We start from the raw sequence: 1,153,433 nt of genomic DNA on the forward strand, positions 1-1,153,433 counted from the left end.
GCCTGGTAGGCTTTAGTCTATGGGGTCGCAAAGAGTCGGACACGACTGAGTGACTTCACTCACTCACTCACTCACATCATTCTCAAATACGGCATTCTAGTAAAAACTTTGGTTACATGATCAATTTTTCCAACTATATACTATTAAAAGGAAGCCAGGTTCTTATTTAACGTATGCAAGTAACTATATTGCTGTGAATACAATAACACTCAAAAAGAAGTATCTGAATTCTGGAAGGATCAAGAAGGGAGAAAAAGAGAAGTGCTTCAGTTTTTGTTTACAAACATTTAATATACAAAAGTGTTGTAAGTTATAGATATCTTAAGAGAAATGAGAAAGGGGTTCCTTATATCCAGAAGCTGTAATATTAAAGAACCAGCAATGCTCCCCTAAAAAAGTCATAAAAATTATAATAAATTTTCATGAGTTCAATCAGTCTCATGTAATTAATTCTTGTTCTATTTGCTCTTGGGTTAGCAGTTTCAACTAGAGTTCTCTACCCAGTCCGGTGTAATCATCTCATAGCTATTAATACCATCAGAAATCTGTGCCCCAGATTACATGTCATAGCCCTTTCTATGAGCCTGACTTGGTCCCTATTTTTGAAGATGAAGCATTCTGGATTTTATCTGATCATAAAGCACTATTTGTAAATAATAAGAGACTTAACATGACCATGGTTTAAAATTTGATGAAATTTTATTATAAAAGTAACACAATTTGGTTGTTTCTGTGATATACAACATTCTAAATAATAATTGGAATTATGACTGCTAATATTATGCCAGGATATTTCATGGAAGGTACTGATAAATTTTTAGAAATTTCATACAGTCTCTGAATACATACATTAATAATATTTATCCATACAAATAAAGCCTAGGGAAGGTTAAGCATCACTTTTTATTTGACAATGTTATTCATGCAGTTTAACACATCAAACAAACCTAATTCATTTAACATCTCTCTTTTTACAAAGAGAGGGAAAAAAAACTCTTTGAGATGTTCTAGGAGCCTTTTATGAAATCTCAAAGTCAGTTGAAGGTCAAAAAGATTTCATTTAGAAATTGATTTGGGGAAGTTGTCAAAAATGTCAAAGTGTTTTAACACTTCATTAACCAGAAGCACAGACCACTATGCAACAATACTTAACTGTCAATTTAACCAAAATAACAATAAAAATTTTCAAAAGTAAATATAGGGAGCAACATGGTTGGTAAAAAAAAACAAAACAGGTCTTATAAAAAGTGAAAAGAATTGTTTCTCTTAAATAATTGAGGACATGATAAAGATAACACAGGAAGTTATTGTGGTAAGATTCAGAGTTGTTTCCTCGGTGGATTAATCAAAAGGTAGAGAAAATCTTTTACAATCTCTTACTGAAAACAGGCCTACAATTCAACACATTTTGTCTTTTTAAGAGAGAGAAAAATCACACTCTAGTTTTGCATTAGTGCACTATCGATATTAAAGTTCACTTTAAAATCTTATAACAAATTCACTTATCCAGTTTGACCCCATGAGATTAAATATTCTTTTTCTCTCTTCCCCTGTCTCTCTTTCTCTCCCACAAACTTTTCACAAGTTTCTAGACCCATTCAGTTCTTGTCCTACATTTTCCTCTTTCTTATTCTGGAACAACTTTGACACAACTATTTTAGGATGAAATTACTCTCTTTTGTCCTTAACAGAAACATAGCCTTAACACCTTGTATACTTTTTCTTATCAAAAACATATCCTACTTTCCTGGCACGTTTTGCATAGATTTTTTTTCCCTTCATCCTTATTATTTCTAGTAGTGTCTCTTACATATACTGATTATAATTCTCGATCCTTAGATTTTTTTTTTTTTTAAAGAAAACTAGGAGGTAGTTTTTGATCCTGTAGTGGAATAGATGCTGCTGTTGCTGCTCGTGTTGAGTCCAGAACCACAGCCGGACAGGAGGCTAGAGGATGTGAGAAGGATGCTGACCTGCTGACTGGGTCTGGAGACCCCAAGGAGGAGGAAGAAGTGGAGGAGGAATGAGTGGACCCCCTTACAGCAGTGAGAGGGCAAGGCGAGCAGCTGGAGAAATGTGTAAAGGCTCATGAACAGCTAGAGCTCTGAGATGAGCGTGTAGCCTCCAGGTTACAGAGGAGCTCTTCAACTTCTTGCACGGAGGGACCACTGTATGACCCACAAATTGGTTAACAGCTTGAAATAAGTGTGCAGGTTCGTTCACCCCAGCCTTCGTCACCTGGGCATCGGGTATTTCCTTATGGTTTTGAACATATCGTTCATTGTATAATCAAGTTCATGTGAATCTCAAAGATTTGGGCTTAGGCAAGTAGCTTCTATGTAATTATCAGTGATTTCATTTTAATGAAATCCAGTGATCAGCCTAGGCAAGTAGCTTCTACGTAATTATCAGTGATTTCATCTTAATAAAATCCAGTGATCAGCCTAGGCAAGTAGCTCCTACGTAATTATCAGGAATTTCATCCTAATGAAATCCAGTGATCAGCCAAAAAAAAAACACCTAGGAAATAAACAATGGTGATATACCAGCATTCAGTAGTTGATAAGCAAAAGTATGAATACACCATCTCACAATTTCTAGAGCCATATGCTTCCTTATAGTACAGTTTCCCAACGTGGCAAAAGAACATGTTCATTAACAGGTCCGAGTATGTTTATTCTCTATGTAAAAAGAAGAAGTCAGGTCAACTCCATTGCTGCCCTGCAAATAGTTTCATCAATACCATCTTTCTAGATTCCATATACATGCTCTAATGTACAATATTTGTCTTTCTCTTTCTGACTTACTTCACTCTTTACAATAGGCTTTAGATCCTATGACTGATTCATGTTGATGTATAGCAGAAATCAGCACAATATTGTAATTATCTTTTTTATTTATCTTTTAATTAATAATCACTTTACAGAATTGTGTTGTTTTCTGGCACACATCAACATGAATCAGCCATAGGTATACATATGTCCCCTCCCTCTGAACCTCCCTCCCATCTCCCTTCCCATCCCATCCCTCAGGTTGATACAGAGCTCCTGTTTAAGTTACCTGAGTCATACACCAAATTCCCACTGGCTATCTATTTTGCATATGGTAATATAAGTTTCCACGTTACTCTCTCCTCCAATAAAAAACTTAAAAAGAAAACTTTTTTTTAATTAAAAAAAAAAAATAAGGCAAAGGGACTTCCCTGATGATCCAGTGGCTAAGTATCCCCCTTCCAATGGAGGGGATATGGGTTTCAATCCTGGTTAGAGAACTAAGATCCCACATAGTGTGGGGCAAGTTAGCCTGTGCATTGTGACTAAGACCCAATGTAGCCAAATAAATACATAAAATAATTAAAAAAAAAAAAAAGAAGAAGCAGGAGAAAGTTCTCTCTTATGCCTCTGACTCGTTTTCTTTTTTAACCAGTGCCACCTGGCTTGTGGGATTCTAGTTCTCCAACCAGGGACTGAACCCAGGCCCTCAGCAGAGAAAACTTGGAGTCCTAACCATTGGACCACCAGGGAATTCCCACTCTTTCTCTCTTTTTTTCTTTCACTCTTTCTCTCTCTATTTCCTTCCTCTTTCTTTCTCATGTGAAAATACAGGGAGACTCCTACAAGCCAGAAAATGACCTTTCACCACAATCCCAGAACACTTGTATCCTGATCTTAGACTTCCAGCCTCTGAAACTGTACAAAATAAATATTTGCTGTGTAACCCTCCCAATTTATGATATCTTGTTCACTTCAGTTCAGTCGCTCAGTCATGTCTGACTCTCTGCGACCCCATGAATTGCAGCACGCCAGGCCTCCCTGTCCATCACCATCTCCCGGAGTTCACTCAGACTCATGTCCATCAAGTCGGTGATGCCATCCAGCCATCTCATCCTCTGCTGTCCCCTTCTCCTCCTGCCCCCAATCCCTCCCAGCATCAGAGTCTTTTCCAAAGAGTCAACTCTTCGAATGAGGTGGCCAAAGTACTGGAGTTTCAGCTTTAGCATCATTCCTTCCAAAGAACACCCAGGGCTGATCTCCTTCAGAATGGACTGGTTGGATCTCCTTGCAGTCCAAGGGACTCTCAAGTCTTCTCCAACACCACAGTTCAAAAGCATCACTTCTTCGGCACTCAGCTTTCTTCACAGTCCAACTCTCACATCCATACATGACCACTGGAAAAACCATAGCCTTGACTAGATGGACCTTTGTTGGCAAAGTAATGTCTCTGCTTTTCAATATGCTATCTAGGTTGGTCATAATCTTGTTAAAGCAGCCCAAACTGACTACAACATACAATAACACAAATGTCACACGTTTGCATACAAACGCTGGTCCTCGTCTTTGCTCCACTTTATATTTTTATCTGAATTGTGCTTCTGGCAGATGGAACAAGCTGTCACCTCCTCAATATGGGGGTTAAAGCTTTGTCCAATATTTGTAGAGAAGATTTTTAAGATTTCTTCCTTTTTTCTTGATATATTAATATAACCTTAAGGAGGTTATGGACTAAATTTTGTTTGCCGTTAGTCTGTTTGTTTTTTCTCAGCCTCATGTGCTTGCTTTTAAGAGTCCCTTGAGAGCCCCTGAGGAGGACCAAGGGTTACCTGAAGTTCCAGTGACTATAGGGAGTTGAAGGGCTAAAATGGAAAGATAGAAAATCCAGCTTGGCGGATTTATGTTTTCCCAAAGGTGCTATTATCCTTAAAAAAGTCACACCGAGAAGAAAGGAGGCAGGCAGAGTTAGTGCCATGGTGGCAGAACATAGAGTCAGTGGGGTTTGAGAGAAAAGGAGTTTAGTCTACTGAAAAGTTCCCATGAGAGGAACAGGATCAAGTAGGGAGAATAGAGAGGCCTTGAAACCAAAGCCAGAAAGGAGAACTTCGAGCCCAAGAGGTATCTTCCAAACAAAGATGTTAAGATTGTAACTCAGCTTCAGTAAGTATACTCATTTCAACTATGACTCAAACATAAGTATCTTCCCTGGTGGGTCAGATGGTAAAGAACCCGCCTGCAGTGCACGAGACCTGGGTTCAGTCCCTGGGGTGAGAAGATCCCCTGGAGGAGGGCATGGCAACCCACTCCAGCATTCTTGCCTGGAGAATCTCCATGGACAGAGGAGCCTGGTGGGCTACAGTCCGTGGGGTCGCAAAGAGTTGGACACAACTTAGCGACTTTTCGCTTTCTTCACGTTTTTTACTTCACAGGGTCAAAAATCAAAGAGGGCACAGCAGGTGCAACCCTCATACCCAAAGATAGCCAAGGAGGAAGGAAGGAAGCATCTCATTGCCATAGCGATGAACAGAGGCAGTAGGGAGAGAGACAAGAGTCCTTACAGGATGAGACCTTTCAAGATTTAAATTTCGATGAATTCCCTGAGAGTTGCTAATGGTCAGTAGAACCCCACTTCAGATGTGGTACCCAGACTACCCATATTTCAGTCATGTCCGACTCCTTTCGGCCCCATGGACTGTAGCCCACCAGGTTCCTCTGTCCATGGTATTTCCCAAGCAAGAATACCGGGGTGGGTTGCCATTGCTTTCTCCAGGGGATCTTCCCAACCCAGAGATCAAATCTGCTACTCTTAAGTCTCCTGCATTGGCAGGTGGGCTTTTTATCTCTAGCGCCACCTGGGAAGCCCCATTTCTACCCTTCAGATCAGTTCAGTTCAGTTCAGTCGCTCAGTCGTGTCTGACTCTTTGTGACCCCATGAATCGCAGCACACCAGGCCTCCCTGTCCATCACCATCTCCTGGAATTCACTCAGACTCACATCCATCGAGTCAGTGATGCCATCCAGCCATCTCATCCTCTGTCGTCCCCTTCTCCTGCTCCCAATCCCTCCCAGCATCAGAGTCTTTTCCAATGAGTCAACTCTTTGCATGAGGTGGCCAAAGTACTGGAGTTTCAGCTTCAGCATCATTCCTTCTAAAGAAATCCCAGGGCTGATCTCCTTCAGAATGGACTGGTTGGATCTCCTTGCAGTCCAAGGGACTCTCAAGTGGCTTCTCCAACACCTTAAGCAAGTAGAAAACCAGAGTAAACTTTTCAGTTACCAAAACCAGGTTCTCAGGAAACAACACTTTTAGCTACCACAAGACAAAACAGTAGCACAAAAGACAGACAGAACAGCTGCCTGTCACAAAAGTCCCAATATCCAAAGAACTCAGGGATGGGAGGAGCGGACTGGGAGGGAATGATGTAGAAAAGAATGGCTTTATTGCTTTCCCAGGTAAAGGGGGACATGGTGGGTGCCTGCCCCCCAGAAAGCATAAGTCCCAACCCAGGAGGATTTGATAAGGAGTTTTATAGCAAGGGGCTTCCCTGGTGGCTCAGACAGTAAAAAATCTGCCTGCAATGTAGGAGACCCAGCTTCAGTCCCTGAGTCAAGAAGATCCGCTGGAGAAGGGAATGGCAACGCAGTCCACTGCTCTTGCCTGGAGAATTCCATGGACAGAGGAAACTGGGGGGCTACGGTCTGGGGGGGTTTGCAGAGTCAGACTCGACTAAGGGACTAACACTCTTTATAGGAACAATTTAAGGGTGGGGTTCCTCTCAAGATCAGGGTGTGTGCAGGGCCTGCACTCCCTTAATCCTGTCTCAGGTGGTCTCCACCCTAGAGAATTTGATGAAGGGTTTGAGAACAGTGGTTCAAAGCTGGGGTCTCGGACAAAATCAGGCTGTGAGCAGGGTTGGCAGTCCCTTCATCTCATCTCCCAGGTGGCCAGTCTCCTAATCTTGATAAGTTTCCCTGGTCCCTTTAATCTTGCCTTGGGTGATTTTTTTTTGGCTGTTCCTCCCTTGTTTAAAAACAGCAAAGGGGGAAGGCGCCAAGATGGTGGAGGAGTAGGACGGGGAAAACACTTTCTCCCCCACAAATTCATCAAAAGAGCATTTAAACGCCGAGTAAATTCCACAAAACAACTTCTGAATGCCGGCAGAGGACATCAGGCACCCAGAAAAGCAACCCAACTCCTCGAAAGGAGGTAGGAAAAAATATTAAAGACAATAAAAGAGACAAAAGAGGGAGGGACGGAGTTCCGTCCCGGGAAGGGAGTCTTAAAAAGAGAGAGGTTTCCAAACACCAGGAAACCTTCTCACTGCCGAATCCGTGCCGAGCTTTGGAAGCACAGAGGACAACATAACAGGGAGAAAAAATAAATAAACAATTAAAACTCGCAGATTGCAAGCCCTACGGTAACTCCTCCAGCGGAGAAGCAGCGCAGACGCCTGCATCCACCATTAGCAAGCGGGGGCTGGGCAGGGAGGCGCGGCGCGGGCTGCATCGCTGAGAGTAAGAATCTGGCCTGAATACCCTGAGCACTATCTGAGCGAAATAATTTGGGCTAGCAAACCAGACTGTGGGATATCTACCATGCGAAAAGCCAGCCCTAACCTAAGACACCGCCAGCCCGCGCACGGAACAAAGGACCAAACAGAGGTAGCCGGCTGCAAACCTTCCCCCTCCGGTGACAGGCAGCCAGAGCCGGAAGGGGGCAATCGCAGCCCCAGAGAGACATTATCTATAAAACTGGCTTCTTTGCTAACTAAAACTTATTGGGGGTCTGGACGGTCAACATCTGCCTGAGAAGGTGCGCCGGTTTTACACCCAGATAACCAAGTGGCGGGGAGGCGATAAGTCGCAGCATTGGCGCTCGCCAAACACCTCATCACCTGAGCTGCTCGGACCTGGGAAGAGCACAAAACACAGCCCCAACTGAGTCTGCGCCTCTGAGGACTACCCGAGTGCCTGAACCTGAGCGGCTTGGACCTGGGAGGTGCATGCAACCCAGGGCCAGCCTCGGATTGTTCCCGGCGGAACAACCTAGAGCCTGAGCAGTGTGGGCAGGGAGGCTACACGCGCCGTGAGCGGGGGCAGACCCAGTGTGGCTGAGGCACTGCGAGCACACGCCAGTGTCATTTGTTTGCAGCATCCCTCCCTCCCTCCCCATAGCGCAACTGAACAAAGAGAAGAAATACAGCTCCACCCACCAGAACACCGACACAAGCTTCCCTAACCAGGAAACCTTGACAAGCCACCTCTACATACCTACACACAGCGAGGAAACGCCACAATAAAGAGAACTCCACAAACTGCCAGAATACAGAAAGGACTCCCAAACTCAGCAATTTAAACAAGATGAAGAGACAGAGGAATACCCAGCAGATAAAGGAACAGGATAAATGCCCACCAAACCAAACAAAAGAGGAAGAGATAGGGAATCTACCTGATAAAGAATTCCAAATAATGATAGTGAAATTGATCCAAAATCTTGAAATTAAAATGGAATCACAGATAAATAGCCTGGAGACAAGGATTGAGAAGATGCAAGAAAGGTTTAACAAGGACCTAGAAGAAATAAAAAAGAGTCAATATATAATGAATAATGCAATAAATGAAATTAAAAACACTCTGGAGGCAACAAATAGTAGAATAACAGAGGCAGAAGATAGGATTAGTGAATTAGTAAAAACACTCTGGAGGCAACAAATAGTAGAATAACAGAGGCAGAAGATAGGATTAGTGAATTAGAAGATAGAATGGTAGAAATAAATGAATCAGAGAGGATAAAAGAAAAACGAATTAAAAGAAATGAGGACAATCTCAGAGACCTCCAGGACAATATTAAACGCTACAACATTCGAATCATAGGGGTTCCAGAAGAAGAAGACAAAAAGAAAGACCATGAGAAAATACTAGAAAAAAATAAATAAATAAAATAAAAACAGCAAAGAACTGGCTTTAACCAAAAATTTCCTTCTATAAATCAAAAATTTGGAAAATCTTTTTCAGAAAGGCAGGGAGAGGCTCTTACTGTCCTTGCTTGGCCAGAGTCTGGCGGAGACCCAGGATCCTAACTGGTAAAATAAAGTTTACCTTCGCTGGCATGGTCAAAGGTCCGGGGATCTCAGCAGCAGTCCCCTGAGAGTGGAGAGTCCCAACCATCCCATCTTTACTGCCAAAAGTCATGGGAAGAAAACTTTTCCAGCCTCTGTCCAATAGTTGGGGCCTGATAATTTAAATGAGAAAAAGAAAAAAAACAGATTAACAAGAGAAAACAGAACGTTAATTTTCACACAAGCTTGTGGGAGCTCCCAATCACGGAAAACTCTTGAAATAACCCAAAGGAAAGGTATAGACATGTGTGCATGCCTGCTCAGTTGTGTCTGACTCTTTTATGACCCTGTGGACTAGCCCACCAGACTCCTCTGTCCATAGGGTTTCCCAGGCAAGAATACTGGAGTGGGTTGCCATTTCCTTCTCCAGGAATGTGTATATAAACCAATTTAACAAAGAGCGGTGGGTTAAGGCTTCAGTGGGAGAATATGAAAGGTTCTGTTGGGCTTTTTGATGCTAATGAGAATGGACAGACCCTCTTCTTGGCAGTTAAATTCACAGGAAACTGCCGAGGAGGAGGTTTAATGGCAGCTGTATTTTGTAATGGCTCTGATTCAGGCAGCTAAAGGAAATTTACACAGCATTCATTTCTGCACCTCTGTGCTCAACTGTTTTCACTTTAAAATAATCTTTATACCAATTCTGAGGGTCCAAGAGGATCACCACAATTCTCAAAGGAGTTCTCCAAGTCTCACCCTCTGGAACCAAACTGCCTAGTACATGTCCCAGCCCTGTCTGGGAAAGCTGAGAGACCTGGGGTAAATTACTTACTCCTCTGTGTTTCAATATGCAGAAAGAGGATGGAGTGATTGAAAGGATTAAGCAAGTCCTATGTGTGAAGCATTTGGAACAACGCCTGGACGCAGTAAGAGTGATACAAGTGTTTCCTATTGTTATTTTTTTATTGCAGTATAACTGACATGTAAGATTATATTCATTTCAAATGTACAAAGTAATGATTCAACATTTAGGTATATTACAAAATGATCACCAGAGTATGTGTAGATAGCATCCATCACCAAGCTACAGAATTATTTTTTTTTTGGTCCTATAAGCTTCTCAAACTCAACCATTCCAAAACTCATCTTCTGTCTAAACCTGTCCATCAGGGAATTCCTGTGGTTAGGGATCTGCGCTTTCACTGCTAAAGCTCCGAGTTTAGTACCTGGTCGAGAAACAGATCCCACCAAGCCTCTTGGTGCAGTTTTTTTTTTTTTTTAAGTCATTAAAAAAAAAATAGATAAACTTTTCCTTCCTCCCATTTTCCCTCCTCCCAGAGTCCCTTTTTCATGAGGTGGCACCACCACCAGCCCCATTACCCAAGCAGAAACCCTGATTTCTCTCTCCCCTTTGACCCCATGTAAAATCAACCACTAAAATTGGTTCACTTTAACCCCTAAATACTGCTTGAGTTTGTTCTCTTCATTCTTGCTTTTCTGTCAGAGTTGATGATTGCTTAGCACTTCCCCATCTTGTTGATGGTTTTGGCCGCATGACTCGATGTGGGTGGTGGAATAGTATTAGACATGACTATAGCTGTGCAACCGGACTCAGCCTCTGATGCTCCTGCTGTCGTCATGTGAACACCCTCAGGTAACCTTGATTGCCTGAACCACAGTGACTCATAGGCACACGAGTTTGAAGAAAAAGCTTATGTCTGTGTGCCACTGAGATTTTGTGGTTGCAAAATAGTTTGGGGTTTGTTTGTTTTCTTTTTTGCTGCACTGGGTCTTATTTGCAGCACCCAGGATCTTCTATCTTCATCACAGCATACAGGATCTTTAGTGGTGGCATGTGAACTCTTAGTTGCGGCATGAGATCTAGTTCCCTGACTAGAGATCAAACCTAGGATCCCTGCACTGGACGCACAGAGTCTCAGCCACTGGACTACCAGGGAAGTCCCAGCTATTAATAGGAATACCTACCTGAAGCATTTTTCCGAGGGCAGGCAATTGTCTCCTAGTTGGTGTTTCCATTTCTAGCTTTATTCCTCTAACTGCATCCTTCAAATGGCTACCAGGTTACTCTACCTAAAGTGCAAATCTGATTTGAGCTGACTTACTCATAATTCTTTGACAATGACAGAAACCAAATTCAAATCACTCTTGGTAGGGGTTGGGGGGACTGAGAATCTATTGGTTTGTGTAAATCTTTAGGGGTGGTCATAACTTCTCACATGGCTGGATCCAGTTGCCCAAACAAGCTCACTGGGAATACGTCTCTCCTTCTCAGAACTCCATTCTCTTCTGTAGCTTCATTCTCAAGCAGACCCTCTCCAGCCCGGTGGGGAAAATGACATTAAGAGGTGCCAAGCTAAAATCCTACTATTTTATTAACTCCAAAAGAAAGTGAATACGTCTTTCATAATTGTGCCAACAAAAAGTCTCCCAGAAGACTCACTGTACTGGTTTGGGTTGGATGCTGTTCCTTGAATTAGTCACGTTGACCAGGGAGGAGCAGTGCTCAGCCTTGTACCCAAGAGTGGGATCAGCCCCACCAAGTCATGTAAACCAAGAGTGGATAAGAAAAGGGTTCCCCAAGGGGAAAAGATGGGATTCGTTACCAGAAGGCAGGATACAAAGCAATCAAAAGCGAGTGATGTCTTGGCATCATTCCTCTGCCTAAAGTCCTCCAATGAACTCCTCATCACCATCAGGATGAGTATGAACCACAAGGCCCTCCATGATCTGTGGTCCTTTTCACTTATTAAGCCTCACCTCCCACAACACTGCATATCGCAACCTTGCAGCTCATACGTTCCCCTTCTGAAACACTTGCCCTGTTTTCTCTAGCCCATTCCTACTTACTCGTACAGGCTCCATATAGGTCTCATCAAAGCTGGAAAGATCTCTCTGACTTTGCTGCTCCAGGCTGTGCTCCCACAAGGACTACCTCAACATTTTATTAACAATGACATGTTTGGCACAGAGGAGTCTCCGAGTAGGTCTTTCCTGGTAGCTCAGCTGGTAAAGATTCTGTCTGCAGTGCAGGAGACCTCGGTTTGATTCCTGGGTTGGGAAGATCCCCTGGAGAAGGGATAGACTACCCACTTCAGTACTCCTGGGCTTCCCTGGTGGCTCAGCTGGTAAACAATCCATCTGTAATGCAGGAGACCTGGGTTCGATCCCCGGGTTGGAAAGATCCCCTGGAGGAGGGCATGGCCACCCACTCCAGTATTCCTGCATAGAGAATCCCCATGGACAAAAGAGCCTGGCAGGCTATAGTTCATGGGGTTGCAAAGAGCTGGACACGACTGAGCAACTAAGTACAGCACAGCAGCACACTCTCCCAGTAACTGCGGGATTAATAGACGGATAGAGCAAGGAATAAGTGATTGAGTGGTAAAAACAATAAATATTTGCTTAATGAATGAATTTGGTTTGAAATGGGAAGTTGATTGACTCATAGAACTGAAAAATCCAAGGGAAGAGCTGAAGTATTGGTTGTTGTTGCTCAGTTCCCAAGTCGTGTCCAACTCATTGTGACCCCACGGACCACAGCATGCCCAGCTTCCCTGTCCCTCACCATCTCCCGGAGTTTGCCCAAGTTCACGTCCATGGCATCAGTGATGCCATCCAACCGTCTCATCCTCTGTCCCCTTCTTCTCCTTCTGCCTTCAATCTTTTCCAGCATCAGGGTAAAGGTAAACAGTATATGTGGGTAGGTAAATAGATAGATAGACTGACAAATGGATTGAATGGACTGGATGAATGGGAGGATGGATGAATAGATGGAGACATAAGTGGATAGCAAGGTGACTAGTAAGCAAAATCCTCCTCCTTGGGTAGTTGTGGAAGTGGGCCAGAGAAATGGCTTTCAAGTTACGGGCTGAGTCTATGCAGACCTGCCTTTAAAGGGTTTAAAGCTCATTTGCGTAGACATAATTCTTGCCACTTACACCAGGCACTTGATCCTCAGAGGGAGCTAGATGGGTGATACCGGTCCCCCATGGCACAATTGGAATATCGTTAAAAAGAAACTGGGTCCTTTTTCCTGTTACAGATTAACTTCCTGGCAAATTGCAACATGCCTGCCACAGCTGGAGGTGGATGGAGAATCCTGTTTTTAAAACCCTCAGAGATCTTGCATTAAATTAAAAGAGCATTTTGCACCATCCCAGGAGGAAGCCAAACAAACCACCCTGTTTCTGAACTTCTAAGGACCCGGAGTCCCCTTCATTTGGAGTTGGTAAGAAGTTGAGTGAGTTTTACCCCTCAGGAGCTGATGGAAATAAGTACCACCCTGCCTTCAAACCTCACCACCAGCTGAACTTTTTCCAAGAGTCCTGAGGGTGGACACTGTGAGCAGCTTCTGACCAGACACCATCCTGTTTTGCAGGGTGAATTTCCATTAGGAGGGAGGAGAGAGAAAAACAGAACTGTATTTAAAAAAAAAAAAAATTGAAAGCAGTTACCAGAGCTTGGCCTCTGCCCAGAAAGCTGTAGAAAGAGGCCCCAAACTTCCTGATCCCCAGCTGCAAGCCCAGGCCTGTTTCCTGGCCCACTGCAAGTTTCCTACCCCCGGGAAAGAGCAGGGCTTCGGGCCAGCTGGGGAGGCCCCATCTCTCCTGCTCCCTCCTTGAAAGACGTCAGGCTCTGCTGAAGCAAAAGGAACGTTTCCAAATTGCTTTACTTCTGGTCCTTCTTCTCTTTACCCCCACTGCCAGCTTCTCAAAACAATCCTATTCTGTTTCTGAGGTTCTGATGGCCAAAACAAGGGTCGTTTCCAGTAGCATGCTGCCTCTTTTTCTCCATCCTTCCACCTCCCTGCTTCTCATCACCCAGCACACCCCACACTCCCAGAGTAATAAATAAAAGGCCCTCAAAGCATCACCCGTGGCACAATGGTAAAGAATCCACCTGCCAGTGCAGGAGACACGGGTTCAATCCCTCGGTCAGGAAGATCCCCTGGAGGAGGGCATGGCAACCCGCTCCAGTATTCTTGCCTGGAAAAATCCCATGGTCAGAGGAGACTGGCGGGCTACAGTCCATGGGGTCACAAAAAGTCAGACACGACTGAGCAAGCACACAAAGCATCACCCAGCCTAAAAGTGGGGGGGGGGGGGGGGGCGGCGGTGATCCTAGTTGACCAGTTGCCTCCCCCATAAGCAAGTAGATTCAACTGAGTAAAGGGAAATGGCCCTCACTACACACAGGCTGGAACAGGACATGGATTTCCATTTACTTGTGGGAAAGACCTCCCACACTTAATGCAGGACTCTGCAGGGGTGAATTCAGCTGCTGGGGGGAAGTCAAATCTGGGGCTCAAATCTGGGTTCTGCCCCATCCTGGTTGGCCATGCTCAGGCAAGTTATTTAATCTCTTACTACCTCAACCTTCTCATCTATTAAATGGGGATGGTTGTGGTGGTTACATTAAACCACTCGTGTAAATCCTCACCGTGATGCCTGAAACCAAGCAAAGGCTCATAGCCCCGTTTCTCACTCACGTTCTACTGAATTACACCCACCCTTCCCCACTGATCCTCTAATCTCAGCTCCCCAGTCCTGTCTTTCAAACGTGTTGTGTCATCATTTATTTGCAAACATGTCTGTTTGATTTCAAATTAAAATGCTTCTGAGTCGCATTAAAAACAAAACACATGCAAGGAGGGGAAAAAGAGAGGCTGACAGACATATGAGTAAACAGCGAAATATTTCCGAAGGCTGGATACAGAGAGCTCAAACGCTTGAGGGCTCAGGCTGACAGACTCTTGATGGGAAGAGACACAGGAACATCAGCAGAGGGGCATTTTTCTGGGGATTAAAACACCAGGATGGGGAAACCCTCCTCCTTCCTTCCCACCAGTACTCAGGGTTCCACTTACTGGATGATCAAGGCCTTGTTGTCTTCCATTGCCATGATCACAGTCTGATTCTGATTGTTACCATAACTCATTAACAGTTCTCCAAGTTAAATATTGAAGTGCTCAAACAAACAGTGTGGACTGAGCCAAACCCCAAAACTTCCTGTGAGGGGCACTGGCTATTCAGCCAGCTGTTAGAAAAAGGAGAGGGAGGGATAAAACAAGACAAAACAAGAAACTGAGAGCCACACATCCCCATCAGCACTGTGGCCAGAGAGCTTTCGGAGTTCAGAAAAGTGAAGCATGTGGAAGGATGGGGGGGTCACAGGACCATCACATCTCAGCCGCAGAGATTGATCAGAGTCAGAGCAGTCAGCCAGGGGGCTCAGGGAAGAGTCCCATCATGTGAGAAGACTTCTTTCATCCTCTCTGTCTATCAGGGAGCTGGGGAAATAGGGCTACCGGGGCTGTGACCCCTCACAGCTCCAGAGCAAAGCCTGGTGAAGGTGACTTCTGAAGGCTGGATCCTGAAGGTGGGGATTTCCCTCTCCTCCTTCTCCTTGGAGCTTCTCAGGACGGGGCTCCTCTCAAGTTTCGCTGGCCAAAGGCAGTTCCAGGGATGAGGTGAGGGTCCGCGAATCCAGAGAGAAGCATCTCAGTTCTTCTGCTCCGGGGCGCCATCCTTCAAGGAGGTGTCTCTGCTGTCCCCGGCCTCTGGGCCAGCCCCCAGATTTGGCTCCTCTCCCTCGGGCTGCTCTGCGGGTTTCTGGGACTCCCCCGCCACCTCGGTGCTCTTGCTGGAGTGGCACCCCATCTCAGTCGGACGCAGAGGGCGAGCGCCCTGGGAGGTCCTGCGGTGAGTAGGGTCTGTACGGCTGATCCGAGGGGGCCAGAGTTAAATAACCCTTCCTCAGAGCACAGCTGAAAGAGAACGGATTTGGTTTCCATGGTCACCGGGAGACACCAGTCCAATCTGCATAATGACAACGCCGCCCCCTAACCCCCTCCTCCCTCTGCATCTCTGGGGTGGGCTGAGCCTGGAAGGGGGCCCTTCCGGCTAAGCCAACTAGTTCTCAGAACCAAGCCCTATTCATTCCATCAGAAGAATTCCCTTTTGTTTAACCTGTAACTTCTTTACAAATTACAACCCCCCACCTAGTTACCTGTAAACACCAGGCCTCTCTTCTCATGCAAAGAAAGCCCTGTTACTAAGCAACTGGCTGTGCCCTTCCTCCTTGTCCCAGGGTCATATCAGTTCCTGGGGCTCACAGACCCCCCACTTGGAGGCCATCCCCACCCTAGAATGCCACCTCCACCCAGGGTTGAAGAAGAATGGGAAGGGAAGTCCTAAGACCATGGATTCCAGGGGTTACCCAAACAAGTAAGTAAAGAAAAGAACTAGCATTAACGGTGCTATGTTAAATATGAAAGTTGGTAACAGTAAATCCTAAGAGTTCTCATCACACACACACACACACACACAATTTTTTATTCCTTTAATGTTGTATCTTTAAGAGAGGATGGATGTTCATTCATCTTATTGTGCTAATTATTTCATGATATAGGAAAGTCAAAACATTAGGCTGTATACCTTAATTCATACAGTGCTATCAGTCATGCTCAGTTACTCAGTTGTTGGGCTCTTTGTGATCCCGTGGACTGTAGCCCACCAGACTCCATGGTCCATGGAATTTTCCATGGCAAGAATACTGGAGTGGGTTGCCATTTCCTACTCCAGGGAATCTTCCCACCCAAGGGATCAAACCTGAGTCTCTTGCACCTCCTTCACAGCAGGCGGATTCCTTACCACTGAGCCACCAGGGAAGCCCTATGTCAATTACATCTCAATAAAACTGGAAGAAAAATAAACAAATAAATAAATAAGCAGATTAGCAGGTACCAAGTGCTACTCTGTGCCAAGCACAATTTACATTCATCATCTTGTTTTATCCTCACAACCATCCCAAGAGGTAGGTTGTGTTATTTAACTTTCATTTAACAGATGGAGACACTGAGATTCAGAAAGACTGAAAAACTTATTTAAGGTCTAACAGCCAGGAAATAGCAGGGGTGGGATTTGAACTCGGGTCCCTCAGATTCCCCTCTAATACCATTCTCATTTATTTTAAAGTCCCCATCAGACCATCTTCATGCACCATCATATGTGTAATCAGTTTGGGAGGCCTGTCATTGCTCTTTTAATCTGGACATATGAGTAAAGGTTTTCAAAGCTGTGAACGAATTTCTATATATTTTTTAAGTTTTTTTTTTTTTTTTTTTGGTGGTGCTGGGTCTGTGTTGCTGCAAGCAGGCTTTCTCTAGTTGCATGCCTGGGTTTCTCATTGCAGTTATTGTGAAGACCAGGTTCTAGGGATTTCAGGCTTCAGTAGCTGTGGCACATGGGCTTAGTTGCTCTGAGGCATGTGGGATCTTCCCGAATCAAGGATCCAACTCACGTCCCCTGCACTGGCAGGTGGATTCTTAACCACTGAACCACCAGGGAAGCCAAACACTCTATATTTGACTTCTATTTTATTTCTGATCACCTTGCTTTTCTTTTCCTAACTCCGAAAGGAGCCCGATAATTCTGGCCCAGCTCCCAGGAAGCTGGAAAGAGGATCAGGCAGGTCTACGAAGTAGCTTTTCAGAGAAGCACAGAGTGTACTCTTTTCCAAGTATGCACGAAGCCATCGAAAGTGACTAGCTCCCATTCACTGATGGAGGGGAGGGTACATGCCAGCCTCGGATATCTCACACAAGTCCCCTCGTTTACTCATCACAATCAGACAGCCCCACGTGGGAGTAGTATTAAGCCACTCTAGAGGTGAAATAATTGAGTCCAGAGTGGTTAGGTCAATGGCCTGAGGTCAACTCTGTGTCTGGCAGTCAGTTCAGGATGCTGCCTGCAAGCTCTGGAATCTTCCCAGTCCTTGTCCCCCGCCCGCCCCCCCACCCGCCGCCCTGCCCCCACTGCCTTAGGTTCATGCCATTTATCTTCCAGGATTTAGGCATTCAGTGATCCACAAGAATGTGGTAAGCCTTCCCTATAAATCACCTGCCTTTGAATGAGCTTCTTGCCAACCAGGCTGGCAGAATGACAATTAGGAAGACATTTAATGTTGTCAATTCACCTCTCCCATATAAACCCCAAAGTACAGTCTGGAGGTGTCAGGGTGGGAGAAGGAGGTTGCATTTGCCTTCCGATTAATTAGAGGCCCTAATTAAGGCAAATGCTCATTCGATACTGAGATGCTAAGCCAATGATTCTCTCGTGAAACCTCCAGATTAATCATGCTTATACCAACTCAGCACAAAAGATAGGCAGCAGGAGCAGCGAGGAGACAGGTAAAACCCTCAGGTTGGGCTTGGCTTAGTTTAGAGGTGTGGCTGGTGAGAACAGATGAGGGCCCTTTTCAGAGTGAATCTGGTGAGAAGCTTTGCCTTGCCCGTGACGCCCACACCCAGGACAGGTTACACAATCGTGGGGCCCACGTGAAATTAAAATGTGGGCCCTTGTTCAAAAATTACTAAGAATTTCAAGACGGTGACAGTAGAACTTTAAATAAAGCATAAAGGCCCATGAAGCCAGACTTGCCCACACCTAACCTCTTCCCTAATTTTTTCAGAAATGGATTCACCTCTGATGAAGACTGTAATTGGCCAGATCACTAGCTGGCTCTGCCTAGGGGACATTGCCCTAGGAACAGAATGAGGCCAGTGAAAAGACAAGGAAAGAGAAATGGGGTATGGACCACCCAATAATGGATAGGACTTCAGTAGGATAATTTCAATACATTTTCAGCTTTAAAATGCCTTCTTAACTTTTACTACCTATACAACATAGCATGCAGAAGATATCAACATACAGAACAAATAGGGAGACTCCCCTTGTGGTCCAGTGGTTGAGAGTCCACCTTACTGTGCCAGGGACCCAGGTTCGATCCCTGGTCGGGGAACTGGGATCCCGTGTGCCTTGGAGCCTCTAGGCCTGTGTGTTGCAACTACTGAACCCAAGCGTCATGATGAAGAATCCCATGTTACACAGTGAAGATACACGTGCCCCAACTAAGACCTGATGCAGCCAAAAAAAAATAATTAATAAATATTAAAAAAAAAAAAAAAAAGAACAGATAGGGACTTGCTGGTGGTCAAGCAAGTGGTTAAGACTCCCTGCTCCTAATGCAAGTTTCCCAGTTCAATCCAGGGTTGGCAAACTAAACTAAATCCCTGGTTAAAAAAACTACAAATAAAAACTACTGATATCACATGTTGGCAAAGCTTCAGAGCGACCAGAACTCTCATATGTTCCTGGTGGGAATGCAAAATGGTAACATCACTGTGGAAAACAGTCCGGCAGCTTCTCATACGGTTAAACATACACTTACCATAGACCATTTACCCATATCAGTCTGCTCAGGCGGCCATAAAAAAATGCCACCAAATTGGTAACCTAAACAATAGACATTTTCTCCCAGTTCTGTAGGCTAAGACATCCATAAGCAAGGTGTGGGCAAGTTTCGTTTCTGGAGGGATATTTTTTTCCTGGTTTGTAGACAGCCACCTTCCTGATATATGTTTACATGGCCTTTCCCCTGCGCTCACAAAGATAGAGAACTCTGCAGGCCCTTTCTCTTATAAGGACACTAATTCAATGGGATTAGGACCCCATCAAACCTAATGACCTCGGTGCATGCTCACAAGCTCAGTCGTATCTGACTCTTTGTGTCGCTATGGACTGCAGCTCACCAGGCTCCTCTCTCCATGGGATTTCCCAGGCAAGAATACTGGAGTGGGTTGCCATTTCCCTCTCCAGAAGATCTTCCCAGCCCAGGGATCGAACCCACATCTCCTGCATCTCCTGCACTGCAGGCAAATTCTTTCCCACTAAGCCACCAAGGAAGCCCTAAAGGCCCAATCTCCAAATGCAGTCACATTGGGGATTAAATTCAACATATGAATTTGGGGAGGGACACATTCAATCCATAACAGTGTCTAAGGGAAATGAAAACCTATCAGTTCAGTTCAGTCACTCAGTTGTGTCCGACTCTTTGTGACCCCATGAACTGCATCACACCAGGCTTTCCTGTCCCTCACCAACTCCCAGAGTTTGCTCAAACTCATGTCCATTGAGTTGGTGAGGACATCCAACCATCCCACCCTCTGTTGTCCCCTTCTCCTCCCACCTTCAATCTTTCCCAGCATCAGGGTCTTTTCCATTGAGTTGGTTCTTCGCATCAGGTGGCTAAAGTATTGGAGCTTCAGCTTCAGCATCAGTCCTTCCAATGAATATTCAGGGTTGATTTCCTTTAGGATTGACCGGTTGGATCTCCTTGCTGTCCAAGGGACTCTCAAGAGTCTTCTCCAACACCACAGTTCAAAAGCATCAATTCTTTGGCACTCAGTTTTCTTTATGGTCCAACTCTCATATCCATATATGACTACTGGAAAAACCATAGCTTTGATTATTCAGACCTTTGTTGGCAAAGTAATGTCTCTGCTTTTTAATATGCTGTCTAGGTTGGTCATAGCTTTTCTTCTAAAGAACAAGTGTCTTTTAATTTCATGGTTGCAGTCACCATCTGCAGTGATTTTAGAACCCCCCAAAATAAAGTCTGTCACTGTTTCCATTGTTTCCCCATCTATTTGCTATGAAGTGATGGGACCAGATGCCATGATCTTTGTTTTCTGAATGCTGAGTTTTAAGCCAGCTTTTTCACTCTCTTTCACTTTCACCAAGAGGCTCTTTAGTTCTTCTTTGCTTTCTGCCATAAGGGTGGTGTCATTTGCATATCTGAGGTTATTGATATTTCTCCTGGCAATCTTGATTCCAGCTTGGGCTCCTCCAGTCCAGCATTTTCCATGATGTACTCCACATATAAGTTAAATAAGCAGGGTGACAATATACGGCCTTGACGTACTCCTTTCCCAATTTGGAACAACAGTCCGTTGTTCCATGTCTGGTTCTAACTATTGCTTCTTGACTGCATACAGATTTCTCAGGAGGCAAGTAAGGTGGTCTGGTATTCCCATCTCTTGAAGAATTTTCCACACTTTGTTGTGATCCACACAGTCAAAGGCTTTGGCATAGTTAATAATGTAGGTGTAGATGCTTTTCTGGAACTCTCTTGCTCTTTCTATGACCCAACAGATGTTGGCAATTGATCTTTGGTTCCCCTGCCTTTTTGAAATCCAGAAAACCTGTGCTCACATGAAAACCTGTACATGAACATTTAGAGCAGCTCTATTAATAATCAATAATTAGAAACAATCCTGGAGAAGGCAATGGCACCCCACTCCAGTACTCTTGCCTGGAAAATCCCATGGACGGAGGAGCCTGGTGGGTTGCGGTCCATGGGGTCGCAAGAGTCGGACACAACTGAGCGACTTCACTTTCACTTTTCACTTTCATGCATTGGAGAAGGAAATGGCAACCCACTCCAGTGTTCTTGCCTGGAGAATCCCAGGGACGGGGGAGCCTGGTGGGCTGCTGTCCATGGGGTGCACAGAGTCAGACACAACTGAAGTGACTTAGCAGCAGAAACAATCCAAATGTGAATGGATAAAGAGTGGTACGACAGATAAACCTTCATACAACAGATTATTACTCAGCAATAAAAAGGGAAACTTGCAGTTACATGTAACAGATTTGATGAATTTCAAAGATATTCATAAGTCAAAGAAGCCAGTCTCAAAGGATTATCTACTGCTTGATTTCACTCACATGACAGTCTCAGAAAGACAAAAATATAAGGATAGAGAGAACTTCCCTGGCGATCCAGCAGTTAAGACTCTGTGCTTCCACAGCAAGGGGGTACAGATTCAATCTCTGGTCAGGGAACTAAGATCCCACATGCCAATCAGGCAAAAAACTATATATACACACACACACACACACACACACACACACACATATATATATATACATACATATATATGTATGTACAAGGATATATAGGGCTTCCCAGATAGCACTAGTGGTAAAGAACCTACCTACCAATGCAAGAAACATAAGAGATGTGGGTTCCCTCCCTGGGTCGGGAAGATCCCTTGGAAGAGGGCACGGCAACCCAGCCCAGTATTCTTGCTTGGAAAATCCCCATGTACAGAGGAGCCTGGCGGGCTACACTCCATACGGTCACATAGAGTAGAACACGACTGAAGTGACTTAGCACGCACCATATATAAAGATGGAGAACAGATCAGCGGTGTCACTACAAAGTTATAGCTTGAAAGAGTTTTTTTTGGTTTTCTGTGTCCTGTTTGTGGTGCTAGTTACACAAATCTATACACATGCTCAAATCATAGAACTGTACACCAAAATGTTTTTAAAATCAAATTTGCTGTATATTAATTTAACAAAAAAAAATGTTAAGAGCATCCAAACAAGCAAACAAAAATAAATAAAAACTGTTTTGCCAGGAGCCTAGGGGCTTATTTGCCATCTGGTCCTAGTACTCCAGATCATTTAAAATCCTTTCTCTCCTGCTTTTCATTTGAACAAACAAACAAACACACCTGCCCCTAATTTACCTTGACAGCTGTTTGTTGAGCCACATGGTACAAGGTTCCATTTGGGGTGCCATGTGCTTTCCAGAACCATAGTGAATTTCCATTAAGGAGGCCTGGATGTGCAGGCAGAGGGGGTTCTATGAAGGTAACTTGAAAGCTCTGGCTATAGGCAGGGGCGTGGCCAGCCCAAGCACCCTGCAGGAAGGGAGCTGGGCCATAAGCATCCCAACCTCACTGTCCTCTCTCCCTCTAGTCCCTCCCAGGTCTCCTGTCGGCCAAACCCAACTTGAAGTCAGTGGACACAGAAGCCTTTGGCTCTTGCTCGTTTAGGTCAGTCCCCCAGGATGCAGAGCAAGGTAGAAAAGGAGAGCGGATGTGGAGAGTAAAGAAATCATTTAGCACAATCCACGTGGATCATGTTCTCAAGGGCACAGAATCTGCAGGGGGAGGCAACATCTCTGCAGGGAATTAAACTGTGAGGCAGAATGCAGTGCTGTAATACAGGGAAAATGGCACGTTGGAAAAGAGGGAGAGGGAGCGGTTTCCCAGAGATGGACCCAGAAGGATGAACAGAAAACTAGCTGGTAGAGGAGGAACTGATATCCTGGCCCAAACCAAGAAGGCAAATCTGTCCTGAGGAGTTCAGTTCATTTCATCATTCGTTTGTGGAAAGACAGCTAATAACTCATGTGGCTCAGTGGTGAAGAACTGCCTACCAATGCAAGAGGTGCAAGAGATGTGAGTTCGATCCCTGGGTCAAGAAGATCCCCTAGAGGAAGAAATGGCAACCCACTCCAGTATTCTTGCCTGGGCAATCCCAAGGACAAAGCAGCCTGGCACACTACAATCCATGGGGTTGCAAAGAGTTGGACATGACTGAGCGACTAATAGGGTTAGAAGCATCAGATTCAGGAGCTTCCCTTGTGGTCCAGTGGCCAAGACTCCTCAGCCACCCCAGGTTCATTCCTGGTCAAAGAACTAGATCTCACATGTCGAAACTGAGAGTTCACATGTCACAGCTAAAGATCCTCAGGCCGCTACGAAGACTGATCTTTCATGCCACAACTCTGATTTGACGCGGCCAAATAAACAACTAAAAAGAAGCATCCCTATTCAGCATGAGAGGGACTGGAGACTGAAAACCAACTCTATAGTGCACATGCTGTACATGTACAGCACGTTGTTTAACCTCTCTGACTCTCAGTTTCCTGGGCTTTTGGAAAGAATCAGTGACACAGCATATATGTCATCCTGCTAATACATCTCATATCTGGCTGGGTTTGTATGTGCAGTTCGTGACCAAAAAGTGACCGACCTTACTTCTGCCATGAACATACTAGGGCCCCCAAAATCAAGTTGCCATTCAGTGCAAGGGCCAGCCTCACAAGATCAAGTGCCCTTCCTAGGATGGGTACCAGCCCCTTTCCTGTTGGTCTCTGGCATCCTCGCCTCCTTCCTTCTCTACCCCTCCTTCTGCCAGGGTCCTGACTTCCTGCCCATGCCCCCAGTGCCCCCATTTCTAGCTCCACCCACCTTGAAGGGTAGAGGATTCTCACCCTCTTTTGGGGGGTGGGGCTCTCCACCCAGCTTGAGGGATCTTAATTCCCTGCCCAAGGATTGAACCCTCAGTGAAAGCCCTGAATTTGAACCACTAGACTGCCAGGGGCTTCCCCTCACCTTCTATAATGGAGCATCATTCTGGAAGACAAACAAGCTCTTACCTACTAAAAAAAATAGGTTACATCTCACAGCATGAATTTATTAAAAAACAAAACGCAGCAAAAAGAATTCTCCCTTTGAAGGAAAGAATGGACAGAACAGGAGCACAGAGGGATGCAGATGAGATGCCCTTGTCCTCCTGCCCCATGTCTAAGACACGGTGTCCAGCGAGGCTGTCCAGGTGCTCAGTCAACAGTAGTGAAGTGCTCAAAGGCAAAGGCTGTGCGGGCGGGCAATCCAAATTCAGGTCTTGGCCACACGGCTTGCTAACTCTCCTACCCAACAGCAATTACTTAAGAGTTACAGGCCTCAGTTTCTTCCTCAATAAAATGGGTGAAATGATTGCTTCATAGGATTATTATTATTATTAAACCAGTTGATCTAAAATTCTGAGTGCCAGGACTTTCCTGGAGGTCCAGTGGTTAAGAATCTGCCTTGCAGTGCAGGGGACACAGGTTCGCTCCCTGGTCGGGGAACTAAGATCCCACATGCCATGGAGCAACTAAGCCTGTGTGCTGCAACCACTGAGCAACTAAGCCCAAACACCACAACTGGAGCCCAATCACCACAGCTAGAGGGAAAAGATCCTGCATGATGTGACAAAGGTCCCGTGTGCTGCAACTAGACCAATGCAGCCAAAATAAATGTTTAAAAATAATTTTTAAAAAATTCTTAGTGCTGGGAATTCCTTGGTGGTCCACTGGTTAGGACTCCATGCTTTCACCACGAAGGGCCTGGGTTCAATCCCTGATTGGGGAACTAAGATCCCCCAAGCTGCACAGCCAAATAAAATTCTTAGCGCCTAATACGTTACAAGACTTCCCAGGTGGCTCAGACAGTAAAGCGTCTGCCTACAGTGCCGGAGACCCGGCTTCTATCCCTGGGTCAGGAAGATCCCCTGAAGAAGGAAATGGCAACCCACTCCAGTACTCTTACCTGGAAAACCCCATGGACGGAGGAGACTGGGAACCAACAGTCCATGGGGTCGGAAAGAGTCGGACATGACTGACTTCACTTTAATATGTTACAAATTATTTTTTTTATTATTGACACTACTTCTACCTATCAAACATGGCTCAGGCCCTCAAGGAGATCATTTATGGAGAAGCTGTGGATAAAAACAGACCTGTTGACAACCACAGTCCCCCAAACTCTGTAATTAGTGGAATGAACAGAATACTAGAAGAACTCAGAGGAGAAATTCTTTAGGAAACCTTTAACCTCATCAGGCGATGCCTGGCATCAGAATCGCAGAGGTTATGCTCTAAAGCTAGGTCCTTGCCTGGGCAAGCGTTGGGGCACAGGAGGGTGGTGTGTAGGGCGGAGAAGGGAGCTCCTGCAAGGCATGAAAGTGACTCAGAGACACTTTAAAGTGGCAGAATGGGAAGTGTACCTGTCAGCACTTCTCTGATAGATTCACCTTGACCAGGGCACGAACGGGCCCTGGGTAGGCTGGGGGTGGCCCCTACGACACACACACCCTCGTCACTCCAGGTACTGCCCATAGATAATCCTCCCTCCCCCTCCTTCTGTCCTCGATGGTCACTTTGACCAGATGACACCAGTACAGAGAGACCAAAGTTTAAATAGGCACAGGCAGGTGGGGGTGGGGGTGGGAGAATGAACCCAGGTCTCACTGTCACTAATTGTCTCTAATATTTCCACTTGGGTCAACTTCTCCCCAACTACCACCCCAGAGATAAACTGCCTTAAAAGAAGACTTGCCAAACTTGCCTCCATCACCAGGGCACTCTCCACTTTTGGTGCCCTATCGATTGCTACATTAAAAAAAACAACAAAAACCCTGTACTTATCCTGCCAAGAGCTCAATTACATTGCATTGCATCTGTGTGTGTGCTAAAAGTTAATGTGTTACATAAAGGTGAATTCAACAAGGGCAGAGACTTCAAGGTGTTTTGTCCTTTCTAGTATCTTCTATTCATAGGAAAGTATCCGGTGCATAGTAAGTGCTCAGTTAACATGGGTTGGAGGAATAAAAATAAATGAAATGTACACACTTTCAATAATTCACCATTTTCCTGACCTTAATAAGCAGCTAACGGGTTCTCAGCCTAGGGCGGTGCTCCCCCAACCCAGGAGACAATTGGAAATATGAAGGGGTGGTTTTGGTTGTCACAATGACTTCAGGGTGGCTACTGGCATTTAGCGCCAAGGAATCAGAGATGTAAATGTCCAGCAGTGCCAGGACGGCTCCAACCAAAGAAATGTCAATGTCAAAGGCGCCCGGGTCAGAAATATAACCTGCATTGCCAACTCCTTAGGAGCCTGTGTCTCTGGGCTCTACAAACAGGGTGTGATACAGACTGGATGTTTAATAACAGGGAAAGAAAGGTAACTGCTAGGGGGTGGGAGGATAGGAAATGGAGGGTGGCATGGGGTGGGGGTGGGGTGGGGTGGGGGCGGCGTGGGGTGGGGGTGGGGGCGGGGCTAAAAGAAAGAATCGCTAGTAGGGCAAAGGCCTCCCTGGGTTTGAGAGAGGCCCAGTCCCTTGCATCTTCTGATGCTCGCAATATATTTAAAAGATTCGGCTCTGCCAAATCGGGGTGTACTGAAAGCTTCTGGATGAAAGGCAAGATCCTTGAGTCCGGCCAGGAAAATCCCAGAATGGATCTCAGGCCAGCAGCCAAGGCCTGGCTGCCTCTCCGTGCCCCCAAGAGAAAGTTCAGCAAGTTCAGGTTCCAGTGCCCTCTAGGGAGTGAAGGTGATCCCACCCAGCCGGGATTTGCGCCCAGGGTGCGCAGCGTGCTGGAAAACCGCCCACGTGGGCAGCCGGGGCAGCATTTCCGCCCGGGACCTACCGCTCTCCCACCTCCCCGCCCGGTCCCCGCGCCTCCGCCCCGCGCCCACTAGGTGGCGCCTGCGCTCTAGTGGGCGCCTCTAGGGCGCAGACGAAAGCGACAGCGGAGCCCCGGCGACAGATCGAACCGGAGTCGCAGGATTCCGGGGACCGGAGGGCAGCGCCGGCAGCCAAGGTAGGAATTCCCGAGCCCCGGGCGTTTCCTGCGAACCTCTGTGGTCCGGGTGGGCCCCGCGGCGGCCGCCGAGGTCGGCTGGCGGTCTCGGTAGATAACCAGACAGGTCGGAGCGGCGGCACGTGTCGTTGCCTGCGGGGACCCGGAGACCCGCCGTCTGCAAGCTGGGCCTCGGGGCACAGCTGGACGCCAGAACGCTCGCACGCAAACATCCTCCGCTGGCTGGTTCCTCTGGAGAGCCTGCCCGAATCCCCCAGCAGCCAGTCCTAGGCGGAGAAAAGAGTTACTGCTCCCCAAATCGACTTCAGCGTTGGAGCCAAGGGCTGATCCAAAAGCACCATTTCTCCAACTTGCCTGCACGCTGGAATCGCTTGGGGGAGCATGAAAAAAATGCCGATGCCCCGTAGCCCTCCACCCCACCCCGCTCCGAGGCTCAGATGGAAGCGGTCTGGGTTGGGGCCTTGGACCTCTGGATATTGCAGAGCTTCCCAGGCGATTCCAACTAGCAGCTAAGGGTGAGGACCCTTGACCCAAAGGGTTGGAGGAAAAGGAAGACGGTTGTTGCAGCCCACAATGCTGATTCTCCTCCTCCTCCTTCTTCTTCAGGGAGTCTTTTAAGCAGGAAATATCTCCGCCTTTGAGCTGTCAAAGCCAAGATAACAAACCAACATCCTCCCTCCCAACAGGGCTGGTACTGAAAGGGTTGAACTCCAAAGTGGGCAGGGAACACAAAGACACAGATGTAGAATATGAGAGAAGACTCTTGGGGAAAAGGGGGCTTGTCCTTACCCTGATCCCACAGAAGTTCAGGGGGCCACCTGGAGCAGCCCTCATCATTTTAGTAAATGCTATGTTTACAGTGAGCCTAGACTTAGAGTTCCCAGAGCCAGCCCTCCCTGGGCTGTGTGGCCCTCAAAAACTCATAGAATCACTCTTAGCCTCAGTTACTTCATCTGCAAAATGGGTATGATCGTATAAAACTCTTAGATTTGCCATGGAAATTATTGACCACAAGAGGTAATGTTTCCCAAGTGCTCACCTGTGCCTGGCACGATGCTAAATGCTTCCTGTGTGTGGGCACATCTACTCCTCACCCTGACCCACAAGGCATTAACTATACTAACTACCCCGTTTGATGGCCGAGGAAGCTGGGGCTCAGAGAGGCCAAGGAACGTGCTCAGAGTTAAATAATTAATTAGAAGCAGATCCTGTGTTTGAACCCAGGCAGTTTGATTCTAGAGCCCATGGCAAAAGTACAATGAGTTGCTGTTTCCCTTTTTGATGGAGGGAACATAGAAAAAGCACATCACACAGAGCAGCTCATGGTGCCTCCTCCGCAAACACTAGCTGGCATTGCTTCCAGTGGAGCACTTTCACAGAACTGACTCATGGGCTCATTTAAACTGGATGTCTTGTGGAAAGCCTACTGTGTGCCAGGTTGTAATCCAGATGCTACAGATCCAACAGTGGGTAAGAGGCAAACGAGCCCTCAGTGAACTCACACTCTAGTGAATGAGAGAAATGAGAAGGAAGTACAGTGGATCCTCCTTGTTTGCAGACTCTGTATTTGCGAATTCTCCCACTCGCTAAAATTGATTTGTAACCCCCAAATCGGTATCTTCAGCACTTCTCATGGTCATTCATGGACGTGAACAGGATGGCAGAAAATTCGAGTCACTCAACACACTTGTTCCCACCCGAGGTCGAAATGAGATGACCCTGCCTTCTTGTTCCAACTCTCAGAACTGAGCAAGCATCCCTTTTATGGTCTGTTTAGTGCCGTGGCTTGTTTTTTGTTGTTTTCGCATTTTTTGTGTGTTTTGTTGGTTATTTTGCTGTTTAAAAATCACCCCCAAGACCAATTTGCCGCATGACTCAGGGAACTCAACCCGGGGCTCTCTAACAACCTAGAGGGATAGGATGGGGTGGGAGGTGGGAAGGAGGTCAAAGAGGGAGGGGACACATGAATACCTCTGGCCGACTCATGTTGATGTAAGGCAGAGGCCAAGGAAATGGCAATGCACTCCAGTCCTCTTGCTGGAGAATTCCACGGACAGAGGAGCCTGGCAGGCCACAGTGCATAGGGTTGCAAAGAGTTGGACACAAATAAATGACTTAACTTTCTTTCTAACACAATATTGTGAAGCAATTTTCCTTCAATTAAAAATAAGTTTGGGAAAAAAAATCAGCCCCAAACATACTGCTGAAGTGCTGCTATCTAGCGTTCCCAAGCCCAGGAAGGCTGTGTTGTGCCTTATGGGGAAAATGTATATTTGATAAGCTTTGTTCAGGCCTGAGTTGTAGTGGTACTGGCCGTGAGTTCAATGTCAGTGAATCAACAATATATATTAAATAAGGGGTAATGAAACAGAAACACACATAAAACAAGGTTAGGTATTGATCTGTTGAGGAAAATGTGACCAGAGGCTTGCAGAAACCTACCCTTAGGTTGTTCCCTTTAGGAGCAGTGGTTCAGTATTTGCTAATTTCATGTTCATGGCAGCTTCAGAGAACATAACCACTGTGAATAATGAGAATTGACTCTAATTAGAAATTACTGCACATGCAGTGAGAGAATCCAGCACAAAGATGGAGAGGCATACAGAAGGGACCTGCCTTGGATTGAGGGTTAAAAAGGCTGAGAAACAGCCAGACAGAGGGTGGGATAGGGAAAACATGTTCCAGGGAGGAAAAACAGCATATGCAAAGGCCAACAGGTAGCAAAGTCAAGGAGCTCAAGAAAAGCCAGTGTGCAGGGCGTGTGGAGGAAGCAGAAGTCTAATACTGTAATAATATGCTGGAGAAGGAGTCTGGGGCCGGGTGGCAGTGTTTCGTGGGCAGCTCTCCTTGCGTCCAGTTAGCACAGAAATCCTGGCAGGCGAGGCAGGATAGTTTTTACCTTTGACAGGTGATGAAATTGATGCCCTGGACAACTATATGCCTTGCTCAAGGTTATACCACTGGTAAGCGGTAAAACCCACCTCCCCAACCTGATCTGGATCTAATGTTGAACAGACGTTTGAGTGTTGGTCTGAGATCTCAGCACATGATCTTGGTCCAGGGATTTGGTTTGGTTTGGGGAGAAATCAGTTACTGAATGAAGCCATCCAGAGCGGATGAAACCACCTGGAACAGCAGAGTGTGGGAGAAGACAAGATCTCATGTCCTTTTAAAAATGAAATTATTCTTGGTGTTAAAACGTTAATGTCTCAGGAGAAGAGTCCTAAGTACCTGCAGAGAGCAGAGGGAGGCCACAGAGATGTAAGAAAAGGAAATGTGAGTGGCTGATCCAAAAAACCCCTCAATACTAGGTCTGGTGATAGGCTGTCCACCCAGGGGCAACAAGGTCTCAATCTGCCTCTTGTCCCCACAGGATAATGATCTGGAATAGGGGTCAGCAAACCCTTCTGTAAATGTTTTGAGTGTTGCGGACCATAGAGTTTCAGCTGTTGCTGTTGTTCAGTTGCTAAGTTGTGTCTGACTCTTTGTGACCCCATGGACTGCAGTACACCAGGCTTCCCTGTCCTTCGCTGTCTCCCAGAGCTTGTTCAAACTTATGTCCATTGAGTTGGTGATGCCATCCAACCATCTCATCCTCTGTTGCCCCCTTCTCCTCCTGCCCTCAATCTTTCCCAGCATTAGAGTCTTTCCAGTGAGTTGACTCTTTGCATCAGGTGGCCAAAGTATTGGAGCTTCAGCTTCAGCATCAGTCCTTCCATTGAATATTCAGGGTTGATTTCCTTTAGGATTGACTTGTTTGAAACTCATTAGGGTTTAAGTTGCAGCTACTCAACCCTGCAGTTATGGAGTAAAAGCAGCCATAGATGGTATGGGACTGAATGAGTGTAGCTGTGTTTCCAATAAAACTTCATTGATGGATGTTGAAATCTGGGTTTTATATCATTTTTATGGGCCACAAAACGTTATTCTTGTTTTGATTTTCCCCCCAACCATTTAAAATTGTAAAAGCCATTCTTAGCTTACAGGCTGTGAAAAAACAGGTGGGGGACGGGGGTGCCTGTGAGCCATGGGCTGTAGTTTGCTGACTCTCGATCTAGAATCATGGACCTAAGTGTCAGAAGGATACTAAATGTCCTCTTACTTGAATTCTTTCCCAATTCATGAAGCTCCAGGGAGTACTCCCAGCCATTTCTTCAGCGCCATAGTTAAACTGTGCCATAGTTGGGGTTTCCCTAAAGCACATCATGAGACCAGGATTTGGGTGCCTAAAATTTATTTGGAAGGTGATCCCAGAAAGCCCAGTGAGACTGAAATGGACTGGGGAAGAAAGGAAATCCAGTAAAGGTTGTGTTGATGAATGAGTTACTGTGGGACAAAAGGCTCAGCCTCTCTGGGGATTCTTAGAGAGACTGTGTGTCCCAGTATTCCCCCCAATTTCTGCATGCAGTCTGGAGAACACACCCTGTAGCCAAAAAATGCCTTCAGGTAGAAGGACGTGAGAGGCAGCAGGTGTGACTGGAAACTGCTGCAGGTGTCCTCTGGGGGCGCTGGTGAGTATGGTGGTCTACAACGTGTTTCTAATTTTGCTTTTTGAAGCATACTGATCATACCCTTTGGAGAAGGCAATGGCATCCCACTCCAGTACTCTTGCCTGGAAAATCCCATGGACGGAGGAGCCTGGTGGGCTGCAGTCCATGGGGTCACTAAGAGTCAGAAACGACTGAGTGACTTCACTTTCACTTTTCACTTTTACGCATTGGAAAAGGAAATGGTAACCCACTCCAGTGTTCTTGCCTGGAGAATCCCAGGGACAGGAGAGCCTGGTGGGCTGTGGTCTATGGGGTCGCACAGAGTCGGACACTACTGAAGCAACTTAGCAGCAGCAGCATCAGATCATACCCTTATGGCAGAAAATGAAGAGGAACTAAAAAAACCTCTTGATGAAAGTGAAAGAGGAGAGTGAAAAAAGTTGGCTTAGAGCTCAACATTCAGAAAACTAAGATCATAGCATCTGGTCCCATCACTTCATGGGAAATAGATGGGGAAACAGTGGAAACAATGTCAGATTTTATTTTGGGGGGCTCCAAAATCACTACAGATGGTGATTGCAGCCATGAAATTAAAAGACACTTACTCCTTGAAAGGAAAGTTATGACCAAGTTAGATAGCATATTCAAAAGCAGAGACATTACTTTGCCAACAAAGGTCCGTCTAGTCAAGGCTATGGTTTTTCCAGTGGTCATGTATGGATGTGAGAGTTGGACTGTGAAGAAAGCTGAGCACCAAAGAATTGATGCTTTTGAACTGTGGTGTTGGAGAAGACTCTTGAGAGTCCCTTGGACTGGAAGGACATCCAAGCAGTCCATCCTAAAGGAGATCAGTCCTGGTTGTTCATTGGAAGAACTGATACTGAAGCTGAAACTCCAATACTTTGGCTGCCTCATGTGAAGAGTTGATTCATTGGAAAAGACCCTGATGCTGGGAGGGATTGGGGGCAGGAGGAGAAGGGGACTACAGAGGATGAGATGGCTGGATGGCATCACTGACTCGATGGACATGAGTTTGAGTGAACTCTGGGAGTTGGTGATGGACAGGGAGGCCTGGCGTGCAGCGATTCGTGGGGTCACAAAGAATCAGACGCGACTGAGCAACTGAACTGAACTGAACTGATCATACCACTGGGCTTCCCTGGTGACTCAGCAGTAAAGAATCTGGCTGCCAATGCAGGAGATATGGGTTTAATCCCTGGGTTGGGATGATCCCCTGGAGAAGGAAATGGCAACCCATTCCAGTATTCATGCCTGAGAAAGCCCATGGACAGAGAAGCATGGCGGGCTATAGCCCATGGGGTCTCAAAGAGTTGGACACAACTTAGCAACTAAAAAATAACCATCATACCACTGGGTGACGGTTGAGATGATTTTGTGTGACAGACCGTCATGGCACTGAAGATCACGAAACCTCATTCGAGAAAAAGAAGTTATTTCCTTTTTAAACCATCTCTTTGATCCTGCACTGCCTCCCTCCCCAGCACTTTGCTGCTGTCTCTCCCCAGAGGAGGAGCTGCAGCTTTTCACTACCTTGAACTTGCCAGACTTTCCCTTCTGACCACAGTCTATCCCTGGCTCAGAGGGTAAAGAATATGCCTGCAAGGCAGGAGACCTGTGTTTGATCCCTGGGTTGGGAAGATCCCTTGGAAAGGGCATGGCAACCCAATCTAGTATTCTTACCTGGAGAATTCCACGGACAGAGGAGCCTGGTGGGCTGCAGTCTGGGAGGTCACAAAGAGTCGAATGTAGCTGAGTGACTAACACTTCATTTCCTTTTGACCACAGTCAACAAAAGAAGTCTCAGTGAAGTACCAGACTGTTTTTTGTAACACTTACTTGTCTCCCTTCTTAGGGAAAAAGCAGTAGTCCTCAAATTGAGGGGATGGAACAGGCAACAGTAGCTAGCTAAGATTTAATAACATTGTTTTATGTTTATTTGTACACTTGCCATCTGTACATGGCAAGTGCTTCTGGCTTTGCCTTTACAGTAATAATATGAAGTTTCCTTTCAAAAAAATTTATAGAAATAATGTGTCTCCTTAAAGAAAAATAGTACATAATAGTATAAGTGATATTAGATTGTAATAAAAATAGTAATAATTGCTACCACTTACTAAGAACATACTGCTTACTGGGTGCTATTCTAAGCACTTTGCATGTATAATTTGACCAGTCCTCAGCACAATCACATGGGTTAGGTACTATTTGAGGTAGGTACAATTATTAGTGGAGAAAACAGGCATAGGAAAGTAAGGTAACTTGCCCAAAGTTATGTAGCTAGTAAGTGACAGAACTGGACAGAGGAGCCTGGTGGGCTACAGCCCATGGGGTCTCAAAGAGTCAGACATGACTTAGCTGCTAACCACCAACAACAGAAAGAGACAGAACTGGAAAATGAACCCAGGCGTTCCTGTTCCAATCTGTGTTCCCGATTAGTTACACTGCATCTCACAAACCTGACAAAGAAAGAAGAAAGAAAAAAAAGTGATAATATTTGGGACTTCCGTGGTGGTCCGGTGGTTAAGTTTTCATCTTCAAATGCAGGGGGTTCGGACTTGAACCCTGGTCGGGAAGCTAAGACCCTACATGCCTCACAGCCTAAAAACCAAAATATAAAACAGAGGCAATACTGTAGCAAATTCAATAAAGATCTTAAAAATGGTCCACATTAAAAAAAAAAAAAAAAAAAACTTTAAAGAACTTATTTGATGATATTTGAAGGATTGATATTAAAGGGGTATTACCTTCAAAAATTCCCCTTTAGGTGGACTTCCCCAGTCGTTAAGACTCCATGCTCCCAAGGCAGGAGGCCCAGGTTCCATCCCTGGTTGGGGAACCAAGATCCTGCATGCTGTAAGATGTGGCCACCTCTCAAATTTTTTTAAGTTTCTCTACTTTATCTTGTTGAAACCTGTCTCCCTGTATCTGCCACCCCCATGGTTGCTGTACTTTCTTCCAGAACCCCAGGGAACAGATGTATCCCCCCTGCATCACTGCAGTCCTTCAGATATTTGATGGCTAGGAACCCATTGGCCCTCTGGGATCTTCCCTGCTCTAGATTAAGCACTGCCAGTTCCTTCCGCTTTCTTTCTATCAAGTGTTCTTGGCATCTCCCCCACCCCACCGCCCAAGCCCAGAATTTCTTTCTTCCTTATTCTTTTCTACTCAACAGAACTTATTTTGGTGGCTCTAGCACTTTTTTTTTGCAGGCCTCCCACAGCTCATTCGGGGCTCAGGGGAGATGGCTGTGGTCGGAGTGATTGACGTGGCAAAGAGCAGCTGGCTAGTGATGTCGGGAGAAGAACCCCTCAGGGCCAGCGTGACTGGGGCGGGGTGGAGGGGTGGGTGGGGGAAGCTGGAGGCTGGTGATGCCACTCATTCTTTGCAGGTTACAGAGGGAGAGCCTTTATCGCATGTGAAGCTGATCAGGCTGAAAGAGACAGACTCACTAAATTCACAGCAGCCTGGTGAGGAAGCCAGATGACAAATATGTGAGATGGGACAAGCACCATGAAGCAGGCTGAAATCTTCATGTCAGCCTGTCAGCACATTCTTTCCCCTGTAGAAAAGTCACGGGGATGCCAGATTCTAGCTAGTAGGTTGGTATTCATGGAATTCAAACAAGGTGAACAAGATGAATGATTTTCATAGCCAGGATGGCCCGAGGTATTTATATCCTCTGAGGGACACAGGAGTCCAGAATGACTCTCGGCCTAATTCTCCTGCTCATGACTAATCAATAAACCAATCTTTGCCTTCCTATTGCTCCCTGGACCAATCTTAAGATTCTGATTAAGAAAGACTTCCAGGAAGCTCTGAGCTGCCTGTAAGGCTCAAGGGATTTCCACTACTGTGGACAATATGAAAGAAAAGATAAACTCTCAAAGGCTTGCTCTTTCTTACCCTTTTTTCTCAGCTCCTCACAAGTTTACCGTGTCTCTCTACCCAACATTCCTTCATTTTATGTTCATACAATTGGCCTCTCCCATCCCTCCCATTGTCAAGTTTTGATTTGATTTCCAGGCGTTGCTCTTCCTGCTTTGACCAGAGGAACATCCTGTCCTATCCTTAAGAACTTTTGCAGATCAGTAATCACAGACGTTTCGTGTGCATACTACTGATATACTGCCCCCACATTTCAGGGTGACTTGCTGTGTCCCTCTATGTCATAGCTTCTTGCAATCAAGAAGCAGCTTTCCAGGATATTGAATTTTGTTCCATTATAGAATTGGCAGGATCACAATTTTAAGCTGTTACTACTGTTATCACTCGTCTATGCCTGAAGACTGGGGTACAAGGTGTGTTGAAGAAAAAGGGGCCAGGAGAGGATGTTTAAGGCACTAAACCCAATAAATTGTGGAGTATGCTGCTCGTGACCAACACTTACGCTTATCTGTAGAGTTAGGAGTGGGGCTTCCCTGGTGGCTCAGTGGTTAAGAATCCACCTGCCAACACACCTGCCAACCTGGGGACAAGGGTGCCATCCCTGGTCCAGGAAGATCCCACTTGCTGTGGAGCAACCAAGCCCATGTGCCCCAACTACTGAGCCTGTATTCCAGAGCCCAGGAACCGAACTACTGAAGCCCATGCACCCTAGAGCCACGCTCCGTAACAAGAGAAGCCACCCCAAAAAAAAAGCACGAGAACCACAACAGAAAGTAGCGCCAGCTCCCCGCAACTGAGCACAGTGACGAAGACCCAGCACAGCCAAAAAGAAATAAAGGAATCTTTAAAACAAAAAACAAGGAATTAGGAATCCTGTTGTTTTGGAGCAAAGAGACCTTTTGCCAGCCATTAAAAATGTACATTTTGGGGACTTCCCTGGTGGTCCGAGCTCCCAATCCAGGGAGTCTGGGTTCAATCCCTGGTCAGGGAACTAGATTTCACATGCCACAACTACGAGCTCGCATGCCTCGAACTAGGAACCAATGCAGCCAAATAAATAAATATATATTTTTTAAAGTGTACATTTTGTTGGGACATCCCTGGTGATCATGGTGAAAACTCCTTCCCTCGTGGTGAAGACTCCATGCTTCCAACGCAGGGGGTGCAGGTTCAGCCCCTAATAGGCGAATTAAGTCACACGGTGTGGCCCAATAAGAGATATTTATATATGTATAACTGAATCACTTTGCTGTGCACTTGAGACTTAACCCAACACTGTAAATTAACTGTCCTTCAAATTTTTTTAATGTGCACTTTGCACGTAACCTCTTTTCCCACCCATATAAAGAACCTTGACTTACATAAAGGAAGATAAAATGCATTTAGAGAAGGGTCTCCTGGAGCACCTCAAGAGGAAACGTGGGCTGACCAGGGAGCTCCACTTCTCACTTGAAGAAGCCTGCCAGTCTAATGAGAAAGGCACAGCCCCTCAGTTAGGGGAGTCGGATGGAGGAGGTTCCTGCAGCGTCCTTGGAGTGAAAGGCCCCCTCTCCCTGCGGGCTCTGGCTGTATCCGCTGCTTCTCCTCAGTCTGTCAGCGGGCAGCTGGTGGGCCTGGCTTCCTTCACAGCCCCGCTACAGCTGTGCAAATGTGCACCACAAAGCCAAGGGTTCTGAGGGTCAACCCAGGAATTTGTTTTTAGTAGACTTTGGGGTTTTTTTTTTACCAGTTTAGATTTACAGAGAACTTGTGATGACAGTAGAGAGTTCCCATACACCCCATACCCAGGTTCCCCTACTAACCGTTTGGTAACCCACAGTCCATTGGTTCTAATTAATGAACCACACTGATACATGATGGATAACCCAAACCCACAGTTTATTCAGATTTTCTCAGTGTTTACCTAATGCCCTTTTTAAAATTCCAGGATCTCGTCCACTGTCCTACATTATTTCATTTTATTATTTCTGGCTGCATTGGGTCTTCATGGTGATGCTCGGAGTGGGGGGCTCTCTAGTTGTGGCACGGCTTGTGTGACCTTAGTTCTCCAAGCAGGGATTGAACCCACGTCCCCTGCATTGGAAGGCAGATTCTTAACCACCAGATCTCTAGGGTCATCCCCTAGTGGTCACGTCTCCTTAGGCTCCTGTTGGCTGTGACCGTGTTTCAGAACTCCCTTGTCTGACTCACCTTGCCAGTTTTCAGGGGTACCAGACAAATGTACTGTCAGAATACCACCCTGTTGAAATTTGTGTGATATTTTTCTCACAGTTGGACTCAGGTTATAGGTCTTGGCGAGGAAATAAAGTGAAAATAAATTCCGCAGATATAAAGTGCCTCTTTTTATCACATCACATGTCCGTGATACCAACATGACTTTCCACTGTTGCTACTGCCCTGGGTCACCCAGCTGAGGTTGCATTTGTCATACTGTTCTCTTGAAAGGAAGATTCTTATGTACAGTTCTACCCCTCCTCCTTTAGGGTCATGTGTCTACATTATTTATTTATTTGGCTGTCCAGTCTTAGTTACAATGTGTGGGATCTTTCTTATGGCAATAGAGCTTCTCTCTACTTGTGGTGTGCAAGCTTAGTTGACCCGTGGCATGTGGGATCCTAGTTCCCCAACCGGGGATCCCCTATATTGGGAGGTGGATTCTTAACCACTGGGGAAGCCAGAGTTTAGAACTGTGCAGGGGAGGTTGAACTCCTCTCTCCCACTGATTAATTTTTCTTGTTATTAGTAATAGTATGGACTTGTGGATTTTATCTTATACCCCAGGCTATAATCCAATGCTACTTTGTTTTGTTGCTCAAGTTATTCTAGCTTTGGCCACTATGAATGGAGTTTGTGTTTTTAAACTGGCTCGCACGCATTGTCCAAGTTGCGTGTGCATGCTCAGTTGTGTATGGCTTTTTGTGACCCACCAGGCTCCTCTGTCCATGGAATTCTGCAGACAAAAGTACTGGAGTGGGTTGCCATTTCCTTCTCCAGGGGGTCTTCCCATCCAGGGATCAAACCAGTGTCTCCTGCTTTGGTAGGCGGGTTCTTTACCACTGAGCCACCTGCAAAGTTCTCTTTAAAGTAGCTCCCGAGGCCTTTTTTATACATGTTGGAGTTTGGGACCCATGTAGGCCTGGGTTCACACACCGGCTCCACCACTTCCTGGCCGTGTGTGTGTTCTTGGCAGGTTGCTCTACTGCTGGGGCGTCGGTTTTCCCAGCTGAAAATGGAGCTGAGATTGCTGCCCGCCACTTAGGGTTATTAAGATGCTCTTAGTTTCAATTTACATTCCCACCAACAGTGCAAGAGAGCTCCCTTTTCTCCACACCCTCTCCAGCATTTACTGTTTGTAGATTTTTTCATGGTGACCCTTCTGATCAGTGTGAGGTGATAACCTCATTGTAGTTTTGATCTGCATTTCTCTAATAATTAGTGCTGTTGAGCATCTTTTTCATGTGCCTTGTGGCCATCTGTATGTTTTCTATGAAGAAATGTCTGTTTAGGTTTTCCACCCTTTTTTTTTTTTTAATTTTTTGATTGGGTTGTTTATAAATTGATATAGCCACTATAAGGAACAGTATGGAGGTTCCTTAAAAAACTGAAAGTGGACCTACCATATGACCCAGCAATCTCACTACTGGGCATACACTCTGAGAAAACCATAATTCAAAAGGACACATGCACCCCAATATTTGTTGCAGTAGACAGGACATGGAAGCAACCTAAATGTCCATTGATAGATGAATGGATAAAGATGTGATACATATACACAATGGAATATTGTTGCTGTTGTTACTGTTCAGTCACTAAGTCGTCTCTGACTCTTTGCGACCCCATGGACTGAAGGACACCAGGCTTCCCTGTCTGTCATTGTCTCCCAGAGTTTGCTCAAATTCATGTTCTTTGAGTTGGTGATTCTATCTAACCGTCTCGTCCTCTGCAACCTCCTTCTCATTTTGCCTTCAATCTTTTCAGTGAGTAGGCTCTTCCCATCAGATGGCCAAAGGAGTGGAGCTTCAGCTTCAGCATCAGTCCTTCCAGTGAATATTCAGGGTTGATTTCTGTTAAGTTGACTGGTTTGATCTCTTTGCAGTGCAAGGGACTCTCAAGAGTCTTCTCCAGCACCACCATTTGAAACCATAAATTCTTTGGCACTCATTTGTAAAGCCTCATCAGACAACCACTTTGCTTTCTTGAATTTCTTTTTCTTTGGGATGGTTTTGGAATATTACTCAGCCATAAAAAGGAATGAAATAGATCATTTGTAGAGGTGTAGAAGGCAATGGCGACCCACTCCAGTACTCTTGCCTGCAAAACCCCATGGACAGAGGAGCCTGGTAGGCTGCAGTCCATGGGGTCGCAAAGAGTCGGACACGACTGAGCGACTTCACTTTCACTTTTCACTTTCATGCATTGGAGAAGGAAATGGCAACCCACTCCAGTGTTCTTGCCTGGAGAATCCCAGGGATGAGGGAGCCTGGTGGGCTGCCATGTGTGAAACAGATAGCTAGTTGGAGGCTGCTGTATAGCACAAGGAGCTCAACTCGATGCTCTGTGGTGACCTAGAGGGGTAGGATTTGGGGGGATGGGAAGGAAGTCCAAGAATGAGGGGATATATGTATGCATATAGCTGATTCACTTCATTGTACAGCAGAAACTAACACACTATTATAAAGCAACTATACTCCAATTTTTTTTTTAAAGACATACTTAGCATGTCCTCTGTCAATATAAGTTGTTATTATTGTTAGTTTGGCATTCACATTCCATCTGATTCTGGTTCCAGATGGTTAGAAATGAAGGCCAACATCCTTCACAAGGAATGAAGGCATCCTTATGGCTTCAAGCACTTCCTTTCCCAGATGACTGTGCCAGAGTTCCTGCGAGGGGTCCCCTTCTCCCAGGTCACCTCCTCTCCCCGCCCACCAGCCTTCTCTCCAGCTCCAGGTGGCTGCACAACATTTTCATCTTCCTTTTCAACTTCTGCCTCTCAGTCACACCACACGCCCACCAGACAATCTACCTCGAGTGCCCTCCAGCAGTTCACACAGCTGCACATCCTCAGCCCCTCAACCCCGCTTCAGCACCACTTCCTGGGGCACCGCCCAGCAGCCCAGCGGGAAGTGCCCCCTCCCTCTGCCTCCCAACTGCCAGAGCCCTGCTGCGCCTACTCTTGCCCAACAGCCCTTATCGCTTGAGACCCCCGAGTCCTCCCCTCAACAGTCCTCGTCTTTGTTCATCTTTATATCCCGCTTGCACCCTCTGAGACCCCGACACCAGTCTGTGGTCTCGTCTGCACCTGTGCTGAGTTTCAACAAGACAAAGGAAGCAGGGGAAAGGCCATTTCCTCAGCCTACCAGGCTCCTCTGTCCATGGGGTTTTGCAGGCAAGAGTACTGGAGTGGGTCACCATTGCCTTCTACACCTCTACAAATGATCTATTTCATTCCTTTTTATGGCTGAGTAATATTCCAAAACCATCCCAAAGAAAAAGAAATTCAAGAAAGCAAAGTGGTTGTCTGATGAGGCTTTACAAATGCCTTTACAAAGGCCTAACTGGACTTCCCAGAGGTCGAAGTGACCCTAGGTCACTTCCAACTTTTATATACGTGTGTATGTGTGTGTGTGTGTATATATATTTAAATTATGGTAAAATATACAGGGCTTAACATTTACCATTTTAACCATTTGAAAGTATACAGTTTGGTGGCATTAAGTACAATTGCAGCCATCACCAAAATCCCTCTCCAGGTGGTTCCAGAACTTTTTCTTCCTAATGAAAACTTCATACTCATTGAACAATGGATTTAACTGTTTAATCAGTTTTGATTTCCTCCCCCATTTTCTCCTTCCTCCAGCCTCTGACAACCACCATTCCACTTTCTGTCTCTGTGATTTTGACGACCCTAGATACCTTACATGTAAGGATGGATCACTTAATAGTTGTCCTTATGTGACTGGAGTATTTTACTTAATATAGTCTTTAAGGCTCATTCACGTTGCAGCATATGTCAGGATTTCCTTCCTTTTTAAGGCTGAATTCTATTCTATTGTATGCACCTACAGCATTTGGTTTGTCCATTTTTCTGCTGATGGACATTTGGGCTGCTTCCACTTTTTGGCTGTTGTGAATAATACTGCTATGAACATGGGTATACAGATATTTTTGCTTTTAACTCTTTTGGATATATATCCATAATGGATCATAAGGTAACTCTACATTTTATTTTTTGAGAAACAGCCTACCATTTTCTACGGAGGCTGTACCATTTTACATTCCCACCAGCAATGCTCAGAGGTTCCTATTTCCCCACATCCTTGCCAACACTTGTTATTTTCTGCTTTGATTATTTGTTTTTTCATTAACAGTCATTCTAATAGGATCTCATAGGTTTGATTTGCGTTTTCCTAATGATTAAAGATGTTGATCATCTGTTTATGTGCTTATTGGTCACTTGAATATCTTCTTTGGAGAAATGTCTATTCAAATCTTTTGTCCAAGTTTTAATCAGATTGAGTTTTTTGTTGTTGAGTTGTAGGCGTTCTGTGTGTATTCTGGATATTAATCCCTTATCACATACGTGATTTGCAAATATTTTCCCCCATTCTCCCTTTTCACTCCCTTCTCCCTTTTCACCAGTGTCCTTGTGAAGTTCTATTTACCTAGTATGTCCTTGTGAAGTTCTGTTTACCTAGTTTTTCTTTTGTTGCTTCTGCTTTTGCTGTCATATCCAAGCAATCATTACCCTAACCCTGAACCTAACCCTAACATTGCCAATTCCAATGCCATAAAGCATTTCCTTTATGTTTTCTTGTAAGAGTTTACAGTTTTAGAGCCTATGTTTTAGTCTTTGGTTCATTTTAGGTAAGTTTTGTATATGGTATAAAGTGAAAGTCCAGCTTCATTCTTTTGTATATGGATATCCAGTTTTTGCAGCACTGTTTGTTAAAAAGATTGTCTTTTCCCTGATGAATGGTTTTGGCACCCTGTTGAAATAAGGGCATAATGGTTATTTGACCATATATATTCCAGGGTACATTTCTAGGCTCTCTTTTCTATTCTACTGGTTTACATATCTGTCTGTATAGCAGTCACATGTTCTTTTGTTTACTATACCTTTGAAAGATTTGAAATCCTAAGTCTGAGTTCTCCAGCTTTGTTCTTTTTCAGGATTGTTCTGGCTTTTGGGGTTCCTTGTGATTCCTTATGAATTTCAGTATGGATTTTTCTGTTTTTGCAAAAAAAAATTGTTATTGGGATTCTGGTAGAGATTGCAGGTGAATCTGTAGATCACTTTGAGGAGTATTATCTTAATATTAAGTCTTCCAATCCATGAACATGGGATGTCTTTCCGTTTATTTTTATCTTTCATTTCTTTCAGCAGTGTTTTGCAGTTTTCAGTGTACAAATCTTTCACCTCCTTAGTTCAATTTAGTCCTAAGTGTTTTATTCTTTTTTGTGCTCACTTGTACTTTTTGAAGCTCCTGATATATTGCAAAATGAAGAAATATAAAACAAGATACCAGAATGATGGTCAGTTTAAACCATATGTTCTTCTCAGTGTTTCTCAGGGACAGCACATATAGTAATGGGACTATATAGTGACAAAAGCCTAACTTGGAGTCCCTTCATGAATGTGAGGTCTCCCTGTCCACTATCCCCCACTGTGATGGGAGGAAAGAGCGTGAGTGGTTCCTGTTACTGGGGTGGGTGTGGGAATGACAAAATATTCCCTCAGGTGGGCCCGGCTGAGGGATCCAGGAGAGGCTTGAAGTCCCCGAGGCCTTATCAAAGCATCTTCCCAGAATGTGATGTTGAGAACTTCCAGACCTCTTTAAAGCCTCAGGCTGGAAGACCCCACAGTCCTGGATACTTTCTCCCTGGAACAAAAGCAGTCAGCCAGAGGTACAGCTGAAACAGAACAGCCAGCTTACCCACACCATGGTCTTGCTAACGCTGTGGGGATTTTATGGGTTGTGTTACTGGCCCACGCCAGTTTCAGTTTGAGGAGTTGAGTGAGGACAAAAGGTGAGGGAGTTCAGCGTGTGAGGGCCAGTCCCTGTTCAGGCATTTCCCCAGCCTCCTGGAAGGGCTTCTAAATGGCAGGCCTCTCCTCTCCAGCCCTTCAGCTGTCTTAGCTTTTTCTCAGCCGCTCTTTTTCAGGCATTGGATTTATTTTCCTTCTCCTTTTTGTGGCCTGTGAGGACACGCACACAGCATAGCCGCACACGCATGCACACACACCCCCACCCCCCGTTCTGTAGCCCTCCAAATGTCTGCAGAATTTATAGGCTGTGGTGTCTGGAGACACAATCTCTGTCTCCTCTCCTGTCTTCTTTCCTCCTTCTCCTTCCTGCTAAAGCCTGTTGTTGTCTTATCCCCAGCCGGAAGCCCCCCTCTGTCATGGGGCCAGGTTCCCGGCCACTAGCTCTGCTCCAGCTGCTGCTCCTGCAGGCCTCAGCCAACTCCTATTTCCATGGCAACCAAAACTCATTTTTCTATCCCTGCATTTCCACTTTGGAAAGGAAACCCATAATAGTTTTTTTTAAAGAAAAAAAAAAATTGAGCTACATCTGGCATCGTCAACTTGGACTGTACCGAATTCCTATCTCCCCCGACTCCCTTGGTCTCACGGAGACCCTCCCCCACTTTCCTTCACCTGCCTCTACCCCTCCCACACCCTGTGGCTCCTGACTCAAAAGCAGGTTTGAGGAGGAGCCTGGGTGAGTTCTTTGTCTCTTTAAATTAATGCAAGAGGACTCTGTGCTTTGCCAGTTCAAGAAGAGGATGCGATTAGAGGCTGTTTACCGTGGCATCATGTAATGCTAACCTGTGCCATCTGTGGTATTTATTTACCCTCCCCTTGGCTGGTGAGGTCAGAGGTTGTCTGAATATGTCATTATGTCATCTCTGAAGATGAAGCTCCCACTCTTGGGCAGCATGACTCTGAGGTTCTGAGCAAGATTTGATGACTACACTCTCAGTGTGGTGGGTTGGCTGGTTGGGCTGGCGTTACACATACAGGAACCTAGGAGAATGATGTGAAGGGGTTTGACAAAGCTCTCCCCTCCCCACCCCCACCCCTAAGACTTTCCTTACTGACTTGGCCTATCCCTGGTGCCTGGAAATTCCACGTTTGGCTGTGAATGCCATTGGGCTCACAAGCCATTTGCTATTAAAAAGGTAAAGTGCGTGTTAAGTTGTGGTCAGCATGGACATTTCACCCCTGGCACCGTACCGTGCACATGAAATGTGCTCGGTTACTGTTTGTTGAGTTGCATTAACGTGTTAGCATATGGCAGTTCGACAGATAACTTTGGTTTGTTTTGTTGTACTGCTCTGCATGGCTTGTGGGATCTTAGTTCCCCTACCAGGGATTGCACCTGGGCCCCCAGGAGTGAAAGCACAGAGTCCTAACCACTGGACCACCAGGGAAGTCCCAAGAAAGGATTTTCTGTATTATTATTCACGACTTCATTGCACTCCCCTGAACTACCCACCGCCATCAGTATTGATAACAGAGAGTCACGTGCGAAGTGCAGGCATCAGTTTCTACTACAGCAGTTGGCTCTTCCGGCTGCTCAAAACACAACGTGGGCTGAGAAAACAAGGAGCATCATTCAGCCCCTCCAAGGGGAAGACACTGTTTGTCTAAACATGATTCTTTATCTCTACAACATGCTACCCCCGCCCGCTCCTGCTACCCATGCGGGCCTGGCTTTTTGAGTCACTCGTGCTGTGTTTTTGAACATAACGTGGGGGAAGAAGAGCCTCCACGGTCTGTTCAGCTCTGGCTCTGAAAAATACAAGCTGCATTCAACTGAATGACAGAAAGAAATCTGTCGAGCCAGGAAGCGTAGTAAATACCGTGACTCTCTGCAAATGTGCACAGCCCAAACAGCTTTTTCCAGTCTGGAAAAATGAAGAGATGTGTCTGTGCAAAACCAGCCAAGCCTCCACCCCTCCTCCCTTTCCACCGCGCCACCCCCCACCTCCTGGCAGGGCCTCCCACCCAGCCCCAGACATTCAGTCATCAGCTTTCATCCTTTGTGACTTGCTTTGCCCCAGGAAATAACATTGCCCAGGCTCTGGGGAGATGTACCAGCCTCTCCCAGGCATCTGAGGGCCGTCTGTCTGGTTGGGTGTCTGTCTGGTCGGGTTTTGCTAGTCGTCTCCGACCTTGGCCAGCTTTGGCTCACAGCACTGTGGTGCGGGAAGCCGGGTGGGTCTGGTGTCTCCTCTTCCCTTGCTTGCTCCCTGCTGCTCTTCCCCTCAATCTTCCCCATTTTGCTCTGAAAGAACCTTTATCCCATCCCGACTTCCATGAGACAGTGTTTAGAGGGAAGGCTTGGACAAGGTAAGGGTTTAAAAGCATTCGCTTTGGACTGGTACAGGGGGTGGAGGTGGAACAGGAAATTTCTCAGTGACTCAGAGACCACCAGGGCCAGGACAACCTTTGGTGGGTACAGTTTCTAAAGGGGAGGGGCTTACAGGGAAAGTCTGGGTCTGCACCTTGCCTTGAAGATACATTTGTGTAGTAGCTCTGGTGTTTTTGCTTCGATGGTATGTTTAGGAATGGGATAGTGCCGACAAAAACATTTGTCTCCTGCAATGTTGACCCCAGAGACCACATATCCAACTGCAGTTCAGTGTATTGGGAGGGGCGCTGGGATGGGGACTGGAAGCAGTGGGTTTGAACCATGACTCCTGAGTGAGGGGTGGGTGTATCATTCACCGCTGTTTCCGTAGCAGTGAGGGCCAGCCTGCCAGCAGCACGTGCTCGACTAATGGTTGCTGAGTCAGTGAAGGAATGAATGAGCCCATGACCTTGGATACTTTGCCTCCTTGAACCTCAGTTTCTTTCTCTGTAAAAAAAAATAGCATAGGGATGTCCCTGGTGGTCCAATGGCTGACTCCATGCTTCCCAACCAGGGGGCCCGGGTTCAATCCCTGGTCAGAGAACTAGATCCTGGTGCAGCCAAACAGATAAATAAATAACATTAAAAAAAAACCTAACCTGCCTAGTTCACCAGGTGAGTGCTCCTGCACACGTGTGTGCATGTGTGTGTGAGTGTGTGAAAGGGAGAGAGACAAAGCAGCAGTATGAATGTCCTCTGTTGTAAATTGGAATTTAAAAGTCAGTTTGACTCAGGTTCTGGGCTTTACCCTTAGTGTTTGTGTCTTTCCTCAGAATAAGGGTCTATATTTGTGTCCCCTGAACACTTCGTTCTCCATGCTGTATTCTAGGAACCCTAACGACTGGAGTGCATTTCATTTATTTTTTTTTAATTTTTATTTATTTTTTAAATTTTTTGACTATGTGGCATGTGGGATCTTAGTTCCCTAACCAGGGGTCAAACCCACACCCCCTGTATTGAAAGTGTGGAGTCTCAACCACTGGACCACCAAGGAAGTCCCTGGGGAGCATTTTAAATGCTCTTAACTGAGCAGTTTAAATCAGAGAACAAAAAAATAAATAAATAAATAAATCAGAGAACAATGATTTTCAAGGTTGGCTTCTGACCAGTGCCATGTTGGTCCCATACTTGGCTCCAGAACGCCACGAACCACCTCCCCCACCCCACTCCCACCCCCACCCCCACCACACACACACACACACACACACACACACACACACACACACACACACGATGGAACTCACCCTAGCTCAAACAGCAGGTTTTCATCCAATGCTGGGGGACTGTGATCCTCAGATCTTTGCTCATCCTGTTTCCTCTGCCTGAAATGCTCCCCTTCCCTATTGCTTGGCTCATTCTAACTCATCCTTCAGATCTCAGCTTAGACCTCAGTTTTCTCAGAATACCATTTCCCACACTCCGCCCCCAAGCCTATCAGGTCACGCCTTCTCCTCCATGGCCTTTCCTTATCTACGTCCCCTGTCTGAGAATGGCATCTTCCCATTCACTTGTCTGCCTCCTTCATGAACTGTGGACCCCCTGCAGATGAAGACTGAGTCTTTCTTGTTCATCGATGGAATCTCAGTGCATATCACAGTGCCATATGCCAAGAAGGTGCTCAATAAATATATATTGATTAGATGAATAGCAAAAGTGTGTTGGTGAGATGAGAGACAGGAGTTAAGAAGGTTCTCTTAGGAAAGTATTGTATTTACTGAAGTATAGAAACAACACTTCTCCTTTCTCCTCCTACCAGAATGGCTTGCATACAAATGAAGCATGCAAATCCACACACACACACACACACACACACATACACACACACACCCTGAGATTCACGCACACACCCTGCTGCAGGCAATCGCTTGTGCAATGTACTTTCCCTTGGTCTGAAACTCTGCTCTTGTCAACTCCTCCCATGTAGCTTTCTCATCCCATGTATACAGGGAATTGCAAACCTAACTGGCAGAGTAAAGGTAATGCCAGGGAAAGAGATTCCATGATCACACCTTTGTGACTTGCTGGATCCAGGTTCCCCCACCAGGGATCGAACCGAAGCCTCCTGCAGTGAAAGCGAGGAGTACGAACCACTGGACCTCTGAGAATTCCCATGCCTAAAATCTTTTCTCATCTCTCTCTCTGCCCTCTAGATTACTGCACCATCCCATTGTGAGGACATTCTACTTAACCTTTATTATGTACAAATCAGGAAGACACCTGAACTTAAAAAAAAATAAAGAAAAAGCTTAGTGCATGGTTCTGCCAGCTGCTCAGAGTCCTCGCAAATGTGTCTTTGGGCAAATAGCTCCCAACTCTGTGCCTCTTTTCTATCTCACAGAGAGGAACAGAAGTTGTCCTCAAAGCACCATGTGACTTTTAAAAAACCTTTTTATTTTATATTGGTGTACAGCTGATTAGCGATGTTGTGATAGTTTCCAGTAGACAGCAAAGGGACTCAGTCATACTCATACATGTATTCGTTCTCCCCCACAAACTCCTTCCCGCCATCCAGGCTGCCACAGTGTGACTTTTCTGGGGGGAGGAAAAGAGCTCCTTAAATATGCGTGTACTGGTCATGGTTTTGTTGAGCCTGAGAGACAGGAAGGTATCACTTGCTCTTCCACAGGCAGGTGAATTTTAAGTTGTCTTGAAGGTTATCTTAAATGTGGCTAGAGGCTGAAGTGTCGACTTGCCTCTCCCAAAGAAAGAGTTCTGAGCTGGCCACGTGAACTTCCTTGGGGAGCAGAATTTCCAAAGAGGATGGGAGGGTGATTGGTAAGGACCCAACTGGCAGCTGATCCAGTGTGATAACATGACAGAAGCCTCCAAGTGTTTTATGAACCAGGGATCAGCAGGCAGGGCCACCTCCTTCCTGGCCTGGGTGGGGCCCTTGGCCCCGTGGCTGCATCTGACCTCCTGGCTCCTTCTCCCAATGGCGTGCTGACCACGTATAGAGCCTCTAGGTTGGGGCCGCAAACCCGGGCTAACCACCAGACAGATCTTACTGAGCTCATAAGGTCAGCCTTTGCAATATTTTTCTTCTGAAATCAGTTCCCAAATTGGAAGACTTCATATAAAATCCAGATCTCCACGTCTATGGAAAAATGCAAGATCTGGCAACACCAGGCTCACGTTCTCCCACAGGAATAACCAGCCAGAGGTGAGCAGCTGCTGTGCCTTCCTGAGAAGATGTGCTGTTTCCAGACCCCACTGTTACTGCCCCGGCTCCAACAGGCTGAAGGTGGTTTCCCTGATGGCTCAGTTGGTAAAGAATCCACCTGCAATATAGGAGCTTGCCTGCAATACAGGAGACCAGGGTTTGATCCCTGTGTTGGGAAGAGCTCCTGGAGAAGGAAATGGCAACCCACTCCAGTACTTTTGCTTGGGAAATCCCATGGACACAGGAGCCTGACGGGCTGCAGTCAATGGGGTCACAGAAGAGTCAGACGTGACTGAGCAAGTAAACCACCACCTCCTCCAGGCTGAACCCAGCATCCACTACCTTTCATCACTAATGGTATCTGCTGGGCCCCTGAAGGCACCTGCAGGTCTCTCCCTGGATGGGGATCTTCTGTCCCCCAGATGCTTCAAGAGCCCCTTTTCCTCATCCCTCACCCTGTTGATGTTGATGTGTCCAATATTTCAGTGCCCAAAACTGGGTTCTTTCTGCCTGTAAGTCATACATTGCCATCATCATGAAGAAATACCAGGCCACAGGCTAAGGAGCAGGCAAGGACCTGTTCTTCCCTTCCCAGATAATACACTCCCACTTCAGCAATAACCTGGGAATCATGCCCGTGACTTTCCTTCTTTCTATTCCATTAGTGACTTTCAAAGTGCATGTTTCAGCCAGATAAAGGAAGCAGACTGCACTGTATCAGACCTCCTGCAGGATGAGCATTGCGGGGTGGGGTTGAGGGGGTGGGGTGGGCAGTCAGGGCTTTCCTGTGATTTGCTCTCATACCTGGGAAGTCAGAATCTGCCGGGTCATAGAGGTGCGTTCTCCTAAGGAAGGAATCAGGCCTTGCTTAACTTTGATCACTGAAATCACTGTTCTCCTTGCCCTTCTTTCATAAACAAGGAAATTGGAACAGAGCTAAGAGAGGCTTTTTCATGCACTTTAGGAAAGAATGAGCAATGGAAAAAGGAAATTGAGAGCTTTGGGGGAGTTTATAGCAGAGGAGTTGTTGAGTTTGAAATCGGAGCTGGGAATCCATATGTTTGGGAGGAAAGAAAAGAAAAGACCAGCCACACTCACAGAGCTTCAGTGGTATGTGCGGAAACGGTTATGGCAGAGGTGGTGGAGAACCCCACGTGGGCTTTATCAGACCCAGATGTTCAGGCAACAGTCCTCAGGATGCCCATGAAAGGGGCTGGAGCCAGAGCCTGCTGTGCCAGACCCAGTGTTTTCTTAACTACCGAGGAACACATGAAATCGGAACACGTGAAATCAGTGGCTGGGAGCTTCCCTGAAGCCCTGCCACTGTCTGTGCCACACCCGTTACACACAGGCTGGGCCGCCTCCGGGCAAGACAGATGTGGACGGGAGTGGCTCATCTTGTCCCCATCCTTGCCTGTCAGTCCCTGTCAAGCAGGGGCTGCCAACCTGCCTCTGCTGCCCTCCACCCCAGACTAACCTTGGAATACAAGAGTTGGAAAGCCTGGGTTCGATTCTACCTTGTGTAAGTGACTTAGCCTCTCTGAGTCTCAGTTTTACCATCTTTAAAATGGAGGAAAAAAATCATTTGTGAGGGGCACACAAGACATGCGTCAAGGGCTCTGCAAAGAATAAAAGCATAAAACATATTTTTAAAAAATTATTCATTATACTTTAAATATCACTATGGAAAATTTCAAACATATGCTCATGTAGACAGAATAAACCCTCACACACGGGAAACCTCGCTTCCACAATGACCAACTAATGCTCAATCTTATCTCATCTATAGCTCCACCTCCTTTCCCCAACCCCTGTTATTTTGTAGCATATCTCAGATAGCTTATTTGATCTGGTTATCAAAATGACATGGCTGACTTGCTCCCTCAACCAACTGAAATGTACCCAGTTCTCAGATGTCCCTTGTTGCACCCTTTTCCTCTTCCAGCCCCACCATATACCTAGTACCCTAAACCCTTCTCGAAGCCATTATTCCTATGAAACTGTCAGCTCAGGTTGTAAGCCCTGGATTTTACCAGACTCAGGGATCTGCAGAGAAAGGAGTAGAACTCTAGGGGATTCCCTGGCGGTCCAGTGTTTAGGACTCCATGCTTCCACAGTTGGGGGTAGGGGAGAGGGCTGGAGAAAGAGTTCAATCCACTATGGGCAATGACTTAATCCATCAGGCCTATGTGGTGAGGCCTCCTTAAAACCCCAAAAGGACTCTCTTCAGAGAGCGTCCTGGTTGAACATGTGAACTGGGGAAAGGGTGAGCTGGAGAGGGCATGGAAACTCTCCACCCTTTCCCCTCCATCACTGGCTGGGGATCTAAGATCCCATATGTCGTGTGGTCTGGCCAAAAAAAAAAAAAAAAGAGAGAATAGAAGCCAAAAACATAGACACTGAAGCATCAGTCCTTGGAAGGAGATGATATTGGGCCATTTCAAGCCCTCCAGGCCTTTGACATCCAAGCTTAAACCCTGCAGAAGTTGACTAAGCTCCTCCTCTATCTGTGCTTTTCTTCCAGGAGGAGGGCACATGGGGGCAGGGATCACCAAGTGAATTAGGTCCTCCCTCAACCACTGGCTGCAGGAGAATCAGGGCTCTCCTCTGCCAGCAGATGCTCTGGAAGTGACAGTGTTAGTTGCACAGTCATGTCTGACTCTTTGGGACCCCATGGACTGTAGGCCACCAGGCTCTTCTGTCCATGAGATTCTCCACGAAAGAATACTGGAGTGGATTGCCATTTCCTCCTCCAGGGGATCTTCCCGACTCAGGGATCGAACCTAGGTCTTCTGCATTGTCTGGCTAGAGTCTGTGATGGAGCTGATTGTGAGTCTTGGATGTATTCTCAACCCCTGGAGAGTGGATAGAATGCAGGCTCCGGAGACCGGAGTTCAAATCTGCCTCTACTACTTACATCACTTCTTTGTGCCTGTTTCGCTCTCTCATCTGTAGAGGTTCCAGTACTTAGCTCACAGTTGGTGAATAGATTAAATGAGATAATGCCATATCCATTAGGATTACCTTGGTAACCAGGAACAGAAAATCCAACCCAAGACACCTTTGGGCAAAAAAGGAACTTAGGGGCTTATCTTAAGCTAAGAAGTCCAGGAGTGGTGAAAAGGTTTCGGACCCAATTTCCATTGTGTGATTTTGGGGTCGGTCCCCACAACAACAAGGAATTCTCTGAGATGCCAGCTGAGTATCCCACAATTCAATTCAGTTCTGACACCATCTACTTGGAGATAGTACAAGATCCCACAGGTTACATGACTGCCCTTCACTCGAAGCCCACCCCATGTCAGACACCAATGACAAGTCCAGCCTCTGCTTCTGACCAATTAGCTATATATCAGAGATTCCCTGGACCTCTTCCTCCGGTGTTTTTAATTTGCTAGAGCAGCTCACAGGACTCAGAGAAACTTAGTAGATTACCAGTTTATTATAAAAGGATGTAACTCAGGAACAGCTAAATGGTGGAAGAGGTGCGTGAGGAAGGTGAAGAGAAAGGGTGGAGAGCTTCCATACCCTCTCCAGTGCACCACTCTCCCCAGTTCACGTGTTCAACCGGAAAGCTCTATGAATGGAGTGCTTTTGGGGTTTTTTGTAGGCCTCACCACTTAGGCTTGATGGATTAATTCATTGCCCACAGGGAAATGAATTCTGTCTCCAACCCTCTCCCCTCCGGGGAAGTCCACAAGGGTGAGACTGAAAGTTCCAATCTTCTAATCACTTGTTTGGTTCTCTTGGTAACCAGCCCCCATCCTTAGGCACTTTCCAAAAGCCACATTATTAACATAACAAAGGACACCTTTATAGCTCTGTTCACTTAGGAAATTCCAAGAGTTTTAGGACCTCCAAGCAAGCAACTATGGAAAAAGACCAAATATTTCTTATTATAAATCACATTATCACTGGTGGCCTTGGCTGGGTTTGGGGTTCTAATCTCAAAATCAGGACTTGATTTCTGTCTGCTTCTTGGCTCCATCTTTTATGTTTCAACTTGAGTTTTGGGTTAAAGTCGTAAAGTAGATGACAGCGTCTGTTTTAGCCCCTGTATCCTTTCCAGATCTTCAGAGAGAATCTCTTTCTCAAAACTCCTAGGAAAAGTCTCACTGATCCTGATTGGGTCGCATGACTATCTGTGACACAGTCATGTGATTCAGGGAAATAAGATGCACTCATTTGCGTAGGCAGAGTCCTTGGATCTGTTTGACGGGGGCCGGGGAGGAGGGGTGTGTGTGTAGGTGATTATTAGAAGGAAATTGCAGAGGGAGTTGGGCAAGGTTACCAGAATGAATGTGGCTAAGCACTGGTGACAGTATTGAAGATATTCACTTTAGATGCTGTGTAAATCTCTGGGCACATTATCAAAGCTCATGAATATGATTTTTAAAAATTCCCTTCTATCTCATGGATTATTTTTATTCTTTTTCAAATATCTGAGCCACCAGGGAAGTGGGGGTTTTTCAAATATGTGCTGCATCTTTGATCTTCTCGCAGTCCTAGGAGACAGGAGGACAGGTACTATCCGCTTTTACGGATGAGGATATCAGGACACAGAGCAGTCACACAGCAAAATCATAAGGGTGTGATGGCCGTCAGTCCCACTTAACATGAGAGTGTGTGCTCAGTCCTGTCTGATTCTTTGTGACCCCATAGACTGAAGCCTGCCAGACTCCTCTACCCATGGAATTTTCCAGGCCAGAATACTGGAATGGGTTGCCATGCCCTCCTCCAGGGGATCTTCCGACCCAGGGATTGAACCCTGGTCTCCTGCATTGCAGGCAGATTCTTTACCACCTTGCCACCATAACTGGCTCTGAATTCCCTGGCAGACCCGCTGGAACTGGAAATTGGGATGTACCGTGTATGGGTTAATCAGGACCTGACAGGGAGTTTGGATCAGCTGCCCAGGTTCATTCCAAAGTAAGCAGTGTAGACTGGCAGCAGTCTGGGTGGGTCAAGTACCCATCACTGATGCCCTGGCAGATGGCAGTGGAGAAAGCTACTACATGGGCCAAGCCTCTGCCACCCCAGGAACACCCTCTCATGACCCACTCCCTTTACCACAATAAACTGAGTACAGGACTTAGTTTTCCTCATTTCAGAAAAAAAAAAAAGTGGGGAAAAAAAAAAAAAAAACGAGGGGTAGGGGAGGGTTAAGGCTGTGCTTGTTGCTGGGCTGACTTTTCCCAAGGGAAATTGGTCCCAGAGCCAAGAGTATCCTTTGCCAAGAAGTGGAGAGAGAGAAGAATCCCCGGTCAAATGGGGGTGGTTTGGCCAGAAGTCTTCGGGATCCTCTTAAGTGTCGTTGGGCTCTCCAAGTGTTAGTCACTCAGTCGTGTCCGACTCTTTGTGACCCCATGGAGTGTAGCCCGCCAGCCTCCTCTGCCCATGGAATCCTCCAGGCAAGAATACTAGAGCGGATTGCCATTCCCTTCTCCAGCGGATCTTCCCGACCCAGGGATTGAACTTGGGTCTCCTGCACTGCAGGCAGATTCTTTATCATCAGAGCCACAGGGGAAGTCCTGGGCTCTCCAAAGAGCCTCCCAAAACAGAGCACCCCTCTTCTGCATCCAAGTTCTTAACACACTGAATAAAAAGACAAAGGAATGGCAGAGAGCCAAGGTACCACCTTAATTATCACGAAAGCTAGCATGGGCGATGTCACTTAGTGGAAGGACAAAAACTGGCTTCCTAACAACCTGGAAGGCAGAGGGAATGGAGCGGAACGTGGCGGAATGGCCTTCCTGGGCTTTCTAATCAGATGTCATTCCATGGGCAAGGGCAGTGAGAGTCAAGATCCAAAGTGTATTTAGGGAAAACGCTCCTCAAGGAAACCAGAAGTGGAGAAAACATGTGACCGTGGCAAGTTATTCATCTCTCTGGGCATCCGTCTCTTCTGGGCACAGTGGGTGATGACAGTACCTCCCTCGCGAAGGAGGCGGGAAGGACTGGCCGGCATGGTTACTGTGTGTGACAGCCCCGGCATGTAGTAATCACTCAGTAAAAGCTGCCTGTCTCTGTGCAGAGTCCAGGCTCATGGCAGGTGGCCTTGCTTTTCTCTCCAGCACTGAAGCCCAGGGCCCCCTGAGTCCCGCTGTGTTTGTGTACGGGCTCTTTCTCTCCAGCTGTAAAAATTCATGAGACTGTGGGTGTGCAGCGGCTTCTCAGTTCTTGGCTTCTTCCCAGGCTGTGTTCTCCCCACTTGGGGGGTAGGGGGAGTGGGGTGGGGTGGCAGACATCCTCTCTGCAGTGGTGGGAGCCCTCCTCCTCCCCCCCACAACCACCCCCAGGCCCTGTTCCAGCAGAGCCTGGCTCAAAGTTCAAAGCCGAGGTGGCTTTGTTGAGTAATTCGGTGACACTGCCTGCCCGCCCGCCATCTGAGGGGATGGCTCCCTCCCACACACCCATTTGCCGAGCATCTGCTGCCCTGTGTTTTGCGGTGTGGAGGCTGGGAACGAGCACGCCGCCCCTACTGACCGCCGCGAGGCTGTGCTTCCTTCCTCTCCCCGCTGCCCTTGGGCTCCAGGTCTCAGAGCCTCGCGCGGGGAGGTTTCAGATCCGCTCCCAGGCTGCCTGGCGCGGACTGCATCTGGACTCACCCCAGCCTCTTCCTCCTGGGGGTTCAGAGTGTTCTTGGAAGGAAGCCTGGGAAGGGAAAGGCCTTCCCCAGCCTTCCCCATGCAGCAGTTGGCCGACAGCAGAGATCCGAGCTGCCAAGGGCTCCGAGTCAGACAGACCCGAGTTCAAATCCCTGGGTGACCTTGGGCAGGCTGCTGTCTCTACACTTAGGTTTCTTATTCATGAAAAACTGTGACAGCAACAGGATCTGCCTCGTGGGCTCATTGCCAGGATTCAGCGAGATGTTCCCTATGGGAACGCTCACCCCACATCTGGCAAGTGAGGCATGCTGGAGAGATGGTAGCCCTTGACCATCAGGAGGGGATCTTCCTCCCCAGGAAGGGAGGGAACATCACCTATTTGGCCCATCCCACCGCCCAACCAAGACCCCTGGGTAGTTGCTCTGACTTGACTAAACTGGGTTGTTTTTTTTATTGCAGAGACCTTTTGGGCAAGGACTCGATCTCATTTATCTTGTAACTCCCCCACCTAACATGGTAGCTGGCACTTAAAAAGCACACTAAGTGTTCTGAGTAAATAAGTGGAAGGTAAAGGAGCTAGGGAGTGTCCGGCGGCTGCTTCTGCTCCTGGGCTGTTTTCTGAACTCTGGGCCATTCCAGTCTTTCTGCTTTTTTCTCTTCTCCCTCGCTTCCTCCCCTCCTTCCTTGCTCCCTTCCCCCTTCCCCTCCTTCCTTCCTCTCTCCTTCCCACCCTCCCTCCTTCCTTCTTTCCTTCCTTCTGACCTTCGTTTTGCTAAATAAAAATAGCTTCCGTCTTTCCTTTTCTTGTCCTCCAAAGCTGTGAGAGCACCCCTTGAGAGCCCTTCACCCAGCCGAGAGAGCTGCGATTCCTCTTTCAAATTGAGTCTGTCCCCTGACTCATTCATTAAAATGCATAGGGCATGTGACCAAACTGCATAATGAGTCTCTCATGAGGAAGGCTCAGAGGCACGGAGATGCTGCCAACTGCAAAGGCAAATACTTCCCCCCCAGCTGCGGATCAGGCTCATTGGCCGCCGTGCCCTGAGAAGGCCGGGGGCTGCCGTTCATCTCCAGTAAATCAGCCAAGCCCTGGAGAACTGCAGCCTGGCTCAGGCTGTGCAGGCTTGGAAGCTGCGTTCCTTTGGAGAATCCAACCCACGACCTTTTCTCAACCTTCCCCCACCCCTGCTTCACTTCGTTTTTCATTTCTCTCAATAGATTTTTAACCACACAAGTAGTATGTGAATATATTCTTTTGATAAAAATTTAAGCAGAAAAGTGAGGCTCCTATGACCATTGCCCAACAGTTCTACTTCTCTCTGAGACAGCCTTCTTCCAGTGTCTTTCAGCTGCTCTGTAAAGGTGCCCCATAAAAGCAATTTAGGGACCCAAATCCCCTTTTGCCCTCCTGAAGTCCCAAGGCCAGTTCTCAACAGAACAGTCAATATGCATCTTGGACCCTTTCTCAGCCCTCTTCCTAGCAGCCCTCCATTCTGCCACGTGTAATCCCCACTCATTGAGGCATCTCCCTTGAATCCCATCCCTACAAGAGAACTCTACCATCCACACTTAGGAGGCAAACAGATAAACCAGATTACTCCCTGATTAGACATTATGTTGAACTGTTTTCCAGAGGCATCTGCACTTTTATTTGGAATCTTGAAGCATGAAAAAGGTGTTGAAATCCAGTGATCATCACGGTGACCTCTCAGATACCAAGGCCATCTGCGTTCCACTTTCAGGGCTTGAGCCTCTCCAAACCCCCTAAATTATATTTCTTGGGTAACACCCTATTTCACCAGGGTGTGGCCTTGGAAAAATCACTAACTTCCCTGTGTCACATTAACTCACCTGCAAGATGGGAACAATACTAGCACCTCCTTCAATGGGTTGTTGTGAAGCTTAAGTGGAAAAGCTTTTGGCATTTTGCCTGGCACGTAGTCAAGACATGATTAATTATCATGTCATAGTAAAGAATTATCCTCATCATCGTTAGTTTTGCTCTAATCCATAATACTCCAGTTCATTCATTCCGGAAGTATTTTTGTTGAGCACCTACTATGTGCTAGGCACTGTCCTTGATCTTAGGAATCCAGCAAAGAAAGGGTCAAATATGGTTCCCACCCTCGACATTCTGACACAAATGTATCAGATCTTTCTGTTTGTTAAGTACTTTGTTCTCAGGTATGTCATGTCCTCACTGATGCCTTTTAGTCAAGCAGAGGCTGTATGATTATCTCTGTTTGGGTTTAGAGAATTAAGCTAATGTGACAAGTAGAAACTGCCCCCCCTACAACATGGTCTGGAGTCTTTCTGGTTCCAGTCTCTTGAGGTATCAGTGATTGATCCCGGGCATGGGGGTGGGTGAGCGGCTTGTAAGCAGCTCCCAGAGCCAAGGTGTGTTTTTTCCAGTAGTCATGTACAGATGTGAGAGTTGGACCATAAGGAAGGCTGAGCACCTAAAAATTGATGCTTTTGAACTGTGGTGCTGGAGAAGACTTTTGAGAGTCCCTTGGACAGAAAGGAGATCAAACCAGTCAATCCTAAAGGAAATCAATCTTGAGTAGTCATTGGAAGGACTGATGCTGAAGCTGAAGCTCCAATACTTCAGCCACCTGATGTGAAGAGCCGACTCATGGAAAAGACCCTGATGTTGGAAAAGATTGAGGACAGGAGGAGAAGGGGGCAACAGAGGATAAGATGTTGGATGGCATCATCAACTCAATGGAGATGAATTTGAGCAAACTCTAGGAGATGGGGAAGGACAGGGAAGCCTGGTGTACTGCAGTTCATGGGGTCACAACAAGTCGGATACAACTTAGCAACTGAACAACAAGAGCCTGAAAGCCCTGACCCCTCCAACAGTAGAACAAAAGAGAGAGAGAGGACAGCCTTCCATGTGCCTCTCAAAGAGTCCCAGTTAGTTCTGTCCATGAAGTCAGTCAACTGTGCCTAACATGCAAACGTATTCTCTGTCTGGGTGCCAGTTTCCAGGGCTTTGAGACGATTTCATTAATGAAAAATCACTTGCTCCAGCCTGTGGCCCGTGGGCCTGGCTATGACAACAGGCAGCTCAGCTGTCTAAGAGCATCTTCCCCTGGACTCCCCCCAGCGCAGGAGAGAGAAGGGCTGGGACTGTGGGCTCAAACTGACCAAACTGCATCTCCTTGGGGAGGTGTCGGAACCCCCAGCTAGAATGGGGTTCTCCGCACACAGCCAGGATCATCCCCCGAGTCAAGGCCAGGCCACAGGACTGGTCCTGTCTGAGAAGACACACAGAAACTGAAAGTCTGTGCAGGGCAGGCCTGGCAAAAACCCCATGGAAAGGGCACTGCAGGCCCACCACCTCTCAGAGATGCCCAGGACCCGAACAGGGCTCTGCCCACGGCATTTCCCTGACCCCATCACAGTGACCACTCACCCTGGCCCTCTGACCATGGGTGAAAAATCTGAATCTACACAATAGCATGACTGGTCAAGGGTCCCCCACCCTCAAGGTCAGCACTGCCTAATCCTCATGGAAATTCACACAGCCCTGTCCTTCTTTAGGGTCCTTTATTCACTCTGTCTGGACAAGCTCACACCTTTCCAAGGTGTGCTTCATACCCATCCGAAGAGTAGAGTTGCATTTTCTTTTATTGACTGCAAGTATACAGGATCATTCATAGTCTTTGATTCATGATATGCTTTCATCTTCATTTGGACCTTGCACAGCATTCATCTAATTATTATTTATCTACGATTACTTATTTATTTATAATACGGTAAACATCTATGAGGGGGCTCGCCTGCCAATGCAGCAGAAATAAGAGTTGCAAGTTCGATCCCTGGGTTGGGAAGATCCCCTGGAGGAGGACATGGCAACTCACTCCAGTAGTCTTGCCTGGAGAATCCCACGGACAGAGGAGCCTGGCAGGCTACAGTCCGTGGGGTTGCAAAGAGTCGGACAGAACTGAAGCGACACGGCACACATGCACGCAGACACCTGTGATCCCCACCCCCTACTTCTTCCTTTTGATGCGGAAAGCTCAGCATTTCTGCACTGGTACCAAATCGAATCTCGGAGACAGGGTTTGGGGTGAAGTAGGAAAGGGTAGCTTTATTGGTTTGCCAGGCAAAGGGGGACACAGCAGGCTAACGTCCTCAAAACCATATATCCTCACTTGGGGAAGACAGTGAGAAGTTTTATATTAATTGTTCTAAGCAGGTGTGGTCAGCTCGTGGACATTCTTCTGATGCGTTGGTGTTGAGGTAAGTAGGAGTCGGCGTATCAGCCTTCAGGTCCAACTGGTCTGGAGTCTACGTGCTTGTGGGCAGCATATCATCATTAATCTTTAACTTCTCCCACCTGGAGGGGGTTTCAGTACCTGTGAATTAGCTCAGAGATATTGTTGTGTGTATCCCTTGATGGGGAAATAGGACCTTGCTCCAAGGCTTCTCATGACTGTTTCTCCCTGGTCTCCCATCTTCTCCCTTCTCTAACAACTGCTTGCCCACTGAAACTCAGGGAACGTCATGGAGGCTGAGTGAAGGCTGTTTCCTATATTCAAAGAAAAGGGGGACACAGGAAGGCTTTGTGCCCAGGAGCCCCACAGGGCCCTGCAGGGTATCGCTATGTGTTTCTGCCCTTCCCATCACTTGACCTCCCTCATCCATCCTGAATCCTTTTTTTTGGCTGCATTGGATCTTCGCTGTGGCATACAGGCTCTCTGTAGTTGTGACGCTTGGGCTTCTCATGCTGTGGAGCACAGGCTCTAGAATGCATGAGCTCAGTGGCTGCGGCATGCTGGCTTAGTTGCCCCGAGGTGTATGAAATCCCAGTTCCCCAGGCAGGGATTGAACCCGAGTCCTCTGCTTTGCAAAGCAGATTCTTTTTTTTTTTTTGTAAATTAATTCATTTTAATTGGAGGCTAATTACGTTACAATATTGTAGTGGTTTTTGCCATACATTGACATGACTCAGCCATGGGTGTACATGTGTCCCCCATCCTGAACCCCCCTCCCACCTCCCTCCCCAGCCCATCCCTCAGGGTCATCCCAGTGAACCGGCCCTGAGTGCCCTGTCTCATGCATCAAACCTGGACTGGCGATCTAGTTCACATGTGGTAATATACATGTTTCAATGCTGTCTCTTGAATCATCCCACCCTCACCTTCTCCCACTGAGCCCAAAAGTCTATTCTTTACATCTGTGTCTCTTTTGCTGTCTCACATATAGGATCGTTGTTACCATCTTTCTAAATGTTAATATACTATATTGGTGTTTTTCTTTCTAACTTACTTCACTCTATATGGCTCCAGTTTCATCCACCTCATTAGAACTGGTTCAAATGCATTCCTTTTAATGGCTGAGTAATATTCCATTGTGTCTATGTACCACAGCTTTTTTATCCATTCATCTGCCGATGGACATCTAGGTTGCTTCCATGTCCTAGCTACTGTAAACAGTGCTGTGATGAACATTGGGGTACACATGTCTCTTTCAATTCTGGCAACACAGATTCTTAAGACCACCAGGGAAGTCCCCCATCCTGAATCTTGACTTTCCAATTCCTTTGTATTTCTAAAAATTAATTTTAGTATATTTTTCTGAAAGTTGCATCCTTTAGATCTTGTTTTCATATTGCTTAAGAGAATATTCTGCTGTGTGTAGCCTTCTGGAATATACTTTTTTCTCAAAATGTTATATTGCTAAAATTCATCCACATTGTAGTATAAAGCTATGGTCTCTTTGTTTTCACTATTACAGTCCTTTTACTGTTATGTCCCACAAGCATTTATTTATCCTCCTGACAATCAACATTTGCGTTGTTACCAGCTTTCCACTGTGAATGGCTGAGTTAGACATTCTTGTTGTGGCTCAGCTGGCAAAGAATCCGCCTGCAATGCGGGAGACCAGGGTTCGATCCCTGGGTTGGAAAGATCCCCTGAAGAAGGGAAAGGCTACCCACTCCAGTATTCTGGCCTGGAGGATTCCATCATACCAACAACGGTGATAATAGATTACAGGGGACTTCCTTGGTGGCTCAGACAGTAAAGAATCTGCTTGCAATGCAGGAGACCTGAGTTTGATCTGTGGATTGGGAAGATCCCCTGGAGAAGGGAATTGCAACCACTCTAGTATTCTTGCCTGGAGAATCCCATGGACAGAGGAGCATGGTGGGCTAGAGTCCAGGGGGTCCCAAAAGTTGAACACGACTGAGTGACTAAGGATGTACATCCCTTGGTGGGCCAGTAGCAAAGACTGTGCTCTCAATGGAGGTGATCCGGGTTTGATTCCTGGTCAGGGAACTAGGTCCCACATGGCATAGCTAAAAGATCCCACATGCAGCAACTGAGACCCAGCACAATTTAAAAATAATATAATAGATTAAGCACTAAGTGCCAAGTGCTATGCTGACTAACACCTTTACTTTTATTATCTTGTTGCATCATTTCAGAAACTCTATAAAATAGGTTCTATATTACCCATTTATAAAAGAGGGGGAACTGACATTAAATGTCTTTCCCAGAATCACACAAGCAGTAAATGATGGAGGCATTTATTGTACCTGAACCCTGGCATCTGACATCCAAGCCCTTAACCATGGTATTATAGGTGTCCAATAATATTTGAATGAAGTGTCTTTACTTACAGGTAACCAGAGGCAGGATCAGATGCCTTGTCACTTTTACTTTTTATCTCCTATCAGATTATTTAACATGCACCTATATTTTGGTTATAAACAAAGCTTAGAGGATTTTTATAGTTTTACTCCAGTCAAATGCAACTCACAATCTATGATTGGTTATAATTTCTCAGAAATCATTATGCAGACTGGAGAAGTCCCACTGTGAGAGAGCTCTAACCTACAAATTGTTCTTAAATGTCATAAGATGTTTATGAATTTCTCCTTTACCAATAATTCCCCAACCCTGCTCTATTTTTTTCTCTTATCAACGCTTATTATCTCTAACCTACCATGTAATGTACTTATTGTTGTATCTGTTATTCTCCCACAAAGACAGGAATATTTGTCTGCTTAGCTCTGTCTACCTCTTTAATTGGTTTAGCGCTGATGTGGCCATAGCGCCTGAAACTGTACATGGCCAAAGAAACAGCTCAACAGATATTTGGTGAATGAATGGCAGAAACATATGCTTCCAGGAATGAATGAATGGGTGAATGAGTGAATAAGCCAATGAAGACTAAATTGAACAGCTAATGCAAATCGGCTATGTTATTTTGATTTGCTGGTTTCATTTTTTCTTTTGAAGCCAAGGATTTTTTTTTTCAGGGTTCAGATTTCAAGCATTTCTATAGGTCTGGGAGGCCAGAGATTTTGTGTCTCTGTGCCTAATGGCTAAAACAGTCCTGAGGATCCAAAACCATGTTCTGTTGCCTTTTCCTTTATCTCTTAAAAACCAAAAACATCAGCAGTGTGAGCAGCCTGCCTCAAATGAGACTAGCAGGAGGCATTTTAAAAAATAATAAATAAAAAAGCTCCTGGCAACTTCAATATAGGAATTGTTCTAGCAGTCTCCGTCAGTGTCCAGGTCCAATGCACCCTGTTATGTGTGCAAAACACCTGACGTGTGTAACAGGCCTGACCCCCTGGCTATTAGTCCAGACGAGGGTGCACTGGATAAAGGCAGGCATCAGGAACCACCCACCCCTCCCAGTTAAGCATCTGTGGCTCAGTTCTCAGAGCCGGGCCAAACGGGTAATTATAGCTTCCCTCTGTGGTGTACAGGGCAGGAGGCTGATTTAATAAAGGAAGCCTGCTGTCTGTCTCCAGCCCGGCTCTGACTCATGGAACCAGGGAGTCCCAAACTCGCTATCCTCGGAGGGTGGCGAGCCACCAGGGGCGGGTGGGAGGTGAGGGTGGCTGCCTTCTCAGAGCCAAAAGCCCCAAGAATGAGGAAACTCCCCACTTGGCCTGGAGGAACCTGCAGCTGGAGCCAGAGGAAGTGAGGCTCAGACAGAGCAGCTGCTGTTCCAGCAACTGCAGCCCCTGCCGAGCACCCTTGAAGGGAGGCCACCCACCCACCCCCCCTTCCCCCCCCCCCCTTCCCCCCCCCCCCCCCCCCCCCCCCCCCCCCCCGCTGCATGGAGATGTAAAGTAAAAGGAGTTAGTAATTTTCATATTCAGGATTAATTGGGGGAAAAACCAGATCCCCTCTAGAGAGATGTCCGCCTTTGCCTGCCAGGCCGGGGGCCTTGGGTTTCTTTTAGGAGCCCAGGTGGACGGAGGCTGGAGTCCTGAGCGCTCTGTTCTCCTGATTTCTCACTTGGGGAAGGGGAGGCAGCTAATTGGTTCTTTGCAGCCACAGTGGCAGTTTGACCTGGGAGTGGCTTCAGCTCCGGGAGAGGGTGACAGTCAGCTCCGGGGAGGATGTGAATGCCGCCCTCCGTGGGTCACCGGAGGTCATTTTATCCTTCCATCTGCCTCCAGCAGCTTCTTTCCCCTCCTCCTGACCGGCAGCCCGACGGAGACAACTTGACCTCTTCCCCCAGCCCCCACCCTGTCATCCCTTCCCGCTGAGTCACCCCTATCCTGGTCAGGTGATCCTGCCCTGAGCCCTTCCGAGAGCACCTTGACCTATATTCCGAACTCTCCAGGACAGCGGATCTGAATGGTTCCCAGAGAGGGCCCGCCAGGGCCAGTGGGCAGGATGCCCGGGTGCCCGCTGCTGGCAGCCCCAGGCTGCTGAGCAGGCGCCCTGGGGGCAGTGGGAGGGGATGGTTCTCCCCCACCCTCCCCTGGCCCCAGAAGGAGAACCACCAGACGGGCTGGAAAAATGGAAAGTTAGGAGGCTGTGTGCCCGGCTGGGGAGGGAGGTGTTGAGTTGAGTCAGCTGGGAAAGCTGACAGCTACTAGGAGACGGGCCTCCTCCCCTCCTGCTCGGAGCCAGAGTCCCTGGCTCCGTGCCAAGCCCTGACTGCAGCAGGCTGCCGGGGACAAGCGGGGCAGGGAAGGACACATGCCATCCCGGCTCCAGGGTCGGGCTACAGGGCTCCCCGAGGGGAGGGGAAAGCTGAGGAACTATGCAAACCCTGGGATCAACTTCGTCCCAGATGACTCATCTGGTTAATCCCAGCCCAGAACACAACCCCCACCCCACCCCAGCCACCAGGAACAAGTTCCCATCCCCAAATTCCCCACAGAATGAACCCGACTTATTTTGTCTATGGGTTCTTTGTCTGTTCAGGCTTTGTGTCCCTGGGACGTGAGGATAACTGGGGGGTTGGCGGAGGCCGTGGGGTGGTGGAGTCGGGAGGCCACAAGGGTTGGGGGAAGGAAGCAGCGCTGTGGAAAAAGATTAACAGGGAAGAGTTCAGAATCAAACTTCAGTCACTGTGGGCCTCACTCTCCAGTCTGTCGCTGAGGGTGCGGGTTTAATAGAGCCACACCACATCCATCAGATGGCGTGAGCATTAGATCAGATGATATGTGTGAAAATGTTCTGTCAATCATGTATCATTATGTATAACTGTATACTTTGGCCACCTGATTCAAAGAGCTGACTCACTGGAAGAGACCCTGATGCTGGGAAAGATTGAGGGCAAGAGGAGAAGAGGGTGACAGAGAGTGAGATGGTTGGATGGCATCACCAAATCAATGGATGTGAATTTGAGCAAACTCTGGGAAGTAGTGAAGGATAGGGAGGCCTGGCATGCTGCAGTCCATGGGGTCGCAGAGAGTCAGACACGACTGAGTGACTGAACAACAACGATATGCTCTCCTCTCTAACCTGTTATATCACTCCCCCGTCCCTTCAAGAGGATCATTTTATTTATTGAATGTCCCAGACACACAAGAGCCTGCCTCTGGGTGTGTTCACAAATGTAAACAGAAAACCGTAGCTTCTAGCTCCATTGTGGTCCGTCAAGTCTAACGCCCAGGCCCACGTAGCTTGATTACACAGTACCCACAGGTTAACTGTACAGCGTTTTTTTTCTTTCATACCAAGAAAAGATGTGTCTGTATCGTAATTTGGACAATAATCTGTAGACTGGAGCAAAGTCCATTTTTTTTCATCAGAATGTAAACTTAGGAAGCCTGGTGCCCATGGGTGCTTGAGGAAAGGGCAGGTGCAGGTGACTCGGCTGGAGGCAAAGACGAAGGGAAGAGAGAAGGAAGGAAAGGAATTAGTAACTTTAAGAGCAGAGCTGATTTCCCAGGAAGCTAATTATGCTTAAATTTTAGGGCCTTTCATTTGCATGCATTCCAAGGCCTGGTACCTAATTTTTAATTCATAATTATGTATTCTTTCCTTAAAGAGAGCCCACAGTATTTACACTTCGAACCCCACCAAACCTGGATCTGCCCCTTTGCAAGAGGTCTCTGAGAGACCCAACCATTATTCTGCTAAAGATTCACAAGCACGAAAGAAACCCACATGGTGTGGGAGGTGTGGCCTTTCCACGTAGTCCCCACCGTGGACGCCAAATCTGAAATTTGCAGGAAGGTCCACATGTAGGCCAGGCAAGGACAACACCCCACGGAATGGGATGTAGAAAGAGGGTGGAGGTCAGGAATGTGCAGAATTTTTGGGCCAGTTCCAACTGACTTCCTGAATCCACTCTGGTGCTTCCAGGACTGGGTAGTGTCCAGGTTCAAATCTGGTTGCATAGCCCAGAGCAGTGGAGAGACAGTGGCTTGCAGTCTAGAATTCTCTCACTGGCCCTGGCTGGTCTTCTGTGTGTGTATGCGCTCAGTCGCTCAGTCGTGTCCAACTCTTTGCAACCTGTAGCCCACCAGGCTCCTCTGTCCATGGGATTCTCCAGGTAAGAATACTGGAATGGGTTGCCATGCCCTCTTCCAGGGAATCTTCCCAACTCAGGGATTGAACTTGTGTCTCTCGTGTCTCCTGCACTGGCAGGCAGGTTCTTTAGCAGTAGCGTCACCTGAGAAACCCATGAGTCCCGTCTTAATAACTAGCTACTGGCCTTGGTGGAGTAACTTAACCTCTTTGGGCCTACATTTAAGATAACAGTGGGTGATTTCAAAGTGCTTTGCTTAAATCGCCTTGTCCATCACTGTATTCCCATTGTTGAGTACAATGTAATAATATTAAAAGTAATTGTTAGTATTGTTTTATATTAATGGCAAACATTAACGTAGTGCTTATAGATGAGCAAACTGAAGTACGAAGCTGTTACTAAATTTCCCCAGATCATTCATCGAGTAAATGGTGAGGCTGTGATTCAAATCCATGCAGTCTGGCTCCAGAGTCCCCCTTTTCAATATGCTACATTTTCAATAAACATCTTTTTTTTTTTTAACTAGTAGAGTTTATTTTTTAGAAAACTTCTAGATTTACAGAAAAATTGAGCCCACAGTACAGAGAGTCTGAGGAATGTAGCAAATCAGCAAATGAAGTATCCTTTGATTGAGACCATGATTCATTACCAAAGGTACAAGGAAAAGGAATTGGTGAGCTCTCTACTTGGGTAGGTTCCTCCACTTAATTCTCACAGCTAGCTGCTTTGTTAAATAATAGCATTAACAGCATTTTGCATTGAGGAAACTAAGGCTCAGAGAGGGTAGGGGTCTTGTCCTAGGTCACATAGCAGATGAAGGTTGAGGACTAGAAAGCTACAATATGTCCGATTCTAAAGGTAATGTTTGCCTCTCTATAAACTTCACCATTATCACTAAAAGGTATTTCGTGTTGTATTTAGTAACCTATCGTTTGCCTCTAGTGCCTTAGAGAATTCTAAAAATGCTTTGTAGGGACCTCCCTGGTGGTCCAGTGGTTGAGACTCAGGGCTTCCGGTGCAGAGGGCGTGGGTTCGATCCCTAGTCAGGGAACTAAGATCCCCTATGCCTCGTGTGCACCCAAAAACAAGCAAACAAAAGCTTTGTATTCTTTTTTATCTTTTGGTCCAGGAAGGTGGATGAAGCAATGACTGTGATTTCATTTTACAGAGGAGGCTGTGTGTGTGTGTGTGTGTGTGTGTTAGTCACTCAGTCGTGTCCGATTCTTTGCAACCCCATGGACTGTAGCTCTCCAGGCTCCTCTGTCCCTGGAATTCTCCAGGGAAGAATACTGTAGTGGGTTGCCATTTCCTTCTCCAAGGGATCTTCCCGACACAGGGATGAAACCCAGGTCTCCCACATTGCAGGCAGATTCTTTACCATCTGAACTACCAGGGAAGTACTCGGGCTTTAAAAATTAAGATCCTGTGGTAAGTGTTGAGGTAGATTCAGGACTGAAACACTAGTTTGTTAACTCTCCTCCCTTTTTCATCCAAGCATCCCTCCATCAAAACTACCTAACTGCACGTTGACTCTTGCTGAGCCCGTACAGAGGAAATCCCTTGTTTACTATGAGTCCCCAAGGGGCTGCCCCTTTTACCAGGGGTTTGCCAAGAAAAACTTTTCCAGAACTGAAGCTTTGACTCCATTTAGGTCCTGTGCTACATATTTAGCATTTTATCTGCTGGGTGGCCAAAGCATGGAGAGAAAAGGTTAACTGTGACATTTTGTTTTTTCACCTGTGTATAACCAGCCCAAGGTGAGGAGTTGGGCATTTTCAGTTAAAGAAGGTTGTGCCTGATTAGGATGGCAAGGTCAGAAACCGCATCGCCAGTGTTGGAAACCCATTTTCCGATGGCGGCAAAGAAAAGATTTCCACTCTGCCCTCAGCTTGCAGGCCAACATAAGGATACGTCTGAAGCAAGCAAATTATCTTTGGCACTTCCCCTTTCCTGACAGCCTCGAGCTGGAGGCACCCAACTTACTGCCCCAGAGCAGAGCATATTCTTGTTTGTTTGCTTTTGGTACATCATCTTCATCTTGAAAAAATTTCAAACCTACAGAAATGGTACCTCCTAGATTAAGAAGGGCTTCATTCACTTTTAAAATATTTGAACTTTTAATACAATTTTGAAAGATTACACTTCATTTGCAGTTGTTACAAAATGTTGGCTATATTCCCCATGTTGTACAATACATCCTGTCTTACACCCAATAGTTTATACTTGTTCTAGAAGAAGCCAGTGATTCGGTTTATTATGCACCCTTCCAGAGATATTTCATATATATACAAGAAAATATAACTGTATGTGTGTATTCTTGGGTTTTCTATTTTTATTTTTCAAGTTTTTAAAATGTTCCTAGATCAGTCTTTTTTTTTTTAATACTTATTTATTTGGCTGTGCAGCATGTGAACTCTTAGCTGAGGCATGTGGACTCTAGTTCCCTGCCCAGGGCTCACACCCAGGCCCCCTGCATTACGAGCATGGGGCTTAACCACTGGGCCATCAGGGAAGTCCTTGGACGTATGCGTCCTTGTTTTACCTTTTGTCCCCACGATCGCATACTCTATTATTCCACATCTTGGTTCTGTCATTTGAAATCATTCTAATTCCGTTCATAAAGAATATTCTCATTAAAAAAAAATTTAATTGTATTCCATTGTATGGATATTCCATAATTCGGTTAACCAGGCCCCCAAGATGATCACTTGTTTCCAAACTTTTGTTTCCAAACTTTTACTGATGTACTGTAATGAATAACCTTGAACATGTGTTATTCCTTAGAATGGATTGTAATATAGACCAGAAATGAGGTTCTACTGTAAGATTATGTCTGGGAGGTTTCATAAGTTCAGGTACTTAAAAAGCAGGTCATTTCTTGTCTCTCTTCTACACTCCTTTGATCTGGGGTTGGTAACCTAATCTTATGTGCTCTATGTCTTAAAAGTTTCACTGATGATGTCTCCGGTGACAATGTTGATAAAATAACTTTTCTGAAGAGGTTACTTTCTTGTGCTGAAACTATCTGTTTCTCACGGATACCCTGTGCTCACCCCTGCTCAGGACATTAGCCAGTTAGTTCCATACAAATAATGCATATGTTACTTTAGCACCACGAATCTAATCTAGTCTGGGGTCCATCAGTGAATTTGTGTTCTGACCTTGGTGCCAGGTTAGAACACGTGAACCAGAAGTTCAGGCTTCATGTTGTTTGTATTTGGGGAATTAATCCAAGTTTCCCATGCATGCTGTTCGAAGATTTCAAAGAAGCATAGTAAAAAGGTATAAATACCAATAACAACAAAAAATAATAAAGTTATTTCCCAAAGGACAGCTGGAAGGCAGGGCTGCAAAGTTAAATAGCCAGAAACATCCTCTGTGGCTTTTTCAAATTAGGTCTTATTATATGTATTTACTAGGACATATTTCAGATAAAGAACTAAACTCCATCTTTGTTAGCTCAGAGGAAATGAAGACAGGTTCATAATCTAGTTAAAGGTGCAGCTGCTACACTAAACACACACACACACACACACACACGCACACAAACACCTCACCACTGCCACCACATCATGTCCCACATCCCACATCTTACACATGTTTGGTTACATTGTAGCATTTTGACAAAAAAGTCATCTTATTCAGTTTCCTCCTTCCCAGATGGGCTACCCGTCTGATATATATATATATATTTCAAACATATATGTATATATATGTATGAAAGTGGAGGTGTTAATCACACAGTTGTGTCCAACTCTTTGCAACCCCACGGACAGTAGCCCAACAGGTTCCTCTATCCCTGGAATTCTGCAGGCAAGAATACTGGAGTGGGTTGCCATTCCCATCTTCAGGGGATCTTCCCCACCCAGCATCGAACCTGGGTCTTCTGCATTGCAGGCAGATTCTTTACTGTCTGAGCCACCAGGGAAGCCCAATATATAAATGTATACATATATGTAAAGGACGGAGAAGGCAATGGCACCCCACTCCAGTACTCTTGCCTGGAAAGTCCCATGGACGGAGGAGCCTGGTGGGCTGCAGTCCATGAGGTCGCTGAGTCAAACATGACAGCGACTTCACTTTCACTTTTCACTTTCATGCATTGGAGAAGGAAATGGCAACCCACTCCAGTGTTCTTGCCTGGAGAATCCCAGGGATGGCGGAGCCTTGTGGGTGCCGTCTATGGGATCGCACAGAGTTGGACACGACTGACGTGACTTAGCAGCAGCAGCAGCATATGTAAAGGAAAGATCCTGGAGAAAGGAATGGCAACCCACTTCAGTACTCTTGCCTGGAGAATTCCATGGACAGAGGAGCAGGACCAGGCTGCAGTCCATGGAATCGCAAAGAGTTGGACACGACTGTGTGACTAACTTCAGTTTTTCAAAGGAAAGACATCACAGCTTCTGAGAACCCTTCCAGCTTTAAAATATGTAGCCACTCTCATCATCAAGAAGTTCTATGTATCCAACTGTTAACTATGGAAATAATTGTCACCTGAGGCCTGGGCATGATACATGACAAGTTCATTTGTTTAATAAACCTTGGTTGAGCATCTTCTGTGGGCCAGGCACTGCCACAGCACAGAGGATGTGGTGGACAGACAGAGATCCTGGTCCCATGGGGCTTACGTTCTATTGGAGGCAGGGAGACAGTAAACAACAATAACAACAAGATACAGTGTATCATATGGTGCTAAGTGATATGGAGATACAAGGGATACAGTAGGGAGTGTGTTGGGGGAATGGTCATAATTTTAATTTATGTGTTTAGGGAAGGCCTCACTGAGAGAGTAGCATTTGAATAACATCCTTGAAGAGGGGAGGTGGTATAATTGGTAACCCTTCAGGCACAAAGTAAATAAACTTCCTCCTTTGTGGTATAATTTGAAGGTAAGCCTTTTTTTGTTTCCAGCTGTTCTTTTCATCAACTAATCATGATCCCTAAAATTCTGTTATTAGTGATACACACTTAGGTTAAAAAGCTAAAATAAAAAGTATCCAGTTTTGCAAACATAACATTGTAAAGCAACTATACTCCAATAAAAAAAATAATTTAAAAATACACAGTTCTGAACTATTAAAACCTTAGGGTGAATTTGTTTATCTGCTACTTTTGTAAATTTTATCGAGGGCATAGAGTAAGGTGATTGAACTGGTAGAGGTGTGTGAGGCAATCACAGATGTGGGGACGTGCAGGGAGCAAGAGTGTGACACAAGGACCCAGGTTGCTGCAGCTGGGAGCCAAGGACCGAATGCTCCTTAAGAATTGTCTCATTTTTGCCTGCTGTCCCCCAGCCCACGTTGCCCAGTCCTGGGCATGATTCCTCCTAACTATACTGCTGAGAGAGGCGCCCTGGGACGCAGGATGCGGCCTGATGTGTGGTTTAATAACGCATCTCCCGAGGGGCTCAGAGTGTTTGGAGTCATGCTACAGAAGTCATATGGAAGGGGACACACAGGGAAGCAAGTCTGAGTGTTAGTCTGTGGGTATTTTAACAGCTCTCAGAAAAATAAACGAGTCAGGACACCCAAAAGTTTAGTCCTTAATCAATGAAAGAGAGCAGCATTATATATGGTGACATTCACCTCATTTTTTCCTTTAACTGTAAGGCTGTGCTGGGTCTTCGTTGCTGTACCTGGGTTTTTCTCTAGTTGTGGGGAGCAGGGCCTCGTCTCATTGCAGTGACTTCTTTTGTCGCAGAGCATGGGCTCTAGAGTGTTCGGGCTTCAATAGTTGCAGCACCCAGGGTCAATCGCTTCGGCGCTGGGACTTAATTGGCCCAAGGCACATGGGATCTTCCTGGACCAGGGATCAAACCTGTGTCCCCTCCATTGACAGGTGGATTTTTATCCACTGGACCACCAGGGAGGCCTCACCTCATCTTTTAAAATGAGATTATCCCCTGTGTCTGATTCTTAGGTTTTACCTTTGTTTTTATAAGTTCCATTCTCAAAAAAAAAAAAAAAAAGAAAGAAAGAAAGAAAAAAAGCTTCTATAGAGAAAAGCTTTAGACCGTGGGTCACAAATTCAAATGTCTACAGGGGGCAGACGGTAATGGACACAAACAGGTAGGGATGGGTGGGGACGGAGACACACCAAAGAGTGCCTGCCTCTTCTCAGCTCCTGGGAGTGTTAACTAGGAATGAGAATTCAGAATTAACATTTGAACAACTGTTTCTATTACAAAGGTAGTTCATGTATGCTTATGTTAATAAGCATTAGAAATTGTAGAGGGTTTTCTATAAAGTTTAAGAAACTACTAAGTTTCTTAACAAGTTTCTTTCTTCAAAGAAAATTTGAACTTGTTTATATAGATTTAAAATAATGCTGTAAAAACTGATGTCTAACGTTAATTTGGGCTGAGTGACTTCTATTGATGATCTTTCTCAGATGTTCTCTATTTTCATGGATCTACTGAAATTAGCACTTTGTGTATTACAAAATAAGTCTACATTTGCTTACCTCTTAAAACCTTTTGCTGGCCTTTCTTGGTTGATGTGCTTATTAAATAGGGTCACTGAAATCAGAGACCTGGGATATGGCTCAAAAGAGGAGTTCCCTGAGTATATCCAAACATTTTTGCTTAAGGCTTGTCTTGTTCCAGAGCTTTGGTTTTTGCTTTAATTGGTTGAATGAATTTTCTGTACTGGTATCTTTAATATTTTTATTTACTGATCTGTATCTTAAGCATATCACAGTATTGGTATAAATAAAACTCTAATAGGACAACATAGAATAAAGGACATGTTAGTTAAAAAAAAAGAGAGAGAGAATTCAGTATTGCTAGGATTTCTCCATTTTCAGCAGAAGTTGGAAATCCACATTTCTAGGCCAAAATCTTCTGATTTTTAAATGAGAGCAACCAGCCCAAGAGACTTGGATACACTGGGCAGACCATTTATGATGTCTGGTATAAAACAGAGGATTTTAGTACATTATAGAACATGATGGCAGAAGTAGACAGAGGAGGGACATCTGATCAACCTTCCATTAAGAAGATAAATTTTTTAGAGAGTTGACTGGCTTTGCCAAGGTTCTGCCTCACCTATTTAACCAGTTATCTTGGGAAATAAATCAAAGTTTCCCAGCTATGCTGTTTGAAAAATTCAAAACTAGTAACCTCTGAGTCAAGAAAATGCTGAACAGAGAAGTCAGAGGCCTGGGTCCCAGGGTTGGTTCTTTCATAGACTCACAGGACCACCTTGGGTGGATTTCTTAGTCCCTTGGGGTTTAATCTCCTTATCTGCAGAATGAAGGCCTGAACTGAAGGGATTTTTCAAAATGTTCCCCTCCAAGCCCAGGAAGTCTTCAGAGATGCCTTTCTAAGGGTGGGGAAGGGCAGGGGGTGCCTAAGCTTACAGAAAGGCTCCTCAGCCTTGGTTCTGTTTTTTCATTCAGGACTTCTGCTTTTCTGTGTTTTAGATCTTGAGCTCCTGAAAAAAAAAAAAAAATTATAATAATCTTTTTAAAGAAAGAAGTTCCTCGTCTTCAGAAAGATTTCAAAATCATTGAATTAGTTTATCAATATCAGTAAGATGTTATTAGGTAAGGTTTGAAAACTCTGTGAGGCCTGCGGCTAATCAGAACGATAGGACTTTTCTCCATTGGTCTACCACAGCTTGTCTGTTTTACCTGCTATTACACCTATAAACCAAATCAACATGCAGCCAACAAATAATGTGGGAAGACTAGACACATGACCCAGTTTGTTTTGAGGGGATTTAAGAAAGTCTTTGTTCTGATGAACAGAGGTTTTTTTTTTTTTTTTTTAAATTAATTTATTTATTTGTCTGCATCAGGTCTTAAGTTGTGACATACGGAATCTTTACTTGCATCACATGGACTCTCCAGTTGTGGTGTGTGGGCTTAATTGCCCCATGGCATGTAGGATCCTAGCTCCCTGACCAAGGATGGAACCCCTGTCCCCTGGAAGGTGGATTCTTAGCCATTGGACCACCAGGGAAGTCCCCAGATGTGATCTTTTGTGATACCATGTATACACATACAGTAGAGTCATATGTGCTACTAAATAAGCTTTTCTTGGGGTTGGGGAGCAGCACGTGGGGGGCTTCCCTTGTGGCTCAGATGGTAATGAATCTGCCTGCAATGTGAGAGACCTGGATTTGATCCATGGGTCAGGACGATCCCCTGGAGAAGGGAATGGCTACTCACTCCAGTATTGTTGCCTGGAGAATCCTATGGACAGAGGAGCCTGGTGGCTACAGTCCACAGGGTTGCAGAAGCGTCGAACACGACTTAGTGACCAAACACAGCAACAACAAAGCTTTTCTCGGTTCATATGACTTGGTAAATTGTATCAGCAGTTTACAGTGATCTGTCAGTGGGAGAAATCTGAAAATCACTCAACTGGCTCTTAAAAATTAGCTATGATTTATTGATAACCTAATTTGTGCTGGTTTTATGTATATCATCTCTAAGCTTCGGATTATTTACACTGTAAAAGAGATGTTTTTAATCTCTATTTTACAAATAAATAAAGTCTAGGTGAGGTTAAAGACTTACCAGGACCACATAGGATTCTAATCCATACCTGTCCCAGCATATTCTCAGCCAGACAACCTCTAAGGTTGGCTTTTAACCTTGAAAAGTTAGGAGGCAGGAGTTCTGTTGTAAGCTGTCCTGGGATCAACTGCAAAACTGCCATCAACTTGCAACTTTCTATATCCTCTTACCTACTGAAACCCTGGAATAGAATTTTAAACTCATAGCTATTCAAATTCAGTGCCCTGATCTTGACTAAATAGAGGCTCTCTGGATTAATTGATTTTTAAATAATTTTATTCATTTATTTTTAGCTGTGCTGGGTCTTTGTTGCTGCTTGGGCTTTTCTCTAGTTGTGGCGAGAGGGGGCTACTCTCTGGTGGCAGGAGGGCTTCTCATTACGGTGGCTTCTCATTGGGGAACACAGGCTCTAGGGCTCTTGGGCTTCTGTAGTTGTGGTTCCTGGGCTCTAGAGCACAGGCTCAGTAGCTGTGGTGTACGGGTTTAGCTGCCCTGCAGCATGTGGGATCCTCCTGGGTCAGAGATTGAACCCCTGTCTCCTGCATTGGCAGGTGGATTCTGTATTCCTGAGCCACCAGGGGAGCCCCAAGGCTTTCTGAATTTAAATAGTCCCTTTTATAGCCTGGACATCTTTTGCAGGAGATGAAAGAACTTTAAAGGGTGGAAACAGACTTTTGGGGATGAATAAGTGGATTTATTGTGTTATTTCTGGATTTGGCCGAGCTGAGTTTCTCCTGTTGCAGAGGAAATGGCTTTCCCTGTTGGGTGATCTGGTTTAATGGATTCAGGGACAACTTCTTCAGCACTTTGCTGGACACTTCGTATATCCTGGGTCAACATTTCTAATTACTGTAACCACTGTGGTTTTTTTTAATAGTTGTTTGTTTTTTGCTTAAAAGTTCATTGTAAGACGGAAGACCGGTAATTTTCATTTTTTAAAATTAATTTTTATATTGGAGGATAATTGCTTTACAATGTTGTATTGGTTTCAGCCATACAACAACTTGAATCCCCTGTCTCTTGAGCCTCCCTCCCACCCAGGAATTTTCATTTGCACACTGCAACATTTTCAGAGGAAGTCTATGAATATTACTAGCAAGAAACAACGACATGGGGCAGGGAGCATAGGTGTTCTGATTCTCATTTAACAGGCAAGAAAAATTGCGGATCATTCATTCAGTTGGCAAGTGATAGGGCCTGGATGGTAACTCAAATGTTTCTACTTCTAATCCTGTGTGCACACTCATTTTACTATAGTTATTTAGGTTTTCTAACTGGAGGGGAAACAACATTGACTTTTAGCATGAATCTAGCTTTTGTGAACAGTTCTGATGGTGGTTTTGAAAAATAAAGAAGAGAACAGCTTATTAAGTTGCACAGTTTGAGGAAAATACCAATAACCATTGCTTTACCTTAAAAAAAAAAAGAGGTCCCAATTTTATGTAAGGTCTTAAAGTTTAGAGTTTGCCATAACAAAAAGTATGGACAAGTGTTTCTTTTCCGTTTTTTTTGTTTTTTGTTTTTTTTAATATTTATGTATCTTTTTGGCTGTCCAGGGTCTTAGTTGTAATCCAGGGGATCTTGGTCTTCACTGAACCACAAGAGATCTTTAGTGGCAGCATGTGGGATCTAGTTCCCTGACCCAGAATGGAACCCGGGCCCCCTGCATTGGGAGCTCAGAGTCTTAGCCGCTGGACTACCAGCGAAGTCCCTGGACAAGTGTTTCTGAGCCAACCACTACTTGATCACTGTTTCTTACAAAGAAGGGGATGGAATTTGGACACATCCCTCTTCTGGGAGCATTGTTTTTTTGCTTGCTTTGCACTTGAGTGATTGCTTCTGATTTCTACAGCTAAATGAAGAAGTTTGTTGATGACTTTCTTTTATGAAGGAAGAAAAATGCTGGAACTTTCCCCTTTGAGTTTGAGGTTTTCAGAGCAAGTATTAACAGATGAGGGGTTCCCAGGTAGCTCAGTGGTAAAGAATCCTCCTGTCCCATTGCAGGAGATGCAGGTTCAATCCCTGGTCAGAAAGAATCCCCTGGAGTAGGAAATGACAACCCACTCCAGTATTCTTACCTGAGAAATCCCATGGACAGAGGAGCCTAGCTGGGTTGCAAAGAGTTGGACATGACTTCGAGACTAAATAAGAACTAACAGATGAACCTAGGTTACTTGAACACCTTGTCTTTTTCCTGAGAGGTAAATTTTTCATTTGGTTTATGCCGAATTCTGCCCCTTTGTGATAACAAGGCAGGTATTCAGAAGCCACAAAGGTAAAGTCTAAAGAATACTTTGAGTTTCCCTAAACAGAGGTGACACAGGAATGACTCACCTAGAGGAGAAGAGCATGGTAGTTGGGTAGTTATTCAGTTCCATGTCACTTAGACCAGTACTTTCTACCTTGGTCACACAAGCAAAGACACAAAGAGCTTTTAAAACATATTGGTGCCCGAGACCCATCACCCCTAGGTTGGGGCGGGGTCTAAGCAAAGGTAGTTTTGAAGTTTCCCCAGTGATGCTAGTATGAAGGTTTGAGAATTTCCAGTTGAGGCTTCCAGTATCTTGTTCAAAACCAGGTGGGATAACCCCAAATGACAGCAGTTCTTCCAGCCAGGACATTACAGATATGTTGGGTAAGGAGTTCATCAGGATAAAATAGACATTTATCTTTTTGTAATGAGAGTTTTTGTGTTGGAGCATAGTTGATGAACATGTTGTGTTGGTTTCAGGTGTATAGGAAAGTCATTCGGTCATACATATAGGTGTACCTGTTCTTTTTCAAATTCTTTTCTCATTCAGGTTATCACAGATAGTGAGGAGAGTTCCCTGTGCCATACAGTAGATCCTTGTTGGTCATCCATTATAAATACAGTAGTGAAAATACGCATTTCTTGAGCACAAGCGTTCTAGGTGCTGGAAATACTTCCAGGAGCAAAAGTGGCCCTGCCTCGGCCTCCAGAATCTTGCTTTCTAGTGGGCAGAGACAAACACACAAACAGGACTGTGGTGTTAAGAAGGAAACACACTGAGTAATTAGGCGTCAAGGAAGGCCTCTAAGAGGAATCATTTTTGCAAAACCTGAAGGAGCAGCTGAACCCAGAGCCTATGGTAAGGCAGAGGGAATAGAGGGTGAAAAAATCCCAAGACAAGGAGAGTGGTGTGTTTGAAGAACAGAAAAGCCTGCAGTCCCTTTCGTTTATCTAGAAAGGGGAGTGGCAGAGAGTGAGCAAGCTCTAGCCTGACATTACTTATAGTTTGCACACATCGCTCAGCATGTCCCTGCCAAACAGCACACACTCTGCAAAGGGAACCCAAAGAGAAGTGTCCCCCAGGAGCCAGGGTACTGTGTGCTGGACACAGGGTTCCACAGGATTAGCCAAAAATTGCTAACTATGAGAAAAAGCTAGGCAGACCTCCATGACACTGAGATAAACTGTGAAAAGGGGTAAATTCAATTATATATTTGCTATCAAGAAGATTTGGCCTAACATTTTAGTCTTTTATCTTGTTACTAGCCATCACTCAAATACAGTCTATCAGTGTGGCAGAACTGGCCTCATTTTGGAAGAAATTCAGTTTTCTGAAGTACTGTTTTTGAGGTTTCTACCCAACCAAATTTTTTGGAAGGTGAGCTGTTTGTCAAATATCTGTAATGTTGGAGAAATCAAATTTGTGCCTATGGTGGTTTAGTCACAAAGTTGTGTCTGAGTCTTGCGACCCTGTGGATTGTAGCCCACCAGGCTCCTCTGTCCATGGGATTTCCCAGGCAAGAATATTGGAGTGGGTTGCCATTTCCTTCTCCAGGGGATTTTCCCGACCTAGGAATCAAACCCCAGTCTCCTGCATTGCAGGCAGATTCTTTAAGGACTGAGAGGCTTAATTTCTATCAATATCTTGTTTAAAGAAACATTGACTCAATTCCTTTGCTTGTTTTCATAAAGATTTCTACTTCAGTTGTGCAGGATATGGGAATTCCCTGGTGGTCCAGTGGTTAGTACTCTGTGATTTCACTGCTGAGGGCCCAAGTTCAATCCCTGATTGGGGAACTAAGATGAGATCCCCCAAGCCATGAAGCGAAGCCAAAAAAAAAAAAAAATGTTCAGGGTTACTAACTGCTTACTGTGTAATGGTAACCAGAGGGAAAAAAAAGCTACACTGATTTATTTTCAGCAAAGCTTTCTAAGGCCTCTCTGCTCTTGAATTTAAAACAATTTTTTTTCAATCATGTAACCTGGAATTAATTTTCCTCGTTGGCATGTTGTTACTCATTTTCTATAAAACAAACCATGGGGTTCAGTGCAGGGAAAACAACTATAATTAATATGTATCCTCAACCAGAATGTCCAAGAATTCCAATAATCCCCTCATGCTTTTACATAAGAGATGGTATGTTACCCTGATAAAATAAAAGTGCTGTAAAAGATGATCTTAATAAGAAAGACAGCCCTTCTGAAGAAATCCATATGAGGCAAGAAAAAAAATTTCAATTTTTTTTTTAAATACAAGACTAAAGTAATTGTTAAAGATTTTATTCCTAGCAATAATACATGAGTTCTGTAAGCTCTTTCCCAGACACAACAGGAAGTGTGAAACCTGGCCGATTATGGAAAGATGGTGACCAAATTATAGTCGTGGCTATAATGAATAAGGAAAAACAAGTCAAGAAATATTCACAGGAAACCTGGTGCAATTTTCTCTTTTTTGAAGCTGAAACAAGACAAGATGGATTTCAATTGCACCAGGATGGATTTCTCCTTGAAATAAGATGCCTGTAATACCTCTAAAACAAACTAGTTGATTAGAAAAATACAAGTCTACAGTTTCCATTAGTCCTTAGGCTCTGTGATATAGAGCATACTTCTTTTTTTAAGTACACCAATCACAGTATCTGTAAGTTAAGTATTAGAAAATTAGTAAAAATAATTAATTAGTGGGTGTTTATTTACTTTACAAAACTTGTCACAAGGCAAAGGACCATGCCTATTTTTTCACTGTTGTATTTCCAGCACCTAGCACTGCGCCTGGCACCTCACAGGTATTCTTTTCTTTTCTTTTTTGGCCGCACCATGAGGCTTGCAGGATCTTAGTTCTCTCACTAGGGATTGGACCCACATACTCTCTGACACGCTGTTTTTGAGTTCTCTACCCAACCAGATGTTCTGGAAGGTGGGATGTTTGTCAGAAATCTGCGTGTGTGTGTGTATGCTCAGCTGTGTCCGACTCTTTGTGACCCCATGGCCTGTAACCCTCCAGGCTCTTCTGTCCGTGGGATTTCCCAGGCAAGAATACTGAAGTGGGTTGCCACTTCCTACCCCAAGGGGTCTCCCTGACCCAGGGATCGAACCCTTGTCTCTTGCATCTCCTGAATTGGCAGGCTGTTTCTTTACCACTGCACCACCCAGGAAGCCCAAATATCTGTAGTGGAGAAATCAAATATAAGCCTGCAGAAGGCTTAATCTCTATGACTTTCACTGCCCTAGGCAGTGAAAGCGTCGAGGCCTAACCACAGGACTACCAGGGAATTCCCATTCACAGATATTCTTTAAATATTTGTTGAATGAATTAATTTCTTAAATAGCAGCTGCACATTATACACTTCATCCCCTCTAACTTGATTTAGAAACTTCTCCAGGACTGCTTATGTTACCCAAAGAAAAGCAGATGGACAAAGAGAGGGAATAAGATGCTCAGGATGTCTTATCAAAGAAAACAGCAAAACCTCTTTGAAGATTAGGACAAGCAACTGTTGTGTTGTTGTTTTTTTTTTCGCCGTGCCATGAAGCATGTGGGATCTTAGTTCCCTGACCAGGGATCAAACCCAGACCCTTGGCAGTGAGAGCATGCAGTCCTAGTCCTTGAACCGCCAGGAAATTCCCAGGACAAGCAACTGTAGAAAATCAAAACAGTGAAAGATTTGAACTGTCAAGTAGGATCATGCTTAGAGGTATATTCCTAACTAAAAGCAGGGGATAAAATAGATACAATTTAGAGACTCTAAGATCTTTCCCTGATTAAGTAGGCCTAAAATAAGAGTCTGAAGAACAGCCGCCTGGCTGAATACATCCTTTGGATGTTTTTATCAGCAGCCTCTAGATTTGAAAACAGTGCTGAACATGCTTTTAATTGATCTTTGAGGTGCTCTAAGCTACAACTGAAAGCCGACCCTCTTTTCTATTTGCTTGAACAAGAGCCTGAAAAGGAAAGCTAAAGAGCTTTCTAGTGATGTCCTTTACCCCTGTTCTAAAAAGTACCTGTATTCTCCATGGAATTCAGGAAATTTCACAACACCTAGGGGCTAATGTGAAGTTAGTTTTTACTCACTACTGAAGGAAATGGCAACCCACTCCAGTATTCTTGCCTGAAAAATCCTCTGGACAGAGGAGCCTGGCAAGTTATAGTCCATGGGGCTGCAGAATCAGACACAACTGAGTAAAGTGGACAAGTATCTAAACTCCTCAAGCTACTACTTATAATTGCGGAAAGATGGAAAACATGTTAGATTCCATAATACAATGGGGCATAAAACATTTTAAGTTATGAATGTACTAAAATGTGTAAAAGATTACAAAAGTATACTCTGTGAAAGAACATTTACTTTAGTGCCTCAACCTGTGAATGAATGTCAAAGAAGATGAATGAAAATATTTTATCTACACACATTTGTTCAGTATTTATTACTAATAATTCATGATTATTTATATGGGAATAACAATCCCTTCTTCTGTAGCCAACACAGTTCCCAGCCTGGTAGACATACATGATGAGGGTATTTCAGTTCAGTTCAGTCACTCAGACGTGTCCAACTCTTTGCGACCCCATGAATCGCAGCACACCAGGCCTCCCTGTCCATCACCAACTCCTGGAGTAAATGCATATAAATTACCCCAAAGTCACCAAACTGGTGAGCTCATTGTGAGAAGTAACAGTGCCACTACAATAATCTTCAAATTAAAAAAATTATTTGCTGCTTAATTGATAAATATAATTAAAATGTATCTATTCCTTTTGCTCAACATGTGTGTATGTATGTATATATGTGTATGTATATATATGTGTGTGTGTGTATATGTATATATATATATATATACATATATGTATATATAAATATTGGAGAAGGCAATGGCATCCCACTCCAGTACTCTTGCCTGGAAAATCCCATGGATGGAGGAGCCTGGTGGGCTGCAGTCCATGGGGTCTCTAAGAGTCGGACACAACTGAGCAACTTCACTTTCACTTTTCACTTTCATGCATTGGAGAAGGAAATGGCACCCCACTCCAGTACTCTTGCCTGGAAAATCCCATGGATGGAGGAGCCTGGTGGGCTGCTGTCTCTGGGGTTGCACAGAGTCAGACATGACTGAAGTGACTGCTAAGTCATACATAAATATATGAATTTAATGATCGTAATACTGTAACAAAGTTGAAAGTTGCTGGTAGGGATTACTTTTTAAAAAACAGCTTTAATGAAATAGTGTTTACCTACCATAAAAATTCATATTTCAGTGGTATTTAGTTGTACAAACATCACCACAATCTAATTTTAGAACATTTTCATTATCCCCCACCCCCCCATAAATATCTATTATCAGTCACTCTTCATTCTTCATCCCTTTCTCCCCAACCCAGCCATAGGTAACCACTAATCCACTTCGTTTCTCCCTTGATTCCTTAATCTGGACATTTCACGTAAATGGAGCTATATATGTGGTCTTTTGTATCTGGCTCTTATCATTCTGCAGAATGTTTTCAAGCTTCTTCCATGGTGTACCAGGTAGCAGTAGTCAATCAATTCTTTTTATGGTTGAATAATTTTCCATTGTATGGATGTAACACTTTGGTTCAGTTCGTCATTTGATGGATATTTGGGTTGTTTCCACTTTGGGGCTATTATGAATAACGTTGCTATGAACATCTGTGTGTAAGTTACACACATGTGTTCATCTCACTGGGGCTTCTGGGTCATATACTAACTATGTTTAACCTTTGGAAGGACTGTTGACCAAAGTGGCTGCACCATTTTTTGAATACTTTCCTACCAGCAATGTATGAGGGTTCTAACTTCTTCTTCACATCCTCACAGACACTGGTTATTGCCAGTCTTTTTTATGATAGCCATCCTAATGGATGTGAAGTCATATTTCATTGTGGTTTTGATTTGCATTTTGTTAATAACTACCAATTATTAGAGTGCATTTTTCATGTGCATATTGGCTGTGGTATATCTTCATCAAAGAAATGTCTATTCAAAAATACTTTGCCTATTTTAAAATTGGATTTTTAAAAAATAGCTGAGTTGTAAGAGATCTTTATATATTCTGGATACTATACCCTTATCAGATGTATGATTTGCAGATATTTTCTGTCATTCTGTAGGTGTCTTTCTTTGCATTTTCTTAATAGTGTCCTTTGAAGCACAGAAGTTTTCTATTTTGACATTCAGTTTATCTATTTTTTTCCTTTGGTTGCTTGTGCAAAAGTTTTTTTATTTTAATGAAGTCCAATTTATATTTTCTTTTATTCTTTATGCTTTTGGTACCATATACATGAAACCATTGCCTAACCCAAGTCCCTGACGATTTACTCCTGTGTTTTCTTCTTAGAGTGCTATAGTGTTACCTCTTACATTGGGGTCTATGATCCTTTTTCATTTATTCTTTTTTGTATTTGGTGTGAGGTAGGGATCCAACTTCATTCTCTAGCATATAGAGTTGCCATTCTCAATTTAAATGTCTTGGCAGTCTTGTTGATAATCAATTAACTATAAATGTAAGATTTTTTTTCTGGACTCTCAATTTTAGTCCATTGATCTATATGTCTATCCTTATGCCAGTACCACACTGTCCAATTTCTGCAATGCTGTAGTAAGTTTTGAAGTCAGAAAGTGAGCATCCTCTAACTTTCTTCTTTCTTTAAGGTTTTTTGACTGTTCTGTGGGAATCACTTCTGTAGGTCTCACTGAAGTAGGGTCTAATCCTTAGTTTTGCCATCTTAGAATCTTGATTTTACCAGTTATTCCCCAAAGTGCACAGTACCAGAGCATTGGTTCATACCCCTCAAACTTGCAAGAAAATGCCAAGTTTGATACACTATATGCATTTTGAGATATTCCTTTCTTGGTAATCTTAACTAAAATGGCTATGCAGGGAATTCTTCCTTACAAGGTGCCAAATTAGTTAATATAAGTTTCCTTAGTAAACTTGGAATTGGAAACTAAAGCTCAGGGAGGGATATAGTATAATAGCAAAGAGTTACAGGCTTTTTAAAGTTTGAATCCTATCTCTGTTACTCAGTGATTGTGTAACCAGGGCAAGATTTTTAACCCTTCCCATCTATAAAATAGGGGAAAATAATCCCTTTCTCATAGAATCACTGTGAATGTAAAATAAAATACAATTATGTAAATAATACTATAACAAAGCTGGAAGTTGCTAGCTTCCTGAGCAACCTTTATAAACCCTTACACAGTGCTTGGGACTAGTTAGATTTCAGTAAATGGTACAGACTGGATACACTTGTAGAATGCTTCATTCAGGGTGTGAAGAACAGCTGTCTGACATAGCACAGCTTCCTAGAGACCTGAAACATTGTGTTTGCAGATATGGGATCTTTGGGGTTTGAAAGACTTTGGGTAGGAATGGAGCCATTTTTAGAGTGGGATACAGGGACCTGGAGAGCGCATTGCTACCACCTGGTTGTGGATATTCCATTGCCTGAGGAACTAGTAAGCGATTATTACTAGATTTAGATGTTGATGATTATTGATTCTTATTCATTTAAATTGCAAAAAGTAGTATTTACTGATGTAGCCTCTAAATCCTCAAATGTAGAGCCATCCTTTGCAATGGTTTTTCTAGAGTGCACATATTCAGACACTTCAGTTATCAAGAATACTACTAAGATTTAAGAAATAAGTAAAAACTAGTTATTGAGCAGTTAAAATAGATGTCACAGAACCTCATGTGCTTAATACACAGGACAGCCCCACAGAAAATCGTTACTCAAAACTTGAAAGTCTAAACTAATAATAGAAGTTTATCTGTGTCTAAGTTCATAGTGCAATAGAATCATTAAAAACAAACAAACAAAAACAGGAAACAAGGTTGTTAGGTAGAAGAATGGAGAAGTGTCAGCCCAGTAGTGAGAAAGGAGACATAAAACAAACAGATGTAAATCTAAAGTAATCATAAAACAGCATTCTAGAGGTAATTTATTATAGAGACATCAGTTCAGTTCAGTTCAGTCGCTCAGTCGTACCCGACCGTTTGCGACCCCATGAATCACAGCACGCCAGGCCTCCCTGTCCATCACCAACTCCCGGAGTTTACCCAAACTCATGTCCATCGAGTCGGTGATGCCATCCAGCCATCTCATCCTCTGTTGTCCCCTTCTCCCCCTGCCCCCAATCCCTCCCAGCATCAGGGTCTTTTCCAATGAGTCAACTCTTCGCATGAGGTGGCCAAAGTATTGGAGTTTCAGCTTCAGCATCTGTCCTTCCAATGAACACCCAGGACTGATCTCCTTCAGAATGGACTGGTTGGATCTCCTTGCAGTCCAAGGGACTCTCAAGAGTCTTCTCCAACACCACAGTTCCAAAGCATCAATTCTTCGGCGCTCAGCTTTCTTCACAGTCCAACTCTCACATCCATACATGACCACTGGAAAAACCATAACTTTGACTAGACGGACCTTTGTTGGCAAAGTAATGTCTCTGCTTTTTAATGTGCTATCTAGGTTGGTCACAACTTTCCTTCCAAGGAGTAGGAAGAATTTCAAATCCTGAAAGATGATGCTTTTGAAGTGCTGCACTCAGTAAGCCAGCAAATTTGGAAAACTCAGCAGTAGCCACAGGACTGGAAAAGGTCAGTTTTCATTCCAATCCCAAAGAAAGGCAATGCAAAAGAATGGTCAAGCTACCGCACAATTGCACTCATCTCACACACTAGTAAAGTAATGCTCAAAATTCTCCAAGCCAGGCTTCAGCAATACGTGAACCGTGAACTTCCAGATGTTCAAGCTGGTTTTAGAAAAGGCAGAGGAACCAGAGATCAAATTGCCAACATCTGCTGGATCATGGAAAAAGCAAGAGAGTTGCAGAAAAACCTCTATTTCTGCTTTATTGACTATGCCAAAGCCTTTGACTGTGTAGATCACAACAAACTATGGAAAATTCTGAAAGAGATGGGAATACCAGACCACCTGACCTGCCTCTTGAGAAACCTGTATGCAGGTCAGGAAGCAACAGTTAGAACTGGACATGGAACAACAGACTGGTTCCAAATAGGAAAAGGAGTACGTCAAAGCTGTATATTGTCACCCTGCTTATTTAACTTATATGCAGAGTACATCATGAGAAACGCTGGGCTGGAAGAAGCACAAGCTGGAATCAAGATTGCTGGCAGAAATATCAATAACCTCAGATATGCAGATGACACGACCCTTATGGCAGAAAGTGAAGAGGAACTAAAAAGCCTCTTGATGAAAGTGAAAGAGGAGAGTGAAAAAGTTGGCTTAAAGCTCAACATTCAGAAAACTAAGATCATGGCATCTGGTCCCATCACTTTGTGGGAAATAGATGGGGAAACAGTGGAAACAGTGTCAGACTTAATTTTTTGGGGTTCCAAAATCACTGCAGATGGTGATTGCAGCCATGAAATTATAGAGACATGCTGCTGCTGCTGCTGCTAAGTCACTTCAGTCGTGTCCGACTCTGTGCGACCCCATAGACGGCAGCCCACCAGGCCCCGCCGTCCCTGGAATTCTCCAGGCAATAGAGACATAGATCTACATAATTTTAAGGGCATTCATTGGTCTTAATAGAATGCAGTAATGGTAATAATGATAAGGATGCTCCTTAATCACCAAGCGTGTATTTTTCAAAGGGCTGTATTCAAGAAAATGTGGGTTTTCTTGGGGAGAGGAGTTCTGTAAAGTAGGTAGAGGTTTCATTTAAAGGGAGTATCTTGCCAGATAAATGAGATGTTACTGGCCTTAGATTTGACTCAGCAGGTAGAATTTGCAAGCTAAAGTGGCATTCAAATAAGTAGTGTAGGGAGCTCAAAGGTGAACTGGTTTTTGTGTATTCTTATCCTAGAGTGTAGTTGTTATTAAGTATCCAGGGGAATCAAAACTGTAATTGTACCTTTTCCCTCAGGAGGGTTTTCTCCCAACCCTTTCAGTATCTCAGCTAAACAACGCTGTGTTGATCTACTCTGGACAGCCTTAATAAAGAGTGAAATTACTTGGCAACTAGCTGTCTGTATACTGCAGCCATTCCATTCTGGTCAGGCATAAACATGCACAGTGACATTGCTCTATCCTTCTTTGTGAAGACACAAATTCAAGATATTTCTGTCAACTTCAAGTGCGGTGCAAGTCACTCAGTCGTGTCCGACTCTTTGCGACGCCATACAGTCCATGGAAGTCTCCAGGTCAGAATACTGAAGTGGGTAGCCTTTCCCTTCTCCAGGGGATCTTCCCAACCCAGGGATCGAACCCTGATGTCCAGCACTGCAGGCGGATTCTTTACCAGCTGAGCCACAAGGGAAGCCCAAGAATACTGGACTGGGTCGTCTATCCCTTCTCAAAGTGAATGTTAAATATCACCCTTCTAGGATGGGAAACGGAACAAACAAGGTGGTGCTGCATATTGCAGGCAGATGATTTACCGACTGAGCTATGAGGGAAGCCCGACTGAACTTGTAACCTTCCGTTATTTTGTCTTCTCTCGTTCAAATATGGATGTTAAAGTTTTAATCCGGTATTAAAGCCAGCTCAGGACCTAAGAGACCCGTAGAATTTTTAGAATCGGAAGGCTTTTAGAAAATGTGTCCACCCTCTTCATTTCACAGAAGGGAAAACCGAGGCCTTGGGACACGTTATGATTTAATGTAGGTCACCCAGTTAATTAGTGACAGAGTAGGAACCCAGGTGTCCCCAGGCCTTCGTAAGCCAGTGGTTTTCTAGTACGCTCCCTAGTCTTGGACCAGTTCCTTCCCCTCTTTGGGGTGGGGGGTGGGGGTGGCGGGCGGGAGAGTCGGAGGAAGTTGTTCTTTCTTTCCCTTCAGAGCTGTGCAATTTAGAACGCGGGCCTGATCATGGGGATGACGAGGTGTCAGCCCGGCTCTCCACCACTTGAGGTGCGCGCGCTCTCTCTAGATGGGGACATGGGGCTGGGTCTCTCCTTAGCCTGGCGCCCCTTTCGCGGTTGGTGCTTAGCACCTGGACTGAATCGCTGTATCATCGCGGCGACACTCTCCTGGCTCCCGATTTTACGGCACAAGCGTGTGCCACCGCCGTCTCAGACCGAAGGGAGAACCTGGGGTTCGAAATCACGACAGTGTCAAGAGGGAGGCTCCGGAAACCCTCCCGGTTCCTCGGAGGACCCCAGCCTGGCGGGGAAATGCCCAGCAAGTGAGTGACCTCGGCGCCGACCCCGCCGCCGGTCAGCTCGCGGCCGGGGTGTGCCTGCCGGGCCTGACGTGGCGGTGAGGCCGCGGGGAGGGGAGAGAACGCCGCGAGGGCGCGGCCTGACGTGGCGGCCGCGGCGGGGCGGCGAGGGGAGCCCGGGCCACTGCACTGCCCCGCGCTCCGGCCAGAGGGCGCCCGGCCCCAACACTTCCCCGCCCCGAGGCCGCCCAGGGCTCCCGGAGTAATCGCACCGGCGATTGGGTCGGCGGCGTGGCGGGGCCATGTTGGAGCCGGGCAGCGACCCCGCCTCCCGCCGCCCTCCACCCCAGGTCAGACCGGGTCGTGTGGGAAGGGGAGCGACAGAGGGGAAGCCTCCCTCCCCGGTCGCCCGGCGCGGCGGGAGCGGCGGCGGGAGCTGCCGCGGCTTCGGCCACCCCTCCGAACCCGGGCCAATCAGCGGCGCGGGCACAAATATGCAAATAGCGCGCCGGTGCTGCCGGAGTGCCGCTCGCAGGGGCTGGTGGGGTCGCGCTGGGGGAGTGAACTGGGCCAATCAGGCGGATGCGTGGCGGCGCGGGGGAGGCGGTGCCCCTTCACTCCTCCCTCCGCTCCCTCCCGGCCCCGCGCTGACAGGGGGGCCTGGCCGCGCCGCCGGTAAGTGCCGCCGCCACCCGTCGCTGCCACCCGCCGCCCCGGGCGTGGGGAGGAAGCCCCGGGGCGCCCCGGGGCAGCGGCCGCTGCTCAACTGGTGGGGAGAGGCGGGGGCGGGTTCTGTCATCCGGGTGGTCGCCTGAGGCCGCCCCCGCCCGGCCAGCCGCGCGTGTCAGTCTCGGTCGAAGCGCGGGGCGGCGGGGGCGCCTCAGTCATGGCGATGCCCGAGAGCCTGCGAGCGGCGGTGAGTACGTGCCGCCACCGCCGCTCGGCCGGGGTGGGGGTTGGGGGGGGTCGGGGCAGGCCGGGCCGCGTCGCGGCCGCCGAGGTGAGGGGCCGGCGCCCGGGGGCGGGCGGACGCCCAGGGAGGCCTGGGAGGGGGCGCTGCCCGCACGTGCGGCCCAGCCCGCCCGCGGCCCGCCCCGCGCCTGTCATGGCTGCGGGCAGCTGCCCCCGCCTCCCAGCCCGCAGACCCCGGGGTCGGGACCGGGTCGCAGAGCCTGTTGCGTCGGATGGAGGTGAGGGCAGGGCGGGCAGGGCGTGGGTTGGCAGGACCCCCCCCCCCCCCCCGCCTTCCCCTCCCCGCTTGAGGTCCGGGCCTCCCCGTCCGCTCCCTTCCCTCCCGAGGGTCGGGCTTCCCTCCATCCTGCAGCTTCTTCCCCCGCCCGCCTGCTTTCTCGCCTCCGTGACTCATGACAAGGCGTCCCGCGCGAGTGCTGGGTGCCCTCGAGCCCGGGACGCCCCCGGAGCTTTCCCAGGCCTGGGCGTCCGGGTTACGACCGCAGTGCTTCTCTATGATACCCCGCCCCGAGGGCCTCTCCACGTCTGCAGCGGGGCCCCGACCCCACCAGCCCCTGTGTGTGTTGGGCCTCCGCCGTGACTGCTGCTTTCTTGGCATCTGGGTGTGGGACGTGATGGGTGGTTCCAGGGCTCTCTCGCGGAGATCCATCCCAAAGCCACGCACGACCCGGAAAGCCTGGGTGTCTGACTGGCCTGTAGCAGTCGCCAGCTCAGAGTGGTTTCTGTTTGTTCCTTTTTTGGTTTTGTTTTGCCCCCTCCCCCGCCCCTTTTCTTAAGGAAAATAAAACTTTTCAGAACAAAGTAGACGAGGTTTTTTTTCTTTTTCCCAATTGTGATTATTTACCAGTGTTACACAGTTACTTTCTTGGAAGACTAAGATTTGACTCTATAGTGACTTTTAGTCAATTTATGTGAAATACTCATAAGTACTTCAGAGCCCCTCCCCATTAAATAAAGTTTATCTTCATGAATGCAATCATTATCACAATTTAATTTCTTAGTTTTGCACTTCTCAGCTTATCCTTTTCTCTGATTTCAGACTCTAGTTTTACTTAAGCATCTATGATCTTGAACAGAATTTTTGTTATTATTTAGCCTAAACTCTGCATAATCGTACAGGTACTTAGAACCATTAGGTTTACAAATACTTGAATGTACCTAAGGGGAACTTGGAGAAGGAAATGGCAACCCACTCCAGTATCCTTGCCTGGAAAATCTCATGGACTGAGAACGGAGGAGCCTGGTGGGCTGCAGTCCATGGGGTCACAAAGAGTTGGGCACGACTGAGTGACTAACAAGGGAAACTTAAGGGAGGATTCCTCTTTTCGGGACGGGGGTTGTTGGGTTTGGTTTTTGGTTTTTGCAATGCAAAAGGATGAATTTAGTGTTTCTTTTATGTTAGATATACAGAACTTGAATTTAAATGTGACTTTTTGCTAACAGGTAGCACAGAGCCTTCCATATGACCAATGTTTGATAAATACTATTTTTGGGTTTCCTGGGTGGCTCAGTTGTAAAGAATCTGCCTTCAATGCAGGAGACTCCAATTCCATCTCTGGGTCAAGAAGATCCCCTGGAGGAGGAAATGGCAACCCATTTCTGTATTCTTGCCTGGGAAATCCCATGGGAAGAGCCTGGCGGGCTACAGTCCATGGGGTCCCAAAAGAGTTGGACATGACCGAGCAACAAAACATTTTTTGTTAAATAATAAAATATTTTTTTATTAAACAACAAAATATTTACTAAATGAAAAATATCTATTGCTACCATGTAGCTTTCAAGATTTTTCTGTTTATATTGCCTTGTTTAGTCACTAAGTGGTGCCTGACTTTTTTGTGACCCACATTGACTGTAGTTCGCCAGGTCCCTCTGTCCATGGGATTTCCCAGGCAAGAATACTGGAGTGGTTTGCCATTTGCTTCTACAGGGGATCTTCCTGACCCAGGGCTCAAACCTGCATCTCCTGCATTATCAGGCAGATTCTTTGCTGCTGTTGTTCTGTTGCTCAATTGTGTCTTATTCATTGTGACCCCATGGACTGCAGCACACCAAGCTTCCTTGTCATTCACTATCTCCTGGAGTTTGCTTAAACTCATGTCCACTGAGGCGGTGATGCCATCCAACCATCTCATCCTCTATTGCCCTCTTCTCCTCCTGCCCTCAATCTTTGCCAGCATCAGGATGTTTTCCAGTGAGTTGGCTCTTCACATCACGTGACCAGAGTATTGGACTTCAGCTTCAGCATCAGTCCTTCCAGTGAATATTCAGGGTTGATTTCCTTCAACCTGGTTTGATCTTGCTGTCTAAGGTGGATTCTTTACCATTGAGCTACCTGGGAAGTCCTTCACGTTAAATAGTTATGGTATACTCCAAAGTCTTGGCAGGTCTCAGTCCTTGGGGAGTTTCCTATAAAATCCACTTCATGTAATATAGACATAAAATGATCTCAGAAAGATCAAAGTAGTTGCCTCCCAGGCTTGCCTCTGGTATCTCTGTCATCCTTGAACAGTTTTAGGATAGTGGGTACTGTAGAGTTTAAAAACAAAAACCGTTGTGATTGATTAACTAGGAGAAAATGGTGTCCTAAGGATATTGGAAATAATATTAGGAAGAAAATATTGTGCTGGTGTAACCAGTAAAGCCTTCTTGTCTTGGATGGCGTGCTGATTGGAGAGACTCAGGACTTTGTCAGTTTACTAGCTGTATAGTTGTAGTCCAGTTAATTAAATGCTGTGAATCTTCATTTTCTCCCATTTAACAAATCTGTAATTCTAAATATCCCAAGATTTTTCTCTGAAATGCAAATTATTCTTGGATTTAAGTTTTCAAAAGGCAGAGGTTTTGAAAGAGATAGTGGTATATTGGTATTTCAGGTAAATTGGCCTTTCTGGGAAACATTTTTAGAATAACCTCAAGTGAGCAAGTATGAATAAAGGTAGGAAAGCAGTGTTCTCAATGGGAAAAGCCCACGACAAGAAAAGATTAATGAAATCATAGCCTTTTCAACTTGGAAATATCTTTAGATACTTCTAACTCCAGACCCTGTATCTAATATGACTGCATGCCTTCCATAAGGCACTGAACTAACTACACCTTGGTAGTTTACCTGTGGAAATAAGATAGACTCGAAGGAGAGGCTTGTGTAAATTTAGGATGGGGAACTGAAGTAGCATTACAGATTTAGAAGTAAAACCTATTGAAGCTTCTACCAATAGTAAAATGAAAATGTTGGATCAGTGATAGAAATGTAATACAAGAAAAAGTCAACTATTACACTTTGACAGCAAAGGGAAAAAAGTCTCAGGTCAAAGTCTAAAAAAGAAAAATGAATATGATTGAAATAATCTACTGGGGAAATTTCATCAGGTGTTAGTATAATGAATAAAAAACATAGCAATGAGAATATAGAAACTTGAGGTGGTTGGTCAGAGTGAAAATGAATTATGAAAACTAATTATGAGAGTGTGTTGTCATAAATGTTTGAAAAACTCTAAAAGCCAAAGACTAATTAGAAGGGATTCATGGAGACTGAGATAGAGTGATTTTATTGTAACCTTTCATATGTTTTGTAGATGTGGTCTTAACATGATTAAGGTGTTTTAGCAAAATATACAGATTTAGCTTTTTTACACTTATCTACTTTGTAAATATAAGTTGCCACATTGCAGTTTTGTAACTGTCGTCTAATACTTTGTGTCTCTTTACTCCTTATTTGGGCTTCACTCCCATACATTCCACCTCTCTGAGTTTTACCAGTCTGTGAATACTCAAGTCAAATTCCACATTGTGTAAAATCATCTCTTATCATCGTAGCCCTTAAGGATTTCTCCTTCCCATGAAATCATAGGATTATTATTTGTCTTACTTTTTTGACATTGTGTAGTTTCCTGGCATTCCTTCTATTGTATTGCCTTTGAATTTGCAAGAATACTTTTTGCTCCTTTCTTTTAGAAGCAGTTGGAAAGTTGAAAGAGTGATGGTGAGAAACCCAAAGGAGGGGAAAGCCACTTTGAGCTGTAATTTGTTTCCTGGACTCCAGGTCATAAACATCCATCTGTCCATTAAGCAGATTTATTAAGTGGTCCTTTTATTTAGTAATTTATTACATGTACTATAATGTGACCTCTGCCTTTCTAGAATATACAGTCTAATAGTGGAAACACATAACGAATAAACAATAAACAAATGTCAAATTTCAACTTAGGATGAATACAGTAAGGAAAGAGAACAGAATGCTATGAGAGGGAAAAATGGAAAAGGTTTTAGTGTCTATGGTCAGAGAAGGCCTCTTAGGTGGTGCTGTGTAAGTCACGACGACAAGACTAAGAAGCCAGGCAGGAGAAGAGATTCCTGGAATGGAGAAAAATACATATGAAGGCGAGAAAACAATTCATATCTTGAAGAAATGAAAGAAGTTCAGGGTAGCAAGAACATAATGGAGGGAGACCATGCAGGATGAAAAGAGAGAGAGGCAGAAAGCAGATCATGCGGGGCCTTGCAGGGCACGTTAAAGACTTTTGGGTTTTACTAAGGACATTTCAGTCATTGAAGATTTTGAAGCAGAGGAGTAATATAATTTTTAAAATATAACTTTCGTTTAGATTGGAGCTAAAGGCAAGAGTGAAAGCAAAGACATTATGCTACTGTCATCATTGAGGGAAAACAATGCTAACTGGAACTGGGGTAGCAGCTATAGAGATGAGGGAATGGAAAAGGTGATATGTGTATATGTATATATAAAATTGGATCTGCTAGAGACAAGGAGATGGGAATGATAGCGAAATTGACAACTTCATGGTGAACTGAATGTAAATGAAAGGTGTCAAAAATGACCTCCAGGTTCCTGGCTTGAGGAATTAGGTGGTGGTAAGATGTACTGAGAAGAAGATGAGGGAGAAAAAAGGTTTGGTGAGAAAGCTTTGAATACTGTCCATACACAGGTGTCTTCAATGGTTTTATCTGAGTGGTAGATGCCTCAGTCAGGATAGCTTTAACTATGTGTATGACACCACACTATGACATGTTCATAGCTTGTGTTTTGAGAGAAAGGTGTAGACTTCCTATTTATGTTAGAAAAATTGGTAACTGAAATGACCTTTATAATAGTGTCCTTCAGTTTTTGAATGTTTGTGAATATCTTAATGTAGATTGGGCTTCCCTTGTGGCTCAGCAGGTAAAGAATCACCTGCAGTGTGGGAGACCTGGGTTCGATCCCTGGGTTGGGAAGATCCCCTGGAGACAGAAAAGGCTACCCGCTCCAGTATTCTGGCCTGGAGAATTCCATGGACTGTATAGTCCATGGGGTCGCAAAGAATCAGACAAGACTGAGCAACTTTGACTTAATGTAGATTACATTGATACAGAGGTTTAAGGAAAAAAAAAAACTTGAGTGTAGTATTAGATGGGTTTATGTATTACTTGGGTGATGGTGTAGAATACAAGTCTTATAGTCTTGGTATCTTCAGGAAATCAGCAGTCTTTAAAGTTATTAGCTTGTAAGTAGCCTGATAGTAAACGTATCATTTTTAATGAGGCTTCTGGTGCTTATGAGTAAAAATTATACCTTAGGTTATTAGTAGCTATTGTTTATCAAATAGCTATAGATGTTGATATTTTTGTTATAATTTGGCATAATTAAGTGAAGTTAGCTAAATGAATTTAAGGTTTTTGTTTTTGTTTTTGTTTTTTTGAGGGGAGTGGTTTGTGCTTTAAAACTTTTTTTAACCAGTAATTTTGAACGTTGTTATGGCCACCTCATGCAAAGAGTTGACTCATTGGAAAAGACCCTGATGCTGGGAAGGATTGGGGGCAGGAGGAGAAGGGACGACAGAGGATGAGATGGCTGGATGGCATCACCGACTCAATGGACATGAGTTTAAGTGAACTCCGGGAGTTGGTGGTGGACAGGGAGGCCTGGCGTGCTGCGATTCATGGGGTCGCAGAGTCGAACATGACTGAGAGACTGAACTGAGCTGAACTGATTGCTCCAAACAGACGGGATTTGAAATTTGAGGAGAGGGGTATTTATCTTTCTTGGCCATTGATTATGTCAGGTTAAGTTCCTGACTAAGCAGCAGCCCTCTATTGAAAATCGGGAATTTCCTGGTAGTCTGGTGGTTAGGATTTCTTACTTTCACTGCTGAAGGCTCTGGTTCAGTCCCTGGTTGGGGGCCTAAGATCCTGTAAGTCGTGTGGCACACCCCCCAAAAAAAGGAGTATTGGAAATCAGTGGTTATTCACCTGAAAGATAAATGCTAATGTATCTTACTAGGTTTTTTTGTTTTTATGAGAAGGAAAAGATGGTGAAGATAATGTTTAGGTTTCATATATTTTGCATAAAATGTTTTGTCTTAAAATTTTGTGCTTTACTACAGTTTGGGTAAATTAAAAAATTTTTTCATCGAATTAGCTGACTCGAATTCAGTATGTTTCTGCATTTTCTCAGTTATTTTGAAAGAGTTGCAGTAATTTTATGGGGGCAGAAACTGAAGTACAAGAGGTTAACAAGCATATAGGTATTTGGAAAATGGAGTTAGTGTAGAATTTATTTTCAATATTTGTTTTTGAGTAGAAGGATAGAAAACAAGATGATTTTATTTGTACATTTACATTTTTGCTAAAGTAGGAGATATTTGCTCTTGCCTAAAGTTAGAAGGGAAGCAGGTAATTGCAGAGGGTGATTAAAGATCCTCCAGAGGTGGAACATTTAAGTCCCTTTGAAAGGCTGGATGGAATGGTGACTATTAAGAGTTGAAAGATTAATCTTTGGGAAGGAGTCATACTTCCTCTTTTGAAAAGAGTGTAATAGAAGAAAAAAGGAATAGATTCAAAAACAGATACATGCTTTGGAAAAGATGATTGGTGAATTTCAACTGAAAAACCTCAGAAAACTAAGAGGCAGAATTGTTTGGGGTGAAAATGGGGAAGTTAGGATTGCAGAATTGGGAGAAAAACAAAAAAAACTGCAAAGAGATAGCCTCAAAGCCTGGAAAAGTGAATTTAAACATTAAGCAAAAGCAGGGACTGCATTGAAGGCAAATGTTAGGTTCCAGGCATGTAATAATTGTTAGGAATATTATAAATATTGAAATTGTTAGTTGAAATGGACTGAGGCAAGGAGGTAAAATTACAGTGGTGATGTTAATAAAGTATGGTGGGTTGAGTGAGTGTAAAAGGACCCAGGGGTATTGAAAATGATGAGAGGACAGCATTGGAGATAATTAGTGAAAGAGTTTGAGGAGGTCTAGAGAAGCCTAACAGTCTTCAGAAGGTTTGGAGGACTATAGGTTCTTGGGAAGTCAGAAAAGAGATAAGAGGTATGAGAGGGAAGTCAAAGTTGCTCAGTTGTGTCCAGCTCTTTGCCATCCCACAGACTGTAGCCCGCCAGGCTCCTCTGTCCAGGGAATTCTCCAGGCCAGAATACTGGAGTGGGTAGCGGTTCCCTTCTCCAGGGGATATTCCCAACCCAGGGATCGAACCCAGGTCTTCCACATTGCAGGCAAATTGTTTACGGTCAGAGCAAGCTACATTTGTTAAACACTTACTGTATTTTAAGAACTTTGAATGTGTTTCTAAACTGTGCATCAACTTTGCAAGTTAAATGGTGATAATCAGCCTGAGTCTCAGTTTTTAGTGTATTTCGAATTTTGGAAAATTCTGCATTTAAATCAGTTTCCTGTTTTTAATGTTAATAGTATAGACACACACACTTAATTTGGTTATGAGTAAGACTAATATTCAGGACCACTTAATTAAACAGCTTAACCTGACTCAGTAGCAAATAGGAAACTTTTAATCTTTCTTCAATATCAGCCTCAAATTAATTTTCCCAGTTAGCTTTTACTAAGAGTAGAGATGAGATTATATTTTTAAAGATTTTCTTTCTGTGATACGTAAACCAACACTAAATTAAGTATGAATACCTACAGAGTAAGTAATTGAATTTAGTAAGTGGTGATCTACAGACCAGAGATGTTAATATAAGCGTTACCTGAGCGCTGTTGAGTAGTTGGAGTTCTTTTAAACCAAGGAATGCTTTGTTTTTAAAAGATCCTACTTGAAAGCTTAATCTGTAAAATAAAAGAATATGCAGGGCGAAATTTTACAGGGGAAGAAATGGGGGAAGGGGTAGTCTAAAGCCTTTCCTTCCTTTGGCTAAGTGTTATCCAGTAATCTAGAGAGAGCACAGTTTGAAAACAGCATTTACAGAGTGCTTTTTGTGGGTTATTTATTACAGTTCTAGGAGATTGGTATGAGTATATTACGCTCCCCATTTGCAGATGAAGAAACTGAGCTTGAAAATGATTAAGTGACTCGTTTAAGATTACATAGCCCTACTCCAGTATTCTGCACTGGGAAACCCCATGGACAGAGGAGCCTGGTGGGCTATAGTCCGTGTGGTCGCAGAGTCTGACACGACTGAGCAACTGAATACACACACACACAACAGGTGATAAAGCTGACCAGTCTCTTTTCAAAGCCCTTACTTTTACTTGCTGTGTTATAGGGTCCTTGTAGAATAACTTATCAATGAAAGCAGAATGCTTTGTGGGATACTTGGGCATTAAGCTTCAGTTGGATCACTGAAGGCATTCTCATGTACGCAACTGTGTGTGTGTGTGTGTGTGTGTGTGTGTGTGTGTGTAGGGTAAATGTATATAACCTAAAATTTACTATTTTAACCATTTTTAAGTGCAGTCCAGTGGAGGCATACTTCAGGTCATAAAAATGATATATTTTTGCTTAAAAGAATGCTTTTGAATCTCAATTTTTGGTGCAGCTATTAGAATTGAGAGGTTTTGTTTTGTTCAACATTATGACATTGAATTCTTGAAAACATTTGAGGATTTACTATGTGGCAGGAATTACACTAGATGTTCAGGATAAAGATGAGTAAGGACCATTCTCTGCACACCTCTTATTTTGTAGGGAAGACAGACAAGTAGACCAAGAATGATAATGCAGTGTGTGAAGTGTGGAACCCAAAAATTGAATGCTTGGGACTTGCCTGGCAGTCCAGTGGTTAAGACTCTGGGGACACAGGTTCGATCCCTGGTTGGGGATCGAACTAAGATCCCACATGCCACATGGCATGCCTCCCCAACTCAAACTCAAAACAAACCAGCCCTAAAATGAATGCTTAACCTTTCTAGAGGGCTGTGTGTGTGTGTGTGTGTATGTACACCATGTATTAGCTTCCTAGAGATTGTAGAACTTGAATTTAATATCAGAGCATTATCAGCTGAAGGAACAGGGGTGGTGGGAAGTGATATAGGTGAAGAGAACTTCCTGTGTGTATTAATGGAGATGTGAGAAAATTTGATGAATTCAAGCAGCATTTCAATGTGGTTAAGTCATGGGCTGTTGTTTAGTTGCTAAGTCAGGTGCGACTCTCTTGCAATGCCATGGACTGTAGCCCGTCAGGCTCCTCTGTCCATGGGATTTCCCAGGCAAGAATACTGAAGTGGGTTGCCATTTCCTTCTCTAGGGGATCTTCCCAACCTAGGGATTGAACCCACATCTCCTGTTATTGTAGGTGGATTCTTTACCACTGAGCCCCTGGGAAGCCCCAGGCATGGATTACCTATGGGGAAATAGAAGCAAAAACGGGTGGAGAGGCAGTGATATCTTCAGCAAAGGAATGTAAAGTGAGGTTGCTCAGTTGTGTCCGACTCTTTGCAATCCCATGGACTGTAGCCTACCACGCTTCTCCGTCCATGGGATTTTCCAGGCAAGAGCACTGGAGTGGGTTGCCATTTCCTTCTCCAGAGGATCTTCCCAACCCAGGAATCGAACCCCAGTCTCCCGCATTGTAAGCAGACGCTTTACCATCTGAGCCACCAGGGAAGTGCAAAGGAATGTAATGAACAAGCAAATATATTGGGAGATGAGTTTAGGCATATAATGATACTATTGGCTGGTATAAATACTTTTTTTAAATGAGTTGGAAACTAGGTACAATCAGATGCAACAGGCGCTTACTAATTTTTCCTCTAGTTAACATAGAATCTTGATATATGTTCCTAGTTCTGCAGATCAGTGAGAAGAAAATACATATTTATTGAGCAGTTACTATATTTTAGACTTCATTCTTCTGAACACTGCGACAACCCTGCAGTGTGGAAGGTTAGGTGAGGAAAATGAATTCCAAAGAACCATTGAAGGTTATAAAACTTAGAAATGGCAGTTAGAATTTGAACTCATGACTGATCTTCTTCAACTATGCTATGGCCGATCAGTATTTGCCAGAGACTTTTCTTATTGAGTAGTAATCTAATTTATTTTATAACTAATTAGCTGGATGGATACCTAATGCAGTTAATATGAAACATACCAAGTATACAGGGAACAGAGGTAAGGATGGTCTTTAAAAGAGTTGTATAAACAAATGTAGTAGAGATTGGAATACATGACTTGTACAACTTCTTATGTGGGCTTCTGTGATGATTTAGTGTGTTGTACGTTAATCAGATCAGATCAGATCAGTCACTCAGTTGTGTCCGACTCTTTGCGACCCCATGAATTGCAGCACACCAGGCCTCCCTGTCCATCACCAACTCCCAGAGTTCACTGAGACTCACGTCCATCGAGTCAGTGATGCCATCCAGCCATCTCATCCTCTGTCGTCCCCTTCTCCTCCTGCCCCCGATCCCTCCCAGCATCAGAGTCTTTTCCAATGAGTCAACTCTTCGCATGAGGTGGCCAAAGTACTGGAGTTTCAGCTTTAGCATCATTCTTTCCAAAGAAATCCCAGGGCTGATCTCCTTGTACATTAATAAAACAACCTAAATTATCTTGTCTACTGGGGAAAATTTTGAAGGATATTCTTCTGTATAACTATTAACAAGTTAGTTTATCTTTCTGTTGTAGTTTTTGCTAGTATTGATATTGTTATGTAATAGGGTCAAATTAGCCTGAAAATCTTTTTCAGTGAGGACAGTGTTGTTCATGCAAATAGTGGAAGGTTAGAACAATCTTCTGTAGCATAATTTCTTTTTTAGAATTTGAGTATAGAACATTATGGGTGATATCTTCACAGGAAAAAAAGTAAGTTTTTTAAAAGTTAAGAGGTATTTTGGGGGCTTCCCAATACTGGTGGCTCAATAGTAAAGAATCCACCTGCAATGCGGGTTTGACCCCTAACCTGGGACGATCCCACGTGCGGTAGAGCAACCTAGCCCATGCGCCATAACTACTGACCCTGTGCTCTGAAGCCTGGGAGCTGCAGCTTATGAAGCCCACATGCCAGGTCTGCTGAAGCCCGTGCTCCTCAACAAGAGAAGCCACCACAGTGAGAAGCCCACATACTGCAACTGGAGCGTGGCCCTACTTACCGCAACTAGAGAAAAGCCCAAGCAGGAGCAAAGATCCAGCACAGCGAACAAGCAAATAAATAAAATTATATTAAAAAAATGTTTTTAAGTAAGCTGAGTTTCATAAATGTTTATTGGGTTGGCCTAAAAGTTTGTTTTTTCCACAAGGTAGTATGGAATAACTTGAACAAACTTGGCCAACCTAAATATTTTAGAATATAGAGCACTACTTTTTATCTTCCTAGTGTTTATTCCGTAAAGAAGATTTTAAGCTTTTTTCCCTGATATCTCTAGTTTGGTTAGGGTAGGTGTTTGTGTGAGTAGAAATTTAACCAAGTGTACAGTGTTGATTAAGGACACCTTCATAAGCATTTAGTCCAAGCCTGTTATTGACAAGGAAACTGGGGGGGCCAGATGGTTGTTAAATATGCTGTCACACATTTAAGTAGTTCCAGGAATTAGAATTTTGGTCTCTACACTATATAGGAGAAAACAAATAATACTAATAGGTTTTAGTTTATAGTGTTATGTAAGGACATTTTTCTTTTGAATCCTTTTAGTTTACTTGGAAAGTTTCTGTTCAGGCTTATAAGGCACTACCAGTAAATTAAGCAGAGACAAAGTTGATGTTCATCAGTTTCACAGTATAATATTTTGGTTAGCCCTGAGCAGGTTAGGTCTGATAATTGGGTCATAGTTTGGGGTTTGGTATCCTGACGTCTTTTAGTCTACTAACCATAAAATAGTTAAGTGTACTACACAGGTTAGATTCTATAGCATATCATGCTTCTTATTCACAAAGACTTAGAAAAATTTTTAATGAACCATCAGTTCAGTTTAGTCGCTCCGTTGTGTCCATCTCTTCACTACCCCATGGACTCTGGCATGAACCGTAATATATATAAAATTTATATATACCATAATATACATAAAATGGAATATTGTTCAGCCTTAAAAAGGAAAGACATTCTGACATGTGCTACAACATGGATGAACCTTGAATACATTATGCTAAGTGAAATAAGCCTTTTACACACATATACACAAATACTGTATGATTCTACTTATATGAGATATCTAATGTAGTCAAATTCATTACAAACAGACATTAAAATGATGTTGCCAGGGGACTGGGATTGGAGGAAGGGGAATAGTGAGTTGTTTAAATAGAAAAGATTTCAAATTTGCCAGGGGAAAAAATTCTGAAGATTGGTTGCACAAAAATCAATATGTTTAAAACTACTGAACTCTACACTTAAAAATGGTCAAGATGGTAAATTTTATGTTTTACAACAATTAAAACTTTAAAATATTTTGTGTTTTGCAGATTAAAAACATTAATTTTTTGAAAAGATACGTGCACCCTTGTGTAAATTGCAGCATTATTTATAATAGCCAAGATATGGAAACAACCCACATGCCCATCAAATAGATGAATAGATTAAAAAGATGTGGTATATATATAGAAAAAAGAAGACAGTCTTGCCATTTGTAACAACATGTATAGGCCTGGATGATATTATGCTATGTGAAAGAAGAGACAAATACTATATGCTTTTACTTGCATGTGGAATCTAACAAAACAAGTCATAACAAAAGAGAAACTGGAGTTATAGATACAGAGAACAAACAGGTGGTTGCCAAAGGAAAGATGGTGGCGGGGGGGAGGAAAGAAAGAGGTGAGGGAGATTGAAAGGTACAAACTTTCAGTTGCAAAATAAACGTCACTGGTATGAAGTGTACAGTTTGGGGAATACCGTTAACCAAGTAATCTCTTCGGTGATGTCATAACTAGTCTTAACATGGTGGTTTTTTGAAATATATAGAAAGAGACTATATTGTGTAACAGGAACTAACATAGTGAAGGTGAATTATACTTTAAGAACACACAAACAAACTGGGAAACAGATCAGATTTATGATTACCAGAGGCAGGAGTAGGGGCTGGAGGGAGGGGAATTGGATGAAGGCCATCAAAAGGTACATGATAAGGTAATTAACACTTCTGTTTGTTGTCATATATGAAAGTTGTTAAATGCTAAGAGTTCTCATCACAAATTTTTTTCTGTTTCTTCAATTGTGTATATATGTGAGATGATGAGTTGGAGAAGGCAATGGCACCCCACTCCAGTACTCTTGCCTGGAAAATCCCATGGACAGAGGAGCCTGGTAGGCTGCAGTCCATGAGGTTGCTAAGAGTCGGACACGACTGAGTGACTTCACTTTCACTTTTCACTTTCATGCACTGGAGAAGGAAATGGCAACCCACTCCAGTGCTCTTGCCTGGAGAATCCCAGGGACGGGGGAGCCTGGTGGGCTGCCGTCTATGGGGTCACACAGAGTCGGACACGACTGAAGTGACTTAGCAGCAGCAGCAGCAGAGATGATGAGTGATCTCTAAACTTAATGTAATAACCATTCATGATGTGTGTCAGAGCATTTTGCTGTACACCTTCAACTTACACAGTGCTGTATGTTAAGTACATCTCAATAAAACTGGAAGAAAAAAATTAAAAATAGTTTTAAATAGGCCATAAGCTCATTGTCCAGATAACCACTAATCCCATTTTTTAGAAAGTTTCATGTAAGATTTTTAAAAAGGACAAAAACAGTTTCTGCTTTACATTGCATTCGTTTTCCCCTCACCCAGATAGTTTTATGTGCATATTCCATGGATAAGTATTTTTTGATTGCTTATTGTAAGATAAAGATAGATTTCTGACCTCTTAGTTAACGTACGTTTTCTGGAGAAATGTAAGCTTTAAACAAGATAAATATGAAAAACGTATAGCTAATACTAAGGTGAATAAAGGGAGGGGCAGAGATATGAAGGGTTGGAGGAGAGTGACATTTTAGATAGATTGGTCAGGAATGACCTTACCAAGAAAGTTATTTTGAAAAAAGCATTTACAAAAAATGAGGGGAGAATGTACTCAGCAAGTGCAAAGGCCCTGAGGAAGGAGCATGCTTGGCTTTTGTGTGTGTGTGTGTGATGGGGGATTATCGTATATGTTACATAAAAACATAAAATAGACCCTTTTAGACATTGTATATTCAATTCGGTGGCATTTCCATTCACAGTGTTCTGCAACCATCAGCACTATTTCCAGTCTTTCATTTTTCATCACTGCAAAGAGAGACTCTATTCATTAAGAAATAGTTCCCTACTTTCAACCCCTCTTACCAGCCCCTGGTAACCTCTGATATTTCTGTTTCTTTGAATTTGCCTATTCTAGATATTTCATATAAGGAATCATACTGCGTTTTTCCTTCTCTGTCTGCCTTTTATACTGGGCACAGTGTTTATAGGTTCAGCCTTGTTTGCAGGTATCAGAATTTCATCCCTTTTTTGTGGTTGAATAGTACTCCATTTTACCAGATTTTGTTTATCAGTTGATGGCATTTGGAGTTTTTTTCGACTTCTGGCTATTATGAAGAATGCTGCTATTAACATTGCTTTATAAATGTCTGTTTGAGTCCTTGTTCTTAATTCTTTTGAATGTATATTGTATACCTAGGCATAGAAATTCTGGGTTATATGGTAATTCTGTGTTTACCTGAGGAACTGCCATACTCTTTGCCTCAGTGGCTGTACCATTTTACATTCCTACGAGCAATGTAGGAGGGCCTCAGTTTCTCCATTCTCCTCAACACTTGTTCTCTTATTTTATTTTATAGCATCTCTAGTAGGTATGAAATGATACCTCTTTGTGATTTTGATTTGCATTTCCTTAATGACTGATGTTTAATATCTTTTCATATGTTTATTGGCCATTCCTTTAAGTTGAGTTGTCTTTATAGTATTGATATTTAGTTGTAGGAATTCTTTGTAGAGTATTGAAACTTTATTAGATATGATTTGCAAATGTTTTCCATTTTGTGAGTTGTCTTCACTTTCTTCATACTGTCCTTTGATGCACAAATTTTCAGTTGTTATGAAATTCAGTTTACCTGTTTGTTTGTTTATTTTAGTCACTTATGCCTTTATTTAAGAAATCACTGCCAAAACCAAAGTCATGAAGATTTGCCTCCATATTTTCTTCTCCGAGCGTTATAGTTTTAGCTTTTAAGTTAGCATCTTTGATCTATTTGAATGAATTTTTGTATATATGGTATGAAGTAAGGGTTTAGCTTCATTCTTTTGCAGTTGGCTCTTAAGTTTTTGCAGCATTAGTTGTGGAAGAGACCGTCATTCCCCACTGAATGGTCTTGGTATCCTTGTCAAAAAATCAGTTGATCATAGATGTGAGGGTTTATTCCTGGGCTTTCAGGTCCATCCCATTGGTCTGTTTGTCTGGCCTTATGTCAGTAACACACTGTTTTGATAGTTGTGATTTTGTAGTAAGTTTTGAAATTGAGAAGTGTGAGTCTTCAGCTTGTTCTTTCTCAAGTTTGTTTTGGCTCTTCTGGTTCCCTTGAAATTCAATATGAATTTGTGCAAAAAATGTCATCAGGATTTTGATAAGAGTTGCACTGAATTTATAGGTCACTTTGAGTAGTATTGTCATCTTAACAACATGAAGTCTTCCATTCTTGTCTTTGATTTATTTATATTTCATTATGCACAGATGTCTTTGAATTTATTTAGATGTACTTTAATTCCTTTCCTGGTGGCTTCAGACAGTAAAGTGTCCACTGACAATGCGGGAGACCAGGTTCGATCCCTGGGTTGGGAAGATCCCCTGGAGAAGGAAATGGCACCCCACTCCAGTACTCTTGCCTGGAAAAACCCATGGATGGAGAATCCTGGTAGGCTACAGTCCATGGGGTCGCAAAGAGTCAGACACGACTGAGCAACTTCACTTTAATTCCTTTCAGCTATGTTTTGTAGTCTTCAGCGTCCACATCTTACACAATATTAAAAAATATTTAAATATTTAAATGCTTCATCCCTCAGTTCAGTTCAGTTCAGTCCCTCAGTCGTGTCTGACTCTTTGCGACCCCATGAATCACAGCACACCAGGCCTCCTTGTCCATCACCAACTCCTGGAGTTCACTCAAACTCATGTCCATTGAGTCAGTGATGCCATCCAGCCATCTCATCCTTTGTCGTCCCCTTCTCCTCCTACCCCCAATCCCTCCCAGCATCAGGGTCTTTTCCAATAAGTCAACTCTTTGCATGAGGTTGCCAGAGTACTGGAGTTTCAGCTTCAGCATCAGTCCTTCCAGTGAACACCCAGGGTTGATCTCCTTCAAAATGCACTGGTTGGATCTCCTTGCAGTCCAAGGGACTCTCAACAGTCTTCTCCAACACCACAGTTCAAAAGCATCAATTCTTTGGTGCTCAGCTTTCTTCACAGTCCAATTCTCACATCCATACATGACCACTGGAAAAACCATAGCCTTAACTAGACGGACCTTTGTTGGCAAAGTAATGTCTCTGCTTTTGAATATGCTATCTAGGTTGGTCATAACTTTCCTTCCAAGGAGTAAGCGTCTTTTAGTTTCATGGCTACAATCACCATCTGCAGTGATTTGGGAGCCCCCAAAAATAAAATCTCACACTGTTTCCACTGTTTCTCCATCTATTTGCCATGAAGTGATGGGACCAGATGCTATGATCTTTGTTTTCTGAATGTTGAGCTTTAAGCCAACTTTTTCACTCTCCTCTTTTACTTTCATCTAGAGGCTTTTAGTTCCTCTTCACTTTCTGCCATAAGGGTGGTGATATCTGCATATCTGAGGTTATTGATATTTCTCCCAGAAATCTTAATTCCAGCTTGTGCTTCTTCCAGCCCAGCGTGTCTCATGATGTACTCTGCATATAAGTTAAATAAGCAGGGTGACAATATACAACCTTGACGTCCTCCTTTTCCTATTTGGAACCAGTCTGTTGTTCCATGTCCAGTTCTAACTGTTGCTTCCTGACCTGCATATAGGTTTCTCAAGAGGCAGGTCAGGTGCTGCCTGGTATTCTCATCTCTTTCAGAATTTTCCACAGTTTATTGTGATCCACACAGTCAAAGGCTTTGGCATAGTCAATAAAGCAGAAATAGATGTTTTTCTGGAACTTTCTTGCTTTTTCGATGATCCAGCGGATGTTGGCAATTTGATCTCTGGTTCCTCTGCCTTTTCTAAAACCAGCTTGAACATCTGCAAGTTCACAGTTCACGTACTGCTGAAGCCTGGCTTGGAGAATTTTGAGCATTACTTTACTAGCATATTGATGAGTGCAATTGTGCGATAGCTTGACCATTCTTTGGCATTGCCTTTCTTTGGGATTGGAATGAAAACTGACCTTTTCCAGTCCTGTGGCCACTGCTGAGTTTTCCAAATTTGCTGGCATATTGAGTGCAGCACTTTCACAGCATCATCTTCCAGGATTTGAAATAGCTCAACTGGAATTCCATCACCTCCATTAGCTTTGTTCATAGTGATGCTTCCTAAGGGCCACTTGACTTCACATTCCAGGATGTCTGGCTCTAGGTGAGTGATCACACTATCATGATTATCTGGGTTGTGAAGCTCTTTTTTGTAAAGTTCTTCTGTATATTCTTGCCACCTCTTCTTAATATCTTCTGCTTCTGTTAGGTTCATACCATTTCTGTATCCCTACGTATTTTTAAAAATGCTATTGTAAATGAAATTGTTCTCTTAATTTCTTTTTTGGAATGGTGATTGCTACTTCATAGAAATGCAACTGATTTTTCTGCATATATTTGTATCCTGAAATTTTATTAAATCCATTTATGAACTCTATATGTTTGTTATTTGTATTTTTCTATAAAGTCACGTTATCTGTGAATAGAGATAGTTGTATTTCTTTTTTTCCACTTTGGTTGCCTTTCATTTTCCTTTTCTTTTTTTTCTTCTATTTTGTCTGACTGAATTTTCTAGTACTATGTTGAAAAGAAGTGGTGAAAGTGGGCATCCTTGTCTAGTCTTGATATTGGGGAAAATGCATTTCCTAATTTTTTGTAATTTCATATCATCATAAGATTTGAGGTACTTACTATGAAATTCTTAGATCAATTAAAGATGTAGTATAGATTGGTCTATATGCCTATAAACCTTGTTGAAACTCACTAATAAGTAACTTTGAAGCACTACATTAAGACCAAGAGTTCTCAAATGCCAGGATTCTTAAAGTATCAGTGATCAGAAGGAACTTTAAGACTTGTCCAGTCAGTTACAATATGCTACTGGGCTCCTTTTCAATATCTCTATTGAGGTCTCGGTTCGTCTGTTAAAAATTGGAATATGTAACTTTAGTAATAAGGAACTCATTATCTTTGCCTTTGGATAGCTCTATTTCAAATTCCTTTCTTACACTGAGCCAGAATACTTTTCCCTATAGTTTCCTGGTATCTTATCATTCTAGATCAGCTGCTTGGGGTCTTACGGATGGCATGAGTAATAGCGTGGAAAATGAACAATGGAACATGTTAGACAACAAGCAGATTGGTGTGATGAGATTGTGGAGGATGTGGAGAGATGGTGGGGTGGTAACTGGAGATGAGAAAAACTTGAAGGGCATATATTTAGCATTAGGGAACAATAAGTTTTCATTGGCAACTAACATAAAATCTCTGTTTTACAAAACTTACTCTGGTCACAATGTGCAGGATAGATTTACAGTGGGAGAATATTTGGGGCAGAACTGTTGGTTTTACAGTGCCATTAGCCAAATAAAGCATGTAGGAGAAAGATTTTAGAAGAATGATTGGTTTTGGATCTCTTTCGTTTATACTTGTGGGCAAGTCCAGGGGGCAGCTGAAAAAATGTACTGGACATAAAGTTTGAAGTTGTCAGCATATAGATAATAGAGAATGCCTTTACCTGGGGAGGATGTCTAGAATGAGGCGAGTACTGAGAAGAGGAATTCTGAGAAGCATGGTTTCAGGTAACTTCACCAGTCTCCTTGTTGTCCTCTGAGTATATCCCATTTTGTCTGTGTTCTTCTTTAGTCAAGCTTGAATGTTATACCCAGGTTTGGTGTTACTAGCGTAAGTGAATACTACGTTTTGTTTAACCAGCATCCTGTTGTTGGACATCTAGGCTGTATTCAGTCTTTTGCTGGAGCAAGTAATAAATACCTGTATCTGCCATTTCACTCATACATGAACATATTTATAGAATAAATCATTAGAAGAGAATTTGTTCAGTCAAAGGGTATGTGCACTTGAAATATTTTAATACTGTTTTAAAAAAAAAATTATTTTGGCTGTGCTGCGTCTTTGTTGCTTTGTGTAGGCTTTCTCTAGTTGTGTGGGTAGAGGCGGCTACTCTTCACTGTGGTGCATGGGCTCATTGTGGTGGTCTCTCTTGTTGCAGAGCACAGGCTCTAGGCACACGGGCTTAGTTAGTTGCAGCTCGTGGGCTCTAGAGTGCGAGCTCAGTAGTTGCGGCACATGGGCTTAGGTGCCCCGCAGCATGTGGGATCTTCCTGGAACAGGGATTGAACCTCTGCCCCCTCCATTGGCAGGTGGATTCCCATCCACGGCACCACTGGGGAAGGGAAGTCCTGCCCTTGAAATATTTATGGATATTAGTAAATTTCTCTCCTTAGAGGTTTTACCATTTTAGCTTTCACAGCATATGAGAATTTTTAAGTTCATTAATGTGTTATTAAACTTTGGAATTGTTGTGAGTCTGATAGGTGAAAGATGGTATATAAGTGTAGTTCTAATTGACATTCTCTTATTTCAAATAAGAATATGAATTGACTGTTGGTATCCTTTGTCCATTTTTCAAATAGGCTATTAGTATTTTATAGTGAATCTTGATATATTTAAAAATAAGCACCTCAGAGAATTCCCTGGTTTTTCAGTGGTTAAGACTCTGCTTCCCCTGCAGTGGGTCCAGATTCCATCCTTGGTCGGCTTGTGAGATCAGCTCAGCCTTAGAAAGATGAGCACTTCATCAGTAAATGAGTTGCAGATCAGTTTGCTAATTTTCTTTTATAATCTGATTTGTGATCTTTTTTTTTTTTTTTGCCACACATCTTGCAGGATGTTAGTTTCCCAAGCAGGGATTGAACCTGCACACTTGGCAATGAAAGCCACTGGACAACCAGGAAATTCCCTAATTTATGAATCTTTTCATAAAACTTTATGAAAAATTTATGTAATCTAATTGGTGATTCTTTAATGACATCTATATTTTGTTCCATAAATAGAAAATAAGGTATCCTGTCCATGTTTTCTTCTGGTATTTTCATGGCATTTCATTTCTGAAATTTTTTATCTTTGATCCATTTGTAATTTATCTTGGTTTGAGAACAAGCTATGGATCTAACTTTTTTTCAGGTAGCCATCCAATTGTCTTATTTATTTATAGTTCATTTCCCCTCAATTTGAGATACTAAATCACTTTCTATTGTATCTGTATGGCTTCTCATGTGTTAATACCACAGTGTTTGAAAAATGAAATTTTATAATACTTTACTATTTAGTAGGATTAGTTCTTCTTGGTTGTCCTTCTTTTTCAGATCTTTTCCTGGTTTTGGTTTTTGTCTATTTAAAAACACCTTGTCTGCCTCTTGAAAAAACTATTGAAATTTTTATTGAGACCACAGTAATATCAGACATTAGTATAAAGAGAGTTCACATATATATACGCACACACACACACACACACATATATGTATAATAGTATACAGAGAATTTGTGTATTTATAGTGTTGTTTTCTTTTTTTAATTTTATTTTATTTTTAAACTTTACAATATTGTATTGGTTTTGCCAAATGTCGAAATGAATCTGCCACAGGTATACATGTGTTCCCCATCCTGAACCCTCCTCCCTCTCCATACCATCCCTCTGGGTCGTCCCAGTGCACCAGCCCCAAGCATCCAGTATCGTGCATCGAACCTGGACTGGCGACTCGTTCCGTATATAATATTATACGTATTTCAATGCCATTCTCCCAAATCATCCCACCCTCTCCCTCTCCCACAGAGTCCAAAAGACTGTTCTATAGCATTTTATATAAAGAGTGTAAATTAATTATCAGCATTTAAAAATCAGGAAATTACCCAAATAAGTCTGGATGAATTTCCAGCTCCTCTTTACAGCTTAGAAACAACAATTAACTGAAACTGACTGGTGGCTTCCCCTTTGTTCTTTTTAGCTAGCCATAGTTCTCTTCTGGCCAGCTTCTCTCATTATGTCAGCCGCCTGGCCTCTGTAGAATTTGCAGCCTGAATATTCTTGTAGAGTTGGTCATCTGCACTGAAAACAGAACTCCAGGATTAAAAAGTATTAGATTTGACCCATTGCTCCATTCTCTTGAGATTGTTTTGTATCTTGGTTCTGTTAACTATTGTGATGAAGGCTGCCTTGCAACGTAAAATCACCTTGTTAAGCAAAGTTTCTATATCTTGGTTTAAGCTGACTCACTTAGACAAGCTGATGATAGGCCTTCTATGATACACTATTGGAAAATTAATTAGTACTACTTAAGTGTGGTTTCACCTAGTTACTAGTATATTATCACATAAATTTACTAGTATTAGGCTAGTAAACATTGTCACATTCTGTACTATCTGTCATATCCTTAATAGCACTATAGAAACTCTAAGGAAATTAGTAATATGTGGCCAGTAGTTGAAGGTTTAATCCCTTTAACACTAAACCTTTTATTTTAACCATTTGAGATAAAAAATTTCACATTTCAGTAAGCTGGAACATTTTGCAGATAGCTTTGAAAAGTTTTAAAGGGAGACATAAATCTTCAAGAATTTGAAGGTTTGTCACAATTGGATTTATTTTATAACAATCTCAAAGTAAATCCCTAGGAAGGCAGGAGGAAATTTGACTTGATGAAGTTTTGAACAGGTATTCAAGCATAGTCTGAATGCCTTAACAAGAGTTTGTTTCTAGACATCAACAGACCTTTTTTTCTTTAAACAAAGAAATGGCAAACTCCAGTTTGCCAGCTTTTTATTTTGCCAAATAAGAATATTCTCTCTTTTTTAATTTTAAAAGATCTAGTTGGCTTTATTAAATGATTCATGAATTGGGCATCATCCCATCTAGCAAATAGGAATTCCCAGGAAAAATCTTTAAAATGACTAATATCATTATCATCTTATTCTTTGAAATATTGGTCACTGTCATTAGTAGAGGTGCTATTTGCTATCTAACAATAACTTCAAATAGTAGTAGCTACCATAAAAATGTTCATCAAGTGTTAAGCCAGAGAAGAAATTTTAATCGGTGAAATAGTTCCCTATTGCCTCCAGGATAAAGTCCAGATTTCTTAACAGGGCTAATAAAAGGCCTGGATATCTGACCTCTGCTTGCTTCTCACCATCTCTCTATTTGGCTAGTAGCATGTTCTGGCCACATTATGCTATCAAGTAGTTCCCAAAATGTCCTGTCCTGCCTCACCTCTGGACACTTCTTTAGTGTTTCCTCTGTGCTGTTGCCAATTTTAGGTAACATGCAAGAGAGTCAGGGAATTGTAAAAGACTTATTCTCTACATGAACAGGGATTACTGCTTGCTGGTAGAGTCAGTATTTTATCTTACACATTTGAAGCAGATAGGACTATAGTTAATTGTTTGTATAGTTATTTTTGTTCTTTTGTTTTTTACAGATGAAAGCAGAAAGTATGTGATCTTCTCAAGGTCATACAACTAGATGGTGGTAGAGCCAGGACTCAGGTCTATGTTTGTTTGTTTGAAGTATCATGTTCTTTCTAATTTCTTTGTAGTCATTCACTGATTTAGTTAAAATATATCACATGCCTACCATGCTAGACAACATATTAATAATGATACAAAGGTTATAAAGGTGTTCCTTTTTCCCAAGGGTAGAGAGTCTATTGGAGAAAAAAGGTAATATATTATTATAATGAAAAATTATTTATTGTGTGCACAGGTTACTAAACCAGGGTTGAGTAGGCAGAGGCCTTCTATAGGAGGAGAATCCTAAATGGAATTTTCTGCAGGTACAAGTATGAAATACCTGTAAGTAGCTCATAAGCAAAGTAAAAATTGTGTTGTTTAGTCATTAAGTTGTGTTCGACTCTTTTACAGCCCCATAGACAGAGCCTGCCAGGCTCCTCTGTCCATGGGATTTCCCAGCCAAGAATACTAGAATGGGTTGCCATTTCCTTCTCCAGGGGATTTTCTCAACCCAGAGGTCTAACCCACATCTCTTGCACTCAGCTCTCTACTGCTGAGCCACCAGAGAAGCCCAAAGTAAAAATTAATGCAGCACAAATTTAATACTGTATAAAAATGCTATGGACATGACTATAATAGAGGACTGAATAATTTGGTAGGGATCAATGATTATACTAAGTTGGAAAAACTATTAATATGTAGAACTTACTGGGAAGACATTCATTTAGTAGAAAAATATTGAGAGACTTATTTAGAGAATATAGAAATGTTTTAGAGAAAAAGCAACTATTAGACACTGAGGAAAGTAAATTTACCACTGAAGGAAGTTTATATATATGTGTGCATGTGTATATATTGTGTTATAGAACACATATTTAGAGGCTTTATTTTTTATTCTTATGGCCCAGCTCTTTATGCCTTTCCTGATCTTTTCTGTACATAATTAATTACCATCTAATATATGCTACTGTAATATAGTGCTTTGTATCTCTGCTAAGATGTATATCATATTTTTTATGTGTTTTCTTCCCCTCTAGAATTTTTGAAGGCAGGGACTCTATCCTATTGGTTTTTGAATCCATTTTATATGATCATCATGTTTGGCATCAGATAATTGTAGAAACAAAGATAGATAAGTAATTTAATTTTGATTCTGAATACTTGCTTTAACTTTAAAATTCTGTGCCCCAAATGTCTTAATGTACTTAATGATAAGGTCCCCTATAGTGTCGCTCCAACTTGTATTTCTATGTCTATTTTCCAGTTTTCTCCTTTTGTATACTCTAAAATGGTCATACTACGCCTAAATATATACTTCCTTCCTTCCATTTCTTTATTCCTGAATCCTTTGCCTGGCCTGTCCTTTCAATCCCTTTATAAGATCCCTTCAAATGCTAATTGTTCTAAGAAGCTTTTCCTAAATACCTTGCCAACTGTGCTCTCTCTTCTCTTAATAATCACCTTATACATAAACTTGTGCTTGCTTCTCGTAGGCCATGTTTACCATATTTTATTCGGTATATGATGTGCTCTTCTTGTGCCATTACTCCTTATCTCCCCCATTTAGATTCTGAACTTCCTGAGGGTAGAGGCTTTTGTAGTTTCTGCAGAGTTGCTTTGGATGTAATGGACAGTCCATAATATTTGCTTAATTAAATAGAAAGTTAAAATTGGACTGATGTGGTCTTTTTATGAATTTGTACGATAGTACATTTATTAGAATGAAATAAGATGATAGATCTTAAAGAGGAACTTAATTGAGCATTGTGTCAGTTGTAGAATGAAGTGTTTAAATCAGAAAAGGTGACTTTTTTTTAGATTTTATGGGCACTTTTTTCTAGTTTATCTTTAGTTTCTATTTGTATAACTAACATTGACTACTTACGTGTGTCTTGTCACATACGAAATATGTATCTTCTTAGATATAAGGTGTCCATTTTCCTCATAGGATGTTCCTCCTCTGAATGTACTTTAATAAAAGCACAAGTATTGTATTATCTTGGTAATGTATTATATTGGCATTTACTTGTCTGTATCTCCTCTCAGAGGCCAGTTATTCATCATCCTAGTGCCTGGAAGTTGCTTCTCAATAAGTATTTGTTAGAAGAGTAAGCAGCAAAATTGTTTTATTATTTAAAGCCTCTCATATTTTTGATAAACTTTGGGTTACATAAATGTAGAAAATACTTTGCTATAGTATAATCAATCATAATGTACAAAATTCAAAGACTATCATTTCCTTCCTAATTGGAATATTACATCATAAGCAAATTTCCAGAACAGTGTTCTAAAAAACCTTGAATTATTTCTTAAGAATAAAACAGATGTACAAGCCTATAGTACATAGTGTAAATTTGGAAATGTTTACTGTTATCACAATAATTGGGAATGTATGAACTAATGTCGTATGCTTCAGGTAATTTACTTTCAATCAATTGGGCAGCAGTTTTTGTAGTTCTGAACTCTTGAAGTAATAGATTCTGTATATTCAAGAACTTATTTTAATCAATTCTAAGATGCATATTTTTTCTCCTTTTAATATCTCTGAAATTAGGATGTGTCTCAGTCACTGTCTGCCTGTTGGCTGTAAACTTAGTCATAGCTATTTATGTAGCCATCACTTCAGTTGGGCTGTGTACATTGGTACTATACATGTTTAATTATTTTAAAGGTCTCAAAAGATATACAGTTATTCGGCTTTTAAACAAAAAGTTATTGATTTTGCAGAGAGGCACAGAGTAGCACAGCATAAATTTAATATTCAGTTCAGTTGCTCAGTCGTGTCTGACTCTTTGGAACCCCATGGACTGCAGTATGCCAGGCCTCCCTGTCCATCACCAACTCCCAGAGTTTACTCAAACTCATGTCCATTGAGTCAGTGATGTCATCCAACCATCGCATCCTCTGTCGTCCCCTTCTCCTCCTGCCTTCAATCTTTCCCAGCATCAGGGTCTTTTCAAATAAGTCAGTTCTTCGCATCAAGTGGCCAAAGTATTGGAGTTTCAGCTTCAGCATCAGTCCTTCCAATGAATATTCATTTATTGAAATTCATTATTCATATATTCATTAGTGAAACAGATATTTGTTGTTGAAGAAATGACAGCAATTCTACATTTTTTTACAGAGCAACAATCAGGTGTTTTATGGACCAAAAAGTACTTCTTGGAAGAAGAAATTGTCAGATCCTTCAGAATAAGTCTACTTCTAAAAATGTTTTTTAAAAGTTACAGATAGATTATAAAATAAAGATTCAAAGTGATATAATGTCATAATTTATTTCTTCATGTTATATCAACTAATAATGTTCCTTATATTTGACAACATACTGGATTTCGTAACTTCTGTTGTATTTCTTCTTTTTCGCCTCTCGGTAAATGATCATACATCCATTACAAAAATATAGGACATTGCTTTCTCTGATTAACGGGTTAGGTATACATAGATGTTCCCTTGTCTAGTGTCTAATAGCGGAACATAAGATATGTTCCAGAGAATTGATTTAACCTACTTTTTTCTTTCTTTTTCTTTTTTTTGGCTAATGCTGTGTTCAGATTAGAGCACATAGCCCTCTGTCCATTTAGTCTCATAGTTATAAAATCTGGAAAAATAATTTCTCTTTTTCTGTATTTTACTTTTTCTAAAATTATGTATTTGTTAAAGTACTTGTATATCATTGTGATTGATAAGTCCATTTCCAGGTAAAATTAATGTAAATTTACATAGTTTTTCCTTCTCAGAAAATTTTCAAAAGTATTTTTTCATTTAAATTGTGAGCAGACATTCTCTTTAGGAAATTTATATTTTCTAATACGGACCTCCCAAAATAGAAGCTCTGGAAAAGTTTTTTAGACATTTACTAGTTTTTGAATAAACTAATATGTAGAGGAGCAAGAATCTTCATTTGGGTTCTGTATACAAGACAGTGAGGGCAGAACTCTAAATTCCCTTTTTGAAAAGGTTTGGGATAAATAATACAAGCCTGAAACAAAATTGGCAAGTAACCTATTAGATCCTTTCCACACATAAATTCTACATATGTTATGTGATGTGTCTGTGTATAAATGCTGCCATTTTTTTTCTCTTGCAATTATCATAAGACTAATTTATTGCTTAGCTTAAGCTACTGTTTGTTTTTGCCTCAGCTTGATTATCAGTACATTTTATTTTGCACAGTTTAGTAAATATAATAAGCGATAGGTATATTCCAAATGATTTAATGGTGGGAGACTTAGGGGTAGAGTGATGAATATAGCTGTTAACAAAAACGTGCTTGGTTTTGCTACATGGATGTCTGTATCACTTGGCTCTCAGGAGGCTGATCTTCCATGGTAGCTGAACAAGAGAACCATGGTAGCAATATGATACAGCATCTCCAACATACCACATGTCTGTGTTGTCTATCAGCTGACCAGATGGCGAACTTTTATCTCATTTAGGGCCAGCTATCATGACTTCATACAATTGCTCTTCTTGCTGTAATTTCATGTGTACCCTATAAAATAGTAGCTTTATCTGCTCAAGAGGTATAGAGCAAAAGATCACAACATACTTGCTAGTCTGAGAGGATCTGTTGTCAATTACCTTCAGTTCAGTCGCTCAGTCGTGTCCGACTCTTTGCAACCCCATGAATCGCGGCACGCCAGGCCTCCCTGTCCATCACCAACTCCCAGAGTTCACCCAGACTCATGTCCATCGAGTCAGTGATGCCATCCAGCCATCTCATCCTCTGTCGTCCCCTTCTCCTCCTGCCCCCAATCCCTCCCAGCATCAGAGTCTTTTCCAGTGAGTCAACTCTTCGCATGAGGTGGCCAAAGTACTGGAGTTTCAGCTTTAGCATCATTCCTTCCAAAGAAATCCCAGGGCTGACCTCCTTCAGAATGGACTGGTTGGATCTCCTTGCAATCCAAGGGACTCTCAAGAGTCTTCTCCAATACCGCAGTTCAAAAGCATCAATCCTTTGGCGCTCAGCCTTCTTCACAGTCCAACTCTCACATCCATACATGACCACAGGAAAAACCATAGCCTTGACTAGACGAACCTTTGTTGGCAAAGTAATGTCTCTGCTTTTCAATATACTATCTAGGTTGGTCATAACTTTCCTTCCAAGGAGTAAGCGTCTTTTAATTTCATGGCTGCAGTCACCATCTGCGGTGATTTTGGAGCCCCAAAAAATAAAGTCTGACACTGTTTCCACTGTTTCCCTATGTATTTCCCATGAAGTGATGGGATCAGATGCCATGATTTTCGTTTTCTGAATGCTGAGCTTTAAGCCAACTTTTTCACTCTCCACTTTCACTTTCATCAAGAGGCTCTTTAGTTCCTCTTCACTTTCTGCCATAAGGGTGGTGTCATCTGCATATCTAAGGTTATTGATATTTCTCCCAGAAATCTTGATTCCAGCTTGTGTTTCTTCCAGTCCAGCGTTTCTCATGATGTACTCTGCATATAAGTTAAATAAGCAGGGTGACAATATACAGCCTTGACGTCCTCCTTTTCCTATTTGGAACCAGTCTGTTGTTCCATGTCCAGTTCTAACTGTTGCTTCCTGACCTGCATATAGATTTCTCAAGAGGCAGATCAGGTGGTCTGGTATTCCCATCTCTTTCAGAATTTTCCACAGTTTATTGTGATCCACACAGTCAAAGGCTTTGGCATAGTCAATAAAGCAGAAATAGATGTTTTTCTGGAACTTTCTTGCCTTTTCGATGATCCAGTGGATGTTGGCAATTTGCTCTCGGGTTCCTCTGCCTTTTCTAAAACCAGCTTGAACATCTGGAAGTTCACGGTTCAGGTATTGCTGAAGCCTGGCTTGGAGAATTTTGAGCATTACTTTACTAGCGTGTGAGATGAGTGCAATTGTGCAGTAGTTTCAGCCTTCTTTGGCATTGCCTTTCTTTGGGATTGGAATGAAAACTGACCTTTTCCAGTCCTGTCGCCACTGCTGAGTTTTCCAAATTTGCTGGCATATTGAGTGCAGCACTTTGACAGTGTCATCTTTCAGGATTTGAAATAGCTCAACTGGAATTCCATCACCTCCACTAGCTCTGTTCTTAGTGATGCGTTCTAAGGCCCACTTGACTTCACATTCCAGGATATCTGGCTCTAGGTGAGTGATCACACCATCGTGATTATCTGGGTCGTGAAGATCTTTTTTGTACAGTTCTTCTGTGTATTCTTGCCATCTCTTAATATTTTCTGCTTCTGTTAGGTCCATACCATTTCTGTCCTTTATCGAGCCCGTCTTTGCATGAAATATCCCCTTGGTATCTCCAATTTTCTTGAAGAGAGCTCTAGTCTTTCCCATTCTGTTGTTTTCCTCTATTTATTTGCATTGATCGCTGAAGAAGGCTTTCTTATCTCTTCTTGCTATTCTTTGGAACTCTGCATTCAGATGCTTATATCTTTCCTTTGCTCCTTTGCTTTTTGCTTCTCTTCTTTTCACAGCTATTTGTAAGGCCTCCCCAGACAGCCATTTTGCTTTTTTGCATTTCTTTTCCATGGGGATGGTCTTGATCCCTGTCTCCTGTACAATGTCACGAACCTCATTCCATAGTTCATCAGGCACTCTATCAGATCTAGGCCCTTAAATCTATTTCTCACTTCCACTGTATAATCATAAGGGATTTGATTTAGATCATACCTGTATGGTCTAGTGGTTTTCTCTACTTTCTTCAATTTAAGTCTGAATTTTACAATAAGGAGTTCATGATCTGAGCCACAGTCAGCTCCTGGTCTTGTTTTTGCTGACTGTATAGAGCTTCTCCATCTTTGGCTGCAGAGAATATAATCAATCTGATTTTGGTGTTGACCATCTGGTGATGTCCATGTAGAGTCTTCTCTTGTGTTGTTGGAAGAGGGTGTTTGTTATGATCAGTGCATTTTCTTGGCAAAACGCTATTAGTCTTTGCCCTGCTTCATTCCGTATTCCAAGGCCAAATTTGCCTGTTACTCCAGGTGTTTCTTGACTTCCTACTTTTGCATTCCAGTCCCCTATATTGAAAAGAACATCTTTTTTGGGTGTTAGTTCTACCTTAGCACAACATAACTTTCAAGTGTAATACATAAATATTTTGTACATGCTAGAGCTGTTGGGGAGTGATGGCCATTTCATGGTATGGGAGAGTCTGACATTCCATTCTCAAGTTTGCTTTACATTCTGTCATTATAATAATGACAGAATGCATATATATGCATAGTCATGTCCCCTGTAGCAGCAACTTTTTCCCTGTAAGGAATATCACTGAGCTATTTGCCATGAATTACTATACCAAAACATAGTATACACTGAGATTGTATGTTTTTTAAATCATATATAAACTTTGTTTGTAAAACTTTAATGAATATTCATTATTAAACTTTGCTTTTGTTCTTATTTCCTAGGATTCTGACACTTCATGACATGTCATTATCCAGAGCAATAATGAACATTGACCTGTTACGGATTAGTTGTTGACCTTTGGAAATGATCCAATAATATCTACTACAGAGAAACTGAATGTACTCCATTTGGAGTGAACAGCCCAGATTATTATTGAAGTTTTCAAGATGACAGATCCCATGATGGACTTTTTTGATGATGCCAATCTGTTTGGTGAGACCTTAGAAGGTTTGCCAGATGATGCATTTGTACAACCAGGACCTGTTTCACTAGTTGATGAATTGAACTTGGGTGCAGAATTTGAACCTTTGCACATAGACTCACTGAATCATGTTCAAGGTACTCCAACACATCAGAAGATGACTGATTATGAACAGTTAAATCAGTTTGATTCAATGAAATTTCACCAAGTTAATCAGTCTTTTGGTAGCCCAGCTGAACATGTGTTATCGCCACACTCTCAGTTTAATTGTTCTCCAATCCACCCCCAGAACCAGCCCAACGGTTTGTTTCCAGATGTAGCAGATGGCAGTCCTATGTGGGGCCATCAGACAGCTACTAGCATTTCAAATCAAAATGGGTCTCCTTTTCACCAACCAGGACATTCTCACTCTATGCATCAAACTAAAAGCTTTGTGGCACACCATGACTTTGCCTTATTTCAGGCCAATGAACAACAAACACAGTGCACTTCGCTACGCTCACAACAAAACAGAAATAATCTTAACCCAGGGCAAAATTCTCTTAGTCAGTCTAAAACTTTTATGGATGTTAATGTTTCTGGTCCACACAGAGTCAGTGTTAACCATCCACCACAAATGAATAATGCATCTACTTCACAACAGTCCCTTTCGATGCAGCAATTTTCCCAAACATCAAACCCTTCAGTACACTTCCTCAAGTGTAGCAGTCACCAAGAAGGTAATTTTAATGGACCTTCTCCAAATATGACTTCTTGTTCTGTCAGTAATTCACAGCAGTTTTCTTCACATTATTCCTTTTCCAGTAATCATGTGTCACCAAATAGTCTTCTTCAACCCTCTGCAGTTCTTGCACCTAATCATACAAATCAGACTTTATCTGATTTTACTGGGAGTAATTCCTTTTCACCTCATAGGGGAATCAAGCAAGAATCGACTCAGCATATGCTAAATCCTAATACATCACTGAATTCAAATAACTTCCAAATGTTGCATTCATCACATCCTCAGGGTAATTACAATTCAAAATTATCTCCTGTGCACATGAACTTCCCGGATCCTGTTGACTCAGGAACTCAAATGGGCCATTTCAGTGATCATGTAGAAACTAATGGCTTTTCATCTTTGGAAGAGAATTTACTTCATCAAGTGGAATCTCAAACTGAGCCATTCACAGGACTTGACCCAGAAGACCTCCTTCAAGAAGGTCTCCTTCCCCAGTTTGATGAGTCAGCATTTGGGCAAGATAATTCAAGTCATGTTTTAGATCATGACCTTGATCGGCAATTTACTTCACATCTTGTAACACGGCCTTCTGATATGGTTCAAACTCAGTTGCACAATCAGGCTCGGAGTTGGCATTCATCACTTTCTAATCATCAGCATTTACATGATAGAAATCGCCTGTGTTTACAGCGACAGGTATGTAACTCTTATTTTGGTTTGGGGTAGCGTGGGGGTTTTACTCACTGAGTTTATTTCACATGAGACATACTCAGAATTTCTCAAACTCAATAATTTTGTCAGGTGAATGTGCATATTTTGACGTAGATTTATAGTGTTTCAATAGTCTTATATGTGAAAGACCTTCATTGATTTGCTCAAAGCCATAAACTTCTATTATTTAGATTTTTAAAAAATATATATCTTTTATAAGATACTAAGATATCTTTTGTAACTTTCAGTTATGATTGCCTTTGACAGAAAGATTTATTATCAAAACCAAAAAATAACCATAATTAAAAGAAAATAGATTGGGAATGTTTTATTGCCAATATAATGGACATAGAGTTAATATTCCTATAAAAATAATTTGATAATTTGATGAGATCTCATTAGTTGATAATTAAATAAAATGTAAAAGCTGAAATTCACAAAAGAAGTCAGTAAACGACATTCAGAATGATATGCAACTTTAATAATAATTCAGTTGCAGTGTGGTTCATTTTTATCTATTAGAAAAATTTTTTAAATTTGATGCTTAATTTATGCAAATTTATGGTGAAATTGGAATTCACATAGTTTTGTAATTGATACAGATATTTTGGAAAGCAATTTGGTGGCACGTGGCATATTTGGGTATAAAAACTTTATTACAATAACCCAAATATGGCAAAAGTAATATACCCAAAGATATTTCTCTTGCTGTATCTAAGAGGGAAAATTGGAAACAGCACAATTTATTATCATATCTATATTGGATGAACTGTTGTAGGCATTAAAAAGACTTTGAAGACTGATAATATGTTAATAATGGTGGAAAAGCATAATTCAAAATTAAGATCCCAGTAAAGTGGTTAAGAGAACAGGCTCTGGTACCACACTACTTGGGTTAGAATCTTGTTCATGTTACTTATTAAGTGTTAATAATTTCGGTGCATCTCATTTGCTTCATCTTTAAATATGGGATAATAATAGGGCTTTGATAAGAATGAATCGAGTTATAATATGTAAAGTGCTTAAAACTGTGCCTGGCATATAATACATGTTTAGCATATAATAAGCACTTAACAAATGTTTTTATAACTATACTTTTTTCATAGCAGTTTGGAAATATACTTAAGAAAAATACTAAAAGGAAATAGGTTGTTTTAGGGTAGCACAATTGCTTTTCTTGCCTTTGTTTTTTTTATAGTTTTTGTCATATGAATGTATTACTTTAAAATTCTTTTGGTATATTTAATGTAGTATTTTATCAGCTTTCTGAAAGTTTGTTGTTAAAGATTTATAAAATTGCTTTAATACTTTGCTTACTGTGAGATTTGGTAGACAATGAAATACAGCATGGTTCTTGAAATTAAGTATTTACAGACCATTTTTTTATTTCAAAACTTTGAAGTATCTGAAAAGGATAAAATCTTTTGCTTCGTGGGTCATGATGTTTTTAGTACAGCATTTGAATTATCTAAATAGATTTAAAATACTTAAAAGCAACTTGTAAATTCTCTTTCTATCTTTTTGTTGCCTGAATATATTATGATTTTGCTCCCTCTACTGGAAGAGGGTCAAGCATCTTGGACCTTGGGGAAAAACTACTGATCAAACCCAGGATCATCTATTCACTTTTAATGTATATTTCTGACTAGTTTGACTAATTAATTTGTCCAGCATATAATTGAAGTTATTAAATCTGAAATTTATTAACTTATTTCCTTATTTTTTCTAAGGATTTTTTTTAAATTCATGTTTTCCTAAACATGTTCTACTGACTTTAAAAAGAAGACTCTTCTTCTATAGATTTGAAATGAATGGAGAATAATTATAAATATCTAAAATAGTCCCCAATACTAATATTTAGATATTAGTACTAAATCTAATACTAATACTCAACCTTAATGCTATCTGAGAGAAATTCTTTTCACACCAGTTCATCAGCCTTTAATAAATCATCTCATCTACACTGATACATTCATAAGGCTTTATTTAAATCTACTCATCTTCTTGTTTCAGCGTTTGTTTCATTTTGCTAACTTCTTATTCTTTTTGTTACATGTTTAAAAACTGATAAAGGGCAAATGTTTTTGAATACTTACTGATTTACTGCAAGTCTGTTCTCAAGTTTCCTATTACTTCTTTGTGTTAAGACTTAGAGTTGTGAGTTTCTGATTGTGGGGGTGGAGAGAAGAGATGGATTGGTAGAGAAGATAGGAGATTATAATATGGTTAATAAGGATTGGATATAGATTTTTTTTTTTTTTGGATATAGATTTTATATGTATAGAATTATGTCAGATATCCCAATATGTGAAATCAAACTATTCAGTATGTTTAATTTATGATAAATTTTGGCAGAGCATATGTAAGTCTTTTATCAGAATTTTTTGGCATTTTCTGAACGATAATGGTTACTACATAGCCAAAATGTTGTATTATTACAGTTTTCCCCAAGTTCTATGAAAAGAAATTTTTTCTTAGGTTTTTTTTTTTTTTCTAAGTCTCTTGCTTAAATGCAATAATTTCATTTCAGACTAAATTAGCATTATTAATTATGTGTATAGAAGTTAACAGATTAAAAACTAAGAAAGTGGCATAATTTTTGTTTTATTAGAATTTTTAAAAGGACACATATTGTTATAGCCAAAACAAGATATGAATTAATCTGTCGTTGGAAAACTCATGGATGGCACTCTATAATTTTAGAAAGCTTCACTGAGAATATTAAGTATGTAAAGAATATCTGTAAGCCTTGTGTTTTCTTATTCCCCAATTGAGGTGGAGTATTTGTGGATACAATTTCAAAATCCTAGAATCTGTGTCAGTCATTAAAAACTGAATATTGCTGAGAAAATTTCTTTTATAATTGACTCTAGAATTTTACCATTTAAAAAAGAGAAAAGAAAAAAAGTGAGGTGCTACAGGAAGCATTTCTAAATGTAAATACAAAACATAATAGAGAAAATACTAACTTATTTTCATCTCTGGTTGTTAGAGCAGAGGAATATTGAGAGAATAATACCATAAAAATTTCCTAGCTCTTTTATGATAAATACTGCTCTTTAGTGACATAGAATCTTTCATTTTTGTCTGATTATTTGTTAAGTGGGAACACTGTATGGAGCACTGTGTGATCTTTCAATGTTTGTAAATTAAATTTACTGTAAAAGTTCTATAGCAGTGAAAGATATGTGGGATAGCTAAAATAGCTATCAGCATAGGAAATAGAATTTTAGGATGTATGTAATTGTACATAATTCCTTTTTGGCTTTTGTATTCTGATGAATTTATAACTTTATTTACTACCTTGAATTTTTTTTTAAAATTTTCCCTGAAGGTAGGGAAACCTGCCTTTTTTATAAGCTTTAAAAAAACTTAGAGAAAGATTTGAACAGCTTCTGTAAGGCACATTTTAAAATACTGGATTTGGGGGAATTCCCCAGTGGTCCATACTCTGCACTTTTCACTGCCAAGGGCCTGGGTTCATCTCTGATTGAGAAACTAAGATCCCACAGGCCACACAGTGTAGCCAAATAAATAAATAAGAAAATATTGGGCTTCTTTTCTGACAAAAAACTTAATACATAATTATTATTTAAAAATTGAACAACATAGAAAACAGATGAAAAATAAGTTACTTGTAATATCACTATGAGAAGATACCATTGTTGACATTCTGTAAGTTTCCAATGAGATCAGCTGTCTGTCTCTTCCCTATGTATTTTTGCATTTTTAAGAACAAAGTTGGGATCATATAGTTTATGCTGTTTGGCAAATTGCTTTTTTGTAGTTATTATTATTGTAACAAATTATTGTTACATTTTGCAACAAATTAATATGTTGCAGGCATTTTTTCATGTCCTAAAATATTTTTCTGAAAATGATTTTAAATGGCTAAAAGTTTGCCATCTTAAGTTTGCTAAGGGTGCTGAGTGCTAAGTCACTTCAGTTGTGTCCACCTCTTTGTGACCCTGGGGACTGTAGCCCGCCAGGCTCCCTTATCCATGGGTTTCTCCAGGCAAAAATACTGAAGTGAGTTGCCATTCCCTTCTCCAGGGGGGTCTTCCTGACCCAGGGATTGCACCTGTGTCTCTTATGTCTCCTGCCTTCACTGGCCAGCCGGTTCTTTACCACTAGCACCTGGGAAGCCCAAGGTTGCTAAAATGCGATATAAAAGTAAAGCTGTTATTGAGATCTGGGAAAAATCTGAGTCAAGGTAATTAAAATATTTTATATTTTTGTTGTATTTATTACTATAATAGTTCAATTTGAAGTAGGTATGTGATAATAAGCAAAAATTAGAATATGCCCTATGATAGAGCCTTATGTTTGTGCCAACACCGTTCTAAATACTTAATATATGTTATTAACACATTGATCCTCCACAGCAGTCCTTTTATTTGGAGTTAGTTAACTCCTCCAGTTTCCATTTGAGGAAACTGAGGTACAGAAAAGTTAAGTAATATACCCAAAGTCACACCTGACTAGATTCAAATCAGATTTAGCTCCATTATATATGGTCTTAACTACTTTCACTTTCCTTCAGAGTATATTAATGCAGTGTGATGTTTACCAATAATACACTAAGTGATTCCTCCCTTCTCACCCTGCCCCTCCCCCAACCCCTTCAGAAATATACCTTACTGATGAAATAAAAACTTGCTTTAGAGTCTTTAAGTGAAGGCCATTCATCTCATGTATTCTGGCAATATTGACAGATAGTTTATCTGTTACCAGAGGGAAAGACAACCCCAAAACAAAGAACAAAAGTAAAGTGAAATAGCTATTGCTTCCAAAAGTGTTTTGACTTTTTAAAGAATAAGACTGTGTTTTAGATGATAATAACAAATGCCCTAAAGGTAAACCTCATAATTACCTTCAAATATTTGAAGAACCTTAGAGGCTAGAATTGCATCTACCAAGTGGAAGTCACAGAAAAGTAGATTAGTATAAGGAAGTTTGAAGTAAAACACTTGCACTGAAAGCCAGGAGGTGGAAAATGGACTAAATTGGTAGGTTCTTTTCAGCTATTCTGTGGTTGTAATTTTGAGTTTCTTAGTGAGATGTATTATTCATATTGCCTGTTTAGCTCCTGAGTGGCAATTACAAATAATGAAGAAAGGTAAAGATATGTGACAAGTTACCTGCTATCCAGGAATACCTGGGAATTATTTATCACAGATGGGTAAATTTTCCAGATAGTGGAAGTATGTTCTATTAAGCTTTAAAACCTTTAATTATATGGCTTTCTCCCAACCCCCACCCCAAGAGTGATGGTAATGGTGGTAGAATGATCAGTTAAGAAAAGATGAAAAAACTCTTAAAGTTTTATAGGGAGGTCCTATATGTTCAAATTTGTAATGATTATTGTTACACCTCCAGGAATCACCCTCACTTAAGTAAGGATTTTAGATATTTGAAAGTTATCTTAGAAGCACAACTAATTTTTCCTGTAAATGAAATTACTATTAAAAAACAAAGCGGAAAACTTCCTAAAACTGAATGTAAATCTAAAGCAAGAAATTTGCTATACTTTGCTCAAAGCCATTGAGTTCCGAGGATCCTGAGGTCTTTGCTAGTTATTTTTGGTTTGGGGTTTTGTTAATAGTGGTAACTTTTCCTACATCAAAAAGCCAACATATAATGAGTAATTTCAAAATTTGTCATTCCATTTATGTCCCAGACAAAAGAAGAGAAAAAAATGACCTAACTAGTATTTAGATTGTTTTATTGAATAATTTAAATTCTTATAAAGTAACATCCCTCTATTTATCAAAATTTATTTGCATCTTTATACATTTGGTATGCTATTGCTTATAAGAAGTTGCAAAATTCTTAGTTGTCTAAGCTAATACACAAAATAGAATTCTGTGAAGGAATTTCCTGTTCAGTTGGTTTTTGTTTTTTCAGATAAAGTGGACTAAGTTTTTTCGTTTTGACATTTCTGTTGAATCTTCTAGATTAAAATGTTCTGTTTGGACTGGAAATTTGTGTAATATTAGCTACTTCTGAAATATCTTAATTATTAAACTGTGTATTATATTGTATTAGAGGGATTGAGTTCTGCACTGAGTAATGACATTCTAGTTGTTAACAGTAGCTTTAAGGCTGTTGACTTCTAACTTGCATACTTAAGGGTGAGAGGTGAACAGGAAGTGAATTCCAGGGGTGGGGAAGAGGCGGCAGTTGGTGAGAAATTTGTGGATTTGTGCAGTGTGTGAAGAGTATGAGATTCAAGCCAAACTTCAAAGTAGGTCTAACAGAGTTTATTGTATTCAGTTTTTTTGCTTTTGTGTTTTACTCTTTCTTGCTATTTTTTTAAATGAAAGTGCAGTTGATCATATAAGTTACAGCTATAGCATTGTAGTTAATTTTATTGAGGTGCATTCCCAAATGCCTTAGAACTACTCAGTCATTTATCCTTATTAATGTCTGAAATTGAAAAAATTGTGTTTGGGGCTACTGAACCATCAAACTTTATTCCTGTTATGATAATATGAATACTTTGGAATATTTAAATATGAGAGATCAGGTTTCTTTATTTGGATAGTTGGACTGAAATGATTTTAAACTACTGAAATATTTTAATGCAATATGCTATCAATAATACATGGAAGGAGATGGTAAGCACACAGGAAGCTTAGACTGCAGTTTTCAGTTAAATAAAATCTGGTAATTTACTATAGGCAACTATGCAAATAATAACTTGCACATTTATTATGCAAATAATACCTTACAAATTATGAAAGGAGGGTAGTCTTTTTTGTATTGACGTTTTATATTATTTGCAATATTATATTCATTTCAGGTATACAACATAGTGATTCAATATTTTTATGGATTATATTGCATTTAAAGTTATTATGAGGTAATAAGGGCTAAGAGCCAATCTTTAAGCAAAGTTTTTTGCTAGATTAATGTACACTTGTGTACCTGAAGAGTTTATGTTGAACATTTCCTAGAATTATAGAATTTTAGAGCTGGATAATATTTCACCCTATCCTAATACAAAAAGCAAAAACAGGTCATTTTGCTTGCTGTCATACAACTGGCTAACATTCCTTCTTATAGTTTAAACGCTATAGTATTTAAGCGTGATCAGAAATGAGAATGGCCAGGCATTTAAAATTAATGTGTTATAAGTATTGATATTTTTTGAGTTGCTCAGTTTTGTTTTTGTGTGGGATTTTTTTTGTATATCTTTCAATGTATTTTAAGTTTTTAACCATACTTCTAGTGTTAAAAAATGCACACTTATTGTATCTGTCAAATATAGATATAAACTGTGTATGTGTGAATGACTGAATTTTGTGTAACATCCGTGTTTTAGAAATGTTGCATTTTTGCTGCTTCTGTTTGTTCAGCATTTATTAGGTATCTACCAGGTGTAAGATGGAGAAGGTGATGGCACCCCACTCCAGTACTCTTGCCTGAAAAATCCCATGGACAGAGGAGCCTGGTAGGCTGCAGTCCATGGGGTCGCTAAGAGTCAGACACAACTGAACGACTTCACTTTCACTTTTCACTTTCATGCATTGGAGAAGGAAATGGCAACCCACTCCAGTGTTGTTGCTTGGAGAATCCCAGGGACGAGGGAGCTTGGTGGGCTGCCGTCTATGGGGTTGCACAGAGTCGGATACTACTGAAGCGACTTGGCAGCAGCAGCAGCAGCAGCAGCAGCAGCAGGTGTAAGAGATTGTGCTGGGCACTGAGGTTGCAAAAATGAACCAGATATGGTCCTTTGCCTTTGAACAACTCAAACTGAAAATTAAGTCATACTTTCCCATTGATCTGTATTGTAATTTCAGAGGTGTTCTCTTTTCAGTTGTGATTCAGTTGACAGGTTTCTATCACTCCTTAGCTCTCCAACTAAGTGATTTTGAATGAGTGATAATTATAAACAATTCATTTCCTTGATCCATCCTATTTAAAGAAGGTATTCCTCTGAGTTTCTAAGATTAACTCTTTGTTACAGGACATTTTGTCATTCTGTATCTACTTGATCCTTTGTATGCGTTTATATCCGTATTATAATGCATGTACATATAATATCCAACTGCTCTTGTAAATGGCAGAGTCAAGAAAGCAGGCCCTTTTCTTTTGAGCTTCTAATCTGTTTAATTTTATTACAAACTATTATGTTACAGAACTGTTTTAAAAAAAACTATGTGATTCAACTTTTAGCACTACTTTTTTTTTTTTTATGTCAAAAGAGACATAAGTAATTACTGAGAGATACATTATACTTAAAAGATTACATTGCTAGATAAATTTCCTAGGATTTTTTCCCTCTAAATACCTCAAATGAAAGTAAGACTTTCAGAAGTAATTTTTAAAAATTAATGTGGTAAATAAACATTGAATTTAATTAGAAATAGAAATAATAAAACATTTGCATAATATTTTAAGTGGTTTACTTACATTGTTTGAATTTTTTAGTAATAACCTGAGGTATATATAAGTTGGTATTATTTCTCAGAGTTTATAGATTAAGTACTTGAGGTATCAAGAGGGAAAGTAACCTATCTAAAAATCTTTAAATTCATTGTGTTTTTTACCACATCAACTCATAAGAGCATAAACAACAAATATATTCATTGAGCACCTGGTGTTTATATATCAGGTACTGTGCTGGGTACTGACATTACAAATACAAAGAGACCTCTAAGGCTACGCTTGCAAATCTGTATTTTTGTTATATTGCAAGAATAAAGATGACTTTCAGTAAACTTAAGCAATATTAGAAATATGAATATTATGAATTTTTAAACTGTTTATATTTATAGTAATATTTACTTTTCCTGACTTTTTATTTAGGAAAAAAATAAAGTCAACTTAGGAGTTGAAAGGATAATATAGTGGACATCCATGTACCATCACATAGACTCACTAGTTTTTTGCTTGTCTCATTTGTCTTCTTACTCTGTTTTCATTTTAAATAAAAGTTACTTTTCCTATGTAATAAAACTTATCGTCAATAACAATATCATATGACCAAAATTCAGATACCTTTTAATTATCCTAGTAATTTTTATAGATGTTTATTTTAAAATACAGGATCCAGTCAAAGATCAGGCATTGCATTTAGTTATGTCTTGTTAATATTCTGTATCCTAATACAGGGGTTTTCATGCCTTTTTGTTTTCTTTTCCAATGTCATCATTTTTTAAAAAAGTCTAGACCCTGTCTGTTTTTATCTAATTGTTTCTTCATACTTCAAATTAAACATTTCTTGGTGAGGGTGCCACATAGATGTACTTCTCTTGGGTCACATTAGGTCATATTAGGAGTTTGTCTCATTAATGGTGATGCTAAGTTTTATCACCTATTAAAATTACCTTCAGACTTCCCTGGTGGCTCAGACGGTAAAGCGTCTGTCTGTAATGCGAGAGACTTGGGTTCAATGCCTGGGTCAGGAAGATTCCCTGGAGAAGGAAATGGCAACCCATTCCAGTACTCTTGCCCAGAAAATCCCATGGAGGAGGGGCCTGATGTCCATGGGATTGCAAAGAGTCAGACACAACCGAGTGACTACACTTTGTTTCTTTCTAAAATTACCTTCACTCCTTTTTAATTAGTAAGTGGGATTTGGCTATAAAGAGTTGGATCCATAGGTTAAAAAACACTGAATATGTTATAGTCATTTGCCCTTATTCTTTTTGAATATTTGCCAGTGGGAATCTTTGCAAGCCAACCCTGTGCCCTTCTAATGTGTCCTCTTTCTTCTCTAAATACTTCTACTTTCTGGTGTAAGAAGATGTATTTAATTGCTTTGCCTCAGACCTGGAATCAGCCATTTCTTTAAGGAGCTCATTTGCTTTGCTTATACTATGCAATGTAATGGATCTGAGTACTATTTGTAATTTCTTAGTTGGGTTTTTGTGTTAGAACCTTGAGATCCAGAAATTTTTGATTCACTTTCATAAGTACTTTGTCACCATCTAGTATTTCATGTGGTGCTATGTTATGTACGAAATAAAATGTAGTCCTTGCTTGGTATTTGATTTAGGTTAAACTCATGTTGAACAGAGGGGTTTGAGTTTTCTTTTTATAAGGTAGATAGAAATTTTTGAGAGCATACTATATGCTAAGCACTAATATAGTTGTAGTTCTGACAGCTTTGTTTATAAGACATTCATTTGTTTATGAATTCAGTAAATATATTCTGAACACCTGTCATATGAACAAAGTTAGTGGAGGTGATGGAATTCCAGCTGAGCTATTTAAAATCCTAAAAGATTATGCTGTTTAAGTGTGGCACTCAATATGCCAGCAAATTTGGAAAACTTAGCAGTGGCCACAGGACTGAAAAAGTTTTCATTCCAATCCCAAAGAAGGACAATGCCAAAGAATGTTCAAACTACTGCACAACTACACTCATTTCACATGTTAGCAACGTAATGCCCAAATCTTTCAAGCTAGGCTTCAACACTACTTGAATTGAGAACTTCCAGATGGACCTGCTGCATTTAGAAAAGGTAGAGGAAACAGAGATCAAACTACCAATATCTGTTGGAACATACAGAAAGCAAGGGAATTCCAGAAAAACATCTACTTTTGCTTCATTGACTATGCTAAAGCCTTTGACTGTGTCGATCACAACAAACTGTGGAAAATTCCTAAAGAGATGGGAATACCAGACCACCTTACTTGCCTCCTGAGAAACCCATATGCAGGTCAAGAAGCAACATTTAGAACCGGACGTGGAACAATGAACTGGTTCCAAATTGGGAAAGAAGAACTTCAAGGCTGTATACAGTCACCCTGCTTGTTTAAATTCTATGCAGAGTACATCATGTGAAATCCCAGGCTGAATGAAGTTCAAACTGGAATCAAGATTGCCAGGAGAAATATCAGTAACCTCAATATGCAGATGACAACACCCTAATGGCAGAAAGTGACAAGAAACTAAAGAGCCTCTTGATAAAGGTGATGGGGGAGAGTGAAAAATCTGGCTTAAAACTCAACGTTCAAAAAATGAAGATCATAGCATCTGGTCCTGTCACTTCATGACAAATAGTCGGGGAAGTGGAAACAGTGACAGACTTTATTTTCTTGGGCTCCAGAATCACTGAAGGTGGTGACTGCAAGCATGAAATTAAAAGATACTTTCTCCTTGGAAGAAAAACTATGACAAACCTCTTAGATAGCTTATTAAAAAGCAGAGACGTTACTTTGCCAGCAAAGGTCCTACGTATAGTCAAAGCTATGGTTTTTCCAGTAATCATGTACAGATGTGAGAGTTGGACCATAAAGAAAGCTGAGCGCTGAAGAATTGATGCTTTTGAATTGTGTTGGAGAAGACTCTTGAGAGTCTCTTGGACTGCAGAAAGATCAAACCAGTCAATCCTAAAGGAAATCAGTCGTGAATATTCATTGGAAGGACCGATGCTGAAGCTCCAATACTTTGGCTACCTGATGTTAAGAACTGACTCAGTGGAAAAGACCCTAGTGGTGGGAAAGATTGAAGGCAGGAGGAGAAGGGGTCAGCAGAGGATGAGATGGTTGTATGGCATCACCGACTTGATGGACACGAGTTTGAGCAAGCTCCGGGACTTGGTGAAGGACAGGGAAGCCTGGTGTGCTGCAGTCCATAGGCTGCAAAGAGTCCGACATGACTGAGCGACTGAACAACAACGATTGGGAATCTACTGTTTGAGGTACTGAGGGAGATGCAGAGACAATGCCCATATACTGTTTTTATGACTCAAAACTTCTGTGAAACTGCCTGAAAAGGTGTCATGGGAAGTTAAACATGGGGTGGTTTTTTGTCCCTCTGGCTCCTGCATTCTTCTGTAGCCCTGTTGAAGACAATCCACTGGAACTAGGATTTGAGACTCCATCATCTTCCAGTTGCATTCCAATGCCCACTGCTAGCAAAGCTTAACATTGTGCCACTGGCAGAGAAAAATGTGTACAAGTTCCTTTATTGTAGTGCAGACAATGAAGTATAGATTTAGACCTGAGAGGTGATAAAGTGACATCTGGCATGTAAAGTAAGCCTTTGGTGAGGTACTGTTTAGTACTTTTTTTATTATTTTAGTGGTTGCTTTAAGATTAATGGTATACATCTTTGACTTATCACAGTTTACCTTCAGTTATAATATACATCTTCAGTATGAATACATATGACTGATATCACAGTGTACTTCCATTTCCCACCATCCTGGCCTTTGTACTTTTGTTGTTGTCTATGTAAGTTATAAACTCCACACTAAATTTCTACTAATGTTCCTTTAGGCAGTCAGCTATCTTTGAATACAATTTTATGAATAAGAAAAAAAAAATATTTTATATTTAATTAAATGTCCAGTACTTTGGCCACCTCATGCGAAGAGTTGACTCATTGGAAAAGACTCTGATGCTGGGGGGGATTAGGGGCAGGAGGAGAAGGGGACGATAGAGGATGAGATGGCTGGATGGCATCACTGACTCGATGGACATGAGTCTGAGTGGACAGGGAGGACAGGGAGGCCTGGTGTGCTGCGATTCATGGGGTCGCAAAGAGTCGGACACAACTGAGCGACTGAACTGAACTGAACTGATACCATTTCCAGTATTCTTCATTTCTTCATGTAGATGCTAGGTTTCTATCTGATACCATTTTTTCTGCTTGAAAGACTTCATTTAACATTTCTTGTAGTGCAGGTCTGATAGTCATGAATTCTTTTAATTTTTTGATGTCTAAAAAGTTTTACGACCTCTGTTTTTTAAAGACACTTTTGCTGGATATAGACTTCTAGGTTGACAGTGGTTTTTCTTTTTATCCTTTAAATATGTTGCTCTGCTGTCTTCGTTTTTGCCTTGTTTCTGGTGTGAAGACTTCTGTAATTCTTACTTTGTTCCTCTGTGTGTAACATATGTTTGTTCTCTGCTAACTTTTATAAATCTTCTTCTCTTTTATTATTTTTAAGCAGTTTGATTCTGATACGTGGTGTGATTTTCTTCATGTTTCTTGTGCATGAGTTTTGTTGAGCTTTTTAGATCTGTTCTTATAGTTTTTTGTCAAGCATGAACATTTTTCTTTGAAATTTTTTTGTTTTTGTTCTCAAATATAGGTATATTAGGCTGCTTGAAGTTGTACCACAGCTCACTCATGTGTGTATATGTGTATGTGTATTTTTTTTAGCTTTTTCCTTGTCTTTAGTTCTGAGTTTTATTTTTGTTGTTTTGTGTTTGGATAGTTTTTATTAATTTGTATTCACTATTTTCTTTTGTTGTATAATCTGTTAATTCCAGCCAATGTATTTTTTAAATCTCATTTTCATTCATTTTATGTCTTCCATGTCTATACTTAGCAGGCTTAATCTTTCCTCTAATTTACTGAACATTTGAAATATAATTATACTATGTTACTTTTGCTTGTCTACTATATCTATTATCTGTCATTTCTGAGCCTGCTTCTATTGATTGATTTCTCTCCTTAATGTAGGTTGTATTTTCCTGCCACTTTGCCTGCCTGATAATTTTTGAATGGATGCCAGACATTGTGAATTTTACCATTTAGTGCTAGGAAAGTTCTGCATTTTCTATAAATATTCTTGAGTTTATTCTGGGATAGAGTTAAGCTACTTGAAAATTGGTTTATAAGATCTGTTTTCAAGCTTTGGATGGACAGTCTTTAGGACTAATTTTCCCCCACAACTGACACAATAATAGCATTGTGAATTCTCTTTCCAATGCCTTGTGAAATAGAAAATTTTCCACTCTGGCTGAGGTGGACCATCCCTGGCCTTAGTGTGAAAGCGCGGTTCCTTTCAGGTGGCTTGTTTTGGGCCTTAGGGAACTTCACAAACTGGTAGTATTATTGATCAGTACTTATCTAAAGCCTTGGGAGGAGACCTTCTGAAGATCTCCAGAGGTCTTTCCCTGTGAAGCTCTCTCTGCTGCAGAATGTTCCCCTGCAAACTAGTAGCTTTGATTCCCCTGAACTCTCAGCTCTGTCTCCTCAACTCAGGCTGTGAGATTCCACCTGACTTTCTGATCTCCCTGTTCTGCAGCTTAAAGTAGGCTAATAGTCAGCCTTGGCTTGTTTCTCTTCTCTCAGGGGTTACTACCATGGGTTGCCTGATGTCCACCATCTAGAAATGATAGTTTTACATATTGTGTTTGGTTTTTTGGTTGTTTTAAGTGTGAGGATAAATCCAGTTCCTATTACTCCATCTTGGCTTTAATTGGAGGACTTAAAACACCATTTAATGACTATATGATAATTTATAATATAGAAGTAGTATGATTTATGTAGCCAGTTTGCCTTGTATAGTATAGCGAGTATCTTTGTAGATAAATTATTGTGTGTGCCTATAATTAGATTCCTAGAATATCAAGGTTAATGTACAGACTTTCCTTTAATGATTTATACAGTTATGAATAATAATAAGAATACAAGTAGCCAATAAACATTGAGCAGTTATACTTAAAAGATCATGTCTTTACATATTTTTTTCATTTAATTGTCAGAACACCTCTGAGGTAGATCTTATCTACTCTTTTTACAGATACTGACTTGAAGTACAGAATAATTATATAGCTTGTTCAGGGTCATACAGATAGTGTTGGATACATTTTTATATGTCATCACATTTTATCCTACTCTTCATTATGGCACCTTAATTTGTAATTTAAAAAAAAACCCAAAACTCAGGGTATCACAGTTTATAAGTCACAGAGCAAAGACAACATGGATTTGAGAAAACTAGATAGTGAGAAAAGATAAAGAGGGAATCCCTTGAAAGTCCAGTGGTTAGGGTTCTGTGCTGTCCCTGCCAAGGGCCTGAGTTCCATCCCTGGTTGGGGAACAAGTCTCACTTACCACCCCCCAAAAAAAGAGAAAGAAAAGGTAAATAATTGATGATTTTGTAATACATAATTCAGTAGTTTGCTTAGTTGTTTTAATAACTATTTACATAATATTTATTATAAAATAATCTTATATAATTCCAGGTTAAATTCATAAGCATCTTAGATATTGTAGTACTGCAGGGAATGGTACTTTTTTTTTTAATCAGATAATCTGATTTCCAAAGTGTTGTATTTTATCTTGTAAAACTGCTGTTTTTGACTTTCTTTTTTTTCTTTTTTTGGCTTGACTCTGTTTCTTTGTAACTTACTCTTTCAGCACTTTCTTAATATTACTCATGTGGTTATATCTCTTACTGAATTGAGCCATAATTACTAGAAAGTTTAATTCATGAATTTTTGTCACCAGACAAATGAGCTATTTATGAAGAAGATAAATTAGTTTTTCTGTTCTTGGTATCTGTCATTCATTTCTCAGTTCCATTGTTGGATAATAAATATTTTGCAGGTTGATTTTTGAATGTCAGTTTCTTTTATAGAGTAGGAATAGCACTGACTTTGTAGTGAGGAGAACAAAGCTTGAATCCTAGCCCTGTTGTCTACTATCACAGTAGTCTTAGGCAAGCTTTCTCATCTGTAGTATGTGGCTGTATATTTTTTCTAACATTTTTGATTAATGTGACAGTAAATTTGAAAGTGCCCTGTAAATTGTAAACTCAGCTTATTATTTGATAATGATTCCTTGCTTCAAGGATTTTCAAAAAATATTATAACTAGAAAGACCTTTAATTATTAATCAACTTTTAAAAATCTTATCATTATAGAAACTGAAGCCCAAATATAAAGTCTGTATAACTTTTTAGTGGCATAATCTAAAATCTGATTCTATTTCCTTTTATTGTTCTTTTTCTTACATAACATTTTTTTACACTCCCCCTACTTTCTTATGTAACTATTTCTTAACTCATTTTTAAGCTGGCTTGTCCCTAGAATTTTTGAGTCCCAGGGAAAGAGTACAAATGTAAGCTCTTAAATTGTATGTCAAAATATTTAAAGTTGTGAAGTCAATAAATTGTCAAATATGTTCTGTTCTTCTTTGAGAAACAGAAGCATTTGTTTGAAAATAGAATCCTTGGGCCCTATGGAGTCCCACACCCAGAATATGGCAGAAATGGGTCATTCTACTTTTCTTCCCACTCCTGTTGCTATCTTGTATTTCTGGTGGCCTCATGAACACAATATGGACTTCTCAGCCTGCATATCCAGGCTCCCCTTCGCTCTTGCCATCTCTTTACCCTTGCCATACAAAGTGTTCCTTGCCAAACAAGGACTTCCTTGAGAGAACAAACCTAGGGAATAGACCCAGGTGAGCTCTGCAAGTGAGTGTGAAACTGTTTTAGGTAGGGAATTCCTACATACCTGGAGCATGTTCTAGAAGAGGGAAGAAGTAGTACATTCTTTTGGCCTTGAGGAGGGGTGTGACACAGGAATCAAACCCTCTAAACTGTGCAGCTCAAGGAAGAGGGACTCCTCTTACCTGATGTAAAGAAAGATGTTTTCTTTACAAGCAATGACACAGACATGTGAAGTTTGTTGGTGAGAGCTGGTAAGTTAGTGCAGGATGTAGGTAGCTAGCTTGTCTAAGACCAAGAGAAAAATTTTCTCTTTATGGAAATCTTTATCATTATCCATACCTTGGGCTTTATATCTGTCAATTCAAGTATAGCTGATTTGAGAATTAAGAGTTTGTAGACTGTATAGTTTTAAAATTTTCTTAAAAACAAAGCTGTCTTGGGATTAAAGTGAAATTGTCCTATTAATACATATGTGTGTTCCAGTCAATGAATTGTTAGTATGGTAGTGGATTAGGACAAGTTATTTTCTAATGAAAAATATTCGGTATCCAAAAACAAATAAAAAGAAGTAAATAAATAAAAGTAGTAAATAAATGTTCTTTCATTTCAGTAGGTGTTAACATTTTGCCTTTTTTGCTCTAGTTATAGTTAAGTACGTAGATTTTATTGTTTTGGGTGGTATGATTTGAAAGTAAATTCCAGTCCTCACAAGACTTTACCTCTCAATACTTCATGTTAAAATCTCCTAAAGAATGAGAGATAGGTTTTTAAATACAACCATTATCACACCGAAGATCAGTTAGTTCAGTCGTTCAGTCGTGTCCAACTCTTCGCAACCCTATGGACTGCAGCACGCCAGGCTTCCCTATCCATCACTAACTCCTGGAGCATACTCAAACTCATTTGCATCGAGTTGGTGATGCCATCCCACCATCTCATCCCCTTTCGTCCCCTTCTTCTGCCTTTAATCTTTCCCAGCATCAGGGTCTTTTCCAGTGAGTCAGATCTTTGCATCAGGTGGCCAAAGTATTGGAGTTTCAGCTTCAGCATCAGTCCGTCCAATGAATATTCACGGCTGATTTCCTTTAGGATGGACTGGTTGGATCTCCTTGCAGTCCAACAGACTCTCAAGAGTCTTCTCCAACACCACAGTTCAAAAGCATCACTTCTTCGGCACTCAGCTTTCTTCACAGTCCAACTCTCACATCCATACATGACCACTGGAAAAACCATAGCCTTGACTAGACGGACCTTTGTTGGTAAAGTGATGTGTCTACTTTTTAATATGCTGTCTAGGTTGGTCACCGAAGATAGTCAATAGTAATTTCACATTTCATTTAAAATCTTATTCATATTCAAGTTTCTCCAACTGTTAGGATATACTACTGAATTGTTTAAATCATTTTTACTTAAAATATACCACTGAAATGTTTGAACTCTTTAGTTTTGGTCATGACTTTAGAATTAAAAATATATCCAAGTCTTCATTGCTTTGTCATTAAAAAATTTTTTTAATAATCCTGGCATACCAATTTAAATTATCATGACATACAAGTTTTATATATTTTCTTGTTGCCAGGATGTTCTTTGAAGGAACAGTGGTCTGTAAGTAGCTATGAGTTCTCTCTGACATTTTAAAAATTAATTACTTGTCCCCTTTATTTTAACGTGCCTTCTAAATTTACTTTTTCCTTCAGGGAAAACGTTGGCTAAAATTGGGATAAATGAAAGGGATTTACATAATTTGAGGAGAACAAGTGAGTTACTGAAATCTCTTAGATTTCTTTTGAGGGAAGAGAAGAATGAGAGATTATAAATATTTGAAAACTGTTTTAGTGATATATTAAGGCAAAAATATAGATGACAGTACTTCTGGTGAGAATAAACCATCTAGACTTCTTGAAATGTAGAGTAAGGGTTATACCAATTACTTCTCATAGGTACTCAGTTTTTGACACTGTTCAGTTCAATTCAGTTGCTCAGTCGTGTCCAACTCTTTGCGACCCCATGAATCACAGCACGCCAGGCCTCCTTGTCCATCACCAACTCCCGGAGTTTACCCAGACTCACGTCCATCAAGTCAGTGATGCCATCCAACCATCTCATCCTCTGTCGTCCCCTTCTCCTGCCCCCAGTCCCTCCCAGCATCAGGGTCTTTTCCAATGAGTCAGTTCTTCGCATGAGGTGGCCAAAGTATTGGAGTTTCAGCATCAGTCCTTCCAATGAACACCCAGGACTGATCTCCTTTAGGATGGACTGGTTGGATCTCCTTGCAGTCCAAGGGACTCTCAAGAGTTCAAAAGCATCACTTCTTCGGCGCTCAGCTTTCTTCACAGTCCAACTCTCGCATCCATACATGACCACTGGAAAAACCATAGCCTTGACTAGATGGACCTTTGTTGACAAAGAAATGTCTCTGCTTTTGAATATGCTATCTAGGTTGGTTATAACTTTCCTTCCAAGGAGTAAGTGTCTTTTAATTTCATGGCTGCAGTCACCATCTGCAGTGATTTTGGAGCCCAAAAATTAAAGTCTGACACTGTTTCCACTGTTTCCCATCTATTTCCCATGAAGTGATGGGACCAGATGCCATGATTTTAGTTTTCTGAATGTTGAGCTTTAAGCCAACTTTTTCACTCTCCTCTTTCACTTTCATCAAGAGGCTTTTAGTTCCTCTTCACTTTCTGCCGTAAGGGTAGTGTCGTCTGCATATCTGAAGCTCATCACTTTTTCTGGGATCTGTTTCTATGGATTCAGGGATCTGAATTCAGGAATCCATATGGATTCTATGGATCTGTTTCACTACAAAGTCTTAGGCTGATTATTCTTTCTCCAATTTCTTGGTTCTTCTTTTTTCTCCTCCTCACTATTCCAGATTCTCCAAGATACTTGCTAAAGCTCTCCTAGCTTCTCGCTCTATATTTTCTACTTCTTTTATTTTATGGTATCCCAAGCTTTATTATATCACTTTGTACAAGATACTCCCTAAATACATACCTTCTTTTTTTTTTTTTTCTTTAGCCATGGACTTTATCGTTTGAATATTTGCAATTATTATTCTATACACAAATGTTAATTTCTTACAAAACTCTGTATTCCATATTGCTAGGTCACTTCACTCTTCATTTTATGTCACATTTCCATCAAGAACTATTTCCCCAAATCACAATCTGCCTGATTGTGTGTTGTTGTTGTTCAGTTGCTAAATTGTGTATGACTCTGCGATGCCAGACACTAGCCCACCAGGCTCATCTGTCCATGAGATTTTCCAGGAAAGAATACTGGAGTGGGTTGCCATTTACTTCTCCACCAAATACATACCTTCTTAAATCTCGTTTAACATTTTTCATTTGAATGTAGACCTCTTTACGGATGGGCAGTGAGGGCTGATAACTTAGATGTACCTCCTCTAAATTACTGCCTCTGCTTTGTTCCACTTTAGTGCCAGGTTAATCTGGTATAGCTTTTATCGTAATTTTTCCTGCCCAACGTCTTCACTTAGCCTGGCACTCAAAGCCTCGTACATGACACCATAACTTCCCAAATCTCTCACTACTGTAAGTATCACTTATTCATTAAAATACAATGTTTCCTTTTCCTTAAAAAAGCAAAACAATTGAACCACAAATCACTATATACAAACACTTTTTTTTTTCTGTAGCTATCTCTTTTAGTGACTGATACATGTAAGATTAAATAGGATAATATTTGTAAAGAGCTTAAGAAATAGGCACTCAAAAAATATTATAGCCAATTATCACACTATGTGCTGCATGAATTAGCTTGTTTTAATACTGAACACAATCTTTTAGCTGGTAGGAGAAGGCAGTGGCACCCCACTCCAGTACTCTTGCCTGGAAAATCCCATGGACGGAGGAGCCTGGTAGGCTGCAGTCCATGGAATCGCTAAGAGTCAGACACAACTGAGCGACTTCACTTTCACTTTTCACTTTCACGCGTTGGAGAAGGAAATGGCAACCCACTCCAGTGTTCTTGCCTGGAGAATCCCAGGGACGGTGGAGCCTGATGGGCTGCTGTCTGTGGGGTCGCACAGAGTCAGACATGACTGAAGCAACTTAGCAGCAGTATTATACGCATTTTATGGATGAGGGCACTATAGTTTGGAAAGATTAACAAACTTGCCCAAAGTTACATGGCTGATATGTAACAGAAAGAAGTTTTAAACCCAAGATTGCCTAACTCCAGAGTCACTATTTTCTTTTTATTGTTAATGGTTATTTACATACTATTTTTAACATGGAGAAAATAAGCTAATCTTCATGAAATGAGATTAAAAATATATTCATATTTGCCTTATTTATTTGAAATCTCTCTTAAGGTTGAGAAGATGAAAAAATAGAAATGAATGGGTTTTTTCTTATTTTTTAAAAAATTGCAGTATAATTGCTTTACTGTCAGGTAAAGCAGGTATATGTATGCGTATATCCACTCTCTCTTGAACCAACTTCCCCCCACCCCATCCCATCCATCTAGGTCACCACAGAGCACCCAGCTGAGCTCCCTGTGCTATGCAGCAGGTTCCCACTGGCCATCTGTGTTACACACAGTAGTGTTTATGTGTCAGTCCTGCTGTCCCAATATTTGTCTCACCCACCCTTTCCCCCCATTTCCACATTGTCTGTTCTCTGCATCTGTGTCTCTATTCCTGCCCTACAAACAGGCTCATCTGTAAAATCTTTCTGGATTCCATACATGGGCATTGTGTTGTTCAGTCACTCAGTTGTGTCTGACTCTTTGTGACCTCATGGTTGCAGCACACCAGGCTTCCCTGTCCTTCACCATCTCCTGAAGTTTGCTCAAGCTCACATCCACTGAATCGGTGATGCCGTCCAACCATCTCATTCTCTGTCATCCCCTTCTCCTCCTGCTGTCAGTTTTTTCCACCAACAGGGTCTTTTCCAATGAGTCGACTCTTTGCATCAGGTGGCCACAGTATTGGAGCTTCAGCTTCGGCATCAGTCCTTCCAATGAACATTCGGATTGATTTCCTTTAGGATTGACTGGTTGGATCTCCTTGTAGTTCACAGGGCTCTCAAGAGTCTTCTCTAACACCACAGTTTGAAAGCGTTGATTCTTTGGCTCTCAGCCTTCTTTATGGTCCACCTCTTACATTGGTACCTGACTGCTGGAAAAACCATAGCTTTGACTATATGGACCTTTGTTGGCAAAGTGATGTTTTTGCTTTTTAATATACTCTATAGGTTTGTCATAGCCATAGATATTGTGATTATCCTCATTGCGTAGATGATGCAACTGTACCAAACACTGGCTAGGTTTTAGAGATACAAATCGAATATGACCTTGACTTCTAAATAACTACAATATGCTTTGGCAAACATAGCAGTAAAATTACATATTATAAAAAGGAAGTGATATCTACACCGAATTTTGAATAAGATGTTTGCTTGGCTGCCTTTGAGAGAAAGGGCACTGCAAACAACCAGAACAGTAAATTCAAAGTTATTGATATAACTTAAAAAAGAAAGTATTTCAGTATTTGGGAATTGGAGATAATAACTGGCAAAAGAGAAGATGATCATGTTATGTAGAAATGCTAACAGTCTAAAATGATTGTAGACTTAAAATATTCTATTTCTGTTTAAAATCTTCACATTTTGATTGTAGGTTTTAAAAAATTTCCTTTCCTTCCCCCATCACTAATTACATTGGTTGAAGTAAACTCTCAGATGTCTTTCAGTATCTTATAGGTTTCTCCTGGTATTGGAGGAGATATATAATATTTCCTTTTTATTTTTTACTATTTATTTTCATAAAAAACACTAAATAGCAGTAAAGAAAAATAATTTGTTTTTTGTGTCAAGACATCAATGCATTAGAACAGATGGTTTTTTTCTTAAATAGCTGGTATAACAAATCACTATTTACTTAGATTAATGATAGTAAGATTAAATAGTAGGCACTTTTAGAGTTGTAGCCTTTTAATTTGTTGTGTAACATACAGAAAAGTACACAAATTAGAAGTAAATAGTTTGATAAATTTTCAGACTCATCATCATCTACTTCACCAATCCAAATCAATAAATTGAACATTATCAGAATCCTAAAAATCTCCTCAGGCCTCCTACTAGTCTTGCTTGCCCTCATCCTAAAGGTAATCACTATTTTGACTTACACGTTCATAGATTAGTTTTGCCTGTTATCGAACTTTCTGTGTATTTATGTGGAGTGTGTACCCAGGAGTAAAATTGTTCAGTTGTAGGGTATGTGAATGTAGTGCCAGATCAACCACATATTTAGTAATTTAAAACAGCATCCATTTATTATCTCATAGTTTCCTTGGGTCAGATGTCCAGGCCCAGCTTAGCTGGTTTCTCTGCTTAGGGTCTCATAAGACTGCGTCCAGCGAGTCCACTTGGGGCTGTGATCTTATAGAAGACTCACACCCTCATCTAGGCTCACGGGATTGTTGGCAGAATTCATTTCCTTGAAGCTGTAGGACTCATAGCAGCTTGCTTCTTCAAGGCCAGAAGGAGACTGTCTCTGAGTTCTTAGGAAAGACTAAGCTGTCTTCTTTAATTACACATTTTTATCTTGAGATAATTGCAGATTTATATGTAATTATAAAAACAGCTAAATCTACTGTATTCTTTACTGAGTTTCTTGGCATATTGATATTTTCTTATGTACAAATTTTTTTATTTTAAGATTTGCATAGGAATATTTAAGGAAACAGTTTTCTCAGTCCAGGTTTCATATAGATAGGCCTTTAATAGAATGGAATCATTGTTAGTTTTATACATTTTACAAAAACTTGAAAATCTTTGCAATAGGCTAACATTTGAAGATAGTTGTCAGATCAAGATCTCTTTGTTTTCTCACCAAACTTTTGTTTTCATTTAAGAGTATTAGTCATGAGTTAAATAAACTGCAGAGCTAACATAGTCCCAAAACTGCCTTCATTTTTTCTTCTAATTAAAAAAAAAATAGTTTTATTTCTTTTTAATTTTTGGTTCTGCCGGGTTGTTACTGCTGTGCCATTATTACTGCTTTTCTCTGGTTGTGGAGAGCAGGGCCTACTCTGTAGCTGTAGTGCATGGGCTTCCTCACTGTGGTGGCCTGATGAAGCGCATGGGCTCTAGGATGCTCGCACTTCAGTCTTTGGGGCATGTGAGCTCAGTACTTACGGCTCCCGGGCTCTAGAGCACAGGCTCAGTAGTTGTGGTGCATGGGCTTAGTTGCTCTGCAGCATGTGGGATATTCCCAGATCAGGGATCAAACCCGAGTCTCCTGCATTGGCAGGCGGATTCTTTACCACTGAGCCACCAAGGAAGCCCCTGCCTTGACTTGTGACACCATCTACACATGCTGGAGGTTCCCAGAACCACCCTTAGTTTAAATAATAGGCTAGCAGAACTCGCTGAAGAACTATTATACTTATGGTTACAGTTTATTACAGGGGAGATTATAGGTTGTGTGTGTGTATGTGTGTGTCAGTCTTGTCTGACTCCTTGTGACCACATGGACTCGTGGGTTAAAACTTGTCAAAAGAAGGGATGCATAGGCAGCTTCAGAGGGTTTCAAACACCAAGTGCTCTCTTTGGTGGTCCCACCTTTGAGTGTGGCAGTATGCATTGGACATTGTTGGTCAGCGATGCTCATCTGAGCTACAGGGTCAGAGTTTTTATTTTTATTATATCCATTAAATAGCTATAACTGTTTATCTCTTTGATTGATTAACTAATTGCCCAATATGGTCGATCCCATCTTCCAGGTAGACTAATACCAGGTGACTCAAAGCCCTCCAACCCTAAGCGAAGAGTCTGCGTTGAACCCCTAAGAAATAAAATTGAAGCGTTCATTAACCTCTCAGAACTGTGTATTTCAAAATTTTTTACTGTGACCCAGCATAGGTGTGTTTTTTAATGTTTATGAATGTGTATATGTAGGGGCGTGTGTGTATTAAGCTGTAACCAGTGTTTCTGAAAACACTAGTCCACTACATTTATAAAGAGTGTTAATGGCTATCCCCTGAACTGATGGCTTGTAATGAGATTTTAGTTCATAGTTAAAAATCCTGACTCTGAAAATCAGACCATTGAGAATAGTGATGGCTAATTATTAGAAGGAACCAGCTTAAAACTGTAGGACCTGAACAGATAAGATCTGAAGAGGAATTGAGGTTCTCTTGCATGGAGTGGTCTCCAGAAGTACAGACTGGAAAGGATAGTATAGTTGGTGCAAAATGTTATCCAATAGGGAAACTTGGATTTTTAAAATATAAAAATCAGAATGTTCATTTTTGTGCTTTGTTGCTAATTTCTCAAAGCTGCTTAGAATAATTTGATTCATCTTTCCTCAGATCTTTGCATGCTAATTCTTTCTTTTCATTCCGATTTCAGTATAAGTGGTCTCCTCAGTTAGACTTTCCTTGTGTCCATTTTAAAATAGTCACCCCATCACTTTTAATCTTGTCATCCTGTTTTCATTCTTGGCATAGCCATTATCCTTACCTGATTTTTTCCCCCCTATTTGCCTATCTCCTTCTCTAAAATGTTAGCTCCATTAGATCAGGGGCTTTATCTTGCTCACTGTTTTATTCCCGGTATTTATACAGCATATCTGGTAGGTAGTATGTACTCAAATAATGTGTCTTAAATGAGTGATCTAGTCAGTGTTCCTCTTAAACCTCAAACAGAATACATTTCTTTTGGTGAGACTAGAGTATACTATAATTATCACCTCCCTTGTTCATTATACTTCTTTCCTGTTTGTGCAGTCTAAGATTGCATTTACTTTTTTGGCAAGCTCATTGTACCATATATTCATTTAGTTTACAGTGAGCTAAAATTTCCTGGTATTTTTCACATGAACTGTTGCACATACTTTTTCTCTCCCTGCCTTTTTTTTTTTTTTTTTTAAGTAGGTAGTAGGGTTTGTGTGTGCGTGTGTGCATGTACACATGTGCTCACACGAATACCCATTTATAGATTTGGCCTTTTACATTTTTTTCATCAGCATTTTTGAGTATGATCTAAGAGGGAGGCTAATTAAGAACTAATGGTAGGTTTGCTGAAGAGATCTTAAGATGAATTGAAAGGCTAGAGGAACCCAGAAGATTGACCGGATCCCAGATTTAAGCTGAAAATACTCATTCATTTGGAGGGGCTATGTGCAAGCTGAGGAGGTAGATTCTCTTAGACAGATTTTGGAAGATCTCAGTTGACATGCATAGGTTTGCTTCTTCCTGTTCTTAAAAGAAATGTAGCATGATTTCTGCCAGGTTCAGACCTAGCATTGGAGTTAAACCCTTCATGAATCTAAATATTACTCTCTTTGAAACTTAGTATGGACATGAGTATAGTAATACTTGAAGAATTATGTTCTCTTGCATCTGTCCCCTCTTCCTTCCCTGATTTTCCTTTCCTAGCCATCCCACCCTCCCACACTGTGTCCTCAAGATCCTAACCTTCTTGTTTAAAGCAGTCAGTGGAGCATTTTTAATTGCCCTTTATCATTTATAAAACCTTAAGTCATTGTGAACTTCCCAGCACTATTCCTACAGGTCAGTGCCTCTTATATTCTTCTTAATTCTGTCTTTTGTACTCTGCGTTTTGAAATCTGGCAAGTTTGCAACCAGTATTTTTAGATATACTACATCTGTCCTTGTTAGAATCATTTCTTATTGAATTGTTGGAATTTGATTTTTGAGTCCTGACTTGCTGAACTGTATTTCCTGACTTTGTTGATCTGTCTTGTGCTTTTGTAAGTTTCAGGCCACATGATGATACTTTTTTTCCTTTAACATCAAAAGGCCTACATTTATGACACACAGCTAGTATGCCTAAGCATGTTGTGGATGCCAAAAGGTCATGTTTAGTTTTTTCATATAATTCCCATCACTTCTACTTCCACAAATAACTTCTCTTGTGGTTAGAGTTACATCCAGAGATGCAGTTTCTCTCACGACTTCCTTTGCATTCTGCAAGATGAAATTATAATATGAAATTAAGTATATTTTGTGATTTCTAAAATGCTTTTGACTTTTTATGTATAGCTACTCTTCAGTATTTGATTTTCTCTTGCCTAAAGCTGTAAATCAAATTCAAATACCTTATTTAAAAATTTTTCCTTATTGCAAATGTATTTAAATTAGCCTCCCCTTACCATCATTTTTATTTATGTTAGTAATTACTTGAGTGTTCAAGTAGTTTTTTAAATATCTCAGAATTCTGAAAGTAAAATTGATTTTTCATAAATTGTATACAAAAAACCAGTGTCTTTGAACATAACCAATTCTCAATCTTCTCTTTAAGGATTTGAGGGTTGTTTTTTTTTCCTTTATATTTATTTTATTCAGTTCAGTTCAGTTCAGTCGCTCAGTCGTGTCTGACTCTTTGTGACCCCATGATTCGCAGCACGCCAGGTCTCCCTGTCCATCACCAACTCCTCGAGTTCACTGAGACTCACGTCCATCGAGTCAGTGATGCCATCCAGCCATCTCATCCTCTGTCGTCCCCTTCTCCTCCTGCCCCCAATCCCTCCCAGCATCAGAGTCTTTTCCAATGAGTCAACTCTTCACATGAGGTGGCCAAAGTACTGGAGTTTCAACTTTAGCATCATTCCTTCCAAAGAACTCCCAGGGCTGACCTCCTTTAGAATGGACTGGTTGGATCCCCTTGCAGTCCAAGGGACTCTCAAGAGTCTTCTCCAACACCACGGTTCAAAAGCATCAATTCTTCGGCACTCAGCTTTCTTCACAGTCCAACTCTCGCATCTATACACAACTACTGGAAAAACCATAGCCTTGACTAGACGGACCTTTGTTGGCAAAGTAATGTCTCTGCTTTTGAATATGCTATCTAGGTTGGTTATAACTTTTCTTCCAAGGAGTAAGCATCTTTTAATTTCATGGCTGCAGTCATCATCTGCAGTGATTTTGGGGCCCAAAAAATAAAGTCGGACACTGTTTCCACTGTTTCCCCATCTGTTTCCCATGAAGTGATGGGACCAGATGCCATGATCTTCGTTTTCTGAATGTTGAGCTTTAAGCCAACTTTTTCACTCTCCTCTTTCACTTTCATCAAGAGGCTTTTTAGTTCCTCTTCACTTTCTGCCATAAGGGTAGTGTCATCTGCACATCTGAGGTTATTGATATTTCTCCCGTCAATCTTGATTCCAGCTTGTGTTTCTTCCAGTCCAGCGTTTCTCATAATATACTCTGCATATAAGTTAAATAAGCAGGGTGACAATATACAGCCTTGATGTACTCCTTTTCCTATTTGGAATCAGTCTGCTGTTCCATGTCCAGTTCAACTGTTGCTTCCTGACCTGCATATAGGTTTCCCTAGAGGCAGGTCAGGTGGTCTGGTATTCCCATCTCTTTCAGAATTTTCCACAGTTTATTGTGATTCACACAGTCAAAGGCTTTGTTTGGCATAGTCAATAAAGCAGAAATAGAGGTTTTTCTGGAACTCTCTTGCTTTTTCGATGATCCAGCTTTGAAAATATTGTCCAAAGAATTTAGAATGTGATGATTAGTGTTGTCCACCAAATTATGCAACTGTGTGGTGGTTAATTTGCTTACACTATTTCCCTTATACTGTATCAGGTTTTCTCAAGACTGTAAAAATGTATTTCACCCATGGGTTTTGTCAGACTGCCTTTACCACACTTTAGTCTCTCTTTTTATCTGGAAGAAATAGAAAATAGCAAATGGATTTACTGCTTTGGAAAGCCTACTGATGCCTTATTCATTGTCTTAAATGTAATGCTTTATGGACTTTGGACCAGTAGTCATCTATGACAATAACTTAGCAGAAGAGTTGAGCTTTGCTGTTATTTCAGTGTGATAGATATTTGTCCTGTCTGTGCCTGAACTCTTTCATCTGCAGTTAGGAATAATTAATATTTGATTAATTTTAATAATTTGATTAATAGGAATATTGTGAAGTCAAATAAGAAATAGTGAAAACTTTTGGGAAGGAAAATTATTTTTGAATTAACATATTCAAGAAATCTTACAGTAAATAGATGGGGAAACAATGGAAACAGACAGACTTTATTTTCTTGGGCTCCAAAATAATTGCAGATGATGACTGCAGCCATGAAATTAAAAGACTCCTGCTTCTTGGAAGAAAAGCTACGACCAACCTAGACAGCATATTAAAAAGCAGAGACATTACTTTGCCAACAAAGGTCTGTCTAGTCAAAGCTATAGTTTTTCCAGTAGTCATGTATGGATGTGAGAGTTGGACCATAAAGAAAGCAGAGTGCTGAAGAATTGATGCTTTTGAACTGTGGTGTTGGAGAAGACTCTTGAGAGTCCCTAGAACTGCAAGGAGATCAAACCAGTCAGTCCCAAAGGAAGTCAGTCCTGAACCTTCATTGTAAAGACTGATGCAGAAGCTGAAGCTGCAATACTTTGGCTACCTAATGTGAAGAGCTGACTCATTAGAAAAGACTCTGATGCTGGGAAGGATTGAAGGCAGGAGGAGAAAGGGACAACAGAGGACGAGATGGTTGGATGGCATCTCAGACTCAATGGACATGAGTTTGAGCAAGCTCCGGGAGGTGGTAAAGGATAGGGAAGCCTGGTGTGCTGCAGTCAGTGGGGTTGCAAAGAGTCAGACATGACTGAACAACTGAACAAGAAGCATTTTAGAAAAGATGCTGTGGGAAGTTTGTATTATTTACCTAAGTGATATTTATATATAATATTTTAATTTTTTTGATAGAGTTTCTTTTTCATTTTCTTCTTTTTTATCCTTTTCTTTATTTTTGGTTTTGGCTGTGCTGTGTCTGTGTTGCTGCATGGGCTTTCTCTAGGTGCGGCAAGCAGGGGTTACTGTCTAGTAGCAGTGCATGGCTTCTCACTGAGGTGCTTCTCTGGTTGTGGAGGCTGGCTTCAGTAGCTGCGGCACGTGGGCTTAGTAGGCTTAGTTCCTTCAAGGCGTGTGGGATCTTTCTGGAACAGGGATCAAAACCGTAACTCCTGCACTGGCAGGCAGATTCTTAACCACTGAGCCACCAGGGAAGCCCTAATATTTTAATTTTTTATTAGTGGTGTGATAATTTTGAATTGTTTTATGGAAAGGGCTTTAAATTTTGTACTTGTGATAAAACTCATTCTCTAATTTCGTTTTCTCTCTCTCATACAGTGAAGTGAAGTGAACTCTCTCAGTTGTGTCCAACTCTTTGCAACCCCATAGACTGTAGCCTACCAAGGCTCCTCTGTCCATGGGATTTTCCAGGCAATAGTACTGGAGTGGATTGCCATTTCCTTCCCAAGTTTGCAATTCAACTGTAGCCTGCCATTTTCCCTTCATTTATTTAAGAAAAGTATTTAACACTGTCACTTTCTTCCCATTTACTTCTTAATCTACTGTAATATGGCTTACACCTCAACCACTGTGTTAAACTATTCTTACCAGTAACCTGGAATATCTTACAGTGCCAGAAAGTAAAGAAGTGTTCAAAATATGGTGCTGGTAAACAGAGCTTAGGAACCAACTTGAAGGAGCTCTAAAAGGTCAAAGATGGAAAAATTTGAATGACAAATAATCTTGTTATCAGATTATAACCCATAGAATAAAATAAGTTTATACCAGTCCATGAGTCTATACAAGTATAAATAATTGAATAAGTGAATGACTGAATGAATAGATAAAGAGAAGAGGCAACGTTTGTTTGTAGTAGAATTCCAGTTGAAAATGTGGAAGGAATGATGGAAATAAATATTTTCCATTAGGGAAATAACCACAGTAATAATAATTGTTAAAGGCAGCAGTCATCAGTTTTAGCTAAAATAACTAGGCAAATATTTATGAGAGGCAAGATATTTGCATAGTCTGATAAGATACTTAATAATTATAAAAGGAGAAATTTATGATAGTCATGGCAGACATTACTTTAACCAAGGGATCAAAGTTAACAGTACCAGTTATAAGACATACTGTCATCACAGTAAAGCCTGATACGGTGATGCAGTGAGGTGGGCACAGTATCACATTATAGCAGTAACAATAGTATCTGACATTTCTGAGTATTTGTGTGCCAGACGCCACACTAAGCACTTTACTAGCATTATCTGTTAGGCCTCACATAGCCCTAGAAGATAGACACTATTATTATCTCCATTTTACAGATGATGAAACTGGGACCCAGGGCTGGCTGAGTCCAAAGCGCTTTGCTTTAATCACAACATTATGCTGAGAACAGCTTTTATTGTCATTAGTAATTTGTGGACTGCTGAATTCAGTATATTTAATGTTGTCAGTAAGGAACTTCATGAAATTTTGTGGTTTAATGTGTTTAAGATATAATTTTGTTTAGAAACAAAAGACAAAGTTTTGAACAATATGGCATTGAAAAAGCAACACAAACTAATGTAAAATAGGTTAAATATTATTTGTTTTTATATCACGTATAACCATTTTGTAAACAAAAAAGTTTTCATGAAATATTTGATATTTTTATTGAAACCACTTAGCAACTCTAACGGAGAAGGCAGTGGCACCCCACTCAGTACTCTTGCCTGGAAAATCCATGGACGGAGTAGCCTGGTGGGCTGCAGTCCATGGGGTCGCTAAGAGTTGGACACGACTGAGCGACTTCACTTTCACTTTTTACTTTCATGCATGGAGAAGGAAATGGCAACCCACTCCAGTGTTCTTGCCTGGGAGAACCAGCCCACCAGGGGGAGCCTGGTGGGCTGCCGTCTTTGGGGTCGCACAGGGTCGGACACGACTGAAGCGACTTAGCAGCAGCAGCAGCAGCAACCCTAAATGTAAAAATCTGGTCCTATTACTTCCCTGTATGTAGTGAATTACTGATTCCCTATTTCAGTTTAGCATAAAGTCCAGATATTTTAGCATAACTTACAACACTTGATAATCTAACCCATTACCTTTCTGTCTTAATTGCTTATCATTTTTCCACATGCATTGTTTTCTTGTCATGCCAAATTACTTGTTATTCCCAGAATACAACTGTTTAAATTTCTTTATTATATATAACATTTCATGTGTACACAAAATCAGAGTATCTGTCACTCAGCTACAACAGCCATCAGTTTATAGGCAATTTTTTGTCTAGATGACCCTATGGCTATCATTACCACCCCCTCCAGCAACTATCTTGAAACACACCTCAGTGATATCGTGTCATCTGTAAATATTTCAGTTTATATACCTAGAAGACAAAGGTTTTTGCTTTAAAACACAACTTTAAAATTAGTTTCACACTTAATAACTATTATTCCTTCATAATCAAATATCCAATCAAAGTTAAAGTGCCCTAGTATTAACAAATATGGTCTTACACACTTTCTCGGGTCTGTATCAAGACAAGGGCCACATATTGCATTCAATTGATATGAATTTTGAGTGTCTTCTTTTTTCTTTTTAATTTTGGCATTACATTTAGTCTTAAGTCTCTTGATCTGTGGTTACACTTTGTTTCTTATAGTTTCTTTGTGAAGAAACTGAGCCATTTGTCTTTAAAGTTTCCCACGTTCTGGATTTTGCTGAATACATTCCCATGGTATGCTCTAACATGTTTTCTCTCTCTGTATTTCCTGTCACATAATAATAAATTTTTATTTAAAAAAAATAACTTTTCATGAATATCTACTATTTGTCTGAACTACTATGTGGATGATTAAATGAAATACAATAATATTATCTTACAATGTACAATTCAGGACTTATGACAATAAAAGAGAATGTCATCACTAGGTAAAAGTGGAAACCTGGATACTAGCACAAGTCATAAGAATAAGCCTTTTAATTTGTGAATGTGGGAGTTCACAGATGTAAAGAAAACAAAATAAAATAATTGCCTCACGTCTATCAAAAACTCTGAAAACAAATCTGTGGGTAAAACTCAGAAGACTTTGACATAATAATTTGGATCAATTTTTCCTGCTTTTTTTTTCTCTTTAACAGCAAGTCTTTATTGGTACCCTTGGAAATAATGTTATGTAATGAATGCATAAGAAGTTACCACTAATGTTTGATAAATATTATTAAAATCAACTATAAATTTATTGTTTTTAGAGTTTAGTTTAATATGAGTACTTAAGGAAATAATTATATAATTCACCCTAAAATAAAAATATTAAAAACTAGCATCCTGGCTTACTATAAACAGTTTAACAGAACTAAAATGCCTTCTAAGTTAGGTTTATAATATCAAATTGTCTTCAGATATTTACTTTACATTTATTTATTGAAAATTTTTTTTTATTTGACTGTGCTAAGACATATAAAGGATCTTAGTTCCCCAACCAGAGCTCGAACCTACACCCCCTGTAGTAGAAGCTCAGAGTCTTAACCACTGGATCACCAGGGAAGTCCCTTTGCTTTCCTTTTGATGGCAGAGTTTTTAACTCTTCCCTTTTGACTTCCATTTCAACACTCGTGATACTCACCTTACCATTTTTGTAGTTTTCTTTTTGTTTTTCTTTTTTTGACTCCTTTTCATCTCCAGCTATTCAAAACTTGATGTTTTGGGTTGCACTACTGGTTCTCTTCTTTTATTCTGTTGTCTCTTGGCAGTAAAACTCAGTCTTGCTCAAGTTTCATTATCTCTGTTCTGTTGTATATTCTCTTCCATTGGAAGCTCCATTCACCTCATCCCCAAAGTCTGAATCCTGAGAGTCCTCTCTTCTGAGAAAAGTTGGAAGGTTTTTAGCTGTAATACAGTTTAAATATGTTGTTGAAAATTCCTCATTTTGTGTTTTATTATTACCAAAGACGTATATCAGTTTTGTTACTTGAGATACTGTATTCCTTTGTATTGTTGTAAAAATGTGTGAAATAGAACTTTAATTTTTTTATATTTTTCCCTAAGAAAGGAACCTGTGCTCAGTAGTAGATGTATAGTAGTCATGTGACCATTCTCCCCTTCTTTTTGAAGATTTTTGATTTCCATTCATATCTACACACTGGTGATTCAAGTTTTTAACTGTTTGTATGTGGTGTTAGAGAAGACTCTTGAGAGTCCCTTGGACTGCAAGGAGATCCAACCAGTCCATTCTGAAGGAGATCAGCCCTGGGATTTCTTTGGAAGGAATGATGCTGAAGCTGAAACTCCAGTACTTTGGCCACCTCATGTGAAGAGTTGACTCATTGGAAAAGACTCTGATGCTGGGAGGGATTGGGGGCAGGAGGAGAAGGGGACGACAGAGGATGAGATGGCTGAATGGCATCACTGACTCGATGGACGTGAGTCTCAGTGAACTCTGTGAGTTGGTGATGGACAGGGAGGCCGGGCATGCTGCGATTCATGGGGTCACAAATGGTCGGACACGACTGAGTGACTGATCTGATCTGATCTGATGCAACTAAAATATTTGAAATGGATGAATTGAGAATGGGCCAGTATGTGGGAAAATTATTCCACCAAGAGGAGAAAGAATTGAGTTCCCACTTAGATTTTAACGTCTCTAACTCCTTACCCAAATCTCTTTGCTTCTTTTATGAAAGAAAAGAGGAGTAACTGTGGTATTAAAACCTTCTAATTTTTAAAAGGTAGCATTCATAAAGGCTGGGTACCACTCTTTTTCATTCTATTCTACTTCATTTTTTTAGTACTAGTCTGGACCTACTAAATTTATATTGTGACTTGTTATTAGGTCATGGTTTATGGTTTGAAAAACACATATCATAAATCCTTGAGTTTCTCCAACATTGAAATATGACATCCAGGGTCTTCTGTATATTCTTCCAATTGCTATCAAAATAATTGATATGTCACATATATCAAATCTTTATGATTTGCTATGACTTGTTTTTATAAATATTTGTATTTTATGTATTTTTTTTTTCATTTAGCATACCCAATCCTTGGGGAGGAAGACCTTTGCCTTTATTTTTTTTAAGTTGTGTTTTGAAACTGTGACAAACCTAGAGAGAAATCAAAAATAAAATACAAAAAAATTCTATTATTTTGTAAAGAATTGGAGAGTGCACTGCAAATCTGATGTTCCCTCACCCCGAAAGACTTGATCTATTTCCTATTTAATAATAAATATTTGGGCTTCCTGGTGGCTCAGATGGTAAAGAGTATGCCTGCAATGCAGGAGACCTGAGTTCTGACCCCTGGGTTGGGAAAATCACCTGGAGAAGAGAATGGCTATCCACTCCAGTATTCTTGCTTGGAGAATCCCATGGACAGAAGAGCCTGGCGGGCTGTAGTCCATGGGGTCGCAAAGAGTTGGACACAACAGAGCAACTAACACACAATAAGTATTAATAAATATTACTAATAATAAATATAATAAATATTCTACAGATAATATTTTCCTTTATAACTATAAGCATAATGAGTGGGAAATTAATACAGCAGGAGCTGTTGGGACTGAGAGAAAGATTGGACAGAATATGTTGAATGCTTATGTGGGCGAAAAAGAAAAATTGTAACATTGAGAAAAGTTACTATTAACTACCCTTTTGTATATTTGTGTAAATTGGGAAATTGCCTACATTAAAAATGATTAGTTACTTAACATTTCAGTGTTCATGTTCCATGAGAATATAGTTTTAAAGTATAGTTTTAAATATATTTTTATAAAAATGTAATATAGTTTTAAAATCACTAGTAAAGTAATGCTCAAAATTCTCCAAGCCAGGATTCAGCAATACATGAACCGTGAACTTTCAGATGTTCAAGCTGGTTTTAGAAAAGGCAGAGGAACCAGAGATCAAATTGCCAACATCCACTGGATCATCGAAAAAGCAAGAGAGTTCCAGAAAAACATCTATTTCTGCTTTATTGACTATGCCAAAGCCTTTGACTGTGTGGATCACAATAAACTGTGGACGATTCTGAAAGAGATGGGAGTACCAGACCACCTGACCTGCCTCTTGAGAAACCTGTATGCAGGTCAGGAAGCAACAGTTAGAACTGGACATGGAACAGCAGACTGGTTCCAAATAGGAAAAGGAGGACGTCAAGGCTGTATATTGTCACCCTGCTTATTTAACTTATATGCAGAGTACCTCATGAGAAACGCTGGGGTGGAGGAAGCACAAAATGGAATCAAGATTGCCAGGAGAAATATCAATAACCTCAGATATGCAGATGATACCACCCTTATGGCAGAAAGTGAAGAACTAAAGAGCCTCTTGATGAAAGTGAAAGAGGAGAGTGAAAAAGTTGGCTTAAAGCTCAACATTAAGAAAACGAAGATCATGGCATCTGGTCCCATCACTTCATGGCAAATAGATGGGGAAACAGTGGAAACAGTGTCAGACTTTATTTTCTTGGGCTCCCAAATCACTGCAGATGATGATTGCAGCCATGAAATTAAAAGATGCTGACTCCTTGGAAACTTATGACCAACCTAGACAGCATAGTAAACAGCAGAGACATTACTCTGTCAACAAAGGTCCATCTAGTCAAGGCTATGGTTTTTCCAGTAGTCATGTATGGATGTGAGAATTGGACTGTGAAGAAAGCTGAGCACCAAAGAATTGATGCTTTTGAACCGTGGTGTTGGAGAAGACTCTTGAGAGTCCCTTGGACTGCAAAGAGATGCAACCATTCCATCCCAAAGGAGATCAGTCCCGGGTGTTCATTGGAAGGACTGATGTTGAAGCTGAAACTCCAATACTTTGGCCACCTAATACGAAGAGCTGCCTCATTTGAAAAGACCCTGATACTGGGAAAGATTGAGGGCAGGAGGAGAAGGGGACGACAGAGGATGAGATGGTTGGATGGCATCACTGACTCAATGGACATGAGCTTGGGTAAACTCCAGGAGCTGGTGATGGACAGGGAGGCCTGGCGTCCTGCGGTTAATGGGGTTGCAAAGAGTTGGACATGACTGAGCCACTGACTGAACTGAACTGAATAGTAGAAGGAATGTTTGATTATAAATATTTGATTGTCTACTGTTAAGATTCATCGTTAAATGGATTTTGAATCGAGTAATAGAATCTATTGAGAAGCTTTGTACGAGAAGTGAGATATTTTGGAAATCACCCTCGGTTCTGTGAATAGTGTCAGTGAGTTAAGATATTGAAAGAAAATGGCAAGAACATCTAAATTTTATATTCCAACCCTTACTTCTTTCTGAGGATCTAGTCCCAAATTTCCAATTACTCAAACTTTCCATTTCAAGCTCAGTGTGAAAAGAATTAAATCATGTACTCATACACACCCTTTCTCAACTAGATTTCCTGTTTCTTTTGTCTTGTCCTGTACTAGTACTTGGTCTAGAAAACAAGTATTGACTCTTCCTGCTTGTCAGCCATACCCACCCATGTATAGTTTATTTCTACATCTTGGAAAGAGGACTGGAAAAAACTGAACTTGTTTCTTGCATCGTTACTAGTATCTCTGCAATTTTGAGAAAGTCATTTACTTTCTTTTGTATTCAAATTAATCTCTATATCTTAGGGTATTTGAACCAGTCTCTGTAATATATTGGTATTTGAACCAATCCATGTAACTTACAATACAAATACAAAACTTACTTGTATTATACAGTGGTTAAGAGCATGTTTTCCATTATAAGGCTTTCTGCCTCCTCATCCCTGGTCCATCTTGGAGTAGCCGTGTGGTTTCAGGCAAGTTATTTCTCTATGCCTTAGTGCGTGCTTGCTTGGTCACTTTAGTCATGTCCGACTCTCTGCGACCTTATGGACGGTAGCCCGCCAGGCTCCTCTGTCCATGAGATTCTCCAGGCAAGAATACTGGAGTGGGTTGCCATGCCCTCCTCCTGGGGATCTTCCCAATCCAGGGATCCAACTGGTGTCTCTTATGTCTTCTGAATTGGCAGGCAAGTTCTTTACCCCTAGCGCCACCTAGGAAGCCTCTCTGCCTTAGTATCCTTAGCTATGAGGATATAGTAGTACATATCTAACAGAGTTGTTTTTGTTTTTTCATTTTTATTGGAGTATAGTTGGTTTACAATGTTGCATTAGTTTCAGGTGTACAGCAAAGATTACACATATATTTATATATATACATCCACTTTTTTTAAAGATTCTTTTCCCATATAGGCCATTACAGAGAATTGAGTCGAGTTCCCTGTACTAAACAGCAGGCTCTTATTAGTTTACGTCTTTCATATGTAGTAGTGTGTATATGAGGCTTCCCAGGTGGCTCAGTAGTAAAGAATCCGCCTACCAAGCAGGAGATGTGGGATTGATCCCTGGGCCAGGAAGCTCCCCTGGAAATGAAAATGGCGACCCACTGCAGTATTCTTGCCTGGGCCTGGTGGGCTACAGTCCATGGGGTTACAAAAAGTCAGACACGTCTTAGTGACTAAGCAGCCACAGTGGTAATGTGTATATGTCAATTTCAGTCTCCCATTTATTCCCCCCTCCCATCCCCTGGGAACCATACATTTGTTTGCCACCTGTACTCTACTTCTGTTTTGTAAATAAGTTTATTGGTATCCTTTTTTAAGATCACAATAAGCAATATCATATGATACTTATCTTTCTGTGTCTGACTTTCTTCACTGAGTATCACAGTCTCTTGGTGCATCCATGTTGCTGCAGATGGCATTATTTTGTTCTTTTTTATGGCTAATATTCCATTGTATATTTGTAGCACATCTTCTTTATCCATTTCTTTGTTGATGTACATTTAGGTTTCTTCTGTGTCCTGGCTATTGTAAATTGTGTTGCAGTGAACATTGGAATGCATGTATCTCTTTGAATTTTGGTTTTCTTCGTAGGGTTGTTTTTAAGATTAACTGAGTTACTGTACTGTAGATCCTTGAACAATGTGGGGTTAGCGACTCACTGAAAGATCCAATTATAATTTATAGTCAGTTTTCCCTTTATGTGATTCCTCCATATTTGTAGTTCATGATTCCTCCATATCTGTGGTTCCACATCCTTGGATGAAACCAGTGGTGGATTACGTAGCACTGTAGTATTTATTGGAAAAAATCTGTATATAAGTGGACCCAGGCAGTTTAAATCCACATTGTTCATGTGTATATCATATTAGGCATAGTGCCTAGAACATAGTAAGGATAATATGTGTTAGCTCTTCTTATTATTATTTCTAAAAATCATTTGTGCCCCTAAGTCTCTCATTTTGAAATACTACTATAAGAATCTCTCCCATGTGCTATACCTCTCCATTATCACTATTACCCTACTACTCAGGATTGAATTAATTATTACATGTAAAATGCTTAGAATAGTGCCTGTCACCTAATAAGCATTTGGTGTTAGCCATTATTATTGGTTATTATGATTTTTACATAGATGACCTCTCAGGTTACTAAGATCCTTTTCTTGCCATTAATGATCCTATGCCTTTAATATCCTTTCCTGCTCTTTACTTTAGTCTTTCTAGGATACTATTCATATAATGTAGCTCCATTTCGGGAGCTTTGATGCCTAAAAGGAAAAAAAAAAACTAAAAACAGGTTCTTTGATGCAGATGTTAGGTGATCTGCCAAGACCAGTTGAAAAAATGGCATTAATGAAAGAGGTCAATGTGAATTTTGAAACAGTGAAAATTTTGTTTTAGGTATTTCATTCTACTAAAACAGTCTCAATATTTTATAGGAGAAAAATGGTATTAATTATCAAATTCAGGAGGACTTGCTACTTATTTTTAGTAACTGACCAAAACTCAAATTGTTATATGAAAAACTCAACAGTTTAGTTGAAACAGAATGTGGAGAGTAAAGGTCAGGAATGTTTTAGGAGTTTTTTGAGGTTAGGAAAATAAATTAATGTATGAATTCAGGTTTAAGTAAGAGAAAATTTTAAGTAGGATTAGTTATTCTTTATAGACAGATCTTATGTGTTCATTTCAAAATCTTAAGCTTCTTTTTAGAATTTAAATGAAAATAGCTTCAGTTCTCTGTTTTAAAAATAACATTGTTAGCTTTTTGTTAGGAGAATAATGAGAGACCTTATCTAATTTCTTAAAGAGAAGTCACTTGTTATGTGTTCATTTCCATGACCTCCTCTTTAACCCTTCACTCCTCTTCAGCTGTGTTTATGCTTTAAATATTTTAGAATTGTCACGGAGAAAAGTATTTTTCTCTGTAATAATTGCATTGGACTTTGTTTTTTTAATGATGATAGCTACATAAAGCCACTTCACTACTGTTTTTGTTTTCAAATAATTTTTTGAAATCAAGTTTTTACGTATATTTTTTAAAAACTTTACTACAGGAAATGGTAGAGTGAGAGTTAAATATGTTACATGGAGGGAAGAACAGTCCATTGGGGGTTAAATTGCAGAGTCTAATGGAATAATAACTGGTAGCACCATCTGCTGGCCTACTTCCGCAGAAGGAGTCAGTATTTTTAACGACATCTCTAATATTCATGCTGATGCATTTTGATGCTTTGTGCATTCATTTCTTTCTGTGCTTTGTTGGAATCTGGCTATCTGCTTACAGCTATTGAGGAAACTCAGCTTTTTAGGAGGGGTTTACGCCTTTTTCATATCTAATTAGGATGAACAGTGGATATAAACTTGCCAAGGCAGAAATGTGTTGATAAATCACAATGTGTATTTGTGGAGGGTTGTGCATCTCTTGGTTGCAGCTTGCTAAATAGGCCATTTAGGAATCTTCTTTCAATGCTTTTTTCTTGAGCACTGCCTGGGGTGGTGAAAAAGCAGAGGGCAAGCCTTTGTCTGACGCCAAAAATGTCTTCAGTGAAGAGGCCAAGAGGAAGGGTAAGTGAAAGCCTGAATGAGTGGGAGGAGGAGGGGTTCTTTGGGCTAAAAGGCTAATGGGATTGAATAACCTTCCTTATTACTGGCTGCTGCTGCGGGAGTCGTACTGCATCGCCATCTTGAGCTTGTTGCTGTTTTCTCGCGTCTTGGTTATTTGTTATAGCCTGTAGGCCTTAAGGTGGCATTTTAGTGAGCGATTCTAAACCCTCCTTCCTTTCTCAGTGCTGTAGCACTGCTATGAAACCTTTGATGAGGCAGGTATAGAAAAGATATCCAGTGAAGCACACTGGAATCAGCATGAAAATGTGTTTGGAAATTCCTGGTGGTTTTTTCCCTTGCTGTAGTCAGAGGCATGTTTACGGGTAAGAATGTAACAAAACTGTGATCTAAGAATATGTGGATGAATGCGTGTTTGAAGAGGATATTCTTTTTAAAATGCTGTTGATTTGCTTCCTGTGATATTGCTAAAATATTAATAATTTTAACGTAAAACTATAAATTTGTTTTTTTCCAGAATTGCTTGAGCAAAATATTATGATATAGAAAGAGAAAAAAATCCTCATTTAACTCTTTCACAGAAGAACTAAAACTTTCTCTAATTTTTAGTATGGTTTTGTCTGTTTACTAACTAGCTATATTGCCGCATAGACTGCACATTAAAATGATTTAAATGGTTTCAGGTTCTAGTTCCAGTTTCTTGTAAAGCAGAGAGGCTTTGTTTTTCTAAAAATCATAATAAACTATGGGGAGTAGTCATTCTGAATGAAAATTGATATTTTAAATTTGTTAATAATTTTCAGAGTTCTGGAATGAAGAGGAAAGAAGATACTTATTCCAAATGCCCAGAATATTTATATGACTTAATTTGGATTAGCTGTATTTATAGGACAAAATTTGAATCAGCTAATTAAGAATGCTGTGAAAATATCAGTGAATCTATATTACCCTTCTTTAATCTTCATTTTTAAAAGCAATAGTTTGGCTTTTTATTTTATACCTAGACTAATATCTAAATCAGCAAAGTGTTTTAATTTTAAACTGTAACACATATATTTGCTTATGTATTTTACTTCTTTAAGCTTAATTCTAAAGTTTTGGTTGTGTGTATTAATTGTTTAAATGTACTTTTATATATTGTGTAAAAATTATTTTGATTTCTCTAGCCTCCATCTTCCAAGAAGAGTGATGGTTCTGGGACATACACTAAGTTGCAGAATACCCAGGTGAGGATCATGTCCGAGAAGAAGCAGAGAAAAAAGGTGGAATCAGAAAGCAAGCAAGAAAAGGCTAATCGTATAATATCAGAGGCCATAGCAAAAGCAAAGGAGCGAGGGGAACGCAATATTCCACGAGTAATGAGCCCTGAAAACTTTCCTAGTGCTTCAGTTGAAGGAAAAGAGGAGAAGAAAGGAAGAAGGATGAAATCCAAGCCAAAGGACAAAGAGAGCAAAAAAACAAAAACTTGTTCTAAATTAAAAGAGAAGACAAAAATTGGGTGAGTTGGTTAAGAATTAAATCTTCCTTAGAAGTTTTTGTAAAGGCAGTCTGTCTAATCTTCTACTTTTGATTTGCGTGTGATGTGTTTACTCTCACTTTGGAGTTTTAAGTTGTGTACCTCATTGCCTTTTTGAATGAATTAGGTATTGATTATATTCCAGAATTTTACTAAATTTACTGATATGTGAACATACCTTTTTGTTAGTAAAAAGAATTTAAAATAGGAAGATATTTTATATATAAAATGGAAAAAGGAAAAAGAAAATCCACATTGCTGTGCCAGTTCCAAATTTACTTTATTTAAAATTTAAAAGCGCCTTGAAATTCTTGATAATTGTAGATTTATTTCTCTCTTAGTTGTACTTCACTGGGTACTTTATAGTTTGGAAACATGAAATAGAGTATTTTCTCATAAACCCACAACTTTGAAATAAATGGAATGGCAAGGAAACTAAGACCATTTAAATCAACAATAAGCAGCTCTCAGTTCTTACAGACTTACTTCCTTATAGTCGTTCTGATTTACTTTATGTAATAAAGAGGCCAGGTGAGGATTAATCCTCCAAGAGAATTATAAGGATAAAGAATTGCTTTTGGAGGGTACATTAATCCTAGGTGTTTTTATTTGACTACTTATTTTCAAAAAATAAAATGTAATAACTATTATTTGTTTTATGTGTTTGTTTATTTTATGTATGCAAGGGTAAAACTAATGTAAGGCTAACAGAGTTTAGACTTGTTTTTATGGGAATATTTGGTTATTTTTGAAGGCTTTATATGAAATTTTAATTAAGTATTTAATTTTTGTCCACATAAAAGAGTACACAATAAAGGAGAAATTTCATTATTATTAAAATCTTCATTTGCTTAAGAAATTGTTTATATATTATATAGATATTTAGAACTAAATTTATAACAGTTTATTCACAGCATTTTCAATGCAACCATCAAACTAAGTTATATCATTAGGTCATGAAGTCTTTCAGTCCAAATCTTTAAATAATATGGGCTCTCTTGTTATAATAGAGACATAATTAATATTATTGATTTTATATTTTATTTGCAGATAGCTAACATTAAATTTGAAGTTTAGATTTTTGTTCCTTTTATGTTTAAAGGTTTTGGTATGAAAGTATCTTATTAGTTCAATATTTTGTCTAGTTTTAATTTAGGAAACCCCATATATAATCCTTTAATGTATTAAAAGTTACCGTAATTAAAATTTTCCAGTTTTAACTTGTACAGGGATATGGACAAAGTAGTAGTACTATTGGAAAGGATATTTAAAATAATCATAAGAGGAAACCTTAGAGAACCTTCAAGAGTTACAGTAAGTTTAAATGGGGGAATGGGAGGATAACTAGAAGAAAGGAAAAGATAACAGAGGTGAACCTGGTTCAAGAAAAAAAATAATATATAAAGGGAAATTAGAAATAATAAATTATAATAAAGAAACATGGATTTTTTAAAAAGTGTAGATTAATATGGTAGGGGATAGTAATATATTAGAGTATCTGTAGTCTGTGATATTTGTATTTTTGTTAGATTAGTGACGATAAATTATTTTAATATTGTACAGCATGATCAATTTAGTGTACTTGTTTTTTAGAGATAGCATTCGTGAGAAGAGGTCAGAATTGTATTGGAAAGATATTTCTATGGTTAGGTATTGAGTAAGTGATAGAAAAATCACTTGCTGAAAGTGGATGAGTTTTTGATAGAGGAATTTATAAGTTGCAGGCAAGTAGAACTGAAGCTTGCCCATATATTATTAAGCTATTGGGAGTGCAGCAGTTTTTTGATCATCTTTATTAGACAACCAAAGATTACTTTCATGTTGGAAGAAAAAGCGTGGATGGAAATGAAATGCATATACAACCTGGAGTTCTGTATTGGTCACTTCTAATATTTCATTACTGTGCTTTCTAGTTAGCCCACTACGTTGTATTATTTTGAATTTGCAGTTTTAAATTTTTTGTGAAGAACGATCCTTTAAATAGTTAAGTTTATTTGCATCATTTTAATAGTATTTCATGATGTATTAAATATTTTCTTGTAAAGGTTTTGTTTTTCTTAGTTTTAGAAGAATCGAACTTTTGTTAGTATCAGATGATTTATATCAGATAAAATTAAAGTGAGTGTGTGCTGGAACTTAACCAGGAGCATCGATGAATGCTTATTAATGAAACTTAAATTTCAAAAATAGCTCAATTTGTAAACAGTAAGTTATGATTGTATAGTCAGAGTTGTTCACTTAATGCACATACGTGATATCATATAATCTAGGAATTATTATATACTAAGACTAATCTGAAGAAAACCAGTACTGCCTCTGCTTGCTAATATGCGTGAAACCTTTGTATTTTTTCTGCCACTTTCATAGATTAATTTTTTTAAATACGAGGAATAGAGTTTCCTTTTCAGAGACTTTGATATAGTGTCATTTAATCTTTGCAGCAATTCTGACTTAGACGGGGCATGCAGTATGATAATGAGGTTCAGTGCTTTGACTTTGGAACTAGTTGCACTTATGCACATTCCCCCTTTATCGCTTACAAGCAGTGTGACCCTGGACAAATACTTAACCTCTCCAAATTTAGTTTCCTCATACATAAAATGAGGATAATGGTAGTGCTTGCCTTATAGTGTTATATTGAGGGTGAAATGATTTAATAACATTTAAAGCATATAGAACGATACCTGTAAATAATGTTAGCCGTTATTTTCTGAAAACATAAATAGCATTTAGCTATTTAAGGAAAAACCCAAGGCTAGGAGCTATGCCCCTTGTTTGAAACAAGTTCTCACCTATCTGTTTAGGTTCTCTTTCTATTAAGGCTCTCTTCCTGAATAAGATGAGTTTAAAAATGAAGCAGACAAAATAAAAACAGAAGCAGTTGGTGAAACTGATAAGAAGGAGAGTAGTTTCACTTCCCAATACTTTTTTTCTTATTGGTATGCCTCTGTTTATCAGATTAGCTAGAGTGGCATTTAGGACAGGTGGGTGAATTTTGTTTTGAAACATGCTTGGAGTTTGAAAGGAATTACATGGTTATATGGAAGGGGTTGTGTGAGTTAAAATGGAAATGCTAGGTATAAAATGAAGAGTGAGGTATAGGACTTTTTCTGCTTTGACATTTTTCATGATCTTGGCAGTCAGGTTACAACAAGCCACCTTTCAAATACAAGAGTGGGTATTTCTTTAATGATCTTTGCTACATAATAGAAGCTCCATGAATGGAAAGGAGTGAATTTTATGAAAAGAGTGAATGAATTGAAGATTAAATTTTAAATGATGCCAAATGGTTGCATTTGGTTTCTTAAAATCAGAAATGGCAAGCTAATCCTTCACTAAGTCACAGGAGCAAAATTAATGGTTTAGTAGTGATAAAGTAAATTCTAAAATAAATTCATTCTAAGACTTCTAGTAGAATTTTTCTTATAGCTCGGTTTTAGATTTAATTGAAGCATTTTTAGGTTTATGTTTTATAGCTTTGACATTTAAACTATGTTTCCATGTTGTCAATTATGATTTATACTTCTTTGCATTAGACTATCAGACTGACAAGTAGAATGCTTTTTACACTTAAAAATGTTCTTGTAGCCCTGTAAATTTAATCAGTAAAGGTAACACCTTCACGATTAAAAGTTAAAAAAAACTTTTTTGTATTACTCATAATTATTCTTTCTGTTGTTACAAGAGTGGCAGTTAACAAGTGCTAGAAGTAGCTTTTCTCTTTAGTTAAAGCAGAAAACATCTAAATTAGGAGATATTTATCAAAGCAAGTTGGAATTAAGGGTGTCATGTTATAAAGAAAAACAGTAAAACATTTAATAAGATTTGGAAATTACAATGTGCCCTTCTTTGCGATTGTCATTCTGAGTGCCCAAGGGATAAGCAAAATAACATTTATTAATTACCTACTATGCATATACATATATATGTATGTTTGTATTTTTAAACAAACATGTAAGTATATCCATATGTGTGTCTAGAGAGAAACACACATTTAAATAATAATGGGAAAATCATATGAACAAAATCTGAGGGGAGAATAAGAGGAATCAGCAGAAATTGGGAATTATCACTTTATATTGCATAATAGTGAAATAACAAATGAGAGCCTTCCCTGGTGGTCCAGTGGTTAAGACTCCACAAAGGGGTGGGTGTTCATCCCTGGTCAGTCAGCTACTCCACGTGTCACAGGAAGTAACAACTGAGACCCTGATTGCAGACATTCAGAGTAGTAGGAATTTAGTGTGTGTTTGGATAAAATATAAATGTATTAATATAAATGTATTAATTAAATGTTTCTCAGCATATGATAAGAAAGCACTTTCAAAAATGTGTGGTATAAATTTATTATGTATTTTTAATTGTTAATCATGCCATTAGTAGACTGTGTAAGTTCTATAATTTTTAAATGCTAAGAAGATAAAATGTTTTATTGATTTGACTATTTCTAAACTTAAGTTCAATGAAAATCTGAAATATTCATCTGCAGAAAGAATTAATGTATAATTTATATATTATTTATGAATTTAAGATTTACAGGTCCATTTATAATACATATATTTTTATGTAAGATGTATTATAAGGTTTATCACTAGCAAATAATGTGTGATTATTTTGTTTAATCTAAAATGTCATTGATTATGACACTTATTTTATGTGTCAGAAAAAATATATTAACAGTTAAAACTTTGGCATACCTTTGATTATTAGGTGAATCTTGATTTCATAGATGTTAATTTGTGGGGGAAAGGTGTACTTTAGAGACACTATAGTATTTGATTTTAATTTTCCTATATTGTCAGTATTTCTAAGCATAAATTTTTTTTTAAAGAAAGGAAATAAGTTTTTTAAAGAATAAGGATTAAACTATGCTGATACATATACTGACTATGATTAGCTAATACTTGGACCTTAGTGACTATATGAAACAACTTGGTGAAATAAACATTTTGAAAAAAATGATGCCCAATCTTAAACTGGAAGTCATTATTTATTTGTTTTATTTAGTATTATTTTTTGTCCATGCCACATGATGTACTGGATCTTAGTTCCCAGCCAGGGATCAAACTCATGCCCCCGACAGGAGAAGTGCAGAGTCCTAACTACTGAACCTCCAGGGAATTCCCTAAACAGGAAGTAATTTATAATCCACCTTATTAAAAACCTCGAATACAGTCCTCCTTTCATAAATTTAAAGATTAACTAAAAACCGTTTTAAAAGTTGATTGTTTTTTTCCAAGTAAGTTTAAGCTAGAGTCTTGAGTTGAACTTTAAACTGGAATAATTTCATCAAGTTAAATATGTTTCTTCTTAAAAAAAAACAATACACATGTATATATCTGATGATTTTAAAAATAGCCCCAGTGCCTGCAACTGGGCTTACAAAGAAAAGAAAATCATAATGTAAAATAGTAGGTTTGTTTGTTTGCTCTATGTTTGATGAATTGGATGCATTAATTACAACAAATGGACTAAATTGGATAAGATTCATTGTTTGTCCAATTATTGCAATGAGAGAATCTACAAGGGGCAATTACAGATTGACACCGCATAGAATGTAGCTTGTTACACAGCTTCTACTAATAACACGTGGGCAGGATTTAGATGAGTGCATAAATTACATCTGAAAATCAAATATAACCGTCAAGTATATAAACACTGAGGTTTTCTAGTATGTGTACTTATCAAATGAATTAACATTTCAAATTTATACTTAGTTTGAAATTGCCCTTTGCTGTCTGAAAACAAGCTATGTTTTGATATTTAGTTCTTTTACATGCCTGGACACTTGTTGCTGCAGTTTGCTAACATTGATAACAGATCCTTTTACTGTTTTAAAAAACAAAACTTGCTTAGAGTCTTTATTATCATTATAGTCTGTATTACTTTGTTGCTTTACTTTGTGACATTTCTAAAAAGCAGACTATCGATTTATTTGAAGAATGTACCTATAAGGACATTTTATTTTAGAATTAACATAGTAAACTTTCTGTAATTCATCATAGAGGAATGAAATGCTCTTTGGTAATTGGATATTTTGCTTAACTGATTTTATCATATTTCTTCTACTTGTGGATCATCTGATTTCCTTCAGATAACATTTATGGCTATCAGTTGTCAATGTACAGGCAATAGATATCCCTGGTTGTTCAGAAATCAACAAACTTTAACCGTGGTATTTTCTAAAATATAATGTAGTTTCATAATCCTCTTTATTCATTAAAGTGTATTTATTGATATTAAATTATCTAGTTACTGGTTGAAGTATAGGATTTTATTTTAAAATCAGTAAGCTATGTTGAAAATAGCAGAGTAGGAGTAAGGAGACTTTTGTCTTTTACTAGACGTGTGGTTTTGGCAATTTGTTTTATCTTTTAGGGCTAAAGTTTCTCTGTTTAGTGAGACTGATGACCTCCTCACCTATATATGAACTTTTCTCAGGGTCAGCTGAGATACTATAGACAAAAGCACTTTGAAATTTTAAGTATTCTGTAAGTATAGAATAGTTTTATTATCCTGAATATTTGTTCCTGGAGTTTTCTTCACTAATTATTTTGAGCCAGTGGTTCTAAAACCTGGTGGGAATTCTTATAAAGTCTGATAAGGGATCCCACTTACTAGATCAGAATTCTGGAGTTGGAACCTACAAATCTGGAGTTTTGTTTTGTTAGTTTTTATTTTGAACTAATCTCACACTTGTGAAAATAGGTTAGGGTTCCCTTAGGCTCTTCACCCAGCTTCCTCAGATGTTAATAATATTTTACCCAAGCACAGTGATCAAAATCAGGAAGTAAACACTTAACACAATCCTGTTAACTGAGTTACAGCTCAGTGCAAATTGTGTCAGCTCCATTTTTTTGGCCAGGATCCAGTTAAGGATTTTATATTTTATTTGTTGTCTTATCTCCTCATACTCCTCCATTTTAGAATGATTCTTCAGTCTTTGACATTTTCCTCTTTGGAGTATACTGGGCATTTATTTTGTAGTGCTCAGTTGCTAAGTCGTGTCCATCTCTTTGCAACCCCATGGACTGTAGCCCGCCAGGCTCCTCTGTCCATGGCATTTTCCAGGCAAGAATACTGGAGTGGATTGACATTTCTTCCTCCAGGGGATCCTCCTGACCCAGGAATTGAACCTGTGTCTCCTGCGTCTCTGCATTGGCAGGCAGATTCTTTACCACTGAGCCACCTGGGAAGTCCCTTATTTTGCAGAATGTCTCTCAATTTAGAATTTTTATTTTTAACAAACAAACTTCTAATGAAACCTGACTCACATGTTTAGGAATTACTGATCAAAACTAACCAAATGTTTGTTCTTTGTAATATCCCTTATATACCATTTTAGAATGTTTAATAAACTGATATGACTTCATTATTTCTAAGAACCAATGTTCTATGTAAGTACCCATAGGATATGTGTGTGTATGCACATATATATAAACTATATATTTTATATAAAATATATATTTTTTAAACTCAGAATTATGTCAGTGAAGAATGACTTCAAATTTTAGAATAAACCTTATTTCTACAGACGAAATGTAGCTTTTTTGAACAGAATGGTCATATGTGTAAGTATTTGGACCTCAGAAGTTTAGTAGGAAACTATTGTATTTGAAATATTTCTTGCAAAGTTAGAATTTGAAAAATACTTTTGCATGGGTTAATGATAGCTAATTAGTTTATGAATTAAGATTTATTCCAGGCCTATACAATAATATTGGAAGAAAATGCAGAATATAAGAAAAATAAATTTTGAAGGTATTTTTGTTTGTAAGTACATTTTTCAAATAAAGTAATGAAGGTTTACCTTAGGTATTATCTGTTTAGTTTAGTCGCTTAGTCGTGTTCGACTCTTTGCGACACCATGGACTGCCGCACACCAGGCCTCCCTGTCCATCACTAGCTCCTGGAGTTTACTCAGACTCATGTCCATTGAGTCGGTGATGCCATCCAACCATCTCATCATCTGTCGTCCCCTTCTCCTCCCGCCTTCAATCTTTCCCAGCATCAGAGTCTTTTCAAATGAGTCAGTTCGCATCAGGTGGCCAAAGTATTGGAGTTTCAGCTTCAGCATCTGTCCTTCCAATGAATATTCACAACTGATTTCCTTTGGGATGGACTGGTTGGATCTCCTTGCAGTCCAAGGGACTCTCAAGAGTCTTCTCCAACACCACAGTTCAAAAGCATCAATTCTTTGTCTCTCAACTTTCTTTATAGTCTAACTCTCACATCCATACATGACTACTGGAAAAACCATAGCCTTGACTAGATGGACCTTTGTTGGCAAAGGAGTGTCTCTGCTTTTTAATATAAGATATTAAAACACTTATATCTAACTTATCCACCTCCACGAAAAAGAGTGAGTGTTCAAGACTAATTTGGTAGCACTTAGTATTTTTTTTTAGCACTTAGTATTTAGTCAATGTTTATTTATAAAAATATTATTTAAGCAGCTTAGTTCAGTGTCCTTAGAGTGAAAACTTACTTTACCTACTAGAAAGGCAAAGTACAATCTCTTCATAGTCATAAATATAAAATTTTAAATCTCTCTGCTCCTGATTTCATTGAAGTTTTTATTGAGTGGGATTTGAGTCTTTAAGCAGCAATATAGATACCATATTAGATTATATATTTCACATACAGAATTTATTTAGCATACCAAACACTAATAAAATGCCTTTTTAAGCAATGTACTGAAGGGTATTATTGGGCCTTGATCTGCATGTCATAGGAAGTCATTATTAACAGCTTTGCTGCCGCTAGTGTTGTCCTCATCTACAAACCAGTCTAAATTATGTTTGGGTTTGGCAATGGATAGCAGATGAGGGAGTGCCATGAAAACTGTATTTCTATCAATCATTTTTAGTTTGAGTTATCCCTTACCTTGCCATTGAAGATCACCTGCCCAAGTGCCTTAGGTTATATTAAATAACCAGAAGTAACACAAAGGTTACTCTTAGAAGGAGGTTGTTACTTGAAGAAAAAGCATGACAGGAGACTTCTGGGAAACCAGTGTCTTGTTTCTTGATCTAGGAGCTGGTTATACATTATGTTCAGTTTGAGAAAACTCACTGTGCTATATATACTCTTTTGATATGTGCACTTCTCTGAATTTACATTATATTGTAGTATTAGTACACTTTTTAAAGGAAACTGAGGAATTGCATTTGGGACCATTTTGAGATTTTAATATCTGTGGTATATCCATGTGGATATGTCTTATAAACAGTTGGTTATATGAATCTGAAGTTGAGGAAAGGTCTGAATTAGAGATAAGAGATTTGAGAATCTTCAACTTCTAAGTGGTTGTTACAAATGGATTAAATTGCCTAGGAATAGTATATAGAGAGGAAAGAAGTCTAAAGACACAACTTTGAGAAATACCAAAGTTTAAGGGACTGGCAAAAAAACAAAAACAAAACTGAATCCTGCTGAAAAATGACAAAGTAAAGAAGAGCCAAAGAAGTTTAGTCAGAACCAGAAGAATGTTGTGTCATGAATCTGAGAGTGGAGACAAGGAAAAATTAGTTATGTGTTGGTAGATAAAATTTTTTTTAATTTCCATCGGATTTAGCATTACAAGGGTCATTGGTGGCCTTAAACATTAGGAGGTCAGTCTTTGGAGTGAGGCATATTTAATTTCTGTCTCAGTTCTTACTATTGGTATGACTTTAAACAAGTAATTTAATTCTCTAAGCCTCAGTTTCCTCCTCTTGTATAATTTGCCTCTCAGAACTATATGAACACAAAGTTAGAGAATGCATATAAAGTCAGCAGAGGTTGACTCAGTAAACTTTGAGTAAATGGAAGCTATGAATATGGAAAGTTGTTTTAAGAGTTTTGATTATAGTGGATTGAGGAGTGAAAGGAACAGTATAAGTGACTCGAGAGCTGTGGATAAGGAGGGAAGAACAAGATGATGTGGTATCTAATAGTAGGTATTACCTCAAGGGAGATTTTTATTTTAGGGGAGAAACCAGAGTAAAGGAAGAGGGACTGGAAGTTAGAGAGGAGATGACCTGTGTAAACAGAGGGGATAGAGTATGACTGTGGGTAGTTCCTTAATGTTGTGTCAGAGTATCCTTTTAAACTTTCTCTGATTTCCTGGTTTCAATGTAAACTGTATGTTTACTGTATGTCATTTATTTCACATACTCAGAAAAGTACAAGTGAGATAACCAAGTAAAAATTACCATTATCATGTTGAAAGTGGTGATCAAACCAATATGAGAATATCCTGGGAATTAATCATTCTAGAATTTTTTCTCACTTCATATCTCATTATCCAGTCAATAACCAAGTCTATTGTTTCTGCTTCCAAAATGAAAAATTATGTATCTTTTTTGACTTCTTCATCCACCCTACCATGGTCCTGTATTTCATTCTTCATTTCTCACCTGAATTGGCAGCTGGTTTCCCTCATTTACATTTCATTTCCTTCTAGTTGCATTGCTTCCTTATTTAAAATTATTTTCCCCCCAATTTTATTGAGAGGTAATTGACATATCACAGTATATTCATTTATGGTGTACAACATAATGATTTGATGTGTGTATATATTGTGAAACTGTTACCACAATAAGTTTGTTAACATCTGTCACCTCACAGTTAATATATATTTTTCTTATAAGAACTTTTAAGGTTTACTCTCTCAGTAACTGTCAAATATTTAACTCAATATTATTATCTATAGCCACCAGGCTGTACATTACATCCCTAGAATTTGTTTAAAATTCTTACATCTTTCAGTTGCTTTACTGTTCTTATCCATTCAAAATATCTCCATGCCATTTGTTGTCAGTGGTGAGCAAGTCAGATTTCTTTTCAATTTCTGCCCTATGGAGCTTAAAGATGGCCTTAAACTAAAACATTAACCCCTTGCATGTAAGACGGGGTCTTCTATGACCTTGACCCAGCTCTTCCTGTAGTATACTTTGTGTGGTCCTGGCGGTTCATGGGGTCGCAAAGAGTCGGACACGACTGAGCGACTGAACTGAACTGAACATGCTCTTATTGTTGGATATTCTCATATATCCTGTGGTATCCCCCTGTCTGGAATGTATTCAGTCTTTTCTTTCACTACTTGTTGGGCTCCCTTTCATCTTTCAGTTCCCTGTCTCAAACATTGTCTTTTCTGTAAAGCCTTCTTTACTCTTTAGTAAATATAAGCATTTCTTCCTTTGTCTTCACATTACATCTTGTTCTAACTTCCTCTTTATTTTAGCTGTGATCGTATTCTAACAATGATATGTAAAGTTAGGAACCTTATCAACTTTACCTTCAAATCCTAGAACCCAGGAAAGTGGCTGGCATGTCACAGTGAGATGTAGTTACTATTAGTTGAGAAACAACTATGTGTTAAAGGCTGTGCTCAGACGTACATTATCCCGCTTAATTCTCAACCAAAATATGGCTCTAGCTATTGCAATATCCCTGTTTTACAGGCAAGGACGCTATCAAGTAATTTCCCCAGTGCCACACAAGACAGGTAAATGGTGACATCAGGCTTTTATATTTTTGAAACTATGATTTCAAAGTAGATGCTTTTAACCTTCAAGTTTTCCCACATTAGTAAATAACTGTTGAAAAAATTTTTGATATATTTCTAATATATCATGCCTGAATATAATCGGGAAGCTTTCTATGTTTAGAATATAGGTATCTAAAATAGAACTTTCCTAATAGTGATCATGTCATCTCATCTCTTGAACTAGATAAGAAAATGTGGGCTGTACTATGTATTTCCATCTTTCATCAGGAAACAAACATAGAAAACACATTTTCATTTTAGACATTTACATTCAGTGTGTGTTAATGTACATATATACGTGTATATGTTAGAGACAGGTAAATGTATGCATACTGTAGAAATATAAAAACTCTTACTCTTTAGAAAGATAGAGTGTAGCTAAGAAAAAAGCCTTAAGTGAAATAACCAAAGAACAATTAATTGTTTAAGTAAGGGAAAAACTGCTATAGGGTAGAAACAGTGGAGACTTGGAGACTAGGTGGGATTCAAAGAAATTAAGTGGAATTTGAAATAAAAAGAAGTAGAAGGAAAAAGAATCCCTCATTGCAAATCTATCCAAGATAATAAAATAAATGAATTTATGTTAATTATTAATTAAATCACCTGACATTTTTCTCATGAAAAATAATCATGAGCCTAAAGAAACAAGGGATAGAATTTAACCATATTTCTAAGCTTGAAATATGTTAGTTGTATTATTGGTTTCTATTTGTCCCATTGGAATAGAGTTTATCATTTGAAAATACCATTTTTTATTTCATGATAAATAGCATCTTTGAAAGTTGAACATTCAAGGGATAAAAAACAGAAGAAAGTTTATCATTGAGATCTTACTTTGACCAAAAATGGAGAAATACAAAGAGATCTTACTGTTTACTCTTTTTCTCTTAAAACAGCAAACTCATTATTACATTGGGTAAGAAACAAAAGAGAAAGAATGAGTCTTCAGATGAAATATCTGATGCAGAGCAGATGACACAGCATGCATTCAAAGAGGAAGACTCTCAAGTGAGTATGAAATTTTTTTCTGAGAAATGAACACTGGCAGATTTAGATAGCATAATATTGTTTTATGGATGTTTATACTGTAGTTTAGTGGTAAAAGTACATTTTATTTTCATACAAGTTATATGACAAAACATTATTACAGTATGGTCCTACAGTGTTAGACCTGGGAGGAAACTTACACATCGTCTTCAAACCCTCTCAGTTTTCAGATAATGAGACTGAAGCCCAGGAGAGTTTAAGTAACAATCCAAAGACCCTGGTGGCTTTTAGCATGGAGAGTATCTAGTGATATTATTACCCTGTACTTATAGAGCATTATTAAATGAATTTAATGATGGAGATACTAATTTTAAAAGTCACATACAAATGATAAAGCAAATGGGTTGAATCATTCTTGAAGATAATTTCTTTGGTCTGCTTCTACTGAGGAAAAGATGAACAGGTATATTAAAAATCCCCTAAAGCAGACAAAAATACTGTGCATTTTTACTTTTTATTTTTTTAATAGCTGTATATTCAAAATAACCTTGTGAAGTTAAAAAATTATATAGTAAAGGTCATAATAATTCAGGCCACCCTCTGCTCTCTAATAATTAAAGTACGACCCTAGGCCGTAGGGGTGGTGGCAGTTGTTGCATTATGGGGCCAGAAAGCCCCTGAATGGCCTTTCTTCTTCCTTATGCAGCTTCTTATCCAATGGGAGAGTAGTGGCTCAAGGCTCCTGGGCTGCTGCAAGAGTTGAGGTAAGGGCAGTGACTGAAGCTCCTAATATTATATGGCCTGGCTTTTTCTTCATATGTTATCCTTAACTTAGGCAAACTTATCATTATTCAATATGAGAAAATGTAGTTAAATTTTTACTAAAATAATGCTGGCCATTTTTCCATTATGTAATTACCAAACAATGCAATGGTAGAATAGGTTAACATGCATATTTCTTCCATGCCTTTCACAGTACTTAACTAGGTTGCTTTGACAAGTGTTTTGCTTTAACACAAAAATTTTAATGGAGAAGGAAAGAAATATTTTCTGGTAAACAATCATAAATCTGTATTATTGATATATTTAAATATATTAATATATAAATTATGTATAAATATCTAAAAATAGTTTTCAACCACAATGGATTGTTAAGATTTGAAGGCTTGAAAAGTAATTGAAGGTTTAGAGTCAAGTGAAAAATCTAAAAATATGGTTATGGTATTTAATTTTTTACCTGATAGAGAAAATTCAATAATCTAACTACATTTAGAGACTTAAATTATTTTTTAAAGCCCCATAGCACATTTTAGCACATTTTATTAGGTCTATGATAGGAAACAAATGGTACATTATCATAATGAAGTATTTAGTCATTTAAGAACATAATGTTTCTGACCTCTTATATAAAGTGCTGTTGATTGAAGCCTTTAAAACATTAAGGAAAAGTTAGAAAAAAGAAATTTGAAGAAATAGTTTGTCACTTTTAAGTTGTCCTTTGAAAAATACTATGGAGAAAAAGAAAGCCAAAGCAACCCACATTGGCCTAAAATATGGACATTCAAATTAGTTCTGTATTTTTAAGGTAGTGAAACTGTTATGTAACAGAGAAAGCTAATTGGTAAGAGTGGCACCTTACTTCTCTTTGCTGAATGTGTATCTATATGCTCTAGTGGAATGTAAGTTTTGGTGAAATCAGTTGGAAAACTGCAAAAAAACTCACAGTTTTTTAAATTACTCATAGACTGATAAATCTTCATAGAATGAGGGAGCAGTTTATAGTATGTGGCTCTCATTCCTTCTTGTAAAGAATTACCTGAATGTGCATTTTTGTGAGTTAAAACGATTGTTTCAGGCCACTTGTTTACTACTTACTAAGGATTGTGTATGGCATTTCAAAGTACCTGACCTAAGTGATCAGAAAGGAAACTTTAATGTTGAAATCATCTATAGAATCTTCTAAAAGTATACCAAATTATTACCAGACTTCATTATATAAACTATTTATACCTAGTGAGACATAACATTCATAATATATGTTATTGTTAGAATAATAAGTGTCCTGAATGGTTATTAAATTAAGGTATTTTTGAGCATTAAGAACTGATGCCTGTAATAGAACTCCAAACATTTCTTTAGCCTGGTATTAGAGATCCATCAGAGAAGGCAATGGCACCCACTCCAGTACTCTTGCCTGGAAAATCCCATGGATGGAGGAGCCTGGTAGGCTGCAGTCCATGGGGTCACTAAGAGTCGGACAAGACTCAGTGACTTCACTTTCACTTTTCACTTTCGTGCATTGAAGAAGGAAATGGCAGCCCATTCCAGTGCTCTTGCCTGGAGAATCCCAGGGACGGGGGAGCCTCATGGGCTGCCGTCTGTGGGGTCGCACAGAGTCGGACACGACTGAGGCGACTTAGCAGTAACAACAGAGATCCATAGACTCTTCTCTCCCAGGGAATAATAAATGTTTCATATCTTTTCCAAAAGAGAATGTGGGAGAATTGGCTTTCTATAAGTCCCTTGGGCTTCCTCAGTGGTTCAGTAAAGAATCCTCTTGTAGTGCAGGAGCCCCCAGGAGATACAGGTTCGATCCCTGGGTCAGAAGGAAATGGCAACCCACTCCAGTATTCTTGCCTGGGAAATTCCATGGACGGAGGAGCCTGGCAAGGCTACAGTCCATGGGTTCACAAGAGTAAGACACGACTTAACAAGTAAACCAAAAGCTAGTATATTTCTTAGTGAACTCCCCAGCCTTTATGGGCTTCCCTGGTGGCTAAGATAGTAAAGAATCTTTCTGCAGTGCAGGAGACCCATGTTCAGTCTCTTTTATATAATTTTTGTTTGCCACCTTCCTGCCTCCCATAGTGACAAAATTGTCACCTTGAGCTTTGAAAATATGAATATCTTCGTGGCTAAGAGATGGTGACCCATCCTAATTGAAGCATGGAGTTTTCTACTACATTTGGCTGAGCTGCCTCACCACAGTAGTGCCTTTCTTTCTCTCAATATTCCACTACTTTCAAGAGAAGAGGCACTACAGCCTTTCTGAATACAAATAAGTTTGTCCCCACACTGCTGCGCTGATTCAGTTTTGTTATGGCAATGGTAGCATGAAAGACCTACCACATTGAAGACATTGGCAGAAACCAAAAGGAGAACACATGGGTATTCTGTTAGTTGCATTTTGGGGAAATGTTATGGGAGTTACTAAATACACAGAAGGATAGTAAAAGGAAGATGAAATATTGAGTAGAAGAACAGTTGACTGAGGTACCTCCATCCATGAGATTTTAGGGAGGTACACAAAGTTAAACCTAAGTCCTTAGGGATTTTCAGGCAATTGTGTAATTTGTTTTTTAGTGGGAACATCAAATATTAGATTTTTAGGGAGGTAAGTAAAGCCATGTGCATTTGATACTTGCTTTTAAATTATTTAGATTATTTTAAAATCATGTTACTGCACAGAAGACTTTCTGAAGAGCTTTCTTCCGTTTTTATGATAGTGCTGATCTTTATTTTTAAGGGAAGCTAGTAAAGGCAGTACAACAGTGGTTCCTCCTTCATTCACATTTAAGTTTTTAGTAGCTTTCATACTTTGTTATTTTGTGTATCTCTTTTAAAACATTTTATGTTATTTGTTTTTTTTCTGTTTTAAACACAGGTTCATGGGTTTTGTGTCAAAGTTTTTATTTCTTTTAGTTTTACACCCCTGATATTAAACTAATATTCATCTGATGACTTTCTAGGTTTGAAGCAAAAACTGTGCTAGTATTAATATTTTAAAATACATGTTTCCCAATCTGTGAAATAGTTAAATAAAAAGACCTTTTTATTCTTAACAAATTCAAAAGAAAAGTAATAAAGGTATTATTGTTAATCATTCCTACTTGACATTTTAGGAAGTAAACTAAAGATAACTAAAGATTGCAAATCTTTGGCAAAGGTAAAATTATAATCTTCCTTTAATTAAAAGTAAAAATGAGGAAAGATGAATACAGAATACAGTTTTGAAAATTTAATGTACAAAATTGTCACATGACCCTTTAAAATAAATCATGTGAATATGATCCTTATCATTCATTACAGAAAAGAAGATCAAATCGACAAATTAAAAGGAAAAAATATGCAGAAGATGCAGAAGGGAAACAATCTGAAGAAGAGGTTAAAGGCTCTATGAAAATAAAAAAGAATTCAGCTCCTTTACCTGGTGAACAGCCTTTACAGTTATTTGTGGTAAGACAGATTTTGGGTTGTATGACAAAAAACATTTTAAACCAATGTAAATTAAAAATCTTTAAAAAAAATAAATAAATAAAAATCTTCATTATCTTTCCTCCTAAAACCTACATTAACTTTTCCTCCTAGGTTCCATATTATAGTTAATAGAACCATTAGTTATTTGGATCAGAAACCTAGGTATTTGTTCTCTCTTTTTTTATCTTTACTTCTTGACATTCAATTTTTTGCCTCCTAAATATATTTTCATGCAACTCCTCTAAACTCTATGTTTTTTGTGGAGTGTTTCTAAATTACAAGTTTAATTAAAGTACTTTTCTTGAAAACTCCTCTAATGGTGTCCTAAATCAGAAACAAATGAAACTGCACTTTTTACAGCTTATAAAGCCTTTTGTATGGGTTTTTTGGCCTTATGTCCTTCCACTTCCCTCTAAGCTCTCAGTCCTCTGGTTTGATGAACATAGTTGTCTCAGTGCCATATTTTGATACCTTTATGTCTTTACATATGCATTTTCCTCTTTGTAGAGTTCTTCTACTCTCCCTTATCTGGACTGTAACCCAGCTACTCATTTCCTTGCTGAATCATCTGACACCTTGAACAAGTACTAATCTTCTCTATACCTGAGCTTTCTAATCTGCAAAATGTAAACTATTGAGAATAATGCATAAGAAATTAAAAAGCCCAATATGTTTACTATGAGGGTGATGCCAGTGATGATGAGGACAGTAACAACATTTTCATTTTGTATTTCTGACATTTAACATGATCCCTGACATGTTAAATAAGTGTTTGTTGGATTTTAGTATATTTATAGACATACAGAGTAGCAACTGAAATGTTTTCAGAATGTATCATCATACTTTTTCTCCTCCTTCACATAGGAGAATCCAAGTGAAGAAGATGCTGCAATTGTGGACAAGATACTATCTTCTAGAACTATAAAAAAGGAAGTAGGTAGTGATACATTACATTCTGTACTTTATATTCCATGGCCTGATTGTAAAACTCATAATTATTGAATCTTTTTCTTAGATATCATCTGGAGTGATGATTGATACAGAAGAATTTTTTGTAAAATACAAGAATTAGTAAGTATTTGAGTTGGAAAAAAAATAGAAAGATATTATTTCAATATGAATTAATATTTTGAATATATTAAGTTAAATTCTTATTTTTCTTTTATTGGTATTTTAAAATATTTTATTTGTTATTGCATGAACTTAAAAATCATTAAAAAGTGAATAGACTATGAAAACTTTTCATGTTAAAATTGAGTAGTTTTTTTCCCAAAAAAAACTACTGACTAACATCAAAATGCAGGAATATTTATAAATCATGCTTTTGGAAATAATAGACATTTTCCATCATATTATACTGTTAAACTTTTCAGATTTTGTTCAACTTTTTCTTATGCTTTAGTGAAAGAAAGTATTTTAAATAAAATTACATTGCTTTCAAAACAAGTTTGCTTTCTGGTCATGACAAAACTGTTATAATGAAGAAATGAATGAAAAGTCACATCTTTGTTATCCTTATGATTCAGTTTACCATTCTGTGTAGTGATCACAGTGGCTTTATTTTAGAAATTATGTGAGAGTCTGTTGACATTAAATGAAATGATGAACAGCCTATTTGGAAAGTTGAAGATAATATTTTTAGAGGCCATGATTAAAAATAAATCTAAAAACAAAACATGATTTTCTATATCATTCTAATATACTACTTTTATAAAATTTTAGCTCTTATCTTCACTGTGAATGGGCCACAGAACAGCAGCTTCTGAAAGATAAAAGGATCCAGCAGAAAATCAAACGATTCAAATTGAGACAAGCACAAAGAGCACATTTTTTTGCAGATGTAAGAAGAAAAAGACTATTATGTGTTGAACTCTGAATGCATGTCATATTATGTATCAAAAACTTAAGTATTATTCATCTTAATTCTTAGGCTTCTACTTTTGATGTTTGACTATAAATGATATCTACATATTTTCCCCCCTAAATTTAGCTTGTGAGTGAAGTAGCTCAGTTGTGTCCAACTCTTTGCGACTCCATAGACTGTAGCCTACCACGCTTCTCCATCCATGGGATTTTCCAGGCAAGAGTACTGGAGTGGGTTGCCATTTCCTTCTCCAGAGGATCTTCCCAACCCAGGGATTGAACCTGGGTCGCCGCATTGTAGACAGAGACTTTACTGACTTGACTTTACTTCCCTGGTGAGGGAAGCCCTAAATTTAGCTTGGAAAGTAGCTAAAACAGGAACACTAATAAATCAGAATGGTAGCTATCTCCTGTATTTTAAAGTTAACATTTATTTCAATACCTTTTAGAGTTGAATGTGAGTATATTAATATCTTAAAGTATTTTATCAGCAAACTTATTCAAGTAATGGTGACATAACAAATAAATGAAAAAGAAGATTTTTCAGTATATGAGATACTGCATATTTTCTGTATCAGCTTTGTGTATGCATGAACAGAACATTATTGGAAAAATTCATTAACTTTTCCAGGCCTTTTTAAAAAGTCAGATATCCTTTCCTGCTCTAAACTTGTTAATTTTTCTTTTAATAGACTTTTTTAGAGAAGTTTTAGATTCATCTAATTATTTTAACTTTTTATTTGAAAATGTTAATACTGGATTTTCCCACATATATTTTAACTGGATTCCCTAAATGTTAACATTTTACCATATTTGCTTTATCATTCACATTAATTCTTCTGTCTCTGTGCACCTCTCTCCCTCTTTCTGCCTCTCTCTCCCATGTACATAATTTTTTTTCTAAACCATTTGATAATTCTCAATTTCAGTATTCTCTAGAAGCATTTTCCCATAATAATAGTACAATTAACACAGACATGGTAATATTATCTCATCTATTAGACCTGAATTCATATTTCACTAATTGTTCCACTAGTATTTTTATAGAAAAATTTTTTTTAAAGTATGTTTATGCTAATTCTGATCCAAAGTCTAGTTCTGCAGTGCATAATACATTTAGTTGGCATGTCTCCTTTAATCGGTATTTTTTTGTTTTCCATCCCTTGGACTTCTTTCTTTTTAAAGAATTTAGGTGGTTTATTCTATAGTGTGTCCCTCAGTTTGGGGTTGTCTTGATTTTCCTCAGCTTCAGGTCATGCATTTTTTCAAATGAACATTACAGAAATGATGCAGCAGCATTCTCAGTGAATCATGTCAGGAGGTATATGATACCTATTTACCCAATTACTGGTAGTGTTAACTTTAATCACTAGATTATGTTAATATCTTATGGCAGATTTTTCTACCAGGAAGCTATTTTTATTTCTTTGTAATTGTAAAGTCTACTTCAAAAATTTGTTGATTGAAATGACCTATCAACTTATGGATGCTGGGAGGTCCTCAAAAATTTCTCTCTTCCTCACTCTGGTAAATCTCTTATTGAGCTGATGGGGCTTACCAGGTGGCTCAGTGGTAAAGAATCTGCCTGCCAGTACAGGGGATGCAGAAGATGCGGGGTCGAAATGATCCCCTGGAGAAGGAAATGGCAACCCATTCTAGTATTCTTGCCTGGAGAATCCTTGGACAGAGGAGCCTAGTGGGCTGTAGTCCACAGACACGACTTAGTGACTGAGCACACACAATGAGCCAAAGATTTTAGAAGTACTTAACTAATAATCTTTTAATTTTTCGTGAAGGTTAATTTTTTTAATGTGCCTCAGGCACAGATAAACTGGAGCTATGCAGATTTTCTTATAGAGTACTTTTTTACCATTCTGGTGTTGGGTAGTGCTCTTTTATTACCAAGTGTGTCTTGTACATGGAGATGATAGTATTGATCAGGAATGGATTAAGATAGTGAGAACTAAAGGCAGAGCCATGGAGTACTGTAACATTTAGAGGTTAAACAGAGGAAGAGATGCAACAAAGATAACTGAGCTGGGCTTTGGAAGTAAGGCTTTCAGGCATGATTAAGAATTAGCTAAGCAGATGAGAGAAGGAACAGCGATCTATTCAGAAGAGAGAAAAATAAGTATAAAAACATGAAGGTGTGACAGAACATGGAATTTGAAAAGCATGTGGTTTTGTACTTTTGAAGCATAATATCTTGGGTATGGCTGTGTCAAGCAGTAGGAGATGAGGCTGGAGGAAAACGTTTGAGCCTGTTTATTCCCCAGAAACTAATGTGGGCTTGTTTCCCAAATAGGGAAGTCAGTAAAGAATTTGAAGCAAGGGAACAATATGTAAGATTTATAAAGATCCAAGTAAGAAGACATGAGGCAGTGAGAATGAGGAAGGAGGAACCAATTTGAGTTATAAACAAAATTAGAATCTGTGTGAATCAATGAGATAAGGGAGGTGGGAGATGAAAGAAGAGAAAGAATCTAAGACGACTTCTCCGTTGCTGGCTTGTGTAACTGGGAGTAGCTGCTGCTGCTGCTAAGTCACTTCAGTCGTGTCCAACTCTGTGTGACCCCATAGACAGCAGCCCACCAGGCTCCCCTGTCCCTGGGATTCTCCAGGCAAGAACACTGGAGTGGGTTGCCATTTCCTTCTCCAATGCATGAAAGTGAAAAGTCAAAGTGAAGTCGCTCAGTTGTGTCCGACTCTTCGCGACCCCATGGACTGCAGCCTACCAGGCTCCTCCGCCCATGGGATTTTCCAGGCAAAAGTACTGGAGTGGGGTGCTATTGCCTTCTCCCACTGGGAGTAGAGTGTGGCCTAAAGTTGGTGCTGTGTTGGCCATTAGCCCAGTTAGAAACTACAGGCAGAAGTACAGGTTGAAGTGTAAATGAATGCAGTTGAGTGTGAAGTCGCTCAGACAGTTTGCGTTTAGTTAGGTAAGGGGGTCTTGAGCACAAGAACCAGCACCAGATAGTGTTTGATACAAATGAGAGAGGACCTTTCAGGTCAGGTGATTGGTCTTCAACTCTTGGACCTGGTTACTACTGAGGAAAGTAGCGCAAGAAGGTAAAGGAAAGCCTCTTTTCCAACTAGGAAATTTTAAAGGATATACCTTCTAGAGTAACTTACTTGTCTGAGGTGCCTCATTTTTTTAGTGCTTTTTAGTTGAGTTTTTTTTTATACATAACTTGGTGATTCATAGTACAGACAAATCATAGAAATCTTTTAGAAATTAAAATGGAAGTATTCCATTTTTTGAAATTCAGTTACAGTCAAACTGAAGTGTTTGTTCTATAGTGAATAGCTAGTAATAAGTTTGTCTTTATTTCACTTTTATTTTTCTACTTCTTTGTCAAATATCAATTAAGTTACTTTTAATTTTAGATGGAAGAAGAACCATTTAACCCAGACTACGTTGAAGTAGACAGAGTGTTAGAAGTCTCTTTTTGTGAAGATAAAGATACTGGCGAGGTAAATATTTGGTAGAAATTATTTTTGAGTAAGTAAGAAAAATCTAAAACCTTCCAGGTATTAAAACATTACTTTTTTAGAGGTAATGATCTAAAAACGTTAAACAAAGTTTCATAAGTCTTTACCAGTAAAGATTAATATATTTAAATTTTTTCTGGGGATTCTCAGTTTAAACTGTTTCTTACTATTCTTTTTCAAATTAATAAAGTGAAAAAAACTTTCTTTTACAGCCTGTTATTTACTATTTAGTAAAGTGGTGCTCATTACCGTATGAAGATAGTACTTGGGAACTAAAAGAAGATGTAGATCTTGCAAAAATAGAAGAGTTTGAGCAATTGCAAGCTTCAAGGCCTGACACAAGACATTTGGTAAGAATATGCCTTATCATCATGAAATCTTAGCATTTCCTTAATCAAGAGGTGTAGTGTGATTTTTGAATTTCGAATTTAGTCTGGTGTGCAATTAATACTGTATTTTTAAAATGACTACATAGAAAGTAAAATTACTACTTAGTATTGTATATATGTTAATTTAACTATTCCTCTATTAGTGGATATCCAGGTTTTTTCTATTCCAAACAGTGCTACATTGAAACATGGAACCCTTTATAAGTGAAATCAAAAGTATTAATATAATTGTTTGGTCAGAACATATGTGCATTTAAAATTTTTGATAAGAAGGGACTTCCCTGGTGGTCCAATGGCTAAGACTCCATGCTTCCAATGAAGGGGGCATTCAGGGGCCTGGGTTCAATCCCTTGTTGGGAAACTAGGATCCCTCATGCTGCAATGACTACAACAACAAAAATGATCCCATGTGCTGCTGCGGCTAAGACCTGGTGCAGCCAGATAAATTTTAAAAATGTTTAAAAATTTTTTGATAAATATTTCCTTTTAAATTTCCCTCCAGAAAAGTTTCAAATACTTCTACTTAATCTTGAATTTACTCAGGTCATTTATAAAAATATCAAAGGTATCAGTTTCAGCTCTAAGCAGTGTTATTAATTCTCTGTCAAAGAAAAATCTTTAATATACCCACCTTTCCCTTGCTTTCTGTAAACCAGTTATTTCTTTATAACTGAATAGCTCTTCTACTTCCATAGTAGCTTTACTTTTAGAAAAACCGTTTGAATAGAATATTACTAAAGATCCACGTAAATTAAGTACACTGGTTTCCTATTGATTCATCCTTGTCTCTCCTTGCTTTAAAAAAAAAAACTGAATCAGTTATTGATTTTTCTAGTACAAAGACTACAGAATTCTAGAAGGTTATATGGCAAGTTGTGTTATTTTAATAATTACATTTTTTTTTTTACTTAAAGCATAGGATTGTTACCATGTAAATCCAGTTTGCAGAACCAAGCAAAAGAAATTCACAAAGAGATATACTATGATTTTAATTAAATATTTTGGCCAGTCCTCTTTCAAATGTAATTTGGTCATAGAAATTTCTTCACTAAAGAGGAATTTGGTATATGAAAAGACTAGAAGAGATTACTTTTCAATTAGAATCAGAATTAAGGAAGGCTCTTATGAAAAATGTGGAGATGTAATATAAAAGAAGAAAGTTAATTGTTCCATGGAAGAGACCATATTGTTTTTATAACAGTTTTTTTTCTGGTTGTCATTTTATTTACTGGTCTTCTTAATCTGTCTCCCAATAATACCCATAGCTTATTACCAAGAGGACAGCAGCTCCCCTCTATTCCTTTTGTCTTCCAAGTGCCTTTTCTTGAGCCAGGAAAGGAAAGTGTTAATTCAGGGAGGAACAGTCTAAAGGATATTATGAAGAGGAAAAATTTTCTTTTTGGAGTGGGGTCCATATTTCAGTGGTAACCTGATCTTTAGCCTTATTAAGTAAGCTGTTTCTTAGATTAGTGGTTGTCCGTCAGAGGTGCTTATCAGTACCACTTTGGAACTTTTCGAAAATAAGAGGTGCCTAGTTTCTGTATCCTGGCTCCAGAATCAGAATATCTCTGAGTGGACCCCAGGTGTTAAAAGTCTTTCCCACATGGTGGGAAGAGCCACTGCCTTAGATACATTTGTAGTCTTTGGTAATGTAGCCAATAGAATTAATCCCTTCAGTTAAAGTAAAATCAATTTGACAAAAGTGCTAGTTTATCAAAGTCAAGTAATATAGAAGGTAAGTGATTTTTTTCTTTTTGCCAGTCTATTATTATTAAATAAAACAACATATAAACGTGTTTTTGAACAAATGAAATTTGTTCCTAAACTAAGGAAATAGTGATTGGATTACTGAAAGGAAAATTATTAGAGAACATTATTTAATGTGGAAATTGTTTTAAAGTTCATTAGCTACTATTTAAGAAATTTTTTTTTTTTTTTTAGTAAACCCTGGATATTTCATATTTGGGTGCTATTGTAAGATAGTACTTTTAAAATTTATTTATAGTTGTTTCTACAATGTAGAATACAATTTTCTGTATACTGATCTTATGCAGTGATGGTAAAATCACTTCTTAGTTTGTGTTTTTTCTAGATTCCACAGGATTTTCTGTATAGTCAAATCATGTCTTCTGGAAATTAATAAAGTTTCACTTCTTCCTTTTTCATCTTAATGACTTTTATTTCTTTTTCTTGCTTGATTACTCCTATTACAACCTATAGTACAGTGTTGAATAGAAGTGATGAGAGTGGACATCCTTGCCTTTTCTGATTTTAGGGAGAATGTATTCATTTTTTAACCAGGACATATGATAGGTGGTTTTTTCATAGATGCATCTTACTAAGTTGAGGAAATTTCCCTCTATTCAAAATTTAATTAGAGTTTATTTATTAGGAATAAATCCCTTTTTTTACATCGATCTGAGATTATCATAGGTTTTTTTAGCCTGATCAACACTGATTAATTTTCAAATTTAATCCACCTTCCATACCCAGAAAAAACCCCACTTGGTCTTGCTGTATTACCCCTTTTATATGTTTTTAGATTCCATTTGCTAAAATTTTGTTACTAATTTTTTATCTAGATATTGGTCTCTAGATTTCTTGTAATTCATTTGTCTAATTTCAATATCAGAGTTTCACAGAAAGAGTTGAGACTATGCCTTCCTCTTCAGTTTTCTAGAAGAGTTTATGTAAAACTTATTTGGTCCTTAGATGTTTGTAAAATTTCATCATAATGCCATATATGTTACCCTTCTGTGATTATTTTAAAAACAGTGCTTTTACCATGTATGAGATGTATGGAAAATTTAAAAGTCTGAAATACATCATTCATTTGTTTTTCTACAAAGGATCGTCCTCCTCCTAGTATTTGGAAAAAAATAGATCAATCCAGGGATTATAAAAATGGCAATCAACTCAGGGAATACCAACTGGAAGGACTCAACTGGCTCTTATTCAATTGGTACAATAGGTATGTAGTATGTATTAATAAAAAAATATTTTATGTGTGTTTTAAAAATGTGTTCCAAAATACATTAAATAAAATTGATACTAATGTTCCTACATTATTACTATCATGGAGTCTTCATTATTGAAAGAAAAATTGTGGTTACCTCTGGAAGATAATGTACATTATAATTTAGAATTTTGACTACAGTTGCTTCCCTTAAATATGTAGCAATCAGAATAGAAGAAAGTTGATATATTGATTCTTAATCAAATTTGAGATAGCTTTCTTAACATCATCAAACATCAACTATGTTATCGAATGTTTTTCAACTTACACTGCTGTCTGCCAGTAATTGAACCTAGTTACTAAGGTGTGAGCAGTTTCATCTAAAAAGTTAAATAAGTCTGTAATGTACATCTTCAAGGAAGCAGATTTTCAGTAATTGCTAAGGAATAGAATACAAAATATAAGAACCTAGTAATGAATTACCCCCACTTATTATTAATTTTCCAAACTGTTTAAAAAACTTTTTGGAATATTATGTCACCTTTTTTTAGTGAGATGGAAAATTAATTGCAAAAGAAGTAAAAAATGGTATCTCGATTGATAAAAAAGTCTGATTATGTATATAAAAGAGCAAATGAAGGTACTATTACTAGTAATGGTAGCAAAATTTTATGACACTTATTCAGAATCATTTTTCTGTGTTTTTACTTGTCACATGATTCTTCTGTTTAACTAAGTAACAGTTAGTCATGAGTCCATGGCAATGGTGCATCCATCAACTCCATCAGATGGAGTTAGGGGGATCTGTTATCCCACACAGTGCTCTTCCCCTTGTTTATATTTTCTAAGTGTTATCATTTTTCCCAAGAGAATCTTCCTGGTAAAATAGTCAACAAAATTTTAATTGTCTTCTCTTATCAGTACCCTTTCTCAGTTGCTTGTTTTAAACTTAATACCATTTTCCTAAAGCACTTTATCAGAACCCTACCCCCTTCACTCACTATATATGACTGCTTCTTAGAGAAGTCTAGGACCAGTATTTGAATTCATTGAGATTGTTGCCTGCCCTCTCACACCCAGGCCTAAAAATGTATCTTCATCCTTAGCCATTCATGCCTCTGTCCTCCTTTCAGAAGTTAAATGGTGCCTCCCCAGAACCAAGATTGATGCTACAACCTCAACTCTTGACAGGCATCTCATCTAGTCTTCAGAACCTCACTTCAATCACTTATCAGCCTTCTCTGTTGTATCTTCAAACTATCCCATTAAGACTAATGCCATCCCTTCAGTCTGTGAACAAATTTGGGTTTAACCTATATATAAAAATTTTTAAGGAAAGGATTAATCTTCTCTCAGCTCTGTTTTTCCTTCTAGCTACCTTGATCCCTCTTTGTAACTTCCAAGGTAGAGGTCTAGGAAGTATAGTCATCATGAACTCTTCCTGTTTTCTTATCTCCAATTCTCCTTAAACCTGTCGTTTGGATTTTAATTCTGCATCATCTCTGAAACTCTTAATTTTCTAATCCACAGTGTTTTTTTCAGCCTTAAATTGCTGTCTCTGCTGCATTGGATAGTAGTTCTAGACGTTCTTTAAACTTTTCTCCCATTCTCACTTCCAACAGCTTCCATAGCGTTAACCCTCCCAGCTCTCCAATACCTCTGTTACTATTCCTTTCAATAGTCTTTCCTGGTTCTTCTTCCTCTGCCTACCCTTTCAGTGTTGGTTCTTTTTCTTTCCCAATGTGCTGTCTTCTCATATTACATGTTTGTTCTGCCTAAGCCAAACTTTATACCGCCCCCTGTGTCTTCACTTATCAGTAACATCTCTAAGGCGTTAATTCAAGCCCATATTTGTTTGCTTCTTGCTTCCTTAATGTCTATCTCAGTGATATTTTAACACAACAAATTCACAATTAACCTTATTATTTCCTGTTTCATCCATATCAGACTTATTCTTCCACATTTTACATCTTGGTTGAGAATAATACAACTTACTTAGTCACCCAAATTTAAATCTGACTGTCATCCCACACTCCATATATCTGATTGATCATTAAGTCCAGATCATTCTAACATGTATTTAACTTCAGAATCAGTTTTCTCTTGATCCCTCCTACCTTAGTCCACAGGTCCACTATTCTTTGCTCTATTATTTTGGTACTTTCCTAATTACTGTCCCAACTTCAAGTCACCTCACCTTCTAGTATTCCCGTGGCACCAGAGTCAGCTTCAAGTACAAACCTAATCTCATCAGGTTTCTTTAACAATGTTCACTGACTCTCATTCTCAATAAAATGATGTCCATAACCTTTATGACCCCTGCTTATCTTAGTAATATCCCTTCCTTTACCATTCCCTCAAAACCATATTAAACTACTTCTTGCCTCCCAGTTAATCGTATTCTTGACACTTGTACCCCTTTGTTCTGCCCTCTGGCAAAACCCTGCTCATTACTGACCTCCTCTCTGAAGGCAGTCTTAACTTCTCTCAGCCTTTCTAGATGCAGTTAGATACTTACTCACCTGAGCTTCCATAATGAACTTAACACTGATGATTCTTAATTGGCCATATATCACAATCATCTGTGCAGCTTATTTTAGAAATTTCAGTTGCTTTTATCCTACTTTGCATATTGAATCAGAATGTAAAGGAGAAGGCCATGGGTAATTGTTTCTTAGGCTGTTCCAGTACACAGCCAGAATTGAAAACCAGTTCTTAATTTGTGCTTCTGTGATAGCACGTTGCATGATTATTTATTTATGTCTGCTTTCTAATAGATGCAAGCCCCTGGAAGGCAGAGAACATGTTCTTTATATACATATATATATATATATATATATATATATATATATATCCCTGAGATAAGAAGGCATTTAATAAATGTTTCCTGAATAAATAACATTTAGTTTGCTTTGTTCTTGCCATTTTGTTCTTTTAAAACCTCAAGTATCTAACAGGTGGTATCTTTATTTTGGAGCTACAAAAAAATCTATAGTTTTCCCTTTGCAATACTATAATAAAATTATAATCTTTAACCAAATCTGCACTTCAGAAACTTTCACGTTTTTATAAATGCAAGTATTTTAACCTGATCTCTCTGCTTTTTTTATATTTATCTTTTAAAACATTGTAGTATACAGAAAACCCAAAATATACATGGGTAATATATTTGTTTATTTCAGACGAAACTGCATTTTAGCAGATGAAATGGGTCTTGGCAAAACCATTCAATCAATTACATTCCTCTACGAAATCCTTCTGACTGGTATAAGAGGACCTTTCCTGATTATTGCTCCACTTTCTACTATTGCAAACTGGGAGAGAGAATTTCGTACGTGGACTGATATTAATGTTGTGGTTTATCATGGGAGCCTGATTAGCAGACAAATGATACAGCAATATGAGATGTACTTCAGGGACTCACAGGTGTGTTATTGGTGATTTTGTTTGTTGTTTGAAAGGTCAGATTTTAAAAAGATAAGCATTACATATTAATTACTTTCAAATTTGTGATAGATTTTAATTGCCTACTTAGATCTTAGTTTGATTTCTTTATTCATCATATTTATTTTACAATAAATTTTAGTAGCTGAAGAAAAATGACCAAAGTAGGCAAGTTCACACTGTAGTTTACTGGAAGGAAGTATGCTGATTTATACAAATGTACAAATTTGATTTTCTACTTAATTTTTTAGCTAGAATAATTGTTTTATTAATTGTTTTAAATACACATTAAATTTATTTTAAAAATAATGACTGTCTCTTTGATCATCTTCCGGTTTTTTCCCTCCATTTAAAAAATTTACTTCTTCACTGACCACCATGGGTCTGAATGCCCATTGGGTGAAACCGTAGGTTGTCTTGTGTGTTCATTGAGTTTTGATGTTAGACATTTTGGGTTGTTTTGTATACTGGTACACACATACCTCTGTGTCTTTCTTCCTTTGCTTTGATGGTTTTCTTCTCCATATTCTAGAGGAATATTTTCCATTTTACTTTGACCACTTTTCTTTAGGAAGGGATACCTCTTTTTCTGCTAAATATACAGATCATAAAATTGAGATGACATTATATGAAAGAATTTCCTAGCAGAAGGTTAAGTTTAGAAAACATGAAATGCCAAGTTGCAGTTTTTAGTAGTAGTTTGACTCTTCCTAGGTGAAACTTTTACTAAGAAATAAGAAACAAAGTTAACTAAAACACATTTCACACAAAATTGTGTTGTTTCATTAGAAAAGATTATGGCACTCTGCCTCAATAAGTACCTTAATATTTTATTTTCTTTTACTGATTCTTAACATTTTATAAGGATCATTATAACATACGGCCAGGTCATGAGATATGGTATAGGTTAAGGTAAGATAAAGTGCATAGCCTTTTACTTTTGCCTACCAATTATAACTGATTTTCTATTTAGTTAAGGCTGAATATCAGTAAAATTAACTTTCTTCTACTTTAATGTTTGAAACAATTAGATTTCTGTGAAATTAGGCATGTCTGTAATTAGTTCTACTGAAAATTATCAACTTTGCATTTTTGGAGCCTATGACAGCTTAAGTTGTTCGATTTCCTTCCGTAGTGTTTTATTATTCTTAATTGGACATTTGTAGAATTTTAGAGCTGTATAATATCATTAAAACCATTTACTCTAGCTTTTTTAAGGTATTTTAAAAATATTAGAAGTTTAAGATTTAATATGTATTTCATGAGTTTGGTATAAATGTGATAGCCAGAAAGCTGAAAGATTCCTGATGTGTTATAAACTGAATAGTATGTAATAAATTATATTTTATGGTAAATGTTATACATTCTAGAATATTGTGTGAAGGGTTTAAAATTTCAAGAGTTAAGGATGTCTCATGTAACGAGATAAATAGATCTATACTTTAAATATAGAAATAACTTTCAGATTAAACTCTTTCAAATATATATATTTTTTAATTAAATGAACATTTAACTTCTGCTTTTTTCCAAATTATTAAATAATTTGAAATCACAGAAATGGCAAAATTATGCTGTAATTTTCTGAATTGCACTGGAAAAAGTAATAGATAATAACACTAATATCTACAGACATTTATTGAGTATTTCCCATGTGCCATGTATTATGCTAAACAGTTTGCATGTAGTATTTCATGTAATCTTTGTAATAGCTACCCTGTAAATAGGTGATATCTTCCTCATTTACAAATGAGGAAGCTGAAGTAAAAAGAAGTGGTACTGTTTCTCCTAAAATCACAGAGCAAAACTGGTATTAATAAACCCAAGTCAGACTCAAGAACCTTTGTTTTTAAACAGTACAATACCCCTGAAACTGAATGCATCATATCCCGGGTTTTTAGAGCTGTGTAGACTTATATTTTGTACCTATTCTAATATTCTACTAGAGTTATTGTTCAGCTTAATGGCCAGTGTATGCAATCAATATGAATTGTTCTAAAATTACTGTAATTTAAGTTGATAGGAATTTAAAAATCTAAATCAGATCACATGATTTTCTTAGCCCTTCATTTCTCCTAATAGTTTATAGTTTTCAATGCCATTTAAACATTGTCTTCACTTGGAATCTAGAACTTTATTCTGTTCCTATATCACTTTCCTTTTGAAACCCCCTTTAAGTGATTCCTTCTTGTCTTATCTAAACTTGGGGGTGACCCAGGGCTCAGTCTTCTACTTTTTATATCCGTACTCATTCCATCAGAGATTTTATTCGGTCACACAACTTAATTACCATCTGTACTGCTGGAAACTCCCAAATCTATATCAACAATTCTAACCTCTTTCCTAAATTCAAGTCATATGCAAATGCCTACTCAGTTACTCCACTTGAATATCTAATAGACATCTCAAACATAACATGTCCAAAACTGAAATCCTACATTTCCTCGTGGTAGTAAATGGCAACCCCAGCTTCTAGTTGTTTGATCCCAAAAGTTTAGTCAAAACTTGAATCCTCTCTTAAACTCACTCCATTCCTATCCGTTAGTAAATCCTGTTGGTTCCACCTTCAAATTAAATCCAGAACTGGCCTCCATTGATGATGGAGGCCTCCAAATCTCATGGCCTCCATTGATGATCTCTTGTTTGAATTACTACAACAGCCTCTTAACTGGTTTCTATGATCCTGTCCTTGGCCTTTTTCAGACTATTTTTTACCAGAACAGCCAAGGAATTCTTTTAAAATATGTCAAATCATGATACTTCTTGTCTCAAAACCCTCTAATAGCTTCTTGCTCAAAGTAAAAGCCAAGAGTCCTCACCACAGCTTTCAAGACCCTATACAGCCTCATGCCCTCCATTCATTGGATTTTAGTCTCACTGGATTTCTTGCTAATATTTGAATACTGCCAAAGATATCCCCATGTTATGGCATTCACATTCTCTATTTCTACCAAGAATGCTTCCTGGTCCAGATCTCTAGATATCAACATGCCTTCCTCCCTGATCTTCAGGACTTGGCTCAAATGTCACTTCTTAGTGATGGCCTCCCAGCCATTGTAAATAGAGTTGGAATGGTCACCTCCAAGCCCATACTTCCCATACACATCCCTGTGTTATTTGAGTCTGTGACCTTTATTACTTTCTAACATAATTTCTTTGATTTTGTTTTTTAATCTTGGGGTTTCTTTTTTCCTTAATGGCTATGTTCTATATTTGAGTAATTGGAATGTAAGTTCCAATTGGATAGTTTTGTCTGTCTTGTTTACTGCTCTATCTCGTGCAGCTAGAACAGAGTCTGGCACATAAACACCCAATAAATACTTGCTAACTAAATGACATGAGTGGCCAGTTTTTATATTTACTACTTATTTGCCATTATATGTGTGGAGTCATAGATATAAATAATAAACATAAACACTGAAATTTATTTGGCTAGATTTTATAATAAGCATTTCTTTTTTGACTTAACATTGTTAATAAGATTCTTAAAAATTATCAAATGTCTTATCAAGGAATACTTTTTTGGATATAATTAATTGTATCATTGTTTTGGCAAAATTTTTGACAACATTCTTGAAAACTACAATCTAATAGTTTTAATGCTAAGGTTCCTCATTTTAAGGGAGTATCTCTGCATATATAAAAATTTCTATGGAAAATAGTTTTATAGCAAATGTCATTAAGTGATTTGTATGCTGCTTGATAGGAATTAAAAATTATGATCAAGACATTCTAGCAAATTATTACATTTGGTAATAAATTTCTAGGGGCGTATTATTCGAGGAGCTTACAGATTCCAAGCCATCATCACCACTTTTGAAATGATTCTTGGAGGCTGTGGAGAGCTTAATGCAATTGAATGGCGATGTGTAATTATTGATGAAGCACATAGGTTAAAAAATAAAAACTGTAAACTTCTAGAAGGTCTGAAACTCATGAATCTGGTAAGTGACTTAATGTCATTTTAATGACTTCCATTTCTTAGCTACATAGTAAAAAGAGCTAGTGCCAAAAACTTATTTCTTTATTTTTTTAATTTTAAAATACAGATTTCTAATTTCTATCTGATAATTAAGATTATTTTGCTTTAATTAGTAAGGGGAAAAAATCTTATCTGTTTTCTAAGACTTAAATTTTTTAGCACTTTTCTCTTAAAAGCTTTAGTAATTTTGTAATTTAAAAAGAGAGGAAAACCTTTGAAGAGTGTCCTATTGAAAAGAAAAATATAAGTTTTAAGGCTAAATTCCTCAATAAAAAGCCCTTTCACCAAAGTTAAAATATTATTCAGATCATTTTATCATAGAGGAATAAAGTATCTGCATGTATTTATTATAGTTAATGGGATTTTTGAAAGTCATCTTATTAATGTGTTTGCTTTCAAATCAAAGTATTTTGTGTTTTTTAACATTTCGATTTAATTAGCATCACATAATTAGTACGTGAGCACTTGAACAAATGACTCAAGTACATTTGCACAGAACTACATAAAGTAAAAGAACTACATAAAGTGCAGAACTACATCAAGTAAAACAGTAAAGTGCTCCTTCATAGTCTTCATCCATGCCCACTCGTACTCTCCACTCCTTACTCCAGTATTTACAGATTGGTATATATCAGTCTAGACTATTTACTAACATCAAATACTTACGTAGACATGCAGATACATATAGAAATATTTTGCTTAAGAATTGAGGTATTTTCAAATCAGATTTTAAATACTTTATACTAGTATCACTAAAATATTTTTATTTCCTTTTGTTACTATTACGTTTAATTTGTAATGCATTTCTAGCTCAGAAATATTCCAGTCAGCCTTTCACATTGTTGGATTGTTACTTTAATGATGTAAGAACTTGTTCTTTTGTAAGAAGTCAAGTGATGATCTGCTAAATTGTAAAGAATGAGCACTGTTTTGTATACTAATTACCATACCAAGAATGGCTAAGTACCCCTCAAGAATTTGTCTGTTTCCTTGAATAAAAACCTAAAAATAAACTTTTAATTATTTACTATTTTTCTTTTAAAACCAATAGGTAAAAATTAATAGCAGACAAAGTAAGCTATTATGAGAATAATGCAGGGTCAATTAATGAAGATGAGTGGGTAGAGATATATTTTGAGTTGATTCTTGAATTATGGTCAGAAAAATGTTTGCTTTTCAAAAACATGGAAACATTTGATAATCTATATCAACTTTCATGTCATCTTAGCACAATGCTGATTGAGATGGACTTGATAGTATATGATATTGGCATGATGTTCTTTCTTTATATAGGAACACAAGGTGCTTTTGACTGGCACACCTCTCCAAAATACAGTTGAAGAACTATTCAGTCTTCTTCACTTTCTGGAGCCCCTAAGGTTTCCTTCTGAATCAACGTTTATGCAAGAATTTGGGGATCTGAAAACAGAGGAACAGGTATCCTATTAGTCTTTGTAAATAGGTACATCAAATCTCTTCTCATTGTAATTATGCATGTGTATGCTACCTATATTGTCCATCATTTTTTATGCAGGTGCAGAAACTTCAGGCTATCTTGAAACCAATGATGTTGAGACGATTGAAAGAAGATGTGGAAAAGAAGTTGGCACCTAAGGAAGAAACCATCATTGAAGTAGAACTTACTAACATTCAGAAAAAATACTACCGGGCTATTCTGGAGAAGAACTTTTCATTTTTATCCAAAGGAGCAGGGCAGACTAATGTACCCAACTTAGTCAATACCATGATGGAGCTCAGGAAGTGCTGTAATCACCCGTATCTTATCAAAGGTAGTCGAAAAGGATTGCAAAGAAATCCTTTGCTTTCAACAGATACTCATGAAAAAATAACAAATGCTCAATAAAAGTAACACAGATGTAGTAGCTGCTACAAGGAAAGGCACTGACCCTGTGACTGTCCACCCTGGTGTTCTGTGGGATTACAGTTGTTCCAGAGTCGGGGGCAGTGTGAGCTACTTCGTAACAGTGTCCCATGTTAGCATTACCAGATTACAAAAGCAGGAGACGTGATCAGTCTAACGTGGAGTGCAGTTCCTCCACCAGCTTAATCCTCCTTATGGACAAAGACAGTAAAGCCCATGTTTGAATCTCTGAATTTACATTTTTCTTCCTGGTTTCTTTTCAGTCTGGATACACTAGTTATTGTCTCTAAATTTGTGTGCTCTGATAACAAGGTCTTGTTAGCTCCTCTATTAATGATCTGTCTGTACAGTTGAGTATTTTTACTTCCTGGGAGTATATATAAAGAGTATATAGATAGATAGATAGATAGATAGATATTATATATATATAAAGATAGATATATATAGATAGATAGATAGATATATAAATATATATATATAAAGAGTATACTTCCTGGGAGTATACTCTTTATGCAAGACAAGCTATTTCTTAGGCCAGTATCTAACTTGCTTGCAGTTCTGGTACTCTTATAGCTAGACAGGCTGTAGGGAAGGAGAGCACCCTTAATGCTAATCTAGACTATAGGAGAAGTGTGGTCAAACTTGACTTCCCTTTTAATTTTTCCTGTTTGCTTGTTTTGATGGCAAGCAGGATGCCTATAGACACATCTAGGTTATTATCACCTTGCAGTGGTAATGACTGTTGTATTGGTTTTTAAATACTAGAAATTTATTTAAAAGTTTGTGTTTACTCACTTAGGATAGAACTGTGTTTTCACTAATTCTTATCCTAAGAACATCCATTCAACATTTAACAAACATAAATTTATGTAAGACATTATGCCAGTTATCTTGGGAGATTAAAAAAATGCTTAAGACACTGTCTTTATCCTCAGTGGAATTATAGGCTGGTGTTCTAGTACCTACATTAGAAAAATTTAATGTGTTAAAGAAGCACAGAAGATCACTAATTTAAAAAGAAAGTAGTTGAGAGTATCTGCATTTGTGTGTTGATGCTATTTTCTTATATTTTTTTTACAGGTGCTGAGGAGAAAATACTTGGAGAATTTAGAGATACATATAATCCAGCTGCTTCTGATTTTCATCTTCAAGCAATGATCCAGTCTGCTGGTAAATTGGTCCTTATTGATAAATTGCTTCCCAAAATGAAAGCAGGAGGTCATAAAGTGCTCATCTTCTCTCAAATGGTACGCTGCCTTGATATCCTGGAGGACTATCTTATACATAAAAGGTAAGGCATGTAATTCACCATGAATTATACTATAAAGTATGCTAAGTGTATGGTATTAAAGTTTCTGCAGAATGGTTTACTGTAACCCAACTTTACTCAAGTCTTCCTTTTTACGTGGATTAGAATCTATTTAAATCTGTACATAAAGATTGTTTAAGATTATATATCAGGTTTTCCTAACCTACATATTTTGCAATAGTAGACAGGGCTAATGAGACTAAGAAAATTTTGCACATTGACAGATATTTGCTGACCTATTGATGGGTGTATTAGGTTACATTTTATTTGATGTGTTTGTTAACCTTGTAGTAGCGACATTTTAAATGGATTTAATAACCGTCTTCAAAATTAAAGAAAATGATTCAAGATCCTTTTTCAGATCTTTTTCAGTGTTAAAATTAGAACCTGAACTTGCTGGACTTTGACTTATTGTACACTGTATAATATTTGCTCTTGCTTTCACCTTTTCTCATGTGTTTAATGTGGTTTTTTTGTTTTGGTTTGGTTTTTTGATGTATAGTAAGATAATCTCTGCAATAATATCTAATCAGTATTTAGATAAGTAAGATATTTATCAGAGTATTTGTGGGCCAACTAGAAATCAACACATTAATATCAAAGAGAATCTGAAGATTCAGCTGTAATTTTAGTTTATGATATTTTGACCCTTATTAATAAGTAAAGATCAGTCTATGCTAGTTTATATTTTCAGATATTTTATAGTACATTTTTATTTTTCATTTTGTTTTCAGTTCCGCTTTTAGTGTCAATGTTCTCTCATTTAGTCTTATTCCAAAATTTGTATGCTCCGTTTTATACCAAGTAGAAGGAGGATTAAATTGCAATAGTCTTAAAATAGCCATTCTTGTATTTTCTTGATGTCTTTACACAAAGAACTTTATAAGATAAAGATAAATTTGACTTAAGATGAATTTCATGGAAAACCTCAGATTTCTTTGATCCAGAAGTAACAGTATTAGGAGTCACACTCCCCCATTCACAGGCCCCAGAGATAACAGTGCAACTGCTGATAAGACTTAATTATAGGTGGAAAGAAGTGTCTTAAACCAGAAAAGGTGTGGCAAGAGTCATGTGTATTCCTCTTCTAGTTCCAAAGTCTTTATGTATTTTATATTTATTGATGTCTAGCAATTTCTCAGTTTTATGTTAAATGAGGAAGGATAAAAGAAGTTAAAATTTAATTATTTGGCAGTGATGACTTTGAAGAATTAGCATTGTAGTTTGCTGTTAATAAATTACAGTTTACAAGCAAGTATATCAATTGAGAGAGTAACATGATTAAGGTACAGAAAAATCTTGTATCAAGTTTTATTTAAACCTTTGCTTCTTGACCCCCACCAAAACAAAATCACTTGTTATAGTGAGATTGGTGCATGCATGCTGAGTCACTTCAGTCCTGCCAACTCTACGACCCTATGGACTGTAGCCTACCAGGGTCCTCTGTCCATGGGATCCTCCAGGCAAGAATACTGAAGTGGGTTGCCATGCCCTCCTCCAGGGGATCTTCCTGACCCAGGGATCAAATCCACGTCTCGTTGGCAGGCAGGTTCTTTACCTCTAGCACCACCTGGGAAGCCCAGTTAGATCAGTAAAGTATATTAATTGTAAAGCTTTTTACCTGTACATCCAGTAATGCAGAGATTTTGTAACTTTATATTATTTTGTGTTTCCTGTTTAGCACAAACACTGAGAATTATAAAACCATAGAAACTAGTTGGGGTAATATCACTTCTTAATTTTGTAGTAAACATTAATGTTGCAGCAAAACTGATAGCTATGTGTCTGTCAATTTGATAGAATGCCTTTATTTTCATTATATCCATCTATCTAAATTTATTGCATTTCACTTGATAGATATTTATATGAGCGAATTGATGGAAGAGTCAGAGGGAATCTTCGACAAGCTGCTATAGATCGATTTAGTAAACCTGATTCGGATCGATTTGTCTTTCTTCTGTGTACCCGAGCTGGTGGATTGGGCATCAATTTAACTGCAGCTGATACATGTATAATTTTTGATTCTGATTGGAATCCTCAAAATGACCTTCAGGTAAACCAATTCCCTGGCTAAGAGAATTTTTTAAAATTTCCATAGTTATCTTTGATAACCTGTTTTATTTTTATTTGAACAATTAACATGTATGTTTCCCTAAGAAATATCAGTGCCAAATAAAATAGGTGAAATTATTTTATTTTAATTTAATGACAATAAAATATAATAAAATATACTTATTTAGATTACATATCTTCTAAAAATGGCTTACCTACTTGAGTATAATATTTAATTGTTTAAAATATATCATATATTTGTGAAATGCATAGAATAAGTTTAAGAATAGCTTATTTTACTTCTTTAAAAATAAGTGCTTCTGATTTCATCTTTTTAATCATTGCATAATGTAGTATGCATAGAATTGAGACATAATTGAATTTGCTTTTTATGAAATACTAGAGAAAATTAATGTATACATTTAAATTAAGACTACTTGAACTTCATAGAAGTATGGGAATATTAATTAGTGGTTACAATGAGTCAGAGTTTACAGAAAATGTGTTTCTAGGAAGGATACTACATGAGAACAAAGTATTGGAGAAATGCTTCTTTTATTGTTCATAGTAGTCTCAGTAGTACTGTAATTGATATTATTCTTGAGAATATACCTGAATATACCTGACTTAATAAGCAATAATGTTTTAACCTTTCATTTGTATAATCTAGTTCAAAATTTATCAGACAGATTTTAAGTTCAGTAGGAATTTGAGATAATATATGAAGCTCTTACGTAATCTCTGCTGTCTTTACTTTCAAAATGTCTACATATTAGATAATTTGTTCTTTGCATGTTTAAGTAAAATTTAGGCCTCCAAAGTTATTCACCTTAAGGTTTTAGCCCTCTCAGAATTACCCAGCTTAACTAAAATATATTGAAAGAATTGTTGATAATGTAGCAGGGAGAAAAAAAAACTAGAAATTTAGAGTTAAAATTTATGTTTAAAGCCAGCGGCTAAAAAAGTTTGTTCATAGAATTTATGTTCCTGTCTAGAATTATATTGATGACACGCTCTTTAAGAAATAGTATTACTTCATGGATTTATGTTCTCCAGCATAGTTTAAATTTTAACTCATTGCTGATTGTGATATTTCTTCATGGATTCATATTCTCTGAAATATACATTTAAATTTTAATTTATTGCTGATTTTGGAATCATTTCTCATTTTAGTAAGCTCTGCCTTCATTTCCAGAGACAGGTTATATGCAGTTCAGTAGCAGGAGTTTCTAAAATATTCTTATACATATTTTTATATTCCTTCAAGATAGCTTAATGTGTAATGCCTTTTGTGCTATTTTATAAAATAAATTGAATCTATAACGTTTCATTTTTTACAGGCCCAAGCTCGTTGCCATAGAATTGGTCAGAATAAAGCAGTTAAAGTCTACCGACTGGTGACTCGTAACTCATATGAAAGAGAGATGTTTGACCGAGCCAGTCTGAAGCTGGGTCTAGATAAGGCTGTGTTACAGAGCATGAGTGGAAGAGAAAGTAATGTTGGTGGTGTATGTATATTTTCTTCTTTACTTGGAGTTTTCCTGTTTTTGTTTACATTTAATTTAAACCCCAGATAGCATATTATTTAATTTTGACCCATATTGAACACTAAGTAGATATTTTTATGTAAGGAGGAATTTCAGAATAGAGCTGTATTTATTAGATAACACTTTTGGAACCTGTTCTGTCTATATAGCTCCAATATTTGTGAATCCTAAGAGTAGGATTCACTACTCTGAAAAGAAGAAATTCTTCTTTTTCAAGATGTTTGTATTATGACACGTCAAAATAGAATTCCTTGTTTTTCCACATTTTTTCTATGAAAAAGTTTTCAAACTGGTCTCTTTAGGGCTAAACTACTACCATTGGCTTTGTCTTGTTATAAATGATGTTTTTGGCATTTTTCCCCTCAAAATCTTTTTTGTACCTTGTGATTATAACAACTACTGGATTCTAGTACTAAAAAGAACCTTGAAAGATTACCTGCCCCAGAGGCTTTGTTTTAACTGAAGTTATCATGGGCAAATGGCAGATCTTAGTTTAAAGACAGTGGAGTCAACAACTTCAATATGTTCTTCAGAGAATTCTCTTGGTACTCCCCAAGCCCAAAATGCAACTTAAACATGACTTCTGTGGTTTTTAATGTTCTTTAGGGATACTTTCTCATTTTATGAACTTTACAGAATTATTACCAAAATTTTTACTCTTTAGATTCAACAGCTTTCCAAAAAGGAAATAGAAGATCTGCTTCGAAGAGGTGCTTATGGTGCCATTATGGAAGAAGAAGATGAAGGTTCTAAATTCTGTGAAGAAGATATTGATCAGATTTTACTACGTCGTACAAAAACCATTACAATTGAATCAGAAGGACGTGGGTCGACATTTGCCAAGGTAACAGTGAGTGATATTTTATAACTATACTTATAGTGTTCTCTCCTAAAAAAATTTTAACGGTCTTTTACTTTACTATTATTTGAGGAGCACCTACTTAATATTTAAATAAACAGAATTACTCAAAAGAAGTAGGTAATATATTCTTTTCCTTCATTTTTATCTGCTCTCTCATATCAAATTTCACATGTATTCTTATGCTAGTGAAATGGATGGAGTAGGGGTTCATAACTAGAAATGGTTCTAAGTATTAATTAGAGTAGAAGTTAAATTAAGAAATGAAAGAACATACATGTGAAAATTAGAGAAAAATATAAGTAACAGTGTAGGAGGTTAAATCATTTTACATTAACTTATAATAATTTAGAGTACTTAAAGGAGAGAAAGGATTTCTAATTTGATTTTAAGTGTTTAAATGAAGTTTAGGGAGAATAAGATGAAGTTTGTGTATTGAAAATAAATATTATTTTAACATTCCTATTTGGGGAAAACATTTTTAAAATGTACTAGCTGCCTTTACACCCACCCTCTTCCCTTCTTCCCTCCCCCGCCTCCCTGCTGGTAAACGTATATCTTGTGTTCTTCTAAAGAGTTTTTTATTGCAGTATTCTGTCCCACCTATAGTGATTCATACAGATTTCCCCTTCACACTTTATTTCCTTTCTGCATTTTCTTCTTTTGTCCCCTCTCCACTTCCAACCCAGAAGTCTTTGTACATCTTTATGGAGATTAGTGTAGTATGGCAGGTAGTCCAGGTGCTACATCAAAAATAATGGTATCAGTCTTCATATGAAAATTTTCCTCTTGCATTCAGGAAGCAAACTAATGTAATCGTGTTGTCAGGTACTTTACTAAGTGGTAGGAATACTAAAATGAAAGGATTCTAGTCACTGAAAAGAGTAAAAGAGAAAGTATTAATTCTGCATAAAAAGGGAGAACAACAAATCAAGAAAGTCTTTGCAGAGGAAATACATTTAAGCTGACTCTGGAAGGAAGTTTGAATTTAGTTGTGTTACAAAAAGAGAAAGCCACAGAAATGAACTATATGTTGCTAAACTACAAGGAAGATTTCAAGAACTGTGGTGCAGGTGTGTATGGATGTGCAGAGTAAATTAAAATGGAGATGAAATGAAGGTTAGGGAGATTGGACCTAAATTGTGAAAAGCTCAAAAAAATTCCATTTTGAGGAATTTGAACTTGATCGTGAGGCAGTTGAAAAGCTTTTAAATCCCTTCAAGCAGAAAATGGACATAATGGTGTCTGGTTTAGAAATTTAACTCTAGCAGCAGTGTAGAGAATGAGATTGAATTGTGAAAGACTGAAAGTATAGAGACCAGATAAGAGACTTCTGTAAGCTGTGTCGATGGGCTGACCAGAGCAGTGGAGACCCATTTGGATCAACAGGAATTGATGAGCAGTTAGAAATTTGTGGAAGGAGGTGTCAAAAATAACTTTAATGTAAATTTCTAGCCCTATTTCTGGTGTCATTAAAGTAAAATAGAGAATGCAGAAGAGGAAGTTTATATGGAGAAGATAAAATATTGGAGCTGCTATATTTGTGACATTTATAGGGCATCCAAGCAGAGATATCCAGGAGAGTTGCCTAAGTTACAGATACAGATTTGGGAGTCAATAGAGAACAAAGCAGAAGAAAGTAGTGTTGTGGAAACAAGAAATACTGTAGAAGTATAAGGTTAAGAAGTAAAACTAGTCATGATTGGTTAGATATACCCTGGGTCTAGCTTCTTTCCTGGGAATCTTGTTTCCTTTGGATTCCTTACTCAAGTTGTCAACGTACTATGTACACACTTTGTATTTTCCCCCTCTTGCCTGAAATTATCTGAAGTTTAGTTAATTTAACCAAAAGGTATTAGTCATAGAAATGACCTTTGTTAGTTAAACTAAGCATAGGGATATTCTCCTTAATTATTTTTTAATTAATGAAGGCATATCTTCATTTAGAGTGTTAATTCTAATAATCATGAAAAGTCAGAACAGCAAAGACTTGAATTCTGGCTCAGAAGCTTAGTGACCCTGGGCAGTTAACATGGATGAGTTTTTCTTGTCCTGAAAGGAGAACATAATAATCATGCTTGACCTTTTCCTTCCATACTATAAAGTGCTCTGTGAGTTTTATTTTCCTCAGGTGTCTAATCATAACCAGCTGTACTCTAAGAATGTGAAATACTTAAGCACTTAAGTGTCTATTTTAAACCTTCAGACCAGATAGTAATTGTTGCATTTGAAAAAAGAGCTTACTGAAGAGGTAACACACTACAGTAGCTGAAGAGGTACCTCATACGCCTGCACTTATAATTTTTCATTTCTGTAATTGTGTGGAAATGCCACTGTCTGATGGCATTGGGCATAGTAGGATGTGGCACTACTATGTAGTGGCACCCAAGGCATTAAGTTGGTACTATTTTTGGCTTTTCCCTAGAACTTCCAGAACTTCAGTTCCTCAGTTGTTTTCAGTGGTTTTGGTAACTAATTCCAGTACATGTTTCTTTGCATTTCCAAATAGTTTTTGATAAGAAGCTCCATATATGGAACAGGTTTCCTTGGTGGCTCAGACAGTAAAGAATCTGCTTGCAATGCAGGAGACGTGAGTTCGATCCCTGGTTTGGGAAGATCCCCTGGAGAAGGGAATGGCTACCCACTCTAGTATTCTTGCCTGGATAATCCCATGAAGAGAGGAGACGGGGGGGCTATAGTCCATGGTGTCACAAAGAGTTGGACACAACTGAGTGACTGACACTTTGATTTTCTTCACTACATATATGGAGCAGGGTGCATAATAAGACTAACTAGATTTAGTTAAATATAGTAAACACTTTTGGGGGATATGGGGGGCTGGGATCTTAGTTCCTCAACCAGGGATTGAACCCACATCTTCAGCAATGAAAGTGCAGTGTCCTAACCAGAGGACTGCCTGGGAATTTCCAACACTAATTCCTTGATACCATCCATCAGTTTTTCAGTGTTAAAACTTTCAGTTATCTATTACCTATGTGTAATTTTCTGCATTTTAAAGTTCCATTGAAATGCAAATGAAGATTTTTATCATTTGATTATACCTCAGATAATTAGCCATTATCCTACAGTCATTCACTAATTATATTCTCCTTTGAAAATCGTTTTATGTGACTATATTCCATTTATTTTCATAGAAGTTTTGTTGTTCAGTTGCTAAGTTATGTCCCATTCTTTGCAACCCCATGGACTGCAGGCTGCCAGGATTTCCTGTCCTTTACTATCTCCCAGAGTTTGCTCAAACTCAAGTGCGTTGATTTTGTGATGCGTCCAAACATCTCATTCTCTGACGCCCCTTTCTCCTCTGGCACTCAGTCTTTCCCAGCATCAGGGTCTTTTCCAGTGAGTCAGCTCTTTCCTTCAGGTGGCCAAAGTATTGGAGCTTCATCTTCAGCATCAGTCCTTCCAAGTGAATATTCAGGGTTGATTTCTTTTAAGATTAACTGGTTTGCTCTCCTTGCTTTCCAAGGGATTCTCAAGAATCTTCTCCAGCACCACAGTGCATCAAAAGCATCAGTTCTTCGGCGTTCAGCCTTCTTTATGATCCAACTCTCACATCTGTACATGACTACTGGAAAAACCGTAGCTTTGACTATCTAGACCTTTTTCGGCAAAATGATGTCTCTGCTTTTTAATACACTGTCTAGGTTTGTCATAGCTTTTCTTTCAAGGAGCAAGTGTCTTTTAATTTTGCGGCCACAGTCATCATCCACAGTGATTTTGGAGGATGAAAATAAAATCTGCCACTGTTTAGGCTCTTTTCTTAAAGTATTATATATCTTAACCACATATTTCATTTTTATAAAGCACTGTGATGACTTTTCTCTGAAGCAGCATATCTATTTTTAGGAACTTAAGTTGCAGATAATCACAGTTAGTGAATCACAGTGTCAAACTATAATGTCTAAAGTTTGATTTATTTAAAAGATTTTATATAATTTCTATAATATTTAAGAAAATAAATCATTTTTATTTTCTTTTATTCCTCTGTAGTTTCTTAATTTTTGCAGTGCTTATGCAGTATTTTTGTTGTTAGGAAAAGAGTTTTTAAAATAAAAACAGGCAGTGACTCATTTTTCTTTATTTCTCATCTTCTGTATTGCATTTTTAAGGAGACATATCTACTTTAAAATGGGATGGAAATAAAGGAGAAGAAATACCAGAAAATTAACTGTATAGGGCAAATACATTTAAAATTCTTGTAACCTAATTTCTTTATATTCATGTATTTTTAAAAATCAATTCTATATCATGTGGTTTTTTTGACCAAAAAGATTTGATACCAGCTTACCCAAAGTTAAATAATTCTTTTGACTTTGCTCGTAAAACTCCAGCCTCTGTTGGTATTAAGCTTTTTGCCATAAGCAAATGCTGTGCTGTGTTTCAGATCATTGCAGTTTGGAACATCCTTTGAGTGTACATGGTATGTATATGCTGAATTCAAATTCTGTCCACAGTAAATATGAGGAGATAAGATTTTAGATATACTTTAATAGATTTTTCCTCTAAGCTTCAAAGGATTTTGAAAAATTACCATTATGTATTTCAGGCAAGTTTTGTGGCATCTGGAAACCGAACAGATATTTCATTAGATGATCCCAACTTCTGGCAAAAATGGGCGAAAAAGGCAGAAATAGATATAGACGCCATCAGTGGTAGAGTAAGTATTTCCGTCCCTTAAAAAAAAAGTTACCTTTTGGAATACTTTATTATTATAATATTTTAAGGTGTTCAACTATGTACTTACTGAAATTTATCTGCATAAATAAATTGATACAAGGCAGTTAAATGATAACATATTTTACTAGGCACTGCTTCAATTTAATTCTTCAGGTACCTGACATGTTAGGTTGTAATACAGGGAGAGTTAAATTTTGGAGGTCATTTATGTCTTAAAATTATAATGCGTTTTTAAGTTTTCTAATTGTCTTCAAATAATGGATTACTTTTATTTCACTCTTTAGCCTTCATTTTGCTTTTTTGGTGTTAGATCTCATTAATCATGATCTAGTCAACTATAAAAGGAGAAAAAAGAAATCAAGAAAGTGGCATTTTCAAATTCTGACAACTAAAAAAATTTAAAATCCGGTTCTCCTTATGTACATGAATCTATTATGCTTAATAAGTATTATGAAATTTAAAGAAAAAAGAAAGTGGCTTTTTAAACTTAAAACCCTTTGGAGTTAAGAAAGGGCCAAAAGCTAACACAGAATTCATGGAACTGATAATATAACTTCACTTCGAAAGACATCTGTCTAATAATTTATAGGAATCAATGTTTGTAAGTCTTACCTACTGTCAAAATAACTGCTAATGGTTTAAAGAAATTTATATTAAGCATTGATACATGGGATCCATTTTAATAGATAGCCTTTTAAAATGTAAAACTTTATGATGAAGAATAATGTGACTGCCAAATAATCATTACTGTTTATATGTTTTGGAAATATGTATAATTCTGTGTGAAACATTATAAATAAGTAAATTAGAAAAGAGATGTTTATTAAAATATTACTGTTTGCATATTGGCATGTTTATATGCCTAAAAAGTCAATGGCATCTGCAAACCACTATAAAATTAATGAATTAGTGAATTAACAGGATAGAGGATAAATATGACATTTAGCCTTCTTAATTATCAGTACTACCAGAAGTAGAAAAATTATGGAAGAGAAAATCTACTTCATAGTAGAAAAACTATTTAGAACACTTAGGGGTATACCTACTGGTCATGTATGATTTTAATAAAGTGAATTACCAAACTTAATTGTAAGATTTGTCAATTAGAAAAACTATACATTTTAAACTTGAGTTTAAACATAGAAATGCAATCCCAATCAAAAATGTTAACAATTTGTTCATATAACCAAACAAAATCTAAAAATTCCTCTGAAATAATAAATATTCAAGAATATTAAATCAGCTCTTAGGAATCTGACTCGGCAATAATCACATGTTTAATGATAATGTGGTACAGTGATGTACATCACTGCATTGTTCATTTTAGAAAAAAATTAGAAACTAATCAGTACTTTTATATTATCTAATGCACTAAGTAAAAATCATCATGTAAATCCCTAAATACTCACTTAGAGCTCTGAAACAGGATGTGTTAGTCACTAAGTCATGTCCGACTCTTTCCACCAGGCCCCTCTGTCCGTGGGATTTCCCCGGCAAGAGTACTGGAGTGGGTGGCCATTTCAGCCTCCATGGGATCTTCCCCACCCAGGGATCAGGCCCACATCTCCTGCATTGCAGGTAGATTCTTTACCACTGAGCCACCTGGGAAGCCCCCTAAGATAAGATAGTTAATTTCAGAGAGTCAGAGAGAGAGACCAGTACTTACAGTGTGATCTTGGTTTATAATTTTTTTAAAGTATATAACGGTAATACACAGACACTTGTGTATTTGGCCTGGCTCCAGCTAGAGCACACTGTGAAGTAGATACCATTCTTGTGCTGTGACTAAAATGAATGAGACAGATGAACTGCTGCTTTAATAGGGCTTATAAATTCCGGTGGGTATGTAAACAAATATATAAGATAATTTCTGAGACCAAAGAAAATGAAATCGTAAGATGGTAGAGAATACCTGAAGGAATGGAGATAGCATTAGGTAAAGTGGTCAAGGGAGATCACTCTGAGGGGACATCTGTCCTGAGACTTGAATGATGAGAACAAGGCAGCAATGTAAAGACATGAGAAATAAAATTGCAAGGTAGAGGGAATAGTAGCGAGCCACTGGTTGAAATAAGCTTAGTGTGTTCCAGAAATAGAAATGGCTTTGTGTCAGAACATAGGGAGTTGTTGAGAGTGGTGACAGCTTAGGTCAGAGATGATAGATATGGCTCAAATCAATAGTACCTTATAGATAATCTTATAGAGTAAGGATTTTTTGAATAAATGTATATAAGCATATAGATGGCTCCATAGTAAAGAACTTGCCCTCCAGTGCAGGAGGCACAGATCAATCCATGGGTTGGAAAGATCCTCTGGAGGAGATGGCAACCCACTCCAGTACTCTTGCCTGGGAGATCCCATGGACTGAGGAGTCTGGTGGGCTACAGTTCACAGCGTTGCAAAGAGTTGGACATGACGTAGTGACTAAACAACAACATAGTCATTTAACACTTGTACAGTTATGTTTTCTGATTTATACATTGTTTAAAATTTTTTATATTTTCCAGCAAGAAGTATCATGAAGACAGATGGGTATATATGTTTAAAATGTAAAAGTATATTAATGTATAATAAAGGAATTAAGATATTGAAAGAAATATATAGAGAGCAAAGAATAGAATAAGAATAGGAGAAAATCAATTTATAGGATGTAAATAAGTAGCATTAGAGGAAAAGGAAGTATGTAATAATCATGATTAGAATATTCAGTTAGCATTGGTGAAGCATTTTAATAATATGCTCTATACCAAGTAAACTCCAATTTGTGGTAAATGTATTTTTGAAACAAAACATGAAAAATAGGAAATCTGATTTCTATTTTATCAAATATTTGATGGGAAAACATTCTGAATTAGAAATCACAAAGGAAGTAATTGGCATATTTAAATATATGACAAAAAATTATGTAGTGGCAAAAGGTGCTGACTGGTGACTATTTGTAACAGAAGTATATATGAAAGTATTTTTATTATATAAAAGCTGATGTATTATAGCTGATTCATGTTATACAGCAGATACTAACACAACATTGTAAAACAGTTTTTTAAAAAAGCGCTAATGTAAATTGATCACAGGTAGAAATAAAATCTTTACAGATTATAGGCAAAAAAAACTTGAAATTTACTTGAGAAAGTAAATTTACTTGAGAAAATAAAACTAAGGGTTTTTTTGGGAGGGGGACAGGGGAAGGAATAACTCTTTGTTTTGTTTTTAATTAAATTTTATTGAAGTATAGTTGATTTACAGTGTTGTTTTAGTTTCACATGCACAACAAGGTGTTTCCATTATAAATACATTTTTTTTTCAGGTTCTTTTCCCTTACAGGTTATTACAAAATATTGAGTATAATTCTCTGTGTTATAGACTAGGTCCTTGTCAGCTTTTTCTTACATAGAAGATGCCAGTTAATAAGTGTAGAAGGAATAAGAGAGGTGAAAAATCTCAATTAATCCACCCTATTGATGAATTCTAAAATTAGTTTAAAATATAAGGAGAAGCTAAACTTCTATATATCTTTCAAAATATTTATTAATTACAAAAGGAAAACTAGTAAGTTTGCAGTCAAAGAACTTAATAGAGAAGGTTAGTGTCATGAGTCGGAGAAGGCAATGGCACCCCACTCCAGTACTCTTGCCTGGAAAATCCCATGGACGGAGGAACCTGGTGGGCTGCAGTCCATGGGGTCGCTAAGAGTCGGAAATGACTGAGCAACTTCACTTTCACTTTTCACTTTCCTGCATTGGAGAAGGAAATGGCAATCCACTCCAGTGTTCATGCCTGGAGAATCCCAGGGATGGGGCAGCCTGGTGGGCTGCCGTCCATGGGGTCTCACAGAAGTCGGACACCACTGAAGCGACTTAGCAGCAGTGTCATGAGTAATGACATACTAACATTCTATAACCCGTTAAATTCAATGCCCTGTGTACATAACTTACTGTGGGATAGCAGAACCTGCCTGGTCTGCTTCCCCCACTACCCTTTACCCTTTTCTGCTCTAGGACTTGAACAGAGAATACCTTTTCAAGGTCCATTGCTCTTTTCGTCACTTATAATGCCATCTCTTTCTTGGATGCCTAGCAAACTACTTCTCATTCTTGAAAATCTCTTTCAAGAATCACTACTTTGTAAATCATTCTGCCTTTTTTGTACCCATCTTGTATCATAATGTATTGTATCCTGAAAAGCATTTGTTTACACATTAGTCTGATCCTCAAGACTATCAGTTTCTCCTGAGCAGAAAGCTGTCTTAGTCACAGCTACGCCTGCAGCCCATAACATAGTGCCTAATTTAGAGAAATTGCTCAATAAAGGTAAGTTTGTCAACTTAAGTTGTTTTGAATGAATTAAAGTGCATTGAACGTAGTGAGGTTCATATACTTACTACCTTGCTTGTTGTATATTCAGTTCACTTCAGTCACTCAGTCATGTCCGACTCTTTGCGACCCCATGGACTGCAGCACGCGTATTAGTATGAATCTTTTGGAACACACTGAAACATGATTCCAGATCCATTAAAAAAAAGTATACCCTTTGACCGATATTTGTATTTCTGGATATTTCACTTCTTTGGACTTATCTATAGGATAAAGTATGAAGATTTACTTTAGCATTGTATATTTTAAAAATTGAAGACAATCTAAATTAAATTATGAATTAGGTAAAGAAAATGATTACGATGCATAAATTCAGTTTAAAATATAGTTTATGGTTGTAGAAGCACAATATAATAATTTTCAGATTAATAATAAAGTAATATACCAAATTCTTTTTATCCTATGATTGTAATATGAATTTATGACAAATGGTAATAAGGATTTTAAAGAAATACTAAAAATTTTAAGTTGATTTGGTAGGTCAATGGAATCGTTAGTATTTTCTTTCTTCTGGCTTTATGTAATTATTTTGTCGTTTGTACAGCTTGAAAGGTAAAAATGTAAAATATTGTTAGAAGCACAATAGTAAAAGGACCTTCAAGTAATAGCTGTTAAATTTTACAGAACAGCTTGGTTATTGACACTCCAAGAATTAGGAAGCAAACAAGACCCTTCAGTGCCACAAAAGACGAGTTAGCTGAATTATCTGAACCCGAAAGTGAAGGAGATGAAAAGCCCAAACTTCGGAGACCCTGTGAGCGTTCGAATGGCTATGGAAGAACTGAATGCTTTAGAGTAGAGAAAAATCTGCTAGTTTATGGGTAAAATATTATTTTTAATGTTTACTGTTAGTAGTCTGGTATATAAATTATAGGAAAATATACTATATTCTAGTATACTTTTTGTCTTGTTAGAATCAATAAAATTATTTTTAAAGTATCATGCATTTATATATTTAACATATTTAATAGAATGATGAGTACCTTAAATTTTAAAATTATAAATGTATTGCTAATGTCAAACTCCTTATTGTTCTCACATTTGCATATTCAGTAACAAAATGGATAATTTTGTTATCCATTATTGAATAAAATAATACTAGAAATTACCATGATTCTGCATGTTATTCATTGGAGACAAAAAAACTATTAGGTAAATCCTGTTAATGACAAGATGTGTTTTTTGTAGTTTTCAGGCCTTTTATCCATGAGTTACGTTTTTCTCTAGGATTTCATCCAATATTAATGTAAATATACCTTTTTTTAAACAGATGGGGCCGATGGAGAGAGATTCTGTCTCATGGCCGTTTTAAAAGGCAGCTAAACGAGCACGATGTAGAAATAATTTGCCGAGCCCTCTTAGCATATTGCCTTGTTCACTACCGAGGAGATGAGAAAATTAAAGGCTTCATATGGGATCTCATTACTCCAACTGAAGACGGGCAGACACGAGAGTTACAGAATCATCTAGGTAGGAGCATACTTTATTTCCTTTTTAAATTCAGCTCTGGTTGTATAACTAGCACTTAACATAGTACCCTATAAAATACTGAAGTATTTCAGATAATGGTAAAGAACTCTTAATCTTCCCTCTCAGTACAAGTTCCAAGTTGGAAAAGACTAGTCTGAGTTTTATATATTGTTATCAAACATGTATTGGTTTACAAGTTGTTGACCCAACAGTATTTCTTAGAGGTTGTCCATCTGTATTCATGTAGATCTATTTTATCTTTTAAACTCCTGCTTAGTAGTCCATAGTATGGGTATTTATTAATTCATTTAGCATCTCCTTTAATGATGGACATTTAAGACACTTCCAGTTTTAGACAATTGAAAAACAGGTATCATTGAAGATCCCTGTACATTGCTCGTTGTGCACAGGAACGAATCTTTCACGAAAGTAAATATCAAGAAATGGAATTGTTGAATTACAGCATACATACATCCTTAGCATCTAAAATGTGGTCTGTGAGCCTTTTCCGGGAGCTTTTTAGAAATGCAGAATCTTAGACCACAGACTTACTGCATCAGAATCTACATTTTAACAAGGTCCTCAGCAGTTAGTATGTATATTAAAATTGGGAAACAGTGATATCCATTTAAATTTTTTTTAATATTTTAATTTGACATCAAATGTGGCTATGCCAACTTACAGTCTTATCGAAGGGCTGGAAATTTTTCTTTGTAATCTTTGTAACCTTGCTAACAGAACATTCTTTTTTGCATAAGATAACTGAATTTTCTATAAAGATAAAAAAGATGACTATGCCCTTAAATTTGTGTTACAGTTTTGTTCGCTTTAATCAACAAATACTTGTCAAAGCACCTGTCATGTGCTTCTTTGCAAAGTACTGGGAAAATGAGAAGGAACAACACAGACAAGATCCCTGAGCTCATGAACCTTACATTCTGGTCAGGCAGAGTTAAGACTATATGGACCTTTGTGAGCAAAGTGATATCTCTGCTTTCTAATGTGCTATCTCAGTTTGCCATAGCTTTTCTTCCAAGGAGCAAGTGTCTTTTGATTTTTGTGGCTGCAATTACCATTCTCAGTGATTTTGGAGCCCAATAAAATGAAATTACTAAATACTTTTAGATTATGATGAATACTGTGAAGGAAATAAACCAGAAACTGAGATCGAGAACAGAAAGCACGTGGTTTAGATTTGGGGTGGTCATTGGGGTTCTATCCCAATAGGAGGGAATGAAATTATTAATGTGAAGAGCTGATTTCTGGTAAAGATGGAAGATTGTGTATTACACAAATATAATTTCATTCTTCCTTAAAACCCAACTTAAATGTCAATAAAGAGGAAAAAATTCAAGGCATTAAGCTTGATGAAGTATACAGGTAAAAATTTTAGTTTCTTAAATAGTAGAAGGGAAGGAAATGGAGAGGGTATCTATAAATCAGTAGTTCACAACCAGACATGATTTTGTGCCCTAGTCTTGCTCTTACTCGGGGTTGTTACAACTTTGAGGATGTTAATGGCATCTAATGGGTAGAGGCCATGAGTGCACAGGCAGCACCCACAGTAAGAAACTGTGCAGCTCAAAATAACAGTAGTGCCAAGATTGAAAAGCCTGCTATAATCTGAAAGAGATTTAAATGTCCTCAGCCAGTTATAATGTATGAGCCTTATTTGGATCCTGATTGAAAGCAGCAGCCCAGGGGAAATTTTTCTTTTATTTTTATTAGATAATTATAAATTTGAATACTAAATATTAAGTAAGTATTACTGCATTTCTTGGGGCTGACATGTTGTAGGGTATTGTAATTATTTTTTTTAAGGAAGTCTTTTACATATGTTAAAAGATACGCAGACATTTATTAGAGGTGATTATTGTCTTCAGTTAATTTCAAAATAGTATTGGAGGTTCAGGAGCAAACATAATATAGATGAAATAAAATTGGCCGTGAATTGATAATGAAGTTGGAAGATAGGACCCAATGCTCTATCGTATTATTCCATCTATTTTTGTGTATGCCTAATTCCATAATTTAAAAATAAATAAGAATAAACCTTTAAAAGTAGACAGGGTAGGAAACAAATTTTGGAATCTTGGAGTGTTAGATAAGTGGTAACTAACTTAACCAACCAGAGAGAACTAAATCTTAGGTCAACATTAGGAAAAGGCAACAACCAGCTGATTTTGCTTAATAGATTAGCCAAAAGTTTCAGGAGTTTGTGACATCCATGACCTCTGAAAGTGGGTATAAAAGACAGGGGCTTTGATTAAATGTTGTCTAAAAGGGAGATCAGACCCATAAATACCCTCTTCAGCTCCATGTAGCCACGATATGAAGACTGACTGTTTATTCTCTAGAGAAAATAACATAAGGTGTGCATTTCATTGGGATTTGCAACATGGACTTACCAAATAGCTGTTAAATTAATATGTATAATGGACAGTGTCATACTCAAGGAAGAAAACTAAGAAATTTTCCTTGGTTAATCTGACCAGAGCAAAACCTAAAGATAATGACAGGACAAAGCCAGCCAGATTACCCTTCAAAGAGTCCACAGTAATCTTCATTAATTCAGACGGCCCGTCAGTTTTCCTTTCATTCTTAAATGTGAGCAAGTAACCAAGAGTATCAGACATCTGAGGAAAGTCTCCAACATGAATGAGAGACTAAAAACAAATTGTTAAAATGTAATTGTAGGAAACAGGCTGTAAAAAGAAAAGTTTTTAAATATTAATATTTGAAAAGATACTTCAAGTATACCATGATTTTGAAAGAAGAGTAAACACACTTTTGGAAAACAGATCTTTTAGCCACAACTTAAACTTTTGTAACTAAGGCAGCAAAAAGTAAAGCACAGGGAAAGGTTTGATCTTTTGGTTTTTACATTTAGAAAAAAAATGTTTTGGAACATAGAGGTAATCAGAATGATTAATTAGAGATATTAAATTGGGTGTTTGGCAGAAATTGTGTTAATATGTGTGGAGTCATTGTATTGACTTATCTTGTAATTGAGTTAATATTGATACCATTAACGTTTCAAAGATCTCTGTATAGCCTCCACAGACCTCTGAAAGCCTCCAGAAGTTACTTGCATTGTAAAAATGTTTCAAACTGAATATCTTTATACAAATTATCCCTGATTTCATCTGTCCTCATTTCAACAGGCCTGTCAGCCCCGGTACCGAGAGGTAGAAAAGGGAAGAAAGTAAAGACTCAAACAAGCTCATTTGATATACAAAAAGCAGAATGGCTTCGAAAATACAATCCTGAGCAACTACTTCAAGATGAAGGCTACAAAAAACATATAAAACACCACTGTAATAAGTAGGTAGTAGGGTATTTTTAACACAACTCATTAAGAGTTTACTTTTCTGAATTTTAACAATCTTAAAGCATGCTGATTTGGAATACAGAGACAGTGTGGTCTAGGACCAGTCCTAATCCTAATCTTACAGGGTGTCCTTCAGCAAATCATGGTACCTCTTGTGTCACTTTTCATCAACAGAGAGAGAAATAAAACTGACCTCCAAGTGATCTCGTTGTATCTTACTTGGCTCTAAAATAATGATGATTGTGAAGATTTTGGAGAAACCTATTATATATATATATGTATGGTAGTAATGGGGTTAATTTAATCAGAAGTAATTATTATTATTTCATTATAAAAATTCTGTATACAAATTCTTTTTTAATTTTAACCCCATGAATGAAATTTCTTTAATGATGATTAATGTCTTTTGATTTTTTCCCCTCATTTTTAGAGTTTTGCTTCGTGTAAGGATGCTGTATTATCTAAAGCAAGAAGTCATTGGAAATGAGTGTCAGAAAGTTTTTGATGGAGTTGATGCAAGGTAAATAACATGTTTATATTTAGTTTTTAGCAACATGATGAGGCAAAAGTTAAATGACTAGGAAATTGTATATTAAGTGGCTCTTTATTCAGTGAAATTCACGGAAAGGAAAATCTACCAAATTTAGAGTAATCCTTGTCAATTTGTTGCCTTTCATCAGTAATCTCATTGTTGGCTCTGTCACTGAAAATTACAAGAAGAGTGAAAATAGCAGTAGTAGCAGCTTGCTACTACCATCTGAAGTGAAAGTCACTCAGTTGTGTCCAACTCTCTGCAACCTCATGAACTATACAGTCCTTGGAAGTCTCCAGGCCAGAATACTGGAGTGCGTAACCTTTCCCTTCTCCAGGGGATCTTCCCAACCCCAGGATCAAACCCAGGTCTCCCACATTGCAAGTGGATTCTTTACTGGCTGAGACACCAAGGAAGCCCTCCTTTCTGGTTGTGGTGGTTAAACAGCTTATTTATGTTTAATCCCATTTGAGATTAATGATCATAAGTTTGAAGTGAGTCATTTGACAGGGCTCATGCGATTTTCTCTAGCAGTGTTCAACTGCTTAGTTATAGGCAAAAAGGTAAGTGGATTTTTAGGTTTAACATGAATTGGGGTTGTGTCATGTGTGTAGAACAGAGGGAAAAGCCGGCAAAGAATTTTAGTGAGTACAGTGGTGGACTCAGTTCAGTTCAGTCACTCGGTTGTGTCCAACTCTTTGCTACCCCATGAATCCCAGCACGCCAGGCCTCCCTGTCCATCACCAACTCCCGGAGTTCACCCAGACTCACGTCCATCGAGTCAGTGATGCCATCCAGCCATCTCATCCTCTGTCATCCCCTTCTCCTCCTGCCCCCAATCCCTCCCAGCATCAGAGTCTTTTCCAGTGAGTCAACTCTTTGCATGAGGTGGCCAAAGTACTGGAGAGAATGCTTATTTATAATGAGGAAAGTGGGGGATGAAACTGGGGAAGAGAGTGATGATGGATACTGAGTGGTAAGATGGGGGACACCATGATGAAGCTGGAGAATTGTAGTGAAAAGTACCCAAGTTAATTGAGTTGGAAGGAACTGACAGTTGGAATTCAGATTGAAGAGATAATGCTGCTATTGGTGATGGTAAGATTAAGTATATGACCGTGTGCATGTGTGGCTGTGGTAGAGAGAAAAAAAAAATGATGTAAAGGTCAAGGAACTGAGAGACCAAGTATTGGATGGATCACATGAGGATGCACAAGTCTCTCATTGTAGTAAGAGGGAGGAAACTTAAGTTTTAGGGCTCCTACTACCATATCTAAGCCCTAAAACTGTAATTCTCTAGCTTCATCATGGTGTTGGTGTCCCCATGTTAACCACTTACTATTCATCATCACTTTCATCCCCCACTTTCCTCATTATAAATAAGCATTCTGTAGTCCAGCACTGTACTCACTAAAATTCTTTGCCTGCTTTTCCCTCTGTTCTACATACGTGACACAACCCCAATTCATGTTAAACCTAAAAATCCATTTACCTTTTTGCCTATATCTGAGCAGTTGAACATTGCTGGAGAAAATCACACAAACTCTGCCAAATGACTCACTTCAAATTTATGATCATTAATCTCAAATGTGATTAAACACAAATAAGCTTTTTAACCAACATGACCAGAAAGTTCATTTACCAGTTCTTCAAGAGGACCATTCCATACCTCTCTCCTCAAACCATCTTCCTATCCTACTAGCATCCCCTCCAGTAATGACTTCGGTATATATTTCATGAAGAAAATAGAAACAGACAAGAGCCACCTTCAGTTCTACTTGTCATATGTGTCCCCCTATTTATTCCTTCTCTCGGGATGCCCTAGAAATCTTCCTCCTCATCCTCTTAAGAGCAGCCCTTATGCTTGGAACTCATCTCTTACCTTTTAAAGATTTTACACCTTTGTTTCCTGAATCATCATTTCCCCCACTCTTTACTGACTCATTCTCTTGGCATATAAGCATTCCTTAATATCATTCACTTTAAAAAGAACAAAAAACCTACTATAATATACCTACATCCTTCTAATCCATTTCTCTGCTGTCCTTCACAAAAATAGAGAGCTGTGTGGGTTGATAATCTTATACCTCTTTACTTTGCATTTTCTCTTCTGCCTATTCCAGTTAATCCTATATCTCCACTCTGATTTTTAGTAAGGCCACTAATAACCTAGAGTGTGAAGTTTAGATGTCTCTGAACTTACTCTCTTTCTCCCTTCTTGAAATGATGTCTTCAGGAGACATCCATGCTACTACACCCACCTGGTTGTGCCTTTTTCCTTGTTGGTTTTCTTATTTTCCTTTGCTAGCTCTTCTTCTTCTAAAAGAGGCTTCCCAGGTGGTTCAGCTTTTAAGCATCCATCGGCTATTGCAGGAGATGCCGGTGCAATCCCTGGGTCAGGACGATCCCGTGGAGTATTCTTGCCTGGAAAATCCCATGGACAGAGGAGCCTGGCAGGCTACAGTTCACAGGGTCACCAAGAGTAGGATATGGCTGAGAGACTAAACAACAGCAGTCCCTCTGATAGAGCTCTAGATGTTGGATTGGTCAAGAGCTGTGTCCTCAGCTTGCTTTCTTGTCTGTTCTTTCTCCTTAGGTGAACCTATGCAGCCTCATCATATCAAATATAATCTATACATAGATGACTGTCATATTTACATATTCATCCCAGACCTTTCCCCTCAGCTCCAAAGTCTAAAGCAGCTGCCTCAAACATCTCCACTTGAAATATCTGATTAACATCTCAGTCTTCCCCTGCATCTTCCAAATCTTCTATCTCCTTTTCTTCCTTCCCCACCTTCCCACATTCGGGCCTTCTGCATCCTAGTAAATCTACCACCCAGTTGCTCTGGTATTATTCTTGATTATTCTCTTCTCCTCAAATCCTACAGGAAGACTTGTTAGTTTGACAAAGTATATGCGAAGTCTGAGCACTTTTTCACTCTTGCCTCTGCTGACTCCCCAGTGCAAGCCTCCATTATCTCATGTTTAGACTTTTACAATGGCCTCCTTATTGCGTCTCTTTGCCTCTTCTTTTTCAAGAGTCGTTGGATTTTTTTGTTGTTGTTTTGGCACAGCCCCACGATTTGCAGGATCTTAGTTCCCCGACCAGGGAGTGAACCCAGGCCCCCTGCAGTGGAAGCACAGGGTTCTAACCGCTACTGAACTGCCAGGGAATTCCCATTTTTGCATCTTTTGCCTCTCTACAGTTGGACCTTGATACAGAAGCCAGAGTGGTCTTTGTAAAGCAAAAATCAGGCCAAGGCACTCCTCTTCTTAGAACCTTCTCATTTCTCTTAGAATAAAGACCTATCCTATAGTGCCCTACATAAGTATGGGCCTTCCTCCTCCACTCTGTCCTTCATCCACAATGTTCCTCCAGCATGTTAGGCTCATTCTGTGCTGTTTCCCCAGTGCAATACTCTTTCCCCTCATTTTCCACAGAAGTGCCTGCTCCCATCATGCAGGTCTCAGCTTAGGTTTCACTTCTGCAGATAGGCCTTCCCTGCCCACTCTAGCTAGAGCAGCCCACCGGTCACTGACTATGACTTAACCTTATTTTATCTCATTCATGATGCCTACTAGTATTAAAAATTGTATTTATTTTTAAATTATATTTCTCCTGTCAGTACAATTTAAGCTGACTGAAGGTGACATCTGCTTTCTGTCTTATTGATGATCATATTCCTAGCCCCAGAACCTGGGAAATAGTAACAATCAGTAAATATAATTTGTTGTTGACTTATCGGCTCCTCTTTTTCTTTGCTCTGATTGAATTCAACCCCTCTGTGATTTCCTAGGAACTGTGATCTTTGAATTATCCTCTTTCATTATTCTCTCCTTCACTGGTTTCTCATTTGGGTTTTATTTGGATTTTAACGTATTCATTTCTCTCACAACATACTCCCTCATTGCCTCCAGGCCTTTGTGTTCTTGAGGCAACATTCTCTTTCCCATTTTCCTCCCTTCTCCCTCTCTTACTACTCAGGTGACCTCAAATCAGCCTCCCTGTCTTCTCAACTGGGTGCCTTGTCACAGCACTCATCACAGGTGTTGAAGAGGTTTTGCAGATACTTCTTCAAAAGGGAAGGGATCTGTCTATCTTATTATTGCCATTGTTAGCATGTAGTGAATACTGTTTAAATCTATTTTGAATGGATAATCTGGCCAGGGGAAGTCAGAGGCTTTATGCAAGAGATTGCAGAAATTAACAACAGGAGTATATGCACCTTATTGTATTCCTTTCCCCAGCAGTTAACGAACACTTAACATGCATATGGCGCATTTAAACGATGAGGTATATACTGAGTGCCCTTTACTAGTCGCTCCGTCGTGTCCAACTCTGTGACCCCCACGGACTGTAGCCCACCAGGCTTCTCTGCCCATGGAATTCTCCAGGCGAGAATACTGGAGTGGATTGCCATTCCCTTCTCCAGAGGAACTTCCCACCCTAGAACCCTGGTCTCCTGCATCGCAGGCAGATTCTTTACCAACTGAGCTATCAGGGAAGCCTCCTTTACTCTTTAAAAGAAGGAAAAAAACCTTCCACCTCAGATGTCACAGTGTTTTGAGCTTAGAGTGCCACCTGCTGGTTTGTATAGGGAAATACAGTATCTGACCCACTTGATAATTCCCCTTTGGGTATCCTGTCTCCAGTGTTCTTTTCCTCTTTTTCCTTTATCATTCTGTGCTTCTGCTTTGATTAATCCTGACCAAGAATGCAATCAAAACTAAATATCTTCTTTAACTGTGTTTTTCCTCATCTGTTTTTCAGCTTTTGCCATATCACAGGAAAACCTCTCTTCCTCTTTCTGCACTAAATTAAAAAATATTGTGATTGTGACACTTCTGTTTTTAAGCAAAATAAGATATAATGAGATGTGCATTTTAGAATGCTGAAAAATGTCTTTCAGTCTCCTGGCAAAACACGAAAAATAAAAAGTGATTTCCTTATGTTTTATTTACTTATAAAACTTGTAACTCTTTTTCATTGTCATTGTCTTTTATTTCAACTATATTAGTGCTTAAATATTGGGTTCTTGTGAACCAGACCAGAAACGTTGATCACTTATTTTATATCTGTAAAAGTTTGAGTTCCCAAAGATAACCAACTTGTAGATGAACTTTTGTCACACAACTTAGGAAACTCTTCATATCTTACATCCATAGTCCTTTGTTAATTTATAAAATTTATGATGCTAAGATGAAGAGATGAAATGTAACTAAATTTGTGGGGGTTTTTTGTGTGTGTTGTGTCTTTAAATCATATCTGTGATTCTTTGAAAACTGATAATTCATTAATTTCATAGAGAAATTCTCAAGTAGAATTTTGATTCCCTGGGGTATTATGCTGTGCTTAATCACTCAGTCGTGTCCAACTCTTTGCAACCCACTGGAGAATAGCCTACTATGCTCTTCTGTTCGTGGGGATTCTCCAGGCAAAAATACTGGAGTGGGTTGCCATGCCCTCCTCCAGGGAATCTTCCTGGCCCATGGATCGAACTCAGGTCTCCTGCATTGGAGGTGGATTCTTCACCCTTTGAGCTACCAGGGAACCCCAAGAATACTGGAGTGGGTAGCCTATCCCTTCTCCAGGAGACCTTCCCAACCCAGGAATCAAACTGGGGTCTCCTGCATTGCAGGAGGATTCTTGCCAGCTGAGCTACTAGGCAAGCCTTATTCAATCTCTGCCCCTTTGGCTGTTGAATACAATATAAGAATGACATATATTTGTATAAAAATTAGTGATATTTGCTAATCCTTGTCAGACATTATTAACTCTATGTTAGGCTGAAGGAGACAGTGGCTTGAATCTCTGGTAAAGAAGTGAACATTTCAGTCCTTTTATGTGTGGCATCTTTCCCTTTTTAGAGGTATATATTACTTTAGAAGTGTGTTACTTGCAGAATGTTTCTGGGAAAATAATAATTTCAAGTGATAAAGGAAAAGAAAGTTATATTTATAAAATTATAAGTGCTGTAGTTGTTTTATATTAATGTAAACCACCAAATTACCAGAGCATCATGGATTTATCATTGTGTTTTTAGTAACTTATCATATTATCGTTTTGTGGCATGGTATTATAAACAGCATAAAAACAGCACTTTGAGTGTTTTCATCAAATTATTAATCAAAAACTTGCATTTTCCTCTGCTTATAAGCAGTGCTTCATTTTTCAGTGTGACTTCGTAGCAATTGTTGCTGTTGCTGTTCAGTCACTCAGTCATGTCCAACTCTTTGCAGCCCCATGGACTGCAGCATGCCAGGCTTCCCTGTCCTTCACCATCTCCCAGAGCTTGCTCAAACTCATGTCCCTTGAGTTGGTGATGCCATCCAACCCTCTCGTCCTCTGTCATCCCCTTCTCCTCCTACCTTCAATCTTTCCCAACATCAGGGTCTTTTCTAATGAGTGGGCTCTTCGCATCAGGGGGCCAAAATATTGGAGCTTCAGCATCAGTCCTTCCAATGAATGTTCAGGATTGATTTCCTATTCCTAGCAATAGCAGTCTAAAAGAGACATAACTTGTTTTACAATGTAGAGCAATTGATTTGCTTTTTTAGGGCCTCAGTCTCTTCATATACAAAATAAAATATTTGAACCAGATGATTCTGGTCACATTGTTTGCTGACATAATCAGGTAGAACCTTTTGTCTGTATCTGAAGGAAATCAGTGAAAAGAATATTATTCCTTAAGGATAAAGTAAACCTATTGGAACTTACTTCTTCTGTTGTGCTTAAAAGTATTAATTCATTTTATGATATCTTTGTAGTTATTGTGCAATTTTATAATTTTAATTGGTGATAATTGTGGGAAATAATAAAATAAAGTTATATCCGCTTTTTGTTAAAAACCACAATGCTTTTTAGAAGCTGTGTAAACTTTTGCCTCCTCTTAGACTTGTTTATAGTAACTCATAAAGTCATATCATGCTTTTTTTTAAGTGACATTGATGTTTGGGTCCCAGAACCAGACCACTCAGAAGTTCCAGCTGAGTGGTGGGATTTTGATGCTGATAAGTCACTCCTTATTGGAGTTTTTAAACATGGTAAGTGAGAAGTAAGATAGGTAGAGTCTTCATCTCTGTATACTGTTAAATCAGCTATGTCTTAATTTATTGATTTCCACTTACAGCCTTATTTCAGTAACACCCATTGAATACACTGTATAAAGTATATACTCTCAAATTGTCCATCAGTCACTACATTTTCTTATGAGTGAGTGGCATATATAAACTACTTCTCCCGGACATGTCTCATGTAACATTCCCTCTCAGGAAGAGTTTTTACGTGAGATTTGTTGCATGTGATCAGCTTTTCCTCTTTTTCAGTGTAACTGATAAATTTAATCTAGATTCCTAAATATACTTATTGTCAGACCATGTAATGTTTGTGATAATTTCTAGAAAATGTTTAACCTGTATCATTTTAATATATGGTCCCTTTAGTCCAGGAACATCACCCATCATAAATATGAGAAATACTTACATGTTTTTCTTTTTTTTACCCTTTTTACCTCCAAAATTGGTGGTCCCTCTAGGTTATGAAAAATATAACACTATCCGAGCAGACCCGGCATTGTGCTTCTTGGAAAGAGTGGGAAAACCTGATGAGAAAGCAGTTGCTGCGGAACAGAGGGCAAATGATTATATGGATGGGTACGTGCATTTCAGAAGCATGAGTTCTCTGTATATCTCTGTCAACATCAGCATGTTCTATGTCAGTGATGTTTCTCTTTAAATAAAGTAGTAGTAAGAGATTTTGGAGTTTACAATCCAAACGAGCTAATGATAGTCTAATAAATCAGCACTTGTCAAACAGAGTGTGAATGAAGAAAGAGACTGGACCTTCCCCACACCCATTCATTTGATGAGTTCTTCACTTGTCCATTCTTAGTAGTCACAGCAATTAAGACCATAAAATTCTGAAGGTGTAAGAGGGAAGAAAAAGGCTAAGCATACACAATTGAAGAGAAACATGGTGTTCATTATACCTGTTTCTTTTCTCACCGAAAGCGAAAAGTAAGAAACTGTGTTAAGATTAATATCACATTTATAAGTGAACTTGGGGGTAAATTAGAACTAGCTTTCTTCTGACTTGCCATGTAATTGCCTTCATGCTAATAGACTTGAGCTCCTCTGGCTAAAGAACAGAGACTTCAGTCTGACCTTTAAAACATTAAAAAGTCTTTCCAACAGTACCCCATTTGTTTGTCCAGCCAAGGGAAATTTGAAGTTCGGGAACAGTAATGATGGCATTTGTTCGTATTTAACAGGGATGTGGAAGATCCAGAATACAAACCTGCCCCAGCTATCTTTAAAGATGATATAGAGGTATGCTTTGGATCATGTTTTTAAGTCATCAATTCTAGTTATCCATGTTTTCTTTTGCTTGCTTTTTTTATGTGTGTTTTTCCTTCATATGTTTTTATTATGCATCATTTCTCAGAAGTTAGTGACCAGCTTAGGTTGCCAGACATCACAAATAAGCATTTAGAATTTGCTTGATCTCCCCTTCTAGACAAGCTGGAGAGTGGTTTGGACATATGGATGAAATGGAACTTGCCAACATGCTACAATGCTAGGAACCAAAGAAACACAGTGTTCAGGGGCAAAATCCCAAAGCAGAGTGAAAACTAGATACTAAGGTACACAGCAACAGGTAGAAACTGTGCCTCCGTAAAACAGTTTGAAATAGAGGGTAGAGCCTAGAGGAATTTTGAGCTGCTAAAGCACAGTTCTAAGTGTTCTATTTATGGAAAGTCAAAAAGAAGAAAAAGAGTTGTTGAAAGTACAGAAAATAATCTGTTGGATTGGAGAAATGATATTAAAAGAGGAGAGGAATTTCTCCAGTATTTCTAAGAACATAGTAAAGACTAAACAATGCTATGGCTGTCAGGTAGGATTTGCTGGCCTTGGTTGCCAAGGGAATGGGACATTGGTGTGGTGCCTACATGAGGTTTAGGCCAGTGTGTACCAGTGAGAATGATATCCAGTAAAATCAGAACCGTTAAATAGTACTTTCTGCCAAATTGTGCATAAAAACGTAGAAATTTATCTCAGCATGGGCTTCAGGTAAGGAGAAAATTATCTCCTCTGAGAATTCATAACCATAGGCCTACCTTTTCTTGAGTTTATGGTTTGATTTTTTTTTTTTTTAATTTAATCTGCATGGTCCAGGAATTCTCAAGGCAAAAAATGTAATATAAAAAGAGATCCCAAGCTGGTAATACACTTGAGGTACCTGGTGAAAGAAAACAAACAAAGATAAAGAAATAATAGAAGAAACAACTTCAGTTGAGATTATATTTGCGTCCTGAAGATAAAAGCCTTCCATGAAATAAGGTCAAAATCCAAAACTTAATCTATGAGGAACAATTTACCATGAGTTAATGTTAGCAAATACAACAAAGAACAAGATTAGATCTCTAAGAATTTCTAATAATAGATCTCCTGAAATAGAAAATAAATAAATTTTTTACTGATTAAAGACATTAAAGAAAACTAAGAACAGAACAAAAGAAAGCATATGATTTTAAAAGGGACATGTGAAGGAGAATTATATATAACTTTAGAAGTGGAAAATATTGACCTTGAAATTTAAAACTTAACAAATAAGTTAAACCTTGTGCTGGAGAAGCAAATTAGACACAGTTCATGAGAGAAGAAATTATTTACAATATAGAAGAAATTATCCATAATGTAGCATGATGAATCAGTTTGAGCCAAAAAGAGAGAAACCACATAGTGATTTCAATAGGGAAAGTGTGATGTAAAGACTTACTGATTGTGATAGAGGAATTGAAATAATGAGAGAGAGACTAGAAAGCAGTGTCAGGAACTCTAAAGAATGTAAGAATAGCCACTGCTCCTAAGGCTGAGATACAGCACCCGGGGAAGGATCCTGTCCCCACGAGGGCTAAGGGTATATGGCCTTAGTAAACAGAGGACTGTTATCGAAAAGATTAGAAATAACAAGTATTGGATAGGATGCAGAGAAAAGTGAAACCTTATACATGGTTGGCGGGAATGTAAATTGGTGTGGCCACTATGGAAAACAGTATGGAGGTTCCTTAAAAATTAAAAATCGTCATGTGATCCAGCAGCCAAACTACAGGTACTTAGCCTTTAAAGAAAAACACAAATTTGAAAAGATATATGCACCCCTGTTACATGTTGTTTCAAGTATTTATAATAACCAAGATGTGGTAACAGCCTAAGTGTCTCTTGATGGAAAAATGGGTAAAGAGATTTTGAGAGATATATACATAACACACATTTTCATATATATGTTTATGTATGTATGTATACAATGGAATATTATTCAGTCTTTAAAAAGAGTGACGTCTTCTCATTTGCAACAACATGGATGGACCTTGAGAACGTTATGCTAAGTGAAATAAGTCAGAGAAAGACAAATACTGTGTGATCTCTTAATATGTGGAATCTAAAAAAGAACATATTTTTAAACTAAATTGATAGATAAAGAGAACAGATTGTGCTTGCCAGAGGCTAGGAGTTAGAGATGAGGTGGAAATGGGTGAACTGTTTTTGGTTTGGGTTTTTTTAGTTTAAATAAATTTTTAAAATTGTATTGCAAACAAAATATTAAAAAGAAAATCGATTCTCTTATTGTATCTTGACCCAGTTTCCCTGTGACAGATTTCTGTTTTCTTTTGAAAGGATGATGTTTCCTCACCAGGAGATCTTGTTATAGCAGATGGAGGTAAATAACGTTTCTTTCTTTAGTAGTATTGTAAATTAACATTGCCATGATACCATGAGATAAGTAAACTAGTACACTGTTATATGTTTCAAATGTACATGAAATTTATTTACAGTTGCAATCATTATAAAACATAGTTGATTGAAAGTTTAACAATATTTTTAGTTCTTAGAGCTCTAATTAAAGCTTTTTTAAAAGATTTGTTTTTGCGTTTCACTTAATTGGATTAAAAGAAAAAATTAAGTAGGGAAATTTTGCTGCTTTTGTGAGCTTCATGACAGTATTTAGTTTTTGTGTGTGTTTGTTTTTTAGTTGTGTGTTTTTTTTTTTAATTGACATGAGTTTGTTTAAATGTAGATGGTCAGCTGATGGAGGGTGATAAAGTTTATTGGCCTACTCAGTCAGCTTTAACTACCCGTTTGAGGCGTCTCATTACTGCATATCAGCGTACTAATAAAAACAGACAAATCCAGCAGATACAACCTACTTTCCCTGTGCCTGCCAGTGTTATGCAGCCTCTTTATGAAGAAGCCACTCTTAACCCTAAAATGGCAGCCAAGATAGAAAGACAGCAGAGGTAAGACTAAGTTTTTAATATATAGTATCTAAATATATTATTCATTCTGAAGTCTGTTAGGCTGTGATTATCTCACTTTGCTAAAAACATATCTAGGTAGAGAAGTTGGTCACAGCAAAATGCTTTATGCACACATACATGTGTACATAAGTATATGCACACACAAAGATGGTTAGACTAATACAGATTGCATTTTATAGTTACTAGGTCTTATTTTATGTGTAATTCATGTTTATGAACAGTGAGGTGTAAGGAAAATGAAGGTGAAAACTCAACAATTAAATTATAAATGAAATGTATTTTTAAATTATATGAAATAAATTCCACTGTGTCTTATTTCACATGATGGCATTAATGAAGTACAGAATTCATGAAAGAGAAGTTCGTCTCTGCTTTTTATAGAGGATGAACCCTTAAAGCTACTGATGTCAAAGGGAAATAAATGGTAGTAGAACTTCTTGCAAGAGATCTTATTAGGAAGACAGGCACACTTCTCTCATCCCCAAAACTTTAACTTCTTAAAAAGGATAGAATCCCTGGAAAAGAGTAAAGAAAGTTTAGCAATAACCTGGCCTCCTTGTTAAACCTGGATCTTTGGATTTTTTCTGAATGATAAATCACTGTTCCTTTGTTTCACTCGAGGCACATTCATTGTAACCAGAATTTACTCCAACATTTAAGATTTTAGCTATCCTAGATGTAATATTCAAATGCCGCTACCTATGTAAATACACTGTTTCAGTTACCTGTCCTTGCATAACCTCCCATCCCATTACACAGTGATGTAAAGCAACATCGGTTTTTTATTTCTCACGATTCTGTGGGTTGACCAGGTGGTTCTTCTGCTTCCCATGGTGTTGGCCAGAGTGTGGGAAGGGTTTGAAAATTGAGTTAGTTGCACAGTCACATCTGACTCTGTGATCCCATGAACTGTAGCCCACCAGGCTCCTCTGTCTGTGGAATTCTCCAGGCAAGAATACTGGAGTGGGTTGCCATTTCCTTCTCCAGGGATCTTCCCAACCCAGGGATCAAACCTGGGTCTCCTTCATTGCAGGCAGTTTCCAAGAGGGAGCGTTCCAAATGCCAAAGGCTGAAGTTGCAGGTTTTTTATGGCCCAGCCTTGGCAGTTACAGAGTGTCACAGCTGCCACCCTACTGTTGGTCAAAAAAATCACAGGGCCAACCATGATTTAAGGGAAATGAGTTGCATCTCTCAAATGGAAGAGTGGCAAAGAATTTGTGGCCATCTTCAATCTGCCACATACATTTTGCCTCAGTCTATATCTTTAGGAAGATTTAGATAATCTTCCTAAAGTTTTAGTTTTATCATAATATTCAGTACCCTGTATTTCGTACAAGGATAAAGTCTAACTTCTTAAGCCTTAATTCAAGAGTCTCTTCAGTTTAGGCCTTAGCATGCATTTATAATTTTATTCACTACTATTTCCTCAGCCTGAATGCCCCACTTAGTCTTGATTCAATATCCTGCTTAAGTTGTTCTTGTCACCGAGAATATTCTTATTAACTCTTTAGTCTATACATGGCCCTACTATTCCTTCAGTGTTCAACATGGGTTCTTTATCCTGTGTTGGTTTTTTCCTGCACTAGACTAGCTCACAGTATTCTTTGTTTTCTGCACTCGTATAGCACTTAGCTAAAAAAAGCTAGTCATTTTCAAAATGATAAAAGATCCTGTAATAACATTTATCTTTTCCTTTCCATGTCTTATCTAACCTGTAAACAAATGCCATTTAATTCTGTGATGTCTTTCTTGATTAGTCAGGTTTGAACAAATCCTTCCATCTTCTGTGCTGTCCTAAACTTGTGGTTTCTATAATACATACAACTATAAAATACTACCTTATACTGTAAATATGTTTGAAATGTTTTATCCAAAGGGAGGGTCATCATGTCTTACACATTCTTGTATCCCATGCATATTTTTTCACACAGTTAAGTATGCAAAAAAACCATTATTGTCTGAAGGAAAAGAAACATGGGTAGAGATACTAGCATTTTTAAATGTGTTTATAAGGCAGTAACCCTGGATTTAATCTTTTAAAGTGTTAGGTACTTGAAGTGTTTTTGAATTTTACAATAGTTATTTATATTCAGCATTAATATTATTTCCATGAACAATGTGACTTTTTCTTTAATTCAAAATAGATGGACAAGAAGAGAAGAAGCTGATTTTTACAGAGTTGTATCTACATTTGGAGTGGTATTTGATCCTGACAGAGGCCAGTTTGATTGGACAAAATTTAGGGCTATGGCTCGGCTACATAAGAAAACTGACGATAGCTTAGAGAAATATCTGTACGCATTCATGTCAATGTGTCGGAGGGTTTGTCGTCTTCCTTCCAAAGAAGGTATGTATAAAATTTTTTTTTCCTTTGTTTCAATCAAAGAAACAATTAAAATCCAGAAGTTCCCAGCTTTTTAATACAGTTTCATGTAATTCAACATTTCACCAGTTTTTCTGAATTGTAAGTAAACTCTGCTTAACAGTCCTTTATTCCTTAATTCTACTATTGAAATGAGAGCTAAAGAGAATACAGGTACACATTTAATTTTGAGAAAATAGTGTTTTTATTTAGAACTAGATTTATGATTGTCGAGGGTGGGAAAATAAAGGATAGCTTTTGGTAAATAGAACTAACCTATATTTTTAGTCTGTCTAATAGGAACTGTGCTGGAGGGCTTATTTAGCACAAATGATTTTGCAAGAAATGAGGCCTCCATTCAAAAGACATTTTAGTAGGAAAATCCACCCAGTGCCTTCAGAAAACAAAACCAAAACAAGAGCAATTAATCAGAGCTGCTAATTCTCAGCCAATTTAATTGATTTTGAATCCCAGGTGGGGAGTTTTCATATATCCCTCACGTTTCCTCCCATAATATTAAAATCTTAAATCACTAATCATCTTGCTGCTGCTGCTGCTAAGTCACTTCAGTCATGTCCAACTCTCTGCAACCCCATAGACGGCAGCCCACCAGGCTCTCCCTTCCCTGGGATTCTCCAGGCAAGAATGCTGGAGTGGGTTGCCATTTCCTTCTTCAATACATGAAAGTGAAAAGTGAAACTGAAGTTTTAGTCGAGTCCAACTCTTGGTGACCCCATGGACTGCAGCCCACCAGGCTCCTCTGTCCATGGGATTTTCCAGGCAAGAGTACCAGAGTGGGTTGTCATTGCCTTCTCTGAAATTATTAGTCCAGGAAACTAACATTAGTACAATACCATTAACTAAACACCTTTTCAAGTCTTATCTGTTTTTCTACTAATGTCCTTTTTTGTTCCAAGAGCCCATGTTGAATTCCATTGTTGTTTTCCCTTCACCTCCTGCAGTCTGTCACAGTTCCTCAGTTTGGGTTGGTTTGTTTGTTTCGTCTTTAATGACGCTGATACCGTTGATCAATTTTGCCAAAAACCCTTCAATTTGGATTTGTCTTGTGTTTTCACATGACTGTGTTGAGGTTATGCCTTTTTTTTTTTTGCAAGAATAGCTTAGAATTGATGTTGTGTCTTTCTCAGAACGTAACATCAAGGGGCTCATGATGTCAGTGCGTCTTTTTACTGATGATGTAGCCCTTGATTCTTTGTTAAGCTTAGGTAGTTTCTGCTGCGTTTCTCCAGTGTAAAATTATGTTCTCCCCTGTAGTTAACAGATTATCTTAAGAAGATACTTTGAGACCACACAAATCCTATTCTCCTCAAACTTTCACCCACTGATTTTAGTAACCATCAGTAGATCTTGTCTGCAGCAGTTTTTAACTGTGCAGTTCTACTGCAAGGAAAAACTGTTCCTTCTCCCCAGTCTACTCAATTATTTATTCATATTCGTATTTATTCAAATGTGTGTTTATTTTTTATTCTGTAGGTTATAATCCAGTACTGTCAGTGTTAATTCTGGTGTTCATATTGTTCTAAATCTGGCCATTAGTAGCTCTTCAGGTAGTCTCTACATTATTCCAACAAACCTCTCTTTTTTTGAGTACTTTCCAACTGCCAGTGTCTCTGCTGATAAAGATATGACCCCACCAAAAAGAAGAGTGTGGTCTGATGTTGAAATGGAACTGTCTCAGACTAGTAGTCATACACCATTTGACAATTGTTCCTATGTTTATATCAAATTTTAAGAAAGACTTTGGTGTCCCTGTGAGTCCACTGTAATACTCTGAGTTACCTCAGTGCACTTAAAGATATACGGACTTAAGTTTGCCTATGGGATGTTATTTTAACGTTTAATTTGTATTTATAAGTGAGTTTGAGTGCTTTTCTCTTTGATTAAAACGGAGTAGTGTGACATTAGCTCATAGAGAATTTCTTAAAAGTTCATCCTAGTTCTATTAACATACTTACAAAGTAATCTTAATGTTTTATTTAACTTTCTATAGATCCAGTGTTATGTGTTACATGGTTATTAATACTTCTTTCTAAAACTTACATTTCTCCTCATTTAAAACTGTTAAAATGAAATTCTGAAACTATACAAGATATTGAGTAGATGTATATTTTAGAAGTTGCATTATTTGTTTTAAACCTATAATGAAATATTTTTTAGGGTAATATGTTTGTTCTTGTCTCAATATAGAATTGGTGGATCCAAGTATTTTTATCCAGCCAATCACAGAAGAACGTGCTTCTCGGACTTTATATCGCATTGAACTTCTAAGGAAAGTAAGGGAACAGGCCCTCCGACATCCACAATTGTTTGAGCGCTTGAAGCTTTGCCATCCAAATCCAGACTTACCAGTCTGGTGGGAATGTGGCTCTCATGATAGGGACTTGCTCATTGGAGCTGCTAAACACGGGGTGAGCCGAACAGACTATCATATTCTTCGGGACCCTGAACTCTCATTTATGGCCGCTCAGAGGAACTACAGTCAAAGTAAGATGGCTCATTCAAGGACTTCTACCCCACTTTTACAGCAATATCAAGTAGCACTTTCTGCTTCTCCTCTTACCTCTCTACCTAGGCTCCTAGATCCTAAAGCTGTTATTCTAGAGGATGTGAAAGTTAAAAGTGAAAACCTTAAAGAGGAGCCTCAGTCTTCTGAAGAAGAGTCTATGTCTTCTGAGGAAACCAGGACACTAATAAAGTCTGAGCCTGTAAGTCCAAAGAATGGTGTTTTACCACAGGCTACTGGAGACCAGAAATCTGGTGGAAAAGGTGAAACAGACAGACGCATGGTTGCAGCCAGAACAGAGCCTCTAACTCCAAACCCGGCTTCTAAGAAACAGCGAGTCCACAAGAGAGGATCAGAGTCTAGTTCTGATTCTGACTCTGATTCTGAGAGATCATCCTGTTCTTCCAGATCATCTTCTTCCTCGTCTTCCTCCTCTTCGTGTTCCCACTCTCGATCAGGCTCTAGCTCTTCTTCTTCCTCCTCTTGTTCTTCAGCATCATCTTCATCCTCATCCTCATCTTCCTCTTCCTCATCCTCCTCCTCATCTTCGTCAGAAGAAAGTGACAGTGAAGAAGAGGAAGTCCAAAAGCGAGGTATATGCCTAAAGTGCTTTTGCTATTTTAAGACATTTCATATGCAAATGAGAAGTGATTCAGATTGCTTAAGCATGCTTAAAATTGTTAGTTTAAATTTTACGTGTACAGATTTTCTTAAAGAAGGACTGCTGAAAATGCAACTAGATTACTGGTTCATACTCTGTATTCAGTATTCACATTGCAAAATGGGTTAGTCAAACAGAGGATTAGAGACTTGGCACAGTAATTTTATTTCTTTGTGATTGCCTTAAATTTAGTATTGTATTTTTCCTAAAACAAGTTCATCAGTGAGCAAATAAAGATAATAATTTTATAATAGACACCAGTCCGACTAACAAGACCCTACTTGGGCCTACTCAGAAAGGTCTAGCGGAGGAACTCCAGCCTGTCCATAGAGTAGTGGTAGGTGGTCCTCTTCTGTGGGCGTCCTTGTTGCAGTCTAACAGTTCAGGTGTAAGGAAATGTGAGTATGAGTGCATTAGTCGCTCAGCCGTGTCCAACTGTTTGCTACCCCATAGATTGGGGCCCACCAGGCTCCTCCATGCACGAGATTTTCCAGGCAAGGATACTGGAGTGGGTAGCCATTCCCTTTCCCAGGGGATCTTCCCAACCCAGGGATCAAACCCAGGTCTTGCAGGTAGACTCTACCGTCTGAGCCACTAGGGAAGACTAAAGAATGAGTCAACATCAAATGGGCACAGGAGCCATAATAGCAAGCATCTCCTGGAACAACTCCACAAGCATGACTTTCTGGGTTTTCACACAGGACATGCCCAATTACAAGAGTTCCCTCCTGAAAGAATGATACCCTCCCCAGCAAATATTTGTGCCCTCCCAGTCCAAATTGATAAACTCCTGAGTTTACCAATCACGAATGTATGTGTTTTCAGGGAAACAGACCTAGAGAGTTACCACAGGTCAAATCTTCTTGCAGAAAGGGATGTTTGGTTAACCCTATTCCTTCAAACTCCGTAATGCCACTTATTTGGCTTTTGCTATAATTTAAAAAATAATGAGTACTTTATTGTATTCTAGGTGATTTTTTTTTAACTTCTCAACTTTTCATTTTCAAATCCTAATTATATAAGATTTGAGAAGTATATGCAAAATTGTGTTACACAGTCTTTAAAACAATTATAATTGGTCATAATTATTCTTAGCAGAAGGTACCCCTCACATGAAAGCCTACGATGAAGAAAGTGTCGCATCACTGAGCACTACCCAGGATGAGACCCAGGATAGTTTCCAGATGAACAACGGGACCGCAGAGTCTGCTTACATCCTACAGGGTGGATACATGCTGGCAGCGTCATATTGGCCAAAGGTAAGTAAATCATTTCTTGGTGATATAGTTCATTTTTTAAAATATTTTTCTGTCTATCTTTAATGGTAGATAATCTTATTATGTAGGAAAATAGAGTCACTATCATGTGTGGGATGACCATTTGGTGTTAGCATTAAAAGTAACAACTATTACTGTCCACTATTACTTCATTAGATCTATGTCCTTAAATGTATATGATTATCAACCTTAGAATATTCAGAAGAAAAGATAATGAATGCTTATGTTCACATACAATTCAGATGCTTCTTTATGAAATAAGTGCTTTTAAGTGGGTCTTCTTTAAGAAAATTTACGAACCAGTTGTGACCTAGAAAAATGTTCGTTTAAGTACATGTACATACAGTGGTGGAAGCTCAGACTGGATTAAGACAGTTCTTCCTTCCTCCAGTATGTGACTGGATTAGTAGAAGAGTACTTAACTTTAGAAATGAGAGAGAAGAGAACTCTCTACTCTTCTGTATACTCCTGAGTTTGACTTTTTTATGAAGACCCTGTATTACTCTTTAAAAACAAAAGAACAGCAAAATATCTTTATACTTTTTAACTTCACCAATGGAAATTTATACAGAATTGTAATATGTATGTGAGAAAATGTATGCATACCAAGTACACACAAGTTGTACCAGGGATAAATCCATCAAAGCTGTGATCCCCAAAGGTCTGGCTCAATTACTGAAATTACCCTTTGATGTTCATGCTGTTGTAGGATCGTGTGATGATCAACCGGCTGGACAGTATTTGTCAAACAGTCCTGAAAGGGAAGTGGCCTTCAGCTAGAAGAAGTTACGATGCCAACGCAGTGGCTTCTTTCTATACCACAAAGCTGCTGGACAGCTCTGGTGCAGCCACAGAATATAGCGAGCCCAGCGCGCCCCCTCCTGCAGGTGCCGCAGTCAAAGAAGAGCATGACCAGTCAACACAGATGTCAAAGGTGAAGAAGCATGTACGAGAAAAGGAGTTTACAGTGAAAATCAAAGACGTATGTTTATTTTTATTGCCCTAGGACCTGATTGCGATTGCGGTGTGCAGCATGCTTTTCCTGCAAATGGCTGCCTGCTCTTACTCTTACTTCCTTCACATACTTGTTTTCTGGTATTTGGATTGTTTTTTTCTTTTTGATATCCAGGTTATTAAACTTGAATATTCTACTAGAGGGATCATCATTAAATATGTTTCTCTACCTATACTTCTGAAAATAGTCCTTCTGCTGATCAAGATGCTTTCTTAAACAGTCTGACAATTTCTTATTGTTTAGTTCTTTTATATAATATTCGAATGGTATGTCAGTGCACTTTCTGTTTTAAATATTTAGCATGCCTTGTTATCAGTAACATTTCATTGTTCAGTATGATTTTTGAAGCTGAATTGATGCCTAAAACATGGGTAATATCTCTTAAAATGTCATGTGAATAATGTACACAGAAGATATATGTCAATCGCTGAACGGGTTACAATGTACTAGTCACATGAAACATTTGGTTTTGCTCAGAAAAGTGTATGTAATACCTAGGTCTTTTTTTTCACTTAAAGATAGAAATTTTAATATTCATTATAGAAATTGATTAAATGTTTTTCTCTAGTTGATGTATGAACAAGAAGAGAACATGACTGATTTTTCAGGGTTTTTACCTCACTTTTTCTAAGTAAAAAATTTCTTATATACTGCAATGATTTTAATCATTTCTTTCTTGATAATGGCATCCGTTTAACAGGAAGGTGGTTTGAAGTTGACATTTCAGAAGCAAGGGCTCACTCAGAGAAGGCCACTGGACAGTGAAGACTGTGCTCCTGGGCAGCAGCAGTACCTCACTCGACTTCGGGACCTTCAAGGTGCGTCAGAGAGCAGCCTCGCCAGTTTCCCAAAATCCCTACCACTATCAGGTGAATATGCTAGTAATCATTGCCTCAGCATGAAATACTCCATTCTTCCTAAATCCTTCCTAAGTCCTCACTTACTCACAGAATACTTGCAAGGACGAGATCGTTTCTACTTTAAAAAGCCCCTTTATCATAAGAAAGCTCTTATCACAAAATTTCTTCTTTGGAAGCAAATTCTGCCCACAATTGGGTCTTCTCAATGATTGTATTTTTGTCTTTAAAGGCATCACAGAAATAACCTAGTCAAATATCTGCATGATAATCTTAACATTTTGAAAACAATGATAATATCTCCCCTTGAGACTATGATTTGTTCTAATTTTTTGGCAATGTGACTCAGTAATTATTAAATACTGAATTAGTGCCATGTTTTCTGTACTCCAAAGGCACTGAGGAATCCATCCGTGAGATTTTGTTTTATTTCTGTTGATCTGGTTGTATTTTGGTTTGTCTGTGTCCCTCTTAAAATGTGCTATCAACAATTGAGAATTTTAGTTAAGAGTAGTTGAGTCTTAAAATGTATGGACCACAACATACTGATCATAAAAAAATGTATCTTTTCAGTTAAAAGCAGATGAATGACTGGAATTTCCTTTGTACCTCTGTATACATAAAGTTAAGGACTCTAATTCGGTTGCCATCCACTACTTGAAAACATTTCAAAACTCCTGTGCTTGTGCACAGTGTGTGACTTTCCTAAAATTTGGGAAAATAATCCTATATTATAGATGTTAAATGATTGCTGTTTCCAGTAGCTACTATTCAGTTCAGTTCAGTCGCTCAGTCGTGTCCGACTCTTTGCGACCCCATGAATCTCAGCAAGCCAGGCCTCCCTGTCCATCACCACCTCCCGGAATTCACTCAGACTCAGGTCCATCGAGTCGGTGATGCCATCCAGCCATCTCATCCTCTGTCGTACCCTTCTCCTCCTGCCCCCAATCCCTCCCAGCATCAGAGTCTTTTCCAATGAGTCAACTCTTCGCGTGAGGTGGCCAAAGTACTGGAGTTTCAGCTTTAGCATCATTCCTTCCAAAGAAATCCCAGGGCTGACCTCCTTTAGAATGGACTGGTTGGATCTCCTTGTAGTCCAAGGGACTCTCAAGAGTCTTCTCCAACACCACAGTTCAAAAGCTCAGCTTTCTTCACAGTCCAACTCTCACATCCATACATGACCACAGGAAAAACCATAGCCTTGACTAGACGGACCTTTGTTGGCAAAGTAATGGCTCTGCTTTTCAATATGCTATCTAGGTTGGTCACAACTTTTCTTCCAAGGAGTAAGCATCTTTTAAAAATATCATGGCTGCAGTTACCATCTGCAGTGATTTGCGAGCCCAAAAAATAAAGTCTGAGACTGTTTCTACTGTTTCCCCATCTATTTCCCATGAAGTGATGGGACCAGATGCCATGATCTTCGTTTTCTGAATGTTGAGCTTTAAGCCAACTTTTTCACTTTCCTCTTTCACTTTCATCAAGAGGCTTTTTAGTTCTTCTTCGCTTTCTACCATAAGCGTGGTGTCATCTGCATATCTGAGGTTATTGATATTTCTCCTGGCAATCTTGATTCCAGCTTGTGCTTCTTCTAGCCCAGCATTTCTCATGATATACTCTGCATGTAAGTTAAACAAGCAGGGTGACAATACACAGCCTTGACATTCTCCTTTTCCTATTTGGAAACAGTCTGTTCCATGTCCAGTTCTAACTGTTGCTTCCTGACCTGCATATAGGTTTCTCAAGAGGCAGGTCAGGTGGTCTTTCAGAATTTTCCACAGTTTATTGTGATCCACACAGTCAAAGGCTTTGGCATAGTCAATAAAGCAGAAATAGATGTTTTTCTGGAACTCTCTTGCTTTTTCGATGATCCAGCGGATATTACCACTATGATGATCCAGCTACTATTACCACTTTCTAATTGTAAATTATAACTAAATAATGAATTAGAGTCATCAGAATTTTGTCGCATAGTTTCATTAACCATTCACTGTAATTCTCTAATTACTAGACTTTCAGACAAGTATGAATGAGCCATAGTTCTCTTGCTGAAGTATAAATCCCCCAAGTGTGCTTTACAATGGTAGTGTTGCTATTATTTCTTTTTTCCATGAGAAAATGGGAAGCGGTGGGAAAGATAAGTTCTGGGATTTTTTTGCCCAACATAAGTGTGTTTAATAATTCTCCTGCTTGTACCTTGATAATTCCAGAACTATAGAGTGGGATTGATACTTCTGTCTTCTGAACATTTTATTACTATTGCAGCTGAAGACTTTCAAAGACTACAGCCTTTGCCTATAAGTAATTCTTTGGTAAATAATACTGTTTTAATAGTGTTAATAGTAATTATAATGCTAACTTGCACCTATACAAAATATTAAAAAGCCAAAACATTAAAACTAGATAAAATTATTTAAGAATTATATCTCATTCATCTTGATAATTCCAAATGTGAAATCTTTCTTTTGGCCATGCAACACGGTATGAAGGATCTTAGTTCCCCAACCAGGGATTGAACCTGTGCCCCTCCATTGGGAGCACAAAGTTTTAATCTAAACTAGACTACCCAGGAAATCCCCTTGAATGTGAAATCTAGCTCTGTCTTCTTACAGGACTCTTAGGAAATCTGTTAACATTTTTGAGCCTTTTCTTGTTTGTGAGGTGAGGGGTTGGGGTCAGAGGAAAGGTAGCATTGTTTGGTAGATTAAATAATATATGTGACGTGACTGGAATGGAACTTGGCACATAATTAGATGCTAAACAGATGTTAAAATTAGATTTTAGATTGGATATTGAACAAGTACTATTATAATTCTTCATATTAAGCCCTTTTATGTTTATATGAGTATGCCTCTGAATTTTATCTAAAAGCTTTGAATGAAGAGAGATTGTATAACGTAAATTATGTAACGTAAATTAATGAAAGAAAGTAAAATAGCATAAATTATAAGTCTTTAGTTTATTCCAGAAACCACCTGGAATAGTAATCAAAAGATGGTAGAACTAAACAGCCTGGAGTTGAATTCTGTCATTTACCAACTGTTGTGACATTGGGCTTGCAACATAACATTTCTGATCACATTTATAAAATTGGCTTAATACCTCTCTGTTTTGTTTGTTCTGTTTTTGGTAATTTAAGAAGACATTTGTAACACTTAGTCTAGTTTATGATGACACCTAGTAAGCACTCAATAGAAAGTGATATTTATTTTAAATTTTAATATTATTATAATTACATCTTAGAAAAGACAACACAGGCTTTATGAAATAGAGTAAGTTAAATTTTCCATTTTGGATTCTAGCCCAGAATAAATCAGTAATGTTTGTAAAAAGCACTCTCAAGAAGAAATTAAGGGAGCTGGGTTTTTTGTTGTTTTTAAAAAAGAAAGAAAGGGAAGTGTCTTTCATGAGTACACAGGACTTGCTCAAGAAATTCTCCTCAGATGATTGAAAATGTATTTCTCGCTACAAGCTGAACCATTATAAGCAAACATCTCATTCTTAATAATATTTTCTCTCATAAGAGTATTCTAGATGATGTAGTCTTTAAGGACGGGAACTGTGTCTTACCTTTGAACCATCCTAGTGCTTTGTACGTAGCTGTTTAAAAATATGTATCCATTGGGAAAAAATGAATGCATGGAACTGTTGGATTCATACCTCTTAAAAACTTTTTTTTATTGAGTGCCTACTGAAATAAGGAGTGTTTAACTGGCAAGAAACACTGGTGATCTTAGGGAAAATACCTTAAATAGTCTGGTCAGGGGCAAATTTTGGGAATTTGAGGAGTGAAGTTTGTTTTGAAAAAGAGGAGCATAACAGATACCAATGTTTCAGAAGTTTTGAAGGCTATGAAAAAGCCAAAATAAGTTTATTTTTTGTTTGTTTTGAGCCATGATTTTAAGTTGATACAAATCTAATGTAGATTAAGATATTTCGACACCAAAAAAGCAAAGATAAATGGTAAAGCAAACTTATACTTAAAAGATAAAGTAGGAATTAATGGATTCAAAAAAGGTGGAAAGGTTTGCCTTGTACATTTGAAAGGCATGCTTCTTCTCTGAAAGGGTGTGAAAGAAAAGATATGTGGATATCCAAGGGAAAATTTTGAGGAGACATGTTAAAACTTGAAAGAGGCCTGGATTGCAGTTCTCCTGGTTTTTAAATGAGAAGTATTTTTAGTTTAAAAAAAAAAAGTATTGTTTTTTTTAATTAAACATTTTGTTTTATTTTGATCATAAGTCTCATTACAAGCATTCATTATTTTATTCTATTTTATTGAAGTATAGTTTACTTATAATGTATTAATTTCTGCTATACAACAAAGTGAGTCATTTAAACATCTATATCTATACACACACACACACACACACACACACACTCTTTTCCATTATGGTTTATCATAGGATATTTAACATAGTCCCCTGTGCTATACAGTAGGACTTACTGTTTATCCATCCTGTATATGATAGTTGGCATCTGTTTATCCCAAACTCCCAGCCCATCCCCCTAAAAGTGATTACTTTTAATTTAAGAACTAGATTTTTATCACTCTTTTGCATTTTTAATTTGTTAGGTACTCCCATTCAATCAACCCTTGGTGCCAATGGAGTTTTATTAGACAACCAGCCTGTAGTCAAAAAAAGGCGGGGAAGGAGGAAGAATGTAGAAGGTGTTGACATCCTCTTTTTTAACAGAAATAAACCACCTAATCATGTAAGTAAAGTAATGCTTAAAAGCTACTGATTCTTGAGTCCAAAATTCATCCCAGTAAAGATACATATTGCTGCTTTGTGAATTTTTTGTGACTAATAAAAATAACTGAAAAATTAGGAGTATACTGTATAGTTTTAGATTGTATCTCAGTAGAGTCCAGCACTGGCCAAGATTCATGAGAATTTTAAATTTGAAAGACTTAGAAGAAATTTTAAACAATTTTTGTTTCTCTTCAAAAAGAACTGCTTCATTGAACCAAAATCAGAATGCTAAAGCGTGGAAATAAAATTTTCATTTGGTGTTTTTCTACAGGTTACGTTAGGCTTAACCACCTCACAGATTTCTACAGGGATAAATCCAGCACTGTCCTATACTCAACCTCAAGGAATTCCTGATACAGAAACTCCTGTTCCAGTTATTAACCTTAAAGATGGGACAAGACTTGCAGGCGATGATGCACCGAAGAGAAAGGATTTGGAAAAGTGGCTTAAGGAGCACCCAGGTTATGTGGAAGATTTAGGAGCTTTTATTCCTGTAGGTGATACCTTATAAATCTTAGTATATTTTATGTCTATGATTCATTACATCTATAATGATGAAGCATAAATTGTCACCAACTTATGTTAAATATGTGTTCTGCCCAAGATTTAGGAAAGATGAACAGCAAAAACTAATGACCATCTTTCCTATGATATAATATCATTTTCCATTTTTCATTCTGTATTCAATGTGTTTAATAAAAGTCACCTGTCATATACAGAGTACTATCATAGACCCAATGACAGTTATAAAGGTATAAAACCTCCAGTCCTTTCCCTCAAGGAGTTTATTTTAAAATAATAAAAATGATCATAGTAAACACTTATTGAGACTTAACTCTGTACCTGGCTTTATACTTAGCACTTACATGCATTATCTCATTTAACACTCCCAGACTTTATCAGAATGGCCTTGTTATAACTTTATAGATAAAGAAATGGAAACTGAAATTTTAAATTAATAGTGCAAAGCCACACAGCTAATGTCTTAAATCCACTGTCCAAACCTCTGCTCTTAAGATCTTATAAGAATACAAGTACATAGACAATATTAGTCAAGATGAGAATAGGTCTATTCATTTGCATTTTCCTTATCCTCTAAAATACTTCCTACTCACTATCTTATGGGCATACGGCTTTCTTATAGAAATGTATTATTTCGGTTTGCAGTGCTTTACTATCAGATGCTTATGTACCAGATTTTGTGTCAGTCTCCCTTGTTGTTTCTATATATTTTATAAGGTAAAAGAATAGTCGCATATCCCCTGTATGCCAGTTAGTAGCCTTATTCTATCTGCCTCCATTATGAAGATTAATTGGATAACCCAGTAATGTTGTTTCCTACCCTGTGAGCTGCTTAAGGATTGTGTCCTATTCACCTTGTAGCCCCAGGATTTAGCACCTAATTTCTGATACAGAGAATGGTATCTAGTTCCCTGTAAATATTTACTGAGTCAGTGATTTGTAAATGAAAATCTTTTGAAAATGAAAGAATACCGTATAAAGGTAAAATGATTATTAACAGAAAAAAATTTAATTGCCTTATTTTTTCATGCAAAAGAACCACAAAAGCTCCAGTCCCTAGAATGTGACTGTACTTGTAATGTGTGTGTGTGTGTGTGTGTGTGTGTGTAGTGTCTTACATTGCTGTTATTATCACCAAAAGGTAACATGGTAGTCTAATACCGAGAACCTCAGTCTTGGCTTTCATATCCTAGTTTTTTTCAGAAAATGCCACTAATTCTCAAACTTCCACTTAATTCTTTTTATTAAAAAAAAAAAAAGGCCAAATAAAGCTCTTATAAGGAACAGGTTTTCAGTAAGATGAGCAATAATAAAACGAGTATGGCAATTCTGAAGATAATGAGAATCATTAGTTTAACCCTGTAACTTCTTAACATGTTAGAAAATAACATTCATTTATTTAGTCAATTTTTATTGAGCAACTGCTATATGCTAGTTACTGTTGTAAGGTATTTAGGATAAAAAACAGTGAACAATATAAAGTCCTTGCCCTTTTGGCAGTTATGCTCTCGTCTCTGAAGATTCTCAGACCTTTCTCTTACTACTGCAAAGGAATCTTTATTACTCTTTTTAACTTAGAGCCATTCATCATTTTCACTGCAAATAACCCTTTTATCACAATGTTTTATATTATAAAACAATTTTAAGACATTGTTATAAGCCACATTTGTTTAAGTAGCAAATACAACATAATGTTGGCATGATTTCCCAAGGGCACTTGATGTTAATGGTTTCTTGGCTCTCACATGCTACTGTGGTATGTCTACAGCAAAAGGATTGTACCATGGTGTATGTACTATACCTTCAATATATAACATAAATAGCTGGCCTTTGAACAACACAGGAGTTAAGAGATACTGATGCATGCCACCCTCCACAGCCAAAAATTCAAATATAATGTTACAATTAGCCTTCCATGTCCTCAGTTACACATCCTTGGATTCAATCAACAATGGATTGTGTAGTCACTGGAAAAAAAAATCCACGTATAAGTGCACCTATACAGTTGAAACCCATGCTGTTCAAGGGTCAACTGTATTAATATATCTTATATATACCATATATCTTCAGTTTTACATGGTTAAATTACTTGGATCAGCTTATTTGTGCCATTTGCATAGTTAAAGATTTTACAGCTATTTCTTTGTCTATATATTTTAGCGAATGCAACTCCATGAGGGGAGACCCAAACAAAAAAGGCATCGCTGCAGAAACCCCAATAAATTAGATGTTAATAGTCTCACTGGAGAAGAACGTGTTCAGCTGATTAACAGAAGAAATGCCAGAAAGGTACTTGCATATTTGTTGTTAATTTTTCATACTGATGCACTATGTAAGAGATCTCTAGAACACTGTTTCATTATGCAGTATTTTCTAACAGACCTAGTTGGGTTAAATCTAGAAGATTTGAGGGGAAAGACACGGACTACAATTTTATGCAGTCTAATTTCAAATCCCACACCTTTGGCTAAGCTGTTGAAGGAAATAAGTTACTTTCTATATCTGTACCTTTGCAGTGGCACCGAACCAGGGCACTGCATCTAAAGCAGTAGTTCTCAAAAGGGGGTAACTTTGTCCTCCAAGCGACATTTAGCAATCAGGGGACGTTTTTGATAGTCTTAGCTCTAGATGAAGGAGGTGGGTGTTGGGGAGGTGGTGAGCTGCTAGCCGGATGCTGTTGGCCTTGGCGGGTGAAGGCCCAGAACGCTGCTACACCTCCTGCAGTGCACAGGACAGCCCCCACGACACCAGTCCAAAATGGTCTGTGGTGCAGAGGTTGAGAAACTGCTGAAAGGGAACATTATTCTCATCACAGCCATTACAGATTTATATATATTTATCATGTATTGATAATTCCATCATTAGGCCTTAAAGTGTCTTCTTCTGTCAAAATTGGCATATTACATAATTTTCTGATAGATGGAAATTAAATGTTTTAAATCAAATGTCTTAAGGCAAAGATAAAACGTCTTATCTTAGAGACAAATGATACCCCTGTGCTTATCTTCTTGCTTTACTGATTGATGAATGGTAAGAGCTAGGTTTTTCCAGGTTTTTCTTATTTCTGAATAAAATGTGGCTCAACATTTGTTTCCCCCAGTTGTTTCTGTTTTATGTATGTATTGGTATATGTCTCTCTTACCTCACAAAGTAAATGATAGAACAGTTGAGGCACCTTTTGTAAGTTATGGCTTTGACACTTTTATTGTTTTTTACTCTGATGGGCAAGCAGCACAATAAGTAAAAAAAAAAAAGAAAGAAAGAAATGGCCTTCAAAGTAAGAACATCAAGTTTTCCATTGAATTCCTTCACTCACAAATTAAATTACCCTACATAGATCCCTAGTTAATTCCCTACTTCTGTTTGCTCTCTGTTGAATGACCTCACTGCTAGTATAAAAATACATGAAGTCATTTTAATTTCTCAGAAGTATTGAAATTGGAAGAATACCATTTTTAAAATAACAATATATTAATATTATTCTATGTACTAACTCATTAAAATTAATACTAATTTTCCCCCAAGTTTATTCAGCTTTTGTTAGTAGATTAAGATGATGTCAGATGTATTAGGGGAAGAACAAGATGACATTTTAGTTGCATTTTACTTAAATTTTGTGCTTACACAGATTGTGTTGTAAATCTTTGCACTTCATCTTATAACAAAAATTAACCTTTCTAGATATGAATGAATTTGTCTTAGCCAGTTTTAAGGAAATGGAACTATTTTGAAATTTTTACTTGGTTTAATATTAAACATCCTAAATTTTATTTTTAATTGTAGTAGCCTGGTAAAGGACCTGTTAATTTCCCTTGGTTTGTAGATTTCTTTATTGTTCTGAGTTTCTAGAGTACAGGCTTTAACATACAGAGGGCCTCTAGTTTAAACTGGAGTTTAATGAAGGAGATAATAAAAAGGAGATAGCAACAAAATTGAGAGGCTAAGTAAAAACTATAGAAAATAATTAGATAAGAATATAGATATTATAACTGGCCACATTAAACCCTGTCTGTATCCTAACAAGATATAGTACATATTCATTCAGAAAGCTGTGGGAAAAGGAATTATTTAAGAAGTGTCCTTAGACTCCAAAGGAACATTAAATTGGTAGGTTGAAATCATTTAAATATTTAAAGGGATATGTTTATTTTTATACTTTCAGGGTTCAGTTCAGTTCAGTCGCTCAGTCATGTCCGACTCTTTGTGACCCCATGGACTACAGCACATCAGACTTCCCTGTCCATCACCAACTCCTGGAGCTTACTCAAACTCATGTCCATTGAGTCGGTGATGCCATCCAACCATCTCATCCTCTGTCATCCCCTTCTCCTTCTGCCTTAAATCTTTCCCAGCATCAGGGTCTTTTCAAATGAGTCAGCTCTTCACATCAGGTAGCCAAAATATTGCAGCTTCAGCTTCAGCATCAGTCCTTCAATGAACATTCTGGACTGATTTCCTTTAGGATGAACTGGTTGGACATCCTTGCAGTCTAAGGGACTCTCAAGAGTCTTCTCCAACACCACAGTTCAAAAGCATCAATTCTTTGGTGCTCAGCTTTCTTTATAGTTCAACTCTCACATCCATACATAACTACTGGAAAAACCATAGCTTTGACTAGGCAGACTTTTGTTGGCAAAGCAATGTCTCTGCTTTTTAATATGCTGTCTTATGTTGGTCATAGCTTTTCTTCCAAGGAGCAAGCATCTTAATTTCATGGCTGCAGTGACCATCTGCAGTGATTTTGGACCTCCAAAAAATAGTCTGTCACTGTTTCCACTGTTTCCCCATCTTTTTGCCATGAAGTGATGGGACCTGATGCCATGATCTTAGTTTTCTGAATGTTGAGTTTTAAGCCAACTTTTTCACTCTCCTCTTTCACTTTCATCAAGAGGCTCTTTAGTTCTTTTTCACTTTCTGCCTTAAGAGTGGTGTCATCTGCCTATCTGGGGTTATTGATATTTCTCCTGGTAATCTTGATTCCAGCTTGTGCTTCATCCAGCCTGGCATTTCAGCCTGGCATCCAGCCTGACCAAAAAAAAAAAGCTCCAGTGATGCCTACAAATACAACTTTTATGGTATCAGTTTGCATAAAAGATACATGCATTGGTTTTTGAGACCTGAGTTTAAAGCTGATCCTGACACTTACTAGTTAGCTTTAGGCAGCTTGTATAACTTCTCTGAGGCTTAATTCCTTCATTTGAAAAATAGAAATAATCCATTCTCAAATGGATATAGTGAGAACTAAAATAAATTATGTACTTAAAGTCCTTAGCATAATACTTGGCAATATAATAATAACAACTTATATTTATTATGTGCCAGACCCTGAAGCTACTTAGCAGCAGCAGCAGACCCTTTCCGGAGGTGCTTGAATTATCTCATTTTCATAAAACCGTTTGAGGGAGGTATTATTGTTATCTCCATTCTGCAATTCAGAAAGCTGAGGCTCAAAGAGATTTACTGATTTGCCTGAGTTCATGTAGGTCGTAAGTCTGATGACTCCAAAGGATATACTCTTAACTAGGCTACACTGCCTACCCAGCATAGTACTTCACAGTACATGGTAGTTATTTTACTGTCCAAAGAATATACATGAAACATCTAAAATTTATGTTAGCATGTTCATGCAGTATATTGATAGTTCTTATGGGTTGTGGTAGTCCTTTTTACTATAAAAAAGATTGTCAGGGTGGTTCCAAGAATACATGTGTTTTAAAGAAATAAACTCTGTATAGCACAGATTAAAAGAAAGAAATGTCTTCACATTTAATATGCTTTTAAGTGTCTAAAAATCTGTTTTTTATTTATAGGTTGGAGGTGCATTTGCTCCCCCTTTGAAAGATTTGTGTCGGTTCCTGAAAGAAAATGCAGAATATGGAGTAGCTCCTGAATGGGGAGATGTTGTTAAGCAGTCTGTGAGTATTTCATGAACACTAATTTAGACATCATTTAATTATATCTTAGATTTTAAGTTAAGAATTAACAATATTTCATAAATATGTGATGATATTTTTTAGTTCACAGTTTTTATCTTGCAGAGTATGTGGCAAACTTCTCAGATACTTGTTGAATTAGAGTGCAGAATCAGTGTATACTAACTGGTGTCATATTTCTGCTTTACCTTTTTATTGTGGCTACTAGAAAACTTTAAGTTACATATGTTGTTTACATTGTTTCTATTGGACAGTGCCGATCTAGAGGTTGTAAACTCTTAAAATTTAGGAATTTTGGGTTGTTTGTTGAGGGGGAGGGTTGTTTTGTTTTATGGTTACTTCTAGGAGTTTTGAACCCCAGAAAATCTTGGGGGAATTTCAAGAAAGTACCATAGGTTGTTCTCCACTCAGGACTTGGTGCTTCCCAGTCTGCAGGTGCTACTACTGTTCTGAGCCAAGTGATTTTTTTCCCTATTGAGTATCTTTTCCATCTTGGCTCTATCTCTATTATTCCCAAAGTGATAGAAGAGTCAGAAGCATCTCGTTTCAGTCATTACTTAACTTCTCTCCTTTCCATACTGTTCTTGCAGATCAGAAGAATGGCATTTCTTTAGTCTTCTGGTGATGTGAACAGTGTAAGGGCATGGCAGTAATAAAATTTTTTGGATCTTCCGGTTTCCAGAACTATTTTACAAACCTATGCCTCATAGTTATAAAAGAGAACCAGAGGCTCTCTTAAAATAAAATGAGAAGTGGAAGAACTGTTTCAAGCCCTACTTAAAAATAAGATAAAATTGGGTTACTTCTTTCATTATTGGTTATTTTGTATCAATAAATAACAGAATAAGTTTATGAATAATTTCATGTTTTTAATGGCTTATTTGTATCACTTGTTAATAGCTATTGATTTTATTTTTAAATGTTTATTGTTGATTTTTTTTTTTTTTTTTTTTAGGGATTTCTTCCAGAAAGTATGTATGAACGTATTCTCACTGGTCCCGTGGTAAGAGAGGAAGTAAGCAGGCGAGGGAGACGACCTAAAAGTGGAATTGCGAAGGCCACAGCGGCGGCGGCAGCTGCAACTGCCAGCAGTATTTCAGGCAATCCTTTGTTAGCCAATGGGTTACTGCCAGGTGTGGACCTCACAACTCTTCAGGCCTTACAACAAAACCTACAAAACTTGCAATCACTGCAAGTGACTGCAGGGCTGATGGGAATGCCTGCTGGCCTTTCTTCTGGAGGAGAAGCTAAAAATGTGGCCGCCATGTTCCCCATGCTGCTGTCGGGAATGACTGGGTTGCCAAATCTGTTGGGCATGGGAGGGCTCCTGACAAAGCCGACAGAATCTGGAACAGAAGAAAAAAAGGGAAATGACTCTAAGGAGGTGGAAGGGAAAAAAGAAAGGACAGAGAGCCAAAACCCCGAGAACGGCGGTGAAAACTCTGTGTCAAGTTCTCCTGCATCCTCTACTGCTGCGTTAAGTACAGCTGCAGCTGCCAGCCCATTAGCTCTGAACCCACTGTTACTATCTAATATTCTTTATCCAGGGATGCTTCTCACTCCAGGCCTTAATCTTCATATTCCAACTTTGTCTCAGTCCAACACTTTTGATGTACAGAAAAACAAAAACAGTGACTTAGGCTCATCTAAGTCTGTGGAAGTAAAGGAAGAAGATTCCAGAGTTAGAGATCAGGAAGACAAAGGGGGAACTGAACCGAGTCCTCTCCATGAAAACAGCACAGATGAGGGTTCAGAGAAAGCCGATGCTTCATCTGGATCTGATAGTACATCATCGTCATCCGAGGATTCAGATTCTAGTAATGAAGACTGATTCCCAGACTGCACTTAAATTATGAACTGATTTTGGATTTTTTTTTCCCCTTTAATTATTAATTGTAAATATGCCAGTGTTGAGTGCATCAATAACTTACTGACCGAACATTTCAGTTATTTGTTTAGAAGTGCAAACTGCTTTCAGAGACGTTTTGCATGTAATATTTCTTAAGATTCATAAGTTTCTGAACTCGTATGTACTATCAAATACATAAAGGTGTAAAATTACAACAAAAGGCATTATAATTTTGTTGGGGGTTAATTTTATGAAAATTATGCTCAATAAGAGTTGTATATTTAATATATTTGCAGTGAACACAGAATACTTTATGCATATTACTGATTTAATTTGAATATAGTTTTACAGCCTCCTTGACACCTATAATTTACAGATCAAAACTCAGCAATAATTTGGGCAGCTAATGAATGTCATGAAAGCTGTAGAATCTACATCACCATCCATTGCTTTAATTACATGAAAATGCTCTAGTGTTGTGATGCACTGCTGATATTTCCAATTCAGGTACAAGTGTGTTTTAAAGAAGAAATAAGTTTCCCAATCGGCCAATTTAACTGGCTACCTGTTACCTCAGCTGAGTTAGTTTAGGAAGTTTACATTCGTTTCTAATTCTATACTTGTTTTCAGGGGTTTTTTAAACACATCCTATATATCATGTTAATCGGGCAAGAAATATGACTTGCTTTTTGCTGAGCTTAACTCTAAAATCAGTAAAATTAAGTCATAAAATAATCCTGTGTCATGTGACTTTGACACCCTCTAGACACATTTAGTTTTAACTTTTCAAAGTTTGGCCTCCTATTAGAAATAATTATGTCTCAGATGAGTAATGTCTGTTTCCAGGGTTCAGAAAAGGTAAATCATGAAATACCACTGAAAAGAACTTTTCAACACAGCATACTTCATGTAAAAGAAATTGTTTGTTTGCTTTATTTGTGTAGATTTCTATTTGTGTTTTATGTCACGGAAATATTCCAAAATTAACAGATAATAGGGTAAAGTAATATGCAGATAGTCTAAATTCATTTTGCGTTTCTAGGTATAAGCAGACTAAATGTTGGCCCAGAATCAGTGTTGGGTTATCAGTTTATATTAAATATACTGAGTTGCCCATTTTGAAAATGCACTTTTAATAATCTCAAAAAATATATACATAATTCCTGTAAACCACAAAAAAAGGAAGCCGAAGGTTTCTGATCAATTTCTTAGAACCCTTTACCATGTAAAATTTGTCTGATATTTGATTTGTGATACAGTTTCTCCTGCTAAAGCTGCTATTATTCTGACAAGGTAGAGGTCCAGGTTCACCTTCATATACATTGAAAACAGAGCTGAATTGGTTATATAATGTCATTTACATCCTAAGGAGAGATAAGCATTGTTCTGGTACTTAAATAAATAAGTCAGTGACAAACTTTGCTAGGGGGGAAACTACCCCACTTCTCTCCCACGGAAAAATTAACTTTCAGTTCATTTTGATACAACTCTATTGCTTTGTCAGGAATTAAGCAATTATATTGGATTTTCCAAGACCTTTACCAGTAAATTATGTTTCTGTATGTAAAATAATCCCTTATTAGAGAGACAGTGTTACATGTATTTACAAAATTATATCGGTTCCATTGGGATTGTATTGATTTTTGTATTTTCCCGAAATAGTACTTTGAATTGATAGTCCTTTATGCAATGTCTTAGCAATAGTCACTATAATGCCCTTCCAGGAGAAGTGGGTAGTAATTCTTCATCATGAAAATGATATATTACATATTTAGTATCTTCCCTTTGCAGTATTGCACTTTTGTTTGACTAGAATACACCTATGAGATAGCCAAAGTTTTCAAACACAATTAACTTAGGTTGCCAGTGGAGTATTTCAGCACCATCCATGTTTCCCTTCTCTCCCTCTAGTCCTACCCACATGATCTTCATTCCTTTCTGTCTCCAGTTTAAAAGGGAAATAAAAAACCCTAGATCTTGTCAGTAAAATCTAATTTATATCAAATTTATGAGATAAAGTATTTTCCTAATTAGATCAAATGAATTTGGTTAACATCTTAGTGATTCTCTTTCTATGTAATAAAGGCAGTTGCAGTTTTCAAAGCATTAAGGCTAATATTAACTTTAAACATTTCTCTTGGGATTCAAGATACTTCTATCTAGTACTGATTGGGGAAAAGTTGTCCAGCTATCAGCTTAAAAAAAAACATGCAAACATGGTTGTGTAAAGTTAAGGGTTATAAGAAAAAAAGAAATCAGTAGAATTACGTAATACTAAAGTTGCAGTTGAAAGGATATCCAAGTATGTGTTGGTAGTTACTAAAAGAATTATAGCTGTTATTGCCTTGTATTTATAGCCCTGTTTCAGGTTTCATGATTCAAGTCTTAGTCCAATTTTTCTTTTGGACATTTGCAATATTTACCAGTTGTGTTTTGTGTAGTCTGAATTTGCTTTCTGTAGTTAAGCAAACGTCTTAAAAAGTCATTTGTAATTTATTAAATTACTTTCTATGATGTTCTATAGAGCAAATGGAAGTTTAATTATTTTTTATTAAACATATTCTTTGACTACCCATGATGTCAGCCTCTGTACATGACAATACTTTTATTATTTTATATGTAGTTTTTATTCCAGTTATGAAAGAACTACCCATGATGTCAGCCTCTGTACATGACAATACTTTTATTATTTTATATGTATTTTTATTCCAGTTATGAAAGAAACATTAGTCATAAGTCTTTAAAAGGAAAGTGAACATTGGAAGAATTTTTAAGAGACAGAAGCAGGCTATAATTATACCCACAATGTTATTATTTCCTTAAGTTCTCTTCTCCCAGACCTTTAAAAATCCAGAAAGCTCAGAGATACACCTAACCTCTTAAAGAAATCCATTTTGGAAATCAGTAATTATTTTTCCTTTGGTCTTAGAGGCTTTTCTAATTTATCACTGTTGTTTGTAGTGTTTGGCTGTTTTTTTTCTTTTTGTAAATACAAAAGAAATTTGTTTTCCCTCAAACTGTCAGAGTGGAACAGTGGAGTCTCATCACTCACTCATTTAACTTGACCACACTGAATTATACTGTCATGCTTAGAAAATCTTTTTTTTTTTTTTTTTTTTCATTTTTGTAAAATAAGGTAAACAAAAGTCAACTGCTTCATCTGATGCTTACCCAGAGGATCAGTAATATGTTCAGTGCTGGAGGAAGAATTGGCTATGTTGGATGTTTTTGCAAGAAGATACATATAAAATGATGTATTCTATATATTTTGAGCTGTAGGAAGAAAAAGAGTGAGTTGCAGGGAGAGTAATTTTTGGCTACAAGTGATGTTCAACTCACACAATAAATTTAGAACTTACATAAATGCAACTCCAGAACATAAGCTATTTATTTTTAAATGCAGAAAAATGAAAAAATTATTTAAATAATCCATCAACCTACCCTGAAATACTGTTCATGGAGCTATCAAATCTTATTTATATGTATGTTATATACATATAGTGGGTTGAATAGTTACGGGTTGACTTAAAAAAATTCACATCAACCCATAACTTCAGAATGTGACCTTAATTGGAAATAGGATCTTGGCAGATAAAATCAGTTAAGATGCAGTCATACTAAATTAAGGAGGGCCCTAAATCCAATGACTAGTGTCCTTAAGAGAAGAGGACATAAACACAGGGAGAGGGCCATGAGACAATATGCAGAGATCAGTGCAACGCAGCTTCGAGCCAAGGAACACCAAGGATTGCCAGCAACCACGAGGAGCTAGGAGAGAAGCATGAAGCAGATTCTCCTCCAGAGCCTCCGGGAGGAGCCAGCCTTGCCAACACCTTGATTTTGCACTTCTGGCCTAAACTGCGGTAGGAGTAAATTTCTATTGTTTGAAGCCATCTAGTTTGTGGTAGTCTGTTGGTAGCTTTAGGAAACATACATTTTCATATTAAATCAGTATTATATAGGACATAATGTTTGCTGTTTTGCCTTTTAATATACAGGCCTGTGTGTCAATAAGTACTCTGCAATGTGATTTTTAATACATATATTGCTCATAAAGATGGAATTTATCTAACCAGAAACCTAAAAATGGACAGTTGAGTTTATATATTCATTTTTTTGCATCCATCTTTAATGATTTGCTTAAGCCCTAGAATTGAAATACTTCTGTTTTTAAGGCTTTTCATTTGTGTTGCCAGTGCCAGTGATGACATTAGTTAACAGTTCATTCTACCATTAGCAACATATATTTTATGTATGATTTGATTTCTGTCTAATATTGTATTGCATTAGAAATCATCTTAGCCATTACTAACAGGCAAAAGTAACATTTTTTAATTGAAGTATGGTTGATATACAATATAATGTAAACAGTTGTTGTTCAGCCAGTAAGTCGTGTCTGACTCTTTTGCAGCTCTGTGGACTATAGCCCACAAGGCTCCTCTGTCCATGGGATTTCCCAGGCAAGAATACTGGAATAGGTTGCCGTTTCCTTCTCTAGGCGGTCTTCCCAACCCAGGGGTCAAACTCATGTCTCCTGCATTGGCAGGTTTGTTCCTTACCACTGAGCCACCAGGAAAGCCCCATTATATAAATTATAGTGTGCAATATAGAGATTAACAATTTTTAAAGGTTATACTCCATTTATAGTTATTATAAAATATTGGCTATATTCCCCATGTTGTACAATATATCCTTGTCGCATATTTTAGATTCTACATATAAGTGATATCACACACTGTTTGTCTGACTTATTTCACTTAGCATAATACCCTCCAAATCCATCTATGTTGCCAAAAATGTCAAAATTTCATTCTTTTCTATGGCTGAGTATTTCAATTGTGTGTGTATAACCACATCTTCATATCATAATAAATTTTTTAATTGTTCTTCCTTTTTCTTAGTAAAAAATAAGACAATATAAAAAATCAGGAGGAGGAGAGGAAGAGAAGCGCAAAGTAAACAAAAATCTCATGCTGAATACGCAGACATAATTGTTAACCTTTGAGTCATTATTTGGATATACATGTTATATATTATAAGGTTAAACTGTATGTGCCATTTTGTAACCTTTTTTCATTTACCATATCATACTAATATCTTCCCATGCCATTAAAGAATGTTTCATATTTTTAAGGGCTTTCTCATTCCACTTTTTAAAACCTTTGTCAATTTAATAGATTAGAAATAGACCCTTAATTGAGTTTATTTTGGTAAGGAATCTGAATTTCTCCAAAGACTTAATGCACTGTCCTAGCAGTGTGTAGCATATAATCTCTCCACTGATTTGACATGCCTGTGTTGGATTGGTCATAATCTAAGTAATGCATACATTTATCTGTATATGTGAATTATTTAGGTATATGTGATTTAGATCATATCTATCATAGATACATGATAATATCAATGATATGTATGAAGTAGCCATAAGAGTAACTATACTGATAAAAGAGTAATAGATTTGAGAACAAACCAAAAAAATGTTACTAGAAATAAAGGAGAACATTTTACAATGACTGAAGGGTCAATCTATCAGGAAAATAAAACAATTATCAACATACGTGCACCTAATAACAGGTCCACAAAATACATGAAGACAAACTAACAAAACTAAAAGGAAAAATATACAATGCAGCAATAATAGTAGGAGACTAATAGCTCACTTTCCATAATGGATAGAGCAAGTAGGCAAAAGATCAACAAACTGATTTGAAGGTCATTATAAATCAACTAGACCTAAGAAACATCTATTGGACACCACCCAACAATAACAGAATACATGTTCTTAGAGTACACAAAGACCATTCTCCAGGATAGACCACGTAGCAAGTCCAAAGTTCTCAAATTTAAAAATATTAAGTCATACAAAGTATGTTCTCTAGTCATGATGGGATGAAGTTAGAAATCAGTAACAAAGCTTGGAAATTTACAAATATGTGAAAACTAATAACTTATCAATAATAAGTCAAGGAAATCTCAGAGGAAGTTAAAAAATATTTTGAAATGAATGGAAACAAGTAATATACAAAGACATCATATAAAAAAACCAGTGCATGAAGGGAAATGTATAGCTCTAAGTATCTACATTAAGAAAACAAAAATCGCAAATCAACCTAACTTTCTACTTTAAGAAACTAGGAAAAGCTCAAACTAAACCCAAGACAAGAAGTAAGGAAATAAAGACAAGAGCATAATTACTGAAATACAAAGTAGAGACAATTAATGAAACCAAAAGGTAATTCTTTAAAAAGATCAACAAAATTGACAAACTTTTAGCTAGACTGATCAACCAAAAAAGAAAAGACTCAACTTAGTAGAATCAGGGAATTTCTTGGTGGTCCAGTGATTGGAACTCTGCACTTTCACTGATGGAGGCCTGGGTTCAATCCATGGTGGGAAACAGATGTTGCAAGCCACGTGGCATTACAAAGAAAAAGAAAAATTATTAGATGACTCGAAAGAACATCATTTGTACCAATATTACAGAAATAAAAATGTAAGAATATTATGAATAATTATATGCCAATAAATTAGATAACCTAGATGAAGTGGCTAAATTTCAAGAACACAACCTAGTGAAACTGAAACAAGAAGAAATAGTAACTAATAAAGAGACTGAATTACTAATTAAAAATTATCCACAACATAATCCCTAGACTGGCCACTTCACTGAGGGACAAAAAAAAAAATAAAGAATACCTATTCATCACATATTCAAATGGAAAAGAAAACAATTCCCAACTTGTTTTATAGGCAAATATATCTCAGTACCAAAGTTAGACAAATATTGTAAGAAAACTGGAAACAAATATCCCTTAGGAATACAGATGCCAAAATTCTTAACAAATTGCTAGCAAACTGAATCCAGCAGTACATGAAAGGTACTGTACACGACGACCAAACTGATTCTTTCTCAAGAATGCAAGGATGGTTCAACAATACGAGAAATAATCAACGCACTGTTAATGGGAAAGCGCGGGATGGGGGAACATGAGTATCCCAATAGATGCAAAAAAGACATTTCACAAAGTCCAACACCATTTCATGATTAACAAAAAGGCTAGATTACACTCTGCTCAATAAAGGTCATTTATGAAAAACGTACAACTAACATAATACCTAATGGTTAAAGACTGAATATTTTCTCCTAAGTGAAGACAAGACTAGGATGTCCTTAATTTTATTCAACATTGTTCTGCAGATTCTATCCAAAGCAAAGAAAAACAACAACGGAAGACATCTAGATTGGCCAAAGTAACCCAAGAGAGAAATGACTGGGAGCATTTGCGTTTTTTTTTCTTTATTTTAATCGAAGTATAGTTGATTCACAATGTTGTATTTATTTCAGGTGTACAACAAAATGATTCAGTTATATAAAATTTGTACTTCATCAGAATTAAAGTCTTTAGTTCTTCAAAGGACACCTTTAAAAAAGTGAAAAAACCCACAGAACAGGGGGAAAATTGCAAATCCTGTATCTGATCAAGTACTTCTATCAGAATATGTACAGATCTCTTACAATTCAGTAATAGAGACAAAAATTCAGTTGTGAAATGGGCAAACGATTTAAAAAGACATTTCTTCAAAGAAGATATAAAAATTAGCACATAAGCACACAAAAAGATGTTCAGCATTATTAGCCATCAGTTAGTTCAGTTCAGTTCAGTCGCTCAGTCGTGTCTGACTCTGTGACACCATGAATCGCAGCACGCCAGGCCTCCCTGTCCATCACCAACTCCCGGAGTTCACTCAGACTCACATCCATTGAGTCAGTGATGCCATCCAGCCATCTCATCCTCTGTCGTCCCCTTCTCCTCCTGCCCCCAATCCCTCCCAGCATCAGAGTCTCTTCCAATGAGTCAACTCTTCGCATGAGGTGGCCTAAGTACTGGAGTTTCAGCTTTAGCATTATTCCTTCCAAAGAAATCCCAGGGCTGATCTCCTTCAGAATGGACTGGTTGGATCTCCTTGAAGTTATTAGCCATCAGATAAATGCAAATCAAAACCAAAAAGAGATACAATGCCATACTCCTCGGAATGGCCAGAATCAAAAAAACAGATACTAACTTGGGTTAGCCATGATGTGAAGAAATTAGAACTCACATATTGCTGGAGGAATGTACAACGATGCAGCCACTTTTCAACACAACTTTGCAATTTCTTGTGGTATTCCCTTATGACAGCAATTCTATTCCTAGGTGTATACCCAAAGAAATGAAAACATGTCCAAACAAAAGCTTGTAAACAAACATTCATATTATTCACAATAGCCCAAGAGTATAAAAATCTCAAATGACCATCAATTAATGAATGGATAAATAAAACATGATATACCAATAAATATACCAAAAATGATAGAATGAGCTCTGTTCATTTCCAAGGCAAACCATTCAATATCACAGTAATCCAAGTCTATGCCCTGACCAGTAATGCTGAAGAAGCTAAACGGTTCTATGAAGTCCTACAAGACCTTCTAGAACTAACACCCACAGATGTCCTTTTCATTATAGGGGACTGAAATGCAAACGTAGGAAGTCAAGAAATACCTGGAGTAACAGGCAAATTTGGCCTTGGAGTACAGAAAGAAGCAGGGCAAAGGCTAATAGAGTTTTGCCAAGAGAATTCACTGGTCATAGCAAACACCATCTTCCAACAACACAAGAGAAGACTCTACGCACGGACATCACCAGATGGTCAACACCAAAATCAGATTGATTATATTCTTTGCAGCCAAAGATGGGGAAGCTCTATACAGTCAGCAAAAACAAGACTGGGAGCTGACTGTGGCTCAGACCATGAACTCCTTATTGCCAAATTCTGACTTAAATTGAAGAAAGTAGGGAAAACCACTATACCTTTCAGGTATGACCTAAATCAAATCCTTTACAATTATACAATGGAAGTGAGAAATAGATTCAAGGGATTAGATCTGATAGATGGAGTTGATGAAGAACTAGGGATAGACGTTTGTGACATTGTACAGGAGGCAGGGATCAAGACCATCCCCAACATAAAGATGCAAAAAGAAATAATGGTTGTCTGAGGAGGCCTTACAAATAGCTGGGAAAAGAAAAGAAGCGAAAGCAAAGGATAAAAGGAAAGATATACCCATTTGAATACAGATTTCCAAAGAATAGCGGAGATAAGAAAGACTTCCTCAGTGATCAATGCAAAGAAATAGAGGAAAACAATAGAATGGGAAAGACTAGAGATCTCTTCAAGAAACTTAAAGATACCAAGGGAACATGTCATGCAAAGATGGGCACAGAAAGGAAAGAAATGGTACAGACCTAACAGAAGCAGAAGATATTAAGAAGAGCTGGCAAGAATAAACAAAAGAACAATACAAAAAAGATCTTCATGACCCAGATAACCACGATGGTGTGATCACTCACCTAGAGCCAGACATCCTGGAGTCCAAAGTCAAGTGGGCTTTAGGAAGCATCACTATGAACAAAGCTGGTGGAGGTGATGGAATTCCAGTTGAGCTATTTCAAATCCTAAAAGATGATGCTGTGTAAGTGCTGCACTCAATATGCCAGCAAATTTGGAAAACTCAGCGGTGGCCATGGGACTGGAAAAAGTCAGTTTTCATTCCAATCCCAAAGAAAGGCAAGGCCAAGAATGCTCAAACTACCGCACAATTGCACTCATCTTACACGCTAGAAAAGTGATGTTCAAAATTCTCCAAGCCAGGCTTCAACAGTACATGAACTGTGAACTTCCAGATGTTCAAGCTGGTTTTAGAAAAGTCAGAGGAGCCAGAGATCAAATTGCCAACATCCGTTTAATCATTGAAAAAGCAAAAGAGTTCCAGAACACCACCTACTTCTGCTTTATTGACTATGCTAAATCCTTTGACTGTGTGGATCATAAGAAACTGTGGAAAATCTTCAAGAGATGGGAATACCAGACCACTTGACCTTCCTTCTGAGAAATCTGTATGCAGGTCAGGAAGAAACAATTAGAACTGGATAGGGAACAACAGGCTGGTTCCAAACAAGAAAAGGGGTATGTCAAGGCTGTATATTGTCACCCTGCTTATTTAACTTATATGCAGAGTACATCATGAGAAACGCTGGGCTGGATGAAGCACAAGCTGGAATCAAGATTGCTGGGAGAAATATCAATAACCTCAGATATGCAGATGACACCACCCTTATTGCAGAAAGTGAAGAACTAAAGAGCCTCTTGATGAAAGTGAAAGTGGAGAGTGAAAAAGTTGGCTTAAAGCTCAACATTCAGAAAACGAAGATCATGGCATCTGGTCCCAACTTCATGGGAAATAGATGGAGAAACAGTGGAAACAGTGACAGACTTTATTTTTCTGGGCTCCAAAATCACAGCAGATGGTGATTGCAGCCATGAAATTAAAAGATGCTTGCTCCTTGGAAGTAAAGTTGTGACCAACCTAGACAGCATATTAAAAAGCAGAGACATTACTTTGCCAACAAAGGTCCGTCTAGTCAAAGCTATGGCTTTTCCAGTAGTCATGTATGGATGTGAAAATTGGACTATAAAGAAAGCTGAGCACCAAAGAATTGATGCTTTTGAACTGTGGTGTTGGAGAAGACTCTTGAGAGTCCCTTGGACTGCAGGCAGATCCAACCAGTCCATCCTAAAGGAAATCAGTCCTGAATATTCACTGGAAGGACTGATGCTGAAGCTGAAACTCCAGTACTTTGGCCACGTGATGCGAAGACCTGACTCATTTGAAAAGACCCTGATGCTGGGAAAGATGGAAGGCGTGAGGAGAAGGGAACGACAGAGGATGAGATGGTTGGATGGCATCACCACCTCAAGGGACATGAGTTTGAGTAAACTTGGAAGTTGATGATATACAGGGAGGCCTGGTGTACTGCAGTCCATGGGGTCACAGAGTCGGACACGACTGAGTGACTGAACTGAACTGAACTGATACCCATAAAACAAAATATTACTCAACAATAAAAAGCATGAAGTACTGATACATGCTGCAACATGGATAAACCTTGAAAACATTATGCTAAGTGATAGAAACTGTCACAAAGACCACATATTGTATGATTCTATTTCTGTGAAATGTCTAGAACAGGCAAATCTATAGAGATCGAGATATAATCTATAGGTCAGATAGATAGGTAAGGCTTCCCTGGTGGCTCAGATGGTAAAAGAATCTACCTGCAACGTGGGAGACCTGGGTTCGATTCTGGGGTCAGGAAGATCCCCTGGAGCAGGAAATGGCAGCCCACTCCAGTATTCTTGCCTGGAGAACTCCATGGACAGAGGAACCTGGTGGGCTACAGTCCATGGGGTCTCAGAGTTGGACACGACTGAGTGACTAACACTTTCGTAGAGATAGAAAGTATACTAGCAGTCACCTAGGGTTGGGGGCATTGAACTGCCCATGTATATGGGATGGATGTCTCCTTGGTATGACGGAAATGTTCTCAACAGATTTTGGTTTGTTGCATAACTGTGAATATAATAAACTAAAACCAACTGCATTGTATACTTTAAGTGGGTAAATTTTATACTATGTGAAAATAAAGTTGCTTTTAAAAACCGACAGAAAGTACAGTGTACAAGCTCAATGTGAAATCTTTAAACTTTTAAGCTTAATAAATACCCTCTTGTCTCCCTACTGGAGCCCCTGCTGAGATGTGGAAACCTCTGCCCCTTCAACATTTATTGCTGATCCATGAGGCTCAAACTAGCTAACAGCTCCTTCAACTAAGGGCACCCCCTGGGGATCAAGAGGAAAAGCAAGAATTCTGGAACCTCTTTTTTCCTCCTCTGTGCATTTACTCCCAAGATGGTCTCACCCTGTCTTTTTTTTTAAATTAGATTTTTGCTATTTAAAAAAATATTTATTGAAATATAGTTGATTCACAATGTTGTGTTAGTTTCAGGTATACAGCAAAGTGATTTGGACACATGCTGCTGCTGCTGCTGCTAAGTCGCTTCAGTTGTGTCCGACTCTGTGCAACCCCATAGACGGCAGCCCACCAGGCTCCCCCGTCCCTGGGATTCTCCAGGCAAGAACACTGGAGTGGGTTGCCATTGCCTTCTCCAATGCATGAAAGTGAAAGTGAAGTCGCTCAGTCGTGTCCGACTCTTAGTGACCCCATGGACTACAGCCTACCAGGCTCCTCCATCCATGGGATTTTCCAGGCAAGAGTACTGGAGTGGGGTGCCATTGCCTTCTCCGGATTTGAACACATACATATACATATATACATACACATACACATACATATATACACATATATGAATATGTATATGTACACATATACATATATATAAACATATGAAAGAGATTGTTTTCCCTTATAGGTCACTACAAGATATTGAATATAGTTCCCTGTGCTACACAGTAGGTCCTTGTTGATTCTCTTACGTAGGATATTGTGTATGTGTTAATCCCAAACTTCTAATTTATCTCTCCGAACCTTTCCCCTTTGGTAACCGTAAGTTTGTTTTCTATATCTATGGCTCTATTTCTGTTTTGTATATAAGTTTATTTGTATCATTTTTTTTAGATTCCGCGTATGAGCGATATCATATGATATTATTTGTCTTTAACTTCACTCAGTATGACAATCTAATGTTGCTGCAGATGACATTGTTTTCATTCTTTTTTGTGGCTGAGTAGCATTCCATTGTAAGCGTATATCACATCTTTTATCTATCATTGGACATTAGGTTCTTTCCATGAATAGTGCTGCAATGAACATTGGGGTGCAAGTATATTTTTATATTGTGATTTTCTTATGGAGGGTAATCTGCTCAAAGTCCACTGATTTAAATGTAAATCTTATTCATAAACACCCTCACAGAATCATCCTAAACAGTATTTGACCAAATATCTAGGCACAGGGGCCCAGCCACGTTAACGCATAAAGTTAACCATTACAGCTTCTATGTGAAGAAGAAATTGTGGTCAAAGGAAAGACAGAAGCAGAGAGGCCAGATAGAAGGACTTTGCAAGGATGCTGGTAAGAGGAGATGCTCAGATCAGAGAACGGGCAATGGAGGATCTGAGAGGTGGTTGGATTTTGAAAAGGTGAAGACTGAGCTGATGGATTAGATGGAGAAGGTAAGAGAAAGAGAAATCAAGGATCACTCCAAAGTATCTTGACCTAGTCAACCAGAAAAATGTTGTTGCCACTTACTGATGGGGGAAATGGAGACAGCAGGGGATGGGCTTCCATGACCTGAGGATGAGAGAGTGAGGGTCCAGTGGGCCCGGGGGACAGCAGAGAGGGGACAGCAGAAGGGAAACAGCCCTTGCTCCTGACCTTGAACCTGGGAGACATGAGGCAACGTTGGACATTCCAGAGTGCACAGTGAAAGGGCTGAGTGGTCACGAGAAGGATATTTCTTCCTGGCCAAAGTATTGTTTAACTCTAGAGGGAAATGACTGGTAGGGTAAGCAATTTTTTTCTTTTTTTTTATTGAAGTATAGTTGATTTACAAAGTTGTGTTAGTTTCAGGTGCTCAACAAAGTGATTCAGTTATATAATGTTTCTGTTGTTGTTCAGTCACTTCTGACTCTTTTGTGGCCCCATGGACTGTAAGCCCACCAGGCTCCTCTGTCCATGGGATTCTCCAGACAAGAATACTGGAGCAGATTGCCATTTCCTGCTTCTGGGTTTGATCCCTGGGTCAGGAAGTTCCCCTGGAGGAGGAAACGGCAACCCACTCCAGTATTCTTGCCTGGAGAATCCCATGGACAGAGGAGCCTGGTGGGCTACAGTCCATGGGGTCACAAAGAGTTGGACACGACTGAACAACTAACACACACACACACACATCTATCTATTTACCTATCTATATATACACACACATATACACATACATACATAATACACATATATTATAAATATGTGTATATATTTAAGTATGCATATATTCTTTTTCAAATTCTTTTCCCTTGTAGGTTACTATAAAATATTGAGTATAGTTCCCTGTGCTATACAAAGGTTTGCATCTTTAATGAAAACTGAGGGAATCAGTTTGATCAGTATGATTGATTTCATTTTGACCTGGGCCTCACAGATTCAGTAGAGGCCTTGAAGTCAAGCTAGGTGTTTAGTTGCTGTTGCTGTTGCTAAGTCGCTTCAGTCGTGTCCAACTCTGTGTGACCCCATAGACAGCAGCCCACCAGGCTCTGCCATCCCTGGGATTCTCCAGGCAAGAATACTGGAGTGGGTTACCATTGCCTTCTCCAATGCATGAAGGTGAAAAGTGAAAGTGAAGTCGCTCAGTTGTGTCTGACTCTTCACGACCCCATGGACTTCAGCCCACCAGGCTCCCCTGTCCGTGGGACTTTCCAGGCAAGAGTACTAGAGTAGGGTGCCATTGGTTAAATAAATATTAGTTGAATACCTGTTAAGTGATGAACACTCTTCTAGGTTTTGGTAACAGAGTGTCACTGCTCTCCTTGCCCTAAAACCTTAACCTTCCAGTCACCTTTAGAATCAAGTCCAAAATCTTAACCAGGACTTTGACATCATCTCTATCTGTACCTCCTGCCTTTTCCTCTTGCTTTTTACACTTCAACCACATTCTCATTCCTACAACTCCCTGAATCACCCACGCTTTTTCCTGATGCACAGTCTTTCCAAAAGCTTTTTCCTCTGCCTGAAATGAACCCTTCCCTTGTACTGGCTATAACTTTTAGATTTTTTCTTGCAGAAGTGAAGGGGAAGAAGGGAAAGCCTTTATCCACTTCCATCCACCCAGGCAGCCCTACTCCTGTGCCTGGTAAAGCTCTTCCAGAATGCACTCCTGTAGTTTCCTGACTTTCTTTTTTTGTAATATATTCACGCTTGACAATTTCTGTTTGTTCTAGGTCTGTTTTCCCCATGTTAGCATAAACTCTGGAGGGCAGACACCATGCATTTATCATTCACTACTATATCTTCAGTGCTTGGCCAAGTACTTGACACATAGTAGGCACTCTAAACATCGGTTGAATATTTGAGTGGACGGATGGCACAATCTCTGGAGTGAAAGAATAATCACAGCCCAAGAACCAAATCTCTGGAATAGCTGAGGTTGATTTCTTTTTTTTTTAATTCTTTTAAAAATTGACATAAAATTGACATATAACATTGTATTAGTCTTCGGTATATAATAATGATTTGATATATGTATGCATACATATACATATATGATTATCACAAGTTTAGTTAACATCTGTAACTACACAAAAGTACAACTTTTTTCCCTGTGATGTGAAATTTTAAAGTTTACTTTCTTTTAAGATTTCTTCTTTACACATACAATGTGGTGTTTTAACTGTAGTCACCATGCTGTACTTTACATTCCCCATAACTTATCTATTTATAACTGGAAAATTGTACCTTTTGTCCATGATCACCCATTTCACCTACCCACTCCTGCCCACCTCTGGTAACCACCAATCTCTTCTCTGTATCCGTGAGTTTCCTTTTGGTTTTTCCTTTATTTTAGATTTCACGTATCTTTCTCTGTCTGACTTATTTCACTTAGTATAATACCCTCATGAGCCTATGCTTGTTGTCACAAATGGCAGGATTTCCTTCTTCTTATGGCTGAATAATATTCCACTATATACAACTATCTTTATCCATTCATCAGTCAATGAACATGCAGGTGACTTCCATGTCTTGGATGCTGTAAATAATGCTCCTATGAATACAGAGGTGCAGATATCTTTCTGAGCTAGTGATTTCATTTTCTTCCAATAAACACCTAGAAGTGGAATTGCTGGATCATCTGGTAGTTCTTTTTTCTGAGGAACCTCCACATTGTTTTCCATAGTGGCTGCTCAATATACATTCCCATAAACAGTGTACTAGGTTTTTTTTCCTCTACATCCTTGCCAACATTTGTTATTTATAGCCTTTTTGATGATATCTATTCTGATAGGTCGGAGAAGGCAATGGCACCCCACTCCAGTACTCTTGCCTGGAAAATCCATGGACGGAGGAGCCTAGTAGGCTACAGTCCATGGGGTTGCTAAGAGTCGGACACGACTGAGCGACTTCACTTTCACTTTTCTCTTTCATGCATTGGAGAAGGAAATGGCAACCCATTCCAGTGTTCTTGTCTGGAGAATCCCAGGGACAGGGGAGCTTGGTGCGCTGCCATCTATGGGGTCGCACAGAGTCGGACACAATTGAAGCGACTTAGCAGCAGCAGCAGCAGCATTCTGGTAGGTGCAAGGTGATATCTCATTGTGGTTTTGGTTTGCATTTTCCTGATGATGAATGATATTGAGTATCTTTTCATGTGCCTCTTGGCCATTTGTATGTCTTTTTGGGAAAATGTCTATTCAATTCTTCTGCCCATTTTAAGAATTGGGTAGCTAATTTTTTAAGAGAATTTTTTTTTTTTTTTTGCCTGTCTATGTGGCTTGCAAATTTGGAAAACTTAGCAGTGGCCACAAAACTGGAAAGTCAATATTCATTTCAATTCCATAGAAAGGCAATCCAAGAATGTTCAAACTACTGTACAATTGCACTGATTTCACATATTAGCAATGTAATTCTCAAAATCCTTCAAGCTAGGCTTCAGCAGTACATGAACTGAAAATTCCAGATGTACAAGCTGGATTTAGAAAAGGCAGAGGAACCAGAGATCAAATTGCCAACATATACTGGATCATAGAAAAAGCAAGAGAATTAAAAAAAAAAAAAAGTGCTTCATTGACTATGCTAAATCATGTGACTGTGTGGATCACAACAAGCTGTGGAAAATTCTTAAAGAGATGGGAATACCAGACCACCTTACCTGTCTCCTGAGAAGCTTGTATGCAGGTGAAGAAACAACAGTTAGAACTGGACATGGAACAATGGACTAGTTCCAAATTGTAAAAGGAGTACATCAATGCTGCATACTGTTACCCTGCTTATTTAATTTAAATGCAGAATACATCATTTGAAGAAAAAGGCAAAATGGTTGTCTGAGGAGGTCTTACAAATAGCTGAGAAAAGAAGAGAAGCTAAAGGCAAAGGAGAAAAGGAATGATACACCCATCTGAATGCAGAGTTCCAAAGAATAGCAAGGAGAGATAAGATAGCCTTCCTCAGTGATCAATGCAAAGAAATAGAGGATAACAATAGAATGGGAAAGGCTAAAGATCTCTTCAAGAAAATTAGAGATACCAAGGGAATATTTCATACAAAGATGGGCACAATAAAGGACAGAAATGCTATGGACCTAAAAGAAACAGAAAATATTAAGAGAAGGTAGTAAGAATATACAGAAGGACTACATAAAAAAGATTTTCATGAACCAGATAACCATGTTGGTGTGATCACTTACCTAGAGCCAGACATCCTGGAGTCCAAAGTCAAGTGGGCCTTAGGAAACACGACTAAGAACAAAGCTAGTGGAGGTGATGGAATTCTAGTTGAGCTATTTCAAATCCTAAAAGATGATGCTGTGAAAGTGCTGCATTCAATATGCCAACAAATTTGGAAAACTCAGCAGTGGCCATGTGACTAGAAAAGGTCAGTTTTCATTCCAGTCCTAAAGAAAGGCAAGGTCAAAGAATGTTCAAACCGCACAATTGCACTCATCTCACATGCTAGCAAAGTAATGTTCAAAATTCTCCACACCAGGCTTCAACAGCACGTGAACAGAGAACTTCCAGATATTCAAACTGGATTTACAAAAGGCAGAGGAACCAGAGATCAAATTGCCAACATCCATTGAATCACAGGAAAAGCAAGAGAGTCCCAGAAAAACATCTACTTCTGCTTTATTGACTCTGCCAAAACCTTTGACTGTGTGGATCACAACAAACTATGGAAAATTCTTCAAGAGATGGGAACACCTGATCTGCCTCCTGAGAAATGTGTATGCAAGTCAAGAAGCAACAGTTACAACCGGACATGGAACAATGGACTGGTTCTAAATCAGGAAAGGAGTACGTCAAGGCTGTACATTGTCACCCTGCTTATTTAACTTATACGCAGAATATATTGTGCAAAATGCCGGGCTGGATAAAGTACAAGCTGGAATCAAGACTTCCAGGAGAAATATCAACAACCTCAGATATGCAGATGATACCACTCTTATGGCAGAAAGTGAAGAATAACTAAAGGGCCTCTTGATGAAGGTGAAAGAGGAGAGTGAAAAGCTGGCTTAAAATTCAACATTCAGAAAACTAAGATCATGGCATCTGGTCCCATCACTTCATGGTAAATAGGGAAAAAATGGGAACAGTGTCAGTGTTTATTTTCATGGGCTCCCAAATCACCATGGACTGTGATTGCAGCCATGAAATTAAAAGACATTTGCTCCTTGGAAGAAAAGTTATGACAAACTTAGACAATGTATTAAAAAGAAGAGACGTCACTGTGCCAACAAGTCAAAGCTATAGTTTTCCAGTAGTCATGTATGGATTTGAGAGCTGAACTATAAAGAAGGCAGAGGTACTGAAGAATTGATGCTTTCAAATTGTGGTGCTGGAGAAAATTCTTGAGAGTCCCTTGGATGGCAAGGAGATCAAATCAGTCAATCCTAAAGGAAATCAACCCTGAATATTCATTGGAAGAACTAATGCTGAAGCTGAAGCTCCAATACTTTGGCCAACTGATGTGAAGAGCTTCACTTCAGTTCAGTTCAGTCGCTCAGTCGGGTCCAACTCTTTGTGACCCTATGAACTGCAGCACGCCAGGCCTTCCTGTCCAACACCAACTCCCAGAGCCTACCCAAACTCATGTCCATTGAGTTGATGATGCCATCCAACCATCTCATCCTTTGTCATCCCCTTCTCCTCCTGCCTTCAATCTTTCCCAGCATCAGGGTCTTTTCAAATGAGTCACTACTTCACATCAGGTGGCCAAAGTATTGGAGTGTCAGCTTCAACATCAGACCTTCCAATGAACATCCAGGACTGATCTCCTTTAGGATGGACTGGTTGGATCTCCTTGCAGTCCAAAGGACTCTCAAGAGTCTTCTCCAGCACCACAGTTCAAAAGGAGGAGAAGGAAGTAAGGGAAATAAAAGTTTTGTAACCCTAGTCTAAAAGTCTAATGTCCAAGTCAGTTAATCGCCACCATCAAAAGTGCCTCTGACTTAAGTGCCTAGTTCTTTTTTTCTGGAAGGAATGTTAATGTCAATTATTAAGTAATTTTAGCTTTTCAAAGTTAAAATTTTTAATCTGTTGGTAAGAGTAGTGGTGGCATAAATATTGACCAAGAAAAAAGTTTGTTATTAAGTGATTTCTTTTCTTTCATCGTAATTGATAGACATATGTCTTACACTTAACAGATGTTCTGTTGTTTGTTGCTGTATAACAAGCCACCCCCAAAATTCATGATTTGAAACAATAACAATCATAATAATTATAATTATTTTTGTCCATAGATCTGCTGTTTGGCAGGGTTCATCTCTGCTCCATACAGCACTAGCCAGGACAGCTTGACCAGAGGCTGAAGGATCTGCTTCCAACGGGCTCATTCAGCATGCCTGAGTCTAGACCAGGGGACTCAGGTCCTATGGGCAAAAGGAAAACAGCAGAACTTCTGTCCAAACCCTTGCTCTAAGAGATGCCCAAACTCTTCATGGCTTCTAGCAACATAAGACTGTGTCCCAGGATGACTCCAGTCCCTATTAAAATGCCTGCCTGAGAAAGCTCAGTGCTGCCAGAATTTAAAGATTGTTCTTGCTAACATCTGATGAAAAGCCCCAACTGTCCCTTTCCTACAGCATTTACTAAATACGGCTTACAATTGTGATACCTTCCTCTGCCCTTCTTAGATGTACAGTCATCCCTTGGTATCTGCAGGGCATTGGTTCCAGGACCCCTACAGATACAATGTCTGCTGGCGTCGAAGTCATATAAAACATCATAGTATTTCCATACAAGCTATGCACATCCTCTTGTAAACTTTAAATCATCTCTAGATCACTTACGATACCTGACACAATGTAAAGAAATTGAAAGTGTTAGTTCAGTTGTGTCTGATTCTTTGCAAGTCCATGGACTATAGCCTGCCAGCTTCCTCTGTTTATGGAATTCTCCAGGCAAGAATACTGGAGTGGGTTGCCATTCCCTTCTCCAGGGGATCTTCCCAACCCAGGGATCGAACCCAGATCTCCTGCATTGCAGGCAGATTCTTTACCATCTTAGCCACCAGGGAAGCCCCACTCAATATAAGTGCTTTGCAATTAGTTTTAAATACAATGTAAATGCTGTGTAAATAGTTGCTAGGGTGTATGGCAAACTCAGGTTTTGCTTTTTGGAAATTTCTGGAAATATTTTAAAATTTATTTTTAATTGAAGGATAACTGCTTTACAGTATTGTGTTGGTCTCTGCCATACAAAATGAATCAGCTCTGCTGCTGCTGCTGCTGCTGCTAAGTCGTTTCAGTCATTTCCGACTCTGCGACCCCACAGACAGCAGCCCACCAGGCTCCCCCATCCCTGGGATTCTCTGGGCAAGAACACTGGAGTGGGTTGCCATTTCCTTCTCCAATGCATGAAAGTGAAAAGTGAAATTGAAGTCACTCAGTCGTGTCCGACTCTTAGTGACCCCATGGACTGCAGCCTACCAGGCTCCTCCGTCCATGGGATTTTCCAGGCAAGAGTACTGGAGTGGGGCGCCATTGCCTTCTCTAGAATCAGCTCTAAGTATACGTATATCTCCTCCCTCTTGAACATCCCTCCCACCCCCTTCTTGGGAATTTTTTTAAAAAATATTTTTTGATCCACAGTTGGCTGAATCCGCCAACGCACAACCTATGTTTACCGAGGGCTGACTGTATCATCTACAAATCAAGAGTGTCTTTCTCAGAGACCTGAAAGCCATTCCTTTGAAATGTAATCCTCAGGAAGGACAGTCACTGTTCCCAGTGTTTGTGAGAGGATACAATTCTACCTTCAACAAATTGACAGTTGGCAGGCCCAGCTGCCCTAATTATATTTATACTCATTAACCCTCTTAACAGTTTTGCTTGAGCTCTTCTCTCTTCCCCCACCTCTACTCTTTCATTCTGCTTTTAAATCCCTAGTCCTCTCCACACAAACCAGGCCTGAGCCTGGCTCTTTCCCCTATTGTCAGGAGTGATGGAATAAAATGTTTTCATCCCTTTCACTGATTTCTGGCTTTATCTATCTTTGATAATAGGCTACCCTAAGTGACCTGGGCTTCCTTGCAGTAAGGTGGCTATGTTCAAAGGGTCAAATGAAGAGAGAGAAAAGTGACCTCATAGCAAAACAGCAGTGCCTTCGGCTCCTGGAGCAGGAAAACGTTTTATACTATCAGTTCAGTCGCTCAGTCATGTCTGACTCTTTGTGACCCCATGGACTGCAGCACGCCAGGCTCCCCTGTCCACCACCAACTCCTGGAGCTTGCTCAAACTCATGTCCAGCGAGTCAGTGATGCCATCCAACCATCTCATCCTCTGTTGTCCCCTTCTTCTCCTGCCTTCAATCTTGCCCAGTATCAGGGTCTTTTCCAGTGAGTCAGCCCTTCTCATCAGATGCCAAAGTATGGGAGCTTCATCTTCAACATCAGTCCTTCCAATCAAAATTCAGGGTTGATTTTCTTTAGTATTGACTGGTTTGATCTCCTGGCAGTCCAACAGACACTCAAGAGTCTTCTCCAACACCACAGTTCAAAAGCATCAATTCTTCGGCTCTCAGCTTTCTTTATGGTCCAACTCTCAAATCCATACATGACTATTGGAAATAGCTTTGACTAGATGGACTTTTGTTGCAAAATAATACTCCTACTTATTAATACTATAGCCCTTTATAAACCAAAGAGGACTAGAAATAAAGTGATTCATATAGATTTGAAAAGAGAAAGCAAAGAAAAATGAAGTTTAAGCCAACTGGGCAACTAAGAACAGAACAAATATGTCACTTAGGGGTAAATGTAAATTCACACTATGGGGGATAAATGAATCAAATAAAAAAATCAAATAATTATTTGAAAGTCTCACATAAAAGTAAAACATAGAAAAGGAGAATTCCCTGGCGGTCCACCGGTTAGGACTCTACTTCCATTGAAAAGGGCGCTGGTTGAATCCCTGATGGGGGAAATAAGGTACCATAAACCACTGCAGCTCGGACAAAAAAGAGATATAGGAAAGAACTAGAATTTGTAAGAGTGATGCCAAAATTTGAATTTAGGCAGACAGGCCCTGACTTTTACCTTGGTTTTTCAGATTAGGACACGCAGATGATAAGTATTATTTCTGAGGACACTTTGAGCAGTAAACCTTCACGTGTCAACGTTTCTTAGATACTTTCTCTTCAGTACAACCCTGCTGAATGGGTCTCTCGATGAAGAGGTACTTGAAATGTAGAGAAGTCGGTTTTATTTCAGGCCAAGAGAGAGGACGCGAGATGACTTTTTTTTTTTTTTTTTAATATGATTTTTGATCCCCGTGGGTCTCCGGCCTGGACTACATTTCCCGGCAGGCCGTGCTCGGAACTACGGGTGCCGGCTTGAGGTCCAGCGCCGTTGGCGGCGGCGCAGTCGCCGAGAGCGCGGCCGACCGGCGGGCGCTTCGCGGTTTGAATGGCTGCGGGCCCGGGCCCTCGGCTCACCTGAGGACCTGCCGCACAGGTGTACGCTATGCCGTCGGGAGGCGACCAATCGCCGCCGCCCCCGCCTCCCCCTCCGGCGGCGGCGGCCTCAGATGAGGAGGAGGAGGACGATGGCGAGGCGGAGGACGCCGCGCAGCCGTCCCGGTCGCCGGCCCCTCAGACCCAGCAGCGGTTTGACGAGCTGTGCAGCCGTCTGAACATGGACGAGGCGGCGCGGGCCGAGGCCTGGGAGAGCTACCGGAGCATGAGCGAGAGCTACACGCTGGAGGTGCGCCCGGGGGAGGAGAGCAGCGGCTTTCGGGGCCTAGCGGTCCCGCCCCGCCGCGGGGGATGGAGGCCCTTCTCTCTCCGGCTCGGGCGCCCCGCGGGGGAACCCCCCAAGTCAGCCCCGGCTTTCCAGGTCCCCAGCCTGGAGCGGGAAGGGAGTCCTTTCTGCCCACTTTCGTCTTGGAAACCTGGCTTTTGAAAAGCCCTTAGCGGTCCTAAAAGTGAACTCTGTCTCGGTGCTCTTCCCTCTCCGGTTCCGAAGGGGGAACAGCTTTTGCCCTGAATTAGCACCTCGAGGCTGAGGTCGTGCTGGGGTCTGATTACAAAAATACAGCCATCTGGTTGGCAGACTGAACAGGTGCAGTTGTCAGGACCGTACTCAAAGGGGATGGGGGTGGGGGGCTTGCCTGCGCTAGGCTGAAATTAACCCGATTTTAGCGTCTGCGTTTCCAGGCTTCTCCTTAAGTTCTTTGCAAGCTGTACCTAATTGCCTTTGTCCAGGCATTGCCATTTGAGTAAATGCGTTACGTTTCGGGCTGTGTTTGTGTATTTGTAAACAAAGACGAATCTTCCCGTGAGCGGATGAAACGGGCTTTCTGCCTACCTGGATATAGACTCATATCTGTCTCTAGGAAGTCAGGACTGCGGCGATCTTGAGGACCTATTGGTCACCCCAGACACTGCACAGGATTTTTAAGAGTCGCTGTCATCTAGACATGTTTTGTCCCTTTCTTCGGACGGGGCTTGCAATTAGAAAAATGGCCATTCTAGCCAGTGAGACTCAACTCTGTAGGCACCTCCCCTTTACGGGCCAATGGGAAGTGACACGGAAGTCTGTATTGTTTATCCGCTGTCTGACTGCCCGTGGGAGTGATATTTAAACTGCGGGCCATATGATTTTCTTAAGTTGTTTAATAGTTTGTGGAAAGAGTAGGGCAAATAGGCTCAGAATGGGAAGGCTAACCGAGGTGTTATTTAACTGTAATACTGTGTTTTTGCCTGTGTGGCACTCATTAAGTTTATTCTTATTATTTTTTATTCTTGCATTAATAGAATTTTAATTTAGTTACATCTGGGGGAGGCGGGGAGCTAGTAATGTACTGGCTTTAGAACCTGACAGGTCTTGGTGACTTCGGGCAATTTACTTAACCACTCCAAACTCAGTTTTGTGATATGTCAACTTGAGATATTTGTACCTACTTTACACAGCTGTTCTGAAGGTTAAGTAAGGTTGTGGCATTTCTGGAGCATAAAGCATTCATGGATAGTGCTTTAGAATTTACAAAGCTCTTTCACATGCTTAGGTGATATGACCGAATAGGCCATGTTATTGTTTATTTCCTAGTGGTTCCTGTGACAAAAGAGAAGAACTGTTTTTGGTGATGGGTGTAAGTGCCTCCAAATAAGCTCTTATTTTACCCTCAGGGTAACCTTGTAAATTAAATAGAAAAAGCATAATTTTACACTTTTTATGCTTAACTCACAGTGGTTAAGTCATATGAAGCCCAGGGTTATATAAACAAATGACAAATAATAGATGGTTCAGTTCAGTTCAGTCACTCAGTCGTGTCCGACTCTTTGCGACCCCATGAATCGCAGCATGCCAGGCCTCCCTGTCCATCACCAACTCCTGGAGTTCACTCAGACCCATGTCCATCGAGTCAGTGATGCCATCCAGCCATCTCATCCTCTGTCGTCCCCTTCTCCTCCTGCCCCCAATCCCTCCCAGCATCAGAGTCTTTTCCAATGAGTCAACTCTTCGCATGAGGTGGCCAAAGTACTGGAGTTTCAGCTTCAGCATCATTCCTTCCAAAGAACACCCAGGGCTGATCTCCTTTAGGATGGACTGGTTAGATCTCCAGTCCAAGGGACTCTCAAGAGTCTTCTCCAACACCACAGCTCAAAAGCATCAATTCTTCGGCACTCAGCTTTCTTCATAGTCCAACTCTCACATCCATACATGACCACTGGAAAAACCATAGCCTTGACTAGACGAACCTTTGTTGGCAAAGTAATGTCTCTGCTTTTGAATATGCTATCTAGGTTGGTCATAACTTTTCTTCCAAGGAGTAAGCGTTTTTTAATTTCATGGCTGCAATCACCATCTGCCGTGATTTTGGAGCCCAAAAAATAAAGTCTGACACTGTTTCCACCATTTCCCCATCTATTTCCCATGAACTGATGGGACCAGATGCCATGATCTTTGTTTTCTGAATGTTGAGCTTTAAGCCAACTTTTTCACTCTCCACTTTCACTTTCATCAAGAGGCTTTTTACTTCCTCTTCACTTTCTGCCATAAGGGTGGTGTCATCTGCATATCTGAGGTTATTGATATTTCTCCCAGCAATCTTGATTCTAGCTTGTGCTTCTTCCAGTCCAGCGTTTCTCATGATGTACTCTGCATATAAGTTAAATAAGCAGGGTGACAATATACAGCCTTGACGTACTCCTTTTCCTATTTGGAACCAGTCTGTTGTTCCATGTCCAGTTCTAACTGTTGCTTCCTGACCTGCATATAGGTTTCTCAAGAGGCAGGTCAGGTGGTCTGGTATTCCCATCTCTTTCAGAATTTTCCACAGTTTATTGTGATCCACACAGTCAAAGGCTTTGGCATAGTCAATAAAGCAGAAATAGATGTTTTTCTGGAACTCTCTTGCTTTTTCGATGATCCAATGGATGTTGGCAATTTGATCTCTTGTTCCTCAGCCTTTTCTAAAACCAGCTTGAACATCTGGAAGTTCACGGTTCAGGTATTGCTGAAGCCTGGCTTGGAGAATTTTGAGCATTACTTTACTAGCGTGTGAGATGAGTGCAATTGTGCGGTAGTTTGAGCATTCTTTGGCCTTGCCTTTCTTTGGGATTGGAATGAAAACTGACCTTTTCCAGTCCTGTGGCCACTGCTGAGTTTTCCAAATTTGCTGGCATATTGAGTGCAGCGCTTTCACAGCATCATCTTTCAGGGTTTGAAATAGCTCAACTGGAATTCCATCACCTCCACTAGCTCTGTTCTTAGTGATGCTTTCTAAGGCCCACTTGACTTCACATTCCAGGATATCTGGCTCTAGGTGAGTGATCACACCATCATGATTATCTGGGTCATGAAGCTCTTTTTTGTACAGTTCTTCTGTGTAATCTTGCCACCTCTTCTTAATATCTTCTGCTTCTGTTAGGTCCATACCATTTCTGTCCTTTATTGAGCCCATCTTTGCATGGTTAGTTATTTTTTAAAATATGTGTATGATTGCTCAATTTTTAAAAAAAGACTTTGATCTCAGATTCTTAGATCAGTTTACCCAATAAGTAAATCAGTATTTATTTATTTTCCAAATACTTGTTGATCACCTGTTCTTTGCCAGACACTCTTATCCAGGTGCTGGGCAGAGAGCAGTGCACAAAAACATCAAAATCCCTGCCCTTGTGGAACTAGTAGTTGGGCATGCTGTCAGATCATGTGGGGTGTCAGTCTCATGGAAGTGTACAGTGGAAAAGAAAAGTCATTTGATATTCAGTATAGAATACTGGTTATAGACTTCTATCTTTTGATTTCTTGTATTTCTGTTCTTGTTGGGACTTCTAAGGTGTATGTCCTGAGAGAGAGAACCACGTGGAATCCCTGTTGCCTTTCATCACCTTGAAAGTTGCATCACTTTCATCTGCGCTGTTGGTGGAGCCAGATCAAAGTGAAAGAACAAACTTATACTTCTCCTTGGAAGAATGTGTCATAAAAGCATTTGGGACAGGAACATGATTGAAAATGCAGTTTCCCACAAGCATTTTTCAACTGAAATATGTATAGTTCATTAGCTCAAACTCAATTGTCTTTTTTTTTTTTTTACAGGGAAATGATCTTCATTGGTTAGCATGTGCCTTATATGTGGCTTGCAGAAAATCTGTGCCAACTGTAAGCAAGGGGACAGTTGAAGGAAACTATGTATCTTTAACTCGAATCCTGAGATGTTCTGAGCAGAGGTAACTATGTTAGAGTTGTTAAAGTGCGGCTAATATAAAAACATGGTGACAGTAGGAATTCTCTTTCACTTTCTGAGCCTTTGTGCCTGTGGAATGCTAAATTTAGAAATTAGGTCATGGTTTTCCTTTGCCACATCCAAGTACCCGTTATATTTTATTTCTTTGGAGAAAAATATTTAAATTTTAATGTATTTAACACTTAAATGAGGAGTTTACTACTAAAGGTTATGACTTATTGTAATTATTGGGAGAATTCTAAGTAAAGATACTCTAAGTTGAAAAGATAAATATTTTATGGTATTAAACCTGCAACTATATGCACAGGACGGGTATCTTCTATAAGTAATGTGTAAATACTCAGTTTCCTGTTTGGGGGATAAGTAACACTATTACAATATCAGAGAGAAGGTCAAAGAATATTTTGAGGAGGAAGAAATTGCTTTTTCTTTCTGTTGTGTAATTGAATTGATTATGTTTCATTATTTGGGCACTTTGGGTTAATTTTCTCATGGCTTATTAAAGGCTGGTGGGAAAAGGATGTTTGGCATTTTGGAGGAAATACCACTGTCAAAACTTAATGGACCTAGTGGTTTAAAAAAATCACTTACTTTAAAATAATTAACAAGAAATGTAATCTTTTAGCTGTGGTCTATTTATTAATCTTGAATTTCATCCTGAGTTATATTTAGGCCTAAGAACAAGAGGCAATTGATAAAGAATTGAACACCTTGGCTATAAACCTTAAAAAAGGTGCTAAGTATAATCATTGCAAAGAAGCAAAGTGGAGACACAGTAATCTAGTTAAATGACAGATAAGGAACTTTAGAAGCAAAGGTCAAATTATGGAATAATCATTATAGACTTTACTAGACTAAACTTATCTAATACTTTAACACAAGTAATTTCTCAGACTTCAGTTTTATTTCCATTTCAAAAACTCAAGTTTTTAACTTCTTATCTATGGGTTCAGGTTATTTACTTTTCTGCCATAATGGACTAAATGAATTAAAAGCAAAGAGCAGTTTGGGAGAAGATATTTACAATGTAACAATGGTCAATATCAAGAATTAAATAACCACTAACACTAGTTAATAATTGGTAAATAGGTACTAAAAAATGGGAAGAGTATATGATTTCACAAAAGCCTAAACTCAAGTAGCTAACAGATGTAACAAATATATTGAATCTCACTAGTAATCAAAGAAGCTCAAAGTAAAAATTAGATATTATTTCATTCTCATCAGATTGGGGAAATTTGGAGTCTCATAATACCATTATTTGGGCTTCCCACATGGCGCTAGGGGTAAAGTACCTGCCTGCCAATGCAGGAGAGGTAAGAGACGTGGGTTCGATCCCTGGGTCGGGAAGATCCCCTGGGGAAGAGCATGGCAACCCACTCCAGTATTCTTGCCTGGAGAATCTCATGGACAGAGGAGCCTGACGGGCTATAGTTCACAGGGTCGCACAGAGTCGAACACAGTTGACTGGAGCAACTTAGCATGCACGCACAGTACCATTATGCAGGGAAATAGGAACTCTATTGCTAATGTACATTAGAGAGAGTATAAATTGGCACAGTCACTCTAGTGGGAAATTTGGCAGCAGCCAGTAAAGTTGAAGATGCATATTCTCTGACTCAGCAATTCTATTTCTTGGGGATAATTCTTAAAGAAATTCCAATATACATGTATAAAAATGTGTTCCTTATAGCATTTTTTGTTACAGAGAAAAATTAGAAGCCTCAATTTCCATTGGCTGGGGAGTAAATGCAAAAAATAGTAGTTCATATGGAGGAATATTTTTAGCAATTAAAATGAATGAATTCGATCTATCCATATCAACATTACTCTGATAAACAGTATTGAATGGGGAATTCTCTGATGGTTCAATGATTGAGACTTCACACTCTCACTGCAGGGGGTGAGTTTGATAGGGAACTAGGATCCCACATGTTGCAAGATAAGGCCAACAAACAAACAAAAAGCCATTATTGAATGGAAAAGTAAGTTATAGAATGCTACTTACATTATACTATTTATATAAAATTTTAAAATCAGACATACAAAAGATACTGTTGCTGGGTATGTATATAACCACATAGTAAGTATAAAAACTTGGATGAGAAGGACTCAGACTATAGAATGATGGTTATCTTTGGGGAAGAAGAGTGAGAAATAGGATTGGGGAAGAGTACGAATGAGAACTTTGGCTGTTTCTATAGAATCTGAGGCAAACGTCAAAATTTATGTGCTGCGTTAATATCCGTTGGTACATGAATGTTGGTTTTGTTCTCTGGTTACTTATTTTATAGCGTGGATGTGTATTTCATAATTTAAAAAACCTTTAATCTCAGAAAAAGAGATTAGGAAAGCTTTGGATTAGGAAAGATTTGGAAGATGAGAGAAATAAACCGACCCGTGAGACTAAGCTAGTCAGTCATGAGTTGTGATTTTATGTCACTGTCTGAAAGTAACAGTGAGGTAATGTTGATTTACTTTTATTTACCTATATTTGTATTAATTATGAAAATCTCACTTTTTATTTTTACTATCAGCTTAATTGAATTCTTTAACAAGATGAAGAAATGGGAAGACATGGCCAATCTCCCTCCACATTTCAGAGAACGTACTGAGAGATTAGAAAGAAACTTCACTGTTTCTGCTGTAATTTTTAAGAAATATGAACCCATCTTTCAGGACATTTTTAAATATCCTCAAGAAGAGCAGCCGCGTCAGCAGAGAGGAAGAAAACAGCGGTATGTTAAGCAGGAATACACGCTCTTCTGTCCGTGCTCCGGTTTGGATCCCTTGGTCTGCGTCCCTCAGTTTATTTTGCTAGTCCTAAGAAATCAGTGTGATTTCATAAGTAATCTTTTTTTCTCATCATAATTTCTTGCTTCTCATTTTATTTTAGCTCTGAAGAGTTGAGCTTCTTTCATGTTGCAAAATGCGTGGAATCTTTGTTCATATAAACTTTTCCTTCTAGCAACCAGCTGCAACAACGGGACTGTCGGTGCCCTCGCCCGTTAGCCACCTTGGGTATAGAATTTGATTACTTAATTTTCTTATATTGACTATTGACTTTTTCTATTATTTTCTACATATTATAATGCATATAAGCTCTTTATTTGACTTCTATGTCAAACTGAGTAAATTCCCCTGAAAAGGCTTCTCCTTGTATTTGGATGTTTGCAACCAGTGAAAAGTAGAGAAATTCGGTTGGGGGAGAGTAGTCTAATTGCAACTGTCATGACATTGTGCTCTGACTGTGTCTGCAAAGTCTGAAAACGTACTCTGGCTCAATGTCTTCCATCTTTCCTGGCAGATAAGGGCAGTTATGGGATACAGATTCTCTACTTTTCTCAGCAAAGTTGTTTCATAAAGTAGAAGAGGAAATAGAACTGGAAAGATGTTGACAAGAAAAGTAGAGGAAAGGGAGTTATTATAATTGAATGAATAAAGTTTGCTTCTCTTTCAATATATAAAAATGTTCCCAGATTGTGATGGATGTTTATAGTAAGTAAGCATCTTTAAAAATAAAACAATGTACATTTTTATATAGTTGACCCCACTGCTATGGAAGCAGCCAGTCTACTTTGCTTGCAGTTTTGGGGAATTGTCTGTTTATAATGAAGTATTCTAAAGTTTGGATACAAGCTTCTTTCTGAGCCTGAATGAGCTGATAGGATCATTTATAGAAAAATATAGAGTATCTTCTTTCCTTAAAGTGTTGCAGAAAATGATTTCAGATTGCATTTGCTTTGATATATATTATTACATATAACATATATATTATCAGTTCAGTTCAGTCGTGTCCAACTCTTTGCGACCCCAGCACGCCAGGCCTCCCTGTCCATCACCAACTCCCGGAGTTCACCCAAACTTACGTCCCTTGAGTCGGTGATGCCATCCAACCGTCTCATCCTCTGTCATCCCCTTCTCCTCCTGCCTTCAATCTTTCCCAGCATCAGGGTCTTTTCAAATGAGTCAGCTCTTCACATCAGGTGGCCAAAGTATTGGAGTTTCAGCTTCAACATCAGTCCTTCCAATGAACACCCAGGACTGATCTCCTTTAGAATGGACTGTTGGGATCTCCTTGCAGTCCAAGGGACTCTCAAGAGTCTTTTCCAACACCACAGTTCAAAAGCATCAATTCTTCAGTGCTCAGCTTTCCTTATAGTCCAACTCTCACATCCATACATGACTACTGGAAAAACCATAGCCTTAACTAGACAGACCTTTGTTGACAATGTAATTCTATAATATATATTATAGAATTTTCTTAATTATATATGTATATATATTATATTGCTGGAGAAGGAAATGGCAATCCACTCCAGTATTCTTGCTGGAAAATTCCATGGACAGAGAAGCCTGGCAGGCTACACTCCTTGGGGTTGCAAAGAGTGGGCCACAACTGAGTGACTGAGCACATACATATTATATTAGGTGTATATATTACTTAATTCTAATTAAGAAAATTCTAAGATAAGTTTACTAAAAGGTCTACATTTATATCACCCTAATCATAGTAATAATAATCCATACCATTTACTGAGCATTTATTATGGTGCAGGGACTCTGCTAAGACTTAAATTAAGCATGTATTACTTGATTTAATCACTACTTCAGCTTCATGAGGTTGATACTGTTGTTACAGGTGGGGGGAACCAAGCCTTTCAAAGGCTAAGTGATTTGGCCAAGGTCACACAGTAAGTGTGGAGCTTTTACTGAAACTTAAAGAGTCTGCCTGAGAGCCCATCTTCTTCTTATAAACTGTTCTTTGAAAATTTGTCATTGACTATTGAGAGTTTACTATATGAACTACTTTGTTAGGTATTATGTAGGACACAAATATTAAAAGCAAAAACAGGCCAAAACCCAAACCCACAGTTACTGTCTTTTGAGAGCTTACAGAAAGTATTATAAGGGAGAGGCACGTATAAATGCAAAAGATAATAGAAATGTAGGACTTCTGGGGCAAAAATAATTCACTCTGTATAAGCCCGTTAGGTAATGTTCCATGGAAGAAGTAGAAACATGTCTGAAAGGATGAGTAGGATTTTGGTAACCATCATTGGGTACCCATTTTGGTGAATTTGGAGAGATAGATGTTCTTCTATGCAGAGGATGAAGAATGAAAATACCACAGCAGCAAAGAGGAAATTTGGCTTAAGTTGGTTGGTTGTTCCAGAGTTTTCAAGTTACAGAGCCAGTTTTGGGAGTACCTTAATTTTATTTTCTTCCTTCCAGTTTTATTGAGATAGAATTGACATACAGCACTATATAAATTTAAGGAGTGCAGTGTAATGATGTGACTTATGAAATGATGACCACAATACGTTTAGTGAACATTCAGAATCTCACATAGCAATACAAAATTAAATAGAAAAAAAATGCCTTCTGATGAGAACCCTTTAAGATTTATTCTCATAACAACTTGCATATATTAACCTACTGCAGTGTTAATTATATTTATTATGTTGTACATTACATCCCTAGGACTTATCTTGTAACTGAAAGTTAGAATGGCTTGAAGGTTAAGCCTAAATGTTTGACTTTTATCTTGGTAGGCATCAAAACCACACAGTTTGTCCTGTGTCTGTGGTGGGAAGCCTGCTTTTTAAAGCAGGGCCATGACGTTTAACCCTGGCCATCAACTGGTGAATGAAGCCCTACAATGTGCTACCCAAGGAGAAGTATCTCTTAGTGGATGAGGAGACTAGACACATGGAGAGCAAGGGTACTGAGTTAATGACAGTGTGGGAACTAAACTCCAGTCTTCAGCTTCTTCTCCTCACAACACCTTGTAAGAATAAGGGTATTGGGATATGGAGCCAACACATGTCTGATCTAAACATTGGCAGAGGTTTTGGTAGAAAAGCCAGTTTAAAACAGGTCTAAAACTCCCTTTAGCAGATGACTTAGCAAATACAACAGGTACTCTTTTATTTTTTTCTCCCTCTTCTTCCCTACAACAGTACCTACAACAGGTACTCTTAATGATCGAAATATAAGGAATTATAGGACGCCCCGAATTTCCACTGAAAAGTCCTCTCGTAGGCCTTCCCTGGGTCCAGGGGGTAAGACTCTGTGCTTCCACTGCAGGGGGCACAGGTTTGATCCCTGTTTGGGGTAAGATCCTGCATGTCGTGCAGCATTCTCCCCCAAAAAAGTCTTTTCGTGACTTAATATAATCTGGAACGTATTTAGAGAGTGAGGGTTTACAGTTCATCAGCTGTGATGGAAAAAAACTGGAGGATTGTCTGACTGCATGAGTGTGTGCCAAGCTGCTGCAGTCATGTCCGACACTATGTAGCCCGCCAGGCTCCTCTGTCCATGGGATTCTCCAGGCAAGAATACTGGAGTGGGCTGCCATTCCCTTCTCCAGGGGATCTTCCTTACCCAGGGATCAAACTCACGTCTCTTACATCTCCTGCATTGGCAGTCAGATTCTTTACCACTAGCGCCACCTGGGAAGCCAATCTGACTGTATACATGGGTCTTCAAGCAACATTAGCCTTGCGATGTCATCAAAAGAGCTATTGTTATTTTGTTCATTTCATTCTTATTGTTATTTTGTTCGTACCCTTATTCTAACAAGGTGCTTTGAGGAGAAGAAGCTGAAGACTGGGATTTAGTTCCCACACTGTCCTTAACTCTGTACACTTGCTCTCCATGTGTCTTAGTGGCCTCATTCGCCACAAGATCCTTCTCCTTGGTTTATATTATAGGGCTTTATTCACCAGTTGATGGCAAGGAATAAGCATCATTGCCCTGCTTTAACGAACTCGTTAAAAAATAGAACTCGTTTTATTTTCTGCCTTAGCTATCTTGACCTGGAAAAGCTTCTACAGTTCTTCAGAAGTTTTCTTCTGAGCGAGCTTTCCCTCGCTCCCAGCTGTTTCCTTACCTGTGTTCAACTGGAGCAGAACTTCTTGCACGTTTTCCATGAGAAATGAATCTGCTGTCACTCCCTCCAACTGTGGGTTTTGTTTCTCACCCAGTTTACAGTCGTGTGTCGTGTCTTTTTCTGATTCTTCTGTTATCTCATGACTTTTTTCTCCCCCCAAAGGCGACAGCCCTGTACCGTGTCTGAAGTTTTCCATTTTTGTTGGGTGCTTTTTATATATGCAAAAGGTAAGGAAAGAGTAATATTTATTTCAATATTAGCTTACTTAAAAGTTCAGGTACTACTACTGTCAACCTATAATGTGTATCAGGAAAAGATGCTCACCGAAAAACTTCTCGAGGATTTGAATCCTGCTTTCTTTTTTTTAAGTATTGCCATTTTATAAATCTTTTGAATTTCTTTTCTTTTTTTTTCCTTTGATATTTTCTCCCTTCCTCCCTCTCTCTCTCCCTCTGTTTTTTAAAAAATGTATTTATTCATTTATTTATTTTTGGCTGCGCTGGAACTTTGTTGCTGTGCACGAGCTTTATCCAGTTGTGGCGAGCAGGGGCTGCTCTCGAGTTGCGGCGCGCAGGCGTCTCATTGCAGTGGTCTCTCTTGCGGAGCACAGGCTCGAGGGCTCTCAGGCTTCAGCAGTTGTGGTGCACTGGCCTAGTTGCTCCGCAGCATTGGGTTTCTTTGCAATATACCAAATATCGTACATTAAATGGAATATCCTTTAGTTTTTTTCTTACACAACATCTTTTCCAAAACATATTATCTCTGAATTATGGGCTGAAAACACATTAGTGTGTCTGTGCTTTTGTCTTGGACTTATATTTTGCACAAGACATGCATTACATAATGGAGTGGGACTAATCATTCTCAAAGTAATTTAGATTACTTTTTATGCCTTGTTCGGATAAACATGCTTGATCAAATGCCTTTAGATAGAACTCATTTTTGCTACCCTCTCTTCTCACTTAACCTGCCCAAGGTCTGCATTCAGTGAAATACATTTTTATGACTATCATTGTCCTTTCTGTGTTTCTATGTAAAAATGATTCTTAGTAATTTAAGGAAGAAAACAAAGTACAGTTCCTTAGCTTTTTCTGTAGACTGTGTAGAATGCCTTTGGCATTAAGATAGCCTAATAAAACAGAAAGTTAAAATCAAAGAATTATAGAGCTGAAAGGTGTTTCTTCAGTAGGAGAGAGTCTCACTATTAGGTCAGCTTGCCCAGTGTATTTATTTTAAAGAGTAAGTTACTGAGGCCCAGAGACCAGCTGCTGGAGCCAGAGCTGGGATGTGAATCCACGTCTTCTAGCTCTTGGTCTCATGCTGGGTGTGTGGGCCCTCCAGCAGGGATGTGTCACTCTGTTGGTGTCACTATGATTTGTCTGATTGTTATAGGTTACAACTTACCCTGCCTTCCCCGAGCTGCATGCTTGACTGAAAATAAAAATAATCTTTGTCAGAAGTAAGCTCTTGGTTACTTTTGCTTTCTATCACACTGCATGTTTCTTTAGTGCAGATGAAGGTGGTGTGATCAGTGGCATGAAATGTAGAACATCTTCAGAGCGCATAACTGTTTTCATGATGGTTTGAACATTTGCTGCCCCTTGGCTTACTGTGGCTGGTGTTATATATGATATTAACCTGGGCAGTAGGTTATGGGCAGGTATATATGACTTAGAGGATTTTTATCTGTTTTTGTGGTATGTGTACACTTGGAGGTAAGTATTTAGTACTGGTATATAAATTACTGGAAAAGAAGTGTATTGCCCTCAAGTAGGTTTTGGTCTCAGCTGAGCAACTGGGGTGGCATATTTTTGTCTCCACAGTTATCTCAGTGTTTGAATTTTATTTTACTGTTATTAATTCTGTGTGTAATTATTTGGTCTGAAGGGCCTTTGTCCACTCACAGTCCAGTGCTGTGATCACTTATGCTTCACTACGATCTTTTCCAGTAGAGGAGATTAGTTGGTTTTCTTCAGTTCTTGATTTCAGTATTTGGTGGGGGGAGGTGTATTCTTTATGGGCGTCTTTTTCATGACTTTGTGCACAACGGTGGGCATCCCAGATGATCTCATTCCTGATAAATAAGCCAACACTTGCCTGTTATCTTTGTTGACTTCCAATGGCAAGGACATACCAGTGACAAGTTTGGGCTTGTCATGAAGGGCTTTGTGGCCTGAAGACCGTTAGGCACCACTTCCTGTTTTACATGATATCCCAAGTCTTTACTCAGATTATCTTTGTTGATTGAAAGATAAAATATTTCACAAAGTGGGATTTATTTCTAAAGTCAGGATTGGAAAGGTAGACTCTGTCATGTTAGGAGAGTTCTGGAATTTAGATTCTGATCTTTAGGGGCATTTAAGTTTCTCATAAGAAGTTACTGGGCTGCAGGTTTTTTCCTTCTATGGCAAGTGCACACCAGCGACAAGTTTAGGCTTGTCAGAGTGATGGGCTTTTTAATTTGAAACTGGTAGGTACCACTTCCTGTTTTACATTTGAGGAATTGAGTGTATTTTAATATTAAGCATATTTATAGTCAAACCAAGCAAGTTAGTTTGGTTAGATCAATGCAGAATTTAACCTACTAATTATCATTTATGTTTTTGGCAACAGAAAAATATTTTTTTCTCTTTCTTTAATTCATTTAAATTGATTTGTTGAAATGTTTCACCTATTAAAAAAAATGAATTTCTTATCCTGATATGCTGAGGTAAGTGGTAACTTTCTTTAGAGGAAAGAAGAAAAAAAGCCTGAAACCAAGTAGTATGAGTGTGTGTTTGTATTTAGTGTGAAAATGTCGAGGCTTAGAAATAATTCTTCAGATGTATGTTAGCTATTTAGATTGAATTCATCTGTTACTATGAGAATGTAAAATCAATATGGAGCATGTATAAGCAGTGTTTAATGGAAAGAGGGATATGCTTAAAGATACAGAATATCTAGAACTATATTTTAATTTCTAAGAATAACTCTTAACTGCCTGTAAAAACCTATTTTCAATGTTAGGGATAAACCAGAACTACAAAAGTTATATATTTCTATAGGTTTAGGTTTTTGGTTTATTTTTTTCTCGGTTACTAGGCATCAACAATTATTCCCAGGATATTTTCTCTAGAACTGAAATATATTTTATTGTGATCTTGTTGTGTTAGTTTGTATGAGCTTGTATTACTACTTCAAAAAGCATTGAACTATTACTGTTAGGAGTCTGATTATAGTTTCTGGTCTTTTTAAAGTACATATATGCTAAAAAATAATTATATTAATAATTTTTGAGCTTTTCCCAAATAAGTATTTATACCGGTTTTCCTGACAGAAAAGTATTTTCATATACAACAATTTCTTACAGCTTGAGATAGTTTATGAAGTTGTGTTCAGAGTTTTCAAAAGAAAAACCAGTGAGAGCAAGTTTGGACAGGCATTTAATAAATGCTTATTTAACAACTATTAAGTGAATGGCATTTTTAGTGAAGTTTTGGTTTTTCTTAAACTCTTAGAAATTTATTAAACAATAAGTAATATTTCAAAATGTAAATTTGCCAAAATACTTTCTGTAGCTCTTGAGTCAGGCTTGCATATTGTTGTATAATGTCATGTTAATTAAAGGAAGAGATTATTTTTATAATATTGTAAAGTTGATGCAAATTTGACTCTATAATTGTTTATAATCCTATAGGTAATTTTCCCATGATTAGTGATGATTTGGTTAATTCTTATCATCTTCTGCTGTGTGCTTTGGACTTAGTTTATGGAAATGCCCTTCAATGTTCCAATCGTAAAGAACTTGTGAACCCTAATTTTAAAGGTGAGTTTGTAAATCTGGGACGCAGATGACTCATGTGTCTACACTATGTTTACTCTTGGGGGTTGTGTACATAGTACAGGTTTCCTAGCATCAGAGAACATAAATGCTTTTCCACGCTTCATCACCATAGTTATCCCAGAGTACTTAGAACTAGGAGTTGAGCTCTCTGTAAAAATATTTGTAGAAAGAGAAATTGCAAATATCACAATGTTTTAGAAGTGTTAGATGACAACTTTAGAAGTTTCTGAAATATATACTCAATGAGAAGTAGGAATTTAGAAATCTGGAGTAGGAACGATGACATTCGAGCTGACGGTGGTTTTGTGTGTTGGCAAGTTTCATGCCTGACACACAGGAGGAGGTCAAAGAAGATTTATTGAAAGATTTATTCATTCAAATCTTTTCTGCAGAAGAGGAGTACCTATGGTTCTAAAATAATTAAAATGCATTTTCAACTCTAAAAGGTGTGTGGAAATGATCATTATTTTGGTAATGCATTTAGTAGGCTTTAAGCTGTAGAATTTCTATGAATGATATACAGTAAGAGGCCAAATTATGACTTATAAAGCAAATATTTAAAAAGTACTTATTGAACTAGTATGTAATGCTCTTGCTGCTTGAATAATACCTCGGTAGGATTCTGAGTGATTGTCAGTTTTGAAGTGGTTATGATTAGAATTTCAACTTGTCTGCCTCACAAGATAGATTTTTAAAGTTAGATGAGTTAATTACTTCAGTTGCTCCCGGTTTGGTAAGTCTAGTGTTCTCTGTATTCTGACCTTTCATTTATTTTCTTCCTAACTCCCTTTTGTATTTCTGTATCGCTGGTTCCCTTCATTTTTTCCCTCTTCTTTTATTTATTATTTGTGTTTTTTTTCCTTTGCCTTGCATTGAGTCTAGGGCAAGAAGGGCTGTAAAGTAATATAATAAAAACATCTAACATAATTAAAGTATATAAAGAGTATGTGCTTTGAACAGTAACTTTTCTCAAAGTGACTTTTTTATTTGAATGTAATACTTTTTTGCAAAATTTTATTTATCTGTTTTGTAGATATTATAGTAGTATAAAAAATAATTTTTTAGTTTTTCTTTTTTAACTTTCTCCAGATAGATAACTGAATAACTGAAATCTTTTGAGTCATAATAAAAGCTTTACTGCTATTTGCTATTTTTGAAGTGTATTTAAACAGTTAAATTAGCACCTTCCACTATTTCCTATACACATATGTGCTAACAACTCCTGTGCTGATTAGACTCTCTGTTATTTATATTTTAATTTATTACAGTTAGGCTTGTTGAATGCTACCTGATATCTCTGTTCTGTGCTTTTACCCATCATAGGTCTATCTGAAGATTTTCATGCTAAGGATTCTAAACCTTCCTCCGACCCACCTTGCGTCATTGAGAAACTGTGTTCCTTACATGATGGCTTAGTTTTGGAAGCAAAAGGAATAAAGGAACATTTCTGGAAACCTTATATTAGGAAACTTTATGAAAAAAAGGTTTGTAAGTAGAAAGAAATGATTTGAAAATATTTTCTGGGTAAAGACTTGATTTAATATGATGACTTAAGGATCTTTTTTTTCATCATAGCTCCTTAAGGGAAAAGAAGAAAATCTGACTGGTTTTTTAGAACCTGGGAATTTTGGAGAGAGTTTGTGAGTACTTCTATTATAAAAAGTGTTTTCATACTTTATGTGGTCAGGAAATAATGTTTTTATTGTTTGTATCCTAGAAATTTAGAATATGTTTTATGGCAGAATATAGGGATGCAGTAAAAAAATCTATCAACTCTTACTCAAAGCACAAGTTTTGAGGTAGTTGAAAATTGTGCGGCTGTTCTTTAAAGTTTTGATAGTTAAGTTTTGGGATCATGATTTTTGAAAGAAATCCTTTTGGAACTACCCAGGTGGCGAATGGTGCTGTGGAAGCACTGACGTCTTCACAGGTGCCTGGAGCAGCCAGGAGAGAGAACTCGGCTGGCAGCTTGGTACAGGGCACCCACCCTGGGGTACTGTCAGCGAGATACACTTCCTGTGCAAGGCCTGAGCACAGTGGAGCACGCCTGCATTTTTATGCTCCTCAGTTTTTATCTTAGTGATCCCACTAAAATCTAACTTTCACAGAACTATTAGAAGTTTTAGTAAATGAAAACAATGAAACAAGTAGCCTCACACAACTTCAAATGGCAGTTCTGCAGGTGTACATTTTGCCTGTTTTTTTTTCCCCCCTCTAGTAAAGCCATCAATAAAGCCTATGAGGAGTATGTTTTATCTGTTGGGAATTTAGACGAGCGGATTTTTCTGGGCGAGGATGCTGAAGAGGAAATTGGGACTCTCTCAAGGTGCCTGAACACTGGTTCAGGAGCAGAGACCGCTGAGAGGGTGCAGATGAAAAACATCCTGCAGCAGCACTTCGACAAGGTGAGCCAAGCCGACCCGAGAGAGGCAGCGCGAGCAGACGTGCCGAGGGCCTGCTGTGTTCTGGTGGTTGTGTGTGTGTGCATTTTACTGGCTTCCAGTACGAAGGAGAAAATTCACATCCTACCTCTCACAGTTGAAAGGTTATCATTATTTTAATTTTTGTTGACATGACTTTCACAAGTTTTGGTTAGAACTGTGAAAAAGAGTTTAATATAAATGTCAACGAATGCCTCATGCTGGTTGTTGGTTCTGAAAACAGAACCAGGGATATACAGCTGTTACATACTGAACATAGCAGGCATTTCGGAAATGTTGATTGACCCCAATCAGTACCTTCATCTAAGACACTAGGGAAACTGAGAATCTATAGCCTTTAAGAAAACTCTCTTAAACTGAGTTTTGGGATCATGTGTAATTTCAGGCAGGATGATGGAGACTGAGAGTTTCCCTTCTGTTGTGTGGTGTTCATAGAAAATAAGCAACTCCTGACAGGTACTTCCAGAGGCAGTGTGGCTAATTCCAAGGGGGTAACTCACCTGTAAGACCAGACTCAAGGCTGGTTTGCTTTTTTCATTCAGCAAATATTCTCAAGATATTCTATATACCAGATTGTATCCTAGACACTGGGACTACACCAGTGAACAAAACAGCTATGAACATCCTGTTTAGTATTCTGATGTGGGGAGATGGATAAGAGATAACCAAACAAGTAAATTTATAGTTATCAGATGATGATAAATGAAGAAAGCTAAAATCGAGTGGTAGAGCAAAGTATTGAGGAGAAGAGAGAATGGGTGGGCCTAGGGCTTCTGGTGTAGATAGGGTGGTTGGAAAAGGCGTCTCTGAGGAGGTAGTATTAACACAGACCTGAAGAAGGTGAGGAAGGAAGTTACGGGAACAGCTGGGAAATGTTTCTGAAACCAAGACAACAGCAAGCACAAAGCCACGAGGTACAGACATGGTTGGCTTTTTGGAGGAACAGTGAGTGAGAACACCAGTGTGGGAGAAATTGAATGAGTGAGAGAAACAATGACCGAGAAGTGCAGGGGGGTGGGCCAAGGGGAGAGGCCAACCATAGAGGACTGTGAGAGCCATGGGAAGATGCTCACGTTTGCTCTGCTTGAGAGGAAAGCCGTTAGGAAGGTGTTGTAGAGAACAGTGACTGATGGAATCTGGTTTACATTTTTAAAAGGGCTCGTGAAGAGGTGGGATGGGGCAGGGGTGGGAGTAAGGAATTAAGAGGCTATTGCAGTGATTCTGGTGATAATTCATGGTGTCTTGAATCAGAGAAATGGTTGTATTTAGGCTCTGTTATGGAGACAGCATCCACAGAATTTACTGATGGCTTGGATCTGGGGTGTGCAAGAAAGAAAACAGTGAGGACTCCAGTTGGGTGCATGGTATAAAAGCTAATGTCCTTACAGATGTCTGGAAGGTCATCAGTGATCTAGCCCCACTTCCTCTCTGAATTCATCTCTCACCACCTCTTCCTCACGTTTCCACTCATGTCACATTAACCTCCTTTTTCCTTCAGATATGCCAAGCCTACTTCCAACTCAGAGCAAGCTGTTTCCTTGGCCTGTAGTGTGTTTCTTCGAGATACTCATGTGGTTCACTTGTTCACTTCCTCCAGATCTCTAATAACCTGACTACCATATAAAACAATAACCACCAGCATCCTCCCATACCTCAAGACTTCCTTTCCCTCTCACTCTGTGATTAGTGTTAGTATTAATCACTGTCTGATGGTAGGTAGGTAGGAAGAATTGTTTATCTGAAGATGATAGAGAAAGACAGAAGGAGGAAGAGGGGAAGGAAGGATAGATGGGCTATTTATCATCTGTCTCCTTGCATTAGAGTCAAAGCTTCATGAGGTCTGTGACGGGTGTTGTGTTCAGTGCTTGTAGGCATTACATAATTATTTACTATTGACAGTTACTGAGGGGAGAAAGAACAAGTCTAGGGGGGTAAAAATCAAGAGTTACAGTTATGAGCATGTTCAATGTGAGATGTCTTTTAGACATTCTAGTAGAGGAGCTGAGTAGGCAGTTAAGAGACACACAAGACTAGGGCTTCCCTGGTGGTCCAGGGGTTACGAATCCAGCTGCCAATGTAGGGGACACAGATTCAGTCCCTGGCCTGGAAAGATTCCACGTGCTGTGAACTAAGCAACTAAGCCCATGAGCTGCAACCACTGAGCCAGCACACCTAGAGCCTGTGCTTGCAACAAGAGAAGCCACCAGATGAGAAGCTGAGCATCTCAACAAAGAGCAGCCCCCACGTGCTGCAACTAGAGAAGGCCTGCACACAGCAACAGTGACCCAGTGTGGCTAAAAAAAAAGATGAATACATCTTTAATAAAGAGAGAGAGACGTAAGACTAGCGTTCACGGCAAATGTAAAGGCTATGTATATACGTTCCTGTGTGTGTGCGCTCAGTCGTGTCTGACTCTTTGCAACCCCACGGACTGTAGCTTGCCAGGCTCCTCTGTCCAGGCAAGAAGACTGGAGTGAGTTGCCATGCCTCCTCCAGGGGATCTTCCTGATCCAAGGATCAAACCAGCATCTCTTATGTCTCCTGTATTGGCTTCTCTACCTCTAGCGCCACCTGTGAAGCCCATATGAAAGGACTTCACACACATATACATAGAGTCATTAGGACACAGACGGCTTTTAAAGTTACGGAATTAGGAGAGGTTACCTAGTAGTATGAGTTGACAGGCAATAAAAGAGGTCTAAGGAGTTAAAGACGCTTCTTGATCAGAATGCACAGGAAGTTTTAAGCTAAGAACTTAAACGGGGCTACCAAGCAGCCCTGTGCCGACCTTGAGGATGTGGGCAGGAAGTTGCTTGTGGTTGTCTTACCTCGTTTCCTTTGTGGAAGCGCTGCTGCGTGTAGGCACGGGGGTGGGATGCTGCTGGCTGCTGTTGCTTCTCCTCCCAGAAAGGCTCCGGGTCATACACAGGGAAGATGGTGGCTGCAAGAGAAGCTGCTCAGGGACTCCCCTGGTGGCCCAGTGGTTAAGACTCTGCTCCCAATGCAGGGGGCCCAGGTCTGATCCCAGTGCTGCAACTGAAGAACCTGCACACGGCAACAAAGACCCCAAGCGCGGCAACGACGAACTGACGGAGCCAGGAAAAAGCTGTTAAGCACCGAGAGAAATCTGCTGAGTGTAATCAATCTCGATCATCTTGTTGACCTAAAAAACGATAGGATTAATTTCTTTGAAGCAGAGTGGAAGTCTTGGCTCTACTCTTAAGTTACAGAGAAGCATATAGATTTATTTCTGTATAGTGGATTTCTGTGTTTTTCTGTATGTTGTGGAACTCGAACAGTTCTGTTGCCAGGTAAAATTTTTGGTGGGTGTTTTTACAGCTGTCTCTGGAATAAGTACATTCTACATAGGGAAACATAGTCTGTCTTGAGTATTAAAAAAGCTCTTAAGCTATCATAACCTTTCAGAGTTTGTTGGAAATACAGAAAAAGATATTTTATTAGACTGTGTATTCATGCTTAAATTCTTTGGCGTCAGGTTGTGTCTTTTTCATCTTTGTGTTCAAGAATTTCATTTGAACTTATTTCTCTGAAGGTCTGTCTGCTTTAGGGGGGAAGCCTACGATAGATTCTAGAAACTAAAGGAGGGGCAAGAAGACTGAAAAAGGCTCTTCTACATCAGGTTGTGTTCTGCATCTAGGAAGGCTTGCTTTATCCTCTCTGAAGCAAGATTTGATTATTCAGAGGGGCTTTTGTGAAATCATGGATTTCATTTGGGCCAGATTTAATTCTCAGTTTTCTTTTGTAAGTCTTTGAATAATTACGAAAATAACAGTAGATGCGAGTTATGAAATTATGTTTGTCAGAGATAGCCTTAATATTTTCATGCTTCTTTTTGCTTTCAAGTTAAGTTTTGAAGGAAAAATAATAGGGAATCACTGCAGATGGTGACTGCAGCCATGAAATTAAAAGATGCTTACTCCTTGGAAGAAAAGTTATGACCAACCTAGATAGCATATTCAAAAGCAGAGACATTACTTTGCCAGCAAAGGTCCGTCTAGTCAAGGCTATGGTTTTTCCTGTGGTCATGTATGGATGTGAGAATTGGACTGTGAAGAAAGCTGAGTGCCAAAGAATTGATGCTTTTGAACTGTGGTGTTGGAGAAGACTCTTGAGAGTCTCTTGGACTGCAGGAAGATCCAACCAGTCCATTCTAAAGGAGATCAGCCCTGGGATTTCTTCGGAAGGAATGATGCTAAAGCTGAAACTCCAGTACTTTGGCCACCTCATGCAAAGAGTTGACTCACTGGAAAAGATTCTGATGCTGGGAGGGATTGGGGGCAGGAGAAGGGGACGACAGAGGATGAGATTGCTGGATGGCATCACTGACTCGATGGACATGAGTCTGAGTGAACTCCGGGAGTTGGTGATGGACAGGGAGGCCTGGCGTGCTGCGATTCATGGGGTCGCAAAGAGTTGGACATGACTGAGCGATTGAACTGAACTGATGCCTTATTTTAAACATTAACTTTTTTTGTCTGTGCCACATGGTGAGGCTTGTGGGATCTTAGTTCCCAACCAGGGGTTGAACCCCGGCCCTTGGCAGTGAAAGTTCAGAGCCCTAACCACAGGACTGCCGGGGAATTCCCGTAAATATTTTTTAAGAGTCAAACTTCTTGGTTGGCTAAAGTATAGATTGTCCTTTAACACAATTTCACATGGATAGTGATGTCTCTTAATGGTGTTATAATTAAATTCCAAGGAAGTGGTGACATTTGAATCACTAATATTTATCAGTAATGTAAAGATAAAGTCTGATTGGCTTGAATTCCCATTTATGAAGTGATTGACAGTCTCTTTGACCTAAACTAGTGTTCCTTTCCCCTCTTTAGTCTAAAGCACTTAGAGTCTCCACACCACTTACCGGTGTGAGGTACATTAAGGACAGCAGCCCTTGTGTGACTCCAGTTTCTACAGCTACACATAGCTTGAGTCGCCTTCACACCATGCTCACGGGCCTCAGGAATGCACCGAGTGAGAGACTGGAACAGACCCTAAGGTTAGTCTGAGCCCTTCCTGCCCTCTAAGATTTGGTTGTTGACTGTCTTCCAGTGCTTTATTTTAATATTTTGCCATTTGTACCTTAATTCACCCATTGATAATTTTATATCAGTGTTATGCTCAGTTCTGTTGTTAGTCCTTAGAGGACAGAAAAGGTATGAATAGCAAATGATCCTTTTTTCTCAGTATCTTAGTCCATTTGGGTTGCTATACAGAATATGGTAGACTGAGTGGCTTAGAAACAACAAAAATTAATTTCTAACAGTTTTAAAGGCTGGAAGTCCAGGATCAAGATGCTAACAGTCAGTGCCTGGTTCGTAGACAGCTGTGTTTTTGCTGTGTCCTCACGTAGCAGAAGGAAGAAGGGAGCTCGCTTGTGTTTTCTTTATAGGGGCTCTAATCCCATTCATGAGGACTGCCCCACTCATGACCTAATCACCTCCCAAATTCCCCACCTCTGTACATTAACCTTGGGGATTAGATTTCAATACATGAAATTGAGGTGGGAGTAGGGAGGGGAGCAACTGCAACGTTCAGTTCGTAGCTCTCAGATTTTTTTAAACATAGTTCAGGAGACAGTAACTAATAACACTAGATACTATAGAATAAAACACTAACCTATCTATTATCAGTTACTCTATCTTAAGATTTCAAGGAAAAAAGGATCAGTAAACATGGGCATCTGTCAAAGAACTTCAGAATGAGGATTGAATCTGAGCAAATTTCTGAAGGGTGGGTCACATTTGAAAAGATAGCCAGTTAGATTCACAGCCAATGTAAAACCGCTGTAACTTTTCTAAGTTCTATAAAACACCTTTAGCCTGGAAAGGAAATAAGCTGCCTTTAGTTCCTTTGATCTGTCTGATACTAGTAAGAATATCAGGGAACTTTAGTGAAAAACACAATAGACTGAATTTCATTACCTGTGCATAATTTTTAGCAAATTTATTTGACAAAATTACCTCCAAGACTGCTTCTATTCCTAAACATTTATGATTTAATAACATAGACCCCTATGGGAGACCATTTAATTTCTGGCAGTATAGTATAAGAAAGCCCTGTATAAGCATACAGTAATTTTCCACTCATAGCCACACATATTAAATACCAAGGCTGATCAGTTTTCCTGTACATTTTTATGAAGTCTACTTTATTCATAAACTCGATTGTGATTGACACCCACTATGCTTTTTCTGTATGACCTCTTCCTAAGTCATATTACTCAGATGAATCTTGTTTACCTAGAATTCAGAAACATTTTATAAATACATTTTGGAAGGCTGTCAACCTCTGTGTCTTCCAGATCTCCTTGCAGTCTCTAACTAGGTGTAACAGCTTCTTTAATCCTAAATACCATTAGTGGGGTTAAATATTGCCAGTAGATACTAAGTAGAACAAAAGAGTCCTGTTTTTGTAACCTCTGTGTGTATTCATAAATAAAATTCTGCTTACATACGATATTCAGTAGCCATTAGTATCAGGACTATAATTGATTTTTACTTCCTTTGTAATTTTCTAAACTTGCTGCATTTCTACAGTGACTATATATGTTTATGATCAAGATAAAAACATAGTTATTACAAAAGCCCACATGGTGATCATTTATATTATGCTTCTGAATTGAACATATAGTGCCTTTCAAGTAAAACTAGAAAAATCAATGAAATAAACTTCATTTCGGAGGAAAAAATGTAGCATGCCAGTAATGATTTATATGACTTTGTTTTAGTATAGATTACATAACTCTTCATTCTGTTTCCTTCCAGGAGTCCTTAGTAAGAGTTGTGCTGCTATCTGGGTAAAGAGTTGAGGGCAATTTTGTTTGTCAAGAGTGATTGCAGATGTGTAGGGTAGGTGGGCGCCAGTCACATGCATCAAATGGGCACTGGTCAGAGTTGCTCCATGGAATCAATATTTTTCATTCAAATGGTAATACTAACAGCTTTGATAAGGAAGTATGGGATTGCCTGGATTAATTGGGATGTGTATAGTTTCTGCTCAAAGTATTTGATATTTACAGGTTAAAATTACTCTGAAATTCCAGAGTTGTAAACAGTTTATCACTTTGTGACTTGGCAAGACCCTTAAATCAGATAATTTCTTCTTTTTTTAGGTCATGTTCCAGAGATCCAACCCAGGCTATTGCCAACAGATTGAAAGAAATGTATGAGATATATTCTCAGCATTTCCAGTCAGAGGAGGATGGCAGTAATTGTGCTAAAGGCAAGGCTTAATATTACCCATATTGTTCTCATTTTTGAAATTTAACTATTAATATGTGGATTTCTTTCTTGGAAACCGAGTCAGAAATTGACTCTAGTCTGAGGGCCACAATACGGATATCCAACTTTTCTGTCAACCAACCGATTTCTGGGCTAATCTCAATAAGAGAGAAATTTTAGATTGATAATCTTTATTATGTTGGACTTCTGGCACTTAAAAAATCTTTAATTTTCATTTGTAGACTGGATATTAAGTATAGAACTATAGTGATTCCTCATAATATTAAGAACAAGGACAGAAGATATAGCTGTTAACCTGCCCAGGCTTGTTCTTGGAGTTGTTTGATGTCATGAAGTATAAGTACCAAATAGGACTGCAGTAGCAAGCCAGTTACATACCTCTTAGCATAGAGCTGCTCTATTTGGAATTAAAAAAAAGAAAAAAGTGTGATCTTGATGGAGTGCTATTACAGTTTTTATGTATAAATTTTATTTCCAATTTTAGAAAAATTTCAGTGTTACCATGAAGAAAATGTTAACGAATCTTAGGGACGGTTGAAATAGTAGTAGCTCTGGGAAGTACATACGTATATATGAAGTGTTGGGGTTGGTTTTTAAATTGTATTCTGTGGGTAGGAGATGGGATAGACCCTCATTTTCCACAATACTTACGTTCTTTGCATGTGACTTTTTTTTTTTTTAATTCAGATATTGCCAGCAAACATTTTCGTTTTGCAGAGATGCTTTACTATAAAGTATTAGAATCTGTTATTGAGCAGGAACAAAAAAGACTGGGAGACATGGATTTATCTGTGAGTAAATAACCAATGTACTGAGAAGCACAATAAATTGTAGTTCCCTTTCAGCCCAACCCACCAAGAAAACAGCCGCTATTGAAAAAATAATATATGACTTTGAGAGAATAAGATAAGGAAACTTGTGTTCTGAGCCTCTCATCTCCGGTTGCCCACTTAGTGTTTCTCATCGCAGCAGGCTGTGTGTTATCACTTAGAGATTCTGTGGGTAATGAGACTCCTTAGTCAAGGTTAACACGTTCAGACTTAGCCTTAATTGAGGTTTTTAAATAACATGGAGTTTTAATTCAAGCCTTGTATAGAATAAATTGAGTATTGACTATATAGGAATTTAACATAAATATTCAACCATTGATCTTTGACTAAGGTAATTTTTCTAGATTGTGGAAGTAATGCTTGCTTTTAATGACCTCAATAAAGATAATTTAAAAATAAATTAACTTTAAATAACATTTTAATGAAAACTGTAAAATTGACAAATAATGGTTCTGACTCCTTATAACTATCTACACTGCTTTTATTCTGTATAAAAATATGGCTGCATATACAATGGAATGTTAACCATAAAATAGAATGAAATTCTGCCATTTGCATGGTGTGGATGGACCTAGAGAACACTAAGTGAAATAATGTCACCTACATATGTAATCTTAAAAAATGCAAAACAGAAACAGACTCACTGGTACAGAAAACAAACTTGTGGTTACCAAGGGGGAGAGGGAAGTAGGAACGGATAAATTAGGACTATGGGATTAACTATGCTGCTGCTGCTAAGTCGCCTCAGTCGTGTCCGACTCTTTGCGACCCCATAGACGGCAGTCCACCAGGCTCCTCCGTCCATGGGATTTTCCAGGCAAGAGTACTGGAGTGGGGTGCCATTGCCTTCTCCGATTAACTATATGGGATTAACTATACTAACTGCTATATACAAAATAGATAAGCAACAAGGATATTCTGTATAGCACAGCAAATTATAGCCATGGTCTTATAACAACTTATTTCCAGAGTATAATCTGCAAAAATACTGAATCATTACACTGTACAGCTGAAACTAACGTGACATTGTAAATCAACTGAACGTCAATAAAAATAGTATATGGTTGTAGAAGTTTAAAAGGCTGTTTTAGGACAATTTTTCTATTTTTAAAATTTTGAGACATACAGAAGAGTGTAAAAATGTTCCTACATGTTGAAGCTTTGTTTTTTTATAGGGCATTCTGGAACAAGATGCATTCCACAGATCACTCTTGGCGTGCTGCCTTGAGGTCGTCACTTTTTCTTATAAGCCTCCTGGGAATTTTCCATTTATTACTGAAATATTCGATGTGCCACTTTATCATTTTTACAAGGTATTTTTGAAAATCTGATACTGATGAGGAAATTGTAGAAGAGAGTAACATTTTGTTGTTAGTCATCTAATCCATTTTAATATGGAAGTACATTTCTTCTGTTTTTAACTACATATTTAATAATTTCCACTCTAAATGGGGAGCAAAGAATAGGAGAGTCTTAAGAACTATATAAATTCTTTTAATGTTTATAGACCTATTTTGTATAAAAGTTTCATATGGTTCCTCCATTTATCTGATAGTCTTTTAGAATACTTCTTTTTATAAGGTAAGAAAGTTTATAAAAAGTAGCAAATTATCACTAGCTAATCATGATAGCAACCTTTTTAATTTTATGAAAATTAAATGAAAGTGTATTTCAGAAAAGAACTTTTCACATGTTACATAGAGGCACACAGTTACAGCACTGATTTGGTTTCCCTCTTGATACTGATTTAGTATATAAACTTATCCTAATTCTTGTACAGTAGTCAAAATGAATTTTTATAGTGGCATAGACTGTTCAGTTTTTAAATATCACATTTTGAGTCATGTTTCTTAATCTCAATAGACACAGCATGTTTTTTAATTTAAAGATTTTTGAAATGTATTACCGTACAAAAGATTTTAGATGGTTCATACCTGCAGTTTAAATAATTATTTATTTAGGTAATGAAATGAAGAGCAGCTGTTTCGAAATAGTATTCTTTAACCTTAATTTTTCATTAATTGACTTCTGTTTCTATACATATGTAAAAAATATTGAAATATGTTTGCCCATTTTGCTTTTCCACTTGAATAATTTTCTTGTTAAAATTTATTACTAAACAAACCAAGACATTTTTAAACATTTCAGGTGATAGAAGTATTCATTAGAGCAGAAGATGGCCTTTGTAGAGAGGTGGTAAAACACCTTAATCAGATTGAAGAACAAATCTTGGATCATTTAGCCTGGAAACCAGAGTCTCCGCTCTGGGACAGGATTAGAGACAATGAAAACAGAGTTCCCACATGCGAAGAGGTTTGTGAAAAGATCTTAACATCTTTCTATGACAAAAAGCCTACCAACGTCTATCCTATTCATAATTCTCTTTCACTGACCACAGTTAAACTTAGCATCTTGCTCGTAAGTGTGGGAGGGTAACAGCTGGGTGTAATTTGGTACAGTCACCTCTGTATCTACGAGGAAACAAGAGTCAAATGATTAGTGACTGCCCCAAGGTTTAGTGACAGAGTAAGAATTCAGTGTTGTGTCTTGATTTCCTAGTCAAGTTTCTATACTTTAAAATGGTTGATTGTCTAATTCTCCAAATGAGTAATGAAAGTTAATTTGTATTTAGTATCCAGTTACTAGGTTTGAATTTTTTAAACCTGCCAGACTTTTTTTTAAAGATTTACTTATTATTTTGTTTGGCTGTGCTGGGTCTTCATTGCTGCCCTTGGGCTTTCTCTGGTTGCTGCAAGTAGGGGCTGCTCTCTAGTTGCAGTGTGCAGGCTTCTCATTGGGTGACTTCTCTTGTTGCAGAGCACGGGCTCCAGGGTGCACGGGCTTCAGTAATTGCTGGGGGGCATGTGGGATCTTCCTGGACCAGGGATCGACTCATGTCACTTGTATGGACAGGCAGATTCCTATCCACTGCAGCACCAAGAAAGTCCCAGAATTTTTTTTAACTTCAGTATGAAAGTAAAAAAGATAGGTGATTTTATTTAGGTGGAAAAACTGATGAGCCAAGATAATTTCCTTTTGCCTTAGATTATTTTTTGGTGTTTAAAAAAAAAAAAAACTTTTTTGAATAATGGTATTTTGTGTAAACATTTCTTAATAGGTCATGCCACCTCAGAACCTGGAAAGAGCAGATGAAATTTGTATTGCTGGCTCCCCTCTGACTCCCAGAAGGGTGAGTGAAGTTCGTGCTGATTCTGGAGGACTTGGAAGAAGTAAGTTTAAAATACTAAGGGAAGTATTTTGGGGATTTAAATTCCATCCAAAACTACAAGTGAAGTTAGTAGGGTATATATTCTGTATATAGAAGAAAATAATCCGTGCATTATAGTGTCACATGGATCAGTTAAAGAGCACAGGAAAATGTATGATAAGTATCTTTTTAAAATACATAGAATGCTATATATTAATGTGATTCCTATTTTTTAAGTATATTTTTTCCTATAAACACACAAAAGGGCTGAAATGGAAAAACCAAACCATAAATGATTATTGTTGGGTAATAGAATTCCAGATTATTTCTATGAAGTTTTTAAGATGAATATGTATTACTTCTAAAATCAGAAGAAACAGAAAAAGGTTTCTTAAAGGTGGAGTCTATGATGGAATTAGGTATAAACGAGCCAGTGAGTTGAGAGGACTGAATGGCCTGAGTGTGTTCAGGTTTTTCATTTTTCTGACTATGCCTTGCTGCTTGTGGGATCTTAGTTCCCTGACCAAGGATTGACCCCGGCAGTGAAATCTCCAAGTCCCAACCACGGATCACAGGGAATTCCCAGGCATGTTTAGCTTTGACTCTTGTCAGTTGAGCAGTGCTACCTACCCTGGTTAACATCACAGCATTGCTGGCCCTGAGGTGCAGCAAAGGGAATTTTTGCTATTCATCTGGTTACAGTTTCAGTTCAGTTCGGTCGCTCAGTTGTGTCCGACTCTTTGCAACCCCATGAATCGCAGCACGCCAGGCCTCCCTGTCCAGCACCATGTCCCGGAGTTCACTGAGACTCACGTCCATCGAGTCAGTGATGCCATCCAGCCATCTCATCCTCTGTCGTCCCCTTCTCCTCCTGCCCCCAATCCCTCCCAGCATCAGAGTCTTTTCCAATGAGTCAACTCTAGACAGCTCTTTATAACAGTTGCCAAGTGCAACACATACTTCAGATAAAACTTCTTTTTTAAAAGCAATTCTGTAAATCCAGAGAGTTCTAAATTGTTAGATGCCATTAGAAAGATATTATTTCTAGATCAAATTTTTAATGTAATTGATAAGCACTGGCTATAGAAGATCAGTTTTAAAATCAGAAATCACTCTATGTCAGTGTATAGTCAATGGATATGAATCATCTGTATGAAAATGTCCTCGTTTTTTAAAGAGGAGGCATAATGGCTTAAGTTTTTCTGCTTGTTATCCACTTTAAACTTCATTTTTTGTACTTATATCTCTTCCATATTCATGCTGCTAAGCTGCTGCTAAGTCGCTTCAGTCATGTCGGACTCTGTGCAACCCCATAGACGGAGCCCACCAGGCTCCCCCGTCCCTGGGATTCTCTAGGCAAGAACACTGGAGTGGGTTGCCATTTCCTTCTCCAATGCATGAAAGTGAAAAGTCAAAGTGAAGTTGCTCAGTCGTGTCTGACTCTTAGCAACCCCATGGACTGCAGCCTACCAGGTTCCTCCATCCATGGGATTTTCCAGGCAAGAGTACTGAAGTGGGTTGCCATTGCCTTCTCTACCATATTCATGAGGTCTTTTAATATTTTACAAGATAATGATCATAATTTGAAACACAAAAAACTATTGAAGTGTAGTTGATTTACAATATTGTGTTAATTTCTGCTATCTAGCAAAGTGACTATACATGTATATATATTCTTTTTTCATATTCTTTTCTATTATAGTTTAGCACAGGATATTGAATATAGTTCCCTGTGCTATACAATAGAACTTTTTTTGTTTATCCAGAGATAATGATCATAATTAATGTATTCTTCTTAACTCTGCAACTTTGTTCCAGATGTAAATCTAGTTAATTTGTTTCCTTTTGTATCATCAAGAAATTGAAATGTTAAGCCACAGTCTGTCAGAAATACTCCTATCAATCCTCTTATGTCCTCCCTACATATATTTTAATACTTAAAACCCACTCATGTGCAGTTTTTACAGCTAGACATGGAAAAGAGAAAGGGATGCTTCTCAAAAATTCAGATTGGTGTGGATTCAAACTTAACAATAGATGAAGCTACAGTGGTTAACAGAGTTTCTGTTTGGGATGTTGAAAAAGTTTTGGGGAAAGATGGTGGTGGTAGTGGTGGTCTGCACAGTAAGTGAAAGTCACTTAGTCGTGTCCAACTCTTTGCAACCCCATAGACTATACAGTCCATGTGATTCTCCAGGTCAGAATACTGGAGTGGGCAGCTGTACCCTTCTCCAGGGAATCTTCCCAACCCAGGGATCGAACCAAGGTCTCCCGCATCACAGGCGGATTCTCTACCAGCTGAGCCACTAGGGAAGTCCAAGAATCCTGGAGTTGGTAGCCTATCCCTTCTCCAGTGAATCTTCCCAACCCAGGAATCGAACTGGGGTCTCCTGCATTGCAGGCAGGTTCTTTACAAGCTGAGCTATCAGCAAAACCCTCTGTGAATGTGATACCACTAGATTGTATACTTAAAAATGGATAAAATGCCAAATTACATGTATTTTATCACAACTTAAAAAAAAAGTGATGTAATATACCCCAAACCATTGAACTGTACAATCTAAATGGGTGAAATATATGTGAATCATATCTCAGTAAGGTTGTTTAAAGAATAGTAAACTAAGCTTGTTGCTGCTGCTGCTGCTAAGTCACTTCAGTCGTGTCCGACTCTGTGCGACCCCATAGATGGCAGCCCACCAGGCTCCCCCATCCCTGGGATTCTCCAGGCAAGAACACTGGAGTGGGTTGCCATTTCCTTCTCCAATGCAGGAAAGTGAGAAGTGAAAGGGAAGTCACTCAGTCGTGTCCGACTCTAGTGACCCCATGGACTGCAGCCTACCAGGCTTCTCTCTGTCCATGGGATTTTCCAGGCAAGAGTACTGGAGTGGGGTGCCATTGCCTTGTCTAAAACATGTATGTCCATTCTTACTGAATAACATTATTATATTTTAGTAACTTTCTACATGTAAAAAATGACAATGATGAAAAAGCATAAAATGGAGAGTAAATGCCCCAAATGTTACTGTAGTAATTTCAAGTCCATCAAGTCTTCATATCAAGTAGTAGCTTTACAGTGAAATCGTGTTATCTGAGTGTTAGGTAGAAACTGAATATGGTAGAAAAATAGTTATTCAAAATGCCCCTAAATCATCCAGACTTCATGGGAGTGGAGGGAAAAGTCTTGTTTGATTTAGCAAAAGATGTAGTGAAAAAAACAACAGTGTGAGACAAATAGAGAAAAATCCTTCCTTTAAATTTTGCTCTTAGTAGTACTCAGTTCGGAGAAGGCAATGGCAACCCGCTCCAGTACTCTTGCCTGGAAAATCCCATGGACGGAGGGGCCTGGTGGGCTGCAGTCCATGGGGTCGCTAGGAGTTAGACACAACTGAGCGACTTCACTTTCACTTTTCACTTTCATGCATTGGAGAAGGAAATGGCAACCCACTCCAGTGTTCTTGCCTGGAGAATCCCAGGGACGGGGGAGCCTGGTGGGCTGCCATCTATGGGGTCGCACAGAGTCGGACACGACTGAAGCGACTTAGCAGCAGCAGTAGCAGTATTCAGTTGAATTTTCATTCATTGAATTTAGCTATGATGTGACGCCTGTTATTTTTGTTTTTCAGTTATAACATTTCAAACACTTAGTTGTGAGCATAATACCTTGGATCGAAGTCAGATCTGTCTCCTTGAGTTAAATGCTTCAATCTTTTCTTTTCTCTGACCCTAGGCATATCATCTCCAACCACGCTGTATGATAGGTACAGCTCCCCAACAGCCAGTTCTACCAGGAGGCGGCTATTTGTGGAGAATGACAGCCCCACTGATGGAGGGACCCCCGGGCGCACTCCCCCGCAGCCTCTAGTCAATGCTGTCCCCGTGCAGAATGTAGCTGGGGAGGCTGTATCTGTCACACCGGTTCCTGGACAGACCTTGGTCACCATGGCAACAGCCACAGTCACAGCCAACAATGGACAAACAGTGACCATTCCTGTACAAGGTAACGAAGGCAGAGTTGGATATTGAATTCTTTCTCTGGCATTTATTACTTGAGATTTGGCTGGAATGATGATACGAGACAAGCACGGACTGGGAAAGGGGTTGGGAGGGGGAAAATGGGAAACCTCTGCCCGGAGAATCTGGTATTAACAACATTTTCTTTGTGCTTTTTCTTTGAAACAAACTTTAGGTATTGCCAATGAGAATGGAGGAATAACGTTCTTCCCAGTCCAAGTCAATGTTGGGGGGCAGGCGCAAGCTGTGACCGGCTCCATCCAGCCCCTCAGTGCTCAGGCCCTGGCTGGAAGCTTAAGCTCGCAACAGGTGACAGGAACAACCTTGCAAGTCCCTGGTCAGGTGGCCATTCAACAGATTTCCCCTGGTGGACCACAGCAGAAACAAGGCCTACCTTTAACCAGCAGCAGTATCAGACCCAGGAAGACAAGCTCTTTATCGCTTTTCTTTAGGAAGGTAATTTTTCACGTACCCTCACCAGGTCTAGAACTTGGGAAATACAAGGGTTAGATAAAGTTTGAGATATAATATTTTTGTTTATCTACTAGGTTTATCACTTAGCAGGTGTCCGCCTTCGGGATCTTTGTGCTAAATTGGATATTTCAGATGAACTGAGGAAAAAAATCTGGACCTGCTTTGAATTCTCCATAATTCAGTGTCCTGAACTTATGATGGACAGACATCTGGACCAGTTGTTAATGTGTGCCATTTATGTGATGGCAAAGGTGAGTACCATTGGGAATATAAGAGGAAAAAGATGCTACTTCCTCATTCTTAGAACACTTTTAACAGCTTTATACTAAGGTAAAATTCACATACTCAATAATCCACCCATTTAAAATATACAGCTCAGTGGATTTTAGTGTATTCACAGATATGTGTGACAAGCACCACAGTCAGTTTTAGAATATGACATTCCATTGTATGAAGATATATTTTGTTTATCCATTCATCAGTTGATGGACATTTAGATTATTTTTACTTTAGGGCTGTTATAAATAATGCTGCTGATGAACACGTGTATACAAGTTTCTGCATGGACATTTTTTCATTTCTCTTCTGTATATACCTTGGAGCATATTGCTGGGTCATGTGGTAAACTCCATTTTTAACTGCTTGAGGAACTGCCAGACTGTTTTCCAGTCACTGAACCATTTTACAGTTCCACAGATAAAATAATTTACTGAGGTGAAACTCACATAACATTATGCATTTTAAAACAAATGGTCCAATAAAGTTTTAAAATCGATTAATTTTTTTCTTCTTTTTCAAGGTTTGGCTAGTCTAAATTGCTTGACATTCTTGGTGAATTTTAGAATCAACTTGTCTATTCTTCTTGTTATAAAGAAGTCAGGTGGGGTTCAGATAGAGATGATGTTGAATCTGTAGATTAGTTTGAGGAGTATTGTTATCTTAACCATATTTTACCTCCTGATTAATGAACATTTCGGGCCCATGCTTTTCTTTGTGGGTAGTTTTTTCCTGGTTGCGCGTCTATTCAGACTGTCTATTCCTTCCAGAATCAGTTTTGGTAGTGTGTATCTTCCAAGGAATTTGTTTTCTCCAGGCTTTCTAATTTGTTGGCACCATTGTTTATAATATTCCTTTTAGTTCTTTTTATTCTTTGTCAGTAGTAATTTGCCAGTCTTCTTTAAAACTTTTGGTCAGTCTAGCTGAAAATTTTGTTGGTTTTGTCAAAGAACCACTTTCTGGTTTATTATTATATGCTCTAATCTTTACTATTCCCTTCTTTCTGCTTGCTTTTGTTCTTTTTGTTTTCTCAAGCTTTCTGGAGGCTTATTTATGTTCGTTTTCCTGGCTCTGCCACATGGCTTGTGGGATCTTAGTTCTCTGATCAGGGATTGAACCCAGGCGTTTGGCAGTGAAACTGCCAAGTCCAACCACTGAAGCACCAGGGATTCCCTAGGCTGTGTTTGCTCTTTTTTTTTTTTTAGTGTCTTAAGATGGATGGATAGGTAATCTTTCTTTTTTCTTACTATGGGCATTAAGAGCTGTAGATTTCCCTCTAAGCACTGCTTTAGCTGTATCTCATAAATTAGGGTATGTTGTGTCTTTATTTCAAAGCATTCTCTAATGTCTTTTGACTTACTGGTTATCTAGGTGTGTTGTTTAATTTCCATGTATTTGTGAGTTTCTCAAATTTCTGTTAATTTCTAGTTTCAATCCACTGTAGTTCCAAAACACACTTTGTATTAGTTACTTTAATCCTTTTAAATTTATTGAAGTTTTGTAGCCTAGCATATGGTCTATCCTGGACAATGTTCAGTGTGCACTTGGGAAGAATATATATTCGTTGTTGGGTGTTACATCTGTTACATCTATAGATGTAAGGTTTTTTAGTTGTTTTTTTTTCTTAATAGTGTTAAAGTCTTTCTTTGTTGATCTTCTGTCTAGTTGATCAATCCATTATTGCCAGTGGGGTATTGAACTCTGTAAATATTATTGAATTGTCTATTTCTCTATTAATTTCTGTCAGTTTTACTTCATGTATTTTGATGCTCTGTTATTAGGTGTATGTATGTTTTTAATTGTTAGATCTTTCTAATGGATTGACCCCTCATAATTATGAAATGTCCCTCTTTATCTTGAGTAACTTTTTTGTTTTAAAGTCTGTTTTATAGTGTGATCTTTGTATAGCCAGTCAGCTTTTTTGAGTTGCTGTTTGCATGATATGTCTTCTGTCCATCCTTTTCTTTTAAATCTGTTTGCTTAACCTAAAGTGTGTTTTTTGTATATGGGGTATATAGTTGGATCTTTTTTTAAGTAATGTGACAATTTCTTCCTCTGTGTTAATACATTCACATCTAACATTGTTGTAACTGGATTTATGTCTGGAACTTTACTTTTTTTGTCTCCTGTCTTTTAGATCCTCTCCTTCACTGCTTTCATTTCCATGTGCATTCAGTAAATACTTTGTAATGTGGTGTTTTCATTTCAGTATTGAGTTTTAAACTTTTTTTTACTAGTGGTTTCTTTACGGTTTTCTATATTTTTATTTTTGCCCTATCTGCCTTTTTTTGGTCTCATCTTTATTGAGATATAACATCACATTTCTTCACATATATATTGGCAATATCTAATCCCTTGAATCTATTTCTCACTTCCACTGTATACTGGTAAGGGATTTGATTTAGGTCATACCCTGAATGGTCTAGTGGGTTTCCCTACTTTCTTCAATTTAAGTCTGAAATATATCCATAAATTTTAACAAATTCCAAGTAGGACAAATGCAAAGAGCTCCATACCTGACACATAGTAAAAGAGTTGAAAGCCAAAGAAAGGGAGAATCTTGAAAGCCTCAAGAGAAAAGCAACTTTTTGCTTACTAGGAAACTCTAATAAAGTAACAGATAACTTCTCATTAGAAACTATGGAAGCTATGAAACAGTGTACAAAGTAAAATCTAAGAATCCAGTATGTAACAAAATTATCTCTTGTAAATGAAAGTGAAATGAATACAGTCTCAGCTAAACATAAAGACAGAAAACTTGAACCATCTTACATGAAAATACTAAAGCAAGTTCTTCAAGCTAAAAGTAAGTGACCCCACACAGTAATTCAACTACACATGAAGAAACAAAGAGCAGTGGTAAAAATAATTATGTAACTGGAAAGAATACATAATGTGTATTTCTTCTTAACTGATTTTTTTAATTGTATAAAACAATTCTATGTATTCTTGCCACCTCTTCTTAATATCTTAGACAGTGCCTGATGAACTATGGATGGAGGTTCGTGACCTTGTACAGGAGACAGGGATCAAGACCATCCCCAAGAAAAAAGAAATGCAAAAAAGCAAAATAGCTGTCTGAGGAGGCCTTACAAATAGCTGTGAAAAGAAGAGAAGCAAAAAGCAAAGGAGAAAAGGAAAGATATACCCATTTGAATGCAGAGTTCCAAAGAATAGCAAGGAGAGATAAGAAAGCCTTATCAATGATCAGTGCAAAGAAATAGAGGAAAACAATAGAATGGGAAAAACTAGAGATCTTTTCAAGAAAATAAGAGATATCAAGGGAACATTTAATGCAAAGATGGGCTCAATAAAGGACAGAAATGGTATGGACCTAACAGAAGCAGAAGATATTAAGAAGAGGTGGCAAGAATACATAGAACTGTACCAAAAAGATCTTGGTATGATCACTCACCTAGAGCCAGAAATTCTGGAATGTGAAGTCAAGTGGGCCTTAGGAAGCATCACTACAAACAAAGCTAGTGGAGATGATGGAATTCCAGTTGAGCTATTCCAAATCCTAAAAGATGATGTTGTGAAAGTGCTGCACTCAATATGCCAGCAAATTTGGGAAACTCAGCAGTGGCCACAGGAATGGAAAAGGTCAGTTTTCATTCCAATCCCAGAGAAAGGCAAGGCCAAAGAATGCTCAAACTACTGCACAATTGCACTCATCTCACATACTAGTAATACTCAAAAGTCTCCAAGCCAGACTTCAGCAGTACGTGAACCGTGAACTTCCAGATGTTCAAGCTGGTTTTAGGAAAGGCTGAGGAACCAGAGATCAAATTGCCAACGTCTGTTGGATCATCGAAAAAGGAAGAGAGTTCCAGAAAAATATTTATTTCTGCTTTATTGACTATGCCAAAGCCTGTGACTGTGTGGATCACCACAAACTGTAGAAAATTCTTCAAGAGATGGGAAGAATACCAGACCACCTGACCTGCCTCCTGAGAAATCTGTACGCAGGTCAGGAAGAAACAGAACTGGACATGGAACAACAGACTGGTTCCAAATAGGAAAAGGAGTACATCAAGGCTGTATATTGTCACCCTGCTTATTTAACTTATATGCAGAGTACATCATGAGAAACGCTGGACTGGAAGAAGCACAAGCTGGAATCCAGATTGCCGGGAGAAATATCAATAACCTGATATGCAGATGACACCACCCTTATGGCAGAAAGTGAAGAAGAACTAACGAGCCTCTTGATGAAAGTGAAAGTGCCCGTGCCAGACGGCAAAGTCGATCAGGTCCCGAGAACGTGCACGGCGTGGCTGAGAAAAAATACTACAGCAAAAGAATGCTACAACAAAGATGGGGTCGAGAGGTTCAGACACGTCTCCACAAAGGGAAGCGGTCTGACCACGACTTTATTCAGCATCTTATATTTATACAGGAGAGCGTGAGAAAGACAAGACAGTTAACATTTTTTCTTGGTTGACCTATACATCTTACAAAAAGTCACAAGAAATCTTGAGAGCATGGGAATGGCACCCTGTTATTATTTCTTACACTAGATAACATTTCCCTGTGCGTGAGAAGTTTGTCCAGAACTCCAGGTGTCTGCAGTAAAGAATCGCCTAATCTCTGGGGTGGCGGGACAGAGAGCTATGTTTGCAAGCAAACCCTCAAGGACTGAGGCAGCTCCCAGAGCTGTGTCCTTCAGACAAAGGACCCCATTCTCATGGGCAGCTCCCCGCATGAAAGAGTGAAAAAGTTGGCTTAAAACTCAACAATCAGAAAACTAAGATCATGGCATCTGGTCCCAGCACTTCATGGCATATAGATGGGGAAACAGTGGAAACAGTGGCAGACTGTTTTTTGGGGGCTCCACAATCACTGCAGATGGTGACTGCAGCCATGAAATTAAAAGGCGCTTACTCCTTGGAAGTAAAGTTATGACCAACCTAGACAGCATATTAAAATGCAGAGACATTACTTTGCCAACAAAGGTCTGTCTGGTCAAGACTATGGTTTTTCCAGTAGTCATGCATGGAGAGTTGGACTGTAAAGAAAGCTGAGCGCCAAAGAATTGATGCATTTGACTGTGGTGTTGGAGGAGACTCTTGCAAGTCCCTTGGACTACAAGATCCAACCAGTCCATCCTAAAGGAGATCAGTCCTGAATATTCAATGGAAGGACTGATGCTGAAGCTGATACTCCCAAAACTTTGGCCACCTGATGTGAAGAACTGACTCATTTGAAAAGACCCTGATGCTGGAAAAGATTGAAGGTGGGAGAAGGGGATGACAGAGGATGAGATGGTTGGATGGCATCACTGACTCAATGGACACGAGTTTGAGTAAACTCCAGAAATTGGTGATGGACAGGGAGGCCTGGCGAGCTGCAGTCCGTGGGCTCGCACAGAGTCAGACATGACTGAGCAACTGAACTGAGACTTAATGTTTTTTAAATAAATTTGGAAGGTTTCAGCCTTGGAATATTTCTTCTGCTGCACTCCTCTGGTACTGTCGTTATATGACCTTGATGTGCTTAATGGTATGCCCCATTTCTCTGAAGCACTTTTTTCTTCATTCTGTCCTCTGTTCTGTGAACAATTCCATCTCAAGTTTGTTAAACTTTTCCTTTGCCAGTTTAAATCTAGTTTTTCATTCCTCTAATGAATTTTCTGTCACTATGGTTTATTCTAGGTCTTGATTCAGATACCACGTATTCCCTCTGTTGTTACTGAATTAGTAGATTTACTTGAATATGTATTTCTTCATTTGTTGTATGCTTTTTAGAGACATTTCCAGAGACTTGAAATGGTTGTTTTTAATACGCTTTTCCCCAGTGTCACTGGGGAGCAGGCTCATGGACCATCTCATACTATATTATGCTAGAAGTCAAATTCACTCTCCGTGTACCCTTATTCTTTGCCAGGTCACAAAAGAAGACAAGTCCTTCCAGAATATTATGCGTTGCTATAGGACTCAGCCACAGGCCCGGAGCCAGGTAACTACATTTTCTCTCAGGGCTGAAAATAAAGATGAAAGTCTTTTTGATGCATATAAAACAATTAACTACAGGTGATTCTGTACCCTCTTCTCCAGGATAAAAAATAGGACTCTATTTTAATCTTATTTAATTATTGACAGCCACACATCTTGATTAGTTTAAGTTTAGTTTAAGTTCTCTTTTCTCCCAAAGTTAATGATGTAAAATATTTGATTCCTTTTTAATTCAGATAATTACAAGATAGGTGTAAATTAGGAAGCTGCTGTTTGGATTCTATGTCACCTTGAAATCAGTCTGGTTTAGGACACACAGTGCTGCACATTTAACCAAAATAGCAGTAAGTGAAAGTTTAAAACCCATTTTACCTTAATGCTATATACTTGTCTCGAAGAGATAGGTAGGTATGTAAGATCTTTGTATCTGACTTAGGATGGCTTGATTTTACAATTAGAGATTATTGCTGCTCTGTAGTATTGTAGGCAGCACTTGGAAGGTGAAGCCTGACAGGCCCTGATACATAACCTTGGCTGCATTTACAAACCTCCCCTGAGTAGGACAGCTACTGTAGGGAACTGTGAGAATGAAATAACATGTTAAAGTTGTATAGTCTAGGATGTGCTCAATAGATATTGTTCTGTTGCCTTCTCATGCTCTGTTTAAAGGTGTATAGAAGTGTTTTGATAAAAGGGAAAAGGAGAAGAAGAAATTCTGGCAGCAGTGACAGCAGAAGTCATCAGAATTCTCCGACAGAACTAAACAAAGACAGAAGTAAGTGGGATCTTTATGAATGTATACAACTAAATTAGGAGCTCCTCTTATTTTTTAGGTCTAGGACTAAAGAATTAGTAAAATTACTGTTGTAGAAACTGTGAAAACGGTTTATTCCAACAAAAGATTTGTTGGAACAATAAACTAAATTCTAAATTTAGTAGCAAAGTTGTCCTTTATTTCATGGTTTTGAGACACATTGTGCATAAACATTTTTCTTTAGGGGTACTAGAAAAGGTTAGAGAAGACAGGCATTTGTTGACCTGAGTTCCAAAAAAATGTGGCATGTCAACAGAAACCATGCTATGGAAATACCATCCTTAATTGCTGGTTTATACCACTTAATGCAGGGCTCGGTCCTAGAAAACTGGTGTCAATTAATGAATACTTGCTACAATTAATGAATACTTGGTGTCAATTAATCAAGCCCTTGCTACATTAATAGCATGATAGTAGTTAGTGGGGCTTCCCAGGTAGCTCAGTGGTAAAGAATCCACCTGCCAATGCAGGAAAGCAGGAGATATGGGTTCGACCCTTGGGGTGGGAAGATCCCCTGGAACATGGCAACCCACTCAAGTATTCTTGCTGGGATAATCCCATGAACAGAGGAGCCTGGTGGGCTACATCCCATGGATTCGCAGAGAGTCGGACACGACTGGACACGCACACACACAGAGTTAGTACTAAATACCTTGTCTGTGCTTTGCTGCTCGGTGGCGAGGGCCCATTTGCTGCCATTTAACAAGGAGAGCTTGTTAAATGCTCTTCCTGAATTTTCTTTTTAAAAGCACCCTGCACCAGCAGTCTCCCTGTTTAACACCTTCTGTTCTACCCGGTACAGCCAGCAGAGACTCCAGTCCTGTCATGAGGTCCAGCAGCACCTTGCCAGTCCCACAGCCGAGCAGCGCCCCTCCTACCCCGACTCGCCTCACGGGGGCCAACAGTGACGTGGAGGAGGAGGAGAGGGGGGACCTCATCCAGTTCTACAACAACATCTATATCAGACAGATGAAAACGTTTGCCATGAAGTACTCACAGGCAAATGCAGTAAGTTTGAGGAGGATTATTTCATACTTTTTTTTCACTTGTGAGGAATGAGAAATCACGTGTTTTTGAGCTACTTCTGTGTAAATTAGTTTGACAAATAATTATTTTGTTAAGTAAAATATAACTGAGAAAGTCTTTAACAGAAATAATTTGCTTAATGAACGTAACTTCTACTGTTGTGAAGGGTTAAACATGAATAACATTGCATTTGGACTCCCTGCAAAGTATAGTCATATGAGACGGACTGCCTAAGTTCAAATTACCCAAAACTTGCCAGCTCTGGTGACCTTGCAAATTATTTAACTTTCTCTGTGCCTATTATTTCCTTGTATATAAAATGGGAATAGAAATAGTCCTTTGCTTATAGGGTTGTTGTGAGGATTAAATGACATAATATATTAAAAATGGTTAAAACAGTGGCACAAAGAAAGCATTTAACCGATTCCTATTGTATGGTTTTCTTTAATTTTTGCCACAAATACATCACTATCTACCATTCATAAAGCATTTAGTTTATTATACCTCTTCACTGATTCAGCAAGAATAACCATTTTCCCAAAAAAGTAATTGGTTAGGAATTTTGTTTACCGTAGAATGTTTTGGTTTTTTTTAAACAGATGGATGCTCCTCCACTCTCTCCCTATCCATTTGTAAGAACAGGCTCTCCTCGCCGAATACAGTTGTCTCAGAACCATCCTGTCTACATTTCCCCGCATAAAAATGAAGCGATGCTTTCTCCTCGAGAAAAGATTTTCTACTACTTCAGCAACAGCCCTTCAAAGGTGAGCCTAATGTAAAGCCTGGCCTTTACCAGCCCCACACTTGGGATTCTAAGGGTTGTTGGGAAACCCTTCAGCACGCACACGGGTGATGGGATCCGCGAAGGAAGGGCGACCAGTAGTCCCACAGCAGCAGGAAACAAGGGTTTAGGGGAGAACTTTCAAGTTGGAAACAGGGTAAGGGGTTTAAATTTCCATTCCTCTCTTTTCCTATTTGTGCATCTGAACATTCTGCTATAAATCTGGAATTTTATTTTTTTTTCCCATTTGTAAAACTTTAAAATTCCAAATTTCTGTTAGGGAAAGAAAATCCAGATTCCTTGACGGATTACTTGGTGCCTATCTCTGGGACAGGAATTGTCTCTGTCCTTTGAATTCTTAGTCTAAGAGGAGAAATGGGCATTTTATAACAATATGCACATTAGCACCGATTTAAGTGGTAGCATCTGCCTCAGTCTGCAGTGGGTAGGGAAGCTTGAGTCAAGCCTTAACGGATGAAAAATTAGGAGGTTGCTGAGGTGTGGAAGGAAGGGCATCCAGGATAAAGTGGACAAGAAAGGGAAACAAGTCCTTGAGGCAGTAAGGCTAGAGCTCTGGGAATCATATGTTACTTACTGTTAAGGAGGCAGCTAGATCTTAAAGGTCCTTAAGTGATAATTATATTTATAAAGATTGTTCAGAAAACACACACAGATAACAAATGGCCCAGGAAAAACACATACAGATTCCTAAAAAACACAATGTCAATACCATGGAGAGATGGATGACAGATAGATGGTGGGGAGAGTATGCTGTTTCCCTATTAGTAGATTTTCATCCTATACCAAATTAAGTTCCAAATGAATTAAAAAGTTAAACAGAAAAATAAATTGGAGTAGGACTATTCAATTCAAAAGCAGGCCTAAAAAGGAAGAAGACAGCAAACAAAGAGCAAGTAAATACAAATGGTCTAAATACCCCAGTTAGAACTCAGGCCTTGTTAACAGTGGATTAAACTATGATACAGATTACCATAGCATACTATGTAGCAGTTAGAGATGTGATCCATATATACTGATAAGAGAAGGTGTAAGACATAATGTGGACTGAACAGTATACCAGTTTAATTTTTTTGAAACCCCACTTAATGAACATTATTAAATTTCTAATGCGTGCTTCCTAGAAAAAAGAGCAGAAAGCTACACAGTAGCCTGATCTGTTTGGTGAATGAATGGTAACAGTAAGTGTCCTTAGGGACTGGGTGAGGACAAGAAGGTGTATTCTGTATGATCTGGGGGGGAATAAGTATTCATTTTTAAACTGTCATGTACATATTATATAAATTATGGTGTATAAAGCACTGTACTGTATATAAATTTTATGTATTAATGTGTAATTAATCTATATTGTTATGTATATAGTAAGGAACACAATTATACTTGAAATATGTTGTATATACTTGTATACAAATACCACTTATACAATTAGTGTATAGTTAACAATTTAAGAACATTCAAGTAAGTGGGAGACTAGAGACAGAAAGTGCAGAGCAGACTTTTAGGGAGGTAAGGGAGTAGAGGAGAAAGAGGAAAACTTGCTTAAAATGGTTAAAATTTGGGAAAGATGCATATACTGATTATAGAAAACCATGGTGGTTTTAAGCCTCATTTAAGAATAAAAACTAAATATCTAGGATCTGCTTTGAAACATCTGAGAGGTGAGAAGTGAATGAAGGCACAGATCAAGTAAGACTGGCCAGCATCGCTGAACTGGGTGATGGCCATGTGAAGGTTCACTATACACGCTTTTCCGTTCCCATGCTTGAAATGTCCTACAACAAATGCATGTAAATCTGCTCAGTATGCTTTCTACTAGGAAGCATGGACAATGAAATCAGTGGCACATGGTAAAAAAAATCATCCGAAAATAAGGTACAGCTGACTTTTGGGACTCTGGGGAAACTTGGTGCTGAAGGCACCTGTACACAGATCCAGTCTTTGTAGCCCCCTGGCAGTATTCTTCTCCCTCCAGGTTCCTCACGTGAACCAGAGAATGCAGAAAGTAATGCCTTTCCTCAGTTCTCCCGAGGAAGATGTATAATGCATTTTAGAATTTAGACTTCTCCTATGAAACTCCATGGCTGCTAAAAACAAATGAGTAACACTAGACTGGGGGAAAAGGGGACATAATACTCTCTAGTCATGTTACTTTTTTAAAAAAGGAAAATGGAAATGTATGAAGTTGATTCCATATGGCATAGCAACGTGATGCTATGTGACTTTTGTAAAAAAGAATCAGATTTGTGAACTTTTACATTGTTAAAGTGTATATCAAAATCACCTCTGGAGCATGTTAGAAAATGAAATACTCTGCCTCTTTCCCGGTCATCATCTCAGCTAGCTGAGAAGTGAGACCAGAAGGGTGTAAAATTTGCTAGTTCTTTCCTTTATAAAGATGTTCAAACTCCTCAAGTAAACTGCTTAACTCATTTGAGGTTCTTTGATCTAACACTGAACTGTGTGTATTAGAATTTTAACGCTTTTTGTATCTATTTTTACCTCCGCCACCAGAGACTGAGAGAAATTAACAGTATGATACGGACAGGAGAAACCCCAACCAAAAAGAGAGGGATCCTTTTGGAAGATGGAAGTGAATCACCTGCAAAAAGAATCTGCCCAGAAAATCATTCTGCCTTATTACGTCGTCTCCAAGATGTAGCTAATGACCGGGGTTCCCACTGAGGTTAGTCCGTTGTATTGAAACTGTCTCTTCACAAACTCTGTTTAGCAGCCACATTTAATGTATGCTAGATGATGGGGCTCTTTTCCTGGATCCTTCCAGTATCCTTAGGATATTTTTACTTACCCCAACTGCCTTTTTTCCTACCTTGCAGTGCTTGCCATCAAGGCTGCCTAGAATCCAACACAGTTGGATTTTTTAACTCTTTGGCAAAGCTATTCCAAGTATTACAAGTACTGCAGAGAACGAAGCGTACTCGTGTGTAGAAGAGGTCTCTGTTAACGTGTTCCAGCAGAGGAACCATATTTCAGTTCATTCCTGTTTTGTGGTCAGCCCTGGCCCTCATAAAGAGTGAAACTTGGCATTTCGTCCTGAAACACTTAGTAGGAGTGTGAAATTGCATTCCTAAAAGGTAACAAATTGGGAAAGCGCCCAGATTTGGAGGTCCTGGGTAACCAGTCCAAGTCTCCCGTTGCCTTTGTGTAATTCTTCCCTACCCCAGTAGGTGTGGTGCAGTGTGACAAGTCTTTGATTAGTGTGCAATGTGTGAGTGAACTTGTATAAGAAGTGGCACTTTAGGGCTGTAAAAAGCATGATTTTGTAACCCAGATTTTGCTGTATATTTGCGATGGCACTTTCTACAACGTGAACTTTATTAAGTACAAAACTTCTAGGCTTAATATCTTCTTTGATGCTTTTGTACTTTTTTAAAATTGTTAAAGCCCCAGTAGCTACCTTTTGGGCAAGTGTTTTAAATTCTCCATTTTTGTTGATAGGGATCACCTGGCTAAGTAAAGATTTAAAATCAAGTTGAATTAAGGGGATTATTATGAAAAATTATGACCTCTTCCTTTAGGAGGTAGTTACCCAAAAAGACATGTGTCTTTATTAAGGTGGTATTTTTAAATATCTTTGGGTGTGTTCCTGGAAGTTTAAAAAAATAGATTGGAGAATTTTAGGTTTTTATTAGTACACAGTACCATTTATACAGATTAGAAAATGTTAATTTAACAGCTACTGAATTATCTATATATACCTTTATTAATCACTATTGTTCCAGCAGTTTTAAAGTTGAATGAATAATCTTATTAGGGAGAAAGTTCAATTGTAAATTGAATCAGTATAAACAAAGTTACTAGGTAACTTCATATTGCTCTGAAAGAAATATGGAACTTACACTGTTCACTTAGAATAGTGTTTTGCAAAAATATTTATAAAACCTCTCAAGATACTGCTACTGTAATTTTATATGAAAATAAGTGTATTTTTCAATAAAGCATTTATAAATTAATCTTTGTTTAGTTATATTGAGAAAAGGGTAGTTTCCTGCATAAATGACAAAGAACAATCATTCACTGATTTATTGTCTCTACAAAACACACTAGCCATTCATCGTTTAAATCTCTGACTTCATTAGAAACCGTTTTAACACTTTTTCTCCCTCCTGCCATAAAAATACAGTAATCTGCTTAAAAAAAAAAAAACAACAAAACACCTAAGAACAAGTGTTCTGGTTTCCTCTCACTCACCTAGTATGTCCCTCAGTGACAGCAGTTTGTACATCAGTAACACAGTAAGCTGAAGACTGAGGTTCGTTCATTCCACTGCTCCTCCACTTGAAAGTGCTAATAAGCTATGGAAACTGCTCTCTCTCTCATCTCTGCACCCTAACATATGTACAACCGAAACCACCAATTAAGAAATCACTGTAGTGTTGAACTTTGCTTAACTTCATTAGTTTAAATGAATGCAACTTACCTTTAGCATTATATTCAAAAAAATACGTAAGCTTCAAGGTCCCCAATAATTTGGAGTACTGAACTAGATAACCACCTTAAAGACACTTCTGACAGAAGTAATGCATTACGTAAAGAGAGGTTTCCAGAACTTGCTGTTAGAACCTAAGCATACATGGACAACACTGACGTCAGCCACTGTTCACAATGTTTTACTCTGCAGGCAGTCCTTTGTCATTGGTCAGCTTTAGGAGCCGAAGTCCAGCAGGAAAGTGCGTGGTGCACCAGATTCAGCAGCTCTTAAGTCGCTACCGTTTTCTCTTCTTTACTGAAAGGTTGTACTGAGCCGGGCTTTACCCATGACAGGCCAGCAACGTGAACGCTTTTATTGTGCTGTTCTTCAGGCTTCTTCTAGGCACAATGAAAAACAGACATACAGACTGATAAGGAGATTTCAGCATCGTACCAGTCTGTCTCCCCAAAGGCCATTGTGTACACTCAGTGGTCACCAGTGAAGATATACTTTAGAAAGGAAACAGCAAGTGAACCTATTTCTAAAATGGCATCTACTTACTTTCTGAGTCAGCATCTTCTCTCTGGCTTCATCATGGACAGAAGGATTCCATGGAGAAAAGCTTAAGGAAGAGAGAAACACTAAAGAACGGCTCACGAAATTTAATGTCCATTTTTAAGCCCGTTCCCCAAACAGAACTTAACAAGGAACAGTCTTAATCAGTTGTCAGTATGTACGTTTCAGACATTACCTAAATGATTTTCTCACATAATTATCCCTTACAGAGCGCTTTTCCTGGGTTAGCTCACATAAGCCTTGCAACCACCCCTGATGTCCTATTACAGATGAAGAAAGCAAGACACGGTAAAATTAAGTAACTGCTCAGGGTCACCAAAGCCAATTAAGTGCAGATGTCACCCAGTCTAACTGCAAAGCCCAAGCTCTTGAACACTATACTACGCTCCTCTCTCCCAGCAACACCCATGCTGCCCAACAGCTAAGTCACTTCAGCTCTCAACACTCTTGAAGACACTTCCCCAACACACACTAACAGTGCTCGGGGAACCCATGATTCGGACTGTTCACTCACACTGATCAGTTTCCCTCCTTTCACCAAATCTGTAGGTTGATGGGGTAATGACCATTTAAGAGGGGCTCCAATTGGAAGGAAAAGTCCTGACACTTGAGCAAGCACATTACCAGGATCTTTGAGAAACCAAAGTCACTCCATAGCTTGCTCCTGGCACAGTGTCACCCATGTAAAGCAGAAATCAAGTTAGAAATGTTGCAGGCTAGCAGATGACTCACTTTCCTTTTAAATCCCCATTGTAAGGCCACCTGGAAAACAGAAGCCCAGTACTCCAAGTGCAGCTTATCTGGGTAATGTACCACTCACCTAATTGCATAGGGGTCTTCTATTTTAGGTTGATCAAACAAGCGAGCAGTGCACACCTTAACACTGTCGACCACTTTACTTTTAAAAAGCTGAATATCTTTCTCGTACCTGTGTCAAAAGTTTAAATCAAAAGGTTACCAACACGACCTCCTCGGCTGTCTTTTCAAATGTATCTTAAATGACAAAGCAGAGTAACATACAGTACTGCAGCCTCTGGGTTCAGGGGGCTTGCCGTATCGATCTTGTAGAAGACTCGCCTTGCGTACATCAGTACTTGCCAAATGTGGTTATGGTTCCGCCTAAAGGGAAACACAGCGGGGTGACTGAGGCTTCCCCTTGCTGGCTTACATCACCACATGCAACTATTTACTGACCTCCATTTTGCAAACGCTCTCTTCACATCCAGTTCACCTGAGGCGGGATCCACTAGCGGGTGAAAGACGGGAACATCGAACACCAGACGCTGCGGTGAGAGAGAGACACTGCCTTTAATGGAGCAGCGGCGCTTGTTAAACCACACACAGACGCTGTAAAAGGAGCTTCAGGACAAGGCAGTCTTGCTGCTTAAAGTCAAAGAGCTGCCTTGAGAAGGACACTTAAGTACTTTCACGATTTTCCTGTAAAAGTGAATTTTGCAATGAAGCAAAGGGAAAGTCGCTCTCCTCCACCACAGCGTAACAGTCACCACTCACATGGCAAGTGCTGTACCACAGCTTCCAGCCTCAAAGGCACACCCTGCACAGAGAAGCAAGCAAAGCTGACAGCAGAAGCCAGCAGGGCAAAAGATGGAACAAAGCAAAAAAAAAAAAAAAAAAAAAATCCCCTCAAAGGACTACACAGTATATAGACAGAACATTCTGGGCAACTGAAATCATAAAAGTTACTAGGTCTGGAAAAGAACCAAGACATTTTGAAAGCCCCGTTCAGCCCTCCTCACTGACCTAGCAATGAAGCCAGAGTGTATCCCCAACTTACTGGACAGTCACCATCTGGGTAGTTATCAGGGATGTAAACTGTAAACTTAAATACGCCATCTTGATAAAGTCCATGCCGGATGAATATTACTCCAAACCACACTGCAGGACAAAATAGAAACAGTTAAGGGCTAAGTTTGCGTCAGTGGAATCAAACATGCTATGAAAAGAGGGAATGCTTCTTACTTAATGCAGATCGATAAGATGGCTGCACATAGACACCTGGTAACTTCTGCTTCACAACCAAGGTACTAAAACAGAAGCAGCAGAACAGTGAGACTGCAGGGATGTGAAGGACACACACAGACCAAACCACCCACATTCATCTTTTAAAGAAGGAACAGGTTCTCAAAGGGGACCCGATGCCCTGACCACGTAGACGGAGTCATCACAGTCTCTCACCTGGCCCTAACTGCTGTCTGTCTACTGGCTTCATAACATATGCGTGCAGAGTAGCACAGCCAAAATAAGGGCCCCAGATTTAGAAACGAAAGCCAAGCAGGGATTCACAGTCAAGTTTTCCTCCTAGAAATCAGCTTCCCCAAAACACCATCTTGTAAGCTAACCTGTATAGTTAATGCTGGACATCAAGTTTTAGGTCAGTGAGAGTTATTTGTAAGGTTATTGCTTTTGTGACCACGGACAATAGATCTTACCCACACACATTCAAAAGCTCTTTGAAGGTACAGTTTTAGGTAATTAAGACATTAAAATTCCATGGAATGTCCTTCCCTTGGGGGTCATTTTAAGTGTGAACGGGCAGCGTCTGACTGTACTCTGCTCCTGAATTCACCCCCAACTCAGGCCCTTGAACGCTGCAGGCCTCGGCGTGGGAGCCGGTGGGAGCTGAAACAAGGGAAGACAGGCTTCACTGGCTCTTCTGGGACCTGGTCGTTCTGCTCTGTTCCCTGCTGCTGAGCCACGAGCCTACACAAGTCATGCTGTGACCGGACCTCGAGAACTGAGGGCCTTAAAGCACATTAACCTGCCAATCCTCAGTTTTACTGAGAAGAAACTTATTAGATCTCAGTTGACATTTTATTACCTATTTGCTACCACACTTATTTTTTAATCATTTTAGTTATTCCATTTTTAAATCACTAAAACTCAGCGCATCAACAGCAGTGTGGATGGCAGATGTATCTCCTACAGAGGTTTGCCAGAAAGGCAGATTTTGTGGCCTAATACAGCAGACTTAACACAATAGAAGCCTGTCCAACTCACTGCCTTGCCTCAAACACAGGCGTCCATTATAAAGTTACCAGCTCATGCTCAGCCATTCACACTGGGGCCTCAGACCCTCTGACCATTACATTAGTAAAGAAAGGGGGCATTGGAGGATGCTTTTAAAACAGCTTCATGGGCAAAGGCATTTTTAAATGACTGAAATTCAGAATTAATTCTCCAAATTTGCTGCCTATATCACAAATGACCAATATAACAAATGCCATCTGCACTCACTCACTGCGTGAGCCCCTCTGATGGGCCAAGCACTGTTTCATCACTACCAGGCTATGCAGAGGTGCCCATCTCCTCACAATCTGTGGATGGTACACGCTCAGTCCAATCTGTGACTTCTGTGACTACTCAAGTTCTTACACGGAGCCCAGATCTTTTAAAACTTCCCAACTGCCTACTTCTGCCGTTGGGGGTCCTACAGAATAACTCAAATCCTCTAATTGATGGGCCTTCAAATATATGAAGACAGCTTTAATAAGTACTTTCTAAGTTTTCTCCAAGTTAGTGCTTCCTGTTCCTTCAACTGTTGACTCCTATCGTCAGGCTTCCTGACCTCTGCCTCCTGGGACTAGCCTCTCAGTCTGTCAGGAGGCCTCTTAAGGGTGATTGCCAGAATGGAGCACCAGCCTCCAGCTGCATCTGACCCAAGAAAGAATAGAGCGCCGCCCTCCCACCGTCCTGCCCTCTACAACAACCTCTTCAGGGGGTGAATTCCGCACCTCATATAAAGGCAGACCAAAATTAAGTTCCCGGATGCTTAATAAATCTCAGTTTCTCCCTCCTCTTGCTTTTCAAAACAGACATGGAAATTAAAGCACGTATTTGTCTTCGAATCTTACTTACCCAAGCTCTCAGTAAGAACTGTTACTTTTAGAAGCAGAGATTTATATACCACCACTGAGGCCTTGGTGAAGAAAGATTACATTGCCAGCGACAGAGTCCATCCTATATACGTTAAGGCTCATACTGAAGGGGGATGGGTTTGACCGTCAAGATTAAATGGCTGCTGTTTACTGAGTCCATCAGAATAAATTTCATTCTTCACATTTAAGGGTCATTCAAAATTTAACCGGATAGTTTCAGAACTTACAACTCTGCAAGAAGGGAGTACTCCAGGTAGAAAGGTCCGTAGGAAGCATGCGTGCCATTTGTTGACTGTGTTGCTGGGGCAGGAGATGTAGGCTTAGTTATGGGCAAAGCATTTTTGGGAATAGAAGGCAGCTGTTTCTTTGGAGCAGTGCGTGGAGGACTGGTTTTCACATCCCCTGTTAATGTCTTCTCTTCACCATCAGACCGCTATTCAAGACGAAGTGGTGAGAACATTTGTTAGCATGATTCTTAAATCATAAGGCCAAGTGTGATGCCCTTCAGTCCTTGACTGAAAAGCTGGAATGACTCTTACAGGGACCTTCTAGCACTGTGATCGAGATGACCTGGAAGTCTGTTGAGTGGGCAAGCTATTATAGAGAGCAGAATCGAGCTGATGCAAGACTAATAAACTATTAGAAAAACTCATTCATCAGCTGTATCCTATAGACAACAAAGCCAATATTTACAGGATTTACATGAAACAAAGAAAGAAAGGGTTTCTCTTCAAGGCCCCAGAAAGAGGGCAAGGGGTTACTACACAATTAGACCAGATTAGAAAGGTGCCCTGGCATGCCGATGTAGGAAATTGGGTGCTAAGCATCTCAAAACAAATAGTGTAATGACTGAAATTAGTCACTCCCTGATGTCGGCACTTTGGTTAGAAACAAAGGGTGAACCTCTTCTCTTGCGCGCATGGGTCTGAGTTTGATCTGGTCCCTAACTGGTGTGTTTTCACATTTGGACTATCATTAGCATAAACCGTCATTCTTAGTCAAAGACAAAGGTCTAAATGATTCAGAGACTAAACTACCACCCCACAGGTATTTCCTTGGCTCCAAGACCATCAAAGGCTGTATCATCACCTGTATTAAAAATGTATACAGTATCAGGTACAGAAAAAAAAAAAAAGATTACAAGGGTATTTTTAGACATGGAATTATGGGTGACATTTTCTTTTTGTTTGCATATTTTAAGCTTCCCTAAAACATATTTTATTTTACAAAATATTTTAGTTAGATAAATTAAACCAGTGCTCTCAAGTCTGACTTGACCACATTGGACTGGCCTTTCCCAAAACTTCTCTAACCATGAAATCTTGAAGTTTGTAGAAAAACTACCTACAATATGTGTCACAAATTTCATCATGTGTGAATATAACCTAAAAGTCAAAATAACAGAATTTTGATTATCAGAATGGTTTCTGAGATGTGATCTCGGTCTCAGAAGCTGACTTTAATCAATGAAATAATTATTTCTCAAAAGTAAAACCTAAACTAGAAAACCAAAGTTAATTCTGCTAAGACAACAGGCAACCTTAATATGGATTATTCTGACCTCTGTTTTGACACAAATGGGTTTCCTCCCTAAGTTCATCAACTATACCTACTTTGCGTACAGAGCTTGTAGACATGCTCCAGAAAGGGTTCATAACGTGTGCTCCAAACAAAGAAATTCAGTGGTCTGTGTCATCAAATTCTTCTGGCCTCAGAATTCACTTCACCTTAAAATGAGACGGGAAAACAGAGAAACATACTGATACCAACAGTTAAGACTTCTGAAATAGTTAAGAGCTAAACCTGAACCTCTAAACAGAAATACAATAGAATGTTATATAATATGCAGTTATAAAAACCTAGGGGAGAAAGTCTTCAGAAACGGTTTCCTTCTACACCCCCTCCCTCTTCTGACTCCAGTTTCTTTCCCATCTTTAAATGCCGACAGGAATCTGTGCACTGAGTCTTTGGCCAGGATTCAGAATATTCAGTAACACAGTTCAGCTCTGGTGCCAGCAGTGCAGAAGATATGGACTAAACAGTTGCTACTAGCAGAATATCTAGGCATTTGACTGCTGGGAAAGCCAGGTTCAGAATGCACTGTACCCACAGACACAAAAGGTCTATCACAGTTCTCAGGGTTATGGGAACTGAAGATCCACGGGAGTTGATTTAAACATGTCTTAAACAAGTGTCTTAAATACAGAATGATTCTCGCCAGCAAAACTAGCAACCAAAAACAAAGCATGAGAGACACAGAAAACTGGATCCTGTTGGGACCATACAGGACCACACACACAGAAAAACCCGATCTTTTCAACTGCTTCAAGTGGAAACAGCAGGACTATGCATTTAAGGAATTGCCAAGCAATATGTACAAAAGCAACAGAAGGGGGCCAAAGAAACCTTTCACAAACACACATCTTCCACCAAGGCTTCATGAAGTGGATAAGAAACCCTGTCTTAAAGGTCACAAAGTCAGTGGGTCATTTACTAACAATACAAGGGAGAAGCAGCAAGCGGAGCTGTAAGGACAGCAGCTTGTCTGCTCTGGTGACATTCTCCCCAGGCTCCATCATGTTTAAAACAGAGCTCTGCTCAATTCCTACTTGCACCAATCAAAAGGCTGAAGGTGAAAAAGGTCAGAGCTTAAACAGTATTTTACCAAATTTATAAGCAAGTCATTACAGTAGGATGTGCCAAATGTCCCCCATTCAGCAACAATGTTTCCTGCTGAGCTCATACACAGGTGGGCCTCTAATCCTGCCAGTGCCCATTACTGCTGTTCTGCTTTCCAAAATACAGTGCCACCCAATAATTAAAAGAATGTGGGTTCTGGTTCTTCCACTTACCTAATGACTTAAGCCCAGTAAGTAGCAACTTATTGCTGAGAGCTCTCTGCAAACCTGGTGACTATTATACAAGCCAAAATGGCAGGGCACCAAAACTGTAGTGGGGGTAAATGTTCCTGTTTGGTGCGAATGAAAACACGGTTTTCAGATCCAGAGTAATGGGCAGCACCCGCCCGCTGGGTCAGACCTAATTTGACAGGGGAACCCTGTTCCCCTGGAACACAGTGCTCACCACCACGTAAATTGACTGGGGTGGATTACTCACCTGTAAGGTCTCTTCCAAGTCTAATACCTAGTAATTCTATGACTTTGCCTTTAAGAATCAAATATTAATCAAACTTACTCCCAGGTTCCTCCTGTCTTTAAGAAGGAGGTATTGTCTACTGCTGCCTTTGTTTCCAGCAACGACATAATCACCTAGAGAAACTGCAGCACGCTTTTCAGGAGTAACTACATCATTTAATAGATGTCTACTGGGCAGGTACAGCATTTTTCCAAGATGTGACACAGATGTAAGAAAACACAGGACAGGTCCTAGTCATTCCGAAACAATTTAAAAATCTCTGATCTGGTCGTACAAACAACAAAAGACTGTCTCTTAATATCATACAGCTGAGAAGTCGTAGCTTAGCCTATACGAATTATCCGCACGTGTACTGAGCCAAAACTTGAGACAGGCGGTGCTACCTCCTATGCCTAAACAGGCACATCATCCCGAACAGACTTAAATCACACGTTAAGAGGTGGCAGAGGAGGACCCAGGGAGAAGATGAAAACTGCCTCGGCCCCGGATCTCTGGGGACAGCCGGGACGAGCACCCTCGCTCGGGGCGTAAACCCATCTCCGCGCACGTAGGGAATCTGGACAAACCTGTCTCGGGATGATGTAAGGCAGGAGCCAAACCCTGTCCTCGCTGTTAGCTCGAGGCCGGCCCCGGGCCCGCGAGACCCTCGGATGAAGGGACTGCGGTCCTCGGACGCTACCCTCAAGCTGGAAGCAGGGACGGAGCCGGGCAACGAGGGAATCCCCGGACGGGGCGAGCCGGCCCGGCCCGCCTCCCCTCCTCAGGCCGGCCCGGCCCGGCTCCCGGTCAGCCCCCAGTGCCAGGCCCCGGGGTCGGCGGCGGCCGGCGTAGCAGGTGCCTGCAAACGCGGACAGGTGCCCGGCCCCGCCCCCGTGTCCCAGCGCGGCCGCCGTCGCTACAGTCTAGAACCCCCGGCAGAGCACACAAATGCCGGGCCTGAGGACGCTGGCGGCCCAGGTATGAGGACTCCACGGCCCTCGAGCACCTACCACAGCCTGGCAGCGCACCTCACCTCGGTGTTTTCAATGCAGTGCTCCCAGCGGCTGAGCGCCGTCGCAGTCCCACAGCATCTCTGGCCGCAGCGCCAGCCCAGCCCCTGCCTACTCTCCGCCCCGCCCGGCCCTGTTCTCAGCCTCCGGCTCCGCCCCGCAGCCCAGCCCCAGGGCCCGGATGCTTCCGCCCAGCCTCGCGGGGCAGAGTGGTTCCTATACCTGTCGGTCAAAGACGTTCTTCCGGGGGCGTTGAGGCGGTGGCCCTAGGTCCTGCCAATCAAATCTGCTCGGCTCGGGTGGGGCCGCGCTTGACCCTCCCCTTACGTAACAGCGCCCGGAGAGAAACGTCAGTCACGGAAGTATCTGTCCCTGCGGGGGAGGCGGAGGTGGTGGGGTGTTTAGCCGGGAGGGGGCGGAAACAAGTGCCCGGACATAATTGGTCACAGCGTCTGTCAGTCACCATGGAGACCCGCCCACGGGCCTGTGCGTGGCCGCCGCTGCTAGTCGGGAAGGCTGTGACTGCGGGTTTCCCAAACCTGAGTCAGGGCTGGGTAGGGTCGCGGAGCCGGGGTCCCGAACAACGAGCCTGGGGGCGGGGCCGGCCGCCGCCCAACCGCCCCGGTGCCCGCCCTCGCTCGTCCCTCGGTCTCCGGAGACCGCCACGTCTGGCCCACTCGGGTCTGGCCGGCCCGCAGTGGGAGGGGCTGGGGCCGCTGTCAGGTTGGGAGAATTTAGGAGAACGCTTGGTGTATCCTTGAGAAATGCCCGTTTTCTATGTCAAAGAATAGAGGAGCGCATAGGTACAGAAAATGGGACTAAACTCCCAAGTCACCCCATGGCAGTAGCCTGGCTGCCAGAAGGGCTTTTTAAAAGTGTACCTATCGGACCTGACCTATAAAATCCGAATCCGAGGGGCGATGAGTACCAGGAATTTACATTTGTTGTAAGTTCCTCTGGCGATTCGGGTATGCCTTGAAGTTTGAGAACCTCTTGCACGGTAACGAAGCTCCTGGTCCTCTGATTTTTAAATTTTTATTTTTTTACCTAACAAAGGTGATCTGGAACATCTTCACTACATCTAACCCCTTTCACGGGAGTCGTTTCAGACTGAATAAAGTCTAAACGCAGCCATCTGATTCACAAGGCACACCCTGTGCTGGCCTCATTCCCATATTCCCATCTCATTTCCCACGTTTCTCTCCGGCCTCATTCTGTGGCGGTTGCCCTTGGTTTTCACACCTCCGAGGCTTTTCTTAGAATGGTGCCTACTCTTGGGTTGCTTTTCCAATCCCCACCTAACTCGGGATCTTATACTCAGAAGAGGAGAAATGTTCTCTGATCTGGCTGTTTTGTTCAATTTTTGGTGGCCTTTCACATTCTGGTAAAATGACCTTCTTGTTAAATGGCAAACAGCCAAACGCTCCTAATCCCAAGGGTTGGTTCTGAAATCCAACTTCCTCCTCTAGTGAACATTCCTGAGCCACTTCCGTTTGTCCAGTTAAAATACACTGGGGAATGTTGTAATGCCCTTACTATTAGTGCCAGTCAATATAAAGAGGAAGAGAAGCAGTAAGTCCTTTCTCCTGACCACAGGTGATCTCCCTTGGCACCTCTCTGACCCAATCCCTCCTCAACTTCTTGGCAGTCTCATCATTCTTTCCTGAACTTTTTTTCTGATCCCACCTTCTACCCTTCTCCTTGACAATCTCATCTCTTTCCTAAGCTTCACCAAGGACTCACATATGTTTCTCCAGCTCAGACCTCTCCACTGAGCTTCAGCATCCATTTGGCACTGGATGCTTCAGACACATATCAGAATCCTTATAGCTGCACACGCCAGAAAATCCAACTCCAATCGACTTGCATAGCAAGGAGATTTGCCTCATATGGGAGGGCAGGGTCCGGTGGTGGCAGTCTGGACTTCAGGCACTGCTTTCCTTCCAATGCCTGGATGGTTCCTTAGACACACCCAGGTGTGACAATGGCTAGCAAAACAGAGAGCACCTGTTTCTTCCATGGGTCTCTTCCACAGAGCAAAGATACGTTTCCCAGAAGCTCCCCAGAAGCAATGCTCTCGTTTCAGTGACCAGAAAAAGTCACACGCCAGTCTCTGCCCACAACAAAACCAATCAAGGTCAAGTGGAATGAGTCTGCCACGATTGGCTAGGGCCTCAGCAAGATTTACCCTGGATCCCTGGCCTTTAGGCAGAGGAGTGACATGATTGGTTTGTATTTTGAAAAGGCTCATGGAGAGGGAAATGGCAACCCACTCCAGTATTCTTGCCTGGAAAATCCCATGGACAGAGGAGCCTGGTGGGCTATAGCCCATGGCGTCGCAGAATCGAACATGACTGAGTCACTGAACAACAACAGCTTTGCCCGGAGAACAGACTGTGGGGGTCATGAGAGCACTTGGGAAAACATTGCAGTAGTTCAGCAAGAGACAGCTGCATGAATTTGATGGTGAAGATGGAGAAGTGAATGAGTTCAGATATTCAAGAGGTGGATGGACAAGTCAGGACTTGCCCATGGATTAGATACGGGGATGAAGACTGTCATGGAAGAAGCCTAGATTCTGACTTGAGCTACTGGATGAATGGTGAGGACTTTCACTAAGATGAGAAACAGTAAAAGCCATGCTGTTTGCAGGGGTGGAGGGATGGGGAAATAGTTCGGTTTCAGTTAGGCAATGTTTGGGGGTGTTTCTTTAAGTTCTCTTGCCTGTGTATTGTTAACCATTTCCTCCTCCTTCTTGGCTAACAGAGCCTTGATTTTTGTTGAGAAGTCCTTCCCTTCAGTGGTTTCCTGTTCTTGGGGCAACATAGTCACCGTGGGCCTGGCCTGGCAGGGCCTATCTGTCCAGCCCCATAGGCCCCAGGCTCCAGCCACTCACCTTCTTCTAATTCCTTGGACGTGTGATGCTCTCCCAGTCTGCCCCACCACAAGAGGGGGCTTGGGTGTTCCTTTTGCCTGCACCATCCTCAAAGAGTCGGGACACAGCAGCTAAACAACAACACATGTCTCACCACTTCCTGAGGGCAATTTTCTATCTATGTGGGAGATGACTTGTTAGTATCTATCTTTATACTATATAGTAAGCTCTGTGAAGCAGGCACCATGTCTGTTTCATTGTTCCTGGCCTCCCCAGCATCCAGTACAATGCCTACCTGTGGTGGGTATGAAACAGATCCTTGACCAGTTCAGAAGCAACTCAGTTCAGTTCAGTCGCTCAGTCAGGTCCGACTCTTTGCAACCCCATGGACTGCAGCACGCCAGGCTTCCCTGTCCATCACCAAACTCCCAGAGTTTGCATAAACTCATGTCCATCCAGTCAGTGATGCCATCCAACCATCTCATCCTCTATCATCCCCTTCTCCTCCTGCCTTCAGTATTTCCCAGTATCAGGTTATTTTCCAATGAGTCAGTTCTTCACATCAAGTGGCCAAAGTATTGGAGTTTCAGCTTCAGCATCAGTCCTTCCAATGAATATTCAGGACTGATTTCCTTTAGAAGTAACTACAGTATATTTAAAATACTGACCAACCTGCATGCCCCCAGATCTGCACCAAGAAAGGAGCTGATTATGAAAATGAGGATGATTTATTTAAAGGGAAATGAAAAGGTAGCCTTGAGGTACCATTTCTTCAAGAATAAGATATAAGTACTAAGAAAAAATAAAAAAGCTACTGACCCTAAACCTTACCTGTAAAACATTTTTAATCACTTCATATTATATTCATTAGTCTAACCTTTTGGAGCATATCTGATATTTGTGTCAAAAGATGAATTCTTGGGACTTCCCTGGTGGCCCAGTGGTTAAGACTCCGTGCTCCCAATGCAGGAGGCATGAGTTTGGTCCCTGGTTGGGGAACTAGGATCCTGCATGCCACATAACCAATAAATAAATAATAAAAAATAAATTTAAAACAGGTTTAAAGAATTTTAAATGATTTAAAAAGAATTATTGCATCAAGACTTCAGTAGACGTGTGATCTCTATGAGTAGTCAGGACTCCTGCTCATGTTCTAATAAGCAAAATATTCACTGAGTCCATTTTTCTTTTGGTCTCTGGGAAATTAACTGTACAAAGCCAGTTTAGATCACTGATTTACTACTAAAGGAAGGCCTGAACAGAAGGAAAGGGCCAAATGATGGTTAGTTGAAATGTGTTTCATATACATGAACCAGTATTTTAAGCTCACTCCATTTACCTCCTAAATCCTTTTCTGAAAGGCAGATTCCTATATAATATGGTATGTATATCACCGTTTACGTGATTATTGTTAAAGATACATGAGATGATTATATAACTGTGCGTTTATTTTAATACATCAGAGAAAAATGCAACAACACATCAGTACCAAGACTTTATGGATAGGAATGTTTAGGCTGAGACCACAGTAATCTCTTTTTTAAAGTGAATAGGTTTAAGGGAGGATATTAAGTATTATTAGTTAATGATCCTCAGATATGGCAGAAATTTTTGACAATGATTTAAATTTGAGAAACTGCTATAGAGGATGGTGTGGCTTTTATCCTTTCTACATCCTTACCGATCATGACAATTTTCGCTTATAACATCACAAATGTGCTTCTAGTTTCGGGCTGCATCCCATTTTCTTCCCTGACCTAGTTACTATAACTCCTGACTCATGAATAAATTAGTGAGTGGATGGTTGGATTACTGGATAGATGAAATAGATAGATGAATTTTACAGAATACAATATTTCAAATCTAAATCAGAGTAGCTGACAGACTGTCAGTAAATAACGGAGTAAATACTACTCTGTGAGTATTTACACCTTAAGGAAAAGCAATCAGTATACAACACTGCAGTTCATAGAGGGCCAGAAGAGAACTGATTTTTCTTTTATAAACCAAAAAGTGCTTTGAACGTGGCATGACACTGCAAATTACCACCCACTCTCTTAGCGTGCTCCTGGCTATTCCGCCAGCCACAAGAACTCCTGTTCTCTGATTGGCATTGTATGAAAAATCACCTCAACTCTGCAGTTTCAAAGCATTTGGAGAGATGATAAAGGCTTTAAGGTTAGTTTTAGCCAGAGTGGTAGATTTCAGACAAGGAAAAAAGAGAAAGCAATATTCATCCATTAATAAATATTGATAATTCAGGGTCTGCTGTGGGCAAAGTACTGTTCCTAACATAGACGCCTTTCTTTCTTACAATAGGTAAATAGAGATCTGTGAAAGCCAAGAAGTCCCAGTGATTCTGAGAGTCTGCCACCCAAAGTAAATGATGTTGTCACTCTCGTTTCTATGTCCCAACTTTCTATTATGAAAATTTTCAGCCATACAGAAAAGTAGAGTGAAAGGACTCTCCTTAAACTCACCACCCAGGTTCAACAACATATTAATGGTGCAACAGTTCTGCTGTATTTCCTTTAACTGTCTAATTTTTTCCTCCCGAATCATTTAAAAATAAGTTGCAGAGGAAGACCAAGATGGCAGATGGGGAACTCACCTCCCCCCACAAATACATCTACATGTGGAGCAATTCTCATTGAAAACTGGAAATTGGCAGAAAGATTTGTTCAATCGAGGCTGTAAAAAAAGATCCACATGGACCTGGGTAGGAAGGGAAGAGAACCCATCAAGGTCAGGACCTGTGCCCCTGGGAGAGGACTCAGAAAAGGAGGGGGGTTACATGGGCTGAGGTCCTCCCAGGGGAGTAAGCAGTTTAAGCCACATATTGGCCACACCAGCCCTGGGGGAGTGGGTCCGACTCCAGGGAGATGAGTCCATTTGGCTGGCTGGAAGGCTGGTAGGGCTAACAGGTAGGCTGTGGGAAGCTGGGACTCCACCTGTGAGGACTGCATATGTTTGCTTGCTCCAAGAACAGGGCAGGGAGGGCAGACTGAAACTGCCTGGGACGCTGGCAGGTTTCTTGCACTCACCCTGGCACTCAGCTCAGCCTAAGCTGAGCATCCACACCGGCCCTGCCCGCTCTGCAGCACAGTTCCACAGTAGGGGGAGGGCTGCAGAGGCCAAGGGGAGAGCTCGGTTGTGAGGGGCAAAGGTGGCTTGGACCCAGAGTGGCTTCTGAGGGGGGCAGCCATTATAGAACCTCAAAAAAACCCTGGACTGCCAAAGCAAGTTTGAGAAAAAAGAAGGAAGTTGGAGGTATCATGCTCCCCAACTTCAGACTATACAATGAAGTTACAGTAATCAAAACACCATGGTACCAGCACACACACACAAAAAAACAGATGCAGAGATCAATGGAACAGAATAGAGAGCCATAAATAAATGCACACACTAATGATCAATTCTTGCCATGAGAACCCCGTGAACAGTATAAAATGGTCAGTTAGTCTGTGACAAAGGAGGCATGAATATATACACTGAAGTAAAGACAATCTCTTCAATGCGTGGTTCTGGGAAAACAGGACAGCTGCGTGTAAAAGACTGATAATAGAACACTTTCTCACACCATGTACACCAAAAGACTCGAAGTAGATTAAAGACCTAAATGCAAAACCTGAAACCATAAAACTCCTAGAAGAGAATATAGGCAGAATACCCTTTGACACAAATTGTAGCGATATTTTTTGGATCTGTCTCTAAGGCAAAAGAAACAAAAGCAAACTGTAAACAAATGGGACCTAAATTTGTTAAATTTGAGAACTGCTGCTCATCAAAGGAAACGATCAACAAAACAAAAGGCAACCTACCGAATGGGAAAAAACATTGGTAGATGAGATGGATAAGGCATTAATATCCAAAATCTAAAAACTGCTCATAAAACTCTATATCAAAACAAGCACCCTGATTTAAAAAATGGATAGAATACCTGAATAGACATTTTCCCAAAGAAGATATACAGATGGCCAACAGGCAAATGAAAATACGCTTACTGTAGCTAATCATGAGAGAAACGCGAGTCAAAACCACCATGAGGTATCACCTCACACCCGTCAGAATGGCAGTCTTCAAAAAGTCTGCAAATGACAAGTGTTGGCAAAGATGCGGACCAAATGGAGCCAGAGTCCACTATGCAAAGTGGTGGCAAGTCCTTAAGAAAATAAAAATATAGCTACCATGTGATCCACAGATTCCACTCCTGGGCATTATATGCAAAGAAAATGAAAACACCTGTTTAAAAAGATATATGCATGTCAGTGTTCATAGCAGCATCATTTAGAGCAGCGAAGATGTGGAAGCAACCATGTACCCATCAACAAGTGAATGGATAAAGAGGATATAGGGTGCGTGTGTGTGTGTATATACAATGGAATGTATATATGTGTGTATATATATACACCCATTCAATGGAATATTGCTCATCCTTTAAAAAAAGAACGAAATTCTGCCATTTACAACAATGCGGATAGACCTAGAGGGTTTTATGTTTCGTGAAATATGTCCCATTGAGAAAGAAAAATACTGTATGATGTGACTTATATGTGGAAATTAAAAAATGAAATAAATGAATAAATCTAACAAAATAGAAACAGACTCACAGATATAGAAACCAAACTAGTGGTTACTAGTGGGGAGAGGAAAGGGGGATGGGCAAGAAAGGGTAGGGGGTTAAGAGGTACAAACTACTTTATATAAAAAATAAGCAACAAGGGTATATTATATAGCACAAGGATATACAGCCACTATTTTGTAATAACTTTAAATGGAAAGAAAAAAAGGGGGCTTCCCTGGTGGCTCAGATGGTAAGGAATCCGCCTGCAGTGCAGGAGACCTGGGTTCGATCGCTGGGTTGGGAAGACCCCTGGAGGAGGGCATGGCAACCCACTCCAGTATTATTGCCTGGAGAATCCCCATGGGCAGAGGAGTCTGGTGGGCTACAGTCCACGGGGTCACCAAGAGTCGGACACGACTGAGCTACTAAGCACAAGCACAATCTATAAAAATATTGAATCACCATGTTGAACACGTGAAACTTTCATATTTTAAATCAACTATATTTCAATTAAAAAAAATAAGCTGAGGTCATCGTGAACTTCACTCCTAGGTACCTCGGCATGTATCTCCTAAGGTCTAGGGCATTCCCCTGCCTACAGGGCCACAGTCACACTTGAGAAAATGCTCTAAATTCCTACCCGCATTGCATGCCCATACCTATTTAAATTGTCCTTATTGTCACATATCATAAAAATGCTTTAATTGTCATTTTCTGAAGCCACGATCCAATCAAGATTTATTCACTGTGCTTGGTTGCTCTGTCTCTTTAATCGCTGTTACAGAACAATTCTTCCTCCTGCCCCCACAACTTGGACCTCTGGAACAGACCAGGATGGGTTTCTGGTGATTTTATTCACCTTGATCCTCTACCCCTGATTGATTGATTGATTACTTTTGGCTGTGCTGGGTCTTCCTTGCTGCATGTGGGCTGTCTCTGGTTGCAGCAAGTGGGAGCTACTCTTCACTGAGGGGTGTGGGCTTGTCATTGAAGTGACCTCTCTTGTGGATCACGGGCTCTAGGCACTCGGGTTTCAGGAGTTGCAGTACATGGACTCAGCAGTTGGGCACAGGCTCAGTTGCTCCATAGCATATGGGATCTTCCCAGATCAGGGATTGAACCTGTGTCCCCTGCATTGACAGGTGGATTCTTAACCACTGGACCATCAGGGAAGTCCTATCTCTGTATTTCTTGAATACAATAAGGGCCAAATACCTGATTAGATTTAGCATTTCTGGCAGGAGTACTTTGTGGGGGAGGAGTTTATTTTGACTCCTTGAACTCCTGATTTAGCAGAATTGCATCCTAATGATTGTGTGTGAACAATTAAAAACAGAAATATTGTCTGTGTTAATATAAGTTGCTTGACTCTCTAGCAGTGTAAATAGTAGTAAAATTTGAAGTTTCCATTTTGGAAACGTACTTTTCTCTAGTAACAGGCATTCGGAGAAGGCAATGGCACCCCACTCCAGTACTCTTGCCTGGAAAATCCCATGTGTTGGGAGCCGGCGTGAGGAGCTCTACCCGTGGCAAAGGTCATGAGGAAGGAGGCTCGGCATACGCAAAGGCGGGATCGAGCCTCAGGAGTCTCCCTGGATATTTTTGAGAATATTTTTAACAGTTTCAAGATTATTTGTATAAGGAGTTGGCGTTCTTTAGTTTCATTGTTACCCGTGTCAGGAAAATCTACTATCTTTTCTACTTTTCTCTTCGAAAAGATTTCACTACTTCCCACCCTTCTTTACCCTACCTATCTTATGAAGGGGGGTCCCAGGCACCCTTGAGTGGGGTCCTAGCCGTCAGAAAACTGCACAATTAGGGGGATTACCTGACTGGAAGCCTGGTTCGGGCACCACTTGCCGAGGTCCAGCCCCGGCTGATCCAGGGTATTCGAAGGGGAGATGGCTTCGGCGAGTTTCACTGGATACAATAGTTTTATTTAAATATTTATCAAAGATATAAAGAGTAATAAAATGAAGATAGCTCAGCAGGAAAATTCAGTGGAGAAAAGAGGCTGAGTAGCTTGGTTTACGCGGAAAATCAATATAACCTGTGACATCAAGTTAGCTCTGACCACGGAAGCCGCAGGCGCCCTCTCGAATAGCGGAAGGTGCCCCACCTTAGGCACCTTTTCGAGTGGGTCTTAGAAGCCCAGGCAAATAAATGGTCGCAGAGGACCTCCATGCTCCAGATGGAGACTCAGCCGGAATGTAAAAAGAAAGAATGACATGGGGAGACCCAGCTTTGGTGAGCAAGGCCCATAGCTTTATTTTCAACAGGGGCTTTTATACCCTAAGTTGCACATAGAGGATAATAGGGGATGTAAAACCATGCAAAGTTAGCAGTCTTTGATCCTTATCAAAACCAGGGTTTCTTTCCTGCAAATTTATCGTATACAAATGGTTTAGGTGATTTACATCATCTTCTGGCCAGAAGGCCTATTAACATTTTATGACTCTTGACAAAGGTTTGTCAACCCTAAGACTTATTTTCTCTAAGAGTAATTATTTTAAGGTTTGGCGCCATCCTCCGAAGGTGTTAGATCAAGTTGCATTCCTACTGTACTTCCTACAGAAGTGCAATGGGTTTACAAAAAAAGAAAGAATTTATTACCTTAAGGGTCTAAAGTTGCTAACACCAAGGCCACTACTTATTTTTTCTACATACCAACTATATTAATAAATACACATTTAAGGATACAATACAGGGGATGTGGAAACTTGGCAGCAAGCATTGGCTCATCAATGAAATCTTTTACTAGTTTTATTTTGACAGTTTCTAACTCTCTGAGAGGCTCTAAGCTATTTGAATATCTTAAGCTTCCCGTGCCTCTCGAGGCTAAGAGACTGTAAACAATCGTATGCATAGCTATAGGAGTCTGGGTAAACTTGTCAGGCGAGTTAGAGAGCTATCTAAGGGGTTTGGATTTAAACACTCCTAATGCCCAGGAACTTTATTAACTGGAGCTGTAAGTTAACTCTTTATCAGAGAGAGAGAGATGGTGGTGAGGGACAGCCCCCAGTAAAGTCAGAGGTGAGAGCACAAAGCAGTAAAGTAGGCAGACTCTGGTTTTGGGGGGTAGATGCTCGAGAATATCCAGGGGGACTCCTGAGGCTCGATCCTGCCTTTGCGTATGCCGAGCCTCCTTCCTCATGACCTTTGCCACGGGTGGAGCTCCTCACGCCGGCTCCCGACACCCATGGACGGAGGAGCCTGGTAGGCTGCAGTCCATGGGTCGAGAAGAGTTGAACACGACTGAGCGACTTCACTTTCACTTTTCACTTTCACGCACTGGAGAAGGAAATGGCAGCCCACTCCAGTGTTCTTGCCTGGAGAATCCCAGGGACAGGGGAGCCTGGTGGGCTTCCGTCTATGGGGTCGCACAGAGTCGGACACGACGGAAGCGACTTAGCAGCAGCAGCAGCAACAGGCGTTGGATATTTTGGCCATTACTACTTCTCACTCTTAAGGCTGACTTCCTGTCAATGACTTCTGTCCTCACAAATATCAATGAGGCCATAAATCACACTTGCTATGTGCCACGTGCATTAAGTATTTGTGGTACTTACTGCCAGCTTAGTTGTGGTGGTGGTGGTTTATTCAATAAGTCGTGTCTGACTCTCTGCTAACCCACAGACTGCAGCCCACCAGGCTCTTCTGTCCATGGGATTTTCCAGGCAAGGATACTGGAGCAGGTTGCCACTTCCTTCTTCAGGGGATCTTCCCGACCCAGGGACTAAACCCACGTCTACTGTATCTCCTGCATTGGCAGGTGGATTCTTTACCACTGAGCCACCTGAGAAGTCCGCCAGCTAAGCTGAGTCCAGTTGAAAAAAGGAACTGAACGTGGCTCAGAAGACATCAGGTGGAACAGGGTGATTGCGGTGCTAGCAACTGTTAGGAGAAGAAGGGGCCCTCTTAAAGATTTGTGTATGCAATTCACATTTGAACATTTGCTACTTTCCACGTGTAGCCAAGCCTGGCCTTAGGTTCCTGCTAACTGATACACTGTAAACCTTAAGGACACTCACTCTTCTCTTTTTGATGCCTCAAGGTACCAAACATTCCTTAATGTGCAGAGTAGGGAAAATGAAGACTGCCTGAAGGAACAGTAAAGCCTGGTGCACTGCTGCTTTCTGTGCCAATGTGACTCTAAACAAAGGCGACAGCAGAGACTGTTACTGTATATCCTAGTGGGTTCATATGAATATATTTGTATTTTCTCTAGTAACAGGCAGCAGTTTCTCCTGACACCATGTATATGCCCTTCCTTTTCAGTTGACACTAGCTGGCAAACCTTGCCCTGCTTCACCAAATACAGCTTCAAGCCAGGGAAGGTGCTGGGTGAGCAAATTATCCAAAGGGGGTTGACTTTAGCACCTCCTGGTGGAGGGTTGAGTGCCCTCTGGTGGCCAATGGGAAGAATGCATGCAGCAAAGCAGGAATTAATTTACCGGAGGATGTTTGTTTTAGAGAATACTACGTGTACATTTTAAATAGGCCCCTGCTGTTGAAACCCAGTGCCTACATCAGGATTCTTGAAAAAAGTCACAGCTAAAAGAGTTATGTTTCCCTTACACAAAGTTGCTTAATAGTCTCAACATCTCCATCAAGTCCCCAGAGATAAGAAACGGATTCAAGAGAGAGATTTTTACTGAAACTTTCACCGAAGATGCCTTCAATAACACACTGTGAGTATTATTCCAGAAGCCATTCCCCAGGGCTGCCTCACCGAAGAAAGGTCATGCCTTTGCTCCCCAGCAACTCCTCATTGGTATTCCTGGGCTTGATGTTATCCCTGTACAACTACCTTCCTCTCACCCCCATCAAAACCAGAAGTTGGAATCTTTATTCCCTGAAACATGAATGACTACAGAAAGCTGAATCCTTCTGCACAGTCTGGGACCCAAAGCCCGAAATTAGAGATGAAATGCTCATGGTGGCGTTTCCGGCACTGACCCAGAGCACGCTGACCGATTCTATCCTACAGGGAAGGTGGTCTGGGGAATGAAGGGTGGGGGGAAGGAATCAGGAGAAATTGGGGGCTGGGATGAGCAGGCGACTGCCGCACCCCCTCTCCAAGGCTCTACACTTGCATAGTTCAAGGGCTGCAACATTGCTGAGGAAAAGGCCAGCCCAAATATGCCCACATGACAAAGGACGAGGGTGATCAACTGGGCATCAGATTTGTGTTAAGGTAGAAACTCGGGAGCAGAGGTGTCCGTAGGCGATGCAGCATTCCCGGTGATCCCAGTCACTCAAGAGTTAGGCCATCACCTGAGGGTCACGTGATCCGGCTTCTCAGGACAGATATTTATCTTAATCACTGATGAGTGGAGGCTGCACTGGTTGCCCTGGTCTGCTGGTATGGGCAGGCTCCTTCCCTAAAGCTGAATAAGCCAGGTGATGAGCCCACTGGGGTCAGCTGGGGAAATCCCAACTTCCAGGAAGGTTTGAAACCGCCATCCATCCACATCTTCACAGCCTGTATCTGGGTCTGCTGGGGTCTTTCTATCTTAAATCCCAGCATGAGCTGCAGTAGGAGGCCCTGTCTACACCCACCGTGGGAGTGCTCCCCCAGCTCTTCCCTCCTGGAAGAGCCACGGTGACTTAACACAGCCACAGCTCCTTGGCTGTGCTGTCTTGCTATTAGAGGGTGTCTTGCTATTGCTTGCTGACCAGAAATATCACCCAGTGGCAAAATGCAAGGTCACACACACAGAGAGGAAGAGGGGCAAAGAATTATGCCACTGAACAGATAATCCCTAAGCCATTCACACGCCTCCACTGCTATGACTCCACTCCACTATGACTCCACCCCACTGCGATGTGTGGTCCCAGCCACCATGATCTGGATGACCTCTCTCATCTGAATGAGGGCACCAGCCTCCCCACTGGGCTCTGGCTTCCCCTGCCTCCTCTCAGTCTGTCCTCAACACGGCAGGTGCAGTGAGCACATTCAGTCTCAAGTCAGGCCACATCATTCTCTGTTCAAACCTCCCGCAGTTTCCCGTCTCAGGTCGACTAAAGGCCTAAGAGGCTCCAAGTAATCTAGCCATTGCTACTGACTCACCTGTGTTCAGCTCCTTCTCTGACTCTGTTGTTTTGCAGAATACAACTGATTTTTGTGTTGGTTTTCTATCCTACAACTTTACTGAGTTCACTTATTTCTAACGGTTTTTCAATGGAATGCTTAGCATATTCTACACATAAGATCATGCCATCTACAAAAGAGATGTGATTTTACTTCCTTTCCAATTTGGATGTCTTTCTTTAGTTTTCCCTCTTTCTTTTGCCTAATTATTCCGGCTAGGATTTTTAGTGCTGCGTTGAATTGAAGTGGCAAGTGGGCGTGCCTGCCTTGCTCCCAATCTAAAAAGGAGGTCTTTCAGGTTTTCACCACCAGGTATGATGTTAGCTGTGAATTTTTCATACATGGCCTTATTTTGTTAAGGTAAATTCCTTCTATACCTGATCTGTTGAGAGTTGGGTTTTTTTTTAATCATAAAAGGGTGTTGAATTTTGTCAAATGGCTTTTCTGCATTTATTGAGATGATGATGTGACTTTTGTCCCTCATTTTGTTAATGTGGCACTATCACATTGTGGTATCAATTCGCATATGTGGCGCCATCCTTGCATCCCAGCAATAAATCCCACTTGGTCATGGAGTGTGACCCTCTTACTGTGCTCTCGAGTATAGTTTGCTTGTATTTTGTTGAGGACTTTTGCATCTATGTTCACCAATCTTTTCCATTTTCTGCTCAAACACCCTTTACTAGTGAGGTCTTTCTTGACCACCATATTTAACATTTGACTCCTCCCAACCCTCTATACCTGCTCTATTTCACCCCTTAGCATTTATCACCAAGCATACTAAATATTCACATGTTTGTTTATGGTCTCTCTCTCCCACCTCCATCTCTGACCCATGTAAAGGCAGGGGTTTTTATTTTTTGTCTGTTTTGGTCACTTCCATAGCCCTTTTACCTAAAAAAAAAAAAAAAAAAAAAAGGTGTGGCACACAGCAGGCAAATCATGGGTCGAATTGTATCCTTCCGAACTTTTTATGCTGAAGCCCTTACCCCTAGAACCTCAGATGTAGTTATATTTTGAGATAGGGTTTCAATGAGCTAAGTTAGCAGGAGCCCTAATCTGACTGGTGTCTTGGTAAGAGGAGGAAATTTGGACACACAGGAGACATCTTGAACTCACACTCTTAGACGGATGACCATGTGAAGAAATAGTAAGAGGGAGGCCTCAGGAGAAACCAACCCTGCCAGCATCTTGATCTTGGACTTCTAGCCTCCAGACTTTGAGAAAGTAAATTTCTGCTGTTTATGCTACTCAGTCGGTGGTGTTTTGTTATGGAAGTGTGAGCAAACTAATACAGCACGTAAATATTTGTTGACTGAACGAATATCTTCAGAAGGCCTAAAATAGCTGCATCCTTTTTCTCCTTCCCATATTAAGATGAGTGTCCACTGGGTATCTCTCACTCCTGGAGGGATCTGCTGGCCCCAAGGAGAGCTGGCCTGTGAGGAAGGTTACCCCACACCTGTACCAACATGTGGATGGGCCACATTGGAGCTTTTCAGGAGCTGATGGTACCAAGGTGCTTCTAATGATGCTTTATCCAATGGCCTGCAGTGTGGGTCAGCAGAATTGGCCATCTCCTATGATGACCCTCTGATCACAGTTAAAAATCAGAAAACCCCATAAGCCAGAAGGGGCTGTAAAGATCCCTGTAATAGTGGTAACAGATGTGTGGTGATAACAGCTGTAATTATTGTTGCTGCTATTTAGCGAGCTTTTACTCTGGGTCGGTGTGGGAAGCACTCTGTAAATCTTAGCTCTTTAATCCTTGGGATAATCCGGTGAGATGGGACCTTGCACTGCCCCTGCCTCACAGATAAGGTAGCTGAGGCTTGGAGAATGAGGCCGCAGTCAGTGAGAAAAAGCAGAAATCCAATCTGTTTTCATTTTCTGCCTCTCACCAAGCTCTGCTCCTCTTCCTCCAGACTTCCTCCACCCTAATGTCCCTTGAGAAGTCATCCTCCCCAGTTTGCTCTTGTTCAGGTGAGACTGAACAGATTCAGATGGGACTGACCCCATCCCCTCAGCCCCAGCTCCAAGTGGACCAGGACTGACCAATCAGAATACTCCATTCCTTCCAACTCCCCACTACTCCAGGGATTCAAGGACTGGTCACATGATACAAATTAGTCCAGAGAGGCCCCACCCTGAGGTTTTAGATATCTGGGAGAAGTCCTGGGTACAGGAAACTCCCATTGGTAAGGATGAGAGAACTTCAACCCTGGACACTGCCTTCAGCAAGATTTAGTTCTTTTACCATATGACCCAGTAATCCCACTCCTGGGCATAAACCCAGAGAAAACCATAATTCAAAAAGACACATGCACCCAAATGCTCAGTGCAGCACTATTTGCAATAACCAGGACATGGAAGCAACCTAAGCTTCCATCAACAGAGGGATGGATAAAGAAGATACTGGTGGTGCCTCAGGGAGGCCTCCTCTGCCTGCCAGGGTCCTCCTTTGGTGGGGCAGGTATCTACCCTTATTTCTGCTTATAGGGGGTACAGTTGACAGTGTGTCATGAAAAGGGGGCAAGGAAAAGATGGGTCTCAGCACAAAACAGTGGTCACGATAGGCCCCTTGGGTTGGTTTGACAGTCACGGGGACACTGAGGATTCTCCAGTGACAGCAAATACTTCTGCTCGTCCCCTCCCTTCTGCTAACCACACATCCACAAAGTCCTCCCAATGGTGGAGGAAGGGGCAGGGCTGTGTGTCAAAGGGGCAGCCCCATCTGAAATAGGATCTGGATGGATCACACACATTCCAGCTCCAGAGCTCTCTCAGTGGATTGGTCAGGCACGGTTTCTGCATAACTCAGGCTGGGCTGCTGCTGTGTCAACAAGCTAGTAACTTTGCAGCCTAACCTACTGAAGGGCGGGGACTCCAGGCTCAGAGGTATTTCCTGGCACACACACCCGTGCAGGAGCCTGGAAGAGCTAGAGCCAAGCTTCAGCTTCTCCCACAGTCAGCCCTTCAAGAGAGCACACACAGCCACTTACACACTCATGAGTCAAGACAGTGCTTCTTATTTGTGTCTTTCCACCCAACCCATTGCTCCAACTACAACAGGACATCTGACAACCCGTAGTCAACTGCCTGAGTGTCGAGACTCTAGAAAGTCCCTTGGATGGCAAGGAGATCAAACCAGTCAATCCTAAAGGAAATCAATCCTGAATATTCATTGGAAGGACTGATGCTGAAGCTCCAATACTTTGGCCACCTGGTACAAAGAGCTAACTCACTGGAAAAGACCCTGATGCTGGGAAAGGTTGAAGGCAGGATAAGGGAGTGACAGAGGATGAGATGGTTGGATGGCATCACTGACTCAATGGACATGAGTGTGAGCTAGCTCTGGGAGATAGTGCAGGACAGGGGAGCCTGGTGTGCTGCATTTTACGGGGTCGCAGAGAGTCGGACATGACTTAGCAACAGAATAACCACTCCAGAAAAAGGTCTTTGTTGTCACAACTTTGAGTCTTTTTGCTCCTGAGAAACAGAAAAACGCGAGGCTGCAGGGAAGTGGGGTTGGTGGAGCGGTGATCAAGGAGTCCATTCCCCATCACTTTCCTGTCATGGTCGTCACACAGCTGGGACACGGGTCCCCTCTCCCACAACGTGAACAGAAGAGTTTGGTTGCAATTCCCTCGCACCTTCCAGCTCTCAACTTGGTGGTGTTGAAGATCTCAAGTGAGAAAGGACTTTAAAGATAAAACAATCTTTTAGTCCTTCGAAGAGCAATCCTTCGATTTTTGAGACCAAGGGAGGCAAACTGAGGTTTACTGTCTCGTAGTCTATCAGTTGTATATGTGGTGGTGCATGGGCCTGAGTGTGTGAGCACGCATGTGTGTGCAATATGTGTGCAGTGTCTGTGCAGGGAAGGGTCAGAGAGGCTGGGAGGTGGAGAGAGAAGTGCAGACAGTATGTCTCTTTCCTTTCACAGATCACCCCAGAGATTTCCCTGACTTTACAGGTGGAACTGAAGATAAATGGATTAGCCAGGTGAATAAACCTGTATTAAAAACTTTCTGAAAAATCAATTTGAGAGAGAAGATTTGGGAGAATAAAATATGATCAACTGTGTCAGGTAGCTTGAATAAATCGATGCCTGCAAGTCTGGTAAACAATTTCTGATCTACAGCCCCCAGGGTCTCCTTGCTGGTGATAGTTACCTCGGTAATTGGACCGTGGGATGAGGCCAGGCCAAGGAGGAGAGGCATTACAAATGATGTTTCTTCAAGTGAAAATTAATTTCTTTGCTGACCAACAAAGACCAAAGTAATTTCAGAATTTTAAGGATGGCGAGACATCATAAAATTGTTTATGCTTTTCATTCCGTCCTGAAATTAGACATGGAAATGAAAGAGAAATGAGTCTCTGTCCCCATGCGTGATATTTCGGGCACTGAGGCAGTCGGCTACTATTCAGAGGAGCATCTGATGGCTCCAGGAGCAGGGGAGGGGGAGCCTCTCGCATCGGCGTACACAGAGTACACATCTGTGCATACGCCAGGAGGGAAATCAACCCTGAAAGCCAGAAAGGGCTTTCTCTTCTGCTCTGGACTTTCTCCACACAACAGTTAAAGAGATGTAGCTTTTGGCCCTGGAATGGAATGAATCAGCCTCCAAAAAAAAGAGATGAAATGTACTGTTAAAATTAAGACCTAAGACTAGCTTTTCTATACAGAATGGATAAACAACAAGGTCCTATTGTATAGCATGGAGAACTATATTTAATATTCTCTAATAAATAATAGAAAGTATTAAAAATAATATATACCTATGTGAAACAGAATCACTTTGCTGTACAGCAGAAATTAACCCAACATTGTAAATCAACTATACGTCAATTTTAAAAATTGATTAAAAAAAGAATCCACACAGGAAACCCAGCACTCTATAATTACTTAAAGAATCTAAAAATGAGTGGATATATGTATACGTATAACTGATTTTCTTTGTATAGCAGAAAATAACACAGCATCATAAGTTAACTATACTTAAGAAAATTGTTTTAAAAAGAATCTAAACTCAGTGCTTATGCCAAATAATATCTCCTAATGTATTATTATTAGGATATGACTACAACAGGCCCCAAATTCCCTTATAAATCTTCATAAGGAATATTCAACACTTTTCTTATCAGTAGAATAAAGTGAATGTATGAATATAAATAAAATAAAATAATAAAATAAAATAAATAAATAAAACTAGCTTTACACGAGTGGATAAACCATATGCGTGCAGCATTAACAAAAACTGTCATTGTCTTTGAAATCTGTAATTTCAGAAGTGTGTACACTTAAAAACAGTTGGAAATACTTAATTTTCTAAATGTAAATAAGAAAGACCTAAGGCTATAGTACACACTGTAGCAGAAGAGGAAGGTGGGACATAGGACAGAAATGCAAGCAAGTGACAGGCTCGGCCGTGTACTGAAGGTGCTGTGGGCCTGTGTGATTTCACGGACCTCAGCGAGCCACGTGACGGCCAGAGCAGCCTTGACACGAATCAGAGCATCCCGCTCTCCAGATTAAACCAGTGGCGTGCTGCGGCCCCTCTTTCCAGCTTGAAATGTTTTGTTTTGGAAAATGCCCTTCGGGACTTCCCTGGTGGCCCAGTGGTTACGACGTCCAGTGCAGGGGTGCGGGTTGGGTCCCTTGATGACGAGCTAAGATCCCAAATATCTCACGACCAAACAACCAAAAACATAAAACAAAGTGACAGTGTAACAAGACTTTAAAAATGTTCCACGTAAAAAAAAAAAATACCCCTTTTAATGTGTAAAAAGCAGAACACTTTCAATAAAATGAACCCTGAGATGCAAAGAGCTAGCATTTTCACCCAGTGGATGGTCTTTTGTGCACACCCCTTCCCGGCCCCAGCTTCAGGGACCTCACTTCAGTAACTTGAACTTGGTCATGACGGGGTATCTCCACCACTGAAATCTGTCTACATGCCCAAGGGACTGCTGCGTGTTTACCAGCCCACTGTTGCTAAAAAGTCTCCTTACTCTTTAAACTGTAACCTAAGACATTCCGCTGTGGCCTCGGGCTCACCTCTCTACCTTCAGCTGGTATTTATCTCCCTTCTTCTGCTCTGCATCAGCCCACAAGGCCTACACCTACTCCTTGAATGTTCTCTGTTCAACCTGTGCTCTCTGCCTAGAGAATTCTTTCTTCAGATCCTTCTTCAGGCCTCAAATGTCAACTCCCTAGAGGCCTTCTCTAACCTCCTCCTCTTCCATCACTGTGTAGCATCCAATTTTATTGTCTTTGCAGGATTCACAACTCCCTGAAATCCTCCTTTGTTTTCTTAATTGTTGTCCAGGCCACTGGTAGGATATATACTTCCTTAAGCGTGGAGATCCTAACATTCTCATGTCTTCAAAATCCAGCCCTGATACATGTCCGGCTCTCCAACATAGAGGCTGAAATGAATGAATGAATGAGTAGCCCAGAGCCTCAAATACCATCATGGACCAGATATCCCTTTTTGGTAAGTGTGGCTCCTCCTTTTCTGTTCTGAAAATAAATCATTTCAGGGACAATCCCACTTCCAGTCACTGAAACCCTTGAGGGAATAAGTTTCTTAATGTATTTCCTCCTGGGCTAAGAGGCCCAGAACAGTCTGGGCAGTTGGAAGAGGGCGAACAAAGAAAAGGGCACCAAATACAGACTTTGCCCCTATAATTCTTCTGCTGAGTGACATTTCTGGGTGCTGTGTTGACAGCCACAGGCAATCTTACCTGTAATAAGAGTAATGCAAACTAAAACTCCATTTTTAAAAACTCTGCGATTGGGAAAGATGGAATAATTTAGTTACAGACTGTTGGAAAATGTGTCAAACAGACCCTCATATATTGCTTGTAGGAGCTTAACTTTGTACCAGCTTTGGCAACTTCTATTACAAATCCAAATATTCAAGCCCTTTGACCTAACGATTCCACATCCATGAATTTATCCAAAAGGTTTATGTTCACAGGGGTGCAGAATCCCAAGCATGCAAGGTTATGAATTGTGGCAAAAGACTGGAATCAATGTAAAAGTTCTTCACTGGGGCCTGGGTTAGACAAATGAAGAAAATGAACTGCTACAGAAACAGAAAGGAATGAGGAAGTTCCTTATGTACTAACCTGGGACAATCTTCAAGATACAGTCAATGAAGAACCATAGGCCTATGATACAGTTTGTGTAAAAGTGGGCAAACAGAGAAGTGGGTGTCCACACAGACACACCAATACCTGTATATGCTACGATGCTCTCGGGAAGAATGTACAAGAAAATGGGGGGACCCCCCTGGTGGTTCAGTGGCTAAGACTAAGCACTCCCAATGCAGGGGGACCAGGTTCGTTTCCCTGCTCAGGGAACTAGATCCCTCATGCCACAAGTGAAAAACCCACAAGCCACAACTAAAACAATCCTGTGTGCTGTAAATAAGACCTGGTGCAGCCAAATTAAAAAAAAAAAAAGAAATTGGGAACCTGGTTGACTCTAGGTAAGAAGTCAAGTGGCCAAGCGGAATAGGAAGAGGAGGCCTTTTCACTCTGCTTGTTGAATCTGAACCGCGTAACTATCTCTCTTATGCAAAGAAAATTTTAATTGAGAGTTTAAACTATAGGTGTGGCCCTAGAGCAGTTACAAGAGAAAATGCTGCATTTCAGTCATGTTAAAATGTCAGCAGAACTTTTCCACCCAACTTTCTTCCCTGTAAAAGATGACGAGGTGGGGAACGACTTCTAACCCCAGTGGCAACTGACCTGATGTCTTCTTTGCCGATTTCACCACTTGCTCCTGCCCTGAGGCCCGGGACTTCCTTTCTTTTCTTCTACACTCACTTGGAGATCTCATCCAGTCGACACACTCCCAATCTGAGTCTTCAGCCTGGCCCTCTGCCTGAACTGCAACCAAATGCCTACTCTGCGACCTTACCTGGACATGGTCCTCTCATCTCCTGTGATACACGAATGCTCCACGGGCTTCTCCTGTTGTGTCATCCCTCTCTCACCTGTCCGCAGTCTGGGTCGCCCCTGCCTCACCTACGTCCTGAACCCAGTGGCTTCTCACCCTCAACCTGATCATCCTGGCCATCACCGCTCTCTCTGCTCACCTGGGCTTTTGTCAACCATTGCGTCTCCCTGTTTGCCCTGAAAACTGCCAACATGATCCTGTTGAAACTTAACTCCGATCATGTCATTCTTCTGCCCTGAATCCTCATCTCTGTCCCATCTCAGAGCAAAATCCAAAGTCCTTGCGGGGTCCCTGAAGACCAAGACAGTCTCCTGTCCTCGGCCCATCTGTGTGATTTTGCCTCCTACCACTCTCCCCCTCCGGCCTCAGCAGCCTTCCTGTTCTTCCTCAAAGATCCAGATGCAGGGCCTGTGCACTTGTTTTTCTTTCGTTCATCCTGGAAAATTCTTGTCCCAGACAACTGCACAGCTTGCCTCCTCCCTTCCTTCAGGGCTTTACTCAAACACCACCTCCTCAGAGAGGTCTACCCTGGCCGCTCTATCTACAGTCACAACCCTTTCCCTGCCTCCACCACCAGCCTCCTTTCCCCTGCTTGGCGATCACCCTTCTCAGTTCAGTTCAGTCGTTCAGTCATGTCCAACTCCTTTCAACACCATGGAATGCAGCACACAGGCTTCCCTGTCCATCATCAACTCCCGGAGCTTGTTCAAACTCATGTCCATCAAGCTGGTGATGCCATCCAACCATCTCATCCTCTGTCGTCCCCTTCTCCTCCTGCCGTCAATCTTTCCCAGCATCATGGTTTTTCTAAAGAGTCAGTTCTTCACATCAGGCGGCCAAAGTATTCGCATTTCAGCATCAGTCCTTCCAATGAATATTCAGGACTGATTTCCTTTAGGATAGATTGATTTGATCTTCCTGCAGTCCAAGGGACTCTCAGGTCTTCTCCCACACCACAGTTCAAAAGCATCAATTTACTCTTCTCACCATTTACTAAACCATGTGCTTTATTTCCCTGCCTTGTATATTATCTGTTTCCCCATCTCGGATGTCCATTCTTAAAGGGCAGAGATATTTATCTGTTTTCTTCATGGCTGTTTCCCCAGAATTTAGAATAATGTCTGACACACAATAGATGCTCAATAAATACACATTAAATGAATGAATCACCCCCTTGGCTGGCTCTCTGGAAGTGTCAGCTTCCTAGAGTTGGTGTTACATGGTTGAAAGGCAGAATTCAGGGGCAATCTTGATGGGCCTAAGCCACATCACTGCTCATCATGCTGTCCACCTGCCCATCACCTCCATCACCGTCAATGTCCCTGCCTGCACTCAGCAGACAAAGAGTCCTGTATATTCCTAATATCTGTTGTTTTTTTTTTAATGGACATCCCCTAGTTTTATTTTTAACTTTTAAAATTATAGTTGATTTACAATGTTGTGTTAGTTTTAGTGTACAGCAAATTGATTCAGTAATACATGCTGCTGCTGCTGCTGCTAAGTCGCTTCAGTCGTGTCCGACTCTGTGCGACCCCATAGCCCACCAGGCTCCCCGTCCCTGGGATTCTCCAGGCAAGAACACTGGAGTGGGTTGCCATTTCCTTCTCCAATACATGAAAGTGAAAAGTGAAAGTGAATCGCTCAGTCGTGTCCGACTCCTAGCGACCCCATGGACTGCAGCCTACCAGGCTCCTCCGTCCGTGGGATTTGCCAGGCAAGAGTACTGGAGTGGGGTGCCATTGCCTTCTCCTCAGTAATACATATACACTACCTATTCTTTTTCAGATTCTTTTCCCTTATAGGTTATTACAGACATTAAGTAAAGTTCCCTGTGCTGCACAGTAGGTCCTTGTTGGTCATCTATTTTATAAATAGCAGTGTGTATGTTATTCTCCAACTCCTAATTTATCCCTCCCCCTGTCACTTTTCCCTTTGGTAACCACATCTGTTCTCTATGAGTTTGTTTCTCTTTTGTAAATAAGTACATTTGTACTTATTTGTGTCATATTTTAGATTCCACATAAAAGTGATATCATATGGTATTTATCTGACACTTTACTCAGCATGAAAATCTCTAGGACCATCCACTTTGCTGCAAATGGCATTATTTCCACTCTATTTTATGGCTGAGTAATGTTCCACCCTGGGCTTCCCTCGTCACTCAGTGGTAAAGAATCCACCTGCCAATGCAGGAGATGCGGGTTTGATCCCTGGTCCTCAAAAATCCTCTGGAGAAGGAAATGGTAACCCACTCCAGTATTCTTGCCCGGGAAATCCCATGGACAGAGGAGCCTGGTGGGCTCGAGTCCATGGGGTCACAACGTTTCTTTAGCATCCACTCAGAGTTATTGTCTGCCTTGTAGTAGCAAGAGAGTCAGGCACGACTTAGCGACTATACAACAATATTCCACTGTGTGTAGGTATATGTATATACGCATAAATATATACACTAGCGATCTCCTAATTTTAAAAGCAGAAAATTAAAAAGTGCTCAAGCATTGAGGGCTTGGTCCACTCACCTTGAGTCACTGCTTGAAAACGTGGACCTTGCAGAAAGCTGAACTCTAGATAGGATGAAGAGAAGCAGTCCCTGGGATAGAATCTATTGGCAGTTTTCATAAGTTGGGAAGTATTATATCGTCTCTCATTGTTTTTTGCGGGGAGGATGGACCCCAATGACTGAAGGATCTTGTTTACTGAGTTCAGGCTTAGCCTCCCTGTTGTAAGGCCTTCCATGGCCTTTTCTCTGCTCACAGAGAACATTAACAAGTCCATGGGGGTAGCAGGCTTGAAGGAGCTGAGCGTGAGCTCACATGTGTATGAAAAGAGCACTGTGAGGGGAGAAAACCGAGATGGATTGAGGAAAGGTTGGAGGAGCCAAGAGAGGAGAGAGAACGAAAGCAAGGAGGCCAAATGGGGACTTTGGTTCATCAAGAACATGGGATATCACAGCGGCCCCTTCCTCGCTCTGTCTACACAATCTTTAGCAAAACATATGCGACCGACTCCATGTGCTTGTGCCAAGAGAAGTCATTGTTGGCGGGGGAGGAGTTTGATAAAGAAGGACAGGAGACAATTGACATGTGAGGAACAAATCTAACACTTGGACAAACTTAATTTTAAATATTGATCAAAAGTTGGTGGTGATGACCCAGTGAGTCTACTCCTAGGAGTACATGTATCCAGAGTTGAAAACAAGTGTTTCAACAAAAAGTTGTACCTGACTGTTCACGGCAGCACTATTTCCAATAGCAAAGATGGAAAACAACCCAGACGCCCTTGAGTGGATGAACGATAAACGAAACGTGGTCTGTTGTTACGATGGAGCGTTATTTGGTCCCCGAAAGGAACGCAGTACTGAAACACGGTCTGATGAAGCGTGGAACCGAATGAAAGAAGCCAGTCACAAAAAACCATGTGACATAAGTCCACTCATCTAAAATGTCCAGGACAGGCAAATCTGTGCTGACATAAAGTACATTAGTGATTGCTTAGGGAGCAGGGCACCTCTGGAGGTGACGGCTTAACGGTATAAAGACTCTCAGACCAGGACAAAATTCTCAGATCAACTGTGGTGATGGCTGTGCAACTGTGAATATACTAAAATCCATTAAACTGTTGACTTTAATGGGAGAATCATTCGGTATGTGAACTCAGTAAAATTATTTAAAAATAGAATAGTTGAAGATTTCCTTGGTGGCCCAGTGGAAATCTAAGACTCTGAGCTCCCAATGCAAAGGGCCTAGGTTCAATCTCTGGTCAGGGAATTAGATCCTGAGTGCCACCACTAAGAGCCGGCATGAAAGTGAAAGTGAAGTCGCTCAGTCGTGTCTGACTCTTTGCGACCCCATGGACTGTAGCTTACCAGGCTCCTCCATCCATGGAATTTTCCAGGCAAGAGTACTGGAGTGGGGTGCCATTTCCTCCTCCAGGAGATCTTCCCAATCCAGGGATTGAACCTGGGTCTCCTACATTGTAGGCAGATGCTTTACCATCTGAGCCACCAGGGAAGTCCAAGATCCAGCATAGCCAGATAAATAAATATCAAAAGTAGAAAAGTCGGTGGAACACCTGTGGAAGATTCACAATATATAAGATGCCATGACTCATCCACCCAAAACCACAGCCTGATGTCTTCATTAAGCGGGTAGTAGGGTCTGGACCATAGGGCAGAACCAAGGGGCAAGGGTTGGACTAGACATTTCCTTAAAGACCCCCATTGAAAACAACACCAGCCTCTTTGCCACATGAAAGAGGGGAAAGGTGGAGGAAGAGAAAAATCACCAGCACCCTCTTCTGTGGGGCAAACCCCTCTCAGCCCTTCCCTGTTGACTGTCATGGCTCTGCCCTCTGAAAACATGCTGTATTTCATAAACTGGAAGTAGCACCCAAGACAAAGTGTGTCTGTTTAGAATTAAGGCCCTTTTAATATTAGAGATTAATGGGGGTCAACCAAGAGGAGAGGGTAGAGGGCCTTAAGGGCTCCCCCTTCTCTCCTTGCAGTATGACTTGAAGCCTGGGCCAAGCATCAGTGCGGCCTCTGGGACTGTCTGTGGTCTGGCTGGGACCAACGCAGGGCCAGGATCCTCTGGGCCTAATTCTAAGCACTGAAACTTTTTTTTTTTTTTTAACTGAAGGAGAGTTGATTACAATGTGCTAGTTTCTGGTGTAAAGTGACTGAGTCATACATATGTATTTTCTTTTTCATATTCTTTTCCATTATGGCTTATTATAGGATATTGAATACAATTTGCTGTGCTATATACTAGAACCTATATACACTGGGACTATAATTTTATACGCAGTGTTTTTTACCTGCTAATCCCAAACTCCTAATATATCTTCCCCCATCCCCTTTTCCCTTTGGTAACCATAAGTTTGTTTTCCATGTCTGTGAGCCTGTTTCATAAAAAGTTTATCAGTGTCATATTTTACATTCCACATATAAGTGATATCATATGGTATTTGCCTTTCTCTAACTTATTCCACTTAGTATGATAATCTCTAGGTCTACTCATGTTGCTGCAAATGGCATTATTTCACTCTTATTTTCTGGCTGAGTAGTATTCCATTGCATATATGCACCACATCTTCTTTATCCATTCAGGGGTCAATCGACATTTAGGTTGTCTCCATGTCTTGGCTACTATAAATAATGTTGCAATAAACATTGGGGTGCATGTATCTTTTTTTTAAATATTTTCACTGGACTATAGTTGATTTACAATGTTGTCTGGAAGGTATCTTTTTGAACTATCAGTTCAGTTCAGTCACTCAGTTGTGTCCGATTCTTTGTGACCCCATGAGCTGCAGTACGCCAGGCCTCCCTGTCCATCACCAACTCCCGGTGTTCACCCAAACTCATATTCATTGGCTCGGTGATGCCATCCAACTGTCTCATCCTCTGTCATCCCCTTCTCCTCCTACCCTCAATCTGTCCCAGCATCAGGGTTTTTTCCAATGAGTCAGCTCTTCACATCAGGTGGCCAAAGTATTGGAATTTCAGCTTCAACATCAGTCTTTCCAATGAACACTCAGGACTGATCTCCTTTTGGATGGACTGGTTGGATCTCCTTGCAGTCCAAGGCACTCTCAAGAGTCTTCTCCAACACCACAGTTCAAACCCATCAATTTTTTGATGCTCAGCTTTCTTTATAGTCCAACTCTCACATCCATACATGACCACTGGAAAAACCATAACCTTGACTAGATGGACCTTTGTTGGAAAAGTAATGTCTCTGCTTTTTAATATGCTGTCTAGGTTGGACATAACTTTCCTTCCAAGGAGTAAGCGTCTTTTAATCTCATGGCTGCAATCACCATCTGCAGTGATTCTGGAGCCCCCCAAAATAATAGTCTCTCACTGTTTCCCCATCTATTTCCCATGAATTGGTGGGACCAGATGCCATGATCTTAGTTTTCTAAATGTTGAGCTTTAAGCCAACTTTTTCACTCTCCTCTTTCACTTTCATCATGAGTTTCTTTAGTTCCTCTTCACTTTCTGCCATAAGGGTGGTGTCATCTGCATAGCTTAAGTTATTGATATTTCTCCCAGCAATCTTGATTCCAGCTTGTGCTTCATCCAGCCCAGCATTTCTCATGATGTACTCTGCATATAAGTTAAATAAGCAGGGTGACAATATACAGTCTTGACATACTCCTTTTCCTATTTGGAACCAATCTGTTGTTCCACGTTCAGTTCTAACTGTTGCTTCCTGACCTGCATACAGGTTTCTCAAGAGGGAGGTCAGGTGGTCTGGTATTTCCATCTCTTTCAGAATTTTCCACAGTTGTTGTGATCCACACAGTCAAAGGCTTTGGCATAGTCAGTAAAGCAGAAATCAATGTTTTTCTGAAACTCTCTTGCTTTTTTGATGATCCAGAGGATGTTGGCAATTTGATCTCTGGTTCCTCTGCCTTTTCTAAAACCAGCTTGAACATCTGGAAGTTCCCGGTTCACGTATTGCTGAAGCCTGGCTTGGAGAATTTTGAGCATTACTTTACTAGTGTGTGTTGTATGCAGCTCAGGAAGCAACAGTTAGAACTGGACATGGAACAACAGACTGGGTTCCAAATAGGAAAAGGAGTTCGTCAAGGCTGTATATTGTCACCCTGTTTATTTAACTTATATGCAGAGTACATCATGAGAAACGCTGGACTGGAAGAAGCACAAGCTGGAATCAAGATTGCCAGGAAAAATCTCAATAACCTCAGATATGCAGATGACACCACCCTTATGGCAGAAAGTGAAGAGGAACCCAAAAACCTCTTGATGAAAGTGAAAGTGGAGAGTGAAAAAGTTGGCTTAAAGCTCAACATTCAGAAGACCAAGATCATGGCATCCAGTCCCATCACTTCATGGGAAATAGATGGGGAAACAGTGGAAACAGTGTCAGACTTTATTTTTATGGGCTCCAAAATCACTACAGATGGTGACTGCAGCATGAAATTAAAAGACGCTTACTCCTTGGCAGGAAACTTATGACCAACCTAGATAGCATATTCAAAAGCAGAGATATTACTTTGCCAACAAAGGTTCATCTAGTCAAGGCTATGGTTTTTCCAGTGGTCATGTATGGATGTGAGAGTTGGACTGTGAAGAAGGCTGAGCACTGAAGAATTGATGCTTTGAACTGTGGTGTTGGAGAAGACTCTTGAGAGTGCCTTGGACTGCAAGGAGATCCAACCAGTCCATTCTGAAGGAGATCAGCCCTGGGATTTCTTTGGAAGGAATGATGCTAAAGCTGAAACTCCAGTACTTTGGCCACCTCATGCGAAGAGTTGACTCATTGGAAAAGACTCTGATGCTGGGAGGGATTGGGGGCAAGAGGAGAAGGGGACGACAGAGGATGAGATGGCTGGATGGCATCACTGACTCAATGGACGTGAGTCTGAGTGAACTCCGGAAGTTAGTGATGGACAGGGAGGCCTGGCATGCTGTGATATATGGGGTCGCAAAGAATCAGACATGACTGAGCGACTGATCTGATCTGATCTTACTAGCGTGTGAGATGATAGATATATGCCTAGAAGTGGAGTATATGGCAACTATATTTTTAGATTTTTGAGAAACTTCCATACTATTTTTCATATTGGTTGCATCAATTTATACTCCTACCAACAGTGCACAAGGGTTTTCTTTTCTTCACATCCTCTCCAGCACTTGTTATTTGTAGACTTTTTTTAATGGCCATTCTGACTGGTATGAGGTGTTACTTCATTGTAGTTTTGATTTGCATTTTTCTAATGATTATAGCTTTTCATATGCCTATTGACTATCTGTATATCTTCTTTGGAGAAATGTCTATTTTAGTCTTCTGCTCATTTTTTGATTGGGTTTTTTTGTTTCAAGTTGTATGTTGTTCAACCCCTAAGTGTGTCTGACTCTTGGTGACGCCATGGACTTCAGCATGTCAGGCTCCTCTGTTCTTCACTATCTCCTGGAGTTTGCTAAACTCATGGCCATTGAGTCCGTGATGCCTTCCAACCATCTCATCTTCTATCAACCCTTCTCCTCCTGCCCTCAATCTTTCCCAGCATCAGGGCCTTTTCCAACGAGTTGGCTTTTCGTATCAGGGGTCCAAAGTATTGGAGCTTCAGTTTCAGCATCAGTCCTTCCAATGAATATTGAGGGTTGATTTCCTTTAGGATTGACTGGTTTGATCTCCTTGCAGTCCAAGGGCCTCTCGAGAGTCTTTGCCAGCACCACAATTTGAAAGCATCAATTCTTCAGCGCTCAGCCTTCTTTATGGTTCAACTTTCACATCTCTACATGACTACTGGAAAAACCATAGACTATAGAGACTTTTGTTGGCAAAGTGATGTCTTCACTTTTTAATACAGTGTCTAAGTTCGTCATAGCTTTTCTTGTAAGGAGCAAATGTATTTTAATTTCATGGCTGCAGTCATCATCCACAGTGATTCTGGAGTCCAAGAAAATAAAAACTGACACTGTTTCCACTTTTTCTCCATCTGTTTGCCATGAAGTGATGGGACTGGATGCCATGATCTTAGTTTTTTGAATGATGAGTTTTAAACCACCTTTTTCACTTTCCTCCTTCACCTTCATCAGGAGGCTCTTTAGTTCCTCCTCACTTTCTGCCACTAGAGTGGGTTATCATTTGCATATCTAAAGTTATTGATATTTCTCCTGACAATCTTGATTTCACCTTGTGATTCATTCAGTCCGGCATTTCTCATGATGCACTCTGAATATAAGTTAATAAACAGGGTGACAGTATTATACAGCGTTGATGTACTCCTTTCCCAATTTTGAATTAGTCTGTTTCATGTCTGGTTCTAACTGTTGCTTCTTGACACACATACTCATTTCTCAGGAGACAGGAAAAGGAGTCTGTAATTCCCATCTCTTGAAGAATTTTTCACAGTTTGTTCTGTGATCCACACAGTCAAAGACTTTAGTGTAATCAATGAAGCAGAAATAGATGTGTCTGTGGAATTCCCTTGTTTTTCGTATGATCCACTGAATGTTGGCAATTTGGTCTCTGGTTCCTCTACCTTTTCCAAATCTAGCTGGTACATCTGGAAGTTCTGAGTTCACATACTGCTGAAGTCGAGCTTGAAGGATTTTGAGCATTACCTTGCAATCATGGGAAAGGAGCACAATTGTACAGTAGTTTGAACATTCTTCGGCATTGCCTTTCTTTAGGATTGGAATGAAAACTGACCTTCAATTTGTATGAGCTGTTTGTAAATTCAAGTTGTATGAGCTGTTTGTATATTTTGGAAATTAAGCCCTTGTCAGTCACATCATTTGTAAATATTTTCTCCCAGTTCATAGGTTATCTTTTCATTTTATTTTATGGCTTATTTTGCTGGGCAACAGCTTGTAAGTTTGATTCGGTTCCATTTGTTTATTTTCTAAGCACTGACACTTTTTAACAAAGGGCAGAGAAAAGACTGTTGGAGGCCCAGCCTTGGCCGTGAACCTTCAAGTGTTTCTGATTTGGGTGATGGTTTTTCCTCCTGGGGCTGGTCTACAACTAGCTTCCTTGAACACTGGACCTCCATGGAGGACAAAGAAAGCCCAGGTCCATGGTGGTCTTTTGACTGTGGTCCCAAGAGCTGCTCATGGAAGCTGCCTCTTTCTTCCACCATGGCTTGCCCTCAGCCCTCCTCCTGGCAAAGCCCCTTCCTTTGCATTCTCTGGGCTAGACTTGGTGCTCCCAGAGCCCTCATCATCACGGCTGCCTTACACCCCAGCATCTTCATTTTTCATCTGCTTGACAAGCTTGATACTTATCCCTGATGCTGTCTTCACAGACATTTAACGAACAGGCTATTAGTGGGCAGCTTATTCCCACCTAACTGCTCTACTGGATGTGAGCACGTGTAGAGGCAAATGTGGTCCTAAGGATGACGGCTGCCCATGTGACCAGGCTCTAGCTATGTGGGCAAAATACAGCTGCCAAATGCATATTTGAGCTCTAGGAAAAATGGTGTCCTTTGTGGAAATACCAAAGCGTAAACACACACAACTTTGAAACTTTCGTGTTTTCTCCCCTGCTACAGCTTAACAGAGGCTTCCCAGGTGGCTCAGTGGTAAAGAATCTGCCTGCCAAACAGGAGATGTGGGCTCTATCCCTGGGCTGGGAAGATCCCCTGGAGAAGGAAATGACAACCCATTTCAGTATTCTTGCCTGGAAAATGCCATGGACAGAGGAGCCTGGTAGGCTATAGCCCAGGGGGGTCCTAAAGAATTGGACACAACTTAGGGGCTAAACAACAGCAATAACTTAGCAGAATCTGGCTTCCTGTGGAGGCAGGGTGTTACACGGCAGCCCCTAGCTCAACATCAAGTTACTCCATGGCTTCAGTAGGGGGTGTCCTCCCAGCCAATCTGCCCCGGTCAGCCACCCAGGGCCCCACTATCTTTCTGTCTGTGCTCTGCACACCCACCTGGGTGTCCAGCCACCACCGAGGTGATCGGGAAGTACTAAGGCAGTACGCTTTCCTTGCCACCAAAATAATCACCAGGAGCCCCTTTGATTTGCAAGGAAATGGGGGCTTCTTAATACACTTGCTGTCAGGCTGGCCCTTTGAACAAGCTCACTCCATAATTTAGAGTTTGAATCTCGTTTTAAATGGCAGTTAAAAATTGTATGTGGCAGTTCACAATGAAATTTAGCTTGACAGCTTGGACATAAAACTAAAAATAAATGACTTCACATCCAAATAATAAGTAATAACAATGTTAGGCTGCATAAGAATAGCAGGGCTGGATTCAAATACAATATTAATTTTAGGAATATGAGTGACTGGGGAGAGACAGAGGCAAAGAAACAAATCCTTCATATAGCAATCGTCTCCTCTTATCCCCCAGGCAACTGGCTGCCTTTCACCTCCGCGGCACAGCAATTATGTGGTGTAATGGAGGCACCGCAAATAAGCAGAAAGATTTTATTAAACCAAATGAGCAAATCATCTGCGTATTATTGCGATTTGATTGACACTGACAAGTGTCGAGCAGACTCGGATGTGAATATGATAAAGAAGCTTGCAGAAAAGCTCTTGATAATGTTACTCTTGATAAAGTTGCCCGGCCACCCTCTCTAAGTAAATAAAGGGGAGAAGAAGATGACGCATATTAATTCGCCCAGTTTGCAGCCTACTGGAGGACGAGAGCGGGGGGAAAGAAAGTTGCAATGGGTTCAGCGTATGGCATTTTCTATGAATACCAAAATTGCATTCATGATTCGCATAGACTTTACGGTAATATATTAATATTAAAACTAAAGGTCATTCCACATAACAGTTAAGCTGCCTGAGCTTCAACCTTTATATCAATAACAGACTCGGGAAAGTAAGTAAGAGATATTTGAATACTCTAAAATATATATATATATTTCTTTTTATTTGGGAAGATTGCTGGGCTAACGTGAGCTCAGGTGGCCCCTCACCCATCTGCCTTCTCTAGGGACAATTAAAGGGCTACCTGGAGGATGGCTGCATCTGAGACAGCTGGGGCTGCCAGGGAGGAGAGGTGATTAATTGCCACAGGCCTTCGGGCCCTCGCACAGGGCTGCGTTTCACTAATGATTCCCTTATGAGCTGGCGGCGGGTGCTGCCACCGATGGGGCTCTACGGAGTCAGCACAAAACTTTACTCAGCTGCTCAGGGTGCTCCGAGCAAAGGGCCTCCAACGAGGCAGTCTCTGTCGAGGACGATTTATGGGAGACCTGCCTGGAGGCAGGGGGCTGGCTGCGATGACCTCCGGAGTGTCCTCCAGGGGGTGGTTTGCTCTGATTCTGTCAGCTGGGCTAGCTCCAGAAGAGCATCCTGGCTGGCTGGGTGGGTTGGGAGAGTGGGTGCATAGACCGACTCTGAAGTTTTCTTGGATGAGACAAAAACGGTCATCAGCTAAATCGAGAGGCTGTTGACATGAGGGTAGGGTGCCATTTCTGTAGAGGGAAGTAAGTCAGTGTTCAGAGAAGGGAATGTCTGTTGATGGAAAGTTTATCAGACCCCCATGGGCAGATGCCCAGGTCTGGTTGGCTCAGAAAGGAGGCCAGAGAACCTGATGGCTGAGGATCACCATCCAGTGACCTTGCCGACAGCTTGAAACTGGCCACAGATAGAGTCTTTCCACCGTAGAAATTGGCAAACGCTTTAAACCGGGGCTCCCTCTCCACTAGCCAGCTTGCATTTTAGCAGCAGTCCGATGGCTGACTCAGGACGACATGTGGGAAATTTCACTTCCCATGAGCAGCTGGGTTGTTGCTATGTTTACTCGCTTATATGGGCATAGAACATAGATTTTTTTCTAAAAAAATTTATACTTATTGAAGTATTATATAAGTTACAGGTGTACAATATAGTGAGTCACAATTTTTTTTGGCCTCGCTGTTCATTGGGAGCTCAGAATCTTAACCACTGGACCATCAGGGACATCCCAGTGAGTCATAACTTTTAAAGGCTATACTGCATTAATAGTTATTATAAAATATTAGCTATATTCTCTGTGTTGTACAATATATGCTCTGTCACTCAGTCATGTCTGACTCATTGCGACCCCATGGACTGTAGCCCGCCAGACTCCTCTGTCCATGGAATTTCCCAGGCAAGAATACTGGAGTGGGTTGCCATTTCCTTCTCCAGGGGATCTTCCTGACTTGAGGATTGAACCTGAATCTTTACGTGTCTTGCAGATATGTGGCAGGCAGATTCTTTATTACTGCGACCACCTGGAAAGCCCCATGTATAATCTATCCTTGTGGCTTTTATCTTTTTAAGATTTTCGGGGGGGGTGTGGATCATTTTTAGTCTTTATTGAACCTGTCTGCAATATTGCTTCTGCTTTATGCTTTGATTTTTTGCAACGAGGCATGTGGGATTAGCGCCCTGATCGGGGATTGCACCTGCACCCCCTGAACTGGAAGGCGAAGCCTCAACTGCCGGATCACCAGGGAAGCCCCTCTCTGCTGCTTATTTTATTCATAATAGTTTGTACCGCTTAATCCCCTACTTCTGTACTCCCCTCCCCCTCCCTTCTCCCCGGATAACCACTAGTTTGTTCTGTGAGTCAGCTTCTTTGTTACATTCGCTAGTTTGTTGTTCTGTTTAGATTCTATATATTAGTGAGCTCATCTAGTATGTGTCTTTCTCTGACTTATTTCACTAAGCATCATGCCCTCCAAGCCCATCCATGTTGCTGTAAAGGGCAAAATGTCATTCCTTTTTATGGCTGAGTAGTAGAGCATAGTTTCTTTCACACAGAAAACTTGTGAAGTCCCATTTGGTGCAAAGCAAACGCGGGGGGAAGACTAGATTTAGCACCACTTAATGCAATGATCCCAACCATGTCTTTTGGTAATTTTCTGCCTGTTTTGAGAAAACAATTTGGGCCTCTGACTTTTTAGTCTTCTCCCCGCCCAGCCGGCTCCTCTCCCAGGTGGCACTTGAGTGAGTGGCATGGGCAGGTGGCTTCAGTGCCTGCATCTCTCTGGAGGAGTCCCTTGACTACTGGCTCTCCCTCACCTGCCTGGCATTTTAAAGTGTTATAACTAGAGGTCTAGTCAGTCTCCCTGACGGTCTCGTCTTGGACAGGTTGAACCTGCTTCCCACCCACAACCTTCTGGCCTAAGTAGGGCTCTCATCTGGCATCTGTTGTGGCATCTCCTTGGGTCCCCTGGACGAGGGAAGCTCCTGGTGCAGCCACACCGGGAGGGAATGGAATGGGAGGCAGCTCCGGGTAGTTGAGGTCTGGTGCCTGATCACATACCACCTCCCCATTGTTGGGGCCCCCTCCAGGCTGGTGCAGAGGCAAGGGATGAATTTCCAGGGTCCTAAGGAGAGCTGGGGGGCTTCCCAGGTGACTCAGTGGTAAAGAATCTGCCTGCAATGTAGGAGGTGCGGGTTTGATCCCTGGGTCAGGAAGATCCCCTAGAGAAGGAAATGGCAACCCACTCCAGTATCCTTGCCTGGAGAATTCCATGGACAGAGGAGCCTGGCAGGCTACGGTCTATGGGGCTGCAAAGAGTCGGACATGACTTAGCCGCTGAAATGCAGCCACAAGGGGAGCCAGGGCAGACATGCTTCTTCCTTTGGCTTCTGCCATTTCTGTCTCTCTCCAGGCCAAAGTATGGAGCAGAGACAGAAGGTCCCGCATCTGACTGCTCTCCTCCCCACTCCATCTCTCCCGTCTTCCTCCTCCCACACCTGCCAGAGCCAAAGACTCTATCTCAGTGTTCTTGAAATGAAGTAGGTGGATCATGACCAGCATCCATCAAAGAGACAAAAGCAAAAGCAGAATTTTAAAAGTGAGCAAATACCACATATAACAAGGCAAAGAATTGTTCCTTGAAACTTGTTTCGATTCTATGTACATATGCGCGCACACATGGCAGTTCTGGTTAAAATGTAAAATGAAAAGATGCTCCACACTGCTGATTGTTAGAAAAATACAAATCAAAACAACAATGAGGTGTCACCTCACACCAGTCAGAATGACCACCATCAAAGTCTACAGATAATGAACGAGGGAGAGGGCGTAGAGAAAAAGGAACCCTCCTACGCTGTTCCTGGGAATGCAAGTTGGTGCAGCCACTATGGAAAGCAGTATGGAGGCTCCTAAAAAACTAGAGTTGCCATGTGATTCAGAATCCCACTCCTGGGCAAACAGCTGGAGAAAACTCTAATTGGAAAAGATACCCCAATATTCACAGCAGCACTATTTACAATAGCCAAGACATGAAAGCAACCTGAGCGTCTATCAGTAGATGACTGGATAAAGAAGATATGGTGTATATAAACAATGGGATAGTACTCAGCCATTTGCAGCAACATGGACGGACCTACAGACTGTCACACTACGTGAAGTCAAAGACAAATACCATATGATACTGCTTATATACGGACTCTAAAAAATGATGCAAATGAACTTCTTTATGAAACAGAACTAGACTCACAGATATAAAGAACAAACTTATGGTTATCAAAGGGGAAAGTTGGGGGGAGGAATAAATTAGGAGTTTGGCATTAACATGTACATACTTCTACATATAAAATATAATAGATAAAAAACAAGGACCGGAAATGGAAACCCACTCTAGTATTCATACCTGGAAAACCCCATGGATAGCGGACCCTGGCGGGCTATAGTCCACAGGCTCACAAAGAGCTGGACACGACTGAGTGACTAACGTAACAACATATAGCACAGGAAACTAAACTCATCTATATAGTGCTGCTGCTGCTGCTGCTAAGTCGCTTCAGTCGTGTCCGACTCTGTGCGACCCCAGAGACGGCAGCCCACCAGGCTCCCCCGTCCCTGGGATTCTCCAGGCAAGAACACTGGAGTGGGTTGCCATTTCCTTCTCCAACACATGAAGGTGAAAAGTGAAAGGGAAGTCACTCAGTCGTGTCCGACTCTTTGCGATCCCATGGACTGCAGCCTACCAGGCTCCTCTGTCCATGGGATTTTCCAGGCAAGAGTACTGGAGTGTGTTGCCATTGCCTTCTCCTCTATATAGTACAGGGAACTAAAATCAAGATTTTGTAATAACCTATACCAGACAAGAACTTGAGAAAGAATATATATATGTATATGTGTGCCAAGATACTTCAGTCGTGTCCAACTCTTTGTGACCCTATGGACTGTACTCCACCAGGTTCCTCTGTCCATGGAATTCTCCAGGCAAGAATACTGGAGTGGGTTGACCATGCCCTTCTCCAGGGGTCTTCCCAACCCAGGGTTCGAACCCACATCTCTTATGTCTCCTGCATTGGCAGGCTGGTTCTTTATGATTAGTGCCACCTGGGAAGCCCATATACATTTATATTAATATATGCATTATTTGTATATGATTTATGTTATATAAATTATATATTATATAATACACATTATATATTTATGTATTAATACGTGTATGTGCATATTAATGTGTAAGCTGAATCGTTTTGCTGTACACCAGAAACTAACACGACATTGTAAATCAACTCTACTTCAATTAAAAATACGTAGAATGAGCTTGTGCTGTGGGTCCCAGAAGAACGTGTTTGGCAGTCACTTTTCCACCCTGTGTTCTCCTGCCCCAGAGCGACAGGCCGCCCACCCCAGGGCTCACAGGGTCGCCTCTTCACAGCAGGAGACCTCTAAGCATGGCCCCCTCCAAGCTCGGCTCTGAAGAAGCTAACTGAAGAGACGAAACAACTCAGAAAGTCTCCCCAAGACAAGTCTGGCTGGCCACGCAAAACCACTTTTGAACGTCAGACCCTGAGCAGGACTCTTTCTCTTATTTTCTTCTGTAAACAGCTCTAACCTCTCCTCTCTCCTTAAGGAAGACTGAGGCCCCTAGCCTACAAGGAAGAAAACACATTTGGAAAAAGCTAAAGAAAAGAGGTGATTAGGAATATGACACTTCTGCTGCTGCTGCTTCTGCTAAGTCGCTTCAGTCGTGTCCGACTCAGCCCACCAGGCTCCCCTGTCCCTGGGATTCTCCAGGCAAGAACACTGGAGTGGGTTGCCATTTCCTTCTCCAATGCATGAAAGTGAAAAATGAAAGTGAACTCGCTCAGTTGTGTCCAATTCTTAGCGACCCCATGGACTGCAGCCTACCAGGCTCCTCTGTCCATGGGATTGTCCAGGCAAGAGTACTGGAGTGGAGTGCTGACCCAATCAAAAAATGGGCCAAAGAACTAAATAGACATTTCTCCAAAGAAGACATACAGATGGCTAACAAACACATGAAAAGATGCTCAACATCACTCATTATCAGAGAAATGAAAATCAAAACCACAATGAGGTACCATTTCACGCCAGTCAGAATGGCTGCGATCCAAAAGTCTACAAGCAATAAATGCTGGAGAGGATGTGGAGAAAAGGGAACCCTCTTACACTGTTGGTGGAGTGGGGTGCCATTGTCTTCTCTGGACACTTCAGCTGTCACATGCTGATTGTTGAAGAGGCTGTTTTGCTTTGACTCACACCCACTGGGTCCTCCTCTAGCTTAGCCAGCCACCAGCCCATGTGTAGTGATGGGCCCTGAGCTACACACATGCCAGGAGATACTCGGAGCTAAACTGATCACTGCTGAGAAGTCTCCGTCATACATCCTGGCTTTGGATGCCTAATGAGTCATGCACGACTTTGATGAGCAAGTCCACGTGAGATTATAAAAAAGACAAACCAGGACTTCCCTGGTGGCTCAGTGGTAAAGAATCTGCCTGCCGATGAAGGAGACCTGGGTTCAATCCCTGGTCTGGGAAGATCCCATATGTCACGGAGCAACTGAGCCCGTGAGCCACAGCCACTGAGCTGTGGCAATATTAGTATACTGTGTATACCAATTAGTACACGTACACTAATTCCTGCTCTGGAGCCCGGGAACTACAACTACTGAGCCCCCAGGCCTAGAGCCTGTGCTCTGCAACCACAGAGGCCACAACAGTAAGAAGCCCTGGCACCACCACTAGAGAGGAGCCCCCTCACCGCAACGAGAGCAAAAGCCTGCTCAGCAACGAAGACCCAGCACAGCTAACGACAAATGAAATTTTAATTTAAAAAAATTAAAAATAAAATAGATGTACAACTCACAGCGTGATACACCAGAGTACTGCATGCTCATTCACGAGCTCTTTACACACATCCCATTAGTGCTAGTAAAAGTGAGATACATACCCATCAATATATTTTATGCCTTCTGTTCAAGAATACACACAATGATCGTATCCTTCCCTGTTTAATTTTGTATACTGCTCTGAGGGAAAAATAAACAAGGCTATATATTTTTTGGAATAATAGGTCTTTAAATTCTAAGAAATTCCAAGGGATAAAATCAGTCAGATATATCTTAAATGTTAACTGCCATTTCCCTGTATTCTTCTGCTAACAGAATTAGAAACCACCCCCGTAGTGTATTTGATATCTGTCAAGATGTATATAGGCTTCCCTGATAGCTCAGTTGGTAAAGAATCTGCCTGCAACGCAGGAAACCCCAGTTCGCTTCCTGGGTCAGTAAGATCCACTGGAGAAGGGACAGGCTACCCATTCCAGTATTCTTGGGCTTCCCTTACGGCTCAGGTGCTAAAGAATCTGCCTGCAATACAGGAGACCTAGGTTGGGAAGATCCCCTGGAGAAGGGGATGGCTACCCACTCCAGTATTCTGGCCTAGAGAATTCCACGGTCTGTACAGTCCATGGGGTCACAAAGGGTCAGACGTGACTAAGCGACTTCACCTTCTTTCAAGACATATATATATATACACTAATTCTTGCTTTCTTTACAGCCTACTGTTACCAAAACTTCATTTTGAACCAAGAGACTTTTCCCAAGGCCCCACTGTAAACACTACTTTCCCATGGCTGACATACAGAGCACTCTGTAACCTGGCACTCACACCTTATATAAGCTGAGCCTATGAGACGCTCCCGAATTTACCTATCCGTTCGTACAATCATTCCATTAGAAAGTACCAGCATATGTGCTAAGACCTTAGCAAGTCAAAGCCTTTCTCCTCCTAGAATTTACATTCCGGTAAAGGAGAGAAAAAAGCAAACAAACAATTATAGACTGTAAGAGGTGATATGAAGGGAATGCGCAGAGTGAGGGGATTGATTGGGGGTGACTTTAAGGGGAGGTGTCAGGGAAGGCCCCAGAGGAGGCGGCACTGGATCTGTGAGTCAGCTACGGGAGGGCCAAGTAAAAGCTAAGGGGACAGAATGCAAGGCTTTGTGGTGGGGAGTACCTGGCCTACTGACACATCAGCTGAGCAGGTGGGAGCACCTTGAGAAGAGATGGAAGTGGTCAGTGGAAGCCAGTTCACCCGGGACCTGAGGATCCACTTTATGTTAAGAGCATCTGAAGTCAAAGATCACTCCTTTGTCTTTATTCGTGTGTGTGCTGCACTGTGCTTAGTTGCTCAGTCGTGTCCAATTTTTTGCGACTCCCCGGACTGTAGCCCCCCAGGCTCCTCCATCCATGGGGATTCTCCAGGCAAGAATACTGGAGTGGCTTGCCATTTCCTCCTCCACAAGACCTTCCCAATCCAGGGATTGAAGCCAGGCCTCCCACATGGCAGACAGAATCTTTACTGTCTGAGTCACCAAGGAAGCCCAAGAATACTGGAGTGGGTAGCCTATTCCTTCTCCAGGGGAATTTCCTGATCCAGGAATCAAACTGGGATCTCCTGCGTTGCAGGCAGATTCTTTACCATCTAAGCTACTAGGAAAGCCAGTCTTTACTCATAACTGCCCCCAAATAGGGGGAAACTCTCATATTCCTCACCTACTAAATGGATAAACAAACTGTGGCACAGCTGTTTAAAGCCATGCTACTCAGCAATAAGAGGGAACGAACAGCTAATACATGCAACACGGCAGATGCAATTCCAATGCATTATGCCAAGTACATCTGTTATCTATGTGCATGCGTGTGTGTTCAGTCATGTCCAGTTCTTTGTGACTCCATGGATTGTAGCCCACCAGGCTTCTCTGTCCATGAGATTTCCCAGGCAAGAATACTGAAGTGGGTTGCCACTTCCTCCTCCAGGGAATCTTCCTGATCCAGGGATCGAACCTGAGTCTCCTGCATCGGCAGACAGATTCTTTACCACTGAGCCACCTGGGAAGCCCCATCTGTTATCTATGCTGTGTAACAAATCATCCCCAAACTCAGAAGAGGCGAAAAATATAATCTTACCATGTGTCAGAAAGGAAAATTGGAAGTATCAAATGAGAGGGACAATAGCCCATTATGAAAGTTGCAGTTATACTGGTTCAGTTCTAGAGAGAAAGTGAACGCTTCGTCAGTCTTCACAAATGAGCATCACCCGTGGGGGTCTGCAATGTGGTAGAGACAGAATCATGTAATTCACAGTTCTTATTAGTCACATTCTTGCTGTTGCTGTTCAGTCGCTCAGTCGTGCCTGACTCTTTATGGACTGTAGCCCACCAGGCTCCTCTGTCTATGGGATTTCCCATGCAAGAATACTGGACTGGGTTGCCATTTCATTCTCCAGGGGATCTTCCTGACCCAGGAATAGAACTTGCTTCTCTTGCAGGTCCTACGTTGGCAGGTGGATTCTTTACCAGTAGCGCCACCAGGGAAGCCTTAGTCACGTTACTGGAAGCAAAATGTACTATTTTGTTGGGTCATCTGGGAAAAGAGAACGTCCTATGACATGACACAGTCTTGATACGCATGAGATGGCGTGTGGCTGATATAATCCTTGGCTGTGAGTACAGAGCCACGGAACCCAGTGCTGGTTCCCTGCTGACACCTCTGGGACCCCAGACCCTCACTGCTTCAGAGCTTTGGTTTCCTTCACCTGCATTAGTTGTGGTTGGGAATCCATCTCTAAGGCTCCTTCCTTCTGTGAATTATTAGCCATCATTCTGTGACTTGACCACATGCTGCTTCTTGTGTGATGCTCTTTCCTGCCTTCCCAGGTAGGGCTGGGGGCTCCTGCATCCCTCTAGCACATCCATAAGACTTCCTAGGGCCATTTGGGTACCACCTGCACAAATCTGCTATATCTGCTGGCCACCTGCTCCACCTGTTTAATCTTTTCTGTCAAATGAACTCACTTTTAAAAAACTTAAATTTGACTACGTTTATTTTAAAAGTAAACTTTATGTCACAATAGAAGTGGAAGAAAATCGGCGAGACTAGTTAGCTTGAAGCCAACTATAAAATGAATACGATGAGGGCATAGTGATGGAGCCAATTACAGCTGGAAACTTGGGGCTAAGTCTTTTTTTTTTAAGATGGGGGCTCTATGTCTTTTCAATTTTTTAAGTGATTGAAGAACGGCAATAAAGACCTATTAGCACCAAACTGAGGCATTCTCCCTGCTTTAACTAAAGTCTTAAAAGTTAACTGAAAAGTGAGTAACTTTGTCCTTTGGTGATTTGGGCTTATTTAATGCCATGTCTATATTCCATCCAATACCATTTCCCATTACACACTGATGTGTCTGTCCTCTATAGGGCTTCCTGGGTGGCTCGGTAGTAAAGAATCTGCCTGCCAATGTAGGAGACGCAGGTTCGATCCCTGGGTTGGGAAGATCCCCTGGAGGAGGAAATGGCAACCCACTCCAGTATTTTTGCCTGGAGAATTCCATGGACAGAGGAACCTGGCGGGCTACAGTCCATGGGGTCACAGAGAGTCAGACACGACTTAGGGACTGAGCCACACAAACACACATATGTCCTCCATATTCGGGGAAATGTTGAAACTGTTATGCATTATAATTATTTCAAAGTTGTTTCTCTTGACTGATCTCCCGGAGAACAGGTGGGTTCTGGTTTATCCATCTCTGCATCCTTAGCAGACATCCCTTTCCCTCCTTCAGAGGACTCTGGACACCTGGCACAGGGGGCGTGAGGAGGAGATGAGCAAAGCTGCCATCATCAGTGAGGGTGCGATTTGAATTCCAACAGGAGCTCTGCCTGAAGTTCTAAAGAGGGGAAATTAGACTCCAAAGGAGGATTTGGCCCAATTTCAGGTACTGTTTTGAGGTGATTTTCAGAGCTATGTTAAATCTCCATGTGGGTTCAAGGCTGCAAAACAGCAGCTACCCAGAACTAACACGTACAAGCAATGAAGGGACTTCCCCGGCGGTCCCGAGGTTAAAACCCCACGCTCCCAACGCAGGGGGCCTGTGTTTGATCCCTAGTCAGGGAACTAGATCCCATGTACTGCAACCAAGAGTGCGCACGCCGCAAGGAGATCAAAGGTCCCTCGTACTGTGCCTGAGACCGAGAATGGCCAAAAAAAAAAAGCTAAAAAAATTCATCTTGCCTCTATAATAATTCCCTAAAAATTGAATTACAAAATAAAGAATAAATAAAAGCAGTGAACATTTTGGAGTGAATTTTTTTTTAAATGAAAAGACATGGAGTTTAGGGTTTTCAATTTTTTTTTCCTTGAAAAATGAGAGCATCCCTACAGGGTGCCAACACGGGTAGAAGGTACCTTAAAAGGCTGGAAGGGCCGTAGACACCTTGTATACCTGTGCTCAGAGCAACACTTCACCACAGTCAAGAAATAGAACAACCCCAATGACCACCAACTGATGAACAGGCAAACAAAATGTGGCTAGAATATTATGCAGTCATGAAAAGGAATGAAGCACAGAAATGTTCTACAACATGGCCAAACGTTGAAAACATTGTGTTAAATGAAAGAAGTCAGATACAAAAGGTCACATATTATATGATTTGGTTTACATGAACTGTCCAGAAGACAGCAGATGAGTGGTTGCCAGGGGCTGGGAGGATAAGATACAATGAAAGGCTGTTGAAATTTCCTTTTGAGGTGGTGAAAATGTTCTAGAATTGATGCAGTATGTGAGTGCCATCACAATAAAGCTGTTACCAAAAAGGCTTGGAGGAGCACAGCTTTGTAAACCAGCTGGGAGGGTAATGGGTAATGAGGTTTGTTTACAGCTGTGGTCCTCAGGCCTGACTGCCCATGAGAATCACCAGGGGAGTGTCAGGAACCAATGCCAGCCCCACTTGGACTGCTCACATAAGAAGTTCCTGGGGGTGTGACTGGCCTTTACAGTTTTTAAATCTCCCCAGGTGATTCTGAGAGGTAGGGAATACTGGCTCAGGAAACCGGTAAATGCAGATGCAGACTTGACCCAGATGCGTGTCCTTGCTCATGACCAGACCGGCCCACCTTGCTCTGTCCCCATCAAAACCCCTTCTCCATTTTGTGACCTTTGAAAATAAGCCTGAGAAGCTATGTGCTCAACCTTCATTATTCATTAGGGAAACACAAACCAAATCCACAATGAGATACCACTTCACACCCATGAGGATGGCTATTATTGAAAGATGCAAAAGTGTTGGTGAGGATGTAGAGAAACTGGAACCTTTGTGCAATATTGGCAGGAATGGAAAATGGTGCAGTCATTAAGGAAAACAGTATGGAGATGCCTCAAAAAGTTAAACTTAGGGACTTCCCTGGTGGTACAGTGGTTAAGAATAGGCCTGCCAATGCAGGGAACATGTGTTCAATCCCTGGCCCAGGAAGATCCCACATGCCTCAGCACAATGCAACAAAGAGTAGCTCCCGCTCTCTGCACCTGGAGAAAGCTCGCATGTAGCAACAAAGACTCAGCGCAGCCAAAAATAAATAAAAAATGTTAAAAAGTTAAACTTAGATGCTTTTGTAACCTTGCAATTGCACTCTTAGGTATATATCCAAAAGAATTGAAAGCAGTTAAACAAGCTTACACAGGTTCATAGAAGCTTTATTCACAATAGCCAAGAGGTAGAAACAACCCAATTAATTACTGGCAATGAATGATTAAACAAAACGCGGCATATACACACAATGGAATATGACTCAGCCTTAAAAAGGAATGAGATTCTGACACATGCTACCACATGGATAAATCTTGAGAACATTATGCTAAGTAAAATAAGCCAGACATAAAAAGGCAAATATTGCATGATTCCACCTATCTGAGATATTTAGAAGCAGCAGTTTCATGGAGACCAAATGTAGACTAGGTTACCAGAGGCTGAGGGAAGTGGGGAGTTACTTTTGATACAGTGGGAACAGAATTTCTGTTTGGGATGATTTAAGAGTTCTTGAGATGGATAGTGTGACGGTTGCACAAAACTGTGAATGTACATAATGCCACTGAATTGCATAATGGTTAAATGATAACATCTGGACTTTCCTGGTGGTACAGAGGATAAGAATCCGCTTGCCAATCCAAGGGACCCATGTCTGGGAAGATCCCTGGTCCCAGAAGATTCCATATGCCACAGAGAAACTAAGCCTGTGTGCTGCACTACTGAGCCCGAGCACTGCAACTACTGAAGCTGTGTGCCGAGAGCCCGTGCTCCGCAACAAGAGAAACCACCGCAATAAGAGGCCCCAAGCACCGCAAAGAAGAGTAGCCCCGACTCATCGTAACTAGAAAAAGCCTGCACATGACAACGAAGACCCAGCACAACCAAAAAATAAATCGTTAAAATTTTTAAAAAGCAGCAGCAGTGGAGGGGGAACTTTCCTGGTGATCCAGTGGCTAAGACTCTGTGCTCCCAATGCATGGGGTCTGGGTTTGATCCCTGGTCAGGGAACTAGATTCCATATGCCACAACTAAAGAGTTTGCATGCTGCACACCAGTGCATGCTAAATTAGACCCACTGCAGCTAAGTCAAAAAAAAAGAAGCAGTGGAGGCGTAGGGCATGCACCACCCTGGGTTCAGACCCTGTGACGGTGGGCTGCCAGCTTCATCTCTCTGCACCTTGGTTCCCTCACCCACAAAAGCAGGATAACCATAGGGGCCACCTGTTTGGGATATGGTGCAGACTGAATGAAATAATAGGCAAAACGCTCAGTTCAGAAGCTGGTATACAGTAAGTGCTCAGTAATGGCTATGGGTACCACCACCACCATTACTAGCATCATTATCCAGACCCACACTGATATGTCTGCCTTCACTCTGACGTCCATTCAAAAGGCAGAGTGTGTTTGGGGGTGATGAAAACGTTCTGGCATTAGATAGTGGTGATGGCTGCACAACCTCTGTAAAGTGGTGCATTTACGGAATGTAAATTGGATGTAGACAAAACAGTTAGCTGTGCTGTGCTCAGTCATGTCCAACTCTTTTGCAAGCCCATGGACTGTAGCCCACCACGTTTCTCTGTCCTGGGGATTTCCCAGGCAAGAATACTGGAGTGGGTTGCCATTTCCTCCTCCAGGGAATCTTCCCAACCCAGGGATCAAACCCGCGCCTCCTGCATTGGCAGGCAGATTCTTTACCACTAGCGCCACCTGGGAAACCCGTAGAAACTATAATCACATAGTAACGTAGACACATGTAAGAATCGCATAGTAGGAAATACGTATTTGCTAAGCGGCAAAGTCAGGACCACACAGCAGAGAAATACTTGAGCTGCTGTTTGAGAAGAATCTCAGTTCCTGGTATCAGTGACCAGCTGGGGCTGGGTCTTGGGACCTCAGTCACCTCTGTTCTCTCTGGAGCTGCCCCACCATTCTTGGGGGCTTGTCTGGCTCCCGAGAGGCACACAGAGGAAGCAGGCAGGAGTCTAGGCCTTCGGGAACAAAGCCGAGATAGACGACCTGGGGAATGAGTGCTGAAAGGGTCAAGTTCACTGACATTCCAGATCTACAGACTGTGCCCCTTCCCACGTCACACCTACCGCCTGTAGTGTTCCCTCGGCCTCCTCCTGGGAAGATCTCTTCGCCTCAGACGTCAAAACAAACCTGCAGGGCAGAAAAGGGGGAGTAAGATGATGACGACCAGCTCTCCCAGCCCCGGTTTCCTCATTACTGACTAGAGGCTAACAATGCTGGCTTGAGAGCCCATTGGGATGGGGAGGGGTGATGCAGATTCCTGGGAGTGGGCTGCAGGCCCAGGTAAATGCTAAGAGCACCTGCCTCGTGACGTTAAGCAGCAGCACCTGCTTGGGCAGTGGGCGGTCCCACACCTTTCATGTGCTGGGCAGGTAATTTCTACCTGGAAGACTCAGCAACCCCAACCTGGGATCTGAGAGCCCAGCTGGAGTGAAGATGTGGAATCAAGCACTTGGCAGGGTGTGGGAAGAGTTCCAGCTAAGTCACTTCAGTCATGTCCGACTCTGTGCAACCCTGTGGACTGTAGCCCGCCAGGCTCCTCTGTCCATAGGATTCTCCAGACAAGAATACTGGAGTGGGTTGCCATTTCCTCCTTCAGAGGATCTTCCCAACCCACGGATTGAACCCGTGTCTCTTCTGTCTCCTGCAGTGGCAGGCGGGTTCTTTACCACTAACGCCTCCTGGGAAGTCCTCATGGAGCTGGACATAGAGGGTGGAGTCTCAGGTTTCTCAAAACTCAGACCTTGGAATTCTCTGAACTGGCTTAACATTCCCTCTGGGGCAGGAAAGACAATCCCCCACCCCGCACCCTGCCCCATGACTGTGTGATAAGGTGGAAACCTAGCAACACCCACCCTGAATCCACCAGGGGAACACTGGCTGGAAAACGTGCAAACTACAGTCACAAAGCAAATGTGTGGGACCTCAAGAGAGGGGAAGAGAAGAGCCTGCTCACTCTGGAGGTTCAAAAAGATGAATGAGGGAAAATCACCCCAAACAATGTGAAGTTCAATGCTCTTATGATTATTTAGGAAAGCTATTACAGTATGCTTTAAATATGCACTGTTCATTGTATGCACATCTCAAAGCATTTGAACTGTAAGAGGTGAGCTATTGTAAGTCCCCTGACCTTTGGAGTTTATCTATCTGGTCTCATCTCTTTTCAGAAACAGGGTGAAAGGAGCTATATCTGAAGGCTGAGACTCCTGGTGATGGGTTGGAGGTCAAACAGCCAGCTGGTGGCTGGGCCTCCGATTCCAGCCCCTGTGAAGTTTCCACAAATATTTATGAGCCTTTCGATGGCCAGATGGTGGGGAAAATGTTGAGAAAAGTTACAGGGAGTGTTTGCATTTAGAATTTGCCAGCAACTCGCTGTGTAACTGAGGTGGCTTCTCTTTGGGCCTCCGTTTCCTCATCTGTAATATGGGGCCAGAAAAAGCAGCCTCCAAGACCTCTTTTTGCTCCAAGAACACAGTGAAGATTTGTGAATAGTTTTTCTAATTTCTAAAGCAATGTAGGGACTTCCCTGGAGGTCCAGTGGTTGGGACTCTGCACGTCCACTGCAGGGGGCATGGGATCAACCCCTGGTGGGGGAATGAAGATTTCATATGTTTTGTAGCTCTGCCAAAAAAATAAAAATAGCAATATCTCAATTTAAAAAAGAGGCAGTGTAGCCTCTCCTCACCTAAGTATTATTAAAAAAAAAAAAAAAAAAAAAAGACCCATCTGTTTCTAAGTGGCACTTTTTCCCCAAAATGTAACTTTGATTCTGCTCTGTCTGAAATCAGCTTCCTACCTCTTATGTAGGACCTCAAAGTTATGAAATTTCTAATTCCAATGTCTTGGCTATTCAGGTGTTAGAGAATTATACAATATTTCTATGACTCAAATCAGGCTTTTGGCTTTAAGACTAAAAGATCTGAGTATCTGGGTTTTTTTTTTTTTTTTTTAAAAGAAAAATGACGGATATCAGCCCTTAGAAAAATCAGCTCACTTGGAGACCTCCATGGCGTTATTGCCTCCTTTAATATTGCTGACAGTCTCTTGCAAATGTATCACAAGTTGGCATTTATTAGTGCGAGGCACAAGTAAGGGGCATGTTATTTGATTTGAATAACAGCTTGGAGCTACAGTTTGAGTCCAGAAATATATTAGTCAGAAACAATCTCATTTAATAACACAGAAACTAATAAAAGAAAAGTATTCCAACTGATTCAGAATTGAATTTATGAATATTGCTTTAGCAGGATTAATGATCAAAACCCCAACCTGTTTGTCACGTTATAACTGACTTTTCCATTTAAATGCAAAACCAGAAGTCAATGAGTCCGAAGGATTGTATATTGCTTTGAAGAAAACCAGTTCATTTTACATGTAAGCTTCCAAATTGGCAATAAACTTTAATTACAGGGTCAGATAATCAAATTATAATCAAATAGCCTCACATAAAAATCTATGTTTGAAATTAATGAGATACAAGGCTGCCACTCGGTACCAATACACCTCTGTAGCTTACTAGCAGACATTTCATTTTCATTTAAAAGTCACCTTAAGGACTTTCTCCTCAATTTTCACCGTGTAGCTTAATTTGATTTAGAAAACATTTCATTCTTAGACCATACAGTCCTTTGGATTTTCAGACTCATCTCTGCCTTTCCCTCCTCCTCTCAACCTCGGGGGAGGTCTGTTTTATAACTGACAATGGAATTTCCAAATGGGCGCTGTTGGGAAAATTTCCAGCTGCGGGGTGAGTACGTGTCTATCTGTGTTGAGAAGAACCTTGCCCCCGTGTCAGGTGTCATCTGGCGGAGGCAGCATCCAAGCCATGGGATACCGTCACCTGGGAAATTTTGCCAGAGAAGGGAAAACATGCACTTGCCTTAGAAATGCTTCAACTGTTTTGAAATCAACCAATCCATTGGCAAGCGAATGGCATTAACACTTACACGTGCCTCCTTATCTCATTAACTTACAAACAAGAATGTGGAGTTGTATTTTAAAACCTCTGTATTTTATTTTTAAAAACCAGCAATGTCTTTGTCTTCATCAGTAATATTTCTTTTGGGTCAGAATGATGAAGAGCCAGCTTCTGGGGCTTCCTCTTACTGGCAGGTAGGAGGCCAGAGAGAGAGATGCCGAGGGACAGCTTTCTATCACTGACATGCTTTCGCTTTCTAAAAATTAGACTTTTGAGTCTTTCCATATTATGCAATAAATGAGGTGCACAGCACCTGACCAGGTTGCCAGCTTTAAAGAAAAAAAATATATATCAATTTTTAGCATAAGTATATCCCAATTATTGCTTGGGATATACTTCTAAAAATATTCATTCATGAAATTCAAATTTAACTGGACATCTCGTGTTTTTGAGAATGCTTGGGATCCTAATCTGTAATAATAATGATAGTAAAGTTTGGTATCTTCTATAACATTAAAAGGGTTTCATGGGGACTCCCTGAATATTTTGCAAACTTGCCCGATTACCCAATCACATGGATCAGCTGGGAGTTTTCTAAAACTACAGTTGCCCAGGGCCGTCCTAGCAATGCCGATTCACTAGGTCCAGGGTTTGGCCTGGGAGTCTGTATTTTGACAAGTTTCCCAGGTAATTCTTGGCATCAGACAAGTTTGGAAGAACACTGCAAATACCTCTTTGTCACGACATCCCTGAGAAGGAGGTGGTGATGGAGTAGGGCAGGTAAGGCCAAGTGATGCATTTTTTCAGCTGGGGAATTCATGTCCCAAAAAGGAAGAGGGAGTGTTCGGCTCTCTTCAGAATCTTGCACCAATTGAAACACCAGCCTCGGAGTATTTTATTTCACTGTGGCATAAAGTTAAAGGTTATTTGCCTTAATTACTATCTTTGCTGTTTTGTTTGGCAAGCTCAAGGGTCCTACTGTGAGCTATGTAAGTGTGAAGCATCAGTCGAACCTGCCTTGGTTTTTTATTTGTAATAAGGACATCCTCCCACCTCCAGCCTCCTCCATGGTTTTACCACTAGGACACAAGAGAGACAGGAACTAAAAGCCTTTGGGAAGCTATATCCGTCAGGGCTCAGTCCCAGCTGTGAGAGGGGAGGGGGAGTGTGCCACACAAACTCCGGTGTGCTGCCCCCCACCCACGCCCAGGACCCCTCTAGCTCGTCCTCCCCAGCAATCCACAGGGACCCCTGGAAGATGCTGCCCCACACTGCAGGGCAGGGAGGAGAACACCATTTCAGTGTGAACCACAGCCTGTGTCTCACCCCCACTCCCTACACATACACATTAAACAGAAACTGTAAGGATGACAAGGTGATGAGAATATTCAGTAAAAACCAAGAGGACCATGGGGCACGCACATGCCACCCTGCCCTGCGCTATTACCTCCAGGGCAGGAACTGTGGGTTTGGAGTCAGCCATTTCTCTCTCCTCCTTCTGTTCACCAGCAGAGGCATGAAGCAACACATAAAAGGGAAGTCCGGTTTCTCCTGCTCCCGGCTCCCCCTTTCCACCTCGTATTCGGAGTGTCTTCTTGCTCCCCAACAACCTGGGCGTTCATATTATACTTGCATAGTACAAGCAGCCTCTTTTGGTCAGCGTGGACTGACCACTGAGCCAGCAGTCAGAAAGGGAGGGCTCCCTCCACCTCGTCTCTTGCCATGACCTTGGGCAACCCTGGTCTCTGCCTCACCTCTACTCAGGTTGTACTTCTTTCTGACATCCTCGAGTCTTCTGCCATGCCTTCCCTTTTATTGGTGACTGATGAGAGTGTCAATTAGGCAGCCTCTAAGATCAAAAAAACACAATTTAATTTCTCCTTTTCACCTGAAGCAGGTTATGTCTGCCCCTTCTCATTAGAAAATTAACTCCTAAATGACTGCCGCTGTGCACCTTTATCTCAACAGATCTTTTCACCATTGCTTGATTTGGCTCCGCCCTCTATGAACCCAACGACTCAAGGGATAATAAGGAATATGTTTCACTTGTAAAGAAGATGGTCTACAAGTCCTCCCGAAGCTACTGACCCTGCAGATTACACCTCATGTGATCCCGATGGGTGCCAGGATTTTTCTAAAGACCTGATGAATGTAGTTGCCTCTTACTCTGTTCTGAGGAATCCAGAGGAACCCAACTCAACTGAATGAGATGTGCAGGAGAAGGCAAAGCATCCATGGGAACAAACAGGACAGGATATGGAAGAAGGAAAAGCAAAGTCGGGATGATAATGATCATGGCAAGTGGTGGCATTTGGGCGATGAAGATGAGTAAATTATTCTTTCTTCCTAATCTGAGCCTGTGGTGATGTTCTATTGACTACATATGCACCAGACCTGAAACATGGCCTGTGGCATGTCTTCCAGAGACATCCGAGTCTAAATCACTCAGGAGGTAAGGAACTGATCAAAAACAGTCCTGAGCCACTCTGCTCCCTCTGGTTGTGATGCTCGGCCAAGCACCCCTTAACTCTGAGGAGCACCACTCGGCGTCGCAGCCAGTTCTTTCTGCAATGATGAACACTCAGGGCCCCTAAAGTAGGATTTTGGTTCAGACGTGATGTGAAATTCTGGGAGATGGATGCTGGATGGGTCTCATAGGCCCTCTTTGATCCAGAAGTTCTACAGCTATGGGTTCATCATAAGGAATATGTGTATAAAGCTTACGGTTCTGAAAACCTAGGAATCTTGTACCGAGTGAATTTTTGTGGCTCATTCCTATGAAAGAATACCCTGAAGCCATTCAAAATCATGTAGAAGAGGACTTCCCCGTTCGTCCAGTGGTTAAGGATCCGCCTGCCAATGCACGGGACAGGGGTTCGATCCCTGGTCTGGGAAGATCCCACATGCTCCAGGCAACTAAGCCCGTGTGCCACAAGTACCGAACCCATGCTCTGCAACAACTGAAGCCGCTGCAGGGAGAAGCCCAAGCACCGCAGCTAGAGAGCAGACCCTGCTCACAGCGACTAGGGAAAGCCCAGGCACACAAAGACCCAGGGCAGTCAAAATAAATACGTGTCACACAGAAGAGCACGCTGGGACATGGGGCTTTGGGTTAGTGAAGCCAGAGCACAAGCTACATAAAGACAAAAGTAGTGCAGGGCCCCCTGTGGACGAGGGGCCTGGTAGGCTGCAGTCCATGGGGTCGCTGAGGGTCGGACACAACTGAGCGACTTCACTTCCACTTTTCACTTTCATGCATTGGAGAAGGAAATGGCAAGCCACTCCAATGTTCTTGCCTGGAGAATCCCAGGGACGGGGGAGCCTGGTGGGCTGCCATCTATGGGGCTGCACAGAGTCAGACACGACTGAAGTGACTTAGCAGCAGCAGCAGCAGCAGTGCAGGGCCACGTTAAAGTTAACACTGGTCGTCTTCAGCTGACAGAATGATGAATGCTTTCGATTTCGTATTCCTTTTTTTTTCTTGTTTTCCATGTTTTCTACACAAAGGTAATATTTATTATATATATATATATATTATTTTTTTTTTTTTTAATTAGGAAAAAACGAATTACACTTCTGCTGGGAAAAAGTATTGAACAGGACAAAAATCTTACTGACCTTTAAGGAACTTTCAGCTTCCATTTTGTCCTGAGTCAAAGGACTTTATGTTCTCTGTGTATGGAGGTTGTTCCAAGCTCTACAACCACTGGCGACCTGGGACTTTCTCCTTTCCTCTTTTTGACCTATGTGGAAACGTTCCAGCCAACAAGAGGAAGTATCAAAAGTTCTTATGGGTCAGTTACGGGATGTTTTCATACCTCACCTACCTCTGTGCTTTACCATGGAACCTGACTCAAAGAAGGTGCTGAGTGTTCCCTTGAATGAATGAAAGAAAAGGCCATCTTGCTATTTTGAGGGTTTTCATCTTTGTTCCATTGTTAAAACCTGGTGGAGGGAGTGGGGGAAAAAAGACATTTAACGCAATTCATAACAATCGGGGGTTTAAAATAGAAACTCCCAACCAATTTTGGCTGAAAGGGTTCTGGAATAATCTGAACAGCTGCTGTTGTAGACTCAGCCTGAAACAACTTCCAGCGAAGTTCCAAGTCTGCGTTGGATAAAGGCGCAGACGGGGGCAAGGGCTTTAATTAGCATTAATTGCAGTGCCGGCCGGCTGTTTGTGGAAGCCTGGCGGCGAGCATCCTTCCGCAGGCTGTAGATGGAGCCATAACATTACTAAACGGCCTCCCGGCGCACGGGTGGGGGTTTTGTGCCGGGAGAACCAGATGTATGAAAGTTTTTCCGCTTCCGTTTCTGAGTGTGAACAACCAGCGAACTCAGACCTAATTCTTTCCGAAGCTGACTGTGTTGGTTGAAGCCCAGAAGCTGGCGCTGGGGTGGATTCAGATTCCATGTGCCCAGCAATTATCACCTTCTAGCACCTTCCCCTCTGACAATTTCTCTGCTCCAGGGCATCCCCAGGGCTGTCAGTCCCACCTGGGCAATGAAATGTATTTCGAACAGCAGATATGGTCCTGCTCTTTACAATCTCTTGCCTTCTTTCCATAAGAGCCACTCACCCAAGTGGCCTGGGCTCCCCAGGGCTCACCTGGCGTCCTGGCCAGAGGGGAGCTCAGGGAGGGTTTCACACCTGCAGACAGGGCCTTGGTTAGCTGGGCAAGCCTCACCTCCCCTTTCCCACCGAAAGGCCCAAACTTGATGAATGGTCCGACTTCAAAACCCTCCCTGGCTTGGTTGATCACTCACATTTCTTTCTCTTCTCTTTTCTGTCTTCAGGACACCTCTCCCTGGCTTTCTTTCTCCTCTCTCCATCTCTCTCTGCCTTCTTCCCCTCTCCTCTCTCCTGCCTTCCCTGCACCTTCTCTCTTTCCACACACAGATTCTTGAAGCCAGAGTCAAATCTTAAATCTAAGGCCATTTCACATTCACTATGCTGTTTTCCTACTGACTTCACTACATCTCATCAGGTCACTGCTTTTCTCGCAAATATTCCATGGCTGCCGCCCTGCTGTCATTCAGGGAAGGCCCACCTTGGCTTGACACTCTCGGGTGCACAGACCATCTCCTCCTCTCCTGCCCTGTTTGGGCTTCCCAGGCAGCTGCCTTGATTTATACCTCCCCTCCACTGGCTGGACGCCCACTCGTCTCTCCAGGCCCACAGCACATGTTCCCACCTCTTTTACACTGCTTTCCTTGCTTGCCTCAGTGGGATTCCTCTCTCCTGTGAAAGGACTTCAGGATGGCACATGTTTTATTTGCTTTGGATTCTGGCTGCTGGAGTGTGTGTCTGTAAGATAAGATAATCCTTTAAAGGGTTTTCGTTGTAGTACCCTCTTCCCAGGCTTACCCTTGCAAGAGAAGGACGGCTGTTGACCAGGGTGATGAGTGGCCAGGGTGACTTCCCGAGCCCTGTGGGGAATGGGGAGGTCCCTGGCAAAAAATCGATAGCTTCAGGTCACCGCGTGTTGGTGGAAGAGGACCTCTTCCCATCCCTGAGGTGAGACGGCAGGTCCTCAGACCAGCTGTGGGGAGGGCAGAGGGAGAGGTGAAGAAGATGGGGAGTGTAGACACTGATGGAGCCTTGAGAAGGGGTGGTGCCCTTGCCCCGTGGTAGGTGGGAAACCAGGCAGCTTTGTTGGATCTGAGAGCAGAGGGCCTCTGAGCTTGAGGGGAGAGTCTAGTGGCAAACCAGCTACAGGACGGGTCTGGGCAGAAAGGGCCTTAGTCTTATAGAGTGAGCTTCCAGTCTCCTGGCCTGGCAGGGAGAGATGCGGGATACACAGACGCAGGCATTGCAGCAGAAGTGGTCAGTGTTCCCTGGCCCCTGTAGCTCTTGGACTGTACCTTCTCCTTGCCTGCTGGTCTACCAGCTGCCAGCCCCTGCGTCTCCTTGCCAGAGGGATTCCCCTGGTTGCTCTGCCCATGCACAATGGTAGGCCAGTGTGCTTGGAAAATGAGACCACAGCAGCCCTGATGTCAGCACTGATAGAGCTGATGGATCAATACCCCAGCTCTCTCGCCCCTCACATGTACTCATTCTCCACTTTCTCAGAGTTCCTGGCAAGACTGAATGCCACTTGCCCACCGGGTACTGTGATAACACGCTCTGTGGCAGCTTCTTTCCCTTCCCTGTCTCACTGCTGTATCCCCTACTACTGTGGGTATCACCTCCAAATAAACGATCGACCTGATTTTGGAGGAACTCAAAACCAATACAAACTCAAAAGAGGCCCTTGGGAAGGAGTGAGAATGATGCAGCAGGAAGCCTCAGGGCCTGACATGGGTGTGGAACTCTCCCAGGGGACTCGGCACAGGCAGATGATGCCTCTTCCCAGAGTCTGTGTCTCATAAGCCTTCTCCTTCCTCTCCCTACAAAAACACAGCAGGACAGCTAGGAAGAAAGGGAATGGGGGCTTGTGCTTTAAATTAAATCGATTTGTTGAAAGAGGGGAATTGCATGTTCTTTTCATCTGCCTTTGTGGGTGCCTCCTCCAGCTGTGGCCTTTACCTGCTCCCCTCTCCATCTGAGCTGCCTGAAGGCAGGAAATGGGCCTTGCTCGGCTTGTGGTGGCTCATCCCCTGGTGTCTCCCACGAGGGACACTTGAGCCCGATTCAGTCCACTGGGGAGTATGCCAGGAAGTGCCGATGGCCCTAAAGAGCGCAGAGCAGCCCCCAGCTGATGGCCAGTAGGGAGGTGGGGACCTCAGCCTGATAGGTGCAAGGGACTGAACTCTGCCAACAACTGAGTGAGCCTGAGTGGATTCGTCCTGGGTCTCCAGTTGAGAACCCAAGTTGGCCAACACCTTGACTTTGGCCTCAGGAGACTTGGAGCAGAAGAACCAATTGAGCCTACCTGAAATTGTGACTTGAGATAATAAATTTGGGTTGTTTGAAGCAACTACGTTTGGAGTGATTTGTTACAGCAGCAATAAGAAACTAATACAGAGATTATAACAACCCCGTGACTGCTACTTTCTGTGGCAGCTCTGGCTGAAGTGTTGAAAGGCAACCTCTACAGCATGGCCCTTTGTGCTTTGGTCCATCCTGCAGGTTACACGTGCACTTCCTATGCAGGTGGCTTGTTAAGGATAAGAAGTGAATGAAGAAAGCTGCAGGCTCCTTTGGGTCTGAAGAAGGGAGACATGGATATGGATCTGGGGTGGCTTTAGCTGGTTTTGGTATGATGTGCGGGTGACCTCTGAATCACAGAGTTTGACGATCGTTTTCTGACTTCATTTCTTCAGGGCTTTTGGCAGGGAGAGCCCTGGAATCTGCCAAGAAGGCTGGTTATGTGGGCAGAAGCAGCGGTCCAGGGAGAAGACTTGACAGCACCGCGGCCGGTTCATCTCTCTATCCAGGTGGGATGATGCCCTGAGGTTTACCTTCAGGTTTTCTTCAACTCTTTTGCTTCTCTTCACCCAAGAACAGGATGCCTGGACGGGATTTGCTTTTCCTTCCCAATTCAACTTCTCTGTTTCAACAGGTTTTAAGCTAATGGTTGCTATGGCTGCCCACTGGGGCTGTTCATATACATCCCACGGGTTGTGGTAGGGAATGGGGGTTCACACTTTGATTTCTGCAAGGAACATAAGCAGCATTTTCAGCTCCCAGATGGAGGAAGTGGGAGCTGGCTTCTTGCCTTGATCGCGGAGCTCTGTGGGACCGACTTCTTGTCTGGAACGCAAAGCCCTTGTGTTTGGCTGGACTGTCGTGTCAACCTAGAAAGACTGTGGACTAGAGAAGCAACCATGTGTAGGCTTTGGAAAACCGCCTCTGCCAAGGTTCAGGGGAGACTGACCACGGGGTAGGGGCCAAAGCCCGCCTCACACATCTGTCCTCTCTGGCCCTCAGCTCCCTCCCAGGTGAAGACACTTGGCCTCCTTCGCTTCCAAGGTTCCTTTTGACTTTAGAATTCTAGGTTTGAAAAAAAAAATCTGGTAGAACAGACACTAGCTGTTGACAGCAGTAATCTCTGCTGGGGTGGCAACGGGGAATAGTATTAGCGATTAACTTCCCAGGTCAAATTTTAGAAAATATTAAAAAATAATTTTTGGATCATATGCAACAAAACATTAATTTTTTAAATTGTGGGGTTTTGTTTTTCTTTCTAAAAATGTGCTTTCTGTTATGGAAAATTTCAAGCATACATAGACATATGGGGTAACGAATTCCCACATACCCATCACTCAGCTTCAACCATGGTTGGCTCATAGCCCGTCGTTTCACCAGTATCCCCACCTACTCCCCCTCCTTCTGTCTTATTTTAAAGCAAATCCGAGGCATAACATCATTTCACTCAATACAGCATGTATCACTTTTGTAATTAGAAATTAAAATTTACCTGAGGCATTCTGAAACTAAATATACCTCCATACTCTCCTGCAGAAGCACCACAATAGGATGGAAATAAAATGGAACTGTTAGTCTTCTGGAGATCTGGAAGAAATCTGTTCTCTACCCATGATTGACTAATAATGTTTAATCCAAAGGAAAGAATCTCTAACAGTGGAATTTCATTTATCTGTGGGAGGGGCTGTATTGAGGGACAGGGCACGAGGGAACACTGTTAGCTACTCCACTGTGGAGTGTGTAGAGCCAGTCCTGGGAGGGAATGGCTTGTTCATTATCTTCCCCAACTGTTTTGCACTGTATGTGTCAAATCCCATAGTAAATACTGAGAATTATTTTAAAGGATCTCTCAGGAGTTTGGCAGCCTCTCTCCTCCCATTCAACAGTTTCAAAATCCCTGTTACTACCACCACCCTCATCAGCTTGTGCTTATTAAAGGTCCACTTGGACGCACAGCCCCACCTGTTTCCCACTGAGATGGGTCCTTGACTTAATTTTGGGGGTGAGTTCTCCTGCTTTGTTCATTTGGATTAGAAACCCCGTGACGTTCGACCTAGTTTACGTTTTTCCTTTTCTCTTTTGAAACAATAAAAATGTTCCGTGGGGATTCTGGACTACATTAAAGGGTCATTTTCAATTTTCATGCGAGACATATGGAAAGACTCACCTCCACTTACAGTTTATTCCCTGAGACGGTCTGACCCACAGCCGACACTCCGAAATGGAAAAGACCTTCCAGGCAGTCAGCATTTGAGCACATTTCCCGCCTGCGGCCTGTACTGACCTCAGCTCAAGTCAAAACTCACAGGAACGCTAGACTTGGATGATCCGGGACATGGAAACTTTCAATCCTAAAGTGTGCCCCCTCCTCACTGAGACTGGGGCTCCCCAAACTCTTAGAGTGAGATTGGGCCTGAGCCTGGGGATGGGGCGTGGGCTGCTACAGTGTTTCTCCTCTTTCTCTTCTTTGCCAGCAGGAGAAAGGCCCCTGGGACTTGTTCTATATGGCTGATGGTGCTTCTTTTTGCTTGCTTGAGTTAATGGAGAAAAGCTATACATGGATGTCTGCTGGACTAGTTATGTTTTCCTTGCAAATACAAATCTAAATTGCTCTAGCACAGACAGCTTTAATGCCTGAGTAAACGCTTGACCCTTGGTGAGTTTCCAGAATTAAGGTGTTCGGGTCTTTTGGCATCACTAGGAAATGGGCTTACACCTGACAGGTTAAGGGGTGACAGCAGTAAATACAGACAGGATCAGAGAAGCTGGCAGTCACAGGGTGGAGAGCTGGAAAATTCGGTCCTGACGTCCAGGCTCTCCAGCCTTTTGACATGGGGATTAAGAATGGCCTGCAGAGGCAGCCCGCAGTAGGGAGATTTTAAAGGAAGGATTCTTTGGGTGGAAGCAGATCTGGCAAGGCAGGGGGAGAGGTTTTTTGAGAGAGAAAGAAGAGACTGAAGGCTATTTGGGGGGATGGGGACTAGGGGAGATTGGGGAAGGGAGGGGAGAGATGGAGAGATGAGTAGGGAGAAGCTTTGCGGTGGATGAACCTGGAATCTCTGCAGCTGTTTTCCCAGGAACCCTGATGAAGATTTTGCTTTCTTCTCAATTGCTTTCAGTTGTTGCCCCTGACACTGATGGGCTGTGATGCTGATGGGAGCCTGGAGCCTAAGGTGGTCCAGATCTTTTGGGTCACAGAAGAGGGTAGAAAAGCAGGGTGCATCCTGGGAAACAACGGAGGTTTCACCATGAAATAGATTTTGGCCTTTTGTTGGACTTGACCTCCCCCCTTTCCCTTTTGACCAGGAGTGGGTCATGGGGTGGCTCCTTGCATCCAGGACCATCAGTGTATTCCCAGCATAGTGTGGAGAATGGGTGTTGCGGGAAACCAGGGATGTGCCGGGGCTGGCTTTCCCAGCCTTGCATAAAGGGCTGAGCCGCGGTGTACAGCACAGGCGGGGGCGGGGGCGGGGGTGCTGAGCAGCGCAGGACAAAGGCGCATGTCAGCAAGTCCTCCATCCGGCGGTCCGGGGGACTTGGCAGACCAGCCAGAGTTTCCTGGCATTTGGTTCTGAAGTAGGTAAGGCCAGCTGGCTCCGGAGAGTTTTTTGTAAAGCTTATGTCAGTCTGCGTCTTGGGGTCCTGTTTGCTGCCTGGGGGGTGATGGAGCTGGCTGGCCGAGTCCCAGCTGTTCCTTTGGGGGCCCATGTGGAGATTCTGGACTCCGATAGCATCTTTCAAGCCAGTAGAGGATGGGGGGCAGCGGGTTGCAGGAAGGTAGGGCTGGGGCTAGAACACGGTGGGGGGTGGGTCTAATAGCCGGAGCTGGTCTCTGGGGCTTAAACAAGCCAAGGAATTCTCACTGACCTGGAGAACAGACACGGGGTGTTCCCTTTTCCCTCCTACTGTGAAGTTTTCTGCCGGAACCTAACCCTCCCTGGGGCGCAGGGGTGTAAGGCACGCTTTGAAAAGGCATTCTTGACCCAGTACACCCACACAGGCTTTTTCTCTGGAAATTAAAAAAAAAAAAAAAAAAGGGCTCCAAAACCCAAGTTTTATGCAAACACTTAAGAAGGCAGGCTTTCTGCCTCTTCGCATTACTATCACTAGACAGATTCCATTCCAGGTCCGGGCTGGGGGGAGGGAGAAAGCTTGGGGTTTGCCTCCAAAACCAGGGATCTGTTTCAAGTGATGTGTGTGCACACTTGACTCCCACTGCTCCGGCCTAAAGGTCGTTCACACTTGAAAACCTCAAGTTTCTTCTCTGGAGCAGAGATCTTTTTCCAGGGGCTTTCCGCTAGTCCCTCTAGTGCTGCTGGGAATGGCAAGACCTCCCCCATGCAACCAAGGGTGAATGGGAGAGCACCCCACCCACGGTCTCAGGCACGCTAAGACGACCTGCTGCTCTTCTGCCTCCTTCACCCCGAAAAATAAAGTCCCCGGGGGCCAGGAGGTCACAGGAGTGGCTGATGCGCATGCGTGCTTGCCGTGTGCCCAGCACGCCTTCTGAGTGCTGTAGCATGAAATAGCTGATTTAAGCTCCACACTAATGATGACTATGATCCTCACTCTGCAGAGGCAGAAACTGAGGCCCAGGGAGACAATGAAATGAGCACATGTCGTGCCGCCAGGGCCCCGGGGGAGCTGGGATTCGAACCCATGTTCTTCTCGCGTCTCTCTGCACCTGCGCAGACTGAGCGTGGGAGGGAGGGCTTTGGCTTTGTGCCCCGGGATCTGAAGCTGAGCATCTTCTGAGGAGGAGCCTTGATGGGAGCGGGGAGAGGGAGGGGGCTGGAGCCAAAGCAGCACTAAGGGAGATGCGGGTGGAACTAGCTTCTTCCCGGAAGCCCACTGGGGCTCTGAAATCAATGAAGTCTTAGAATGAGCAGCTTAGCGGCCACGGGCTTGGGGGTGATTGCCCCACCCCCACCCCGCCGTCCCCAGGAGCCCAAACTACACCCATGGATGAAGCGGCTTTCGTCTTCATCCAGCGTTCGCCCCATGTCAGGCCCAGGTTGTGGGGCTGAGGACAGAGAGGAACAAGATGCAGCCTTTACATTAGATTCTCAGGTCATTACCTCCTGTATTTGATGGGAAGGGGTAAAAAGAAGGTTGGTGTAAAAGCCGCTGCTATTGCAGCGCTTTGGCATCTTGGGAGAATTCCACACGGAGGATAAAACACTACTGCTATTAGGAGAGACCCCTGTAATGGGCTTGTGGGATTGAGAAAGGCTGGACGAAGAGGTTTGGACAAAGACTTCAGCTGTGCTACGTGCAAGGAGTTATGGACTTAACTTGCTGAGACCTTGAGAAAGAGTTTGGGGTCCGAGAATAAATAGGAGTGAAGAGCTCCGCCACGCCCCTTGCCCCAGTTATATCCTTATATCTTATCTTGCTAGGATCTGTGGAGGGTGTGAGGCAGGCAGTGGTTAATGAGATCTAGCAAAACTGAGGCCTAGAAACTTCCACTTTAGAGTTATGTCCCACCAGTGCAGTAGTTATTGCTGTGATTTCCTCCTTGCCCCTCTCTGCCCGAGACCTTAAGGGAGTAAAAGTCGGTCACTCAGGCACGATAGTGCGCCTCGGAAATGCTGGCGTAGTTCCAGGCAGTAACGTGGCCGGCCATGAGGAGATAACGGAGTAAGGGGCTGCAGTGACCAGTGACCAGGAACGGATTCTTCACAAACCCGGTCTTCCTCCAACCATCTTGAAGGGAGGTGGATGGGGGGCCGACTCTATTACTGCAGAGAGCCTGGGGCTTGGGGCTGGGACAGCATGAGGTGGGTGAGACACTGCCTCTGGCACATTTCAGGGTGTGCCCCCAAACTCAGCCATCAAGATAAATCATATTTTGATGCAGCCTTTAAACTGTCAATATACAAAAGTCTGATGAACAAAATATCAAAATTTTAAATTAAGATAGAGCCAGTGTATTACGGATTATTTCTTTTGCCTCAGGCTGCAATATGACTGAGCAATGCATTGTTATGGATCCTGTCTTTATTTAAAATGTTGATAATTCATTCATCATTGATTTTTTTGCATTGATTTATGATTCTTAAAACCTTGCGTTAAAATAAGACTTATCTTGATGGCTGAGTTTTTGGCACACCTTGAAATGTGCCCAGGGAGGAAATCTTACTCACCTTGCCTTAGTCCTGGCCCTGCCTGGGTACTTGAGACATCATTTTATTTGGCCTTAAAGAAAAGAGTAATTCATGAATCTGTGGGTTCATGGGGAAGAGCCACTGCGTGGGTGATACACTCTTGCAGAGTACCATCTGAGACTGGTTCACTATTGACAGCTGTCTCTCCTCTGGCTGGTTAGTGCTGTCAAATGACAAAAATTAAACAATTCATTACCAGGTTTGATGTGCTTTATTTAAGGGAAAATAATCCATGGACTGGGGGAGTACAGTGCTTCACAAGCAGTGGGGCATTCTTCCCAAGGGATTTGGGGCAACGGGGAGTTTTACAGATGTTAGGAAAGGCGATGCAGAAATAGGGCATGGTTGGCTAGGATGCTGGGACTTCCCTTAAAAGGCAAGTGGGTCCTGTTTTGTAGGAGAAGGTGAACTGGGTAAAAGCTGAGTTGGAGGGACTTTGCTGGCCCAGTAGCTAAGACTCTATGCTCCCAATGCAGGGGGCCCAGGTTCAATCCCAGGTCAGGGAACATGATCCCACATCATGCAACTAAGTGTTCACGTGTTTTAACTCAAGATCCTGCATGCCGAATCTAAGACCCGGCATAGCCAAAAGAGAAAAACAGCCAGCAGAATTGGAGGATTGGGGTTGGTTTCTTTGACATTGAGGTGTGTTCTGGCCCACTAGATTGGCCTGGCTACCATGGGTCCTGGTACACGAATGACCTTTACAAGTGCCCTGACTGGGAGCAAGCCCATATTCACACATCATGAGAGGCAGCAAGGCTGGGGCCTCCCTGAGCCCAGATGGTGGGCACTGAGCCAAGGGACCCAGTGTTCCGAGAGGGACGTCTTTTGGGAAGGAGGTTGATTCGATTTTGTCTCAGTGAGAACTTTCTTTGGATCTCTGTTCCCCGACTTCACTGCACATTTCAAAACAACATTCTTTTATGAACAAGCACCAGGACATCAAATACTTCCACACCCTATGCTAGAAGCGCTTCAGGCCATGTTGCTCTTTTACTTTTAAATAGTTCCATGTAAAATCAGATGTTAACTCTCTCTGAATAAACCCAACTGGAAAGGCTTTTTCTTTAATAACACCAATGACAATCAGAACAAGTGCAAAGAATATGTGCCCCTAACTATAGAGCACCACGCTTTAGAAGGAAAACACTTAAGTTGTTACATATGTAACAAATAATTCTTATTTATGGATGGTGAGAAAAATGAGCAACAAAGCTTGGAGGGAAAGTACAGCAGGAGATATATTAGCAGGAAGCATGATTTATGTCTTTGAATGGGGCCCATTTCTTTAATAAATGGATTTTGTTTGGCATCTTGGTCAACTGCAGCTCCACCCCACCTTTTAATTATTAAAGCTTGCGTTGGGTTCATCACATATGGCAGCTTTTTGAAACCTTTCTTCAGCCAGCAAACGACGAAATAGAATTCCAGGATTTGCAACTCAAGGGAGGTGTATGTACTTCTCAGAGTCCTGAGATTACGGAAAGCTGCAGCTGGCCAGGATCTTGGAGGTTGACCAGTGCAGCATCTCAGTCCTCACCTTGGTCACCCTACACCCCCTCCATTTGTGGTGAGGAAGATAACTCTGAGGGGAAGGAGTCCAGGCAGCATCGCACAGTTGGCCGGTGGTGGAAATGAATTCTTGTGTACGAGATGCTTTGTGGGAAGACTCAAGACCTAGAATTCTAGACTTGGTTTCTTTCTTTTACTTTTTCCCTAAAGTACGACGTTAAAGAACCATGTCATTAATTGGTCTTGAGTATTGGATAGGTGGCCTTGATGATAACTCACAAAAAGCCGAGTGAAGTGAACGTTGCACATTGTGTCTGACTCTTTGTGACCCCGTGGACTGTACAGTCCATGGAATTCTCCAGGCCAGAATACTGGAGTGGGTAGCCTTCCCCTTCTCCAGGGGATCTTCCCAACCCAGGGATCGAACCCAGATCTCCCACATTGCAGGCAGATTCTTTACCAGCTGAGCCACCAGGGAAGCCCCATGAAAAGCCTGGGAGCACTCAAATCTTTGATTCACCTCTATGATGGTGATGTTCAGTCGTAAGTCTTTTACATTATTAATAGCAAGTTTAATGGAGACTTTCTCGCCGGTATTGTTTCCCTCCAACCTGAAGAACTTCCTTTTGGATTCTTTGTAGTGGAGGACTGCTGGTGGCAAATTTTCTTACCTTTTATTTATAGAATATATAAATATTTTGCCATACTCTTGAAGGATATTTGTTGGTACTGAATTATGAGTCGACTTTTTTTTTCTCTCCGCATTTAAAACATGTGATTTCCCTGTTTCCCGGCCTCCATTTTTGTCCGATGATAAGCCAGAGATCACTCGTAGCATTGTGGCTTGTAGTACGTCATTTGTCTTTGTCTGCTCAAGATTCGCTCTGATTTTTAGTTTTCAGCAGATTGACTATGATATGTCTAGGTGTGGTTTACTTTTGTGTGTCCTATTTTGGTTTCTTCAAATATCGTTTCCATTTTGTTTCTCCTCTAAGTTTAGGATTCCAAATACATGTGTACTAGATTTTTTTTTATAGTAGCTTTTCCCACTGAGGCTCTGTTCACTTTTGAATTTTTTTCCACTGTGCTCCACAGAGTAGTTTCTACTGATACATTTTTAACCTCACTCTTTTGTTATCTACAATCAGCTGTGTGTTTTTAATTTCAGATTTTAGTTTTTGGTTCTGGGATTTCCACCTGCTTCTTTTTAATTGTTTCTATTTCTCTGCCTAGAGTTCCTATCAGAGAAGGCGATGGCACCCCACTCCAGTACTCTTGCCTAGAAAATCCTGTGGACGGAGGAGCCTGGTAGGCTGCAGTCCATGGGGTTGCGAAGAGCACGACTGAGCGACTTCACTTTCACTTTTCACTTTCATGCATTGGAGAAGGAAATGGCAACCCACTCCAGTGTTCTTGTCTGGAGAATCCCAGGGACGGGGGAGCCTGATAGGCTGCCATCTATGGGGTCGCACAGAGTCGGACACGACTTAAGTGACTTAGCAGCAGCCACAGCAGCAGCAGAGTTCCTATATGTTCCCTTATAACAAGCATATTTTTCTTTACTGAGCATAGTTATAACAACTGCTTTAAAATCCTGTCTGAGAATCCTAAGTTCTGGGCTATCTTGGGGTTAGTGTCTCCATTGGTTACCTTCTCTCTTGAGTGTGAATCACATTTTCCTGTGTCTTTGTAGGTCTAGTAATTTTAGGTAATTTCCTGAATATTATGGATGAAATGTTACCAAGACCCTGGATTCATTATATTCCTCTGAAAGACTCTGTATTTCTTGTTTGTTTCTCTGCTTAATGTGCAGTTTACTGGGGTAAATTCAAACTCCAAACTGTTATCTCTTCTGTGGCGGGCAGCAACTGAAATCTCAGTTCTTTTATCCTTAGTTGGAACTGCTTGAAATCTGCCCCAAGGGTGTGTGTAGGTTGGAGGCAGCCAGAGATTTGAGCAGAGTTTTTAGACTGAATTCAGGGCTGTTTCTCTGTGGATTTTTTCTTTTCATGATGTTTCTCCAACTTTCTAACTGTTGTGGTCATCCTAAACTCCTCTGATTATTCATGCCTCTGAGACTAAGGGGTTAGTTTTAGCCAGCTGCACAGTAGCTGACTAAGGCCTGCCCTCAGGCAAAAAGCTGTGTGTGTGTGTGTGTGTGTGTGTGTGTGTGTGTGTGTGTGACAGAGAAAGAGAGAGAACTTTCTGTAGTTTTTACCTGCTTTGGAACTTTCTCCAGTGCATTCAGATAGTTATTTTTTTATATATTTATCCAGAGGTTAGTTTAATTGTTATTCTGCCATCAACACAGTGTAATCCTCCTTTTTACCTTTTAAGAATATAAAATACAATAAATGTTCACAGTTCTTTTTCCATTTCATAAAGGTTTTTCCTCTGTGTATGTGATGTGTTCTGGCTGTGTCCTGTTCGAATGTCTCTATTGCATCATCCAGTTCTTCCCTTATTGGGGAGGACTCTGCCTGCGAACCTCTCTGTGTAAAGCACAAGGGATCTTCTGTCAGCTCAGAATCCTCTGCGAAGGACAGAGTGACGCCGAGTTTGCTGGCTGATGTCTCGGGTCCTGCAACATCTTTCTTCTTGTTTATCCAGTTCAAGTTACTGCCTGACCTCCAGAGTTAAGTTCTCTCTACACTAACTGGGTACAGGGTGACGGTGGCCCTGACACCTTACCACTTTCTGATTGTGGAAATAAAACTGGAAAATGAAAAGAATTACAATTTCAAGGTGCAGGTGGTTCTAGAACAACTATGCTCATATTCGGGTTGAGGTATAAGGTCAAGGAAGTTGGCCTAATTATGGAGATGTGGTCAGTTAGGAGCAGATGTGGTGAATTTTGCTCAGTGGACTCAGCGGTCTCTGTTTTCACATATTGATAGTTTGAAGCTATACTTTTCTTCTGTTACCCAAGACTCATCTATGAAAGAGTTTCTTAATATCTAAATAGCTGCAGGGCTTCAAAGAAGCAGAAAATGAGAGAGAAAAAAAGTTCGGCTATTCTGTAGTTTTAAAAATACTTTATTTTTTAGAGCACTTCTGGGTTCATAGCAAAACTGAGTGCCAGGTACAGAGCGTATATGCTTGTCTTCTCCCATCCCCCACCCCCTGGCACAGGCACAGCCTCCCTGCGATCAGCATTCAGCCCTGAGTGGTACATTTATTATGTTTGGTGAACTTACACTGACACATCACTAACTCCATGGCTTACATTAGGGTTCACTGTTGGTGTTGTGCATTCTAAGGATCTGGACAGATGTATAATGGCATGTGTCCACCACTGTAGTATCAGACAGAATAGTCTCATGGCCCGTGTAAGCCTCTCTGCTCCCCCTGTTCATCCCTCTCTCCCCTGCTACCTCCTGGTAACCACGGATCTCTTCTCTGTCGCCTTAGTTTTGCCTTTTATCGAATATCATACAGCTGGCCTCATACACTATGTTGCCTTTGCAGATTGGATGCTTCCACTTAGTAGTATGCATTTAAGTTTTCTGTGTGTCTCTCCATGGCTTCCTTGGTTCATTTCTCTTTACTACTGAATAAGTTGCCATTGTCTGAATGTACCACCGTTTATTTATCTAGTCATCCATCGAAGGACATCTTAGTTGTTCCAGGCTTTGGCATTTATAAATAAAGTTCCTATAAACATCCATATGTGGGTTTTTGTGTGGACATAGTTTTCAGTTTGCTTGGGTGAATATCAAGGAGCTTGACTGCTGGACTGTATGGTAGGAATACATGTAACTTTGTAAGAAACTGCCAAACTCTCTTCCAAACATTCCACCAGCAATGTTTGAGAGTTGCTCTGGTGTCACATTCTTGTCAGCATTTGGCGCTATCAGTATTCCAGATTTTGGCCATTCTGCTAAGTGTATAGTGGTAACTTGCTGTTATTTTATTTCATGAGAACATATGATGTAGAGCATCTTTTTACATGCTTACTTTCCATCTGATTATCTTCTTTGGTGAGGTGTCTGGTTCAGATCTCTGGCCCATTTTTAATTGCATTGTTATTTCCTTATTGTTGAGTTTTGAGGATTCTTTGTATATTTTGGATTAACAGTCCTTTATCAGATAGCTCTTTTGCAAATGTTTTCTCCCAGGCTGTGGTTTATCTTCTCATTCTCTTGACAGTGTCTTTTGCAGAGCAGAAGTTTTAAATTTTAATGAAATCCAGCTTATCAATTATTTCTTTCATGGATCATGCCTTTGATGTTGTGTCACTGGTTTTAATAACAAAAACAACCATAACGAGACCATAACGAGACTAACCCAAGGTGGGATGTCAACTGCCACAAAAGCAATCATTTTGTATCAACTAGAGCTCCATGGTAATGTTTTATTTAGCATGTGAGGATCCTTCCACGCAAACCATTCCCATGGACATGTAATACGGAAACATATATGTTTACAATTACTTTGTAAATGGTATAGCTATTTCAAGTGAGATGTCAGCGGTGGAAATAGATTAGGCTGTATATGTGAGTCCTGATTTGGGATTACAAGCAGCAACCACTCTTTGAGCTGCTGCTTCTGACATTCTGCTTGAACTGAAAGCCAGGTCTTATCAACAGAGGTGTTTTTCCATTCCCTGTGAAGCTGGTAATCATGTTCCATGGAATAGTGCGTCCCCCTTCACTGTTCCCAGCCGTAAGACTACAGCTGCTAATGACTGTACTCTACAGAGGCCCTGAACATCAGGATTTGTAGTAGGGTTGGGATGCCACGGCGAGCAATGATGGTGACAGTAACAAGTCGGTTAGCTTCCAAGGGGTTGGATTCCAGTGAAATACATGTCAAGGAGAACTCTGGCAAAAGATATTGGCACTCCTGATCCAAGAGACACCACAGCTGGTGTGTTTATCAGCCCAGTGAGTTCAGATGGAGGGGTAAGTGATGAAGAACTCAAAGGAAATGGGGGACTTCTTAAAGGTGACATCAGGAACCGCCAGAGCATCACCTTCACTGTATTCTCCTGGTCAAAGCCCATCACGGGCACAGCCCAGATACATGGGGGAGGAAGAAAAGATCCTATCTTCGTGGGGGGAGTTTGTGGCTATCATTAATCCACCACATTTAGTAATTTCTTCCGCCACTCCATCTCTTAGACCATTGACATGAAGAGCCCAAAATAACGGTGCACTAATTGTGGCTTCCGTGGGACTTTCCCTGTTCCCTGGGGTGAAACGGTTGCCCTCGGAACCAGGATCTCACAGAACCTGACTCTGGCTGTGGGAAGCACCTATTCTGCAAGCGTGCTCCTGGGAGTGGTGGTGACGGGGGCATTCCTACTTCAACCTTTCGGTTTCTGGAGCCACATATTTTACTGCTGGGGACGGAGGGCCACACCACCTGGAGAGTCAGTGCAGAATTTGTATCCCGGAGGACAGGACCTCAATTCACTCAGTTGTCTCTAAGAAGGTACCTCAGCTGGGCCTGTAATAGGCCATTCCTTCACTCTTGGAGAATGGCTGCCTCTGGACACTGAAATATTGGGCAGAAGCAGTCACCCCTTCATTTCTGTGAAAGGCCTCCCTTGAGGCATGAAAGGCATACCTCCCTTGAGCTGAGGCATGTGACATGGGATCTTGTTTGGTCAGTCAGACATTGTCATCCCTCCAGTGGTGGTACTGGTGGAGGCACTCTGCACGGGGCAGACAAACACATCTCCAGAGGAGGCAGCAGCTGCAGGAGGAACAAATTCCTGCCTCCTCCAAAAGAGAAGGAATCCAGTGGGATCAACCTGCTACCATCAGAGATTGGCTGGTCTCTTTGAGATATGGCACCATAGCGAGGGCTCAGTGTTAATCTGGCTGCTAGCAGGCTGAGCAGTAGCCAGGACCAGCCGTGGTGACAGAGAGGCCAGCATCTGGGCCCACACATGGGCTCCATTCCTGTCCTTTGGGGCATCCTTAAGTGAGGCCTGGTGCGGCAGTTCACACCAACAGATCGGGCCTGCTGACCCCTAAATCAAACTCAAGATTTTTTTCTCCCTGATGAATCTGGTAGCATCAAAGGCCCTTCCTAAGCCGAGAGACCACAGTGTGGGTTGAAGACAAGGCCCTGCTGTCACCCCATCAGGTGGCATGGGAGCTTGGGCCATTTGTTTGTATATCTCATCAGCACTGTCTGCGCTGCCTGATCCCCAAAGAACCATTTCGATCATGCTGTGGATTGCTGTAGCATGGGTACAGGCTAAGGAGACTCCCACAGGTGTACACAGCTTATGCAGCAAAGAACACAGTGCACACCTGAGGCAAGATGCTGGTAGAGGGAAGTGAGTGGAAGCTGTCGCAGAACTGGCCACCAGAGCCATTGCTGGAATTTGAGATACGGCGGTGGGGATGTGAGGTGGGGCCCCAGAGGCCTCCGGTCTCTTTCTACCCCATCTGCTTTGGTTCTGCTATCCAAAACTGATTTAGATTCTCTGCCCCCAACTCTAATCAGTTTTTTTGAGAAAACAGAAAGATGAGATGGGGAAAGCAGAACAAGAGACCTTGGAGGATCTCTGCTGCTGCTACTGCTGCTGCTGCTAAGTCGCTTCAGTCGTGTCCGACTCTGTGCGACCCCATAGACGGCAGCCCATCAGGCTCCGTCGTCCCTGGGATTCTCCAGGCAAGAACACTGGAGTGGGTTGCCATTTCCTTCTCCAATGCATGAAAGTGAAAAGTGAAAGTGAAGTCGCTCAGTCATGTCCAACTCTTAGCGACCCCATGGACCGCAGCCCACCAGGCTCCTCTGTCCGTGGGATTTGCCAGGCAAGAGTGCTGGAGTGGGGTGCCATTGAGGATCCCTAGCCATGAGGAAACCACGTGATACTCATTGTAACCATTAATATGTTCCCTCTGTTAAAACTCTTGTCAGTTTTATTTTGTTGTTTGTGGTTCCCTAGGTATATACCCAAGAGTCAAGAAAACATACCTCTAAGGAAAAAGCCCCTTCCTTTTCCTTCCTATGGACATTGTACACAAATGTCCATAACAGCATTGTTCATAATTGCCCAGAAGTGGAAAAAATCTAAATGTCTGTCACTCGATGAGTGAATAAACAGTGTCGTAAGTCATACAGTGGAATATTATTTAGCAATAAAACTGAATGAGACACTGATGCGTGCTACAATGTGAATGAACCTTGAAAATATTATGTTCTTTAGTGAAAGAAGCCTGTCACAAAACCACGTATTATGATTCCATTTATGTGAAATATACAGAACAGGCAAATCCACAGAGACAGAAAGTAGATTAGTGGTTACCTGGGGCTGAGCGGAGGGAAGCTGGGAATGGACAATGATTGCTATCTTTATGTGTTTTCTTTTGGGGTTGCTGAAAATGTTCTAAAATTTGATTTTGGTGATCACTGCAGAACTCTGTCATTATGTTAAAAATCATTTAACTGTATACTTTAAATGGATGAATTTTATGGTATGTGAAATACATCTCAAAATAGCTGTGAATAATATACAAATGGAAACCCAGTAAAAAGTAGGTTTTTTTTTTTTCCTTCTTCTAGCTGCCAATTCCCTTCCCCAGAAGCTACCACTAATCAACTTCTTAGATGTAGTTCCAAAGATATTTTATTTATATTCAAGCACATGTACATACGTGTTTTTATGTAATTTATTGCATAAACCAAACACTGTTCCTTACCTTGCTTTTTCATTTAAAAATGTATTTTGGAGACATAAACAGAGAGAATGCCCTGTTAAGATAGGGGCAGATAGGAATAAAAGGTCTAAAAGGCAAAGAATGCGGAAGACTTACCAGTAACCACCAGAAGCTAGGAGAGAGACATGGAACAAAGTCTTCCCTGGAGCCTTCACAGGGACCATTGTCCTGCCAACACCTGGCCTTCAGAACTCTGGATAAATATCTGTTTTTAAGCCAAAAATTAAACAAAAATATACCTTGGAGATTATATCTAAAGTTGATTCCTCTTAAATAATCTAAGACACAATCTAAATTATATCTGACTCCTTTTAAATAGTGGCATAGTGTTAAGTTTCATGACCATAAGAACCATAATTTATTGAATGAATTCCTAATTGGATATTTAGGGTGTTTCCAATTTTTCCTCTTTTAACAAATGATGGAATAAACAACCTTGTCAAATATTATTCCTTACATTTGCAAATACAACTCTGGGATAAAGTCTTCAAAGTGGAGTTATTGGATTAAAAGATAAGTGTATGTTAAATTTTGATAGAATTGCCAAACTCATCACTGTAGCATTTGTGGGAAATTACCCTCCCACTAGTAATATTTGAGTGTGCCTCTTTCCTGTAGCCCTGTTAGCACTATGTACTGTAAAATTTTTAATCTTCTCAATCTGATAGTTGAAAATTTTTATCTCACTGTGATTTTTATTTGTATTTTTGTTATTATGAGCATGTGGACTGTCTTTTCCATGTTTAATACCACCATCAATATCATTACATTCAGTAATGTTATATTCACTTCATTAAGTCAGTTGTAGTTTCTTTTCTGTAAATTATTTATAATATTTACCCATGTTTCTATATGCTATTTTTCTTTTACTGTTTTAGGAGCTCTTTATATATTAAGAAAACTAGCTATTTGCTCCATTTTTAGCAAATATTTTTCCAAGTTTTTTCATTTGTTTTGATTTTATGATTTTTTTCCTTGACTATGAGGGCTTCCTTCATAGCTCAGTTGGTAAAGAATCCGCCTGCAGTGGAGACCCTGGTTTGATTCCTGGGTCGGGAAGATCCGTGGGAGAAGGGCTAGGCTACCCACTCCAGTATTCTTGGGTTTCCCTTGTTGCTCAGCTGGTAAAGAATCCTCCTGCAATGTGGGAGACCTGGTTCGATCCCTGGGTTGGGAAGATCCCCTAGAGAAGGGAAAGGCTACCTACTCCAGTATTCTGGCCTGGAGAATTCCATGGACTGTATAGTCCATAGGATCGCAAAGAGTCGGACATGACTGAGCAACTTTCACTTTCACTATGAGGAAAATTTTATTTTTGTGTAGTCAAATATATTATTATTTCATTTCATAGCTCCTGGATTTTGTGTTATAGAGGTTATCTCCATTTGAAACTGTAAAAATAATTATTTGTTTAGTTCTAGTGCATATATAGTTTCATTATTTTACATGTATGTATTTATAAAATTTATTTTGCTCTATGGTACGAGTAGGGATCCAATTAACTTTTTACTAGATGCCCTTTTATTGCTTCTAACATCATTACTGAGTGGTCTGCTGCTGCTGCTGCTAAGTCGCTTCTGTCGTGTCCAACTCTGTGTGACCCCATAGATGGCAGCCCACCAGGCTCCCCCGTCCCTGGGATTCTCCAGGCAAGAACACTGGAGTGGGTTGCCATTTCCTTCTCCAATGCATGAAAGTGGAAAGTGAAAGTGAAGTTGCTCAGTCATGTCCAACTCTTAGCGACCCCATGGACTGGAGACTGAGTAGTCTACTTTTCTCTATTATTTAATAAGCCACCTTTGCTGTATCGACTTCTTGTTTGTATTTGGGTCTCTTTCTAGATATTCTGAGCCACACTACATTTCTGTAACAAACATTTCTTGATCATGTTGTATTTAATTTATATATATATATATATAATACTAATATTTAAATTGTTGTTGTTGTTCAGTCATCAAGTCATGTCCAACTCTCTGCAACCCCATGAACAGCAGCACACCAGGCTTCCCTGTCCTTGATCATCTCCCAGAGCTTGCTCAAACCCATGTCAATTGAGTATTTAAATATGTGTTTATATATATATATATTTATGTTCAATTTTATTTGGTAACATTTTACTTGGAAGATTTTTGCTTCAATATTCACAGGTGAGATTAGTCTTTAGTTTTCTTTTGAGTATGTCTTGCAATGTTTATTGGTTTGCAAAACAGTGATATATTCACTTCTTTAAAAGATTATGGAAATTTTCACTCATCTTATATCTCTGAAACAGTTTAAATAGCTTAAAATTTGAATAGCTTAAAAAGATAGTTTAAAATTATCTAGTCTTTGTAGGCCTTTTAGAATTCATCTGCAAAACCTTCTGGGTCTAGTGCTTTTGGGGGATTAACCCTTTAACAATTATATTTCTTCTATGGAAACTGACCTTTTAAACTTTCTATCTCTACTAGGGTTAATTTTGGTAAGCGATATTTTCTGGAAAATCATCCACTTTATCTAGGTTTTTAAATGTATCTGCATAGAATTGTTCAATTTAAGATTCTTGATATTGTAGAATAGCCACTGATTCAAGAGTTAAATCTCCAGTTATCATGTTTTAATCTGTACTTGTGCTTGCTTTCTTTTATAACGATTACATCTATTTTGTTGATTTTTTTTCAAAGAAAGATCTTTTTATTTATTAGTTCTATTTGGTTTTTAACTCAATTGCGTCTGCTTTTATCTTTGCTATTTCCTTCTCTCTACTTTCTAAACTTCCTTTTCTAATTTTTGAGCTAGGTATTTAATTCATTTATTATTACTTTCATTTTGATTTTTATAAATATTTAATCTATGTATTCCCTTTTTACCTTTGCTTTAATTGTATCTCAAAGACTCTGATACATACTGTTGTCATAATCATAATTTTTAAAAGAAATTGTTTAATTTCAATTTATATTTCCCCTTTGGCTAAAGAATTGTTTAATAACTGAAAATTTCCCAGATGGAAAAGACTTTGTGCCATTTTATTTAAGCCTTATCACATTGTAATGTTGGTTTGCATTATTTTTACTTAAAAAACCTTATTGATGTTTTCTTGGTGACCTTACTTACATATGGTCAGTTTTCATGAATGTGCCATGTATTTGAAAAGAAAAAATATTCTCTTTAATAAGGGTGAAGGCTTCAATGTATATTCATAAGATCTATCCTGGAATTATGTTGTTTATAGTTTCTACATGTTTATTTATTTAGCCCATTTGCTCCGTCTTGAACTAAGAATGGATTACAAGGCTCTTCTAAATATATTTCCATGTGTTTCTCTTCTGTATTCTGCATGAAGGCTGCTGCTGTGTTATTCGATGCAGTTATTAGTAACTCTTGTTTCTTCACTACGAATTATGGCTTTTAGTTTTATGAAGTGTCTTTCTTTGTCTCATTGAGCCTTATTCCCTCCATGAATTTCATCTTGTCAAATATCAACTTCACAGACTCTGATTTCTTTATGTGCATTTGCCTGGTTATAGTTTTACCTATCCTTTTAATAATTGCACTTTGTTTTAGGAGTGTCTCTTACAGTATAGAATTGAATTTTTCCTTGAAAGATGATCTGAAAATCTTTTCTCACAAGTTAGTTGAGATCATTTACATTTATTATAACTTAAATACTTGGTCTTAGCTCTTACTGTTTTGTGCTGTATTTACTATGTGTTTTTCATTCTCTGGTCTGTTTTCTTTTCACTTTTCAGTTTTTAAAAATGGTGGTGACTAGAATGATTTGTGGGTTTTGTTTTAGTAATTATCTTTTCACTAATATCTTTATATAATGCCCATGATTGCTTTATTTAGGCTTCTGCTATCTGTCTGCTTTAAATGATATTTTTGACTCTCACCTTTAATCTTTGTGAAACCAAAATGAATTTATTCTACTTTCACGTATCTTTTATCGTTTCCCCTCTTTATAAAATGGTGTTAAATCTACCTTATCAGAGCACATAATTTTTGCTGCATACTGTTCTCCATCTTGTTGCCCTAGAGTTAGCTACAGGCAGTGCTTACCACCAGTCTTTTGAACAGTTTCATCATTTGTCTTTTAGTTGGACCAAAGCGGTCTTTCAGTAGATTCCTCAGGAAAGATTTAATAGTACAATACTCCCGGAATTCTTGTCTAAAATTTTTTTTCTGTAAAGAAGCACATGAAAAGATATTCAACGTCATTAGTCATTAGGGAGATAGAAATCAAAACAGTAATGATGGGGAGGGAGATGGGAGGGAGGTTCAAGAGGGAAGGGACCTATGTATACCTATGGCTGATTCATGTTGATATATGACAGAAACCAACAGAATTATGTAAAACAATTATCCTTCAATTAAAAAAAAACTATAATGAGATGCTACCCCACACTCATAAGAATGACTATGAAAAATTTAATATTTTGAGTCTTTGCAAGTGTTGCAAGGATGTGGAGAAATTGGAACCCTTGACTATTGCTAGAGGGCTTCCCGGGTGGTGACTGCAATGCAGGAGACTTAAGAGATACAGGTTCAGTCCCTGAGTTGGGAAGATTCCCTGGAGGAGGGCATGGCAACCCACTCCAGTATTCTTGCCTGGAGAATCCCATGGACAGAGGAGCCTGGTGGGCTACAGTCCGTAGGGTTGCAAAGAGTCGGACATAGCTAAAGTGACTTAGCATGCACACCACTGCTAGTGAGGATGTAAGATGGTTCAGTTGTTGTGGAAAGCAGTTTGCAGTTCCTGAAGAAGTAACAGAATTGTCACATGACGCAGCAATTGCTCGTCCAGATTTACACCCCAAAGAGTTGATAATAGGTACTCAAACAAATGTTTGTACCAAGATGTTCACAGCAGCAATGTTCACATTAGCCAAAAGGTAGCAAAAATCCCAATGTCCATCAATGGATAAATAGACAAATTGTGGTTTTTAATACAATGGAATATTATTCAGCCACAAAAAGGAATGAAGTATTGATAATGTTACAGTGTGGATGAATCTCAAAAACATTATGCTAAATGGAAGAAACCAGACACAAAAGGTCACATATTGTATGACTCCATTTATATGAAACATCCAGAATAGGTGTATGCATGCTCAGTCATGTCTGACTCTTTGTGACCCCATGGGACTGTAGCCCGCCAGGCTCTTCGGTCCATGGGATTGTCTAGGCAAGCATACTGGAGTGGGTTGAAGATCTGCCTCCAGGGGTCTTCCTGACCCAGGGATAGACCTGCATCTCCCACATCTCCTGCATTGCAGGAGGATTCTTTACCACTGCACCGCTTGGGAAGCCCCAGAATAGGTAAATTCATAGAAACAGAAAGCAGATTAGGGGTTGCCACGGGCTGGGGAGAGGGCAATAGGATATAAACGCTTACTGTATGCAGGATTTTATACGAAAGTGTTTTGAAACTAGAGATAGTGGTTACACAACAATGTACTAAACGCCACTGAATTGTTCATTTTAAAATAATTTTATGTTATGTGAATTTTATCATAATAAAAATCGATTTTCTTAGCCAAGTTGGATAAAAAAATAATCCTTGTTTTTCACTTCATCTGAGTTTTTTGATCAGTATTTTACGACTGTCTTGTGAGTTGCTCTTGCAAAATCTAATGCCAACCAGATTTTATTTTCTTTATAAGTGTTATTTATTTATTTTTTTTGGCCTGGGGGACCAAAGGATATTTTTTTGTTTAACCTTAATGTTTCCTTATTAGGATATATTTCAGAGTTGACTGTTCTGAAGTAGTTTTCATGCCTGGTGGACCCTTTCAATATGTAGATTCAGGTATTTAATTTCAGGAAAACTTAATTTAAGTTTCCCTGTCTATATTGAAACTATCATTTTCTCACTGGTTCTACCTATTTCTTTAATTTTCTTGGCTCCTTTTACTTCTATCCACTGTCATCCCTAGTCTATTCTCAGCCATATTTATTTTCTCTTAGGTACATTATAATTTAGTCATTTCAAGATTCATTTTGTTTTCCCTTCAATTTCTTTCCTAACATCAGTTCCCATTTTATAAGTTCCAGTTTGTATAGTTTGAGTTTTTAAACTCCCAATCTGTTTTTTTCCTATCTGCAGTTCCTTTCTAAATTTTATTTAATTCATGTTGAAATACTGAATCAACATTTTCTTTTGGCATCAGGGCTGGTTTTATTTCTTCTGGAGTTTTGCATCTACTGAGAAGTTTTTTTAAACTTACAAAGTTGAAATATAAATTCAGAAAGTAAATAGCTGATAACCATACTTCACTTTTTCCCCCCACCATCTTAATCCACCATAGTTAAGAATCTATCACATGGTAGGGTATATCACACCACTTACCATAAATCATGTCACCCTTTTTGCCATTTGATGAGTGAGCAACCCAGCTTCAGAGTCCCATTGTGATCTTCTGCTTTCTAGGGCTATTCCTGGGAGCTACCCTTAGCCTAGGTTCCTCCAAAGCAGGGTTGGAAACAAGGACTTGCAGGCAGGTACTTTATTTGGGTTCCCAGGTGGCTCACTGGTAAAGAATCTGCTGCCAGTTCAGGAGATGTGGGTTGTATCCCTGGGTCAGAAATATCCCCAGGAGGAAATGGCAGCCCACTCCCAGTATTCTTGCCTGGGAAATCCCATGGACAGAGGAGCCTGGCAGGGTCACAAGAACTCATGGGGTCCCAAAGAGTCGGATATGACTTAGCGACTGAGTACGCAACTTTATTTGGGAGATGGTCCCAGGAAGAGGAAGGAGGGCCTGGGAGGAGTAAAGTAGAAGGAAAACGCCAGTGCAAAGTTGTATTTCCAAGTTGCTCACCTCTGTAAGTGGTGGGACTTATTCTTTTTTTTTTTTTTCTTTTTTTAAATTTTATTTTATTTTTAAACTTTATATAATTGTATTAGTTTTGCCAAACATCAAAATGAATCCACCACAGGTATACATGTGTTCCCCATCCTAGACCCTCCTCCCTCCTCCCTCCCCATACCATCCCTCTGGGTCGTCCCAGTGCACCAGCCCCAAGCTTCCAGTATCGTGCATTGAACCTGGATTGGCATCTCGTTTCCTACATGATATTTTACGTGTTTCAATGTCATTCTCCCAAATCTTCCCACCCTCTCCCTCTCCCACAGAGTCCATAAGACTGTTCTATACATCAGTGTCTCTTTTGCTGTCTTGCTGGAATCCTATAGAATGCCCTTCAGGGTTTTCCATCTCCACTGGCTGCTGACTCCTATTGGTCAAGAGCTTCCCTGGGGAGTTAACTTTGTTGGTTGTGAATAAAAGATGGAGAGGAGAAGATGGAAATAAAAGATGGGAAGGAGAATGTGAGGTAGGGCCCAAGAAGTATTTCATACTCTTTTTCTAATGACTTCCAATGTTTCAGTAAAGAAATCAGCTCTCAGTCTTAGTGTGGTCTCTGACTTTGAAGATTTTCTGTCTTAGGTTTTCAACAGTTTCTCTACAATGTGCCTCAAATAACTTTATCAAACTTGAGCATATAGGATTAATTCATTCTTCTAATTGTGTCTTATGCATAGTCTGGAAAATTCTTAGCCATTATCTCTTGGAATATTGAATCTGATTCTCTTTTTTTTTCCCTCTTTGGGACTTCAATTATGTGTACAGGCCTACTTCGTTTTATTTTACTGTGCTTTGCAGATATTGTGTGTATGTGGCTTTTTTTTTTAAAAAACAAACTGAGGCTATATTGATCAAATCTTTTGACTTGATAATTTTCCCAAGGTGCCATTTTCCCAACAAGATTTTTTCATTTTGTGTCTGTGTCACATTTTGATAATTCTCATATTTCCAGCTTTTTCATTATTATTTTATTTGTTATAGTGACCTCTGATCAGTGATCTTTGGTGTTACTATGCAAAAAGATTATGGCTCACTGAAAGCGCAAATGATAGCAGTTTTTAGTAATGAAGTATTTTTAAATTAAGGTTATGTACATTTTTTTAGACATAATGTATTTGTACACTAAATGGGCTGCAGTATACTACAAATATAACTTTTATATGCACTGGGAAATCAAAAACTTTGTGTGACTTGCTTTATTGTGATATCCACTTTATTGCAATGGTCTGGAATCAAACTTGCAATATCTCCAAGGAGTGCCTGTATAACTTTCCATACAATCCAAGGTTTATTAACTGCTCCCTCTTTTTTTCTTCAGTATTTTCCATTTTTCTTTCCATGCATCCAAATGGATTTTTAATTTTTTTTAAGTTTCCTAAGTCTCTCTTCAATTGTGTCTGATTTGCTGAATATCCACTTAATGAATTCCAAGTTCATGATGAATTTCATAGACAATGATCCCATTAGCTGAATTACTTATGTGTGTTTCAAGTCTGTTGTCTTAGTCTTCAGTCATGTGGTCTTTTCTCCTTATGTGCCTAGTTAATTTTATATGTGTACCAAGCACTGTATGTAAAAAAAAAATGTAGAAATATATAATTTGCGTCTGGGGTATTTACTGGGGCTCTTAGTCTTTGGTGGACCCTGGATTACAATTTTTATTCTTCAGAGCCCTGTGAGTCTGCTGGAAGCTCTATTCAGCTTCTGAACCTGTTACCCATGCTTTCAGATTGGAGCTGCATCTAGGAGAAAAGCAGCCTTTGGGGTCAGCTCACTTTCTGGGCTTTCCTCTGTTCCCAGATCTTGTTCCTATAATTTCTTACAGCTTATGTAAAATGAACTTCCCAAGTTGCTCTTAACAGGAAGGGTGATCCAAACTATCAAATTTACCATTCCTGGGGTAGAACGCCATCCTGCTGAAAAGTTTTCTCATTGTTTCCTTATGGAAAATGGCTGTAAGATTCTATTTTTAATTAAAAGTTGATTTGGATTTCCCTGGACTAGCCAAGGCAGAGAATCATCTGGGTGGTTTCTAAAGACTTGTTAAGTGTGTCCTCTATTGCTGTTATAGTGAAGTGCAGTTTTAACAATACATGACCTTCTGTGGGGCTTCCCAGGTGGTGCTAGTGGTAAAGAATCTGCCTGCCAATGCAGGAGACATATTAAGAGACACAGGTTTGATCCCTGGGTAGGGAAGATCCTCTGGAGGAAGGCATGACAGTCCACTTCAGTACTCTTGCCTGGAGAATCCCATGGACAGAGGGGCTAGCCTCAGATGGGCTACAGTCCATACAGTCACAAAGAGTTGGACATGAACGAAGTGACTTAGCACACGCGCACACAGATAATGACACCATCTTCTTTCTCTGGGGTCCATAGTTTCAGCTGGTTCCTTCTTTATTTCACTATTATGCCTCCAAGGGAGACCTCCCCTTTCCAAAATGCCCCGTTCTCTTCCAGAAGAGGTGTCTTTCTAAGACTGCTGCCTCTGGTCCTCTGCATTTCCAGCCCCTTCCATTCACTTCCCCAGTGACCAGTACTTTGATTCACTAAGCCTCAGACCTGTTCTCGGTATTTCCTCTCTCAGGTGGACTGTCTCCTGGGAGAACCTTAGTTGATATCATCTGTGTTCTGCCACCACCAGAATCGTGTCACAGGTGCTTCTCTTATGCTTAACCCTTGCCCTTCGCACCCTCTGCTGTGGGCTTCTGAGCTGATGTTTATTTCCCTCACTTACACATAAAGTGAAGTTTGTAGAATTTTCTTCTAGTTATGTTGTAGGACTGGGTTATTTCCTGTTGTAGTAGAACCCTGAACAATAAAAACACATATTTTGAACTTTTAGATGAAATTATTTTTTAACTAGCCTTTTGCTATTCAGTTCTAATTTCATTGCATTTTGTTCAGAAACAAATTCTAAGATTTTGATTCTTTGGAAAAAGAGACTTCCTTTGTGGTTGAGTACATGGCTAATTTTTCTTTGAATGTTTTACATACACTCTATATCCATTTGAGTTTAGTAATCATACTGAATAAATCTAGACTTTTTCTTATTTTTGATATATCACTTTCTTGAGAATTAAACTCTGTTAAAACCCATGTACTCATTATAGTTCTGTCAGTTATTGCTTCATGAATTTTGAGGCTATATTGTGAAATATTTACTGTATATGTGTGTAAATATATGTATGTGTGTGTATATATATATATATATTTGTGTGTGTGTTGTGTGTGTGCTGTGTGCTCAGTTGGTAAGCTGTGTCTGACTCTTTGTGACCCCATGAGCTATAGCCCACCAGACTCCTCTTTCCATGGCATTTTCTAGGCAAGAGTACTGGAGTGGGTTGCCATTTCCTTCTCCTGGGGATCTTCCTGAGCCAGGTATTAAACCTGAATCTCCTGAACTGGCAGGTGGATTTACAGCATGTGTGCGTGCGTGAATGCAGGTGGATTCTTTACCATTGCTCCATCTGGGAAGTGAGTGAGTGAGTGAGTGAGTGAGTGAGTGAGTGTGTGTGTGTGTGTGTGTGTGTGTGTTCAAGTTGGCTACATCTTTGACCTGTTGTTCCCTTAACAGTATAAAATCTTTGTCTCTTGTTTTCCACATTGCATTAGATTTTGTCTGATATTAAAACTGTCACTGTACCTTAATGTTTTACATATTTAATGCTTCTATCTCTTGTTTTATAGCTTTTCTTTCCTCTCTTGGTTAGAAAAGTCTCCCCAGTCTTTAGGCTGTATTGTAGTCTCTAAGTTTTCTTGCAAAATTTCTCTTACTTTTTCTGTTGTTAATGCTGATGTGTAAACTATGACAAAACACATTTATAGAATATATAGCTTGATTTTTAATGACACATTTCCTTCAAATTTCTTAAAAACACCTTATGTTTCAGCTTCTTATCAGTGATAAGAGCTTTCTGAGTTTCAGCTTCTGTTACTTCACTGTAAAAAGGTACAAGAAGCAAAGACATAAAAATTAGCTTGCTGTTTCCTTAGTTTCATAATGGCTAAGAGTGCCCCTGTTATGTTAAATTAAGAGAAGACTTAACACAATGAAATGTTTTGGGAAGGCCGTTTTAACTGTCATAGACGCTGGTATCTAAAGAAGTGCTTCGAGTGGGAATGTAAATTGGTACAGCCACTGTGGAGAAGAGTAGGGAGGTCCCTTAAAAACTATAGAGAGACTTACCATATGACCCAGCAATCTCACTCCTGGGCATATACCCAGAGAAAAACCGTAAAGACACACGCGCCCCAGTGTTCACTGCAGCACTATTTACAACAGCCAGGACTTGGAAGCAGCCTAAATGTCCATCAGTAGAGGAAGGGATAAAGATGTGGTACATGTTTACAATGGAATATTACTCAGCCATAAAAAGGAATGAAACTGGGTCATTTGTAGAGATGTGGACAGAACTAGAGACTGTTATACACAGTGAAGTAAGTAAAAAACAAATATTGTATATTGTTGCATATATGTGGAATCTAGAAAAATGGTATAGACAATCTTATTTGCAAAATAGAGACACAGATGTAGAGAAGAACAAACATATGGACACCAAGGGGGGAAGGGGAAGTAGGATTAATTGGGAGCTTGGGATTGTCATATATACACTATTGATACTGTGTCTAAAATAGGTAAGTAATGCAAACTGACTATATAGCTCAGGGAACCCTACACGGTACTCTGTGGTGACCTAAATGGGAAGGAAATCCAAAAGAGGGGATACATGTATACATATAGCTGAGTCACCTTGCCGTACAGTAGAAACTACACAACATTGTAAAGCCACTATACTACGATAAAAATTAATTTAAAAAAAGATGTGGTTAGAGCACAAGAAAAGAGGAAGGAAATACATGCGCTTTGACTAATAACTAAAAATGAGCAGGGGGATAGACAGGTGGGAGGAAATGTCACAGCAGAATATAGGTGTGAAGAGAATAGAGGACAGAAATATAAAGATCAACACGTACATCTGATTTAAAAAGAAAACTGATGACATTCAATGGGAGAGAGCTGATTCTGTTATGGGGATGAGAAAGGCGCATCTCAATAAAGAGTGAGAAAGGGCAAAAAGCAAGGAGAAGCCCAAAGGCATCTACCACAGAAAAGAGCTCAGAGTCTGAGGCAACCAGGTTTTACTTCAGAAAAACTGAAGGAGAAACATGGTTTAAATATATGAGTCAATGTTACAGGGAAAACGAGAAGGGCAAGAACAAAAGGTGCGACGGCACCAGGAACACGGGCCCGGCTTCCCAGGAGGTCAGACTGCCGGGTGCAGTCCACTGGTGGTGCTTTGAAATGGAAGTGAAGACTCTAGCTTGTAAGATCAAAGAGATTGGGATGAGGAGATGTTTTCTCATTCTGAATTTTCAGATTTTGAAACACTTGTTTCTGTAGCTTTGATATTTTTTAGCTTTCTGGTTGACCCGCGGGTTGTTTTTGTTCTGAACAAAGAGGATGGAAAGCTGCCTTTGCTCCCATTCATGGATCTAATTAGGCATGTTGCCCAATCTGTAATAAATCATGGGTTTAGTTTTTCTTTGCTAAGGTGGTCAGAGGCCTTCAGGCATGAGTGACTTATTAAAATGTACTCTCATAGTTGGGGATGAATGATCATCCTGGTATTGTCAATCACCCAATAATTTTATATCCCCGAAGCTCTCCCTTGGTTATTCTGTACTACCCAAAGATGACATTTTATTCTCGTATTTGTTCTTAGACATGATTCACATTTTGCGATATCTAGAGCATAAGGAAATCATTCTAAATTCAGCAATTGTGCCAGTTTGACGAAAAAAACTTATTTTCCATATCCACAGAAATGTTAATCAGATTCTTGTTAGAACATGTGTAAGAAGTGGTTTTCATTGTCACAGCTCCTGATGTCAGATTACTAAAATAATTTATGTTTTGTTGTGGGAACATGGGTGCAGGCAGAGCCTTCCCAATCACACGACCACTCTAGGCCCACACGTCTTCATAATACACAGAAATTATTTGCATTTTGTGGTAACGAGCGAATGGCAGCAACAGCAGAATTTCAACGTGGCTGTTCTTTATTTGATTAAATATATTCTCTATTTATTCTTAAAAAAACTAATTTAAGTTAAACGGCAATAAACCATGATAATTTAGAAAACATGTTGAAACTGAGAGTGAAGAGAAATGTTCTCTACGTAAACCACACTGTAAACCATAAAACTTATTTTTGTCAACTGCTTCTCATGACAGTGGCTAGGAATCTGACATTTCTACTACAGTAGGCAAAAAAACATGTAAAATACACTCTCCCACATACCACATCACATCTCTATTTATATTTCCAAACTAAAAGCATTTCAGCCCCCAAAAGTGCTGAGTGTACTGTGTCCGTTTACACCAAGAGCTGTAAGTTCACACAGGCCTTACCTTAAACGGGTGCATTTGTGTGGCCAGGCCCCTCTACCCTCAAGCCATACTTAATGGATCAGGCCTGGCTCACCAAGAGAAAAACACTGCTCTTGATCCTAAAAGGTGGGGAACTGTTCAATGAACTCTGGTCAACACAAGACAAAATGAAAAGCTATTCTAGAAACCCGTCTAAAGCAGCCAGGATCACTTATCCACTTCAGGATGTGCCAGCAGTTAGTTATTCAACTACTTATGAAAGTGAGTTTTGTGAAAATTCATGTAGTTTGAGGCTGAGTATTTCAAAACTAGAAAAGGAATCTTAAGTTATGTTATGGTACATACAAAAATGACAGAAATGTGGCTAGTGCTCTGATGTCAGCTGAGATATATATTCTATACAGTTGACTAGATCTCAACAGATTTATAATAAAAACTTCCCCTTTCCACTTTGAGATCATAAGAAGTCAGCACAATCCGGTCTTATCCCTACAGAAAGGGCATTTACTTTGGGATGTAACGTTTTAAAACAATAATACAAACCTCCTGGGAGAATACCACAATAAATGTCTCAAAAACCACTCAGTTAATCCCAGGGTATAATCCGGCTGTTTTAAATTACTGCAGGGAATATTACGGGCCTTAATGACACTGTAACTGCTTAAAGCCAAAGAAAGCTAGAAAGAGAGGCCAAAAAGATGAGCTCAGAGCCAGCTGAAGTGACAACAAACATGTGGCTGTTTACTAGGGTTGGAGAGGTTTAGTCTGCAGATGTTTGTGGTCTCTGGAAGGCTTCAGAGGAATGAGTTGTTATGAAGATTTGCCGAGTTTGATGAGAGCAAGATTCTTCTTGGAGATGGCAGGCCCCAGACAGGGAGGCCCAATGGTAGAGACAGAATTTATAGATTTCTGTGGTCAGATCATACTCTACTGGTTCCACAATGTACATCAACAAATTAATATTGTACGGATGTCATTTCAAAGCCTCTTAAAGACGAGAGTCATTATTGAAGCCATTAGAGCACAGATGGTTCAAACTATATGCAGATATTCATACTTGCATTTTTGCATTATAGCTGCTTTTTTTTTCTGTTGAACTGTAATGAATTGTCTCATAATCTATTCCATCTTCTTGCCATTAGCAGGCTTTGAATGTTCACAAATAGGAGCAAAGAACTCATTTTCCAGAGCTTTAATCACACAAAGAGGGAATGCCTAATTCTCTAAATGAAATGGTCTGTGATCACTGAAGCAGAGATTTAATATATCACGGCAAATTAGGTAGATTTTAATAAATTACTTATCTCTCTGAATACTTTACATATGCTTAAGAAGGAACATAGCCTGTTTGCAAACAGTGAAAACCCACAGCCTATAAAAATCCTTTGAAGAAAATGACAAATAAAAAAGTAAATTAAAAAATGAAATGCATTATATCCTAGACCTCTAGAGACAATTCCTTTGCAGCATTGATTCACAGCTCCATTAAAAATATCAATTAAATCCTTCAGTGAGATTGAGTAAAAGCTAGAAAATTAACTTTCTGAGCTGCTTTTCAAGGATCTGGTTATCCAGATACACCCGAGCATTGTACAAGCTTGATGTAAATTTTTAAAAAATGATAAAAAGATACTCCTTTCAGGTCTAACTAAGCATATCAAAATCTGAGTCATATTTTTAGTATTTTCCTTCTCTGCCATAAGCTAAGTTTTCAAAGTGTAAATTTCATGTATAAATATTTCTTCTTTATATACACACATCCCTGGATCCATATGAGCATTACAAATATCTGAAAACAATACAAATATTAATAAGAAAAACTATACTTTTTAGGAAAGAAAAACAAAACTTGGAGTGATTTAATAAGTTGGTGCCAAGTCTTATTCTTTATATTTAATTGATAGAAACGGCATGCATCAAAGAAAATGCATACTGAGCTTTAATGTGCATAAAATGGATATTAGCATTTTAAAGAGGAAAATTAACACATTAATCCAAGTAATTTTCATATAGTGCTTCTAATAAAATCTTCACAGTATAAAACTCTTAATGAGGCTAATCATAGGCATTCCATTTAGTGGGACAATTAGGGATAACATAAAAGTATTTCTTTTTCAGAGGTTTTCTAAGATTTATGCTTTTTTGCTTATTAAAAATAAAAATGGGAATTGCATTTCAGTTCTTCATAAGGAAATGTGGAAAATGCAAATAGACTTTCTCATGTTATCATGTAGGTATAAATTATTGAGAAGGTGTTGCCCACTGTGGAGAACTTAAGTTCTCAAGGGGTGGCAGTCATGGGAAGAAGGGAATAGAAAAATAAACAAATGAAAAAGTATACAAAACATGAACACTTCAAACCCCGGTCCTCCCCGCCCCAGCTTGCTATGAATTATAGATTATATACACAAGAGTAATTACGGAAACCTCATCTAAGCGCTTTCATGTGAGCATTTACTCAGGAGTAGGAGATGCCTCTGGAACAGTTTCTTTCAAGCCTCCAAGTCATCTCTGAATTGCTCGTAGACAGACCGTAGGGCATGGAGTGCTTCGACTGTTACCCTGAGCTTGCCAATACCTCCACCACTTGCTCTGGCATCCAAAACTAGGGAGAGAATAGCAGAAAAGTGTTAATATCATTCAACAGATTTTTCTTGAGATAAGCCTAACTGAAATAGTAGTCGAAAAGATGAAAACAGCTCTATAAAAGTCCAAAATTCACTGGTATCAGAAATCTAAGAATTAAAGTTTGTCATGTGTGTATGGGGAGAAGGCAATGACACCCTACTCCAGTACTCTTGCCTGGAAAATCCCATGGATGGAGGAGCCTGGTAGGCTGCAGTCCATGGGGTCGCACAGAGTCGGACACGACTGAAGCGACTTAGCAGCATACATATTTCAGAGGTATGGCATGTAGGCATGTATGAATACACACTGCTTGTAGAGTTAAAACTAATTATCTGATCCTGACCTTTACCTAGTGGAAAGGCTATAGGATAATGATTCCCACATAGAAATCAGAATTTCTTCGGAAGAAACAAAAAGTCTAAAAGGGATCAAGATATGACAGTGAAGAATTTGTTCTAACATACAGTGTTAGCAAATCACAGAATGGCAACCCACTCTAAAGAAATTATGTGATCATAATTTGGAATGCTTATTTATCTAAGGAAAGCATTCCATTTAAAATAGATTATATGTGGGACTTGCCTGGAGGTCCAGTGGCTAAGACTTCTTGTTCCCCATTCAGGGGGCCCATGTTCGATCCTTGACTGGGGACTAGATGCCACATGCCACTAAGGGTTTGCATGCTGCCACTAAAGATCCCATATGCTACAACTAAGACGCAGCAGAGCCAAATAAATATTAAAAAACAGATGATATGTGAAATGAGAAAAAGTTAAAATGGCAGACCCAGAATCTTAAGGTCTATGGACTCGTTTTGAGGATCTATGAACAGATGTTGCAGGAAAGGAGATGTAACATTTTTGAGTGTCAGTGGGCTTCTCTGGGAAGGAGGCATAGCTTTCAGTGGTGTGCCAAAGGGAGATTGTTTGATCATTCTCTGAGTTCGGGGGTGGCAGTGAAATGGGCTGCTGATTCAGACTCCACCTTCTGTGAACAGGATACTTACTAGTGATTTAAGGCCAGAATTTTGGACCTGGTAAGTCTGAGAGCGCTTGGGAGTCTATATAGTTTCTTTTGTTTTTGTATGTGTGATTTTCTTGAACTTTTATTGTGTGTGTGCTTAATTCCAAGAAAATTTGTAAGGAAACCTTCATATAAAACTTAATATACAAAGATTTAGGTAGAGAAATGAGCAGGAAGGGAGACTTGGGGGCACAAGTGGTCCCCAGCACACAGAGGAGTCGTCACCTCTTCTTTGGGATGTTTCACGTCTGTCTGGCAAAGCAATAAAAACCTGACTCGACTAGTGTTTTAATTTTCTGACTCTTTCCCAGAACAAGGCCACAATAGCTGTCGACATCAGGTCAATATGGTCATTTGTGGTCTTGCAGGATGAGAAGATGGTGTGTGAAACAGAACTGACTGGAGAAGAGATTAAGAATACAAAGCAGAGATAATTTTGATCCTTTTTGTCTCTTGGTTCTGGCTGTCTTTATAGGATTTAGGTTAATATTTTAATCCTCTCATCTATTCTTCTATGCCTGCCAAAGTTGTGACATGTATATGATATGTATGTGATATGTACAGTTTATAAAATTTCCCAGAACAGGTTTCTAATTTGGTTACTTGGTCTAACTTGGTTAATTATTTGGCTTGATTCTGAATTTGGAGCACTTGATGCACATCCAGGGCAAGCTTGATGGCTGAATTATGCTATAAGCAGAGTGCCTGGCACTTAAGAGGTCCTCAGTTAAGTGTTCACTTAATGCACAAATCAATGAGTTAACAAACCATTTACATTCTTCCAGCTGTGGATGGCTCTGCTGACTTAAGAAGTGAGACTAGGACTCAGCCTCATTGCTCCATTTATTGTACAGCTCAGGCCATCCCTGATTATTATTATTAAAGGTCTTGATTTCGTAAAGTACAATTCCTTCAGCAGATTCTAAATGTGTTATATAAGGATAAAGAGTAGAAAATAGGCATTGGTGGGACTCACACCTGGTGAGGTGAAAGTCGAGGGGCAGACTTTTTGTAAAGAATCCCTAACTCCACCCTGAATGCTGATGAGAAGCAAGTGACCAAAATGACTCAGAGTTATTAGCTGTGACTCTATCACCAGACTGTAACATTGAATTAAAGAGAAGCCTTGCAAAAGACACTATAACGATCACTCAGAATAGCATGCCTTAGCTGAAGTGAGGCTTAACAGCATGAGGCTTCTATAAACAATATTAAAAACAATCCAGTGGCCAAATTACTGTCACACTCCCCAACCCCCCCATACTAACAAAATGAGTAATTCCTTGTGAAACACAATTAATTATTTTTAAATTTCTGTTGACTCAAAGGAAGGCAGAGAAGGAGGGGGATGCAGGGAGAGATTCCAGCTTTAGCAGAAAGTCAGCTTGAGTTGCAAAGGGTTCAGCTAGTGTGTGACTCAACATCTTTGCAGCCAGCAAAAAGGTTTTAATAAAGGCTTTGGATTTCAGCAATTGCTGGTGGTACAGATTGAGCAATACTTCCACCCGTACCATCGATATTTTGCTCGATGATGTCTCTCCCTTCCCGAAACACGTCAGCGAGGTCAACGTTAGCGATGCCAATGTCCTCACACTCCAGGTCCTGCTCGTCCTCAGGAGGGTCACTGACCACAGTGAAGCGAACACTGAGGAGGGGAAGGACAGAGAACATCACCAGAAAGTGAGAAGGAGACCACCACGAGCGAAACAAGACTCCCGAATGGGTGTGTTTTAAAAATCACAAACTGTGACACTTCAAAGTTTTCTATCATTCCAATAAAAAGAAAATTGTGTTAGATAAATTATTCTATGAATGATTAGCGCACACCCAGACTTCACATGAACACTAATTCACTTTTCTCAGCACTGATTACCATTTATCTCTAGAATCTGAGAAAATTACTAGGCGAAGAGAAGAACCAGATGTTCACTCTATTACACAATTATCTGATCATATTTTGACATGTCTACTGTTGAGGCTAAAAGGATCAAGTGAGTCAAGACCATGGAGGTTAGGGCAGTGTTTTCAACAGAAAGGTAACATTTTCTATAGAAACGCACAACTTTCGAGTTTCTACTAAGCAGCTTAACCAACTGTGTTCTATATATTCTGATTTATGTTAGATAAATGCTGTAGTTCCGCCCAACAGCTATATGAAATGTTTGTATTACTTCAGCAATCTTTTAACTTACAATCATAGCATCCAAGTTTTATTTTACTTTTAGACATATAATTGTAGGGTTCTGATGGAACTGATTTGAATTAGTGGCTTGTGTTGAGGCCAAACACGGATTGACCAAATGACAGGAATTTACAGTTAAGTAGTCTTTTGATATGTCTTGGCAGCACAGCTTAAACCATGAATCCTTGTAAACTACCATATTAACCATTTTCAAAATGTATCCATCCCAAATCAGATGCAAACAAGAAACTTGTTTCTTAGATAACATTCTTTGGTAAAAATCTAAGTCTCTGAGACATTGTGCCTTGAAAAATATGCACAGTTAAAATCCTTTCCAAATACTTACAGGTAAACATGACAATATTTTAAAATAATTTGCTAAAAGTATTCAACATTTCATTTCTTTACTAAGTCTCTGCTTTTTGGCTAGCAGTACATTTTGTTCAGGAAATAGAAATCCCTTTGGTTGAAACCAAAGGTAATACCTATTTACACAATAACTGTATAATTATGAAGACTACAGAATGGTCTGCAAAGTGGGTGAGATGGATATTTTATATGATGCATAAAATAGAGAAATTAAGTGGTTAACAACAAAGCCCTACTGTACAGCACAGGAAACTCTGCTCAGTGTTGTGTGGCAGCCGGGATGGGAGGGGAGTCTGGGGGAGAATGGATACATGTCTGTGTGTGGCTGAGTCCCTTCCCTGTTCACCTGAAACTGTCACAGCATTGTTAACCAGCTATACCCCAACACAAAATAAAAAGTTCAAAAAAAGATTAAGTGGTTAAGGGCATCCATTTTGGGCTCAAATTTCTGCCTTACTATTTATTAGCTGTGTGACTTTGTACAAATTACTTAACCTCTCTGATCTCAGTTCCCCTATCGGTAGGACAGTAATAATTTATTTGGCTCTTGTTAAGATCAAATTAGATGATACATTAAGCAGTACCTGGAACATAGTAAGCACTGAATAAGTGTTTGCTCTTTTATTATTATTATTTTTAACCTAGGTACAGTTCCTTAAGCCTCTCCATTTCTAAGGGGAGAGAAAAAGAAGGCATGGGAAAAGCTTGTTTCAATAGAAAACAGAGACACCCAAATTACCCAATGGCTATATCACTCAAACAAGAAGAATAATGAGTGTGCTTAGAAAAGCATGAATTAGAAGTGATATTTGATGCACATTTTATACCCACAAGACTTACAGAGAAGACAGAGGCTACAAGATTATAATAATAATGTTAAATGTTATCCTTAAATAATGTCTCATTTAAGGATAATATCTATCACTTTACAAATGCAGACTACAACCTCCACTGAATATATGAGAATTCCGAGACAAAAAGGGAAAAAAAAAAAAGCCTTCTAAATGCCAACTAAAGGGCTAAACATTAGAAAAAGCAATACTTCTGGTTTAAATTCTATCAAGAGCAAAGTGAGATATCAAATACAAAAATAAGAAATTAGTGTTAGGCTGAAAAGGGAAGAAGGTGCACTGAGACAGTTTAAAAACTATTTAGTTTAGCCTTGGTTTAGGCTACACTGTATATACACATACATGGACTCATACGGACACATCTCATCTTACCTTGAACCCTGTCAGACAAGAGAGATGGAACCCTGCTTTATGTGCTGAAGAGGCTTCACTAACCAGCTTAAATGTCATCTCCTTGGATATGCCTTCATGTTGTTATTATTTTCTTTACTCCTACTTTTTTTTTGGCTGGGCTACATGGATCTTGAGATCTTAGGCCAGGGATCGAGCCCAGGCCTGGCAGTGGAAGCTTGGAGCCCTAACCACTGGACTGCCAGGGGATTCCCTTCATGTTATTTTCTATTTTAGCAGCTTGTTTAGCTTTCTCTTAGTACCTACTGTAATGCATAGTTGGTCGACTATACATTCCATGAGTGCAGAGACTTCCTCTTATCCAGCATTTTCGTTCCTGATACTTAGGTAGGGATCACAAATGTTTGTTGAACTACTATGTGAACTGCAAAACTGAAGTCCTAGTTGAAGACTGGCTGGAGAAGGCCAGCTTTGGGCTGGGTGGGCCTCAAGATTGAGACCTCAAACGTTGCTTGCTGTCATTTAGGAAACCAGAAGACATTGGAACTCCTTAGATCATTTTCTAAAATGACATTTCTGATTCCTTCCACATTCTGAAATACTTCCTTTTTATATGAAACCGGATAGAAGAGACTAAGGGTCACCTGTGAGTTTTACGCTGGATCTGCACAGTAGAACACTTGCAGGGAAGAAATGAAACCAAAAAGGAGCCTTAAGTCAGTAACAAAACTATGACTTCAAAGAATAGTTTTCAGACTCCCATTTCAATGCGTTGCCTCACTTTTAATGTGACGCTTATCTACTTGTAAATATAGCGTGGGGCAGCAAGCAAAGGCGCTACATGTAATTCACTATATTATACAATGCACATCATTTTATGTGTGTCAGGGAAGTTTGGTCAAACTTATCTAGCTGTGGCTGAATATGGTATCACCAGTTTACGAGAGGGATGCTGTCTGAGCAAAAGCGTTCTCATAATCTAGGAGGTACTTGAAGTAATGTGACCTCAGAGTATTTATAAGAAGCAAGAACATTCACTGGAATCAAAACTGTCTTTTGCCTGTGGACAGATGCAAATTCTTTTTTTTTTTCCCTAAGAAAATGACACTGCCTCCCGCGATGGCCCCGTCCCTCCCCTGGCAGTCAGAGGAGCTTGCGGCTGGTGCTCCAAGGCCTCACTCGGCTGTCATCAGCCCTGAGTCAGTCACTTTGCCCCTGCAGTGCCTTTTGCTGCGTATTTCTAAAATGACATGAACATTTGTGTCTCTGGGGGGCATTTGGAAATGTTAAGGGAAGCAATGATGGGAGAGTGGGAGTAATTATAGTTATTGTGGACTTCTTTATTTTTTAAAGCTCAGTTCTGGACAGTGATAACCTAGCTTGTTGACTGCAGAGAAGCAGGTGACACGGCCAGTGCTGTCTAATCACTAGTGACCCGCGGTGCCTGAGGGACTGGTGGTATGTGAGGGGCCTTGAAAGAAGCCCAAGTATACAAAGTAAGTAAAACCTGAGTGATTATCTACCGTCCTGGGAAAAACACCAAACCTCGAAGTAATTAACAGGGTTTTCCTACTCTTTCTTCAGAATCAAGATCCAAGGAAACAATACATGTATTTCAAGGACTTAAAGAAAAAGCCACTGTCAGATCCTAAGAGCTAAGAATTTCAGTTTGCTTTCATGAAACAGAAGATTGGATGCTAGTTTGAAAGCTCTTTTGAAAAATCTAATGTTGTGAACATTCACTTCATGACCTCCAGGAAAGAGATGAACTTGAGACTCTTTCTCAGGCTGGGGCCTAAGCTCAGGTAAGGCAGTGAGAGGCTGTGTCATCATGGGCCATAAAGGCAAGGAGAAGACAATGGGGAGATAAAGGGTCCCCCTCCAGGCCAAGGGGGACAAGCCAGTAAAGGGGCACCACTGAAGCCCCACTCAGCATTCACAGGCAGCACTGAGATAACTCCTGAGACTGCATGGATGGGAGTTCACTCAAATGCACGAAGTCACTAAGATCATGTGCTTTTTCTCCTTCTCAAAAGGGTTTAACTTCTATATGGACCCAAAATGCAAAGTGCCCTGTTTAAATTGGCCAAAAAAGACATTAAAAATAACATGAAATGATGAATTATTAAACCCTGATAGTGATGTAAAAATGTCTAAAAGGCTGAGGAGCTGTTACAAGTAATATTATTACATACTTACTACTGCTTATCATGACTGCAGTGACTACCTACCATGCTGCACTTAAGCTCTTGTGTGAGGAGTTATTCTATCCATCTAACATGTATCATCTCATTTAATCCTTACAACCACCCTATATGGAATTACTGTTTCCATTTTACAGGGGCAGAAAGTGAGGCATGGTGGTGGTCTGAGGTTCGACAGCTAGTGACCGAACAGGAAGTTATACTCCAGACACTGGGTCCAGAGCGCCCCCTCCTGGCAATCCTTGTTGGGAGCTTTACAGTCACAGTGGCAGTGGGGTACTTTATATACTAACTACACTGTACAGGTCTTTTGGTTTGCAGAGCTCTGTAGGATCTTTACAGCTACTTTGTATGATAGGCAGGGCTATGATATTTCTAGGAGGAAAGAGACGCAGAGAGGTCACATACTCGTTCAAGGACACAGCGAATGAGAGAAGTTGTGTTCTGCTTCCTTATCTCGTGCTTTTTTTTTTTTTAACCACACCATGCTACCTTGTATAAACCATCAGGTAATTTAGAATGCTTAAAATATACCTTCTATTAGGCATCTCTTGTTTCAGCAGTATAGCTTTTAAGATGTCTCTCTTGGCCTGGTTGTTTTCTTTATCCATGTAGATCACTAAACCAAAAAAAAAAAAAAACCACAAAACTCACAGGAGGCAGTCACTCAGGAATATGCTACGTCAGTACCATTCTGTATTTGTATAAATACCTGTTTTTAGAGACGCGTGCCACCTTGCTTGTACGCCTGGGAAAAGAAAGCAGCGCTGGAAACCAGAATCAAATCTGAATAGTCATGTGATCTAATGTCATGTCACTGGCAGGCCTCTGTGCACACTGTCAGAGAAGATACGAGCAACATCTGAGAGTGCCACATCGCTGTCACTGCCTGTTAATGGCAGTGGCAGTCATGACAGTAAAAGCCAGCGGTCTTTATTGCTTTGTATTTGAGGGATTTACTGCATTTTCTTTCACCCAAGGAGAGAGTGATAATGATAATGTATGGCAGAGAGCTTGTCCTTCCTGACAGCCCCGGTAATTTAATCCTTCTTTCCTGCCACAATAAGAAATAAAAGAGGCATCCTAGTGCGTTGGGTTGAGGAAATCCACAGGCTGATGTTTGTTCGTGGTTGGGTGGGGGGTACGGGATAGACTTCTGGAGGGAGGCGGGGAGAGGCTTCTTTGGGTGTGAAGTGTCTGTGGTTTTAAAGGTACATGCTGCATGCAGGGATGTGGCTAGACTTTACTGAGCTGAAATATCAGATTAGATAACTCATCTGAGTCCCACCAGGAAGAAGACGGTGAACACGTAAAAGTAAAGAAGTGTCTGCACTTTGGGAAAATGGCATCTTGGAGTGTGAACACTTCAATTTTCATCCGCTTATTTTTTTTCTCATCTTGGCAGCCCTTCAGCCATACCTTAGCTGTGGAAGGAAGACATTTCTTTTTCAGGTGCCATTTTGGAGTTAAAGTCTCTCTGGTGACCAGATCTCAATTTAGAGATTATCCCTTTATCACACACAGAGTGAAAGATACCACAACAATTCTAAAGCCAGGTTTCACTGGGAACAAACATATTTTATACTGAGAATGTTTCCCTGGACAATTTGAGTTCAATCTCAAATTATGATGCTATCAACTCATTTAATCCTTGGCTCAGTTGACTAAAAACTGAGGGCCAAAGACGGTACATGCCAGGCACTGAGTTAGGCACACATGCTGAGGGGCACAAAGGTCTGTGTAGGGGTGGGCTGGTGGTTTAAGAGAAGGAAGAACCAAGGTCAAACTACAGCCTTGAGCTTATTGTTCTTTGCACGATACCGTACTAGTGAATGTGGCCAATTATATAAGTTACTGTGATTTACACAAATCGAAAAAGACAAAGGGTTCGTGTAAATTTTATAAATATAGTGTGTTACCTATCAATGCTAAAATGTCATGCTTTTTAAAAAAGTCATTCTCTTCCACTATGGGAAGAGCAACGGGACCTCATTTTAGCCACCAGAACCCACTTGCCAATGCAAGAGATCTAAGAGATGTGGGTTTGATCCCTGGGTGAGGAACATCCCCTGGAGAAGGGAATGGCAACCCCCTCCAGTATTCTTGCCTGGAAAATTCCATGGACAGAGGAGCCTAGTGGGCTACAGTCCACGGGAATGCAAAGAGTCGGACACGACTGAAATGACTTAGCATGCACAGCACACCACATTTTATGTCTTCTGATGGGTATTCAGGTTGTTCACCGCCTGGCTGTTGTGAATAATGCTGTGCTGAACATGATGTACAAACTCTGTCAGAGTCCTTGCTTTTAATTCTTTTAGGTGTGTTTCCAGAGTATAATTGCTGAATCTTTGGCAATTCTATGTTCAACGTTTTAAAAAAACATCTTTACCACTGAATAATACTTTGGCTACCTGATGTGAAGAGCTGACTCTTTAGAAAAGACCCTGATGCTGGGAAAGACTGAAGGCAGAAGGAGAAGGGGACGACAGAGGACGAGATGGTTGGATGGCGTCACCGACTCAATGGACATGAATTTGAGAAAGCTCCAGGAGATGGTGAAGGACACGGAAGCCTGACGTGCTGCAGGCCACGGTGTCGCAAAGAGTTGGGACACGACTGAGCGACTGAACAACGGCACTAAAACTGGTAAAAACTGGTATAGCTGGGACACGTTTTGCTTTTGCTTCATTCAGTTGACTGCTGCTGCTAAGTTGCTTCAGTCGTGCCCGACTCTTAGCGACCCCATGGACTGCAGCCTACCAGGCTCCTCCGTCCATGGGATTTTCTAGGTAAGAGGACTAGCACACTGTATTTCCTAGTCTCTTAACAAAGATAAAAACAGTGATGGCCACCATTTAGTGAGTGACATTCATGTACTACATCCTACACTCAATATTTTGCTTACTGCAATCACATCTGTTAAGAACCATGCTGACCCACAATTTACAGACGATCATGCAGACCTAGAGAAGGTAAGTCATTTGCCTCAAGTAACATGGCTAGGAAGTGGCGGAGCTAGAATTTGAATCCAGGAAGGTCTGCCTCATGGCCTGCCTTCTTAACCTCCGTGCTAAACCTCCTTATTCCACATGAGGCCAGAACTCTTCCTGTTGTTTAAGCTGCAACCATGCTGTTAGCACAGGCTGAAATGTGAGCGAGTTCCATCACTGTGTCAAGAGAAGCCACCTCACTCTCCTTTCACGCTTTCTTAAAAGGGATATTGCTTCCTTAAACTTGGTACCTTAACCAATGCTCTTGACTGAACACTTCCAAAAATTCCTTTCGACAAATAATAAATGCTGGAGAGGGTGTGGCGAGAAGAGAACCCTCCTACACTGTTGGTGGGAACGTAAAATGGTGCAGCCACTATGGAGAACAGTATGAAGTTTCCCTAAGAAACTAAAAACAGAACTACCATATGAGCCAGCAAGCCCACTCCTGGGCACATATCCAGAGAAAACTGTAAGTCAAAATGAAACATGCACCCAAATGTTCACTGCAGCACTATTTACAGTGGTCAAGCCACGGGAGCAACCTACACGTCCATCAACAGATGCGTGAAGAAGACGTGTGGGAGGGGTGTGTGTGCACACAGTATACACCACATCTCGCAAACAGATGTATGTGTACACAATGGAGCATTACTCAGCCACTGAAAAGGATGGAATAATGCCGTGCGCAGCAACACGGATGGACTGAGATGACCACACTAAGTGAAGGAAGCCAGACAAAGAAAGACAAGCATTATGTGATATTACTTATATGTAGAGTCTAAAAAGAAGGAAAAAAGACAGATGAACTTATTTACAAAGCAGAGAGAGAAAACAAACTTACGGTTACTATAGGGGAAAAGGTAGGGCGAGGGATAAATTAGGAGTTTTGGATTAATAGATTCACACTACTATACATAAAACAGATAGACAATAGGGACCTACTCTATAGCATATGGGACTATACTCAGTATTTTGTAATAACTTATAAGGAGAAAAGAATCTGAAAAAGAAAGATATATATATCTGTATGTGTGTATATATATATATATATCTGTATGTATATATGTAATTGAATCACTGTACACCTAAAACATACAACACTTTACAACTATACTTGAAAATAAAAAATTTCCTTTTAGAAAAAACTCCAGCTACACACTGATGAGTTTGGTTCTCCAAAAGTGTACCAAGTGAGAAGTACAGCTCTCCTGCTTGTATAAATGAGGCCTTCGGGAACTTAATCTATCCTAATGGTTCTTAGTCCTTAATATGCATCAGAATCCCTGCAGGATGTGATAAAATGCAGATGACTGGGCTCACCTTCAATTTCTAACTCCGTAGGTATGGGGAAGGCCTGAGAATCTGCATGTCTAACATCTTCCCAGCTGCTGGTCAGGATACTATTGAGAACCAAGGTTTAGACCCTTGGTGTTTTTTAAATCAGCTCCTTCTCTGATTTTTGAAAAGGATCAGAAACTAGTAAACATTTTTTTGTGTGTTAAACATGTGGGAGACACTTAGGTTACCTCTAATCAGGTTATGATCCCAAGAATATCCATTTGATATTCTGAATTATGTGGGTTAAAAAAAAATCTACATTTCAAAACTTAAAATATCCATTAAAAAGCAATCCTGGTGATTATGAAATGAATCTGAACTCTCCAAAAAGTAAGATAATTACCTTTCATTCTCATCAGAAGCCACATGGGTATAGGATTTGCTAGAATTTGACATAAATTTACTGAATGGATGTGTCTCAAAAAAGATACAAACCAGTAGTCCAAACACTTGAGGTGATCTTGAATTCTCTACCATTAAAAACACAACCCACGTACACGTATAACTGATTCACTTTGCTATACAACAGAAACTAGCAAAACACTGCAAAGCAACTCCAATAAAAAGCAAAATTCAGAACGACATCCCTCACTTCTGCAGGTTGGGGAAATCCCTGTTTTCTTTAGCAATGTTATTTGGCAAAAGAAATACAGATAGTTTAATTATATAAGGGGGCTTCCCAGGTGGCACTAGTGGTAAAGAACCCACCTGTCAATGCAGGAGACATAAGAGATGCAGGTTCGATCCCTGGGTCTGGAAGATCCCCTCGAGGAGGGCACAGCAACCCCCTCCAGTATTCTTGCCTAGAGAATCTCATGGACAGAGGCACCTGGCAGGCTAAGGGTTGATAACCTTGAATCTCAGATAACTTTTGTGTTAAAGTATTATCTCCCCTTAGTCCTTATCTTTGCCAAGTTTTTCCTCCCATTAGTAACAAAATCTAAAGTTCTGCTTCTTTTTCATCTTCTGAATTAAACTTTAATTGTTCCAACAGATAGACTGTTCAGTGCTCAGAGACTAAAGGCCTAGATCTGTATAAGACTCATAAAAACTTTGGACGATTTCATTAATCTTTTTTCCTTCCCACTGTCAGCTCTCTAGAAGATGTTATTCAGCCCAGACAACATTCTTTAGCTCTACCATTAATCTTATTTTTTTTTTAACCAAACTATTCTCTTGCTCTCTCAGCATTCTCCAAGCAACATTTTCAAGCTCAATAAAATATAACTTTTGTTTTTGCTACCGACGTCTAGCAAGTTAATTCAACTTTGATTCTTTTTTTTCCCCCTAGTGTTAGTAGCCCTAAAAAAAAGATCTATTTTGTGTATGTGAAACTGGTACTAACACCTCTTAATAAAGACTGAATTAGGCTATGAATAATCCTGGGGATCACTAGTCTAAACCTCTCATTTTATGTACCTAATTCAGGCCTCAGTATACAAATCCCTTCTGAGTAGATTCAAGTCATACTGCAGAGTAAAATCATCGCAAGGTTCAGTTCACCTCTCAACTGGAATGGTGTTCCAAAAGGAGACAGCATGTACTAGCTGGCCTTTAAATTTTCTGTCTCAGTTAAAAAGTCAGTTTGGAAATAAAACTACTTTCACTAACATTTAATAAGATTTGGAAGATGTAAGGCTATATTATATTGACCTTTTATATCAAGTAACTTGTGAATGCTAAATCATTACAATAATTAGATAAATGAGATTAGTTATTTATGAAGCAAAGATTCAAGGAAATTCTCCTACAAGGAAGGAGATGCAAACCTATTAATTTAAAAATAAGCACTTTCAATATGTCTTCCTTAAGTGAAAAATAAGCCTTCTACAAGGTTAATAATAATTATTTCTCAAATTTGCCGATGATCTAGGACTTCGTTTTTTTAGATACAATAGATATAAGACAGCATTAACTTGCTTCTAAGCCCAAAGTACATTTCTCTCCCTTCCCACCATATAAATATCCTTAAAATTCTTTTCAATTAACCTTGAAAATTCTGTATAGTCAAAACTCAATAGGTAGAAATAGAAGCTGCAAAAAGTATAGTAAATACTTCTAAAGAATTCAATTCTAATAGATTATTGGTTTTCTTGTTGCTATCAGGTGACTATTAATAATTCATCAGAAATACTAAAATACCAATTAGTTAGTAGTATATCTTGTAGTAAAAGGAAAATATAAAAAAAACAAAAACCAAAAACCAAATGAATGCCAACTAACCAACCTGAAGTGAGTGAAAGTTGCTTAGTTGTGTCCGACTACCTGCAACCGCAGGGGGTATACAGTCCATGGAATTCTCCAGGCCAGGATACTGGAGTGGGCAGCCGTTCCCTTCTCTAGGGGATCTTCCCAACCCAGGGATCCAACTCAGGTCTCCTGCATTGCAGGTGGATTCTTTACCAGTTGAGCCACAAGGGAAGCCCGAGAATACTGGAGTGTGTAGCCTACCCCTTCTCCAGCGGATCTTCCTGACCCAGGAATCGAACCAAGGTCTCTTGCATTGGAGGTGGATTCTTTACCAATTGAGCTTTCAGGGAAGCCCCAACCTAGCAACTGACAAAAAGCCCAAACAGACCTAGGCCATCATGTGAGACTGAACAAAATCCAGGAAACTCGAGCATGTACCACAGGTTTCCCCCAAAGAATAACGTGCATTGCTCCTTAAGCAAATGGAAACATCTGTTGTGCTGCATGGCCAAATTTCTCAATGCATAACCAACTTCTAAAAAACAATTTTGTTGTCAGTTCAACCAAACAGTCTCCTGCTAACCTTTACAATGAATAATAATTAAAAAAAACAGAAGAGCTTGTCTCTTTTCTTGGGAGTACCTTCATTAAAATTAGTTTAGTAACAGTTTTTTCATTACTAATAAATACTGTGATTATGGCTTACTTTTCTGATACTTTGCAGTTAAAAGATCTCTAGAAAGTGTGAGGTAGTTTTTGGAAATGTTCTGTTAGATCAGGTCAGTGATAGGAAGGAGAAATCAGATTCTTATCCTGACCACACTACTTATTCCCCAGTGACTTCTCAACTTACCTCTTAATCATAGAATGATAGAATCTGAACCGGAAGGGTTCTTAGCACCTTATTCAATAGATAAAATGGGGAATCATGAAATTTAAACACCTTGCCCAAGTTCTCATAACTAGTAAGAACTTTTGATACAAGGTAGACTAGACCCGCTCTCTGGATACTCATGATTACTATCTCAAGCAATGAACATGTTTCTAAAAATGCCAGTTGCAAAACAAACAAACCATGAGCATTCACAACCCTATTGGTACAATAGTATGATTGTACATATTGATCAAAATGAAATTTACAAACCTTGTGAGAAAAAAATATTGGTGTTCAACTAGCATGAGATGGCCTATTTTGCTAAAGATAACACAACGCTCCATCTTTCTGGTTTGTTTTAACATAGGGCTTTTGAAGAACTTAATAAGCAGTTTTAATTTATGGTCATGGCAACCTGATAAGATTTTTTACTCCCCTCTAATTAAAAGACGCTTACTCCTTGGAAGGAAAGTTATGACCAACCTAGATAGCATAGTCAAAAGCAGAGACATTACTTTGCCAACAAAGGTCCGTCTAGTCAAGGCTATGGTTTTTCCAGTAGTCATGTATGGATGTGACAGTTGGACTGTGAAGAAAGCTGAGTGCCGAAGAATTGATGCTTTTGAACTGTGGTGTTGGAGAAGACTCTTGAGAGTCCCTTGGACTGCAATGAGATCCAACCAGTCCATTCTGAAGGAGATCAGCCCTGGGATTTCTTTGGAAGGAATGATGCTAAAACTGAAACTCCAGTACTTTGGCCACCTCATGCGAAGAGTTGACTCATTGGAAAAGACTCTGATGCTGGGAGGGATTGGGGGAAGGAGAAGGGGACGACAGAGGATGAGATGGCTGGATGGCATCACTGACTCGATGGACGTGAGTCTCAGTAAACTCCGGGAGATGGTGATGGACAGGGAGGCCTGGTCTGCTGCGATTCATGGGGTCGCAAAGAGTCGGACATGACTGAGTGACTGAACTGGACTGAACTGAATTATACACTGATACCTACTATCCTTAAAATCATCCTAAAGTTGGTTGATCTAAGAATTTACAGAGTACCTATTGGGTCTGTACTGGCCTAGCAGATTTTCATGTGAACTAGCTAATAGGTGATAAAGCCTTAAAACAGAAAACCTGCCGGCTGTTATGAAGGGATGTGTGGGCTAAAAATGAAAAGATACTGTAAGAACATATATCAATTAAAATCCTGAACATCTAGACACTAGGAGAGATAAACATGCATGTTGTAAAAAAACATCTGTGTGACGATACTGAGCAGAAATGCGGAAAAAAACAGGACATTCAATTGTTAGCATCGTATGATTTAAAAAAAACTAGTACTTTTATTCCCCTTGAAATACATTTTTTTGATTAAATTCAACTTTAGATGCAGGTGGCATTTTTCTACTGATACTGTGATATGGCAGGAAGATCTAGAACATCTTTTTCCCACTGTTTTTGATATAACTTTTACAGTTAAACATTACAGTTGTCCCTTAGTCAGTTGTCAAGGGGGGTTGGTTCCAGGATTTTGCAGCTATCAAAATCCAAGGATGCTCAAGCCCCTTATATGAAATGGCATAGTATTTGCATATAATCTGTGCACACCCTGTATACTTTAAATCATCTCTGGATTACTTATGAAACTTTATGATGTAAATAGTTGTGAATGCATGATAAGTATAAGTTTTGCTCCTTGGAATTTTCTGGAATTTTTTCCCCCAAGTGTTTTCCATTGTGTTTTAGTTAAATCTGAAGATGCAGAATCCACGGACACAAAGGGACAACTGAATTTTAAATTTAATTTCTTAATCCTTATGCTACAGGTTTGACTTTCATTAATCTATTCTGATAATACTTCCATGATTTTATGTGAACATTAGACAATTGTACTTTCTCGTGTTCCTCTGGCTTCCTTCACAGAAAAAAGTCTATATTATAAATACCATACCTACCATAGCTATAATTGTAGTAGACCCACTGGCCGCTCTTGGGTTTTGGAAGTGACACGGGTGTCTCTTCAGCGGGAAGACTGTAGAATCGGCACTCCACGAAGAGTCGCTGGATAGTGTCATCTGCAGTTACTCGGGAATCATTAAGGCTAAGGGCTATGATCTCAATCCGGATTTTTTCTGGTGGCTGTTTAAAGAGCAAAAACAAAACACAATAAAGAAACAAAAAAAAAAATGAACAAAAAAAAAAATCCTTTACTCTTTTTTCACTGTCAATTTTAAATAAAACATGAAGGTACTTGGCCTTCATTGATTTCTTTTTTTGGAAGGTATTGTACCCTACAGTCTAGTTACACATGATAGATTATTCACGACAGAGAGAGAAAGAATGAGCTTCCAGTGCCCCAGGGTTTGAAGTTAACAGTGTCATGGCAATAGTCTCCTGATTTACATTTGAGGCTATAAATACCCGCTAGTAGTCCATCAGGAGTGAAGATTATGAGATCTTCATCTCCAATTGCTTTCAGAATGACACACATCAGTTGGCCTTGTTTCAAACTATGTAGTGAAATACGCGTTTATCACTGCTTTTATTTTACTCTCTGGTACCTGAGAAAGTTTTGGTTATTCAAAGATCAAAGCCTGTTGAACACTTTATACTATTATGCTAACATAAATAACTGTATGAATCCATATTAAGCAGGGCTACAGCTCATTCTCTTGTGTATTCTTCCATAACATATTTCATTTAATGAGCAATAAGTTTTCAAACAAAAGACAAATTTTTATTGAATTTAACATAATTTTCTTACAATTATCTCATTTTTACAGAATTAATGAAAAAATATACTTGTGTAATTTTCATCTCAATCCTTATTTAATAGATTTTAGTGTAACAAACATTATATGTGAGTCATATGTTTCCTTGAACAATAATTTAAAACAAATGATAGACTATGACTTAAAAATTAGATCACACCAAGATAATTCCTCAGTTAAATGTTTACATTGAATTTAATTTTAAATGTTTACAATTTAAAATTTGTTCTTTATTCCCCCTTACTAAATTTCTCTTTATTAAATTCAGAGGTATGCTACTGTAAATTATATAACTTAAAATAATACTAAAAATCCTGATACTAAGACCTGCTTATATAACTTTTAGGAATTCATTGTCAAATGTAAATCAGTGTGTAATTTCACCATAGCAATTACTATTTTGATATTTCAAAGTATATAATATAATTAATCAAACTGAAAAGCATAAGTACCCTATTGTAAAGAATATTCCCATAAAGAACAATTTCCATTGCTGGCAAACCCCCTCAATATTTGATGAAGTAATTTTACCCCCTTCTTTCAAAAGACATTTTCTTTTATTAGGTATTCTAAGACACTTTAACTAAAAACCCAAATCTGAATATTTCAATAAGGTTATTTTATTATTCAGTAGATTCATGGAAATTTTACTAGGATGACAGAGAAAATTCCACACCATTCTGTCTCCACTAATACAGGTACAAGGCTGCAGCTGGCAATATTACTAGGATTAGCATAGTATGATGAAATATTTAAAGGAAAATTTTTTCTAAAACCTAATAAATCAAATGACTGCCAAATGTCATTAAAGTGATGGTCTTTGACTTGAATATGCTTTTCATATTCAAATTTGAAAAGAAAGAGATGAAAGCCTGGAAAGGTTACTCGGTTTCAACTAATAACCTCAAGCCCTCTCTGTTCATGTGCATAAAAAATGAAGTTGGCTCTATTGTCTAATCTCACTTCAGAAAAGCCCTTCCTGCTTGCCAAAGACTAACATAGTAAAGAAAACATTTTAAATATTATTTTTCCTTAAAATGTATTGTGGTTGTCAAAATTGCATACACACAAACTATTTTATACTTCTGGTTCAAATGCAGCACAATGCATAATTAAGTCTTTTACATAACTTGTAATTTGACAAACTTAGAATTGTTATGACAATAACATAAAACATTCCTGTGCTGTGCTGTGGTTAGACTGTTTCTGCACAAAAGAATTAAAAGAAAACAGCTTATAACAAAGGCAAAAGAGGTGTATACATTGTTATTTTCACATTGTGAATGAGAGGAATTTAAAATCTGGATATCACAGAATCCAATGAAGAGACAAATTAACTTTTAAATAGGGGAATCAAATTTATTTAAGTGTTTTTTTAAATTAATAATAACTGTACAATCCCGGTATGAAAACTTGTATTACTGCAAGAACGAACTTGGGCTGTCAAATAAGACTATATACAAAATTTAGTCTACATACTAAATAAATGCAGATACTTGGATAACAAACAAACAGAATACCAAAACCAAATAAACCAAAAGAAACCCACTATATTACCCCCTCCTCCCAAAAAGCTTTAAAATTCTTTTTATGATATCTGTCTGCTTTCTGGCCTAGATCGTTTTTTTCTTCTTAGTTTCCCTCCCACCACCCCAGCCTCATTAACTCTAGATTATGTTCTTTTCAATTCTCTAACTTAACAGAGTTATCAGTTATCATTTCTTTGTTTCTTTAAGGCTACACGAATCAACCTAAGTCCAAAAAGGGATAAGTTCCAAATAGTATGTATCTAGGGAACCATGCCCTGAATAAACAATTTCCAAACATTATAAATTTTGGCTAATCGGCCTAGCCAACTTCTTTTTCAACATTGGAACAATTCTGGTTCTGCTCATGCCCCTGTGAATCCAAAGTTCAACTAGATGATATGCAAAGATTCTGAAGATTAAGAAGCACATCAACTGTGTAGCAGACAACTCCAACTTAGTGTAAAAACTGAACTCACGATCTCTCCTCTCCACCACTAACATTCATCCTGATACTTGTTATCTCAGGTGATGACATCACTGTCCACCTGGTCACCCACAACCTGGAGACCTTGGAGCCATTCTTGCAAATCTCCATTTTCACACCCACCATATCCTATAGATCATTCATTCCTGTTCCTTTAACTTCCTAAAGTTATTCCTAAAAAATAACTAAAGTATTTCAGTGGTTCACTGAATTAAGGAAAGCTGAAGATATTTCAACACTGTGTCAGCTACTGGAAATACAAAGACAAAACAAGATGCGGTTTCTTTTCTCATTTTTCTCTCTAGAGAAACTTCTTTTATGTTCTCACACGATCTGAGGAAGGAACTAATTCAACAGCTTCCAACAGTTACAAAGCAGTTTCACAGAATTAGCAGAGAGAGTTTCCCAGGTGGCTCAGGGTTAAACAATCCACCTGCAAAGGCAGGAGATGCAGGTTTGATCCCTGGGTCAGGAAGATGTCCTGGAGAAAGAAATGGCAACCCACTTCAGTATTCTTCCCTGGGAAATCCTATGGATAGAGAAGCCTGGTGGGCTGGAGTCCATGGGGTCACAAAGGAGTTGGACTTTGTGACTAAACAACAAACAACAATAATGACTACAGAATAAGTGGGGAGAAATCAGAAGGAATCACAAAAGATAATTGGTTGGTAGAGTTGTAAGCAGACAGATGGGTGGTATGAGGCTGTTTTAGTTATAGAGGGATTATAGTCTTGCTGTGAAAGAGTGTTAGTTGTTCAGTCATGTCCAACTCTGAGACCCCATGGTCTGTAGCCCACCACGCTCCTCTGTCCATGGAATTCTTCAGGCAAGGATACCGGAGTAGGTTGCCATTTCCTTTTCCAGGGGAGCTACCCGACCCAGGGATCGAACCCGGATCTCCTGCATTGCAAGCAGATTCTTTACCATCTGAGCCACTAGGGAAGCCAGATCTTGCTGACTGTATCAGTGAAGGTGAAGGTGAAGTCGCTCAGTCGTGTCCGACTCTTTGCGACCCCGTGGACTGTAGCCTTCCGGGTTTCTCCGTCCATTGGATTCTCCAGGCAAGAATACTGGAGTGGGTTACCATTTCCTTCTCCAGGGGATCTTCCTGACCCAGGGATCGAACCCGGGTGTCCTGCATTGGAGGCAGACGCTTTAACCTCTGAGCCATCAGGGACACACTCAAAAAATAAATGGCTCTATGCTCATGGCTGTGAGAAAGGTGAGGCCCTCCTCCCTCTAGTCTCCTGCCTGCAGCCTCAACTATTCTTCTGGTGGCAGAGTGCCTTCTCTAAAACAAATTGGGTATCACCTTTCTGCTTGGAAACCTATTACCCTACACTCAAGCCACTTCCCAGACCTGTGGTGTACTGTTTATATTGCTGAGCTTTTGCATCTGAAATCTTCTGTATCAGACAAAATTCCATTTATCTGAAGCCCTGGGCCACGTATGTACTCCTTTTATGAGGGCATTACTCCTGATTTCCAAGACTGACTTGGTTCCTCCTCTGGGCCCGCGCTACACTTTTCACTCACACTGGATTGCATGGATTTGTTTACATATCTGCCCCGCTCTGTAAACTGTGAATTCCTGGAGGCCAGAACCATATCTTATTCATCTTTTGCTCTTTACCATCCTCTCTAGGATCTGGCATTTAGGAGGCTCTCAATAAATACTTAATGACATTGAGTCAAGGGAATGCTGAGGATCTTCTATTTATTGCGGATATCTTTTATATATTGCCAGAAATATGTGAAGCTGCAATTATTAGTGCAGCTCCTTTAGCAAATATTGATTGTGTCTGCTACATTTTGGGAAGCTGGGGATTATTAACTGTTGAAAACATAGATATCTTGCCAGCCTAGATTTTAATTGAATAATACTGTTTCAAAAACTGGTCAGTTTTGTAGAATCTAGGGGTAGGGTATTGTCATGTCAGCTTCTCTGTGTGAAAATTCTCATCATGATACAGTGGAAAAAAAAGTTCAATTAGGTGAACTGGAAGGGATATATATATCTTATATATATATACTCATTCACATGACAGTGACTGAAGCATAGTGTTTCAGACGGATGCAGAATACCGTCTGTTCAAGACCGCCAGAGGAACCCACGTGGTCATTCCTCTGAATAACACTCTGCTCATACAGTACGTTAGCTAGCCAGAACGAGCTTTGGGCCTCTCAGTACTTCTCAGTACATTTCCTCTCCTGTTCACCAGTTACCCTATTAGCCTCCCTAGTTAGCCAGATGTCAGCATCGGCATACAAAAAGAGCATTTAAAATTTCTGATTGTGGTGAGCAGCAGTAATAGAAATCTCTCAAATAAGAACTGTGTGCAACTTCCTTTCAGTTGTCTGTATGGATGGACACTATACTTTATGTGATTGAATGATCTGGAAATGTGATGACAGCCTGTATTACTCTCAGAGAAAAAAAAAATTAGAGTTCTCATGATTTTGGCTCAATTCCACTCCTGCTTCCTGACTGATGCTATAATTCTCATTTTAGGCCATATTTCTCTATAGTATTTACTTGGGCTTTTATTGGCAGGCTTACATTTTTTTTTTTTTTTATGTTTTACTTCAGAAGATCATGCTGAATTCTTCCTCTGGTTTCAACAATCATAGCAGCCACACTGGGGTTGGATTGTTAGGCTTCTAAAAACTTAATTCAACTTGACAGCTCTTAAACACAGTATTGCTTAACTGAGAATGTCCTCTGATAAAGGTTTGGAACTTGTTTCAGTCAGTTAGATTTAAATCTCACTATTGCAGGAGATTGTATGTGAGTTTTACTTCATTCTTAATTCTTCAGCAAACAAGCATTTCTTTAACTTTTTAAAGTATACAGAAAATAATTTGACATGTTCAAGTACTCAACATCTTTAACAGATTTTACTTTTTTGCTATATCTGATTTAAATCTTTTTGTTTTTATTGTGGGAGAAATAAAATATTTCAGATTCAGGGAAAAGTGCCCCCTCCCAATTCCTTTCCCCCCTTTCTTCTTTCCCCCAGAAGTGACCACTATCCGGAAGTTGATGTGTATCATGCCCAGTCACGCTTTTATATTTTCTACTACGTATGTATATATCGATCAACAACTGTTTTCTGTTTTTAGATTTTATATGAATAACATCCTCTGTGAATTATTCTGCAATTTATTTTCACTCAATGCTATATTTCGAGATTTATGGTTATAATTGAAATCTAACTCATTAATATTACCTGTTGTACAGAATTCCATTTATATTATATATGTAATTAATTTCTAGTCTGTTTCTCTTCTGAACTGTGGTGTTGGAGAAGACTCTTGAGAGTCCCTTGGACTGCAAGGCGATCCAACCAGGCAGTCCTAAAGGAAATCAGTCCTGAATATTCATTGGAAGGACTGATGCTGAAGCTGAGACTCCAATACTTTGGCCCCCTGATGTGAAGAACCAACTCATTGGAAAAGACACTGATGCTGGGAAAGACTGAAGGCAGGAGGAGAAGGGGATGACAGAGGATGAGATGGTTGGATGGCATCACCAACGCGATGGACATGAGTTTGAGTAAGCTCCCGGAGTTCGTGATGGACAGGGAAGCCTGGTGTGCTGCAGTCCATGGGGTCGCAAAGAGTCAGACACGACTGAGCGACTGAACTGAACTGAGTCTGTTTCTCTACTGTTGAACAAAATGTTTAAAATTTTTTGCAATTAAAACAATGTTGCACTGAATATCCTTTTGTTTTCTTATGTATGGGAGTGGTTCTCTTAGAACTGGGTGACAGATATAAGAAATTTAACTTAACAGGATTATCAAGTTACTTTCCTAGTGGTTACACAAATTTACATGAGTATTATTTTATTGTCATAAAAATGTTTTGTGTATGTGTGTGTGTGTAAATAAATTCAAATAAAGCCTATGAAGAACTTGGTACTTTATAATAATCCAGACAAAATGGAAATGGAAGGTTATGAATCTATGCCTGTGACCTTTAAGAATAAAAGTTTAATTGAAGTGAGGTCTAAGACAAGCTCAAAATATTTGGTTCAAAAAGTCAAACAGCATTGGGACTGACAGAGCCATAAGTAAGTAGAGTAGGTAGGAATGGTTAATGATTAAAGATGGGGGTAGGCACAAACACCTCAGAGACTCAAAAAGAGTCCCCTAGACCTCATACTTGGAGAAGGCAATGGCAACCCACTCAGTATTCTTGCCTGGAGAATCCCAGGGACAGAGAAGCCTGGTGGGCTGCTGTCTACGGGGTTGCACAGAGTTGGGCATGACTGATGTGACTTAGCAGCAGCAGCAGCAGCCCTCATACTAGTCTCCAGAGCTTCCACTTATTAGTAATCAAATCCATTCTTCATGCAAGTTTTGATTGAAAAGTCTTTGACTTTAAAAATAATAATAGTTCTTTGGGAGAAATACGAGTAAAGAGCACAAACTGTTAAGATGATAATGTTTTTAACAAACAAAACAAACAATCCAGTTTTATCAGTGGCAGTAAGTAACCTTTCTTTTATCATATATTCTGTTAAAACATACTGTGTTGAACAAATAATACACATAGTAAAAACTTCAGTGTTGGAGATCAAAATGATGCTGAGGTTAAGAGTGTTTATTTTTAGAACATTGTCTCCTTTATATACCATGAAAATTACTGTATCTATAATGGTCAGAAAATTACAGAAGCTCGTTACCACATGTTCTAAAGCAATGGTTGGAGTATTTTTTCCTAATACAGCTGAGGGATACGACACATCTCCATCAACTGTGGCTTACTATGGCAGTACTGTGAAGAAGGGAAGAATTTTTAAAATGACCCTCAATTTCAGGTGATTTTGATATGCCGTTTCACTTTAACCATCATTGAGAACAGATGTGATAAAATAGAGACTCTCAATTTTGGCTGCCTACTGATATCACTCGGGGAGCTCTAAAGAAAATTCTGGTCTAACTGATCTGAGTGGAGCCTGGGCCTTGGCATTTAAAGGTGCTCCCTAGGTGGTTCTAACTTGTAGCCATGGTGAGAATTACCTCCTTTCCCTAAAGAGGTGGTTGTCAAATTTTAGCATATCCCAGGACAACATGAAAGAGTTGACGAGGCACAGATTGCTGGGCTCCAGACTCAGAGTTTCTGATTCATTAGGTCTAGCATGGGGTCCAAGAATTTGCATCACTCACAAATTCTCAGGTCATGCTGATGCTGCTAGTCTGAGGACCACACTTGGGAAATCCATGGCTCTAAACCAGAAAAGACTCACCCTCTATTGACCCTCTCTAAGACATTTATAGAAAAGCTTCTACAATTCACATTAAACTATTCTTTAGTTATTAGTTAACATTTTAGTACAGAATTAGCTAACAAATTATTCCCTTTTTAGAAGTAGTCTATGCGTGTGTGCATGCTCAGTTGCTTCAGCTGTGTCTGACTCTTTGTGACCCTATGGACTGTAGCCCGCCAGGCTTCTCTGTCCATGGGATTCTCCAGGCAAGAATACTGGAGTCAGTTGCTGTGCCCTTCTCCAGGGGATCTTCCCAACCCAGGGATCTTACCCACATCTCCTGAATTGTATGTGGATTCTTTACCGCTGAGCAGTCTATACTCATCACTAAAAATAATTCAACAATATAAATCCTAGAAAGTAAAATATCAAAGTTGTTTCCTCCCATTCCCTAACTTAGGAGTTGGCAGATGCTTCCTTCCTGTAAAGGCCAGATAGCAAATATTTTTTGCATGGCAGGCTATAATGGTCTCTGTTGGCAATACTCAACTCTGCTCTTGTGCATGAAGAGGCCACAGACAACCTGTAAATGACAGGTGTGGTGTGTTCCAATAAGACTTTATTTACAAAAATAAGTAGAGGGCTGGATTTGACACATGGGTTATAGTTTGCTGACTCTTGCCCAGACCCATGTCCCAGAGATACTGCAGTACAATGTTTTTATTATATACTTTCAAACATTTTCTTTGATTGTTTGTGCTCATGTCCGACTCCTTGCGACCCCATGGACTGTAGCCCGCCAGGCTCCTCTGTCCATGGGATTTCTCAGGCAACAATACTGAAGCAGACTGCCATTTTCTCCAGCAGGGCAGATCTTCCTAAACCATGGATTGAACCCATGTCTCCTGCTTCTCCTGCACTGGCAGGTAGATTCTTTACCACTGAACCACCTGAGGTGCCTTTCCTTTGCTTACGTGAACCCCAATGTTAGATCTGCATGCTCATATAAAAATACATAAGCATTATGTACAAATATATCTTTTTGCTTGCTTTTAAAATGGAATCATCAGTGATATAATTTCTTACTCATTAGTTTGACAAAAAGCGTGGTGTCAGAAAACAGTAATTTTCACACATTATGTATAAAAGCTTTTCAGCTGGAAATGTTTATATTGGCAAAAATTGATAGAAACCAAAGGGTCCATGAAAAGGCACTTATTTAAACAAATAAAGTTTAGCTATACAATGTAATATTATGCACATGTGTAAAGGAGTATACTGCTATATACTATATACAGTATATACTATACATACAGTATATATACTAGTATATACAGGATATACTATATATACTGCTATATGTAGCAGTATATAGTTCATAGTATATCAGCAAGAGATAACTAAGTTGCAAAATATTAAAAATAATTTTAAAAGCAACTAATATCAGGAGAGTAATACAGTATTTTTGGTTATGTAGCTTAAGCTTCTATATGTAAAACAGTGGGAGGGGTGTACTTTACCCACTGATAGGATATCGTGTTTGACTCTGAAGTGACTTAATCACTTTTAATACAGGAATGCCAACAGTAGTGAATCATTTTATGCATTCTGTCTTTTGCAAAAGCTTTAAAACATTTTCGCTGGACATCACTACTGTGATTGCCTGGGAATGCCTGCTCACTTTGTTCAAGAGAACCTGGCTTCCAGGTGGAAATGCATTTTAATCCGATTGACTATGGCAGCTTTTACAAAACTGCTGTTAGTTAGAAATGGCGAAAGATGTAAACATGCATTGCACAAAAAAGAGTGTTACTGTTTTAGCCTGTGATTTCTCATTCTCACCTGTGGGTACACTTTAAGAAATCTGTGAGCTGAAGGCAATGCATTTAGTTGTGAAATCTGAATGATGCACTGCTTAAATGGTAAAAATTAGAAATAATGTGAAAGAAGGATTATAATTCTCTTTTCCTTACTGCCATGGCAGATGCAAATTTTCAGTTTTGATATCTATTTTGAGGACCTAAAACAAGGCTTTTAATCAATGTATTATATATTAAATTGATACTGTTAACTTCTGATTATTCAAATTAATAAAATATTCATAGAGAAATGTCCAAAGTTTTACATTTCTCAGACACCCTCCCCACCCCCACCCCCATTAATTATCATGCCTAGAAGCTTTTTAGTAAAAGCAGCAGTCATCAGGCTGACGGAATCTGACAGGCCAGCAAGGCCCAATTACACTGGTGCTCTGTGGCACTTTGATGTCCTGGAAACAGAGAGAGATAGGGGCAAATTGGGTAGCACATTATGTTAATGACTTGATTTAATCCAGCCACTAAACTTTATGTAGCCTGTTAAAAAAGATGCTAACACTAATTATGCCACTTTGGAGAGGAAAGGAGGGGACAAGCATTTCGTTCTGACAAAGTGAAGCTCATAAATGTTGTAAATGAAATGAAACAAAATGAAGTAATCTATGATTAATTATACATCACAGACATGAAGAAAAGAGGAAGAACCGAGTAATATGTCTAAGTCCTGGGAAATCGGTTAGATTCCTTTTAAGGATCGACATTTCTAAAAAGTAACTATGAGCTGTCAGATTCTGTAACATGAAAAAAAGAAACTGAATGATCTTAAATTGCTTACATAGTACAGGCGATGACTGAAATTCAGAGTGTAATTGGCATAAATGATTTTTATCTAGGACACTACTTTTAGTCTCAATTTGGTGACATTATAGCTATAGGTAAAGGCAATTTAAAACATTTCTACACAGTGGAGATAACCACAGAGTAGGGTTAATTACCTTTTAACTAATCTCTATGCCTCTATTCTTTATCCTATTGATAACAAGATCTTTTAAAATGTGATGTAAGAGTGTAAGCTCCCCCAAAGCAAGAGACTTATTTCTCTTACCGCTAAGTTCCCAGTCCCCAGAACAAGGCTGGGGACACAGTAAATGCTTACTGACTCCACCTGTTTAATGAATGAGTGATCATCCTCCCCCCTTAAAAATCTTCACTGGCTGCTCACAGAACTTTAGGATAGACTGCAGCTTCCTCAACTGATACACAGAGGCCTCAATGCTCTGGACAGGCCTATCATTTCAGAATCTTCTCCTGGGGCTCCCTCCATATGCCCTAGGCTTGGCCCATCCTAAAACCATTCTGACTCTGAGAATAAGCCATGTTCTCTGCACTCTCTCAAAGTCTCATGCTTTTTATTCCTTTGGGCTATAATGACTCTCCTTTGCTTTCACTAACTCTTAATCACCTTCCACAGCTGGCTCAGGCTTCACTGACTCTAGGAAGCTCTCCCTGACGACGGTCCCTCATGCTGAGTTAGGCACCTCTCTTGAATGTTCTCAGAGCAGTTGTGCATCCCAGTCTCCCAGCACTGACCTCTGCACTCTAATTGTATTTCCCCTACACTGTAAATTTTTGGAAGCCATGGATTGCTTCTTGTATGACACACAGTAGATGCTAATGAACGAAGAACAGTTGTGAGAACTAAAGAAGATATTACATATTAGCCATTCAGTAATACCTTCCCTTCCAAAGAAAGCTATTATAATAGTGCCCTGAGATTTCTACTTGAAGCAGTTCTTAAAGAGGAGATGAAAGAAGAAATTAAGGAGCCACAAAAGTTTTTACGCTTAAAAAGTGAATATCAGCAGTGGGACAAAATGACATTCTGTGTCTCCTGGTTTCATGCACTGAAAAGGACACAGCACTGCTTCTGTAGGGCTCCTACCCAAACAAATGAGCTGAATCCAATACGGGGAGAAATCTCACAAATTTAAATTGAAGGACATTTTACAACATAAATGGCCTGCATTCTTAGAAAAAGTCAGTGTTATGAAAGACTAACTCAATGGAATGCTGAGGAACCATTATGGATTGAAGGAGGCCAAAGGGGCATGACAACTAAATGCAATGTGTGATCTAGATTTGATCCTGGACCAGGTCAATAACTTGCTATAAGTGATAATACAAGGACAACCCGCAAAATCTTACTAAGAATGGTAGATTAGATAATAGTATTGTATTATTATTCTAAAGTATTTCGGGATAAAGGGGTATGATTTCTTAATTATGTATGTAAGAATGTGTGTATATAATGCATACATACATATAAATGTATATAGGAGAGAGAATAGAAATGATTAAAAAGAGTGTAGCAAACATTAACAACGGATGAATCTGAGTGAAATGTATTCAGGAGTTCTTTGTACCACTTTTGCAATCTTTATAAAGAAAAAAGTTCCATGACTGGTATTAAATGATTGCAAAAGGAGCACACAGAAAAACTGGTACAATCATTAGAAAATGCTGTATTTCACCATTATGATGATCTCCTGAGTTTTGTTCCTGTGTTCACAGATTATACTATTTTACTGTATTTGTTATATAATTTAATAAAACTAAATTTCACCTATTAACGTAAGGTACTTGTCAGTACCTTCTACTAAACATAGAATTTGAAAAACCACATGGGAACTTGATTAATGACTACCAAGGCATAAAGCATTGCTTAGAATAGCTGGTTGCTTGAAACAATAATTCACACTTCTGAGATGGCATCAAAAATCATTATAGGAAGTCGCATTTGAGTAGTGAGGGCTGTATTAGGCTGTAGCGAAGTAACAAAAATTACTTTTCTGGAAGTAATAAGGAAAAAATGCAATTTACTCCAAAGGAAAAATATATGTATACATTAGACTTAGTTGACTATTTTAGAAGAATAGCTCTTTCATTAAACTTCTTTGTTACATTAAATTCTCTATTCTTAGTTAAGAGCACTGTACAATTGCACTGAGATGCTAGCAATGCTGTCAATATACACATGATTCCGTTGAAAAATCTGATAAAGGATTTCTCAACCTCAGCACTACTGGCATTTTGGGCCAGACAGGTCTTTGCTGTGGGGCCTGTGCTCTGTAGCATGCTAGGCAGCAACCCTGACTTCTATCCACTAGATGCCAGTAGTAGTCCCTCCCAGGGTGACAACCAAAAATACCTCCAGACGGTGCCAAAACGAATCCCTTGCGAGGCAAAACTGCCCCGGGTTGAAAATCTCTGGTCTGAGATGATAAAATTTTAGATAACATTTCCCCATTCTTTGAAACTGACTTTTAGATGATGAATACAATGTTTAGAAAATAAAGTTAACTGTTGCAATGTCTCCCTAGTATCTCCTGGATAAAATCTAAAATATATTTAGTCTTCTCCATCATATCTGAAACCTTCTATCCTGTTCTGCAGAAAGGCTGCTCTAGTGAGTGTATTCTTATTTCTGAAACATACTGTGCATCCCCTGCCAGCACCAGCATGCACATGACTTTGTGCTTGCTGCCATGTATCCCCATATTTGAGATGTTACAGTTAAAGTGGACACTCCTTTTCCCTATGTGACTGGCTACAGTTGAATGGGTCAAAGGACCACAACTGATAAACATGGATCCAATCCAGAGGCTAGACGTAGCTGATCAGATCTTTCTCTCTGGGCTTGGGCATTTTGTGGGGCTATCTTTGGGCAAGTGAAGCAGAAAAAAATCAGCTTAAAATGAGAAAAAGCAGACATGAAACTCACAAGAAAGAGGGTGGGTGAGCAGATTATGGGCATCTCCTTAATGAAGTCTATTGAAAAATCACTCCAAATTTCTCTTTCCTCTGAACTTGCTTAATTAGTGGCATGACTGTCAGCAAGTCACCTTACTTCAAGGTCTCAGTTTACTTATTTGGAAAATGAGGAAGATGGGCCCTGAACAGCTTTATTCTTTAGCTCAAATATCTACTAATCATTGGTGGTATTGTCTCCTGATTGTTTTAGATTGTAATTTAACTGATGATTTAATACTTGACTTTTCATGAACACATCTTCCCAATTAGTATGATATTTCCTGAGGGCAGGGCCAGAATGCTCTATTTACTCCCTAGGGAGATGTGATTACCAGTTGCAGATGGTGAATCCCTGGGAATCACTGAGTTATAGTAAGAGAGATGAGTGCTGTTTGTAAATCTGTTAGAGAAGTAAATTCTTTGGTACTAGTCCCTTAGGCCCTAGGACTGATTCAGTATCTCATACTTTTATGTTCAAAGGCTAAACCATGTAAAGTATCCAAAAATCATGATGAAAGTAAGCAGAGTCTTACAGAACCACTGAGAAAGAAATGTGAAGAATGTGAGAAAGAAATACCTGAGTCAAACTTGCAGGCTTACTACTCTTAAATGGAGTGTTCTTAGTAAAATGATGTGATGGTTAACTTTATGTGTCAAGTTGACTGGGCCATGAGATATAGAAATGTTTGGTCAAACATTATTCTGGGTAAGTCTATTACGGTGTCTCTGGATAAGATTTAACATTTGAGCTGGCAGACTGAGTCAAGCGGATTATACTCCTTAACGTGGGTGCATGAGTGTGTGCTCAGTCGTGTCCAACTCTGAGAGCCCATGGACCCCTGCCAGGCTCCTCTGTCCATGGAATTTTCCAGGCAAGAATACTGGAACAGGTTGCCATTTCCTACTCCAGAGGATCTTCTGATCTAGGAATGGAACCCATGTCTCCTGCACTGGCAGGCATATTCTTAATCACTGCGCCACCTGGAAAACCCTAATGTGGGTGAAAGTGAAAGTGTTACTGTCTTAGTCATGTTTGACTCTTGGTGGCCCCATGGACTGTAGCCTGCCAGGCTCCTCTGTCCATGAAATTCTCCAGACAAGAATACTGGAGAATTCCATATATCAGTATGCTATACATTAAATGATATTATGATAATTAACAATCATATAACAATGATAATAAAACTTTGGACAGATGAAGTATTTATCAATCATCTGTTTGTATTTCTCAATCACAGAAACAATGGGTTTCTCTATTTTATGGAGGCACCTGTGACATCTGAAATGTTCTGTTCTATGAGTTTGTTCAGCAGAGAGATTAAGCTAAAAATATGAGATTTTAAGAGTTGAAATAAGTATTGCAATTCTTAAAACAATAAAGTAGAAATTCTATTTTTTCTTTTATTTTTTTAAAGGGGAAATTCTAAAAAAATTAAAGGAATACAATTAATCATTTCAGGAAAATTAACTTGGATGAATAAAAAAGCTACCACTTTTCTTATGTTTACTTTATAAAACCTTTTTTCTCCCCGACAATGAAAAATGCTCTGGTAAGTGGGATACTTCCTATGTAAATTAAAGTATAGCTTCTTTTCAAAACTTCAATTTACATATATACTACTTTTCAGCAATGTGCTACAAAACAAGCAAAGTATATGTATATGAAATGCATTACCTTCTAAGAAAGTTTAATTTTTGGGTAGAATGAAGTAACTTTAACAGTTTATCAGTGACATATTTAGATATGAACAGTCTATGAATTTACATATGTAACTTACTACAGTTTTAAAGGCAATCTCACATTTTGGAAATTCTTTAAAGTTCAGATTTGATTTACTGTATCTTTGTATAATGGTTCTGCAAAGGAGTCAGAGAAGTCAACTGATTTGAACAAGTAACTACTGTAGCTACAGATGTTAGGTACTCTAAAACACGTAAGCAAAGCTAACACTTAAATGTTATGGCCCATTACATAATGAAAGCATAAATAAAATTTTCTTATACTAGATCATTATTTGGAAAAGATTATGATAATACATAAATTTTTTTCCAGAAATATTCTTCCTTAAGATTTTCATATATGAAGACTGATAAACTATGAGTGAAAAGCAGCTTTATTTCAGAACATTTTTGGTTGATATCAGGTTACTGACCTGTTTGATATTCTTGGAGACAGGACCTGGAATAATACACTCATCACTGTCAGAAGCTGATCTGTCTCCTTCATCTGTTAAGAAACAAAATTTTATTGGTTTAAATCTGTTAAACCAATTACATTTGTACCCTGTGAAATGGAGAGAAATAAGCATATATTACAAGGATAACCATAAAAGAAAAATATGATAATCATGTCTGAATTTTTTTAGCACTAAAGATAATTAGATTTACATTACATTTTAGTACTGATTCATTGGAAAAGATCCTGATGCTGGGAAAGACTGAAGGCACGAGGAGAAAGGAACAACAGAGGATGAGAGGGTTGGATGGCATCATCAACTTGATGGACATGAGTTTGAGCAAGCTCCAGGAGATGGTGAAGGACAGGGAAGCCTGGTGTGCTGCAGTCCATGGGGTTAGAAAGAGTTGGACAAGACTGAGCGACTGAACTGAACTACATTTTAGAAAAGAGAAAAGGAAATAAAAATATTGCTTGTTCAAGTATAAAATTAAAGTAAAAATTTTTTAAAGAACATGATAATCATATTTTCCAACAGCCTAACCTAAACTACTGTGTAAAAAATAAAGTTATTCCTACTATTTAAAAATATTTTTAGAAGTTTTACAGTAATATTGCAGTAAAGTTGACATACAATAAACCATACAAATTTGTGTGCAAAATTTGTATTTACATCTTGGAAACATGTATTTTGCTGCTGCTGCTGCTGCTGCTGCTAAGTCTCTTCAGTCGTGTCCGACTCTGTGCGACCCCATAGACGGCAGCCCACCAGGCTCCCCCGTCCCTGGGATTCTCCAGGCAAGAACACTGGAGTGGGTTGCCATTTCCTCCTCCAATGCATGAAAGTGAAAAGTGAAAGTGAAGTCGCTCAGTCGTGCCCGAATCTTAGCGACCCCATGGACTGCAGCCTACCAGGCTCCTCCGTCCATGGGACTTTCCAGGCAAGAGTACTGGAGTGGGTGTATTGACAAATATATAATTCTGTGAAACCATCACCATAATTAAGAGAGTGAACATGTCTATCACCCCCAATATTTCCTCATGCCCCCTGTAAAGTTTTTCCTCTTGCATCTTTCTATTTCCATTCGTCCTTCCCTAGGCAACCACTTAAATGCTTTCTGTCACAGTAGATCAGTTTGCCTTTTCTAGATGTTTATATCAGTGAAATCATGTTGTAAGCCTTTCTTTCTTCATTTAAAAAAAAATCAAGTCCTCTAGAATAACCTCTAGAATAACTAGATGATAGTACTGAACCCAAAGAGAATATAAAGTCATTTAAAATATATGTTTGGAACATGGTCAGCAACAATACTTGCATTCCATTGTGGTGCTCTGAGTTTGAATAAGAAGATATGCAACAATTCCACCTGACCACACCTGACGAGACTGAACTACATCCCATCATTTCTGTCAAGAAACAGCTATCATGAAGTAGACTCATGATTAAATGAAGATGTTCTATGAGGCGTGAACAGATTAAACAAAGCAGAGTCAGGGAAATAATGGTAATTTTAAAAAAGGAAGTCACCTTCGGGTTCCAGTTCTTCAGTTATTTCTGTTTCATCTTCGGAAGACGTCAAGCTTCGTTCTGCAAGCTGACCCTCAGACAGTAAAGACACATCGTCGTCCTTTCCTTGCTGCGTTTTCTCAGTATTCTCTTTTACCTTATCTACACTGCTTTCCTGAGGAATCTGAAGAAGCAAAAGCACAGTGATATATTATTGCTTATATCACATTTATAGCATTCTTGCTGAAGCCCTTGAATGATAATAAAGCAAGTAAATATACTGGCATGCACTTTATATTTGATTCATGAGAAAATAATCACTTAAGCTGCACAAATGAAAATATGCAGATAACTTAAAATCTGATTACAAATTATATATCAAAAAGCATTAATCTCAAAATGAATTTTACATTATACTTTAATTTGTATGTGTATTTACTACCTACTAATGTCTGCATAATTATAACTATTCCACTGGTAATATGTTAGACCTTTCTATTCCAGGGAAGTCATATAGAATAGGATCAGTGATATGATTTCTTAAAAAAAAATTTTTTTTTTCATTTTTGACTGCACTGGGTCTTCATCGTGGCACACGGGGCTCTCGGTTGCTGCACGTGGGCCTTCTCTAGTTGTGGCGAGCGGAGGCTACTCTCTAGTTGTGGTGTGCAGGCTTCTGGCTGCGGTGGCTTCTCTTGTTGCAGACCACAGGCTCTACAGTGTGCAGGCTTCACAAGTTGCGGCTCACGATCTCAGCTGCCCTGTGGCATGTGGGATCTTAGTTCCTGGACTAGGGATTGAACCTGTATCCCCTGTGCTGGCAGGGGGATTCTTAACCTCTGGACCACAAGGGAAGTCCCAATGATCATGACAAAGTATTTAAAAAAAAGAAACCTTTCAAGGTAATTTTAATGTAAACACATACCTTGGGAATATGTGAAACAGTTGGCATATCAATTTCTCTTTCTGGTGGCGAAATTTCCTTTCTATCTTCAGGAAGAGTAGAGGTCTCCTTCTATTAATGTGAAAATGTGCATATATGTTATTTTCTATTTTTTACTAAATCCTAAATCATCCCGAGACTTTTTCACACACACATACGTACACACTTAGCATTTACTCTCATAACAACTTTCATACATAACATATAGTGGTATTAATTATATTTATCATGTTGGACATTACATCCCTAATACTTATTTTCTTTACAACTGCAAGTTTGTACTTTTGAGCACATTCATCCAATTTGCCTTCCCCACCCCCTGCTTCTGGTAACCAGAAATCTGATCTCTTTTTCTATGAGCTTTTTAAAGTTTATTTTTAATTGGAGGATAATTGCTTTATAATATTGTATTGGTTTCTGCCATACAACAGTGTGAATCAGCCACAAGCACACGTGTCCCCTCCATCCTGAACCTCCCCCAACCCCTGCCCCATCGTCATCCTCACGGTTTTCACAGAGCACCAGGTGAGCACCCAGTGCCCATACAGCAGATTCCCACTGGCTATCTATTTAACACATGGTAGTGCATGTATGTGGTTTTGAAGTATAACTGACCTATAACACTGTATTAGTTTTCTGTTAAAATACACAGTGATCTGATGTTTCTATACATTTCAAAATGATCACTACAACAAGCACAGTGATTAGGCTGTGTCAGCCTACAAAGATACTACACAGTCACTGTGTTCCCCATACTGTACATTTCATATCTGTGACCCATCCATTTTACAGTTGGGAGTTTGTATCTCCTAATCTCTTTTGTCTATTTTTTTCTTTCCCTCAGCCCCTCTAGCAACCACATTTGTTCTTTGTTTCTGTGACGATCTATGACTATGCTTTTGTGTTGTTATGTTTGTCCATTTGTTTTGTTTTTTTTGGATAAGGTCTCTTTCACCTAGATGCAGACTGAGAAGAGAAAGGGTCTAGTCTGAAGCTTGACTGCTGAGGAACTTCAGCATTCAGAGATATGCTCCAGGTGAATGAGAAAAGTTAAGCTGGAGGGAAACTAGGAAGGCATGGTATCCCAGAGGCCAAGAGGGAAAGTATTCCACTCTGTCAAAAGTTACTGGGAGATTAAGAAAGGGACAGGGAATTGATCACTGGATGTAGCAAAGTGACAGTCACTGTGACCTTAGCAAAAGTGGTTTTAATGAGGAAAAGTTTTACTAGTGTGAGCAAGGAACAATTTGAGGAAAGGGAGACAGAATTAAGACAACTTTTTGAAGAGTTTTGTTCTATTTTGCTTTATGGTAAATGGGGAAAGAAGACTGGGGGTAGTATCTCGAGAGAGACATGGGGCCAATGGAAGATTCAGATCAAGAGTAAGATCGTTTAACTTTTACACAGTGCCAATTACAAAGGTAACATTTTACAGGAAGAAGAAGTGTTTTATATCTGTTTCCCTTTAATCAGGTACGGAATACTATTCATTTGTTTCAAATATTTGTTTGAAGGGGGCGGAAAAAGCAGTGTTCTGAATGTTTACTACTTACATAATGCTGATGTGGTGTGATATCCATAAAAGATACCTTCTTATCTTTAGTTGTTAAACGTCTTGGTTTAGGTGTGGGTGCCTAAGATAAACCAATATGTCAAACTGAGTATAATGAACATACTTTTCAGATTTTTTTTCTCTTTTATGTGGCTATTTATTAAGGAATAATAATAATTATGTAGGAATAATAATAATTTTATAGGAAATTCAAAGTCACTGTTACTCACTGCAATTATAGTACTAAAAGAGGATGTTGGAGGTAGTCTTTGAATAACCTCTGACTCTTCTTTGTGTCTGAAATTTCCTAAGTCTTCAGTTGTTATACAACCACTTGGTGGAAGGTAAGCAAATTTCCATTTCAATATAACATGAATGGTTCCGGCAGGATGCTTTTCATGATCTGTTAACTCAAATATGCCTGTCAAATTACAAAAATAATTGTAATTAATGCTAGAGGGAAGTTTTATTACCATAAGAATTAAAGAACAGCAAAAAGAAACTACCCCACAACTTTACAAATAAGTTTAGCTTTTACTTACAACTCAAATGGCTTAAGAGAATAAAATAAGACAAAAGGATCTATGACAGGCTCATTTCTCAAGCAGACTGCTTTTAAAAGTTAAGACCTCACAGATAATACCTATTCAAAGAGGAGAAAATTAGCTTATAAATATTTTAATTCATTGAAATTAAATTCAGAGATTCTTCAGAATTTTTAGCCTTCTTCTAAGATATTATCTGGGTTATAGCTCAAATAAGAACCTTCATTTTTTACTTGATATTCTTGTGTCTCTATACATTATACATTATATATATATATTATATATTATAATGTACAAAATACATTAAAACTTCAAAATTTATCTATATATAATACACAATAATGTATATATCCTAAGGAGTCCTTATATTACATTATTCTAATTTTAAACACATTTTACTGGGATCTGTTAAATCATTTCAAATTAACAGTAGCATAGCAAAAAAGTCTATAAAATAAACAAACCATCCAAAACATAAAGTATCACCTAGCTGAATATGTAATACTGAGTCACACATTTTAATCCTTATACTAGAGTTTGCAATATGAAAATCCCTGACTTGAAAAAAACAAACCTATATTTCAAGCATAACTTTTGTTTAGGGTATCCTTTACTTGGTTCTCAAGTGTTTGACACTTCTTCTAATGGCTGGCTAGGAAAAACTAAACAACAGCTCTAGACTTTAAGTAGAAAAAAAGGATACAGGTGGAATATAGGGAGGTGAGAAACTTCTATAATAGGCATAGGTGAGATTTACAGAATGGCTGAGTGAAGAGATCAGTAAATATTTTCCACAAAAAGCAATGATAACACCACATAAAATGGTCAAAAAAATTCATTTAAGAACTCCGGAAATTGATCAAAGGTATACAACAAATTAAGAAGCACTTGTTCAAGAAAATCTACGAAACCTCAGTAAGAACAATAGGAGTCAGAAAAGGCCCTAGTAAAGCTACTTGGCAAATAGATGGGGAAAAAATGGAAACAATAACAGACTTATCACTGCAGATGATGCCTGAAGTCACAAAATTAAAAGACACTTGCTCCTTGGAAGAAAAGCTATGACGAACCTAGTGGTTTAGTCGCTAAGTCGTGTCCAACTCTTGCAACCCCGTGGACTGCAGCCTGCCAGGCTCCTCTGTCCGTGGATTCTCCAGGCAAGAATACTGGGGTGGGTTGCCATTTCCTTCTCCAGGGGATTTTCCCAACTAGGAATTGAACCCGGGCCTCCTGCATTGCAGGCAGATTCTTTATTTACTAAGCTATGAGAGCTACCTGACAAACCTAGACAGTATATTAAAAAGCAGAGACATCACTTTGCCAACAAAGGTCCATATAGTCAAAGCTATAGTTTTTCTAGTAGTCCTGTACGGATGTGAGAGTTGGACCATAAAGAAGGCTGAGCACAGAAGAATTGACGCTTTTGAACTGTGGTGCTGGAGAAGACTGTTGAGAGTCCCTTGGACAACTAGGAGATCAAACCAGCCAATCCTAAAGGAAATCAACCCTGAATATTCACTACAAGGACTGATGTTGAAGCTGAAGCTCCAATATTTGGCCACTCAATGGACATGAGTTTGAGCAAACTCTGGGAGATGGTGAAGGACAGGGAAGCCTGGCATGCTGCAGGTCATGGGGTCACAAAGAGTTGGACATGACTTAGCAATTGAACAACAAGAAGCTACTTGTCCCTGGCTGAATGTGAGACTTACAGACTATCTAAACACTGAATGCATCACCTAAGCCATACATTGATCCATAGGCAAAGGGTGGGGGCCTGACAACTCAAGGTGTTTGAACACAACTTTCAACAACCATAGGCTGATCACTAAACTATGTTCAGGCTTAAAATGAAAACAAAAACTTAGCAGAGATATCAGTGGCTATAGCAAGGGAAACAAAACTACAGAACTAGTACAGGCCAAGTCACCAAACAAACAATAACAGCAACAGAAACCCTGTGGAGGGTTAGAATCTACAGATTCTAAAATACAGTGTCCTAAAGGCCCAAATTTAAACAACAGCAAAAAAAAAAAAAAAAAAAAAAATTCATGAGATACACAAAGAAAGAGGAAGGAGAATGTGCTACATACACAGATAGAATGTCACCTAGAGATGCTTTCTCAGGGCATCCAGATGTTAGACTTAGCAGACAAAGACCTAAGAGCAGCTATTTTAAATACGTTCAAAGAGCTAAAAAAACCCATCTTTAAAGAATTAAAGGAAAGTGTGATGACAATGAATTATAAAACAGAGAACATAATAAAGAGAGAAATTATAAAAAAGAGAACTAGAATATATTATAAAATATGGAATATAGCTAATATTTTACAACTATAAATGGAGTACAACCCTTAAAAACGACAAATCACTACACTATATACCTGTAACATATTATACATCAACCATATCTCAATAAAAAGAGAGAGAACTAAAAAGGAGTTCTGGAGTTAAAAAGTATAATTACTGAAATGAAAAAATTCAATAGAGGGGCTTAGTAGGAGATACGAGCTGGCAGAAGAATCAATGAACTTGAAGACTAATCAATAGTGATTATCCAAGCTGAAAAGAAAAAAATGAAGAAAAATGAACAGAGCTTCAGAGATCTGTAGGACACCATTAAACATATGAACATATGTGTAACAGGAATCTAAGAAGTGGAAGAAAGGGCAGAAAAAAATAACTGAAGAAATAAGGGCAAAAAACTCCCCAAATTTGATACCTGACAGTACCCTATACATAAAGAAGCTCAACAAATTATAAGTAGAAAAAGCACAAAGGGATCCACAACTAAACACATCAGAGTGGAATTGTTGAACGCCCTCCCCAGCCCCCCAAAACAGAAAGAAAATCTTGAAAATTGTATCATGTATTAGGGAACCATAACAAGATTAACAGATGATTTCTCATTAGAAACAATGAATGCCAGAATCAACTGTCCGATATACTCAAAGTGCTTAAATAAACTGAACCTGATAACTAAGAATATGATATCCAGCAAAACTATCCTTCAGAAAATAAAAGCTACATATAAAGACACTGCCAGATAACAATGCTTAAGTGAATTCACTGCCAGCAGACCTGACTCACAAGACAAATTAGAAGAATTTCTTCAGGCTAATAGGAAGTAATACCAGACGGTAACTCATATCAATATGAAGAAACAGAGGTGAATAAAGGTAATTATATAGGTAATTAGAAAAAGTATAAATATGTTTTTTCCTCATTTCTTAACTGATTTAAAAAACAATTGCATAATTATAAAATTATTATCTTGGGGATTTATAATATATAAAGATAAAAAATACATGAAATAATAACACAAAAGATGGAGAGGAAATAGAGCTATTTGGAATACAAAATTGACACCAGACAGTAACTCAAACCCAAATGAAGATATAAATACGAGAGATGCTAAATACATAAGTTAATATAAAAGTCTCCTATAATTACATATATTCTCCCTTCTCTTAAAGGCCATAAAGTTATATAAAGCAATAACTAACATTGTACTGTTGGGTTTATAACACATAGAGGTATACCATGTATATATATACATATATATACACACACATATATGACAACAGTATCACAAAGGAAGGGGGAGGGAATGGAATTATATTGGGGTAGATTTTTCTAGCTTTCAGTGAAAGTTATTAGCATTAAGTTTAAGTGCATTGTGTCACGTTGAGGTGCAATATTGTAATTCTTAGAATAACTATTAAGAAAATAACTACAAAAATATAATATTGTGGGTCCAAAGTTTAAGATTATCTTAGAAGGCTAGAAAGATTAGTTACAAATAGATCATATCAATAACACTGAGGAATAATTTAGGTCTTTTTTAAAATAATTTCATGGATTCAAGAAATAGGCTTACCTGAAATACATCTGTCATGTGCCAATGAAATCAGAGGCACATTGACTTTTCCTATGTAAATATTCTCCTGGGTATCACTATCATCAAATACATAAAAACTCAGAGACTCTGACTTAAGGTATCGATCCAAATCCATATTCATTGGCACTGGGAAACACATATGATCATCAAACTGTGGATCATTGCTACTGGGAATGATGGCTGTGTCATGGTCTGCAAAATCAAAAAACTTGTACACAACATATGGGTGTGGCTGAAGGTGGCTTGCTCGGGACTGCAGGTGGTTGCAACATCTTATTGTAATATGAAGTTCATTTAAGTTGCCATCTGTGGAATCAGTAGAACTGAGCTGAGCAGTTTTGGGTGCTTGATGACTTAACTGGAAAAACATACATATTTATATTACAGTAGTAATACAATGAAAAGTAAACAGCAGCTGCCAACCCCCAAACACAATAATTTTGTAAATGGACCAAAAGACTGCAGATTTTCACTTCATAGTGAATTTCTCAGTTAAAGACTCTCGACACTTACTCAAAACCAATATTCTCTAGAACCTGTGTACAGACGCTTTTAGCAGCAACTATAAAAGACTGAGCATACATGTAGAGATTGATGTTAAAACAAACAAACAAAAATAAATAAAGCCAAGAAAGTAGTCTGATGTTTTTTAATTCTATTTAATGCTTAACAAGTAAAGTGAGCAGATAGGTTCAAAGTTAGTTAGAATTTTATTAAGAGCTAATCCTTCAACTATTCCAGTTATTCTCATCATATCTCATTCTTAAGTGAGAACTAATGAACTTGATGGTACCCACTCAGAGAGACAATTTTGTTATATTTGGGTTGGCCCTCATCCTGAACCAATGGGATTTGAGGACAGCAGATACCTGAGGCCAAGGAACAAGGGAACAGAGTGAGAGATAAACTTTGGAGGGGTAAAATCTTGAATTGGAGGGACTTTTCAGAAGAGAGATTAGCAAAGGGAGTTATCAGGCAGAGTTGGAAGCTACTCTATGGCCCTCTATGGAACTATGATTACTCAGACAATCGGTGCACAAGTACTCTAGCGAACAACTGCCTTGATGAAATGCTAAGCCTTTCCTAGCCAATGTGATCTGGGGCAAAACAATGCAGTAGTGCAATGTCAGAGAACTCTCCACCTCCCATGCAGGACCCCTCTTTTACTCTATTTTTGAATCTGGATTGAACATCTGGAACTTTTGATTCTAGAGAAGCTTATAAGAGAAAGAAAACAGAACTGAAGTCATAATCTCCTTAGTGGAGACATGTGGTGGTATGGATAGGGGAAATCTGAGAAGGGAATCACAGTACTGCTTTCCCAGGGCTAGTTAGCATCCGGCTATAGAGGGCTGAGTGGAATGATTTACAAAGTACCCCTTCTGCTTCTCCCCTCAACCCTACCCACAAAAGCTGAAGTTCCACCACTAAATGGCTCATTCAAATCATAAACTGAAATCTAAAACTCTTCAAATTACAAACATTAATAAATCATGTGGTTTCACTATTTCTAATTCCCTTTTTCATAATGGCATTTCCCAAGGTGTGCTCTGAAGAACATTAATCCAGAACGATGATCGCTGGGACATGGGTGCCATTCTTTAAGTTTGGGAATCAATGTTATATTAATCATGGTTCTTTTAATTGAAAGCTATAAAAACTGGTTTCACCAAGCAAATACAATGAAAAGAGACTTTAATATAAGAGCATGCATAGTCACTCAGTCATAGGTCTGATTTTTTTGCAACCCCATGGACTATAGCCCGCCAGGCTCCTCCGTCCATGGAATTTTCCTGGGAAGAATACTGGAGTGGGTTGCCATTTCCTTCTCCAGGGCATCTTCCTGACACAGGGACTGAATCCACATCTCTAACATCTGCTGCATTGGCAGGTGGCTTCTTTACCACTGCTCCACCTTGGAAGCCTTTAATGTAAGGCTATAGGGCTATTCCACACAACTGTGTAGCAGAAATGTGGTTGTGTCTTAGGAAGGGAATGGGACTGGAAAACTATAGGAATTTACTCTCCATCTCGTTCTTCATTTTTCTCTGTACGCTTGTTCATTATTCTCTTTCTAGATACATTTTCTTCCCTTTGCAGTTTAACATGATGGCAGATGGCTGCCCTATAGCTCCCAGCTTCCCACGTTTCAGCCATGGAGAGTCTTACTTTCTCTTGATCTCAGAAAGCAGAATCTGATTGGCTCAGTTGGAGGCAGGTGGCTATTACTAAATCATTAATTATAATTGGGTGGAGTGGGAGAGAGCAGGATCATCAAATGCACAGCTGGCCACCGGGGGCCCAGCCCCATGGATTGGAAGAGAGGCCAGTTCCAAGTGAAAAAAGAGAACTGTGCCTTGAACAGACATTCCAAAATATTTCTACTATATTCTATCCCTTTGTTACTTAAGTGTATACTTCATGTTTCCTCTTGAGATTTGCGTTATACTCAAATCTCAAAAGAAGCCCTAAAGTCAAGGATCTTATTTAACTTTGCTCAATTCAGTCTTTTCTGAATTTATTGGATCATGGAATTCTTCTGGAAATAAGACTGTTAAGATTTCATGAAACACAGTTTGGAAAATGCTCCTCTGAGGAATTGCTTTTAAACCTCCAATTCTCAGTAAAAGAATATTCATTTTATATTCTACTTTGCATTTCAGAAAGCTACAGGTTTCTGAAACAGCTTGGAAGAAGTTGGAAACGGTTGGAAAAAAAGAATAACTGAAACTCCAAGAACAGCTATTCATTTCCTTAACAGCAGAAATTGTAATGCAAGTTACAACTGATGTGTAATATTAGCATTGCAATTCTATTTTTCAAAAGTGTCCTGAATAGCACAAGGGAGTTCCTTTGGGGTGAAGGATCAATTCTGTATCTTGATTGTGGTGGTTGATACATGATTATATACAAATGATAAAACTGCATTGAACTCTGTTTCTTCCTACATAAACATACACACACACACACACACACAGTGTACACGCATACACACATAAGTGCACGTAAAAACTTAGAAAATCTGAATAAAGTCTGTAGCCTAGTTAATAGTACTGTACCAATGTCAATTTCCTGGCTTTGATACTATACTATAGTTACATAAAATATTACAACTGGGAGAAGCAGGGTGAAGGCTACACGGACCTCTGTACATTTTTGCTACTTCCTGTTAAGTCTATGATTATTTTGACATAAAAAGTTTAAAAAAAAGCCACTTGATGGCTGTGAAAGAAAGTGATTTCAGTTTAAAGCATGGTAATATAAAGAAATACTATAAAATTTCCGTGTCATAAAAGGGTTGTAAAGTCAAACAAGCTTACCCATTGCATTTGCTCTGGCCCCTTAAAATTTGATGTTATGTATCCCAAAGCCTTTGCCCGTTCTCGATAAAGCCGAATTGCTTGATCCATGGGAACTCTTAATCGGAACCAGTATTCCACTGTGCCAAAATTGGAGATGTCTCCTTTAGTTCCTACAAACCGATACATAATTCACTGTTAAAATGGCCCCATAAATCAAAATATATACCAGTAAAACAAACATCAATAGTATTAGACATTAAAACTATAAATTTTATACTGAATAAAATAATATATGACTTGCACAGATGGTGTGTGACTGGCAAATAACAGAGAAAAAGAGAATAAGTTACTTCTGCAAGTATGAGTTTCACTGTGTGTTAAATATTATTAAAAAACTATGTTTGAGGTAGTCCAATTCACACTATTCCAATCCTCCTAACATGTAAAAAGATTTTTTTCTGATGCTATTTTTTCTTTTTTTTTAAACAAGCTGCACTCAATGCAGTCTGACAGATACAATATGAAATCTCAAAACTATGAATGTGATATTCCACATTATAATTCAAATTTCAAGAAATCTTTGGCACCTTCCTAATTTTTCTACTGTACCACAAGTACAGGGGAAAACACCATACCTATTGCCAAATCTATACTGTACGTAATACACCCGTGCATGTCTGCCCTGCACATCTTCAGTCCTCACAATTCTGCCGCTCTTTATCTCTCTTCCTCTGTGACGACTTCCTCCATGGCTCCTGGGGGACCGAAGAGCTCCCTGCTTCCTTTGCAGGAATCGAGGATTATGTCCTCATTAGGGCACTGACTGCTTTGGCAACTGTCACTTCACCAGTTTACTTCTCTACCACACTAAGTTTCTGAGGGCAGGATTTTTTGAACCACGTGAATATATTATCTATGCAATCAATAAAATCAAATCCCTCCCTAGAACCTAAGTCACCTTCTTTCTTTCTTGAGAAGGCTTCTTCGCTTGGCCTCTAGGATCTCTTGGTTTATCTCCCTCTTCACTGGTGACTCCTTAGTTTCCTTTTGCTGGCTCTTCCTCTTCTTCTCGAATGCTAAATTTTAGAGTTTCTCAAGGCTCAATCTTTGGTCCCTTTCTCTTCTTTATGTACAGTTACTCTCTCTGTGAAATTATCTGGGTCCAAGGCTTAAAATATATTCTGCATGCTAATGAATCCCACTTTTATATTTCTATCCCTGACCTTCAGACTATTATATCCAACTGCTCATGTGACATTTCCACTTGGCTGTCTAATAGGCAGGTCAATCTTGTTCAGACACTATTCTTAAGTTTTCTTCCTCAAATTTGTTCCTCTACCCGACCTATTTCAACAAATGGCCTCATCATTTCCCTAGCTGTTCACACTGAAATTCTTACCTTGTCTGTTTCTCTTGTTTCTCTACATTCAGTTGATGAACAAGTTTTAAAAGAAGAGTTAATCAACCTACACTGAATATGACTACGTCTTATCACTACTTTCATTACCATCTTAATCCAAGCCACCATTCTCTTTGCACAGATTAATGCAATCGCCTGAAAATGGTCCTATTCCCCCTCTTGGCCGGTATAGACCATTCTTCCCACAGCACCCAGCATGGTTCTTCCAGGATCTGTGTTGTTGGACTTCCCTGGTGGTGCAGTGGATAAGAATCCACCTGCCAATGCACAGGACATGGATGCAATCCCTGCTCCGGGAAGATTCCACATGCTGTGGAGCAACTAAGCCCAAGTAGCATAACTACTGAGGCTGTGAGCTGCAACTGCTGAGCCCGAGTGCTGTAATTACTGAAGCCTGTGAGCCTGTGCTCCGCAGCAAGAAAAGCCACCTGCAGCTAGAGAGGAGCCCCACTTGCGGCAACTAGAGAAAGCCAGAGTGCAGCAATGAAGACCCAGCATAGCCAAACAAACAAAAAACAAAAAGAAAAACTATGTGTGATCTCTTACCTCACCTTCTCAAAAGTATACAATGACTTGCCTCAGTCAGAGAAAAAGAAAGTCCAAACATGACCCACAAAGCTCTACAGCATGATCTGATCCCTGCCTACTGCTTTAACGTCATCTCTGCTCTAGTCACAGGCCTCCTCGACGTTCCTCCAATTGGTCAGGTTTGTTTTTCCCTCAGGCCCTTGTACTTGCTGTTTCCTCTGTCTGAAAACAATCTTCCCCTGGATCCTGACATGCAGCTCTCTTTTTAAAAAAATATTTTTAAAAAGTATTTGTTTGGCTGTGGGTCCCAGTTGCAGCACACGGGCTCTCTAGTTGTGGTGCATGGGCTTAAGCTGCCCCATGGCTGATATGGATCTTTATTCAGGTCTCTTTATCAATGTCATCCTGTAGGGAAGTCCTTATCTCAATAAGCAACCTTCCATCTCTCTCTTTAGCCTCTTGCTCCGATCATCTTTCTTCACATCTAAGGATAGGTGTATAGTTTTACGGCCCGTCTTCCCCTCTAGAAGGTAAGCCACAGGAGGGCAGGGGCTTCATCTGTCTTATTTATCACTGATCACAGTATTCGCAGTGCTCAGTAACACTGATAATGATACTCTCTTTAAAAAATATTTGATCAACATACTATAATCAATGTTTTAATCAAACAAAGATATCAACATGGTAAATAAACATTTGTACTAAGAAGCTTTAAAAAATTAACAGCCATTGTACTGACATTATCAATGACATTTAAGAGTGCAATCAACAGTGGGCAGCTGAATCAGACAGAGAACACTGTCCTTACCCTAAAGGCACCTTGAATCTGTGAGAGAAGATATTAATGTGAAATGCCTTATTAATATAGAAACCAATCAGGGATTCAAACAGCCGAAGTCTGTAAGACTATACTCACCAACCAAACTTGCTGTGCAAAATATTCGACCACTTTTTTCTAGAATTTCATGGAATCTCAACTGACAAGCTGCGATTGTTTCATAATCTGTACTGTAAGCTTGGTGAACCTCAAGAGTCACAGTATTTTTCTGAATGTATTGTAAGAATAAGTCATTAACATGAACGAGGTATTGAGAAGTAAAGTTATATTCTGGGTGAAGGCCCCGTACTATGGGAGTTGTCTGTAGTTCAAAATCATAGAAAGCGTAGGTACAGAAGGTGACAGGCTCTTTATCCCCAGATGCCTGTAAAACTTCGGAAGAAAAGGTTACTTTGTTGATATGGATTTCAAATAGGTTTTCGCCTCGTTCTAAGTGAATGGTTTCATCAAATTCATCAACTGAGTCATCTGGCATGATTTCTGGCTTAAATTTGTACTGCTTGGTGCCATAGGCAATATCCTTTAATTGGGCTGCAAGAGAAGACACACAGTTTAGAGGTTTTAAGGTGTTGACATATAAAGATACAAAGACACATATGAAGTGGTGGGGAATCTGAGGGCTTGCAGTGTATAGTCCCAATCAAATTCTACAGCTACACTGTTTTTCTGTAACTGATACTGTGGTTTAAAGAAATCTATCACTTATTTTGACATCATTTAGTTAAAAAATTAAGTGGTGATACAGGATATACCAGGGAAAAGGAGAAAGAAGAAAAAAAAAAGCCTCTGAATGAATAACTGAGGTAAATATTTAGATTCCACTTGCTCCTTTGGTTTGGCTCTATTATCTTCTCTCCTTTAAAATCAATTTCTCTTTCCACTGCTACCTTCTTGTCAGTTTATCCAAATATATATTTTTCTACTTTTGGGGATGATGGATATGTTCATTATCTTGATTATGGTGATAGTTTCACAGGTGTATATATATGCCAAACTCCCAAATTGTGCACTTTAAAGATGTGCAATTTAAAGTATGTTTATCCAAAGAAATGAACATTTTTAAAAGTTGTGGTATGATCAGAAATTTAAATACTGATTAGAAATTTTATGATAGTAAATAATTATTGTTCATTTTTAGGTATAATTGTATTGTTATTTTTTAAGACCTCAGATGCATCCTGAAATATTTATTGATGAAATGATATGGTATCTGAGATGTGTTTCAAAAGAATATGGGTAAGATAGAAGGGAGTTGGGGATACAGATGAAAAAAGATTGGCTATGAATTGACTGGCTATGTGGTAAGTACATCAGAGTTTACCATACAATTATTTCCACTCATATATGTTTGAACTTTCCCATAAAGAATTAAACAAATTTTTTTAAAATAATAAAACCATTATGCTGGGAAAAAAAATAAAGTATGTTCATTATAATTCTATAAAGTTGCTCTTAAAAATATATATATCTTTCTAGATTAGAACATTCCCTCACATCATATACAAAAATAAACTCAAAATGGTTTAAAGATATAAGTGTAAAACCCAAAACCATGAAACTCCCAGAAGAGAACACAGGCAAAACACTCTTTGACATAAGTTATAGCAATATGTCTTCTGGATCTGTCTCCTAAGGCAAAAGAAATAAAAGCAAAACTAAATAAACTGGATCTAATTAAACTTAAAAGCTTTTGGACAGCAAAGGAAACTACTGACAAAAGAAGATAATCTACTGAATTCAGGAAAATATTTACAAATGATGTGACCTACAATGGGCTAACACCTCAAATACATAATATAAAAAAAAATGAAACCCAATATGAAAAAAAACCAAAAAACTTCATTAAAAATGGCAGAAGACCTGAATAGATAACTCACCAAAGAAGACATACAGATGGCTGACAGGCACATGAAAAGATACTCAACATTGCTAATTCTCAGAGAAATGCAAGTGAAAACCACAATGAGATACCACCTCACACCTGTCAGAATGGCTATCATGAAAAAGTGTACAAATAACAAATGCTGGTGAGGGTGTGGAGAAAAGGGAACACTTGTATGCTGTTGGTGGGAATATAAACTAGTACAGCCACTATGGTAAGGAGTATGGAAGTTCCTCAAAAAATTAAATAAAAACTACCATATAATCCAGCAATTCTTGGATACATATCCAGAAAAAACAAAAACACTAATTGAAAACATAATACATGCACCCCAATGTTCACGCTGTTGTTCACTTGCTAAGTTGTGTCTGACTCCTTGCAACCCCATGGACTGTAGCACGCCAGGCTCCCCTGTCCTTCACTATCTCCCTGAGTTTGCTCAAATTCATGTCCATTGAGTCGGTATCTAAGCATCTCATCCTCTGCTGCCCCTTTCTCCTTTTGTCTTCAATCTTTCCCAGCATGAGGGATGAGAGTCTTTTCCAGTGAGTTGGCTCTTCCCATCAGGTGGCCGAAGTACTGAAGCTTCAGCTTCAGCATCAGTCCTTCCACTGAATATTCAGGGTTAATTTCCTTTCTGATTGACTGGTTTGAGCTCCTTGCAGTCCAAGGGACTGTGAAGAGTCTTCTCCAACATCACCATTTGAAAGCATCGATTTTTTGATGCTCAGTCTTCTTTATGGTCCAAATCTCATCTCACATTCATACATGACTACTGGAAAAACCATAGTTTTGACTATACAGACCTTTGTTGGCAAAGTGATGTCTCTGCTTTTTAATACACTGTCTAGGTTTGTCACAGCTTTCCTTCTGAGAAGCAAGTGTCTTAATGTCATAGCTGTACCCACAGTGATTTTGGAGCCCCCCAAAAATAAGATCTATCACTGCTTCCACTTTTCTCCCTCCTATCTGCCACCATGAAGTGATGGGATCAGATGCCATGACCTTAGTTTTTCTGAATGTTGAGTTTTAAGCCAGCTTTTTCACTCTCCTCTTTTACCCTCATCAAGAGGCTTTTTAGCTCCTCTTTACTTTCTGCCATTAAAGTGTTATCATCTTCTTAACTGAGGTTGTTGATATTTCTCCTGACAATCTTGATTTTAGCTTGTGATTCATCCAGCCTGGCATTTCACATGATGTACTCTGTATACAAGTTAAATAAACAGGGTGACAATATACAGCCTTGATGTACTCCGTTCCCAATTTTGAACCAGTCTATTGTTCCGTGTCCAGTTCTAACTGTGGCTTCTTGACTTGCAAACAGGTTTTTCAGGAGGCAGGTAAGGTGGTCAGGTATTCCCATCTCTTTAAGAATTTTCCACAGTTTGTTGTGATCCACAAAAAGGCTTTAGCATAGTCAATGAAGCAGAAGTAGATGGTTTTCTGGAATTCCTTTGTTTTCTCTGTGATTCAATGAATGTTCATAGTAGCACTATTTACAACAGGCAAGACCTGGAGGCACCTAAGTGCCCATCAACAAATGAACAGATAAAGAAGATGTGATTGATACACACACACACACACACACACACACACACACACACACATATGTATTACTCAGCCATAAAAAGAATGAAATTCTGATATTTGCAGTAATGTGGATGGACCTAGAGAATATTATACTTAGTGAAATAAATCAGAGAAAGACAAATAGTGTATGATATCACTTATACGTGGAACCTAAAGATGATACAAATATATATGTAAAGCAGAAGCAGACTTCACAGATATAGAAAAAAGCTTGTGGTTACCAAAGGGGAGAAGGAAGTAGAGGGACAAACTAGGGAGTATGGGATTAACAGATACAGACTACTATGTATAAAATAGATAAGCAACAAGGGTATATTGCATAGCACAGTGAATTATAGCCATTATCTTGTAATGTTTTATAATGAAGTATAATCTACAAAAATACTGAATCACTATGCTGTACCTCTGAAACTAATATATTGCAAATCAACTATATTTCAATAAAAAAATAAAAAGATATGTCTCTTTCTAAATACATGTTTTCCCCCAGGTTACATCCAAACTTCTAAAAAGAGTAATGTCTACTTGTGTCTCCCATTCCTCATGTAACAGACACTCTTCCATCTCCTGTGAAAAGCATCTGCTTTACTTTTCTTGTGAAACTACTCCAGAAAAAGTCACCAATAACCAACTGATTTCTAGAGTGAATGGACTTTGGTCCCGTGTTACTTTGGGATTGGAATGAAACCTGACCTTTTCCAGCCCTGTGGCTACTGCTGAGTTACTTATTTCCTGTGTTACTTGATTTCCTTGCTTAATTGACAATGAAGACCACATCCTCTTCCGTGAACTTTTGTGGGGATTCCATGTCTCACCTGCCCTGCTTCTTCTCCTACCACTCTTCTCATTCTTTAAGGGTTTCTCTGCTGGTTTGCTAGGCTTCTGTTTTTATCTGTTTTTTAGTCTATGTTTCATGAGTAACTGTATCCCTGTTTATTTTTTAATTAATTAAATTGAAATATAGTTGACTTACACTCTTGTGCTAATTTCTGCTGTATAGCAAAGTGACTCAGGTATACACATATATACATTCTTTTTCTCTACAGTTTATCCCAGGAGACTGGATACAGTTCCTTGTGCTATACAAGGACCTCGTTGGTTTTCCACTCTAAATGTAATAGTTTGCATCTATGATCCCCAACCTCTTGGTCCACCCTTCTGCCCCTTCCCCTCCCCCTTGGCCACCACGTCTGTTCTCTACATCTGTGATTCTGTTTCTGCTTTGTAGACAGGTTTGTTTGCGTCATATTTTAGATTTCACATATAAGTGATGCTGCATGGTGTTTGTCTTTCTCTTTCTGACTTAGTTTACTTAGTGTGATCATCTCTAGCTGTATCCAGGATGCTGCGAAAGGCATTCTTTTGTCCGTTTATGACTGGGCAGTACACCATTGTATCTATGCACCACATCTTCTTTATCTGCTCCTCTGCTGATGGACATTTAGGTGGTTTCCATGGCTTGGCTACTGTGAACAGTGATACTGTGAGCATAGGGGTGCACATATCTTTTCGAATCATAATTCAGTCTGTTTATGCCCAGGAGGGGGACTGCTGGGTCATATGGTGATTCTGTTTTTAGTTTCCTGAGGAACCTTCATACTGTTTTCCAAGGTGGATGCACCAACTTATATTCCCACCAATAGTGTGGGAGGATTCCTTTTTCTCCACACCCTCTCCAATATTTGTTATTTGTAGACTTAAAAAAATTTTTTTTTATTTATTTGGCTGCATGAGGTCTTAGTTGTGGCATGCAGATCTTCAGCTGCAGCATGTGGGATCTAGTTCCTTGAACAGGGATTGAATCTGAGCCCCCTGCATTGGGAGCACAGAGTCTCAACCACTGGACCAGGGAAGCCCTGTTATTAGTAGACTTTTTGATGATGGCTCTTTTGTGAGGTGGTACCTCATTGTAGTTTTTATTTGCATCTCTAATAATTAGTAATCCCATCCCCTTTTATGACTTCTGTTACTATCAATATACTGAAGACTCGATATTTCTATTTTTAATTGAGATTTTTTTTCCTAAATAACAGACTCACATATTAAGTGGCTTGCTGAGCCCTCTATCTAGATACTCTCTAGGCACATCAAACTTAATACACCTAAAGGAGAATGACTCATATTCTCTTCGAGTTATTTCTGGACTTTGAATTCCAAGTGAATGTGTTAGCCTACATCCAGCTGCCTAAGCTGGATACCATGGAGTCACCCTAGGTTGCTCTTTGGCTTTGCGCTCCCCACATCTGTAGGGTCACTGCTATTCAAAAATATTTCCTAAGTCTTTAGCAAATCTGTCCCTGTCTTCTCCACCTCCACTAATGCTACCTTACTTACACCCAGAGTGTTTATTACCTAGATTATTAATGGAGCCCAAACTTCTTCATTCCTTCAAATTTTACTCATTCTTCCCAAAACCTATAGCATAGTCTCCAAAATGTGGTTTTGTGTACTACTTCCTACCCAAAGATTCCTTGGTGCTTCTCTAGGTTAATAAGGTTCAAACTCATGCAGGTGGCGAACACGGCTTTCAGCATTTGGTTCTTTCCAGTTGTATCTCCAAGTTTTCCTCCTTTACCAATCCTGAGTTCCAAACTGATGAAATCATATGCAGTTTCTCAAATCAATGGTGGTGCTTCACATTTGGGGCATTTTTACCTGCCTCATCTACTGCGTGGAATGCCTTTCACTGCTTTTATTTAGTGGTGAATTCTGTCATTATTAAAGACTCCAATCCTACTGTGCGGAGTCATCCCTGAATCTTCAGATACAAACAGGCATTCTCTCCTCAATGTTTCCTAGGTAGCTTTTTCATTTTCCTAACTTCACACTCTTCACAGTAAAGTGTGTCTACTTACTTGTTGACATCTTGTGAGTTTGAGCTTTTTTCCTATTTGTATTCTCACTGCCTAGCACTTTGCTTAGGATATGTTAGGAACATGAGCATGTTTATGGAATTAATCAATGAATTTAGGAAACAAATAAAATATATTGCTAAAGACTTAGTGACACTTGAAAGGAATGAACATCTCAAACTATGTGACCTTCCTGTTATTCATGAAAATTTCATTAAGCAAATTTTTATTGAATACTACTTGAAATAAAAGGAACACACGCTCTCTGACTTTCAGAAACCCTGTTCATTCAGATAGATTATTTATTGAATTCTTCTACTTAGAGCAGTGGTTCTCCGAGTGTGGTCTGGGAACCCTTGAGGGTTCCTGAGGCTGTTCTGGAGGTCTGTGAGGTTAAAACTATTTTTAAAATAATACTAAGATGTTATTTGCCTTTCTCATTCTTATTCTCTTACAAATGTATAATAGGGTTTCCCAGAATCTACAGGATGTGTGATATCATAACCGATTGACTGCAGAAGCAGATATAAACACCCAGCTGTTTTCTATTAAGACAGACACTAAAAAGACTTGCAAAAATGTTAAACAATTTAAAAAGTTTAAAACAGTGTCACTTGTCTCACTGTTTTTTTGGTATGAAAAATGCAGCTTTTAAAAAATAAATACTATAATTTATGTTAAATATGTATTGGGTTTATTATTATTATTTTAGCATGACAAATATTTTTTAAATTTCTCATTTTTAATTTCTAATATGGTAAATATATTAAGTATAACCCATATAAACTCATGCCTTTTGGATTCTCAGTGATCTCTAAGAATGCAAAATTACTGCTGGCACAGATTACCGAGTTTAAGTGCTGCATGGCAGAGAACATGAAAGAGAGACAAAGTATTTATCATTGGAGAATTTATATACTGTAGTCATAGAGAATATGCAAAACTGCAATGGTGAAGAACACATATAATACAATCTCCAAACATATCTTTTAAGTACAGTTCAGTTCAGTTGTTCAGTCATGTCCGACTCTTGGCGACCCTATGAACCGCAGCATGCCGGGCCTCCCTGTCCATCACCAACTCCCGGAGTCCACCCAAACCCAAGTCCCTTGAGTATGTGTGAGCAAAAGTGGTAAGTGCTGAGCTAGTCTTTTTCAAAGTATAATCTTATCCCTGTATCTGAATTGCTTGGAATTATTTCTAAATATACAGAATCACAGGCTCCAGGATCTCTAGGAGTAGGACCCAGGAAGCTACCTATGAAACAAGTTCCCAATGTTATTTTCTTACTTGCTAAAGTCTGCAAAACACTGTGGGGGCATTTCAAGGAGAGGGGTGGCTAGGAGTAATGGGAGCCAGCTTCCCGACACAGGCATGCACTGAGTTAGATTTTGAAGTGGGGAAGGGTTATATCTTGGAGTGAGAGAAGAAAGGAGGTTCAGTTGGAGCAGACAAAGGCCTGGTGGTGGGCCAGAGTAAGATGAATCTGACCAAGAGCAAGCAGCAGACTTTTTGGCTGAGAGGCAAGAGAAATTAGAAATGAGGTGCTTAAATTTAGTCTGTGGTACTTTATGAAGTACTCTGAAATCTTGCCTGTGACACCAAATTAAAAAAGCAGTAGGGCATTCTTGAGTAGAGAAGTATCAGATAAAATCAGCCTTTCTGGTAAACTACTATTATCGTTAATAAATTGGGGGAAAAAAAGAGCAAAAAGAAATTGTGAGTGTACACTTGGATGACATTTTCAACTGCTGTAAAAATCCACTCCTCTAGTCACCATGGACAAAGAACTGTGCACACTGTACCTTCTAGTTTCTGGATGCGTGCAGCCCGGATATCAAGAAGATGAACATACTGTTCCACTTTAAGTTCATAATCTTGCTGCAGATTTTCCATCTTCTGGGTCACTGCCTCAACTTCCATCTAAATAAAATACAGATAAACAGCTTCATTACTTAGGATCTGTTCCATTAAAAAAAATTTTTAAAGCAACTATGATTCAAGCAGATTTTAGATCCTGGGGACACCAGGAGCTGTAAACCATTGTTTCCTGACTTCAAAGAGCTTACAGTTTAGAAAATTATGCTTGACGATGTTCATTAATTAGGAGTGAAATCCACACAACTCTGGATTCCTTTTAAGGAGTGATATTCCCATTAGTTAAAAGCTAATATAAACATGGCTGTGGCAGGACCATAGGAGAAACTATAACTCAGCTGCAGAGTGTGCTAACACTAGTAAAGGGGGAATTCATCACCACAGTTCACTCTCTAAAACCAAGGACTTAAAATTATTTGTTTTAGAACTCTTTAGTCTAAGTATCCAGTTACAAGGCTAAATTCCGAGCATGTGGTAACACATGACAATTTATAATAGATGATAGTAGATGATACTGCTTTAAAATGCAAATCATCAGTAGAATATTATAGGAAACCTATCTTCTGGATTTAGTGTATTACAGTACCTGATAATCTTTATTAATTTTATGTTGCATAATTAACATGTTTCTTGTCTTTTCAAGTTCTTGCACTGTTTCTGCATGAGTTGCTTGCAGCTCTTTCATGGACCGTTCTAGATCTTTATTAATTTTACTGTCTACTTTTTCTAAAAATGAAAGGTCTCCATTTTTTTGTGATTTTTGAGCCTAAAACAAAACATGTTTTATTACCAAAACAAGAGTTTCTAAAATGTAATTGTGAATTACACAGATATAGCAAGAAATCATTAACTGAAAACAGATAGATTTTCATTTTCCATTAGGAATAAAGCAGTCCTGATATAGAATACAATATTTGGATAGATATTTGGAACAATTACAGAGAAACAGAAAAACAGTTTATTACTCCATGATGCAAAAAAGAATCAAGTGCATTGATTTCTATTTCTTCATTTGATTAAAATCTACACTGTGATGACCTAAAAGAAAAGAAATGTATTTTTGTGTGTCTCCTTATAAATAACAGAATATTCTAGAACTGGAAAATATCTTCTGGTGACATGTATAATTCAGTATTTTACTTAAGATAATAGGGTGCACCAATGTCTCATAGGACAGAAAATTGTTAATTAGTCTTATAGTGGGGCACATAAAAGTGAAATGTTTGTTACAGTTGGAGAAAGTGCTTTAAACATGAGTTTTTGAGGTCTACTTTAATGTGATTTTGATGTCATTATGAAATATGTATATGCTATAACTAAATGTCACCTGACCACTTTCCTGAATAATTCATTCTGCAGATAAGGGTCATCATTATGCTGAAACACTTATATGTAGACATGAAATTCATGGTGAAGTTTAGAAAGTTACCTTTATAAGCAGGAGAGCTTCACTCAGTTCATCAGCATTAATATCACTCTCCTGCAAAAGACAGAGTAAGTAAAAGCTCACCATGAGATATTCATGGAAAGTACAAGAGATATTCCAACTACGCAGATTACCCTCATGGAACATAAGCTGCCAGATACCATGGGTTAATAAACTAAGTTGTATATTTGTATTCTGTTGCTTTGTGGTACAGTGTTTTCTTGACGTATAAAGTAGTTAGATAAAAATTTGGAGTTCATTTTCTAAATAAGAAAATGGTTCACCTGGTTGTAAAACTTCATGCGGTTTTTAAGTTCATCAAGTTGTTGCTTTTGTTCCAGGTACTGTAACTGGAGTTGTCTATTTTCTTGACTGATTTTCTCATTTTGGTCTTAAAAATAAAGTCAACACAATTAGAAAGTTAAGTGAGAAAGAGGTAGAAGAACACATTTTAAGTTAACTTAACTTGTGATACACACCCAGCTTGAGCTAGTATTGTTCTGGCCAGAGAGGAAATTAAGCTCACACCTTAGACAAAGGCAGCAGGGGAGTGAGGAAGAAACACACACTATCATGTGTCCACCATATGATTCACTGGCTTATCAGAAACTTAAGACTGAGGTTCACAGTATTAATATAAGGAAATTGTGCCTCTGGGACTTCAAAGGAACATACTATCTAAAATACCTAAGAAAATACGTTTCTAAATCTATGACTTTTACTTACTTATTAAGGGTCCTGAAAGGCATGCAAAAAAAAAAAAAAATTGTGTCTTTTAGTGTTTTTAAAATCGACTTTCTTGAGTTATCTTTTCCCCATTTAGCATAAGGTCTTTTTTAATTAAAACAAGATAATTTCTCTGACAATAACTCTGGATCCATAATTATCATCAACCCCATTTTTTAAAAACTCTGTTAAGGTGAGAGAAATGGATTCTCAACCAGTGCATGGTAGTATCAATAATAATTCATGGGCATTCTTTATTCATTGAGTTCATGATATTAATTAGGACATGGACTCAGAGCTATCATTATGGGATGGAGATAGGTTACCCTTGCCTATGTGCTTATTCACTAGGACCCACAAGCTGGGGTACAGGGAAGAGCTACAGAAGACAGCAAATCCATAGAGAGTCAAATTTTTTACCCTTTGCCTTAAATATGCTTAACTTAAAAAAAAGCATAATGGCTAGCTAACAAATCTATCCTTCAGTCCTATGTTCTTAAGTGTCTTCTCCACTAGAGATCGTTGTGGTGGTCAAGTATTCTCCTCTGTTGTCTCCCTGTGGACTGACTCTAAACCATGTCATCCAAAGTGTCTCTACTAATTTCATCGTGCTCACAGAGATTTATGGTTATCATAAGTCCTCAACTCAAGTTGTACATTTTTGTTTCCTTTTCTTAAAAAAAAAAGGGAAGTCAACATATTTACCAAGAATTCCTTACATGAATACATTTGCACACTGACTGCACTTTATACAAAGATGTTTCTGACTTTCATAAAGCTTTGCGTTCCCAAGACATAAATGCTACATATAAGCAAAAACTGTAAATCACACAGTTAAGAAGAAATGGATTAAATTAGAATATTTTTAATATGACATATTTCTGGCAAACTAAGAAGAAAAGTTACCCTAGGGTATGTGAAACCATTTAAATATCAAATATGTAAATATTTTTCTTATTGATGAAAGGTTCAAAGGTTATCCTAGAGTATAAACTGCTACTATTGGGTGAACTAAATGAAAGAATTTTCCAATGTGAACAATACTTGAAAAATTTTAAGGTAAAGCTCAAATATTTATCTCTAAACTAAAAATTAGGATTAATAATAAATGTGAGTTATTATGAGATAAATTTGCTTTTTTGGTCAGAGAGTAAAACAATAATGTGAAACCCTTTATTTGATGTTGATCAGGTTAAAACAAAATCCAGACTAGGTAACAAAAAGAAGGTAAATGTAGTGAGAAAGATGTAAAACCAAGGTCCTAGGGATAATGTAATTTCCTTCTCTGGCCAGTGAAACTTTTAGGGGTTCTGAGGGGGACCTAAAGTGTAAGGACATGACTGCTCCATCCAGATGCAGTATATATTACTTCTATGCTCTAGTTTTTCTGGTCTCTCAACTTTTCAGAGCAGGGTATATGTTACTGGTGTAAATAAACTTATTCAAATGTTCCTTCCTTTACTGACTTTTGTTTCAACAACCACATCCCCACTTCACTGGTTATTTTTAAAACCAAGGCTTTATTAGTGTGAAAACAATTTATTAATGGGAGAAGGTATTACTGAGTAACAACAACTTTCTCTCTGTAGAATTTTATGTAGAATTATCTACTATATTTTTCCTTTCTTAAACTGTTTATTGGGGGATATAACTCCTGGAACTTTAAAAGTACGGAGACGTTATAGTTCAAAGAGGAAATAGACTTGCTGAATTATAATATGAAAAATCAAAGCACTCTGTACAAGATGAAAAATAACCTCCTTACCTTATGATTTGACAAAAAGCAGGTTAAGCTAAACAGCATTTTATTCAAATGAGATAACATTTCACTCTTTTAAAATTATGTTCTTCGAGCACACCATTAATAAGCAGAGTGCAGAGAACGATTCAACTAAACAATTTTCAGAGCTCCTTTGTGCTAATATCTTCAGCTGTGATCAATATAACCATATGTATTATGCTGAATTATGCATTTCAGCTAAAGATAGAAAGGAACTTTCAAAAGCAGGCCCTTAAACACATGCAGTTAATTTAAGCATTAACCAAATGCAAACTGCATTTACATATCCTCCCCCCACATATTCACACAATCTGAAACTAATTTGTACCTTGAATAAAGAGGTGAGTATTCTCTAAAAATAATTTGCCAGTTAGATGAATGACTACAAGAAGCCAGGGAAACATCTTCTGGCAGAGAACACTTGATACATAAGAAAGTAAATGTGTGAAGAGACTTCAAAGTAAAATGAAACAATTTCAAAATCTGTAATACAAAAAGGAATTTTCTAAATATTAAAAGGTTTCCTTAAATAGATAAATTCAATTTTTGGTTTAATACTTCCTGGAAAAAAATTGTTTAAAGGCTGTATTATTTTTCTTATAATCTATCTGAACATTTTCACAAAGAAACAAAAACTTGAAACTAGTAGAACTGTAAATTTCAGGTATTCAAGCAAAAATAACTAAAATAAGTTGAACTAAAAAAAAAAAACAGATTTGGTTCTAGCAGTTTTTCTTAAGCAAATAATTGGATAAATGTGTAAAGATCTGTGCAGAAAGATGTTCATGATACTTAAAAAAGCTGAAGCTATTTAAAAATTCATCAATAGACGGCTGTTAAACTGTCTATGGCAGATCCTCACACTGGAAAACTATGACAGCCATTATGAATGATGATGTGGATTTACCATATACTTTTTTAAAAAGCACATTAAATTACATGTATACTTATAGAAACAACTCTGGAAAGACATATATAAATAATAGTGATTATTTTGTGGGTTGTGGGATTGAGTGACTTTTAGAAGAAATTTTTTTGTTTATTGGACTCTTCTTTTTTAATAATGCACATGAGTTATTTTCATTATTTAAAAAATCTGAAAAGACTTAAGAACCAGTAAGAAAAAAAGATAAGGAATGCACTAGTTGCATTAAAATAACTTAGCAATTGTTGTTTTAAAAATTTATAAGAACCCCCAGAATTAATCCAACAGCAACAAATAGGTTTTCTTAACAACAACAAAAAAAGACCACTAAGATTCTATCCTCTTAAAAGAGTTTCTTTCCAGAGAACAATGTAAATGTGAAAAGATGAGAGTTTGGAAATTTGGGTATCTAGGGAAGAACAGAAAGCAAAGGAGAAAGGTTTATTTCATTTCTCTTTCCTTTAGAACGAACAGAGAGGAAATATAGAGAACTTCTACTTTGGTGGAAGACTTTATTGAGCAACTACTAAACAAAGCACTCTGTTAGGTATAAAATGCTACACATTAAAATCAGGAACTATATATCTTTGACGTAGAAACTTTAAAATATCCACCCAGTCAGAAATCACGTCACCATTTTATTCTACTCACAATCTTCTAGAAAAAAATTCAGAAACCATCTGCCATCAAATTTAACCACTTGGTAAATATAAATACTGCATATATATTTCATTGAGATTAACACCCCATTGATTACAAGATGTGCTCCAATTTCAGACTTCTTAAAATGCTAAAAAAAAATCAGACCATAATTTAAAAAAATGTTATCACCTTTTTAATGATGCTAAAAAGATGCTTCTCAAATTCAGAGATATTAAAATGGGAAAAAAAATCTTTCTTAGAGTTAACAAAATATGGCAGTGTGATCTAAATCAATATAGAGAATACTGCCTAGATATGTAATTGTTTTTTTTAACTGAGTCCGTATTAAACATTTAAATGTTCTCATGCAACTGAACTGCAAATGTTCAAAAGGAGCAACCTTAATCAGTGGGTTTATCTAGCAGATGAGCAAACACGTACAACACTTGGAGCAAATAATTCACTTTCCTGGTTGTGCATTTGTGAGTATACGTGTGTATAAGATAGTAGAGCAGACATCTACTTTAGTATAAATTATTTTACTTCTATGAGACAAGAAGGGTGAGATCTGGGACTCATAAAGTATAACTTATTAATGATTATTATTTTAGCAGGGACATCTTGACAAGGCTTCTGTGTTTAAGTTCTCTGTCACAGAGTAGAATTCGACATTTCACTATTAGAGAGGTCTTCCTTGTCTGCCAGATCAAAAACAGCCAAGAGAGACTTCCGCCCTTCTCGGCTGTCTTCCACTGCCATTTTTCCCCCTTTGCACTTGCCACCACCTGATGTACTGCATATTTATTTAATTACTATCAGTTTCTCCCTCTCAAATTTATGCTGCATGAGGACTAGGTCTTTGTTTTATTCGTTGCTGGATCCCTGGAACTTAGAATAGTGCCTAGCACATACTGGTGCTCAATCAGCACTTGTTGAGTTGAATAAATTTAGGAAAATTAAACAAACTAAAGACAACCTGAACAAGAGTAACTCTGAGGAAAACTAATTTGTTTGGCATGTATGCTAAGCTGAGTAAAGGGAAATTTGCAGCAAGCACTAAACTCATAAAAGCGAATGACTCTTCATACCGGCTGTGTCCCCAGTACGCAGCAAGGTGCCTGGCAAAGCAACAGGCACCACAATGGGTACTTATCAAGTCAGTGAATAACGATGAATAACATGCATGTTCGAAATGAGTAAGTCAGGAGTCATTTCATATGTACCTCTTTCAGTTTTTAATCTGTCAAGGATTTCAGTTTTGTCTGTTAAATCGGATTTTAAGGCTGTCTCGAGTTGAGCAATCTGTATTTTCAGCTGCTGTTCCTTTAACTTCCATTGCTCTTCATGGGCGGCACTGAAGGCACTGCAAGACACACGTGACAGGCAGGGAAAGCTTGGAAATCAGCGTCAACCGAAAATAATAAAGAGAAAAGCTTTTAGTGGCACAGAGACCACTGTCATCATGTCTTAGGAATTAAGTAAACATATGCTGGTCTGCTGCTGTTGAAACCAAGGCGCCTTTCTCAGGCTGCGGTTAGGGAACATGAAAGAGTTTGTGGGATGAGCAAAGGAACTGGCCTTAATTTAGAGCTCTAAAGTCAGAAAAGTTGGCAGTGTGCAGCTTTTGTGGGACTACTAAAGGAATTCAGATACTGTACATAGTCCAAAGGAATCCACAATTCCAAACCTCAGCAGTAGACCTCAGACAAAACCATCCTCTCCCACGAATGCACCCTCTTAATACAGAGAAATGGGACTCTCCACCTGATCGTTAATTCTAGAGTTTGAACTTTTAAAGAGTCTGTGATAAAAACATATCCACAAAATGTGGCGATTCTGATATTAAACAGCAGTGATCATATAATTTTTTTCCTAAAAAGCAAACAGCAGCAGGCTAAGAACAACCAGTTTTACACTGTTACACATGATTGGGGTGAGAACCCAGTGAGAGGACCTTGATAATAATGTTACAGATAGAATTATTATTCATTAATAAAAGTAGCAGTTTAAACTATCATAAAAATCTACTAATGATCAGACATAGGACACTGGAAGAATCAGCTGCAAAATAACCAAGTAGTATACAGAAGGTATACAGTAAACATTTGTTTAGGTCACTGGTTTCCAAACACTGGCCTAAAACACTGGTGCTAGGTTAAAAATGCAGATCCTGGGGCCCAGGAATTCATAGTTTTATAAAGTTCCCCAGGTGATAACCAGGTTTTGGAAAAACTGACCTTGATTTGTATTTCAGCAGAAAACTATTATCTGTGAGCCTTGATATGACTGAATAATTATCAGCAGCTTTGACCCTTCTACTTATTTTTAAACCCAGTAAAGGAAGCAGAAATTTACTAAATCTGGTTTTGAACTGATGATGAAACAAATGGAAAAGAAACTTGTTACTGAAAATTGCCGAAACTTGTTACTGAAAATTGCCGTAAATGTTGCTCCACCCCCCCCACCCCCGCCCCCCGCCCCGGCTAGTCTGAGGTTTTATTCCAAAAGAGATACTTTTCTGGGAGGCATATCTTTCAAAAGAACAAAAAACTGTGTATTTATTTTACAGTTTGAATGTTTTTATTGCATTTAAAATAACATGACCTTAAAAATAAATAGAATTCTAGAAGTTTCTCTAAATATGACATCTGTTTTTTCTATCAGTATTCTCATTTCACATATGGAACCTTAAAAAAATACATGGATCTGATATATCAATGTTTCATGTTAATTTTATCAAAGGTAGAGTTACCTAGGTTTAAATGAAATCCAAATATGTACTTTAAATACTGAAGTAAAGAATATCCCCTTACATTTTCATTTTTTTACACAAATATATTTCCATGTCTGGTCAAATTATGTATACCAAACACATAAAAATATGCATATACGTGAGTGTATATGTGTGTATGCATGTGTGTGTGTGTTTTATATTATTAAAAACATGTACTACCCGGAAAAAAAATTAGCATGATGAAATAGGCACAACCATACATTATATCAGCTGCTAAAAATTAGAAACAGTAGTATTCCAATAGCATTAGTACCAGCAAAAAGATCACCAACAGTTAATCTGGCAGAAACATCAGAAGCTGTATGTGTTTAAATTAAGAACAATTTAGCAGCCTGGTTTTTCCAAACCCACAAAATACTAGTGTAAATCAGCATAAGTCACTCTGAATTTAGTCCACTGCTATCTTCCCTCTAAATTTAGGATTACATTCCACTGGAGTTTCATGAGGAATTCCTTTTGAATTTACTGTATTCCTCTATGCTTGGAGCCATCTGTGTAACTATAAATGGTAAACCACATCTGGCTCCATTTTCTTTGTAGAGGCTGTGTACATGATTAAATCTGCATATGTGAACAGTCTTTGAGAACCCTTTATTCATGAAAATGTTTTTGTACATTGCCTACAGTGACAACTGAGGAAGGGATCATAGTTGGTCTTTGTGCACATTTCATTGTTACATTATGTTGCTGGAGTGATAAAGAATCCATCTGCAATGGAATGCCCATTGGTTCCTGTGGTCACTGGCATGTCCACTGGCAGTCATGGGTCAGCATACTGTAAGTACACACCCTTGATCAACAACATGGTAAGATTAAAAAAAAAAAGAGCTGAAGAATTCACCTCTACCCTAAAGTCTTTTTTCTTACAGAAGGAATTCCTTTTATTCCAATGTTCAAGGGCATCGTAATGTGAGAGATAGGGAAGAATAAGCTCTTATCCTCCATAAGGAAATCCATAGGTACCTTAGTTAGGCCTAATGGAAATTAAATGCATATTAACATGGGGATATTTCACTTACTAAAGGAAAAATGATTGCCCCAATGTACCCAGTTTGATTTCTGAGAAGCACAAAGTGCTCATTTAGGATCATATGAGCTTCCATGTTTCTTAGAAGATTATAGGGGGTCAGGTGTTCGATTTACAGAAATAGAACACAGAGACTCTATGGATGGTCAGTAGCATGCCCTTAAATTTTGGATATTAGATGACTATCACGTTGTAAAAACTTGAATCATTCAATTCTTAAAATGGTTACTATCATCTTCAGAAACTGGACCAACTCTTCTTTTAAATATGCATTGGATTAGTGTCTCTCAGGAGTTAATACCTTAGAATCACCTTTAAGAGAGTCTCTGGATTTAAAACTCAAATTGGCTGAATCTGAATTGAATGGTGTTGGGGGTGAGGGACAAGGGCAGGTGGGGAGGTTTCACAGGGGGGGTTAAACCTCCATTTCACTGTTTTCAGGTTACTGATATACATTATAGTTGAGGGACTATTGCATTCATCAGCTGCATTACCCTAAAACTATATACTAATTTCAAAAATGGGACACAGCTTTACTATATTATAGTATAGCTTTTCTCTCTGACCAAATTGAAAGATTTAATTGCAAAAAATTTTAATGAACATTTCTTAAAGTTATACTCATTGCTTGGCAAAGTATCAAAAATGTTTTGACATATTAAAAATGGCTCATACCAAATACTAGCATGAAGATTTTATCTTACCAGATGTTTCTCTAATATGTCATATGTCAAGTAATAAACACATTCAAAATACCATTTGAAAAGGAAGATGAGAATGCAATCTGCACATCACATTTTTCTACTGAAAACCAGCCAATTCTGAATAACAAACAAATGCTCCCCTCTTAAAAACATGCTATCACTATGACTAACCAAACAGGGAATATATGTAGTTTGTGATGAGCCTTACTTATTGGCAACAATGAATAACACTGCCATGAAATCCAAGAGCTGTAAAGAATCCTGGCGAGGATGTTGATTTTTGTAGAGTTTTTTCAACTATGCTTCTGAAAACACATTATATATTTAAAAAACTGTATTAGAGAATTTTATAGTCCTATTTACTATCATGTGTGCTTGCTGGATTTTGTCCCTAAGTGACATTTTTTTTTTGACACAAATGTTTTGACACTCATTATACCCATTTACTTCTACACACTTCACACAAAATTCAAGTGTAAGCAGCATAATGAAGTCTGTTTTTAATGTGGCAGGGAAAAAAAGGTTGCTCAAGCACAAAACACTAAAATAAAACCCTCCAAAGTCAGATTTACACTCTTAGATCACCTTCTAATATGGAAAGATAAATTTCATGATGATAAACTGAGAAAAACATGCCTTTCTTAAAATGTCATTTATGCATTATTCCCAACAAAGTTTAATGTTTTTTTTTTTTTAAAGTTTAATGTTTTTTATTACAAGAAAGTATATTCAGTAGATTCTCATACTGAAGGGGAGTAGAAAATGTAAAAGTAATGACCAAATGGCACTTATACACATGTATTAAGTTCATGCTAAATTACTTGAAATTATAAGACGTTAAGATAAATATTTATAAATTAATAAAAATTTCAAAATCTATGAGAGTTCTATTATTCCATGAATGTTTCCCTCTTGCACATATAATTTTCCATTGCAATTAAAATCAGAGAGATAGACATAGGGAAAAAAAAATCAAGTTTCAGGTTCAGAAGAAATGGATTCTAGTCTTATACTGGGGTTTCAGCAATGCTGAAACTGACTCTGTACAGGTTTCTTAATTTTTCTTGAGTCTTAATTCCCTCATTTATAAGATATGGGGATAACATTTTCTCTGCCATATTATATGGTGATTGTGTGATCTATACAATGAAATTTTAAGATTTCAAACATACAACTACCAAACAGGCATATATCAATATAAACCTATGCATTATTCTGTAGAGACAGATACAATAGGATAATAAATGCTTTACATAAAATTAATCAGGGCTGATGAGAGTGGGACCAGAACAAAGCACTAGGGCCACATGGTCTGGAAGGGGGTCCAAGGGAAATTTCACATGAAGAGTTTTTGCCAGTCTGTCCTCGTTGGAGAGCCCAGGATGTTACTTTGATGTTTGAACCTGCTACTGGTCACCTTTAATATAATAAGCCACTGTGCAAAGATAATTAACACTAGGATAAGCAACGCAGGTGATACTATACAATGACATGTCACATTAATTTAGGTATTTTCTCAAAGTAAACCAAAATAAAAGCCTCTCCTTGCTACTTGTTTAATTTGTAAGATGTAAATTTAGCTTACAAAACATATCAAACAAAACCCAGTTGAAAAGTTAAAGCTATATCTGTAGATCAGATAGCTATTTTCTGATGTTTCAGAATGTGAACAATTAGAAGCAACTGTTGAATATCAGCTCTAACATAAATATATATGTCAATATATACAAAATTTACTTACATGTAAATCTGTATTTATCACTTATCGGTATCATACATTGAACAGACTTATAAGTACACACACGTGTGTATCACTTAATTAAACAGAGCTGTGGAGCAGAATTTTGTTTCTAACATTACTAGAAAGGATTAGTTTTTAAAATACCATAATTATGAAGCAGATTTAAAAAAAAAAGGAAAGCAGCTCTCTAAAATACATCTTAGGATAAAGATGCGGTGTTTCTCTTTTTAAGAACCAGAAAAAACTAACACCTTTACTTCTCATCAACGGAATTAGGCTCAGCTAACAAGCTGGGTAGCCGAGCAGAACAAACAAGGGCTTGAAGAGACCAAGAGAGGTTCAAATATGATCTCTATTACTTCATAGCTTTAAGAACTCAGGTAAATTTCCCTAATTCTATTTTATTTTCAATTTCTCCAAAGTGGGCATTAACAATACCTGCATTTCCAAGTTGCTGTAAGGAATTTATACCAATGCATAAGCAGGGTATTTATCACAGTGCCTGCACACTTGCAGTCTGTGTTCAAGAAATGAGAGCAGTTTGTCCTGACAACAAAGTGATAGTTTCTTAGTAACAGACTGCTGTTCAGGTTAAAGAACTTATTACCAATCCCTTAAAAAAAGCTTATTTTTCTTTTGTTACATGTATAGATTTCTTGCAATCAGCTGTGGCTAATTCTTTCATCAATATTAGGTTTTCTGACATTCAGTGTTTTGATAGAAAAGATCTCAAACAAGAGAAGGAGAGAACACATGGAATCACGATTTACCTGTTATAAAGTTTATCATAGTTTTCCTTTAAAAGTTCCCGCTCCTTTTCTAAATCACTAATTCTATCCTGCAGCTGAAATGAAAAGAAAATTACACACTAAGGATATAAAACCACCTAGGGATAAAAAACAAAAACATACGAGGAGACAAACATGTTTCAGTCTTGATTTCTACATTGCAGCCGTGAGCTAGACCACGTATATTGTCTGAATCTAATTTAGCATCAGTTTTTTCCAAGTTGCTAAGTAAACATGAAATTAATATTTCTGTTTTAATTTACTAAGAACGTATGCACTGCTTTATGGCAACATGTGCCAAAACTCAATAAAGGATGTGTTAAAAGCTTGCTATTAGGTTTGGGGAAACATAATATTTTTTTACTCTCCTCCCTGATGGATTCCATCATTATATTCATTTTGTATAAATTTCCAATTCCTCCCCTCCCAAAATTAAAGGATTAAGCTTTCTTTTGGTTTGTGGTTCAAACAAATTGTGTCAGTCACTACTTACTCTGAACACACAATTTCTCATGTTACCTGGAATTTACAAAGAAACAGTAGTACACCTTTCAAATGACTGAACAAATTAAACTATATACCTTGCTTTATCCCAATATATAAATGAATAATATTTTTAGGAATAAATGTAGGTCAATAATTATATATTGATGACTAAAATGTAGCTTTCTGAATTTATTTCTAGTATTTCAGTTTAATTCACCAGTATATTTTGTTGTTACAACCTTTTCCCATGGATCAGAGTACTCTTAAAATTCATTCCCTTCTCAAAATTCTCTTTTGATGCCAGTATGAGACACTATAAAAGATTCTTCCAAGATGACAAGAGAAAGTAGGCATCTTATTTCATTTCCATGCTCTTTAAGGACAAAGTTATCAGACTACAGAAAGATTGTGCTAGCTGGGGAACATGAGAAGCAACATGAGTAGGAAGATGAGTTTTTAAACAACTTCTTAGAAAAAAAATAATTTCTCAAAATTGCTGACACTGTACGGCAGAACATTCTCCTCCTTAGAGACAGATATATTCCTATAATTGTTCTGACATCTCAAATGACTAATAAGCTGTTAAGACTGAGACAGTTATATTCCTCAGGTAATCTGGTATCCGTTTAAAAATGTCATGGTTAAAAAAAGCCATGGTTTTCCTTTCCTCAAGGATCCTTAATCCTTTAGATACACAGTGGATCTCAGCACATTTGTAAGTATTGTTAAGTACCGATTTGCCATGCACATATTACTGGGTGTGCTCAAAGTGCCATGGATGTAGTTTAGGATTCTGAAGTCAATATAATATTTAAAATGTCTCTATTTGACTTTTTCAAAACAGTTACAGACAAGTTTTAATGCAACGAATGGCTAAACATTTTAGGAGCTTACTTCTTCTATTCTTCTTTCAGAAAATGTCATGGAACGTAACTGTTTCTCAAGACTGCAGCATTTTAAACGTTGTTCTTTAAGTTGCAGATTTAGCTCATCTCCATTTGCCATTAAGGCATCATGGCTGATCCAGAGAGTTTTTTGCTTCTAAAAAACAAAAAGAAAATCCTTTCAAAACTATTTTTGGATTCTGCTTTGAATGAATGATTACCACTCCAAAAAATGAATTTACTCCAGAAGTTCATGTTACACAGTTTATTCTTTATCTTACCAACATTGTATATGTGCTATTTTATTAATGTGCTACTATACAATGTATAATGTCTCCATACAAGGTAGTCTTGGCCAAAGGGTTTCACGAGGAAGAAAATATTTTAGCACAGAGTCACACAATGCAGTCTGGTTTTGTCCTTTATTTTATTTTTTCCTAGTTTTTTGACTTGGTGATAGTGGCCAGTGAGTAACTTAGTTTTAACAGATAATTTTTTTTTTTTTTCATTTCACTGTGGATGCAGTGGTTGGAAATGCTGTCTAAAAAATGCTGCTGCATGGGTTAAAAATAAATTCTGATCACAAATACTCAAACTGAAAAGATTTGTTGCCACACCAGATAAACAGCTTTGGAAGGTTAGCTTCTAATTTAATACAATTATGAATTTCAATTTCGTAAAATAGATACTGAAGTCTTCATTTCAAAAATGGATCTACTTATGAATGTTTTAAATTCAGTTTTATATACTTAAATGCCACATACTTCTTTGAGAAATAAAAAAGGTGATTACACTAAAGTCTTTTCACACAGTCTATATGACCATAACACGTAATGCCTCCTCTGCTAATTTAAATCATTCAAGTTCTACTGAAGTTCTTCAAATTTTTAAAAGAAACATGGATATTGAGACCCTTGAGTTTAATTTTTGTTAATCTTGGTATTATTATAGAATACTATCTTTAACTAGCTTTCTTTGGGCTACCTCAGTGAAGCTGTTGGTCTGAACCTCTCAAATCTCTACTCAACGTCAATCCCAAAAGATGTATCTGTGTTATCAAAGACACTTGCTACTCATGGTATTAAACAAATACCTACAAATACCTGGAGTCACTGTAAAATGGAAATCAAAACAGTCAAAGGGATAAATGAATGCAGAATCACTCTTTAATTCCTTTCTTAATTCCTCCTTTAGAGATGGCTTACAACTACATATATTTTAAACCTCCTTCTTCTAACTATCTACTGATAGCACTATCAATCCCACTATCTAATTTCTCTTTCGTACACGCTCATATTTATATGGAAGTCAATGTATTACTTGACATTTAAAGAGGTTACTGCAGGATGGAAGACACTATCCAGAGTATGGTTGAAAATATTTATCTAATTCAACAGTGAATTTAGGCTTCAGATGACCCTATGCTTTGCATCAATTTACTGCTTTCCTTGTTTCAGTACTTCAAAGAAAGCATTGCTTAATATGAATTCTGCTCATCTGGAATGCTTTGGAGTTCATTAATTCCAGAAACTATATTAATTATGCAGTGCCAATAAACAGGAATGCTCTGATGGCACATTCCTGTGGGGCCACAGTCCTTGTGAAAACAACCATGGGGACAAGAGTACCACATACTGTCAACCTCAACGGTGAGGATTTAAAACAAATACACTGACAGGAGACGTGATGGGTATTCAAATATTTTCTGAAACTAGTAGTAAAAAAACAAAATACCACATATCAAAATAGATTTAACAAAACTTGGTTATTAACCTATTCTAAGCACTGATCTATCTCGGACACTTCATAAATGCGTGGAACTGAAGATATATACAAATACATCTAAACCTTCATTGCTATATGCCCATACGATTTCAGATAAAAGGAGTGAAGAACAAATGTTCTCGACATGAGATGACTTATGGTAAATGTGTTTATTATTTTAAGATGACACAGGTATTCATAAAAAGTCCAAGCAGTTATTTCTTTAATTAAGTTATAAATAACTAACCATATCAGAAGGGAAATAATACACACTTGAGAATAAAAAGAGCAATCTTTAAAAATTACTCTTTAGTGTTATGACCATTCTACTTTAAAAAATGTTTGAACGCTATTTTTGAATCTCTGTATCTATATATCACCGTAATAAAATAATTTATCACAGTACCTCTTGAAGTTGAATAAATTTTCCTTCCATTACTGAAAGGGCATTGCTTTTTTCCACTAGTTGCTTATGAAGCTTAATCAGTTCTACGTTGTCCCGAATGTTTGACCTTCAATGATGTATTTAAGAAAACGACAGAGACAGAATTAAAAATGCAAGACAAAAGGAAAAAAAAAAAAAACTGTGGTGAGACTATAATTTTTCATTGACTGTTACGTAGAAAAAAATTTACACACATGCTTATCAGTCATTGAGGTTTCTAGTTTATTATACACTCAGGATAGACTTACTGTTTAAGACCAACCAATAATCATTCTTGAACTTTCATAAATACATAGACTCTCAGAGTTTGAAGGGAGCCCCATATTTGATTTTGTCACTTCTACATCGTATCATTTTATCGTGTCCTGAAAGATGTGCAAAAGGACATCAGTCTTTAGCACAGCCATCATTCCACCACCAAACTTCAGGCTTATTTTAGGGAGGACTATCATAAAATATGCCATACAGCTACTCATCTTTCCACAACTCCCTCGAAACAAATGGTATCATAAGATTATCATTTATTGGAGTTTCCTCCTGGAGTTCAGACTTTTCAAAATATTTCAAAAAAAAAAGTGACTTAGCATTTTATACTAATAATGCCCAAAGCTGGCATTTAAATACGTTGCAGATGTGCCTGTAGCTGTAAGAGATCATTTAACGTCCACAGGGTATATAGAAACTCTATATGCTGCAATACTAGTTTGTATTTTTCCTACTGAGATTAAAGCAAACGCAGAATTTAACAGGAAGATCTTGTTAAAGGTTAATCATAGATCTAAATGAATACCTGTTTTCAAAAGGCATTTATTTTCCTGACAGAGAAAGAAGGTTCCTTAATTTAATATGTTTTACATTCAAAAGTATTTTAAAAATTGTGAGGTTTGGTTTTAGACTTCATTTTCTAAGAAAAATAAACACAAAAATCTTAAGTTCAGAAAATATTTCAGTATTTAAAGTAAGTAATTTTACTTCCAAAACTTATCTAGTATACACATATTGGAAAAATTGTCACAACGCCCTACTGGAACCAGAAAATGGACTACAAAGCTCACACATCTGTAAACCAGCTGAGGACTTGAAATACTTAATTTTCCTCTTTGATATTTGAAAGTTCATTGTATTTTGGCATCGGACAGTTAGTTATCCTCGCACAGAAGATAAACAAGTCCAAGAACCTGGATCTTGCCCAGGGTACAGTCTTAACACAATGTTAAAATAATTATGTGTCTAAAACATGTTATCTAGTAGTTCCGAGCACACATTCAACAGTACACTCACCAATATTCCCCTCAGTATTATTTTTACTTACTAAAAAAATAATAATAATATGAAGGGAAAATATTTTTTGAATAGGTCAATAGAAAATATGCATATTTTTTCATATTTAAAAGTCAAAATTAACTTATCTGTTTTCTCCAGAATTACTTGGTTTGACTGCTCAACAGTAAGTGACATTTACTCTTACAGGAGAGAACATTGTTCAAATAATTTCAATCTCTACTTATATTTTCAGCTGTAATTCATCTTTCATTTTTCTTGTTTTTAAGCATGTTAATATTTTCAAGATTGAATATATATGACATATGTATGAATAACAACTAGTATGTGATGACATTAACAAAAAATTAAGTCCCAACAACCCATTCAGCCTCATAGGGTCATATAAACAGCAGGTTTTAATTTTCAATTTTCTTTGTAAGACAAAGGCCAGTAAGTATCTTGGAAAAACTGTCAGTGGTCTAATTGGTAGATGTTTTCTTGAATATTTCCTAAAGTCCTTGGAGTTTAAACTTTTCATAGTATTGCCAAGAAAGGTGACTTGGTGTTTTATACAAATGATGCCCAATGAGTAGGCACAAATACAACAGAAGTACTATTTAGAAAACAATGATAATAATGTGGTACTTTAAAAAATCAGTTCATTACAGAGTACACCTATTCTGAAACAACATAGCACCTGGAAGTCTTTAATAATTATTCTAAAGTTTTAGGGGCTCTATACATAATGGCTGGGGCTTCCCAGGTGAAAAAATCCACCTCCCAAAGCAGGAGGCTCAAGAGATGCAGGGTTGATCCCTGGGTCTGGACGATCCCCTGGAATAGGAAATGGTAACCCACTTTAGTGTTTAGTATTCTTGCCTGCAAAATTCCACGGACAGAGGAGCCTGGCGGGCTACAGTCAACGGAGTCGCAGAGAGTTGGATACAACTGAGTGACTAAGCATGACAGATAATGGTTATCATTATGATGGGGTATTTCTGATAGTGACAGTGAAAAGGAAAGATCACTTACTGTTAAACTGAGAGTGAAGAGTCGATGATATAAAGTGCATGAAAGTTAAAAGCAACACTGTGATGAATGTGGCCTGGTCTTCAGAAAGGTGTACAATGAAAAATCATCTCAGATCTGCCAATCAACATTTTTACACAGATGAAATACAGTAAAAGGATGCGAGTGTATGTGAGAGAGGAAAGAGGTCATGGAAAGGTGACAAGGAACGTGAGAAGGCTACTCGAAGGCAAGAGGGAGCTAGAGTCCTTGCTAAGTGGCTGGTCCTAGACCTCTGCCTGCAGAGGAAGGCCTCAGGTTGGTTTCCTCTGAAGAGCAGAGACAGACAGGGCTAATTTTATGAACAATATTTTAAGTGACTGCCACATAATATGTTCCTGCCCTGTTCTATGCCCTATGAACGGAACATGAAGTCTTCAGGATGATGACATTTGAACAGAAAGAACAATGCATAGCAAACACATTCAGATGAACTCAGACGGTCATGCACCAATTCATACATGCTGCATTATACATGGTGAAACGATCGGCAAATGGATATCAAGCACACTAATTATGTGCTTTGTAAAAATAAATTTCTCATATTTTTCAACAGGGATTTTGAAAAAAAAAAAAAAAACCTATACAAAATTAAGTTGGAAAATGTGGTTTCTTTTCTTTTTTTGCAGACATATTATTTAGAATTATGATCAAATCTTTTAAAACTATGAGAAGAGCTGTTGGCCCATCTCTAAGATTAAAAACAAACTAAAATAAATTAGATTTTATGTTGAAAAAAGTAATCCAGCTCTCAAACCTACGTGCCAAGTTTCTCTCATATAATTTGAAACAGTCAAGCAATAAACTCTGGAAGAGGAATTTCTAATGGAAGCCTTGAAAACACTTGACTCCAGCTCTGCTACTGGGTGCCATAATAAATCCAGAAACTTAAAACCTCAAATATACTGGAGAAGGAAAAACTTTCAGTGGTGCTATGTAATGTATAGTCTAATATGAAAGCTTAAGAAGCCAAAACTTTGCTCCAGTGAAAGTTTCTAATACTTCACTTCCTAGGCACACAGTTCCTCCCCGCCTTCACACACGTTAACCTTTCTTTCTTGGCTACAGTACGGATTATGAATGCTAAAAAAAAAGCTTCTTGATTATTTGATGCAAAGATGTTATAATACCATTTTTAGCACCATTTAGAAGGGAAGGTTTTAGAATACAAAAGGTAGGCTATGAAATTCTGGAAAGTTATTAGGTAAGATATTTATGAGAGAATGAAGAGGTTCTTTTTGAGTAATAGTGTTAGGCTGACTTAATTTGGAGGATAAGCTTGAAAACAATCTTAGAATTCAAAAAAACTCCACAGGTTTTTTTTTTTTTTTTTAAATAGTGGCAGACAGTCTAAGCATACAGGTCATTCCTAGCTCTTTTTAGGGAAACACGTGTGTGCTAAGTCACTTCAGTTGTGTCGAACTCTGTGTGATCCATTGACTATAGTCCACCAGGCTTCTCTGTCCATGGGATTCTCCAGGAAAGAATACTGGAGTGGGTTGCCATGCCCTTCTCCAGGGGATCTTCCTGACCCAGGGACTGAACTCGTGTCTGTCTCCTGTCAATAGAGGACAGAAACGGTATGCACCTAACAGAAGCAGAAGATATTAAGAAGAGGTGTAAGAATACACAGAAGAACTATACTAACAAGGTCTTCATGACCCAGATAACAACAATGGTGTGATCTCTAACCTAGAGCCAGACATCCTGGAGTCCAAAGTTAAGGATGCATCATTATGAACAAAGACAGTGGAGGTGATGGAATTCCAGCTAAGCTATTTCAAATTCTAAAAGATCATGCTGTGAAAGTGCTGCACTCAATATGCCAGCAGATTTGGAAAACTCAGCAGTGGCCACAGGACTGGAAAAGGTCAGTTTTCATTCCAATCCCAAAGAATAGTAATGCCAAAGAATGTTTAAACTACTGTACAATTGTACTCATCTCACATGCTAGCAAAGTAATGCTCAAAATTCTCCAAGCTAGGCTTCAACAGTACATGAACTAAGAATCTCCAGATCTTCAAACTGGATTTAGAAAAGGCAGAGGAACCAGAGACCAAATTGCCAACATCCTCTGAAAAAGCAAGGGAATTAAAAAAAAAAAAATCTACTTCTGCTTCATTGACTATGCTAAAGCCTTTGACTGTGTGGATCAAAACAAACTATGGAAAGTTCTTCAAGAAATGGGAATACTAGACCATCTAACCTGCCTCCTGAGAAATCTGTATGAAGGTAAACAAGCAACAATTAATACCAGTCATGGAACAACAGACTGGTTCCAAATTGGGAAAGGAGTACATCAAGACTGTATATTGTCACCCTGCTTATTTAACTTATATGCAGAGTACATCATGAGAAACACTGGGCTGGATGAAGCACAAGCTGGAATCAAGATTGCCGGGAGAAACATCAATAACCTCAGATATGCAGATGATACCACCCTTATGGCAGAAAGCGAAGAGGAACTGAAGAGCCTCTTGATGAACATGAAAGAGGAGAGCTAAAAGGCTGGCTTAAAGCTCAACATTCAAAAAACTAAGATCATGGCATCTGATCCCATCACTTCATGGCAAATAGGAGGGGAAACAATGGAAACAGTGACAGACTTTATTTTCTTGGGCTCCAAAATCACAGCCAAGAAATTCAAAAACGTTTACTCCTTGGAAGAAAAGCTATGACAAACCTAGACAGCATATTAAAAAACAGAGACAGTACTTCTCTGGCAAAAGTCTGTCTAGTCAAAGCTATGGTTTTTCCAGTAGTCAGGTATGGATGTGAGAGTTGGACAATAATGAAAGCTGAGCGCCGAAGAACTGATACTTTGAAACTGTGGTGCTGGAGAAGACTCTTGAGAGTCCCTTGGACTGCAAGGAGATCAACCCAGTCAATCCTAAAAGAAATCAGTCCTGAATATTCATTAGAAGGACTGGTGCTGAAGCTGAAGCTCCAATACTTTGGCCACCTGATGCGAAGAACTGACTCACTGGAAAAGACCCTGCTGGAAAAGACTGAAGGCAGGAGAAGGGGACGACAGAGGATGAGATGGTTGGATGGCATCACCGACTCGATGGACGTGAGTTTGAGTAAGCTCTGGCAGTTGGTGATGGACAGGAACACCTGGTGTGCTGTAGTCTTACGGGGTTGCAAAGAGTTGGACGTGACTGAGCGACTGAACTGAACTGTCTCCTGTATTGGCAGGAGACAAAGGTAACAATAGAGTATCACTCCTGAGTAGAATAACAGGAGGTTACTAGAAAATTAAATGGAATAAGCTTCACTAAAATAGCTGAGCAAAGTCTATTTGAAAGGTCATGACTTTGTTCAAAACTGCAACTTAGTTCATAGATGAAAAATAATGCTCCCTCATTTTAGATGCATAAAGGAAAAAGTTTGTATGTGTATGCTTATTTGCCTGTGGATTGCATCTTTCTTGTGGTATTGGGTCAAAACATAAATAAGAACTCAATATTTTCTTATTCTCAAACACCTACAGGGAATGGAAGGGGACAGTTATATAGGCCTTTCTACATGGACATAATCATACTCTTCTGAAAATAGAGGGAGCACTCCCAAAGATTGGTTGGGGACAGGAAGGACCCAAATCCTGGCTCATCTTCTTAAGGGGCCATTTTGAAGTTCAAGTTTGTGGATTCTGACCAGTAATGAGAATTTGAGAATTATATTCAATATATCAGAAAGCCCAATGAGAAATGTAGACTTACTGGCAATTGAGTTTTACAAGTGAACTAAAGGCCTTATATTGTTTTTACTTTTTGATAGAATTATAGCAAATCAGTGCAAAATTATAGGCTATGTCACAATTATCTTGAAATGATTAGCATGATACAGGTTTTGGATGAAAAAAAAAAAAAAAAAACCCCAACAAATTGATTAAATTACTGTATACTGCTTAGTTAAGAGGCAAAAATCTTTCAGAATCACAAGGTGCCTGGGGATAAAAGCAACTGTTGTTTTAAAGGACAGAGAACCACTCACTCATTTCAGCCTTTTCATTTCACAGCTGGGGTAGCTACCTGAGGCTTGGAGAAGTAAAGCATTCTGCCAGTTTCTACATGAGGGAGCCAGGTCTAAGAGATAAATTCTTCCCACTCTTGTGCTTCCTTCCTCTGAGATGTTCCTAAGTTTTAGCTTTCCTTCCACTATGAAGTACACTCTAATACATTAGTTACTGTTAATTTTGATAATTTCTGTGGTTTAAATATAAAGTGCCTGGGAAACATGCCAAGCAGCTATCACAAACTAATCTTAGATAACAGTCATAATAAAAAACATGGGGATAAAAGACATAGTATTTGAGCTTGATAACTTTTCACTAGGCAAATTCTAAGGTACTCAAAACACTAGTAGGAACTTGTTGGATATATTTTTTAAAGATGACAGATCACCTCTCTGTATCAGTGATGTCTACATGGTTGTCCCTAGCCCCAGTTTCCCTTCCATCTGCGAGCCAGATGTGCCCTCTAAATTAGGGGGCTGGGCAATCGGACAAATCCAAATGGAGGGGCACTCTGCAAACAACCATCATCAGTGGTCTGGAAGACTAGGGAACCTCTTGAGAATGAGGGAATCCTAAAAAGTCGTGACGATTAATTACAATACATGGTCCTTGGTTGGATACGAGGTTAAAACAAGAAAAACAAAAGAAAAATAGCAATTAAAAACAAAATAAAAAATAAAAATAGCTATCAAGGATATTAATGGGATAATGGGGTGTTCACTGGAAGGACTGATGCTGAAGCTGAAACTCCAGTACTTTGGCCACCTCACGCAAAGAGTTGACTCATTGGAAAAGACGCAGATGCTGGGAGGGATTGGGGGCGGGAGGAGAAGGGGACGACAGAGGATGAGATGGCTGGATGGCATCACTGGCTAGATGGACATGAGTTTGAGTGAACTCCAGGAGTTGGTGATGGACAGGGAGGCCTGGCGTGTTGTGATTCATGGGGTTGTGAAGAGTCGGACACGACTGAGCGACTGAACTGAACTGACTGTATCATTCATTGTGAAATGTCCTGAATGTGTGATAGGTGTCCTGTGGTTATGTAGGAAGATGTCCTTGTTCAAAGAAGGTGCTCAGCAGTGTAGAGACGGTGGCATGGTATATGCATCTAACTCTCAGAGAGAGAGAGAGAAGACACAGGGAAGGAGGGGAGTGGGCCTGTGCCTGAGGGGGCAGAATGCAGGACAGGCTGTGCCATTCACAAACATGCCAAGAGGTGAAAGGCATGTGTGTTCAAGGTACTAATTCTTGCAACTTTGCTGCAGGTTTGCCATTTTTCAAAATGAAATGCTGGGGAAGACCTCTGAGTGCCAGGAAGTAATCTACATCTGTGCACAGCTGGAAAGATGGAGCCCCAAAAGCCAAGCTGCACGGCTGCAGAAGGTCTCTGTGTTTTTAAGATCCGAGAGTGTGCCGTCAACCAAAGGGAAGAGGACAAGTCAGAGTGTTTGAAATATTTATGGGTTAAATTTCTTCCAGTGGGACATTATGGCACTTACACGATTTTTAATTAAGAAGGTAAACACCCTAACATTTACTTAAAAAAAAAAAAAAAAAACACTTAGTACAAACTACTTACACATTTGGTAAGAGTATAAATATTTGGGGAGTTGAAAAAGTCAGTAAAAGGTAAAATCATCCTGATTTTAATGTTCATGTACATGTGTTCACTGGTTACTGCTTTGCATTTAATTTAAGAAGGCCTTTTTAATAAGCAGAAAATGTGCATTTTTATATTGTTTAAATTTTAATATGGATTTTTGTTCAAAACAACACAGACATTCAGGCTACTTGTAAATGATACAAGATTTTTTGCTAATGAGGCATTATGTAGAACATATGCAAAAATCACAACTCAGTCTTCCAAAATAGACCACAATAACAGGAAAAAACATGATTTTAATAAAAAAGAGCAGTACTGGGCTTTTACTTCAAAGCAATTAAGGGCTTTGGATAACCAAAAGTTTATGTCAAGCTGATGCCAAACCAAACCGGTCTATTAAACACATACTACGAAGAGTTTCTGTAATATTCTATGAAAAGGCTCTTTGCCATAAATATCAGGCACCACACTCTGAAGATTACAACTACTTTAGGTTCATGTTTGAGAACAAGGAGTCCAACATTCAGATCAGACTTCTAGAATTTCAAATCTGAAATAATGTACCCGTGAAAGAGAAGTTTAAATATGTTTTCCATTTTGTGATTTTTCTCTACAGTAAATTATACCAAGTCTTATATTCTCCCCAACATTTTTCAACAGTTTTCCATTAGTCTCAAAAAAATTGCTGTTACACATAAAATTCTGAGCTATGTGTAAACATATAAGAAAAAAAAAAGACTTGAAGACCCTTATTTGAAGTCATTTCTTCAGTTTTCAACAACTGTATCTCAAGAAGCAATATGTTATTCACCTTCTTAGAAGAAGGTACCCTTCCTTCTAAACAAATAACCAGTAATTTTCAATTTATAAAATCTGTGAGACAGGGTGTAAGTTGCTTGCTTTCTTTAGTCTCTGCAACAAAAGTTTCTCTAACTGTAATACTCACTTTGTCTATCCCTTCACATTAAGTGACAAAAAATCGGGGTGAATAATACAATCCCCTAAAGAAAGCCTTAGTTTACTTTGTAAGGAAAACTTTTCTCTGTGTATATGCTGATGTCTCCTGCTGACAACACGTATACTGGAAAATAGGCAGACCTGTCTATTACTCTAGTTGTGCTGTTATCTAGTCCTAAGATTGAAGAGCTCTTGGATTTCCCTTTCAATTAACACTAAACACTAGTTCTCAGATGATCATATCCCTTTGGAAGGAGGAACGGCCAACATAGGGTCAATCTTATCCTTTGGGAATTTAAGAAATATAAAATAAATTGGGATTTCCCGGTGGCTTAGAGGTAAAGAACCCGCCTGCAATGCAGGAGACATGGGTTTGATCCCTGGTTTGGGAAGATCCCCTGGAGAAGAAAATGGCTATCCACTCCGGTATTCTTGCCTGGAGAACTCCATGGATAGAGGAGCCTGGTGGGCTATAGTCCATGGGGTTGCAAACATGACTTAGCAACTGAGCAGGCATACAACTGAGAAAGTAGTTTGATAACCTTGTATTCAGCTGTTGAGGAATGGCTCCAAGCTTGGGCTTGGACTAATGCACAGTTTTTATATTCAGATAATATTTAAATATGGCTGTTGGCAATTAAGATCACCATATTCAGTGTTGGGGTCTTCAGCACTGTTCTTCACAAGGTACAATTTCTTGGTTTTCCAAGAAGGCTAAGTTTATTCTTAGGGGAACATGGGTAACTCCCAGGTATTTAAAACCCTGGTTCAAGGCCAGCATTCAAATTACATTCCCTAATACAAATACAATTCTCAAAAATATTCATTTTTCTTTTGCTCTGCACTTAGAAGGGTACAGAAATGTCAACATATAGAATTTCATTACATAATTTAATTTTACACATAACTTTTTAGGAATAGAAATTAGTAGGGATAATATTAATCTTTTAAATCTCTGAAATAAAAAGTCTGCTTTATTTTTTTTACAAACAAATCTATTATGTATCTTAGCTTTTTCAAATATTACCATGTGAGGTTAGTTTGTGAAAAGAGAATTAAACTCTGATTCTGAAATGAAAAAGTGGAAAATCATGCTTGGTTTTTTGAGAACCAAGTCACATATCACTTGGTAAGGGGAAAACCAAACACAGAATCTAGGACTGGTTTTAAAAAAAAATCAAGAGAGAAATAAAAGGAACAAGATCTAATAATCATATGCAATGTGTAGACCTCATTTGGATTCTAATTCAAACAAACAGCAAGAAGTCATCTTCAGAGAGGTTGGAATATAAAATAAGTTATTAGATGGTGTCAAGGAATTGCTGCTAATTTTGTTAGGTGTGATAATGGCATGGTGATTACATTTAAAATTCCTTATCACACAGAGCAAATATACTGAAGTATATATAGGTGTGATGACATGATATTTGATAGGGGCTAATTAATTAAAGAACATGAAGGTGAAGGAAAGATGAAACAAGACATGTTGATAACTGTTAAAGTTCAATGATGAGTATATGAGATTTCAATATATTACTCTTTCTGCCTTTGGATATCCTTGTTCCAAACAAAAAAGAAAAGGGCCAAAAGGAAGAAAATAATTCAATAAAGAATACATTAAAAAGGTAAAGTCTTACTGGAAGAACAGCATGGAAGCACAAAAATGAGAGAAGAGGTATTAGAAACCAACAGATGACAAAAGAGGATGGGAAAGAAAACACTACATATTATCCAACATCAAAAATGAAGAGGCAGGACTTCCCTGGTGGCTCGTGGTTAAGAATCCATCTGCAAGTGCAGGGGACACGGGCTTGATCCCTGGTCTGGGAAGATTCCACAGGCAGCTAAGTCTGTTTGCTGAACCACTGAAGCCTACACACCCTGGAGCCTGTGCTCCACAACAAGAGAAGCTACTACGGTGAGCAGCCCACACGCCGCAGCAACAAACACCCAGTGCGGCCATAAATAATAAGCCTTGTTACAAAAAAATGTAGGGGCAGCAAGGAGACTACTGAAGGGCCCCAATGTCCCCATAATGATCAGCATCAGTCAGTGCAAGCTCTCAATGTAAGGAGAGGTAACATCTTTATGGGATGGAGAAAACGGGTACTGTACTACAGAATTTACTACCTTTTATGGGTGGGAAAGAAACTTGAACAAGGTTGGGCTTATTCACAAGGTATGCCAACAGCTGAGTCCTTGTCACACCTGTTTTTCTTGGTAGGTACAATCAAATGGTATCAGTGCTTCCTATGGTTTTGGTAAATGAGCAAAGGCGACAAGGTGAGGCAGAGTAGGCCAGGGAAAAACGCCACTAGCCTTGAGCTGTTGATACCAGTAGGTCTGCAGCAGGCTTATATGAAGAATGCAAAGTAAAAACATGATTTTTTAAATAGACTAGACTTATCCTTCTATGGCACATGATAAAGTATTTTAAACTAATTTTGACCTTATCAAAGTGCTATTTCTGTTTTAACATACCTTTGATCTGTAGCCTGATGTTCTCGAAGCTGAAGAAGAGATAACTCAATTTCATTTTCTTTTCTCCTCAACTGAGTTTTCAGGATCTCTGCCAAGCGCTCTAACTCTTCTATCTGGCCTCTCTGTGACTCAATAACATTTTCTCTGAAATAAAGAATCTTTACAAGAATTTGTAGTTTGAGGCAAAATCTGCAGGATTTAAGATCAGTACAAAGAAAGTGCTTCATAGTAAAGGGCAAGCAAAAGTTAACAATTTTAGCTTAACTGCCTCTGAACAGTGAAATAGTAGCAGATTAAATCTAATGATTTGGGAATACATATGGAAGAACTCAAGGGCTTCCCTGGTGGCTCAGCAGTAAAGAATCTGTCTGCCAATGCAAGAGATGAGGGTTCGATCCCTGGGTCAGAATGATCCCCTGGAGTAGAAAATGGCAACCCACTCCAGTATTCTTGCCTGGGAAATCCCATGGGCAGAGGAAGCTGATAGGCTACAGTCCAGCGAGTCACAGAGTTTGACAGGACTTAGCAACTAAATAACAACAACAAAATGAAAGAATTCAAGGTACTGCTTTATATTAGATAATGTCTTAGGCAATGGGCTAGACTGCAGTTCAATTCAACATAGTATTTACTGGTTACTTGCTATACACTCTGAGATCTGGTCATCTTCAGATAATTTATGCACCTTTGTTCTTTTATATGCACACTTGCCAATACCACCCAAATTAACACTTTATAGAGAGAAGGCAAGAAATTTGCAAAACATAACTTAGTGGTCTTTGGTTTATATTTTCTCTCTACCAGGTCTGGCAGCATCCCAGTGTACTGAGCCTCAGCACTGGTGTGAACCCCGGCTTTTCTGCTTACAGGTAACAAGATTAGGCTAGTCTTTTAGTTTTGTTCCCTCACAGGCAATCATTACTGTAATTGGTATTTAAAATATTCAGAAGAAAAAAATGAAGCCCATATTATTCTTAAGCAGCTACCTAAAATATGATATTCTTTGTCTCATGTTTTCTCTCATTTAGAATTGTGACTTTTTGATGATCCAGGTGAAGACCTGTACTGTAGATAAGGTAGATTCTTATCTTTATTTGTGACTTACAGACACTGAGATTACCATGAGGCTTTCATTAACGGAAAAGTAAGCTAAATGTGGCAGAAGTAACTTTTTTGAAACCATAGTATGATGAAGAATGAAGTACCGTAGAATCACAGGGAAACAAAATCTGACATCCATATGTATTTGATAGCTCCAAACTTTTAAGCCACTCCCTCCAATTCCTTTTTTAAACCACAGAAAGGCTAATTAATTCATGATCTAAAAAAAAAAAAAAAAAATGAAAGAAAACTACCTGTAATTCTTCTGAGAATGAAAATGTTGCCTGTTAAGCTTATACTATTCTAAATGACTGGGCTTTATGCCATTCCTTTGAGGGGGAAATTATAATAAAGAGAACTATTCTCTCTCTAAACGCTTCCAATGATGCAGTTGGTTAAGATATTCATTTTCCTCATTGTACGGCAAGCATGCTATGTAATACCTGTTCTTGACTCACAGATCTAGCTAGAGGAAATTTTTTGTACATAAACCAATTTTGTTTAAAATAAAGGAGAGGGAGGGATCAAAAGAGACATGATCAATATAAAGGGGTCTAAAGGGATCACAAAAAGCATACATACAAATTTCTTATTTCTCCTCTGGCTTCTTTGAGTAAACTGTTGCTATATTTTGTAGGCATGGTTTGCACAGTTTCTGCTACATCTGTATCTTGGAATTTAATACCTAAAAATAAATTAATAGGATCATACAAGCGAAGTTAGAAAAGAAGGACCCTTGATTTGCTATCATAAGGAAATCTGTAATATAAGCAAGTCTCTTCCATACTGAGAGATGCGGGCTGTACAGTACAGAGAATGAGACATACATTGCCAAAAGAACGGTTAGATCTCAGCCACCAGCTGGCATGAAATAAAGCACAGCACCAAGTACTGCTCATTTAACAAATTCTACTATGTAAACCAAATTACCCAGAAATATTTATTCAACTTAGATTTAGAACTTCGGAAGTAAATTTTGAAAGAACCAAAGTTTTAAATTTAGGTCTTTACAATATAAACTGAGGTATGAAGGAAAAAGTTTTCAAAATCATGATTTTTTTTTTTTTTAGTATTTTTGATAAAGGTTTCTGGATTTTTAAATTACTCATTCACACCATTTGACTTTACATTCTGAACCTTATCCTTATTTGTGTGACTCATAGATACTGTGAACATAAGTAAAAATGTTTCCTCTATTTTGATTTATTTTACCTTAATAAGAAAATCCATATTTCAACAAAGGTAAGTTGAGATCATTAATAAGATTCCAAATAAAACATTTTGTTGCTGAACTTAAATATAATTTTGCTTATAAAAATAATTATATGTAATTTTTATAAACCTAATCCCATTGTTAAAAATAATGAGACATTCTTTTAATTATAAAAGTTACTTCACACTTATACAATAATTAAATGATTAGCTTTTGGTAAATAAAGTGAATACAAAGAAAATTTAGTCTATATGAGTAACATCTTCAAGTCTCTTCTGTTCTGTGGCTCTTCTATAAGGAGAAACTTCTATCAAACAATTTAGACAGAAATTCATAGCACTAATACCTTGTCATACTAACCTAATATTTGGGCATTGTCTTTATTTAGCATAAATAGACCATAGGGATCATCTTTCCCAAGTCACAGGTGACAAAACTAAGGTTCAGACAGGATAAATGACTATTTAAAGGTAAAATAAATCATGGTATACCTACCATCTCCTGAACTTTCTTCTAATCTGGTGTTATCACTCCATTTTACAGATGGGGAAAATGAGGCTCTGGGAAGTCAAGTGCTCTCAAGATGTAAAAAGTTAATTAGCAGCCAAATGTATTTTTGATTTATAATTCATTATGATTACTTTGATTATATTCAAAGCCTATTGCCAATCTCACATAGCTCTGAGTAGCCAAGCCCTTTCATCCTGCAGCTGCCTCCTGCCTGCATGGAGGCCTTATTGACTTCAAAGGAACCCTGTCTAGGGAACAGATAGTGTTAACATTTTGGCTTGCAGAAAAAAAATAGAACAAATTTTTCTCTTTTTCTGTTCAGATGGTGTTTTTTATTCCCTTGATGAACTGAAATGAAAGTTTTACATGATTTTTTATTTCCCTAAAAATGTTTGGTCTTTATGTGAAGCATATTCCAAACGAAGATGAATTAGAACTAAAATTCTATTTCCTTCCATGGTGGTTGTAATGAAAAAAAATTTAAATAGTTATTGATTTTTTGCTTCATTAAAAATAAAGTCTGTGGGTGGAGAGAGCAAGTTTTATTAGAAATACGTAGGTTCTGTGTATAGTACTGAGTCTTCTATATGCAAATAAATTGCTTTGTAAGCTGGGTAGGTTTTAGGTGATCCATTTTCAACATAAGCAAAGTGATTGACCAGTGATGATTTCTTGGAGCGGGAAGAGACTTTTGTGGTCACTTGTTTACATCCTTTTATTCTACATGTAAAGAAAACTCAAGTTCAGAATCACTAGAAAACTTGTCCAAGGTCACCGAGAACCCAACTTTTTAAACCCCGAGTTATGTGCACATTTCATGGTCAAGCTGTCTCCCATGATGAGAAGATTTAAACAGTTCTGTAAAATTTATGGAAGGCCTTTGGACAAAGAACTTAAGTGTGATCATTCAGAACAATAGTGTGACCATATAAGCAAGCTAGTGGTTTCTCCATTTGCTTGAGTCAATGCGATTTTCATCACTGCCTATAAAAACCAACTAAAACTAAACTAAACCTGTATTTTATGTAATTTCATATATGCTTCTTTTACCTGTTAGGACGAATACTTATGTTCAATGTTTTACTAGACAAATTTGAGCATGATCTAGTGATTCTTATATAAAATGACCTTCATGTTAATGTGATTTTATCAAAGTGTCAAAAAAACGTTTTTTTTTTCTTTTAAAAGATGCTTAAAAACATAAATAATGTAGAAATAAAACTCTGTGTGTGTGTGTATGTATGTATGTGAGTGTAAAACAACCTATTAATTTAAATTTAGCGTTTAATGTAAGCTTTAGTTTACCTTTCCTGGGGCATTCCTGTAAGCCTGCGTTTTCATTCACTCTTCTACGCCCGGTGTTAACACGAGATTGCACATAACTGTACGGAGTGTGCCTGTGACCCTGGATCTGAAGTTGCTGCTTGGTTGAAATCAGTCTGCTTTTGAGGACTTCATTTTGTCTTTCAAGCTCATGAACTTTCTCTTGTAGCCGCTCAATCATTTCTTCCATTTCCACATCTCTTCCCAACCGCTTGGGGCCGCCACCAACCTGTTCATATCTTTTCTTGTCATTAACTAGCCGTATTAACTTGGTGGCCATTCTAGGGAAATAATAAAAAGATGAAAAGGAATGTGAGAAGTCAGCATAAAATGCATTCTGTTGAAAGGAACATAATCACTGTGAAGACTTCAGTGCAGAACCTGAATAATAAATTTCAGGTTTTGATGTAACTATTACTGCCTGTGAAGAATCCTTTGATGATAATTGAAACCACTGGGCAACAATCTGCTTTATAGCACTGACAAATAACAGTTTCCTAAGGCTTATCATTTAAGGTTAGTAAAGAGAGGACACATATTTACTCCATATGTTCCTCAAATGCAATTTTTAACGCATGACCTTATGTAGGAATGCTGTATGCACTTAAATGTAGCTACAGATTGTGGATGTGGTGGGTTATATCTGCAAGCCACAGTAAGTTAAAACTTTTCAAAAGTTTATTAAGACTATGCAGCATTTAGGTGATATATTGTTTTCAGTTTCTCTGGGATTAAGATATATTACAAATATAAAACTGTTAGAATGCATAGATACATATTAAAAGCCCAATGAAAAATTAAAAAGAAACCCAAATGCACCATTAAATGTTGCTCAGTGCTCCAGCAACATGCCTGTTTAATGGTAGAAAATAATTAGACACAAAAAAAGTTTTATTTCAATGTTGCTTTTAAATTTAGACATACACTGTGCTTTTGACATCTCAGGAGTTTATACCTTGGATTCTTTTAAGTTTTGATAAAAACTGGTTAGACAGAACAAAAGACAGAAAGGGCACATGGGGGTGATGTAATATACACGTACGGAAAACATGCTTGACAGTGAATGGAAAAATCTTGGCAGTACAAGAAAGAAAAGGTGGCTTTGATGAGAGACACAAGTTCAAGACTTTACAAAATTGGTCGCACATCTTCAATAGCTGATTCTAGTTTATAGTGAATCTATTTTTATAAAGACCCAGACAGGAGATTGAAAATAAAAACACACTTCATTTTTCTTTAAACGGAGTTTTGCTTTATTTTAGCCTGGTTATGGACAGAAGCTTTTACTTAAGAGAACAAAAGTGAAATAAAAAAAAACCCTTAATAGTTTTGGGATGTCATAGTACAACCTTTTGTTGCCCTGAGCGGAGTGCTCTGTAAAAGCGGTAGTAATACATGTCTATCTACACTTCTGGCTACTCGGCCTACAGCATGTGGCATGGCGGGGAGAGCTATGCATAACATAATCAGTTAAGATTGTTTTCTCTTTCCCTTGAGGCACATCCATTAAACATGCTTTATAAGGGATATAGGATAATAAAAACCAAGATCCAAGAGTACCACAAACACCCTAGTAAAATAATCAATGGATTAGTTCCTTTTCCACCTAATCCTGAGAAGGATATATCATTGGGAAGTTTGGGCAGGTATTGCAACCCAACAGAGCCATGCATGCTACCCAGCCCTCTCGGACCCTCAGCCCCACCAAATGCAGCTGCCACAGAGAGATGGTGGCCACTAAAATGAGATGCCAATCTAAATACCCGAATCTTCTGTTACACAGAGACTTTCACACAGAGATAGAGATTACGTTCAAAAGAAAGACATAGCTTTAATGTGGAAAAGCAGTCAATATCTAGAGAAAAGTAAACAACTCGTTTTTAAGGGAAGAGGAGTACACCCATAGAGAGGCTTACAATTCCTCCAAAGATATTGAAGGAAGCTTTGCCAAGAAAGATGATTGCCTCTCTTTGTCCGGTGATAGCAACAATATTCATTTGATTATTTTCTATTAATGAAATAAGTGACCAGGTAAAGTCTGAGTACTTCTTTAGAAAGGTAGTTTATCAAATCTACATTTATTCTAAAGTAAGTGAATCTAATTATATCTTACGGATAAAGTTCTATCCATGTATCTACGTAGTGTCAGTGGTGTGAAATCGAGAAGGAAATTAGAGCTTTGGGTTGTAGTGGTCAATGGATCACTATTCTCAGGGCTGAGTAAAATAAAATCCCTGGGGGTTAAATGGCTTGAACATGCCACAGGAGAGTGGCAGAGAGATAAAAGAACAGACGCATACAACTTGACTCCTAGCACAGTGCATTTTCCATTAAACTATGTAGCTCATTATTAAGTTGTTTTCTACTTTCTAGCTAGGACAAATTACTAATGAGGTCAAGGTTGTGAATTTAATTCTTTTACTGACCAATTAGGTTTACAAAGAAAAAAACTGTTAAGCAGTCACAGACTAAATGCCTCATTTAGACAGGGTGATGGCTGTTACTGATCAGGAAAAGAGTCAGGCAAGTGAGTCACATGTCTTGCAAAAAGACATCATCATGACTCAAAAACCAACTCAAAGTAAAAGCTCTGCACAAAGCAGGTCAGTGGGTCATTAAAACAAAGTCCACAGAGTAGAAACTGACTAGAAGTCATTCCTTTAGAGGCTAAGTTCCAAGCAGAAAAAAATAATCTCTATCTTCCTTCTTCGATCACTGTCTCACCTTTGCATTGTATCTAGAACATGAATACAGATCTGTCCATGCTCACACATGAGAATGAACTTTAAGTCACACATTCAGAAAACAGTCGAGTGTTCCTGAACAAGAAAGAATGAAAGATATCTATTCTTAAGAAATAATTCCTGCAGAAATTGTGCACACAAAAGTGAGTTTCTTTAGAAACAGTAGACTCTTTGAAATAAATATAGATTCTAGATTAATCCAAGCGAAGTAAAATATGTTCCAGATAGTGATGTTTTTACTTAGTAAACCCCAAATCTTAAAGTTAGAACATGCATTCTAACAAGTTAGAATAGCTAATTACTTTTTTAAACTTTCATTTCAAATCAGGACCTCTAGAGAACAGATATTTTGGCCATTTGCTTATTAAACTATATATTAAAACAAAAGTTACTTAGAGATATGATACACTCACGGCACTCATAGCTATTAGCTCTTTCTTTCAAATGGCAATTTCAGACATAATAAAAACTCCTAATCTTTTTGTTTTATTATACTAGTTTGTAAGATTTTCCATTTTTAAAATTGTATTTATTTACAACCTGCCTTGCTCCAAAAAAAGATTCAAGGTGGGGTTTTCAATTAAGTTTATAGAAAAGCATATCCTCCAAACTTTACAGAGTCAGGGAAAAAAAAAAAAAGCTAAAAGCTTTTTATCATAACCTTTTAATTTTATCCTCTTGCTTGCGGGCATGCTGTTTAAGTAAAATGTTCTCATCATGCAAACGCAAAAATCTGTCTTCCAGTTCCTCACGACTGATACGTGACACTGCCTGGCGAGACTTCATTGTCCGTGTTGTTGAAGTTTCTGCAAAAATGCCAAGGTAATTAATAGTAGGATTACTTAAAAGAGCCTCTAAAAACAATAACTGTTGATAGTAACATAATCTCTGATGCTTTAGAAAATGTTATAGCATTGTTCATGTCACTGATTGGACCTAAGAACAAAAATCTTTGCTATTAATACTTTATATGCAATATTAAAGATATGAGTAACAATAGTTTCCATTCAAAAATGTATTCCAATAACTGTCTTTAAGAACATAAGATGGAACTCTGATTCAATAAAGACTTTTCAATTTGTATGCTGAATGTTGAAAAAAACTAAACTAAAAGGGTATCTGGAAGTATTTTTTTTTTTGCAAAGGTAAGAGTTATAACAAAAACAATATGATTATGATATTTTTCTGAGCTATGGGTGTTGGGTTATAGAAAATAAACTATAAAATCTGCAAGACCAAACAAACAAAAACCTTTGCAAATCATTTATAAGCTATCACACTTTTTTAAAGAACTTTTACACCTTTTAGCAGGTGTGTATGATATTTCTTTTACATATGCTTAAATTTGATATTTTCCTGTGAAGCTGGTCAATTTTCAACAGTCCTCCACAAGAAACAAAGAACAAATGGACAAAGATTAAAGCCCTATAAGGAGGTTACTGAGGGCAAGGATTGAACTTAGGGTATCAAATACTAAAAAATAGCCTTGCACATTTAAAATTTCTTTGTATTTGAATCCCCGACATTCCATTAAAGATCTAAAGCAATGCTGATACAGTCTATTTACTCTTAACAATAAAAGCTGTACAGTCAAATTTATTTTTTTCAATGAATAATGTTTTGACCACCTTTCTTTAGTACTTGAAGGTGGCTACCGGTAACACTTTGATTAACAAGCTTGTAGAGAAGACGTAGTGGAATATATTTGACATCATCGGCTTCTCGGTGACAAATGCTGTGGCATGACAGCATGGCTGACATTCTGTACACACAAACAGGAACACAGACCTACACTCTAAATTGTTCCTTAAAGCAGTACTTTTCTTTTTCAATTTGAAAGTGCTTTTTAGCTCCATAGCAACCACTAAAGTGATAAAAGGACAAAGAAAACCTTTAATGTGTATTAATTTGATAAAACAAAGTCAATATTGCTTCGATAAACAAACCATTTTGAGATACTCTACTTGAAAGGCAAAATTTTTTAAATATGGCATTTCCTCCCATATAAAACTTCAGCATAAAGAAACATTTTAATGGTGAATGTGATTTAAACCAGGCAATTCAGTTTGGAGGCTTGGTACTCTCTGTGTAGTTCCACTGATGTGTGGAATTTTAAGAAGATGATTTATAACAATTCTTTATCAGAACAGAGGGGGATTTTACATTTTCTATGAGCTGTTGATAATTGATGCTTGCAGTAAAATACCATATGTTGTTCTAAATTCTCCATCTTCTTGTTTAGTCCAATCAAGAGCTATATAGTTCCTTTCAATGGCTTTGTTTGTATGAATATCAGAAATACTTTAAAAGTAAAGAAGTTACTGATCAAAGTTCATAACTGTAATATGTAACAGCTGGCCATACCTTGCAACCCTCCCATGCCAAAGAGATTTAGACCTATATCTTTCACAGGCAGGTCTCCTGCAGTCTCATCAGTGGGACCAGACATTGCCTATCTGTGGAGAAGAGAAAATTCAAATAAAATCTTTCCAAGTTGTAACATTAACTATGCAATGGAATGAACCAAATAAAATGAATAAGGCACTAGAACTTTAATGGACATCTTATTGCCCACATGTGCTGCTTGAAGAAGATGAAAGCTTCTATTTTAAAAGTAATACTACATTCAATCATGGAGCCAGTGTTCCTTTCAACAGTATATTTCCTATAGTTTGCTGAGGAAATGAGGTAAGATTATCATTCTTCCTTCCCTCTTCTTCTTCTTCCTCTGTTTGCAAAAAAAACCCAGAAAACAAAACCTTCCCCAAATTTAAGAAAGACCTCCTGTCCATCCTCCATCCCTTTCTCTGCTCCCCAAAAGAAAGCAGGTATCAAAATACTTCAGTCAGGAACTTGATTCAAATGGTTGTTCTATTACTTACTGGCTGGTCAAGTCACTAATCATGTGCAGAAAACACCACCTGTTGTTAAAAGTGGAGAAAACAACACCTGTTCTCACAGAGTTATTTTAAAGGTACATGAGATAGTAAATTAAAGGCATTTAACACATTTGCCGGGGATGTTAATGTCACTTGAATACTAATCTTCAGCTTGATGCACAAGGGAGTTGGTAGTTTTCTGCGAAAGAGGTTTCATAAATTCACCAGCTGGATTTGTTTTTGTTGTGTCTTTTGTTGCCATGAAGTCTAGGTCCCAGGGCTTCCTACCTCCATGTACATGCTGTCCAGCTAATTCTGGCATTTTTACAGTTTCTGTTCTTTACAGAGATGCACCATAGTAACTTAGTTTCATATGTGGATGTGGGTGGTTCATGCAACCTTTAGTAATGCAAAGAACCAGTGAAGATGGCCTAAGGCAGAGGTTCCCAATCTCTAGCACACTGGTCCTAGAATACAGTCTGAGAGAATAAACCAATGCCTCATTCACCTCTGTATTCTCAAACGCTGGGACAGAGCTAGGCACATAGCTGGCGTTCATTAAATAGTTGGCAAGTGAATGAATGGAGTCCTTGGGGCTTCAGGGTCTGGAGCCAGAGGTGGTTTCCAAAATCTTGTACGCATTATGTGTATATGCATTATCTTTTAGAGACAGGGTTAATAACTTTTATTATAACTCATCAACGTTGCAGACCACTGAGTTTTTACTGTGACGTAAACAACAGACATATGCCTGGGATATCATCTACTTCTTTTGGAAACACTCCTACAGGAGAGGACAATTTAGGAACCAAATTATCAAGAAGTTTAAACACAGGACAACTGTGAAAATGATAACTTTTCCACAGTAGAATTATGGTGGCTTTTATAATAATAACAATAATGAAGGTGATGGTGTTAACATTAATTGAATGCTTAGTAAGATGTGCCAGGCACTCTTGAGGTTGTTACTAAAGTGTGTCCTACTTTACAAATGAAGAAACCAAGACAACAGCTTAGGGAAGCTGCCCAAGGTCACACATCTATGAAGTATCTGTTTGGCACTATTTTTGATGGTCAAAACTGGGAAGCAGGCAGGTGGTGTTACTGGCATCTAGAGGTCAGAGATGATGCTAAATATCCCAGAGGTCTCCAGTCTTTTTTGGCACCAGGGATCAGTTTCATGGAAAACAATTTTTCCATGGACCAGGGTGGGAAGGACAGCTTCAGGATGATTCAAATGTGTTACATTTACTCTTTATATTTCTGTTATTATTGCATCAGATCCACCTCAGATCATCAGGCACTGGATCCTACTATAGTGTACAGGAACCACAAAAAAGAATTATCTGGCCCCCAATGTTAATAACGCCAAGGTTGAGAAATAATGCATGATGTTGCAATGCCTCCCCAACAGTTTCATACAATCATTCCTGGTTCACTATGTGCCACTCACTGTTCTCTGCTGCTGCTGCTGCTAAGTCGCTTCAGTCGTGTCCGACCCTGTGCGACCCCAGAGATGGCAGCCCGCCAGGCTCCCCCGGCCCTGGGATTCTCCAGGCAAGAACACTGGAGTGGGTTGCCATTTCCTTCTCCAATGCATGAAAGTGAAAAGGGAAAGTGAAGTTGCTCAGTCGTATCCGACTCTTTGCGACCCCATGGACTGCAGTCTACCAGGCTCCTCCGTCCATGGCATTTCCTAGGCAAGAGTACTGGAGTGGGGTGCCATTGCCTTCTCCGCACTGTTCTCTAGATTCTTCAAATCCATGGTACCCTTGCCTTGCTCAAGGTCTTTGCACTAGCTGGCTCCTCATTTTTTGGGGCTCAGCTCAATCATTTTTTTCCCAGAAGCCTTCCCTTAGCATCCAATGCTACCATTCTCTTCCTCCCAACTTCAGCACTGTTTATTTCTTTTACAGCCATCATCCCCATTTGAGATTATCACGTGTGCAAAGCAAGTCGCTTCAGTCATGTCCAACTCTGTGCAACCCTATGGACTGCAGCCTGCCAGGCTCCTCTGTCCATGGGATTCTCCAGGCAAGAATACTGGAGTGGGTTGCTGTGCCCTCCTCCAGGGGATCTTCTGGGCCCAGGGATCGAACCTGCATCTCTTATACCTACTTGCATTGGCAGGTGGGTTCTTTACCACTAGCGCCACCTGGGAAGCCCGAGATGATCATATTTACTGCTATTTACTATCTTCATTGGTCTTCCCTGGTGGCTCAGACGGTAAAGAGTCTGCTTGCAATGCGGGAGACCAGGGTTTGATCCCTGGGTCAGGAAGATCCCCTGGAGAAAGAAAGAGCAACCCACTCCGGTTTTCTTGCCTGGAAAATTCCATGGATGGAGGAGCCAGGCGGGCTACAGTCCATGGGGTCGCAACGAGTCGGACACGACAGAGCGACTAGCACTTGCACGTACTTGCACTATCTTCATTACTACTTCTTCTATACTAATAAAGTAGAAGCATCTTGAGACCCGCATCGGTCCTGTTCCTAGCTGGTAGAGAATAGTGCCTCAGGGCACAGGGTGGACGCCAGTATTCATGTTTATGGAATGAATAAATGAATACTTGGTACTGAGGCTAAAGAGTAAACAAAGTCTCTACGGTCACGGAGTTCATAGTCTATAGGGTACTCACGATAAACAAATAATTGTAAATAATTAAGCAAATAAGTCACTTGGGAGGCTTAGGAGTTTCTCAATCAACTTGTTGTTCAGTCGCTAAGTCGTGTCGGACTCTTCGCGATCCCATGGACTGCAGCTCTCCATGCTACTCTGTCCTCCACTATTTCCCTGAGTTTGCTCAAATTCGTATCTACTGAGGCAATGAGCGAACTACTTGCAGGTGATCTTTTGCCTGAAGAAGGACCTGGATAAGCACTGTACTTAGCCTCACCCCTCGACAACTAAGGTTCAGGGCTGGGATAGAAAATTTCAAACAGATGCTGGGAGTCGGGATAATGGGCGGGCTGTGATTCAGGCCTGAGTAGGTGAGGTGTCTCGTGCTGGGCTGCTCTTCACGTGAGCAGAACGCCAAGGCCTTCTCCAGGAGGTAGAGCAGACCCCACGACCCCGGCCCGTGCTAGAGGTAGAGGGTCGGCTACCTGCACCCCTCTACTCCCCGGGTGTACTCACCGCCACTCTCCCAGCCGCTAGCTACCGTTGCTATAGCGCCGACGGCTTGTGAGGCAGCCGGCCGAGAGGAGCACGGGAAAAACATGGCAGGCACCGTTGCCTTCTGGGAATTGTAGTTCTTTTCGGGCCCTCGTCAGCCCGCTTGCTGAGCAGCAGACTACGCTTGCCCAGCTGTCGGACCTGGGAAATTCTCTAGCTTCCAACCCCGAGGCACATTCCGGCCTTACCGCGGTGCACCCTGGGAGTGGTAGTTCTCTCCTTTCCGAGGGAGAATGGCGCCAGGCGGGAGCTGGACGCCAAGAGAACTACATGGAGGAGGCGGGGTCCAGGGCTAGGAATCTACGCGGTTAGTAGTGGCGAAGGCGGCTATAACGGCAGCATGAAGCGGACCCCGACGGCCGAGGAACGAGAGCGCGAAGCTAAGGTATTTCGGGCTCACCCGAGTCTGGGATCTTTCGTGCACTTGTAGCTGGGGTCTGGGAACCGGAAGGGCTTGGTTGGATGGCAAGCGGACCCACGGTCTTAAGCGAAGGGGTTACAAGGCCTTGTCAGCAAGGGAGCCAGAGACTTTGGGGGCTTTGAATACGTGCTGCTCGGGATGCAGGCCTAGTCCTAGTGGACCGACTCACATGAGAATTAAGACACCCATTTCCTTGTCCTGCTTCTGCACTTCATTCCTTGGTTAAGTTTGTAGTTACCCTTGTGCCTCAGTTTACCGGACTCTTAGACGCTTGTGATCATATCAGTTGTGCTTTCCTCTTCGGTAATGATTTCTGTGGATTGAGATCGGGTTAGGTGAGAAAATCTGTGCGATCAGATGTATGTATTTGAAACAGTTGTCTGTGTTCTGTGTCTTCCGCACAGCGGATGTAGAGTTTTAACTACAATACCGTTTTCTACTTTGGGGGGTTCACGCTGTAGCAGTTGTTCCAAGGGATGACAATAATAATTGTTATGGAATTTTCTTTTTTTAGTATTTATTACGCATCAGACTCTGCGGTTCCATAATATTTATATTATTTCGTATTCTTATCACAGCAGATCGCAAGATAGCTATTATACAGATGGAATATCAAGAGTCCTGTTTTACAAATGAAGACTTGAGGCTCAGAAGAATTGAGTGTTTCTCTCATTCCCCAAATCAAGTCCTATCAATTTGTCTAAAAATATTGGTAATCTCTTCACTTTTTTCCATCTTCACCACCTGGGACCGGGCTACCATTACCTCCTCAATGGACTGTTCCAGTGATCTCCTTATTGGTCTATATTCACTTCTGCATCCAATCACTCCTTGGTCCCCTTTTGTCCCCCCTTCCACAAAAGACACTTCTTCACACTGTAGTGTGTGAGCTTTTCAAAATGCAAATGCAATCATGGCCCTTTCCTTCTTACCTCCTCTGTCAACCAACTGTTTAAAAATCTTTCATGGGATTCCTTGGTGGTCCAGTGGGGCTCCTGAAATGACTTGAGTTTGATCCCCAGTGGGGAAACTAAGATCCTGCAAGCTGGGTGGTGTGGCCAAAAAAAAAAAAAAAAGAAACTTTCATGGCTTTCTGATGCTCTTAGGATAAAAAGGAAACTTCACATGACCTACAGTGTTTTCCACAGTGTAAACTCTACTTGCATCATCCACAGCCTCAATGGATGTGACCCCTCTCTGCTCCCTGCCCATCAACCACATTGGCCTTCTCAGAAGTCCCTATTTCCCCTGCTTTATATGGTTACAGGTTTTTTTTTTTTTTTGTTGTTGTTGTTGTTCAGTCACTAAGTCATGCCTGACTCTGTGATCCTGTGGACTGTAGCACTCCAGACTTCCCTGTCCTTCACCATCTCCTGGAGTTTGCTCAAATTCATGTCCATTGAATCAATGATGCTATCCAGCCATCTTGTCCTCTGTCTTCCATCCCTTCTCCTCCTGCCTTCAGTCTTTCCCACCATCAGGGTCTTTTCCAATGAGTTGGCTGTTTGCATCAGGTGGCCAAAGTATTGGAGGTTAAGGTTCAGTATCAGTCCTTCCCATGAATATTCAGGGCCTTTATACATGCTGTTTGTTGGTCACTCTGTATTAGGCAATTATTGGAAGTCAGAGCCATTGGTAAATGAACCAGATGCTGTTTATGCTGTCAGAATTTGGAGTCCTCAAGTGAACTCACTTTACTTTGTCTTAGGGCAGTACCTCTATGGATTGAAGATATAAAATATACTGTATTATAATCTGAGTTAGAACTTCCCTGGTGGCTCAGATGGTAAAGCATCTGCCTACAATGCGGGAGACCCAGGTTCAGTCCCTGGGTTGGGAAGATCCTCTGGAGAAGGAAATGGCAACCCACTCCAGTACTCTTGCCTGGATAATCCCACGGACAGAGGAGCGTGATAGGCTACAGTCCATGGGGTCGCAAAGAGTCGGACACGACTGAGTGACTTCCATATATATATATATATATATACACACATACATATATATATATATTTACACTATAACCTGAGTTAGGGCTTTGCTGGTGGCTCAGTGGTAAAGAATCTGCCTGCAATGCAGGAGATGTGGGTTTGATTCCTGGGTTGGGACGATCCCTTGGAGAAGGAAATGGCAACCCACTCCAGTGTTCTTGCCTGGGAAGTCCCATGGACATAGGAGCCCGTGGGTTGCAGTCCATGGGGTCACAAAGAGTCAGACAGGACTGAGTGACTAAACCACCACCACCATTTGTGACCTGAGTTATAGCAAAGTTTCTTTAGAGTCCTGAAGTTTTCATGCTTGAACCTGTATGTGATAAGGCAGTATATAAAGATGAGTTGTTGTTCAGTCGCTAAGTTGTGTTTGACTCCTTGTGACCCCATGGACTAGCCTGCCACGCTCCTCTGTCCGTGGAATTTCCCAGGTAAGAATACTGGAATGGGCTGTCATTTCCTTCTCCAGGGGATCTTCCCGACCCAGGGATGGCACCAGCGTCTCCTGCATTGGCTGGCAGATTCTTACCACTGAGCCACCAGGGAAGCCTGTAGAGATAAGTGCAAAGGAGAAAGATCCTTCTGCGTTCATCTACAATAGTTCAAAGGAACAAATGTCACACAATGGTATTGGGCATGATGTCTTTCTTACCTTTTGGGTTTACACTGAAAGTTACTCATTTCTTTTGTAAAGACTTATTTAGCACCTATTATTTGCCTGACAGGCTTCCCAGGTAGCTAAGCTGGTAAGGAATCCCCTTGGAATGCAGGAGACCCTGGTTGGATTCTTGGGTTGGGAAGTTTCCCTGGAGAAGGGATAGTCTACCTCCCCCAGTATTCTTGGGCTTCCCTGGTGACTAAAGAATCCACCTGCAATGCAGGAGACCTGGGTTTGATCCCTGGGTTGGGAAGATCCCCTGGAGGAGGGCATGGCGACCCATTCCCGTATTCTTGCCTGGAGAATCCTCATGGACAAAGGAACCTGGCGGCTATAGTCCATAGCGTCCCAAAGAGTTGGACATGAGTGAGCGACTAAGCACAGCACAACACATTCGCCAGACCCTGGGATTCTGATTTTGGCTAAGATAGAATTCTTGTTCAAAGGAGCTTTTACTCTTTTAAAACTCTTAACAGTTGCCTCTAAGATAGCTTAGTGTTGTTGACATCTGATGGATGTTGAAACCAAGGCTTGCAGGAGTTAGAACTTGCCCAAGGTCACCTGGTTGCTCTGTGACACTAGGGCCCAAAGCAAGGTCTTCTCATTCCAAAGCTTTTTTCCATTTTCTGCTCGTAAAACATGTTGAAATGATAGAGCAAGTTGTCTGCCTGTTTACTTTAAAAAATTTCTTTGATCTTTATTTAAAAGTTAATTTGAGAAATATTACTGGTTAGAGCAAAGTATAGGAAAGCAAGTTTTAAATCTTAAATAGAAAATGTTCATTTAATCATAAATTATTTTCTCTTTTTCTAATCCACTTTATTGAGGTGTACTTTCCGTACCATAAATAGCACCCGTTTATAGTGCACAATTTGGTGAGTTTTGACAGATGTTTACACCTGTGAAACCACCACCACAGTTGATAGGGAGAACATTTCGATCCCTTCCAATGATTTCCTTTTGCTGATTTGCAGTCAGTCTCTTCCCCCGCCTTGGCTTCCAAGCAACCACTAGTAAGTTTTCTATCACTGTAGATGAAGTCTGTGTTTTCTAGAATTTCATATAGATGGACATATACTCTGTGTATTACTGAGTCTGTCTGCTTTTAATCAGCATGGTTTTTAAGATTTATTCATGTTGTTGCCTGTATCTCTACAGTCACTAAGTCGTGTCCAACTCTTTGTGACCCTGCTGTCCATGGGATTCTCCAGGCAAGAATGCTGGAGTGAGTTGCCATTTCCTTCTCTAAGGGATCTTCCTGACCCAGGGATTGAACCTGTGTCTCCTGCTTGGCAGGTGGGTTCTTTACCCCGGAGCCACCAGGGAAGGCCCGGATCAATAGCTTGTTCCATTGTATTGCTGACTGTGTACCGTGTGGCTCTGGCGCATTTGTTTATTCATTCGTGTGTTGCTGAACATTTGGATTGTTTCTGAGACCATTATGAAGGAAGTGGCTCCGGCCATTCATGTGTAAGTCTGCGTTTTCATTTCTTTTGGATGAACACCAGGAGTCCACTTGGTGAGCCCTATGGTAGTTCTGTGTTTAATCTTATAAAAAACAGCTCAATAATTTTCCAAAGTGATTCTCCCGTTTGTATTAGTTTCTCAGGACTGCTGGCACAAGTTACCACAATGTCCGTTTTTTAAAAAAAATGGTTCCTTTTTTTTTTCTACAAGGACCACTTTTAAAGTCTTTATTGTATTTGCTACAATACTGCTTCTATTTTATGTTTCTTGGTTTTTTTCTTTTTTTTGCCACAGGGCATAGGGGATTTTAGCTCCCCAACCAGGGATTGAACCCACACCTTCTACACTGGAAGGCAAAGTCTTAACCACTAGAACTTCAGGGAAATTCCAGCCTTGCTGTCTTAACACAACAAAAATGTATTCTCTCATTGTTCTAGAGATGTGTCTGAAATCAAGGGGTCCATAGTACCCCTGATGGCTCTGCTCTAGGGGAGAATCCCTCCTTGAGTCTTTTAGCTTCTGGCGACTCTGGGCATTCCTTGGCTTGGGCTGTGTAACTCCAGTCTCTGCTCAAGTCTTCCCCGTGACTGCCTTCTTTGTGTTTTTCTGACGCATTTCTCTGCGTCTTTTCTCTTGTAAGGACACCGGTCATTGCAGTGAGGGCCTCCCCTAAATCCAGGATGATCTTAATTTCATGATCCTCAAGGTCCTTAACTTAATTCCATATGCAAATACCCTTTTTCCAAATAAGATCACATTTAAAGGCACCGGTGGTTAAGACTTGGACATATCTTTTTGGGCGTGCTATTCAAACCTGCTGTACCATTTGACATTTCCATCAGCTGCGTATGAGAGCTGTGGTTACTCCCTGTCTTCACCAATACTTAGTATTGTCTCTTGTTTAAATTTTAGGCCTTTTAGTGGGTGTGTGGTGGTATCTCATTGTGGTTTTAATTTGCATTTTAGTGATGACTAATGAGAATTAATATCTCTTTGAAAAGCTTTTTCCATCTTGTAACATGTATGAGTACTTTGTTCCTCTTTGTTACTGAATAATGTAGTACTCCAGTGTCTGAAAGTATTACACTTGGTTTAATCCCTTCCCCTGTTGGTGGATATTTGGGTTGTTTCCATTATTTGGCTATTACAAATAATGCTGCTATGAACGTCTGTGTTCTACTTTTTATATATACCTATGTTTTCATTTCTCTTAGATAGAGATCTAGGAGTGGAATTGCTAGGTCATACGGTAAATCTGTGTTTAACATTTTAAGAAACTGGCTGTACTGTTTGTTATGGTCTGAATGCTTGTGTTCCCCCCAGATTCTCTTATTGAAATTCTAATCCCCAAGGTGATGGTATTAGGAGGTAGGGCCTTTCGGAGATGATTAGGTGGTTAGGAATGGAATTAGTGTCCCCTTCTACAAGAGGCCTGAGAGAGCTCCCTTGCCCCGTCTGCCATGTGAGGATACATGATTAAGTTGGGTGTCTGAAACTGGAAGAGGCCCTTTACCAGAACTAGACCATGCTGACTCCCAGATTTTGGACTTCCAGCCTTCAGACCATGAACAATAAATTTCTGCTGTAGATAAGTCACCCAGTCTATGGTATTTTGTTACAGCAGCCTAAATGGACTAAGACATGGTGCTTTCCAATGTGGATACATCATTTAATATTCCTGTTTGAAGGTTACAGTTCTTAACATCCTTGTCAACACTCGTCACTGTCTTTATGAAACCGTGTGTGAAGTGGTATCTCAGAGCACTCTTACATTTCCTTCTTCTGATGTCCAGTGATGTGAAACTGCTTCTTGTGTAGGTTGACCAGGTATAAATCTTCTTTGGTGAAGTGGCTGTTCAGATCTTTTGCTCTTTGTTTTTTTTTTGGTTGGTTTGTGTTCTTAATATTAAGTGTTACGAGTTATTTGTATTTTCTAGATATCAGTCCCTTGTTAGAGATATGTATTGTGAGTACTGTCTCTCTTCTTTAGTTTATGTAATGGTCTTTTGAACAGCAAAATTGTTTAATTTTGATAAAGATCCAATTTATCGATATTTCTTTTTATGATTCTTGCTTTTTGTGTCATATCTATGAAGTCTTTGCCTATCTTAAGGTCACAAAGATTTCTTGTTTGCTTCTTAAACTTTTTACCCCCATCATGGGTAATTGCTTTTGGTTTTCCTTTTCTCTCTGAAATAGATTACATTTTCTCCTTGTGATTGCTTATGTCATAGACTTTTGTATAGTTCACATGTCTGGAGGGTGAATAAAAAGGTTGGAGTAAATAGCTTTTTATGATGGCATCTGTTTAATTTGTGTTAACAGCAGAAGAGGGTGCCAAAGTATATTCATGAATTTTTAAAATCAATTGTTAAAATAAGGCATGCAGCAGGGTAGTTCAGCTTAGTATTTGAAAAGCTGAGTTAGAATCGTGCTCAGTTGCTCAGTTGTGTCCCACTCTTTGCCATGTCATGGACTGTAGCCCGCTTCTCTGTTCATGGGGTTTTTCAGGCAAGAAAACTAGAATAGGTTGCCCTTTCATGATTAAGTTTGGCCACAGTGCCAGGGACCCAGTAAGTATGGCTTTGATTGAGGGTTGCCCCAAGAACCTTTTGCTGATATAAGGCTGCCCCCGTATTTTTGTGTTGTTGCTGTTTTTTTTTTTTTTCCCCAGATGATATAATTTATTATTTTGAAATGATTTAAAATTTATAGAAGAGCTTCAGGAGTAGAACAAAGAGCTCTCACAGCCTTATCGTCCAGATTTGCTCACATCTTGTTACATTTGCTTTACAGCTCTCTCTCTTTCCCTATATATAAATACATGAACTATTATTTTTTTTTTATGAACCATTACAGAGTAAATTGGTGACATCAATCCTCTTTACCCCTGAATACTTCAGCATGTATTTCCTAAGATGCTTTCTTGTATATAAACATAGCTGATTGTCAATTTCAGAAAAGTTAACTGATAAAATACTCTTATTTAGCCCAAAGTCCATATTTAAATTTTGCTAATTGTCCTAATAGTATCTTTTATAGCATTTTTGTTTACCTGGTCCAGGTTTTAATCCAGGGTCATATGTTACCTTTAATTGTTATGTCTCTGGGGAAAAACAACAGAATGGGAAAGACTAGAGATCCCTTCAAGAAAATTAGAGATACCAAGGTAACGTTTCATGCAAAGATGGGCTCGATAAAGGACAGAAATGGTATGGACCTAACAGAAGCAGTAGACATTAAGAAGAGATGGCAAGAATACACAGAAGAACTGTACAAAAAAGATCTTCACGACCAAGATAATCACGATGGTGTGATCACTCACCTAGAGCCAGACGTCCTGGAATGTGAAGTCAAGTGGGCCTTAGAAAGCATCACTACGAACAAAGCTAGTGGAGGTGATGGAATTCCCGTTGAGCTATTTCAAATCCTGGAAGATGATGCTGTGAAAGTGCTGTGCTCAATATGTCAGCAAATTTGGAAAACTCAACAGTGGCCACAGGACTGGAAAAGATCAGTTTTCATTCCAATCCCAAAGAAAGGCAATGCCAAAGAATGCTCAAACTATCACACAATTGCACTCATCTCACATGCTAGTAAAGTAATGCTCAAAATTCTCCAAGGCTTCAGCAATACGTGAACCATGAACTTCCAGATGTTCAAGTTGGTTTTAGAAAAGGCAGAGGGACCATAGATCAAATTGCCAACATCTGCTGGATCATGGAAAAAGGAAGAGAGTTCCAGAAAAACATCGATTTCTGCTTTATTGACTATGCCAAAGCCTTTGACTGTGTGGATCACAATAAACTGTGGAAAATTCTTCAAGAGGTGAGAATACCAGACTACCTGACCTGCCTCTTGAGAAACCTGTATGCAGGTCAGGAAGCAACAGTTAGAACTGGACATGGAACAACAGACTGGTTCCAGATAGGAAAAGGAGTACGTCAAGGCTGTATATTGTCACCCTGCTTATTTAACTTATATGCAGAGTACATCATGAGAAACGCTGGGCTGGAAGAAGCACAAGCTGGAATCAAGATTGATGGGAGAAATATCAATCACCTCAGATATGCAGATGACACCACCCTTATGGCAGAAAGTGAAGAGGAACTAAAAAGCCTCTTGATGAAAGTGAAAGTGGAGAGTGAAAAAGTTGGCTTAAAGCTCAACATTCAGAAAACGAAGATCATGGCATCCAGTCCCATCACTTCATGGGAAATAGATGGGGAAACAGTGTCAGACTTTATTTTTTTGGGCTCCACAATCACTGCAGATGGTGACTGCAGCCATGAAATTAAAAGACGCTTACTCCTTGGCAGGAAAGTTATGACCAACCTAGATAGCATATTGAAAAGCAGAGACATTACTTTGCTAACAAAGGTCCGTCTAGTCAAGGTTATAGTTTTTGCAGTGATCATGTATGGATGTGAGAGTTGGACTGTGAAGAAAGCTGAGCACCGAAGAACTGTGGTGTTGGAGAAGACTCTTGAGAGTCCCTTGGACTGCAAGGAGATCCAACCAGTCCATTCTAAAGGAGATCAGCCCTGGGATTTCTTTGGAAGGAATGATGCTAAAGCTGAAACTCCAGTACTTTGGCCACCTCATGCGAAGAGTTGACTCATTGGAAAAGACTCTGATGCTGGGAGGGATTGAGGGCAGGAGGAGAAGGGGACGACAGAGGATGAAATGGCTGGATGGCATCACTGACTGATGGACGTGAGTCTGAATGAACTCTGGGAGTTGGTGATGGACAGGGAGGCCTGGCGTGCGGCGATTCATGGGGTCGCAGAGAGTCAGACATGACTGAGCGACTGAACTGAACTGAATCTGGTCTCCTTTAATTTCCTTTAAATTGCTTCCTCACCCTTTCTTTGACTTTTAAGATATTGACGTTTATAATGAGTAAGGCTGTGACCTTTGTGATGAGTACAGGCTATTTGTTTTGTAGAATGTCTCTGTGTTCTTATGTATCTGATATTTCCTTATGATTAGATTCAGTTGTTTAATAGCTCAGTAGTGTCCGACTCTGCGACCCATGGACTGCAGCGTGCCAGGGAACCCTGGTATGCTGGCTTAGTTTGAGAATATGCATTTTTGGGCTTGTATATTTTTGAGGAAAGATAGGGGCCATTGGAGATCACATTCCTGCCTATAAAATTGTTCTTTTTGACCTGAATGAACTGTGTTTGAAAGTTTCTGAATTATTTTCCATCCAAGAGATTTCACATGAAAGTCTGGATGGCAGGCTTTCTTGAAAAACTAGACTGTCTGGCCACATTGGGCTTGCATTTCACTAGCTAGAGCTGAATAGTGGCTGCCCCTTTGGATGGGAATATACTTTCTCTTCTGCCACACCCCACCTTTGCCCATTTAGTCACAGTACAGGCTTCCCTGGTGGTTCAGACAGTAAAGAATCCACCTGCAGTGTGGGAAGACTGGGTTCAATCCCTGGATCGGGAAGATCCCCTGGAGAAGGGAATGGCAACCTACTCCAGTGTTCTTGTCTGGAGAATCCAATGGACAGAGGAGCCTGGTGGGCTACAGTTCATGCGTTCTCAAAGAATCAGACACGACCGAGTGACTCACACTTGCACTTTTCTTTCACAGTGGTTTAGAGTGTGAGACTTTAGAGTGTGAGATTTCTGGGAAATCCCAGAATTGAATCCTGTTCAATCACTTGCTTTAAGTAACTTAACTTCTCTGTACCTCTGTCTCCTCATCTGTAAAACTGTGGTGAGTGCTCAGTGGCTCAGTCGTGTCCAGCTCTTCGCGATCCCATGGGACTGTAGCCTACCAGGCTCTTCTGTCCATTGAAATTTTCCAGTCAAGAATACTGGGGTGGGTTGCCATTTCCCTGTCCAGGTGATCTTCCTGACCCAGGGGTCGAGCCCACGTCTCTTGTGTCTCCTGCGTTGTCAGGCGCATCCTTTACCACTGCACTATTGATGATTGTCCTGAGGATGAACTAAGATACAGGTGAAGCACCTGAACATTGTGTTGCTGTTATTACTGTCATCTCATTGTCATCATCATCATTACCACCTGTCTGATCCCAGTAGCTATTTTAGCTTATGTTGAGAACATTCATTCTGTGAACTTATACTGAGTGTCTAATTGAGCTCTGGTGGCCTCGGCCTGCAGCAGCCTGAAGTGGGGCTCTGATTCCTGACCAGAGATTGGGGTTGGGTCGCAGTGGTGACAGCACCAAATCCTAGCCACCTGACTCATGGGCCTGGCTCTTTGGCTTTGCAGAAGAGAATTCACAAAGATGGTAAGTAGTGAAACAAGTGAAGTGTTTATTAGAAGGAAGAAGAGTCCACAACCTATGGATAGACAAATAGGCAGGCCGAGAGAGAGAGTCACACTCTCATGGTAGTTTGAATCACTTTTATGGGACTTTTCTTCCCGGTTTCCTTTGACCAGTCATCTTGCTTTGCCTGGTTCTGAGTCTGTATTTGGTATTTACCTCCTGTGTGTGCCTGCACATCTCTTAGACAAGATGGATTCTACCGAAGAGGCCTATGGGTAGTTAGCACCCCTTAGCATCACTCCCCTTTTGACCTCCAAGGTGCCTTTCTTTGCATGTGTAGTCAGGGAGGCCTCCTCACTTCGGGAATGGGAAATATGTGGTCTCTTATCTTCTCTCTGGGCAGGGCCCAGCCTGTTCTTTTGACCGTCCTGCAATTTTTGTCTTTGAGTGTCTACCCTGTGTGCCGGAGGTGGGGAGCGGGGACATCTATCTACCTCCTACGTCTTAATCAGGCAGATTTTCTCAATTAGGGATTCCACTATCCTTCCCATTCGTCCCAAATGGTGCTAGTTATATGCCGCCCTTGGAAGAATTGAGAATATAAACTATTTTCTGGGTTCCTTGGTTCAGTTGAGGGGCCTGGTTAAGTGCCAAGCAAGGTCTGGCAGGTTTGGTCCTGCAGGACTGGCTTCTTTTCTAAGGAAAATACGTAATTAAGCAAGTACCAGCAGTAGAGTGGTGTGTTTCACCATGGGAATGGCACGTGGTAGCAGGGAGCATCTACTGTGGTACGGGGATCATGGAATCTCTTCCCCAGGAAGATCTGTTTAACCTGGTCTAGGGACACGAGAGAGGAACATGGTGGGCGACAGTCCATGGGGTCACAAAGAAGCGGACGTGATTGAGCACGCATGCAGCGGTCGTGGAGTTCCTTCCTAAGGCTTCTTTAAGAGTGTATCCGTATACCAGGCCCAGGACTCCGTTAGAGGTTGCTTAGAAATACGATAACTGTTCTTACGTGGGTGTTGAACTCCAAGTGAGCTTTCAAGGTTCTTAATGCTGGCTTGGGTGAGATCATCATTTTTTAAGGTGTTGAGCATAGAAACAGTTTACCTTTATTACTGAGAGAGTTATATACTAAATAGGCACATAATAATTTTGTTTAAGAAATGTACATTTTAACTTTACAGTGGAGAAACCTGGCAGTCACTCCCCCAGCCTGGTAATCAAGACCAGCGTCGTCAGTGGCGACAAGTCATGGTGATGACATGAACCCTGGATCTGTTTAATTCATAATAAAGTGATTCAAGTGGTGAAAAAAAAATGTATTTTTATCAGTGAAGGAATGTATCCAGAATAGATAAGCCTGCTGTTTTTCAAATAAAAATCATTAAAAAGTCTTCCATTTTTGGTGATATTTGTCTTAATATCATCTAAAATAAGCCTTAGGTTACAAGACCTGATGAGCTGTTAATATATAATAACTCAATTTAAAAAGTTTGTTATTTATGTATGAAGTGTTAGTCTCTCAGTCATGTCTGACTTTTTGCGAGCCCATGGACTGTAACGCACCGGCCTCCTCTGTCCATGGGATTTTCCAGGTAAGAATACTGGAGTGGGTTGCCATTCTCTTCCCCAGGGGCTCTTCCTAACCCAGGGATTGAACCTGGGTCTCCTGCATTGCAGGCAGATTCTTTACCGTCTGAGTCACAAGGGAAGCCCACTTTTTTTTGTTCTACCTCAGGTTATTTTATTTTTTGCAGTTTGGTCCTTTAGTGAAGTTCTGAGAAGGTTCTTTTGGTCCCTACCTTCATCATGGGCCATCCTGGACTGTTTTACCAGTTTATCTGATGGTAGTTTGGGAAACTAAATGCAGAACATTTTTGGTGGTGGACCAATGACCAGGGGACTTAAAGAAATTAAAACTTCATCTGACAGATTCTACTCTGTTTTTTCCCCCAAATCCAGATTATTCTTTTCTTGATCTGTCTTCCAGGATATGGGTCAGTCTTTGTGTGTGTGCTGAGTCACTTCAGACTCTGCAGCCCTATGGGCTGTAGCCCGCCAGGCTCCTCTGTCCATGGGATTCTCCAGGCAAGAACACTGGTATGGGTTGCCATGCCCTCCTCCATGGTATCATTCTGACCCAGCATCTGACCTGTGTCTCTTATGTCTCCTGCATTGGTAGGCAAGTTCTTTACCACTAGTGCCACCTGGGAAGCCCCTTAGGTCAGTCTTTAATCCTCATTTGATAGTTTAAATCGCCTTCTCTAGGTAGAAGAAGGGTTAGGTTTTTTTGCTTATAAGTGTCCACACCACTTTAAATACCTTCCTTGAAAATTAGCTAGTTAAACCATCGAATCACAGTGAGTTCTTGTTACTTTTTATTATTTTCAGATTTTTTTAATTGAAGTATATTAATACAGTGTTGTGGTAGTTTCAGGTTTATTCAGTTCTGTTTCTTAACCTTACTTTTTCTTTTATTGAGAGATAATTCAACATACCGTATAATCCACCCACTTAAAGTGTGCAATTCAGTGGGTTTTGATGTATTCAGAGTTGTATAATCATCACCGTGGTTAAATTTAGAACATTTCATCATCCACCAAACAAACCCTGCACAGACCCAGCCGTTTAAAAATTAACTCCATTGGTTTCCATCAGTAATATGTGTTCATGGTACACGGGGAAAAGAGGGCCCAACCTTCACCCTTATCAGGAACGCATCCGTCCCCCAGAGGCACATCCTGTTAACCTTTTTGATCCTAATGTTGGTTTTGAAAACTAAGTTTGCCATTGGAAAAGAGGTCTCTGACACTTTAAACAACCATTAACTTCTTTGAAGACAGCATTGATGTCTCATTCATCCTTCCATCTTTCCAGTGTACTTGGTGGAGAGTCTTGCACATAAAAGAAATTTATAAATATCTTTTTTTTTTTTATAGATTTTTTAAAAAATTTTATTTTATTTTTAAACTTTACATAATTGTATTAGGTATGCCAAATATCAAAATGAATCCGCCACAGGTATACATGTGTTCCCCATCCTGAACCCACCTCCCTCCTCCCTCCCCATACCATTCCTCTGGGTCATCCCAGTGCTCTAGCCCCAAGCATCCAGTATCGTGCATCGAACCTGGACTGGCATCTCGTTTCATACATGATATTTTACATGTTTTATAAATATCTTTTGACTGAAGAGTGAATGATCAAGGCTCAGCGTCTGAGACATGTTCCATGTGACCCCCAATAATGATCATACTGGCCCCCTAGCTGCTGATTGGATTTATAGTGGCTGAGTTTAGCAATACAGGTTCTGGCGTTTGGACTGGATGCATCAAGAAAGTTTAAAGAAAGTTTGAGGGACTCCCCTGGTGGTCCAGTGGCTAGAACTCTGATACTAGGGTCAGTCCCTGGTCAGGAAACTAGATCCCCATATGCTCCAACTAAGAGTTTGCATTGTTGCAACTAAAGTTCCTGTGTGCAGCAACTAAGACCCAGTGTAGCAAATAAATGTATAATAAATATTAAAAATAATAAATTGGTGAATTATTTAAAAAACACAAGTTTGGCACCATGTCTTTTTAGTTTTGTTATCACTGTTCTATCCATGGCTGGATGGCATCACTAACTCAATGGACGTGAGTCTGAGTGAACTCTGGGAGTTGGTGATGGACAGGGAGGCCTGGCATGCTGCGATTCATGGGGTCGCAAAGAGTCGGATACGACTGAGCGACTGATCTGATCTGATCCATAGTACTTAACATGGTGCCAGACATACAGTAAGCATTCCATAAATATTTATCAAATGAACGAATGAATTCCCAAGAGCATAGCCTGTTATTGGTTGTTAGGCTTTCATTAGTGAGAGATGGAACCAGAACCTGAGAGAAATAATGGAGAATGGTTAAGTATCAACACCTGTGGATTTCAAATTACTTTACCTGCCACATGTGCCTGGGTGCTCAGTTGCTTCGTGTCCGACTCTGTGTTCCCAAGACTGTAGTCTGCCAGGCCCCTCCGTCCATGGGGTTGCCATGCCCTCCTCCAGGGGATCTTCCCAACCCAGGGACTGAACCCCCAGCATACCCTGCTTCTCCTGCATTGGCAGGCAGATTCTTTGCCACTGAGCCACCAGGGAAACCCAGATGCTCTGTAGGGTTACATTTTTGTTTCTGCTACAAACATCTGACCTGATGCCATGCCCATCATATATTTACCCTATAGTTTTGTAAATGACCCGCTTGTGAAGCCAGCGTGCCTTCCTTTATGTTAAAGAACTGCCCTGTGGATAAGTGTCTGGGTTGAGACCTTTATAGCTGGTAGAAGGGCTTCCCAGGTGGCGCCATGTTAAAGGATCCACCTGCCAATGCAGGAGATGCAAGAGACTTGGGTTTGATCCCTGGATCAGGAAGATCCCTTGGAGGAGGAAATGGCAACCCACTCCAGTATTCCAGCCTGGAAAATCCCATGGACAGAGGAGCCTGGTGGGTTGAGCACAGCACACACATGCAGCCGGTAGAAACTAGGTAGACGACTTAGTTTGAAGGAACAGATTCTGTTGCGTCCGGTCTGTGGGGGAGATTTGTTCCCAGTTGCATGAGTGTCTCCATAACTGTTTGTGATCAGAGATTCAAAGGTCTGATTTTTGCATTAGCCCTAAGTCTGCCCTTTGGCACCTTCATTTAGTGACCAGATCATTCAAGGCTGAGCCTTAAAGGCTAGAATTTCTTCAGTAATAATATAAAATGGGCTGATGTGGCAGCCTTAACTCATTCTGTGGAATTGGGCATGATTAAAGTCTCAAGGCTGCATTAATTCAGATTTTCTCTTTCCATGTACAGCAGTCGTTTATCTCACTGTTTTCCAGGTTGCCATTTTTTGAAAACAGAGATGGAAAATTTTGCTGATTTTTTTTTTTTTTTCTGTCAGCATGAACATTCAGCTTTTCTTTTCACCCCCCTTTTCTTACCTTTTTACCCCCTTGAAAATAGCATCAGGCAAACGAATGCGGACAGTATAGTTTCCGCGGACTCCAGCCTGTTGTCACGACAATCTCGTTATTTAGGTAAATAGTGTGCCATTTTTTGCTGACTCAGCAGCCAATATGCTGCGAGCAATTTTTGTGTCGGTCACGTGATTGGCTGGGATCACTATTAATGAGACAAATAGTTGGGACGTCTTCGTCGTTGTTCCCCTAAAACCTGATCCTGGTGTTGGAACCAACCAGGCAGAGGAATTGCATATGCAGTCCTCAAAAGGAAAGTATGAGTAGCCAGGGTGCCCAGCTTTTAAATTCATCAGACCCCTGCTGCTTAAATTGCCCCAGCTGTTAATGCTGGAACCATTACAGTAATGGACTCACCAAATGAAGGGGAACGAAGACACGCACACTTTATTACCAGAGGGGCAATTTTCTTTTCATCTGTAATAGCAGCAGTGCCTCTGTATTGATCAGCCCATCAAGATACTAATCCTCTGTAAAATTACTCGTTATAACTGAAAATGTGTTAATCCAAGTCAGTCTGTGTCCCGACTGTCTACTTACTATTGAATACAGGCGATGAGATGGTTTATTTTTCATGATTTAAAGCCTCTGCCCTGGAAATGGCTGGCATTTCCCTCGGAACACGGAGCGCTTAATCTTAGCTCTAGCCCAGGGTTGTCTTTTTGTTTTAAACAGAACATCACCCACTTAATTAAGGAGTGAGTGTCTGTCTTGCTGTCTGAATTATGCCGGTGTTTTATGTTCTGCGGGATTTATTAAGCGTCTTGTTTTACATTCCGTGTGTGGTTTGTGCTGTAAATAAAAATAGGCCCATCTTGCACACATTAGAAATTTGCAGGTAGCAAAATGTCAATAAGTAGCAGGGAGGGAAGGTTCTTTGATTTATATTTCAGGCACCAGGCTGTGCTTTGTCGATTGAACTCATAGGCAGGATGCTCCTGGTGTCTGCTTTGTGGCAGATGTGTTCTGGCATCGTTGTGTGAGAAAGTTTATGGTTATTTCTGCACCCTTGGTTCAGTAGATTGCTTTTTAGACAATGAAGCATATCTACTCTGCCCCTTCCCCTTGTGTTTTGTGAGAAATGACTATAGCTAGATATTATTATAAGAAGACCTGTTAAAACTGAGTTCTATCTTCCTTAATATTCAGAATTTGAAGAATTACTCTTTAAAACTTCCATTTTTTAAAAAAAAATTCAGTGTAGTCTCTGTGTACATCATGTATTTATTTGTACACAGACCCAAATACCCTCTTGGCAGTATTTTTATTTATTCTAATACACTGTCATTGCTCAAAGCATTTGTGTGGCATTATTCATCGAATTCATTCAGAAATCCTTAACTAGTACTTTCTTGTGTCAGGACGACCCAGGGCTGAGGATTCAAAGATGAAAAAGGTACAGTCTCTGCCAGGGAGGAAAGGGCAAAACTCAGTCTGAAGATAGGCATGTGAACAAATAATTACAGTAATGCAGTATTGTAAATGTTAAAATCCACTTGCGAATGTAGTTTCTAGGAGCAGATAGGAGTTATGGGCACCATAGCAAAAGCAGCCTCATCGATTTTTCTTGCTGTATTACCCAAAGCAGAATTAAGCAATTTAATCACACCTGAAGACTTGCATCTGAATGATTCCCAGCTGTTTGAAAGAAATCTCATCTTTCTGGAGACTTGTTTACTGCCCCCTGGGGACAGTCAAAAGAAAGATTTCCAAAAATGTATGATCAGTGACCACATCTTTGGATATGTGTAGCTTCCCACGGAGACTACTTTGCAGGGGATAGTGTTTATTTGATTGCTTATGTTCTGGCATTATATTGTAGGTCAGTCTTGTTGCTTTAGAGTATAGTTAATCAAGAGAGACAGTAGCCTGTCCTGGTTAAGAGCATGGATTGGCCAGCCTGCCTTGTTTTTCCCCTAGCGCTAATAGCTGAGCCGTCTTGAGCAAGTCATCTCATCTTCTTGAGCCTCAATCTTTATCTGTAAAATGGGGATAATCACAGATGTGAGCATTAAATGGTTTAATATATGTAAAGCATTTAGAATAGTGATGGCATATATAAGTATTGTGTTTATAAGCATTAGCTGTTATTGCTGTGACTGTAGGCTAATGAAATTATTTTCTGCATGTAGTTCATGAAAGGTGACTCTGTAAATGTGTGACCACAATATGTGTGGCATATAAGGTGGAGAAGCATTTTTTTATTTAAAGTACTGGTTTTTCCTGATTATGTAATTTGTTATTTTAGAAGAATTTTAATACATAGAAAAATACCAAGCAAGGAAAAAATATCTCATAATCCTTCAGAGGATTCACTGTGTTACATATTTGTTAGAATATTATTATTATGCCTGTTATATGTACTATATATGTAATATGGTCCTAATTTTACCTAAAATAAGTTTATGATGCATATTTATACAAGAGATATTTTAAACAAAAATTGGAATCATAATGTGCATATTATGGACTCTGGTTTTGGACACTGGTCTTTTTTACTTACCTGCATCCAGTATATTGTGAATATTTTTCCATATTGTTACAAGTATATGGATTTTTTTTTCCCTGCTGTTATAAATTATCCTTCAGTGACCATTCTTGTGCATAAATCTCTGCACAAATATCTGCTATTTTCCATAGGGTAAATTAAAGGAAGGTGAATCGTCAGGTCAACATTTGTAAAGATTTTTGGCTCACGTTGTCAAATTGCCACCCAGAGGGGTGATGCCAGTTTCCATTCTGACAGGCAGTGCATGAGAATGCATATTTGTCCATCCTTTCCAACACCGGGAACTGTCACGAGATGAAAATATTTGCCGTCTGGAAGAGATGAGTAGGAGCTTATTGTAGAACGAGTTTATATTTTCTTAATTACTAAGTACTGTATGATTGAAGTTCCTTCTACTGGGTTTATTGGCCAGATACAGTTCTTTTGTAATTTGTTCATTCATATCGCCTTCATTCATTTTACTAATGTATATCTTTTCTTATTGATTTGTAAGAACAGTTCATAGATTAAGGGTATTATTATTTGTTACTCATGTGCTGGAAATATTTTTCCTAGTTTCTTTTTTTACATTTGTATTTTTGTTATTCAAAAGTTTTCCTTTATTTATGAATAGGAAAAATTTTCCCACTGAAATATCTAATTAATGGTCACTTCTATGTCCGTCTAGTTATTTTACATTTTAGTTTTTCCACATAATTCTTGTAATGCATCTAAAATCTAGTTGGTGTATGGTATGGAGTAGATGTCTCATTGCTCCTAAAAGATTAACCAGTTTTCCCTGCTGCGTTTATTTACTAGACTGAATGCCAAAACACTCATAGCTGCTTTTTATTCTGTTTCCTTTGTTTTGTCTGTTATTCTGAAAAATCACTTTAGTTACCAGAGTTTTGTGGTACCTTTCAGTATCTGGCAGTACACGGCCCCCATGGTTATTCTTTGTTTTAAAAGTTCCTTGGCTCTTACACTGAGAAGGCAACTTAAACATTTTTACAGAGAAACTTAAAATTCACTTTTTCAGGATCTCCTGTATATTTTACCAACCCTTTGGTGGTGTTTTGTTATTGTGTTAACTTTAGAGCTTAAATTGGAAAGAACGGAAGTATTTATAGTAAAGAAAATTTCTTATTTAACAGTGTTATCTTTTACATATATTTAGGCTTTCTTTTATGACCCTCGGGAAGTTTTGTAATTTTCTTCAACCAGATACTTTTGTTACCTTTTAGGATTATTCCTGGGTATTTTACATATTGAATTACTATTTTTGGTTACTGTTGTAAATGGGGTATTTTTAAATTGTATTTTTAAAATCGTTCTTGAGAAAACTTTTCTTCTGTGCTACTTGACCGTAGTACAGAACGCATGCTTATCATCCTAACAATTTTTTGTTGTTGCTTTTCTTGGGTTTTCTAGGTGTTTAGTAGTTAGATAATTTAATCATTTACAAATAAAACTTGGTCTCTCTCCCCACTTTCAGTAATACACTCTCCCCTCCTTTTTTTCTCTTCATTATTACATTGTCTAGAACCTCTAAATAGTGGTGATAGCATAACCATGCCTTTAATAGTGATGCTTTGGGATTCTAGTATTAAGTATAATAGTAGTTGTTGGCAATAATCTTTGATTCTTAGTTTACTTTTTTTTTTTTCCCTTTAGGACTGAGGTTGAATTTCTATTGAATATTTTTTGACATCTATTTAGATGGTAATATCTTTCCTTCTCCTACTGATAAGATATAATCTCTTAATACAGCTTCTAACATTGTCTCCTGGTGACAAATCCTAATTGGTCACATTGTGTTGGCCTTTTAGCATGCTACTGAATCCAACCTTTTTGTATTTCAGTTAGGAAAGTCAGATGGGTCTGAAGCGGTGATCACCAGGGAAGCTGGAGAGTGATACCCTCAGGGGGTATGTCAGAATCTTCAAGGAGGCATATTTAATATACATGTTAAGGTCATAATTCATACTCGAGTTAGTAAAACTTAATAAAGCTCTTTTGACTAATATAGAGGGAGATAAGATGAGTTAAAATGCTGTGAAATATTCCTTTTTGTGCTTTATTTAGTTTTGATAGCTAGTTTAGTTTTGATACATAGCATGTGTCATAAAATGAATTACGCCATTTTCCTCCTCTGTGCTTTAGAGCCATTTATAGAACACCAGCATTGTTTGTCCCTGGAAGTTTGAACTAAATTAACTTGTAAAACTCTTCATGCGATGCTGGGGAAGATAATTTTTGGATGACTTTTTCAGTATCTTTTCTAGTTAATGGTCTATTTAGTTTTCTTCTTTTTGAGTAAATTTTGGTCCTTTTGGTTTCTCAGAAATTGAGGTTTCAAATGTATTGGCATCGTATTGAACATATTCTCGGGTTTACGAAGATAGAATTGTACCGTTTCATAATTTAAAAATTCCATATTCACTCTTTTTATCTCCTTTTAAATTATAACTTCCTGTATACATATATTGTCTTCAAAAATTGATTTTACTTGTTTTAAAACTAGCTCTTGGATTTGTTTATGTTTATTCACCTATCTTTACCTCTGCCTTTGTTGTTTCCTTCTGCTTTGCTTAAATTTCTTTTGTTTTTATTTTTGAAATAAAGTCTGAGTTCTTGAATAATTTGTTCATTTATTTTCATTCTTTTTTTAATATGGAAAGCACTTCAAAATCTTAAAAATAATTTTCTGTGTTTCTGTAACAATTTGTGCCTGTTTTTGTGGCACTTACCTTTCAGTATTATAATGATTTTTTGTTAATCTCTTTCTCTGCTTCATTTTACAAACAACATTTTATTTATTTTTTCATTCCAGTCTGTGTAGAATCTTGAACACCACACGCCCTAAATAATCAGTCTCTCCCTTCACAAAGGAATTAACCACTTCCCAGATTTTTCATTGTGCCGTGTAGACTTTACATGAAATAGTAGCTGCCATGGTGGGAGCACTTCACTGGTAGTTAGGAGCCTAAACTTAGGACCTTACATCTGTCACTTACTAGGCATTCATTAACTGGTACAAGTTCCCCAGCGTCTGTGATGTCTCCTCATCTGTAAAATGGCAATGATCATTCACTCCCCTCTGCGTCTTCTGAGTTGTTGTCAAATGATAATGAATGTAAAAGAATTGTGAACACACACAAAAAGTTATATGGATGTAAATACGATTGAAAATAAAAGGCTTTTAGTATTCTTGCCTTATCCACTACTCTACCATCCCCATTCCCCAACAGAGAAATTATCAAGTTTTTTGGAGCAGAAACTATTAAAAAAAAATGTGTGTGTGTGTGTGTATAGTGTGTGTCCTCTGAAATATCTACCACAGAACTTTGTTGGCAGATACAGTAAACATTTGTTGATTGAATGTTTTCTGAAATTCACTTTTCAACTGCTTATTACCTACTGATCCTTAAGTATACTAGAGAAGGCAATGGCACCCCACTCCAGTACTCTTGCCTGGAAAATCCCATGGACGGAGGAACCTGGTAGGCTGCAGTCCATGGGGTTGCTAGGAGTCGGACACGACTGAGTGACTTCACTTTCACTTTTCACTTCCATGCATTGGAGAAGGAAATGGCAACCCACTCCAGTGTTCTTGCCTTGAGAATCCCAGGGACAGGGGAGCCTGGTGGGCTGCCATCTGTGGGGTCGCACAGGGTCGGACACGATTGAAGCGACTTAGTAATAGTAGTAGTAGTAGGAGGAGGAGCTCTGTTCCAACCATGAAATTTCTACTGTGAAACAGAGCTTCTGATTTATTGGAGTTTATTGGAGTTACGTAGATAGCTGCATCAACACACAGTGAAATGGATGTGCATTGTTTGAGGACATAAATTTTTTGGTAAAGTCCTGTTTTCTCTGCAGAAGAAAACTGAGCACATATTCTCCTCCCAAAATACAGACTAAAAATCTAGTGTCATTTACATATATTGATAACAAATTGTAAAATTCATAAAAATTCGTTTCCATTTTTGTATGATATCACTTATATGTGAAATCTAAAAAATGATACAAATGGACAGAAATAGGCTCACAGACACAGAAAAACTTAAAGGGGAATGAGAGGGAGGGAGGGATAAATTATAAAGTTTACCCATACTATATATAAAATAAACAACAAGAACCAGGGGACAATAATCAATATCTTGTAAGACCCCATAATGGAAGAGAGTCTGAAAAAGAATATAAATATATATGTCTATCTGAATCGCTTTGCTGTACACCTGAAGCACTGTAAATAACTATATTTCCATTAAAAAAAGAAGTCTCTACATGTTCTTTGAGTAAGTGTATGCCATCTAATAAGTCAGTCTTAGATTAACAGGTTGCTTTTAAATTGCTAAATGCCATCCAAATGCAGACTGGTTGTATTCTGTATAATTGTTAAGTAGTTTCTTTAAAAATAGTATTCATTGAAAGAGTTCATGTAACCACTGACATTCCAGTATTGTGGCTTCTCGTACAACATGCATATGTATAATCCTCTTCATAACCGCCCCCCACTCCCCTACTTTTTTAACAGTTCATTGTAGCTGGAAAAAGTTGGTATAACTTTAAAAGCACACATACCCTTCAGGCAACTTTTAAAGATGCCTGTGAGACTTTATATCTCAAATAATTGATGGCCAATTTTGTTGGGTTGTTTTTAAGCTCAAACTCTGAGGATTTACCAAAAAGAAATAAAGTTTTATCTCAGAGAACTAGAAACTAATATGATGGTGTTGTGTTAGATCCACTGGTCCCTGAGGAGTTATCTTAAGTTCCCCACTCTTTCACAAACCTTTTGAGGATTATTCTTTTCATCTCTTCCTTTGCTGACCTTATTTCCTATGTTGAAATGTACGGTAATAACACTAATGATGCCCGTGGCACACTTACTGGTGGATGGTACCTGACATCTTGACGTTTGGTTATATTAAATTTTTGTTGTTATTTCTACTTATTCGTGTTTTATGTAATTATCTTTTTCCTAGGGAGATTGTAAGCTCCCTCTGGTTAAGAACCATGGTATAAATTTGCTTTATGTATCTAACAAGGGCGTGCATGGGAGCATGATAAGTTGCTTCAGTCGTGTCCGAGTCTTTGTGACCCCATGGACTGTAGCCCGCCAGGCTCCTCTGTCCATGGGATTCTCCAGGCAAGAAGTCTAGTGAGTTGCCATGCCCTCCTCCAGGGGATCTTCCCGAAGCCCATCTAACAGTGTACTACAGACAATTGGTTTTCAACATTTCCAGTCAAATGGAAGAAGCATGTATAGACTGGATGGTGACGTGTTTTTTTTTTAACTTTACAGAGCATTTGTTTATCTTCATCTCTTGATTTGTTTTCCATCAACAAAAAATACTCCGTTTAGAAACATAAAAAAAAAAGTCCCCAAGGTCTTAGTGTATAATGCAGGGATTTATTGGTATCCTGTGATAAACCATAATGGAAAAATATATAAAAAAGAAAAAAAAATATATGTATATGTGTATATAACTGAATCATCTTGCTGTACAGCAGAAATTAATACAACATTGTAAATCAACTTTAATTAAAAATAAATTACAAAAAAAAAAAAGAAAAAGAAAACAAACCTGAATCCCCGTATGATAGAATAGATCTCAGGAAATTCTAATTGTGGACCATAAGAAAACCTTAGATTTTGGTGGCCCTTTACCTATCACTGTGTTTTTTTTTTTTTTGAAAGAGTTATATCTGAACCACCTATGTGTCCTGGTTCATTTTGCCACTTCATCTACTGCTCTTCCTCCTGTTTTTATTTAAGACTATAAAGTTACTTTAGTGTATCTGCTGCTGTCACCTTTGCCCTTAGCTAATCAAATAGTTTACCTTGAGGGAAACATTTATCTCCCACTTTCATTATTATTATTTTTGTAGCTGTAAAGATATATATTTTATGTCGGCAGAAGGCTGTAACAGTGAAACGAGGTATTGATCTGCTGTATTTAGCAATTTCTTTCCACCTTGCCATCAATAGCATGTCAGCATCTGTCTGTACCGTGGTTGACCTCACAAATAGCTCTTTATGCTCCCATTGGATTCAAATGATATAGTATGCTGAAAACTAAATCAATGAATGATTATAAAGTTTTTAGTACTATTTCATGACCCAGAGGCAACTGGTACTCTTTGCACAGTATAGTTCAGTGTACAATGAATATGGTCAAGTGAGTGTGTCTGGCTTTTGTTCTGTCAAAAGGAGGAAAGCAGGGTACCAGCTTGGGTTCACTCATCTGCTAAACCAAGGATCTCAAAGGACTTGGGCGTCCCCGGTAGCTCAGTCAGTAAAGAATCTGCCTGCAACGTAGGAGACCAGTGTTTAATCCCTGGGTCAGGAAGATCTCCTGGTGAAGGAAATGACAACCCACTCCACTGTTCTTGCCTGGAATATCCCATGTATAGAGGAGCCTGACAGTCCATGGGGTCACAAGAGTTTGACCCAACTTAGTGACTAAGCCACCACTAGGCTTTCAGTGAGCATTTCACATTATGGAATCAGACATGGAGAAAGCAGTTCCTCCATTTAGTTTAAATTTAGTTTAATGCTGCCCCCCCCCACCCCCGCATGTAGCAATATTTCCATAATTATTTGAGCTTTAAGCTTACAGGTTTTTGCTTTCATTTACAAAAGAAAGATAAAATTAAATGCTGTTTCACTGTATCACTGAAAAGTGAAAGTGTTAGTCACTTAGTTGTGTCCGCTCTTTGCCCAGCCCATGGACTGTGGCCCACCAGACTCCTCTGTCCGTGGAAATTTCCCGGCAAGAATACTAGAGTGGGTAGCCATTCCCTTTTCCAGGGGATCTTCCCTAACCCAGGAATTGAACTCGAGTCTCCTGCATTGCAGGCAGATTCTTTACCATCTGAGCCACTAGGGAAGCTGCATCGCTGAGGATCTAACAAAAAAGGCACATAGTAAGGGGAGGGAGAATAACGTTGGTCAGGTCTAACAGGACTCTGGGCTTCTCAGCACGTGGAGCAAATACCAGGGTACCGTTGAGTCCACATTCTTCAGCCTTCATCCTTCCTGTGGGTGTTGCGCTCACTTTCCCTGATCTGTGGAACCTTGAAATAGCAAGAGTCACCAATTTGACTGCTTGTGAATGTTGCTGAATCCAGCCACATTAAGCAATTTTTTTTTAAAACTGAAGTACAGTTGATTTACAGTGTGTTAATTTCTGCTGTGTGGCAAAGTGATGTGCATACACGTGCATACAGTTCTATTTATATTTTCCATTATGGTTTAATCCCAGGATATTGAGTGTGGTTCCCTGTACTATACAGTAGAACCTTGTTGTTTAATTCAATTTTTTTTTTTGAATCTTGCTGAATCTTATGTGTATATATGAAAGAACCTTTTTGATATTGAAATTTGGGATATGTGGAAAGGTACGGGAGGATTATAGGGAGTGAATGGGGAAAGTGAAACAGAGCAGGTGTCATCCTGATCTTTTGAGGATATGAATCAAATGCGTTTCTTTCCAAGAAAATGCCATTTTGATGCATTCCTTTGTCCATCAAAGGACAACCCTGCCCCCATAAGATATTTGAAGGGGGAAATAAATGATGGATATTACGACCACAGGTTGATGTTCTGTATGGCATCTACATGAATGTGGGCACCCTCCATGCAACGTCACAGAGGAAGAAGGCCTGAGGAGGGAATTTAGCTTGTCCTCTTAATCTGGGCTTGTCAATGACAGATTAGGCATCACACTTTCTTTTTCCTGTAGTATTGACTTTGCCTATATTTTAATAATTGGAGCACTGGACTCATCCCAGTGAATTTTTTTGGGATCTGCCCAGGGATCTGACTCTCCTAAATTCTTAGTTTAACTTTGTTACCCATTGAGAATCTGTGACTGATTAAGCAGCTCATCTGTTTTTGAAACCATCTAAAATTTTGTTCTGTATCATCCCTTAAGAATATGAGTGCCATCAGTTGACTCGGTAATACCAAACGAAGTATTTCCTTTTATTTGTCCTGTGTCAGTTCACATTAAATTTGGGGGTTTGCAACCCAGGTTTAAAATAAAGGGATTTGGGGAAGAAATTCCTGTCTTGGAATTCAGCCTTTGTGATTTTTGTGTATCATACTTGCCTGAATACGAACTAAGAGATTTTTTTCCCCCTAGATTTTTATCCTTCAGGGAAGAGAAGTCATCTCGTATTCAAATTCTTAATCATGTCTCTTGTATTACAGAATGCTTGCTTGGTTTCTTTATTTTGAACAATAGGTACTTGTGGCTTGAAGTATTTTTCTTGATCAGAGTTACAAATAGTAATCTAAGTTTATACACCATAATTTCTGATTTTGCCTGGGAGTAGAAGGTTGGTACATTACATATTCATGCATGCTTAAAGAAACTCTTGTTTGGCTATCTGTAGCTCTGTATTAGAGACTAGCTATGTTCTTGTCGCTAGAGCAAAGGGCAGTTAGTTGACCTCTGACTGTAAAAGCTTTAGTAATTGTGTGTCTTTGTAAGCTTTGTTCTTTAGAGTTGATAGGTTATCTCCTCTCCTCAGACTTCATTAAGGAACAGTAGGTGATAGTGATCAAAGCTTAAAGACTGACTAGTTGGTGCTTCAGTTGGTGAAGACCAACACCTTCAAATAAGGTTCATTTTCAAGTTCATACCTCTAAGGCTTTCTCTTTTGAGGGCCACTTATGGCTTTATTTGTGGATAGAAATCTCATTGATGGTGAAAAGGGTGTAAGAAGAGTTGTTTAAATTAATTCTTGATCCTAGCCAGTCACTTTCTGTTACAGTCATATAGCTTCTGAATAAGATGAGACATTTCTTTTTACTCAATAAAAATAAAGAAGAAATCTCTCTGTTAATATGTTAACACATACCTGAGTGGGGTCATGTAATTCCACTGTGTAAAAAAGCAGTAAGATCTCAGAATGGTAGAAGGATGTATTTGTATTGTGTGCTAAACTTTGAATCATTTTTGAACTATATTTTTGGAACCAGTGCAAAAAATATAAAAAATATTGATAAGTTACTATATACTTAATATTATATTGCTTTCATTAAATAAAACTCTCTCCATATATTACATTCTTATGCTGTCATAGTAATATGATATTAAGGTGACATAATTCATTTTCAAGATTCTTTTCTTTTGATGCTTAGGAACTTTCCTAGAAAACTGGCACCTGGGTTCTTCTGTGCCGTTTTGAATGATACGCTTTATTAGAAACTCCCCGAAGAAGAATACATTAATTTTGCATTTTCTTTCTCTTCTTTAGGCTCTGAGAAGGTGTATGTGTCTGAGACTACGTTCATGTCTAAAAGCCTAGTGGTGCTTAAAACCATGGCTGAAGAGTTTTGCTTAACTGTATACTTTGCATGGATTTGTGATTTGAAATAGGGGGAAAAAAAAGTCAAATCGGAGACAGCTTGAATGGCATGCTGTCAGTTTGGAGCTTCATGAATTGGCAATGGTCTCATTTAGGACCTTCAGATGTGTCTTTGCCTGGACAGAATGAGACCGTTGTGCATGTTGTGGAAGAGACAGCCACTCCTGGCCGCCTCACCACGGGCAGTGGTGCATGACAGTTGCCCTTCATTGCTGGCTTCTTGGAGCTTAACCTCTGACCCTCCACTTAGTCGCTGTGCAGTGGTTGGAGCAGGTTGGAGATGTTGGTGAATGACGGGCATTGGCCTGCAACGTGCTTGTCATTATTTGACTGTCAAAAGGAGCCTGCCATTGGTTTCCATCAAGGTTTGAAACCTCTGTGCAGCAGTCCATATTACTTAACTTCCAAGGCTGTCAACAGCATGATCAAATGTGCATATAAAATCAGAGGGCTGAATATATCTTCCATCTGGAAGTTTCTCCCCTTCTTCTCTCTCTCCGTCTCTTTCTCTCTTTTCATTTTTCTTTTGGTTAAATATATTCAGATGACTTTCACAGGGCCAAGAGGTTGAATCTGTTGCCACGGTGAAAAAAGTGAACTGTTGTCTCCTGTGGTCTGAGTTTCAAACAGCACAACATGAATCTGAGCAGCTCTGCCAGTTAAGCTCTTGGACTTGTCTTGCATATTCTATCAGCTTTTGGCCGTTTTGCTTAAGGGACTGATGCTCTCCCAGTGATACCTGGGGTTCACTGACAGGATTAAACGTTTACTTTAGTATTTATGTAATTTTGCAAAGGGATGCAAGCTCAGTTTGTGTGATTCATAAAGCAGGGATTGAACTTTAAAATAATTTACAAAGGGATAATAAGACTTTTTTTTTCTTCTTCTCACGGTAAAGAAGTTCAAACATAAGAGTTTCATTGGCTGTGACCAAGTCTTAGAAACTTCAGAGGTCAGTCTTAGGCAAGGTATTTCTTGAGAAAAATATGATGGTGAAAGCCATCTTTTCATCTGAGACTGAAGAAATTCATCTGAGACTGAATTAAAAAGCATCCTGAGGTGGAGAAGGATGAGGGGCAGGCTCCAATATTGTTAACGTATATGAAAAATGCTGGAAATCAAACTTGATATGCTTCTAGCTTTGTAGAGTAAATGGTTGCAAATTCTCGTTTTGCTTCTGTCACATTCAACTATGTCACCTTGGATAAGTCAGTTAACCCTTTATTCCCAGGTTCTTTATTTGCAGAAATAGGGGTACTAATGTCAGGACAAAAGGAGATTTTGTTTGAAAAGTTTTTTTAAAAATTATTTTTAATTGAAGGATAATTGCTTTACAATGTTATGTTGTTTTCTTGCCTTACAACATTGTGTATCAGCCTTACGTATACATATATCCCCTCCCTCTTGAGCCTCCCTCCCAACCCCCATCTCACCCATCTAGGTCATCACAGGGCACCAGGCTGGGCTCCCGGTGTTACATAGCAGCTTCCCACTAGCTATCTGTCTCATGCATGGTAATGCGTATGTTTCAGTGCTACTCTCTCAGTTTGTCCCACTTTCTCCTTCGCCCGCAAGTCCACAAATCTGTTCTTTATGTCTGTGTCTCTATTCCTGCCCTGCAAATAGATTCATTGGTATCATTCTTCTAGAATCTGTATGTATGTGTTAATATATCATATTTGTTTTTCTCTTTCTGACTTACTTCACCCTGTAAAACAGGGTCTAGGTTTATCTACCTCAGTTCAACGGACTCAACTTTGTTCTGAGAAGTACTTGCTTTTGTGCAGACCTCTGGGACCCCTATAGGTACTTCCTGATTTCTTTTTTGTCTTTTTCTTAGCAGGAAAGATGTATTCTATAGTCCTAAGGCAACGGTTGGGTAGTTAGCATACTCTAGAACTCAAGACTCTCTGTGTTTCATCTGCCCCCCCAATGTTACTGATTTTAGTTCATAATATCACATTTTAGTCAAACAGTCAAACCACAAATCTGAGTGACCTGCCTGCCCTCTCCCTCCTTTGCTCACTCCACAAATATTGTGTTGTCCAAAAAGTTCATAAGGATTTTTCCATAACAGCTTATGGAAAAACCTGAATGAACTTTTTGTATAACCCAATATTTTCTGAGCTCTTACTGTGTGCTGGGCTGTATTCTGAGTTCTGGAATCCAGCCATAAACTAACAGACTGATGGTACCTGCCTTCATGAGCTCAGATTCTGCAAGTAGAGACAGCTAATAAACAAGCCAACAAATAATTACTTCTTTCATAGTTCTAAAGGCTGTGGAGAAAAATAAAGCAGGGTCAGAGGATCAAGGATTGTTTGTGTTGTCAGGAAAGAGCTCTCAGTGGAGGATTCTTTCAGCAGAGACCTGACCAGGGGAGAGAGAAGGCCCTGGGAGGATGGGAGAAGGGCTTCCGTATGAAAGGGGATCACACTTGTTTCTCCTGCTCCTCAGCCAGCTGGTCACCAAGTTCTGACCTCTGTCCTAATGTCTTCCTTCCTTCCCGCCCTCTCTCTCTCCTTCCCACTCTCCCTCCCACTCTCTGTCTCCTCTCTTCATCTTCATGTCACTCCTGTGTTTATGCCATTAAAAAAAAAATTCCTTAGGCTCCTAGCTTGTGGTCTATCTCTCTTGCCAGCTTTAGACGTGTAAAGTGGCCGTAGCACTCCACTATTGACCATTTCTCAGAGATTTGCCACTGGCTGCATGTTAAAAATTCAGGCCCTTGGGCTTGCCATATGAGGTTTCAATTGTTTCAGTCTCCTTCATTATCTGGGCTTGACCCCTGGCCTCTCCCCTCTCCCCCTACAACTTCACACCTGATACCCTCCTATAAGAAAACAAAGCAGTCCTGAACATTTTGACTTCTGTGTCTTGACACATGACTTTTTCCTCCCTGAACTCTTCTCCTACCTCACTGGCACTAAGAGAATGAGAAGATGAGATTTCTGTCAACAGTGGCCTTGAGTGCCACCTCTTCTGAGACTTACCTGATTCTGCTGCCCTTAGTGTTTCATCTGCTTCTTACCTTTAACCTCACCGTACCTGTTCGTCCATTTACATGACTAGTTCATTGAGCTCCTCAAAGGCAATGACTGTGTTTTTATTCAGCTCTTGTATTTTCAGTATCTGACTTAGTATCTGGAACAAAACAAACTCTCCGTAAACTGTCATCTGTTGTGGTGTAATATACAGAATTGTTTACGAACAGATTTATTATGGAGTTTAAATATGATCAGAGTGGATATATGCCTTTTGAAGATACCTTAGGTCAAAATATTCCACTACTGTTCGTGGGATTTCTTCCCTTAGGCCTGCCTCAAATAACCAACATCATATTAAAGGAAACTGAGGGTGGAGTGTGAACACATTAGAAAACAGTATATTATGTTAATTTCTTAATAATTATAATACCACTAGGATATGGTGTCAGTGAGTAAACTAGCTCCAGATAAACTTTTATGTTGCCTTTTAAAATAATCCAGCGTGCTATGTATTTTTGGCCAAGGAAGATAGCACTAAATTTAGTATCTAGTTCAGTCGATAAGTAAACTTTATAATATATCTAATCCATACATGTATCTTTACATTTTCCAGCTGACACTGTAAAGAGTTGTCATGCATTAAAAAAAAATTAGAAGCATTTTAATGCCAAAGCATGGTAGACCCTTCATATGTCTTTAATAGTTAAGCAGTTCCTTATTGTTGACCATTTAGCTTATTTCATTTACTTTTATTAACATAAATAATGCTGTGTTTGTTCAGACGTCTTTAGGTGCATTATTTGTTTGTTTGTTTTTTAATGAATACATTTCTAGAAACTGTGAACAATTAGGTCAAAAGATTGTACCATTTTTTAAGGCCCTTTGATGCATATTACCAAATTACCTTCTGGAAAAGGTGATAAATCATTGTCAAGATAGGCTGTAAAAAGTATTGAATATCTTCTTTGTGTTAGTGTGTTTCTTAGATTAGGAGAAGGGGGCGACAAAGGATGAGATGGCTAGATAGCATCACTGACTCAATGGACGTGAATTTGAGCAAACTGGGAAACAGAGGAGGACTGAGGAGCCTGGCTGGCTACAGTCCTTGGGACTGCAGAGAGTCAGACATGACTTAGTGACTGAACAACAACAAGAGGAGTGTTCAGTATGGCTATTAAGAGGAGACAAAAGAAGAGAGAGAATGGAAAAAACAAACCGCAAATCTCAAGTTTTGCCCTTTTCAAATGGTATGTGGTCTTCCCAGGTGGAGCTAGCCGTAAAGAACCCACCTGCTGATGCAGGAGATATAAGAGACATTGGGTTCGATCCCTAGGTCATGAAGATCCTCTGGAGGAGGAAATGGCAACCCACTCCAGTATTCTCGCCTTGAGAATACCATGGACAGAGGAGCCTGGTGGGCTATAGTCCCATGGGGCCGCAAAAAAGTCAGACACGACTGAAGTGAGTGAAGCATGGTCTCTGGTGCATGATTTGCAACCTGTGTCCTGGGCACTTCTAGGACTCTGCTCCAGGAGGTGGAGGCCTGCGAATGGCTTGGCTTCTTTTTATGTATTTTTAAAATGTTTATACTTTTGAAGATTTCTTTCGAATTAATGGTTCAAAACGTTACAAAAATTTGAAAGCTATGAATTAGCAGCTAAGTTCACTAGTACTATTTTCAAATGAGTGATTCAAAATGGATCTGATTCTTGGCTCTGCTTTTTTGTTTGAGAAACCAGTATCCTGATTCACTTTTGCTTTCTTAAAGGAACCATCTTACTTGCCCAAAGGAAAGAGGAATAACCTTCTGAGTTAGGGTCTCTCCTGTGCTTCACAGCTTTCTCTTGGATTACCTGGTAGATAGGTGTCTGTGTGCTTAAGGCTGTGTGGTGTCAGATCACTTCCTGATTCCAACTTCAGAGGAGAAACTGTGAAATCTCTTATTTTAGGTGAGGGAGAGGTTAAGGCACCTTAAGGGCATGGACTTCTTATCTTGCTTTTATTAGCAGTGGTGTCAACATGCACTAAAATGTGATGACCTCCCCTCCTTTCTGATAAAAGGAAGATGACCTGCCTGGCCTGGATGGAGAGACAGGTGCCTGAGGCACATTGTCACCTCTCATACCAACAGCAAGCATTAAAACAAACAGAAAGGCCGGCAGATTTCTGTTTATCCACGGAAATGTTTGACATTTTTGGCTTCCCATGAAATGTGCTGGGTCCAGGGGAAGAGGGAATAATGTTATGGTGGAAGGAATAAATGAACGAGGGAAAAAAGGAGTCTGACTTCTTAAGAGAGATTTGAGGACTCAGAGGGGCTCCAGTCACAACCCTGTAATAGTCTGTTGGCAGAGTGTGTGTGTGTGTGTGTGTGTTATTTGCTCAGTTGTGTCTGACTCTTTGCAACCCCATGGACTGTAGAGGAGTCTGACAGGCTCCTCTCTGTCCATGGAATTCTTCAGGCAAGAATACTGGAGTTAGGGTTACCATTCCCTTCTCCAGGGGATCTTCCCTACCCAGGGATCAAACCTGGGTCTCCCGCCTTGCAGGCAGATTCTTTACCGTCTAAACCACCAGGGAAGCCCATTGGCAGAGTCCTAAGACTCAGACCCTAGAGGGAGCTCATCTTTCAGAGTTTTATTTAATCTTCATTTGTATGGCACCAATATTGCTTGGCTGAAACTTCTCTACAGGTGAACTTAATTAATACAGGGCTACTGTAGAGTTTATACCTAGAGGAGATGCCCATTTGGAAAGGAGAATTAGCCACTCCTAAGTGAAGGAGAATTTTTCTCCTCAATTAGATGTATTTTCCTGAGGGGTTTGAAGACAGAATCTGAGAACTCTTAGAAAAAGCTGTAGCTATTTTGAGACATTTGATGTAATTTAAGGCTTTTTTTTAAGACAATCATGGTGTGGTTTAACCAGTCATCTTGAAATATGAATCATATGGAGATGACACAAGAAGTGATATGTGACACTTGTAGGTGTCTTGGGGAAAGGTTGGGTTTGTCTCCTGTCTACCATGGCAACACTCTTGAGGTATCACTAATAATGTTGTATACGGATTTCCTCTAGAACTTTGAATCTTAAAATGAAACTTACTTTAGCCAGAACAAAAGAGTTTTGTATTCATGGAAAACTGATTGGAAAGAAGCTGGAAAGCACACACCAGTAGCAGCAATGAAGCAAACAGTACTTGAGCCACATAATAGAAACATGTGGGTTCCACAGGTTGAAGGTATTTTTGGAAGTTTGTTTATTTTCCTAATTTGAATCAACTCATGACAAGACATTTTTTAAAAAGTGGACAGAATGGAAAAATGCTAAAAAAGGCTTTTTTGCGGGGGGAGGTGCTGGTGATTAGTGGTATTACCAGAACAAGTCTAACAGTGAAGATCCCTGCCTGACCTTTTCTTTCTCCTTAGTTTTGAACATCATTTGTAAGTGGTAAAAAAACTGAATAGTACCACAACTTCAGATTCTTGATTTCTGCTCTGTTTATTTAGGTTTCTTATGAATAAGAGATTGAATCTCTTTATTTTTTTAAAGGAAGTTATTTGTAATCATAGCTCTGTCTGTTCTGTTCTGCATGTTATGAACCTTCCATACAAAATTTGAGAGCAATAGACATTCTCTGGTGATGCTGGGGCTTTTAAATGTTTCCAAAATTCAGTTCTTTCCCCCTGGAATAGATGAGCTTGGTGTTCACTTGATTGCAAATCCCATATGTATACAACTCAGTTTGAGTGGTCAATATCACATTCGAGGAAATGTACATTAACAAGTTTTGTGCATCTACTTAGTATGAATTTGAAAACTTTGACTTCAAGTAACAGAATTTCTATCTAACAGTGTGTTAAACAGGACTCGTTACACATCATAAGCTGTCTGAAAGAAGGAAGGTCTTCTGGAGCACTGACTTAGTAATATAACCAAGGATGCTGGTACTTTCTATTTTCTGCTCTCCATCTTTAGCACAGGGGCTTTTTGATCTGTTGGCTTAACCTCGTGATCACAAGATTCCATTCATCGTGTCCTCATGTAACTGTTCAAGGCTGGAAGAGGGTGGGAAGATAAAGGGGGGTTTTATATTTGGTGGAAAATCTTTCCCACAAGGCTGCTAGCAGACTCTTCATTATGCCTTTTTGGCCAGTGCTGGATTGCTTGACCATTCCTGTTGCAGAGGAGGCTGGGGAATCTAGAATCTAGCAGAAGTGAATGATATTTCCATGTGTTATGGGTGAATGTTTGTGTCCCCTCAAAACGTATTTGTTGAAACCCTAACCTCCAATGTGATGGTACTTGGAAATGGGGTTTGGGGGAGGTACTTAGGGTAAGATGAGGTCATGAGGATGTAGCCCTCATGGTGGGATTAGTGCCCTCATAAGAAGTGATACCAGAAAGCTCACTCTTTCTCTGTGCACACACAGAGAAAAGGTCATATGAGCATACAGTGAGATGGGGCTGCCCACAAGCCAAGAGAAGAAGTCTCAGAATTAAACCTACTTTGTCAGCACCTCTGTCTTGGACTTCCCAGCCTCCAGAACGCTAAGCAATAAACTTCGGCTAAGCCACCCAGTCTGTGGTGTTCTGTTATGACTGCCCGTGCTGACTAAGATGCCATCCCTGGGTTGGAACACTCATAATCCATTCTGTGGAGTTGTGCTCATTGCGCCTTGGTTGAGGTCAAAGAGAAGGAAGAGCTGATGAGTAAGCAGGCATGGTTTCTGCCACACTCAGTTAACGTATGAGTGGGAAAGAGATTTTTATCTTGTATTCTGGAATGACCAAGCAATGTAGCCTTAGCTTCTGTATGTATACAAAATAATGTATATGTGTATGATATAACCTTTTGGGACAAATACATATAAAACGGATTGGAAATTGGTATCAATCATGCAGCAAGTTTAACTGGCACTTTCAGTTAAGCTGTTGTGAGTTGCTGGTCAAAGCTGAGGATCTTGTAGTGAATAAGATGGAGAGCCCCCAAACTCACAAGGTCGGTAGACCAGTAGGATAGAGAGATTAGGGAGTAGTTTCAGCACAATGGCATTAGTGCTCAGAATGGGGGACAGCACCATTTCCTCTGCACTGAGTGGATATCAGTGGACACAGACTCAGGGGTCAGGGAGGGGTCTCTTGGAGGAGGTGACATCCTCACCCGAGTCCTGAGATGCAGGAGCCAGTTCTTCTCAGAAACTGATGAACTGACCACCCTTTTTACTTAGGTTCTCCTGCAAATCAAGGCACAAGCAAGTCAGCTCTTCCCATGGATGTAGTGGCTATTGTATCAGCAGCTCTGGAGGTAGCGTAGCACAGGGGAAATATTATTGCCTTTGAAGCCTGACGGATAAAGGATTTTGCCTTCAACTAGCTGTGTAAGAACCTGGTTTCCCTAAGCCTCAGTTGCTATTGTATAAAATGGAGTTGATATGTCGCTATGCAGATGCCATACATAGGAGAACTAGCAAGTGCTGTTAGTGCACTTAATATTTGCAAGACACTTTTCTAATCACTTTATCTCCCTTGATACACATGGTATCCCTATGAAATAGGCCTTTTAATTACCACTGTTTTACAGATGAAGAAACTGGGGACAGAGAAATTAAATCATGTGCTTGAAGATCTCTAGCTAGTACTGGTAGAGCTGGATTTGAACACAGGCTGGCTGGCCCCTGAATCCATGCTGTATGTTGTGCTGAGAAAAGTCAGCTGCGCTCATTCAGTACTCTGGCCTATTAGATAAAACCAGATCAAACTCCTAGCTTAGTGGCAATTAGTAATTTCTGCCCTTACCCACGGAGAAGGCAAAGGCATCGTACTCCAGTACTCTTGCCTGGAAAATCCCATGGGCGGAGGAGCCTGGTAGGCTGCAGTCCATGGGGTCGCTAAGAGTCGGACACGACTGAGTGACTTCACTTTCACTTTTCACTTTCATGCATTGGAGAAGGAAATGGCAACCCATTCCAGTGTTGTTGCCTGGAGAATCCCAGGGACGGGGGAGCCTGTTGGGCTGCCGTCTATGGGGTCGCACAGAGTTGGACACGACTGAAGCGACTTAGCAGCAGCAGCAGCAGCAGCCCTTATCAAAGTCAGTATCGCTTTCTTTCCAAAAGTCTTGGGTTACCATTCCTTTCCCTCCCCATCTATCTTCAGCCTGTGACTGTCTTTCTAGTTTATCAGCCGCTCTAAAATCTGACCCCTGCTCATTCCTTCTGACTCTGCTCTAGTTTAAATGATGTCAAAATGATGACATGGTTGGATGGCATCATCGACTCAGTGGACATGACTTTGTGCAAACTCCGGAAGATAGTGAAGGACAGGGAAGCCTGGTGTGCTGCCGTCCATGGGGTCACAAAAAGTCAGACATGACTTAGTGACTAAACAAAAGAAATTTCAACAGCTTCTGAGCTGTTTTTTTTTTTTTTTGGCCTTTCTCCTTTCCTTCTTTTCCACATGCATCCTCTGTCCTTGCCAGTCTATCTTTTACTTATTTAACAGAACGGATTTTCTTACTGTTTGACTGTCGTCTTAATTCTCTGTAGATCTTAGTTAAATGCATTGCTGTTGACTGTAGGATAAAGTCCAAGTGCCACAGATGCACACATGCTCTTATTAATATTTCCAGACCACTATCTAACTTAACCTTCCCCTCCTGGCTCTAGCCCTCTCTGCCTCCCCGCTTCCAGGCATATCTATTTACTCTGTATTTTGTTCATCCCTGCAATCCACTGTCTTCCTTCCCTGGAGTTCATCTAGGGGGAGAATCGTGCATCTTCTCAAGATTTACTTCGAAAGTTTCTGCCTCTGTAAATCCTTCCTTCCATTGTGCCCACTTAGGTTTAGTTTGGTTTTTGATCACTTAGGACTTCTCTGTTGCACTGATGTCGTCGGTGGCTCTTTGATGGTGAGTTCTGGAGAGTCAGGACCTCGTCCGCATGTGTTGCTACGATACACAGCACCGTGCAGTTTACGCCAATAGGAGGGCTATGCTAACACTTACAGAAGGGTTGGTATGATGTCCTGAGAATATATTTTTCATTTTGTACAATGGCCGTACTTTACTTCTTTCTCTGTGTGAAAGAGATTCATATGTGTACACACACACACACACACACATGTGCACACACACCACATGTGCGTGAGAGTGCTCCTTCTTACCTAACAGCAATCCCCAGGCTCCTCTGTCCGTGGGGATTCTCCAGGCAAAAATACTGGAGCGAGTTGACATATTCCTCCTCCAGTGGATCTTCCTGACCCAGGGATTGAACCCAGGTCTCCCTTGCAGGCGGATTCTTTACCATCAGAGCCACCAGGAAAGCCCTGATTTTCCCTGTGTGGTACTTTCTAGGGCAGAATGTTGTTTCTCTTAGTTTGACTTTATGAGCAAAGAATGTGTGTCCTCGATGATATCTGTACCATTTTGCATGTACTTTTTCCAATAATTATTTTTACTTTTTCATCATATTAATAGTCATATGTAAAATATAATCACATTGTGCAGAGGGATTATGGGGCTTCTCTGGTAGCTCAGTGGTAGAGAATCTGCCTGCCAACACAGGAGACATGATCCCTGGGTCGGGAATATCTCCTGAAGTAGGAAATGGCAACCCAGTCTAGTATTCTCGCCTGGGAAATTCCATGGACAGAGAATCCTGGCGGCCTATAGTCCATGGGGTGGCAAAGAGTTGGACCTGATTTAGTGAATAAACAACAACAGCAGGGATTATGATGGAAAATAAATGACATCTCTCCCCTTTATTCCTCCCCAGCTGCCCACTTAGAGATGACTGTTCTTTTCAAAGAAAAAGAACTTTGTTGAGATATAATTTGCATATGTGCAGTTTGCCCATTTAAAGTATACAATTCAGTGTTTATGGTTTTTTTTTTTTTTCTTTTTTGCCTATTCACAAGATCGTGGAACTATCGCCACTGAAATCTAACTTTAGAACATTTTCTTCACCTCTAAAATAAGCTCTGTACCCGTGTGTTGTCATTCCCCATTCACTTTACCAACTACCCACCCTCAGCTCTGTCTGCGAGTGCTCAGTCATGTCCGACTCCTGTAATTCCATGGACTGCAGTCTGTTGGGTTGCTATTTTCTCCTCCTGGGAATCTTCCTGACCCAGGGATCGAACCTGCATCTCCAGCATCTCCTGCATTGGCAGGCAGAGTCTTTAACATTAACTGAGCCACGTGGGAATCTATTTTCTCTGTTTATAGATTTGCCTATTAGAGACATTGCATATAAGTGGAATCGTAAAATAATACGTGGTTTCTTGTGACTGGCGGCTTTTACTTAACATAATCTGTATGTTTTCGTCATTTGTCCATGGTGTAGAATGTATGAATACTTCATTTTTCTTTTATGGCTGAATAATGTTCCATTTATGGATAAAGCACATTTTATTTACCCATCCATCACTTGACAGACATTTGTTGTTTTAACTTTTTGGCTATTATGAATAATGCTGCTATAAACACTTGTGAACAAGATTTGGTATAGATGGGTTTTCATTTCTTTTGGGTATATACCCAGAAGTGGAATTACTGAGTTATGTGGTAACTCTATGTTTAAACTTTTTGAAGAACTGCTACACTGTTTTCCAAAGCAACTGTACTGTATTACATCCCCACAGCAATGTAAAAAAGGTTTTAATTTCTTTGCACACCCTTGCCAACACTTGTGTGTTCGTGTGTTAGTCGCTCAGTGGTGTCTGACTGTTTGCGACCCCATGGACTGTAGCCTGTCAGGCTTCTCTGTCCTTAGGATCCTCCAGGCAAGAGTAATTGAGTGGATTGCTATTCCTCCTCCAGGGGATCTTCCTGATCCAGGGTTTGAACCCAGGTCTCCGGCATTGTAGGCAAATTCTTTATTGTCTGAGCCATTAGGGAAGCTGTATTGTCAATTTCTTATCTCTTTCAATTTAATTCCCATAATCCTGTGAGTTAGCCAAAGAAAAATATTCTTGCTGTTATTTTATAGGTGAAAACTGCAAGTCAAAGGACTGATGAAATGAGATGCCTACTTTGTGTGTGAATAGAAGGGAGGAAGAGACATGGATAGTTCAAAACATCTAATCATCCAAAAGAAATTTAGAAGTTTTTGAATTAGCTACTTCTGTTGGGGGTCACATTTCCCATCCCCTCTCTCTTTCTGTCTCTCTCTTTTTTTAATCACTATGGTTGTATTTTTTTGCCTGTGTTAAAAAAAATTGAGGTGTAATTTACCTGACGTAAAATTCACCATTTTAAAGTCTATGAGGTGACAGCTATTATTCCTCCCTATTTCTTAGTGCTTCTTTTTTTTTTCAGTTTATTTTTAATTGAAGAAAAATTGCTTTACAATGTTGTATTGGTTTCTGCAGTACAACAATGCAAGTTAGTGTTTCTAACAGTTGTCTTGAAAAAATTTACATGTGGTTAAAAATACCTTTTCTATATTAGAAAAGAGGGAGAAATACAAAGTTTGATCTCTGGGGAGCCATCCTTGATGCACAGAAGGGACAAGCATAGAAAGACCAGAAAGCAAATAAAAGTCATCTGCTTTGAAGAGGTAAGGTAATTATGTTGACTTTCTTCCATACTTTGTATAGTGCCTTTTCAAAATTAGAGGGAGACGCCAGCCTTGTGTTCTGACATGAATATTTAGCAGCGTCATCTCTAACCCTTAGGATCATCTGGTAAATGTTAACAAGAAGCACCAGGACTTGTGTTTTCCCTGTCTTACTGTTTTTCTACAGGAATGATGACAGCTAGAATGGCTTTATGACATAATGCCTACAAAGCTGAGTGCTACCCATGTAGTTACCTGGGTTGGCTAGAGTGTATTTTTTTACAAGCTGGACATAGTGACTAGATATCATCAGTGACATCAGTTTTGTGATCCTGAAGAGTTTTACATACAATTAATTGGACCAAAATTACAAAGGAGAATTTTTATCGTAAATTATGTTTCCGTGTTATGCTTCTGCTCAGTGACTGTTTTCTGAAGGTGTGAAGCTTCTGACATACATATGGGATTAAAGAAGTGCTTTGTGTTGTATTTTCAGGCTTTTCTTGTGTTTCTGGTCAGCGTGGCAGAGTTTTATTTTTTATGGGCACATGTCATGCTCTGTTCCCCAGTCTGTCTCAAGTCTCCATCTCATGTCACTTCTTTGTATGATAGATACTTTCTGTCTACTTTGGAGAATCATTAGGGCCACTGAAAATGTTATCTCTGGCTTAGTTAACAGTTTTTATTGCTCATCTGGTGATTCCCAGGTCAACAGACTTTTTCAGTGCATTTCCCAAGTCCCTGTATCACCCAAGAAACATTTTTTCCCTTTCTCTCACCTCATATGAACAAAATTTCACTGCATATTCTAATTATAAAAATGATGGTAGGGACTTGCCTGGTGGTCCAGTGGTTAAGACTTCACCTTCCACGGCAAGGGGTGTGGGTTTGCTCCCTGATTGAGAAGCTAAGATCCCACATGCCTCAGGGCCAAAAAAAAACCAAAACATGAAATAGAAGCAATATTGTAACAAATTCAGTAAAGACTTTAAAAATCGTCCACATCAAAAAAATCTTTTGAAGAAAAATATTAGAAAAAAATGATGGCATATTCAGACAATGCTGAAAGTTTCAAGAAGAAAGCACAAGTCTTCCTTTAGTCTTCTTCCCCAGACAAGCATATTCGCTGATGCTGATTTGGACTGTAATGGGGGTGAGTCACCTATGGCCTGTGGACCAGATCTGGCTCACCACGTTTTTGTATAGCCCCTGAGCTAAGAATGGAATTCACATTTTTAAATGGTTGGGGAAAAAATGAAAAGAAGCATAATATTTCATTACATGTGAAAATAATGTGAAATTTACAATTTAGTTTCCTCATATAAAGCCTTCTGAGCTTCCCTGCGTGTCCAATGCAGAGGGTGCATGTTTGATCCCTGTTCAAGGAACTAAAATCCCACGTGCCATGGGGGCTTGGCCAAAAAATGAAAGAAACAGAAACGCCTTCTTGGAACACAGCCGTGCTCATTCATGTTCATATTTTATGTGCCTTCTCTCAGGTGACGGCAGAGTTGAGAGTTGAGCTGCTGTGACAAACTGGCAGCCTCTAAAGCCTGAAGTATTTACTGTCTGGTCCTTTACAAAAAAATATTTGCTGACCTCTGATCTCTGACCTTCAAGACTTTTTTCCTTTGCCTTTGTGTGAATATTTGTGCGTGTGTAGTTTTTAAACAACGGCCATTCGGTGTGCTTTTGTAATCTACCCTTCGACAGCATATTATGTTGACCAGTAACTTCTGTTGAGTTCCTTTTTTGTTTTTATTCCATTGAATTAAAATCTGAGAACCACTGCTTTCCATTTTATGTTTGTATTATGTAAGCCCATTAGGTGTTACCTGGGAATAATAATAAAATAATTATATATAATAATAATAAATAATAAATAATAATAAAATAATGTGTCACTTAAGATTTATTTTAATTGTTTAATGAAATAAAAGTTTTTTTTTTCCCCTCTCAACTATGAGATAGGTGGTGGTGGACCAGCCTTTGAAAGTCATGAGCACCCAGCATCGCTTATCATCCTGATTTGCCATTCTAAGCATATCATCTCATTGAAAGATGGTGAATAGATTCTGTCATTGCTGTATAACAGATTAGCAAAGTGTAATGTCTTAAAGCAACAAATATTTATTCTCTTATAGTTATATTTCTGTGGATCAGGAATCCAGACCCATCTTAGCAGGGTCTTAGCAGAGACCCGGGCTCAGGGTCTCTCATAATGTGGCACTCAGGATGCTGGCTGGGGCTGCAGTTATTTTCAGATTTGACTAGGGTTGGAGGGGCTCTGTTTTCAAGGTCACTCTTGAGGCCATTGGCACAATAGTAAACTTGCAGGTCAATTTCATCAACCGGGACAGTGCTGCATGGCTGCTCCAGCTATGAGGAAGTCTGGGGTAGCCACTGTTTGGATGTGCCCATTGTTGCCTACATCAAAATCAGGATTTTGTTAATAAGAAAAATTGTCAGAATAGGTACTAGGTGGGCAAAAGATGGTATCTGCCATGTTGTTGTTGTATAGTCTCTAAGTTGTGTCCAACTCTTTGCAAACCCATGGACTATAGCCCACCAGGCCTCTCTGTCGGTGGGATTTCCTAGGCAAGAATACTGGAGTGGGTTGCCATTTCCTTCTCCAGGGGATCTTCCCGACCCAGGGATGGAACCCACGTCTCCTGTGTCTCCTGCATTGGTAGGTGGATTCTTTATCACTGAGCCACCAGGAAAGCCCAGGTATCTACTACACTGGCTTTGTAAAGTAGTTTGAAGAGTTCAGTGAAGTAACAACCTAAGCCCTTGTCTGATTTATAATATACATTCAAACACTAGCTATGTTTTTTGTTACTCCTTATCAATTATATAGTATAGTTTTGAAGTTTGTGGATTTAGCAGGATCTTTGTACAGTTCTATTAAAAAATAGTATAGAAAGAAGAAAACAAACATTTATTGAGTACTTTATGTATGCACTAGTACGTGCATTTTATGAATATGAAGTGAAGTGAAAGTCGCTCAGTCTTTTCCAACTCTTTGTGACCCCATGGATCATACAGTCCATGGAATTCTCCAGGCCAGAATACTGGAGTGGGTAGCCATTCCCTTCCCCAGGGGATCTTCCCAACCCGGGGATCAAACCCAGGTCTCCCACATTGCAGGAGGATTTTTTTATCCAGTTGAGCCACAAGGGAAGCCCTGTGTGTGAATATATATTCATACATATTATCTCATTTAATCTTCATAAAAATGGGTATTATTTGTAAAAATAAATGGGTATTATTTGTAAAAATAGATGAGGAAACTAAGGCCCAATAATATTAAGTAAATTGTTTCAGGAGCATATCCCACTGGTGTGCCTGGAATGGATTCTTGCTTGTGGAGAGAATGGTTCCCTTAGTCCTTGGAGTGGGTTAGTAGAGAGTTTGAACTTTGGCCCCAGCACCTCTTCTGATTACTCCAATGTGGTCTGCACATTTTATAATTTTCTACATGCTTCATGATGTGGAAGAGGTTAGAAAGTATTGTTCAGTCAATGAGCACTTGGCAGAGCTGGAATTTGAACCCAGGTGTGTATAACTCCAGAGCTTCCCAGATGCTGCTAGTGGTAAAGAACCTGCCTGCCATTGCAGGAGACCCAAGAGGTGTGGGTTCGATCCTTGGGTCAGGAAGATCTGCTGGAGGAGGGCATGGCAACCCACTCCAGTATTCTTGCCTGGAGAATACTATGGACAGAGGAGCCTGGGAGGCTACAATCCATAGGGTTACAAAGAGTCAGACACAACTGAAGCGACTTAGCATGCATGCACGCACGTGCGTGTACAACTCCAGAAACCTGTCTTCCATCCTGAAAAGAGTCCTTCCCAATCTGTAAAAGCAGTGAATTCTATTTAGGCTGACATAGCAGTTAAAATGCAGCTTCATTTAATATGTAAAGCATTATGTTTCTTTTATACTTGGTGTGTCTCTCTGTGTCTCGCTTTTAATTGACATCAGTTCAGTTCAGTCGCTCAGTCGTGCCCAACTCTTTGCAACCCCATGAAGTGCAGCACGCCAGGCCTCCTTGTCCTTCACCAACTCCCGGAGTTTACTCAAACCCATGTCGATTGAGTCGGTGATGCCATCCAACCATCTCATCCTCTCTCGTCCCCTTCTCCTCCTGCCCTCAATCTTTCCCAGCATCAGGGTCTTTTCCAATGAGTCAGCTCTTCGCATCAGGTGGCCAAGTATCGGAGTTTCAGCTTCAGCATCATTTCTTCCAATGAACACCCAGGACTGATCTCCTTTAGGATGGACTGTTTGGACCTCCTTGCAGTCCAAGGGACTCTCAAGAGTCTTCTCCAACACCACAGTTCAAAAGCATCAATTCTTCGGCGCTCAGCTTTCTTCACAGTCCAACTCTCACATCCATACATGACCACTGGAAAAACCATAGCCTTGACTTGACGGACGTTTGTTGGCAAAGTAATGTCTCCGCTTTTCAATATGCTATCTAGGTTGGTCATAAGTTTCCTTCCAGGGGTAAACGTCTTTTAATTTCATGGCTGCAGTCACCATCTGCAGTGATTTTGGCATCAGTTCAGTTCAGTCAGTTCAGTCGCTCACTCGTGTCTGACTCTTTGTGACCACATGAATTGCAGCACGCCAGGCCTCCCTGTCCATCACCAACTCCCGGAGTTCACTGAGACTCACGTCCATCGAGTCAGTGATGCCATCCAGCCATCTCATCCTCTGTCGTCCCCTTCTCCTCCTACCCCCAATCCCTCCCAGCATCAGAGTCTTTTCCAGTGAGTCACTCTTCACATGAGGTGGCCAAAGGTGGAGTTTCAGCTTTAGCATCATACCTTCACATGCTAAAAAAGAGGTTTTCTTGATTATAAAGTTGTTTGATATTATTTGCTGTTTAACTGTAGTCTGAATGGAAGTTCACTTGGCCACTAGGTGTCTCCTTTTGGTTTTGCCCCTTCTGTTGCCACACTCTTAGAAGGAGCCTGAAATGGATGTAAGGGAGATTAGACAATGAGAACATTTAAGAAATGAATGGAACCTGCTCTCTGATGATCCCAAGTGCCTGTTTTAAAAAATTGTTGCTTTGCAGTGTTGTATTAGTTTCTGCTGCTGCTGCAGCTAAGTTGCTTCAGTCGTGTCTGACTCTGTGCCACCCCATAGACGGCAGCCCACCAGGCTCCTCCGTCCATGGGATTTTCCAGGCAAGAGTACTGGAGTGGGGTGCCAGTGCCTTCTCCGGTATTAGTTTCTACAGCAAAGTGAATCAGCTATACCTAATATCCCCTCCTTTTTGAACTTCATTCTTATTCAGGTGATCCCAGATCCCTCTTTTAACCGTTTCCTCTTTACTTCTGTTCGTCTTTGCTCGCAGACTGATATTTAGGTAATAGCTTAATTCTCTGGAAGCTGAAATGAGTCTTTGATATGTGTTTCTCATTTATAAAAGTAGTGAAGTGGAGGAAAAGAACTCTGTGCTTATCTAGATAATGTTAGGTAATAATTGTAACAAGTTTGCAGAACATTTTAGGAGTGATTTTAATATCATGGGAATACTTGTGTTACCAGGCAAATGATAATTGCATTATTAATATCAATTCCCCTTATTCTTTAATATAATAATACTGGCTGTCACTTAATGTATACTATCTTCTGTAATCCTTGCAGGGATCCTACATGGATGCTATTTTCCTCCAGATGTAGATGAGGACAATGAAGCTTAGAGAAACTGGTTAATCTGCTCCAAGTTAAATAGAGCTTGGTTACTTTCAAGCTTTTTACGCTCCTCCATTTTGTTGTTGATATTTAGCTGCTAAGTGGTATCTGATCCTTTTGTGACCCCATGGACTATAGCCTGCCAGGCTCCTCTGTCCATGGGATTTCTCAGACAAAAATACTGGAGTGGGTTGCCATTTCCTTCTCCAGGGGGTCTTCCTGACCCAGGGATCAAACTCGTTGTCTCCTGCTTGGTAGGCGGATTCTTTACCACTGAGCCACCTGGAAGCTCCCCCAATTTGAAAGTTGTTAATTGACAATAACGTCAGGGAGACTTTAACTTAAGCACTCAATTCCCATAGGATAATTCAGCAGAAAGCACTTCTGGAACCATGGTTTTGAGGGCAGAGATCCATTTTCTGCAGTTGTCTTGTAGAAGTGAGCACTGTGCTCCGGACATGGGCTCCCTTCAAGAAGGCTTCAGTCTGTTTGTAGAATTACAAATCGATACACTCAGGGATCACTTTCTGTCCCTTGCCTACAAATGCAGCAACTATTATCATAGGAACAGCCGGGCATTTGACAGCTCAGGTTCAGACCTGGAGCTTCATTAGCTGGAACCTTCTTCTTACTCAATTAGGGGCATACCGAAAAGCTGGGAATTCAGCTGGACTTAGGGTTTTCTTTTAAGACCACAGGCTGATAAGATCTCTTTTACCTGAATTTCCATTCTGCACTAATTTCCAGGTTTCTCCAGTTGTCTTAAATCAGCTCATGCTAGGTGTTGCTTGGTCTCGAGTACTTTAATTGTGCATCGCTCTCCAGTTGACTCCCCACTTGGGCTGGTGGTTTCTGCGGACCACAGGAGAATGTATAACAAATATGAGATGAGAGGGCCTTGTCAGGCAGGGAGCGCTGTCTCCTGGAGGTGGGAGCTGGGAGTGGGAGCAGCCCCCAGCACTAACAGGCACACCCCCAAGCTCTGCCCCGTCCCCCCCCCCCCCCCCCCCCCCCCCCCCCCGCCCCCGACACTGTCAGCCCTCTCTCTTTGTTCCCTTTCCCGACTCACTTCCTGCCAGGGATTTGTGACATGTTTCCTAGCAGATCAAATGAGCCCCTGACACCTGATTGCCCAGTGCTTCTTGTTTACAGTTGCTTTCCAAGGGCACCTCGACAAGATGGAAGGCTTAACGCACTGTAATTAAATTTGCATCTGCTCTGTGACAGGACTCAAAAGAGTTTTCCCCCCTCCACCTGTGAATCTCATTGTAGAGCTCCTGGTGTCTTTGACCATACAACATCTAAAAAGGCAAGATGTGGACAGGTAAACAAACATTGGTTCAGTCTACTGCCTGTCAGTATAATGATGAATACTAAATAAGGAGATCCCTTTCTTGCTTGACTTTCTACTCTTCACCTACTTGTTTAGGCAGATTTTTTAACTGGTCTTATAAATGTAAGAACTGTAGATTGGAGGTGATTTTTTTTTATAAGTATTTTTAAAGGAAAACAAACATTGCTGAACAATCTGGATTGATTTAACACCCTTTGGGTTGTACATTTCTCACAAATGCTAATGAATAATTCAGCAAGGCCAAACAGAGTCTGCTGGTGGTATCCAGTGTGATTCACACTCGCTGATGAATAATTCCTTTTGGCTTTTATAGAGCAGCTCTAAGGAGTGACTTCTGAGACTCAGATGGGTTATTATTGGGCTATTTGTCAGTGTCCTTGGGGCATTGTGAGCCAAAGTCCAACTTGATGACCCTCTCCACATACCTTCTCTGATTCTTCTGGGAAACAGGCAGCTCTTTCTGTCCCAGCCTTTTAGCTCTCAAACATTGTTGTGAAAGAGGCAATGCTATAACAGGATTCAGCTCCATCGTAATTTCACTGATGCACTTTCTTCAGTGTTTCATTCAAAGAAGTACTGAGCACCTTACTTACAAAGTACTGAGCATAGGGTTGTTTGTATATTGAAGTAACTTAGATTTTGTGCGATGTGTCCTCAAAGGGACCATAGGGTATGTAGGAGAGGCATGAGGTCGGGGGGGAAGATGCTGAGCAGCTTTTTGTCAAAATGGCCAGTTACCATTTTCTCCTCACGTTCTCAGGTACGCATTTCAGTGCATATTTGCTATTGATGGTGTTGTGTGAAGGTTATATTGTGTTGGATGAGCCTGAACCTTGATTAATGTTGGAACTGCTTAAGGGATATGCTCTATAATGTGACTGCAGAAACACCTAGGTTTGCAGTCCATGTTCATTTCTGCTGCACTGAAGTTAGAAATGTGGTATGACCGGCTTTACTAGCTTGGAGAGTGTGAGGATGGTGAACGGGGATTTACTTATCTCTGAATATTCCCAGGTGGCTCAGTGGTAAAGAATCCGGCTGCTAATGCAGGAGACACAGATTTGATCCCTGGGTTGAGATAATCCCCTGGAGTAGGAAATGGCAGCCCGCTCTAGTATTCTTGCCTGGAAAATTCCATGGACAGAGGAGCCTGGCGGGCTATATAGTCCATGGGGTCCCAAAGGGTCGGACACAACTGAGCAACTGAACCCACACACACAGTCCACGTATGGTATCTTAGCAGTTGTACTGCATAACTTGTAACTCTGACGTCAGTGAGGCACACCCAGCCTTGGGGAGGTTATCTCTGGCATCCTGTATCTGCTTCAGCTTTTTCTGTTTAACGCCTGGTTTTTGCTCTTCTTTGTAATTATACTGGAAGATCACAACCCCTAGCTTCTTTGCAGTTAGGTGAAATTCTGTGATTAGTTTTAACCAATGAAATGAAGTAGAAGTGATAGGTATCAATTCCCGGTCAAGACGCTTAAGAGCTGGTGTGCTATTCGCATGCTTTCCCTTGCCCTGCCAGAGTGACCTTGGGGGCTGTGTGTTCCAGACGGTGGAGTCTCCTTTAGACTGGGTTCATGAAAGACTGTGTGTAGAGCCCTCAATGGCCCGTATTGGGCAGGGAACTTGACCAAGAAAGACCTTTCTGTATTAAGTCCCTGAGACTTGGGAGTTTACCCTCAGTAGAGTCTAGACCATTCTCACTAACACAGAGGGATTAGGATAGGAAGAGACCTTTGTGTGTGTATGTGTGTCTTATCTAGGGCCTGGTACTTAACAAGATTCCAGTTAGCTTTGTCAAATGTATTGTCAGTTGGGAATTGAAGGGTGGACTTTATTTAGGGACAGAAAAAGAGTTTATTTCATCAATTGCCAGAGCATTTGTGGGATAAAAAATAATGGTATAAACAGAGTCGTGACAATGAAAGGCTAATTAGTGAGAGGAGCCAGAGTTGAGTTGAGGCTGTTGTAATTCACATTCATGAATTTTAAGTTGTATCCAGCATGTTTAATTGGTTAAGATAGTGAACCTGTAATTTTTTCTCTTTGCTTATAGTTTGTACTAGGGGTTGGCTTTTGAACTGAAAATGGTTTTTACATTTTTAAAGGATAAGCAAGGAAAAACGAAAAATGAGAATATTCAGTAAGGGCCGTATGCGGCCCGCAGAGCCTAAAATATTTACTATGTGGCCCTTTATGGAAAAAGTTTGCTCTCCTTTGGTTTATACCCTTAAAATCTTTGCATACCATTATCAAAAAGTATCAGATATTAAAATGTGAGTTCCTCGAGCATGAGAATGGAAAGGTTTTATTAATTTCTGTGTCTTTCGGCCTGTTAAGGTGCATGGAACATTGTACAAGCTCAGAACAAGTTTACTTTATTAAATTGTATGTGAAACATGGGAGTTAAGACATTTTCAAGGATAAGAACTGAGAAGAAATCATGGAATGTCATAGCTCTGAAGGAATCGAACTTTTATCTCCTCTGTTCACTTGGCCGGTGACATTTCTGGATTTATTTAAACCTAATATGTGTGGACATCTGTTTAATTTTCATATTGTTTTCAAATAAATGCCATCTTATTTAAAATGCCATTTTAAAGATACTGACTTCTGCTCTAGCATCAAAGTATTGTTAGTCTTCTTTGTTAACCTACCAACTGTCAATGTTTTGCTTTCTCTCTTTTGCTATGTAACATTCATATTAAAAAAAAATTTTAATGTGAGTTTCTATCTGTTCACTCATTCATTTGCTCACTCATAGATATATACCTGCAAGAGATGAAAACATATGTCCACTTAAAAACTTACACACAAATGCACATAGTAACATTATTCATAGTAGCCAAACAATAGAAGCAACCCAAATGACTGTCAGCTGATGAATGGATACACAAAGTGTTGTGTAGCTGTGTGATGGAATATTGTTTTGCAACACGAAGATACGAGGTTACAGCATGTATAGTACAACATCAATGAACCTTGAAGGCATAACACTAAGTGAAAGCTAAGCACGAGAAAACGACATGTTATCTGATTCCATTTGTATAAAAGTGACTACAGTGGGCAAATCTGTACATAACAGGAAGATTAGCAATGGCCTTGAGTAGGAGTGGGATGAGATGGGAATTGTGGGTGACTTCTAATGGGTACGAGGTTTCTTCTTGATATGATGACAAAGTTCTAAATTTGGATTATGATGATTGTTGCAAAACTCGGTGCCTATACAGAAAATCATTGAATTGTACATTCTAAATGGGTGAATTTTATGTTATGTGACTTATATCTCAATAAAGACATAACAGAAATTATGCAGCGATTGCTCGTTTTCTCGTAATGCTGCTGATTATACACCTCTTATTCAAACAACAGACAGGGCTTGAGCCTCTTGTATTTTACCTTCTTGAATTAAAATCTCCTAGAAAGAAGACTATATTCAATTATATTCAAATCCCCTTTGGCCCAGCTATTCTACTTACATGAATTTATTCCATTTCTTTACCTGTACAAAGACATATGTACAAGACTCTTCCTCGGCATTATTTGTAATGGTAAAACCTAAGAATGCAATCTAAATGTCCATCCATAGGGGACACTTTAAGACTGGGGACAGGGGAAGAGAAGGGGGTGACAGAGGATGAGATGGTTGGATGGTCATGAGTTTGAGCAAATTCCAGGAGATAGTGAAAGACAGGGAAGCCTGGTGTGCTGCAGTCCATGGGGTTGCAGAGTTGGACATGACTTACTGACTGAATAACAACAAAGGGGACACTTTAAAAACCTGGAGCGGGGGGGGCGGTGGGGTGGGAGGGAGTCTCAAGAGGGAGGGGACATGTGTATACTTATGGTTGATCCATCTTGTTGTATGGCAGAAAGCAACACAATATTGTAATTATCCTTCAGTTAAAAATGACTAAATTAAGAAAAAATATTAAGGAAAATGTAGCCAATGAACTATTCTAGTACCATTAAGAGGAGACAGTTCTAAATGTACCAATATGAAACAATCTTTAAGATATTAAAAAAAACAAACAAGGTACAGAATACTTGTTGCTCTTTATATAAAATGTTTACGTGAAGACAGTATATCTCAGCAAAAATTCAATAATAGTTACTTCTTTAGGAAGGAAAGTTTGGGTATTCAAGCAATAGGAGACTGACTTTTGCAGGCTTAGACATTATTTAATACACTTTTTCCCTCATGACAGTAGGATTCATAATCACCAAAAAGTGAATATCACACAACTGTTTATCAGCTGATGAACAGATAAAATGTGATGTATCCATATAGACATTTAAGTAGAAGAGCTGGGTCAGTGGGGATTTGAACATAAATCGGGTTTGATTCTAGGAATTTGAACTCAACAGGGTAGGTGTGTTCAAATATTATCAAGACCCTAAATGTCCATTGACTGTTGAATGGATAAAGAAGATGTGGTACATGTATACAATGGAACTCAGCCATAAAAAAAAGAATGAAATTGGGTCATCTCTAGTGACGTGGCTGGACCTAGAGGCTGTCATACAGTAAAGTAAGACAGAAAGAGAAAAATAATGTATATTAACACATATTTATGGAATCTAGGAAAATGGTATTGATGAAACCTATCTGCAGGACAGGAACAGAGGCGCAGATGTAGGGAATGGACTTCTGGACATGGTCAGGGGGAGGAGCGGGTGGGACAAATTGAGAGAGTAACATTGACATATATACACTACCATGTGTGACATAGTGGGAGGCAGCTGTATAGCAGAGGGAGCTCAGCTGTGTGCTCTGTGACAGTCTAGAGGGGTGGGAGGGGGTGGGGGTGGAAGGGAGGCTCAAGAGGGAGGGGATCTGTGTATCCACGTAGCTGATTCATGTTGTTGTACAACAGAAACTAACACCACGTTGTGAAGCAATGGCACTCCAATTAAAAAAATCAAATTCTCAAAATTAGCAATACATTTAAGTGAAAGCATGATTTGTACCAAAAAAAATTTTTGTAAAAAGTTGATTTCTGTACTACAGCTCAGCAACCAATCTTGCATCTATTTGTGCCCCTCTCTTTTTCAATCCATGTGGGATAATTTGCTTTAAGACTTAATCCCCCCTCAACCCCACCCCAGCCACTAATGATGGAGCAATTATGTGGTTCCACAGTGATTTTAACACCATCTTCTAACCCAGCTGTGTGGTAGCAATGTATCTGCAGGGCAGAAATGTGGCCTGCAAGGGACAATATCAGATTGCCCACAATTATTTTAATGTCTCCTGTGAAATGATAAATGAAGTTTACAGTTATAATAAAAGACCAAGTTTCCCCAAGGTATAAAAAGTTTGCAAGGAAAATTCATGTAGTTACAACTTTTTTTTTTTTTTTTAAAGCAACAACAAACATTCTTCATTGAGAGCTTAAAAAAAGCACAACCCAGAGATAGGTTTTCACTGTAGGCATTTATTTGATGAAGCCCAGTAGGGATGCGGGGCTTTCCAGGTGGCACAGGGGTATAGAATCCACTTGCCAATGCAGTAGACACAGGAGACGTGGGTTCGATCCCTGGGTAGGGAAGATATCCTGGAGTAGGAAATGGCAACCCACTCCAGTATTCCTGCCTGGAAAATGCCACGGACAGAGGAGCATAGTGGGGTTGCAATGAGTTGGGCACGACTGAGCACTCACGCACAAGTAAGGCTGAGTAAAGTATGAACATGTTGTAAGATTTATAGCTGCTTCTCTAGGAACTTAGACTTCGAGGTTGGTATAATTGAAAAAATTCTTCCAAGTTTTGCATCTGTGTTGTGCCTTGTTTATAACACTAACTTCATGCAATTTACAAAATACTTGCTGGGATTTTTTTCCTGGTCCTGGGAGGTCCCATAGTTTGGCTGTAACTCCTGCTTTTATTATTTGGTGCCGCTTGGGTTCGTGTCTTTCCCAGTCATTGTAAATCCTCCAGCTGGCCCCACATATGCTTGGTAAGACTGCCATCTTGAGAGGTGAGTGGTTTCTGTTCACAGTAGTATTTGATGCAGTGCCCACGACTATAATTTAAATGTGTCTTTGAAAGACAGCAGGCTTCCCTGGAGGCTCAGATGGTAAAGAATCTGCCTGCGATGCAGGAGTCCTAGGTTTGATCCCTGGGTCGGGAAGATCATCTGGACAAGGGAATGGTTATGCACTCCAGGATTCTTGCCTGGAGAACCCCATGGACAGAGGAGCCTGATGGGCTACAGTCCATGGGGTCACAAAAGAGTAGCACGTGGCTGAGTGACTGGCACTGGCTTTTCCTTTGAAGAGGGCACACCTGGCTCAGTCTCACTATTTCCCCAGCTGGGAAGTGGGGCGTAGCAGAAACAGCACTCCTCCCCATGTCGGAAGATCTCTGCTGTCACATGAAGCTAGCCTTTCCACGTTGGCTTTCCTTCCAGCTGTAGGTGATCTGGCTGCAGTGTTTTTATTTAAAAAAGATTCCTCTTTCTTGTGTTCCTGCTGCTTGCTACCTACTGACCCACAGCTAGAGGCTGCTCTTGCTGTAGTTTATCTGTTTGCATGACAGGGCACTTTCCTTTATGCCACTGATATCTTGGTATACTTCTTTATATCATATTTGTATTGTTGGTGAACTGGTTTGGAAGTGCCCATGACTTAAAGAAATGGTGCTGTAAATTCTCTTATAATCCTTCTTTCAGGTAGATCCAATTGATAGGTTTAATATTTAGATAGATTATTATTATTCAATTATTATTAAATGATACCACTTATTATAGGTTTATACAAACCCATCCATCTGTACTGTTGAATCTCTGAAGAGTCAGGTGGCCTTTTTGAGTCAAACTTCGCCATAGTATTGAGCTTCCCTGGTGGCCCGGTGGTAAAGAACCTGCCTGCCAATGTAGGAGACAAAAGAGGTATGGGTTCAACCCCTGGGTTAGGAAGATCCCCTAGAGGAGGGCATGGCAACCCACTACAGTATTCTTGCCTGGAGAATCCCATGGACAGAGGAGCCTGGCGGGCTACAGTCCATAGGGTCTCAGAGTCGGACATGACAGATCCCCGTAGTATAGCTGAGGCCCAGCAAAGCCAAGGGAGTCTCTTGGTGTCTTCCAGATTACGAAGTTGCTTAACCACAGAACTGAATCTGTCATTTAGAATTTCAGACTCAGAGCTTTTCCCACTAACTAGAAAGACTTACAAGTTCAAAGATACCTTGAATCGAAGAGGAGGCGGTCCAGAATGGATGGTGAATTATGACAAATGGCACTCCATTAAAATACCGGAACAGTGAAATACTTAGGAAAAAAACAATGCTTAAGTATTTAAAATTTTATTTCCCTTCATTATAATCAAAGGAAGTAACAAATCTTCTTGTATAGTGTTTCAAATAGTCTTCGAATAAATATTCTTGCAGCTGCTTCTACAGCTTACCGATAGTCTGACAATATTGCTGATAGTGGTTCTTTCTCTTGATATTGTTAGATGAGATTGAAGAGGAAGTCGGGCTGGGGTAGTTCTGCACCATTCCAGTTGGCTGTAGGCAAGCCAGGAGCCACATCTTTCCTAGGTCAAAAGGGCTGACCCTTTACTACTGCTAGTTGGTGTGTACAACATGTTTTAGAAGAAGTAATTATTTTTAGCTGACTGACTATGACCAAGATTAATAGCTCTTGAAAGGGCTGTGATGAAAGGCTGCCCCAACTGACTTCTGCATTATTCTTTATTTATCCTGCTCTCATCCCTGTCACCTTTGGGCATCAGCCAAATGTCATTTGTATGAGATTTGCCCCTTGGATGTGAAGGGCCTCTCTTTCTTAATGATGGGATGTGAATTGGGCTGTGAGGCTGAGGTACTTGTACAGTTGACACGACCCAGGGGAGAATCTTCTAGGTCTGTGGGAGTCATAGGAACAGGACATTCACTCCTGGCAAGGGCTTGGGGGAGAGGGGGGATGGGTGGAGAAAGAACATGAGAATATTCAGCTATCTGATCCAGATCCTTGATACAGGGAGTAGTTCAAGGGCTCCACCGGCAAGTCCATATATCTCAGTGGCTCTTCTGTTCAGAGCATTTGCAACTTTCTTCTTCTGAAGATTTTTTTGCTTGGCATTGTCAACTATCTCTGGGCTTCCCAGGTGGCACTAGTAAAGAATCCCCCTGCCAATGGAGGAGGTGCAAGAGACGCGGGTTCAATCCCTGTGTTGGGAAGAGCCTCTGGAATTGTTGTTGTTCCGTCACTAAGTCATGTCTGATTCTTTGTGACCCCATGGGCTGCAGCATGCTAGGCTTCCCTGTCCTTCACTGTCTCTCATAGTTTGCTGGAACTCATGTCCTTTGAGTCAGTGCTGCCAAACAGTCATTTCACTCTCTGTCGCCCCCTTCTCCTCCTTCCTGGAGGAGGAAATGACAACCTGCTCCACTAGTTTTGCCTGGAAAATACCATGGACAGAGGAGCCTAGTCGGGTACAGACCATGGGGCTGTAAAGAGTGAGACACGATTGATCAACTGAGCACATACACATCAACTACCTCTAGTTTTATAAAACTAGGAAATGTCTTTATGGCAGTGACTGCATGTTAACACCCAGATCCCTTCTTGCCTCCTTCCGTCAGGGACTTTTCAGGGCAATTAGCTTTCTGGAATACAGACTGCATTTCCCAGCTTTCCCTGCAGTTCGGTGAGGCCATGTGACTAAGAGGATGTAGCCTCTGGTAGTTTCTGGGATGTTTCCTTTAGAGAAAGCTGCTGTGTGCCCTTTGCCCTTTTCTTCTGAGGCCTTTCCTTTTATCCTGCTGTCTGGACTGTAAATGCTGCTTTTGGATCTTGAGAGTGAGGGCCAGTCCTTAGTGGTGAACTGAAAGTGGCTTGAGTCTCTGAGATCAGCATGGGAACCACCATTCCAGCCTGGTGAAGCCACTACCACTTCATATTTTCTGTCACTTGCAGCAAACCTAATCCTAGATCATACATGGTTTCTGCACATTGCACAAGAGGAACTCTCAAGCCGTTAGATTTCCTTCTGTGGTGCTGAATATGGATGTCAGAATTCAAACAGATCCCTCACTTTTCCTTCTTTTAACTAGTATTGAAAGTAAAAAAGTGAAAGTGTTAGTTGCTCAGTCATGTCTGACTCTTTGTGACCCTATGGACTGTAGCCTGTCAGGCTCCTCTGTCTATGGAATTTTCTAGGCAAGAAAGCTGGAGTGCGTAACCATTCCTTTCTCCAGAGGATCTTCCTGACCCAGGCATTGAACCTGGGTCTCCTACATTGCAGGCAAATTCTTTACCGTCTGAGACAACATCGACTACTATTGGTGGTGGTTTAGTCGCTAAGTCATGTCCAACTCTTTTCAACCCCTTGGACTGTAGCCCGCCAGGCTCCTCTGTCCATAGGATTCTCCAGGCAAGAATACTGGAGTGCATTGCCATTTCCTTCTACAGGGAATCTTCCCAAAACAGGGTTCAACCTGGGTCTCCTGCATTGCAGCCAGATTCTTTACCAAACTGAGCTGCGAGAGAAGCCCTTCAACTAATGCAAATTAAAACAACCAGTGGCTCAGTGGTAAAAGAATCTGCCTGCAATGCAGGAGATACTCAGGAGACCTGGGTTCAATCCCTGGGTTGGGAAAATCCCCTGGAGGAGGAAATGGCAACCTACTCCAGTATTTTTGCCTGGAAAATCCCACGGACAGAGGAGAAGCCTGGCAGGCTACAGTCCATGGGATTGCAAAGAGTTGGACAGGACTGAGCGACTAAACAATAGCAATGATAACAATAATGCATTAATTTATTTAAGAAATAAAGACCTGAGAGATATATGAGTATGCAAGATACATGAGAGAGAGGTTGGGATGAAGACTAGACCACAATATAGGAAAATGATAACCAGGGCTGATCCTAATGGCCTTCTGTAAGAGTTGGGTCAGGAAGCCCTTCCCACCTTCTATTGCCAGCAACAGCTTCTTGTTTTAGATTCTTAGAGGGCCTTTGAGATGTAACTTCATCTGCTTTCTTTTTTTTTTAATTAATTAATTTATTTTAATTGGAGGCTAATTACTTTACAATATTGTAGTGGTTTTCATCTGCTTTCTTAAAGACTTGGGGAGCTTTTTAGGTGGCCAATGTCAAGTCTGTTCAATGCTTTCAGTTCTCTTGCTGGTTAACACTGTTTATATTTTGCCTGACTCACTGGTTTTAGGCCATAATCTTTGCATGTAGCCATCCTTTCTCTAATATTATCTATATTAGATAATATGTACTATATTAGCTGTGTATGTATTTTATTTTTAAGTCGCTCAGTCATATTTGACTCTTTGCGACCCTGTTGCTATAACCTGCCAGGCTCCGCTGTCCATGGAATTCTCCAGGCAAGAATACAGGAGTGGGTAGCCATTCACTGAGGGATCTTCCCAACCCAAGGATTGAATCCAGGTCTCCCCCATTGCAGGCGCAATCTTTACTGTCTGAGCCACCAGGGAAGCCCAGTATTAGCTATCATGCACTGCAAATTGTTATTTACACAACTTTTAAAAGAGATGCTGAGATGTGTAATTACTTTGCACAATTTTTTAAACTTTGGAAGGAGAAAAACAGCTATTCACTTCTCTGGTTCTCATTAGCATTTGTAACGTGGACCATGGGGGCGGTTTTCTGTGCTGTGTTTTTCCTCGCTGTTTCTTGCCTTTTCATTTGAAGAATAGCAGGATCTTGTCTTTTGTTCACACAAGTAAAAGTCCATTCAGCCAGAAAACAGAACAGTGTGCTCCTTGTGCACTCAGAGCATCTGAAGGCTTTTGGTCCCACACTAGTTGCTGTTTAACTGCAATAAAATTGTGACCAAAGGAGATAAACATTTAAAGGATAAATGACAGGGCTGTTAATCCGAAAGCCAGTTTTGTAGCATTGTTGTTTTTAGCTAATAGGTATATAGCCTGGAGTCATGGGGATGCCTTTCAACTCTGAAACACAGCAAAACCTGTTTTCCAGCCAGTTAAAAAAAAATTGTCACTGGGTATTTTTAATGGCCGATCACTTTGTGTTTTAAAAAGTCACTTGAATGTGTCTAAATGGTCTCTGGAAACTTCTAGGAATTTTCCTGATGTGTTTGTTAATCTCGGTCATGTCATTCATATGTAAATTATGAAAAAAATATAAATTCATGTATAATGTGACAATTCGATGTGTGTGTGTGTATAATACCAAATCTATTATCTAAGAAAAGGCTTTTATAAGTATGAATTCTGAACTTGATCTGTCTTTATTCCTATAAAGCATGATTTGCCTACCCTTTGGTGGAGGAAAAGCATTTTTGAGAATTTCTTTTCCCTATGAGAATGCAGTACTCCAATACTCCAGTGCTGAAGCTCTAATACTTTGGCCACTTGATGCAAAACACTGACTCATTGGAAAAGGCTCTGATACTGGGAAAGTTTGAAGGCAGGAGGAGTAGGGGATGACAGAGGACGAGATAGTGGACGGCATCACCGACTCAATGGACATGAGTTTGAGCAAGCTCCAGGAGTTGGTGATGGACAGGGAAGCCAGGCATGCTGCAGTCCATGGAGTCACAAAGAGTCGGACATGACTGAGCGACCGAACTGAACTGATGAAAATGCAAAGGATAAATCTCTGTTCCGTTTTCTCATGCCTCTCTTTCCCTTTCCTTCCCTTTATGTTTTTTTAAAAAAAATTTATTTTTACTTAGAGGATAACTGTTTTACAATGTTGTGTCGGTTTCTGCCATATATCAACATGAACCAGCCTTACGTATGCATGTCACCTTCCTAGTGAACCTCCCCTCACCTCCTACCCCAACCTTCCCTTCCTTTTTCTCTCTTCCCCTGGCTTCTTTCTCTGTCTCTGTCTTTTTCTCTCTAAGCTGAAATTTGAGTCTTTGGCAAAATTGAGTCTTTGAGAAGAGATGCTTCTGGTTATGGTAAGGGTACTCAGATGTTGGAGTGAGGTTTATTTTTATAAATGGTTTCACTTGTTTTTAGTTGCCAAATGCTGGGGTCTCTTGTCTCTTATTGGCTGGATTATTCAGGTTTATCTTTTCTAGGATATCCCAAAATAAAAGAATCTAAGTATATTGTACAAATGCATTTCCCTTTTATGCAGTGGCATCTCATTATAGCAGGAAGCTTATACTTTACCTACTTAGGAGGCCTGGAGGTGCCAGCGGTGAAGTAAGAAGTAGGTTTACCACTTACTGGGGCCAGCTGTAACTTAGCTTCAGTGTATGAATGTGGGCCCAGTGTTTGCAGATAGTCAGAGTTTTCAGAGGAAACTGAAAATGTGGATTTTTATTTGAAAGCTCTTTATTTTAAAGAGCAGTCTACTAACTGAAATTTAAAGCCCATATGATCCAAATATACCATATTTATTTTCTCAGACTGAAAGCAACTGAGGGTCTGCCCTTTGTGATGTCTATTATTTAGAGAGATTATATTACTAATGTTACCAAAGAGGAATCTGTGAGGATTCCTCTTCAAGGAAGTGGACCAGCCCAAAGAAAAATATGAAGGTTGACATTAGGGGATATCTAAAGAAGAGGCCGGGTTTCCATCATATCGTCCTACAGTGGGGGCACATCAGTGGACAAACTCAGTTTCTGCACACAGTGCTTCCAATCCCTTTTTTCTTGCCTCACTTGAAATTATAAACTGATAGGCAAAGATCACCAAACACTGTGGGATGCCTCCAACAAGAAGGACAACACAAAGCAAACAGCAGAAAGAAGGGAAGCCAGAGAGATAGGACGATGGAGAATAGAAGAGAAAACTTCAAAAGAAACGATGATGAGTATTCTTAAGTAGATGAGGAAAGATGCTGTATACATGAAACAGGAACAGGATAATAATAAAAAGGAACATTCATATTGTTAATTTTGTTGTGATAGTATATTGTGGTTATATATATATTTTTGAAAAGGCTGTCCTTATGTATTAGAGTTACATACCAAATACATACATACCATATGTATTTCAATGTACAGTTGAAATATAATGCTTGAAGTTTGTTTTGAAGTAATTCAGAAAAAAGGTAGGGTAAAGGAATAGAACAGTTAACATTAGGAAAATGTTGATAATTGTGTAATAAGTATACAATTATGTAATAAGCTGTGTAAAAGTATGTGAGGGCTTGTTATAATATATAATTTTCTATATGCTTGTGTACTTGAAATTTTCCACTGTGAAATGTTTAAAGTGGGGGGCATTTAGAGACTCAAAAAAGAACTCTTGAAAATTAAAAATATGGTAACAGAGGTAAACATTTCAATAGGATTTGAAAATAAGGTAGAACTTAGAAAGTAGAACAAAAAAATGCAATGAAAGATTAGAGAGGAAAGATATGAAATTAGATGATCAGTCCCAGTGAGCCAGTATCTAACTGTATGAGTTGTAGAGTAAGAGCCAATATATTAAAAGGGAAGGAATTATCAAAGAAATATTACAAGGTAATTTTCTTCATCTGCAAGATGTGAATTTTGAAATGCAAAATAGCCCACTGAGTGTCTAGCATGAGAGCTGAAAAATGACCCCACCAGGGCCCTTTTTTGTGAAATTACAGATACCCAGAGAAAATGAGGCGGTCTTCAGATCTGACATGCAGCCATGTCACTTCTGTCCTCGGCTGGGCTGGGTACTCTGGTGCCAAACTCCCTGGGCTAACTGCTTTCAGACTGTCAGGACTGTGCTGGCTGCCTGATGCTTGGGATTGAAAGGGCATGCTGTCTAACCTCTGTCCCTGGACTTCTAACCAAGCTTCTTGTTTTCAGCTCTGCTTCTGAAATGCACCAATTGTCAGAGGCACCTGGTTGCTGTAATACCTGAACCTTTCTGGAGATGTTAACATCAACCCCCTCCTGTTAAGAATGACTATATCTTTCCCTTTCCCTTCTCAACCCCTGCCCTGCCAATAGGCTTCAACTTTTCCTGTTCTGTTGCATTAGTTAATACTCCCTCTTCATCTTCCAAAAGGTGAAGCTGACGTATTTTTTAAAAAATTATTTATTTATTTATTTATTTAATTTTTGGTTCTGCTGCGTCTTTGCTGCGGCGGGCTTTTCTCTAGTTCGGCCAGCAGGGGCTACTTTCTGGTTGTAGCGCACAGGCCTCTCATTGCAGTGGCCTCTCTTATTGCCGATCATGGGCCCTGGGGCATGCGGGCTTCAGTAGTTGTGGCATGTGGGATCAGTAGTTGCGGTCTCTGTATCACAGACTGAATAGTTGTGGCGCATGGGCTTACATGCTCTGCGGCGTGTGTGATCTTCCTGGGGCGTGTGCGATCTTCCTGGATCGTGTGCGATCTTCCTGGCTCAGGGATCAAACCTATGTCTCTTGCGTTGGCAGGCTGATTCTTTACCATTGAACCACCAGGGAAGCCCTTTCCTACTGTTTTGGGTCTTACTCTAAGTTTCCCAGGTGGCACAGTGGCAAAGAATTTGCCTGCCACTGCTGGAGACACCGGAAATGGGGATTTGCTTCCTGGATGGGGAAGATCCCCTGGAGGATGGTAACTGAGACTTCAGTACGCTTGCCTGGAAAATCCATGGACCGAGGAACCTGACGGACTGCAGTTGATGGAGTCGCAAAGAGTTGGATACGGCTGAGTGACTGAGCATGTATACACTGCTGCTGCTGCTAAGTCGCTTCAGTTGTGTCTGACTCTGTGACCCCATAGACAGCAGCCCACCAGGCTCCCCTGTCCCTGGGATTCTCCAGGCAAGAACACTGGAGTGGGTTGCCATTTCCTTCTCCAATGCATGAAAGTGAAAAGTGAAAGTGAAGTTGCTCAGTCGTGTCCGACTCTTAGCGACCCCATGGACTGCAGCCCACCAGGCTCCTCCATCCATGGGATTTTCCAGGCAAGAGTACTGGAGTGGGGTGCCATCACCTTCTCCGATGTATACACTATGCACTCAATATATGCTTTGTCAGCCAACTAGGTTTTGTAGCCTGTGAACATAGGGTGATGTCGAAGTTTACTTACATATTCCCTTATGGCTCCTGATGAATTTGAATTCAGTACTTGCTGATTGAAGTATATACTTAGTTTTATTTTATTACTTTTGTGTATGTTTTATGTGATTTTGTTTCAGTGTCCTCTTATCGCTCAGAGATTGTAGGAAGGACTAAGCATAATGAGTCATAAAGTTAAAAATATCATTGAGTGATATCAGTAAGTTAAGTAGCTCACTGGCTTACAGCTTCAAAAAGATTTTACTGAAACGGCAAGTTTTCAGTTGCATTTAGAGAGGAGGAATGGAGGCCTGACTAGTCATTATACTGGAAAAGGGGAAATCTGGGAGTTGTGTCTGATTTTAGACTGGGAGTCTATTTCAGTTCACTTAATGACTTACCTGTACCCGGGTGCTGCCCTTTGATTTTAAGCTCGTCCCTCTCAGCCTGGGAGAGTTTCAGTTGTTGAGAATATGCCCCTCCAGTGTAAAGAAACAGTGCTGTCATCTTCTCTAAAGTCACCTTTTTTCTTAAAGAAACTCTTTTAATAGTTCCACATATTCTGTAGTTATGCATTTCTGTGAGTGCTTACCGGCCCCAGCACTGTGTTTAATAAATTATTGAACTTTGAAGAACCTTTGAGAAGCAAGGGCTTTATGTGACTGAGCAGCAGACATGAAAAAACGCTATCCTCCTGAGTATCTAACAGACAGAATAGAGGCTTGATCAGACAATATAAGCATCGAGTGAATGATGGTAATACCATGAAATATTTACACCTGGAGAGCATGCTAGGGTGGGAAGGAGAGTGGGTGGGTTTTTATCATTTGGGGTTGAACGGGATGCCATACAGCTCACCACTCTGTGATCTTAAAAGCAAAACAGAAAGAAAAAAAGAGAGACAGAAAGATAGGAAGAAAGGAAAAAGAAAAGAAAGAAGAGAAAGAAGAGTTATTGATTTGGTGATATTTTATTGTTTGCAGTAGTTTTTCATAAGAGCAAGGCTCCTTTTGCAGACAGCAACCTTACAAAAAGCCAAGTTTTTATTGATCCTTAAAAGAGACTAAAAAGTCATGGTTTCTTTTTTTTTAATTTTTAAAATTTTATTGAAGTATAATTGATTTGCAATGTTGTGTTAATTGCTGCTGTACAGCAAAGTGATTCAGTTATATATATATCTATATTCGTGACTATGTAGAGTCATGGTTTCTTGCCATCATAAGTCTAAAGTTTTAATTTACTCAACATCTCATGATTTAACATACCTTAAAAGCCTTCATTTTATTATCTGTGAACATAGAGACTTGCACAGCAAAGAACCAAATAGCCTATCATGTTCTTATTTTCAAACCAAATATGTGATTTATTTATTTCTTATTTCTATTTTAAATTGGCTTGTGTTGTGTTTATTAAAATGATTATTAAATCATTATTAAAATGATCCACAGAGAAAGTTAATATAATGGAAGAAGTGTCTAGATTACTTCCAAAAAGTTTAGAAGATACTTATCTGAGCTGATATATTTAGAGAATTTCAAATAAGTTCCAGTATAGAAGTAGGCTAAAATGAACATGCCAGACCAATTTGTTTTGTCCCTCTGCCAGTATTTTGTATGTAAATTGTTCTTATAGTGATAAACCTTCTTAGATTTCATGCTACTATGTAGTATTATTGAAAATACTTATTGTTGATAGTGAATATGTCGACAAAAACTAATTTGATTTATTAAGTTTAATTTTACTCATGATATATGTGCAAAGAAAACAAAGGCCACAGATTGTATTTGGGAGCTATTTTAATGTAATATTTTTACTTTTTCTTTTTATCAGTAGTAGAAAGAATTGAATCACATATTCATAAGGGAGCTCAGAACTAACATAACATTATACATTAACGATACTCCAGTAAAAATTAAGAAAAACAATATGGAAACTCAGATTGACCACACACATTGGCCTTTCAAGGGGATCATCTGCCTTTGGTATCTATCATGAGCTCCCTGGATATTCGGGATGAGTTATGCTAAACAAGGATGAGATGGTTAGATAGTATCACTGGCTCAATGAACATGAACTTGGACAAACTCTGGGAGATAATGTGGGAGAGGGAGGCCTGGCATGCTGTAGTCCATGGGGTTGCAGAGTCGGACGTGACTTAGGGACTCAACAACGACAGCATACTAAGCAAATTTGGAAATTTTCTCCATGATCACATTGTCCTAAACTGACAGATTTTGTCACTTGTAAAGTCAAAGTGATAACGTCGGAAGGGAAGTTTGGTAAGACTTTGCTTAGAAAGTGCAATGTTTTGTCCATTGATTCTAAGTAAGGGAACTTATAATCAAAGGAGTTTACTGTTTATAATAGTAGGAATCCATTGCATTTAGAGAAGTTTATAGTCTAAGGATCCATTAGCAGTGAAATCTGGTAGGAACCTAGTTGTGAAAAGATGTATGAATTCCCAAATTGAAACAGTAGTGGTAAGACAATAATGGTGTGCTTATTTGTTGCTAAAGCGATAACTTTGGAATTTTAGGGTTTGATTGATGTGGATTTAAATTCTGCCTCTGCACTTAACTTGTTGACTTCTGGCAGTTCGTGGGCCTGAGACTCAGTTTTCTTGTCTCCAATAATGGGGCCAGTGATAGTTTATGTCTCAGTGAAAAAGCATCTAAGCGCTCAGCACAAGACTCGGTACATAGGACATGCTCCCTCAACATCAGCTCCTTTTTTAGACCAAAAAGGTTTTATCTAGGAAACGAGGAAGTGAGACTTTTAGAAGTTCTTGATTGATAGAGGTAGAGAAGCAGGGAGCCAGATGGGCACCCCAAGCCTGTGGACCACTACATGAGATTGGTGAGAAGTGTGTGTGTGTGTGTGTGTGTGTGTGTGTGTGTGTGTGTGTGTGTGTTTTATGATGGACAGATAGGGGAAGGAAGGATTGAATTCACTGGTTTATAGAGGTAAATACGATATTGGTGGTTTGAGATGCCATCTGAAATTCCACTGTCATTATTTGCTGTTCCAAATTGGGCTAGAAAGGCGTGTGCACAGGTGAGAATTTTATGTCCTCCTGCGTTTTCCTGAACTTCTCACTCTTTTCAAATGCAAACTGTTAGAAATGTTTGAGCCCATCTAGGGCAAGTCAAAGGTTTGTCTGTTCGTAAATTCTGTCTCTGACCAGATATGCTCAGGGCTGTACCGTACTCTGGGGATTCGGTGGTGACCAACAGACCAGACTCCCTCCTCTTGTGGAGGTTAGCATCTTATTAGAGGAAGAGAGGTAGTAGACAGTATTCAAGATGATGATAAATAAGGCCGTGTTTACTAGATAAAGAGTCGGCTACCATGACTGAGGGGTGGGGCCTGCTGTGGAGAGAGTGGTCTGAGGTTGGCTTTTGATGTGAGATCTGAAGGATAAGGAGGGTGTTCATTCCAGCCACAGGGACATGTCTGAACCACATAGGAGGAGCTCAGAAGCTTGGTGGCCAGATCTTAAGGAGAAAGAGACAAAAGGGGGAAGGAATTGAGGCCAGATCACTTTAGGGCATCTAGGCTGTGGTAAAGGTTTGGGTTTTATGCCAAGCCTGATGGAAACCCATTGGAGGATTTGAAGACGGAGCATGTGTGTGTGTGTGTGTGTGTGTGTGTGTGTGTGTGTGTCCACATCTGATTTGCATTTTGTAAACATCACTGTGGCTGCTTTGTGGGGAATAGTGAAGAAAGGATAGAACTAGGGAGAAAAATCACGGGGAGAGCTAAGCTGATAGCTAGGCCCAGGTGGTGATTATGGAGGTAGAGAGAAGGATTTAGAATATATTTCAGAGGCAAAGCTGACGGGACTTGAAAGGGTTTCGAAAGTGAAGAGGAAATCAGGGATAAATTCCACGTTTTGAGCTTGACAGACTGGACTGTGCCCACTTACCGAGATCAGAAGACCGAGGAAGAAGTGGGTGTGAAAGCACACGTGCTCCTTTGCACCTTCACACACATCCGGGGCTGTCACCTGGGCTCTGGGGCAGGGGGAGTCTGGCGGTCGGGGCTGGATATAGAAATTTTGAATCATCAGCATAGAGCCACTCTCTGGTTTTAAGCCTGGGAACGCCTCTCCTCGTGAACCCCTGTTCTTCCTTAGCTTGTAAGGAATTTTTAGGCCCTTTCCCTGAGCTGATGTTACCCCTTCACCTTTCCTCCCTGAGTTCCACTACCAGACCGTCGTCTCCAAGCCCCACAGACGTGTTCCTCCCAGGCAAAAACAGAAGATGACGCGCACCATGAACCAGATTTTCCATGACAGACTTGTAAGGAACAAGATAATCTCATTGTTCCTCCTGCTACTTAAAATAAAGGTAATATTGATTTTAGAGTAGCAGTTCAGGTCCTAAGGCGTGATATTGATCAGGCATCTGATGAGAATTTGCAGGGTAGGCTTCCAGCCCTGCAGCTACAGGGCATCTCCCCACTGGGTCAGGCCTCCGTGCTGACCTCCACTATTACACGTGGTGTTTTTCTTAGGAATTCTTGGCCCTGTTTAGTCTAGGCACTGTCCAGGAGCATTTATTTTACCTGATGGATGGCTCAATCCAGCCTGTCTCTTACCTTAATCTGACCTTAAAAATGAGAACTCTTTTGTTCTTAGTAAAAATGAAGACTAATTTGGACACTGCTTAGAATGATTTTCTTCTCCATGGCCGTGGAGTTCATGTTACATCTTTGGCAGTGAAACTTCTTATTAAAATGTTTTAATCTAGCTTTCCTCTTTTTTTTTTTTTTAAACTTGTTCTTTGGAACATGGCTCACTTTATCTGTATGGATTTTTTTTTTTTTTTAAACAGGATAAGGTACCTCTTTTAAAGATGCCAATATTAAACCCACGAGACTCCTCCATTTTAATGTTACATCAAGGAAAGTAATGTCCTTGTGGCTATTGTGATATGGTGTATTCAACATACTCCATTTATAGGTTAGGCTTAACAATATTTACAAGTCAGGTTCTGAGGATATTTTGAATTTAATAACAATTTAATAACAATCAAGGGATAAATTGTTTACTGGCCTGAAGGATATAAAGAATCCCTAGAAATCATCTGAAAAGAATCTTTTCATATTAAAAAGTTCTGACTTCCTGCTGTCATAAGACGTGTATTTGCCTCCTGTGTCTGAAAATTCTGGCTGGACTACCCATGGGGTTACTTTGAGGTTTAAAAGCGTTAACACAGGCACTCAGCACAGAGCCTGACACATAGTAAGTGCTCATTGATGTTAGCTATTATTAGTTGCTGTGATGAGACATTAGCTGCAGAGTCCTTTAAAAAATTATGTATTTATTTCTTTATGACTATGATGGGTCTTGGTTGCTGTGCTCAGGCTTTTCTCTAGTTGTGGCAGGCAGGGGCTACTCTAGCTGCAGTGCGCAGGCTTCTCATTGCAATGGCTTCTCTTGTTTCACAGCACAGTCTCTTGGGCACTTGGGCTTTAGTGTTATGGCGCATGGGCTTAGTTGGCCTGGAGCGTGTGGAATCTTCCCAGATCAGGGATCGGACTGGTGACCTTGGCATTGGCAGGTGGATTCTTAACCACTGGAACACTGGGGAAGGACCACTTCCCTGCAGAGGAAAAGTCCTGCAGAATCCTTTTCTGTCAGTCACAATACCTTGCCTAGGTCTGAGCACACAGCACAGTGTTCAGGTAGATGCAGAGTGACTGGTTAGCGTCTCCAACATTTGGGATTTCTTTCCACATGTGAAGTGTCAGAGCCAATTTTATATCTTTTCTAAAATGATCTAAAGTACCTGATATCCTTGGATTCTTTACTTGGTTACTCACAAAAACAGCTGCATGCATTTTGACCATTTCCCTTATCAGCCTGTCTTCTTTGTTAGCTGCCAGATAGGGCTCTGCTTTCAATTTCTTCATACTTAGAAGAGATAATAAATGTTCACATTTCTAGTGCATTATCAGGCACAGAATGGGTCACTGTCACTTGACTTGGCATCATGGCTGCTGGTCCATTCTGCCTTTGCTGCTAAGTAGCTTCAGTCGTGTCCGACTCTGTGCAACCCCAGAGATGGCAGCCCACCAGGCTCCCCCGTCCCTGGGATTCTCCAGGCAAGAACACTGGAGTGGGTTGCCATTTCCTTCTCCAATTCTGCCTTTAGGGAGACTGTTTTGGGAAGTGGGGATGTGGCTTCTTTTAAGGCAGATGGTGAAATAGTTATTTCTTATCCTAGGAGTGGGTACCAAGGGGATTTTACGCTTTCTTAAAATTCTCTGGTGGCTGCACAGAGGGGCCACACACTAGCCTTTTGTGTAGCAGAAGGTTGGTGGAATGGACAGGCAGCTTCATCAGTGGAGACATGGCCTCTGTTTGGCTCACGAGTACCCAGTTATTTTGGGGGTGGTTTGTGAGTCATCTGAAATATGCATTTAATCTAGACTTGTGGCCTGTTGGTGAGGCTGCTGCTTTTTTATGATCTCAAATGTCTTGTCCATGTTCAGACTTGCCTTATTTCTCTGTTTACTTTGAACTGGGAAAATGTTCACCATGGCATTTGGAATCCCTCCTCAAGTGTGCGTTCGGTCACATCACCCCTGGCTACCACCAGTACAGGGCTGTTTATTTTGGATGTCCTTTTCTGATGTTCAGCTAATTTAACCCACAATGAAGTTAATCCTTGCTTCTTTGGAAAAGTACAGATTTACTTATTAGCTGCTTTCAGAGATATTTGCATTTTCAGGCCAGTGACTATATAATTCCACTGACTTTTGGACCCATCTACTCATGTATGCAGCGGGCACCTTTTTCAAGTCAGGGTTTAGATAGAGCAAATCATAACCATCCTGAGTTATCTGAAGTTCTCTTGAAGGTTAATAATGAACGTACTGGGACAAGGGCTTCCCAGATGGCTTAGTGGTAAAGAATCCACCTGCCAAGCAGGAGATGTGGGTTTGATCCCTGGGTTGTGAAGATCCCTGGAGAAGGAAATGGCAACCCATTCCAGTATTCTTGCCTGGAGAATCCCATGGGTAGAGGAGCCTGGCGGGCTAGAGTTGATGGGGTCGCAAAGAGTTGGGCATGACTTAGCAACTAAACAGTGATGAACAGTATGGGAAAAAAATGAAGGAGTTGTGTTGAATATTCTGTTTTGTCCATTTATCTTGCCTTCTTGTGCAGGAGAGCGAAGAAAATCAAGTTGTTTTTTAATTCAAGCATGTTGACTAACAGCATGGAAGCCACTTCCATGTCCTACTTGGACTTGAGTCTTGGCTCTGTCACTAACTAGCTGTGTGACCTTGGGCAGATTACTTAATTTTGACCTCAGTTTCATTATCTGTGAAGTGAGGATCATTATAATAACTACAAGGAGGGTTGTTACGAAGATCAAATGAGTTAATTTATGTAAAGCATTTGGAACCAAAGCGAATACATGGTAACTGCTATACAGTGTTAGGTATTATATTTTTATTTGGAATTAGTAATTGCATAAATAAAAAAGATGAAACTGTAAATCATTAATCAGAGCCATTTATCGATGGGATCCTTAGGCATTGCATCTAACCTTTTGGTTAGATTTATATTAGGGAGGTTACTGCTTAAACAAAAATATCAAAATACTGTATCATGGCTTGAACATGAGGAAAATGTGTTTCTTGCTTATGTAGCGGTAATGAGTAGGGAAGCTGGTTGGTGGGATGGCTTTCTGCATGGGTTTATTTCAGAAAGGAGGTTCTGTCACCTTCGGTACCTTGCCTGTGAAGTCACCTGAGCTTATCTCCACTCCAGTCAGTCAGAAGGGGAAGAGAGCAGGCAGAAAAGTGCTTAGGAGTTTGCATGGGTCAAACCCGGAAGTCGCACTCATCAATTCCATTCACATTCCATTGGCCACAACTCAGCAGCTACCCGTTTTGGCTCCAGAGTTTTTCAGAGGTCTATAAAAATGTACAAGACTTTAAAACATGTGTTGATTCCCAATTCCAAACATAAAATGGCAGAATTGAAATGAATTGACATGGTTCATTCATTGATTATAAAATGTAGCCTTCTGTTAGCTCCATAAGTTGTTAACATTTAGTATTCATGAAATGTTATTAAATTTGAAGTGAATTTATAAGTTGGATTTTCTGATTTCTCAAGAATTCCCAAATATGCCTGATGCTGATGATTGCTGAGATTATAGTCAATCATTGGTGAGCTTCTCAAAGTCCAGTGAATTCAAATGGAAAATGCTAAAAATCCACTCATATTTTTCTATTGCAAAGCAACTTTAATGTGACATATGGGTACAGTGTTGTGCTGCGGTTCATGGGGTCGCAAAGAGTCGAACACGACTGAGCGACTGATCTGATCTGATCTGATATGATGGCTTAGATGATCTTAAAACAGTCCTGTTGCTGAGTGTTAGTATATGCAGACCATATTTTGGTTGTTTTGAAAAGGTATGTGATTGGGTTGACTAAACACATTTTGCATGTCCCCCCTACCCCACCTTATCTTCTTCTCTCCCCCAACCTCTCTTCTTCACTTCTAATAAAATATTTGCTGCTGTGATATCCAAGAACATAAATTACACTACATTTAATAACCTAGGTTCTTGATCTTGGTGATGGCAGGGAGGAAAAGTGCCTTTTCTTTTTCAGGTCATGATTGAAGGCTGGGGTTGGATTGGTCTTTCTTTTGAGTCATTCCTGGCCTCTCGGACCATGGTGTCCTCTTCTTGAACTTTCTTTCTCGTTCTTCCAAAGTGAGGCACTACTGAATGGCCGTTGGGAGATGTAGGTTTTTTTTTTTTAATACTTCTTTTTTTTAGCTGTTGCACATGTCTTGCAGGATCTTAGTTCCTCCACCAGGGGTCAAACCCAGACCCCTGGCACTGAAGGGGCTGAGTCCTACCCACTGGACCACCAGGGAATTGGGAGATATAGTTTCAAAAACCACTTCTTATGAAGGATCTTGTCAAGGGTTATTTCATTACAATAGCTTTTGGTTCTTCTGTGTTTTTTTTTTTTTTTTTTTTTGCTCAGCCTTACCAACTGGAATTGATTCGTTGATTATAAAAACAAAATGTCCAGAATAGATCAGAAGAGACCTTGATGTAGGTTGGGGCTGTGATATAGACTTTCATGAAAGGGATAGGCAAAATAAGAAATATGGCTGTTGCTTTTGATCAGGCATTGCAGGGAGCCCTGAGAGTGGAGTGTGGGGGAACTTCACGTTTCTTATTCCTCCTACAGTCATCTCCACTTCAGTACACAGCAATTTCATCCTTCTAGTTGCTTAGGCCAGCAACCTCAGAGGCGTCCTTAACTCGTCTTTTTATATCCCACATCTTGGGTGCTTGCTTAGTTGCTTCAGTCGTGTCTGACTCTTTGCGACCCCGTGGATTGTAGCCTGCCAGGCTCCTCTGTCCATGGAATTCTCCAGACAAGAATACGGGAGTGGGTTGCCGTGCCCTCCTCCAGGGGATCTTCCTGGACAGGATCGAACCTGCATCTCTTATGTCTCCTGCACTGGCAGGTGGATTCTTTACTACTAGCGCTACCTGGGAAGCCCATCCCACATCTTATATGGTAGCAAATTGTTGACCCTGTCTTCAGAATTTATTTAGAATCCAGCTGCTTCTCGGAACCCCGCACCTCTGTCATCTTCTCCAGCCTACAGGCCTCTGTCTCCTGGATCATTGCCATGTCTTCCTAACTGGCCTTGCCATGACTTTCCTTGGCTTTCTCTATGTGCAAAAACCAGAGCACGTATTAAAAAAATTCACATCATATCATTCTTCTGCTCAGTACTTTTTATGGTTTCCCATAACATCATAATCCAGCAATTCCACTGCTAGTTATCCAAGATGAATGAAAATGTCTGTCCATGCAAAACTCATGCGTCGAACTTCATAGCAGCATTATTCATAATGCCAAAAATGCCATAATGCCGAAAAGTGGAAACAACCACGTGTCCATCAGATGATAAATGAATAATCGAAACGTGGTATATCCATACAGTGGGATATTCGGCAGTCAAAAAGATGAAGTACTGATCCGTGGTACAACATGGATGGATTTTGAGAACATAAAGCTTCGTGAAAGAAGCCAGGGACCAAAGGCCAGATGTTATACGATTTCATATCCAGAGTAAACAAATCCATAGGGACAGAAAGTAGATTAGTGGTGGCCAGGAGCTGGGGAGAGAGGCATGAGGAGTGATTGATCTCGGGTGCAGGGTTACCTTTTGGTATCATGAAAATGTTCTGTGATTAATCTGTGGTGATGATTGCATAACTCTGTGCATATACATTCTGAATTATAAACTCTCAAAGGGCAAATTCCATGGCATGTCAGTTGCATGTCAGTGAAGCTGCTATTTAGACAATAAAACACAAACCCTTTTAACTTTCTGTCTGATCTGTCCGCCTTCCATTCTGTTGTCAGACCAGGCAACGGCTTCCTGCCCCAGGGCCTTTGGACTTGCTGTTCCGCCTTAGAACTTTCTTCCCCCAGATATCCACATGGCTGGTTCCCTCACTTCCTTGAGGTCTCTATTTCAGCAGTACATTCTCAGGAGGCTTTCTCTGATCATGCTAAAATAGCACTCTCCATCTCATTGCCTGATGGCCATCTCTGTTCCCTTTACCCTGTTTTATTTTTCTTGCCATCCCTTACCATCATCTGATATAGTATGTATTTTCTTGTCTGTTTTTTGTCTACATTCCTCTATTCCAGTGTGAACTCCAGGAGACAGACAGTGACTCTGCTTGTGTTCACTCCTATATCTGCAGCAATGTAGCAGGTCTCTTCACCAAACCATCAGTATGAGAAGGGCAGGGATTTCGGTGGCAGTGTTTTGGGAATACACTATATTTGTGTGGAGTATTCAATGTATCTTTCTGGTGCCACTTTAGAAATCAAGAGACTGGAAACAGACTCTATGGGAAAGGTAATTTTGGGTCAGAGGGTAGAATGGAAGTCCTCAAAGGTATTGTCAGATAATTCTTCCTGTAGATTGGTAAGTTTTCCTACTTTTTTAAAAAAGCATCTGCTTTATGCTGCTGTGTTATGCAGAATGTGCTAGTTTTCATATATGCCTTACGGGATCAGGGCCTTTGGTTTTATTGCATCTTAATTTACCACCCTCTCTGCTATCTTTTCCTACTTTCGATGTTCTTGACATTTTAGTTTTGAAGAAGTTTTCTGCCAGAAGATGATCAGCAAAGCAAACTCTTTCTAGAAAGCCACTGATTGGTTTGGGGCTTTGATTTGGTTTTAGAGGAGTTTAAGCTGAAACATACCTGCTTTGTGGTTATTTAGAGATGCAGAGGTAGAAATAGAAGTAAAGAAAAGAATGCATTTATGTTTTAGATAACTAATGAGAACCTGCTGTATAGCACGGGCTTCCCTTGTGGCTCAGCTGATAAAGAATCCGCCCACAATGCGGGAGACCTGGGTTCGATCCCTGGGTTGGGAAGATCGCCTGGAGAAGGGAAAGGCTACCCACTCCTGTGTTCTGGCTTGGAGAATCCCATGGACTGTATAGTCCATGGGGTCGCAAAGAGTCGGACACGACTGAGTGACTTTCACTTCACTTCACTTCACTGTATAGCACAGGGGGAAAAAAAAGAAGGTATAAAAATAAAAACAGTATAGGTCTGTTTTAAAAAGCAAGTATTTAGTTGGAGAGGCCCTCACCATTCCTGTTTCCTTTTCTTACTTCCAAGCTTAGGTGGAAGATATCCCCAGTTGTCCTAACTCTCTGCAGGTTAAGAAGCACATGTCACTAGATGGCGCTGAAGTGTCATTTTTTCACACAACAGAGCCCTGGAACCCTTGCGTTATCTTGCTTCAGGCGACTGGCTTTCTAGGTGTCAGGGAAATTGTTTTATTGGTCGAGGGCATAGTGTAATATATTCATCTCCACCCTAGGCAGCTATTTAATGCCCTGAAACATGGCCCTCTTGTGGCCATGGCCTGTTAACTATGCTTATTTGGTGTAATAATTAGCAGAATTTCTCACTAACAGGCATACTTACCAACACTTCACATCTTCCCCGTACGTGATGGATCGTACATTCTGGAGAAAAAAGTTGGGAAGGTCAAAGCTTAACCTTCTTCTATCAGGGCTACTTTCTGCACATTTGCTCAGAATCGGTTTATATTAACTTGCTTTTGAGCTTCTTCAAACCAGAGTTGTGAGTCGGGTAAACATGTTTGAGCTTTTATGTAATAGCCCAGTGATGGCTTGTAAACACAACACTGTTAATTTTCCAACTCTTAGAATGATAGGAAAATAAATGAATAGCTGCCCAAATGGTTGGATGACACTTGCTACCCAGACTGTGTGTGTTGGAAGCGTGTCCTAGGAACGGTGGGTCTGCCACAGACACCACATTTTAGGTTAAAATTGGAGAAGAAAATTACACACGGGATTTTAATTTTTTCCATGGTTGTAAGTTAGGCCCCATTGAATTCTCTGTGGTTTTACAAGCCCTCTTAGGCTCCTAATATTTCCACACCAACAATTTTAACATTCACTTTAGGACGTGGTTAGAGTTAACTGACAGAATGCCAAACAGGAGAAATTAGGTTTAAAGCAGGAAGTACTTCAGTTGGACCTGTAACTCACCACCTCTCTGACCTTAGGCAGATTGTTGACCTTCTCTGTGCTTTGGTTCTCTCATTTCTTAAAATTAAGATGATGATACCCTTTTGGTATCCTGTGCCAGGTAAAATGAAGTGAGAACGCTTCAAAATGCCTTTACTTATTTTCAAAGCTTCAATAAATGTAACAAATTGTTTTATAGTTCGTTAAGAAAGCTAAGAGGATTTTTCTTTGTTGATTCAAAAGATGAGTTGTGGACATTTTAAAGACTGAATTAAGATAGTCCCTGACTGCTGTTGGGGACAGTCCCTGACTGTTTTAAAGCCATTCATCAAATACTTTCACTTAATTGTTCTGCCCTTATTTAAGCCTACTTGTGTGTCTGCATTTAGTTGTGGGAAACAGAAATGAGATAAGATAGGGAAATGTGTTGTTATTTATTCGCTAAGCTGTGTCCGACTTTTTGTGACCCTGTAGACTGTAGCCTGGCAGGCTCCTCTGTCCATGGGATTTCCCAGGCAAGAATATTGGGGTGGGTTGCCATTTCCTTCTCCAGGGGATCTTCCCGACCCAGGGATAGAACCTGTGTCTCCTGCATTGGCAGGCGGGTTCTTTATCACTTTATTTTCTTTTCTAAGGAAATAGATTCTTATAGAGTCATTGAGAGGACCAGAGAAATGGAAGCTGAGCCTCTGGAGGTGGGCTTCTGAAACAGACTGGCCTGCCAGGTGGACTGCTAATCCATCATACTTGAGGAGGCAAGGGATCAGGAAGCCGTTACTAGAATGTTCACTGTTTTAAGAACATATGGGCTGTGGTTTCTATCCAGGAACAGAAAGGTACCACCATTACAACTGGCCTTGGATAACACCAAAGTTATTGGTCAGATCCTGGAATGTTGCTGCAGAAATCCTTTAATTTTTCCATAACTGTGTTGCCTATAGAAAAAATCAGAACAGCAAGAAGATGGCCTCCATGTGACTTCTGCCTTCTACATCTCACACGGAGCCTTGTAATTGGTACAACTGTGAAAGTTAAAGTGAAGTTGCTCAATCGTGTCCGACTCTTTGTGATCCTATGGACTGTAGCCTACCAGGCTCCTCCATCCATGGGATTTTCCAGGCAAGAATACTGGAGTGGGTTGCCATTTCCTTCTCCAACTATACCCTCACCCAGAACCCTAGCCGTGAAGGGCTCTGGGAAATGTAGTTTTCAGCTTTTCATCCTCTGCAGCATTGGAAGACACAGGATAGGATTGGAAGGCTGCTGAGTGCCAGTCCATCACATCCATACCCCTCTCTCTCAGTATGTTTTAAGTCTCTTATCTTTACCTCCAAATCAGTATTTCATTTACAGCCTAGCACAGCAAGAAGCTTAGTAGACCTTCAGTAGATGCGCTGTTAATGACCTTGACTTCTTTATTTCTATGTATGGTCTTCCCACCTGTTATTACACTCTTGGTACCAGATTAGGTTCCAGATTTATCTACCTTGATGTAGCTTTTGATGCTTTTTCATTTCCATCGCCATCTCCTTGTTCAAGCCCAGCCCTTGTCTGACTGTGCTTCTCAGTCTCCTTACCTGTCCCCCTCTTCCTTGGTCTCTAGTCTTGGATTCTTATAACTAGACTGTATTATTAATAAATAGCTTAGTGTTTTAAAAAGCAGAACAGCAAATAAAATAGCACACTTCCATTGTGCTCCTGTCCTTCTCAAAAGGCTTTTGTGGCCCCTCATTACATGTGGGATAGATTCTACTTACCTGAACTTTCAGAACCTTCCATAATCTGGGTAAAATCTAACATTCTAATGTCATCTTACATTTCCCCCTGTTGAAATGGCGTCTTAGCCAAAAGGTCCGATTACTGGTGTCTGAGAAGATCCTGTCCTTTACTAATCTTTCAGCATTCTTATGCCTTACTACCTGTGTTTAATTTTCTACTTTCTTCTTCCCATTTTTTTGTGCCTTGGTCATGTTGGTAAGTATTTTTTAATTTTTATTTTGTCCTTCTTCACACTTACACACCACTGTTTTATGTGGGCTTTAGTTTTCTTTTGTGTATTCTTAGTGTTCTTAGTTTTCTTTTGTGACCATGTATGTTCTCTCCTTTTTTTTTTTTTCCACGTAGACAGTATAAATATTTGTTATGGATTGATTGACTTGTTGATTCTTCATGGTGTAGACATTTACTTGCTTGGGACAGGGGGATGGGGAAGGGTTAGTGTAGGGGCTGAAGCCACGTCTAGCTGTGTGATTTTTGTCCTTTTGATTTCTTGTGAAAGGACAAATTAACTATTTGCTTTGAGCAAGCTAATGCCGTGTTTTGTGGATTTAATGTTTGAAAAGGGCCCTTGGCTCGAAAGCCCTGGAGCTGAACTCCTTCCCCCTGTTTGCCAGGCTGGATGAGCTCCATGTCTGTACCGCCGCATCGCAGTTTGCTTAAGAGGGGGTTGTGAAATAGCGATGGAATTTGTCTGTGGTTTCTTGCCAGGGAGGAGGAGGAAGAAAGGATTTGGAGTAAATCAGACATGCAAATTAGCAAGGCCCATGGGCCTTAAGTAAATTGCACAATAGAGTCCAAAGAAATTCAGTTTGCCTTCCTTTCTGCTTTTCGTTTGTGCAGGATGTGTGTGAAAAAGGGCAGCTATTCTCTATTTGATCTAAGCCAAAATTCTCAACTTATTGGCTCCAGGAGCCTTTTTAGACTTACACAGTCGACCCTCAGTATCTGTAGGAGGTTGGTTCCAGGCCCCCTTGCAGATACCAAAATCCATGTCCTTTGTATAAAACAGGGTAGGTTTTAGTTATAACTTACACACATCCTCCTGTATACTTTAAATCCTCTGTAGATTACTTATAATACCATATACAGGGTAAATGCTATGTAAATACTTGTTAAGTGAGTGAGTGAAAGTCGCTCAGTCGTGTCTGACTCTGTGACACATGGACTATACAGTCCGTGAAATTCTCCAGGTCGGAATACTGGAGTGGGTAGCTGTTTCCTTCTCCAGGGGATTTTTCCAACCCAGGGATCGAACCTAGGTCTCTCACATTGCAGGAGGATTCTTTACCAGCTGAGCCACCAGGGAAGCCCTTGGCATGTGGTAAATACAAATTTTGCTTTTTGGAACTATCTGGAATTTTCCCCCCCTGAGTTTTTTTGATCTGTGATTGGTTGAATCCACAGATGCAGAACTCATAGATACAGAGGGCTGACTCTACTGCTAAAAGTTATTGAGGAACCCCAAAAGCTTCTATATATATTGGTATCATGGTAGGAACTAAAATTGAGAAATTTAGAAATATGCATTAATTTTTGAAAAGATGTTTGCCAAATTGCAAAGTCTGACTAACCACGTTTTGTGTGTCAGATGTTTTCTCAAGTAAAAATGGTGTTCTGTGAAAAAATTGGCTAGTTTAGTCCACAACTCAGTAATCACACAAGGACTTTTCTTTGAAACAGCCATCTCACTTTGAAGTGCTTTAGGTAAACGTCCCATTTTGACACACAGAATACTAAGAAGACAACTTACTTACTTTACTTACTTTTGAGGTTTAATAAAGTTAATCATGTTTACTGCTTTAACAGGGGCATTCTCAAGTGAATGAATGTTTTTCTTTTTTCTCTTTTTAGTGGACTGCATGATGTAAAGAACACAGTGACTGGTAGTGCGGTTTTGTGCTTTTGGCTTGATTTGTGCCAAGGTACCTGAAACATCACCCACCATTCTTTTGAACCATTGGTGCAAATGTCAACACAGTGAAAAAAGCAAATAGTAGTACTATAAAAATAGTATTGATCTTGAAGAACTTTGGTTGAACCATTGTGCTAGAGCAATTAGGAAGACTGAAATGTTGAAAAATTCAAAGAATGGAATAAGAGTTTTATGAGTTTTAGCTTCAAGGCTGATTTCTTCTTCACTCTGGAGCTTTGGCTGAGTGAGGCAAGGCAGAGGAGAAAATTTCTCTCCTCTTCTGTGCTTGCTCTCGGCTGAGGGTTTCATTCCTTGGGCTTGAGCTTTTTGAGTTTAGGAAGCACAAGGAGATTCTCTATTTTCGGTAATTATTAGTATTTACCTTAGGTCAATTGATGGTGGTTTTTGTTATTAGAAAAGAATACATAAGTGCTATTTTTGAGATGAGTTCACCATAGGCCTTACTGTTTGGGACATTTTTGAAGGATTCTCTAAAAATAACATATTTTGGACAACATGTGAAACTTATTTCAGTCAGTTGGCCTCATTGACAAGCTTCTGATTGTTTTATTGGTTAGCTTGTTTGCTTCTTTCTTTTTTTTATACTTGGAAGGTACTCTTTCCATTTCTTGAATTGCTATCAGGCTGTGAGATCTCCCAAGTAGTATCATCCCATCGCTGGGGTGAATATGACCTGCACTGGAGACAGCAATGAACCGATCCTGTAAGAGAAGAATCCCAATTTTCCAGTTTCTTTTTTTTTTTTAACTTCTTGGGTGGTTGGGGCACATTATTGAGACAATTATTACATTTACTCAAGAGTTTGTCTTTTCTATTAAAAAAAATTCCATCTAAGTGCCTCACGGTGAAGAGGAGGAGATTGTGTAACTGGAGTCTCCTCTTAACTGGTCTTTATTGTTGAAGAAGACTGGCCCCTTTGTGTCTCAGCTTGGCACACAGGAACGGTTTTAATTTAACAGTCCAGCTCCTTTAATAGATCAATTCTCCATTGTGTTTTGAACTTGTTGCATTCCCAGGGTACTCTCTGAGCTATGGGCTTCTTTGGAGAAATTGGGGTGGGGGTGGTGGTGTCAGGGAGGTTTAGTCATTTGGGGTATGATTTATGGTTTAAGCCTAAGCTTCCTTCCTTACTGTTAGACCGGGAAGGTAATTAGCATATGTAAATAGCTGCTGTGTGTCAGATACTCTAGTAGATGTTCTGTTCATCCTCATCTAATCCTCATGGCATGTCTCTGATACATCCGGAGCCTATACACTTTCTCTCACCTCTGTTACTTCAAGTCATCATTTATCTCTCTTTTTTTTTTTAAAAAATTATTTATTTATTTGTCTGTACTGGGTCTTAGTTGCAGCATGTGGGATCTAGTTCCCTGAGCAGGAATCAAACCCAGGCCCCCCTGCATTGGGAGTGTGGTGTCTCAGTCACTGGACCACCAGGGAAGTCCCCATCATTTATCTCTTGATTGGACTTGCTTACCCCCAAATTGATCTCCCCACTTAAACTTTAAGGAAAAAATTATTTAATTTAATTTTAATTTGTGTGGCTGCGTTGGGTCTTAGTTGCGGCACGCAGGATCTTTTGTCGCGCCTCCCAGGCTCTTGGTTGCTGTGTATGGGCTTCTCTCTAGTGACGTGCAGGCTCCAGAGCAGGCAGTAGTAGTTGCATTGCACGGGCTTAGTTGCCCTGATTCTAGTAACCAGCGCCCCGCCTGCCCCCCAGCCCAGGGATCGGACTCACTTCCTCTGCATGGGAAGACAGATTTCTTAAAACCCCTGGACCACCAGGGCCGCCCCGCTTCACTTCAGCTTTGCCCAGCCCTCTCCTTATCATAGTCCATTCCCCACACATCTGGTGGACTCAGACTTTAAAAATGAACATCGAATTGTGTCCCCTCCTTACTTAAAGCCCCTCCATGACTGCTTGGCACACAGAGTGAAATCCTGCGTTCTGGCTGACCACGCCCCATGTGACTGGGCTTCTGCCCACTCCCCAGACTTGTCCACTGTGCTCAGACCTGCTGGGCTTCTTTCTGTTCCAGGCTGGTCTTCCTCAGGGCATTTGTACAAGCTGTTCTTCCTGCCTAGAACTCTCCCTTTAGATCTTTACTCTGAGCCTGGCTGCTGCTTCTTGTGATTTGTATCTTACCTGAAATGACACCTGCTCAGTGCAGCCTCTCCGGCCAGCCAGGCTGCAACAGTCTTGCTCTGTTTGTGTCGTTCATTTTATTTGTGTTAATTTAGCTGGTGCAGGTGATGAGTGAGGCTCTACTATCAGATGGTCTGGGTTTCCATCTTGGTCGGCCCTGCCGCTTACCAGCTGTGTGACTTTGGGCAAGTTACTTAACCTTTTGGGCCTTTAGTTTTCTCCTCCAGAAAATGGATATCATAATTTTATGTTGCTCCATTATGAGAATACAGTAAGTCAAGACTTACAGTAGTTTCTGACACATTGTATACATTCAGGAACCATTGTTGTTCAGTTGCTAAATTGTGTCTGACTCTTTGTGACCCTATGGACTGCAGTACTCCAGGCTTCCATGTCCTTCACTATATCCCAGAGCTTGCTCAAACTCATGTCCATTGAGTCAGGGATGCCATCCAACCATCTCATCCTCTGTTGCCCCCTTCTCCTCTTTTTTTTTTAATTAATTTATTTTTTAATTGAAGGATAATTGCTTTACAGAATTTTGTTGTTTTCTATCAGACATCAACATGAATCAGCCATAGCCCTTTTCTCCTCTGGCCTCCAACCTTTCTCAGCATCAAGGTCTTTTCTAATGAGTTGGCTTTTCGCATCATGTGGCCAAAGAAAACCCCATGAACCCAATGAAAAGGCAAGAACCATTAGCTATTATTTTATTAATGTGATCTCTTGTTGCTGTTGTTGAGTCACTGTCAGGTCTGACTCTTTGCGACCCCATAGACTGGAGCCAGACAGGCTTCTCTGTCCATAGGATTTCCCAGGCAAGAATACTAAAGTGAGTTGCCATTTCTTTCTCTGGGGCATCTTTCTGACCCAGGGATTGAACCCGTGTCTCCTGTGCCTTCTGCATTGGCAGGCAGATTCTGTACCACTGCGCCACCTGAGAAGCCCCATTAATGTGATTAGTGTTATGAGAATTATTTTATATATTTTTTACTTACTTGTTTGGCTATTTTAGTCTTACACTGAGTATATAAGCTTTATGAAGAAAGGAACTTTAGCTGTTACGTTAAAAATGTACCCCTAGGGCCTGGAACAGTGGCACAAATCAGGACTCACTACAAATCTGTTGATTATTAAAATCTGAAAATCCTTATCCCTATTTTCCTTTTTAAAAAATATTTATTTATTTGACTTCATTGGGTCTTAGTTATGGCACGTAGGATCTTTGTTGCATCATGTGGGATCTTTCATTGCTGTGCACAGGCTCTTCAGTTGTGGCTCATGGGCTCAGTTGTTACAGCATATTGTGGCTTAGTTGCTCCGAACATGTGGGATCTTAGTTCCCTGACTAGGGATCGAACCTGTGTCCCCTGTATCACAAGGTAGATTGTTAACCACTGGACCATCAGGGAAGTCCCTTTTCCTATTTTAGAAATTGTATAATCAGGGTTCTGCCAGGTAAAGTAACTTACACAAGGTTACACAGTTTCTAAGTAGCAATCCTAGGTTTGCAGCTAACTCCAGATTCCAAGGGCTTCCCTGGTGGCTCAGTGGTAAAGAATCCACCTGCTGATGCAGGAGATGCAGGAGATATGGGTTCCATCTCTGGGTCGGGAAGGTCCTCTGGAGAAGAAAATGGCAACCCACTCTGGTAAGACCATATTCTGTCCATTACACCAGAATACAGAAGTGTAGATTTCTTTCCTTCAAAGTGTGTCATGTTGGACACATTATTTTCAGGTTGCCTTTTTATATAAATAATTCCGATGCTTCTCATGAAATGAATACAACCATTTCTGTGAATATAAAGGGTGAAGGCCAAGAGTTAAATCCAGAGGGAAGTTCAGAAAGTGAGATTACGCAAACCCACCAATTCAGGGGTGGGGCGAAGTTACCCAAATCCTGTCTTGGGGATGTGCAAGACAGTGACCTTGGGATTGGACTGCCTGGGGAAATTCATGTGCTTCGACTCCTTCAGGGAAAAAAAATCTCTAAAGTCATAAACCCCTATTTCGGGCTCTTGTACTTCTTCTGTATCTTAGTCTGGTGAGGTGGAGACAGAATTGAGAAATAGCGGTGTTGGCATCTGCAGCTTTCAGGAAATAGTGGACTTGACTCTGATTTTGCCCCTGACAGCATATGACAATGGTCCTTGGTCCATGGGGCTTCACTGACTCATTCTTTTAAGCAGCCTTTGTCTGTTTTTTGTTTGTTTGTTTGTTTAATTTTTGGTAAGCTATGCAAATAGTGAGAGAGTGCATGACACACAGGGAAAAATATAGACTTTGGAGATGGGCAGATCAAGGTTCAAGTTTCTGCTTGACCACTTCTAGGCTGCCTCTTGGCACGTTAACTTCTCTAAACCGCTGTTTGTTTATATAATGGGGATTCGCACGACAAGTCAAAGAGAGCCCCTGCCTCAAGCATCTTGTGTCACGTCTCCAGTTTGGATCATCAGCCCTTTTGAGAATTTAGTAAAAGCTATGGATTCTCTCCTTGGAAATGTGCCCATACACCCCAAGTTTGGCATTTAATTTCATGGGATTCATGGAGCCTTTGAAACCCTGGTTAAGCATCCCTGCACTGGGATCAGGGTCCTTATGGTTATGGGGAGAGCCTGTGTATGTGAGCGTGTGTGTGTTTTCCTTAGGAACTGGACCAGTGCTTCCTGTAGCTTCTTATTAATGTTTGTTGAATGAGGGAATTCAACTAATTTCTGGATTCCTTAATCACCTTGCACTTGATATTTGGTTTCCTCTGCCCTCGGGCGGGTGACAGTGCCAGCTTCGGAACTTTGTCCAGGCATGCCAGTAGTTACTACACTGTGGCAATAAATATCCGAGGCTGTGGTTTTGCCTGAGGTAAACCGTAGAAGTAGGCTCAGGAAACGCTTGGAAAATATCTCTGGTTTATAATAACACGTAAATGTCACGAGCCAGCCCTTGTGGGATGGTACCTGAAAGTATTTGGACACTAGATTGGGCCTGACCATCACAGTATGTGACATTTTGCTCGTACATCTTAACTGGTGGAATGTATTAATAAAATCCTAGGGCCAGGAAGTCTTAGAGACAATTTCCTCTAATTTCTCCTAATGGGTTGAATGATTTGTCCAAGGTCACTCAACTGGTGTGGTGGCAGATGTCAGGGCATGTAACTCTCCATCTAAATTTAAATTCCCCCTCTAGGACTTCCCTGGGGGTACAGTGAATAGGAATCCACCTGCCAGTGCTGGGGACACAGGTTTGATCCCTGGTCTGGGAAGATCCTTCATGCCATGGAGCACCGGGGCCCATGCCACACGACTAAGCCCATGCTCAAGAGCCCATGTGCTGCAACTGCTGAACCCCATATGCCTGGAGCCCGTGCTCTACAACAAGAGAAGCCCCCGTGATGAGAAGCCCTTGCACCCCAACCAGAGAGCGGCCCCTGCTGTCCGCAACTAGAGAAAGCCCACGCACAGCAATGAAGCCCAGCACAGCCAAACATAAAAATTAAGTTTAAAAAAAAAATGTCTAAATTCCTCCTTTACCCCTCATCAAGTGGGTATTCTTCACCTTCTCTGAAATCAGTACTTACCATTGACTTCTCTGTGGTTTAAACAACCTTTGAGACTAAATGCAGCCATGTTAATGCTGAATAAACAGCACTGTGTGAAATTGGCTTATTTATGAATGTTTATTCCCCTCCTGCTACCCCAGATGTCAGCCCCACATGGACAGGAATCTTGTCTATTTAATTCAATATCTTTAGAGCCTTATATACATATTAGATATGTAATAAAAAGATTTTTTTTTTTTACCGTCTCGCACAGCTTGTGGGATCTTAGTTCACTGACCAGGGATTGAACCTGTGTCCGCGGCAGTGGAATCAGGGAACATGTGGACTGCCAAGGAAGTCCAAAATTTTGGTCGAATGAACAAATGAGGAGTTTCTCTGATAGTCCTTTGAATCATATCAGAAGAGTTGGGATTTCACCTCATTTTCATCAGTAATTTAGCCAACATTGACTGAACCTATGGGTATCAGACACTATATCAGGCACAGAAGTGAATGAGATATGGTACCTAGCTTCAAGAAAATCTAAATACAGAAATAACAAAGTCAAGAACGGCAGACCAAATTTGGCTGGCAGTTTTTTTTTCTTCCCTTTTCCTAATACAGTTTGAATGCGTGCTCCGTTATTTCCTGTGTCTTTTATTCACCTGCTTTGCTCATTAAACTGCCTGGCTTCTGATGGCATTTCAGTTCAGATTGTAGGTTCTGTTGATGAGTGATTTCTAAGTATGGCCGATCACTTTATCTCAGAAACAGCACACACATGGGCATGCGTGTGCGTGCTAAGGCGCTTCAGTCGTGTCTATTTGCAACTCTGGACCATATTCCACCAGGGTCCTCTGGCCACAGGGATTCTCCAGGCAAAAATACTGGAGTGGTTTGCCATGCCCTCCGGGGATTCTTCCTGACTCAGGGATCAAACCCGTGTCTCTTACGTCTCCTTCATTGGCAGGTGGGTTCTTTACCACCAGTGCCACCTGGGAAGTAGCCCACACACATGGGCAGCCAGATGCTGTCCCTGGAGATTTGGCATCAGTAGTGCTGGGCTGGGACCTGGGAGGCTGTGCAGAAAAGCAGTACCTCTCTAGACAGTTGCAATGAGCAGACAGTCTAGCTAGATACCTGTGCTTTACAGGTAAGCATTGAACATGAGTCCTTGCCTTAGAACCTGGACCTGTTATTCTATAGTAATCACATTTCCTCTTCCTCAAAGATTTTTTTTTTCTCCCTCTTTTTAAAAAATTTTTAATTGGAGGATAATTTTTTTTACAGTGTTGTGTTGGTTTCTGCTGTACAAAAATATGAATCAGCTATAAGTATACATATATCCCCTCCCTTCCACCCCTTACCCCATCCCACCCATCTAGGTTGTCACAAAGCACTGGGTTGAACTCCCTGTTCCTCAAATATTGTATGTTCTTTTCAGTACATGATTCTGTTCCAGGGGGCTCTAGAACAGTTAAATCATGTATTTTCTGTCTGTACTGCTGCTGCTGCTGCTAAGTCGCTTCAGTCATGTCCGACTCTGTGCGACCTCATAGACGGCAGCCCACCAGGCTTCCCCGTCCCTGGGATTCTCCAGGCAAGAACACTGGAGTGGGTTGCCATTTCCTTCTCCAATGCATGAAAGTGAAAAGTGAAAGTAAAGACTCTGAATTGTGTCTGAATGTAGCAACCCCATGGACTGCAGCCTACCAGGCTCCTCCGTCCATGGGATTTTCCAGGCAAAAGTACTGGAGTGGGGTGCCATTGCCTTCTCCGATTTTCTGTCTGTACACTTAACTCTAAAAACTCCTTGAGATCATGTAGACAACTGAATGCAGACATCAAACAGATAACCCCTGAATGGTCAGAGCCCCATTTGACTCTTTTGTGTCTTTTCATGGGTGGGGGTTATCTCTTTGATTAGATGCTGGCATATAAATTGAGTATGCCTTGGTCACATTGTGACTTTCAAGAGTGAATCCTTTTTTTGTGGAACACAGGAGCTGGTTGTGTTGTTTTTCAGGATTTCTCTTCCTTAACTTGGCAGAAAGATAGCCAGGCCTATCTTGGCAGACCTGGAAATGGGTGAGCTGTCAAGGTGTTGGCAGTGATAGGCTCCTCTGGGTGGGACTCAGGGCATCCTACCAGCAAAAAGGAGAGGAGGCTTAAATGATTTCACATCTGGGCTTTACTTATTATACTTGCTGGAAGTGTTAAATTGGAGGTGACACAGGTAATTGCCAAGTGGGTTTCATTACCAGCCATGGAATAGATAAACGAGGTTCCTTATGTTAAAGACCAAAAGCAAATTAAAGAAAAAAAAAATTAGACTCCATTTGAAGTTAGAGTTCAGAAACTATAGATATGTTCACACATATCAAAAGTGTTTCAGTCCGCCGGTTAACTCAGTTCACGTGTCTCTGTCAGGGTGGGGGTTGTGGAGTGATGTGAAGAAAGACTGTGATTGATGAGAACTGTAAAAGAGGTTAGGATTGCTAAGCAAAGTCTTTTTGTCTAAGATCAGTACATGTTGCCTTTGGACAGCACTCAGCTCTTAAAATTAATACCTGTGTTAGAGCTAAGATTTTTGACATTATCATCGACTGTATTTTACTGATGTATATATGACTAGTCTCAATAGGTTTCATTTATTAGTAACTTGATTGGTTTAATGAAAATGTTTTTAAAAGGCGTATTAAAGCACAGCACCAAGACTTGAGGATCACATCACTGTATAATGTTTCATTCATTCAGTAAATATTTGTTGAATAACCACCTTGCACGGGGATACAGTGGTGAACAGGGCAGGCTGGCAAAGGATAAAGAAAGGGATTTTTGCCTTGTTGTGTTACTATATTCTAATAATCTAGCTTTGCATAAAATAGATACAAAATAATTATAGATGGTCCCCGACTTAACAATGGTTCAATTTAGGTTTTTTTATTCAATAAATTATGTGATATTCAGCACTTTATTATGAAACACACTTTCTGTTAGATGATTTTGCCCAACTGTAGGCTACTGTGTTTTCTGAGCACATTTAAGATGGGCTGAGCTATGATATTTGGTAGGTTAGGTATATTAAATGCATTTTTGACATGTTTTCAACTTACGATGGCTTTATCAGGATGTTCTTTCATCATAAGTCGAGAAAGATGTGCCCTATGTGAAAGAAGAAGGGAAGATAGACTTGATCTCTTCTTTCATGGAGCTTACAGTCTGGTGGGAGAGACAGACAAAAAATAAGCACAAATAAACAGAATTTGTGATCGTGCCTGGAGTGAGGAGGCTGTTCTTGATAGGCTGGCCAGGAACGGGCCGGTTTGGAAAGAGACTGATGAGAAAGAGATAGGCTTGCAAAGTCGGGGAGGAAGAGTGTTTAGGAACAGAAGGAAGACCTGATGACAGGTGAACAGTGATGAGGGGAGGCTTGTAGTAGGTTGAAAACGTAGGTGGGGGCTGAATTGAGATAAGGAGTTTGGATTTTATTCTGTGGGCACTGGGAGCTGGGGGCCCATTGTGTGTGTGTATGTGTGTGTGTGTGTAGGCACTCAGTCATGTCCAACTCTTGTGACCCTTTGGGATTTTCCAGAAAAGAATACTGGAGTGGGTTGCCATTTTTACCTCCACGGGATCTTCTGACCCAGGCACTGAACCTGCATCTCCTGCATTGCAGGCAGGATTCTTTTTGCTGAGTCACTGGGGAAGCCTTGGAGCTCATTAGGAAGGTAGAAGATTTTAATCAAGGGAATGATCTGATCTGATCTGCTTTTTTAAAGAGGTTACTCTGATAGGCAGGGAACCAGAGGAGGACCAGGAGGCGACTGTTGGAATGTGGTCAGTGAGAGGTGATGGTGGCTTGCCCGAAGGGCATAGCAGTGGAAATGGAGAGAAGTGGGTGGATTTGGAATGTATTTTGCAATAGAGAAAATTGTTCAGTGGTCTTGGAGAGTTGCATGAGAAAGTTGACACACACACATACACGCATTCTCTTTTCATGAACATTCTATAAAAAGTATTTGTCGGATTATGGGTTTATTGGCCATAAGTGAGAAAACGACTGTTTTTGAAGTGTGGAGAGTCCTATAGAGGAGAAGGTGAACCGAGTGTGTTGCTCAGGGTGGTACACAGCTATGGGTCTGTGGGTCCAGGCATTTTTGACAGCCTGGATTCAAGGTGAAACGACAACTTACACTGTGTATCTTTTGGCAGATCAGAGCATAATGAAAATAAAATCAGAAAATTCAGCTCTGGCTCTTGAAGGAAATAGGATTCAGAAGAGATTATCTCAAATCTAGTTTATGAGATAATGTGCCCTCTTATAAACACAGACATCGGTTATGCATTTGGAATGTCTGATTTATTCTTCTGGATTCTTTTTGACTGCTGTGAATTCAGTGATCCACTTGGGTAGTCTCTGTTACTGTGAAGTTTTAATAGGTAACAGTCAGAAACGGAGAGGGCAAACATAAAAGCGAACTGAAATGCTAATCGCTCGTACTCTGAAACCATTAACTCGAAGCCGGTTCTTCCTGGCCTAACGTTGTTGGAACATAAGACGGCAGAGAGGTGGAGTGTAACTTGTGCACTGGTCCTTTAGAAACATCATCCTCATGAAAAGCACACACACCTTCAGTTTCCAGGGCAGCAACCTTGGCTTTCCAACCTGCACGGCTTTGTGAAAGAGCTTGAAATTCCCACCGTCACATACGGATCAAAGGGGAAAAGTGAACACGGCCCTAATGCTGGAAGGAGCAGAGCAAGACGAGGAGTTCCTCTCGCTGGAAAGTGCAACCAGTGTTTGCTAGCTAATTTTGATTCTGGTGGTCTTAAAGTCACCCTGGATATAAGTCCAGATGGAGGTCATCTACTTTCACACATTTTACAGATGAGGAAACTAAAGGTTCATCCGACATTAAACATTAACTATGCGTGTACACGTGGCCCGAGGAAAATTGAGCAAGTGGAATTTTATAAACAAAATTAACTTTCCTTTATGCTAGATTTCACATAAACCTGATTGTCTATTTCAGGTTGACTCATTAGCAGATTGTTCATTTCAGCAGGTTAAATTTGAGACCTAATGTTGAACAGAAAAGGGAATGATATTGACAAGAATGGATGAGATTAATTTTATGATGGCAGGTGAACATTTTTCCCAGGCTTTTGAATTTTTCCTTCTCCTTGTCTTTCAGTTCATTTGTAGTCTGGTGTATTAACTAATCATATAAACATCTTTCATCTTGGACTACTAAGTGTGTCCCTAGCAGACTAGGTGAGTCAATTGTAGTTCAGTCAAGCCAAAAAATATAATATCAGAGAGAAGACAATTGAGTCTAGACTCCATATTTGCGTGATAAAGGTTCAGACCAGTCAGGGACACTGAAATATTCCTTGTTGCTAGTTTATGACAGAGCAAATCCAGAGATGTGTTATGCTGATGCCACGTGATTGGGTAATTCTAGAACTGGTCACTTTGCTTCCTGTCCCACTCGAGTCTCCTCGCTTCCTTTAGCATGCATGGAAGTTGCTTTAATCATGTCCAACTCTTTGCAACCCCATGGACTGTAGCCCGCCAGACTCCTCTGTCCATGGGATTCTCCAGGCAAGAATACTGGAGTGGGTTGCCATGCCCTCCTCCAGGGGATTTTGACAGCCCAGGGATCAAACCTGCAGCTCTTAGTCTCCTGCATTGGCAGGCGGGTTCTTTACCATTAGCGTCACCTGGGAAACATGGGTACTTGGAAATGCCATGCTTTTGTTAAGAATAGCAGGACTGGTGTGAAGATCAAGAAGAAGCCAAGTGGGCCATGTTTCCTTCCCATCAAGTAATGTTCTGCCAACATTTATACTGTATGTGCATTGAACTGGGAATCAGCTATAGAGTTTCCTTAGTTGAGGGAATTATAGTCTAATGGGTCTTCTTTACGTTTAAACCTTAACTAAAGTTTGTAAATTCTTTCTCTTTCATCTTGGCTCTTTCTTTACTCTTGACCTCCTTTTCATCTCTTGTTGTTGTTGTTGATTTGCTCAGTCATGTCCAACTCTTTGCAACCCCATGGACTGCAGCACGCCAGGCTTCCCTGTCCTTCACCATCTCCCGGAGCTTCCTCAAACTCATGTCCGTTGAGTTGGTGATGCCATCCAACCATCTCGTCCTCTGCCTTCAATGTTTCCCAGCATCAGGGTCTTTTCTAATGAGTCGGCTCTTCCCATCAGGTGGCTTTTAGTGTAAAACTGACCTTATACATGCTCAACCTGTCTCCATTCCTCTGTCATCCTGAAGAATACTTGGTATTGGAAGCCTTTTTTGTCTCATTGGGGTAGGTCCCTCCTGAGGAGTAGGGAGAGCTTGGGCATGTGTCTCTTACTTGTATATCCACTGTACTTGCTCAGTGAGTGTGCAAACACATTGTATTTTCCTAGTCAATAAAAGTAATAAGAACCAGGTGCTTGAATAAATTAATTACATGCCACATTTCATTTTGGAAATATTTTAGTCTAAGACTGCAGTACATTTTAAAAGCTATAATAGATCATTGTGATGAAAGCATCTTAAAATCTGTTAGAGCTGTGCACTTGTAAAATTATTCACTATTACCTGTGTTTTGTGTGTGTGTGCTTATTCACATACATACAAATAAATGAACATGTATATGCTAATTTACATAACATGTAAATAAAGGTGTTCTCTGAGCCAGGACTTTGTGTGCCAGCTTTTTCCCTGAATTAAATTTTTATGGATGAGAGAGATACTCTGAAAATTGGACCATTGGCATAACCCTGTGTACAGTCCTACTTGCAGGCAGAGCTGTAATGATCTGTAACATAAGCTCAAGATTGACAAAGTGTTCAGAGAACACAGGCAGAAGCATTTTTTCTTTCCCTCCTGAGCTATGTTTTTCTCCAAAAGCAACAAGTACTACTTATCTTTTCAGAGAGCTGTGATGAAGGCCTGAGACTCTTTGTGGTTTAGACTTCATGTGAGTAGGATACCTCTGTATGCTCAGCCTAGAAAAACTTTACAGCAGTCTTGGAATTTTATGAAAGTTTCCTAACTTTGAAGCTCAAGAATATCCTCATTTCTGATTAGGCAGTTGCTAACAATTTTTTTTTCTGGTCTGAGTCCATGATGCCAAAAACTCATACATGATTGCTCTATTTGGAGGATAGTATGTGGCCTCAGATGCTTAAGATCATATCTAGTTTCGAAATCATGTCAACTGCAAATATGTGTTTTTCTTTTTCTTCCAGCCTTCCTGAACTTTTTGATTTCTTCAGATTCTCTATGTTCTTTTTTTCTTTCTTTCTGACCTTCACACATGCTATTCATTCATGTTATAGTAAGTATCAAAATTTCCTACCTTTTTTAAGGATGGATAATATTCTGTTGTATCAATATACTACATTTTGTTTATCCATTCATCTGTTGTTGGGCTTCCCTGGTAGCTCAGCTGGTAAAGCTGGGAAATTCGCCTGCAATGTAGGAGACCCCAGTTCGATTCCTGGGTTGGGAAGATCCCCTGGAGAAGGGATAGGTTACCCACTCCAGTATTCTTGGGGTTTCCTGGTGGCTCAGAGAATCTGCCTGCAGTGCAGGAGACCTGAGTTCGATCCCTGGGTTGGGAAGATGCCCTGCAGGAGGGCATGGCAACCCACTCCAGTATTCTTGCCTGAAGAATTCCATGGACAGAGGAGCCTGATGGACTACAGTCCATGGGGTCACAAAGAGTCGGACATGACCAAGCAATTAAGCAGCAGCATCTGTTGATGGACACTTGGGTTTCTTCCATGTTTTGGCTGTTGTGAATATTACTGCTATGAAGATGAGTGTATAAATATGCCTTTGAAACCCAGGTTTCAATTCTTCTGGGTATATACCCAGATATGCAATTGCTGGATAATACAGTTATTGAATTTTTAATTTTTTAAGAAGTGGCCAGACTGTTTTTTATCACAACCTTCACTATTTTACATTCCCACCAACAGTATACAAGACTTTCAGTTGCTCTGCACTCATGCCAGTACTTGTTATTTATTTATTTCTTTTTTTGGTAATAGTCTTTATCTCTGGGACACTTTTGACCACGTTTCCCTCTGCTTGGCTAACACCGACTAGTGTTTCGGTTCTCTGCTCAGATGTTACTTCTGGAAAGCCTTCCCCTGGAGCTCTGTATCCTGTCTTATTAGCTAGGTGCTACAGTCTTTGCTTTCTGTATCATAGGACTTCCTGCTTTTGATTATAGTTTCCTTGTTTAATAGTCAGATACTTCTACCATGGGTTGGGATCCATGATGGCAGGAACATCTGTCCTTGATAGATCTGTCATGATCCCTATTGTCTCCTTGCGCCCTGCTGCTGCTGCTAAGTCACTTCAGTCGTGTTTGACTCTGTGCAGCCCCATAGATGGCAGCCCACCAGGCTTCCCGTCCCTGGGATTCTCCAGGCAAGAACACTGGAGTGGGTTGCCATTTCCTTCTCCAATGCATGAGAGTGAAAAGTGAAAGCGAAGTCGCTCAGTCATGTCCGACTCTTCGCGACACCATGGACTGCAGCTCACTAGGCTCCTCCGTCCATGAGATTTTCCAGGCAAGAGTATTGGAGTGGAGTGCCATTGCCTTCTCCTCCTTGCCCTCTGGCTCTCAGTAAAGGCAATGGTTAGAATGTGTGTCCGTAAGTTTAAATATCCCCCATGTAGTGTATCATGCAGCTTGGGTTTAGTAGATAAAGCATATGAATTCAAACTCCTTCTTTGACTTTTACCAGCTTTGATATCTTGAACCAGGTATTTTATCTAAGTCTCCATTTTCACTTCTTTAAAATGGGGGAAACGGTTTCTGCTTCATCCTCATAAGATTTTTGTAACGATTAAGAGTTAGCGTAGGTACAAGTGCCTGTTAAACCATGAGTGACGTGAGTAGAAGCAGGGAAACAGAACTCCAACATTTTCAGTCTGGCTGATACTGATGTTAATATGAGAACCAGGAGACACAGACTCCAGGAAGTTAGGAAACGAAAACAGAGAGCTAGTGGGGACTTCCCTGTTGTAATATTCTGGAGAAGTTTAGGTGTAGATTTGGGGTGGAGAGGGCTTCCCTGGTGGCTCCGATGGTAAAGAATCTGCCCACAATGCTGGAGACCCAGGTTTGATCCCTAGGTCGGGAAGATCCCTTGGAGAAGGTATGGCAACCCACTCCAGTGATCTTGCCCGGGGAATCCCATAGACAGAGGAGCCTGGCGGGTTACAGTAATCCATGGGGTCGCAGAGAGTCAGACGTGACTGAGCAACTAACACTTTCACTTTGGGTTAGAGATAAAGATTGGAGTGTTAGATGAGATTGCTTAAAGGAAGAATGTTTTATCAAGGGAGAAGAAGAAGAAGGGTAGGGGATGTCTGCTCTTCAGGGCAGAGAACAAAGACCTGAAGCAGGGACTGAGAAGGAGGGAGCAGAGGGCATAGGAATAAAAGGGACGGATGTTATAGAAACCAATGGAAGAGAGGATTTTGAGAAAAGGATGCAGGTACCTCAACTAGGCCCAAACGACCTTCCCAAGTGCTTCCCAAACGACCGAGAGGATGATGCTGCGTTTCAGCAAATGAAGTTGGTCACTGATCTTGGGAAGAATCCTTTTAGTAGAATGACAGTGATAGAAGCCAGGTCAAAAGTAGGGTGAGGGCAAAATGAGACAGTGAGAGCTCATGTCGCTTATCTTAAATGGTTGTTCACGACGTTTGGTAGAACATCTTGAAAGATGTTGAAGGAAAGAATGCATTGAGATGGTAGCTGGAGTGGGAAGTAGGAAAAGCCAAGAAAGGGTTTAATTAATTAATTAGCTAGTTAATTAACAGGTTCTTAAGATGGCAGGATTTTTTTTTTTTAAGCCTGAGATAGTGCATAGTGAAGTCGCTTAGTCGTGTCTGACTCTTTGCGACCTCATGGACGGTAGCCTGCCACGCTCCTCCATCCATGGGATTTTCCAGACAAGAGTCCTGGAGTGGGTTGGCATTTCCTTCTCCAGAGGATCTTCCTGACCCAGGGATCGAACCTGGGTCTCCCACATTGTAGGCAGACGCTTTACCGTCTGAGCCACGAGGGAAGGTGGTCCAAGCCTGAGATAATATAAGTGCAAATGATGAAGAGAAGAGACATGGGAAGAGAAAGAGGTTGCTTGATGATGTAAAATAGAACTGTAATGACTGGCTCATGATGCCGAGGCAAATGGGAAGGAATGGGACCTTGAGGACAGGCAAAATTGTTGGTCTATTTTTAAACTTTTATTAACATGTATAATTAAATAAAATGTATCAAACACTTATATAGTGTTTTGTAAAAGGAATTGCATGCATGTTTGTTTCTTTACAAATAATAACCCATTTAATTTAATTTTCATAACAACCTTTGAGGTAGGTATGGTTACTATGTCTGTTTTATAGATGGAGCAACTGAGGGATAGAGAGGTTAAGTAACTTACTCAGGATCACACAGCTATTAATGGATGGGGTGGGTGGTGAGATTTCACCCAATAAGGCCTACATCCTGTATTTTTAACAATTATTTTGGGCTGTGCCTTCTTTCATTTTACCTTGTGTTTAGAGGATACTTAAATATCTGTGTGTCTGAAGTTAAAATCTGAATAAGTAAGTAGAAAGACTAGTTCTCTGCTTTGTTTGTTGTTTAGTTACCAAATCATGTCCAACTGAGGCTCCTCTGTCTGTGGGATTTTCCAGACAAGAACATGGGAGTGGGTTTCCATTTCCTTCTCCAGGGAATCTTCCTGACCCAGGGATCGAACCCATGTCTCCTGCATTGGCAGGCGGATTCTTTGCCGCTGAGCTGCCAGGGAATCCCATTCCTCTGCTTATTGTATCTCAGGTTGGAGTTTTATGTTTTACAGCACATTGACATTAACACATGTGACGGTTAGGTTAGGCTGCAAGCCTTAGCATATTTGCAGAAGAAGAATAACTTCATTAGAATTATTATTTACTTTTTATCAAGACAAGCCAGCAGTGGTAATTTTTCATGTGTGATATAATTGGAAAAGGAAACTTGTAAACATAAAATGCACATATTGAAATAAAATTAAATGTATGCTGGTGAAGTTATAGGGTTTTGCTCAATACCTCTATCAAGAAATTTTGATAATAAAGAGTGTGTATTGACTTCCTGGAATCCTGGGAATGGATAAATGAAAACAAAAAGAAACATCTACTTTGTATTATAGACCTCTAAAATAGTTATTAAATAACTTATTCTTTTAGGCATTTTTATTTCCTTTAAACTTTTCATCACTGCTAGGCAGAAACTATTAGTTGCTGTAGCTGTGTCAGCAGCTGAGGGATTTCTGTTGTTGTTGTTGAAGTAATATATCATGTCTTGCATAATTCAGTTGTGGCTACACAAGGGGAAGTGTTTAATGTTTGATTATGCAGCACTTGCTGTGGAACTGCAGAGAGGGACAGTGGAGAGCTAAGAATAATTAAATGGACAGTCACTGAGGTCACTTCCTCATGTTTTTACTGCAACACCATGTACATTCTGCTTTCCCGTGGCAGGTTGTTTGATCATGGTATAATGGTTAAAGCTTTGCAAAATGACAAAGAAGTCAGACATCCTACTGGTCTCAAGTGTGATTATTTACAATTGGACTGCTTGCGGGAAAGTGCTTAGTTTGATCAGACTACTGCTAAGCTGGGCAAGACACATGGTGATATCTCGCAGAGCTCCGTGCTCTGACCTTGGAGTAGACGACTCAGGTATCAAATTTCCAGGTAGAAAGTTCCCTGAAGATTGAACCATGATTGAGAGAATTTGCTTTTTTCATACAAACAAGTGTGGCCCAGAGGAGTCTTTTTTCCGCTTGAAAATGTAAGCGGTCCATTATTAGGTCTTTGGAGCTAGAATGTAGGTACAGTGGCCATGAAAGAGTTTTAATTAATCTGTTATCTCTCTCATGGTTTGGAAGGGTATTGCCCTTGCTCTTGTAAAATTAAGGGCAATACTTTGATTGTGGAGAAAAATCTTGGGTAAGTGATTATCTCTGTTTTCAGTAGAATACTTGGAAGTGGCTCAAGGAAATTATAAGGCAGCTACTCCAAAGGAAGTCAGAAGACATTAGACTTCTGAGTTATTATCCTTGAACGAAGAACCCAACCTTTTACTAAAGACATTTGTTACTTTGATATTAATATTATATCCTTCACATGTGTAAACTGCACTTCCCCCAAACTTTCAGTATATTCCTCAGCTTATTTTTTCTCGTTCTTTACTTTTTTCTCTTTCTTTTCTTTATTTTTACTTACTTGACTTCACGGGGTCTTAGTTGTGACACGTGGGATCTTTGATCTTGATTGTAGCATGTGGATTTCTTAGTTGCGACATATAGGGTCTAGTTCCCTGACTAGGGATCGAACCCAGGCCCCTGCATTGGAAGCACGGAGTCTTAGCCACTGGACCACCAGCGAGGTAACTTGACTTTTATTTCTTTTTAGAGCCTGTTTAGCTGCTTTTTATCATAGAAATTTTTCTCTTCAGGAAACTTTCTTCTCTTTTAAAACTTGGACTACATTCTTAACATTAATGATCATGGGTGGGAACTTAAGATCAAGTTGGTGAGGTAAACAGGTTTTGCTATTCAAATTATTATATGAAGAGCTAAAGTATATATTTTGTACATGTCATTTTGCTTATTTAAAAAAAAATTTCCTCGAAAGATAATTTATGAGGTGAAGGAATGCTAACTTTGTGGAGTGCTTGACAAAGTATGACATGTAGGGAAAGGTGCTATCTTAGGGAGGATATTTTAAAAGTGCTGGAAAATGTAGCTTGATAGCTTGATGCAAGAGAGGTGAACTCCATTAGTAACTAAGTAATTTGTTAGAAAGGTGCATATCATAAAAGAATGAAGGAGAAATGAATTCTAACTAATCAACTTGCATAAGACCCAGATTCATTGTCTTTATGTGGACACAAAGTATAGATTCTTAGATATAGAACAGCAAAGGAAAAAAATAGAGAGAAAAGACATAAACAAGCAATTCACAGAAGAGCTACTGCAAATGGCAATTAACATGAGAAGTTACTCCACCTGAATAACAAAGAAGTATAAATTAGTATGAACTTGTTTTTTCATTTGTCAACTAGCTTAAGATGTAAAAGTTTGATAATAACTGGTATTTGAGTATATGAAGAAATGGTTACTGTCTGTTGATGGGTTGAAATAGATACCATTTTCCTGGAGGGCAGTTTCACAATCTGAATCAAGAGGCTTTAAAAGAGCATGCCTTTTGACCTAGTGAATCTCCTACTTAGGATTTTTATCATTAAGAAATCATTTGTGCCTTCTTGTTATATGCTACAGTTAAGCTCACAGTTTGTGTTTGCCTTCTGTTCCAAACACATGTCAATGACAGGTAACACATTAAAAGAAAAGAAAGTAATAAAAGAGTCATAGCTGGGCTTACAGAGATGTTGTTGTTGGCCAGAAAGAGAGCAAAACATAAAGGGATAAGCTGGATTGAAACTGTGGCGCTGCAAGGGCTTCTGGTATGGAAACAAAAAGTGAGTTTAGGTCCTATGGATCACAGGGACCAAGGTCTACCACTTGAGATGGGACCAGAACTAGGCTTACTGTGTGAAGCCAAGGGTGGAGGTGAAGTTATACCTTTCACAAAAGAAGACTGAAAAAAGATTGCCATGTCAGGAACGTAGCTCCATGGAGCTATGCGTTTTGAGGGGCAGGAGAAGATCCCTAAACCTTTAAGAGTAGAAATTGAATCAGACTGATTGATTTTGGAGTGATGGGGGAGAGACTGTTGTGCTCTGAATCACCACTGTATGAGGCTTAGTCCTGGACTGGTGGTATAGGATTATCGTGGAGGGAACTGCTGAACCATTATGGAGGGAAAGGTGAACACACGTGGGAAGCGAGAGGAGGGAGTAAAAAGGAAAGACAAAAAGCCACCCACTCAAAATCAGTCTTCAGAACAAAATACTGAAATACTTAGGAAAGCACAAATAGAATAAACAATGTGAATAAAAATCCATTTCAGATGAGATTAATTTTATAGAAAAGTCAATGAAAGACTGAAATAATCATGTTCAAGAAATTCAAAAGAATTAGGAAAGACATCATACTGATAAAAATGAGATCTAAAAATGCCCCCCAAATATCCAAAAATGGAACAGGAGCAACTTTACGTAAAAAAGAGCCAGGTACAGATTTCGAAAATGAAAAGTATAGTCATAGATGTCATAAACTCAATAGATGGGATTAACTTTAGCCCAGACACAGCTGGAAAGAGAACTGATGAATTGGAAGAGAGTACTGAGGAGTTCGCTTAGAATATATTATACGGAGACAAAAGACTGCAAAAAAGAGAAAGCAGTCAGAAGACTTGGGAGAAAAGATGGAGAGATTCCAACCAAGTCTAAAAAGAGACCAGAAAAAGAGAATGAAAGTCATTTGGTCTTGGAGTATGGAATGAAGCAGGGCAAAGGCTAATAGAGTTTTGCCAAGAGAACACACTGGTCATAGCAAACACCCTCTTCCAACAACACAAGAGAAGACTGTACACATGGACATCACCAGATGGTCAACAACCGAAATCAGATTGATTATTTTCTTTGCAGCCAAAGATGGAGAAGCTCTATATAGTCAGCAAAAACAGACCGGGAGCTGACTGTGGCTTAGATCATGAACTCCTTTATGCCAAATTTAGACTTAAATTGAAGAAAGTAGGGAAAACCACTAGACCATTCAGGTAAGACCTAAATCAAATCCCTTATGATTATACAATGGAAGTGAGAAATAGATTTAAGGGACTAGATCTGATAGAGTGCCTGACGAACTATGGATGGAGGTTCGTGTCATTGTACAGGAGACAGGGATCAAGACAATCCCCAAGAAAAAGAAATGCAAAAAAGCAAAATGGCTGTCTGAGGAGGCCTTACAAATAGCTGTGAAAAGAAGAGAATCGAAAAGCAAAGGAGAAAAGGAAAGATATAAGCATCTGAATGCAGAGTTCCAAAGAATAGCAAGGAGAGATAAGAAAGCCTTCCTCAGCAATCAATGCAAAGAAATAGAGGAAAACAACGAATGGGAAAGACTAGAGATCTCTTCAAGAAAATTAGAGATACCAAGGGAATATTTCATGCAAAGATGGGCTCGATAAAGGACAGAAATGATATGGACCTAACAGAAGCAGAAGATATTAAGAAGAGGTGGCAAGAATACACAGAAGAACTGTACAAAAAAGATGTTCACTACCCAGATAATCACGATGGTGTGATCACTCACCTAGAGCCAGACATCCTGGAATGTGAAGTCAAGTGGGCCTTAGAAAGCATCACTACGAACAAAGCTAGTGGAGGTGATAGAATTCCAGTTGAGCTATTCCAAATCCTGAAAGATGATGCTGTGAAAGTGCTGCACTCAATATGCCAGCAAATTTGGAAAACTCAGCAGTGGCCACAGGACTGGAAAAGGTCAGTTTTCAATCCAATCCCAAAGAAAAGCAATGCCAAAGAATGCTTAAACTACCGCACAATTGCGCTCATCTCACACGCTAGGAAAGTAATGCTCAAAATTCTCCAAGTCAGGCTTCAATAGTACATGATCCGCAAACTTACAGATGTTCAAGGTGGATTTAGAAAAGGTAGAGGAACCAGAGATCAAATTGCCAACATCCGTTGGAACATCGAAAAAGCAAAAGAATACCAGAAAAACATCTACTTCTGCTTTATTGATTACCCCAAAGCCTTTGACTCTGTGGATCACAACAAACTGTGGACATTTGTAAAAGATGGGAATACTGGACTTCCTTACCTGCCTCCTGAGAAATCTGTGTGCAGGTCAGGAAGCAACAGTTAGAACTGGACATGGAGCAACAGACTGATTTCCTAACTGGGAAAGTAATAGGTCAAGGCTGTATATTGTCACCCTGCGTATTTAACTTCTATGCAGAGTACATCATGCAAAATGCCAGGCTGGATGAAGCACAAAGTGGAATCAAGATTGCCAGGAGAAATATCAGTAACCTCAGATATGTAGATGACACACACCACCCTACGGCAGAAAGTGAAGAAGAACTAAAGAAAGATAAGTGGTTAACCCACCTTTATACTAGAGATAAGTGATTAGCACATCACCATGTTACAGTATTGGAATTTTGGATTTTACTGTATATGTTATCAGTGTGTTGTATATTTCTGTGTTCCTTAGTGTTCTTTCAGTACAGTTTACAGAATTCCTTTCAGCATTTCTTATACGGCAGATCTAGTGAAGATGAATTCCCTCAGTGTTTGTCTGGAAAAGTCTTTTTCTTCATTTTTGAAGGACAAATGGAAGCTTGATTTCTTTTTCTCTGTTAACCATGTTCCATCTTTTCCCAACTTCTTGAACTTATGATCTGCAGTTATATTGCTATTTTTACTGTACTTGTCTACTACAATAATTCTGTCATCTGTTCCATTTTGGCGACAGTTCCCATTGATTGACTTTTATCTTCTTTATCAGTCATATTACCTTGCCTTATAGTGTTGTCTTCCTTTCCATGCGTAATAGTTTTTGACTAGTGTGATCCTTTCAGTCTTACTTTTAAGTTGTTTATAAAGGAGCAGAGCGGTAGTCCAGGGCTAACTTTGTACCACTCTTGAGGCAGAATCTTCCTGAGAATTTGTCCTGCTTTGTGGTTTATGTTTTTGTTTTTTTTTAAACTGTGGCTCGATTTTTAGTCTACTACAGCATAGGCTCCCATTATTAGAAACTGAACAAGAAATGATTAAAAAACCAAATTTTTGAAAGCATTGTAGAACTACCAAAGCAGTGAGGACTTGAGAGTCCAAAAGTAGTGATTATAGTTTAAAATTTTTAAAGTAGCATTGGTTTTAAATTTTAAAAGTAGCATTGATTTTAATTAAAATTGTGTAAAGTGTTTGCATTTATATATGGTTTTTTAAAAATTTTAATAGTGAAAAATCGAACATTTCTTGAAAGATCGGATTTCTCTAATCTTAGGGTTGTGTGGTATAGTGTAGTGGAAATGACCTTTATACTTAGGAAATGAGATTATGAGTTGTGACCAGTAGTGTAATTTCTTGCCAGTCACTTTATGTCTCTGGATGAGGCTTTGTTTTATCATCTGTTCTAAAATTTCACAGCAATTTTTATTTTTATCACCACTGTAGTTAATTGAGGCATTTTATATATATACAGTTTCATGGAGTGTTAGACAGTTCTTCTGTAGTTTGTCCAGGAAAATAAGTATCTGAGTTTCTTATGTGGCATTGATCTATGACATTTGATGGGTTATACACAGAATTGCTTGTAGATAATTCACAAGTAATAAGTGAAGTTGTCCTTTTTGGAAATGGGTAAATGATAGCAGCAAGTGGTTGCCAAAGTGTATTGAGGGTTTTTTATGTGCTTGGTGACATTCTTAGATCTCTATATGTACTGCTTCATATATATGTCACAGGGAGATAAGAAACTAATCCCAAATCATACATGTAGGCCTGTAGTACTGGTGTTAGAACTAACAGGCTTCTTCGGTGCTCCAGTTTTGTTGTGGACCCTTCCTCCATTTGAATACTATTTGCCTAATAGCTGCATAGTTTATAATTTCTAAAATGTACTAATATATGATCAATTTTATTTAATCTTCACAATACCCTGTGAAGCAGGGTTTTTTATAGATAAGTAAAGTGAGGTTTGGAGAGCTTGATTCAGGTGTGGTACTACATGTAGGAAATGATAGAATTAGGATGCAAATTCTACTGTTGGCCACACCATGGTACATGAGGGAACTAGTTCCCTGACCATGGATTGAACCTGTGTCCCCTGCATTGGGAGTCTGGAGTCTTAACCACTGGACCTCCAGGAAGTCCCTTGAACGCTCTTTGGTGAGATACTTTTTCTTTTTAAAACAAACATGTCACATGGATACATGAAATATTTATTTATACTTCTTTTGGCTTAGCTACTTCTCACTTGTCTTTCTGGTATTAGTTTTGAAGAGTCTTCCTCGGGGAGGCTTTCCTTTCTCACTAAGGCCCTGCCGAAGCACTCAGTCACTTTTCCCACTTATTATTTGAGACCCTCAGAAGATTAGGTGATTATTTTTATAGTGAACTTTCATAAACTTTTATTTGTGATTGTATCTTGAAGACTCAGATAAAGTTTATTTTTTACTGAACCTGACAAAATATGATTCCTAGTGTAAAAATTATGTGGAAAATGAAAAATGTATGAAGAACAGCTGTTTACATAATCTGATGAAGCCAAAGCGACAGCAGTGGGAAAATACACTTCATTTGTAGGTGAGATACACCTTCCCATTACAAGTCATGATCTAGTTAATCTTTCTATGTAATTACTGTAAGATTTGCAAACTATATGCCTATTTGATAAGATATGGAAACTCAGGTACAAGTTAGTTTTTCACAGTGAGTCAGAATCTTACTAGGGATAAAGTTTTTGACATCCAGCCTTTATGGTTTTGAGTTGTGATATGGGCTTCCCTGGAGAAGGCGATGGCACCCCACTCAAGTACTCTTGCCTGGAAAATCCCATGGACGGAGGAACCTGGTAGGCTGCAGTCCACAGGGTCTCTAAGAGTCGGACATGACTGAGCAACTTCACTTTCACTTTTCCCTTTCATGCATTGGAGAAGGAAATGGCAACCCACTCCAGTGTTCTTGCCTGGAGAATCCCAGGGACGGGGGAGCCTGGTGGGCTGCTGTCTGTGGGGTCGCACAGAGTTGGACACGACTGAAGCGACTTAGCAGCAGCAGCATGGGCTTGCCAGGTGGTGGCAGTGTAAAGAATCTGTCTGCCAGTGCAAGTGACACAGGAGATGAGAGTTTGATCCCCAGGTTGGGAAGATCCCCTTGAGTAAGAACTGTCAACACACTCCAGTATTCTTGCCTGGGAAATCCTGTGGACAGAGCAGCGTGGTGGGTTACAATCCATAGGGTCACAAACAGTCGGATGTGACTGAGCACAGTCGCACCCATGATTTACCTAAGGCCTGTGTCTAGCTATCCTTTCCTTGCAGGAGCTGTGGAGGTAGATGGGTGTAGCCCTCATGGAAGGGTCTTGAGATGCTCCTCCTGCAGGTGGGAGAGCCAGCTTTGCTCTCCCTCTGGCTTTCTATGTGACATTCGTGAGCTGCTTGATGTATTTAACACTAGGGTGACAGCAGAGACGCCTGTGAGCAGAGCGGTGTGCTGGAGGGCCCAGCTGTGTGTATTTATCTGTATCTCAGGCTGAGGAGCAGCCGTTAGCCAGATCTGACAGTCAAACAGGAGCCGCTTCTGCCTCCACTCCAGAGTGCATTTGAATATTGTGTCTGTTTACCAACTGCTTGACAGTTGACACAAAGAAATTGTCAGAGCTGTTTTTCTTTCCCCTCTTCACTCTACTGTGCTAGTCCTCGAGTCTCTCTCTGAAATACTTTATCATGCATCACAAATATCTGCACTTTCTAAAATAAAGCCCCAAATCACATTGTCTTCATCTTTATATTGAGTTCCACGTGAAGAATTAATTGGTAATATACTTGAGCAAACTCCAAGAGGTAGTGGAGATAGTGGAGGACAGGGAAGCCTGGCGAGCTGCAGTCCATGAGGTCGCAAAGAGCTGGACACCACTTAGTGGCTGAACGGCAACAAATACTTGAGTTGATAACTGGACATATGTTGAATAGGCAATATGTTTACAGAGTTCAGAAATCAAAACAATACAGAAAGAAATCTTCCGTCTTGTCTTGCTCTATCTGTGGTCCCTTCTAGTTGTCGTTTCCCACCCCTGTCCCTGACAGCACATGTGCGTGCTTGCTCAGTCACTCAGTCACGTGTGACTCTGTGGCCCCATGGACTGTAGCCCACCAAGCTCCTCTGTCCATTGCATTCTCCAGGGAAGAATACTGGAATGGGTTGCCATTTCCTCCTCCAGGGGATCTTCCCAACCCAGGGATCAAACTCACGTCTCCTGCATATCTCCTGCATTGCAGGTGAAGTCTTTACCACTGAGCCACCCGGGAAGCCCTCGTCCCCGAGAAAGAACCACTTAAATAGTTTCTCACAAATCCTTTATGTTTCTTTATGCAAATACAAGCAGATGGTTTGTCCCTTGCCTTTCACGTCCCGAGGTATCCTGGAAAGCTGTTTATGTCACTGAAGGGAGCCTCCTCATTCTTGTTGACTGTTGTGTTGTATTCATCGTGTGGATGTACCACCATTTATTTAACCGTCTTCTATGGACATACACTGGCATTGTTTCTAATCTTTTTTTTTTTTTTTTAGTTAATTCACACACCATAAAATTCAACCTTTCAAAGCATACAGTTAAGTGGTTTTTAGTATGTTTCTAAGCTTCTGTTCGGAGAGGGCAATGGCAACCCACTCCAGTACTCTTGCCTGGAAAATCCCATGGACGGAGGAGCCTGGTAGGCTGCAGTCCATGGGGTCGCTAAGAGTCAGACATGACTGAACGACTTCGCTTTCACTTTTCACTTTCATGCATTGGAGAAGGAAATGGCAACCCACTCCAGTGTTCTTGCCTGGAGAATCCCAGGGACGGGGAAGCCTGATGGGCTGCTGTCTCTGGGGTCGCACAGAGTCGGACACGACTGAAGCGACTTAGCAGCAGCAGCAACAGCAGCAAGCTTCTGTTCTGCCAGTTGTGATCTGGTGTATGTACATTCTTCTGAACATGGTACCCATAAAAAAAAATCTTTAGAAGTAGGATTTGGGGGTCAAAGGGAATAGATTTGAATTCTGATAGGAATTGTCTGTGCCATGCATTGAGATTGTGCTATTTTGCATTCCTGAGTATGAGAAGGCTTGTTTCTCCATTGTTCTGCCTGCATGACTTTGCCTCTTCTTAAAGCAATGTTAATTTTTAAGAAATGTGTGATGTTCATAAGCAGTTTAATAATCATTCCGGATTGAGTTCACCAAGGCAAATATGCCCCAAACTTCTTTTTAAGTTGATAGTGATTTATCAACTTAAGTTATTGCTTTAAGTTATAAATCAATCATTTATAATTGATTTCATTAGTTAATCAGTAGAATTACAGGTTGTGAATGTTGATGTATAGAGCAGATTTCATCCATGTGGCCTTAAGTCGAATGTGGCCTGTTCTCTCCTGTCATAGAGATATAACAATGCTCACAGTGTTAAAATTGCCAGGGGAGGGAGACCACTTATATTCTGCTTGCTCTATGATAGGGATATTCTTGTAGAATTTTATCCTTTTGGACACGTGCACCCCAGTGTTCAGAGCAGCACTACTTATAGTAGCCAAGACATGGAAGCAACCTGAGTGTCCATCCACAGAGGAATGCATAAAGAAGACATGGCACATATATACAATGGAATATCACTGAGCGATTAGATGATGAAATAATGCCATTTGCAGCAACATGGAAGGACCTAGAAATTGTCATACTGCGTGAAGTAAGTCAGGTAGTGAAAGACAGATGTCACATGATGTGACTTAGGTATGGAATCTTAAAAAAATGATCCAAGTGATTTACAAACAGAATAGACTCACAGTCATAGGAAAGAAACTTACAGTTGCCAGAAGGAAAAGGGAGGGGGAGGAGCAGAATTTGAGATGAACAGGTATAGACTTCTGTTGCTGCTAAGTCACATCAGTCGTGTCCGACTCTGTGCGACCCCATAGACGGCAGCCCACCAGGCTCCCCCGTCCCTGGGATTCTCCAGGCAAGAACAGTGGAGTGGGTTGCCATTTCCTTCTATCGTTATATAAAAAAGAATTTTATCCTCTCAATAGAGCCTTCCAGGTTATAATGTTTTATGTCTGTCTGACACACTGGACCTCAACTGAGCTGATTGTTTTTATAATAATTCAGCTGAAGTAGAAACAAGTATAAACAGTAATTATAAACAGAATTTCATCCTCCAGGGGTGCTTTTTCTTCTTTGGGCCAGGTCTCTTGCTGTTTAATCTGGTCAAGGTGGAATATGTAATTCCTAATATGAATCTGTATGGTTGTGTTCCTTCTTGTATACAGATTAGCTTTTTTGGTTCTCCTGAGGAGATTTTAAGGTGGTATTTGTAAGGTGGAGCCATCTCAAGGTCTGAGATATCATGTGCATTTCGATCATCAAGGCTTTTAAACATATTTTAAACATTAAAAAAATTTTTTTTTTTTTTTTTGGCATTTAAATGTTCTGTCTGTAGAAAGGACTGGTAAAAGAGTCATAGGAAAATGCAGGCTTTCCTGAGCTTGAAGTGAAAATTGAGGTGTAGATTTTGAGTCAGTTTGTGCTGGAGTTCATAAATGTACGAGTATAGGCGTGGAAACATCATTAGCTCTTTCTGTGTCTCAAATAACGGCTGATGCAGAAAACAGATACACCACTTAGCCAGTGATTTATCTAAACCAATGTTTTTGTGTTAGTATGATAGGTCTTTCATAAAGGAAAACTCTTCATAGTTTAACTGGTTGTTGTTGTCATTTAGTTTCTAAGGCATTTCTTGACTCTTTGGACGACCCCATGGAGTGTAGCCTGCCAGGCTCCCCTGTCTGTGGGATTTCCCAGACAAGAATACTGGAGTGAGTTGCCATTTCCTTCGCCAGGGGATTGTCCCAGGCCAGGGGTCGAACCCTGGTCTCCTGTGTTAGCAGGCGGTCTTTACCACTGAGCCATCAGGGAAGCCCCATTTTAACTGGTAAGCCAGTCTTATTATCACAAATGAAAAACTACTTTTAGAGTAGCATTAGACAAAGCAGAAAGTTTAATTAGATAGACGGGCTAGAATTTTGCATAAGAGTAAATTTACTGTTTTGTCTCTCTTAGGTCAAGTGGTTGCTATTTTTCTCTTCCCTCTTTTTTTTTTTTTCCCCTCTCTCTCTTTATTCACTTTGGATAATTATACAAAAGATCTGGAAATAACTTGAGTTCTGCCCAATAGGGTGTTTGCTCTGGACTACTCTGTGATGGGTTGGGGCTTCCCTGGTGGCTCAGCAGTAAAGAATCTGCCTGCAATGCAGGAGCCACAGGAGATGCGGATTCGATCCCTAGGCCAGGAAGATCCCCTGAAGAAGGTCATGGCAACCCACTCCATTATTCTTGTCTGGAGAATCCCATGGACAGAGGAGCCTGGTGGGTATAGTCCATGGGGTTGCAAAGAGTTGGACACAACTGAAGCGACTTGGCACACAAGCACTCTCTGATGGGTTAGTGAGAAGGCTGTGCAGACGTGGGGAAGGTGATTCTCAGGGCCCCTCTGTCTGGGTTAGCAGGTTGTCCACTGCGTAAAGACAGTGCCCGTTGGGGTGGGTTGAGGCTAAAGTCTAGTCTGTGTTTTCCAAGTCCTGCTTTAGGGCTTAGCGCTGCATTAACCCAGAGTAAGGTATACCATTTTTTAATTCTTAAAATTGTTCCTCAATGGCTGATAACAGCCTGAATATGCATTGCATTGCAGTTTTATTTGAAAATCAATTGTTTCTGCCTTTTCTGTTTTTTTGTCCTTCAGAAGATTTCTGTAGCACCCAGATGATTTCTGTGTGTCTGTGTGTCTGTATACACATTGTTGTTGTTGTTCACTCGCCCAGTCATGTCTAACTCTTTGTGACCCCATGGAGTGCGGCACGCAAGGCTTCTCTGTTCCTCACCATCTCCTGAAGTTTGCCCAAGTTCATGTTCATTGCATCGGTGATGCCCTTCAGCCATTGCATCCTCTGATGCCCTCTTCTCCTTCTGCCCTCAACCTTTCCCAGCATCAGAGGCTTTTCCGATGAGTCAGCTGTTTGCATCAGATGATCAAAATACTGGAGTTTCAATTTCAGCATCAGTCCTTCAAACGAATATTCAGGGTTCATTTCCCTTGAGATTGACTGGTTTGATCTCCTTGTTCTCCAAGGGACTGACTCTCAGGAGTCTTCTCCAGCACCACAGTTCGAAAGCATCAATAAACATCAGTTTAGTTCCATTCAGTTGCTCAGTCATGTCTGACTCTTTGCGACCCCATGGACTGCAGCACGCCAGGCTTCCCTGTCCATCACCAACTCCCGGAGCTTACTCAAACTCATGTCCATTGAGTCGGTGACGCCATCCAACCATCTCATCATCTGTCATCCCCTTCTTCTCCTGCCTTCAATCTTTCTCAGCATCAGGGTCTTTTCAAATGAGTCAGTTCCTCACATCAGGTGGCCAAAGTAATGGAGCTTCACCTTCAGCATCAGTTCTTCCAATGAATATTCAGGACTGATTTCCTTTAGGATGGACTGGTTGGATCTCCTTGCAGTCCAAGGGACTCTCAAGAGTCTTCTCCAACATATATATATACACATATACATATATATATACACACATACATACATATATAATAAACATATATACTATTTATGTGCTACATATGCATATATACAAATATATCATACATGCTTGAATATAAGGTCAGATATTCTTTGAAAAAAATCCCTCATAAGAAAGGTGTCATCTCAGATGTATTTGATTCCTTATAAAGTGTGTTATAATATGGGGTCCTCTCTTAGTTACTTTGTTTGAACTGCCTGGTACTGTTTGGGGAAGACACCGTGTCTTGAGATAGCCTCATGAGTGCTGGTTGTAGGTGCTTGAAAAGATTTATCAAATTGGAAAAGAAAAGAGGCAAAGATGCTCAACATAGGTTTAGTAATTATTCTAGAGATAAAAGATTACTTTTAAAAAGTAATATGGAAGTGGATACGATCTCAAATAAATGTTTACAAGATGAACAAATAATTCATATACTTTGACCCTGGATCCTTGTGGCTTAGTTGGGTATTTTCAGTGAAAGTAAGGATTTACAAACTGCTGTCTTAAGCGGTTTTTACAGATAGGAAGGTTTGTTCTGGAAAACTGTATGAGATGACTCAAAAGATGACTCTAGCAATGAAGAAGAAGATCTTGGTATTAAAGAGTGAAGCAAATTGCTTCCTGAAATGTGAGAGTGAATAAAATAATTATTTCTAAGTTAATATTTTATATGATGTAATTTAAATGCATATGTAATTAAGTTGATACATTTTATAACTGACTTTTGGCTAGCTTTTTCCTCTAAAGTTTATACATTTAAGTTGGCTAACTTTTGGAGGGTATTCTTTTATTAGAAAAATAAGGCATTGTCAGCCTGGACGGGAGGGGGTTTGGAGGGAGAATGGATACATGTATGTGTGTGACTGAGCCCCTTTGCTGTTCACCTGAAACTTTCACATTGTTTGTTAATTGGCTGTACCCCCAATGCAAAATAAAAAGTTAAAAAAAAGAAGACATTGTCTTATATTTTGAGTCTGTTTATAATTTAGTCACCTATAATCATTATTTTTAAACAGAAACTGAGGCTTCTTGAAGAGCTTGAAGACACGTGGCTTCCCTACCTGACCCCCAAAGATGATGAATTCTATCAGCAGGTAAGGTCTTTTAACATTTGTCAATTTCCATTGATTTTTTTTTCCCCCTTGATCTACCTTATTTTGCCTATGAAGCAACTGTGGTCTAGAGAGATTAAATGAGAGGTTAAGGTCTGATTTGGTCACCCATTGATTCACCCCCAGAACATATACGTTCCTGCGCAATGTTTCTGCTGTGAACTTAGTGCTTTAGAATAGTGGACTGTCTTTTCTTCCCCAAACGTTCCATGTTTTTCCCTACTTCCTTCCCTCTGCTTCTGTTTCTCCTGCACGGAATCTTCTTTTGCCCCTTATCCTGTTGCCAGATGACTAATTCTTGAGGACTTCACTGAAACATCACCTCCTTTGTGAACGTTTCTTTAACTTACCTTACCTCCAAATGGAATTGATTGCATTCGCCTGGTGCTCCTTGTACCATATAAATCACAAGGGGTCCTTGTGATTGTACCCCTCACAGTGTATTGCAGTTATAGGATTCTGTGTCTCTCCCCTGAATTAGTCAGCACTCTTTCACATACAACTGGCAAAATCGCAAACAAACTCACTGTGGCAAAAAAGGGAATTTATTGACTGACAACTTAGATGTCAAGGATAAGCACATGGCCGAATCCAGTTTCTCGAAAGATGTCATCGGATCACTCTTTTTCCCTGTTTCTTGGCTTGGCTTTTCTCTGGTGACTTCATGCTAGATAGGCGCTCCCCTGATGGTATAAGAGGACTCTGACAGTCCTGGGGGTGTGTGGTCTTAAGCCCATAGGATCTCAGAAGAAGGTGGTGATGTCTTCTTTACTGGTTCTGACTCCCCCAGGTGTGATCTTATTGGCCTGGTTAGAGGCATGTTTCTCTCCCCAAATCAGTCCTTGTGTTCAGGGTATTGAGATGCTTCTATCAGCCTGGCCTAGTTCCCTCACCCACTTGTGGGGTAGGGTTGGAGTATGACCATTCTCACTCAGATTGCAGGGAGGGTAGGTCAGAGATGGAGGGTTTTTCCCAAAGGGAAATTGGAGCCCTGTTAACACCAAAGAAGGAGAGGAAGGCACGCTGGGAAATAAAAATAGCCCCTTTTCACCCCTTCTTCCCTATGAGGATGTTAGCTCTTGGTGTATAAGAGCTGGGCCACATCATCTTGGTTTCTCCAGCACCCAATGTATGCTTGTCGTCACACTCTTGATTCTCCATGGAAAGAAGAGAGAAACAAATGAGCTTTACCCATCCAGAATCCCAGGTCTCCTGACTTCCAGGGTATTCTCACTTCCAGGACATCATGTGTCATCTCCCTTGTCATTAGAACTTCATCATCTGTCACCTGATCAGTCCTTTTTTGGATTGTTCTAGTTTTCCTCTTTGGAGAAGGCAATGGCACCCCACTCCAGTACTCTTGCCTGGAAAATCCCATGGACGGAGGAGCCTGGTGGGCTGCAGTCCATGGGGTCGCTAGGAGTTGGACACGACTGAGCAACTTCACTCTCACTTTTCACTTTCATGCATTGGAGAAGGAAATGGCAACCCACTCCAGTGTTCCTGCCTGGAGAATCCCAGGGACGGGGGAGCCTGGTGGGCTGCTGTCAATGGGGTCACACAGAGTCGGACACGGCTGAAGTGACTTAGCAGCAGCAGCAGAGCAGTTTTCCTCTTTACCCCTTTTTCTTAATCCTTTAAGCTGAAGTAAACACTTTTTTTTTAACCAAAACATAAATCTGAGCCTGTCAGCTTCCTGCTTCACATCCCTGTGGCTGTCCATTGCCTGGCTCCTGCATTTCCAGCCTTGGCTTCCCCATTCTTTTACCTTTTTACCCACGCTGAGTTTTGTCACTACCTCTCAGTGCTTTGGGGCTTCCCCGGTGGCTCAGCAGGTAAAGAATCCACCTGCAAAATAGGAGACACAGGAGACTCGGGTTTGATCCTTGGGTCAGGAAGATCCCCTGGAGAAGGAAATGGCAACCCACTCCAGTATTCTCACCTGAAAAATCCCATGGGTGAAGGAGCCTGGTGGGCTAGAGTCCGTGGGATCACAAAGAGTCGGACATGACTGAGCGACTAGGTACACACTCAGTGTGTTATGTTTTGGGTCTTCCAGTTACATCCTCTCCATCTCCCTTACCTGGTGAACTTCCGCATTACCCGTTAGTAACAGTTCACGTGTCATCCCCTGTAGGGTGCTTCCCTGACACCTCTGTAGCCCAGAGGGTTGTCTCTTTTCCCTCTCGTGTGTACCTGTAGTACTTCATGTGTACTTTAATTATCTGAGGTTATTGTAATGATTATATCTACTACTGTGGGCAGGAATCCCTTAGAAGAAATGGAGTAGCCATCATAGTCAACAAGAGAGTCCGAAATGCAGTACTTGGATGCAATCTCAAAAACGACAGAATGATCTCTGTTCGTTTCCAAGGCAAACACAGAAGAACTGTACAAAAAAAGATCTTCACGACCAAAATAATCACGATGGTGTGATCACCTATCTAGAGCCAGACATTCTGGACTGTGAAGTCAAGTGGGCCTTAAGAAGCATCACTACAAACAAAGATAGTGGAGGTGATGGAATACCAGTTGAGCTATTTGGAATCCTGAAAGATGATGCTGTGAAAGTGCTACACTCAATATGTCAGCAAATTTGGAAGACTCAGCAGTGGCCACAGGACTGGAAAAGGTCAGTTTTCATTCCAATCCCAAAGAAAGGCAATGCCAAAGAATGTTCAAACTACCACACAATTGCACTCATCTCACACGCTAGTAAAGTAATGCTTAAAATTCTCCAAGCCAGGCTTCAGAAATACGTGAACTGTGAACTTCCAGATGTTCAAGCTGGTTTTAGAAAAGGCAGAGGAACCAGAGATCAATATCCGCCAATATCTGCTGATAATTGAAAAAGCAAGAGTTCCAGAAAAACATCGATTTCTGCTTTATTGACTAGGCCAAAGCCTTCGACTGTGTGGATCACAATAAACTGTGGAAAATTCTGAAAGAGATGGGAATACCAGACCACCTGACCTGCCTCTTGAGAAACCTATATGCAGGTCAGGAAGCAATAGTTAGAACTGGACATGGAACAACAGACTGGTTCCAAATAGGAAAAGGAGTACGTCAAGGCTGTATATTGTCACCCTGCTTCTTTAACTTATATGCAGAGTACATCATGAGAAACTCTGGGCTGGAGGAAGCACAAGCTGGCATCAAGATTGCCGGGAGAAATGTCAATAACCTCAGATATGCAGATGACACCACCGTTATGGCAGAACGTGAAGAAGAACTAAAGAGCCTCTTGATGAAAGTGAAAGTGGAGAGTAAAAAAGTTGGCTTAAAGCTCAATATTCAGAAAACTAAGATCATGGCATCCGGTCACATCACTTCATGGCAAATAGATGGGGAAACAGTGGAAACGGTGTCAGACTTTATTTTTCTGGGCTCCCACATCACTGCAGATGGTGATTGCAGTCATGAAATTAAAAGACGCTTACTCTTTGGAAGGCAAGTTATGACTAACCTAGACAGCATATTGAAAAGCAGAGACATTACTTTGCCAACAAAGGTCTGTCTAGTCAAGTCTATGGTTTTTCCAGTAGTCGTGTATGGATGTGAAATTGGAGTATAAAGAAAGCTGAGCCCCGAAGAATTGATGCTTTTGAACTGTGGTGTTGGAGAAGATTCTTGAGAGTCCCTTGGACTGCAAGGAGATCCAACCAGTCCATCCTAAAGGAGATCAGTTCTGGGTGTTCATTGGAAGGACTGATGTTGAAGCTGAAACTCCAGTACTTTGGCCACCTGATACGAAGAGCTGACTCATTGGAAAAGACCCTGATGCTGGGAAAGATTGAGGGCAGGAGGAGAAGGGGATGACAGAGGATGAGATGGTTGGATGGCATCACCGACTCGATGGACATGGGTTTGGGTGAACTGCAGGAGTTGCTGATGGACAGAGAGGCCTGGCGTGCTGCAGTTCATGGGGTAACAAAGAGCTAGACACAATTGAGCCACTGAACTGAACCGAATTGTAATGATTTTTTTTCATGCTCCTCTCTCTCATTTTCTGTACTGTGATATATACGGGGCCTGGCACCTAGTAGGTATTTAATTAGTTTGCTTGAATGGATGAATGAATTACTGTAGGCATTAGTTCTTTATTTATTTTTAGTAAATATTTATGTATCATTTGGCTGTGCCAGGTCCTGTTTGCAGCATGTGGGATCTTTAGTTGCAGCATGTGGGATCTAGTTCCCTAATCAGGGATCGAACCTGGGTCCCCTCCCTTGGGAGCACAAAGCCACTGGGACATTAGGGAAGTCCCTAGTTCGTTTTAAAAAAGGCATGACGTGTAATAATATTTGGTGTGATTTGAGTTTTGTTTACTCCTCCTCAGGGAGTTGGTATCTATAATAATCTACAGGATTTATATAGAAATGTTATATCCCACACTAGTAGTCTTTTCTCTTTTGAGCTTTTCTAGTTTTCCAAAGTATCTAAATTATCACGTATTCTTTGGTAATCAAGAAAAAAATAATTTGAAAAAGTACCCTTAAAACAGGTAAACCCTCCAAGTGTAATCAGTTCTTAAATCCTTGCTAATATTTTCATAGATAGGAACTTTTTGGTACACGATAACACACACTGTTACAAAGCAGCCGCTGACCCACTTTAGCTTTTGTATGGCAGAAGTTGTGCACAAAGAATTAAACACCAAGGTTAGCCCAGGTGTTCTCAGCCAGACATACCCTGAACCAGGAAAGGAGACGCCAGGGCAAACAGAACAACTCTCAAGCTTGGCTTTTATCTTGCTAAGACCCACAACAAACCTGATACCAATATCTAATCGCTTTAAGTGCACCATGTAATAATGGAGTGTTTCAACCAAACCTTAGTCCAGTAAATCTCTTCTCTTAAAAGATGAAGTGAAATACTTTTTAATGACACGAGTGAATAGAAAGTTCAGCCCTGACACTGAGTCCCTTACACAGGTCCTAGCCACAGGAATGCCAACCCAGCTGCTAGTCATCAAAACAAGACTTTCTGCAGTTTCCAGATTGGGTCTGTTTATTGACCCTTCCTGCCGGCGTGCCAGGGACTGTGCTCAACGTTTTCTGAATGCTTGTCACATTTCATCCACACAGCAGCCTCTTGCATTCATTCCACAATTACAGATTCACCAACTTCCTCTTCTTCAGGCTTCGATTGCTTGAGATAGAGATACTGACTTCCTCTTTTACAAATCAGGACAGACTAAGCTCCGTATCTGAGAGACAGAGCTGCAGTTCATCCCAGATTTTTCTGACTCTGAAGACCCAGACTCTTTCTGCCACACTGTTTGCCTCCCAGTATGCCTTGATCAAATTCACAGTGCCTTCAAAGAAGTTTTTTTTTTGTTTCTTCTGATTAAGACTATAGAGAAAACCAATGAAAGAAAACAGCAACAGTAACAAACTCCAAGCAGAAGAGCCAGAGGACCTCTTTTGGTTTACTGCAGAGCACAGGGAAGTGGATTCCATTGAAAATAACCTCTGGATTCCAGATACGGGAGGTCTGTCCCCCTTATCCAGAGACAGTGCCACCCTTCTTAGCATTCCCTGTTATTTTCATGCATTCTGTGCTTTCTTTGTGTGGGCTTCTCTGGTGGCTCAGTGGTAAAGAATCTGCCATCAATGCAGGAGACAGGGGTTTGATCCCTGGGTTGGAAGATTTCCTGGGGGAGGGGGCGGCAACCCACTCCAGTATTCTTGCCTGGAGAATCCCATGGACAAAGGAACCTGGCAGGCTACAGTCTACAGGGTCGCAGAGTCGGACACGACTGAAGTGACTTAGCAAGCAGGCAGGTGCTACTTTCTACGTGTCAGTGTTATCTCAGTGCTTTACATGTATTTGCTCATTTAAATCTTATCATTGACACTCTGAGGCAGGTTGTTTTAAAAACCCTACTCTAGGAACTTCCCTGGTGGTCCAGTGGCTAATACTCCATGCTTCCAGTGCAGGGGACCTGGGTTCTATCTCTAGTCAGGGAAGTAGATCCCACATGTGGCAACCAAATAAATGAATATTAAAAAAAAATTTTTTTTTTAGAGATGAAACTCAGAGGCACCGAGAGGTTTAAAAATAAGCATGAAGTGTCAAAGGCTGGGATTGAGACTGTCTGGGTCCTCAGTTTAACTAAGTGCTGCCCTTCTGTATCTCCTGGTGATTCTGGAATTGCTCTGATTTTATCCCGATGATCCCATGCCTCTGTGTCCATCCCTTTTCTCCCTCATAACCTGCGATGCTCTCAGTCCACCTGACTGGGGGTGGTTCTACCTGAAAGTCTTGTAGGGACATTGAACTACTCATGATCTATATGAATTCATTGTGTGTGTGCTCAGTTGCTGTCATGTCTGACTCTTTGTGATCCTACAGACTGTAGCCCCCCAGGCTCTTCTGTCCACAGGATTCTCCAGGCAAGAATACTGCACTGGGTTGCCATGCCCTCATCCAGAGGATCTTCCCAACCCAGGGATCGAACCTGCATCTCTTGCATTGCAGGTGGATTCTTTACTGCTGAGCCACTGGGGAAGTCCATGAATTTGTTACTTAATTAAACAAATGTACTTAGCCTTGGCTTCCCAAGTGGCGCTAGTGGGAAAGAACCTGCCTGCCAATGCAGGGGACTTAAGAGATACCAGTTCGGTCCCTGGGATACGGGAAGATCCATTGGAGAAGGGCACGGCAACCCACTCCAGTATTCTTGCCTGGAGAATCCCATGGACAGAGGAACCCTTTTGGCAGGCTACAGTCCATAGGGTCGCAAAGAGTCAGACACGATTGAAGCGACTTAACACTTCATCGCTTCTGGACAGAGTTAACAGCAAAGCCTCTAAGATACATTTGAGGACATCCAGCTGAGGCTGAAACATCTGGTGGGGAGTGAGAGAGTTGGAGGGCGTAGAAGGAAATGAGATCGGAGCATGGTGGCCCGATTCTGCAGGAATTTGCTGTCCACAGTGAGAACACTGGCCATGACTTTGAGTGAGATGGGAAGACATGACAGGGTTTGGAGCACAAGAATGATAGGATATGACTTAGGTTTTACAGGGATCCTGCCTTGCATTCCCTTCTCTAGTGACATTATCCCTGCTCCTGTTGTTCAAATCAGGCCTTTGCAGTCCTCAGCTTCTCTTCATGCCTTCCAGACCTTGTTTACTGCCTGGGCCCTGGCAGTTCTAATTTTTCAGAATCTCACATTTTTTCTTTTTGAGCGTTAACAGAATATATTAATGATAAAAAGAGAGTTCTGTTTTGGAATAGGTTGCGTGTGTGCTAAGTCGCTTCAGTTGTGTCTGACTGTCTGCGAACCTGTGGACTGTAGTCCACCAGGCTCTTCTGTCCATGGGATTTCCCAGGCAAGAATACTGGAGTGGGTTGCCATTTCCTACTCCAGGGGATCTTTCTGACCCAGATATCAAACTCTCATCTCCTGCATTGTCAGGTGGATTCCTGACTACTAGTGCCACCTGGGAAGCCCTAGTAGTAGGTTAGATTGATTTTATAAACAGAAAACTCTCAGTAAAGAACACAGTAAATTAGCATTTGTCTCCCAGATGTTTTCTTCTCTTCCAGTCTCACCGACTCTGTGTGAATTCAGGTCCTCATTTGTCATCTTCCACCTGCACAGTTTTAAGAGTTTCCTAGTTGGTACGTTCCTTTGCTTGCCCCAACTCCATCAGAACTGCGTTCCGATAAATATGGCCGGCAGATTCTTCACCACTGCACCACCGGGGAAGCCCTGAGGAAGTTGAATTTTTAAGTATATTTTGAACCTGTTTTGTGTACCTTATTGTTTGTGTGTTAAGTCGCTCAGTCGTGTCTGACTCTTTGCGACTCCATGGACTGTACCACTGGGTCTCCTACATTGCAGGCAGATTCTTTACCAACTGAGCCACCAGGGAAGCCCCCAAATATGGCAGACTTGTCATTCCTTGCTTTGTAAATTTGGTTGGGTCTCTCTTGCCTCTGAGGTCAAGTCCAAACTCCTCTGCATATGCTGTGGTCCCAAATTACCTCTGCTGGTCTAGTCTCCACTGCTTTGCCTGATGTTGTGACCAGCCTCCAGCTCCGGTCAGACAGTTTCTCACTAGTCTTGGCTCTACCGTGCCCTGCCATCCTTTCATGCTCTTATGTCTCTTGTCCCCTGGGTCTAGAGTACCCTCAGCCCCTTTTCTATCTGGTGAGCATCTACTCATCCTTAAAGTTTTCCTTACTTAAGTACAGTCTCTTCTGTGTTGATACCAGGAAGTCCCACTTGTGTTATTTTCAATATCAGAACGCTTCTCACTACCGCTGCCACGTACATCGTGGCAAAAGCTGCCTCCGTTTCCCTCTCTTGAGTGGTTGCAGCGGTTTCCTAATTTCTTTTGCCTCCATGTCCAGTTTGTTTTAACACAGCATCAGTAGTAGTTTTCTTCTTAAAGCATAAATCAACTCATGCTTCCTCGGTGGTCCAGTGGTTTGCCTTCCAATTCAGGGGGTGCGGGTTCGAGCCCTGGTCAGGGAGGTGGGTTTCCACATGCCTTGGGACCAGAAAACCAGAAGATAAAACAGAAGCAATGTTGTAGCAAACTCAATAAAGACTTAGAAATAGTCCACATCAAAAATAAATAAATAGAGCAGCTCATTAGATTTTCTTGCTCAAAGCCCTTCATGGCTTCCCATCTTTTCAGAGTAAAAGCCTAAGTCCTGATGGTTACTTACGGAGCATGGCAAAACCTGTCTCTGACTTCCCTCCCCTCATTTCCTGCTTGTCCTGGCCCCTCCCCTCCCACTCTGGCATTCTAGCTCTTCCTGGAATAAACCGAGCACACTCTTGCCCCAAGGCCTTTGCACTTAACGTTCCTCAGCCTGGAACTCTCTTTGCCCCCAGGTGTCTGCAGGGCTTGTGTGCTCATTTCTTGCCTTCCTTGGCTCAGATGTCACCTCATCAGAAGCCTCCTCTGCCCATCCTGTGTAAAATTCAGCCCTGACACTCCTATCCTACTTACTTGGGTTTGTTTTTCTCCATAGCACGTATCACATTCTAAAATGCATGAATACACCATAATACAGCAATACACAATCTAAACTATAAAATAAATGTATTTTACTAAATAAACAAGTAATTAATGAATAAATAAAATACTCTCTATATACATATGCATAATGAACTATATGGTGCTTCTCTGGTGGCTTAGTGGTAAAGAATCTGCCTGAAATGCAGGAGACGTGGGTTCAATCCGTGGGTCAGAGAGATCCCCTGGAGAAGGAAAGGGCAACCCACTCCAGTATTCTTGCCTGGGAAATCCCATGGACAGAGGAGCCTGGTGGGCTACAGTCCGTGGGGTTGCAAAGAATCAGACACAACTTAGCAGCTAGACAACAACAGTGAAGTGTATATAGTTTATATTCATAGTGTATAAATATATACTAAATATAGTATGTGTGTGTATATATATATACACACACATATATGGGCTTCCCTGGTTGCTCAGATGGTAAAGAATCCATCTTCCATGTGGGTGGCAGTTCCATCCCTGGGTTGGGAAGATCCCCTGGAGGAGGGCATGGCAACCCACTCCAGTATCCTTGCCTGGAGAATCCCATGGACAGAGGAGCCCGGCGGGCTACAGTCCAGGGGGTCACAGGAGTCAGACATGACTGAGCACATGCGCACCACAAAGAACAATTTTGTTTGTGGAAGGATTTTCCAGACTCCATTCCTAATCATTTATTCCCTGCTCCCAGAGTAGTATATTCATACTTCTGTTGTGAAAAGTCTGAGATCTCTAACTCTTGGTTCTTATTTCTATTTCTACTGTTAAACTATGAGATGCTATAAAATGGGACCTAACTTGTTTTTATCATTATATTTATGGCACTTTATGCAGTGTTTGGTACAAATAAATATTCAGTAAATTTTAAATAAATTCAAAATGAACTACTGAATGAATGAGTGAACCGACATGTTATCTCAGTTTGTAGTGTACTTTGTAGCGTGTTCACAAGACTCTTTGTGGGAACTGTTGCAAGGCTTAGGCAGTGCCTTGGGAAGATCGCCCGCCTCCTTTGGGAGACAGCTCAGCATCTTGCAGCCGGGGGGCTGGACCAAATAAGTGTCTAGCCCATTTGTCCTGGGATGGCTGCCAAGTCATACGTAATTTACAGTGAAAATCTTGTAGAAAATATTGTGATTGATATAGTGTGAATTTCTATAGAGTGCAAAATAAAGTGTTAACTGGCAAAATTTATTAACAGCCAGATTAGAAATATACTCCCATGAAATCAGAGTGTCCTGGCACTTAAATGAAGTCCATTTCCCAGATCACTTGAAGGTTTTAAATTTTATTTCACTCTAGGAAAGGTTGAGTTCCATTGGTCTTCGTTTAGGAGAGCCTCCTGTGAACTGGTACCTTATTCAATACCATGTCTTGACTTCAGCATATGATGAAATTCTTTCAGAACCATCCCTTGATGTAAGAGGAAGGAGAATTTTTATATAATGGTTTAAAATAGGTAGAAAATAAAGCTTATGCTCCAGAGAAGCTAACATTCCATGTCTTTTAGCCCTTGATAAAGGTCTGGCATGTTGGCAGCTTATATCTAAAATACCTTTCCAGTTTACAAAACAGAAATAGACTGACAGACACAGAAAACAAACGCCATAAGGGGAGGGATAAATTAGGAATTACACTACTATAATAAAAGAGATAAACAGCAAGGACACAGTGCATAGCTCAGGGAACTGTATTCAATATCTTATGATAGCCTATATTGGAAAATAATCTGAAAAATAATACATATAACATATATATATATAAAACTGAATCACTTTGCTATATACTTGAAACTAACACAATATTGTAAATCAACTGTACTTCAATTAGAAAAATACCTTTCCAAATACTTACTAAACTCTTAATATATATTCATCATTTATGTCATAGAATCTTTTATAGATCTTAAGGAATGTATTATGTGACCAGATAACTGCTAATATTATAATTACATAACCGTACACTCCCTGGAAAAACTTTAATGGCATTAAATAACAACCAAAAATTCTAACGTATTTGAAAATCTGCCAACAGGTGTTCCAAATTATTGTGTGATATCTGATGTTCTACTTGTACCTGTCCAAAATGGAAAGTGGACTTATTTGTTTGATGGAGTGAATTAATATTAAATTATTTAATGTTCAGTTCTTTTCTAAAATTCATCTCGTGTTCATTTCTTGAATTACAATATTTAATGTGCATTTCTTTACCCATTGTTGTCTTTAAAGAAAAATTTAACAAGCGCTTCATGGCACTTTTATGTGTCAAGCACTCATCTAATTATGTCATAAATAATAAGAGAGGATATTTAAATTTAGGTTTGGGGAAGTTTTCTCCTGCATTTTTGCAGATTATGACAAAATTAGTTAGTTATTGTTATTTGTATTCCTTGTGGTAAAATCAAAATTTCCTAGAGCATTGAGCAACATGCCAAGTCAGATTTAGACAGTACCAGAAGATATCTTGCAGAGAAGGCAATGGCACCCCACTCCAGTGCTCTTACCTAGAGAATCCCAGGGACAGCGGAGCCTGGTGGGCTGCTGTCTGTGGCGTCGCACAGAGTCAGACATGACTGAAGTGACTTAGCGGCAGCAGCAGCAGAAGATATCTTGAAATATTTTGAAAATTTAGAGTCATCAAAAAGAACCTCCTGGCACATGCAAGAGATGTTGTATTATTCGAAATTAAGAATTAGCTATTTGAAATTAAGAATTTTCAAATGTAACATCTTTTCTGATTTAAGAAGTGTTCTGCATTTATTTTTGAAAATTTGAAAATTATACAGATGTCTAAAGAAAAAAATTAAACTTACATCCAAGTGCATTACCCAGAGAGAACTACCAGAAAATTTTGGCTCTGTTTTTTTCCAAATCTTCTTTTCTTATTTTCACATATACCATTTTTCTTTGTATGAAACTATGACCCTATTGTCTAAATATCTTGTTACTAATTTCTCATACAGCATTAGTTCTAAAACATATTCTAAAAAATCCTTCTAAAATGTGTTACTTACAGAGGAGCCTGATGGGCCTGATGGGGTTGCAAAGTGGGATACGACTTAGCAACTGAACAACAACAGCAGCAATTCTGAAATAGGCTGGAAAGAGAAGCAGACTTGCATTCAGATAACACTGTAAATTTGATAATAGGCAGATGAGTGAGTGTCAGGGGGCATTGCAGAGATGAAGGAGGGGCAGTTCAATGAAAATCTGAAATGAATCACTAGTTCAGAATGTGTGCCGATCCTTAGAGCTGATTGCCAAACGGTTCTCCACCCCTTCCCCATCACCCGACTCTGCAGAATTACACTTCCGGGTCCTCTCATCCTGGATGAAACATGTGACTGTCTCTGTCCAGTGATAGAAGGCGGCCGTCACTTCTAGCCTGGAGTGTTTCACTGGCAGTGCCAGACCCTGCCAAACCCTCTTTTCCCTTTCAGCATAACCACTTGGTGGCTGCTTGGATCCCTGAGTTACTGCTTTACTGGACAGTAATTCTCTGCCAGCCCGCAAACAATATGTAAAATGATCAATATCACTGGGTGAAGCCACTAAGATTTGAGGGCTTTCTGTCACTCCAGCGTTATCTACGCTATTCTGCCTGATCAGGAAGGCAAGGCATAGTAGAAGGGATGCAGTAAGTTTGAGGAAGCACAGAGGAGGGAGATGAATCACTCAAATCTAAATGTGGGGCAGTGACTAGGAAAGCATGGTAGGACTACCCTGCTTTGCAGAGAGCCTGTGTTAGATCTGATTGCAGAGTGACAGGCAACAGGTTAGGTGGCATCGCTGTGCACTACCACGGAGACTGCCAGGATCCATTTAGGAGTTCTGGCTTCTATACCTCGTTTATCCCAGTAGAACAGCAGGCACAGAGACATACTTTCTGTTTACACAGCCCACGAGGAGTGCAGCATAATCCAATAAACAAGAGACAGAACATTCTGGAGCCATGAGCAGTAACCCTAATTTTATTGCTAAACTGGCTACTCCCAGAGCAAGGTCCCTGAGGCCTCAGTATACTGAAAGCACAGTTAGCTAGCAGCAGTGATTAAAAGGAAGTTTCTCCGTACTTTCTTAACAATTCCAGTGTTCTTTAAATAATCCTTAGTATAAAACATTAAAGGAAAGGAAGATTGTTCCCAGGAACTTGGTTTTGAAACACACTCCCTCTGGGACTGAGAGAGGAAGAAGCCTGGAAATAATACACACACGCATACACTCTCGCTGCTATTGTTCAATGCAGACTGGGCCTAGAGACTAATGAAGTTATATTTAACACAGGGGAATTATAACTCTAAAGACCTGGGAAATTCACATAACCATATGAGGATCACATATAAATACCTTAACATTAAAAACAACACTAAAAATATAACAATAATAATGACATGGGAAAGTATTAAAAAAGTTTTTTTTTTCACTGGTAACTCTTGTTCCTCTTGCCTTGGATCACACGAGCTTCTTTTTCTTTGGCCTCAAGAGCCCAGGACTTCAGTACTTCCCCTTCAAGGCATTCTCTTTCCCCCAACTTTGTACCTGGCAGATCCTTCTCATCCTCCAGGTCCCTTACTCAAATAAACCCTCCCTGAATGTCCATCCTCCATTAGATATCCCCCTGCTCAAGTGCTCAGCGACTTTGCTCCTGTAGTCAGTCACCCTGTCTTCTGTACCATCTTCTTCTTCCCCTGTCGTTCCCATGAGCACGCTGACAGACCCTAGCGTACCCTTTTCTCTTCCATTGTCAAAAGTCATCCCGTGGTCTAGCATTCCCCTGCATCAAGTCTGTTTTTCTCTTCCCTACCATAGCAAAACCATGCCAACAGACAAATGCCATCTCTGCCACCTCCTCTTTCATCCCCAGCTGACCCCCATCAGGCTCTTGTCCCCCTCACTCTGTTGAAATGACCCTGGTCATTGTCATCAGTGATTTTCATGCTTTTCAGTCTAGTGGATAATTTTTTCCCCATGTCACTTGGTCTCTTAGGGGAAGCTGACATAGTTGACGTGTCCATCTTTCTTGAAATGCTCCTCTCTTCTTGGCTTTTGCATTCATACACTCTCCTGGTTTTCCACCTCAAAGTTCTCCTTTGCTGAGTCTTTGTGACTCAGGAAGTGGCTTCGGGTTTCCTTCTGGGTTTGTGCTGTTCCCCTAGGAGACCTCAGTCATTCCCATTCTTTAAAAATCAACTGTGTGGCGTGCTGACGACTCCCACCTTAAGTTCCCTGGCCACACTCTCCTCTGAGATCCTGATGTATGTCTGCAGTTGCCTCCTTATTTCCACCTGAAGATTTTGTTGCCATCATCTTGGCTATAGCTTCAGAGTAAAGCTCCTCATTCCCTCCTGTCCTTCTACCTGTTTTGCTTTACCTCAGTCTTTCTTATTTAAAAAGAAATAGTAAATTGGGACTTCCCTGGTGGTCCAGTGGCTAAGACTCCTCGCTTCCAGTGCAGGGAGCCCAGGCTCAGCCCCTGGTCAGGGAACTAGATCCCACGTGCCGCAACTAAGAATTCACATGCCACAACTGAAGATCTCGACCTGGTGCAGCTATATAAATATTTGAAACAGCAAACAAATAAAAAACCCAGAAAATTGTTCAGTTATTAAGTCCAGAGTCTGGAAAAGTCATCTGCCACTTTTTTCCCTTCTTAATTCCTCACAGCTAATTCATAGTGTTTCCATTTGATCTGCCTACAAAATACATATTTTACCTGTTCATTTATCTCCGTCTCTAATCCAGACCCATTATCATTTTTCTCCTGGATGGTTGTAATAGCAGCAGAGTTTTCCACTTTGACATTTGCCTCTTTCCAATCCATGCCCACTATTTTAATTAAGAGTGATTTTTATGAAATGTAAATCAACCATATAACACAGGGAGCGCTGCCTGGTGCTCTCTGGTGACCTAGATTGATGGGATGAGGGCTTGGTGGGAGGGAGATCCAAGAGGGAGAGGATATACGTATGTATATAGCTGCTTCACTTTGTTATACAGCAGAAACGAACACAACATTGTAAAGCAACTTTACCCCAAATTAAAAAAAAAAACAAACACAACATAAATCAAATTGTTCTTTGCCCTTTGACGTCCTCCAACGCACTCAAGAGTGATATCTAGAGTCCTTACTTTGCCTTCCCAGGCTCTGTGTGATCCAGCTGTGCCTTCCTCTTCATCTTTAGTGCAAGTCACTCTGCCTTGGGCTCTTTTGCTTTGGTAAAACAGGTCTTATTTTTGTCTCTATAACAGGCTGGTCTCCATCCTCAGTGTCTTTGTAGGTTTCGGTCCCTCTTCATGGAAGGTCTTTCTCTAGTTCATCTCACGGCCTGTACCTTCTTTTCCTAAAGAGCTCAGTCTATAGGCTGGCTCCAAGAATGTCTTTCCTTCTCCAATGACAGATTTTCCACTCATTTGTTTCTGTCCAAGTACTTAAGACAACTTGGAATCGTTCTTCATTTGTATGATTTGGTATAATAAAAAGCTCTGTGAGGCCAGGAACCTTATTTCTGTGTAGTGTGTGGTATATGCTCTACAGACATACATTGATTGAAAAAAATGTATGGAAAAATAAATGGTCTTGCCCTGTTGAGCATATAAATGATTACTGAATGAAGATGTAGAAGAAAACTGTCAAAAATGGTAGGCAGTACAATACTGAAAAGGCACCGGTCAGATGACACTTTCTGGGGGTAATGTGAGATCCTGGGCTTTGGTTTGAAAAAAACTCAATTTCACTGTGTAGAATCAGGGAGCTGATTGGCTGAAAAGTGAATGAAGTCCTAAACTGCATCAATAAATCCCTGTGTTTCCATGTTATGGGAGGACATTATCTTATAGTGCTCTCCTCTGGTGAAACCAGTAGAATTATTACATCTTTCTAAATTGCAGTGGGATGTCTCATCCATTCATTCAGCCAGTATTTACTGAGTACATCCTGGGTACTCATATTATAGTTGGAAGCAAAACTATCATGGCTTTTGTGTTCATGGGACTCAGTGTCTGACTCACAAAGAAAAGTTATTTCTCTTTCAGTGAAAGCATTGAAGCAGAAGCCAGTTTTTCATTTATTGAGAGGCTGTGCAATCTTGTGGTTAAGAGCTCATGCTTCTGGAGCTTGACTCTGAAGCCTGCAGGTTTTAAATTCCAGCTCTCCTATTATCAGTCCTTGTGACTTTGGGCGAGTTTTTATTTATTTTATTTATTATTTTTTAATTTTGCTGTGCCATGTGCCATGTGGGATCTTAGTTCCCTGAGCAGGGATTGAACCCATGACCCCTGCATTGGAAGTGTGGAATCTTAACCACTGGACCACCAGAGAAGTCCCCAAGTTTTTGGAATGTCTCTCTGCCTCAGTATTCTCATCTATGACCTGGAGATAATATTAATAATAGTACCTCCACATAAAGTTGTAAGAAGTAAATGAGTTGGTATGTATAAATCATTTTGAATAGTACACAACACTTGGTAAGCCCTTAAAAAAACAGGTATTAAGCAGCAATTAATCAGGTTGTGTTGTTTTGGAAGGCCAAAGCTGGAAGACAGGTTGAGGGTGGGGAGAAATGGTCACAGAGGGAGCTTGGAAGACCAAAGACCAAATCATTATTATCCTTTTATTTATGTTGTTGCTGTTCAGTCGCTCAGTCTTGTCTGACTCTTTGCAACCCCATGGACTGCAGCACGCCAGGCTTCCCTGTCCTTCACTGTCTCCTGGAGTTTTCTCAAACTCATAAACTTTTGTTTATAATTGTCTGTAATGGAGCTTGGACCTAAAACTCTTTGGTGGAGAGTTGATGACTTAGTTTTCTATTTTAGGCTAGAGAGATATGTGTTTAGAAATACCCCTGACAGTCTTTTTTATTCTCCTGAGGCTTATGAAGAAACACACTTTTGAAATAATAAAATTATAGCTCTCCATAAACACATATTTTTGCTTTGCTTTTGTTCTAGTGGCAACTGAAATATCCTAAACTAATTCTCCGAGAAGCTGCCAGCGTGCCTGAGTTGCTCCATAAAGAGGTTCAACAAGCCTTTCTCACGCTGCACAAGCACGGCTGTTTATTTCGGGATCTGGTGAGGATCCAGGGCAAAGACTTGCTCACTCCAGTCTCTCGCATCCTCATCGGTAACCCCGGCTGCACCTACAAGTACCTGAACACCAGGCTCTTCACGGTACCCTGGCCCGTGAAAGGCTCTGATGCAAAGTACAATGAGGCCGAAATAGCTGCCGCCTGTCAAACGTTCCTCAAGCTCAACAGCTACCTGCAGGTAGAGACCATCCAGGCTTTGGAAGAGCTTGCTGCCAAGGAGAAAGCCAACATCGATGCCGTGCCAGTGTGCATAGGTCCAGATTTCCCCAGGGTTGGCATGGGGTCCTCCTTTGACGGGCACGATGAGATTGACATGAAGAACCGAGCAGCGTACAACGTCACTTTGTTGAATTTCATGGATCCCCAGAAGATGCCATACCTGAAAGAGGAACCGTATTTTGGCATGGGGAAAATGGCCGTGAGCTGGCATCATGATGAAAATCTGGTGGACAGGTCAGCGGTGGCAGTGTACAGTTATAGCTGTGAAGGTACAGTCTGCTCTATGAAGAAGCAGCCCCGAACATAACATGACCAGAGTCGCGCAGGCTCTGGAGATATGATTGGATATGCGTGCGTGTGTTTGTGTGTGTGTGTGTGTACGTAGATATGTGTCCTTCTAAGGTTTGCTGCGCCCATATATCTACAGAAAATGCTTCTTTCTCATCCATTTGTGCTATTTGGCTCATTGTTATCCTGTGCTCAGAATATTTTCCCTCGTAAGCGCTGCTTGTCATTGTCTTTCCCAAGCCCTGGAGAGCCGCATCTTGGTTTCACACACCCAGCTGCCTTTTTCTAAAGCTCAGAGTAGATTGTACAGTTGTTATAATTGACTTGCTGATAAAGGGCCGGGAAAACAAAAATCTGTCAAATCCTTCCAGGTTCCCACAGGTGTACATTTCCAGTCTTGCCAAAACGTTTTATTACAATTGACATTGCTGTCTTGAAGGGAGTGATTTGTCAACTGTGGACTTGTTCTTGGCTTCCTCCGGTTTTGACTACTGTCCTTCCTCATCAGAAACAGCTGAGGTGGGTTTTATAAGCTGACAGACCTCTATTTTCAGGAGTATCTCTAGCCCGCCCCCCTCGCCCCCCCATCAGTTCTGCAGTTTTAGACCTGAGAGGGTTTCTGTGGACAGCCTGTTCTTGCAGTTTCTGAAACCTGGTGCCCTTGGAGCAAAGATCACAGGCTACCTTTTCTGTGGTCTGCACACATTTTCCTTCTCTGATTGTTCAGGTTCTGTGTTTTGAAGGTCCCCAGTGTTTTTCAGAACAGGATTATAAAAAAGGTAGGTGGACAAATCAAGGACAGAGTGACCTTTTCTGACTTCTTTGCCTGATCATTTGGCAAAGGAATATAAGATGTAGTGTTAGCTCTTTTGGTGATGGAGAGGGAGGCCTGGCATGCTGCAGTCCATGGGGTTGCAAAGAGTCGGACACAACTGGGTGACCGAAGAACAGCCATTAGCTCTTTTGCCAATTTCTCTCTTCTTGTTCACTGAAAAATGCTTGGAAAACCAGAGTTCTAGATATACCATCGGGAATCAACTGGAACTTTTAAGGGCCATTGTTTCCTGAAAGCTTGTTTTTTAATTGGATTTTGTTGTTATTTGACTCTTATTTACTAAGACAACTGTTTTAGAAAAGGGATTTTCAAAAAGAAACTGTCCTTGCTTGCTCTCTATCTTACCATTTCCCAGTCTCAAAAATTTCCTCTGGATAGCTAAAATGTTTTCCACCTTTACCTTTGGTCTTTGGCCAGGATCAAGGAACTAGTTTAGCAGTTAGAAAGTTTACTAGTTTCACTGGCATCTCAAATAATGATGCTGACCTAGGAAAATTGCTTGCAGGAGATTTGATGCTTTCCTAATGGAAAGAACCGCGAACCTCTGATCTTTAATAAGGTCTTGCCAGGGATTTAAGAACTATCACATCCAAGAACTCTGATGTTAACGAACAATGGAGTTTGCTAGTTTCTTTCTTAAGGAGGCAACTCTCTGAAACCGAGGCAGTGGTATGTGATAGCTCAAACAGCTACAAAGATGTCTTTGTGCTCCTGCATGCTCTCAGCCTTTCTGTTTAATAGTCCTATTGTACTCCCAGAGCGTGGGTGATCAAATAGTTTTTGAAACCTAGAATATCTTGTGGAGAGGAATGAAAATTTTTAATGACTGTTTCTGTGGTTGGGAGTAGTTAAGACTGATAAACTATACAAATAAACCTAAGTACATAAAGCTTCATCCTTGCGCTTATCACCTAGACGAGGGAACTGCAGAATGCAGATCTATAGGGGCAGGGTAATTCCTTTGTGTTCTTAATCCCCAAAGTTCCCAGAACTCGATCTCATAATAGTAGCAATACTGGGAGCCCTCATTTATTGAGCACCTACTGTGTGCCAGGCACTGGTAGAAGCATTTTACATTTATTTACTGATGTTATTTTTGCAACTCTGTGAATGAAGTACTACTGTTATCCTCATTTTACATATGAGGAAACTGAGGTGCAGGAGGATGGTGAACTTTTCCATGGTTATACAGCTATGATCAGCAGAGCTAGGATTTGAACTCAGACCATCTGGCTTCAGAGTCCTAACAGCTAAGGCTAAATGCTTTGTGAGCGGGTATTTCCTACCTCTACAGTATAGCTGGGCTTCCCTGGTGGTTCAGTGGTAAAGAATTTGCCTGCCAATGCAGGAGATGCACGAGACACAGGAAACATGGGTTCGATCCCATGTCTCTGACCCTGGGAAAGCTGAATCCACTGAAGCTTGGACATTTGTTTCCATAATTCTTAAGTCTTTATTTCAAAGTGAGTAGCTTTATACTTCTTAGCTGTCTTTGAGACCAGGAAAAGCTAGGTTATAATTACAGCTAGAAGTTTTAGAGCACTCATAACTTAAAAAAAAATTTTTTTTTCCCCTTAGCCTCACAGCATCCCTGTCTAAGGTCTCAAAGCTCATTTGATCTTGTTTATTTCAGCGTGTCATGCCATATCTGTGTTTGTTGTTTCTGAAGTCACTTCCACTGCTCAGTAAAACTTGTTTGATCTTATAAGTCACATTTTTTTAACCCCCATGCAATTATTTATTCAATTAACAGTACGCATCTACTGTTTGCCAAGCACTCTTCTAGATACTGAGAATATGACAGTGAACAAAAATTGTTGCCCTCGTGGAGCTATGTTTTAGCAAGGAGAGACAGGAAAGAAACAAATAAGCTTATATATATTGCAAAGGTAAGGCACAGGCTTACAGTTTTAAATAGGAAAGTTAGCCTTCCTTCAGTTGGGTAACCTTGGAGCAAAGATTGGGAGGAGCATATGAATGAATTGTGAAGACTCAGAGATGGGACATGACTTTGGGATGTTTCAGAAGCAACAAGTATGGATGGAAGAGAGGCAGAGAAGAGGTGAAGTAATAGAGGTGAAGACAGACTGGAAGACTAGGGGTCAGAAGACTAGGTGGCAGAAGATAGGACCTTCTAACACTGCTACAGTATGTGCTAAGTTGCTCTGTTGCATCCAACTCTTCGTGAGTCCATGGACTGTAGCCCTCCAGGCTCCTCTGTCCATGGGATTCTCCAGGCAAGAATACTGGAGTGAGTGGCCATGCCCTCCTCCAGGGGATCTTCCCAACCCAGGGATAAAACCTGGGTCTCTTACATCTCCTGAACTGGCAGGCTGTTCTTTACCACTAACACCACCTGGGAACAGGAGGCCCCCCCATCGACAGGGGATGCCTTCCAAGACCCTCTGGTTTCCTGAAACCATGGACAGTACTGAACCCTATGTAGATTGTGTTTTCTCCTATACATCCATACCTATGATGAAGCTGAGTTGATAAATTAGGCACAGTAAGAGATTAACAACTATAACTAATAATAAAATATAACACTTATACCATAATAAGAGTTCTGGTTTCTCTCTTAAAGTATCATATTGTACAGATTTCGTACCTTGCCTATCTTAACTAACCACTTATCACTCACTGTCACCGTAACATTTGGAGTTTGAGGTGCAACAGCAAAACTAGCTTAAATTTCTTTTTCCTTCTTCACGACTTCACAGGTAGAAGATTTGTTCTTACCATAGATGTTAGAAACATTGGCATACAGCTCTTTTTCTTTCCATACTAAGTTGAGAACGTTCACCTTTTCACTTAAAGGAAGCACTTTACAACTTCTCTGTGGCCTATTGGGATTGCCAGCATCAGTGTTCTTATGCTTTGGGATCATTGCTAAGTATAGTAAGGGAATGCAAGTGCTGGATCCAGTAATGCAAGCTTACTGGAATGCAGGCACTGCAATACCATGACAATTGACCTGATAACCAGAGGGCTACTACCCACCACTGGACAAAGGGGTGAGTTACTTTCCAGGCAGGACAGAGCAGGATATCATCGTGCTGCTCAGAACGGCATGCAACTTAAAAACTTATAAACTGTTTATCCCTGTAACTTTCCATTTGATATTTTCAAGATTACTGTTGACTGTGGGTAGCTGAAACCACAGAAAGCGAAACAGCAGATAAGGAGAGGCTATTGTATTAATAATAACAATCCTGGGCTTGTCCTTGGAGCGGGATGGGGAGCCATTGCAGCAGGGGTAGAGGGGAGGCAGGACTGGAAGCAGGGGAGCTGCAATAGGCCATTGGGTAGTCCAGACTAGAGACGGTGGATCAGGTTAGAAGAGGCAGAGGTGATGAGACATAGTTCTATCGAGTCCCATATCTTTTCACCAGAAAAGATGGCAGTGCCTGTCAGAGAAGAAGCCCAGCAGCAGCATCTCCCAATTGTCCAGAGAGGGCTAGGGATTTCCCTGGTGGTCCAGTGGCTAAGACTCAATGCTCTCAATGCAGGGGTGGTAGATTTGACCCCTGGCCAGGGAACTAAATCCCACATGCCACAACTAAAGATCCTACATACTGCAACAAAGATGGGAGATCCCAAGTACTGCAATTAAGACAGTGCTAATTTGTTTCAGTCATGTCCGACTCTTTGCAACCCCATGGACCTCAGCCCTCCAGGCTCCTCTGTCCATGGGATTCTCCAGGAAAGAATACTGGAGTGGGTTGCCTCCAGGGGATGTTTCCAACCCAAGGATGGAACCCTGGGTTGTCTCTTACATTTCCTGCATTGGCAGGTGAATTCTCTACCATTGGAGCCATCTGGGAAGCAATTAAGACCTGGTTCAGTTCAGTTCAGTTGCTCAGTCATGTCTGACTCTTTGCGACCCCATGAATCGCAGCACACCAGGCCTCCCTGTCCATCACCAACTCCTGACGTTTACCCAAACTCATATCCATCGAGTCGGTGATACCATCCAGCCATCTCATCCTCTGTCGGCCCCTTCTCCTCCTGCCCCCAATCCCTCCCAGCATCATGGTCTTTGCCAATGAGTCAACTCTTCCCATGAGGTGGCCAAAGAATTGGAGTTTCAGCTTCAGCATCAGTCCTTCCGATGAACACCCAGGACTGATCTCTTTTAGGATGGACTGGTTGGATCTTCTTGCAGTCCAAGGGACTCTCAAGAGTCTTCTCCAACACCACAGTTCAAAAGCATCAATTCTTCGGCTCTCAGCTTTCTTCACAGTCCAACTCTCACATCCATACATGACCACAGGAAAAACCATAGCCTTGACTAGACAGACCTTTGTTGGCAAAGTAATGTCTCTGCTTTTCAATATGCTATCTAGGTTGGTCATAACTTGCCTTCAAAGGAGTAAGTGTCTTTCAATTTCATGACTGCAGTCACCGTCTGCAGTGATTTTAGAGCCCCCCAAAATAAAGTCTGATGCTGTTTCCACTGTTTCCCCATCTATTTCCCATGAAGTGATGGGACTGGATGCCATGATCTTAGTTTTCTGAATGTTGAGCTTTAAGTCAACTTTTTCACTCTCCTCTTTCACTTTCATCAAGAGGCTTTTTAGTTCCTCTTCACTTTCTGCCATCAGGGTGGTATCATCTGCATATCTGGGGTTATTGATATTTCTCCCGGCAATCTTGATTCCAGCTTGTGCTTCCTCCAGCCCAGGGTTTCTCATGATGTACTCTGCATATAAGTTAAATAAGCAAGGATATACAGCCTTGACGTACTTCTTTTCCTATTTGGAACCAGTCTGTTGTTCCATGTCCAGTTCTAACTGTTGCTTCCTGACCTGCATATAGGTTTCTCAAGAGGCAGGTCAGGTGGTCTGGTATTCCCATCTCTTTCAGAATTTTCCACAGTTTATTGTGATCCACACAGTCGAAGGCTTTGGCCTAGTCAATAAAGCAGAAATCGATGTTTTTCTGGAACTCTCTTGCTTTTTTGATGATCCAGCGGATGTTGGCAATTTGATCTCTGGTTCCTCTGTCTTTTCTAAAACCAGCTTGAACATCTGGAAGTTCACGGTTCACGTATTGCTGAAGCCTGGCTTGGAGAATTTTGAGCATTACTTTACTAGCATGTGAGATGAGTGCAATTGTGCGGTAGTTTGAGCATTCTTTGGCATTCTTTGGGATTGGAATGAAAACTGACCTTTTCCAGTCCTGTGGCCACTGCTGAGTTTTCCAGATTTGCTGGCATATTGAGTGCAGCACTTTCACAGCATCATACAGCCAAATAAATAAAATAAATAAGTGTCTTTTAAAAAGATAAAAGGCTAGGACCATAAGAATGGGTGGACTTTCCCCCCTCTCTCCATAGCTTTATTGGAGCATCATTTACATGCAATAACTGCACATATTTAAAGTCTGCAATTTATGAAGTAGGATGTGAAGTTTGAGGTGGTTCATTGGCACAGACTAGCCCAGATGTCCCATCTGGGGAGTTCTTATCAACATAATCGACTCTACTTTGTTGGAGTTTCAGATTCCTGAGTCCCATGCTCTTCCTAATTTTTTTCTTTATTTTAGTGAAGCATTAGAGATTAGTATCCTCTAAAGATATCTTAAGAAAGGGCATTTAGAAAGCACATTTTGGAGACCTTGAATGTCTCAATTTATCTTTATTCTGCATTGACATGTGTAGATACTTTACGTAAGGAAATCTTGATGGAAAATAATTTTCCTTCAGAATTTTGGGGACATCATATGTACCAGTGTCTTTTTATCTTCCAGTGTTCATGTTGTGAGCTCTGATTTTTTTTTTCTTTATCCCTTATTTGATAATGATTTTTTGATTGGGTTTTCCCCTAATATTTTATACATTCACAGTGATTTTTTTTTCATCCATTATACTGGCATTTGATGGGTCCTTTCAATCTGGAAGGAAACTCATGTCCTTCAATGTGGGATATTTTCTCGAATCACTTTGTTAATTATTTCTTCCTCTCCAGCTTTCTTTTCTCTCTAGAATCCATATTTTTTGATACTCAGACTGTTTCCTGTAATTTTGTTACTTATTCTCTTGTTTTTTAATCTTTTTTGTATTTTAATCTTTTTAATCTATTTGTTTTTAATCTTTTTGTATTTTTTAAACTGAGAGTGTAACCCACTCTCAGAAGTTTTCTTACCTTTATCTTTCAACTGGTTACCACTATCTTAACTTCTAAGGCCATATATTAGTTTTATACATATTTGAATTAGAATCGTAAGCTCTTTGAAGGAATGGTTTGTGTCTTGATCCTTCTTTGTATGTGCATATAATGCAAATCAGTATTTTTTTGCCCCAAATCAGTAGGTATCTTTTGTCCTTGAGTAGTTCATGCTATTTAACTACATTGTGGCCATTGTCCAATAACTGATTTCTGCAGCTGCAACGTCTGTTTAATACTAAGATTCTTTAGATTGCACATAGCAGATGCTTGGCCTAAACAGGTTCATTTAAGACAATATGAAATTGTTTTATTTAATACTAAGACCAGTCTCGCTGGCTTCAGGCACCTTGTTTCAACAGTAATGGTGTGGCCAGCTTCAGACTTCTCCCCCTTCATATTTTGGCTCTTTTTGAGCTGTAGCTTTATTCTCTTGAGGGAGGTAAACTTCTTGTGGCTCCCAAGTGCCTGCCTCCAGCTTTTGTGGCTACTCTCTTTCTTACTGAGGAGCTTTGAGAAGAAGAGAAACCGTGCCTTGGACATGGGTAAAGCTTTGCCCTAGGGACTTCCCTGGTGGTCCAGTGGTTAAGAATCCACCTTCCAATGCAGGGGATGTGCCTTCTGTCCCTGGTCAGGGAACTAAGATCCCACGTGCTGCAGGACAATTTAGCCTGTGCACTACAACTAGAGAAGCCTGGATGCTGCAACGAAGACCCAGCGCAGCCAAAAATGGTTAAAAATGAAACAAAGCAAAACAAATTAGTTAAATAGAAAGCTTTGCCTGAAGATAGGTGAACAAATAATTATTATTTTTTTTTATTAATCCAGGTTGATTGTGGTCTTCTATGCTGTTTACAGTCTTCCCTGGTGGTTCAGTAGTAAAGAACCCACCTGCCAATGCAGGAGACGTGGGTTTGAGCCCTGTGTAGAGAAAATCTCCTGGAGAAGGATATGGCAACCCACTCCAGTATTCTTGCCTGGGAAATCCCATGGACAGAGGGGCCTGGTGGGCTACAGCGCATGGGGTCACAAAAGAGTCAGACGTGATTTAGTGACTAAACAACAACAACAATATTGTTTTCAACATCCAGGTTTTCTCTAAGGCTCCATGACTCTGTACTTTGCTGAGGTTGCCCACAGAATTGCAGCCTTTGTTGTTTGAAGCTCTGGTTCAAGGAAGTTTATTTGAGAAGCATTTCGGCTTCCTCTCCTCATTTTATGTGTGTGTCTGTGTGTGTGTGTGTGTACAGTCACTCAGTTGTGTCCCACTCTTTGTGACCCCATGGACTGTAGCCTGCCAGGCTTCTCTGTCCATGGAATTTTTCCAGGCAAGAATACTGAAGTGGGTTGCTACTTCTTCCTCCAGGGAATCTTCCTGACGCAGGGATCAAACCCACGTCTCCTGCATTGGCATATGGGTTCATTACCACTGAGCCACCAGGGAAGCCTCTCATTTCATATTTTATTTTAAATAATGTCATGGTCTTAGAGCTTTAGCCAAGAACCCCCAGAGCAATTTTTCTCTCCTCTTCTCACTTTCACTTTATTCCACCATGTCCATGAAACATGATATAATGAGGTTCTCCTATGATGTGAATATTTATATCTTAAAAATTTTTTTTCCCAAATGCTTAATCTGAAAGCTGACAGAGCCAGACATCCTGTTGAAAGGCTTCAGATTTTTTTGGTAAAGAGTTCTCAATATTTCTCATGAAATCCTAGAAAACTTATAATTAATTTCATAATTTATCTGTGTCAGGGGACTACATTTGTCCCTGAATTGCTGCTTTTGAGACATGTTAGAACAGCTTCTTGTCATGGATTTTGAGCTGAGATTGATAAGGGTTTTTTTTTCCTTCAAAATTCTGAATTCTCTATTTCTTCAGACCATACCTTGCTCAGTGGCTAAGGAGTGTGCTGTGGGTTAGCAACTGGCTTGACTGATTGTTCCTCACAGCCAATCAAGCAATGCATTTTTAACTGGTAGAGCTCTTCCAGGAAATCTTCTTGGCCAGCCCTTCTTTACAAGGAGCAGAGACCTTCAGGTTGTTATTGTTGTTTAGTTGCTAAGTCGTGTCCAACTCTTTGCCACCCCAGGGACTGCAGCATGCCAGGCTCCCCTGTCCTTCATTTTCTCCCAGAGTTTGCTTAAACTCATATCCGTTGAATCAGTGATGCCATCCAACCATCTTATCCTTCGTCATCTCCTTCTCCTCCTGCCCTCAATCATTTGCAGCATCAGGGTCTTTTCCAATGAGTTGGGTCTTCACATCAAGTGGCCAAAGAATACCAAAAGGAGCTTCAGCTTTAGCATCAGTCCTTCCAGTGAATATTCAGGGTTGTTTTCCTTTAGGATTGACTTTTTTGATCTTGCAGTCCAAGGGGTTCTCAAGAGTCTTCTCCAATACCACAGTTCATAAACATCAATTCTTCAGCAGTCAGCCTTCTTTATGGTCCAACTCTCGCATCCATACATGACTACTGGAAAAAGCATAGCTTTGGCTATATGGATCTTTGTCGGCAAAGTGATGTCTCTGCTTTTTAATACACTGTCTAGGTTTGTCATAGCTTTTCTTTCAAGGAGCAGACATCTTTTAATTTCTTCAGGAATATTTCCCAAGTGTTCTCTGGCTTATGCCATTTGCCATTATTTTGGAAACCTGTCCAGAAAGATTATCCAAAGTCAGCACTTAGAAACATCTACCTTCCAGAGGGATCATTCTAGGAAACAGATCTGACCTACGGAAAAGTCACCATCAGTGTCTGCCACTGCCCTCAGCATAAGCCTTAGCTTGCTTACGTGGTTCACGAAACCGCCATGCCTCTTTGGGCCTTTCCCCACCTCTTCAGCCTTTTCACTTGCAAATCCATGTCATTCAAGTAACAGTCCTTTGGTGTTTTTGTTGTTCAGTTGCTAAGTCACGTCTGACTCTTGGCAACCCCATGGACTGTAGACCCCCAGACTCCTCTGTCCATGGAATTCTCCAGGCAAGAATACTGGAGTGGTAGCCATTCCCTTCTCCAGGGGATCTTCCTGACCCCAGGATCAAACCTGTGTCTCCTGCTTGGCAGGCGAATTCTTTACCACTAAGCCACCTGGGAAGTCCATAACACTCTTACCACTAAGAATCATTATGTTTCTAAACATCCACCTGCCATATCCCTTCTAGAGTGTGTCTCCCAGCCTTATACCTTTCCCCTTTCACCTTTTGTGTTTCTCCATTTTGAGAAATGATTCCTGGTCCCAGACACTGGAATGTCATAGATCAGTGCTGGACAGAAAACATCCTTAGCCTTTGTCTACCAGCTGAGCCTCTGCAACTTCTGGGTTTCTCCTGCCTCAAGATTTGTGACATGAACAGGATGGGACCTGCTGTGTAAGCCCCTCTAGGTATGGGGTAAGGAAGCAGAGGAAATTGTTGTCTGGGCCAGAGTCTTAGAAACGTTAGCACTTGGCTAAGGCAACACAAGTGTGCGTGCGTGCATGCTCGATTGTGTCTGACTCTTTGTGACCGCATGGACTCTAGCCTGCCAGGCTCCTCTGTCCATGGGATTCTCCAAGCAAGAATACTGGAGTAGGTTGCCATTTCCTTCTCCAGGGAATCTTCTCGACCCAGGGAGTGTACCCACGTCTCCTATGTCGGCAGACAGGAGAAGCCCCAGCTAAGGCAATAAGAAATAGGAAATAGAGCTGTTTTTTTAATGTGTGGTGATGAGAAATATATGTATATATATATATTTACACACACACACATATATATTTGCACATCAGCAAAATTATTGCCATAGAATATTAATGGTATTATGCTTTAAATATGGTAGAAAATTTCAAGTGATATATTTTACTTGATTAGAACTGTCATCTCTTCTTTCATGCTCAGGCTTCTGTATTTGTTGCCTGTGTAACAGTGGTTTGCACACAGCTCCGGGAATGCACACAAAATATTTGATGACATTTATCTTTTATTAAATGGAATTAATTTTTTCTCAAAAAACTAGTTAGCTATTTTTTTCTCCTTTATTTCTTAAAGCCTTTTAAAGATGTGACAGAAAAATCTTACAGGTACACATGGAAAAGTAATACTTGATTGCAGCTGAAAATTAATTGGTTAACCTGGGGGTTGGAGTTTAGGACATTTTAAACCTGACGGTTAAATTTCACATTCTTTTGCGTTTTGTCACATCTTTCACTTCTTTAGTCGTTTGGTTAGTGGGAGCTGGGAATGCACTGAACACACCGAGACACATAAAACCCTTTCAGTGTTGCTGAAGTTCAAAGGCAAGTAGGAGCCAACTGCCTCTGCTTGTTTCCAAAATAACATAGGGAAACAGTAATCAGTTGCAGTTGCTATAAATAATTACAAGTTGATTTTATTGAGAAAGTGAGCAACACTGTATTTATGCAATAAAAAATTTATCAGACATACATCTTCCCTCCTCCCTTCCCAGCCCACGGAGGAAACAAACCTTCAACAAAACATTATTTTAATGAGCACATTTCAAAGGTGCTGGATTTATGGGAGACATCAGGCAACACTGATTGCAATTACTGTCTCTCTTTGTCGTTCAGGACTTTATTGATGCCATATTGAGAAGAGTGTGAGGATGAAAGTTAGAGGGGAAAGTAGTCAACCAGCCTGTTAGCCTGTAAACATCCATACTCGGTGGCATCAAAAACCTCCTTAAAATGGTTGTCTTTGTAGTTTAAAACTCATTTCTTTTTCAAGTTGTTGATTTGACCAGAGATGGATGTACAAAAAAACCTTCTTAAAATGTCTCTATTCTTTTCCTTGGGCTTCCCAGGTGGCTCACTGGTAAAAATATCCACCTGCTAAGCAGGAGATGTGGTTTCAATCCCTGGATCTTAAAGATCCCTCGGAGAAGGAAATGGCAACCCACTCCAGTATTCTTCTCTGGGAAATCCCATGGACAGAGGATCCTGGCAGGCTACTGTCCATGGGATTGCAAAAGAGTTAGACATGACTTAGAAACTAAACAACAATTCTTTTTCTTGGGCTACAAGCTACAGCTATTATCATTGGGACCCTCTAGAATAAAGCAGCCTGAAGACTTATAGTATAAAAGATAATAAATACTGATTTTTCTTATTAATATTCTTTTGTTAAATCAATCTGCTTATCAAATAATTGAGTATTATTGCTTTATTATGTTGTATGTTGGTATTGGTCACGTGAATTAGTTGGTATTAGTCACATTACATCATCTTTTTTCTACATTTTTTTTTTAACATTTTGGCCACACTGCGTGGCATGTGGGGTCTTAGCTCCCTGACCAGGGATTGAACCCACACCGTCTGTAGTGGAAGCACGGATCCTAACTGTTGGGCTGCTAGGGAAGTCCTACATCGTGATTATTGTATTCAGCCTCAGCTTCCTCACTAATGTGTGCTGTGCACATCTCTATCACATCACAGATACCAAGCCTATAGAGCAGGAGTCGGCAAACACTTTCTGTATAAAGGACCAGATAATAAAGATTTTCAACTCCAGAGGCCTGTGGTCTGTGTCTTAGCTACTCAACCATGTTGTTATGTGTGAAAGCAGCTGTGGATAGGATGTCAGTGAACGGGCCTGACTATTCTTGTTAAACTTCACAGAAGCAGGTGATGGGACCGATTTGCCTATGGGCTAGAGTGGGGTTCACGGACTTGAATGCCTGTCGGGGGCCAGGCAGGTATCTAATGGAGTCACGTGGCTGACAGAACTGCCACTTGTGCCTTGTCTGAAAGATGCAGCTACTTCTTACTTATGGCCACTTGTGACCGGCTCAGTGAGACCTGAGTTTGTAATTCACGAGTAGCTGGAGCAACTTCCTGGTGGTCCAGTGGCTAAGACTCTGAGCTCACAATGCATGGGGCCCAGGTTCGATCCCTGCAACTAAGACTGGGCACAGTCACATAAATGAATAAATCTATGTTAAAAAAAAAAAAAAGAATAAGCTTCAGAGTCAGACAGACCTAAATTGAATTGTGCTTACTAGCAGTGTGAACCTAGACAAGTTATTGTGTTTTTTAAAGAATAGCTGGAAATTGGTATTTTAGGCAAAGCACTTTTATCAGTAGGCAGCTAATTTAGATTCAATCAGAAAATGTTGTACAGGTCAGGCTATATACCTTTGAGAACTCTTTTCTGGTCCATAGGATCTAATTTAGAAGTGCTGGTCTTTTCAGGTATAATTATGTATAATGAAGAACTTCCTGTCATACTTTGACCACCTGAGGAGAAGAGTCAACTCATTGGAAAAGACCCTGATGCTGGAAAAGACTGAAGGCAAAAGGAGAAGAGAGTGGCAGAGGACGAGATGCTTAGATAGCATCACTGACTCAATGGACATGTATTTGAGCAAACTCCGGGAGATAGCAAAGGACAGGGAAGCCTGGTATGCTGCAGCCCATAAAGTTGCAAAAAGTTGGTCAAGACTTGGCAACTGAACACCACCACCAAGAACTTGTTGGTGAATGTTATTAGACACTTGTTGGTGAATATCATTAGACACTTGTTGGTGAATATCATTAGACATGGGCAGCACATATCTAGTTCAGGTGCTGCTAACTACCCATTCTAGTGCTGTGACAGACATCAATAATCGATCATACCACTCTATCCTGCTGAGCTTAGAGTGATTCACCACCAGACCTCAAAAAAGCTACAGCTGGTAAATTCACTGTGTCCTTTGTAGCTCAGCTGGTAAAGACTCTACCTGCAATTCAGGAGACCCCTGTTTGATTCCTGGGTGGGAAGATAGGGAAGGGATAGGCTGGGGAAGGAATAGGCTATCCACTCCAGTATTCTTGGGCTTCCCTGGTGGCTCAGACGGTAAAGGATCAGCCTGCCATGCGGGAGATGTGGGTTTGATCCCTGGGTTGGGAAGATCCTCTGGAGAAAGGAACAGCTACCCACTCCAGTATTCTAGCCTGGAGAATTCCATGGACTATTCAGTTCATGGAGTTGCAGAGTTGGACACGACTGAATGACTTTCACTTTCTTCTGATATGTAAGGTATTTGTCAACCCTGTTCCAGAGGATTCTCTTTAAAATGTATTTTGGATTAACCCAGAAAATGGCATTGAACTTTTAAACTCTGTGATTTTAAAGAATCTAGCCAGAAATTGCTCTTAACCACAGAGTATTTGAGAAAATATATATCATAAATAACAACAGATAGGACAGAAGGTAAAATCCTGTTCCTATGGCAGTATCAGATTTTAGATTCAAACTTAGGGAATTGAAGACTATCCACAGTTGGATGTGTCCTTAAAAACTTTAGTAGCATTCCTTCTTTGACGACACCTGAACTTGTTTTTCTGGTGTGTCTTTTTTCATCATACCTGTGTGAAGTAATGGGAATGAATAGTTATAAAGGGCAGGTCCTTTTTTTCTTTCTCTTTCTGATCCTGATGCTGGTTTACAGATACTAGATAGAGTGTAAGATGTTCAGAATTTAAGGACTCTGTATTTGAATATATGCCATCTGGGATGCAGGTAACTTTCGGATTGTGTATGTGACATGCTGGATGTGATGCTGCCTAAGTAAAAGGTGTTTTATTGTTCATTTTGATTGCATAAAATTTACATCTTTTGTATTCTGCCCTCTGTGAGTCTAAACCATACTTGTCTTTCAAGTTTGATCATCTCTAAGAATTTTGTTCTACTTGTTCTAGCCTGCATTGAACCTGTCCTTTAGATTTCTTGAATGTTGAGAACTGTGCTAATTCAGCAGTGTCATACTTTATTATTACATTATTTGACTTATTTGCATTTGTTATTCGCCCACCCCCTGCCATAATTAACATTTTCTTTTCCTGTCATCTTGCACAGTAAAGACCATGAATGGTGTGAACTGAGAGAGCATACTATGTTTAAGTAGGCAATTTAGAACAAATGTTCATTGGATGTCATTTATATGCCAGTTGTTCAGCTGCTAAGTCATATCCAATTCTTTGCAACCCCATGGACTGTAGCACGCAGACTTCCCTGTCCTTCAGTATCTACTGGAGTTAGCTCAAAGTCATGGCCATTGAGTCGGTGATGCTATCTAGCCATCTCATCCTCTGTCACCCCTCTCCTTTTGCCTTCAGTCTTTCCTAGCATCAGGATCTTTTCCAGGCTCTTCGCATCAGGTGGCCAGAGTATTCAGCTTCGGCATCAATTCTTCCAATGTGGAGTTCTAAATGTGGATGAAACAGAAAAATGGACCCTGCATTTGAAGACCAGAGTCTAGTGGTTTAAAGTCTAGTGAAGTGTAGTTGCTCAGTTGTGTCCGACTCTTTGCAACCCCATGGACTGTAGCCTACTAGGCTCCTCCGTCTATGGGATTTTCCAGGCAAGAATACTGGAGTGGGTTGCTATTTCCTTCTCCAGGAGATCTTCCCAACCCAGAGATTGAACCCGGGTCTCCCACATTGTAGGCAGATGCTTTACCCTCTGAGCCACCAGGGAAGTCTAGTGGATTAAAGTCTAGTGGAGTTTAAAATGTTCCATTTCTAGTAATCAGTGATGAACATTCACAACTCCGCTGGAAGTAAAGCTCCACTGGGCATAGGTCTTTGTTTCATTTACTGATAAACCCCACGTGCCCAGGTCAGCACGTCGTTTATTGTAACTGCTCAATAAATATTTCTTAGATGAACTTTTACATGTTTTTATGTAGGTGTGGGACAGTTAATGTAGGTGAATCATAGGGTGTGCCTTCTACTTCCTTTACTTGTCTCTCCTGTTTATTCCAGCCATGTAATTCTCTTTCCAGAAAAAATCAGTCTTGAGTTTTCTTCCAGAAATATTATTAATATATGCACATATACACACATATATGTGTATGTGTTTTTTTTAATACAAATTATAGCCTATTCCTTTCTTTCTCTTAAAAATATAGGAGATAGTTTTCTATCATTGCATGCCCATATTATTTTTAGTGGCTATATAGTGTTTTTATTGCCTGAACATTTCATATTTTATTAAACCAGAAATTTATTGATGGATGTTGAAGTTATTCTGATCTTTTGCTTTTATAAACAGTGCTCTAGTAAATAGCCTCCTTCAATTTGCAACCTCTGCAAGTAGGAATTTTAGTATACATTTCTAAAAGTGGTATTGTGGAATTCCTACAAATTCAAAGGTTTTTAAAAATAAAAAAAAATTTTTAATAATAAAAACGAGTTACATTTGTAATTTTGATAGGTATTGCAGATAATCTTCCATAGAGAATATGAATGTGCCATTTTGCTCCACTCTTACTAACATTATATTTTATTAAAGTGCTTATTTTTTTCTGATCTAATAGGTGAAAAATATCTATTATGGCTTTGTTTTGTGTGTTTGAACGTCTTTTTATATGTTTACAAACTCCATTTTATGTCTTCTGTCTTTATAACTTTTGCCCATTTTTCTCCTTGATTATTGATATTTATCTTTCTGATGTGTAGAAGTTCTTTATATGGTTAAAAAAAAGTCCCTGGCCAAGCTTGCTTGTTTATATTTCTGTGTTAATTATAGAGTCAGCTTGTCTAGGACCAAACCCAGTGAACTAAAAATCAATCCTGTTGGTATTTTTATTGTGTTTATGTCAAATTTATGGATGACTTAGGGAGAACTGGCATTTCCGTAATGTTTCACCTTATTTCTCAAGAACATAATATGTCTTTGCATTTGTTTGAGTGAGTCATTATGGTGATAAAGGATACTGTCTTAACTTTTTCTATTAACTTTCCGATGTTTTCCTATTAAAATATGTTGGCTTTGAGATAAATCTATATTGTATCATGTAAAGGAACTAGTCACCTATTGCTCTTATTGAGGTTTTTATCATGAAAGGATGTATGTTATCAATTATTTTTGTGTATCTGGTGACTCATGTATTTTTTGTTTGTTTTCATCTATGAATATGATGAATTTTAAGTATTGTTGTTGTTCAGTCACTAAGTCGTGCTCAACTCTTTGCGACCCTGTGGACTGCAGCACGCCAGGCTTCCCTGTCCTTCAGTATCTTCTAGAATTTGCTCAAACTCATGTCCACTGAATCAGTGATGCTGTCTAACCATCTCATCCTCTGCCACCCTCTTTTTCTTTTGCCTTCAATCTTTCCCAGCTTTAGGGTCTTTTCCAGTGTGTTGGCTCTTCCCATCAGGTGGCCAAAGCATTGGATTTCAACTTTAGCATCAATCCTTCCAATGAATATTCAGAGTTGATTTCCTTTAGGATTAACTGGTTTGATCTCCCTGCTGTCCAAGGGACTCTCAAGAGCTTTCTCCAGCACCACTGTTCAAAAGCATCAATTCTTCAGTGTTCAGCCTTCTCCAGCGTCCAACTCGCATATCTGTACATGATTGTTGGAAAAACCGTAACTTTGACTAGATGGACCTTTTTCAGCAAAGTGATGTCTCTGATTTTTAAAATGTTGTCTATGTTTGTCATAGTTTTCATTCCAAGGAGGAAGCATCTTTAATTTTGTGGTTGCAGTCATGTCTGCCGTGATTTTGGAGCCCAAGAAAATAAAATCTGTCACTGCTTCTACTTTTTACCTTCTGTTTGCCGTGAAGGAATGGGACCAGATGCTTGACCTTAGTTTTTTGAACGTTGAGTTTTAAGCCAACTTTTTCATTCTCCTCTTTCACCCTCAAGAGGCTCTTTAGTTCCTCTTCACTTTCTGTCATTGGCATGGTATCATCTGCATATCTGAGGTTGTTAATATTTCTCCCAGCAATAGACTTTTGCATATTAAATTATCCTTCTACTCCTGAAGTAAGTTCTACTTCGTCATGTTATTCTTGTAAAATGCTGCTGGATTTTGATTCTTTTTCCTTATATAGATCTTCCTCAACTTTCAGTGGGATTATCTCACAATAAACCCATTTTAAGTTGAAAATAGCATAAGTCAAAACTGCATTTAATACACATAACCAGCCAAACATCATTGTTTACCCTAGCCTGCCTTAAACCTGCTTGGAACACTTACATTAGTCTGCAGTTGAGTAGAGTCACCTAACACAAAGTGTATTGTAATAAAGTGCTGAGTATCCCATGTAATTTATTGGATATTGTACTGAAAGTGGAAATTAGGATGATTTGTTTGCATAGTGAGTAGTTACCAGTGTATTGATTCTCCACCCTCCTGATCACGAGGCTCACTTGGAGTGGCTGCTGCCTAGCATCACAACAGTACTTTTCTGCATACTGCTAGCCCCTGATGGGACCAAAATTCAGCATCAAAGTATGGTTGCAACTCAATGCATATTGTTTCACACCATTGTAGAGTTGAAAAATCATTAAGTTGAGCCATAGTTAAGTTGGGGACCGTCTATACTATTAATATATTTAGAAATTATGCATTGGTTTTGGATGTGAGACTGGTGTGTGTGTGTGTGTGTGTGTGTGTGTGTGTATTGGATTTGATACATATTCTTGTCTTTATGAAAAGAATCTGGACACTTTTTTGTGTTCTTGAACAATTTACAATTTATTGAAATTGCACTCTTCTTAACTGTTTGATACAATTTTCCTTTGCAACTCTCTAGTCCTGTGTTCCTTGACTTCTTTTATACCTTCTGTGGCTTTTTAAGTCATTCTACCTCTTCTGGGGTCAATTTTGGCCATTCATATTTTCCTGAAAACCTATGCAGATTTTCTGATTTAGTTACATGAAACTGAACAGAATAATCATCTTTAATTTTCTTTGATACCTGCGGTTATTTCCTTACCACTTTCAGATTCTTTTATCAACAAAACAAATTAATGACGTGTTAAAATATTTTAAAGAATGTGTTTTTTTTTAAATGATGCAAATAGAATATATAGTTCACTTATCCATATTTTATTAAAACTTCAGTTATTCTTAAGGTAACTATGAAATTCAGAACTTTAGATGAAACATTCCTGACAACTCTCTTTTCTTTTGACAGGCCCTGAAGAGGAAAGTGAGGACGACCCTCAGCTTGAAGGCAGAGATCCTGATATTTGGCACGTTGGTTTTAAGATCTCGTGGGACATAGAGACACCTGGTTTGGCGATACCCCTTCACCAAGGAGACTGCTATTTTATGCTTGGTAATGCAAGGATCAAAGCTATACTGATGCTCTAGTGTCTTAAGTTTTAGATTATTGGGTACATATTTTGCATATGTCTTTTGAAGTAAACTTTGTAAGTTTTTCATATGATAATGAAGCTTCTACATGTAACTTGATTTTTTTTTTTCTTTTTAAGATACTGCTAATTTTAAAAGTTGCTTTTCTTTTCATTCTTAGTGTTGATGGCGTTCCCCAAAGTACTAACCAGTTTTCAAGATTTTTTTCATCAGAGCTACTAAATCATCTCAATCACCTTATTAATGTGAAGTTTAAAAAAATATGTCCCTGTCTCTGTAGGTTTTTAGTGAAAGTTTTTTCTAGTTTTGAATTTAGTTTCCTCTCAGGAACAGCTGGCCTGACAACACAGCCTCTTCCTCTACTCCCTGCCCCCTACTCCCTCCCAAGTTCCGCTCATTTCCCTCACTTAGTTCTCTGGGAAACAATATTTCAGCCCTGGTCAGCCTTGCTGAAGCTACGAAGTTTGGGGAGTTTGGAGAGCTTCATTTTTTGTTTCTTACTCTAAGTTTTTTTTTGTTTTGTTTATTTTTAGACTTTCTGTTTGCTTTCTGATGCACAGCATGCAAACATTATCCTTTTTTTCCTTACAGAGCCTCTTAGGGTTTATTTTGTCCTTGGCTCTCACTCCTAATTATTTTGGGGTTAATCTCACTCTTACCTGCCTAGGGGAATCTACTCATGTGTTTGGTTTTAGAGCCAGGAACATCAAGGCTCAAACCCAGTGTTTATAATAAGAATTATCTCCCAATAATAGAGTGTCTGTAGAGGGTCCTCTTTGTGCTTCGTAAGTTTCAGGAGATACTGGAAATGGATAACACTTGGTCCTTGCTTTCTAGGAATTATGAGTTTGGGGTAGCCATTCAGTCATGACCTCACTAAATGTTTTCCAAATTTCATTCATTCACACACTAGCTTCAAGTTTCTTGCCATATTCCTGTGCTACCCATACTAGTATTGTTGTTGTTGTTTAGTCAGTAAGTCTAGTCTGACTCTTTGAGACCCCACGGACTGCAGCATGCCAGGCTTCCCTGTCCTTCATTGTTTCCCGGAGTTTGCTCAGATTCATGTCCATGGAGTTGGTGATGCTATCTAACCATCTCATCCTCTGTCATCCCCTTCTCCTTTTGCCTTCAATCTTTCCCTGCATCAGTGTCTTTTCCAGTGAGTTGGCTGTTCCCATCAGGGGGCCAAAGTATTAAAGCTTCAGTTTTAGCATCAGTCAGGGTTGATTTCCTTTAGGATTGACTGATTTGATCTCCTTGCAGTCCATGGGACTCTCAAGAGTCTTCTCCAGCACCACATTATTACTTATGTAATATTTCTCTCTAGATAAACTGTTTTTTTTTTCTTGAACAGAAATGAGTTTATTTTAGGTGATTTTATATCTGAAATGGAAAACCAGTATCACTTAACATAGAAGAATCGTACAGAGTGAAAGTAAAGTCATCTTAGTATCTGGTGCTTTTGTTTCCTGAAGACTCTGAGACTCAGGCCTATTCTGTCTTCAGTCACTATTAGGGAGAGGTGTTAACCCAATCATGGTACCAATTTTGGGCTTTCTCCTTTGTGGCAGCAGGAAGATTGGAAGATCATGATGCAGGGAATTACTTTCTCCCAGTGCGATTCAGTAGTAAATTCTTAAATTCTTTTCGTGGAGGAGTCCTGCATTTGTCGCACACTATTCTTCTGTTGTTGTTCAGTCATTAGGTCGTGTCCAACTCTGCGACCCCAGGGACTGTAGCCTGCCAGGCTCCTCTCCTCCACTGTCACCCGGAGTTTGCTCAAATTCATGTCCGTTGAGTTGGTGATGCTGTCTAACCATCTCATCCTCTAAGTAAGCTCCAAATCTCTTGCCTTCTATTTGCATGTTGCTTTCCAGTTTACAGATCAGTTTTGCATAAGCCATCTCAATCAGTCTCCAAACAGTCTTGCTAGGGAGATGGTGCAGGGTATCAATCTGTTTTTAAGTAATTTGCCCAAGGTCACTCAGTTCGTGTGAGGCAGAACAGAGGGCAGTATGTGGTCGCGTGTTTCTTATTCGGTGCTTTTCTTGCTCTCAAAGGGACCATTTAGATTTGATCCCAATTCATTGAAGATGTCGAGGTGGGAATGCTTTTAGGGGTAAAGTCATCTCTTATCTGCCCTGCTCCTGCTTATCTCAGGATTTGAGTTTCTATTCTCAAGTCTTTGCCCCATCGTTGAGCATCATTTATAGGTAAAACAGATTATTATTTCATTTTTTAATATACCACCCAGACGTGGATATTTACCATGAATATAAATAGGTTGTCATTTCAGCCAGTAAATCACTTTCCTTTTGGGTACTCTGAGTTTCTATTAATATTTTGCATCTTTAAAAGAAATGGGAGTCAGAATAGTGCTATTTTAAATAGCTTTATTAACTTTCTATGTATAAAAGTAGTAAATGACATTGTAAAGGTTCAGCTACTTTCCATTTATTTAGTAACATCTCATGTTTTCTTTTCTGATTGAAAAAGCAGTATATGCTCATTGTAGAGAAAAGAAACTCTGAAAAGTATAAAGTGAAAAGAAGAAAATAAAAATCAGGTTCGTGCCTATTTCGGTATATTCCTTTTCAGACTTTTTCAACATGTACATAAATATGTACCTGGAATGGCAGTTGTTGGTGTCTTAGTGACTAAGTCATGTCCGACTCTTCTGTCACCCCATGGACTGTAGCCCCCCAGGCTCCTCTGTCTGTGGGATTTCCCAGGCAAGAATAATGGACTGGGTTGCCGTTTCCTACTCCAGGGGCTCTTCCTGACTCAGGGATCGAACCTGTGTCTTCTGCCTTCTCAGGCGGATTCTTTACCACTGAGCCACCAGGGAAGCCCAGGAATAACAGTAGTATATGAATAACAGCTATGTTTACTGTGGACTAATGACAAGTCAAGCCTTCTGTGAATCTTCTCAGTAACCCTGAGAAGTAGATACCAGCTCTGTTGAGAAAGAAGATCAGGTTAGATTGATGTAGTGACTTAGCCATGGTTACACAGTGGGAAAGAATCATGGATTGAAACTTGTCACTTTAGCCCACCTGTGCTCTGATACCCATGTCAGGCCATCTGGACCCTGTACCTGGAGGCCTTCTGCACCCCTGTCCAGCACTGACCCCTGCTCTGAGCTTCTCTGCCTTACCTGAAGGTTTAAGACTTAATTGTTCAGAAGGGCAGAAAGGAAGGTGACGATGGTGGTCTGTTTGCTTCTTTCTTTTCCAGTTCATTTTTTAAAACTTATTTATCCGTTTATTTATTTTCGGCTTGTTGCTCTATGTGGGCTTTCTCTAGTCGTGGCGAGCAGGGGCTACTCTTCATTGCAGTGCGTGGGCTTCTCATTGTGGCTTCTCTTATTGGAGAGCGCAGGCTCTAGGGCACATGGGCTTCAGCAGTTGGGGCTCCCAGGCTCTCGAGCATGGACTCAGTAGTTGTAGACCATGGGCTTAGTTGCTCCGAAGCATGTGAGATCTTCCCAGATCAGGGATGGAACCAGTGTCCTCTGCATTGCAAGGTGAACTCTTAACCGCTGGACTACCAGGGAAGCCCTCCATTTCTTTTTAAAGTTATGTTTTTCTTGGCTCAGAAATTACATTAAAAATGAAAATATTAAATAATTGCATTGTCCTTTTAACTTATAATGAATATACATTTTTATAATATACATTGGTTCCAGTTAGCTGTTGTAGGTGATAAAGGAAGATAGTTGTCATTTTATAGCAGCTGATATCTGAGACATAACATCTAGTTCTGATTTCCAAACTCCTGCCTTCAGATAAAGGTGAAGTAACTGATAACTTAGTGAACTAGGCCAAACATAGCATGCTGCACCTCAAGTTTGTGCTTGGAATCTGTTTTCTTATTAAGATGTCATATTCGATTTCTAAAATGACTTGTCCCGCATCTTCTCTTAGGCTAAACAAAACAAAAATAAAAGCAACCATGGTGGAAAGCCACCTTTTCTCTTTACTTTTTAAAAGCCAAGGACTCTAAAGAACCCTGTCCCGGGATCCCTGCCCTGTGCTGATACCTGAAATCTGAACTTCATAGCACTTTTGAAAAGGAAACAGTTTAGCTCAATTTATAATAATATATTGGTCTGCAGAGGAAGTGCAGACCAAACCCTGCTGTCTCAAGTCAGTCCTCCAGGGGTGTCTGATGGGGAACGTGCCGGGTGCCTGTAATAAATCCACTGCCTGTGGAATTGAGTGAAGGCCCTGCTGGCAGTGCCTGAGGACACGCTTAACTGGGGTTGTCACGGTTTTACTTTTAAATTGGAATCTTTGCCCTAATCTCAGAGTTAGACATGACCAGATTTGCAAGCAGATTTACAATTTTCACTAATTTTCCAACCAGGACTTCAAAACACACTTAGAGAAGAAAAAAAAAATACACTCTGGTCTTTCTCAGAATGGGATGATTTACTTTGCCACAGATGTTTTCCATAGACTGAAGGCAACCAGGGAGTTAGGGACTTAAAAGTGGCTTGGAGACAAACTGTGGGTTTGTTTTTTGTGTGGAACCGATTATACAGTTCAAGGGACATCAACCAAATCATGTTCATTAAGCCGGAGCCGACTGTAGACGTGGGATGGTTCAGGACAAAGGTGAGTGTTAGATAAACATTTTGGACAAACCTCCTCCCCCCACCCCTTTATTTATTATTTTTCACATATCACTCTTCATGACTCTGTTCTCTCTACTCTCTTTACTTTTGTTTCCTTAAAACCAACTACATCTCATTTTCACATGTCATTATTGTGCCAATTAACTATTTTGAAGCTTCGATTGCCAAGTAAAAATTGCACGACAAAAAAGAACAGCAATATAAATTGAAATGCACAGTATCTCCTTTTTGGGTTGGCGTTCCCTCACCAGCAGTTTAGGATGGAATAATAGAAAGGCCAGGTGACTTTCAGGTTCAGGGTGGAATAAGAGAAAGGTCAGGTGACGAGCTTCCCTCAGGTTCCCCTCTTGTCTGTGGGCTGTGCGTTGTTAGCACCGCTCTGAGCCTCTGCCTCCAGTGAAAAGCTGGTGCTTCATGACATTTGCTTCCCAGGGTTACTGTGAAGTCAAATAAAAAAGTATAGGGGACCTGTTTATAGGGCAGGGATAGAGACGCAGATGCAGAGTGGACTTGTGGACACAACGGGGAAGGAGAGGCTGGGATGAATTGAGAAAGTAGCACTGAAATGTATACACTGCTGCTGCTGCTGCTGCTGCTAAGTCACTTCAGTCGTGTCCGACTCTGTGCGACCCCATAGACGGCCACCCACCAGGCTCCCCCGTCCCTGGGATTCTCCAGGCAACAATACTGGAGTGGGCTGCCATTTCCTTCTCCAATGCATGAAAGTGAAAAGTGAAAGTGAAGTCATCCAGTCGTATCCGACTGTTAGCCACCCCACAGACTGCAGCCAACCAAGCTCCTCCATCCATGGGATTTTCCAGGCAAGAGTACTGGAGCGGGGTGCCACTGCCTTCTCCGAAATGTAAACTCTACCATGTGTGAAATAGATAGCTAGTGGGAAGTTGCTCTATAGCACATAGAGTCAGCTCAGGGCTCTGTGATGACCTAGAGGGGTGGGAGGGAGATTCAAGAGGGAGGGACACGTGTATACGTTTGGCTGATTCACTTTGTTATATGGCAGAAACCAATACAACATTGTAAAGCAGTTATTCTCCAATTAAAAAGAAATTTAAAAAGAAGTATCGAGACTTCCCTTGGTGGTCTAGTGGTTAAGACTGAGCTTCCAATGCAGGGGACCTGGGTTCAAGTCAATCCCTGGTTGGGGAGCTAAGCTCTCACATGCTATGTGGCAACAACAACAACAACAACAAAATATTAAAAGAAATGTAAAACATTTTTTAAACAGAGAAAGTTTATGGAAAGCGCTTTCTGAATTACAACTTGAACATGAGGACTCGTTATGAAGACCGGGACCTGGGTCATGGTGTATTGGAGAACCAGTGAGGGGAGGCTGCCAGAAGAGTGCTGAGTGCTGGGTTCTTACCTCGCTCCATGCCCTGAGCTTGGCCGGCTTTGCACCTAATCGTTCCATGTATATATTTCTGTAGCCACATAAAGGAACTACAAGGAAGGGAAATCTCCCCAGTTGATTCTTGCGGCTGGGAAGAGTTGCCATCTGGCCATTGTTGAATCAGAGCTCTGTGGTAACCGCAATCTTGCCTTGGTGGGGGTCGCATTTACTTATAGAGCCTGACCCGTGGTTTTCTCCTTGATGAGGTTCACCTTCTCTGAAATACCTATGGCTTCGAGCAGCCAGAGCTGGTGCACTGTGAGCGTTTGATGTGGTGTAACCTGAAAATGTGCCATGCGTCTACTTCGGGAGTCAACACGAGCAGCGGAGTTGGAGTTTGTAGCTCTGTGAGCAGGAAGAACAGAGGCCTCTAGGAGTTTAAAAGTCTCTTGACTGGGGCTCTTCTGGGGCTTCCCGTGGAGACCATGGTAGCTTTGTAAATCCTCCAGGTGTCTGTCAGTCCTGCCCTGTCTTAGACCTTTTGTTCATAGGAAAAGGCTTGTGTTATTTTTTCCTCTGACCCCTTTCCCTCCCTCCTCCAACCTCTGACTGACCAGCTGAAGCAAAAAAGACCTCTAATATATGGCTTAATCATAAATTCTAAATAATTATACTTTATTACCTCTCATGGGTCTTGAAATGTAGGTGCTACATTCTGCTTTCTGCCGAGGCAAGGGAATAATACAGAAACAGTAGTAAATTATAACTTCAGGCTGCAGTCGTAAGCTTGAGGAATTGCCATTTAAGTGGAAAGTGCTTGAACAGCCCAATGAGCAGCTGTCATGTCTATTTTCACTCTGAAACGTAGGAACATGACAGTATAGTTTCCGCTGCTTGTCCAATGTGAACTTAGCGTGTTCTCCTTCCCTGCTCAGCAACCGCAGTATCTGCTTCTTGCTGTTCACTTTTTTTTGCACGGTTGAGGATGTGTCTCTCCTGAAACTTTTTGCTCTAAAATATGCCCCTAAATGCTGACATTTTCAAACTTGGGGTTTCTGACTTGATATCCCTGGTGGCTCAGATGGTAAAGAATCTGCTGCAATGCAGGAGACCCAGATTTGATCCCTGGGTAGGGAAGATCCCCTGGAGAAGGAAATGGCAGCCCACTCCAGTATTCTTGCCTGAGAAATCCCATGGATTTCTGCAGTCTATGGGATAGCAAAGAGTTGGGCATGACTGAGCAACTAACACATACTTTACACACCAGATTTTTTGGTCTTCAGACAAATTGGGGAGAGGACAAGGCCAGTGTCATAGGCTCTGAGAATAGGAACCTGAGTGTGTTCCTACGTCCTTGGAAGGATCTGCCATGTTCTTATCATATCTAGTCTTTTTGTTTATTTCTGTAGTATTTCTGTTGTGAACTTTACTTGAAGTATATGTGATGAGTACCTCCTGAGGGCCAGGCACTGAGCTGGAGGCTTTGATATATTTTATTTATTTATCATAACAAACCTGTGAGGTGTGTATTCGTCCCCTTCTAGTCACCTTTTTTTTTTTTTCCCCAGAAAAGAAAATTGATGGGAATGGACTGCTAGTGGGTAGTATATGGTTTCTTTTAGGAGTATGAAAATACTCTCAAATTAGTTTATGATGATGGTTGCACAATTCTGTGAATGCACTAAAATGCAGTGAGTTGTATATTTTCAATGAGTGAATTATTTGATACGTGAATTGTATCTCCATAAAGCTCCATAAAGTGAAAATGTTAGTTGCTCAGTCGTGTCTGACTCTTTGGGACCCCATAGACTGTAGCCCACCAGGCTCCTCTGTCCATGGGATTCTCCAAGCAAGGATACTGGTATGGGTTGCCATTTTCTGCTCCAGGGGATCTTCCCGACCCAGGGATCGAACCCAGGTCTCCTGCGTTGCAGGCAGATTCTTTGCCGCCTGAGCCACCAGCACCAGGAAGCAGGTATGTGAACTGTATCTCCATAAAGCTCCATAATGGAGAAGGCAATGGCACCCCACTCCAGTACTCTTGCCTGGAAAATCCCATGGGCGGAGGAGCCTGGTGGGCTGTAGTTCGTGGGGTCGCTAAGAGTCAGACATGACTGAGCGACTTCACTTTCACTTTTCACTTTCCTGCATTGGAGAAGGAAATGGCAACCCACTCCAGTGTTCTTGCCTGGAGAATCCCAGGGACGGGGGACCCTGGTGGGCTGCTGTCTATAGGGTCGCACAGAGTCGGACACGACTGAAGTGACTTAGCAGCAGCAGCAAAGCTCCATAAAACCCCATTTTAAAAAGGAAATTGAAGCTCAGAGAGGTAAAATCACTTGCTTGAGGTGACATATCTAGTGAAGCTTATGTTTAAGTCCAGATTTTTCTGAGACCAAACCTATTCTTTCTTCCATGGAACTATGCTAGCTCTACTAATTATATCGTTGTGGAATCTTTTTCTTTAAAAGTGTGGGAAAAGAATATTAGTTGACCAACTAATAGATGAATACATATATATTCTCACTGTTAAGGATTCAGATAATATGGAAGTGCATAGAATAAAATGTAGAGGTACTCTTTTATCTTCTGTCTGTTCCTTTTATAAGCATTAACATAAATAGTTATGTAGATATATTTATGTTACGGCTGCTTTTTTAAAAAACACAAATGGGACAGTACAGTATTGTGTTAGTTGAGTACCTAGGCTTTGTTGGACTTAGGAACTAATTGGCCTTCAGATTGTACTCTCAGAACAAAACTCATTTGTATGTAGGGGACTTATTGTGTGTTAGTAGGTACATATGTGTATGTGTGTATGTGTGTGTATACTACTTAGTTTTTTTAACTTAATAATATGTCCTGGAGATTTTTTTCATGTCAGTACCTCATCCATATTATTGTTGGTATTATAATAAAAATAATATATGTACTAGGAAATAAAAATTTAAACAGTGGAGGTTGATCTAAAATGGAAAGGGAAAAAAAAATAAATAAAAAATAAAATGGAAAGGGGGAAACTTTGCCACCTACCCCCAAGTTCCATTTCTTAGATGTAACTACTTTTCACTGTATTCACATTTTATTCCTTAGGCGATTCTTTCCTGCTTAACTGTTAAAATATCTTTAATACTTCAGTTTTTTCATTTAACAACTTTAAGGCCTGTCAGTCTTTCATGAAGAAAAATGTGGGATTGGCTCTCTTACACTCTCAACTCTTCCTAACTTTTGTCACTTGATGTTTATTTTTAAGTTTTTTTTTCTCTTAATTGATCAACTTTATACCAAGACATAGATGCTCTCACTTGACTTCTGGTATTTCAGCCATGTCATTGCTGTCATATTTTTGAACTATATAATGTTTACAGGCTCATCTGTAATTTTGATGAGGGGACCATGCTTTCTCTGTATGTCGACAGTGTACAGTGTGTGTTATTAATTGTGCTTATGTGTGTGTTATTAATTGTAGAACCAAATGGAGTGACTGGACTCCTGCGTAGAAGGTCTCATCCACTGTAATCACTAAACTTACATCAGTTGAAAGAACATGCTGCAAATGTCAGGTCAAGATTTCCGACCTCACCAAAAGCTCAGGCTCGAGCTGCCTTATTGAGGTGGTTTTGTGTTCGAGCCATGGCTTTCTTGTTGCTTAGTTCTCCCTCTCTCCCTGGCGTTCATCACTGCCTTTCTCTGTCTTTACTGACTGGAGAGTCATGCCATGGTGCTGGCTCGATGCTATTAGATGTTGCATCGTATGACTTAGTTAATGTTTTGATAAACACTGCCTTTTTCAAACACATCTGACACAGTTTTACTGAGATTGCTTCTCATTGCACTCCTAGGAGAATTCCGTTGTCACTCAGGTCCTGTGTCTTCGTTCTTTTTCTGGAATTTTCTAAGAATGCCTTCTGACTACTATATTTTAGATTCCCCAAAATGTGTACCCTCTCCAGGACCCACCACAGTACTTTGAACATGGTAGGTGCTTTAATAAATATTGAATCAATGAGTGAAATTCCTCTTCATTCATGGCAGTATAGGCAAAAGGAAATATTTATTCTATCCTTAAAAGCTCCTGGCTGGAAAAGGTTTTGAAGACCCCTGCCAAAACAGATGGCCATTCATCTTATATTCTGGGATCTCTAGAGACAGCTTTTAGAATCTTCCATGACAGTCTATTCCTTCAGTGACCCATGCTTTACTTCCTCATAACTAATCCAGATAACAATGTGGCATCATAGAATTTTCCAAATGACACAGTGTCTGGATCAATTTGTACGTTCTCTTTCACGTTTTTTTTTTTTTATAAGAACACCATCAAAGGTAAAAAAAAAAAAAAAAAGTGCCTATGTGTTTTTTTTTTTAAGCTGAGGATGAATAATAATATTACTATGAATTATGAAGACCTTTTAATCTCTTATGGTTCATTCAATCAGTCATGTGGTATTGAGATAATTCTCTATACGGGTTGGGTAGCTGGAGTGTTCCCCGTTGAGTGGCAGTCTCTCTCTCTGTCTCTTTTTAAATATTTATTTATTTACTTTTGGCTCTGTCGGGTTTCAGTTGCAGCATGTGGGATCTCTCATTGGCTTGCTGGCTCTTCATTGCAGCGTTGGCTCTCTGGTTGTGGAGCTTGGGCTTCGTTGCCCCACAGCGTGTGAGATCTTAGTTCCGTAGCCAGCGATCGAAAGGAGTCTCCTGCATTGGACGGTGTATTCTTAACTACTGGACCACCAGGGAAGTCCCTGGCTGGCAGTCTTCCTATGCCCTCTTTGGCTATTGGGTTATCTCTACAGCATAATTCATAAAAGTACAGGCTATGGGAAGGAATTTTTCAGGCTTTTAATTTGATTGCATATACTGTGTATGCTCTTTGCTCCTTCTGTAAAAACAGTGGGAGAATGACCATGAATGAAACCTTCAAAAAAATTTATTTATTTAATTGATTTTTGTTGACTGAGCTCAGGACTAGACCAGGAATGAATCTGACTTTTCTTGAATCAGTCAGTTCCTGCAGCAGATTTCAAGCCCAATGTCCTCATTGGGCTTCCTTGGTGGCTCAATGGTAAAGAATCCGCCTGCAATGCAGGAGACAAAAGAGACACAGGTTTGATCCCTGGATGGGGAAGATGTCCTGGACAAGGAAATGGCAACCCTCTCCAGTATTCTTGCCTAGAGAATCCCATGGACAGAGGAGCCTGGCAGGCTGTAGTCCGTGGGGTTGCAAGAGTTGGACATGATTTAGCGACTAAGCCACCGCCACTACTGTGCTGGCACTATCTATACCCCCATTAAACTGTCTCTGTGGAATAATTCTTCTAGGCCCAATAAACATTTCAACTTTTTTTTTTTTTTTTTGACACAGTTCGAGGCTTTCAGGATCTTAGTTCTCCAACGATTTCTGGACACGGCATCAAAAGTGCCAGGAAATTTCCTACAAATTTTAAAAAGGTATAAATTATCGTCCTTAGTTCATTATAGTGACTTTGTTCTAAAACTGATCCTGGCATACCTCTTTCCCCTTACATTTTCATATTGTTCCCTCCACCTAGTTATATTTTCTCCTTCATTCTAGGTACACGTATAACTCACCTATTTAGGGTTGACATTAAAAAAATTTAATAGCCACAGTGACAGTGACACCAGCCATTCAGTGTGGTTGCCATAACTCTCTTTCCCTCCAGACTGTAGCAATTGATATAGCAGTCTTATGTCACCTATTAGAGCTAAGGTTTTTCAGAGCCACTATTAATTGTATTTCTGTACTGTGCACAGCACTTAGTGCCTTGTACAGAATAGGAACTTGCCGAGTATCTGGAGAGAACAGCCTTATTTCCTCCCTAAGTATTAGCCAGAAACCTTATCTTGGGCTTCTGTGGGGGCTCAGGTGGTAAAGAATCTGCCTGCAATGCAGGAGACCAGGGTTCAATCCCTGGGTCAGGAAGATGCCCTGGAGAAGGTAATGGCAACCCACTCCAGAATTCTTGCCTAGAGAATTACATGGACAGAAGAGTCTGGTAGGCTGTAGTCCATGGAGTCACAAAGAGCTGGACATGACTGAGCAACTAACACTTTTGCTTTTTTTTAAAAAAAAACTATCTTCAATTGCCAATGGAAAATCAGATATTGAAATAGGAGTGACTAAAGAAAGTAGTCAAAAGGTGTTTGAAGGAACAGAACTGAAAAGTTTAAGTGGCTATTCCAGTTTCATTCATTAGCTTTACTTGGAAGTTCTGGGGCCTGGAGTTCACTGGAGCAGTGGCTTTGTATATACAAAGTGGGAAGAGAAGAGACTTCATTCAAGTTTTCTGTTAACCTAACCTTCTCATCTCTCCATTTCCATGATCCCCTCTGCCCTTCTGTCTCATGGGAAGAGTTGCTACCAGGATGAGAAAAGGCAGCCCTTCCTAATGTGGGATTAAAGTTCCTTTTGCTGATTTAGAAATCAAGAATGAATGATTAACCTCAAGAATGTATTCTCTTCTCAGCCCAACAATAAAATAAGCATTCCATAAAAGTTAATCTTAGAAAACAAAGAGAGAGAAAGGTGTGTACCCTGAGGTCATCTTCACCTCTGTACTTGTTTCTATAAAAGAGTTTTCAGTCCCCTGGAAAATACACTGCAAAAGATGTATAAAACGAACCAAAGCTCTTATTGCCCTTACTGATTTCAGTGTTCTTTCATTTCTTTTTGGGGAATGAATATCTCTTTTCTGAGGACCTCTTCATTGAGCATTCCCTTTTGCATTTAAAAAAGTCATCATACTTACTGTTTTATTTTTTATTGTTAAGTACAAAAGTAATAATGTATGCTATCCAGTCAAAGATGCTGTGAAGGACTTCTCTGGTGGTCCCGTGGTTAAGGATCTACCTGCCAGTGCAGGGGACATGGGTTCCATCCCTGGTCCAGGAAAATCCCACATTCCACAGGGCACCTAAGCCCCTGTGCCACAACTGTGAAGCCTGCGCTCTAGAGCCCGTGAGCCACAACTACTAAATCCGTGAGCTGAAGCTACTTAAATCTGCACCCTAGAGTCCGTGCTCTGCAAAAGAGAAGCCACCACAATGAGTAGCCCATGCACTGCAACTAGAGAAAGCCTGTGTGCAGCGATGAAGACCCACCCAGCCAAATTTAAATGTATAAATAAAAGAAAAAACCAACTCCCCAAAAAACAATCAATTTTAAGATGTGCTCTAAATTCAGAGATGCTAAAAATGAAATATTAGAATTGATGCTCACTGTAAAGAATTTGTAAACTATAAGAAAGTGTAAATTGGATAACAAAAATACATCACATAATGTGACCACACAGAGCTAGCAACATTCATAACTATTTGATGTGATTCCCTCTTGCATTTTTTTCCTATACCTGGGAAAATATGTTTTCCCAAATATGGGAAAATTAATATCAGATTATATGGTATTAGATATAATGTTAATATGATATTAATATCATTAGATATGATGTTTAGAAAATTAATATATTAGATATGTTTGGGAATACCAGGCCACCTTACCTGTCTCCTGAGAATCCTGTATGCAAGTCAAGAAGCAACAGTTAGAACCGGACATGGAACACCAGACTGGTTCAAAATTGAGAAAGGTGTGCATCAAGCCTGTATATTGTCACCTTCCTTATTTAACTTATATGCAGAGTACATCATGTGAAATGCCAGGCTGAATGAATCACAAGCTGGAATCAAGATTGCTGGGAGAAATATCAACAATCTCAGATATGCAGATGATACCACTCTAATGGCAGAGAGCAAAGTGGAACGTAAGAGCTTCTTGATAAAGGTGAAAGAGAGTTAAAAAGCTGGCTTAAAACTCAGCACTCAAAAAACAGATCATGGCATCCAGTCCCATCACTTCATGGCAAATAGATGGGAAACAATGGAAACAGCAACACTCTTTATTTTCTTGGGCTCCAAAATCACTGCAGATGGTGACTGAAGCCATGAAATTAAAAGACGCTTGCTCCTTGGAAGGAAAGCTATGACAAACCTAGACAGTGTATTAAAAAGCAGAGACATTACTTTGCCGGTAAAGGTGAACATTGTCAAAGCTAAAGTTTTTCCAGTAGTCATGTATGGCTGTGAGAGTTGGACCATAAAGAAGGCTGAGTGTTGAATAATTGATGCCTTCGATTTGTGATGCTAGCAAAGACACTTGAGAGTCCCTTGGACTGCAAGGAGATCAAACCAGTCAATCCTAAAGGAAATCAAGCTTGAATATTCATTGGAAGGACTGATGCTGAAGCTGAAGGTCTAATACTTTAGCCACCTGATGTGAAGAGCTGACTCGTTGGGAAAGATCCTGATGCTAGGAACGATTGAAGGCAAGAGGAGACGGGAACAACAGAGGATGAGATGGTTGGATTGTATTACCAACTCAATGGACGTGGGTTTGAGCAAACTCCAGGAGACAGTGAAGGACAGGGAAGCCTGGTGTGCTACAGTCTATGGGGTCACAGAGTCGGACACGACTGAGCACCTGAACAACAGCAACAACAATAATGTGTTATATCTTGTTTTTTTCCCAATAATTTTTTGTCTTTTTTCTCCAATGCTTATATATCTTGAATATTTTTCCTTATTAAATATTCCTCGAAAATGTGATTTTAAAAAATGGCTTAAATAGGAGTCCTCTACTTTTGTCATGCCATTTATTACCAGTGCCTTGGTATCAAGTATATCTCTCTGGTGAACATCTTTGTACCTAATCTTTATCTGCACCTATAGTTATTTCTCTAGGAAGAGTTACTAGAAGTGAGCCACCTGAGTAAGGATGAGAGTGTTGATAGGTAAAGACTGTACATATTGCATGGTTAGACTGTTCTTCAGAATGTTCTCAGTTTGCCTTCCTACCTACAGTGTATGAAATGTGTTTATCAGTTCCTTTTACCAACCTACCTTATTGCGCCCTAGGCAACACCAGGCATTACAGTTAAAAATGTTTTCTCCAATTTAATGAGTGAAAATAACATGCTGTCGTTTTAAAGTACACTTACTTGTTGATGATGTTGAACACTTTCCGTGTTTTCATGGCCATTTGTATTCTTCTTTCTATTACTATTTATTAGCTGATCATCTTTTGCCCATTTTTCTGTTGACATATTATTGACATGCATCTTGATGCTCACTTTATTCACCTCTTCTGTTCTTTTACTGGGCATTAAAAAAAAACAAACATACTCTTTAAAATTTTTGACTTAGATTTTTTTAAACAATTCTTAAAAAAAAAAAAATTTTTTTTTTTTAAATTTTTGACCCTGCTGCACAGCATGTTGGAGATGGCAATGGCACCCCACTGCAGTACTCTTGCCTGGAAAATCCCATGGACGGAGGAGCCTGGTAGGCTGCAGTCCATGGGGTCGCTAAATGTAGGACACGACTGACCGAGTTCACTTTCACTTTTCATTTTCATGCATTGGAGAAGGAAATGGCAACCCACTCCAGTGTTCTTGCCTGGAGGATCCCAGGGATGGGGGAGCCTGGTGGGCTGCCGTCTATGGGGTCTCATAGAGTCGGACACGACTGAAGCGACTTAGCAGCAGCAGCAGCAGCACAGCATATGGGATCTTAGTTCCTGATCCAGGGATCAAACCCATGCCCCTTGCATTGGAAGCCTAAGGTCTTAACCACTGGCCTACCAGGGAAGTCCCTAAAATAAATTTTAATATAGAAAATTTTTTAGATGAAGTGTACTTACTTTCATTTATTATTAATTATGTTCTTATTTCATCACTAAGTCATGTCCAACTCTTTGTGACCCCATGAACTGTAGTCCACCAGACTCCTCTGTCCATGGAGTTTTCCAGGCAGGAATACCTGAATGGGTTGCCATTCCCTTCTCCAGGGAATCTTCCCGACCCAGGGATTGAACTGGGGTCTCCTACATTGGCAGGCAGATTCTTTACCATTGAGCCACCATGGAAGCTCATTAATTATACTAGCATTGAATTAAATAGCCGTATTAAAATTATTTAACAACTTGTATGTTCCCTGCTAGTCTTTTTATATTGTGGTTTTAATTATTTTGATTGCCATCTTGTCAGCTAAAGTATAGGTTCTAACTGTTTGATGAAGGCTAATGATAGGGAAATGGTGGTAGTGTGTTTTCTGAGTCTTTGCATTGTTTGAGTGTGACTTACTATACCTACATGTATTCATATCTCCTTTAATGGCTATCGGAATCCTGAGTAAGGAGGTTTCCACCTTAAAGCTCTATAGATATTGTTCCCTTGACCTCTAATATTTGATGTTAAGGAGATACCTGAAATCATCTCCATTTTGATCCTATTATAGCAAGTTGTGCTTTTTCTTTGGACATTTTTCGTATTTTGTATTTAATTTTTGAATGGAAAATGTTTATGCACTTGGTTAGCCATTTTGTAGTACAGACTCAGGCCTTTTTACAACTTTGGAAAATATTCTTCTGTTATTTCTTTGATTATTCTTTCATTGTTCTATTTTCTGCTTTCTAAGATTTCTGTTCTATCTCTTTTGGCTAAATCTGCCCCTCATCTCTTATCTTTTTCTGTCACTAATTTTTGTTTTCTGTCTGAGTTCTGGGAGAATTTCTTGAGTTCCCATTCACTTGGGTGATTTGGTTTTTCTGCAGCATGCATTCTGTTGTGTAGTCAGGCTCTTACTGTTTTAAATGAAGGCAGACTTACTAAAAAAACAAATCAGCCCCAAGCAGCCTTTCCTGATCTCAGGCTGTTCCATCTTCATGATTACTTTGCCCCATTATTACAGGTGCAGTGCCTTCTTGAGTCAAGTGGCTTCTTGAAAAATTGAGACTTTTATGAAAATTTTTTCTGACCATTTGAGTAACACTTTTTCAGAAGAGGCAGTTTCTGTCAAACTGGTTCCTTTCCTTAGAACTATAGTAATTTTGCCCGAGTTTAGTAATTTTTTCCTTGCCTGTTTTTCCTTATAGAAAGAAGACTAGCACCAGCTAAGAGGCAACTTGGTGTTAAGACTGGTTCTATGAAAACTTAGTACAGATTCCTGGCTAAATACTTCACCTGAAGGCAGAAAATGCACCTTTGCAGGGTCAGATGAGAGACTTGATGAACTGGAGTGCACTGAATAACTTGTTTTTGTCTTTGGGTGGTATGGATGCTCACGGTATGAGCAAACACGGGCAGCTTTTGGACTGGGGATCGATCCCTTACCCCCTGCCTTGGATGGGGAGATCTTAACCACTGGCCTGCCAGGGAAGTCCTGGTATTTTTTCCTAATTGAAGTATAATTGATTTATAGTACAGTGCTACCTTTCTTTAATCTCATTCCTCTTATACTGTATCCAGCAGAGTTGCTTGTAATTTCTGGCATATTGAGCACCTTTCTCTGATATGGAGCACTGAAAGGAGTCTTCATTTTTTTGATATTTCTTTGATCGTCTCATTGAGAATCTAGGAATGGGGTAGGTAGAGGTCTGGGTCTGTACTGTCGTCTCATCAGGAATACTCCCTTCCCCCCTTCCATTGGCTATTAAATTCTGAAAATGTCCTCAGTCATGGATGTCCCCACATCTAGGAAAAATAAGGTCATAAATATTAAGATTGAGGGATGAGAATGGACAGGTGAGTAAGAATGAAAAGCTTCAGTGATTGTGTGAAAGTGGGAAGATTGGATTTCAGTATTGGGCTTATTTAGCTCTGGAGTGCCTTTAGCAAAGCTCCTGATTGTTACTTTAAGAAATTTGGGGATGCAGTAGCCCCTGGTGAAACACTGGACAACAAAACCAAGAAAATAAGGGCTGGGTTACATTTAGGGTGACCAGCTGTCCCAGTTTGTCTGGGTAGGGGAGAGGATCTCAGGATTCGGGACTTTGTATTAAAGCCAGGAAAGTACTGGGCATGAACTGATCACCCTAGCGTGAATTATGCCTTTGCATCTGTGGTCTCTTATATGAGATGAGATTTCATGCTACAGTGAATGTCCAGCGTTCTCTCCTTCCACTGATAGAGCAAGCAGCATTTAGCCTGCAAAGAGTGAGAGCTCTTTTTCCATTTGTTTTGTTGAATAAATTCTACAAACTCTGATTGCTCCTGAGTATAGTCAGTTTTTTTAGCTGTTTTCTGAGATAACTCTGGCAAATAGGCATTCTTTAATGTTTTCTTTCTAAAAATTATTAGGATTAGTCTTTAAAGCTGGGGGCATCTTTAGTACATCCTTTGAGATGTACAATCCATGAGGTTTGAGCCACGTTCATAGATTTAGAGTTTGAGACAAATTAGAAGTCCCACAGTGAAAATACAGGGTTCTTTCTAAAAGTCATAAAGGACTAGAGACATTTGGGAGCAATTTCAAAAGAGTCGTTTGATTAGAGAGTTGCCAAGGATTTAAAGAAAGGCACACACCCCGGACTGTTACTTCTAATGTTGTGTTTGCCACTTGGTCTTCCTTCTTAAGTGCCTTTGAGCTGCCCGTCAGCGGAACAAAAGCTCTTAAGAAATCTGTCTGTTAAGATGATTTTCTCCCTCCTTGTGATATCTTTAGAGCCCACTGTTAATAGCCGGGGAGTAATGAGGCTTTTATTTGGATAGGTGAGAATGGCATCTGTATATTTCTTAGAAATTGTTTCAGTCCTTTATGGGCATCTGGCCTGGGGAAACTCCTGCAACCCCTGCTTTTTGTTTTTGTTCGGCTTTGAATCCCCCTTCAGACAAAATAGTTCAGATCAACTAGAAATTCTCAGGTGTGTCCTTAACTGAAATCCTCAGAGGGCAAATTGAAGAGAGAAGGGTCATCCAGTCGTCTTCAGGCCGTAAGCCACACTTAAAAAATTTTTTTTTAATTTTAATTTTTTAAATTGGAGGATAATTGCTTTACAGTATGTTAGTTTCTACTATACAGCAAAGTGAATCAGTTTATCAGTTATATATATATATTCCTTTCCCATTTAGGTCACCACAAAGCATTGAGTAGAATTCCTTATGCTGTATGGTAGGTTCTCATTAGTTATCTATTGTATCATATATCTGTTATTTCTCTGTGTTACTTTTTGGGTGAATGCTGGTTATGGCCAATTTTATTTATTGGTGTCTGATTTTGTTATACTCTTTTAAGTAGTGTTGGACTTTGCTCTAGTGAGTAATTAAATTATTTGGAATAAGTTGGATTCTTTTGAGGCTTGCTTTTAAGCTTTTAGGTGGATCTTGGGCAGCCTTTCATATAGGACTTGTTTAACCTTACTACTAAGATTATGCTTTTGTAAAAACTCTTATCTGGGCCTTGCCAGGCAGTGCAGTGGTGAAGAATCCACCTGCAAATACAGAAGATGCAAGAGACACCGGTTAGTTCCCTGGGTCGGAAAGATCCCCTGGAGGAGGAAGTGGCAGCCTGCTCTAGTATTCTTGCCTGGAGAATCCCATGGACAGAGGAGCCTGGCGGGCTACAGTCCATGGGGTCGTGAAGAGTTGGTCATGACTGAGCGACTGAGGACACGAACACAAAGACTCTATCTATTATTGTCTCAGATAGTAGGAGCCATTCTGGCCGCTGAGAACACGGTGTTCTTGGCCTAATGTGAGCCTGAGGTTTCTGGAGCTTCTTTTCCTACAGCTTTCTGGAGCTTCTTTTCCTGCTTGGAGCAAGTTTTCATTCACATATGCACAGTTTAGTGTGGAGTCAAAGACTGGAAGGAACCCTTCTGCAGATGTCTCCTTGATCTCTCCCTGCGCAAGTTCTTCTATTGCAGTATTCTGCCTTACAGATCTCTGCTCCCTGGTCTTCCTACTCTTTGTCTTCACAACTCAGCAGGAAGGAAAGCTGAACACTCAGAATTCTGACTTCTCCCTCCCTACTCTGTGGCTCTGAAACTGTTTCCAGCTGGAAAGCCAGGCAATTGTAGGGCTCACCTATTTAATTTCTCTTGTATTTGGGGTTATGTCATGCTCTGTCTTCCTGTGTTTTATAGTTGTATAAGGCAAGAAGGTCAACCTTGTCATCATTCTCAGTGCTCATCACTTAGTTGTGTCTGACTCTTTGCAACCCCATGGACTGTAGCCCGCCAGGCTCCTGTGTCCATGGGGTTTTCCAGGCAAGAATACTGAGTGGGTTGCCATTTCCTTCTCCAGAGGATCTTCCCCACCCAGGGATTGAACCTGTATTGCCTGTGTCTCCTGCGTTGGTTGATGAATTCTTTGCCACCTGGGAAGCCCATCCTTGTCATGACTACTCCCTAAGATCCATAAACAAATGTCCTGCAATTGTCATTTTGTGTTTCCTCTCTTATGTTTAGAGGAAATTTTATAGGTTGTTTTTGCTGACATGTAGTTGGTCTTTGCCTCCTAATTTAAATCATTGTCTTTCTTGGTATCTTCCTAAGAAGTCTTTGTCGCTTATGTAGGAAGTCATGTGTTGCCAGGGACAGTCTGGTTCTCTTCTTATTAACAGAGGAATAGAAGCAATGCTCTAAGCAGAGGTGATACAGATTTTTGCCTCACATGTGGCATCATTTCATAGAATACACAAGAACTTGGCCATTGAATTTTCTCCAATTGCATGTGGTTTCAGGCATATTCTTTAGCTGATGAATTCACCACCTACTCCATTCTTGGGTCATGAATCTGTAGGCTTGAATTCTGTTCTGAGAGCCAAAGCATTGCAACGTGCTGAGTTGGTTGGTTTGCTGCCTGGAAAATTGTTAGGGCAAAATTGATACTTTGATTGGGGAGGGCAGGAGGCAGATTTTCAGATGAAAGATGTTCAATTCCAAAGAATACGAAAGAATTTTGGCTTATTCATAAAGCATGAGTAGAATTAGATGTATAATGAAAAAGAGAAGTTCAACCCATAAATAGTGGTGAGTGGGTATCATAAGACTACAGGTAAGTAGGGTGACCATATAGCCTGTTGGCTAAGTACAGTGCTGGTTTACGCCTGTTGTCCTAAAGTAATTATTAATCACATCCCCTTTCTCTATTGAAAGTGTCGTGGTTTTTGATGGCTTTACACCACAATGGTTTTATACCATATGACTATATATATATATATATATATATGCACACATATATGTATATCTGCTGCTACTGCTGCTAAGTCACTTCAGTCGTATCTGACTCTATGTGACCCCATAGACGGCAGCTCACCAGGCTCCCCCGTCCCTGGGATTCTCCAGGCAAGAACGCTGGAGTGGGTTGCCATTTCCTTCTCCAATGCATGAAAGTGAAAAGTGAAAGTGAACTCGGTCAGTCGTGTCCTACATTTAGCGACCCCATGGACTACAGCCTACCAGGCTCCTCCATCCATGGGATTTTCCAGGCAAGAGTACTGGAGTGGGGTGCCATCGCCTTCTCTGGTATATCTATCTATATCTATTTATCTCTCTATATAAAGTCATCCTACTTGCAAAAAATAGTTTAGATTATACAAAGTAATTGTTATATTTTTGGTTCTTGTCATTCTTCTTGAATGATGGATTTACTGTTTACTTTGTAATTTAAATACTATTTAGTGACTGATAAGTGGCGTGTTGGATGCTTTTTTCCCTTTAATTTTTGGTATTTTTCCTGCAGATGATCTCAATGCCACCCACCAACACTGTGTTTTGGCTGGTTTACCACCTCGGTTTAGTTCCACCCACCGAGTGGCAGAGGTAAGTGTAAATAAAAATGTGACTCAAACTTAATTGGATGTGACAGAAGTGGTTGCATGAGCAATTTATCATAGAACTTTGGAAGACTATTTGATAGGAAAATTGCTTCCATCTAACTAGATTTTAGCCTCTGTTTACTTGCTTTTTGAGCTTTGAGTTGTGTTGGATCCAGTTGTAAAAAGTGTCTTCACAGCCTGGGCTAAGTCTGTTTTGCTTCCTTCGAGTTGTGTTTCTTGGAAAAGGTGCCTGCAAGAGGGGACCTTGGCAGGTGTTGCTGGTTGGAGATTTTCTAAAGTGTTGGTACCTGTCAAGGTCAAGGTCAAGGTGGTGACTGGAACGAAACTGGGTAGATCTGTGTGCTTGTGCATGTGTTAGTTGTAACTGGGCTCAGAGGGTTGAGAATTTACATTCCCATTAACTTTGGGTCAGGCTTCTGGGCATGTGAATGTAAATTAAAGAGACAGTTAGAGTGGTGCCAGGGAATTTCTGAACTCCCCAGTCAGGTTCCTAACCCAGGCTTGATTGCTGAATTCTGCCACCACTTGCAGTGGCTGATAGTCAGCTGATTAGACTAGTTCAGAATAGAAAGTTAAGAGATGAGGGAAGCCCTTAGTAGTCATCCTGGGGTGTTGTGTGTGCTTGCTTAGGAAGAGTTGTAGAGAGCAGGGAGAATGATCATGAAAAGGATTACAAGTTGACCTCGTATCCAAACTTGTTATCTGTGCTTTGCTTTTATAGCTTGACTTTTCACCATACTGCAGGGGGACCAGTGTGAGAAAGTTGGGCAGAAGGGATAAAATAAAGTGTTAGGGAAACACAAACACACAACCTTTCTAGTCCTGATACTATAGAGTCTATAAGGCAATGTCATGTTTGCTGGTAATTAAGCAGCTTTCCTGGTAAACTGGTCAAACTGCTCGGTGGCTGAGATGGCGTGTGTCTAAGTCAAGATGCCAGCAAGCCCATCAAGCATTCCCTCCTCCCCGCTTTCTCCTTATCTCCCTTTCTTGTTTCTTGCATTCAATCATTCATCTAAATATTCGAGGGCCTGTTCTGTGTCCAGCAGCACTAAAGGCTTGAGAGAGAGAGAGAGAGCCATTAGCTTGACGGGTATGCCCACTAGTTTTGCTGAACTAGCTTTTCAGTTTGAGAGGCAAATATTAAATAGATAAAAACACAAATAATTTATCTTAGAGACCTAAAGTAAGTTCTATTAGAAAAGAAGAAAGGAAGGAAGGGAGGGAGGGAGGGAGGAGGCAAGGGGCAAAAGGAAGGAGGGAAGAGGAAGGAAGGTGAAAGGGAGGAGTGAAGGAAGGCAAAAAGAAGTGAGCAAGCAGTTATCGAGCATCTTACATGTGCTTTGTGTTGTGCAAAAGAGATTTCATTTTTGTATAATACAAGATGGTATAGACATCTGTCTTTCTAGTCAGAACTTTCCCAAGAATTCTTTTGAGTGTGTGGCTACTTACACATATCTGCATCTTTCCTAATTCAATCTGGAAGAGTGGACAAGGTGATTAGTGCTGTGCTGAGAGGGCTAGTGTAAAATGATGAATAAGAAGTTTGGGAAAATGTATTTGATAAGGATAACAATCATATCTAATTCAGAGTGTTCTTATGAGGATTAAATGAGTTAATACGTGTAAGTGTTTTAGAACAGTGGCTGATAGAGTATGCCTGCAAAGAATGTTAGCTGCTATACATATATATTAAATTGCTACTACCTCTACTAGTACTGTTGCTACTGCTATTACTACTACTATTACTATTACTGCCTTTTTCAATTATCCTGATGAAAAGCTAGTGGGAGACAGGAACAACCAAAACTCTGTGTGGAAGGTGATACTGTCTCCGTTGATACACTGGAATGAACACGGTAAAGCAAGAGAATTTATGTCATCAACAAATCTTAATTGAAACAGTTGCTATTGACTGAAAGCTACTACTCAGAAGAAGGGAAGTGATTTTAGTTCTATCATCCATTCTGCAAACTTCTGTTGAACTTTCCAGTGTTCAAGGTATTCTTTTAGACACTTGTGGATAGCAGTAGTTGACGTGTGGTATCTTTAAGATGTTTCCCGTCTAAGAGGAGGTAAGTACAGAATAGAGAATAGAGTAAGACTTCATGAGTGACCTGACAGGTAGATGTGTAAGACTTGAATGTGTAGGGATTAGGGAATTTTAGGACAGTTGAGGTCAGCTAATGGGATGAGGACTCAGGTGCAAATACTGTGATTGGTTTGGGATGGGGATACAAGGGGAATATTGAATGGCTCAACTTTGACTGAATCCAAGGATTGCCAGAAAAGGAGTATTAGCAGATAAAGGCTGATTCCTGAATGGGACTAGATTGTGAAAGATCTTGGATATTAGGTGTGTTTGGAGTTGGTGATGGACAGGGAGGCCTGGCGTGCTGCAATTCACGGGCTCGCAAAGAGTCAGACACGACTGAGCGACTGAACTGAACTGAACTGAAACTTAGATTAGGGGATTTCCTGGTGGCTCAGACAGTAATGAATCTGCCTGCAATGCAGGAGACCCAGGTTCAATTCCTGAGTCAGGAAGATCCCCTGGAAAAGGGAATGGCAACCCACTCCAGTATTATTGCCTGGAGAATTCCACGGACAGAGAAGCCTGGCAGGCCACAGTCAATGGGGTCACAAAGAGTCGGACTTGACTGAGCAACTAACACTTTCACTTTCACAAACTTAAATTGGTTGGTGAACTGAAAGTCGCTCAGTCGTGTCCGACTCTTGAGACCCCATGGACTGTAGCCTGCCAGGCTTCTCTGTCCATTGGCTTCTCCAGGCAAGAATACTGGAGTGGGTTGCCATTTCCTACTCCAAAATTGGTTGGTAGATGGGGGTTATCAATGATTTATTTATTGCAGTATTGACATATTGGAGATATCTTTTGGAAGATGAAAATGATAAAGACATCAATTAAACCTGTTAGTCTGAACTAAAGTAGTGGCAACAGGAGAAAAGAAGAAATTCCCTTGACTAATGTAGGAAATGTAGTGACAGACTTGGCAACTGAATGCAGTGGAGGAGGGAATGGAAGAGTGAATGAGTGGGCGAATGAATGAATGGATGAACAAGCCAATGAATGAACACACTGACCAACTACCTCTTTACTGTATGCTTGTCATGTGCCAGGCTCTCGGGTGACTCTGAGGTTGCAAGCCTGGGTGATTTGGAAATGACATTACTGTAAGCAGGTAGTTCTAAGACACTAGGGAAAGAATATAGTTCACTTTCAAACAGTTTGAGTTAGAGCTGCCAAGTGGAGAGGTCCAGCAGACAAATGGAAATTTGGGATTAAAACTTGTAAGAGATCAGGACATCTTTCCTTCTCCACCTCCTACAATAAATACATAGTCAGAAGTTCCCAAAAGGAGCCCTTCAGACTGCGTTTTTAAAGGACACCTCTGGTCTTAATTCCTTTTTTCCTAGATGACTAACTTTACTAAAGTGGCAGTGCTGTAAAAATATCCTGAGGTTTAGCTTTCTCTGTTTAGTTATAGATGTTTATTTGTGTCTTCTAGTTTTTAGGGAAATTTTTGAGCATTAATTTATTTATTAAAAGAAAAAAAAGAAATGGAGATATACAGTGATGCCTTAGGAGAAAAACATAATCCCAAACCTACATCTTTTATCTCTACTTTAGTTGAAGCTTATGATATTTTAAATTCCATGGGTGGAGAAGCCTGGTAGGCTGCAGTCCAGGGGGTCGCTAGAGTCGGACACCACTGAGCGACTTCACTTTCACTTTTCACTTTCATGCATTGGAGAAGGAAATGGCAACCCACTCCAGTGTTCTTGCCTGGAGAATCCCAGGGACGGGGGAGCCTGGTGGGCTGCCGTTGTGGGGTCGCACAGAGTTGGACACGACTGAAGTGACTTAGCAGCAGCAGCAACATGATATTTTACTGATTAGATACATACAATGTGAAAGATGTGACTATCTTGCTTTCTATATCGTAGATCATAGTCAATACACGCTATGGTCTCTGGGCCAGCCAGCTATTTTTGTAAATAAAGTTTTATTGGAACCTAGCCATGCTTATGTATTGTTTATGGCTGCTTTGGAGCTACAATGGCAGAGCTGAGTAGTTGAACACAGACCTTATGACCTGCAAGCCTAAAATATCTACTATCTGGCCTTTTTTAAGAAAAAGTTCACTCACTCTGTTTTGCGTGATCCTGTATATACAGGCTTCAAAAATTATCTTAAAGTTAAATGTAGTCTTTTAAAAAAAATGATCATTTTAAGGTTAACTTTTTACTTCTACCAAAAGTCAAAAATGATAATATTCAATGCTGGTGAAGTTACAGTGAAACTGTACATTAATGCACTTCTGTTAGTTTTTCTAATTGGCATACTTTTTGGAAAGCTGTATTAGGATATGTCTAAAGCACCATGAATATTTTTATGGTATGGTAAATCTATTGAATAATATCTTTGACCTCAAACCTAGGAAAAAATTCAAAAGAAGTATATATAAAAACCTATTTGCCTGGCATGATTAATAGTAGTGAAAAGTTGGATAAAACCTTAACGCTTTTATATTATGTGACTCACTAATTAAATTGTTAATATCATCACCTCATTGAGCAGCATTGCAAACGGTAGTTTGGAATACTTATGTACAAACAGTGAAAAACAGCATATACATTGCTAAGTATATATTGATTATAGCTGTGTGTGGATGAAGAATCACACTCACTAAAAATAAAATAGGGTAAGGTGGCAGGATTATGTTTTTATCTTATTTAAAACTTTTAATTTCATCTTATTGTTTTCAGTAACAGAAGAGGGAAAAGATTTTTTCCCCCATCACTATAGTTAACATTGCTGTTTCCTTAAATATATATGGAGAAAATCCATGCAACTTTATAGCCTTGCTTGTTCTACACATGACCTTTCCCTCATGAAGTATAAAATTTGACGTCTTTTCTGTGCCAAACAAAATGATTTGCTATTTTCTGCCTATTCACAATATGTAGGAAGCAGATTGTTTTAAGGAAATGATGTTCTGAAATTCATTTTAGTTACTCAGAAGAAATTGATTCAGTTTTTGGTTGCAAAAATGTGATTAGATTATATCTGATGACTCGCACAGAGAAGGCAATGGCACCCCACTCCAGTACTCTTGCCTGGAAAATCCCATGGATGGAGGAGCCTGGTAGGCTGTAGTCCATGGGGTTGCTAAGAGTCGGACATGACTGAGCGACTTCACTTTCACTTTTCACTTTCATGCATTGGAGAAGGAAATGGCAACCCACTCCAGCGTTCTTGCCTGGAGAATCCCAGGGACGGGGGAGCCTGGTGGGCTGCCGTCTATGGGGTTGCACATAGTCGGACACGACTGAAGCGACTTAGCAGCAGCAGCAGCAGCAGATGACTCTCAATCTTTATTTGATTTTAGGTTTTTTTTTTTCTGGTTGTGTAGAATGTTCTTGGGATTCAACACAGAATATCTGTTTTTTTCTAAATTTAAATTTTATGTATAATTATATTTTGAATAGGTAGTTACTCAAATGGTTCAAAACTCAAAAAGTATCTAAGTGTGTACAGTTGATATATGTCTCTCCTCACCCCAACCAGCTCCTCTTCCCCAGAGGCAACCAATATTATCAGATATTTTTTATCCTTTCAGTGATATTTAATAAATATGTAAGCAAACACATATGTATTTAATGATAATTTTAAAAATTTCTTACATAACTAGTAGCCTGCACACTATTCTGCACTTATTGTTTTGCTTTATTTTAGTTAACCTTGGTAAATAATAACTTATCTGTATGCGATTCTTAGAGTAGGAAATTTTTTTGAAAGCTATGATACCAAAAGCATAAGCTATCAAAGAAAAAATAGACGATTTGAACTTTATCAAAGTTAAAACTGTGATGCTTCAAAGGTTACCATCAAGAAAGTAAAAAACAGAAGCCACAGAATGGGAGAAAATATTTGTAAATATATTATAAATATATATATATATGTCATGTATCTCACAAGGTGCACATTTTTAGAATATGTAAAGAACTTCTTACAAGTCAGTGATTGAAAAGATAAATAATCCAACCTTTTTTAAAATTAAAAAAAATTTTTAATTAATTAATTTTAATTGGAGGATAATTGCTTTATAATGTTGTGGTGGCTTTTGCCATACTTTGACATGAATCCAGTCTTTTAAAAAGGTAAAAGATCTAAATAAACATATCTCCAAAGGAGATATACAGATGGCCCATAAACACATGAGAAAATAGCTGTAATCAGAATCACAGTAACAAGTGTTGCTGAGGATATGCAGAAATTGAAGCCTTCATACATTGCTGGATGGAATGTGAAATGGTGCAGCCATTTTGGAAAACAGTCTAGCACTTCTTCAGAAGGTGAATACAGAATTACCATATTGTCCAGCAATTCCCATGCCTAGGTGTATGGAAGAGAGAAATGAAAGAGAAATGAAAACGTGTATGTGAATGTTCATAGTAGCTTAATTCATAATAGCCAAAGAGTGGAGAGCCCAAAGGTTCATCCTCTGATGATTGGATAAACAGGTGACATATCTCTATGGCTGAATGATTTGATGATGATATTTGACAGTGAACAGGAACGGGATACCGACACATGTTCAACACAGGAGAACCTTGAAAATGAGACTGAGTGAAAGAAGCCAGTCACAAAGGACCGCAGATTGTATGGTTTCCTTTATACGAAATATACAGAGTAGTCAAATCTATAGACCCAGAAAGAAGATTAGTGCTTGCCTAGGGCTAGGAAGGCTGGTAGAAATGAGACGGCGTGACTGCTGAAATGGACAGGGATTCTTTTTTGGAGTGATTAAAATGCTCTAAAAATAACTGAAAAACATTGAATTATGTGCTTTAAGTGGGTAAATTTTATGACATGTGAGCTATTAATATATCTCAATTAAACTGTTACCTAAAAAACTAGTCCTGATTATAGGTTCCTTAGGAATATATATACATCTTCTGGGTGATTAGAGTTCATCTTCCTCTTTATATCTGCTGCTGCTGCTGCTAAGTCACTTCAGTCGTGTCCGACCCTGTGCGACCCAATAGTCGGCAGCCCACCAGGCTCCCCCGTCCCTGGGATTCTCCAGGCAAGAACACTGGAGTGGGTTGCCATTTCCTTCTCCAATGCATGAAAGTGAAAAGTGAAAGTGAATTCGCTCAGCCGTGTCTGACTCTTAGCAACCTCAAGGACTGCAGCCCACCAGGCTCCTCCGTCCATGGGATTTTCCAGGCAAGAGTACTGGAGTGGGTTGCCATTGCCTTCTCCGCCTCTTTATATCAGATGACTTCTAATCACCCAGCAAATGTATATACATTCCTACCCCCTCTTTTTTTTTTTTTTTTTTTGGTGACAGCAGGTATGGCTTCACCAGAGTTCATTTAACTGGTCCCTTATTGATGGGAAGTTCTGTGTTGTTTTTAATTGTTATAGAAGATGGCATTTTAATTAATTGCCTTTCATGGAGGTTACACCATACTTGGAAAAGTAAAGGTACAGGCAGAACATGTTTATAGACAGAATGTCATGAAAAAAAAAAATGTTGTAGAGTTGCCCATGGGACAAAGGCGAGTGGTAATTTAATTCTAGTTTTTGTTTTTTCTTTGTAGCACATTAGAGCTGCTGCCCTTCTATTCCCAGCACTTTGGGATCGTCATATTAAAATACCTATTAGTCAAGCTTCTGGTTTTGGCACAGAAACTTTGTTGTTTTTTTTCCCCCCAGGCGTGCCCAGGTCACATTGTGTAAAGTGGCAGTAACCATGCAAAGAATTTTTGTACCAGGGGATTAGCTTTCAAGGTTATTCCGAAGGGATTCGTTTAAATTGTAAATAATAAAATAAAAATACTTTGGGGAGCCATTTCCCTCATTGGGTCTAAAGGATATTTATAGCTTGCTTTTTATCATCCTAGGAAATCATGTCATTATCAGAACAAACGGATGCACACTCTGCCTGCATCCTCTTTTTTTTCTGACATATGCTCATTCAAAGGAGTTCGTCCCTTTGACCTCTGTTTGCTCCCACAAATCAAAGAAGGATGGGCCCGTTACCTGTTCCTTTGCTCATGCCCAGGTACTAGGTGAGGCCTTTGAACATGCCTTGAGGGCAGGAGTCACAGATTCTCCATGATTTGAGGATTCTCTTCTGCCAGTGACTTGCAGCTGCCTAGTGTACACTGTCTTGCCGAAAAGGAAAACGAATCCTTTGCTCTGTGTTTATAGCTTCATTTTTCCCCCGTTGCTGTTGTATTTTGGTTGTTTTTGAACCAGTTCCACTGTCTGTTTACCTTTTTATTTCCCTCATTGTTAGGTGCAGGGCACTTGAGATAAAGTCGACATCCTTGACTTCTTGGTTAATTAGTTATTCCTCCAATATGTACTTAGGGCCTATCCCCTGGTGGCTCAGATGGTACAGAATCTGCCTGCAGTAGACCCAGGTTCGATCCCTGGGTCAGGAAGGTCCCCTGGAGAAGGGATTGGCAACCCACTCCAGTATTTTTGCCTGGGAAATCCCATGGACAGAGGAACCTGGTAGGCTACAGTCCATGGGGTCGCAAAGAGTCGGACACGACTGAGTGACTAACACTTTCCAATAGGAGCTTATTAAGTTTTTGTTTTATATATACATACATATATATATATATATATATGTATGTGTGTATATATATATATATATATATATAATTAAGACTCAGGGACTTTCCTGGAGGTCCAGTGGTTAAGACTCCATGCTTCCACTGCAGGGGGCACAGCTTCAGTCCCTGGTCAGGGGACTAAGATCCCACATGCCTCACTATAGGGCCAAAAGCAAACAAAAAGAGTCAGTTCTAGGTGCTGTGGTATATGTAGAGTATATACATTTGGAAACAGGGTGTTAGCCTCCAGAAGCCTACTCTCTGGAGATATGAAGCCTATGCAATAAGAAAACAGCAACATGAGTGGCCCAGGGGAGGCCAGGGTGGGAGCGCAGAGCCTGAGGAGAAGGCTGCTGTAGTCAGTCTTGGGTTAAGAAGCATAGGCTGAGTTGTGAGGGCAGCAGGTAAGTGCCCAGGAAGGGGACAGACATCCTAGGAAGGGAGGCTTGGTCAACGTGGGGTTCACTTACTGTGTCGGTGGCTGGTTGTCTCTGCAGTGCTCAACAGGGACCTTGGAGTACATCTTACAGCGCTGCCAGGTGGCCCTGCAGAATGTCCGCGAGGAGGCAGACAACGGTGAAATCTCTTTGAAATCCTTGGAGTCAGTGGTTTTGAAACAAGGAGAAGAAATCCACAACGAGGTAAGGGCTTCTGAGAACTGTGGTGATTCTGTCCTACTTGTAGCTAACAAAGTAATCGGCCACGGTTTGCTCTAAGTGTAAGAGCCCAAGGATGGTTCATTGCTTACAAGGCAGTAGCCAGAGCATCGGCATTTTCATGCCAGTGCTGCCAGCCTTTGTCTGCACAGTGCACAGTGAGCCAGATAGCATATGCCGGATAGCATGTGCATGGAGGGTTCACATTCTATTAATAGGAGAGGGGACTTCCCTGGTAGCTTAGCTGGTAAAGAATCTGCCTGCAATGCAGGAGACCCCTGTTCAATTCCTGACTCAGGAAGATTCCCTGGAGAAGGGATAAGGGCTTTCTGGTGCCTCAGATAGTAAAGAATCTGCCTGCAATCTGGGAGACCTGGATTGGGTTCAATCCCCGGCTTGGGAAAATCCCCTGGAGGAGGGCATGGCAACCCACTCCAGTATTCTTGCCTAGAGAATCCCCGTGGACAGAGGTGCCTGGCAGGCTACAGTCCATGGAGTTGAAAAGAGTTGGACACAAATGAGCGACTAAGCACAGCACAGTAGGCGAGGAGCCCGGGCTGGAGTAACCTGTTCGTGATGGGCAGTAGGCATGCCTGTCCTTTGCTCCAAATCAAGGCACATCTTTTTCCTCTAAGTCTGTTATCAAACCTGCCCTTTATTCTGGGCAGAGAAATTATATTTTCCAAGGATATTAACCATACACACATCCTTGCAGTGAGAGTCTGAAACAAAAGGCAAGGCATGTAGAAATGCAAGAGGCCCATGAAGGCTAAACTTCCAACAAGGACTGATGGAAACTGAAGGAGAATCCTCAGAGCAGGTGAACCGTAGGAGCCATGCCTTTTGTTTACAAAATTCTGAAGTCTGTGAGACCAGCAGTTCTGGGTCCCCTAAGTCAGTGTTTCACAAACTGTTATTTTCATGAGTACCCTGTCAATTTTTGCTATATCTTTGGACTGCATCTGTTGTTATCTTTTCAATACTTTTTAAAGAATCAGCTCATTTTTTATGTAAATAAAAATCTTTAAAAAGGAAGCTTTATATTACCACTTTTAAGTGGAAAGCCAATATCAGCAGCCAAAAGAAAAAGTAACCAGAAAACTCTAGCCTGTGAAAACAGCAATGTTATGCTATTCTAGCAGATGCTTTTGGCTAAAGAAGGTTCTGGGCCTACAGTCTTCATTTTTCATGTTAAGAAGTGAGGTTAGTGCAGAACTTCATACACTTTCTAAAAGTCATTGAATTCTACACTGAAAATGGGTGGATTTTGTAGTGGGTGCGTGTGTGTGTGCTCTGTCGCTTCAGCGTATCTGACTCTTTGCAACTCTATGGACCGTAGCCCACCAGGCTCCTCTGTCCATGGGATTTCCCAGGCAAGAACCCTAGAGTGGATTTCCGTGCCCTCCTTCAGGGAATCCTCCCAACTTAGGGATTGAACCCACATCTCTTGTGTCTCCTGCGTTGCAGGTGGATTCTTTACCCACTGAGCTACCTGAGAATCCCTTTATGGTGGGTAAATATACCTTTAAGAAAAAAAAAAAAGGTTACCAAGTGGTAGAGAATTATTGAAGATTATCATCAATCAAAGACTTTTTCTTTGGTGTAGTTAGAACGATTGGTGGAGAATTTGGAATACAAAAATGTTCTCAATCATCTTTTCAATAAATAATTACTGAACATGCACAAAGCACTCTTTCTGGGTGCTTTTGGATAGAGTGGTAAATAAAATAGACATTCTAGTGCAGGGAGATGATGATAAGCAATAAACACCCTCCATCAGGTCATTATATAATATGTTGGAAAAAGTTAAAGCAGAGGAGATTGAGATAAGCAGAGAGCATCCCCACTGTAAGATGTCCTCTGAGCAGAGACTTAAAGGAGGTGAGGGAGGGAGCCACGTGGACATCCAGGTCACAGTGTTTCAGGCAGAGAGAAAAACCGCTGCGTGGGCTGTGCAGTGGGAGAATGCCTGGTGTTCATGGACTAGCTGAGGGACAGTCCCGTGTAAGTGGTGGGAGTGGGGCTAAGAGTTCCAGGAGATGCGGTCATGGAGAAGGTGCCAGGGGACGTGGAGCCGAAGGTTGTATTGGTCATTGGAGGTGTCTGTAAGGACCAGGACTTTCCTTTTTACTTTGAAGGTAATAGGGAACCACTAACGGGTTTTGAGCAGAGAACAGAGTTCAAACAGAGCCATTAATATTTTCTTTCAATGTTTTTTTTACTGTGATACAAGTCACATAATATAAAACATACTGTTTTAAACATATTTAACTGTATGGTTCAGTAGCACTATGGTTCACCTTGTGGTACAACTCTAACCATCATCCGTCTCCCAAATTTTTAGCTTTCCTAAACTGACACTCTGTCCCCATTAAACACTAAACTCTATCCCCATTAAACACTTAAGTCCCCATTCCCCGTCCTCAGCCCCCCTGCCCCACCACACCCCTGACCCCTGGCATCTATGTGTACTTTCTGACTCCATGGATTTCCCTGTTCTCATGTAAGTGGAATCAAGCAGTATTGGTCTGTACCTCCTGTATATTGGAATGCGTTTAACTTAATGTATGTCCTATATGTTTTGTGCCACTTCCTTTTTTCCCCCCATGCTATACAGTAGGTTCTTATTAGTTATCTGTTTTATACATATTAGTATGTAAATGTCACTGTTTCCCAATTTATTCTCCCTACTTTCCCTGCTTCGTGTCCATACATTTGTTCTCTACATCTGTCTCTATTTCAACGTCATGTAATATCTTTAAAAAGATATTTAATTATCTTATGAGCTGCTCCGTAGTTTGTGAAATATGCCATAATCTCTAGAACCAAAGGCAGAGAAATTCTGCCTTTTAGGGAAATAATCACTTCTAACGCTCAGCTAAACCCAGGAGTGACTTTCTTCACTCCCTTTTGTCTGCTAAGTAGCCTGTGTTCTCTGCCACCAATTCCTGCTGGAGACACTGCTGAGAACTAGAACTTGAGGAAAGAGAAGCATCTGTGGGCCCAGTGACCTCAGTCAGTTAGACTTGGATGCAAAGTTCTGTCTCACTCCATATCGCCTTCTGTAAACACCCTACTGTTTTAGGATCGCTAGCCTGCTAGCGATGCACCGGGGTGGATGTGTTCTTTAACACGTATGTGGGCTCTTTTCCATCCTTTCTGGTCTTCTGTGACTGACTGCGATGTTTTGTTACCAGTGATGGGTGGGGGTTGTCTGTAAAATCACACTGTTTATCTAACCAGAGGGAAAATACTGTAATCTGAACCCATGTGCTTCAGAAAGTGGCTGGCTGCTTTTGACATTGTATATGTTAGTGGGGTGGGGATGGGGCAGAGATGTATCAGAAATGTTAGCCCCTTGAGGCTAGCCTCGGCTTGAATGGGGAGGTCTTAAATCTAAGTAGCATGTTTACCAGTCTTCTCTAGTCCCCCAGTCTTTGATTCTTCAAGGTCATGTCCTTGCTTTCAGAATGAATTCCATATGTCAGGGCACATCATCAGATGCTCTTCTTTCGCCCTGCGAGTTGGCATGCTCACACTCTTCTGCGTTCTGTTGTGTGAATGAGAGCAGGAGTGCCCAGAACCCTTTCCACACTTCTCACTGTGTGCTTTCCTCTCTCTCAAAGGCCTTTGCTGGACTAATTATAGGATGAAGCCCTTGGTTTTATGTCTGCAGACTTCTGGGCTGTGCAGGTTTAACTGTGGTTGATTTTCCTTGTCTTAGATAGTTTCTAACTAAGCAATTTGGGGACTTTGGAGGTTGGAACTCCGTACCTGAAGGATATATTGTTTTTCCAAATTAAGATGCTTAAACATATTTTTGGTCAAGTTTAATAGAACTTTCCTCTGTGTTTATATAATAGTCTTTTCCTTCTTAAAAATTATCAAATGTGGAATTCATTCTTGTCACTTAGTAAATTTCCTCTAGGAGAATGTATTGGGTTGGCCAAAAAGTTTGTTCAAGTTTTTCCATGGCCAAAAACTTCATTCAAGTTTTTCCATAAGATGTTACGAACATAAGATGTTATGAACATAATATGTTGGTCAAATGAACTTTTTGGCCAACCCATTACTATTTGATGTCATCATTTGGTTCTCATTTTGTCCTGATCAGACCTGCATCTTCCTTAGAACACCTGGTAAAAGGCTTTCATGGATTAACTCTTTGTAGATTGGACCTTAGCATCTCTCCCTGTTCTAATACCTAATATTAGATATTAATATCATTCTAATATCTTTCTGCTTGAAAACACTTATTTTATTTATTACAGTGAGACATTTACCCCTGTGGGCAAGTTCCCACCCCTCATGCATAAGCTGACCTGGGATCAAACCAAGGATTGAAACTAACTTGGCAGAAGTAGGTGATGTTTGCTTACCTGTAAGAGTGATGCAAATGATTTCCAACTGTACAGTGATGTAGTGACTCAGAAATGTGATTTGGGAATCTTATAAGCTTTGCTCCCCATTGCCTAAGTTCCCAGTGACTATGGTTCAGGTCGGCAGATGGCTTCTGCTTGTGCTTCACCTTCAGATTTTTCTAAACATTTCTAGGAGAAAGCTTTTCTTGATTGACCTCTCTTTTGACTATCCCACAGAGCAGTCAGGTGCAGGTGAATTAGAAAGGTTCCAAGAGGTGATTCTCTGGGTCACAGCTCCGTAACTAACACTGTTGGAAACATGTGTTCATTTTTCTCTGACGATTCAGAAGGCCCTTCAAGATCCTGCACGTTCTCTAGACTTGTCAGAGTTCCTTCCAACACTGTCGGTATTACGTATCATTGTATTGCCATTACGCCAAAGATCAGATCATAGTGAATTTCCATTAAGTGCATGTCTGAGACCTGGGAGTGTGGTTTAAAAGCATCATGAACAATGACGGTACCTCAAGAGAAGCTGAGAGCCTGGCGGGAGGGACTACCCCCTGGAGAAGGGTTGAAGAGCCTCCTCTAGTCATGGCTAGACCATTGTCAGTCAGCCAGTACGGTGATACTGATTCTTTTCAGCCTTGAAGTAGTAGGATTTGTGCTCTATTCTGAGTCCTGACCCTTTCTTTGGTTTTGTGCAGCATCTGCCCTGCCTCTTTCCTTCCTCATCAGCAGACTTTGGGGTAGAAGGGTGGACGACTGCTTTTATTTTGGTAACTCAAACTGAATCAGGCAGATGGAAATATTTTTTGCTTTCTTAATTAATTTTAAGGAAAGTGCCAACTGCTTATCTTGGCAATGTTAGAACTGGAGAGGGCAGCATTTGATGAATATCCTGTAATAGTTTTTGCCCACAATGTCAAAGTGAAAAAGCCAGGTTACGGAGTTGATTAAAATGCATGCCAGTGGGTTTCATGCCCACAAAGATTGTATCTCATGGGCAGGACTTCCACCCCTGAAAAAAAACTCTGTTGGGTATAAGTTTCAGGGGTTGAACTTTCCTGGACCGGCCTCAGTGGAACAGGGGGTGAGCATGAATTGACAGGGTTGTTAAAACTTTTCTTGCTCAAAAATTTCATAAGATCGTGAGATTCTTGAGGACAAGGACTGCTGGGCCTTGTGGTCCCCTTTGGTCTGTATTCTTCATATCTCCCAAGTGTCTGGCATGTTTGGCTATTCATTATTAACCCACTTAATCCTCACCATAAAACTATGTGGTGATTATGTAATTATCTTTATTTTACAGATGACAGAGCTGTTCAGGAGTAGAGCCTAGAACTGACTCCAGAGACTTTATTCTTAACCATGACACTGTCTGCTTCAAAAGATAGTTGGGGCATCTAAAGAGGAAGTGAACATCATTATTTATTAAAGTGGACAAGGTCTTCCTTTGCTTCCTTGTCCTATAGCAGAGTTTCCAAGTATTCTCCACTCTTTTGAGCTTTCATTTACTGAAATCCAGACTCTGTTGTACCTTTACAGGCTGAATGAACTAATTACAAACGATAATTATTTTGTTTCCTGGGATATCATGGTTGCCAAGGCTTGTATGTTTTGTTCTCATAATGGAAGTAACCAGCCCAAAGATTATAAAAAAATTAAAAGCAAAACCCTTTCAACTCTCCCTAACATAGAGGCTTGATGCTTTGTTGACAGGCTGTTCCTGTAATGTCAACAAATTTCATGTGAAATCTAAAAAGAACTCTTTTTTTTTTTTCCCTTGTAATAAATAATGTTGTTAAACCTGTATTTTTAGAGAAGTTGAACTACACTTGTATTCATTTTCCTTTCAAAGCAGTTAAGTTTACCCCCGTTAACCACTGTCTTTTAATACCACAGATAAGGTTTAGCAGCTATTGTCTGAATATTGTCTACATTCCCTTTTTTCCCTGTTTAAACAGCTTTAACTGAAATCGGTTCTACATATCAAACAAACATTTAGTTAGTGTAAACTAAAACCCTTTCATATGACTTGGTGTTCTCAGGTTAGTTATTTGAGTGATTTTCACCATTGTTAAATCTTCACAAGTTGCTTTTGTTTGCATGAAAGTTCAGCATGGATAAACAAACAAAAAATTCTTTGTGGTAACAGGTGAAGACTATTATAACTCTGTGCCTGTATATGGAACATGATTACCTTAGTAAAGCCAACCTTAACCAATATTAAGCTGTGAAAGCTCTACATTTCTTTAGACAGCAGAAGTAAAAAGAGCTTTGGGATGAATGAAGTTGTACTTTTGATGGTAAAATTTGCTTTTCAAGTTGAAGATAAGTGATAGAAAATACATAGGAAACAACTTCTTATTCTTTTAAAGCTTAAGTTAGTCTCTCACCTACATATGTTGGAATTATTTCAGTGCAGGAAGTGGAAAACTCAACCTGAAATGGTTTAAGCCAAAGGGGCTTCAGGAATAACTTGATCAAGAGTCAGCTGATCTGACTAGGACCTGGTTTTTTAATCTGTTCATCTTGTAGCTGCTTCCTACTGCGTTGCCTCCATTCTTCCCATTCTGCAAAATGGTTGCAGAATCCTTTTCCTGAATCTTCTGACAGTCTTACTCTGATTGATCATATGCCTGTCTCCCCCAAGCCCATTTCTGTGGCTGGAGAAGTGTGGTGGGCTGATGGGCTCAGATAGGGTTGCATGTTCCACTCCCGGTATTAGTAGAGCGCTACCCAGACCACGTGGACTGAGACCGGGAAAGGCAGTGGGTTACCAGATGAATCATGGGATTTGGCTAGAGTGAAAGGGTGCTCGGGAGAGAAATATTTGAAGTTTACCGTAGTAGGTTCTTAGGAAGGAAGAGAAATGGTTAGTGGCTTTACTGTGCTTTTTACCTATTGTCATTTGCCCTGACTGAATTGAAAGTGACAGTTTGAATGGCTCTGTAGGTGTAATGTGTCCCTCCGTAATTATATTGTTCAGTTACATGAACACCTTCCTGCCAGCTCCTCCTGGCCCATGGGTAAATTCTTTGTTTATTTTAGATCCAAAAATACTTAAAATTGGTGCCTCCTGATACGTGTCTGTGTTTTGCTCTTTTTGTTGTTGTTTTTCAGTCACTAAGTCGTGTCTCACCCTTTGCAACCCTGGACTACAGCGCGCCAAGCTTCCCTGTCCTTCACCGTCTCCCAGAGTTGGCTCAGATTCATGTCCATTGAGCCTTCTAACGATGTCATCTTCTGCCGCCCTCTTCTCCTTTCAATCTTTCTCAGCATGAGGGTCTTTCCAGTGACTCAGCTCTTCACATCAGGTGGCCAAAGTATTGGAGCTTCAGCTTCAGTCCTTCCAATGAATATTCAGGGTTGATTTCCTGTAGGATTGCCTGGTTTGATCTTCTTACAGTACTAATCTTTAATAAAGATGTTTAATGAAAACATATTTTGTTTGATTTTGCCTTTCCCACCCTACACAGCGCAGGCTGTCATGTGCTTTAGGATCTCAGGATTTGTTGTGATTGACCGATAGCTTCCTCTTGTCTGAGTGATGAACGGTGACTGAAAACCCCCTCCCCAGCCTGACCTGGGTTGTCTCACTAAGCTCTATGTCTACTTCCTCCTTGACTTTGTTAAAAGGCTCCAGAGACTTTGAGTTATATTGGGAACTGGTTAGGCTGAGTTTTCCTCTTTTTCTCACCCTATGGCTGTGAAGTTACTGGAGGAGAACTGAATGACGAAGTTCATTGTCCTTGATTGTCCATCATGGGGACTTTATAACCACGGTCTTGTCTTTATGATCCCCAGGTCGAGTTTGAATGGCTGAGACAGTTTTGGTTTCAAGGCAGTCGATACAAAAAGTGCACTGACTGGTGGTGTCAGCCCATGAGTCAGCTGGAAGAGATGTGGAGAAAGATGGAGTGGTTGGTAAGTATCCAGGAGTGGATTTCTTGGGATGTTGTGCTCTGTCAGTCCTTGGCTGCCTCCTTGGCCTGGGTAAATGCAAGAGAAAGACAAACATCATATGATATAGCTTATACGTGGAATCCAAAATAATGATGCAAATGAAATTATCTTCAAAACAGAAGTTGACTCACAGACATGGAAAACCAATTTATGGTTACCAGAGGGGAAAGGGAGGCAAGGAGGGATAAATTGGGAGTTTAGGATTAACATAGATACACTACTATATATAAAATAGATAATCAGAAAAGATCTATTGTATAGCAAAGGGGGCTCTACTCAGTATTTTGTAATAACCTATAATGGAAAAGAATCTGAAAAAGAATAAGTTTATATATGTGTGTGTATATATATATATATATGCTTTGATATATGTGGCTTTGGTCGGCGCCTGAAACTAACACAACATTGTAAATCCACTCTACTTACTCTTTGTAAGGTAATGGGAACAGCCAAGATTTGATCAGCACAAGCTGAGTTCAGTGCAGTGAACCTTTACTGAGCACTTCCTACATGCAGGGCTTCGCTGATAGCTCAGTTGGTAAAGAATCTGCCTGCCATGCAGGAGACCTGGGTTCGATCCCTGGGTTGGGAAGATCCCTTTGGAGAAGGGAAAGGCTACTCACTCCAGTATTCTGGCCTGGAGAATTCCATGGACTGTGTAGTCCATAGGGTCAAAGAGAGTCGGACATGAAACTGAGTGACTTTCCCTTCTCATTTTTCCTATGTGCAAGGCACCATGTTAGACATATGTCGGGAAGTGACCATGAGAACCATGCAGCAATAATTCCTAAACTTCATCTGCATTTTTATAGGCACCAGGCACTATTCTAAGAGTGTTCCCTATATTAACTTTTAAAGTTAAACTGTTAAAGTTCTTATGACAGTCTGGTGAGGTGCAGAAACTGTTTATTTATAGATGTGAAAACCAAGGCCTAGAGAAATGAAGTGCCTCGCCCAAGGTCACGGAGTAAGTGGCAGAGGGAGATTGAATCCCAGGCTGCCTGGCTCTGGAGCTTGTGCCCTTAACTACTGCATTCGGTTTAACAAGGGGAGAAGCGTGAATATAGCCAGGTGTTACATTAACTCAAATGAAATCCTGTAATGGAGATTTAAAGGAAAAAAAATCACCATCCAGAGGCAGAAGTATTAAATTCAGAGCATTGGAGCTGGGACAGTTGTGAAGAACAGATGTGGCTTTTGGGGACCTTGGGTGGGGAGAAGGAGGGTTGGTTGCATAAGACATTCTGAGAGAAGTGTTAGGTTCCGGTCACTGTAAGAACAAGATCACCAGGGGGGAAGTACAATGTGACCAGAGCATGGAATTCAGGGCATGTGTCGTAGGAACTCTCACTGGAAGGTATATTGAGGCCATTTGGGTTAAGTCTAAATTTAAATAGTAGTAATAATGCCAAAAGGGCTTCCCAGGTGACTCAATGGTAAAGAATCCACCCACCAAGGCAGGAGATATGGGTTTGATCCTTGGGTTGAGAAGATCCCCTGGAGGAGGACATGGCAACCCACTCCAATGTTATTGCCTGGAAAATTCCATGGACATAGGAGCCTGGTGGGCTACAGTCCAAGGGGTTGCAGAGTCAGACACAACTTGGTGACTGAGCATGCATGCACACACATGATACTTACTCAGTTCCATACACTATTCTAAATATTACATGTATAATTTAATTTCTATGATAATTTCATAAAGTAGGTATTTTTCTCCCATTTTACACAGAGAGTTTTTTGTTGTATTGTGTGTTAGTCACTTAGTCGTGTCCGGCTCTTTGCAACCCCACAGATTCCTCTGTCCGTGGTGATTCTCCAGGCAAGAATACTGGCCTGGGTATCCTATCCCTTCTCCAGCAGATCTTCCCAGGGATCGAACTGATTGGTCCCCTGCATTGCAGGCGGATTCTGTGCCCTCTGAGCCACCAGGGAAGCCCAAGGAGACTGAAGCACAAAAGGTTTCCCTAACTTCTTCAAGGTCATACAGCTAAGTCGGGGAACTGGAGTTAGAACTCAGGAAGACTGGCTCTAGGGTCATGCCCTGCACCACCTCACTGTTCTACCTCCAGATCATCAAGTTTGGAATGTAGTGGAAAAGTGATAAAAGCCTGCTAAACTCTTGAGAGAGTACTGCTGTGCAGACTTTATGAGATGTGCTAGAAACAGTGAACCAATTTGAGAAATGGGTAGTTCTTGCTAATCCCTATTTTATAATAATGAAAATACCAAGTCACAACCATGATTGGCACCCCAGTTTGAAAGTCCGAATCAGAATCCAGAAGTCCCGGCCATCCAGCCTTTTCCTTAAATCTCTAAACCACACCTTTTCATGGATGTATGTTTAGGGGAAGGAATGTTGTAATCCTTTTAGTGTACTAAAAGTATCACAAAAATTGATTTCTCCAAAGACATGAATCAGTTCAAAATGGAGCATTGTGCAACTGGATTGGAGGTGATGAAAATTTTGTGCTGAAATTTCCTGCTAGTTCTCTTCCTAAAATTAGGCTGTGCAGAGTATGCTCCAGTTTTTCCTGGGATGTATATATAAAGGCAGGTTTATTTTGAGAGAATTTCTTTTTCACTGTGTAATTCTGGTTTTATCTATTTATCTACATGAATTAGAAACTTCCCTGGTGGCTCACGGTAAAGAATCCACCTGCAAGTCAGGAGCCGCTGGAGACGTGGGTTCGATCCCTGAGTTGGGAAGATCTTCTGGAGAGGGGCATGGTAACCCACTCCAGTATTCTTGCCTGGAGAATCCCCATGGACAGAGGAGCCTGGCGGGCTACAGTCCATGGGGTCACAGAGTCGGATATGACTGAAGCGACTTAGCAGGCATGTACGAGTTAGAACTTCTTTACTTGCTGAACCTTGATCTTAAGGTATAGGTTTGACTTTGGGACTGTAATTTAACAGTTCTTTGAATTAGAGTTGGCAAACTGTAACAATTAAACAATTAGAATTGGTGAAATAAGAAAGAAACTCACTTGTAGTGTTTTAAAAATATATTTTTGAATTGCTTTTGTTCAAGGGCTTCTTTTTTTTTAAGTGGAATCTTTGGTTTTGTGAGCTTACCAGTGATGTTCATTACGAATTCACTTTAACTATTTAGTTATATATATATATATGTTTAATTTGGTGGTGCTAGCACATTAGATAAACTATCTGTTCTTCATAACTCTTGTGTAAAAGTACTAAAAAGAAGAACAGTCTTGGGAATTGGCCAGAGCCAGTTTCCTTGCAGTTGGTATGGTGTTACTGAGTGTTCTGAGTGAAATCAATGGGCTCTGTGTCTCAGCAAGTCTAAGGATGATGGTTATCAGCAGAGTGAAGGTTTGGGCCAAGATAAAAGGAATGACACTTCTAAATTAAATGTAAGCATTGCTTCAAGCCTTTTTGTAATGACTTTTAACAAATTCATAACAATGTACTTTTGCTATTGGAAGAGACGAGAATGATCCTTGGAAAAATCTCTGATCCTGTGACTGGTAGTGCCGTGCCAACCGATAGTTGTGTGGGGATGGAACTGGCACTGGCTGGTCGGTCACATTCCTACTTTGTACCAGTCTGCCTCCGATGTTTTCATTTGTGAGCAGTAGGGGGCAATATTGAGCTACCAGTTTGAGGCCCCCGGATGCTAACTAAGCCTTTCAAGAAAATGCAGACAAATGTACCATTAACTGTCCAGAATTATCCCTGTTGCTTCAAGTTAGCTGTAATCTCCAAGATTCCATAACACAGGAAATCAGTTGTGGGTTAACAAATTCAACAGCAATTTAACATAAAAAGTGCAGTGTTTGGTGCACATTTGGATTCTATAGAATTAGACTAATCCAAACAGCCTTTCTGAATGCACTCACTTGGCTTCCAGGGAATACGAGACTCAATATGATGATCCTTTTAGACAAATGCTTCTTCTTTATCATTATGGTTTTCTGCATTTGTTGCGTATGTGTTGTGGAAAGATTTCTCTAATTAATGCACTTTTTCTGTTGTGCAACATAGCATCGATCTCCTTTGACAAGAAAATAAAACAAAAAAACCTCAGGCAATATGTACATTACTTTTCACCTTTTGCTTGTGATTAAAGCAACCTTTGACAGCCCTCGTACTGGGGAAGAGACTTGTGTTGTAACTCTTCTCTGTCTTTGTGTTCTTTTTTTTTTTCCCCTTTGTGGTTGGAAGGTATAGTCTCAGGTAGGATCTAAAAGAAGAACGGAAAATGAGCTTTGAAATCACATTTCTTCCATTAATGGTAATTGCTTTACATGTCATAACCAGTCACATATTTTAAAAAGTTTAGTCAGCTATCTCTAAGACTCCCCTAGCCTCCATTGCCCATCCCCTGTTCCAGTAAGCACCTTTTTTTTTAATCACACTGTTTATTCTTGCCATTTTTTTTTTCCCCCTGAGGATAGTTCTTCTCTGGGCATGCTCTTGTGATGTAAATGTTAAACCTTATATTTGAATGACATTCTGATAAAATATCACATTTCCCCTGAATATTACCGCATGAACTTATGAGCCATTAAGCCCCAAAGCACCAGAACCCTTTCTTATAATCCAGGAACTTAGCCTAGTTGTTCCTCTCAATTCTGCTCTTCAGGAAGGTATGATGACACTCTAACACTATTCAAATATTTGTATTTTATTTTATTTTTTAAACTAGCCCACCACTCCACATCTGAGATTAGCACGTTATAGGGAGACTCTTCAGGATAAGAGAGAGTTACCATTTGAAAGAAAGTGCACAGGCTTTGCTTTCTGGGTAAAAAAAAAATATGAAAAGCTCAACTCTCCTGTGAGGTGAGGAAGTCTTACTGCAGCCAGAGATTCAGCGGATAGGCCATTTGTCTCATAGGGTCTGGTATCGCACTCTGCAAAACTGACATTTATTTTACCTATAAAAAATGTTTTAACACTATCAAGTTCACTGAGATATAGAAAAGAATGCTAGATGTGATGTCCTCTAAATTGATGACATTTATTCCTTGCCTTTTGACCTTAAGAAAAAAAAAAAAAGAGGTCAATTTGGTATATAACCCAATAGAATATTCTAGGAGAGTTTCCAGAGTAAACATTTTCAGAATACAGATGATTTTTGTAGTGGAGAGAAATTTCCTCCTCCTTCCTTTATGGCTTTTAAATTTTTTTTTTGTTTTTCTAGAGGAGAAGGGTAGATCCTGATCATTTTCAGTGTTTTGAATTGCATTTCCTGTCTTGACAGTTCCTCACCCTGGGATAGCCGTGCATTTATATGGCAGTTGGCCTTAATAACCTTTATTGACTTTAGTGGATTGGAGCCAAGGCTGGATTATTTTAATGTATCTGTTTTGAAACAGTGTAAAACACAACATATAATTATGTTAGGTAAGCTATCGGCTACATTTAATTCTACCCATTTATGTTAACATTTGGCACGGGAGAGCAGGGAGACGTGGAAAATGAGTAGGTGTTTTATTTCAGACTGTTACCCGTTTTTTGTTGTTAAAGTTTTAAGAGAGAAAGGTACTTAAGAATGTGAAAGTTGTCCTTTACAAGTCAGTTGTAATAGTTTAATTTCAAGATGAGTCATGCGTTTTAGCTTGTCATTCTGGCCCGTGTAAATCATCTGAGAAGGCTCCGAGTGCGGAGCCTGATCGCTGCTGTCTAGCTAAGCCCTCCGTAGTGTAGGTTACACAGAGGTGGGGAATGATGGAGCCAGGGCCAGTTTGTTTGTTTTTGGAGAGATTAATGAAGCTATCATCACAGTGCTTTAGATTAAATTCTTTGTAACTGAATAAAGGAACAAGGCTGCTTTTTCACATCCTGAAATATATCCTGGGTATACTGCTGTTTGCCATCATATTATAGTTCAGTTAGCTAAGTTCATTTTAAGCTTCCAGGATTAACAATTTTTAAGGGTGTGAGGAAGAAAATGATATAAATATAAATATTGATCTTTTTTGTCTTATGAATGGTGAAGTCATTAACTTATACGTGTGTGTGTATATATATATATTTACATATCTCTTGCCTTTAGTGTTAGTGCATATACTAAATTATATTTGCTAAATTAATAATATTAATTTTATTAATTTAATATATTTGCTAAATTATCTATTTATTGTTTATATTATTATTTATTTATTTAATATATTTGCTAAATTAATAATGGTTATTAATCCTGCCTTCTGTTTTTCAGAATTAGCATTTCTGATGTAGAAGCAAAGCGTATTACAGTAATTTAGAATCTGGTGTGAAATGTCTAGTGGTTTTAAATGAAAATTTAAATTCCTTTTCCCCTTTTGGTCCAGTGCTGAGTGAGTCAGAAGAAGCACAGGTTGGAGGCACGCAGACAGTCGCAAGCACCCAACAATTCAAATTACGCGTGCAGACTCTGAGCTCTGGGGATAGTCTATGTTTAGCTTTAGAAATTTGGAGAAAAGAAAAAAGCCACTTTTTTGGCTATAGTGGCTTAAAATCCTGGGTTCACATTCTTTTTGTTACCTTAAATGTCTTCCCTGAAGGTTGGTTCTTTCCATTTGCCTCCCTCCCCCACCTCCTCCCCCACTTCCACACCTCTGTATTGTTATATTAAAAGTAAAATATCTGGGGGAAAATTGTATGGATAATTTAGCAATGAATTTCGAACAGGTATGGATTCCTTTGATTGCCTTCTGGGTTTCTCTCAGATTTTTCTAATTTTTTTCCTTTGTTGCTACAGACTTAATCATGAATTAAGAAAAAAAAAAGTGTTGTGAATTCTGTCTATTTGGAAAGAAATTTCCAATTCCAAGAGAATTCAGGCTTAAGCCTTAGAAGCAGAATGTGCATGGAAAGCACAAAGGACTCTGTTTATGATTCTCTTTGAAGTGTTTTTGCAACTGGATAAGGAAAATTTTAGAAACCGTCTGATAGTGTTCAGGGTAAATACTTAAACCCCTTTAGAGAATTTCACACACAGATACTGTGCAGCAGAAAAAAGGGATACTTATGTTTCTTAAAGCTGCTACAGCCTACAGCTTTGTACTTAAAGACAGAGGTGTTGAATAGAATTCTACTGAGGATACATCCAGTGACAATATCTCCAGAAACATCAGAGCAAACCAGTGGGTAGGACTTTCTGTTTTTAACCCTTCCGTGAGCTGTATGAGAGTTGAGCTTTATTGGTACCAAGGACTAGAATGTCCCTGTTACATTCCAGGAATTGTTAAGAGGATTGTTCCAGTACTGCCGCTCTGCACACAATGAGAGCACGACTAAAAATGTTGAAGATGGTGAGACAAAGTGACAGGAGCTGGGAAATTCCAAGTGAAAAAGCCTTGCCATCTCTCGTAACTCTGTGTGAGAAAAACACAGAATAAACAGCCAAGCTTTCTAATATTTGAGCCTGATTTCATAGGCTTTAGCTAAATTTTGTTAGCGTGTGTTAATAAACACACGCACTCACACACATACACATTTTGCATACATTCTGTGCATTTTTCAAGTAAACAAATTCTATTGTTATATATGATTTTCACTACGCTGAAATTCAGATTTATACAAAGGTGTGAAGCGCCTGCTAGTTTTCCCCAGGGAACTATGGGAGCCTAGGCTGCTAGAATTTATTTTGGATTGCTTTGACTAGCAGACCATCTTAGCATTTCAGATGTAAATTCAGAAACCTTCGTGCCAGATTGGGCTGGTGGGAATTTCCATTTTTCCTAGAAAAGATAGAGAATAAAACAAATTGTATACTTCCTCTGGTTTCTTGGGGCGGGGGTAGGGAGTGGGACATTAAATTCAGCTCTAGGCTGTCATTTATCTTTTTATAAATATCTTTGACATAGTCTAGAAAAGCTCAGTCTGATAGAATGAAATGATTTTTTTTTTTAAAACAACAGACCTACAGTTTTGCAAGGGAAGCAAGATTTCTAAAGGATAAATATGCCAACTGTTGGGGATATGATCAAGATCTTACGATCTTATTTCCCAGGTTGGTTACTGAATGGTTCTTAAAACTGTTCTCTTCTGAAAAAAAACTGTTTTGATGATCAAATGAAAGAGTAAAGTATAAAACACTGAACATGCAGAAGGCGTCACCAGGAGTGATTTTAGAAGTGTGAACAGGTGGCCACTGCAGATTCCTTACTTAGAGATCGTTTGACTCAGCCTCCTTAGTGTCAGCATTGCCCCCATCCCCCACGCCCATTGCCCATTTCCCTTCCTCCAGAACTGGGATCAGTCCTGGAGCTAAAGCTACGCATAGTGGTTTGGAGCTCAAGGCTACTCTGGTAATGTTTCTTCTTGACTGTGGGCTAGATACTTTGGGAGGCGGGGCCAGGAATCTTCCCAGACTTTGAAAAAATGTCTCTCTGGACAAATGTGCTCCAGGTGTCAAGATCTGACTTACTAGAGAGCTCTGGGAACATATTAAGTTGACTTTTTCCTGCATTAAGGGTAACATAACCATCATCCTGCTCTCTTCTTGTCAACATCTGCAAAGGATGACCTTTTTAAAAAAAAAAAAAGACTAAAGAAAGCTGAGGTAGCCTTTCCAGTCTTCCTGAAAGTATCTCTGATCATTTTCATTTTTTTAATGACAATATATTTTTAAAATTGTATTTTATTTTTGATTGGAGGACAGCAGTACTCCACAACCTCGTGTTGGTTTCTGCCATTCATCAATATGAATCAGCCGTAGGTATACACATGTCCGCCCCCTCTTGAACCTCCCTCCCACCTTCCTCCCCATCCCACCCCTCTAGGTAGTCTTAGAGCACCAGCTTTGGGTTTTCTGCATCATGCTGCAAAAATTCCCACTGGCTAGCTATATTGTTAACACCATCTTTTCCCTAACACATAAATTAGGATCATCTTTTTTTGTATCTCCTTGCATGATCTCAGCCCATCTGGAACCACCTGTGACAGTCCTATTTGTAAATTTTTCCTTGATGTGGGGAAAAATCTCAGATAATCTCCAACTTGGTTTTGATTGATGGACAAAATTAGCCTTCACATAAAAATCTGGAGTCTCCTAGCCATCTGCAAAATTAATTTTCAGTGTGTAAGACATACCTGCCCTGGTTATAAACACCTGGAACAGGTGGTTGCTTGATAATATATATATCCCTCTAACTTCAATGTTATTAATTTAAATGAACAATTATGAAATTGACCAAAATTATGCATCAGATCCTCTTTAACAGATGTTGGGGGATTAAGAGGGCTTGTATTTTATTTAATGTCATAAACTTTTCATGCAGTCACCAGTGAATTATTTTTAACGAATGAAAGTTGTGGAATATGCCAGCACCAGCAATAACTTAGTGTTTTGTTGGTACTGAGGTCTCGTATCTTGGGGCACATGAACAGTAGTTGGGAAGGGAGTACCCTCTTCAGCCATATAGTAATAAGTATCTCAAACTTAACAACTCAAGAAGCAAACTCTTGATTCCCATAACTTCCCCAGCCTTCCTTGCACAGGTCAATAATTTGCACTCCTCACTGCCCCGTCAGAAACCTTGGAATTCTCTTGGTTTATCTCTTGATCTATCAATGAAGCCAGTTAGCTCTGTTTTCAAAATAGAGTCATGATCTGACCACTCTTCACCACTCTCTCTGTTACCACCTTGGTATAAATAACCTCCCCGTTTTTACCACTTATGTTCACCCCTGTCAGACTGTTCCTTTCAAATGTGTCAAGTCATTTCACTCCCTGGTCCCCATCTCACCATCCTGTCCAGAAGCCCAGTTTCCCTCAGTGTGATCATCTCTAGTTGCGTCCATGTTGCAGCAAGTGAAGTAAGTCAGAAAGACAAAACCATATGCTATCACTCATATGTGGGATCGTAGGTATGACAGGTGAACCTATCTGCAGAACAGAAACACACTCATAGAGAACAGACTCGTGGTTGCCCAGGGGGATGGGGTTAGGGGAGGGATGGAGTGGGAGGCTGGGATTAGCAAATATAAGCTTTTAGATACAGGATCGATAACAAAATGGCACCCCACTCCAGTACTCTTGCCTGGAAAATCCCATGGACAGAGGAGCCTGGTAGGCTACAGTCCATGGGGTCGCAAAGAGTCGGACACGACTGAGCAACTTTACTTTACTATACAGCACAGGGAACTTTTAACGAGAAACTATAATGGAAAAGGATATTTTAAAAAAAGAAAAGAAATCCAACTTCCTTCTGAGGGGCTTAACGCCCTCTAGGATCTATCTGTTCCCACCCCCACCTTTTCTCCCCAGCATAGTCTTTCTCCCCTCCCCCTCCTCCACTAGCCTTCTTTACAAACACACACACACACACACACAAACAGAATGAGCTTTTTAAAAAAGATTTCTTTATTGGGCTGTATTGGGTCTCAGTTGTAGCACGTGGGATCTTTGGCCATGGCGTGCGGACTCTAGTTGTAACGCATGGGTTCTGTAGTTGCAGGGTAAGGGCTTACTTGCTCCGCAGCATGTGAGATCTTAGTTCCCCGATCAGGGGGTGAACCACGTCACCTGCATTGCAAGGCGGATTCATAACCACCGGACCACCAGGGAAGTCTCCCTTCTTTACCATCTTTAGAACATGCCCAGTTTCCTCCTGCCTCAGGGTGTTTGATTTGCTGTTGCCTGTGTCTGGGACATTCTTCCCTCCGTTATTTGCCTGACTCACTCCCTCATTTCCTTTCCGTCTCTCTGCTCCAGTCCCTCCTCTGGGAGAGTTTCCTCTGACCAAGCTCTCTAGCTGTAGAGAGAGTATAGCGCTGTTCTGTTTTCCTCCTCCTGCTCTCCCCTGCCTGCTGTGATACCATGTACATGTTTATAGTCTGCCTCTACTTATAATCTCATAAGGGCAGGAACTTTGTTTCATTCACTATTATTTCCCCAGCTCTTAAACTGTGCCCCATACTTTGTAGGTTGCTGTTGTTAGTTGTTCAATCATGTCCGACTCTGCGACCCCATGGACTGCAGCACACCAGGCTTCCCTGTCCATCACCAATTCCTGGAGCTTGCTAAAAAGCATGTTCATTGAGTCGGTGATGGCATCCAACCATCTCCATCTCTTGTCATCCACTTCTCCTCCTGCCTTCAATCTTTCGCAGCATCAGGGTCTTTTCCAATGAATCAGTTCTTCACATCAGGTGGCCAAAGTATTGGAGGTTCAGCTTCAGTATCAGTCCTTCCAATGAATATTCAAGACTGATTTCCTGTAGGATTGACTGGTTGGATCTCCTTGCAGTCCAAGGGATTCTCAAGAGTCTTCTCCAACACCACAGTTCAAAAGCATCAATTCTTTGGTGCTCAGCTTTCTTTATAGTCCAACTCTCACATCCATACATGACCACTGGAAAAACCATTGCCTTGACTAGACGGACCTTTGTTGGTAAAGTAATGTCTCTGCTTTTTAATGATGCTGTCTAGGTTAGTCATAGCTTTTCTTCCAAGGAGCAAGCATCTTTTAATTTCATGGCTGCAGTCATCATCTGCAATGATTATGGAGCCCAAGAAAATAGTCTGTCACTATTTCCATTGTTTCCCATCTATTTGCCATAAGGTGATGGGCTGCATGCCCATCTTGGTTTTTTGAATGCTGAGTTTTAAGCCAGCTTTTTTAGTCTCCTATTTCACCTTCATCAAGAGGCTCTTTAGCTCCTCTTCGCTTTCTGCCATAAGAGTGGTGTCATCTGCATATCTGAGGTTATTGATATTTCTCCCGGCAATCTTGATTCCAGCTTGTGCTTCATCCAACCTGGTAGATACTCAACACTTAACTTGTTAAAGCAAATTAGGAGTTTGGGATTAACACATACGTACTGAAGTGAAGTGAAGTGTTAGTTACCCAGTGTCCTATTGGTGAGTTGGACATGACTCTGGCTCATGGTGGTTCAGTGGTTAGGATTCCAGGCTTCCACTGGAAGCCTGGGTTCAGCCCCCCAAAATAGTAATATTAAAGGAAATTAATTCATGTTGGGTCATTTTTCCAGCCCTGCCACTTCCTCACTTTCAGGCTCAATGGCACAACCTTCAATGCATTCTTTTCTTTTTATTCCCATTTTTAAAGTCTTTATTGAATTTGTTACAATATTGCTTCTGCTTTTTCAAAAATTTAGTTTTAATTGGAGTATAGTTGCTTTACAATATTTTGTTGCTTTCTGTCATACATCAGCATGAATCAGCCATAGGTACACATATGTTCCCTCCTTCTTGAACCTCCCTCCCACCTCCCACCCCACTTACCTCTCTAGGTCCTCACAGAGCAGCAGGCTGAGCTCCCTGTGTTATACAGCAACGTCCCACTAGCTATCAATCTTACATATGGTCATGATGCATTCTTTTTAACTCTGTACGTTTTCCTCAAATGTTTGGTCCTGATCCACGGGAATATTTAGGGGTTAGTTTTATTTTTAAGCCAACACAACCCTCTCAGCAGTACCCCCCAAACATCTTGAAAATTAAAAAATAATAACAGTATCAAGAGCACAGATGATGCACCAGAACATTCTGTTTTATGCCTTTGGCATTTGCACTGTGAAGATGGAGCAATCCCTGGCAAACAACTTACGCGAATATGAAAACTCTAAAAAAAAAAAGAGAGACATAAGTAGGTTATTAAGTTTCCCTGAGTAGCAGTGCTGCAAAAACTTAAAATCATGGGGGGTTTTTTGCCTCATTTGTTGGCATCCTTCACATTTTAGATTTTCCTCTTCTTGAAAAACTTAATAAAGTACAATTGTCATAAAAGTAAACGTCTTTCCCAACAAAGCTTGGACTTTTTATGACTCATTTCCCAAGTGAGAGAGGGAGAAGACCGTGGACTGGACAGGTTTGGGGCACAAAACTAGGGAAGTCTCTGAGGAGTAAACTGACTTCCGCTAGACAAGCCGAACACTGATTAAAATATTTATCATCCTTTGGGTATGCAATAGCTTTTGATGATGGAAGGCATATTAATATTCATCTTTGCTGCTTGTCTGCACTTCAGATGGATCCCAGGAAAGAATGTTCAGTTGACCAGTTTTTTCTCCTCTCCAGGAGTCCTTGAGACCTAGTACAGCTTGGAACCAAGAAACTTGCCTTGTGATGGGATTGAGCTTTTTCTGGGGGGTGGGAGTAGGGGTGGGGATGGCCAGGGGTAGTGGTGTGTGTGGAGGGGTGGAGATGGGAGGAATACAAACCAGGAGAGACCTTTGGACTGGGAAACTTTAAAGGCTGACTGCTTTCTTACAAGAAGCCAGTTGCCAGAACAAAGGGAGGAGTTTGGTCATAATTTTCTAAGCAGCAGAACTGGCATGGCTGAGTCCGTGAGGCTGACATGGCTCCTCGTGGGGAATCTAAGCCTTACAGAGGATGTTGGGGTGAATACCACTGGGGGCTGAAGCTTCCCCTCTCCTTTCCCCTCCTCCCCTGCCTTTACTGAGGAAGATGTTTGCTGCCGATACCCAGGTCTTCTGAAAACTGGTTCTTCTGGAGTGCACCATCTCATTGTCATCCTGAGACAGAATAAATATAGATGGTGTCCACTTAGGCAGGCATGCACAGCACAAGGTGGCCTCCTGGGGTTCTCAAAACTTGTCTTTTTAAAAAAAAAATTTTTTTTTAATTGAAGTATAGTTGATTGACAGTGTTGCATTCGTTAGCTTCAGGTGTATAGCAAAAACTTAATAAAGTACAATTGTCATAAAAGTAAATGTGTTTCCCAACAAAGCTTGGACTTTTTATGACTAATTTCCCAAGTGAGAGTTATATATTCAGTTATATATATATGTATGTGTGTATACACACACACACACACACACACACACACACATATATATATATATATATATATATATATACGAATTCCCTGGTGGCTCAGTTGGTAAAGAATCTGCCTACAGTGCAGGAGACCTGGGTTCAATCCCTGGGTGGGAAAGATCCCCTGGAGAAGGGAATGCCAACCCACTCCAGTATTCTTGTCTGAAGAATTCCAGGGACAGAGGAGCCTAGTGGGTTACTGTCCATGGGGTCGCAAAGAGTCGGACAGAAATTCATAAATACAAACACACACATATATATGTATATTCTCTTTTAGATTCTTTTCCCTTATAGGTTATTACAAAGTATTGAGTATAGTTCCCTGTGCTATATAGTAGGGTCCTTGTTGGTTACCTATTTTATATATAGTAGAGTGTATATGTTGATCCCAAACTCCCAATTTATCCCTCTCACCCCTCCTTCCCCTTTCATAACTGTAAATTTGTTTTCTATGTCTGTGGGTCTATTTCTTCTTTTTAGACTTTTAATTTTATGTTAGAGTATAGTTGATTAACAACGTGATGGTCTCAGGTGTATGTGGATCTGTTTCTGCTTTGTGTGTAAATTCACTTGAATCTTTTTTTTTTTTTAAGATTCTGCATATAAGCAATATATGGTTATTTGTCTTTCTCTGTCTGACTTAACTACACTTAGTATGGTAATCTCTAGGTCAAGACCTGTCTTTTAATTTTTTCTTTTTTTCTTTATTGGGAGGAAGAATCTGGCTTATTAGTTTAGTTAATTAAGCAGTGTTGTTTTCTGTCTTGATGGGAATAGCCTTGATTATATTTTTGAAGGCAAGTAAGAGCCCTGAAAGAACCTGACCTTTTTATTGAGTTGTCTTAAAAAAAAAAAAACCTGGCAATTGAATAGGAAATTTTCATAAAAGCAGCAGTGTGTGAGGACACTTAGTTTCTGTCTTTAAATTCTGAAAATTCAGAATCTTCGCCCCTTTGCATTTTAGTTTCTATGACTCCATGATGAGATAGTCTTATGAAAGATACCTTAGAAAATTGGACAATAATGATAAATTTGAAGACTCAAAAGAGTAGAAGTGTATTTTTTTCCTTGACCCTAGTCATTTAATCGTTCATCTGCTCCAGCTTATGTAGGTATTGTGAAGTTATTCAAAAAATGAGGGCTTGTGTCTCCCACACTGATAAGGCATGAGGCAGTAGGTAATTCAGAGAGTGGGAAAACAAAGGAGAAAGGTGGGTTCTGAGAGAGGTTTTTGGGACCACAGAGGAGGATTTTCATAGCTGGATCTGGGTGGACTCTATTCAAGGATGGCTGAAGCCGGAGACACTGTTGCAGGAGAACGCAAGCTCTGCTCACAGATTTGGAAAGACTGGATGGAGCACGCTTTGGGGAAGTCCAGTAGTGAGATGGGAAGATACACAGGGGCCTTCTTTTTCTAACCATTTCTCTGTAAGGCACAGCACTCTCACCCCTTCATAACTGGCTTTCCTATCAAAGGCATGGGCAGCCAAGTGCCACACGTGCACAGTGGAAAATAAAATGAAACTGCCTTATTGTCTTGCATTTGTGAAGATTTTCCTTGGGAAACAAGTCAAGATTGTATTGTTTGCACTATTTTCATCCTGAGTACAGCAAACAAACAACACTACATTTTCAAAAGAATTGCAAATGAGGCATTTTTCCAACCAAGGTCTTTTATTATTATTATTATTATTTTGCCTCAAAAATGAGTATCGAGCCTGGGGTATAGTACTGGGAACTATACTCAATATCTTGTAATAACCTATATTAGAAAAGAATCTGAAAAGGAATATATATATACACATATATAAATATATAGTATGTATATATCTGAACCACTTTGCTACCCTTGAAACTGACACAACATTGTAAATTAGCTATACTTCAGTTTTTAAAAATTGAATACAAGCCTAATAATTTTGGACTTTTGGTCAAAGGTTTTCTCTTGAGTGAACCAGTGAACTCTTTTTCTCTTTGCTTTTCTTCTCCTTCCTGCTTTCCTTCCTTCTTCCTCCCTCCCTTCCTATCTCTTTCTTTCTGATATTGGAATTGGGATCCAGAGGAAATGACATCTTCACCGCCTCTTACAGAGGCGACAGTCTTGAGGACCTAAGTATTTGCACAGAAATATTTTGAAACACAGCCAAGAGTGTCATTCATGAGTTATTTGATTTGATTCAGGACAGCGGGTATGGTCATCTATCATTTCCACGGCTGAAAAAGAGCATTTTCTTTCCCACGCATATCTCCCCATTCTTCAGCTAATAGCTCCCGGTTAGTGACTGAGCACTCCACGCTGTCTCGTATTTGCCGTTGCACTTTGGCATGTCAGTCACACCACTTGAAAGGCTGAGTCACTGTTCGGAATGTAAATGGTGGCTGTTCATTCTAGTCTCTCCCACCTTTTATTTATAGATTTCTGCTAGGCATTCACTTTTTCTCTTTGTGTGATGTTATTATTTTCTAGTGACTAGTTTGATTACTTCGAAGGCATGAGGTGTTAATTCTTGAGTGATTAACAGCTCCCTGTGAGTTTGATCTTCAGACTCAAGCTTCTGCAATATTGTCGTTACTTTGATCCCCTCAGTTTGTAAAAAACAGTAATATCTGCAAAGTGCAATAAGGCAAAGTGCAATAAAATAAGGTATCCCTGTACGTAAGATTTTTACATATAACGTCTATGGTAATACCTAGGAGTAAAATTGTTGGATCAAAGAATATGTGTATTTTCAGTTTTAAGAGAGATGGTCAAATTGCCCTCCATAGATAGAGTTTGTCATAGAGTTTCTATGTGTGTGTATGTATGTATATTTATATGTATGTATTCATATGTAGTGGTAAAGAATCCACCTGGCAACGCAGGAGATGTGGGTTTGATCCCTGGGCCCAGAAGATCCCCTGAAGTGGGAAATGGCAACACACTCCAGTATTCTTGCCTGGAAAATCCCATGGACAGAGGAGCTTGGCAGGCTACAGTCCGTGGGGTCACTAAAGAGTCAGACATGACTTATCGACTAAACAACAACATCAACAACAATTCATATGTAGAGTTTATGTGATGCAATGCCTGTTTTCCTCACATCCTTACCAGTGGCAGTATATTAACAGACTTTTTGCAAGTATGATTGGTGAAGAGCGATTACTGTTTTGCGTATAAAGAAACTGAGGCTCAGAGACATTAAGTGACTTTATTAAGATCACAGAAGTGCTGAGCTACAGAGCTGGGGTTTGCAGTTCGCCAAGGCAGTCTGGTTGCAGAGTCTGCTCTCTGAATCACTATAATAGTCTTAGCTGAAGCTCCATTCTGTTAGATATGACCAAAGAATTCTGACAGATTTAGAGGTTCCAGCAAGGACCACTCATATTTCTTTGGCTGGTAACTGTGGGAAGTTGTTCTTTCACCATGGAGTTGTCTGCCAAGTCAGCTGAATCAGTCCAGGTGATCAGAATCGTTCCTCTGACATCCAGTGATATTAATAAGTAGTGGGATTGAGTTTTATATGGGAAGTAGGTGGCCCTTTACCCTGCTGAATCTTAGGACCCAATGCTGTAGCTGTTTTCATCAATGGAAGGGAAAGGTCAGGGGGTGGTCTCCTTGCTGCCAGAGACATGGCCTGTTGCCTGATTTTCTGTTTAAAGTTACGTTCCTGCTGGACTGTGTTCAGGTTTGAGTTTTGGTGGCTGTGTTCCGCTGTGATGAACCTCCTTGGCCTCTCCTGCTCACCTTCATTCTTTCTCCACCTGTCAGTCTTCATTAGGTCCTTTAAACAATGATTCATCTTCTGTTCTGGCCCTTTCCTGCTTGGCTCTGCAACTGTGAGTTCAAGCCTTCACCCCGCACACACCGTTTCTAAGTAAGAGTTTATGGCAGGAAGACTTTGGGCAGGATTGAGATGATCAGAGAATGGTTAGAATTATATTTCCAGGTAAAGGCAAGGATGAGAAGAGGTCTCAGGAGGAGTAGAGAGGTCCTCTTTGACCCCTTCCTAAGCTGTGTTGATAGACTCTCATTCTCAGGAGTTGGGTGGGGTCCCCTCTATGACTCTGGGCCCTGACGGGTCACATCCCTTGCTGTGTTGTAAAGTCAGGTTCTACTGTTGATGGCATGACCCACAGTATCTGTCATTAAGTCTTGTCGATTTGAGTCCTATCCCCTTTGAAGTAGTCAAGGTTAGATCCTTTTGGGTTAAGAACTTCAGGTCTCAGGCTAGCCAAGTCTGAGCCCTGGCTGAATTAAGTAAGAGTGTGTGATACTGGGCAGTGACATGGGGAGCCTCAAGCTTCCGCTTCTGTAAAATGTGTGTGCTGAAAGTAATGCCCTGTTGGGATTATGGTGAGATTTGTCCACAGTAGTAAGTCTAATGTTTCGTATATTGCCTGGCATGTTTTCAGCATTATTGTTTTGAACCTGTCCTCTTCTTTCATTCCTCCTGCCATCTGCTAATTCAGTGCCCCCTCAACTTTCACCTAAGTCATTCCTCCAGCTCCCGTAGACTCCCAGCTTCATCTTATGGTTACATTTGCCTAGAATCCATGCTTTCCATTCAAGTCTCTGTTCAGAAGTCCCCTCAGAGTGGCCCTTTCCTCTCCCTTCTCTCTCTGCTTTATTTTTCCTCAGAGCATTTATCACTCTCTGATTGGATATCTAATACATACATCTGTTTCCTGTGCTAGAATTTTAAGCATCTCAAGAGCAGGGACTCTATCTTGTCACTTCTGTGTTCTCAATGCCCAGTATAGGACCACAGCTGTTTGTTGTGCAAGTGAAGACTCACATGCTTTGTGAGTGTAGACTCTTTCTGAGTTGCCCCTTTTTACACGTATAGTGCTTCATACCGGAGAAGGCAACGGCACCCCACTCCAGTACTCTTGCCTGGAAAATCCCATGGACGGAGGAGCCTGGTAGGCTGCAGTCCCTGGGATCGCAAAGAGTCGGACACGACTGAGCAACTTCACTTTCACTTTTCACTTTCATGCATTGGAGAAGGAAATGGCAAGAAGTTGCCTGGAGAATCCCAGGGACAGGGGAGCCTGGTGGGCTGCTGTCTATGCGGTCACACAGAGTCGGACACAACTGAAGCGACTCAGCAGCAGCAGCAGCAGCAGCAGTGCTTCATACATACATACATATAAATATATAGATATATTTAATGTAAAAGATTTTTTGGGGGTCATGCTATGTGGCATGCAGGATCTTAGTTCACTGACCAGGGATTGAACCCACCCCTCCTGCAATGGGGGGTCTTCCCTGCTGGATCAGACTGTAAAGAATCCACCTGAAATGCAGGAAATGTGGGTTTGATCCCTGGGTCAGGAAGCTCCCCTGGAGAAGGGAATGGCTGCCCACTCCAGTATTCTTGCCTGGAGAATCCCATGGACAAGGAGACTGGTAGGCTACAGTCCATGGGATCACAGAGAGTCGGACACAACTGAGCAACTAACACTTTCCCCTGCAATGAAAGGGAGGAGTCTTAACCACTGGATACTGGACATCAAGTCTTAACCACTGGACATCAAGCCCCTGTGATATTTGTTGAATGGCCTGCTGTCCCTTCTTCTTGGTTTAGTCCATTTTACAAACTCCTTTGTTTAAAAACATTCAATAATGATCCATTACCAACTGCCAAAACTTTATCTTTTCAGCCTTTTCCGGAATGTGATTTCTCTGCCTTCAAGGTCTTCAACCTTAGGTTGTACATGAGAGACCCCATGCAGCTTTTTAAGGACTTGAGCATAATGTCCAGGGACTAGGGTTCAACAGCTATAACTTTCAATCTTGGTTGCACATTTGAATCATGCAAGATTAATTTTCAAAAGTCTCACGTGGGTGTTGGCTCCAGCAATACTGATTTAATTGGTCTAATCTGTGGTGCTTGGTGGATTTCAGTGTTTGGCCAAGTTGCAGTAGGTTTAAAAACCCTCACAAATGATTCTGATATGTATTTAGGGCTGAGAACGACTGTTCAACAGGTATCTGACCTCTCACCAAGTTCATTTTGATCAAATGGATGAATACATGGACGTTTGAGCAAATTAATGGGAAATGCTATCTCGCTTTGAAGTAAAGTGAAGTTGCTCAGCTGTGTCTGACTCTGCAAATCCATGGACTGTAGCCTACCAGGCTCCTCTGTCCATGGGATTTTCTAGGCAAGAGTACTGGAGTGGGTTGCCATTTCCTTCTCCAGGGGATCTTCCTGACCCAGGGATCAAACCCAGGTCTCCCTCACTGCAGGCAGATTCTTTACCAGCTGAGCCAGCAGCGAAGCCCGGTGACTTTAAACCAGGTCAAATATATTGTCTCACTTTAAACATTTTTGAACTTTAAAAATGTGTTGCCTCACTTTAAAACAACACAAATGTATTGAGTGCCTGTTGCATTTCCAAGATTCTGGGGAGGACTCAGAAGGGAAACAGCCATCTTTATAATTGGTTTACAGGGTAGAAGAGGATGTCAACAAATGTACAGAATTGTAAAAGCTTGGGAGATGGTGGGGCACATGTGAATGGGTAGGATTTTGGAGTCTTCTTGATCAGCAGGGACTTCTGAATTGAGTCTTATGGAGTGGAGAGAATTTCAGCAGGTGACGATGGCAATGGGGAGAGAATATTCTGACATCTCCCATGGCGGGAACAGCACATGTAATGGTTGAGGTCGGGAAATGCAGTTTATATTCAAGCTGCCTACAGTGGGGCTGGCAGTCCCCCAAAGCTTGTCTCCTCTGTGCTTATTCGCTCAGTCATGTCCGACTCTTTGTGATCCCATGGACTGTAGCCTGCCAGGCTTCTCTGTCCATGGGGATTCTCCAGGCAAGGATACTGGAGTGGGTTTGCCATGCCCTCCTCCAGGGGATCTTCCCAACCCAGGGATTGAACCCAGGTCTCCTTCATTGCGGGCAGATTCTTTACTGTTTGAGCCACCAGGGAAGCTTAAGAATACTGGAGTGGGTAGCCTATCCCTTCTCCAGGGGATCTTCCTGACCCAGAAATTGAACTGAGATCTCCTGTATTGCAGGCGGATTCTTCACCATCTGAGCAACCAGGGAAGCCAGTCTTCTTCTAGAGTTCTCTAACTCAGGAAATGGTACCACTGCTCAGTCAGCTCTTCATGCAAGAAGTAGAGGAGTCATCCTTGCGAGTTACCCCTTTCCCTCCCCACATATCCAATCTGAGAACTTTTATTCCTGAAGTATCCACTTTTTTCTGCTGTGTGTGCTCAGTCACTCAGTCATGGTCGACTCTTTGTGACCCCATGGATTATGGCCTGCCAGGCTCCTCTGTCCACGGAATTCTCCATGCAAGGATACTGGAGTGGGTAGCCATTCTGTTCTCCAGGGGATCTTCCCTACCCAGGGATGTCTGGATTTACAATTAAGGGCAGTATTTTCAAATGCAGTTTCCAAACATTTTGGCACTAGGAGCCATGCAGAATCTGGACAGTGGTTTCAGCAGTGTCACTTAGAGGCCATTCTTTCTTATGCTTCTTGTGTCAGTGCCCAGAGTCACCATCCAGCTTTGAAGGGACCAGAGGGTCTCCAGCCCAGGATATCTTTGGCACAGGTACAAGAATCCTCATGCTGACTGACTTGGAATCTCCTGGTGAGAAGTGATTTGTTACCCTGATTAGAATGTAAACACTTGCTGGAGTTGAGTTTTGTTTCTCATGTGAGTTTTATTATAGCCTTCTGTGTTTATAAACATGTCTGGAGCATGAGGGAGAAATGTGATAACCTTTAAGCCCCCAAGAGAGTATCCATTTGTTTACTCTGTGGGCTGAAATTAAGATAACTTAGCATCCTTCTCTGAGAGTCCTGTATCCCTCTTGCTTTGACCAGCTCACATGGGATGGTGTCCAGATTACCATTCCCTAATTGTTCCGTCCTCTTCTAGTAGAGTCTGTAAAGTCTTTTGACAGATTACTTCTGTAGTCAGTTGGCATTCACTGGAGGGGTGCAAAGTCCAGGTGAGATGTCTGTTGAATCCAACAAACAGATACTGACTTTTTAAAGATTTAATGTATCAGGCAATGGAGCAAATCAAGAGTTGCTATACTCATGGAGCTTACATGCTTGTTAAGGAAATAGACATACATGTAAATAAGGCATGATGTGGAATGTCAAATGAGAGGGAGAAACAGAGCATTGTGGGAGTGCCCAGAGCATATGGGTCAGATTGAGAAAGCTGGGGAAGGCTTCGTGGAAGAGGAGTGTCCATTTGATTGTCTTGAAGAGTGAACTGACTTTTGATAGGCAGAATTTTCACAGGTAAAGAGGAGGGACAGGCCCCATTTTCGGCAAGGCCAGCAGCAGGCACAGGGCTCAGTTCTAGAACACTAGGGCATGCCTGTAGAAACAATATAGTATCTTGTCACTGGTGTTTCGGGGACCTGTTTTTGGGCTGAAATGGAAGCGAGAGAGGTAGGCACCTAGAAACTAGCGAACCAGTGAAAAGGAGGGAACGGGATGATCTTATGAAGAGCGTTGAATGGCATGCTTAGGAATTTGGCCTTAAAAAATTATTTATTTATTTGGCTTCACTGGGTCTTTTTTTTTAATTAATTAATTTATTTTAATTGGAGGATAAGTACTTTACAATATTGTGACGGTTGTTGCCACACATCAGCATGAATCGGCCACAGGTATGCATGTGTCCCCAGGTCATAATTGCGGCCCACAGGATCTTCGATCTTCGTTGTGGCAAGTGGGATCTTTAGTTGGAACATGAGAGCTCTTTAGTAGAGGCCTGTGGGATCTAGTTCCCTGTCCAGGGATTGAATCCGGACCCCCTGCATTGGGAGCATGGAGTGTTAGCCACTGGACCACCAGGGAAGTCCCAGCAAATGTGGGGGTTTGGTTTCAAAGATTTTTGAGTAGCTTTCGTTTTTCAAAATTGTAACTGGCAGCAGCACAGTGGATGGATTATAGAAAGGAGAGGCTGGGGACGGGAAGACCTGTTGCAAATATACTTGTGAGCAGTAATGAGGTTCCAAACCAGGGAGGGTGATGGAGAGAATAAGAAGAGGGATGGATTCCTGAGTCTTGCTTAGTTTTTAGAGAGGTACATAAGGCAGACTACAGTCAACAGGTTGCAAAGACTCTACTTCAGTCACATGATGGAGGCGACTGAGCACACACGCACACACATAGACCTTCATAATTGGATGTTAGGGACCAGAGATGAGGAAAAGTCATGGGAAACTTCACAAGGTATCCAATCTTAGTTAGGATGGATGAGGATACCATTTACCAAGCTAAGGAACAGAAGAGAAGGACTTGACGTGCCATATTGACTTTGAGGAACCAGTAGAACATCTAAGATGGTCTAGAAATTGCAGAAGGTCTGGAGCTGGGTAGAGATGCCAGAAGCAAGTGTAGACATGGGGCTTGGATTCATGTCTTCAGCAGGCATTCCTTCCATGCCTATCATGTGCCAGGCAGTGTTCTCCCATCTGTTCATCCGTGTTTGAGAGCCCCTAACTTGTGGCAGCCATCAACATGGAGACACAGCAGAAGGAAGTGGCGTGAGTGAGTAAGAAGGTCGGTGAAGAAGTCAAGGGGCATCACAGGTGAAGTCTATTAATAGTATAAAGGTTAAGCATAGGAGATGGCAGTCAGAGGGCTGCAGAGAAAACCAGGGGCAGGTGGTAGAATTGAAGGAGACGTCGTGTCAAGCCCCAGGAGAGGTCAGTAGGGTCAAGAGGGACCCTACTGTTGAATTCAGCTTGGAAAATTCCAGTAGGACGGTAAGGGCAGAAGGACAAGGAGGGTGAAGACTGGTGGACCAGGCTGCACATTATTGTGATGGGACTGAGAGGAGGTTTCTCAGAGCAGCTCTGTCTTCCAGGGATGCTGTAGGGCAACCTGAGGGACCTGAGAAGAGGCACGTTTTAGCCAGATGGGGGCGCTGCAGTTAGCTCTCAGAATTCCTGAGTTCCTCCAGCTGTCAGCCTGTAGACCTTCACTTGCCCGGTAGCTGACTAAAGGCTGACCTGGAGCCATAAACATTTTAATTTGCAAAACCATTGTCGTATTCCAACATAAACGGGGGGCAATTTAGCAATGCATCTCCAAAATAGCACTGGGTGCTGGCTCAGGCTTTTGCAGTATATGTTGAAAATGAACACTGAATGCCATGGCATAAAAAACCAGATTGTTGATTTTCATGATTAATTTGGTCTCTAAGGCCAAGGAACCTGTTCATGGCCATATATCAGTTGTGGTTATAATTGTGGGGCAAAATGAAAAATCAATACTGGAACTACAGGGCTGTACTCTTAAAATCCAAGGCGTGTTTTGTTGCAAATGTCATAGAAGAAACTGACCTTCAAAGGGACAGACATACCTTCATTATTGCACAAGTGTGTGTCCGTGGTGGAAAAGCCAAGGAAAGGGATTGGATCTTATCAGAGTGTAGCTGGGGTGCTTGGAGAAGGTTCAGATGGTTGCAATTTCGAGTAAAATCTCACTTCCAGTTCTGTGTGTGGGCTTCCCAGGTGGCTCACTGTAAAGAATTGTCTGTCAGTGCAGGAGACGCAGAACTCATGGGTTTGTCCTTGTGGTGGGAGGATCCCCTAGAGGAGGAAGGGGCAACCCATTCCAGTATTCTTGTCTGAAAACATCCCATGAACAGAGGAGCCTGGCAGACTACAGTCCATGGGGTCACAAAGAGACGGACATGACTGAGTGACTGAGCGCCCATGCACGTACAGTTGTATGTGTCCTAAGGCAGCCTCAACTAGTAACTCTAGAAGGTTGTGCAGATGGAAGCCAGGACACCTGGGTATACTTTAGCCTCCGCTAATCACATGCTGCTGTCAGACAAGTCTCTTCCTCACCCCAGTATGTTTCTGTGGTTTTCTGTGTTAGGACTTCAGAGATGCTTGAAGTCCTCTGAAAAGATTGACATACTTGAATGGGAAAGAAACATCTTCCATTAGCATCATTATGAATAAGACACCCAAGGGGCTTGTTTACATTTTCCATTCCTTCGATTGGGAATAGACTTCTTTTCTGTCAAGCCTGTGTTGTTTAAGTCTGTGTGTAGGGGATTCTTTTCTGTGTTTCGCCTTTTGTTTTGGCAGAAGTGCCCGATCCCCACTTGCCATGGCGAAAGAATCATTACCTGCAGACTACATTAGACAAATAGAACGTGAAGGGAAGAACCTCGTGTAGGTAGATGGGAGTGTGAGAACCAGGAAATGGCCTGCCCATGGGTCCAAACGTTGGCAGCAGTGCCATGGCGAAAAGAAATCTCAACATCCAGAAAAAAAAAGCAAAAGTGTTAGTTGCTCAGTCGTGTCCGACTCTTTGCAACCCTGTGGACTGTGCCTGCCAGGCTCCTCTGTCCATGGAATTCTCCAGGGATGACTACTGAAATGGGTTGCTATTTCCTACTCAAGGAGATCTTCCTGACCCAGGGATTGAACCTGTGTCTCCTGCATTGCAGGCAGATTCTTTCCCATCTGAGCCACCAACATCCAGGTGAAGATTCATTCTCTGATCCGACCTGCCATTTTTCTAAGCCAAGCTGGAATTAATTAAGTAGACGAATGAGTCAGTTGAAATTTACTAGCAGCTTCTTGACCTAATGCCTTAGAAAGTTCTGTCCTTACAGATCAGGTCTCACATTGAGGTCAGAAGAATCAGATCCAACTCAAAGAAAGGAGAGCTAGTGGAAACGCCAAAGGTGCCTTCCAGTGAACTGTACCTCTAGCGGGCCCCCTTGACGCGCTTCTGTTCCATGCGACTTATGATTATTTGAGTGCTAAGGTTTGCGGCAGGCTGCCTTGATGTATAGGCTGAGGTGGTGATTTGTTTCTTTTCCCATCTCCTTTGCGTCTCCTCGTTTCAACTTAAGAAATGAATTGTGTGGCCTTTTATTATATAGAGATTAGCGCAGCCTTTTTTTAAGTCCCTCTTCTGTGATCTCTCTTAGGAGTTGACTCTTTGCAAAAGAAACACTTCTCTCTTGTCAGAATGACAGTGATTACCCCACAGTTTGGAAAATCTCCAGCAGCTTTTGTTCCCTGAAAAAAAAAAAAAAAAAGAACTTGATTTGATGAATAAAAAGTTGGGGGATTTGATGAGTCAGAGGGCAAGAAAATGTCCTCGCCTCACATGAGGCTCTCAGAGTCAGACACAGCGAACATCGGGGAGAAAATAAACCTTAATCTCCCAAGGAAAAAACCCTGGAGCATGAAAGTGTTCCCTCTAGAAATGCTGTAAATCTTGCAAACCCTATAGGTTTTCTGTTTGGGGCAACATCAAAGCCCAGCGACTTTTGAGATTAAAGTGTGTTTGACAAACAAAACTTTCCCCATGCCACACTCTTTACGAGATTTGGCCTGTGTCTTGCCTTTGTTTTACCTCCGTGGGACTTCCTTTCTTCCTGAGATGTGGGAAGTCTCACCTCCTCAAATCTGGGGCAGGCTGCGACGGTTTGTGCCTTGAATGGCGGGTGCAGACCCCAGCGGCAGGCCCTCCACTTTCCAGCATGTTCCTGCCCCAGCGGCGGCCCACACCTTCTCCCGGTCGCTTCCCAGGGACCCTGTTACTTGTGGAAGAGTTTCAGAGTCTTCACTGACTCGAAGAAGATCAAACAGCAGGAAGACAGTGGTTTCCCTCCGCCGAGACAAAGGAGTTTGTCTTTTACCTCAGAATTTCTGTTTCTTTTCAAACTGTCTTCCCCACTGTCTCAGAAGAAATGCTTGTGTATTTTTTTGTTTGTTTGTTTTTTTGTTTTGTCCTGACCTGTTTCCGTGTCGGGGATGTCTTGGAGCTTTCTCTCTTGCAAACTGGAAATAGATGATTCTGTTTTTGTGCAGGGAAAGTTCTTTTTTTGGAGAAATTATCACTTAACAGAAGAAAAACTTTCCTTCAGTAAGATCGTTTTTTTGGGAAGTAGAGAGTGATAAGATTTTGCTTTAAAAAAAAAAAAACGCCTTTGTCTTTTAACGGAGTTGGGTTCTCTCAAGTCACACATTCCAGCCTTCTGCCAAAGTCCCCAGTATGGTCTGATCTGTGGCTGCTCCTCAGGGTGGTCAGATCGCAAGTGGAGGACAGCTTGGGGAGGCAAACGGCTTTAAGGGTAAAGCCCACAGCGTAAAAATCTCATTACTGGAAAAGCGCTTGTGTGGTTCAGGCTAGGTACTCCCCAGTGGAAGGATGGTGACGGTGAATGGTTAAGGGACTCACTAAAATATCTTAAATTGTCTCCGTTAAACACGTAGCGTCCTTCGAGGTCACACAGAGCTGAAACTTGAACAGCTGTACAACAAGCATCTGAGATTGTTTTTAATTGTGTCCCCTTTCTCGAACAGCAGTAATTCTTGTTGATACTGTCAAGAACCTTTCCACCGAGCACAAGCACACCATACTTGAAGGTCAAATGCTTAACCCTTCTGCATGGTTACAATGAAAACGGACCCCTTTGTTTTCATTAATGTATACCCCAGCCGCGCACACGGGGAGAATGGGGGCCTCAGGCGCTCACCAAGCTGAAGTAACTTATTGTCCGAGCACCACAAAGAGAGCATATTTTTGTTTTCATCCAGCAGTTGCTTCGCCTTTGCCTGTGCAGCCAACCACGAGACAGTACGGCCATTTATCAATGGGCAGAATTTTTGGGTACCATTTTGTTCCTCTGACCTGTGTTACTTTTTACTGACCCGACCAAATTGCTTAAAAATTTTCCCTTTTCTGCTGTCAGTGTTTAAAGCTGCTTAATGTCTCTGAAGTGATCCACGCACCACCACCGCCCCCACCCCGCCCACCGCTTTTTTAAAACACTTTATATTCCTGTTTACCAGCACACCTGTTACTGTAGCGAACCATGAAATCACAAATGTTATGCAGCTCTTAGTGACCAATAATACTTGATTAAATATAAAGAACATCTCTTATACTGATACTCTGATGCCATGGTGGTGTATGAAGGTAAGCGGGCTGATGATCTACATATATTTATTTGTCGGGAGCCAATCAGGAAAGTAGGTTGGTGTGTTTGTTTGTTTGTTTGGTAAAAAGAAATCTCTCTTGCTCTTTTTTTTTTTTCCTGCTCCTTAAGAGTTAAACCAAAGGGACCAGTTCAGCAAACATTAAATATGAGCCTCAAACATGAAGGCTGCATTGTTACTGAAACAAAAATGCCGCAGCAGGTGGTGGACTTGAACAGGAGGGAGGAGGAGGTTCAGTTGTTGCCCATTTTTCTAATCCTTTCAGAAAACCCATTGTCTAAACCCCAAAGTTAAAGTGTCCTGGTTCCGTCTCACGGAGACAATTTCGACATGAAAGGACCGTGCCCACCACGGGTTTTCTCCAACGGTTTAATCTTTGGGTATGGAATGCATCACCACTAAACAAGGCAGGAGAGGCAATTATCTCTGTGAGATGAGCCAATAATATCTGCTTATCAAAGCATAAAACTGTCCTGAGTACAGCCAGTTAGTTAAGTAGGAATTCGTGCCAGCAGCGGTAGTATTAGCAGCTTTTAGATTGTATCCCTCAAGATAGAAATGTGCTTTCTGTTGTCTTCGGAGCTTTCAGAGCAAATTTGTGGTGACCACATAAAGCTCAGGTGAAACCCCGCTTAGTCTGTACCTGTTTATATCAAAGTGTTTCATGGAGGGGATAGTTTTTAAAAGGTATCAATAACTGAAGTTGAAATAATTGCTTTCTTACCCCAAAGATGAATAAAATATAGTTTATAGCTTTAGAATCAGAGTTCATTAAATAGGAGGCACTGAAAAATGAGTTAGGGACTTGCCTGGCGGTCCAGTGGTTAAGAGTCCACCTTCCAATGCAGGGGTTCTAGTCCTGGTCAGGGAACTAAGATCCCAGATACCGTCGGGCACCTAAGCTCTCGTGTTGCAACTAGGGAAGCCTGCCCACCACAACTACTGAGCCCGTGTGCTGTAGAGCCTGTGTGCCGCCATTTGAGAAGCCCATGTGCCACAACAGAGAGCCCGCACAGCCAAAAATAAATGAAAAATAAGCCTTTTTTTTTTTTTAATAAAAAATGAGTTAAAGGGCAAAGGCAGACTCCTGGACTGATTCCCATTATCGCTCCTGCTGCAGGGGATGAAGTAGCCCATTTGTGTGCAGAGTCCCTCTGTGTTTTGTTTTGTTTTTTAATATTTCTTTATTTGGCTGAACTGGATCTTAGTTGCAACTCCTAGCTGTGGCATGTGGGATCTAGTTCCCTGACCAGGGATCAAACCTGGGCACCGTGCACTGGAAGTGCCAAGTCTTAGCCACTGGATCACCAGGAAGGACCCCTTCTGTGTTCTCATTGAGCTGTTTTGATTGTTGGTTTTAGTCCAAATCGCAGTTGGAATAATTTAAGAAAGTGAGTGCAGTGTAGTGACAGTTTTCTATTATAAATTCCTGAGAAGTCTAGAGTTGAAAAATCTCATTTTCATAAACTTCAGACACAAATTCGGATACATTTGTAGATGTTCCATCAGCCATGTTCTTGTATTAATGGCTGACGTGAACACCAGGTTTATCAGCCTAACCAGAAGGAAGCTACATTTCTACTGCTTAAGCCACATGTAAGATCTAATGATGGCTGCTGTCTGTGGCACTAAACATATAAACAGGATAAAATCTGCCCAACTCAAAGATTTTTGTAACTTTCTGTATAATACTGGCATTCAGAAGTTAGTGAACTTACGGTTGCCAAAGGGGAAAGGTCTGGGGGGGTGGGGATGAATTGGGAGTGTGGGATTGACATATGCACATTACTATAAAAATAGATAACCAACAAGGACCTACTGCATAGCACAGGGAACTCTGCTCCATATTATGTAACAACTTAAATGGGAAAAAATTTTGAAAAAGAATAGATACATTTATGTGTATATCCGAATCACTTTGCTGTATGCCTGAAGTTCATACAACGTTGTTAATCAACTCTACTCCAATAGAAAATAAAAATGAAAAAAAAAAAAAAAGTTAGTGTCTCCATCCGACACTCATATTCCTTTCATGTGTGATATTCATAAATGTGAGAAAGGGTGAAAAAAATCCTGACTGAAGTAATTTTCAGCCTTGGTTTGGACATTATAGCTGGACAGGTCTGGATATCTGAAGCAAATTTAGGTGGAAAGAGAGTTGGGTAGAGATGAGGTTCAGCAACCACTTGGTGTCTTCAGGATTCAAAAAACGGCACTGTTCCCTGGGACCTCAGGTCCGCTGTCTTTGTGTCTAAGTGGGACTGCAGTCGACCAGAAAGTAAGCCACTGTTTCTTCTACAGGTAGAGACCACCTCTGAACCCTAGTCTGATACTGAAATGATTGTTGAGAACTTAGCAGCATTTACCCTGGTTCTGGTAACCACCCTTACTCTACCGCCTGCTGGCAATGAGATCCTGGACCAGTTACTAAGCACTGGTAAAATGGATTTGTAAATAATACCAACCAACCTTAAGGGGTTGTTGAAAGGGTTAAATGAGATGCTGTATCCCGGCTTCATAGGATGTGCTCCAGAGTCATTACATAGTTTTGTGGTTGAGTCATTACAGAGTTTCATGAACTCTGCTACCAGACTGCCTAGGTTTGAATCCTGACCCTACCGCTTAGCACCTGTGTGACTGGACACCAGTTATTTAATACTTGTGTGCCTTGATTTTCTTGTCTGTAAATTGGGATAGTGATAAAACCTGCTTAACTGAACTGTTATGAAAATGTAACAAGGAATCCATGAGAAGCGATCAGGACGGGATCTGGCATGTGGTAAACTTCCAATCAGTGATCATTTTTGTGGTTGTTTTTGTTATTAATACCTCTCTAGTTGTATTTATTTAGCCACCAAAATGTGTTTTTCTTTTCATAGCTACTATTAATGCTTAATAGTAGCTATGAAACTCAGGGCTCAGGGTTCCCTGGTGGCTCAGAAGTTAAAGCGTCTGCCTGGAATGCAGGAGACCCGGGTTCGATCCCTGGGTCGGGAAGATCCCCTGGAAAGGAAATGGCAACCCACTCCAGTACTCTTGCCTGGAAAATCCCATGGAGGGAGGGAGGAGCCTGGTAGGCTGCAGTCCATGGGGTCGCAAAGAGTCAGACACGACTGAGTGACTTCACTTACTTATTAATGCATTAGTAATATGTACTTAAATTACTGCTTTAATAGGCATTTAAATAATTCCTGAACTCCTGTTTGAGAACTCTGTCTCCAAACCGTGTGCATATGTGTTCTCTGAGCAGATATGTGCCAAGCAGCAAGTAATGCTGCCATTGAAGACTTGGTAGGCAGTGGTGTTTACAGAGAGTGTAAACAGGCAGGAACTGCATTTGTCTTGGGTAGATTTTATCTGTGGACAAGTGCAGCAACTCTGCCCACGTGACCTGTCCTGAATTATCTTTCCCTACCAGATTGTTACTTCATTTAGAGTTTTAATAGTCACATTGTCAATAGCATGTTCAGCTTCATTACAGCAGGACATAGCTCTGACCTCAGGAATCTTAAGAAAAATAAGACTTTTTTTTAAGGGTGGGCAGATCCTTATGTTGAAATTTTTTAGTTGTATCTTTGTTCTTACGGGTTCACATTTTAGTTTTCATTGCCTCAAAATGAAAAGGATAAGAATATTTAGCAGATCAGGGTTAAATAATAATGTAATGGTTATGCTTGGCAGTGAACAGGACAGTCTGCTGTTCTATAAATCAAGTCTGACAGTTCAATAGTTAATTTACATAACCGCTTTGGTCACCTTCCACCCCATGTATATATTTTATTTTTCTATCTGGAGAGTAAGCTCCTGGTAGCCAGGTACTGTGGCCTTACAGATTACAGACAGCCTTATAGTAGAGACTCAAATTGTTTGATTTATTACATGGAAATTTTGCCTTCTGAACAGTCTGTTCCTTGTGCTCTGTGTGTTTGAAATGTATTGGGCCTGGAGTATGGAGCACCATAGCTTGACTTCTATATTCATTTTGATATTGAATGAGTTATTTAATGTAGCCGAGCCTCAGAGTCCTTATCTGTAATAAGAAGGTTAATAACACTTGCTCTACCTAACTCACCTAGTTGTTGTGAGGATTACACGAGCCATTGTTCATGAAAACACTTTGTAAAGTGTAAATCAGTTTACACGTGTGTTGGCTTTGGTCCTGGAGGCTGATGCAGGGGTTAGGTTTGGCTCTGTTACTTACTCATGGTGTAAAATTTGGCCAATTACTCAACCTTTCTGAGAGTCCCTTGGACTGCAAGGAGATCCAACCAGTCCATTCTGAAGGAGATCAGCCCTGGGATTTCTTTGGAAGGAATGATGCTAAAGCTGAAACTCCAGTACTTTGGCCACCTCATGTGAAGAGTTGACTCATTGGAAAAGACTCTGATGCTGGGAAAGATTGAAGGCAAAAGGAGAAGAGGGTGGCAGAGGATGAGATGGTTGGATAGCATCACCAACTCAAAGAACATGAACTTGGGCAAACTCCGAGAGAAGGACAAGGAGGTCTGGCATGCTGCAGTCCATGGGGTCACAAAGAGTCAGACACAACTTAGCAACTGAACAGCAATGACAACCCTTTGAAGTAGGTGCTAGAAATAGTCTCTTTTATAGATGAAGATACTGAGGTACGAAGGGTAAGTCACTTGCCATGGCTAACTCAGCCACGAAATAGATTCAAGAGCCTATGTCCTTGCTCATCATCCTGAAATCCACAGGGCAAGAGACTTCCTGACTTGCTTCCTGTAGCATTCTCTTCCTTACCCATTCCCATCAGCTTTGCTTAATAAATTTGAGTTCCGTGCCATCCAGTTGTCAACTCAGATAGAGTAATAAGTGCAGAATGATGTGTGTGTGTGTGTGTGTTATTTCCCCAAATCTTTAAGTCTGACATACATGTTTCTGTCATACTCTAGACCATCTGTCTGCTAAAATGTTCCACTAGCATTTCCAGCTTCATGTGTCTACAATTGGACTCTTCCCTGCAGCTTTGGGGAGTTATTTACTCTCTCCATCCCTCAATTTCCTCATTTAAAAAATAGAGGATGGGAATTCCCTAGCGACCCAGGGGTTAAGACTCTGCACTTCCACTGCAGGGGGCACACGTTCAATGCCTGGTCTTCAGTGCCTGGTCGGGGAACTAAGATCCGGCATGCCATAAATTCATTTTAAAAATGTTTTTAATAATAAAAAAAAAGAGGTGGCACTTAAACAGTTGCTTTCTTGATGAAATAAGATCCTGTTGATAAAATGCTTGATTCGATCCCTAGCATCTAGTAGGCACTAAAGAAATGAACCTTGGGCTGTTACTGCCACTTTGTGGGAAGCAGTTCTCAAAGCTCCGGGGGGCAGTCGAAGGTTCTTGGCAGGGCCCTCTGGCCTCGGTCTCCTGAGCAGTTACAATTTCTACCCGGGCTTTGGTCTGGATGTGACTGAGAAGGGGGTGGGCAGAAGGTAGGGTCAGGGGAGCCAATAGATACAAAGGAGTGAATTATAACAAAGAGCCTTTTCTGCTTCAGTTCTTGTGTAGAAAACATATGTTCAGTGATGCGGGCAGCAGTTGGGTTAAAGACACACTGTAGGGCTGCAGACAAAAGGCCGCACTCTTCCTGCATCACAATGTTTTCAGACATATTCACTTGGCTCACTTGTGAGGGACTGAGCTGTCAGCTGGATCTTCTTGCAAGTGTGATTTCTTTTTCCTGCCCGTTCCCTTTCAGAGGCCTCCCCGCCTCCCCTCCCCTTCTTCCCCCAATGTTTTACACTTCATATAATCCAGTGTGCATGACAGACCACTTCAGCCTTTGTGTTCCTGATGTTTGCGGGGGCAGGGGGAGCAGATCTGATGGAGATCTCGGGGACCTTTTCACTGGCCCAAGGATTGGAAGGCGCTAAGCCACTGTGAGGCCAGACCCATCATCTGTGGCTCAATTACAGAACGCTTGGAGTAGCTACCCATTCTCCATCTTCAATTAACAGTTCCGACAACAAACAGATTAGCGCAGCGAGATTCTTAGAAGTGGCGGCTGGGGACTGGGGGCGTGTGTGTGTGTGTGTGTGTGTGTGTGTGTGTGTGTGTGTGTGTGTGTGTGTGTGTTGCGGTGGCCTTGGGAGAGTTCTTGCTCTTATGCGTGGAGTGAATAGATTTTGATGAAAAGACGAAGATACGGCAAGGCACTGCTGGAGTAGCTGAAGAGAAGTCGGCTGTCATTCTATTAACAGTATTCATGATGTGAGGTGTGTGTGTATGTCGAGACTGAATTGGAGACCTGGGTGGTGTTGCTGTGCACCATGGCTATCATTGAAACATTTGTGTTTTCTTTCTTTCTTTAAAAATGGTGGAAAGGCCCATTCCCTTATTACTTTATTTTTTTTTTTTTAAATATTTATTTGGCTACGTTGGGTCTTGGTTGTAGCACATGGAATCTTCGTTGCAGTGTGCGAGATTTCATTGCAGCACATAGACTCTAATGGTGGCACGCCGATCAGTAATTGCAGTGAGAGGGCTCCAGAGCCCCATGGCTTCAGTAGTTGCAGTGTGCGGGCTCTTGAGTTGTGGTGTGTGGGCTCAGTAGTTGCTCCAAGTCAAATGGGATCTTTGTTCCCCAATCGGGGATCGAACCCACGTCCCCTGCATTGCAAAGTGAGTTCTTAACCTCTGGACCACCAGGGATGTCCCCAAACCTTTCTGTTTCCTTTATTGAAGATTTTGCGCTATGGTAGGTTTGTTTCCTTGCGCAAGACTTTAGAAAGAGACTTTTAGATGTATTTCTCTTTACTAGGTAGATGCACATAATATAAAGCATTACACATAGTATCTTGATGTATTTATTATCTAGTAGAGCTTCCCTTTCAGTGAACAGTCAGCTAGAAATGTAAAGAATTAGCACTCTAGGCCTTCTGCCACTGATGTGTATTTACTTTGGGCATTTCACCTTCCCAGTCTCAGTTTTCCCATCTATGAAATGGGAATCTCATTATCCTCACACCTTATAGAGCATACTATAATAAAACAATCACTGTAAGATAATGGTCAATGAAAATACTCTCTTGTCTTTTTTCATACTATTTTTATTTATCTGGTAGTTTTTTTTCTTTCTTTCTTTTTTTCACTTTGGCTTTTTCTGGATTTTTTTTCTATTTTGGCTGCATGGCCTGTGGGATCTAGTTCCCTGAGCAGCAACTGAACCTGAGCTCCCTGCATTGGGAGCACAGAGTCTTAACCACTGGACCACCAGGAAAGTCCCCACACTCTTTTCTTTGTAGAAACTGTGTGTTGAGTCTTCATTGTCACATCACTGAGTCACTTTCAAGGCTTTTGCTGCTTCTTTCTTCCAATGGCCTTGCTCAGATGCTCTTGTGTCATGATATTGTTGATTAGTTGAGTTGCTCGTCCAGGAGGTCACCAGCATCTTGCAGGGAAGGCGAGGCAGCGGGGAGACAGGGACTTTCCCATTGACTTAGAGCCCTCCATGGGCCGTTAGCTCATTTCAGCAGTAGATGCAATTACAGCCCTGCTAATGAATTGGCCGTCAAGTGGAATTTCCCATATATGGTGTCTTCTGGTGTGAGGATAATTTCAACACCTCCAAGTCCTGAGACATGAAACAGGATATAAATATTTTCTAATGAAAAGCACCAACAAAGTCATCTCTGCCAACACATGTCAGAACTGACAAAGGAAACTACTGATGCTATTAGTTTTTAGTGCTGTCATTTGGAAATCCTTGAAAGGAAAGTATTGTGGAAATGTATACCTGGTCCCCTTAGACAGAAAGTAACAGTCTGCAAAGATTTTAGTAATGGAGACAGCTAAGAGGATGTAAGTTGGGACTAGAATGACACCTGAGGTGGCACCCTCTTTGGCCTGGAGTGGAGTGTTACCCTGGGCCAACAGGAGAACAGCTGGAAAATAAATGGATATTCTTTCCCACATCAAATGGGCTCATTTCACAGAGTGATGGGAAAGGGAGGCGAGAGTAATAAGGGTGTATGTGTGAGACTTTACCCCCTAGTGTATAGGTTTTTTTTCCTTTCTTTCTTGTTTTGAAAGAAAGTGAATGTTTCAGAAGCTAGAATGATTCCTGGGCTCTCTTGGCAAGAATAATTATGCTGTTTCTCTCACTTCCCCATGAATCAGCTTTATTATATAGACTGCACGAAATAGTGACTAAATGTTGACTCTGCTGAAACAAACGAATCTATTAGACTCTTTGGAAAACAGAGGGTAAAGAACAATGATTTTTGTAAACTCCATAACAGTCAAAAAAAAGGCTCTCAGTAAGTATGCAGAGACTAGAAATCAAATCCCATTTCCTATCATAGAAGCCTGTTGTTTTAGCCCCGGTAGTTAATGTACTGTATGTGAAAGATTTAAGACTGGTTGGAAAGCTTGGCTTCTGTTTTATTAGGCTGCTATTGAAAAGCCAACAGCCTAACTTCGACTAGGTGCTTTGAGATTTCTTAATGGGCTGTCAGGGGCAAGACACCAGGGCTGTGCTATTCTAGCTCTTTCCTGTACATTAAAACAACAGGGGCCAAGCGATCGCATACAGAAGTATGAATGACTTGATGCTTTCTCTGTTCCATATGGCCAGCCATGTCTTTGGCAATTAATCATGTACAAAATCAGTCGAGTGCTCTCTGAAGCATTGAAGTCAACATTCAGTTGTGCCGGTGCCAGTGGGGGCAGTGGGGTTGCAGGCGTAAAGTAGCAGGATGAGGGGTCGCTGGCGCCACGGCCCAAGCAGCTGGCTTCTATAAACAACACTTTTTTCCCTCTCCTTTTCTTTCTGTCTTCCTCTTTCTTTTACTTTTCCCCCTCTCTTTATTTCTTCCCCCCTTTTCCCTTCGCTTTCCTTCCTTTTTTCTTTCCTTTTTTTTCTCCCTCCCTCCTTCCCTCCCTCCCTCCCTCCTTCCCTTCTCCCTTGCCTTCCCCCCTACTTCCCATCTTCCTTCCTTCCTTCTTGCTTTCCTTGAGAATCACAAGGATCATTTTTCACCATCCTCTGAAACACCATGGTTGCAGCTTGGTTCTAAGGTTTAGCTTCTGCTCACTGCCCTGGCACCCCAGGTTTAACACCTGGAGCAGGCTGCCGTTTTCCTCCAGCAGCCTGGCCGTCCCAGCGCTCACCCACATGACTTGTCCTGAGAGCTCACCCAGCACCAGACAGGCCGCTGTGGCTCTGTAGCTTTTAGTGAACCACATTAAACATGGTGATTTCTATACTGTTCAGAGGGGAAAAGTGGGAAGTAACTATGAAAGTGCCTTGGGGAAAAAAAGTAAGTAGTTATTCCCATTTATGGCTATAGTATTTTAGGATTAAAAAAAAATCAGTATTCATTATCTTCTTTGATCTTTCTTCCCCTAGGTTTTTTTTTTTTTTTAAACACAGAATGCTGCTGATATCAGTCATGACAATTTCTAATATCTATTGAGCATTTTGTGTGTGCCAGGCGTTGGGCAGAATACTTGTGCTGGATAATCTCATGTAATCGTCCCAAGAAGTCTAGATGCTGTTACGTAGACCCCTTGACAGATGAGAAGACGGATCAAAGAAAGGTTTGCCCTGAATTCTTTTCTCACAGACATTCCTGATTACTCTCAGTTAGCTCCCGCCTCTCAATAGCACACAATGGATAAGCGCCAGAATATATCTTCTGGGTACATTTTTTTGAGGATTCACTTGGTAAACTCTGCTGAGATGTTCATGCACCTTAAAGCAGGTCTTTGAGATGAACTGAACCAAGTGTCTCTTTAGGCGGAAGTAAAAGCCCGCTTTGTTGGCTGCCTCTTGGAGACTTCTGCCTTTGCGTCTGCCTTTCAGGACAGCCTAGCTTATCTCCTGCCCTCCTTGGTAAGACTGTGAGGGGTGGGGGAGGAAAGGGATGGGGGGCGGAGAAGACGGCAGCCTTAAGTCATCCGGTAGACGGGGGCACCCAGTGGTGACTTGGTGTTATCTCTTAGCCCAGGTCATGCAGGATGTGTCTTCTCAAATTCAGGAAACAGGGGGAAGAAAGTCTGAACATTGTGTAAACATTAGCACCCTCAAAACCTCTTGCTCCCGGAGAGGGAGATAAAGTAGGCAGAAAGTCCAAGGGGGAATGTTTATTTGTTCTGCTGGGCTGTGGATCCAAGCACGCTGGAAATCTTCGGCGGTGCCCAGTCCAGTTTAGACAAGGCGGAGGCATCACTCAGCATCGAGCTGCAGAGGCCTCACAAAAGAGCCATCTGAAACTGACAATCAGTCAATGAAGGCAGACCCGAGATCGACCTCTCTTTGATGGGACCAAGGCTATCTCAGTGGGTTCTGTGCCTTTTTTCTTTTTCTTCTTTTAAAAAAAAAAAACAAAAAACAGGCTGGGTTGGGGGGAGAAAGAAAGAAAAAAAAAAAAGTGTTCCTGGACTTTTGAAGAAGGGAGCCCTGGTTAGGTTTTTGACAGCCCATGGCAATGTTGATGTGATGAAATAGCTTTCCCAGCTGATAACATCTTAAACCAAGTTTCTTCGCAAGTTGAACCTTTAGCCCTCATTATCAGTCAGGGCATATCTTTGTAATTTGTGTGTGCAGCAGGGAACTACAGCCCTAACATGAGGCAGCTATGTATATAAAAAGTGTTAGGAATAGCATTTTTTCCCACCACAACAGTAGGACTTTTTTGGTGGTAGTAAGGGTTGAGAGATGCTGAGAAGGTGGGAAATGTATGCAACTTCTGGCATCCTAGCGTTTATATGGCTTTTGAAATTGGAAAAACAGCAGCAGACTTTTTTTTTTTTTAATGAACTAAGAGAGATCACAAGCCATATTTGTTGAATGCCTCCTGTTTCCATGCATTTTCTTAGACACAGTTCTCTGATTTGTAAGAAGGATGGATTAAACCTAGGTTTTGGAGTTGAAGGCCTGTTGGAAGCTGTTACTCCAGATCAGAAAGGAACCAAAAGAAGGAAGGACTTACTTTCCATTATTAGTAAATGAGTAAATACTGTTATTCTCCTTTTAAATCTAAGAATGATTCCTATCTACAAACCTTATATATGGTATAAATTCTGCATAGTGCAAGTTATGTTCATAATGTGCTTTCCTAAAGATGCCCTAGAATTAGGACATATTGAAAGTTACCAAATGTAAGAATATAACCAGCAAGAATTAGGTGAATTACTCAGGGTTAGTTGAATGAATTCTGGATTGGGAGACTTTTTTCCCAAGAAAGATGTGAAACCTATGCCTAAAATTTAAGTCCTCTTAGAGCTTTAGAGTTTTGGTTTTTCTTTTCTCGTTCTCAGTCAGTCTCTCTCTCTCTCTCAACCTCTCTCTTTCTCTAGTTCTGGACATTTTACTTAAACTTTTATGCATAAAGTTTTGAGCCAGGAGAAGCTAAAAACACTGCAGAATTCTTGGAGGTCATTAGAATGCTGTGGGTTGCCAGAGTTCAAAATAGTTTTCTCTGCTGCAATGGACAAAGTAAGACTTCTTCTTTTGGCTTATCAGGAGACTATGCATAGATTAGATGCTATCATAGCTTTGTGGTAAAACTATTTTTGGATACATCCATCCAAATGAACATTGCCCTAAGCAGTCGCCTAGGGATTGCAAAGGCTTCATTTTTTTCATGATACTTTTGTTTAAAAATAGGTGGTATAACTTTTTTTCTTAGATTTGTCTTTAGAAATAGTTTGAATCAGACCAAAGCTTGTTTCACACATTATTCTTGGTCTTGAATAATACTCTGTCCACCTTCTTCACCAGACGTGCTCAGACATGTCATATGACTTCATTTGTTCCACAAGCCTCTATCAGGAGTCCACTTTCACAACTGGCGCCAAACTTGGCATCTTAGAGGATTTGAAAAGAAATGGGTATGGACCCTATTTGTTCTCGCAGAGCTCACACTCTGGAAGAGGAAAGCTCTAGTGCATAATTAATCACAGTGGAATATGAAGTGATTTATGAGATGCTCAAGGGCGGTCCGTAAGAAGGGGTGACACTCTACTTAGTTTGGTGGAAGGATGTGGTTCCTGGAGGACTTCACATAGGAGGTGTTATCTGAGATGTTTCTTGAACAATTAGTAGTTATTGGTAAGTTATATAACCAGGTACAAGCAAATATATAATCTACAATAGGCATGTATTTTCAGGGAACTGCAATTAGTCTAATGTGGAATAGAAGAGAGACAGAGCTAAGACTTGAGACGTCAGCACTGCCTATATAAAAATGAGAGGGTTTTTCATTTTTTTTCTGATTAAGGAATCTGGGCTTTAAAAATTATTGTTTTGTACCTCTCAAATACAATAACTGAAGTCTGCATGAACCTGAAGTCTGTAAGCTGCTCTGGCTTAGGTGGAGTTTTGGAGGCGGAAGTTTCTCATCTCCTTTGACTCTGACATACTCCTCTTGTAGGAGGTAAATTCATAGAAGGGGTGAGACTGACCCAGAGATGCTAGTTGGGACACCATTTCATGGCCCAGATGAGAGCTGTCCTGTACCAAGTCTAATGGCCGTGGGGAAGAAGTAAGTCTGAGTCCTGCTGAACAAAGAGGAACGATAGGTGTTGATGTTTAGGTGCAGGGAGGGCAGGAACACAAAGAGACGAGGCTAGGATGAGTCCTGGATGTCTGGTTTAGGTGACTGCATTGGGAGTGGTGTCATTCGTCATTCTAGGGAGGTAAAAGGAGAAGGGGACGACAGAGCATGAGATGGTTGATGGCATCACCTACTCGATGGACATGAGTTTGAGCAAGCTCCAGGAGTTGGTAATGGACAGGGAAGCCTGGTGTGCTGCAGTCCATGGGGTCACAAAGAGTCAGAGATGACTGAACTGAACTGAAAGGGAGAAGGAGCAGATTGATGGGGAACAGAAATTGCAGTTCACAAGTGGACGAGTTGAGGCTGAAGTATCATTTTGAGATGTATGTCGAAGGGGAATCAACCATCTAGTGGTTGATTCTATGGGACCAGAGTTTAGCAGAGAGGTCTGCTTGTAGGTAGAAGTCCGTGGGAAGTGGTTGGTCTGCAGGGACCTGTAAAGCCATTGGAGGGGAAGGTTGCCCACAGAGAATGCAGGCAACAGAGAGAACAGGAGAACCAAGGACAGAACCCTGGGCTAAGCACAGGTGAGGGTCCCACAGTGAGGAGCCCCACTAGAAGACTAAGAAGAATAGGGCACATATTGGATAGTGGCCTCAGAGAGAGAGAGGCGTCTACTAATAATGCCATGTACAGTGAAATCAGAACTGATTCTAAAAATAAAGCCCACCGTCCAAGGATCAAGATTTTTCTCCTGTGAGGGATATGCAAAGGAGGGTGCCTCTGGCTTCTGAGAGAGGCTTCTGATGGCTGTGGCCATTCAATGGTTACTTGTTCTTCTTTGGAAAATTTTCAAGTTGTAGACACTTTAGGGGAATCCTCTTGCTAAAATAGCAGAGCCTAACACAAGGTGGATGAGGGCATTTAAGATGAAACTAAAGCTCATAATCATAATGGCACAAGACTGGGTAACTAGGCCTCGCGAGAATCCGTAGGGAGGCTCTGTGGTCATCTCCATCCTGCAGTGTAGGAGAGGCCATAGGGAGGAAGTGGCAGCTGGGATTTGTGTAGTCAGCTCTCTTCAGTTCAGTTCAGTCACTCAGTCGTGTCTGACTCTTTGCGACCCCATGAATCGCAGCACGCCAGGCCTCCCTGTCCATCACCAACTCCCGGCGTTCACTCAGACTCAAGTCCATCGAGTCAGTGATGCCATCCAGCCATCTCATCCTCTGTCATCCCCTTCTCCTCTTGCCCCCAATCCCTCCCAGCATCAGAGTCTTTTCCAATGAGTCAACTCTTCGCATGAGGTGGCCAAAGTACTGGAGTTTCAGCTTTTGCATCATTCCTTCCAAAGAAATCCCACGGCTGATCTCCTTCAGAATGGGCTGGTTGGATCTCCATGCAGTCCAAGGGACTCTCAAGAGTCTTCTCCAACACCACAGTTCAAAAGCATCAATTCTTCAGCACTCAGCCTTCTTCACAGTCCAACTCTCACATCCGTACATGACCACTGGAAAAACCATAGCCTTGGCTAGACGGACCTTTGTTGGCAGAGTAATGTCTCTGCTTTTCAATATGCTATCTAGGTTGGTCATAACTTTCCTTCCAAGGAGTAAGCGTCTTTTAATTTCATGGCTGCAGTCACCATCTGCAGTGATTTTGGAGTCCCCTCCCCCCCAAAAAAACTCTCAGTTTCCACTGTTTCCCCATCTATTTCCCATGAAGTGATGGAACCAGATGCCATGATCTTTGTTTTCTGAATGTTGAGTTTTAAGCCAACTTTTTCACTCTCGTCTTTCACCTTCATCAAGAGGCTTTTTAGTTCCTCTTCACTTTCTGCCATAAGGGTGGTGTCATCTGCATATCTGAGGTTATTGACATTTCTCCCGGCAATCTTGATGCCAGCTTGTGCTTCTTCCAGCCCAGCATTTCTCATGATGTACTCTGCATATAAGTTAAATAAGCAAGGTGACAATATACAGACTTGACGTACTCCTTTTTCCTATTTGGAACGAGTCTGTTGTTCCATGTCCAGTTCTAACTGTTGCTTCCTGACACCTGCATATAGGTTTCTCAAGAGGCAGCTCAGGTGGTCTGGTATTCCCATCTCTTTCAGAATTTTCCGCAGTTTATTGTGATCCACAGAGTCAAAGGCTTTGGTATAGTCAATAAAGCAGAAATAGATGTTTTTCTGGAACTCTCTTGCTCTTTTGATAATCCAGCTGATGTTGGCAATTTCATCTCTGGTTCCTCTGCCTTTTCTAAAACCAGCTTGAACAACTGGAAGTTCACGGTTCACGTATTGCTGAAGCCTGGCTTGGAGAATTTTGAGCATTACTTTACTAGCGTGTGAAATAAGTGCAATTGTGCAGTAGTTTGAGCATTCTTCGGGATTGCCTTTCTTTGGGATTGGAATGAAAACTGACCTTTTCTAGTCCTGTGGCCACTGCTGAGTTTTCCAAATTTGCTGGCATATTGAGTGCAGCACTTTCACTGCATCATCTTTTGGGATTTGCAATAGCTCAGCTGGAATTCCATCACCTCCACTAGCTTTGTTCATAGTGATGCTTTCTAAGGCCCACTTGACTTCACATTCCAGGATGTCTGGCTCTAGGTGAGTGATCACATTGGTCGTGAAGATCTTTTTTGTACAGTTCTTCTGTGTATTCTTGCCACCTCTTCTTAATATCTTCTGCTTCTGTTAGGTCCAAAGCATTTCTGTCCTTTATCGAGCCCATCTTTGCATGAAATGTTCCCTTGGTGTCTCTAATTTTCTTGAAGAGATCTCTAGTCTTTCCCATTCTGTTGTTTCTTACATGGATATTAAAGGGAAAGAGGCGATGGGATGAACTGGGAGACTGAGATTGACATATACTGGAGTGGGTTGCCACGCCCACCTCTAGGGAATCTTCCCAATCCAAGGATCAAACCCAGCCCTCTTAAGTCTCCTGCATTGGCAGGCGGCTTCTTTACCACTAGCGCCACCTGGGAAGCCCATATATACACTTCTGTTGTTCTTCAGTCACTAAGTTGTGTCCAACTCTTCGTGACCCCACGGACTGCAGCACGCCAGGCTTCCCTGTCCATCATCTCCCCGAGTTTGCTCAAACACATGTCCATTGAGTCGGTGATGCCATCAGCCGTCTCGTCGTCTGTCATCCCCTTCTCCTCTTGCCCTCAATCTTTCCCAGCGTCAGGATCTCTTCCAGTGAGTCAGTTCTTTGCATCAGGTAGCCAAAGTATTGGAGCTTCAGCTTCAACATCAGTCCTTCCAATGAATATTCAGAATATTCCGTACTATAAAATAGATCACTAGTGAGAACCCACGGTATAGCACACTGGACGTAGTTCACTCTGTAGCACAGGGAACTCTACTTAGTGCTCTGTGGTGGCCTAAATGGGAAGGAAACCCTGTGGAGCCAACACTATTATAAGGATTAAAATATCACAATTTTTATAAAAAGAATGCCCTTTGACACTCTGAGATTTCCTTTTGTGAAAGAACTTCTTTTCACTCTAAATTTTATGAAATACTCTATTTTAGGGTCTGAATGCTCAATCTAAGTTCAGCCAGCTTTTTCCAATATCTTAAAAAAAAAATTTGTAACAGAATTTGTTTTGTAACCCAGATACATTTTTTCTGTATTTTTTACTAACTGCTTCTCTTTTAAATATATTTATATGTAAACATGTTATCTACATTCTTTCTTGTCCTAAAAATGTGATAAAAGTGAACTTTTATAATTAAATTTTGTAAAAGTTACATATGATAAAATTGACTTTTTTGGATATACAGTTCTGTGAGTTTTAACATATGTCTAAACTCCTATAGCTACCACCATTTTCAGGATGCAGACTAGTTTTATCATTCTTAAAATTCCCTCACTGATTTGATCTCTGTCCCTATAATTTGCTTTTTCCAAATGTCCAGTAAATGGAATCAGGCTGTGTTTTTTATCTCTGGAGCGTCACCTCTCTCACTCAGCATAATGATGTTGAGATTCATTCGAGTGGGCTGCATGTATCAATTACCCATCACTTTTGTTTGCTGAGGAGTATTCCATTGTATCACGGTGTGTTTATCCACTTGCCCTTTAAGGAAGGACATTTAGGTTATTTACAGTTTTGGGCAATTATGAATAAAGCTGCTATCAACATCTATATATGTGTTTCTGTGGGAATGTAAGTGTTTATTTCTTTAGGTAAAGCCCTAGAAATGGGATTGCTGGTGATAATATTGTGTGTGTAACTTTATAAAAAACTGCCAAACTCTCTACTAGAATGACAGTCTTTTGCATTCCTACCAGCAAACAGATGTATAAACTTTTGAACACTTAAATGCTGTTTTAAACACTGTTGGCTTGAGGTTGGCAAATTGTGTCTCACAGTTCCTTAGACTTTTGAAGAGATACCCCACGACAAGGGGAGAACCTCCAGTCCTCCATACCTTCAAAGCTTCAAACTGTTTTATATATTGAGTTTCATAGAAGAATACCTTTAGGGAGAAAAGCGATTTATCTGTGAAGTATGGAAAAACCAGTGCAGTAGGGCAGGCAACCCATTCTAGTATTCTTGCCTGGATAATCCCATGGACAGAGGAGGCTGGCGGGTTAGTCCATAGTGTCGCAAAAAGTTGGACACTCTGGAGCAAAACGGCTTGGTGCAGCATGGCAGTTCATCCCGAGCAGGGGTGCAGACCTGGGATGATGCTAGGTGGTATTCCAGGACTCTACACATACTGAGAGTCACTCAGAAAAGGTGATTACATCTTCAGCTCCTTTTCTATTTCTGTGACTGTGTCCAGGAGGTCTTCATTTAGACTCATATGTCTCTACGTTCTCCCATACACGTTCATGTCCTCTTTTACAAAGAAGAAGCCAGCTTCAGCCTCAGAACCTTCAGCAAGCAACAATAATATCCGTCTGGAAGGAGAGGAGATTACAAGGAGATCAAACCAGTCAATCCTAAAGGAAATCAGTCCTGAATATTCATTGGAAAGACTGATGCTAAAACTGAAGCTCCAGTACTTTGGCCACCTGATGCGAAGAACTGACTCATTGGAAAAGACCCTGACGCTGGGAAAGATCGAAGGCAGGAGGAGAAGCAGACGACAGAGAATAAGATGGTTGGATGGCATCACCAACTTGATGGACATGAGTTTGAGCCAGCTCTGGGAGATGGTGATGGACAGGGAAGCCTGGCATGGTGCAGTTCATGGGTTTATAGAGTCGGACACGACTGAGGACTGAACTGAACTGAGAATGAGAGGAACATTTAACTTTGTTTTTAATATATTATTTTTCTGGTTATGTTCTTATTTATGACAAGTAGCACTGGTCTTCCATTTTTCTTTTGAAGAGAATTCATTTTATATTTTAAAATATAAGTCGATTGAAAGAAAAATATTAGGTATTAATACAAGATCTCCGGGAGGAGGAAATGGCAACCCACTCCAGTATTCTTGCCTGGAAAATCCCATAGACAGAGGAGCCTGGCGGGCTGCAGTCCATAGGGTCATAAAGAGTCAGACACAGCTGAAGCGACTGAACACAGACATTAATACTTTATACACAAATAATGGGTATTCTATTATAATATGTACCTGAGGACATGGTCGTAAACTGTATGACTTTCTGAGGTCAGGATGCAGGGATACATGTGCACCTGGGGCTGATTCATGTCGCTGTATGGCAAAAACCACCACAGTAAAGTAATTATCCTCAAATTAAAATAAATTAATCAATTAAAAAAAAAGAATTATGAGATGAACTAGAATGACTAAAGTTTGGGAAACTCAGAATGAGGAGAACTAGTTGTTTAAACAGACCAGGAAGTGAGTCCTTTTGTGAAGTGACAAGAGCTCCGTGGTGGAGCACGTGACTCTCTCAGCTTCTATGAGTTTTATCAACTCATGAAGTAGTAATAATAATAATAATGTGTGTGTGTGTGTTAGTTGCTCAGTCGTGTCTGACTCTTTGTGACCCCATGGACTATATAGCTCATCGGGCTCCTCTGTCCATGGGATCCTTCGGGCAAGAATACTGGAGTGGGTTGCCATTCCCTTCTCCAGGGGATCTTCCCGACCCAGGAATTGAATCCGGGTCTCTCAGATTGCAGGCAGACTCTATAATAGTAATTTCTTAAAAGAAGACAGTCTTCCATTGCTCTTTGTTTTTGCAATGCTTGTTTTTCTAGTTCCTACTTTTGTTACCAGTTTGACGAGCATTTATCAAAAGTCATTAGGGGAGCAGTGGGGATACAGTCGAAACTAAATAGGATCCTCTGCCCCCATGAATTCAGCTTTCTTCAACCCTTCCTCTTCAGGATCCATGGTAAACTAGGGCTTCTGGATAAAACGTAAACTATATGAAAGGCCAAGAAGATACAAACGACTTGTTTGAAAAAGTCAAATAGAGAAATAATTTTATTTTCATCATGTCTTTGGAGCCATCTAGATGTGTGTTTTATTTTCCATGTGAAGCACTTTTTGGTAAAATAATGTGTACCAACAGGCATGGTGATAAACTGCATGACTTCCTGAGGTCCCTTCTGGCTTTCAGTGTTTGAGGCGGGGTATCACAGACAAGGAGCAATGCTGTTGTTAGAGTCCCCATTGATGCCAAGACCTCTCTGAAATGAGACATTGTTTACACTATAGGCCACAAATTGGCAGCTGCCTGAGTTCCATTTAGCCATTGTTTCTTGTTTATCCCACATGGTATTTAAAAAAAATTGGGGGGCCAGAGAGGGGCAATATAGGAATGGGGGGGTGGGAGGTACAAACCCCTGGGTATAAGATAAGCTCAAGGATGTATTGTATAATGCAGGGAATATAGCCAATATTTTGTAATAAATGTAAATGGAAAGTAACCTTTAAAAATTGTATTAAATGCAAATAAAACTACAATGGGGTATTACCTCATACCAGTCAGAATGGCCAATATCAGAAAGTCTACAAATAATAAATCCTGGAAAGGTTGCAGAGAAAAAGGAATCCTCCTGCACTGTTGGTGGGACTGTAAGTTCGTGCAGTGACTATGGAGAACTGTATGTTTAGTTGCTCAGTCACGTCTGGCTCTTTGCGACCCCATGGACTGTAGCCCACCAGGCTCCTCGGTCCATGGGATTTTCCCGGCAAGAACACTGGAGTGGGTTGCCATTGCCTTCTCCAGGGGATCTTCCTGACCCAGGGATCAAACGCCCACCTCATGCACTGGCAGGCAGATTCTTTATTGCTGAGCCACCAAGGAAGCCCATGGAGAATAGTATGTAGATTCCTTAAAAAGAAAAAGCAAAATAAAACTGAAAATAAAGCTACCATATGATCCTGTGGTCCCACTCCTGGGCATATATCTGGGGAAAAACTTAATTCAAGAAGATACATGCACCCCAGTGTTCATAGGGGCACTGTTTACAACAGCCTAAGACATGGGAGCAACCTCAGTGTCCATCACCTGAGGAATAGATAAAGAAGATGTGATGTATGTACAATGGAATATTACTCAGCCAGAGAATGAAATGGTGCCATTTGCAGCAACATGAATGGACCTAGAGATTGTCATACTAAGTCAGTCAGATGAAGGCAGATATCATGGGATATCTCTTACATGTGGAATCTAAACTATGACACAAATGAACACATTTATGAAATAGAAACAGGCTCACAGACATGGAAAACAAACTTACGGTTACCAAAGGAGAAGGGGGATGAGGATGGGTAAGTGAGGAATTTGGGATTAAAATTTACCCACTACTGTAACATAGGTAACCAACAAGGACCTATTGTATAACACTGGGAACTGTACTCAATATCTTGTAATAACCTATAGAAGAGAATGTTAAAATATATATATAACTGGTTCACTTTGCTGTACACCTGAAACTAACACAACATTGTAAGTCAACTATGTTTCAATAAAAATTGAAAAAAAAAAATCAAATTTGTATAAAATTAAAAACTGAAAAATAATTAGTTTCTGACATTTTAAAATTAGGAATTTTCACGTTAAAAAAAGAACAGAGTTCTTGTTTATTTTGAAAATTCATGAATCTGGCCCCACCAAAACAGCTTTTCTGAATGGCAGAGTTGCCTGGGGCTGAGGCTGAGTAGCGACTGTCTTTTTAGACAGAGCACATGCTCTCTTCAGGAACCTTGCTTAACTTACTCTTGTTACCTTTCTGGTCCTAGTCAGTATTTGAATTTACAACCCCTGCTTTAGACACTGGGAGCCTGGGTGTCATGCTTTAGAATCACCTAGAGAAACCCACAGAGAAGGCAACGGCACCCCACTCCAGTGTTCTTGCCTGGAGAATCCCAGGCACGGGGGAGCCTGGTGGGCTGCCGTCTGTGGGGTCGCACAGAGTCAGACATGACTGAAGCGACTTAGCAGCAGCAGCAGCAGTAGCAGCAGAGAAACCCAGCATTCCTCCCGGTGCTGGGGGGCCACAAGTATTGTCCTAGGAGCTCGTGTGTGCTTGGTCGCTCAGTCGTGTCCAACTCTTTGCGACCCTGTGGAGTATAGCCCACCAGGCCCCTCTGTCCATGGGGATTCTCCAGGCAAGAACACTGGCGTGGGTTGCTATGCCCTCCTCCAGAGGATCTTCCCAACCCAGGGATCAAACCCAGGTCTCCTGCATTGTGGGCGGATTCTTTACCGTCTGAGCCACGAGGGAAGCCCTAGAAGCTTCGTATGCATTTGGTTATATCACCAGTAGAGTAGCTGTCATTCTGGGTCCAGGAGGCAGAGATAGGGTCCTTTTCCTGACTAATGCTTGGCAGAGTATTGTGGATCCTTTCCAGTGGACATACTGTTTCCTGTCTGATCTGTAAGGTCTGCACTTTGATTTATTTTTTCTGGTGCACCACACAGCATGCAGGATCTTAGTTCCCCGACCAGGGATTGAACCCATGCCCACCACACTGGAAGTGCACATTCTGAACCACTGGAGCAGCCAGCGAAGTCTCTCCTGTCTTACCTGTTTGTATCAGTTAGGACGTTTGATTGTAAGCAACAGAAACTGATTCTGGTGAATTTGAACAAAGTGGGACTTTATTGAAAGGATGTTGGATAACTAAAGTTGTCCAAGGAAACTCTAGAGTTTGAGAGAACAAACTTATGGACACGGGGTGGGCAGGGAATAGAGGGTGGGATGAATGGAGAGCGTAGCATGGAAACGTATACACCACTATATATAAAATGGCCAATGGGAATTTGCTGAATGACTCAGGGAACTCAAACCAGGGCTCTGTAACAACCTAGAGGGGTGGGATGGGGAGGGTGGTGGGGGGGAGGTTCAAGAGGGAGGGGACATATGTATACCTATGGCTGATTCTTGTTGATATTTGGTAGAAACCAATAAAATACTGTAAAGCAATTCTCCGTCAATTAAGAAGAAATACATTTGATTATGTATATGAAAAAAAGAGACTCAAATTTCAGGAAGCCGGGAATACTTTGAGGACCATGGGTGGTAGGAACTGTGGGAATATAGATAAATTGCTACTACATTCCGCAACGCCCCCCCCCCCCCCCCCCCCCCCCCCCGCCAACTTTCTTTGTCATCTCAAGTGTCTAAAGTCCTGGAAAAGAAAATTAGGCCAGCCTGGCCCACATCCTTGGTGGGGGAGAGCAGAATGCTTTGGGTGACAGTCCCTCTAAGATGACATGCAATAAAAGACTTCGCCCACAAGGAGATCTAGATGCTGTCACAGGAAAGGGGACTGGGTATGGACGGAGGGCATCGAAAACTGCAAGTGTTTGTCACACCTCTTCTCACGGTTGTCTTGAAGATATTAAGCATACAGTGTAAAATGTTATAGAGGAGTAAGCAAGTGGTATTTCAAGATCCGTGAGAATCAGATGTTGAGTGTGCTCTTCATGTCAGCGAAGGTGTGGGCATCAGTTACATACGGAATTGCTGTTTACTCACTAAGTCGTGGCTGACTCTCTTGCGATCCCATGGATGGTAGCCTGCCAGTCTCCTCTCTGTCCATGGGATTTCTCAGGCAAGAATACGGGAGTGGGTTGCCATTTCCTACTCCAAAGTAAGGAATACACCGACTGATTAGAACAGAGAAAGTGGCAGAATTGCTTTGGTTATAACATCTCCAAAGAAGCCCCCCACCCCACCAGCCTTTCATGAAGAACAACATTTATAAATCCTAAAGATTTCTACCCCAATTGTTAATATGTGAAGGTAAATTTTCATTTGAAAAAGAGTTCTGTGATTAGAACTTGAAAGGTGTTTTGCTCACTCAGATTTCAAGTACCAGTAGAATACTTTCCATTGTTTTCTTAATTGTTTTTCTAGTGTCACAGACATTTGCATGTTTAAAATAAGACCCTACAGAGGTGAGTTGTAAAGTTGAAATGACAATGTCAAATTTGAGTTTCGATGTAACGTTACTTACTAGAGTGACCCAGGTGTGATGCGCTTGCTTTTCAACTACTTAAAAAAGCAGCATCTAAATTTCGAGTGTTTTTGTACTCACCTGTGAGCCTAATTTTTTTTTTAAAGACCATAGCCATAACCATGGAGTAGCAGATTCTTCCCCAAATCATGTGTCTACCGTGCTTACGAATCCCTGTATCTACTATTTGAAGTATGCGGTGGATTTTCAAACCTGGAAAGATATTCATAGAGATATACTCTTCTTTGATTCTTGTGCGCTTAGTGTTCCTTTCTTTGTAAGCTCTTGATTTGCAGCAAGCAAGGAAAATGGAGTGAACCAAAAAAAAAAAGAAAAGAAAAAATTCCTGGCATGGCTGGAAATAGAAATTAATGATTCAAATAAGAAAGGCAGTGCAGTAAGCCTCAGCTGGTTGGCAGGAAACAGAGAGGGAAAGTCAGAGACTGCTCTTTTTTAAGAGGCCAGACACACAACACACAGTGAAGTGTACGTGAAAATAATTTCTAATAGTAGCTCATGGTCGGCAGTTGCCAGGGAAAAAAATCATTGGTGCACCGAGAAAATTAGAGTGAGAATGCACAGCGTCTTGATGTGTTACTTAAGGCAATGGAGCTTTGGAGTTTACCTTATGTGCCATGTACATTGATTAAGTACAAAATATATGCTGGCCATTTTTGACCATCATTTACTGTATTGATTTGTTAGCAGGGGAACTGTAATAAAAAAGCCATTGATTTACTGTCCTTATTTGCTTATGGGCTTTTTTTCATTATTAATTTTTCACTTTCACTTTCTCTTTTTGGGGATTGTTTCTTCTAGACAAGCGCTGTGCTTCGCGAAGTTAGAAGAGAGGGGGTCCCCATGGAACAAAAGAATGAGATGTTGACATCCATCCTCGCCTCGATCACCACTCGCCAGAACCTGAGGAGAGAATGGCATGCCAGGTTTGTTCTGTTACGAAATGGGATTTGTTGTCCCTGGAAAATGAGGGCTTTCTTTGGGGAAGCCCTTCCTGACGGCTGGCCTCATCCCTCTCAGTGTGGAGGGGCCATGAAAAAAAAGAAGCAAGTGACAGATGCTTTCAGCCAAAGTTTTCTTTCCTGCACATGGTACCTGTGTTAATTGCAGTGATCCATGATGTCATCTGTATGCATATATGATTTATCCTCGAGTGTAGCGTTTAGCATAAATGTTTACATCTTGAGCATAACGTAATCTAAGTACCTGATGCTGAAGAACCCTTTTAATCAACCGTCTAAAAGTCAACACTGCTGTTTAGCTGGGGCAGGTGTCTAGGAAATTCACAGTGTTCTTACATCACGTGGGAGGCAGCTTGCTTGCACTCAGTCTATGCAGCAGCCCCGTTTTCAGAACTGACCAAAGAGAAATGACTTTGGCTTCAGCCTCATTTCTGTGCACATGGACTTAGCTGTGGTTAGACAGCTGTGGCTGGTAAAAAGTGTCTGTAGATTATCAGTTTTTACAGAATGGATTCTTGCATGCTAAGTACCATGTTATCCTGCTTTTTTTTGAAAAATGCTTTGCTGGTAGAAGCCTTGAACCAGTTCCTTCAAATGTTAAAATTATCCTTTAGATGTGTAATTCGTGTTGTTGAATTACCATCAGTCTCTGAGCAAGAGGAGAGGAATCAGAAAAATTATGCTGGATTCTGCGTCCGAGTCTTATTCGATGCTTAAAAATTCTGTGTGCCTGGGAGTGAAGAACATTTATTGATAGCCATAATATTCTCCAAATGAGTTCATGCAACAGAATTTATAATAATTAATGGCTTTACTAGTAACAATTATCATAAAAATAGATTTGCTTGAACAAGGCTGAAGATGAGCATTTTCCAAAAAAGGAGACAGTGAAGAGTAGGAACTATCCATTATGTTTCGGTATCAGAAAGCTGCTTTTTCACATATGCATATTGTTTCTGAATTTAGAAACAATAAACCATGAAATCATGGTTTGAAACCATGGTTTTGAAACCATGATTGAAACCATGATTTTAAAAATTCCCAGTCACTTTTCCCCCTTACCCCCTTTTTGTAGTGTGGTTAGGGAGCATGACAGTTTCAACTATAGTCATGAAATGATTTTCAACTGAAGTTTCAATAATTAATTTAAAATGTTTCTTTCTATTACAATTTAAATATGTATATTCACTAAAGTATGCATATTTTATGAAATAGTGGAATATCCTTGAGGGGACATCTAAGAGATTGCTCTCTCTCTTTGACCTTTTATATCTTTTCCCCTGGTGATTTTTTTTTTGGGGTGTGCTGTGAGGGTTGTGGGATCCTAGTTCCCAGACCAGGGATGAAACCTGGGCCCTCAGCAGTGAAAGCCTGGAGTCTTAAGCATTTCACTGCCAGGGAATTCCCCTGGTGATTCTTATTAAATACAAAAGGAAAGAACTTCCCTGGTGGGCTAGTGGTTAAGACTTTGCATTCCAGTTGAAGGTGTATGGGTTCGACCCCTGGTCCGGAAGCTAAGATCCCACATGTCTTGTGGCTAAAAAGTCAAAGCATAAAATAGAAGCCATATTGTAACAGATACAGTAAAGACTTTAAAATGGCCCACATTAAAAAAAAAATCTAAAAAATATATATTAAAAGAAGAAAGAAAGAGAGCGGAAGATAGAAGGAAGGATGGGTGGGAGGGAAGGGGAGAGAGAGAGAAAGAAAGAAGGAAAGAAAAGAAAGGAAACAATTCCCCTGTGAACCCTCTCCCATCCCCGCAACCAGACAGCGCAGCTAGAGAAAATGTTGAGAACGAGAACGGACTGCCTCTGTTGAGTGCATTCGGTTTGTTAACAATAATTTCCTAATACACCAAGTCATCAGACGGCGTGGCCAGAAGTGGCCTGTTTTTAAAAGGAGTCTGGTTGCTGCATTTCTGGCCCTTAACTGCTAACAATTTAATCAGGACTTGGAGCCAGGGCTGAAGTTGATGTAGTCTAGCATCTGAAACAAAACTTGTCGAGTTTCCTTTGTGGCAGGGGAGGAGACAAGAAAGAGCTTAGCTGCTGACACTCTGCAGACCTCCTTAAAACCAAACACCTGAAAGAAAATTTCAAGAGGGCAGTGTCTTGAGAGCTCAGAAGTGTCCGCAGAGTATTCAATAACCGTAATCCTCCCCCTGCCACCCCCCCTCCCCCACCCCTCTGCCAGCCCCATTTGAAGTTTCCCATCCCATTGATCTATCTAAAAGACTCGTCCATGCGGTCTGTATAAACAGACGGTTACCATCCACCTTTCTTTTCCTCATCAAAGCTTCCCCTGGCCGTCTGGAACCCGGCATCGCCTGGAGTGGCCATCAGGCGCGCAGTGGTGAAAGTTATAAAACACCCTCTCTGGCACCAACCCAGAGTGGCCTGGGTTTCAGAGGTGGGCCTGTTTTGTACTTCGGAATTACATGAGGAAGAATGTACTCTGACAGATAATAATTAGTGCTTGCCAAAGGCCAAGCAATGGCTTACAGTATTTTACTTTTCACCCGAGCTATCTGGGGATCCGTGAGATTTAGATAATAGAAATTTTTTCTTTTTTCCTCCAAAAGTTAAATACAGATGACTCTAATTACCTGATACTGCACCTTAGAGAATGCATTAGAAAGAGTACGACTTGGAGAAATTTAGGTCACTGAGACTCCGCAGCTGGTGCTAGCTTTAGTGGAAGTCTTGTTGTAATAAAGGCTTCAGTAGGTTCGTTTATGTGAACGGTATTAGGGAGACTGTCTTCCCCGCAACTCGTAACTTGGTTTTCAAATATTTGTCTCTCTCTGCGAGGGCCAGGAGCCGAGCCATTGTTTGGGATGCCCTGAAGTCTCTTAAACTGAAAGCATATGTTCCCTGTAATTTGGCTTTTGGAGGAAAGTGTCAATTCTGCGTGACTCGGAGTAACTGAGTTTGTCACAGTGTCACACGACCCTGGGATTCTCGAGGCATATCTGAGTCCTGTGGGTTTCCTTCCCCAAGCCCGGTAATCCCATAAACAACCCTCTCCAAATAGGCTTATTAGGGCTGTCTATTCACTTCCCTGGAGTTGAAAGATCCCAAGTACATCGGGAGAAGCCGTGTGAATGCAGGGTAAGTGTTAACAGAAGTGGTACCGAATTTCTGAAGATTTGGCTTTGTTTATACAGTCCACTCCGCCTGATGGACAGCTTGTTATAGCTTGTAAAGAACTGGCCAAGCCCTCTGATCTGACCCCTTCTTGACCTCTGCAGCCCGAAGGTCAGTCTGCAGCTAATAAACTCGAAGGTTCTTAAGGTCTACTGTAGGAAAAGGCAGAAAAAGAGCAGCTGCAAGGGCTGGGTATCCCGGGATCGGCTGCTCAGGGGTCACTCTCTGATAATGAAAATGATTACCAAATTATATGGAAGTTTAACCGCGGTAGTGAGTGAGAGGAGGGTGGAGCCCAGCGTATTAGGTTTGATAAATGAACTGTGAAGAGGCCCATCTGGCCCTCAACATCTTTTCTCCCCCTCTTTCCCTACCAAGGGGAAACATTTTAAAATAACAGCAGTACATATAGACTCAATGACCCATGCAAGGAGCTGGAATGGATTAAGATTTAATGGTGACAGTGGAAGAAATTATCATTTGAAAAGTGCACTAAAGAAAAGGTACAGTTCCATATCCAGGCCCGAATTGTTTTTCTAAATAAGAAAAAAAAGAAAAAAATCAGTGCCTTTGTTTATTTTACTCAAATCCCTGACGTCTTGCCTAGATCACTGAAAAATCTGAGGGTGTGTTTGTTATGGAATAATTATTTGTAGTCAGCTTAAGGAAAGGAATGGGCTTCCTTTGCCTTGAACATGTCAGAATGTGAAGCAAATTATTTTTTTTCCTGCTTGCATGCTTAGTTGAGAGAATGTAACTAAGTCAAGCCTTAGCAAAAATGCTTTACAAAAAAATTGCAATCCGTTTCAGCAACTGGCCACTGAATGTTGTACATTCTTTTTTTTTTTTGATACTAAATATTATTGTGACTCTCGCACACTGTTTTACTCCCATACTTGGCAGTTTTCCTATAAAAATAAGAAAGTGCCTAATTTTAGTTGAGTAGATATGTATATTCCTTTCTTTATCCCTTTTTCAAAGAAACGTCATAGCAATGCTGATTAGAGCCAACAATGGGTCAGTCTCAAGCTATATGTTCCTTTACTTGTGAATTGATAAGAGTAATCTGTCTAAGGGGTTTCCCGTATGGCTTAGCAAGTAAAGACTCCACCTTCAATGTGGGAGACACAGGAGATGCAAGTTCCATCCCCTGGGTCGGGAAGGTCCCCTGGAGGAGGAAATGGCAACCCACTCCAGTGTGCTTACCTGAAAAGTCTTGCAGATAGAGGAGCCTGGTGGGCTACAGCCCATGGGGTCGCAAAGAGTCAGACGTGACTGAGCAACTAAGCAATCAATCTATCTAAAACTCTCTCCCAGCTTCCTCTGGGCACTGATTGTCCTGGTTTCTGACCAGCGACACTGGTGTTCGCAAACCTCTGTGCTCTTCTTCAGAGGAACATCCTACGCTTCTGCTTTCAGAAAGATGATTTTATTCAATGAGCATTTTAGAAAATACATTTTTCAAATTTATTCTTTGGCTGCCTTGGGTCTTAGTTACGACACAAGGGATCTTCCTTGTTTCAAGCCGGATTCTTTGTTGCAGTGCATGGACTCTGTAGTTGTGGCGTGGGCTCAGTACTTGGCTGTGTGCTGGCTTAGTTGCTCCACAGCAAGTGGGATCTTAATTCCCCCACCAGGGATCGAACCCATATCCCCTGAAAGGTGGATTCTTAACCCCTGGACCACCAGGAAAATCCTGGGCATTTTTGTGTATTTTGTATGCCTATTCGATATAAAATACTGTGTGAGGTGCTGTGCATCAGATAAATTCTTAATGTGTGCTCAGCAGCCAATTTAAGTTTATCTGGGGATGAGAACTGAGCAAATTCCTAGAAAGAGGCTATGGAAAGCAGTGGAAAAGAAAGTAGTAAAGCTGTCATGACCACAAGAGTGGCCCTTTGCTCTAACCCTCCCTGGAAAGTATTTAATTGTAGATGTCTCTGAAATCTAACATTGCCATGCTGTTGAAAACTCCTTAATTGAACACTGTTGCCTACCTCATATAAGCCACACCCAGACAATGCTTATGTTTAAAATAGAAATAAAAATCTACTAAACATTACTCAAAGTTACCATATTTTTCATCTTAGGTTTTGACTTGACTGTGTATACCCACAGGGATGTACAATGAGCAGAAGTCTCACTGGGTTGGGTGAAGGATAACTCAGGGAGATGAAGTACATTTCCAGAATGAAGTGTGCTTTTTAACTTTAAAGCATTCTCCTTTAAATTTTTGCTCAGCAAGGTGCTAATATAAAAAATAAGATGCAAGCCAGGCCATTTGGGGGTTTTTTAAATTGAGATATAATTCATGTAACATAAAATGAATCATTTGAAAATATACAGTTAAGTGATTTTTTTTTTTAGAATATACACAAGATTGTACAACCATCACCATTATTCAATTTCGGAGCATTTCCATTACCCCCAAATGAAACCCTGAAACTGTGAACAACCACTCTCAAGTTTCCCAACCCCTTTCTGTCTCATCTACTTTCTGTCTCTATAGATTTGCTGATTCTGAACATTTCATACGAACGGAATCATGCAATGTGTGACCTTTTGTATTTGACTTCTTTCATTCAGCATAATGATTTCAAGGTTCATCCCCATTGTATCAGTTCTTCGTTCCTTTTTATTGCCAAAAAATCTTGCATTGTATGCATAGACCATGTTGTGTTGATCTATTCATTGGTTGATGGACATCTGGGTTGTTTCCAACTTTTTGGCTCTTACAAATAGTGCTGCTGTGTACATTCATGTACAAGTTTTTGAGTGGCACGTTTTCAGCTCCTCCGAGTAGAAACCCAAGCCTGGAATGGGTGGGTCACATAACAACTCCGTGTTTAACTTCTTGAGGAGCTGCCGAGCTCTTTTCCTCAACTGCTCCACCATTTTACATTCCCACCAGTAGTACATAAAGGTTTCAATTTTTCTACAATCTTGCCAACTCTCGTTCTTGTCCTTTTTTTGGATTATATTATAGATATCCTAGTGTTATCGCCTTGTGGTTTTGGTTTGCATTTCGCTGATGGCTAATGATTTGAGCATCTTTTCATGTGTTTATTTAAGACCTTTTTTTTTTTTTAATTAGGAGATTTTAAAACACGACAGACTTAAGGACTTACCTTTCAGTGGTAAAGAGGTCATGAGCCTGTTAAGGTGTATGGCCTGCAGGATGGATAGAGCTCCAAACGAAGCTGGCATGAGTGTGCCCAGTCCTTTATTTATTTGCGTGTGGCCCGTGTGTGTATTTATTTCTTTCTGATTCTCCCCTACATCACCCTTCTACCATTCTGCTAGATTTCTTCCATTATAGAATCTCTGAACATTGCACACTGAATGGGAATGTAGCCCAATCCAACAGAAAGTCTGTTCACCTAAGCTCCACCCACTTCTAGGCTCAAACAGGGCTTACTATATTTTCCTAGTAGACAATTTAAGTTGGGTCCAAGGAGCTTTAAAATGGTATTGAGTAAAGTTTTTTTTTTTTTTTTTTTTCTTTTTATAGCCAATATTTTTTGGTGATAGAAAAGAATGAAGAACTGATATATGCTACAGTGGGGATGAACCTTGAAATCATGATTTTTTTGTTTATGGCAGTTTCTTAGAAAAACTTTTAGAACTACTTCTTTCCAGTTAAAAGTAACTTTGTAGACCTAGTTGTCTTTTTTTTTTTTTTTTTTGATGTGCACCATTTTTAAAGCTTTTATAGACTTTGTTACAATATCGCTCTGTATTATGCTTTGGTTTTTTGGCCAAGAGGCATGTAAGATCTTAGGTCCCCTGCCAGGGATCGAACTCACACCCCCTACACTGGAAAGCGAAGTCTTAGCCACTGGACACCAGGGAAGTCCCCTTAGATGTCTGTGTGTACGTGTCTTTCCCACATTGGGCTTTGGCTTCTCAAAAAACTACCAAGTTACCATCTTTTTCTGGACAAGTGAAGTACCCAGACATCTTATTATTGACCATCCTGTTACCTTCCACAGCCCAATCATCACCACTCACCTCCAGGATGGATCCACTTTGGACAGGCTCCAAAATCGAGTTGTTATAACCCAGATCTTGTAACGAGCAGCATTTACTTTCCTAAGCTAATCAGCTTCAGAACTCTGATATGGATGCAACGGGTAAAACATTTTGTGTGGATCGACTTTGGTTGTCAGGCTTGTACCGTTTTCCCCATGGTTATCTGATCTCTCCTTTTGTTTGCTGGCAGGCCCGAATTCTACTCAAGCCTGACAGGTTGCCCCTGTCCAATTTTGCAATTATAAGCTGTTATTTTCTGAGTGCTTACTATATACAGGTAATTGTGCTCTATGCTGTGGGAAATGGAGCAGACGCATTAAAAAGAAAGATGCATTAAAAAGAGGGAACAAAGGAAGTTCCTCCTTCATAATTTTGAGGAGGACTGAGCATTTGAGATATTGGCCTATTGCTTTGAGTTTATAGTCATCTAATCCTACCAAGGATGGAAACCTTGAAATTGGATATAAGGAGAGATCTCTAATAGGTGCTGAGTCTCTGGTACTGAACTCCCAACCCAACACCTCTGACCCTCGCATCCAGCATGAGGGAAGAAGGGCGCTCTGGGCACAGACTGACTTGGGCTCTCGAGGAAGAGCCCAGGAGCGAACAGCATGGAACTGAGCCGGGACCAGTACAGAAAGACATGATCTCCTCCCTGAGCCAGCCGTTCCTGAGTCCCTGTCCTTCCTGGAAGTGAAATTGAATGAATGAAGGCAGGGAGAACAGGGGGAGGGGAAGGTCCTCCCCAGGGTCATTTCTCTGAGTAAAGGGTCGGTTTCATGCCAGGAGGGCAGAGCTGAAGCTGAGTATGGCTTCAAGTCCATATTTCAAAGGGCAGCTGATCTTTGCTGGTTACCTGCTGATGTCCTGATGGGCTTTGATGGTATCAGCACAGTGATGAGCTCAGGCTTGGCAACTAGGCATTGGGACCAAATTTGTCTTTAATACTAGGAAGTCATGGTCACAAAAAGTGGACTCAGTAGCCTTGAGGTTGGGCTATGGGGTGATGCTATTGTTTAGTCACGAAGTCGTGTCTGACTTTTTGCAACCCTGTGAACTGCAGCCCGCCAGGCTCCTCTGTCCATGAGATTTCCCAGGCAAAAATACTGGAGTGGGTTACCATTTCCTTCTCCAGGGGATCTTCCAGACCTGGGGATCAAGCCTGCATCTTCTGCATTAGCAGGCGGGTTCTTTACCGCCTGAGCTACCAGGGAAGCCCATGGGATGATGAGGCTGTTGTCCTGTGAGACAACACGTGATGAATCATCTGACCATGTCAGTTGACTGGTCAGGTTCGTTGGGAACCAGAAGTTGTGGCATCTCTAGTTCAGGGGCTGCCCCCTGCAATGAGCTAACTGTGTGTGCAGCCTTGAGGGTAGGGGAGCAGGGAGGCACTGGCCCACTAGTTGTCATCCGTGTCATTCTTTTTAATGTGTCTGCCCCATCTCCTTTAATAATTGCAGTCTCCACTTTCTGCTGCCCTTAGCAGAAGAATGCCCTTTGTGTCTCTGAACCAGATTACTCCATAAAATCGGATAACTCCATAAAACCTCCTCATAAATATGTAGGAAATGAAACATTGTATAAATTTAGAGCATAGGGATTAAATGAGTCTAGAGATAAAGTTACCTTTCTTCCAAGATACAGCAACTTATCTTAAGGAGGCAAGTGTTGTTAATGTTATTACCATTGTTACTGTCATGATTTGAACAGTTTTATGGGGGACAAAAGCCAATTGACTTCTGCACATCTTATTTGTAAAATCAACACATAGGCTTCAGTATGAGTCCTGCGCCTGGCAGTTTTCTGAGTGGTAGCTGGCTGTTTCTTAGAGGCAGTGCTTCTTCAGTTTTTTGAGAAAACATGGGTTCATTCATTGATTTATTCATTAAATACTTACCAAGCACCAGCTGTTTATCAAGCACTGTTCCAGGTGTTAGAAACAGCATTAAACAAAACTGATGAGCATTTTTCTCTTATGGAGCTTCAATTCAAGTGGAAGAACCAATAAAAAGTGTTTTCCTGAGTAGAACTCTGAACATTACTTTAAAAAAATAATGTGCGGCAACTTTCCCGGCTGTCCAGTGGTTAAGACTTCACCTTCCAATTCAGGGAGTACAGGTTTGACCCCTGGTTGGGGAGCTAAAACCCCACATGCCTTGTGGCCAACCCCCCCCCCCAAAAAAAATTTTTAACATAGAAGCAATTATGTAAACAAATAACATAACTTTGTTAAATTTATGGAATTTAACAAATTCCATAACGACTTTAAAAATGGTCCACTCCAAAAGAACTCTTTAAAAAAATGTGCACAGTTGCCATGTCCTACCTATTCAGCACACAGCAGAAGCAGAATATAGTCATTCAGTTGAAACAGAGATAAAATTTCCTCTTCTCATGTTCATCCTAAGATGATCACTTGTTATCGCATTTGCAGCTCTAGTCCTAGCGGGTCAGATTTGTGACACGGTCAGGGCATGTCAGTGTTCTGAGGCTCACCATCCTTGGAGTCCACAGCATTAATTTTTTCTTAGATAGTTTGCACCCTAGTTCGCAATGACTTTAACACAAAAGAGGTGTCACTTTAAATGTCTTCACTTTAAAGAAGGCTTAAATTCATGTCACGTTGTATTCACAAATACTCTTAAGGGTAAACAGTAGAAGCTATACGTATCTCCTCGGTGTTAGGGAGGGGAGATTATACGTGGCAGTGTGACGGTGCGGTCCGGCATTTAATAGATGGTATTGATGAGTACTGTGAGTGAGCAGTCAGTCATGCACTCACTGACTTAGCAAATATCTGTCACGCGCCTACCTGGTACCAGATGCTACTGTACTCCCTGAGGTATAGGAATGAATAACACTTGACCAGGGGAAATAATAATCTTGTCTAATAATGCAATGCAAGGGGTTAAATCTGGATTCTGGAGAAGTCCTTGTCCCAGAGACGAAAGTGGCAGGCTTACCAGAAATGTTCTTGTGTGATTCCTTCTATGCCCGGCCTTTGTGAGGAGCACTGCTCTGCTGAGTGATTGTACAGCCTACACGTGGGTAAGAACCTCCTGTCTTCAAGTGTGTGTGAGAGAGGGGAGAAACCTCGGTGCGGTTATGGGCCAGAGGATAAAATCTGGGTTACCTTGTCTCCAGAGAGTTTTCAGTGTTAGTGGGGGAAAAATGATTTCTTCCAGAGTAAAGTGTATGACTATGGTATAGAGGTTGGGTGCATAGATGCTGAGTAGATGGCCTAGGTTTGAATGTCAGATCTACTTCTGAAACTCCAAGCAAGTTGTGAGAAACTCGACAAGTTGCTTAACCCCTTTGGACCTCAGTTTTCTCATTTGTAACTTGCCTGAGCGGATAATAAGAGAACCTGTTCCTTAGACGTGTTTAAGGGATTCCATGGAAAAAAACCTACAGCAAATACCTGTCACATACTCTGTGCTCAGTAAAAATTATCCCTCCTCTTCAAGGACTTCCCTGGCAGTCCAGTGGTTAAGACATTTTCCTTCCACTGCAGGGGGCACAGGTTTGATCCCTGGTCAAGACACTAAGATCTCCCATGCCGCCTGCTATGGCCAAAAATTAGGAAAAAAATTCTGCTGCTCTTCAGATCAAAACAAAAAAGTGAAGAGCAGTGCAAGCCAGACTCACTCAAACTGGCTTCTCCTTTGCGAGAGTGCCCCCATGTAAAACCCAAGCCTCATGGTATGGCTGGGTGTTGCTGAATTGGCGAAGGAGGGAACATTAGATAGAACTCAACCTGTGTCAGGCCCTGTCCTGAGTAAGGACTGTCACATCAAGTTGACAGAGGCTTGGATACCAATTTGAATCCTGTCTCCAGCTGGCTTGTAGACTCTGGGCACGTCAGAGACATCGGCTCTCAGCAGCTCTGTCTACAAAAGAAGTGGCTTGATTCAGTGACCTCGAAGGCATCTTCCGTCTCTGGCAAGGTGTGACCCTCTGAGTTAGAGCCCAGGGGGCCACTAAAGATGGGGTGGTTGTCACTCAGGAAGGCTTTTAGGTTTCTGCCTCCACTGTCCTTGAAACCTGAAGTTGTCCTAATTTTAGCCATACTAGCAGTGAACATGTAGTGAGAACTCTCTAAGTGCCAGACAAAGTTTTAAATGCTTTAGGAGGTGAGAAAAGGGAGACAGAAAGATGCAAAGTCATTGCCCAGGGCCGCAGAGCTAACAGTGCAGGCGTGTCTGCTCAGTTGCTTCTGTTGTGTCCGACTCCGTGTGACACTATGGACTGTCAGCCGCCAGGCTTCTCTGTCCATGGGTTTCTCCAGGCAAGAATACTGGAGTGGGTTGCCATGCCCAGGGATGGAACCTGCGTCTCCTACATTGCAGTGGAGATGGAATTTAAGCCAAGACAGCCCAGCTCAGACCTCTGCTGTGTGGTCACAGCCAGAGCTGGAGTAACAAAACTTTCCTCTTTGTCAGCCACTCACATGTTCTCCTGGTACTTGACCTGGGTCTCACAGTGTAAGCGTTAGAAACCTCCCAGGGACCTTCCCAGCATGGAGATAGACGGGCGTGTGTCTGTAAATGTGTATTTCCTCTGGTACCTAAGCATGCTTCATACTTTTTAGTTGTGGGGGGCATCTCTCTCTCTAAGGAAGTAGTTTCCAGCTCATACTTTATAAATCTCCCTAGCTTAAATCCTTGAAAGTAAAGTTATTACCTTTATGGCTATGTCATCTCTTCTATACTGGTTACAATCTCTTAGAAGTTGGGAGAGTAGGGGCCCAGATGGGAGCATCAAAGTTTAGCGTCCAAAGATCTGTAAATCCTTTAAGTGGAGTAATTTCAGAGCCAGGTTAGTTAAGGCTGATTTGAGTAGATTTCCTTGTTCTGAATGGGTAGCATTTATCTTCTCTATAATGGGTTAATCACTGCTGTACAGTATGTTTAGGAAACAATTTACCGCACGTGAAGAGCAGTAATTTTATTTTATCTCAGGGGTGTCCCCAGTGTATTTTACAAATTTTCCCTGTAATGGATATTCCAGGTTCTAGATAAAAAGTTAAACTCTGGCTTTCAGTTGAGGAAGGAATGGGGTGAAGGGTGGGGGTAGGGAATAGCCCTGCCGGCCTGTAGGGGACACTGTTGCCTCATTTATCAGGATGATTTTTCACTGTCTTGTCCCAGGACAGAAACAAAACAAGTAAACAACAAAAATAGGTCCGGTCACCTTAATATTGCTTATTGAAATTATTTGAGTGATTCCTGTGTGTTTAGAATATTCGCTGTTTGGGGGGGTATTGATCAAGCTTTTTAGTATCCACGCCAGGAAATCATAGCTTAGTGTTTTCTTTCCAAGAGACGAGTGATCCATAAGCCTTACATTTCTTACTAGCTTTCTCTTCATCCTCTTCTTTGGACAGGGTGCCACTTTGTAGTTTAATAAACCTGAGGTTTAACATGGATCATCTTAGTTTTTTAGGAACTTCTGCCTACGTTACGTTGAAATGCTTCAATTCTGTTAACATTGTATTCTGAATGACAATCCTAAGCCTTGGGGAGGGCATTTTGGAAGTTCCAGCTCCCTTCTTTTGATCCAGATCTTTATCATCACTGAAAAAGATGCGGTTTACGGAGAAAATGAAGTCATGTCTAGGAGGCAGGCGTGTGGAGGGCCTGGTCTGCAATCCGGGAAGCATCCTGCCAGATGCTCGACCTGCTCTGGGTTCAGCCTGCTTCTCTCTCCAGCCTGCCGCTAGCCTCTGCCTCCATGTCCAGGTGCCCCGGGACCCTGCCAGGAAATCTCCAGCCCTCCCTGGCCAGCTCTGGCCTCTTGCCTCCCAGAACAGCGGCCCTAGAAGGTGATTGTAATTAACCCCTGGAAAGCATCAGTTCTGCTAAGGCAGCGTGTGCCGTAATGATACTGTTCGCTCGCCCCCTTTCCAGTTTCACCATCAATTATGCCATGTGTTTCATCCAGTTGGTGCTACCCTCCCAGTGTTAATTATAACCTACAAGACTGTTACAGTTAATTTTATGGCAAGCATATTGTCTCTTCAAGGCTCCGGAGCAGCTCATAAATTATCTTGAAGGTAAAATGTAACTTGGGGAACCAGTTATGAAAATTCCATCCATCTCGCTTAGGAGCCACAGCTGCTACTGTCAGCTGCCTCACGGCCGCATTGTGAAGGAATTACGGTGGGTCAAGTTTAAGAGGGGAGGCCCAGGCTGTCACCGAGGAGGAAGGCTGTCCTGGCCCTGTCAGAGCAGCACCTCCTGCCAATCCCTGGTGGTTTCACTTTGCAGGCAGGAAGAGGCAGGCAGCACAGGTGAACGGTCCCCAAGCTGTCTGTATTCATTACTTTACAGAAACTTGTTGTAGGTAGGCAGGTCCAGAGACCTCGCCTCTTTTCTGTTGTCATGATGTTAGGCATCATCTGCAAAGTGTGAGAGAGATGACTCTATAACTAAGTCTGGGCTTGGTTCTGGAGAGCCCAGGAGGAGAGGGGCAGGAGGCATCAGGGGCTGTGTCTCCCAGGAGCCCCACGCTGGACTCTCCCAGTGATGCCCTGGTCTCTCCAGCTAATGCTTGTCTGGCCAAAGCCCTGGGCTTCAGCCGACATCTTCCTTGTGGCTGTTAACTCGTCTTCCAGTCTGATCAAGTGAGATTTCGCTGTGAACGAACATCCTCTTAAAATCGCCTACTAAATAAATTAACAGGTTCTCTGATTGGGATAATAAACACCCTTCTTTTCAGTTTCCTCGCACGAAGTGGAAGCTTTACATTTCAGCCCTCGGGGCTTTGGCATTATTATTTTTAATGACTTGAACACCAGTCTTTCATTTAGCTTGTTTGTATAGTTACTGTAAATGATCTTTCCGCTGTTGGTTCTTCATTTGAAATTCCGCATGTTATGCTCGCTTTAAAAGCTTTGAGGGGGCCTCTGAGGATTGGGAGCCTTCTTAAGCACCGCATCTTGCAGCAGCACTAGAAGCAGGCCGTGGCAGAAAAGTCAGAGTGGGTGTGCTGAGAAAGTAGGCAAGCGTGTGGAAATCTCAGCGCGAGTCTGACGGATGCAAACACAGAACGGCGCCGGCTTGGTGTTGGGTGACGCTCTGCATGGTCAGGAAAGTAGGCCTTCCCTGAGCTGTTCACTTCTCCCTGTGTATTTTGGAGCATGTCCCGTGTGTTCACACAGGTACCTGCCTTTGTACCAACAGCCCCAGAGACCATTACACCTGGGCTGTGTGACTGAGAGAATGAGACTTGGTTGTTTGTTTGCTTTTTTTAATAGAAGTATAGTTGATTTACAATGTGGTATTGGTTTCAGGTACACAGCATAGTGATTCTGTTTTATATATATATATATTCAGATTCTTTTCTATTTTAGTCTATCACAAAATACTGAGTATAGTTTCCTGTGCTACACAGTACCTACGTGTTTATCTTTTCATATATAGTAGAAGGCAATGGCACCCCACTCCAGTACTCTTGCCTGGAAAATCCCATGGACGGAGGAGCCTGGTAGGCTATAGTTCATGGGGTCACTGAGGGTCAGACAAGACTGAGCGACTTCACTTTCACTTTTCACTTTCATGCATTGGAGAAGGAAATGGCAACCCACTCCAGTGTTCTTGCCTGGAGAATCCCAGGGATGGGGGAGCCTGGTGGGCTGCCGTCTCAGGGGTCGCACACAGTCGGACACGACTGAAGCGACTTAGCAGCAGCAGCAGCAGCAGTGTGTACCTGTTAATCCCAAACTCCTAATTTATCCCTTCCCAGCCCTTACCCTTTGGTAACCATAAGTTTGTTTTCTATGACTTTGAGTCTATTTCTGTTTTGTAAATACTTTATCCTTTTATTTATATCCTTTTTTTTTTTTTTTCTGATTCCACATCTAAGTGACATCATATTTGCCCTTCTCTGTCTGACTTCACTTAGTATGACAATCTCTGGGTCCATCCATGTGGCTGCAAATGACATTATTTCATTCTTCTTTATGGCTGGGTAGTATTACACATTATTACACTCAGTATTATGGCTGAGTAATATACACGCATTGTATATGTGTGTGGGGCTCACCAGCTGGCACAGTGGTAAAGAATCCACCTGCCAATGCAGGAGATGTGAGTTCCATCCCTGGGTCGAGAAGATCCCTTGCCTGGAAAATTCCATGGAGCCTGGTGGGCTCCAGTCCACAGGGTCACAAAGAGTCAGACACAACTAAGCACACACACAAACACACACACATCACATCTTCTTTATCCATTCATCTGTTGATGGACACTTAGGTTGCTCTCATGTCTTGGCTACTGTAAACAGTGCTATTATGAACATTGGAGTACCTGCAATTTTTCAATTTTGAGTTTTCATCTTTTTTGGAGAGACCCTGTGTTGAGGGCACATGAAACTGTGAAATCCTGCCCGAAGAGAGGTTGGACTTAATCATGGACGTGTTCTTCTGAGCTTTTGACCATAAAACAGCTGAATACCTGGGTACTTGTGAGTTTTCTAGTGAATTCAGACAAGAGGTTGCAAGTGCAAATGTCTGCAGGGAGGGCCTGGCAGATCATTTGGATGAATGAAGACAGAGAAATGGGATTGAAGGAAATAGGGAAGTTCACACCCTATCCAAAGTGGGCAGCAAGGAGGCTGCATCCGTCTTACTAGGTCTCCTATATTTTCGAGAGGGGGGGCGGGGAAATTCAGACTGTGTGTGTCAGCTAACAATTTGTATGTTAGCCATAATTCAAACGTTTTTATTTGAAAATAAGATTTCCTAAGAAATCTGTATGCAGGTCAAGAAGCAACAGTTAGAACCGGACATGGAACAGCATACTGGTTCCAAATCAGGAAAGGAGTACGTCAAGGCTGCATATCGTCACCCTGCTTATTTAACTAATATGCAGAGTACATCATGCAAATGCCGGGCTGGATGAACCCCAAGCTGGAATCAAAATTGCCGGGAGAAATATCAATAACCTCAGATACGCAGATGACCCCATCCTTATGGCAGAAAGCAAAGAACTCCAGAGCTTCTTGATGAAAGTGAAAGAGGAGAGTGAAAAAGTTGGCTTAAAACTCAACATTCAGAAAACTAAGATGATGGTATCCGATCCCATCACTTCGTGGCAAAGAGATGGGGAAACAATGGAAACAGTGAGAGACTTAATTTGGGGGGGTCCAAAAATCACTGCAGATGGTGACTGCAGCCTTGAAATTAAAAGATGCTTGCTCTTTGGAAGAAAAGCTATGACTAACCTAGACAGCATATTAAAAAGCAGAGACATTACTTTGCTGACAAAGATCCGTCTTGTCAAAGCTATGGTTTTTCCAGTAGTCATGCATGGATATGAGAGTTGGACTATAAAGAAAGCTGAGCACCGAAGAATTGATGCTTTTGAACTGTGGTATTGGAGAAGACTCTTGAGAGTCCCTTGGATTGCAAGGAGATCCAACCAGTCAATCCTAAAGGAAATCAATCATGAATGTTCATTGGAAGGACTGATGCTGAAGCTGAAACTCCAGTACTTTGGTCACCTGATGCAAAGAACTGACTCATTTGAAAAGACCCTGATGCTGGGAAAGATTGAAGGCAGGAGGAGAAGGGGACGACAGAGAATGAGATGGTTGGATGGCATCATGGACTCAGTGGACATGAATTTGAGCAAGCTCTGGGAGTTGGTGATGGACAGGGAAGCCTAGTGTGCTGCAGTCCATGGGGTTACAAAAAGTCAGACATGACTGAGCAACTGGACTGAACTGACTAAAAGGTTTCTATGTGTTATTCAGGCCGATCAATACATGTCTGCAGACTGGATGGTATGGCTAGGGTTCTGAGTATAGAATGCAAGTCCCTGCCTGCTTTGAGTGAAAAATCTTCTCCACCATCTTAAACTTGTAGAGAAGACAGGCAATGATCCTGGCCAAGGAACCAGGAGGCAATCTGAATACTGCCTCCTGTGACCTTGTAATGTTCTGTTCTGTGTCAGTTCTTGCTTGGAGGAAGCATTTGCATGTGTTTTTTTTTTTTGCCTTTAACTTGGCAATCTTTCATCTTTCCTTTTACAGAGGAAGCATATGAGAGTTTTCCAAACTGAATGAGGTGTATATGGTCCTCATTGTCACTGTAAAAATGGTGTCTGCAAAAATGTTGGCAGTTTGGAATCCAATGAAGAGTTTGGTCTTCAGGAAGGTAGGGCAGGGACTCCATTGCTGATGATCACCATTTCTCCTATTACACCCTCAAGTTTATGCCTCTTCCCCAGCACTGCCACAGGGGAACCCAGCTGTTCCTTCATGGCACAAAGATGTCATGTGGTCAGAATAATCTTTCAGTCTCTTTGCTCAGACTGATGGCCCCATGAAGGTGTGGTCAGGGAAGTTGTTAAATACATGTGGGTTTGATCTTCTGGAGAAGAGGAAAATATAAAAAACGATTTCTTTCCTTAAAAGAAAAGGATAATCCTAGACCTTGGCGGCCGCGAGAGTCAGCTGCTACGCATGCGTGGTTCAATTTCATTGTAAATATTTCATAAAGGTTATTAGGAAGGAGCCAGGCTGACATCACAACCCCAACTATACCAGAGGAACCATTTCACTGAAATAAGTGAACATTTCTAAAGAAACATGAATTTCTAATGTAAAGTTAACATCAGGTCAGAAAACCCTCTGGAAGAAACGCCTGTATCAATGTTTATAATCTCTGCATTTATGGATTTGCAGTTTGTGCAAAAGACTCCCAAAGAGACTCTATTTTGGTTAAATAAGACTAGCTTGTGAAATAGTCTGTATATCCAAATCCATCCTAACCCAATGTCTTGGCAGCCTTTTGTATAAATAATGTCTTATCCAAAATATGTGTATTTGAAAAAGGAAGAGGAAAATTAAGTGGCAAACTGTGTCTCTGGGTTGCCATAAACTGACAGAATCCTAGAAACAGAAAGCAAAGGCTGACAGCTCATTCATTCTTTGAGCAAATTATAGAGCTGTACATTAATTTATGGATTGTATTGATGTATGGAAGGTTGCCGTGAGAGGCAAAATGTTCACCCTACTTTTTTTTCCTTTTTTTTTTTGGAGTAAAAGTTTATTTAAGCTTTTGGGGTTTGGTGCGGTGATGGGGGGAGTATGTCACAGAAATTACGAGTTTTAGAGGTGTTTGGCAAAGGAAAAAATGAAAGAATATTCACATTTTTTAAAAATTTAATCTGCATTCACAGATGGTCGTGTTCAGGTGCTATTTTAATTACGAGGTAAAGAACAGCCCCACACGGTAGGAAGTCATCTTAATAAATGGAGAGAGGCTTTTGTCTTCAAGCGTCAAAGATCCTGGCTATGGAGAAATTTAAATACTTTTTGCTACAGGGGAGAGTCTCAAATGACCAAAATCCTTGGAGAAAGCAAAAGGATGGACTCTACTCAAGATCAAAGGAGTCCACTAGACATGTTTCACCAGCATGTGGCTTTGAACTTCCTCAATAGTGGTCATTTTAGTGATGGCCTTTCCAGTGATAAACGTCCACCATGGATATCTTCATGTGATCAGAGGGAAAATAAACAGAACAAATTGCAAATATATCTTGAAAATTTTAATCCCAAGTGGAAATTATTTCTTTATGGCTCTTCAGCTCCGAGCACTGCTGTGCCCTTCAAGATAGAGTGCCCAGAAGAACTAAGAATAATTCAAACACTGCTGTAACTTACAGCTTGCATTAATAACACACAAATAGAACAGTCTTCTTATTAAATATCGGTAATATATTATAATAATGTTTTACTGTCTTTCCCTTAGTGGGGAATTATGAGGGCCTCATGTTAGGACCTCAGTGTCCTGACATAGTTAATTATCCATGGATAATGGTTTTCAGGCATCGCTGTTCTGAGGGATGCAGCTTTGTTGTGGAGGGCCTAAGTGTTTGCAGACTCAGGTGTGGTGCACCTATGCACTTTCCTACAGAAGCAAACAGCTGCGTTTTCTTTACCATATTATACATCACATAGAGCATCTCATTTATTATAGCTAAGCTAATGGTGCAAGTGCAAACCTTTATGTCCTGTCCTATACAGCGATAATATATTTGCTGTAGAGATGTTCACTTGATTTTCGTAAGTAATTAATCTTTTCCTGTACCAAATGTATCACAGGAAAATGGGTTAGCACAGGGGTCAAAATACGTTTAATGTGGTCTGCAGAGATTGGAGGAGACCTCTGGTATAGCATCATTTTTTTTGTCTTTCACAAGGGCCTCGCCCTGTCTGGAGTCTCACCCACCAGCACGATACTCTCATTACTAGGGACTTAGGCTAATGAAAGGGAGTTCTTTACAATCCTTCAGCACCAGGACAGGGTTCAGACCTGAGTATGTGCTACGGGAAGTAAGCTCAGTAACTCACCCACATTCAGTCCCTTGAAAAGGCTGTGTGTTGTCCATGTGGATGGTGGTGGTGGTAGGTTTCTGTTAAATCTAAAGTGTTCACTGGTTCATTTGACCAGTTCATACATAGGTGGGCCCTTTGGAAATGTGCCAAGGCCTCACTCAGAGGCCCCTGAAGAGTAACACGCAGTGCACAGGTGGTACAGAAGGTGATTTTGTAATATACCCAAGATTGTTACTTTAAAAGTTACATATTTTGCTTTAGATTGACAGGCGTGATTGACATTTGGATCCATGGTTCCCAAGTCATATTTTTGAGGACAGGACTAAAATCCATCTTTAAGTTGTTGGTTTTTTGTTTTTGTTTTTTTTTTAGTTCTTTTTTTTTTTTTTTGGCCACACCACGTGACATGTGGAATCTTCGTTCCCTGACCAGGAATGGAACCCATGTCCCCTGCAGTGAAAGTACAGTCTTAACCATTGGACGGCCAGGGAAGCACCTAAGTTGTGTGGTTATTTTTTAAAACTGATTTAAAGAAAAATTCTGGAAATATAATACTGTAGGTGGTTCATGAATATTGCTAAAAATCATGATGGTGGAGCACATCACAACATGCTGTCCTTAACAAACTGAAGGGATTAGGAAACATGTATCTTAGTCCTAATTATGCTGTTAGTTATGAAGAAGATGATGGTGACGATCATCATTGTTAATAAGAGTAGCTAGCCTCTGGTGAATCTTGACTATGTGCTGGGTATTGTTCTAAGTGTTTCCCCCATACTTCCTGGCTTACTTTTCATGCCAACCCGGTGAAGGAAGAGTTGTTTTAATTTCCATTTTATAGAGATACCTTAAAATTCAGGTGATACTTCAGTTAAGGTAACTAAGACCCAGAAAGACAAGGAATTTACCCAAACTAGCAAGTTATAAGTGGCCACACAAGAGCTTCGAGCCTAGGGAGTGAAGTTCTTGTGTCTTCTCCCCACCCGCTTTTCCCAGCTTTATTGAGATATAATTCACGTGTAACATGGTGTAAGTGTAAGTTGTACAATATGATAATCTAATATATGTATATATTGTAAAATAATTCTGGTGTCTGCCTTTTAATTATTGTATTTTTCTACATGTTGTTGGGTTAAGGAATATTACCCTCTGTTCTCCAAAGAAGAAAGGTAGACAAATATGAAAACGCATACTGCATGTAATTATATATTATGTAATGTGAAAGCGAAAGTCGTTTGGTTGTGTCTGACTCTTTGTGACCCCTTGGATCATACAGTCCATGGAATTCTCCAGGCCAGAAGACTGGAGTGCGTAGCCTTTCCCTTCTCCAGGGATCTTCCTAACCCAGGGATCAAACCAGGTCTCCCACATTGCAGGTGGATTCTTTACCCTCTGAGCCACAAGGGAGGCCCACTGTATAATGTAAATAATATTTAAGTTTGTAGATATTATTTACATATATTATACATATAATGTATGTGTAATATAATAATGCAGTGGTCATCCATGTTCTATGAAGGCTGTAACCTGTGCTACTGGTCGGGTCCTGCTCTATGTTCCAGAGTATGCTAAGTATTGCACAGATGACTTGGAACTTGAGATTCTTTATTGAAGTTAATGAAAAGGCGGGGGGCAGGGAGATTATAAAGCTGTGTTTTTTAGTTACCGCCATAGACCCTTCTGCTTGTATGTTATTAGGGGATGCATGTATGCGTGCGTGCTCAGTCATGTCTGACTCTTTGTGACCCCATGGACTGTAGCTCCTCCAGGCTCCTCTGTCCATGGGATTTCCCAGGCAAGAATACTAGAGTGGTTGCCATTTCCTTCACCAGGGGATCTTCCTGACCCAGGGATCGAACCTGCATCTCCTGCATTGGCAGGTGGATTCTTTACCACTGAGCCCCATGAGAAGTCCAGCCCCATTAAGTGACACTTATTTATTACCAAACAAGGGCCTAGGGAGCAAAAGATCTTTGGCAACCTCTCATATTTCAATGCTTAGAAAAACGTCCTAATTCTTTCACCCATTCACTTCAAATATATAGAAATAATGTCTGATCTTGTCTGAAACTTAAAATGGAGATCTTGAGCAAATAACATGGTTATAGTCCCAGAAAGAAAAGACAGAGAGTTAACCTGTGACAATTCATCTCAACTCTTAACAAATGAAATACATAGAAGATCAAGCCCCCAGGACCAAAATATAAGTGGGAATTAGTTCTCTTGGGTCCCAGAGCAAGGCTGAATGTGCACATCTGAAGTTCTTCTGTGACTCTTGGTTCATCTTGATTTAAAATTCCAGAAAGATGCTCAAACAGGCAAGATCTCATCTGATATTTTTCTGAGCTAAGTGCTTCATTTTTTTCCCAGTGTTTATGACTAGTCACACTGCACAAGGAAACTTTATCTGGATGAGGTGTGAAGGTATGGAGAAATCGCTAATAGGGTCACTTAGAAAACTTCAATAAGTGTTTTCAAGCCAAGGTCCCCAAGGACCAAGAGTCATCATGAACAATTACTTGAGAATCGCGAGATGCTCAAAGAGGAAAATTGCTGAACAAAATGAGTTGGAAGAATGTTTATCTTTGTCATTTCACGTTGAAGCCAGGGGCTAAAACTCACGTTTTGCACCATTGTAATCTACAACCATTTAATTTGCTAACAAGACTTCACTCATCAGGATTGGCAGCCTCCTCCTTCAGGATAATCAAAACAAGAAGTTTTTGGCTCTGGAGAGTAAATGTTGTCGATCTTTTATTGTCCAGCCCCACCATTTTCTTGCTGGCAGGCTGAGATGAAACAGAAAGCTGATATTTGGAGCCACTGGAATTGCAGGCCTTGTAATTTAGAAATATCCATTTTATCCCGTGTAATTTCTTTCCCTAAGATTCCTCCGTCTAAATCTGATACAGGTAGGAGCCAAGACAAACAGTAACCATTTATAGTCATCCAGACCAGTTTGAATTTCACCCTAATGTAAAGCAAAGAGAGTTTTTGGCTTCATTTCAGGTGTGTAACAGGGGTAGAAAATGCATTTAAAATTTAGCAGCAAATGTTACCATATGTTTCCATAACAACTGCAAACTTTTATGTTAGAAAAGCAATAATATAAACACGGAGGAATCTTGGAACAGTAAACTATTAATTTACCAAATATAAAAAAATCCAGCATGAAGGGGCTTTTATAGCCACAGAAGCCATCCTGGGGGCCAGCATCCTGTGAATTTCTCCATTATGTGGCAGAACATGCTGCTGGTTGGTTTACATGAGCAGATCTTTTGAAATTATAGGTACAGTGTCAATTCTCCACAGTGCATTTTTCTGAAACAATGTGTGATGGTGCCAGCTATGGCTGATTTCTTTGACCATAGTGAGCTAACAGAATACCCTTTAGTAGCTGCCCCCAAAGCATGTCTGTAAAATAAATGCACTTTTTTTCCCCTTCACCCATGGCGTCAGACTTAATAAGGAAGGCTAAGGTCCTATGGAAAGTGTAACACCCAGGATCAGGCTCTAGTGGTTATCAAGGAAAAGAGGCTCATAAATGGTTGATATATATGAAGACAGTTCACAGCTTTCTCTCTTACTCATTTTGGAATCTCAAAGAGACAAGGGAAGGGGTAGGGGAGGAAATGGATCTGAAAATGCATTGATTGATTGATTGGCTGTGCTAGGTTTTAGCTGCTGCATGGGCTTTTCTCCAGTTGTGGTGATTGGGGGCTACTGGTGCTCGGGCTTCTCACTGCGGTGGCTTCTCTCGTTGCTGAACTCAGACCCTCGAGTACGTGGGCTTCAGTAGTTGAAGCGCGAGGGCTCAGTAACTGAGGTTCCCGGGCTCTAGAGCACAGCTTCAATAGTTGTGATCATCGGGCTTGGTTGCTCTGCAGCATGTGGGATCTTCCTAGACCAGGGATTGAGCCCGTGTCTCCTGTTTTGGCAGGCAGTTTCTTTACCACTGAGCCACCAGGGAAGCTCGACTGTATCTTAAGAATAAGGAATTAGTAACTAGAGTTGTTCAAATCACCACCAAGGCAAACTCAGAGTTCTCAGATTTCTCTGTGGGGCAAAGAAACAATCTTCTTTTAAGGGATGTGTCAGAAACTTAACAACATGTGGATGGACCTTTTATTTGGCAAGATATATGATTGTTTTTCCCCTAAAACTACCTCAGAGTGTGGGTAGGGTTTTGAATATTTTCCTGGAACAATGTTACCTTGTCATTTAAGGGAAGACAAGGCACCTTGCCCAGCCCTGAAACCTGGGGTGATTAAAAAAATGTTTTTTAAGATTTTTTGATGTGGACCATTTTTTAAATCTTTATTGAAATTGTTATGATATCACTTCTGCTTTATGTTTGGGGTTTTTGGCCCTGAGGCACGTGGGATCTTAGTTCCCCGTCCAGGGATTGAACCTGCACTCTCTGCCTTGGAAGGCAAAGTCCTAATCACTGGATCACCTCGGAAGTCCCCTGAGATAACTGTCACTGAAGGTTAAAAGTCAAAGAGAAAAGAAGGTCAGAGGGAGATAGGTGGCCCCAAAAATGAAGTGCAGAACTCTAGAGGGGGCATGCCTCCAGGAAGGGCCCTTGTACAAGTTCGAGAAGGGGTTAATATTCTCAAAATTTTAGAAGGTGGAGGAAAGTGCTTCCGCTGTTGCAGCTGGGGTAGGGTGTGCATCTTGGCCTCCCTGTCCTTCATGGTGGAATTCACAGGCTGCTGAGCCAGAAGGGAGGCAGCGGGGGCCTTGGTTACAGCAAAGCTTAGAGTATGTGTGCCAAGGAGAAGACAGAGAAGAAGACAGAGAAGAAGACAGAGACTGATGTTTAAGGAGCTGAGAAAACCTGTCCATGCAGGAATAAGAGGTGTGATGAGAGGAGGAGAATGTGGGACGGGGCTGGAGAGGCAGGAGCGGTCAGAGCTTAGGGTTGGGGTAAAGATTTCATTCCATCATGGTGTTTGCTGTCTCTGAATAGAAATGGATCCAAATTCCATTTACAAAACATTTTGCAAGTTTGCATTTTGTGTTCAGTGCTGTCTTCTAATCGAGGTTTGGCAGGCATCAGAAAGCGGACAGAATTGATTGTGAGAGAAGTGCCAGATTAAATGGCAAAAGCCATAAGTAAATCATGGGCTCTTTGAAATCAGTAGTCATTATGAGTTGGGAAGGTTTTTATGGAAAGAAAGAGGGAGTCAAAATGGAGCCCAGCAGATACTGGGCACCTACTGTGTGTTGATGCTTTATATGTATGTTCATGATTCTTCCTCTGAGTCATTGTACAAATGTTGAGTACTACTGTCTATAGAAGATGAAACTGAATATGGAGAAAATTAAATAAAGACAGTTATGGTCAGAACTTAAGTTCAGGCCAATTTAATGTGTTGCAAGAGCATCAGAAGCTCAAAATCACTAACCATGAACTAAAAATGTTACAGGTTTTCGAGTAGCTCTGTGAGGTAGTCATTCTCCCACTTGCTCTCTCACTTATCTGCTGCTGATGTGCTAAAATGTCAAGACAAAAGGGTCTGTGTGTTTGTTTTTAGGGATGTGGGGAAGAAAGGGGGCCCTCGGGAGGTGGTGGCCTACAATGAAGCCAGTCTTGGGGAGGAAATCCTCTCAAATAGAGTAGGCAGTGGCAGCTACTAAGTGGCAAGGAAAGCAGACTGAGTCCCTGGAGGAGGAGAGGAGAATTAATGGAAGAAGTAGGCGTCAGGTGTGACCTTGTAAGGCTGAGGAGAGCACCGGGGTGGAAAGACCTGAAGACATTGGAATGTAGAACACATTATCACTGGTGTTATTTCCTGGAGGCAAGCAGAAATGCCTTGAAAGGAGACATAATACAGCCCATGAATCACCAACATTTTCTTCTTTGGTCCAAGCATCTCTAAACAACCCTATTTAAAATGTGTTTCTCTAGGAAGTCATTGTTTGCTTCAGGGGTTCTGTCCTTAGGTTATCTTTTGAGGGATGGCCCTGGGTGGTGACAGGTCAACCTTAAGGTGACCTTTTTTTTTTTAAACAGAGGCCGTAGCCCCGTAAAAGTTTTCTTCTCCCCTGGCTTCAGCTAGGCTGGCATTTCTGACAGACGTGTAAACAGATGCCAGCATTGTCGCTAATGACAGGTGATTATAAGAGGCATGGGGGCCAAGGTAATTAAACCACAATTTGACAGGAACATTTGGCCGTGTAATATTTCAGCATAAAAAAATATCTTTGCCACGTGCATCTTCCCCACTTGGTTTGGTAAAGAGACTTCATTTTATTCTTCAGAGCCTGGTACTTTGAGATCTGAAACTTTCCTCCCTGAATTCTTCACGGTTCATGGTAGGGCTCCAGAAAATGCTTAGTATTGGACTGTAGGGATCTAGAGAGGGTCTGCTCTCTAGCAGTAGTGGGAACAGGGTTTGTGACGCTTTCCTGGGATTGTACTTGACTTATTATTGTGTCCAGTTTGATAGTGGTAATGCCTTCAGAGAGAGATGTGAATTATTTTTATACCAGTATCATTTCAGCTTCTCTCTTTATTGCCAGGATCTACCTGATATTGCTCCTAGAGATCAAAAGATAGCATCTTCAATTCTTGAGTCCCCTTCATTCCCACTACTGGAAGTAGGAGAAGAAAAATCTGGAATCACCGGTAACCTTTTGTTACAAGGAATGATAGAAACAGCCATCTAGATATGGAGTCTGTTCATTTATCCCTTAGATTTAAATGTAATATGTCTTTTAAAACCCACTACATTCTTTCTGCTGCCAGGATATTAGCCATGCCTGTAGATCTAGACACTTAGAGGCTACCCCCTGCTAACTGCTGATGCCTTCTAGCTTGTGATGATATGTTTGAAGGGATCTTGTCTTCTGTTGGATAAATAGCAGACCTTCCTAGACTTACAGTTTTCATTACTGGACTAGCTATATGAGTCTTTTTTATAATCAGTATAGTTAGCATGTTTTCTTTCAATAAACAACAGCCAACATTTACTACTTAATTATGGTTCTGGTGCTTGTCTAAAATGGGAGCTTTTCCCAAGCAGGTTAGATCATTCCTTTGCTGCAAAAACAGCCTTTTAATACTCTTGGTGTGTTGTATACCTGCCAATTTGAAGAGATTGTTGAAGCAGGCCATTCAAAGAAGGCCAGCTTACTGGCCGGAGAGCTGTTTCTTTTCTTCGGCCGGTTCTGATTTTCTCAAGGGAGGAGTCGAGGAGGAGATGAACTGGCGAGTACAGTTTGATTTCTGCCAGAGGAGGACTGAGCGATTGTGACTCTGTGGGCTGGCCCCCTCCAGCGTGGAAAGCTCACGGCCAGCTTTTACATTCTGCTTCAGGCTGCAGTCAGTTTCTAAGCAGAGGCTTTTTTAAAGCTTTGTCAGATAGGTTAAAAGGTGTCCCACCTCTGGTGTATTAAAAGAGAGAGAGAGATTAAACTCACTAAGCCTGCCATGTTCCCTGTAAAATATCAAGTCAAAATGATTTTTAAATCCAAAGTTACCAGGCTTAGGGGGTGTGACCTTTAGTGAAGGTAGCCTCCAAACCAGGGAGGGGATCTGAGCAAAAGACAATCGGTCCACAGGCTGGGGGCCTCGGGAAAGCCGCTGCTAAGTCTGGAGTGAATTGTCTTGTTTCTCTGCCTTGCGGCCGACACAGCATCAACCGCAGATCAATAGCCAACCTGCCTTCTGGGCCTCTAGGTTCACTACAGAGTTCCAGGTAACCAGGCCTGAGCTCAGCTCCTGGGGGTTACAGAGATGAATCAGGCAAGCTCTCTGCCTGCAGGAGGCTGAACATCAGGTGAACACTGCTGCAGGAGTAACTCTAATGGAACTCCTGCTAAAGCATCCAAGTGCTTTGTGTGTATCAGTAATAATAGGACTGGGGCAGGAAATGGCAAACCACTCCAGTATTCTTGCTTAGAAAATTCCAAGGACAGGGGAGCCTGGGGGGCTACAGTCCGTGGGGGTGCAAAGAGTCGACAGGCCTGAGTGACTGAGCATGCACAATATGAGTTCATTTCTCAACGAGTGCTTCTCTGTGCCAGGCCCGGAATTTTTAATAAGAGCTTTATGTGAATTAATTTGACCTCTACAACAATAAGTTTTTTTTTTTATCGTATCCCTAATTTTAACAAGGGCAAGACAAGCCAAGGCAAAAAGATGTTAAGTAAGTTTCCCAGGAACATGGGTCTGGGGGGCAGAGGAGCTGGAGTGCTGTAGCAGGAAGTCAGGACACTGAGCCCAAGCCCGGGGGCGTGTCCTCGGGACCACCGTCAGGACCACTTTGTGGGCGTGCACACACGGATTGCAGGTGGGGCTTGAGAGTGTGCATTGCTAGCAAATTCTCAGATGGCGTTGGTGCCCACAGCCCTGTGCCAAATGGAAGAGCACGGCGGAAAAACATGAGACACTGTGTTACTACTATAAACAGAGGGGCTTCCCAGGTAGCTCAGTGGTAAATAACCCTCTTGCCAATACAGGAGCCACAGGTTTGATTCCTGGGTTGGGAAGATCCCCTGGAGGAGGAAGTGGCAACCCACTTCAGTATGCTTGCCTGGAGAATCCCATGGACAGAGGAGCCCAGTGGGCTACAGTCCATGGGGTTGCAAACAGACACACTTCGTGACTAAGCAGACACACAGGATAAAGAGAGTGCTTTGAGAATACCAATTGCAGTGATATAATTATTATTGTTGTTGTTGATGTTTTATGAGCATCATTATTATTGTCATGAAAGCAGGTCTTTATTGAATGCTGCTCTTGCCTGGGTACTGTCTGGAAACCATGTGGGCATTGTAACTGCTACTGTGGGCTATCTCATGTAATCCTCACAGCAGTCATATGAGGTAACACTACTGTTAACCCCATTTTAGAGCTGAGGAAACTGAGGCACAATGTTCAAACTTGTTTCAACGTCAGAATGAGGACTCAGATTACCCCCAGGGTCTTTCCAGGTTCTTAACCACAAAGAGGGTGATGAACCACTCAGGGGCATCAGCCACCTCCATAAACAGGGAACCTATGAGCGGGGCCCTGAGGGAGGTGGGGGAGGGAGAGAGCCCTTCCCAAGTGAAACAGAGATGTGCAAGGGCTCAGGGGCATGAAAGCAGGAGGTGTGAAAAGGAGTGAGTAACACGGAGCCTTCTGTGTACACTGCGTGGCAAGAAACACAGCACGGTAAGGCTGGGAAAGTAGGCTGCAGGCCTGGAAAACCAGGAGTCAGTGGTGCTCCCGAGTGGACCTGGAGCTTTTGAGCATCTCTCTGGGGCACCCTTTTCTCAGAACTTATGCTGAGACTTCCAAACAGTGATGGAGTCATGCTTTGTTCAAGGTGCTGGCAGGCCACCCCCTCCCTGCCTTCCATAGCGTCAGAGTGTCCAAAACACATTCCAAGAAGGGTTTGATTTCTAAGGTCACTGACCCCGTGACAGTGACTCATGCATCACCTGCCCAGGGACAGGTGAGTTTTGTACACCAGCCGGATCAAAAACAAATGGGCGCGTGTGCGCGTGCACGGCTGTGAGTGTGCGGTGTATAAATCCACATAGCGCACTTAGAAGAGGCCTGCTGTGGCCCTGGTGCAATGGCACCATCGGAGCTGCCAGCTTGTTTTATTTCTGATCTCGCCTGGCAGCCCCTGAAGGAGGGGAGAGTATGAATTTTTATCTCCCATTGACTAGACTTTCATTATATTGTGCTTACAGACACAATGTCAGCACATAAAATGTTAAACATCACTGGCCTGAAAGAGGTTCCCATTGTCTTAGCTCTGGTGCTGGGGGAATCTCGCTCGCCTTGCCGTAGTGGTTCTATCAGTGTAATATGACATGAAGCATTTCTCAGTAATGACAGACATTGCATATGAGTGACAGGAACTCTGACCGCGAAGAGTGGGTTCAATTACCAGAGACGGGGGGATACCTGAGATAAAACGAAAGGGCCCAATTGTGCTTGCTTTCGACCCCTTGACTCCGAGATCCAGAGCAGCCAAGACAAATGGCTGATTAACCAGTCCCTAACCCTCTTTTTTCTGTGATAAACTTGTTTGGATTTCTCTGTCCGGGAATTAAAAAAAAAAAAAAAAAAGTCTGTGGTTGGAGTGTTTCTAAAGGAAACATGATCAGAAAACAAGAGGGCTGCTTGGTGTGAGTCAGTTTCGTCTCTCATAAGCACACAGCCAACAACTGTCATTCTATCTTGGAGTGGATCTAGGGCGCTGTGTCCAGAAATCAATGCAAGATCAATGATGGCTTGCTCTCTGAACCCCGCCTCTCTCCGGCTGCCGCTCCCATGCACCTGTAGCCAGGCTGACGCCAGTGTCAATGAGAGATCCCGCCATCAGAAGCTCTCCTTTTTCCCACTTCTCCTCCTGTAGTCCACTCTGCTCAGCATCGGGTGCCATGTTATGGGTGTTTAGGGACCACCGCTCCCAGCTCCCAGGTAGAATTCTCGCGAGCTGCCCAATTAAACTGTCTCAGGCCGCCCTCAGTTGACTAGCTCTGCAGAGTCACTTAGCCAACAGACATTCCTGACTATTAAAGCCAGTAGCAGCATGTCTCCAGAGCTGGAGATAAAATGAGTGAAATTTGTTATTCTGGGCTGACACTTGATCCCAGCTGTTGAACTAATGCTGTTGCACCTGAAGTTTTCCTTTATGGTAATTGCTGTCTGTGTTATTATTTCATAGACTAAATTGGAGAAAATTGCAACAGGTATTAAATTCTTGGAGCTCATTCATGGGAGTTCTATTGTGCATTCTTCCAGGGTAGATTCCAACTTCAGTTCGAGGCTGGGAAGACGGATTTTGCCAGCCAGATGCACTGGCTTGTGTTTCATTATTATCGGAGACTTTCCAATTTTAGGTCTCGTCAGCCATTTATCAGCTTTACCTGAAATCTGCTTTCCAATCCACTTTTGTTATTAATTCAGTCAGCACATGTTGGGATGGGCCCTTGGGGAATTGTTAGGATAACCGATGTCATCAGCAATTTGCACCAGTCCTGATCCATGACGCATCCTTGGTGGTATCACTGAATCTCTTGCATCATGAACTCTTAGGTAAAGGGCAGTGTGAAATAAGACTTCTCACAAGGCGCCTCTGGCTTCCACCACTCTAGCTGGTAGTTCTTGAACACCTCAAGTAGTACCACTTGCGTGAGTACTCACTGGAACCAGTGTGCTGGGGAGGTGATGTCTGCAGCCTCCCAAAGCATCTGAATCACTGGTCCTCACTCCTAAGTCCTGTTCACTGTCTCCTTGTTTGTGTTAACCTCTTTCACGGGGTCTCTTCCCAGAGCTGTGTGTGTAGTGTGTTAGTCATTCAGTCGTGTCCAACTCTTTGCAACCCCATGGATTGTAACCCTACCAGGCTCCTCTGTCCATGGGATTCTCCAGGCAGGGATACTGGAGTGAGTTGACATTCTCTTCTCCAGGGGATCTTCCCGACCCAGGGATCAAACCCAGGTCTCTTGCATTGCAGGCAGATTCTTTACCATCTGAGCCACCAGGCAAGCCCAATATAATAGCTGCACATGTGTATTTCAGATCCAGAACTCGTTCTTCTTCAGATTTCTGCTTCTGTATCACCAGCGTGAGTGATAAGCTCTTCTCTCCAAATCTTACCTGCACTTACTGTTCTGTATCTTTTGAATGACTGATAGGGCCTTGATTATTTGGCCAATTTTGTGTGGATTGCATGGAGAACACGGTGGCGACCTCAGCCAAAGAGCCTGCCCGAGAGCTTGTTATGTGCACGCTGAGTCGCTTCAGTCGTGTCCGGCTCTCGTCGACCTTATGGACTGTAGCCAACCAGGCTCCTCTGTCCATGGGATTCTCCAGGGAAGAATACTGGAGTGGGTTGCTCTGCCCTCTTCCAGGGAATCTTCCCCACCCAGGGATCGGACTTGTGTCTCTTATGTCTCCCTTCTTGGCAGGCGGTTTCTTTACCATTCTGTTCTTCTCTCCTAGACTTGAGTTAGAGAGTGTCAGACTTTGCGTAAGGGCCTCACCTTCATTGTAACAACTCATCTCATTCACCTTCATGCAGAGAGGTTTTTTCCTCACTTTCCCAATGAAGAAACTAGGTCTCTGAAAGCTAATGAAATGATTCCCACTTCACATTTTTATTTTTTAAGTAATTTATTTGGCCGGGTCAGGTCTTAGTGTGGTACGCCGGCTTAGTTGCTCCTCACCGTGTGTGATCTTAGTTCCCTGACCAGGGATCAAACCCATGTCCCCTGTATTGCAGGGCAGAGTCTCAACTGCTGAACCACCAGGGAATCCCCCCTCTTCACATTTTTAAAGTCATTTTAGTGGCAGGGACTCAACTTGGGTCTGTTGTTTCTGAAGCCACGGTCACCAGCTTTAGATTTGCGCCTCTGTGAGATGACTTCCTCTTGTCTTGGAAGGTAGTGGAACTTTCAGCAAGGAACTTTCAGCAGATGGCTAAAATTCTCTGTAGTTGTTCCTAATAATAATGCCAACCCAGCACTAGGCTTTCAGCCACTACTATGAAAACAAAAAACCCTGCCAGAGCATAAAACAAAGTGTAATTCTTCAAATATAAACTTTAAACCCATTTCCACAAGCCTGAGTTATTTAGAATTGGTTGAGCTCCCTGCCACATGGATCACAGCAGGTCTTTTTCAAGGCCAGGGGTTGGCAGACTTTTTCTGTAAAAGGTCAGATAGTAAATATTTTAGGCTTTGGGCCACATGGTCTTTGTCACAGTTGCTCTCGAAGCACACGAGCTGCCGTCAACAATATATAAATGAACCTGGTCGAGGGTGGGGGCTGCGTTCTAGTGAAACTTTATTTACTAAAACAGGTGGCAGGATTTGGCCCATGGACCTTAGCTTGCCAAACCCTGGCCTAAAAAGCCTTGAAGAAGACATATGTTTAGAGGAACCAGAACACAACCAGTATTTTATTCTCTTTTCTCTATTTTCTTTATTAGTTGATACATAGATTGCTAGTAAGTGAGATGTCCTCTCAGCATAATTTGAAGCCCTTCCCATTGGCTTGGATTTTAAAGTTGTTTTCTTTCTCTTTTTGAAAATTTCTTCTTTAAGCACATGTTTAATGTGTCCATGTTCTTTCCATTAAATATCTTGGTTGCCTTCCCAGACTTCAAATTGCAGTGAATTTATCCCCAAAGGATGTTTGGTATCAATTCTCAAGATGCAGTTTGAATGTAGTCTGTCTCTATAATGGAAGCAGGATTCCAAATCTTCATTATTTAAGTTCCAGAGAAAGTAATGAATCATTGACATGGCTATTACTCAGCACTGTTAAGGTATACTGAACCCATTGTTTTCTTGTCTTATAGCTTTATACAGCTCAAAGGATAAAACAGTATAAAGATTTAATTTTAGGGCTGTGTATGAGGCATTAGATTATGATTTCTACCTAAGCCATGCTAAACTCAGATTATAACGAAACTTTTTTTGTTTTTTTCAACTCAGCATTTTCCCTGAGGTAAAGCTAAAAACAAACAACAACCAAAAAAAAAAACAAAACCCTAGTTTGTGAGTCCCAGAATCATTTATCCTAACAGTTGTAAGTTTCCTTGTTGTTACTCCAGGCATATAATAATGACTCCTTTTATAAAACATTGCGTCATGTTGTCGCGTATAATAGGGATTAGTGGCATAATTTTATTTTATAAAGAAGGAATTAGCAGTGGCCCTAGGATGACAGTGCTGGTGTTGTTTAAGTGGTGGCATGCTCAAGCGCTTAGTTGTACTCTTAGGACTTTATAATCTCTTTGAAAGTCCTAATAAAGGCATCTCTGATGTCCTCATCTTCCCCACCCAAGGGCAGCTATGTTGGGGAGAAGGGAAGATACTAGAAGGAGCTGCATTTCAGCACCTTGCTACCTGCCTGAAGCCCGCTCCCTACCCTAAAGTGAGGTACTGGTGTTCTCCTGATTCGTCCAACCCTGTGCACACGCAACATTCAGTTACTTCATCCTGTCTTCCTTCTGTGTTTCTAGAGCAGCAGCACAGCGCAGTATGCATTTTGTGGTCAAAAACCCCATTATCTTGGATGAGCCTTCTAACTTGTCTGACCTTCAGTGTCCTCTTATATAAAATTGGAAGACTAATACCAACCTTACAGTGTAATTTTGAAACTTCGTGCAGACATATATATATGTAAGTGCTTTGTAAATGGTACTTGATGCCTAGAGTCATTTTTGCTATTTGACTAGCTACTGCCTTTGTTTTGTTTGGGAGGCTCCTCTACTATCATTAAAATAGCTAAATCCATAGTCCTTTTGGAACTTATTTCGTGGAGTTGCCCATGTGAGAAGCAGCTTAATTTCAAATCAACCAGGATTGGTCCATGATCGAATGCCAGGGGGCACTGTTCCCATTGTGTTGAATATATGGTACCCTCAGAAACACAATTGCAATACTACAATCAATTAGTAAAATTAAATGTGCATTAATTTTTAAAAACACCATCCTTGTAGAGAAGGGAGACAAAAAGAAGCAAATGTAGAATGGGAATTGAAACCTACAATAGGTTTCAATGGGAAACCTATTGAAAATGTGTTCATTTCTCATTTCCCTTGTAGCTTCTAATTTGGTGCTCATTTTTTGAAACTACTGTTGGTTTTCTCAGCATACAATGTTTTAATACACAGGGCAATTCTTTCTCTTTTACCCCCCTTTTAGGATCTTTTGCTGATCTTGGTTTTTATTGCTCTGGAGAAGTGCCTTCCAAAGCTCCTGAAAGTAAATTTCATTTATGTCCTTTGTCTGTATTTAGAATTGAGCCAAACCAAGAATGGCCTCTATGTTGGGTGACCGTCTTGGTTGTCACCTATATGCGATGTGATCACAAACAGAAAGAAACTTAATTTTCTGTATGTAGATGTGAGAGACAGGTGGATACAAACTGTAAGATTCTAGTACCTTCTGCCCATGTCAAATGAGCTAAACCCTTCCCAAAAAGCCAGCCAGAAAACATATGATACCATTTGCAATGGTAGAATGTTGCACGCTGTTCTTCTGTAATTATGGCCTGATCCATGTGGGGCTATGAGTCTTGCTTAACCATCATTAATCTACTGAGTCTTGGTATCAGCATCCCATCTTAAGGAGCAGCAGTGCTTGGCTGGCTGAGTAGGGCTTTGATTTCATTGTAATAAGGATAGCTGTGTTAAAATTCTGCTGCTCGGTGGTACCCAAGGATTCTGGGAAGAGAAGGTTTGTCTTTTTTTCTTTTCTCCTCTCTTTTCTGCTTTTCCCTTTTTGGCGTGGTGGGGAAGCATTGTTTCTGTCTCTTCCATCCCCTAGGTTACTATTTGTGCTCTCCCTTGATCTCCTGCTTGTCCCTTTATTTCTCCACATCATGAAAGTTTCTGTGTGACCAGGAGTCTGTTTAGTAGACCATATTGTGAGTGAAGGGCCAGCGTTTGTTGCCTGATTTTGGCAATGCTGGGCAGTCAGCTGGGATGTAATTAAGACTCTGAGAACAGGCTGTCTTCTCCACGGGAAGGGCATGTTAGATGGTACTGGGATTTGGGGCTGTCAGTTTGGCCAAGGCTGGAGACAGAGCTAGGGACAGAGATATTTCCTTTCATTTATAATCCCTTTATGTACAGTGTATGCACTTGGCGAAGTTTACATCTAACCTAGTGGCTGGAGCTTACAAGCCAACGCAGTGCAATTAGCATATGTTACATGTATATTTTAGTAACATTTTAAAGCAAGTGCATATTTCCAAAGTGAATTATGCATGGATGACAGCAATAGGGTTGTGTTGCACTGGGTGTCAAATCCCACAACTTTTTGTCGAGACTGTGAATTTAACACTAAAAAGGCAGAAAGACTAAACGAAGTAAAACAGTTTTAATTTTTAACAGTTTGGTTCGACCCAAGGAGCCAGGCTGTGACAGATATAACTGACATTTGAATAATTGGATTAATTTAGAGAAGGGCAAATCCGGTTTTGACGGTTGTGCTTGTGTGTATGTCTTTTTTTTTTTTTTTTCAATTTTTTGCAGGAGTGGAGTTGTGTGGCTTAGATATGCACTTTGTGTGACGCCAAGCAAAGCTCAAGGAAACTCCACCAAATGATTAAAATTGTCACTTAATTAGCTTGTTTTCATATATGTGTGTCTGTGTGTGCGTGTACATTCTTCCTATGTTATAGAAAAGAAGCCCACAATATATACTTCCTTCACCTCTATCTGTGGCATGCATATATACATTTTGGATATATAAGCAAATTATGTGTGCTCTTGGGAACTTAGGCAATACAGTTGGAGGAAAATATACACCATTTCAGAGGCATTGCAGAAAACATGCAGACAAGGAAACTCACCATGACATTGGCAAACCCTTTTCCTCCCCGTATCCTTGTGTTAGAAGCCATCACAGGGCAGCAGAAGAAAAGCCTAATTTGGTATCTGGGGTATCAGTAGCCGAATTCCACATGGTTAAGTCCTCAATCCGAAATTCCTGCAGATTTATGTGGCTTTTTAAGCTTCTTGTGTGGAGATCATCTCAGCAACTTGAAACCAAATACAGTGCCCTAGCACCCCTCCCCCTCCAAAGTGCTGTTAATAAAATACACCGTCTAGAATCAACACGCCAAGGCTAGAACCTGCGGCAAGCAGTCTTGAATTGTGGCGCTGGGCTGGTTCTAAGAGCCTTTTCCCCAGCAGGACATTAACAGACATTAACACCCGGGCAAGAAGTGTTGATGTGTAGTTTACAATGTTAGCACCCAGTTAGGCAGGGCTCACACATGCTGTAGGAATCTTGTAGCAACACATGTGTGTGTGGAGTCAAATTAATGAGAACCATAAAGGGAGAGACATTCCACTCGGGCTGGGGACCTCATCTTAGCCTCCTTTTACCAAGCAAACCCAGTGCTCAGCTGGGTGGCAATGGCCCGGTTGGATGTTTTCGATATTAACAAAACATATACACACCAGTGTCTATAAAACAGGTAAGCAACAAGGACCTGCTGTATAGCAAAGGGCACTATACTTAATATCTTGTAATAACCTCTAATGGAAAAGAGTCTGTAAAAGAATAGATATATACATATAACTGAATCACTTTGCTATTCTCTTGAAACGGACACAACATTGTAAATTAACTATACTTCAATTTAGAAAAAGACGAAGGAAAAGCAGGAAAAATGAGGAGGCTTGAAAGTTGTGTTTTGCTCTCTCATCATTTGATGGTGGAGCCCTGCATGCTCTTCAGCACTTTCGATAATACCCTTTCTCATCAGGTGCCCTTCAGGCTGAGAGGAAAGGAAACTCACGAGACTCACAGTCTGACTACGAGGCAGACATTATTATTTTCCCCTTTCGGCTTCCCCTGGCTCTTCTTCAAGTGTTTCTGGATGGTTCGGAGACACTTTCTGGTTTACTTTGTAAATGGGGCGATGAAGCTTTCTTGTCTCCTGCCTGGCTCTCCTTAGGGGATTCTCAAAGCCTTTTAAAATTGTGTGTTTTTCTGGGGCAGCCTTGAAAGTCCCAAGAGTGAAGTTGCCATCTGTCCTTTATATTAAAAGAATCTTCTGTATTGTATACCTGATGGGCTTGTCCCAGAGATAGATGTTGTTAATTAAAGGACAGCATTTGTCCTTTATCTGAAATAAATCTTCTCTCTTGCCTGAAGAACAGTTTTCCCAGCTTTAGGAAAGAGTTAAGGACATTCTGCTTGGAGTCCTTGTGTTTACTAAAGGTCCTCACTCCAGAATCACTCCCTTGGCTTTTATGTGATCAGATATGAAGAATAGTAAATTACTTAATAAAAAATTTTTTTGCTCGTTTTCTTTCTAATTCATTTATCTACCAAGGTTGTAGCTTGGCAGAGGCTTATGTAAATGAATGTAACACAGAGTGTTAATGGTAATTGGTGATTTTGGGGTAGAGATTTGCAAACAGCAGGCTCCCAGACATTCTAAACATGAGGCATCCTTATGCAGTAGATACGATGGTCCCTACACCTTGCAATGCCACGTCTCTAGTTTGCTACGACACAGGCTCTGTTTTTATACCCCCTGCCCCTGGGAAAAGAAAAATGCCAACATCTGCCCGCAGTAAAAAGAGCTGGAGTTCCGTCAGATCACAGCTCAAATACGTACGTACATGGAGAAAGAAAGTACCTTCTTTAATCTGCTGGCTCTCCCTGTCTCAAGAAACTCAGAAAATAATTCGGATTTTTAATGTGGAAAAGAAGCTCGGGCAATGTGGCTGTGAACTGGTGTCTAAAGTGTGTCAGCCTCTGTTGTCCTGTTAAACTCGGAGAAGGAAGGTGGCCAGGGCCTTGCCAGGGACGAGCTTCAAGGAAAAAGCAGACCGATTGCAGTGGCAGAAATGTTGCTTGAGGAACATGATCAGGGTTGAGAATCGAGGTGGGTACAACTGTCCTTTTGTTGGTAGGAAAGACCCCAGAATCACCTATGCCACGTATTGTGAAAATAATAGTGGAGTGGACCATGAATTTCTGGTGATATAATGGTCCAGCCAAAGCCTAAGCCTAATATGCAGTGACTCACCTTTAGAGAAGGATTTCAGTTAGGTACCATTTTCCATCATCTGTTCTTTTTTTTCCCCTCTTAATCATACAGACCAGCAATCAGGCAGGTTGCAGGTTAGAGTAAAGCAGGCTTGGATGAAGACTTGTGGCAGCTGTGATGAACAGGCCACCACTAAGACTTTTTGCAGGGGCCAGCAGCATCTTCATTCTGACCAGTTGTACCCTGTGGGGATGTGAAGAATGCTCAGATTTTTCACTAGGAGCTGTGGATGTGAAACTGTTTGAACTTCTTAATATTAGCAGATAATTCACTATTTTATTTTATTTTTTTAGGGTGACAAGATAATTCACTATTTTAAAACCGTATAGGCTCCCAATATGGTGTGCCCAGGTTCAATCCCTGGTTGGGGAACTAGGGATTGTTCTAAGGAGTTCTCATGTTGCAACTGAAGATCCCGTGTGCTGCAACTAAGACCCAGTGCGTGCATGCTTAATCATCAGTGGTGGCCAGCTCTTTGCAGCCGCATGGACTGTAATCTGCCAGGCTCCTCTGTCCATGAGATTTTCCAGGCAAGAACACTGCAGTGGCTTACCGTTTCCTACTCCAGCAGATCTTCCTGACCCAGGGATAGAACCTGGGTCTCCTGCTTTGCAGGCAGATTCTTTACCTGCTTGAGCCATCAGGGAAGCCCCAAGACCCAGTGTAGCTAAATAAATAAATAAAACGTTAAGTTAAAAATAAATAAAACCATCTAAGTCAGATCAAATCATCTGTAGTAAGATGTGCTTTCTGGGCTGCTAGTTAATACACACTGATACGCATAATATGGTAACTTTAACAAAATGGGGATCTCCTCAGTAATAAATTGACCACGTGGAAACATTTTTAAAAAATAGAAAGACACTCAGCCACAAGCAACTATTAATGTTTTGGGACTATTTCCCTTTGAGTCTTTGTCTATTGTATATGCTTTTTATACACGTTTTAAAATAGTTGTCATAGCCTTTGTTTTCTCACTTACAATTATAGGCAGTTTTCTTATATGGCTGCAAGATATTCCATCAAGGAAATGTATCGAATATGCAAAATCATTCCCGTTGGTGGACGTTTAAGTTGCTTTTGATCTGACACCATTTTAAGTACTGTTGCAATTACATATTTACTGATACTGCTTTTCCCTTATTTTGGATTACTTCCTTAGGCTCTGAAAGGAGGATTGCTTAATCAAGGTATGACTGTCTTTATGGTTTTCAGTCCATATCACCAAATTGCTTTCCAAAGGGGTTGCACCAGTATGCACTGCAGTCAGCAGAATAGGAGAATGCAACTTCTCAGTGTACCCTTGCCAACATTCTTACAGTTTAGGGATTCTAGCCAACTGATAGGTGAAAATCAAACCTCACTGATGTTTGGATTTGCCTTTATTTGAGTTTTTTCATACATCTGTTGACTAATTGTACTTGCTCTTCTAACATCTGTATTTTCTGAGGCTAAATTCTGTTGAGGTTTGGGTTGCTTTTGTGTGTGTGGTTTAAAGTTGTCTCTGTTAACAATTGATAAGTAATTTGGGAAGAGCCTCCTTGGCCAGGCCCTCCTCCAGGGGACCCCCTATCTCAGCACGGCTGCAGCTGCCACTTTTAACTGTGCATTAACTTGGACTTGAGCCAGGGCCCAAGCAGGGTCCCCTTCCTAAAGAGGGGCTCTTGTGTATCTGGTGAACCGCAAGCTCAGGGCTGTATCTGCCAATATGTTTCTGGCAGAGCCTTCTAATAAAATCCCGTCTACACTCTTCTATGAAATGCAGTTGCAAAACTGAATGATGATTACCTGATGCCCTTTTTCAGCCACAGCCAATCTCCATGTGTCAGATAGTTTTGTCCGTTGCCTCCCGACTTCTGTCCTTCACCTCTGTGTTTCATGCATGTTCTAACTACAGTATAGATGATGTAAATTCAGAGTTTCTTATAATATGAACGAATGGAATGGGCCTCGAGCCAGTAATATGGAAGAAGGTTCTGTTATTGGCTCTGTCCTTTGTTTAATAATAGCTAACAACAAGAATATATTGAATGCTGAGATACTTTCTTAGCATTTTTCATATGTTATTGAAATTTCATAACAGTCCTACTAGGTAGAAAATGTTATTATCCCATAGGGGAAGGAAACGGAAGCTCAGAGAGGTGAATATTTGTCTAATATCAGACTTCATTGTTCTGGACGAAAGTGAATTTTTCATTACTCAGGGTCTCAGTCTTCTCATTTGCAGAATGGAGTTGCTTCTCTTCACCTCATTGCATTGGCATGGAACCAAAATGATGTCCTGTATTTTATTAAGGTGGCTTCCTAGGTGGCACTAGTGGTAAAGAATCCACCTGCCAATGCAGAAGACATAAGAGGTGTGGGTTTGATCCCTGAGTTGGGAAGATCCGCTGGAGGAGGGCATGGCAACCCACTCCAGTATTCTTACCTGGAGAATCCTATAGACAGAGGAGCCTGGTGGGCTACAGTTCATAAGTTCACACAGAGTCAGACACAACTGAAGCAACTTAGCATACTCACACACAGACACACATATTATCAAGTTGCATTGAGTATTGAACCTAGGACATGTAAACAAAGGTGTAGTTTTTAATTAGTTTACCTCTCCAGTGATCAGCTTCTTCATTCATAAAGTCGTAAGTACAGGACCAGATTATTTTCATTGGTTGCTTTCAACTATAGCATCTTCTCATTGGCTACAGACTCAAGCCTTGGTGAGGAAAAAAAAAAAAAAAAGCCTGTGTAGTTCCCAGGGGCTGTACTGATGATTGCATGCAGGTTAAGTCAACTCTGCGTGCCAGGGTTATCCAACCCCCTCAGCCATTTTTCTTGGGAAGAAAGTGCACACTTTTAAGAAGGAGGAATTTCACTCTTCAATGTGCACAGAGTGCATGTGAGCTGAGTCTCTTCAGTCACGTCTGACTCTTTGCGACCCTGTGGACTGTAGCCCATCAGGCTCCTCTGTTCATGGGATTCTCCAGGCAAGAATACTGGAGTGGGTTGCCATGCCCTCCTCCAGGGGCATCTTCCTGACCCAGGGATTGAACCCACATCTCTTATGTCTCCTGCATTGGCAGGCGGGTTCTTTATACTGGTGCCACGGTACACACACAGAGAGTACAGGAAAATTCTCAGAATGGGGTAGTTGAGGTTCCAGTGTCTCGTGGCTGCTTTAAAGCCATATGGAACTGCTTACTTTGGCCCCAAGGATGCTGTCACCTCTTAAATGTAAAAGTAGGAATATACCTTATTTCTGGTTTTCCTCATACAGTACCTTACCCTCAGGTGGAAACTGAATCAACCAAAGGGATTAATGGAGAAAGAAAAAGGTGCTGAGTCAACTCCAAACAGAAATGCATTCAGGTTTAATTTCATACATATCATTTAAAAAAAAAAATAGGGGTTCAGGATCCCATATGGCATTTAGCCTCCTAAACAAAGATGAGAAACCCCAGACGAGAAGCAGGTGGCCTGGCACGGAGAGCAGAGGTTATTTTTGCCTCTGGGCTCCTGCCATTTCAGAGTTTAGCAGTGGCGAGGCTATACAGCAGGACGCTGACCCCAGATGCTCCCTCGATGGTGGGGACGGAGCAGGCTCATCACAACTTCCGAGAGAGTAAACTTGCTCATATCTAGGTCACAGTGACCCTCCCAGAAAAGTCTCCGTCTTAACTTATTCCTCTCTACGGCTTAATTGCTACTTCCAAACCTGATTCATCCCCAGTGAAGTCACAGCCTTCATCATCCACCCATCCCCTGTGATCCCGTGATTCCGTGCAGTGAGGGCGCATTTCTTTCAGGTCACTTCTTGGGCAACAGGTTGAGAGGGCTTCGTCTTGAGGGTGGTGTTAGGAACCAGAGGTTCGGGAGCTTCGCTTCTCCTTCTGGCTCTCCCTCTCCTTAGGGTTTAGTTTCCCTGACTGAAATCTGAAGAAATTTGAAGTAGGTCGGGAATTTTAATGTCAAGTGCTGGTAACATTTATTACCTGGCCAGTAACAAACGTGAATGAGGAGAGAAGAGAAAGAGGAGGGAAGTAGCTGGAAATGAGGGAACTTGGGGATGAGGTGGAATGGATACTTTGATTGGGTGATGGTTATATGGGCATATACATTTTTCAAAACTCACTGAACTTATTACTTGAGATCTATGCATTTTATTGTACGTAAAGAAAGTAAAATGGACAACCTAGTGAACGGGGGGACACATACTTTATTTAAAGACAGCAATGAAAAAAATGCTATTATCATTATAGCCTATTTTTCTACTGTTTAATTAAATTGAGAAAATAAAAGTAGCATTGAGTCTATGTAATTTATCTATTTATGAATAAAAATAACTGATATATATTTAAAAATAAAGAAATGAAGGTGGTGGTGATGAGCTTCATCTAGCTGCTTCTCTGCAGAAGGTGGCCCCAGTGTGGCTACATTTTCAAGAAAAGGCAGAAATTTGGATATTTTTATAAAATCTCAGATTATGTAGGTTTGTGGGTCTTGTTTAGTCAAATAGAACATCAGTTCATGCTGTTTGAATTAGAGGCTTCTTAAGTCTACCCAAAAGATCATTTGAGCTCTAATATTGAATGATTCTGGTTTGCTATCAGACCTTGAACCAAAAAATTGTGCTTGAACCTTAAATTAAAAAAGGAAAATCAAACTTCAGTTTTCTTCCCCTATAAAATGTTGATAATCCATGGCTAATTTTATAGGGATCTGGTGAAGAGCATATGAAGTAGTACCTTGTCTAAAACCACTGTGAAACATGAATAAGTAGCGTATAAAGCCAAGTCACGATTCTCATTATTGTTATTCAAAAGAATTATTTAGATTTTTAGAACTGTTAATGTTCAGAACAGAAGCACTGGGCTTTTTCGGGATGGCTAATAAAAACATCAAGAATTCACCAGGAGTCCATTGCTTGCCCTCAAATGAACATGCAGACTTTTCATTATCCTTGGAGGAGAGTGTTTCTGTGGCGTGTGAAGAAAAGAGAAGGCGTTTCATAGGTACAGCTGCTCATATAAATTGCAAAAATTCTGGGAGCTGAAGTCCGAGGTATGGCAGTAGCATATAAAGAAATGCAGTGGGTGCTGTATTAAAGATTCCTTGTCGCAGGCACTCATTGCCCAGAAATCGGAATGCTCTATCTTGTCACTGACATTTTGTGAACAAGCAGCCTGTATTGGATGGTGATAAATGGATTATCTTAAATGTCATTCTGCACTGTTTTAGAGTTGCAACGAGAGTTTTGATATTGAGTTGTTGGTTAGTATATTCTATACCAATCCTTTATGATGAAATAATCTCCTCAAGTTACATCTAGAAATGTCAAAGTTGCTTATTTCTTCAATCACCTGTAGCAATGTTTCCATTACGAGAGATGCAGAGCAGATTGTGTAATAATGTCAAACTATTTATAGAAACATTTCCTAGGAATCTCTTCTCTCCTTGAGTTGTTTGTGTATTTAATACTAGAGATTTGTTTTTATATTTATGTATAGTTTTCTATTTCTAAATTAACTTCAGCTGAGGTTGTTTCACTAGTCTTTATAGAGAGTGCATTTAAAAATTGATATTAGCATTCAAAATAAAACTAAGGCCAGTCTAACCTTTTTAAAATATAAAGATCCATTTCATATGGTTTCCAATATTGTAATAGTCATGTGTGTGTGTTACAACTACATCCTATATATGATATGAATGTTATCATCACAACAAATTGAAAACATGCTGTTTATTTAGGATAAAGTGGTATGTAATACTTTGACAAAAGAAAATTTATTATTTATTTTATGCTAATTTAGGCATTATTTCAATTTGTAGTATTTCTTTGAAATTCCAGGTTTAATCAAATTATAACTATAATACAGAATATAGTCATTTATAGAAAGATTTGGTCCAGTGAATTTATGTGGAAGTATGTACAAACTAGATTTTGAAAGCATGTCTCAAGTTTTACTTGGCAAAGGTATTCTAAATATTGACTTTCTTCCCTGAAGATAAGATCTTTCTACACTCAGATATTGAAATTATTTAATACGTCTGTACATACTGACTCTTCCTTTCCCTCTGTACTCCACTAATCTTACCCGGAGCCTTCCTTCTCTACAGTCCTTTAAAAAAAAAAAAAAAATGTAATGCATATTTAAAAGAAAAAAAAATATAAATAATAACATTAAGTTGAACCGTATAAAATTACTATTTTTGTACATCAAAAAAGTCACGTATCAGCAAATTTATGCAAATTACCCTAACTGTTAATATTTATGTTATGTTTACTATATGCCAGACATGTGCTTGATGTATATGAATTTATTGATTACAGTAAATCTTATGAGTAGGTACTATTATTACCCCAACCTACAGATGACATCTGAGGCATGGATTGATTTAAATAACTATTAGAACAAGGCATCCTACCTCCAGTGCTTGTAACCATTGCTCTGTGTTGCCTCTCCAGAAAAGCAAACTTTCTTTGGCTCTATCACCAAATATTGGTTTCCCCTGCAAAAGTCATGTAATCAGCTTGATGTGTATCCTTTTCAATCTGCCTCTTATGTTCTTGTGCACATTTATATATGTACCAATAGAAAATAATGGTATTATCTGATTATTTCCATTCTTTCTTTTTTCTGTGCAATGTCTTATCTTAATTTCATCCTTTCCGTATTCATTCCTTCTTTGCTTCTCTCTTTATTTTTTACAGATAGTGCAAACTATATAGTTCTACAACTTGTGTTTATTCACTGTAAACTCACTTTGAAAGCTATTTGTGTTAGTACGTACAAATCTAAGTAATTCATTTTGACTGCTGCATGATATTCCATGTCTGACTTTAACTGCCTTGCTATTGGTGATATATGAATTCTTTTCTTTTGTTTCTGCTATCACAAGCCATATTGTAGTGAATATCCTTCTTCATGCCTCTTGGTCCATATATAGACCAAATATTTCTGTAGTGTAGAAGTCAAGAAATGGTAATAATAGGTTAAAGTACGTACACATTTAAAACTTTAGTGACTGTTAAATCATCTCTAAAAAAGCTGTGTCAATTCTGTTCCCATCACTTGCATATGAGGAGTTGTTATTCATTTGACAATCTTGATTATTTTATTTTTGCCACTTTGATAGATGAAAAATTCTATCTTGTAGTTTTAATTTGCATTTTTTTGATCACTGCTGCTGCTGCTGCTAAGTCGCTTCAGTCGTGTCCGACTCTGTGCGACCCCATAGACGGCAGCCCACCAGGCTCCTCCGTCCCTGGGATTCTCCAGGCAAGAATACTGGGGTGGGTTGCCATTTCCTTCTCCAATGCATGAAAGTGAAAAGTGAAAGTGAAGTCGCTCAGTCGTGTCCGACTCTTAGCGACCCCATGGACTGCAGCCTACCAGGCTCCTCCGTCCATGGGATTTTCCAGGCAAGAGTATTGGAGTGGGGTGCCATTGCCTTCTCCGTTTGATCACTAGTGAGCATGTTTTCATGTTATTATTGAATATTAAATATGTTTCTTCTCATATTACTTGTTTATACCCTTTATGCATCTTTCTGTTATTTATTTTTCTCTTATTCATTTATAGTTATTTATATTTCTATATATTGATTCTCTTCAATTTTCTGTTACAAATTTGTTCTCTTAATCTGTCACTTATTATTTAATTTTGAAATTATTTTATTGTGATATCTTTTATCTCAGATGTATTTTAATCTTGTCATATGCGTTTATCAAATATATTATTCTTTTCCTTTATAGTTTTTGCATATTATTGCTTTCTTAAGACTGCCTTTCTTACTCCATGTTTTGAAATAAATCCATTTTTATTGTATTCTAGTGCTTTCATAGTTTTGTTTTTAATGTTTATTTCTTTAATCTACCAAAATTTTACCTTTGTGACTGGTTGTTAGGTAGAGATTAACTTTACTAATTTTTTTTTAAATGGGAAAACCAGTTGGAACAATAACATTTTTAAAATAAACCATTCTTATCTCTACTAATTTGAAAAGACACTTTTATCATATACTGAATTCCCATAAATGTGTATGTCAGTTTCTGCACTATCAATTCTGTTTGAATTATATTTTTGCCTAAGTACCAAAATATTATGTTCTGATATATCATAATGCCTGTCCTTCCTATTTTTAAAATAATTTTGTTGCTATTCTCATGCCTTTTTCTTCCAGATGAATTTCAGGATGTGTCAAATTTCATTTAAAAACATCCCATTGGTATTTTTATTATGAGTGCATTGAATTTATAGATTTATATGTTAGAGAACTTTTTAAAAATTAAGTTTCCTCATCCATTAAGATGATATATTTTATATTTATTTATGTCATCTTTTGTGTACTTCAGTAGAGTTTTAAAAGTTTTCCTCACATCTTCCTAAGTTTATTTCTAGGTATTTCATGGTGTCTCTTGCTCTTGTGGTAAGAGTTACAAGTATGTAAGATAGCTGTTGGTTTTTTACATTTACTTATCTTATTAAACTCTTTTATTAGTTCTAGTAGTTTTTCAGTTGATTCTAACACAGGCACTTGAAAATTTTCTTTCTTTCTGCCTTAGCTGAAATTTTCAGAGTAAAGTTGAAAAATAGCAGGAATAGTAGGCATCTTTATGGTTTTCCTGTTGGTAATAAGAATACTAATGTTTTATAAGTAAGTTTGAGATTTGCTGAGATTTCTGGTAAAATATCTTTTACGAAGTAAGGGAATTTTTGTTCTCTTTAGTGGATATTGCATTTAATCAGATCCCTCTTTTTTAGGAGGAGACTATTGAGATGATCATATGTTTTTTTCCTTTAATTTGTAAATGTAATATAGTAGATTATTAGATTTTATTCTGTTGAACCATCCTTGTACTCCTAGAATAGACCTTTCTTGATCCTGATGTAATGTACAGATGGATTTGATTTTCTGGTGTTTTATTTATTATTTTTATGTCTTATTTTCATAAGTGAGATTTCCCTGTAGATGTCTTTTCCCTGTATAGACTGTAGTTAACAGGTCTCAGTAGAACTCATTCATTTCTAACCTTTCCATGAAGTTGACCCTTTTGAAGTTTGTCCAAGGCTTGATTGGTTTTGGCTATTTTAGCATCAAGGCTTTTGCATGCAGCTTCCCTTATGTCTTTGAACTTTATTTCTATTTATAGCTTTCCAGAGTCAAGGCATGAGTATGCTCTTTCAAATTTTTTTTTTGCTCTTGCCTCCCAGCTTCTTTATGGAGAGAGAGTATAAATATTTCATTGAAGCATGATGCTGCACCTTTATGAAACCTGTAATTGCCCCTTTTCAGTTGGAAAGGATAAACTTTTCTTTCTCTTCATTTTTTTTCGTTGTTAAAGCTGTAGTTTTATTAATGCCTAATTAATGTTAAATGTCTCCCTAGAAATAGACATTTCCTATTTTATAGGGACAAGCACCTGGTTTGGAGAGGACAGTATTATATAAGTTTTTGCAGGAATGTCAAACATTTGACAGGCCCAGCACTTACTCCCTTTTCTCCCACCTATGGCTGATACCACTGATCTTAATTCATGTTTTCCTCCTGAGTTTTCTCAACACAGGATATCAAACAGCTACTCCTGGCACTTGTAATTTAGATGAAACCTATTTGCAGTTCCTAAAGTTATGGAAATGACACAGATTGGAAAGCAGGAGTCCTGGCTTTTTAGTCTCTTAACTTGCAGTGAGGGATCAAGCCACTGTGATACTTAATCTTTGTTTCCACAACTGTGCAATGAAGAGATTAAACTAGGTAATCTCTAATGGATCTTCTGTTTTGAATATTTTCTGATGCCTTTTACAGGTTCCTTCAAGGTTGTTTCAGGGGCCCAAATGTTTATATCTTGAGGATTTGTAAATCTTCACCCAAATGTACATATGTAATTTTGCAATTACCATTTTGCTATTTTCTTGTTCAGTTATATGTTTTTCAGATTCTAAATGCATCTGCTATTTAGCTAATTCCTTTTTTTTGTTTGTTTACTACTTCCTACTACTTTTAAAATTGATAAATGTTCATTGTAGAAAAAGTGAAAATTATAGAAAAACACTGGAAGAAAATAAAGAACATCCAGAACTGTCAATATTTGGTAATGGGTTAGGAATGTTTGTTTTTAAATTTTGTGTACCCTGTCCCTTTCACAGAAAAGATTTTGTTATCATTTTCTGACTCTTCCACTTCATTCAAGAATTGTTCTCCTCAAAATAGACAATACTTTATTTAACCACATCTCTTGTTTTTCACTTTTAAATGTTATGACAGACATCCATTTGTAAGAATCTTTGACCCTTTATTGAACAGATTTCTAGGTACGAAATTACAAGGTTGAAGGGACTAGACATTTTAAATCCCTAACAAATCATAGATACCTAATAAATGTGTGCAGTGAATTTTTGAATAAAACTAAAATATTTGATTTCCAGAAAAATGTACCAATTTACATTTTCATCAACAGTTTTTAAGACTGCTCATCCCTTCTCATGTTTGTGAACATGGAGTAGTGCCATTAAAAAAACTTTTTTTTTTTTGCCAATTTTATGGGCAAAAGTAATATCTTACTTCTTTATTGTTACTGTGGTTGAATTTTTTTTCAAGCCTATTGGCCATGTATAAACACACACACACGTGTGTGTGTGTCTGTGTGTGTGTTTGAACTTCTTATGTCTTCAGAGCATTTTCTCCTTCCTTTGCTGCTACTGCTGCTAAGTCGCTTCAGTCGTGTCCAACTCTAGGTGACCTCATAGACGGAAGCCCACCAGGCTCCCCCGACCCTGGGATTCTCCAGGCAAGAACACTGGAGTGGGTTGCCATTTCCTTCTCCAATGCATGAAAGTGAAAAGTGAAAGTGAAGTCGCTCAGTCGTGTCCGACTCCTAGTGACCCCATGGACTGCAGCCTACCAGGTTCCTCCGTCCATGGGGTTTTCCAGGCAAAAGTACTGGAGTGGGATGCCATTGCCTCCTTCCTTTGGAGACATACATATTAACGGTTACTAGCTACAATGGCTCTGAACTCATTAACAACATGCTGCTACATAATTTGCATTTGGAGCTAATCTTAGCAGAGTGGAAATCCCAAGAAGGAGGTAAAGGAGAGAACTTCAGAAGTCTCTATACATCTGGTAAGACTTTATTGTTGCTAACCAATAATTATATAATTAAAGAGTTATAAGATTGGGATTGACATATAAGTACTACTATATATAAAATAAATAACTGATAAGGAATTACTGTATAGCATAAGGAATTCTTCTCAATACTCTGTAATGACCTCTATGGGAAAAGAATCTAAAAAAAGAGCGACTATATGCATATATGGATGTCAGATTTGTTTTGCTGTATACCAGAAACTAACACAACATTGTAAATCAACTATATCCCAAAAAATTTTTTTGAAGACTAAAAATAACTTAAAAAGGAGTAACATTTTGGTAAAATAATAATATTGTGGTAAAATCTTGGTACATTTGGAAGCTCCTTCCATGCACGCATCCTTACAGGGGAGCTTCAGTTTGCTCTCTCCCTGGAAACTTATTTGGGTTATAGGAAGCGTTAAGCCAAAGCATGTTGCCTCATTAAGTCAGATCTCAGGACCTTAAAACCTGGCTTCCATATTTATGATGTTCACCAGCAGAACTCCGCTCATGGCTCTTCATGCCACTGAAAGACCAGACCTGCTGATCTCAGCTGTGTGTGTGCCCTTTATGAGTCAAAAATATGAAGATAGAACCAGTCCAACCCTGAAGTCAAGAAGAACTGGTTAGTCATGAAATGAAACCACATGACTTTGCTCTTTTCTATTTTGTGTCTCTATAGAATCTCTTGATTTATTCCTAGTTCTTCTAACTTGGTGCTGTGGGAGTCATTTTACTAAAGAGTTGTAAAATGATCACTGATCATCTCTGGTGAGATTACTTGACAAGACTTTTGTACCCAGAAACCAACAAAGTGGCTGAATCATGCATTTTTCAGGTTCAGTACTAGGTAAACAAGTTAGACTTTTTTCATTCAGGCTCCCAGCAGAGGGAGGGGCTGGCATGAGGCGGGGAGGAGCTGAAATCCAAGGCAGTCTCCCCTCTCCAAACTAGGACTCTGTTTACCCACAGGGGCACCTTCTACTAATTTGCCTAAAGGTGCCAAAAAGGCCACCAAAACCCTAATCAGCAGTTTCTACAACTTAAGAAAGAGCCTCTCCTTGCAAGGAGATCCAGACCCAAAATCTGGATCCCAAAAGCTGTCCCTAAAACCTTTTGTCTATAAATTAAGAGTGGCATTAGGCAGCCACTGGCAATACTGTTGAGGACATAATTTTGCTCTAGTATTTAGGTTTGTCCCTATCAATAAATCTAAACAGAAAATTATTAAGGTCTAGATAGAAAGTTTCTTAAGAAACTGTTTAAATAACTCAGTGAACAACTTTTATATTTTTTATTGCAACATTAGGGCTTTATTTATTTTTTTTTTTTCCTGAAGTGACCATAACTAACACAGGATTAGACGCAAAAACTGTTTTCTGATACAGCTTGTCATTACAAAATTCTCAGTTCCCATAGAGTCATGTTATCCACAATTTTAAACAGAATGTCGCCAGTTTTCTTCTCAGTGAGATAGCAGGGTTTTCCACAGTGTTTCAGGCCTGACAAACTACTATTAAATTTGGAGGTAAAGTCCTAATGGCATCCACATGTGAGGGACCATATTCCTTTGTGTTCCCCAGATGTCCTACCAAAAACAAACAAACACACAAGAAGATGAAGTCACTTTTCTGTGAGTAGTATCAGTAGAAAGTGAAAGTGTTAGTCGCTCAGTTGTGTCCGACTCTTTACGACCCCATGGACTGTAGCCCGCCAGACTCCTCTGTCCATGGGATTCTCTTAGGCAAGAATACTAGAGTGGGTTAGCCATTCCCATCTGCAGGGGATCTTCCCCACCCAGGGACTGAACCCCGGGTTTCCTGCATTGCAGGCAGATTCTTTACTGTCTGAGCCACTAGAGAAGCCCCACTATACATGAAGGAAAATCTGAAGCCTTTCTGCTCTTAAGAGCGATTCTGAGCCTAATTTCAGTATCACAGTCCTGAACCTCATTGAGAAATTAAGCAAAGGCTCACTCCACCACCCTCTGTGATTAGAAACCATTAGAAAGGAGGCATTGGGCTAAGTCTCAAGCTCATTGTTGAGGTAGGTTGAGAGTCACTGTTATGGAAGGGCATGGTGTACCTCAAGCGCCTTTTGCCTGCCTCAGCTGGTGAATATGCTAGAGTAGCGTGCTTTATGTGAGATTTACATTTTCCTTTTTCATGAGGGAAATTAAATTTTAAATCCTTTTTATTAAACGTGTTGTTCAAATACCATGACAATAGATAGATGAAGAAGAGCTTAACTTGATGGTAGTTCATGTGCCCTCATGTTATAAGCAGAGGGATTTTAGTGAAGAAGCTTGCCTGTAGGGGTCAGCTTGCCTAGAGATGGTGCTGGAGAAGACTCTTGAGAGTCCCTTGGAGAGCAAGGAGATCGAACCAGTCAATCCTAAAGGAAATCAGCCCTGAATATTCATTGGAAGGACTGATGCTGAAACTGAAGCTCCAGTACTTTGGCTACCTGCTGTGAAGAGCTGACCCATTGTAAAAGACCCTGGTGCTGGGAAAGATTGAGGATAAGAGAAGAGGGCGACAGAAGATGAAATGGTTGGATGGCATCACCAACTCAATGGACATGAGTTTGAGCAAACCCCAGGAGATAGTGAAGGACAGGGAAGCCTGGCATGCTACAGTCCATGGGGTCACAAAGAGTCGGATATGACTTAGCGACTGAATAACAACAACATAGGCATCAGGAGGCTTAATTCTCTCCTATACCACATGCAGAAGTTACCATTATAATACCTGCTCACGAGAACTTGTTCAGCCTCACTGGTACAAATTCACATCTTCAAGTGACAGAAGGCTCAGAAATATTACGCTCTTGGAAGCTCTGTCCAGGAAACAAGAGTTTTCTAACTGGGCTTTTGCAGCTGTTGAAACTTCATCACCTTTCACCTGAATCTCTACTATGATTTGCAAATAAAGAGCCAGTGAGAAAAACATGCAGCTCGAAGCTGGCAAAGTTTTAAGTGGGTAAAGCTTGTAGCGTTTAGATCATAGCCCCAAATTACTTAAGGCTTCTACTAAGATGGAAATCAGAATCTTTACTGCTGAGAGACTGGATATTCAGATAGATTTTTTTATGAAGCAAATAAATATTTTAACATGCAAACACTACCCAAGCGGGTAGTGATGCTTCAAACAGGATCAGAGGTCAGTTTTTTTTTTTTTTTTTTCTGTCTGTTTTGGAGATGGTGCCAAGTTGAAAGGTATTGCATATTACTACCTACCCTGGGCCTCATGTAGTAAAATAATTACTGCTGGCTGGTGCAAAATATGTACATGCATTTCTATCATCAAAGATTCTGAGATTTCTTCCTGCATTTTGTGTGTGTGTGTGTGGCCCTCATTATAAAAAATATATCATGAGGAAGAAGAGGATTTTTTCCATCACAACTGTGAGAGTTAGGCTGAAAATGCGTGTTGGATAGTTCAACTTTTAACACACTTAATTTTGGAGTAATAAGTAAGAATATGATGGATTTTTCCTTTAGAGGATAGTAAGATTCATTTTCATAGTTTGCCTTTAAAACATGCACCAGAGCCCTAGGGTTGTATGCCTGCTAAGTTGTTTCGGTCGTGTCCGACTCTTTCTGACCCTGTGGACTGTAGCCTGCCAGGCTCCTCAGTCCATGGGATTCTCCAGGCAAGAATACCAGAGTGGGTTTCCATGTCCTCCTCCAGGGGATCTTCCCAACCAAGGGATCAAACCCACATCTCCTGCGGCTCCTGCATGGCAGGTGACTTCTTTACTGCTGAGCCACCAGGGAAGCCCAGGACCCTAGGAAACCAGATGCTATTTAGAGTTGCTGCTGACTGGTCTGAGTGGATGGGGTCCCAGCACATCTTCAGGCGAATATAAGGGTCTGTGGTACCTTTTTCCGAAACTCAAACACTGACTCAGTGGAGTGGAATTTTCATCACAGCTGGAACTGCTAGAGAGGACTTGGTGCTTCTGACATCCTTTTCTTCTCTGCCTTCAAGTAGGGAAAAGTAGTATTGGTGGGCAGTTCATTAATAGGTACACAAAGGAGCAGATCCATACCGGAGCCAGGTGCCATGTGACAGGGAGGCGTGGGGACCAGGAAGAGCCAGGAAGCCCACCTTGAGTTTAAAGAGGACAACTGGCTGCCCTGAGGGAACAGGCCCGCTGTCGTGGACTTGTCAGATTTCTTTTTTCCGACGGAAGCCGGAAATCCTGACTTTTATATGAAGTGTACTTGTATAAACATTTTGGCAACTAACGTTTTAAAGTGTTTTTAAACCTGTTGAAGGCTGGAATTTACCTGCAAGCCACATGTTTGTGACTTAAGCTTTCAAACACCACAGAAGGTGGAGCTGGCAGCTTAGTGGCAATACTTAATTGTCCCCCCAGGGAAGTGTTCATAGGCTGGTATATGGGGGCTTCCCTGTGCAGCGGTAAAGAATCTTCCTGCCAATGCAGGAGACGCAGGTTCAATCCCTGAGTCTGGAAGACTTCCTGGAGATGTAAATGACAACCCAATCCAGTATTCTTGCCTGGGAAATTCCACGGATAGAGGAGCCTGGCGGGCTACAGTCTGTGGCGTTGCAAAGAGTCAGATACAACTTACCGACTGAAAACAATGACACAAATTTGGGATGATGAGTGTTCTGTGGTTTTAAACCTTCCTGCAAAGAGTGCAGAGTTACTCTGAGGTTGAGAGCAGCTTGTCACATTTATTTCATTTCCTTTTAATGACATAGATCCTTTGTCAAGGCCGACTTAAGGGAGTTGTTCCAGAAATGTTTGTAGGGCAGAGCCACCCTCAGCTTTCTTTTCTTACTGACTTTTAACCCATCACAGAGTAATTACTTTCTCTCCTCCTCCCGCCCATCAACTTTTGGAATGTGGTTATTCTTCAAAGTTCATTCAGAGGCAGGACATTATTCATGTTTCCTTTCCCAGAGCCACTAAGCATCAACAGGGGATAGTGTTTGTACCACAGTCAAACAGATAAATCATCACTTAATGTGTGCTTTTGAGTAATGACTGGTTTAGCAATGATCAGATAGACAAGAAAAGACCTTGGCTAAGTCAGTGATGTTATGACATGATTATTTTAATATTGTTTCTTTTGGTTTCTTTCAGGATGTCTAACTGGCATCTGAGTTTCTTGGGCAAAGAGTGCTGTGATAGAAATATGTTTGTTTTCCAGGGCAGAGGGGAGTGGTGGTGAGCAGAGAAATTACAATGTGTCCTCAGCTACCATTGATGTCCTTCCAAATAGATGAAGTTTAGTTTAAAACCCGCCATTAATTCTTGGCCTCTGGCAAGAGTGATACAAGATTGCCTGTTTGTTCCAGTGGGCGTATGGGGGTGGGGAAGGGGGACAGGGCAGCAATTAGTCCATGACATTTATGACCGATTTATAAAATACAAATGAAATAATTGGTTACAAAATCAAGGCAAGCCTTCGCTTGCCTTTTGCAAACTTGTTCTCAACACATTGTGAAACTTTATGAACAGTCTTTGCAGAAAGCAAACAGCAGCCAGCCTGAGGAGATGAATCCAGGGCCCTCGACCCAATCCAGGGCACTCGACCCGGGGAACAGCAATGGGACAAGAAGATTCTCAAAGAACATTTGCTCCCTCTTCACAAATACACACCTCACTGTTATTTCAGATCCAGAGATAGTCTCAGGAACTCACCACATTTTTGGTATTCCAGGCCTAGTTAGGGAAAAGAAAAAGAAAATGTTTCCCACTCAATGTTACATGTATGGGATCCCTTTTAAGTCATTGCTTATGATTCAAGTACAGGGCATTTGCAAAAGAACCTGAATAAGAGACCGTATGCGTCTTTGCAGCCCTTTCTTCACCCATTAAAATGCACGAGGTGGTGTTCAGACTTAGAGAACAAACTGTGGTTACTGAGGTGGGTAGGATGGGAAGACATGATAGGGAATTTGCGGTCAACATGTGCACACTGCTATTTTTTCATAACCAACAAGGAGCCTGGCAGGCTATCGTCTATGGGGTTGCAAAAAGTTGGAGATGACTCAGTGATTAATACAAACAAGGACAAGGACTGTAGCCTGCCAGAATCCTCTGTCCATGGAATTTTCCAGGCAAGAATACTGGAGTGGGTGGCCATTTCCTCCTCCAGGGGATCTTCCCAGACCAGGGATTGAACCTGCATCTCCTGCATTGGCCGTTGGGTTCTTTACCACTGTGTCACCTGGGAAGCCCTTTATTTTCTACACTCCTGAGCAAAATTTAGAAAAACTGGCTGGACTAGTTTAGGGAAGAAGGCTAATGGGGGTTTATTTTCAAACTGCACTCCTACTCTAAATGGTCTGCTTTTAGAAATAGGCTGTTCTAATTTTGAAATGAATTCATACTGCTCATACACTCTGAAAGTTCAGTTTTCCTCTCCAGCTGCTTAAAATTACAACCACCATCTCCAAATGCCCGGAATTCACTTTGGTTAAAACTGAAATTGAAAAGGGAAAGCCAGGACAGGACACTACCCCGCAAATCTAGGTTAAACCGGGTTGAGTTTTGCCAGAGTCCGCCGTTTACGGTTTCAGCCACCCCAGCCCGGCACGCCGTGTTTTCCTCTGCTTCTTTGTGAGGACTGACCACGTGCTCTTTCGCCATGCTCCAAAGCCGAACATCACCCCAAAGGCTCCGGAGCCTTCTGTGGGGCCTTTGTGCGGCTCCCGGAAGGGCTGGGCCATGAATATGCAATGCCTGATGTGGCACGTTGTCTTCTTTTAAGAATACGGAAAGGGCGTCCTGATCTCCAAGTTGGGAGCCGACTTCTGATTTCAGCCTAGACAGGTCTGCTTAAAACTATAATCAAGCTGATTGTATTGCCCTGGAATTCTAATTTCCAATTTAGGGTTTTGCTATATAATCTCTAGTAGAGTGTGTCTAATCTTCATGAAACCCAGAGTCTTTATAAAAACTCGATGGATTTTCTTCCACGGGTCTAGGCTGAGCTCTAGAGACATTAGATTACTGAGTAATTGAAGGCAGCGTTGTTATGTCACTGTCTTTTTGAAAGACCAACTCAAATTCTATATGCCGTAGCTTTGATCCTTTTCATTTAATTCTAAGTACACTTGTTATTATAGTAACTGTTGTTTGTATGTTATTTTAGCTTTTTACTTAAGTAGCTATTTAGCAATTTAAATGAAAATGTAATTAGGTTACATCTGTTTTACATGCATGTAATACCACGCAGATGTAAACTTCTATTAAAGCCATATTTTCTTTTTGGCAAGGCAAGGCAAAAAACAAAATTGCACCAATCATTGGAGTAAGTCTTGCTCTTAAAAAAAAAATATATATATATACAAAGCACTATGCTATTATTTATGTGGTGGTGAGAGTACATCACTTCAGTTTTTTTTTTTTTTTTTTTAAGTAAAAGAACAAACAAATGCCTTTAATATATCTGGATACAGAGTTTAAAATGACAGTGTAGCTTCCTCCATTCTGTGGGTTTGTGCAGACAGAGTTGTACCATCTCCACATCATAAACACAAGCTCTTACAACTCCACATCCTGTGCGTCAGGGAGCTGCAAGGGTCTAACTCAGCTTGGCTTTCACTGACTTTGGTGAAGCACAGAGTCGGACATGACTGAAGTGACTTAGCAGTAGCAGTAGCAGTAGCAGTAGGTCAGGTGGCTTAGTGGTAAAGAATCCATCTCCAATGCAGGAGACCCAGGTTCGATCCCCTGGAGGAGGAAATGGCAACCCACTCCAATATTCTTGCCTGGGAAATCATTTGAGTCGCAAAGGAGTCGGACACAACTTAGTAACTAAACAACCACCACCACCCCTGGCTTGTGAAAACGACAACACAACTAAAAAACAACGATTATTTAAAAAAAAAAAATCCACGAGTAATATTTACTTAAACTGCCTCATAGGCTTTTTGCAAGGATCAAAGTGAGATAATAAGTGTACATGTATTTTGAAAAGTATAGAACGTAACTGTTAGAGAGCATTATTATTATATTAATCCAAAAACAGCATCAACAGTAAGCCCCCTCCCATCCCCCTCCCACATTTTTGTGTGTACAATGGGGATTGAACTCAGAAATTAATTCTCCTGTTTTGGGAGCCATTGCGTCCCTTATAGCCTCTTAATAGGATTTATAAAACATCATTTCAGACAAAGTCATCTATCTTACTCGCTAACGAGACACAAAATTTGGACTGTCTGGAACCAGGTAATATTTTAAGAGTTGCCCATTTGTTCCATACATGTTCAGCTTTTCAATGCAGTCATTTTTAATGGTGGTTTTTATAGCATCCATAAAAATATTTTCATATAATTCTTCCTTGTAAATATGGTTAAACTTTTAGCTTTCTGCTACTTGGTGACCTGTTAAATAACTTAATGTACTTTCAAATTGATTGTTCAGTGCCAAGACAATAAGAAGCCAGGAGGAGCCAGCTTTATGGCGTTGCTCTGTTACATTGGGGCCCTAGGTTGAGCTATGAAGAAAAAAAATTCCAGCAGGGTTTGCCATATCCAACTTGTTAGAGCTTTTCCATCCCTGATTCTGAAAGAGGGAGCATGGGTTTCATTGCTAACATCTTTCTCATACCTGTTTTAAGTAGTATTTTAGATGGCAGGGAAAGGAAATCTACCCTTCACGTAATGATCTATGTAGCACTTATTGAACACTTACTGTATGCCAAGTGCTATTCTAAATGCTTCCTATATCATTTCATCCTTGTGAGCAAACTCATGAATAATTACTGTTGTTATCCTTCATTTGTTAGATAATTTTTTATTGAAGTATAGTTAATTTACAATGTTGTGTTAGTTTCAGGTGTATAGTCAATCAGTTTCATATATATAATATTTTCAAAGTAATCTGAAAGAGGATAAATAGTTTTAATATATATTTTTATAAAATTTTCTATTTTCTAAATAAATATATATTTACCCTCTTTCAGATTATTTTCCATTTTTAGATTATTACAAGATATTGAGGATAATTTCTGGTGCTATACAGTAGGTCTTTGCTGTTTACCTGTTTTATATATAGTAGTATGTATATATTAGTTCCAAATTCCTAATTTATCCCTCTCCCACTCATTTTGTGGGAAGTGAAGAAATCTAGAGAAATGAAGAAGACCAGCAAAATTAAGAATTTTCCCAAGGTTGTAGAGCTACCAAGTGACAGAGCTAAGATTTTAACCTTGGCAATCTAGCACCAAGACCTAGATTTGTACCCCCTATACTTCTCCATACCTCATGTAATACCAGGAGTTTTGCTGTTACTGTCATCTCTTTGTTTTTTATTGGTTCCATCATCCAAATCAAGCATCTGTGAGCTAGAAAAACTCCTGAGAGAGTCTTCCTCCCCATAGCCCCCTTTTCCCAGTTCAGAAAACCATGTTTGAAAGACCTAGGTGACACAGAAGTAAAAATAAGTAAGACATGGTGCTCACTGCACTTACAGTTTTCTTTGTGAGGGGTTGGGATAAGAGATAGGAGAAAAAAGACCGCCAAGGAGGATGGAATACATACTAAATAAAGATTCAGCTGATGTGTTCTGGGAGCCCAGGTCAGAGTCATCAAGATCATGGGAAATATCACTTAACCTGGGCCTGGAAGAATGGATAGGATTGTGATAATACAGGTGGTATTTCAAGCTTCAAGAATAGAGTGAGCAAAGACTTAGAGAAAAGAAAATGCAAGCTGGCCTATTGAAATAGTTAAAGCGAGAGATGCTGAAGCCTCGATTGGCCACCAGCAGGAAGAGCACAACTTAGGAAATAGAATGACCTTGCAAAGGCAGGGAGGGGGTTGCGATGTGGCAATCAATTAGCAAGAGAGGGGGTGAGGGAGAGTTTGAGGAGGATACTGGGGTCTCTGACCCAGTAGGCTAATAGGAACTTACATCATGTAATTAGGAGGGCAGAATCCGGTCCATCAGGTAAGAACATGGACCCTTTATTCTAAGAGTCCTGGATTGGGAAACTTCCCTGGCAGTCCAGTGGTTAAAGATTTTGCCCTCCAATGCAGGGGGCTACAGGTTCGATTCCTGATCGGGGAACTAAGATCCCACATGGCCTCATGGCCAAAAAACCAAAATATAAAACAGAAGCAGTATTGTCAGAAATTCAACAAAGACTTTAAAAATGGTCCACATCAAAAAAAATGAAAAAATCTTTAAAGAAAAAAAGAAAGAGAGTCCAGGCTCTGAATCTGTTCTCTCTCACTTTCTGGTTTAGTGACTTTGAGCCAGTTACTTGTTTCACTCCCAGTTTCCTCATCTCTCAGATGGAAACAGTCTTCATACTTACCCCGTAATATTGTTGGGAAAAAGCTAATAGCTGTGGCATGCTAATAGCACAGTGCCTCAAAGCACACGATAGATAAGTATCAGTTACTAGCCTCTTGGTTTGGGTGAGTGGGCTTTCATCCCCATTTGAGCGATGAGGTTACCTAAGTCTGGGTGGGTGGCGTGGCTTTGTAAGGTCCTGCGTTCAGCAAGGGCTCGCAGGGGTGAGTAGAGACCAGTAGTCTTGCCTCTTGGTACAGTGCTCGGTACTGTACACTCAGTCGGTGTCAGGGTAAATCTCGTGGTGGTGTGACTTTGACCTTTTCTCCATAGAGGATGGACCTAGCCGAAGCCAGTACTGTCCCCTCTTATGCCTTTTATGGCCATTTGTTGAGCATGGGTTATGTGTCTAGTCTGCGGCTATATGTTTTGCCTACATTTCTTTTTTTTTTTTAAGATTTTTTTTTTTTCATGTGGACCATTTTAAAAGTTTTTACTGAATTTCTTACAGTATTGCTTCTGTTTTATGTTTTGGTTCTCTGGTCAGGATCTCAGTTTTCTGACCAGGGATGGAACCCGCACTCTCTCCACTAGGAGGTGAAGTCTTAACCACTGGACCGCCAGGGCATCCCCACTTACATTTCTGATGACAGAATATAGATTTAAATGTTCTCCCTTTGCTTTCTTTGATAACTTAGGTGTTCACTTTTTCAGAGTCTTTTGGGTCCACCCAACGCAGTGGTGGATAGGGAGGCCTGGCATCCTGCGATTCATGGGGTCGCAGAGTCGGACACGACTGAGTGACTGAACTGAACTGAGCTGAAGGCCGTGGTAACCGTCAGTGTGTGCCCTGCAGAATGTTCATGACAATGTAAACTGTATTTCTTGATGACTTGCTGGCACAGGAAGGCCACCCAAAAAGTACCCGCTTCTCTATCCTACATCACGGTGTGTGTCCTTTTCTTTTTTTCTCCTTTTGTGCCCAAGTTAAGCTATTAAGTAGGTAATACCCACTTAAACCCAGATCGTGGTGCTTGTGAAAACAACGCCCAAGACTTGTGAATAGTCCTCACTGTTAATTGTTAAAAGCTGCTGATGCCGGTGGCTGACCTCGGAGCGCCTGTGTTGTGACAGCTTGTTTGTGTCGATGAGGCGAATGTGTATCTGCCGTGGTGGCAGGAGTCAAGGATGAGTCTGGGAGTCCCGGACACAGTGTCAGAGCATGTTTCACCGAGAGAACAAGATTGATTGATTGTGTTCCATGAGGGCAAGGTGGACCCGGCACCACTGTACCACATGCTTTTTTTATTTCCCCGTCTGCTAACTATGCAAGTACAAACAGCTTTAACACAATTTTTTTTTTTTTTTACCTAGAAAGGAGCCTGAGGCTGCATCCAAGTACATTTAACATATGAAAATTGAGCTGCTTTGAACTTGTATGTTTTTGATAACTGCTTGGTATGCTTCCTGGAGAATCACCTGTAGGCTTTTCTTTCCAAATCCTAATCCCTTTGATTGAATGCCAGGACAGATAAGTCTCATTGAATCACTCCAGTCTCATAATTCTTCCTTCATTCAGAGTTGAAAGGGAACAGCACCAGATTCAATAGGCAAATCCTCAGATTTAGCGAAAGTCATTCAAACACTTTAAAACTGAAATGGTTTTGTTCTCAAATAGGGTTCAGATGGGCTACCGAATGTTTACACAAGCTAGTGGCCGCCATGCACTGCAGGACGGACAGAAAAACACCCTTCTCTCCACCTCCATCCTCCCCCCAACCCCCAACCATTGCTGTCTCTGAGACCAGGGACTGGAAGGAAGACAGCTTGGAGAGTGAAGTTTCAAAGCAAGCTGGCATGACTGTTTAAACTTGGGCATAAGAACAAGCCTGACTTTTCTTGTTTTCTCGCCTCCTTGAGACCAGTCGAAACATTCCTGTCCTCTCCTCCCAACCCCCTTTCGGAGGAAGGAAAACAACCATGTTCTTTTTATCTTTACAAATGTGCCTGGTGGGGACTAATCTAAACCAGTTCAAGATGCTTTTATTGAAAACTGTTCAGAGGAACGGAAGGTGCTGCAGAATTAGAAAGAGAGTGGCATCTGGGCCTCCCCGCCCCGAGCTTGCTCTCTGTCTCTGTGTCTTTCTCTCTCTTTTGGCATTGACCTGGATTTCTGCTGAGACCTCTGTTAAGAGCCTTTTCAGATATCATGTTTATGGTTCCTTTCTGCTGCACATCCTGTGTTTGCCCTATTTGGCCAAGAGAGCGCTTCGGTTGGGAAAGGCCATCTTCTTTGTCTTTGTATCTAGTTCCCTGTTATACCTGAGATGTCATTTCTAGGTTCTCTTGTGATAGGACACCTGCATGGCTTTGTCAGAGTGGCTGTCCCCTCCTGGGTGAACAGTCCTTCCCTCCTCTCGGCCACTGGATGAAGAGATGGACTTGTTATCAGAGTACTGGGAATCCGAGGGCCCCACTCAGCTTGAACTTGAGGCTAGACTGGATGTATTCTTGCCTGGCTCGTTTCCCCGGAGCTTCCCAGGTGGCACTAATGGTAAAGAACCCGCCTGCCAATGCAGGAGATGTGGGTTCGATTCCTGGGTTGGAAAGATCCCCTGGAGGAGAGCATGGCAAACCACTCTAGTATTCCTGCCTGGAGAATCCCATGTACAGAGGAGCCTGGCAGGCTATAGTCCATGAGGTCGAAAAGAGTCGGACATGACTGAAGCAACTTAGCATGCATGCATGCAAAATAAAGCCACTTTACGAATTGTTGACACCAAACCTTTGTCAAGAACCTAGTATATTAGGGAACTTCCCTGGCGGTCCAGTGGTTAAGATGCCACACTTCCAATGCAAGGGGTGTGGGTTTGATCCCTGGTTGGGGAACTAAGATCCCACAATGCTGTGTAGTGCAGCCCCCCAAATTAATTAATTAAATTAAAAATGGCTTTTAAAAAAGAGAATATAGTATATCAGTGAAGTGAAAGATGCTATGTGATTATGAAAAAGGTTCAAGATTTAAACCTACCCCGAGAGTGTGTTAGTCACTCAGTTGTGTCTAACTCTTTGCAATTCCATGGACTGTAGCCTGCCAGGCTTCTCTGTCCATGGGATTTTCCAAGCAAGAATCCTGGGATGGGTAGCCATTCCCTTCTCCACTAGGTCTTCCCAACCCAGGGATCAAACCTGGGTCTCCTGCATTGCAGGAGGATTCTTTACCCTCTGAGCCACCAGGGAAGCCCCATGAGGGAGCACACGAAATGATTCAGCAGTGATCCAGACAGCTCTCATCTGAACATATCATTTTCTCCTATTGGACTCCATGTTCCATCTAGATCTGTACTAAGATTTGACCTTGCCTTGCTTGTGGATTTTCACTCATTGATGGTATAAGTTTATTAACAACCTTATTCATTAGACCCTTTCCGTTGCTCTTTTTTTCTGTTTCTTTCCCTGGAAGGTTTTTATGACGTTGTAATCATTTATAATTTTTAAGTGCCTCTCATAATGCCTAAAAACAGCACTAGATTTTAATGAGTGCCATTTAACCATAGGAGGCTTGTGTCTGCATCCATGTCAGTTCTTACAACAATACTTTGGAATGGAAGTAGAAAGTTTATGACACGTTTTATTGTATTCCTAAATGTGAAAGAGGATTCTAATTTCAAAATAAGTGGCTATACTTTTTAATTCTTATTTAGCCTCTGTAGCTGTTTTAATATCCCTTTTATGGTTGACTGGTTGATGTTTTAAAACAAGTTCTTTGGGGACTCCATGCCCATTAGTCCCTGGCCATAAAACCTGAACTTGACTAAAATAAAACATGATGCCATGGAGCAATTAAGAGGAGAACTTTCAGAGATGACTGTGAATATGAAATGCAGTGATTTATTTTATTAATGGATTTGGGGGAAAACCAGCCCACCTCTCTTAAGCTCAACTCTGTTTATTTGGGGATTTTTATATTTTTAATTTATTTCTTTGTTTCTCTCAGGGCAATAGAGGGTTCCATAGCGGGTTCTTAAGGTATAGCAACCCTTTTGTAGCCTACTACTTCTGAATATGAAACTTTATTTTTTTCATTTTATGTGGAAAATGGGGGTGATGTCACTTAGGAAAGCAATTTTTCCCCAAAGTGGTTTTGGGGAACCAGGGTCTGGTGATGTGTTATTTAAAAAAGTGGTAATGTAGTAAAGCTAGGCTTTGTGCTTTAAATAATCGCAGGATTTATGGGATCTATCCCCAACCTGTTCAGTTTTATGGGAGGACAAAATACAGGTTTTTCATTTCATCAGAGTTTCTTAAAAACCTGGAAAGGCAGTTGACAGTGGTTTCTCTAACATTATAGTAACGTCTTTGTTTATTAAACCTGGTTTGTAATCATTGGGGAGTGCTGCAATTTAGTAGCCGTTGAATTTGCAAATAGGATCGGCATCTTTAACCTTTGAAGGAAAGGGTTACTTTTAACGCTTTAAAACTTCATTGACTCTCAGCTGCCGAGTAAAGGAGAAGGTAGGTTCAGGCTGTAAAAGCCCTTACGTGCTTTCCAGCCTCCTTCGTTTCCTCTGATCCCCCCTTCCCCACCAATGGTAGGTCTGCTCCAGAGCACTTACTGTAATTCAGCTTTTCCATCTACTGTACTTTCCAGTTTCCATTCCTCTGCTCATGTTTTCTTCCCTTCGTATATTCCTTCTTATTCTGCCTCCTCCCGCTCAGTTCGTCCCTCGCTGGCCCCCCGCCCCCAGGTGCACTTTTCTTTTGCCTCCAAGGCAGACGTTTCCTCCTTGAAGAGGCCTTTTTTGACTCGCTGCCTGGGACTTCCTCCTACACCTATGCAACATGTGTGCAGTATCTGCTGCTGCTGCCGTGTCAGCATTCCTCCCCTGCCCAGCAAACTGACCTCCTCTCTGGTCCATGACACTTCCTACGGATCTTGATTCTTGCACTTATCACATTAAGCTTAGCTATTTGTATGAATGCTTGTCGTGTTCACCCGAAACCCAGCCTCTTGAGGGCAGAGGTGGTCTTATCTGTCTCTGTGACCCAAACAGCCACATGGAAGATGGACGTGCCAAGTCACTTCAGTCGTGCCTGACCTTGTGACCCCATGAACTGTAGCCTGCCAGGCTCCTCTGTCCATGGGATTCTCCAGGCAGAAATACTGGAGTGGGTAGCCTTGCCGTCCTTCAGGGGATCTTCCCGACCCAGGGATCGAACCTGCATCTCTTACGTCTCCTGCATTGGCAGGCAGGTTCTTTACCTCTCGCGCCAACTGGGGCAGTGACTCTCGAATGCACGAACAAATATTTTCTGGCCTTAAGAAATGTCAGGGGATGCCTAACCTAAGAATTTGGGTGGATAGAAGTGCTTCCCCTCCCTTCCCCCATTTTAAAAGTCATTAGTCAGCCCACGTGATATGACTGAGAAAACCTCCTATTGGAGCTAATGGACGTTAAACTCAGAGATCGTCAGGAGCTGGCCAAGAACCCAAGGGTGGCCAGTGAGAAACCACGGCCTAGAAACTTGAGTCTTCTGGTTTCACAGCCAGATCCCCTGGCAGCTGTACCAGTGTTGTTCTGGCAGGCACACTCTGTTGCCTGTCTGACAGCCAACCCCCTGTCCCAACCCTGCTTCTTCAGCCCGCTGAGAGAGTTGAATTTTGTTCAGCTGGTAGATAGAGTCTTTGATTGCAGGGACCTTCTGCCAGCTCCAGGGGTAAATCAGAGTTGAGTTAAGCAAGTCATGGCATTAGATGCTCACACTCCCAGCCTCCCTTGCACATAGGGGACCATGGGACAAACTCTAACCTCGGCGATATAAGGCAAAGTCTGCGAGGGCTTCTAGGAAGGGTTTCCTTCCAGTGAAAAGACACAGCCTTATCCTCTGCCCTTTCAAAGGCTTCCTGCCTTGGTACCCAGCGAAAGGACATGATGTTAGAACTTTAACAGCCAGTTTACAACCACGAGGGGACACATGAGGATAAAAACCTACACTAATGCTGGAGGAATGGATGGACAGAAAGGGCCTAGATCCATGATGACCAACTCAAAACCTTCCACCTCCAGACTTCTTAAATAAATTTGTGTCCTGATGGTTGCAGTTGTTGAGAGTTTGTTTTCTGCTCCTTGGAGCAGAGCACATCCTAGCTGATTCAATTGCTTGTTGAAGAAAAAATAAAAATGAAGACAGCATTCTAAGAGGAAAGATAGTGACTGAAGGAGAAGTCTTGACAACATAGTGGTCAAGAAATTGGGTGGGAGACTTGTACAGTTCTGTTAAGTTCAGGGAAGACTCACTGAGAAGGCCTGGAACAATCATCATTCAAGAAACGTGAAAGTGTGAGCTCTGATATTCCCGGCACTAGGCAGGAGGTTGAGGATACAGAGGTTTTAAAAATAAACAGTTTCTATCCTTCAAGGAACTTTTAGTCTACTAAGGGAGACTGGTGAATAAGCAGGCAATTAACTAAGAATGGGATCAGTGCTATCTTTTGATAGGGGTGCATTCAGGAACTCTGAGAGTTCACAGGAAACCATGGAACCGTGATAGGCTGGGGAAAAAGAAGGGTTAGGAAAGATTCCCTGGAAGTATTGATATCTGAGTCTTGAAGAAGGAATAGGATTTTTGCCAGCTGAAGAACTGTGGGGAAAGGAGAGAAGGGACACTCAGGATAAAGGGGAAAAAGCACAAGAGTGGAACTTTGGAAAAGTTGAAGAATCTTGCCATCTTTGATCTAGACCTTTTTCATTGAGATTTGGCAAAACTGTGACAGCTATAAGTGTTCTGTATACTTTTGGTATTTAAAAATATTCATAATAAATTTTAAGTGAATAAGTGGGAAATAAGAGATGAAAGCAACAAGTACTGGGGCTTCCCTGGTGGTCCAGTGTTTAAGACTTAGCCTTCCACTGCAGGGGTTGTGGGTTTGATTCCTGGTTGGGAAACTAAGATCCCGCATGCCTCGTGGCCAAAAAATCAAAACATAAAACGGGAGCAATCTTGTAAGGAATTAAATAAAGACTTTAAAAAATGGTCCACATAAAAAAGAAAAAGCGTTAAAAAAAAGAAAAAACAGGTATTAAAACATTATTTCCCAGTGCATCACTCTAGATCCTTGGAATGTTCAATGATTTTAAGCAGAATAAAAGAGAAGAGTGGTTTATATGGTCAAATAAATTTGGGAAACATCGATTTTAAATAAAATCGAATAGTTTTCATTCCTGCAAGAATCTCCAGAGCCCTTAATCCTCTCATGTTAATTGTAACTAACCAAAAGGAGGCTGGATCATTTCCTCACATATATTTGACCATACGCTCTTTTTTAGGCAACCGTCTGCAGAACTGAGGCTTTGAGAAGGGTCAGTATAGACTATTCCTTCAGAGAGTTTGACTGAGAAAGAAAGTAGATTTATAGGGTGCCGACTAGAATGGGGTCTGAGTAAAGATAGACATTTCATGAAGTGGGAGAGTAAAGAGCGTGTGTCCACACCAAGGGCGAAAAGCAGGGTGAGGAGTTATAGACACAGGAGCAGAGGTGCATGACTGAATGCAAGCAAGGTACTTGAGATTCTAAGAGGGATAGAATTCTAAAGGAATTCTGCCAGCATCTTTGCCCAGGATGTCAAGATTGTTATAATACTGTGTTTCCATGTACTAGGACCATGTAGGACTCTAGATCAGAGACTAGACAAACACACACACCAGAGTCTTCTTACTGAATTTAGGTATCAGTTGCAAGAGACAGAAAAGCCAACTCAAACTGACTTAAGGAGAAAGAGTTTAGTGGTTCAAGTCATTGAAAAGTACATGGTAACTAGCTTTTGCTGCTGCTGCTAAGTCACCTCAGTCATGTCCAACTCTGTGCGACCCCATAGATGGCAGCCCACCAGGCTCCCCCGTCCCTGGGATTCTCCAGGCAAGAACACTGGAGTGGGTTGCCATTTCCTTCTCCAATGCATGAAAGTGAAAGTGAAGTCGCTCAGTCGTGTCCGACTCTTAGTGACCCCATGTACTGCAGCCCACCAGGCTCCTCCATCCATGGGATTTTCCAGGGAAGAGTACTGGAGTGGGGTGCCATCGCCTTCTCGGGTAACTAGCTTCAGGCATGGCTAAATGTAGATTAACCATATCATCAGGACCCATCTCTCTCTTCTTAAGTTCTTCGTTGGTCACATTCTTAGTTTCCTCATAGCTCCTAGCAGCTTTGGCCTCTTCTGTTTGTAATATGGTTGCAGTTCCAGATTTCACGTCTACCATCACACCACTAATCCTCTAATGAAGAAAAACTTTCCTTTCTCAGAAGCCCTAGGCTCTTTCAATACCTCCTTAGTCTGAGTGAATTATGTGTCCTTCCTTGAATCAAGCCCTGTAGTCAGGAGATAAGGCATATACTTAAATCAGTCAGTGCCCAAGAACCCTCATCACCTTCCTCCCGTGAATGGTGCTAATTCCCATAAGGAAAACCAAGAATTCTGTATCTCAAGAGTTGAATATGTTTTAAAAAAAAACAAAACAGTAACTCCCTCTTACTTCCTAAGAAAGGAAACTAACTCCCAAAACAGAGGCCTTAGGTTTTCACCCAAGGTGATTTTAAATTCTAAATGTCAGATTGTGTAGCATCCCAGATCTGACAGCATGAATTAGATCCCTCCGTGTGGAGCACCCAAGTAAACCAAGAATGTTGACAGCCTTCCTGGGGAATACTGACTGATGCTCACTGAAGAAGTCCTGCAAGAAATCCTCTTTAGAAAGAAACAAAAAGCAGTTTTTGAGAAGCCAGCTTTCACCAAAGACCAGAACCTGTCAGCCACAGGCAGAAGTCATTAGCAGGATTTATACATGCCCGTAGCCAGCACTGAGTCAAAAGGAGATACGCCAAGGGGATTTCTCTCTTCCGGAAACCCACCAGAGGAATGAGGAAGACTTTCCGGGTTAAGTTTCAGAGAACCTAATGCATAAATCCCCTTAACAAACACTGGGATTTGGGTCTGTAACTCATCCCTCTCAGCTTGGGTCCCGTGGAGACGAGCTGCCGTGGCTGCCTTGGGACTAACACAACGAAACCGAGGAAGAGTGGGGTAGGATTTATGGTGACAGCGTGGAAACTACTGAACATGGTGACTTTTTCATATTGTCGCCCTGGATGCATTTCTGCTTTCAGGACACTTGGTGATCCCTGAGCTGTGGCTAAAGATCCCAGGGAAAACAGCCAGTTGCTGGGCGGTAGGCATTGTCCCCTCTCTGTGGTTTACAACTCCGTGACTTCATTTCTCCTCTGATAGAGACTGTGCCATAAATTGGCTGGATCCTCCTCCCAAACTCTGAGGCCAGTTAGACTGCGAAAATCTGGATTCTCTCCCTGTCTGAATCATAGAGGACATCATTACTTTGCTAAGTTTCTGCCTCATGAGGAGATTTTAAAAACCTGCACCCAGAATGTCTGGATTGCCAGACGTTCTTCCTAGAGGTACCTCTGGCTTGGAGAAAAGTAGCCAGAATTTTTAAAAAATCTTTTTATGGTTTATTTTTATTTATTTTTAATAATTTTTTTAAATTGGAAGATAATTGATTTACAATGTTGTGTTGGTTTCTGCCGAACAGCAACGTGAATCAGCCACGAGTATACCTCCCTCTCCCTTCCACCCCACCCCACCCGTCCCACCCCTCCAGGTTGTCACAGAGCAATGGGTTGAGCTCCCTGTGCTACATAGCAACTTCCAGTAGCTGTCTGTTCTGCATATGACAGTATATGTGTTGCAGTGAGGAACCAGCATTTATATCCAGACAGCGTGCCATTTACTCTGTTTACCTACTTGTTGCATTAGATATAAAGTCAGAATGAATGATGACACTCAAAAGAAAAAGATCCACAAGGCAGTCTGTTGAACAGGAAAGCAGGGATGATCTTGTGTGGCCAACACTGTACTCCATTAGCACTCTGGCTGTGGATTTGGCCGCCATTCAACAGCTTCCACGGTCGGCTTTCTGCACCCCTTTTCTCTTCCTCCTCCTGTTTGATTGCAAATTTATTTTAACTGAGGATTTACTTGTCACCTCATGTTGACATTTCAAGTTATTGCATTAAGGAAAACACAGAAGAAAGCAAACAAGCAAGTGTATTCCAACAGGTCACCAGGCGTAGAAGTCATACTCAAATTACAAAGAAAAGGAAGGGAGTTGGGCTAGGGGAATGGAGGCCAGATATATTTACGGGGGGTGGGGGGGTTGGGGAACCCTCCTAACCAAGTCAGATCCTGGATCGTGGATATTTTTCTCAGCTACTGGTGATTCCTGGGGCTACTAAGCAGGAGGAGATTCTGATCCAGCTGAAGTTGCCATGTAATCCTGTGGAATCACGCTACTATTCTGATTCCTCTGATTATAAGTGACTGCAACAACAAAAAAGATTGCTCTGCTTAACTGTTGCCACAGTGTCTCTAGGGGACTGGTTTGCTTTGGTCTGTACATTCCCCAAAGGCAAGCTGAGACCATGTAAATTAAAGAGAGAGAGCTGGTGACAACCAGCTCTGTGGTTTTATTTGATTTTCCAGAACACATGTCCATCAGCATGTTGTAGACAACACAATATGATTAAAGCCCAGCAATAATCACCTCTATATTGCATTTTAATTGGTATAATGTATGACGAATAGTTAAGTGGGAACCACCAGGTATGCTTTTACCTTTGAGCAATGTGTTTGATTCATCAGATTTTATTTAACAGCATGAAATAGGAGTTAGGAAGTCTGCACCCTGAGCTGCGCTGTGCCACTCATCAGCCTTGTGACCTTGGATAAGTCACCAAATATCTTTGGATCTCATTTTCCTCAGCTCTAAAATGATAAAATCTAAGTAGTCTTCCATTTCCAAAATAAATCCAAAACTTTTTCTAGTGTCTGGAATTTTATTACTGAGTTCAGGGATCTTAAGTCTCTTTACCAATTGAGTCTCTTCCTTTTTAATATATGACAAAGATGGCTTTGTCTAAACTTTGGATTTTTGAAACTGATTTCAGTGAATTGCATCATACACGTCTTAACTAACTTATATTAAGCAAGAGAGAGAGAGAAAAAAAAAAAAAAGCAATAGAAATCGTTCTTTCCCTGCTGTGAGCATTTGCCCTGGAGTAAATGTGAGACAGGAGTCAGGAATCTATGCCTGCCTTTCAGAGGGTGAATATCTTCCTATTTTGAGTGTGATTCTAACACCTTTAAGACATATATTGTTTTTGCACAATATGGCCCCAAAACATAAGGCAGCTTATTCGACCCTAACTACACATTTGGTGGTTAAGCGATGAGCCATACCAGTGATGGGGGATTGGACTTAACTGAAAAATGGTAAATTGACCTACAAGTGACAGGTAAATATTTGAGTTCAACTTTGAAGGATTTTTGAGTGTAATTTTGTCCCTTCATAATTTTTGCTTTCTCTGATGACTTTAGAGTCAGATAGCCCTGCCCTTTATCCTACTTCCAAAGCATAAAATAGGACTCATCAATAAACACCATTAGATTTTGAACATTTTGTCTCTTGCAGTTTGTCTAAGAAATGATAAGAGTGGAATTTGGGATGGGAAACCATGTCAGAGCCTACCTATTGTACTTTATGGCTGTTAAGTCTGCTAAACTAGCCTCCCAAGACTTAGTCTTTCTCAGTGTCCCTTGGGAACTTGCCTTTCAGCATGTGGTCACCAGCTTGTGCTCGTAGAAAAACATAAGCCACTAGCTTTGTGCTCAGCCTTCCAACCCTAGTAGAATTTAGCCTCAGAAAGGGCTTCCTTTAGGCTAGATGATCGGTGACGTTGTGTTCTAAACACTTAAGGAAAAAGACCACAAATTTCTACTTGAATGCATCTTATTTTTTACCACCTAAAAGCAAATGAATTGAAGAACACAAGGAGAAGACACTAAGAAGAGTATTTCAGTCTCTCTATTTATGAAGCTGCATGCATTTTTAACTGATTCTAAGCTAAATTATAGATTTCCACTTTAACCTCTTCATCCTTATGTTTCTCTGGTGTCTGTTGTATGGAAGGAAGTTTCTATTTCTCTTGATATTCACATTTCCTTTTACAATTCCAGAAGTACTTCAGGCCTTCAAAACTCTTAATAAATAGTGACTTTCACAATTATTTTTAAATTGGTACTACTAAAAAATGTGTTGTGATCTCTTAAAAACATGTTCTCATGAAGACAAACTCTAACAAGTGTTGATGATAATAGGGATTGATTGCAGTTCTTGTATATTGCTGGTGTGGATGTAAAATGGTGTAACCACTTTGGAAAACAGTCTAGAAATTCTTAAAATTATTAAACACAGAATCACCATGTGATCCAGCAATTTCACTCCTAGTCACCCAAGAAAAATAAAAATATGTATCTACATAAAATTTGCATACATATATTAAAAGGAACATTATTCATAAAGGAAAAATGGAAACAACTTAGGTGTACCTTGAATAATGAATGTGTAATCAAAATGTGGTATATCCATCAGTTCAGTTCAGTCACTCAGTCATGTCCAGCTCTTTGCGACCCCATGGACTGCAGCACACCAGACTTGCTTGTCCTTCACCAACGCCTGGAGCCTGCTCAAACTCATGTCCGTCAAGTCAGTGATGCCATCCAACCATCTCATCCTCTGTTGTCCCCATCTCCTCCTGCCTTCAATCTTTCCCAGCATCAGGGTCTTTTCCAAAGAGTCAGTTCTTTGCATCAGGTGGCCAAAGTATTAGAGTTTCAGCTTCAGCATCAGTCCTTCCAATGAATATTCAGGACTGATTTCCTTTAGGATGGACTGGTTGGATCTCCTTGCAGTCCAAGGGACTCTCAAGAGTCTTCTCCAACACCACAGTTCAAAAACATCAATTCTGTGCTCAGCTTTCTTTGTAGTCCAACTCTCACATCCATACATGACCACTGGAAAAACCATAGCTTTGACTAGATGGACCTTTATTGGCAAAGTAATGTCTCTGCTTTTTAATATGCTGTCTAGGTTGGTCATAACTTTCCTTCCAAAGAGCAATCATCTTTTAATTTCAAGGCTGCAGTCACCATCTGCAGTGATTCTGGAGCCCCCAAAAATAAAGTTTTCTGTCACTGTTTGCATTGTTTCCCCATCTATTTGCCATGAAGTGATGGTAGCAGATGCCATGATCTTAGTTTTCTGAATGTTGAATTGTAACCCCAATTTTTCACTCTCCTATTTCACTTTCATCAAGAGGCTCTTGAGTTCTTCTTCACTTTCTGCTATAAGGGTGGTGTCATCTGTGTATCTGAGGTTATTGATATTTCTCCCATCAATCTTGATTCCAGCTTGTGCTTTACCAAGCCCAGCATTTCTCATGATGTACTCTGCATATAAGTTGAATAAGCAGGGTGACAGTATACAGCTTTGATGTACTCCTTTCCTGGTTTGGAACCAGTCTGTTGTTCCATGTTGGGTTCTAACTGTTGTTTCTTGACCTGCATACAGATTTCTCAGGTATATCCATACAGTGGAATATTCTTCAGCAATAAAAAATGAAATACTAATACATGCTTACAATATGGATGAATTGTGAATTGCTAAGTGAAAGAAGCCAGTTACAAAATACCATATAATATGATTCCATTTATATGCAATGTCCAGAACTGACTAATCTGTTAAGAGACAGAAAGTAGTTTAGTGGTTGTTGGGCTGGTTTGGGCAGTACTATAAGTCACCAAAGTATCCTCTTTAAGTAGGTAAATCATATGGAATGTGAATTATATTTTAGTAAATATAATTAAGAAATGGGCTCAGAATATGTCTAATTATATTTGAGTGAGTGAGTGAAAGTCACTCAGTCATGTCCAACTCTTTGCAATCCCAGGGACTATACAGTCCATGGAATTCTCCAGGCCAGAACACTGGAGTAGGTAGCCTTTCCTTTCTCCAGGGGAATCTTCCCAACCCAGGGATTGAACCCAGGTCTCCCGCATTGCAGGCGAATTCTTTACCAGCTGAGCCACATACTTAGCATGTTGCAACTTCAGGGAAGTGATGCTATTAGATTTTTGTAAGTAAAAGCAGCAGAATTTCCCATGTTGGGTTATTCTTTGGCCATCTTGTAAATCAAATTGAAGCTGATGTTTGCTCATCATTACAATGAGCTGAGCTACTGCATAAAAGTAGAGTGTAACTATCAAGTGATTACAAAACACCCATGTTAGATACCACATGCTATTTGATGAATTAGCATCCTTAACCAAAGAGGACAGATACAAAATGGGATGTCACACATGTACATGAGAATTTTCCCATAGGCCAAATGAATACTCCTGATTTTGATACCAGGCACCAACTCTAATGTAATGAAGTTATGTAGCCTGATGATGGGGAAATTCAATGGAATGCCTTAGCATTATGGGTTATCTCCAGGCAGAACCAGATCTCTTGTCTTCACATCAAGGTAGAGAGAGGAGAATGTATATTTATATGTACATATATAATTGTTGTATTACCCTGTACTATATTATTAGTTATAGTAATAGCTATATAACATAACTGTTTTCTAAGAACTATACTAATATAGTATATATAGTACATATTACTTGTGTGTGTACTCATTTGATCCTCATGAGAGTTTTTTGAGGAAGATGTTTTTAGCATTTTAGGGATGATAAAACCTGGAGAATAGAAGTTGTGACTTGCTGTGATTACCCAACCACCTCTCACTCATGACTCAGGAGGCATTTATCAAGCAGCTACTACATACAGCCATTAAAGATGCAAAGAGAAATCAGACACAGCCACTGCCTTCAAGAACTTAAAGATCTGTGCTGTGCTTAGTCGCTCAGTCGTGTCTGACTCTTTGTGACCTCATGAACTGTACCAGTGGGGCTCCTCTGTCCATGGGGATTCTCCAAGCAAGAATACTGGAGTGAGTTGCCATGCCTTCCTCCAGGGAATCTTCCCAACCCAGAGACTGAACCCAGGTCCACTGTAGGCGGATCCTTTACCGTCTGAGCCACCAGAAACGGCCTTAATCCAAGTCTGATATCCTGTCATGAAAGTGAAAGTTGCTCAGTCTTGTCTGACTCTTTGTGACCCCACGAACTGGGGTCCATGGAATTCTCCAGGTCAGAATACTGGAGTGGCAACCCGTGGATCGAACCCAGGTCTCCTGCATTTCAGGTAGATTCTTTATCAGCCGAGCCACAAGGGAAGCCCACCAATACTGGAGTGGGTAGACTATCCCTTCTCCAGCAGATCTTCCTGATCCAGGAATCAAACCGGGGTCTCCTGCTTTGCAGGCAGATTCTTTACCATCTGAGCTACCAGGGAAGTCCTGTGCTGGAGCAGAATTCAGCTATGTCATTTCAAAGGTAGTTTTGGGGCATCTGTCTCAGGACTCAATGGCCAAGATAAATTGATACATAAATGTAAGATCACTGTGCTAATGGGAAAAGGTGTTATGGAGAACATTTCATCAAATATATGTAAGACTCTTCTTAGGAACTACTCGTTCATTATTAAGTTCTTTGATGATGCAGACCATTGCTCAAGAATCTCTCCCAGAGCATTTTATAAACATCAAGTAATTTTCATGATGGGTAGTTCCAGAAAGGGTTAAACTCAGCTTCTCTGGGACACATAATGGGAAAGTGGCTGAACATGATTTCAAAGGGATTTTTTAGGAGAGAATTCCAATTACAGAGAAGTAATTTCCCTTTCTAGCTTACTAAGCTCTCTTTCAGACTAATGCAGTTTCAAGATTCATATCCCTTCTCTCCTTATTTCAACAGATATTTTGAATATGAAAATCTTATGTCAAAACTTAGCCGAAGCCTTCATCAGGCTTTTGAAAGGCTAAGTAAGAATTCTGTTTCTAGGAATAAAAAGATTCGGATCAGAAAGATTCTTTGCTGGCTAGAGTTCCTTTTTGGAGGGTAGTTCAAGCAGTCTTTAATCATATTTTTGTTGATTATTTATTAGTTTCCCTGGGAAATCAAAGACTCGGTAACGTAAAATGTGTTTTCCTTAAGATATTTTATGAATCAGAATCCCCAGTCAAGATATAATGGAAAATACATTTCCTTTGCCGATATGGACTAATTGGGAATTAGAATACCTTTCTCTGGTGAGCGCCCCACGTGGAAATGCTAAATGACCCAACTGGCCCGATTGTACCAACCCCGGTTTCTGTACATCCAGACAAACACAGTTTGTCTCCTGCCACCCAGATGAAACTCTTATGCCGCTGCTAGAGGAAGAGAGTGCTTTGTCAGTAAATCAAAACTGCAGAGAACTAGAACTAATTTAAGTGAAAGGATAGGCTCCAGGCCAGCTGTGTGGGTAAATCCACACTGAACCAAATGGGGGGACTGTTGAAACCTAATACATGTGTATTCCAGCCATCATCAGCATAGCATCTGTGTAACGAAGCTCCTAGGGTTTGTCAGTGAGAGAAGTGTGAAGGTTGACCTCCATCCTCAACCATGTGGGGCTACCAGCCTGTGGCAGTTTGGGCCAATACCGGGCTTGCTCGTTAAAGAGCCAGCTTTGGCTAGCTTCCTAATGGAGGTGAGGGGAATTATAAAATATACTTACTTGTATACAGATCATCTTGATCAAATGAAATCAAAGGGCATTTGAGAAAAAAGTCTGTCAAAAGGGCAAGAATAGAGACTCAGACAGAAAGAAAAGACTGTGGCCACAGCGGGGAAGGAGAGGGTAGGATGAATTGAGAGAGTAGCATTGAGATATATACATTACCAAGGGTAAAATAGCTATGGAAAAACTGCCATATAGCACAGGGAGCTCAGCCTCCTGCTCTGGATGACCTAGGAGGGTGGGATGGGGTGAGAGGTGGGAGAGAGGTTCTAGAGAGTGGCTGATTCATGTTGATGTATGGCAGAAGCCAGCACAACCTTATAAGGCAATTATCCTCCAGTTAAAAATAAATTTTTGGAGAAGGAAATGGCAGCCCACTCCAGTATTCTTGCCTGGAAAATCCCATGGATCACGGAGCCTGGTAGGCTACCGTCCATGGCGTCGCAGAGTCGGACATGACTGAGCAACTTCACTTTCACTAAAAATAAATTTAAAAAGAGATTTGATGCATTTTATACTGTTGAGTGGGCTTCCCTGATAGCTCAGCTGGTAAAGAATCTGCCTGCAATGCAAGAGACCCCAGTTCGATTCCTAGGTCTGGAAGAGCCCCTGCAGAAGGGATAGGCTACCCACTCCAGTATTCTTGGGCTTCCATGGTGGCTCAGACAGTAAAGAATCCATCTGCAATGCAGGAGACCTGGGTTCGATCCCTGAGTTGGGAAGATCCCCTGGCAGAGGGCATGGCAACCCATCCCAGTATTCTTGCCTGTAGAATCCCCATGGACAGAGGAGTAAGACAGACTACAGTCCATGGGGTCACAAAGAGTTGAACACGACTGAGCGACTAAGCACAGCACAGCATACCACTGAGTCCACTATAGTTTTGGGAAACACGAGATGCACTTTCATGAAAAATGCAAAAGCAATTCAGAATAATAAAGTGTGTGTGTGTGTGTGTGTGAGTGAGTGTGACAGAGGCAAGTGGACCTTGGTAGTGAAGCGCACAACTCTGGAGTCAGTCTGAGTTCAAAGCCCACTCTGCCACTTCCTGAGAATGAGACCTGGAGCAAGTTGCTTATCCCTTCACTGTTTGGATCGTCATTTGTAAAAAGATGATAAGAGTGTCCACCTCGTAAAGTTGCTGTGAATTAATACATGTGAAGGTGTTGAAAATGCTGGCATGTTATAAGCACAACACAAATCGGTTGTTAATATTATAGAGCAGAAATCACAAACTTGAATGCTTACAACACCCAGGAGTACCAGCACAGTCATCGCGGGCAATAGAGACAGGGCGGAGTGAGAGGTGGGACAGTGTAAACTACTCACTGGAAGCACCACTTTGCACTGCACTGGATGTGACTGCTGCCTTGTATATGACCCCGTCCCATGTTGCCATATCTTCTGGTATTTCAGAGGAAGCTGAAAATCTGGGTTTTATTGAAAATCACCCAACTCTTTTCACTGCAGTTGATTTATTTTAAAACCCTCTGCAAGCCAAATAAAGCTCTGTCTGCAGGCTATGACGGAGAAGGCAATGGCACCCCACTCCAGCACTCTTGCCTGGAAAATCCCATGGATGGAGGAGCCTGGTGGGCCTCAGTCCATGGGGTCGCAAAGAGTCAGACAAGACTCAGCGACTTCACTTTCACTTTTCACTTTCATGCATTGGAGAAGGAAACGGCAACCCACTCCAGTGTTCTTGCCTGGAGAATCCCAGGGACGGGGGAGCCTTGTGGGCTGCCGTCTATGGGGTTGCACAGAGTCGGACACGACTGAAGCGACTTAGCAGCAGCAGCAGCAGCAGCAGGCTATGAGCCACCAACCAGCTCATGACCTTTTTTGTCTGATAGGGAAACATTTTAATGGAGCGTGTGGAAATCCATCTGATGAATTTATTCTCACACTATGAAACAGGTTCATTTTGATTCCAGAAATATTCAGGGGGTTTCTACTAAGTGCCCAGGCTGCAGTAGAGGCCATGACAGACAATCTGAGGAACACACACACTTTATAAGGCTTTTGAAGAGAAGGCAACACGTGGCACTCAGTAGATACTTGATAAATGTAGGTTCCAGCTCCCTTTACCATTAGTCTAGGCTTGATTCAGTAAGTGTTTGGGAGCTAACTCAGATTTCTGTGTAATAATCGTTGTGATGCAGTTAGAAGTGAATGAACCTCCAAATACTGTTGGAGAAACACTCTCCGACAGCTCTATTCCTTTTAAGTTTCCTGATTCTTCTTTGGTTCATCTTCTTAACTCTTATTTGATATCACATCAGTACTGAAGGGATTTGGGCTATGATATTTTGCAGTTATTTGCATGTTGCTCCACAAATTTTTCTTGTTTTCTTCTTTGAGAGTACGAGCTCCCTTCATGATTTCAAAGGTGTTCCATGGGACACTAATTCTGTGAGCTAAGCCACTATCATTTGGAGAGTATTATACAACCCCCTGCTCGTTCTTGGAGATTCACAAAGTATATTAGCAGAACCCGCTAAAGGCTCTCGGAGGGGAACACTGAACCCCTCCTCCTTTCTCCCCCGTTAACGCATCTGAATATGCCCGGTTTCTGATACTGTTTGACCCATTAGGGGAAAAGCTGGATTGTTCAATTACAGTTCCCGTTAGAACTGTAGTTGCCTCCAGTTTCTTCCCTATGCCAGCTTCTACAGGTAAACGTGTCTCCGAAGACTCAGGCTTTATTTTCAGTTTGAGTGTGGCAGTGGCCATCTTGTTGCTGCCTAACAATTGATTTCTAAGTTTCCTGAGGAAAGAGACTGTCATCCTGTCCTCTCCCCAGCATCAAGCTTCCGCAGGAAGCGTTTAGCAAAGGTACATTGAATGCTGTCTCAAATATATATATATGAGACATAGATAGCCACCAGCTTACCTGGTGGCTCGGTCAGTAAAGAATCTGCCGGCAGTGCTGGAGATGGCCTGCAAAACAAGAGATGGGTTCGAGCCTAGTGAGCTACAGTCCATGGAGTAGCAATGAGTCGGACACCAACCACTTTATATAGATACATGTATATCAGTCATAGGAGGTGTTAACAAGAGATGAATTCTGATAAAGAGTGGATGGGTATTCGGGGGTCCTATTTTTGTAACTTTTCTGCACTTTTGAAATGATTTCCAAACTTTAAAATTTCCTTCAATCAAATTGTGCTTTTAAACGGTGTAAATTATACCTCAGTTTAAAAAAAAAAAAAAAGATTTCAAGGTCTAACAAGCTTGAGAGATAGGAGTAAAAGAAAGGAAAATGGAGGGTGCCCATAAAACAGGTCAAGAAAAGAGGTGGAAATTTACTGGGAGAAGAAGAACAAGTGAGCAATCAATTCTGCAGCTTGGGATTTCCCCAAAGATCAGTGCCTGATAGTGGTTTCAAGATAATATCTCCTGAGAGCCCAGCTCCCAGACTGCATTCCACCTCGGGTCTGCCCAGGCCTCCCAGCAAGCCTTGTGTTATGGTGTCTGCCAGCACATTATGTCTTCACAGGTTGCTGACTCCTCCACTCTCTGTCCACCCACTCCCCCTGCCTCCTACATACACATCTGGTGTTTCTGCTGTGAGTCCAGCCCAGTAATCTCCTCCATCATGATGTAGCTTCCTCCATGATTCAGTCACCCAGGCACACTGCTCAGCACTTCATGGCAAGACTCAACCTGACCCTTCTTTAGAGAAAGAGGAGTTCGTATCAGAGATGAAGGTTCATCTGTAAAGTGACATTTCCCACCCATCAGCCACTGAGGAACTGGAGTTTATTTTTGACCATCCCCGTGAGCTTTCTGCAGACCCTAACAGACATGGGAACACAGAGCTGTTGTCCCCATCTTTCTGAGCCTCAGTGGCTCTAGTATGTCTTTTTGTTGTAGGCAGAGTGCTCATTCTTTGGCTTTAATGTAATTCCTTCCCTTCTAGATCTTTGCGTTTGTAAATACTCAGTAAAACATACATGGGAAATCAATATGACATGCCCCAACCCAATTGTAATGGTCATAGAAAGACCATTGTAGCCTTTAAAATCAGGCCTGTTGACACTCATATTTTCACAACCAGTCCCTCTTCCTCACCTCTCGAGCTTTATGAACATGAGCGATTTAAGACGATAAGAGTCACAGGATTTTAAATAGCTTAACTCCTAGGTGTGTTTGGTATGGAAACAAAGATAACCCTGTTCAAGAGTGAATTTGTGCCTCTGGGTGAATGGCCAGGTGTTCTTTTAACTGAACCGTGAGACTAATTTCTTCCTGGCCTCTGGAAACCAGCTGAAGCAGTGGCCCAGCTGGTATATCTTCAATCTTGCATACCAACATCTTTCTCTGATTCACAGATTTCCTTTATCCCCAGCACTTCCTCTGGTATGTGCATCCCCGACAGTAAGCGATATCTCTTACTGGATTTGGGCGTTTTTAAGTCGCAAGTCTTCTGGAGCAGGGAAAAAGAAGGGTGGATGGTTACAATAGACTGTTTCCAGAGGGAACCTGCCTTTAATCTCACTCACCTCTGACTCTCCTGCATTGGATGGTCTCCACACTTACAAGGAGATGACACCGAAGTCATTGAGGATAACTTTATGAACATGACTCCTTTTAATATTTCAGTGATCTCAGAGAAAACAAAGTTAACCTAGATCCAGTTGTAATATCCTTGACTAGGAGTGTAAAACAACAAGAAAAGTATGCCGATGGTTATCTAAAGAAGAAATTTCTTTTGGAAATTTTCCAAGAACTTTCAGTTGCAGAGCACAGCCTTTGTTATTAATTGACTCACTTTCTTTTTTTTATTGGACTGTAGTTGATTAACAGCGTTGTGTTAGTTTGGGGTATACCCCAAAGTGATTCAGTTATATGTGTATCTATTCTTTTTCAGATTCGTTTCCCATTTAGGTTGTTATAGGGTACTGAGTAGAGTTTCCTGTGCTGTATGGTAGGTCCTTGTTGGTTATCTGTTTTAAATGTTGCAGTATGTACATGTCAGTCCCCAACCCCCAATCTGTCCCTTCCCCCTCTCTCATACTCCCCTACCCCAGTAACCATGGGTCATTCTCTAAATCTGTGTTAGCTGACTCACTTTCAATGATTTGGGATTTGGAGAGCCCTAGGGATTTACTTGGTGACTCACTGAGTAAAACTTGATATTGCGAAAGCAGAAGTCTATACCTGATATTCTGGTGATTCTCAGAATACCAGATCATATCCATAATTTATTTCTCCCAAATAACTGTGACATATAAGATTCTCCATGCACTAGCAAGGGTATTTGAAAGTCATAAGTTAAGTGATAGAAGACCTGTGGTGACTTGAAGCACGCCCACTGTCGGCAGCGTGTGCCTGTAGACACTTCTACTATGCTCTGTATCCTATATTGCTCACAGTTATTTGAAAGGAATTGCAGTTTCCTTTGCTACTGATAGATGGGCTTTGGTTTTCAAGAGGCTGTAGTGTTTCAGTTGAAGCTCTGTCTCTGTTAGAGAGGAAATTTACAGGGGTTCCCCAACGTGAGCTGCAACAGGAGGCAACCTGAAAAACCTCCTTCAGTCCTGTGTGCGTGTGAGGATCTTGGTCCATTAAACCAAGTCATCACTCCTACGGCTCACCTGGAGAATGCTGTTCTCGTTGGCCCGAGTCTAGCTTGCCTGAAGTGTGTGCCATAAGATGTGAGAGGTTTTCGGGCATTTTATCTTTTAATTTTTGAAAATGTTTGTGTATTTATTTTAGCTGCACTGAGTCTTCGTTGCTGCACATGGGCTTTCTCTAGTTGGGGCAAGTGGGGGCTACTCTTCATCATGGTGCACAGGCTCCTCCTTGCAGTGGCTTCTCTCGTGGCGCGTGGGTGCTAGGGCACACAGGCTTCAGTAGTTGCGGTGCATGGGTTCAGTAAGTTGGGCACCCTGGCTTAGTGGGTGGCATGTGGGACCTTCCCGGGCCAGGGATCAAACCCACGTCCCCTGCATTGGCAGGCAGATTCTTAACCCTTGGACCACCAGGGAAGTCCTGCCGGGTTATCAGCCATTTTTAAATGAAGAGAGGTGTCCTGGTTATTTCAACGGCAGAGTGCCTTGAACTGGACGTTGTCAGATGTCTCCATGTTACAGAAACAATGAGGTTTCATGTAAAGTAGTATAGCAATGTTCACTCCTAAGACTGTACGTTCCTTGTTCTGTTTACACAGAGTCGTGTTTTACCGCAGTTCTTTACACTCAGTGACAAGAGATTCATTTTCAAAAAGGAATTTCCTGTGACTAATAATAAAATAATAGAGACTTGCCTGGAGGTCCAGTGGTTAAGACTTCGCCTTCCAATGCAGGGGGTGTGAGTTCAATCCCTGATCGAGGAACTAAGATCCCATATTCCTCTCGGCCAAAAAACCAAAACATAAAACAGAAACAATATTGTAATAAATTCAATAAAGTCTTTTAAAATGGTCCACATTAAAAAAAATTAATAATAAAGTAATAAAGCTGTATCCATAGTAGAAGGGACTGGGACCAGAGCAGAAAGTCTGGACTAGCTTTTGAAAAAAAAAGATTTAAAGATGTTAAGACTTTGGAATAAGTCAACTTAAAATATAACATGAGTAATGATAACAATCATATTTCTTGGTTGCTTATCGTATGCCAAATCCTATGCTACACGATTGTGTAGATGGTTAAATTTCATCTTTACAAGACTCTCCGAAGCAGGTGCTTTGTTATCCCTATTTGCCTGATAAGAAAGGTGAGATGTCACCCCGTGACTGAGGGTGTGACGGCATCCAGCAGGGAAGGAAAACAGGCTTCCAGCTCACATGGTTGGCCTTAGAGCGCTTGCTCTTGGCTGTTTTTTTTTTTTTTTTTATCTTACCTCATATATCATCTCTTCCTGCAGCAGAGGTCACACACGAAGAGCCAGGAGGCCAAGTCTGGCCTCAGGTAACAGCAGTGGAGCTCCTGAGCTATGGAGCAATTACTGTGTGTCAGGATTGTTTTATGTACCTTCTTTTATTCCTTCATTTTATCCTCAAAACAACTCCATGAAGTAGGCAGCGGTTACTATCCCCATTTACATGTGAGGAGAAGTGACATTCAGATTAAGTAATGTATCCCAAATGTTGGCACAGCTAACATGCAACTCCAGACAGTCTGGTCCCAGAATCCATCCTTTTAACTGTTTTGTTAAAAAAAAAAAAAAAAATGCAGTTGCTTGCCAACACTTTTTTAATAAAATTTTTTTAAATTGAGGTATAGTTGATATATAATTTGTGATAGTTTCAGGTGAGGCATACACCGAAGTGATTCAGTTATGCATGTATTTTTTTCCTTCAAATTCTTTTCCCTTACAGGTGGTGGTTGTCGTTATTTAGTCGCTAAGTCATGTCCAACTTCTGCAATCCTATGAACTGTAGCCCTCCAGGTTCCTCTGTCCATGGGATTTTCCAGGCAAGAAAAACCCACTGGAGTGGGTTGCCATTTCCTTCTCCAAGAGATCTTCCCAACCCAGGGATCAAAGCCTCTTCTCTTTCATTTGCTGCCTTGGTAGACGGATTCTTTACCACTGAGCCACCAGAGAAGCCCCCATTATAGGTTATTACAGAATATAGTTTATTCTGTTATTACAGACGTGTGCTTTACAGTAGGTCCTTATTGGTTATCTATTTTATATATAGTGGTGTATATATTGGGGCTTCCCAGGTGGTTCTAGGTTCCCAGATGGTTCCCAGGTTCGATCCCTGGATTGGGAAGATCCTCTGGAGGAGGGTATGGCAACCCACTCCAGTATTCTTTTTTTTTTTTTTTTTTAAATTTATTTATTTATTTTAATTGGAGGATAATTACAGTATCGTAGTGGTTTTTGCTATACATCAACATGAATCAGCCATGGGTGCTCATGTGTCCCCCCATCCTGAACTCCCCTCCCATCCCTCTGGGGATGGGGTGGGGAGAGAGCACCAGCTTGTCCCAGAGCACCTGCTTTAAGTGCCTTGCTTCATGCATGAAACTTGCACTGGTCATCTATTTTACATATGGTAATATACATGTTTCAATGTTATTCTGTCAAATCATCCTACCCTCGCCTTCTCCCACATAGTCCAAAAGTCTCTTCTTTACATCTGTGCCTCTTTTGCTGTCTTCCACATAGGGTCTTTGTTACTGTCTTTCTAAATTCCATATATATGTGTTAATATACTATATTGGTGTTTCTCTTTCTGACTTACTTCACTCCGTATAATAAGCTCCAGTTTCTTCGACCTCATTAGAACTGACTCAGACGCATTCTTTTTTTATAGCTGAGTAATAGTCCATTGTGTATGTATGTACCACAACTTCCTTATCCATTCATCTGCCGAAAGACATCTAGGTTGCTTCCATGTCCTAGCTATTGTAAACAGTGCTACAGTGAACACGGGGGTAAGTGTCTCTTTCGATTCTGATTTCTTCCATCCCACTCCAGTATTCTTGCCTGGAGAATCCTATGGACAGAGGAGCCTGGCGGGCTACAGTTCATGGAGTCACAAAGAGTCAGACTCATCTGAAGTGACTTAGTACGCATGCACACACAATGTGTATATGTTTCCCAAACTCATAATTTATCCCTTGCTCTGTACCCTGTTCTCCTTTGGGTACCATACATTTGTTTTCTGTGTCAGTGGGTCTGTTTTATATATAAGTTTATTTGTGTCTTTTTTAAAGATTCCACATATAAGTGATATAATGATACTTGTCTTTTTCTTTCTGACTTACTTCACTTAGTATGATCATTTCTAGGTCTCTCCACGTTGCTGCAAGTGGCATTATTTCATTCTTTTTTTTCTTTTTTCTGATGTGGACCATTTTAAAAATCTTTATTGAATTTGTTACAGTATTACTTCTGTTTTTATGTTTTGGTTTTTCGGCCCTGAGTTTTGTGGCATCTTAGCTCCCTGACAAGGGATCCAACCCCTGCCCTGGCAGGTGAAGTCTGAACCACTGGGCTGCCAGGGAGGTCTCGCCTTCTTTTTTTATGGTTGAGTAATATTTCATTGTATAAATAAACCACATCTCCTGTATCCATTCATCTGTAGATGGGCATTTAGGTTGTTTCCATGTCTCGTCTATTGTAAATAGTGCTGCTCTGAACATTGAGGTGCATGCATTTTTTAAAATTAGCGTTTTCTGCAGATCTATGCGGCAGGAGTGGGATTGCTGGATCATATGGTAGCTTTGTTTTTAGTTTCTTAAGGAACATCCATACTGTTCTCAATAGCAGCTGCACTAGTTTACATTCCTACCCACAGTGTAGGAGGGTTCCCTTTTCTCCACTCTGGCACTTATTACTTGTAGACCTTTTCATATTTGTTTGCCAACATTTTAAAACCAAGTCGACTTCCCTTTTAAAAATTAAGAAGAACAGATGATTGGACAGTACTGGTCCCCTTCCACCTGGCGACAATCACTTGGCAGCAGTGGGTAGCTGCCTGTTGTACAGGGAACAAACATCTCTTACCTGGTTGGCACTGCCCCCTCACTTTGACTGTGTTTACTCTTTGGTCGCCCACCTGGCGTGGGCTTCTTATCTTGCAATTCCAATCTGTGATCTCCCTAGTACTGGAGCTTCCTCTGCAGCAGCCTAAATGGCTTTTATTGCAGCACAAGGTATTCCATTCATTTCCCCCAAAGAGCAACAAACTCCTCCTCCCTGCCTTCCTCCCCATCTTCTTCCCCCAGTTCCTGCAGGTCTAGTGTTTGTGCACAATCAGTTGGGGAGCATGTGAGGTTTATAACATTTTCTGTCTGCCGGGTCAGTGGCACTCTGGTGCTCGGTTGGCAGTAACCAAGGTGGTAACAGCATCTCCAGGCTTTGGCACACAGCTTGGTAGGTTCTTGTGTGACACAGAGATTCCCGGCCTCTGTACATGTCAGAGCAAAATGCAACTCTTAACATCCAGACATGCAGAGAAAGATTTTGGCAGGTATCTGCCTCCTTCTCAAACTGGAGATTTAAATATTTTAAAAGGGCTTTTCCAAGAGCTCAGTCTCGATTATTTGTTTCATGTCGAGCCCAACCAGTGCATTATTGGTAAGATAATGAGTGGCATTCACCCAAGGGTAATCCTTTCAGGGATTTTGATGATGCAGTAAATCATGAGTGTAAAGCCTGAGTGGTTTATGCCATTAAAACCTCAAGATAGAATTAGACTTGTAATCACCACTTGCCCATGTTTTGTCATTTATGATAATTATGGTAGTAATAATCCATGTATTGTTGAGAAGTAGCAGTCAGAAGCATCCATCAATTTTTTATCGACACCAAATCAAGTTGATACTTCATCTTTGCTGCAAAAATGTAGATTGCACCAATTAGTCTAAAGAAATTGGGCAGTCATTAGCAATGAAGTCAGCAGTTAATCTACAGGACATTTCTGGTCCCTCTGATGCCAACAATCCCTCTTAATTATGTGGAATATCGTGAGCGTCTTTGGGAGTCTGTCAATAGTGCCATTGTTGGCTTAGAACTAGAAGAAGCATCTATGTCCCTGCATTTTATTGTTTTTTTAAAAATGCCCTAATGCTTCCCAGTTCCCACCTTGTACCCTTTTGCGCTTCTGGGCAAATTTATTCTGAAGCAGAACACTCAAAACAAAGCAGTTGGAATTTTTTTTCTCTTATTTAGAAATAGGAATTTTCCCCCAATGGGCTGCTTTCAGTGATGTGTGCTAGCTCACTGTCCCATACTTCTTAACTATTCTTGTTACCCAATGAAATAATCATCTCTAAAAAAAAAAAAAAAGGAAAGGAAGGAAGGAAGGAAGAAAAAGGAAGCCAGAATTTAAAGGAGAAAAATCCAACTAGTTGTGAAGAAATCCTGGGGCTAATGAGCTTTCTGCATCTGCCTCAAGTCTTTTCCCCAGGCTAGCCCCATCTCCCTCTCAGACATTTTCAATCAGCGTTCCCCACAAATTGTATTAAGCAGCTGAATAATAGAGGGTAGAAATTTCAAATATATATATATATATATATATTTTGTATTTAGGGAATTTGGAAACGAAAGAACAGGAAAAAGCAACTCATTCCTAATGTCCTACCATGGCACCAACTCTCTGACCATTTTCATAGGTTTTATTTCGAGCTCGTAAACCTTTGTAACATGTTGAGCTTTATTGTTGTTGATTTAGTGTTATTATTATTATAATCTTTTCTTTTCCTCTTATAAATATTTTTCACTTTACTAACAGTTTTAATCATCATTTTTAATGGATGCATAATACTCTATTAAAAATATGTCTCTGTGTTTTAGATTATTTCCTTGAGAGAAATTGTTCAAAATGAAATACTAGATCAAAATTTATAAGCTTCTTTATGACTCTTGATATATATTGACAAACTGCTTTCCAAAAGGATTATACCAATTAAAAAGAAAACAAACCCCACCAGTAATATATGCAGATGCCAGTTGAGTTTTAGTAAATGAGATTTAAATTCAGATGTGTTGTTAGGCTTGTAGCTAAGCTAAAAATATAAATGCTAGTTTCCTTAATGGACAGATGGATACGGTATCAAATTGTGCTCTGACTCAAGTTGGCTTAAACAAGGCCTAGTATTATCTCACATTACAGGAAGTTCAGAAGTAGGACAGCTGTAGGTTGATACGATCATAGGTCCCATGATGTCACTGAATACCTGGATTCCTGTCTTGTAAGCTCTGCAATTGTAACCTTTACCCTTATGCAGGCTTCCTTCATGTTCCAAATGGCTGCAGCTGCTCCAGGCATCACATCCAGATGCAGAAGCAGCAACAGTGGAAACAGATCAACTCTTCTAGTGTCTCCTTCTCTAGAGTGAGAAAATCGTTACAAGAACTCCCAGTTGACCTTCCCTCTGGTCTCATTGCCCAGGTCCGGGTCGGCTCTCTCCTCCTAAAGCAAGGACTGGCAAGGGAAGTGGAAACACCATTATTGGCTTTATTAACCAGGACTTCCTCCTGAGCCAGCACTGGAGTCCATTTCCTCTGAATATTGAACACATGAATAAAATAGAGGTTCTGTTAGCGAGGAATAAGAAGGAAATGGTTGCCGGGGAGGTAACCAGCAGTGCCTCCCACAGTCACCATGCTTTTCTTTCTTCAGTCTCTGGCGCACTCTCAGGACCATTTAAAATTCTTTAGTAACAGTTCATGCATCTAATGAATATATGCAAAATATATGCAAGCACTTGGTTTGGCCCGTTCTGGGCAGACACTTGTAGGTCCTCACGTAGGCTGATCACTCTCCGTTATTTCCTTTACATTTTTCTAAAAACTGACTTCAGTGCTGGGCCCCTAAGACGGAAACCAGGAACTCCTCTATTTTTATATACCTTCGGTGCTGAGGGTCTCCTTAGGGGGAAGAGGTAGAAGTTGGAGGATTTTCTGTTTGGTAGAGATTTGACATCTAGTAATGCTATGGTCAGGGCTGCTGCTGAGATTGAAGGTTTACAGCCTGATGAAACAAGCCTGCTGTCCAGGCTGAATCACCTGGGCTCTGTGCATCTGATTCTACTGCGCAGCATTTCAGTCCTGATGAGCACCTCCAGGAAAAGACCAGGAAAGAAGAAGGGGATTGAGGAATTCACGTCAGTCACATACTTTTCATCTCCTTGTAGGAATGGCTGAAATTCCTGCCTCAAAGAGTATTCTGAAAAGAATGTACTTTATTTCTACACATATTTCCCCACTAGTGGCACAGATTATTTAGGAACATTATAATTTAGGGTAAAATAAGTAAGAAAAACATTTTTTAAGGCTACAACAGAGGAAAAAAAAATCCATGTGTCTCCTGGTTGAATAAACCAATTGTTGTTTAGTCACTAAGTCATGTCCGACTCTTTAGTGACCCTGTGGACTATAGCCCACCAGGCTTTCCTGTCCATGGGATTCCCCAGGCAAGAATACTGGAGTGGGTTGCCATTTCCTTCTCCAGGGGATCTTCCTGACCCAGGGATTGAACCCGTATCTCCTGAGTTTGCAGGCAGATTCTTTACCACTGAGCCACCAGGGAAGTAAAGAAACCAACCTAGACACCGTATGCCTCAGAAATTCAGTACTATTTTGCATTTTGTATGGCAGCTCACTCTGGTCCTGCCTGGAGAATCCCATAGACAGAGGAGCCTGGCAGGCTACAGTCCACAGAGTTGCAAAGAGTCAGACACAACTGAAGCAGTTTAGCACACAGCGCATATGCGGTTGGGTCTTATGATACACATGTTGACTCTGTGTCAGTGCAGGACTTGCAAATACTCTTTGGCACCAGGATACTAAAGGTGATCTTGGGTCAGAGCTGCTAGCTCCTACACCCAGGTACGTGGGGCTCCGAAGTTACCCATTTCCTAGCATGCCGTGATGGAGTCATTGAGTCCGTTGTTTTTTTAGGAGTGGGGATTTAAAAAAAAAAAAAAGGGAAAAGAAACCCCACCTACTATTTTCTTGTGCTTTCTATTTTACAGTTTCCAAAGGATTTTTACAACATAATTACATGTCCTAATTATGAGATTACATACATTTCCACCACTTACATAATCAGGCGTAATTATACCAACTCCTTGGACAGACAATGGTAAAAATACTTGACGCAAAAATGACACAACAAAATGCTGTTTCAGAAAGACTTTGGGAGTGTATGCTCCCCAGTCCCTCAACAGAGGCGGATCAAGATGACTGGGATAGCCTTCAAGTAGCTGTTAGAGCTTTTCTAGGTTACGACACCTGCAATAACTCGTGTAGCCCTCCTAAAGTTAACCTTTGAGGGAGCTGGTGGAGTTCTGGAAGTTCTGGTTTGGTCTCCTTCTTGGCCTCACCTTCTGTCCCTCTTTCGCTTGCCATTTCCATCTTTTCTCCCCTTCCCTCCCTTCTCTCCTCTTCCCCTACCCACTTCCTCTCATTTAGGGGCCAGGACAAGGGTTTGGAACTGTAGGCTAATGGGGGAGAAATGGCATAGATCCCTGGGGCTTTACCTCCCACAAAAGGGATCCATGGATGAAAATACTTTAAGGCACTGGCTTAGAAGAGAGAATGCGGTCCTTAAAATCTTCTAACTTACTCCTCAGAAGGTAGACTGGATATAAGGTCAAGGCCCATTGGGTTTCACAACCTTTTTTTTTTTTTTTTTTTAGCATGGTATCATTGTTCTATAGGAGATTAAAAAAGGTAGAGCGAGGGCAAGCAGACTACAACGTATGTATTAAAATTAGGAGTCTTTGAAATGAAGAATGGTATTACAGACAATTCCTTAGAAACAGCATGCTAGTTTATTAGAATTGTTTTTTTCATCACTGATAACAAAATATATTGAAAGGGTGATTGTTTTCCAACTCAACTCCTTCCCCTCCTATTTTTTTTTTTTCCAAGAAAAAATTCTAAGCAGAAGGTTTTTAAATAGATGTTTAAAGCCTTTTTTTTTTTAAAGAGGGGAGGATAGGGTTATTGTTATATTCTAGAACTTTTCCATCATTCACCTATTGAATTTTTGTATTAAAAAATAAAATACAGTTCCTAATCACTACCCTGAGTTTACAGTTCAGAACAGTTTGGGGACTGGCTCATGACTTTCTCTTAGGGACAGTATCTCTTAGGTGTACTGCCTATAGTCCATCTGGAGCAAATTAGAGAGTGAAAGGATGGAGTTGCCACTGTTTCTGATTGGTTACGGTAGTATTGGGGGGAAAAAAAAATTGACTTGCCCTGCTCTGGGAAGAAAGATGGATAAAATGCTCTTTGAACACACCAGGCTTTTTTTTTTTCTTCTTCTTCTTCAGTGTCGGTACAGAAGGGTTGCATTTATATTTGGCTTTCCAGACCTGTCTCTTGACCTTCTAATTACTTTATTTGAAACAGCACTGAGGGTATAATAAACCTGGAGGTTGCCTCTCCTTTGCTTTATCATAAATTAAAGCTGCCGGTTGGTCGAGGTGAAAGTGAAGGCAGAATGTTCATTACCGCACAAGTGACGGCTTGTCAATAGCAGGGCTTTTTAGTTTGTTCTAGTCAGCACTTGCTGTGCATTCTGTTGGACCACTGGGAAATAAATACAACAAGATTATACATTTGGAATACCACAAGAGTTCACCAGGAAAAAAACACACAAATGATGAATTATACACTCGGTAGAAAGTGACATGCTATCTTGTGCTATTAACAACCACAGATAATTGCAACGAATTGTAATTGCAGTTTGCAACTTACAGTACAGTGTGTCCGACATCAATCTTAATAGTGAACAAAGCAATTTATATTAAAACTTAATTCACTTGGTAACTTTCAGCTGTATACACGGGAGCTAACAGATGTAGCTTTTCAGAAAGTTCAAAGGCATTTGAAACGTGGCAAGAAATGCTAATGCAGTAAGCCTTGGAGAAATATTGCATTACTCCTTGTAATGAAAACAAATGTATGTCATTATCTCCCAGTTTGTGTTTATTTAATAAAATATGCAGTTTGCACATTGGTGAATTCAGTGTTTCTGAATGGATGTAGAATGCTGTTCTATTTGGAATCAGAGACCAAATAGGACTGGCAATTATGCGTCTAGTATAAATAGTCTGCCTTACTATTTTAGTAGCATTCACCTTAATGCTTCGGTGGATTTTGTATGAGGTGTAACAGCAGACTGGCGTAACTTTATTCATGACTTTCCTTAGATTGGATGTCTTTGAAGCAAGAAAGGGAGATCTCCTGGAATTACTTAAGAGAACAAGCATATTTGTTTTGTGAGCTTGACTGATGGCCGGTAGAGCAGTTGAGTGAAATCTCTAAACTGATTAGGGCTTTAGTTCAAATAATCTTCTACCTTTTTCATTAATTTATTCCTTAATGCTATTTTGCTGCTCTTCTACCAAGGATAATAATCTCACACTCGCTGACCTCCATGAGTGGATGACCTGGAGCCCATAACTAATCTTATTTACTCTCCTGACCAGCCGAACTTCATTTACCTTGACTGGATAAAGAGCCTTGCGTGGCTAAGCCTCCCCTCCTTCGAAGCATTCTAGTTAATCTACAGTGAAGGGGTGACGATAGACTTTCCCAGTCAAGATCCAGAAGCATCTAAGGGCAGTGGAAACTTGGTGCCTTTCCTCCTTCTTTCTTCAAAGCATTTTTCCTGTGTCATTTTTCATCCTTCCTGAGATTTTAAAAATGATAGAGAAGAACTCAGTGGGGTGGAGGCGCAGCGAAGAGGGGACATAGCCACAGTCTCACTGTCGTAACATAACCATTTTCATTTTGAAAGTCAGTTTCCAGCTGTGGGCTGTGTGAATGTGAGTACAGTGTTGAATTTAGATGTCACCACTGAATACATCTAATTTTGTGTTCTGCTTTTTTAAATACCAGTGTTTCCTGTGTTGCTGGATAATTTAATAGTTGTGTATTTTCATAATGATGCTAATAATCCATTAAGGTTCAACAGTGTATTTTATTTACTCATTCCCCATTATTGGAAAGTTGGGTTACTTCCACTGTTAAGAATAATGATGTGATAAAAATCTCTTTAGGTGTTTTCTTTGTTTAGATTGTCTACCTGGAGTATAGTATTAGAAGTGTACTTGTTAAGTAAAAGATATAAATGTGTGTGTGGCTTTTTGCCTTACATGACCAAAATAGATTCCTGGACTAGTTATGGTAGGTTATGTTACCACCAGCAGTGTAGGAAGAATATACAGTTTTATCACAGCAGTACTGAGGTTTATCCTGCTTCTTCCATGTACAAACTAAATGATGTTGGCTAAGTAAATTAACCTCCCTGCCTCATCTGAATCTCATTATTCCCCATCTGAATAAAAGGGATAATAATAGTGCTTGCTTCGTGGATTATTATGAGTATTATATAACTTTATATATGTCAAGTTTTGGGGACAGGAAGCACTCAATAAAGATTACTTTTTATCAATATTACTGTGATTCTTACTAAATTTACACTTTTCTCCTAATTTAATATCACCTTCTATTTAAGCTGCAGTTTTTAAAGCAAATGTCATAATCCATAATGAGCAGACTTATCTCATTATCCGTAGTCATATGATCCATAATCAGCAACTTCTGTCCTTTTTCAATGAAAAAGTTAAATTGCTTAGGCCATGAGCCGTCAGGAAGACCTTCTAATGGGGTGAATATTCTGTCCGTAAAGGAGAGGTTTTTGGAAGCTCCCTCTCTTAATTTGTCATAATAAAATGCCTCTTGTGCCAGAACACTCTAAATGGGCCTTGAAGCTGCAGGGTTAGGGCGCACTCATTCTGCAATTCTCACATTCAGTGAGAACCCAAGTTCCCTACCTGTGTATAGGTATTGGGCTGTGCGGTAAATCATGTCGGGTGTCTGCTGGTTTTTCAATAAGACAAAGAACAGGTTTCCTGGGTCCCTTAATTTTGGAAATTCGATTTCAAATTTATTCGAAGAAAAACCGGAACGAATCTTCTTATCTCATGGGATGATTTTGTTGCAGAGCATCTGCCGCCTCTTACTGAGCCCTGAGTACAGTGCTTCCCAAAGCAGGGAGTCAGAGCAGCTTGCCCTGCCTGACCATAGAACCCCTGCTTAGACTCGGCTGGGCATTACCCACCCCAGGCAGAGACTGGAAATCACTTTTCCCTGAGACAGTCTTTTAAGCAAAAGAAAGGTGGCTGCTTCATAGTTCCCTTCTGAGGATAATTTCTGAGTTAGAATGCTTTGATGGCAAGCAACAGAAACAAATGCTGGTTAACTTAAGTCCAAAAACAAAAGGGCAGGAGAGAAAGGTTATTTTTATAAAAGGCTATGGGGTGGTTTACAGTACCTGTGAAAAATGACTCAGATGGGAGAAGAAACCTGTCGTTTCTAGGATCCAGGCAGCAGGGAAGTGTGTACACTCAATAATAAGAGGGAATAAGCTCTGCTCCACTCAAGAATCAAAATCTGATGGGGCCCAGGGCTTCCCTGGTGGCTCCGTGGTAAAGAACCTGCCTGCCAATGCAGAAGACATGGGTTTGATCCCTGGTCGGGGAAGATCCCACATGCCGTGGAGCAACTAAGCCTGCGTACCACAGCTACTGAGCCCGTGTGCCGCAACTGCTGACGCCTGCATGCCCTAGGCCTGTGCTCCACAACAAGAGAAGCCCCCGCAATGAGAAGCCCTCCACTGCAGCTAGAGAGTAGACCCCCCAGCTCACCTCAACTAGAGAAAAGCCTGCACAGCAGCGAAGACCCAGCACAGCCAAAAATAAATAAATAAAATTAGAAAGAAACAAATTTGCAATCTTTAAACAAACAAACAAAAAAGTAAGGGGACCCAGCCTGAATCTTGTGCCTAGTTCTCGGCTAGGGGAGGCGCAGTCACCCTGAGGGCAGTCCCGCTAAGTCCCACTACTGGGGGAAACAATTTCCCGAAAGAAAATTGGAGTCATGTTACTAGAAGGAGTTATAAGAAAAAGAAATGGAGACTGCACAGCTGAAAATAACAAATATTTACTGAACTTTTAAGATTGTATTACTATAGTAATTCCTCCACACTAATGATTAGAAAAGCAACTGAATGATCATGGACATTGTGAAGTATTTGGACAACCCAGTAGCTATTGCCTATGACATTAGAGACAAACGTAACTCATTTTTATTACTCATTATGACATTGAGGACCCACATAATCAGGTATTTTGTAGGAGAAATATCTCATATTTGGCTATAAATATTGCAGATCTGAAAGACAGTGTCTTCAACCTTATGGAGATTTATATTTCCTTCATGTGCAAGGAATCCACAAAGACTAGGACCCTTATGGACGCCTCACAACATTACCAGTGTTCAGAGCTCCTTCAGTCTTTCCACTCTGTCAAACTTTTGACATGGGTTCTATCTTAAGGTTTACTTCATGATCACAATAGAACTGCTCCAGCTCTTAACATCTCATCTACATTCCAGGTAGGAAGAAGAAAGAAAGAGGGGAAGGTAAATGTGCCTGACAATGGAGTCACCCCTCTACTCAATCCCCATTTTAAGGAACTTCCCCGGGAGCCCTTACCTAGGGGCAAAGAACCTGCCTACGAATGCAGGAGATGTTAAGACACTCAGGTTCCATCCCTGGGTAGAGAAGATCCCCTGCAAGAGGGCACGATAACCCACTCCAGTATTCTTGCCTGAACAATTCCATGGACGGAGGAGCTACTGGTGGGCTACCATCCATAGGGTCGCAAAGAATCGGACACGACTGAAGTGACTTAGTTGTTGTTCAGTCACTCAGTCGTGTCTGACTCTTTGTGACCCCATGGACTGCAGCACACCAGGCTTCTTGTCCTTCACCATCTCCTGGAGCTTTGCTCAAACTTATGTCCATTGAGTTGGTGAAGCCATCCAACCATCTCGTCCTCTGTCGTCCCCTTCTCCTCCTTAGCACACAACAATCTCCCTCTAGAGTCCATTAGTCAAAACTTCATCACACCTGTCGATAAAGCAAACAGAAATATTTTTCAGCTGAGTACAATGTGACTCCCAACAAAAGCAGTTTTCAGTAACGGAGGGAGAAAAGGAGGATGGGTGCAAGAAGGGAGCCAGCAGTTTCGGATACAGTCCCCTTGTGGGGAGTAGATACTCTTCAGCTCTCTCCTAGGAGTCCCTGATGTCACACCACTATTATAGACGAGAAGCCAGGAGAGTTATAATGAAGCGTTTTCACAGGTAGAGAGAGAAGGAAGTGGATTGAATGATGAAAACTTTAGGTCATCAAATAAAGTTCCAACATTTTCTTCTTGCCCCAAACATTCACAACAAACTCGGTGGAGTAGAAATTGAAGGCAAATGTGCCCTGCCATTTTTCTTTAGCCTTTTTGCAATGCAACAGGACAATCAATACAAATCTTTGCAGTAATCATATATTGATTTTCCTAGAATATAACTCCATTTAAAGCACTTTTATCCCCAAGAGTAGAAACATTGGAGGCTATCAAAGGAGGAAGTAGGTTTCCTTGACCCCTATCTGCAGTGCACAATTGATTAACAGAGAGTAGTTATGAGAGAGAGAGAGAAAAGAGAGAAGTCACCGAAAGGTTAATACTAGCTAAAGAGAAACGTGATTATAGGACGTTAGGCTTTTGGAAAAAATCATAAGGTCGGGATAAGATAATGATACCGTCTAAAATTACATGAGATTTTGAGTACTTAGCATCCCCTTACTATGTACCTCCCTTCCCCCAACAGCTGCAGCAAAATTTGGGTAATCGACAAAGCCCTGAAAGGACAGAGGCTGATTGATAATGCTTAGGTTTGGACTGGGGATGAACTGGCTTGATAAGGGAATGAGAGATGCTTTGGTAGTTTTTCTGGAGTCATTTAGTCTTTAAGTACTAAACTCAGGCTTTCACATATATCATATTGAAGGTTTCCTTGCCTCCAACAAAGCCAAAAGGAAAAGAAAGAAAAATATTTTAAAAGACTCATTGTAATCCCTTTTCTTAAGAAAACGAAGAACAAAAGTCCTAGTCCTTTCCCTGCTCTTCATCATTTCAGTCCCTAACAGTGACAAAAATTAACAACCACCTTCTGACAATCCCAGGAGTTTAGATCTGCTGAATATTTCTATGGGCCAACACCTTCATCCCAGAGACAAAAATGATTGGATGGTAACATTGAAAAAGGAAGGCCAATTCTGCTCTGGCTCAGGCCTGAGGAACTGTTGTTCAGTTGCTAAGTTGTGTCCGACTCTTTGTGACCCCATGGACTGCAGCACACAAGCTTCCCTGTCCTTCACTATCCTTCCTTGTCCTTCACATGAGTTTGTTCAAACTCATGTCCATTGAGTCCATGATGCCATCCAACCATCTCATGCTCTGTCACCCCATTCTTCTCCTGCCCTCAATCTTTTCCAGCATCAGGGTCTTTTCCAGTGAGTTGGCTCTTCGCATCAGGGGGCCAAAGTATTAGAGCTTCAGTTTCAGCATCAGTTCTTCCAATGAATATTCAGGGTTGATTTCCTTTAGGATTGACTGGTTTGATCTCCTTGCTGTCCAAGGGACTGTCAAGAGTTTTCTGCAGCAGCGCAGTGTGAAAGCATCAATTCTTTGGTGCTTAGCCTTCTTTATGGTCCAACTCTCACACCCATACATGATTACTGGAAAAATCGTAGCTTTGACTATCAGTTCAGTTCAGTTCAGTTGCTCAGTCGTGTCCGACTCTTTGCGACCCCATGAACCACAAAACGCCAGGCCTCCCTGTCCATCACCAACTCCCGGAGTCCACCCAAACCCATGTCCATTGAGTCGGCCATGCCATCCAGCCATCTCATCCTTTGTTGTCCCCTTCTCCTTCTGCCCTCAATCTTTCCCAGCATCGGGGTCTTTTCAAATGAGTCAGCTCTTTGCATCAGGTGGCCAAAGTATTGGAGTTTCAGCTTCAACATCAGTCCTACCAATGAACACCCAGGACTGATGTCCTTTAGGATGGACTGGTTGGATCTCCTTGAAATCCAAGGGACTCTCAAGAGTCTTCTCCAACACCAGAGTTCAAAAGCTTTGACTGTAGGGACCTTGAATAACTGGGATGTTAGCAAACTGAGGTTGACACCTCCTCCAGCAACCCCAAGTACCCAGCTCTTACACATTGCTTGCTCAAAAGGCAAGAGGGCGTCCTGGGGTTCTCTTGTTTGCAATTTATTGTTCCCAGTATATGTCTTTCCTTAATCCCTCTTGTTTTGTTATCAGGGCTGGATCCTCACAAACAAGCTCTTTAGTAAATTAGAAGGTGCATGTAGCCTCATTATCCTTCTCAATGTTCTCTACTTGCTACTGTTTATTTTCCTAACAACTTGAGGAGTTTATGTTTTGTTTTGTGTTGCTTTTTCTTTTGCTTCAGGCAAAGCAACTAGTACACATTGTCAGATAAAGTATCTTATCTGTCAGCAGCACCCTTGTGAATTAATCATAATTCAGTGGGCTTACTAATCAAGATTTGAGATGAATGTTTTGATAGAGCAGTCAGATTTGTCTAATCTATCATTAGTTGACAGTCACTTCAGGCAGAGTGTGAACTTGGCAATATTAGACTTGTTTCTGATCCCTTTGGCTTGGCCCACCACTTAGGTAGTGTGGCTGAGCCTAAGCAGTGGACCTAGGCATTACAGATAATTAACTTCTGCTTCTCACTCCCCCCAATCCTTCTTCACCTCCCACCAATTTTCAGAATACCTTAGGAGGGATTCAGCTCCTGTGAACTTCCTGTTCATGGCATCTAGAGTTTCAGGAACATGGCATTACCTTTGTCATTTTCACCTGATAACAAAGGTGGGCCAAGCCCAAGTGACAAATCTCCTGGGTAATTTATGATATCACTTAGAAATGATAGTCAGACAAAACATAGACATAATCCGTTGTTCAAATCCTAAAAGATGATGCTGTGAAAGTGCTGCACTCAGTATGTCAGCAAATTTGGAAAACTCAGCAGTGGCCACAGGACTGGAAAAGGTCAGTTTCATTCCAGTCCCAAAGAAAGGCAATGCCAAAGAATGTTCAGACCACCACACAATTGTACTCATCTCACATGCTAGCAAAGTAATGCTCAAAATTCTCCCCAAGCCAAGCTTCAACAAGTACGTGAACCGTGAACTTCAAGATGTTCAAGCTGGATTTAGAAAAAGCAGAAGAACCAGAGATCAAATTGCCAACATCCGCTGGATCATTGAAAAAGCAAGAGAGTTCCAGAAAAACATCTACTTCTGCTTTATTGACTAAGCTAAAGCCTTTGACTGTGTGGATCACAACAAACTGGAAAATTCTTAAACAGATGCAAATACCAGACCACCTGACCTGCCTTCTGAGAAATCTGTATGCAAGTCAAGAAGCAACAGGTGGAAGTGGACATGGAACAACAGAGTGGTTCCAAATTGGGAAAGGAGTACGTCAGGGCTGTATATTGTCACCCTGCTTATTTAACTTATATGCAGGGTACATTATGCGAAATGCTGGGCTGGATGAAGCACAAGCAGGAATCAAGATTGCTGGGAGAAATATCAATAACCTCAGATATGCAGATGACACCATTCTTATGGCAGAAAGTGAAGAACTAAAGAGCCTCTTGAAAGTAAAAGAGGAGACTAAAAAGTTGGCTTAAAACTCAACATTCAGAAAACTAAGATCATGGCATCTGGTCCCATCACTTCATGGCAAATAGATGGGGAAACAGTGGAAACAGTGAGGGACTTTATTTTTGGGGGCTCCAAAACCACTGCAGATGGTGACTGCAGCCATGAGATTAAAAGGTGCTTGCTCCTTGGAAGAAAAGCTATGACCAACCTAGATAGCATATTGAAAAGCAGAGACATTACTTTGCCAACAAAGGTCAATCTAGTCAAAGCTATGGTTTTTCCAGTAGTCGTGTATGGATGTGAGAGTTGGACTATAAAGAAAGCTGAGCGTGGAAGAATTGATGCTTTTGAACTGTGGTGTTGGAGAAGACCCTTGAGAATCCCTTGGACTGCAGGGAGATCCAACCACTCAATCCTAAAGGAAGTCAGCCCTGAATATTCATTGGAAGGACTGATGCGGAAGCTGAAACGCCAGTACTTTACCCACCTGATGCGAAGAACTGACTCATTTGAAAAGACCCTGATTCTGGGAAAGATTGAGGGCGGGAGGAGAAGGGGATGACAGAGGATGAGATGCTTGGATGGCATCACTGACTTGATGGACATGAGTTTGAGTAAGCTCCCGGAGTTGGTGATGGACAGGGAAACCTAGTGTGCTGCAGTCCATGGGGTCACAAAGAGTTGTACACAACTGAGCAACTGAACTGAATCTGTTGTTAACCTTTATTGATTACAACTCTTGTCACGTCGTGTGTCACTAAGATCTGTACCCTATGTGACTGAGTTGTATGTACTTGGGAGTAATTTACAGCATAGCTTGTACTTTTTTTTTCAATTTGATAGTATAAATGAAAGCTTTTGTTGTAGATTAGTATTTTGTTGTACACAATGTTTTGAGTTCTGAAATAAAATCCCAAAGTAGCAAGTTACACTGTGTATATTACTGAAGCTGAAGCTACGGTACTTTGGCCACCTGATCTTCTTGCTGTCCAAGGGATTCTCAAGGGTCTTCTCCAGCACCACAGGTGGAAAACATCAGTTTTTCGGTGCTCAGCCTTCTTTATGGGCCAACTGTCACATCCATACATGACTACTGGAAAAACCATAGCTTTGACTAGAGGGACCCCTGTGGCAAAGTGATGTCTCTGCTTTTTAATTTGCTGTCTAGGTTTGTCATAGCTTTTCTTCCAAAGAGTAAATGTCTTTTAATTTCAGGGCTGCAGTTATCATGCAGTCACAGTGATTTTGGAGCCCATGACAATAAAATCTGCCACTGTTTTCTTTTTCTCCTCTTTTTATTTGCTATAAAGTGATGGGACTGGATACCATGATCTTAGTTTTTTGAATGTTGAGTTTTAAGCCAGCTTTTTCACTCTCTTCTTTCACCTTCATTAAGAGGCTCTTTAGTTCCTCTTCACTTTCTGTCATAAGGGTGGAGTCATATGCATATCTAAGGTTATTGATATTTCTCCCAGCAGTCTTGAGTCCAGTTTGTGACTTATCCAGCCTAGCATTTCACATCATGTACTCTGCATATAAGTTAAATAAGCAGGGTGAAAATATACAGTCTTGATGTACTCCTTTCCCAATTTTGAGCTAGTCTTTTGTTCCTGTATGGTTCTAACTCTTGCTTCTTGACCTGCAAACAGGTTTCTCAGGAGGCAGGTAAGGTGGTCTGATATTCCCATCTCTTTAAGGATTTTCCACAGTTTATTATAATCCACAAAGGCTTTAGCATAGTCAATGACACAGAAGTAGATGTTTTTCTGGAATTCTTTTACTTTTTCTCTGATCCAACAGATGTTAGCAATTTGATCTCTGGTCCCTCTGCCTTTTGTAAATCCAGCTTGTACTTCTGGATCATGTACTGTTGAACCAATTCTTGGTTCATGTACTGTTGAAGCCTGGCTTGGAGGATTTTGAGCTTTATATTGCTAGCATGAGAAATGAGCACAATTGTACAGTAGTTTGAACATTCTTTGGCATTGTCCTTCTTTGGGATTGGAATGAAAACCTACCCTTTTACAGTCCTGTGAGCACTGCTGAGTTTTTCAAATTGGCTGCCATGTTGAGTGCAGCACTTTAACAGCATCATCTATATATAAATACATGTATTTATCTAGATGTATATATCTTTATAAAGATAAATATAAAGATATTTCCTTGTAAAGTGTTTGGGAAATTCCAGAAAAGTCTAAGGGAAAAAAATTTTAATTTCCCAGAATTCCATCAACACTGAGTTAATGTTAACAATATTAATTCATCCTATGAAAGTTAAATAAATAACAGTACAAATACCAATGAGTGATGGCCTGAGTAAAATGGAATTCTCCTGACATGCTGTTCTGGAATCTATGAAACACCAGAAGAAAATCTAAAGGCATCCGGGAAGATGAAACTCTCAAGGTTTCAGTTTCTACATGAAAGGCGCATGGGAAAGCTCATTTACGCTTTAGTTAGTGTATCCAACATGTTGAAAGTGACAACTTTTCAATTTCCCAGGTATGTCACAAGGCTTCCTAAATGAATGCTAGTCACACTTTGAGAGATGACCGAGACAAGGAAGAGTGGAGCGTTACCTAATTAGACTCCAGGTATAATTATGTAGTTGCTTCCCTGATAGCTCAGCTAGTAAAGAGTCCGCCTGCAATGCAGGAGACCCGGGTTTGATTCCCAGATTGGGAAGATCTGCTGGAGAAGGGACAGGCTACCTCCTCTAGAATTCTTGGGCTTCCCTGGTGGCTCAGATGGTAAAGAATCCACCTGCAATGCGGGAGATCTGGGTTTGATCCCTAGGTTGGGAAGAACCCCTGGAGGAGGGTATGGCAACCCACTTGAGTGTTCTTGCTGGAGAATCCTCATGGACAGAGGAGTCAGGCAGGCTAAATCCATGGGATCACAACGAGTCAGACACGACTGAACGACTAAGCACACACATAATTACGAAGTTACATAAGGTGCTCCAGGCAGCAGTGTTCTGTGTGTTAATTAACTTTCATGCTGAATGTACAGTAACACTTGAACAAAGAACAGTTCCCAGAGGAAGAGAAGCTCCCTCACTTGCCCTGACTTAGTCATTTTCTTCCTAAAACTACTTTCCCTATCCCCTTTTGTTAGTTGAGATGGGAGCCATAGGGCAGGCTGTTTTACAAGAAGTTCATCATTGGTTCCTTTAACTGCCTACTTTCTTCCCTAGCCCTCGCACATTCTTTAAAATGATCTTTGAAGAAGTAATATGTGTCAGAATTTACTTATGTATTTATCTGTTCAGTTCAGTTCAGTCGCTCAGTTGTGTCTGACTCTTTGTGACCCCATGAATTGCAGCACGCCAGGCCTCCCTGTCCATCACCAACTCCCGGAGTTCACTTAGACTCCCTTTCATTGAGTCAGTGATGCCATCCAGCCATCTCATCCTCTGTCGTCCCCTTCTCCTCCTGCCCCCAATCCCTCCCAGCATCAGAGTCTTTTCCAATGAGTCAACTCTTGGCATGAGGTGGCCAAAATACTGGAGTTTCAGCTTTAGCATCATTCCTTCCAAAGAACACCCAGGACCGATCTCCTTTAGAATGGACTGGTTGGATCTCCTTGCAGTCCAAGGGACTCTCAAGAGTCTTCTCCAACACCACAGTTCAAAAGCATCAATTTCTTCAGCGCTCAGCTGTCTTCACAGTCCACGTCTCACATCCATACATGACCACTGGAAAAACCACAGCCTTGACTAGACGGACCTTTGTTGGCAAAATAATGTCTCTGCTTTTCAATATGCTATCTAGGTTGGTCATGACTTTCCTTCTAAGGAGTAAGCATCTTGTAATTTCATGGCTGCAATAACCCATCTACAGTGTAAAATCCAACCAATTTTCAACTTTGATCTTTTTCTCTTCATGAAACCGCACAAGTCTCTTCCTCTAGTGAAGAATGACATTCACTGGACCACAGGATGAGTTCACATCCCAGCAGCTATCTTGTGTCCTGGACCTCTCTGGTTGATCCCATTCCTGTCTGCAGGTGACAACAATGGGAAAGGCACTGGTTAAACAATATTCTTTCTTCTAGTAAATTAGTCCATGGCTTCATTTGTGCTAGCCTCTCTGTTGATTGCTGCCTGAGTCCTTAACTAACACGATAGAGTACACTCTGTAAATCCATATATATCAAGTCTACATATTTGCATGAGAAAAGATTTCAGGTAATCAATGATGCACTGTGTATGGATAGGAGCCAATTAATTTTCCACTCCTCTCTCAGTCCTCAAGTGGGAAAATCCCATTTTGAGGTTCTCTGCTCCTTCTAATCCTGTCTCCTTGACATCTCCTGGCTTCATTTTGCTACTAATGAAGTCTTTGGGATGACACACAGGACCACCCTGATCATGTGGGAGATGGACAGTACTTCTAGGATTCTCTGTACAATAGCAGGCAATTAACATAGATTAAGGGTTTACCAGAAACTTTAATAACTCAGATTCACCACCTTTTTAAAAAATTCTAGTACCTCTCACCAGTTATGAGAAACAAGTGCTTCAAAATGGTCTTGATTTTTGTTGTCTTATTAGAAGAAAGGAATAATGAAAGCCTTTGTGGTATAAAAAGCTTCACTGAGGAGCCCTGTGATTGGACAAGAAATGTTTTCAAATAATGCAGCCCTTGTGCAGATAAGGCTCACCTCATGCAGATAAGTACTTACATTTGGACTGCTTGAGTACTTCCTTTCCATAATTTTCGGTTGGATAGCTGGTGAAACTGTCCTCACTGTTTTATTCCCCTCTGGTGGGTTGCCGTCTATGGGGTCACACAGAGTCGGACACGACTGAAGTGATGCAGCAGCAGCAGCAGCAGCAGCCAGTGTCAATGGATCAGAGGGGAATCCATCAGGGAATCCATTGACCAGATCAGCCCTTCATAGTCAAAACGAGAACGACCAATTTTGACCAAGCACTTGGCTCTTTGCAAGATTAGATTTGGTACATCCAAAACCCAAAGAAGACTAAGACATAATCCTTGTCCCCAGAGAGTTTTCCATCTATTTTGGAAGATAAGACAGAAACGTGAAGGACCCTGATGCTGGAAAAGATTGAAGGCAGGAGGAGAAGGGAGTGACAGAGGATAAGAGGGTTGGATGGCATCATGGACTCAATGGACATGAGTTTGAGCAAACCCTGGGAGATGGTTAAGGACGGGGAAGCCTGCTGATCTGCAGTCCATGGGGTTGCAGAGTTGGACATGACTGGACGACTGAACAACAAAAAAGGACTCAAATAACAGTTCAAGATAACACTAGCGAAGATATGTCACATGACAACACATGATTGTCAAAGGCATTTATAGATTTCTCTTAGAAGAAAAGTATTCTCAGATCCTTCTAATAGTCAAATCTCATAGATGCCAGTTCTGAATCCCCATAATATTAAGTACTAACTCTATAAAGATGCTTTTCAATTTCAAAATGTCAGCTAAAGAGAAATCTGGTCTATGTAACTTATAAAATAATTATTTTAGATTATCACTGAACTAGTGGTAAAGAACCCACCTACCAATGCAGGAGATGTAAAAGACGTGGATCTTTCCTGGGTCAGGAAGATCCCCCTGAGAAGGGCATGGCAACCCACTCCAGTATTCTGGCCTGGAGAATCCCATGGGCAGAGGAACCTGGTATCTATAGGAACCGTATAGTCCATAGGGTCACAAAGAGTCAGACATGATTGAAGCAACTTAGCCCGCAAAGGCATAGAATTTTAAAATTCTGATAAAACTCACAGATCTCTGAGAAGATGCCAGTGGGGCTCACAGACCCAGAATACAGTCATTTCATTAGCAGGATCCAGGTTCACTGATGGGTTCATTTCAAGCCATGTTGATCAGACTTTGGGGGAATAGTTGGCTTTCAAGTTGGGTTAGATGTAGGCAGGTGAAGAGAGGTCATTCCAATTAGGTAGAATTCATTAGGAGGGTCAGGAGAACCTAGGATAAACCAGGTTCGATGCGTTGGGCTTCCTGGCTAAAATAGAAAGTTTCAGAAACTTAGACCAAGTACGTAGGAGATACTAAGAGATGGCTGAGTTCTGAGAAGCCGTCAAAGGCTTCCAGTGCTAAGTGTGACATGATGCTCATGATATTAGTATTTTAGAAAGATTAGTTTGGTGGCAGGTATACAATGGATTTGGGTTGTTCTTATTTAAAGGGATGTATTTGGAGGAAAGCAAGATTCTTGAAATAACATGATGTGGACATGTACTCTGCAGAGCAGTGATACAGAAGGGAAATATAAATTTCAAAGGACTTACGAGAGAATTTTATAACCAATTATTTACAGAGATGAAGAAGAGGACAGAGTCAAGGGTGATTCTCGATTTCAAACCTAGCAGTAAACAGACATTTAGAGGGAGCAAGTTGTACATGCCAACACTTAGCTTAAGCACAGGGAGAAGTTTTAAGGATACAGCCATGTGAATAGCTATTGATAAGACCTACAATGCAAAGAAAGAAGCACTGTCTTGACATTCCCCTGGTTGAGAAAATTATGAAATTGTCCTACAAAGAATTACTTTAATTTTCATGTCAACTCAGCAACCTGAGCTATAAGAATACTTAAAGTACAAAGCCAGTAATGGAAAGTAAACAGATTGCCAGATGTTTTCATGATTTTGATATTTTATTGCATTGTTAGTAATCACCTTAAACTGTCTTCTTACGGGGGCTTGTGATTAAGGGTTTGGTGATTCTTCCACCAGTGGACAGCCAAATTTTCCCTCTTTGTTCCTATTTAGGTTAAAACTCATATCACCTTGGTTCTCAGAAACTGACAAATTGACCAATGACCTGTCAATAACCAACTGCCTTTTTTTTAGCTGATTACCGAGATTCTGTTGTCTGTGAAGAACAAGTGCTCTTCTAATCATGTGACTTGGCCTCTGTAATGCTTGAAGAATTGGCTGCTTTCTGTCTAGTGGAGCAATGAAGTTGAGGCTGTGGGGCCGGGAAATCTCTGGGGTGACACCCTCAAATTTGAAGAGTGAGGAGAAATGGAGCAGAAAAACCCTGTACCTCCTGCCAAAGCTGTTGCCTTGACCTAGGAATCTACTGGGTTGGCCAAAATATTTGTTCCAGTTTTTCCATTAGATGTGATGGAAAAACCTGAACGAGCTTATTGGCCAACCCAATCGATCCGGGCTAAAGACTGAATTGAGTGCAGACAGTTGTCTAGTTGAAGACTGTCTTTATGAAACTTGCACTCACCCCATTTCAGAGAACAGGGAAAATTCCACGTTCGTCAGAAACATCTAAGTCCTGTGAGCTCCAGACTATGTGACTTTTTAATAGGCAGTGGCCTTTAAGGTCCTTACAACTTTCCAAGTGTCTCACTTACAATGCCTTCAGTCTCTTGCTGCCCTGTCCACAATTTAGCCATCTCAGCATCACTTCTGAAAGGTGAAGGTCCAAGGTCTGTGGCACAGGCCCCCTGACACTTTGAGGGGGCAGAGCTGTGCTGGCCAAATTCTGAAACCATTTACAAATTGGAAAATAACAAAATTAAGGGTGGTTATTTCCCCCGTTACCGAGAGGTGGTATATGTGAAATCACCTTTTTAAATAGACTTTACAATAAATATTGGCTTTCCTCTCTCTGGGAAGGCAGACATTTGTGTAACAAGGAAAGAAAGCACTCTTCTAATAAAAGATCCCGTCGCTTTTCCATCTTAAAATGAGAGCTTAAGAGCTTTATGATCCTAAAATGAAAAGAATTCCCTGACTATATAAGAAAAAGGAAAGAGTGATGGAAAATTTGGGCCTCCCCCCCGCCCAAAAAAAATGTACTTCACCTTGCCGTCTCAGCATAGCCCATTGGCATGAGCACCCTGGGAGGATGGAGCTTTTATTAGGACATAATCATTTCCAGCTCTCTTGCAGTCATTATCCTCAGAGTTTCCCAAATGCTGTGCTATGTTGGCACTTCACCCTGGAACCTGCGTAGCCACAGGTGGGGAATGAACCGAGCTTTCGAGACCAATAGGATGGTGTGAACATAAGACCAGGTAACAGAGCTGTTTTAGTCATTTTAGGATCATAAAAAGGTCGTTAATGCTTTGCTTTCAAGCCACTGCAGTTTCTCTAATTCTTCTGGAGCTATACTTTTTTTTTTATAATCATAGTTCACATTTTCACATATATTGGCTTGAAATAATTTCCAGTAATAAGCTGATGTCTGTAGCTACACTTATATCAGGTTCTCAGTCTAATACAGGTATTGTATTAGTGGCTGTGTAGAGGACAAAGCACACTGAGTCTCCAGCAAAACATAATTGGAATAAATCCCTTTCAAAATAATAATATATGATCACCTTTCTAAATATGGGCCTCCCTGGTGGCTCAGATGGTAAAGAATCCACCTGCGATGCAGGAGACCCAGGTTCAATCCCTGGGTCGGGAAGATCCTCTGGAGAAGGGAATGGCAACCCACTCCAGTATTCTCCCCTGGAGAATTCCATGGACAGAGGAGCCTGGAGGGGCTATAGTCCGTGTGGTCACATGACTGTACAACTAGTGCTAACACTTTCTAAATATACAAAGCTTGGAATCACCCATTTAATATCATTTTTTGTGTGTTACGGTAACCACTGAGGTCAGAAAATGCAGAGCTGATTCCAATTTTTTCCCTTATGGTCCGAAAGAACTCACATATCTCTCAAAGTGACTGATAGCAGGAAGTACCTTACTGATGGAACAGGAACTGATGTGTCCATTTTGTTATTTTGGCTGTAAAACAGATGTTCTCTTTAGTCAGATCATCTACTTTTAAGGTGTTCCTGAATGCAGACTTGCAAGATAACTTGCCAGTTAGTCCTCGATAGGTACAAAAGTTAAAGCACCAAGAAAACAGGTGTCTTTCCAAGACCACATAGCTATTCACATCCAGAAGTGAAGTGAGACCCACTGTGAGGCCTTTTCTTCATTTTGGTGGGGTCGCTGTGGTTCTGACCCCTCAGTCTGACTTATAGTAACATGAAGGGGGAGGTCTCAGCTGAATGTGCAGTCTTCATTAGATGTCCTGGAACCATGTCGACACATGACTTCCCAAAGATCTCTTAACCAGACACTGGCTCTAACAGCTCCTCCCCTGGGACAGAAGGGTCTTTAAGGTATTTTGAGGGGAGGAGAAGGGTTAAGAGGTCTAATCCATAACTCTAAATCCCCATGCTTGGGGGAGCTCATTGACATGGTGGGTTTTAAGGGCTCCTCTGGAGCCATTAGGGTTTGTCATGCTGAGGCCCACTAGAGAACACTTAATTGTAGATCATTGCCCCAGTGTGTTACGAGGGCTTTTCAGGGTCTTTAACAAAGCAGCTTCTTGCCACTTACGGGAAACCTTGGGAAAGTTCTGAGGCAGACAAACCCAAGCATATTCTTTACATCTGTCCTGAAGTAACTGGAATCGTCAGATTCTTTGTATCTTCCCCTCACTTTTTCCCTCTTAAATAAATCAAGCCTCGGTTGTACATAGATCCCTGGGTGCTGGATGTATGTCGAATACGTTTCTTTCCCTTTTCAATTTCTTGCTTTTGAAGTTGGGGTTTTTGGTGGTGGTGTGGTATGGTGGAGATGGTGTAATGAACACACACAGTTATCACATCCAGGGGCTGTGAAACTTTAATTTAGCAGCGTAATAAAACCACATTGTTTCATATGGAGCCAATTCCTCCTCGCCTTCTTCCCCCAAGGACTGAAGGAAGTATCTCTGGTATATGTTTAAATACTTGATAGATGAGACCTGCAGATAGATGGGTGGGTTAAGGCAGAGCACAAAAGAAAGCTCATGTTTTCAGCTGTCTATCCTATTTTTAGGTTCCAATTGCCCCTCAGTGTTCAGAATTTACATTAGTCCTAATCTAACATGTAGCTCTTTAATGTTTCCAATATTCTGGGTGAACTGAGTTCCCAGCTTTCACATTGCCTGTCTCTGTTAGCATCTCTGCATCTATAAGAGGGCATTCATTAGGGCTGTATGGAGGGAAATCCACCAAAAGACCCGACCCCACTTCTGGGGTATCCACTTCTGGGGTATTCTTGGGGAATCCAAGTCCCCAGCATTGAAGACAATGAATTGAGAGGTACCCTGAATCATAAAGATAGATCCAAGGATCAAAACTAAAAACCTAGAGTCTCTTTTTGCCCTGAACTCTCAAGCTCTTTCAAAAATGGGTTCACTTCTGAAACTGCTGAAGTTTTGAGAGTTCTAGCTCCTTCTTGTGGTTTCCCACACTGTCAAACAGAAGTTGAGCTCTGGGGTCAGAAATAATTAATAGGTAGTCTTTGTGTTAAGCAGGAGCCTGTGCATTGAGCTTGCGCTCCGCCGGCACAGTCCTGTGTTGTTGGGTTTTTACAAGCGCATCGCCTCTGTTCTTCTACTGATGGGAACAAATAATACTGTTTTGTTTCTTTCTGTTTAAATTACCAGGAGGTGGGTGGATGTGTAGAAATACCGAGGACCCTGAATGAGGATTGTTAACTCTGAGTGCTTTTTGCTAGGTCAGATATGTACCAGTGAAATAAGGGACACGATTGTTTTGGAAGAACTCTGTGACCGATTCAGAAGATCTCATTAAACCCGATCTTAGGAATAGTTGGGAAGATTTTTGTCTTTGATTTCCGCATCTCCCTGCGTGTCTGCTTGCTCCCTTCTTTCGCAAAATCAACTTCTGCTGTATCTCTATCCGCGTGACTGACTGAAAGATGGCTGCCAGTTCTGGAATAATCCACTCTGGCTCAGGAGGTTGGGGGTGGTGGACTGTGAGGCCGCCCTGAACAGACATGGCCGCCAGGATCCTACTGCTGAAGCCACGCGTGTTCAAGAGGCAATCCAGTGTATTTCCATCGTACCACTTCTTTACGGAGTACGTCAAAGTATCTATAGTTCCTTGTATCCCTCAAAATAGAGTTACTTTAAGGCCTGAACATAAAATTTTAGAGCAGGAAAGGATTTTAAAGTTCACCCAACCCTACCCTCTGTGTCTCATTGGGGGATAAAAAAGTGAAGGCAAAGAGAAAGTGATTAATTTCCCAGAGGTCCTAAAGCTAGGGAATGGTGTCCAGTGCGCACGCTTTTAGGCAAAATCATCTAATATATCCTTTATTCAATTTTTTCCTGCTGTGTCACAGCTACACATACTTCAGATGTTATTTTTTCCTATTGCCTAGAAATTTTTGGATTACAAGGCATTTATATTTATAGTCCCTTATTTAATAGATGGTTTGTTTTAGGTTTTTATAGACTGTTTTATGCTAGCAAAAACATAGGTAATGTTTGTGAAGACAAGACGGAAACATGGAAACATGCTTATGATGTACCATTCAATGAAAACAGCCAATTAATGATTCTGTATTCTTTATGTTCAAAAGTATGTAAAAATATTCGTGTGAATGCCAGCTAGGTTTTTTAGAATGGTGGTATTGTGTGTAACTTTCAATTATCCTTAAGACTGCCGTTATTTTTAGTATTTTAGAAAGTACACTTAATGAGAAGACAACCTACCCTACTTCTGATTGTATTCTTGCTCACAGAAGTGAACTTGCCCTAACATAATGCTGTATTTTTCGGAGCCACTGGAATCTTTATTCCAACAGTGAACACATCAAAAATGAAATCCTCATCGCTGTGGCTCCAGCTGCATTAAATTAGGGTCTAAGCAGAGACTTGGCCCCAGGAAGATGGCCCATCATCAGAAGCCATCAGAGGATATTTTCAAGCACTGGTAGAATCAGGATTTAGGAGTTGGGAAGCACCTCTCATCATGTAATTTCAGAGCCACTGGGTTTCAGAAGTGGTAGAAGCGTGGAACATTGCAGGTCTGTAGAGGCAAAAGTTTGGTTAAAATCCAGATAGGGGACTCCCATTGCAGTGGCCTCCCAGTGAAGTGCTTTCTGCAAGGGAAATTAGATGCATCAAGATTGTGCTTCAGGAACTCCCCTGGTGGTCCGCTGGTTAAGTCTGCCTTCCAATGTACGGGACACAGGTTCAATCCCTGGTCAGGGGATGAAGATCCCGCAAACTGAGGGGCTACTGAGACTGTGCGCCATAAATAAGAGAAGCCCACACAACACAACGAGGATCCTGCATGCTGCAACTGACCCGAAGCAGCAGTAAATAAAGAAAAAAAAAAAGATTGCCCTTCACCTGGAAAAGGCCTTCTCCACCCTCTCCACTGCCCTCCCCCCACCCCACCCCCAAGCTTTGCTGTCTACTTCTGACTGCAAAACTAGGGGAGAAAATGCAACCCATTAGACACCATCTGATTTTTAATCTGCCCTTATGGCAGTCCATGTGTAAAGCAAGACAGGACAACTAGAACAGCCAGCAGGGCTTGTGAGGGCTGGAGGGCGCACCTTGGAAAGGGGGCCTTTTGCTTGCACGCTCCTTTTCTTCTACTTGAAAAGGGCAAACCAGATTGTCAAGGAGCATGAGAAGTAAAGGGAAGGGATCAAGAGGCGAGCTGACACTACATATCCCACACCTGTCAGGTGCTTTTAATCCATTAGCTCTTAGATCCCAGGAACCTGCTCCTTCTGGCTCTTTCTACCACATTTAACAGTGCTATGTGGTTGGGGCTTAATGAAGGTAGTGCTTAATGAATTTGATGAAGAGGGCAGGTTGTCAGGAGCCTCCACCGAGGCACCTCTGCTTCTCTGAAAGTAGGACAGTCTTTGTTTCAGAGTCGATACAGAGGGATGGCAGAGAATGAAAGATATTTCAGTATCTGGAAAGAAACTATGTAGAGTTTGGAAGAGAAATTTCAACACCGTTACAGGATTATCAAGCATCTTATCCCCATAGGAATGATCTGGCCTATTCATTCATTGATGGATTTATTCATTGATCTGTGCTTTTCATTCAACAAACTTTTTTACCTCCCACCGTGCTGAGTACTGGAGAAACAGGACCTTGACCTCATGGAGTTTATAGGGAAGACGTCCTCCAGACTCGCGCCACCACATCTATCTTGAGTGCTTAATATTTTAGATACTATGCTGTGCTGTGCTTAGTGGCTCAGTCATGTCCGAGTCCATAGGGTGGGCTACACCCTGCGGACTGTAACCCACCAGGCTCCTCTGTCCATGGGGATTCTCCAGGCAAGAATACTAGAGTGGATTGCCATACCCTGCTCCAGGGGATCTTCCCCGACCCAGAGATTGAACGCGGGTCTCCAACATTGCAGGGAGATTTTTTACCATCTGAGCCACCAGGGAAGCCCAAGAATACTGGAGTGGGTAGCCTATCCTTTCTCCAGGGGGTCTTCCTCACCTAGGAATTGAACCAGGGTCTCCTGCATTGCAGGCAGATTCTTTACCAGGTGAGCTGCCAAGGAAGCCCATTAGGTACCATGAGGAGTCATAAAGGTGAACCAACGGAGTCCTCAGGAAGTGCAAATGTCAGGGATGGATCCTAATTGTAATCTCTCCAGAGATTTTTAGTCAGTTAGTCAATTAGGCCTCTCACTTCCTGTAGATATTTGTTTTCTTGGTTGGATTCCAGTTTCCCTGTTCTAATTGCTTTTCTGGTCCTGGCCAGCCCTCAGCATGCAAGATTGCCATTGGTACCTGCTGTTTGAAGCACAAGCCAACGATTCTTTATTTAATTTTTTTTTCTTTTAGTTTAGCTGGATTGGGTCTTTATTGCTTTGTGGGGACTTTGTCTCGTTTCAGTGAGTGGAGCTACTCTTTGTTGCGATGTGTGGACTTCTCATTGTGGTGGCTTTTCCTGCTGTGGAGCACAGGCTCTAGGCATGCGGGCTTCAGTAGTTGCTTCTAGCACACGGGCTTGGTTGGTCCACAGCATGTGGCACTGTAAAGGAGGGAAAGGGACAGGGCACAACTTCTGAAAGAATGACATAGCCCAGGGACACAACATAAACTGATTAGAATCAAATGGGAGCAAGATGGCAGACAAGACTAGACCTTGATCCTCAACCAGCAAGTGAAATGACAGACCCAGAGGCGCCATGACGGTTCCAAGGCACTGTCCAAAGACCAGGAGTTGGCGGTGGCCCAAATCCTGGAAATCTCCACCCCTTCCCAAAAATAATCCTCCTGGCTCACTAAAGTGAAATGAAGTGAAGTCACTCAGTTGTGTCTGACTCTTTGCGACCCCATGGACCGTAGCCTACCAGGCTCCTCCATCCATGGGATTTTCCAGGCAAGAGTACTGGAGTAGGTTGCAATTTCCTTCTCCAGGGGGTCTTCCCGACCCAGGGATTGAACCCGGTTCTCCCACATTGTAGGCAGATGCTTTACCGTCTGAGTCACCAGGGAAGTCATATATGAAATTACCCAGCCTGTAAAAACTAACCACGCCACATTTCTAGGCCGCACTCGGCTTCTGCAATGGCCCACACTCTGTGGAATGTGCTTCTCTCTGAATCTGAATAAATCTACTTCTTACCTATCACTATGTCTCTCACTGAATTCTTTTTGCAATGAGACATGAGAAGGAAATGGCAACCCACTCCAGTACTCTTGCCTGGAAAATTCCATGGACTGAGGAGCCTGGTAGGCTACAGTCCATGGGATCACGAAGAGTCAGACATGACTGAGCGACTTCAGTTTCAGTTTCAGTATGAAGAACCTGAGCTTCATTAGTTCCTTAAACCAGGTAGGTACCATGGGTTTTGGCTGGGTTTGAGTCCCAGCACATGAGTTCAAGTCCCATCTGAGATAAACTGTTTCAGAATCTTCCAGGGTCAGGGAAGTCCACAAGCCAACAGTTCTTGTTTCCAAAAATCTTGGCTCTCTGTGCCCCAATGCCAAACAGAAATACAGAGACAGAGTTATGGAGGAGAAAGAAAGAGGAAAGAGTCGCTTTATTCCTTTGTCAGGCAAGGGGAAACATAGGAAGCTAGTGCCTCAAGGACTGCACCTTGGGCTTCCCTGGGGGCTCAGACAGTGAAGAATCTGCCTGCAGTGCAGGAGACCTGGGTTTGATCTCAGGGTCGGGAAGATTCCCCTGGTGAAGGGAATGGCAACCCACTCCAGACTTCTGCCTGGAGAATCCCATGGACAGAGGAGCCTGGTAGGCTACAGACCGTGGGGTCACAAGAGTCAGACACGACTGAGTGACTAACAGTATTAGCGGTCCTTGGTGAGTAGGGAAAGGTTATCTAGTCAGGCAGGAGTATGTGATAAGACTCAAGGCAGTCACAGTCTTGGATTCTTTGTTCTGCAGTTGCAAAAGGGTGGGGTTTGCTGACAAGATGAGGGTGTGTGCAGGGTCCCAGGTGGTCCCCTCCTAATCTCAGTGAACCTCTGCCTCAGGTGGTTTCCTTGCTGCTTCCCCTTTGATGAGCAACTGTGCTGCCCTTTGAAACTCAGAAGGTCATGGAGGCCAGATTCCTGCTCTTGAGAAACGGGGAACAAAAAGGCCTCCGTGCCCTGGAGTCCCACAGGGCCCTGCTAGGCATGAGTCTCACCTTGGCCACAGCTGCACTTAGTTGGGCCTCTCTGAAGCTGCATTTAGCAGGGATTGGTTGAGCCTCTGCAAACCTCAATTCAAATCAGAGTTCAAACCTGGTGAGCAAACTGCTTTAATACTAACAGTGAAGGGGGTGGGGGTGGGGAGGGGGAAATGAGTTTAAAATAATCCTTTTAGAGACACAAGATGCACTGACTTGACCTTTTATTCAGATTCTTTTCTTTCCAGTAATAGTGATTTCAGGTCAACATCTCTTTCCATTTGGTTAATTCCATTAGGGTCATGCCAAAAGAGAGGTTCCATCTGTGCCTTTGAAACCCAAATGGGATGAAGAAAAATCATTGACATGGTCAAAATTTCAGTTATGCTAACCAGATTAAAGACTTTCTGTGGAATTAAAGAAAAATTTGACACATAGATTATTCGAGACTAATCATTTAAGCACATAGGGAAATCTTCCCTGAAGTGGTATATTGCCAAGCTCTCTTAGTACTGACATGTCAGCAGTAGAGACCAGTTTTAAACCAGTATTGGGTTGGCCAAAAAGTTCATTCCAGTTTTTCTGTGTAACACTGATGGAAAAACCTGAATAAACTTTAATAAACTATAAAACAGCAGACATCATTTTGCCAACAAAGGTCGATATAGTTCAAGCTATGGTTTTCCCAGTAGTAATGTACAGATGTGAGAGTTGGACCATAAAGAAGGCTGAGCACTGAAGAATTGATGCTTTTGAACTGTGATGCTGGAGAGGATTCTTGAGAGTCCCTTGGGCTGCAAGGAGATCAAACCAGTACATCCTAAAGAAAAAGTCAACCCTGAATATTCATTGGAAGGACTGATGGTGAAACTGAAGCTCCTGTACTTTGGCTACCTGATGTGAAGAGCTGACTCATTGGAGAAGACCCTGATGCCGGGAAGGACTGAGGGCAAGAGAAGGGTGCAACAGAGGGTGAGATGGTTAGATAGTATCACTGACTTAATGGACATGAATTTGAGCCAACTCTGGCAGATAGTGGAGGGTAGAGGAGCCTGGCGTTCTGCAGTCTATGGGGTGGCAGAGTTAGACACAACTTAGCAACTGAGCAACAACAATATAAAAAGAAGATCATTTCAGAGAGTGATTTAGGAAATGGGGGTAGAAGGGTGGGTAATATTAGAGGGGCCAGAGAAAGCTGCTCTGAGAGGTGACATTTGAGCTGAGATTTGAAAGACAAGAAAGAGACATCTACCTAAGGACATGGAGTTAGTGTTCCCAACAGAGGGGACCCTGGTAAGTCAGAGTTCCTGAGGTAGGATTGGGCTTGCTGTCTTAGGGGAAGAGGAGGAGGTCTGAAACATGTTCAAGGCAGAGCGATAGGAGATGGGAATAGTCAGAGAGGACACAGGGCCACAGGATGAAGTTTCAATTGTGTTGGAAGTCCAGAGAATACTTTAGACAACCAAACACAGACTTTTCAGCAAAGGAAAAATGGGTGAGGTGTATGTTTTATTTAGGACTGAAGAACGCACAGAGGTTTCTCCTGCTTCTGGTACCTCCACATTGAATTATGCAAGGATTAGTAAAATCAAATCATATTTACTAAACTGCTTTGAAAATTTTAAAACACTATACATTTGAGGATATTGTTATGAAATCATTAAACACCATTGAAGATATTACTTTATGAAAGTGTTAGTCGCTCAGTCTTGTCTGAATCTTTGCGACCCCATGGACTGTAGCCTGCCAGGCTCCTCTGTCCATGGAGATTGTCCAGGCAAGAATACTCAAGTGGGTTGCCGTTCCTTCCTCCAGGGGATCTTCCCAACCCAGGGATGGAACCTGGGTCTACCTGCACTGCAGGCCAATTCTTTACCATCTGAGCCACCAGGGAAGCCATTATTTGTGGGAGAAGCCAGTTCTCCCTGTTAGACCCTCCTGGCCATTCTCTGAGGCCTGTGTCGCTCTGAGGACTCTGTTGTCATTTTCCATACATCGTGAGGGCTTCGGGGAGGAGGATTCCCGCCGTGTAAACCCACAGACACTGAGGAGAGGATCCTGGTTTGGCCCAGTGCTCTCCTCTGAGTCCCTGCGAGCAAAGGTGAAGATGTCCTGAGGCTGTGATTCCCAGAAAGTCCCCCGCTTCTGGGGCCACATGAGCTAAATGGAAATTATGAAAATATCCAGGGCAAGAAGCTAATAAATAAGAAGTGACAGGCATTGCATATTAGGGGATTATTTGACTCTCCTGCAAGACCCATGATGAAGGCTGAGGGCATCTAATCATCGCCCCGTAATGTGCTGCCTGATGAACTCCTGATACAAAAGGAAGTCTGGTCCTTCGAAAGAATTAACCAGAAGATTTATGTCCTGAGGAGGATCGCGCCCTTTGACGTGGGCCATTTCTAAGAGCTTTTTTTGTGACCTTTGGCTTCTAAATGTAGTCCTTGGCTGTGATCTCTAGAAAAGGTAAAGGAATATGGCCCAGGTTTGTTCCATGGCACCAGGAATAAGGGAGCTAAGATACAGGATGGTGATCACCATTCATGCTGGCTGTTGTCTGGGCCTGGCCCCCTCCACGGAAAGCCCTGGCAGGGATGCTGTAATCGTGTACTCAATGAAGGTACAAGTTGTTTTGATATCTTTTTACTAAGTAATTCTACCAGTGCTCTCCAAGCCAGAAGTGCAGCACAAATTAATTGAGCAAAAAAAGTGACTTGCATTCAGTTGGCCTTTCTGTTCTTATTAGGATTGGAAAGGACCATTGGATGCAGATCATTTCAGAGGGGGAAAAAAAAGAGGCATATGTTACTTATTGTTTGGGGTGAGTGTTTTTAGGATTTAAAAAGGGGATGCCGTGTCCTTAATAACTCTGGCATGCCACACCAATTCTGGTTGGCCTGACAGATTAAACATGAGCGCTCTCCCATTATTCTTGCAGCCTTGGCTTCCCCTCCAGCCTGATATGTATTCCACGCACAGTCAAGCCTCTGAGTTGACATCTTCTTCTAAAATTGTTTGGCTGTAATAAATATAAAACTTTCACCACTGATGTAAAGCATTGCTGGTTGGCATCATTTTGTACCCCCTTTTAATTATTCCTGACACTGTGGAGAAACATCTAATATAAATCTGTAATGTGTGCCGATGACAAACTACACGGTTGAAGGACCATGTAATTTCTCCACAATTAATTAAAGTGCATGGAGATTTTTTTCCCCCCTTCTTCCTTGCTTGCTTTCTTTTTTTTTTTTTTTTTGCTTTCCCCTAGCAGCCAGATGCCACTGAGTGGCTCAAATAACACTGCTGTCAACTGTAAAAAATTAAGATCCAAACCGTAAGAAAGGTACTTAGATAAAGAAACCAGATGCCGGGTTATTTTGATCCCCACATACATCTTGATGTAAGCCGCCATTGTTCAACATCTGTATTTCCACAGCCTTAATTATGTACTTAACTCTGCAAGTCTGTCAGCAGTTGATTTCCACAAGTATCGTCACTTTGGTAAATCTTTTATTTAAAAAAAAAAAAAAATTGAATGGTGCCAATCAGCCAAGGGATGAGAGACACTAGGAGCTAGGAGACCTTGTGCAGAAAGAAGCCGCTGCCTGTTTACAGCCCTGCAGACTGGTGTTTATGGGCACGTGTGTGTGGTCACTCAGAGAATGGGGCTGGGTGTGGAGGGGAACAAACGCTCTGCTACCATTGCCGGCTGATCTGCCACCTGGAATTGATCAAAAGCAAATTAATTTTCATTTTCAATTAGGAATACAATTAAATCGAAAGTGGTGAGGGGGGGAAATTGTAATGTTTACATACAGCTCGGGTGGTGGGAGGGCGGAGGAAATGGCAGATGACATGAAATACACGTCTTTGTATCTGGGCGTTTAATTCATTCAAGTGTGAAGGGGGTGGCTTGGGCTGCCGCCGCCGCAGCCGCTGCTACTGCCTTTCACTTCCCCAGAAGCGGCCCCCTCCTTCCCTTGAGCAGAGTTTTCAGGGAAAGGGAAGAGGGACAGCCCATCAGGGGGTAGAGACTGTGAGCGGTCCCTCCGTGGGGCCCTGCCCTCTTGCTCTGCCGGCTCCTTTTCCCAGGATTCTGCAGTGCGTCAAAGAGGTGGATGTTTTCGAGAAGCGCTTGTATTTGGAAACAGGAATTTGACTTTGCAGTCTGCCCCCAGCCCGCAGGCTCCCAGCGTCAGAGCGGTACCTGGCAAACGGATCCCCCGTCTCAGTCTGGCCATCATCAAGAGATATTGAGTGATTGTGTGAAAGCAATCTGGCTGCTGAATGCCTCATGTCACAGGATCCGAGCTCTTTCGCTTGACTTTTTCTCTGCATTCAACGGTTGCCTTTTGTTGGAGTAACTGAGTGGGGGCCTGCTGGGCGGACAGGATTCCTCCCGGCTGCCTGGGGAACACTTGGCCCACTGTGTTCATCACCAGGGGTGGTAACTGGGGGGAGCTTTGACCCTCATTGGAAGGCAAGTCAATTATTTGTCAATTATGAGATCTAGAAATCCAGATAGGGGACTCTTGTCAAAGGCTCAGCTCTGGGGTCTGGGAACGGATAAGATAACCGTGGTTTGGTGAACAGGCAGCACATGTTTCTTCCCTGTATCCACCTGTCTGTATCCCAGGGCAGTCACATTTTGGCCTGCCCTGAGCCTGCTGCTGTGCTGGTGAGAAACTCCCAAATACCCATCTTGGAGATCAGCCCCTTTGAAAAAGCAGAGTTGGTCAGTGATAAATATTTTGTCATATGAATAACAATGAAGATAGCTTCAAATAATAGCTGACATCTTTGTAAAATCCTCCGGGTGATGGATTAAGAGGAAGAGAAGGCTCTGGGTCAAGGCAACAGCTGCTTCTGGTGGAAGATCCTCCAAGGCAGTGTGATTACTAATCCCCAGCGCTCCAGTCCACATTTTCCTTCGTACCACCCCCACCTTCCTGGTCCCGGTGCAAGGGTGTAAGTTTCTTCCCTGCATGATATTTGTGCTTTTAAAGAAGATTTTATGACTTCTGCTACGTTGGAATTCCTCTCTTTACTAGACAGTTGGCATGACTGCAGCCTGAAACCAGGATGGAGTTGTTAACATGCTGGGATCAGTTTCCCCCTCCCCCTCTTTAAATCTATTCTTTTCATTATTTTTTTTAAAGGCGGGGAAAAAACACTCCAACAAATCAACAAAACTATTAACTTTCTGATTTATTTGCTACAGAGAGTGAAAAAAAAACCCAAAAAGTCAATGTGAAGTGACAGAAACACCAGGACAGACAGGAGGAAAACATTCTACATGCAAGTTTCCATCTGAAATTGCACTACAAGCAGTGGGTTATCTGGAGATAGACATCTTCAATTTCCTGACTGCATAATAGAAATAGGATTTCTTCTTCCTCTTACAAAGAAAAAGAGCGTGCTCCGTAGCGTTGACATAAAGTTTTCTGTGATTTGGGTTCCCCAAAGTCCGCCTCTCAAGAATAGGCTTCTCTCATCTCCGCTGTTAACAGTTTCCACCGCTTCTCCTTCAAAGGCATAGGTCAGTGTTGCTAACATGATGAAGGCCAGAAGACGTCTTCACAGGAGCCTGGGAGATTAACTCTGCCCACCTGGCAGATATCATGGCATTTAGTAAATAGACAGGTCAGGGCTAGTGGCTCAGCTGGTAAAGAATCCGCCTGCAGTGTGGGAGACCTGGATTCAATGCCCAGATTGGGAACAGCTACCCACTCCAATATTCTGGCCTGGAGAATTCCATGGACTGTATAGTCCATAGGATCGAAAAGAGTTGGACATGACTGAGCGACTTTCATTTCCACCATTCAGCGAAACAGCAGTGAGAAAATCAATCTGGATTGGTGACCTAATAGCTGCATCTCTCTCTCTCTTTTTAAAAATTTTGACTGTTATGGGTCTTCATAGTGGCATACGTGTTCAGTAGCAGTGTGTCGGATCTTAGTTCCCCAACCAGGGATTGAACCCAGGTCCCCTGCACTGAGAGGTAGATTCTTAACCACTGGACCACCAGGCAAGTCCCTAATAGGTGCATTTCTTGCACACATTATCACTTAGCAAGTGTCTTAGTGTTAGAAGTTTCTAACCCTAAGGATTTGAGACTGTGGTTGGAGGCAGTTCAGGACAGTATGGACATTTGTCCCAGCTGAGGTTGGGCTAGACTCTGCAGGTAGCTGACCCGCCCTCCTCAAGAACTGGCCCAAGTGATGTGTGGTCTTCAAATGCACACATCTTCCTCAAATGCACTATATTTTCCTCGCCCCCTAAGTTTCTGATGACCCATTTCTGAGATGTGAAATTCTTGGCGTTGGCGCATAGCTTGCATCACTTTTACACTTGAAAATGCCCCATGATCTCAAAAGCAGTCCTCGTTTTTCAATCACTCTGTATATCGATACTTCATTTTATTTCATGGAATGTTTTAAAATTATATTTAAGAGGCAGCCTCTTTCGTCTCATGTGCCCTTCCTTGGCTGGGAAACAAAGGCAGTCTCTTAAGAGGTGTTTTATATTTTATGAATACAGAGAGAGAGCACAGTTCTTTAATAGGTACGTATGTAAGAGAGTTCCACGTTATAGGTTTTCAGAGATTAAAAGTTCTGGAACAAGGCTGTTTGATCACATCTTTGAAGGGCAAAGGAGCAGATAGAAACCTTACAGGTCTGGATGCCCAAACAGAATACTCCCAGAACCTGGGGACAACAGGAGCTTTTCTGAGGTCATATTATTCTCACCAATAAGAGCATCCTGCCTCAACCGCGGGTGAGGGCTGTGCAAGATGGATCATTCTCATCTTATGCTTCATGGTTATGGGCATGTAATATGTTCTTCATTGAGCCGGGCAATTGACGGAGACGCCAGTGCATTTAAGACTCGAGTCTACTGGAAATGAGACTTGCATTCTTGCCAGAAATGGATGCTTTTCTGTGTCCACCACTATCACACATCTTGATATTTTTTGTAATCCTGACTCTTAAAACAATAATATCAAACAACTCCAGGGGAAAAAAAAAGTTAAATATTTCCATATGAAGAGCTGATTAAATTTGTATGGTTTTCTTTTCAGTAAAAATTGATACGTGATGAAACGCAGTGCAGCTGGATGGCTGGTTGGAGCTGATATTCCCACGTCCTCTGATCTCTCTACCAGTTCGAAGGGCGGGTGCCCAGTGACCCGCCGTGCTGTGACTCGGGTTCTGAAATGCTCATTCGCTGGGCACCTGGACCGCAGAATGCATGCTCTAAACAGAGTCAGCAGTCACCTGGTTCAGGTCTCTCTTCTTAAGTCATATGGTTATCCCCTGAGCTTTCCTTCAGCGGCAGGCGGAGTCCATGGGAAGTGTTGTAGTTGACAGTGGGCAGGTGACACTCTTTCAGGATCTTTTCAGTTGAAACGGGCAAAAGCCTGGCAGGGATGTGTGGGTAGGTGGTGGCAAAGATGATTTATTGGCTCATGTGTTTGAAAAGGGGCTTCTCCCGTCACTCAGTGGCAGTCTGCCTGCAATGCAGAAGACACGGGTTCAATCCCTGGGTTGGGAAGATTCCCCCAGAAGAGGGAGTGCAACCCACTCCAGTATCCTTGCCTGGAGAATCCCCATGGATAGAGGAGCCTGGCGGGCTCCAGTCCATAGCGTTGCAAAGAGTCAGACACAGCTGAAGCGGCAAAGCACACACGCACGTGTTTGAAAAGGTCAAGAATATCTGACTTTGGAACAGTATGACCTTGAGTTGAGATAAGGTGGCCGTGACCTACATTCTTCTGCTCCGTGTGCTACTCCCTCCCAGCAATGTTGGCCCCACCGTCAGTCAGACTTTCTTCCCTTGCTCACAAGATTTTGACCAGTTGCTCTTGATGCTCTTTCCTTCCGTGTTCATATCCCACGGTGTTCCCAGCACAGATGCTCCTTTGCCTTGATGGAAGCTAAGGGAGCAGGGTGAGCCAGGGCTGGGGTTGGCTGCACTTGACACCCTGGGGCCCAGAGTCTGGAAAGAAGAGCTTTCGTGGAGGACAGCTAGGATAAGATCACAGCCTGAGTTGGTGACCAAAACAAGAGTATTCTGGGGGACACTTCCCTAGATAGAGAAGTCCAGTGGTTGAGACTCTGCCTTGCAATGCCAGGGACACAGGGTCAGTCCCTGGTCCAGGAAGATCCCACATACTGTGGGGCAGCTAAGACCTCTGGCTACAACTACTGAGCCCAGGAGCTCTGGAGCCCAAGCTCCACTAGAGAGAAGCCCGCATGCTGTGGTGAAGAGGCTGCATTCAGTAACACGATGCAGCCAAAAATAAATATTGAAACCAAAACAAAACAAAAAACCAAGGCTATACCAAAGGCCATTCCACCAAAACATTAAGACAGGAAAGTAGACCTCTTTGATCAGGAAACTTGGTGTCACAGGTTAATCATATTCACTGCTTCTATATCCATTCCCTGTAAAATATGGATAATAAGAGGGAGGGGCTGCTCAGTTATTCCTGCGGATGGCCAGGCTCGGCTTCCGCTTTTCCCAGTGTTCAGGGTGGGTGGGTGTCTTTCTGCTGCTGCTCACAGTGGCCCAAGGTGACAGAAGTGTATTTTTCTTCAGCAGACTTAAAAGAGATGAAACCATCCTGCCATGTCTGTGCTTAAAAACCATGTCCATCTGGCGACCTCTGCGGACAGGAAGTTGTCAAAGAGTCAGGGATCCCTCTAGGTTTTGGCCAGCTTTGATCCTTGCTCATCACACATCCTCAGGACTCTCCTTGACCGCTAGGATAAGAAAGCACCTGTTTTCTCTTTATTCTGCCTGTTCCTCTCTCTGCTGCTGCTAAGTCACTTCAGTCGTGTCCGACTCTGTGCAACCCCATAGATGGCAGCCCACCAGGTTCCCCCATCCCTGGGAATCTCCAGGCAAGAAGTTCCTCTCTCTGCTGCTGCTGCTAAGTTGCTTCAGTCGTGTCCGACTCTGCGCGACCCCATAAACGGCAGCCCACTAGGGATTCTCCAGGCAAGAACACTAGAGTGGGTTGCCATTTCCTTACCCACCCTCATTTTCTCCTCCTCGGGGCTTTCAAAGATCATCTCCTGCTGGATCACTGCTCAAAGTTCCCTTGGTCTGCTGGTCTTGCCATGAGAAGCAGAAGTACCTTGAACCACTTCTAATGGTGGTGACTTTCCTGGGTGAGGTCAGGCACTGGGAAAATGGGTAGGAGATATTTACAGCGGCTCTCTTCATGTAATTCCTCAGTCAGGGATGGCAAAGGTCCCCAACTCAAGGACTTCAATGTTTGTGATTAGAGAAAAAGACAAACTTGACTCTCAACGTTGGCAAGGCTCCAGGGAAAGTCGTGTGTGCCACTGAGCTATTAGAGATCTCTGTTTGTCAAACGGAGTGCTTACCATGGGCTCCTTTTCCGCCCTCCCCCCAGCCCCCCCACCATACCAGAAACCTGTCTACAAACAAAGCATTTACCCTCTGAGGATTTCTTTCTAATTAAAATTTTACATATACCCAATAAACAAGGGCACGTTTGAAATGGAAATTTGTCATTTTCCTAGGCAACTTAAATCAGCCCCGCCTACCTTGAGACCAGGGTTTCTCCTTCAGCTCAAAGCTGCACAATGCTGGTTTCCCTTTACTCTTGGGCGGCTCATACTCCCTGTGTCCTTAAATCCTGGGATGGGTTCTTCTTGGGTTTGTTTTTTTTTTTTTTTCTTGAACACTTTCTGCAGTTTAGTTATTTGTTGTAATTATCAAGTTCATTTTTCTCTAATAGATGTGATTAAGTATATTTAGCACTGTGTAATGAGTTTTCTGCCTGGTTGCATCTTAGCTAATAAGGAATTCCTCAGCGGCATCTCTTGACAGCTGCTGCGAATCCCAGGTCTGTGCAGCCACAAGAGACCCCTTCCATGAACTGCCAGCATTAAAGAAATTAACTCCATTACACTCACCATAAAATTGAGGCTGAAATTTGATTACTCATAGACCCTCAATTCAACTAGAAACTGTAGAAATAGGGTGGGGCTAGTAGGGAGGAAGGTGAGTGAACGTGAAACACCAGTGTTCACTTTTCCATCAGTGTGTGTGTTCAGATGCTTCCAACCGTACCTCTGATTTGGTACCAGAGCAGGACCAGAGAACAGTGCCAAGCTGGTGACTTTATAGCCGTGCACTTTGGTGGGTGTAAGAGACTGGAAGTCTTTGTTTCTGCCATGATGGTGGTGCCTTATTTTTCATGCTTTTGCCTTCCTTGGGCTAAGAAAACCTGTTGGTGTGTTTTTGGCCATCGGAACTACTTGCCATTGTCATAGGCGGTCCAGATTTGTCAGGCGAAAGTGCTGAGGGCAATTAGTTATTGGTGACTGGCTGCTATGATGTATAGTTGCCTAGCAACGGCCTCTGAATTAAGTCTCTGGAAAGGGGCATACAGGAAGAGACAGGAAGATGAAATAGGTACCATTTCGATGGGTAGGTGAGTGGGTAATGAAAAAAGAGTAAAAGGTATTTATAATCATAGAAACGGCTGAGTGGAAACTTGGGGCCACAGGAGAGAAGAGACAGAACTTAGTTCTTGCTTAGTTCTCCCTTGCTAAATAAAATAAGAGTAAGCAGCAGTCGAACCAACCCCATTAAAACAAAAGCTCATCTTTCTTCGACACTTTGTGATTCCCATGCAGGCAGGACTCAAGGAGCGCTCTTTATCCCAAGCACAGCATGAAAATTCGTGGAAGGGAGAGATGGAGACCCGAGTCATGCCTGACTCTTGAAATCTTGAGGACAAGCTTAATTCATACCAACTTTAGTTCATACCAACGAACTGGGGTTAACTGGGGGACAGGATCCAGTTTTGATTCAGTCCTGCTGTAGTACCAGGTGGAATTGGTACTCTCAGATACAGATGTTCCATCTCAATTCATGTGAAGTCAGGAAGTATCTTGAAGAAGCCGAGAACAGCACATCCGTTTCATTAGAGTCGGCTGAGTTTAGACACGTGGCAGACTAAGCCATCACCCTGAACTCCCTGATTTATTTAGTGAGCTGGTTTAGCCTCTGGAAGGCCAGACGAGCCAAAGAAAGTAGAGAAGCAGACTATGGCCTTGATCCAGATACGGAGCCTTGTTAAGGGGCTGCCTTATCTACATGAGGAGCTACGTCTAGAGGTCTGCAAGGGTCCGGATCATTACCACTGGTAAGAGCTGGTTTGCAATTAGTGTTGAAACACTGAGATAAAGAAAGGATATATAGGAATTAAAAACAGATAATGTAAACACTAACAAAGAGTCTTAATCCCCTCAAATGAGTGTTTTGCATGTTTACCTCTGATCGGAATTCTTAATAATATCGAGTGAATTGCAATTCAATAAAGATCCCCCAGGAAGAAAGAAGTCGATCCTTGGATTACAAAACAAAACAAGAAAAACAAAATCCACCGCCCCCCCCCAAAAAAGAAAACTTACACTCACTGCCTTTCCATTACTTGAAAAATAAAAAAAGAACATTTTAAATAGTAAATACATGACACAAGAAGGTTTTGTCTGGATTTAGTCGGGTTCAGATCACTTACAGATACAGTGGAATCCCCCGTTATGTAGTAATTAGAAGGGCATCTTTCAGGCTTGGAAAGCAGATTTTCTATCTCCACCTATGACTTGTTTTCTCTCTGTAGAGTGAAGGTGTTTTGATATAAAGTTATTATCGTGCAATTGAGCAAGTCTTTGCCCTCCTGGCCTGAAGGTCCTCACTGGAGAGAGGAAGTTGATAACCATCTCTGATTCTTGCCTGCTACCTATTAAAGGCTCACCCTCACTTACAATCCAATACTGTATATTCAGGACACTATATAATTATTTGGGAAGAAGCCAAAATGATGGCTAGGGCATAATAATAGCATGTATAATAACAGTCTGTCTAATGGCCTATGGTTCCAGTTTAAATATCTTAAGCTAAGGGTGCCCTACACTCCTACATTCCCACCCCTGCTCCCATCTCTTTTCCGTATGTAATATTCATATAATTTCTTAACACCCAGCTTCCCTACTGGACTGTAAACTCTGTGAGAGCAGGAGACATACCTTGCTTTCCACTGACTGTTGTAGCCATAGCACCCAGCACAGGGTCTCTTACATAGAAGGAACTCAATATTGATTGAATTCATTGTTTTCTTAGCATCCAGCAGTGGTAACTGATCTCTCAGATGGCCCCGCGTGATCCCCAGCTTCCAGAATTCACAGCCTAGTGAAATCCTCTCTCTTTCAGTGAGGGCTAGACTTGCTGACTTGCTTCTGACAAACAGAATAAGGGGGGGAACTAGGTCATAAAGGGCGTCATGGTAACTCTCGATGTCTTTCTGTCTGGACCACTCATCCTGGGGGAAGCCAGCTGCCGTGAACAGCCTTCTGGAGAAGCCCTTAAGGAACTGAGGCCTCCAGCCAACAGCCGTGGCAGTGAGCTTCCAAGTGTACCTTCTAGCCCACATGAAGCCTCAGGTGCCTGCAGCACCTGCTGACACGTTGAGTGTGCATCCTCGTGAGAGACCCCGAACCACATGCCTGACCTACAGAAACACTGAGATACTCACGCTTACTGTTTTAGGCCCCTAATGTGGCGGGTAATTCGTTACACAACAGTAGATAATGGATATACTAGTCAGTTGCCATAGGCATCACTTTATTCCCTTGTTCATTCAGTGAGTACTTACTGAATGCCAGCTCTGCCAGGGACTGTGCAGGATGCTGGGAACACCAGGACAAATAAGGCAAGGTCCCTGCCATCAAGGACTTGAAGTCTAGGAGAGGGAGATGGACGTGTAAACAGAGAGCATTGAAGCACTGCCCATCGAGGTGCAGTGGGCGGGAGGGTCCCTAAGACCAACACAGTGGTGTCTTATATACACACAAGTCCATCACAGGAAACACCGTTTCCCAGTTGTAACTTAGCTTAGCTTTAAACAGTCTCAGCAAATTTTGTTCCATGTCCATCCACATAGCATTGAGTCATCATAGAGCAGGTCTGCCGCTACAGAAGAAACGTCCTAAGTTCTTGGCCCTGGGGCGTGAGCATCCCATGCTGAACCTGACCCCTTTTGAATGGTTCTTCTCAGTCTGTCAGTTTTCTTTATCCTCCCCTGATCTCTCTGTCACTAACACTCTATTATCCAGGACCCTTTGATTAGAAACAAATGGTTTGATTATTTTTAAAAGAACAAAAAACCATGAGACTGTTTGAATGCTTTGTATGTTTGCTGGCTGTAGAAACACTTGTTTCACTGCGGCTGGAGGCTGAACACGATAGGAGGAAGAGGGCCCACCCATAGTGTAGGCCCACCAGTGGAATGCTTCTAGAAAATGATGAGAAGATAAAGACATCAGCCAGTATAGCCCGTGTGTGTGTGTGTGTGTGTGTGTGTGTGTGTGTGTCTGTGCATGTGTGTGTTCAGTTTCGCAGTCGTGTTTGACTTCTTGTGACCCCGTGGACTGTAGCCCGCCAGGCTCCTCTGTCCATCGAATTTTCCAGGCAAGAATACTGGAATGGGTTGCCATTTCCTTCTCCAGGGGATCTTCCTGACCCAGGGATCAAACCCGCATCTCTTGCGTTGGCAGGCAGATTCTTTACCACTGAGTCACCCATATTTTATTATTTGTTTAGCTGCACTGGTCTTGGTTGTGCCATGTGGGATCTGGTTCCCTGACCAGGGATCGAACCCAGGGCCCCTGCATTGGGAGTGGACCCTTAGCCACTGGACCACTAGGGAAGTCCTGCCCTGATAATATTGATGGTCAGTATTAAATCGCCGTGGAAGGAGCGCATCTCCATAGGGACCTCCTATGGTAGCTTTAGAACAGCGGATTCATTAGCAGACGCATTTCCAGAACCGCATCCTCTAGGCTAAAGCAAGCTTTCCCTGCACAGGGATGGTGTTCTATGGCTGACCTATGGCTGACCAAGGATGAGTGACAGAGAGGGGAAAATTCATTTCGCAATAAAGAAGCAGCTCTGCTGGGCCTGGGCCCTCTACCCTCTAGGGCCTGGGTCTCAGGAACAAGAAGGACGAGGCACCAGAGAACCACAGTAATACTGTCAAAATGCTCCCAGCTTTAGAGATGACTCCGAGGAGGAAAAGAACGACACATTCTTTTTCCTTTTGCCACAGGCTGTGGTGGGAAAGCAATAAGATGCTGATACTATCCTCTTGCAGGTGTAACTGATTTGAGTGGGGGAAGGGAGGCAGCCTAGCAGAGACACCAAAGATTGTTTGGGCTCTTCCCACCTCCTGTTCGTGAACAGGAGAACGGAGGAGCCATAGGTGGTGTGTAGGAATTTTTTGTTTAGATTCTTTTCCTCCCCTTTAAAAAAAAGGACAAGCGCCTCCTTTGTATGCTGCGGCAGTGTCTGTTTTGTGTTGTGGTGGTTGTTGTTTTAAATAGGAGAACTTGTGAAATGAGACTGCATGAAAGATGGACTTGTTTTATATATGGGATATTGCCTGTCCTTCAGATCTATGTGTCTCGCTTATGGAATGAACCAAAGTAGGAGAGATAAACTAATATTTTGTATAAGCTCAGCCAGACAATACAGATGATAAAGATGTTTCATCTTCTTATGCATGCAGAAAATATGAAAAATCGTAGTTTACACATATTTGCTCAATTCAAGTGTAAAATTGGGCCCCTCGATTGCCCTGGGCCACAGTGGCTGTGTTAAGGAAGCTCGATTTACCTTGCAGCCGAGTGAAAAATGATCAGAATATTAGACTCATCTAGCCCACATTAAGGAGCCATTGCATTTCCCGACAATTTTCTGCTATCTCAATATGAAAACAGAGCAATTTCGACTCATATCAGGTTATGATCGGCAATTACAGTTGCATAATTCACCTAGTCGCCTCTTTGCAGGGCCTTTATTTTCCCTCTTGGTGACATTCCTGAGAAAGTGCCTGATAAAAATGTCATATATCATCCCAGCTTTAGAACTCGTGAGGGGGTAATCTGCTATGCCTTGCTGAGCCCATATTCATCACTGGATTTTTGACTTGGAGGGGTCATGGCACTCATAATTTCCTGTTTGATATTGTCCTCACCAGCTCTGACAAGGGCTGTAAAAGCTGGGTTGTAGGCAGCGGTTAAGCCCTGTTCCAATGGGGCTCATCACCAGCAATAACAGTGCATTACCGCGGCTCGTGCTGTAGTTGGCCGTTTCGAAGATAATTAGATTTGATGTCAACATTTCTTTATCACCTGCATCCTTTTGTGCATCTGTGTGTCAAGTTGTTATTTCCGGATTTATTAGCACCCTCAGAGCTCTTCTCTATCTGTCAGCCTGTGGGCTGTTTGTGTTGACAGTTGTAAAGTTAATTACTAGTACTAATGAGCGCCGGGCTTTTGGTGGACATGGCGCTTTGGACATTTAAAACTATAATTAGTTTTTTTTTTTTTCCTTGTGTAGTGCTTCAGTACAGGAAAACAGTGTTTAAAAAATACCTTCCGTTCCATTTTGACATTCTGTGTGCAGTCAACTTATCTTTTATTCAAAGGCTCCAAAAATTCAGTTCTGTTTATTTTTCAAATAGACTTCTTTTCCATTGTAACTCCATGAATAATTTCTCTTGTTCCTTCTCTTTCAACTTGATCATGTGACCATCTCATCTGCCTTGAGAATTAGGCTAGTGATGGTGGAAGGCTCAGAAAACGTGCTGGGAAAACGTTGACCTCCACCCAATCAGTAGATGACAAATTTTCCCCGGATAACTCTACTCTTTTTAAATCTTACTCTGGGTTCGACTGGAAGATTCAATGACTGGAGAAGACTGGGTGAAATTAAAAGAGTAATAGGTAGTTCTCCAGGTGGCCGGTCCCTAACTAACAGCCAGTATTTCTGTCGTATTAATTCTGTGCCCAGGAATCATGGCACAGTGTCCCTAGAAACATCCTTACAACAAACCTAAGAGGGCATTACTGGTATCTCCATCTTATAGATGGGGAAGCTGAGGTTGAGAAAGGTTAAGCAACTTACCCAGGGTCTCGCAAGTAGGAAGTTGCGCTGAGATTTGAATCTAGTCAATGTAGCTTGGAACCTGTGCTCATAACTAGAACTCTAAAGACACAAAGTACGCTTTCACAAAAAAATTAGCAGACTCCTGGGGCATGTATTCTAGAAGAACGAAAAGCCATCACTTAGTGAATCAGATGGGCTCATTTGTATTTCACTCCCAGTCGTCCAGGGATGCGAGTTTCAGTGTAATGGCAATTATCTGTGGCATGTACTTTATGGACGTATTTTGTCTGGTCTTTTGCAGCGGCAGAGTACCACTCCCTTGCTGCTATTCATATTTACTTTCTATTCATCATTATCTGCCATTTTGCTAAATAACTATCCTTCCCGGACATAAATCATCTATAAAAATACTCTGGCTCAGAGAAAATTTCGCCCTGGCACTGCAATGATGAGATAACTATTTTCATCTCTTGTTGAAGCATTGAGATTTATTGGCTTTCGATGGGCAGCAGACCAGGCATCACTCTCTGCTAAACAGACTCCCACTTGCATTTATTCTTATTGCATTTAGCGATTCAAAATGGAGCGCTGGGAATCCCTCGAGGGTCCATTCCCAGCCTGGGTGGGGTGTTATTACTTTATATTAGATAAGGGAAGGACACACAAAGAAACATGTGGCGATGCGGATGATTTTTTATTTCCGTTTAGCAGTGATGACAGAATGTCATAGTGAAATGACTTCAGAAGTCATTTTTCCCCACTGCCCCGGTGCTGCAGCCCTGTCCCTCGAGGGCTCTTCCATTGTACAGTGTTATTAATTCTGCTAACTTTCAGACTTCATTGCTGACAACAGGCCTCTTGGCTTTCGCAGCCTATTACATTAAATTTCCCATCAAACCATGTCAGCCTCTGAGGTCACAGATTTCGAGAGAAGCTTTAGATAGTTTGCCATCTGACTTCACGGGCAGGTGTTTTCTAAATTGCTTTTAGGTTTGTTTTTCCAGTGTCAGAAATCAGATTGAACTTATTTAAAAAAAAAAAAAACAAAAAACTCAAGACAGTGAGCGCTCATCAGGGTAAGAACAAAGCAGAGTGCAAGACACGTCTGAACTGGCGCGTGTGTTTGTGTGTGTGTGCACGCCCCCGCCTTGCACTTGTATTCCAGTTGACCTTCCAGTAGACTATCATCCCCGACCCCACCTGGTGAGTAGAATGTCTTGTTGACTTTTTTTTTTTTTTTCGCATCTATTGAAGCCCGCAAATAATAGTGTGACGGCCCTGGTGAGCAGGGCTAGGCTCCGCTGACCTTGATTTTGGAGGGATCTGTGAAACTGTGGCTGGCGTTAGAAGGTCACTGGGCAGGCTGGTGAGAGGATTGTGGGTCTGGTTTGACACTAGCGTGGCTTAATGTAGAATCTTTGAGCAAGTTCCCAGTGGCAATAAAAACTCCTGTGTTCCCCTTCCTGTGTTAATTTCAGCACACTGTTGTGGGATTAAAATAAAGGAAAGGCAGAAACCTTCCTTCCAACTAACATGGCCACAGGCACCACGGTGCTGTCAAAATTACATTCCGAAGGAAGCGTGGGGAGGAAAATGGAGCCGGGGCTCCCGTCTCAAAACAGAAAAGAAATGAGATGTTATTTTTGAAGCAGTCAGCTCCCAAAAATGATTACAAATCATTTGGCGAATCCAACGTGCCCTCCAAGTCCTTATTTATTATTAGTTCCAGTTAATATCTCTGCTCTAAAAAAGACAACATTCGGGTCTCCGCTTGCTGTCCGTGGCCGTTCAGATTTACAGGCTTGGCGGGGAGCAGCCTTGAGGTTCCCTCACTGCCTGTTGTATGTGGGCTGGGGAGGGTGGCCAAGTGACAGGCCTTAGGGGCTGGAGAGGAGGGGGGTTATCCACTCTCGGGCCTCCGCAGTGGGGGATGTTCGTCACTTGGATGTCCCACCTCTGCGCAGGTGACAAGAGCCTGGGTGCCTTGAGGGCAGGGGTGAATGCCGGCCCCGCCTCCTTTTTCCCTCTAATATTTAGAGACCACACATCTCCCCTAAACCCCTCCTTAGTTTGCTCTGCACACAGGAGGAGGTGGCGGAACCAGGCTCGGGCTGGAGAAAGGATGTGAGTGCGACGAGGCAGTATCACCGCGTTTCCCCTGCTAGCAGCCATAAGGAGAGAGAGTCATTTGTGACACTCTGGGGACAGTTTTGTCACCCTGACAGTAATGCTGTTATGCGCTGGCTTGACACACAGGATGAATCCATAAAGACAGATAAGTAACTGTGAAAGTGGCTGGGGATCAGGCTGAGTGCCACCACTCACCTGCAGTGACAAATAGAGAGTCATGAAGGATTGCAAATCCTGCCCAACACGGAGATCTGTCAGCAAAGAGATGGACGGCAGCCCGGGTGACACAGGCGGCTGGACTGACGCGTGCGCACGCGTGCCCCCGGCCAGGGGGGGTGTCAGGGGGTCGACTTCAGAGCCTCTCTGGGCAGGGCAGAGGCTTTTCCCAGAGGGGTGTTTGTTGGGGTGCATGGTGGGGGGCAGGGAGAGGATTTCAACGCTCTCCCTGTACTTTTCTTGATGAAATGAAACTCTGGGTGTTGTGTCTTTTTATTAGTTAAGTTCAGACTTATTTGGTTAAGAAGGCTGTATTTCGTTTCCATTTTCTTTCCCTGGGATTTTTTTCATACCAATAGGGGTCCCCATCTGCAAATCAAATGAGTCCACTTTTGATAGTTAGCAAAATATGACTGCTAAGCCGTTGCTGTCAGGGGCACCAGGCAAAGGGCAGGAGGTAGCCAGGAAGGCGCGGGGGGGATGCTTAAATTTATCTTTTATGCTGGAGAGGCTTGTTATTTCTGGCTAAGAATCTGCTTTTCTTCACTGAAAGAGATTCAGAGGGAATCATTGGGGGGAGAAAAAAAAAAAACAACAGGCTGTATGCTGGACCTGCTGTTTCCCAGTTGGGCTGGAGATGCAAAGAGAACTGTGTGTTCAGGTCCTGAAATCCATTGTGTTACCATGCGGGATATGCCACCTTTGTTTTAATTATTCTTGAGGTCGTTAAAGCCTGGCTGTGTGTCATGTCATCTTCTTGGGAAGTTATGAAAGAGAGTTGAGGTGACAATTAAGCATACACGATAAGAGTGAAAACCTCCTTGGGTCCCCATCAGGGACTGGGGCAAAAGGTATTTAGAGCTCTTCTTTTACCCAGAAGGACTCTTTTGACCCCAGGGATGAGTGTAACCATATTGGGGATCCAAGGGTTTCAGGCAGGGTGGGTCCTGAGACTTATATGCAGATTAGCAGGACGGCGAAAGGAAAGCAAACCCATAATCAAGAATCTGTTTTCTGTAACAGTGATCAGTATTGCTGCTATTGATGTTTGTAAGTGGCATATGAAGGCTCATCTAGCAAATCCTTTTTCTGACTATTTTAAAGTAATCATTTTTAAAGAAAAGAATTACCATAATATGTCCCCCCTCTAATGAGTCCTCTTGGCCTATTGCACTGCTCTCATTTTTGCCACCTACCTTTGTCATAGGTGAAAATGTCCTTGTGCTGTGCTAAGTAACTTCAGTCACGTCCAACTCTGTGTAACCCTATGGACTGTATCCCACCAGGCTCCTCTGTCCGTGGGCGTCTCCAAGCAAGAATACTGGAGTGGGTTGACATGCCCTCCTCCAGGGAATCTTTCCAACCCAGGGACTGAACCCGTTTCTCTTATGTCTTCTGCATTGGCAGGCAGGTTCTTACCCCCAGTGCCACCTGGGAAGCCCTGAATATGTCCTTGATTTATGTCAGTTGTACCTACTCTACTAATTTTACTTTTAGGAGCTTAATCTAGAGCACCTCGTGTTTCTGAAACTCTTTGTTTCCTCAAAACTAGTTACATACAGCTTAAACTATTACTAATGCTGCGGCTACTCTGACTGCTACCACTTCTATTTGAGCTGTATATATTTAAACATTTATTCTCCTCTCTAGGCAGACCCTCGCAACGAGATTTTTCTTTAGAAAACCTTGGGGCCTATTTGTTGGTTTTAAGATTCTTTTAGTTTATAATTTGGGGAGGCTAAGAATGTTTTAAAGCTATTCAACAATAATGAAAACAGTTTTTTTTTTTGACCCCAGGTTCTCAGTTTGACATGTTTTGACCCTATCATTCTAACCATGATTTAAATTCTGAATTTCCAGAAGCCTTATTAAAGATGTCAATTTGTGCCCCCAGAATGGTAAATGTTCCTGTGAACTTTGACTCCTAAAGGAAACTCGATTTTAAAAGAATAAAAGATTTTCCTGATAAATATGTTCCTCATTTTGGGCTAATACTTTCAGTCTGAAGGCTGGAATGGGGAAGGGCCAGCCCATTCCCTGACCCCTCTAGCTCCCTGTTTCTGTGATCCAGTGCTCTTTTACAACCCATGGCCTTAGATTTTTATTTTGCCAAGATCCCTTTTGTAATGGGATGTAAATCTCCCAGTGCACACCTGATTACATAGGCTTGTCTGTGAATTTAAAAAGAGGGTGGACCACTTACCATCGTGGAGCTACAGGTGAGTCTGCCAGGTATCTGGAACTCCAGAACCTAAAGGGAACTCTTGGCTTATTTTGTTCATTTGAGAGCCAAGGTCACACTACTTCTTGGGGCCTTGGTGATGCAATGCAAGCCAGGGGCTTTTCCCAGCTACAGATCTCCTTGCTCTGATGTGCACAGGTTCTTCTGGAAGTCATCCAGCTCCTACCCGCCTCTTCTCCTTGGATGGCCACAGTGGCCCTGACGGGGGGCCCTGTGACCGGGGACAGCTGAGTGGTGCTAATGTTTGTCATAGTTACCCTTCTCTTCTCCATCTATCTGCTGCTCTTCTGTATATGTGCCAACTTCCTGGCCAGGACACCAGCTACCAGAATTTGTCACTAAAAATGCATCAGATGGGGCTTCCCTGGCGGTTCAGTGGTAAAGAATCTGCCTGCCAATGCAGGAGACACAGGTTTGATCCTTGGTCTGGGAGGATCCCTCAAGCCTTGGGAGCAGCTAAGCCCAGGCATCACAACTTCTGAGCCTGTGGTCTAGAGCCCGGGAGCCACAACCACTGAAGCCCACGTGCCCTAGAACCCACGCTCCGCAACGAGACGCCACCTCAATGAGAAGCCTGTGCACTACAACTGGAGAGTAGCCCCTGCCGTCTGCAACTAGAGAAAAAGCCCGTGCAGCAGTGAAGACCAGCACAGCCAATAATAGATAAATAATTTTTAAAATGTATCAGATGATGCTCACATCCTCAGTTTTAGCTCCATACCCAAATTCTCAATGAGAGTGCTTTGGGAGAGAAGTTTCTTTTGCAGAGTGTAATCTACCTTATCACTGGCCCTCCCCGTGTTCACCTAGTCACTGCTCACAGAGATAATTCACCCACCTGTACTACCTTCCCAGGAATCAAAACGCTTTTTTGGTATTAAGATTTTTTTTAACTTGTTTTTTAAAAATATTTACTTAGTTATTTATCTGACTGCATTGGGTCTTAGGTGCATCACGCGGGATCTTTTGTTGTGGTGCACATGCTCTAGTTGCCGAGCGCAGGCTCAGTAGTCGGGGCTTGTGGGCTTAGTTGCCCGTGGCATGTGGGATCTTAATTCCCCGACCAGGGATCGAACCCAAGTCCCCTGCATTGCAAGGCAGATTCTTTCTCTCTCTCTCGTTTTTAAATTGGAGGGCAGTTGCTTTACAATATTGTGTTGGCCTCTGCCATACATCAACATGAATCAGCCACAGTGTACACACGTCCTCTCCCTCCTAAACCCCCTTCCCATCTCCCACCCCATCGCGCCCCTCTAGGTTGTCACAGAGCACCGCAGGCTGGATCCTTAACTACTAGACCACCAGGGAAGTCCCAAGATGTAATTTTTCAAAATTGATGCGCCCGGCCCATTTTTGTATCGTGCTCACCAACACTTGGCATTGCCTCAGCCTCCTCAAATCCTCTTCACCAATCTGCTTCCGGCCTGAGTGATTGTGAGGGACACTGGTGTCTTTGGAAACCTTGGGCCAGCAGCACCTTGGGAGATTCTCAAGAGGAGACTTGGTTCAAATAAGAGCACAGCAGTGCTCTTCAGGGTTGACTATCCACTTCGTACACATTATTATGATGATGATGATGATCCTCTTAACTTGGTGAGGTGACTAGGCAGATACCACTGGCCCTGCTTTATTACCAGAAAACTTGGAGATGGAGAGGTCCCATTACCAAGTGGCTGGGCTGAATTTCCTGTCCCAGGAGATTTGTGGGCAGTGTTCCCCAGAGTCCTTAGAGCAGTCCTTGCTGTAGATGGGACAGGTGATGATGACCCACTTTGCAGAGGGGGGGCCCGAATCTTAGGGAGCCTGACTGGCTCTCTTGGGGATGCAGCAGATGACAGGTAACACAGCTGGGAAACATATCCCAGACCTTCCGACTCTTAGACCAACACCCTTTGCATTATAGTGGGATTAACCCCACAATCAAGAAAACCTCAAGAACAAAGCTACCCTTAAGTCTCTGTAGAGCATCACCCTTCAGATGATACCAAATTCCCGTGTCAGTCAAGCAACAATTCCTTCTGGGGAATCTTCTCCCTCATGAGAAGAAAGTCTCCTTTGGCCAGCTGTTGAGACCAGAACCAGAGAGGGCTTAGTGGAGTGCCCCTCACCTGGGGCATGCTCACCAGTTCATGGGCATCGGGGATGCTGATGATTGGGACCCAAATTCTCCCAAATTCTGGCACTGCTTGCCTTTCGCTGATTCACGCCCTGAGTATTTGCAAAGGGCAGGGGCTGTAATGCAAAGATGGCGTGGATGAATGAAAGAGGAGTGTCAGGTATTGCTGAGGAAAGGTGTCCCTGGCGGGGGGACAGATTGCAGACGCAGCCATCCCTCAGAGCAGACACTGGAGGCAGGAGAGAGAGGGAGGGAGCTGTGGAAGGCTCCCATCCCTGAAGCCCGGGCTAGGATCTTGAATCACAGGGGATGCTGCAGCAAGGCCGAGTGTGCTGCCTTGCAAAGGTCAGGCTTTAATTACATGCACAGTTAAATGGAAATACTGTAGAGAGGTCACACTCATATTTCTTCAGCCTTCATTAATGTTATTGCTCCATCACTTTCTCTCTCCTTGGGTTTGTAAATGAAAGTTCCTTTAAGTACATTTAAAAGGATTATTTATTTTTAATTGTTTTACCTCTGGAGGGAGAGGTTACCTTTTTTTTTTTTTTTGAGCAGTTAAAAATAAAACTTCACCTATGCATTTCTTGCTAATTTATTTCAAAGCCTGTGCTTTTTATAGTCTTATCTACTAATGCTTTTGATTAAAACACAAGCAAAAACCAGCCAACATGAACAGGTTGAATGGCACATCTGTGCAGAAGATAGCAGCTCACTTATTTATGGCTCAAAGAAATGGAGCCTAAATGAAGCTAGCTATTGCTGGAGAGTGGATAAGCGGCCATTATGAATTATCCTTAATTATAGCGATTTCCTAAACTAATAAACCTGCTAAATCTTTATTGCAAAGGTTAGTTTACGCAGTGCATATAAAACCCGCATGTGCTTCGAATCAGACACCAGCTGTCTGACAGTGTGTTCCTATTTCCGTGAGTGTTCACATAAATTTTATGTAGGTTATATTAACAGTCAGTCCATATCACTAGCCACAGATGCCAGGAGACATAAAAATTGCTCTCTAGTGAGCCTAAATATCCCTAGAAGCTAGTTGTGTCTAATGTTCCATGTAGTATTTGTACGTGAAAGCACCAGATTGGAGGGTTATTTACAGATGAATATTTCAATCCAGTTAGTTCATATAGGCCTACTTAGCCTTCGTCGCTGGTTTATTTGTATGCTAAATAATTCACCAAAGGTTCTTGTTTACTTTCTATAGTAGTTTCTATGAAATGCAAACAAGGGAGCCAACTTTAGGTGTTCGAAAGGCTAAGCAGTTCTGTGTTTAAATGCAGGTCAGAGCAGCAAATGCAGGCTTGCCGCCGGGCTGTCACTCAGTTTTACCCATTCTTCGTCGTCTTCTCTCTTTTTTTTTTTCTTTCTTCGTCATCTTCTCTCTTTTTTTTTTTCTCCTTTCCTCCTCCAGATATGACTGGAGCTTGCTGCTTTCATAGGAATTTTTGGCTGGGCTATCTTTAGCCTAAATTTATCTTTTTCAATACCTGCTATAGGCTGCCTTTGGTTTACACAATTAACCACGCAGCACCAGCAGACAAGAACACCCCTTTGGCTTCCCGAAGCTTCCCCATAGTCCTCTGGGCTGACAAGAACAGGTCAGTCCTCGGCTGTTGGATGCCCTTGTTTTCTTCCCCTTTTTCCTTTGGCTTTCTTTTTTTTTTCTGTTTCCTTTTTGTCCTCCATGATTTTTTTTTCTGGTACATTTCTAATTCTCAAGATCTGAGAAGACAGCAAGTAGGACCTTTCTCTTTTCCTGGAAAGCCCTGAGGCAGCCCGACCTCTGTCACCCTGAAGGACAAAGGAGCCAAATCCAGTTCTAAATTAAGTCGCCTTCCGTGGCCCTCAGAACGTATGTTCACCTGGGTGGGAAGGGTCGTCGTCTTCTGAGGTGGCGGTTACCTGGCCTGTTGTTCGGATGTTCCCGTGGCTCAGTCTCTATGTGAAAAATACCTCTTTTCTCCCCCTATGTTTTGCAAATGTTTCTGATCCTAAACATTTGCCCCTAAAGAGATTGGAAAATAGCCTCCTTCATTTTCAGCCAGGCACTGCCAAGACCGTGAGAGGGTTCAATAGCCGTGCTAACTTTTTATTTAATAATATTGATTTTATCATTTTTACTACTTACAATGGGGATTGGTCTGCTGATAGTTATTTGACCTCCCTTTGTGCATGGCTGTGGAGTGCTTCGTTAAAGCTATCGACATACCGCTCTCTTCCCCCATCCCCTTCCAGCAGCCCATCTCGGCAAATAATATTGAGATGCAGTAACTGTTCCCTGATATTGATTTCAGACCGTGTTCATCACACCCTTCCCAGAGCCAGGCCAAGAGCATCAGCCCCCTTTCTGTTAAACCCTTGACTGCTGTAGGCCGAAGTATCATTTCCATCTTCTGAGCGAAAATATCAACCATATATGTTTCAAAAAAAAAAAATTACCCAGGAAAATGAAAGCGTTTTTTGATCTTGATTAGTTTTTACAAATACATAATTAAACTGATCTTTTCAGTTTTATATTGAGCGTTTTCTTTTTTTTTTTTTTTTTTAAGGAATGTTAGAAGATCCGTGGGTCTCTGAGCTGGTAGGAGGAACTCTGATTACATTTTAAGCCTCTGGGATTCAGAGTTTGGCACTTTCAGCCAGACTCAGGGCCTCTCTGACCTTCGGTTCTCAACCAGCTGGGGCTGTTCTCAGCACCTGGACCTAAAAAAAAGCTCCATGTTTTGCCTCTGTGGAATCAGTTGAGATGACAGCACATTTAAAAGAACCAGGGGTTTCACATTCAAGAAGTGGCCGATTTAATCCAGTGATTATAAACACACCTACCCATAGGAAGCATGTGACATAGGTGGATGTGTATATTCACCGAGAAAAATACCCAACACTGAGCCAGTAATCCTGGAAATCATACGTTTTATTGACCGGAAAAAAAAAAGAGCAGTAGAAAATTTGCACCAAGAGCGATTATATCTAAGTGTTTGAATTATACGTGATTTAAATTTTCTGCTTTGGGCATTTCTACATTTTCCAAATTTTCTTTTGGAATTAGAAAAGGAATCCTACTCAGAAGTGTGACTTTTCAAAATGGAGAGGTTATAGAAGGATTGGAAATCCAGAAGTTTCCTGTCTGCCAAAGTGAATATGTTAGCCAAGGTTGAAATTGACTCAGCGGCCATGCTCGTCCCTGCTCCGAGCTAAGCAAGACAGACGCTACTGCCACTGTGCACCTGCTGGTCTGTATTTTGTGAATCTAACAGGGATCGAGCCAACCTTTGCCTTTGAAATGTAGGGCACAATGGTTGGAAAGATGGATTTCGGAGTCAGACAGACCTAGGTTTGATTCCTGGTTCTTTCTCCTGCCAGCCAGGCCTTTGAGCAAGTTAACTTTCTCTGTGCCTCAGTCTTCTCATCTGGAAAATGGATTATTGAGAGGATGGAGTGAGATTCTGTATATAAGATCTTCACACAATGCCTGGCATCTAGTACTCCATCAGTAAACTGTAATTGTCGTGAATGGCATCTGTATAGCAATTTCCTTGTCATACCAGAGCCATAATAGAAATTAGCATATTCGTAGTCCACAGAATGGTGATTTTTTTTTTTCTCTCCTGAAGCCCAACCAAGACTCAAGTGAGATCAACCCAGTTGTCTAATACATTTCAGAATTCCAGGACAACTCTGATTTCCTATAGCACTCTTTGACTAAAGGCAATTCATTTTTTAATGTCTATCTAAATGAAACTTTATGTTTTTGTTAGGATTTTTAAAAAGTTAAATTATTATTATTATTTTGTTTATTTGGCTGCTCCGGGTCTTAGTTGGGGCGTGCAGGATCTTTAGTTGCGTCATGCACAATGTAGCTTGCTGATCAGGGATCGAACCTAGGGCCCCACCCCCACCCCATATTGAGAGTACAGAGTCTTCACCACTGGACCACCAGAAAGTCCCATCATTAGAGGATTTTTAAAGAAACAAACATTTGTAGCAGGAAAAAAGAAAACCTTATAAGTCTTTATTTGTGGTTCTGAAACTGTGATCACCATACTAAGTTCTTTAGCATAGAATATACTCCTCCCCCAAAATATGTACACACGTGCACAGATGTACACGTGTGCATGAACACATGTGCACATGCGTGTACACATGCATGCACACACGCAAACACACACACCTCCTCTCTGAAGCAAGGATTCTTCCGGAGAAATGCTAGACAAACGTAACTGGAACCCTCAGACTGTCATCTCATTTTTGTCCTAGGGTCAGTTTTGCTATTCTGTCCGTATGGTCAGAAACACTTTCTAATACCACGGACAGCAGAGGTTCTTCCCTGCAGGCAGCCATTTTCAGGGCTGAAAGCAGAATATAAAAAAAGCGGCTAAATTAGAGACTTTACACAGTTGCTGGAACCGGCTTAATGAGAGACAGCGAACATTTTGCAGGCTACTGAACTTCTGAAATGTGACAATCCAAGCAAATGAAATCATGGTACCTCTCATTGTAGTTTAATTGGACTCAAACTTGGCACGAGGGGCTTGCTGAAAGCTGTATTCCAGGAGACAGACAGGAATCGTGCACCAACGAATTCAGCCTACACCACGCATCATCTTACAAGCACCCGAGCTCCGCGCGGCTCTCAGGACGGACTCTTGCAGTCAGGAGAGAGAGAACCGCAGCGAATGAAAGCAGAGATGATAAGGCGGGCCAAGCCCTGGCCTGCTGAATGGCATACCTGTCACCCCGAGTTATGCACTCGAAATAGCTCAGCCTCGTGGCAGCCCATGCAGGCCAATTTATTTTAAAGAGGCAAAAAGAAGTGAAACAAACTTAGGCCCTCTCTTCTGCCTGTTAGAGTGTCAAGATATCAATGTCAAGGAGCCCTCTTCACAGAAGGGTGAGGGTGAGCTGAGCATAAACACTAACAAGAGAAGGGCTAAGCACGGGCCTCCTGTGGAGTGGAGCTAAATGGAATCCCAAAAAGCAGAAAATTACCATAGCTGTCAGGAACGGGACGTGTCAGGCAACAGTCAAGGGAGTGAAACTATGAGGGGAAGGTGCATTTGGAGAGAGGATGATCTGAAGAATCATATCGTCTGGGGATGTACCTGTCTGGAGTCAGGAGACCCTTGGAAAGCTTAGGGGGGCGTCTCTCGGCTTCCTCATTTCGTCCCTGTGTCCTTTGAGTTCTCAGGGTTGAAACTGAGTATAGGCTCCCAGCCTCTTCTGGTCTAACCATCCCGCCTGACCACTCGAGCCCATGTGTCCTCTTTATCAGGGCTTCAAGTTCTCGCCGGTGAGGCTAGGGAGAGTGGACAAATGGGGTGCCGGCATGTAACAGGCCATCCTGGACATTGATTTTTGAAGGTTCATTAGATAAATGCTGACATCAGAGATTGATGTCTCTTTAAACCAGTACCTACTGCAGGGGTGTCTAGGGAATCAAAAATATTGATGTAACATGTTTGAGCAGAAGGCCCACTGGAGAATTCCCCTGCCTAAATGGGATCCATCAATTTAGACTTTAATTATTCTAATTTGGTGCATCCCATCAGAAGTGGAGTTTGTGTGCAGATCTGGTTTTTATGGAGAAGGCTGCTCCCACTTTAGGGGCCAAGGAAAGCCAGCCAGGGTGTGTGCGGATCTATTTTTCATTGTTGTTTTGAGCCGCTGTTTAGTAATTAAAATTTTTGATCATAGCCTGATTTTCCCATACAGTGTGGCCGTGAAATTGACAAGGGACTGATTAATGGGCCGACCCTGGGGCCAGGAGGCTACTGGGTTGTTCTCCCGTGGAAGGCATGCTGGCAAAATAAAGTTGATGGTTTTGTTTGTGTTTAACCCTTCACCTTGGCACTATCAATAGATTGAAGACATCATTTGTATCTGCAAGTGTTTCTTTAATTAAGACCTTCTAAAAATCTTTCCTATTGATTCATTCCATTATCCTATTGATTAACTGCAGTGGATCATGTACTCGGTCTTCAGTGGAAGGCAACAGTCTGGGCCGGCTGTCATGACTACAGATGCGGACCACAGGCGGCTAGCATCCAACGCCCAGGGCCGGCGGGAGTGTCTTGCGTTCTAATGAGGCACTGGCAGTGGCTCGGTGGGGCTCGCTGAACACCGCGGAGAAAGCCAGTTGTCTGCTGCTGGAGGGGTGGCCAAGCATAAAGCATTGCTTCTAGTCATTTATAAATGCAGCCTCTTAGCGAGCTGGGGATCTGAGGAGGTGGGGCGGGGGGGGCGGCGGTGCGGCTCATAGGCTTGAGAGGAGGATAGGAATGGCAGATTCTGCTTTGCATTTGAAAATTTAAGCTTTGGAACAAAAGCAGTCTCAGAAATCTCGGTGTGAGCGGTGTGAGCGAGGCATGGCTCAGGGACGAGATGTTCCGTCTTCCCTTGCCCAGGCTGCAGCTCTGTGCCCCTCCCCCAATGTTAATCCGCCTCCTCGCCAGACTGGCTACTGGTACCACACAATGGGTTTCCTGTTTTAGAGGAGCGTCCCCATCTTCAGGGTTCCCTGGTGGTACAGTGGTAAAGAATTCACCTGCCAGTGCAGAAGGCACAGGTTCGATCCCTCATCTGGGAAGATCCCCTGGAGGAGGAAATGGCGACCCACACTAGTATTCTTGCCTGGGAAATCCCATGGACAGAGGAGCCTGGCAGGCCACAGTCCACAGGGTCGCAAAAATCAAACATGACTTAGCAACAACAACCCATCTTTGTAGTTCAGAAAGAAGAGCTGGCCACTTTTACCTTCTGTCTAGACTCTAAACCATCCCCTGGTATTAAAAATGAAGAAATCCGCAGCTGAGCTAGTTCTTAAACTTAGTGTTTTGAAACATGCCTTAATATTGATGGTCATAATGAATTATCCTAGCTGGAGTTTGAGGACAGAAGGACTTTACAAGGCTGTAGTTTGGAGTTCTGTGATGTGCAAAATCAAATGAGATAATATGCAAATGAGATAAAGCACTCACCACATAGTGAGTGCTCAATCAATAGACCAATGACTTTAAAAATTTATTTATTTATTTGTTATTTATTGTTGGCTGTGCTGGGTTGTTGTAGCTACGCAGGCTTTCTCTAGTTGCTGCAAACAGGGGCTACCTTTCATTGCGGTGGGCAGGCTTCTCATTGCGGTGACTTCACTTGTGGAACACAGGCTCTAGGCGTGCAGGCTTCAGTCATTGTGGTGGACGAGCCTAGCTGCCCCACGACATGTGGAATCTTCCTGGACCAGGGCTTGAACCTGCGGCCCGTGCATTGGCAGGTGGAAGTCCATCAATAACTGTTGGCCTGCCCAATATACATTTTTCTTCTTCTCATCATGTTCTATTCCATTCCTTGTGCATTCCCTTCCTCCCCATCCTTCAAATTAGACCAGAATTGATGGTCTTCTCGAGGATCAGGAGGCCTTTCTTCCCAAGTGGAATCCAGCAGAAAAGAAAAAAAAAAAGCAGAAGCACAGATGCTGGGCAGGAGGCAGATAAAGTTAGAGAAGATAAGAGGATCTCTCTCTGCCCTGACTCTTTAGTTGGCAAATTAATGAATTTTCACTCTCAGAGTGGAAAATCCTGCGACTGTGAAACATCTCACCTCCTAAGCAAGGTCGTAATGGTCATCATCTTCACAGTCAAGCTGGGCCTGGGCTTTCAGTAGTGGGTGTGGTCCCTAAGTTCACGCCAGGGCTTCACAGACCCCGAAAAAAAGAAGTCACAATGTCCCTGCGTATTTGTGTTTGGGGGTTGAGAAAGGTGTGATAATGGCTGAGAGAAACTCTTCTTCTGAATACGAATATTTAAAATAAAAATTTCCCCATTGATAGAATTTTAAAATCAGAATGAAGTGCACATCCCTGCTGGTTTGTTTCTCCCGTGGACTCTTAGGACAGCCAGTTGTTTGTGCGAATCCAAATGCTCAGTCTCCCTTGGCACCAGATGTCACGTTTCGGGTGTCCTGCGTTCCGTCCAGCACGATAACATTGCAAAATGAACAAACTCTGCGGCCTGACCAGCCTAACATCCAGGTCCAACCTTGTCAGATTTTAAAAATGCCTAATTTCCATGTATCTGTAAAGTTTGCCATTGGTACATACCCTAGACTCCTCTTCTTCAGAAAAGAAATGTATTTAGATCTAAGTGTACTTTCCATAAGGGAAATTATTTCAAATATAGAGTAGGGAACATTTGAAAATAAACAGTATTTCTGAGTTTGCTTTTTCCATGAGCATGTTTTAAATAAGCATGTAATCTTCACTTTATTGAATCACTTTTTTAAATTTAAAGACATATAAAACTGCAAAGAGATGTCTCCTATAATCCCATCACCTTGAGATAACCACTATGAATGTTTTTTAGTGTATTATCTCCTAGTCTTTTTAAAATACACACATACATATGTATATACTTTTTTTAAACAAATGAAATAGTATTGCTTTATGATATTGTGTTAGTTTCAGGTGTGCAGCAGAGTGATTCAGTTATGCAGTGATTCAGTTAAGTGAGTCACTTTTTCAAATTCTTCTCCATTATAGGTTTTTATGAGATACTGAATATAGTTCCCTGTGCTATTTAGCAGGTCCTTGTTGTTATGTATATACTTTTTAAAGCAAAATTATAATTTTTTTCACTTATATCATAAGCAGTTTTTCATATCTTTAAATATTCCCTGAGAACATGATTGTTAATAGAAACTAGAATTCCCTTGTATAGACATCCTGGATTCATTTCATTTTTCTCCTGTTGTTGAACACTTAGGTTAATTCCTTTTTTTTTTTCGTATTATATAAAACACCAGGATAAGTATTCCTGGCTGCAATTTATGTGTGTTTCTATCACCTTAAATTACTAGAAATTGAATTACTGAGTCAAAGAATATGCACATTTTAAAAGTTTCTGATACATGTTGCCAAAATATTCTTCCAAAAGGTTGAACTGATTATATAGCTTCCCCCAGTAGTTTGTGAGCATGCCTGTGTGTGTGTGTGTGTGTGTGTGTGTGTTTTCAATTTGACAGATTAGGAAAACAGTGTCTCCTTGATTTCATTTACATTTTTTTGATTAGTAATGGGGTAGAAATGTTTTCTTCTATTTAAAGTTATTTACATGTCTTCTTTTGTAAAATATTTGTCCAGTCGTTTCGAAGTGTTTGGCTTTTTCTAATTGACATGAAGAATTGTTTTCTTTTCAGTTAAAAATTATGGCTCCTTTTCATAGATAATCAGATGAGATTGCTATAGATAGTCCAGTTGGATTCTTCATGAAGACATTAAGTTGTATTTGGAATGTCTTGATAATGGCAATGTTGTTCATGCACTTCTTACTTTTTATAAAATGGCTGTTTGCCACTGATAAAAAAGATATATGAGAAAGAATCTGACAGTGTCAATCCAGCTCAAGTTAACTATCCCAGGACACTACCAGCATTTTATTACAGTTGTCAAAAAAAGGAAAAAACCCAACAATTTTATTGTTTTGATTATTGAGATCCAGCCACAGATCAACTGAGCAATTAAAATCTCTAAATAACGTTCTCTGAATTGTCAAACAAAGGATTCGTTCCCAGTGGAAAGGACTTTTTTGAAAGAAGATAGTTTTCGCTGTAATGTCTGTGCCAGTAAATGGTCGCACTAATTGGAATATACAGAAATATTTTACCAGTTTAACAATGCATGACATCCTAATAAGATTGTGATGACAAGCTTTTCTTTTTATGAAAGGTGATGCTACCGCTTGCTTCTAATATACATGGGCTCATGTGTCTTTTTATGACATGTTATAAATGAAATGTTTAGTAGGAATTAATCTGCCCTAGTCAAATCTTTCCTGTATGTGAAATTATGTTTTAAAGGCAGGACAACAGAATCTTGATTTCTGTTGTTTTAAGTGCTCGGAATATTAATAATATATTTGAAGGCATCTTGGAATGGGATAGTAAAGGATGACAATTAAATGCATATTAAACTGCTTGTCCCAAATCCTACTCATCTGCTACTAGAATGTGTGAAGCCGGATTCCCCTTCTTGCCCCAGCTCAGATGGCTGGCTGAGTGCAGGCTTGGGACAGTTAATGACAATCTTCCAAGACAAGCAGGACTTAACATCAATATCCCTCTCCCTGATAATCTATATACTCTGGAGGTGGTGAGCCCTGGCAGGGTTTTGATGATTTTATGATGGCTTGTGTATATTTACAGTGTGTTTAAAATACTCTTTTTAATTATCATTTGAGTGACAAAGCTTAATCTTTCAATCTTTATCTGCACCTCCTGCTGATGTTGGGTAACTAAAAAGCGGAAATTTACTAAAGCCCGAGCTTTATGCCAGTAATAAGACTGAGGAGTCAATAGATGATTAACCTGCCTTTCTCCTCTTTATGAGAATAAAGGAATCACTTTAAAAAATCTTTGAAGGTGGCTGAGGTTTTTCAAAACCGCCTCCTAGAAACGTAGAACAGCCATACAGCACTGGGCAACATCTGAATTGCAGAAAGCAAGCATGTATGGAAAAGAACATTTAAAATATCATTTGAATACTGTTCTTCAGGTACATTGATATAAACCCTTTGTCTATATCCTAAGCATTTCATATACACGTACATGTTTATGAATATATGTGTGACATATGTATACATTGTGCTATGTATGTGTTATATACATACAAATTATCTCGTGGAGTTAGGCAGCCTGTCTGATTGGATATTGATATTTTGTTAGATTTTACGGGCTAAATAAATACAACATAGTCATCATTCAGCCTATCATAGCTATGTCTTAAAATGTTCCCTTTGTATTATTTCACTTGAAATGAGATGAAAGCCTGGGGTTATTGGTCCTTGGCACAAATGAGTAAAGACACATATGTTAATAATGGATGCCAAGAATTTAGAATGAAGTATTGAAACTCTGTCTTGGTTTTTCAGAAAGATGAGACACAACCACTACTCTTTTTGAAAGCTCTTGTTTCTGATAGTAATAGGTCAGAATTTTAAGCAAAAGCAAAGAAAAACAATTCCCAGTAACTGGCCTGTGTGGTTACTAACATGTGCGATTCTCTGATAAAGTTACTGATCGTCATCTTCGGCATATATAAAGGACCTGCAGGCTGCCTAAGCCTCCTCTCAAAGAAATCTTAAAAATCATGGATTGATTTGCAGATTTAGTGGGATATTAAAAGCTGATGTTGTGCCTGAATAAGATAAGCATTCTATATTAGACTGTCCTGGAGAAAACCCTCACGTGGCTAGGTGATTTTATTGACATCTTGGAACTAAAGACCATAAATTCTGCTATCAGGCAACATACTGTCCTAAGAAATAGACATCACGGATGCCAAAGCTGCCTCTGGGAGCCCAGCAGACATAGCATGGAGTCAGATAAAGCATTAAATCCCAGACCCAGCCCAGCATCTGCAGCCTTGTCACCTCTTTCAGCCTGGTTATTGGTAAGCTTGGCTGCCATTCGTAACACATCCATGCCCTTGAGCAGGTTGTCGTTAGCACCACCAGTGAGTCATACTCAAGGCCAAGTGTGCATCCCTAGCAGCCCCCTCTGCACCCCACCCCACGGCTACTCCTATCAAAATGATGCTTATCCTATGGTTGTCACATGGAGATTTAGGCAACAACAGCAGAATTTGTTCCAAGAGTTCAGCTAAACAAGGCAGAAAACTTATTAAGGCTCCTTGGTCAGGCAAGTGCTCATTTTTCGAGAAATCATGAAAGGGCCAAAGCATGGTAAGCTGAAAAAAAGCAGACAGCAGGATAGAGGTAGATAAGGGGTTGGGTGTGGGGAGCTGAGTCCGAAGGAAGAGGCCAGCAAGGTCCGGAGGCCAGAATGGCAGGCAGTTGCATCAAGGATCCAGATTGAGTGGAAAGGCTCCGACTGAAGTTCTAGGCCAAAAGGTGCTTGGAAACTGGACCAGAATGTCTTAACCATGAAAAGCTGAAATCAACGTAAAAGCTGGGCAGTGACATAGCAAGGGTGGGGCAGTGGGAAGAGTCCACCCCATCTCTCCCTCTCAGAACCCTTCCTTCTATGCTGGCAGGAAAGGGCTGCATTGTTTATAGAAGGTTGTAACAAAAGAGACAAGAGTCTATGTGCCTTTCGTTATCACCATTCTCTGTCAGTTCTAAACAACAGCCATGATGGAATACGCATTCCTCTCTAAAGAAATCTTGTGTTGGTCTAACATCCATCCAATTTCTGAATTACTCGTGAAGTTTACTTATGTGTGTTCAAGCTTCAGATTAGCACTTTTTAGTAAGGCATCGTTTAAGAAACATTGTATTTGGCATAGACATCCACTCGAGAGAATTTGTGCAGTCAGCAACTGACACATACATACTCAACTGTACCCATTCATCTCAAGAGTAAGTTCATCACCATTTGGAAATGATTGAACCGTGCTTCGAGTGTGGTGTATATCTCCAGCCACCATGCTTGCCATATTCCTGCATCTGAACAGTAAATGGGAAATAAACAGTGATCAGCAAGACCAAAAAACAATTGGGGTGCTTCAACTCTTCCATACCATGTGACCACTTGAAGCTTTTGTTTTTTGTTTAAAATTTAAAGCTGTGAAACAGTTGACAAATCTCTCTGTAACAGTTGTTATTTGGTAAATGAAACTTTTACTTCCCTATGTAAAATATTTTATTGAATTTGAATCATAATTTGAAGTTAAATAAATTCTTTAATTGTTCATTGATTATTTGAAATTGAAGACTAAATCAAGGAAAATATTATTACTGATTATAATATGCTAATTATTGAGAAAATGTTATGATATAGAGGCAAGGGGTATGAAAAATGATTTGCTGCAGCTGTCACATATGCTAAGCACGTCCCTGGAGATGGGGTAGTGTTTATGAGTACCGAGTGAATTCAGTCCCTGGAGAAGGGGATGGCTACCCACTCCAGTATTCTTGCCTGGAGAATTCCATGGACAGAGAAGCCTAGCAGGCTATAGTCCATGGGGTGGCTAAGGGTTGGACACGCTGAGTGACTGACGCTACTACAGTGAATTCAGTGCCTGTTGACATAATCAATAATGATAAGGAAACATAGGCACAGGATGACCAGACCCAAAAAGAACTTGATTCTGGACTTTGTGATCTGATATCGCCTGATATTCTTTGCATCTAAACTGGCCCCCAAGTGAAGCCAGGAATGCTATCACAGAAGGAGACATGTCCATCAGTTTACCTAGAGTTCAGTTCAGTTCAGTTCAGTTCAGTTTGCTTAGTTGTGTCTGACTCTTTGCAACCCCATGGACTGCAGCATGCCAGCCCTCCCCATCCATCAACTCTTGGAGTTTACTCAAACTCATGTCCATTGAGTCAGTGATGCCATCCAACCATCTCATCCTCTGTCGTCCCCTTCTCCTCCTGCCTTCAGTCTTTCCGAGCATCAGGGACTTTTCAAATGAATCAGTTCTTCACATCAGCTGGCCAAAGTATTGGAGTTTCAGCTTCAATATCAGTCCTTCCAATGAACATTCAGGACTGATTTCTTTTAGGATAGACTGGTTGGATCTCCTTGCAGTCCAAGGGACTCTTCAAGAGTCTTCTCCAGCACCACAGTTCAAAAGCATCAATTCTTCAGCGCTCAGCTTTCTTTATAGTCCCAACTCTCACATCCATACATGACTACCGAAAAAACCATAGCTCTGACTAGATGGACCTTTGTTGGTAAAGTGATGTCTTTGCTTTTTAATATGCTGTCTAGGTTGGACATAACTTTCCTTCCAAAGAGTACGTGTCTTTTAATTTCATGGCTGCAATCACCATCTGCAGTGATTTTGGAGCCCCCCAAAATAAAATCTGCCACTGTTTCCACTGTTTCCCCATTGATTTGCCATTATGTGATGGGAGCAGATGCCATGATCTTATTTTTCTGAATGTTGAGCTTTAAGCTCAACTTTTTCACTCTCCTCTTTCACTTTCATCAAGAGGCTCTTAAGTTCTTCTTCACTTTCTGCCATAAGGGTGATGTTATCTGCATATCTGAGGTTATTGATATTTCTCCCATCAATCTTGATTCCAGCTTGTGCTTCATCCAGCCCAGCATTTCTCATGATGTACTCTGCATATAAGTTAAATAAGCAGAGTGACAATATACAGCCTTGATATACTCCTTTCCCGATTTGGAACCAGTCTATTGTTCCATGTCCAGTTCTAACTGTTGCTTCCTGACCTACATACAGATTTCTCAAGAGGCAGGTCAGGTGGTCTGGTATTCCCATCTCTTTCAGAATTTTCCACAGTTTATTGTCATCCACACAGTCAAAGGCTTTGGCATAGTCTGTAAAGCAGAAATAGATATTTTTCTAGAACTCTCTTGCTTTTTCGATGATCCACCAGATGTTGGCAATTTGATCTCTGTTTCCTCTGCCTTTTCTAAAACCAGCTTGAACATCTGGAAGTTCATGGTTCACGTATTGCTGAAGCCTGGCTTGGAGAATTTTGAGCATTACTTTACTAGCATGTGAGATACATGCAATTGTGTGGTAGTTTGAGCATTCTTTGGCATTGCCCTTCTTTGGGATTGGAATGAAAACTGACCTTTTCCAGGCCTGTGGCCACTGCTGAGTTTTCCAAATTTGCTGGCATATTGAGTGCAGCACTTTCACAGCATCATCTTCCAGGATTTGAAATAGCTCAACTGGAATTCCATCACCTCCACTAGCTTTGTTCATAGTGATACTTTCTAAGGCCCACTTGACTTCACATTCCAGGATGTCTGGCTCTAGGTGAGTGATCACACCATCATGATTATCTGGGTCGTGAAGATCTTTTTTGTACAGTTCTGTGTATTCTTGCCACCTCTTCTTAATATCTTCTGCTTCGGTTAGGTCCATACCGTTTCTGTTCTTTATTGTGCCCATCTTTGCATGGAATGCTCCCTTGATATCTCTAATTTTCTTGAAGAGATCTCTAGTATTTCCCATTCTATTGTTTTCCTCTATTTCTTTGCATTGATCGCTGAGGAAGGCTTTCTTATCTCTCCTTGCTATTCTTTGGAACTCTGCATTTAAATGGGTATATCTTTCCTTTTCTCCTTTGCTTTTTGCTTCCTTTCTTTCACAGCTATTTGTAAGGCCTCCTCAGACAGCCATTTTGCTTTTTTGCATTTCTTTTTCTTGGTGGTGGTCTTGATCCCTGTCTCCTATACAATGTCACAAACCTCCGTCCATAGTTCTTCAGGCACTCTGTCTATCAGATCTAGTCCCTTAAATCTATTTCTCACTTCCACTGTATAATTAGGGATTTAATTTAGGTCATACCTGGATGGTCTAATGGTTTTCTCTACTTTCTTCAATTTAAGTCTGAATTTGGCAATAAGGAGTTCATGATCTGAGCCACAGTCAGCTCCTGGTCTTGCTTTTGCTGACTGTATAGAGCTTCTCCATCTTTGGCTGCAAAGAATGTAATCAATCTGATTTTGATATTGACCATCTGGTGAGTCCACGTGTAGAGTCTTCTCTTGTGTTGTTGGAAGAGGGTATTTGCTATGACCGGTATGTTCTCTTGGCAAAACTCTATTAGCCTTTGCCCTGCTTCATTCTGTACTCCAGGGCCAAATTTGCCTGTTACCTAGAGTTAGGGAATGAAAATAAGTGAGGGACGGGCTGTTTGTTGATGGTCACCCTGGGCAAAACATGCAGAGCCCACCAAGGAACTCCTGTGGAGTGAGGCAACTCAGGAGACAACAAGGAAGCCCTCCTCAGCCAAGGCCCTTCTGAACTGAGAGTTCAGAAAGCAAAATGGCAGCATCCTAGCAGACACGAGACAACCAGCGGATGGTGCATGGCCACAGACAGGGGTTGGCCCTTTTACAGCCCAGTGAGCTGGAGCAGAACATAACAGAGATGAATGAAGCAGGCCGAGCGTGGAGAGGTGGGATTTGATTCACACTGGAGCACGTGTGTCCTGTCTAAAGGGGACAGCCAGTACTCAGCTCCCCCTAGTTATCATCCTGGGAGGATATTGACCCAGATAAGCACGTCTTTCAGTTTTTTAAGCAAAGCCAAACATCTGACTGTTTGAGCAAAATCTCTAGATTTCTTTTTCTTTTTCAAAAAATAACTGATTCACTTCTTAAAAAAAAAAAAAGTATAAAAGCCAAAACTATTGGGGCCACAATAAATATTTGGGAGCAAAATGTCACCCTTGAGCCACCATTTTGTCAGCTCTGCACCAGAGCCTTATGCCGTTGCTGCCGTCCTCACGCGACGCCAACCATAGTGAGGTCATGCCTTGGAATACTAGAGAGGGCTAAGCATCACATTCAGGACGAAAGGAGAGGCATCTCTTGACTTAAAGACAGTGATGGGGACTTCTCCGGTGGTCCAGTGGTTAAGAATCCTCCTTGCGATGCAGGGGATGTGGGTTCAATCCCTGGCTGAGGAACTAAGTTCCCACATGCCACGGAGCAACTAAGTCCAGCTGGTTGCATGCAGCCAGGGAGTGCATGCGCCACAACTAGAGGGCTGTGTACCTCAGCGAAGGATCCCGAGTGCTGCAGCCAAGGCCAACACAGCCAAATACATACAAATAAAATAATTTAAAAAAAGACCATGATGGAATAACTGTCACAGAAACTGTCACAGTCTGCAGTCACCAGGGCTTCCCAGGTGGCTCAAACAGTAAAGGATCTGCCTGTAATGCAGGAGACGTGGGTTCGATCCCTGGGTTGGGAAGATCCCCTGGAGAAGGGCATGGCAACCCACTCCAGTATTCTTGCCTGGAGAATCCCATGGACAGAGGAGCCTGGTGGGCTACCTACAGTCTATGGGGTCACAAAGAGTCAGACACAACTGAACGGTAACACTTCCACTAACACTTGCAGTCACCAAGCACCAGGGAAGACATTACACTAAGAACAGTAGCTGTCATCTGTTGAGCTCATGACTCTGTGCCAGGCCTTGGGCTACCCTACCCTTCACAGCTGTGACCTTGGGCAGTCTTCCCAGCAGTGCCATGAAATGGATTTTTACTTCCCCATTTATGGATAAGGATGCGCAGCAAGATTTTGTCATTTTCCCAAGTTCAGTCATACAGTCAGGGCTCCACCCCATGCCTCTCTTGGACTTCAGAGCTCAGGGTCTCAACCAGTGAGCCTCAGCTGCCCAGTGGTGTGGGGCCTCTGTTCACTATGCTAGGACACCAGAGCCAGGTTGCCTTGAATGCCACGCACCACCCAGGAGCTTCGGTGGCTTCCCCAGGAACACAGAGATAACAGTCTCCTTCCATGGTTTTTGTCACCTGGTCAATAATTGTTTGAACACCAAAGCTGGCCACCGCCCTTGTCCCATTATGGAAACTTCTCTTTAGCAAAAGCCCAGGAGAGAAGGGACCAACTCAGACAGTTTGGCCCTGGAGCGCTTGCGTCAGCGTTCTCCTGCAAGAATATACTTTGACTTATGCATTGCTTGCTTAATAGACCACAAAAGTCAACATCCCTCTGGAAGAACAGCTCGTGCTCGGAGGCATCACGGGGCCTCAAAAGATCCTGTTGGGGCAGGATGTTGTGTAAAACCCACAAGTGGAGCTAAACCCCATGTCTTCTCATTATAATGTTAATATTTAAGAAAGCTTCAGAGACGGCCTCTGTGCTTTCTCCCAAAAAAGGGGGTTGGGATTTTTCTTTCTCCTATTTTGCTTTTCAGACCTGGAAGCACATCAACACTTCTTTTTTTTTTTTTTTTCAACAAAAGAATGTGTCTCTTGTCCCTGGGTATGGCAATGAGACAGAGAAGAAGTCAGTGTGTAGAGGGGAGGGAGGGGAGGTGACTGATGGAACATAGCTCCCACTGGAAAGAGATACAGGCAGAGGGGCTCCCGGGGCTGTCTTAAGCCCCGCCTTCCCAAAGGAGGCAATGAGATCTTATTTCAGATCGTGTCCGCATTCCATTTTCCAGGAACCTTGTGGCAGGTCCCCAATTTCTATTGTCCTCCAGCCCAGTCTGGGACTGGGCTCGCACTAGTGGCTGAGCCAGCCATGCAGGTATCGGCATGGCAGACACAGAAATGAGATCCAGCCTGACACCCACTCAGGACACATTCTTGAGAGACTGCGTGGCCCCAGAGTGCTCAATAGTCACCCCACCACCACACACACTGGCCGCCTCTTGTGCACAGTGGATTGAAATAAGCTCTGACCATGTTCAGTCCATGCCATGCCCTGCCCTCGGGTCAGTAGCCAAAGAGGCAGCAGATTTGAACCAAAAATAACGAGCGCTATAAATCATCAGATGCCCCCAAACACTGCAGCATTGTTCGGAGATTACAGCGTGCCCTGGATAGTAGGAGATATCTAATCAGAAAGTCAGAATGAACAGCCCCATGGAACAGATGGGCAAATTCTATGGACTTTCCTTCCTTCAAAAGGGGAGGGGCCATTATTTAAATTTATATATAGCGGAAGCCACTGGAACCCCCATCCTGATGATTAAATCTGGATGATCGCAACATCCAGATGCATTAAACAGCGACCTTCTCAAATCAGACACGAGCAGAGACACCACATGGCCACAGCCAAGGACACAGAGAGTTCACTTCACAGGCTTGTGAGTTTCAGTGCTGGGTCAGTTAAAGACATTAGCAGAAAGCAGACTGATTTCCACTAGCATCTTGGGCCAGGGGAGTTATCGCTTCTACTAAGTTAAATTCCACCCCCAGTCCGTGAGTCTAGGAAATTATTTCAGTCAGAGTTATGCAATGTCAAGGAAAGAGACACGGCATATAGGAAATAGAATTTGAACTGTTGAGTCAAGGGCAGTGTCTCTGCCTCCAAGCTCTCCAGCTCCTTTCACTGATCTGTAGAACGCAGATGACCAACGTTACAAAAATTTTGCCATTCTTGCTTCAGAGGCTGAGAGCAGAGCAACTTCACATGGAAACCGACATTCCCACAAATATAAAAGTTATATGTAGGAGACTTCACTGGTCCATTGGTTGAGAATCCTGCCAATGCAAGGGGCACAAGTTCAGCCCCTGGTCCAGTAAGATCCCACATGCCCCAGGGCAACTAAGAACGTGCGCCACGACTGCTGAACTCCTGTGCCTGAAGACTGCGCCCTGCACCAAGAGAAGGCACTGCATGAGAAGCCCCGTACATCGTAGCAGTTAGAGAGTAGCCTCTACTCACCGCGATAAGAAAAAGCCCACTTGCAACAACAAAGACCCAGTGCAGCCAGAGATAAATAAATCAATTGTTTTAAAGTTTATGTAGGAAATGTGACCTCGAAAAATCACCATATTGAGTGAAATCTGGGAGGTGCCCAGGATGTTTAGTTCGCAATTCTGCATCTGGTTAAAGTACTTAGAAGCTTAGGCATATACTCTCAGTATCTTTAGCATCACCTTCATGTATGCTATGTCACTCTTGATCCATTATCATACTCTTGGGGAATTTCAGGATTCCCATAGTCTATAATGGCAAAACTACAATTGAATTTAACAGATTGAGGGGCCCATGTTGTTTCTCAGCCAATTTTAGAAATTCTTAAAAGTCAGTTTCTCATGATAAGCAAATTTTAGTTTGAAAACTTTATGAGGTGGGAGGGATCATTCTTCATTTTGGCTCAAGGGCCTCTTTTGGTTGCAACGGACAAAAGAAAATCTTTAAAAGCAAACTTTATGAGAAGGGAGAAAGGGTTGCAGTTTGGGGGCTCTTTTTAAATTGGGTTTGTCTTCTTAGCTCCTGCCTTGAGCAGGAAACAGAATATATTGCATCCACAGATTTTCTTAATTGTAAAAAGTGAATACTCTAAAATGTATTTTTTTAAAATTGTGATTATGTTACAGTGGTTTCTATGTACCATCGATTAGATTTTGATTAAGAGTTTTATTAAATAACTAGTGTTTCACCAGCATCTAATTAAATCTTCTATCTAAATTGAACAGAAAATTATGGGTGAAAAGAAAGCATTTGTAGCTGACTTTATTACAGATAAGACTATTATTTGTTCATCTTAAGAATTTGAGATCAAATTTACAAGCAGCATCCTCATCAAATTTCTTTTCTGGGCTGCTGAGCCCTGGCCCCTTGAAAGCAGCCCATTATCTCCCCGCCTCCTTTTTATTATAGTGTCCTGGTTGTTGGCAACACGCCCGCTGTTTAAGGTTACTTTCATTAATTAACCGAAAGTTAATTTCTTTGCAAGCAAAATCTCTGATCTCATTATGTTGTCTTTAAAGCTGAAAGCTTCAGGTTTTCTGGTCTCCTTTGATGGCACAATAAAAAGCATGCTCTTTATCTTAAGGGAAACTGTCTCCAGGGTTTAATTTAATAGTCCTTGAAATAGTTACAGCACAGCCAGGCAGACTACAATAATCTGCCCATTTTAGAAAACCTTGGCTTTGTCATGGGTAAGAGAGCCCAGTGCCTGGTACGGATGTGGACCATGCGGGCCCTGTGTTCACAGAAATCCTGCATTTTACCTCTTGGGGTCCCATGTTTACACCCCCATTCTGTGTCCTGGTGGAGATCAGAACAAATGCCAAAAGCAGTATCCCTTCCAAGGCGTGCCTCTCATTCCCTGGGAGTCTGGAAGTTTGAAGGAGTGACATTTCCTCTCTTAGCCTTTACTGTGTCTGCTACGCTGTCTTTTGTCCCTCTGGTAGAAATGAAGCAACATTCGATGGTACTCAGAGTTTGGGGTAGTGGTTTGGAGCCTGCCAAACCTGAGTTTGAATCCCAGTCTTTCCTTGGAGAAGCTCCGTGTCTTTGGACAAGTTACGTAATCGCTTTGTCTTAAGTCTCAGTTTCTTCATCAGTAAACTTTAAATGATTATGCAGAGTTAAGAAAATTAAACCCAGAACTTGCCCTGGCAGTTCATCAGTTAAGACTTGCATTTAAAATCTTGAGGGCTTGGGTTCCATCCCTGGTCGGGGAACTATCATTGAATTCTGCAAGTAAAGCAAGTGAATTGTATGGTATATAAATTATGACTCAATAAAAAAAAATTTAAGTTAAATCAAGTAACTAATCCATAGTAGTAGTGTTAGTCGCTCAGATGTGCCCAACTCTTTACAACCCCATGAATTATAGCCTGGCAGGCTACTCTGTCCATGGGATTCCCCAGGCAAGAATACTGGAGCAGGTTGCCCTTTCCTTTTCCAGGGACTCTTCCCTACCCAGGGATTGAACCGGGGTCTCCTGCACTGCAGGTAGATTCTTTCCCATCTAAGCCACCAGGGAAGCCAACTAATCCATAGCAGATACTTATTTGTTAAGTCCTCTTCTCTTGATGGTCCTGCTTTAGGCTTTACCAGCTACAACTGTGTTTCTCAGTTTAGGGTTCAGCTTGATATTTAAGGGCTAGGATCTACAATGCTATAACAGAAGCAGCAGTTTGGGGGAGATGCTCAAACTCCACAGAGCATTTTTGGCGTGGATTTAATGAGTTGGGTTTTGAATAGCCCCGAATGCTCTTTTATAGATGTGGGAACATGAAGAGTGTATTTCCTTTGTCTCTCTGAGTTAGCTTCATTCTCAGTGATGAAATCTGGTTACTTTCTGGAGCATTAAATTCAGTGAGCTGAGAGGGGCCAGAATGTCTTTTCAGAGCCTCCAGGTGTAGGTCACACGGAGGGAAGAGAACTCTTCAGGTGGCTCAAGTCTCAGGAGCCATCCAGGTACATGGAGAAGCCATTTGTATTCCACTGAGCCCAGCGATGTTGCACACACACAGCTGAGATTTACAGAGGCCGGGAGGGAGGGCTGCCGGGAGCCGGTAGTGGCATGACCCGACACGGTGCTTCCGATGCCTGGGAGACTGGGTCTGCGCCATTTGCGAACGTCCCCGGTACCCATCGCTGGTGAAGGATGCAATTGACTCAGCTCAAGCAGGTCAAAGTCACTTAGGCAGAAAATCCCAGGTCTTGGGAAGAAAAGTCCCATGCCTCTAGGGCCCTTGGCAGAAGTCAAAGGTCCAAGGTAATGTATTGGCAAAGATTCTGTCTGCTTTGGTGCCTCACTTACTGCTCCCCCCACCTATGCTTTTAGGCAGGAATATTGTCAATGCTATTGATTAGTTGATCTGATAATCCGGCAAGCTCCCTGATGTGTTAAGTCTCCTCCTTTGGGCTGACTGCAAGTGAGGGCAGAATGTATGCTTCAGTTGGGGGCTGTCTCTCGGCGGACCTTGCTTAGACACCACTTCTACAGTGAGATTGCTACAGGCATGACAGTTCCCATTATTCTTTTGGCTGTCACACTTAACCCTTCCTGAGACTTTTACCCTAGTTATCTACATTTTCTAGCCTTACTTTATTTTTTTTTAACTTTTTATTTTATATTGGAGTGTAGCTGATTAACAAAGCTGTGATGTTTTCAGGTGGACAGCAAAGGGACTCAGCCATACATATACACGTATCCATTCTCCCCCCAAACTTCCCTCCCATCCAGGCTGCCACATGACATTGAGCAGAGTTCCCTGTGCTATAAGGTAGGACCTTGTTGGTTAACCATTTTAAATATAGCAGTGTGTACATGTTGATCCCAAACTCCCTAACTGTCCCTTCCCCACCTTCCATCCCCCCTGGCAACCATAAGTTCGTTCTCTAGGTCTGTGAGTCTCTTTCTGTTTTGTAAATAAGTTTATTTGTAGCCTTATGTTAGATTTGGGAAAACACTTTGTCTTCTGCATTGGGCCTCTAGGGTCTCTTGATTTCTTAGCATTTATGACATTTATGTGTTTAGGTTTTTATTTTTTATTTTCCTTTTCTGCTGTGAGTGCACTCCATTCTCTTCAACTTCCCCTCCTGGACAACCCCCACCCCCATCCCCCGCCATGGCAGAAATCATATTTGCCTTTCTCCTCATCTGGTAGTGATCTTTAAGTATTCCATCAGCCACATCCCTCCTTTAAAAACTATGTAGCAACTCAGTGGTATGTGATGCATGGTGGGAAGGTATCAAAAGAAAGACTGGTCTTTGGTAAGGGCAATAGAGTTATCCAGAAAGAGCACAGAGTGGTGATAAATAAGCTAGCAGCGTGTCATTCACTGCACTTGGTTTATCAGTTGCTTGTTTAGAGTCTGGTCTGGAATAGCTAGAAACCTCAGAACCCTCTGATTTGTCTTTCTTTAACTTGTTATTCATTCACTCCACCCTCTCTTTGGCTTCCATCTCCAGGGTCTTCAACCTTGTGGAAAGGGCATCAAGGTACCACTGGAAATCCAAGCCACCACTTGGATAAATTACGCCTTCAGCTGTTGGGGTCCATCGTGCTATTTGTTCTACCTCCCAGCTCACTGTGCTTGACATCAATTACATTCTCTGCCTTGGTTCAAAGAATGCAAGATGAGTACTTTAATCCCCTTTGCAAAATAATCATAACAACAACAACGACAATAAGGCCTCTGAGCAGAGAAGGTTAAGCCTAATTCAGATTTTTTAAAAGTGGAAAACGAATCATAAATACCTGAGAAATGAGGTTCATAATGCAAACCCCAAGAAGCCCTTTAACCTGGGCAAAATCCTATAACACAATTATATACAATTTCACACTTGACTGGAGCTGTTATTTGAGCAAAAATAACCATTTTTCTGCTTGCGCTAAATGAACCACGAGAGCCACGTATCCAGCTACAGAAAAATGTAGGCTCGCACGTTCAGTCTGCATGTAATCAGCGTACTTGATGGCAAGGGCATTGTAGGATCAAAAGAGTTAATCATTGGATCCTGCCCACAGCAACCACACAATTAAGGGCAAGATTAGCAGAGATGAAAAATTTATTGTGAAAATGCAACGCTGGGTCTGCAAAACAAAATGATTTCGCCGAGCAGTTGTTCTGTTGCCATAATCCTAATGATCAAGTCTATTACACTAATAATAGGAGAAAAACTAATTGCAGAGAGGACAGGACAAATCTTTTTTAATCTGCGTTGTCATCCCAACTAAGTCCCAACCCATTTGTATTAACCTTTGCTGACAGAGTCACATGATGGACATAATTTCTTATAATTTACCAGCTATGGATCTAACCTTTCTTCATCAAATATTCATAAAGGCAGGATTCTCAATGATTTTCTGTCTCTCTTCATATTTACAGCTTGTTGTCTTCTTCCTTTTTACAGTAATTTGGACACAATTGAAGTCAAATGGAATTAAAGTTAAATGCCTTTAGCAACTGAGGTGCCTAAAAGCAGAGACTTGGGGGAGGGGTCGTGAACTGGAGGGGAAGAGCCTGTGTTCCCAGGACCGTTCACATCCCAGAGGAGTTCCAGTGGGCTGCCCTGCCCGCAAAGGGAAAAACAAAATCAGTTGGAGAATAAAATGCCATTGCCCTGACTTGGCCTGCAGAGCATGCACTCTTAGGCCTGTGGATCGAGATGCCCAGAGGCTGAGCTGATCGGGAGTGCCATGCCTTCCTCTGACCACAGGGCTTGCTGGGAACCTAGGCTTCTGGGGCCAGGTCCTGTCTAAGCATGCATCAGAGGGGCCCCGAGAAACATGCCGGGAGCTATAATGGTGGACAAGAAGAGCTGGTTGGTACCGTTACTTAGAAAATGAACGTGAATATCTGAAACCATTCCTGAGAGCATTTTTGGTAGAAAAACATCTGTTTCCACTTTGCTTCTTTGTTGCTTTGACAGTTTTCTTAAGAGACATGTAGATGAAAGAAGTTTTATAAAGCTTAGGTGTTTAAAATAAGTATAGCCACTGGTCCTGTATTTTTTTTCCTCTCCCCGCTTGCAAGGCTTCAGTTTCAGTGGAATGGCAGGAGTTTGGGAAAGATGAAATAGTCTGGAGAAATCCCTTTTCTACTCCAGTCCTCAGAGGATCCTACCTTTACTGAAACCACCAGGATGTTGTAGGTAAATTCTCCTTTAAGATGCAAAGGAGTTGTTTTACCTGGTTGACTTCAAATTCCTATATTGACTAAACCAAGAATTTACTTCTTGCTGAGTTTCCAGAATTCTGGCTGATAGAACAGAAGTGAGAACTGAAGCTGCTTATATTCTTTAATAGCTGATTCGCATCCCTAACTCTAAGGTATTTTGGTTTTTTCACCATTAAAACTTCATCAAGTACTTTTTGAGCACTACCCCTAAATCTCAGACCTTCTCACCCTTCCAAATATTTTTCTGTGCATTTATAGACCTGTAGATGTACTTCAGACAAATATGTTTTCTTTGTTTTACCTAAATGGTCATGACAAACCACCATTGGTTCTGCCAGTCAATACCCAGCTTGCTTTTGTTACTCAATAACAAACATACCTAGATTTAGGAATCTCCCTATGTTAGAACATACGATATAAATCTATTTAATTGTTGCAGAGATGTCCATAGGTTGTATATACCATCGTTCAGTATTAGTCCCATGATAATGGACATTTAGGCTGTTTCCAGTTTTTCAAATTATAAGCAGTTCTGCAAAACACCATTAAATGTTTAGGACCAAGATAGAGCACATGTAATTGTCTTAACAGCAAACCTGGCTTTTGCAAATACAGTTTTGAGAATGTTTATACTGACCTGACCCCATACTTTTTTAATGTCTTCTACCAATCTAAGTCTCCTTTCTGATGGGAAGGACCAAAACAATTATGAGACATTTGGTATCATACGCGCCCCACACATAAATAGACATTCCAGATGGCAGTGAATTAAATGTTTTCAATAGGGGGAAAATGATAATCAGCTGTAAGAAATGCCCAAGTAGAGCTATTATTCAAGGAGACTATCATTGTGGTGAGTTTGCTGTTATGCAGATTGAGTTATACTGAAGGTCAGACTGTGCGCCCTGAGCTGCAGTTGCATCCTGGGAAATTCTCCTCCATGGTACTGGGTTCTCTATTTGCCTTGTTCACCAACACTCATGCTATAAAGAGGTGTCTATGATTATGTAAAGGATGACTTGCCAATTAGGATACACGTACGTGTATGGTGTTAATAACCATACCTCAGTCTCTTATAAATCTAATGGAAGATGGCAGGAAATTCTTTTAAAGGACTAAAATCTTTGGCCGGAAGGTTTGAGGGGTAAGTTCCTTGAAAATGTTTACTAGGGATATCAGATACTGTCATTCTTCTGGGCTAGCTAGAATCGGATAGGTGCAGAGATGCTCATCAGCTCCCTCTGGGTTAATGGAAGAAATAAGGCAGGTACACAGTCAGATTCTATACATTTGTGGAAGTGCAGATTGAAAACTTCCAATCTGAGTGGGTGTAAAGATTCTAAGTTATTTCTTAAATAATTCACATTAACTACTGTTAGGTTTAGGGTTAACAATCTTGTCAGGTACTGTTTAGCTTTGCTGAAAACCAACAACTGACTTAAGAATGACACACAGATGGAAAAGATCCTTCCACCAGAGTTCATGAAACATTGCTGCTGCTGCTAAATCGCTTCAGTCGTGTCCGACTCTGTGCGACCCCATAGATAGCAGCCCATCAGGCTCCCCCGTCCCTGGGATTCTCCAGGCAAGAACACTAAAGTGGGTTGCCGTTTCCTTCTCCAATGCATGAAAGTGAAAAGTGAAAGTGAAGTCGCTCAGTCGTGTCTGACTCTTAGCGATCCCGTGGACTGCAGCCTACCAGGCTCCTCCATCCATGGATTTTCCAGGCAAGAGTACTGGAGTGGGGTGCCATTGCCTTCTCATGAAACATTAGGTATGTCTTATTCCTGCAACTCTGTTTAGGCTGTTAACTGGCCCCGTCTCTCATTCCATACTGGGCACTCTTATCCTTATCTTATAAAAGGGGAAGTTGAGAGATTCTGCCAAAAGTTAGTGGAACCTAAGAAAAAATAGATAAATTCATCAAAAATGAAAAACTTGTGTGTGTCAAAGAACACTATCAAGAAAGTGAAAAGATAACCTACAAAATAGAGGAAAAAATCTTGCAAATCATGTATCTGATAGAAGTTTACTATCCAGACTATAAAAAACTCCTAAAATTCAAGAACTAAGAGACAAACAACCCAATTAAAAAACGGGCAAAGGAATTGATAAGATATTTTTCCAAAGAAGATATACAAATATCTAGTAAGTCCATGAAGAGATGCTTATGACTATTAATCATTAGGGAAATGTAAATTAAAACCACAGTGTGAGACTACTTCACACCTACTAAGAGAGCTATAATAATTTTTTAAAAATAAGAAAATAGCAAGTGTTAGCAAGGATGTGGAGAGATTAGAACCCTCATACATTGCTGGTAGAAATGTAAAACCACACAATGCCTTTGGAAAATAATTTGGGGGTTCCTGAAAAAGTTAAATGAATTAGCATCTATGTGACCCAGCAAGTCCATTCCTAGGTATAAATTCAACAGAATTGAAAACAGGGATTCAAGCAGATACTTCGTAACATTTTTCACAATAGCTAAAAGGTGGAAGCAATCCAAGCATCCAGGAGCAGATGAGTGAGTAAAGCATGCATGTTATATACATGGAATGGAATACTATTCAGCCATAAAAGGGAACAAAGTTCTGTCACATGCTATAACCTGTACAGACCTCAAAAACACATGCCAACTGAAATAAACCAGACACAAAAGGACAAATTCATGATTCCACTTATACGAACTGTCTAAAATAGACAAACTCAGAGAGACAGAAAGTCAAGTAGAGGTTACCGGTGCTGCAGCAAGAGGGAATGGGGAATTGCATGATGAATTTCTGTTCGAGGTGCTGGTGAGAAAATTTTAGAAGCAGATACTGGTGATTCTTGTACAACATTGTGAATGCAACGAATACCACTGAGTTATATGCTTAAAAGTAGGTAAAACGGCAAATTGTACATTATATATTTTTTAACACAGTAAGAAAAGTGAATGGAACCAGATGTAGAACTTAAGCATACCATCTAAAGTTCCAAAGGTATACAATTGAGGAACTAAAACTACAGAGAAACTCTATTGCAGTTGCTTGCTTCGCAGCGAATCACTCTAAAACGTAGCAGCTTGCAACAACCCAGTTGCTGCTGTTGTCTAGTCGCTAAGTTGTATCCGACTCTTTTTCGACCCCATGGACTGTAGCCCACCAAGCTCCTCTGTCCATGGGATTTCCCAGGCAGGACTACTGAAGTGGGTTGCCATTTCCTTCTCCAAGAGGGAATCTTCCTGACCCAGGGCTCAAACCGTGTCTCCACTGGCAGGCGGGTTCTTTGCCGTCTGAGCCACCAGAGAAGCCCTCAATCACAGTTACTAATTCTCATATAAGACCCTGGTCTTCTGTGCGTTGACTCATCTGGATAGAAGGCTCTTCTACTGGCCCCACTGAGGGTCTCTCACCTGGACTGTAGTCAGGCAGCAGCTGGAGCAGAAAGTCTGAGTTCAGCTGGGGACTCTGGGATCACTCAGCCTCCATCTTTCCACGTGGCCTTTCTGTGTGGTCTCTCCTGCAGATACCCAGACTTCTTGCAGTGAGGCTCAAGATACCCAAGTGCACAAAAGCAGAAGCTTCCAGGCTTTTTAAAAGAATTGTTCTCATGTCACCCATGCTGCAATCTACTGTTTAAAGCAGATGACAGAGAGGGCCAACTGAGCCTCGGAATATGGGTAAATCCTGGAACACCAGTCTCACATGCACAGGATAAGGAGAGTCAAACCTTAATGTCACACTGCAGGAAGACAAAGGATTATATCTGAAGTTGAAGGATCAAGGAATAGGAGTGTGGTACATATTGGTGAGAGATACACCAGGTAACCACTGTTGGAAACAAATCCAGGGCTGAGATGGATTAGAGCGGGGAACTCCTGCTTTTTTCATTGTATACACTCTTCTATATCATTAGATTTAAAACTGTGGCTGTGCACTGTTTCAATAACATGATAGGGTAGTTTGGAGTATGGCTGTGGGGCCAGATCACCTGGGCTCATATCTTGGTCACGTCAGTTATAATCTCTGTGACCTTGGGCAAATGACGTCACCACTCAGTGCCTCAGTGTTCCCATCTGTAAGCTGGGGATAAAAATCGTAACCTCAGGACTAACCTGGTCCTGTGGCTAAGCACCAGTGGCTAAGACTCCAAGTTCCCAGTGCAGAGGGCCCAAGTTCGATCCCTGATCAGGGAGCTAGATCTCACGTGCCACAACTAAGGATTCCACATGCTGCAACCAAAGCTGAAGATCCTGAGTGCTGCAGCCAAGACCTGGCACACAAATAAATAAATATATAAGTAAGTAAATACTTTAAAACAAAATCATAACATCATAGGGTGATTAGGATTAAATGAATAAAGCACTTAGAATGCCGATGAGGCACAAAGTAGACCCTCAAATAATGTCAGCTCTTAACAGCTATAACTTTAAAAAAGAAGAAGCATGCAAACCCACAGTGAACTAGGGGTCCTCAGACCAGATCCTTAGTCTCCTAAAGTGAAAAGTATTAGTCACTCAGTTGTGTCTGACTCTTTGCAACCTCCCGGAATGTAGCCTGCCAGGCTCCTCTGTCCATGGGATTCTCCAAGCAAGAATACTGGAGTGGATGGAGTGGGTAGCCATTCCCTTCTCCAGATCTTCCTGACCCAGGGATGGAACCCGCTCTCTGGCATTGCAAGCAGATTCTTTACCATCTGAGCCATCAGGGAAGCTCAACTCTGCCACAGATGAGCTGAGCAAGTCTGTTAACCTCAGCTTCCAACTGAGAAGGATATAAGCTAAGATGAGCTCCTAAGAATAGAGGTTGTGTCAAATCTGAAACCTAAAAGAGCCACGACTGTCAAAAATTACCCTGCTGAAACATGAGACTCCCCTCCCTCTTCCAAGAGATTCTTTACAGCCGAGCCTGTTCCTTTATCCTCATACTCTACCCACTATGGAGGCATAATTCAGAGCCTCACTGGCTGCCTGTCCAGAGACCTTCTCCTGGGACAGAACTTTATAAATCATTTTAAGTTAGTGGCCATAACTCCCAGGTGCTTACACGAGACCAAGTGGAAAAGGACATTAACTTGGAACCAATTAAATTGCTGCTAGTCTGTATTTGCTGGCCTCCTGGACGGATCTCTCCCAGAAGGCTGCTCATGTGGTCAGCCCTGGGTGAAACTGTTACGAAGGTAAAATCGGGCTCCAGAGAATCCCCCTTCCTCGCACCCCAGGGAAGGCGGAGTTCACATGTCCCTCCGCTCCATCAAGGAAACAACGTGATCCGTCCAAGAGGTGACTTAAAATCATCTCATCCTTAGAAGCAGTTGCGTTTTTAAATGCCTTTCCTTTTTTTCTCTGTACACTAGGGGGAAAAAAATGAATGAATGGTACACTTTCTGGTCTGGATTAGAGGCCAGAGCAAGAACTGTTGTGCAGTGAGGAGGCTGTCCTAAAACCTGTGCTCCCGTACCACGTGGGCAGGCCACCTGCCAATAGCAATTACACAGATGACCCCAGCCTCGTAACTTACTAGTGGGTGCTGATGGGCACTAGGACCTGGGCCAGTCCGTCTCCAGCTAGAAAGAGCAATTTAAATTAGGAACAGCAAGCTCCTTCCATCTCACCGAGCTCCCCTAGCAGCTGGGGGGTGATGCGGAGAAAGCATAATGGCCCCTCAGTCGGCTAGTCTGTGCCAACTCCCAGGTGGTCTCAACTGCAGAACCATTCTTCCAAAAAGTGTGAAATTCTAACTTAGCAGTCGGCTGAGAAGCCTGGCTCGCTGGCAGGCCAGGCACGGGGGCAGGAGGTGACAGCCGCTAATCAGGCCCTTGCTGTGCCAGCCTGACTCACCGCTGCGCCCTGGCCCATTCCCCGCTGACCCTGCTCCTGTCGCGCTCAGTCAGGAGCCGAACCTCTCCACTAATCGGCCTGTTCGCGGGAGCTGGAGAGGTGACTTGTAACAGGCCTCTCGTTCCCAGCCTCCTCTATAATGACATTCTGCACAAGCAGAGTCGTCCTTTGATTCCCTGTGACCTTCTGGATTTTGGCAAATGAGAAAGCGCCTGGGATGCACGGCGAAGACCCAAGGGTGTCTTTCCTGCAAAGAAATGCTCTGGTCTTCCACCCCCGCCTCCACCCGCATCTCTCACTTGTACCAGGCAAGGACACGGCCTCATTCATTTTTCCCTGGTGGAAAAAAGCCTTCTTCTTCCGGTGCCAAGGGGGCTCTGAGATGAGGTGGCCGGTATTTGGCCCATGTGTGAGTATTTACCAGGCGAAACTCGGGGGCTCAGTGGCTGTCTCGCCTTGACAGATGAGAAAATGCTGTCTTCGTGCCCTTGCCAAGGTCACCCCACTAGCCAACACCCATGTGGGGAGAACACATTGCCCCCCACCACCACCCCAGAGAGTAAGGGAACTGCAGACCCAAGCTTTCAAAGCCACAGCGTAGAAGGCTTTGCACCAGCCTGCGGAAGGCGAGACCCTACAAGGCTGTAAGTAATAAATAGATAATGGCCGGTCTCTCTGCCTGCTTGCTCCTTGGAGATGTTCGGATGGGAACCTGGTGGCTGTGATGATTAATGAATCAACCCGCCCAGTTAACCTGCAGTTTGGAGGCCACGCGCAGCCCCTAAGGCAGTCTCTGGGCGACTCATCCTTCCTCGCCAAGGCGCCCACGGGCTTTTGTCCATGGGTGGCAACACCGGCAGCCCAGCAGAAGCTTCGGCTTGGACGGTTTCAGAATTTGGTCCGCTTTCTACTGAAGTGCAATTATAAAAAAAAAAAACAACTGCTTTCAAACTGTCATTTTAGAGGGAACCCCCACACTAACTCAGAGCCCATCTTAGTCTTCTGTGGCTCCCAGCATCTAAGATTACACTTCTTCCTCAGCCTGAATCCACAACCCCCCCCCCCCCCCCCCCCCCCCGGAAGGAAAAGAAAAGCGAAAATTGGATGTGAGTTGCATTCGAAAGATACACTTCCAGTGAACTTTGGAATGCTGGGAGGCTCTCCTTTTCTCTTCCAGCGCGCAGACGGGAACAAAGCGTCAAAGCGATGGGGGTGGTCAGGTTCAGTGCTGCCCCTCCCTCTCAGCCAGCCTGGGGAGGGCCCTTCAGGCCAGGAAAGCGATTTAAGGAGAATACTTCACTTCATCAACTCAACACCGGGAGTAGGTTGAGTGTAGAAGTTTCTTCTCATGAAATGACCACCCACTTCCTAAAGAAGAAAGTTTTCTGCAGAGGATGAGACTGGATCCTGTCACTTCCTTCTTAAGCCCCCCAGGGCTTTCCCACCTCACTTAGAATACAATCAGTCTGTACAATGGCTGCCAAGGCCCTGGTCCTCTCTGAGCCCGCCACCTGCGTTCCTTGGTCACCCTCCTTCAGCCTCCTTGCTGTTTCTCTTGACCATGCTTGACTCACGGTCACCTAAAATCTCTTTCCCCTGGGGGAGATGCCTGCTCCTCCCACTCCAGGCAGAACCATTCCCCCATCTCTCATTCGCTGTCTTACTCATTTCCTGTTTGATTTGCTCCAGACCATTTATCTCTAGCAGAAATTACCTTAATGTCTATTCACTGACCTCGTGTGGCAGAGAATACTAGTTTCTCATTCTGTCCCCTTTCTTTCCTTGTTCCTGAGTACAGAATCCCAGGTTGTTGTTTTTTTTTTTTTTTTTTTTTTAAAAGCTTTTTATTTTATTTTGGAGTATAGCTAATTACCAATGTTGTAATAGATTCAGGAGGACAGCACAGGGCCTCAGCTATACATATGCATGTATCCATTCTCCCCCAAACTCCCCTCCCATCCAGGCTGCCACATGACATTGAGCTATGCTATAGAGTAGGCCTTTGTTGGTTAACCATTTTAAATATAACAGTGTGTACGTGTCGATCCCGAAGTCTCTAACTATCCCTTCCTCCCTGGCAACCGTAAGTCTGTAGAATCCCAGTCCTGATGGAGCAAAGAAGAAGGTGGCACATCCAGTTAAAACCCAGCACTTCCCAGCCTCTTCTGTAGCCCAGGGACTGAGTTCTAGTCTGTGAGCTAGAGGTGGAGGTTGGTTGGCTGTCTTCCTTAGAAGGAGGAGGTAAGGGTGTATTTTACCCCTCTCGCCTTCCTGCTCCTGCTTGGGATACCAGATACAGTGGCTAGGCACCTGGACCTTAAGGTGAGCTCAAAGATGGCAGCCATCAGCTAAGAATGGCAGAGCAAAAAGATAAATGGAGCAGCCCAAGTCCTGGATGTCTGTGGATTGCTGTCGTGTGACCTTCCATGAAAAAGCAAAAACAAGCTTCCCTCTTCTTTAGCCACTGTTAATTTCTAATCCCTCTCGCTGGCAGCTAGATGCAGTTTATAACTAATACTGCTGTTGCTGAATCGCTCAGTCAGGTCTGACTCCTTGAAACCTTATGGACTGTAGCCCTCCAGGCTCCTCTGCCAACGGGCCCTTTCCAGGCAAGAATACTGGAGTGGGTTGCCATTTCCTCCTCCAGGGGATCTTCCCAAGTCAAGGATTGAACCAGCATTTCCTGTGTGTCCTGCTTGGCAGGCAGATTCTTTACCACTGAGCCACCTGGGAAGCCCCTTATAACTAATATATGTGCTTCTTCTGTCTTCCTTCAGTAGAATAGGTACCTCCATGAGACCTGGAACTTTGTCTAGTTCATTACTGTATCTCTAGATCCTTGTGAAGTGAATATCACTCAGTCACGTCCAACTCTTGCGACCCCATGGACTGTAGCCCGCCAGGCTCTTCTGTCCATGGAATTTTCCAGGCAAGAACACCGGAGTGGGTTGTCATTTCCTACTCCACTAGATCCTTGTACCTAGTAAATGTTTGTTGAATGAATGAATGAACTCAGGCACACACACAGAGCACTAACCAAACCCCTTCTGCCCCAATCCTGTCTTGATCAGTAGGTCAGTAGGCAGGCACTTAGTAAGCTACACTGAGTTGTCATCCTTTTTTAAAATTGAAGTATAGTTGATTTACAATATTATATTAGTTTTAGGTGTACAGCAAACTGATTCAGTTATATATACATATATGTGTAAGGATTCCCCAGTGGCTCGGTGATGAAGAATCTGCCTACCAATTCAGGAGACGTAGGAGACTTAGGTTCAGTCCCTGGGTTGGGAAGATCCCCTGGAGAAGGGAAAGACTACCCCCTTGCCTGGAGAAACCCATAGACAGAGGAGCCTGGTGGCTACAGTCAGATATGACCGACTGACTAAACAACAGCATATGTATATATCTATACTTTTGAATTCTTTACCATTGTAGTTTATTGAGTTTTCCTCCTTTTTGATCACTGAACCCAGGAGCATAGCTATTTATGTGGGTAAAAGCAATTTTAATTTGTAAACATTAGCTGCAGAAACATCATTTCGTTCCTAGGGGTATAAAACGCAGGTTTGCTTTGGCTTCAAGATGAGGACATTTCTGACGTCTTTGGAGTTTGAGGCCTTGTTCGCATAGCAATCCTGATGCTACAGCTGCTTGGACTTCTTACCCTTCTACTGAAGAGCTCCACTGAAGTATAGTTTTATTCCTGTCATAAAACACCCGTAGGTGGCGGGAGCTGTTTATTATCTCTAATCTTGAAATGGCAGCTTAGAGAATCCGTGGGTTCTTGGGCTAGAGTAGAATCGTGTCCAGTGGAGGCTGTGATACACATGTGTTACCTCGAGGGAATGAGAATTTGCTGGCAAAAGTAGTTTCTGAATCAGAGTACAGTGAGCGGTAGTACTTCCAATTCCACCAGTAGAAGTGAGGTTTCCTGGAAAAATGCTGAGCTAGCAAATCACCTAAATTTCAGTCCCAGCTACATGACTTACAGCCATGTGACTGACCTAGTGCAAGGCCTCCACGTCCATATCTCTCCAGTCTCCAACCGGACCCTATCCTAGTAGTGACGGTCACTTGAGATAAGGTACGTGGAGGTAAACCATAGTATTTATATATAGGGGCAGACTTCCCTGGTGATCCAGTGGTTGAGAATCCGCCTTCCAATGCAGGGGACACAGGTTTGAGTCTAAGATCCCACATGCCATGTAGGCAGCTAAGCCCGCATGCCGCAACTTCTGAGCCCAAGAGCTACAATTCAAGAGAAGTCCACGTGCCGCAACGAAGGTCCTGCATGCTGCAACTAAGACCCACCACCACCAAAAATAAATAAATAAAATAAATATCGTTAAATAGATTTTTATATCAAATCCCAATTTTTTTAAAGATGGGAAGAACCTTAGGGATTGTCTAACCCAGCCCTTCATTTTACAGATCTGAGTACCAGTGGCCAGAAAGTCAAGGTTTTGCCCACGGTCTCAGGATAGGTTAGTGGTAGAGCTGGGTCTTGAATTTCCAGACCAATATTTTGTCCTACCCTCTCATCCTCCTTGTCCGTGGGTAATAAGATATTCTCATTATTCCTCCTCTGATTGTGCCTTGTACTTTTACTGTCTTCATCATAAAATGGGTGCTCTCACAGAGAGATGAGTTCATCTTTGTACACTTGGAAGTTCCCACAATGCAAGTTGCTTTCCATCATCTGTGCGTCCCAACCCTATTTACTGTGGCTGCCCTTTCCTCCTCCAGGGTCTATTCCCAACCCAGGAATCAAACCCGCATCTCCTGCATCTCCTGCATTAGCAGGTGGATTGTTTACCACTGAGCTGCCTGGGAAAGCCCATTTATTGTAGCTACAATGTGCCAAACTCTGCTTTAGGCTCGGAGGATACAGCAATGAGTAAAACAGAAATTCCTGCCTTCAGAGAGCTTACACACACACACACATACACACATACACACACGGTATCAAGTGTTGTGGAGCAAAAAATGGGGCAGGAAAAGAAGACGGGGAGAGGGGAGCATGGGGTTGGATATGGAGGAAGGGGAGAAGCTGCTGTCTTCCGTAGGGCAATCTAGGAAGGCCTTGATCATTGGATTATGTTTAATCGATGACCTGAAGGAACAGGGGAATGAGCCACATGGATATTTTAGGGAAAGAGTTTTCAAAGCTGAAGAAACAGCAGATTTAAATACCTGAGAGTGTTCTTTGCCTGTTGAAGGAAGAAGAAATAAGCCAGTAGGACTGGATCAAAGTGAATAATGGGACAAATGGAAGGAGAGACCAGGAGTAGGGGTGGGGAAGGGGTAGGTCATGTAGGGACTTAAGGACCATTGTAAGAATTTTGACTTGGACTCCGTTTTTGTTTTTTTTAATTCTTTATTGAATTTGTTTTGCTCCTGTCTTATATTTTATTTTTTGGGGTGTAAGGTATGTGGGATCTTAGCTCCCCAACCAAGGATAGAACCCGCACCCTCTGCATTGGAAGGCCAAATCTTTAACCACTGGACCACCAGGAAGCACCAGGACTCAGCTCTTAAATGGGTGCAGAGCATAGATTCATCAAAAGACTGGGATGTGTGTGTGTTAGTCACTCAGGCATGTCGGACACTTTGTGACCCCATGGACTCTAGCCCGCCGGGCTCCCCTGTCCATGGGATATCCTTCATCAATTGGCACTCTGTTTCAGCCCGCCATTTTCTCACTCCACATTTGGACAGCCTTCCCCTGCCCACTGTTGGTTTCGGGCTCCACCGAGTTTTCTGTGTGAGTGCTCTCGACCTATTAACGAATGTTCTTAAAGGAGAGAAGAGGAACAAAGGCCCAGTTAGCCTCATGTTCGGTATAAGGTTAAAATAAACTTGGGAGATGCTTCTCGGCCTCCAAAAACCAATTAAGCAGGTTACTCGCAAGTATTTCTAAGAACAGCAGCCCAGTGGAAAGAGACTGACAGGTGAGCAGATGGGAGAACCATCAACTCAAATTTATTTCACAGCTTACAACTCAAATGAGCATTCCAGAGTCAGAACAGCTGGCCTTTTATGCTGTAAGCCATTGTCCTTTGCTTTGCTCATCTCTTAAGAGTATGAGCGGGTTATGTGGCAGTGGCCGTCTGTCTGTCGGTCTTTGACTTTGCAGGGAAAAATCCTTTGTAGGAAATAAGCTCTTGATGTAAACCAGATTCCTCTGTAATGTCTGCTGCTTCCATGGGTTTTGAAGTTTCTAGATCCTGAAAATCAACGGCTTTGACCCCTTAGCTTTCATTTTCATAACTATATTCATTATCTCTGTGACGGCTATTATCTGATTCTAAGTAAATGGAATTTAACCGAATAGTCAAAAAGCAAAAATCTTCAGGTTTGCAAGAAGAAACATTTTTTTTAAAATGTTACAGTGCATCTGAAAATCACAGCTGTCTTGAATTTCTGATCGTAAGTTATTCTGGGAGCTTTCTGAAGTTTGAGACTGTCCCATGCAAACTTTACTTAAGTTTCAGGCAACGGGGGAAGTCGTGAAATTTGGAAAGGGTTATCTTTTGTCAATCATGGCCTTTTGTGGGGTACGGTGCTGACAGAGGATGGAGGAGAGACCGTATTCTATGGCTGAAAGGAGGGCTTGATACTACCCTGTGGGGATTTTGTTCCAGTAATTGCATCAAATCAGACCTTCTGCCATGTTGCAGGTATAGCATTAATATCACTCATTAAGTCATAGGGCTGTATGCTTTCCCTCCCAATGGCAGAATCACTGGCAGAATATATTTTCTTCCAAAGTGTTTGTTTTCATTGTTGCCCTTTAAAAATAATGAGTTCATTCTATTCCCTTGCAAGGAAAGTTACTCTAGACTGCTTTGAAATTGTATATCTTTTGTTGAGCACAGTTCTGCAGTGGTTCCATAGCTTTGTGTGCTGGGGAACCCAACCCGGCCTCTCTTAAAACTCCTAACCAAGCTGCCTCAGACCTGATTCATATAATCGTCCAGCCGATTTGACCTTTATATTGTTACCCTCAGCCAGGTAGAAGTCATGCCAGTTTCAGATGACCCTATCATGTGACCAGAGATCAAAGGTCAGCAGCTCCTAAACGTTCAGCTGTCAAGGTAGCCCATTCATCACTCTCATTATGTAACTGACAAGCCGACAAATGAAGCTGGGGATAAAATTGTTTTCTACGCTCCACCTCCTGGGCTTACACCCCAGTGGTGGGCCAAGCAGTCTCACATATTAAGTGGTTCCACGAGCCTGCCGGAGTCCCTGGAGTAAGGGGAAGGAGTCCAGGAGGCCTGTTCTCTGTGCTGGACCCTGAGAAGTCACCAGTTGCCTGCTTAGGGGGCCAAGCTGCAGGTCTACAGGAACCAATGCTAAGTCTGGTATCCTCTGAAATGGAGATGAATTTAATGTGAGTTCTCTATGGACCCAAAGAAACCCTTGTGTCCCCTCCCCACCCCACATATGACCTTCAGCATTTTTGTGGTCCTTCGTGGCAGGTTAAGATGATGTGTGTTTTTGCAGACTCGAAGTCTGAAGAGTCACATGCAGAAATTCACATCAACAGGACCTTCCTCTAGGGAGTCTAGCTTGGGGCCAGGTGCCTTCAGGAAACTTTTTAAAACCAGGATCCAAAATTATTCTTTTGATGTCTATATTTTGGAATATTACAAAGAACTGGAGATTAGGAATCAGACAATTTTGCCAAATCCCAACTCTGTCCTTTCTTGAGCTGTGAAAGCTTGGACAAGTTAGTTAATCTTCTGTACCTCCACTTCTGTTCAAGGACATGCATTTAATGAGAAGACTTATACAGTGTCTGGGCTTCCCTGGTGGCTCAGATCGTAAAGAATCTGCCTGCAGTGTGGGAGATGTGGGTTCGATCCCTGGGTTGGGAAGATCCCCTGAAGAAGGGAACGGCTATCTGCCCCAGTATTCTGGCCTGGAGAATTCCATGGACTGTAGAGTCCATTGGGTCGCAAAGAGTCGGACACAACTGAGTGACTCTCACTTTCACTTTTCACAGTGCCTGATGCTTAGTGTATATGATTGGGTGTGTGTTAGTCGCTCAGTCATGTCCGACTCTTTGCCATTCCCTTCTCCAGGCGATCTTCCCGACCCAGGGATCGAACCCACATCTCCCACACTGCAGGCAGATTCTTTACCACCTGAGCCACCAGGGAAGCCCAGTGTATATGATTGGCTATGTTTAATGTTTCTATTACTATTATTACTATTCCTTTGTTCTGAGAGGAGATGTCATCAGGGAAGCAGAAGCATGAAATAGAAATTCTTTATAGGATCTCCCATAGCAACAGAACCTCTGAAAAACCTCGTAAGGGCAGATGGGTAAGGAGATGGCAGGATTACACAGTGTAGTCATGTGGGTTGGGAGGAAGCCCTAGAGGAGGCAGCAGATTGTACTGTAGAAGGGAAAAGCATGTGCTGTCCTCCTGGGCCCTGAAAGAAAGAACAGAGATGCCTTTAAGGCCTATTAAATGGCTCAGCAAGCCATTCCATTGCCGAAAAGCATCCCTGACTTTTATACCAGCAAGAGGTCTTGGGACCTTGCCTTTTCCTCTCCTGACCTCTTGGAGGTACTATCTGAGCACCGTACCCCTCACCCCAGTGCTGCTCTTCTTTGGTGGAGCCTTCGCCCCAGGTCACAGGGGCTCTTTCAGTGATCCAGAGTGGGACAAAGCCTTGGTTCCATACACCAGGTGGGCCGGAAACCCCGGTCAAAGGGAATTTCTTTTTGGATCCCAGGTTGGAACTCTTGACACCCTGCTATTTATGGTTACTGGGCTACTTAATATATTAATATTATATTTCAGAGAAATTCTAGGTAATACTGGTGTTGAGGTGAAGAATTAGGAACTATGAGAACCACTGTTAACATAGAAAATGTAATGTTTGAGTTCCAAACAAGTGTGGGAAACAGCTGTTAATATTTACAGCAGCTGGGCTTTGCTTGGGTTATTCCCATCCCCTCCCAATGAGAGAACAGTATAGGATCAGAGTTGTTGTTGTTTACTCACTAGGTCATGTCTGACTCTTCTCGACCCCATGGACTGTAGCCCACCAGGCTCCATCCATGGGATTCTCCAGGCAAGAATACTGGAGTGGGTTGCCATTTCCTCCTCCAGGGGATCTTCCTGCTGCTGCTGCTGCTAAGTCGCTTCAGTCATGTCTGTGTGACTCCATAGACGGCAGCCCACCAGGCTCCCCCATCCCTGGGATTCTCACCCAAGGATTGAACCCGCATCTTCCGCATTGCAGGCGGATTCTTTACCACTGAGCCACCAAGGAAGCCCACACGTAAAGTACTGCTTGTCTTTAAACACTGGGATTACTCTGCCTGGCGAGACGTTTCTATTCTACTGGGCCTGGGGAGACTAAGAACAGAGAGCAGTCAAAGTCCCGGATTGATCTGAGCTCCATCCAAAGCGTAGAAGCCACTGAAGAAATTATTACTCCTTTACATTGTTATTTCCTACTTTTTGCACGCTGGTCCTGGCAGTTGGGTTTTGCAGGTTAAATGTATTAATCGATTTGATGTGACACGTCAGGATTTTCTACTTGAGTGAAGCCTCTTCAACTTTGGTGCTGGTTGACACTGTTTGAGGGAATGAATATATTCTGATGTGGCCAATATCCTGAAAAAGGCTTCTGTTTGATGTGAATCAGAAGGACGGTCAGCTCCTCAGCATGAATGAAAATTCCAGAAAAAAACTCGGACTTGGAGAAGAGTGTACTTTTTTTAGTCTTTGGTTATTTTCTGATGACGCTGTGAGTCTAAATTGTTCTAGTCTTTAAAAGTGTGATGTCTTTCACACTAGCTTTTTTTTTTTTTTAATGCTTTCTTTTTAACGGCTACAATATGTTTCATTGTCTGGATACACATAGTTTATTCATTTTTTTCCCACACATTTTAAAGCGTTACAGGCCTCCCAGCCAATGTTGCCTGAGCTGTATTTTAAAAATAGGACTTGTATCACATTGGAAAGGGCTGTTACTGTTGTTTAGTCGCTAAGTCGTGTCCAACTCTTTTGCAACCCCATGGACTGTAGCCTGCTAGGCTCCTCTGTCCATGGCATTTGCCAGGCAAGTATACTGGAGTGGGTTGCTGTTTCATTATCCAGGGGATCTTCCCAACGCAGGGATCAAACCTGTGTCTCCTTCTTGGCAGGCAGATTCTTTACCACTGAGCCACCTGGGAAGTTGGAACGAACTATGGAGGTGTAATTCAACATTTGTGCAGTAGTCTACATATTTTAAAGGACTTTTATGTACATCGTTTAATTTTTATCTTCACCTAGTCCAGTGAAGCAGGGAAACACAGACTTCACACGGCAGTTGAGGAAACTAAGAGGTCAAGAAATTTTTCTCAGGGTCACCCCAGGAATACAGTTGACCCTTGAATAGATTTGAACTAAGAAGATTCCCTGATACATGGATTTTTAATAAATAAATATACAGTCAGACCTCTGTATCTGGATACATAACCTGAGGATACGGAGGGCCAGCTGAAAGGGATATGAGCATCCATGGATTTTGGTACCCAAGCAGGGGATTCTGGAATCAATTCCCCAAAAATACTGGGGGATGACTCTATATACCTGGGGGTGACTGTCTATACCCGTGGATAACTGTATAATTAGAAGTAGTTTAGGCTCTTAAAAGATAAAGGAGTGGGACTTTTCTGGTGGCCCAGTGGTAAATACTTCACACTCCCACCGCAGGGGGCATGCGTTCGATTCCTGTTTGGGGAACTAAGATCCCACATGCCACAAAGCACAGCCAAAAGAAAAGAAAGCTCTGTCAGAAGATGAAGGTGTATCTTTTACATCTATAGACAAAAGATACTTATGCTCTGAGAACCTCAAAGTCATTGGAATGAAGAGAAGAAAGTTTTATCAGTTCATTTGCTGTAATTATTTTTGTAGAAACATGACGAAAACATTTTGCTCCTTTCGTTCCCCTGAAATGGTTTGGAATCTCCTGAATACCTGAATTTGGCAGGAATAGCCAAGGAATCAGGGGATAGGGCCCATTTTGGTCCAAATGGGAATCCATGAGAAAGATGGAACATGGTAGAAAGGGTAGCCTACCAAATGTCCAGGGTCTGCCCATCCCCATGCTCTCCCACCTGCCACTGAATTAACCTTGCGTGAGGCAGCTCTCTTGTGAAACATGGTTCAAATGCCAACCTCTTCCTCTCTCAGGTTATTGTGAAATCAGTGCTGCGGGTTAAGATTCTTCAGGATGCTCAAACAACATGCAGAATGTACTTACTTTATCAGGAGTTACTCTCTTCTTTCACATTAAAGAATTCTCTCTTAGGAGTTTGTTTTCCTTGTCTCCTCAAGGCCTGTGCTTGGTAATATTTAATCCATTAAGTTCTAGTTTCTGGTACTTCTTTCTTTCTTTTTTTTTTTTTTTTAATGCTTGCTTTATCCCAGTCCATCTTTTAGCAGGAGCCATTTGTTCCGAAATCTTGTCATTTCATCAAGCATACTTAATGGAAATGTTACCTGTCCTTCTTTATTTGTCGCAAAATTTAAGGACAAGGAGGAAGACCGTACATGTTTTCTTAAAATCAATGGCCAGCACATTACTGTAAAACCTATTGATTAAAAACACAAAGTATAATGTTAGTCATTTAGTCTGTGAAGTGATGCAATAAGGGGAGAAATTTATCCTCTGACTCTTGCATTAACCTTTTATTGACTGCTTGCATACCCATAATTAACACACACTTTAGCTAAAGTGGTTAATTTCAGCATGGCGACCAGTGCTCCCTAATGTAGCTGCCGTCCTGATGATCCAGATGGAAGTGTAGCCCTGGGGGAAATCAGCGAGCAGTGGGGCCCTGCATGAGTTACACCTGTGGGCGGGGACGAGGAGGGGACCTCTGGACAGTCGGCTCACAGACCAGCCAACGGGACACCTTTCAGCTGCTTCCTGTTTCGTCACTAGGTCATTCAGGGAGAACTCTTCCTCAGTAGCAGGAGTTTTGAGGGTGGCTTATAGAGTCCTTTGAATTGAAATAACGTGATTTTCGGAGGGAGAGAGATGATGTATATGTCATTTTCCTCTGCTCCCCTGGCAATGCTCCATAAAAGGAGCAGGGTTTTCTAAGTGAAAATGAAAGCCACCAAGGCTTCCCTGGTGGCTCAGATGGTAAAGAATCTGCCCGCAGTGCAGGAGACCCAGGTCGGGAAGATCCCCTGGAGAAGGAAATGGCAACCCACTCCAGTATTCTTGCCTGAAAAATCCCTCAGATGGAGGATCCTGATGGGCTACAGTCCACGGGGTCGCAAAGAGTCAGACACAACTGAGCAACATCACTTTCTTTCTTTTCTAAGTAGATCTAAGTTTATTTGTTAATCCAAAGCATTCAAAAGAGGATTTTTTTCTTAAGGATAGGAGTAGAGAGTACAAGGTGGAAAGGGGAAACTGTAACTTTCTTACTGTTGAGCTGAGTTTTTTGCTGTTTAGCTTGAGTTTCTTACTATTTAGCTTCTCTCCTCTGTAAGAAAAGAAACTGAAGTCACTCAGTGGTGTCTGACTCTTCTCGACCCCATGGACGGTAGCCTACCAGGCTCCTCCGTCCATGGGATTTTCAAGGCAAGAGTACTGGACTGGGTTGCCGTTTCCTTCTCCAGGGGATCTTCCCAACCCAGGAATCAAACCCGGGTCTCCTGAGTTGTAGGCAGACGCTTTTACTCTCTGAGCCACCAGGGAAGTCATGTCTGTAAGAGATGGAACCAATTCCACTCAAACCACATGGCCAAGCATAGGGACGGGACAAATTCCCCATAGGAAAATTAGAATCTTCTTTGTGGCAAAGATGGGAATAGACACCAGACAGCCAATGTCCACCGCTGTTAGGATTCCTAAATCATTGCTTAAGAGAACTCAGGGCCCCTTGATTTTGCGAGAACCACAGAGTATTCACGCTGAGAAACCATCCAACTTCGTTTCCTGGAAATGCCAAGTCAGCCTGAAACAGCTGCCACTGAAGTAGTCCAATGCCAGTGCCTATTAAGAATTCTGGGTCTTCAGGAGCAACCGCTATGTCTTTTCTGCATCTCAGTAGTTTAGCCTGTCACTGGAGAGTTGCAGCAGCTTGCATACATAAGCCTTGGCATCCTGGAATGTCACATTGTGCTCGGATTCAGCCTCAGGCTTCATCTGATTCAAGCCAGAAAGAGTTGCTCTGGCTCTCCAGTTTCCCCCACAAAGAGCCAATCCAGAGGCCACCCCGCTCAGTTCGTTGAAGGGAGGGGACGGTCAGAGGAGCAACAGGCAGCCCCCTCATTGGCATCTCCTGTCGTCACTGGAGACACCAGTTCACTACTGGCAGGAGAAGTAACAATAGTGACAATTCAGTTCAGTTCGGTCGCTCAGTCGTGTCTGACTCTTTGCGACCCCATGAATCACAGCACGCCAGGCCTCCCGTAGTATTTAGTAATAATGTGCCAGGCGGTGTGCTAAGTACTTCACATGTGTTAATCCCTATAACTTTCACAACAAGCCCAGACGGAAGGTACTATCATTGTCGTCATCATTATTCTCATGTGACAAGTGAGCAACTGAGGTTTGGTGAGTTTAGGATACTCAAGATGTCAGGCCCCAGGGAAGTGGCAGTGCTGCGTGTCCAGAGGACACCTTCACCACTGTGCTTCCCCGTCTTAGGATGGGAGAGAGACTGAATGGTGGTTTCAGCAGGGGCTTCCCTGGGAGCTCAGCTGGTAAAGAATCCACCCGCAATTCAGGAGACCTGGTTCGATTCCTAGGTCAGGAAGATGCCCTGGAGAAGGGATAGGCTACCTGCTCCAGTATTCTTGGGCTTCCCTGGTGGCTCAGACGGTAAAGAATCCACCAGAAATGGGGGAGACGTGGGTTCGATCCCTGGGTCGGGAAGATCGCCTGAAGAAGGACATGGCAACCCACCAGTATTCTTGCCTGGAGAATCCCCATGGACAGAGGAGGCTGGTGGGCTACAGTCCATGGGATCACAAAGAGTCAGACGCAACTGAATGACTAAGCATAGTACAAGAAAATATGCCTTCAGGTCATTCTCAAGCCTTTCTTTTTCAGTCCCAGTATCTGGCATGGTGTTGAAGCAGACGGTATGACTTGAGTCAGAGCTGACTGTCCTTGTAGTTGGATACATGACCTCAACAGCACGCCCTCTGCGGAGCCCAGTCATGATCACTGACAAACTGGCAAGGAGCGCTGAGCATTAAAGGAAGAGTTATGTTTTTGTTTTGCGGCTTGCAAACTCTTAGTGTGGCATGTGGAATCTAGTTCCCCGACCAAGGGTCGAACTCGGGTCCCCTGCATGGAGAGCGTGGAGTCTCAGCCACTGGACCACCAGGGAAGTCCCTAAAGGAAGCTCTTTAAAGGCTCTTGAGGGGACTTCCCTGGTGGTCCAGTGGCTGAGACTCTGCACTCCCAGTGCACACGATGCAGGTTTGTTCTCTGGTCAGGGAGCTAAGATCCCACGTGCCTCGGAGCAACTAAACCCTAAATTAATGAACTCTAAACTACTGGAGTCCGTGGGCCACAACTAGAGGGTCCTTGCCCTGCAGTGAAATATCCCACATGACGCAGTGAAGATCTTGAGTGCCGCAACCAAGACCCAACACAGCCAAATAAATGAATAAATGAATATTTAAAAACAGTGATCTTGAAAGATCTAGATTAAGTGGCCCTAAAGAGCCCCAGCAAGGGGTTCTGTCTCTAGTCCAGAGGGAGGCAGTGAGTATACACAGCTCCTAGCCTCTCAGGGCCAGCATGAGGAGGTAGTCCCCACATCAGTCAGCCCTTCCATCAGAAGAACAATAGTAGAAAATCAGAGCCACTTCACCCAGAAGAAAACTGGATGGGCTTCGGACGTGTGCAATACAGTGTCAGCAAAAGTCTGCAGGAGGTGTTCATATTTCCAATACTTTCTCAAAATGAGGGGGCCAAACCCATTTGACAGATGAAAAAGCATCTCTATTGACTTTGGACAAACCTTACACCAGCCAGGGTGGATCAGGACTTATCAGAGCCCTTTAATCTGCCAACCAGGATAATGTGTGCAGAGATCATTTCCCTGCCGTGAGATGGAAGTGCTCAATTTGGAATAACTCTCCCTCTCTGGTAAATTGAGCCTTACTCTCTGATTCCGAGGCCGAGAGACAGCGCAATTTAAAAAGCTTCGCAGAGTTCCTTTGTAATTAGTCGCAGCTTCCCTTGAATATTAATTTCTCCCCCATCCCTTTCATGTGATTTAGAGACTATATCTCTAGAACTGAAGTGAGCGGCAGCGTCTCAAACACCTATTATTATTAAGTAGTCTGTAGAACAGCCTCTGTTCTTCGGTGCTGTGTGGGCTTATCAGTGCAAACAGTTTAATATTTATGCTAAGAGGATTGTCAAAAGCAGCTTCTGTTGCTTTAATTCTTGTTTTAAATAAATAATGAGAACATTTAAACACATTACTCTTCTTGGGGCCCTGAGGTCAGCTAATCTTATTATTTATGAAGTGATGTGCTACATAATAGTACTTAGTGCATGTTAACAGACGCTATTATCAGGGCCCGATGCGGAGAGCCGAAGATATATTGGAATGTTATGTGTAATGTACGACGGATTGAGTGCACAGAATGCCGGTGGAGCAATTAACCACCCGAGAAAATAGGTGTAAAGTTGAAGTATGTTTTCCCATGGGGATCCCCTCACCATTAATAATTCCCCAGAGGAGAAGATGTCTTTTAGTTAGGAGCCTTCTCAACCATCAAGGCTTGGAAATAGGGTCGGGATGGTCCATTCTTTGATCTCTTCATAGTCCTACACGGAAGGCACATGATGGATGGGTAGGGCCACTTTTTTAATTGATTTAGAGGGTAAGGCCGAGAAGGTGGGGGTGGCGTGGGAGAGGACCAGGCAACTCTCCCAGATGTACTCAAGAGTAATTCTTTTTGGGGGCACGCACTGTCCCCGCCACGTACTCCAAGAGAACAGAGAAATTGTTCGTTTCTTATTGCAATCTGTGTTTTCTTCTCTCTGATCCTCATTTCTCAGATACATAAAGCCAAAGCCACCGAGTTTTCCCAGATCAATTTCCAGTAAGCTGGTCTCTTGGAGAGGTAGCTGCCTGCCAAGGTGTGACAGTGTGGCCCCAACTTTTTTCCTCCGAGGCTATAATTTAGTTGCATATGATAATTAATTTCTCTACTATTGATGAATAATCCATTTAATAAAAACCGTGATTTAAGTGTTTTCCTTAGGGAGTCACTCTTGCTAGCCTCTTAATTTAATTTTGTGGAAGTTTTCCCCACCTATTCATCAGTGGAAATGATTATTAACCTCTATTTGCATATATCCTTATAAATTGGTCTCTCCTTGGAGTGCCTTTTTCCGAGCACAGCAAGCTGGGACACTTGTAAATCTCCAGGATCTCTGAAGTCAATCCCAGTCTGTAATATTGTTTAATCTATTCTTGGATGTTTTAATGGCAGTAAATTCAATTTAATCTTTCCCAGTAATCTAGTAATACATGGAAATCCCACAAACATTTAAATCTGATAATGGTTTAATCACATACTTTAAATAACAGTCGAGATAATGAAAAAATAATTCACCATTTTAAAGGCAGAGTAACTGAATTTCCCCCCCATGATTGGCTTCTACAAAGCTCTTGAGAGAGAATACAAATCTGGGAATTGAAATAAAGAAGTTCCAGCCTCATCAAGAACAGTTCTTCCTTCTTAAAAACACACCTGCTTTCTGCCTCCCAAACTCATTTTTCCTTCCTCCTCATCACCACCATCACAGTGGATTGCCAAGGTTGCCCCAAGTTGCCTGAGTATGGGTCTTGCAGTCTTTTCTTCCTGGGAATTAACTGCCTATTCTTACTTTTCCAGGTGCCAGTCTCGAATTGCCCGAACTTTACCCGCTGATCAGAAGCCAGAATGCCGGCCGTACTGGGAAAAGGGTGATCCTTCGATGCCTCTGCCATTTGATCTCACAGAGATCGTTTCTGAACTCAGAGGTCTGCTTCTGGAAACCAGGCCCTAGAGGCAGAGCGCAGTCCTCAGGTGGAGGAGGAAAGGCTATTTTCAGTTCCTCTTCTCCAACCCTGTCGTGGGCTTAGGCAAGGGCGGTATGGGGTAGACTTGGCCTTGAGATTGTAGAAACTGTTGAGATGATAGAGAATGGCCTTGGAGATTGTTTCCAGTTGGGAACAATTAGGGAGTGGAACCCATGAAGATTAAAATGTTTGAAAATGACACAGTGTTATAGTGATTTGGTATTAAATTAAAAATACCCCAAAAATATAATACCCCCCCCCAAAAAAAGAAACAAAAAACTATTCCCCACTTGGATTTTTAATGCAAGCTATTCCACTCCTGAGGCCTGGGGAGTGACCAGGGTGAACCTGGCCTTTGGCAGAACCTAACCTACTTTGCTCTTTCCCAAGCCTTTGCAGAGTCCCTACAGGGGATCTCTCCAGTCATGGAGGAGAAGATCAAATTTAGAGACGTTTAGCCCATTTTCTCAACACATCCTTCAGAGTCTCTGTGGTCCAATATGGTAGCCACTAGGTAGATGGGGCTTCTACCATTTAAATTCCATTTTAATTGTAATTAAAAATTCAGTTCTTCAGTTGCATGAGCCACATTTCAAGTGCTTAGTAGCCCAGGTGTGGCTAGAGACTACTGTGTTGGACACAGAACGTTTTCATCTTTGTAGAAAGCCCTCCTAGACGATACTTCTGTCAAAAGTTTGAGAGCGAGAGAGTCAATCTTCCAGTTCTCTGTAGCTGCTCTCCCCACCTGCAAAATAAATGAGAAGAGCAATGCCTCGTTGGAAAGTAGCCTCTTTCCCTTCTCTAAGGCAGCCAAGGTTGTGAGCCCTGTACTCTGCACACAGGAAGAGAGCAGTGTTGAAGATTAAAATAAAACTGACATCTTGTCTTTAGGAAGTTCCCCTGATCTAATGAAAGAGACAAAACTCTATTTACATTGCTTCTTGGATTTAACCAACACACTACATATTTGTTTTCCTTTAATTCCCCCATTCACACATAAGGGCTAGAATTGAGGCTTGAAGAACCCTAGTGCCCCATCCTGGTGATGCTGGAGCACCAGAGAAATGAGAAAGAGGTTAGAACTTGGGCTTTGGTTTTCGAGTGCCTAGATGCAAATGCCCACTGGCTTGTGATCTTTGAGTGTGACTGTGCCTCGGTTTCCTCATCTGTATAATGGGGATACTACAGGCACACTGATTCCCAAGGTGAAGATGAAATGAAATAATCTAGTTCCAGATTTAGAACAATCTCTGGTACGTAGATAAACACGCAGCAAATATTAGTAAAATATTATATATCAGTAAGCTGACCTGCTGTAGGCATTTTCCCCTCCCTTCCTCAATCTTGGTGCCAGTTTGTCTCATGATGCCATGAACCCACCTCTCGCTTTCGGGCCTGGCTTTCACCCTATGGTGGCCCCAGAAATCACAAGATTAGTCAGCCCCTCTCCCCAGCCTGTCGCTTTCTCTTGTCATCTGCAGTATTCGGGAAGCCGAGGAGCTTTTTCACCCATTCAGAGGTACCCTGAGAACTAAACTCTCCCGCCATCAGAATCTCACCGGTTCAAGGTTTGGGCTCATTTCTATAGAGTTTACCTCAGAGAGATCACATCACACAAGGCAGATGGGGTTTCACCATCTTGAGACTCTCAAATCTTAGATGAGTTCCCTGATGCCCTTAAGCCTCAGTCTCCTCATCAGTAAAAGATGAAGTGCTCCCTCTTACGGTTGCGGGAATGATGAAATGAAATCATGGAGGCAGGGTGTGCAGGGCAGCCTCGGGACCATATCGCCTCCTGTTTTATTTCACCCCCCAGAATGTTTGTTCCTTGTCATAGTTCATGAGGAGCCAGTATTTAAAAATGGAAGATTTCATATAACATAAAGTTGTGTGCGTCCTCTTTAAAATTCAGAGCACCCAGCAGCCTCCATCCTGACATGGCAGAGAGCTAGGTAGCATCCTCTTAGGTGGGGCCTGAACCCTCCATGGCCGCCGTCACTCCCAGTTACCATTTATTGTGAATCTGACCATCTTTACCCCTTCACGTCAGCACCTGCTTGCTTGCACCCGTAGAGTAGAAATAAATAATAACGTTGCGTGCTTACCCCCATATGTGTGTATTACTATCCAGCTATTGTTGTGGACTGCTTGTACTAATATGCCATGTACATCGTAAAACACGCATAAACAATAAAAATATTGAAAGGATGAGATAAGAAACCGAGAGAGTGCCTGCTCTGTTTCTCCTCTCGCAGGGGCAGGTGAGCATGCTTCCTGGGCCCGGCGGGGGCGGGGCGGGGCGGGGCGGGGCGGTGGGGTAGCAAGTGAAGAGTGTGCTCAGGGTCTTTCAGGTGGGGAAACAGCCAGTGTTGGAGAAACCACTTCCAGCTGCTGCTAAGTCGCTTCAGTCGTGTCCGACTCCGTGCGACCCCATAGACGGCAGCCCTCCAGGCTCCTCCGTCCCTGGGATTCTCCAGGCAAGAGTAGTGGAGTGAGTTGCCATTGCCTTCTCCAAAGCACTTCCAGGAGTGAATCCAAAAGGTGAGATCATGTTTTCTCAGAAGAAGTGGTGGCTTTCAATGAGCTTGAGCCCAGTGTGTTTGAGGATTACCTACGCTTGCTCTCGGAGAGGGGTAGGGTAGGTTTCAGACAGGTAGAAGGGGGAAGGGCAAGAGATGATTAAAAAAAGGGGTGGCTGGGGACACTAAGCTGACAATCAACTCAGTTCCTGCTCCTCCCCCGTGAACTACTGAAGGACTTTTCTGGGGACATGGGCCATGTGGGTAGTGGGGGCGGGGAGGAAGCTTTGCCCTGGTTCCACCTTTAGTCAGCAGTCGTCACTGCTACCTGTAAGGCTTCCCCATCCCCTGGTCCCAGCTATCATCAGAAAGTTATCTGAAGAGATAGGTCCCTTTCTGCTAAGATGCTACTGACTTTCCCTCCCACAGATGTTTCTTGACCACCTACTGCACCTCAGGGGCGTGGTGAACCCTGGACGTCCAAGGAGGTCCCTGCCTTCCAAGGGCTCCCGTGTACCGACCCCCATGCAGGAGTGGGGGATGTGGTAACCCCAGTAGGAACTTAACTCTATAGTGGGGAAACAGTCAGCCTGCAAATAAACAACACGATGGTTTCCAATCATTTTCAATACCAGGATGGAAACCCATAAGGCAAGGGGACAGAGCATAGCTGGGGACTGAGGAAGGATGACTTGGCTTAGGAAGTCCAGGAAAGGGGGTGATGAGGGAAGAGCTTCCCAGGAAAGGGAACAGCAGGTACAAAGGCCCTGAGGCTGGAAGGTGCTTAGAGTGGGAAGATCAAGGAAGAGAAAGGACCACGATGGCTGAAGCAAAGAAACAAGGCCAAGGAGGGAAGGAGATGCAGGTAGGGCGGAGGCGGGACCAGCCTTTGAATGTGATTCTCAAGTGCCCAAGAAGCACGGAAGGCTCTATGCAGGAGGGTGGGGGTCATTGGTGTGAAAGTCTCACGCTTCCAGATCATTGCCTGGTTGCTCTCTGGATTCCAAAGGGTCTCAGTCTGAAGGCACGGCTTTCTAACCAGGAATTTCCCTATTCCTAGGGCCAGGTGGAGAAGATGTCCTGCCAGCTCCTCCAAGAGCATGAGGTGGCACCCCATCCTCCTGTTGCTTCACTTCCAGCAGCACCCACAACTTTGTGTCCACTCCGCCCCCCCTCTTTCACAGGCAGCCTCTGCTCAGGGGAGTTCACTAGAGAGAAGGAGGGGGTGGTCATGGCATGGCTTGTGACACAATTTTAGTAATAAGCTTCCAAATCCATCACTAACCAAACCAAGGTGTGCTAGAAATGATTCCATCACCCTATTAAATGGACACACCACGTTCAGTAGTTTTTTGGTGTATATTTCGAGGGAAAGTATTTTGGAAAGCAACATTTTTTTTTCTTTCCTAATCTAGTTAAGGCTGATTTTTACCACTGGGCAAATTGCATACATTTGGATCTATGCCATGCTAAATACTGTTTATTTTGGAGATCTGTCAGAGGCAAGCCCATGGAAGACGGGGCAGGGGGTGGGGGTTCTTATTTGAAAAGGCAATTCTCATCCAAACAGATTGAGAAGGACCGAGGAGCAGTGCGGATTAAAATGCGCTGAAGTGGTAATGCCGTTCATCCAGTTTGCCTTTGTTACTTTGTGATTAAATGGTATTTTTAATTAAGTTTCATTGGGAGCCATAGGTATGGCAGTGGTGAAATCAATTTGACAACCATAAAGGGGGAGGGAAGGCCCAGGAGTGTTGTAATGATTGTGGCTGCAGGGAGAGCCGGGCAGCTCTGAGAGGCTGGGGTGAGGAAGGGGAGAAGCAGGGGAGGGGGAGGAAGGAGCAGGCAGCCAGGGATGACTTCCTGCACGATGCCCAGGGCTCCCGTGGCTGCTGCTGCATCTGCGGGGCTGGTTGTAGGGATTATCGGGAAAAGGGGTACACCTGGCTCTCTCGATTACCCAAGTCCCACCCCCAGACCCTGTGCTGTAGCCTCACCCCAGCCTTACTCCTGAACAGGGCTGACCCACCAATCTTCAGCCCATCCCCTTCCTTTCTCCCCATAACCTGTCAAGGCAATACAGTCTATTAACATTATCCAGGTTGTTATGCAATCACGGTCGTGTCCAACTCTTTGCGACCCCATGGGCTGTAGCCCGCCAGGCTCCTCTGTCCATGGGATTCTCCAGGCGAGAATACTGAAGTAGGTTGCCATGCCCTCCTCCATGGGATCTTCCCAACCCAAGGATCAAACCCATGTCTCTTGAGTCTCTTGCATTGGCCGGCAGGGTCTTTACCACTTTGCACCTGGGAAGCCTGTTATCTCGGTATCAAATGTGATGGTAACATATCGTTCTGGAACTAAGTAGGAGATACAGCGTGAACCACTGGGGTGACAGGACAGGCCAACCAGTTAGGCGTTACAAAAACAAAGACTGGATCACAGGGAGCCCCCAGATCCTCTTCCCATGATTGCACACCCCTGCTCTGTATCCAGTTACCATGGATCAGATTTTCAGAATCTTCTGATTCCTGGATGTCAGGAGAGTCTTTTGGTTGCAGAGTCCTGATTCTGTGTGTATTCCTAAGGCTAGCCTTTGTTTTCTTATCTGCAAAATGGAAACAATTGTAGTATATCTACCACCTGAGGTTGTCATGAAGATTAAGATGTTGATGTGCACAGAGCATGCCTCCGGCCCTGGTTGGGTCTTCAGTGACATGCCAGCTCTAATAATTATGATCCCAGTTTCTTGTGATAACAGTTGTAGCTTCATGACTGGGGCAAATCCCTTGACCTCCCTGTGATCCAGTCTTTGTTTCTATAACACCTAGCCCTTTAAACCATCCTGCCACCATAGTGGTTCACACTAGTCTCCTACTTAGTATCAGAATAATATGTTACCATCCCATTCTATCCCATTTTCCTCTCCCAGCTTCCACTTTTTTTCTTTTTCTCTCAGCAGATGGTGTGGACCTTTTTATAAATGAGATGCTCTGAAAAATGATTCCCTCATACTCCCCATTACTACAACGGGATTAGGTCACCTCCTTGCAATTTTAGATCTGCTTTAAAAATTCTCGCCATCACCTTTTAATAGATGATCTGTGTTCAACAATTGTTTATTGACTCTGAATGTCTAAGTACCAGGGTCTGTCTCTTGCCAGGGGAAGGAAGCATTAATTAACTCCCAGCATTAGATTCAGTGATTCTTTTCCAATGATGCAGTTCGTGACTTTTGCTTGCATTTTCTTTTCATCAGTCCTGAAAGAATTGAGGGAAAATAGTTCCGCTGCACATGTGTGTCAAGCTAAATGGATAACAGCAGATACAGATCTGTTTGCCTGTCTGCACTTGCCTTTAGACAAAATTCATCAATTTTACAAAAGCCACTGACTAAACATGGCACCAATACAAATAAGTGCTTCTAGCATGCGGGTTTTCCTGTTGTTTTTAATCTGGTAAAGTGCTGTAGCTTCCTGCTGAGGGATGGGAAGTGCTGGCTTAGGACAGCGCTGCCACAGATGGAGACCAAAAGGTGAAGGCCGTTTTCCGGGAAGTGTAGGAAAAGCCCAGTGGTTCCGGACTTGGTGTGCTGGAGACCATCCCAGACTGCTTGGTTAATGACTGCTACAGGAAGCGGATTCCGGCTCTCATATTCAATATTCCACAGAGACCATATGTTAGCCACCCTTTGGTTGTGCTGAGGTCTCAAAGGTACCCTGCTTGCCCTTCCCAGCTTCTGAGACAGAGCCAGAGGATATACAGGAAACCGACAGGAAAGTTCACCAGCGCTATGAGGCCAGCACCTCTCCCGCCAGAGACAATGTTTAGAAGGACCTTGTCAATACCAAATGTTAGTTGCTCAGTCGTGTTCGACTCTTTGTGATCCCACAGACTGTAGCTCATCAGGCTCCTCTGTCCATAGGATTTCCTAGGCAAGAATACTGGAGTGGGTTGCCATTCCCTTCTCCAGGATATCTTCCTGACCCAGGGATCAAACCCAGATCTGCTGCATTGCCAGCGGATTCTTTACTGTCTCAGCCACCAGGGAAGCCTGTGAATACCAAAGCCCTAGGCAAATCCAAAGAAGGAGGATTATTATTATTTATTTTGTGAGATCAGTTTCATTTGGATGCGTAATGGAAGAGTTTGTGTACGTTTATCACTTCTGATCAGGCAAAGCCAGTTTGACACTTAGTGACCTTTTGAGGTCACAAAAAAACTCCCTTTTGAGGCCACAGCAAACAGCCAGAGCTTGGCTGCACTTTCACAAAAACAGTCTTGAAAAATACTGGTAAGGCCACTTTTAAAACTTTTTCAGACACCATGAACCCCGAGAAAACACCTTTCCAGAGTGAAGAACTGTTCAGTCCTTGCTAAAATAATCTTGGGTCCTCGGGACACATAGATACAGAGAGCAGACATTCATTTGTTACTTTGCAAATTGGCCATTCCCAGCTTAGAATGCTTTTTATCTTTTCAAACAGGGAATTGAGTTTTTCCACTTTGGAGCAAGTGCAGTTAACCTACCAACCTCGGAGCCCCAAAAGGGCTGAGTCAATTTCTCAGGGCAACTCGAGCTCCAGCTCGTAACTCATCCAACTCAGAGAACGGTACCCCTGGTCACCCTCCCACCCCCACCCCCGCCCCCGCCCCTCAGCTCTTCAGACAGAGATTTCCAGTTGATTACCCCTTGATTAGAGCCCAGAGAGAGGCAAGCCAGGTATATAGGATTCCCATTGTCCTTCCCGCCTCTGCTCCCGACCAGGGTCAGGCCGAGAGGGCTCTTGGTGAACACTGAACAATCAAGCCCTGTTTACCATGGACGTTTAGTTTTCTTTTCTCAAAATCAAAACAGAGTTTAGTAGGCAGCGTTATTTCATACATGCCTCTTGATCAATGGAATGATCTGTCAGAAGCCATTAAAGCCCCCATTAGCTTGAATGCATTCAAAGCTAAACTATTGGATCATTTAAGGGCCGCGGTGATTGTTTTTAATATACTGTACATTGATTTCTCCCTGTGAGCGGCAACATAAGTTTGAAACTAACTGTGTATGACTAAGGCTTCATTTGCTGTCTCCAGTCCTCTGTGACAAGCATGGTTTCACTTCGACCAGAAATGTCTGTGTATAGTTTTTAAAGAGATGCAGACCCTGGTAGATTTCCCAAGGTTTAGACTGAGTTGAGTTTTTTTTTTTTCCTTTCCCAAGCTTTCTCCCATTTCTTTGTGCCCACTCAGTGAGCTGGGCGTGCAGAATGGGAGAACCATCCCTGCCAGGGATCTCAAGTGAAAGGCAGTGGGGGAAATTTTTCTGAAAGCATGAAGTCCCAGTCGAGGCCAAAATCGAAGTGAATTTGACAGCCTTGGGCTGACGAAAGTCTGTGGCCAGCGCAAAGCAACAGAAGTGTGGCAGTGTCGGGGCATCCTTGCTGGGGCAGAGGCAGCACATACCGCCATCTCTTGGTAGGTTGACCCTTCCTTAGCCAAAATGGATTCTTCTAACACTCACTCACTGATTCCTTCCTAAATACCAGACTCTGTGCTAGGGGTCATCTGGCTCCCAGGTGGTGCTAGTGGTAAAGAACCCATCTGCCAGTGCAGGAGACATAAGAGACATGGGTTCGATCCCTGGGTCGGAAGGAGGGCATGGCAACCCATTCCAGTACTCTTGCCTGGAGAATCCCATGGACAGAGGAGCCTGGTGGGCTACAGTCCATGGGGTTGGATGCCACTTAGGGACTTTAATTTCAGTTCTTCTCTTTCAAGAATAAAAGAGTATTTTAGTCAAAGAAGCAAGGCATGTATCCCAAAGAAAAGTTTTCATATGCTGTACCTGTTTGACAAATGAGGCAATTAAAGTCTGGATGAGAGAAATTAAATTATTTAAGAATTACAGAAGTGGGTTTTCAAGTTTCTGGTTCAGTTCAGTTGCTCAGTCATATCTGACTCTTTTTGACCCCATGAGCTGCAGCACGCCAGGCCTCCCTGTCCAACACCAGCTCCCAGAGCCCACCCAAACTCATGTCCATTGAGTCCGTGATGCCACCCAACCATCTCATCCTCTGTCGTCCCCTTCTCCTCCTGCCCTCAATCTTACCCAGCATTAGGGTCTTTTCAAATGAGTCAGCTGTTCACATCAGGTGGCCAAAGTATTGGAGTTTCAGGTTCAACATCAGACCTTCCAATGAATACCCAGGACTGATCTCCTTTAGGATGGACTGGTTGGATCTCCTTGCAGTCCAAGGGACTCTCAAGAGTCTTCTCCAACACCACAGTTCAAAAGCATTAATTCTTCGGTGCTCAGCTTTCTTTATAGTCCAACTCTCACATCCATACATGACTACTGGAAAAACCATAGCCTTGACTAGATGGACCTTTGTTGGCAAAGTAATGTCTCTGCTTTTTAATATGCTGTCTAGTTTGGTCATAACTTTCCTTCCAAGGAGTAAGCGTCTTTTAATTTCATGGCTGCAGTCACCATCTGCAGTGATTTTGGAGGCCCCCCCCCCAAAAAAAAAATCTCTCACTGTTTCCACTGCTTCCCCATCTATTTGCCATGAAGTGATGGGACCAGATGCCATGATCTTAGTTTTCTGAATAATGAGCTTTAAGCCAACTTTTTCACTCTCCTCTTTCACTTTCATCAAGAGGCTTTTGAGTTCCTCTTCACTTTCTGCCATAAGGGTGGTGTCATCTGCATATCTGAGGTTATTGATATTTCTCCCGGAAATCTTGATTCCAGCTTGTGCTTCCTCCAGCCCAGCGTTTCTCATGATGTACTCTGCATATAAGTTAACCAAGTTTCTGGTATATCTTGAGATTTAGAAAGAATATGAACATTCTTTTCGGAGGTGTCTGTGCTGGGTCTTCGTGGCCACACATGAGCTTTCTCTGGTTGCGGTGAGCAGGGCTACTCTGCATCACAATTTGCGGGCTTCCCATTGGGTGGCTTCTCGTTGTGGCGCACGGGCTGTAGGGCACACGGGTTCAGTGGTCTTGGTGCACTACTAGTAGCTGTGGAATCTTCCTGGATCAGGGATCAAACCCGTGTCCCCTGCATTGGCAGGTAGAATCTCAGTCACTGGGCTACCAGAGAAGTCCAATATGGACTTTCTCAAATCTACCTCCCAAATAAACCTTAGATATGGGGAAGAAGAACAAGGATAAGATTAGCCTACCCCTCCAATTGCACCCCAGAAGGGAGAAGTTTTCTGAAGTCTAGAAAATAGTTCAGTTCAATCACTCAGTCATGTCCAACATTTTGTGACCCTATGGACTGCAGCACACATGGCTTCCCTGTCCATCACTAACTCCCAGAGCCTAATCAAACTCATGTCCATCATGTCGGTGATGCCATCCAACCATCTCATCCTCTGTTGTCCCCTTCTTCTACTTTCGATCTTTCCCAGCATCATTTCCAATGAGTCAGTTCTTCACATCAGGTGGCCAAAGTATTGGAGTTTCAGCTTCAGCATCAGTCCTTCCAATGAATGTTCAGGACTGGGTGTCAAGCCCTCCTCCAGAGGATCTTCCCAACCCAGGGATCAAACCCACATCATGTCTATTACTTACTAATTACTCAACACATGTAAAAGATGATGATAATTCTTGCTATAGCACCCCAACGAAAACACTCATGCCAAGGCCACTGTCTATACAGCAGCATGGGAAAAAAAAAACATTCAAGGGCAATACCGTTGCCCTAGTAGACTAGTAGCAAGAGCTGTGTTTCTTCTTGAATTAAAGGAGCTTGAGTGGGGCAGGCAGGGGACAAGGGCAAGCCATCCCAAGGGTGGAGCCACTGCCTGTCTTTCAGGGTCAGGCATCTTATTTAAATGGAGGGCAGGCCTGCAGGAGAGCGAGCTGCAGGCTCATCTTCCTTCAACAGATAGATAAAGAATCGTTTCTGAGCGCTCCCTATCTCTCTTGCTCCTGTAACACTGCTAAGGTTATTCTAATGCCTCATTAGGAGAGGCGGTGATCTGGTCTATGATTTTTTTTTTTCGTGAAGGTGGGTGGCAGGAAGCAGGAGGGGTGGACCTGTGCTTTCTAACTTACACGACTGACTAATGTGTCATTATAAAGGATCAGAAAAACACAGCTGCTGCTTATTCTGTGGTTGAACTTATCACCCCAAAAGCTCTGGTGGCTTATAGAGTTTTATGAAGGAATTCACAATTTATCATTTTTGCTCAGACTGTTACCATTGTAACGAAGTTGCAAGGTGAGTCTAGCTGTCCATAGATTTCTCCTCCATCTGGTGTGCTGGCAGGTTCCTGTTGCCTCCTTAAAGCTTCTGCATTTTGCCCTACCATCCAAACTCTCCAGGAATGCCCTAGGTCTTTCCTGTCGCACTAATCTCTTGCCATCTGAATCCCTGAGTCACTTATAAACCACTCTGTTTTCATTTGTTGATCATTTCCATTTGTTCTGCCACCAGCGTGTTTATAAATACTATTTCACTTTGTCAAATTCAGTTTCCATATTGGACTATGAAATACCAGAAGGCAGAGCTCACAGGATCTGATCTTTATACTTCATTTTATTAGGCTCCATAACACTCAGAATCACACTTAATCTCTCCCAAAGCATTTAATATTTATTAGCTATCAATCCAGCTAACTTTTATCTGACACATAATAGATACTCAATAAATGTGTGTTGACTGGCTGTTTGCTAGAGGAAAAAAATCTATCATCATCCTCCCCTGCTTTAAAATCCACCCCCAACCCCCCAGGCCCCCTTCCCCTAAGATTTTTCTGACCACAGCTTACAAGGCTATTTGAAATTTACCCGCAACTTCTCTCTCCAACTTCATCTCCCCAAACTTACTTCTCACCTTGTTCCAACCACACCTAATTTTGCACGATGTCCTGAGTCCTCCCATGGCTCTGGCTCTGCATCTAGGTGAGTGGCCTTGAACATGGTGGGACTTAGCAGTGGCTCAAATGGTAAAGCATCTACCTGCAATGCAGGAGACCCGGGTTCATTCCCTGGGTCTGGAAGATCCCCTGGAGAAGGAAATGGCAACCCACTCCAGTACTCTTGCCTGGAAAATTCCATGGACAGAGGACCCTAGTCAGCTACAGTTCATGGTGTTGCAGAGAGTCGGACACGACTGAGCAACTTCACTTCACTTCAGTTGGTTAAAGCTGAGAATGGGTGGAGCTGGGGAGGATTTGATCAACAAAATCTGTGTCCCCAAGAGGCATTTGATCAAGGAGACACTGATATGATAGCCAAGCATCTGAGACGGTGGTTGGGACATGGCAGCAGGGACTATATGGGGCCTTGATTCTGCCTCAGATTAAAGGGAACAGAGAAGGCACCCCAGGAAGCAGCAGACAAACCTCCCATGCGAAGTCAAGGCCCAGCCAAGTCGTGCAGCATTCAGTATAGGCATCCAGGGCCAGTGCAGTTCTGAGAGCAAGAGCACAAAAGACACGTGCCTTGGCCAATGATACTGAGGGAAGACTGGAAGACCTCAGTGGACATGGACTTGGGGCGCTGGACTTGGGTCAACAAGACTAATTTCAGATCCCATTGACCTGGGATCATTAGGCTACTCTACAAATAACAGCAGTGTCATATCATAACCATTTACTCAATTCAATTCTCCAGGCATAGCAAACACACACAAAGCGAAGGGCAAAACAACAGAATGATTCCATTAAGTGGCAGTCAGCAAGTGCCCAGCCTGGAGGGTGAGCTGGGGGGCAAGAATCCTGTTTTCTCTTTGGGGAAGGCACCACATGGCTTCTAAACACAGTCAGTTACTTCACCTGGAGCTTAACTGAAGAGACACGATCTGTTCCAGCAATGGGGAGGCAAAGCTGCCTAAATATTTGACCAGAGAGAACTTACCAGTGGCAAATAAGCTCATGAAAAGATGGTCAATATCATTAGCCATCAGGCAAATGCACATTTAAACCACTACACACCTATAGGAATGGCTATAATTTTATAACACCACTTGCTGGGAAGGATGTAAGAAGCTGGAGCATCAAAAATAGCTGGTGGGAATGTGAAATGGTACAGCCACTCCAAAAAAAAGAGTTGGGCAGTTTCTTATAAAATGAAACAGGAAATTAACCATAGGACCCAGCAACCATACTCAATCATTTATCCCTGAGAAATAAAGCCTCTACTCCTAAAAATGTACATGACTGTCCACAGCTTTATTCATCATAGCCCAAACTGTAAAGAAACTACAAAGGATGTAATTTGGGTGTATCCACATCATGGAATACTTCTAAGCAATAAAAAAGGAATTACCTATTGATACACACACCAACTTGAATGGATCTCCAGAGAATTGTGCTGAAAAGCAACAACAACCAAAAAGTCTAATCTCAAATGGTTATATGCTATATATGTATGCAAACCAATGATTTCACTTCTTAAATAACCTTGAACTATCAAAAGTATAGAACTGGAGGGCAGATTGGCGGTAGCCAGAGGTCAGGGATGGGAAGTAGCTATCAAGGAGCAGCATACAGGCAGACTCGTGATGACCAAAGAGTTCTGTATCGACGGAAGAGTTCTGTATCTCGATGCTGGTGGCGGGGATTTTATGAATCTACACATGGGAAAAAATTGTGCTTACTGTTTCTACATGCACACGCAACTGTTGGAATCTGAATGATTCCGTGGACTGCAGCACTATCAGTTTCCTGGTTTTGATATTACAGGACAATTTGATATTGTATTACAGTTATCTAAGATGTTACAATCCTGGGGAACTGGCTGGAGGGCACACAGGACCTCCCTGTATATTTGGGGTGGGGGGGGGCAACTTCCTGAGAATCTATCAGTTCAGTTCAGTCGCTCAGTCGTGTCTGACTCTTTTCGACCCCTTGAATTGCAGCACGCCAGGCCTCCCTGTCCATCACCAACTCCTGGAGTGCACTCAGACTCACGTTCATGGAGTCAGTGATGCCATCCAGCCATCTCATCCTCTGTCGTCCCCTTCTCCTCCTGCCCACAATCCCTCCCAGCATTAGAGTCTTTTCCAATGAGTCAACTCTTCACATGAGGTGGCCAAAGTACTGGAGTTTCAGCTTTAGCATCATTCCTTCCAAAGAAATCCCAGGGCTGATCTCCTTCAGAATGGACTGGTTGGATCTCCTTGCAGTCCAAGGGACTCTCAAGAGTCTTCTCCAACACCATTGTTCCCAAATAAAAAGTTAAAAAAGAAACTGGTCCAGTATTGTATGAGAGGGGAGAAGGTGAGCACTCCCTTGACAAGAATGGAAGAGGCCCTTGGGCCTGACAACACCCCCACAGTTAAGGCATTGCCACCTGCTTCGTGGCGTCTAACCACTGCTTTTGTAGAGAATAGACTTGTGGGAGCAGTGAGGGAAAGTAGTGAGAGTTATGAATTGAGAGAGCAGCATTTCCATATATATATATATACACTACCAGTGTGAAATAGCTAGCTAGTGGGAAGCATAGCACAGTGAGCTCAGCTAGGTGCTGTGATGACATAGAGGGCCGGGGGTGGGGGTGGTGGGAGAGAAGCTCAAGAGGGAGGGGATATATGTATACAGACGGCTGGCTGACTCACATTGTACAGCAGAAACGAACGCAATATTGTGAAGCAATCACATTCCAATTTTAAAAATTAAAAAAAAAAAAACTAGTCAGGCTGAACAAAATAAAAGTCAGTGTTCCCATTTCCAACATACCACCTCCCTGGGGGACTCTCAAGAGTAATTGTCACTGTAGATGATTCCTCGCACATAAGATGCAACTGTACTCTTGAAACTCAAAGCTCGCTCACGCTTGTACCTTAGAACTGCACTCATCCCTGGGGACCGAGCTTCCCCCGGGCATTGCTGCCGTGTCTTCATGAATCCTGCTGGAAGGAGACCCCTCTCCCCATTCATTGATTGCATGAGACTTCTTCAGACAAGGTCACAGGCACATCCAATAATCCGAAATGATCCTTTAACCAAACATATTTGGGATGCACTGGGCTAGACTGTGTTCCTAAGTGTCCTCTGAAACCTATGGATAGAAACAGTAACTACCATCTGGGCCTGTGCTGTAAGCACTTCACATCACTGTCTCACAAAACATTCACAGCAACCCCATCTGATAGTTCCTATTGTTGAACTCCATTTTTTCCACGTGAGGAAATTTAGGCACAGAGAGGCTGAATAACTTGCCCCAGATCACACAGCTGGTAGCTGGCAGAGCCAGGGTTTGAACCCTGGGAATCTGGCTCCAGAGCCTAAGCACTTAATCTCTCTTTCCCAGCTTGAGCTTGACTAAACCTAGAAGGTACTGCTGCTGCTGCTGCTGCTGCTGCTGCTGCTAAGTCCCATCAGTCGTGTCCGACTCTGTTCGACCCCATAGATGACAGCCCACCAGGCTCCCCCGTCCCTGGGATTCTCCAGGCAAGGACACCAGAGTGGGCTGCCATTTCCTTCTCCAATGCATGAAGGTGAAAAGTGAAAGTGGACTCGCTCAGTCGTGTCCGACTCTTAGTGACCCCATGGACTGCAGCCTACCAGTCTCCTCCACCCATGGGATTTTCCAGGCAAGACTGCTGGAGTGGGGTGCCATTGCCTTCTCCAGTGCATGAGAGTGAAAAGTGAAAGTGAAGTCACCCAGTCGTGTCCGACTCTTAGTGACCCCATGGACTGCAGCCTACCAGACTCCTCCACCCATGGGATTTTCCAGGCAAGAGTACTGGAGTGGGGTGCCATTGCCTTCTCTGGTAAAGTCAGGAACCAGAGTTACTTTCAGCCACTGCCACGTGAGAGCAATGCATTATAGTGGAGCAGTTAGATCCCTGGACTTCGGAGGAAGTCATACCCAAGTTCCAGTCTCAACAGACCTCCACTACCACCACACACACACTCACAAATAGCTGTGTGACCATGGGTAAGTGACTTAACCTCTCTGTGCCCCAGCTTCTCTCCTGTTAAAAGGGACTACTAACAACATCTATGACATAGGATGGTCTGAGGGTTAAAAAGAGAGAGTACACAAATCTCTTAGCATAGGGCAAAACAGAGTAACTGCTCAAAAAAGAGAAACATAGCTTTTCGAGGAAGAGACTTTGCTCTTTGGTGCTGGGGAGTAAGTAGGGAAGAGGGGCAGGTTTCCATCAGCGTTATTGTAGAAGAGAGCAATTGCTGATCCTTGATGGAAAAACAAAGGCACCTCCTCAAGGAACCCGCAGTGTGGAAGCAGTCCCTGCACTTCAGAGCCTGGAGGCGGTCTAACGACCATGTCCCCTCTGAACAGAGTCGGCAATTGCTTTGGATGGGACCACCTGCAAAGATGGCAGGACTGCTAGGGTCGCTTGATTCTTAAACCATTTGAGAAGCTACCAAGGTAGAGTTTAGGTGTGAAATTGATAAGTACATGCTCATCCGCTTGGTCGTGTCCCATTCTTTGCAACCCTATGGACTGTAGCCCACCAGGCCCCTTTGTCCATGGGATTTTCCAGGCAAGAACACTGGAGTGGGTTGCCACTTCCTCCTGCAGGGGATCTTCCCAATCCAGAGACTGAACACACGTCTCCTGAATCTCTTGCATTGGCAAAAAGATTCTTTACCACTGAGCTGCCTAACCCACCCCCAAAATGTTTTTTGAAGAATATTCTTAATATTCCTAAAAAATTTTTGTTCAGCTTCATAGAAAACTGGAGGAAATTTTTATCACCTGGAGGAAGCTCTAAAAAAAAATTTTTATTGGAATCTAGTTGATTTACAATGCTATGTTAGTTTCAGGTATACAGATACATATATACACTCTTATTTTAGATTTTTTCCCATACCGTCCATTATAGAGTTTTGAGTAGAGCTGCCTGTGCCATATAGTAGGTTCTTATTAGTTATCTATTTTGTATATCATAGTGTGTCTATGTCAATCCCAATCTTCCAATTTATCCCTCCTTCCCTCTCGTCCCCTGGCAACCATTAGTTTTCTGTGTCTGTGACTTCTGTCTCATGACTGAGTTCACATATACCCTTTTTAAAGATTCTGCATATAAATGATATCATATTTACTTGTCTTTCTGTATTCGATTTACTTCATTCAGTATGACAGTCTCTAGGTCCATCATGTTGCTGCAAATAGAATTATTTTCTTCTTTTTTGTAGTTGAGTAATGTTCCGTTGTACACATGCACCACATCTTTATCCATTCCTCTGTTGATGGACATTTAGGTTGCTTCCATGTCTTGGCTGTTGTAAATAATGCTGCAATGAACACTGAGGAGCCGGAGTCTTCTTTTCTAATCGTGATTTCCTCTGGCTATATGCCCAGGAGTGGGATTGTGGGATCATATGGTAGTTCTATTTTCACTTTTTTAAAGACACCTGCATGCTGTTCTCCATAGTGGTTGTCACAGCCTACACTCCACCAGCCATGTAGGAGGGTTCCTTTTCCTCCACACCCTCTCAGCATTTATTGTTTATAGATTTTTGTGACGATGGCCATTCTGACTGGTGTGAGACAATAAATCATTGTAGTTTTGATTTGCATTTCTCTAATAATTAGTGATATTAAACAACTTTTCACTTTTTTTTTTTTCCATCTGTATGTCTTCTTTGGAGAAATGTCTATTTAAGTCTGAAACTTTTATTTTTGCCGTCACCTTATTGACCTCATCTCCTGTCAACCTCTCTACTCCCACCTCCAGCCCTGGTTATCTCTCTCTGCATCATTCACTCCGGCTTCCATACACCAAGTCCTGACCCACCCCAGGGCCTCTACATTTGCTTTTGGCTCTCTTGGAACCCCCTTCATCCCGGTACCCACACAGCTCCTTCATATTCTTTGGGTCCTTCTTCGACTGTCACCTTCAAAGTGAGGCCTTTCTTGGCTACCTTGTACACAATTGAGTATTAGGATTTTCAGCATTGAGTCCAAAATAACATTTAAAAATAACAGCTTTATTGAGCTATAATTCACCTACTGTAACCAAGATAACAGTTTTAAGATTGATGTTAATCTTTACCTCATCTAGTTTTATGGATTATATTGAGTGAATTCTAAAATACCTTCTCCCCCCCAGTTTTAACATCTCTGACATCAGGATGTACCTTACAACAATGGCATGTCATAGTTTAATTAGCAGCATTTTATTTTTTCTTTCATAACAATACATAAAATAACAGTGTATAACCAAGGGTCTCTTTGCATTGAGGAAATGTGGCACCTAAAATTTCTATCACCATTTACTCTAAAGAGCTCAAAGTACAGAGCTGGACTGTTGATAAAGATGTAAAGTACACCATTAAACTGCAATAAAAAGAGATTCCACTCGGAGTGAGATAGCATCACCGGGGTGGGGGCATTGATTCCGCAGTTGCTTCTGAGTTCATCTGTGCTGGAGGGTGGGAAATGTTTTTGTTAATTTATGAGTCCTGCTCTTCTATTTAGAATCTTTTCCTTGTCTTCCCTCCCGTTTCTCTTTCTCTCTCTCTCTAATGCTTGCTGAAGGATTTCTTTTCTTTTGAGAATGTTAAAAACAATCATAATGAAAAACCTTCACAGCGACTCAGTCTTTGAAAACTGACATCAAGGTGAATGTCTAGTGGAAATTTGGGGCTTGCTGGGCTGCCACGGGCCGTTTGCATTTAAACAAGTGGTGACTTTGATTTAAGGATTTGACTTGATGGGTAATATATCCAAAGCAGGAGATGATGTATATACTGTTTCCATCAGAAATATCAAGTTCTGTGTGTGATGTGTTTATTTCTCTGAGTGGTTATGTATTTAATAAATAATGTGTTTCAGTGGGTATTATTTTCATTTCAGTCTGTAATTCCTCCACAGTATGTCTCAGTTTCGGGGGTGAATGACACTTCATAAATTATGAGCTGTTATTAGCTGCTTTCTCGTTGCATCTTAATTATTAGGCTGCAAAGAGAGGGCAGACTTTTATAAGCATTCATATTTTCTGTTTACAAGGCTTTTACTGACGTCTAATAAATTTAATTACCTCTAATAAGAAGAGGAAATGGAGTTCTATTTAGCAAATTCATAGCTTTGAAATGCATCTTGTAGCTTTATGAGCGTGGCAAGCTCCAGGAAGGTGAATGCCATTTAAGAAGCCGTGGCTGGGTTAAACTAACTGCAAAACTGTTAAATTATTTTTGTTTCCATTTTATTGCTTAACCTCCAGGGTAAACTTCAGGCTACCTGATAAAGCAGCCACTCAGGAACTTTAAACTTTACATGCTTTGCCCCACAGGGCCAAAGCCGACTCTGGTATTAAAGGTACATTTTTCAAACATAATTTTAGATTTGGAAATTGATTGTGTCTTGACCTACTTATTTCCAAGAGCTGTTCATTCCCAACTCCTTTGTTTTGCTCGTATTATAAATCTATTGTTCTTTCAGGAGGACTCCCAGCTGGTATGAGGGTGGAGGGAGGGGAATCAATGCAGTGAAGACGGACTCATTCTGCCAACACTGCTATCATTTGAATCAAATCCACAATTAACCGGACTCGGGCTGCAGAAAAGACACGCCAAGATCTCTGATCAACTGCTTCCTACAGAGGGTGGGAGTGGAGTAGACGGCTGGTTTATAAAGATCATGTTTGAAGGAAGAGGGATCCTATAAAATATTTAATGACTTATTTTATAGGGCATCAGATAATTTAGATTTTCCTTTTGGTTGGATGTCTTCCCAAATAACATTTTTAAGGCATCTAGATTTTCATTTATTTTAGCAAACAGACCCTTGGAAAAACCATACTACTTAGTGAGGAATGCTTTCTTTTCTTGGTCTTTCTTCAAAACCTAAACACAATCTAGAGGTTAATAGGAGGGGCTTGTGAATGAAAAAGTGTCTTTTAAAAGTGCCCTCACGCCTGGAGTCTCTCTCTTTCTATGGGACTTGGCCACACTGCTCTGAAGCACTCCTAGGGGCTTGTCCTCATCTCTTTCTTGGTCCCCACCTACACTCTCCATCCATCCATCACGTCTGCAGCCTCAGAATCCTGTTTTTCCTCTATTTGCCAACACCTTATTTCTGTTCCTTGTTATTTCCTCTGGGACAATGACAGCAGCTTTCCCAGGGATCTTTCGTCCAGTCTGGACCCTTTGAGTCTGTTATCCACAGCAATGGCCAGAACCAGCTTCCTCTAAAAGAATAAACACATGTGACCCAGCCCTACAGTAGGGTCCCAAAACACTCCTCTAGTCTCATCTCCCATCTCTGTGCCTGACTCCTCTCCTCCCTGAGTCCTGCCAAGCCTCTGGTTCCAATCTAATGGTGCTTCCTGTTTCCTAAATACAGTCAGTCCTTCCAGGGAGCTGAACAGACTCCACTGGGACATTTACCAGAGAGGTGGAGATTGATGGCAATGGATTTAAGAGTAGAGACAAAGTGGACACTGTGAGAAAATAATTTTTGTTTCAAAAAATCTATATTAGACAGGAAAAAGAAACGATCAAGATAGGGTATTTTTAACATATATTTTTGGCATACCAGTCATTTCAATTTCTTTTTGTAAGAATTGCTTCTTCCTGTCCTTTGTCAGGGGCTTCCGTGGTGGCTCATGCAGGAGACCTCAGTTCGATCCCTGGGTCAGGAAGATTCCCTGGAGGAGTGCATGGCTACCCACTCCAGTATTCTTGCCTGGAGAATCCCAGAGACAGAGGAGCCTGGTGGGCTACAGTCCATGGGGTTGCAAAGAGTCGGACATGACTTAGCAGCTAACACTTTCACATTCTTTGTTATTAAAAAAAAGAAAAAATAGTCCTTTTAAATTGATTCCTAGAAACTCTTTGTATGTTTTGAATATCATCACTCTCTTGTATGTGTCTCAAATATTGTCTCCTGGTCAATCATGCATCTTTTAATGTTGATTATGGTATCCTTTATCACATATTGTATATTTCATCATATATGAATATTTGGATTTTTAATATATTCAAATCTGTTCATATCTTCCATTATTGTCTTTTGTTTCTGTCCTACGAGCACTCCCCATCACAAATTACTCTTAGTTTTCTGCTGGTGCTCTGTTTTCTGTTTAACTTCAGATCTTTATTTTACCTTACTTTTATTGTGGTGAATGATGGCAGAAAAAGTTCTGGCTCTGTGCGCTACCCCCAGTGTGTCCACTTGCCTTGTAACCAGTCAATGGACGATCAATGATTCCTACGCTGATTTGAAAATTCATCTTTTTAAAAATTCTAATTTTTAAAATGTGTGTATTTTTTATTTATTTTGCTGCATTGGATCTTAGTTGCAGCACGTGAAATCTTTTTTTGTGGCATGCTGAATCTTCGGTCACTGTGGTGCCCAGACTCTATCTGTGGCGCCTGGGCTCTGGAGTTGTGACGCCTAGCCTTGGTCGCTCTGCAGCATGTGAATTCTTAGTTCCCCGACTAGGGAACTTAACCACTGGACCACCAGGCAAGTCCCTAAACTCTAGTTTTTAAAGGAGAATCATCTTGAGTATGTTTACACACATGAAACAAGGTCCTTTGGACATCTTTTCACTCTGGCGCGTGCTGCTGTGTCTGCCGGAGTCTCCGAGTTAGGATGAGCAGAGCCCCCCGGGAACCCGTGTTGGAAGCGCAGCATGAGTGAGAAATGCAGGGAGCGGTTGTTACCAAGCATAACCTAACCTGTCACAACCAGCGCATCTTCTGCTCTCATCTAAATTCTGGCCATAACTGTATTCCTAGAGGAAAGGGAAGGGATGCTTACTTTTCTGTTACTGAATTTCTTTTTTTTTTTTGTCCTTAAAAAGATTTTTTAATAGTAAAACATCTTGTACATAACTTAAAGTTTACCAGTTTAACCATTTTTAAGTATACAGTTCTGTAGCATTAAGTACATCCACAATGATGTACAACCATCATTACTGTCTTCAGAACTTTAAAAAATTTTATTCATTTTTATTGGAGTCTAGTTGCTTTACAATGTGTGTTGGTTTCTGTTGTACAGCAAGGTGAATCAGTGATACATATACATATATACCCTCGTTTTTAGATTTCCTTCCTATTTATGTCACCACGGATTACTGAGTAGGGTTTCCTGTGCTAAACAGTAGGATCTCATTAGTTATCTATTTTATACATAGTAGTGTACATATGTCAATCCCAATCCACCAATTTGCACCCCCTCCACCTTGGTAACCATAGTTTATTCTCTACACCTGTGACTCTATTTCTGCTTTGCCAATTAGTTCATCTCTACCATTTTTCTAGATTCCACATACTGCTGCTACTGCTAAGTCGCTTCAGTCGTGTCCGACTCTGTGCGACCCCACAGACGGCAGCCCACCAGGCTCCGCTGTCCCTGGGATTCTCCAAGCAAGAACACTGGAGTGGGTTGCCATTTCCTTCTCCAATGCATGAAAGTGAAAAGTGAAAGTGAAGTCGTAGATTCCACATAGAAGCAATATTATGCAATATTTGTTTTTCTTTTTCTGACTTACTTCACTTTGTATGACAGTCTTTAGGTCCATCCATGTCTCTGCAAAGGGCACAATTTCATTCGTTCTTGTATCTGACTAACATTCCATTGTGTATATGTACCACGTCTTCTTTATCCATTCCTCCATTGATGGACATTTAAGTTGTTTCCATGTTTGGCTATTGTAAATAGTGCTGCAGTGAATATTGGGGTGTGTACATCCTTTTGAATGATGGTTTTCTCTGAATATATGCCCAGGAGTGAGATTGCTGGGTCACATCACCTAGGCTTTGATAACCACTGTTCTACTTTCTGTCTCAATGAATTCAACTATTCTAAGTATCTGCAGCCATGAAATTAAAAGATGCTTGCTCCTTGAAAGAAAAGCTATGACCAACCTAGACAGTATATTAAAAAGCAGAGACATTACTTTGCTGACAAAGGTTTATCTAGTCAAAGCTATGATTTTTCCAGTAGTCATGTATGGATGTGAGAGTTGGACCATAAAGAAAGCTGAACACTGAAGAATTGATGCTTTTGAACTGTGGTGTTGGAGAAGACTCTTGAGAATCCCTTGGATTGTAAGGAGATCCAATCAGTCAATCCTAAAGGAGATCAGTCCTGGATATTCATTGGAAGGACTGATGCTGAAGCTGAAACTCCAATACTTTGGCCACCTGATGCAAAGAACTGACTCACTGGAAAAGACCCTGCTGCTGGGAAAGAATGAAGGCAGGAGGAGAAGGGGATGACAGAGGATGAGATGGCTGGATGACATCACTGAGTAGATGGACATGAGTTTGAGCAGGCTCCAGGAGTTGCTGATGGACAGGGAGGCCTAGTGTGCTGCAGTCCATGGGGCCGCAAAGAGTTGGACACAACTGAGCGACTGAACTGAAGTATCTCATTAGGGAGAATCATACTTATGTGTCTTTTGCGACTACCTTATTTCACTTAGTAAAATGTTCTCAAGGTTCATTCGTGCTGTAACACGTGTCAGAATGTCTTTCCTTTTTAAGGCTAAATAGTATTTTGTTTATCCACTCATCCATCGATGGACATTTGCGTCATTCCCACCTTTGGTGGAATGCTGCTATGAACACTGGTTTGTGCATATCTGTTCCAGCACCTGTTTTCAATTATTTTGAGTAATATACCCCTAAGTGGAATTGCTGGATCATATTGTAATTCTGTTTCTAACTCTTTGAGGAATCGCTCTACAGTTTTGCACAGTAGTTATACCATTTTACATTCCCACTAGCAACAAACAGGATTTCAATTCTTCCACATCCATGTCAACACACTGTTTTCTCGTTTTTTTCTTTGTTTGTTTAATATTAACAATTCTAATGGGTACGAAGTGGTTTTTCACTGTGGTCCAAATTTCTTTTTGATTCATTCCTTGCCACAGGAGAACAAAATTTCCCATTTCCCCTAAAAATAGGGAAAATGCTTTCAGCTCCACTTTAGATTTGAAAGCAGCCCTTAGCCAGACTCTGACATGGCTGAATTCAGTCTTTTATCCCTGTTCTTCTTGTGTCTTATGCCCATTTCCAAATGCCTCTCCTGACAAGCCCTCTTCTCAACCAAAGCACTCATTTACACTAAGAAGATAGTGAGATATCCTGAGAGGATTTGTTGTTTAAACACAAGGCTGGGATAGGGGCAGCATTCACTCAGAGAAATACATTGCTGATGGCATAAGTACAAAATTTAGTGAGAAGATGTGTGGGGTAAGGCACCCCGGAAATCGTATAGACAAGAATGCCTCACAAAAAGGATGCCTCATTCCCACAAGCCACATCCTGAGTCCAGCCTCCATCTGGTCCTGTGCTGCTCTCTGGTTTACTGTTTTTGGAGTTAGGCTCTCTTGGATGTGTCTTTATGTTTCTGGTTTTTTTAAGAATTGAGTTTGTTAATCCTTTTTTAAAAATTTATATAAATTTCACATAGCATAAACTCACCATGTAAACCATTTAAAAGTGCATAATTCAGTAGTTTTGAGTATATTTACAAGGTTGTACAACGTCATGACTATCTTTTTCTAGAACACTATCTGATTTCATCACCCTCCCCCCCACTTCCCCCCCAAAAAAACCCTAGTGCGTGTGTACATGCTAAATTGCTTCACTCATGTCAGACTCTTTGCAACCCCATGGACTATAGCCTGCCAGGCTCCTCTGTCCATAGGGATACTCCAGGCAAGAACACTGGAATGGGTTGCCTTGCCCTCCTCCAGGGGAGCTTCCCGACCAAGGGATTGAACCCGCATCTCTTATATCTCCTGCATTGGTAGGCACCAGCTTGTTAGTAGTCGATCCCAATTCCCAATCATTTTTTCTCCCTTTTTCAAAATTGAAATATAGTTGATTTACAAGGGTGTATTAATTTCTACTGTACAGCTAAGGGTTTGAGTTATATACAAGTGTGTACACGCACATGCACACACACACCCTTTTAAAATATTTTTTCCATGCTCTTTAAGTGTCAGGATGATTGTATGACTTTATCCAGAAGTTTCCTGATGAACACATAAAGCTCAACTATAAAACTCAGCATCTTCATCGGAACTAAGCTTTTAATTGGACTTCTAACATTCTGAGATGTTCTTAAGATCCCTCCAAGTGATGAGTCTGTGCAGAATGGGAGGACTGCTGTGAGCACTTGGAATGGGGCTAAAGCTCTACCATGGAGATTCAGGCTGAAGGCGTCTGTTCAGCCAGGCCTGTCAGATTCTATCATCAAACGTGACATCATTGGCTCTGACAGTGCTTCCGAGTGACGACCAGAGAGGCACCATCACTCCTTAGCTGGGTCTCTTGGGACCTGAACACTGGGCATGCTGCTTCTTGCCACCCCTGGGAAGTCCAGGGCTTGGAGCTGGGCCAGTGAAACCGGGGCTTTGCCTGCCCACCTCCACTCCACTCAGGGTGCCCCTTGTTTTACTCCTGGGCACCTCCTGAGTCCTGTAAGAAGAGCCATCACGGGGAAACACATGTTCTTTTAGATTCCTGCTCACAAAGGAAGACAAGAATCCCTCCTGTAGCTCCTCATAAGAAAGCGGAGACTGCACAGCAATGATGAACAAGGGTCATGTCAAGGTTGATGACAGGTTGATGGTAACTACAGGGACCAAAAAGTCAAAGTGTCAGTCACCCGGTTGTGTCAGACTCTTGGCGACCCCGGGGACTGTAGCCTACCAGGCTCCTCTGTCCATGGGGATTCTCCAGGCAAGAACACTGGAGAGGGCTGCCATTTTCTTCTCCAGGAGATCTTCCCAACCCAGGGATTGAACCCATGTCTCCCACATTGCAGGTGGATTTTTCACTGCCTGAGCCACCAGGGAAGCCAACACCAAGAAGGAACCAACACCTACAGGAACCAACACCAAGAAGGAAAACCCAACAAGAAAATCCTGAAACCTGGATTCTCTCCACCTGGAAGCCAGCAGTGTCTCACTTTCACCAAAGGCCTGAACCTCTCACCTCTCCCCTTGACCCTCCAACTCGACACCATATGGTGGGTGCTAGATTTTCTTCCCAGGCAAGGAGCTCCTTTCTAATGGTTCTCTTCTTTCCCCATCTCCAGCCCAAAGGCATCACTACCAACCCCTTTTAAGAGAAAAGTCATTTTATTTTGTTTTTAAATTGGTGAATATTGTAACAGTCTGCAGAAACAAGCCCTGTCCTTCATGAGGTCAGCCTCTGACATGAAGAAGCAGGCCTCTTAGCATGTCTTCAGAATCATGTGTCTCTGGATGACTCCATTCCCATAGCATGAGAGGTTCTTACTTAATCTCTACATGAATAAACGTACCCACCAAGTGGTCCCTCCCAAAGTGGGAGTTACCCTGAAGGACAAGCCCAGCATCTACTGTTGAAAATACCAAGAGCTCAGAAATATTGGGCTCCAGTCTCAGACCTTCCTGCTAAGACTTCCTAATTCTCAACCTACAGAGTGGCCAGTCTGCATAACTGAAGGGAGACAGCAACTAGATCATGAACTGAATCCCAAAGAACATTTCAACTCAATGTCCATTGGCATTCAGTGGAAAACTACCCAGAGCTGCACTTCTTGCCAGATCCTGTCGGGGAGTCAAGACTGTGGTCCAGGATATCCCCCGAGGTCCAGTGGCCGAGAATCTACCTACTAATACAAGGGACACAGGTTTGATCCCTGGTCCGGGAGGATCCTGAATGCCATGGAACAGCTAAGCCCATGCACTACAATTATTGAGCCCCTGTGCCAAACTGCTGCACCCCACAAGCCTAGAGCCTGTGCTCCGCAACAAAAGAAGCCACTGCAAAGAAGAAAAGCCTCCGCTTGCCATGGAGGCTTGCTGCAGCTAGAGAAAGCCCATGTGCAGCAAAGAAGACTCAGGGCAGCCAAAAAAATAACTCTGACCTGGACAAACCTCCAGCCTAGTTTCAGTAGGAAAAAAGGGATAGGATGGAAATAGCATAATATGGTTCATGATCAAAGACTGATTCAGAAAACGAGACTTCAGGAAATAGGAAAAGTGTCATTTTCTATAGGAGGTCTGTTATGGAATCCTGGAATTCTAGAGCTAGAAGGATCTTGGAAGTCAATTGTCCCAATTTCTTCACTTTTGAGGAAGGAGGCTGAGATCCAAAATATTTATGAGTTGTGCAAGGTCACATAGCTAGTAAAGTCAAAACTGGGGCCGACCACCAGGACTCCTAATTACCAGACCTTTGTGTGTGTGTGTGTGTGTGTGTGAGATGGACAGAAGTGATGCTCTCAGGGAATCCTCAGTGCCTGAGGCTTTGAAGGACCCAGAAGGATTTGTTCAGCTGCCTTAAGCTCATGTAGGTTTATGTTAACTGGAAGCAGAAGGAGCTTCCTTTGCCTTTAAAAACTCAAGTCTGACTCATTTATATCTGAACCACTTGCCTGAGCAGCCAGTAGCAGCCTGACTGATCCTCTTGCTCCATCTCTCCCGTTCCATTCACCAGCAGACTTCCCCACACCCAGCTCTGGTCAAAGCTGTGCCCCCACTCACGCTCTTCCTGTACTTCCCATCGCCTGCTTGGGATCTTTTAAAGTTAGCAAAGGCGCTCTTCCCCAGGTTAAGTCTGATTTTGTGTTCACTACCAAAGAGTTTTTCTTTAATCGAGATATAATTCAGTTCAATTCAGTTCAGTCCCTCAGTCGTGTCCAACTCCTTGCAACCCCATGGACCACAGCACACCAGGCCTCCCCGTCCATCACCAACTCCCAGAGTTTACCCAAACTCATGTCCATTGAGTTGGTGATGCCATCCAACCATGTCATCCTCTGTCCTCCCCTTCTCCTCCTGCCTTCAATCTTTCCCAGCATCAGGGTCTTTTCCAAAGAGTCAGTTCTTTGAATCAGGTGGCCAAAGTGTTGGAGTTTCAGCTTCAGCATCAGTCCTTCCAATGAACACACAGGACTGATCTCCTTTAGGATAGACTGGTTGGATCTCCTTGCAGTCCAAGGGACTCTCAAGAGTCTTCTCCAACACCACAGTTCAAAAGCATCAATTCTGCAATGCTCATCTTTCTTCGATGCTCTAGTCCAACTCTCACATCCATACATGACTACTAAAATTCACCCTCTTAAAGTTATACCATTCAGTGATTTTTCAACATTCTCAAAGTTATGCAACCATCACCACTAGCAATGTTTTCATTAGTTCAAAAAGAAACTGAATACCCATGAGAAGTCACACCCACTATCCCTTTCCCCAGCCCCTGGCAACCACTAATCTATTTTCTGTCTCTATAGATTTACCTTCACTGGACCTTTCATATAAATGAAATCATATGATTTGTAGCCTTTGGCTCGTATAATGTTTTCATTATACAAAGAAGCCTTTGGCTTTGGCTTCTTCGTATAATGTTTTCAAGGTTCATCCATGTTGTAGGATGTATCGATGCTTCATTCCTTTTTATGGTTAAATAATATTACATCGCATGGATAGACCACACTTTGTTGATTTATTCATTGATTCTTGGGGACTTCCCTGGTGGCCCAGTGATTAAGATCTGCCTTCCAATGAAGGGGGCTCAGGTTCCATTCCTGCATGCTCTTGAGCCTGCCAACCACAATTAGAGACAATCCTGGGCGTCAAAAGAAGCCCTTTGCCACAGCAAGGAGCCCAGGTCACAGTGGAGGACCCCACGTGCCCCATCTAAGATCCAACACAGCCAAATAAATAAAGAAGAGTCATTCTCATTAAATTTTTTAAAAATTCATCAATTCATGGATATTTTAGCTGCTTCTACTTTGGGGCTTTTATGAATTATGATGCTATGAACATTTGTGTGCAATTTTTTTTTATGGATGTGTTTCAAGTTCTCCTGCATATATACCCAGAAGTGGAATTGCTGTGCATTTATTAACTCTATGTTGAACTTTTGGAGCAACTGTCAAACTGTTTTCCAAAGCAGATACACCATTTTATATTCTCATCAGAAGTTTACGAGATTTCTGGTTTCTGCATATCTTTCCCAACACTTATCATTGTCCATCTTTTTGATGATAGCTGTCCTAACCTAACAGGTATTAAGTAGTATTTTCTTGTCCTTATGATTTACTTTTCCCTAACAATTAATGATGTTGGGCATGTTTTCAGGTACTTATTCTCCATTAGCATATTGTCTTTGGAAAAATGACTTTTCATATCCTTTGCTCATCTTTTAATTATTTCTTTTTTTATTATTGAATAATAAGTGCTCTTTATATATTATGGCTGTTAGTCCTTTATCTGATATGGACTTCCAAATAACCTCACATTCTGTGAGTTATCTTTCACCTTCTTGGGTCTGTCCTTTGAAGCACAAAAACTTTTAATTTTGATGAAGCCAAATTTACCCAATTTTCCCTTTGATTGCTTGTGTTTCTTGTATCCTATCTATCCAAAAAGTTAAAATTTTTTAGTATTTCTTTGGCTGCTGTGGGTCTTAGTTGCAGCACATGGAATCTGTAGTTGGGGCAAACACGATCTTCTGGTTGTGTCACGTGAACTCTTCTTTTAAAAAATGGAGTTTAATTGCTTTACAATGTTGTGTTCGCTTCTGCTGTACAGCAGCCAATCAGCTGTATGTATGCGTACTCCCCTTCTTCTTGGGCCTCCCCCCATCCCACCCCTCTAGGTCAGCACAGAGCACTGGGCTGAGCTCCCTGTGCTTCACGGCGGCTTCCCACCAGCTCTCTGTTTACCAATGGCCGTGAATATGTGTCAGTGTTACTCTCCCAGTTGGTTCTGCCTTCTCCTCCCCCAATCCCCGTGTCCACAAGTCTGTTCTCTACGTCTGCATCTTTATTCCTGCCCTGCAAGTGGGTTCATCACTAGTCTTAGTTGCCATGTGAGATCCATTTCCCTGACCAGGGATCAAACCCAGGCCCCTTTCATTGGGAGCACAGAGTCTTAGCCACCAGGGAAATCCCTGTTCAAAGACTTTTAAGAGCACCTTTAACTTCCTGTCCAAGATGATACTGAACAACATTCAGATGGTAACTACACACCTCTCTTTTAAGAAATAATCTTTTCCTGTTTGAGCTGACCAGCACTTTCAAAATACTCTTGGGAGGGAGAAATGTGGAAGACTTGTACTATGGCCATAGCTGGAAACTGCTCCCAAGTGTAGGGACAGAAAATGTTCAAATGCTCACATTTTGAGCCATGGCAATAGCCAATTACAGCTTTCTTTTACCTCATTTAGGAAGAGCAACTAGTTCCAATTTGCTTTCAAACTCTAAAAAATAGAGACAGATACTGAATTCTTCTCTGTGGGGTTTTTCAAATCTTCCCTTGGGGCTTCTCAGGTGACTCAGTGGTAAAGAATCCATCTGCCAATGCAGGAGACCCAGGAGACATGGATTTGATCCCTGGGTCAGGAAGAACCCCTAGAGGAGGAAATGGCAACCCACTCCACTATTCTTGCCTGGAGAATCCCATGGACAGAGAAGTCTGGCGGGCTGCAGCCCAGGGGGTCACAAAGAGTTGGACATGACTGAGCAGGCACATCTGTGCACCCTTGGCCTCTTGCCTCCTGGTCAAGGTTAAAGGTTAGACTGAGTGACAATTTTCTCCTCCATGAAGATCAGGTTTGGATGGCAAGGAAACCTCCTGACTTTGTCTTGAATCCAGATCAGTGATACTTTCTGCTGATGTGTGTGTGTGTATATATATATATATATATATTTTTTTTTACTTTATTATTATTATTTTAATTTTTGGCCACACCTCGCAGCATGTGGACCTTAGTTCCCTGACCAGGGATGGAACCTGGGCCCCTGTATTGGAAGGCCCTGGCTTACCAGGGAAGTCCCCATTCTGCTAATCTTGATACCTCAGGGCATCCCCTCTGTGCTACTCTCTACAGGGCAGATGGTCTGAGCCACAGCAGTCCTTATCTCATTGAATGACCAATTATGGCTTTTGCCCTCTTAAGGACTTGTGATTCTAACAAAACCTGCCTCTGGGCTCTGAGGGAATTTACTCATAAGAACGCTTGGAGTCCTCAAAGTGTCCTCCAGAAACCTAATCTGTCCCAGAGTAGGAAGGACCCAACAGGACTCCTGGGCAGATGGCGGCACTCTGGAATTTGGGAGATACCTATTGTCATCTTGCTCTCCTCATCCAACTAAGATCCCCGACATTGGATGTGTGGGGTCTGAAGTCAAATTTTAGCTTTCCTCCATCTCTGCTGTCTTGATACCCTCTGCCAGCTTCCAACTATAAGCCTGGGCACAGCCAGATTTCCAGAACTGTGCAAGCTGGAACTGTGTAGTTTCAGAACTGCCCACTCCCCTGTGAATTGGCCAGTACTGGGATATGCCCTTGAGTAGATAGCAGGGATAGGGAGACTAAGCGGGAATGGGCTGAGAAGGCACCTCGAATAGAGGTAGAAAGTATGATGAATTCACCGCCTAATGAGATGGATCTGTCATGCTCCCAGCCTCACGGCCGCATCCCCAGGATAGATCATGCAATTGATAAGCGGGAGATGAAACACTCTGCCTCCTTCTCATTTATTAGGACTTAGAGAAAATGAATCTCATTTGGAGCTCTCTGGGGTCACTTTGGGCTCGATTCCTTTTTAGCTGGGAGGTGGAGAGTCTGGAAAGGTTAGCTGCCTGTCCCCGAAGCTGTTAACCAGCGTGCTCAGAGCTCAGGAAGTGTTGGGGGCTGGGGATCAGAACATTAGGGAATGAAGTTTGCCGTCTGACCCCACTGGCCATGAAGGTTAAGGAGCTGGTGACAACTGATTTCTCAAGTGCGTTTTGTTTGCAGATGGCTTTCTAGCGATTTAGGTGGGTCGTTAGTGGATCAATACTTTTCTCAGGAGTCTCTGAAATCCCTGCCTGCTTGAGAGTTGAGCAGAGGTAGTTATTTCTAACGAGCAATTGTGCCCAATGGCAAGACTCCTCCCTAATTTTTAGCTGCCATCAGCGCTCTGGGTGTTTTGTTTGTGATATATATGTGTGTGTGTGTGTGTGTGTGTGTGTGTGTGTGTGTGTGTGTGTGTGTGTGTGTATATTTTTTAAATGAATTCTATGCTTAGTCACTCAGTCGTGTCCAATTCTTTGTGACCCTATGGGCTGTAGCCCCTTAGGCTTCTCTGTTCTTGGCATTCTCCAGGCAAGAAATACTTGAGTGGGTTGCCATTTCCTTCTCCAGGGGAATCTTCCAGACCAGGGATGAAACCCACATCTCCTGCATTGGCAGGCAGGTTCTTTACCTCTCATGCCATGTGAGAAGCCTGCCGGAAGGAAAAGTGAGCCTCAATGGCTGCCACTTAAGCAAGATGGGTTAACTGTGGAGCAGGGAGGCAGACAGGGTTGAACTCAGGCCTGGCAGTCCTTTTCCATCTGATGCCTGATTTTATTTATTTTTATTTTTAGTATTTTATTTATTTATTTGGCTACACCAGGTCTTAGTTGTGGCACGCGTGAGTTACATGTGGGATCTAGTTCCCTGACCAGGTATTGAACCCCAGCCCCTGCATTGGGAGCTCTACTACTAGAGAAGTTCCGGTATTATTTGGATAATTGTGTAGATAGAGTTGTGTTTCCCTGATGGCTCAGTGATAAAGAATCCATTTGCAAACCTGGAGGCACAGTAGACTCGGGCTCGATCCCTGGGTCAGAAAGATCCCCTGGATCCCCTGCTGAAGCAAATGAGCATGTACCCATGCATGCACACATGTAGATGGAGTTACATGAGACGCAGAGGGATTAAGTGTCTTAACTGGAGTAATTTAGTCCAATTGCCTGAGCTGGAATGTTCTCCCTCTGACTGTGAGCTTATACAAGCTACTCAGCCTTCCTAAGCTTCAGTTTCCTTATCTGTCAAATGAGACATTATGTGCTATGATCGTGGCTCTGTGCCTGGAAAGTAATCAGTAGTCAATAAATGATAGCTGACCCAGATTTTCTACCTTAGAGTCCATTTCCGCCGCCCCCCCCCCCCCCATAAAATTACAGGAACCTTGAAACAGGAAGGAAGGAGTGTGGTTGGACTTTGAAAATGTGTAAACGTGTGTTTTTTCTTCAAAGGTGTACTATAGTGTTATTTGTGGTTGAGTGTAACTTGGAAGAACCCTACAAGCACTGATCTGATCAGGATGGCACTGTAGGTAAATGCCCAGGCTCCAAAACCAGGCTGCTCCCGATCAAGGCCCAGGTCCACCACTCAGTAGCTGGCTGACCTTGGGTAAGTTAGGTAACCGTTCTGTGCCTCTGAGTCGTCACCAAAACGTGAAGCTAATGATACTGTCACCTTATAGGTTGCTGGGAAGATTCAGGGAGTTAATACCTGCAAGTGCTCAAGGAAGGTTAGCTGTTATTAGTGCCATCCTTTTATAGGCTGGGGATGGAATCATGGCCATTTTGTTTGCCAGAATATGAATAAGTCAATGGTTAGATTCATTGGGTTATAAACTGCTGATTGAGGGTTATATGTTAAACATAGAGGAGTTTCTGATCTCAGTAGAGGTTACATACAGGAACAAGGAAGGAAAAGAGACCAAAGAACCTGAGAAGGAGGAAAAGAGGTGTGACCTAGAGAGGAAAGTGTTGATTGGATGGGGTTAGGAGATCTGGGTTCTTCTACAGGTGATGCCATTCGCTAACTGGGGGATAGCGGGTATCCCAGCCAGGTACAAACTCCCTGGGAATCAGTCCTGGTCTCTTCACCCATATGGTGAGAAGGTTGACTAAAATCATTCCATTTATGTAGACATTATTTAGCAAATATTTATCAAGTGCCCATGTGCCACGGGATGCACCAGTGAAGATAACTGACCCTTCTCTCATGGGGTTTACATTCTGTTCTCTAGTGGAGGGGGCAGACAGGAAGCGAAGAAACCAACAAACAAGACAATTACAAATGGATGGGAACCACCTTTGCACTGAGAGTTGGGGGTTGGGGGAGTTGCTCAGGGATGAACTCTCTGAACAGGTGATGTTTGTACTGATTCCTGGAGAAGTGGCCAGATCTGGGGAGGAGCATTCCAGGCAGATATCTGGGGACAGCAAAAGAATGGGCATGTTCAGGGCGGAGGGAAGGGATAGTTAGGGAGTTTGGGATAGACATGTACACACTGCCATATTTTAAATGGATAACCAACAAGGACCTACTGTATAGCACAGGAGACTCTGCTCAGCGTTATGTGGCAGGCTGGACAGGAGGGGGGTTTGGGAGAGAATGGATACATGTATATGTGTGGCTGAGTCCCTTTGCTGTCCACCTGAAACTATCAGAGCATCCTTAATCAGCTATCAGTCAGTTCAGCTGTTCAGTCAGTTCAGTTGCCATCCCATGGACTGCAGTATGCCAAGCTTCTCTGTCCTTCACCAACTCCCAGAGTTAACTCAAACTTATGTCCATTGAGTCGGTGATGCCATCCAACCACTTCATCCTCTGGCATCCCCTTCTCCTCCCCCCCTAAATCTTTCCCAGCATCAGGGTCTTTTCAAATGAGTCAGTTCTTCGCATCAGGTGGCCAAAGTATTGGAGTTTCAGCTTCAGCATCAGTCCTTCCAATAAATACTCAGGACTGATTTCCTTTAGGATCAACTGGTTGGATCTCCTTGCAGTCCAAGGGACTCTCAAGCTGACTCTAATCTGCTATACTCCAATACAAAATAAAAAGTTTAAAAAAAGAATGGGCATGTTTGAGGAAGAGAGAGCAGAGAAATCTGAGCTACAGTGGAGAGAGAGAAAGCCACAGAAACTGTGGGCAGGGTGAGGAGTTTGACTTGTGAAAAATATGAGAAATCTTGGAAGCGGGTTTAAGCATGGGAGAGGCATCATTTAATTTTCATTGTTGAAAAACAGACTAGCTGCTGAGTGGAGAAAGGATGGGAGAAGAGGAAGAATGTGAACTGGGAGCAGAGTGCTGAGTGGTCCAGGAGGCAGAGCATGGAGATGGAACAGGAGGGATGGAAAAAAGTGGGTCGATCTCAGACAGAGTTGATGGTAGCGATAGGAGAGCCTGGTGCAGATGGATGTGGAGGCTGAGGGAAAGAAGGCAATCAGGACAAGCCCTCAATTCGGGATGCGAATTCATCCAATTTTGCTGAGTTATGCCACGATAACAAACAGCCCTAGAATCTCAGTCGCTTACAAAACAGTTTTATTTTTCACTTAAGTCCCATGTCACCTGAAGGTTACTGGGTGCTCAATCTTCTTCCCATGTCTATTTCACTTTAGGATCCAGCCTGAAGGAACAGCCTCTCTTCTTCGGGGTAGATTAGGGGAAAAAAGGAAGAAAACAATCCAAAACAAGCAATGACTGGGAAAGCGTCTGCCTACCTCACGTCCTCTCGTGTGCCATTGGCTAGAGCTAGTCACAATGGCCAAGTCAATGACAAGGGCAGGTTATATATACTCCTCCCACAAGACACAGTGCAAGTCTCAAGTGGGGAGTGGCTCTCCTGAAACAAATTAAAATCTATCGAAAGGCCTGGGCTTGTGCCTTTTATTGAGAGTGGGGTGAGCAGTGATGGGAGGAGATCAGGACTAGTTTTGGGGGGGACACCACATAACGACCCCTTCTCATCATCTGAATTCCCATCAAGGGCTTCGATCTCATGTGAACTAAATGAGTTGGATACGAACCAGCCGAGGGAGAATGTCTGCCTTAGAGGCAGCACTGAGTTGTTTCGGAGAAGACAGACTGGATATTCTAGAGACCAGGGGGCATGCAGGTTAAGTTCCCTCAAGAAAAAGGCCCGTAATCCAAGCCCATCTGCTTTGTTCAGCCACTCATTTCAGCCCGACCACCGAGTCCTCAGGGGTGAGCCGGGGCCCCCACGCTCTTCTTTGTTCTCTCTCCTCTACTCCGGGCTCAGGATTTCCAGGGCCTCTGGGGAGGTCAAGTGCTGGTTCCCTGCCCTCCTCTTCAGAGATCAAAAAATGGTTCCCTGGTTGAACAATGGCCCGACCATCTGCGATATGTTAACTGCATAATGGAATGTAACTCGAAGGGCTTTTAAAAACACGAAGAGAGATTTTATTGTAACTAATCGTGATGGATGGTGAGTACGGTCACACCAGGAACATAAATCTTTGTGCCAAGCCTCGAACTAAAAAGCCGACTAACTCCAGAGTTCAGAGAGCCTTGTCCTCAGCCACGGGCAAGTCCCACGGGAGAGGTTTGGAGACCTCGTCTGCATTAAGAGGGCAGATACCTTCCCTCCCTGGGGCCCCCGACCACCCATCTCCAGGTCCCTCTGCAGTGAAGTCACTCGGGCTGCTTCTGCTTGAGTGATGGGCTGCCCGCTGCATCCTCCAAGGCTCTCAGGAGTGGACCAGGAGGCAGGGAATAGACCAGGCAGGAGCGATGGCAGTTCCTACTACTCTCCTGATTAATTAAAGAGAATGAGTCGAAGACCAAGGCAAGCTCTCAACAGAAAATATCATGTGTAATAGCTGCTCCTCTTCGTTCTGTTCACTCTTTTAGGACCATCTCAGCTCCCATGAATGACGCCAAGGCTCTTCCTTCATGAACGCTATTTGGTCAACGTTTTATGGTCATTGGCGAAGGAATAAGAATACCACTGTTAGAAATTCTGGACTTGAGAGTCAGCTCTGCCACTCTATGACTGTGGGCAAGCCACTTAAATTCTCTGGGCCTCAGTTTTCCCAATGATAATCTGTTTAATGGGCACAATAATACCTGGGCTACCTAATTACAAGCATGAGTTTGAGGGACAAATGAAATTATGTATGTCTCAAAGCAGTTTGTAAAACATGAGACTATTTGATTTTTATTCAATATGAATTTGGTAAAGAACTCAAAAGACATTCCTAGATATATATCTATATCTATATCTATCTATCTATCTATATATATATTCCCCCCCGCCCTGGAAAAACAAAAACCAGAAAGAAAAATGAGAAAACTGGGTTGGCTTCACTTTCAAAATGAAGATATGGCTTGGCTTCTGGTTCCCATCTCCCACCACCAACTTAAAAACAACAATCTCTAAATTCAGCATTTTAGAATCTGAGAATGAAGATGCTGCATTTTTTTTTTTTTTAATACAAGGGCTGTGAAAAATTTATGCTTTGAAAAAGCATGACACAATGATGACTTTTCCCTGGGTCTTTACCACCCATCACTATCTATAAGGCAAGGAGCCAGAGCCTGGGGACCACAGGGAGCCCAGGAGACAGGAAGGGCACATCAATTTCACCCTGGTGACCCTACTCATCACTGGTAGTGGCTGGATTGTCGTTAGGATCTTAAAAAGGGCTGTGTTCAAATGCCTCCATTGGCTACTTCTGGGTCATCCTCATCCTTAGCGTGGCCCTTCTGGTATTAGAGGTTCTCCTGGACTCCTTGAAGTGTCCAGGTTCCTCCATGCCTGATCCTCAATGCAGGATCTTTGTCACTGGATGGGGTGTTTTTCAACCTATTTCTGAAGCTTGCAGAAGTTCTTTAAAACTTGAGTCCACTGAATTGCATTCTTCTCAGTTTCCTAGGACAACAGTAGATTGTTTCTTATTCTTAGATGTCTTCAAAAATTCCTTTGGGGATTTTGGGAATGAAGGGGAAATCATTGTTGCCTTGATTTTCAGTCTTAAAACCACCTGTTGGGAGCTCGGTACGTTTTTTGGAATTGATTAAAATCAATATTGGAAACTAAAAGATCATTCTTGCACATGTTTTATGGAAAAATTTAAAGAGTATGGTCTTCCTTTGTAGGGAATATAATTTGATATTAAATCAAACTTATTATATTATTCAAATTTTATCCTTATTTAATACTCTTGAGTCCTTTTGTTTGAGGATTATCTAATTAAATAACATTTTTAAAATTCTGAGAACCTCTGAATTTAATAGAGTTAACTCATTTATCTGGTTTTGTATTTAATAGTTAATCTATTTATATATTATGACTAATATTTGGCTTTCTATTATTCCATTTTGCTTTTAGGCTTATTTGCTTTCCTCTTCTTTTTTAAAAAAATATAATGTTTAATTTCTTTCTTTTATTAAAAAATTTTAGAAAGGCAGACCCCAATTTTGTTCTGTTAGTGGCAGTCCTTAAGTTTTTAAAGTACATCTTTGATCATTTTTCTCTGTCACTATAAGTCGGTATCACTCCGACTTTCCCATGTGTATAATAGAAAATGTCTTGAATTTGTCTTTTACCTCATTAAATTGATTTTCTGCAGTATCCAACCTGCTGTTCAGATGATGGTTTTTAATTAATCAATTGTGTTTTTTCTCTAGTCGCTCTTCTCTTATCTCAGATTGTTTCTTTCTCATCCTGCTTGCTCTAGTTTCTGGACTCATTGTCCTTTGAATATTGTTGAAAAAGCAAATCAGACATTTTCTAAAGTTGTCTATTTCTTGCAGCGAGTCTACATGGCAAAAAAAAGGGGTTTCTAAAGCCCTTCAGGTGGCCTTTTTCTCAGACCTGCAGGACTTTCAGCATCCGGTGTCTTCTCTGCCCCATTAGCAGGAGGCTGGCTCTCTCTGCCACCTCTCCTCCAAGAAAGGACGGTTCTGTGGGCTTTTGTTAATGTCTCCTCCACGTACTTCCCAAGCAGCTCCTCTGAAATGGGAAGAGGGATGAAGAACTGGTCTCCTGAACTCTCCCCCCATGTCTCTGGTCATCCTTATGGAGGGCAGTGATATGTGACAGACAAGAAAACACCAACCAAGTCTACTGATTTCTCACTGCCTTGTGGGGAAAACAAAATAAAGCCACGTAACATCACTCAATCAATCTGAAGCTGTCCCTAGATCCTGGGTTTTCTCTGATCTCATACAGAGTTAATGCTAACAGGTTTCTTTCAGTGACAAGTTTGATCTTTTTTTTTTTTTTTTTAACAAGTACATTAGTAGATGTAGCATCTCCTGTTCTTGAAATTGATTCATATGCAATCATTATGGCAGTGTACAAAGATTCAGTCTACAATGCTGAATACACAGTGGTCTTACATTAGCATACAACTGGAAGCAGCCTAGAGGTCTAAAAATACAGGACCGATCGATCGATCGATTGGTTAAAGCTTGGTGATGCAGCCCTTCAAAACAGAGCAGGACTATTTTATTACATGGGCATATTTTCATTGTTAAGCAAGTGAAAAGTCACAAAACCTTGTTTGATCCCATTTTTTGATAAAAATAGTATAAGTAAGTGTGCGTGTAATAGAAAGGAGAGAGAAATAACAGAATAATAATATGCATGCTTTATCTCTCAATCGTGTCTGACTCTGCGACCTCATGGACTCTAGCCCATCAGACTCCTCTGTCTGTGGAATTCTCCAGGCAAGAATACTGGAGTGGGTTGCTATTTCCTCCTCCAGGGGATCTTCCCAACTCAGGAATCAAACCCGTGTCTCCTGCATCAGCAGATGGATCCTTTAGCACTGAGCCACCTGGGAAGTCTGAATAATAATATACCAATATGTTAATCTCTGCGTGAAGCTAACTACTTAGATTTAAACTTTTTTTTTTCTTTCTTGATTTCACCTATATTCTCTTCAGTGCATATATAATTTTCGGTATTGAGGGAAAGAAAATATTTTTTCTTTTTTCTTTTCAGTTGAAGGACAATTGTTTTAAATTGTTGTGTTGGTTTCTGCCATACAACAACGTGAATCAGCCATAAGTATACACATGTCCCCTTCTTCTTGTACCCCCCTCCCACCTCCCACCCCATCCCACCCCTCTAGGTTGTCAGAGCACGGGGTCGAGCTTCCTGTGTTATATAGCAACTTCCTACTAGCTGTCTCTCCTGCATATGGTAATATATATGTTTCAATGCTACTCTCTTAATTCATTCACCCTCTCTTTCCCCCACTGTGACCACAAGTCTGTCCTCTATGCCTGCGTCTCTATTCCTGCCCTGCAAATAGGTTCATCCGTACCATTTTTCTACATTCCATATATGTGTGTTAATATATGATATTTATTTCTCTGTTTCTGACTTACTGCACTCTGTATAATAGGCTCTAGAAAGAAATTATTCTTTAAAATATTAGTTCATTGGAAGATTTCTGGGAATCCTTATAGATGTTATCTCAGTATCAGATGATCTTGCCATTGTCTTGCTGTTCCCCCTCCCCTGAAAGAACAAAATGAGAAAGACCGGATATTCTGGGCATCCTTCTCCATGAGAAATCATATGGATGTTCATTATTAGGACCCTGGTATGCTGGAGGGTTCTGAAACAATTTCTGAATTATCAGAAACAAAAAGTATAATTCTCTTCTTGTGTATGTGCATTGAAAATTTGTTTTTATTCCTTCTCTGAAAGCCAGTACATTCATAAAGTGATGAAATTCTTGAACTAGAAGGGATCTCAGGGGCAGTGGTAAGCTGGAACTCACTCAAGGTGGCTTGAGGCATCATCCCAACTATACATCCAGTCATGTCAAACCCGAGGCTTGAAATCAGCAACAGTGGGAGTATTGACACCATGGGAATGGGCGAACACTGCCAGTCAGAGGCCTTCCCCCTCTAAGAGCTGGTTGTTTATCAGAACACCATCACTTTAGAGACGATCTAATCCCTGAAGGAACGGGGAGGGGACGGTGCCTAGGAGAAGTCATCTGCCCAGGGTTACATGACGGCTTGAGGACAGAGCTGGCCTGACAGCTGGGGCCCTTGAATTCCTCCAGCCAAATATACCACAAGGGCTCTGCTAAAAACAGCACAACTCAGGTTTTTCCAGTGCTAAAGGGAAGCCTGTTCATTTCATTCAGGAGCAGGGAAAAATCTCACTTCTAGAGTCTGAAGGAAAATGAGCAGAGTGCCCATAACCATTATTTAACTTTGTGCAGGTTCACAGAGAGACTTGGAGCGATGAGTCGAGACAATTAATCTGCATGGGAAACTAAGCACTTATCAGATAATTGTTAAAAAAGAAAAAAAGCTGAAATCCCTGTATTAGACAACACAATATTCTTACCGTTTCTGCAATGATTTGTTAATTAAATTGCTGCTAAAACAATATTTATTTTTCACCTTAAAATCAGCTGAATATCAATCTACAATCAATACAATGTTGCCTGGAGGCATCACTTGCTTCAAATTTGCTTCACAAATCTGCTGCAGGTAATTTATACCCAGTCAATAAGACATGTTTCAAAAGCCACTTTTCCCTCCCAACAGGCAACCCTGGTCTAATTTACAATTGGATAAGAACTAGCGAACTATACTCACCTGAGTTAAATGTAATTTGTAATAGGATTTTTTTTTTTTTTTTTAAGCAGTAGTGAAAGATTTGATTTCGTCTGTTCGGTATGCAAGTAATCTTTGGCTATTTCTGGGACGATAACTGAAAACATAAATTGCTTTTGTTTCCCTTTCAGGCATCATTTTTTGTTGTTGTTATTTGGGTGGGGAGGGGGGAACTTCAGGGACAGCGAACATCGTAATTGCCCTCTCCTGTACACGTCTGCAGAATCCACTGGTAAAAATTTAAGAGGTGATATGATTGTTTGGGTTTATTTCTTAAGAAAAGGAAATCTTTATTCCAAGACAAATCTTTCTCTTGTTATCTGGGAGGAGGCAGCGGCAGAGGTGAAGCAAGAGCCGTCAAATTTTGGCTAAATGAAAGACTTACAAATTAATTCCAGGGCTTGAAATCTCAACAAACGTTGAAATCTATAACTAGCATTAGGAAATACAATTAACTTATTCGGCAGCCCCGGTGCAGTTTGGGTACATCTTCAGCCGCGGGTGGATACCATCTCTGGAAAGTGGGTCTCTAAGCTCTCACCCACCCTCCCCATTTCATTCCATCAGCTGCCCCATTTGATTGGTTAAGTAGTTCGGATTGCACAATCCTCTCTTTTTCTTTTGGATTGATGTGTTTATTACTTTTTGTGACAGTGGCTCCCAAGGCAGATGTTCAATAAAGGGGGGAAAAAAAATCTGATACAGACCCAAGTAAAGAGAGAAGCGGTGGAGATTGCAGAAAATTGGGAAAGTTATCATAAGCATGGAGCTGTTATTGGCGATTTTGCTCCCAGCGTTTGTAGCCGTTGTGTTATTTACTCTTCTGCAGCCAGAAACCTAGCGGGGAATTATTGAAAGCCGAGTTTCCCGAGTTTTAAATTGCCCTTGTTTTTTTGTGCACATCGTGCCAGCAGCTCATCAAAGGGAGGACTAAATTGAAGCTCTGAGAGATGCGAGCTATGCTGTCTCTCTGTCTCTCTTTCTCCCTGTCTCTCTTTTTCCAGAATGAGAAGGGTGGACTTAGCTTCCTAAGGATATTGTTGTGGTTGAGTTGCTTAAATTGTGTCTGACTCTTCTGCGACTCCATGGGCCATAGACCCTGCCAGGCTGCTCTGCCCATGGGATTTTCCAGGCAAGAATACTGGAGTGGGTTGGGATTTCCCAAGCAAGAATACTGGAGTGGGTTGCTATTTTCTTCTCCAGGGGATCTTTCTGACCCAGGGATCGAACCTGTGACGTCTGCATTGGCAAATTCTTTACCACTGAGCCACCTGGGAAGCCCCTCTTAAGGATGAGGTTGTGTTTATTTGATGGTACCAGGGAGCAGGGTCAGGCTTGGGCATGACTGTGACCCTCGTCTTCAGGGTTCCTTGGGGCCCCAGCTTCCCATCCCTGGCTGCCTCTATGGCTCTGCCCTCTCCCCGAATTCCCTGCTCTCCTGGCTCTCCTCTTTCCTCATCTTTCCCAACTCCTGATCATTCCTGGGTCCCTGGAAGATTTACCTGCCTTAGACATCTGCAGGGGACCCAGTGACAAATCCATGCAAATCAACATCCTCTGATATATTTAATTGAAGTATAGCTAGTTTATAATGTTGTGTTAACTTCTACTGTACAGCGAAGTGATTCAGCTATATATATATATATATATACATATATATATACACACACACACACACACTGGTTTTTTTTGGGGGGGAACTTCCTTTGTGGCTCAGCTGGTAAAGAATCCATCTGCAACTCGGGAGACCTGGGTTCGATCCCTGGGTTGGGAAGATCCCCTGGAGAAAGGCTACCCATTCCAGAATTCTGGCCTAGAGAATTCCATGGATTGTATAGTCCACGGGGTCGCAAAGAGTTGGACCCAACTGATTGACTTTCACTCTCACTTTCTTTTTTTTTTTTTTTAATATTCTTTCCATTATGGTTTATCATAGGATGCTGAATAGAGTTCGCTGTGCCATACAGTAGGGCCTTGTTTTCTATCCATTCCATATATAATAGCTTACAGCCACTAATGTCAGCCTCCCAATCCACCCCTCCTCCCTTGGCAACCACAAGTCTGTTCTCCATGTACATGAATCCATTCTGTTTCATAAATAGGTTCATTTATGGCCTATTTTAAATTCCATGTATAAGTGATATCATACGGTCTTTGTCTTTCTCGTTCTGACTTACTTCACTTAGTATGACAATCCCTAGTTGCAACCATGTTGCTTCAAATGGCATTATTTTGTTCTTTTTTTATGGCTGAGTAATATTTCATTGTGATTATATATCACATCTTTATCCATTCATCTGTAGATGGACATTCAAGTCAAATCAACTTCCTCTGAAACGCTATGTTCTCTCCCTGCCCCTGATGTAATTGAAACACATTCAACCAGTTGCCTTCTAGAGACAACACTCTCCATCAGGATTTCCATCAAATGGGCTTTGAGGTCCTCCAGGTTTCCAGGTTTTCCACTGGTCCCCGTCTATGCAACTGCCTCTCAGTCTGCCCAAAGTCCATTTTTATCAGGTTTATCCCCCTTCACTTGCTTCTTAATGTTCTTCTCCCACACAGCACAGGAAACTCTTAATCTATAAAAATTAACCCCCCCCAAAAAAGAAACAAAAACTACCCCATAGGAGAACAAGAACATCTCAGTTTGGCAATTAACTGGATTTGGGAATATTGTTGTTCAGTTGCTAAGTCATGTCCGACTCTTTATGACCTCATGGACTGCAGTAGGCCAGGCTTCCCTGTCCTTCACTGTCTTCTGGAGTTTGCTCGAGTTCATGTCTGTTGAGTCAGTGATGCTATCTAACCATCTCATCCTCTGCTGCCCTCTTCTCCTTTTGCCTTCAATCTTTCCCAACACCAGGGTCTTCTCCAATGGGTCAGCTCTTTGCATCAGGTGGCCAGAGTATTGGAGATTCAGCTTCAGTCCTTCCAATGAATATTCAGGGTTGATTTCCTTTAGAATTGACTGGTTTGAACTCCATGCAGTCCAAGGGACTCTCAATAGTCCCAGACAAATATGTTTCCAAGGAAGCTCCCTCTCGGCCTTTCCTACGGCACATCCACTCATTAAAGCTCTGCAAAGGCCCAAAGTAAGAAAACATGCTTCATACTGGCTTTCATCTGATGTTTCCAGAAATTATCTGGCTGGTTAAATGATCATTCAGAGAGATTGACTGCATAGTCTATGTTGCAGGTCTCATGCTTGGGTCTGGGATGGCAATGTGTAAAAGAAGAGGTAGTCTCTCTTCCTCACCACCCCACAAGCCAAGGAGAGATGCCACAGAGGAAACCAAAACCGCCGACACCTTGACCTTGGACTTGCAGCCTCCACAGCTGGAATAAAATCGATTTGTCTTGTGTAAGCCACCCAGCCTGTGGTACTCTTTATGGCAGCCCTGGTAAACAGAGGGGAAACTGGCTTTGGGTGCAGAAAATAGTCATAACTAAGTGTCAGACTTGGAGAAGGCAATGGCACCCTCCTCCAGTACTCTTGCCTGGAAAATCCCATGGACAGGAGAGCCTGGTGGGCTGCAGTCCTTGGGGTCGCTAAGAGTCGGACACGACTGAGCGACTTCACTTTCACTTTTCACTGTCATGCATTGGAGAAGGAAATGGCAACCCACTCCAGTGTTCTTGCCTGGAGAATCCCAGGGACGGGGGAGCCTGGTGGGCTGCCGTCTATGGGGTCACACAGAGTCGGACACGACTGAAGCGACTTAGCAGCAGCAGCAGCAAGTGTCAAACTGGTTAGAGAAAGTAAATGTGCAGACAGTGAGGAAGGAGAGAGAAAAAGGGGAAGGAGCTTGAGCAAACATCCAGGAGGGCAGTGAACTTTCCCCATAGACACTTGGGGATAAGCCCTCCTTATCACTTGGGAGATGCTGGCCAGACGGAAGCAGCCTGAGAACTTGGAAAGAAGCATGTGGATAGCATAGCTGGTTTCCTGAGTGATGGCAGTAGATCCATTGATCCTACCTTACTGTCTTTTTTTTTCACATGAAAAGTGAATTTTTCATGCCACAAGGGGCATCACCCATCAAATGGTTTCATTTATTTCCAACCTCCATGTTTGACAACTTTAGGCTCAGAAACACTGGTGCTGGTCTCTGTAGAGGTGGAATGATGGACGGGAGGGAAGTGAAGACTCTCAGGTATGCGTTTCAAAATAATTTTTTTTAAATCAAGAAATTGCCAGATGGCCAAATGATCAATGGAAACCTCTAGATGGAATGGGTATTTGGTTGAGGCCAGGAAGAAATACTCTAAATAGCACTGGAAAATGACCATTAAAAAAAAAAAAAAAAACCTCCCTCAGATGTCTGCATCATATAAATCTAATAAGACAGAGCAAAAAATATTGGATTTATTTTTACAAGTTAGCAATGACCTTCTGACCTTCTGAATGGATTCACTTCGCACAGTTCCTCTTAAGGGCCTTAGGGTGATGACTAACTCATAAAAATAAATCCAATATTTTCCCCTTAGCCATGTCATAGCCAATGTAGGAATTCAGATGATGGGGTAAGGGAGGTGGGTTTTCATTTCATTTGACCTCCCATTATGAGAGGTGCTGAGCCCTCAGCCCTGGCGGGGCCTCCAGCTTCCAGCCCTCCTATAATCTGTGAACAAAGGAAGAAGAACAAGCTACCTGTGTTGGGACCAAGCCCAGGGCTGGGCATCATGAGGGTGTGGTGGCCAGACACAGGAGACCAGTATACCTGGAGGGAAAACCCCACTTTGGTCCAAGGTAAAAGGTAATCCCCTCCCCTTGATTGTGGGTGGGGCAGTGGGTTGGTAATGGGGCTATTCTTCAATGAGAAGAGAAATCCCACCTTTGATGAAGGGTGTTCACAGAAGAGGGGATTTGGCCTCATGGAATAATCAAGGTTGGGTCTTCATAAGGCTGGAAACACCACTTGGATCAGCACTTTGACTCCTGTCACTACCAGGAACCCTTGTTGATCAAACATATATATCCAGGCATGGGATGGCTGTGAGGATATGCAGTGGACAAAACCAGGCACTGGCCCTGTCCCCATGGGGACAGGGGATGCAAGACTGTGAATGCAAGATTCCAACAGTAGCCCAATAAACACCATCATCACAAACTGAGATCAAGTCCCCAAGAGGGCACACCTGAGTCCTAGGGAAGCCAATGATGGCAAGACCCTGACTGCAGAGGGAAGAGGGGCAGTCCAAGGGGACTTCCTGGAGGAAGTGGCACTGGAGCCGAGAGATGACAGGGAGCTAACAGGTAGCAGGGAAGTGGAGAAAGAGGGACCAGCATTCGTGAGGCAGGTGGGGTTCCCCCAAAGCAGGGGGACTCTGTGACAAGCTGTGTGCCTGGGATCGCCACTTGCAGGAGGAGAGGGAGGGAGTAGCTGGACTCATAGGTGGAGGCCTTGGGGAATCCCCAGGAGCTGAGAGGCTGGGATGGCCCCTCAGATCAGTCTTGAGCTGGGCTGAGGGTGCTAGGCCTAAACACTCCCTCCCCAAACCCCCACCCCTCTGCCACACCTGTTAGTCACAGGGCCACTGAGTGCAGGCCCTCTGGGGTAGGTGGGGGGCCTGGGTAAGGCAGCCCAGCTTCACCTGGGGCATAGCTCTGTCATTCAGAATTAGGCCCACGTCCTTCTAGTACCTGTTCATTTCTTTCTGCCAACACCCCTTGGGACCTAGGGAGCACTGGAAGTTTCTCAGCTACCTTGTGAAGGAGTGTTTATTTCTCCTTTATTTATTTATTGGCTGTGTCGGGCCTTAGTTTTGGCGCACAGGGACTTCATCGCCAGTTGAGGGGCTGTGCGGGGAGTTCCCTCTAGTTGTGGTGTATAGGCTCAGCAGTTGGGCACTCTGACTTAGTTGCTCTGCAGCATGTGAGATCTTAGTTCCCTGAACAGGGATCAAACCCACGTCCCCAGCATTGGAAGGCACATTCTTAACCACTGGACCACCAGTAGTAGTGTTAATTGCTGAATCATGTCTGACTCTTTGCGATCCCATGGACTGTAGCCCACCAGGCTCCTCGGTCCATGGAATTCTCCAGGCAAGAATACTGGAGTGGGTTGCCGTTTCCTGCAGGGCATCTTCCTGGGTGAGGGATTGAACCCAGGTCTCCCGCATCGCAGGCGGGATTCTTTACCGTCTGAGCCACCAGGGAAGCCCACTGGACCACCAGGGAAGTTCCCTATTTCTCCTTCCGACCATTCCTTCTTCAGGTGTCCTGCCCTCCTCAGGGAGCTCAGTTTGGTGTTTGTCCTCCTGGGAGAGGTTGGTTGCTTTCTCCTCAATGTGCTCTTGTCTTTTCTAGGGGTATCGATGGTTGTTTCTCTACAAGAGGCTCTGGGAGGCCAGCCTGAAAGGGCAGGAGGTGGGCATGGCAAGGGAAGTTGTGTCTGCCAGCACTTTATACCATCCTGAGGAGGTGTCAGTCATGCATGCCAAAGGTGGGGAGCCACTGGCATAGGAAGCCTACAAGAGGATCCTTCACACCAGAGTCTAGGCCCTGTCTCCAGCACAACCTGCCTGCCTGCCTAGTAGAGAAGCAAGACACACCATGTTTCTTTTTATGCCTGTGCCCTGAGGCTTGTGGGATCTCAATTCCTCAAGCAGGGACTGAACCTGGGCCATGGGAGTGAAACCCCCAAATCCTAACCATTAGGCCACCAGGGAACTCCCAAGATAAACCTTTTTTTTTTTACTTCCCAGTACCTGCCTGGAGTTCTTCCCATAACCAGGGCTCCATTTACAATTAACCCCTTTTCCGTGTAACAGAGACACATGACAATTCTGTGGAGGAGATAGCAAAGCTCCCCAGTACCACCTTAGGTATTGTGGCGGTGGTTTAGTCTCTAAATCGTGTCCAACTCTTTGTGTCCCCGTGGTCAGCCCGGCAGACTCCTCCATCCATGGGATTCTCCAGGCAAGAATATTGGAGAGGGTTGCCATTTCCTTTCCCAGGGGATCTTCCCAACCCAGGGATCGAACCTGCGTCTCCTGCACTGCAGATGGATTCTTTACCGTTGAGCCACTTGGGAAGCTCCTTTGCATATTTTACCACAATATAAACAAATGATGTGCCCTTTGACCAGTGCCTCTTTATATCTCCCCACCCACCACCCCCGCTTCTGGCAACCACCACTCTACTCTAGGCTTCTGTGAGCCTGACTATTTTAAATTCTACATATAGGTGAGATCGTACAGCATTTGTCTTTCTGTGTCTGGCTTATTCCATATAATGCCTTCTAGGTTTATCCATGTCGTCACACACAGCAGATGTCCTTCTTTTTTAGGGCTGAATCATATTTCATTGTAAAAACAGACCACTATTTCTTTTGACCAAAGGGTATGGTGTTTGAGTTATACAGGATGTTATGAGTTCTGGGGATCTAATTAACGGCATGGTGATGATAGTCAAGAATACTGTATTGCCTATTTGAAACTTGCTAACAGGATAGACTTCATTTATATCTCAACACACACACACAAATGGAAACTCTGTGAGGTGACAGATATGTTATTTAGCTTGATTACAGTGATCTTTTCACAATGTCCACATATATGAAGGGCTTCCCTGATGGCTCAGCAGTAAAGAATCTGCCTGCCAATGCAGGAGATGTAGGTCTGATCCCTAGATCAGTAAGATCCCCTAGAGAGGAAAATAGCAATCCCCCTTCAGTATTCTTGCCTGGAAAATCCTGTGGACAGAGAAGCCTGGCAGGCTATATAGTCCATGGGGTCACAGACAAGTTGGACATGACTTAGTGACTAAACAACAACATAAATCAAAACATCAAGGTGTACATCTTAGATATACATAATCTTTAGTATTTTTATATATTTTTTTAAAAATAGAAGTATTACTGATTTACAATGTGACAGTTTCTGGTGTACAGCAGAGTGGTTCAGTTATGCTTCTATATGTATATATATTCTTCTTCATATTCTTTTTCGTTATTGGTTACTACAAGATACTGAGTATTTCCTTGTGCTATACGGTAGGACCTTGTTTATCTCTTTTGCATAGTAGTGTATATCTGCCAGAGATATATACCACTTTTATACATCAAAGTTATCACCAAAAAGTTGTTTACGAATGGTGTGTTTTCTCTGCCATCCACGTTTAACTGGCTGTTCAGCATGTTGTTGGGCACCATGGTTCCTACGGCCGCAGGAGCTCTGGGGTCTCCTCTCCACCAGGAAAGCCGCTCGGCTCCGGCGGCTCAACCTGCAGCCTGGAAAGGATGGGAGGTGGCTGGCTGAGACTCTGCTAGGCCTGTTTCATCTTCTATTTTTTTTTGTCTCTTGGTCAGCAGTGACCGTGTTGCCCTGTCCTCTTGGCTCAGCCTGCAGGGAGAACCCCATCATTGTGGAGGACCTCACGTAGTATCTTCGGACTAGTTGAGTGGCTTATCTTGATATGGGGAAGTGGGGGGAAATCAGCAGTCAGAGGCCCTCTCTCCACCTCCTGTGTCTGGTTCCATATGTTCAATCATGGGCTCCTCTTTCCCGGAGCTGCCCTGGAGCAGGTCAGGGCTGGCTTCCTCCTCCAGCCTGATCTTTAATATAAGCAATATCTTCCCAGCCAGGGCTCCTGTGACAGCAGTTTGCTTCAAGAGCACAAATTAAAGTGATGCCACCCAGGGCATGAATGGTCTTAGCAGAGTCAACAGCAGGGAGCATCGGCATCCTTATTTAATATGAAAGGTGACTAAGCAGAGACACTGCCCTTGCAGCCAGACCTGGTCTGAATACCAAAGGAATGGCAGGGAGGAAGGGGGAAGGGCAAGCTTGGAGCTGTGGGGTCACACCAGGCACGGCTCACGTGCCTGCCCTGGGGGGCTGTGGGACAGGAGGGAAAGGTCAGGAACTCTCTGCAAATATTTGGAGGGCTGTTCCCACGCCCGGTGGGTCTGGATGCAGGGTAATCCTCTTCTGGAAGGGGCCCAGTAATCTCTGAGCAAATGCTGGCCTAACCGGTAAGGCCCTGGCTGAGCCGGCCTCTCTCCCCTGGGGGCAGCAGCCAGGAAGAAGGTGAGCACCCCAGGCTGGGGCCTGAACGGAGCACACCTGCTGAGAAATGCTTTTGTGCAAGACCCGAAGCGGTGGGATGTACAGTATTTCGTTATCTATAAAAACATTTATGAAGCCTGTGCTGTATATCAGACTCTGGGCTAAGGATGGGGCTTCAGAGATGAAAGACGTGGTTCCCTAGAGTCTGACCTGTAAGCTCCCAGAGGACAAGAAGCATCTCTTCTGCTCACTGTTAGATCCTCGGGAGTTAACAGTGAATGGATGACTTGTAATACAACGGAGTCTCTTGCCCATCCCGTGGGGCTTGAGGATGGCTTCTTGGAGATGAACTTACAGAGCAGTTGGAGAGAGCTGGGCAGAGAGGTAATGGAAGGACAGAGGGAACAGTCTATACAAGGACATGAAGGTTCTGTGGGCTGTGAGACTTGAAGCTGGAACCCGGGCGGGAACCAGGTGTGGAAGGACCTTGCAGGTGGTGGTGAGGAGCTTGGATTCCTTTTTGAATCTCCTGAAAGATTTTAAGTAGCAGAGTGACAAGATCTGATTGGCATTTCAGATCATGTGCCTGGAGGATGAATTTGCTCATTGTGTTTATTAAGACAGACAAAAAGAAACCCCTCTTCTACATCCTATATTGTGCTGGATCTAGACTAGCACTGTCCAACAGAAACACAATGTGGGCCACATCAGTAAATTTATATTTCTTACTAGTCACATTGAAACATTGAAGCCTAGTAGCCACGTGGGTTTCCCTGGTAGTTCAGCTGGTAAAGAATCTGCCTGCAGTGCAGGAGACCCTGGTTCGATTCCTGGGTCAGGAAGATCCCCTGGAGAAAGGTTAGGCTACCCACTCCAGTATTTTGGGGATCCCCTGGTGGCTCAGATGATAAAGATTCCACCTGCAATGTGGGAGACCTGGACTTGATCCCTGAGTTGGGAAGATCCCTTGGAGGAGGGCATGGCAACCCACTCCAGTATTCTTGCCTGGAGAATCCCCATGGACAGAGGAGCCTGGCGGGCTACAGTCCATGGGGTCACAAAGAATCAGACAGGAATGACCGACTAAGCACACACACACACACATTGAAAAAAGTAAACAAAACCGGTAATAGACTTACTATTTTATTTAACCAATGGATCTGAAATATCACAATACCTTTTATGTTGTCTTGGTTCTACATCTTTGAAATCCAGTGTTTCTTTGACTCTTCCAGCCCTTCTGAATTCAACTTGCCTCATTTCAAAGGAACAGTGGCTACTATACTGAACAGTGCATGCAGGTGTAGACAAGGGTGCTGGTGTAGACAGTGGGGAATGAAGCCATCGGTCTCTGTCCTCACAGAGCTCAGAATCTAGCAGAGAAGACCCATAATTAAGCAAACAAACAAAATAGTACAATGAAAGTTCCAGTGGTGGTGAGAGTGGAAGGAGGATCGTGACACGTAATTCAGGGAAAATTTGAATGCTTAAGGATGAATGGGGGTTCCGCTAAGTGAGAAGTAGGCATTCCTGGTGGGCAGAACTAATGTGTGAAGGGCTAATGGCCACACTTAGTGAGCTGCCCTAAGGCCAGGGAGCACGGCGTGAGATGAGTCTGTCAAGGGCACCAGGACTGGGTCAGGCCAGCCTCCAGCCACGATGGGCATTCAGACCTTCTGGTAAGAGCAGTGAGAAACCACTAGCGGGTCATAAAAAGCAGGGGAATTACCATGACCAGATCCTTAAGAATATATCACTGGGGTTGATGTCGCCAGGTTTGGAGGAAAGGGGCCACTGAGAATGCGAAGCAGTGGAAGGAGGTAGGAGAAGCCAGAAGTTAGAAGCAACAGGACTTGTAGGGGGTTGGAGGGGTGTGTGGGGGGAAGCTAGGTTGAGGTTGAAAGAAAAGAGGGTAATAGTGGATGACTCCCAGGTTTCTGGTGCTGTTTCTGAGACTGGGGACCTAAAGGACAGGCAGCTTTGAGGGGCCCAGGAATTAATAAGTTCAGTTTAGAGCTGTTGAGTTTGAGGCACGTGTGAGATCTCCAAGATCTGATTTTACATGACAATAAGTAAGGCCAAACTTGGGAGAGAGGTCTGAACTACAATCACATTTGAGAGATGGTCTGTGTTCACCTGTGTGGTTGGTAATTACATACACAGTAGCAGGAATTAAGCTGAAGCTCCAATACTTTGGCAACATGATGAGAAGAGCCAACTCATTGGTGAAGAGCCTGATGCTGGGAAAGATTGAGGGCAGGAGGAAAAGGGGCCAACAGAGGATGAGATGGTTGATGGCATCACAGACTCAATGGATGTGAGTTTGAGCAAACTCTGGGAGACAGTGAAGGACAGGGAAGCCTGGCATGCTGCAGTCCGTGGGGTCGCAAAGAGTCGGACATGACTTAGCAGCTGAACAACAAGCAAGAGTTAAAGACATTGAACCCCATCTACAGCAGTGGTTCTCAACCAAGGGTGGTTTTGTGGCCTCCATCCCTACACCGGGCGATTTGGCAATGTCTGTATTGATTGTCCCATTCATGGAGTTAGGAGGAGTGCTGCTGGCCAGTTTTATCATACTAGGAAGCAGGAAAAAAGGCACCAGATCATAAAATCTTTGAGGGCCCCAGGCATACCAGGCCTTTTCAAAGCAAAGGAGAATAAACTTGAACCATCCTTCACCCAGCGTCCCAGGGTTTGGGATGTGATGCAGGCAAGTGTTAGGTAATAAACTCCAGAGAAACATTTTCTTTTAAGTCCCCTGTTTCATCTTTAAAAATCAATAGATTTAAATTATAGTCATAATATATCACTGTGCATCTTAATATAATAATAAAAATGTTATATTCTTTCCTAGCTGAGTTTCATGATCCCTCCCCATGCTGTTAGTTTTCCCAAGCCTCTGAGAGACACCACCTTATAACCCTGGGAGAGCAAATCCAACTTGAGATCAAGTCCAGCTTGATCCCCATAAACACCCACATGCTCTCCTCGGATACCATGGACCTCTTGGATGGCTGACAGATCCCTAAGGATGTAGGGGATGATGAAGTGATGAAGGAACAGCCATGGAGAACATCATGCTGGAATAAAGAGTTCTCCTGGAAAATGGGAGGAGGGTTCCTGAATCCTCTACATCTTCTACAAGAACTGTGATTCTGATTTGATTTTTCGAGCTGGCAAAATTTTTCTAAGTAGAGTTAGTAGTTAGCAGGAAACATTGCCAACTTCTTGGAGGCACCTATTGGAGGTGCTTGACATAGTTTCTGTTTGGTAACAGTTTAACCCTCACAGGTATTGAAGTTGGAGGTGTTTGCCTCCTGCAAATCATCCATTACAGACACCCTCTACAATAGCAGACATGGCCAAGCAAGCTGGCTGTCAGAACCTCCGAAGAAGGATGCCAGGAGAAATGGGATGTCGTAGATAATGTCCTCTTCTTTGTCTCCTGGGAAAGAAGTCATCCCCAGGTTGCTCAGGCCAGGATGGAGTTGACTCTTCTCTGCCACTTCCCACGCCTTGCAGCTAAGTGTGCTGCGATTCCAGGGACTACATTTCCCTCTATGGAAAAACAGTCTGCTGATTTTGAACAAAATGGCTCCGAATTTACATAATTAAAATTCCAGTGTCTTTCAGATCACAACAATGGGTAATTAACATTGTTACTTGTCGGTTGGGAAATACCTCGGGGAGGAGGAGATCAGAGCCCAGCCGCTTTATTTTGGGCCACATCTCACGGACAATCGGGGCTAATTGACTCACCCCCATCTCATCGAAAATGAATGAAAAGAACATTGAAAGTCACTCAGCCCGGCTGGCGATCCATGCAGAAAGGCCGCTGGCTCAAACAATCCCGTGTGAGACCAGAACCCCAACCCTGCATTCGAGGATGGTGGCCTGACAGTCTAATTTAGAAGCGTTGCTTAAAATCTTAATCAGCGTGTTGAAATTAGCAGAGGCGAGTTTTGACACTGTGTTTGTTGTCTATGGTTATCATTTTTAATAAACGTTAAAGTGTTTTTACAGGTGTGGAAAAAGCACATCCCTGGGATACCTATCTCCTAGGTTTGTACTCTTCACTCAAGGAAAAAAAAAAACATGTCATCGTCAAGAATGAAGACGTAACATATTCATCAGAGCCCGTCTTCCTTTTATTTTGCGGTTCCCCGAAAGCTATCTGCAATCCTAAGCCTGCGTCCATCTTCCCTGCACAAGTATATCTTGATTGACACATCTCCAAATAAGCTTGTGAACAGCTTTCCGTATTAGCCTCAGAATAATTCAGATGTCAAATTACGGCTCACAGACTCCCTGACTCCTCTCGTGCCCCAGAATGAATTTTTTAAATATTTGGGAGAAAATATTAAATTTTGTTCAGGTTGGGTCAAAGTTCAGACCATTTGGTAATAAAGAGCCACAGAGGGTGTTTGCACAGAACTGGGGGCGGCATTGATTTTATTTTGTGCGACAGCTGCAGGTCAGGCTGACCCTTGGTGAGCTGTTTGGAGTTTGCGAGCCTGCAGCTTTCGGCATCTCTGGCAGTTTGCCGTGGGTTTCCTTTGGACAGAAAAGGGAACGAGGGAAGAAAGAAGGGGAAAAAAAACGCGACTCCTCTCTCTGTGTGCTGGAGTCCTAGCTGATGTCATCTCTAAATATGCAGCTTTAATTGCTCCTCTCGGCAGCAGCAAGGGGAGAGGTGGTCTTCCGTGTTTTCATCCCTGTTGAAACTACACTGCCGATTCAGCCTGGATTCCTGTCCTGCAAACCACACAGAAGCATCTCTTACCAGCAAAAAGGCAAAGCGGTGCTTGCCTGGATGATAATGACCACTTTTCATAATATTTGTTGGATGCTCTGTAACGTGTGGCTGAGAAACTCTCATTATTACTGGCTGTTTGCGCAGCTGTAAATATTTAACCAAGAATGCTACCTGCTTTGTGGAAAGACTGGCTAATTACACCTGCTCCTGTCTATAATTACATATTGTTGTAAAAATTCCAGGATAATGACACAACTGTGTCTTCTTCGTGCAAGGGGTAAATTTATACCGAGGACAGCGCTTGAATTTCCATAAGCAATTAGCCTACACGTTTTCATCCTTGTGTTTTCCTGTGATTTTATTGAAATGAAAGATAATGAATTAAATCCAATTACAGCAAGAAGACAGCCAGCAACTGGATGTTCATTGGGAACCACAGTTCTACTTTGTAAGCAAAGTGAGGAGGAGAACTATGTCCCTGCTCAAGACAGGAGAAGCATCTCGATAAATTAGCAATATCAGCCTGATAGCACGATTCCTGCTGAACAGCCCTTAATGGAGACACGGGTTCTATTCACAAAATGTTTCTTCTAACGGTGCATATTTCTAGTCTGATGAATGTGAGGTACTGCTCTTGGCTTGTAGCCTGATTATGAGTGGAACATCTCTATAAAAAAAATGTTTCCCCAGATGCCATAATAAAGCCCAAGACAATAATCCATAGTTCACAGGGTTTGTCAAAGAGAGCGAGAGAAAGAGAGAGTGCTCTGGAATCCAGGAAATACGAGGCAGGTAATATCCTTATCTTCTTACTTTAAAACATGGGCATTCCTATTCTTTTGGAAATCTTAGCTCTCCAGGAGATGTAGAGAGATGTAACCCCTCTCTAGGCTACAGAAAAGGCTCACTTGCTTTAATCAGGAGACTGTTCAAAGACGCAGAGCCACGGTTCCCGAAAAACAAAACAAAATGAGTGGCTTGACGGCACAGACATTTCCCAAATCAATACGCCTCTACATCTTTATAGCTCTCTTTTCCTTTTTTGCTCCCTCACCATCTTTCCTCTTCACCCTTCTTCTCCCTCTGGATAAATGCAAACACCTTCAAATGTCAAAAGCAGAGACATGACCCATCCTTTAACCGCACACCGAACGATGATGTTCTGAGTACCGCATCATTTCAGACACAAACACATCTTCCCGGCTTACGGGCTCCCTGGAACAGTTTTAAACCTGATGGTGATGAATTCACTTATTTATCTAGTGGTCATGACTATTTCTACTAACACTTTGGTAAATATGAGGGTGATGGTGGAATTATAGCAGGCAGGGGGAGAGGAACAGTGACAGCCCAGCCGGCCGGGGATGGGAGCTGACAGGCTGCCCTGCCCAGCCCAGCCAGGCAACTACTCTCTTCGATTTCCTCTCAGTGGCCGGGCTGGAGTGTGGCTGCCTAATGGTTTGCTGTCGATACAGTAAAAATGCTCGCCCGTCTTTACCTCTAATCCATTCTGAGAGCACTCTTTACGTAAATGGTCTATGCCGTTTTCTTCATTTTCAGAAAAGGCAATCGAGTAAGATCGAACCACACAGGCTGTTGGTACAGGGTTTGGGGAAGCATGTGTGTGTTTAAAAAAGCACGATGATTAATTCAGAGACACAGCATTTTGTGTTAAGTTGTCTTTGACTATTTTCTTCCTAGCTGTTTTTTTCTTTTAAAGGGCTCTGAAAATCAATGCTATGTTTCACTACCATCCATCTTTATATAGTAATAAATTAAGTGGGAGGTATTGATATTTTTGACTGAGCTTTTAAAATTTACATACTAATGACAATTATACCCTTGTGACTGTTGATTTCTGCTGCTGTTTACTGCTTGTGACTTGGGAAAGACTCAGTAGAAGTTTGCCTGGTTTCCCTATGTACATGAGGGTTCTGAAACCTCTACCCATGGCTCAGATGGAGGGCAGTCAGAGACCTGGTCCCAGGGAGATGAGAGCTCAGAAAAGCTTTGCCTGTCTGCTGTTTCACTTGTTCTCCTGAAGAAATTCTGCAGGAACTCGCCAAGGCTGAGTGACCTCAGACTGGGCAATGGGTGTGCTAGAGCTAAGCTCGGGTGATATCAAAATATCTAACACAGGTGTGGGGTGGGCAGTGGCCCTCCACCAGCCAGCTCGTGGCAGAGATGTCCTGGAGGTTCTCCTGCTTTGCCAGCTGTTAACCCTTTAGGTGCTGAATTAAGGGAAGGGAAGAGGTTCTAGGGAAAGGCCAGGGCAATGGGCAGCAGAGGGCTTGGGAGAAAATGACTCTTTATCAGCTAGTTCAAAATATCCCAATATTTACTACTGGTATCCATTGGGTGAATTTTAGCCCTGGATATGAGTCCCTCCACCCACAAATTTAGGAATCTTGGGGAATTCTTAGATGTATTGTGTGCCCTTCCCATTCCTTAAGAAAAAAAAGGCTAGAATTTTGAAACCTTGACATGGCCTCATGCTTCCAAACTATTCCTGATAAACTCTGTTCTTGTTCTTTATTTGCAAAGTAGTGTCCGACTCTTTTGCGGCCCCATGGACTGTAGCCCGCCAGGCTGCTCTGACCATGGGAGTGTCCAGGCAAGAATACTGGAGTGGGTAGCCATTTCCTCCTCCAGAGGATTTTCCCGACCCAGGGATTGAACTCGTGACTCCTGCATGGCAGGTGGATTCTTTACCACTGAGCCTCCTGGGAAGCCCTGATAAACTCTGAGTTTGGGCAAAACTGTGGACAACCACCACTTGCCCTCATCTGTACTCCTCCTGTCAAGTAGGTTGAAGGCATCTTCTCAGCATTTGTAAATGTTTGCTTTGAAGCAGAGGGAAAGTCCTAGCAGAGAGGGGATTCAGGGAGCAAGGTCAAGCCTCCTATATGATTTTATTTTAGGAAATCAAATCCCTCTGGACACTCTGAGTGCTACCCACAGGCAGAATCCCAGGAAAACTACCCGCACACTGGCACATGGGCCTCCACTGCATTTAAAAGATTATTTGGGAGGACTGGGACAGCCTTAAAGTGCACAACAGTTTATTCACAGAGATTAATATGTCAGTAATATTGATTGTCGGAGGCCTGCTTCATTCTATTTAGGATTCCACAGGCCACAGACAGCAGTCATTCAGGCGTGATTTTTCCCTCTAGAATTTCTAGCAGGTTGAGGCGCCTGGTCCGCGAGATGCTGAATGGCAAATTCTGTCAAACTAGATACTACCAAGGCGATCCCCAGGGCAAGGTGCGTGGATTTTGTTTACATGTTGCCGAGGCAGGCATCAATTGTCTGCTTCTATGTCAGGGTCCTTTCCCCCATCCCCTTCTAAATAAAGTAGGTCACCCAATGGCCTAGGCACCTAGGGTGTAGAGGAGCCAGAAGAGTCTTCCAGAATCAATTCTGAAATCATGATGCAGAATTAACCAATATTGTGGTTGTGGTTTAGCCGCTAAGTTGTGTCCAACTCTTGCGACCCCATGGACTGCAGTCCGCCAGGCCCCTCTGTCCTTGGGATTCTCCAGGCAAGAACACTGGAGTGAGTTGCCATTTCCTTCTCCAGGGGATCTTCCCAACCTAGGAATTGAACCCGGGTCTCCTGCATTGCAAGCAGGCTCTTTGCCAGCTGAACTACAAGGGAAACCAAATATTAAGGGTGCTAACAGTTCGGTGTCTCTGATTTCCCACTGCTTGGAGATTGCTCCGTTACACGCAACTGTCCAGGAAGTGCCTTTGCAAGAGTGTCTTCGATGAAAGAATGGAACCTATGAGAGGTGTGGAGAAGAACTCACTTTCATCAAAGGATCGGCTTTCAGGATGGTCTGGGAGCCCAGAGCATTATTGTATTACACACCACACTGAAACGCGCCTTGTTCTGATTTTTCTCCCTCCCCCTCCTCCTCTCTTTTCTTTGAGTGTTTTCGAAATAAAAGAGTTTTTTCTTCCAAATTGCGCTGGGAGGCAAATTCTTGAACGGTGTAATAGAAAATGTTAGACAATATTCCTTACCGGAGCTATTGACATTTTGGATAGTTGTGACACTTTGATTTTTCTCAAAACATATGGATCAAGCCTGGCTGCCTTATTGGACAGGAAGTCCGGATGAAAGGGCTTCCTTTATCTTTCTTTGTATTTTCCCCCCTCTGTTTGTTCGTGCCTTTCTCTCTGAATAGAATCGTGGTTTTCTTAAGCTGTCCGGGGAGTCGTTATTGCCTTACTAAATATTTCATGGTGCACAGCACACCATACCTGCCAACTGCTTCTTATTTGTTGTCAAAAATAAAGGGTTCATCCTTCAGAGGGGGAGGGAAAAAATAAAAAAAAGATAGCAGGTTTCTCCTATTGTTTTCATTTTAAAGTTTCTCGTAGGCACCCCATGCACGGGAACACTGGAAACCTGAGAAGGATGCTTTTATTTTCCCAGGGACGCACGGCTGGCCACTTATTTATTTATTTGCGGCTTATTTATTTAGTTGCCGCACACTCTTTGCTATGATTCCCAGCACTTGTTTCTTGGCGGTTTCCCTTCCGATTTGTTCAAAAGGGAAAAGTTCAAAGCGGCTCTGTCAGCTGAGGGAGAAGCCTGCTGAATACTAACCCTCCAGCGCCCGCCTGCGCTGACCTTGAGAGAGGGGCCCTAAACGGTTCCATCTCGAAGCCCCGCATGTGTGTTTTGTTAGACCAGGTCGGGAGGGGTCAGGGCTCACCTGAGGCCAGCGGAGCCCGGGCCGACCTGCCCGAGCAGCAGGGTAATGCATTTTTAAAAGGGACATTCTCGCCTCTGAGTGGGCCTAATATGGTCTCTGTTTAAAAACCTGTCAGAATCCCAAGCACACACTCCATAAAATATAAATAAGTACTTACTGTTTGCAGATGTTGCTTGTTTTTTCTAATGTGTGTATTTGAAGTCCCAGAATCCTCACTTCCTGTCAGGCTCCCCCATGCCTCTCTCCTCCGGTTTCTGAAGGAACAAGGAGGGGGGAACTTCAGATCGCAATTTCTCAATGAAGACACCTTCTGTCAAAGCTGTCAGCATCCCTGGAGCAATTAGCATTCCCTTTTTCTTTCTCTCTCTCCCCAACCTCCCCCCTCTCCCTTTCTCTCTCCTTCAACACTGAGGTTTATTTCTTGTCACAGCTTTACCTGGGCCTTGGAGAGCCACCTCCCTTGTTAGCAGCCTTTGAAAGAAGCTTAAAGTCTCGGGAAAGAGTGATTTTTGGAGGCTCTGAAAGGCAATGCTGTAACTCGATAGGCCTGTAATCTGCACGCTGAGATTAATTGGAAAGAATTAGGGAAGGGACTACAGGGAGCCGCCATCATCCTTCCCGGGGAAATTCGTAGATGGGGCCTCGTACGTCTTTGCCACCTCCACCCCGAGAGTCCCATTGATAAATGCGCAGTGCAGGTGTCTGATTAATTTAGACCTGTGTTTGGCTGCATCTGGGCCATCGGCTCCCTGAGTCTGACCCACGATTTCTAGATTCACCCACAGCCGTCTTCCTCCTGCTTCAACTGCACTGCACCCAGCTCACCCGCAGCTCCAAACCTGCTCCAAAGATGCTGGGTGGGAGCCTGATGGAGAAGTCAACTCCTGGTTCTGCATCTGTTGTAACCCCTTCTTTCTCCTCCTGTTTCCTTTCTTGGTTACTGCCTGCTGCCCTGGTGGGAGTGTTGAGTAACAGGTGGAACCTGGGCACACGTTCCTACGTGACCAAGCCAAGTAGCTCATTTAGGCCAGCGTTCCCGATGGGCAGTGACAGAAGAGGGCTGTGGAAGTGACTGTTTTCTCTGCAGCCCTCCCAGGACGCACGCCAACATTTTAGTAACTCACTCTCTGGGGACCCTGCCACATGTACTTAGAAAGCAAGTCTGTGGACTTGCCAAAATTGGCAGTTTGGGCTTGTATTTTTTAATTTACTTATTCTTTGTCATGTATGCACTCCTCTGGTTAAAAAGGCCAGCTGAGCCCTTGTTTTTTGGCCCCTTTCTTTCTTTACTTAGAAAGTGGTGGTTCAGAAGAAAACCCACTGCTAGGTCCCCACTCTGTCTGCACATCCTTTTATTTCTGACTTTCCCAGTTTTGGAGCCAGTGGTCATCAATAGTTTATCAATAGCCTCATGAACTGAAAGCTTGCTGCCCCAGACCCAAATTACTGCTAAGAATCAAAGACTTCCCCTCCACCCACTTTAAGCAGAGACTCTTGACAAATGCTATTCATCTGCCACGTGCTTTAATTATCTATTATTTTTAAAGAAAGAAAAGAAGAGACAGACACCAAGCCTTCCCTTGTTTCTAAAACCATTTGGGGAGGGTCTGATTCTGAACACACACCCAGGACAGCGTGGCTCCATGCCCGAGTCGGGCTAGTTGAGTTTGCTTCATCTTTAAAAGCACAGGAACCATAAATCAAGATGAAAATCCTACAGCCCCAAAGCCTTACCAATTGATACAATTTGAAAATGGGCAGCCGGAGAGGCTGGGGAGAAAGCTGACATGATGACTTTTATAATAGCAGAACGTTTAAGGTTATAGAAATAAAAGGAAGAGGATGAAATCAGGAGCGTTGATCTCTGCCTGCAGGCTCTCAGCTCACTGGAAGCTCCAGCAATTATTTCTGCTCTGGCTTTCCCCTCCTTTTTTTTCCAGCAGTCTGTTTGAAATGAAGCAGAACCGGGCATGGCAGGCTTATCAGTGTCGTTAGCTGACAGGGCGCTCAGCACACCTGCTTTTACTTGCTGCCATTTCAGGCACTAATGCCACAGAGAATGTTGCTTGGGTCCTTATAATGTGTAAAGATTCATTTATTTCACCTTTTGAACCTGCCTGACCCCCTGGGCTTGTGTTGCGGAGTAGGGGGAGGGCAGGAGAGGTGTTTTTTTTTTTTTTTCCCTGGCACTTAGAAGAAGCTGGCAATTAGGGATCTGGCCCTGGGGCTGTTGCTATGATAGAATCTTAAAAGAGAGGTAAGGGCTTAGCCAAGGAGGCGCTGGGAGCCGGGCAGGACTTAGGCCACCGAAGGGGACTGGGGGATGGTACTGGGCAGAATTCCCCTGACTGCTGCCTCCCTGGCTCCAAGGTGTCCCAAGTGCTGTGCTATTTTGACACGTGGGCACCCCAACTTTTGGAGACTCCCCCTATCACATCAAATGTACCTACCTCTCTCATCGTCACCAAGATTGTTGACATGATATTAAAAAAAATATGCATTTATTTATTTTTGGCTGCACGGGGTCCTAGCTGCCCACAAGGGCTCCGTAGGCCCGTGGCATGTGGGATCTTAGTTCCCCCACCAGGGATCGAACCTGAGCCCCCTGCACTGAAAGGTGAGGTCCTAACCACTGAACCACCAGGGAAGTCTCTGCTGACAAGATCTTTAAAAATCCTTTTGCCATTGCAATGACTTGGCCATGGGTACCTCGTTTTATTGACAGTGGCTAAGACTTCCTGGCAATCATCACATGCACCTAGGAATTCCTGTGGAGAGAAAGACCTACCCTTCAAACTGGTGTCCAATGTAATGGAATTTTTATGAATACTAAATTTAGCCATCAATGAAGTTGACATAGTATTAAGTTTTGCAGACATTTTAATCGAACACCTATTCAATTTCGTGGTTTTCTTTTTGAATTCTGGAGCCAATAAACATAGTATATGTTTTTTGGTCTCAAACATTTTAATAGGCCCCAGAAAAACAGAATCTGGTCACCCCAAACCTGATGGCCCATGTGCATAATGATGCTTTTTCTTCCCTTTTCCTTCTTTTTTTCTTGCCTTCCTTTGATATGGGTTTGACCAATACATTTTCCCTTCTAGAAGTCTTAGTTTAAGGTTTTGGTTTCTCAGGAGTAAAATTGTAATTCTTGTTGGTGGGTATTATACTCTTGTAGGAATTTGATTCTGTTTCCTCCTTCTATTTCGTATCTCATGACAAGTACTGGAGAGAGTAGGGCATATTCTTTAACCTCTACATGGAAATCTGGGAATTCCTTCAATTCTTGATGTTTCCTTCTTTTCAAGAGGTTGATCATATACCTCTGTTGTTTATGCCTCAGCAGCACTTCCTCTTCTTTCATTAATAACAATTCCAGTTTCCTCAGGGAGAGGCATCCCTGCCCAGTGATTTAGTCCATTTGTTTCCAGGTCAATTAGAGCATCCCATCATCCTGGCCAGTTATTGGTTTCAGAACTGCTATAACTATTTGGAAAAATAGAGCCTTTATTTTAATGCAGAGATTGCTGGCTTAAGAAGCTGCCAAGAACCAATTGTGCAGATAGTATGGTTGAAGCAGAGAAAAACAGACTAAAGAAGTTAAGCTAGAAGAACAAAGTCTTGATGATAGTACAAAGGCCCCTGGATCCAGCTATGCCTGAAAGTCATAAAGTGATACCACCCCTAAAAGAATTGATTAGATGAACAGGTAAATTCCTACTTTGCTTAGGCCAGTTTGACTTGGGTGGCTGTCACTTGTGATCAAAGGGATCTTGACATGTTCTGATATCATTAAGCAGGCAAGGCCAGGAGAGAGATCTCATTTCATCTCCTCTGTTAGGAAGCAGTTTGAATTGGAATGTGAGATGTGGGTGTTAGAAGGTCGGGGAGGGGAACAATGTTATCAATAAGGAGAACAATGTCGTGGACCAGTCACTGTGCTCATGTCTCCCAATAACTCTCAGAAATTCATTGTCCCCAGTTCACAGAAAAAAAAACTGAGGCTCAAAGCCACCTACCCAGGAAAAACACAGCCTGATTGGTTTCGGACCTGTTTTACTCTAAAGTGGCTCAGACCAACACCTAGAACTAAATGTTTGAGCTCATGTTTCTAATCCTTAGGGCACAAAGCCCTGGAGGCTCAGGTTCTCCTGTTGGGTCCTGTGGTCTTGCATTGCTTTGCTGCTTAGTCACTCAGTCGTGTTCAATCATTTACAACCCCAAGGACTGTCGCCTGCCAGGCTCCTCAGTCCATGGGCTTCTCCAGGCAAGAACACTGGAGTGGGTTGCCGTTTTCTCCTCCAGGGAATCTTCCTGACCCTGGGACTGAACCTGCATCTCCTGTGGCTCCTGCATTGCAGGTGGGTTCTTTACCGCTGAGCCACCTGGGAAGTTTTTGTGCTCGTTATTCCGCTTTTTTTCTCACTGCTACCTCCATGGAATTCCTACCATTTAAAGTCCTATTCCTATGAGTCTGGAGAAATTTTACACTGCTTAGAATCTTCTATGAATTTGCAAATTCCAGTTGATATTTCAGATATTCAGACTCCTTGGGATGAGTTTGGGGAGGGTGGGAGATAGAAGCAGGTATCAAAGAAAGAAAAACTTACTTATGTCCCAATCATTTCAAGACTTGGCCCTAACAAAGGAAAAGAGGCCAGATCCTTACCTGATAAAGAAGAAGTAAGGGTCTAGAAGAAGTGGATCTTGGATGATTCTGCCTGTTTTCAGTCTTGGTGTGACTAAGTTCTCTTTTATATAACCTTCCTCTCTCCATCCTCCCACCTGTGATTCTGACAGCTCTCACTCATCACCAAAGCCAAAGAATCTCAGAAAACATCTTAGGAGGTGCTTCATTAAAACCAGTTGACTTGGCATCTGGGTTCCACTATTGATAAACTCCCAATAGAAACCAACTGAGCCTTTGATCTAGTGAGGGCAGGTGTGTGTGCGACCTTGTTGCCCAGGCTAACCAAGTGGGGGAAGGTACCAACCAGAAGGTCTTAGTAAGAGTAATGACCTCCTTGCTGTAAGTCTCCTTCTACTGGTGCTATGGACTCTCCACCCATTTAGACTCATTCCCGCTCATTCTGGGAGCGATCAGAGGTGTCTCACGACTACTTACACTCCAGTCATCTCAGCTACAATCAAGAGTCCACCATTTTCCTCGCATCCTACTTTTAATTGCTCAGTTACCACTGCTAATGCCACACGTGAAGTCTTATCCATTTTCCCAGTGCATCCGCAGGCGGTCCTGTCCCCTGAGTTCATTCGTTCCTTTAATATTAGCTCCTCCCCGGCCCTACTCTTTGTGCCTCAATGACAGAGCAGGTCTACCTTATGTTTTCAGTATTTACAGAACTCTTATGATGCTTTGAGAAGTTTTTCTCATTAGTTTTCTAATGAAGCTAATATCATTTTCCTCTTAGCTCTTTTCATTTTACTTCCTCTTTCTTTTGGCTTCTTATTCCTAGAATTCAGATATCAATTCCAGGGCTGGACTGGATGACCATCTGAGTAGTAGACAGCCTTCCTTTCCCACACTGACCCATCATTGTAACATTGTGGGTCTGCAGCTTGGTTCTCATTTTCTGTAGGGTAAGCTCTTTCCCAGGAATTCCTAGGTCCAGTGAAACTCACCCTCCCCACTCTGCTGAACCCAGGGTGAGTTTTCTAACCGAGGGCATCAGTGCTCTACGTTCTGAGGTCCCCCTGAAATTTGAAAGAGTTTGTGCCAGAAAAGGGCTTGCTCTTCAAACAGAAAACAGACTCGTTACTGCCCAAGTTAAAGATTTTAGGGGCTTAGCATCTTTTTGTGAGTGCATAATTTTCCAGTGGTTCTGTTTTCCATTCTTGGTGGCAAAGTGTTCCTGGATTTGTGAGAAGGTTTGTTTTCTTTCTTAAAAGCTGAGAATTCCAAGTGGAACCCTCCATCAGTGGACTTCTATCTGAATCCCTTCCCTGGTGAAATTTTTATTCTTGCAGATGCTGCACAGTTCAAATTTCATAGACTTGAATTCTGAAGATTCTTTGGGATAAAAACATTCTTAGTTCACAGGACTGGGAAGTGAATTTCGCTGCCTATAGTCTGGGCATGTATATGGCTGCTCTGTGAATTAATACTTGTCAGACCTTGTTACTGTGAAATAGCTGTGGTGAGGTGATGACCATCATTTATTTTATTTTATTACTGTTTTTTATTTGATTTCATTTAGGCTTTGGCAAAGGTGAGAGTACTGACTCGTATTTCCCGTTTATGTTTGATACACAAAAGCCCCTTGGGTAGGGGAGTGATGCTAACTGAAATTGCGTAAATTAAAGAGGAAATTTGCTAAGACACCTTGATAGACTCAGAAATGAGAACATCTTAAGTGTTTGGTCATTCCCGTTGTTGGCTTTGGCGCTCATGCTTAGTGGAAGAGTTCTGGAGGCGGCATGGAACAGGTGTGGTGGCCTAGGGAGTGGCTTTTTAATGTCCAAGTGAAATGGTGATTAGGGCTTACTGTGCACAAGCAACAAAGCTAAGACTGGTTTGGCCAATAATTTAGAATAGGGAACCAGCAGAGTGATGAGACCAGGTTTTATCAACCTACGAATCCTCCCGAGACCTGCAGAAGTACTTGAAATTATGAGCAGGGTCATTCAGAGAGGCATGGTGCTGGTGGGGGAGGCGGGTGTCCCCCTGGGAAAGAGATCATTCGAAGTGAACAGAGACTCAAGAGCAGACATTTGCTGCTAGGACAGAAATCAGCATGGTGTCCTAGAGAGCAATATAGGTTCAAATCCCACTTTTGACATTTACTAGGTATGGGGCTAATTGTAAAATAGACTTTTATCTCTTATTACAAAAGCAATAAATTTCTTTCTTTTTTTAAAAATAGAAGTAAAAAGAAGAAAAGGGAAAATTCACTCAATCTCTTTCATCCAGAAAAAAAATCTACTCTTACTTCTTTCAGGGCTATTTTCCAAAACCTGTTTTGTGTATAGACACATGTACTTACCTATGTTACAAAAATAAAATTGCACATGGCATTTTGTAAACCTCCTTTTAATGTTCAACTCTGAACATTGTCAGCATCATTTTTAATGGCTGTACAATATCCCATCTTATGGACGTACTTTTATTTACTCAATCCTCTCTTGTTGGACACATAGGTTGTTTGCAGAATGGCTGTTGTATACACTTGTAGCTGTGAGTAGGAAGGGAAGGTGTGGTATGGTACATTTGGGTCATGACATTGCTCCCCTCCTTCTTCCTTTGCATAGTCTCGCAAAATTGAAGTAGGTCCTCCTGTCCCTCTGGCCAGAGACAAGGCTGAGATGGGAGCCCAGGCTTGTCAACCACTGCATCACCGGGTCTCTTGTTGAAGGCCTTCCAGGAGACATGCCCAGTAGGGTCAGCTCACTGGAGAGAAGCTCTGGAGCGGTCTGACAGGCTTCAGGGCACCAAGCAAAGCTGAGTCACTGTGACCTGGACTTGCCAGCCTCTGGAACTGCACTTTCCAAACCGGTCTTGGAAGTCTTTCTTATGAAAGTTACGCTCCACGCTCTATTCAGGAACTGGTCTCAGACAAGTCTCGCTGGGGAATCCTCGATCTTTAGATCACTCTCCTCTCTACATTTGGGGCAATCGTTTACTTCTCCTGGAATCCTCCAGGGAGAGAAGAGACGGAGGCCACACAGAGAGACAGGTGTGTGGTCTGTGCATCCCAAGGAGACACAGGGGCAGGTGAGCGAGCTGGTGCTGGCTTTGGAATCTGCTTTGGATGCTAAGTAGGGCTTCCCTCATAGCTCAGTTGGAAGGGAAAGGCTACCCATTCCAGTATTCTGGCCTGGAAAATTCCATGAACTGTATAGTCCATGGGGTTGCAAAGAGTCAGACATGACTGAGTGACTTTCACTTTCACTTTGGGTGCTAAGTGGAGTCTTTGCTTCTGGAGTCATGACTGGACTTCAGTGTCCTTTCCTCCTGGTGATATTGTCATTTGAGCCGGAGCTTTAAATAATAAAAATTAAAAGCCATTAGAGGATAAGACTTGCATACTTTATACCTGTGAAGATGGCTCTTCTCCAAAAATCAGAAAAGAAATATTGACAAGGATGTGTAGGAATTAGAACCCTTGTGTCCTGCTGGTGGGAATGTAAAATGGTACAAATTCTGTGAAAAACACCATATGTATGGCACAACTGTATGATCCAGCAATTGCACTTGTGGGTTTAGATCCTAAATAACTGAAAGCAAGGACTGCCGTAGCAGCATTATTCACAATAGCCAAGAGGTAGAAACAACCCCAATGTCCCGGTTGTCCCATCAACCCAGTTGATGAATGGATAATAAAATGTGGTCTATACCTACAGAATAATATTATTCAGGCTTAAAGAGGAAGGAATCTGATTCATGCTATAATTTTGAAGATATGCTAAGTGAGCTTTAAATAATAAACATTATCAGCTACCAGGAGGCTTCCCTGGTAGTTCAGATGATAAAGAATCTGTCTACCATGCAAGAAAGCTGGGTTCAATGCCTGGGCCAGGAAGATCCCCTGGAGAAAGGAATGGCAACCCACTCCAGGATTCTTGCTTGGGAAATCTCATGGACAGAGGAGGCTGGTGGGCTACTGTCCATGGGGCCTCAAAGAGTAGTACATGACTTAGTGACTAATGCTTCATGCTAAGTGAAACAAGCTGGACATAGAAGGGCAAATACTGTATGATTCCACTCATACGAAGTACTTAGCAGAGTCAAAGTCATAGAGAAAGAAAGTAGAATGGTGGTTGCCAGGGGTTACAGGGAGGGGAAGGTAGGGAGTTACTGTTTAATGGGATAGAGGGTTATGGAAAAGGATGATGGCGATGACTGTACAATAATTGTGAGTTGAATGTACAGAATTGGACACTCAAAAAGGGTTAAAATGGTAAAATTTATGTTACGTAGATTTAAAGAATGATTTATCCTTTTTATAACTGAGGAAACAGGCTCTAGGAAAATGGAAGTGGCACAACGTTTCACCTTTTGGGGGAAATTCAGTTCTCTAATGACTTTTTTTAAAGAAAATTTTTTTGATGTGGACTATTTTAAAGTCTTTATTGAATTTGTTACAATACAGCTTCTGTTTTGTGTTTTGGTTTCTTGGCCATGAAGCATGTGGGGTCTTAGCTCCCTGACCAGGGATAGAACCCTCACCCCCCACACTGGAAGGTGAAGTCTTAGCCACTGGACTACAAGAGAAACCCCTCTAATGACCTTTTTAGCGCATGCTTGCTGCTGTTACTGCTAAGTCGCTTCAGTCGTGTGCAACTCTGTGCGACCCCAGAGACGGCAGCCTACCCGTCCCTGGGATTCTCCAGGCAAGAACACTGGAGTGGGTTGCCATTTCCTTCTCCAATGCATGAAAGTGAAAAGTGAAAGTGAAGTCGCTCAGTCGTGTCCGACTCTTAGTGACCCCATGGACTACAGCCTACCAGACTCCTCCGTCCATGGGCTTTTCCAGGCAAGAGTACTGGAGTGGGGTGCCATTGCTGATCATCTAATGAGGATAAATTACATGCACTCCCGCTGTGCACTGAGGACTCCAGACAGTGCCAAGGGGCTCACATTTTAGCTAGTGTGGGTTGAGGAGTGGGGGAGAATCAGGAATGTAGGTGAGGGGACTCTCGTGCATTGTAAGGCAGAAGGTCACCAGGCTGAGGAAGGTGGAAACGGGCTCTGGAAACGCAGGGGCGTGGGGTCTCACTCCTGCCTGGGGAGGCTGGGAGATCCAGGAGTAGGATGTTGATCAGCAGAGCTGGTGAGAGGGGATTCCAGAAGGATACAGTGTTGATAGAGTAACAGGAATGAGAAGATTAACAGTGCCTGTTCCATGCCAGGTGTATGCTAAGTACCTGACACATGGAATCTCATTTCATCCTCAGAACACTTCAGAAAGGCAGCTTCTTTATTAGCCCCGTTTTACAGATAAGGAGAAAGAAGCCCAGAGAGAGAGAAAGCTGTCCAAGATCACACAGCTAGTTTTAACAAATACACAGCTTGGAGTGGGGTGGTGAGCTTCCATATCTAGGGATCTTCAGGTCATTGCAGATGGCAGAAGAGAAATGGTAGAATCAAGGTAAGAGAGGATGTCAGATCCCCTTGGACCTTTAATACAGGATGATAGGTGGGCATTGTTTCATTAAACCGAATAAGTCAACTTATGCTTTCTTCTGTTCCAAAAGGAATTTGAGAGATGGTAGCAAGTGGGAATCTTTGTGGGTCAAGTGGGGGGCCTGGGGGCCAGTGATAGGTGGAGTCGAGTCAGAGATGGTGGTGCTCGGGGTTACTGAATATGAGTGTTAATTACTATGGTAGCCAGTCTTCAAGATGGCCCCCAGTGAGAAATGCCCTTGGGGGGGTTAAGACTCCTTGCTTCCACTTCAGGGAGCATGGGTTCAATCCCTGATCAGGAAACCAAGATCCCTCATGCCATGTGGCACAGCCAAAAAAGAAAAGATAACTCTCAGTGATCTCTGCCTCCTGGTATGCATGCCCTTGAGTGATCCCCTCTCATACTCAATGGAAATGACCTGTGTAACCAGTAGGATATTATGTAAATGATGGTGTGCAGCTTCCAAGGCCAGGACATACAAGACACTTGGCTCTCACCCCACTTCCACTGGCATCGCTTGCTCTGGAGACAGCTGGCGGCCGTGTTGTGAGGCTGCTCCAGCAGCCTGGCGGAGAAGGTCCACATGGTGATGAACTGAGGCCTCCCGCCCACCCTGGAAATGGAGTCTCCAACCCCAGTCACACCTCCTGGTGACTGCAACCTCATGAAGAACCCCTGGACCTGCTCCCAAATTCCTGACCTGGAGAAACTATGTGAGATAAGAAATGTTTATTGTCTTATTAAGTTTAGGGCTTTAAACGTTACCCCCAGGTAATTTTTCAATGTAATGCCTAGACAATAAATAGTTAATGTAATAACTAAAATGACTCATTCTCTAGCCCCTGCCTAGACTGCAGTGTTTCCTTCAGAAGGAAACATGGTTTATTGGTAGTTGAACTTTTAGCTTAAAGGAATATTTCATTTCCATGAGGAGTAGAGGGGAAATTACGGATTAATTCTTACATGCTGATACCATATTCTTCATAACCTGGAGATCTTCCCACCATTGACATCCCTTACATGCAGAGTCTAAAAAGAAACGGTACTAACGAACTTATTTACAAAACAGACTCACAGACTCAGAGAACAAACTTATGGTTCCCGGGGGAGGATGGATAGTTAGGGAGTCTGGGATGGACATGTACACACTGCCATATTTAAAATGCGAACCAGCAAGGACCTGCTGTACAGCACAGGGAACTCTGCTCAGTGTTATGTGGCAGCCTGGATGAAAAGGGAGTTTGGGGGAGAATGGATACATGTATATGTATGGCTAAGTCCCTTTGCTGTCCACCTGAAACTATCACAACATTATTAATTGGCTATATGCCAATATCGGAGAAGGCGATGGCACCCCACTCCAGTACTCTTGCCTGGAAAATCCCATGGACAGAGGAGCCTGATGGGCTGCAGTCCATGGGGTCGTGAAGAGTTGGACATGACTGAGCAACTTCACCGTCACTTTTCACTTTCATGCAGTGGAGAAGGAAATAGCAACCCTCTCCAGTGTTCTTGCCTGGAGAATCCCAGGGATTAGGGGAGCCTGGTGGGCTGCCATCTATGGGGTTGCACAGAGTCGGACATGACTGAAGTGACTTAGCAGCAGCAGCATATGCCAATATAAAATAAGAAGTTTTTTTTTTAAAAGGATACCATATATAACTGGGAAGAGGTGGAGGCAAGAGCAGCTAGGAAATTTCTTTCATCTCCAGGCCTGCTGGTCTGTTCCTCCCAGGCTCACTTAGATGTCCTGCCTGGCTACTGTTGCCCAACCTCCCCTCCACTGGCCTGTAAGCTCTGTGGAGCTGGGCCTGAGATGCACTGCTTTTCTTGCCCGTCCCTTATTTGTTGTAATGTCTAGGATACATAATCTTGTACTCAGCCAGGTTCTGGTATCAGACCATAAAGTTGTATCCAGTTATTTTGCTAGTGTAAGTAATGCTGCCATGAAGATATTTTGGAAAATTTTGGCTGATCTATCCATACGGTAAATTCCTGGTACTGGGTATCTACATAGGATGCTTTAGTTCTTAATTTTCTGAATCTGGGAGATACCATTATGACAGGAGATGGCAGAGTTGTAACAGGAGGGTGAGCAGGTAGTCCTCTTAGAGGGGAAAATCTTGCCCTGAGGTAGGGGAATGGAGGAGAGGGTCTCTTTCCCCTTGTTTACCCCCAGGTACATATCATATTTAAAAAACATTTTATTTGGCTATGCTTGGTCTTAGTTGTGGCATGTGGGATCTAGTTCCTTTACCAGGGATTGAACCTGGGCCTTCTGCATTGGAAGTGTGGAGTCTTAACCACTGGACCACAAGGGAAGTCCCTATGTGTCGCATTTTAAATAAAGGAGGCCTTTTAAATAAAGACGGCCAGATGGAGGGGCTCATGTTAGGCAAGCTTGTCGGCCACACACCCTGGCTCCTGTGCGTGTGTGTGTTTGAGTGTGTCCCTTAGGCACTTAGGACCCGTGTTGACCCCTCCTCTTAGCCCGGCTCGACCTGAACCTCTGCAGTGTCCCTGTACTGCTTTATGGGGCCAGCAGAGAGCATGTCATTGTGGAGGGAAGGTCCAAAGAGGCCGGATGCGGAGGGAGGGAGGCCTGGAATCAGGTGGGCTGGCCTCCCAGGGGTCTGGAGCTGCACATCTGCAGGGACCCCCGGGCCTTTCTGGAGATCAGCTCTTGAAGGCCGGGCTACTGTGGGCCTGGCTTTCCATCCCCTGGAAAGGAGAGGCAGGGACAGACACCAGGGGACAACCTGCAATCCCGTGCTGCTGTAGCCTAGGGTGGTACAAGAAGACGATCTGATTCAAGTCGTGAGTAGTAACCTCCTCTCCATCAGGTTGAATTCTGAGACTCTGGTTGTCAGGAGTCAATAACGCAAGCCACCTTGGGCCTCAGCTCATCACATTTCAGCCACCAAGGCCACACTGTCTAACAATTTGCGGGTGCTGAGTTTTCCTCTCCCTCCCTCCCTCTGTCTGCCGACGCTCCCAGCCAACCGACAGTGCCCTTCGCCCCAGCAGTCTGGCCTCCTCCCTCTTCCTGTGGATGCCCGTGGGTGAGTTGCTCTAGGAATGGAAACCAGACTGGGGCGACCACCGTGCCCAATGCCATTGGCACGAGTCAGGGCCTCTAATGCACACAGCATGGCCCCAGACGCGCCCAGACGTGTGTGGTTAGCCCCCGCCAGTGCGTCATGGGCGTGTCAGGGAACTGCCACCCCTCCCTAAGCAGCCGTGAAGCCGTGGCTGTGACAGCCCTGCGGGTCGGGTGTTGTCCGAAGGGTATCCTCCTGGGTGGTTTGTGGGCTTGGGATGTCAGGGAAATCTGGGACAAAGGCCCTGGGGATGCAGTTGTGGGAAGCGGCCACCTGCTGGAGCGCCTGTGTTCCATCCTGCAGGTTGTCCTGCCCCTTGCCCAGCTCCGCCTGGGTACAGTTTTGTGCCAGATATCTCACTGTCCAAAAAAATATAAAACATGTAAACTCTTTTAAAAAAAATTTTATTTGCAAGGTGCCTGTATTTGGGTCCCAGAGCTGTTCCATCCATGGGTTGGGATCCATCTTTGGCTGAAAGTGGGCGCTTAGCCCATGAGCCAGAAGAGCTAAGGAACTCTCTTGATGGGCTGAAGTGTGCCCACTGAAACCCTAGTGGCCGGAGCTGGGCAAGCAGGGGCCTGAAGAGAAGCCTGACTTGTGTCTGCCGCGGTGACAGAGGGAAGAAGGAACGGAAACCTGGCATTCCCTGCCTTTCCTCTGACTCACCGTGGTTTGACTGGGGAATTGGCCACACGGTGCAAAGCACAGACACAAGGACTTTTGAGGGGCCTCGAGCCACACTTGTTTCTGCAGGTCCGCCCCATCTGTGCAGGTCTCCCCACCCAGCCCCGAGGCCTCCGAGGGATGGGAGACAGACGATCTGGCAGCCCACGTGAAAGGCCCTTTGTGCTCTTGCCTGGAAAGGTCTCCAGTGCTGCTTGGAGCGCTCTCGGAGAAGGGGATTTGTTCCTTTAATTGATAATGAGTATCAGAAAGGTCATATTTACATTATGAGCTGGGTGGGAATTGTGTGTGTGCTGACAGCGGGGGCGGGGAGGGGGGTCACACAAATAAATGACATCCAGCTCCCTGTGTCTGCGGCCTCCAGAGGTTCGGAAAAGGTGGGGAATCCAGGCGGGCTGAGAACAGAGAAATGGTGGAAATGAAGACGCGGGGGAGAGGGTGTGGGAGAGGGAGAGAGACAGAGCCAGAGGAAAAAAGGGACAGAGGGTGGGAAGGAGAAAAGACAGACCAAGGGGAAGGGAGCCCAGAAGGAGAGGGGCAAGCTCAGAGAGATGGGGATACAGAGAGTCCAAGTGACCCCATGTAGCCGTGATGCTGTCTCACTAGATTGGTGTCTCAGTTATGGGAAGAGAATGCACTGCAGGAGCCAAACCATCAGACTCCTGGGGTCATTTCTCAAACACCCACCCTGTGACCCAAAGTGAAAGGAAGTGTTAGTCTCTCAGCCATGTCCGACTTCTTGCAGCCCTGTGGACTGTAGCCCGCCAGGCTCCTCTGTCCTTGGAATTCTCCAGACAAGAATACTGGAGTGGGGAGTGGGTTGCCATGCCCTCCTCCAGGAGATCTTCCTCACCCAGGGATTGCAGCTGGGTATCCCGCATTGCAGGCAGATTCATTTCCATCTGAGCCACCAGGGAAGCCCTAAGCGAAGTTCAAATAAGATTGCATCACTATTTAAAGTGGTTTGATGACTCGCCATTGACCCTAAGAGGAACTCTGCAACACGGCTCACCAGTCCAGGGTGGCCTGACTCTTCCTACCCTCCGCCCTTGCACGCCTTGCATTTCCCTGGCCAAACCCCTCCTCCACACAAAGCCCTGCCTGACTTCTGAAAATTCCCTCTGCATCCTGCCATCCCCAGCCTTCCCAGATGTCTCATGCTATGTTGTAATTGCCTTTTGAGTTGTCTGCTCCCCTACGGGACTTCTGGCTCTGAGGGTCATCACCACTGCATGTATGCACACGGTCCTGGCTGTACATACATATGTGAGTCTGACCTTCCGTGCGTATTTGTTGACTTGGGTGGCACCATTTTAGCCTCTTCTAAAGTCTTCTAAAGTCTTCTTTAGTCTCCAGAAAAGGGTCTTCCTCCTAGTTCTCATAGATGGGGAAATGTGATGTTTTGGAGAAAAGACCTTGAAGATAATGCATCTGGGTTTTTCATCGGAGTCTTAGTGTGGGGAGTGGATAACCCCACTGCATCTCAGGTTCCCTCTGGCTGCATTGTGATTGGAAGAGCATCCACAGGAGAGGTCCCCCGTGTCCCAGGGTGCTGGCAGGGAGTGCCCAGGAATGGATGGAGAGCCTCTTTTCTCCTGCTGACATCACTCAGGACATTCATGGAAGGACAGGAAGCTGCCACAGGGATAAGCCTGTCGGTGGGACCATCACAGAAAGGCCCCCACCACCTGAGGGTGAAGATTTTAACCTTCAAACAAGGTCATGCTTCCTGATGTCACTGACAACAAAAGAGTCAGCGATTTGGGGACACGGCTTCCGGCTGGTTCGCTGACTGAGGGAGGAGCCCAGCATGGCATCAGGGGCAGTTGATGAACTGCAGGGGAAACCCAGTCTCCATCCACATGGGAAGGTGTGAGATTATCAGCGTAGGAAGAGAGTTGGCAAGTGTGCAAGAGAGAGAGAGAGACAGAGACAGAGAGGGGAAGACATGGGGGTGATGAAGGAGGGAAAGGAGGGCCAAGGACCTTGTTATTTTCCAGATAGAAGAGGGGAATTATCTTTCTTGATTTTTATAAATGATGTTATCAGACTTTCCTGCTTGTCCAGTGGTTAAGAATCCTCTTGTCAATGCAGAGGACATGGGTTCAATCCCGGGTCCAGGAGGATTCCACATGCCTTGGGGGCAGCTGGGTCCAGATGCCACAACTACCGAAGCCCCCACACTCCTACCCATGCTCTGCAATAGGAGAAGCCGCCACGACGAGAAGCCCACATGTGGCAACTAGAGAGAGGCCTCTGCTTACTGCAGCTAGAGAAGGCCCGCACACAGCCACGAAGACCTAGCACAGCCAAAAAAAAAATTATCATTTGCTTCTTTGAAAATCTAAAATCTAAGCTTGATTGTTATGTGTATAAATGGCACCGTACAATAGTCATTTGTTCCTGAGAAATGAATTTGGCATCAGGAGTGGGTGGAAATGTCCACCACCCTGGTCGTCCCCATTAAGTGGGCCAGTTGGATGTCGTCAGTGGGCGCACATGTTGTCAGCGCCCTCCTGCAGAAAGGCTTAGGGGTTAAAGTCTGGGCGGCGGAGATCTGAGTCGGCATCCCTGTAAGGGACCATGTTTGCGTCATCTGTTCACGGCAGAGTCAGGCATTCAGGAAGAGAGTTCATATGTGTGACCATATGAACAGACCCTGGGCCTGTTATAATTATTCATTCTCCAAATTTATGAAATCTTCCTGTGGGCAGCATGGTTTTAGGCACTGAACATACAATGATGTATAAAGAAGACAGTCTATCACATTTTATAATAACATCCTAGATTTTTAAAAAGTATAAATGTTTAGTGGTGTATTTAAAATAAAATAGGATATCATCTATTATAAACAACTGTTCGTTGATCTATTTAAATTGGAATAAGGATAATAGCGGTGCTCATTAATTGATCTCACATGATAATCAAGGTTTGCCTTGATTATTTTTATGGGATTTTTATTATATATATAGGATTTTTATTATATATATATTTTTTAATTATATATATATATATTTTATTTTTTATTACATATATAGGATTTTTATTATTTTTACTATTATTTAATAGTTTTATTTTTGTAGGATTATCAATAATTTTTAAAATTTATCTTTTATAGAAGTATACTTGATGTATAATGTTATATAAGATACTTGTGTACAATATAATGATTCACAATTTTTAGAGGTTATACTCCATTTATAGTTATTATAAAGTATTGGCTATATTCCCTGTGTTGTACAATATATCCTTACAGTTTATTTTTTGTTTATTTTTATTTTACTTTAAAAACATTTTATTTATTATTTATTTGGGTGTGTTGGGTTTTAGCTGTAGCACGCAGGATCTTTAGTTTTGGCATCTGAACTCTTAGTTGCAACATGTGGGATCTAGTTCCCTGACCAGGGATCGAACCCTGGCTGCCTGCATTGGAAGTCCAGAGTCTTAGCCACTGTACCACTAGGGAAGTTCCCTCCTTGTGGCTTATTTTATATGTAATAGTTCATCTCCCTTAGTTTCCCCCCTACTTCCCCTCCCCACCACGCCTTCTCCGCACTGGTAACACTAGTTTGTCCCCTGTATCTGCGAGTCTCTGTTTTTTTTGTTATATTCACCAGTTTGTTGTAGTTTTTAGATTCCACATATCAGTGATATTACATTTGTCTTTCTCTGTCTGACATTTTCACTTAGCATAATACCCTCTGAGTCCATCCGCTGCCTGTTTCATTTGATTTGATCTTCCCAGCATTCCTTATAGGGGTATTTAACATTCCCATTTTACATGCAAGAAAACAGAGGCTCCTAGAAATTAAGTGGCCAAAGCTAGGACTGGATTGTTAGAGCAGACTTTTTGACTCAAAAGCCCACGGTCTAACCATGGCATTTATTATGTGATTAAAGGGACTCAGAGGATAAAACAGTGGGCCCCCCCGGGACTGTTCTGGAATTCCTCAGGTAGATACTCGGGAATGCCTGGGTCCTGGGAAGGGCTGGAGGGCACGACAGGGAAGCCTGATTCCACATGAGATGCCCTGTGATGAGTCAGTTCCTGCTTTTTGAGATTTAATCCTTCCCCCTAATGTGTGTTCATCGTGTAACCCAGGGAAGATTGGTATTCGGGGAAGGAGCGTCAAAGGCGGTAATTAAACTGTCCCCACTGATGCGCTCACGCTCTGAGAGTAGACTTGTTTGATTCTGCAGAGGAAATCATTGGTATTTTAACAGGAGGCAGGAAACTTTTGATTAGCAAGTGATAGATAAACAGATCAATGCCTTTTCTGGCGACATTTTCAGCTTCATTATTGTCGCCAGAAAAAGCCGGGAGTGGGGTCGGGGGAGGCAGATGTTGGGGAGAGAAGAGAGGAGGTCATGATGGGTCCTTCGGGGCTTGAATGAGTGAGGGGCTAGGGAAGGGGCTGAGCTGGTGGGGGGGCGGTCCCAGGAAGATGAGGCTGCCCGTCAGTCCCTGATGGGGGTGGTGGAAGAGGGAACTGGAAAGCCTCCACTCCTGAACAGGCTCCTGAGTGGTCCCTGCCGCAGCATCGCTGCCCCACCAGGGTCCGATGGGATTCTGCCCGCCCGGCTTCTCCCTGATTGTCTAAATCTCTGCTCCCTGGTGCTCCAGCCCTTCCGCTTTACTGCCGCTTTCTCAAGGTCAGGGGGAGTTAAGACCAGAGATTATACTGTGTCAGGCTTGCCTTTTTGAAATATGACTCAGTGTAATCTCTTTCCACACCAGAGGAGAGATGCCAAAATCGCACTTCAATCTCCAGCTCGCAGTGGGCTTATTGGGATTTTCACAGGGCTCTGGCGAGATAAGACTTTCTTCTCTCAGGGTGCCCTTTGACAAACTTTGGTTAAGTGAGGCCATAACTTAGCAAGGGCAGGTTTCCAGATGTCGCAGACTCTGGGCCCAGCAGACAGAGCAGGGGCCAGGCCACCCCAGCACCACTGATCCTGGTACCAGGGCAAGAGGGAAGGTGTGCTCCCTGGCACCCACCCCTGCTCCTCGCCTACAAGCCTTCCAATTGGGTGGTCTCAAATTCCAGCTCATCTTTCTGAGCCTCAGTCTTCTTATCTGTAAAATGGAGATAGCACGCCCACCTCTCAAGGTTCTCCTGGGGATTGGGGGTAATGTTGGAAAAGCTGGTGCTGAAGAAGAAGCCATGACTCTCATCTCCAGCACGTGGAGCAAGCTGGCTCCAGATCCCCTCTGACCCTATTCAGAATTTCTAATTCCTTTCTCCTTCCCTGTGTTTTAAATGGCCTTTTAATTTTTGCTAGTTACCCAAACCCAAGTCAAACTAGTAAGAGAGGGAATATTTTGCCTTAGTTGACTATAACGGTCTTCAGGCACAGGTCTATCCAGGGGCTAAGACACTGTCGTTGGGATTCTATCCTTCCTCTAGCCTCTCTCAGCTCTGCTGCCCTCTCTTTGGCTCCATTCTCATGGTAGCAAGATGGTGACCAGCTGCTCCTGTGCCCTCAAGCACAAGTCCGGTGAAGAGAATATTTCTTCCCTGATCACAATCATGATGATCCTGGAATTGACTCTTTCTTACTCTGGTTTGCCTAGATTTGGACATGGCACGTATACCCGAGTCAATCGCAGTATCCAGAGAGATGTGATGCTCAGATTGGTCAGGCTGCGGTCACATGATGGCTTAGAGTTGGCCCCATCAAACTGCATGGACAGAATGTGTGATGGGTGGAACCCCAGATGCTGTTTCCAAAAGAATGGGAGGTGTGCTGGGCAGGCAGATGTCTGCAACAGAACTTACTACCAGAGTCTAGTTTTGAGACAGAGGAAGTGCCTGGCTCTTTTCAGTACAATTAAATAAGGAGAGAATTTTGTTCAGGTCAACCTTGTTTAGCTCTTGGGATCAGAGCCTCACTGATAGGGAACAGTGTTTGTGGCTGAAGTTCTTTTTGTTTTCCTACATGACCAAATTCTGGCCTTACCTTGAAAGCAGCTAGCACAGGGCTAGAAAAGGAATCAGGACAAAGATGCAAGTTTCTGGGAGGGGTGGACAAAGAAGGGAGAGACCTCCTCCATTTCCCTGAGCCATGGGTCCCCTGGGCTTGGCACCCAGCCCCTACCCACAACCTGACAATCTTGGCTTGCTGGCCAAGAAGTATGACTGCTTCTTGAGTGCCCATGGGAGTGGCCATTGTCCTAGAGGGTACCTTGCAGGGGAATAAGAGAGCCCATGAGATCTGGTGGAAAGAGTCACTAATTTAGCATCTGGCTTCTGCCAAGGACTGGGTTCAGATCTGGACTCTACCACTCTTGGGCCTCGGTATTCTCATGTGAAATGGGGTAATGATGGTTATGATACACATGGGTAATACTCATAGAACATGTTATGTGCCTGCTAGTATGAACTGAGTTATGTCCCCCTCCCCAACTTATATGTTTAAATTCTAACCTGCAATGTGACTATTTCCAGATAGGGCCTCTTGAGGAGGTGGTTAAGGTTAAATGAGGTCATGAGGGTGGGGCCCTAACCCAACAGGTTCGGTGTCTTATTTGTTATTATTATTAATTTATTTGGCTGAATTGAGTCTTAGTTGCAGCACACAGGATCTCTGTTGTGGCATGTGGGCTCCAGAGCACACAGGCTCAGTAGCTGTCGTATCTGGGCTTAGTTGCTCCACAGCATATGGGATCTTAGTTCCTTGACCATGGATTGAACCTGTGTCCCCTGCGTTGGCAGGCAGATTCTTAACCCCTGGGCCACCAGGGAAGTCCCAAGGGTTGGTGTCTTCAAAGAGACATTGACTCTCTCTTTCCTTGTGAGCACAGAAGAAAGGCCAGATCACAGTGAGAAGGTGGCTGTCTGCAGGCCAGCACTTTGATCTTGCACTGCCCAGCCTCTGGAACTATGAGAAATAAATTTATGTTGTCTAAGCTACTCAGTCTGTATATTTTATTATGGCAACCTGAGCAGACTAACATGCTTGGCTTTGTTTGTTTTCTCTATTAGAAGCAAATGTTATTTAAAGAAATGTTTTAATTAGGGTATAGTTGCTTTACCGTGTTGTTAGTTTCTATTGTACAGCAAAATGAATCAGCTACAGGTATACATATATGCCCTCTTTTTTGGATTTCCTTCCCATTTAGGTCACCGCAGAGCCCCTAGTAGAGTTACCTGTGCTATACAGTAGAGTCTCATTAGGTATCTATTTTATACATAGTAGTGTATACATTTCAATCCCAATCTCCCAATTCACCCCACCTTACCTGCTGGTATCCAAACATTTGTTCTCTATGTCCCTGTCTCTGTTTCTGCTTTGTAAATAAGATCTTTTATACCAATTGTTTCAGATTCCATATATATGCTTAATATATATTTGCTTTTCTCTTTCTGACTTACTTCACTCCGTATGACAGTCTTTAGGTCCATCCAGGTCTCTACAAATAACTCAATTTCATTTTTTTGGCTGAGTAATATTCCATTGTATATATGTACCATATCTTCTTTATCCATTCCTATGTTGATGGACACTTAGGTTGGCTTTATTTTAAATACTCTTTGTCTCTCTCTCTATTACCTCATTGAAACTTTACAGCAATCATGTTTGCAAGGTGCTGTTATTTATATTTTACACATCAGTTACAGGTATCGAAAGCCCAAAGAGATTAAGTCACTTGCTGGAGGACACACAGCTAGTCAGTGGCAGGCAGGCTGGCTCCAGAATCCAAGCTTTCACGATGAATCTGTATGTATTTAGCCAAGGCTTGGTGTGCGGAATAAATGAGATACCATGTGTAAAGGGCTTCTCCGGGTACGTGGCATGTGGGAAATAGCAGAAGTTCCTCACTTTCTCTGCTGACCTATGACCTCATAGGCAGGTTAACCATCATGCCCCATGCCTGCAAGAGCTAGATGAGCCGCATTGCAGGGTTTCCATGGCAGGCCAACAGCTCACATCAAAGACCCATGATGGGAGGCTCCTGTTTGCCCATCTCACCCATCACCAGGCAACACGGTACTGTGGGGAGGCTGAGTAAGCACATACGAAATGAAAATGGTTTTGGAAACAAAGAGCCACCCCGGGAGAGATGTTTGTCTACAGGGCCTTGTGATTTTTGAGGTAGCTGGCAGGGTGGGGGTTGTTGGCAGTGAGATGGTATCATCAGACTACATGTGGAGGTCTTGGGAGGCAGTGTCGGGGGCAGAGGCTGATGACTGCCCCATCTGCTTGCAGCTTTGATCTCAAAGCATCTCCGTTTTCATGATGACTCTGGCAGTGGGGGGGCTTCTTAGGCACAGTGAAAGAATCTGCCTTCAAAGCAGGAGATGCAGGAGATGTGGGTTCAATACCTGCATGGGGAAGATCCCCTGGAGGAGGGCATGGTAACCTACTCCAGGGTTCTTGCCTGGAGAATCCCATGGGGAGAATCCCATCCACTATAGTCTGGTGGGCTATAGTCCATAGAGTCATATAGAATCGGACATGACTGAAATGACTGAGTATAAACACACACACACACACACACACACACACACACACAGAGGTAGTGGGGACATGGCAGCAGGGGATAGAAGGGTGGGGTTAAAGACAGGAGAGTGGAAGAATCCTGGGAGCAAAGGCAGAGGGGTGGGGCAGTGGGCAGGGCTGACCACTTAGTGCCAGGGACCTGATGGACCTTCTCGTTCTATCCACGGAGCCAGTCTTTAAAGCCATCTCGGTTTAGGAAAGCTCAAAAAGGACAGCGCATTTATGAGACCATCTTCTATGACCCGGTGAGGTCCCAGGCTGGAGAGAGACCCTTCAAAGGCTCCTGCCCTCCTTTCTCAAAGTGACCTTGGCCTTGAATGAATGTTCTGTCTCATTCTACCCATGATGGAGGGTGGTTATTAACAAAAGTGGGACTCACCGCTGATTACTTCCCCACTCCATTAATTTTCATTTTCCCTGGATCCTTTGACGCAGACTGTGGGCTGAGACAGTGAGGACTGGAATTTGCTTGTTACTTACTCCTGAGTTAGAACATCTTCCCACCTGCCAGGCATCTTTCTGCTCAGTGTCCTGGCTACACATCTGTGCTCACTTATCATCAGCCAGTTCTTCTCTTCTCCTCCATATAATCCAGAGTCCTTTCTACAGTCCCTACATCAGGAGAACTGAGAAACCACAGGTAGACTGAGGCATCCACCTCACAACTGGCCCAGGTCCTTGGCCAGACATCAGAGCTTAGCCAGGGAAGAGAGCAGTGCAGCCCCCAGACTAAACAGTCCCTGGCCTCTCTGTGGGCAATCCACAAAGAGTGGTCAGTGGTGCGTCTCCTGGTACATTTCAGTAGGTGAAGACTTGCCTGGGGAAGTAGTGCTCGGTGCTCATATTGCATCAGAAGGACCTGGAGAGCTTTTCCTAACTCTGGATGCCTAGGCTCTGTCTCCAAGAGACTTAGTTTCAATTATTCTGAAGCATGGCCCATGTGACTCTAACATATAGCCAGGGTCAAGAACCACTGATCCATGGCCTTCTTCCCTTCATGTGGTGAATGCATGATGCATGGACTTCCCCCAAGTAATCTGTACTTTAATACTGCACGTGGTCAACACAAAGGAATGAATCCCTAATGGTGACATATAGGACACGCAGAAGTATGGGCTTCCCAGATGGCTCTAGTGGTAAAGAACCCATCTGCCAATGCAGGAGACGTAAGTGATGCTGGCTTGATTCCTGGGTCAGAAAGATTCCCTGGAGAAGGGCATGGCAATCCACTCCAGCACTCTTGCCTGGAGAATCACATGGACAGAGGAGCATGGCATGCTACAGTCCACGGGGCTGCACAGAGTTGAGTCAGACACGACTGGAGTGACTTAGCACACACACGCGGTGATGGTACATTATCTCTTGAGATGTAAAAGTTTCTCTGCAACTCAGAAGACAAGCCCTCATTGCCATAATGGGCACTGCTGCCTATCTTTGGAGGGGATGCCCTGCCAGAAATTAAACTTGCGTTCTTCTCTTTTCTTCACAGGAAGAGTTCCCATGTACAGGAACAGACTGACCGTCCCCATGTAATCCACATTTCAATACTGCATCTTGTCAGCACAAAGGAATGAATCCCTAATGGTGAGATTTAGAGGAAGTGGAAGTGGTGAAACCTCCTTGGAAAGATAGGGGAAAGGTCAATTACCCTGAGAACAGAAGCAGCCCAGCCAGAGCTGGGTGTTTACTATGGGGAAAGAGGGTGGTGGCCCTGAGTCTGTGGATGGTAAATGAGAAAACTGGTCCAACCAGGGCTTCATGGGGAGACTTTCCAATTGTGGAATAGCCAGGAGCTCTGAGCACAGGCCCTTTGGGCTTGTTGGTGGCTGCATGGACCCATGGGAGCTCGAGTGCTACAAGGGGGGCCCAGTCCGGGCTGGGTCTCCCACTTTGCTTTTTTCTGCAGAGAGGTTGCAGAGAGGCCTCTGGTCACATTTTGAGCCCCTCATCTGTGAGGCCTCCTCCTTGGTACCTGGTGGTTGTTGGATTTTCTCCTCTCTCCTGAGCTTGCTGAGGCTACTTCCTCTTCTGGTAGCTCGTGACCAGGACCACAGGTCACCTCCTAGTCTGTGGAGGGTGAGCACTGCACAGTGTGGGAGTTTCAGGGACCTGTACACACCTGGATTTCAGGGACGCTGCTTGGGCAGCTGGGGTTCTAGGGACTGTGTGTGTGTGTGTGTGTGACTACACACGATTCTATTTCCTTTCAGCAAGCTGGGTCCAGAAGAAAGAAGAACAGTCCCTACTCAGGGAACACTATGTCTACAGCCATACCACCCTGAACGTGCACAATCGCATCTGATCTCAGAAGCTAAGCAGGGTCGGGCCTGGATAGTACTTGAGACTTCCTGGGAACACTGGGGTGCTGTAGGCTTTCAGATTCCCTGGTGGCACAGATGGTAAAGAGTCTGCCTGCAGTGCAGGAAACCTGGATTTGATCCCTGGATCAGGAAGATCCCCTGGAGAAGGAAATGGCAAACCCACTCCAGTATTCTTGCCTGGGAAATCCCATGGACAGAGGAGCCTGGCAGGCTACAGTCCCTGGGGTTGCAAAGAATCAGACATGACAGGGAGACTTCACTTCATTGGGAACACTGGAGCTCAGTGTTCCTCCTTCACCTATGAAGGCTCTTCTCAAATGGATGGAATGGGATGGATGCAGGGAAGGGCCCATGGACTGCTCTAGGTAGAGCTTTGGAAGCTTGAGGACTAGACCTTCTTAAATGGACCAGATACCTTGATGGTGCGAGTGATATAGACTTGTGGGTCTTCAGTTGGGTCTCCAAAGGGCTTGAAATATGAAAGGAGGCAGGAGGCAGAAATAGTAGAAGCAAAGTCCTGGCAGTGGCTGCTCAACACAGCTAGCATATCTGCTCGAGTTCCATGGCAGCTGGGTCATAATTTTACAAGTGGAGAAACTGAGTCAAATAAGTGGAACCAGGTCTTAGGGCAAATGGGTGTCTAGCCACTGAGCTTCCCTTCTCAGAAAGGGGCTACTTCCTGAGAAGCTTGGTCATATCAAGGAGCTCATTCACTCACTATTTCCTGAGCACCTACTGTGTGCCAGGCACTGGCTATGGAGTCATGCGAACGGCTGGGAGATGAACTGTGTAGGAAGTCGGGGAAGGGCTTCTCTGAGGAGGTAACACTGGAGCTGAAGCAGGTATAAGATGCTATCTATAGGGACTCCTTGGTGGTCCAGTGGTTGAGACTTTTCTTCCCAACAGAGGGGGTGTGGGTTCGATCCCTGGTCAAGGAGCTAAGATTCCACGGGGCTTGAAGCCAAAAACCCAAAATATAAAAACAGAAGGAATGTTGTACAAGTTCAATAAAGACTTTAAACATGATCCACATCAAAAAATCTTTAAAAATATGATATCACTAGATGTAATACAGAGATACATAGATATACATACGCATGATACAGGAAGGAAGGAATTTTTGTGCTCAGTCATGTCCAACTCTTTGCGAGCCCAAGGGCTCTAGCTCCTCTGTTTGTGGAATTTTCCAAGCAAGAATGCTGGAGCATGTTGCCTTTTCTTTCTCCAGGGGATCTTCCCAACTCAGGGATCAAACCCATGTCTCTTGTGTCTCCTGCATTGGCAGTCATTGAGCCGCCAGGGAAGCCTACGTGTATGGTATGTTATGTAATGATATATCACATCACATCACAGTCCAGCATTTGAAGACACGGGGGAGGCACAAAGAGCAGTCCAGGAGGGTACCATAGCCTTGGCAAAAACCCTGAGGTCAGAATAAACTTGGAGTGTTCAAGAGCACAGCTGATTGTGCGGCCTAGTAGCCTACAAGGGGTTGGAGAGGTAAGGGTGGGTAGGGGACACTTCCTGAGAAGCCTGGTCACTCCAAGCACTGTGGGAAGACACGAAGGGTTTTATATATAAGAGCACCAAGACCTGATGGATAATTTTTAAAAGACCTCTTTGGTTGTCCTCTGAAGGATGGATGGGGGTGGGAAAGAAGCCGGGATGGGCTGGGTTGCTCCCAGGAGTATTCCGGTAGTCTGGACTCCAGGCGACACAGGCTTGATGGCAGCAGCAGACACAGAAAGCTGGGTGAATTCATCCTACACGTTAGCAGGAAAGAGGCCAGTAGTCCAGGATTCTATCCCAACAGGGGGGCTTTCATCAATAAGATTGTTTTCAAGAGGGGTCCTAAGTGTCGCTGCCTCCCTGGCAGCGCCAGCAGCTCCGGGAGTGCCTTTGTTTTCCATCTGCTCTGGTGTTTGTGATTAAATTGATCTGCATGTAACTGATGCTGCTTCTCACCGGTCTGCAAACCAGACCTGCATCCACGGGGCCGCGACATTGTCCACAGCACAACTGCTCTGCAGAACCCTCCTCCCCTCCCCTTCCTGGATGAAGGGGGGAGGTGCACCCCGCAACAGCAAAAAAAATCCTGGCCCCTATCATCTTCATGATTCCTAAAGAGTGTCAGCCAGAGTTTCAAGACAACACATGTTCCCAGAAAATAGCCCTGGCTTCGAGACGCTCCAGGCATTATCCTATTCAAATCACAAACAGATAAATCATCGCTCCACACCATCTCCAGTTAGCCCACGTTGGAAATTAGAAGAGCTTGCATATTCACCGTAGTCGGCTTCTGTCAGATTGGAAATGCTTATGCTAATCGGGATTGCAGCCTACATGCAAAGTTGCGGAGTGTGTAAATAACCAATTATGAGGTTTTTAAAGGAGAAGCTTGTTTGGTTCTGAGAGACAGATTCTCCCCAGTGGAACTCGCTTTTACCTTTGTACGGTATGGATGTAATTTAAAGCATCCCTGGGTGTTCTCCTCACACTATTTATTTAGGGTATTTATACAAGAATAGACTCTATTGAGATGAAGCAGTGTAGATTGAGAGGCGCTTGCTGAAGCTGGAGTGATATTGATTACAATGGCAGAAGATGGTGGTTGTCAGGTCACCTTCCTACCATTGATTGTTGACTGCTCCTTAACACCCCTTCTCCAGCACTCCTGTCCTTCCCCTCTGCCAATCACAGCCACATTAATTGTGGGGACAAATTTAATCATTGCTCCCTTGCAGTCCTGTTGCAATTCCAAGTCATTTTTCACACACAGTAAAATTGTGGTCAGGCTGCGGGAAGGGAAATTGTGAGAGAAGCAGGCTACTGCAAAAAGATACAGTGCATTTCCATCATTTAATGAGGAGAGCTGGAAGGCTAGTTAATTCTCTCTGATTATGCTACGGCTCAGTCTGGGTATTGGGCTGTGCAGAAGAATGCAGGATTGACTCTTTCAATTGCTAGGAAAATTTCCCTGTCTTTGTCAGTAATGGGTGGCCCTCCACCCTCTGGGGGTGTGATGGCCGAAAATTAAACAGCCTGGCAGATCAGCTACCTACTTGCTTAATAGGGGCCAGACCAGCAGTTACCACTGTGGTTGGTGTCAATTTCATTGTCTCTGTGGCCTGTTTGAAAGAAAAAAAAAAAGACTAACTAAGCACTTTGGACTGCAAAGATTTTAATCTTGCCAATACAGATAGCTAGGCAAATCCTTAATTAACTTTGCAAAGTAGGATCTAAATCTTTACCACTTCAAGTTCTCTCAGTGTAATGGAAAGATCATCAACATCATATAGCAAGTGGTCATTCATTCATTCACTGTATAAGGATTGTGGCGCTAGGTGCTGGCAATAGAGGGGTGAACCAAACTTGCCTTTATGGAGTTTATATTCTAGAAAGAGCAGTGTTTTTTCTTTTTTTTGTGATAAGAACACAACATGAGATCTAGCCTTTTAATTTTTAAATGTGCAGTATGTTATTACTGACTATGGGTGCAATGTTGGCCAGATCTCTAGCACTGATTCATCTTACTTAACTGAAACGTTATACCTGTTGATGAATATGTCTCCATTTCCCCTTCGCCCCCCCTCCTCCTGGTAATCACCATTCCAGTCTTTGATCTTATGGTTTTGCCTCTTTTAAATACCTCATCTGAGTGGAATCATGCAGTACTTGTCTATATGTGTCTGGCTTATTTCAGGAGCATAACTTCCTAAAAGTTCATCCATGTTGCTGTATATTGTAGGACTTTCTTCTTTTTTTTTAATTCAGACTGCATGGCCTTGGCACTTATTGCCACCTTGGCCAAGAATGAAGACCTCCTACTTTTTGATGTCTGTATAGTATTACACTGTACTGATCCACCACATTTTCTTGATCCATTCATCTGTCAGAGAACATTGAGGCTCCTTCTGTATCCAACAGCACTCAGGTATTTTGCCTAGTGCTGCGATGAACTCAGGCTTGTACAAATGACCAACAGGTTTATGAAAAAAATGCACTTTGTCACTAGTTATCATGGGAGTGTAACCCAAAACCAGCATCATCTCAAATGTCAGGGTAGCTTTATCAAAGCAAGCAAAGTGAAAGTCACTGTCGTGTCTGACTCTTTGTGACCCCATGGACTATACAGTCTATGGAATTCTCCAGGCCAGAACACTGGAATGGGTAGCCTTTCCCTTCTCCAGGGGATCTTCTCAACCCAGGGATCAAACCCAGGTCTCCCACATTGCAGGCAGATTCTTTACCAGCAGAGCCACGAGGGAAGCCCAAGAATACTGGAGTGAGTAGCCTGTTCCTTCTCCAGAGGATCTTCCCAACTCAGGAATCGAACCAGGGTTCTCCTGCATTGCAGGTGGATTCTTTACTAACTGAGCTATCAGGTCCCAGGTAAAGCACGCAAAGAATCCCCAGAATCAGAAGACATCAAGTGCTGGTGAGGATGTGGAGAAATCAGAGCACTGGAGCGCTGTTGGTGGGAATGCAAAATGCTGAAACTGCTATGGAAAGTGATACAGCAATTCCTCAGAAAGTTAAAAATAAAACTACCATATGATCCAGCAGTCACGCTTCTGGGTTTATATCCAAAAAATCCCCTGAAATCAGCATCTCAAAGAGATCTTAAACCATGTCTAGAACAGTGGTTTTTAGGCTTTAGCATGTTTCAGAATTACCTGGAGGGGTTGTTAAACTATCAGTTGCTGGGCTCCTCCCAGCTCTGGAGTTTCTGATTCAACAGGTCTAGGGTCAGTTCTGGACTTTGCATTTCTTTTTTTAAAAATAGAATTTTATAATTTTATGTATTTATGTATTTATTTTTGGCTGTGCTGGGTCTTCATTGCTGCACGGGCTTTTCTCTGGTTGCGCCGAACTGGGGCTACTCTCTAGTTGCGGTGTGTGGACTTCTCATTGCAGTGACTTCTTTTGTTGCAGAGTTACAAGCTCTAGGGCTCGTGGGCTTCCATAGTTCCAGCACGAGGACTCAGTAGTTTCAGCTCCCTAGCTCTAGAGCACAGGCTCAGTAGTGTGTCACACGGGCTTAGTTGCTCTGAGACTTGTGAGGTCTTCCTGGATCAGGGATTGAACCTGAATTAGCAGGCAGATTCTTGACCACTGAGCCACGAGCCTGGACTTTGCATTTCTAACTAGTCCCCAGGTACCACTGCCGCTAGCCCAGGGAACACCACTTTGAGAACGACTTTGACTGTGTGGATCACAATAAACTGTGGAAAATTCTGAAAGAGACGGGAATACCAGACCACCTGACCTGCCTCTTGAGAAATCTGTATGCAGGTCAGGAAGCAAAAGTTAGAACTGGACATGGAACAACAGACTGGTTCCAAATAGGAAAAGGAGTACGTCAAGGCTGTATATTGTCACCCTGTTTATTTAACTTATATGCAGAGTACATCATGAGAAACGCTGGACTAGAAGAAACACAAGCTGGAATCCAGATTGCCGGGAGAAATATCAATAACCTCAGATATGCAGATGACACCACCCTGATGGCAGAAAGTGAAGAGGAACTAAAAAGCCTCTTGATGAAAGTGAAAGTGAAGAGTGAAAAAGTTGGCTTAAAGCTCAACATTCAGAAAACGAAGATCATGGCATCCGGTCCCATCACTTCATGGGAAATAGATGGGGAAACAGTGGAAACAGTGTCAGACTTTATTTTTCTGGGCTCCAAAATCACTGCAAATGGTGACTGCAGCCATGAAATTAAAAGACGCTTACTCCTTGGAAGGAAAGTTATGACCAACCTAGACAGCATGTTCAAAAGCAGAGACATTACTTTGCCAACAAAGGTCCGTCTAGTCAAGGCTATGGTTTTTCCTGTGGTCATGTATGGATGTGAGAGTTGGACTGTGAAGAAGGCTTAGCACCGAAGAATTGATGCTTTTGAACTGTGGTGTTGGAGAAGACTCTTGAGAGTCCCTTGGACTGCAAGGAGATCCAACCAGTGCATTCTGAAGATCAGCCCTGGGATTTCTTTGGAAGGAATGATGCTAAAGCCGAAACTCCACTACTTTGGCCACCTCATGTGAAGAGTTGACTCATTGGAAAAGACCCTGATGCTGGGAGGGATTGGGGACAGGAGGAGAAGGGGACGACAGAGGATGAGATGGCTGGATGGCATCACTGACTCGATGGGCTTGAGTCTGAGTGAACTCCGGGAGTTGGTGATGGACAGGGAGGCCTGGCGTGCTGCGATTCATGGGGTCGCAAAGAGTCCGACACAACTGAGCGACTGATCTGATCTGATCTGATCTGATACTAACAAGATCAGTAGATGTCAAATCTGGCTGCACATTCACATCACCTTCTGAAAGCTTTGAAAGAATCCCCATGTCTGGGGCCCCACTGCCAGTAATGCTGATTTAATTAATCTGAGCAAGGGTCTGGGCAGGGGTGTTTTGAAAAAAGCACTCCAGGTGGTTCTGTGCAATTGGGTTCAAAAACACTATTTCATCTGAATTTAAGAGTAGAGGATGGAAGATTTTAGTGCATGAGTTGAGAGTCTGACGTATGTCACTGAGCACTCTGGGTCCATTTCTAACCCTGGCAAATTAAAAAATTTTTTTTTCTTAATTTAATTAAGAATTTATTTTGACCTCACACACAGTATGGGATCTTAGTCTCCCGACTAGGGAACCCAAGCCTCTTGCATGGGAAGCATGGAGTCTTAACCACTGGACCACCAGGAAAGTCTCCTTATCCTGGTAGATTACTTGATCTTCCCGTGTGTCATTGTTCTCATCTGTAACAATCATAATATCCAATTTGTAGAGCTGTGGTGAGGCTTGAGGGATATTATATATATATATATATGCCTGGCACATAGCAAGCCCTTGATCCATGCTGGCTTTCTGCATTGTTTTTCCAGCAGTGCATACAGCAGGACTCTACCAATTTTAATTATTCAATATGTGCTTAGTTGCTTGGTCATCATGTCTGACTCTTTGCCACTGCATGGACTATAGCCCGCCAAGCTCCTCTGTCCATTGGGATTCTCCAGGCACAAATACTGGAGTCGGTTGCCATGCCCTCCTCCAGGGGATCTTCCCAACCCAGGGACTGAACCCAGGTCTTCTGCATTGCAGGCGGATTCTTTACCATCTGAGCCACCAGGAAAGCCCAATTATTCGGTATATTTCCAGTTAAATGCCTTGCCTATTAAGATACCAGCAGAGGCTTACTCTGTCTTTCTTAGGCTTGCCATTTGCCCTGATGCTGTCTAGAGGGATCCCTGCCACCTCCCTTCTCTGTCTTCATTCAAACACCAATAATAAGGTCCTCCTGCTGCTCTGACAACCCCAACTTCTTAGCCAGTGTCTTGTTTGCAGCTGTGGAAACATTCGTCATTCAGTGTAACCAAGCAAAGTGCCCCGCCCTGGGATGGGTCTAAAACACACGCTGGAGATGCAGTGCCAGAAGAGCAAATGGTACCCGAGGATAATTCCTCAAATGAGCCACAGGCACATAGTGAAAGCTGTTGGAAGCCAGAGAACCCCTTTTTTAAAAATTCGACTGACAGTCAAGTTTGGGCCTCTCTCCATCACTTTCTCACGCTCTGCTACGCTTTGGACGCTGTTCATTTAAAGAAAGTCATTCTCATTGGGGTGTGGGTGGGGAGAGGGTGGTGGGACCGACAAGAGTTTGGGAAGGAGACGAGGCATGTGCGTGAGGGTGGAAGGCATGACCAGGGATCCTGGGTTGCTCTAGGAGGTGACTGTGGGTGGAGTCAGAGTTCCCAGAGGGAGGGGCAGGGGAAAGAATGTGCTCTCCTGTATTCGCCTTGTTAGACTTGGTGCATGCGCACTCACTCAGTCGTCTCCAACTCTTTGCGACCCCATGGATTGTAGCCCACCAGTCTCCTCTGTCCATGGAATTTCCCAGGCAAGAATTCTGGAGTGGGTTGCCATTTCCTCCTCCAGGGGATCTTCCTGAACCAGGGATCGAACCCATGTCTCTTGTGTCTCTTGCATTGGGTGGGCAGATTTTTTATGGTTAAGCTACCTGTAGGACTTCATAGATGGAGAAGGCAATGGCACCCCACTCCAGTACTTTGCTTGGAAAATCCCATGGATGGAGGAGCCTGGTAGGCTGCAGTCTATGGGGTGGCTAAGAGTTGGGAACGACTGAGCGACTTCCCTTTCACTTTTCACTTTCATGCATTGGAGAAGGAAATGGCGACCCACTCCAGTGTTCTTGCCTGGAGAATCCCAGGGACGGGGGAGCCTGGTGGCTGCTGTCTGTGGTATCACACAGAGTCGGACACGACTGAAGTGACTTAGCAGCAGCAGCGGCAGGACTTCATAGAAGCTATATTTGTACATGGCGCCTGCTGAAACCAAGAATCCAGACTAGTCTTGAGGTGGGGAAAGCAGGGAAGTGATTCCAGGCCCAGTTACTCAGAAGCTCTTATAAAACAGCCTCGCCTTTCACTTGGGTGATGTGGGAGACAGCATCCTTCTTTTGGGTCATCCACAAATTGAGGTCGTATAGCCTAGTGGTCAACAATACAGGCTCTGGGATCAGAAATAATCCTGGGCATGCGTCCTCACCACCTCCTCTTGCTAGGTTGTGTGATCTCAGGCAAGTGCTTCATCTGGTTTTGTTGTTGCATCTATAAAATGGGCATTATAATCGTCCAGTGGCCAGAGTACAGGACTGTCACAAGGATTGAATGAGGTCATGTCTGTAAAATACTCACACCACCTGGTGCATAGTAAGTTCTGCCCTTCAACCATCCAACAACTCTTTACTTGTTAAGCCCAACTACGGGCCTGGCCTCACTCACATAGGAGCTGGCACACAGGGGTGAACAAGGCAGGCATGGTCCCTGTCCTCAGAAAGCTTATCTTATATCCTGGAACAGAGAGGTTGAAGAAAGAACAACAAAACAACAATAATAAATATACAAAGGCAATACCCCGAGAAAACCATAGTTCAAAAGATACAAGTACCCCAGGGTTCACTGCATCACTATTTACAATAACCAGGACATGGAAGCAAACTAATGTCCACTGACAGAGGAAAGGATAAAGAAGATGCAGTGTATACACACACACACACACACACACACACACACAATGGAATATTACTCAGCCATAAAAAGGAATGAAATCGGGTCGTTTGTAGTGATGTGGATGGTCTTAGAGTCTCTCATACAGAGTGATGTAAGTCAGAAAGAGAAAAGCAAATATGTATATTAATGCATATATATGGAATCTAGAAAAATGGTACAGACAAACTTATCTGCAGGGCAGGAATAGACACGGACATAGAGAACAGGCTTATGGACAGAGTCAGGGAAGGAGAGAGGGGGACAAACTGCGAGAGTAGCTTTGACACACACACACTGCCATGAGGAGAACGGATAGCTAGTGGGAAGCTGCTGTGTAATGCCGAGATGTTCAGAGATGTTCAGTCTAATGCCCTGTGATGACCTAGAAGGCTGGGACGGGGGTGTGTGAGGGAGGTCCAAGACGGGGGAGTATATGTATACATATTGATTCATGTTGTTGTGCAGCAGAAACTAACACAGCACTGTAAAGCAATTATGCATGTGTGTGTGTGTGTGTGTGTGTGTGTGTGTGTGTGTGCTAGGTCACTGCAGTTGTGTCTGAATCTTTGCGACCCTATGGACCGTAGCCCGCCCGGCTCCTCAATCCATGGGATTCTCCGGGCAAGAATACTGGAGTGGGTTGCCATTTCCTGCTCCAGGGGATCTTTGAGACCCAGGGATCGAACCCACATCTCTTATGTCTCCTGCACTGGTAGGTGGGTTCTTTACCACTAGCAATTATATACCAATTAAAAAAAAAAAAAGCAAGGAGGTGGCATTGAATGCTATGGTAATAATTAGAAAGTGGCATGAAGGGGGGGCCACATTCAACTGAGTGGGCAAGATAAGGTCTCTGTGAGGAGAGAACACGTAACCTGAGATAATGAAGAGGCAGCCATACCAGTATCTGGAGCACCACCATTTCGGGGGGTGGGCAGCATGTGCAAAGGTCCTGAGCCTAGACAGAGGAAGGATGGAAAGGAGGCCTGGGAGCTGCTGCAGAGTGATCCATGGTGAGAGCAGGAGGGGATGACGTGGTGGAAAGAGGCCCGAACCAGATCCCGTAGGGCATCGTGGGCTCTGGAAGGACTGTGGAGTGCAGTGGGAGGTCCTGGGAAGATTTGAGCAGGTGAGAAAGGGACTTGTTTGGGTTTTCAGTCTCAGATGATCCCCGGGGCGGCTCAGGGACAACAGACTGAAGGGCGCGAGCAGAAGCAGGGAGACCAGCTAAGGGGCTCCTGCCACCTTGGGGGACAGAGATGCTAGCGGCTCAGCTGTCCCTGCTGATGTCTGCTTTCAGCCCTCCTGCTCTCTCTTGGGGTGGGAAGCAGGGAGAAGAGCCTCCAGTCCAGGTCCCCGGAATGGCAGCTGCAGGCTGGAGAATGGGTTTGGTCCTCCTCACTGTGCATCCTCCGGCCTCAGGCAATAGCGCTGAGATGCAGCAGGAGGGAAGACCCCTCCCGTGCCTAGGTCCCCCAAAGCCCCTCCTGTCCTCCAGGGAACCAGGATGCTGCCCATCACCTGCCCTGGAGGTGACACTAGGTGGTTGCTAGGGGTTTTCTGGATCACTTCCGCTCTTGGAGGCAAGTACATCACCAACAGGTATAGGAAACATGCCTGCTCTGCCTGCCGCCCAGATGCCCAGCCAACCATTAGGAAGTTGCTTGGAACTTTTATCCCCATCTCATTGGGTCCATCTGGTTTTGATACTGAAGAGGCCTAGGCCCTGATGTTTTACTGGCTTCCCACCCCCATCCCCAACCTTCTGGCCTTCTAGCAGGATTGGGTCTATCTGAAGGCCTCTGGGGTAGAAAGGAATTAGACATGAGGTAGAAACCTGGTCTCACAGAACGCATCCCTGGACACAGGACTTGCTGGACAGGTTGGCACACCTGAGTCTATCAAACCAAATTCCTTCTGGGGTCCCCACCCATCCCCCAGCCTGTCTCATGCAACCAGAGAATTTGATTTTTCACAAAAATAGATTTCTCTTCCTCCTCTGGTGTTCTATGGAAGCCCCCAACTTGAAGAAATCCCTTCCCGTCCTGTGCGGTTTGTTGTTTTTTTTTTTTCAGCCCATCTTTGTATTCCTTCGATTTTTATAGCCGACCATTTCGAACGTGAACTAAGTACTAAACAAGCATTATTACCGCTTTGTGCACTGCACACCGCCGAGGCATAAATCCCACATTAACCTCATCCTAAAGAGCAGCTGAATGCATTTTAATAAATGTCCCAAATGGCTTCAGTGTCTAGTAGCCAAACGGAATAAAAAATGCACACATATTACAGGATGTTATGAACCTTTCGATCAAAAGTAATAATAAACAGACTGCTTGTTGGGCTTGGTGATTGGGTTACATTTCTAAACAGTAGATAGAGAGACAAATCAAGGTAGAACTGAGATGATGCTGTGATGTGATCCAAGGGGGCCTAGCAATTTCCAGGGGTTTGTGATGAAAAGGTAGACAGATCTCTTTGCCTCACGATACGTTTTCATTCTAAGCTCTCCATCTAAATGGTACCAAGAGAAACGAGCAAATTAAGAAATCTTTGCTGCATTCAGATATTGAATCTAAGCAGCTAGATAAAGGCTGGGACGCACATCATTTGTCAGCGGAATAAAAATTCAGATGAGGTCTTTTCCTGACGCTGTGCCAGGCACATTAGGAAAGCATTTTATTTTCATGTGTCAGTGACGGCGTGCCGTTGGGGCCAAACTTCCTCCTCCTACAAGGTGTGACTTGAAGGCAGGCACGGTATGGTCTTCTGTTAACGGGCAGCACATCAAGATACAGGGCCTCTGTCACCAGGCTGCCTTCTTCATCCCCTGTCTGGGATTTCCACTCAGAAAGTTCCAGAAGTTAATTAGCCCTTTCGGTCATCAGCCCGGGGTAAATAAGCTATCCTGCCCGTGGCCATTTCGGATGTGCAGATGTTTTGGTCTGGGCACATCTGTAGGCAATCACTCTGCTTTCTGGGCAGGAATGGTGTTTTATTATGGGATTAGATGTGTAATCTTGGATAAATAGTAGAAATTGGAGGACTTCAGTTGGACGACTTGTTTTCTCTCCCGGAGAGCAGTGTAAATAGCAAACCAGAAACCATTCGCTCATTATTGAAGCAATAATCGAACTTGCCAGTCTTCTCCCTTCTGGCGGGACCTCCGGGGTCAGCGTGAAACTCTTGGCATGCGAGGCGCTGAGGGGTGTCGGGCCAGGCATGGGATACAGCGTGGGGGAAACACTGGCTGGGGCCTCTGCTGAGGAGGTGGCTGCTTTGGGGGCCTGGCCACCAGGGGGTCTGGACTGCATCTCAGTGCCTCCTTGCAGTTTTGGAGGGGTAGGTCTTCCGCCAGCCCCAGCCAAACGCCTTCCAGGTGTGAGTATTGCTGAAAGAGGAGGTGGTCCAGGCTGTTACTGATACCTTTCCCCAATTCTAGTAATACATATAATGATGTTACTCAGTTTTGTTTTACATTTCCAAAACAGATGTACCAAATCCCTGTAAACTGATCTATGGTAATACACTTAATTTTAATCTTCAATGTTAAAAGTAAAAACTGATCACGCAAAGCAGAAACATGTGTCACTTCACCATAAGCTGGCACAGGATCCAGCCTCCCCCTCGCCACTTAACCGTTTGGGTCCTGCTGTCGGCTCTTTCCTGATTTGGTCGCCCTTGTTAATTTCCTCCTCGTTTCTCTGGGAGTCTTCCTCTGCCAGGTGTCCTCTGCAGCTGCTGGGCACTTCTCCCCTTGGGCGTGTCCCAGGGTCACAAAGCTTGCTGCTTTGGGCGACCATGAGTGGGCTCTGCAAGGCACATGTCCACTGTGGTTTGGAAAGTTGGAAAAAGATGTCTCAAAGTTATGTCAGATTGTGGAAAACCATTGTAAAAATCAGGATTCCCTGGGAACTCAGCTGATAAACTCCCTGCAATGCATGAGACCCCGGTTCCATTCTTGGGTTGCGAAGTTCCCCTGGAGAAAGGGCAGGCTACCCGCTCCAGTGTTCTTGGGCTTCTCGGGTGGCTCAGATGGTAAAGAATCCACCTACAATGTGGGAGACCTGGGTTCAATCTCTGGGTTGGGAAGATCCCTGGAGGAGGGCATGGCAACCCACTCCAGTATTCTTGCCTGGAGACTCCCCATTGACAGAGGAGCCTGGCAGGCTACAGACCATGGGGTCACAGAGTCAGACACGATTGAGCGACTAAGCACAGCACACATTGTAAAAGTCAATGGAAAAGGGCTTCCCTGGTGATCCAGTGGTTAACAATCTGTCTGCCAATGCGGGGGACACGGGTTCGATCCCTGGTCCGGGAAGATTCTATACACTGCGGGGCAGCTAAGCCCATGTGCTGCAACGACTGAGTCCAAGAGTCACAACTGCTGAAGCCTGTGTGCCTAGAGCCTGTGCTCTGAAACAAGAGAAGCCACTGCAATGAGAAACCCGCACACTGTAAAGAGGGAGTATCCACAGCTTGCAGAAACTAGGGAAAGCCTGCATGCAGCAATGAAGACCCAGAATAGCCAAAATAACTAACTAATTAAATACATAAAAAAATTTTTTAAGTCAATGGAAAGCAAGTGCTCCCTGCCCAAGATGCTGGTTAAATATTAAAGCAAGTTGGGTAATAATTACCAACAATTTCATTCGTGAGTGGACTTCCCTGGTGGCTCTGACAGTAAAGAATCCACCTGCAATTCGGGAGACCTGGGTTTGATCCCTGGGGAACTGTGTTGGAGAAGACTCTTGAGAGTCCCTTGGACAGCAAGGAGATCAAACCAGTCAATCCTAAAGGAAATCAGTCCTGAATATTCATTGGAAGGACTGATGCTGAAGCTGAAGCTCCAATACTTTGGCCACCTGATGCTAAGAACTGACTCATTGGAAAAGACTCTGATACTCGGCAAGATTGAAGGTAGGAGAAGAAGGAGGCGAGAGAGGATGAGATGGTTAGATGGCATCACTGACTCCACAGACATGAGTTTGTGCAAGGTCCAGGAGTTAGTGATGGACAGGGAAGCCTGGTGTGCTTCAGTCCATGGGGTCACAAACAGTCGGACATGACTGAGTGACTAAATTGAGCTGTTTCATGAGTGAAAGTCACTCAGTTGTGTCTGACTCTTTGTGACCCCATGGACTATACAGTCCGAGGAATTCTCCTGGGCAGAATACTGGAGTGGGTAACCATTACCTTCTCCAGGGGATCTTCCCAACCCAGGGAGCGAACCCAGGTCTCCCAGATTGCAGGTGGATTCTTTACCAGCTAAGCCCCATTCATGAGTAAGGGTCAAGGTAAAAGCCCAGAATTTTTCTTCTAGAAGTTGGCTGTAGTTTCTTAACAGAGGAGGTCCTGCTTCTCAGAGGCTCAACATAGGTGGCAATTAGGAAAGTCGACCTGGAAGAAAGGAGGGATTCTTTGGAATATGACAGTAGAGGTGTACCTTCATCATGGATCAGAGGGGCTTGGGATGGTGGAGTGCACGGAATAATTTTTAAGCCAGTGCAAGGCCTCTGGCCCCAAAACTTTGCTCATTCCCAGCTGAGCATCCTATGTGGTACCAGCTTTTTTTCTGAATAACTCCTGGTGGCCATCACCGAACGATGTGGCATTGCTGAAGCTTCATCCCTTGATCAAGGTTAAGAAGCGTTGTTGGCGGATGGACATCTTTTATAACAGAGTTGGGTGGAGGTTAGGGGAAAGTAGTGATTGCCATGACTGTTGGGGTTGACCTCTTGGGAGCAGATACCTCCAGGAGATGAATAATCTCAGACAGAAGGAAAGGCATACAGAGTCTGGAGACCAAGAGGCCAGGCAGAGGGTGGGAACCAGAAGCTGTGAGTACCAATGAGTGCTCAGCATTAGGGGAGGTAATGGGGCCAGGTTACAGAGGGCCTGTGCTAGGGAGTTTCAGACTCGAATCTGAGGCTGATGGTGCGAGCCTCGGAAGGAAGTGACATAGAGATCTGTGACTTAGAAAGATCTCTTGGCCAACTCAGTGGGCGGCACTGAAGAAGACCAAAGAAGAAATGTTGGTCTTTTTCAGCTCTGACCCCTGTCCTTTGATCACCTGCAGGGGCATCTCATTCTCACTGGGCCCCTGTTTCTGCTCTTCATTCTTTCCATTACGTCACTTCCTCTCTAGGCTTTGCATACAAGATTGAGATAACTTCTTTCTTCTTCTGGGACCCTAAATTCTTCATGTTGGCCAAGATTAGAGAGAACTCTTCCCTTCAGGAAGTGAAATCCATCATATGAAAATGCTGAAGGCCAGTGTGGCATGGAAGACTTGAGAAAAACACAGGTTTCTGGGCTCCAGCCACAGAGTTTCTGACTTGATAGGTCAGGGGTACTGGAGGCCTGAAAATCTGCATTTCTACAAGCTCCCAGGTGCTGCTGCTGCTGCCATCCAGGGACCACACTCTCAGCAGCCGTGACAAGCCTCTTGGTGCAAGCAGCCCCTCTTCATCTTTGCTGTGTGATCTGAAGGCAGCGGAGGGATGATCAGATGGTCCTGGATGGTGCAAGTGGAGACATTTCCCTAAGGGAGCTTCAGAAATTAAATTCAGAAGAAGGGTCCTGTGCCCTGGGCCCCGGAGAGCCTGTGCACTTTCTTTTGGGCTCTTGGGGGAAGAGTCCTCTCAGCCCTAACCATGCATGGAGGGTCCTGTTCTTTATCCAAAAACAACATGATGAACAAGAATTCAATTTGGCAGGGGCACTTTCTGTTGAAGCATACTTTCTCTTAATTTAATCACCCATGCAAGAGCCTTCCAGACGTACGGATGGAAGTTTTTAGAAATTCAGCTCATTTTCTCAGATAGTTTCATTCTGGAACATCTGGTGGGGGATGGGAGCTGAGAGGTGGAGAGACAGACTGTCAGATGGAGAGTATTCAACTAGGAATGGGAACCCAGATGGAAAGATTTTTTTTTTGAAAGACACAAAAATGGAGTTGTGGGAAAAATGCATTTCTGGAGTCAGGCCCACCTGGCTGGAATTCCAGACCTGCCACTTACTGGTGTGTGGCTCTGGGCAAACTATCTGATCCCTCTGAACCTCACTTTCTTCATCTGGAAGATGGGTCCATAACAGCTACTTTGCAGAGATGCTGTCAAGATTACAAGTGACATATGTACAGCCTCAAGCACACATTGGAAGCCCAGGAAACCCTCAGATAATGTCATCTATTCTCATAATGTAGTTGCTATTATTTTTCTTCTTCTTTTTAATATTATCTCCATTTCAGAGGATTTATTTTATTCATTTATTTTAGTTTTGACTGTGCTGCATCTTCACTGTCGCTTGGGCTTTTCTCCCGTTGTGAGCGGGGTGGTGCACGAGCTTCTCAGGGCAGTGGCTTCTCTTGCTGTGGCGCATGGGCTCCAGGGCATGCAGGTTTCCGGAGTTGCAGCACGTGAGTTCAGCAGTCGCGGCTCCCCCGCTCAATAGTTGTGGTGCACGGGCTTTGTTGCTTCAAGGTACATGGGATCCTCTCTGATCAGGGATTGAACCCGCGTCTCCTGCACTGGCAGGCAGGTTCTTTACCTCTGAGCCACCAGGGAAGCCCTCAATGTTCTTTCATTCTGCCAGTGTTCTGAGGGGGTCTGCTCTGTGCCGGCTTCTGCTCAGGGCCACAGGGACAGAGTGTGAGAGAGATGTGCCTGCCTGGGAGGAGTTCTGGCCTGGCCCAGCGGAAGACATGGACGATGTGCATATACGCAGCTCCGTGACAGAGGCATCTGCTGGCGCTATACCTGGCACCGTGGAAAGAGATGGTGGACAGTTGTGCCCAATCTAAATTGGGGGCTTGTATTTCTGGACAGAGGCCCTTTCTGGGGACAACAACATGTAAAACCTTGTCTAAAGGAAAAAAAAGACAAAGCTTATCTAGCCTGGGAAAAATATGGCTTCTCTCTTGCCCTCCCAAACTGTGCTTCCTGCCTCTGTGACTCTGTTGTTTAGTCAGTTGTGTCCAATTCTTTGCAACCCCGTGGACCATAGCCTGCCAGGCTCTTCTGTCCATGGGATTTTCTAGGCAAGAATACTGGAATGGGTTGTCATTTCCTCCTTCATCTGTGACTCTGCATGGAGGAAAATAGACTAGAAGGATGTCTTTGTAGCTGGGCATGGGTGGCTTGGGTAGGTGGTGTGACCTCTCTTAGCCGTGCTTTCCAGGTCCAGGCAGGAAGATGGGTGATAAGAACGCAGTGATTGTCACCACAGCTCACCTGTGTCTGGTGCTTGGTGGGTGCCCATCACAGATTCCCAGGCATCAGCTCATTTAGTCTCTGCAGCAACCCCATGAGACTGGCACTATCATGTAAGACCAAGCCTAGGGTGAGGCAAGTGAGTCACTCACACAGGCTCCCAATTTAAGGAGGTACCCAAAATTCAGTAATCAAGACAATATTTTAGGGACTTCCCTGGTGGTTCAGTGGCTAAGACTCCAAGCTCTCAAGGCAAGGGGCCCAGGTTGTTCAATTCCTGGTCAGGGAATTAGATCCTACATGTTGCAAGGAAGATCAAAGATCTTGGATGCTGAAACTAAGACTCAGCACAGCCAAATATATAAATGAAAGAATGAAGAAATACATATTTTAAAAGAACACATTTTAAACAATTATTTATTTTTATTTATTTATTTGGCTCTGCAGGATCTTAGCTGCAGCATCTGAACTCTTAGTCCAGAGGCATGTGGGATTCAGTTCCCTGACCAGGGATTGATCCCAGGCCCTCCTCACTGGGAGCAGAGTCTTAGCCACCAGACTGCCAGGAAAGTCCCAAAAGAAAATATTTTAAAGCCACTTTAAAACATCAATGCAAAAAATTTCTGAGGAACATGTTATCAACATTTTAAATAACAAAACATCCTACTCTCCACTTTTGTAACCCGCCCTCACTCACCTAACCTTTAATCCTGGCCCAGCATCATCCCCATTTTACAGATGAAGAAACTGAGGTGCAGGGAGACTGTCTTTGTTCCTGCCTTGTAGTTCAGGGCCTTCTAATTGAAGGCTGGTGACCAGACAGATGGACTTCCCAGGTGGCTCAGTGGTAAAGAATCTGTCTGCCAATTCAGGGGACGCAGGAGAGGCAGGTTTGATCCCTGAGTCAGGAAGATCACCTGGAGGAGGGCATGGCAACCCACTCCAGTATTCTTGCCTGGAGAAGTCTATGGACAGAGGAGCCTGCTGGGCTACAGTCCATGGGTTGCAAAGAGTCCGACACAACTGAGTGCCTGAGAGTGCACGCACGCACGACCAAGCAAGCAGCTTCCTTCTGCTCTGAATGGTCCTCTGGGGGCATCTGTTCATCCACCCCTCACAGGGAAACAGGAAAATAGACGGTGGATAGCAAGGAGGCTGGGGCAGCTGGGCCGTTTCTGTTGTGGTCGCTGCTACTGTTTAACATGCATCAGACCCCGCAGCGCACTTTGAAATCAAAATGTACCAGGAAGCATCCTGGTAAACTTAGCTCTTTAGTCTTTTGAGGAGGGGGGCACCTGGCTGTACTTCAGAGAGAAATCAGATAGAGCAAAGACAAGACCATTGTCAGTGACCCCAGATGGGAAGAAAGGGAGAATGAGACACCAAAACAGAGCCTGTGGCTACTTGAAAGAGATCACCCGGGGATGGAGGAAGGATCCATACACAATAATATTTTCCCTTTTTTTAATGACTTTCACAAACATTAGTTCATCTATTCATGGCAAGCTAGATGCCATGATTTCCATTTTACTGCTGAGAAAACGTTAAGGGAAGAGAAGGTAGGGATTAGCTTATGATTGGTAGCCTGGCGAGTTGGGGAGACTAGGGCTTAGACCCTCTGCTCCCCTTCCTGCCCTTTTTTCAATACTTCTGTACAGCAGGAGTCCCCAGCCTCCGGGATCGAATGCCTGGTGATCCCAGGTGGAGCTGACATAATAATAATAGAAACGAAGTGCGCAAGAAATGTAACAAGCTTGAATCATCCTGAAGCCATCTCCCCCGTCTGGTCTGTGGAAAAACTGTCCTAAAGGAAACCAGTCCCTGGTGCTAAAAAGTCTGGGGACCACTGCTGTACAGAGCAGCCCACACATGACACAGAGCTTGTTTCTATTTAACTCATAAGCGCAGCACTAAACTCATTGCATCTGTGAACTGGAAGGAAGCAGAGTTCTCTCACCCCAAATCTACCCCAAACGCACCTGCGTTCCTTTTACTCTGCACATGCAAGTTGTTCTTTGAAATAACAGTCCTGGACTTTGCATTCATAACCTGTTTCATTTCACTGAGCTTTGGTCGAGATCTCTCTCGATGTCAGTTCTGTTGTTTGCTTCTGCAGCAGATGTGAATTATACGATGGTCCTAAGGAATCTGGTCTCTGCGTCCATGGGTCTCACAATGTGATGCTGCTGCTCCTCCCATCCGTTGATCTGTTACTCTCCCCTCCTGGGTCTGGGCTGTCCTTGGGGTTTGCTTTGACCTGGAGAATGTAGCAGAAGTGAGGTTGTATTATTTGCAACAGTCAAAAGGTGGAAACAACCCAAGTGTCCATGGACAGAAGAATGAATGAACCAAATGTGATACGCACATACCAGAAATGTTATTCAGCATGGAAAGAGAAGGGCACTCTGACACATGCCCCATAAAGGATGAGGCTTGACGACATGACGCTAAGAGAAATAAGCCAGTTACACAAAGGACAAATATTGTATGATTCCACTTCTGTGAGGTTCCCAGAATAGTCAAATTCATAAAGGCAGAGGTAGAAGGGTGGTTACCAACAGCTAGGGCGAGGGAAGAATGGGGAGTTAGTGTTTAATGGGTACAGAGTTTCTGTTTGGAAAGGTGGAAACGATCTTAGAGATAGATGGTGATGATGGTGGCCCAAAAAAGTGAATGTACTTAATCTCAGTGAACTGTACACTTAAAAATGGTTAAAATGGCAACTTGTATGTCAAAAGTATTTTATCGCAATAAAAATAAATTTTTTTAAAAAGTGAGAATGGGCAAGTTTGGAGCCTAGGCCTTAAGAGGCCTTGCAGTTTCTGCCTTGGCCTTCCTAGAACATGGCCCCAAGAGCACCAAGCAAAGACCATCATCCCCAGTCTAGCCTTGGAAGGGCGAGAGACCACTTGGAGGGGCACAAAGCACCCCAATCAGCAGCCAGTGTGACAGGTCTTCTGGGGTTTTCCAGCCCAGCTGACATGAGGCCAGGCAGAACCCATGGAAGAACTGCCCAGCCAACCCACAGAAGAAGAATGGTATTGTTGTTCTAAGCCAACCTCTGTGTCTCTCCTTTTAGTTGCTCACTCTCCTTCAATTCTCTGCTTGTTCATGGATTGGGGGAAGATGTATATTGTACTGTTTCATCCAACTCCTATTTGGTATTACTATTTTTTTTTTTTTTAAGCACAAAAGATCTTCCCTTTCATGGTGACAACCAGGCTAGAAATTTTCATCTTATCATGTTTTAGTGATTCCTAGTGAATCAGAAAATAAAATCTGACCCTTAGCTCTCCTATCACCTAAAAGGCTCATAGGTGTCCCATGAAGACCTGTTTACAAGCCATGGACTCTTTATCATGAACTCTCCCCCAGTCCTGTTAACCAAAGGTGATTTTTTTTCCTGTTCCTCCAGACGAAAGTCATACTCCCAGGAAATCTGTCATTTTTCCAGGTAGAATAATAACTTATCAGAGGGTTTCTTAACCAACTGAGTTAAGACTTTACAGCAATGAAACATGGACTCTTACCCCTGCTGAAGACAAAATAAGTGATACAAACTTTCTAGAGACGATGTAGCAATCTTGATAAAAAGAATGAAAAATATACATAGCCTATGAGTCCCACATTTCACTTTTAGGAACTTGTCTTAAGTAAATAATTGTGGCTGTGAGCTAAGATTTAGCTACACAGAAGTATATTATGGTATTGATTGTATTAGTGAAAAATAGGAAACAACCCCCATTTCCAATAAGAGGGGATTTATCAAATATTTTTAAGTTGTAGCCATAGAAGAGAATGTTATGCAGCTGTTAAAATTTTTTTGTAGAAGACTACTCAATGATATGGGGCTTCCCTGGTGGCTCAGATGGTAAAGAATTGACCTGTAATGTGGGAAACCTGGGTTTGATCCCTGGGTCAGGGATATCTCCTGGAGGAGGGCATGGCAACCCACTCTAGTACTCTTGCCTGGAGAATCCCCATGGACAGAGGAGCCTGGTGGGCTACAGTCCATGGGATGGCAAAGAGTTGGACAGAAATGAGTGACTAAGCACAGCATGCAATGATATAAAAAGATGTTCAAAATCTGTTGCAAACCAATATTCAATAACCAATTGAGTGTGATTTTGCTTTTGTGAAAAATGTATTTATATAAAATGTTATAATACGGATGTATATAAAATGCACAGAAAGAGTTATAACAAAATGTTAACAATGGTTACTCCTGGGAAGTAGAACTAAGATTGATCTTGAGTTATTTTTTCCCAGCTTGTCTATGTATTTTAAATAGTTCTCAAATATTCTACACTCGGTGGTTAATTGCTTTTGTTTTAGGAGGTAACACAATAGAAGAAGTGGTGATATTTATTTTAAAATAGTCTTCATACAAAGCATGTATTAATTATGGGAGAGAAGTTGGAGAAACATAATCTTCCTTCCCTTGTGGGATCTTTTTTTCAAGAAATTTAAAATAATTTTCTATAGTTGTTTATGTATCTTTGGCTATGTTGGGTCTTCATCGCTTCTCTCTAGTTGCAGCGAGCAGGGGCTCCTCTCTAGTTGCGGTGCACGGGCTTCTCCTTGCGGTGGCTTCTCTCGTTGTGGAGCACAGACTCCAGGGCGTGAGGGCTTCAGTAGCTGCAACTCCCAGCTCTAGAGCACAGACTCAGTAATTGTGCTTAGGTGCCCTGCAGCATGTGGGATCTTCCTGGACCAGGGATTGAACCGCATCACCTGCGTTGGCAGGTAGATTCTTTACCACTGAGCCTCTAAGGAAGTCCTCACTGAATATCTTTTTAATGCATGATTTGGAAGTAGTGAGGCCAGGTGTCCATGTCTCCACCATGAAGCAGCAGAGTGAGATGCTGAGGACCTGGACAGTATCGTGAAGGGACATCTGTCCACTCAGCTTCCCACAGATCCTTATTTAGGGAGCATAGCTCAAGGAACCTAAGTGTGGTCTCCACCTGGCTAGCCCAAGGCAACTGGATTAACACAGTGGCTGGTGGAAACAGACCTCTTGGATTGAAATCCTGGCTTGGACTGCTACCAGCTTTGGGATCTTAGAAAGGAAACAGAGACTTCAGCCATTTGTTTACATGAAGCAGGGTCAGCTGCCATCTTGCCGGTACTGGCCCATCAGTTGGTCAGAGTTGAAGTCAGAAACTTCCTGAGCACCTACCACGGAGACATTTTTTCCCAGAAGAAAGCCCTGGAAGTAATTTTAAAATATCTAGGACCCAGGATTGCTTCCTGGGGCCATGAGTGGTTCACCACCTTCTGCTTACTGGAGCCTTGCTTTGGCTCTCTGGGTGCTCCCACGGCGAGGAAGGCCAGTGCCCGTGGGACAGCCCCGTTCAGCTTGGACTCGGTGTTCCTGAGTCTGGTGTCAGCTGCTGAAACCCCAAATGGCTTCCCGAGGGTTCAAGGCGTAGAGAAATAGCCTGTCTGTGCCCCACGTGGAGAGGCCAGAAGGAAAGACAAATGTTTTAAACTCTCAGCCACCCGGCCTCCTGTTCTTGCTATTTCCCTAACATATGCTAACATATGCTTTCCTCCAGAACTTCAAAAACCTGCTTTTAGCAGCAATGAAAATAGGACCGTGCATCCAATTCAACTCTGAGCTTCAGAGTTTCCTCTAATACCATTACCTCATGTACAGAAGAAAATGTAAATCTGAAATATGCTGGTGATTATAACCTTTCTTCCTGACAGACATTGTAATATAAATGCACATAAATTGAATTTCTTCTTTAAAGAAATTTGAATACCTTTGGAGCATTTTAGCAAATCATCTGCAGTCCTCGCGGCACTACATCAGTGATCTGTGGAAAAGTGATCTGTCTGTAGCATGACTTCTGCAAAAGAAGGATGGAGCAGGGCCGGGACATGCCAAGAAAAATAGGACCCATCTTATTGATATTCAAAATTTATTTTTATTAAACTTGCACAAAAGACAGAGACGTAGGGAGCGGGCGCTACCAGGGAAGGGGATTCAAATATTAACTCCCAATGTCCTGCTCACCATCATCTGCCTGCCAAAATTGAGGAGAAAATGAAGAAAGAAGGGGAATGACAGATTTTTGGTTTTCCTTCATTTTGACTCTGCCCACTGGGGCTGTGTTTGGAGGCCCCGTGTTAACTATTAAATCAGAAATAGAGTGGAGTGTGGGCGTGGGAAGCTGCGTGCATCAGATAAGAGTTCTTGGGCCCAGATGCCTCTCCGGGATGGATGGAGAAGGGAGGTCAGAACAGTGTGTGTTCTCCAGCTTGTGCTTGGACGGGAACCTGACCACTCAGAGCTCTCGTCCCTCCCAGGGGCTAAGGACAGGGCTTCCAGAGGCTTGATTGCTGATTGTCGCTGCTAAGCTGATAAGACTCGAAAAATCATCATAATAAAAAGTACGTTTCAGTTTGAGTCTTAGCTTTATAGGGTCTTGTTTGCATGACCTTGAATACAGTACAATCTGGGTCACAGTTTCCCCTCTGTGTAGAATGGATCCTCCTGTGATTGTTATAAAGTTCAGCTGATTTTTGTATTTAAATCACCAAGTTCCTTTCATATGGAAATTTCTTATTTTGAATAAGAAAACAGAAATTGTTAAAGAAAGAAAGTGCACTAGCTTTCAACCCTTGGCTCCCACAGCTTGAACCCTGGTTCTGTGCCCAGGTTCATTTTTCAGTTCTGAGTTGGCATTTGAAAGTGACCAGTGGACTGGGCCCTTTGGATCTGGGCCCAGTGGGCGCCCAAGAACTCTAAGGCTGTGGTTTGGGGGCTTGGCCTTCGCTTGGCTTGGAGTTTCCCACTGTCTAGAAACCTCCAAGATGGTAGGAAAGGAACCGGTGGATTTTGGTCAGAAGGAATTTTCAAGCTAGGAATGTTGCTTAGGAGCCCTTCAGCCATAAACGCTGGAAGATTAACAGAGGATGTTACTTCCTGGTGGCTCAGACGGTAAAGCGTCTACCTACAATGCGAGAGACCCGGGTTCAATCCCTGGGTCGGGAAGATCTCCTGGAGAAGGAAACCCACTCAACCCACTCCAGTATTCTTGCCTGGAAAATCCCACAAACAGAGAAGCCTGGTAGGCTACAGTCCATGGGGTCGAAAAGAGTCGCTCACAACTGAGAGCAAACATGGTCTGTGTTCCCCAGAGTGATCCACCAACAATAAGGAATTACGGGTATGTCCACTTCCACCATCACCTCCCAGCTCCAGGGGTCCCGTAACTATACTTTTCTTCAGTCAAGAAGCCAGCTGGGGCCACAATATCCTTTGGGCTACCTGGAGGAAGCATCTGGAAGTGCCTTTCTTGGTCTGCTGGCCCTAAGATGGGTCAGGCTCCTGGGCTGCTCTTTCTTAATCTATCAGATCACACATAACCCTGACAAAACAAAGCCCACCAGTGCCTGACCAATGACAGGACTACTCTGACAAGACAGTCTGGAGGCAGGTGGGTGATTCACAGCCCGACCTCATACCATAGATTGCCCAGTTTGGAATCCTGATTCCATCACTCTGGGAGTGTCGGGCAAGTGACTTCCCTTCTCTGTGCCTCAATTTACTCATCAGCAAAATGGGAATGATGCTATGAGACCAAACCACAGGAAACTGCCACCTGTATAGATCAGAAACAGTCAATGGCAACGTCCTATGATTCATCCTAATAGTATATACTAATGGAGTCATAAGAAATTCACAAGCAGAAAAAACGTGCAAAGTATGTGGTAAGAGCACAGTAGTGCCTTGACCTGAGTACTTAACAGGGCAGCCCTGTACACTGGCCGTCTCCTGACAAATGCATTCATCCAGCGGACACTAGGGGAAGGCAACATTTACTTCCAGTTGGAGCTATATTTGCTTTTATTTTCCGTGAATTTTGATCTTGTGACTTTTGTTTGAAAAAAGCCAACAGCAGCAACTACAAAGCACATGGGACCGGGGCTGCGTGTCAGGCGAACAGAGCTACTGCCGGCCACGGTCTGCCCTCCTGACAGCGCTTGTTGCAATCACATAATTACTTGTTAGTCTGAACTGTACTGATTTATGGAGGATCAATCTTTCTGCTGGTCTCCATTCCGCAGGGTTCCGTGCCAGGAGCTTGTCAGAGAAGCTCATTTTCCTAGAAGAGAGAAAACAAACAGTGAGACAGTGAGTGTGCCCTTGCAGATGTGGAGCTCAGAGAACAAAGTTCTGTCCACCCCATCTAGTACCTTTTATTATTTAAGGGCCACCCAGCCTCAGGTGTGGAGATGGTACCTTGAGAACAGGCCCAACTCTGGCCCAGGTCAACTGACTTCTCCCCCAGCCCCTCCTTACGTGGAATCCATAAAGGATGTGAAACTTAAAAAGCTGAGCTATGGAGCTTCCTTGGATGTCTGGTGGTTAAGACTCGGCCTGCCAGTCAGTGCGGGAGACATGGGTTCAATCCCTGGTCTGGGAAGATCCCACATACACTGTTGGGGCAACTAAGCCTGTGTGCCACAACTACTGAAGCCACATGCTTTAGAGCCCATGCTCTGCATTAAGCCCCCGCAATCAGAAGCCCGTGCACTGCAATGAAGACCCAGGACAGCCTAAATAAATAAATAAAAATTTTTTTAAAAGCTGAAGCTTCTCAGATCTATTCATTTAGAGACCCGGGGGAGAGTTTAATAAGGGGGATTTGTAAAACTCTTAACCTTAGGGGTACAGGAAGGTTCTGGTGCGGACTGGTAAGGGGCAGCTGGTCGCAAGGAGGCTGAGAACATAAGCTCTGAAGTCAGAGAGTTCAGTTCAGTTCAGTTCAGTCGCTCATTCGTGTCTGACTCTTTGCAACCCCATGAATCGCAGCACGCCAGGCCTCGCTATCCATCACGAACTCCTGGAGTGCACTCAGACTCACGTCCATCGAGTCAGTGATGCCATCCAGCCATCTCATCCTCTGTCGTCCCCTTCTCCTCCTGCCCCCAATCCCTCCCAGCATCAGAGTCTTTTCCAGTGAGTCAACTCTTTGCATGAGGTGGCCAAAGTGCTGGAGTTTCAGCTTTAGCATCATTCCTTCCAAAGAAATCCCAGGGCTGATCTCCTTCAGAATGCACTGGTTGGATCTCCTTGCAGTCCAAGGGACTCTCAAGAGTCTTCTCTAACACTACAGTTCAAAAGCCTCAATTCTTCAGTGCTCAGCTTTCTTCACAGTCCAACTCTCACATCCATACATGACCACAGGAAAAACCATAGCCTTGACTAGACGGACCTTTGTTGGCAAAGTAATGTCTCTGCTTTTGATGCTATCTAGGTTGGTCATTACTTTTCTTCCAAGGAGTAAGTGTCTTTTAATTTCATGGCTGCAGTCACCATCTGCAGTGATTTTGGAGCCCAGAAAAATAAAGTCTGACACTGTTTCCACTGTTTCCCCATCTATTTCCCATGAAGTGATGGGACCGGATGCCATGATCTTCGTTTTCTGAATGTTGAGCTTTAAGCCAACTTTTTCACTCTCCTCTTTCACTTTCATCAAGAGGCTTTTGAGTTCCTCTTCACTTTCTGCCATCAGGGTGGTGTCATCTGCATATCTGAGGTTATTGATATTTCTCCCGGCAATCTGGATTCCAGCTTGTGCTTCTTCCAGCCCAGCGTTTCTCATGATGTGCTCTGCATATAAGTTAAATAAGCAGGGTGACAATATACAGCCTTGACGTACTCCTTTTCCTATTTGGAACCAGTCTGTTGTTCCATGTCCAGTTCTAACTTTTGCTTCCTGACCTGCATACAAATTTCTCAAGAGGCAGATCAGGTGGTCTGGTATTCCCATCTCTTTCAGAATTTTCCACAGTTTATTGTGATCCACGCAGTCAAAGGCTTTGGCATAGTCAATAAAACAGAAATAGATGTTTTTCTGGAACTCTCTTGCTTTTTCGATGATCCAGCAGATGTTGGCAATTTGGTCTCTGGTTCCTCTGCCTTTTCTAAAACTGAAGGGCAAATCCAGGCTCCAAGCCTTCCTAGCTACACGGTTCTGGGCCAGTCAGTTAACCTGGCCAAGCCTCAGTTTTCCCATCTGTAAAATGGCACTTTCTCACTGAGCCAGTGTCCTGTGAAAAGAGTTGATGTGTGTGAAGCAGTAGGCATAATGCACTGGATATAGTTAATGCTCAGTAAATGCTGGTGAATACAGAAAGGTCACAGTGCTGCAGTAAGAGTTTTAAGTGTCTTCTTCGGTCCTTCTGCCATTCTCAAGGGTAAACTCTGGGAAACAGGCACACTCGTTCTCTTCTGTATCTAGCACAATGTCTCATATCTGTGGGGTATCTAAAAATGAAGGTTAATTATGAAAGAAAGGGATTGGGAGCTGGAATATCTGCCTTCTGGTCCCAGCTCTGTGACCTTGGGATAGATCCCATCTCCTCTCTGGGACTCAGGTTTCTCTCCTAGACTGGAACCAGCATTTCTCAAAGTTTGCCCTGCGATTCTAAGAATATTACCATGTTATATAGCTCAGTGGGCGAAAGAAGAGGAGAGATGGGCTCTGTGGTCAAGTTCATTTAGGAGAGGTTGAGATGAATCATCAGACCAAGTTTCCTTACAGAACTTCTCAGAGCCCTTGGGAATTCAGCATTTCTGGGATCTCTCTGACCTAGGAGGCCCACTTCTCTGAAATCTTTCTATACCCGGATGTGATTTACAAGGGTGACCCTAGAGAAGTTAAATCTGTTTTGCTGGACTCATTTCTGAGTCTCCTAGGAGGACAGGAAGTAACGGGGCAGTCAGGCATTCTCCAGGACTGGGAGAGCCCCTGGCAGAAATCGTGGCTTCTTTCCCTTGGTGGTCTTTGCAAGCTTCTCCAGGACTGGGATGGGCCTGGGGAATCTTTGGGCTCCTCAACTCAAGGTCTGAACACAGATGTCTATGTTCAGGATAATAATAGTGACTTTGAGTGCCTGGAAAATTGTGCCAAGGAATGTGTCTGGTTTATCAGAAAGGCCACCTCACCTTAGCCCAGAGGGGAACCTTCTCTGGGAGATTAATGTCCATGATTTCCCTGAGACTTTGCTAAAGATGAGGGGTGACTAGAGATGTCCACCCCACAATGTGGAGGCCAGCAGACTCGAGAGGGACGGAGAAGAGAAAAGGAGCTGGTTTTCCCAAACTGTGGTTGTTTAGTTGCTAAGTCGTGTCCGACACTTTTGCAACCCCATGGACTGTAGTCCGCCAGGCTCCTCTGTCCATTGGGATTTTTCCAGGCAAGAATACTGGAGTGGGTTGCCATTTCCTTCTCCAGGAGGTCTTCCCCACCCAGGGATCGAACTCACATTTCCTGCATTGGCAGGCAGATTCTTTACCACTGAGCCACCGGGGGAGCCTTGTTTTTCCAACAGGGTGAGGATATTTACTGAGGGAGTTGCTTTTACTTTCTTAATCGATGATTCATCCGTTTGTTCAACATATTCATATTGAATACCCAGCGCATGCCCGGCATTGTTCCAGGCTCTGGAAGTCCTGCGGTGGACAAATACAGAGTCTCTGCTCTCAGGTGGAGTTTACGTTTCTATGTGAGGAGATAGTAAACAAAGATATAACAGGTCAGGAGGCTGCTACAATACATGCTCAGAAGAAAAATGAAGCAGGTTAAAGGGACAGAGTGGTTAGGAGGGCTCCTTTAGGTAGGGTGATCAGGAAAGGGCTCTCATATTTGGCGACCTCTGGGTAGAGATCTGGATGGAGTGAGGAAGCTGTGTGGATATCCAAGGGAATGTAATTCCAGGAACCGGAGCAGTCAGTGCAAAGGCCCTGAGGTACATATGTAGTTGATGTGTTCAAACAACAGGGGAGAGGTCAGTGTGACTTGAGTGGAGTGAGCAGTGGGGAGAGAAATTGGAGAAAGTCATCAGAGAAGCCTTTAGAGCTTGGATTGTATTTAAATAAAATAACTTTATTGAGGCATATTCTGCACAGTGTATAATTTGCCCTTTTCAACTGAATGACTCAATGCTTTTTAAAGTGAATTTACCAAACGGTGCCACCATCACTCTAAATTTGAGAGCCTTTTCATCACCCCAGTATGAGCTCTTGTGCTCATTTACTGTTAATCCCCGCTTCCGTCTGCCCCCACTCCAGGCAACCAACTATCTGCTTTCTGCTGTCATTATAGCTTCACCTTTTCTGAAAGTTCCCTACAAATGGCATCTCTTCTGTCTGGCTTCTTTCACTGAGTATAGCATTTTTGTTTGTTTGTTTTGGTTTTTTGAGATTTGCCCATGTCTTAGCTCATATCTTCGATTCATCCCTTTTTATTTCTAAATGGTATTCCTACTTGGATTGTGTTTTAAGCAGTGACAGAAATCCACGGGAGGGTCTGGGGTGTAAGAGAGACTTATGACAGCACCTGGGCTTTATCACAGAGAAGCAGAATTTCTGGCAGGGCGAACCCATGGCTTTGGCATAGATGAGTCTGCTTCTGCCACTGACAGGCTGTTACCCTTGGACAAGTCATTTTACCTACTTGAGTCTCAATTGTTTCATTTATTTTTTACTGGGGTGAAATACACCTAGCGTAAAATGTATCCTTTTAACCATTTTTAGATGTGCACTTCAGTGGCATTAAGCATATTCACATTGTCAAGCAACCATCACCAACACCCGTTTCCAGAACTTCTCCATAACTCCAAACTGAACCTCTGTACCCATTAAACTGTATCTCCACCCATCCTCTTGCCCAGCCCTTGACAAGTTCCATTCTATTGGGCTGGCCAAAAAGTTTGTTCAGGGTTTTCCATACCATCTTAGCCAAGTAATACTTCCAGTCTTTTTTGGATTTGACTCAGCAGTTCCCCGACCCTTTTGGCACCAGGGACCGTTTTCATGGAAGACCATTTTTCCACAGACCTGGGAGGGTGGTGGTTTCAAGATGATTCAAGAGCGTTACATTTATCGCGCAGTTTATTTCTATTATTGTTACATCAGCTCCGTCTCCGACCGCCCAGTCACTAGATCCCAGGAGTTGAGGACCCCTGCTCTAGGTAATTTATACACGTGGAATCACGTGGCATTTGTCCTTTTGTGTCTGCCTTATTTCATCTAGCCTGGTGTCCTCAAGGTTCATTCCTACTGTAGCAGGTGTTAGAATTTCCTTCCATTTTTACACCGCATTCCGGTTATCTGCTCATCCATCGACGGACATTTGGATTGCTTCCACTTTTGGCTGTTATGAATCACTTGGGTGCACACCTCATTTTTAGAATGCAGATGCCAGTAGTCATCTACCCGACAGGAGTGTCACGCGGATGGAATGACACGATTCACCTAAGCTGCTTGGCACGGAGCCTGACACGCGAAAAAATGCCGTAAGAACACCATTCACTAACGACTCAGTGACAATAGAGTCATTATTATTAATGATGATCTGTAGCCAAGTATTTGATAGACAAATGTCACAGAAAGGCAGGCTCATCGGGAAAGCCGTGCGTGCTTTGTTTTTTCTTCATATAAACACAATTTCTACTATAAAAGTAATGTAGCCTTAATTTTTAAAATTTAGAAACTAGAGAAGGAAAAAAAAAAAAAAAAAACCTCCACCCATAATCCTACCATTTTCATGGAGTTTCGATTTCTTTCTATTCCAGAGGGATTAAACAGACTGCATTTCAATAGAACAGAGAAAAACTGGATTTCGGGGGTGGGGGCGGCTGGTGGGGGTGGGGAAGAGACCCTGTTGAAGATTCTTCTTTGAGAGGAATCATGTTGGTGTTTTGCTTTTAAAATCCCAGGGTCTGGCTGATTCAGCCAAGCTGGATGCATTTTTTTTTTTTTTTTGGCCTCAGCATGGAGAGAGAGAGAGAGGGAGAAATCAAAAAAAGGAAATATCATTTCCTTAACGACTAGGTATTAATATCCTGTTTAATTTAATTTCGGCTTTCTGCGCCGGTGAGCTCTTTTCCCTCTAACGTACAGTGTCAGCTTGGCAGGGAGTTTCTGACAGTATCAAAAGAGGATTTAGCTCTGAACCCTTGCCATAAAAGTGTCTCTATCTGCGCCCAGCGTAGGCTTTCAGAAGAGAGCATTGTGTCCTGTGAAGACGGTAATTGAGTGAATGAGGCCTGGCACCTGGGCCTGCCGTGGAGTCCTGATAAGGACATAAAGACAGGCCTAAAGGGCCTGCTTGCCAGAGGCAGAGAGCCTGGTGCGTCCCCGCGGAGCGCTGAGCTCGGGGACTCAGCCCCTGCCGCCCAGCAGAAGAGGATCCTGGGCAGAGGGGAGACTCTAGTATCCTGCACTTCAACACGGTGGACGGCACGCTGGAGGAGATAAGCATGGATGAATGGGACGGAGTTGGCCCAGCCAGCTGGTACACCCCCTATTTCTTGATCAATACAATCTATTCTTTGGCCAATGCCAGTCTAGAGAGCTGTCTTCTGTCTTGTCTTGAGGGGCTGAATGGCCACTGTAAGACTGAATGGGGATCTCTGTGAGTCTGAGTGGTTAATTTTCCTAATGATTCCAACCTATATCCAACTGCCTTTGGTCAGGATTCACAGCTCCAAACAGGATTGCCCATCCCTCTGAGGACTCAAGAATGATCACTTCCTCTCTGAACTGAAGACAATTAAGCAGATAAGTGACCATGGGAATATTGCCTACCCACCCATCTACCTATCTGCCCATCCATCCACCATACCATCCATCCATCCATCCATTGACAATCCCTGCTGCTATCCCAACACTGCAGTTACCCATTATTCATCCATCCACCCATCCATCCACCCATCCACCCATCCATCCACCCATCATACATCCATCTGACTTTAGAGAGCCTTCAGGAACTGATGGATATGTTCTTTTAATAGGCTTTTAATAGTGAGAGCGTTGAACAAGAAGTTGGAGCCCAAATCCCCAATTAGCTGTGTGACCCCAGCTAAGTCAGGCTTCCCTGGTAGCAGCTGGTAAAGAATCCGCTGGCAGTGCAGGAGACCCCAGTTCAATTCCTGGGCCAGGAAGATCCCCTGGAGGAGGGCATGGCAACCCACGCCACTATTCTTGCCTGGAGAGTCCCATGTCAGAGGAGCCTGGTGGGCTCCAGTCCATGGGATTGCAAAGAATGAGACATGCCTGAAGTGACAGAGCATAGCACGGCATCCAGCTAAATCACTGCTTTAGAGTTTGCCAAAACCGTGGCCTTATTAACGAGGGGCAGGCTAACTTTGTAAACCATCACTCCCAAATTTCAGTGGCCTAATGTAAGGGCCAGGAACACAAAGAGAACACAGACATCGGGAATGCCAGGTGTCTCTGCCCCTGGGTCTCTGGACGGCTCTTGATCCTAAAGAAACAGTAAAATGTCAGATACCAAGAGATAAAGTGGGTCCAAAGCCTCCAGATTTTCTTTATTCCCTAAGGAGGAAATTAGATGTTATCTGCATTACTTCTGATTGCTGCCAAGGTGGGAGATTCTTCTACTGGCCACTGGAGAGCAGAGAAGATAGAAGACTGAAGAGCAGGAAAGTTTTTCTGTCTTTCTTTCCTTCTTCTATTAAAGTACAGTGATTTACAGTGTTGTGTTAGTTTCAGGTGTACAGCAAAGTGATTCCGTTATACATGCATATATATCAATTTCAGATTCTTTTCCCTTATAGGCTATTATAAAACATTGAGTATAGTTCCCTGTGCTATACAGTAGGACCTTGTTGGGTATCTATTTCATATATAGCCGAAGTTTTTTCTGATCCCTGAATTCAAAACTTTTCAAATATGACCATAGGACCCCGCTCCAAAGTGGAGGAAAGAAGGTCGTATTCTCATCTCTTTAAATATTTGACATTGGGAAGAAATGAAAGGCCCATAATATCATCTAATTATAGTCTTCTTTTATCTGGAATTCTGATGGACAAGTTTATACCTAGTCTTTTCTAGGAACCTATACAAATATATATTTCAAAATCATCATCATCATTGCTGACATTGACTGAGTACTTATTATGGCCACCTGATGTAAACAGCCGACTCATTGGATAAGACCCTGATGCTGGGAAAGATTGAAGACAGAGGAGAAGAAGGCACCAGAGGATGAGTTAGTTGGACAGCATCGCTGGTGCAATGGACATGAACATGGGCAAACTCCAGGAGACGGTGAAGGACAGGGAAGCCTGCTGTGCTGCAGTCCATGGGGTCATGAAGAGTCAGGACACAGCTTGACGACTGGACAACAAAAACATTATGAGCCAGGCATTATTCTAAGAGGTCTATACAAATATATAGTTTACTTGCAACAACCTTATGAAGTAGGTATGATTATAGCCCCATGTTTCGGAAATCTGTGATGGGATGAGATTTACCTAAGATCACACAGCTACAAAGTGGTAGAACAAGCAAGAATGATTTGAGTGACTTGACTTGCACCCAACAGCATGGAAGGTATCATGGCGGCTCCTACAGGAGATTTTCTTAAAGGTCCTTCTTTTGGCTACTTAAACTCTATATATCAGTTTTCTCTTCCATCAAGTGGGGGTGCCAGTCACTGACTGTCTGGCCTCTGTGGGCAGCTTTATTGCAGAAATCATATAAGAGAATGGATTTAAAAGCACTTGTCCAAGTACTAGATGCCACAAATGAACAGAGTCGCTGCTCTGGGTGTAGCATCTTTTGTCTGCAGGTTTTATGCTGCGCTTGCCTCAACCTTGCTAAAAGTCATCAAGGGAGTGATTCAGCAAAGTGAGGGCTTACCACAGAACACAGTGTTCAGATGCAGTCCTTACCTTCAGAATATTAACCTCGGAAGGCTGGGGTGAGCTGGGAAGTCTGGAGCCTTCCCCGAGGTCCCTGGCAGTTTCTCTGCTGTGCATGTTTTTCCAGCTCAAGGAGAGATGAGCCTCATCTCTACACTCCAGATGTTTCCAGGACTGCAGAGACAGCAGTGTTTGCAGTGGGCTATCGGGCACCAGCTCTTCCGGTCCTGTTCTCCGTATTTGATTTACAATGTTGTGTTAATTTCTGCTGCACAGCAAAGTGACTCAGCTATACATCTGCATATTCTTTTCCGTGATGGTTGATCATAGGATATTGAGTATGGAGTTCCCTGTGTTATACAGTAGGGCCTTGATGTTTATCTATTTTATATATAATAGTTTGTATTGGCTAATCCACCAAACTCCCAATCCTTTCCTCCCCTCCCATGGGTTGTCTTTAAATGGCTTGGTTTCACTGCAGGGAATGCTGAGGAGATGGGAGTATTTTTATTTTTTCTCTCAAAAAATTAAAGAAACTGTAATCTCTTTCACATCTGGGTCTGACTGCAGATAGGCAAGAGCGGGCGGAACAGGCTGGTGGGCAAGTCAACCTCAGGAAGAGGCAGGTACCCTTTAGGAGACTGCATACCCATGCAGGTGTGACTGCTGGCCCCCCATGCAAAGTCTCAGCAAGAAGAGGTGAGGTGCCTCCAGTGGGGGCTAGGGGAGGGCGTTTGCTTTTATTTTTCCGTGATGTTGGGCTCTTTCCTCTTGGAGTATTCTGTCTGCATTTTCTGGAAGCAGTTAGAAGAAACAGTTAAATGTTTAAGGGAAAATGGCTAACATGCCTAGCATCTTTGTAGAGCTGGTTCCCACTCAGAGAAAGGCTTTATCCAAATTAATTCTTCCCTAACCAACTCTATTCTCTCTATGCAAAGGGGTTTCCTGAAACTTCCAAATGTTTATAGGGCAGATTAAACAAGCTTGAGGTCATAAAGTGCAGCTGCTATTTAAATATAAGCATCCAGGTCCCAGGCATCTGATTATTGGTAGGTGTTGAGTACCACTTGCAGAGCGAGTGGCCGGCCTGCCTTAAATAACTCTAACTAGGCCCAAACAGTCCTTAAGAGGTTTCTAGGATTAGATCACAGCCTGGCAAAAGCAGAGAAAGTCTGGAAAAGTCCTAGGAGGATTTTAAATTTTTTTCTTTTGTTTTAATCTAGCAGATCAAGCAGCTGAGGCAAGCTTTGGACCAAATTAAACATTTCAATAACTCGTATTTTTAAATCACAATCAGCTGGAGGAATGCTGGTTTGTGCCTGGCCCAGAAGAACATTCTTGAGGATATTTTGAAAGGATCACCAATAGGGAGGCTGGGGAAGCAGATTATTGCCATTGCTCCTAAAGGAAAGAAGGATTTGTTTTATTCCGAACTGGAGGGTGCTCAGTGGGGTGACTGGCAGATGGAAAAGGACCTAGCCAAGTGTCTTAGCACAGGCTGCTATGACAAAATGCCATAGACTGGGTGACTTACACAACATGGACTTATTTCTCACAGTTCTGGAGGCTGAGAAGTCCAAGTTCAAGGTTCCAGCCGATTTGGTTACTGGTGGAAGCCTTCTTCCTGGCTTGTAGATGGCTTCTTGTGTGGTAGAGAAAGACAGCTCTTTTTTCTCTTGAATCTCTTCTTGTGGGCATGTGTGCTAAGTCACTTCAGTCGTTTCCGACTGACTCTTTTTAACTCTGTGGACTGTAACCCACCAGGTTCTTCTGTCCATGGAATTCTCCAAGCAAGAATACTGGAGTGGGTTGCCATGCCCTCCTCCAGGAATCTTTCCAACCCAGAGATCAAACCTGTGTCTCCTGGAGCTCCTGCATTGTCAGGCAGGTTTGGATTCTTTACCACTAGCCCCACCTAGGAAGCCCCTATCTCTTCTCTAAGGGCACTAATCCCATCACAAGGACACGGCCCTTGTGACCTAATTACCTCCAAAAGCCCCACCTCCAAATACAATCACATTGGGAGATAGGGCTTCAGTGTAATAATTTTGGGGAAGCACAACTTAGTCAATAGCACCAAGGTACCCCTTGAGACCATCAAAATATTTAACAAACCAAGACGCAAGCACCTCCCCAAAATGATATCTGCTAGAAATGCTTCTGCATTAACAAGCACAAAAAACATAAGAGTCCTAATCACCGATGTAGGTGACAGTGCCACCCAGGAAGTATGGCCCAGGACGTCTTATTTCATGCCTGGTCCCTGATGCTATATGCTAGAACAAAATCAAGTGCCAAAGGACGAGCACTGCATGGGATTCTCCCTCAACGTTTATTCCACGAAAGATGGGTTTGGTCCTTTGGGGCTTAATGTTGAAAATAAACTTGGCTGAGCAGGTAAACTCTTAAGAGGCCAGCTAATGCCAGGTGATTCTCTCGGCTTGTGAAATCTCTGCCTTTTACTTGGTCATATTTTCAAAAGAGAAGACAGCTAATGGGAGTAAGTTCCTTACATTAAAAACATACTTTGGTTAACAGCACAAAACCACTTAAGTTGGCAGCAGACCAATTATTAATTAGATGAATGGCCTCTTATAAATCCCTCTGCAGCCTCTGGACAGCCGATGGGTTTATGGCCCATGCATTAGGGAACATGGTTGCTCTGTGGTTATAATTATCCACAGTTGCTGGCAGTTTGAGAGTCACAGAGCCAAAAACATCTGCCCTGTGGACATGCTGTCCCGTGCTACCACAGGGGTGATGGGGAGAAAGCTGACATAGGAGAGGATGGTTTGTTCTATTGCCTTTCTTAGCTGTCTGTTGCTGGCAAAGTCCTGAGAATTGTTTTCTTTTTTAATTGTACATTCCTTTTTAATTGAAGCATGGTTGACTTATAGTATTGTGTTAGCTTCAGATATACAGCAAAGTTATTCAGTTATATATGTATTTTCAGATTATTTTCCATTATAGGTTATTACAAGATACTGAATAGTGCTCCTTCTGCTATAAAGTAAGTCCTTGTTGATTATCTATTTTATGTACAGTAGTTTGTATCTGTTAATCCCAGTCTTCTAGTTTATACCCCTCTCCATCTAATTCCCCCGTGGTAACCATAAATTTGTTTTCTATGTCTGTGAGTCCATTTCTGTTTTCTATATAGATTCATTTGCATTATTTTTTAGAGTTCACATATAAGCAATATATGATATCTGTGTTTTCCTGTCTGACTTACTCCCCTATGTATGATAATCTCTATGTCCATCCATGTTTCTGCAGAAGGTACTATTTCATTCTTTTTTTATGGCTGAGTAATGTAATATGTATCACATTTTCTTAAACCAATCCAAGAGAAGTGCCTAGAATTTTTTCTTAGTTTCCTCATCTGAACGTGTATCCAATTGGTACCTCTAGTTTTCACCTGCCTAGCATCCACTTCTCCTTTCTTTTGATAACAGCACCTTGATTTGCCTTCAGAAGCTATCTCTTCTCTACTCTCAGTCCCTGGGTTTCTCTTAGCACTGGAGATGGCCACGTGACCCCGGCCTGATCAGTCAGAGCAGTCCCCCTTGCTTCAGTGACTGGTCCCATCTAGTTGGAAGCAGAGCTACTCAATTCCCTGGCACTATATCAACAACTATTGTTCATGAGGAGCAGATCCAACTCTGGCAGTCAGCTTTGTTCATGTCTGTGAATGTCTGTAGTTGCAAGGTTTTGAAAGTTAGTATGTTCTTATAGTTCTTTTAAAATATATATATTGAAAATACTGGAAAAGAACCCCATTGCTCTCATAGCACGAATTATAGAAGGGAGAGACCCTCAATATTTTAACCAATGGAGCCGAGAAAGACTGATGCAATGGGGAACCCTATAGGCGTGTATTAACCCAGAGTCTAACTATTGATGTAAAAGCACATGGAGCTCAGTGGCTTCACACACACAGTTTAGTTTTCACCAATGTCCTGTCCTCCTGACAGTGGGTAGGAGGGAGCTCTCTTCCTCCAGTCATTCAGACTCTAGTTTCTTTCCATCTCGTGGTTCTGCCAGCCCCTGCACCTGCCAACCCTACTCTGGATCTTTGAGTTTTGATAGTAGGCAGCAGGAAGAGAAAGCATTGAGTATGATGCTGAGGCTTGATGGGCCAGGCCTAGCAGTGATGCACATCAACCCATATCCCATTGGCTAGAACCCAGTCACATGGCCACCCTAACTGCAAGGGAAGCTGGGAAATGTAGTTGACCTTGTTGCCCAGGAGGAAGGGAAACATGTAAGTAGACAGCAGCTAGGCTCTGCTGCACTCCAGTGACACTATTACAAGTTGGTGGTTCAGTTGACAGCATGTTTTCTTTTTGTGACTATGAATATCACAAGTGTGCTTTCTTTGGGGCGACAGAAAGGTACCAAAGAAAATAGCAAAAACTCAAAGCCAGCCATTTCTCAGGCCTTCTGGCTCCATGAGATTGAAAATATTTAGAGGTCATAGGCTTCTTGGTTCTCACTGAATGCCTCGTTTGTCCTAAGTGATTAGTTTGACGTTGGGTAACACAGTTGAAGGGTCCAGTGTTGTTTTAGTCAAAACTGGGTTTTCCTCTAACTGTCTGTTCACTTGTTTATTACCGTCTGGAAACCTAGTTCCCAAGAAAGCTGGAGTTTCGTACGTGTCCAGGCATCTGAAGGCTCCACACTAGTTTGATGGGTGACATTATGTGTGTTCATGAGAAAATCATTTCAAGGGCTACAAATGAGTCCTTTAGTAATACCCAGGAGTCATAATGTCTGTGACATAATGAACCTTCCTAAATTACAACCTACACTAATTAGATCACTTATTGCCACATTCCAGGCCCTGAAACAATTTGCTTAAAGTGATAGTTACCTCTAATGAAAAGATACATAACGGAAAATGTCAGCAACCTTTTAAATCCTCCACAACTTATCATGAAGACCGTCTTGTGCAAAGTGCTCGTGGTGAAGCAACTTCTTTTGTCTCCGATTCCTCCTAAATTAGGTGAGTATTTTATGATCGCTTAGAAATAGAGGGAATTCCCCGGGGTCATCAGGAGATTAGGTAAGGTCTGTCTGTCTCCTCCAACCCTCTTCTGACCCCTTCCTGCCTCTGCTCCTCTCTGCCCAACCACTCTCCTCTCTGTGGCTGAGACACTCACAGCATCTTGCCTAGAATGATTTATGGTTGCCAGTTTCTTAGAAAGTGGGCTTTCCTGGGCTGCCTGGGGGCCCTGACGGCCTGGCAGGGGTGACATTCCTTGTCTTTCCTCAAGCCCTCCCCAAGAGTGCCCTATGTCACAGCCACCTCTCTGGTGAGGTTGGAAGGGGTGTCCCCATCACGCATACTGATGGAAAACAAAGTCTGGAGCAGGCTGGTACCATCGATGCCAGACTGGCAGTTAGAGCTTCAGTAGGAAACAGAGTCATTCGAGGAGGCCATTGAAAGGTACTATAAGTCCCCTTCATACAAAGAACTAACATGCAAACATGCCTCTGGTTCCAGCAAGGAACCAGAACCTGTGTCATCAACGTCAGAAAATGAAAGTGGAAGTCCTTCAGTCGTGTTCGACTCTTTGCGATCCCATGGACTGGGGTCTGCCAGGCTCCTCTGTCCATGGGATTTTCCAGGCAAGAATACTGGAGTGGATAGCTGTTCCCTTCTCCAGGGTGTCTTCCCAACCCAGGAATTAACCAGGGTCTCCTGCATTGCAGGTGGATTCTTTACCAGCTGACCTACCATGGAGAGAAATTGCAGCTTGCCCTCCGTCTCCTATTGCTGATGATCCTTCAGTTCTACCATCTCCCGGTTCCTGTCCCTCCTCTAGTCTGTAACTCTTCTTGCCTGTTCAGCCCCTTATTACCAGCAGTTGTACTGTACTACTGTACTTTTCAGGGTACTGTACGATTAAAATGTTTTAATTTTTTGTTCATTTTAATGTATTATTTGCATGAAAAACATTGTACACCTATTACAGAACAGTACTATATAGCCACTTGTGTTAGTTGGGAACCCAGGCTAAGTTTGTTGGACTTAATGATCAAACCAGACTCACTAACCCTCTCTCTGAATGGAACTCTTTCATATGTAGGGGACTCACTGTATTTGCAAAGATATGGGCAGGGTGCAGAGAAACCCAAGGATGGCACTGAGCTGTTGCCACCTCTCGGCCCAAAGGGACCAGGGTAAGGAGCAGCCATCAGAACTGAGAAGTCAGAATCTCTAGAAAGGACCTCCGTGAGCCTCTCTGCTGACCTCACTGCCTGTCCCAGGTGCCCCAGGGAGGGATCCAGAGAATAAATTCCCCGGAGGGGAGGGGAGCAGGAAGCACATTGGACCTGTTTGATCCAGACCAGTTGGATCAGCTTCCAGGGCCACAGAGCAGGAGAGGAGAGGGGAGTGCGCTTTGAGGGGTGAGGCATGCAGGTGGTCTGCGCCCGGCAGGTTCTGCCCAGAGCCCTGTTGTTTGGGAAACCATCTTCCCTGCCATGTCCTTTTCTTGTTCCCTTGGGTCCTGAGTTGCCACTCTCCTCCGTGTAGGCGAGGAGCAGAACTCTGGTCAGCCTGGGGTCTCACCCTCGTCTTGGCTTCTTCTGGGGACAAATGGCTGCCCTTTGGGGACATCCGATGACATCCTATCTGTCCTCCCAGGCCCAGAACACAGCACAGGCTCCCTTGTGCTTCAGAACTCACCCTGACAGCCTGAGACAAAGAAGTCGTCTCATCAGAAAAACAGACCACACCCATTTGGAAAATGAGATCTCTCTGCTACACTCCTCTTTCTTGGGGGGAAAAAAAAAAAAAGAAGAAGAGGAACTGAGAGGGACTTATTTATTGCCTGGACCTTCTGGCTTCCAGAAAGCTTATTTGGAAGCACCTGGGGAGTTAGTTGCCTGCCACAAAACAGGTGCTAAGAACCCATCGGGGAATCTGAGTGGTAGGGCCCCCGGGAGAGTTCTCCAAGTTTGGAGTTCTCGTTAAAAACTTTCCTTGATACCACCATCCCCTGGAAAAGAACAGAATCCATCTTCCAACTGAAAAGACATTCTTTTGCCTTCAGGCTTGTGTGTCAGTAATAACTGTGATAATAGCAATAGCCCCTTTTAACGCATTAGGTAATTTATTTATGTTTTCCCATCTTGGTCCTCACATCATCTCCGTGGATCAGTTAGAGGTGAGGAAACAAGGTCTGAGAGCTTCAGGCACTTCCCCGGGGGCAACACAGCTGGGCGATGCTGTGAGCCAGTCCTTCCAGACAGTAAAGCTGGTGCTCCCCAACCTCCATCCCCCCTTGGCAGGCCCAGCTGAGGCAGAGAAAAATCCAGAAGTATTCTAAAATAGTATTCCTGCTCTCAAGGAGCTAAAGATCTATTCGCAGAGACAAGGTAGACCTTCAGGGAAGAGTTGCGGTGCTGTAAGCTTCAGAGCCAGATGCCAGTGTGCGTGTGTTTGTGTGTGCCTATATGTGTGTGTGTGTAGATGGGGCAGGCTGCATCACATACATCCTCTCATGTAAGCATCTCAACAATCCTATGAAATGGGGACTTGGGATCACCTCATTCTTACAGATGAAGAAGTTCAGTCTCAGAGAGATTATGTGGCTTGTCCAAGGTCACACAGCCAGTAAATTCAAGAGCCCAAACTGTAACCCAGAGAAGTCTGTCTCCGCAGCTAATGCTTTTGACTACTGTCTAAGGCTCTGAGTTGATCGATACATAACCCAGCCTTCCTGCCCAGTCCATGCAGTGGAGCCTGGAGAAAGCAAGGACAGTCCTGTCCTGGGATTCGTGTTAATGAGATGAGACGGGATTTCCCCCAGGCAGGGACCTGGGGGCCAGAGGCCAGACAGAAAAGGGCAGTCCTCCTGCTTTGGGGACAGCCAGGCTTCCCAGGGGTTTGCAGACTGCTGCCTGTAGACCTGGGCAGTGTCCCACTCCCTAGACCTCAAATCCCTCCTGGGCCACTTGAGAGAGATGGGAGCAAGCTCTGACGGGGAGGACCCCCAAGATCCCTTCTCAGGTCCTGCTCCCTTGAAAATGTTTTTCTTCACAGGCCAGCAAGGCTCCTTTCCCTCTGTAGCCAACATGTCCAAGGCTGACAGGTTAAAACTGCTCGCTTGCTTTTAAGTGTCAGGAGATGTAAATAGTTTTAGTCTTCAGTGGTTTCTGATTGAATCTCCTTTTGAAGTAATGATAGCTATAATTTAAAGCAACAGTTACCATATTTTCCTTGCTGACTGGCCTGCTTTGAAGCACTAAGTATAAATCTGCTTAAAATCTTAAAATAGCTGTAGCTCTGTCTCAATATTCTACCAGGAGCCAGGGAGATTCGGCCTCTAATTGCCATCATCTGTAACTAATATCAGCAGCACAGCGGGCTCGTGACAAGGTGGCTGGGAGAATTGCTCTGACATGGACAGGAAGGTAGAGGCAGAGACATGGTCTCTCTTGGGGACCCTTGGCTTTGGTTGGAGTTCGGAAGAAACCCGTCCCGAAATTAGGACCAAATGGGCTTGGAGCTCTGAGATTTTTCAGGACGGTCTTTTCCAGCCCCTTACAGGAGCCTGGGGTGAAAATGAGAGGGGGGCCTCCTTGCAAAATAGTATGCGGAAAGTTTAAGGGTGGGCAGACACTCAGTTTGAGCCAATGCAATTCCCAGGGACTGCCTCCAGGCTTCCTTATTCTTCATCAGAAAAATAAGGGCTGGAGGGGAGATTCCAGTGTGGCTGGTGATCCGTGCGGAATAATGGATAACCTTTTCTGCTGTGTTCCAGCAAATGCATTGAAAACCCAGTTGATATCTTAAATTGGCAGCTATGTTTCATTCATTCACAAACATTAGTTGATTCAACGAATACTCTCTGAATCTCTGCAGTATGTGGGGCAGTGAACAAAACAGTCGGCAATCCCATCTGACAGGGTTTCTGATAAGCACAGGAGAGTTGGATGGTGATGAATGTAAGGGGGTAAAGTATAGCAGGAAAGAAGGTAGGGAGGACCAAGGTTGCCATTTAAAAAATCATTGTCAGTCTTCTCTCGTGGCTCAAGTGGCAAAGAATCTGCCTGACAATGCAGGAGACACAGGTTTGATCCCTGGTCCAGGAAGATCCCACATGCTTGGAAGCAACTGAGCCTCTGAGCCACAACTATGGAGCCCATGTGCTTCGCAACAAGAGAAGCCGCTGAAATGAGACGCTCATGCATCACAACTGTAGAGTAGCCCCCTCGTCACAACTGGAGAAAAACCTGTGCAGCAGCTAAGGCCCAGCACAGCCCCAAATAAGTAGTTAAATAATTTTAAAAGGCTGTCACCCAGAAGGCGGCATAAAATGACATTTCTGTTTTTGTGTGAACTGGTCAATGAAAAGTGTACTAATGTGAGCAGAGGCAGACTATTATAAACAGAATGGATAAACAGCAAGACCCTACTGCTTAACACAGGGAACTATATTCAATATCCCATGACAGCCATAATGAAAAAGAACATGAGAAGGAATGGTGTATGGGTATACATATATGTATAACTGAATCACTTTGCTGTATAGCAGAAATAACACATTGTAAATCAACTATTCTTTAATAAAATAAAATTTTGAAGAAAGTGTACTAATATGGATCAACTTACCATTCTAAAAAATCCTGGTGGGAAACATTCAGAGAAGTTGGCAAGGCTTAGGCCAAGACGATGGGTGATACTAACTTTTTCTTCTCTCTGTACACATTTTCTAAACAACCATGATAAAAATGTATGCCTTTTGGGAAAAACTGGTAATTGATTTTGGCAATTCCTCACTAAGTTAAACACAGAATTACTGTATGATCTAGTAATTCCACCCCTGATTATATACTTGGTGTTCAAACAAAAATTTGTACTTGAATGTTCATAGCAGTGCTATTCAGATTAGACAGAGGACATTAAACAACCCAATGTCCTCTAAGGGATGAACAAATAGTATGTGGTATATCCATATGATGGAACATTATTTGACCATAAAAAAGAATGAAGTGCTAACCCCTGCTACAGCAGAGATGAACCTTGCAAACATTATGCTAAGTGAGAGAAGTCAAATGCAAAAGTCCATGTATTGCATGATTCCATTTAAGTGGGGTATCCTTACGGGAAAACAAATAAGTGGTTGCCTAGGGCTTCAGGGAGAAGGCTTAATGACTATAGGGGTTCTTTTAGGGTAATTAAAATATTGTGGAACCTAGGTAGCGATGATGGTTGTACAACAATGTGGATGTACTAGATATCGCTGAATTGTGTACTTTATTTTTAAATTTTATTTTATTTTTATGCTGCATCACACAGCTTTCGGGATCTTAGTTCCCCAATCAGGGATAGAACCCGGGGCTGTGAAAGTACAGAGTCCTAGCCATGGGCACACCAGGGAAGTCTCTAAATTGTTAACTTTAGGGTAAAATGGTAAATTTTATGTTACATATATTTTATTGTAATAAAGAAGACATGGCAGCCAGGTTAAGTTACTGGAAAACTTAGTGGCCATAGATGCCTGTAAGAGTTGCCTGAGGGATCTTTGTCTGGTAACCAAGAAGTCGGGTTTGGGGACTGGCAGAGACCTCACTGAAAGACTCATTACTTCCTGTAATTCACTGAGCACCGCCTGGGTGCCAGGCAGTGAGGCTGCAATATTCATAATGACAGGCCTTCTCGGATGGATCCCCTGCTGGTCTGGCTCCCCAGGTGATGAAGCAGTTGATGGGCAGAGGTGAGGAGTCAAGGTGAAGCTGTCTGTGTGGACCACTGGCCCTGACATGCCCCTCTGTGCTGAGGATGGAGGTCTCAAAGAGAAGCCAGGCAGGCACTCTGGGAAGTACCTGCTGGGAGTTCACTGGGAAACCAGCTGGGTGGCTCTGGGGGCCCATAAGGAATTAATGATTTTCCAGAGATGATCCACAGAGAGGGTACAAATCATTGAGAAAGAGCCTGTTTTCCTGAAACCTGGGCATTCCAGTTGTTCCCATGCTTTCTAGGATGCAGGAAATCAAGCTGTCTGTTCATGGGGAGGGAAGAGGGGCATCTTCCATCATGGGGGCAGGAGGAAAGCCCTCTCATCACACCTGCCTCCTGGCCTTTGCCTCCCCGAGAGCCCAGGAACCACCTCTCACGTGTACCTCTGAGACTCTGCCCCATGCCCTGGGACTCACTACAACTTTCTAGGTCAGGCTTTACAGCTGAAAACTTTGGTGCCAAGAGACGAGAGAGATTTTCTCCAAGCAACCTGCAGATCCTTGCCTGATTCTCCTCCTTTATCCAGTGAGAAGGAAGGGGCAAAGTCCCGGTCCAATCTGAGGCCCACAGACGTAGGCAACTCCCGGGCGCAGTGGGGGCTTGGAGCCCACCCCAGCCCCAAGAGAAGTCACCCTGCCCCTGGGCATAGCTGGGTGAAGCCCTCCCACCCCAGAAAGGGGCATCCCTGTGTGGGCATGCCCCACAGCTGGTGCCTCTCCCTACTCCTTTCTGCGTCTCTGATTGTGGTCTAGCCGAACTCAACCATATGCCTTCCTGGAGCAGCCCCTGCCCTTCCCACCTCCGACCTACTTTCTGTTCTCTCTTCCTGGAATAACCTCCTGCAAAGCACCTCCTGTTGAACACCTAGCCGTCCTTCCATCTCATCTCAAACGCCACCTCCTCCGAATGCTGTCCGTCCTTCCAGCCGAGTCTTTGCCCCTGAACAGGGTCCAGCTCTCCTCTTGTGAATGTCAGGACAATCTGCCAAGCACAGACTTCATTTGTGCTACTCTCTAACCTTCAAAGAATCACACAGCACCCCGTGGTTTAAGACACAGCTTTGGAGTTGGACAGTCTGGGGTTCAATCCGGAATCAACTTGGGGAAATCACTTTACCTCTCTGATCCAAGTTTTCTTATCTGTGAAATGAAAATAACAGTAGTAATAATAATAAGGGGACTTCCCTGATGGTTCAGTGGTTAGGACTCCAAGCTTCCACTGCAAGGGGCATGGGTTTGATTCCTGGTCAGGGAATTAAGATCCTGCATGCTGTGTGGTACAGCCAAAAAAAGTAATAATAATAGTGTGTTGAAAGTGTGTTAGTCAGTCACGTCTGACTCTGTGACCCGTGGACTGTAGCCACAAGGCTTCTCTGTCCACGGGATTTCCCAGGCAAGAATACTGGAGTGTGTTGCCATCTCCTTCTGCAGGGGATCTTCCTGACCCAGGGATCAAACCCAGGTCTCCCACATGGCAGGCAGATTCTTTACCACCTGAGCCACCAGGGAAGTCCAATAATAATGGCACCTACTTACAACACTGATGTCCCCTGAGGATTAAATAAGATGTATATTGCAAAGCAGGACCACAGCCGAGGTTAGGATGAGGAAAATGAGATGCCCAAGGTGCAAAATTTAAGGAGGTATCCAAGGGGTCATTAAAGTGCAGGCTGCCCCTTCCACCTCACCTTGGTCCTGACCCTAATGCAAACTACACTGGACAGGCTAGAGAACACAGTGGGGGATTGTGGGATACACCAAGCACACATTCAGAAGCATGTGCAGAGATTACGCCTGTATTTGTACAACTCCCAATGTGTGTGAGTGTTGGTAGGTACATGTATAAGTGTGTATATATAGACACACATACGTACATTTATAGGTGCATATATCCATTCTAAAGGAGATCAGTCCTGAGTGTTCATTGGAAGGACTGATGTTGAAGCTGAAGCTCCAATAACTTTGGCCACCTGATGCGAAGAGCTGACTCATTTGAAAAGACCCTGATGCTGGGAAAGATTGAGGACAGGAAGAGAAGGGGATGACAGAAGATGAGATGGTTGGATGGCATCACCGATTCGATGGACATGAGTTTGGGTAAACTCTGGGAGTTGGTAATGGACAGGGAGGCCTGGCATGCTGCGGTTCGTGGAGTCACGAAGAGTCAGACACGACTGAGTGACTAAACTGAACTGATACATATATACATATGTATGTACATTTATAGATGTGTATGTATATATATACATGTATGTGTACATTTATAGGTGAATAGAAATGCCTGGAAAAATACATCAATAGTGATTTCAGAACTGGAATGGAGGAACTTTGCCATTATGCTCTTTAGTAGTTTTTCACACTTTTATATTACTTTTGTAATTAAAAATTAAACAGAAAGATATCCAACGAAGCAATTTTGACTCAGGATGGGGTTTTTTGCTCTAATATTTTCCTGCTGTGTGACCTCAACACCTTTGGCTCCCCACTATTCTCTTTGTTCTTGATTAAGAGAATGGGGAAAATTGTCCTGGCATGCTCAGATACCTGTCTCTTTATCATCTGCACTTAACTGCATGCATGCTCAGTCACTCAGTCGCATCCAACTCTTTGGAACTCCCTGGACTGTAGCCCGCCAAGTTCCTCTGTCCATGGGATTTTCCAGAGCAAGAGTACTGGAGTGGATTGCCATTTCCTTCTCCAGGGGATCTTCTCGACTCAGGGTTTGAACCCATGTCTCCCTCATCTCCTGCTTTGGCAGGCAGTTTCTTTACCGCTGAGCCACCTGGGAAGCCCTATTCTGCCGCCTTATCCTGGGACATTTCAGTTCAACAAATACAAACTAATCGATTCACCTACTTGCCAAATATTTGTTGAACTCCTACTATGTGTTGGGCAACATGTTAAAGTCCAAGGACTCAAGGATGAGAAAGAAGATACTGGCCACTCTCCTAGACTTGGCATCCAGTGTAGAAACAGACGGTGGTCCAGCAACCAACGAGGACGTGCGTGGTTACATGTGCGCTCACCATGTACAGCAAAAGACTAGCACTGTTCACGACAGAGGGTTCTGGGGGCTCAGGGAAGTTTGGGGGCTCAGAGAGGACCCTCTGGAGAAGGGGGCTTTGAGCTAATAACCGAGGAAAGAATTGGTTTAGAACTGAGCAAAGACAGTGATTGGGGAGGGGAAGATAACTGGTGGGAACAGCTTGTGTAAAGGCCCAAAAAAGGGATTGTTGAGGAATTACACAAGGACCAACAAACTGGGACAGAGAGAGCACGGGGTTGAAGGACAAGTAAGATTTAGGCTGCAGCAGTGGGCAGTAAGATCCTGGAAAATTCCACTAGATTTCTGATCTTCCACCCCACAGGCAACAAGAGGTCAATGAAAATTGAGGACGTAAGAGACTGGATCAGAACTGTGGTTTAAAAGGATCTTTCACTCACAGACAAAAAGAACAAATTAGTGGTTAAAATGGAGAGAGGGAAATGGGGAGCCATATAGAGGTAGGGGAGTAAGAGGTACAAACTGCTATGTATAAAATAAGCTGTTAATACAAGGATATAGTGTGCAACACAGGGAGTATGGCCAATACTTTATAATGATTATAAATGGAGTATAACCTTTAAAAACTGTGAATCACCATTTTGTATACCTGTAACTTACATAATATCGTACATCAACTGTACTTCAATTAAAAAGTAAAAAATAAAGAGATGTCTTTTCAATCCGAGATATTTCAAGGCAGATGGGATATTACATATCACGGGCCAGCAAGTTTTCTGTAAGGGCAAAGGTAAATATGTTAGGCTCTGTGGACTGTATGGTTTCTGTTACAACTGCTCGACTCTGCTGTTGCAGCTCGAAAGTAGCCCTAGGGAATAGGAAAGCAAACAGGTGTCACTATGTTCCAATAAAACTTTATTTACAAAAACAGACAAAGGGCCAGATTTGGCCTGAGGTCTGAAGTTTACTGACACCTTTTGTATGATAATGTTAATTTTGTCAGTGACAGCAATATTATAATTATAGTTTTTTAAAAGTTCTTATCTGTTAGAACTAGGGACTGTAGAAATTGTGGATGACATGCCATGATGTCTGAGACTTATTTCCTATCTCAGGCAAAAACATAAGGGATAAACAGATGGAACAAAACTGACAAAGTATTGATAGCTGCTGAAGACGGTTGACAGGGGCCCATCCAACCGTTCTCTCTGCTTCTGTTTACAGAAATATTTTTTTGGTGTGTGTTAGGAAATTTCCATAATAAAAAGACTTAAAGCTCTCTCCAGATCTTTGAAAGCAGAGTAGAGAGTCGGCTGTGGGGGTTGGGGGCGGAGGGGCACTGACCTTGTGTGAGGCCCAGGAAAAACAGACATAGACAGATACGGTCGGATCCTCACCCTCAGAAAGTTGACCATCTCATAGGCGTGATTAAGGATTCCACTAATAAGAGCAGCTGGGGGTGTGTGGTTGGGCAATGGAGGAAATGTGTTTCAGCAAAGATGTTAAAAGGATGTTGATGGGTGAAGATGTGTCCATCTGAGTGGTGGACCTGGCGTGGCTGGGACAGGAGGAGCCAGCAGGGCGGTGGAAGGCCAAGATAATGTTCCTGGCAGTCTGTGAAGGGAGGTGGGACCATGAACGGGTGAGGCACTCAGCTTCTGGCCCCATATTGCCCAACCCCAAGCCTACTCTTGTCATCATTTACTAAATGCAAGGTCTTAGGCAAATTGCTTAGCCTCTATGTGCTTCAATTTCCAAGTCTTCAGACTAGGAAAAATCATGTAAGACATAGAGCAAAGCAAGTGCTTAATAAACCTCACCCACAATGATGCCTGAGGACGATATTGTTTGAGCAGGTGAATCTGTGCATTGAGAAATCCCTCTGGTTGCAGTGGGTAGGATGAATTATGGAGAAATGAGGGCAGGGAGGTGCTTAGGAGGCAGGAAACCGGATAGTCAGAGTGGGAAGGAGAAGGATGTTAAGAGCTGAAAGATATAGCAGAGTAAAGCATGATGAACTGGGTGATGGGTTAGATGGAGGAGATTGGCAGTGGGGGTGGGAGAGGCGTGAGAGGTAATAAGGCAGGGGGAGTGAAGACACAGTTCTAGAGCCTGGGAGGAGGGTGCTGTTGTTAGGGGGAGGGTCGCTGTGTAGTGACACTGGGTTGGGGACCCTGAGTTTGAGGGACTGTGGGAATGCAGATTGGAATCCTGAAGCAATGAGGGTGTGGCCCTAATGAAACATAAGTGATGTAAGATTTCCTGTCACCTTTAAAGTAGGTTCCTGATTTATGCATCCTGAGGTCTTAGAACTGATTATTAAAAATGTAGTGTCACATGCACATCCCAGCTGCCTTCTCCTAAAGGTAATACAGGGAACTCTGGTTGCCTTTATTACAAGGAAGCATGTTGTTTCTCAAAATATATTCCAGGTCTGCTTGGAAGGGTGTGTGTGTATGTGTGTGTGTGTGTGTGTGTGTGTGTGTGTGTGCAGGCATACACATGCGCATGTGAAATACTTCTTTTGAAACTACCCAATCATCTTAATTAGATTGAACAGTCTTCCAATCCCTTATTTAGAATGGAATTTGGGGCCCAAGCTCTGCTTTCCTTTAACATGGAGAAGGGGAGAATGAAAATAAACTTTGATTTCACTGTGGCTGAGAAGCAAAGTGGCCGGGGGCGTCTGGATTTTGAGCTGTGGATGCCCTGTGCCAGCGGTTGTCACTGGACACGGGCACGTCTCCCAAGGCAAGGAGGTTTCTGGGACATGAGTACCCGCCCCACGCCCTCCCATCCAAGCCCTGGTCTTCAGCCTTTGAAAGGTCCTCTGCTAAAGGGCCTAGCCTTTTCAGACTCTTAAGTGTGGGTTATATGGCACTAGGTTTCAGTCCCAGCTCCACTATTTCCTAGATCTGTAACTTCAGACATGCCCCTTAAGTTCTCCAAATCTCACTTTGAAGCTGCTGCTGCTGCTAAGTCACTTTGGTCGTGTCCGACTCTGTGCGACCCCATAGATGGCAGCCCACCAGGCTCCCCCGTCCCTGGGACTCTCCAGGCAAGAACACCGGAGTGGGTTGCCATTTCCTTCTCCAATGCATGAAAGTGAAAAGTGAAAGTGAAGTCGCTCAGTCGTGTCCGACTCTTAGTGACCCCATGGACTACAGCCCACCAGGCCCCTTGGTCCATGGGATTTTCCAGGCAAGAGTACTAGAGTGGGGTGCCATTGCTTTCTCCAAAATCTCACTTTAGTCTCAGTAAAATGGGGATAATAACAATTGCTTCCTACACCTGGGTGATGGTTGTCAGGCTGAGAGGAGATACGCATATACAGTATAAAAGCATAGTTGTTTAGCGGCTAAGTCATGTCTGATTCTTTTGTGACCTCATGGATTGTAGCCCACCAGGCTCCCCTCTCCATGGGATTTCCCAGGCAAGAATACTGGAGTGGATTGCCATCTCCTTCTCCAGGGGATCTTCCCGATCCAGGGATCAAACTCAGGTCTCCTGCATTAGAGGTGGATTCTTTATCAGTGAGCCACCTAGACCCAGCTTAAATATTTTGAAATAAGTGTAGTGTACTCTGAGTGACTATATGACTACAGACTATGATAATAGCAATACTGAAGGTAAAATGCACCAAAGGGGACAATAAAACATAGTAGGTGCTCAGTAAATGCTGACTTTTTTTTTTCTTTATCCAAGAGAATCCAGGGAGTCAGAACTACTGTGCTTTCCACACATTTGCTTTATGGGCTTGAGCACTTTCTGATACTTTAACTATTCAGAGCGGGGCTTTGATTGACTTCTCCAAACAGCCTGAGGGAGAAACAAGGGACGTTTCCAGAGGCTGAGATATGGTCAGGGCTGCATGTCCAGTGGACACTGGGACATCACTAAATTATAGGTTGACATCCCTGGAGTCCTGAGTATGAGGGAATTGACTCTTTAATGGCCAACGCCTTGGGGACAAAAGTCCTTATGACCCAGCATGTTGAAATGTGAGAAAGGAAACGTCAAATGTCCTCCCATATCTTATGTGAGGGGGCCTCTGTTGGCCCCTGAGGCCATCCTCCTAGCCTTACCTAGTGGAGGGTTACAAGGTTCAGCCAAGGAGAGTGGAGAATCCTTTAATGCTGCGTTTCTGTCTTTGTCCTCCCAGGGCTTCCCACAGGCAGACTTGCCTTGTGCGGGAAGAGCTGGTAACTAGACACTGACACCCGGGGAAGGACCGCCTGAGAGCCTTTGTAGCCAATGTTACAATAGTGACTATTAATGAAATAATCGCTTTCCTGGATCTTCTGTTTGTTTTTTAATTTTTACTATGCTGTGTTGGCTTCTGCCATACAACGATGCGAATCAGCCATAATTATACATATATCTCCTCCCCCTTGAGCCTCCCTCCTCTCCTCCCATCCGACCCCTCTAGGTAACCACAGAGCGCCAGACTATCTGTTTCACACATGAGCGTGTGTATACGACGATGCTACTGTCTCCATTCACCCCGCTCTCACCCTCCCCCACAGCGCCTACAATCTGTTCTCTACAGCTGCTTCTCCACCGCTTCCCTGCAAACAGGTTCCCCAGTATCATTTTCCTAGATTCTATAAATATGTGCTAATATACAATATTTGTTTTTCCTCTTTCTGACTCAATCCATCTTTTAATTCCTTCCACACGCTGCAAGCTAGAGAGTAGTGTGTGGAGGAAAAAACTGAGCCCCAAAGAGGGGAAGTGATTTTGTGGTTGTTACACGTAAAGCTGGGTGTGAACTCACCTCTGTTGGACGCCAGAACCCTAGTGTCCTTCCCCACATCATCCCTGGGATCCCCTTTTCTGGGTCCTGGTGCTTGAGTCCATCAGCTCAGTCTCACCACCTCCCCACCTGACCTCATCCCACCCTAGCCTCTGCTTCCAGACTCACACAGAAACTCTGCTCTTCTGGAACCTCTGACATCATTCAGTTTGTACTTAATGCTGCTTCAAATGACAGTCCTCATCCCTCCCTGGAGTGAACCAGGGTGCTTTTTAATGTCTCCTAATACATTTGGTTCTCTGGCTGACATTGAATACCTTGTTACTCTCACCTCTGGTGAAAGACACTGGCATCTGGCTTCTGGGCTTATCTCCTGTGCTTGCTGAAGGATCACTGTATTTCCTCTTCTCCTGAAAATACCTGACCTTCCTTGTGGCTCAGATAACAGAGGTGGTCCCCAGTGCCTGCTGTCTCAGGGGCATTCCTGGTCTCCAAGGGGAGGAGAGCCTTGCACTGGCTCAGAGCTATGAGAATTCTCCTAAAATTGTCCCAGGTACCCTAGGGAAAGAAATGACTTTTTTGGTTCACTCTTGTATGTGAAACATTTACTAGTTGTTTAGTAGAATGGAAGGGCTGAAACATTCATTGTAGTAACATGGTAGAGATTGCCAGTTGCCAGTTAACGCCTAATCTTCCCTTATTCCTCACCAAAAGGACTCTAATCACATAGTAGTGCAGCTAGCTATTAGACTGTTTCCCCCAATCTTCTCTGAGACTTAATTCTGGCCAGTGAAATGCAAGTAGAAATTGTTGGGAGAGCCATTCAGGATGTCTCCATAAATAATGACTGCTGAGGAAGGCCTTTTTTGTTCTTACTTCCTTCTCCCTTCTGAAGCATAGATGTGATGGCAGGAGTATCAGCAGCCATTTTAGATCATGAGGTAGCTGCAGATGGAAATAACATACTAAGAAGAATGGAAGAATAGAATGAGCCTGGGTCCCTGAGGAACCATGGAGCCACTGTACCAACCCCGGACTGCCTGCCTCAGTATTTCTTTCATATATATAACAATAACCCATTAAATGTTTCTATTATTTTGAGTTTTCTATTACATGCAATTGGGTCTAATCATTACTGATACATAACACTTAAAAGCAGGTGGCATTCCGGCAATGAGAAAATATGTATGTGAAAGGTTGTTCACTGCTGTATCATTTGTAATTGCAAAACACTGAAAAACCTCTAAAAATCCACAATATGAGACTGGTTGTCTAATTGTGATATAGCTACCCAATGGAGTTCTATGCTGCTATAAAAATGATTGAGGATAAGATCTGTGGCCTTAAGTGGGAGTGATTTAAAGGACGTATTGTTAAAGTAGGATGCTACCTTTCGTGTAGAATGAGGGGGGAGAAAAAATATATGTATTTGCTCATTTGTGCAAAAAAACATGCTAGAAGGATAAGACAGAAACTAATGAAACTGTTAGTCACCGGAAGTGAGTGGGAGTGGGGTTGAAAGAGGAGAAGGAATGGGAGGGAGTAACAGGTCTCTAGTATACTTTTTTGTACACTTCTGACTTTTGGAACCATGTTACTATTTCATGTGCTAAAAAAAGAGAAATAAAATCAACAGAGTTGGGAAAAAGTCTTAAAATGAGATACAAGTGAAAGCAAATGAACTGAAGCATTTTCCCAAAAGAAATGCACAGCCACACTGAAAGGAAGGGTCAGGGAGAGCCGACCCCAGCGATTTTGGAACACAGTGTTTGGATGAAAGATAAAAAGAGTCCTGCCTGAGTCTTAATCTCTAGATAGTCGGTTTCTTTTTTGCAGGTGTATAGGTTAGCAATGCTGAAAATACTGGAATTGAGCAGATAAGTAAATACATTGTACATAATGGGAGCCAGGTTTCTCATTGACAGGGAAGGGAATCACATATAGGGAAAAAAGAAAGATCTAATAAACTCTGACATGCTGGATTGGAACTGGAGGTACAGTGTTCATTGGAATTGGAGGTACAATGGGTAGGGGTTATGTATGGAACCCCTTGGTACAATTCTTGCAAGTTTTTCTGTAAATCCGAAAGTAGGTCAAAATTGAAAAATTAAAAGAAATTAAAATGGATGGCTCGCTTGTGAGAGTTGAGACTGAGGCTTGAACCCAGTCCTTCAGGTCCCCGGTCAGGGGGTCTCTTTTTGTCGCACAACCTTCTCTTCCTTCTGGGTGAGGACCTCAGGTGAAGGTCAACACAGGGCAAATGGATTTCCCATCCCCCAGCTCATTCATTGCTGGGAAGGATCCCTGACATGCGCACAGAAGAGGAGTGGGTACCCTCTGTGGGGGCTGAGGCCACATCTCTAGGATCTTTTGTTGCTGCTGGAACACTAGACCAGGAGGTGTCTGTCTGGGTCCCAGTGTGGACACAGGTAAGGGGGTGTGGCTCAGCCTTTGAGGGTCTTCTCTGCACGCTCATCTTCCTCGCTTACCCACTGATCCTCCTGTCTTCCCTAAACATGTGCAGGAAGATTTTTTTTCAATGTGATATATCCCTCCCCTTATCTTTTCCCTTATCTTGGATAGGGCCATTCCTCTCATAGGCTTCTTATATTTCAAAATGTTGCTTCCCTAGAGTTTCAATAGTAATTCAACACAATGGCCAAAAAAAGAAAGGAACCAGTCTTTTCCCTCGTTAGCCATTCCCCCTCTTGTTCAGTAGCTAAGTCATGTTGGACTCTTTGCGACCCACAAACTGCATCATGCCAGGCTTCTCTGTCCTTCACTATCTCCCTGAGTTTGTTCAAACTCATGTCCATTGAATCAGTGATGCTAGCCAATCATCTTATCCTCGGTTACCCCCTTCTCCTCTCGCCTTCATTCGTTCAGGGTCTTTTCCAATGACTTGGCTCCTCACATCAGGTGGCCACAATATTGGAACTTCAGCTTCAGCCCTTCCAATGAATCTTCAGGGTTGATTTCCTTTAGGATTGACTGGTTTGATCTCCTTGCTGTCCAAGGGACACTCAAGAGTCTTCTCCAGCTAGGAGTTTGTTAATATGTGTTCAGAGCACCTGAGTGATTCAGAGTTTGGCAGCGGGGTTAAAAACTTCACCCTGCCTTTGGGACCTCAGTTCCCCACCTGCAATGTGGGGCATGACAATGGTACTGGCCTTGCTGAGTGGTTCTGAGGATTGAAAGAGATAAAGCATATAGGTGTTTATTCTAGCATCAACAAATGTTAAATGGTAGTAGAATTTGATGGTAGTGATCTTGTGCAGCAGTGCAAAAGAGGAGCCACTGAGAAGACCACATTTCTTTCCTGAACCCAAACTCATCTTCTCTGGAATTTCATTAACCAGCCAGTGTGTTTGATAGGTTTCATGGCCTTCTGAATAAATTCATGGGTTTAATCTGCTTGGCAAATATTCTTCTCCCAGTCTTTCTCACACGGTGTGTAACTTAGGGGTCCCTGCCCTGGCCTGGGTGTGTGTGTAGCTCAAACTTCATTTTTCCTGGACACAGAACGGCACCGTGGTGGCGCAGTTTTCCAGAAAGCATTTTCTTCCACTGCCTCTTCATGGTGAGTATCAGACAACAGCAGTTTGCTGATGTGGAGGGAAGGTTGTCTGCTTTTTTAAGCCCCATGCAGATCTCCCTTCAAATATGGCCATTTGGAGTCTTATTACTGTAATAATAGGGAGATGAGCACAATCCAGTAGCTTCTCGAATAAAAACATTTCAGAACATCATTGTTTGAGGGTGCGAAAGCTTATTCTATGGGTAGGTAAAAATCTGTAAAATCTGTTAAGTAGTTTCAACAGGACCTCTTATGCCAAAACTCTGCAACAACAATTCACTTTCCTTTACCAACCTGTTTGTGTTGACCTAGTTCTCTCAGTGTCTTTATCTTCTTGTACTTGTGTCTGGTTGTTTTGTTGTTGTGTGTGCGTATGTGTGTGTATGTGTGTGAGTGCATGTCTGAACATTTTGGGGAGCGTCTTTAAATAGTATGTGTTGGCCAGCGGGGCATACCCAACAGTTTTTGAGATATAATTCACAGGAAATTGTAATTCACTCATTTAAATGTACAGTATTCAATGGCTTTAGTATACTTCAGTGTTGTGCAACCGTTACTATAATCAATTTCAAAACATTTTCAATCACTCAAAAGAAATCCTGTACCCTTTAGCAGTCACTCCCCGCAGTCTGCCCTGCCCTTACAACCCTAGGAAACCACTAACAAATTTCCTGTCTCTATAGATTTGCTTATTCTGGATATTTCAGATGAATGGAATTACGAAATATGTGATCTTTTAAAGTGGGCTTCTTTAACTTAGCACGGTTTTAAAGTTCATCCACGGTGTAGCACAGAGCTCCCCAGCCTCTGGGATCTAATGCCTGATGATCTGAGGTGGAACTGATGTAATAATAATAGAAATACAGTGCAATAGGTATCATGTGTTTGAATAACCCCCAAACCTCCCCCCACCTCTGGTCCATGGAAAAATTCCATGAAACTAGTTTCTGGTGCCAAAAAGGCTAGGGACTGCTGCTGTAGCGTGTATGAGGACTGCATTCTTCTGTAAGGCCAAGCAGTACTGGATATACCGCATTTTGTTCATTCATTCATCAGTTGAGAAGCATTTGGGTTGTTTCCACTTTGGGGCTGTTGACACTGCTGTGAACATTGGTGGACAAGCCTTTGTGGATGTCTGTTTTCATTTCTCTTGAATGTGTATCTAAGAATGGAATTGCTTGGTCATATAGAAACCGTGTTTAACTTTTTGAGTAAAGGTAAATTTTTTTTTTCAAGGGATTGCTCATCTTACATTCCCATCAACAATGTATCAAGGTTGCAATTTCTTCATGCTATCACCAACACATGTTAATGTCTATCTTTTTATTGTTGTCATTTAGTCGTTAAGTCATGTCCAACTTTTCTTCGACCCCCTGGACTCCACCAGGCTCCTCTGTGCATGAAATTTCCCAGGCAAGACTACTGGGGTGGATTGCCATTTCCTTCTCCAGGGGCTCTTTGCAACCCAGGGATTGAACTCAAGTCTCCTGCTTTGGCAGGAGGAGTCTTTACCATATGAGCCACCAGGGAAGCCTGTCTTTTTTATTACAGATAACCTAATGAATGTGAAGTGATATCTCATTGTGGTTTTGATTTGCATTTTTCTGTTGACTAATCACGTTGAGCATCTTTTCATGTGCTTATTGGTCATCTCTCTTTGGAGAAATGTATATTCAGATACTTGGCCCACTTTTAAATTGGATTATTTGTGTTTTATTGTTAAGTTGAAATAGTGTTTTAATATATATATATTCTATATACAGTTCTCTCATCAAATATATAATTTGTATTTCCCCCATTATGTTTGTTATCTTTTCACCTTCACAGCATGTTTATAGCACCTTTATAGTTATCCTTTGTAGTTTTACATTTTGATAAAGTCCAACTCACCTATTTTTTTCTTTTATTACTTGTATTTTGGTTTCATATCTAAGAAGGCTTTACTTTGCTTAGGGTCACAAGCATTTCTGCCTGTATTTTCTTCTAAGAGTTTTATAGCTTTAGTTCTTTCAATTAAGTCTATGACATTTAAAACATTTTAATTTTTATATATGGAATGAGGAAGGATCCAACTTGGTTCTTTTGTACATGGATATCCCATTGTCTCCATTTTTAAAATATAGTTCTGTGCCAGTTTGTAAATTGTGTCCTGTCTTTTGCTGTGACAATTCCCCTACTTCCTGGACATTCCCACGACTCACAGAACAACTTGTCAATGTCTGGCCCAGCGAGAGGCCTCAGGTCCCTGCCAGCCCTGATGCTGGTGAAGTCCCAGTTGTTAAATATTTCAAATGTTATACCTATGTGTTGGTGTGTGTTGTGACACATTCTCGGGGTTTGTGATGCCAATATCAATTCAGAGATATCCTGTAACTTGTCATTAATAACCATGTATTGTACCTGGATCTTCCCAACCCAGGGATCGAACCCAGGTCTCCAGCATTTAGGTGGATTCCTTACCATCTGAGCCACCAGGGAAGCCCTTGAATACTGGAGTGGGTAGCCTGTCCCTTCTCCAGGGGAACTTCCTCTGAGTGACTGAACTGAACTGATTGTACCTGGAGGGGGTGTTGCTAGAGCAAAGAGAAAGGTGAGCTTTTCTGTAATTAGCACATCAGTGAGGACTGGACAAGGGTGGATCCTGCCCCAGTATGAGCTCAGTAGTTGCATGAAAACCTGTGAGCCAAAGATCTCAGACAGCAAGAAGAGAACATTCTATTGTGGTTTCTCCACAGGCAAACTTCTAACCCATCTGATGCTCCCATCACAAATGTGCCATCTGAGGACCAGGGAGATGAGCTGGGTGGGTTCCTCCTCTGCCATCTCCTATGGGGTTAGCCTGATCCTCAGAGTGAGTTTGACCATCCACCGTTTTATGGGATGGAAGGAGCCTCTCCCTTTCCTGGAAAGGTGAAATGGTCAAGACAGCTTCCTTAGACGCCTCTAGTGTGCGGATCAGTCTAGTGTCACAAAAGAGTCAGACACCACTTAGCAACCAAACAACAGAAAGCAACTAGTGTGTGGTGCCTTCTGAGGCCCTGTACCTGCAGCTTGCTGGGCCATGGAGAGGGACGCTGCCAGGCATCAGAGGAACTCCATTTCTGCCAGCCCTTCTGTGCCCGCCCTCCCTCCCCCGTCTCTGCTCAGCCCTTCTCTCCTGCAATGTCTTCCCGCCACATTTCTGGATAATTATATTTTTGGCAATGGCCCTTCTGCGTGCTGTGGTGCGAACTGTCGAGTCAATGGCCTTTTCCCGAGTACTATTTCCAGCTAGGCTGTGCCATCCTGTTCTTCTGCTGAAGTCCAGGACACAAAAGTTCAGGGGTCTTGCCGGGGGAATAGACTGTGGTGTAGAGACCTCCTGGCCCAACTGTTACATGGCCAGTAAAGGAATGTCTCGGGAAAAAATCAGTGAGAGCATATGACAGGTTTCCTCAACCTCATTGACTGGCCTCATGAAAAGTCCTGACTGCACCATAATATATGAGTGGTCAGGAGGAACTGGGCATATATTTAGGGTGCTCAGGTATGGCAGGGGAAGGACAGAGGAAACTAGAAATGAGTGGCTGCTGCCTTCAAACCATTCTCTCAGGCTGACTTCATATAGCAAAACACGATGACAGGTCCCTGACACAGGGCATGCCTGAACAAAGGCTAACTCTTGCTATCTCGTATAATGACTGCATGTTATAATTGTATTTAAAGTTATTGTATTTGATGACTACTATTTTTCCAAAATTCTATTGAGAATGATAATACGTAATAATTCTTGCTTTGTAAAGTATTTGTAGGTGGTTTTCCTAACCATCTAAATACACTTTTAGAAAAAAATTTAATTTGATTGCTGAATTCCAAAGCAGCAATGTATTTATTGAGTGATCACTAACACTAGGCTCTGGGAGGTACCCAGCACCAAGATATCTCCAGCCTAAAGATGCATCTCCCAGCTCAGGTTCAAGTACAAAAGGGCAAGAGAGAGGGACAATTAAAGAGAAGGGAACATGCCAAGCATGTTCATGACTTCAAGCAAAACATGGTCCCCAAGAATCTGACCCATCTTTCTGACCTTTGTCACCCTTCCGGGACATTGGGGTCCAACTTCCACCCCAAGCTAGGGTATACCTCTCTTCCTTAGGCATGCTTATAGCATCTTGTCGTTATCCTTCATGTTGCTGTTGTTCAGTCGTTAAGTCGTGTCCAACTCTTTGCGACCCCCTGAACTGCAGCACGCCAGGCTTCCCTGTCCTTCGCTATCTCCCTGAATTTGCTCAAACTCGTGTCCATTGAGTCAGTGATGCCATCCAACCATCTCATCCTCTGTCACAGTCCACTATGTTTATTATTATGACTATTATTATGAATAAATTATGTGTTTCCAATAGAGTGAAAGCTCCAGGAGGGCAGGGACTTTGTTCATTTTGTGTCTCTGGCACATTAGTGAATGAATTAATAAATATTGTTATCCTTGATAAATATTCTTGAATGAATGAATGAATAAAACTAAGCAGAGGAGTCAATCCTTGACCCAGAAGTTCCTACCTGTTTTGTGCCCATCTGGTATAGCTGCCCTGCCTTCTTTCCTTCCTTTCCCACTCCGTCCCTTCCTCCTTCTCTCCCCACTTCTTGCCTTCCTCTTCTCCTTTCTCTCTTTTCCTCCCACCTCTCCTTCCTGCTCTTCATGAGATGTACCCAAGTTTAGTGGGGATCAGCCGCAAGGCAGTTTATAAGAAATCAGTTCCTCTGAATCGAGTCCTACACTTTCTATTTATGTATATTCCAGAGGAAAAAATGGCAACCCACTCCAGTATTCTTGCCTGGAGAATCCCATGGACAGAGGAGCCTGGCTGGCTACAGTCCATGAGGTCACAAAGACTCAGACACAGCTAAGTGACTAACACACACACATGCACCTATGTTGTGAAATGGGGCCTCACCGGTGGCTCAGTGGTAAAGAATCTGCCTGCAATGCAAGAGTCTGCAATGTAGGCCTGGCGGGCTACAGTTCATGGGGTGCAAGAATCGGACACGACTGAAGTGACTTAGCTTACACTGTGAAGTATCTGGAAGGGCATGTGGGCAGAGGCTGTGGCCCTGAGGAGCCCAGTGTTACTCATAGCTGATCTTGAACACATGTGAGGGTGGAAGAAGGGGCGAAATGCCTCTTGAGCCCTGGCAATCTCAGCCTCGGGTTGGCATGTGGCACCTTCTCCCTTGACCGCTTTCTTCCCTTCTTCCCTGCCCTTCCTCCAGCATCCTCCACCCTGTGCATCCCACAGAGGTCCACATCTCAGAGCCGGTTCCTCTCTCCATCCTGGAAGGACCACAGGCTTTGCTGAGGAGCATCTAGGCCAGTGTTTCTCTCACTTCAGCAAGCTCTCTCATCACCCAGAGAGTCCTAAGCAAATACAGCTTCTGATTCAGGGGCTCTGGAAGGGGCCTGAGAATCTGCATTTACAACAAGCTCTGAGGGTGATGCTGATGTTGCTGGTCCAGGGATGACACGTTGAGTACTAGAGACCTGGAAGTAGGACAAGCCTTTCTTCTGCTAATGTGGATGGCCTCTTACAGCAAACCATTGGTGTCTGATCTCTTCTGGAAACCCTGTTCTACCAGGACTGGAGATGGAATGAAAGGAGTGGACAGAGCCCCTCATCCTGTCCTGTGCTCACTTCAAAGGATAAAATCAAAGGTGACAGATGCAAACTTCCCCCTCTGGCACATCTGCTCCCAGGCCCAGGCCCTGCTCCCAGGCACTGCCCTCCATGCAGAGGGTGGGCTGCAGTGAGAGCTGGTGCGCTGGGCCTATCTGAGACAGGCCGGGCCCAAGTGCATCAGGGTCCCAGGGTCTGGGTCAGAACACTTGGTCAAGTTGAACAAATGGCTGAGCTTGGGTTTCCTTATGCACACACTGGGGATAACAATAGCTATTGCCCAGGTTTGTTGTTGTCATCGATAAAAATAATATTTGTAATGTAGTAAGTATTAGGCAAGAGGCAAATCATTATGCACAATGCATTGTTCTAAGCATGAATTAACTCATTTAACTCTATTAACAATGAGGAGGGGTTTCCCTGGTGGTCCAGTGGTTAGGACTCTGAGCTCTCACTGCTGAAGTCTGGGTTCGATCCCCAGTCGGGGAACTAAGATCTCACAAACTGCACAGTGCTGCGAGAAAACAAAGAAATAAAATAAAAATTAAAAATAAAACCTATGAGGGAGGTAAAATTATAATTATTATAATTATTCTTTCTGTTTTAAAGGAAGAAAAGTTCAGAGAGGTGCAGTGAGTAGCCCAAGGTCACACAGTTAGGGAGTGATGAAGGTGGGATTTGAATCAAGGGCGTCTGACCCTGCTGCTTCACGAATATCAGGGGTGCTTGGTGAATGAATGAATGAGTCTCAGCTCCACTGTGAGGTCCAGAGAAACTGCTCTGTCTCTCTCTCAAGTATATTTGTTATTTAAAAACAACAAACAAAAAAAGCTTTTTGAAGAGCTAACATATTCACATTGTTCAAAAGGAACAAAGAGATAGAAACTGAAAATTAGCCCTCAGGGCCTCGATCCCCCGCCACCCAGGTCCTTTCCTTAAGGCGACCACTCTTACCAGCTTCTTATACAAACAAACGTATATTCTCCTTTTAATTCAGATAATAGCATGCCATATGGAGTATTCTGCTTGGATAATTTTCACTCCATGAAGATCATTCACTTTACCAGAAGACTTTCTTAAACTCCGTCCCCCTCCCCAAAGCCTGAAATGTCTTCATCTGTGGCAATGAACATTGAATAAAATGCACAGAAAGTGTTTACCATGGGGCCTATCGAATAATAAACACTTCACTCCATCTAATTGATTGTATTTTATTGAAGCAGGGTAACGGAAGTGAGAGTTGAAATGGCCTTCACTCTGGACAGGCCTCGGAGGCCAATCCTGGCTCCTGAAGGTGACGAGATTTCCTGTTGAAGTTTGTGGTCAGATAATGAACCATTTATCCATGAAGACAGGAAGGGAGGAAGGAAGGAGCAAACCAAAACATGGAGGAAGAAAACTTCAAAACCACTCTGAAAAATAGAAACTGAGCCCCCCAGCCCCACCCTCACCCCCTTTCAGTGGCCTCGCCAGCACTGAGGTGAACACCATCTGGCTTCAGACACTTTCCCTCCACACCCCAGCATCAAGTCAAGTGAAATGGGACAGGAGGAGAGAGATAAATGGGGTTGGTTCACACAGAGCCTCTAGATTCCATGCTACAGTGAAGAATAATGTCCAAGACCCAGAAAACACACAGCTTGGTTGGGTCTGGGCCTCTTACTCATACAGAGGTGTGAGCAGAGGGGAGCAGAGCTCCTGTCCTGCTAAACTTGTGGAGCTACGATTCCAGGGCCCTGGCAGGAGCCCCTGGTGACTGGAACAGTCTGCTACCCAGGCAGATGGCCTGCCTGGCTCCCCACTCTGGACGTCCGGCTGGCAACGGTGTCATTGGCCCACACAGATCTGGGCGTGAGAGGAGGGTCTCTTACTATCATGAATTCATTTCTTTCCTCCTAGCCATTGAAATCCCATTAAAAAAAAAAAAGACCCCAACATAACATTTAAATAATAGCAAGTTTCTTCTAATCTTTTCATATTTTTTTAAAATCACCGTTTAAAAGATTTTTTTCAAATTACCCTTGGAAACTCCCACTATCTAATAATTATCAGAAAAAAAGGAGAGAGGAAAAGGAAACGGGGGGAGAATAAAAAAAAAAAAAAAAAGCCCACCAGAGGCAGGGAAGGTCTGCTTTGTCAGGGAGAAGGAAATAAAGAGAAATCAGCCCAGCTTCAAAGGGCGCATTTCCATAATTGCCCTGTAACTTTGGCAAAATGAATCTGAGCGGCTGAGAAGAGCACAGTCTCTCAGATGAGTGCACTCCAAAGGCCCTGAGGGCTGTGGGCCCACTTGTTAGCCGCCCAGAGCAGTGAGAGAATGCAGGACAAAAGCCATGAAATCACAGCCTTCTTGTCCTAGACGGCCAGCCACAGAGTAAGACCTTACCCCGCCTGCCTCCATCCAGCTCCAGCTCCCCATCATGGGATGCGTACATGCACACGCGCGCGCGCACACACACACACACACACACGCACATTCCAGGTTAAATAAACAAGTAAATAAATAAATGCATTTATGTGCATGGAAAGACTGGCAACAGTTAAGAGGTGGCAATAATTAGGAGGCAGGAGTTAAGCTTTCAGCTGTGACCATATTCTTGTAACCTGCTCCTGATATAAATATCCAGGGGAAAAGGCTCTAACTTTACAGGCACACGTCCTCTTTAGGGTTGACTCTGTCCCTCTGGCCCAAGACGATGCCACCTCTAGTGGCTCCTCAGGCACCAGGCTGAGCTGAAAATCTGATCTTTCTTTTTCCCAGGATGGCATAGTTTCCTGTTTGCCTCCCTCACTCCTGCTTCCCCATTCCAGGGCTAAAAAGTTTTTTTTTTTTTAAGAACAAAAACACTCCACTTAGCGCCCTGTGTTAATGTTTGCCTCCGCAAAGCTGTGGTTTCTGGGAGAAAATACCTTCCGTGATTGCCTCCAGACACCTCTCCCCTCTCTCAACTATATGTTTCTCAAGCTTGGCATTGTTGACATTTTGGACTGGATAATTCTTCGTTGCAGGGAGCCCGACTTTGCCTTATAGGACCTTCCCTGGTTTCCATCCATGAGATGCTAGCAGCACCCCTACCCTATCATGACCACTGCAAGTGTCTCCAGACATTGCCATCTGTCCCGGAAGTGGGGGGATCACCTGGCTGACGACTGCTCTTAGGAGCTCTTCTGGGTCTCTCGCCCTGAGTGCTCATGCTTTCCAGCTTCAGGAAGAGATGCCTTGTGGGGTTTTCCATCCAGACCATCAGGATGGCCTTGAGAGGGGCTGGAGCTTCTGTTCAAAGGGGAACAGCAGCAACATTAAAGCTAAGTTGGTGACACAATAGATGGATTTTTTAATGTGGTCAAGTAGGCTGGCTGGACCAGGTGAGAGTGACCAATTAGGATCCAGGGGTGGTTTCTAGAGAGGTTACGGGGCCTTTTCCTCCCTGTCATTGTCTTGGGAACCCACATTTCTTTCATTTGCGCCTAATCCTAGCCAATGTTGGATTTGTAAGAAATTCTGAACAAATTCATCTAATCTGATCTCTTCCAAGTGGCAGCTGATGAAAGCCAGGGATCTTGAGAGAGTATGAGGCTTGCCCCCACTCAAGTTGCAAGTGCTTCTAACCACAGATGCAATTGTTACACACCTGCAATTGCTCATTTTCATTTGATAGAGGTAGAAGGCACATGCAACCACAAACTACAGGATGCAGAGGACATTTCTAGAAGGATATAAATAATTAGGCCCAAAGTGAATTCCTGACAGAAACTCTCAACGAACCAGCGAAGGCATCTGACATCCAATTCCTTCCCAAGCATTCAGTCCCTCTCTCTAATCTTCCAGAACCCAGGCCTAAGACAGAGGACCCACTGGCTCTGCCTGGTCACCAGGTGCCCAGAGGACAGCAGTCCAGGAGGTGGTCCCTCCCTCTCCCTACTCCTCCTCTGGAGCAGGTGAGTGGCTGGTTCCTTCCACCGTTCCTCTCCCCAAAGCCCCCTGGCCCTTCCATGCTGCCTTCTGACTGGAGACCCTGCTTCCTCCTTGCTGCATTCCACCCCAAAATAAATTCAATTGGAAACCATGAACCTGCTGGTCCCAGAGGTGGGCCATCACTTAGGGAGATAATTTTATTCTCCTCTGGCTCCCTAGCCCGGCGAAGCACCCCCACCTCCAGCTCCATGCAGATAATGAGAGAAGCAGTGACATCTACTCCTTCCTCTGACCTAATTGATTATCCCCACACACCTCCCAGTGCTTTGCATAACCAGCCCCGACAGCAGGAACTCCTTCCAGGCAGAGTGATTGACATATTTTATTTCTAATTGAAGCTTAATCAGTACCAAGGATGAGATTCCCAAATATTTTCTCTCTCTCTCATTCTCTGGCTTTCTGTTTTTCTCTCCCTCTCTTCCCCAGTTTCCTTTTTAAATCATAGGGCCAGATGATAAGGGACAGAGGCAGTTTCTAGGATCCCTGAATAGAGAGTGATGAGGTGGGGAACTCCGGAAGGAGGTCCTGAGAGGAGGCTGGGGAATCTATTTCCTGGTGAAATGAAAGTGTTGCAGAGAAATGGTCTCCTCTTCCCCCTATTAGCTGAAAAGCCTGTGGGCTTCCTTTCTGTCTTGATCACATTATCTTATTGGGGTCACCTTGGGACTACTGGGGCTTCCCTCATGGCTCAGATGGTAAAGAATTTGCCCACAGTGTGAGAGACCTAGGTTCAATCCCTGGGTAGGGAAGATGCCCTGGAGAAGAAAATGGCAACCCACTCTGGTATTCTTGCCGGGAGAATCCCCTGGACAGAGGAGCCTGGTAGGTTACAGTCCATGGGGTCGCAAAGAGTCAGACACGACTGAATGCCTGAACAATAACACTTGGGGCCATTTGAAGTGGCCATGTATTCTCTGCGACAGGCAAGATACACACATCCTGGGTCTCTCCCAGGTCTACCTCCACTCTCCTCTGGTATCACGTATCCTGCCCTTTCAGTGGGGGTGTGATTGGCCTCCTCCAAGGACCAATATCCCCAGAATAGGATGGGTTGACATGCTGACCAAACCGACAGGCAACCAGACCAGACCTCTCCAAGCTGAGGCTGGCCTCTCCATGCCCATCTCCCTCTGAACAGACGGATGCATGGCTCAGTCTCTTGCTGGATGGTCAGTGTGGAAAGGCTGTCCACCCAACTTCTGCTCTCACTTGCTCTCCCTGCTGCCCTCCTGCCTGGAGAGTGTCCCTTCTCCCTGAGTTCAGCTGGGTCCTCAGATGTCTGACTTTTATGGCTGATGGGAGAGGGTGGGGCAGAACACTACCAGGAGTTTGAGGAGTGGGGATCAAGATTCTGGAATATAAGGACAAGACTAGAGCCATTTACTCCTCCTACCACATGCTAGCACTGGACATGCTTTGTCTCTCATCCTCGCCACCACCCTCCCAGGTCACTAGTCCCATTTTACAGGTGAAGACATAGGGTGCAGAGAAGCTCATTGTCTGCCCAGAGTTTCCCAGGATGCAGAGAGGGGGAACTCTGGTCTGTGCTCCATGAAGCCTGTGAGTTACTAGCTGAGGGGCTATCAGACGTGTCCATGTGCAGACACTCATGTTAACCAGAGGTCTCTGCCCGGGTATGCCCTGGCCTCTGAGGTTCGAGGTGCCGGCAGCTGGAACGGGACTCCACGTCTGGAGGCACTATGTCCAGGGCCAGGGTTGAACCACAGTCTATGCCTGCCACCTGGGAAGGAGCCTAAAGTCTCTCTTCTGGGTTAGAGGCTAGAGGAACAAGTCCCATCTTTGCTGGGTATACGCTTCTGTCTCACACGCCCACAGTGGGCCCCAAAGGCCGAAGACCGACCCTCCCTGCCTGCCCTCGGGGAGCCACCACACCAGGCTCTCCCAGCCTTCAGGCGGGTCAGCTGGGGCACAGAAGTGGCGGCTGTGCCCCCTGGGTGGGTCCTTGCTGGACTCCCTCCGCTTCCACCGGATCTCTAAGATGTACAATATGACGCAGCGCCCTGTTCCATGACTTCGAGTGTGCAGGCTCCCCCAAACTTCCGGGGACCCGCAGAGATGTCACATGCCCCACTGTGCGGAGGCAAACACAGGGTGTCTGGCCGCTCTATACATTTACCAACTCCACGTGGGAAGGGAGATGCAAAAAGGATACTCCCACTTTGTATCCCAAGGCGCCACTCTTCCAGCATCTCTACAACTTAAGTCACAGTTGGCCAGGGCTGGCTGACTTCAAGGGAGAAAAGAAGGCGCGGAAGGGACAAGACGCGCGGCCTGGCTGGAGAGGCCGCCGAGGCAAGCGCCGAGCGGCCCTTTTGTCCTGTAGAGGGAGCTCCAGCCCCAAATTTCCCGGCTCCCTCCCCCGGCCCGCCCACCCCTGTCCGGCCTGGAGCCGGACTCCGGGTTGGACCCTTGCATCGGCCCGATACGCAGCTCCCCCGCCTTCCCCGCGAAGGGACCTCAGAAAGCTGCCCTTCCAGGGCACTTTGGGAAAACCTACTGGGGTGCCAAGACGCACAGATGCCGCGCGGAACCGACCCCTCAACTCATAATGCGGGCTGGGCAGTGTCAACAAGGGGAAAGGATGTGCACCCCTGGATTTCCTGCTCCTCCATACACCCCCACTCACTGCCACCCCACATCCATATATCTATAAGGCGGTGTCTGGGGGTCCGTGTGGTTGGAAGGGGGTCTGAAACGGAGCTTACACAGTCCCTTATACAAGACTGAGTCTCCGTTGTGTCTATGGAAGGATGGGGGGCAGGCTTCCAGATCCTTCTTATGAGTCTTTCTGCTGTGTCATCAGACAAGGCCCCAAGGCCCCGCGGTTGCTTCAGTGGAACTGGGAGCTGGGCCCAGTTTCCCGGCTCCTGGAGGGGAATCTTGCCCCGTTTCCCACCTGTCTCCTCTGCCCTTTCTTTCGAGCGCCCGGGGTACTTCTCCAACTGCCTCTTCTCCAGCGGCGCCCCCAGCTCGGCCGCTTCGGCCTCTCCTTCGCTTCTGCTGTCCCTGACTCGCCTCGCCTTCTTTTCTGCTGATTCCGGCGACTCTTCAAACATGGGCGGGGGGTGGAGGGTAAAACAAAACAAAAAGCACCAAGCAGACCCCTCTCGGGGCAGACAGGCGGTTTATAGTCAAAGTGGCAACAGCTCATTTATTTAGCCAAAAATAGATACTTTCTTGTACAATTTGGTTCACACATATGTACATTTTTCTGTATATACAAAAAAAAAAAAAGTCAGACGCGCTTATTCTCACTGAAACTCCACCCCCAAAACCAACCGAACAAACAAACCTCACAAACTCAGCTAATGTGGGGAACAGAAGCCACTGGGGGAGGACTGAGGTGGGGGGGGGTTTGTTTTATTCCTTTTTTTTTCCTTTAGTTTTCTTTTTAGGTATTCATACACCGACATGCTTACAAGTCATAACTATACAGAGCAATTTTTTTTTTTTTTTTTACAATTATTACAACGATTTAAAAATTTCTTTTAAAAAAAGATCTAGGATGAGGAGAGAGCCGATAAGACCAGAGCGGCATCCAGGTGGTTCTGGGGCCTGCAAGACAGAGGCGATGGTAGTAAAGAAAGAGATTTTTAGGAGAGATCGATGCACCCTAGGACTGGGAGACCCAACCCAGGGTGGAGGCCGGGGGTCAAGGAAGCAGGCAGATCTCACTGTGAAATGAGGTCCAGCTGTGGACGCTGGTCTTCCAGTTTAACTATAAGATTGGGCGGGAGGCGTCAGGACCCGAGGTCTGGGGCTGGTAGGAGGTGGGCTTCACCGGAGCCCCGGTGTCTGGACTGGGACTGTCGGAGAGTCATCTCAGAGCCCGCGGGGAAGAAGGAGGAGTGTGTTTCGTCCCCTGGTGAAAGCGCTTCCTAGCTGCGTTCCCCCGGGGCGGGGTGGGGTGGAGGGACCTGAAACCTAGTTTGCTCCGCATTCCTTCCTTCCCCGGCCTGCCAGTCCCAAAACCCCCACCCCAGTTCGGGGGTCTCTTACCGCCTGGGCACCGGCTGGAAAGCTGTCTTGAGTAACTTTTTCTCCACTTCCAAGGCACTACAGCGATCTACGGGAAGCGGGGAGAAAAAGGAGGGCCTTTAGAGCGCTCGGCGTCCGGGGCTGCGGGAGGCGGGCGCGGCGTGGTAAGCGCTCTGCGCCCGCGAGGGACCTGCCCGGGCGCGACCCCCAGACTCACCCCCTCCCTCCAAATCCTGCGCGCCGCAGTCACCTGTTCCGCCCTCGGGCTCCGCCGGCCGAGCGAAGGCAGCGGCGGCGGCGGCGGCCGGGTGGCCCGCGGCTCCGGGAAGTCCCAGCAGGTGTGGCGGGCCCGAGCCCAGCAGGGAGAGCGGGTGCGGACGTGGGCCAGGCGGCGGGCCTGGGAACGGCCGGTTGGTCCAAGCGGGGAACTTGCCCAGCGGCGCCGAGACGAGTCTGTGGGCCGCGGCGGCGGCGGCCGGAGAGAGCTGCAGGGCCGAGGGCGCGACCGCTGCCCCGGGGGGAGAACCCCCCGCGCCCTGAGGCGAGCGGCGCGGGTTGTCCGGGCTTGTGGCCGTCTCGGCCAGGGACCAGATCTTGGGTTTTTGCAGGGCCGAGGCGGGCGCCGGTGCAGGAGCGCAGGGGTCCAGGCCCGCTGGGGGCGAGGGCGGAGATGGCGGAGCGGTGGCCACGGGCGGTGGCACTGGGGCCAGACTCAGGATGGGCAGGGGACGCTCCTCCAAGCCCTCGGAGCTGTCCTCCGAGTCGCTATTCTTGGAGTCTGAGATGGGCTCCAGGCCGAGGTCGCCGTCCCTGTGCGACGCCCCTGTCAGGGCCAGCTCGGGTCCCGCGACCGCGCCGTCTAAGTTCTCCAAATCGATCTCCTCGTCTTCATCGTCGTCCGCCAGACCCTCGCCCCCGGTGTCCTCCTCCTCCCCCCCGAGCTCCTCCTCCTCCAGCTCCAGTTCGCGTTTGCTGTCTTCTTCATCCTCCTCCTCGTCTTCCTCCTCGCGCTCGCTCCCATAAGCGTTGCCCTCCTCGTCGGTGCGGCTACGGGGCGCCCAGGTCATCTTGTTCTCCTTCTTGAGGCGCCGGCGCGCGTTAGCGAACCAGGTGGACACCTGGGTGAGGGTCATCTTGGTGATGATGGCCAGCATGATCTTCTCGCCCTTGGTGGGGTAGGGGTTCTTGCGGTGCTCGTTGAGCCAGGCCTTGAGCGTGCTCGTGCTCTCTCGGGTGGCGTTCTTGGGACGGGATGGGTCCCCGAACTGATACTGGCCATATGGGTAGAAGGCGGGGTGCGGGTGCGGAAACGCGGTGGCCGCGGCCGTATGCTGCACCCCGGGGCTGTCCTTCAGCTCATACTGCGTGCCCTGTACGCACATGGAGAAGGAAGGGACGCGCGCGGAGGGAGCATGGATGAGCCCCGGCCGTCGCCGCCTCCACCCTCCCGGCCCAGGCCTCGCTAGTCTACTCAGCGCGCACACCTCGTCCGGCGCCCCAGCTCTAACCTCCCTTCCGCGGCTCCCAGGGCACTTACCAGCTGAGGGAAGATGGGCAGCTCGGCGGCGTAGGGCAGGAAGGCGCCGTAGCCTTGGGCGGCTGCGGCTGCGGCTGCCGCCGCGGCGTAGGGCGCCCCGTACACGGACGAGAGCACGTTGGACAGGGACCCCGAGGCAGCCAGCTCCGAGGCGCCGGCTCCCGGGCCGCCCCGGGCCCCAGCGCTGCCACCGCCGGCGGCGGCCCCCGGGCGCTCGGGTGGGTAGAGCGGGCGGATGTACTGGTATCCGAGCTGGGGGAAGGACATGGTGGCCCGCGGGGCACGGACAGAGAGGGGGCCCGGCCCCCCGGGGCCGCCCAGCTCAGCGCCGCCCGCGGGCTCCGGGGCGCATCGGGGGCTGGGCCCGGCTGCGGCCGCGCTGCCTTCCGCGCTGCGCTGCGCTCCGCGTTCGCCTATTGATCTGCTCCGGGGCGGCGGCGGCGGCGGCGGCGAGGAGCCAGGTCAGGTCCGAACAGATTGGCGGAGATTCCCGGGGCTCCGGAATCTGATTGACATTTCTACGGGCCCGCAAGCCCCTCCTCTCTGCGCCGCGCTCCCTCCTCTCGGCCGCCGGAGCTGCCTCTGCCCGCGCCTGGCTTCTCGCTGCCCTCCTCTCCCCGAGCAGTGTCGCGCCTGGCTTCCTTCGCCCTCCTCTAGTTTTCACTCCCCCTCCTCGCCCTTCCTCTCTCCTCCCCTTTCTGCGCTCCTCTTCCCCCCAGGATCGCTTCCGCTCCTTCGGGCTCTTTCACGCTCCTGGACTACGGAACTCTTTCTCGTCTTTCCCTTTCTCTCTGTTCCTTTCTCTCCCCTTTCTGTTCCCGTCACTCTTTCTTTTTAAAACCTATTTTCTCTGTACACACACCACAGTCCCCACACTCTCATCCCCCCGGCCTCTGAGCTTTGGGTTAAGACGGCCTAAACTTGTGGACACTTGGGGTGCCGTGCGCGGGGGGTGGGGTGGGGGGGAGGGGGTGTGTGTCCATATCTGTGTCGGTGTGTCCGTCCCCGCCCTCACCCCCTCCCTCGCCCTTCCCCAAATCTCGGGTCTGACGTCGCGCCCTCTTATTCGACTTTTCCTCGCGTCTCCTTCGCGAGTCGCCAATCGCCTGGGCGCCCTGCAGGCGAGGCCGCCCACCCCGCAGAGAAGGCGCGCGGGGCGGGGCGGGGGCGGGAGCCCCGGCGCAGCTAGTCCCTTCCCGCCCCCTCTGGCCCGCGGCGGAAGGGGGCGCGGGAGGCGCGGGGACCGGGGTTAGCACTGGGTCAGCTCACCCCTCTAGCTTCTCGCCTCTCGGTACCTCTCCCTCTGCCCCAGCGCGTGGGATCTGGGTCGGGACCAGACAGACCCTAGTCCGGGGCAGGCGCTGGGACTTTACTCTGCCCCGGCCCGCTTTCCGGCTCGCACCTCTAGACTCTTGGCCACTCTCAGCGGCTTAGGGAGGGAGTGGAAGAGGCGTTAGGGAAGTGGGGGCGTGTGCTTTAAGGGAGTCTTCAAGGACCGTCTCACTGCCCGGGGCGGGGCGGGGAGGCGAGGTAGCCCCCTTCCCAGAGGACTAAATCCTGCAATTAACCACGTTCACACCACGCCGATGTCAGGGTGCAGAATCCTTTCTTAGAAATGGCGTGCGTTGTGGGGCGGGGTGGGGGGGGCGGTGCTGCAGAGTGGACACCCGGGGCATCCTGGGGAGCGATGTCAGGGAAACGGAGCCCCAAGCTGTCGTGGGATGGGGAAGAGCAAGGAGCCGGGTGGCAGAGGCTCCAGGAACTTTCAGGGAGCGCTTGGAAAAGTTAATATACTGGAATTTTCGGTCCGTAGAGATTCTTCGTTTCCCTCCCCCTTCTCCTGCTCCCGGGGTCTCCGCGCCAACCTGTTTTCTTTCGGCAGAGATCCTCCCATCCGCGGGGGTGGGGATGGGAGACAAGACTTAGTTTTACAGTGGGGTATTTCCTAAACTAAAGCTGAAATCCCAGAATCCGGGCGCCCACCTTCACAGGTTAGGGCGTGCAGCCGAGAGGAGGATTGAAATTCCCGGTATTGCGGCGACTCGGGCCTGAACGCTTTAGGCCGCTGCGGCGACCTACGCATAGGCCAGGCCGGCAGCAGGAGCGCTCCGGGGACAACCCCCGGGCGCTGCCTGTCTTGGAGTTGCCGGTCCCGGCTCGGAGGCAGAAAGTGGCTGCTTTGCTCTGATTGATAGAAGAATCTAATCCGAATTCTAGCAGAGCGGAAGGATCGGAGAATCTTGGCCCCAGCTGTCTCTGGTCTCAGCGGCTCCAGGGAGCCTCGCTGGGAGTCCCCGTGGACACCCAGTTTTGACCTCGCCCCTACTCCCCGCCTCTTTCTACCAGTCTTCGTGCAGGTCGGCGCCTCGAGTAGGCATGAAGGCCGAGAAAATTGGGTGGTGGTGGGGGGTATACAAGGGAAAGTTTTGGGGCAGCTAGGTTTGGGGTTCGATTGCGCAAAGTAACGTGCGGCCTTCTCAAACTGGGTCATACTGCTTCCCTAGCCTCCTACTCACCTGCGTCTGTCTGGTGCCAGGTGTTGGCCTTAGCTGGAGTCTCCCCAGAAGAGGAGGTATCAGAGGAAGCTTTGAAATGTTTCCCCGGCGCCTGATTTCGTTTTCAGTTAAACCTCTCAGCCGAGTGGCTTAGGGAATCACGGGCTCACCGACTCAAGAAAAATCTCAGGGTTACAAAATTGAGGGTAACGTTATTGCCTGGAGTGTTCCCTAAGTGTCAGACGCGGAGCCTCGAAGGCCCTGCGAATCTAGAGTTTGCACAAAGTAGTGACACCAGACCCGCCCCGGGGAGAGCCAAGCGAGATGCCCAAGTGGGGAAACTGGGGCTGCGCTGGGCCCCTGTCTAACGCGCAGCTCTTCGAGAAGAACAGAGAACAATGAACACAGGAGATGCTTCCTCCGCCCGCATAACTCGCTATCGACCTGGCTGCATTGGACTGCGAGAGGCGGGAAAGAGGCCAGGCAAGGGGCGAAGCTGTGCTCAATGAATTAGCCACGCCGGACCAGGGGACCCATGGCCCAGAAGACGAACCTCCAACCCAGATGAGGACCCAGGGACCTCGATTATTTAGAAACCTCCAGGCGCCCCAGGTCTTCAGCAGAACAGCCTCTCCGCTCCCCTAGTCTCCAGCGGAGACCCTAGCCCGGGCGATCCGCGCCCCACCTCGGGACCCAGAGCCCTAGGCAGCCGAGCCCCGACGTGGCGCTAGCTCCCCAATGCCACCAGGCCAGTGGAATCCGGCTCTGAACTGAACTCACGGGTCCAAGGACAGCCGAGCCTTTTCCAGGGATTTTTAATCCAAGAGATGGGGTCAAAATGACACTCGCACAGGGAGGAAAAGCAGGTGCACGGGAAGTTGATTTGGGAAAGTCGTGCGCGCAAAAACGCACACAAACCCTTCTCCACCATCTCTCTTTCTTCCAACGTTCCTAGAGCACAAAATGCTTCGGAGGCTTGCTGTAGACGTTCTCTCAACGCGGCCGAGGGTGTGGGGAATGAGCAGGGGGCGTCCACAGCACTGGCTTAGCGCGCACTCACTGCAGCGCTCCCGGGTCTCACACTTGGAGGTGCGGGCCCGACGTGTGCCCAGGGCCGGTGGCCCGCCTGGCTCAAGGGCTGCGCCGCGCACTGTACACGGGACTCCAGTCACCAGGCCCCCTTCCTGCCCCCTCCTCGCTCGGCCTCACGGCGCCCACGCGTCCCCATTGGGGGGCGCCGCTGTAGCCCTAAGTTTCTCCGCCGAGGCCCATCTTCTGTCCTTCCCTCCCAGGCCCGAAGTCCCTGGGCTTCAGTGCGGACCCGCGATCCCTCTGCTTCCTGCAGACGCCGCGGCGCACGCTCCCACCGCTCCCTCCCCCCGCGCTCGGGTTACAGGTTAATGAAATGCTCGTTTTCCTCAGTCATTTGTTTTGTTTTCCTGCAAAGTTCTGATAAGTAGCTAACCAACGAAGCTTGTAATTACAATCTTACAGAAACCGGGCCGATCTGTATATAAATCTCACCATCCAATTACAAGATGTAATAATTTTGCACTCAAGCTGGTAATGAGGTCTAATACTCGTGCATGCGATAATCCCCTCTGGATGCTGGCTTGATCAGATGTTGGCTTTGTAATTAGACGGGCAGAAAATCATTATTTCATGTTCAAATAGAAAATGAGGTTGGTGGGAAGTTAATTTCTCTCCGCTCTGTGAAGCGTAGACAAGAATTTAATGATTTAATTACAGTTGTAAGCCCTTTCCATGAGACTTAAATTGAGCTGAGAATATTTTTTTCTTTCTCTCTCTCCTGCGTTCTCTCTCTCTCCGCTATTAGCAGCTGCGTGGACGCCCGAGTGCGTGGCTTGGTGTCCGCACTGGGAGGGGGTTGTATCAGATAAAGAGTCCAGACCCCCAGCATCCCTGGAGGCGTGGGGCGCGGCCTCCCGGGCCGCCCAGGAACGGACTGCCTCTTGCCCCGGGTACTCAGGGCCTCGGACCCCTCTCTGGGCCCAGAGAAGCGACTGGGAAACTTTGGGAGAAAGTTTGCCAACTTTGCTCTCGGCGAGGGAGAGGCTGCCCGAAGGGCCGGGCCAGCGACTGGCCACTACGGGAGGGGTGGGCCCCCAGCCACGCCGGGCACTCGGAGCTGGCCGGGCTGACCAAGGAGAGGCGCGAGGCCGGCCGGCGGCGGGCCCCTCGCTTCCCCAAGCCGCCCCTGACCCCCTCAAAATGGCCCGAGCCCCTGGGTCTCCAAGCAGCCGCGATGCGCAGCAGCACCCAGAGCGGCCAGGATTGGAAACCTGGCCCTCAACGCGAGTGATTTTATTTCTCTTTACCTCTCCAGGATCATCTTTTCCACCTGACTCGAGCAGTTTCACTCCCTCTCCCTCTTTTGTTTTTTCCTCTCTCTGTCTTTCCCACTTTCTATATATTCGATTTCTAGGTCATTGATTTTACTTCTCGTCTCTCAATTCCCTCATTCGCTGTATCTTTTTCTCCCCCGTCTGGACCACTTTTCAGTTCACTTTTCTCAATTGTGCTTCCTTCCTCTTCCCTTAATTTATGTATCTTTTTCCCCTTCTCTGACTCTGCGTCTCTCCCCCTCTTCCTCATTTCTCGTTCTTTCTTTTCTTTTTTTCCCGTCCCTCTCGTTCATCCTAATCTATTTCCTTCGTCGATTTCTTGGTCTGTCTCTCAGGTCCTCTGCGTATATTTTCTCTGCTCTTCCTCTCCAGCATTCGTCCCCTCCTCCCGTGGATCTGCTTTGCCGGCGGCGCCCCCTTCTCATCCATCTTGGGAGATGAATATGTCGCTTTATTAGATGCCGAGGCCAGAGCTGGGTGATGGGGCTCGGCCAGCCTAGCGCATTTTCTTCATGCATATTGACGAGATGGTAATGAGCGCGTTTGCATTGTTGCGTGGAGATGCTGCGTTTCCTGCCGCAGTTCGGAGCCGGCGAGGGTGTCACGGGCCCAAGAGTGACGGCAGTGGGCACCTGGCCTGATGGCCTCAGCTGGCCCTCAGCGGGTTCACGGTGCTCAGGGCCCGGGGAAGGAAGTGACCTCCGCGAGGGCCCGGGCGGGCCGCCGCCTCCTTGGGCTCCTCCACAAAGGCTGTCTGCTCTCCCCTCATTAAAGCCTCGTTATGGGAACCCCCGCCTGGCTCGCGACGGTTCTTTCGGCGCCCCCAGCCCAGGGGCCTCGGACCCCCCTCCCCTGTTGTTTTGAGTCCTGGGATGGAGCGCCACCAGGAAATTAGTGCCTGACAACAGCGTCTAATGGCAATAAATTGTTTGCGATTCCGAGTGACACGTCGCGGGATCAAACACAGCCGCATTGTGTACGGTGTCCGGCTCGCTCCTCGTTAATCTTGCAGCGCGCAGTGGCCGCGCTTGGTCAGGGAAGGTTGCGCTCAGGCCCTTGGCTCTCAGCCTACCTGGAGGACCAGTCTTTCTAGAGGGGCTTGCCCTTTCCCGAGAAGGTCTGCAAAGCTCAGGACCGGGACCTAGGCTCGCCTCTCCAAGAGGTGGTTTCTGAACGTCAGGATCTCCAAGAGCACAAACTCTGAAATGAACTAAGATGGAGCCGACATACTCTTTGCTGGAAATTCGGAAGAGTGTGAAGCCCCCTTTCTAGACACAGTGGAGTGGGGGTTCTTTGGACATTAGACTTTTGCTTTAATCACCCCACCACCACCATTCTCTTCCAACTTCATACTGGGAAAGTTGAGAGTTTTTGGTTTACAAGCAACAAAAGTCAAGATTTGGCCTTGTCTGGGATTGTGTTGGATCTTGTCCCCCAAACTTTAAGCCCTCCACTACCACCTCTACTATTATTTGCTTAATATTTTTCCTTTCTTTGACTCAAGTTAAATATTTAAATACATGTTTTTAGAAAGAAAACTTGATATTACTACTGTAAATGGAAAAGTGGCTATCACTTACCATAAAAGTAAATTGTAAAAGATAAACACAAGTAAAACCAAGCAATGTTAATACATTTTAGCCATGACTGCTTGCTTGGGAATGGCTTCTAGAGGTCCAGCTGTGTGTGAGCGTGCGCGCGCGCGCGCGCGCGCGCGCGCGTGTGTGTGTGTGTGTGTGTGTATTAGCAAGTGTTGTTTTTCAGTTGCTCATTCATGTCTGACTTGCGACCCATGGACTGTAGCACACCAGGCTTCCCTGTCCTTCACCATCTCCCAGAGCTTGCTCAAACTCATGTCCATTGAGTCGGTGATGCCATCTAGCCATCTTGTCCTCTGTTGTTCCCTTTAGCAAGTGCTGGGAATGTCAAATACTGAATCTTTCTAGAAGATGAGAGAATTGAAAAGGAAATGTTTCTCACTATTTAATAATGTTAGCTAATTCTCTGTCTCCACACTACCTAATATTATGTTCAGGTTCCTAAAAGCTGCATTGATTTAGGGTTTACCAAAGTCTGTTGAAGAGTATGTAAAAAATTCAAGATAAAAGAATAACATGTTGAGTTATTATTACCAAATAGTTGTGTTAAGCATAGTCACCCAAAATCACATCTAATTCTCACAATAGACCTATGAGGGAGAGACTAGCTTAGGGTGACTGCGTCTGGTTGTGCAGAATGCTTTCTGAACAAGGGCACCTAACTGAAGAACTAAGAGGCTCTGAAGTCCAGTCTTTCTGTGCTCAGGGCTGCACTCAAGGAAAAGCAGATTTCTCTAATCTGCACAAAAGTGGGGTATGACCCAGCCCTAGAGAAGGGGAAACAAGACTTAGAGAGCTTGGAAAAGCCCAGGCTGGAGCCCCATCTAATATTTATCCCTCCTCTGGGAGGAAGATCAGGGCCTTTGGGTGATTAGGGGAGGTGGTGTAAGGGTCTGGGAGGAGGTTACTGGAAGACTAGTCCCTGGTTTGACCAAAGGTAAAGGCAATGGGCCTGCCAATGCAAGAGATGCAAGAGACTTGGGTTCCATCCCTGGTCGGGAAGATCCCCCTGGAGTAGGAAATGGCAATGCACTCTAGAATTCTTGCCTGAAGAATCCCCATGGACAGAGGAGCCTGGCGGGCTACAATCCATGGGGTTGCAAAGAGTTGAACACGACTGAGTGCACACACACACACACACACACACACACACACACGCAAAGACACACATGCAAAGGCAACAGGACTGCTGTGCTTTCCCTTCCCCTTGAGCCTCACACTTCTTGCAAATATTTGGAGAGGATTTGAGTAAAAATACAGCAGATTGAATGTACATTATCTCAGCTAGCAACCAGGTTGGGGCAGGGGGAGAAGGTGTTCTTGGTTTGCTTGACCTAACCACGGGTGTTTCGACTGTTCCTTGCCTTTTTTTGGTTCAGTTTACCTGCATGAGTTTATAGCCCAGAGTCCTGCTTTGTTACCATCCATACTGTTAAGAAGTTTCAGATTCTTAAGGGCAAACAGGAATTGCATTGCATGAGAGATTGAGAATTAGGGTGACTTCTGGAGAAGGGAATGGCTACCCACCCCAGTATGTTTGCCTGGGAAATCCCAAGGACAGAGGAGCCTGCCGGGATACAGTCCATGGGGTCGCAAAGAGTCAGACACGATTGAGTGACTAACACTTTTTTCTGATCATAGACATCTTTGGGGGGAAATTTTGTCTCCATAGAATATTTTTTTTTAAGTTGAATTGCTTGCCAACACTTGCTAATTAGGTGATTTTCTTTAAAAATCTAGATTTCAGTTTGTTAGAAAAACCAGAATGCTAAGAAATCCAAGACTGTCCTCAATGAGATCACAGCAACTACTCATGTATCTGGACACCCATTTGCTCCAATTTGCTCCATTGCCTGCAGGCAGCTGAGTGGTAGCACTGCTTTGCATCCTTAGTTGAGAGAATGGAAGCCCTTGCAGTAGATGCTGCTCCTCCATTGAATAGCACAGAGTGTGATCTGGGCAAGGTGTTGTAAGCTTCTTCTTTCCTTTTCTCTCTACCACACTCCTGGTTAGCAGAGTAGCTGCTTTTCCAGCTAACCAGGTTGAAGGCAGGTTTCCAGGAGTCGAAGAAATGAATAGCTCTGAGAGGATGTCCAGGAGACCCAGCTAGGCCAATTCTAAAGCTTCTGGGAAGAGAATAGAAAGACTGGTCCCTAAATAGCCATTTGTAAGATGCCCCCACCCCCTTGCTTTCCCATCCTTAGCATCAGCTCCATTCCCCCTTTTTTTAATTTGGCTGCACTGGGTCTTAGATGTAGTTGAATGGGGGATGGGAATCTAGTTCCCTGACCAGGGATTAAACCCAGGCCCCCTGCGTTGGGAGGGTAGAGTCTTAACCACTAGACTACCAGGGAAATTCTGTGCAGCAACCCTTTCTTGATTCCCATGCGCCTTCTTAAAAATGTCAAGCCACAAAGCCTGCTTCCTCCCTTCTTTTCTCCCTCTCCCTTTCTCCTTGCAACACACATTTATTGTTCGGCAAGCTAGGAACTGTGCTAAGTTCTGGGAAACATGAGCTGGACAGGCCAGGACCCTGTTCTCATGGAGCTTACATTTTAGTGGGACAATCAAATACCAATCAGGAAAACAAGGAGGACAAATTAAGATATATTAAGTTCTACAAAACAGCACAAACAGTAATACAAGGTATACTGAGTTGGATGATGTCTTCCTCAGATTCATGTCTTTCCAAGAACCTAAGAACCCAGACTTATTTGGAAATAGGACCCTTGAAGATATAATGAATTGAGGTGAAACTCACATTGGGGTTTCATCTCCTATTGGAGCAGAGTGGGCTTGGAATCCAGTAAGACCAGTGTCATTGTAAGAAGGGGAGAAAAGACACAGAGACAGACACAGAAGGGAACAGGTGATGTGAAGACAGGCAAAAATTGGATTGATGCATCTATAAACCAAGGAATGCCAAAAATTGCTGACAATCACCAGAAGCTAGAAAGAGGCAAGAAAGAATTCTCCCCTAGGGTCTTTTGAGAGAGCATAGCCCTGTCAACACCTTGATTTCAGACATCTAGTCTTCAGAACCATAAATTTCTGTAGTTTCAAGTCATCTAGTTTGTGGTAATTTGTTACAGCAACCTTAAGAAACTAATATGCAGAGGGATAAGAGAGCTGTTACTTTAGATAGCACAATCACAGATCTGCAAGGAGGAGATGATGTTTTAGCTGAGATGGAGTCAGTCGTGAAATTCTGGGAGAAGTGTGTTTTAAAGCTGCTCAGTCCAATACGGTAGCTGCTAGCCACATGTGACCATAGAACGCTTGAAATGCAGCTGGTCCAAATTGAGATAAGCTGAAAGAGTAAAACACCCACCAGATTTCAAAGACTTAGTATGAAAAGAAAAGAATGTAAACCATTTCATTCATTTTTTAATATTGATGGCACATTGAAACAATATTTTGGATAGCTCGAGTTAAATAAAGAATATTATTAAAATTAATTTCACCTGCTTCTTTTACCTTTCTTAGTGTGGGCAGTAGGAGATTTCGAATTACATTTGTGACACACATTACATTTCTATTGCGTGGTGTTGTTCTAAAGGTCAGAACAGCATGTACAAAGGCCCTGTGGCAGGGAGAAGTGGTTCCCTACTCAGCTTGCATGTTGATATTTATTTGGTGATGTTGCTAGACATGGGGAGCTGATCTGAGAAGCCCTGTGGAACTTACAAAGAGTAAATATGTCTTTGTTCCTTCTCAGTGGAAAGAGTGGCCATGAAGTTCAGTGCTTCAACCTGAATGGTGCCTCCTTTCTATTTGCCAACACCCTTAGACACAAACTTTGCCATCCTTTCTTCTTGGTACATTCATCTCATCTTCTCCCTATGCTTGTTAACATGAGGACTTACAACGAGGCCTAACTCCTGGTGCCGAGGCCCTGGGGTGATACATAAGCAGAGTCTGCCCTCCCCAAACCCACAGCTTGCAAAGTGAACATCAAAGACCGTATTAGTCCACTTATGAAGCTAGCATTTTGTTCTTTCAATACAGAGGTCACAAAAGGATACTCTGGACAGGGGGATGTTGCCTCTGAGATGAGACTATAAAAAGGCTATGGCTTCTGTCTTGGGCACTTCTGACTCTTTTGTCTTTGAGATTACCAGCTACCATGTTGTGAAGACGCTCAGACCGCTGTTGAAGGGGTCCACCTGGCAAGGAACAAGGCTTTCTGGCCACCATGTGGGTGAGCTTGGATGTGGATTCTCCAGTCCCTGATGTGTCTTCAGGGGACTATAGCCCAGGCCAACCACTTGAGCGTAACCCTATAAGAAATCCTGAGCCAGCTGCACCTGGAGTCTGACTCATGAAACTGTGAAATATTATGTTTGTTGTTTGAAGCTAAATGTTGGCAAACTACAAGTGGGTAGGCTGCCTGTTTTTATAAATAAAGTTTTATTGGAACACAAGAATGCCCATTGTCTATGGTTGCTTTCAGACTCCAGGGCAGAACCTGTTGAGTAGTTGCAGTGAATGTCATACAACCCACAGGCCTGAAGTATTTACTGTTTGGCTCTTTAAGGAAAAGTTTATTGATTCCCATTTTAAGATGCTGTGTTTTAGAATAATTATTATACAACAATAACTAACTAATACAATGACTTTAGGATCTAGAACAATGGACCTAACATGGCTTGTATGTTATAGGTTAAGGCTTCTGCTTTCAATTTAGCTCCATGTAGTAGGTGTTGCGTCAAGGAGTATGTCAAGGCTGTATATTGTCACCCTGCTTATTTAACTTATATGCAGAGTACATTGTGTGAAATGCCAGGCTGGATGAAGCACAAGCTGGAATCAAGATTGTTGGGAGAAATATCAATAACCTCAGATATGCGGATGACACCACTCTTATGGCAGAAAGTGAAGAGGAACTAAAGAGCCTCTAGATGAAGATGAAAGAGGAGAGTGAAAAAGCTGGCTTAAAACTCAACATTCAGAAAACTAAGATAATGGCATCCAGTCCCATCACTTCATGGCAAACAGATGGGGAAACAATGGAAACAGTAAACAACCTTTTTTTATTGGGCTCCAAAATCACTGCAAGATGGTGACTACAGCAGTGAAATTAAAGGACACTTACTCCTTGGAAGAAAAGCTATGACCAACCTAGATACCATATTAAGAAGCAGAGACATTACTTTGCTAAAAAAGGTCCATTTAGTCAAAGCTATGGTTTTTCCAGTAGTCATATATGGATGTGAGAGTTGGACTATAAAGAAGGCTGAGTGCCAAAGAATTGATGCTTTTGAACTGTGGTGTTGGAGAAGACTCTTGAGAGTCCCTTGAACAGCAAGGAGATCAAGCCAGTCAATCCTAAAGGAAATCAATCCTGAATATTCATTGGAAGGACTGATGCTGAAGCTGAAGTTCCAGTACTTGGCCACCTGATGTGAAGAGCTGATTCATTGAAAAAGACCCTGATGCTCAGAAAGATTGAAGGCAGGAGGAGAAGGGGATGACAGAGGACAAGATTGTTGAATGGCATCACCAACTCAATGGACATGAGTTTGAGCAAGCTCTGGGAGTGGTGAAAGACAGGGAAGCCTGGCATACTACAGTCCATGGGGTCCCAAAGAGCTGGACAAGACTGAACAACTGAAAATAAACTAGTATGTTAATGATACTAAATGTGAACTGAGCATTTACTGTGTGCCGGGCCCAGTCTCAATCATATTCCAGAATGCTGCATTCATCCCTTTATCTATGGTCCCTTCAGGCATTTCTGCAGTTGATGACATTCTGTAGGTGTGACAAGTGTCTGTGGATGTAAATTGCCTTTTAGAGATTGGAATTAGCAGGACATACAACGGAAGACTCTGTAATCATGGGATGGTGAGCAGAGAGCAAACACGTTCAGCTGCTAAGTACGTTTGTTGGTTGTTAAACTCTGGAAACGTTCCTATCACCTTGTCCTGAGCCTCTCAGGGCTCTCCTGCTGCCGCAGCAGCCCACCAGCCCCTTCCCTCTCCCACCGTCACCCCGACCCTTGGCCCAGTGATCCAGCAACCAAAGGGCATAAGGCAGGCACAGCAGGGGCCATCCAAGTCTTTAGGGTCTACCCCGACTGGTCGGGCTTCCCAGGTGGTACTAGTGGTAAAGAACTCACCTGCCAATACAGGAGACACAGGAGATGCGGATTCGGTCCCTGGGTCGGGAAGATCCCCTGGAGGAGGGCAGGGCAACACACTCCAATATTCTTGCCTGGAGAATCCCATGGACAGGGCTATGGTCCATGGGGTTCCAAAGAGTCAGACAGGACTGAAGTGACTTAGCATGCACGCACGCTGATTGGTCAATTCCCATGTCATGCCGATGGTGGCATATTTAATGTCACCCAAAGACAAAACCCCGACTGCCAGCCACTGCTCCACCTTGGTCTTGGCTTGTGGAAGAAGGCCCATCACCACTGCTCTCCAAGGCCAGACCTCAACCCAGTCCAGAAGAGACACTCAGCAAAGCTGACAGAATTCACAGGTGTCTACTGAACGTTTGCCCCTTTATGGGATTAACAGGGGAGAGGATGCAAAGAACAATAAGACATGGGAGAGTCTGTAGCCAGACTTTCTGCTCATAATCAAACCCCGCTTCTGACCTCGGGCAAGCGACTCAGTTCTCTGTGCTTAAGTTTCCTCTTCTGTGACAATAATGGTTCCTACATCATGGCATTTTTATTAAAGAGAAAGTATTATAACTACATATATATATATATATATATATATATATATATATATATATATATATAGTTTTCCCCAATGGCTCACTTCCCTAATTGCTCAACAGATAAAGAATATGCTTGCAATCCAGGAGACACAGGATACATGAGTTCGATGCCTGGGTTGGGAAGATCCCCTGGAGGAAGGTGGCAACCTGCTCCAATATTCTTGCCTGAAAATCCCATGGACAGAGGAGCTTGGCAGGCTACAGTCCAAAAGGGATGCAAAGAGTCAGACATGACTGAGTGACTAAGCACAGAAGCACACACACACACACACACACATGCATATATGTATACATTCCCTTCTCCAGGGAATCTTCCCAATCCAGGGATCAAACCCAGGTCTCCCGCATTCAGGTGGATTCTTTACCAGCTGAGTCATCAGAGAAGCCCAATATATATATACGTACATATATAATTACAATAGGTATGTGTGTGTTAGTCACTCAGTCATGTCCAGCTCTTTGCAACCTCATGAATTGTAACCCACCAGGCTCCTCTGTCCATGAGATTCTCCAGGCAAGAATACTGGAATGGGTTGCCATGCTCTCCTCCAGGGGATCTTCCTGACCCAGAAATTGAAGCCTAGTCTCCCTCATTGAAGGCAGGTTCTTTACTGTCTGAGCCACCAGGGAAGCCCCACTATATATATATATATATTTTTTTTTTATGTGAATATATTATGCCACTATAATATAATTATATATAATTTAACAATACAAAGATAGCACTAACACAAGTGCTAAGAATAATACCTGTACTTAGTAAGTACTCAGCAAATCTTAGAAAAAGAGTCTAGGGGCCAGAAGAATAAACTCAGAGTGGGTCCTGACAATGGCAAGATGTTCATTCAGCCAGTGTGTACTGAACATTGCTGAGCTTTCCACGATGTGAACAAGGGCTGGTTTCCTGGGCATGTGACCTGTGCCCAGTGCCCTGTGCTTAAAAGCACCCTGGACTTAGTTTAATGCTCTGCTGCCGCCATCTCAAGATTCTTAAGTACTTTTTGAACAAGGGGTTCACATTTTCATTTTGAGCCGAGCCCCAAGATTATGTAAGGATCTTGCACACAGCGGTGGGTGAGGCTCAATTCTGTTCCTTGAAAGTTTTGCATGCCTGCTGCGTGGGTGGATGGACCCAAGGTAATCCCATCACAGAGCTATACACATCCTGGGGGAGCGTCAGGCCTGCGCATGTGCACCCATGCATCTATGCTGGGGGAGAATGGCCCAGAAGACCTGTTTGAAGCTGCAAAGAGAACACAGCAAAGGCCAAGCCTGCCTGCTTCCACCATGGCAACCCCGAGAGGAACTGCGGCTGGGAAACCAGGTCCCATAATGCCTCTGTTCAGGGAATTCTGCTTGGATTTATTTTCTGCAAGAGGGATAAGGTTTTGAATTCTGAAATATTTTTGAAACCTTTGGAAAATCCCACTTAAATCACTGATGACAGTTTGACATTTTTCCAGCTGTTTGGAAGCAGTAGACAAGTCGAGTCGCTCGGCAGGGCACAGGCTGGCATGCTGGGATGTGTGTGGGTTCTAAACTCCCTCCCCGTTCCTGGCTCCTCTAGGCTTTTAGGAGAAAGGGAAGGAGAAAAAAGAGAGAAAACTGAAACCCAGACTCTTTCAGGGTTTGTGCCCACGTGGACCATCTGCATTTAGTGGGTTTATCCTGAAAGTGAAATCTTAGTTGGGCAACCATGTCTTTCTTCCTTTTCCATATCAGTGGACTCACCTCCTTCTCGCCAGCAAAGATTCCAGTAGCTTGTGTCTTTCCCTCATTAAATTCACATCTTGGTCAGGAGGATTGTTTTCTTGGCTCATCGGGTGCCACTGATGGCTCCTTAATTTTTTTTTTTTCGTGGTCTGCCACAGGCAATCAAGATGTGGGTATGGATTATAACTCAGATTCCATCTTCAGCTAGATCCGTTGGATAAGAGCATGTGCTCAGTTCTTAGCATTGCCTCTCACTCTCTGGGACCTCTGGGAAGTTATTTGGCCTCTCTGTGTCTCAATTTTCTCATCTGTAAAATGCCCAGAGGAGGATTAAATGACTTGATACATATGAAGTACTTAGAACTCATAATTAAGTGTTTTGGTATATAAGTATACATGTATAACATATTTTGAAAGACATCTTTCCCACATATTATTATGTATGGATATACTAATGTCTCCATCATCATATGTCTATCTGTAAACACACATGTATATAATGCTCTTTACATCCAGGTGCAGTTTTAAGCCCTCTTCAAGAATTACCTCACTCAAACCTCAAAATGACAGTATGAGCTAGGGACTGATGTGTCCCTCGTTTTAAAGATTAAGGAAACTGGCACAGAGACGTTAAGTAACTTGCCTGAGGCCACACAGCTAGAACCAAGAGACACTCAGGCTTTTAGCGCTATGGTCACCACCCACTCCCCCAACCCTTACCCTTTGGGATCTGCTCATACATACAACTCAAACTTTGCTAAACATTTAGGATTTTTCATTTTTCAATAATGTCTTCAACTTCTTATTGAAGAATAACTGACTTGAAATGCATGTTTCCTAACTGTAAGAGTGCATTTATTTTCACAAAGTGAAAACACCCATGTAAACATGTAAGTATCCACACCAGAAAACAGAAGATGGTGGTCCCAGGCACCCCCTAGGTCTTCTGGTCACTCCATTTGCACCCCCTACCGGACTAGCCTGACTACCAACAGCAGAGATTAGTTTTGTCCAGTTTTATACTTCATGCAAACAGAATCATGCAACATGTATTCTTTTGACTCTGGCCTGTTTTGCTCAATATTATGTTTATAAGTTTCATGCATATTGTTGCTTGTGGTTGTAGATTATTTATTCTCATACTGCACGGGATCTCATTTATAATTTATCTATCTACTGTTGATGGGCATTTGGGTCATTTTCATGAATGGTGCTGCTAGGAACCTTCATGCCTTTTTTTTTTTTTTTTTTTGATGTGGGCCATTTTTTAAAAGTCTTTAGAATGTGTTACAATGTTGGTTTCGTTTTATGTATTGATATTTTGGCTGGGAGGCATATGGGATCTTAGCTCCCAACCAGGGATTGAACCCGCACCCCTTGCATTAGAAGGTGGAGTCTTAACCACTGGACCACCAGGGAAGCCCCTGGCACATGCCTTTGGGTGGACATATATATGCATTTCTGTCACGTATACACCTAGGAATGGGGCGTAGGATGCGCATATATTCAGCTTCAGTAGACAGTGCTAAACTGTTTGCCAAAGTTTTTTTTCAGGATGCCCTGTGGTGGTGGTGATGGTGGGGAATGAGATCGGGGGTTGGATATTTTGCAAATGATTTCCCTTTCTGACCATTGGGTGGAAATGAAATGTAACATTTGGACCTAGCGGCAGGCAGAGTCTCATCAAGGCATGCCAGGGGCTTATTTATGGGGTTTTGTTAATCATCACACCTTTCTTTAATTTCTGCAGGATATCCTCTTCCTGCAAAGTTGGCCGAAAGGGCAAACCATGCAGGACTCGTGATGGGGCTGTTAGAGCTGAAAGGCGGAGTGTCAGTGGGGCTGACGGTGACCCTGGGCGGGTGTGAGTCAGGCATGGAGCCCCTCTCACCCTGCGAGTCCACAGAGCCAATGTGATGGAGTGACGCCTCTGCTCATGGCCAAACGTCGACTAAGCTCTCTCTGTACGGCCTCCCCTGAGCTGGACCTCAAGGACACGGTGGTATATGAGGTCATCTGGATTCCTGTCCTCTCTGAGCTTACCTTTTTCTGGGGAATGCAGACACAAACACGGACCTGAACCAATTGACACAAATATTTTCAGAGCATGATAAGAAAATGAAAAAAATAAATAAAACAAGGAGATGAGAAAGCAAGAAATCAGAAAGACGGGTGGCATTGGAGACAGCCCAGGAAAAAGACACCAGGCATCAGCTTAGAAATACCCTAATATATAGAAATACCTCAATATTTACAAATACTGAGCAGGGCCAGCCTCGTGAGCATGCAGATCTGTGCCCTTGCTGTGATGCTCTGGTCTTCCTGTCCTAAAAGTCTTAATTTTTTTTTTTTTTTTTTTTTATCGAGCCTCATGACATGTGGGATCTTAGTTCCCCAATCAGGGATCAAACCCTTGCTCCTTGCATTGGAAGCTTGGAGTCTTAACCACTGGCCTGCCAGGGAAGTCCCCCAAAAGTCTTAATTTTTGAACAAGGAGCCTGATTTTTCACTTTGTCCTGGGCCCTGTGGATCATGTAGCTGGTCCTCCCAGATTGTTGGGGTGAGGGACAAAGAAACTGCATGCAAAACACCCCAAGGGCTGAGCCTGGAGGACCCTTCAGTTTCTTCTTTCTCCTCTCCCTTTCCCCTCATTTCTCTGCATCTTACAAGTTCTGAACCTGGCACTGAGGCTTCAGGGAGAGCAAATTCGGACCCAAATGGGGCAGTTGCTTTTGATGTGGGCTTTTCAGGGCTTAGAAATCCTGCAGTTCCTGTCCCTGGAGGCGCCGGGTGATTAATGATAAAGGGGCTTTCTCCATTGTGTAAGCTGGAAGGAAGGAAGGAAGAGCACTTGAAAAGCAGAGAGTGTCCAAGTGCTGGGCCCTTGGACTTCCAGGCCTCTGGGGAGGGAAGTGGAGCCCTTCAGCAGAGGACCTGTCCCGGGTAGCTCGGGGAGCCAGATGGGCTGGTGACCCGAGTTGGGTCATCAGGCTGTGACCCCGGGCCATCTCTGTTGTGCTTTGATAATCCAGCTATGGCCTCAAGTCCAGCTGAGGCTTGGAGAGTCACTGCTGAGGATTTGAGACTCTGGCAGAATCCAAATCCTGGCCTGGTCCTCCAGAATGTTCCTAGTGTCCTGGGAGACCCTCAGTCCCAGTCACACTGTCAGGGAGGATCTAGGGCCCCTCAGGGTATGAGAGGAACCCTGCTTCTGCTGTCATGAGCCCTTCCATCATTTCAAAAGGAGAAGAAATGCCAAGGTAAGGTTCCCGAAGATGGTGGTTTGCTAGAGACATTTGCTACCAACAGAAGAATTTGTTTGAGAAACACACACAGAATATCATGCAGGGTGACCATGTGAGATGGGATTTTTATATTCTCACTCACATTTATATTTATAGTTAGTTAGCTAATTGATGGGGGAACAAACAGGATCATATGGATACACAGCCCAGCTTACCCATCCCCCTGGGGGATGATTCTTAGGCGGGGTCTCTGTGGTTCCCCCGAGGGTCCCAGGGGCTGATCCCAGTGGTAACCTGCTCACTGATGCACCTCTCATGGCTTGCCTCCCTTCCCTGCCTCGCTTTGCCCCCACCTTATTGTGCTTCTGGGATCAGCCCCCTAATAGACTCCCTGCACCCCAGTTCTTTTCTCAGACTCTGCTTTTAAGCTCCAGATTAGGACAGTGCCTTAGCAACTCGGATCTAGCATGTCAGTCCCAGAACCCACGAACATCCTCTAGATTATGGTTATTTATTTATTTACTTATTTTTGGCTGCACTGGGTCTTTCTTGCTTTCACATGGACTTTCTCTAACCTAACAAGCAGGGCTATTCTTCACTGTGACACTCAGGCTTCTCACTGTGGTGGCTTCTCTTGCCTCAGAGCACAGGCTGTAGGCACGCGGCTTCAGAAGTTGCGGTGTGCAGGCTCAGTAGTTGTGGCACATGGGTTTAGTGGCCCTGTGGCATGTGGGATCTTCCTGGACCACGGATCAAACTTGCGTCCCCTGCACAGGCAGGTGGATTCTTATCCACTGTGCCACCAGGGAAGTCCATCCTCCAGATTTTAACTACATTTCAAGGTATTGACACCTCGTTCTGTGACCTTAGGTAAATTACTCTGTCAGGGGCCCAGATATTTCACCCAAATTTTAAGTGAAATAGCATTAAGCTAATAATATCCATATCTCTGCTTTTCCAGTATGGTTATGGACATCAAGTGCCCTAATACCTCGGGAATGGTGGTGATCCCCGAGTAGAGGGATTGGAGTGCGATCAGTTTCCTTTGTTCTTTTTCTTATTTTCCAACTTTTGTGCATGTTACATGTAAATGTTTTGATATCAATCAATATGGGCCATTGGAAAATGAAGTTGAGTTCAGTTCAGTCACTCAGTTGTGTCTGACTCTTTGCAACCCCATGAACTACAGCATGCCAGGCTTCCCTGTCCATCACCGACTCCCAGAGCTTGCTCAAACTCATGTCCATTGAGTCAGTGATGCCATCCAACCTTCTCATCCTCTGTCATCCCCTTCTCCTACTTTCAACTTTTCCCATCATCAGGGTCTTTTCCAATGAGTCAGTTCTTTGCATCAGATGGCCAAAGTATTGGAGCTTCAGCTTCAGCGTCAGTCTTTCCAATGAATATTCAGGACTGATTTCCTTTAGGATTGACTGGTTTGATCTCCCTGAAGTCCAAGGAACTCTCAAGAGTCTTCTCCAACACCATAGTTCAAAAGCATCAGTTCTTCGGTGCTCAGCTTTTTTTATGGTCCAACTCTTACATCCATACATAACTACTGGAAAAACCATAGCTTTGACTAGATGGACCTTTGTCGACAAAGTAATGTCTCTGCTTTTTAATATGCTGTCTAGGTTGGTCATTGATTTTCTTCCAAGGAGCAAGCATCTTTTAAATTCATGGCTGCAGTCACCATCTGCAAGGATTTTGGAGCCCAGGAAAATAAAGTCTCCCACTCTTTCCATTGTTTCCCCATCTATTTGCCATGAAGTGATGGGACCAGATGCCATAATCTTCATTTTTTGAATATTGAGTTTTAAGCCAGCTTTTTCACTCTCCTCTTTTACTTTCATCAAGAGGCTCTTAAGTTCCTTTTGGCTTTCTGCCATAAGAGTGGTATCATCTGCATATCTGAGGCTATTGATATTTCTCCTGGCAATCTTGATTCTGGGAAATGAAGAGAGCTTCTGAAGACTGGAGAACATTAGGTAAGAGGAAAGAAGGAGTTAGAGACAGTGGGCTTTGAGGCAAGCATCTGTCATTTGGGGCACTGGGTCCAGGAATTGATGACAAACATCAGTTTTTTTTGAGGGCAACATGGAAGCCCATGGTCTCAGGTGGGTCATGGAAGCCTGGGCTGGGGTCTAGAGTGGGAGACTCCTTTTAGGAACCTTGAATGAGGGAGAAGGGGCTGATGCTGAACTTAGCATCTGAATTGTAGCAGGATGGTGGGAGGACAGCAGGAGTGTGGAGAGAGGGGATGAGAAAGAGTTGGGGGAGGGGACCCAGCCCTGAGGGATGGATCAGGGCAGAGGAGAGACTTTAAGGACAGATATCCACACCAAAGGACAGCTTGGATGCACTTGGATTTTCCCTCACATTGTTTGTAAAAGAAGAAAGAGAAAGAAGCTGTAATATGTCCAGAACTCCAAGTGTCTCTGAGCACCCCATTTCCTGATTTAAGCCAGCCCTCTACTGGCCTTCCTGATCTGTGAGGATGGACATCTCTCTCTTAGTTATTGCCACAGACCTAGACTATCTGAAAACTAATATTATTCAACTGCGCTGCATGCTATGTTGCTTCAGTAGTGTCTGACTCTTTGTGACCTTATGGACTGTAGCCCGCCAGGCTCCTCTGTCCATGGGATTCTCCAGGCAAGAATACTGGAGTGGGTTGCCAAGCCCTCCACCAGGGGATCTTCCCTACCCAGGGATCGAACCTGGGTTTCTTCTGTCTCCTGCACTGGCAGATGGGGTCTTTACCGCTAGCGCAACCTGGGAAGCCCATATTATTCAACTGATTTAACCCAAAATATAAGCTGGGGGGCTCTTTGTGGCTTAGTCTTACCTCAGCATGGGATTTAGAGAAACAGGGTCCAAAATAAAAAATACACAGGATTTAGAAATGATTCTAATTTTATTTGTGACTCACGGGACACTACCATGTGGATTTAATTCATAATCTGGAGCCACGCCTCCTATGGTGACACGCCCCTCTTTCCCTCTTCTCTGGTCCTCACACATCCTGAGGCTGCTGCAGAGATGCCAGCTCTCCAGATGCCCCCAAGTCTGTTCCTCATCTGTAGCCTCTGTGGCATTTCCTCTTCCTCCTTCCCACATTTCATGCTGCATAGCCTCCCTGCCAGATGTCCCTGGGATGTCTGCTCTGGCCCAAAGAACGTGCTAGAAGGGTTGGCGAACACATGAGCTCTTTGCTCAGAGTCCTTCCTTATTTTTCAGAGAGGGACTCATGCTGAGACCAGTGATCACAGGAACAGATGAAGGAGGACTTGGCTAACCGAAGCATCTGGGTTTGGATCCTGGATCCTCTTCTCATTCGCGACGTGACGTTATGCAAGTGATGAAGCCATTTGGAAAGTCAATTTCCTTGTGAGCAAAACAGGGAAGTAACCTACTTACTTTAGAGAGTCATTAGGGTCAAATGAGTTAACTTATTGAGATGTTCTTCCAACACCTGACACGGAGTGGGCTCACTCCGTCACCATCCTGAATGTCACTCACCAGCATGGAGAAAACAGAGGTTGGTCCTCTTCTGTCCCAGGAGAGAAGTAACTGAACTCAGTTTCCTTTGAACCCAGTTTCCCCTGAACCCTCAACATTGGCGCCACCATCCTTCCTTCCCTCCTCCTCATCCTTTTCTGCTCCTCCTCCTCCCCTCCCTCCTCTTCTGCTCCCCTTTCTCCCTCTTCCCCCATTTCCTCCTCCTTCTTCTCATTACATTATCATTTTATGGGCTCTGGGACCAGGCTGGCTGAATTAACATCTTGACTCTAGGACTTAGTAGGATTCAGGTAAACTGCTTAACTTCCATGCACCTTCTTCCTCTGTAAAAAAAAAAAAAAAAGGTTAATATCATGAGAAATGCTGGGCTGGAAGAAGCACAAGCTGGAATCAAGATTGCCGGGAGAAATATCAATAACCTCAGATATGCAGATGATATCTGCCACCCTTATGGCAGAAAGTGAAGAGGAACTAAAAAGCCTCTTGATGAAAGTGAAAGTGGAGAGTGAAAAAGTTGGCTTAAAGCTCAACATTCAGAAAACGAAGATCATGGCATCTGGTCCCATTACTTCATGGGAAATAGATGGGGAAACAGTGGAAACAGTGTCAAACTTTATTTTTTGGGGGCTCCAAAATCACTACAGATGGTGACTGCAGCCATGAAATTAAAAGATGCTTACTCCTTGAAAGAACAGTTATGACCAACCTAGATAGCATATTGAAAAGCAGAGACATTACTTTACCACCAAAGGTCCGTCTAGTCAAGGCTATGGTTTTTCCTGTGGCCATGTACAGATGCGAGTGTTGGACTGTGAAGAAAGCTGAGTACCGAAGAATTGATGCTTTTGAACTGTGGTGCTGGAGAAGACTCTTAAGAGTCCCTTGGACTGCAAGGAGATCCAACCAGTGCATTCTGAAGAAGATCAGCCCTGGGATTTCTTTGGAAGGAATGATGCTAAGGCTGAAACTCCAGTACTTTGGCCACCTGATGCAAAGAGTGGACTAATTGGGAAAGACTCTGAGGCTGGGAGGGATTGGGGGCAGGAGGAGAAGGGGACGACAGAGGATGAGATGGCTGGATGGCATCACTGACTCAATGAACATGAGTCTGAGTGAACTCCGGGAGTTGGTGATGGACAGGGAGGCCTGGCGTGCTGCGATTCATGGGGTCACAAAGAGTCGGACGCAACTAAACCACTGAACTGAATTGAACTGAAGGGTATATACCATATAGAATTGCTATGAAGAATGAGAAAGCTCATACCATATGTAGACGAGCTGAGAAGAAAGTTTTCTTACAGTAAGTGCCCAATCAATGTTAATTATTCTGTTGTATGCAGAGTAACAGGCAGAATCTGAATTGGAAACCAGTTTTATCTGGCAGTGAAAGGATGTTTATAACGACAGTCCTGCCTTCTTCCTTCAGGCTTAGCATGGGGCCACTTTTAGTTACAAAAATGTTCCTTCCCCATATGCCCCAAGGAATGAAAAGTAGAATCTCAAAGAGATATTTGCTCATATGCTCATAGCATATATGCTCATATGCTCATAGCAGCCTTACTCACATTGGCAAGAAGTAGAAGCAACTCACGTGGCCGTTGATGGGTGAATGGACAAACAGATGTAAATGCCTACAGTGCAGTATAATTCAGTCTTAAAAAGGAAAGAAGTCCTGACATATGGTACAACATGAATAAACGTTAAAGACACTATGCTGACTGAAATAAGCCAGTCCCCAAAAGACAGCTTACTGTATGATTCTGTGAGAGGGTCAACAGAGCCAGTGGCTCAGGCAGTCAGGAGGCTTTTTAAATTGATTCATTTTGAAATTTGGGGGGAAGCGCCTTATTATTATCTGTGTGTCGTTGAGGGAAAAGGGGGAAATGTGTGAGTTTTTGCAGTTGCTCCATTGGTTCATGTGAGTATCCGTGGCTATAGAGACCTGACTGTCTCCCCAGGTCTCCCGACCACATTCTCTTTAGGGTCTAGGTGGTGAGTGAACCTATTGTGTCAGCTGGAACACACTGCAATGACCTGTGGATAGTGTTTTTTTTTTCTTTTTCCAGTTAAATTGCTAATGTCCACTGGGTCTTTTTTAGCTAAAGTGTTGAGATCTTCTTCTGGGTTGGAAGGAGGTGAGACCATCCACAGGCAGAAATTGCCTCCTTTGGAATAGGCTTGATTGGAATTCAGAGAAACTGAAGGCAATTTGGGACTTGGAAAGAGAAAAAAGCGGTGGGCTAACGGGCAAATGGAGGTTTGTTTTTTTTTTTCCCTCCTCTCTCTCTCTCTCTCTTTTTGGCTTAATTTTTCTCCCTGTCTTTCTGGGGCTTTTGGTCTCATTTCTCTCTGCCAAGCTATTTCTACTTTCTACTTAAAATCCCAGTTCAAATCTCTAGCTCTCCAAGAACTGATTATTTCTTATTAAAGCGTTGTCTTTGCCTGGACTCCCCCGAAGGCAGATTCTTGGGCAAAAGCTGGCATGCAGGTAGCTTATTTGGGAAAAATCCCAGGGAGCTAGGCTCCCAGGATGGAGCAGGGGTGAAGTGAGGAGGGTGAGAAAGCCCCCACAGGAAAGCATCATGGACTGCATCTCAGTGCTCATGAGATTTTCTGTCACTGGCAGGGAGCTTGTTGTGGTCTCAGGGCTGTCATGAGCTGGAGAGAGGAGCGAGTGGGAAGGCAGGCTTGCCCACCCCAAGCACATGCCTTCCACCCTTCCCTTACTCTCAAGTTCAGAGACTCCCAACTTCCTGAAGCTCCATTAGGGACTCATTCTGTCTCCTTGTTCAGGGAGATTCTGGAGAGTGGAGCATTTTAAGGTCTGGAAGGCACACAGGTGCTAGAAATATTTTCATGTTCCTGGGCTATGCGTTTCCAGCTGATCAGGAGGGGAGAGATCAGTGTCTAGAATCAGATAGACCTGGATTTGAATTCCAGCTCTGCCACATCTAGACTGTATAAGTTTGGGCAAGTCACTTATCTCCCTAGATTGACTTTTCTTTCCTGAAAAATGGAGACCAAAATATTTGATGTATGTGGCTATGGTATTCATTCGGTTAGTGCTTAACCTAACTGTTTTAATAGGAAGCCTTAATCTCAGTGGTTTAACACACAGAAGATTATTTCTCACTCAAGTGATGTCCTAAATGGTTGTTTCTGATTGGTGGGCAGCCCTTTTGCAAGTGATGGGCTTCTTTAATCTTTGGTCAAAGATGCTTCTTCCATCTTTGGCTCTTTAACACATGGCTCCAAAGTTCCCATATTGTGTGTATCAAGTGGACAAGGAGAAATAAGCTTGGAGGTCATGTTTCTCCTGGACTGCTCTCAGTCAAAACTAATCATGGCAGGGACCAGGGACTCTTCCAATGGGTGACTCTAGCTTGAAGATCTCACGTTGGCCTGGCAGCAACTTTCTTGGAGGTGCAGTGCAGTCTGAGACTTTTTGTACTCCTTCTTCCTCCCAACTTTATTCCTACAAGAATCAGACCCTCATGTGTCCTGAAAGTTCTTCATGCTTTCTTTCTGCCGCCCTCAATGAAACCCTTGCATGTCTAATTTCATCATGATGTCTACTTCTCAGCCAACCTGAACTAATGCACATGCCGACTCTTAACTGCAAGGGAGTCTGGGAAATGTAGTTTATCTGTGTATCCAGGAGGGAACGGAAGTAGGTCTAGTGAACAGTGAGCCAATCTCTGGCATAGACATTATGAGACTTAAGATACTATGTAGTAAACTACCTAACTCTGTACCTGATACAGAGACAGGCAGCAAGTGGCTGCTCTTGTCACTGTTGCCGTTTGTACCCTGATATCAAGTCCCTGCAGACATGTGGTATATCTCTTTCTTATCCCCACACTTGACCTGGCCCAGCAGGTAGTCTGACACTCCCTCTGTTTCTTACAAATCAAAGTAGGGAAAGTCACACATGTTCAGAAATGATGGCGTTAGTGGAACTGAAGCCACCTCTAGGAACATCTTTCCAGCAGCCCCAATTCACCCCCTAACTTGGGTAACCCCTCAGATGAGAGCAGAATCCCATGGTGTGATACGACCAGTTTAGCCAATGCTGGCCCTCTGGGAGAACCCCAGGCATTTCAGAAGGAGCATCTTGGCCCATCCCCAGCCCTTTCCCTCCATGCTTGCTTCCAAGGGCCACCCTTGCTTTAAGAGTTCCATAAATGCTGATAATTGTTGCATTAAGCTTCAGTTTATTATTTTTTCTGGGTGCAGGTATGTGGATGATAGGAGGCCTTGCTGCATTTACATACAAATTGAAGATTTTTATTAATCAGTCCAGTACCAGAGATCCAACGGTAACAGTCCATCAGGCCCTTAAATACATTTGGTGACATTTTTACCATGCATTAGCATGGTAGGGCAAGCCGAATATAATGTCCCAATGATTGCTTTTCCATTGAAAGCACAAACGGTTTCATTTTTCCTGTCATCTCAAATAAGTGTTAAAGAGGGTTTGGAGGCTGTTGTGTCCGCGCCGTATGCTCGGGACTTACAAACACTGATGAGGGCATTAAATAACCATTAGCGTCTCGGCCTGGATCACAGGACCGTCCCTCCTCTTCAGAATTTATTCTTTGATTTAAAGTGAAGGCAATCTGTGGTTGCTTTCATAAAGTCCTGAGGCCCCTCCATTCTCCCTCCAACAAAATGCATTACAACAGTAATTTTATGACTGTTAAAATAACTGTCGTTAACAAGCACTTAATTAAAATGTACAATAAATAGCCGACTGCCGCCTTATCTGCTCTCCAGAGCGGCCGCGGCTCGAGACTGCAATGCCCAGGCCTGCTGTTGCCCAGCTTGTTTGCAGATTAATTGCTTTTTGAGCTGGCAGGAGCTGCCTCTTCAGCAGCCAGATCGTAAATGACCAGATAGGGACTTTATCAATCAGGCGAGTGCGCCTGTGACCGCCGGTGGACAGGCGGGAAAGGCTGGGGGAGGGCAGAGGGCAAACCTTGGGTTGGGTAGGTGGCCTTCCTGGTTGGGGGTGAGGTGGGCAGCCATGGAGGTGGCAGAGTCTGGGCGATAGCAAAAACCTGGGCGAAGGGGTCCGTGGCGGCTTAGCCTCCTCCAGCATTCATTTGGATAGCTCTGGCATAAAAACAGTTGTGATCATCATAATAATCATCATAGCTAGCACTTACTTTGGAGAAGGCAATGGCACCCCACTCCAGTACTCTTGCCTGGAAAATCCCATGAATGGAGGAGCCTAGTAGGCTGCAGTCCATGGGGTCGCTAAGAGTCGGACACGACTGAGCGACTTCACTTTCACTTTTCACTTTCATGCATTGGAGAAGGAAATGGCAACCCACTCCAGTGTTCTTGCCTGGAGAATCCAGGGACAGGGGAGCCTGGTGGGCTGCTGTCTATGGGGTCACACAGAGTCGGACACGACTGAAGCGTCTTAGCAGCAGCAGCACTTACTGGGGTCAGGAGGATCCCCTGGTGAAGGGATAGACTACCCACTCCAGTTTTCTTGGGGTTCCCTGGTGGTTCAGATGGTAAAGAATCCACCTGCAATGTGGGAGACCTGGGTTCGATCCCTGGGTTGGAAAGATCCTCTGGAGAAAGGCATGGCAACCCACTCCAGTATTATTGCCTGGAGAATCCTCATGGACAGAGAAGCCTGGTGGGCTACAGTCCCTGGGGTTGTAAAGAGTCGGGACCATGACTGAGCGACTAAGCACAGCATAACACTTACTTAGTACTGGTACTTTATTAATTATTATTTTTAATACTAATTCATCTATTTGACTGTATTGGGTTTTGTCATAGCTCAGGGGATCCTCTATCTTTGTTGTGGCGTGGGGGATCTAGTTCCCCACCAGGGATGGAACCCATGCTCCCTGCATTGGGAGCATGGAGTCTTAGCCAGTGGACCACCAGGAAGACTCTGCTACTTTATTTTTATCAGCATATTTAATTCTTACAAGAATACTATGAGATTGTGATTCCTAAAATTCTCATTGACAGATAAGGAAACCGAGGCTCACAGAGGTTAAGAGACTCACCCAGGGTCACACAGTTCATAAGTAGCTCAGCTGCAATTCAGAAAACCCAGGAAGGACTGCTTCATGGAAAGGGTGCTTAACCACTGCTGGGGTGCTGTCTCTTAGTAGATGTGAATTTATTGTGTGCCTGCCTGTCAAGTGCCCAGGACTGTGTTAAATTCTTTATATGCATCACTTCCTGTGAGTATTTATTCCTTTAATAAATACTTATTTATGAAGGGAGATCTGGGTTCAATCCCTAGGTTGGGAAGATCCCCTGGAACAGGGCATGGCAACCCACTCCAGTATTCCTGCCTGGAGACTCCCCAAGGACAGAGGGGCCTTGTGGGCTACAGTCCATGGGGTCGCAAAGAGTTGGACACGACTGAGTGACTAAGTACACACAAACATGTGACTATGTATTAGGTTTAGTTGCTAGGGGTACTGTGATGAGCCTGGGGGATCTGATGTCTGCCCTTACACAGCACACAGATGGTGGGAAAGACAGCTGTGGAGTAGAAAATGGGACCATAGAGCTGAGTTCCTTTAAAAAAGATACATATGTGTGTGTGTGTGTGTGTGTGTGTGTGTGTGTGTGTGTGAGTGTTAGTGGAGTCAAGGAGAGCTTCCAGGAGCAGGTGACTTTGAAGCTGAGGCTTCAGTGGTGCAGGGACCAGCCAGGTGCTGGGCAGGGGAATGAGTGTTCTGAGTAGGGGTGACAGCATTGGTGAAGGCACAGAAAATGTAGAGCGTGGTGTGTCTGAGCACTTCAGTATGGCTGGGCTTTGGGGTGGCACGTGACAGCGACAGAGGACGAGGCTCAGGACATCGCAGGTGCTAGGTGAGAAGGGACCTCGAACCTAGAGGTACAGACAAGGCTCTGAATTTTGCTTTAGAAGGGCCCTGTCTGGAGAAGGGTAACTTTTATCTAAAGTCAGCAACTTTGTAGAGCAGGTATCATGATTCCCAGTTTTATAGCTAAGAAAGCAGAGGCATGTAGGTGGAGGGGTAAGGGGCTTGCCCCAGCTCACCTGGCCAGAGGTATCTGGGGCAGATCGTGGTGGGTAGGAAACCAGCATCCCACACAGATGCCCAGAGCTTGTCCCCCTCTGCTCAGCTGTCACAGCCCAGGCTAGGGGGGTCACTCCAGGTTTTGAAGCTGGTGTCTTAGAACCCCTGAAACCACTGAGTCATGAAAATAATTATCTTTCAAGTGTAGATTGTCTTCCTTTGGAAATCCGTTCTGCTAGGGTTCTTCCTCAATCCCCACGCAGGAAAGAAATATCGGTAAGTCTGGGAAGGATGGGTAGAAATGCTTCAGGCTGCAAATAGCAGGATAAAGTATAAGACCCTACCGACAGGCTGAAACAGTGTACCCATCGAATCATATTCCACAATAAGAGGTCTGAAGGAGGGCAGTTCTGGTTGGGGCCAGCAGTCTAACCATATCATGGAGGACCCAGCCTCTTTTTATATTCCCTTCTGCTGTTCTCAGCTTGCTAGCCTTTCACTCTTGGACTTTTGCAAAACTGTCACAAAATGGCCACCACATTAAAGGTAGAGGAAGGGAAAGGGCTGAAGCAGGAAGTGCTTTCCAGAAAGTTGGTGCACCCGTACCCTTCTGTGCCATTGGTCAGATCAAAGTCATGTGACCACCTCTAGCTGCAAGACATGCTGGGAGTGCAACTCCAGCCTGCCGTAATCAGTGGAGTCCTGGGCCCAGGGCCACCCTGAACAAAATCAGATCTCTCAGCTGGCAAGAGCAGGCAGGATGGATGGTGAAGGGAAGACATCTGGTTGTGTCTGTCACAGTATCCAGCCATGACTGTGTGCCAGGAGTTAGACTAAGGGCTTTGCAGGAAGGCTGGGGAGACCGAGGCTCAGAGAAGCCCAGGACTGGTGGGTGGGGGAATGACTGTGGTTTGACTTAGATCTGTCTGTCTCCACGGTCTCTGCTCCCAACCTCCAGACCTTAGTTATGTGGCTACTGCAGCTCTGGAGGGGTGTGAAGGAGGCTGACCCCAACCCCTGGACACCTTCATACAGATAGCCCCAATGCTCCATCTGAACCAAGCACACCAGGCCCTCAGCCTGGAGTCTGACTCCTGATTTCCTTGCCCAAGGGTTGCCTTCATCCACCCCATCATCTCCTGACTGCTTGGCAGAGAGCATTTCTCTCTTAGTTTCCAGCAACGAGGTCATCTTGGGCAAAGCGTAGACTCATTTTTAAAAGATCAGTTTCACGATAATAAGGAAAAAAGATGAATAGACAGCAATGGTAGATTTTTAAAAAAATAAGATATGATTACTCTTTTTGAAATGTTTGTGTGTATAAGGTCTTGGGGGACAGTGCATATAAGCCATCCCATGGTGGGCAGGGGATTGGTAATAAAGTGGCTGTGGGCAGCTGAAGGGTCAGGCTGGGTACCTGGCTGCATCCATCAGCCTGGAAATGCATGAGGATCCTACTAATGTGCAAGCTTTATTCAGATGGATCCATCCCAGCCTTGTAAATCAATGGAGACCAGCCAAAGATGATCTGGAAGCCACTGCATACAAGGAAACTGCTGTTGGCGGGTGGGGTGCCCTGGAAAGAAACACTTCTAGTCTTGGCATCTTGGAAGATATTGAACTGAGGTCTCTACCTGACTGTTATTTAAATAAACACAAAAGATGAAGGTAAGCAGTCCAGGGAGGATACTGGAAACAGTCAGCAAACAGAAGAGCTCAGCTGGGAGGGAGCTGCTCGGTGTTTCTGTCAAATCTATTTGCATCAGAATCCTGCAGGGCAGAAAGACCCAAATGCAGAGTGAGTATGCACAGCCATTTGCCAGTGTGAAGGTCAGGGAAGGAGCAGGGCTGTTCCCCCTCCCCTGGGGATGCGCAGAGGGCCCCACATTGCCTGGTGGCCAGTCTCTCCTCTGTGCATTCATTAAAGGGCCAGCTTGGTGGCCTCATGGCCAGAGAGTGACTGCACCACTTATGAACCAGGTATCAAGCACGCACTGTTCTGATTGACGTTGATGAACTGCTTAGGAGTCCTCTTACTGAGTGCAGGCTGTGTTTACAGAGCCTCCTAGCAGCCCCTCTGAGGATGGTCCCTGTCATTGTTCACAGTCTCTGGTTTGGTTTCTCCTGAAACTTGCCCATGGAGACCAGCAAGATTGGGTGGGAAGGACAGAGGCTTATCATTGGATCAAAAAGCCCTGGTGTGGGAGACTTGTGTCACTTTGGCTAAGTTACTGTCTGCATGAGCTATAGTTTCCTCTTTGGGAAAATGGGTATAATTTTTCTCAGCATTGTTGGGAACAGTAGAGGAAACTGTGGTTCCTTTTAGAGGTACCATTCTCTTCCCTTTGTCTGCTGGTAGGTTAGATTCCAATTTTATTGTGTGCTTGCCAGGAGACTACAGATCTAGAAAATAAACCCAGGGACCACGGATGCATCGTTTGCTGACTGTGGGATGGCTATCAGGGGTTTAGGCCCTGCAAGAAGGGTGACATTGTGACATAGAATTCCAGAGCATGAACTGCGTTGCCTTTCAATCCTCTTTCTATCATAATTAAGTAAAAAAGAGAATCTCAGTTTGGTGCTAATATTCCCTCAACACTTTCCCAACTCTTTCTAATCTCCCTTTAAACAAAGACAGGTTATAGAGACAGAAAATAGAATACTGGTTGCCAGGAGCTGAAAGGAGGGGGAATGAGGAGTTACTGTTTAATGCAGACGGAGTTTCAGTTTGGGAAGATGAAAGAAGCTCTAGAAATGAAGCCTGATAATAGTGCTAATATGTACACAGGTGGTGGTAGTGGTAAAGAGATGTTAGAGATGTGGGTTTGATCCCTGGGTCAGGAAGATCCCCTGGAGGAGGGCATGGCAACCCACTCCAGTATTCTTGCCTGGAGAATCCCATGGACAGAGGAGCCTGGAGGGCTACAGTTCATGGGGTTGCAAAGAGTCAGACACGAATGAAGTGATGTAGCACGCATGCACACAATACGGACACAATGTGGAGAGGACACAAAACTGCTGAAATACCTGGACATGTAAAAATGGTAAATCTTACATTATGTGTATTTTACCATGATAAAAACAACCAAAAACAAGAACAAAGACAGCAGGCTTCAGGCACAGAGGTTGTGGAAGGTAACAGCATCAAAGTGGCCTTGAACAGCATTAGTCTAAAATGTCACATTTACTGTTAAAGTTGCCTTTTTGTTGAGGCTAAAGAATACTGGCTTTCCATTTCCAAATATCCACTGGATTCAAAGTTTTCTTTTGAAGCACACTTAACAAAGCTAGGAGAAATTGTAGGTAAGTAACGGCATACGCAGAGGGCAAAATCACAAATCTGGGGCAGGAATGCTTGAAGTCGGGGCATCAGTGTGTAGTTGCTTCAGTTGTGTCCGACTCTTTGTGACCCTATGGATCATAGTCTGCTGGGCTCCTCTGTCTCTAGGCAAGAATACTGGAGTGAGTTGCCATGCCCTCTTTCAGGGGATCTTCCTGACCCAGGGATTGAACCTGGGTCTCTTATGTCTCCTGTACTGGCAGGCAATTTCTGTACTGCTAGTGCCACCTGGGAAGCTCGGGGTATCAGTCCTAAATTCAGTGCTGGACCAAAGGCCAGTAGTGGAGCACACGCTCCTGTGCACCTTCTCGTGCCCACACATCTCCTGATCCCCTTGAGTCTTTGTCTTGGGCTGTCTTGACTTTCCACTGCCCTTGTAAGCTGAGAAGGATGTAGGGTAGACTAGAAGTAGATGATGAGGCACCCTGGGTCTTTGTCTGTGCATTGACTTTTCAGAGATGTCACCTTTTAGGAGATCTCTGCCCCTCCCTCCCTCTGAATTTGCAGCGTTTAGAAGCAGTTGGCGGGTCCACGGGATGCTCACCTAGTTGGGACCAAATTAATAAAGGTTTGATGGCTCAGCACCAGCTAGAATCTCACATCCAACCTAAATTCAACCCCAATACAACGTTCCTTCAGCTTCCACAAGCTTCTATGTCTTATTTTTCACATATGAGTGATTGTAAAATATGGGCCCTTTCTTTGGTACCAGTGATCGGGGCCCCTGACTGTGGTGGGGCAGCAAGGGCTTGGGAGTCTAACTTGGCTGATGGTAGGGTGCTGGGGAATCCTTTGGAGACTGGGTGGTGTTGAGAGAAGACTCAGGGCCTCTGTCCCCACTAATGAGGTTGAACTAAGCATCAAAACAGTATTTCCAGGCTGGGATATCAGTGATCTTTGGGATTTGATTACGTTTTGAAAGGCATAACTTGAAAAGGATTCATGAAGCAGAATTGGTAGGCCAAGGAGATCAGATTTCTGGTTAGACAGAGGTTCTACCCTGCAGAGGCTGGTGGTGGAGTAGGAGGTGGGTGCCCATCTTGCTGTTGGGTACTGGGGCCTGCTGCTGTTTAGTTGCTAAGTCATTGTTTGACTCTTTGCAACCTCTACGAACTGTAGCCCGCCAGGGTCCTCTGTCTGTGGAACTCTCCAGGCAAGAATACTGGAGTGGGTTGCCATGCCCTCCTCCAAGGGATCTTCCCGAGCCCGGGATTGAACCCTTGTCTCCTGCATTGGCAGGCAGATTCTTTACCACTGCATCACCAAGGAAGACTTGGGTTTATCCTGGTTCTGCCAGATCTGCTCCACATTTGACCCAGACATTGGTGCCGCCTCCCTGCTCCCTCTCTTCAGGGAGCCACCACAGATGCAATAGGACTGCTTCTATTTCACCCTGGTCTCATGAAGGATCATGTTTTGGTGTTTTTCTCTGCCATGAAGTTTTGTCTCTGATTTTAATGTTTGGATCATGTTCCAGTCAGATTGGAAAGATCTGTCTGTTCATCTGCAGAAAGAACATCCTATTCCCACTGAAATTTAAGTAACAAGACCTCATGGTTTCCGAGAATCTTCCCCTTTCTCTTCCCTCCCTGCCGCATGGAACTCCTAAAGGTTGCCAGAGTAGAGAGACCTGAAATTGCCTCCTTTCTCACAGGCCTGGCCCGCTTATACCAGTCAGGAGAAGCTAGGTTACAATGTAAGGAATAGCACCCGCCTCGTGTCACATGTCACTGGCTTTAAGCCAAAGTTTATGACTCATTCATGGGGGCTTCCCAGGTGGCACAGTGGTAAAGAATCTGCCTGCCAGTGAAGGAGACGCAAGCGATGCGGGTTTGATCTCTGGGTTGAGAAGATCCCTGGGAGAAGGAAATGGCAACCCACTCCAGTATTCTTGCCTGGAGAATTCCATGGACAGAGGAGCCTGGTGGGCTACAGTCCATGGGACTGCAAAGAGTTGGACATGAGTGAGTGACTGAGCATGCACACACCCAGACATCCGCCCACTCACCCACCCACACACACATTACACACTCACACTTCATGTCTGACAGGGCTTGGTGTGGAAACTGGGGCTAGCGGAAGGGGTACTCCCCTCCACGCGGTTTGTCACTCAGGGGCTCAGGCTGAGGGAAGGGCCCAGTTGATGCCACAGGTATCTTTGCATGAAGCTTCCAGGGTGCTCTCTCACCAGGGGAAGTGGTGGCCGGAGAGTTGAGCTTGCTCGCATCTCACTGGCCATGACTAGTGTTGCTGTTGTTCAGTCGCTCGGTTGTGTCCGACTCTTAGCGACCCCATGGACTGCAGCACACCAGGCCTCCCTTTCCTTCACCATCTCCTGGAATTTGCTCAAACTCATGTCCACTGAGTCAGGGATGCATCACCTACTCAAAGGACTCAACAACTGGTGTTAGAGGTGCGGGATTACCATTCTTCCCGCGTCCCGCAGTAGAAGAGGAGTATATCCTGGTGACAGTGATGTCTGTGCCCCACTGAAGCCCCTGGGCTTTCGGCCCTTTCTGCATGACTCTCCTCAAAGCCCAGGTGCTTCCTTCCTGCTTGGGACCCCCTCCCAACCTCCACCCCTGTGCACTTCTCAGTAGAGTCCTTTATTTAAAAAAAAAGTTAATTGGAGACAATTGCTTTACAGTGTTGTGTTGGTTTCTGCCATACTACAATATGAATTGTTCATAAGTATACATATGTCCCCTCCCTCTTGACGCTCCCTCGCAGCCCCAGCCTATCCCACCCCTCTCGGTCATCACAGAGCACCAGGTTGATCTCCCTGCGCTATACAGCAACTTCCCACTAGCTAGCCACTTTGCATGTGGTGATGTATATATTTCAATGCTCCTCTCTCTATTCGTCCCACCCTCTCCTTCCTGCACTGTGTCTCAGTGGAGCCCTTTTGGAAGAACTTGTCTTAGTCCGTCTCCAGACCTGGTGTAGTGCAGTGGTGATAAGCACAGATTCTAGAGCCAGACTTCTTGGGTTTGAATCTGAGCCCAAGGAAATAGTCTAACGTTTCTGACCCTCACTTTCTCAAATAGAGACAAAAACAGTCCCTGCCTCTGAGGCTTATTGTCAGTATTAAATTTTCCATGTGTGTAATATGCTTTGGAAGTTGCCTGGCACACGGTAAGCTCTCTGTAAGCTCTGTTTAAGTTCTGTTACCTGTGGCACCACATGTGTGCTGTGAATCAGGCTACGAGAACTATCAGGAACATAAATTGCAGGCCAGCTTGGTGCTAGACTGGGGGTGTTGGGGTCAGCAAGGCATTGGCATCCAGCCAGGCTGCAGCTCTTTGCGATTCCTCACTCTCTGCCAACTTTCTTGCACTTTATGGAATGAAAATCCATGACCATGACAGGGACGTTTTCTCATTCTAGTGTACCTTCCAGACTCTAGTGGGGCCTGGACCTAAAGCTAAGGGCAGAGCAGAAAGGAGCTTTGCCCCCTCAAGAGTTTCTGACTCTTCTGGAGATGTCCCCACAGAGCAGCCTGGTTCCTGGAGCCTGGGAAGCAGGGATGAGCTTTGCATCCTTTCTCCGCCGCTAGCAGAGTGACTGTGGCCAAGTCAAGCTTCAGTTTCTTAATCTGTAAAATAGGGATTGTATCTATCAATCAATGATATCATGCAACAACATGCTTATGGTTACAGTATCAATCGATGTTATCACGTAACAACATGCTTACAATCAGGTCTGGCTCAGAGTAAGTGCTCAGTAAGGCTCCTGTTATTTATTCATTGGCTGTGCTCGGTCTTCATTGCAGTGTCAGGTTTCTCTAGTTGCAGCACACAGGCTTTAGAGCAGGCAAGCTCAGTAGTTGCGGTGTGGGGGCTTTTCTAGTTGCTTAGTGCAGACTTGTTTCCCGGTTTGTGGGACCTTAGTTCCCTGACCAGGGATCGAACTCATGTCCCCTGCATTGCAAGGCGGATTCTCTTTTTTTTCTTGGAAGGCGGATTCTTAACCACTGGACCACCAGGGAAGTTCCCCCCTGCCCCTTACTCTTATTAGTACTGAGGAGAGTGTAGGGAACCGGGGAAGAGAAAGTCAGAGAATTAAACAGGGGTGTGTTTATGAAAGCGCTGTAATCATTTGGGGAATTCAAACTATCCCAAGGACAAGAGGCAGCCCTGGAGCTTTTAATCAAAGCATGACATCACTGGGTCTCCACTTTGGGAAGGTTTCTCTGGCTTCCTTCTAGAGAGTGGATTAATGGGAACAGGATAGGGCAGAAAAGCATCCAGAGAGTGTTCTGGATTAGGGTAATATCAGTGGAGGATATCCAGAGAAAAATAGATTTATAATGTGTTAAGCAGACAGCATACTGTTACAAGCAAATTCTTACATAGCATTAACTATGCATCAGGACTGTTCTAAGCATCTCACACTGTTTACTCATTTAATTGCCACAACCACTCTATGAGGTAGGTTCTCCTAGCATCATCACCATAACTTGGCCGGGTTCACACAGCTGGCTAGGAGTTGGAGATGGGATTTGAAAGTAGGAGGTGTGATTCCAATGTCACCCTCTTAAAACTGAGCATCGATTTGGTAACTGATAGGATGTGGAGGAGTGTATCTGCTATCTGTGACTCCAATGATGCTGCGTAACAAATGTACCAAACCCAGCTGCATAGACCAAGAACCACTCTGTGTGTGTATGTGCGCTCCTGGATCTCCGGGTTGGTGGAGGAGTGGTCTGCGGCTCTGAGTTCACTGGAGGGCTCACTCATTGGTCTGGGTTTATCTGTGGGCCTGAAGGCGGCTTTGCTGGGAGGGATTTTCTGACAAGTCCGAGGTGTCTGGTGGACTCACTACTGTCCCGTGTTTTTCCTCCAAGAAGGTAGCCCAGGCGTGTTCTCATGGAAGAGCAGAAGGGCTGGGAGGGATTTGAAACATGAGAAGAGCGGATCATTGCCACGTAGCCACATGTCAGCTCCCAGGGGAGCCCTGATGCAAGGGATGGGGAAATGGACTCCACCTCTTAAAGGACCAAGAGCAGGGGGACAGGAAAAGCCAGACACTTGGGCCATTTTGCTCAGAATTTTTGCTCAGGCAGCTAAGTGAACTTCACATGTTGCTGAGAGGAGCAGAAATAAGGGCAGTTTACAGGAGAAGGTGAGCAGAAATCCACTCGATTTCTTCCATCCAAGGACTCCATGGGGACCTACCTACTCTACAGAGATGGGGAAAGTGAAAGTGAAGTCGCTAAGTCGTGTCCGACTCTTGCGATCCCACGGACTATAGCCTACCAGGTTCCTCTGCCCATGGGATTTTCCAGGCGATAATACTGGAGTGGGTTGCCATTTCCTTCTTCGGGAGATCTTCCCGACTCAGGGATTGAACCCAGGTCCCCCGCATTGTAGGCAGACGCTTTACCATCTGAGCCATGAGGAATCCAGAGACGGGGAATGGGATACATATTTGTGGCTCGCTCTGATGAGTGAGTCTGAGGGCTGGAGATGTCCAGTGATGGGGGTTTCTTCCTCCCTCCTCAAGAGTGGATTATCAGCTGGGACGGATGATCGTGGCCTGAGATGGAACCCCTGTGGCTGGGAAGCAGCACCAAGGAGGGCAGGCTGTGTAACAGGCTCGCTCAGTGGACAGTAAACTGGTTGGTGATCAGACATCTTCCCTCCTTTCCTGACTACCCCATCCCCGACCCCTTCTTTCCTCCCTTGTGTGACAGAGACATTGCTACTACTCACACTCTGCCCAGGATGGCTAAAAGGTCCCATTGACTGAAATCATCAATTCTTCATAACCCTCCAAAGTTTACCTCCACCGAGGTATATTTTCCATTAAGTTGTAGTCTCCAGGTGAAGTCCAACTCTGCAACAAACATGTAGCCACAAGCCTCTTGCTGCTGGTTTACTATCCATGCTGGCGTCCCTGGGGTCTTGGGTGGTTAGGCCTGGCTCCATGAAGAGGCAAAGAGTGGGAATTCTGCTTCTCCCTTCTGCGCCTCCTCCCCTCTGCCTTGGGGAGACCTGCCTGCTCCTGGCTTCCATGCTTAATGGGTCTGTTTTCCAATTCTCTAAACAGATGAGTGAGTGTGAAAAAGAAGTCAACACAGAAACATAAGCTTCCATCAGAAGACCTTGAAACAAAGTGAATAGCTGCCAGCATCAACGAAGCGAGAACATCCCCAGCATCATCTGCGTGAGGCCAATCCCACTTGCTGTCTTGGAGCCAGAAAACTCAGAACCAAGGCTGGGGTCATACAGAAATAAGAAGGTCATAGTTCCTCCAGCTATTGGCTGTGCAACCTCAGGCAGGGCTTCACTGGTGGCTCAGTGGTAAAGAATCCACCTGCCAATGCAGGAGATGTGGGTTTGATCCCTGGGTTGGGAAGATCCCCTGGAGGAGGGCATGACAACCCACTCCAGTATTCTTGCCTGGAGAATCCCATGGACAGAGGAGCCTGGTGCGCTACAGTCCATGGGGTTGCAGAGTCAGACACAACTTAGTGACTGAACAACAACAACAAACCTCAGGGAAGTGACTGACTGCCACAGTTTCTCCATCTGTAAAATGGGAATGCATAATGGTGCTTGTCCCATAGAACCACACTGCAGGTAACATGAGATAATACATGAAAGCATTCAGAATCATGCCTCACATGTAGTCAGCTAATACAGTTTCCATTCAAATGGTTATCAGTCAAGCTGAAATGGCTCTGTGACCTTGGACAGGTTACCTACATTTTTCATGCCGCAGTTTCTTCATCTGTAAATGGAGGGACAATCATCCCTTGTGTTATGAGGGTAGTTTCAAAAATCATAATTGAAAATTACAAAAACTTAGGAAAATGCTTAGGACATTGGTTAGCACTTTAGCAGGTTTTCAATAAAATTAGTTTCCTTCCTTTCACTGAGGCTGGATCCAAACAAATGGTCAGTTAAAAAAACAGTGTTGTTTCCTTAAGGAAAAACAAAGTTCTTGAAGCATAACAAATCTAAAGTATACATCTCTCTTATTTTTTAGTTGCAATGATATTTATTATAACGTTCTTTGAAATTAATTAATTTTTAATTGAAGAATAGTGGATTTAAAGTGAAAGTCACTCAGTCATGTCTGACTCTTTGCGACCCCATGGACTATACAGTCCGTGGAATTCTTCAGGCCAGAATACTGGAGTGGATAACCTTTCCCTTCTCCAGGGGATCTTCCCAACCCAGGGATGGAACCCAGGTCTCCTGCATTGCAGGCGGATTCTTTACCAGCTGAACCACAGGGTAAGTCTACAATATTATATTAGTTTCAGGTGTACAGCATTGTGATTCAATATTTTTATGGGTAATTCTCCATTTAAAGTTATTACTAAATAATGGCTGTATTTCCCTCTGCTGTACAATATATCCTTATTTATTTATTTTAGTTCTTTAATTTATAAAATTAAAAAATATAAAATTTATTTATTCCATTTTTTTATTTAAAACAACTTGTTTATTTATTTATTTGACTGCACTGAATCTTAGTCGAAACACTCAACATCTTCTCTCTTCCTTGCAGCCTGTGAGATCTTTAGTTATAACCTGTAAACAACTCTTAGTTGCGGCATGTGAGATCTAGTTCCCTGACTGGGAATCGAAACCCAGCCCCCTGCATTGGGAGCACGGAGTCTTAGCCACTGGACCGCCAGGGCATTCCCACTTATTTATTTTATGCATAGTAGTTTGTATCCCTTAATCTTCTACTCTTTTCTCGTCTTCCTCCTTTCCCTCTCCTTACTGGTGACCACTAATCTGTTCCCTGTATCTGTGAGTCTGCTTCTGTTTTCTTACATATTCTCATTTGTTTATTTTTTAGATCCCACACAAAAGTGATAACACAGTATTTGTCTTTCTGTGACTTACTTCACTAAGCACAATACTCTCTAGGTCCATCCTGAAGTTGTTGTCGTTCAGTTGTTAAGTTGTGTCTGACTCTTGGTGACCTCATGGACAGCCGAAAGCCAGCCTCTGTCCTCCACTGTCTCCTGGAGTTTGCTCAGATTCATGCCCACCGAGTTTGTGATACTGTCCAACCATCTCATCCTCTGTCACCTCTTTCTCCTCCTGTCTTCAGTCTCTCTCAGCCTCAGAGACTTTTCCAGTGAGTGGGCTCTTCTCATCAGGTGGCCAAAGTATTGGAGCTTCAGCTTCAGCATCAGTCCTTCCAATGAACATTCAGGACTGATCTCCTTTAGAATGGACTGGTTTGATCTCCTTGTAGTCCAAGGGGCTCTCAAGAGTCTTCTCCAGCACACAAAAAATATATACCTCTTAAAGGTGAAATCCAATGAATTTCTGCAAATATATTCATGACTCAGATCAAGATAGAGAACATTTCCAGCACCTCTCAGGGCTCCACTGTGCCTCTTTTCTATCAATGCTCTCACCCTTAGAGATACCTGTTATCCTTATTTCTAATACTATAGATTAGTTTTGCCTGTTCCTGAACTTCATATCAGTGAGATAAAGTATGTATTCTTTTGTGGCTGGCATTTTCAGTTCAAGAGGGTGTCTTCAGATCCATCTATGTTATCTGTGGATATGTATGTATCCATCTGTGGACATATATGTTATTGTACATGTCCACTGGTATGCATTTGGATCCAACTTTAAGTTGTTTATGAATAAAGCTGCTGGGAACCTTCTCCTACGTGTCTTTTCATGGATATATGAACTTATTTTTGTTGGGTGGATATCCAGGAATGGAGTTGCTGAGTCATAGCTAGGTGCACATCTACTTCAGAAGATCTCGCCAAACATTTCCAAAGTGAGCAGTTACTCACAGATTACTTTTTGACTTGTTAAGAATCTTTTTAAGAGAAGGAATTAAGTTTAGAAGAGAGTTAATGCTGAATTTACTTCATTGAATTTTATTGAATTCCAATTTCCTCTTTCTTACTTACAAGTCGCTGAGAATTGACAATCTTCCATAGAAACAGCTGTGATTATACCTAAATAAACTGCTGCAAAAATACTCACTGTTTATACTGGAAATAAATGAAAATAATCTAAATGTCAATAGAGGGATGATTAATAAATCATAATATTCCCATATTACACCATTGCAAGATAATGTGAAAAAAGTACTAGCCTGGAGATGTACTAATTTTAGAGAGATTATAGAAGGCATATTGCAGAATATTATATAGAAGATGGATTCTATATGTCTCTTATACATCAGGAAATGTTTTATGGTGGCCTTTTTGAAAATTGTTTTAAAAACTATCTCTGCCTATCATCTATCTATGCATCTAGCATCCATCTGTCTCCATATATATCGCTCTTACCTATCTATCTTCTATCCATCCATTGAAATTGGGCACAGAGTATGAAAAGGCAATTCACAGAAGAGGAAATAGAAAGGGCCAGTAAATATATGAGAGATGCTCAATTTCATTGGTAACCATGAAGTTCAATGAAAATAACCATGAAATATCAGTTCACACCCAGTCAATTAGCAAAAGTCTGATGATGACATTGTGTTGGGGGTAGAGAATGTGGAGCAACACAAACTTGCATACACCAATGGCTATTGCAAGATCGTTCTCTGAAGTGATTCTATTCATTAATATTAATGGCAGGAATACAAATTAGGGCAGCCATTTTGCTGAGCCATTTGTGAATGTTCAGTAAGGAGGAAGATACTTACATCCAGACATTCCAGCTAGCTCTATACTGAAGAAGCTTATGCCCATGTATTCAATACACAAGGAGATGGATACAAAAATGTTCACTGCAGCATTGTTCACAAAGTGAAAAATCAGAAACACCACCAGTATTTCTCTACGGGAGAACAGAGAATGTGTAAATAAACTGTGGTACAAGGACACAGTAAAATATGATACTGGGTTAAAAAAGAAAAGAGCAGTATTACAGTGTAACTACATGGAGAATCTGCAAACAATGTAGAAGGAGAATAACCAAGCTGGTGATGGCTTCTGTACTATGATTCTATTTCTATAACGAGCAGCATTGAATAAAACAGTGTAATATGTTGTTTTATGACTAAAAATTCACGAAGTGGAAGTATAACAGGGGTATCAAAATAATAATTTCCAGACAAAGGTTACCTCTGGAGAGGGAGGAAGGGAATGATATAAAGAAGAGACACAAGGACTTTCAATTTTGTCTGTAATGTTTTATTTCTTAAGATGGATGGTGCGTTCTTGGATATTCATTACATTGATCTCTGAAATACTTAATATCAAAGTAAGATTTATCCATCCATCCATCTGGACAGTTCTATATCAAAATGTTAATGGTGGTTATGTCTGAGGAGTAAGATTATGGGGGAGAGTGTTTTTCATTTTCTACTTTATATATGTCTGTTGAATTTTTAAGTAGTATACATTGCTTGCAGAATCATTTTTAAAAGGAAGAAAAAGAGGAAATTGGTAACCTGTGCATGCTAGATGTGCTAATTCTCAGTTAAAGAAAGCATGTCTTTTCCTGACTACTCAGGGTAGAAACGAGGGGGGATGCCCTACTAGAGTGGAGGTAGTTTCTCCTGGAAGGGTCAGTGAGGTGGGCGGAAAGAAAGACCTGTGATGCTGTGAGTGGGTGGGGTGGACTTGGGCTTTGAAGGAGCCCATACTCAGCAGGTAGCAGGAAGATGGGAGGGGTGGAGTGCAGGTGCTTGAAGCCTGAACTCCTCAGATCTTTTGCTCATTATCACACAGCGTCGGTCACAGCAGACCATTTTAGGACCTCCTGAAATGAAAACTCTTAAAAAGCAGAGACAGACCAATAAAATCCTTCTGGGTTATAGTCCGTTCACTTGGAGCCAAATGGATTGCTCGTTAATACCTTCCCCCATTTGCCTTATGACCAATTAGCAGCTATTAAGACCCAACTCATCCTGGCATGAAGTTTTTCCCTAGCAGTGGATGCCACTGCTGAGAGCCTGGGGACTCGGGGTGGATTTCCTGCTTCTCCCTCTGGTGTCCCAAAACTCACCCCCCAGATTAAGCCTGGGGGGAGTGCTGCGTTCCGGGCGCCAGCACTGCCTGACTCCATCAGGGAACCCACAGGAAAGGCGTGGGCTGCTGCTTACCCAGACCTCCTGTCTGCTTCTTCCCTAGGCCCACCTTGAGATGGTGCAGGTTCTCTGACCCATAGGCAGGCTGCCTGCCGCAGAACCTGCAGCTGGGACTCAGATGCTGCTGTTTTCCCCTCCCTCTCTCCGTCCTTCCCTTCCTCCCACTTTCCCTCTCTTCTTCCGTTTCCCCTCCTCCTTCCTTCCCTCCCTCCCTCTCCCTTCCCTCTCTCCCTCCTTCCTCCCATCCCTCCTCCACCTTTATTTCTCCCTTCCTCCCTTTTTCCCTCCCTCCCTCTTCCTTCCCTCCTTCCCTCCCTTCCTCCCTCCATTCCCCCGCTTCTTTCTTTTACATTCTGATAAAACAAGCAAGCAATGGCTGTACCTGTATATTGAGTGCTCTGTGTACCAGACGTCATGCTCAATGCAAGTGTATTTTCTCACGCATTCCTCACAATAACACCGTGAGAATAATCATTTCTGTTTGACAGTCAGGGCCGTGGAGACACACAGAAAGAGGTTAAGTGACTTGTTCGAGGTCCCATCATGGAAAAACTGGCAGAGCTGAGGTTGAGAGCTAAAAGTCTGTGCTTTTCTTTGTGAATCTGAGAAAAGTATGTTTTAATGACCTCAAGTTTCTTGAAATGTCAAGATAAGAGCAAGTATAAAATACACACTCCCATCAAGGAGTTCTTGTCTTACTAAGACGGCAAGTGGAGAGGAAGTTTTATTCCTTCTGTGAGTGTTTATTGAGCACCTGCTGTGTACTGGGTGTTGTTCGAGGTGCTGAGGATTTCGCAGGAAATCAAACTGACATCTCTGTTTCTGGCGGAGTTTACATTCTAAGGGGATGATGCGGAATAATGAAATAAAGCTGTACAAACAAGAAACTGAGTCAGAGCAGCCTATGAGAAACATAGAGAAATAAAATTGGATGACACGATAGAGATGTAGATAGGGTGGGCCTGGGGAGGTCTCTTCAGAATCTTGGATGTTGAGAGGAGGTGACTATGGCAAGACCTCGGAGGAAGAGTATTATTCCTGTGAAAGGGCCAGGAAAGACAGAGACTCGGCTTTTTGTTGTTCAGTCACTAAGTTGTGTCTGACTCTGCCACCCGATGGACTGCAGAACACCAGGCCAGCCCCTTCTATCCTCCCCTGTCTCGAGGAATTTGCTCAAACTCATGACTACCAAGTCAGTGATGCTATCTAATCATCTCATCCTCTGCTGTTCCTTTCTCCTTTTGCCTTCAATCTTTCCCAGAATCTGGGTTCTTTTCTTTTTTTTCCCAATGAGTTGGCTTTTTGCATTGAGTGGCCAAAGTACTGGAACTTCAGCTTCAGCCTCAGTCCTTCCAAAGAATATTCAGGATTGATTTCCTTTAGGATTGACTGCTTTGATCTTCCTGCAGTCCGAGGGACTCTCAAGAGGTCTCCAGCACCACAGTCTGAAAGCATCAGTTCTTTGGTGCTCAGCCTTCTTCATGGTCCAACTCTCACATCTGTACATGACTACTGGAAAAACCGTAACTCTGACTATACGGACCTTTGTCAGCAAAGTGATGTCTCTGCTTTTTAATACACTGTCTAGGTTTGTCATAGCTTCCCTCCCAAGGACCAAGCATTTCAGGTTTGAGAAACTAAAAGGTCAGTGCGGTTGCACTGGAGTCAGGGAGGAGAAGATTTGTACCAGATGAAGTTGAAAGAAAGGCAGGGGCTGGACTTATATGGCCTGGTGGCTCATGCTGGTGAGTTTGGATTTTACTCCATTTGCAGTGGAAAGAAGTGAAAGGGTTTTAGGCAGGGGAATGACATGACTCTGATCTGACTTTCGCAAGATCCCTCTGGCTGCTGTGTAGATAATAGCAATAGATCACCTCAAGATCCCTGAAGCCTGTGTGGGACGATGAGCAGGCTACTAGGGGTCGGGCTAGAGAATGCACTGGGTAATCTAGGAAGGCTGCCGGGAAGAGGAGGGCTGAAGCCAGAGTTTGGAAACCAGTGCTCTTCTTGGAGGGACATGAACTGGCAGGAGCGTGGAGGCAGTCTAGCCATTGAACCTTTGGGAATAAATGGACACCAAGCCAGGGCTGAAACACAGGGTATGGGTTTCAGGTTCCTGGAGCAGCCATCTGCTGTAGGTCCAATACTGGGCACTTTGCGTCTCTTGTGGGGCAGATGTTTTTATCCTTTCCTGTATAGTAGATAGCTTTATCCTCATTTGTGCCAGGCATTTGATTTGCAGCAATCCAAAGAGGTAGGCATCACCTCCTGTTGGTGAAGGGTGGAGCTCTGGGGCCAGATGGTCTGGGCTCAAGTTCCAGTCCACCACCTGTGGGATCTTGGGCCAGTTCCTTAACTTCTGCAAGCCTCAGAGTTCTCATTTGTATTGTGGACCTGTCAGTGAGAATGCTTTTGGCTGCAAATAAGAGCAAACACTGGGCTTCCCAGGTGACTCAGTGGGAAAGAATGTGCCTGTTAATGCAGGAGATGTAGGTTTGATCCCTGGATTGGGAAGATCCCCTGGAGGAGAAAACAGCAACCCACTCCAGTATTCTTGCCTGGAGAATCCCATGGACAGAGGAACCTGGCGGGCTACAATCTATAGGGTCGCAAAGAGTTGGACATGCCTGAGCAACTGAACACACATGTACAAGAGCAAACACCAGCTTAAACAGTTAGGAGATTTATTCTCTCACATAACTGGAGGTGCCAGCCCTGTGTCAGCTCTGTCTTGGTGACATCTCTCTGTCTCTCTGCTCTGCGTCTCCAGATTAACTTCTTCCTCTAGTGGAGGCAGAATGGTTGCAGCAGTTTCTGATATCACATCCAGATATGACAATGTCCAGGGGAAGAGGAGGGGCTATTTCTTCCTAGGGCAAGGAAACTTTTCTCAGAAGACCCCATCTCCCATTCGTGCCTCATTGTCTGAAATCAGGTCCCATGCTTATCCATGATTCCATAGATAGATAGCGTGAGGGATGGGATGGCCAAACCTGGTCTAGATTCAACACCTTAGGGGTGAGGCGGGGTGGACTGGGAGTTGTTGGGGTGGGGAAGGGAGGGTTTGGATAATGTCAAGTCAACCACTGCAACTACCATCAAAGAGTTAATATCCACACTTAAGTGTTTGGAACAGGGCGTGACACAGAGTAGGTGCTCAATCCATGCTTAGTCGTTCAGTCGAGTCCAACTCTTTGTGACTGCATGGACTGCAACCCACCAGGCTTCTCTGTCCATGGACTTCTCCAGGCAAGAATACTGGAGTGGGTTGCTAATTCCTTCTCCAGGGCATCCTCCTGACCCAGGGGTTGAATCTGTGTCGCCTGTGTCTCTTGCATTGCAGGTGGATTCTTTACCCACTGAGCCATTGAGGTGCTCAATAAATCTTATTAATAGCTATGAGAGGAAGGAGGAAAAGGAAGAGGAGAAGTTGTAAAAAGAAGATCTACCTCTCAACATCCTACTCGGTGGCTGTGACATTAAAGCCAGTGCTCTTTTGATTTCCTTGTGTAGCCTCTGTTCTGAGTTTTCACGAAAAGGGGTGGAGAGCTAAGGCAGACTTGGCCTGAGGATCGAGGACAGTTTGCCACCCAAGATGTTTGGTTCCCTGAGGGCAGAGTCTTGATGTCTCCAGCCGCTGCCCAGCAACTCCCCCCCCACCCCCAATCACACCCAATTCTCATACAGACCAAGCTGTTCCTTAGGCCTTGCTGTCATTCTCAGAATCCCAGCACCCAGCGCTGTGTGGAATCCCTGAGACTCCTTGATCCCTCACCACCCAGGTCAGGATGTCTGTTCTCAGCACCCTGCTGAGCCGACTTACTCACTCTTGAAGAATTTCTGGGCAATTCTGGGACAGCTTCCATGCAGTGAGCGAGTTTTCTGCTCTGCCAGGAGCAGAGCATGAGCTATGGGGCCTCGGGCAAATTATATCATCTCTTGGAGCCTCAGTTTTCTTATCAGTAAAATGGGATAATAAATCTCATTTTTCCTAGGCTTGTTCTGAAGATGAAATGAAATCATGTGAGTGAAACACAGGGTCGAGCATGAAGAAGTTTCTGACTGTGATTCATTTATTTTTATGGAGGTGAAATTTACATAAGAAAATTATGTAAATTTTATCCTTAAACTTCAGTGTCATGTAGTACATTGAAACATTGCACATCCATCACCTCTATTTAGTTCCAAAACATTTTTTTATCACCTCATATCCATAAAGCAGTCACTCCTGAGTCCCCGCCCTAGCCTGGTCCCTGACAACCACGAATATGCTTTTTGTCTCCAAGGATTTACCTGTGCTGGATAGGTAACCTGTGCTGGATAGGACAACCATGAATATGCTTTTTGTCTCCAAGGATTTACCTGTGCTGGATAGGTCATGTAAGTGTAATCAAACAGTATGTGACCTTTGGCGTCCAGTTGCTTTCACTTAGCATTTATCTATGTTGTAGAGATTTATCTCTATTGCAGCATTGGTCAGCCTTTCACTCCTTACCGACACTGAATAATATTCCACTTATCCACTACATTAAAAAAAATACTATTCATCCATCAATGAACTTTCAGTTGTTTTTCCCATTTGACTGTTGAATAATGCTCCTGTCGTCTTGCAGGTACCTGTGCTTGTGTGGATTCCCTCTTTTCAATTCTTTTTGTGCATTTACTTAAGAGTGGAATTTCTGGGTTATATGGTGATTCTGTGTTTCAAGTTTCCACCAGCCATGTAAAGTGGTTCCAACTTCTCACCAACACATGTTAATTTTCCATTGTTTTGATTATAGCCATCCTAGTGGGTGTGAAATGGTATCTTATAATTTACTTTTAAGCAGTGACAGGGAGGGAGATGGATTTAGGGGTCTGAGTGGTTCACATTCCTGAGAAATGGCTTTGTAATGCTCCTCAGCCTAACCAGTGCTGCCTGTTCTTGAGTGTGTTCTACGCGTGCTCCCTGCAGAGATTCAGACGGGCAGGCGTGCCTCTCCCGATTCACGGCTCCTCCCTCACCCCACCAGAGCTGGGGCCTCTGAGGTTGGTGGGAACGCCCCCACCTGAGTCTGTCCTCCATGATTCCTGAGTTGGGCGAAGGGTAGACTCTAAAGGCAATGGCACCCCACTCCAGTACTCTTGCCTGGAAAATCCCATGGACGGAGGAGCCTGGTGGGCTGCCGTCTATGGGGTCGCACAGAGTCGGACACGACTGAGCGGCTTCACTTTCACTTTTCACTTTATGCATTGGAGAAGGAAATGGCAACCCACTCCAGTGCTCTTGCCTGGAGAATCCCAGGGGCGGGGGAGCCTGGTGGGCTGCCGTCTATGGGGTCGCACAGAGTTGGACACGACTGAAGTGACTTAGCAGCAGCAGTAGCAGACTCCAAAGGTGCTTCTTTCTTTCTGGTTGAGCGCGGGTCTCCGTTGCTTTGTCCAGGCCTTTCTCTCGTTTGGGAGGGTGGGGCTACTCTCTAGTTGCGGTGTGCAGGCCTCTCACTACGGTGACTTCTCTTGCCGTGGAACACTCTGGGCGCTGTAGGCACCCAGATTTTAGTAGCTGCAGCACGCGGGCTTGGTAGTCGTGGCTCGTGGGCTCTAGAGTTTGGTCTCAGTAGCCGTGGCCCCCGGGGTTCGTTTCTCCATGGTCTGTGGGATCTTCCCAGACCTGGGATCGAACCCGTGTCTTCTGTATCGGCAGGCGGATTCTTGAGCACTGCATCACCGGGGAAGTACTAAAGGTGCTTCTGGGAGAGAAACTGCGATTGTCTCCTGCTCCTGCGTTTCCCGCACCGTGTTGCCGTCCCCAAGATGGCGGGTGGGGTGGAGCGCCGGGCAGAGCTGCCAGGATTTCAGGTGGAAAGTTCCCGGGTCTCCTGTCAGCTGCGACTGGGTTCTGGCCTTGGGGAGTGAAGAGACCCTGGTGGGGCCTCATTGCGGTCACCCTGACGGTCACCCTTCCAGTCAGTGTTCTCTCCTGCCTCAGTCTTTCTCAGAGCCCCAGGGAGGCGGCCCCTTCCCTTCAGGCCTTTCCCTGTGTTTTTGGGTCTCTGTCTGAGAACCAAGCCCAGCCCCGACCACCAACAGGGGTCTGAGTCTGTGCCCAGCTTTTGGTCCCTGGACTGCTGTCTGTAAAAACGGAGGAACCTCTGTCCCGGTCACTGGACTCCTCTCCGCTCTGGGTGGAGGCTGGTTGTGGATTTGGTGACCCTCAGCCCTTCCCCTTCGCCTCAGCTGTTGCTGCCATGCCCTTCGTGACCCGCAAGACCAGGTCTAACTCAAACGGCTCCAAAGTGCCCAGGACACCTCCTTGGACTCTGAGCCGGGTGGACTGGAAAGTGGTGGCCCAGGAGAGGAGGGTTTGGACACCACAGACCTGTAGCACTTTGAGACCACATCTCTGACCTTCTAGGTCCTTTGGACAAGGCAATGGCCATCAGATCCAGGTTTTCTGAAGCATACTGATGGGCATGAGCTCTAAGCCACCCGTCATTCCTTTTCATTGAGACACACCCCAGTCCGCCTACCCAGTTCAGCTCCTCCTTCAACTCCTTTATTTAATTAATTATTATTATTATTATTTTTTGGTCCTGCCGTATGGCATATGGGATCTTCTTTTCCCAACCCAGGACTGAATCTAAGCCCCCTGCATCGGCAGTGTGTGGAGTCTTAACCACTGGGCCGCTAAGGAAGTCCATTCATCTCCTTTATTAATAATCCTCTCCATCCCCCTTGTCATTCCAAGCAAGGCTCAAACCCTTCTGGAGCCTGAACTCCAGTGGGAGGTGAAATGGGTGAGGAAACGAGGGTAGGGGCCCCTGGCACACACCTTGTTTCCAGATGTCTGGGACCATCTCAGCCCAGCTTCCTCCAGACCCCTCACTTGGATGAGAGTTCATGAGAGCCCTGCTACTCTCTGCACTCCTCTCCTGGGAGACAGGATCTATTAGAATGAGGTCCTCACATGCTGAGGTCGCAAACCGGCCTCATCTCTCTTTAGTCCCAGGTTATCTCTTTAAAAGCAACGTAACACCTCCCCCAACAACTTCATCAGTTAAAAAAATTTTTTTGGTCATTGCAAGAGTCATGTTTTCTGGGAGATGGACAAGCTGAAACAACCAAAAATTAAAACCGAGAAAAGTACCTATAATTCTGTCACCCAGCGTTAACCCTTTTCACATGATGGTAATGACAGCAAGAACCACCCCTTACTGAACATTTATTTGGTATCAGATATGCAGATGAATACTTTACATAGATCACTTTGACTGTCACAACAGCTCAATGAAGTAGGATTTTCTGCATTCTACAGACAAAGGTGCAGACTTAAAGAGAGGTTATATAACTTGCCCAAGGTCGCATAGCTCATAAGATGCAAACCCCAAACCTGTCTGTCTGCCTGCAAAGCACACCCATCTCTCAAACACTAGTCAAGTAAATATATTTATAGAAAACATTTTAATGGAATTAACTGTAGCTATTTCTCTATAACCTGCTTCTGCTCCTTCATCTAACAACAGATAATTAATACCTTCCCCGGGTCACTGTGTTGTCTTTTGCAATATTATTTTAAGTGGCTGTTTAGTATCTCATTGTAGGCATGTTCGAAGCTTTGTTTAGCTAATCCCCTATTGTTGGGCATACAGGTTGTTTCTCAAGTTTTTGTTTTTATAAACAACACTGCAAAGAACAGCCCTGTGCTTTTTTTTTTTTTTTAATTTGGCCGCAGTTCACTGTAGGTTTCTTACAGATAAATTCCCAGAGGGAGAGGTTGGGAGGGAGGGGGCATGGTTTTGTTTTTTAAATGTCTGTAACATCGTTGGATCAATTACATATAATTTGTGGATACAAGTTGTGCCATTCACCGAGAGAAGGTTGACACCTTTCCTGACTTGCTGAGATTTGCACAACCTGGAATTAGATGGGTTGTAAACAAGCCTTCTAATAACCCTAGATTATCTGTGGCTATTGTCAGGTCATGTAGAGGTGGTAATTTATTAAGCAGAGTTTTCAAATGCGTCCAAGTACCCCGGGGTGGAGTTGAGCGTGGGAGGGGCTCAGGGAGGAAGGGGTGGAGCTGCGGTATTTGCGGGGAGCTGGTAGGCAGCTGGTGGCCATTTGTCTTGTGGCTGGCTCACTCCACTACCCTTTCTGTCTGATGTCAAGCTGAAGAAACTTCCCGGGGAGGGAGCTGCCCCCCAGCTGCTAGGGGGAAGAGATGGAGCGGCAAGGGTGGAGGCCATCCAGGCATGTGGAGGTTAACAAGTCCTGCCCTGTTCCTACAAGGCGGTGGGTGCCGTTTCAACATGGTTATTACACTGCTTTAGCAGCCAAGAAACACCAGCTGGTGATGGTGAAATGCCACAGAAGAATTTCTTCAGGGAAGTTATTCACCAGCTAAACACTTGCTCATTCCATGAAGACTGTGGAGAAGGGGAATTTTCTCAGTGCAGGAGGGACACCCTGCCTGCTGCTGTCCCCCCTCTCCCCCACCTCCCCTGTCCCTGTCCCCAAGACTCCCCTTACTGATCCGGTCACATTCTTTGGACATCACTTATTTGATCACATTACTTGACTTCCAGGCCACCTGCTCCCTGAACAGAGTGGAGAGGCTGCGGGGTGGGGACTTAATGGGTACACACATCAGTTTAGCTGAAACAGAACCAGTTTGGACTTAACTCTGATTGTTCAGCTTCTCAGGTGGCTCAGCGGTAAAGAATCTGCCTGCCCATGCAGGAGACGCAAGAGACATGGGTTCAATCCCTGGGTCAGGAAGATCCCCGGGAGAAGGAAATGGAAACGCACACCAGATTCTTGCCTGGAAAATCCTGTGGATAGAGGAGCCTGGTGGGCTACTGTCCATGGGGTCCCAAAGAGTCAGACATGACAGAGTGACTGAACACACACATGTACTGGTTGTTCCATGAGACCTATGGCCCAATTTTCTGGATGGACAGGACAGGTGGGTACAAGGAGACAATCTCTGACCAGCGGGACTTTCCTTCAAGTGGGCCACAAACTTGAGTGTTGGGAGGAGACTTTCTCAGGTAGAGGTCCCTATGGTGGGTGACAGCCTATGGACTTTGGTGGGTAAGGACTAAACAAACAGAAGCCTGGTGAGGAGTGGTGAGGTAGGGTCCAGGAGGCAGGGCTGTTTCACCAACTCACAATTCTCCTAGGGCACTAAGCTTCTGGGTCTTTCTAAACCACATATGTTTCCCTTATCTACCCATCCCACCTACTTCTCCAACCCAGCAGTGAGCATTTAGTCCTTTGTCAACAGTCAATGTAGTAAGACTTCTTTGGTGGTCCAGTGGTTAAGACTCAGCGTTTCCAATGTAGGGGACATAGGTTCTATCCCTGGTCTGGGAACTAAGATCCCACGTGCCTTGGCAAGGCCCAAAGATAAAAGAAGTCAATGTAGTATCATTCCATTTATTGAGCAGTGACTATGCATCAGGTGCCATCTTAAACACTTAGTGTGCATTGCTTGTTTAATTCTTCCAACAGCCTTGTGAGGTAGGTACAGTTCTCTTCTCTCTATTACAGGTGGAGAAGTACAGGCTGGGAGTTTGTCATTTGCCCCAGGTCACCAATCATAGAGGTTGCTACTGAAATCCAGGTTTGTTTGGCCCCAAAGTTTAGTCTCTTGACAGCAATGGGCTCACACGTCTCTCTGAGGTTTTCCCTCACTCAAGTCTCGCAGCCCATAGTCGTGTCCTCAGGAAACCCTGAACGCCATTCGAGAGCCTCCATTGCGGTCATGTAACTGTTCTTTTTTTATGTCTCTCTACTCACCCTGCTGGAAGGCGTCAGGGATTGTGTGTGCTTCATGTCCATAGCCCAGGGTTTGGCGTGTGTAGATGTTTAATAAATATTTGAGGGAAGAAATGAGTCGTAAAATCATAATAACTCAGCTCAATGTCTGGGTATTTATAGGCTTTCTCCTCTGGAAGCTTCTTCTGGAATGTCCAGAGAATAGAGTAAATCCAAGACAGATAGAGTGATCCAGGCTAAATCCAAAATAGAGCAAAGCCAAGGGACACACGGACTCTCAGAAGGGGTGAAGTTTTCTTACCTCTTTGAACAACTCTTTTTGACAAATGTGTTTCTCCTTCTAAAATTTCCATCTTTTTTCTTTTTTTCCTTTAGCCATGGACTTTACTCTTTGAAGATTTGCAACTATTATTCCACACACAAATTTTAACTTCTTAAAAAACTCTTATGATCCGCATCGCTAGGTCACTTCATGCTTTGCTGTGCGGTGCTTAGTTGCTTCAGTCGTGTCCAACTCTGCAACCCCATGGACTTCACTCTCCATTTTATGCCACATTTCCATCAAGAAGTGTTTCCCCAAACCACAATCTGTCTGATTGTGTGTTGTTGTTCAGTTGCTAAGTTGTGTCTGACTCTTTGCAACCCATGGACTGTAGCCCACCAGCCTCCTCTGTCCATGGGATTTTCCAGGCAAGAATACTGGAGTGGGTTGCCATTTTCTTCTCCCGAGGATCTTCCCGACCCAAGGATCGAACCTGTGTCTCCTGTATGGCAGGGCGTCTCCTGTATCACAAATGGATTCTTTACCGCCGAGCCACCAGGGCAAGCCCTTGTGGGGATGGGTCTTATAACTGGCTTCCTGAAAAGCTGACCAGGCTGAGGACTCCCTGGCATTTCTACCCCAGCTTTTGTACATTAAAGAAAATTCTACCTGCTCACTTCTTTAACTACAGTGTGATTCACTTGAATAATTTTTAAAAAGAAATAACTGATGTTAAATCCCTGATGACTCTTCCATGCAGGTGTGCTGCCTCTGATGGGGGCAGAGGTTGTGACAAAATCACCTCCAGTGGCATTGGTGGCTGTCCCGTGTTCCTCTTCTCCTTCCTGAAATGACACAGTCAGGCCAAGCTGGTGGGTGACAGGGTGCCTCTGAGGCCTCCAACCTCGTGTCCTTCACAAGGACATGCCTGGTGTCCACCATGGCTGCTTTGTCAGGCAGTGAACTCAGGGCAGAGGAGGGTGGAGGGACACGCATTGGCTGCCAGCAGCCGGTCCTTGCCAGTGGAGGGTCCGCAAGATGCTGAAGGCTTTAGCGTGAAGGACCAGACGTCTCCAGGAGGATTCACAGTCCGGGCTGATGCTGGAGGAGACAGGAAGTATAGTAAATGTGGCGGCCACCGCTTCTCCAGTTAAATGTTTGTTTTCTGTGGCAGTCAGGGCTGGGGATGGGTTTTGCTTTGGTTTTTTTTTTGATGATTCACATATCATAAAATTCACCCCTTTAAACTATGCAACTTAGTGGGTTTTTTTTCACTAAGTTGTGAAACTGTCTAATTCCAGCAATCCCCAAAGAATTCTCATCGCCCCCAAAAGAAATCCCAAGCCTGTTAGCAGTCACTTTCTATTCTTTCCTCATCCCAGCCTCTGTCGACCACGAATCTACTTTCTGTCTTGATCGATCCGTCCAATCTCGGCGTTTCATTTACATAGAATCCTATGACTTCTGTGTCTGGCTTCTTTTACTCTGCACCATGGTTTCAAGGTTCATCCATGTCGTAGCGTGTATCCAGACTTCATGCCTTTCTATGACTGAATAAATATCTGTGGACATTTCGATTGTTTCCACTTCTTGGTCCTTAAAAATAATGCGGCTACTAACATTTGTGTAAAAGTTTCTGCATGACATATGTTTGCAATTCTCTTGCGTGAATTCCCTTCAGAGCAAAAGTTCTGGGTCAGAGGATAACTCTATCCTCAAACTTCTAAGTGATTTCCAGACTGTTTCTGAAGTGACAGCACCATTTTACATTCCCACCAGCAATGTGTGAGAATTCCAGTTCCTCCGTGTTTTATGTCCATCTTTTTGATTAGAGTCATCCTCGAGGATGTGGCCTGCAGTGCTTAGTCGCTTAGTTGTGTCCGACTCTTTGCGGCCCCATGGACTGTAGCCCGTCAGGGTCCTCTGTCCATAGGGATTCTCCAATCAAGAATACTGGAGTGGGTTGCCATGCCCTCCTCCAGGGGATCTTCCCAACCCAGGGATTGAACCCAGGTCTCCCGCTTTGCAGGCTGATTCTTTACTGTCTGAGCCACCGGGAAAGTACTGAGGATGTGGAGGGGATATGCACTAGGTGATCTTGTGATTAGGATGACCCAAGATGAATGGGCTTCCCTGGTAGCTCAGCTGGTAAAGAATCTGCCTGCAATGCAGGAGACCCTGGTTTGATTCCTGGGTCGAGAAGATCTGCTGGAGAAGGGATAGGCTACCTACTCCAATATTCTTGGGCTTCTCTTGTGGTTCAGCTGGTAAAGAATCCGCCTGAAATGCAGGAGACCTCAGTTTAATCCCTGGGTTGGGAAGATCCCCTGGAGAAGGGAAACGCTACCCACTCCAGTATTTTCACAAAGAGTCGGACACGACTGAGTGACTTTCACCTTTCACTTTCAAGATGAATGGAAGGGGGAAAACTGAAGTACTGGGAGCATCTCAGGGTACATCCCTAGGAGGTTTGGGGACACATCCCATCACAGATGAGGCAGGCAGCATGTGTGTTTACTTCTGGCTTATAGCCCCAGCACCTAGAATGAACTAGCTACCTAAAAGGCATTCAACAGTAAACTATGTGTTGAATATAGGAATGACTGAATTAAGGAATCAAAGCCCCAGTCATTGGGGACCCAGTGAGCATGGAAATACTAGAGATGGGTGCATGCATGCAAGTCAAGTCACTTCAGTTGTGTCTGACGCTGTGCAATCCCGTGGACTGTAGCTTGCCAGGCTTCTCTGTCCATAGAATTTTCCAGGCAAGAATACTGGAGTGGATTGCCATGCTCTCCTCCAGGGGAATCTTCCTGACTCAGGGATCAAACCTGCATCTCTGACGTCTCCTGCATTGCAGGCAGATTCTTTACCACTAGCACCACCTGGGAAGCTGAGGAGATGGGTATATGCTATATATCCCAGAAGAGAACTACTCCTCCTAGAATCTTGTCCTCAGTCTTTTTCTTTTTTAGTAATGGAGAAAGACGTAGCTTTAACCTTTCATGTAAACAAAGCAAAGAGGTTAGTAAGGAATGGGTGGGAAGGAACTGCAGCTTGCGCTGGAGAAGCAGTGGGCTGTGAAGTGTGGTTCAAAACAACCACAACATCCCCAGGATGTCCCACAAGGACAACATCCCCAGAGAGGCTTCGGCACCCGCTGAACTGTTCCCCTGTTGCACCCGACTTCCCTAACCGGCCTTCCATGGGAACGTTCAGCTTCAGATGTCTTCTCTGTTGTCTCCTTTCAGATCTTTCTTTGCACAGGTAGCTGTGATTCTCGCATTCTGTGGCAAAGGAGAGGACAGCCACTTGGCCGCTGAGCCTCCTTCCAGCATGAGCTCACTGGCTCTTCCTGGGATGGTTATGTAGGTGCAGGAGGGGCAGCAGAGCCTATAGATGCTGTGTTTCTTGAAGCTTGGCACTGAGGAGGGGTAGGGTGCTAAAGAGGCCACTTTCTGTGTGAACAGAAATGTTTCTGGCAGAACATTTAGTGCAATAATAATAATAACAGCTTTAGTTACAGAATATTTTATATATGCCAGATTCTGCCCAGAGTACTTCATATAATCTGGTGATGGCTGTTGATTGTCTTCCTGGAGTAGACACTCCCTGCTTCCTCCTTATTCCTGTTAATAGAGGACCAGAGGATAAAGTGAGACAGGTACCTCATTCCTTTTCCCCAAATATTTGTCTTCCCAGCATCCTTTGTAGTTAGGATTGGTCACGTGATCCAGTTCTGGCCAATAAGATGGAAGAAGTGCTGGGTGTTCTCTTTAAAAAAAAAAAGATGTGGGAATGGAAGTCCTCTATACTGAAGATTCTACATTCAGGTCTTCTGCAGCCCCCTTGTGACTATAAGAAGGGGAAAGAAAGCCAACTAGATTGCTGAGCCATTGAGCTAACCCTGAAGATGACTACTCCTGATGTCTTGTTATTCAAGAAAATATGTTCTTTGTTGAAGTCACAGTAAATGATATTTTCTGTTTCTTGATGCCAAAAACATAATAGGCAGATCTATTTTATCTGATTAATCCTCATAATCACCCCAAGTATCGTTCTTTACCCATTATAAATGAGAGAATTCATGTCCAGAGAGGATAAGTTACTCGTCCAAGTTGACACAGCCAGAATAAATAGGTGAGTCAGAATCTGAATGTAGGTCTGTCTCCAAGCCCTTCTTATTTTCATTGTTGCAAACCTCTGTCCACTCTGGCCTCAGACAAGGTGAACAATGTCCAGACAGAGTTTTGGCAGAAAGGGATTTTCTTCACCCCCAAAATGTGCCCTGGGTCTCCTGGGTTGCTGGTTCATTCTTCCCTCGTGGTATCAGAGTCTTTGGGCTCCTCCATGAAGCAGGCCTCTGACCATCTGGTGGGAATGGCCAGTATACAGGAAGGCACACAGGGCTTAGAATAAATAAGCCTAGGCTCAAATCCCAGCTTTGACACTTATTAGCTGTGTGACCTTGGGTAGGTTCTCTGACCTCTGTGAGCCCTGATTCCTCATTTGTAAAGTGCATAAGAATTCACTTGGACAGAAAAATCAGGTAGAGCTATCTTGAGCCAAAAGTGAAGACCAATGAGTAGATCTGGCTCTAGTCTTAGGGGTAGAGGTGTTCGTAGAAAGAGAAAACATTGCCCCGTATTTCCAAATTCCACTGCCCAGCTTCATCACCCCCAGGTGTCTGCATTTCCTCCTCCATGCAGTGCGCCATGAAAAATCATGCCTGTTTCCTGGGAATACCACTTACGGCTCTACAACGAACGCTCGTGTTTCTGATTGGTTGGCATGGTCACACGACCATTCTGGGAGCCAGGGGATGGAGTTAGTTCCATCAGAACCTTTCTCTGAAAGTGGGATGGTTTGATCCCTATGGAAAGAGGAGGTCCTATACCTAGAAGTAGGGAATAGATGAAGAAAAAAATCCAAAAGATGCCTCCTCACACACTTGATAGAGCAGTTTTGAGCATTCAATGAGACAGATATACCTGTGCGAGTACCCAGCACGTCACTGACTCTAGTAGACAGTTGGTAATGGAGTTGGCCTCTTCCCAGGACTTGCCACTGCCCTCCCTGAGGCCCTTGGCCTGTCCCTTTGTGTTAGTGGGCACATGTGGGGGGGAACTAGCCCATTTCCACTATGCAGCCCCTATCCATCACCCCAGCCTTTGTCCCTGCACCCAACGTGACAATCACCCTGTTGCTTGAGATGAGATTCTAATCCTATTATTCATTCATCAACCAGCGGACAAGAACAGCCCTGGATCGAACATGGCCAAGGAGCCTGGGAGAAGCCTTCTCCACTGCTGCGAAACTAGGCTTAACTCAGGCACAATAGGTGTGTAATTTAAGGTTTTGTTGAGCTGAAATCCAATCACATACTTGACTGGTGGATCACAGAGACTCCCAGGCTAAAAGAATGAGATAATTCCACCTCACACAAACACTGGCATTCGGCTTTGACTTAATGACAAATGTGTGACCAACCTTACACTGTTTCTCCCTCGCCCCTCTCTCTCTGTCTCTTCTTTTTTTCAATGTATTTCCACCTCCTTCCCCTCTCCCCTCCATGTCATCCCCTCCTCTGTACCATTCAGAGATGGGATGGGACTCGGCAGAGTCCTAGAGCTAGAAACAAAGGTAAATAAGCAGGAGGACACTTAATGAATGGTGATCAGCCGATGGATGAACTCACGCTTATTTTATTCACTTAACTGAATGATTACATGGAGGTGAGAGATGGCTTTTGGGGATGGACTTAGTCTAATTCTTACTGGTCTTGGCTCTTCTCTTCCAGGAGTGGCTTCAAATGAGAAAGGGTAGCAGACAAGAGAGACTCACGGTCCTACTCCTGAACTGTCCCCTTTATTCATTCAGTGCTTTTTGTCTAGTGGGTATCACTCAGTGTGGGGTGGGGAAGTGTTGTAAGAAGAAATAGTGTATTTAGTTTTTGAGCCCTGTTAAGTGGTGGGATAGATATTTATATTATAAGAGACAGTAGTATAAATGTGTTCACTTAACTTCATGAGTTCACAGAAATGTATTTACTCCACAAACATTTATTGAATGAGTACCACATGACCTGCACTCTGCTAGCACTGGGTGATGCTCTGGTGAAGAAACACATTAAACAAATAAACAACAAATAGCATGGAACTAGGAATGATGGAGAAGGCTATTTTGGAAGTGAAAGGTGTGCAGTGATGACGAATTAAATGAGAGGTGGTTTTTAGGGAAGACTTCTCAGAGGAAGGGACATTTGAGTTGAGAACTGAAAGATGAAAAAGTCATTTATTCTAAAATCTTGGGGAAGACCTTTGGAGTTCATGGCCCGTGCTTAGATGGGAGATAGTAGGGTAAACCAGGGCTTCCCTGGTAGCTTAGCTGGTAAAGAATCTGTCTGCAATGCAGGATAACTCAGTTTGATTCCTGGGTTGGGAAGATCCCCTGGAGAAGGGATAGGCTACCCACTCCAGTATTCTTGGGCTTCTCTGGTCGCTCAGATGGGAAAGAATCCACCTGCAATGTAGGAGACCTGGGTTCCATCCCTGGATTGGGAAGATCCCCTGGAGGAGGCAACGGCAACCCACTCTAGTATTCTTGCCTGGAGAATTTCATGGACAGAGGGGCCTGGTGGGCTATAGTCCATGGGGTCACAAAGAATTGGACACAACTGAATGACCAAGCACAGCACAGGCTGAGCCAGAAGGCCTAGCTTCAAGCTCTGCCTGCCATTTATGTGTGCTATATATGGGAGCAAGTCATTTGCCTTTCTGAGTCTCTGCTTTCTTTCTTTTTTTCCCCCCACTGCGCGAGGTCTTGGTTACTGTGAGCAGGCTTTCTCTGGATGTGGTGAGCAGGGGCCACTCTTCATCGCGGCGCGCAGGCTTCTCAGTGTGGTGACTTCTCTTGTTGCTGAGCCCGGGCTCTAGGCACACAGACCTCAGTCATTGTGGTGCATGGGCTTAGCTGCTCCGTGGCAAGTGGAATCCTCCTGGATCAGGGATCGAAACTGTGTCCTCTGCATTGGCAAGAAGATTCTCAAACACTACACCACCAGGGAAGTCCCAAGTCCCTGCTTTTTAACATGTTCTGTGAACTTCACCAAGTCTCTGTGAGGCCCCATAGTGACCACAGTGGGGTCAAGAATGAAAAGCCATTCTTCTTTGCAGAATGTAACTGCAAGGAAAATGATTAAATTCATGTTTCTTCATTGACTGGGTATGCTGGGTGTAAGGAGTGTTGTCTCCAGAAATGGACGTGAGTAGGGACCAGTCTGTGGAATGGGTTTCAATTAAATTTTCTTTCTTGGAACTTCTGTATGTCAGCTCTTGGCTTGAATTTTCCAGAGAAATAGTTTCTACTGGGAGAGAGCTGAACTGAGCTTTCCAATGAGATTCTGGAGTAATTTAAGATGAACCTGACACTCATCATTCGTGCATTGGCCCAACAAGGGCTTGATTTTGTAGCCAACATTAATTTTACATCAACTAAGTGCCAGATACTCTGCCAAATACTTTGCTTATATCGTCTCATTTAATCTTTACCAGAGCCCTATTTTTCAGACAAGGAAGAGGTTATATGATTTATTGTAGGTTACACAATTACGACAGAGGCAGAGCTGAGATTTGAATATTTCTAGTACTGTTAATTACTGTTGTGAACACTAGTAATGATAGCTTCCACTTATTAAATGCTCACTATGTGTCATGACTATGTTGTTCTGAGAAGTCAATTATTCTTCCATGCCCTCACATGGGTGGGCATGCTGAGTCATGTCCAACTCTCTGAAACCTCATAAATAGTAGCCTACCAGGGTCCTCTGTCCATGAAATTTTCCAGGCAAGAATACTGGAGTGGGTTACCAGTTCTTATTCAGGGGTTTTTCCTGCCCCAGGTATCAAATCCAAGTCTCTTGCATCTCTTGCATTGGCAGGAAGATTCTTTACCACTCTGCCACCTGGGAAGCCCAGATGCTGTCCCTTAGTAGGTAATATTTCTTTTAGTTCAAGGTGCTTTTAGGACCATTTTGTCTTCGGTATTTTTTCGTTAAGACATGTCTAGGCATGGAGGCTGGTTTATTTTCTTTGCTTGGGATTCCTGAATCTGAGGGTTTATAGACTATTTCTGTCCCCACAAATATCCACATGTTGGAATCTAATACCTGATGTGATGATATTTGGAGGTGGGGTCTTTAGAGGGGACCCCATGGATTATAGCCCGCCAGGCTCCTCTGTCTGTGGAATTGTCCAGGCAAGAATACTGGGAATACTTAATGAATGGGATTAGAATCTCTATGAAGGAGGTCCCAGAGAGATCTCTCACTGTCTCTACCATGAGAGGACACAGCAAGAAGACTACCATCTATGAACTGGAAGTGAGCTCTTACCAGACACTCAGACTCTATCAGCAACTTGATCTTGGACTTCCCAGCCTCCAGAACTGTGAATAATAATTGTTTGTTTATAAGGGGATTTCCTGGTGGCTCAGATGGTAAAGAATCTGCCTACAATGCAGGAGACCTGGTTTGATCCCTGGGTTGGGAAGATCCCCTGGAGAAGGAAATGGCAACCCACTCCAATATTCTTGCCTGAAGAATTCCATGGACAGAGGAGCCTGGCAGGCTACAATTTATGGGGTCACAAAGAGTCAGACACGACTGAGCAACTAACACTTCACTTCACTTCAGTGTATCGAGTTGATAGTATTCTGTTATGGCAGCCTGAACAGAGTAAGACATGAGGATTAGTGACTTCCCTCAATTCTGGATTTTCTCAATTATTTGAATATTGCCTCCCCTCTAATTTTTTATCTTCTCTTTCTGCAATGTAGGCTAGAACTTTCCCTTTGATTTTTCCTACTTTTTATCCTCTCTTCCAAAATTTCCACCTCTATTTCTCTCTGAGCTATAGTCTAATTCCTTCAGACTTGTCATCCAGTTCACTAATTTTCCCTCAGCTGTGTCTAATTGATTTAAGTCATCCATTTTCTTTTAAAAATTGAAGTATAACATATAGATAGAAGTGCAGAAATCATAGGTTTACAGCTTGGTGAGTTTTCACAAAGTGGATGTACATCCATAACCACCACCCAGGTGAACAATCAGAACCTGACCAGCACCCTAGAAGCTCCTTCCCTCCCTTCCCGTCACCATCCACCTTCTTCTCCACAGAAACCATTCTTTGAGACCCACCACCACAGATGGTTTTGGCTATTTTCAACGTTCCCTAAATGGAATAATGCAGTATTTACCAGTCAGCAGTACATTTTTGGTGTTTGTCAATGTAGCTGTATGTGTATTATCCACTTCTAAAAGTTTTGTTTAGTTCTAAAAAACATAGCATGCTGGGTTTTATGTTCTTCTTCTGTTTGTTCACATATCTGCAGACTTTGTGAGTCTTATTCTCATGGTAGTTTGCTTCCTTGTGATTTAGTTTGTGGTCATGTTCTCTTGGCTTTTTACCTGTGGGAATGTTTTCAGGCTGGGCCTTACTTAGAGCTGCTGCTGCTGCTAAGTCGCTTCAGTCGTGTCTGACTCTGTGTGACCCCAAAGACAGCAGCCCACCAGGTTCCTCCATCCCTGGGATTCTCCAGGCAAGAATACTGGAGTGGGTTGCCATTTAATTTCCATTTGCTTCTGCCAAGCTTCCTGATTAGTTATGAAACATGGTACTACTTTAAACAAAATAGTGGGCTTAGGGCTTTTTGTGCCAATATGTGGATACTGTTAGTGGATTTGGATTCCAAACCCATGTGAGGTTTATGACTAAGAGCTTGCAGGGGAGACTGATAAAAACCCCAGGGGATGGTGGGTTGTTGCTAACAACTTTATTGAAATATGGGGTGATATTTTTCATCCTAACTCACTCACTGAGGGATTCACCTTCCTGGGATCCCCATTCTTAACAGCTGCCTTACTTAGGTCTTAAGCCTGGGCTTCACTACTCCCTACATCAGAGATCCTTTAAAACAGAGGCTTAGGTCCACCAGTTGCTGGTGGCTGCTCCTCAGGCAAACAGTTGTTCAGGCTTACTCATCCCCTGCTTTGGAGCATTCTCATTATTTCTGGCCTCCAAGGATTTCAGTCGCTTTTCCTGCTAGCTCAGTCATACATTTAAAAAATGTAATCTTAAAAAATTTTTTATCCAACATTTTTTTGTGTGTGTGTGAATGTGTATTATGTTGCAAGAAGTTTTCTCTGCCATGATGCTGGACCAGGTAAGTGAGTTCTTTATGTGCAGTATCTCTTTTAGACTTAAGAACACCACCTTAAGATAAGTCACAGAAGCATTCCCATTTTACAGATGAGGAAACTGAGACTCAGAGAAAATAAATAACAAGTCCAATGTTGCTCAACTAGTACATGGCAGAGACAGGATTCAAACCCAGGTCCATGTGACTCTATTGGCTTTCTCTATAACAACTACACTTGCTGAAGTCAGTGATGACTTAGGGTTTACTCTGGGTCTCTCCCCCAGTAGGGCAATCCCATCATTAAGAGGAGCTGGTCTATTGCCAAGGGTGACGCCCTCAGTGCCAATCGACTTCCAAGCTTTGGCTCCAGCATTCAGGAGGAACACACAATGAAACATCCAGGCTTCTTTGAAAGTGGGGGTGGCCACACAGCAAAGTGACATTTGCTGATTTGAGCATCTTCAGATATTATAAATGCTCCAGTTCAGACTTGAAAGTTTCCCAGGGGAGAAAACTTGGCTGATAGAACATTTCAGGCAATTAAGTTATTACAAAGGAAGGTTCTTTGAGGATAGCTTCAACACTAGGCTTTCAGAGTCACGCAGGGAACATTCTCATGGTGGACCTCCTATCTTCTGAGAGTCTTATGTTCATCTTTTCTCCAGCCTCATCTGGTCCGTGGGTCCCAGGGTGCAGCCCCCTCTAGCCTCCTCCTAGCCTGGGATCTGGACTCCTGGGCTCCAGTCTTGATGGATAGGGGTAGTAGCAGTATCTGGGGCACCTTCATCTCTTCTGCATCTGTCTTGGCTGCTTCAGAAGAGCATGCCAGCCTTTTGGTCCTCTGAGATGCTGCTTTTTCCTGCAAAGGGAGGTTGTTTGCATGTCAGTTAGAAATACGCTTCAAAGAGTTGGAAGCACAGAAACAAATTCCTGTTGAGCATTTGCTGTGTGCCAAGCACTTGTTTCACAGTAGTGAGCGGGCTTTATTTTATTTTGATACACTTTTTCTGTTTTTGACAGCCATCACCACCTACTTGTATTTTACATCGCTTCGTTACTCTATTTAGAGAGTTACACAGGAAGGGCAGTGTAGCCTGATGAGTCACAGCACCTCTGGAGTCAGAAGTGACTCGGCTCAAGTTTAAGCTTTATTGTTTTCTTCATGTGTGACTGAGTCCATCTGGGTCTCAGTTTTCCCATCTGCAAAATGGGGCTAAGAATAGTAGCTACCTCAGATAACTGGAGTGCGGCAGCCTCTGGGAGGTCACCTTTAGTCAGTTACCATACTTGCCAAAGGCTGAGTGTCTCATGGCTTGTAAGGGGGACAGTCCCCAGAGTTGAAGCCCCAAGGAACACCCTCAACCAGTGAGGCATGGGAACTGGTGCATATAGCCCAGCTTCTTGGTCTACAGGGGGACCATCTTGCAGTATCTTCTATATCGTCTCTCATAGGATGCCCAGCAAGGATGAGCCCTGGTTGCCCACACTGGTAACTGTCCCATTAATACACTCTTTATATACTTTCCTCCCTTCATCCTCTCACTTCCCCACCCCTCATAGTGCTTCCTGAGGTCACCTTCCGAATAAAGGTGGGCACCCAATCTTTCCCTGTAAGCTTTGTTCCCGAAGCACATCAGCTGGGAGATGCTCTGTGCTCAGTTGGAATTCTCTTGCTTGAGAATAACAGGTTCCTGGGCTGATTGGAGGAAAGGATGGAGTAGTGGATCACATCACTTACAGTTTTC

General features: G+C 41.9%; 7 protein-coding genes, 2 long non-coding RNA genes and 2 other non-coding genes across 38 annotated transcripts; 4 read left to right on the forward strand and 7 right to left on the reverse strand.

The window, feature by feature from the left end:
- Positions 1-677: 677 nt before the first annotated feature.
- Positions 678-9,033, reverse strand: LOC109572261 (uncharacterized). Its single transcript, XR_002182764.2, has 2 exons — positions 8,871-9,033; positions 678-6,009 (listed from the first exon to the last, which is right to left on the reverse strand). It is a non-coding gene; the product is annotated as an uncharacterized lncRNA (long non-coding RNA).
- A 5,495-nt stretch (positions 9,034-14,528) lies between these two features.
- CHD9NB (CHD9 neighbor) lies at positions 14,529-27,189 on the reverse strand. The gene is made up of 2 exons (XM_019978184.2): positions 26,954-27,189; positions 14,529-15,617 (listed from the first exon to the last, which is right to left on the reverse strand). Exon 2 carries the CDS (start codon positions 15,508-15,510, stop codon positions 15,352-15,354), a length of 159 nt encoding a protein of 52 aa, XP_019833743.2. The 5' UTR covers positions 15,511-15,617; positions 26,954-27,189; the 3' UTR covers positions 14,529-15,351.
- Positions 26,783-252,952, forward strand: CHD9 (chromodomain helicase DNA binding protein 9). Of its 13 annotated transcripts, none has more exons than XM_019978873.2 (39): positions 26,783-26,917; positions 119,396-121,015; positions 161,994-162,325; positions 174,773-174,884; positions 178,953-179,099; positions 179,985-180,053; positions 180,136-180,191; positions 180,843-180,960; positions 184,371-184,457; positions 184,688-184,825; positions 187,714-187,835; positions 191,003-191,246; positions 195,029-195,205; positions 196,537-196,680; positions 196,778-197,033; positions 198,206-198,416; positions 200,292-200,487; positions 201,827-201,994; positions 202,698-202,877; positions 207,460-207,570; positions 212,588-212,784; positions 213,234-213,433; positions 216,598-216,757; positions 217,195-217,284; positions 224,240-224,343; positions 224,835-224,952; positions 225,570-225,627; positions 227,977-228,019; positions 228,377-228,596; positions 230,762-230,964; positions 233,188-234,096; positions 235,260-235,423; positions 236,151-236,423; positions 237,157-237,325; positions 241,890-242,029; positions 242,342-242,563; positions 244,753-244,881; positions 248,403-248,507; positions 249,481-252,952. In XM_019978873.2, the coding sequence occupies exons 2-39, from the start codon at positions 119,561-119,563 to the stop codon at positions 250,354-250,356; spliced, it is 8,703 nt and encodes a 2,900-aa protein (XP_019834432.2). In that variant the 5' UTR covers positions 26,783-26,917; positions 119,396-119,560; the 3' UTR covers positions 250,357-252,952. The 13 variants fall into 13 exon arrangements, with proteins under 13 accessions (XP_019834432.2, XP_070626661.1, XP_070626660.1 ...); XM_070770560.1 differs by lacking the exon at positions 26,783-26,917 and adding an exon at positions 87,928-88,186; XM_070770559.1 differs by lacking the exon at positions 26,783-26,917 and adding an exon at positions 88,687-88,837.
- A 19,888-nt stretch (positions 252,953-272,840) lies between these two features.
- Positions 272,841-321,631, forward strand: RBL2 (RB transcriptional corepressor like 2). Of its 4 annotated transcripts, XM_019979224.2 has the most exons (23): positions 272,841-273,179; positions 277,017-277,147; positions 279,702-279,902; positions 284,222-284,286; positions 287,736-287,864; positions 289,206-289,366; positions 289,458-289,522; positions 290,101-290,287; positions 295,174-295,340; positions 297,456-297,565; positions 298,273-298,376; positions 299,591-299,728; positions 300,564-300,728; positions 301,534-301,645; positions 305,351-305,620; positions 305,810-306,090; positions 306,183-306,359; positions 312,271-312,342; positions 313,008-313,113; positions 313,955-314,160; positions 314,778-314,942; positions 317,489-317,660; positions 321,209-321,631. In XM_019979224.2, the coding sequence occupies exons 1-22, from the start codon at positions 272,940-272,942 to the stop codon at positions 317,657-317,659; spliced, it is 3,423 nt and encodes a 1,140-aa protein (XP_019834783.2). In that variant the 5' UTR covers positions 272,841-272,939; the 3' UTR covers position 317,660; positions 321,209-321,631. The 4 variants fall into 4 exon arrangements, with proteins under 4 accessions (XP_019834783.2, XP_070626671.1, XP_070626672.1 ...); XM_070770570.1 differs by lacking the exon at positions 321,209-321,631 and having other exon boundaries at positions 317,489-318,948; XM_070770571.1 differs by lacking the exons at positions 299,591-299,728; positions 321,209-321,631 and having other exon boundaries at positions 317,489-318,948.
- Positions 319,005-328,267, reverse strand: AKTIP (AKT interacting protein). 6 transcript variants are annotated; one of them, XM_070770574.1, is made up of 10 exons: positions 328,246-328,267; positions 325,492-325,605; positions 324,106-324,311; positions 321,963-322,027; positions 321,778-321,878; positions 321,177-321,265; positions 321,003-321,101; positions 320,803-320,910; positions 319,968-320,028; positions 319,005-319,804 (listed from the first exon to the last, which is right to left on the reverse strand). In XM_070770574.1, the coding sequence occupies exons 2-10, from the start codon at positions 325,531-325,533 to the stop codon at positions 319,694-319,696; spliced, it is 882 nt and encodes a 293-aa protein (XP_070626675.1). In that variant the 5' UTR covers positions 325,534-325,605; positions 328,246-328,267; the 3' UTR covers positions 319,005-319,693. The 6 variants fall into 6 exon arrangements, with proteins under 6 accessions (XP_070626675.1, XP_019834788.1, XP_019834786.1 ...); XM_019979229.2 differs by lacking the exon at positions 328,246-328,267 and adding an exon at positions 328,047-328,184 and having other exon boundaries at positions 319,005-319,801; XM_019979227.2 differs by lacking the exon at positions 328,246-328,267 and adding an exon at positions 328,047-328,184.
- Positions 328,268-412,644: 84,377 nt separating this feature from the next.
- On the reverse strand, positions 412,645-511,106 carry RPGRIP1L (RPGRIP1 like). 4 transcript variants are annotated; one of them, XM_070771931.1, is made up of 26 exons: positions 510,974-511,106; positions 507,324-507,415; positions 505,621-505,765; positions 502,198-502,496; positions 499,752-499,854; positions 498,069-498,212; positions 486,637-486,742; positions 484,477-484,623; positions 483,079-483,152; positions 477,266-477,405; positions 472,254-472,360; positions 471,973-472,023; positions 471,130-471,309; positions 470,471-470,588; positions 462,420-462,872; positions 459,574-459,725; positions 456,233-456,611; positions 452,086-452,228; positions 451,809-451,889; positions 450,238-450,327; positions 449,334-449,496; positions 447,783-447,856; positions 431,959-432,142; positions 423,140-423,224; positions 418,160-418,293; positions 412,645-415,602 (listed from the first exon to the last, which is right to left on the reverse strand). In XM_070771931.1, exons 2-26 carry the CDS (start codon positions 507,406-507,408, stop codon positions 415,490-415,492), a joined length of 3,750 nt encoding a protein of 1,249 aa, XP_070628032.1. In that variant the 5' UTR covers positions 507,409-507,415; positions 510,974-511,106; the 3' UTR covers positions 412,645-415,489. The 4 variants fall into 4 exon arrangements, with proteins under 4 accessions (XP_070628032.1, XP_019835532.2, XP_070628034.1 ...); XM_019979973.2 differs by having other exon boundaries at positions 452,038-452,228; XM_070771933.1 differs by lacking the exon at positions 462,420-462,872 and having other exon boundaries at positions 452,038-452,228.
- On the reverse strand, positions 435,892-435,964 carry TRNAW-CCA (transfer RNA tryptophan (anticodon CCA)). Its single transcript has one exon. It is a non-coding gene; the product is annotated as a tRNA-Trp (tRNA).
- A 116-nt stretch (positions 511,107-511,222) lies between the features above and the next one.
- Positions 511,223-935,497, forward strand: FTO (FTO alpha-ketoglutarate dependent dioxygenase). 4 transcript variants are annotated; one of them, XM_070771936.1, is made up of 10 exons: positions 511,223-511,397; positions 515,238-515,375; positions 620,581-620,658; positions 637,646-638,273; positions 657,209-657,352; positions 678,917-678,996; positions 688,172-688,315; positions 696,502-696,621; positions 748,123-748,247; positions 908,665-910,992. In XM_070771936.1, the coding sequence occupies exons 1-10, from the start codon at positions 511,353-511,355 to the stop codon at positions 908,726-908,728; spliced, it is 1,566 nt and encodes a 521-aa protein (XP_070628037.1). In that variant the 5' UTR covers positions 511,223-511,352; the 3' UTR covers positions 908,729-910,992. The 4 variants fall into 4 exon arrangements, with proteins under 4 accessions (XP_070628037.1, XP_070628036.1, XP_019834968.2 ...); XM_070771935.1 differs by lacking the exon at positions 908,665-910,992 and adding an exon at positions 933,111-935,497 and having other exon boundaries at positions 511,226-511,397; XM_070771937.1 differs by lacking the exons at positions 515,238-515,375; positions 908,665-910,992 and adding exons at positions 551,118-551,226; positions 933,111-935,497 and having other exon boundaries at positions 511,241-511,397.
- Positions 630,972-632,436, reverse strand: LOC139177276 (uncharacterized). The gene is made up of 2 exons (XR_011561747.1): positions 632,203-632,436; positions 630,972-631,112 (listed from the first exon to the last, which is right to left on the reverse strand). It is a non-coding gene; the product is annotated as an uncharacterized lncRNA (long non-coding RNA).
- Positions 935,498-947,005: 11,508 nt separating the features above from the next.
- On the forward strand, positions 947,006-947,130 carry LOC139177405 (U6atac minor spliceosomal RNA). Its single transcript, XR_011561851.1, has one exon. It is a non-coding gene; the product is annotated as a U6atac minor spliceosomal RNA (small nuclear RNA).
- Positions 947,131-1,085,997: 138,867 nt separating this feature from the next.
- IRX3 (iroquois homeobox 3) lies at positions 1,085,998-1,089,333 on the reverse strand. 2 transcript variants are annotated; one of them, XM_070770577.1, is made up of 4 exons: positions 1,088,389-1,089,333; positions 1,087,102-1,088,221; positions 1,086,873-1,086,939; positions 1,085,998-1,086,428 (listed from the first exon to the last, which is right to left on the reverse strand). In XM_070770577.1, exons 1-4 carry the CDS (start codon positions 1,088,653-1,088,655, stop codon positions 1,086,374-1,086,376), a joined length of 1,509 nt encoding a protein of 502 aa, XP_070626678.1. In that variant the 5' UTR covers positions 1,088,656-1,089,333; the 3' UTR covers positions 1,085,998-1,086,373. The 2 variants fall into 2 exon arrangements, with proteins under 2 accessions (XP_070626678.1, XP_070626676.1); XM_070770575.1 differs by having other exon boundaries at positions 1,087,069-1,088,221.
- Positions 1,089,334-1,153,433: the final 64,100 nt, after the last annotated feature.

The sequence above is a fragment of the Bos indicus genome, chromosome 18, assembly GCF_029378745.1.
Source record: "Bos indicus isolate NIAB-ARS_2022 breed Sahiwal x Tharparkar chromosome 18, NIAB-ARS_B.indTharparkar_mat_pri_1.0, whole genome shotgun sequence".
In the NCBI taxonomy this organism is placed as follows: Eukaryota; Metazoa; Chordata; class Mammalia; order Artiodactyla; family Bovidae; genus Bos; species Bos indicus.

Coding starts and splice junctions, on each gene's coding strand:
- CHD9NB (XM_019978184.2), bottom strand. CDS start 15,510: ATGGGGTGCCACTCCAGCAAGAGCACCGAGGTGGCGGGGGAGTCCCAG.
- CHD9 (XM_019978873.2), top strand. CDS start 119,561: ATGACAGATCCCATGATGGACTTTTTTGATGATGCCAATCTGTTTGGT. Junction 198,417..200,291: donor GACTATCTTATACATAAAAG/GTAAGGCATGTA, acceptor TTCACTTGATAG/ATATTTATATGAGCGAATTG. Junction 242,030..242,341: donor GAAATAAACCACCTAATCAT/GTAAGTAAAGTA, acceptor GTTTTTCTACAG/GTTACGTTAGGCTTAACCAC.
- RBL2 (XM_019979224.2), top strand. CDS start 272,940: ATGCCGTCGGGAGGCGACCAATCGCCGCCGCCCCCGCCTCCCCCTCCG. Junction 273,180..277,016: donor GCGAGAGCTACACGCTGGAG/GTGCGCCCGGGG, acceptor TTTTTTTTACAG/GGAAATGATCTTCATTGGTT. Junction 277,148..279,701: donor CTGAGATGTTCTGAGCAGAG/GTAACTATGTTA, acceptor TTTTACTATCAG/CTTAATTGAATTCTTTAACA.
- AKTIP (XM_070770574.1), bottom strand. CDS start 325,533: ATGAACCCTTTCTGGAGCATGTCTACAAGCTCTGTACGCAAA. Junction 322,028..324,105: donor TACTCCCTTCTTGCAGAGTT/GTAAGTTCTGAA, acceptor CTTCTGTTTTAG/TACCTTGGTTGTGAAGCAGA. Junction 320,911..321,002: donor AACCCAGAGGCTGCAGTACT/GTATGTTACTCT, acceptor CTTTTGACACAG/GTACGAGAAAGATATTCAGC.
- RPGRIP1L (XM_019979973.2), bottom strand. CDS start 507,408: ATGTCTGGTCCCACTGATGAGACTGCAGGAGACCTGCCTGTGAAAGAT. Junction 449,497..450,237: donor CTGTTTCACATATTCCCAAG/GTATGTGTTTAC, acceptor TTGCTTCTTCAG/ATTCCTCAGGAAAGCAGTGT. Junction 423,225..431,958: donor CTACTACAATTATAGCTATG/GTAGGTATGGTA, acceptor TTTTTGGTTTAG/TGATCTACATGGATAAAGAA.
- FTO (XM_070771935.1), top strand. CDS start 511,353: ATGAAGCGGACCCCGACGGCCGAGGAACGAGAGCGCGAAGCTAAG. Junction 657,353..678,916: donor AGACTGCTATTTTATGCTTG/GTAATGCAAGGA, acceptor TTTTTCCTGCAG/ATGATCTCAATGCCACCCAC. Junction 688,316..696,501: donor GAGAAGAAATCCACAACGAG/GTAAGGGCTTCT, acceptor TATGATCCCCAG/GTCGAGTTTGAATGGCTGAG.
- IRX3 (XM_070770575.1), bottom strand. CDS start 1,088,655: ATGTCCTTCCCCCAGCTCGGATACCAGTACATCCGCCCGCTCTACCCA. Junction 1,086,940..1,087,068: donor GCAGGATTTGGAGGGAGGGG/GTGAGTCTGGGG, acceptor CGCTTCCCGTAG/ATCGCTGTAGTGCCTTGGAA. Junction 1,086,429..1,086,872: donor TTCCAGCCGGTGCCCAGGCG/GTAAGAGACCCC, acceptor TCTGTCTTGCAG/GCCCCAGAACCACCTGGATG.